Here is a 1153433-nt window from a genome sequence, read left to right on the forward strand (position 1 = left end):
AGGCCCTACCCCCACATATTTACCCACTAATCCCTCTTGTGTGGCTTTTGCTACCAAATAAACCTGTTGGACTTTAACCTGGTGTTGTTAAACTTCTTACTGGTTTATATTTCACAGGGAAGCCTGGGGAGCTGTTTGCAAGTTCCAGGCAATGAGGTCTTAGCATGTCCTGGGGAGCTGAGAAAGTAGCAGGCACAAGGTCACTGTTTCCATGCCAGGCAGTTTAGGTTCAGAGAAGATTTGGGAGACACTTAAGGCTCAGAGAAGACGGGAGGCTGGAATTTGGAGAAACCCAAAGCCAGTGCCAGCTAAAGAGCTGAAATTGTAATTAGGAGGAAAGTGAGTGCATTTGTGAATCCCGTGAAATGCCGTCTTAGGAGAAGAGATTGCACCACTGGGAGGTGAGCAGTTGTTGAGGCAGTTCGAATCAGAGTGGCTTTTGAGGTTAGGTCTTCAAAATTGAGCAATTGAAAAACTTGCGGGGTGATAGAGTTTAATAAGATATTGTGACTCAGTGGGCACTGAACCCTGGATGGGTCACTGAGATGTTCATTGGATTTGTCTTGATTGCCTCTGCTGTTTAATGTGCAATGTGCTGCGTTCAACCAAAATCTGCCTGCTAATTCCATATTTACCTCGTGTTAATTCTCAATGTAAGAGTACAAAGGGGATATTGTACATTGTTTTACCTTTCTGAATTTGTATATTAAAGTTCACTGATCAATATAGGAGTAGGAATCCTTACAGTTTCATATGCTATAAGATTAGCTTTATCAGCAACCTTCCAAGTAGGACCCAAGACATTTGCTCACCGTGCAAGCTTAATGCTGAAATAAGTTTAAGTTTATTTATTCGTCACAAGCAAGCTTACATTAACACTGCAATGAAGTTACTGTGCAAATCTCCCAGTCGCCACATTCCGGCGCCTGTTCGGGGACACTGAGGGAGAATTCAGCATGGCCAGTACACCCAACTAACCAGCGCGTCTTTTGAACCGTGGGAGGGAACCAGAGCACACAGAGGAAACTCATGCAGACACGGGGAGAATGTGCAAACTCCACACAGACAGTGACCCAAAAGCCGGGGATCGAACTTGGGTCCTTGGTGCTGTGAGGCAGCAATGCGAACCACAGTGCCACCCTAGGGTGAATCAAAGACATCTTATGAGGTAATGGCTGTCCTGATCGGATCGTTTCACGTTGTATATCATGCACACTCCTGAACGAGCCTGAGACTGTCACTGTTGGCCTGGAAAGTACCTTTCTACCTTAGATTACCCTGGAAGGGCAAGGTATCGCAAAAGGTTGAGCTAGTTGTTTCCACGCTGCTCTTGTGCAACATCAATAGCAGCGCGGGTGGTATTTGTTACTAACACAGTGCTGCCAAAATGTCATCTGCTGATTAATCAAATGAGTAGAATCGTAGAACCATAGAATCCCTACAGTGCAGAAGGAGGCCATTCAGCCTATCGAATCTGCACCAACTCTCCAAAAGAGCATCCCACCCAGGCCCTTTCCAGTATCTCCACATATTTACCCCGCTTATCCCCCTAACTTATCATCTTGGTTCACTCAGGGGCTATTTAGCATGGCCAATCCACCTAACCTGCACATTTGTGGAGTCATATGGTATATAAATTTCAGTACAAGTGTGATGCTAGGTATGTAGACCATATGCCCTAAATACTGTTGGATCATTTCAAACAACATGTCCCTTGCGCTGTTCGCAACAATGTACAGACTATACCCAACCAGCCCATGCTAACAAAACTCAAAACATAGTGTCCAACATTAGATGTGACAATTGGAGAACATTTGCTAAATAATCCACAGTATGATATGAATTACATATATTAATGCACAGGGCCCTGTTCTTTGCATACAGAAAGAACATGTACACATATTGCATCTGTTTCAGCTAAACAAAATAAGTGACAGACATTTGCTGGTGCATTCCTCAGGGCAATGCCTTGACCAATCAGAGTCCATCAGCCTGGTTTAAATTTCAAACAATGCTTGACAGTTAAGTGTCAGTCACCATCAACTGGTGCATTTTCCTTGGCAATGCCTCTGCCAATCAGAGTCCACTTGCGAACCAATCAGTACTCTCTTATATAAAATTGTTGATTTTCCCGTATATTGATTCTTGAAAATATCCTATAAGCTTTGACTAAACGTCTGTCTATTTACAGCAATGGAGAAGTTTGTTTTGTTTGTTTAAAGCCTTGAAATGTTCTGGCTTCATTTTCCTTTGAATCCCGCCAGCTAGGGAAATTTGAATTTAATAAAAGGAAACTTGGAATTAAAGGGCCCAATGATGACCATGAAACCATTGTCGATTGTCGTAAAAACCCATTTGGTTCACCAATGTCCTTTAGGGAAGGAAATCTGCCGTCCTTACCTGTTCTGGCCTACATGTGACTCCAGATCACAGCAAAGCGGTCGACTCTTAAATGCCCTCTGAAATGGCCTAGTAAGTAATCCGGTCAAGGGCAATTAGGAATGGGTAACAAATGCTGGCCTTGCCAGTGACACCCACATCCCATAAATGAATAATAAAAAAAATTTTTTTTAGTCTGTAACTGGGATTTCAAGCTTGGTCTACTTTAAACAATAAGTTACTGGTTCCTAGCTGGATTGTTGCACGTGCTGTTGTTTGAAGAGTATATGCTTGAACTGTTGTAACCTACAATACTGCAGATCAAAAGCTGGGCTGTGAGATTAGGTAAAGACATGATGGGCTGGATGGTCTCTTTCTGTGTCGTAGATTACTATGGTTGGCCCCATAGATAACTCCTCGCTCTTCAAAACAGTGCTGTGAGATGTGTTACGCCCTCCCGAGGGGGTGAGGAGGGTTGCTGATTAATGTCTCATCTCAAAGCCGGCACCTCTGACAATGCAGCACTCCCTCAACCCAAAAACAGGCTGAGCCTGTTTTTTAAAAATATTTTGTTGCGTCTCTGTTGTGAATGAACCCTCGAATATCTGATTCAGAGAGCTGCCACTGAGCCAAGGGTGACTCGTGTGCGCATGTGCATGCGAGCTGAGCATTGTGTGGGACTGCTCAAGAAATGTCAGTCTACAAAGCCAAGGATACCTTTTAGCTTTGCGAATTATAGTCATTAGATGCTAACTGACTGTTCCTGTGCTAGACATTAATGGGCATAGATAGCTTGCTGTCTATTAATGCTAATGCCATATTCAATTCTTTGCATTAAGCTGGAGTTTCAGCGCCTAAGCTACAGAGGACAGGAACGAGTCCTGAGGTGGTGATTCGTCATGATGATTGGGTGTCACATCTGTGGCACTGTACCAAAGTGACATCATCCTCAGAAAGGTGATACAGTTTCCTTTAAGGCTCCTTCAGGATATGATTTATACTTCGTGTGACACATTGGACGAGTCTTTTTTTTTGATTAACAGAGTTGAGGTAAGGAAAAAAAAGAGCATTCAGTCCTTAGCGCAGTCTTAATAACAGAATGAGTCATGCATCAAAATTGGAAAAGTCATAAACCGTTGGGTATTGATCTTTGGTAGTGAGACATTTATGATCTAACCTCACTGGAGAGACTTGCTTTAAATCATAGGAAAAGCAGAGTGATATAATAATATATGAACACCATTATGTCTTCCTTCAAAGATCTGCCAGCACTTTCTAATAGCTCAGCTGTACATGCTTAACTAACTCATCGACTTCAATATCCAGCTCCACCAATCAGGGCTGAGAGCATTTCTTCGCTGCTGCAATTATTTGAAGGCCAGAAGAAAAAATAATCCACAATTAGTATTGTAAAGTCGTGCGGCACAGAAGGGGGCCACCGTGCAGATGCCAGCTCGTTGAAGGAGTTATCCAATTAATTCCCCTCACCCTGCTCCTTCCCCGTAGCCTTGCTAAATTATCATCTTTTTTTCCCTCTTCAAGTACGCATCCAACATCCTTTCCAAAGTTACCATGAAAACTGCTTCCAGCACAATCGCAAGGCCAGCCGTTCGAGACCACTCGCTCCATGCAAATGTTTCTGCTCTGCCCTCTCATTCTTTTGTCAATTATCTCAGGCGGCACGGTGGCATTGTGGTTAGTACTGCTGCCTCACAGCACGAGGGACCCTGGGTTCAATTCCTGCCTCGGGTCTGTGTGGAGTTTGCAACTTCTCCCTGTGTGTGTGTAAGTTCCCTCCGGGTGCTCCGGTTCCCTCCCACAGACCAAAGGACGTGCTGGTTAGGTGCATTGGCCATGCTAAATTCTCCCTCAGTGTACCCATACAAGCGGCGGAGTGTGGCGCCTAGGGGATTTTCCCAGTAGCTTCATTGCAGTGTTAATGTAAGCCTACTTGTGACACTAATAAACTTATACTTAAAAGATGCCTGTGTTGATTGGCCATGCTAAATTGACCCTTAATGTCAGGGGCATCAGCAGGGTAAAGACGTGGAATTATGGAGATAGGGCCTGGGTGGGATTGTTGGGGTTGCAGGCTTGATGGGCCAAATGGTCTCCTTCTGCACTGTAGGGATTCTTTGATTCTCTGATGTTAAATCTGTGTCTCTGATTACTGGGGCCGCCTGCCAGTGGAAGCATTTTTTTTGTGTTTACTCTTAACTTCATTAAATTTCCCGGTTTCCCCAATTAGGTTGAAGGTGTCAATTTATGAGGCAATCGAATTCACAGTGGCACAGTGGTTAGCACTGCTGTCTCACAGCGCCAGGGAACTGGGTTCGATTCCCGGCTTGGGTCACTGTCTGTGCAGAGTCTGCACGTTCTCCCCGTGTCTGCATGGGTTTCCTCCGGGTGCTCTAGTTTCCTCCCACAGTCCGAAAGACGTGCTGGTTAGGTGCTTTGGCCATGCTAAATTCTCCCTCAGTGTACCCGAATAGGAGCCGGAGTGTTGCGACTAGGGGAGTTTCACAGTAACTTCATTGCAGTGTTAATGTAAGCCTACTTGTGACGAATAAATAAAGTTTAGTTTTTTAGTTTTGATGAATTTTCACTTCCACATGCACCCTCCATGAGCTGCATAAACTGAACATGTCAAATGCTTCCAAACACAGAAATCAGGTTATTTTTGCATCAAACCCCAACATCCCCACCCCAATATTAAGGATGGCACGGTGGCACGGTGGTTAGCACTGCTGCCTCACAGCACCAGGGGCCCGGGTTCAATTCCGGCCTTCGTCACTGTCTGTGTGGAGTTTGCACATTCTCCCCTTGTCTGCATGGGCTTTCTCTGGATGCTCTGGTTTCCTCCCGGAGTCCAAAGATGTGCGGGTTAGGTAGATTGTCCATGCTAAATTGCCCCTAGTATCAGAGGGATCAGCAGGGTTAATATGTGGAGTTACGGGGATAGGGCCTGGGTGGGTTTGTGGTCAGTGCAGACTCGATGGGCTGAATGGCCTCCTTCTGCACTGTCGGATTCTGTGAATACAAAGTGATATTTCTGTTCAGGAAGCAATATTCTCCAAACAGAAAATATTTTTGTAGCTTAAGTGCCTACATTCTTTCACTTAATTTTTAAAATTTGTGAATGGAAAACAAAGTTCTTCCTTTTCTGAAGCAAAAGGGCTGGTTTGTATCTGAGTATGTTTTCCTGTGTCCCAGTTACACTCTGGTGCTATTCAGTGACTATTATTCATGCATCAGCTCAAATGGTTTTGTCAGAGTCTCTCATAACATTGAAGAAGTATCTAGATATCCACTTGTACTGCCGTAACTTCCAGGGCTACGGGCCAAGTTCATGAAAATGGGATTAGGTGGCACAGTGGCACAGTGGTTAGCACTGCTGCCTCACAGCACCAGGGACCCGGGTTCAATTCCCAGCTTGGGTTACTGTCTGTGTGGAGTCTGCACGTTCTCCCCGTGTCTGCGTGGGTTTCCTCCGAGTGCTCCGGTTTCCTCCCACAGTCCGAAAGACGTGCTGGTTGGGTGCATTGGCCAAGCTAAATTCTCCCTCATTGTACCTGAACAGATGCAGGAGTGTGGCATCAAGGGATCTTCACAGTAACTTCATTGCAATGTTAATGTAAGCTTGCTTGTGACAAATAGCTAAACTTTAACTTTCGTGTAGTCAGATCTTTGTTGACGAGCCTGGACACCAATGGACTGAATGGTCTCCTTTTGTTCTGTAAACATGTTTGAATCTGAGGGTGGAACTTTCCCATCCCACACAGCACAGGATTTGTAGCGAGCAGGACACCACCAAGCAGAGATCTGTTGACCTCAGGCTGAATTTTCCGGTCTTGGGGTGAATGCAGCTGGAAAATCCTGCCCAAAATCTATGAATCTTACACCTGATCGCATTCATGATTATCAACCCTTCAATTCTGATATAAATATAATCTAGTTTATATCTAATTAATGCATATTTATGTACATAGAAAAGAAAGGCCCACATTTTTATACAATTGTCTATGATTACAGGATGCAAAGCACTTTGCAACCAATGAACTACTTTTGAGTTGTTATCACTGTTGTATTTTACACATTTCTTTAACCTGTGTTTAATGTTCCCTCCACCCACATTGTCTGTACCTTTAAGACCTGGCTGGTTGTAGGATTCGCATTCTAATCAGTATTCTGCAACTTGATTTTGTCTGTATGCCCTGTTTGAGAGCACATTTCCACTCCATCTGACGAAGGAGCAGTGCTCCAAAAGCTTATGGTATTTGCTACCAAATAAACCTGTTGGACTTTAACCTGGTGTTGTGAGACTTCTTACCGTATTTTAGGAAAGGCAGCAGTCACATTGTGCGCAGCAAGCTCTCTCCAGTAACCTGTTCTTTATCACATTGCTATTTTTTTAATGATGTGGATTGAGGGATAAATATTGGTTAGGGCACTGGAGCTAACTCCCCAGCTGCCCCTTGAGATAGTTCCATGGAATCTTTTATATCCACCTGAGAAGGCAGGTACAATTTTGGTCATCCTATCATAGAAAGGATATTATTAAACTTGAAAGAGTGCAGAAAAGATTTACTAGGATGCTACCGGGACTTGATGGTTTGAGTTATAAGGAGAGGCTGAATAGACTGGGACTTTTTTCTTTGGAGTGTAGGAGACTTAGGGGTGATCTTATAGAGGCCTATAAAATAATGAGGGGCATAGATGAGGTAGACAGTCAACATCTTTTCCCAAAGGTAGGGAGTCTAAAACTAGAGGGCATAGGTTTAAGGGGAGAGATAAAAAAGGATCCAGAAGGGCAATTTTTTCACTCAAAGGGTGGTGAGTGTCTGGAACAAGCTGCCAGAGGCAATAGTAGGGGCAGGTGCAATTTTGTCTTTTAAAAAACATTTGGACAGTTACATGGGTGTGATGGGTATAGAGGGATATGGGCCAAATGCGGGCAATTGGGATTAGCTTAGTGGTAAAAACTGGGCTGCATGGATAAGCTGGGCTGAAGGGCCCATTTCCATGCTGTAAACCCCTATGTGGGCTGGAATTCTCCGACGGGATTCTCCAGTCCTGACGGCAGAGCCCTCCTGACTGTGGGTTTCCCGCCAGCATGGTGTGACATCAGTGAGGAATTCCCATTGACAGCGGCGGGACTGGAGAATCCCACCGCAAGCAAACAGCCCCCTTCCTCACGTCAGCGGGAAACATGCAGCTGGAAGGCAGGAGAACCTCATCAGAAAAAAAAAATGCAGCTCAGGCAATGCAGCATTCTGTCAGTACTGCAAATGGAGTGTAAGCCTAGAGTTTTCATAGAATCATAGAATCCTACAGTGCAGAAAAAGGTCACTCGGCCCATCGAGTCTGCACTGACCACAATCCCACCCAGGCCCTATCCCCATAACCCCATGCATTTACCCTAACTAGTGCCCCTGACACTAAGGGGAAATTTAGCACGGCCAATCCACTTCACCCGCACATCTTTGGAGTGTGGGAAGAAACTGGAGCACCCGGAGGAAACCCACGCAGACACGGGGAGAAGACTCCGCAAAGACCCAAGCTGGGAATCGAGCCTGGATCCCTGGCGCTGTGAGGTTGTAGTGCTAACCACTGTGCCACCGTGCCTGCCCAGAGTTGAAGTCAGATGCTTAGTTGGTTCCTGTTTGGTGTTTAGAAAATTTACGAGCTTTTGTACATTCCCGGTCGCAATCGGAATTAAACTACCCGTGCTGATTAGGAAGCACTACGCATTTCACACCAGAAGAAATTAACAATCACCAGTCAGCAAAGTAGAGAAGCTTCCCTAATAACAGAAGAGCACTTTTTAAAATTCACTTTGTGTTTCACATTAAAGTGATACTCACAAGGCAGCGTGATAATAAAGACTGGTTTGATTTCTCATTTACCTGGAGATCTGTTAGGAATAATGAGCTTTGCTTTGACTTCACCGATCCATAATAATATCTTCTAATTGAAATCAGCAGTCGCACTTATTAAAAGCCAGGCGAGAGGCAGTCTAGCTTCTAATTGATAATCTTCTGAGCAGGATATTTGATTGACCTGCCTGAAACACAACCAACACATCTTGTATCATTAACATAAAATCACCTTAGTCCCAGGGGACTCTCCGCTTTGAGGGGGAGAGCTGGTTGGTGGTGATTTATGATGTGGAGATGCCGGCGTTGGACTGGGGTAAACACAGTAAGAAGTTTAATAACACCAGGTTAAAGTCCAACAGGTTTATTTGGTAGCAAAAGCCACACAAGCTTTCGGAGCTCCAAGCCCCTTCTTCAGGTGAGTGGGAATTCTGTTCACAAACAGGGCATATAAAGACACAGACTCAATTTACATGAATAATGGTTGGAATGCGAATACTTACAGCTAATCAAGTCTTTAAGAAACAAAACAACGTGAGTGGAGAGAGCATCAAGACAGGCTAAAAAGATGTGCATTGTCTCCAGACAAGACAGCCAGTGAAACTCTGCAGGTCCAGGCAACTGTGGGGGTTACAAATAGTGTGACATGAACCCAGTATCCCGGTTGAGGCCGTCCTCGTGTGTGCGGAACTTGGCTATCAGTTTCTGCTCAGCGACTCTGCGCCGTCGTGTGTCGTGAAGGCCACCTTGGAGAACGCTTACCCGAATATAAGAGGCCGAATGCCCGTGACCGCTGAAGTGCTCCCCAACAAGAAGAGAACAGTCTTGCCTGGTGATTGTTGAGCGGTGTTCATTCATCCGTTGTCGCAGCGTCTGCATAGTTTCCCCAATGTACCATGCCTCGGGACATCCTTTCCTGCAGCGTATCAGGTAGACAATGTTGGCCGAGTTGCAAGAATATGTACCGTGTCCTTGGTGGATGGTGTTCTCACGTGAGATGATGGCATCTGTGTTGATGATCCGGCACGTCCTGCAGAGGTTGCTGTGGCAGGGTTGTGTGGTGTCATGGTCACTGTTCTCCTGAAGGCTGGGTAGTTTGCTGCGGACAATGGTCTGTTTGAGGTTGTGCGGTTGTTTAAAGGCAAGAAGTGGGGGTGTGGGGATGGCCTTGGCGAGATGTTCGTCTTCATCAATGACATGTTGAAGGCTCCGGAGGAGATGCCGTAGCTTCTCCGCTCCGGGGAAGTACTGGACGACGAAGGGTACTCTGTCCACTGTGTCCCGTGTTTGTCTTCTGAGGAGGTCGGTGCGGTTTTTCGCTGTGGCGCGTTGGAACTGTTGATCAATGAGTCGAGCGCTATATCCTGTTCTTATGAGGGCATCTTTCAGCGTCTGGAGGTGTCTGTTGCGATCCTCCTCATCCGAGCAGATCCTGTGTATACGGAGGGCTTGTCCGTAGGGGATGGCTTCTTTAATGTGTTTAGGGTGGAAGCTGGAGAAGTGGAGCATCGTGAGGTTATCCGTGGGCTTGCGGTACAGTGAGGTGCTGAGGTGACCGTCCTTGATGGAGATGCGTGTGTCCAAGAATGCAACCGATTCTGGAGAGTAGTCTATGGTGAGTCTGATGGTGGGATGGAACTTGTTGATGTCATCATAGAGTTGTTTCAGTGATGGTTGGATAATTAATGAATATTAATGAATAATAGTGCTCAGCGCCAACAACTGCCAGTTTCCAGATGCAATTTTACATCTCATCCGCTTCATCCTGGACCACAATGTCTTCACCTTCAACAACCAGTTCTTCATCCAGACACACGGAACAGCCATGGGGACCAAATTCACACCTCAATATGCCAACATCTTCATGCACAGGTTCGAAGAAGACTTCTTCATCGCACGGGACCTTCAACCGATGCTATACACTAGATACATCGATGACATTTTCTTCCTTTGGACTCACGGTGAACAATCACTGAAACAACTCTATGATGACATCAACAAGTTCCATCCCACCATCAGACTCACCATAGACTACTCTCCGGAATCGGTTGCATTCTTGGACACACGCATCTCCATTAAGGACGGTCACCTCAGCACCTCACTGTACCGCAAGCCCACGGATAACCTCACGATGCTCCACTTCTCCAGCTTCCACCCTAAACACGTTAAAGAAGCCATCCCCTACGGACAAGCCCTCCGTATACACAGGATCTGCTCGGATGAGGAGGATCGCAACAGACACCTCCAGACGCTGAAAGATGCCCTCATAAGAACAGGATATCGCGCTCGACTCATTGATCAACAGTTCCAACGCGCCACAGCGAAAAACCGCACCAACCTCCTCAGAAGACAAACACGGGACACAGTGGACAGAGTACCCTTCGTCGTCCAGTACTTCCCCGGAGCGGAGAAGCTACGGCATCTCCTCCGGAGCCTTCAACATGTCATTGATGAAGACGAACATCTCGCCAAGGCCATCCCCACACCCCCACTTCTTGCCTTCAAACAACCGCACAACCTCAAACAGACCATTGTCCGCAGCAAACTACCCAGCCTTCAGGAGAACAGTGACCACGACACCACACAACCCTGCCACAGCAACCTCTGCAAGACGTGCCGGATCATCGACACAGATGCCATCATCTCACGTGAGAACACCATCCACCAAGGACACGGTACATATTCTTGCAACTCGGCCAACATTGTCTACCTGATACGCTGCAGGAAAGGATGTCCCGAGGCATGGTACATTGGGGAAACTATGCAGACGCTGCGACAACGGATGAATGAACACCACTCGACAATCACCAGGCAAGACTGTTCTCTTCTTGTTGGGGAGCACTTCAGCGGTCACGGGCATTCGGCCTCTTATATTCGGGTAAGCGTTCTCCAAGGCGGCCTTCGCGACACACGACGGCGCAGAGTCGCTGAGCAGAAACTGATAGCCAAGTTCCGCACACACGAGGACGGCCTCAACCGGGATACTGGGTTCATGTCACACTATTTGTAACCCCCACAGTTGCCTGGACCTGCAGAGTTTCACTGGCTGTCTTGTCTGGAGACAATGCACATCTTTTTAGCCTGTCTTGATGCTCTCTCCACTCACGTTGTTTTGTTTCTTAAAGACTTGATTAGCTGTAAGTATTCGCATTCCAACCATTATTCATGTAAATTGAGTCTGTGTCTTTATATGCCCTGTTTGTGAACAGAATTCCCACTCACCTGAAGAAGGGGCTTGGAGCTCCGAAAGCTTGTGTGGCTTTTGCTACCAAATAAACCTGTTGGACTTTAACCTGGTGTTGTTAAACTTCTTACTGGTGGTGATTTAACCCAAGGATCGCCACACCTCAGGCGAGGGGCAATGTTGAGAAGGTGGGACCTTCAGGAATAATCTCAGCCGGTACGGGAATTGAACCCACACTGTTGGCATCACTCTACATCACAATCCAATCATCCAGCCAACTGAACTAATCCAACCTTCCATCAAGAAATGAGGAGGAATATCTTTCAGCCAGAGGGTGGTGAGTCTGTGGAATTCATTGCCACAGAAGGCCGTGGAGGCCAGGTCATTGAGTGTATTTAAGACAGATAGATAGATTCTTGATTGGTAAGGGGATCAAAGGTTATGGGGAAGAGGCAAGGAATGGGGTTGAGAAACATAGTAAGAAGTTTAACAACACCAGGTTAAAGTCCAACAGGTTTATTTGGTAGCAAAAGCCACACAAGCTTTCGGAGCCTCTGGTCTAAGTTGAGAAACATATCAACCATGATTGAATGGCGAAGCCGACTCAATGGGCTGAATGTCTTAATCCTGCTCCTATATCTTATGGTCTAACTTCTTAAAATGCACAGAGCTACAAAACAGCTGTATAACTACAGAATCATCCATTGTTCATTGCATGCTACCATACTCTCATTCATATGAAAGGGAACATCCTTCAGCTCCCTGTGAGGCTTCTGCTAATGTATATAACATCTCGCGGAGTATGTCACCATTTGTTACACTTGTAGATTGATATCACAGACCTTTATTGAAAAGAGAGATTTTCACTGGTTACACTGTCAGTTCAGTTTCTCTTTGACCCCAGGACGTATCTAAATGCAATTAGCGTCTGGGATGTTGTTGTTTCTAGTAATAAGGAGTTGTCACATTACAGGGACACAGGGAAAGTCTGCCCCCCATCATCATTAGAACTGTGCACAGCAAGATGTTCACACTTGTCCTCTTTTATCAAGCTGTGTATTATCTAACTGGCATGGGCAATGCCCTGGGAGAGTTCTACTATTCCTTTATCAGTGTGCTGTTGGTGAGTTCCAACTAGAAGCCTACTCAAGAATACACTGAATGATTAACTGGATTCATTTTGGACTGCAGGGTATGTACAGCACAGAGAAATCTTCGAATACCTTTCCATTACAGAAAAGTGGCTGTTGGCAGGCATCCAGTTCTTCCTCCTTCTGTGTAGAAACATTGTGGACACGCAATGACACAATCCCATCAACTTTCCCATCTGGACAAGGCCATCAGTTCCCAAAGAATAAATATTGGGCACCCCTTTCCCTCCATTTTGTGCTCAGTTAAACTGTTGGATCTTTCTACATTGTACATCATTAAGCTCTTGGGGCTAAAAGCATCATGGGATATAGGGGAAGGCGGGATCAGTGTATTGATTTTGATGATCAGCCATGATCAAAATGAATGGCGGAGCATGCTGGAAGGACCGAATGGCCTACTCTTGCTTCTAGTTTCTATGTTTGAGCCTGAACTAAAGTAAGGGTGAGCTAATACTTAGGTTGCTTTCCTTAAACAGTTAGTTGCTGGACTCTGTAAAAACAGTTATGGCAGTGAATCACTGTGGGGGTGGGGGGGGGGGGGGGGGGTAGGTTCACCCCTGTTTTCAGTGGCAGGAATGGTGGAGGGGGCAGCGAATCCAGTGGGAGTCCCAAGATGGCTTTAACACTGGTGGGATTTCCCATTGAGATTGTCCAGGAACCCTGCCCCCATCCTTGCCAATGATGTCATGGGGTTCCCACCAGGCAAGGTCAGGAGCCCCATCACAAATGCATTTACGTCTACTTAGTGGGCCTCCCCACTGTATCATCCCACTGGTTGTCGCCCCATCCACCCTGTCACTTTGAGAGGGTCTACAACAGGTTTTGTAAAGCAGGGAACTGAGGAACAGAACTCGAGTGGCGGGGCGGGGGGACGGGGGGGGGAGGGGGGGGGGCGCACAGGTACGTACAGTCCCCAGGGCAGAGAGGGTGTCGTGCCCGGGCAGTGGCTCCAGCAGTGCCCCCCTGGCACTGGCTGGCTAGGTGGGGCTTCCATCGGGAATGTTTGAGGGTGAAAGTCTCTGTGGATGCAGAGGGTTCCTTGTGGGGTGGAGTCCCATGTCCGTATGCGGGCGGGGGCAGATGTTCCTGTTTTTTATTTGTATTCTTTTCACAGGCAGCTCATTTACAGCCTGTCCCACCAGCCGGATGTTGTGGGACTCGCTTCCAGGATTTATTTTGCCAGAGTGTTTAAAAATTTATCGGGAAAAGCCAGAAGCGCAGCCGGCTGGCTACACTTTGCTTTTCGTGCCTGCATTGATACGCAGAGGGACAAAAAAGAGAAAATTCTGCCCACTATTCCTGACCATTGGTCTTCAAATCCTGAAATTAATGGTGTTGTGAAAATGGCTAAATCTGATAATAGACCCAAGAAATGCAATTATAAAATCACACGGCAATCAACCAATTCACCAACAAGTCCTTTTATTAAAAATGAAATGGACCCAATAGTCCTGATAAAGTTTACTCACATTGGAGTATGCTGTAATGGTTTTGATTTGATTTGATTTATTATTGCCACATGTATTAGTATGCAATGAAAAGTATTGTTTCTTGCGCGCTATACAGACAAAGCATACCGTTCATAGAGAAGGAAACGAGAGAGTGCAGAATGTAGTGTTACAGTCATAGCTAGGGCGTAGAGAAAGATCAACTTAATGCAAGGTAAGTCCATTCAAAAGTTCGATGGCAGCAGGGAAGAAGCTGTTCTTGAGTCAGTTGGTACGAGTCCCCAGACTTTCGTATCTTTTTCCCAATGCAAGAAGGTGGAAGAGAGAACTTGTTCAGGGTGCGTGGGGTCCTTAATTATGCTGGCTGCTTTGCCAAGGCAGCGGGATGTGTAGACAGAGTCAATGGATGGGAGGCTGGTTTGCATGATGGATTGGGCTACATCCACGACCTTTTGTAGTTCCTTGTGGTCTTGGGCAGAGCAGGAGCCATACCAAGCTGTGATACAACCAGAAAGAATGCTTTCTATGGTGCATCTGTAAAGGTTGGTGAGAGTCGTGGTGGACATGCCAAATTTCCTTAGTCTCCTGAGAAAGTGGAGGCGTTGGTGGGCTTTCCTAACTATAGTGTCGGCATGGGGGGACCAGGACAGGTTGTTGGTGATCTGGCCACCTAAAGACAATCCCTCCATCATCCCACTTGCAATGTTAATATTACCATTGTGAGGTACTAGTGGACATCGACAGACCATTCCTGAGCTACAAACAACCAGACTATTCACCTTTTCCAGCAGCTATTAATGCCCCAATAATCGCTGAACAAAGAACAAAGAAAAGTACAGCACAGAAGCAGGCCCTTCAGCCCTCCAAGCCCGTGCCGATCATGATGCCCGAAGTAAACTAAAAAAAACCCTACTGCCCTTACTCGGTCTGTAACCCTCTATTCCCTCCCTGATCATGTACCCATCCAGCTGCCTCTCACATGTTGCTAATGTACCTGCTTCCAACACCTCCTCTGGGAGCGCGTTCCAGGCACCCACCACTCTGAGCAGAGAGGAAAGTTGGCTCACTGAAACAATTTTTTGTTTGAGGAAATGAAAGGGAAAGGGGGTTCAGGAGAATTGGAGTGCTTCCCATTGCGTAGGAAGAAGCCATTTGGCCCATCATGCCGATGCCGGCTCTTTGTAAGAGCTGTCCGATTCGTCCCAATTACCGACCTTTCACAGCCCCCCCCCCACCCCCCACCCCCCCACCGTCGCCACCAACAGTCCGGTAATTTTTTCTTTTGCTTCTGAGAAAGTAGCAAATTGACCCACAAAATTTCACATTTCACCGAGAGCGAGGGGCTGCCTGTGGACAAGAAATAAACAGCAGGGGAGAAAAAAGGACTGCACTCACATTGTGTGATATCAGCAATGAATGTGATATCCATTCATGGGAAATCCTTTGGTCTGTTAACCAATGTTGCAGAGTGTGCTTTCAATAACAGAGGGCGGGGTTTTCCAGCCCCGCTCGCTCCGAGTCCTGCCCGCTATGATTCACGTGGCGGATGGGATGGGAAAATTCCACCTTCGAGTGTCCGCTAATCACTGCCGGCAACCCTCTTGTGATGAATTCCAAATGGTTAAATTATTCTGTTGCATGGCTTTGATTTGGACGTAAAATAAAAGTTTTTAAAGTTTGTCAATTCGTCACAAGTAGGCTTACATTAACACTGCAATGAAGTTACTGTGAAAATCTCCTAGTTGCCACACTCCGGCGCCTGTTCAGGTACACTGAGGGAGAATTTAGCATGGCCAATGCACCTAACCAACATAACTTTGAACTGTGGGAGGAAACCGGAGCACTCGGAGGAAACCCACGCAGACACGGGGAGAACGTGCAGACTCCACACAGACAGCGACCCAAGCTGGGAATTGAACCTGGGTCCCTGGTGCTGTGAGACAGCAGTGCTAACCATTGTGCCACCGTGCACCATGCCATTGTGGAAACCTTTCTGTTCAAATGCAGGGCATAGCAGCAACCCCAACTGTCTATCTTGAACACATCAATCTCTGTGCATCCACACTGTACCTCGGCGTGGCAAACAACACAAAAACGAACACAAGTCTACACAAGGCTTGTAGGCTAGTCTGACAAATGATAATCTTACACCCCCAGTATCTTCAACTCAACACCCATTGTGGTTTAATTATCCTTCTCTGCGGGGTCCCTTCGGATGTTTTCATACTGTTATCAACACGCCAGGGACCCAGGTTCAATTCTGGCCGCGGATCACTGTCTGTGTGGAGTTTGCACATTCTCCCCGTGTCTGTGCGGGTTTCCTCTGGGTTCTCCAGTTTCCTCCCATACTCCAAAGATGTGCAGGTTCAGTGGATTGACCATGCTAAATTGCGCCTGAGAGTCAGGCTAAATTAGTAGAGTAAATATGTGGGGTTACGAGGATAGGGCCTGGGTAGGATTGTTGTCGGTGCAGACTCGATGGGCCAAATGGCCTCCTTCTGCGCTGTAAGGATTCTTTGATTTTTGAAGGAAATCACAAACTGGCGTGTCTCCTCTGGTGAGCACACAGCTCTCCCAGTGTGTGAAGCATATGCACCATACCTGCGAGACATGTCGTGAGATATTAAAAAGGAACATCCTTCACTCTGCATGTAGAACGCCACTGCAAAGATTCCGAGCTGCAAAAAGCATCTGGTTGCACAGAACATTGTACCATTTTTGCATTGAAAGATGAACTGTCGTTTTCCTTGCATGGGGCACAGACATTTTATTAAAATCACCATCTGTTCACTGTTTTTGAAAAGAGGATCTGGTGAAAGAGAGGTTCTTGTGGCAGTGACTGAAGCACCTTTCACAGTGAAAACACTTAGTGTAGTCATCATTATTACAAGATAAATAGGAGCACTTTTGAATAATAGTTTGGGAAAATCTGCAGTGTATCTTTGACTTGCATGAATAATTTTTTTTTAGAAATAGATTTTTTCACAGATATAACAAATGGATAAACTCAGTCTCTATTTAATTCTTTAATAGGAACACAAAGTTAGAAGTTATCAGCAGATTAAATTGAATTTGCCTGTGTAACGATCTCCACAGAGCCTGATCTTCGAAAAAGGAGTTTGAATTTCCAGTTATGTGTCAGTGCCGAGATCGGTGCATGTGTAATGGCCCATGTCTGCCGCTCTCCCGATCGCTAGCCAGCTCAATTGATGTCCAGACCCACACGGCATTGCTGGCCGTGTGACCCCACCCATCCATGGCCCAATCGCTGGCCCCCCGCCCCCCGGATGTGTCCGGGCCAGCCTTGACCCCGTGCCCCCCCTCCCCCCCGCCCCCTGCCCCAGCCCTGATCTCCGGGTCCCCCTGATCCCCTCTCCACCGGCAGATCCAACCACCCCCGCCCCCCCCCCCCCGCCCCCCGACCCCCCACCACAGTCCCAACCGCCCACCCACCGCAGCTTCGACCCCTTCCAGCAGGTTGCTTTCCTCCCAACTCCAATGGCCAGCCCTGATCATTGGCCTCCCTCCCTTGTCACCCAGCCCAAATGCAGAGTGGCAGCGGGACCCTACCCCCACAGATTGCTCCCCCCCTCCCAATCAGTCCCCACCCCCTATCAGGCCTTGCCATCTTGGCACTACCCGATGCCTGGTGGGCAGTGCCCAGATGCCCCTTGGACATTAGCACTTTGTCCTCTTGTGCAGTGCCAGGGGGCCCAGAATGGCACTGTCTTTGTGGCAATGCCCTGGGGCCCAACCCTCGGGGGGGGCCTCGATGGCCTCCCTTTCACTCCAGCGGGGTCAGGTCGCCAGCTCCCCGCATGTGGGGAGTTCTTGTGGGTAGAGGTGAGCGGGCCCGAAGACTTCAGTCCCAGACCCGCGAATGGCATTTAAATAGGATTCAAATTAGGGTCTGCATATACTAGGCAGCTCCACGCCGATTTCTGGCACGGAGTTGACAGCGCTGGAAATCTGGTGCTGGGAGACTCGTGTGGAGGCCTTGGCGCCCAGCTAGGAGCCCGCAAAATGGCCTCCACTAGAGTCTCCCAGCCTGCTGCACTACAAAAACAGATCTCTCCACTCACGTTGTTTTGTTTCTTAAAGACTTGATTAGTTGTAAGTATTCGCATTCCAACCATTATTCATGTAAATTGAGTTTGTGTCTTTATATGCTCTGTTTGCGAACAGAATTCCCACTCACCCCTGAAGAAGGGGCTTGGAGCTCCGAAAGCTTGTGTGGCTTTTGCTACCAAATAAACCTGTTGGACTTTAACCTGGTGTTGTTAAACTTCTTACTACAAAAACAGCGCAGCGAGCTGGGAGAAATCGCCCCCCTAATATCTTTTATGACCACTGGAGGTTCTAAGCGCTTGACATGCAATGAAGCCTTTCCTAAGTGTAGTCCCTGCTATAACACCGGAAATTCATGCAAACTCCCAAAAGCTATGATGCGATGATGGCCAAAATAGCTGCTTGATGTAATGTTAATTGAGGGGTGAATATTTTCCAGGAGAACGGGGATACTTCCTCTGATCTTTTTGGAAATAGTGCCATGGGATCCTTTATGCCTACCTGAGAAGCGACTTAATGTCTCAACTGAAAGCTGCCACTTCCGACAGTGCAGCACTCCCTCGGTCATGCACTGGAGGGTCAGCGTAGATGTTAGGCTCAGACCTTGGATGCAGCTTGAACCTTGTAACTCAAAAGCAACGCTGATACCAACTGAGCCACGGCGACAGTACAATGTTCAGAGAACATTCCCTTCCTGCTCTGCTGCCTTGAAGCCCGGCTTGTAATTCCATCTCTTTCTCTGATTTGGGTAAGGTTCCCTTCTGCAGTTTACCTTCTGTGGCCAAGAGAATGAGCTAGCATGAGATGTGTACACAAGCCCTGTGCCTGACCAGTTGAAGGGCACATCCAAAAGAAGCAATCATAGAATGAATCGTAGAATCCCTACAGTGCAGAAGGAGGCCATTCGGCCCATCGAGTCTGCATCGACCACAGTCCCACCCAGGCTCTATTCCCGTAACCCCTCATATTCACCCTGCTAATCCCCCTGACACTAGTGTTCATTTAGCATGGCCAATCCACCTAACCCGCACATCTTTTCGACTGTGGGAGGAAACCGGAGCACGCAGAGGAAACCCACGCAGACACAGGGAGAACGTGCAAACTCCACACCGGCCGGAATTGAACCCGGGTCCCTGGCACTGTGAGGCACCAGAGCTAACCACTGTGCCACCGTGCCACCCAACTGACTGAATCGCACTCTCGTTTATTTCCCTGCTCACTTCACCCTCCCTCCCGCCTCTCCCTGACCCAACTTTGTGTTTTGTGATTCTACTTAAAATCATGAAATGGCGAGATAGCGTGAGTGAAGAGAAAATCCTCTTCGAATAGTTGATGTGTTAAAAACCGGAAGACACAGATTTCAGGTGATTGCCAAAAGAACCAGGTATGACATAAGGGAAAATGTTCATATAGTTCTGATTCAGAACATATTGTGCCTGATAAGGTGGGAGAATTACCTTCAGTAGTAGCTTTCAAAACGTGATGAGTAAATAAGTCAAGGGGATAATTGTGAGGAAAAGGGGGGGAAAAATGAGTATAACGTAATGGATTACTCTTCAATACAGCCAGGATGGGCCGAACAGCTTATTTCTATGCTGTACTATTTAATGAGCTTCTTTGATGCAATGGCCTCGTGGTGTTATCGCTCGACTATTAATCCAGAAACTCAGCTGATGTTCTGAGGACCCAGATTTGAATCCCGCTATGGCAGATGGTGGAATTTGAATTCAACAAAAAAAATCTGGAATTAAGAATTTACTGATGACCATGAAACCATTGTCGATTGTCAGAAAAACCCACCTGGTTCAGGGAAGGAAATCTGCTGTCTTTACCTGGTCTGGCCTACACGTGACTCCAGAGCCATAGCAATGTGGTTGACTCTAAGCTGCCCTCAGGCAACTAGGAATGGGCAATAAATGCTGGCCTCGCCAGCGACGTCCATGTCCCATGAATGAATTAAAAGAAAAGGTCTCAAAGTGCTTCGAGGGAGCAGCATCATCAGACATAATTGTGCACCAAACCCCACAAAGAAATATTCGGGTGAGTGAATCAAAGCTTGCTGGAAGAAGAGGGTTGGAAGGAGAGACTATGAGGAGGTTTAGGAATGGCATTCCCGACGCATTGGGCCCAGAAAGCAGGAGACATAACTGAAATGGGAATTGACTTTTCTGAAAGGTGTGGGAAAGTAACATTTGTTTGTATCCATGTTTTCACTGAGTACCTTCATATGTTTTTAAAAACATACGCACAATTTATTTTAACATTTTTCCATCTTAAAAGTTACAAGGAAGAAATGATCTTGCAAGCTATTAATGTTGTTTTTCAGCTCGTTTCTCAATTGTTGCATTGAGAAGATGTTTTTGTGGATGTATTGTAGCATGAAAGAGTGATTTCACTTGTCTCCTGAGAATAAGGCCCTGCCAGCATCATATTGTTGCTCAAGTATTTGACATAAATTAAAGGATTGAAGAGCGATGAGAAGACTGGGTGGAATCTTGGTGAGGCGATGGGAGTCTTAGCTCCTGGTGAGAATCATTGAGTCATAGAGGTTTACAGCATGGAAACAGGCCCTTCAGCCCAACTTGTCTTAAACCTCCTCATAGTCTCTCCTTCCAACCCTCTTCTTCCAGCAAGCTTTGATTCACTCACCCGAATATTTCTTTGTGGGGTTTGGTGCACCTCTCCCCACCATCTATTAAAGCAGCCCCTCCTCTCTGTGGAGTGGGATCATCCGGTAGAAACGTGGCACAGTGGTTAGCACTGCCACCTCACAACACCAGGGATCTGGGTTCCATTCTCAGCTTGGGTCACTGTCTATGTGGAGTTTGCACGTTCTCCCCGTGTCTGTGTGGGTTTCCCCTGGGTTCCTCCCACAGTCCAAAGACGTGCCGGTTAGGTGCATTGGCCATGCTAAATTTTCCCTCGGTGTACCCGAACAGACGCCAGAGCGTGGCGACGAGGGGATTTTCACAGTAACTTCATTGCAGTGTTAATGTAAGCCTACTTGTGACTAATAAATAACTAATAAATAAATAATTTTCCAAGATACCTTTCCTCCCACATATGAAGTGGGATCATCCCGCACCAAGCTTGACATTTCTCCTCTATTCGGCGGCATGTGCAAGAGAAAAGACAGTAAAATGATTCGTACCAGTCTGAACTGGAGTTCAGGCCAGTATCAGACACTTCCACGTTTTACCTGTTTTGCTTAATTACTCTACTCAATGTTCTCTGGACTCAACAAGGCCCTTGTCCTGCATTTTGCGCACAGCACCAGCCTTCCATCAATAATCTGCGATAGATAATGCAGAGTATTTTACAACATTGCTAATGATCTGCAGGGATAGTTAACTCAAATTGCCGTACAGAGGATGTGAAAGGCTAGATGTTAATGGTATGTTCCTTATCCCCAAATGAATTCAATCTGCATTGTAATAAAGTCAAGATGAGTGCAGAATCTAAAAGGAAATGGGAACTCAGCTGAATTAAGGCAGTTGATCTCCTTCCAGATGAGCTCTGATTTGAATGTTTGTTTCGAATGAGCGAGTGCTGCAGACAACATTCTGAAGGCCACTGCTTTGCAGTTTTCATTGAAACACTGGGCGGAATTCAATTCTCAACCTGTCAGGGTAGAAAATCTCTGAATTCCATGGAATAAAATGGGATGTAAATTAAGCATTTTATAGGGGTCTGACAAATCTGACCACAAGTGACCCAAATAATGGAATGTCATTCCCAAAATGTGGGGGGGAAAAAATTTGAAAATCCAACGGACTAAAAAATCATCTTTGGTTAATCAGGGGTAAAACCACTTCTGACCACCCCTTCTTACACATGTAATGGTGTACATTAATATGTACATAATATATGTTAAAACATGCATATATTTATATGGAGCCATTTTGTGTGCAAAGATGGGAATTAGCCTTTGGTTAAAAACCACTGAAAATCCAGTTGAATATGAATGTGTTAGCACCATGCGATTCCCTCATTTTGGTCAACTATTAAATGGTAGAGGAATGGGAGGGGAGCTGAGAGTTTTATTTTTCATCCAGAGGGTGATCGGAGTTTGGAACTTACTCCAGGTTAAATATCTTTGATCTGAAACCCTCGAGGCCAATCGCATTTTGGATAATTCTGGAGGGCTGCACCTGAGCTTTAGCGCTGGGAAGTCTAGTTGTTTGTCTGCACTGTCTGCCTTGTGGGCCCTCATCTACAACAAGATGAGTACCAACATGTTACAGGTACCCTCCAACTGTTGCAGCCCCCCCTCAGCCCCCGGCCCACCTTGATCTCCCTCCCACCCCCGGCCCCCACTGCAGCCCCAACCTTCTGATCCCCCCCACCAGCAGCCCAAATGCCCCACACCCTTCAGAAGTCCAGGAACCCCCCTGCAGCCCCGACTCAACCCCCCAACCCTGACGCCCAGCTCTGATCGTGGCCTCCCTCCCTCTGTCACTCAGCTCGAATGCAGAGTGGAAGTGGGACCCCCCCACCCCCACCAATCACCCCCCGAGAGGCACCGGACATTTCAGTCCCAGGCCCGCTAATGATATTTAAAATAAATGGTAATGAAGATTACCATAAACTATGCAGCTCCGCGCCGATTTCTGACGTGGAGCTGACAGTGCTGGAAACTCGCAGAGGCCGTGGCGCCCACAGCGGGAAGCTAAACGGCTTCCGCCTGAGTCTCCTGGCCCGGCCCGCGGCGCTACAAAAGCAGTGCAGCGGGATGGGAGAATCATCCCCAAGGTTTTTCCTCGAACATGTCGCTGGCCTGTTGGCAGAAGCTTATAGCTTGAGAGGCATCACTCCACATTGAGCCTGTGGACCATTCTCACTGCCTGTCATCGGCATGTGCTGGACGAATTTCATATGGGGTTGATACTCAACCTGTTACAAACGCACCTTCCTTTGCCATTAAGTCTTGGGGTGGGACTTGAACCCAGGGCTTCTGGCTCAGAGGTAGGAATGCTACCCACTGCGCCACAAGATCTCGGGCTACTTGAAGTCTAAAATAAAGAAAATGACGAGGAAAGTAAGATGTATCCCTGAATAATAAATGCAGGATACCTGTAATAATTTCATAGCTACAGCGTCATCTGCGATTCTGCTGTCAGCGAGAGTCATTAACAAAGGAGCAAGGTAAAGAAGTTTTAAAGTTTAATTAGTGTCACAAGTAGGCTTACATTAACACAGCAATGAAGTTACTGTGAAAATCCCATAGTTGGCACACTTCAGCGCCTGTTCGGGTACACTGAGGGAGAATTTAGTATGGCCAATGCACCTAACCAGCTCGTCTTTCAGACTGTGGGAGGAAACCGGAGCACCCGGAGGAAACCCATGGAGGCACGGGGAGAAGGTACAGACTCTGCACAGACAGTGACCCAAGCCAGGAATTGAACCCGGGTCCTTGGCGCTGTGAGGCAGCAGTCCTAACCATTGTGCCATTGTGCCACCCAGTAGACTTTCCTGCACTAAAGGACGGGTGCGATCAGCTCAGGTTGTGTTGGATCGGCTAAGAGACTTCCCATGTGGTTCAAAAAAGGGTGGTTTTTGGATTTCTGGATAGAAAATACTCAACCTATAGCTGAAAGGGTGATAGAGGCAGGAATCCTCGTTGCATTAAAACAAACATTGGACGCACATTAAACACTATAACCAGTAAGGCTATTGACTAAGAACTGGAAAGTTGAGATTTGATTGGATGGCTGGTTGGCACAGATACAAACAGCTTGAATCATTTTTGACTGTTGTGTGAAGATTGTATGTTTCTATGACTAGTCACATGCACAAGGCTGGAATCAGAGATAAGGGAAAGGTCCGAAACTCAGGAGAAGGTAGAAGAGATTTGGACAGATAGAATAAAGTAGGCGGTCTATGCAGCTGACAACACAGATCCACATCTGGCCATTGTGATGGAATGTCAACTGTCTGTATATCCAACAGTTTGTAAGAATCATAGGATCATACAGCGCAGAAGACGCCTTTCGAGTCTGCACCGACACATAGAAACACCTGACCCATAACCCTGAATGTAAGGTCAGCTCCTCATTCATAAACCGGCCTTACGCTGCCAAACTTGGAGTATCGGAATTTTCTACTTTCCAAATCCAATTTGGAATCAGAATATCTCTCTCTCCGTGTTTTCCATCCACACCTGTCTGGGGAATGGCCCATCTTGTAAAAAATGATCTTCAAGACATCATTCCTCTGCATTATTGGCAAAAGAGAAATCGTCCAATCCTAAAGCTTGACATTTCTTTGCTCAAGCCTTTCAGCTCATTGGCAGTCCATGCACCATTACCCAGTTTCTGGTTCTCGGAAGGCTCACATCCTCCCATGTTACACACGATGTCAGCCTTGCATCAACAATGCATGTTAAATAATGTAGAGGGTACAGCTGGCTTTCTGCTGGTTCATTGACATCTGGTGATGAAACATCGGAACAGATATTCCTAAAGAATTCCTGAACAATATTTCCTTTTCCATCTCAGAATTGTTTTACCGTGAGACAGGAGGCCATTCGATCCATCTTGCCTGTGCCAATACTTGCTCCTTAACCAGGGCTGTCTACTCTTAAGTCCATTTTCTTGCTTTTCCCTCGCTACCTTCTGCGCTTCTTTTAAAATAGTAAGCAACGTCCCCTGAAAATTGGGTGGTTATCGACCTCAGATGCAGTTCCAGTAACTTTTTTAAAAAATCATTCGAGGAATGCGGACTTCGCTGGATAGCCCATCGTAAACAGCCCTGGGGAACTGTATGGTTGCTTTTCTCTTGTTGGGTAAAATACACTTTGCAGAAACATTATTGAACTTCATTTTAAAAAAGAAGTCAGGTATAAAATTGTCAGTCTTAGATACTCCAATCTAATTAAAGATTGGAAAACTGGAACTGAAAGTAATAATTGTTTGCTAATGTTAGCTAATTAATGGGTTGAAATCTCAGAGCGTCTGTGCTGTGTGCTGGTAAGGCGTTTGTGTGGAATTCTTTTGTCTGCTATTTTAACAGGTGTTAAAACAGCAGATGAGATTCAGTCAAACACAAAATCATTTGTTGTTAATATTGCACAGTGTGACTTCAACCCCAAGATGGTGTTGAAGGAATGAGCCTGTTGATGGGTATCATTCAGGGGCAGGGAAGGGAAATGCTTCACTGAGTTGAGTGGAGCTGATAGTGCCTGTGCAAAGACCCTGTATATTGAAGACTTGATTTTCAGAATGGTCGGGGTCACGCATAGAAACATAGAAACTAGAAGCAGGAGGAGGCCATTCGGCCCTTTGAGCCTGCTCTGCCATTCAATCTGATCATGGCTGATCATCGAATTCAATCTCCTGATCCCCCCCTTCCTCCCATATCCCTTGAAGTCCCCAAGCACTATATCTAATTTCCTCTTGATGTCAGACAATGTTTTGGCCTCAACTACATTCGGAGGTAGTGAATTCCAGACATTCACCAGGTGGGCGGCACGGTAGCACAGTGGTTAGCACTGCTGCTTCACAGCTCCAGGGACCTGGGTTTGATTCCCGGCTTGGGTCACTGTCTGTGTGGAGTTTGCACATTCTCCTCGTGTCTGCGTGGGTTTCCTCCAGGTGCTCCGGTTTCCTCCCACAGTCCAAAGATGTGCGGGTTAGGTTGATTGGTCATGCTAAAATTGCCCCTTAGTGTCCTGGGATGCGTAGATTAGAGGGATTAGTGGGTAAAATATGTAGGGATATGGGGGTAGGGCCTGGGTGGGATTGTGGTCGCTGCAGACTCGATGGGCCGAATGGCTTCTTTCTGTACTATATGTTTTCTATGTTGGATTGTTAACCACTAATAGGGAACATAAGCTGGGTTTAGACCATTGCGGACCAGGTTAGTTTTACCCTACTGATGATAAAAGTGTTGTTGCAATCGTAATCCTGCTCAGTACGTGAAGAAACGCAGCTTCAGACATTTGGTGAATGTGCTTGGCTGAGGGCCAGTGATTTGAAGCTACCATCTGGGGGATTATGACTGAACGCCTCTAAATCAGAATTCTGCCTAAAAGTGGATGAAATAGTAACATAGTGCGTGTTTATTTAACGTGTGTCGGTGCATGTGAACATTTGCTTAATGTGTGCCGGCGTGTTTGCGTGTGAAAGCACCAGAAAGGGAGAAGGTCTGCGATTGAATGTATTTGAAAGCATTTTTTTGGGATGAGATGTAAGCAGAACCAGCCAAACTGTAGCCTCTGTCACTTTCTGCCTTCGTCAGCCTGGTTCTGATCTTTTTCAATAGCACTGCCACAGGTGAGATGTGGGAGTTTGAACCAGAATGCTCTCTCATGTATTGCCTGAATGTAAGACTCTTGTGGCGTGATTTAGCCCAGTGGTGGTACACCTTGCAAAGCCTTCATCTCAATCCTGTGGCCCCAGTGTTTGATTCAAAGGGAGATGATTGTAGAATCTCAGAGCAGGAGTTTTAGATGAACTCCCTGAATCACAATAGTTTAGCTCAGTGGGTCGCAGTTGACAGAAAACCTGATAATGAATTGCCAAGAAATCAGATGTATCTATCTGTTAGCATTATGTAAAATGTATTAACTGATGGCATAAAATGACTGTAGCGGGGGGGGCTGGTTAGTACAGTCCAATCTTACAAGCATTATTGCACTGTTTTCCTGCACAAGCTTACAGCGTGTTCTGTCATATGGAATAGGTCATGGCCCTTCAGCCCCTGTACCTGTGCAGTCGTTCAATAAGATCGGGCCTCACCTGTAAACCAACTCCATCCACCCAGTTTAGCTCCACATCCCTGGATCACCTTGGCCAGAAACAGATTTAAAATCAGTAATATTGGATATCTGTTGCTATTTCTGGGAGGGAGTTCCGCTCTCCACTCCCCCTCTGTGCAAAGATGTTTCTGCACTTCTCTCCGGAAGGATTGACCCAGATTTGATGTCTACTCCCCTGATCTAAGACCTCCTCCATCCTCACCAACACAAGGAGTTTCTCTGCAGCTACCCCATCACTTTCTTTCAAATTCATTGAAGTCTTGAACATAGTACGGCTCAGTGCTATCGATATTGCGAGAGCTACCAGACACGCACACTCACAGTGTAAATTTAGAGAAATTGTACTCATATGCATTGTTTCAAAAGAAAAGTATCCTCCCCCGACCTCCACCCCCATTCTCCACTCCCCCACTCTCCTATCCTCCACTCACTCACTCCCCCATAACCCTCAACCTGCACTCCCCTGTTCCCTCACAACTCACATTCTGCATCCCTCATTTCCCTACAACGTCCATCCCTGACTCCACCATTCACCCACTCCCCTCCAACCCCCATCCTTCATTCCCCAACAGACTCCAACCCTGACACCCACATCGCCCAAAAGTCCCCTTCTGCATTCCCCCACAACTCACATTCTGCATCCCTCATTTCCCTGCAACCTCCATCCCTGACTCCACCATTCACCCACTCTCCCACTCCCTCACTCCCCTACAACCCCCATCCTGCATTCCCCCAAAACCTCCAACTCTGACCTCCCAAAAATTCCCATCCTGCAATCCCCATCCCCCACCCCCCATCACCCACTTCCCCACAACCTCCATCCGTCCTTCCCCCCACTTCCCCATTCCCCACTCCCCCACAACACCCATCCTGCACTCCTCCATCCCTCTCTTCCCTACAACCTCCTTCCCTCCCTCCCCCCACTCCCCCATTTCCCCACTCCCCTATAGTGACTGTCTGTGTGGAGCTTGCACATTTCTCTCTGTGTCTGCGTGAGTTTCCACTGGGTGCTCTGGTTTCATCCCACAGTCTAAAGATGTGCAGGTTAGGTGGATTGGCCATGCAAAATTGCCCCTTAGTGTTCAAAGATGCGTAGGTTAGATGGATTAGCCATGATGTTATGGGGATAGAGTGGGAGAAAGGGCCTGGATAATGTAGTCTGTCAGGGAGAGGGTGCAGACTCAATGGGCCGAATGACCTCTTTCTGCACTTAGGGATTCTATGATTCCAATGACTCCTCGGCCATCAAGTCCCAAGATGGGATGATAGAAGGTGGAAATGAGTATGTCCGGGATAAGTGAGGTCCTTGATTTTGCTGGCTGCTTTTCCGGGGCAGCGGGAAATGTAGTTGGAGTCAATGGATGGGAAGTTGGTTCGTGTGATGGATTGGGCTACGTTCACAACCCGTTGTAGTTTCTTGTGGTCTTGGACAGAGCAGGAGCCACACCAAGGTGTGATACATCCAGAAAGGATGCATTGTATGACGTCTGTACTGTTTCTGTTTAAGGGGCAGAAGGGGATGTCCCTGCCCTTTGAGCCGCCCTTTTTACCCAGCTATTGCTGCAGGGGCAGACAGGTAGGGCTCATGCTACCCAAGGCTGTTCCTTGCCCAGTATATTTGATTGTAGTGAAGAGAAAGGGTTAAGAGTGATACCGTTGCCAAAATAATGGAACAAATTTGAGCTAAGTGCTTCCGATCAAGTCTGAAAACACAACAGCACAATATTGTAAGTCACCGAATAGTTAACTAACAGTTTTCTGGTGCTATTTAATCTGTACCACCTGCAGTTCACTGTAATATGTTGCTTTAACTATGCTCCCCACCGTGTAATGTTGCTACACTGAAATAAAACGACAAAATATACAGAGCTGCAGCAAAAACAACAGCGCGAGGTATATAATCAACAGCTGTCATGTTACAAGGACGCGTCGGGCCTGAAGCCAGGAATCTTGTCACTGCTATTGTTTGACTTAAAACAGCTCAATTTGCCTCTCAAGAGAGCCCTGCTCAGAAGAATCCCACTCACTGAATTTACAACCTGTTCCATGTGCATCTGCTACCTGTTCCGTGATTGCAGCCGTCTGGAATTACTGTATTCACAAGCTGTCGACAATACAGTCCCCAGCGAATCTTCCTCTCTCTCCTGCACTCCTGCAAAGGCAGGCTTTGGCATGCTGTTCATGAAGATAAGGTTTCGCTAGAGCTTGTAGCATTTGCACCTTTGATCATGATACAGAATTTTTTTTTTTATTCATTCATGGGAATTGGGCATAACTGGCTGGCCAGCATTTATTGAGTTTGTGTCTCTGTATGTCCTGTTTGTGAGCACATCTCTCACTCCACCTGACGAAGGGGCAGCGCTCCGAAAGCTAGTGGCATTTGCTACCAAATAAACCTGTTGGACTTTAACCTGGTGTTGTTAGACTTCTTACAGCATTTATTGCCCATCCTTAGTTGCCCGAGGGCAGTTGAGAGTCAACCACATTTGAGTGGTTGATATCGGCTGAAACTCCAGTGCAACACTTGAAGGAGTGCTGTAATGCCCAACGATTCTAGAAACGTAGAAAATAGGAGTAGGCATAGGCCATTCGGCCCTTGGAACCTGCTCTGCCATAGCTGATCCTCCATCTCAATGCCCACTCTCCCCATACCCCTCGATACCTTTAAGAGTCTAGAAATCTATTTCCTTCTGCAATATATTCAGTGACTTGGCCTCCACAGGGTTCTGTGGTAGAGAATTCCACAGGTTCACCACCCTCTGAGTAAGGAAGTTTCTCCTCATCTACCCCATATCCTGAGCCTCTGACCCTTGTTCTAGAGCCCCCACCCCCATCCCCCACTCCCCGCCCCCAAAGAGATTGTCTCCCTGTTCCAAAAGCCCAGATAAAAGTTAAAGGTGCTGCGGCCTGACAGGGGTTCCTGCTGGTCAGTTTTCATCCTTCAACCAGCACAATCAGAAAGAAGATGCATTCATATAGCACCTTTCATGACATTGACAAGACTCACCGCAACAACACATCAAATCTCCTTGGACAGCACCTTTCAAACCTATGACCAGTGCCACCTAGGAGGACACGGGCAGCAGAAACCTGTGAACACCACCAGCTGGAAGTTCCCCTCCAAACCACTCACCATGCTAACTTTTAAAGTTTATTTATTCGTGTCACAAGTAGGCAATGAAGCTACTATGAAAATAGACTTATATATCTTCATCCCTTTGCAGTCGTTGGGTAAAAATCCCAGAGTTCTTTCCCAAACATCTGTGTATCTATATGCAGCGGTTAACACTTCTCCCCACCACCTTCTCAAAGGCAATTAGGGATGGGTAATAAATTCTGGACCAGCCAGAGATGCCCACATAATCTTTTCCCAAAGTGCCCTAGAGCCAATGGTGCACTTTCTGAATTATACTCATTGGGAAACGTAACAAGCAATTAATATCAAACTCCCATAGCAAAGTGATAATAACGAGATAATCATAATGTTGATTGAGGGGTAAATATTATCAAGGACTCCTGGAAACTGCCCAGTCGAATAGTATCATGGAGCCTTGGAAGTATACCAGAGAGGGTAGCTGAAGCTTTGGTTTTAAAGTGTCTCACGTGGAAAGTGGCACTGCACAAAACTGCATGCAGTTCTGATCACCACACTAACAATAGGATGTGGAAGCTTTGGAGAGAGTACAAAGAAGGTTCACCAGGATGTTACCTGGTCTCGAGGGCGTTGGCTATGAGAAGTCGTTGAATAAACTAGGATTGTTTTCACTGGAAAGACGGAGGCTGAGGGGAGACCTCATAGAGGTCTACACAATTATGAGGCATAGACAGGGTGGCTCGTCAGAGGCTTTTTCCAAGGGTGGAAGTGTCAATTACTAAGGGGACACAGGTTCAAGGTGAGAGGGGGAATGTTTAAGGGAGATGTGTGGGGGAAGTGTTTCATGCAGAGAGTGGTGGGTGCCTGGAACGCGCTGCCAGAGGAGGTGGTGGAAGCAGGCACATTAGTAACATTTAAGAGGCAGCTAGATGGGTACATGAATAGGGAGGGAATACAGAGATACGGACTGGGTCAGGGCAGAAGGTTTTTTTATAGTTTAGTTAGGACATCATGATCAGCACAGACTTGGAGGGCTGAAGGGCCTGTTCCCGTGCTGTACTTTTCTTTTATCTTGTTCTGACACTGATTGAAGCATCAGTCTAGATTGTACACCTCAGTGTCTGGAGTGAGACTTCAATCCACTTGGATGCGCAGGAGCTGCCAACTGAATCACGGCTGGCATGTTAAACTGGTCATCTGTCGCAATGCTGGACCAGCAGATGAGCTGAGCTAAATAACTATTTAAGAGGATTGTGATAGCAACCCGTATGCTGAAAATAACCCAAAAAACAAGGAAACCCTGAAGGATTTAAGCAGTCTTTTCTGCTCTCTCGTGACAAAAATTGAATAATTTAAAACGAAAAGCAAAAAACTAGTTGTGAATTCCCTCGACCGTAACGACAAGAGATTCCCACAAGCCCTATAACTGAGCTGGTTTGAATTTAACTGCAGGATGCTCTTGCAGGGAATGAATAAATTGCTATTGACTTCAGAGTTGTAACTTGTGTGCCAGTTTAACATATGTCGGACCTGAAGCTTGGTTACAATGTCACAATAACTCAGGGCAATATTCCAATCTCAATATTGCAAAAAACAGTAATTATCTTGATCCAACTTTTCAAGTCAAATTGTTTTTTATTTATTCATCGGAAATGGCATTGCTGCATTTATTACCCATCCCTGAGGAGGTTTCAGAGTCAACCACATTGCTGTGGATCTGGAATCAGACATAGGCCAGACCAGCTAAAGATGGCAGGTTTCCTTCTCTAAAGGACAATAGTGAACCAGATGGGTTTTTACGACAATCGCTTCATGTTTATCTTTTAATTCCAGATTTTTTATTCAACCCAAATTTCATCGTCCGCCGTGATGGGATTCGAACCTGGGCCCTCAGAGATTTCCTCTGCGTCCTTGGATTATCAGTCCAGTGATAATACCACTATGCCACTGCCTCCCCAGTTCCCAAAAAGCAAGTGAACTGAAAGACAATGAGGTTCTTATCACCAAGCCTGTCCTGCCGACAGAGAGAAGACCAGCCCCGCTGTGTGTCTCTGATTAAGAGGGGCAATTTGAAGGTTTAAAAATGTCAATGTTTGGATGAGGTTTTCTAAGTCAGAGTGTCTTCAAAGAGTTTTTATCACTGGAGCTCTTGCCTCATCTTTGTCCTAAACGGCCTACCCTGTATCCTCAGACTGTGATCCCTGGTTCTGGACAGCCCCACCATCAGGGACATCCTTTTTGCACCTACCCTGTCCAGTCCTGTTAGGATTTTATATGTTTCTATGAGATCCCCCCCTCATTCTTCTGAACTCCAGCGAATATAATCCTAACCGACTTAGTCTCTCCTCAGATGTCAGTTCCGCTATCCCAGGAATCAGTCCGGTTGACTGATTTCACTTATGGAGATCTTAGAAAGAGATCAGGAAATGGACAAAGGGTAGGGAGAAGAGACCAGGAAATGGTTTTAAGTTTTAAGTTTATTTATTAATTTCACAAGTAAGTTTACATTAACACTGCAATGAAGTCACCGTGAAGATCCCTAGTTGCATGCCAGTGCCTGTTTGGGTACACTGAGGAAGAATTTAGCATGGCCAGTACACCTAACCAGCACATCTTTCAGACTGTGGGAGGAAACCAGAGTGCCCGGAGGAAAGCCACACAGACACGGGAAAACATGGGGACTCCGCACAGACAGTGACCCAAGTGGGGAATTGAACCTGGTTCCCTGGCACTGTGAGGCAGCAGTGCTAACTACTGTGCCACTGTGCCCTATGCGGGGTTGGGGGGAAGAGGTCACTTTGCTTGGATATTTGCTGATGGTCCCAAGTCAAGTCTGCGCGGTCTGAAGTCGTCACTGCTCCACGACCCACTGCTCATAATTGGACAGGGTCAGCTTTGGAGTGACCAGGGACAATGAGGAGGATGGATGGAGGATGTAGTTGTTGGAATTGGATGAGGAATTACTCTGCTATACCTGAACTTGAAGGCTGAAGGAGTGGGGGTTTTGAGTTTCTGATGATATAAACTGCAGGAGCCTGAAGTGATGGCTTCAACCTGGACAATGTTTATTGATCTGCTGGATGTTAGTAATGAGCTACTTGTTGTACATGATGCACAGCAACCTTTGGAGACCGATTTGTACTGTTTACAAAGCTGTGCAGCTTGATAATGTGTATTTATTTCACAACCATCTCCGCCACCATTGAATACCCATGGAAGTAAAGAACGCCCATTTATGGAAAAGTATCAGATGCTTCATTGCGTCTCACCATTTTAGCAAGAAAGATACGAGAAAAGTTCCAATTCACACCCACACTCCTCGAGTATATGAGCACTGAGATCACCTCGCCATGTTAACGACTTAATTTTTATTTACTAATCAGGAATGCAATTAGCCACATCTGGATTTTTAATTAGCCGCATGTGGCTAGTGTCTAATGAACTCAATATAGCTGTACATATATTGACTAATTAAGGGAGAACCTTTCCCTGAATGCTCACATTACATCACTGCACTCTCAATCATTCAAAAATTTTGGGTTTTAACACGAAAGAAGGCAGTATGTAGTTTAGAACTCAGTAAATGTGATTAAATAACTTTCCTGTGTTTTCCCCTATTCCTCTTGAATGCTACCTTGGTAGCAAAAAATAGAAAATGGCTGACTAATTTTCCATTTATGAAACTGAAGTAAAAGCAACATGACTCCTTTGATCCTCTGAAGTGCTGCTGCATTAAGTACTCAATTTTAAGCACATTCTCTTCTGAATCTTTGACCCACACTTGTAGAATCTGAGAAGGCCCATATCGAAATAATAACAGAAAATGCCTGGAACACTCAGCAGGTCAAACAGCTTCTGTGCAGAGAGAAAGGTCGGCTTAACATTTCAGATCAGCGATGTGCCAGAGCTCATTGTGATGGAAGGTTGACTTCATGTTAATCCACTCCCCACAGCCAGTGGCTGACTTGCTTGAGTCTTTCCAGCATCTTCTGCTTTTGTCCCAGATTTCACACACCTGTAGCATCTTGCTTTAAGATCCACTTTGACCTTGTACGCTGAACATTTCTGCCGAGGAGCTGAATACTACTGGAACCTGACGATGAAATAAAAGTTTAGCACTTAGCACTGCCAATTTATAACGTAAAGGTGCAGGAGTCAAGTTACCAAAAAGGGCATCAAGATCATGATATTTAATAATTGCTTTAAAATCACTTAAGTAGTTTATTATGAAGCAATAATTAAAAGTGATGGGTGATGGCGTAGTGGTTAGCACTGCTACCACACAGCTCCAGGGACCCGTGTTTGATTCCAGCCTCAGGTGACTAACTGTTGAATTTGCACCTTCTCCCCATGTCTGCATGGGTTTCCTCTGATGTTCCAAAAATGTGCAGGTTAGGTGGATTGGCCACAGTAAAGTTGTCCATGTGTGTGTGTGTGTGTGTCCAAATTGCTGCCAAATGTTGTGCTTTGCATTCCTCCGGACCCACAAGCAAGGCCGCAAGAGAGGTTTTGATACTTGGGCAAATCAATGCACAAAGAAGAACAAAGAACAAAGAACAATACAGCACAGGAACAGGCCCTTCGGCCCTCCAAGCCCGCGCCGCTCCCCGGTCCAGGATTGAATCCTGAATCCAGGATCCCCGCCCAATTTTCCAGCCTATCTACATACCAATATCCTATCCACCGAGCACCCATATATATATCCCACCCAGGCATGTGCCATGGAGATGTCACTCCAGTGACCCATTGGCATGTACCCATTGTCTCTCGAGAAAGGGAGGCCAAGGAGGAAGAGAATTAAAAGTGATGTATAAGCTAAATGGAAAAAAAAAACATCCAACCCGTGATGAGTAGGCCAGCCTGGTTTTGGCAGTAGTCTCTTGGTTCTGTTTGCAGCTTCCTTCTCCTTTGTTCTCTGTCATTTTGAATTGACAGAAGGGTTGGGAAGGCTTCATCTGTCAACCATCCGCGAATATACTTTATTTCCAGGGTAGCCTATCCAATGCCAATGACTTGTTCAATCCCTTCTGGCCAATGGCCAAAGGACAGGTACCCAAGGTGTCACTTCTCTTCCAACCATTGCTTTGACTCAATGTCATATTTCAGTTTATCTCATGCTGGGGGCCATTTGTTAACTCCTGTCTGACACTTATGGTGCCTTGCATGCTCTCTTATCCATACTAGACTCCCTGGTAATAGTTCAGGAATGTCTACAATGTTTGGCAGTCCCTTTATGACCAAAAGACCATAAGACGTAGGAGAAGAAGCAGGCCATTCAGCCCATCCAGTCTAATCCGCCATTCAGTTAGATCATAACTGATCTGATGTGATAATCCTCAACTCCACATTCCTGCCTTATCCCCATAACCCTTCATTCCCTTACTGATTAAAAATCTGTCTATCTCAGCCTTGAACATCCTTAACGACCCAGCCTTTACAGCCCTCTGCGGTAAGGAATTCCACAGATTCACTACCCTCTGAGAGAAGAAATCTTTACTCTGAGATGATGCCCTCTGATCCTACACACTCCCACAAGGGGCAACAATCTCACAGCATTTACCCTGCCAAGTCCCCTGAGAATACTATGAGGAAACCTTACCAAAAAAATTCTAAGTGCCAAAAGAGTGTGAAAACAGGAAAGAATTGTGCCCATTTCTTCGGTGAGAGAAAAATACAGATCTTATACCATTTAGAGAAAAAAATGAGGCAAAGTGTGATTCACGCCAGTAGGGGGAGTAGCCGGAGTCTATTCACGATGGGAAACTGGCTGATAGCTGTGAGAAGGTGCCATTGTGCATGCACATGATCTCACTGTGCACTGTGTAAAGTGTACACAGTTAGTGCACTGGGAATCTGACACTACCCCCACCCCTCCAATCGCACCCCCACCCCCAATCGGGACCCCCCCTGATTGCAGACCTCCCAGCCAAATGCTATCCCCGTTCACCCCCCAGTCAATTGCCGTCCCAGTTCACCCCTCCCTGGTTGATCGCTGCCCCGGTGATCCGCGATTGCAGAGTGCGCAGCTCCCCAGCCATCCCTTCAGGCTCTACCCCCTCCCCTTAAGCCCCACCCCTTGGCACTGCCCGGTACCTGATATGTGGTGCCAGGGTGTCCAATGGGCACTGCCAGGATGCCAGACTGGCAGTACCAGGATATCTTTTGGACAGTTCCAGTGTGCCAGGCTGGCACTGCTCAAGGGACGCAGTCCCCCTTGCCCCCAACCACTTGGAGAACCACAATGGCCTCTGTTCCCATGTTAGGCATGGGAACTGTGTCTGCGTGGGTTCCCTTCATGAGGCCATGCTGACTCTGTTTGACTCTGTTATGTATTTCTAAATGCTCTGCCAATACATCCTTTATAACGGACTCGAACATTTTCTCAATGACAGATGTTAAACTATCTGGCCTATGATTATCATCCAGTCTGTCCAGCACTATCAGGATTTCACACATTGTGCCTGCTATTTCTCGAAGAATCTTATAATATTCTTAAGAGTCCAATTTCTTACAAATTGTATTCCCAAAGGCTTAATCTTTAACCTTCAATTGTTCCCCGTTTCCAATTGCCCCAACCCCATGCCCCTGACATTGTCATTCAACACAGCTGGAGTGATGTGTGCAGTACTAGTCCCCACATCATAGGAACAGCACAGTTGCCCTGGAGAGAATGCAGATTTACAAGAATGTGACCAGGGCTTGAAAATTGCAGCTATGAGGAAAGATTGGGTAGGTCAGGATTGTCTTCCTTGGAACAGATGAAGCTGAAGGGGTGATCTAATTGAAGTGTACAAAATTATGAGTGACGTGGATGAGATAGAGAGTACAGCCCTGTGTCCTGGAACCATTGAATTCTTACAGTGCAGAAGGAGACCATTTGGCCATTGAGTCGGCACCGAATCTCCGAAAGAGTATCTTACCCAGGCCCACCCAACAACCCCCCTGCCCGTACCTTGTAACCCCATGCATTTACCATGGCTAAACCACATAACCACATCTTTGGACATTAAGGGGCAATTTAGCATAGCTAATCCACCTAACCTGCACATCTTTGGACACTAAGGGGCAACTTAGCATGGCTAATCCACTTAATAATCTATATATCTTTGGATTGTGGGAGGAAACTGGAGCACCCGGAGGAAACCCACACAGACACGGGGAGAACGTGCAAACTCCACACAGACAGTGACCCGAGGCCAGAATCGAATCCAGGTCCCTAGCGCTGTGAGGCAACAGTGCTAACTACTGTGCTACTGTGCCGCCCTGGAGGTCAGGCTTTAATTCCTTAAGTATCCAGGAGAGTGCTGAAGGGTTGGTAGTCTTACTGGCACTAAATGCTACACATTAGCTGTTTGTGTCCATGACCATAAAGCGTAAAGGATGGGAGTGGGGCTGAGAGGAAGTTGGGGAACAAATGCAAGGGGAATCCAACAGCCAGTCAGTGTTATTTGGGTCATGGCACTGCTAGTGCTTGAAAATTTAAAACGTTTATTTATTAGCATCACAAGTGGGCTTACATTAACACTGCAGTGAAGTTACTGTGAAAATCCCCTAGTCACGACACTCTGGCACCTGTTTGGGTACACTGAGGGAGAATTTAGCATGGCCAATGCACCTAACCAGCATGTCTTTCGGACTGTGGAAGGAAACCGGAGCACCCGGAGGAAACTCACGCAGACACAGGGAGGACATGCAGACTCCACACAGACAGTGACCCAAGCCAGGAATCGAACCTGGGTCCCTGACACTGAGGCAACAGTACTAACCACTGGGCCACAGTGTTGGCTTTGTGCCTGCATTTGAATCAGCACCAGCAGGAAGTCTGGCCCTGAGCTCTGTTGGATTTACACCAGCGCTGAACTGAAATTTACAACTCAAGTGGTTTGGAATAGCAAATGGAAATCCAATATCAGGGTGAAACTGACTTGCCCTTGCCATTACAAATGGGAGCATCTAGCAGTCCCACACAACAAATAGTAATGGCATTTGAGTGCATTTTAATGTGCCAATATCTTTCTATGGCTTCGCTCGAGCTATTGTTTTCCGTAAGTTCTGTGACAAGCTGAAAGATTTCCTATTAAGACATGCTTTCTGTCAATGCATCCCCTCTTCCTGTAATTGAAGCATAGACCAGAAGTGTCTGACTTGAAGAGATGGATGAGATTGACCACAGCGTTACGATGATACGGCAAGCAAATGCTGAGCTTTTGAATTGGAGGCAGTACAGACTGTCCAATAACCAGGGGATGGGTTTTCTAATGAGGACAGTTTCACTGCTCCAATCTTCAACAGAATAATTAATTTACGACAGCTGCCACATCCTACTGTTCCCTAATTGTACCCACACAATAGTGCTGAGCACCGGGCGGCTGGAATACGGTGATCAAACCTGGTTCTCTACCTTTGATTCACATTTAAAGGCTGAACACAAGCAACCTTCCGAATCACAATACAATGTTCTTAGCTTCAGCCTTGAATACATAATTTGCATTGTGACTCAAAGGCACAGACCCTCGGCTCCCTTTTATAGTTTCAAAGCAAACAGGTTTACTTTGCCAATTCAATATGCATTTCAGCAGCAAGCTCGATATTCCTCGCTCAACAATCAGTCGTATTTTTTTGTTGTGCAGCCCAAGATCTTAGAAGACCAATACGTACTAACTGTTATCGGAATTAGGAATGTGTTTACTGTTCACCGGTCACATCAATGCTCACTTAAAGAGAGGCTGCCTTCATTATAAAAGGTTTGTTGTTCGTGTTGAGGTGTATTGGTTCTTTTCCAGCATGTATCACAGCTTGCTTTGTCTCTTGCTCTGACCAAGACCGCAGGAAACTACAAAGGGTTGTGAACGTTGCCCAGTCCATCACACAATCCAACCTCCCATCCATTGACTCTGTCTACACTTCCCGCTGCCTTGAAAAGCAGCCAGCATAATCAAGCACCCCACGCAGCCAGAACATTCTCTCTTCCACCTTCTTCCATTGGGAAAAAGATACAAAAGTCAGGTCATGTACCAACCGACACAAGAACAGCTTCTTCCCTGCTGCTGTCAGAGTTTTGAATGGACCTGCCATACATTAAGCTGATTTTTCCCTACACCTTAGCTGTAACTGTGACACTATATTCTGCATCCTCTCTTTTCCTTCTCACCTATGTACTCTATGAAGAGTATGCTTTGTCTGTATAGCGTGCAAGAAACAAAATACCAATAAATGTGCCAATAATAATTCAAACCAATAGTTGTGTCTCTGCATGAGAAGTAACCACAGTAAGAAAATTCCCAGACAAGAGGGTTTGAAAGATGTGTTTCCAAGAGTACTTAAGACTGCACAACTGGAGGGAGTATCAGGTGAATGCTTAGCGCAAGATAAGTCTGTTTAAAATTGCTTTGAGATCTGCACTGGATGATTAGATGTCAGTATAGGTGCTTAGGTTGAGCATCAAGTCCTTGGTTTAGAGAGGGGATGGAGTCAGTCAGAAATACCAGCTCCTGTACATCTTCCAGTGCTCTCCAAAGAATGTGGACTTTAGCCAAATTCACAACTGGGCTTGGTCTCTGGTATCCTCCACAATCAAAGAACCTGTCATAGTTTTCTGTCCAACATTTTACCTGAAAAATGACTTCTCAGACAAGATACTAGGATTGGGGGATTGGAATGTAAGAACACCAAGCATGCGTGTGCCTTCAGGAGAGGAAGTGTGCTGAGGGTTGGGTTGGTCCCAATCACTCAAACACTGCTACTGGACTTTCAGTACGATATTAGCTAGACTTTCCCCTCCTTAATAAACAAATAATGACCACCAAAAGAAAGCAAGCAGCAAGGAGCTGATCTCTTCAGGAAAGGAGTAGTAAACAGATTTGCTGGAAAAAGGACAAAATAAAAAACTTTGGGAGGGAAAGAGAAGTTATTCCTCAGCATATCATAACATTTGGCAGGCTTTTGTGTGTGTCAACTTGGTTCAAATTGTAGCATGTTTGCCTCAGAGTCAGAAGTTACTACCTCCAGCTTGACGCAGCCACTCACAAAGGTAGCTATCAGGATACTGGGTATGTTTTGCTCCCCCATTGTCTTGAGGTTGTCTTGAGGGCGGCACGGTGGCACAGTGGTTAGCACTGCTGTCTCACAGTGCCAGGGACCCAGATTCAATTCAGTCTCAGGTCACTGTCTGTGTGGAGTTTGCACATTCTCCCTACGTGGGTTTCCTCCCCGTGCTCCGGTTTCCTCCCACAGTCCAAAGATGTGCGGGTTAGGTTGATTGGCCATGCTAAATTGACCCTTAGTGTCAGGGGGATTAGGAAGGTAAATATGTGGGGTTACGGGGATAGGGCCTGGGTGGGATTATTGTCGGTGCAGGCTCCATGGGCCAAATGGCCTCCTTCTGCACTGTAGACTCTATGATTCTATTCTATGATTTCTACATCGTGTTGCTGTGGACATGGTCAATTTTCAATCTCCAGATAAAATGGACAATGACTCAGGGAACCGCAATGTTGCAGGAGGTCAGTATGGACTAGAGAAAACCTTGTACCTGATAACCTGCAATAGAGACGGAGCATTATTCTCACTTGCTCTGTTGTTGTTTCACCATGCCTCATGGGGAGACAGTGGCATAATGTCTTAAGATGAGAGATGTAAGGACGTAATTGCTCTGGAGAGAGTGTGCAGAGGAGGATTACACAAATGTTGCCAGGGCGAGAAAAGTGTAGCTCTGAGAAGAGATTGGATAGGTTGGGGTTATTTTCCTTGGAACAAAGAAGGCTGAGGAGTGACTTAAGAGGTTTAGAGGTTTACAGCATGGAAACAGGCCCTTCGGCCCAACTTGTCCCTGCCGCCCTTTTTTAAAAAACCCCTAAGCTAATCCCAATTGTCCGCGTTTGGCCCATATCCCTCTATACCCATTGTACCCATGTATCTATCTAAATGCTTTTTAAAAGACAAAATTGTACCCGCCTCTACTACTACCTCTGGCAGCTTGTTCCAGACACTCTCCACCCTCTGTGTGAAACAATTGCCCCTCTGGACCCTTTTGTATCTCTCCCCTCTCACTTTAAACCTACGCCCTCTAGTTTTAGACTCCCCTACCTTTGGGAAAATAAATTGACTATCTAGCTGATCTATGCCCCTCATTATTTTATAGACCTCTATAAGATCACCCCTCAGCCTCCTACGCTCCAGAGAAAAAAGTCCCAGTCTATCCAGCCTCTACTTATAACTCAAACCATCAAGTCCCGGTAAACTTGATAGAGGTGTACAAAATTATGAGGGAAAGAGAGAATGGACAGCATAAAATTGGTGGAGAATTCTAGAACCAGGGCACATAGATTTATGATACATGGCAGTAGGTGGAGAGGGGCATGAGGAAGAATTTTTTTATGAAAAGGATGGTGGATGTCTGGAATACGCTGCCCAAGTTGGTAGTGGAGGCAGAGATCCTAAACCCTTTTAAAAAGTACCTGGATCTGCACCTTAAGTGCAGACTTGCTGGGCCGAATCGCCTCTTCTGCACTGTCGGGATTCTATTCTGTGATCCTATGAAAGAATAAAAAAATGTTTGATATAGAGTGGTGCCATTCAAGCTAAAAAAAACACTTGTCTTTCTTTATCTAACAGAGATACCTGTGGTTTCTCTTGAACTATGGCTAATTATCAGTAACCACTTATCTCGGTTTCTCTCATTTCTATGCCCTTGCCCTAATCACTACTTTTATGTGGTCAGAAGATTATACACAGCTTGTGCCTGCCTTTCCAATAGGCACTGCTGGATCCTTGACTGAATGCACGCATTTGGAAAACCCTTCGCAGCCACCACATTTCCTCCCGTGTGAATATTCCATCCTTGAAATGATTAATACTCTCCCTGTGGCACCTCTGAGAGCAACTGGCAATTTAGGATTATTCTGGATATAAATTATGGACAGTAAGGCCCAAGCCACTAGCAACTGGTCTGAAATTGGGCAAACACATTTCACAGGGAGGAGAAGGTTGTCCTTTCAGCCTGGGCAGGATTCAAGTGTCGGAACAGGGATCGGGATTCACTGCGTGTAATGGGTGGAGAAAGTCGATTCACTAATAACTTTCAAATTGCAATTGCATAAATACTTAAAGTAAGTATATTTATTAGTCACAAGTCTGGTTACATTAATGCTGCAATGAAGTTACTGTGAAAATCCCCTAGTCGCCACACTCTGAGGCCTGTTCGGGTACACTGGAGGAGAATTTAGCATGGGCAGTGCACCTAACCAGGATGCCTTTCGAACTGTGGGAGGAAACCAGAGCATCCGGAGGAAACCCACGCAGACATGGGGAGGACGTGCAGACTCCACACAACCAGTGATCCAAGCTGGGAATCGAACCCGGGTCCCTGGCGCTGTGAGGCAGCAGTGCTAACCACTGTGCCAAGGAAGTATTTTCAAACCTACAGAAGGAGGAGAGGGGGGTAACTTGAATTGGAGAGCACTTTCAATGGTCAATGTCTTATCAATTACATTGACCGAGGTTCGTTAATGTCAGATACATTATTTAGGTTTGTTAATGTCAGTTGCATTGTTAAGGGAAACAAGTGATGGATATACATATAAATAGGAGATGCCGGGACACTGGGTGTGAGTGAAGAATGTTGACACTGGACAAAGTCAATAAACTCTCAGCAAGAAAAGATTTTGGGTGGAATTTTCCCGTTCCACAGGAATTGTAGCGGGCAGGGCAGGACCATACAAAGGTCCATTGACTTCAAGCGGGATTTTCCGTTCTTGGGGTGAATGCGAATCCCGCCCTTTGTGTCTTAATTTTGACTGCACCAACAAGCTTCACATCAAAAACCCAGCATAAGAACTGAGGACCAAGTGGTCTCTTTCTGTTGTAACATTTAATAAATCTGTGAAAGAACAATATTCGAATTCAATGCATAAGCAAAAGATATGCATTTTGACAGCCTTATTTATGTCAGAGCCACTGCTGATGGAGGAATAACATGTTCCGACTGAGCAAGGAGATTTATATTGCTAAATTCCTTCAATAAGAGCCTCCGTCTTGTCTGTCTGTCAGCAATCACAATGAGAATTCTAGACTGACGAAGACCCTGTACTCTGCAATATTGGCTTTACATTGGTGAGGGGTGCAACAGGTCAGGAGGTTCTGAGGTCAAGACTGCCAGGATCAGGCCCGATAATGCATTCATCAATGGCCAAGTCACAGTGATTAACAGACTTCAGTCCCTTGTACTTATCTCAGTTTTGGGTCACGCAGAACTTTGAACAGGTCGCTTTGCTATGCAAGACGAGAATGCAATTTAAAATTTCTCTGCATTATTGAAGAAAGGTTGATAAACTGCATTAGAACAAGCTCAGGGATTTCTGCGATCTTTCCTGGTGCCTGGGCCGAGAGACTGAGTATTAATAAAACGCTATTGAACGGAATCCCATTGCTCCCTCGGCCTGCTGATACAACACAAGTTATTTTCGTAACAATTCAGTCAATTTTTAAGAAGAAATTTACTCCAACTCTGCAACGTCGGGGACACTATTTTTCAGTGCAGATTTGACCAGACGTGATGAATCAATATTGAACGTTCGTTAAAATGTAATAACTAAGAACTGCTTTTGTTCGCCTTTTTCCACCCCCACCCCCCACATGAAGGCAAAATTAAAATCTGCCGCTTGCAGGGACTCCAGTGAGAATGCTCGGGTGCAATTGCATACTGGGTGTGCCCGGGGTGGCACGGGTGGCACAGTGGTTAGCACTGCTGCCTCACAGCTCCAGGGATCCGGGTTCAATTCCCAGCTTGCGTCACTGTCTGTGCGGAGTCTGCACACTCTCCCTGTGTCTGCCTAGATTCCCTCCGGGTGCTCCGGTTTCCATCCACGCTCCGAAAGATGCGCTGGTTAGGTGCATTGGCCGTGCTAAATTCTCCCTCAATGTAAACCCGAACAGGTGCCGGAGTGTGGCGACGAGGGGATTTTCACAGTAACTTCACTGCAGTGTTAATGTAAGCCTACTTGTGACAAATAAGGTAACTTTAACTTTGAACTCGTTGGCTGCCAATTTTGTGCCCACTCTTATGGACACTTCCTCAGTGTAAACCTGCATTTTCCTCATTGTAATGGCCCGATGTGCATAACATTGTTAGACTGGCGATATTGCCAAATCGAGAATCAAAAAATTCCAAAATGTTGCAAATGCATGATAAACCATTCAGCATTTGAAGACACTTTCATACTGCCCTCAGGAAAAACAGGCATCGCCAACAGGCTAACTTGGCCAGTCCAGTGGGTTTGCATTGATATCATCAGCCACCAAACCACAAGGAGCACCTACCAGAAACAACAGCAACTGACATTTATATATCCCCTTTATTGTAGTAAAATATTCAAAGGTGCCTCACAGGAATATTTGAACACTGAACTAGATAAAGAACAATGGGAGGTAGGTATTTCACTCCAAAAAACCTGTTCCACAATTCAGTACGAAGTCTCATAACACCAGGTTAATGTCCAACAGGTTTATTTGGTCACACAAGCTTTCGAAGCATTGCTCCTTCTTCAGGTGAGTGAAGAGTTGGGTTCACGAACAGGGCATATAGAGACACAGACTCAATTTACAAGATAATGGTTGGAAAGCGAGTCTTTACAGGTAATCAAGTCTTTACAGGTACAGACAATGTGAGTGGAGAGAGGGTTAAGCACAGGCTTCTCAAAGGCGCCCTCATGACACATGACAACGCAGAATCGCTGAGGAGAAACTGATAGCCAAGTTCTGCACACATGAGGACGGCCTCAATCGGGATCTTGGGTTCATGTCACATGATCTGTAACCCCCACAACTTGCCTGGGCTTGCAAAATCTCACTAACTGTCCTGGCTGGAGACAATACACACCTCTAAACTGTGCTTGGCCTTCTCTCCACTCATATTGTCTGTACCTTTAAGACTTGATTACCTGTAAAGACTCGCATTCCAACCATTATCTTGTAAATTGAGTCTGTGTCTCTATATGCCCTGTTTGTGAACACAACTCTTCACTCACCTGAAGAAGGAGCAATGCTGCGAAAGCTTGTGCTACCAAATAAACCTGTTGGATTTTAACCTGGTGTTGTGAGACTTCTTACTGTGCCCACCCCAGTCCAACGCCGGCATCTCCACATCACCACAATTCAGTGACAGTAAGATGTCTCAAAACACCAGGTTAAAGTCCAACAGGTTTATTTGGAATCATGAGCTTTCGGAGCGCTACTCCTTCATCAGGTGATTGATGAAGACTCACCTGATGAAGGGGCAAGGCTCCGAAAGCTTGTGCTACCAAATAAACCTGTTGGACTTTAACCTGGTGTTGTGAGACTTCTTACTGTGCCCACCCCAGTCCAACGCCGGCATCTCCACCTCATGACAATTCAGTGAGATTGCGGCTGAACTGTGACCAAACTCCTCACGCATCTTTGCCCCATTTCCCTAAATATCTTTGGTTTCAATCTCAGATTTAAAATGAACAATTTATCTAGGTTCAACTGCCATTTACGAAATAGAGTTCCAGATTTCTATTGCCCTTTATGTGTAGAACTCTTTCACATGTCGTTCCTGAAAGTTTGGCTCTAAATTTTAGATTATGGCCCTTAATCCTAGACTTCCCAATCAATGGTAAATGTTTCTTTCTATCTAACATATCTGCTCCCCTTAATATCTTAAACTTTGATGAAACCACCCCTTAACCTTCTAATCTCAGGAAGAAAAACTCTAGTATTTGATTTGATTTATTATTGTCACGTGTATTAGTATACAGTGCAAAGTATTGTTTCTTGCACGCTATACAGACAAAGCATCCCATTCATAGGGAAGGAAAGGAGAGAATGCAGAATGTAGTGTTATAGTTATAGCTAGGGTGTACAGAAAAATCAACTTAGTGCTAGGTAGGTCCATTCAAAAATCTGATAGCAGCAGGGAAGAAGCTGCTCTTGGGTCGGTTAGTACGTGACCTCAGATTTTTGTATCTTCTTCCCAACGGAAGAAGGTGGAAGAGAGGATGTCCGGGGTGCGTGGGATCCTTAATTATGCTGGCTGCTTTGCCGAGGCAGCGGGAAGTGTAGACAGAGTCAATGGATGGGAGGCTGGTTTGAGTGACAGACTGGGCTTCATTCACGACTCTTTGTAGCTTCTTGCGGCCCTGGGCAGATCAGGAGTCATACCGAGCTGTGATCAACCAGAAAGAATGCTTTTTATGGCGCACCTGTAAAAGTTGGTGAGAGTCGTAGCAGACATGCCAAATTTTCTTCACCTCCTGAGAAAATAGAGGCGATGGTGGGCTTTCAAAACTATAATGTTGGCATGGAGGGACCAGGACAGGTTGTTGCTGATCTGGACAAGTGGTCAGAAATTTCCACACAACATGTGCCTGCCTTTCCAATGTGCAAGTTGGCTTTCCTCATAATTTAACCCTTGGAGTCCACATATAATTCTGGTAAATCTAGGATTCACTACCTCCAAGGCTAATATATTCTCTGAAGGTGTACCCAGAACTTCTTACGATGGGTGGTATCTTACCACCTCTTATAACTTTCTGCTGTTGAGACCAAAACCCCCATGGCATTGGCTGGTCGCACAGCATTGTGATCCTATGGGAACAGGCCTGTTTTCAAGGCTCATCATCGAAATAAAACTGAGTGTGAGGTACAAACAGAGGGCACAAATAAGTCACCTGCTGGCTGCCCGTTTGGGAAATGTGGATGCTGCTAAGGCACGTAGGTGACAGTGTCAAGATGGAGATGCACTCTGAAGCCAGCTGAAAATTTTAAAATGATGAACAGCCACAGCCGTGAAGAGGGAAACTCTCCAACAGCCTGCTACTGGTTAGTTTGGGGAGAATGTGCAAACTCCATACAGGCAGTCACCCAAGCCGGAATCAAACCCGGGTCCCTGCCGCTGTGAGGCAGCAGTGTTAAATTTGATTTGCAACATAATAGGAGGCCATGTCTGAGTCAAAGCAATGCTAATTTTCACCATAGTAAGAAGTCTCACAACACCAGGTTAAAGTCCAACAGGTTTATTTGGTAGCAAATACCATAAGCTTTCGGAGCACTGCTCCTTTGTCAGATGGAGTGGAAATGTGCTCTCAAACAGTGCACAGAGACACAAAAATCAAGTTACAGAATACTGATTAGAATGCGAATCCCTACAGCCAGCCAGGTCTTAAAGGTACAGACAATGTGGGTGGAGGGAGCATTAAACACAGGTTAAAGAGATGTGTATTGTCTCCAGACAGAACAGCTAGTGAGATTCTGCAAGACCAGGGGGCAAGCTGTGGGGGTTACTGATAATGTGACATAAATCCAACATCTTGGTTTAGGCCGTCCTCATGTGTGCGGAACTTGGCTATCAGTTTCTGCTCAGCGATTTTCACCATAGACATTGAACTGATGGAACGATATTGGCTCACTGATCTGTCTAAAGGGTAATTCTGCTTGGAATTCTCTTATCCTCACCAATCACCCTCACCTTCTTCTCCCATGCGCCATCAGTGATCATGTCCCTGTGTCGACTGCATTGAAGGCAGTAACAGTGAACTGAATGACTTTTCAAAAGTGACGGAGCATATATTGAGACAACGTCAGACCCATCTCTGTGCCATGTCTTAGAATCCCTCCAGTGCATTTAGCCCATTGAGCCTGCATCAACAACAAACCCACCCAGGCCCTATCCCCACATATTTACCCTGCTAAGGGGCACTAAGGGGCAATTTAGCACGGCCAATCCACCTAACTCGCACATCTTTGGAGCGTGGGAGGAAACCAGAGCACCCAGAGGAAACCCACACAGGAGAACGTGCAGACTCCACACAGACAGCGACCCGAGGCTGGAATTGAACTCAGGACCGTGGCGCTGTGAGGCAGCAGTGCTAACCACTGTGCCACCGTGCTGCTTTGTCCTTTGACTTGTGCACACAGATATGGTCAGCCCCATTTCCTCCTTCACCATGTCAATGGGTTGATAAGCAACAGCACAATTTGCCCCAGTCTCCAAACATTGGATAATCTGCCCTGATTGGTGTGTGGTTTGATTCTTTTCCAGTCAAACTCTATGCAGTATGCACAAAAGTTGGCACAGACACAGGAACTAATGGTACATAGACATGTGCAAACTGAAGCAGATGTGATTGCATTATCACATTTTTCCCAATATGTGAAGTAAGCTAAGCACAATCAATCTTCATTATGACCAACCTCCATTCATCGAGAAATGCTGCTTTCATGAGGAATTCACATTTTGACTGTTAATGACTGAGCGTATTAACAGCATTGATAAATATGGATGAAGTTCTATGTACAGCTGATATCAGAGAATAAACTCACATCACAACAAATTTGAAAAAGCAAGTGTCTGGTTGATGTTTGAAAGTTAGGTATCTTATTGAGGATTTTCAATTACATACTATGGGCGACACGGTGGCACAGTGGTTAGCACTGCTGCTTCACAGTGTTAGGAACCCCGGTTCGATTCCGGCCTCGGGTCACTGCGTGGTGAACCATAGTTGGTTACCACTATGAGTGCTGAGCCATGGATGGTCAGCACTATGAGGTTTGTAGATATGTTACTGTAGTTACTGTTGGTGTTAGGGTTGGGCTGTTCTACCTGTTGATATTGTTCTGTGGTACACTCCAGTTGGCTCCGCCTACCAGGGGAAGTATAAAGGTCACTGCACTGCCTGGAGACCCTTTAGTCTGGGATTGTATTGTATATAGTGTGCTCCATTCTTGTCAGTAATAAAAGCCTTTATTTCCCGGGTACATTCTAGCCTCCCGAGTGATTTAATCGCGCATCACACTGTCTGTGTGGAGTTTGCACATTCTCCCTGTGTCTGTGTGGATTTTCTCCGGGTGCTCCGGTTTTCTCCCACAGACCAAACATGTGCGGGTTAGGTTGATTGGCCCATGCTAAATTGATGCTAGTGTCAAGGGATTAACAGGATAATTATGCGGGGTTACAGGAATAGGGCCTGGGTGGGATTGTGGTCAGCGCAGACTCGATGGGCTGAATGGCCTCCTTCTGCACTGTAGGAATTGTATGATTCTACCAGTTTTTCTCAATTGCTTACAGATCAAAGCCCCACACAGAACCTATTCACGGAACTGCGTTTCCGTGTTGTACTGAGGGAATGCTGCTTTGTCTGAGGCAGTGAACTCTGAATTTTAAAGTTTAAACATTGTCTATTATTAATGTCACAACTACGCATACATTAGCACTGCAATGAAGTGAAAATGTGAAAAGGGGCGGCACAGTGGCACAGTGGTTTGCACTGCTGCCTTGCATCGCCAGGGACCCGGGTTCAATTCCAGTCTCGGGTCACTGTCTGTATGGAGTCTGCACGTTCTCCGCGTCTCTGCATACATTTTCTTCGTGTGCTCTGGTTTCCTCCCACACTCCAAAGATGTGCAGGTTAGGTTGATTGACCATGCTAAACTGACTCTAGTATCAAGGCGTTAGCAGGATTAATATGTGGGGTTATGGGAATAGTGCCTGGGTGGGATTGTGGTCAGTGCAGACTTGATGGGCCAAATGGCCTCCTTCTGCACTGTAGGGATTCTATAAAATGCCCTAGTCGCCACACTCCGGTGCCTGAGGGAGAACTTAGCATGGCCAATGCACCTAACCAGCACGTATTTCGGACTGTTTCCTCCAGGTTTCCCCCAGGTACTCCGCTTTCCTCCCACAGCCTGAAAGACGTGTTGGTTAGGTGCATTGGCCCAAAAAGGCGCCGGAGTGTGGAATTTCACAGTAACTTCATTGCAGTGTTAATGTAAGCCTTACTTGTGACTACTAAATAAATGTTATTTTTAACTGTTTGGGTTACTAACCCAAAGCCTGTTTCAGTACTCCGAGGGGTATCACAGAGCACAACAGGTGGATTGTGGAAAAGGCCGATTTTCCCAGTATCCTGGCAGACATTCCTCTCTCAGCTAACAGAGATTAAGTAACCATTCACCTGCCTGTGAACAAAATGGTTTTCACATTCACCCACTTAAACCCTCACCGCACTTCAAAGTTAATCAAGCTTTTCCTTAGATGTGATGGATACAATATCAAGTCCTCCTTCTTTCTACCTCTTTGAGAGTGAGGAACAATTAATTTATTCATAAGAGGAGTAGCTCACTTTGAGTAGGATATAGTGCCATCCATGCGAATTGAGAGATCTACACACAAAGCGAACTCATACTTAAGTGAAGCTTGTTCTTGTTACTCCACTTAACTGTATTCTGTACAGTAGGCCATGTACAGTAGGCCATCAATATAGTGCTTGCAAGTCCAATATTATTTAAGTACATTACGTAAGTACCTTGCTGCGAGTGGACTCTTAATTATTCATTTGATCTTCTGGCGGAGAGTTGCATGGGAAGATCAAAGGCTCGTATCTTGTCTGAGTAGCTAGTACAAAGCTAAATTAGAAAATGTTGCGCCTGGAAATGTGTTGCCACTGTATCGTGCTTTCCATATTGATGTGGGCCCCCGCCAGATCAACTTCTACTTAAGATAAAAGATTTGATGGAAATCTAAAACAAATGCAGGAAAGTATTCAGGTCATTAAAAATATTACCAGAAGTCCTGGGCACCGCGGCACAGTGGTGAGCACTGCTACCTCATGATGCCAGGCACCCAGGTTCGATTCCGGCCTCAGGTCACTGTCACTGTGTGGAATTTGCACGCTCTCCCCATGTCTACGTGGGAGGAAACCGGTGCACCCGGAGGAAACCCACGGGGAGAACGTGCAGACTCCACACAGACAGTGACCCAAACCGGGAATCGAACCCAGGTCCCTTGCGCGCTGTGAAGCAGCAGTGCCAACCACTTGTGCCACCCTTTGTTCTTACCAGAACAAAGAAGACTACGGGGTTTTTGATATTGAAAGACTGCTTTTATTTCTTGGTGATTGAGTAAGAAGGAGATATAGCAGAATGATCATTAGATGATTGAAGTTAAAAATGACAATGGGAATAAAGAAAATGTGAGGGGAGTTTTAATTTATCGTTCCTGACAGGAAACTGATTGAATAGGTTCTCCACCTATTACATATCCTTCCCAATTCTACTGTTCACTGGCTATAATAGAAAGTGAAATTGGACAAGGTTTAAATGAGGCAGCCAATCTGATCCAGTCAATTTACAGGCTGGGCAAGTTAGCTTAAAATTACCCTCGTAATAAGAGAAATGAAAAGATAGAAATTTGAAATGGGAAAATGCAAAGTAAAAGTCAAAGAGTTGGAGCACTGTGGACAGCTCTAATGATCATTGTTATCATTAGCATAGGCATGATAGACCACTTATTGTGCTTTCAGACACAATGGGTAGGATCCCCTTCCCCTTGTGGCGTGTTTGGTGGCGGCAGAGGTGACTCACCATTGACTGGCAGTGGGATCTTCCAGTCCTGCCGATGTTCTATAGGGCTTTGCATGCACTGCACCCTCTGTTGCCAGGGAATGTGCCGCTGGGGTGGGGGGGGGGGGTGGGGGGGAATAATCATTGGTGGGACTGGAAGATCCCACCAGTGGAATGGGCTGGAAAACTTGGGCCAATATGCCTGAATGCATCTGAAAAAGGTCGGTCCCTGGAAAAGAAAGACCAACTAAAGGTTTGATTTGGACACTTCATCAGAAATAGCAAGTAAACAAGACTGGCCAAAATAAAAATAGGTGAACAGTGAGACTTGTTCCTACTGGGAAAAGTACTCTAATGCATCTCAACAATTAAATGCTGCCTGTCAATGTAATTGGTCAATTTAACCTTTTGGAATCCAATGAGTCACTGCAGTTACAATACAGCACCTAATAGCGACATTTCAAGTTGTCAGAACATTTAACAATTGCCTGTCAGAATGTTCCAACTTCCCTCTGTGATCACGAAATCTCGAATGAGTCAGACACTTTTACCGGCCGCCAAAACCTGCATAGCACACAAACATAGCAGGAAATGAGGCGGGAGGTAGAAATTCTAATTTCCTATAGGGTGTACAATGGCAATCCCTACCTTAGAGGTGGTGCTTGCAGGGTCATGACCCAAAGCTTTCCAAAACTGTGAAAAGGCTGGCAGGGTTAAGAAGATATTGTAACTTTGAAATCAATGTAAAATAAACTTTAAGGGCAGGTGTAATAAGTCCTCGGAAGCAGACCACAAGGAACTACAAAAGGTTGTGAATGTAGCCCAATCTATCACGCCAACCAGCCTCCCATCCATTGACTCTGTCTACACTTCCCGCTGCCTCGGCAAAGCAGCCAGCATAATTAAGGACCCCACGCACCCCGGACATTCTCTCTTCCGCCTTCTTCCTTTGAGGAAAAAGGTACAAAAGTCTGAGGTCACGTATCAACCGACTCAAGAGCAGCTTCTTCCCTGCTGCTGTCAGACTTTTGAATGGACTTACCTTGCATTGAGTTGATCTTTCTCTACACCCGAGTTATGACTGTAACACTACATTCTGCACTCTCTCGTTTCCTTCTCTAAGAATGGTATGTTTTGTCTGTATAGCGCGCAAGAAACAATACTTTTCACTATATGTTAATACATGTGACAATAATAAATTAAATCAAAAGAAGTCCCGTCACTAAAATCCCTTTATTTACAAGTCTGACAACAGCATACAGAGAGCTTTCAGTCAGCAGTCCACACTAGGAGTCCCAGAGGAACTGACACTCATGGTTAAACACAAAGCAAGAGACTCCCTGATTGGCCCTTCAATTTGGTCCTAAATCAGGGAGTCCATATTCCCTGATCAGGTCCACCTCAATTGCCTGATTGAAATCATTCCAGCAGGATTCTCCCCCAGACCGGAAATTCCCATCCGAGCTCAACGGGGCTTGAAATGGTCGGCCAAATTCTCTCTCTCACCCGCTACGATTCCCTTGGCAAGCGAGATGGGAAAATCTTGGTCTAAGTTTGTTTCATTGCCAACCCCATTCCCGCCTTCATCACCAGATGTCACCTCCCTTCTAATCAGGCTTTAAACCAATTTGGAACCATCCCATTTGCATACTCCTTAACCGCATCGTACCTTTTTTTTCCAAGATGGCATTGGAGCGAGGCGACTTCTTGCAAGCTGTGCCCAGAATACTTCTAATTCTATCTTTTACTCTCATTCTATGTTTCTAAAACTTCATTCTAACTCTTTTAAACTCTATGTTTCTCTACACCCTAGCTATGATTGTAACACTACATCCTGCACTCTCTCGTTTCCTTCTCTATGAACGGTAAGTTTTGTCTGTATAGCGCGCAAGAAACAATACTTTTCACTGTATGTTAATACATGTGACAATAAAAAATCAAATCAAATCAAAATTGTGTGAGGATTTATGGAAGTTCTTATGCTTGACTTTTTGACATACAAAGTAAATCTCTTTTCTTAACTTCTACTCAGATTCCTCCTGAATGTTTCTGTATCATATTTCACACAGTATTACTTTTCTATCCCTTAGATAATGTGCCATGATAAATGTGCTATAAGCTGTTTAATACAAGGTGTCAGGTTTCGCCATATCGACCAGCTTTTCACCATCAAGAAATCCACACCTAGTAATTTCGTGAAATGAATAGCTGAGCACATTTCAGCTGAGAGTTCTGCACTATTAGTGATGCGAAGAGGTTTAAACAGACAGATGACTCCAGGAGTCAGGTTGATGGTTGGAGGTTGAGAGTGAGCCATTTATTTGATCCTCTTACAGAATGGCACAATGTAAATGGACTGCTGACTGTTACGATTCTCCGCTGAATCTAACTTGCGGAAGAGGAATAACGTCTCAATTTTTCCCTTCAGACAGGACTGAGCCTCGCAAATAAGGACTGATTGTGCAAACTATTGCTTGGACAGGAATATCCACATAATTCTCTGTGCAACAGTGCAGGGAAGCCTCCTCCAGGCAGTTGGCCCTGTCTCCAAAGTAAGAGTTTTAACAACACCAGGTTAAAGTCCAACAGGTTTATTTGGTAGCAAATGCCATTAGCTTTTGGAGCGCTGCTCCTTCATCAGATGGAGTGGATATCTGCTCTCAAACAAGGCATACAGAGACACAAAATCAAGTTACAGAATACTGATTAGAATGCGAATCTCTACAGCCAACCAGGTCTTAAAGATACAGACAATGTGAGCGGAGGGAGCATTAAGCACAGGTTAAAGAGATGTGTATTGTCTCCAGACAGGACAGCAAGTGAGATTTTGCAAGTCCAGGAGGCAAGCTGTGGGGGTTACTGATAGTGTGTCATAAACCCAAGATCCCGGTTTAGGCCGTCCTCATGTGTTCGGAACTTGGCTGTCAGTTTCTGCTCAGCGACTCTGCACTGTCGTGTGTCGTGAAGGCCGCCTTGGAGAACACTTACCCGAAGATCAGAGGCTGAATGCCCGTGACCGCTGAAGTGCTCCCCCACAGGAAGAGAACGCACGCCACAGCGAAAAACCGCACTGACCTCCTCAGAAGACAAACACGGGACACGGTGGACAGAGTACCCTTCGTCGTCCAGTACTTCCCCGGAGCGGAGAAGCTACGGTATCTCCTCCGGAGTCTTCAACATGTCATTGATGAAGACGAACATCTTGCCAAGGCCATCCCCACACCCCCACTTCTTGCCTTCAAACAACCGCACAACCTCAAACAGACCATTGTCTGCAGCAAACTACCCAGCCTTCAGGAGAACAGTGACCACGACACCACACAACCCTGCCACAGCAACCTCTGCAAGACGTGCCGGATCATCGACATGGATGCCATCATCTCACGTGAGAATACCATCTACCAGGTACACGGTACCTACGCTTGCACTCGGCCAACGTCATCTACCTGATACGCTGCAGGAAAGGATGTCCCGAGGCATGGTACATTGGCGAAACCATGCAGACGCTACGACAACCTCTGATCTTCGGGTAAGCGTTCTCCAAGGCGGACTTCACGACACACGACAGCGCAGAGTCGCTGAGCAGAAACTGATAGCCAAGTTCCGCACACATGAGGACGGCCTAAACCGGGATCTTGGGTTTATGTCACATTATCAGTAACCCCCACAGCTTGCCTCCTGGACTTGCAGAATCTCACTAGCTGTCCTGTCTGGAGACAATACATATCTCTTTAACCTGTGCTTAATGCTCCCTCCAGTCACATTGTCTGTATCTTTAAGACCTGGCTGGTTGTAGAGACTCGCATTCTAACCAGTATTCTGTAACTTGATTTTGTGTCTCTGTATGCCCTGTTTGAAGAAGGGGCTTGGGGCTCCGAAAGCTTGTGTGGCTTTTGCTACCAAATAAACCTGTTGGACTTTAACCTGGTGTTGTTAAGCTTCTTACTGTGATTGCCCTGTTTGAGAGCAGATATGATGTGGAGATGCCGGCATTGGACTGGGGTAAACACAGTAGGAAGTTTAACAACACCAGGTTAAAGTCCAACAGGTTTATTTGGTAGCAAAAGCCACACAAGCTTTCGGAGCTGCAAGCCCCTTCTTCAGGTGAGTGGGAATTCTGTTCACAAACAGAGCATATAAAGACACAGACTTAATTTACATGAATAATGTATAAAGACACAGACTTATTCATTATTCATGTAAATTAAGTCTGTGTCTTTATATGCTCTGTTTGTGAACAGAATTCCCACTCACCTGAAGAAGGGGCTTGCAGCTCCGAAAGCTTGTGTGGCTTTTGCTACCAAATAAACCTGTTGGACTTTAACCTGGTGTTGTTAAACTTCTTACTGTGAGAGCAGATATCCACTCCATCTGACGAAGGAGCAGTGCTCTGAAAGCTAATGGCATTTGCTACCAAATAAACCTGTTGGACTTTAACCTGGTGTTGTTAAAACTCTTACTGTGTTTACCCCAGTCCAACGCCAGCATCTCCACATCCTGTCTCCAAAGTCAGGGATCATGTAAATAGATAATTAAGGGTAGAATCAAATAGAGCTGGCATCATGTCGGTGGCACAGCGAGATAGGAATTGGGGCAGCGGCAAGTGAATCAGGCAGGAGTGGCCACATCAGATTCCCGAAATTGGGAAAACTATACTTAATTAAGTTGTGGGGGGGTGGGGGGGGGGGGGGGGGATGCTGCGGTGGGCACGGCATGGATCTGATGCGGGAATCCCATGCCCCAGCAGTGGGTAAGAAAGTCAATGTGTCAAGTTGGGGGGTGACTAATGTGGGGAGCATGAGGGGTGGGATGGTTTGACGCAATTTGTCACGTGATAAACCTCCGGGAATATGTCCCACCCAGAGTCGGTAAGCTGATTTGGGATTCACATTGCCAGTGACATGAGCGGGAAGATTGATGCCCGTGTTCAAAAGAGGAAATAAGAACAATAATAACAAGATGGTGGCAAGTGTGAGTGTTCCTTTATACACAGTAGTGTTAGTGTTTCATTTTGTTTCAGTTTGACCCTATCGCTCGGAGACATCATTGGTTGGACCCTATCGATTGCCCAACTGGTTTTTTGCAGACATGCTCTAGGGTAGAGAGTTGAAGATGGAATTCGGTTAGCAGAGGCTGGAACTGTTGGTTTGTTTTTTTAAGCACTAACAAAGTTCATCCTTTTTTAGTCTTGCATTACAAATAGCCCTAATACAAATTTAAAAATAACAACTTTGAATCATAGAATCCCTACTGTACAGAAGGAGGCCATTCGCCTCATCGAGTCTGCACCGGCCACAATGCCACCCAGACCCTATTCCCGTAACCCCACGTATTTACCCTGCTAATCCCCCTGACACTATGTTTAATTTAGCATGGCCAATCAACCTAATCTGCACATCTTTGGAGTGCGGGAGGATAATTAGAGCACCCGGAGGAAACCCACGCAGGCACAGGGGGAATGTGCAAACTCCACACAGACGGTCACCCAAGGCCGGAATTGAACCCAGATCCCTGTCACTGTGAGGCAGCAGTGCTAACCACTGTGCCACCATGTGAAAGCCATTGACATAACTTAAGGCAAGAGATCATAGAATCCCCACAGTGCAGAAGGAGGTCACTTGGCCCATTGAGTCTGCACCGGCCACAATCCCACCCAGGCGTTATTCCCGTAACCCCACACATTTACCCTGCTAACCCCCTGACATTAGGGCAAATTTAGCATGGCCAATAAATGTAACCTGCACATCTTTGGACTGCGGGAGGAAACCGGAGCACCTGGAGGAAACCCACGCAGACATGGGGAGAATGTGCAAACTCCACACAGACAGTGACCTGAGGCCAGAATTGAACCTGGGACCCTGGTGCTGTGAGGCAGCAGTGCTAACCACTGTGCCACCATGCCTCTATGATCAGACAAAATGCGTCCCATAATTATTAAAGCCTGATTGTTTCATTGGCAGGACTATTTCGTAAACTCTATGTCAAGAAGGAAACAATTGATGCCCTAGGCGTCTTTTGTTGTGCACACAACATCAGTCGTGTTGAGCAGCCTGATCAACTTCACATGTCCAATAACCACCCATGGTCAAACACCCTTTCCTTCTCAGCTGCGATGTGTCTTTAACTAATAAACAAAAGTGTTCAGCAAACCTAACCCTAACCGACACGTTTTCGAATCCCTCGGCACGTTTTCTGTTCACTCATTATTTGATACAGTGGCCTCGCGTTTCAGTGCTGTTTTTTCCCCCCGTCACAACCTTCCTGAAATTGGGCAAACCTGAACCAGCCAATCTTGGAAAAGATTGTGGAATTTTAAGCAGAACTTACTTTCAGCGCAAGTCGAGTTTCTGCGAACGCTTTCACCAGTTTGAAAAGCAATGCACCAGGATGGCACAGTGGCACAGTGGTTAGAACTGGTGACTCACAGTGCCAGGGACCCAGGTTCAATTCTGGCCTCGGGTGACTGTCTGTGTGGAGTTTGCATGTTTTCCCCGTGTCTGCGTGAGTTTCCTCTGGGTGCTCCGGTTTCCTCCCATAGTTCAAAGATGTGCGGGTTGGGTGCATTGACCGTGCTAAATTGCCCCTTAGAGTCCCAAAATATATAGGTTATGGGGATTAGCGGGTTAAATACATGGGGTTACGGGGTAAGCCTGGGTAAGAATCGATGCAGACTTGATGGGCCGAATGGCCTCCTTCTGCAATGCAGGGATTCTATGATTCTATGAATTCAGTCCCACAAAGAACACTGACCATGCCACTAACACTACATTCTGCACTCGCTCATTTCCTTCATTACCAGGATGTTGCCTGGTATGGTGGGAAAATCGTATGAGGAAAGGCTGAGGGGCTTGAGGTTGTTTTCGTTAGAGAGAAGAAGCTTAAGAGGTGACTTAATAGAGGCATACAAGATGATCAGAGGATTAGATAGGGTGGATAGTGAGAGCCTTTTTCCTCGGATGGTGATGGCTAGCACGAGGGCACATAGCTTTAAATTGAGGGGTGAGAGATATAGGACAGATGTTAGAGGTAGGTTCTTTACTCAAGAGAGTAGTAAGGGCGTGGAATGCCCTGCCTGCAACAGTAGTGGACTCGTCAACGTTGAGAGCATTCAAATGGTTATTGGATAATCATATGGATGATATTGGAATAGTGTAGATTAGAGGGGCTTTAGATTGGTACCACTGGTCGGCGCAACATCGAGGGCTGTAATGTTCTATGTTCTATGTTCTCTATGAACGGCATGCTTTGTCTGTATAGCGCGCAAGAAACAATACTTTTTACTGTATACTGACACATGGGACGATAATACATCAAATCAAATTCTTGTCGATGGTTGACTTGTCTCGCTTATTAAAATGTTTATTCTTTTCTCATTTTTGGATGTAATGGTCAAACTACAACACGTTACCATTCTCAAAAAGCATTTTCTTGAAAGCAAAGCTTTTTTTTAACTTGCATTTTAAATCGCTGACTGATCGCACCGCTTCTTGGAAGATTTGTTTAGCAATATGCAAAACAAAAGTGTTCGACAAACCTAACCCTAACCCCCAAGGTTTAAAATTCCTCGGCAATTCCTCTACTCACTCCTTGTTTGATACAGTGGCCTCGCGTTTCAGCGCTGGTTTTTTTTTCCCCTGTCACAATCTTCCTGAAATTGGGCAAACCAGAAACAACCAATCTTGGCAAAGATTGTGGAATTTTAAGCAGAATTTACTTTTTGTTTTGATTCGATTTATTATTGTTACATGTATTAGTATGCACAGTGAAAAGTATTGTTTCTTGTGCACTTTGCAGACAAAGCATACCATTCATAGAGAAGGAAAGGAGAGAGTGCAGAATTATTGCTACAGTCATAGCTCGGGTGCAGAAAAAGATCAACTTAGTGCGAGGTAGGTCCATTCAAAAGTCTGACGGCAGCAGGGAAGAAGCTGTTCTTGAGTTGGCTTTCAGCGCAAGTCGAGTTTCTGCGAACGCTTTCGCCAGTTTGAAAAGTAACGCACCAGGGTGGCACGATGGCACAATGTTGCCTCACGGTGCCAGGAATCCCGGGTTTGATTATGGCCTTGGGTGGAAAATTCAGACAAAAACACTTCTCAATGTGGGGCACAATCTTGCTGCTATTTATGGCCGGATTGCTGATTGTGTCCAAAGGGGAAACCCTATTCTAGTGTTTTTGGTTTCTGGAGACGCTGGACAACCTTGGAGGGTGGGTAACTTTGAACTTCAGGGAAATATGTTTGTGATAAAGCAGCTCAAATAAAAAGGCTCAGTTTTGAGCTATTCCTGAGCATCGGTCCTGCCTGGGGGAAGGCGATGCACCCAACATCAATCGCCTAGTAACAAAGCCCACAGGATGGCTTCCCTTGGTTGATTATATCCATGTGCTTGGAGTGAAATCTCCTTCCTCAAGGGATGAAACTGTGATCGATAAAACCGCAACCAATACCCCAGTTCTGGCTGCGGTTTTCTCAATCAGAGACAAATCCAATTTTTGTTAGAGAACAAGTATTTGAATGTGACGCTAGAATAGGAAGTCCTCATTATTTCCTATCTTCTCGCCAAATTTAAATAGGTCATCTCTGGGAGGCAGCTCATCAAATGACCTGTACCTCAACTGTGCGCTGACATTCCTCAGTTCTGTGGTAGGCCCAAGGGCTGAACTGTTAGGCCCGAATGGGAGTGAGCTCAGAGGTTGGTGACAATGATAATCCATGCCCTGGCTGGCATTGCCAGTTCCCCGGCTCCATCCCCGCCCTCCCGTCCCCCCACCCCACCCCCATCTTCCAGAAGGCAGGGTGGGGTGGGGTCATGGGTGGGTAGCCAACTGACTTTGCTCAAGGCCTAAAGGCCTCTTGTTGGAAATTTTCCAATCAGCCGGCAGGTTCCCAGAGGCGCCGTGGAACAGTGTATCGATCTAAAGATGATTGCTCCCAGCAGTGGACTGGTAGACATTGATGTCAAGGGAGTGTTGCCCTGGCAGAAATGTGCCCCGAGTTGATGGAGATAGGGTGGGGGGAGGTGGATTGGTGGGAGGAATGGGAAACAGAGACTGGTATAATCAGTAGCTCAGCCTTTGGTTACAAATTCAATTTCTCAGACTCTTGGCAGCTCTTTCTGGATTTAAACCAATTGTCAAATACTGACTGTATATAAATGTGTCTAAATTGAATGTTTAAGTCGAATGGGTTTGAAAGAAAGGGTGAAAACATGCTCAGTGCCTCAAGGCTTCCCAAGTTAATTGCTCTTCAACTGTAGAAAATAAGGAAATGGTGACAGTCAATTTTTTTTTATTCATTTGTGAGACATTGGCGTCATTGGCTGGCCAGTATTTATTGCCTAGCTGCCTGAGGGCAGTTGAGAGTCAAGCACAGTTGCATGGGTAAGATAGGTATAGAGGGATATGGGCCAAATGCGGACAATTGGGATGAGCTTCGGGGTTTAAAAAAAAGGGCGGCGTGGACAAGTTGGGCCGAAGGGCCTGTTTCCATGCTGTAAACCTCTATGACTCTATGACACATTACTGTGGCTTTGGAGTCACATGTCGGCCAGACCAGGTAAGGACGGCAGATTTCCTTCCCTAATGGACATTAGTGAACCAAATGGGCTTTTCCGACAATCAACAATGGTTTCATGGTCATCAGTAGATTCTTAATTCTAGATTTTTTTTTTATTGAATTCAAATTCCACCATTTGCTGTGGTGGGATTCGAACCCGGGTCCCGAGAATATTAGCTGAGTTCCTGGATTAAGAGTCTAACAATAATACCACTAGGCTATCACCTCCCCTTCGCACACATCGAGATCCCCTGATCCTCCAATGCAGGCTAAAGCTTAAAAGCTTGCTGAAATTATTCTTAAGATGAAGTTATTCCTTTTCTTTAAATTCACTTACGGGATGGGGGCAGCATTGGTTGGGCCCATCCCTAACTGCCCTCCATTTCACAGGACATTTGAGAATCAGCCACATTGCCCTTTCGCCCAGCCTTGCATCATAACAAACCTTTGAACAGCAATGGAACTGGATGGCAGGACAATATGTGACCGCAGTGTTTGAGCGATAAATTGGGCATGTTGCCTGAAATAACTCTTTTTTTTAATATTGACCCCTTTTCCAACAATCTGGCCACAGTTTTGACTTCATAACCTCAAAGGCAAAATAAAGCCATTTCTTGTTCCAGCAATGTTTGTGTTAACATTCCTCATTTTCAAATGAGAATAAAATACAGTCGGGTCTAGACCATAGTGGCCTGAACTCTACCACCTCGCCCGCCATGGAATTGGCGTGGGTGAGGATCCGACAACAGAAATCTTCGTTGACCCCGGGTGGGAATTTCCGGTCTCGCCCGAGCGAGACTGTAAAATCCCGCCCACCATCTCATTTCTCTTTGGCGGATCAGGGAGATTTTATGCAAACTTTCTTTCGGAGCATGAAATGGCTTGGGATAGAATCCATGTTGGGGCAGATCCGACATGACACGTGGAAGGAGCGGGTGATCCTGAAGAATTTTTCTTGTTGGTTTATATTTACCACCTCAGCCCTGTGTCAATTCTCAGCCCATCTGCCTGCAGTGTCTTGAGGTGGGCAGCAAGGCCAAGCTTCAACATATTCCCCATCTAAACTTTTAGCCTCTTTTATCCAGAGATCCTTCCTTTTGAATATAACATTGCCCGTGCACTGTGGCTATTTTTGGTGAACGCAAAAAGCCTTTACACTAATTTATTTATGCAGGCAAGTTAGACACACTGCAAGTAACTGAGTAGAGACCTTGAAAAACTCCTTTCAGTTAAATGGACCCTTAACAACTGTCAAGAGAGAAGAGATTTGAGTCTCACCAGCTTGGGGTTGGATACAGTCCCAGGTCCCAGATGTGAAAGGATAGTTTCCACCCAGCTTCACTTTAGTTTTCCGTGTACTTTTTTTTCCTATAAATGATGACCTCCCTAGCCTTTTGCAGTTAGATTCGGAGCATCCTGCAATCTCTGATATTGTACAGCATTCCTAATTACTTTTTAAAAGCACATTAAGTCAGCTTGGATACATTGCAGTCTGCCGAGTCAAAAATTTACTTTCCCAGATAATCTCTGAAACTTGATGCTGTGCTTAGTTTTTCTCAAAACTCGTACACTTAACCCAAATTTGCCTATTAAGAGAGTTTACCAACCTAATGTTTTTTATTAAATTTAAATGAAGATAAACATATGTTGAATAAGAAGTCACACTGCAGCGCATCTCCCCTCATTGCGTCGGATCGAGCTTATGTTTGCTTTCGCACATTATCAGTTTGTTTTCCTCTTATTGGCCTTGCACACAGAAGATTAAACTGCAGGGCTCCACACGCATCCATAATTCATTGCCCGATGATGCATTTTCTTTGGGAGCTGTGGTGAACCATTGTTGGTTCCCACTAGGTAGTGCTGAGCCATGGTCTGGCCAGTACTATGAGTCTGTATATATGTTACTGTTGGGGTTAGGGTTGGGCTGTTCTACCTGTTAATATAGTTGTTATGGTACACCCCAGTCGGCTCCGCCTCCTGGGAGAGGTATAAAGGTCACTGCTCAGCCTGGTGACCCTTTAGTCTGGGATCGTGTACTGTATATGGTAGCTCTGTTATTGTTGGCAATAAAAGCCTTTATTTCCCGAGTACATCACGCCTCTCGTGTGTTATATCGCGCATCAGGAGCACAATAGGCTCCCGATATCAGATCTATGAAACTCAAAAGAAGTGAATCTGCATGTGTGTGTTTTATGGCAACAGGATACTGGCTGAGTCAGCACCTCGCTTGCAATTTGTTGGAAGGATTGTGCAGTGATGGCCTCACTATTAAGGATCATCAGAATTAGTTTTGGGGTGGGATTTTCCAGCCTTTCACGCCAGGCAGTGGGATTTTCCGGTCCCGCTGCAGCGAACAGAGATTTGGCTGAGCGCCACATTCTCCGTCCTCGCTTGCAGCGGCAGCAGGGCGTGGATGGTCAGTCAAGATCACGCACTGGATCTATTGTCATAGAATGGTTACAGTGCAGGAAGAGGCTATTCAGTCCATCGTGCCCCTGCTAGCTCTCTGTGAGAGCAACCTGCCCATTCCCACTCCCCTGCCTTCTACCCGTACCCCTGAAAAACCTTTCCCTTCAGGTAATTCCTGAACCTCTTCCGAGGGACTTGATTGAATGGGCACCTTCAGGCAGTGCATTCTGGATCCTAATCACTCATTCCATTGAAAACAAAATGCCCTCCTGTCACCGTTGCTTCTTTTGCCCCTCCCTGAGGCATTTCCTTTTGGGTGGTGAGTCTGCAATAAGCGATGAGGCAAATTGTGCACAGCAAGCTCCCACAGATATCAATGGGTCTGCCCAACCTGTTAGTCTAACATCTGGAGAGGCTAAGTCATCATTAGAATCTATGGGCCGGATTTTGTGGTGCCAGTATCGGTGATGTATCCGGCAATTGCGGCTACTGGGGGGTGGGATTTCCTGCCCCTCCCACCTGCAGGATCTTCTGGACCCGCCAAAGTCAACCCCTCGCATTAGGTTCCCCGGCGACGAGGCTGGTGGGCCACACAAAAGCCCGTAGTCTTCAGTGGGACCAGAAGATCCTGCTGGCGGCCAATGACACACCGCACGTACAGCTGGAAAACCCATCATGGGAAAGTACAATGCAGGGGACTGGAAAATCCCAGTCAATATGTCAGGGAGGCCCCATGATTTGTGAAGTGCTGACATGCTCATCCAGATGCTGAGGTGGGCCAACGGGGGTTCTCCGATTCAAACAGCAAGTCAGGAAGCAATGCAAATTTGTACTCATTGCCACAAATTCTGAGTTAATAAATACTCTTTTAAATTTTACAGCGGTATTTTCAAGCATGAGGGCTTCTTCTCAATTTGTGAAGACTCAGTGAAGAGGTACACACATTAATTTTTAGAAGTTAAAGTGGATTTGGCCCATCGAGTCTGCACTGACACTCTGAGAGCATCCCACCCTATCCCCATAGCCCCACATATTTACCCTGCTAATCCCCCTTGGCTGGCATGGTAGCACAGTGGTTAGCACTGCTGCCTCACAGTGCCAGGGACCCAGGTTTGATTCCCGGCTTGGGTGACTATCTGTGTGGAGTTTGCACGTTCTCCCCGTGTCTGTGTGGGTTTCTTCTGGGTGCTCCAGGTTCGATTCCCGGCTTGGGTCACTGTCTATGTGGAGTTTGCACGTTCTCCTCGTGTCTGTGTGGGTTACTTCTGGGTGCTCCAGTTTCCTCCCACAGTCCAAAGATGTGCAGATTATATTGATTAGCCGTGCTAAATTTCCCCTCCGTGTCAGGGGGATTAGTGGGGTAAATACATAGGGTTACGGACATTGGATCTGGGTGGGGATTGTTGCCGGTGCAGGCTTGATGGGCTGAATGGCCTCCTACTGCACTGTAGGGATTCTATGATTCTATGAATCTAACCTATGCATCTAAGGGGCAATTTAGCATGGCCAATCCACCTAACCTGCACATCGTTGGAGTGTGGGAGGAAACCGGAGCATCTGGAGGGAACCCAAACAGACATGGGGAGAGCGTGGAAACTCCACACAGACAGCGACCCAAGGCCAGAATCCCGGGTCCCTGGCGCTGTGAGGCAGCAGCGCTAACCACTGATTCCTCTATTTGTGGGATTGGTTCAATACCATAAGATCTTTTATATGTCCTTGAAAGGTAGGTCAGTCCTCAGTTTAATGTATCTCACCTGTAAAATAGCCCCTTTGACATGGCAGCTCTCCCTCGTGACTGCAACAAAGTAGCAACTTAGATCATAAAAGATAGAACGTAGCACAGAGATATTTTGAATATCACTGTTAAATTCCACCATTTTGCTCCTCTCCATCCTGCTTTCATGAAGGTGCCGGGGAAACACTTCCATAGTTGCTGGCCACACCGCCATGAATCCAGAGTTGAGGTGACCCATTCTCAGCAGCAAAACCATGGGCCGGGATTCTCCCCCAAAAAATTAAGTGCCCAATGGGTGGGAAAATGGGAAATTTTCCCACCTGTTTTTTGGGCATACTTACCTGAATGAATCTCCGAAACTCAGTGCTTCACAGAGTGCCTGGGAGAGATTCACGATGGAAAGTGAGGGGCGCAACCTCATCCTGCTGGGGAGGCCGGCAGCCTGATGCTGAGTGGGCCACTGCGCTCTGTCAGTGTGGAGATCGGCGCATGCGCACCGCCACCTCCCCCACCATCGCTGCCCTCCCAATCGCTGGCCTCTCCCATCACCACCCCCATCGCTGACCTTCCAAATGTCGGCCTCCCCATCTCGATTGCTGGCTTCTTCCTCCAACCATTGGCCTCCCCCTTCCGATCGCTAGCTCCCAACCTCCCCTCCACGACTACTGGCCTTCCTGACACTACCCCTCCCCTATTCCCTGGCCAGCTCCGATTCCCCCCAACCCCCCAATGGCCAGCTCCTCACTCCACCCCCACCAATCCCATTGCAGAGTGGCAAGGGGTCCACTATTGATCACCCCCGCAGTGGACTACCATCCCAGGCCTGCTTATTATATTGCAATGGAGATTTCAATATACTAGTCAGCCCCATGTTTATTTCCAGCCTGGGGTTCATTAGACAAGAAAAAAGGACCTGGGAGACTCGCAATCAAATGGACGCTTGTCGTGAGTCCTGCTAAAGGCTAATGTCTCCTGGTCCACTGTGCTGAACCTCAGCCATGGTGGTGAGTGTCCGATGACCATTCAGTTGTGGATCTACAGCCTGATCTGTCCTCACCATAAACAATAGAAAATATGGCCTGTTCCCAACAAGTCTTGGGATGGTGACCATGGAGAAGATCAGAGCCAATTATCTCCTCCCCTCCCTTCTCTCGCTCAATATCAGTCTCCATTCATTTATTTTTCCATCATTTAACTTTGTTACTGTTGTAATGTGTACTGCCTTAAGTTGCTCCTCAACAGTGGCGGAATTATTTGACCTCGCCCAGGGCTGGGATCCCGCAGCAGTGAACGGAGATTTGGCTGAGTGCCAAATTCTCGCTGGCAGCGATGGTGGAGCGAAGGGGATTGGAGAATCCGGGCCCTTGTGCTTCTTCCTATATTTGGGAAGCAGAAGTAATATGAAAATAATTTGCCTTTTGCTGGCTGAAAATGGGTTCACAGCTAATTTTATGCATAAGCATTAAAATGGACAACATAAGTCACATGATAATGATTGATGCAGTCCGCTTGGCCTACCTGCATCCAGAGAGACTAGAGTTTTCTCTATTGCAACATTACTGTTCTTCAAGTTCACACCTTCATCATTCTATTCTGGACTGCATCTCATATGTTGTTCAGTCTTTGACTGCAGTGTTTGATTTGATTTGATGTATTATTGTCACATGTATTGGTATAGAATGGAAAGTATTGTCTCTTGCGCACTATACAGACAAAGCATACCATTCATAGAGTACATAGGGGAGAAGGAAAGGAGAGGGTGCAGAATGTCATGTTACAGTCATAGCTAGGGTGTAGAGAAAGATCAACTTAATATCAGGTAGGTCCATTTAAAAGGCAGCAGGGAAGAAGCTGTTCTTGAGTCGGTTGGTAAGTGACCTTTTGTATCTTTTTTCCAACAGAGGAATGTGGAAGAGGGAATGCCCAGGGTGTGTGGGGTCCTTGATTATGCTGGCTGGTTTTCCGAGGCAGCGGGAAGTATAGGCTGGTTTGCGTGATGGACTGGGCTATGTTTGCAACTCTTTGTAGTTTCTTGTGGTCTTGGGCAGAGCAGGGGCCATACCAAGCTGTGATACATCCAGAAAGGATGCTTTTCATTTGTCCATATAATATCAGTAATGACAGTGCAGGAAAAAAGTAGTCAATTGGCTGTTCTGGGCTGCTCTAAAAGGTGCTATTTAAATGCAAACTATTTCTGTTTCTTGTTGAAAAATATCTTCCTGATGGTCAGTCCTGAAGTTCTCTTTTTATCCCGGTTTGAAAATGCGCCTTATTCTTGCAACATAATTTGGAAAAAAAAATAGATTTACCTTTTCCATGTGACAATGTTAAACTTAGACCTGTCTTAAAGTGCAACTCATGCAAATCTTAAGCACTTAAAATGCAAAGAAAGAAGTTGCTAAAGACAGCAATTTAGTCTCAGTACTGAAGGAATCATAGAAACTTACAGTGTAGAAGGAGACCACTCGATCCATCGAGTCTGCACCAACCACAATCCCACCCAGGCCCTATTCCTGTAACCCCACATATTTACCCTGCTAATCCCCCTGACACTAGGGTCAATTTAGTATGGCCAAAGATGTGCGGGTTAGGTTGATTGGCCATGCTAAAATTGTCCCTTAGTGTCCTGAGATGTGTCGGTAAGAGGGATTAGTGGGTAAAATGTGTAGGAATATGGGGGTAGGGCCTGGGTGCGTTTGTGGTCGGTGCAGACTCGATGGGCCAAATGGCCTCTTTCTGCACTGTAGGGTTTCTATGAGTTCTATGATAGCCAATCAACCAAACCTGCACATCTTTGGACTGCGGGAGGAAACCCGAGCCCCTGGAGGAAACCCACGCAGACACGGGGAGAACGTGCAGACTCCACACAGGTGGTAACCCCCAAGCCGGGAATCGAAACCGACTTCCTGGCGCTGTGAGTCAGCAGTGTTAACCACTGTGTCGCCCCTCAATGTTCATGAACTGCTTGCTTTTTTTAACATCCGTGTTACTCATTCTCAATCATCCATAATTGCAGCTGCAATTTTATTCAGAAAGTACAGCGTGGCTTCAAAGTGTTAATTTCTGCCCATTTTGTTTCAGCAACTAAGCAATTCTGCAAAGCGGTAGCCTCTCATAATCGTAAAAAATAAAAATAACAGAGAAAATTACAGCTTCGCATTGTGCCAGCTCAAAGAATGCTTATGCTACAATGTTTCTGTAATTGAATCTCATAATCTTTAAAGTTTAATCTGCAGCTTCGAACATTCAGCTGTGAAAATTCAACATCAGCAGATTCAAACAATGCTGAAGAACGGTAATAAAACAAACATCTGTGCTTAACGTCTACAACTGTTGTAGAATATTCAGGGCCCTCCTCCATTATCTCTGAGCTCTGTCCCGCCAAGATGTCCTTCAGTTTGTTGGCTCCTGTGTAAATTGTGCTGCGCCGCCTTGTCTTGTACAGGCCTTTTTTTTTAACTTTTGCAGTGAACAAAGAACGAAGAAAATTACAGCACAGGAACAGGCCCTTCGGCCCTCCAAGTCTGCACCGACCATGCTGCCCGACTTAACTAAAACCCCCTACCCTTCCGGGGACCATATCCCTCTATTCCCATCCTATTCATGTATTTGCCAAGACGCCCCTTAAAAGTCACTATCGTATCCGCTTCCACTACCTCCCCCGGCAGCGGGTTCCAGGCACCCACTACTCTCTGTGTAAAATATATGCCTCGTACATCTCCTTTGAACCTTGCCCCTCGCACCTAAACCTATGCCCCCTCGTAATTGACTCTTCCACCCTGGGAAAAAGCTTCTGATTATCCACTCTGTCCATGCCTCTCATAATCTTGTAGACTTCAATCAGATCTCCCCTCAACCTCCGTCGCTCCAGTGAGAACAAACCAAGTTTCTCCAACCTCTCCTCATGGCTAATGCCCTCCATACCAGGCAACATCCTGGTAAATCTTTTCTGTACCCTCTCCAAAGCCTCCACATCCTTCTGGTCGTGTGGCGACCAGAATTGAACACTATATTCCAAGTGCGGCCTAACTAAGGTTCTATAAAGCTACAACATGACTTGCCTATTTTTAAACTCAATACCCCGGCCGATGGAGGCAAGCATGCCGTATGCCTTCTTGACTACCTTCTCCACCTGCATCGCCACTTTCAGTGACCTGTGTACCTGTACACCCAGATCCCTTTGCCTATCAATACTCCTAAGGGTTCTGCCATTTACTGTATATTTCCTATCTGTATTAGACCTTCCAAAATGCATTACCTCACATTTGTCCGGATTAAACTCCATCTGCCATCTCTCCGCCCAAGTCTCCAACTGATCTATATCCTGCTGTATCCTCTGATGGTCCTCATCCCTATCCGCAAATCCACCAACCTTCGTGTCGTCCACAAACTTACTAATCAATCCAGTTACATTTTCCTCCAAATCATTTATATATATTACAAAAAGCACTGATACCTGAGGGACGCCACTTGTCACAGCCCTCCATTCAGAAACGCACCCTTCCACTGCTACCGTCTGTCTTCTTTGACCGAGCCAGTTTTGTATCCACCTTGCCAGCTCACCTCTGATCCCATGCAACTTCACCTTCTGCACCAGTCTGCCATGAGGGATCTTGTCAAAGGCCTTACTGAAGTCCATGTAGACAACATCCACTGCCTTACCCTCATCAATCATCTTTGTCACTTCCTCGAAAAACTCGTTCAAGTTAGTGAGACACGACCTCCCCTTCACAAAACCATGTTGCCTCTCACTAATACGTCCACTTATTTCCAAGTGGGAATAAAGCCTGTCTCGAAGAATCCTCTCCAATAGTTTTCCTACCACTGATGTAAGGCTCACCGGCCTGTAATTATCTGGATTATTCTTGCTACCCTTCTTAAACAAAGGAACAACATTGGCTATTCTCCAATCCTCTGGGAACTCCCCTGTAAGAAGGCTCACAACACCTAGTTAAAGTCCAACAGGTTTATTTGTGGCACAAGCCACTAGCTTTCGGAGCACTGCTCCTTCATCAGGTAAGTGGGAGTTCTGTTCACAAACAGGGCTCCCCCTGTAGCCAATGAGGATACAAAAATTTCTCTCAAGGCCCCAGTAATTTCCTCCCTTGCCTCTCTCAGTATTCTGGGGTATGTCCCATCAGGCCCTGGGGACTTGTCTACCTTAATGTTTCTCAAGAACCCCAATACCTCCTCTTTTTGATCTCAACATGACTCAAACTATCTACACACAGTGGTTAAATAATGTGTACAAGATTAGCAGGGGGCATGGACAGAGTGGATAAGGACAGCTGTTCTCCTTATCCAGTCACGAAGGGACATGGGTTCAAGTTGAGGGGCAGGAGGTTTAGAGGGGATGTGAGGAAAAATCTTTTTACCCAGAGGGTGGTGACGGTCTGGAATGTGCTGCGTGGGAGGGTGGTAGAGGCGGGTTGCCTCACATCCTTTAAAATGTGCCTGGATGAGCACTTGGCACGTCATAACATTCAGGGCTATGGGCCAAATGCTGGGAAAAGGGATTAGGTGGGAGTTCAGGTGTTTCTCGTGTGTCAGTGCAGACTCGGTGGGCCGAAGGGCCTGTTCTACACTGTATGATTCTATGATTCTACAACCTGCTTGGGACAATTTCTCTCTTTTTCCTTCCTGATCCCCAAAATACTTGTTTTGATCACCTGTTGAGGGTCAGGGAGAATTTATTTTTGATGTTTTTCCCCCTTTCCATCCTGTCGTTATAGTTACGAGATTTACTACATTATTATAATTTGGGATTGAGGCTTTAAATTTCAGGTAAATGAATGACAGTCATGTGACCTGCTCTGTACTCTGCTTTGATTTGATTGGATTTGATTTATTATTATCACATGTATTAGTATACAGTGAAAAGTATTGTTTCTTGCGCGCTATACAGACAAAGCATACCGTTCATAGAGAAGGAAAGGAGAGAGTGCAGAATGTAGTGTTACAGTCATAGCTACGGTGTAGAGAAAGATCAACTTAGTGCGAGGTGGGTCCATTCAAAAGTCTGATGGCAGCAGGGAAGAAGCTGTTCTTGAGTCGGTTGGTATGTGGCCTCAGACTGATACTAAACCTGGGTGGTGTGCTTGTTAGAGGTCAAAGGAAGTCTCAGATTGTTTTCCTGAGAAGAAGACGCATTGGTTCCATTGCTTGGAGACAATGGCAGCAGTCTCTGAGTTTACCATGAGTAGATTCTGAGTATCTCAATGTCCCACAAAGGTGTTGTTGGTATAGGGTTGTGAGCAGTTGTGCTTTAAGCTGTCCATGTACTTCCAACATGAAAGAAAGTTGGGGTCAAGGATAGCTCATTCGCATTTCTACCTAGATACAAGGTTAATGTGTTTCATGATGCCACAGGGTAGAGGGCAGAGCCAGCCATTTTTGAGATCAGGTTACAGAATGTTGTACATTCACATTGCTCCTGGTTGGAACAAGGGCATTTTAAGGGACCAATCACATGATGCCTTGGTGACATCATTGGCCATTTGCATGGGAAATGGGTAGTCTATCCTAACAGCCTGTAAACATCTTTCCGATAAAGTTCTTATTTGTTTCTACCTTTGTGATCTGCAAGCTTATCCTTTAAAACTACCACAAAGAAAACTGGTGACGAGGTGGTTGATCCACACTATAAACACCCGAAAAATATTTGCAGAAATCTGGTGGAACAAAAGAAAAATTGTCATTCCATACTGTAAATATCCAGAAAGGCTTAAGAAAATTGGGCGCTATTGGAATCTCCCAGCCCGCTGCATGGGGATGGGAGAATCACCCCCAGTGGAGGCATTGGAGAGAGTGCAGAGAAGGTTTACCAGGATGTTGTCTGGTATGGGGGCAATATGTTATGTTGGAAGTTTTGAAAGGTGTCATTCTCTCAGCAACCAACTGGAAATTCAAATCTCTTTTTAAAATTTAAACCCTCTACAGAGGTGATAAGATACAGAAACTATTTCTGGAATTCTACCACCCCTCCCTGCCCCATCCGCCACGGAATCGGGGTGGGTGAGGGACGAACAATGGAAATGTCCACTGACCTCGGGCGGGAATTTCCAGTCTCGGGTCGAGCAAGGCCGTAAAATCCCGCCCTGTATTTTTACCCAGGTTATTTTTGGCTATTCCAGGAGATGGCACGGCTGTGGATTTGGTGGGCTGGGTGGGTGTAGGAAGTGTCTGGCCATGGCATTCCTGGCATCAAGTACGGCGCAGGCTTGATAGACCATGGGGCCTTTTTGTTTGTGGCTTTCTCCTGTCTTCTGAACACACTGGATCTGAATCTTATTAAAGTGTGGTTGAGTGAGGGTTGTCCATTCTCTGTTGTCATGCTCACAGCAGCCAGCGTGGCCATTTCCTAAGAGGGGTGAGTTGGCCACTGAATAGCGCACAACTTACTGACTGATATTCCCCCTTCCGCAGTGTCCATTTAAAGCACCTTCACTATCCTCATCACTCTTCCCCACTCCCAACACCATTAACTCTCCCAACCACTCTGCCTGAGGTTAGAAAGTTAAGCACCGAAGAGAGATTGAAGTGCCACAGCTCAATTCAGCACCAGGCTTTGCATTTATCGATAAGTTTGGGAGAGCCAAGGCCACCCATAGAACTGCAGAGACGTACAACAGCGCACAAATCCGAGCATTCAATTCATCTGTCCAAAAGATGAACATTTGAATTACGATGTGAACCCAAAGTAATCCGACTATTTGACATATAAATGCATTTAAAAGCTTTTAGTGATTTTAGCTTAGAGGAATAAAAGCAAGCAAGAAAATGAAACTAAAAGTATATTTGTAAGATTTATGCCTAAGAAAATTGAATGTCACATGGAAGATTGCGTCCTGTCTTACACTGTTTTTAAACTAGCACCTTCTGCTCGCTGTGCTTGTGGGGTCATCGCTTTGTGGCCAAGTTCAATGCCATTACTTACCCTTTTGGCAACCAAAGTTGCTTCCATCAATTGAACGTAAAAAAATGTCAATTTTATATAGTATTTCTTTATCTGCTTTCTTCTATGTCTGATTAGCCATGCGCCTCTGTTCTAATCCGCCTTAGCAAAGCAAAGGGAAAAATTGTGCAATTTCTGGAATATAGATATGAAAGATACAGAACATCCCAAAACTGTCGAGTAAGTCAGTCACCACCAGAAAGAGAAAAGATGAGTTGATGCTTTGGTGAAATGCATGATCAGAAATTGTACTTTGGTCTGCTATTTCTATTCATGACTTAGAATCATAGAGGGCAGAAAAGGCCCATCGGCCCATTGAGTCTGCACTGACGCATGAGAAACACTTGATCTCCCACCTAATCCCACTTACCAGCACTTGGCCTCGTGGAATCATAGGCCTTCTGCTCCATTTTTATACTCGGGACAGTTTGTACCAGGTGAGTGATGGTGTGATTTAGAAATTGTTCCAGGAATTGGAGCAGGGGGCATTTTAACTCATTTAATTGCTGCCGGCCACCTTCACACTATTTCCAAGTGGGAATTTGGTGGGAAGCAGCTGATAGTTGTGTAGCCCCCAGAGACCACCCATCCAGAGCAGGTAAGTGGAAAGGTGAACTTCCGGAACCATCTCTGGAGGACCTCGGGACCAAGAAGGGGCGGAATGGGTTGGATGAGGCAGCAGCAAGTGAGTTCCTCGTGAGGCTGAGTGGGAGAGCCACCACTCCGCCTCTGGGCTCCAAAAAGAAAGCAAAGGAATGATGGCCAGAATTTTCCGGCCATTCTGGCCAGCGGGATCTTTTGGTCCCGGCAATGGTGAATCCCGCGAATCGAACCCGGGTCTTTGGCACTGTGAGGCAGCAGTGCTAAGCACTGTACCACCATGCTACCCCGATTGAGGAGACTGAATGCCATTTTCACTATGAGGGAGCCCCGCATTGTGCTGTGTGGCATTACCCACCATGCGATGTGGGATAGTAAAAGTTAGCGGATCGAAACTGAGCATCAAAGAGATGCAGTGGACCATGACCAACAGCAGGATTTAAGATGCAGAGCCACATCCCGTGACAGTGCGGTTCCAGACTCAAACTAAACGTACTGTTAGTGAAAGGCATTGGCCGAAATTATCCAGCCAATCTTGCCAGCAGGACCGTAAGATGGTAAACCTCCCCATCGGGTGTTCCCCAGCGGCGGGAGGGTCTGAACAGCGGGAAAACCCAGCGGGACCGAATGATCCTATCAGCGGCCAATGGCGGACTATCTCTGCTGCCGTAAAATACTCCGTGGGGAGGGGGCCAGAAAGTCCCACCGAATGGAACTCAGCGCTAAAACACGAGGACGGCCTCAACCGGGATCTTGGGTTCATGTCACACTATCTGTAACCCCCACGACTTGCCTGGGCTTGCAAAATCTCACCAACTGTCCTGGCTGGAGACAATACACATCTCTCTAACCTATGCTTAACCCTCTCTCCACTCGCATTGTCTGCACCTGTAAAGATTTGATTGCCTGTTAAGACTCGCATTCCAACCATTATCTTGCAATTGAGTTTGTGTCTATATATGCCCTGTTTGTGAACCCAACTCCCACTCACCTGATGAAGGGGCAGCGCTCCGAAAGCTCGTGCTACCAAATAAACCTGTTGGACTTTAACCTGGTGCCATGAGACTTCTTACTATTGCATGCATGTATCAGATGAAGTGCAAACCATGAATACAAAGAACTACGAGGTATGAGAGATGCTACCAGCCTGTTCAGGAGTTGGCAGCAGCAGAGTTGTGGCTGGAACCAATAAAACAAAACATGTTTAATCGCAAAGATCCTGAATGTTAATCAATGAAGATAAGTGAAATTTTGCAGATTCCAGCCAGCAGCCAATGTGATTACATTTGTTTGCAAATTCCAAGCAGCACAATAGCTGTAATGGAAAGAATTGGCAGCAGTCACAAAGTCTGACACTCCAGTACTGCCAAAAATACCGTCTTTCAGATGAAACACTGAACCGAGGCCCTCTCAGGGAGATCGAAAAAAACCCCACCCCAGAGGACAAAACTGGTAAAACTTGGAAATGACGAGTGTCAGTAAAACTGGTCTGAATTGGATTTGTATATAGAACCATAGAATCCTTACAATGCAGAAGTGGGCCATTCAGCCCATTGGGTCTGCACCGGGAATAGGGCCTGGGTTATGGTCGGTACAGACTCGATGGGCCGAATGGCCTCCTTCTGTACTGTAGGCGTTCTATGATTCTATATTGATGGTCAGCATCTTACCCAGGCCCACCCTGGGAGGAGAGAGGGTGGGGTCAGGGGCAGAGAGGAATGGAAGAGGGATGGGCTTGGCGGGCTGGGTGTGGTCGGGTCAGTCAATCAAAGTACGAAAAATCAGGGGCCTAAAGGGCGGTGTCAGTGCTGTCCAAATGGGTGTCCATCTCCGGGGTGTTGGCTGCCAGGTTTTGAGTTCACCGAGAGCATTTCAATTATTCCCAATGCGAGGGATCTCGGACAATATTGCACTGAGGGGAGGGCCAGCTGAGCCTATGGATTGAGCTGTGTCCCACAGAGTGGTGAGTACACCACTGGACACAAACATGAACATTCATTGCAGAGTGGATGAAAAAACAGCTTGTTACTTTGACAATAAAGGAAATGACCCCAACACCCCATAACCTGTGATACGCGCTGACCACAAGGTGAGCCAGTATATTTAGCTCTCTGAACCATAGAATCCCTGCTGTGCAGAAGGTGTGGCTTTTGCTACCAAATAAACCTGTTGGACTTTAACCTGGTGTTGTTAAACTTCTTACTGTGCAGAAGGAGGCCATTTGGCCCATCAAGTCTGCACCGACTCTCCAAAAGACCATCTTACCCAAACTCACACTCCTACCCTATCCCTTTAACCCCACGCATTTATCATGACTAATCCACCTAACCTACACATCCTGGGACATTAGGGGACAATTTAGTATGGCCAATCCACCTAACCTGCACATCTTTGGACACTAAGGGACAATTTAGCATGGCCAATCCACCTAACCTGCACATCTTTGGACACTAAGGGACAATTTAGCATGGCCAATCCACCTAACCTGCACATCTTTGGACACTAAGGGACAATTTAGCATGGTCAATCCACCTAACCTATTCATCTTTGGACTGTGGGAGGAAACCGGAGCACCACAGACATGGGGAGAATGTACAAACTTCACACAGAGAGTGACCCAAGGCCAGTGACCCTGACGCTGTGAGGCAGCAGTGCTAACCACTGTGCCACCGTGGTGATTGGTGTGCCACCACCGTGCCGCCCTGTGTCTGACTGCAAGAGTTTTGGGACAGTTCCAAATACAGGGCAATAATCCAATGGAAGTTGAAAATCCTCAGGTAATTCCCAGGTAGTCCTTGCTTGGGGATTTCCAAAGGATTACCCGGCACGTGTTCCTGGGAACCTCCGTGGCGCAACCCTCCGGAGAAGGGAATCTCTGGGCTGTTATGTTAATGGCAATGCAGCTTGGCAGGTAGGTTGTGGCTGTGAGACAGAGGCTCCCTGCTTAACCAGAAGGTTCTTCTATAGACCACACGGGCTGGATGCGAGCTCAACTGGTGGCAGGTTTCACCAAAGAAAAGCAGTTCCCACCACGGTAATCACAGCGGAAGTAGCAAAAAGCAAGAGATTGGAAATGGCGCCCTCTTCCTGTTCTGCCAGTGGGAGTGGAACGCCACAGTTAAAATCTTGCTCATGTTCACCTCTATGAGAATTTGCTGGATGCAGATTGGCAAAATGTCATTGGCTACAAAGTGCTTTGAATGTCCTGTGGCCTTGACAGGCGCTAGAGGAACGCAAGTCGGTGGGTGAATTTTCCAGCATTTCTCACCAGCAGGATTTTCTGGACTTGCCGAAGGTGTCCCGACACGGCGGGAACAGCGAGCCACGTGAGACGCCAGAGACATCTCCGGGACTGGAAGATCCCGCTCGTGGCCAATGGCCGGAAAATGCACCGCTGGTGAGGGTGGAAGGAAAATTCCACCCTCAATCTCTCCTTAATTGTATTCGGTATAAAGTAAAGTCATCATCGTCCCAGGTGACCAGATGCTGCTCTCCCCTTTGAGGGGGAGAGTTGACTGGCAGTGATTTAACCTGAGGATCACCACACCTCAGGCAAGGGTCAAGAAGGTTTAGAAGGTGAGGCCTTCATCAGCCAGTACAGGAATCGAACACACGCTGTTGGCATCGCTCTGCATCACTAACCAGCTGTCCAGCCAACTGAGCTAAACCGACCCCCAAAACAATGGCGGCCAACTGTACTCAGAGCTCCCTCGCTGCAACATCACATTTAACCGTTGCATAAAATAATGTTGCAAGCCTAATACTATCCAACTTCAAACAAAGCAATGCCTACCGAATTGTTGTCCAGATCAGATAAACTTGCGGAAAGATGAGGTGCGAGCTTCATTCCAACGCGCACAAATGGAGGAAAAAGCTTGTCGCAATCTCTCTCTGTCGCTGTTGTAAATGATCCTGTGTGAAATGAGCCGGGACAGTTTTAATCAAGTTCCTCCTCGCATAGGTCCACAGCACAAACAACCAATAATTCTACAGTAATTGACAGTAAATTGGCGATCATTCTCTGAGCAGCTATTAAAAAAGTGAGGGTTTTAATAGCTCACACATTAGCTTTGTAAATGGGTGTTCACTCTGGGTTGTGGTTTGGGAGGAACTATACTCTGCTGTTAACCCACACCCAATCTGGCCTGGAAACTCTTGATGTTGAATGAATTACAAAACGTAGAAAAATCTCAACCGTGAAAACAAAGTTAATGAAAAATATGCCGGGTACCAAGGTTTTTGGCCACAACATGCCAATATTTTCCTGTCAGAAGGCTCGTACGTTGTTGGAAAAAGTAAGGGTTGCCTATTAAAGACAGAGATGGGGAGATTTGTTTTCTCTGAAGGTCGTGAGTCTTTGGAATTCTCTTCCTCAAAAGGTGGTGGAAGCAAAGTCTTGGAACATTTTTAAGACAGAGCTAGATTGATTCTTGATAAGCAAGGGGGCAAAAGGTTATTGGGGTAGGCAGGAATGTGGAGTTTATTTTGATTTATTGATTTGATTTGATTTATTATTGCCACATGTATTGGGATACAGTGAAAAGTATTGTTTCTTGTGCGCTTTACAAACAAAGCAGTGTAGACAGAGTCAATAGATGGGAGGCTGGTTTGCGTGATGGATTGGGCTACATTCACGACCTTTTGTAGTTTCTTGCGGTCTTGGGCAGAGCAAGCTGTGATACAACCAGAAAGAATGCTTTCTATGGTGCATCTATGAAAATTGGTGAGAGCCATAATGGACATGCCAAATTTCCTTTGTCTCCTGAGAAAGTAGAGGCGCTGGCTACAATCAGAACAATCATGATCTTACTAAACGGCAGAGCAAGCTTGAGGGGCCGAGTGGCCTACTCCTGTTTGTAACAATATGAAGTTCGATAATTTGGTAATTGCAACAAATAACAGAGTTCAACATTAGGCTCAGAAACTTGATGTGAAACCACAATTCACCCATTTAAACCTGCAGTTCACAGGCAAGAGAAACCCAAACTCACTTGCTCATTATTGCTTACTTAACTAGTCTTCTCGGCACTGTTTTCAACCTTAGTCTCCTTCATTATAAGGCTTGAGCCTCTGCCTAGGTTTCCAAATTTTAATAAATGGAGAAGCACTGAAGTGGAACAAGAGGACAAAGCTTTGCTGTTGTCTCAATTGATAAAGGCAGTTAGGAGTTGAAGCTTGCAGACCAGAACCTTCAGATTCAATTCACTGGCAGCTTTTAAAGTGCAATTGGATAATACTTAATGGGGACAAAAGCTGAAGGGGTATAGGGAAAGGGCCAGGTGATGGGGCTAACTAGATTGTTCTTCAGAAAAATAGCCACAACCCTAATGGGACGAATGTCTCCTTTCATAAGAACATAAGAAATAGGAGCAGGAGTAGGCCATCTAGCCCCTCGAGCCTGCCCCGCCATTCAATAAGATCATGGCTGATCTGACGTGGATCAGATAAGAACATAAGAAATACGTTCTACGCTGAACTATATTTTTGATTCTATAGGGATCTCATAGAAACTTATAAAATTCTAACAGGGTTAGACAGGATAGATTCAGAAAGAATGTTCCCAATGGTGGGGGAGTCCAGAACTAAGGGGTCATAGTTTGAGGATAAGGGGTAAACCTTTTAGAACTGAGGTGAGGAGAAATTTCTTCACCCAGAGGGTGGTGAATATGTGGAATTCACTATCACAGAAAGTAGTTGAGGCCAAAACGTCTGATTTCAAGAAGAAATTAGGTATAGCTCTTGGGGCTAAAGGGATCAAGGGATATGGGGGGAAGGAGGATCAGGATATTGAATTCGATGATCAGCCATATTCATAATGAATTGCGGAACAGGCTCAAAGGGTCGAATAGCCTGCTCCTTTCTGTGTTTCTATGTTTCTCCCAAGACCGTGGCAAATTAAAACCAGAGTAAATTATAGAACTTTTACAAAACAGAAGGAGGCCATTTGGCCCATTGTATCCATTGCTTATCTCAGTCTTTCAACATTACAGAGGTGATTACAATCCAAAATATATTTAATTGGCTGTCACATGCTTTGGGATGTTCTGAAATTATGAAAGGGATTGTAGAGTTGCAATTTTTAAAAAAATCATTTGCAGATGTGGGCATCGCTGGCCAGGCCAGCAGCTGGTGTCCATCCCTGATTGCCCTGGAGAAGGTGGTGGCCTTCTTGAACTGCTGCAACCAATGTGGTGTAGGTACACCCAGCGTGCTGTTAGGGAAGGAGTTCCAGGATTTTGAACCTGTGACAATGAAGGAATGGCAAAATAGTTCCAAGTCAGTATGGTGGGTGACTCGAAGGAGAACTTCCAGAGACTGGTGTCCCCAGGTGTCTGCTGTTCTTGTCCTTCTAGATGGTGGGTTTGGAAGATGTCGTCTAAGGAGTCTTGGTGAGTTCCTGCAGTATGTCATATAGGTGATACACACTGCTACCACTGAGCGTTGGTGGTGGAGGGAGTGAATGGTATGGATGTGGTGCCAATCAAGTGGGCTGCTTTGTCCGGGATGGTGCCGAGCTTCTTGATTATTTTTGAATCTGCACCCATCCCAGCAAAGGGAGAAGATTCCATCACACTCCTGACTTCTGCCATTTAGATGGTGCACAGGCGTTGGGGAGTCAGCAGGAGAGTTACTGACTGCAGGATTCCTAGCCTTTGACCTGCGCTAGTATCCACAGTATTTATATGGCTCGTCCAGTTCAGTTTCTGATCAGTGGTAACCACCACAGGAGGTTGATAGTGGGGGACTCAGTGATAAAGACTCCATTGAGTGTCAAGGGGCAATGGTTCAATTTTCTCTTGCTGGAGTTGGTCATTGCCTGGCACTTGTGTGGCACAAATACTACTCGCCACTTCTCAGCCCAAGCCTGGTTATTGTCCAGATCTTGATGCATTTGGACATGGACTGCTTCAGTACCTGAGGAGTCGCGAATGGTGCTGAACATTGTGCAATCGGCGAACACCCCCACTTCTGACCTGATGATACATTGATGTCAAGTGCAGTCACTCTCACCTCACCTCTGGAATTCAGCTCTTTTGTCCATGTTTGAACCAAGATTCTAATGGGGTCAGGAGCTGAGTGACCCTGGCGGAACCCAGACTGAGCATTAGTGAGCAGGTTATTGTGGATTAAGTGCCATTTGATAGCAGTTTTGATGACCCCTTCCATCACTTTACCAGTAAATGAAACTGGAATGATGATGTGATAATTGGCTGGGTTGGATTTGTCCAATTTTCCACATTGTCGGGTAAATGCCCGCATTGTTGGTGTATTGCAATAATGTGACTAGGAACACAGCAAATTCTGGGAGAACAAGTCTTTAGTACTTTTGCTGGAATATTGTCAGAGCCCACAGCTTTTACAGTATTCAGTGCCTTCAGCCATTTCTTGATATCATTGTGGAGTGAATTGAATTGTCTGGAGACTGGCATCTGAGATGCTGGGGACCGCTGGAGGAGACCGAGATGAATCATCCACTCGGCACTTCTGGCTGAAGATTGCTGCAAATGCTTCAGCCTTACCTTTTGCACTGACGTGCTGGGCTCCTACGTCATTGGGTTTGGGAATATTTGTGGAACCTCCTCCTCCAGTGAGTTGTTTAATTGTCCACCACCATTCACAGTTGGATGTGGCAGGACTGCAGAGTTTAGATCTGATCCATTGGTTGTGGGACCACTTTGCTCTGTCTATCGCTTGCTGCTTATTATGTTTGGCACGTGGGTAGTCCTGTATTGTAGCTTCACCAGCTTGACACCTCATTTTTCGGTGTGCCTGATGCTACTCCTGGCATGCCCTCCTGCACTCCTCATTGAACCAGGATGATAGATTGTGGTTGAGTACAATTCTACAGCTGCTGATGGCCCACAGTGTGTCATGGATGCCCAGTTTTGAGCTGCTAGATCTGCCCGAAGTCTATCCCAGTTAGCATGGTGGTCGCGCCTCACAACACAATAGAGAGTTTTCTCATTGTGAAGATGGGACTTTACCTCCACAATGACTGTGATGGTCGTTCCTTTCTCTTTGTAATGCTTAGAGGGCTTTTACCATTAACTTCAGGATGTCTGTACGTATAAGGGAAAAAATTAAATCCCCAGCTTTCCATTCTTCCAGTGACCCTCGCTGGAAAATGTTTGTGCAAAATGTTGGGTAAATACAGGAAATTTTGATCACTGAAATTTATTTATTAGTTGTGGTGAACCACTGTTACTACATGTATATGCCTGGACATACCCATGCTGTACCTGGCCCGAGACTCCTCCCTTTCCACCTGAGACTCCTCCCTTTCCACCCAGAGTGGGGTATAAAGGTGATGGTTCCTCCTCCTCGCCTCAGTCTAGATCAGGTCAGCTACAAGGGTGTGCTCCTGTTCTCTGTGAATAGAAGCCTATTAGTTACACTCATTCTCTGGAGTCTTCGTATCGTAATTGATAGTGCATCATTAGTGTCACAAGTAGGCTTACATAACACTGTAATGAAGTTACTGTGAAAATCCCCAAGTCCCCCACACTCGGCTGCTGTTAGGGTACACTGAGGGAAAATTTAGCATGGTCAATGCGCCTAACCAGCACGTCTTTCGGACTGCGGGAGGAAACCGGAGCACCCGGAGGAAACCCATGCAGACACAGGGAGAACATGCAGACTCCGCACAGACAGTGAACCAAGCCAGGAATCGAACCCGGGTCCCTGGTGCTGTGAGGCAGCTGTGCCACCATGACGCCCACTAGGGGAAATCAAGGGTTACGGGGAAAGGGCAGAAGAGTGGATGTGAGGAATGTCAGTGTTGTTGGCCTTTAACACTCTTCCACGGTCATTACTTAAAGTTTTTTAAAGTTTATTTATTAATCACAAGTAAGGCTTACATTAACATTGCAATGAAGTTACTGTGAAATTCCCCTAGTCGCCACCCTCCGGCGCCTGTTCAGGTCAATGCACCTAACCAGCACGCCTTTCAGAATGTGGGAGGAAACCGGAGCACCCGGAGGAAACCCACGCAGACACGGGGAGAACGTGCAAACTCCACACAAACAGCGACCCAAGCCAAGAATCAAACCCGGGTCTCTGGCGCTGTGAGGCAGCAGTGCTAACCACTGTGCTGCCGTGCTAGGAATAGTAACTTGGGTAAAACAGGAGTCAGTGGGCTGGATTTTCGGGCCACATTTGCCCTGAAACCGGAAAATCCCGCCTGAGGTCAATGAACCTTTTCATGGTCTGCCCCTCGCCCGCTACGATTCCCGTGGCAGGCGGGACGGGAACATTCACCCCCAGTGTCTTTGAGAAAGAAAGAAAAAGGACACTGAAGAAATAAAAGTACATCCTCTTGAATACTGAGTTATTGCTTCATTCATTATATAGCAATGTAATTTAATTTTAACGTTAGACATTTCATCTCTCATATATCAGTACCGTAGACCAGTTCAACAATACCAGCTATCATTTGATAGCTTACAGCAAGCGTTAGAACGAAAACACCCACAATCACTTCATTCTCTATCAACCAATGATATCACAATTGGATGCAGGAAGCAAAGAAAATCTATCGTTTTCTAACAAATATGACACTTGTGTTTCAATGTGTTGCTTTGTTCCCATCTGTTACATTTCTTCTGGAATAATGTCATGATAATCATAAAAAGTATAGAGTCAAAGAATGTTACAGCACAGCAAGAGGCCCTTCAATCCATCGTGTCTGCATTGGCCATCAAGTACCGATCTATTCTAGCCCCATTTTTCAGCATTTGGTCAGTAGCCTTGTATTTTATTTGTTCAGTCATGGGTCATGGGCGTCACTGGCTGGCCAGTATTTATGGCCCATTCCTAATTGCCCTTGTTCAGAAGGCAATTGAGATTCAACCACATTGCTGTGGTTCTGGAGTCAGGTGTAAGCCAAACCAGGTAAGGATGGTAGATTTCCTTCCCTAAAAGACATCAGTGAACCAGATAGGTTTTTCCGTCAATGGTCATCAGTAGATTTTTAATTTCAGATCTTTAAAAATTGAAATCAAATTCCACCATCTGCCGAGGCGGAATTCAAACCTGGGTTCCCAGAACTTTAGCTGGGTTTCTGGATTAATACTCCAGCGATAATACCACTGGGCCATCGCCTCCCCATCATGAAGCAGGCAAGCTGGAGGAACATGCACCTCATCTCATGATCCAGCACCCCACAGTCTCGATATTCAACAACAAAAACCACAAAATGCTGGAAAATCTCAGCAGGTCTGACAGCATCTGTGGAGAGAGAATAGAGCCTACATTCCGAGTCTTTGCCAGCCAAATTGAGTTCAACTGTTTTACATCGGAAGCACTGCATGTTACATAGAAAGAGACTGGCAGCATTTCGCCGCTGTCAGGCAAATTGTAACAGGGTATCAGGGAGAGCGGGAGTGCGAGAAATGAAAGGGATGTTGGAGCGATGGAAGGTGAAGATGATGAAAGACTTGTTGGGGTTAGGACGCGGGTAATGAAAGCACTGCAGTGATGTCACAGAAGGGTCCATTTTAAATGCCATCTTTCTTTGAGCACTGCTTTGTTCTCATGACTGTTCTTCATGTGTTCATGCGATGAGGCTCTCTCTGTCATATGGGTAGGCAGGCTGTGGAATCTTTACTGAGCTTAATATATATGCGCATAGATTTTTGCTACACTTACTAACTATAGAAACTAACTGCCGCACTAACAGGAATCATCCTACTGAAATCCTGAATCCAAGTCCTTCAGAAAACATTCCAGCCACTCATTTCCTATCAGTTTTTTCTTCTGCTTCCCATTGGTTTATTTCAAATTTTCTTTTTCGTTTCGTTGTGGTCTCCCTTTTGGGGCACATGTCCTCCCAAGAAGTAGACACACTGACTTGGAGTATTGGAATGATGGGCACTCAGGGAAGTAACGCTGAACCTTTATACAGTCCTGGTTAAGCCACAGTTAAGAGTGTCGCATTCAGTTCGAGTGACCACGCTTTCGGAAGGTTCAATGAGGAGTGCAGGAGGGTCGTTGAGAGGATGACAAGGAGATTCACCAGAATGGTTCCAGGGATGAGGAACTTCAGCCACAAGTTTGTGTTGGTGTTGGACCCGTTCATTCGTTTGAATAGACGAGGGGACAGCACTGATACGAGTTTTTAAAAATGGTATTCTTTTATCGAACAGAAGTTAAAATTAACATGACAAAAGCAAAAAGAAAAGGAAAAAGCGAACTTGGAGACTGTCTTCTACTGCCGGCCCCTGTACTGAACTTGAACACACTGAACGGATCTCGAAAACAAACTGAAAAAAAGCACACTAAAATCCAAACTATATTTCAACCATTATCTCGTTATTGGAAATGTTTTCCACAGGCTGTCTTCATTTTAGAAAAACATTCCTTGCAGCTGGTGTTATGAAAAACTTGTTTGCCTGCATTGTGTATCCTTCAGGAATGCAGTCAATTTTTAGCTAACCTTTAGCCTTCTGATTCTACATGTAGTCAAGTTGGCAGTCAATTGTTAAGCTTAGCAGAGTTAGTTGCACAGGCAGAAATTTCTTAAAATTAAATCTTTGCCTAGACTGAAGCAAACAGGGCTCAGCATACATAGGATCTTTCAATTGGCAAAGCCAGGGCTGTTTTCCTTGGAGCCTCGAAGATTGAAGGGAGATTTGATGGAGGTCTACAAGATAATGACAGGTTTGGATAAGCTAGACAAAAAAAATCTGTGCCCATTCCCTGATGGTACAAGCACTGGGGGACACAGATTTAAGACTTCGGGCCTGAGATTTGGGGCATGTAAGGAAGAATATTTTTACTCAGCGAGGGGTAATGACCTGGAACACACTGCCTGTGAGGCTGGTGGAAGCAGAAGCGATCAATCGATTCAAAAGGAAATTGGCGGGCAGTTGAAGAAAAACAACTTGCAGAGCTTTGCGGATAGAGCTGTGGAATGGGACTGGCAGGATTGAACGATGGAGATACAGCAGAAATTAAATGGGCTGACTAGCCTCCTTCTGTGCCATATAATAAAGAACAAAGAACAGTACAGCACAGGAACAGGCCCTTCGGCCCTCCAAGTCTGCGCCGACCATGATGCCTGCCTAAACTAAAACCATATGCACTTACGGAGTCCGTATCCTTCCATTCCCATCCTATTCTTGTATTCGTCTAGATGCCCCTTAAATGCTTACCTGCTCCCGCCACCTTCCCGGGCTGCGTGTTCCAGACATTCAGCACCATCTGTGTAAAGAACTTGCCTCTCGCATCTCCTCTAAACTTTTCCCCACGCATCTTAAACCTATGTCCCCTAGTACTTGACTTTTCTAACCTAGGAAAGAACATCTGACTATCCACTCTGTCCATGTCACTCATAATCTTGTAAATGTCTGTCAGGTCACTCCTCAACCTCCGTCATTCCAATGAGAACAAACCAAGTTTATCCAACCTCTCCCTCCAGACCTGGCAACATCCTGGTAAACCTCTTCTGTACCCTCTCCAAAGCATCCACATCTTTCTGGTAGTGTGGCGACCAGAATTGTACATAATATTCTAAATGAGGCCAAAGCAATGGCTTGAGTTTTACCTTCCTGATCACAATGGGCAGGTTCAGAGATGGGAGTGGAAAATATTGCGCAAATCGTAAAGTCGCACTTTACGTTGGCATAAATGTGTGACACGATTGTCCCCTTCCCCATCAGTGATGGGGTGTGTTTCTGACATTCAACATTGGGGAATACCATTATAATACAATAACATATGCCAGAATCACCCACACTCCCGCATCAGAAAATCCATCCATGGCAGCGCAGTGGCAGAACGGTGTGAGTAACAACTGGTTTCCAAAGGGTGTGCACCTGATGACCAGACCACCCAGTGCAGCACTCAGGGGTGAGAAGGTCATGCCTGGGTACTGCCCTACCAACCCCTCCCCCTCCACCCTGGCAGAGTCTGGGCATCCAGGCCGCCCATCAAGGGGCGGTACGGTGGCACAGTGATTAGCACTGCTGCTTCTCAGAACCAGGGACCCGGGTTCGATTCCAGCCTCGGGTCACTGTCTGTGTGGAGTTTGCACATTCTCGCCGTGTCTGCGTGGGTTTCCTCCGGGTGCTCCGGTTTCCTCCCACAGATGTGCAGGTTAGGTGCACTGGCCGTGCTAAATTACCCCTTAGTGTCAGGGGGACTAGCTAGGGTAAATGCATGGGATTATGGGGATAGGGCCTGGATGGGATTGTGGTCGGTGCAGACTCGATGGGCCAAATGGCCTCCTTCAGCACCCTGTGGGGTAGTGCCAGGAAGGGGGGTGGGTGCATGCCAGGGGCTTCAGAAGTAAGGGAGATGGAAGTAAGGGAGGTTTAAAAGCAGGCTATTGGGTCTTAGTCAATATAATTCTTTAACTGGCTGCAAGTAGCTGTCTCAGCAAAGTCCTGAGGTGAATTTTCTCATAAGTCTTATTTTGCTCCCTCTCTTCCTATGGGTTAAGCACCAAATGCCCACTTGTCAAGTCTCCCTTAAGGACAGGAAGAAACCCAGCAGAATGAAGGTAAGGGAGGGGAGGTGAGGAAAGGGCCAATCTAAGTTTTCCCATGGCATTGGACACTGGAGCTCTGTTAAACCATGTCAGCGAACTGAGCCAACCATCCAACCCGCCTTCCACCAGAACATTCCAAAATATCCACTGTGGTAAACATGGCCCCTTAGGGGATGATTCTTTGAGGGCCACGTGATTGGGCTGGACTCTATGGAGTGGCCTCATGGGAAGCTGAGACAATCGGGAGTGAGGGCACGGTGTCCTGGGATGGGGAGAACCTTCACTTGGAGCCAGGGTGTAGAAGAGAGTCGACCTGTCAACGGCAAATTTGCCGTTGTCCCAGATGACCATAGGCTGGTCTCCCCTATGAGCTGACTGGTGCTGATTTAACCTGAGGATCACCACACCTCAGGCAAGGGGCAAAGATGGGAAGGTGGGGCCTTGATGAATAACCTCAGCTGGTTGGCTGGACAGCTGGTTCATGATGCAGAGTGATGCCAACAGTTGACTTGTGCATATGTCCTATCAGACCCTTGTCTTGTCTATAGACATATTAGTTTAGTAAACCCTTTGCTGTTGGAGCCACATTGAGTCATCACCAGTTATTACATCCATATTTCTCTGTGGAAATTACATCCATATTCCTGTGTGGAGGAACAGAGAGATCTTGGGGTCCATATCCACAGGGCGGCACGGTAGCACAGTGGTTAGCACTGCTTCTTCACAGCTCCAGGGTCCCGGGTTCGATTCCCGGCTCGCGTCACTGTCTGTGTGGAGTTTGCACATTCTCCTCGTGTCTGCGTGGGTTTCCTCCAGGTGCTCCGGTTGCCTCCCACAGTCCAAAGATGTGCGGGTTAGGTTGATTGGCCAGGTTAAAAAAATTGCCCCTTAGAGTCCTGGGATGCGTAGGTTAGAGGGATTAGCGGGTAAAATATGTGAGTGTAGGGCCTGGGTGGGATTGTGGTCGGTGCAGACTCGATGGGCCGAATGGCTTTCTTCTGCACTGTAGGGTTTCTATGATTTCTATGATTTCTATGATCTTTGAAGGTTGCCACTCAAGTGGATAGAACTGTGAAGAAGGCCTATAGTGTGTTAGCTTTTATTAACAGGGGGTTGGAGTTTAAGAGCCGTGGGGTTATGCTGCAACTGTACAGGACCTTGGTGAGACCACATTTGGAATATTGTGTGCAGTTCTGGTCACCTCACTATAAGAAGGATGTGGAAGCGCTGGAAAGAGTGCAAAGGAGATTTTCCAGGATGCTGCCTGGTTTGGAGAGTAGGTCTTATGAGGAAAGGTTGAGGGAGCTAGGGCTGTTCTCTCTGGAGCGGAGGAGGTTGAGGGGAGACTTAATAGAGGTTTATAAAATGACGAAGGGGATAGATAGAGTGAACGTTCAAAGACTATTTCCTCGGGTGGATGGCGCTATTACAAAGGGGCATAACTATAGGGTTCATGGTGAGAGATATAGGAAGGATGTCCGAGGTAGGTTCTTAACTCAGAGAGTGGTTGGGGTGTGGAATGGACTGCCTGCAGTGATAGTGGAGTCAGACACTTTAGGAACATTTAAGCGGTTATTGGATAGGCACATGGAGCACACCAGGATGATAGGGAGTGGGATAGCTTGATCTTGGTTTCAGATAAAGCTCGGCACAACATCATGGGCTGAAGGGCCTGTTCTGTGCTGTACTGTTCAATGTTCTATGTTCTATGTTCTTATCCATCATACCATGCTGAGTCTCTTTGAAGTCCTGGTAGTTATTGAGCTGGAGAAACAGAGGAATAGCTGGAGAATGGGAGATAAAGAGAAACAGAATGGATTCTAAATCCACGAGCATTCATAATGCATTTGTGATACCATTTTTTTACACAGCTTTGAGCACACTGCAATGCAAAATCCAATAAAGATTAAAAATGATGAAATGTATCATGTCAGGCTGCCGCTGACTTTTTAAGAAAAAGTCTTGTTGCTGTCAGAGCACCAGAATCTAACACAGCTGTATTGTTTGGTAATAGAGTGCAAGGAAATAATTTCTGTATTCTCCCTTTCAGTTTTCTTGGAGAATAACATATTCAGAACAGGGTGACATTGTTAAATCATTCATTTTCTCTTCCCCCGCAGTGGGAGAAAGGCTGAATTTGTGTGGACAACCTTCCAAAGACATCCACTGAGTGTCGATATCTATAATATTCTTTGTTTTGTTAAAATCATAGATTAGAATCACAGAATCACTACAGTGCAAAAGGAGGCCATTTGGCCCATCGAGCCTGCACCGACAACAATCCCATCCAGGCCCCATCCCCATCACCCCACATATTTACGCTGCTAATCTCCCTGACATTGAGGGTGCAATTGAGCATGGCCAATCAACCTAACCCGTACATCTTTGCAGTTTGGGAGGACATGCAAGCTCCACACAGGCAGTCACTTGAGACTGGAATTGAACCCGGGTCCTTAGTACTGTGAGGCAGCAGTGCTAACCACTGTGCCACTGTGTCGACTAACACAGAATATTTACTGAGCCTGCAGAGGTATATAAAACAGGAGCTTCATTGAGACATATTGAGGCTGCAAGAGAGAGAGCAAATCATGTGATGTTCCATCACTTCCTGTGATGGCTACAATCTGATTAACATATTACAAAGTTAGAATTAACCCCTTGTACTACATCACCCCCCCCCCCCCCACCCTCCCCGCCCCACTTATACTACAAGTCTCTGACTTCCATTTCTACATTGTGAAGATCAAACAAGCCACAACTTGAAGCTTTGGATGTTTTGCTGTCCTTAATTTTGCTTCCTTCTCTTTCCTACTCTTCATTCCGTCATTCCTTTTTTCTAAGGACAACCACTGTGACAGTTTCACAAATCCATAGAATGGTTCCTTTTTGATTTGATTTGATTCGATTTATAATTGTCACGTGTTAGTATACAGTGAAAAGTATTGTTTCTTGCAGACTATACAGACAAAGCATACCATTCATAGAGAAGGAATGGAGAGACGCGAGAGTTTGAGCCAGTGGGTGATCTTTCAGACTCTGCTGGGCAGGAGGGGGGTTGATAGATGGCCTCAGGTTCACCAGTCGGATTGTCCTCTCGATTGGTGGATGAATCGCAGCATCTCTGGCCAGTCTGATTGGGTGGATGACTGCTTCCACAGGGTAGGAGGCTGCTTCTCGATGGCAACCGATGGCACGTCTGTTCCGTCTCACCGTACTGTGTGCTGTTTGGATGAGGTAAGACTGTGGATGTGGTGCTGGTTCAACCAGTTGTCCACAGCGGATCCAAACTGGCTCTTCTGGTTGGGGGTCTGATAGGTTGTGTGCTCTGTGACGCTTGTCGTAGTTCCACATCTGACCGGAACGATCGTCATCCTCTTTCTCCCTCACCTTGTCCGTGTCATCAGCTTGTACATGCAGCATGAGTGTGTGTGGGAGAGTTGAGTTCTCAGTCTTCTTCCCATCATGAGTTTACCTGGTGCTGAACCATTCTGGAGTGAAGTTAATGGCTCAGAAATGCAAATTGGATGTGACTGGTCTTCAGCAAGTTTTCACTGTCCACACTTCTCTTTCAACTTCACCATTGGCTTGAGGATTTCTTGGTGATCTTGTAGTGTGGGCAAGTCCATTTGATACCATGGACTCATTGCAGTATTCATTGGCAAACTGCGGCCCATTGTCTCTGACTTTTAAAGTAAAAAGGGGGAAAATCTAGAAATGTGAGGGGCAGGTTTTTTTACACAGAGGTGGTAAATCCCTGGAATGCGCTGCCAGAGCAGGTGGTAGGAGCAGATACAATAGCAATGTTTAAGAGGCATCTTGACAGACACATGAAGAGGCAAGGAATCATAGAATCCTACAGTGCAGAAAGAGGCCATTCGGTCCATTGAGTCTGCACCGACCACAATCCCACCCAGGTCCTATCCCCATAACCCCATGCATTTACTGTAGCTAGTCCCCCTGACACTAAGGGTCAATTTAGCATGGCCAATCCACCTATCCCGCACATCTTTGGACTGTGGGAGGAAACAGGAGAATTCGGAGGAAACCCACATGGGGAGAACGTGCAAACTCCACGCAGACAGTGACCCAAGTCCGGGAATCGAACCCAGGTCCCTGGCGCTGTGAGGCAGCAGTGCTAACCACTGTGCCACCGTGCCGTCCACCGAGGATCTCTTGAATAGAGGAAATATAGGCCACATAGAAGCAAAAGATCTTTAGAAAGGTGTCATGTGGGCAGGCATGGTGGGCCAATGCGTCTGTTCCTGTGCTGTACTGTTCTTTATTCTTTGATACAAGGGCTGGGATTCCATGTGTTGCAAAAATCTCCTTCAGCGATGCAATCACTCCTTCAGAAGTGTGACCTTGCGGTTTCTATCCATCTGGAGTAGAGATCTACTCTGATGAGGAACATCTTACCTCTATGTTCGAAGAGGTCCAACCCAGGATGTTCCCATGAGATAGGGAGGAAGAGACTCAGCCCTATTTTGCCGACTGTTTTCTCATCCAATCCCTGGAAAATGTGGTCCATTTTTAAAAATTTGTGTCCGATATTGTTCTCGACTCTCGACCTGTAAAACCTGTCAAAGGCAGAAAATCAGAAAACTGAAAACCCCACATAGCAGCAACCTTTACAAGTACGGGTTAACATAAGACAATGTGACCGACTTCTACTGCTTGAGTGCATTGCAGCTTTAAATTGTTTTCCTCTACCAAGGCGGTTAGCAGCTGTAATGAAGATGTATAGTGGTGTCTGTAATACTAACACACCTGTACACTTCAATATTACATGTGAAATGTATTACTTGGATTCTTGTCCTTTTAGCTAATATCAGTCATGTTGCTGAAGTTTCTGGCTGTTGTGAATATATTGTGCTCCTTTCAGTTTTAAAATCTTTTCCCATCTCAAATGTTACTGATTTGAAAAATATGGCACAGCTTTCACTTGGTTAAAATCTAATTCCTCCAGCAGTGGGATGTCTGTCGAACAACACCGGACAATCCGCAGAACTCAAGCGAGCTAACTGCCCCCTCGATCTTCCAGTGTTTGTCAGTTGTCCATTGCCTAGATTTACATGGAAAATATGTTCTGGACTTTCTGTTAATGATTCATTGACACTGGGAGATGTATTGCTGGGACACCTAACATAGGAAAGAGGTTCAAGGAAAAGTTTGATAATCTGATCGATAGATTTTTGATAGCCCAGGATATTAAAGATTATGGGACCAAGGCATATTTTATTTATTAGTGTCACAATTAGGCTTACATTAACACTGCAATGAAGTTACTGTGAAAATCCCCATGTCGCCATGTCACACTCTGGCGCCTGTTCGGGTAACACTGAGGAAGAATTTAGCACGGCCAATGCACCTAACCAACACGTCTTTCAGACTGTGGGAAGAAACTGGTGCACCCGGAGGAAACCCATGCAGACATGGGGAGAAATTGCAGGCTCCACACAGACAACGACCCAAGCCAGGAATCGAACCCGGGTCCTTGGTGCTGTGAGGCAGCAGTGCTAACCACTGCGTCACTGTGCCGCCCTATATAGATGCACTTAACATGGAGATCAGACATTATTGAATTGAATGATGCGGTTTACCATTTAATAGAAACTTCAGTGGACCATATAGACACTGCGACTAAAAGTGCAGATCAGAGACTGGGAATCCTACGGTGGGTAACTCACCTCCTCACTCCCCAAAGACTGTCCACCAGCTATGAGCGAAAGTCAGGAGAATGTTGGAATATTCTCCATTTGCCTGGATTAATGCAATTCCAATAACACTCAAGAATCTGGACACTATCCAGGTCAAAGCAGCCCATTCACCACCAGAAGTAGTGTGTCACACTCCAGCAACTAAACTCTACGACATCACCTTCCAAACTCTCAGACTCTGCCACCTTGGAATTTCTCCTCCAAGCCAGTGGTTAGCATTGCTGCCTCACAGTGCCAGGGTCCCGGGTTCAATTCCGGCCTCGGGTCACTGTCTGTGTGGAGTTGGCACATTCTCCCTGTGTCTGTGTGGGTTTCCTCCGAGTGCTCCAGTTTCCTAACACACTCCAAAGATGTGCGGGTTAGGTTGATTAGCCATGCGAAATTGCCCTTTAGTGTCAGAGGGATTTGTAGGGTCACGGGGATCGGGCCTCGGTGGGATTGTGATCGGTGCAGACTCGATGGGCAGAATGGCCTCCTTTTCCACTGTAGGATTCTATAAGCCACATACCATCCTGACTTGGAATTATATCACCGTTCCTTCAATGTCACTGGGCCAGAATCCTGGAACTCCCTCCTGACCAGCACTGTGGATGTACCTTACACCACATGGACTGCAGTGGTTCCAGAAGGCAGCTCACCACTACCTTCTCAATGGCGATTGGAGACTGGAAATCAAGGCTAGCTTAGCTGGTGACAGTCACATTTCAAGAACAAATTTTAAAAATAGGTTAAGGGGCTGAATGGCCTCTTTCAGTACTTAGATTTCAGACATTTCTAGGTTCACTCCCTTGTATGTCCTCGGCCAAGACAAAATGTTCAAGTGCAGAGGCCTATTTGGGGTCTGGGTTACCCACTCCAGTGACCCTGCTGGTACTGCACAAGAATGTAGGGTGGGATTTTACGGCCTCTTTCATCCCAAAACCGTAAAATCCTGCCCGAGGTCAACAGGCCTTTCCATAGTCTGCCCCTCACCTGCTCCGATTCCTGTGGTGGACGGGATGGTAAAGGTCCAGCCATAGAATCAGGTGAGGAAAGAACCAAAAGACCACAGAATCACCACAGTGCAGAAGGAGGCCATTTTGCCCATCAAGTCTGCACTGACTCAAGAGCATCTTACCCAGGCCCACCCCCCCCAGCCCTATCCCCATAACTCTGGGCATTTACCATGGCTAATCCACCTAACCTACACATCTTTGGACACTAAGGAGCAATGCCTCTACTTTCTCGGGAGGTGAAGGAAATTCGTCACATCTGCCATGACTCTCAACAATTTTTACAGATGCACCATAGAAAGCATCCTTTCCGGATGTATCACAGCTTGGTATGGTTCCTGCTCTGCCCAAGACCACAAGAAGCTACAAAGGGTTGTGAACGTAGCCCAGTCTATCACGCAAACCAGCCTCCCATCTATTGACTCTGTCTATACTTCCTGCTGCCTCAGAAAAGTAGCCACCATAATCAAAGATCCTACACATATTCCTTTCCACCTTCTTCCATCAAGAAAATGATACAAAAGTTTGCGATCACGTACCAACCGACTCAAGAGCAGCTTCTTCCCTGCTGCCATCAGACTTTTGAATGGACCTACCATATAATAAGCAGATCTTTCTCTTCACCCTATCTGTAAATGCAACACTATATTCTGCACCCTATCCTTTCCTTCTCCCCTCTATGAGTGGTATATTTTGTCTGTATAGCGTGCAAGACACAACACTTTGGCGGAAACAAGAGCACCCAGAGGAAACCCACGCAGACACGGGGAGAACTTGCAAACTCCACAAAGACAATGAGCCAAGGCTGGAATTGAACCCAGGTCCCTAGCACTGTGAGGCAGCAGTGCTAACCACTGTGCCACCGTGGCGCCAGAATGGTATCTGGCTGGACAATGATGGACCTTCTCAGTTTAATATAATGTTGATCCTCATTTCCTGGATTCACTATTAAAGAATAACTCCACTCCGAGGTTTCCCCTAGCACTTTGAAAACAAAACCTCCGTGATTTGATTTAATTTGATTTATTATTGTCACATGTATTAACGTACAGTGAAAAGTATTGTTTCTTGTGCGCTATACAGACAAAGCATAACGTTCATAGAGAAGGAAATGAGAGAGTGCAGATTGTAGTGTTACAGTCATAGTTAGGGTGTAGAGAAAGATCATCTTAATGCAAGGTAAGTCCATTCAAAAGTCTGACAGTAGCAGGGAAGAAGCTGTCCTTGAGTCGGTTGGTACGTGACCACAGACTTTGTATCTTTTTCCTGATGGAAGAAGGTAGAAGAGAGAATGTCTGGGGTGCGTGGGGTCCTTAATTATGCTGGCTGCTTTGCCGAGGCAGCGAGAAGTGTAGACAGAGTCAATGGATGGGAGGCTGGTTTGCGTGATGGATTGGGCTACATTCACAACCTTTTGTAGTTTCTTGCAGTCTTGGGCAGAGCAGGAGCCATACCAAGCTGTGATACAACCAGAAAGAATGCTTTCTATGGTGCATCTGTAAAAGTTGGTGAGAGTCGTAGCTGACATGCCAAATTTTCTTAGTCTTCTGAGAAAGTAGAGGCGTTGGTGGGCTTTCTTGACTATAGTGTCGGCATGGGGGGACCAGGACAGGTTGTAGGTGATCTGGACACCTGAAAACTTGAAGCTCTCGACCCTTTCTACTTCATCCCCATTGATGTAGAATCAGATGTTTCAGGAAAGGAAGAGGATGAGAAATTGAAAGAGTAACTATAGTGTGCAATTACAATCTGTTCAGCGTTATATGGTATGTTACAATAATAAAGCAAAGTGCAGTGATGATATATCCCATAATCAGAACTGAATTCAGCTTTGTCAAATAGTTCCAAGCAAAACAGGGAATGAACATACCTAGTTCATTGGTTCAAGTGAGTACGATTCAGAAACAGAGGGAAGGCTATGAGTGTCCAATGTTCTTTCACCTGCCATTAGACTTAAGTTAGACTTCAGCATCATTGCCCAAAAAAGCACTGTTAGCCTGATCCAAACTGGCAACCCAGAATGTCAATGGTGCCAACCATGCTGCCACTGCCAGTTTCAGCTGGTGGCACCAGGTGAAACCTTTATTCCAGAAGGGTTTCACTGCCTTTGACAGTAAGAGCTTTGAAGCTTGGGAAACATGAGCATAAAATCTGGGCAGACCCTCCAGTACAGAGTGCACTGTTGGATTGGAGGCGTTGTCTCTCAGACGAAGCATCACACCAGCTCTCTCAGCTCAACTGAAAAGGCCCCAGGGTATTTCTTTTTGCAGAAGAACAATGTGTCCCGGCAAATATTTATTCCTCAGCTGACAGTGCAGCACAGTGATTAGCACTGCTACCTTTCAGCGCTAGGGACCCCGGGTTCAATTCTGACCTCGGGCCACTGTCTGTGTGGAGTTTGCACGTTCTGCCAGTGCGTGGGTTTCCTCCGGGTGCTCCGGTTTCCTGCCACAGTCCAAAGATGTGCAGATTAGGTTGATTGGCCAGACTAAATTGATCCTCGTGTCAGGGGGATTAGCAGGGTAAATATATGGGGTGACAGGATTAGGGCCTGGTTGGGATTGTGGTCAGTACAGACTCGATGGGCTGAATGTCCTCCTTCTGCACTGTGGGGATTCAATGATTCTTCGACATTACATTGGAAAAGAAAGCACAGTTTATCCGTTCACTATCATAATGCATGTGGGATCTTGCTGTGTGCAAATTGGCTGCTGTGTTACTATGTTCCAATAATGACTATACTTCAAGAGTACTTTACTGGCTATAAAGTACTTAGGGACATTCTGAGGTTGTGAAAGGCTCATATAAGACCAAAGGCGGGATTTTACGGTCCCGAAACTGTAAAATCCTGCCCGAGATCAACGGACATTTCCATGGTCCGCCCCTCATCCGCTCCGATTCCAGTGGAGGGCGGGGCGATAAAATTCCAGCGCAAGTCTTTGTTATCTCTCACGCTGACTCTGGTAGTTCTTACGTCAGAGGTAACTCTGGCTGTGTGCTGTTCTGCAGCGACGCATATGACACCCTGAAGCTTTACATGTCTTAAGGCCAAGTTGACTGCCAGGGCACAGCACTGTGTGCTGTCTGTTGAATTGTCTTGAATGCTGTGGAAGATTGTTGTCTGCCACATTCACTCACAATATGGCGACCGGTCCAAGCTGGAACAGTCACGTGTTGGGCCGTCTTTGCAATTCCATTTGTGTGGGTGAGGGGGCGTGATGGCCTTGCTTGGGGAGTGCACTCTGTTGAGAATAGGGCCTTGGTTTTGAGGTAGGTCGAACCTTGGAGGCTCCATACTGTCGGATCACTCAGCGGATCCTTCTTGCTGACATTGGTGTCAGCCTTGATGTGGTCCACCCCATTTTAAATGAATATTAATGTTCCCACATGTGCAGCATAATTAAGGACCCCACGCACCTCGGACATTCTCTCTTCCACCTTCTTCCATCAGGAAAAAGATACAAAAGTCTGAGGTCATGTACCAACCGACTCAAAAGCAGCTTCTTCCCTGCTGCCATCAGACTTTAGAATGGACCTGCCTCACATTAAGTTGATCTTTCTCTACATCCGAGCTATGACTGTAGCACTACATTCTGAACTCTCTCCTTTCCTTCTCTATGTACGGTATGCTTTGTATAGTGAGCAGGAAGCAATGCTTTTCACTGTATACTAATGTATGTGACAATAATAAATCAAATGGGCGGCACGGTAGCACAGTGGTTAGCACTGCTGCTTCACAGCTCCAGGGACCTGGGTTCGATTCCTGGCTCGGGTCACTGTCTGTGTGGAGTTTGCACATTCTTCCTGTGTCTGCGTGGGTTTCCTCCGGGTGCTCCGGTTTCCTCCCACAGTCCAAAGATGTGCGGGTTAGGTTAGTTGGCCATGCTAAATTGCCCCTTAGTGTCCCGGGATGCGTAGATTAGCGGGTAAATATGTGGGGATATGGGGATAGGGCCTGGGAGGGATTGTGTTCGGTGCAGACTCGATGGGCCGAATGGCCTCTTTCTGCACTGTAGGGTTTCTATGATTCTTCTATGAAATCAAAAAGTCAAACAAAATCAAACTCTTTGCATTTACCAATTAAATGTGGAAGGTACATCATGAACAGAGTGTGACTACTCGTCAGGAATTGCCAAAGACTATAATTAATTCAAGCTGGTTAAAGAAAAGCACAATTGATTGACTAAGATAAAAGCAAAATACTGGGATCTGAAACATGAACAGAAAATGCTGAAAAAGTTCAGCAGGTCTGACAGCATCTGTGGAGAGAGAATCGAGCCAACGTTTCGAATCCAGATGACCCTTCGCCAGAGCTTGACTGAAGTTAAAAAGTTAAAGTTAATTTATTCGTCACCAAAAGGCTTACATTAACACTGCAATCAAGTTACAATGAAAATCCCCTAGTCACCACACTCTGGCACCTGTTCAGGGACACTGAGGGAGAATTTAGCACGGCCAATGCATCTAGCCAGCACATCCTTCGGACTGTGGGAGGAAACCGAAGCACCCGGAGGAAACCCACGCAGACATGGGGAGAACGTGTAGACTCCGCACAGACAGTGATCCAAGCCAGGCATCGAACCTTGGGTCCCTGGCGTCGTGAGGCAGCAGTGCTAACCGCTGTGCCGCCAGTGTTGACCATACCTTCAAGGACAATTTTATTTTGAAATGTTTTATCATTCTGCCAGGTATTGCATAGCGCTAGTGGCAGCATGCTGCGCACAATAGCCAGAGTAAAATTATATGCATCACATCCAAAAGTAATCAAAAGCACTGCATACCCATAATGAATGCTCCATGAAGCTGAGTTTGGTTTCTGAATTAAATTTTCACGTTGAGTAGACTTGGACAGATGTTTATCTGTGCTGTCACTAGTCAGATAGGGACCATATGCTTTGCAGTGATGAAATAAGTCTCATTCTTTTCTCATGGAATAAATACTGAAAATGCTGGAAATGTTAGCAGGTCAGGCAGCGTCTGTGGAAGAAAACAGATTTTCTGGCTGCCAACACTAACTTTCAGGAACACCTCTCCAAAATTTTCCAGTCCCGCCCGTGATGATGCTTGCCGGGACTGGAAAATCCCCTCCCCCCCCCAACATTTCAGATTGACAATGACCCTTGGGCAGCACGGTGGCACAGTGGGTTAGCACTGCTGCCCTACAGTGCCAGGGACCCGGGTTCGATTCCCGGCTTGGGTCACCATCTGTGCGGAGTCTGTACGTTCTCCCCTTGTCTCCGTGGGTTTCCTCCGGGTGCTCCAGTTTCCTCCCACAGTCTGAAAGACATGCTGGTTTGGTGCATTGGCCGTGCTAAATTCTCCTTCAGTGTACCCTAACAGGCGCCGGAGTGGGGCGACTAGGGGATTTTCACAATAATTTCATTGCAGTGTTAATGTAAGCCTACTTGTGACACTAATAACTAAACTTTAAAGTTAATCTGACTGGTTCGAACCTCCTCAAACAGCCAAGGGGCCTTCCAGACTCCATTGGAGACTCCTGACAGCTGCAGTGTAAAACCCACGCAGACACAGGGAGAATGTGCAGACTCCACACAGACAGTGACCCAAGCCAGGAATCGAACCCGGCTCCCTGGCACTGTGAGGCAGCAGTGCTAACCACTGTGCCATGATGTGAGCTGCTGATTCCTGTTCCAGCATTTCCTGTGGAAAGTGGGCTGTGTAGACGCTGGGCAAGGCCAGGATTATGGTACCATAGTGGATAATCAAGGCTCGCCAAGGCTATACAGCTGTTGCACCCCTGAGAAGAGTCAACCTGGTCAACTTACATCAGTGGTAGGGAAATTATTGGAGACGATTCTTCGAGACAGGATTTATTCCCACTTGGAAATAAGTGGACGTATTAGTGAGAGGCAACATGGTTTTGTGAAGGGGAGGTCGTATCTCACTAACTTGGTCGAGTTTTTCGAGGAAGTAATGAAGACGATTGATGAGGTAGGGCAGTGGATGTTGTCTGCATGGACTTCAGTAAGGCCTTTGACAAGGTCCCTCATGGCAGACTGGCGCAGAAGGTGAAGTCGCATGGGATCAGAGGTGAGCTGGCAATGTGGATACAAAACTGGCTCGGTCAAAGATGTAAGAAGTCTCACAACACCAGGTTAAAGTCCAACAGGTTTATTTGTGGCAAACGCCACATGCTTTCGGAACTGGCTGTTCCTTCGTCAGGTGGGTGGGAGTTCTGATCACAAACAGGGCGTACAAAGACACAAACTCAATTTACATGAATAATGATTGGAATGTGAGTCTTTACAGCTAATCAAGTCTTAAAGGTACAGACAATGTGAGTGGAGAGAACATTAAGCACAGGTTAAAGAGATGTGTATTGTTTCCAGACAGGAAAGTTAGTGAGATTTTGCAAGTCCAGGCAAGTTGGGGGGTTACAGATAGTGTGACATGAACCCAAGATCCCGGTTGAGGCCGTCCTAATGTGTGCGGAACTTGGCTATCACTCTCTGCTCAGCGACTCTGCGCTGTCGTGTTTCGTGAAGGCCGCCTTGGAGAACGCTTACCTGAAGATCAGAGGCCGAATGCCCGTGACCGCTGAAGTGTTCCCCGACAGGAAGAGAACAGTCTTGCCTGGTGATTGTCGAGCGGTGTTCATTCATCGGTCAAAGAAGACAGAGGGAAGCAGTGGAAGGGTGCGTTTCTGAATGGAGGGCTGTGGCAGGTCTAATAGAGATAGGAAATATACAGTAAAGGGCAGAATCCTTAAGAGTATTGATCGGCAAAGGGATCTGGATGTACAGGTACACAGGTCACGAAAGTGGCAATGCAGGTGGAGAAGGTAGTCAAGAAGGCATACGGCATGCTTGCCTTCATCGGCCGGGGCATTGAGTTTGAACATTGGCAAGTCATGTTGCAGCTTTATAGAACCTTAGTTAGGCTGCACTTGGAATATAGTGTTCAATTCTGGTCGCCACACTACCAGAAGGATGTGGAGGTTTTGGAGAGGGTACAGCAAAGATTTACCAGGATGTTGCCTGGTATGGAGGGCATCAGCTATGAGGAGAGGTTGGAGAAACTTGGTTTGTACTCACTGGAATGACGGAGGTTGAGGGGTGACCTGATAGAAGTCTACAAGATTATGAGAGGCATGGACAAAGTGGATAGTCAGAAGCCTTTTCCCAGGGTGGAAGAGTCAATTACCTGTGTGGAGTTTGCACATTCTCCTCGTGTCTGCGTGGGTTTCCTCCGGGTGCTCCGGTTTCCTCCCACAGTCCAAAGATGTGCGGGTTAGGTTGATTGGCCATGCGAAAAGTGCCCCTTAGTGTCCTGGGATGTGTAGATTAGAGGGATTAGTGGGTAAAATATGTAGGGATATGGGGGTAGGGCCTGGGTGGGATTGTGGTCGGTGCAGACTCGATGGGCCAAGTGGCCTCTTTCTGTACTGTAGGGTTTCTATGATTTCTATGACTAGGGGTCATAGGTTTAAAGTGCGAGGGGCAAGGTTTAAAGGAGGTGTACGAGGCAGATTATTTTACACAGAGGGTTGTAGGTACCTGGAATTAGCTGCCGGGGGAGGTAGTGGGAGCAGATACAATAGTGACTTTTAAGGGGCGTCTTGACAAATACATGAATAGAATGGGAATAAAGGGATATGGCCCTTGGAAGGGTTGGGGATTTTAGTTCAGTTGGGCAGCATGGTCGGTGCAGGCTTGGAGGGCCGAAGGGCCTGTTCCTGTGCTGTAATTTTCTTTGTTCTTTGTTCTTTGGAAATGAGAGAAAAGGGAAGACGTTATCAAGAGTATGACAGTGTTTCTCAATAGGTAGGCATTGAGAAGCACGATAGCTTTTGACCTAAGGAAAATCACTAATATGTTTTGTGCTCCTTTCTCACAGTGTGTAATCCTCTAATAGTGTGTGTTTTTCACCCCGACTGGTTTTTATTAATAAAACTTGATTCTCCAAAAGGATTTATTCACTCGTTCTAACCATTCATTACATTCAGGCTGGGAAACTTTATCAGTTTTGTAGCTCATTGTTGGAATTACAGACTTTAAAATCAATAGTGCTATGTGTGAATGCCAGATTGATGAAATGCATGAGGTTTTTATATGGTAAAGTCTAATTTGCTGAAATGGCAGATTGCCTTTCAGGCAAAAAAAATGATCAGAACAACATCTCAAAGGAACTCCATGGAGGTTAAATGAAAATCGAGTAGAGAATGCAAATGGAATGTGGAAGGCAGGCGATTGCTTATGAGTGGAATTCAGGGGAAAGAAACAACTTTTATTTTGGGCGGCGGGGTGCATGTACTAAAGTCCTGGAAAAAAAACAAACTTTGCAGTAAAAACAACATGATTTTGTCCTCCAACTTCCCTACCACTGAGTCTTGTCAGCGATCGGTACAAAATGAGCAACCATGTATATGGTTCCTGGACAGGGAGAATGTAGGGACAGGAGGAGACCATTCAGCCCCTTGAGGCTGTTGCAAGAACATAAGAGGTAGAAGGAGGCATTAGTCATTTGACCCATTGAGGCTACTCCATCATTCAGTAGGAGCACGGCTTATCTTCAGGGGCCCAACCTTTGATTTCCTTCCCACCCCATCACCCCTGGTCACTTCGCGTCGCCTTGGTCCTTCTACTGATGTAATCGATGACATTTCTTTTTGTCAAATCTGCTGGTAGATGTCAGACAATGCTCATTGCTAGCATCGTCACCTTTGAGGCAGGAGGTTCTAGGTTCAAGCCTCAGAGGGGAGGGGGAGGGGGAAGGGGCGGGGGAGGGGGAAGGGGCGGGAGGGGGAGGGGGAGAGGAAGGGGAGGGGGAAGGGGAGGGGGTGTGGGAGGGGAGGGGGAGGGGGTGTGGGAGGGGAGGGGGAGGGGAGGGGGAGGGGGAGGGGGAGGGGGTGGGGGTGGGGTAGGGAGATAGGTTATTCTGGTTCAGCCTGTTGCGAGGCCAGAAATTCCCGCCTGAATTCAATGGACCATTGGCTGGTCTGTCAAATTTTCCTGCGACAATTCCCGTGGCAGGCAAGACCGGAAAATCCGGCCTGACACTTGTAGTGCGGTACTGAGGGAGCGCTGGAGGAGGTGGCATCTATCAGTGGACATATTAAACCAAGACATTGTTTTTTTTAAATTCATTTGTGGTGTGGAGATGGTTATTTTTATTCATTCGCTTGTTTTTCAGCTCCCTGATGTGCTCCAACACAACCCCACCTCTCCCCTCCCCCACTTGGCCACCGAACTCTGGCTGTTCAGTTACTCCCATTAACCCATTCTGCTATCTCACCTTATGTTGCTATTAACACCCTTCACCCGTATTGGCACCATTAACACTCCCCATTGTGTTATATCCAGAACAAATGTGACTACATCTCCTTTGCTCTGACCTAGCCCTGATCTTCTATTCCGCCCCATTTCCATCGCCCCTTTTGCAACTGTATAATTCTTCACATTTCTACCTAGCTTCAGTTCTGTCGATGGATCATTTAGATCTGAAACGTTACCTCTCCGTTTCTCGCCGTAGATGCTGCCAGGCCTGCAGATTTTATCCAGTATTTTCTGTTTTTATTTCAGATTTCCAGCATCCGCAGCATTTTGTTTTATTATCTGTACTTTTAGCTTCAGTTCCTCTCATAATAAAGGATAACATTCCATTAAAAGCACATTACTGCGGATGCTGGAATCTGAAACCAAAAGAGAAAATGCTGGAAAATCTCAGCAGGCCTGGCAGCATCTGTAAGGAGAGAAAAGAGCTGACGTTTCGAGTCCAGGTGATCCTTTGTCAAAGCCCAACTTTAACAAAGTGTCGTCTGGACTCAAAACATCAGCTCTTTTCACTCCGTACAGATGCAGCCAGGCCTGCTGAGATTTTCCAGCATTTTCTCTTTTGGTTTAACATTCCATTAACCTGTGCCTGCATACTAATTATTTGTGACTCATGAACAACAGCACCTAGATCCCTCTGCACATTGGCATTCTGTAGTCCTTCTCCAGTTAAGGAATGTTCTGCCTTTGCATTCTTCCTGCCAAAATGAACAACTTGATATTTTCTCAGGTTATACTCCATTTGTCAAATTTTGCCCACTCACTCAACCTACCTAGTGTGGTGGCACGATAGCACAGTGTTTAGCTCTGCTGCCTGACAGCGCCTGGGTTCAATTCTGGCCTCAGGTCACTGTCTGTTCTCCCCGTGTCTGCGTGGTTTGCCTCCGGGCACTCTGGTTTCCTTCCACAATCCGAAGACGTGCAGGTTAAGTTGGTTGGCCATGCTAAATTGCCCCTTTGTGTCTCAAGATATGTAGGTTAGATGGATTGGACATGGGGTTACGGGGATAGGGTGGGAGGGAGGGTCAGGGTGGGATGTTCTTTTGAAGAATCAGTGCAGACCCGATGGGCCTCATTCTGCACTTTTGTGATTCTATGATCTCGTGATTCTATTTGTCTCCATCTGCAAATTCCATTTATCTTCTTCATGGCATACTTTCCTACCTATCTTTGTGTCATCCATAAATTTAGCTGCCACGCCTTTGCTACCTTCTAAATATTTCTTTATTCTTTCATGAGTTGTGGGCATTGCAGGCTGGGCCAGCATTTGATGCCTATTCCTAATTGCCCCTTGAATTGAATGGCTTGCTAGGCCATTTCGGAGGGGCAATTAAAAGTCAATCTCATTGCTGTGGGTCTGCAATCACATGTAGTCCAGACTGGGTAAGAACGGCAGATTTCCTTCTCTAAAGAACATTGGTGAACCAGATGGGTTTTTACGACAATTGACAGTAATCTCATCATTATTAGATTTTCAATTCCAGCTGTCTTTATTGAATTCAAATTTCACCATTAGCCAACTACAAGAATTGGCTCGTGAGATACTAGATGCAATGGTGTTATTTTTTCAAAATTCGTTGGATTTTGGAACGGTTCCATCAGACTAGAAACTGATGTACATTGATGTAAATTGCTGATGCCCCAGCACAGGCCCCTGGCAGGACTTGACTTGTCCCAACCAGGCAAGGACACATTTTGCATACTCTCTGTTTTCTGCCAACCAGCCAATCTTCAATTCAGGCCACAAAGCAGCTTACGAGAGCTACTAAAAGGGATTATGAAAGGAGACTTGCAAGGGACATCAAGATCAATAAGAAGAAATGTTATAGTTACTGAAGTGAGAAGGAGGGTGGTCAGGAGCAATGTCAGCCCACTAAAAACTGAAAACAAGGACATTGATTTGATTTGATTTATTATTGTCACATGTATTAACATGCAGTGAAAAGTATTGTTTGTTGCGTGCTAAACAGACAAAGCATACCATTCATAGAGAAGGAAACGAGAGAGTGCAGAATGTAGTGTTACAGTCATAGCTAGGGTGTCGAGAAAGATCAACTTAATGCAAGGTAAGTCCATTCAAAAGTCTGACAGCAGCAGGGAAGAATCTGTTCATTGATAATGACTATGGGAAAATAGCAGATATGTTAAATAATTTCTTTGCCTCAGTATTTACAGCAGAAAAGGGGGAGAGCTTGCCGGATGTCCCAAGGAAATTAATAGTGGATCAGGGACAAGGAATTAAATATAATTCACATCAATGAAACATCAATAATGAGGAAATTAATTAAACTAAAAAGTGACAAATTCCCAGAACCTGATAGTTTCCATCTGAGGGTGTTAAAGGAAGTAGGATAGCACATTGTTGAACCCTAACTACAATCGTTCAGAGTTCCCTAGATTCAGGATTGTCCCCCTGGATTGGAAAATTGTTCACGTCACTCTGCTTTTTAAGAAGGGTAGAAGAGGATATCCAGGGAATTACAGACCAGTGAGCCGAACATCTGCCTCGCAGCGCCAGGGACCCGGGTTCGATTCCTGGCTTCGGTCACTGTCTGTGTGGAGTCTGCACATTCTCCCTATGTCTGCGTGGGTTTCCTCCGGGTGCTTCAGTTTCCTCCCACAGTCCAAAGATGTGTGGGTTAGATGGATTGGCCATGCTAAATTGCCCCTTAGTGTCAAGGGGACTAGGTAGGGTAAATGCATGGGGTTATGGGGATGGGGCCTGGGTGGGATTGTGGTTGGGGTAGACTCGATGGGCCGAATGGCTTCCTTCTGCACTGTAGGGATTCTATGATTCTAAACTTATTGGGTATTTGGTAAATGTTTTTTGTTGCTGGGGAAACCTCTCTCAAACTAGCAAGAGCCAGCTGGCTTTCACTCTTAATCAGACTCTTTTGCTTAAATAGAGAGTTGTAAGTGTGATAAAGTGCATTGCCCGAAGTATGATGGATAATTCTAAATATATCATATGGAACATGCAAGTGTATATATTAAGAAACCGTAATAGATTTAGCTGATAAAACCTTAATGTTACATGTTGCCTCAATGTTTTAAACATGAATCCTCCAGGCATTGAATAATTCCTTAGGCCCAGTGTGCAGTTTGAGACTCGTGTCTAAGATATTATTCCTGAACCATTATATCAATTGGGTCAAATATTCAATTGTATTTCTGATGTTGCAAGCAAAGTACTGTACAGTTGCTGATGAGGGTTTATGGATCTGCTTTTGGCTTGCAAGATTAAAAAAGCCACATCTATAGTTTTGTAAGGTTTGGAAAACTAAGGTCATTACCTTACACAGAATTATCTAGCATTTGGAATGTCGAAAGAGGTCGATCAACCCAACTGATCTATATCAGTGTCACATGAGGCTCCACCCACCTTTCTTCAACTAAACCTTATCACTTTGCCCTCAACAAAGATGGCCAGAAGTGTCAGCTTCAGTCTGAAAACTGACGTGTATCTCTCCAGCTGCACAGCTGAGTTTTCTCTCCAGATTCTATGGCACTCAGTGCACAGCGAATCTGGGTTTCCAGCATCGCTCTGGCGGGGCGGGGCCTGATGGAGCCAGAGATAGGGGCACCATCTTTAAAGGGCACCCCAATCTGTGCAAAAACATAAACTCCCCCACCACCCCACCCATGGACCCCCTCTAGTAACATCAGGCCAACAATCCCCCCCGTTCCTCCCTCCAATACAAGCTTCAGCACACTCCACTCCTCTCGCCCTACAAGCATCGGGGCAGGCCCCCCTCCACACATAATGAGAACCCCCTGCAATGGGATTCACAGAGGGCCTGCCAGGTTTGCACTGCCAGGCTTGCACTGCCAAGGGGTAGTGCCAAGGTACTGTCTAGGCATGTCCCTCACCACCCAGGGGCTATAGCTAACTGTGCATCGACAGTGCAGTCATCACAACTGCTTTTCATTCTTGACAACCGGTAGTGATTCACGTCGACACGACATCACGCCTGTTGGGTGGGAAGATACGTTGAAGGCGGAAGTAGCGATGTCAAGCCCATTAATGATATTAGTATGTTTTTTTTTTATTCGTTCATGGGACATGGGTGTCTTTGGCTGGCCAGCATTTATTGCCCATCTCTAGTTGCCCTTGTTCAGAGGACAGTTGAGAGTCAACCCTATTGCTGTGGTTCTGGAATCACGCAAAGGCCAGACCAGGTAAGGACGGCAGATTTCCTTCCCTAAAGGACATTAGTGAACCAGATGGGTTTTTCTGACAATCGACAATGGTTTCATGGTCATCAGTAGATTCTTAATTCCAGATATTTTTATTGAATTCAAATTCCATCCATGGCGAGATTCGAACCCGGGTCCCTAGAACACTAGCTGAGTTTCTGGATTAATAGTCTATCAATAATGCCACTAGGCCATTGCCTCCCTTGGAGGCAAATATGCAAATCAGACTCCTGCCCTTTCTGGGTGTGAACCCAATCGTGTCATCAGAGGGGGTGTGGGGAAGATCAGAAGCTGAAATCCCTCCAGTGAAAATCCCAATGTTGACCACTTTCGAGATTTAGCGGCCAATATGGGAATTGCGCCTGTGGTTAGCATGACCGCGAAATCACAGCCAGAATGTGATGATCAGAGGGGCATTTTCAGGATGGCATCCTGAAACTAACAGTGTAACACAGGGTTCAGCAAAGGGCAATAATTATTTACAATATATATTAATGACTTGGACGAGGGAAGTGAATGTACTCTTGCCAAGTTTGTGGATAATAGATGGGAAGGCAAATGTGAAGATGGCACAAGAGGCTACTGAGGGATATAGATAGATTAGCTGAATGGACAAAAACTTGGCAGATGGGCGGCATGTGGCACAGTGGTTAGCACTGCTGCCTCACAGCGCCAGGGACCCGGGTTCAATTCTGGCCTTAGGTGACTGTCTGTGTGGAGTTTGCACGTTCTTCCTGTGTCTGCGTGGGTTTCCTCCAGGTGCTCCTGTTTCCTCCCACAGTCCAAAGATGTGCAGGTTACATGGATTGGCCATATCCATGGGGTAGATACATGAGGTTAAAGGGATTGACCGTGCTAAATTGCCACTTAGTGTCTCAAAGTCTGTCGTTTAAGGGGATAGCAGGGTAAATATATGGGGTAATGGGGATAGGGCCTGAGTAAGATGCTCTGCTGGCGAGTTGGTGCAGATTTGATGGGCCGAATGGCCTTCTTCCGCGCTGTAGGGATTCGAGGATTCTCGATGGAATATAATATAGGAAAATGTGAAATTATGCACTTTGGTAAGAAGAATAAAGGAGCTGAATATTATTTAAATGGAGAAAGACTGCAGAAAGCCCTAGCACAGTGGGATTTGGGGGTCCTGATACATAAATCACAAAAAGCTAGCATGCGAGTTCAGCAGGTAATAAGGAAGACTAATGGAGTGTTGCCCTTTATTTCAAAGGGAATGGAGTTTAAAAATAGGGAAATCTTGCTAAAACTATACTAGGTATGAGTTAGGTCACACTTGGAATACTGTGAACAGTTTTGGTCCCTTTATCTAAGGGAAGATATACTGGCATTGGAGGCAGTCCAGAGAAGGTTCACCCATTTGAGACATGGATAAGGAGGAATTTCTTCCCTCAGAGGTTAGTGGATCTGTGAAATTCTTTACCGGAGAGAACTCTGAAGGGGCGTTAAGTGTGTGCAAGGCTGAGATAGATTTTTAATTGGTAAGGGGATCAAAGGTTAAGGTGGGAAAGTGGAGTTAAGGATTATCAGATCAGATCAATCATGATCTCATTGAATGGTGGAGCAGACTCGATGGGCCAAATAGCCTACTTCTGCTCCTAACTCTTATTGTCTTATGCCTTTCTATTCCTTCCTCTCTCACACCCAGCTCCCTCTTAAGTGCATGAACAATATTCGCCTTGACTTTTCCATGTGGTTGCATGTTCAACATTCTGTCCACCCTGAGTGAAAAAGTTTCTCCTGATTTAATTATTACACTTATTAGTGACTATCTTATATTTTTAAATTCACTTGTGTCGATGTCGGCACCACTGGCAAGGCCAGCAACTATTGCCCATCCCTAAGTGTCCTTGAGAAGGTGGTGGCGAGCTCCCTTCTTGAACCGCTGCAGTCCTTGTGATGTAGGTACACCCACGGTTCTAATAGGAAGTTCCAGGATTTTGACCCAAAGATAGTGATGGAATGGTAATATATTTCCAAGTCAGGATGGTCAGTGGCTTGGTGGGGAACCTTCAGATGATAGTGTTTCCATGTGTCTGCTGCTCTTGTCCTTCTAAATGGTGGAGATCATGGGTTTGGAAAGTGTTGCCTTCGGAGTCTTAGTGAGGTCCTGCAGTTCATCTTGTAGATGGTACACACTGTTGGGGGGGGGAGTGAATGTTTGTGGATGGGGTGTCCATCAAATGGGCTGTTTGTCTTGGATGCTGTCAAACTTCTTGAGTGTTGTTGGAGCTGTATGCATCCAGGCAAGTGAAGAGTATTCTATCACACTCCTGACTTGTGCCTTCTAGATGGTGGACAGGCTTTGTGGAGTCAGGTAGTGAGTTACTCTCTGCAGCATTCCCAGTCTCTGACTTGCTCTGGTAGCCACAGTATTTATTTGGCTAGTCCAGTTCAGTTTCTGGTCATTGGTAACCCCCAGGCTGTTGGTAGTGGTGGATTCAACAATGTGGTAAGACAATGGAATGTCAAGGTGTTCATGGTTATATTCTCTCTGGTCACTTCCTGGCACTTGTGTGGCGCAAATGTTACTTGACACTTATCAGTCCATGCCCGGATATAGTCCAGGTCTTCCTGCAGGCTGCGCACACACACAACAGGCAGCACCTTACAGGTTGCAAATCCCAAGCAACTGTGCACCTTCCAAAAACTGTGTTCATTTTTCTGAGGCATAGTTTGATTCTTTTCTTTTCCACAAAACACTTAATTTAGTGAGAAACTGATTATCGTACATGAACAAGTACATTTTTCAATATAGTTTTAAGTCACCCAGAGTGTGGTGAATGTGTGGAATTCACAACCACCAAATGTAGTCGAGGACAAAACATTGTCTGATTTCATCAAGAAATTAGATATAGCTCTTGGGGCTAAAGGGATCAAGGGATATCAAGGGATTGGGCGGCACGGTAGCACAGTGGTTAGCACTGCTGCTTCACAGCTCCAGGGACCTGGGTTCGATTCCCGGCTTGGGTCACTGTCTGTGTGGAGTTTGCACATTCTCCTCGTGTCTGTGTGGGTTTCCTCCGGGTGCTCCGGTTTCCTCCCACAGTCCAAAGATGTGCGGGTTAGGTTGATTGGCCATGCTAAAAATTGTCCTTCATGTCCTGAGATGCGTAGGTTAGAGGGATTAGTGGGTAAATATGTTGGGATATGGGGGTAGGGCCTGGGTGGGATTGTGGTCAGTGCAGACTCGCTGAGCCAAATGGCCTCTTTCTGCAGGGTTTGTATGATTTCTATGATATGGGAGGAAGAAGGGATCAAGACACTGAATTTGCTGATCAGCCACAATCATCGAATGGAGGAACAGTCCGGTCGGGTCAAACAGCCTACTCCTGCTTCTCGTTTCTATGTAAGTCATTTTCAATTTTTTAAAGAAATCTGGTTACTCCCATTGGGGGATCTGGGCACACTTTATTAAGATTATTTTTGGTGAAAAATTTATGTTCAGCTGGAAATATAAAACTGTGGCTGGTTAGTAATTCCTTTTGGTGAAAACAATTACGTTCCATTATGCTTTCTGACTGGGCTTTCTCGTTGCAAATTTTCCAGTTGTGATTTTGCAAATCAATCTTCTCAGCACTGTGAATGGTAATCTAACCAGCAGAGCTGCTGAATGAACAGTGGAACACAATTCTAAATTACATAGAATAAGACGATTAGCAGATTCTTGATTGATGCTGAAATGATAGGAAATATTAATGCTTTACAGAGTGTTTCCTTCATGTGTTAATCTCCAAATAATACATGTATATTACTCGTCATTTCATTTTACTGCATTAACACTGACCACTGACCTGCAATAATGAGGTCAAAGTTGCACGTAATGAAGAGTTAGAAGGCATGCAGGCTGGAATATTCCCAGTCTGTACCATTTAAGTGGGTAAACAATCATCTATTCTTCAGTGTTTGAGTACGGAACGGGCGGCACGGTGGTTAGCACTGCTCCCTAACAGTACCAGGGACCCAGGTTCAATTCTGGCCTCGGGCCACTGTCTGTGTGGAGTCTGCACGTTCTCCCCGTGTCTGCGTGGGTTTCCTCCGGGTGCTCCGGTTTCACCCCACAGTCCAAAGATATGCGGGTTAGGTTGATTGGCCATGCTAAATCGACCCTACTGTCAGGGGATTAGCAGGGTAAATGCGTGGGGTTACGGGAATAGGGCCTGGGTGGGATTGTGGTCAGTGCAGACTCAATGGGCCGAATGGCCTCCTTCTGCACTGTAGGGATTCTATGAACTGCTTCTGTAGCTCTGTTGTTAGTACAACTATTTCCGTGTGTGGGGAAAGTTAATTATTTCTGTAATAACTCCACAGAGGCGAAAGTCCTGTCACCAAGTTACTTTATTGACACCATACATCTGTACACAGCCAGCTCTCCAGTTGCTCCCTGCTGAATGCAGGCTGGGAGTCTGACATACCTGCTTTAAATAGGGAGCATGAGGCTCCCTGATTTAACCATCGATTAGGACTCATCAGGTATGACTTTTCACACCAACCAAATAAACGAACTCAAATTAACTTAGGGAGGACTCATCAGGTATCTCTTTTAGGTAAGGGAGGACTCATCAGGTAGTTCATACACTAGCAAGCAAACCTCACTAGCCTGGCTGAAGTCATCACAATTTCAATTATAGAAACAAATTTTACCTGACAAAATATTATTTCCAAGCAATTCAATGTGAGCTTTGCTGGATTTGATGTTTGCAGCATAAGATATGGGGTGGGTGCAGGAAGGTGGGATTAGAAAGGGCACCTGGGCATCCTCGGGCTGGCATGGACAAGATGGGCCAAATGGCCTCCTGCTGTGCTGTAACTTTTCTATGGTTCTAAGTAATCATTAGTAACAACTGCATCTCCGGTTGAAGCAAATTCAACGCACTCAGCAAACACAGATGCCGTTGACGGGACAACAGACCAAACAATGTTATGATTTATAACATCATCAATTGTGATGTGAGTCCCAGTTTTTGGGTGTTTTTATTTAAGCTACTGTAATGAATTTCCAATGATGGCATCTTTATTTATGAAGGGTTTTCTCTATCCCTTGATCTTGAGAAAGTACTTGTCATATGGATAATGTTGTGCTTTGAATTAATGGGATGCATGAGCTATACTTAAGCAAATCTTAAGGAGATCTTGTGGCGCAGTGGGTCACGGCCTTGCCTCTGAGCCAGAAGCTCCGGGTTCGAGTCTCACCCCAGGATTTGATGGCCGAGGAAGGTGCGTGCATAACGCGGCCAAACAGGTTGAGTGTCAACCTGCAAAATCCTTCTAATGCGCAGCAATGGCAGGTGGCAAGAATGGGAGACACTCCTGGTCAGCCACGCTTGATGCAAAGTGGTGCCCCTCAAGCTATAAGCCTTTGCTGACAGACTAAGACTCGTTCTGGGAAGAAAAACTTCCCGATGAAAACAGATGAAAGACTGCCTTGTGTGTGGTGTGGGAAGAGAAACAATAACATGAACTATACTTGATTAATTTTGTACCTCCTTTCCCCCCAGAAAATTTCAAATTTCAGTTTTACGTCAGTTGTACATTGATTTTCTTAGTGGATTCAGCACATTTGTTGTTCGAACTTTATCACCTCCAATTCCCTGTAGTGGCTGAATCTTTCTCACAAATCCACTACATTGCTTTGATTTAGCCCATAGGATCTCCTTTGTGTGATGCTTTTTGAATAGGATGACACCCTCATAAGCCTACGGACAAGGCCGCATTGATTCCCTAGGTGTGGTTGTGGTTGGCCTTCCTCATGATTCACCTGTGCTGATGGTGTTCTCAAAATGGTGCTGTGGGGGGAATTCCAAAATATTAGGACAGTGATAATAAGTTTGGATGTGATGCGCCTTGGAAGGGGATTTGCAGGTGACAGGAAGTGATGACATTCCCATGACACTGCTGCTTTTGGCCTCATTCATAGTCAAGGTGACAGGAAGGAGGCGCTGTCATAGCAACCTGAAAGAGTTACTGTAGTGCGACTCATGGATTGTACATGCAGTGCACTGATGATGGAGGTTGAGTTAGGTGAGATGGGAGACAATCATCAAACTGTTCTGTCCTGGATAGTGCTGAGTGTCTTGAGTGTTATTGTGACTAGACTTCACTTAATCCGGACAAATGCGAGGTGATGCATTTTGGAGGATCAAATTTAAGTGTCAATTATAGTGTAAATGGCAGAATCCTTCGGAATATTAACTTACAGAGGGATCTGGGCATGCAGGTCCCCTAAAAGAGGCAACACAGGTGGCCAAGGTGATTAAGAAGGCATATGGCATGCTTTCCTTCATCGGCTGGGGCATTGGAGTACAAGTGTTGACGAATCATATTGCAGTATATAAAAGCTTGTTTAGGCCGCGTTTGGAGTATTGCATGCAGTTCTGGTCACCACACTACCAGAAGGACATGGAAGCTTTGGTGGGAGTGCAAAGAAGGTTCACCAGGATGTTGCCTGGTCTCGGGGGTGTTGGCTATGAGGAGAGGTTGAATAAACTAGGATTGTTTTCACTGGAAAGACGGAGGCTGAGGGAAGACCTCAAAGAGGTCTAGAAAATTATGAGAGGCATTGACAGGGTGGATAGTCAGAGGCTTTTTCTCAGGGTGGAAGTGTCAATTACAAGGGGGTCACAGGTTCAATGTAGAGGGGGAAAGTTTAAGGGAGATGTGCGAGGGAAACTTTTCAGGCAGGAGAGTGGTGGGTGCCTGAAATGCGCTGCCAGAGGAGGTGGTGGAAGCAGGCACATTAGCAACATTTAAGAGGCATCTGGATGAGTACATGAATAGGGAGGGAATAGAGGGATATGGACTGAGCAAGGACAGAAGGTTTTTTTTTAGTTTAGTTCGGGCATCATGATCGGCGCAGGCTTGAAGGGCCGAAGGGTTTGTTCCTGCGCTGCACCTTTTTTTGTTCTTTGTCCAACACTGACTCTGCTGACTGAGTGCTGAAGGACACCACCGTTCTCTCTCTAAATCTATATTGCAACCTCTCTCCTTTAAAACAATGTCCTTAAAAGTCTATCTCTTTGTTCACGCCTTTGATCGCCACATCTAACATGTTTCCATGCCCTGCTTGGTGTGCAGTTATTGTCAGCTCTTTCAGAGAGGCATGTAGGATTTCTACTTGTGTCCTCCAGCATTCACTTCTAAAAGCTGACCGTCTGTGCAGCATTCTGTTTTATAGAGCTTCTCTCCCTATGTCTCGATCACTGTCTCCATTCCTGGGTTTCGGTAAAGTGGCAGTCTGCACGGATGCGGGCGCGGATCATGTTAATGGCCTCACACCCGACTTTACCACGTTTTCGCGCCTGAAAACGGGTGTGAGGCAATGGTAAAATAGGGCCCTATGACTCTGTGACTCTGCTTATGATTTCAAACTGTTTTCTCCTTCAACTTGTCTCAATACACTGGACTTTTTAAAAATTCACATATTATAATTCACTTGTTTTTTAAACATCAATTTCTTTCGATGGAGAAATGGTCAAACATGTGAAATGTGTTGGTGCTCAAAACCGAGATGAGGAGAAACTACTTAGAGGGTTGTGAACCTGTGGAACTCACTGCTCCAGAGTACAGTGGAGGGAGAATTAATTAACAGATTCAAGAAAGAGATAGATCCATAGCAATGCAGTTGACTCCCAAATGCCCTCTGAAATAAGACCATAAGATATAGGAGCAGAATTAGGCCATTCGGCCCATCGAGTCTGCTCCACCATTCAATCATGGCTGATATGATTCTCATCCCCATTCTCCTGCCTTCCTGCTCTAACCCTTAATTCCCTTATTGATCAAGAACCTATCTATCTCTGTCTTAAAGATACTCAATGAGTTGGCCTCCGCAGCCCTCTGTAGCAATGGGTTCTACAGATTCACCACCCTCTGGCTGAAGAAATTCCTCCTCATCTCAGTTTTAAAGGAGCATCCCTTCACTCTGAGGGTGTGCCCTCGAGTTCTAGTCTCTCCCACCAGTGGAAACATCCTCCCCACGTCTATCAAGGCCTCTCAGTATTCTGCAAGTTTCAATTAGATTCCCCCCTCATCCTTCTAAATGGAGGGCAGTTAGGGATGGGCAATAAATGCTGGCCCAGCCAGCGATGCCCACATTCCCTGAGCGAATTGAATTGAAATTGAAAATATTTGCCAGGAATCTCCAGTCCCGCCTGTGGTGGGACCTGTTGCGGGCTGGTATGGAAAATGTGGAGAGCCAGCCAAAAGTCCATTGACTTTCAGCGGCACTGGAAAATCTTGACTGTGGGCGGGGCTGGAAAATCACAGCCATTGGTTCAGCCTCAACTGGAAGGTTGTTTTCATTTCTGGGCGCCACACAGTAGGAATGATGTGAAGGCATTGGCGAGAGTGCAGTAAAGATTTCTGAGAATGGGGTTCAGGGAGTTCAGGTGCAAGGATCAATTGAAGAAGTTGGGTTGCTCCCTTTAGAGAAGAGAAGTTTGGGAGGAGATTTGAAGTGTTTAATATCATGAGGGTTTCAAGACAGAGTATATAGGGAGAAACTGTCCCCATTGGTAGAAGGGTTAAGAACTAGAGGGCACCAATTCAAAGTGATTAGAAAAAGAAACTAGAGGCGATGTGAGGAAAAACATTTTTATGTAACAATTGGTTAGGGTCTGGGATGCACTGCCTGAGAGTGTAGTGGAGGCAGATGCAATCATGTCTTTCAGAAGGGAATTGCATGATTATGGGATGGCACGCTGGCACAGCAGTTAGCACTGCTGCCTCACAGCCCCAGGGACCTGGGCTCGATTCCCGGCATGAGTCACTGTCTGTGTGGCGTTTGCACTTTCTCCCCGTGTCTGCATGGGTTTCCTCCGGGTGCTCCGGTTTCCTCCCACTGTCCAAAGATATGCAGGTTAGGTGGATTGGCCATGCTAAATTGCCCCTTAGTGTCCCGGGATGCGTGGTTTAGAGGGATTAGCGGGGGTAAATACGTGGGGTTACGGGGATAGGGCCTAGGTGAGATTGTTGTTGGCGCAGACTCGATGGGCCGAATGGCCTCCTTCTGCACTGTTACTATGATTTGAAGAGGACAGATTTGCAAGGCCACAGGGAAAAGGCAGGGGGAATGGGATGAGCTGAGTTGCTCTGGCAGAGAGCCAGTCTGGACACAATAGGCTGAATGGCTTCCTGAATGGCGCTATAACCATTCTCTGGTCCAATGAAACATAATTTAGTTGAATGGCAGAAAAAGGCTCAAGGGGCTAAAAGTGCTCAGCTTTCAATGTTTCTGGTTGGGGCGCTAACAGTTCCACATGAATATGAATGCACTGTTGTTTGTTTTCATATTTAGTTCATTATTAATGAATAGATTTGATCAATGTAAACCTCAGCATTTCAGCAGTAAACTCAACATGACCAGCCTGCGCAATAATTCACCCATATGAATTGGAGACACCGCTGGTGTTGAAACGAGATGCAGCCAGCTTTCAACTTATCAAAGAATATTATCAATTCAGCCTCTGAAAATGCCAGAAAAGGGCATCATTTTGGCTTAAATCAAGGGAAATTGCTTTTGTGATTTAGTGTAATAGTGGCTTTTACAGAAAGATACAAACATCTATTTTTATACCAGGGTTTATCTGATGGTTTTGACGAGATTGATTGTTAACTGGATGACACTTATTTTGGTCCATCATGTGTTCCCATCTTGCCAACATCTATGTTGAATAGGCTATTTTTTTCTTCTTTCTAGAGTGCTGTTTGATGTTAGCGTCAGTGCCAGGTTCCTCCCCCAGGCTGAAAGACGTGCTGGTTAGGTGCATTGGCCGTGCTAAATTCTCCCTCAGTGTATCGGAACAAGCGCTGGAGTGTGGATGACTCGGGGATTTTCACAGTAACTTCATTGCAGTGTTAATGTAAGCCTACTTGTGACCCCAATAGATAAAAATTGTACCATGAAGCAGTTGATGAGAATAATGGAACAGCAGACAAACACAATCCTGGGACCTTGATCATTCTAGGGATGTAGGCATAGGGATGTGCCCCTTGATGCATGATGTGCAGATGCCGGCGTTGGACTGGGGTAAACACAGTAAGAAGTCTCACAACACCAGGTTAAAGTCCAACAGGTTTATTTGGTATCACAAGCCACAAGCTTTCAGAGCATTGCTCCTTCATCAGGCAAGTGGGAGTTCTGTTCACAAACAGGGCATATAAAGACACAAACTCAATTTACAGAATAATGGTTGGAATGCGAGTCTTTACAGGTAATCAAGTCTTAAAGGTACAGACAATGTGAGTGGAGAGAGGGTTAAGCACAGGTTAAAGAGATGTGAATTGTCTCCAGCCAGGACAGTTAGTGAGATTTTGCAAGCCCAGGCAAGTCGTGGGGGTTACAGATAGTGTGACATGAACCCAAGATTCCGGTTAAGGCCGTCCTCATGTGTGGGGAACTTGGCTATCAGTTTCTGCTCGGCGATGCTGCGTTGTCGTGTTTCATGCAGCGTATCAGGTAGACAACATTGACCGAGTCGCAAGAGTAAGGAATGATGTCCCGAGGCATGGTATATTGGCGAGACCATGCAGAAACTACAACAATGAATGAATGGACACTGCTCCACAATCACCAGGCAGGAGTGTTCTCTTCTTGTCGGGGAACACTTCAGCAGCAAATGCATTCAGCCTCTGATCTTCAGCTAAGTGTTCTCCAAGGTGGCCTTCATAACACACGACAACGCAGAATCGCCGAGCAGAAACTGATAGCCAAGTTCCCCACACATGAGGACAGCCTCAACCGGGATCTTGGGTTCATGTCACACTATCTGTAACCCCCACAACTTGCCTGGGCTTGCAAAATCTCACTAACTGTCTTGACTTGAGACAATACACACCTCTCTAGCCTGTGCTTAAGCCTCTCTCCACTAGCATTGTCTGCACCTGTAAAGACCTGATTACCTGTTAAGATTCACATTCTAACCACTATCTTGTAAATTGAGCCTATATATACCCTGTTTGTGAACCCAACTCTTCACTCACCTGATGAAGGAGCAGCGCTCCGAAAGCTCGAGCGACCAAGTAAACCTGTTGGACTTTAACCTGGTGTTTTGAGGCTTCTTACTTCCACTTCAGCAACAGAGATGAGACCTATGCCTGAATTTTCACGACAACGGTGAGTTTCACTATCTTAGTGGAAATGGCGGAGGTCCCACCCTGAATATGTTTAAGTTTATTTATTAGTGTCACAATGTGGCACAAAATGGCATTTTCACAGTGGCTAAGTGGGAGGCCAGGCAGGGAGGGTTGGGGAATGAGCCCAGGTCAGGAAACTTGAATGCTGTGCACAGGAGCACAGTGGTTAGCACTGCTGCTTCACAGCTCCAGGGACTTGGGTTCGATTCCCGGCTTGGGTCACTGTCTGTGTGGAGTTTGCACATTCTCCTCGTGTCTGCGTGGGTTTCCACCTGGTGGGAGCAGGTCTGAATTTTGTTCATTTCTTCGGATAGCCAGGATACTGCTTTGGACAGGTACAGGAACCGCTGTGGAATAAGCTTTAATCTTATCTGACCCAGAACTTTCACAAACCCAATTCAAACTGTTTGGCTTCAATTCCATTAAAGGTGTAAGAGGGTGGGTCTGCCAGACTCATGGGGTAGTCTTTTTCTGCTCCTATTGACCTGTGCTCCCAGGTGCCAGAAAGAGGGCACATTGTAGAGGGCGCATTGTTTTTCTTTCTTCATTCATTCATAGGACATGGCTGGCTGGCAGTATTTATTGCCCATCCCTAGTTGCCTGAGGGCAGTTGAGAGTCAACAACATTGCTGTGGCTTTGGAGTCACACAATTGCCAGACCAGGCAAGGGTGACAGATTTCCTTCCCTAAAGGACCATATACATTTTTTCAACAATCGACAATGGTTTCATGGTCATCAGTAGATTCAGCTGCCGTGTTGGGATTCGAGCCCGGGTCCCCAGAACAGCAGCTGAGTTTCTGGATTAATAGTCTAGTGATAATACCACTGGGGAATCACCTCCCCTAAAATGGGTGAGCTTGTGGCGTTTGGCATGGAAATGAAGAGAAAAACAGAGCAGAGAAGAAAGTGAAGTTGTGACACATTAACACTGAGCAGAACCATAGAACCATAGAAAATTACAGCTCAGAAACAGGCCTTTTGGCCCTTCTTGTCTGTGCCGAACCATTTTTTGCCTAGTCCCACTGACCTGCACTTGGACCATATCCCTCCACACCCCTCTCATCCATGAACCCGTCCAAGTTTTTCTTAAATGTTAAAAGTTTACCACTTTATCCAGCAGCTCATTCCACACTCCCACCACTCTCTGCGTGAAGAAGCCCCCCCTAATATTCCCTTTAAACTTTTCTCCTTTCACCCTTAACCCATGCCCTCTGGTTTTTTTCTCCCCTAGCCTCAGCGGAAAAAGCCTGCTTGCATTCACTCTATCTATACCCATCAAAATCTTATACACCTCTATCAAATCTCCCCTCAATCTTCTACGCTCCAGGGAATAAAGTCCCAACCTATTCAATCTCTCTCTGTAACTCAGCTTCTCAAGTCCCGGCAACATCCTTGTGAACCTTCTCTGCACTCTTTCAACCTTATTTACATCCTTCCTGTAACGAGGTGACCAAAACTGTACACAATACTCCAAATTCGGCCTCACCAATGCCTTATATAACTTTACCATAACACTCCAACTTTTATATTCGATACTCCCATTTATAAAGGCCAATGTACCAAAGGCACTCTTTACGACCCTATCCACCTGTGACGTCACTTTTAGGGAATTCTGTACCTGTATTCCCAGATCCCTCTGTTCAACTGCACCCTTCAGAGTCCTACCATTTACCCTGTATGTTCTACTTTGGTTTGTCCTTCCAATGTGCAATATCTCACACTTGTCTGCGTTAAATTCCATTTGCCATTTTTGAGCCCATTTTTCTAGTTGGTCCAAATCCCTCTGCAAGCTTTGAAAACCTTCCTCACTGTCCACGACACCTCCAATCTTTGTATCATCAGCAAACTTGCTGATCCAATTTACCACATTATCATCCAGATCATTGATATAGATGACAAACAACAATGGACCCAACACCGATCCCTGTGGCACACCACTAGTCACAGGCCTCCACTCAGAGAAGCAATCCTCCACAACCACTCTCTGGCTTCTTCCATTGAGCCAGTGTCTAATCCAATTTACTACCTCCCCATGTATACCTAGCGACTGAACCTTCCTAACTAACCTCCCATGAGGGACCTTGTCAAAGGCCTTGCTGAAATCCAGGTAGACAACATCCACCGCCTTCCCTTCATCCACTTTCCTTGTAACCTCCTCGAAAAACTCTAATAGATTGGTCAAACATGACTTACCACGCACAAAGCCATGTTGACTCTCCCTAATAAGTCCCTGTCTATCCAAATATTTGTAGATCCTATCCCTTATCACACCTTCCAATAACTTGCCCACCACCGACGTCAAACTTACTGGCCTATAATTTCCCGGATTTCTTTTGGAACCTTTTTTAAACAACGGAACAACATGAGCCACCCTCCAATCATCCGACACCTCCCCCGTGAATACTGACATTTTAAATATGTCTGCCAGGGTCCCTGCAAGTTCAACACTATCTTCCCTCAAGGTCCGTGGGAATACCCTGTCTGGTCCTGGGGATTTATCCACTCTGATTTGCCTCAAGACAGCGAGCACCTCCTCCCCTTTAATCTTTAATCCCCTTTAAACCATTCCAACCTCTTCCAGCTGCAATACTGCAGTACAATGAATCCATGACCAGAAGATGAGACATTTTGACTAACCCAATATAGAATACAAGATCAGGGATGTACTTCTGAAGCTGTATAAGGCTCTTTAAACTTGTCTTACCTGACCCAGAATTACCTTGTGAGCAGTTGTGGGCCCCATATCTAAAAACGGATATGCTGGCCTTGGAAAGGGTCCATAGGAGGTTCACAAGAATGATCCTTGGAATGAAGAGCTTGTCATATGAGGAACGGTTGAAGACTCTGGGTCTGTACTCATTGGAGTTTAGAAAGATGAGGGGGGATCTTATTGAAACTTACAAGATACTGCGAGGCCTGGATAGAGTGGATGTGGAGGGGATGTTGCCACTAGTAGGAAAAACTAGAACCAGAGGGCACAACCTCAGGCTAAAGGGACGATCCTTTAAAACAGAGATGAGGTGGAATTTCTTCAGCCAGAGAGTAATGAATCTGTGGAACTCTTTGCTGCAGAAGGCTGTAGAGGCCACGTCATTGAGTGTTTTTAAGACAGAGATAGATAGCTTCTTGATTAATAAGGGGATCAGGGGTTACGGGGAAAAGGCAGGAGAATGAGGATGGGAAAGAAAATCAACCATGATTGAATGGCAGAACGGACTTGATGGGCCGAGTGGCCTAATTCTGCTCCTGTGTCTTATGGTGTTATGGTCTTATTGTACTCCAGTCCCTGACTGCACAGCAAAGCACTGCAGTCATGGCAGGTTGGTTAAGAAGGTTAAGAAGGATACAAGGAGAAGTGGCTCGATGGGTAGAGAACTGGCTTGGCCACAGGAGACAGAGGGTAGCAGTCGAAGGGTCTTTTTCCGGCTGGAGGTCTGTGACCAGTGGTGTTCCGCAGGGCTCTGTACTGGGACCTCTGCTATTTGTGATATATATAAATGATTTGGAAGAAGGTGTAACTGGTGTTATCAGCAAGTTTGTGGATGACACGAAGATGGATGGACTTGCGGATAGCGATGAACATTGTCGGACAATACAGCAGGATATAGATAGGCTGGAAAATTGGGTGGAGAAATAGCAGGTGGAATTTAATCCAGATAAATGCGAAGTGATACATTTTGGAAGAACTAATGTAGGGGGGAGTTATACAATAAATGGCAGAGCCATCAAGAGTATAGAAACACAGAGGGACCTAGGTGTGCAAGTCCACAAATCCTTGAAGGTGGCAACACAGGTGGAGAAGGTGGTGAAGAAGGCATATGGTATGCTTGCCTTTATAGGATGGGGTATAGAGTATAAAAGCTGGAGTCTGATGTTCCAGCTGTATAGAACGCTGGTTAGGCCACATTTGGAGTACTGCGTCCAGTTCTGGTCGCCGCACTACCAGAAGGACGTGGAGGCTTTAGAGAGAGTGCAGAGAAGGTTTACCAGGATGTTGCCCGGTATGGAGGGTCTTAGCTATGAGGAGAGATTGGGTAAACTGGGCTTGTTCTCCCTGGAAAGACGGAGAACGAGGGGAGACTTAATAGAGGTGTACAAAATTATGAAGGGTATAGTTAAGGTGAACAGTGGGAAGTTTTTTCCCAGGTCGGAGGTGACGATCACGAGGGGTCACGGGCTCAAGGTGAGAAGGGCGAGGTATAACTCAGATATCAGAGGGACGTTTTTTACACAGAGAGTGGTGGGGGCCTGGAATGCGCTGCCAAGTAGGGTGGTGGAGGCAGACACGCTGGCATCGTTTAAGACTTACCTGGATAGTCACATGAGCAGCCTGGGAATGGAGGGATACAAACGAATGGTCTATTTGGACCAATGAGCGGCACAGGCTTGGAGGGCCGAAGGGCCTGTTTCCTGTGCTGTACTGTTCTTTGTTCTTTGTTCTTTGTAGCAATTCAGGCCAGAGAAGACAATGAGCAATGAGCAGCTCATCATCTGACTACATGCCTAGAAGCTTGACAAGGAACCAGATGTCTACTAGAGCACAATAAATATACTGGATGCAATGGCTGCATCCTTTTCCCCTGAGGCTTCTGCTGAGGAGAGCAAAAGCGATTGCACAATGGCTGCATAAATGGGTTTCTCCACAATATCCTGTACACCATAAAGCACTGGATGTCACAAAGGATATGTGTTTAATGATTTTATACATTAAGGCACAAATGTAATAGTAGTGTCAGGTCCAGCGGTACAGATACTTCCAGTACAAAACATCAAATTGATCCAAAGGAGTAAAGTTTTAATTCTTTATCAAGCTGCCTTTTATTAATCACCGTTTGTAACTTTTTGGACAGTCCTATTGATGGGATATGTTAATTCCACTGCTGATACAGCGGTATTTAGCAGAATGCAAATGGATTGAATTCTGCTTCCACATTGGTCCCACATCTATCTATCCGAACATATTGCTACACCTCTCTCCCAATAAGCCATGTCCCTTAGGTCCACAGGAGAAATTATTCTTTACTTAGCACTTCTCTTTTTGCTCAATGGTGTTTATTGCAACCCAGTAATCAGTTGCAAATATATACCAGTGCTCGCACTTGGTGAATACCATTCTGGGCTGGTTCGAACCCCACTATGAAGCTGATACTGGTCTGAAATGCTGACCTGTGTTGAGAAGGGTAAGAGCAGCATTGGCATTTGCTGAACAAACAAGAATTATGTTAGCGCTTTCAACTTAAAATCATCCATCTGGTGATTGCTCGGAGAGATAGAATCCCTACAGTGCAGAAGGAGGCCATTCGGACCATCATGTCTACACTGACCGCAATCCCACCCAGATCCTATCGCCATAGCCCTACATATTTACCCTGCTAGTCCCCTGACACGGAGGGTCAATTTGGAATCATAGAATCCCTACAGTGCAGAAGGAGGCCATTCGGCCCATCGAGTCTGCGGCGACAACAATCCCACCCAAGCCCTATCTCCGTAACACCATGCAATTAACCTGCTGGAAGTTCCCCTCTCGGACCCGACACTAAGGGTCAATTTAGTATGGCCAATCAACCAAACCTGCATACCTTTGGTCTTGATGAAGAAGTAACTTGGCCCTCTTCAATCAACTTGAAGTTTTAGACTAAAAAAATATCTTTCAGGTCGTTGGCTCTTTGCCTCATTGGTTTGGGCACTGGTCTTATAAATCAGAGGTTATGAGTTCAATTCTCGCTGTAGTCTGTGGTTTAAATTGGACAGCACGATGGCACAGTGGTTAGCACCGCTGCCTCACAGTTCCAGGGACCCAAGTTCAATTTGGGCCTTGAGTCACTGTCTGTGTGGAGTTTGCACGTTCTCCCTGTGTCTGCGTGGGTTTCCTCCGAGTGCTCCAGTTTCCTCCCACAGCCCAAAGATGTGCGGGTTAAGTGGACTGGCCATGCTATATTGCCCCTTAGTGTCCAAAAATGTGTATGCTACATTTTTAAAAAATTCATTCGTGGGACATGGGCGTCGCTGGCTGGCCAGCATTTATTGCCCATCCCTAGTTGCCCTTGAGAAGGTGGTGGTGAGCTGCCTTCTTGAACTGCTGCAGTCCACGTGCTGTGAGTTGACCCACAATACCATCAGGAAGGAAATTCCAGGATTTTGACCCAGCAAATGAAAAGGAAGGATGATATATTTCCAAGTCAGGATGGTGAGTGGCTTGGAGGGGAACTTGCAGGTATATACTGTCCTTGTCCTTCTGGATGGAAATGGTCGTAGGTTTGGAAGGTGCTGTCTAAGGATCTTTGGTGAATTGCTGCTGTGTATCTTATAGATAGTACACACTGCTGCTACTGAGCGTCGGTGGTGGAGGGAGTGGATGTTTGTGGATGTGGTGCCAATCAAGTGGGCTGCTTTGTCCTGGATGGTGTCAAGCTTCTTGAGTGTTGTTGGAGCTGCACCCATCCAGGCAAGCGGGGAGTATTCCATCACACTCCTGACTTGTGCCTTGTAGATGGTGGATAGGCTTTGGGGAGTCAGGAGGTGAGTTACTCGCTGCAGTATTTCAAACCTAATGGATTAACCATGGCAAATGTGTGAGGTTACAGGGACAGGGTGGGGAGAGGGCCTGGGTAAGATACTCTGCCAGAGAGTCGGTGCAGACTCAATGGGCCAAGTAGCCTCTTCAGCACTGTAGGATTACTATATTAGGATTCGATATTGATATTACAATATATATTTTATATATATTACAATAGACTTCCACTAATTTTGACCTCCATCACTCAAAACCCGCTGATACTCACAAATTGCATCTGGTATTTCAGCCATGTGATCTGTCCGTAAGCCATTTGATCATATTAACCAAGCTCCCTTTGGGGCGGACTGGGTTTTGAACCAGGCCAGTTTAAGCCAGGGACCAGGGTTTATGCTGTGTTTTGACTCAACAGATGAGAATTTCTCTGTGATTCTGCGGCACAGCTTTCCATCCTAGCAGCTGGGAAGCAGATACTACATCGCTGTTTGGGGAATTTTGTTTTTTTTTTCCCGGGCAGTCCTCAATCCTGCAGCAGCATTGCTCCAAAAGCTTGCTCTGCCCAGCTGCCAGGTTGGCAGTCGGGAGGGTTTGTGGACGAACAGATGCTGCACCTGTTATCAAAACAGAACATTTTGGAAGCCTCTAGCAGAACCATCCATCAAAAGAGAAAAACTTGGCTCAATGTCAGTTTTGGGTGCAAACTTTCCTTGGAACGGGGAACTGGGAACTGAAATGTGGGCACTGAACAAGGCCTGACACAGTGTTAGCTCTTTGAATGGGCTATTCAATGGGCAGATCAAGAATTTAAATAAAGGATTCTGAGGGGGATTTTTCTTTTGACTAACTGATTTTCACGTTTGGAATTATTGTGCGTCTCAGTTTCCCAAGCATTTTACCAGGACACAGTTGTCCTTTGCAGTCTTATCGGATAGAATGCCTACAGTGCAGAAGGAGGCCATTCGGCCCATCAAGTCTGCACCAACAGCAATCCCACCCAGGCCCTATCCCTGTAATCCCATGTATTTAGCCTGCTGATCCCCCAGACACTGAGAGGTAATTTAACATGGCCGACTCACCTAATCTGCACATCTTTGGAGTGTGGGAGAAAACCGGAGCACCCTGAGGAAACCCATGCAGACATGGGGAGAACGTACAAACTCCACACAGACAGTGACCCAAGCCAGGAATCGAACCCAGGTCCCTGGCACTGTGAGGCAGCAGTGCTAACCACTGCGCCACTGTGATTGACATGGACTGTGTGTGGCTTTTGCTACCAAATAAACCTGTTGGACTTTAACCTGGTGTTGTTAAACTTCTTACTGTGAGGCAGCAGTGCTAACCACTGCGCCACTGTGATTGACATGGACTGTTGATACCATAGGAATTAAGTCCAACAAATGTTCTTCCACTCTTTAATAAAACATGAAGAAGTACAAAACATGATTCTAGCAATGGAATATGCAAACTCTGCACAGACAGTGACCCAAGCCAGGAATCGAACCCGGGTCCCTGGCGCTGTGAGGCAGCAGTGCTAACCACTGTGTCACCTTGCTACCCTTTGCTGAATGATTATTTCAAACAATACCCATTGGGTTGCTGATAACAATGACAGTTCAGAGTCATGATCTGCTGCTAATTGACATTATTTGGTTATTTGCTTTTTCAAAATGGATATAAGGATACTTAATGAAGAAATTAGAAAAGTTGTATGATTCTAACCTCCTTAAATTAAATTACAGATCGTGCAAATGCTAGCACTGATTTCCCACTTTACTGCCTGATTTATATTGCACAATTTAAATTGTTAGCAATTCACATGATTGGAAAATTAATTTTCTCAGCATCAGAACAACTTAAGTACTCAGGATTAAATTGCACTTTGGGCCGTGACCTTACCTTCTCGTGCTCGGTTCGCGCCCGATTTCGCGCCTCTCGCGATCTTACCGGCACGGGATAACTGGCGAGCTCAGCCTCGCACCCATTTCCGGCGTGAGGCTGAATAAATTATTTAAATTCATGTAAAAGCTCATTTAAATAGAGATAGCAAGCCCCCCGGGCTCATAGAAATCATACAGTGCAGAAGGAGGCCATTCGGCCCATCGAGTCTGCACCAACCACAATCCCACCCAGGCCCTACCCCCACATATTTACCCACTAATCCCTCTAACCTACGCATCTTAGGATTCTAAGGGGCAATTTTTTAACCTGGCCAATCAACCTAACCCGCACATCTTTGGACTGTGGGAGGAAACTGGAGCACCCGGAGGAAACCCACACAGACACGAGGAGAATGTGCAAACTCCACACAGACAGTGACCCGAGCCGGGAATCGAACCCGGGACCCTGGAGCTGTGAAGCAGCAGTGCTAACCACTGCGCTACCGTGCCGCACAGAGGCTCACTTGCCTCTGTGGCCTCGCCGGAGAAGGTTCTCTCCAGTGAAGGTCACGTATGGTCCCCCGTCAACGGGGACTTGACATGATGGCCTCGCTGGGAGAACTAGAGGCCATTGGCACCCGCCCGCCCCCACACCCCCCTCCTGGAAGTCGGGTGGGGGGTGCCCATGGTTTTCAAGTGTTTCTGGGACACAGTTGGCTGCTATCCTGGCCAACATAATAACAGTAACTGAACTCCAAGGCTATTGCAATTTAAAGAAAGCAATAATTCTACAGGGTAAGCTACGACATAAATGCAATTATTATTCTGGGTACTCGGTACATTTCTCACGGTCAAAAGCCCGGGTTGAAGAATCCAAACGAAAGCATCGCGTTTTCTCAATGATTTAAATCCCAAAGGCTGAAGCCTAATGGAGTTGATAGCTAGGAAACATGCAGCAACATTCCAAGATGCATTATCTCCTGGGCTTGAATCTGATGCCGGCAATTTTTGCTCTGGTAATGGCAGATAGCAAGTTCAAAGCCGTACATATTTTATTCATCGGTCTGCGGCTTCAGGACATAAAGACAGCACAGCAACAGACAATTGCAGTTGATTCCTGATTCATGCCTTTGATTTCCCCAGCTCCTCATTCACTACCAAACCTCCCTCTCCATCTGCTTGTTTCTAACTCCACCTCCCTTCGACACGCATTCCTTTTCTCCGGTCGGCTTTAGAAACATAGAAACAAAATAGAAGCAGGAGGAGGCTATTCGGCCCTTCGAGCCTGCTCTGCCACTCATTTCGATCATGGCTGCTTAACCAAATCCAAATCCTGATCCCGCCTCCTGCCCCATACCCCTTAATCCCTTTAGTCCCAAGAGCTACATCTAATTCCTTCTTGAAACCATGCAACATTTTGGCCTCAACTACATTCTGTGGTAGTGAATTCCACACATTCACCACTCTCTGGATGAAGACATTTCTCTTCACCTAAGTCCTAAAAGGTTTACCCCTTATCCTCAAACTATGACCCCCTAATTGTGGACTCCACCACCATTGGGAACATTCTGAATCCATCCTGTCTAATTCTGTTCGAATTTCATAAATTTCTATGAGATCCCCTCTCACTCTCCTAAACTCCAATGCATAAAATCCTAATTGAGTTAGTCTCTCCTCATGTGACAGATCTGCCATCCCAGGAATCAGCCTGGTAAACCTTCCTGTACGCTCCCTATAGCAAGGACATCCTTCCTCAGATAAGGACACCAAAACTGCACACAGTACTCCAGGTATGGCCTCACCAATGCCCTATACAATTGCAGCAAAAAAAATCCCTATTCGTATACTAAAGTCTGAGGTCACGTACCAATTGACTCAAGAACAGCTTCTTCCCTGCTGCCGTCAGGCTTTTGAATGGACCTACCATGTATTCAGCTGATCTTTCTCTGAACTCTAGCAATGATTGTAACACTATATTCTGCACTCTCTCCTTTCCTTCTCCCCTATGTACTCTATGAACGGTATGTTTTTATGGTTATTCCAGGAATAATACTCATCTCTTCCTGCTCACATCTCCTGTCTGCATTCCAGAGTTCAGGGTCAGTATTGGGCAGTAAGACTAACCCAAATCCGCTCGTGTTATTGACACACTTTGTTGACAACTGTTGGACTCACACATGCCAGATAGTTCCTGCATTGTCTTGGTAATGATGCTGAATGTGGAAAGGAACATGTTTCTACTCTGAGTGGCATGGTGGCACAGTGGTTAGCACTGCTGCCACACAGTGCCAGAGATCAGGGTTCGATTCCCGGCCTGGGTCACTGTCTGTGTGGAGTTTGCACATTCTCCCCGTGTCTGCGTGGCTTTCCTCTGAGTGCTCCGGTTTCCTCCCACAGTCCGAAAGATGCTCTTGTTAGGTGCATTGGCCATGCTAAATTTTCCCTCAGTGTACTCGAACAGCTGCTGGAGTGATCTTCGTTGCCTACTTGCAACACTAATAAATAAACTTTAATTCTATGTGAATGAGGACATGTTGCCAACCAAATTTTGCAAACAAGAAGGAAAGCTTACCTGAGGCAGACATTGGGACGTGACACTTGTGCATCGGACTGAACAACTGCACTGCGATCAAATTGTTTGGAGGAAGTTATTCTGCCCAAAGGCACGATGATTATTTGGTGAATATTCAAGACATGCTTGAATGCATAGTTGCATTTGAAATTCACAATTGTTGCCCCACACGCTGTGTGGTTTAAGATTTCCTCACAGTGAGGTTATCAGCCATCCAGCATAGTTCCCAGGTTGGACTGTCCAACAGCTGCATCAAAAGCCCTCCAGTCATTCTGATCCATAATCTCCATCTGTCTTCATAAAATCTTTGTTTTCTTTTATTTCATCAACTTGCTGAATGTCTCAGAACTCCAGGACAATTTCTAGAATTCTGGGGAATCTGGAAGTCTGCCCACTTTGTACAGAAGGAACATTTAAATAAATAAGAATTCTGTTTCTTTCTCTTTCCTGTTTCAGTAAACATCAATAAAAGCGACTATAATCTCAATGCTATTCTACCAGGTTTGCAATGACAGGAATCTAGTCGTTTTTTAAAAAATTCACCCATGGGACATGGGTGTCGCTGGCTGGCCAGCATTTATTGCCCATCCCCAGTTATCCTTGAGAAGGTGGTGGTGAGCTGCCTTCTAGAATCGCTGCAGTCCATGTTCTGTGGGTTGACCCACAATGCCTTTTAGGGAGGAAATTCCAGGATTTTGACCCAGTGACTGGGAAGGAACGGCGATATATTTCCAAGTCAGGATGGTGAGTGACTTGGGGAGGAACTTGCAGATGGTGGTGTTCCCATGTACCTGCTGCCCTTGTCCATCTAGTTGGAAGTAGTCATGGGTTTGAAAGGTGCTGTCTAAGGATCTTTGGTGAATTGCTGTAGTGCATCTTGTAGATGGTACACACTGCTGCTACTGAGCGTCGGTGGTGAGGGGAATGAATGTTTGTAGATGTGGTGCCAATCAAGCGGGCTGCTTTGTCCTGGATGGTGTCAAGCTCCTTGAGTGTTGTTGGAGCTGCACCAAATTAGGTAAGTAGGGAGTATTCTATCACACTCCTGCCTAAGCATGGTCAACCTCGCTTGTGCTAAAATGGTTCAGCAACAGGGAATCATAGAGTCATACTGTGCAGAAGAGGCACTTCGGCCCAGCGAGTCTGCACCAACAAACAAGAAGCATCTGAATTCCCACCTGATCCCATTTACCAGCACTTGGCCCATTGCCTTGAATGTTATGATGCCCAAGTGCTCGTCCAGGTACTTTTTAAAGGATGTGAGGCATCCCGCCTCCACCACTCTCCCAGGCAGTGCATTCCAGACCGTCACCACCCTCTGGGTAAAAATGTTTTTCCTCACATCCCCCTAAACCTCTGTCCCCTCACCTTGAACCTATGTCCCCTCGTGACTGACCCTTCAACTAAGGGGAACAGCTGCTTCCTATCCACTCTGTCCATGTCTCTCATAATCTTGTACCCCTCGATCAGGTCGCTCCTCAGTTTGTTCTAACAAAAACAACCCAAACCTACCCAACCTGGAATGCTGGATGGATTCGCTGAAGCAACTAATTTTGTGGATGAAGGCGACTGAGTCCCTTCGAATTTCGTACGGCACTCAGTAAAATTTCCAGTGAGAGTCTTGGAAGGGACTCAGAATTAAAGGTTTGTTGGGCTTGACTTGAAAGTTGATGGAACAGATGTAACTTAAGTGAGAAATTTCCAGTCTGGGATGCAGAAGTCACAGAAGCAGAGATCAGGACCCAGGTTCAATTCCCGGCTTGAGTCGCTGTCTGTGTGGAGTTTGCACATTCTCCCCGTGTCTGCGTGGATTTCTTCTGGGTGCTCTGTCTTCCTCCCACAGTCCAAAAGATGTCCTGGCTAGGTGCATCGGCTATGCTGAATTTTCCCTCAGTGTACCCGAACAGGTGCCGGAGTGTGGCAACTAGGGGATTTTCCCAGTAACTTACTTGCAGAGTTAATGTAAGCCTACTTGTGACACTAATAAACAAATAATATAATAAATAATTAAAGGAGCAAGTCCCTGTTCTCAGTTCTGTAATTTTGCATTGTACATCAATGTGATGTGTTGTGATATTCAGAATTATACTCTTGTCATCCAAAGCTACTCCATCTTACGACCTGTCCGTCAACTTCCAAGGGCATCCTTATAATTTGCACTCAGTCACATTTCCTAACTTTTCTGCTTCCTGTTTTGCGATGCACTTTGTAAAGTGTCATAACACATATGTGATTTGATTTGATTTGATTGATACATGTATTGGGATGCAGTGAAAAGTATTGTTTCTTGCGCGCTATACAGACAAAGCATACCGTTCATAGATTACATAGGGGAGAAGGAAAGGAGAGGGTGCAGAATATATTGTTACAGTCATAGCTAGGGTGTAGAGAAAGATCAACTTCATATAAGATACGTCCACTCAAAAGTCTGATGGCAGCAGGGAAGAAGCTGTTCTTGAGTCGGTTGGTGCATGATCTCAGACATTTGTATCTTTTTCCCAATGGAAGGAGGTGGAAGAAAGTATGTCCAGGATGTGTGGGGTCCTTGGTTATGCTGGCTGCTTTAGGGAGGCAGTGGGAAGTGTAGGCAGTGTCAATGGATGGGAGGGTGGTTTGCGTGATGGATTGGGCTTCATTCACAACCCTTTGTAGTTTCTTGCGGTCTTGGACAGAGCAGGAGCCATACCAAGCTGTGATACAACCAGAAGGGATGCTTTCTATGGTGCATCTGTAAAAATTGGTGAGAGTCCAAGCGGCGTGCCGAATTTCCTTAGCCTCCTGAGAAGATATGAAAGGCATTGCTGCGATATTGCATGCTTGCTAATCACCAGATAAGGAAAATAAGGAATGGTGTCCAAAGAGTCTGGACGGACAAAGTGGGCGCATTAACCATTAGTAGATTGTATTTGATTATCAGATAACAGAAATATGAATTGTGTGCACCAGGTAAAGGTGGGACAAGAAAAACTGAGGTGAAGTTCTCGGTGACACACTGGAAGTATCCAATCCACCCAGGCTCAATGCATTTGTATTGACTGGGGGAAGATAATTATGCCAATTTAGTAGGAAATTAGTTCGGAAAGGTGAGAGAGAGAAACCAGGAAATGACGCGTCTGTTAGTCTAACATCTGTTTCAGGGATGATATTGGAATTCATAACTAAGGACAGAATGACAGGGCCACGAGAAATTTGAGCTAATTAGAGTTAACATAGATTTGACATGGGAAGCTATGTTGAGTGAGCAATGACATTTTCTGAGGAAGTAAGTTTAAGTTTATTTATTAGTGTCACAAGTAGGCTTACATTAACACTGCAATTAAGTTACTGCGAAAATCCCCTAGTCACCACACTCTGACACCTGTTCGGGTACACTGAGGGAGAATTTAGCCTGGCCAATGCATCTAACCAGCATGCCTTCCAGACTGCGTGAGGGAACCGGAGCACCCGGAGGAAACCCACGCAGACACAGGGAGAATGTGCGAACTCCACACAGACAGTGACCCAAGCTGGGAATCGAACCCAGGTCCTTGGTGTTGAGAGGCAGCAGTGCTAACTAAAGTGATAGGCAGGGGAATGTTTTTGGATGTAGTCTATATGGACCTCAAGAAGACTTTCAATGCGGTTCCACATATGAGACTTCTGGCTACAGTTAAAGCTGATGGAACTGAAGGAAATGATTAACCTGCTTAGGAGATTGCTAGCAGAAGAGGGATAATGGGCATTTACTCGAATTGCCAGGAAGTGACCAATCGTGTCTCACAATGATCTGACGTGGACCCTCAGCTATTCACTATGGTTACCAACAACTTGGGTTACACAATAGAGAGGAGGTTTTGCTGCAACAACACAAAGCCCTGATTAAATCTCATCTGGAGTTCTGAGCATTGCATCTTAGAAAGAATATATTGGCCGTGGAAGGAGCATAGCGAAGATTCACCAGAATGTCCCTGGGATCCAAGGGTTAGATTGTGAGTGGAAATTATATAAACCAGGCTTGTATTTCTTGGAATATGGGAGGTCAAGGAGTGATGCGATTGGGATCGTTTAGGATTTTGAAAGTGTAGATGGAGAGGGACATTTTTCCAATAGTGGGGGAAATCTCGGACAAGGGGAAAACATTCCAAAATGAGCCAGGCCACTCAAGAGAGAAGTTAGGAAACATTTCACCCTAAGGTTGGTAGAGGTACATACGAACATATGAACATATGAATTAGGAACAAGAGTAGGCCACTCGGCCCATTGAACCTGCTCCGCAATTCAATATGATCATGGCTGATCTAATTTTAGCCTCAACTTCACTGTCCGACCCCAAATAACCATTCACATCCTTACTTATCGAGAATCTATCTACTTCTACCCTAAAAAATATTCAAACACTCTTGCCTTAACCAACTTCTGAGGAAGAGAATTCCAAAGTCTCGCAACCCTCTGAGAGAAAATCTTTTTCCTCATCTCTGTCTTAAATGGACGAGCCCTTGTTTTAAAACAGTGCCTCCTAGTTCTCAATTCTCCCAGAGGAGGAAGCACCCTTTCCACATCCACCCTGTCAAGTCCCCTGACAATCTGTCCAGTTTTACTCAAGTTGCCTTTTACTCTCCTAACCTCCTGTGGATACCTACCCAGCCTGTCCTCATAAAACTACCCGCCTGTTCCAGGTGTTAATCTGGTAAACCATCTGTCTGTTTAAATAGAGAGATCAATACTGCAAAACTCAGCTAATGTTCTGGGGACCTGGATTCGAATCCCACCACGGCAGATGGTGGAATTTGAATTCAATAAAAAAATATCCGGAATTAAGAATCTACTGATAACCATTGTCGATTGTCGGAAAAATCCATCTGGTTCACTAATGTCCTTTAGGGAAGGAAATCTGCCGTTCTTTCCTGGTCTGGCCGACATGTGACTCCAGAGCCACAACAATGTGGTTGACTCTCAACTGCCCTCTGAAATGGTATGGCCCGACGCTCAGTTCAAGGGCAACTAGGAATGTGCAATAAATGCTGGCCCAGCCAGTGATGTCCATGTCCCATGAATTAATTAAAAACTCCAAATATGGACCGGAATTCTCCGGCCATTCACGCCAACGGGATTCTCCGGGGTTTCCCGCCGGCGTGGGGTGAAGTCAGTGGAAATTCCCACTGTCAGTGGTGGGACCAGAGAATCCCGCCGCTAGCAAACAGCGTGCCAGCTCCCGCCAGTGGAGGACACGCGGCTGGGAGACTGGAGAATCTCACCCACGGTCTCACCAGTGTCCTGTATGACTGAAGCATAACCTCCCTTCTCTTGAATTCACTTCCCCTTGCAATGAATGATAATATTCTGCCATGACAGGGTCAGAATATTCCAGGCCTAGTCACATACACAGGCCATGGTGAGAACATGGTGGGAAGGAACATAGCTTGTCTTGTGCCCCAATAGTTCAATTTTTTCACCCTTTCTCCCTTTCTCATGCTGAGGGTTTTAACCTCGACAGGGTTACTGGTGCCTGGGAACAAAATCAAAATATCACAGATGTGGAGATTTTGGAGAGTACAGAAAAGATTTACCAGGAAGTTGCCTGGTATGGAGGGCATTAGCTATGAAGAGAGATTGGAGAAACTTGGTTTGTTCTCACTGGAAAGACAGAGGTTGAGGGGCGACCTGATAGGGCGACCTACAAGATTATAAGGGGCATGGACAGAGTGGATAGTCAGAAGCTTTTTCCCAGGGTGGAAGAGTCAATTACTCGGGGACATAGGTTTAAGGTGCGAGGGGCAATGTTTAAAGGAAGTGTACGAGGCAGATTTTTTACACAGAGGGCGGTGGGTGCCTGGAACTCGCTGCCAGGGGAGGTAGTGGAAGCAGATACGATAGTGAGTTTTAAGGGGCGTCTGGACAAATACATGAATAGGATGGGATTAGAGGGATATGGTCCTCGGAAGGGGAGGGGTTTTAGTTCAGTCGGACAGAATGGTCGGTGCAGGTTTGGAGGGCCGAAGGGCCTGTTCCTGTGCTGTAATTTTCTTTGTTCTTAGATGCCGGAAGTCTGAAATAAAAACAGAAAATGCTGGAAATGCTCAGCAGGACTGGCAGCATCTGTGAAGAGAGAAACAGAGTTAACAATTCTTGCTCTGGGTGGCACGGTGGCACAGTGGTTAGCACAGTGCCAGGGACCTGGGTTCAATTCCGGCCTCGGGTCACTTTCTGCTTAGAGTTTGTACATTTTACCCATGCCTGCCTGGTTTCCTCCGGGTTCTCCAGTTTTCTCCCACAGTCCAAAGATGTGCAGGGTAGGAGGATTGGCCATGCTAAATTGCCTCTTATGTCAGGGGGATTAGCAGGGTAAATATGTGAGGTCACAGGGACAGGGCTGGGTTGGGATTGCTGTTGCTGCAGGCTCGAGGGGCCGAATGGCCTCCTACTGCACTGTAGGGATTCATAGAATCATAGAACCCGACAGTACAGAAGGAGGCCATTCGGACCATCGAGTCTGTATCGACCACTATCCCACCCAGGCCGTATTCCCATAACCTCATGCATTTACCCTAGCCATTTACGCTGGCACTGAGGGGCAATATAGCATGGCTAATCTATCTAATGTGGAGATGCCGGCGTTGGACTGGGGTAAACACAGTAAGAAGTTTAACAACACCAGGTTAAAGTCCAATAGGTTTATTTGGTAGCAAAAGCCAGGTTTATTTGGTAGCAAAAGCCTTATGTGGCTTTTGCTACCAAATAAACCTGTTGGACTTTAACCTGGTGTTGTTAAACTTCTTACAATCTATCTAAGCCACACATCTTTGGGAGGAAACTGGAGCACTCGGAGGAAACCCACACAGACAGGGGGAGAAGCGCAAACTCCACACAGACAGTGACCCAAGCCAAGAATCGAACCCGGGTCCCAGTGAGGGGCAGCAGTGCTAACCACTGTGCCACCGTGTCACTCTATGATTCTGTGATTCTTGTTGATTAACTTTGTTCCTCGCTCCACAAAAGCACAGGCAGACGCTGTACTTTGGCCAAGCGATAATCCTTCACGAATTATCCGTGACTCTGAGGCTTGGCACAGTCTTCAAACCCGGCTGGCGTTGATGGAGCCCAGTTCAGTCCTTGCCGGCTGCACAGCCATCGCCAGGTGGTGACCAGCAGTGGCATCTAGACTTCCCCTCAGGGTGCCCATTTTAAATGCGGCACGGCCAGCGGGCTCAGGGCTGCAACGGGCAAAGTACTTACCAACCAAGTCAGCAGGAGCCATTTCTCATTTTGCATTTATGTAGCGTCTTGTCACTTCCTCGGGATAACGCAGATGGATTACTTTTTGCAGGGCAGTTACTGTCATGTGAGTGAAGGTAGCAGCCCCATAGATTGCACATAGCAAGCTCCCATGAACAGCGATTGAGATAAATGGCCAGTTGGATTGTTTTCAGCAGCAGATTAGAAGCAGTGGTGGCTAGAATTCTACAGCGCATTGTCATCAATTTCTTGGCTCAACCCCTCAGCGTGAAAATGTGAAATCTGCAGAGATTCCGAGCCAACGTCCCAGAAACAATGAGCATGTTTTTTAAAAGCTGTAACATAATGTTAAACTTGACAGCCCTTTGGCGCAGAAAATTACATATTTAAGTTTCAATTTATTTATTAGCGTCAGAAGTATGCTTACATTAACACTGCAATGAAGTCACTGTCACGCTTTAAAATCTGATTTAAAGCTAGAAGTTTGGTCTCAGTTTCTGAGTTCCCATGTGCTGCCCCCCTCTTTTTCCCCTGGCTAGGTGAAGTAGTATCGGTGTTTTGTGGCAGTCAGCTGTTTGAAAAAGGGATGGATTTTTGCTGGGAGTCTCCGAATAGTCCACCATCACTTCAGCACAAGTAATCGCAGTGGGTGATTTGATTTTTAATTCATTGATGGACTGGGGGTGGCAAGGCTACTGACAACCTCCCATCCCATGGCCGTAAGAAGCATCGTAGAATCCGTACAGTGCAGAAGGAGGCCATTCGGTCCATTGAGTCAAAGAGCAAAGAACAAAGAAAATTACAGCACAGGAACAGGCCCTTCGGCCCTCCAAGCCTGCACCAGCCATGCTGCCCGACTGAACTAAAACCCCCTACCCTTCCGGGGACCATATCCCTCTATTCCCATCCTATTCATGTACTTGTCAAGATGCCCTTAAAAGTCACTACCGTATCCACTTCCACTACCTCCCCCGGCAATGAATTCCATGCACCCCCACTACTCTCTGTGTAAAAAATCTGCCTCGTACATCTCCTTTAAACCTTGCCCCTCGCACCTTAAACCCATGCCCCTTAGTAATTGACTCTTCCACCCTGGGAAAAAGCTTCTGACTGTCCACTCTGTCCATGCCTCTCATAATCTTGTAGGCTTTTATCAGGTCGCCCCTCAACCTCCGTCGCTCCAGTGAGAACAAACTAAGTTTCTGCAACCTCTCCTCATAGCTAATGCCCTCCATACCAGGCAACATCCTGGTAAATCTTTTCTGTACCCTCTCCAAAGCCTCCACATCCTTCTGGTAGTGTGGCGACCAGAATTGAACACTATATTCCAAGTGCGGCCGAACTAAGGTTCTATAAAGCTGCAACATGACTTGCCAATTTTTAAACTCAATACCCTGGCCGATGAAGGCAAGCATGCCGTATGCCTTCTTGACTACCTTCTCCACCTGCATTGCAGTTTCAATGACCTGTGTACCTGTACACCCAGATCCCTTTGCCTATCAATACTCTTAAGGGCTCTGCCATTTACTGTATATTTCCATATCTGTATTAGACCTTCTGCACTGACTCTCTGACAGAGCATTACACCCAGGCACATCCCCTGCCCTATATCCCAAACCCACATATTTAACCCGCTATTCCCCCTAACTGACACATGTTGGGACATTCAGGAACAATTTAGTAATCCACCTAACCTGTGCAACTTTGAAATGTGGGAGAAAATATGTGCAGGTTAAGTGGGTTGGCAATGCTACATTGCCCCTTCGGTGTCATGGGGACCAACAGGGTAAATATGTGGGGATAGGGCCTGGGTGGGATTGTTGTCAGCGCAGGCTTGATGGGCTGAATGGCCTCCTTCTGCACTGTAGGGATACTATGATGCTATGAAAACTGGAGCATCTGGAGAAAACCCACGCAAACACAGATACCGGAACTTTACCGCCTCGCCTGCCCGAGGCTCATAAGATCCTGCCTGAGGCCAACGGAGAATGCCGTTCTGGTAAAATTCCAGCAAGAGAAAATGTGCAAATTCCACATAGTCACCCAAGCCGGGAATCGAACCCAGGTCCCTGGCGCTGTGAGGCAGCAGTGCTAACCACTGTGCCACTGCGCTGCCCATAAGAGTCAACTGCAGTTCTGTGGAACTGGAATCACATGTAGGCCAGACCAGGGAAGTACAGCAGATTTCCTCCCCGAGGGGGCATTAATAAACCAGATGGGTTTACCATGGTTACCATGGCTGAAACTAGCTTTTTATTCCAGATTTTTGCTCAGTTAATTAGATTTGTATTCCACCAGCTACCGTGGTGGAATTTGAACGTGCAGGCTGGAATTTTACCGGCATGCCTGCCCGAGGCTTGTAAGATCGCGCCCGAGGCCAACAGAGAATGCCATTCTGCGAGCCTCACCCACCCCAAAATCGGTAAAGTCAGGGTCGCAGACTCCGCCCAGATAGTGACCCAAGCCGGGAATCAAACCCGGGTCCCTGGCGCCATGACGCAGCAGTGCTAACCACTGCGCCGCCATGCCACCCCCGTACAGCTGAACGTCTCTGAATAACAGTAAGGACATCAGACAAAATACTAGCAAAAGCCCTGAACCCCCCGAAACTGACCCAACTGAGATAGCAAATGTTTACAGCCTGGCCACAGAATGATCAACTTCGAAGAAGTCATTACACTTCCAGATCGTGCACACACACACACACATACACACACACATACACACACACACACACATGGTGTACCACAAGGATCTGTTTTGGGGGCCACTGCTGTTTGTTATTTTTATAAATGACCTGGATGAGGGGGTAGAAGGGTGGGTTAGTAAATTTGCGGATGATACTAAAGTCGGTGGAGTTGTGGACAGTGTGGAAGGATGTTGCAGGTTACAGAGGGGCATAGATAAGCTGCAGAGCTGGGCTGAGAGGTGGCAAATGGAGTTTAATGCGGAAAAGTGTGAGATGATTCACTTTGGAAGGAGTAACAGGAATACAGAGTACTGGGCTAATGGTAAGACACTTGGTAGTATGGCTGAGCAGAGAGATCTCGGTGTCCATGTGCATAGATCCCTGAAAGTTGGCACCCAGGTTGATAGGGTTGTTAAGAAGGTGTATGGAATGTTAGCTTTTATTGGTAGAGGGATTGAGTTTCAGAGCCATGAGGTCATGTTGCAGCTGTACAAAACTCTGGTGCGGCCGCACTTGGAGTATTGCGTACAGTTCTGGTCGCCGCATTATAGGAAGGATGTGGAAGCATTGGAAAGGGTGCAGAGGAGATTTACTAGGATGTTGCCTGGTATGGTGGGAAGGTCTTATGAGGAAAGGCTGAGGGACTTGAGGCTGTTTTCGTTAGAGAGAAGAAGGTTAAGAGCTGACTTAATAGAGGCATACAAGATGATCAGAGGATTAGATAGGGTGGACAGTGAGAGCCTTTTTCCTTGGATGGTGATGGCTAACACGAGGGGACATAGCTTTAAATTGAGGGGTGAGAGATATAGGACAGATGTCAGAGGTAGGTTCTTCACTCAGAGAATAGTAAGGGCATGGAATGCCCTGCCTGCAGCAGTAGTGGACTTGTCAACTTTAAGGGCATTTAAATGGTCATTGGATAAACATATGGATGATATTGGAATAGTGTAGGTTAGATGGGCTTTAGATTGGTTTCACTGGTCGGTGCAACATCGAGGGCTGAAGGGCCTGTACTGCGCTGTAATGTTCTATGTTCTATACACACACACATACATACATATATACATACACACACGCACACATACACACACACACATACACACACACACACACACAGGCGGCTATTTCATGATTCACAGAGCACAGAACTACAGATGATTGCACTCATCGCAACGAGTGTTTGAAACTAATGGGAACCTGGCAGTCTGTGACTGAGGAAAAGAAACAGTACCAATCTAGGCTGTCAAAGCAGTCAGCACTTGCTGCTCAGGAGTTGCAGCTCAGGCTGCTTGAGATGTAACCTGACTACTCCTGAGCTGAAACACTGATACAGAAAGCCGGTAACTGACAGGTGAAAGTGTCGGCCGGTCATGGCCGTGTAATGGAAACAAGTCGATGATATATCCTGGGCCATGTGGACCCATTGTGGAGTCAAAATCCAATTAAATGCTCAGAAATGACAGCATTGGTTTGTAATTATAGATTTTGGAAAAGGACCAGGACTTCAGGGCAGCCCAAAGCGTTTAAGCTAATGAAATACTTTTGAAGTGTCATCACCATTGCAATGCAGGATGAACACGGCATTTGCATGCGTTTAACTCCTGCAGACTGCAATGGGCCGTCCATTTTTAGATGCCGGTTGAAAGACTCCAGGAAAACTTTGAATGTTGTCAAAGCATCTTTCATCGCGCGCCAGAAAGGGCAGATGGAAACTCTGATTCACCAATGATCCTCAGACAGCGGGCGGGATGTTACAGCCTCACTCAGGCGAGTCTGGAAATTCCCGCTTGAGGTCAACGGAGGTTTCTGTTGTCGGCCCCTCACCTGCGCCAATTCCGTGGTGGGCAAGGTGGCAGAGTTCCGGCCTGTGTCTTTGACCATAGAGGAAATTGACGAACTCAGCTCAACGTTTGCACAACACTGTGGCTGAGTAAATTAGGTTGGGTATCAGTTATGGCAAGTTCCCCACAGAAATCCCACCTTTTATATCAAGCTAGAACAACTCTAGCATTGACCCTTAACAGCTGGAAATCAAACTGTTTATTGACATTAATTCTGGAGGTGAAGCACTGTACAACCTGCCCAAAAGATTCCTTCAGCCGGGCGAGTATTACCTGTCTTTAACTGTGTCAACATGAGTGACTGCTTTGAAATTTGAAGTTGGTTGTAGGTTTGAGAAATGTGGCCAGGATAAGAGAAAAAGCAAGCATCCTTCCCGGATATATCACAGCTTGGTCTGGCTCCTGCTCCTAATAAGACCGCAAGAAACTACAAAGGGTCGTGAACGAAGCCCAGTCCATCACGCAAGCCAGCCTCCCACCCATTGACTCTGTCTATACTTCCCGCTATCTCAGTAAAGCAGCCCGCATAATTAAGGACCCCACGCAACCTGGACATTCTCTCTCCACCTTGTTCCGTCGGGTAAAAGATACAAAAGTCTGAGAACAAGTATCAACTGACTCAAGACCAGCTTCTTCCCTGCTGCCATCAGGCTGTTGAATGGACCTACCTCGTATTAAGTTGATCTTTCTCTACACCCTAGCTATGACTGTAAACACTATGGGTGGGATTTTACGGGCTCACTCATCCCGAAACTGTAAAATCCCAACAACAGACCTTTCCATCGCCCGCCCCTTGCCCGCTCTGATTCCCATGGCGGGCAGGATGGTAAAATTCTGGCCTCTATTCTGCACCTTATTCTTCTGTAACCTGTAACAGCTCGCAAGAAACAATACTTTTCACTGCATCCCAATACATGGGCGGCATGGTGGTACAGTGATTAGCGCTGCTACTTCACATCGCCAGGGACCCGGGTTCGATTCCCGGCTTGGGTCACTGTCTGTGTGGAGTCTGCACGTTCTCCCCGTGTCTGCGTGGGTTTCCTCCGGGTGCTCCGGCTTCCTCTCACAGTCCAAAGATGTGCGGGTTAGGTGGATTGGTCATGCTGAATTGTCCCTTAGTGTCAGGGGGACTAGCTAGGGTAAATGCATGGGGATAGGGCCTGGGTGGGATTGTGGTCGGTGCAGACCCGATGGGCCGAATGGCCTCCTTCTGCACTGTATGATTCTATGAATTGCAGTCTATGTGACAATAATACATTAAATCAAATCAAACGCATCAGGCCCAGCCTGCCTTTGGAGAAACCTAACCCCAGCCCAAAGCAAGGATTAGAATTGATGGCCATCCCATCCCCTCCAGACAAACAAAGGAACTTGACCATTAGAACTGGGAAAATAAATGATTAAAGACCTGAAGGAAAAGGAAAATGCTTTCATCTGCATTGGAGCGGTGACTTATGATGAATAATGTCACACGTTTGTACTAATGCTTTCATGTTTTATACTACTGCTGTGCTCGGAGATTTATAGATTAAATATATCATGGTGTCGGAGCATTTTTCCCCCACTGAAAAAGCATGACATTGTCTTAATGTTAAACAAATGGTAATTAAGGTCGTTATGAATCAAGCAAACAAATGCTATTTGACTAGATGACAGCATCACATATATTCATTGCAAAATTGTCTCTGGGCCATGCAATGAATACACACTTCATATTTGTCTTCATTCAATGCTCATAATAACATTTCCTCTGCGCTTTCTTCTCTGCATGTGCATGTCTATGTGTGCGGGCAAAAAAGGCACCTTGTCGCCCCAGGCTGTGTTTAGCTTAATGAAGAGGAATGCTGGAAGCAAATGGCCACATGGCCTGTCATCCTGGAAGACAAGAGATTACTTTCCAGTTAAGTGCGTTTGATTAGTTCAGCTGGGTTACCAAGCAGGGCCAATGACTGGAGGACCAACCTGCCTTTGTATGACACCAGCCATCCTGATTGGTCGCTCGCATGGCAGCCTGGAGTGGGTTTTATCACTCGGTGGCCCTCTTGGGTGCCACAGTGGTTGGCACTGCTGCCTCACAGCGCCAGGGACCCGGGTTCAATTCTGACCTTGGGTGATGGTCTGTGTGGAGTTTGTACATTCCCCCCGTGTCTGCGTGGTTTTCCACCGGGTGCTCCGGTTTCCTCCCACAGCCTATGGTTTAATGAGCAGATTATTGGCATCTCCAGCCGAGCCTAACAGCTCAATCAGAGCCGCAGCGCACATTTTGATGTTTGTTTCTCTCTCTGTGCGTTCCAATTTTAATCGGTCAAAAAAAAACTTAGGTTTGGTGTATTGGCCATGCTACGAAATTGCCCCTTAGTGTCAGGGGGATTTGTAGGGTAAATACGTGTGGGATACATGCGGGATTTGTAGGGTAAATATGTGCGGGAGAGGGCCTGGGTTGGATCGTTGTCAGTGCTGGCTTGATGGGCTGAATAGCCTCCTTCTGTAATGGTCTTATTAAAGGATCCTATGATCCTTTAATAAGACCATTAATCAGCAAATTACACCCCAACATCCTTATTGGCCCTCAGGTGTACAGTTTTCTCACACTACACACATTTAAATGGCGTGGATTTCTTTCTCAGTGCCATTAAATAGAGGTCCTAACACCCCACCACAATAATTGGAGATATCAAATTGACACCTTCATGTTTATATATTTCGATTTGATGAATTGTTGAAGCTGTGGGGGTTTTTTTTGACTGATTAAAATTGGAACGCACAGAGAGAGCATTTCAAAGAAAGATCAAAATGTGCGCTGCGGCTCTGATTGAGCTGTTAGGCTCGGCTGGAGATGCCAATAAGCTGCTCATTAAATCATCGAATGATAGAACTCAGGAGGAGGCCTTTCGGTCCATCGTGTCTGCACAGCTCTTTGGAAGAGCTATTCAATTATTTTCCACTCCCCTGCTCTTTCTCCATATTCTGACACATCTTTCCTCTTCAATATTATTCCAATTTTCCAAACGTTGTTATTGAAACTGCTTCAAAGTGCAGTGCAGATCAGAATAATTGCTGCATTGTCTTTTTTTGCTCCTATTTGCTGGAATTTTACCGCCTTTCCCGCCCGAGGCTCGTAAGAACCAGCCCGGGGCCATCAGAGAATTCCAAACTGCGAGCCTCACCCACCCCAGAATCGGGGCGATCGTGCCGGTAAAGTCCCAGCAATTGTCTCTGGTCATTTTGACCAATACCTTAAATCTCAATCCTCTTTGCGAACACTCTTGCCACTGAAAACAGCCCATTCTTATTTTCTCTATCAAAACTCTTCATGATTTTGAACATGTCTGTCAAATTTCCCCTTAACCTTCTTCAGACTAGCTTCTTCACGCAACTTTTCAGCCCTTACCCCTTCCTCTCCCTTCCAGAATCAATGGATCATCCTCCGCCATTTCCGCCAACTTCAGCGCGATGCCATCACTAAACAAACCTACACCTCACTCATCCCTCCGTCAGTATTCCTCAGAGACCCCTCCCTCCGTGATGCCTTGGTCCACTCCTCCATTACCCCAAAGCCTTCACAGCACCTTCCAATGAAATTGCAGAAGGTGCAAAATTTGCCCCTTTACCTTCTCCCTCTTCACTGTCCAAAGGCCCAGGCGCTTCTTTCAGATGAAGCAGCATTTCACTTACACCTTCTTCAGTTTGGTTTACTGTATTCTCTGTTCCCAGTGCAGTCACTCTTGAGAAGATGAAACATAGACTGGGTGATCGCTTTGTGGAACACCTTCTCCCTATCTGCAAGAATTATCCCAACCTGTTGCTTGCCATTTGAACTCAGCATCTTGCTCTCATGCCCACATGTTCAACCTCGGCCTGCTGCAATGTTCCAGTGATACCCAATGCAAACTGGAAGAACAGCACCTCATCCTCCGATTAGGCATGTTACAGCCTTCTGGACTCAACATTGAGTTCAACAACTTTCACCAGTAAACTTCTCCCTCCATCTTAAACCCTTCCATTATATTGTCCATGAACACATTTAATTGCAGTTGGCAAATCTTAGTGGAAATAGTGTAGTGAGAGTAGTGTTGTGTCTCATAGACATGATGAGTTTGGAGAGAATATATGGAGTAAGAGAGGGTATGACTATCACAAACTTTCATAGATACACCATAGAAAGCATCCTTCCTGGTTGTATCACAGCTTGGTATGGCTCCTGCTTTGCCCAAGACTGTAAGAAACTACAAAGGGTCATGAACGAAGCCCAGTCCATCACGCAAACCAGCCTCCCATCCATTGACTCTGTCCACACTTCCCGCTGCCTTGGAAAAGAACATAAGAACTAGGAGCGGGAGTAGGCCATCTGGCTCCTTGAGCCTGCTCTGCCATTCAATAAGATCATGGATGATCTTTTTGTGGACTCAGCTCCACTTACCTGCCCGCTCACCATAACCCTTAATTCCTTTACAGTTCAAAAACTTATCTATCCTTGCCTTAAAAACATTCAATGAGGTAGCCGCAACTGCTTCACTGGGCAGGGAATTCCACAGATTCTCAATCCTATGTGTGAAGAAGTTCCTCCTCAACTCAGTCCCAAATCTGCTCCCCCTTATTCTGAGGCCATGCCCCCTAGTTCTAGTCTCACCTCCCAGTGGAAACAACCTCCCTGCTTTTATCTATTCCCTTCATAAGCTTATATGCAGCCAGCATAATCCGGACATACTCTCTTCCATCTTCTTCTATCAGGAAAATGATGCAAAAGTTTGATTTGATTTGATTGATTTATTATTGTCACATTTATTAACATACAGTGAAAAGTATTGTTTCTTTCACGCTATACAAACAAAGCATACCGTTCATGGAGAAGAAAATGAGAGAGTGCAGAATGTAGCATTACAGTCATGGCTAGGATGTAGAGAAAGATCAACTTAATACAAGGTAAGTCCATTCAAAAGTCTGACAGCAGCAGGGAAGAAGCTGTTCTTGAGTCGGTTGGTATATGACCACAGACTTTTATATATTTTTCCCGACGGAAGAAGGTGGAAGAGAAAATGTCTGGGGTGCGTGAGGTCCTTAATTATGCTGGCTGCTTTTCCAAGGCAGCGGGAAGTGTAGACAGAGTCAATGGATGGGAGGGTGGTTTGCGTGATGGATTGGGCTACATTCATGACCTTTTGTAGTTCTTTGCGGTCTTGGGCAGAGCAGGAGCCATACCAAGCTGTGATACAACCAGAAAGAGAATGCTTTCTATGGTGCATCTGTAAAAGTTGGTGAGAGTCTGTTCCAAAGTCTGAGGTCACGTACCAATTGTGGTGGACCTCAGTTGTGCCTTTGTCCTATATGGGCCACCGTTGTGTGTGCTTGTCATACCTGGACACATCCCCTTCCAGTTTGGTTCCTCCCCTCGGCACCTAGTATAAAGGTGGCTGTCTCCTCCCCCTTGTTCAGTCCAGGTTGGTTATTTGTTGGGATCTGCTCCTGATTCTGTTGTGAATAAAAGCCTACACTTATATTGGCATATCGGTAGTCTTTCGCCTTATTGATAGCGCATCACCAATCAACTCAAGAACAGTTTCTTCCCTTCTGGACCTACCATATATTAAGTTGATCTTTCTCTATACCCTAGCTATGACTGTAACACTATATTTTGTACTCTCTCATTTCCTTCTCTATGAATGGTATGCTTTGTCTGTATAGCACGCAAGAAACAATACTTTTTACTGTATACTAATACATGTGACAATAATAAATCAAATCAAATCAAAAGGGTGAAGGGAGAGAAACTAAAAAAAAATGCGGGGTCAGGGCTATGACAAGGAGGTAAGTTTGGCCCGGTAGGCTACTGGAAGAGAGAGAAGGACAGCTTCTTCCCTGTTGCCATCAGACTCTTGAATGGACCTACCTCTCATTAAGTTGATCTTTCTCTACGTCCTAGCTATGACCGTAACTCTACATTCTGCACTCTCTCGTTTCCATCTCTATGAACGGTATGCTTTGTCGGCATAGAGTGCAAGAAACAATATTTTTCACTGTGTACACCAATACATGTGACACTAATAAATCAAATCAAATCAAAATCAAGGAAGGGGCAGAGGCAGATGATTGAATAGTCTTGATCTTAGTCACATGGACTTTTGTGAGTTCTTTGCATCAAGTTTTGGATGTGAGAGTGGAGGAGACAGGGGAGAGGGATTTAAGAAGAGGGTTTGCACTGGAGATCTTATTGAATGGTGGAGTGAAGCAGGCTCAAGGTGGTGGTGAGGCCTCCAACCTCTCCTGATTTTTTATGCTCTCCAATGTACTCGTTCTGAATAAGGGACAGGAAAAAATAAGTTTTTATTTAGACATTTTTGTTAAAGTTGAAAAGATATAATGAAATATTGTTGCAGAACAAAAAGATAGGCAGAGACATATGAATTCCTGTTGAGCAGTTTATTAAAAATGAATTATTAATGTTGCGTTCAAACTAATATATTTGTTCAGACCCTTTCCCCTCTATTATCCTGTCAGGTTGTGACTGGATGTGCACGAGAGGCTACGTGCGCTAAAATGTATTTATAGTTTTGTAATATTTAATCAGCCAAAAAGTCACAAACCCTTTTTACTTGCTGAGAATGGGAGGTGAAAGTTGAAGGCCCATACTTGCAGTGGATTACAAGGTGGTGAAGGGTAAAAAATAGGAGAATCAAACACACCCTGTGTGTGTGTGCGTGTGTGTTTGTGTATGTGTGGTTAATCTGGATCTTGAGTGACATTTTTTGAGACACCCAAGCATTGAAAGCTTGATGAAAAACGTACACAGATTGCTTTTTCTCAACTCCATTGGGCGGCACAGTGGCTCAGTGGTTAGCACTGCTGCCTCACAGCGCCAGGGACCCGGGTTCAATTCCAGCCTCGGGTGACTGTGTGAAGTTTGCACATTCTCCCTGTGTCTGCATGGGTTTCCTCCGGGTGCTCTGGTTTCCTCTCACAATCCAAAGACGTGCAGATTAGGTGGATTGGCCATGCTAAATTGCCCCTTAATGTCAGGGAGATTAGTGAGGTAACTACATGGGATTAGACCCTGGAAAGCGCTGGCAGAGGAGGTGGTGGAGGCAGGCACATTAGCAGCATTTAAGAGTCATCTGAATGGGTACATGAATAAGGAGGGAATGGAGGTATATGGACCGAGTAAGAACAGAAGGTTTTTCTTTAGTTAGGGCATCATGATCAGCATGGGCTTGGAAGGCCGAAGGGCCTGTTCCTGTGCTGTACTTTTCTTTGTTCTTTCTTTGTTCTTGTTGTTTGTTCATATCTGCTTCACCAACTCGGTTTAAAATTTTCAATACTTCAGTCAGATCACCCCTTAACCTTTCATACTCAAGTGAATACAAGCCAGGTTGATACAACCTGTCCTCATAATTTAAACCTTGAAGCCCCTGGACAGATGTGGTGAATCTGCTGCACATTCTTCCAAGGCCAGTATACCCTTCCTGAGGTGCGGTGCCCAAAACTGAATGCCGTACAGCAGATAGGGTCTGATCAAAGCTCAACAGAAATATAGACGCAGCCTCAGAATATGAGGCTGGACATTTGAGACTCAGACTCGGGAGAATTTCTTCAGTGGTGAATCTTTGGATTTCTCTACCTCAGAGAGCAGGGGGGGGGTTAGTCACTGAGTATGTTCAAAGCAGAAATCAGTGGACTTCTAGATATCAGTGACATCAAGGGATATGGTAATAGCGCAGGAGGATGGCGTTGAGCGAGAAGATCAGCCATGATCTACTTGAATGGTGTAGCAGGCTCAAGGGGCTGAATGGCCTACTCCAGCTCCTGTGATCCTAAATGAGGAATGGCGTCCTCTCCTGTGTTAAAGACTAATGCTCCACCATCCTTGCCTTGCCATCCTTTCCAGTGTTCCTTTTTGCTGTCTATCGATAAATGTTTAATACCCATAATAGGAGTTATTTAATCAATACTTGTATTTCTTGTTCTCACTTATTTTCAGCCTTCTCAGCTTACTGTCCTTTTATTTGTATTTTTCCAATGAATTTAAAAGAACTCTTCGAATCCTTAGGAACGCTCCTGTTAGAATAATGATCTTATTCCAGCACTGTGTACATTCACAAATGTAGTAAAACAGGATGAAGTGATTGCTCAATCTGCACGGAACTTGGTCTAACAATGACTGTGGTACGTTGCAACCTCTCCAGTCCAAGACTCCAATATCTGGAAACACCAGTTGTCTTCAGAATTTTCTCCAGGCCTCTCAACTCTCGGACTTGCGCTGCGCCATCCCTGAACCCACTTGATCGATACAGCAAGGGGCGGACACTGAGCCAAAAGTGCTCTTTAAGCTTCAAAAACACTTCTAGCGATGAGCGCCCAGCAGGCAGAATCACAGAATCACAGAATCCTGCAGTGCAGAAGAGGCCCTTCAGCCTATCGAGTTTGCACCAACGCATGAAAGGCCCTGACCTGTCCACCTAATCCCACTTGTCAGCACCTGGCCCATAGCCTTGAATGTTATGACGTGCCAAGTACTCATCCAGGTACTTTTTAAAGGATGTGAGGCAACCCGCCTCCACCACCCTCCCCAGGCAACGCATTCCAGACCGTCACCACCTTCTGAGTAAAAATGTTCTTCCTCAAATCCCCCCTAAATCTCCCACCCCTCACTTTTAATTTGCATCCCTTTGTAACTGACCCTTCAGCTAACGCCCGGAATGTTTGTACACTGACATGGCACAGATAGAGACAGGACGGCAAGTGACTGGCTGCTGTGTCCGGAGTGTTGGAAAAACTAGGAGGGCCGGGAAGAGTGGCAGCTTCAGATGTTTCTGTGTTTCTGCTCCCGTCCCACCTGTTATACAGGCTCCTTATCCTGTGCTGGTGGAATGCTTGAGGAACCCGGACTGCAAAGGAACATAGCTTTGGAGAGAGTGCAGAGGAGGTTTACCAGGATGTTGCCTGGTATGGAGGGGCTTAGTTATGAGGAGAGATTGGGTAAACTGGGGTTGTTCTCCCTGGAAAGACGGAGGATGAGGGGAGACTTAATAGAGGTGTATAAAATTATGAAAGGCATAGATAGGGTGAACGGTGGGAAACTTTTCCCCAGGTCGGTGGTGACGTTCACGAGGGGTCATAGGTTCAAGGTGAAGGGGGGGAGGTTTAACACAGATATCAGAAGGACATATTTTACACAGAGGGTGGTGGGGGCCTGGAATGTGCTGCCAGGCAAGGTGGTGGAGGCGAACACACTGGGAACGTTTAAGACTTATCTAGATAGCCATATGAACGGAGGGGGAATGGAGGGATACAAAAGAATGGTCTAGTTTGGACCAGGGAGCGGCACGGGCTTGGAGGGCCGAAGGGCCTGTTCCTGTGCTGTATTGTTCTTTGTTCTTTATAGTTTATTACATAATGTAAAGTAAAACCACTCCCATGGTGTACACACACTAGTCCATGCCTGGGACTACAGTTCAGCTGGCCCAGTCCTGGGCCTGCCTTATAAAAGGCATGGGTAATGAGCTCCCACTGGGCAGACCACTGCCCGTTACCAGTGGAATTCATACTCAACAAGCCCCACAGGGAGATCTATCAGTGATTCCCTTGAATCCCCGGGGGGGTTGTCACAGCTGGCTACCCTGCTTGGCAGGCACTGGCAGCCTGGCTAAAAGTGCAGGAGAGTGCTGTGCTCTGATATAAGTCCTTGAGTTTACTTGCTGTATGAGAGATGAGGTACCAATCAATCAAAAAGGATTTGGTAAAAACATGGTCGGTTCATTTATTCAGATTAGGCGTTTGAAAACAGTCTTACATGATTGTAAAGCTTGAACCACTTCAGAGTGTCTGCCCTGCTGTTAGTAGCAAAAGTGTAACTGAAATTGGAACACATACTTAAATAATTTCTCTTCTCGTTAGGTATATAGAGACATGCTTACACCCTTAAAGGTACACAGTAACAGAGAGGGATTAACAACAGTGTGAGGTGGTGGGAGATGATGCAGAAAGTATAGATTAAGGAAGAATTTGCAATAATGGAAAATTTCTTCAGATGTATATTATGAATGTTTTGGGATTTACAAGACTTAAGAACATTTTTGAAAGTGTATTTCTTAGTGATTGACAACACTAAATTTAATTGTAGTTTTTCTATGTTTCTATGCTTTTTCCCAGGGTGGAGATGGCTGCTACGAGAGGACACAGGTTTAGGGTGCTGGGGGGTAGGTACAGGGGAAATGTTCGGGGGAAGTTTTTCACACACACGGTGGTGGGCGAGTGGAATCGGCTGTCGTCAGTGGTGGTGGAGGCAAACTCAATAGGGTCTTTTAAGAGACTCCTGGATGAGTACATGGGACTTAATAGGATGGAGGGTTATAGGTAGGCCTAGAAGGTAGGGATATGTTCGGCACAACTTGTGGGGCCGAAGGGCCTGTTTTGTGCTGTAGTTTTTCTATGTTTCTATGTTTCTTTCTATGTTTCTAATTCTGGATCCTTTGTGCAGTAGTGCATTAGTCCATATTTTCAAATGAGTGGTTTTGAAAACATGACCTTTTGTGTTTTAACACGCCCGTAGAAAGCGGCACAGTGGCACAGTGGTTAGCACTGCTGCCTCACAGCACCAGGGACCTGGGTTTAATTCCGGTCTTGGGTGACTGTCGGTGTGGAGTTTGCACGTTCTTCCCGTGTTTGCGTGGGTTTCCTCCAGGTGCTGCAGGTTAGGTGGATTGGCCGTGCTAAATTGCCCCCTAATGTCACAGGGATTAGGAGGGTAAAAATGTAGGGTTACAGGGATAGGCCAGGGTGGGATTGTTGTCGGTGGGCTGAATGGACTCCTTGTGCACTGAAGATTCTATGATTTTGACGCTAGTTTTGGCATGTTTTATGTCTCAGGTACATATTTGTATCAATTCACACACTCGTGGTTAAACCTTCTATAATCCAGAAAATTCTGAAATTAAGAAATGCCTAGGACCCAAGCATTCTAGAATATAGAACCATAGAATACCTACAGTGCAGAAGGAGGCCATTGGGCCCATTGAATCTGGGCTGACTCTCTCACACAGTATTCAAACTAGGTCCACTCACTGCCCTATCCCCGTAACCCTGTGTATTTACCATGGCTAAACTCCCCCTAACACTATGAAGCAATGTAGCATGGCCAATCCACCAAACCTGCACATCTTTGGAGTGTGGGAGGAAACCGGAGCACCCGGCTGATCAGCCCGGCTGAGAGACTCATTGAGCAGCCCCGTGGAAACCAAGAGGGAGGCAAGAAAATTTCCATAATATGAGCAGAAAATGTCGGAGATATTTAGCAAGTCTGGCTGCAGGTCTGGATGGAGAATCAGATCTGCCACGATCTTATCAAGTAGCATAGCAGCCTCGCGGGGCCAAAATGGCCTACTCCTGGGTCTAGTTTCTTAGTTTATTTTTAATGGGACATGGCTACATTGCCCATCCCTAGTTGCCCTTGCAAAGGTGGTGGTGAGCAGCCTCCTTGAACTGCTGCAGTCCCTGAGGTGTAGGTACACCCACAGCACTGTTAGGGAGGGAGTTTCAGGTTTCAGTGTATGTGCATAGTGCAGCAAAAGCAGATGCCAGTCAAAAATTAAGTGAAAGGGAACTCAGTGGGAAATGGACACAGTGTGCAAGTGACGGAGGGTGATGCGGACTGCAGGATCACCATCGACAGAAAAAAGCATCACCACAAGCTTTTTTCAAGCCTTTGTGATTGGAGGGTGAAAGTTGAAGTCGCAGTCATTGGGCCCGATTTTACCATTTTGATTCTAAGTGCCAAACCTGGGCGTAGTACAGATCCGACCTCGAAATCCATTTTCCAGCGCGCCCATACGCTTTCAGCCAGCTCCAGTCCGATCCGCGCTGTGGGCGGGGCTTAGCGCTGCCAGAACGATCGGAGCTCTGAACTGCGCATGCGCAGTTCGAAAACAAATTGAAAAAGCGCGCCCGGGCGCTGGGCTGGAGCGTGCGGCTGTGGCGGTTTGTGCCTTCTTTACAGCTAAATGTTTCTGAAAGATTGCTTCCTGCTGTGTATCCTGTGTCCAGCGTACTCAGGAGGAACAATTCGAATAGAACATCAGTAGTTCGCTTTGGAAGGCAGGTCTATGCCAGGCTGTATCCTGTTTTGATGGGTCCACTATCAATATCTGATACAAGGAGCCTAAAAAAATTATTATGATGCCAGTCGATGTTTCCCTTCTGCCAGAAGCTGAAAGGAAAGCAAAAATGCGCAAACATGTTCCCAAAAGAGCTAGAATGAAAGAGGATCCGCGCCCGAATCGGGTGTCAGTAAAGTCGCGATTCGCTCGGACGCTGGTGCAGATCGCGATAAAGGCCTCATGCCCGATTTTACCGCGATTTCATGCCCATAAACGGGCGCAAATTGTTGGTAAAATCGGGCCCATTATCACTGGCAGTGCCTGTGATGGTTTGGCTGCAGATGAAGTAACGGCTGCAGTCCTGGGTTACTGTCTTCATGTCGAAGTAGATTTGAGCTGCACACCTGATGCAGCTCTCATAATGCTTTCAGATGGAGCGGCAATAGTGGGTGAGCACAGTGGTCCGGTGATCCAATCCCATTTTGTCTGACCACCCAACTTGATTGCCAAACACCGCCCCTCCCCTTCCCACCCCACCCCACCCGTACACTCTGCCTCCCATTGTTCACATTTTGTGGACCTTTACATACTTTGTTACCTCCAGAAGCTGTGGACGAAAGATGGGTGGCATGGTGGCTAACACTTCTTCCTCACAAGTGCCAGGGACCCGGTCTGAATTCCAGCCTTGGGTGACTGTGTGGAGTTTGTCCATTCTCCCCATATCTGCATGGGTTTCCTCCGGGTGCTCCAATTTCCTCCCACACTCCAAAGATATGCAGGTTAGGGGGATTGGCCATGCTAAATTGCCCCTTAGTGTCCCAAGATATGTATCATAGAATCCCATTGTATTAGAATCGTAGAATCCCTACAGTGCAGAAGGAGGCCATTCGGCCCATCGAGTCTGCACCGACCACAATCCCACCCAAGCCCTATCCCCATAACCCCATGCATTTACCCTAGCTAGTTCCCCTGATACTAAGGGGCAATTTAATCCACCTAACCCACACATCTTTGGACTGTGGGAGGAAACCGGAGCACCTGGAGAAAACTCATGCAGACACGGGGAGAATGTGCAAACTCCGCACAGACAGTGACCCAAGCCAGGAATCGAACCCGGGTCCCTGGCACTGTAAGGCAGCAGTGCTAACCACTGTGCCACCGTGCTGCCCGTGTGTAGGTTAGATGGATTAGCCATTTGTAACAATTTCAACCAGGTAGTTGAGGTTGGCCTGCTTGAATATGAACTTGCTGATTAAGGGTCAAATTGATGGGCCAATCAGGGAGTACCATGCTCTGTACCTAAACAGGAGTGTCAGTTCCTCTGGAACTCCAGATGCAGACTGAGAACACTCTGAATAGTGTTGTTGAATCTTGTACTAAAGGGACTTTGGGTGAAGGGACTTCCGCCTCCCAGGACTTATTACACCATAGTAAATGTGTGGGGTTACAGGGGTATGGTGGGGGAGAGGATGTTTGAGCCTCTCGGTTGTAGTTCAGTAAAGGAGACACGAGTTCAGCTTCTTCATGAACTACCTTTATTTCTTTGATCCAACTCCACATACAATTCTCCTTCAACACCCAGTGCCACCTGTAGCCCTTTATATATCAGTGACATCTACTGAATAATTGACATCAAATTAGGACTTAATTGGAAGGTCTGTTAACCCATTCCTAACAGAGGGCCTAGGTAAGACATTCTGTCAGAGAGTTGGTGCAGATTCGATGGGCAGAATGGTCTCCTTCTACACTGTAGCAGTTCTATGATAACCGAAACGCAGCAGTCGATCTTCCTCTGACCTTTAGGAATACTCATTGCTAGATGTTAATGTTGCCCAGCGAGTCTGGTCACCTATTACATGGATTTATTGATGAATGAGTCTAAATCTGGCGTTGCAGCTTGGGGAATGGCGGGGACATAACTTAACCTTCATTTCACTTCTGAATCCTCCCGTGCCATTGATTTCACCTGTCAGAACTTGCGCCTTGGAGATTGTGTGCAGATTTTGAGCAGTACGGTAGCTGGTCCCCATTCAATCTTGCCTTCCATTTCATTGCCATTGATTGAGCAGCAAGCTCCCTGCAAATCCCTACCCTACTCCAAAACCAAAATATTCCACCATTGGATCAAAATGCAGCATTGCTTCACAGAGCAATGCGATAGCAGCACTATTCAAACCCAGAATACCTAGGGCAATAAATCAAAATGACTGAGTAGAATTTTCACACTGCAACAGGGTTAGGAATAAGGTGGATACTCATCCATCATGCATAATGCTCCATGCACTAGGAACGCTTTACATACCATTTTCGGCATTATTTTCAGCATTCACTTTGTCTCATTATTTTCGAATGCACTTCAATGGCCCCGGTTTACAAGACGTGTTGGAAAGGTGTTTTCGACATTGCCCCTTTTAGGAGCATTAAAAACAGGGGTAAACCATTGAGCCCTTCAGGCCATCCACTAGTGACATGGTTCACGGCCCTGGCCTGCCACCCAGGCAGGCACCATACTTATCGTACCGGGAAGGAACGTGACAGAGCAGAACACTGGTGTGTAGAAACAATGCTCTTGCTACCTGCCTCGCTCCAGAGAAGCCGCGCGGCACTTAGCAGTGCGGCTGTTAGGGATTGCTCTGGCCCGCTGCATGCTGCATAACCTCACCATGGTGAGGGCACAGCCCCTGCCACCAGCTGTACAACAGCAGAAGGAGGGCAAGGGTTCAAAGAGGCAAGCGCGAAGAATGTTTCTGCCAGTGAATGATTTTCCCGACTGCAATACAGAAAACCCCCCAAAAAAGAGTAAAAACAGGGAAATAAGAATACGGAATTGTTATGGGGCTGTCATAAGGATTTTCTTATTTTATTTAAAACTATCGTTCCCCTCAAGTAGCCAGCCAAAGTCGCAGTGTGGTTTCAAGAGGAATTTATTAAAAGAAGACTAGCTATCGGACTCAGAATGAAGTCATTCAGACTATTCAGAGTGAAAATTTCAGAAATACATGAACAATTATCGTCCAAATTTGGTTACAAGTATTTAGCATATACCATTAAAAGTCTGGGATTTCCCTATCCACTCACATTCATTGGTTAAGGTTACATCATCTATAAGTACAGTTCTTAAAACCAATCGCAAGAACCTTACACTTGCTTAATTATAATATCCAATCCAAGCATGAGGTTTTTCTTGCATCGATTGGCTATTGTTTTCAACTATCTTCAAACATCCCAGCTGTGTCTGAATGAATCAACTCCCTTTTCCAAAGCCTGTTTTAAAATCCTTTCCCAGCATAGTATCTTTCTCCTTTTCTTATCTGTAGGTTAGATGGCTGGAACTAGCTGCTTAATATCCAACCTTTAAACATTGTGTAGGCTATTGTGATGTGTTTCTGTTAACTCTCTGACTGGACACAGTTATTAATATGGATACTATTTTCCTCCATAATTATTCGTGTGGGTATTATTCCCACTCAGGTCCAAATAGGTCTTCAATACCTTAAAATGGAACACTGGTAAAACCTGGGAAACAAGAGTGTTGATCCGAACTTTTTTTTCCCCCTACTGGGAGTTCAACCGCAATTCCTCATCCAACAACAACCCAATAGCTTACCTTCCTCCAATGACCTCAGTGAGGCCCATGAAGTTGGCCTCTTGGAGTGTGAGCTCCCTGATTGATGTAATGATTGCCTGCCCAAGAAGGGAGTCTCACATGTGTATACATTGAGGAGTGTCAGGGCTACTGACACTCTGGATTCTGACTTTATAACTGACGTGCTCTTAGGAGTGGGATTGAGTTTGTAAATAAGGGGAATCTGGTGAAGGAACTCCGGCCTCTGAGGAGTTATTTCACTTCCCTCTGTCATTGATCTTCGCAGCGTCCATTTGATCAGAATGCCAAAATAAAAGCCACCACAAAATAAGCATTCCAAACCAGATTTGTAAACCATGCCAGTTTGCATACAAATTTCACCTCAACCCCCATTTTGCGTTGCCTTAATGTCTGACTTCAAATGTGCTTCTTACTATCCCAATGGCCATAGAGTTAGAGAGCAATACAGCACAGAAACAGGCCCTTCGGCCCAATTGGTCCATGCCCTGGTGCTGACCCAGCTAGTCCCAATTGCCTGCGTTTGGCCTATATCCCTCTAATCCTTTCCCATCCATGTACTTATCCAAACGCTTTTTAAATTCTTCTTTTCTGACTCATTGTTTGCCGAGAGGCCGACTGCTGCATGGCTGGTGGGAGGCTGTGGGATTTCAGTGGTCAAGACTGCTGGAAACCCCGTGAGACAACCTGGAGCAGTGCCGGAAGGCTCGGCCGCAGACTGTGCCATCTTTGTACGGGCAGCAGCAGCAATCTGGGCTGGCTGACAGACAGCGGCAGGGGCACTGGCAGAGCGGTGGGGGCATTACCCTGGGACTCTGGATTGCTCGTCCAGTGACAATACCACTGCGTCACCGCCTCCCCCTGAGCTGGCCTTAGAAAAATCTGAGCTTCCGTTGCAGCACTGAGGCTTCTGTTATAGCTTTGAGGGAGGTACAAACAGCAGGCATCAGGCATGGCATCATGGTTGAGTGTGCAAGTGCACTAAGTGAGCCTGCCACCACATTACAGCTGAAAATAATGAGCTCCAAGCTCCACGTAAAGCCTTGTGTCAAGTTTCTGTCAGACCTCTCCGTGCTCCTTGACAGTGACAGCAGGCGTTTTGGTAGGAATTCATAAGCCAGCAAAGTGCAAGGCTTGAACTCCATCTCTGGCGAGCTGGCAACTACACTATCCCTACCCTGCTCCTGCCCCCGTCCTGGCAGCAGTTCACTCATGCCCAATATTTCACCACACGCAGATCTGGCCTCTGAGCTGCGTGCCAGTATCTGAGCTGCTGGCCGCAAACATATAAGGAAATTATAGTGTTTTATCTTCATCACTGCCTTCCTGTCCTTCCAAACATTGTCGTTTCTGGATATCAGAGAATCCCCACAGTGCAGAAAGAGGCCATTCAGCCCCTCGAGTCAGCACCGACAACAATCCTACCCAGGGCCTCGCCCCGTAACCCCACATATTTGCCCCACTAATCCCACTAACCTTCACATCCCAGTACACTAAGGGGCAATTTAGCATGTGCACCTAACCCGCATATCTTTGGACTGTGGGAGAAAATTGGAGCACCCGGAGGAAACCCACGCAGACATGGGGAGAATGTGCAGACAGTGACCCAAGCCGGGAATAGGACACAGGCCTCTTAAGTGAGAAAGGCACAAGGTCAGGTTGGGATGCAGGGAAGAGGGTGGAAGCAAGACTGCTTGAATACAACATTTGCAAATCTGTGGAATGAGGGGGAGGTGGAATATGAAGAGGAGGATTAAGAATGAGGATGCCGTCATCTTCAGCGGTTTCAGTCATGTTGCTGGTCCTGTCCTCAGCAAGGTGCCACTCCTGTGATGGCTCACAGGGAGAGTGAGGACTCTGCAGCCATCCCTATCCCCTACAGGTCACTTCCTGCTGTCTCCACATATGCAAGAGAAAGGAAAGTGTGTGAGTGAGTCTTCTACAATCTTTCTGGATGATGTGACGGTTATCATAGAATCATAGCATCCCTACAGTGCACAAGGAGGCCACTCGGCCCATCAAGTCTGCACTGACCACAATCCCATCCAGGCCCTATCCTCATAACCCCACGTATTAACCCTGCTAATCACCCTAACCAACAGATCTTTGGACATTAGGGACTATTTAGCATGGCCGATCCATCTAACCTGCACATCTTTGGATTGTGGGAGGAAACCGGACAACCCAGAGGAAACGCACACGGAGACGGGGAGAAAGTGCAAACTGCGCGCAGGCAGTCACCCAAGGCCGGAATTGAACCTGGATCCCTGGTGCTGTGAGGCAGCAGTGCTAACCACTGTGCCACCGTGGTTGGATAACTGAGAATATGTCCAAGCTATGAGCTGTGGGTCTGAGGCTTGCAGTAGCATCTGATGGTGAGGTGATGCAATAAATGTTTTGTACAAATCATGATTGATAGAGATTGTTGGTGAGTGAGTGATGGGTGATGTGCTGTATTGAACAGTGTTAGGCTAGTAGTGCAGTTTGTGGGATAGGGCCTAAGAAGATGACTTCTTAAAAATTCTTTTACTCCGCTCTTAAAGTTACAAAGCTAATGCTCAAAGTGGACCAGGCAAACCCAAATCCATTCCGTGCCTGCTCCAAAAAACAAAATTCAAATTAAATCCAATTTATGGTCCCACAAGGGAGACAAACAGGAAACAAGCTGGCAAGATCAGGCAGTGCATCCCGTCTTGGGCTTGCACTGATGCTTGATCTCAGCCAAAAGCCCGAGAAGCGATTTGGAGACGCTTCCAAAAAACAGAAAATGCTGGAAAATCTCAGCAGGTCTGACAGCATCTGTGGAGAAAGAATAGAGCCAACGTTTCGAGTCTGGATGACCCTTTGTCAGAGAAGATGTGTACACTGACTTGACTCGGAGCATGATTTTATGGCCTCGCTTGGGCAAAACTGGAAATTCCCGCCTGATGTCAACGGAGATTTCCTAGAATCCCTACAGTGCAGAAGAAGACCATTCAGCCCATCGAGCCTGTACCGACAACAATCCCACCCAGGCCCTATTCCCATAACCCCATACATTTACCCTGCTAATCCCCTGATACTGGGGTCAATTTAGCATGGCTAATCCACCTAACCCACACATCTTTTTCCTTGTTGTTCCGTGCTGATTCCACGGCAGGCGAGGTGATAGAGTCCTGGCCCTTGAGTGTGATCATTGCAGCACTGAATCCAGGCCCCCAGGCCTGGGCTCCCACTCCAGAATATGCCACTCCTTTAAGTGGTGCTGGCTGGCTTCAGCACTGTTAGCCTCACACAAGCCCAGGACCTCCTGTGGAAGCCTGCAGCCACTCAGCAGAATATTTAGTGCTGGCTGCATGCAGTAATCGTGTATGTTACCAGGGCGAAGTCCAGTCCATCATTCAAACCAGCCTCCCATCCATTGACTCTGTCTACACTTCCCGCTGCCTCGGAAAAGCAGCCAGCATAATCAAGGATGCCACGCACCCCGGACATTCTCTCTTCCGTCTTCTTCTGTCGGGAAAAAGATACAAAAGTCTGAGGTCACGTACCAACCGACTCAAGAACAGCTCCTTCCCTGCTGCTGTCAGACTTTTGAATGGACCTACCTTGCACTAAGTTGATCTTTCTCTACACCCCAGCTATGACTAACACTACATTCTGCACTCTCTTGTTTCCTTCTCTATGAACGATACGCTTTGTCTGTATAGCGTGCAAGAAACAATACTTTTCACTGTATACTGATACATGTGACAATGATAAATCAAATCAAGGAAGCAGGGAATTAGCATGCTGTCTGCTTGGGAACCCATGATGTGGAGATGCCGGTGTTGGACTGGGATAAACACAGTAAGAAGTCTCACAACACCAGGTTAAAGTCCAACAGGTTTATTTTTTTTTTAATATACTTTTCCAATTCAATCAAATCAAATCCAATTCAGAGTCTCAACAAGTTGAGACATTTCAGATCCAGGCTGACAAGACAGGGCGAGCGACCAAACCACCCTGTCTTGGGCCTGATCTACATGAGCCAAGCTGATTGGAGAAGGAGGAGGTTCCTCCTCCAAGACTTGAGCTCATTTGCATCTTAGCCAAAAGGCCGAGATGCCGCTTTTAAAAATTGCTTCATATGAAACATATGAAGCCTCAGCGCAACCCAATGACCTCGACCAAGTGCGGCCGACAATGGGGTGCCGACCATACACTTGATAGCACAAGCTTTTGGAGTGTCGCTCCTTCTTCAGGTGAAGAAGGTCTTCTCACCCGAAGAAGGAGTGACACTCCGAAAGCTTGTGCTACCAAATATACCTGTTGGACTTTAACCTGGTGTTGTGAGACTTCTTACTGTGCTTGGGAAGCAACAGGAACGGGTTTAATATTCATTGCAATCCTTACGCCCATTTTTTGCAATCAAATTTTAGCTGCAATGGGTTTTCAGAAGCAGATGGAGGTCAGTTTTTTAAAAGGTTAACAGCACCGACTCACCCTCATTGCTTGACTGAGTCTCCCTGGGAATCTGAGCTTTTGTTAAATATGTTGATTGTGTGTGGTGTCTTGTTCTTTTGAAGACACTGATACGTGTCTCTCCAGAGAGATGTGCATCACGTGTTCCTTATGTTTGCCCTGTAGTACACAATATGACACTTTTACAGATAGTCTTCTAGAGATAAATTTTTAATGGGAAGAACCTTTCTCCTTTTTGTGTCTCTAATGCCCTATATTCTTTGGCCAGATGCAAGTTACAGTGACAATGTGTCAGCTCTGTGTTTTAAACTGACTGACCAGATGTGAGCAGGCTTAAAAGAAGATGTCTTCATTACCAGAGCCCTTTAACAAATGTATTTATTGACAGAACCTACTGCTATTTTTGTGAACTTATTATAGTTTGAACCAACGCAAAGTGGTTTCAACTTTACATAAGCTCACACTGTGTTGTGGCACTTAAGTGTATCATTTGACGTGCACTTATGGGAAAAGATCTCACCTCCAGCATGTGTTAGTGAAGCCAAGTTTAAAATGTTCCCCAGGTTTTGTGCTTTTTAATAGACTACAGCTAGGTTGGCGGATTGTAGAGATCTTTGAAACTTTAATTGAGTTACGATCTTCCTCGTGACTTGGTGACAGCACTCTCGCCTCTGAGTCAGAAGGTTATCCGTTCAAAAACACACAGCGGAGAATTGAGCATGTAATTTGGACTGACGCTGTCAGGGACACTGCACTGTCTCTGAGATGTTAAACCGAGGCCTTCTTGGGGGAAGGGATATAGGAGAATGACAATTAATACCCATGTCCTTAGCTTGAGACACTGAAACCCTGTTCCATCTGATCGTTTCATAGAATCATAGAAACCCTACAGTGCAGAAGGAGGCCATTCGGCCCATCGAGTCTGCACCGACCACAATCCCACCCACATATTTTACCCACTAATCCCTCTAACCTACGCATCCCAGGACTCTAAGGGGCAATTTTTAACCTGGCCAATCAACCTAACCCGCACATCTTTGGACTGTGGGAGGAAACCGGAGCACCCGGAGGAAACCCACGCAGACACGAGGAGAATGTGCAAACTCCACACAGACAGTGACCCGAGCTGGGAATCGAACCCGGGACCCTGGAGCTGTGAAGCAGCAGTGCTAACCACTGTGCTACCGTGTTCTGAGTTTTGAGGGAATGTTAGAAGATCCAATGTCGCTATTCAAAAATCAAGAGGTATCCCAAATAGTATTCCGCAGCCAACCAGTGCAGCAGGAGAAAACAGATGAATGACCATTTCTCTGTCATGTTACAGTCTTTGGCAACATTTACCTACTTAAAAAAATATTCACAACCTCAGAATATTACAAAGAATCCTACAGCCAATGAAGTACTTTTGAAATGTAGCCACTGTTGTAATGTATGGAACTCAGCAGCTAATTTGCACACAGCAAGCTCCCACAAAGAGCAACCCTGACCAAATAATTTCTTTGGGGGATGTTGGTTAAGGGATCATAGAATCATAGAATCTACAGTGCAGAAGGAGGCCATTTGGCCCGTCGAGCCTGCACCAACAACAATCCCACCCAGCTCCTATCCCCATAACCACACATATTTATCTTCCTAGTCCCCCTGACACGAAGTGGCAATTTATCATGGTCAATCAACCTAGCCCGCACATCTTTGGAGTGTGGGAGGAAACCAGAGCACCCGGAGGAAACCCACGCAGACACTGGGAAAATGTGCAAACTCCACACAGACAGTGACCCAAGGCCGGAATCAAACCTGGGTCCCTGGCACTGTGAGGCAGCAGTGCTAACCACTGTGCCACCATGAATATTGGCCAGGAACCCCTCAACTCTCCTTTGAAATAGTGCCATGGGATCTCTTGCTTCCATCTGAATGGGCAGATTGAGCCTTGATTTTGACATCTCACCTGAACGACCGCACCTCTGACTATGCAGCACTCTCTCAGTCACTCTGTGGAAGTTGAACTCACAACCAATGTGATTCAGAGGATGGAGAGCTGCCAGCTCAACCACGGCTAACATAATGAGAGTCATGGCACTTCGAAAGTCATCGATTGAATTAAATATTTTGACATAGATAAACACAGGTAATTTATTGTTAGAAAACATGAAGTAAGGTGGTTCTGTCAACAAGCATGCAAGTATTCAAGTCTGAGGCTGGTATTTAGGACAAAGAGGCCGAAATTCTCCAGTCTTGTTCACCCCACTGTCACTGCCACTGCCAGGCAGAATGAAGAACATGGCGATCAACCAAATCGCCCTTCTTGCAGCGGGACTGGAAAAGCCCAACCACGGGCGAGGGCGGAGAAGTACGGCCAGTTAATACCCAAATTCAACTGTACTCGCACTAGTTGGGGAGCTAATAAATGAATGATATTCTGTGAATATAATTAACATTGATAGTGAGAACACATTCTAAAGCAACTGTATGGGGTGGATGTTGAAGGTGTTATGAATTGCTGGTCATGTTCGGGTTCATTCTTCTGCCTTCATGTTCTTGGCAGTGATTGATAAGTTATCCAATGAGTCGTTCGGCTTGCTGTACTGTGTTATGGGTCAGTGTTTGAAATCTAATTCCAGTCTTGTCTCTTTCAGGTGATTCTGATCCTTACAAAGTTGTACGACTACAATCTCGGGAGCGTCACAGAGAGCTCACTATGGAGGTAAGTGGATACGAAAGGGCAGACACGCGGCAAGCTGGTTAATTCAGCAGGGAGCGAGCATTCATTACTCAATCTAGTGTGAAATATTAAGGAGACAGAGACAGCTTGTGGTTATCCTGATGCATTAAGAAGAGCAACTTCTCGTGTCTCTCAATTGCAACTAGCGTCTCAGGGCTGAATTAATGAGAATCTAATAGCGCGGAGGTTGTCACTGAGAAAATATTTCTCACATCCATTGATATTAAAACTGTGAGCTACGCCGCTACAGAGCACCATAAAATATATCGATTAAAATCGTTCTCTATGATGGTTTACAGCAGGAAATATTTTGTTGAGTTGTCTTTTTGAAAATAGTTAATTAGCATCACTGACAAAGCCAGTGATTATACACATAGTTGTGTGACACAGATTTCTGTCCATTCTGTATGTCGGGTAATGTGTCACCCAACTGGTGGAGTTCTCCCTTGAAAGTCTGAAGGGAACAAAGATGCTGGCAGCTGACTAGGCCAGAATTTCACTGCCTTGCCTGCCCCAGAATTGGGGCGGGCGAGGCTTGCAGAACTCCGTTGGCCTCGGGCGGAATCTTACGAGCCTCGGGCGGGCGAGGCGGTAAAACGCTGGCAATAATTTTCTTCAACGAGTGTCTCTCAAAACACAAATTCTTCCAGAATGTTCTTAGTCCTTGAAGATGAACCATTTTCTGTGACTAAAGCGTTTGCGATGTTACAGAAGGTGTAGTAAGGCAATGGTCTTGGCATTGCTTTACCTTGCAAAGCACAACGCAAATGTTGGTAGACACTTGGAGCCCCTTGAATTTGGAGGGGGGGTGACGAGGAGGGGGGTGGGGTGCGGGTGTGGGTTGGTGCATGCAGTGGCCCAAAGGCCACTGCACAAAGGATTTTTTTTTCACATCCGCGTTGGACAGATCAGAGACTGTACATCAAATTCTGATTTAAGGCATACTTACAAAAATCTAGATTTAACATCATATTCTTTCAGTGCACCTTTTAAACCAGGCATTTGCAGACTCCCAAGGCTAACTATGGGACTGGATGTCATGTACTGAGTGAAGCAGTGATATTATTCCGTGCCTCGCACCTCATGACTATACATCACTTTTATCTTGATCGCATTACACCTAGCTTGTTAATTAAATGTTTATTGCATTGTTAAGTTTAGGGATAAGCAGCTGGAGGCTATTCATAGATTAAATGTCTTGAGCCTATATAGAGACTATTTTTGTGGCCTTGAGGGGTAGGTGTTCCATACAGATTGTCCAAGGTTGCCGCCCCTGTTTCATTACCTGAGGGTGCTGCTGCTGCTCAGATTCTATTTACCCTTCAGTCCCACCTTCCTGATCTTTGTGCAATGATAGAGGGCACGGGCAGAGTGGAGGACCTCCTCGTTAGCCTGTTCCTGCATGGGCCTGGCCAAGGTGATCATTAACAGGTCCAGGCAGCGGGTGTTTGAGGGGGTTGTATGACCTGCTTCTCATTTGCGGCTACGTTCATGACTGACTACCCTTCGAGAGGGCGCTAGCAATGTCCGCCTGTGTGCTTGACGCCTTTCATGATTGGTGGACACCACAGAGGCTAGAGTTGCAGTACCCCTTTAAGGGGTTGCTAATTAGTTAATTTAGTCATTTGCTTTAGTTCACTTAAAAGAGTATGAAAATGGACTGGGGCGGCTGGAGTGCATCATTTCCCCCCAAATAATATTTTAATACAATTTGTTAAACTTGCTTTAAAGGTTTATTTTTGATCCAATTCCCCTTTAAGGGATGGTTAAATTGTTCGTTTGATTCTCAAAAACGGGAATTTTGGGATGTTGTATTGGGAGGCAGGAGGCAGAGATTTGGAATGCTTCATCCTGTAAAAGGAACTTTCAAGAAAAGGAATTGCATCTCCTTTCAAATTTCATCGTCTGGCTTGGAATCCAGTTCTCAAAACCTCAAGCCTTCTTCCCAATGCAGTACATTGCTTATGTCCTTTCTTCATGTGTTTGGCAATGTTCTCATCAAGAATTTAGTGGAGGTTAAAGGTGGCCTTGAAGAATAATTATACTGTGAGAACAAATGCAAGTATAAGTTCATGGCAGACAAGGATAGGATTGCCACACAGTGTATACTATATAGTTCAACCTGTATAGACAGTGCTATGCTTAAACAGAATGGGATTCTGGTCCAATCATTGTTGGAACAATCATAAGACAGAACATTCAAGACCTGGAAGAGAAACAGTGGAGATTCTAGAAGCGAGTTCCCAGTGACCCTCAATTAAGATTGGAGAACTTCGAGGTTCATGAGCCTTGAAAAGAGAAAACCGAGAGCGGGGACTACAGAGCAGTATAAGGTACTCATTTTATATCAAGGCACACCTTGACAAGTCAAAGAGATATTCAGTAAACTGGTGAAAGGTCAATTTTGGTTGGATGTCTGGAAGAGTTGGTTCATGCAGAGTGTGTTATGCTTTTGTTTTTGTGTTATGGCTTTGTTTTCGCCTTGGAAAGGGTCCAGAGGAGGTTCACAAGAATGAAGAGCTTGTCATATGAGGAACGGTTGAGGACTCTGGGTCTGTACTCATTGGACTTTAGAAGGATGAAGGGGGATCTTATTGAAACTTACAGGATACTGCGAGGCCTGGATAGAGTGGATGTGGAGAGAATATTTCCACTAGTAGGAAAAACTAGAACCAGAGGGCACAACCTCAGGCTAAAGGACGATCCTTTAAAACAGAGATGAGAAAGAATTTCTTCAGCCAGAGAGTGGTGGAACTCTTTGCCGCAAAAGGCTGTGGAGGTAAGGTCATTGAGTGTCTTTAAGTCAGAGATAGATAGGTTCTTGATTAGTAAGGGGATCAGGGGTTATGGGGAAAAGGCAGGAGAATGGAGATGAGCAAAATATCAGCCATGATTGAATGGTGGAGCAGACTCGATGGGCCGAGTGGCCTAATTCTGCTCCTATGTCTTATGGTCTCAAATCAATCAACTAAGCTGAATTCAATGGCTTATTTTACTTGTGGGGGAAGGATGGGAGGGTGGGGTGATGTGTGGGGGTGCACTGGCTTACCAGGAATCGCCAGAGGACTTGCACGTTCTCCCCATGTCGGTGTGGTTTCCCTCTGGGTGCTCTGGTTTACCCCCTTGGTCCAAAGCTGTGCAGGTTAGGTGGATTGACCATGTTAACTTGTCCTTCAGTGTCCAAAAATGTGTAGGTTAGGTAGATTGGCCATGGTAAATGCACAAAGTTATGGAGATAAGGTGAGGGCATGGACGGTATGCGCTTTCAGGGAGTCAGTGCAAACTTGATGGACCAAATGTCATCTTTCTGCATTGTGGGGATTCTATGATTCTACGTTAGGGGAAATAAATGGATTTAGTAAAAGTTAGAATGAGAGCACATGCGAGACAAATGCTTATACCCCATAAACCTTACATACCCAGAGGATCTGTGATCAGCAGAACTCTCCAGCAAGACCCTTATTGTTTATTGTTAGAAGCGCAGGCATTGAGTCAGAGCAGATTAAGTGCAGCCCCTGGAAAGATAGGGAAAGACAGATAGTCCCTTGCTGGGAGGAGATAACCTTGCTTCATGTAAAAGGTTTAATAATTAACCTATATGTAGATAAGATTTGAAATTAAATAATGTTTTGTGTAGGTGAGTAATAGGCCGGAATTTTACCGCCTCCCCTACACCAGAATCAGGGCGGGCGAGGCTCGCAGAACGGCATTCTCCATTGGCCTCGGGCAGGATCTTACGAGCCTCGGGCGGGCGAGGTCATAAAATACCGGCAGTCGTGTATAAATATGGTGGAGATCTTGGCAGAGTGTTGTTTCAGGGGTCTCTCTGAGATAGTGCTTTCCCTGCATGATTGAATAAACAATTGTACCTGTACCCGGGTCTCCTGTGGTTAGTTCGTATAAGTCCTCTACAGCACTCATAAAGCACAATGTGGATTCATAGAATAGAAATCATAGAAACCCTACAGCACAGAAAGAGGCCATTCGGCCCATCGAGTCTGCACCGACCACAATCCCACCCAGGCCCTACCCCCATATCCACCCACTAATCCCTCTAACCTATACATCTTAGGACACTGAGGGCAATTTTATCATGGCCAATCAACCTAACCCGCACATCTTTGGACTGTGGGAGGAAACCGGAGCACCCGGAGGAAACCCACGCAGACACAAGGAGAATGTGCAAACTCCACACAGACAGTGACCCAAGCCGGGAATCGAACCCAGGTCCCTGGAGCTGTGAAGCAGCAGTGCTAACCACTGTGCTACCGTGCCACCTCATGGCGAGATTGTCATCATCGCATTTGTTATTCCCACAGACTAGCACTTCAAGCACTGGCATCTTTGTTACTAATGCCCAATAAAAATTGCTTTCTGATGTGGTCACACTGTTTGTCTTTGGGAATTCATTCTGTCCTTTGGAAGAGGTCGATGAGATTGACCGAGATATTGGATGAAACATTGTTCCTTGCTGTCTCCGCTAGCTCCAATGGCAGGAGCAATGCAAGGTGATTCAGCATTCGCACATAATTAAAACAGATTAGATTATGTATGAAACCAAAAGAGAAAACGCTGGAAAATCTCAGCAGGTCTGGTAGCATCTGTGAGGAGAGAAAAGAGCTGACGTTTCGAGTCCAGATGATCCATTGTCAAAGGGTCATCTGGATTCGAAGCGTCAGCCCTTTTCTCTCCTTACAGATGCTCCTGGACATGATGAGATTTTCCAGCATTTTCTCTTTTGGTTTCAGATTCCAGCATCAGCAGTAATTGTCTTTAGTTTAGATTATGTATGATTTTCTTTCTAAATTAGGTGTCAGTATCACAGTGAGAGGTAAAACACAACAGTAACTCTGTTTGACAAACCAATGAAGAAGGTTCACCAACACATTTCCATTCCTGTATCCCCAAGCTGAGTGAAGCTTATTGCATATTTTATAAGAGAATCGCATCAAGAGAGTAACATTTATTTTACCCGTAAACGTTAGAAAGTGGCTATGGCATTTGTGCGGGAGAGCAAGAAAATACAAGAAAACATGAAATTCATGGCAATTGTTTGAGTCTGTGTTCACAGAACTTCTCAAATTGTGTGACACGTTCTACACTGTCCAGTTGGGGCACAGTAGGGAGCCCGACTCACCATCTGCCAGTATTTCCTATCCATTATCCGATCTGCTGTCTCTTACTCAATTCAATTCTCTTCATGTTTTACCAAGTGCTCCCCTGATCTCCCACCTGTTTCCCAATTTGCCAACTCCTGCCTTAGTCCAGATCTGGTGAGACCCTGTGAACATAAGAACATAAGAGCTAGGAGCAGGAGGAGGCCATCTGGCCCCTCGAGCCTGCTCTGCCATTCAATAAGATCATGGCTGATCTTTTCGTGGACTCAGCTCCACTCACCATAACCCTTAATTATTTTACTGTTCAAAAATGTATCTATCTTTGTCTTAAAAACATTCAATGAGGTAGCCTCAACTGCTTCATTGGGCAGGGAATTCCACAGATTCACAAACCTTTGGGTGAAGAAGTTCCTCCTCAATTCTGCTCCCTCTTATTTTGAGGCCATGCCCCCTGGTTCTAGTTTCACCCGCCAGTGGAAACAACCTCCCTGCTTCTATATTATCTATTCCCTCCATAATTTTATATGTTTCTAGAAGTTACACCCTCATTCTTCTGAATGCCAATGAGTATAGTCCCGGTCTACACAGTCTGTCCTCATAAGCCAATCCTCTCAACTTGGAATCAACCGAATAAATCTCCTCTGCACCCCCTCCAGTGCCAGTACATCCTTTCCCAAGTAAGGAGACCAAAACTGTACCTGGTGGTCTGGCACTGTTTTCTCTAAAAGGGGAGTGGGGGGAAGTAGGAGCAGACGGCTGGAGAAATAATAGAGAGGAGAGAGAAATGGAAGGGAGCCGAGTAAAAATGAAATTGTTTGAGAAGCCACTGTGTCATCAGAATATTGAGTTAAGAGCAGGTTACAAGTTTTGATCAATGAATTTGCGTACATTTGCCCAGTGTTGAGATTATAATGAAATTCTTTCTATGTTGTTGCTGTATAGACACCACATGTCAGGGCGTATTTATGAGTTCCTCATGCTTAATCTCGACTGAAAGTAGTTGTTCACACTTCCTGAACACAATTATTGCTGTTCTCACCTTCTCATGTCTCCAACTGGGGTATGTACTTCATGACAGTAACATTGCAAGATTCACACATTCAGCTATTTTACCAGAAGCATTTCCTGGAACTGATTCAATCCTATTTACACAGTTTAGATGCCATTAACTTTTGTAAATACTCTTCAACTTTTGTCTCAGTTTAACTGATGGAAGTAAAATTCCACTGCTTGCCATTTGTGGTGACCTTGCAACAGTTTTGCGTTACCACAGAAATTGGCTTTGAGAGTGAGCCAATGGGGGAATTCTTCATAAATACTTTCACGATATTTCCAGCAAAACTCACAGCCTTTGGTTTCCCATGGAGGAGTGAGAAAGAGTTACATTGATAAAGTCCTCTTCACAGCCTCGGGAGATTCCAAAGCATTAACGGAAGATTACTTTTGTAGTGTAACCACCGCGGTGAAAGTTATAGCAACTAGTGCGCAAATAGCAAAATCCCACACAGAAAAAAATAAATGAATAACTTTTTGGTCGTGTTATTTGAAGGGGAATGTCACTAGCAGACCCTCCTTTCTCTTCGACTAATGGCACAGAATTTTACATGTCACCTAAACAGGCCAATGGGGCTTTGGTTTAAAGTCTGGCTTGAAGGTCATTAGCACTGTTAAGGCCGTACATTCTGCAAGCTTGGATTGTGTGGGGACCTTGGAGTGGAGAGTTCTGCCACTTGAGCCAAACGGATATAAATGAAAATGTAGGAGGTGTTTAGTTCACCTTTCCTTTGAGATCTGAGGTCTCCCTATCCATTGCTTAGAACATAGAAGAGTACAGCATGGGAACAGGCACAATGTTGTGCCGAACATGATGTCAAATTGAACTAATCCCTTCTGCCTACCCTTGCTCCATATTCCTCTCTACCATGTGTATTTATGTGCTTAACTAAAAGCTCCTTAAATGCCCCTATTGTATCTGCCTCCACCACCATCCGTTCCAGACACTTACCACCCTCTGTGTAAAAAACTTAACCCTCACACCTCCTTTGGACTTTCCCCCTCTCACCTTAAGTGCATGCTCCCGAGTATTATACATTTCAACTCTGGGAAGACAATTCTGACTGTCAACCCTATCTATGCTTCTTGAATGACTCCAGAGTCTCAGAGGGACTACAGCCGGGATTTACCATTCCCATTCGCAGCCGGTATGTTCGGCAGTGTAACTGGAATGTATCATGGGAAGGCTCTGGACATGTTTCCTGGGCCTAAACCCAGGATATGATCGTCCCCTCCCCCCGTTCATGGCGAGCTGTGCTTCCTGCTGTCCAGCCTCAGGGACATCGTTATAATACATTTGCATCTCATTATAGTGCCCACACGATGGAGTCATTGCCCCCCTATGTCAAGTTTAAATCCCATGGCAGAATGCTTTCTGAACAGCACGATTCACAGCTGTCATTGAAAGATGGGCGGCCTGGACTTCGAGGGGAACTCAGAGTTGAATGCACAGAACCTAGCACAGCGCTCACGAGGATCCCAATACAAGGAAGCGACTTCATGGACTCAGGGTGGTGTGGGGGATTCATAGGCAAGTCTTTGCAGCGGCTCTTTTGTGGGTGGCTTGTGATGTTGGGGCTGGAGGGGGTGGGGGTGGAGCACTGGGGCATGCAATTGCCAAAGCATTTCAGGATTGAGCATTCTTCCACAGCTGAGACAGTTCAATCTCAGCTGCATTGCCATGCTTGGAGTCTGACATCAGAAACAATTATGCCCACTCCAGCAACACTGATTGCTGTGAGTGCCAATGATTGGCCCTGCAGTGTGAACCCCTCATATGCAGACTTCCAAATCAACCTCGTGTTATGTGGCTGCAGTGCCATTGGGCGACTGGACAAGTTTGAGGATCCTCACTAAATCGTAGATCACTCACTAAAGATGGGACTCGGTACATCCAGCGCTATAGTTAAATCAGCATGGTACGTTAACCCTCATGGTCCAAGCAAACTGCCCAGCCTAGGAGTGCAGGCGAGGCTAATGCCTGCTCTTTTGTTAACAACACAGGAAGTACCTGAGTGGCTGAAGCTGCCGCCACTCTGTCATGTGGTGTGGGCGGGGGTGTGGGTGGATGTTTGATTGAGGATCAATCGAACTGAAGACTGGGCATCCGTTTGGTGGCCAAGACTCTCCAGGTCCTTCCTATAACGTTATCAGTGCTCGCTCTGTGAAGGAATATTCATCAAACGTAACATCAGCCAGGATGGCACAGGAATTGGCAGTTGCTATTAGACAGTATGGGGATCGAACCCATGACCTTGGGGTTATTACCAACAAGCTCGAACCACCTGAGCTAACGGCCCACTTTATTAAGTGGAGTGGCACCCTTCAAATATAGCATCTGGATTACTGAAGCTTTCAGCGCACGGTGGTGGGGTGGGGGCGGGTGAATCAGAGACTAAATCTGATATTAAACCCGAGCCTACTCTAGTTTTAGCACTAAGTGTCGCACAACATGGCGGAAAGATCCGCCATTGGCGCTGACGGGTTCAAAGCCATTTTTTCTGCCCAACATTGGACATTGCTGATTTCTGGGAGAATTCCATCCCACATTGTTCCACAGTGTGAATGCGGCAGGTCCTGTTGTTTCTATTTATGTGGAAAAGGTAGGATTAGACTTTGAGTTGGATGATCAGCCATGATCGTAATGAATGGTAGAGCCGGCTCGAAGGGCCAAATGGCCTCCTCCTACTCCCATCTTCTCTGTTCAGAGCATTACCAGAAGGTGAGGCAACAATAGTTTGATTCATATAATGCCTCCAATGTCATAAGTTGATGCATCAAAAAATAGCACCGTCCGATAACAATATGATACTGAGCAATGTAAGGAGATGGTGGGCTTTGGAGCATAAAGCTTGATCAGAAGTAATTTTTAAAGGGTATCTTTAATGAGGAGAGTGATGGAGCGTTTTTGGGAAGGCCTTTCAGAGCTTAGATTCACAGCAGTTGAGGGTACGGTCACCGAAAGCAGAGGGAACTTAAAATTTGGGGGGTGTGCAAGAGGCCAGACCTGGAGGCGCACAGATATCTTGGACACTGTTGGGCTGGAGATAGGGGAGGGCAGGCGTCCTTAATGACCCAGCCTCTATAGCTTTCTGTGATGAAGAATTCCCCAGATTCACCACCCTTTCAGTGAAGAAATCCCTCCTAATGTCTTAAATGGGTGACCCCTTTACTCTGAGGTTATGTCCTTTGGTTCCAGACTCCCCCACAAGGGGAAACGACCTCTCAACATCTACCTCTCAAGCCCCCTGAGAACCCTATTTGTCTCAATAAGGTTGCCTCTCATTCTTCTAAACCAATGAATACAGGCCCAATCTACTCAACCTCTCCTCTGAAAAAAATCCCTCCACATACCTGGGATCAACCTAGTGAATCTTCAGGGAGATACTGTAAAACCTCCCCCCCACCACTCTGTCCCAAGGATGTATTTGAACCTCAAGCCACAGCCCAGAGCCTCCTTGAGCATCAATTTGATTTTTGATTCTCCTTAGACTGAGTGACATTGCCAGATAGGACTATATTAGGGCCAGTGTTGTATGGCAGGCCTGTACCTTGTAGGAACTGGAATGGCGAATGGTACTTGGAATATTGTGTTCAATTCTGGTCGCCACACTACTAGACGGATGTGGAGGCTTTGGAGAGGGTACAGAAAAGGTTTACCAGGATGTTGCCTGGGATGGAGGGTGTAAGCTATGAGGAGAGGTTGGAGAAACTTGGTTTGTTCTCACTGGAACGACGGAGGTTAAGGGACAACCTGATAGCAGTCTACAAGATTTTGAGGGGCATGGACAGAGTGGATAGTCAGACGCTTTCTCCAGGGTGGAAGAGTTAATTACTAGGGGGCATAGGTTTAAGTTGTGAGGGGCAAGGTTTAAAGGAGATGTACGAGGCAAGTTTTTTTACACAGAGGGTGGTGGGTGCCTGGAACTCACTGCCCGGGGAGGTAGTGGAAGCAGATGCGATAATGACATTTAAGGGGCTTCTGGACAAATACATGAATAGGATGGGAATAGAGGGATATGGTTCCCAGGAGGGTAGGAGGTTTTAGTTCAGTCGGGCAGCATGGTCGGTTCAGGCTTGGAGGGCCGAAGGGCCTGTTCCTGGGCTGTAATTTTCTTCGTTCTCTGAGGCTACCCAAAACCTAATTCACATCAGATCTTTACAACCGGCTGATAGAAGGAGCCTTTCATCTGAACCCAAATTCCCTGTGATGAAATTTCTGTATCTAATCACACATCTCTTTATCCCCTCAACTTATTTCATGTGGACATCTGACCGAAGTGTGCGTGTTTTTTTGTATAGACTCCCTTGTCTAGCTGACCACCATCGAGTCCACTATGTCGATGTGAATTTGTTGTGGTAATTATATCAAAAAATGTAACCTCTAACTGTTGTTAAAGCCATCTCATGTGAACGTCATTGAGCTGAGTGGAAAGTGGGTGATGTTAGCACAGCCATTTTTAATTCCCTATATGGCACTATCATAGAAACATAGAAAATAGGAGCAGGAGAAGGCCATTCAGCCCTTTGACCTGCTCTGCCATTCATTATGATCATGGCTGATCACCCAAATCTATAGCCGGATCTCACCTTCCTCCCATATCCTTTGATCCCCTTTATTTTACTTCTTCTTGAAAACATACTGTTTTAGCCTCAACTGCTTTCTGTGGTGGCGAATTCCACAGGATTATCACTCTCTGGGTGAAGACATTTCTTCTCATCTCAATCCTAAATGAGATGAGGAGAAACATATACTCAGACTATGCTCCCTGGTTCTGGACACCCCCGCCATTGGGAACATCCTTCCTGCATCCACACAGTCTAGTCCTGTTAGAATTTTATAGGTTTCCATGAGATCCCCGCCTCATTCTTCTGAACTCCAGCATGGTGGCACAGTGGTTAGCACTGCTGCCTCACAGTGCCAGGGACCCGGGTTTGATTCCCAGCTTTGTGGAGTCTGCACGTTTTCCCCGTGTCTGTGTTGGTTTCCTCCGGGTGCTCCGGTTTCCTCCCACAGTTCAAAGATATGCAGGATAGGTGGATTGGCCATGATAAATTGACCCTTAGTGCCAGGGAGATTAGCAGGGTAAATATGTAGGTTTATGGGAATAGGACCTGGGTAGGATTGTGGTCGGTGCGGACTCGATGGGCCAAATGGCCTCCTTCTGCACTGGAGGGATTCTATGATTCTATGAAATATAATCCTAACTGCATTACAATTTCTAACTATAGACCAGTAATCCAGGGACCCAGGGTAATGCTCTGGGGACCTGGGATCAAATCGCACCACGGTAGATGGTGAATTTTGAATTCAATAAAAATTTGGAATTAAAAGCCTTCGAATGACTGTGAAACCATTGTTGTAAAAACCCATCTGGTTCACGAATGTCCTTTAGAGAAGGAAATCTGCCGTCCTTACCCGGTCCGGCCTATGTGTGACTCCAGAGCCACAGCAATGTCGTTAACTCTAAAATACCCTCAGGGATGGACAATAAATGGTGGCCCAGCCAGCGACTCACACATCCCATGAATGAATGAAAAGAAAACTGTTATTAAAACTGTCCAGTGTGAATGTCACTGAGCTGAGTGGAAAGTGGGTGATGTTAGCACAGCCATTTTTTATTCCCTATATGTCACTATCAAATCGTCCCAATGGGATGCCAGCAAGGAACAGAACACTGATGGATGACCATAAGGCCTGGCGTTAATACATTGGACCCCCTTCACAAGGGGCCAGATCCTTTAAAGAGCGCTTTTCACAAAGAGAATCCCAGCAGATGAACATCTCAGTTGACAATTGTGTCAATTGTGCCATGGGCGGCATGGTGGCACGGTGGCTAGCACTGCTGCCTCACAGCGCCAGGGACCTGAGTTCGATTCCCGGTTTGGGTCACTGTCTGTGCGGAGTTTGCACGTTCTCCCCACGTCAGCGTGAGTTTCCTCTGGGAGCTCCGCTTTCTTCTGACAGTCCAAAGATGTGCGGGTTAGGTGCATTGGTCATGCTAAATTACCCCTTAGTGTCCTGGGATGCGTAGGTTAGAGGGATTAGTGGGGGTAAATATGTGGGGTTACGGGGATAGCACCAAGGTGGGGATTGTTATCAGTGCAGACTTGATGGGCTGAATGGCCTCCTTCTGCACTGTAGGGTTTCTATGAATCAGTTGAAAAACTGAGCTGTCTATTCCAAAGTGGACCCATCTCATTTTGTAGAGGAATGTCCAGGGCTCGAACAGATATTGGTCCATCTGACTAGTCCTGACATGGGATATGAGCTATACATCCATCATTTCGTCGTTAAATATCCACACAGCTCCTCCTTGATTTTACCAATCTCGTCTGGGCTTCAAGTGTCTCACTGAATAATCTGCAGTTGTCTGCTTTACTGAGGACAGCTCAGTTCAGGAAAGGGTTCTAACTGATCTTGTCTACCCTCAAATGGAACGCCAGTAAACATTGAGAGATAAGAGCCTGAATTATTTGGCTGTTCACACTCTGTTGCCACTGCAAGCGTGGATGGAGAATTTGGCGCTCGGCCAAATCTCTGTTCACTGCAACAGGACCAGAAGATCCCGTAGGTTTGAACAGCCAGAAAATCCCGCCCAAGAATCCTGTCTGAACTTTTTATTACCTATTGGGAGGCCTCTCATTATTTATTTATTTATTATTGTCACAAGTAGGCTTACATTAACACTGCAATGAAGTTACTGTGAAAATCCCCTAGTCGCCACACTCTGGCGTCTGTTCAGGCACACTGAGGGAGAATTTAGCATGGCCAATGCACCGAACCAGCACGTCTTTGGACTGTGGGAGGAAACTGGAGCACCCAGAGGAAACCCACGCAGACATGGGGAGAATGTGCAAACTTTGCACGGACAGTGACCCAAGCCAGGAATTGAACCCGGGTCCCTGGCGCTGTGAAGCAGCAGTGCGAACCACCGTGCCACCCTGTCGCCCTTATTGAACCATTAACATGGTTCAGTGCACGGTTGGCTACATTTTAGGTGTCTTTAGGATGCGTTTGAACTCTAAGCGATTAGATACCCCTTTTAGTTATATTTATCCCACAGTCAACATCTTAAAAGAGAAACAGATTGTCTGGTCGGTATTGTGTTGCTGTTTGTGGGAGCTTGCTGTGCACAAATTGGTTGTTATGTTCCCTGCATTAAAACAGTAACTTCAACCCAGAAGTAATTAATTGACTATAGAATGCTTTGTGAGCTCCTGAGATCACGAAAGGTATGACGCAAATGCTAATGTTTCCGTGTTTCTCAATTAAAATGATAAGGAGACACAAGTTGCCCAGTGCTATCAGACAAAAAAAACTTGAACAAATGCTGCTTCTTTTCAGAGGGGCAGAACTCATAAAATACCGTCAACAAAAATAAAGGAAAATTGTATCAGAATGCATAATATGGGCTGCGAACAGCCACCAGATAACGGAGACTTGTGTTCCATCTATGCATCCCTGAAGTGAGAATTGAATTCACATTTCCATCCTCTGCTCCAATTCAACGTGGAATTCTGACCTGAATGTATTTTTGCAAGTTGATTTTCTTATCGTTCTGCCCATTGCTTCAATGTGTTCTCATCCGGGCATGAGCACTCTGTGACTTCCAACTGCTGCATGTGATTGAGGAGTTGAGACTGAGCAGCATTGAGAACAGACGTGGCTCCCAGGGGACGAGTCAATTGTCATAGAAAACCTACAGTGCAGAAGGAGGCCATTTGGCCCATCGAGTCTGCACCAACAACAATCCCACCCAGGGCCCTATTCCCGTAGCCCCACATATTTACCCCCACTAATCCCTCTAACCTACGCATCCCAGGACACTAAGGGGCAATTTAGCATGGCCAATGCTCCTAACCCACGCATCTTTGGAGTGTGGGAGGAAAGCGGAGCACCCGGAGGAAACCCACGCAGACACGGGGAGAGCGTGCAAACTCCACATAGACGGGAACCGAAGCCGGGAATTGAACCCGGGTCCCTGGAGATATGAGACAGCTGTTCATATGTTATATTTTAACACTCCTTGGAAATTTCTGAACTGCAAACTGAACACTGGAGGCTCAAAATTAAATTGCACAGATTTCATTCTTGGGAGAGGAACGGGGCAATGGAGGATCCATCTGAAGTCTGTACATACACTGGAACTGGACCGCACATGTTATTTTTTGATTTGATTTATTATTGTCTCATGTATTAGTATACAGTGCAAAGTATTGTTTCTTGTGCGCAATACAGACAAAGCATACCGTACATAGAGAAGGAAAGGAGAGAGTGCGGAATGTAGTGTTACAGTCACAGCTAAGGTGTAGAGAAAGATCAACTTATTGGGAAGTAGGTCCATTCAAGAGTCTGATGGCAGCAGGGAAGAAGCTGTTCTTGAGTCTGTTGTTACGTGATCTCAGACTTTTGTATCTTTTTCCCAATGGAAGAAAGTGGAAGGGAGAATGTCTGGGGTGCATGGGGTGCTTGATTATGCTGGCTGCTTTTCCGAGGCAGTTTCTTGCGGTCTTGGGCAGGCCAGGAGCCACACCAAGCCGTGACGCAACCAGAAAGAATACTTTCTATGGCGCATCTGTAGAAGTTGGTGAGAGTTGTAGCGGACATGCCAAATTTCTTTCGTCCCCTGAGATAGTAGAGGCGTTGGTGGGCTTTCTTAACTATAACATTCACATGGAGGGACCAGGACAGGTTGTTGGTGATCTGGACACTAAAAACCTGAAGCTTCCGACTTCGTTCCCATTGATGTAGGCAAGTTATTGGTTAGGATTCCATATGGAATAAAAGATACATCAGCCCAGCATGCCTATGTCTGCTCTAAGAGCTGTCCAGTCAGCCCTCCCTAATCCTTGCCCATTCCCTGCGAATTTGATCTTTTCAACTAATTCTCCAATTTGCTTTTGGAAGGTGCAACTGAATCCAGCCCCACCACCTTTCAGGCAGCACATTTCAGATCACGACAGCTTAAGACAATTTCTCCTCATTCACCTCTTTCTTTTTTGATAATTATCATAAACGGGTGTCTCTTGATGATTGACGTTCCTGCCAGGGGAGACAATTTCTCCACATATCAATTACCCTTCATAATTTTGAACACATCTGTGATTGGGAATGGCCTGAGGTTAAGCACAGAAATCCGGCCTTTACCACAGAGGCCAGTTTCTGTCCTCATTGTGTGGTAGTCACTGGTCAGAACGGCAAACAGCAAAACTCAAACCATGGCCCCCAATCTGCTACTGAGAGGAGAATCATAGAATTCCTATAGGGGAAAAGGAGGCCATTCAGTCGATTGAGTGTGTACCGGCTCTCCGAAAGAGCATCATGAAAAGAAACGTCATGTTCACAAGGCAAAAAATGTACTCCAAATGTTTTGTCGACAGGGAAGCCTAGGAGCCGGTCACAGTGAAGGAACATCAATATATTTCCAAGTCAGGATGGTGTGTGCCTTGGAGGGAACCTGCAGATGCTCGTGTCCCATGCTGCTGCTCTTGTCCTTCTAGGTGGTAGAGATCATGGTTTGCAAGTTGCCGTCAAATAAACTTTTATGTTCATTCATTTGTGGGACATGGGCGTCGCTGGTTGGCCAGCATTTATTGCCCATCCCTAGTTGCCCTTGTTCAGAGGGTAGTTGAGAGTCAACAACATTGCTGTGGCTCTGGAGTCACATATAGACTAGACTGTGTGAGGATGGCAGATTTCCTTCCCTAAAGGACGTTATTGAACGCGATGGCTTTGTCCAACAATCGACAATGGTTTCATGGTCATCAGTAGATTCTTAATTCCAGATATTTTTCATTGAATTCAAATTTCACCATCTGCTGTGGCGGAGTTTGAACCCGCGTCTCCAGAATATTAGCTGAGTTTCTGAATTAATTGTCTTGCGATAATACCACGAGGCCACTGCCTACTTTGATGAGCTGCTGCATATGATTGCCTTGAGAGGCAAGTTTTTTAATTCAATCATGGGACATTTGAGGAGCGGTACGGTGGAGCAGTGGTTAGCACTGTTGCCTCACAGCGCCAGGGACCTAGGTTCGATTCCCAGCTTGGGTCACTTTCTGTGCGGAGTTGACACGTTCTCCTCGTGTCGACATGGGTTTCCTCCGGGTGCTCCGGTTTCCTCCCACAGGCCAAAAGACGTGCTGGTTGGGTGAATTGGCCATGCTAAATTCTCCCTCAGTGTACCCCAACATGCACCGGATGTGGCAACTAGGGGATTTTCACAGTAACTGCATTGTAGTGTTAATGTAAGCCTACTTGTGATAATAATAAAAAATAAACTTTAGATAAATAATAAATTCCCATTATTGCTTTCACATCACTCCATGGCCTACCAATCCCCCCCACCCCACATCCCCCGTATCACCCACATGTATGTTCCATTTCTTGCTTTGCTTTCTGTACGATAATTTTGAAATGATATACATTTCCTGTTTCTCACATCCTGCTTTGCTATCTGTGAGAATTCTTCAATCTGACTGGCTGATCTGTTTGCCTGTTATTTGCCCCGTTGCTGGACATCAAAGATCCCCCGAAGGAGGTGCCAAATTCAAACTGCCATTGGAATAGAGGAAGTCTGCATTCTCGAATCTGTTAAGATTTTGAGGAGAGCTTCTCCCCGGGTCAATGGCGATTATTGTTGCTTCGCCACCAATGACAAAATCTGGGCCGTTACAGCGAGGGGATTTGGTTAAAGTCACCCAAAATTGAAAAAGATAGAAGTCTTTTTTTTTGGTGAATGTTTGAATGAAAAGTGTGGTCCCTTTAAATTCTAATGTCATTCCTATTCATAAGTGAATTTGATGGCTGTGCAGATAGTTGGGATAGTTCAGCAATCCTATGCTGGGCCGTGCTTCAAGGAGGAGACGGATCAGGGATGTGGAAGCAACACTGCGGTGTCTGTCCTCCGACTGAGGTGCCCCACGGTGAGCTCAGCAGCAGTGAATTCATCCCGTTATCGACTGTCTCCATAGCTATCAGTCAATGCACACAAACATTACCATGTACATTTCTTTACCACAGGCCCAACAACTCCACACAGTAGCGAATCTCTCAAAGCCTAACTTCATTAAAGTTTATAATTTATTTGGAGTCCTATAGATGAGCTCATGAATAATTTGCATTCTATATTTTAATGTTTTAATTTCTGTCCTCAGAGGCGATTGTCCCAACTCCGACCTGGTTAACTTGCAAAATGAATGCTTCCATTTTTATTCTTAATCCTGGAACGTACCCCTACTCTCCCCCCTGTCATGTGCATGGGACAGTGACCCCTCAAGTATTATCTACAATTTTGATCCCTTTCCCACATGGTGATCTCGTTGAAACATATAAGATCCTGAGGAAACTTGATAGGAATAGATACTGGAAGAATGTTTCTACTTATGGGGGGAGACAATAATTAAAACCAAAGAACAAAGAAAAGTACAGCACGGGAACAGGCCCTTCGGCCCTCCAAGCCCATGCCGATCATGATGCCCTAACTAAACTAAAAAAATTCTTCTGCCCTTACTCGGTCCGTATCCCTCTATTCCCTTCCTATTCATGTACCTATCTAGATGCCTCTTAAATGTTGCTAATCTACCTGCTTCCACCACCTCCTCTGGCAGCGCGTTCCAGGCACTCACAACTCTCTACATGAAAAACTTCCCCCACACATCTCCCTTAAACTTTCCCCCTCTCACCTTGAGCCTGTGACCCCCTTGTAATTGACACTTCCACCCTGGGAAAAAGCCTCTGACTATCCACCCTGTCTATGCCTCTCATAATTTTGGAGACCTCTATCAGGTCTTCCCTCAGCCTCTGTCTTTCCAATGAAAACCATCCTAGTTTATTCAACCTCGCCTTATAGTCAATACGCTCATGACCAGGTAACATCCTGGAGAACCTTCTTTGCACTCTCTCCAAAAATTCCACATCCTTCTGACAGTGTGGTGACCAGAACTGCACGCAATACTCCAAACGCGGCCTAACCAAGGTTTTATATAGCTGCAGCATGATTTCCCAACTCTTGTACTCAATGCCCCGGCTGATGAAGGCAAGCATGCCATATGCCTTCTTAATCACCTTGGCCACCTATGTTGCCACTTTTAGAGAACTGCGGACCTGCACGCCCAGATCCCTCTGTAAGTTAATATTCTTAAGAGTTCTGCCATTTACATATAATTTACACCTAGATTTGATCCTCCAAAATGCATCGCTTCGCATTTGTCTGGATGAAACTCCATTTGCCATTTCTGTGCCCAAGGCACCAATCTATCTATATCCTGTAATATCCTCTGACATTCCACCATTCTTCATGTTATCTGCAAACTTACTAATTGGATCCCCCACATTTTCTCCCAAATCAGTTATATATACTACAAACATCAGAGGTCCCAGCACTGATCCCTGCGGAACGCCACTAGCTACAGATCTACTGAAAAACACCCTTCCACCGCTAACCTCTGTCTTCCATAATGAAGCCAGTTCTGTATCCATCTCGCCAACCCATCACAGATCCCATGTGATTTTAGTTTTTGTACCAGTTTGCCATGTGGAACCTGCATATGATTGATGAGCTGAGATTAGGGACCCAGGTTCGATTCCCGGCTCGGGTCACTGTCTGTGTGGAGTTTGCGCATTCTCCCCATGTCTGCGTGGGTTTCCTCTGGGTGCTCCGGTTTCCTCCCACAGTCCAAAGCTGTGCGGATTAGGTTGATTGGCCATGCTGAATTGCCCCTTAGTGTCAGGGAATGTGTAGGTTAGAGGGATTAGTGGGGTAAATTTGTGGGGATAGGACCTGGGGGTGGGATTGTCGTTGGTGCAGACTCGATGGGCCGAATGGCCTCCTTCTACACTATCGGGATTCTATGAATTCTGTTCTATGAACCTTGTCAAATGCCTTACTAAAGTCCATATAAACTACATCCTCAGCCCTTCCCTCATCAATTATCTTTGTTACCACTTCAAAAAACTCAATCAAGTGGTGAGACATGAAACCATGCTACCTGTTACTAACTAGTCCATTTTCCTCCAGATGTGCATTTATCCTGTCCCTCAGTATCTTCTCCAAAAGCTTCCCCACCACTGACGTCAGGCTCACCGGCCTATAATTTCCTGGATTATCCCTGCTTCCTTTCTTAAACAAGGGAACAACATCGGCCATTCTCCTGTCCTCTGGAACCTGATCTGTGGTGAAAAAGGATGTGAAGCTATCTATTGAGGCCCCAGCTATTTCTCTCTTTGCCTCCCGCAGTAATCTGGGATAGATCCCATCTGGCCCCGGGGACTTGTCTACGTTAATGCAATTTAGGATACTCAACACTTCCTCCTTTGATATATTAATATTCAGGGTTATGGGCCAGATGCTGGCAGATGGGATTAGGTGGGAGTTCACGTGTTTCTAATGTGTCGGTGCAGACTCGATGGGCCGAAGGGCCTCTTTGGGCACTGTATGATTCTATGATTCTGACCGGCACACAGTAAAGGCCCATGGATATCAGTGGGATCTGTGACCTGATGAATTAGCTTGACTAGGATTAGTTGAGGGAGAATTATTGGCCAGGACACTGGGGAGAACTCAGCTGGTGCCATGGAATTTTTTATTTCCACTTGAGAGGCCACTCAGGCCATGGCTCAATATCTAAAAAACAGCATTGCTGATAATGCAGCACTCCCTGAGTCATTGCTGGGAATTCAACCCAGACTGCTTCCAATTGACACCTTGACCCCACGCACTCCGGATATACTCTCTTCCACCTTCTTCTGTCGGGAAAAAGTCTGAGGTCACAGACCAACCAACTCAAGAACAGCTTCTTCCCTGCTGCCATCAGACCTTTGAATGGACCAACCGTATATTAAATTGGTCTTTCTCTACACCCTAGCAATGACTGTAACACTACATTCTGCACCCTCTCCTTTCCTTCTCCCCTACGTACTCTATAAATGGTATGTTTTGACTGAAGAGCATGCAAGAAACAATATTTTACACTGCATACTAATATATGTGACAATAATAAATCAAATCAAATCATGAGGGTGTGTAGACACTCCAGTGCAGTGCTGAGGGTGCTGACACTCCAGTGCAGTACTGAGGGTGCTGACACTCCAGTGCAGTGCTGAGGGTGTGTAGACACTCCAGTGCAGTGCTGAGGGTGTGTAGACACTCAAGTGCAGTGCTGAGGGTGTGTAGACACTCCAGTGCAGTGCTGAGGGTGCTGACACTCCAGTGCAGTGCTGAGGGTGCTGACACTCCAGTGCAGTACTGAGGGTGCTGACACTCCAGTGCAGTGCTGAGGGTGTGTAGACACTCCAGTGCAGTGCTGAGGGTGCTGACACTCCAGTGCAGTGCTGAGGATATGTAGACACTCCAGTGCAGTGCTGAGGGTGTGTAGATACTCCAGTGCAGTGCTGAGGGTGCTGACACTCCAGTGCAGTGCTGAGGGTGTGTAGACACTCAAGTGCAGTGCTGAGGGTGTGTAGACACTCCAGTGCAGTGCTGAGGGTGCTGACACTCCAGTGCAGTGCTGAGGGTGCTGACACTCCAGTGCAGTGCTGAGGGTATGTAGACACTCCAGTGCAGTGCTGAGGGTATGTAGACACTCCAGTGCAGTGCTGAGGGTGCTGACACTCCAGTGCAGTGCTGAGGGTGTGTCGACACTCCAGTGCAGTGCTGAGGGTGTGCTGACACTCCAGTGCAGTGCTGAGGGTGTGTCGACACTCCAGTGCAGTGCTGAGGGTGTGTAGACACTCCAGTGCAGTGCTGAGGGTGCTGACACTCCAGTGCAGTGCTGAGGGTGTGTAGCCAGGGCAGTGCTGAGGGTGTGTAGACACTCTAGTGCAGTGCTGAGGGGTCACTGATACTCCAGTGCAGTGCTGAGGGGTCACTGATACTCCAGTGCAGTGCTGAGGGTGTGTCGACACTCCAGTGCAGTGCTGAGGGTGTGTCGACACTCCAGTGCAGAGCTGAGGGTGTGTCGACACTTCAGTGCAGTGCTGAGGGTGTGTAGACACTCCAGTGCAGTGCTGCGGGTGTGTAGAACTCCAGGGCAGTGCTGAGGGTGTGTAGACACTCCAGTGCAGTGCTGAGGGTATGTAGACACTCCAGTGCAGTGCTGAGGGTGTGTAGACACTCAAGTGCAGTGCTGAGGGCGTGTAGACACTCCAGTGCAGTGCTGAGGGTGCTGACACTTCAGTGCAGTGCTGAGGGTGTGTAGACACTCCAGTGCAGTGCTGAGGGCGTGTAGACACTCCAGTGCAGTGCTGAGGGTGTGTAGACACTCCAGTGCAGTGCTGCGGGTGTGTTGACACTCCAGTGCAGTGCTGAGGGCGTGTAGACACTCCAGTGCAGTGCTGAGGGCGTGTAGACACTCCAGTGCAGTGCTGCGGGTGCTGACATTCCAGTGCAGTGCTGAGGGTGCACTGACACTCCAGTGCAGTGCTGAGGGCGTGTAGACACTCAAGTGCAGTGCTGAGGGTGCTGACACTCCAGTGCAGTGCTGAGGATGCACTGACACTCCAGTGCAGTGCTGAGGGTGTGTTGACACTCCAGTGCAGTGCTGAGGATGCACTGACACTCAGTGCAGTGCTGAGAGTGTGTGGACACTCCAGTGCAGTGCTGAGGATGCACTGACACTCCAGTGCAGTGCTGAGGGTGTGTGGACACTCCAGTGCAGTGCTGAACATGTGCTGACAGTGCACCAACACCTCAGTGCAATGCTGAGGGTCACTGACACTCCAATGCAGCGCTGAGGGCATGCTGACACCCCAGTGCAGTGCTGAGAGTGTATTGAAACTTCAGTGCAGTGCTGAGGGTATGTAGACACTCTAGTGCAGTGCTGAGGGGTCACTGATACTCCAGTGCAGTGCTGAGGGGTCACTGACACTCCAGTGCAGTGCTGACGGGTCACTGACATTCCAGTGCAGTGCTGAGGGGTCACTGACATTCCAGTGCAGTGCTGCGGGGTCACTGACACTCCAGTACAGTGCTGACGGGTCACTGATACTCCAGTGCAGTGCTGACGGGTCACTGACATTCCAGTGCAGTGCTGACGGGTCACTGACACTCCAGTGCAGTGCTGAGGAAGAGCTACATTTGCCTCTTGGATAAGGCATGAAGCTGAAGCCCTGGCGTCCTGTTGAAATGAATTTAAAAAGATCCCATGAAACATCTGTCTGGAAGAATGGAGAGTTTTCCCAGTCTCCTGGCCAACATTCGTCCCTCAGCCATGACTACCAAACAAGATTAACTGTGAGAGAATCCCTGTGTGTCATCACAGCGGCTCCTGGTTGTTGCTGCGTCTGTGTGTGATCCAGATCTCGATAGGGAACATCCAGCTACTAATGTGCTAAATTAAGTTGCTGCATGGTGTGATACAAGAACGTTGCCTTTCTTTCCTTGACTATCAGACAGATAAAATTGATGCAGATCGATGTGAACCTGTTTAAAAATCCCTGGTTACCATGGAGAATTTAATTGCTCTGTTGCTATCGCCAGGCTTATTTATAGCCCCTGTTTAATGCAGCTGCCTGGAACGATGCTTTTTGCAATGCTAAATATTTATTCTCTGGTCTAATTGTGCTGTGCACGACCTTTTACACAGCTCCTAAACTAATCAGCTCCAGCCATTTGATTAATTAATTTTCCATCTGATGAGTGGCTGATATTAAAGAACAGGCCTGGCTGCAAAATATTAGTTTAAGAATATTAATGATGACCATGATTTATTAATCTGCTTGTCAGAGGGAGCGTGCTGTCTCTCAATGTGCGCCTCGCTGGGGGTTTCTGCTCATTTGTGTTCTCAGATTATCATAGAATAGAATCTACAGTGCAGAAGGAGGCCATTTGGCCCATCAGGTCTGCGCTGACAAGAATCCCACCCAGGTTCTGTCCTGGTAACCCCACATATTTACCCTCTCCTCGTCCCTCTGACGCTAAGGGGCAATTTGGCGTGACCAATCAACCTACTTTAGACTGTGGGAGGGAACTGGAGCACCCGGAGGAAACCCACGCAGGCATGGGGAGAACATGCAAACTCCACACACGCACTGACCCGAGGCTGGAATCGAACCCAGCTCCCTGGCGCTGGAAGGCAGCAGTGCTAATCACCGTGCCGCCCCGTGTTCTTGTTTCAATCCTGAGGGATCAAAGCGGAGAGAATCTTGCAGGTTTTTGGGGCTAATTTCTTCTTCTCGCTACCCCCAGACCTTCTTCTCTTTTAGCTAGTGTACCAACCGACTTAAGAATAGCTTCGTCCCTACTGCCATCAGACTGTTGAGTGGACCGACCAAATATTAAGTTGGTCTTTACACCTGAGCTATGACTGTAACACTACATTCTGCATCCTCTCCTTTCCTTCTCCAGTATGTTTAAAGTTTATTTATTACTGTCACGAGTAAGCTTGCATTAACACTGCAATGAAGTTACTGTGAAAATCCCCTAGTCGTCACACTCTGGTGCCTGCTCGGGTACACTAAGGGAGAATTTAGCAGGGCCAATGCACCTAACCAGGACATAGGATCATAGAATTCCTACAGTACAAATGGTGGCCATTCGGCCCATCGCATCTGTACCGACCACAATCCCTCCCAGGCCCTATTCCTGTAACCCCACACATTCTACCCTGCTAATTCCTCTCTCACGAGGGTCAATTTAGCACGGCCAATCAACCTAACCCGCACGTCTTTCAGAGTGTGGGAGGAAACCAGAGCACCCGGAGGAAACCCACGCAGACACGGGGAGAATGTGCAAACTCCCCACAGAAAGCCACTCAAGCCGGGAATCGAACCTGGTTCCCTGGCGCTGTGAGGCAGCAGTGCTTTCTGTTTATTCTTAACAGTTTGAGGGGCAGGAAATTGATTTTGTGAATGGAGGTTCAGGCAGTTTCACAGTAACTTCATTGCAGTGTTAATGTAAGCCTATTTTGTGCCACTAATAAATAAACTTAAATGTTTCAGGCAATCGATTGTCTTATTAATGGTTCTGAAATTTAAAAATAACGCAAACACACACTCACAAGCCAAGGTTTCTTGCACAGTTACTAAACAGAACACCTTGATGTCCTTTCTAGTGCTGACTTGATTAATGAGGCTTCACATCTGTAGCAGAAATTGCCTCTTCTTAACCAGTTTGTAAAGCTGGCTTCCACCAGACTGAAACATGTTTAAAATTGGGATTTTCCCTTAAGGCCGTGTCCTGGCCTCCTGAGTAACTGTCAACCTAATTTCAATACAAATTAGATTTTCCAAAATTTTTTTTTTGCCTCAGTTTCTGAACGTAGAAAGAGTATTTTCAGATGGTTTCTCAATGTTCTGTGAAGTACAGTTCCCAAACCATTACTAATCTCACCGTCATAAACTAGGAACCCCGCAACAAGAGTTGGCCATTTAGCCCCTCCATCCTGTCTCCCCCACCAGTCAATGAGGTCATGGTCTCCTCCAGAAGCCCCCTTGTGACTGGGTGTGCCCTCCCCTTGAGGCCCGATGGCCACCCCCCCGGCGATCCCCTGACACCCCAATCACCCCACTTTGTAACTAACCCCCCTGCCCCCCCCCCCCCCCCCCCGGGCCCCCCCCCCCCCCCCCCCGGGCGCTCCCCCCCCCCGGGCGGGGGCTGACTACCTTCCATCCGACAAATTCAGGCCGATGTACCTGCTTTTGCCCCACATCCTTTAATATCGTTGGTTGAAAAATATTTATCAATCTCAGATTTAAAATTCAGAACTGATCCAGCATTAACTGCCATTTCCAGAAGAGAGTTCCAAACTTTCATCTGCCTTTGTGTCGAGATGTGTTCCCTAACTTCACTCCTGGGAGGTCTCGCTTTAATTTTTAGACTATGTTTCATTGTCCTAGATGCCCTAACCAATGGGATTTGCCAGTCTCACCATTGTCAATGGATTTTAAATGGCTCCCTACATATTAACAATGGCTAACACTGCTGTCTCACAGAGCCAGGGACCCCGGGTTCGATTCCCGGCTTGGGTGGCTGTCTGTGTGGAGTCTGCATATTCTCCCCGTGTCTGCGTGGGTTTCCTCCGGGTGCTCCAGTTTCCTCCCACAGCCTGAAAGACGTGCTGGTTAGATGCATTGGCCGTGCTAAATTCTCCCTCGGTGTTCCCAAACAGGCGCTGGAGTGTGGCGACTAGGGGCTTTTCACAGTAACTACATTGCAGTGTTAATGTAAGCCTACTTGTGACACTAATAAATAAACTTTTAACTTTTAATTTTTAACTGTAACTAAGGCCCTGTTCCCACTTTGACCCTAAAATTCTACCCCAGTGTTCATCTTGCTCAACCTGTACTCCACTTCCTTCCAAAGGTGTTGTGCCTGGAATTACGCAGATGACTCCAGGTGTAGTCTAATTGGGGCTTTGTATAGCTGTAGCATGACTTCTGACCTCTCATATTTTAGTCCTCTTGGTAGGAAGGCTAACATCTGTAGTAGCGAGCCCCTTTAAGGGGCGGAGTTGCCAGAGGGTCACATGACCCGCTCGGCCAATGGAGCTAGAGCACACAAATCCTGCGGCCAGTTAGGAATCTGCAGTCATTGAGTACTGCAGCTTTTATCTCACGCTCTGTCAATACTGACTTACCTTAAACCATTTATTCATTGATTTACTTGGTTGTTCCCAGTCTTGATACATTCCATTTTTGATTTTGTTCTGTACCTCACCGTGGCATTTTAATGATCTTCATGGTGGCACAGTGGTTAGCACTGCTGCCTCACAGTGCCAGGGACCCGGGTTCGATTCCCGGCTTGGCTCACTGTCTGTGTGCAGTCTGTACGTTCTCCCCATTTCTGCATGGGTTTCCTCCGGGTGCTCCGGTTTCCTCCTACAGTCCGAAAGACGTGCTGGTTAGGTGCATTGGCCATGCTAAATTCTCCCTCAGTGTACCCAAACAGGAGCCAGAGTGTGGTGACTAGGGGCTTTTCACAGTAACTTCATTGCAGTGTTAATGTAAGTTTACTTGTGACACGAATAAATAAAATTTACTTTATATGGACCTTTAAGTTCCATTGGACTGTCACTGTTTTTAGCTTTTCACCAATTAGAAAGTATTCTGATCTCTCAGAATCTTAGAATCTTAGAATCCCTACAGCACAGAAAGAGGCCATTTGGCCCATCGAGTCTGCACCGACCACAATCCCACCCAGGCCCTACCCCCATATCCCTACATATTTACCCACTAATCCCTCTAACCTATGCATCTCAGGACACTAAGGGGCAATTTTAGCATGGCCAATCAACCTAACCCGCACATCTTTGGACTCTTCAGATCCAAAGTGGATGACCTCAAATTTACTTATATTCAAATTCACTTGTCACAGTTTTTCCCAATCACTCAATCTATTAGTATCTCTTTGTATTTCATGCTTCCTTCCATGTAAGAGTGGAAGAGGACGAGTGGAAATACTATCATGGTGGGGGATTCCAGACAGACATTTCTGCAGCCGAAGACGTAACTCCAGGATGGTATGCTGCCTTCCTGGTGCCAGGGTCAAGGATGTCACTGAGCGGCTACAGGACATCTTTGGGGAGGGTATACAGCTAAAAGTTGTGGCCCACACTGGGACCAGGGACATAGGTAGGAAAAGTGATCTGAAAAGCTCCTAAAAGCAGATTTTAGGGAGTTAGGAAAGGAATTCTAAAACAGGACCCCAAGAATAGTAATCTCAGGATTATGCTTAGTGCCACGTGCTTATGAGCGTTAGACTAGGAAGATTGAGCAGCTCAACACATGGCTGGAGGGATAAGGGTAGGAGGGAGGGCTTTAGATTTGAAGCATTGGGACCAATTCTGTGATAAGTCGGACCTACACAAGAAGGATTGGTTGCACCTGAGCAGGACTGGGGATGAGTTTCCTCACTGGGATGTTTGCTCATGCTGCTGGGGACGTTTAAGATTGGTGAACTAGACAAAGATTGATGAATGGAATTATGATGTTATTACTCTAATAGAGAGCTGGCCTAAAAGAAGGACAAGGCTGGGAGCTAAATATTTAATTTATTATTGTCACATGTATTAATATGCAGTGAAACGTATTGCTGGGTACAAGGTGTTCGGAAGAGATAGGGAATGAAGAAAAAGGGCGAGTGGCAGCATTGCTTACAGTAATGGAGAGAGAGGATGTCCCTGAAGGGTCAAGGACAGACTGGCTAGAAGTAAGGAATGAAAAAGGTGCAATAATATTGACTAGTGTAGTATATGGGCCACCAGCTAGTGGGATAGATGTAGAGAAACACATTTGCCATTATAGAGAACTGCAAAAATTCTAGAGTAATTAAAGTGGGGGATTTCAGTTATTCAAATATAGTCTGGGAGTGGAATAATGCAAAGAGAGGTGTGGGGGGTGGTGCGTGGAGATCTTGAAATGCGTTCAGGATAATTTTCTGCAGTGTTATGTTTCCAGTCCAGAGAGAGAGCAGGCACTGTTGGACCTGGTTCTGGAGTATGAGTTGATCCAATTGGATCAAATATTGGTGGGGGGGGAGGGTGGTATTGGTGGGAGAGCATTTAGCAGACAGTGACCTTTGTATCACAAGGTTTAGGTTGACCATGAAAAAGGACAAGAAACAACCTGGAGCAGGGATAATTAAATGAGGGAAAGCCAGCTTCAATAGGATGAGAATGAATCTGAGTCGAGTGAGGTGGAATCAAATATTGGCAGAATAGGTGATGGCTGAACAATAGGCCACCTTCAAAGAAAAGGTATTGCGGTCAATGTTCAGGTATATTCACCGAAAGGGGAAAAGGCAGGACAGATAAATCCAGAGAACCCTGGATGATGAGAGGGAGATGGAGGTGAAGAGGAGAAGGAAGAAGTGCGCATATGGCAAATGTCAGGTCGAAAATACAATGGAGCATTGAAAGGCCAGAAGGGAAGTGAAAAAAACTAATAAGAGAGGCACGAATGAGCATAAAAAGCGACTAGCCGCGAACATAAAAGGGAATATCAAGGCCTTCTATGAGCATGCAAACAATAAAGGGTGATAAAAGAAAGAGTAAGGCCGATCAGGGATAAAAATGGGACTTGCTCATGCAGGCAGGAGATATAGTGGAGGCACTTAATGAATACTTTGCACCTGTCTTGGTGGCATAGTGGTTAGCATTGCTGCCTCACAGTGCCAGGGTCGTGAATTCGATTCCCAGCTTGGGTCATTGTCTGTACGGAGTCTGCACGTTCTCCCCCGTGTCTGCGTGTGTTTCCTCCAGGTGCTCCGGTTTCTTCACACAGTCTGAAAGATGTGCTGGTTAAATGCAGCGGCCTTGCTGAATTCTCCCTCAGTGTACCCGAACAGGCGCCGGAGTGTGGCGACTGGGGGATTTTCACAGTAACTTCATTGCAATGTTAATGTTTACTTGTGACACTAATAAATAAACTTTAAAAACAAAGACGTTACCCAGGCTGAGGTGAGAGAGGAGGTAACTGGAAGGAGGAGGTATTAGAAAGGTTATCTTCACTTAAAATGGATAAGGTACCAGGACCGGATGAGATGCATCCAAGGGTACAGAGGGAGGTGAGAGTAGAAACTCCAGAATCATTGGCGATTATCTTCCAGGGCCACCCACCGAACATTATGAACTGACAGACTAATTTGTTGAATTAGGTCACAACCAAGTCTTTACAAGCATTTGCATGGCATTCATTGACATGAGGTTAACAGCAGCGATCAGGAGATAGCAATTGGGAATGAGAGCAATTTTATTTCATCACATTTCTAACTCAAGAGCAGACCTTTCTATAGGGTCACATGGGTGGCTGGGCACAATTGATGCAAGACATCTACTCTTAGCCAATCACTAACCATCAGATCAGAAGCAGTTACAGATAGAGAAGAGTCAGCTGTGGGACTGTTATCCTGCAGCTGCAACTCTCTTCACTATATTTAGGATGAAGTGTCATTTCAGTGAAGTGCACTTCCCCTCCACATTATTCAAAAGGCTGATTCCCCCAAAATGGCGTTCAGTTCTACATTTATTTAAAAAGTGATCAGTCGTACAACCTTCCATTTGTTTAGGAATGAGCTCAGAATTTCAACCTACATTCTCAGCTATATCGTGCAAAGATTCTTTTTTTTGCAAAAAATATACTTTATTCATAAAGCATCCAATTTCCACCCCTCTCTCACCTTCATGTGGTCTGTCGACAACACTTCACTTTCCTTCCTCAGCCTCTCCGTCTCCATTTCCGGTGATTAACCGCCAATTACAAACCATTACAAACTCGACTCCCACAGCTACCTTGACTACAGCTCCTCACACCCTTCCTTCCTGGAAGGACTCCGTCCCATTCTGCTAGTTTCTCCACCTCCGTCGCATCTGTTCTGATGATGTCAACTTTGAAAATGACACCTGACATATCTGCCTCTTTCCTTAATTAAGGTTTTCCCTTGTGGGTGACAGGGCACTTACCCAAATTTCCCGCATCTCTGTCCTCACCCCTTCCCCTCCCTCCCAGAACCTTCACTTGCTCACTTTTTAGCCCACCAGCCTCTGCATTCAAATCATAGAAATCATAGAAACTCTACAGTACAGAAAGAGGCCATTTGGCCCATCGAGTCTGCACCGACCACAATCCCACCCAGGCCCTACCCCCATATCCCTACATATTTTACCCGCTAATCCCTCTAATCTACGCATCCCAGGACACTAAGGGGCAATTTTAGCATGGCCAATCAACCTAACCCGCACATCTTTGGACTGTGGGAGGAAACCGGAGCACCCGGAGGAAACCCACGCAGACACGAGGAGAATGTGCAAACTCCACACAGACAGTGACCCAAGCCGGGATTTGAACCCAGGTCCCTGGAGCTGTGAAGCAGCAGTGCTAACCACTGTGCTACCGTGCCGTCCTTAAGGATCATCGTCCGCTATTTCCGCCAACTCCAGCATGTTGCAACTGTGAAACACATCTTTCCCCCCACCCACCCCCGTCAGCATTCTGCAAGGACATCTCCCTCTGTGACACCCTGGTCCACTACTCCATCACGCCCAACTCCCCACTTCTTTTCCACGGCACCTTCCCTTGCAATCGCAGAAGGTGCAACACCTGCCCCTTTACCTCCTCCCTCCACAACACTCAAGGCTCCAAACACCCCTTCCAGGTTAAGCAGTGCTTCAGTTGCACTCCCTTCAATTTGGTCTATTGTATTCGCTGCTCCCACTGAGGTCCTCTCTATGATTAAACGCAGACTGGGTAACCAATTTGCAGAACACCTTCGCTCAGTCCGCAAGCATGACCCTAACCTTCCTGCTGCTTGCCATTTTAACTCAGCATCTCGCTCTTGTGTCCACGTGTCTGTCCTTGGCCTGTAGCAATGCTCCAGTGAAGCCCAGCGCTAGCTGGAGGAGCAGCATCTCATCTTTCGCTTAGGCAGGTTACAGCTTTCATAACTCAACATTGAGTTCACCAACTTTAGACTGTGAGCTTCCTCCTCCATCTTAAACCCTTTTTAAAATATTCCACACATGAGAGGCAGCACGGGTGGCCAAGTGGTTAGCACTGCTGCCTCACAACGCCAGGGACCCGGGTTTGATTCTCGGCTTGGGTCACTGTCTGTGCAGAGTCTGCACGTTCTCCCCGTGTCTGCGTGGGTTTCCTCCGGGTGCTCCGGTTTCCTCTCATAGTCCGAAAGACCTGCTGGTCAGGTGCATTGACCATGCTAAATTCTCCCTCAGTGTATCCGAACAGGTGCCGGACTGTGGCGACTAGGGGATTTTCACAGTAACTTCATTGCAGTGTTAATGTAAGCCTAATTGTAACACTAATAATTAAACTTAAACAATGAAGGCAGTTGGATCCATTCGCCATTCTCTCTAAAGGTTCCCCATGAGCTTCAGTTCAGCTACCTCAATACAGACTGGAATATAATGCAAGGACCAGCCTGCGTTGTGTGGCTCAGTATCACAGTGGGACCAGCACACATACTCACTGGGACAATTTGCTGTTCTGACCATTTGTGAAGAAAGGGCGGCACGGTGGCACAGTGGTTAGCTCCAGGGACCTGGGTTCGATTCCCGGCTTGAGTCACTGACTGTGTGGAGTTTGCACATTCTCTCCGTGCCTGTGTGGGTTTCCTCCGGGTGCTCCGCTTTCTTCCCACAGTCCAAAGATGTGCGGGTTAGCTGCATTGGCCATGCTAAATTGCCCCTTAGTGTCCCGGGATGTGTAGATTAGAGGGATTAGCGGGGTAAATATGTGGGGTTATGAGGATAGGGCCTCGGTGGGATTGTTGTCGGTGGAGACTCGATGGGCCAAATGGCCTCCTTCTGCACTGTAGCGATTCTATGATTCTATTGGCGAAGATCCATTGAGGTTTTACAACGAGTCCCTGATTGACAATCTAGAGTGGCGAGAAATAGAAGCAGTAACCATTCAAGTGAATACTCTTTCAGTTTTCAAAGTGTTAAATGAGTTTATGAGGTGATCTCCCCATCACCTAAATTACTTATTTGGAGAAGAATCATTGATGTCAGTACAGGGAGCACTGGGGTATGAGTACAATACAGGTGAGTTGCTTCTTTAAAATGCTGCCATCATGTTAGTCAATGTTACACTGTAGGTTTAATATTTATTAATTGTTGGAGGGAAGGATCCTGTCACTCTCAGTAACAGAATTGTAAATTCCAGGTGCACTCTCAGACATTGTCTCTGCAGTAAAATCACAAATGGTCTCAGATGAATCATAGAACCATAGAAACCCTGCAGTGCAGAAGGAGGCCATTCAGCCCATCGAGTCTGCACTGACTCTCCAACAGAGCATCTTACCCAGACTCTATCCCTGTATTACAACCGCTAATCTCCCTAAGTTGCACATCTTTGGATACTAAGGGGCAATTAAGCACAACCAATCCCCCTAACCGACACATCTTTCGAGTGTGGGAGGAAACCGGAGCATCCGGAGGAAGCCCACGCAGACACGGAGAGAACGTGCAAACTCCGCACAGTCACCCGAGGCCGGAATCAAACTCGGGTCCCTGGCACTGTGAGGCAGCAGAGACAATGAAAGAGTAACTTTTCATGTTCCCATTATCTGCTTTTCTGAAGGTTCCTTACGAGGAGGCTGTTCAGGGTGCTCGAATGAGGCTACCTGGCTGTGAGACTGTCTTCAAGCGTTGAATCTTGTGTGAGTCTAGATAATGTGTGTTGGCTGATTTTATTACCACATGAAACAATGTGGGCAAACATCAGCATGTTCTTATCCAATGACCCACATACATGTGGGTCTGGAATCGCATTCACTTTCTACTTTAACAGGACCATGTTGGCTGATGTACGCAATCTGGAATATTCCAAAGAGAGAAGATATCCTTTGTACTCCTAGAGTACCTGTCAGCTGTCACTCAGTGGGCTCACTCAGGTTGGGCAAAAGAGTGCCACTGAGCGCTGAGGGCCATAAAATCCTGACCCTAGACTTGAGCCCAACAATCTAGGCTGATGCCCAAGTGCAGCACTGAGGGAATGCTACACTTTGTAAGTACTATCTTTTGAGTAAGGTGTTAAACTTGGGGCAGCATGGTGGCACAGAGTGGGCATCAAAGATCCTGTGGCACTGTGTCGAAGAAGTGCAGGTGGCTTATCCCCGGCGTCCTGGTCCTCCTTTCAACCAACATCACTGAAACAAATTATTGGGCCATTATCACATTTCTGTCTGTTGGATCTTACTGTACACACATTGGCTGCAGTACGCCCTACAAAAACATCCAGAGTATTTCATTAGAGATAAAGTACTCAGGGACATAAGACCATAAGACATAGGAGCAGAATTAGGCCACTCGGCCCATCGAGTCTGCTCCACCATTTAATCATGGCTGATTTTTTTCTCATCCCCATTCTCCTGCCGTTTCCCCATAACCCCTGATCCCCTTATTAATCAAGAACTTATCTATCTCTGTCTTAAAGACACTCAATGACCTGGCCTCCACAACCTTCTGCAGCAAAGAGTTCCACAGATTCATCATTCTCTGGCTGAAGAAATTCCTCTTCATCTCGGTTCTAAAGGATTGTCCCTTTAGTCTGAGGTTGTGCCCTACTAGGATGTCAAGGGCAGCATGGTGGAACAGTGGTTAGTACTGCTGCCTCACAGTGCCAGGGACCTGGATTCAATTCTGGTCTTGGGTCATTGTCTGTGTGGAGCCTGCACGTTCTCCCCGTGTCTGTGTGGGTTTTCTCCAGGTGCCCCAGTTTCCTCCCACAGTCCATAGATGTGCGGGTTAGGTTGATTGGCCAGGTTAAATTGCCGCTTGGTATCAGGGGGACTACCTAGGGTAAATATGTGAGGTTATGGGGATAGGATCTGGGTGGGATTGTTGTTGCTGCAGGCTTGCTCGGCCGAATGGCTGCTTTTTGCACTGTAGGGATTGTGTATATGATGTCAAAGTCATGATATCAATGCAACTTTTTCTTTCTTTCTGCGTATAATGGAATTATAAACTAAGTTACAAAGAACATGCTCATCATCTATAATATGTGATGGCTAGAAGAAATCATTAGCTCCAAGCTTTCTCCTGAAGGAAAGTGATCCTGCCACTGCTGACTCTATGAATAATTAGACTTTGTTGTTGAAATGAGTCAGAAATTATTTCTGTCAGAATAACCCAGTGGGCTTTATCAGTAAACTACCGAGCAGTTAATGAGGAAGATGTTAAGAGGGAATATTTGCTGACATGCCAATTCCATTGCCCTATCTTCCAATGCCAATACAGTACTTTACGTATAAAGCTTTTAAATTCTTTCATGGGATGTGAGCATCACCGGTTGAGCCAGTTCTAACCCTGATGGCCCTTGAACCGAATGGCTTGCTGGGCCACTTCAGAGGGCATTTATGAGTCAACCACATTGCTGTGGGTCTGGAGTTACATGTAGATCAGACCGGGTAAGGACAGCAGATTTCCTTCCCTCAAGAGACATGAATGAACCAGATGGGATTTTCCAACAATCGGCAATGGTTTCATGGTCATCAGTAAATTTTTAATTCCAGATATTTTTTATTGAATTCAAATTCCACCAGCTGCCGTGGTGGGATTCGAACCCGAATCCCCAGAACATTAGCTGAGTTACTGGATTAATAGTCCAGCGATAATACCACTGGGCCACCATCTCCTGATGGACAAAGAACGACCAAACGATAGAATCAATTTTGACCTTACCCACCCATATGAAACTGAGTGGTCGGCAATCTCCATTCTCGAGCCGTATCCCGCAGGCCAACAGTTGCTGCCCACCCCTTATCCACACATTCCAGGTGTGCAGACATCAACTGGCATTACTAGATGTTGAGTGTTTTAACCAGCGGAAAGGTGCCACCAGAGGCCACTCAAAGGAGAGCCCCAAAAATGTTGTTTGGCTGTGAATTCTGGTTCTAAGGAATTCACAGCCAAACAACATTCTAAATTCACTTTGCCTAATGACTGTCTATTTCAGAGGTGGGCAACCTAGGCTAGTGATTGGGCCACATGAGTGGCCCCTCCTTCATCTCAGTGGGCCACAAGATTGAAATCAGGTTTGTTCACCAACGATGACCCCATGGATAAGATTAAATACATTTAATACACGCCAAATATTTCATAACGAGTTATAGAAAATGCTTAATCATTTATATATTAATAGAACTATCATCGACTTCAAATAGTAAAAACAAAATAAGTATTTATATTTTGGATACAGAGGGAGTGCATGGCTCCCACAGTCAATGTTGTGAGCAATCAGCACTTCATTTGCCTTTGCTTCACTTCAGTCATATCAGTCGGAAAAAAACTACAAAGAAGCAAATTGGTGGAATGTGGCAACCCTGTGCTTGGGCAATAGTTAACAAAGTGTCTTGTGGGCCGCACTCAGAACCCTGTTGGACCACATGGGGCCTCCAGGCTGGAGGTTGCCCTCCACTGGCCTGTTTACATTGATTGTCATTAAGCGAGCAGCCTTAACCTCTTGGTGAAAAAAGCAAGGAGTTCACAAACTTGAACAGAGGAACCTTCTCTTGGGCACGAGGGGTGCAAGTGTGCTTGAAGCTGGCACCAGGAGGAAATTTAGATATGAGGGCCATCCAATCAGTGGTCTGGTGCATTCTGCCTCCAGACAAAGCTGTGGGAGTCAGGTCGTCAAAGGCAGCAGCTAGCCACCTGGTAGCTAATTTGAATATCGTTATCCCGATCATGGGCAGATGGTGGGGGGTCACCACTGGGATCTTCCTCGCAGTGGAGGGACTCCCAGCCTAAGGCTAAAGCCTGGGAGGTCTCTGAAGCTGTTCTTGCTGGCAGATGAGCCCACAAAGCCTCATTGAGTTTCCCTCTCCACAGAGATGGACCGGCAGGTATGGCTACCATTCCCCCCCCCCCCCAAATCTCCCCCACTCCTACAGCGGTAGTGTCCATTTATGCGGGTTGGACTGCCTTCCCAGAAGATCGCATCAGTGGATATGTTGTTGGCCGGTGTAGAGTCAGGATCTCGGAATGGTACTGCCCGGTGATTATTCCAAAGAACAAAGAACAGTACAGCAGAGGAACAGGCCCTTCGGCTCTCCAAGACTGCACCGATCATGTTGTCCTATCTAGACCAACCGCCTGTATCCCTCTATTCCCCGCCTGTTCATGTGTCTATCCAGATAAGTCTTAAATGTCACCAACATATTCTTAAAGGGCATTAAATTCCACTCAAGGATAGTTTACAAGAACAGTGCACGCGCTGAAGACACATCAAATGTGGTGGTGTGAATCCTTACCATTGCAGTAAGGCTTACATCTGACTATCCTCTACCCTCTGTTCACCTCCCCTGAATCTCAGCAGCTATTCTCTGCTGATGAAGGGGGTTAATACGGCAGAATCTCTTGAGGCTTGATGGCCTCCAGTATCAACAAAGAACAACACAGCACAGGAACAGGCCCTTCGGCCCTCCAAGCCCGCGCCGCTCCCTGGTCCAAACTAGACCATTCTTTTGTATCCCTCCATTCCCACTCCGTTCATATGGCTGTCTAGATAAGTCTTAAATGTTCCCAGTGTGTCCGCCTCCACCACCTTGCCTGGCAGCGCATTCCAGGCCCCCACTACCCTCTGTGTAAAATATGTCCGTCTGATATCTGTGTTAAACCTCCCCCCCTTCACCTTGAACCTATGACCCCTCGTGAACGTCACCACCGACCTGGGGAAAAGCTTCCCACCGTTCACCCTATCTATGTCTTTCATAATTTTATACACCTCTATTAAGTCTCCCCTCATCCTCCGTCTTTCCAGGGAGAACAACCCCAGTTTCCCCAATCTCTCCTCATTGTGCACACAAATGACTGTATTCTATGCACGAATCCAGACGCCAAGTGGAGTGAGAGGGGATGAGGTGGTGTGGGAGGGACATATCCAATCACACCAGAAAACCAACCTAGATGGAATCATGTGTCAGGGACCAAAGAGGACCCTAGCTGACTAGGAGAGAATTTTTAGTAAGGACTGGTTGCGAGATTTTTAAAAAGGAAGGGACGGAGACAGAGGGCTGAATTGATTGGCTCTGAGTGGGTGGGGCTGGAAAATGCGGCAAGCCATTCAAACGTCCATTGACTTCAGCAAGAGCGGAAAATTCCGCTGGTGGAAAATTCCATCTCGGGTGTAGAATAATTTGTAGGATTACAACATCAGAAATCAGAGCAACAGTAAACCAAATGAGCCTTCGAGCCTGCTCCACCATCAAATCATAGCTGATCTCCCACCTCCACCTTTCCATCCCATCCCCATAACTACATTCATAGCATAAGAATGTAAGAAACAGCAGCATTAGCAGGCCATTCGGCCCTCTGAAGCCTGCTCTACCATTCAATAAAGTTGTGGATAACCTTCGACCTCAACTCCAGCTTCTCTGCCTGATCCCCATTCCTCTAGAATCCAGAAATTGATTGATTTCAGTGTGTTTCACCTCTTTCACATTGCAATAGAGTCATAGAGGTTTACAGCATGGAAACAGGCCCTTCGGCCCAACTTGTCCATGCCGCCCTTTTTTTTTAAAACCCCTAAGCTAATCCCAATTGCCCGCATTTGGCCCATATCCCTCTATACCCATCGCACCTATGTAACTATCTAAATGCTTTTTAAAAGACAAAATTGTACCCGCCTCTACTACTACCTCTGGCAGATTGTTCCAGACACTCACCACCCTCTGTGTGAAAAGATTGCACCTCTGGACACTTTTGTACCTCTCCCCTCTCACCTTAAACCTATGCCCTCTAGTTTTAGACTCCCCTACCTTTGGGAAAATATATTGACTATCTAGCTGATCTGTGCCCCTCATTATTTTATAGACGTCTATAAGATCACCCCTCAGCCTTCTATGCTCCAGAGAAAAAAGTCCCAGTCTATCCAGTCTCTCCTTATAACTCAATCCATCAAGTCCCGATAGCATTCTAGTAAATCTTTTCTGCACTCTTTCTAGTTTAATAATATCCTTTCTATAATAGGGTGACCAGAATTGCACTCAGTATTCCAAGTGTGGCCTTACCAATGTCTTGTACAACTTCAACAAGACGTCCCAACTCCTGTATTCAATGTTCTGACCGATAAAACCAAGCATGCCAAATGCCTTCTTCACCACTCTGTCCATCTGTGACTCCACTTTCAAGGAGCTATGAACATGTACCCCTGTACACGTTATTACATGTACATTACATGTACACGTCCATGTTTGGTTTATTCTCGGTGTGGTTTTCGGTGGGATTTACCAGCTAGCAAGGAAGCTAACATTGTCATCTCTGCAGACCTAAGCTGCCAGGAGGGCATTGAAAACATGACGGCGTTGCTTGCCCTTGATCCTTTGAAATTCGACTCTTCTGTCACTCCTTAAACACGGCCCTCTCTACTGTCAACTGTTTAACGGTTTTGTCAAACTACCCTTTTTCTCTTTGTGTCCAGGAAGGGCAGCAGTTGACCTCTGATTCTGAAACTGGCTCCACCCTGTTCAACTCTCTTTGTTGTGCACTTGGCTCCAAGCTGTCACTGGGAAACATAACGGCTGGCATTCTCCAGTCTCACATTCCCCACTCCCGCCGCCAGCGAGAACGGAGAATTTGGCACTCAGAATCCCAGCTATAGGTACAGCTCGAGAATGTGCCATCCCTGTGTTCACCTTTGTCAGTCAAGGTCATAGAATCATACAGTGTCGAAGAGGCCCTTCGGCCCATCGAGTCTGCACCGACACGAGAGAAACACCTGATCTGCCACCTAATCCCATTTACCAGCACTTGGCCCAGAGCCCTGAATGTTATGACGTGCCAAGCACTCATCCAGATACTTTTTAAAGGATGTGGGCAACTTGTCTCCACTACCCCCCCAGGCAGCACATTCCAGACCATCACCACCCTTTGGGTAAAAAATATTTCTTCACATCCCCCCTAAATCTCCTTCCCCTCACCTTGAACCTATGTCCACTTGTGACTGGCCCTTCAACTAAGAGGAACAGCTGATCCTTATCCTCTCTGTCCATATCGCTCATAATCTTGTACATCTCAATCAAGACACCCGCTCAGTCTTCTCTGCTCCAATGATGCAATGGATATCATAGAATCCCTACAATTCAGAAGGAAACCATTCAGCCCATCAAGCCTGCACCAACAACAATCCCGCCCTATCCCCATAACCCCATGTATTTACCCCGCTAGTTCCCTGACACTAAGGGGCAATTTAGCATTGGCCAATCCACCTAACCTACACATCCTTGGACTGTGGGAGGAAACTGGAGCACCCGGAGGAAACCCATGCGGACACAGGGAGAACATGCAAACTCCACGCAGTCAGCCAAGGCCAGAATTGAACCCGTATCCCTGACACTGTGAGGCAGCAGTGCTAACCACTGTGCCACCGTGCCATCCAAACCCCTTAAATCAGCCCCTGGGTGTCCTGCCAAAGGACTGTGGGAGCTTGGCAGACCTGACAAAGTGTTCAATCAGAACAAGAGCTGCACTGAAATACGTCAGTGCGAAGACTGAAAAGGCCTGAGGTAAAAGGATAATCACGCACATACTTTCCGCGCTATGCCAGATGGACAGTTTTCAGAACTTTCTTAATTCTTTCGATTAATATCAGGAGCTCTGAAGGTCATCTCCTGGCTTTTATATGTTTCATTCAAGGCAACTTCCTTTTTTGCTTTCTCCAAAGACAACAGTTTCAATAAAAAGGACTGAAATATGAAGCATGAAATGTTTCATCTTTTTCTGTTGTACATGGAAAATTTAACTTCAAAGGGTCCTTTTCCTCACTGAAGTTCCAAGTTTGATTTTGAAATGATATAACCTATGTCTAATACAATAAGTTGATGCCAGAACACAGATATTAAAAGAAATCTGTCAGTTGCTCCAGGTTGTTAAATGTCAGCTGCTGAGATAGGTGCTCACGGGTTGCCGATTCTCAGGGTTGAACCTCTGTGCACAGCTTTCGTTTCCGGATTCCGCACCCTGGGCATCTTGTCGAAACCCCAAGCAGAGGAATGGCCGAGGTGCAAAGCCATTCTCCCCTGGCTTGTCTGGGTCTTCACCCAGATGTGGAGATGGTGAGGTACTGGAAATGTCACTGGGTATGTAATCCAGAGGGCCCTGGCTACTGCTCTTGGATCATGAGTTCAAATCCCACTACAGCATCGACTGTTGTTTCTAAAATAAAACCCCATCTGGTTCACTAATGTCCTTTAGGGGAAGGAAATCTGCCATCCTTACCTGGTCTGACCTACATGTGACTCCAGAGCCACAGCAATGTGTTGACTCTGAAATGACCTAGCAAGCCATTTGGTTCAAGGGAGATTAGGAATGGGCAACAAATCCTGACATTGTCAACAACACCTACATCCCACGGATGAATAACAATTAATACACGAAAGATGAAGATCATTTGGTCCAATCAGTCTCTGCTGGTGTTCATTCTCCATGTGGATCTTCTCCAATTCCATCGATCTCATCACTTCCTTTTAGCATATGTTCCCATTTATTTATCTCTCATGTACTTGTCAAGTTTCCTTCTGAAAGCACATAATCTGTTACTTTAATCACTCCCTTTAGTGGTGCATCTGGCATTGAAGGAAAGAAAGATCTTATCTCTTTTGGATTCATTAGTAGCGATCTTGTTTTATGGCTCCCAATTTTGGATTCTCCACAAGTTGAGGCATTCTTGCCACATCCACCCTTTTCAACACATTCATAATTTTGAAGACCTCTATCAGGTCACTGCTAAATCTGCTGCAGAAAACAAGGCCCAATGTGTTCACTCTTTCCCAACTGGTAATGTCTTAGTTCGAGCTTCTTCCTTTTTCCTTGCACTTCTTTTTTCTTGTGCTTTATGTCCTTTTTGTACTTTGCACTCAAGAACTGCCCTCGGTTCCCTAACTGTGAGTTAGGTTACTGCCCTTCACTGAGGTAGAAACCAGGTATAGAGGAGGGTGGGCTAAGACATGAGTGGGTGTTGAGTTTACGCTTCGAGCTCTGAGATTTGCTGATGAAAATTCAGCGGGACTCTTACCGGCCTTTAATTACGAGTCACTCGATATCACGGATATGAAAGAGGTTAAAAAATCATAAAAGATAGCATCCAGTTCAAATTGTTTGGAATTTTGGATCAGCCTGATCAAAAATGAGGCTGTGCCAAAGCTGGAATGATGACAATCTTGAGAAACCTGGGAGCAAGGAGATAAGGGCTTGGTTCCAATTTGGGATGAGGAGGATCTACTACTCGCAGAGGATGGTGAATTTGTGGAACTCGCTGCCCCATAGGGCAGCGGAGTCTGAATCACTAAATGATTTCAAGAAGGAGATAGATATAGTTACCATTACAAAAAAGGGTTAAAGGGATACGGGGAACAGGTGGGGAGGTGGATTTGCGACCAGAGAGAGATCAGCCATGATCTGATTGAATGGCGGAGCAGGCTCGAAGGGCTGAATTGCCTACTTCTGCTCCTAATTCCTATGTTCCTATGTGATTTGTTTGGTGGGTTGCGCTCATTGTGCTTGTTTCATTACATTAGGTTCAACAGCTCTATAGTCAGAGTTAATGGTCCCAGAGCTAGACTCTCCATTAATTCCAAGATTTTATTGAACTTCATTGTTGCGCTCCAACAATACGTGATATTGTCTATGGAAGTGTTGCTCCTAAATTGCCTTGGAGATCAAGCCAGACAGCCATTATATCTCCAGCAGGAATTCTCTGTGCCCCTCCTTCCAATTATCCCAGGTCCCCTGAACCTCTGGTCGTTTATGGTTGGTCTCACAAGGGGCAGAATCCTCACGCCCTCTTATGAGGACAAAAGGGAGGAACCAAGGATCAAGGGGGAATGCCCTGCAGTGAAGGCTCACACTTTCCCAATTAAGAAATGATGAGGTGCAACTATAAAGGCAGTTATGCCAAGATGGATGAGCTGTATTGGCCTCTGGAAGGGTGCAAGGGTGCCTTGCTTGAGTGGTTGCATTCCTGAAGAAGAGGTATATCACTCTTTTTTCCAAAGCAGAATGAATGCTCCCTTACACAGTTGGCCATGTGTCTTTGGGATGGTGGCGATAGGAGTGGTAGTTGCCTTTGCATGCCCTCAGTGGTGGATAGAATTTTCCTTCTGCATGGAAACAGCAGAGACTGGATGCACCCACAGTCCAAATGCCTAATGAAACCACACAAATAAGGGTGGGGTAAGGTTGGAGGTTATCCATGTGTTTTTTTTAATTCATTCATGGGGCATGGGCATCGCTGGCTAGCCAACATTCATTGCTCATTTCTAGTTACTCTTGAACTGAGTGGCTCTCTAGGTTAGGGAGGTCGTGCTCACGAACTTGTTCGAGTTTTTCGAGGAAGTGACGAAGATGATTGATGAGGGTAGGGCAGTAGATGCTGTCTATATGGACTTCAGTAAGGCCTTTGACAAGGTCCCTCATGGCAGACTAGTGCAGAAGGTGAAGTCGCATGGGATCAGAGGTGAGCTAGCAAGGTGGATACAAAACTGGCTTGGTCAAAGAAGACAGAGGGTAGCAGTGGAAGGGTGTGTTTCTGAATGGAGGGCTGTGACAAGTGGTGTTCCTCAGGGATCAGTGCTGGGACCTTTGCTGTTTGTAATATATATAAATGATTTGGAGGAAAATGGAACTGGATTGATTTGTAAGTTTGCGGACGACACAAAGGTTGGTGGATTTGCGGATAGCGATGAGGACCAGCAGAGGATATAGCAGGATATAGATCAGTTGGAGACTTGGGTGGAGAGATGGCAGATGGAGTTTATTTCGGACAAATGTGAGGTAATGCATTTTGGAAGGTCTAATACAGATAGGAACTATACAGTAAATGGCAGAACCCTTAAGAGTATTGATAGACAAAGGGATCTGGGTGTACAGGTACACAGGTCACTGAAAGTGGCAATGCAGGTAGAGAAGGCAGTCAAGAAGGCATAGGGCATGCTTGCCTTCATCGGCCAGGGTATCAAGTTTAAAAATTGGCAAGTCATGTTGCAACTTTATAGAACCTTAGTTAGGCCGCACTTAGAATATAGTGTTCAATTCTGGTCGCCACACTACCAGAAGGATGTGGAGGCTTTGGAGAGGGTACAGAAAAGATTTACCAGGATGTTGCCTGGTATGGAGGGCATTAGCTATGAGGAGAGGTTGGAGAAACTTGGTTTGTTCTCACTGGAGCGACAGAGGTTGAGGGGCGACCTGATAGAAGTCTACAAGATTATGAGAGGCATGGACAGAGTGGATAGTCAGAAGCTTTTTCCCAGGGTGGAAGAGTCAATTACTTGGGGGCATAGGTTTAAGGTGCGAGGGAAAAGGTTTAAAGGAGATGTACGAGGCAGATTTTTTACACAGAGAGTAGTGGGTGCCTGGAGCCCATTGCGGAGGGAGGTAGTGGAAGCGGATACAGTAGTGACTTTTAAGGGGCATCTTGACAAGTACATGAATAGAGGGATATGGTCCCTGAAAGGATAGGAGATTTTAGTTAAGTCGGGCAGCATGGTCGGTGCAGGCTTGGAGGGCTGAAGGGCCTGTTCCTGTGTCTGTAATTTTCTTTGTTCTTTTGTTCTTCGTTATTTCAGAGGGCAGTTGAGAGTCAGCCACATTGCTGTGGCTCTGGAGTCACATGTAGGCAAGACCAGGTCAGGACGACAGATTTCCTTCCCTAAAGGACATTATTGAACCAGATGGGTTTTTCCGACAATCGACAATGGGCCATCAGTAGATTCTTAATTCCAGATATTTTTTATTGAATTCAAATACCAACATCTGTCGTGGCGGGATTCGAACCCGGGTCCCCAGCTGAGTTTCTAGATTAATAGCCTAGCGATAATACCACTAAGCCTCCACCTCTTCTTGGATCATAGATGTTTCTGTCCTTATTTTGAATAATTATGCTGTAGAATTTTGCATTCAACCTTTACCAGGCTTAAGTTATCTCTCAAAGCTCTTTAGGTTTTCTTTTACCCGACAATTTAACACAGAAGGAAGCCTCCAAGGCATTGCTCATGTTATTTCAGCACTGGCTATGACTAAAATCTTCCACACGATTTGAAGAAAGGCTGTCATCGTAGTTGAATCGTAGAAGATTAAGGGGTGACCCAATTGATATGGTGAATTGAAATTCGATAGAGAATAACTATTTCCTCTTGTGAAGGGAGTCCAGAACAAGAGAACGGAACCTTAAGATGAGAGCCGGGCTATCCAGGGATAATTTCAACATGCACTTCTTCACATAAAGTGTCGTGGAAATCTGGAACTTTCTGTCATGCCAACCTGTTAAGTTAATAAAACTTTCAAGGTTGAGATTGGTAGACTTTTGTCCAGCAAATATATTAAGGGCTACAGAAGAGAGGAGAGGCAATGGCTTCATTGTATTATTGCTGGACTAATAATCCAGAAACTCAGATAATGTTCTGAGGACCTTGGGTCGAATCCCACCACGGTAGATGGTGGAATTTGAATTCAATAACAAACATTTGGAATTAAGAATCTAATAATGATCATGAAACCTTTGTCGATTGTCAGAAAAAACCTATTTGGTTCATTATAGGGAAGGAAATCTGATGTCCTTACCTGATCTGGCCTACATATGACTCTGGAGCCTTAGCAATGTGGTTGACTCTCAACTGCCTTCTGAAATGGCCTAGCAAGCCACTCGGTTGTATCAGCATTTCAAGAAGTCAGCTCACCACTACCTTCTCAAGGGCAACTGGAGATGGACAATTAATGTAGGCCCAGCCAGTGACATCCATGTCCCGCGAATGAATAAAAAAAACCGAGGCAGGTGTGTGTATTTAACCATGGCCTAATTGAATGGCAGAGTAGGCTCAGGAGGCTAAATGGCCTAATTTTATGTTTCTAACTCTGGTGAGTGCAGAACAGAGTGACTCGGAGGAAAATAAATAATATACCAACAGTCCTAGTGCCCCCACGGCATAATTGAAGATGGGGGAGGGAGCTTGTGTGGGCGTCTCACCATCTTCCTGTCCAACCCGTCTTCCATTTTATGGTGGAGGGGTCAGCCTGCCCATGCTTGGGTCTATTAAGACCCTTAAGTGGCCAACTAATGGCCATGTAAGGGCCTCATTTCATTTCTGTCACTATTTTATCCATGGTAAGGAAAGGCCCAGTCCAGGCAGAGAGCTGCACAGCCTAGTCATAGAGTCATAGAGCAATACAGCATGGAAACAGGTCCTTCGGCCCAACTGGTCCATGCCAATCAGGTGCCCTCCCAGCTTGTCCCAAATCGAGTCATAGAGCAGTAATGGACAGGAAGGGAGGATCCTCCTCTCAGGGGGCTCCCTGGTGCCCATTTGAGCCAACTTTCCACAGAAGTCATGCCTCACCTCTAACCCTGCCCTTCCTGGTCACTTAAACCCTGCCCCTGACCCCTCTCACCTCCTCCCTGGGATTTGCCAGCCAGGCCTGCAGATACCCTATCAGTCCGGACTCCATCACCTCTTCTTCTGGAGGTGGCTGTAGTCCCAGCGATGGCCAGCACTTGAGAACCTGCACTGCTGTGACTACAGAGCTGCCAGCCAATCAACCTGGTATGGTGGGATTCCCTTCCCAGATGGAGGTGGGAGTACCTGACCTTAAACAATTACTGCCACCTCCACCATAAAAGGCTGAGGGGCAACCGTTTAATTGGTGTGGGCAGGTTCATGATCAACTTTACAGTGGGGGGGTGCTGGGGGGGGTATACGGAACCCCATAAAATCCTGGTCTTTGCTGCAGAAATGGATATGCATATGATCATGAAAGAAATGATTTTGCTGGAACACATTTCCTTCTGGAACTCTCTTAAATACTTCAGTGAATCACCTCTCAGCTTGTTTAATTCAATCTTACCTAAGCCATTCATTATTTTAAAGTCCTGTACCATATCTTCCCTCAGTCTTCTGGTCTCCAGCCAAAATCAATAGAATCTCCGAACCTTTCTTCAAATTTGACCTGGAGTCTAAAAAAAAAGTTTATTAGTCACAAGTAAGGCTTATATTAACACTGCAATGAAGCTAAGGATGAAATTCCCCTAGTTGCTACACACCGGCGCTTGTTTGGATCAATGCACCTAACCAGCATGTCTTTCAGACTGTGGGAGGAAACCGGAGCACCCGGAGGAAACCCACGCAGACACGGGGAGAACGTGCAAGCTCCACACAGACAGTGACCCAAGCTGGGAATCGAACCCCGATCCCTGGCGCTGTGAGGCAGCAGTGCTAACCACTGTGCCACCGTGCCACCCCTTACCCTTCTCCTCATCCTTTCGAATCTATCTGCATGCCTTCTGTGGTAGAATAAGCAAAACATGTCAACAATGTCCATTGTTCTGACCAGTAATCCAATCCAACCTTCCGATAACAATCCCATTGGATGTTCCTCATCTTTCCTCAGACATTATGCCCACTCTACTCACTAAAGATTAAAGTTTATTTATTAGTGTCACAAGTAGGGTTACATTAATGCTGCAATGAAGTTTCTGTGAAAATCCCCTTCAATCTTCCTAAAGTACTATGTCTGAGTCGCATGAATATGTGAAAGACTTTAATGCTGTTCCCATTTTTGGGGAGGGTGTCACCTTTCTTGCACTCTTAAATGAAATATAGAAAAAAACAAATTTCTCTCCATTCCTTAGCCCTTTCTTGAACACCTTGTCAATATTACTGTGGTCACCATCTCTCTGAACTTTCTTCTCTGTTGCTTCTAATCTTCAACTATGCCATTCCGCTTACTCCCAACATCCCTGCTGTATCAGCAGTACACAAATCTTTGCTCTTTTTCGTCATTTTTCTGAACATTGCTACTCTCCTTTACCCTTCCTTGCTCCTGCAGTCTTTCGTCTTAAAACCTAAACTTATGGGGAGGGGGGGAGCAATCTTACCAAAAAAGTTCCAAGTGCCCAATAAAGATGCAAAGTCTGAGGACACGTACCAACTGACTCAAGAACAGTTTCTTCCCTGCTGCCATCAGACTTTTGAATGGACCTACCTCGCACTAAGTTGATCTTTCTCTATACCGTAGCTATGACTGTAACACTACATTCTGCACTCTCTTCTTTCCTTCTCCATAAATGGTATGCTTTGTCTGTATAACATGCAAGAAACAATACTTTTCACTATACACTAATACATGTGACAATAATAAATCAAATCAAATTTTAAAAAATCAAAATCAAGAAGTGTGAAAACAGGAGGGAATCACACCAATTTTTTTTGGTTAGAGAGAAAATCAAATCTTATGCCACTCAAAATAAAAATTGAGTCAAAGTGTGATTCTCACCAGAAGGGGGAGTGGACAGAGTCAAGTCACACCATGAAGCTGGCTCCTGAATGCCAGAGAGCGCTATTGTGCATGCGCCTGATCTACCAATGCACTATGCACAATAGTACATAGTGATTTGGGAGATTGTCACTCCCCCGGACATCACCTCCCCACCCCCCAATCGCACTCCTCTGTTCACCCCTCACCCCCCGGTCCATCACCACTCCAGCGGTCCCCCATTGCAGAGTGCGCACTTCCCCACATGCTGCTTCCCCTTCATGTCCCGTCCAGCCCCTTAGTACCCACCCCTCCCCTTAGGCCTCACCCCTTGGCACTGCTGAGTGCCTGATGGCAGTGCCAGGGTGCCAGGTTGGCACTGCCAGTGTCCCAGGCTGGCACTTCCAGGCTGGCACTGCCCAAGAGGCACTTCTGTCTCTGCCCCATCCACCCAGGGGTCCGACAGTTGCCTCCAGTCATGTCAGCAAGGATGTCACATTTGTTCCCCGTTGCTGGATCGCCATGATCCTCATCGGTGAGGACGTCCAGCGGTGAGGCCATTAAGGCAAGTGAGCTCGGAGAATTGCGTCCAGGGCTAATTAAACATATTAAAATAAGGTCATGAATATTATAATCAGCCTCATGCCTGGGCCCAGTATAATTGTGAGAGGCAAGACATAATTTTTTGTCTCTCTCGCGATCTTACCGGCTTGCCACGTCGATTGACCTGCGGAATGAGCCAGTAAGATTCCTCCTCAATGGCCTTGATCTGAAGCCCTAGCTCCCTCAGTACGAATGGTCCCTGGATGTAGTTATGCAGAGGCCCAGTCGACTTACTGTTTATACCTGGTCACGACTTAATCCATGTTGACTTGCACATTCTCCAGCCTCCCACATTGATTCTCCTCCTCTGCGTGATTGGCTGCCATAGCCTTGAGGATGTGCCGAGGACACTTTGAGACCCCTGACATCCAAAGACTCTCAGCCCGATTTCCTACTCCGGTTTGCTGGCCCTGACATCAGTGCTGCCAGCTTCTGGTAGGAGACAACGCTGGAATATTTAAACGAGGCCTGAGTTTTCGCTCTGATAGTTTCCCTCCCAACTGCACTGCTACCTGTTCAGAACACAACACAACAGTCCAAAGATGTGCGGGTTAGGAGGATTGGCCATGCTAAATTGTCCCTTAGTATCAGGGGGATTAGCTAGGGTAAATTCACGGGGTTATGGGGATAGGGCCTGAGTGGGATTGTGGTCAGTGCAGACTCGATGGGCCGAATGGCCTCCTTCTGCACTGTAGGATTCTATGATACTATAACATGTCCCCCAGTAACAAACAAGGCCATTGTGTCACTGAGGTTGAATTGAGATCAATTTTAGAACTCCGGAAGCCTGTGGTTCGTAACTCTATTTGTTGGCTTCAATGGTACTTAATTGCATTAGCGAGGTAATAATTTCGTTTGGCAATTATTTTTAAGAGAAGCACCAAACACCATCAGGACTGTTTGGTTCCCCGAGGAAAAACCAAAATGTATCTCAAACAAGAACTGGTTCTTTACAAATAATTCTGCTTCTTCAGTAACTGATAATTCATCCAGTGACCCCCATTCCCCTCATTCCAACAATAGCAACTATGTTCATAACTTGAGGCAATTATTCAGTTTGTACTGTCGTTTGCTTCCGCATCCATGCATTGCTGCTATACCGAGGAAGTGCTGCATTGTCAGAGGTGCGGCATTTTAAACATGGTTCTAGCTGCCTTCTCAGGTGGACACAAAAGACTCTGTGGAACTATTCTTCAGTTAAGTTAAGGTAAGTTAAGTTTATTTATTAGTCACAAATGAGGCTTACATTAACACTGCAATGAAGTTACTGTGAAATTCTCCTAGTCACCACACTCCAGCGCCTGTTCGGGTCAATGCACCTTTCAGACTGTGGGAGGAAACAGGAGCACCCAGAGGAACCCACACAGACATGGGGAGAATGTGCAAACTCCATACAGACAGTGACCGAGCTGGGAATCGAACCCGGGTCCCTGGCGCTGTGAGGCAGCAGTGCTAACCAGTGTGCCACCGTGCTGCCCTGAAGAAGAGCAGAGGTGTCCTCCCTGCTGTTCGAGACCAAAACTGATCTGATCATTCTCACATCTCGAAAAAAAGCAGATTATCTCGTCACCTCACACTGATCTTTGTGGGACCTTGCATTTCCCACATTATAACTTCAAGTGGTTCATCTTCTGAAAGTGCTTCATAGGCATGGGTGGCAAGATGGCACAGTGGTTAGCACCACTGCCTCACAGCTCCAGGGACCCGGATTCAATTCCAGCATCGGATCACTGTCTGTGCAGAGCCTGCATGTTTTCCCCGTGTCTGCGTGGGTTTCCTCCGGGTGCTCCGGTTTCCTCCTACAGTCCAAAGATGCGTTGGTTAGGTTTATTGGCCATGTTAAACTGCCCCTTAGTATCAGAGGAATTACCAGGGTACGTACATGGGGTTACTGGGACAGGGTCTGGGTGGAATTGTTGTTGGTGCAGACTCAGTGTGCCGAATGGCCTCTTTCTGCACTGTAGGGTTTCCATGATTCTTGGCTATAAAGAGCTTTGGAACATTCTGAGTGCTGTTTGTTGTGTATCTCGGAGCTATGCAGAGATGACACCAGTTTGTTCAGATGCAACAGGTTTTATTCACAGAACTTTCAAATGTTTGCTCCATGCAATTATAGCTCTAGCTTCCAGCAACTTTACCGATTGAATCCCTGCCCAGGCTTATCTGATCATGCACAGTGAGTATCCATTGTAAACGGACTCACATAATGAAATATAATGGAACACGACAACAGAGATCACGAAAAGCATTATGTAACTGCAAGTCCCTTCCTTAGACCTAGCAATTCACCTGCCACAATCTGCAATTTAGAGAGAAAGTCAATGGCTAAGCACATCGTGTAGTTGTCTCATCGTGAGTTTATGAGGCTTACTGTACAGGGGTCACATAGCTCAGCATCTGAATGTCTCATTTTGGGTTCACCAATGTCTGTGGTGAAACTCCATGCTTGAAATTAAGGGAGTTTGAGAATTAATTGCCCGTCGCTGAGTCACAAAAAATTCTTTTGGCTTAAAATTGAACAAAACAATCAAGATTAATCACCCAGAAATGACCTATAGTCACACAACAAAAGCCTCAGAATCTGCTAATAGCTTATTCATGAGATGTGAGAGTAAGATGATGGGTTGTCTTCAATAAAGCATCTGATTAATGCCACAGCGTTTCAATTACATCCAATTGTCAGCCTTCTGAGGTAGTTCATTTTCCCCGTGAATTGTATATTACAAATGATTTTACATATATGTATGCGGCATCAAAAGTACTTGAACATTTGTGCCTTGCTATTTGTCCAGTTCAAAACTAGCCAATTCGGAAATTTCTAGAATCAAGTTGGACATTTTTCAGTGGCAGCGCATGTCTCCCTTAGCTGTAATCCGGAGGGACTGTTGGTATTAAACTTATTCCTGAGCCTTCATCCACAATGCAAAAGCAAAAATGAACTTTTATCCTACGAGCCCCAATCCTGCCAACAGTCAGATTTTGGACAAGCCTCGAATTAGGACTTGTGCCAAATTTTGTTGTGAGCGACAATGATAGAAAAATGAACCCCTATAAAAATGAAGTTTTGCCCTTATATGTTCCATTATGTGCTCTGAATATGGGGAAGTGAAATTCCATAGTCCAAGCATTTTCCTTTACCAAAATCAAAAACAAATCTTGCCCAAGTGAGTGGCTTTTTAAAAATACTTTCATGAAAATCCCTAATTGCCCTTTTCAATGAGCAATTTAAGAGTCCACCACATTGCTGTTGGTCAGGACCAGCTAAGGATGGCAGATTTCCTTCCCTAAAGGACATCAGTGAACGAGATGGATTTTTCCAACCATTGTTTCATGGACATCATTGGACTTTCAATTCAAGATTTTTATTGAGTTTCAAATTCCACCATCTGCCATGGTGTGATTCGAATCCATGTCCCCAGAATTTTTTTTTATTAAGTTTATTTATTAGGCTCACATTAACACTGCAATGAAGTTACTGTGAAAATCCTCTAGTCGTCACTCTCTGGCGCCTGTTCGGGTACACTGAGGGAGAATTTAGCATGGCCAATGCACCTAACCAGCAGGTCTTTCGGACTGTGGGAGGAAACCGGAGCACCCGGAGGAAACCCACGCAGACACGGGGAGAACATGCAGACTCTGCACAGACAGTGACCCAAGCTGGGAATTGAACCCGGGTCCCTGGTTTTGTGAGGCAGCAGTGCTAACCACTGTGCCACCGTGCCACCCAGATTTACCCTGGGTCTCTGAATTACCAGTGCAGTGACTATACCACTATGCCACCTCCTCCCATAGCTGGATTGAGTAAACTCCCTATCGGTGTTGAGGCAGGATGGGCATTTTGGGGAGCCAGTGGAATGAAAGTACAGGAGGGGCAGTTGGAGTCAGGATGTCATGTGACAACACTTCCAAGAATATGTCTGAAGTTGCCAATTCTACTGTAAAATTACTAAACTAGTAGTTCTGAAGCTAGCTGGATTCTCACTGAAGACCTTTTACTTGCCCATGTCATCATTGCTGATCAATATGAGGTTGGGGCCGGAAGATATGGCGTAGTTTCCCATCAGCCTCTGCAGCATAAAACATTCCCTGCCCCCAGCATGGGACTTATTAGTCCAGGTGGAAGAATTCTGCCCTTGGACTCAAGAAGGCTGCTCACCTTTACCTTCTCAAGGACAATTAGGGATGGCCAATAAATGCCGACTCAAGTTTTTATTTCTCAGTCAGCGTCATCAGAATGATTTCATAGAATCCCTACAGTGCAGAAGGAGGCCATTCGACCCATCAAGCCGGCACTGACCACAATCCCACCAGGCCCTTTCCCTGCAACCCCATGTTAATCCCCCTGATATTAAGGGGCAATTTATCATGACCAATCCACCTAACCTGCGCATCTTTGGACTGTGGGACGAGACCGGGGCACCCAGAGGAAACCCATGCAGACATGGGGAGAATGTACAAAGTCCACACAGACAGTGACCCGAGGCCGGAATTGAACCCGGGTCCCTGGCGCTGTGAGGCAGCAGTGCTAACCACTGTGCCACCATGCTGTCCTGGCCATTTTCTTATTGATGTTTTTTGGGCTTTGCTGTTTGCAGATTGGCTGATGCCTCCTCTACAGTTGATTTACGACAAGGGTGTGCTGGCTTTTATTTCAGAATTTCCTGGACTGCAACCAGATAGTTGGCAACAAGGCCTAACAAAGTTATGGAAACCTGTCATGGCCGCCGCTCTCCAACTCTCATCCCTCCCAACCCTGCACTTGGAAAGGATTAACCTGCTGCGAAAATTTACGATTCACCTCTATCGAACCGCAACCATGGGTGGGTGGACAAGCGAGAGATGTTTATCTCGTTCGGGGGCCAAATCACTTTATCAAGAATCAATTCATTCCTCAGCGCGAGTTACAGCTCTCTGTAAAAGGATAGTACAATTACCTCTCACAGCCTAACCTCTGTCATTTAAATGCTGATGAAGCTGTACCCCTATAGACAATCACTCTAATTCCTGACATTTTCACTGGAGCAGAATGGAGAGCTGTTGGCATGTCTAAACCAGGGAATGAGATTCAATTCCTGCCTCGGGTATTGATATTCATAGCTCCGATATAACTAGTAATTATATTTTCCTCAACAAACCAAGCATGATCTAACCTGTGAAATCTGTTAATAAAAGTGCGGCAAAAATATATTTTGCTCCAGGCCCCATCCTGGCTTCCTTGTCTTTTGTCCCTGGAGTTACTGGCAGAGGAATTCCTTTTCTTTTCCTTCTGACTAATGAGTTCCAATTGTACGGACTGGTTCATTCAGCGACATTGAGTTTATTGTATGTGACATTATATAGGATAAGTAGTAATTACTTAAACCTACCTCATCATTTTACTTAAAAGGTGAACCTCACCAGCGGGCTTCCAAGTTGTGTAATTGTTATACTCCGTGCATTTGTGTTGCTACCTGTTCCAGATGAAAAGAATGATTGATTGTTTAAACTGCACCCAGACAGTCCTGGCAACAGATATTAATGAAATATTGAAGGATGACAGATCCCTCTGCTGATAATTGTAATTTTCATTATAATGCCATTCATTGTAACAATCATTTACCTCTATCCATAATTGCTTCGGTTCCCTAAGACCTATAGGTCAGCAACAGAAGACACTGATAATGGCCTCAGGGTGAAGTGGCCCGCCAACCATTGCACAAAGTACCTCATAGTTCAAACCCTGGCATTTTCCAGTGGGGCATTCTGCTTCCATCCTTTGACTGAGACATTAAACTGTCTGCCCTCTCAGGTCGATGTCAAAGAACAGTGGAGCTATTTCAGAAAGAGAATAGGGACGTTTTCTGGGGCAATATTTATCCTTAAGCCAACATCTGAAACCAGGTGATCTGGCCATGGTCAGACTGAGCCTGGAATTGCGTGAAGTGGTGGTCACAGAGTCGGATCACTGCTCCGCACTCAATTCCCTACTTGAAATGTTTTGTGGGTCCTATCTTGCCTGATCTTCCGTCTCAGGCCGGGCAAGGCCCAGGCAGTGTAACCTGTCCCAGGGCCCAGCATCGAACACACTCTCTTTTTTGACGGCACTAGATGCTTTAAGCCAAGTAAATTAAAGGTGCAACCAGGTATAAAGATCGAGGGGGAAGGTGACTTTTGACATTGAAGTGGGTAGGATCCTGTGGAGTAGTGGAGTTTTGGGGGGAATGGGATTTTGTGGGGGGCTCGGGTCAGGCTGTGCTCTGAATGTGGGGAGATGGCGCCTCAGCAGTGGGGAGAGGATATTAGGTCGAAGAAGATCCTTGGGTTGTCGGGGGGTGGTATGTGAAGTTGGGCCTTGGGATGGGGAGGATGGAGAGGGCCCCATCTCGGAGTGTGAGCAGGATCAGGATCAGGTCAGACTTTAGGTGGAGTGGGGGTTTGTCAGACGCTGGGTGGAGTGGGGGGGAGTGGTTGAGTCCTGACTGAGGTTGGGGGGTGCATCAACTCAGTTTGGGTCTCAGGCGGGGCAGGGGGACGGGGAACGGGTGAGGGGGTGGCGATGTTGGTGGTGCTGGCAAAAGTGGGGAGTGCAGCCCTTGGGGAGGGGGGAAGGTGCGGAGAGTCCCAATGGCAGGGGGCAATTGTCCATGGATAGTTTACACTTCTCAAGCAATTGAAGTACAAAGTTTACCTGGGAACTATCAGAGTGGGATTGGGGTTAGGGGTTCCCCAATATAGCACATATATATATATTTTACCCCAGTTATACACCGGCACCCCCAGTTATACAGGGTGGCATGGTGGCACAGTGATAGCACTGCTGCCTCACAGCGCCAGGGACCCGGATTCGATTCCCGGCTTGGGTCTCTGTCTGTGCGGAATCTGCACGTTCTCCTTGTGTCTGTGTGGGTTTCCTCTGGGTGCTCCGGTTTCCTCCCACAGTCCAAAAGACGAGTGATTAGATGCATTGGCCATGCTAAATCTTCCCTCAGTGTACCCGAACAGGCGCCGGAGTGTGGCGACTAGGGAATTTTCACAGTAACTTCACTGCAGTGTTAATGTAAGCCTATTTGTGACAATAATAAATAAACTTAAACAACCAACCCTGGAGTTCAGAAATTATGGCCAATAGTCTTTGTGGGAGCTTGTTGTGTGCGTATTGGTCGCTGTATTTTCTACACTACAACAGTAATAACAACACTTCAAAATGACTTAACTTTGGCTGTCCTTTGGGATGCCCTGAGGTCACGAAAGACGAGATATGAAATTCTTTCTGTATTTTCCTGGTTGTATTTGAGTGTGTCTCAGTTGGTCATACAGAAGATTGGTGTCTAAGGTCTTAATTTGCTTAGATATTGCTGATTTAGATTTACAATAATCGGCCCATTCACAACAGCGTGAAGTGCTTCAGGCTGATTATTGGGACTTGTTCAGGTCTGATAAATAAATAAACAGTTAAGAGATTAGCATCTGTAATTGCTAGAGTTATGGACTGCAAACACAAACACCAGAGAGAGAGAGCTTTCTAAATAAAACTCTGCTGTCAAAAGAGGTAGACATAACCAACGATCACTTTGACTAAGAATGTTGCAAAGTTGTTTCATGTGTGCTGACATTTTTTGTACAAGATGTTATCATAAATTATATTAAGGTGAGGTACAGGTAAGTTTGAAGTTTATTTATTAGTGTCACAAGTAGGCTTACATTAACACTGTAATGAAGTTACTGTGAAAACCCCCTAGTCACCACACTCTGGCACCTCTTGGGGTACACTGAGGGAAAATTTAGCATGGCCAATGCATCTAACCAGCTCGTCTTTCAGACTGTGGGAGGAAACCAGAGCTCCCGGAGGAAACCCATGCAAACTCCGCACAGAGTGGGAATCGAACCCGGGTCCCTGGCACTGCGAGGCAGCAGTGCTAACCACTGTGCCACCGTGCTGCCACTACCCAGTTACAGATATGGGACAGATGTTTCCATAAACAATGTAAAGGCTAGGTACAGGTATGGGACAGATGTTACCATAAAGGACGTAAAGGACAGGTACAGGTATGGGACAGATGTTACAATAAATGATGTAATGGACAGGTATGGGACAGATGTTGCACAGTCAGGTATTGCTCAGATGTTGCATAAAGGTACGAGTCAGATGCATTTACAATTCAAACTTCAAACCCTTGCTGAACACTCCAGTTCCCCCAAGATGAACTTTCTATCTCCCGTTCCATATGACTTACAGCTGGGCGTACCAATTTACTGTCAACCTGGGTTTCTGAACGGAGTTCTCCTGAAACTGTACTGGGATCGCCAACACCAGGATCTTTTCAGCTCATCTGGAGGCTTTAATTTCATGTTTGGTCAAATTGGAAGTAGTGTCAGAGAACACGCTGTACTTACACCTTCTCCCAACCCCTATCCTTGTCATTTTCCTGGTTGAGGCTTCTGATAAGGGAATTCTGTATCTGGTCATTAAATGTGTACAAATGCAGTAGTTCCTCATTAGTATGGAGGTTAGTATCTCCGCCTATAATGCGGGAGACCAGGGTTCAATTCCCCGTGGAGAGCTTTGAAATATTAAAAAAGGTTGCACTGGCAGTTGAGCTGTGTTGCTTTACAGTTCCCCCTGTGGCCAAGTGGTATAGTGATGTGGAGATGCAGGTGTTGGACAGGGGTATAGGTCACTGCACTCTTAAATGGAGAAAAATTGCACCATCTTAGGCTGCATAATGTGAGCCACTATCTTGAAGCATATCGCAGAAGCAAAGGCTTTGCTCTGCATGTAACATTGAGAAGGTTTACGGCAAAATCCATCATAAAATTGCACTACAATCCTCTGATTTCGTACCATTGGTTTTGGTCTGGAATATCTTGGCTAATCAAAGCCTCTGAGTTACCGCGGGTTTAGGGATCTACAATGACACAAGCATCATTTCAACACTTCAGGAGAAATCTAAGTGAGTATATATACATAGAGAAAGGAATGGTCATGCCATTCCGATAGGGATGGGCGGAGGCTTGTATGTAACGTCAATGCTGGCATTGACCAGTTGAGCTGAACATCCAGTTTCCATGCTGCAGACGTGCCGTGTGAGTTGACGCAGCGCGGTAAGTTTTGAAAGGCTCCCAGCAGAGGGGAGAGCCAAGAAATTTAATCAGAAAATCGGAAATGGAGCTCAGAGCCCTTGCTTCACAGTGGGTGATTTTAATGGATCGCCGGACATGCCGAACTCCCTGAATCGTGCACCCCTGTTGAGTGAGAGTCCCCATGCTTGAAGCGGAAGCTTTCAACATTGACCTTGGCTCCACAACTCGTGAGGGGGGTATGGCGTGAGAACAGAATTGCTTGCGACGACCCGGGTGGTCAATAATTTTCTGACCTTCAGCTGCTTGTGCTGAAACCTGATGAATGAATTCAGCTTGGCCCTGCTCTCAGAGCAGAGAACTGTTTGAATGAAATGCAAGCAAGTGGTCGAACTATTAACACTGTAGCCCCAATGCAAGTATAACTCTGCTGAGACACAGGAACAATCGAATTTACCCAAAGTGTACCAAATGCAGGGAATCTCAATGGCAGCAAGAGAACCCTTTCATAGACAAGTGAAATCCGAAGGTGATTGAAGGCTAGTTACACACTTAGTACAAAAGAAAACATTGTTTACATGTATATTACTGTTATTTGCATTTGTTTTTAAAGATACGCTTAAAACTCAAGAATTGAGCCAATGCTTCCCTGTACTCACAGTTTATCTTCATTACCAACCATGTAAGGCTCAAACACTCAACTAATGCAATAATGAGCAGTGTTCTTTAGCTGCCATTATAATTTATTTGCAAAAGACAGGATGAGCTTTTTCAATTATTTCTGAGAGTTGTGATTGAAGTGAGCTTGGACAGTCTCACAGTGTGACATTGCAAGTCCCAGCACAAAATTCAATAAACCAAGATCTACAGGAAAGGCAGGCAATGCTACTCTCCCACTCCTCTGCACTGTGCGTATGGCACGTATACACACACATTCACATATAGGTGCACACACATGCACACAAATATATGCACACATACACCCTCACACACTGATATATAGACGCACACACATGCACCCACCCACACTGTGATATAGGCACACACACACGCACACAGGCGCAGACAGACACATGCGCTCACACACACACACATACAGACATTGACACACGCACACACACAGAGACATTGGGCCCGATTTTACCAAACATTCGTGCCCGTTTTCAGGTGCGGAATCGCGGTAAAGTCGGGTGTCGGGTCTTTAACGCGATCTGCACCCGAATCCGAGCAGATCGCGGCTTTACCAACACCCGATTCGGGCGTGGGTCTGGTCCGCGCCCGGGTCGGGTGGCCCAACAATTTAAATGCAATAGCATGCATTTAAATCGACTTAATGAACCGCGCACCCAACTCTACCGCCAAATCCCACTTTACCGTCTTCTGGCCCGTTCCGGATCCGCGCTGTAAGCGACCTGCAGAATAAAAATCCGAAGCAGATTTCTATTCTGCAGGGGAACCTCCGAAGCCCATCCTCCTCGACCATCCTTCGCAGACCTCCCCGCTAACCACCCCGGCAGACCCCCACCCCCCCCCCCCCCCCCCCCCCCCCCCACCGCCCCCCCCCCCCCCCCCCCGGATCTGACCCCCCTGGGAGGCAGGCCCCCCCGACAGACCCCCCCCCCCCCCACCGGGATCAGACCCCCCTGGGAGGCAGGTCTCCCCCCCCCCGGCAGACCCCCCCCGTGCACCCGGGATCAGACCCCCCTGGGAGACAGGCCCCCCTCGGCAGAGCACACCCCCAACCTACCTCGATCGCTGGTCTCCCTCCACCATCCTTCCGACCTGCAGTCCTTCGAGAGCCTGCAGCACCTTCCTGGCCTTCCGTTGGCGTCCGCCGGAGGAGGGGAGCAGGCTCAGATGGATCTCTGGTTGTGGGGGGGAGGATGGGGGGAGAGGATGGACTTGGGAGAATCTTGCAAACTGAAAATAATGTAGCATCTTCTTTGTGCTGCCTAATTATCTATGGGAAAGGTAATTAAACTACAGTGTCCTAGTGAGCAATTAGTGACCTGTATAATACATTTGTGATCTGTAACTGGATTGTTGATGTCCCTGTAGCCATGAGCCAGGTGCTCAAATGTTCAGTCATGTGGTGAACTTGGAAGAATTGTCCCCGTGGTGGAACTTGGTTGGAAATAAGATTCAAGGAGATTACTAAATCTGGGAAACCAACCATCGTGAAAGGAAGTTTGTATTGGCAACTCTTCTCTCACATTCCACGGCACATGTGCCCCTACCTATGAATGTGATTTGCATGGGCAACGTTGGGTGCAGCTAATCTGCCTCTGGAGCAGCCTTGGATCCTTTCTTTCATCTTGTTTTCATCTGAACATTGCATAGAATTAGAGGAATTCCCTTTGGAAGATAATGTCAAAATTATAATCGCAGGAACCAGAAACCTGATGGTCAAAAATTTGGGAAAATATTTCAAAATATATATCCCCCCCATCCTTATTTTGAAATATTTTCCCAAATGTTTGACTCAGGTTTTTAGTTCCTGCGATTATAGTTTTGACATCATCTTCCAAAGGGAATTCCTCTAATTCTGTGCAATGTTCAGATGAAAACAAGATGACAAAGGATCCAAGGCTGCTCCAGAGGCAGATTAACTGCACCCAACATGGCCCACGCAAATCACATTCATAAGTCGGGGCACATCTGCCATGGAATGTGAGAGAAGAGTTGCCAATACAAACTTCTTTTCACTATGGTTGGTTTCCCAGATTTAGTAATCTCCTTGAATCTTATTTCCAACCAAGTTCCACCACGGGGACAATTCTTCCAAGTTCACCACATGACTCTGAACATTTGAGCACCTGGCTCATGGCTACAGGGACATCAACAATCCAGTTACAGATCACAAATGTATTATACAGGTCACTAATTGCTCACTAGGACACTGTAGTTTAATTACCTTTCCCATAGATAATTAGGCAGCACAAAGAAGATGCTACATTATTTTCAGTTTGCAAGATTCTCCCAAGTCCATCCTCCCCGCCATCCTCCCTCCCTCTCTGCTCTCTCTGCTGTTTTTTTCTTTCCCGACCCGGGCGCGCTGCTTTAGATTTTTTTTCGAACTGCGCATGCGCAGTTCAGAGCTCCGATCATTCCGGCAGCGCTAAGCCCCGCCCACAGCGCGGATCGGACTGGAGCCGGCAAAAAGCGTATGGGCGCACTGCAAAGAGGATTCCGGGCTCGGATCTGCATTACGCCCGGATCCGGCCCTTAGACTCCAAATGGTAAAATCGGGCCCATTGACACACACACACAGACATTGACACACACACACAGACATTGACACACACACACAGACATTGACACACACACATGCACACGCTGACACACAGATCACAGATACTGGCATACGCACCTTGATTTATAAAATGGGGGAACAAAGCAGTAATATTGGGGCCTGCTGCTGCCATGCCAAATAGAGGAGGCACCTCCTCGGAGGGTCAACAGAATGAAGGCAAAGGAAAGTGGCCATGGATCTCTGCTCGATACAGAGTAACATGTCCCATGAACTGAAAGATTCCAACTATTAGAAATAAACTTTGACTTCTCCTTGCAACAATGGACCCAATGGCTGGGCACTGATGTGCTCCTGACTTTGTAAATTCACCCAGTTGACCTTTGAAAATCCACTCCTCGCCCTCCCTGGCCTGTTAGCCAGTTCATTGGGGAGCTTAATGGGTCATTAATTGGAGCTAAGCGAGTTCCCAATTCCCTACCTTCCGCCCCACAGCCCTATGTTTGAAAATCAAAATGTATCCCAGAGTCACTGGCACCCAGAGGTGGCCTCCGGATGGTGATTTGTAAATCGTGCCTGAACCTGATCCTGACACCCTGCCAATTGCAGATCCAGCCCACAGTCTCTCCAGCAAGCTCATTCACACTCTCACACTGAATCACACACTGAATATTCTCACAAATACACATACCCATTCTGCCACATGTCTAATCCACACATAATCACTCATCCACACTCACATGCACACATTCCCAGAATCCCGACAGTGCAGAAGAGGCCATTTGGTCCATCGAGTCTGCACTGACTCTCTGACAGAGTATTTTATCCAGGCCCACTCCCCTGCCCTATCCCTGTAACCCACACATTTACCACAGCTAATCCATCTAACCTACACATCTTGGGACACTAAAAGGCAATTTATAGAATCATAGAATCCCTACAGTGCAGAAGGTCATTTGTCCCATCAAGCCTGCACTGACAACAATCCCACTCAGGCCCTATCTACACATATTTACCCAGCTAATTCCCCTGACACTAAGGGGCAATTTAGCATGGCCAATCAACCTAAGCCACACATCTTTGGAGTACCAGGAGTAAATCCACAAAGTCAGTGAGTGACCCAAGGCCAAACTTGAACCTGGGTCCCTGGCACTGTGAGGCAGCTGTGATCACCATTGTGCCTTTGTGCCGCTCTAAATTAGCACGGCCTGTCCATCTAACCTGCACATCTTTGGACTGTGGGAGACAACCAGAGCAAACCCACACAGAATCAGGGAGACCACCATACAGTCACCCAAGGTTGGAATTGAACCCGAGTCCCTGGCACTGTGAGGCAGCAATGCTAACCACTGTGCCACCGTGCCGCCCGTTCACACATTCACTCACACACATTTATAGAATCATAGAATCCCTATAGTGCAGAAGGAGACCATTCAGCCCATTGAGTCTGCACCGACCACAATCCCACCCAACTCTTATCCCCGTAACCCGACACATTTACCCTGCTCGCCCCCCTAACACTAAGTGGCAATTTGGCATGGCCAATCAACCTGACCCGCACATCTTTGGAGTGTGGGAGGAAATCGGAGCACCCAGAGAAAACCCATGCAGACATGGGAAGAACATGCAGACTCCGCACCGTCAGCGACCCAAGCTGGAAATCGAACCTGGGTCACTGGCGTTGTGAGGTGGCAGTGCTAACCACTGTGCCACCGCGCCTGCCCTTATTCCCATATACATTCTTAGGAATAAAATGCACTCACTGATATACACATACAGCACATAGGCGCGGACACGTACACGGTCAAAACTGATACTTCACTAAGGCTGTGGAATGATGCTTGTTCATCTGCTTGTAGCAAATCCCCCCTTGAATTCTCGATGATCAGCAGTGTTGCTTCTGACAGGCCATTAGGATATTGACTCCAGCAAATGGCTATGTTTCACTCATTCTGCTGTGCAGGTGGAGATGAGACGCACTGTCAGAATAACAGAAGGGGAGTAGTACCTGACGTGACAGTTCTGTTTTATGCCATCACTGGCTACATGATGGGAGAAGTCATTTCTTTTTCCAACACTCGTACAGCCTGGCTCCGTGAGCCTGCATGAAGATAAGGGGAAAATAAACCCATCATCGCCAGGCCAGATTTTAGATCAACTCAATGAGACTATAAAAATACATCATGAAAAAAAGACTCTCCGTAAATGACAGCCGCACGGCTTTGCTTCAATTTGAGGACAATATGAGAAATAAACCACGATGACTAATTATTCTTAACATTCATCTCACTGCATGATTGTCACACTTTGCGAACTTCACACCTCACTCTCATTTTATGTTCTATCATTATGGGATAATCACTGTTGTCGGCATTTAAAGCCGGGTGTGATGTTTGCTCATGATGACCATGTGACAAAGACTATGATTTTATCTCTCTTCCATTACACTTCAAAGTCAAAAGTCACCACCATCTTCGCCAGCTTCCGGTAGATGAAGAGCCTTTTACAGCTGCAGTAATTGTCGAATCTCTACAGTACAGAAGGAGGCCATTTGACCCATCCAGTCTGCACTGATTCTCCGATAGAGCATCCCATCCAGACCCTATCCCTGTAACCCCAAATCTTTACCCCACTAATTCCCCTAATCTACACATCTTTGGACACTAAGGCCCTGATTTTACTGGCATGCCCGCCCCAAAATCGGAGCGGGCGAGGCTTGCAGGACGGTATTCTCCATTGGCCTTGGGTGGGCATGCCATTGGCCTAAGTGGTGATATGAATCTTAGAATCCCTGCAGTGCAGAAAGGGGCCATTTGGTCCATCGAGCCTGCACCGACAACAATCCCACACATGCCCTATCCCCGTAACCCCATGTATTTACCCTGCTAGTCCCCTGGCACTAATTTAGCCTGGCCAATCAACCTAACCCACACATCTTTGAAGTGTGGGAGGAAACTGGAGCACCCGGAGGAAACCCACACAGACAGAGGAGAACGTGTAAACTTCACACCGACAGTCACCTGAGGCCAAATCAAACCTGGGTCCCTAGCGCTGTGAGGCAACAGTGCTAACCACTGTGCCACCCCATGTCGCGATCCACTGATCTGTCCATCTATCTATCTTGTTAAAATTGGCCAAATGTAGTAAATGAAAGGCTGAACAGGATGGGACCTAATATAGAAGCCGGAGGTGGGGGTGGCGGGGGCGGTGGGGGGGGACCTCACAGAGATCCTTAAAATTATGACAGGGTACAGAATTCTCCGACCGGACGCTCCACCACCACTGCCAGTGAGAACAGAGAATTTGGCGCTCAGCCAAATCTCCATTCACTACAGCGGGGCCGGAAAGTCCCAGTCGCGGGCAAGGTTGAAGAATTCCGCTCAGGGTTCTTCCCGGTAGACATACAGAAAATGTTTTCATTTGTAGCACACTTCAAAACCAGAGGGGCAGCAGTGGGGGTGCAGGAAGGGTCAAATAAACACGAGATAGTCGCTCATAAATCTAATAAGGAATTATGGAGAAACTACATTACCCAGCGAGTGGTTCGGACTGGCTATCACATGGAGTAATTGAGGTCATTAGCATAAGTACACTCAAGAGGAAGCTGGATGAGGGAGAAAGGAAGAAAAGGCAACGCTGAAAGGTTCTGATGAAGAGCTAGGGGATGGAGGAGGTTTCTGTGGAGAAAAAGTCCACAATTGGGCATCATGGTCTGTTTCTGTTCTGTGTAACTCTGAGCAACTTGAGGTCAACTTATAGATCCATACATAGAAACATAGAAGATCGGAGCAGGAGGAGGACTTTTGGCCCTTCGAGCCTACTCCGCCATTCATCAGAATCATGGCTGATCATCCGACTCAATAGCCTAATCCTCCTTTCTCCCCATAACCTTTGACCCCATTCACCCCAAGTGCTATATCCAGCTGCCTCTTGAATACATTCAATGTTTTGGCATCAACTACTTCCTGTGGTAATGAATTCCACAGGCTCACCACTCTTTGGGTGAAGAAATGTCTCCTTGCCTCTGTCCTAAACGGTCTATCCTGAATTCTCAGACTGTGACCTCTGGTTCTGGACTCTCCCCACCGTTGGGAACATCCTCCCTGCATCTACCCTGTCTAGTCCTGTTAGAATTTTATAAGTCTCTATGAGATCCCCCCTCATTTGTCTGAACTCCAGCGAAAACAATCCTAACCTAGTCAATCTCTCCTCGTACAACCACATTATATGGAGAAGCTGCTGAGAGCTTCCAGAAATGTTCCCACACTGAACATTCCTCTCAATAGCTTTGTTTTAGGTCACTACAACATCCCTATTCATCGCCACCATTATCCTTGGCAAACTATCAAGTGGCTGTATCTCTTCCTCATGCCACTGGTCTCCATAGCTACCCTCTCTGTTGGTACCAACACTATAATTAGAGGCAGAGTGTGTTCCAGTTCTATTAAATAGCACTAGGTTTCACAATGCAATATATCTGAAAACAGCCAAACCAGCCACAATACAACTTGAACTTGCCCGCAAACCTAGACACAACTCCAGATCAAATTTACTGCTATTATGACTCTCAACTAATTGAACCCTTTGCCTCTGAGGAGGGTCTAAGAATTAAGTCTTTTTTAAGCACTAAGAGACATGTTTTAAAAGCTTTTGGACATCATAAAACTATTTAACCTACTAATTAAAGTTCAAAGTTTATTTATTAGTCACATGTAAGGCTTACATTAACATTGCAATTAAATTACTGTGAAATTCCCCTAGTCGCCACACTATGGCACCTATTCGGGTCAATGCGCCTAACTAGCACGTCTTTCGGACTGTGGGGGGAAACCGGAGCACCCGGAGGAAACTCACGCAGACACGGGGAGAACGTACAGACTCCGCACAGACGGTGACCCAAGCCGGGAATTGAACCCAGGTCCCTTGCACTGTGAGGCAGCAGCGCTAACCATTATGCCACCGTGCTGCCCCAATTAACTGGAGTACACCAATGAATCTAACTATGCATGGCACAGTGGTTGGCACTGCTGCCTCACAGCACCCGGGATATCGGTTCAATTCCAGCCTTGGGTGGCTGCCTATGTGGAGTTTGTACGTTCTCCCTGTGTCTGCATGGGTTTCCTTTGTGTGCTCCCGCTTCCTCCCATAGTCCTAAAGACATGCTGGTTAGATGCATTGGCCATGCTAAATTCTCCCTCAATGTACCCGAACAGGTGCCAGAGTGTGGCGACTAGGGGATTTTCACAGTGACTTAGAATCATAGAATCATAGAAACCCTACAGTGCAGAAACAGGCTATTTGGCCCATTGAGTCTGCACCGACCACAATCCCACCCAGGCCCTACCCCCACATCCCTACATATTTACCCCGTTAATCACTCTAACCTACGCATCTCAGGACACTAAGGGGCAATTTTAGCATGGCCAATCAACCTAACGCGCACATCTTTGGACTGTGGGAGGAAACCGGAGCATCCGGAGGAAACCCACGCAGACACGAGGAGAATGTGCAAACTCCACACAGACAGTGACCCAAGCTGGGAATCGAACCCAGGCGCTGGTGCTGTGAAGCAGCAGTGCTAACCACTGTGCTACCGTTCCGCCCATTGTAGTGTTAATGTAAGCCTACTTGTGACACTAATAAATATACTAAACTAAACTAAGCTTAGGTGTCCCTAACCCTTAGTGCCCAAGATGTGTAAATTAGGGGGATTAGTGGGGTAAATACCTGGGGTTACGGGGATAAGACTGGGTGGGCCTGAATAAGGTACTTTGTCGGAGAGTCAGTGTAGACTTGATGCACTGTCGAACTTCCATGATTTTATGATACATGGTTCTGTCTGGCTTTTTAAAGTCATTTTCAGTGATATAAATCAGGTTAGACACAAGTGGCGGACATTCTAATCTCTTATGTTTTGTGATAATTCCATTTTCATCTGTTGTCAGTAAAGCTGCGATAATTTACCATCCTTAAATATAATAAGGAATATTTTAAATGCAATTTTTAAACTAATGAATTCTAAGTTGCTGCCCACTTTCACCCTGTCATGGTGGTTAAGTGATTTAAGGAATAAGAACATAACAAAAAACAGAGTAGAAGTAGGCCATTCAGCCCATCCAATTGCTCTGCCATTCAATAAGATCATGGCAGATCGGATTGTGGCCTTAACTCCATTTTCCTGCCTGCCCCCCACAACCCTTGACTCCCTTCTAGGTCAAAGGTCAGTCTAACTCAGCCTTGAATATGCTCAATGAGCCAGCCTCCACTACTCACGGAAGAGAATTCTCAACACCAATGACTCTATGAGGAAAATAAAAATCTCCTCATCTCCATCTTAAACATGGGACCACTTATTTTAAAACTGTGCCCCCAGTACGAGAATCCATCACAAGGCAAAACATCATCTCAGCATCTATCCTGTCAGTTTCCCTCAGAATCCTATGTGTTTCAGTAAGATCAGTGCTCATTCTTCCAAACTACTTTTTAAAATCATAGAATCCCTACAGTGCAGAAGGAGGCCATTCGGCCCATGGATCCTGCACCAACAACAATCCCACCCAGGCCCTATCCCTGTAAATCTCTGTATTTACCCTGCTAACCCCCTGACACTAAGGGGTAATTTAGCACAGCCAATTCAACCGAACCTACACACCTTTGGAGTGTGGGAGGAAACCGGAGCACCCGGAGGAAACCCACGCAGACACGGGGAGAAAGTGCAAACTCCACACAGACAGTGACCCAAGGCCAGAATCGAACCCTGGCCCCTGGCGCTGTGAGGCAGCAGTGCTAACCACTGTGCCACCGTGCCACCCCAACACTAATGAGTATAGGCCCAACCTGCTCAGCCTCCTCATAAGGTAACCCCTTCATTTCAGGAATCAGTCTCATGACCTTTCGCTGAACTGCTTCCAATGCAAGCATGTCCCTCATCAAGTAAGGAGACCAAAATGTTACACAGCACCCTGGGGGCATTCTTACCAATGCCCTATACAGTGGCAGCAAAACTTCCCTAATTTTATACTCCATCCCCCACCCTTGCAAAAGAGATCAACATTCTGTTTGCCTTCCTAATCACTCGCTGTACCTGCATGCTAACATTTTGTGATTTGTGTACAAGGACACTTAGATCCCTCTGTACTGCAGCATTTTGCAATCTATTTCAATTATATTCTGCTTTTCTATTCTTCCTGAGAAAATGGACAACCTCACATTTTCATTCTTTCCACTCCATTTGCCAAATTTTACCCATTCAATTAACCTATCTGTACCCTTCTACAGACAATGTGCTTTCCTACCTATTTTAGGACCATTGGATACAATACAGTCAATCCATTCATCCAAGTCACTAGTATAAAGGTGGGTTGGCAGGTGTGTGAGGTGTTGGTGTAGGATGGCAGGTGGGTAGGGTGGAAGGTGAGTAGAGCGGCAGGTGGATGAGATGGCAGGTTTGTAGGGTGGTAGGCTTTTGATTTAATTTACTTTATTATTGTCACCTGCATTAGTATACAGTGAAAAGTATTGTTTCTTGCACACTATACTTCATCAGAGCTCAGGGTCATCCAGACTCGAAACGTTGGCTTTATTCTCTCCCCACAGATGCTGTCAGACCTGCTGATCCAGCATTTTCTGTTTTTCTTTCAGATTCCAGCATCCGCAGTATTTTGCTTTTATGGACAATCTTAATCTGTAACCTCGACTGTCTCAACACAGAATTTACAGGGTTTCACCTTCCCAAGCGACAATCCCCAGCACTATCAGCAACTCCACCAATCTTCGTACCATCCGCAAACTTTTAATCAGACCACCCACATTTCCAAATTCTCTGGGTGCAAAAGTTTTTCCTCACATCTCCTGTAAGCCTCCTGCCCTTTCACTTAAATCTATGCCCCCTAGCTATTGACCTCTCTGAAGAATTTCCTTCCTACCCACCCTATCTATGTCCCTGGTGATTTTACACACCTCCAGCAGCCTTCTCTGCGCCAATGAAAATAACCTCAGCCTATCCAGTCTCTCTTGATAGCTGAAATGCTCCAGCCCAGGCAACATCCTGGCGAATCTCCTCTGCACCTTCTCGAGGTCAACCACTTCCTTCCTTGTTGTCAATCAGAAACTCAGTACTGCTTGGCTGTGATATCCTGGCAATGCTGGGACCTCAGCTAAAACGTCAGAAGAATTGCTTTGGGCATTCAGATGGCTAGGATAGCAACAGGGTCACTTCAGAGATTGAGGTCGACACAGAGTCATAGAGGTTTACAGCATGGAAACAGACCCTTCGGCCCAACTTGTCCGTGCCGCCTTTTTGTTTTAACCACGAAGCTAGTCCCAATTGCCCGCATTTGGCCCATATCCCTCTATACCCATCGTACCCATGTAACTGTCTAAATGCTTTTTAAAAGACAAAATTGTACCCGCCTCTACTACTACCTCTGGCAGCTTGTTCCAGACACTTACCACCCTCTGTGTGAAAAAGCTGCCCCTCTGGACCCTTTTGTATCTCTCCCCTCTCACCTTAAACCTATGCCCTCTAGTTTTAAACTCCCTGACCTTTGGGAAAAGATATTGACTATCTAGCTGATCTATGCCCCTCATTATTTTATAGACCTCTATGAGATCACCCCTAAGTCTCGTATGCTCCAAGGGAAGAAGTCCCAGTCTATCCAGCCTCTCCTTATAACTCAAACCATCAAGTTCCGGTAACATCCTAGTAAATCTTTTCTGCACTCTTTCTAGTTTAATAATATCCTTTCTATAAGGATATTATTAAACTAAACATATTATCTATACATATGGTCGTCTGGGGAGGGTGAGGAAATCTCTATTACCCTCGGACTAACTTAACCGTGCAAACGAAGTGACAGTAATGGGAGTGAGGGGAGAAGGCGCATCTTCCAGCCCTGTCACACCAATCCACCATAGAGAGGACATTGTGGGGGTTGCCAATGGAGGTGGGAAAGGCAGGACCAGAATGTGAAGCAACAGCAGGCCTCACTATCAGAGTTGGTTTTACTCTCTGTAACTATCCGACCCCGACAGTGCGTAGGATCATGGAAGAAAATTCAGCCTCATAACTTTTGAAACATCTATGATGCCTGGAAGTTTTAATGTTCTTCGCCACCATTTTTAGTACAAAGTTTCATCATAGAACATTCACTTTTGCGTAAAAATGTAATAATTCTTACAACATGCCAGGGGTGAATAATGGGGAAAAAAATAGGAAACCGCTTAAATGAAAGAGATTCTCATCTGGATAGATGTCACCTATTATCTTTTTGTCACAAATCATGCTACCAGTCATTGACGAGGCGTCTTTCTGCTGTGACCTTGTTCTGAAAGCTTGTCTTTTAACATGGTGGACTTAATGTAACCACATTCTGTCGTGGTTGAGTGACACAATCATTGTCATTGACAGTGAATGATCGCAAGGTGCTCACAAACACCCGGTGCAATTATGGTCGAGATGCTCGAGGATTGGATAGTTAAATCACAATGAAAAATGATTACTAAGTAACCGCAGATGGAAATCTACCGCTGCTATTTTTCAGCATCTCAGCCGAGAGTCTTGGTTGAGTGCTTAGACATCACTACAGGCTGACATATCCTTTTATGCCAGCGTGAAGTTCCTCTGTCTGCCAATGGTGTAACTATTCTGTTTTGATCTGTGGGGCAGGGAAAGCTATTTACACTGTACCTGTTCTCTCTCGAGATTGCTCAGCTGCCTGCATTAATTAACTGCTCAGAGAACAAAGTGTGCTTAATAACTCAATGAGTCAGCATGCCTCTCAGCGCACGTTATAAAGTGCAACTGTTGTACTGTGTTGCATTTGCCAGTCCCCGCTGGGTCAGTCGTAAGGGTCATTGTAGATGGCCTCCATGCCCCTGAATTGTCAGCCAAGGCTGCCATGCTGCCTTGCTATTCCGCAATCCTGCTGGAAAGTGACTTTCTTGAAACCTGTGGGAGGACAGGATCAAGCTCAGCCGCCATGTCTCCCATTCTCATCCACGCCGAGCGCGAATTGCCACTTAGTGCGACCAGAATATTGGGATTCCTGGACTGTAGCCCAGCAAATCTCACTGCCTTTTATCATTACTTGAGCTGCCAAACTGGTACAAACCACTCTGTCTCTCTCCTGTCTCCCTTTCTTAATATAAAAGAAAAGCTGTTCTGATGCCACTGCTATAATTTCAACACTCTCCCTAAAAGTTCAATATAAATGACAGCTTCAATAGGTATGTCCTAAAAACTGAAAGCTAACATTTTCCAAGATGTGGCTGGGTAAGAAATTTAAGTTCATTTATGAGTCACAAGTATGCTTACATTAACACTGCAATGGTCTACATTTAGTCTGCTGGAGTATATAGTACACACTCTAATCCTAATCTCCAAATGATTAAAAATAAAACCCATTCCAGGTGAGATTACAAAATTCTTTTTATTGTGATACATAAATTTATACGGAAGTGAAATAAATCTGTAACAGAACCTCAACGTTATTCAACACCCTGTTATGAAACCAGAACAGCATTGGATTACGAATGTCTTAGTGGCCATCTTTCAGTCCTTTAACTAAATCTTGGATAAAGCACATCTGCATCTCAATGGAATTTGACCTCATGGCCACAGCATGGAGTTAAACGGTGTATAGAAATAAAATGGAAATGTGGCTCATGAATGCGGAGGGGACATTTATTCACCACTACCCATTTCTTGCCTGAAAAAAAATGTTTGACCTCCAATTGATTTTGTGTGTCCATTCATATACTTTCAGGAAACAACAGTTTGTCTTTATATCACAACTTTACTATGTAATGTGTCTCAAGGCTCTTCAAAAAGTATTGTCAAACAACATTTTACATTGAGTGATGTAAGAAGATATTTGGACAGATGGCTAAAGGTTTGGGAGAGAGGTAGGTTTTAAGGAGAGTCTGAAAGGAGGAGAGAGAGGAAGCTGTTTAAGGAGAGAATTCCAGAGTGTAGGGTCTAGGTATTTGGAGGCACAGTTGCCAACGTTGGAGCAAAGACAGTCAGGGATGCATAAGCCACACAGGTTGGAGACCACGAAGGATTGTAGAGTGGGAGGACTTTGCAGAGATCGGGAAGGATGACCATCGAAGGACATGGGCGTCGCTGGCTGGACCAGCATTTATTGCCCATCCCTAATTGCCCTTGGAGGGCAGCTGAGAGTCAACCACTGTAGCTCTGGAATCACGTGTAGGCTAGACCAGGTAAGGACGGCAGGTTTCCTTCCTTAAAGGGCATTAGTGAACCAGATGGGTTTTTACAACAATCGACAACGGTTTCATGGTCACCAGCAGATTCTTAATTCCAGGTTTTTTTTATTGATTTCATGGTGAGATTCAAACCTGGGTCCCCAGAACATTAGCTGAGTTTCTGGATTAATAGTCTATTGATAAGACCACTAGGCCATCACCTCCCCTGGTATTATCGTTAGACTATTAATCCATTGTTTCTGAGAATAAGGATGAGCAATGTAGGCTTTTAAGCTTATACCCAGCATGCCCAACTAACCCAGAACAGACATGAGACTGTTTAATGATGTAACTCAATGTTCTACAGATATTTGGGACATCACTTTATTCAGCTGCTCTTCCCTCTTGGAATGGTATTTTTTTACGCTATATAGATAAGCACATAACTAACTCATCATTGTAGAATCCCCTACAGTGCAGAAGGAGGCCATTCCACCCATCGACAATCCCACTCAGACCTTATCCCCATAACCCCATGAATTTATGTTGCTCATCCCCCTGACACTAAGGAGTCATATAGCATGGCCAATCCACATGTGAAAATCCCCTAGTCGCACATCTTTTGGACTGCAGGAGGAAACCAGAACACCTAGAGAATATCCACGCAAACACGGGGAGAACATGCAAACTCCACACAGACAGTGACCCAAGCCGGGAATTGAACCCGCGTCCCTGGCACTGTGAAGCAGCAGTGCTAACCGGCGTGCCACCGTGCCTGCCCTCAGTGAGATATCCTCAACGCCTTCCTCACTTTTAAAAATGATGCTCTCTGGTTCTTGCTAGTTTGAGTTACTCCAGGATACCCTCTACTTCACCAATCCTCCCTCACAATGAAAGATCAGGACAAGACAGTTCAAGCATTGGGCCTCTAAGTATCAGGAAACAGGAATAGCAGAAGGCCATTCAGCCCTTGAAGCTTGTCCTGCCATTCAATTAGATGATATCTGATCTGGATCTTAATTCCATTTACCTGCTTTGGTTCCATAACCATGTCAATGTCAACCAAAAACCTATGCCCGCCCCCCCGGCTAAAGTTTTGACATTTACAGTGGCCCCACCAGCTTCAACAGCTTTATGAGGGAGAGATTTTAAAGTTTATTTATTAGTGTCACAACCAGGCTTACATTAACACCGCAAAGAAGTTACTGTGAAAATCCCCTAGTCGCCACACTCCGGCGCCTGTTCGGATACACGGAGGGAGAATTTAGCATGGCCAATGCACCTAACCAGCACGTCTTTCAGACTGTGGGAGGAAACCGGAGCACCCGGAGGAAACCCACGCAGACACAGGAAGAACATGCAGACTCTGCGCAGACAATGACCCAAGCCAAGAATTGAACCCAGGTCTTGGCGCTGTGAGGCAGCCATGCTAACCACTGTGCCACTGTGCCGCCCAGACTTGTTGATAATGCAGTGCTGTGTTTAGGTTGCAGGGAGTCAACTTGTGGTTGGATATTGGTTGATTGTTCCTTTCAGCAGAATAAGCTGTTTCAATCCTGCACAGTCGTGTTTCATCAAACTGTGGGACACAGTGAAAGGTAAATAAGAAAGGGGTTTCCTCCTTTATACTAATGTTAGTCTCCGACATTTGTACAACAAGCATGGAATGAGACAAGCTTTCCATCATTGGTGTTTTCCTCAGTGCATGCCTGGGTCTGCTGTAGATTACTTCATAAAGATTGGCTGCTGTGATGAATCAACAACTCAATTAATTTTGTATTATGCATTTACCAGGATGGTTGAAGGTGAACGAGATGGAGTCCCCCCACTCCCCCACATGGCCGTCCCTCACTTGTTGTTCAGTTTTGCTTTCACTGAGCATTGACCTTTGTTATGCTATTAACACATTCTGCTATCTTACCTTTCTTCCACTATCAGCATTTTCTTTAGTCCTTAACACTGTCATTAGCAGTCCCGTTGTGTTGTGTCCATGACATCTTTGTCAATCTGTCCTTAGCTCTGACCTATCCCTGACCTTCTAATGTGCCCCACTTCCTCCACCCCCTCGCCAACTATTTAATCCACATTTCCACCCCTCTTCAGTTCTGAAGAAGAGTCATAGGGATTCGGAATGTTGGCCGGAATTTTACTGAGGCTCGCCCAATTCTCCATTGGCCATGGGCGGGAAGTTATGAGCTTCGCCCGAGCGAGGTCGTAAAAGCCCGGCCATTAACTCTGTTTGCTAAGTTTATTTATCAGTGTCACAAGTAGGCTTACATTAACACTGCAATGAAGTTACTGTGAAAATCCCCCAGTCACCACACTCCGGCACCTGTTCGGGTACACTGAGGGAGAATTTCACACGGCCAATGCACCTAGCCAGCTGTGGGAGGAAATCGGAGCACCCGGAGGAAACCCACGCAGACATGGGGAGAACATGCAGACGCCGCACAGACAGTGACCCAAGCTGGGAATCGAACCTAGCGCTTTGAGGCAGCAGTGCTAACCACTGCGCCACTGTGCCACACCTCTGTCCACAGATGCTGCCAGACCAGTTGAGTTTATCCCGCATTTTCTGTTTTTGTTTCCGATTTCCAGCATCCACAGTTTTTTTTGCTTTTTCTATTTATTAAATGGATCTTTTTTTAGACTAGCAATTCCCATGTACTCTGAAGTTCCCTTCTTGTTTACACTGGTACACTGGTGTGAATTTCCAGTCCTGAATTATGAACAGGTTGTTCGTGCTTAACAAGTCCATAGAGAGCTTGACAGAGACACAACCAGATATGGCGCCAAAAGACAAAGGAAGGAGAATCACATTGAAACCCAGGCCAACATGTAAAAGATGCCTGTTCAAAACAATGGTATCAGTTTAACCACTGGGGATATCCTGCTCTGGTAAAACACACCACTCGGGGCTGCCAAAAAACTCAATCCCGTCAGCGAGGAGCGCTCCTGATTTAACAAAAAGGAGCCTTGGGAATTGGGATCAGGCTCACCAGAGGTATATCCTCCTGGCTGGAGGCTGCCTATTTTAATTAAAGAGAACAGTAAATATTAAAACAAAATTTGACGTCATCTGCAGGTGTGAATAATCTTGGGTTTCCACAAACATGTAATTGATGAATCACACTGCCCTTATTAGCAGACGTGTTAGAGACCCTCTCCCTGTCTGGTGCGCTGCGTATTATTCCTGCCATTTAATTATTGTCCCACTCAGAGTTTCGCCCATTCAATATTAATGTGACAGAGTGGCTGGTTTCCATGCCGCTGGCCCTCCAAATGGAATCATTAGTTTGTGCAGCCAGTGTACTTTTAACTGACTTAAATCACCTCTCGGTGACAGGTGGAGTTTTAGTCAGCCAGAAGCAGGACTTTATGCTACAACCTCCAATAAATCTCCCCGCATTGGATCAATATGAGAAATTTATTAATTCTGCTTGGGTGCAAAAAAAAGTCAGACTTATTAACCATTTGCACCCAGGCTTAATATTTGAATGTTTACAACTCTTCAGGTCGACATTTAAGGGTTAGAATTGCGAGTCAAGAACAGATTGCATGGGTCACTCATTTTTTCCTCTCTCGCTGTCAACTGGCCACCCCCCCTCCACTGAGCCCCTCCCCGATCCAACTGTTTTCCTCCCCTCATTGACAGCAATGTCTAACTCTCATGCTGGGTTTAGTTTTTTTTATTCATTTGTGGGACATGGGCTGGCCAGCATTTATTGCCCATCCCTAGTTGCCCTGGGAAGGTAGTTGAGAGTCAACCACATTGCTGTGGCTCTGGAGTCACATGTAGGCCAGACCAGGTAAGAATGGCAGATTTCCTTCCCTAAAGGACATTAGTGAACAGGTGGGTTTTTCCGACAATGGCGATCGGTAGATTCTTAATTCCAGATATTTTTGGTTGAATTCACATTCCACCATCTGCAGTTGTGGGATTCATACTCAGGTCTCCAGAACATGAGTTGAGTTTCTGGATTAATAATCTAGCGATAATACCACTGGGCCATCGCCTCCCCTCCCCAGAATCCTCTGGGTCCTTGGAGTATTGACCTTTGCTCATTGTGCGCACTGAGTGTTAGCTGGCTGTCTGTTTGAATATATTGAGCACCTCACACCAAGTCCTGTTGTCATTGGACACAAGAAAGAAGTTAAAATCTGCGAGACCTTTGACCTTTACAGCGCCATTTCAAATGATGCCTTTGCTCACTCATTCTTTGTCGGAACAACCACTTGCTTTTCTCTGAGCTCCTGGAGTCATTACCTCAGAGAAGGAGGTCAGTCGGCCCATTGAGTCCATGTGAGAGTGACATCAGCGTTAGAATGACATCAATCTGCTAATCTCTGCGTTATCGATTAGCAGTGCTGCCTCATAGCACCAGAGACGCAGGTTCAATTCCGGCCTCGGGTCACTGCCTGTGTGGAGTTTGCACGTTCTCCCGGTGTCTGCGTAGGTTTCCTCCGGGTGCTCTGGTTTCCTTCCACAGTCCAAAGGTGTGCGAGTTAGGTTGACTGGCCATGCTAAATTGACACTACTGTCAGGGGAATTAGCAGGGTAAATGAGTGTTTCGGGAGTAGGGTCTGGGTGAGATTGTGGTCGGTACAGACTCGATGGGCTGAATGGCCTCCTTCTGTAGTGTAGGGATTCTACATATTCTATGTTATAGGTCTGGCATGCTTCCACTAATCTATTGCGCAGTTTTTCTGTTACTGTCATGTGTTCCAGCAGAATGGAATCATAACCAATGGCCAAGGGACTTTTCAGTCCCGTTTTTCCCGGGACAAGTTTGGTGACAGGAGCAGAAAATCACACGAGAAATCCAAATCGGGCCGACATAAACTTGTGACGTGATTGTCCCGTTCCCCCATCAGTGACGTAGCAAGTTTCCTGACGTTCAACATCGACAACATCATTTGAATAAATTGACATCTAATTATCAGGCCCCAAGGAGACAGTGCTGGGGAACAGTGCAGGGGCGGTGATGGGGGGGGCAGGGGGAAGGGGGCGGCACTGTTCCTGGTGAGCTTTTGCACGCTGGGACGGCCTTTAAAAATGGCACCCCATCTTTAGGAAGTGAAGTTGCTGGTAGGGCGAGATCAATCAGAGCTCGCCCTGCTAGCGTGATATGTTGGGATCCACCCCTCGAGGTTTTCCTGATTAAGTCCCGAACGATACGATGGAGAAAGCCATCGTTACTGCGACGCCACATTTCCCGCCACATTTCCACGCCACATTTCCCGCCCGCTTTGGGCCTTTGCCACGAGCTGGGAAAATTCTTATGATGAAGCGAATGAGGTCCCAGGATTCACGCCCCATCACCCTCTCCCGCTTTTCCTTCCTCCCATTGACCAACAGGAGAGGTACACTGTGAGAAATCCGAGTTCTAGCAATGGTTAAGACAGAGTGGATTATATGTGGTTTGTGAGAGGACCAAGGGGTTGGATGAGATGAGGATCATCAACACTGGCTGCTTTTTGCCCTTCCAGCTTATGAATGTTGAGGACAATATCTTCGAGTGGATTCTTGATGTGTTTCTGGCTGAAACTCACCTCATACAAGGGGGAAGAATAATTTCACAAGCAGTCAACAAGGGATTACTGAATACAAAGAACGGGTTAGATTCTATTTAAGGTACAGTGGCACAGTGGGTTAGCACTGCTGCCTCCCAGCGCCAGGGACCCGGGTTCGATTCCCAGCCTCGGGTCACTGTCTGTGTGGAGTCTGCACGTTCTCCCCGTGTCTGCATGGGTTTCCTCCCACATTCTGAAAGACGTGCTGGTTAGGGTGCATTGACCCGAACAGGCGCCAGAGTGTGGCGACTAGGGGATTTTCACAGTAACTTCATTGCAGTGTTAATGTAAGCCGAGTTGTGACGTTAATAAAACCGAGTTGAGTTTTTAAAATTCTTGATTTCTCGAGGAATTAAGGGCTATGGGGAGAGAGCGGGTAAATGGAGTTGAAATCAACCATGATTGAATGGTGGAGTGGACTCGATGGGCCGAATGGCCTTACTTCCGCTCCTATGTCTTACTGCATTTACCTTCTCTGCACCCCTTCCAAAGCCAATACATCCTTTCTTAAATAAGGGGACCAAAACTGTACACAGTACTCTAGGTGCGGCCTCACCAGTACCCTGTACAGTTGCAGCATGACCTCCCTGCTTTTATACTCCATCCCTCTCGCGATATAGGCCAACATTCCATTTGCCTTCTTGACAACCTGCTGCACCTGCAAACTGAGTTTTTGTGATTCATGCACAAGGACCCCCAGGTCCCTCTGCACAGTAGCATGTTGTAATTTTTCACCATAGTTAGGGTATTTTGTGAAGTATTGGGAGCCACCGTATACAGCATAGGAATGATTTAAAGGTATTAAGAGGGTACAACACATCCCCTGGGAAATGGGAAGAAAGGTTTGAAAAATTGGGACCTGTTGTTGAGAACAAAGCAGATCATTGGGTGATAGGATCAAATTGTGTTTCAATTTGTGAAAGGATAGAGGAGTTGCTCAAAGATGTGCAATTCAGAATCACCAGAATAACACTGGGTTTAGAGAATAAACCTATGAATAAAGGTTGCATAAACTTGACTTGGATTCCATTTTTTAAAAAGTTTATTTATTAGTCACAAGTAGGCTTACATTAACACTGCAATTAAGTTATTGTGAAAATCCCCTAGTCACCACACCCCGACGCCTGTTCGGGTCAATGCACCTGACCAGCATGTCTTTCAGATGTATTGAGTATAAAGATTGAGAAATGAGATGTTTAAAATGTTAAAAGGGGTTTTCTATCACAGATTGAGAGACTATTTCTTTGGTGGGGAAATTAAGAACAAAGGGACACAATCTGACTGTGAGACTTAGGCCATTTAGAAGCAAAATTGGGAAGCGCTTCCTCACATGAAGGGGAGTACGGGTGGCACGGTGGCACAGTGGTTAGCACTGCTGCCTCACAGCGCCAGGGACCCGGGTTCGATTCCCGGCTTGGGTCACTGTGCGGAGTTTGCAGATTCTTCCCGTGTCTGCATGGATTTCCTCCGGGTGCTCCAGTTTCTTCCCACAGTCCAAAAGATGTGCTTGTTAGGTGCTTTGGCCATGCTGAATTCTCCCTCAGTGTACCTGAATAGGAGCTGGAATGTGGCGACTAAGGGATTTTCACAGTAACTTCCTTGCAGTGTTAATATAAGCCTACCTGTGACAGTAATAAATAGACTTTAAAAATTCAGATCTGTATTGTTCGAGTGTTCACATCCACTCCTTCCATCACTGACGCTCAGTAGCAGCAGTGTGTATATCTACAAGATGCACTGCAGCAATTCACCAAAGATCCTTAGACAGCACCTTCCACGACCACTTCCACCTAGAAGGACAAGGGCAGCAGATGCATGGGAACACCAGCACCTGCAAGTTCCCCTCCAAGCCACTCATCATCCTGACTTGGAAATATATCGCTGTCCCTTCACAGTCACTGGGTCAAAATCCTGGAATCACTCCCAACGGCATTAAGGGTCAACCCACAGCATATGGACTGCAGCGATTCAAGAAGGCAGCTCACCACTGCCTTCTCTAGGGCAGCTAGGGATGGGCAATAAATGATGGCCAGCCAGCGACGCCCATGTCCCACGAATGAATAAAAATAAACACTCTCTGGGACAACTGGAGCTTTCAAAACTCAGCTGTTTGGGTTTTTGTTGTGGGAGACTGAAGAGCTTTGGAGCAAAGGGTGAATGGAGTTGAGGTACAAATAGGACATGATCTAATGGAACGATGGAGCATGCTTGACGAACTGACTGATCTACTCTTACCCCTAATGTTCCTCTGAACTGATAGGGCAGCAGACCCGTCCCAAAATCTGAGCGGTTAGGTACAAAGGACCGTGTAAGATTACAGTAAACATGAGATGCTTAGGGCAGCAGGTGGGAAGAATGTCTTCACAAAGGGAGTTATGAGCCTGTGGAATACATTCCAGGTTTGATAGTTGACACAGAAGCTGGGTCCATCAGTCAAAATTAGATTGGACAAGGGGGGAATTAAGAAACATAGCACTGTGGATGTATCTACCTCAGGGATTGCAGCGGTTCAAGAAGGCAGCTCACCACCACTTCTTCAAGGGCAATAAGTGCTGGTCTAGCCAACGAAGCCCACATCACATAAAATGAATTTTAAAAATATGGGTACAAGATGGGTAAGTGCGATTACAACTATGTGCTCGCGTCGAAGGCTGTCTCCCTCTCTGGAGAGGTTCCTGGCTTTAACTAGACGACAATCCAATCCGGCATGAATTTAAAAGAAGAATTATGTGGAAGGTGTTATAACTGTTATATGGGCGACACGGTGGCACAGTGGTTAGCACTGCTGCCTCACAGCGCTAGGGACCCGGGTTCGATTCCCGGCTTGGGTCACTATGTGTGGAGTTTGCACATTCTCCCCATGTCTGCGTGGGTTTCCTCCGGGTGCTCCGGTTTCCTCCCACAGTACAAAAATGTGCAGGTTAGGTGGATTGGACATGCTAAATTGCCTCTTAGTGTCAGGGGCACTAGTTAGGATAAATGCATGGGGTTACAGGGATCGGGCCTGGGTGGGATTGTGATCGATGCAGACTCGATGGGCCAAAGTCCCTCCTTCTGCACTATATGATTCTATGATTCTATGAACTGCATGGGACAGGCTGCATGGAATCGGTGGCCTTTTTGTATCCAGCAGTTCCGAAAGCAAAGAAAGGAACACAGCATGTGGCAGACAACTGTGGATTCTTACCCAAACGTTTCATTATGCAGGACGTTGCGGTGTTCTCGAGAAGAATATTGTTTATGGATCGAGGCCCTGAAGGAAAGGTTAGTGATTAACACCGCTCTAACCCCTTATTAATGTTACTGGTTAGTGGCTGCCTCCATAAAGGGCCCCTGCAATCGAATGGACAATGAAATCACTTCAATGAATTATTTTGCAACAATTTATTGGATCTCGTCAGCTCTTGCAGAAAGAAAAGCTGGCAAATTGTGTTTGTCGGATTGCAAATGATGCACAAGAACATCAGTCAGAGTCTTGGCATTTACTGGCTAATTGGTAGAAAGGAATCTGGAATAGTTTATGATTATATACGATCACAGAAGTTTAACATCTTGATGTTGAGTAAGGTTTTATTGCCGTTTGTTAGCATGTAGGGCTACACTGTGTTATCGACACAATGGTTGTGCGAAGAGGCTGGGGATTGAGGCAAGTGTGAGTTTTATTAATGTAACTAAAATGGGAGAAAGGCTTATACATCACTTTTTATGTCTCTCAGAAAGCAGCTCAAAGTATTTCATATACAGTGAAGTACTTGAGATAACTGTTAGTTTGCACATAACGGGGTCCCATGCAAGAACAAATTGGCTGAAGGGCTTAAGCTGTTTCTGGTGAAGGACAAATGTTACCCAAGACACGGTGCAATCCTTCAATTAGTGCCATGGGAACCTTAATACCCAGCAACAGCATTTGGAGCAGACAAACAGGACTTTGTTTCAACATCGGGTTCAGTGGATAGAAGCTCCAACGGTTCTGCACTCACTGAAGGAAAACTGATTTTTTTTATATGACCATAAGAAATAGGAACAGGAATTCCTTCTCCACCAGGCAATAGGATCATGGCTGCACCAACATTCCTCACGTCAACTCTTCCACTCCGTAACCCTTGATTCCCTTAGTGGGTGGCACACTGGCACAGTGGTTAGCACTGCTGACTCACAGCGCCAGGGACCCAGATTTGATTCCCGGCTTGGGTCACTGTCTGTGTGGAATCTGCATGTTCTCCCCGTGTCCGTGTGGGTTTCCTCCGGGTACTCCGGTTTCCTCCCACAGCCCAAAAGACGTGCTGGTTAGGGTGCATTGACCATGCTAGGTTCTCCCTCAGTGTGCCCGAACAGGCGCCGGAGTGTGACAACTGGGGGATTTTCACAGTAACTTCATTGCAGTGTTAATGTAAACCTACTTGTGACACTAATAAATAAACTTTAAAAAAACTTTACTACAAGATCATTTATTAATCCCATCTCATTACGCAATACTAAATCCAAAGCAGCCTGCTCCCTGGTTGGGTGGACAAATTATTGTTTCAAGAAAGAATCTCTACCACACTCTATGAACTCTCCTTCGAGGCTACCCTTGCCAATTTGATTAATCTAGTCTATATGCATATTAAAATCACCCCTGATTGTTATCATACCTATCTTACAAGCCCCCCGTATTTCCTGGTTTATATTGTACCTCATTGTGCAAATATTATTAGGGGACCTTAGATTACTCCATCTTTCCTTTGCTATTTCTTACTTCTATCCAGACTGACCCTAGTCTTGATCTCCTGTGCCAATATTTCTCCCTACGGCACTGATCCATTCCTTTCCAAAAAAATGCGACATCATTTCCCTTTCCTTTCTGTCTATCCTTTTGAAACACTGAATACCTTTGGATATTCAATTTCCAGGCCTGGTCTCCTTGTAACCATGTCTCAGTAATCAGCACCAAATCGTACCCCCTTGCCTCTATTTGCACTGTTAACTCATTAATTTTATTCAGAATGCTGCATGCATTCAGATACAAAGCCTTTACATTTGTCCTATTATTAACTTTCCTACTCTTGTGTGATTTCCTAGTGCAACATGATGTTTATACACTCTATACCTTCCTTTCATTATCTAGTAACAATTAGCCTCATCATTAACCTGTACTCCTACCTTCTCCTTGCACTTTGATTTTTAACATCTCCATCCCCACTGGTTAATTTAAAGTCCTATCTACAGCCCTGCTTATTCAGTTTGCCAGGGCACTGGTTCCAGCATGATTCAAGTGGAGCCAATCTAAACGGAACAGCTCCCTCTTCCCGCAGTACTGGTGCGAATGTCCAGTGAACTCTAACCCATTTCTCTGACACTCATCTCTGAGCAGGTTATGGCACTTCAGGCGCAGATCCAGGTACCTTTTAAATGAATGGGTGGCACGGTGGCACAGTGGTTAGCACTGCTGCCTCACAGCGCCAGGGACACGGGTTTGATTCCGGCCTCGGGTCACTGTGTGGAGTTTGCACGTTCTCCCCGTGTCTGCGTAGGTTTCCTCCGAATGCTCCGGTTTCCTCCCACAGTCCAAAGATGTGCAGGTTGGATGGATTGGCCATGCTAAACTGCCACTTAGTGTCAGGGGGATTAGCTAGGGTAAATGCATGGGATTATGGGGATAGGGCCTGGGTGGGATTGTGGTCACTGCAGACTGGATGGGCCAAATGGCCTCCTTCTGCACTGTAGGATTCTACGGGCCCTATTTTACCATTTTGATTCTAAATGCTGGGCGGACTTGAAACTGGGAGTGTCTCAGATCTGACTTTTGGACCCATTCTCAGGCACCCCCATACGGAATGCCTGCAAAAATATCAGCGATTCTGAATCACGCTGCAGAAGCTGTGGGCGGAGTTTAACGCGCCCAAAACCCTGCAGCTCCGATCGGCACCTCCAACTGCGCAGGCGCAGAAAAAAAATGATAGAATGCCGCTCCCCTGCCACATCCCTCCCAGGCCGACTAATACCTCCCCCTGGCCCCCACAGACATTACCACACCCGCACAACATTCCTGATCCCCTTATCCCCCAACCCCTGCCACCCAGACCGATTGTGGGCCCCTCCCCCTTTTCCCTCCATCGACCTCAGGCAGAGTGGCAGCGGACGCCCCTTCTACCCCCACTGATCTCAGGCAGAGTGGTAGCAGACCCCCACTTACCCCCAACCCCGATCTCAAGCAGAGAGCCATCAGACGCCCGGCACTCGCCTCCTCACTAGCTGGAGCGCCCGAATCGGACTTTTGTAGAGCATGTCTGTTTTGTGCCAATTCTGGATGGGCGAACGCGGTGGTAAAGGAGGAAGTGCCGGTAAGGTTGGGCGTGCAGCCCATTAAATCAATTGAAATGCATGTAAATGCATTTTAATGACCATCATGCCTGTTTCGGCCGCGGGCCCGATCACGGCCATTTTCAGGCCTTAGTAAAGGGGGAACTGGTGCGGAGATGGGCACGGATCACGCTACTCGCCTCATGCCAGATTTTACCCAGCTTTCATCCTGAAAACGAGTGCAATGCGATGGTAAAATTGGGCCCTATGATTCTATGAATAGCGAGTTCCTGACTTCAGCAAATGATATAGGCCGACACTTCAGTGTAGCACTATTAGGGAAAGCTGCACTATTAGCGAATGCCATCTTTCACTTCAGGCAATAAACCAAGGCTCTGCCTGTTCTTTCAGGTGAACTTAAAAGATCCCATGGCATTGTTCAGAGAAGATGAGTGGAGTTCTGCTGATTTGTTAACCTGTATATGTCCCTGAGGCAATGTCACTGAAGTGGATGATTTTGTCACTTACTTTGTTAATGCTTGTGTGATCTTGATGTGAGCCATGTGGGTGCTGCATTCTCCCCACATAACAAGAGTGAATGAATGCTTCATGAGCTGTAAAGCCTTCCGGGACTTCCCAAGACCATGGAAAGTGCAATGTAACTCTAACTTAAATCATCCACCCTCAGGATCAGGATAACCATCGAACCCACAGGAAACCTGGTTAATCCTTTCCACTACCTCGCCTAGAATTCCTCAGTTAACTGTAGCACTCAACGAGCAACAGGAGCTCAGTACAAATTAGGGATTGAGGCAATGTCTTTCCCTATAATGTACGCCACAGGCAGTGGGCTAATAATTCAGGGTAATGCACTGGGGATCCGGCAGATGGCGAAATTTGAATTCAGTAAAAATCTGGAATCCATTGTTAATTGTTGTAAAAGCCCGTCTGACTAATGTCCTTTCGGAAAGGAAGTTTGCCATCCTTAACCGGTCTGATATTACCTGTGACTCCGGATCCACAGCAATACAGTTGACTCTGAAATGGCCGAACAAGTCTCTCAGGTCGATTAGGGATGGGAAACAGTTGCCGGCCCAGCCCACATCCCATGAATAATTTTTTTAAAGCGGTGTCCTTGCCTACAGAGTTTTCTGAGTTGCACATTTGTTTGTTTGCACTAACCGTGGTCGCAGTGGAGCCATTGGCATTGTCCTGCCTCTTCTCTGGTTTTCTTCAAGCCTCCCTCAGTCTATATCTGTCATGACATCTTGCAGCACTTTCATACAAAATCTTACGCGGGATCTTCTGCATCCAGCTGTTTGAATATCTTATCTAAAAGACAGCACTTTCGGCAGTGCAGCACTCCTTCAGTGGTGCGCCAGAGTGTCAGCCTAGATTTTCTGTTCAAGAGTTGGACAACACGGTGGCACAGCGGTTAGCACTGCTGCCTCACAGCACCACTGACCCGGGTTTGATTCCCGGCTTAGGTCACTGTCAGTGTGGAGTTTGCACGTTCTCCCCGTGTCCGCGTGGGTTTCCTCCGGGTGCTCCGGTTTCCTCCCACAGTCCAAAGATGTGTGGGTTAGGTGGATTGGCGTTGCTAAATTGTCCCTTAGTGTCAAGAGGCAGTAGCTAGGGTAAATATGTGGGGATAGGGCCTGGGTGGGATTGTGGTCGGTGCAGACTCGATGGGCTGAATGGCCTCCTTCTGCACTGTACCATTCTATGAGTTGTCCAATTTAGTTAGAATGGGTGGCAGCAAGCGGCCATCAAGCTTCACGGTGGAACAGATCTCTGGAATGATATAAGGATTAAATCATGAGGAGCTTGTGCTGCCTTGAATGTAGATGTTTAAGGAGTGAGTGTTGAAAATGGTTAATCGATTTTCCAGTGTAGCAGGAGAGAAATTATTTACCATGGTGGCAGAGCTCAGAACAAAAGGGCTAACATCGGAACTGGGCTCTTCATAGAATCATAGAATCCCTACAGCGCAGAAGCTTGCTATATGGCCCATTGGGCCAGCACCAACAACAATTCCACCCAGGCCCTATCCCATGTATTTACCCCACTCATCCCCCTAGCACTAAGGAGCAATTTAGCACGGCCAATCCACCTAACCCTTTGGAGTATCAGGTTATGAGCTGAGAAAGCACTTTTTTGCACAAAGGGTGGCGTAAACTTAGATCGATCTTTTCCAACAAAGTATTTACAGCAATGGAATTACTTTGGAAATGCTTTGCAAATTTCATGTTTTTCTGCAGGGTGCGGGGGGAAGGGGAGGGGGGGTATGGGCATTAAAGGGTTACAAAATCCGAGTGGGCTGATGGAATTAAGGTTCAGGTCAGGCAAGATCTAATTGAACGGTGCGGAACAACCCCAAGAGACTGAATGGCCCATTCCTGTTTTTAATAACGGCACTCAAATCCACATCCTTCTAACCTCGAGATGACAGTGCCATCCACTGACCCACAGCCGCCTCCAAGTTTAAATCGACAAACATACCATCGACATATTCCGCAGTCTGCACTCTTCCGCTTCATGCCACACGGCACGAGGTGTTTTGAGTTAAAAATGCTCAAAAGGTGAAATAAAACATCTCTGAGCATAACTTCTGACACACGTAATAAGTGAGCAGCTCTCAGTGTTGACGTCCCCAAAAGGAAAGCGGCACTGTCTCCGTACGAAGTGCGTTATTTGACAACTGGGGAAGTGTCTTGAATGTCTCTCTTCATAAATAGGGTAGCACTGACAGAAATGACTTCTGATAAAAGCTCCTCGCGTTGCATTAGGTTCCAGCTCAGGCTGGTGCCAGTGAGTGTTTGACAGAAGATTGGACAAGATAGCTTATCCCTTTTATTTTAATGCCTGTACAGGCAGGCGGGGAGTATATTGGGTAAATCATAGGCTGTTTGTAAATCCCATCTCCATTTCAATTCTGATTTACAGGCATATGAATCAGCATTGAGATGGCGGTGAGGACGATATGCTGATTCAGTCAACTTGTTCACTGAGAGTGAATGTGGTCTCGTCCGGGAGAAAGGAGAAAGCAAAGAGATGTCCCAGACATGGAAGCTTCCTCAGTTGGATTTATCTTTTAATCTACCCTGGACCTTGTTTTCATTCTCTTAGAAAAAGGATACGGGAGGATTGGAAAATGTGGAGAAAAAAATATCCACTAAGATGGGAACAGAAGTTTATACCTATGACGGTAAACCAGACAGGCTGGGGCTAATTTCTCTAGAAAAGACAAAAGTTGAGGAGTGATCTTTAAGGTCTGTTAAAGTCTTTAAGATTACAAAGAAGAATGGATGCAGAAAAGGTGTTCCAATTTGAGAAGGCGACCAGAACTAGGGGTCATAAAGATAAGATAGTCACTAATAAATCTGTCAGAGAAATGTCTTTAGACAGAGAGTGGTTAGAACATGGAAATCACTTCCTCAGCGAATTGCGGAGGTGAATAGCTTAGAAGCCAGATAAACACAAAGGAGGAAAAAATAGAGTTAAAGTTTATTTATTAGTGTCACAGGTAGGCTTACATTAACACTGCAATGAAGTTACTGTGAAAATCCCCTCATCGCCACACTCCGGCACCTGTTCGGGTACACTGAGGGAGAATTTAGCATGGTCAATGCACCTAACCCGCACATCTTTTGGAGGAAACCGGAGGAAACCCACGCAGACACAAGGAGAATGTGTAGACTCCACACAGACAGTGCCCCAAGCCAGGAATCGAACCCAGGAACCTGATGCGATGAGGCAGCAGTGCTAATCACTGTGCCACCATGGGGAAAGACTGATGGGCTTATTTGAAATGTGGTGGGGGAGGCTTTTGTTTAGCACAAACTGCAGCATGATCTGTTGGGCTGAAAGACCATCATTCTGTGCTTTAATTACTTTGGCCCCGATTTTGCTATAGTGAGATGCCAAAATTGTTGGTGTTCACTGTCATTACTCCACTAAAACTGACGGCAACTTTGGGAGTCTGAACATGTTGGGGTGGCAAGTGGTTAGCACTGCTGCCTTACAGTGCCAGCAACCTGGGTTCGATTCCTGGCTTGGGTCACTGGATCTGTGTGGAGTTTGTACATCCATTCATTTAAATTATTGCCTTTTGCATTGTGAATATGGAATAAGCCGGATGCTGTTTTTACAGGGCCTGTCTTGAGACTCCGTGTGTTACAGTATTGCTCAAGTTTTGACAAGTCCTCATTTAGAGTCTGGTCCAAGGTGTTGAAGTCGGGGACTTGAGTTGTGAGGCAGATGTCATCGGCATGTATGAATTTTCAGGAGGTAGTTTTCGGAAGATCATTCGTGTACAAGCTGAACAAGTTGGAGCCAGTACTGACCTTCGAGAGTTTGTCTTTTCCATGTACTTTTTGCCTGTCCAAGGTGAACTCCGAACCTTTGACTGCGCAACAGTGTTCCAATGCTTTTAGTAACCTGGGGGTAGACCCATGATAGCTTCAGGAGGAGTCAAATGTGCCAAACGGTGATGCTATAAAGATATTTCCCAGCATTATGTCAACAAACAGCTGTTCAAACTGCCGGCACCATATTTTTCAACTCAGAGACAAAGGCAGGCTTTTCTTTTTCAATTTAGATGGCGGAGGACACACTCACACACACACATGCACAGACACACACACACACACAGTTGACACACAGAACTGGGTTCAAATGGCCCTGCTGGGTTCAGATTTCCCCCATATGTGAGTCACAGTCTGTCCCTGGTCCCCTACTTGTGAAATAGGATAGGTCAGAATTAGTACTTTGGCTGAGGCCTGGAGTCCTCATGGTTCTGTGAAAATCTGGGCCTAAGTCTTATTTCTCAACCATTTATAACTTCAAGGCAGAAGCAGAGCAACAAGCATTTTGAGTCAGAGAGTGAGAGGGATAGATAGATAGAGAGAGACTCGTGTTTCTATATTGGTTAGATGGGCAGTTTTGGGAACTGGGATTAAGATGACTGCTTGTATGGAGGATAAAGACAAACAGGCAGTGGCTGAGTTTGAATGGTCCATTCTGTGCAATGTTTCTTCAGCTGTACACGACACTGCATCATGAGTTATTCAGGAGAAAGAAACCGAGATTACTGTTGCCAGATCGACAAGAGAACATTGCTGCTGAATTATTAAACACGGTCACATCGCTATCACCCAACAGATGTGATTGGTGGCCTGAAGTTGCAAGTTGCGGCATTGATCCGTGCTGTCTTCAGACATGTGATCCAGCTGGCTGCAAGGGGTGGAGGGGTAGTGAATGTGGACATAGTGGGCACTTGTCCGCTTAATGAACAAGATCCAGAAAGCAATGTTGTTGCCTATGATTTCAGCATGCTTTATAAATGGAGCCACAGACAATAATCAGTCTTTAACATATTGGGTGAGATTTTTCTGTCCGATGAACTGATTTTAATAACATTAGAGCACCTGGGACGTAATAGTCCGAGCCCCCTTGCCTTTCTGACCTCGGTGGTGGGGATTCTCACTCGCAAGGATCATGTATGTTCCCCACCAGCAGGGACCTGACGTCATGGCCTCGCTGGTGGGACCGGAGGCCATTGAGGCCCCGCGAGTGGTTGGAGGTAGGGGTAGGCAGTGCCCCCTTGGGCACTCCCAGCTTGGCACCGGGCAGTGCCAAGGGGGCAGGGCCTGAGAGGGAAGGACCTACGGGGTGCAGGGTCTGATAGGGGGATTGGGGTCTGACGGGGGGGGGTGGGAGCTGAGGCCAGCGATCAGATGGTCGGCAATCAGGTGTTGAGGCTGGTGATCAGAGGGCTGGGGATTGGACGTGGGGATCGGAAGTGGGGGGGTGCTTAGGGGGAGGTGGGAGGTGAGAACAGTGGAGGGGTGGGGGAGGGGCGGGGTTAACAGATCTCCCACTTACTGTGCACAATTGTGCACAGTATATGGGAGATCAGGGCAGTCTGCAGCCGACTTCCTGGCATGAATAGGCTCCGCCCACTCCCCTTACTGGCGGGAATCAGAATATGGCTTCTGTATTTCACAGAGTGCCATAAATTCATGAAACCCAGCTCACTGAAAGTGCGAGCGAGTAAACCTCCCATTTTCTCACCGTTTACCGCACCTCTGGGAAAATTGCACTCTCTATCAAGCTCGTCCTGCTCTTCACAATGTCGTGTCTCTGAGGCCCCATTGCACCTTTCTCCCTGCTGCCTGTTTTAAAGACCACCGCTTCCTCAACATCCATGCCCTGCACCAGCTACAACCATCAGGACTTCATTTGTAGAGGTTTGGTAACCAGCTAGAAATATCCCAGGGCCCGAAACAAACCTGAGTTCCTTTAATAAGACAAAGGGGGGGCTGACGCCTGTTTGAGGCCTCCTGCCCACTATTGGATTGCTCTGACTGCCAGCTCCACACATCAAAACCACGTTTACATGTGACCTAACCAGTGGTCGTTGAAGGATTGTTCCCAGTTTGAATTTGTAAGCTGTACCGTTTGTAGGAAATGGGTCGTTAATTAATAGATGCAGTTTACAGTAGTTAAATAGATGGTGACGCAGAGGGATTACAGGATTAATGAGAACATTCTGATAGCGAGGGCTCAGTAAAGGAATCTTGGCATCAGAATAGAATGATTTCTCAAGCCAGTACCTGGCAGCTGTCAAAAAAGTTTAAAGTTTATCTATTAGTCACAAGTAAGGCTTACATTAACACTGCAATGAAGTCACTGCGAAATTCCCCTAGTCGCCACAACTTTTTGATTTTTGATTTGATTTATTGTCACATGTATTAACATACAGTGAAAAGTATTGTTTCTTGCACGCCATACAGACAAAGCATACCGTTCATAGAGAAGGAAAGGAGAGAGTGCAGAATGTAGTGTGACAGTCATAGCTAGGGTGTGGAGGAAGACCAACTTAACGCAAGGTAAGTCCATTCAAAAGTCTGACAGCAGTAGGGAAGAAGCTGTTCTTGAGTCGGTTGGTATGTGACCTCAGACTTTTGTATCTTTTTCCCGACAGAAGAAGGTGGAAGAGAGAATGTCCGGGGTGCGTGGGGTCTTTAATTATGCTGGCTCATTTGCCGAGGCAGCGAGAAGTGTAGACAGAGTCAATGGATGGGAGGCTGGTTTGCATGATGGATTGGGCTACATTCATGACCTTTTGTAGTTCCTTGCGGTCTTGGGCAGAGCAGGAGCCATACCAAGCTGTGATACAACCAGAAAAAAATGCTTTCTATGGTGTATCTGTAAAAGTTGGTGAGAGTTGCAACTGACATCCAAATTTCTTTAGTCTTCTGAGAAAGTAGAGACGTTGGTGGGCTTTCTTATCTATAGTGTTGGCATAGGAGGACCAGGACAGGCTGTTGGTGATCTAAAAACTTGAAGCTCTCGACCCTTTCTACTTCATCCCCATTGATGTAGACAGGGGCATGTTCTCCTTTATGCTTCCTGAAGTCGATGACAATCTCCTTCGTTTTGTTGACATTGAGGGAGAGATTATTGTTGCCGCACGTATTCCTGTATTCTGTCTCACCATTGTTTGAGGTCCGACCCACGACTGTGGTGTCGTCAGCAAACTTGAAAATCGAATTGGAGGGGAATTTCTCCACACAGTCATAGGTGTATAAGGAGTATAGAAGGGGGCTGAGAACACAACTTTGTGGAGCACCGGTGTTGAGGATGATTGTGGAGGACGTGTTGTTGCTATCCTTACTGATTGTGGTCTGTGAATTAGGAAGTTCAGGATCCAGTCGCAGAGGGAGGTGCCGAGGCCTAGACCACAGAGTTTGGTGATGAGTTTCGTGGGAATAATGGTGTTGAAGGCTGAGTTGTAGTCAATAAATAGGAATCTGATATAGGTGTCCTTGTTATCTAGGTGTTCCAGGGTTGAGTGCAGGACCAGGGAGATGGCGTCTGCTGTGGACCTGTTGAGGCGATAGGCAGACTGTAGTGGATCCAGGTAGTCCGGGAGGCTGGAATTGATTTGTGCCATGGTTAGCCATTCGAAGCACTTCATAATGATGGATGTCAGAGCCACCGGCCAATAGTCATTAAGGCACGCTGCTTGGTTTTTCTTGATGGTCGTCTTCTTTAAGCAGATAGGGACCTCAGATTGTTGTAAAAGAGTTTGAAGATGTTTGCAAATGCTGCTGCCAGCTGATCCACACAGAATCTGAGTGCTCGTCCGGATACCCCATCCGGGCCAATCGCTTTCCATGGGTTGACCTTCGAGAAAGCTGCTCTGACATCTGCAATGGTGACCCCAGACACCCCAGATACTCCGGCGCCTGTTCGGGTAAATCCACCTAACCAGCGCATCTTTCAGACTGTGGGAGGATACCGAAGCGCCCGGAGGAAACCCACACAGACACGGGGAGAACTCCACACAGGCAGTGACCCAAGCCAGGAATCGAACCCAGGACCCTGGCACTGTGAGGCAGCAGTGCTAACCACTGTGCCACCGTGCCAAAAAATGGGTTTGCAGACAAAGAGGAAGGGAGATGAGGTCAAAGAGATGAAACTGGCTGCGGTTTAAAATGTCGGCCTGGCCCACTTAGAGCACCGTGTGCAACTTTGAAAGCCACGCGACAGAAAGAATGTAGGTGAAGCCAAAAGAAACGTACAAAACGAAAAGCTATTAAGATGAAAAGGCAGAGAATAAAACTGGAAGACTTTAAGTGGAAGGGCAAAGACTGAGGGGACTGTGATTGAGTCTTCAAACTTATAAGGCTCACGGAGATGTAGAGGTGAGCGGAATGAGGTGGTAGGAGTTTTAAGTTAAGAAGACGTGCGGATTCAGATGTAAGTGAACTTTATTTTACTGAGTGGGTGGCGGGTTCCTTGAACAGCTTACCCAGCAATATCAAAGATGAAGTATCTCTAAATATGGCAGGATAAAATTGGGCAAATACCTTGAGAGAAACACGATGACCAGAATTTTACCGGCACGCCCACCCTGATTTCGGGTGCGGGCGAGGCTCGGAGAACGGCGTTCTCCGTTGGCCTCGGGAGGGATCGCACGAACCTCAGGCGGACATGCCAGTAAAAGTCCGCTCATTATTTGCCGGAATAGCAGGAAAGTGAGCAAACTGGACCTGCTGTCTTTTTCAAGCCTTGAGCCCTGTGTCTGACATATATTCACTCTGTCAGTCAGCTTCCCAGACATTTTCCTATTGCAAGGCTCCATCTATCCATTTAGAGGGTGGCTGTGGCATTGTAGGAACGTCATTAAACTGGGAATTCAAAGGCAACAAAAGCAGAAAATTCTGGAAAATCTCAGCAGGTCTGACAGCATCTGTGGAGAGAGAATAGAGCCACGGTTTCAAGTCTGGATGACCCTTTGTCAGATCCTGTTAGACCTGCTGGGATTTTCCAGCATTTTTTGTTTTGTTTCAGATTCCAGCATCCACAGTAAAGTGCTTTTATCTTCGTAACTCAAAGGCCCAGGCTAATGTTCTGGGGACACGGGTTCAAATCCCAACATTACAGCTGGTGGAATTTTAAATTCAATGAATGAAATCTGGAATTGAAAACTTGTCTCTGTAATGGTGACCATGACAATTGCCATTGAGTGTCATAAACACCCCTCTGCTTCACTAACGCCAAAACAGAAAATGCTGGAAAATCTCAGCAGGTCTGACAGCACCTGTGGGGAGAGAATGGAGCCAACAGTTTGAGTCTGGATGACCCTGCGTCAGAGCATCATCATCATCCAGACTCGAAACGTTGGCTCTTTTCTCTCCCCACAGATGCTGTCAGACCTGCTGAGATTTTCCAGCATTTTGGTTTTTGTTTCAGATTCCAGCATCCGCAGTTATTTGTTTTTTGCTTTCAGCTGGTTCACTTGTTCCCTTCAGGGAAGGAAATCTGTCACCTGACTCTACGTCCTGACTACACGTGACTTTACGTCCTCAGCAATGTGGTTAACTGCCGCTGAAACGGCCAAACAAGCCATTCAGTTGAAGGGTAATTAGGGATGGACAGTAAATGCTGGCTTTGTCATCAATGCCCGCATCCCATGAGAATAATGTTTAAAATTGAATTTGCTTTGATGAGCCCCCTTTAAACTCATGGGGGGGAGAGGTGATTTTCCAGCCACCTTGCGCCCGACACAGATTGCATTGGGGTAGCGCAGTGTTTAACACTGACGAGAATTCCCTTTGGGATTCTCCACGCCCAGGTATAATCGAGTTCCTTAGTGAGTTGCTACAGTGCATCATCAGACGGTACACACTGCTGCCAATCTGTCCGGTTAAGACTTCAAACCATGAAACTAAAAATACTAAATCCCAAACTATTCAGTTTGAGGGTTGCAGGAGTGGGGCCGCACTCCAAGCAGGCAGAGGGCCTTCCTTGCCTGCCTGGCTTCAGGAGTATCCTCAGGCCACCCTCCAGATCACACCTTCAACATTTACTCCCTCCACCACCAACGTACAGCGGCAGCAGCAAGGGTGGCACGGTGGCACAGTGGTCAGCATTGCTGCCTCACAGCGCCAGAGACCCGGGTTCGATTCCCGGCTTGGGTGACTGTGTGGGGTTTGCACGTTCTCCCCGTGTCTGCGTGGGTTTTCTCCGGGTGCTCCGGTTTCCTCCCACAGTCCAAAGATGTGCAGGTGAGGTGCATTGGCCAAGTTAAATTCTTCCTCAGTGTACCCAAACAGGCGCCAGAGTGTGGCGGCTAGGGGATTTTCACAGTAACTTCATTGCAGTGTTAATGTAAGCCTACTTGTGACTAATAAATAAACTTTAAAAAAAACTTTAGTGTAATAACTCCACGGAGGCGAAAGTCCCGTCACCAAGTTACTTTATTTACACCATACATCTGTACACAGCCAGCTCTCCAGTTGCTCCCTGCTGAATGCAGGCAGGGAGTCTGACACACCTGCTTTAAATAGGGAGCATGACGCTCCCTAATTTAACTATTGATTAGGACTTCATCAGGTAGTTCATATTCTAGCAAGCCAACCTCATTAGCCTGGCTGAAGTCATCACATTTAGCATCTACTGCAGCAACTTGCCAAGGCCCTGGTGACAGCACCTTCCAAACCACGAGCTCTCATACCTAGGACAAGAGCTGCAAATATACGGGAATGTCATCATCTTCAAGTTGCCCTCTCCAAGACATATCCCCATCCTGACTTGGAACCAAATTGCCTTTCTTCCACTGCCGGTGCGCCAAAGTCCTGAAACTCCCTCCCTGGTGGCACTGTTGGTGTGCCAACATCACACGAACTGCACTGCTCAAGGAGGTGGTTCCCCTGCACCTTGACAAGGCCAGTTAGGGATGGGTAATAAATGCTGGCCTCTCCAGCGATGCCCACATCCTCATGAATGAACTTCCGACTAAAAAAAAGTTGTTCCCATTACACTTTTTAAATACAATCGATAATTACACTAGTAAAATAAAAATGCTCCATAAGAGTTAATGGGATTTACTTTATTTAATGTGTCCCTCCAGTCAATCTGTCTGCTGCCAGCCTATGTACTGTATGTAAATGACTGCAGATGGTTGGGCAATGAATTCTTTATGAGTGATAACGAATGCTTTCAGTGACTAACGGCAAAAAACTGACTATTCTGCAGAAGGAATAATAAAAACAGTTTGCGCTGAGCCAGTGACCGGAAGTTTTAATAAGGACTTTTTTATTTTGCACAAAATGCTCAGAGATGTTTTGAGCTGCAAGTCACCATAATTGAAGTCTTTAATTAATAATGATTCTTGCATTCGCATGCCACCTTATCACTATGACACATCTCAAGGCACTTCACACAATGAATTACTTTTGAGGTGCAGTGAGTTTGGTTTTCATTTAAATTGTTGCTCAACTGTGCAGATTAGGATTTGGAAAAAATAAATTGCGTTGTCGATTTCTTCGACTCATCTGTGCTCGCTCCAGAAGTGTTTTGTTGCATGAATTTTAAAATAAAGCCGATTCAACACGGGGATGATACCAGCGACAGGCTGGATTTTGGAAGCTGCTGCCTGAAGGACAGGGGCGGCACCGTGGTTAGCACTGCTGCCTCACAGCGCCAGGGAGCCAGGTTCGATTCCTGGCTTGGGTCACTGTCTGTGTGGGGTTTGCACATTCTCCCCGTGTCTGCGTGAGTTTCCTCCGGGTGCTCCGCTTTCCTCCCACAGTCCAAAGATGTTCAGGTTAGGTAGATTGGCCATGGTAAATTGCCCCTTAGTGTCAGGGGAACTAGTCAGGTAAATGCATGGGGTTATGGGGATAAGGTCTGGGTGGGATTGCGGTGGGTGCAGACTCGATGGGCCGAATGCCCTCCTTCTGCACTGTAGGGATTCTATGGATCCTACGAAGATAATGGCCAGAATCTTACAGCCGTTCACTCTGGCCGGGCTTTCCCATGAGATGCACAGCCTGGACGATACCACATCAGCTGGCCCCTTTAAATTACCTCACGTGTGTAGCCAAGCAAAAAAAAATCTAAACCCAATAAACACATTCAACTCAACAGGTCACGGAGTGAATGGAGATTTGGCTGGGTGCCAAATTCCCAGATCTCGCTGCAGCAGGACCGTGGCGCGATCATGCTGCAAGATCGTGCCCACTTTTTTCTGTGTTTATTCTCCAAACGTTGGCAAGGTTGGCATTTATTGCCCATTGGTAGAGCGGATGCTTCCTCTTGTGGGGCAATCTCGAACAAGAGGTCATAGTTTTAGGTTAAGGGGTGGCAGATTTAAAACAGAGATGAGGAGAAATTATTTCTCCCAAAGGGCGGTGAGTCTGTGGAATTCACTAACCCAGAGCGTGGTGCGTGCCAAGACTTTGAGTAAATTTAAGGAATTTTAATTAGTAATGGGTTGAAGGGTTATGGAGAACGGGCAGGAAAGTGAAGTTGAGGCTGAGATGAGATCAGTATTAAATGGTGGAGGAGGCTTGAGGGGCTGTATTGCCTGCTCCTACACCGAGTTCTTATGATTCTTATGATCTTATTCCTATTTGCCCTTGTCCAACTGAGTGTCTTGCCATTTAAGAGGGCAATTTCCCCTAATTCCCCTAATGACCCTGTGACCTGTTTAGTTGAGTGTGTTTATTGGATTTAGATTTTTTTTTTTGCTTGGCTGCACACGTGAGGTAATTTAAAGGGGCCAGCTGATGTGGTATCGTCCAGGCTGTGCATCTCATTGATTAAGAGGAATGTTTTTGTGGGATTTTTAAAGGATATGCTCGCAGAACACGAAGGTACAAAAAGAAAAAGCTTTATTGGAAAGGTGTTTACTCTGCAGGCTGTTAGGATAGACTGCCAGTTTGCCCTTGCAAAAGGCTGATGATGTCATCAGGACATCACATGACCAGTCCCTTAAAGTGCCCTTGTTCCAACACGAATACAAACATTTTCCTTTTCTGCAGTTATGAATAACTTGTTAATAAATATCACAAAACAATAGCCCAGTTGGCCTAATGCCTGTCACAGTGAAATTGCGAGAATCCATTATTAAGGAAGTTGTAGCAGGATAATTTGAAAATCATCACCAAGATCAGGCAGAGTCAATATGGTTTCGTGAAAGGGAGATCATGTTTAACTAACACATTCGCATTCTTTCAGTAAGTAACAAACAAGGTTAGGATTATATTCACTGGAGTTTAGAAGAGTGGGAGATGCTCTCATAGAAACTTATAAAATTCTAACCGAGTTAGACAGGATAGATTCATAAAGAATATTCCCAATGGTGGGAGAGTCCAGAACGAGGGGTCATAGTTTGAGGATAAGGGGCAAACCTTTTAGAACTGAGGTGAGGAGAAATTTCTTCACCCAGAGGGTGGTGAATGTGTGGAATTCACTACTTCAGAAAGTAGTTGAAGCCAAAACGCTGTCTGATTTCAGGAAGAAATTAGATATAGCTCTTGGGGCTAAAGGGATTAAGGGATAAGGGGGGGAAAGGGGGATTAGGATATTGAATTTGATGATCAGCCATGACCAAGATGAATGGCAGAGCACGCTTGAAGGGCCAATGGCCTACTCCTTCTTCAGATTTCTATGTTTCTATATTTCTAAGGTTAACAAAGGGGAACCTGCAGATGTGCTGGACTTGGATTTCCAAAAGGCATTTAACAAGTGCCATATCAAGCATTACATAGAATCCCTAATGCGTAGAAGGAGGCTACTTGGCCCATTGACACAAGATAAAAAACATGGGGTACTCCCTGTGGCATGTTTTGTGGCGGCGGAGGTGGCCTGTCATTGGCCGGTGGCGGGATCTTCCGGTCCTGCCGCTATCAATGGGGTTTCCCATTGTTTGCGCTCTCCACCACTGGGGAACCTGCAATGGCGCATCACTGTCAGCGGGACAGGAAAATCCCACCAGCAGAAACAGCTGGAAAATCCCATCCATGATCTGTCAGACAACGTATTAGCATGGATAAAGGATCCAGTCACTAAGAGGAAGAAGAGAGTCGGGACAAATGGATCTGTTCAGTTTGGCAAACTGCAACTAGTGGAGTGCTACAGGAAGCAGTGCAGAGATCTCAAATATTTACAACCTGCATCAATGACTTAGAGGAAAGGATTGAATGTGTGGCAGACAAATTTGCCGATGACACCAGGATAGGTAGGAAACAAAATTGTCAAGGGGAAGTAGAGAGTGTGCAAAGTATTGGGGATTTTCACAGTAACTTCATTGCAATATTAGCCTACTTGTGACACTATAAATAAACTTTAAACTTTTATAGGCAAGTTAAGTGAGTGGGAAAAAATTAGCAGATGGAATATAATGTGGGGAAATAAGAACTTATCCACCTTGGCAGGAATATTAGAAAAGCAGTGTATTATATAAATGGAGAGAGATTGCAGAACTTGGTGGTACAGAGGGATCTGGGTGTCCTGATACATGAGATGCATGAATCAATAAAGCATTAGTATGCAGGTACAACAAGAGGTTAGGAAGACAAATGGAATGTGGTTGATGATTACTATGCGGGGGATGAAATATCAAAGAAGGGAAGTTTTGCGACAACTCCCTTTAATTGAATTGCATTGGAAGTAGTTCAGAGAAGGTTCGCTCAACCCATTCCTGGGACAATGGGCTTATAGAAACATAGAAACTAGAAGCAGGAGGAGGCCCTTCGGCCCTTTGAGCCTGCTCCTCCATTCATCTTGATCATGGCTGATCATCAAATTCAATATCCTGATTCCCCTTCCCCCCGTATCCCTCGATCCCTTCAGCCCCAAGAGCTATGCCTAATTTCTTCTTGAAATCAGACCTTTTGGATTCAACTACTTTCTGTGGTAATGAATTCCACCCATCATCACTCTCTGGGTGAAGACATTTCTCCTCACCTCAGTTCTAAAAGGTTTACCCCTTATCCTCAAACTATGACCCCTATTTCTGGACTCACCCACAACTCGTCATCTTATGAAGAAAAGTTGAACAGGTTGGGTTCATACCTGTTAGAGTTTAGAGGAATGAGAAACATATAAGATCCTGAGGGGACGTGACAGAGTAGATACTGGGAGGATGTTTCCTCTTGTGGGGGAGATAGTTTAAAAACAGAGGAATTCCTTTAGAAACTCTATATTATTCATAAAACCAATTCACTCCATTTCTTATCAAAACATACATTTTTTTTTCAGTGCTTAATCCATTATAAAACAAACATTGGAACTCATAGTTCCACTTTAACGAGTCTATAACCACTTGAAGCTGTCAGTCAAACAATTACGTGGAAGGCACTCTCTGCTGATAAACATCGTGAAATCAGTCATAGAATCCCTACAGCGCAGAAGGAGGCCATTCAGCCCATCGAGTCTGCACCGACAACAATCCCACCCAGGCCCTATACCCATAACCCCACATATTTACCCCACTAATCCCTCTAACCTATGCTTCCCGGGACACTAAGGGCAATTTAGCATGGCCAATCAACCTAACCCCGCACATCTCTGGAGTGTGGGGGGAAACTGGAAGGAGGAAACCCACGCAGACACGGAGAGAATGTGCAAACTCCACACAGACAGTGACCCAAGCCAGGAATTGAACTCGGGTTCCTGGAGCTGTGAGGCAGCAGTGCTAACCACTGTGCCACCGTGCCACCCTATTCATGCAGCACTAATCCAGTAATAATAATCGCCAGGTTTATGTCAAAAGTGAAATAGCAAACAATATATTTTTTTGACACTCCAGATTTAAAGACATCAGTTTTAAATGCATTGGCAGCTTAACTAATGCATTGCCTTTTTTCAGCTCATTTTGCCACTTTTGATAATTCTAATAGGTTTGATGTTTAATGAGTTTATGCACTTTTACACACACACTCATACCGACTTTTAACAATCCCAAAAGTCACTTTATCTGCCCAGGGTCACCTGATACATCACAGGGTTCTTGGGACCATATCCAAAGTGGTTTCCTACCTCTCCAACATGGTTCCTTACCTTTCCAAAGGACTCCACAAAGTTTAGACCTGCTACTACCAGGTCTGACCTGTGCACATTGTGCTACAGACACCAGTGTCACCAAAATTCAACATTACTGGAGGCAACTGCTGATTTATATCGGCAGCTGCCTCCACAAAACACGCATGGTCAATTCCCAAGCCAGTGACATTCTCAGCCTTGTGAAAATGGTAGGTGCCGTGTTCAGTTTAAGTTTATTTATTAGTGTCACAAGTAGGCTTACATTAACACTGCAATGAAGTTACTGTAAAAATCCCCAGTCACTGCACTCCGCCCCCTGTTCAGGTACACTGAGGGAGAATTTAGCATGGCCAATGCACCTAACCAGCACATCTTTCGGACTGTGGGAGGAAACCGGAGCACCCGAAGGAAACCCATGCAGACACGGGGGAAACATGCAGACTCCACACAGACAGTCACCCAAGCTGGGAATCGAACTCAGGTCCCTGGCGCTATGAGGCAGCAGTGCAAACCACTGTGCCACTGTGCCGCCAGGGCCACGAGAACTGCATTTTGGGTTTGTCTGTCACTTTCACGATGGTAGAGAGGCTCTCTGTTGTTGCAAAAATCCAGGCTATTGTGTGTGTTTAATTACATTGATTTATAATACTGAGTATGTGCACATTTGTAGACATTCCCTTTCTACCAGTTGGTGTTTAGAGGCAATGAGTTAATGTTCAATACCCAATAATTTATCAGTTAGGCTGCGACTGAATTAGACCAGTGAAATCATCTGCAAGGTAGAGTCTGTAGGCTATTGTAAAGTTGGTGAAAACCCTTGATAATTCTATTCCCACGCAGATTATTCAACCTTAGATTTTAACATGCTGGAAATCAGTTCAATAGAAGAATGGTGCAGCTGTGTCATATGAAAAGACAGAGATGTACCTTGGGGGAAGAGTAAACAGCTCATTTGAACATGGCCGTATTGTACTCAGCTGATTCCCCGACATTGCCATGCCGTGATATTCCTTCCTGATTCCCATCAATAACAGCATGCGATAGAAGCACTGAAGCCACAGGCTTCCTTCAGTCAAAGATTGTGAATGGGAGCTGATGGGACTTGGTGGGGCAGGATGGGGAGGACAGACCCGCAAGGAAACCCAATGGAATTTAGAAAGGAATGTATCAAATTTAGCTGCCCGGTTACTCTCCCAACTCTCGATTAGGCCTTCCTGTTGAAATAGTACAGCAGACCCTGCTGATGTTAATTAATTTACTCTGCATATTTAACGAGAACCATGTTGCCATAGCTGTTGTCTTCACGATTAAGTTGTGCAATTTAAAGTTGTGGTCAGTAAGATGGGAAAGGAATGGGTATGTTTGCCAATCTCTTTTAAGTTTGATTTGATTTGATTTATTATTGCCACATGTATTAGCATACGGTGAAAAGTATTATTTCTTGCGCACTATACAGACAAAGCATACCGCTCATAGAGAAGGAAAGGAGAGAGTGCAGGATGTAGTGTTACAGTCATAGCTAGGGTGTAGAGAAAGATCAACTTAATGCAAGGTAAGTCCATTCAAATGTCTGACAGCAGCAGGGAAGAAGCTGTTCTTGAGTCGGTTGGTACGTGACCTCCAACTTTTGTATCTGACGGAAGAAGGTGGAAGAGAGAATGCCCGGGGTGCATGCGATCCTTAATTATGCTGGCTGCTTTTCCAAGACAGCGGTAAGTGTAAATAGAGTCAATGGATGGGAGGTTGGTTTGCTTGGTGGATTGGGCTACATTCACGACCTTTTGTAGTTCCTTGCAGTCTTGGGCAGAGCAGGAGCCATATCAAACTGTGATACAACGAGAAAGAATGCTTTCGATGGTGCATCTGTAAATGTGCCTCTCCTTGGGCACCACCTCCTCCACCCTCACCCCTCCAAACTGGTTTATTAGATTTATTATATACATTTCGCTGCCTGAGATGTGAATTTGCTTTGTTTTAAAACGGGTCTCAGTCTTAAAATTATTTCTATGAAGAGAAAATTGATCAACCATTCCAAAATCAGAGGTTCCAAAACAGTGTTCATTGGCCATCACTGTAGGTAACGTGTTTGACTAATATTGGCAAGGGAATCACTTAGCAGTTAATCAATTGGAAACTCAAATTCAGAGTTTATCTTTAATCTGTCTATTGCGTGTAAGCAGCCCTGGCAAGGCCAGCATTTATTGCCCACCCATTATTGTTCTTGAGAAGGTGCTGGTGAGCTGCCTAATTGAACTGCAGTCCATGTTTTAAAGTTTAAAGTTTATTTATCAGTGTCACAAGTCAGCTTACATTAACACTGCAATGAAGTTACTGTGAAAATCCCTTAGTAGCCACACTCTGGCGCCTGTTCAGGTACACTGAGGCAGAATTTAGCATGGCCAATGCACCTAACCAGCATGTCTTTCGGGCTGTGAGAGGAAACCGGAGCACCCGGAGGAAACCCACGCAGACACAGGGAGAACGTGCAAACTCCACACAGACAATGACCCAAGCCGGGAATCGAAACCGGGTCTCTGGTGCTGTGAGGCAGCAGTGCTAACCACTGTGCCACCGTGCCACGTGGTAAAGGTTATAGTGATTTTGACATGACTGAGTGGATTGCGAGGCCATTTCGAAAGTGTCAACCACATTGCTGTGCATCTGAAGTTGCATATAGGCCAGACTGTCAGATATCCTTCCTGAAGGATGTTATACTGAACCAGCTGGATTTTTATGGCAATCTGGTAGTTTCATGGTCACCATTACAGATGTGATATTTCTTTTTCAGATTTATTTAATTGTTGAATTTAAATTTCCCAAATGCAATGATGGCATTTAATTTCATGTCTTTCAATCAGTAGTTATCCAGATTACTGATCCAGTGGCATGGTGACATAGTGGTTAGCATTGCTGCATCACAGCACTAGGGACCCAGGTTCGCTTCCTGGCTTGGGTCACTGTCTGTGTGGAGTTTGCATGTTCTCCCTCTGCGTGGGTTTCCTCCGGGTGCTCCGGTTTCCTTCCACACTCCAAACATGTGCAGGTTAGGTAGATTGGCCATGCTAAATTGCCCTGAGTGTGCCAGGATGTGTGCCTAGGTTAGAGGAAAATTAGCAACTGGAAATGTGTGGGGTTATAGGGAGAGGTCCTGGCTAAGATACTCTGTCAGAGAGTCAGTGCAGACTCGATGGGCCAAATGGCATCCTTTTGCATTGTAGGGATTCTATGATAAAAGATGTTACACAACTTTACTGGGAGTTAGAGGGGATCAGAAAGGACACCATACCCTCCCTCTCCAGCCAGCTTGTGACAGTTAGCTACCAATACAATACAGAGAAGCCCAAGGCAAGACCCTGAAGACAGAACAAGTGCCGAGAATATCAATAAGTGACCTATCATCTGCATGCGGTCTTGTATAAAGAAGCAATTACCTGCAGAATTCATGTAGCCGGTGTTAAGTAAGCTGTTTGTTTTCTCTAACTGTGTTCTGCATTCTGTCCAGACCTCGAGGTAAAGGTTACATTCAACATGAACCCTCTTAGTTAAAGAAGAAATATATTCTGATGAATGCCACGTCAACCTAAGTGTTCTTGAGGGAGATAATTGTGCACTAATTAATCTCTCAGTCAGCACATATTACCGTTTATATTCTAAAAACTGCTGGTTAAGTGCAGCCAGGGAACAGACATTTCATTTGGTAATTCTCCTGAAGGGAAAGCAATACTTGTGTGGCTTTGGGGTTGTTAACCTTCCGGGATTCGTCTGGAGGATGCGGGAATTAAGAATTCATCTACAGGGTACAGCTGCTTGAAACCATCAGAGGAGCTTCAAAAAGGAAGGTGTCTTTGAATACTCTGGCTTATTAATTATCATGGCAGTGGGGTTAAATCTGTTAGACATGAATCACCCAAGCAGACAATGGATTCGCTTTCCAATAGATCTGGGAAGGCCTTGGTCAGTAAGGATGGATGTATCTATGGCAGCGTGGGGCAGCGACAAGCCCAGAAATACTTACAACTAGTGTTGGCAATCCTCCCCCGTGGCCCACAGCCCATCATTCCCATTCATGGGGCTCGTAAAGCAAAACCCATTTTGATTTGATTTGATTCCTTATTGTCACATGTATTAACATACAGTGAAAAGTATTGTATCTTGCTTGCTATACAGCCAAAGCATTCCGTTCATAGACAAGGAAAGGAGTTAGTGCAGAATGTAGTGTTACAGTCATAGCTAGGGTGGAGAGAAAGATCAAGTTAGTGCGAGGTAGGTCCATTCAAATGTCTGATGGCAGCAGGGAAGAAACTGATTTTGAGTCGGTTGGTACGTGACCTCAGACTTTTGCATCTTTTTCCCAACGGAAGAAGGCGGAAGAGAGAATGTCCGTGGGTCTTTAATTATGCTGGCTGCTTTTCCGAGGCAGTGGGAAGTGTAGACAGAGTCAATGGATGGGAGGTTGGTTTGAGTGATAAACTGGACTTCATTCATGGTCCTTTGAAGTCCCTTGCAGTCTTGGGCAGAGCAGGAGCCATACCAACCTGTGATACATCCGGAAAGAATGCTTTCTGTGGTGCATCTGTAAAAGTTGGTGAGAGTCATAGATGACATGCCAAATTTCCTTAGTCTTCTGAGAAAGTAGAGGCATTATACTCAAAATGTCTGCTTCCAAACTACTTTTAATGCATGGTTTAAGATACATCAACAAGTAATGACTGAGAGATATTCAAATGTACAAGTGTCCCCCTCGCAACATTGTAGATAATGGGTGGTGGTGATGCAGTGGTATTGCCACTGGACCAGTAATCCCGAGGTTCAGGGAATCTGTGTTCAAATCCCACCACGGCAGATGGTGGAATTTGAATTTAAAATAAAGTTAAAGTATTTATTAGTCACAAGTAAGGCTTACATTAACACTGCAATGAAGTTACTGTCAAATTTCCCTAGTCGCCACAGTCTGCCGCCTGTTCGGGTCAATGCATCTAACCAGCGCGTCTTTCAGAATGTGGGAGGAAACCGGAGCACCCGGAGGAAACCCATGCAGACACGAGTGGAACGTGCAAACTCCACACAGACAGTGACCCAAAGCTGGGAATCGAACCCGGGTCCCTGGCACTGTGAAGCAGCAGTACTAACCACTGTGCCGCCCCCCAATTCAATAAAAATTTGGAGTTAAAAGTCTAATGATGACCATGAAACCATTGTCAATTGCCATAGAAACCCATCTGGTTCACAAATGTCCTTTAGGGAAGGAAATCTGCCATACTTACCTGATTTAGCCTACATGTGACTCCAGATCCACAGTAATGTGGTTGATTCTGAAATGGTCCAGCAATCACACAATTTAAGGGAAGTTAGGGATGGGTAACTATAGGCCGATTAGCTTAACTTCTGTAGTAGGGAAAATGCATCAAGGAAGAATGCATCAAGGAAGAAATAGCGAGACATCTGGATATAAATTGTCCCATTGGTAAGATGCAGCATGTGTTCATGAAGGGAAGGTCATGTTTGACTAATTTGGTGGAATTCTATGAGAACATTACATGTGCAGTGGACAATGGGGAACCTGTGGATGTGGTGTATCTGGATTTCCAGAAGGCATTTGACAAGGTGCCGCACCAAAGACTGCTGCATAAGATAAAGGTGCACGGTGTTACGGGTAATGTATTAGCATGGATAGAGGATTGGTTAACTAACAGAAAGCAAAGAGTGGGGGTAAATGGGCGTTTTTCTGGTTGGCAATCAGTAACTAGTGGTGTGCCTCAGGGATCAGTGTTGGGACCACAATTGTTTACGATTTACATAAATGATTTGGAGTTGGGGACCAAGTGTAGTGTGTCAAAATTCGCAGATGACACAAAGATGAGTGGCAGAGCAAAGTGTGCAGAGGACGCTGAAAGTCTGCAAAGGGATATAGATAGTCTAAGTGAGTGGGTGAGGGTCTGGCAGATGGAGTACAATGTTGGAAATGTGAGGTCATCCATTTTGGTAGGAATAACAGCAAAATGGACGATTATTTAAATGGTAAAAAATTGCAGCATGCTGCTGTGCAGAGGGACCTGGGTGTCCTTGAGCAGGAAACTCAAGGAGTTGGTTTGCAGGTGCAGCAGGTAATTAAGAAGGCAAATGGAATTTTGTCCTTTATTGCTAGAGGGATGGAGTTTAAAAACAGCTGTATAAGGTGCTGGTGAGGCCACAACTGGAGTACTGTGGATAGTTTTTGTCTCCTTACTTGAGAAAGGATATACTGGCACTGGAGGGGGTGCAGAGGAGATTCACTAGATTGATTCCGGAGTTGAGAGGGTTGGCTTATGAGGAAAGACTGAGTAGACTATACTTATTGGAATTTAGAAGAATGAGGGGAGATCTTATAGAAACATGTAAGATTATGAAGGGAATAGATACGATAGAAGCAGGGAAGTTGTTTCCACTGGCGGCTGAAACTAGAACGAGGGGGCATAGCCTCAAAATAAGGGGAAACAAATTTGGGACTGAGTTGAGGAGGAACTTCTTCACACGAAGGGTTGTGAATCTGTGGAATTCCCTGCCCAATGAAGCAGTTGAGGCTACCTCATTGAATGTTTTTAAGGCAAGGATAGATAACTTTTTGAACAGTAAAGGAATTAAGCGTTATGGTGAGCGGGCGGGTAAGTGGAGATGAGTCCACGAAAAGATCAGCCATGATCTTATTGAATGGTGGAGCAGGCTCGAGGGGCCAGATGGCCTACTCCCGCTCCTAGTTCTTATGTTCTTATTAACACAGCTAGTAACCCCCACATCCCAGGAATGATTTTTAAATTCAATTTATGTCCCCTATAATGTATCCAACCAAAGGTATTTGCAATCAATCTGTAAATTGTTATCATATCATCTCTCTCTGAAGACACCTCAGTTTACACACAATTAGTTTATTTAAACTTCAGTCATTGTTGCACACGGCAGCCATTTTTGTGTATGTTCAGTAGATGGCTGGGGTTTTTTGTTATTGTAAAAGTTGACGAGGGTCTTTATAAGCCTGGATAGCAGGGGAACTTTAGATCATAGCACAGGATGACCATGTTGTATGTGGTAACTCCCTTTAACATTTCACCCAACGGGCATCGCACGGAGACTTCAGTCCACATCTGTCCTGGAGTGTGTCACAAACACAATATTTTTGCTGGAATTCTACCGTCCCGCCCTCCATGGGAATCGGAGCGGATGAGGGACGGACAATGAGAAGGTCCGTTGACCTCGAGTGGGATTTTCCGATCTCGGGTCGAGCGAGGACATAAAATCATGCCCTTTGAGTCTGAGGTCTGAATGTGATCAACTGAGTCGCAAAGGTTGGGCCAAAAGGTTTAGCAGGACATTGTAGGGTTAACAACAGCTGCGCAAGAACAATTGGCCAGGGTTGCTGACTCCACCTGAATATGTGCAAATGTCACATAAAGATGTCCAGAGGTGTGCGGATTAGGTGGGCTGGCCATGCTAAATTGCCCCTTAGTGTCAGGAGGATTAGTTAGGGTAAATGCATGGGGTTATGGACTGTGTGGGATTGTGGTCGATGCAGACTCGATGGGCCGAATGGCCTCCTTCTGCACTGTAGGGATTCTATGATACTATGATAAGAATGCACCAGACTGCAATAAACTTTACATGCATTTAGGATCTCATCCAGGCAATATCAATACTCGTATATGAAGATTTAACCTGTTAGGTAAGGCATAAAAGAGCAGCCATCATCCATGTATCTAGATTAGTCTTCACCTCGAGGAATGTTAGAGAGAAGAACGCGAAAATAAAAAGTTGATAAGCCATATGCGTGCACTTAAAATGGCTTCTAAAAAACTTCTGAACACCAAAATGTGCCAATACATTAAAACATGGGTCTTCTCGATTTTTTGATTTGATTTGATCTGATTTATTATTGTCACATGTATTGGCATACAGTGAAAAGTATTGTTTCTTGCACGCTATACAGACAAGACACACCGTTCATAGAGAAGGAAAGGAGGGAGTGCAGAATGTAGTGTTACATTGTGCTAAAATAAAAGCAAGATGTTGGAAATCTGAAATAAAGATGGAAAGTGCTGGTAAAACCCAGTTGGACTGGCAACATCTGTGGAGAGGGAGACACAGTTAACATTTCGAGCCCAAGATATTCTGAAGAAGAATCATATCGGACTTGAAACTTTAGGGTCTGACCTGCTGAGTTTTTCCAGCACCTTCTGTTTTCACTTCATATTTACAACTTGCTACAGCACTAAAAAGACTTTGGAGAGAGAAATCTAGAAGCAGTGGAAGTAACAGGCAAGACGGTGTGCAGGGTCTTGGAGATGTAAAGGTTTTCCTCTGAAGATGAATGAAGTGTGGATACAGTGAGTCATATTGTCAATGCTGTTTGCACAGCTCCAGAAGCAAAGACAGTTAACAATGTTTGTTGTGTTTTTATATCGTTTTTGGTCCTGGAGCTATTCAGAGATTAAGAATGTTCTGGAGCATTGATCTTTTTATGGTGCTTTCACGCACATCGAGTGAAATCTTACCAGAAAATGGCAGACTGTTTGTTCTGGCAAGAAAAATGTTTATCTCTGGATTTTACCACACTGCCCCCCAAAAAAAAGCTGGAAGTGCTTCACGCCGTCAAGTGGGGAGGTGGGGGGCGGGGTCTCAACACACCGTCAAAGCCCAGATGCACTGAGATTAGGGCGCTATTTTCATAGGGCACCACAATCAGACCACACAATGAACTCCTCCCCGGTCCACCATGGAGACCTCAGGGGCTTCCCAACCCCCCACCACCCCCCCCCCCCCCCATCCCCAACCCCCTCCACCTGTGATCAGGATAGGAGCCAGCAACAGAATTTTATAAGTCTCTATGAGATCCCCCCTCATTCATCTGAACTCCAGTGAAAACAATCCTAACCTAGTCAATCTGTCCTCATGCATCAGTCCCACCATCCCCGGAATCAGCCTGATGGGTAGAAGCTCGTGCAGAGCATGAGCACCAGCACAGACCTTTGGGGCCGAATGGACTGCTTCGGCGCTGTCAAATTCCACGTGGCTTAACATGTCAATCGGTTGGATCCAAATTGACTTTGGTTTCTCCGTGCACTGCAGTGGAGAGACTGACAGAGATTGGCTGGAGCTCAGCTGGAGTGAAGGCGGTTGGGAGGGCTGGAGTATAAGTTTAACAGTCTCCTTAATAAACACCTCCCAACACCAGCATTGCCGTAGCTCAGCACTTCCACTGCACCACGATTGAAATCTGGGATCTGATGTGAGTAACCGTGGGTGCGATCCCATGTTGTACCACTCGGTGGTGTCTCTGTATAATATCACTGTGGCGTCTGCTGGGCTGTGGCAGGAACTGGTTTCGATGAATCCGAGTACAGTCGCCCTCACTTCAGTCTATATTGGTGCTTCAGAGCGCCCTGCCAGATTAGAACAACCGAGGATTGACAGTAGTATTGAGAGGTGAAATTGCCCATATCTATGGACATTGCTCAGTCGGGCCTTGGATTTTCTTTCTAAAACACAGCATTGAATAAAAACAAACACTGAAGTGAAAGTGTCTGAGATACTGTCTCTGCCCTCACCAGTCAATGTCCTCCTCATTCACCTCCTCCTGTAGGCATTGACCCTTGCTGAGTTCAATGCCCTTGGGAGGCAATGGCCTCTGGTGGTTTGCCCTAACTAAGACAAGGGGCTATTCAAGTATGTGAGGTAGAGGAGGGAAGGGATGCTAAGCCAGCTCCTGTCCTTACCCAATATATTGAAAGGGGGAGGGGGATAAAGACTTGCACTTATACCGCACCTTTCACGTCCCAAAAGTATTTGCAGTTACTTTTGAAGTAGTCGATTGTGTAATGTAGGCAATGCAGTGAGCAATATGCAAGCTCCCACATGTAGCAATTGAATAAAATCACTAGCTCACGTGTTTAAGGTGTTGGTTCAAGGACAAATATTTTTGATTTGATTTGATTTATTATTGTCACATGTATTAACATACAGTGAAAAGTATTGTTTCTTACGTGCTATACAGACAAAACATACCGTTCATAGAGAAGGAAATAGGAGAGTGCAGAATGTAGTGTTACAGTCATAGCTAGTGTGTAGAGAAAGATCAACTCAATGCAAGGTAGGTCCATTCAAAAGTCTGACAGCAGCAGGGAAGAAGCTGTTTTTGAGTCGGTTGGTACGTGACCTCAGACTTCTGTATCTTTTTCCCGAAGGAAGGAGGTGGAAGAGAGAACATCCGGGGTGTGTGAGGTCTTTAATTCTGCTGGCTGCTTTGCCAAGGCAGTGGGAAGTGTAGACAGAGTCAATGGACGGGAGGCTAGTTTGCGTGATGGATTGGGCAACATTCACGACCTTTTGTAGTTCCTTGCGGTCTTGGGCAGAGCAAGGGCCATACCAAGCTGTGATACAACCAGAAAGAATGTTTTCTATGGTGCATCTGTAAAAGCTGGTGAGAGTTGTAGCTGACATGCCAAATTTCCTTAGTCTTCTGAGAAAGTAGAGACCTGGGTGGGCTTTCTTAACTATAGTGTCGGCATGGGGGGACCAGGACAGGTTGTTGGTGATCTGGACACCTAAAAACTTGAAGCTCTCAACCCTTTCTACTTTGTCCCCATTGATGTCGACAGGGACATGTTCTCCTTTATGCTTCCTGAAGTTGATGACAATCTCCTTCGTTTTGTTGACATTGAGGGAGAGATTATTGTTGCCGCACCAGTTCACCAGATTCTCTGTCTCATTCCTGGACTCTGCCTCGTCATTGTTTGAGATCCGACCCACTATGGTGGTGTTGTCAGCAAACTTGAAAATCGAGTTGGAGGGGAAATTGGCTGCACAGTCATGGGTGTGTAAGAGTATGGTAGGAGGCTGAGAACACAGCCTTGTGGAGCACCGGTGTTGAGGATGATCGTGAAGGAGGTGTTGTTGCCCTCGGATGCAGCCCTCTCTCCACCTTGGCTCAAGTCAGCTCACAGCAGATTCTGCTCGCCCTGTATGCTGGAGCATTCAGTGAGGATTCATCGTGGATGCTTAACTCCATTTTCAGAGTGGGTTTCTCATGGTTTATGAGGATAGCATGTCTGCTGATATGCTGAACGTATGTGCGAGCCTTTGGAGAATCAAGCCCACTTTCACTGAAGTGATTTAGTTGGTTTGAGAGCCATTTGTTGTTAGTTAATTGCGAGTTAGCAGGCCTGTTGTTGCTTCGTAACGCTGCATATGCACATTACTGAAGGCTAAACCTATTGGGTATAAGCAGTTGTTTCTAAGTGGAATTAAAATGAGCAATTAGTAAACATTTTATTAAAGTGTACATGATTACAGCTCAATGAAATATTGAACAATGGAACCATAGAATCCCTACTGAGCAGAAAGAGGCCATTCAGCCCATCGAGTCTGCACTGACTCTCCAAAAGAGCATCCAACCCAGGCTCTCCCCTCTGAGCTATCCCCGTAACCCCACACATTGACCATGGTGAATGCACCTAACCTATACCTTTGGACACTAAGGGGCAATTTAGCATGGCCAACCCACCAAACCTGGACATCTTTGGTCATTGAGGGGCTATTTAGCATGGCCACTCCACCTACCCTGCGCATCTTTGGACTATGGGAGGAAACCAGAGCCGCCAGAGGAAACCCATGCAGACACAGGCAGACACTGCAAACTCCATTCAGGCAGACACCAAAGGCTGGAATTGAACTCGGGTCCCTGATGCTGTGAGGCATCAGTGCTAACCACTGTGCCACCGTGCTATATTGAGGTCCACCAGAGCCCATTTTTAATCCTTCCAGTGCTAAACTACACTGCACTGCTGATGGGGAGGCAGTGGACAAAATCCAGGAGAGATGGGGAAGAAATATAATGGAACAAACATCGTTGCTGTATGGCATTTGGTTTGATCAGGTTGTTACAGATTTCAGACAGAGGCCAACTTCACTCTTGGCTGCAAGAGGTGGCCAGGGGATAGAGTGACAGTGAGAGATAGGCTAAGAAGACAGGAGTCGGATAAATTAAGTGATCATTGCAGAATGACTTGAAATTTCCTCACAAAGCCTCAAAGCTCTGGGATAGGGAAAACTATCTATCAGGTTTCCAAAACCCAAAGTGCAGCGATACATCCACAATTGCCCTACTTGATAATGCTGTGAGCCATAAATTCATTGTTGAAATGAATCAGTTGAACAGCAGAGCCAGAGATGGTCTTGTATTAATGTCACACTTACAAATTAATGCATTCATTTTTCATTGTGCATTCATCTATTTGTTCAGCCATGCTGTGTGTACTGGAAAATCAGTTCTATCATGGGTTTAATGGAGTGGTATGATGTTGCTTCATTGATGTGACCATCCACCAGTTAACAGATTCAGAAAAGAAATCATAGAAAATACCATAAGGCTGGAGACAGAATCAATTATTTAGATTTTAAGACCAGTGCTTCTTCCTATCTCTTTGTTGAATTAATTTCCAATTGGTTACATACTCGTGCATTAAGTTCCAAGGGTAGGTCTAGTGATACTGAGGGGTCATTGTTGGAGATGACATCCTATGGAGCGGATGCTAAACCAAAGAGCTGTCAGATGGATACTAAACAAAGAACAAAGAACAGTACAGCACAGGAAACAGGCCCTTCAGCCCTCCAAGCCTGTGCTGCTCCTTGGTCCAACTAGACCAATCGTTTGTATCCCTCCATTCCCAGGCTGCTCATGTGACTATCCAGGTAAGTCTTAAACGATGTCAGCGTGCCTGCCTCCACCACCCTACTTGGCAGTGCATTCCAGGCCCCCACCACCCTCTGTGTAAAAAACATCCCCCTAATATCTGAGTTATACTTCGCCCCTCTCACCTTGAGCCCGTGACCCCTCGCGAACGTCACTTCTGATCTGGGAAAAAGCTTCCCACCGTTCACCCTATCTATCCCCTTCATAATCTTGTACACCTCTATTAGATCTCCCCTCATTCTCCGTCTTTCCAGGGAGAACAACCCCAGTTTACCCAATCTCTCCTCATAGCTAATTAACTAAAGATCGCCAAGGCAGTGTGCGGTGAAGTGGAGGACATTGGTCCTCAGCAATATATATCCTCACCAATGTACTTTTCTCAGTCAAGTAACCGGTCATTTGCCTCACTGGCTAAAGTTAAAGTTAATTCATTAGACACAAGTAAGGCTTACATTAACACTGCAATGAAGTTACTGTGAAATTCCCCTTGTTACTACAGTCTGGTGCCTGTTTGGGTCAATGTACCTAACCAGCATGTCTTTCAGAATGTGGGAGGAAACCAGAGCACCTGGAGGAAACCCAAGCCGACATGGGGAGAACATGCAAACTCTGCATTGACAGTGACCCAAGCTGTTAATCAAACCTGGGTCCCTGGTGCCGTGAGGTAGCAGTGCTAACCACTCTGCTACCGTGCCGCCCCCTTGTGGCCACAACTAGAATATTGTTTCCTGTCCTGGTCAACCACACTTTAGGAAGGATGTGAGGTCCCTTGAGAACATGGAGAGGAGATTTACCAAAATGGTTCCAGGGATGAGGGACTTTGGCTACAAGGTGAGGTTGGAGCAACTGGAGCTGTTCCCCTTGTATGAAAGCGATTACGGGGAGATTCGATCGAGGTGTACAAGACAATGACGGATTTAGATAAGCTGTTCCCGTTAGCCTAATGGTACAAGCACTGGGGGGCACAGATTTTAGGGGTAGGGGCAAGAGACTCAAAGCGATGTGAGAAAGAACATTTTTATGCAGTGGGTGGTAATGACCTGGATGAAGGTGGTGGAAGCAAAAACGATGAACGATTTCAAAAGGAAATTGGATGCACTTGCAGGAAATAAACTAGCAGAACTGCATGCTACACAGGAGGGATTGGACTGATTGCTGGCCTAGCCAGTGAAGCCCTCATCCCTTGAACCAATAACAAAATGGATTGGATTGTGAAATAGAGAGCCGGTATGAACTCAATGGGCTGAATGGCCATCACCTGTGCTGGAATGACTAATCTTGGGGACCTTTTCTTTCTTTTGGTCACACTCCTGACATGTTAACAGCTTCAAGGAGACAGTGATGTTATTCTTGCATTTAATGTTTATTTATTAATCACAAGTAGGCTAACGTTAACACTGCAGTGCAGTTATTGTGAAAATCCCCTCGTTACCACACTCTGGCGCCTGTTTGGATACACAGAGGGAGAATTTAGCATGGCCCAATCCACCTAACCAGCACATCTTTCGGACTGTGGGAGGAAACCGGAGCACCCGGAGGAAAACCACGCAGACACAGAGAGAATATGCAAACTCCACACAAGCGGTGACCAAGCCAGGAATTGAACCCAAGTCCCTGGCGCTATGAGGCAGCAATGCTAACCACTGTGCCACTGTGCCACCCTTTGTGAAGTTGCAATTAGTAACTCATTTTAATGACACACGACGTGATCACAAAGCATGGTTTAGTAGCTGGATGAAGTAGAGGGAATACTAAGAGCATGATCCATTCTTTCCCAGCACGTTAATTCCACACCTTGGCTCTCCTGATAAGGAGGGGATCTCTCCCTCAATGCGGGGTAGTCAGGGTTTGATTCTCTGCTTATTAACAGGAATGGATTGAAAGCCCCAGGCCGCAGGCCTGCATTCTCCCCTCTTACTGTCCAACCCAGGAGTTATCCCTTCACTGTCGATGAGTTAAAATGCCACTCCAAACAGGAATATAATCCCAATGGGGTAACCTCCGTTTAGTTGGTTTTCATCACACCAAAGTGAAATGAGAAGAAGTTTAGATTTGGTACACAGTGTGACAGAGGGTTAGCTCGCTGTCCCCTTGCTTCAGTACCTAGGTTTGAACAGGAGCTTTTGTTTGTTAACTCCATGTTCGTGGAGAGAGTCCAGAGGTTGTCAAGTGTATGCATTTGTCCATTTGACCTTATTTATTGATGTACTATCAAATTGATGGAATGAAAGTCTCCATTCTCCATTGCCTTTGATTCAGAGGGTCTGTGTTCCCAGTTCCTTGTAAAAGTAAAGGTTATTTATTAGTCACAAGTAGGCTTACATTCGCACTGCGATAAAGGTACTGTGTAAATCACCTTTGATGCTGAGAGACAAGATATGATAAATGTAGCCCTACCTCATTTCTCCCAGTGGCAATTAATCCTTTATCTTATTCAATGATGCTTTTCCCAGAAAGCGGGAAAATGTATACTTGGTATAATAGAAGTGACCCTTCTTCAGAGGTTGGAGGTAAGTATATATTAAGGCACAATGAAGGAGCTTTACCCAGTATCTGGCTTTGCTTTACTCAAAAACAGTCTGCTCAGTTCACACACTCACTAGAAAAATATACAGAAACAATGACTTTCCTGCACTGACCTTACCCTGAGCCTGGACAGAAATTCTCCAAACATTATAAATAGCTTCCCACAGGAGCCGATTTTCACTTTTGTCAAATTTGTTCTCCGTGATGAAGACACAACATTTTAGTTTGAAACGATCCCCCTTAAGACCTTAGACCAGCAGGTTTACAAACTCACACTTCCTCTCATACACTGATCCTTCCAGCAGATTTTTAGTGCCTGCTAAATGCTGTAACCCAGGGCACAGAGTTTAGCAGATTGATAGATACTGGCACTCAACAGCTGCACCATTCACTGAGGATTTTTTTCTCAGTGTTCTCCAACACGACTTTGAGCCAGTATGAAATTCTCCTGCCTGATGCATGGACCACAATATCCAAATGAACTTGGCCTCTCCCTGTCCGGATTCAGCAGAGCGACTCTATCCAGCAAATAACTGTGTCCGCGGCCAGATTGAATTGACTTTAGCTAGATGATTGGCCTGTTGGTTAAGTAAAGGAATATCTTCTACGTCTCCCAATGCTAGCCCATTCCACCCCACCCTCCACCATCACTCTCTCACCCATTCCTCTGCTGTCACTCACTCAATCCCCACTCTCCTCTGTCACTCACTCACCCCCTCCACTCTCCTCTTGTCACTCACTCACCTGCACCCTCCTCCATTACTCTTTCACCCATTCCTCCGCCATCACTCACTCACTCCTCACCCTCCTCCATCACCGATTCAGTCCCTACCCACTTCTGTTATCTTCTGATGACTAACAATGACCATCTTCTGTCACTCTCTGACGCATACCCTGTTCCATCACTCTCTCACCCCCCACCCTCCTCCGTACCTTCCTTCATCGCTCTTCCACCATCCCCCCCCTTCCCCTCCCTCCCAACCCACCCCTATCTTTACTGGAAATGTGCAACCACAGGGTTTGGACAGAATTAACCTGCCCTCGAATACCTGGTGTGTGCTTAAGAATTTTCTCGCCATCCATATGCGGTTAACTTGAGTGAGCTGTAGCGAGGCCACCAGGGCTCAAGGGAGAGGAGGCGAAGGAATAAAATGACAAGCACACCCCTTTGAGTTCATAGTGCCAGCTCAGAGTTAAAAAGCTGTGGATTCAAGCTCCACCTTTAGGATTTGAATACAGTGCTGAGGGAGTGCTGCATTGTTCTCAACGCTAAGTTTCCAATGAGAATATTAAAGTGAAGCTAAAGACAAAACACTGCCGATGCTGGAATCTGAAACAAAAACAGAAAATGCTGGAAAATCTCAGCAGGTCTGACAGCATCTGTGGAGAGGGAATAGAGCCAACGTTTCGAGTTTGGATGACTCTTCGTCAGAGCTGAAAGTGAAGCTTCATCGGCCTGTTCACATGAATGTAAAAAGAACCAAGGGGCTGTGAAGAGGAGGCCTCCTGGTTCCCCTACCAGCCTTCACGGGATGATAATGCAAAGGCGGAGGCCCATTTGGCCCATTTTGCCTGTACTGTCTCTTGGAGAGAGCTATTCAGTTGGCCACAGTCACCAGCTCTCACCCCACAGAACTGCACAATTTTTTCTTTACAAGCATTCCCTTCAACTACATCACCAAAAAGGAGAAAGTATTTGGTCCTTTACATCATTATTGTTGTAAAATTTGCTGTGTAGAGATTATCACATTTGCCATTCCAACAATGACTATTCTTCCATAGAGGCATTAAAGTTTCTTTTTATTTATCCGTGGGACATGGACGTCGCTGGCTGGCCAGCATTTATTGCCCATCCCTAGTTACCCTAGTTGAGAGTGAAACACATTGCTGTGGCTCTGGCGTCATATGTAGTAAGAAGTTTAACAACACCAGGTTAAAGTCCAACAGGTTTATTTGGTAGCAAAAGCCACACAAGCTTTCGGAGCTGCAAGCCCCTTCTTCAGGTGAGTGGGAATTCTGTTCACAAACAGAGCATGTAAAGACACAGACTCAATTTACATGAATAATGGTTGGAATGCGAATACTTACAACTAATCAAGTCTTTAAGAAACAAAACAATGTGAGTGGAGAGAGCATCAAGACAGGCTAAAAAGATGTGTATTGTCTCCAGACAAGACAGCCAGTGAAACTCTGTGGGGGTTACAAATAGTGTGACATGAACCCAATATCCCGGTTGAGGCCGTCCTCGTGTGTGCGGAACTTGGCTATCATCTGTCATATGTAGGCCAGACTAGGTGAGGACGGCAGATTTCCTTCCCTAAAGGACGTTAGTGAACCAGGTGGGTTTTTTCTGACAATCGTTTCATGGTCATTGGTAGATTCTTAATTCCAGATTTTTTTTATTGAATTCAAATTCCACCATCTGCCATGGCAGGATTCGAACCCAGGCCCCCAGAACATTAACTTAATTTCTGGATTAATAGTCTAGCAATAGTACCATTCGACAATAAAAGTGTATGCGCTTTTATTATTTATGTATAAATATTAAGCACACATCTTACATAAAATAATATTTTAACATGAAGCACAAATGGTATTTAACTTTGAAATGACTGGTTATTTTAAAAACAATTCATTAGAAAGCGTTATCCATGAACATTAAACCTCATAAAAAAAAGATTCCATTTTCTATGGCTAATAAAATGAAAGATCAGAATTTCAGTGAATCATGTAATACTTATTGTCAATAGCAGTATCAGTTCTAAAGCACTCTTAATAAGTCACAGCACTAAGCTTGGATGTCTTGCTCTTCTCATTACAAGCTGAACGCCGTGATAAAGAGCTTATGGAGAATGTGTCCAAATGAAATGTATCTCCTCTTCAAAGCCAATTGGTGAGGCGTGACCTCAATTGGACAGGCCTGCTATTAGTAGGTCACTGGCAAAGAGGCTGCTTTCAATCACTCTCTGCTGCAGTTGTGTACAGGAAGCAAGTTGAACAGCCTTTAGGACCTCTCACTGTTCAGCCAGAAGGCCCCTGTGAGCTTTGAGCGAGTGGGTTGCCTCTCACTCTGAATGGTAGGGCGGATGACCCATTTGGAGGTGGCATCCGGGAGCTGAGAGGGAATGGGATTTGATTTGATTTGATTTATTATTGTCACATGTATTAATATACAGTTTAAAATTTCTTGCACGCTATACAGACAAAGCATACCATTCACAGAGAAGGAAACGAGAGAGTGCAGAATGTAGTGTCACAGTCATAGCTAGGGTGCAGAGAAAGATCAACTTAATGCAAGGTAGGTCCATTCAAAAGTCTGACAGCAGCAGGGAAGAAGCTGTTCTTGAGTCGGTTGGTATGTGACCTCAGACTTTTGTATCTTTTTCCCGACGGAAGAAGGTGGAAGAGAGAATGTCCGGGGTGCGTGGGGTCCTTAATTATGCTGGCTGTTTTGCATGAGGCAGCGGGAAGTGTAGACAGAGTCAATGGATTGGAGGCTGGTTTGCGTGATGGATTGGGCTACATTCACGACCTTTTGTAGTTTCTTGCGGTCTTGGGCAGAGCAGGATTCTTCGTCTTCTCATTCTGTGGGTGCTGAGGTTGTTCAGAGCTTCACCATTTGGAGGAAGATGGCACGTTTCATCAGGGATTAGAAGGAACAGGCAGACCCAGACATCTGGGTGGCACAGTGGTTAGCACTGCTGCCTCACAGCACCAGGGACCCGGGTTCAATTCTGGCCTCGGGTCACTGTCTGTGTGGAGTTTGCACATTCTCCCCATATCTGCATGGGTTTCCTCCGGGTGCTCTGGTTTCCTCCCACACTCCAAAGCTGTGTAGGTTAGGTGGATTGGCCATGCAAAATTGCCCCTTAGTGTCAGGGGGATTAGCAGGGTAAGTATGTGCGGTTACGGGAATAGGGCCTGGGTGGGATTGTGGTCGGTGCAGACTCGATGGGCTGAATGACCTCCTTCTTCACTGTAGGGATTCTATGATATCTTTCTGAAATAGAATTTGCTTTATTGTGTGACCAAAGCAGACAGAGAATTACATGGAATCAACAGCACAGGCCATTCAGCCCAGTCGGTTCATGCTAGCATATATGCACCATATAGGCTTCATCTAGCCCATATCCTTAATTCCTCCCTCATGTACTTATTTAGCTTCCCCTTAAAAACTTCTGTGCTATTCATGTCATTTCATAGAATCCCTGCAGTGCAGAACGAGGCCATTCAGCCCATCAACTCTGCACTGACTCTCCGACAGAACATCTTACCCAGGCCTCACCCCCCGCCCTATCCCACGTATTTACTCTGCTAATCTCCCTAACCTACACATCTTGGGACACTAAAGGGCAATTCAGCCGGGTCAATCCACCTAACCTGCACATCTTTGGAGTGTGGGAGGAAACTGGAGAACCCGCAGGAAACCCACGTAGACACGGGGAGAATGTGCAAACTCCACACAGACCAAGGCTGGAATTGAACCCGTGTCCCTGACGCTGTGAGGCAGCAGTGCTAACCACTGTGCCACCGTGCCGCCTATGTTACCATTGGTTACAGCGAATAAATCGACCTGCATATAAAATGACCCCATTTGTTTGGACCGAAAAATCATGTTTTACATCTGAATTGACCCCCCCCCCCTCACCTCCCAGTGATGCCTCCCATCCCTTCCCCAAAACTTTACAGCCACAACACTCGCAAGCTTTCAGCCTGCAAATGTATGTTTTACTAACTGGGACACACATAAACATTTTGAATCACAGGATGTAAGAAATCAAGCAAGCAATATTGGCTGTGTTGTGAAGATATGCGGGGGCATAAGGCATGTCCAAACAAAGCAGACGCTATATGGCAAACAGTATATATCGTAACCGCCCACACTCACAGTTCACTATTCTGCTCGCTGTGTAATTCAACCTAATTTTTGGAGCGGTTTTTTGAGGCACCCAAGCTCACCTTATAACAGACATCTCTATGTGAGTGAGTTTTTTTTATTTGTTCGTGGGCGTCACTGGCTGGGCCAGCATTTATTGCCCATCCCTGAGGGCAATTAAGAGTGGGCCTGGAGTCACATATATGCCAGACCGGGTAAGGACGGCAGATTTCCTTCCCGAAAGGACATTAGTGAACCAGTTGGGTTTTTACGACGATCAACAAAGTTTTGTGGTCATCATTAGGCTTTTACTTCCATTGAATTCAAATTTCACCATCTGCCATGGTGGGATTCGAATTTGGGTCCACAGAGCATTACCCTGGTTTCTGGATTACTAGTCGGGGACAATGCCGCTGCCTCGGCAAAGCTGCGGGCATAATCAAGGACCCCATGCACCCCGGACATTCTCCCTTCCACCTTCTTCCATCAGGAAAAAGATACAAACGGCTGAGGTCACGTACCAACCGACTCAAGAACAGCTTCTTCCCTGCTGCCATCAGACTTTTGAATGGACCTACCTTGCATTATGTTGATCTTTCTCTACACCCTAGCTATCACTGTAACACTACATTCCTCACTCTCTCCTTTCCTTCTCTATGAACGACATGTTTTGTCGGTATAGCGAGCAAGAAACAATACTTTTCCCTATATGTTAATACATGTGACAATAATAAATCAAATTAAATCAAATCAAATCATGCCACTATGCTACTGCCTCCCATTTTAACCACTCCAGGTAAAGAACTATCTTCTGAATTCTTACTGGATCTCACCGAGACTCTATTATATTTATGGCACCTAGTTTTGCTGTTCTCCACAAGTGAAAAACACCCTCTCTGCATCTACCCCAACAAATTGTTCCATAATTTTAAAGAACTCCATTAGAACCAGTAAGCGATATGGCCTTGACATCATCTCCTATTCAGTATCGTTGTTTTATTAATTCTTTCATGGGATGTGGGCATTACTGACAAGGCCATTTATTGCCCATCCTAATTGCCCCTTGAACTGAGTGGCTTGCTGGACCATTTCAGAGGGCAGTTAAGAGTAAACCACATTGGTGTGGGTCTGGAGCCACATGTGAGCCAGACCTGGTAAGGTTGGCAGATTTCCCTCCCAAGATGGCATTAGATTTTTAAAAGAACTGATTTTAGTTTTTATGGCCACAGATTGAACTCAATTCAGTTCAGTTATTTGAACCCATTAGCCTGGGCCTCTAGAATACCGGTTAAGTGATATTACCACTACACCATTGTCACCCTCTACTACAAAATAGGCTCTAATTCTGTTTCTCCCAGCTGCCTCAGCTCCCATTGACCACTTGGCGGGTTTTCCAATCTCCATGGGTTACCAAGTGAAAGGGAGGCACTTCCACGAATAGAGAGGACAATGAGCTGTCCACCTCAACCATTCATGATGACCTCCCAGTCTCCAAATCCTAAGTAAATTGCCTGACTCTCAGCCGAACTGTTATTTTGTACCTGGGATTATGCTTCAAAGTGCCAGGAGCCCAGGTTCAATTCCAGCCTTGGGTGACTGTGTGGAGTTTGCACGTTCTCCCCGTTGTCTGTGTGTGTTTCCTCAGGGTGATCTGGTTTCCTCCCACCCTCCAGAGATGTGCAGTTCAGGTTGATTGACCATGCTCAGTTGCCCCTGAGTGTCCTAGATTAGGGGGATTAGTGGGCTAAAGGTGAGGGGTTATGGGGTTAGGGCCTGGGTAAGATGCTCTGTCGATCAGTTGGTGCAGACTCGATGGGCCAAATGGCCACCTTCTGCACTGTAGGCATTTTGATTTGATTTGATTTGATTTTGATTTGATTTATTATTGTCACATGTATTGGTATACAGTGAAAAGCATTGTTTCCAGCGCACTATACATAAAAAGCATGCCGTTCACAGAGAAGGAAAGGAGAAAGTGCAGAATGTATTGTTACAGTCATAGCTAGGGTGTAGAGAAAGATCAACTTAGTGCGAGGTAGGTCCATTAAAAAGTCTGACGGCAGCAGGGAAGAAACTGTTCTTGAGTTGGTTGGTACGTGACTTCAGACTTTTGTATCTTCTTCCTGATGGAAGAAGATGGAAGAGAGAATGTCCGGTGTGCGTGAGGTCTGTAATTATGCTGGCTACTTTTCCGAGGCAGCAGGAAGTATAGACAGAGTCAATGGATGGGAGGCTGGTTTGCATGATGGGCTGGGCTTCATTCATGACACTTTATAGTTCCTTGCGGTCTTGGGCAGAGCAGGTGCCATACCAAGCTGTGATACAACCAGAAAGTATGCTTTCTATGGTGCGCCTGTCACTGACATGCCAAATTTCCTTCGTCTTCTGAGAAAGTAGAGGCATTGGTGGGCTTTCTTAACTATTGTGTCAGCATGGGGGGCCAGGACAGGTTGTTGGTGATCTGGACACCTAGAAACTTGAAGCTCTCGATCATTTCTACTTTGTCCCCAATTGATGTAGACAGGGGCATGTTCTCCACTATGCTTCCTGAAGTCGATGACCATCTCTTTCGTATTGTTGACATTGAGGGAGAGATTATTGTCATTGCACCAGCTTACCAGAACTGGTTTATATTGGATTTCAAATTTAGAATTTCAAGTTTCACCATCTGCCATGCTGAGATTCGAACCACCTCCCCAGAGCTTTATCCTAGCTTCCTAGGTTTCTAGTCCAGCGACAATACCACTCCACCACTGCCTCCCCTAAACATTGCTACATTGCTGTGAGTGGGAGCTTGCTTTAAGCCTGCTGTGTTTCCTCTATCCCAACAATGAATAGACTTTTACTTCATTGTAAAACACAAGCTGATGTTGCAGGGTGGTAAAAGGTCGTGTGTAAGTCACAAGTCTTCCTTTGCAATATTGGTGTCACTCACCACAAGATTCAAGGAATAAACAGGCACATTTTCTGCATATACTTTACTACTGATGTGTACGAGGATTATCAACACCGCATTAACCAGTTAGCATCGGTGCATAACAAATAAATCGTTAATATTCATCACTAATCTGCTTTGTCGGTAGCAAAGGCATGTTTTCAGTAAATTAACAACATAAAATCAGAACCAAACTGGAAGCTACTGATGAGTCCTCCTTCGATTTCTGTTTCCTGTGATTTAAAAAAAATTAATGATTTGCCGAAGTGAGAACTCACTTCTTGTTATTACTGGTAGAAGCGGCTGAGGGACTTCACTGGTGCATTCTGGGAGAAGTCGGACCAACAACATTTATCAATTACTAGGGGGCACAGGTTTAAGGTGCGAGGGGCAAGGTTTAAAGGAGATGTACGAGGCAGATTTTTTACACAGAGAGTAGTGGGTGACTGGAACTCGTTGCCGGGGGAGGTAGTGGAAGCGGATACGATAGTGACTTTTAAGGGGCGTCTCGACAAGTACATGAATCATAGAATCCCTACAGTGCAGAAGGAGGCCATTCGGCCCATCGAGTCTGCACCGACCACAATCCCACCCAGGCCCTATCCCCACATATTTACCCGCTAATCCCACTAACCTACGCATCCCAGGACTCTAAGGGGCAATTTTTAACCTGGCCAATCAACCTAACCCGCACATCTTTGGACTGTGGGAGGAAACCGGAGCACCCGGAGGAAACCCACGCAGACACGAGGAGAATGTGCAAACTCCACACAGACAGTGACCCGAGCCGGGAATCGAACCCGGGACCCTGGAGCTGTGAAGCAGCAGTGCTAACCACTGTGCTACCGTGCCGCCTGGACTATAGGATGGGAATAGAGGGATGGGAATAGGATGGGAATAGAGGGATGCGGTCCCCGGAAGGGTAGGGGGTTTCAGTTAAGTCGGGCAGCATGGTCGGTACAGGCTTGGAGGGCCGAAGGGCCTGTTCCTGTGCTGTAATTTTCTTTTTTCTTTGAACACAGGAGTGGGCTGGGTGGTCAACTTTCTAAATATGGAGCTAAAATTTAATCAGATACAAGTACAAATTGTGCTCAGACCAGAGATTTCAGCTCAATAGTTTAGGTCACGTGCACAGATTTTGTTTGTCGAAAGAATTCGTGGAACGGTTACGCTGTCAACATTTCACATTGCCAAGGTTAAACAGTTGTTCATTTGAAACCAACTATGATTCAAAACCAAGTTCCCAGGTCAGCATAGCTCAGTTAGTAGCGCTGCTGTATCGTCAGTCAGAAGCCCAGGGCTTCATGTTTTATTCTTGCTTTATACTTTTCAAGTGAGGTTTTAGACGGGGCAAATTTTGTATCTTAAGGTGGACTTCAATAGAACCACAAAGGAAGTTTGTCATATCTGTAGCACCAGAGGTACAATAAAGCCTCAGTAGCTTTTGAATTCATAGTAATTAAATTATAAATTCTTTGAAGGACAATGAACATATTTATTTCTAAATAGGAATCATTCCAATTTTTGGCAGATGTGAATAATTTCAAACATGCAAGTGTTTATTGAACAAGCTGCCAAAATAAGCTCTAATGCAAAGAGGAGTCTCTACGAACATACACAATGGAAGCTGGAGTAAACCATTTGGCCCCTTGATCCTGTTCCCCGCCACTCAATAAGATCACGACTGATCTCCTGCCACTACTCCATCTTCCCACACTTTTTTTTATTCATTTGTGGGACATGGGCGTCACTGGCTGGCCAGCATTTATTGCCCATCCCTAGTTGCCCTTGGAGGGCAGTTGAGAGTCAACCTCATTGCTGTGGCTCTGGAGTCACATGTGGGCCAGAACAGGTAAGGACGGCAGATTTCCTTCCCTGAAGGACATTAGTGAATCAGATGGGTTTTTACGACAATCGACAATGGCTTCATGGTCATAATTAGATTGTTAATTCCAGATTTTTTTTTACTGAATTCAAATTCCACCATCTGCCGTGGTGGGATTCGAACTTGGGTCCCCAGAACATTAGCTGAGTTTCTGGATTAATAGTCGAGACAATGCCATAAGGCCACCGCCACTCATACATTATTCCAATATCCCTTGATTCCTTTAAATGCCCAAATTCCTTTAAATGCTGTCTTGAATTTGCTCAACAACTGAGTACCCACCGCGATGGAGAATTCCAAAGATTCACAATCCTTTGAGTGAAGAATCTTCTCCCCACCTCAGTCGTATTACTCCTTAACATGTTCTAGATTTCCCCAGCCAGCAGAAACATCTTCCCAGCATCTACGCTGGCCAAGTCCATTATCTATAGTTATGCATAGTTTAAATCATTAGAAAACCCTGGTCAAAGGAGACAGATGTGCCAATTGACATGCAGTCTGTCCCACATACCTACAGCTGGCAAGACAAATGCCTCTAGTGACACCACCCACCATCAGCGACATATAAAATGAATGACCTCTCAATGACCCTTCATACTTTTTTTCTATTTTTCAGTGGATGTGGGCATCACACACAAGCAGCATTTATTGCCCATCCCTAATTGTCCTTGAACTCAGTGGTTTCGTAAGGACATTGGGTGGGATTTTCCAACCGCGCTCGCCCTGAAACCGGAAAACCCCGCCCGAGGTCAATCGACCTTTCCATGGTCTGCCCCTCACCCGCTACAATTCCCGCGGCGGGCAGAATGGGAAAGTTTGCCCCATTCAATGCTAGGGCATGCTGTGGATCTGGTGTCACATATAGACCAGGCCGAATGAATGGGAGACTTCCTTCCCTAAAGGGCATTAGTAAACTAGAATCGGCAATGGATTCTTGATTATCGTTAGGCTTTTAATTCCAGATATTTATTGAATTTCACCATCTGCTGTGGTGGGATTCATCCCCGGGTCCCCAGAGCATTATCCTGGACCTCTGGATTACTAATCAGTGACAGTACCACTGCACTGCCACCTCCCCACTGGTAGTGTACAGCAAACATGAACCTAGCAGAAATACCAGACTCTATCTGCAAGTAATATCTGGTCCCCCTCTGAGGGTTACCTATACAGGATATATCTGCCAACTTGTCCTGCAATCCTTTTCAATAGCCACCAACTCTATTTCAGTAACCTGACGCTTACCTCATGCAGAACATTGGCCGGAATTCTCCGGCCTCCCAGCCCCGTGTTTCCTGCTGGTGGGAGGAGGCAAGTTGTTTGCGAGCGGCGGGATTCTCTGGTCCCGCCGCTGTCAATAGGAATTCCCACTGATGTCACCCCACGCCGGCAGAAAACCCACGGGCGGGGGTGCACTGCCGGCGGCACTGGAGAATCCCATCAGCATGAATGCCTGAAGAATTCCAACCCTTGTCTTGCCTCCGCTACATATAAACACCATGAAATGTGCAAACGTCTGCTTCCTCCAAGAGTATTCCATATTATCCGAATGTGCAAAACTAATGTTCAGAAGAACACATTTGAAATCTTGGGCATTCCTTCAATCTTTGCTATTTTGTAAGTGGAGAAGATTTTGCTTTCTGCTCATGGAGATCAGATCGATGAACTAAATTCCTTTGGCCAAAACCAATTCAGAAGTTGCATTCTTTTCCCAAGCACCACCGACCAATCAGGGCAAAAGGGTGAATAGATATAAGAGAAATGGTAATTATTTAAAAAATTAATTTCTGGGATATGAGCGCTCGCTAGGCCAGGATCTATTGCCCATCCCTAGTTGCCCTTGAACATAGGAAAATAGGAATTAGGAGTGAGAGTAGGCAATTCAGCCCATTGAGCCCACTCTGCCATTCTATATGATCATGACTGATCTCCATCTCATTCCAACTCCACTTCCCTGCCTTTACCTCGCTTTTGATCAAATATTTGTCTATCTCTTTCTTGAATCCATTGATTGATCCACTCTTCCTCTACACTATGACCTCTTGTCCCAGACTGTTCTAGGAGGGGAAACCCGCACCACACTGGATTTTATACACTCACCGGTCGCTAGGCTCCACCCTCCAGAAGGGCAATTGCCTGGGATTCCCTGTTGTCACACTGTTTACTTTAAATGAACTCATTCATTTTTAGCCCTTCTGTTCATGTTAACCATTAACATTTCTTCTATTGAATAAAACTGATTGTTATGCAAGAATGTTTCCGGTAGTTTGACAGTGTGTGCTGTTTATAGTTCAGTTGTTTAAATTCCCAGTGCGACGGTCAAAGTGGCTGCGCTCATCCCATCGGTACCTTTGCACAGAATTACGTAGAGTTTACAGCACGGAAACAGACCATTCTGTCCAGCTGTCTATGCTGGTCTTTATGTTCCAAGGGAACTTCCTCTCACCCCTCTTCATCCAACCTGTTATGTATTTTGAGGGTGAAACCCCTTTATGGGAACGGGTCATGTGACCCTGGGTGTGAGGTGATCTACCCGGGGACCGCCTTTGGAGGGCAATTGTAAATTGGAATGGGGAGCGAATAAGACCTGCAATAAATACCCAGGTTCCCCGATGTCTGTCTGTGGAGTGAGTTCTTGGGGTGACACCCCCGTAGCAGAGGACTTAACGAAACCAACCAACATAATCTTCCATCTTTTCTCGCTCATCTACTAAACTATTTTCCCCTCAGATGTATTGATTTTATTTGCCTCGACTATTACCTGCGTTTCAAGTTCCACATTCTAACCATTCTGTCCATGGTTCCTTCTTGGATTTATTAGTGACTGATTTATATTTATGGTCCACTGTTTTGGACTTTTCACCAACGAAAGCATCTTCTACTCTGGTCTACTCTTTTGAACCCGAGCATAACTTGAAAGATTCTTATTACCTCACCTTTCTGCTTCCAAGTGAAAAGAGACCCAGCATGTACAGTCTTTCCTGATCATTATGTTGTCTTGCTGTATTATTTTCAATTTGTAAATCTTATTATCTAATTCAATAACTAGTTTTGTCCTGAATGACATGATTTGGTCACACAGCATTTCCCAACTATCAGAGAGGGCAGCAATGTATGGTGGGAAGCCATAGAGTTGTGAACCCCACACACCCCGGACATTCTCTCTTCCACCTTCTTCCATCGGGAAAAAGATACAGAAGTCTGAGGTCACGTACCAACCGACCAACTCAAAAACAGCTTCTTCCCTGCTGCCGTCAGACTTTTGAATGGGCCTACCTTGCACTGAGTTGACCTTTCTCTGCACCCGAGCTATGACTGTAACACTACCTTCTGCACTCTATCCTTTCCTTCTCTATGAACAGTATGCTTTGTCTGTATAGCGTGCAAGAAACAATATTTTTCACTGTGTACACTAATACATGTGACAATAATAAATCCAATGAAAAATCAAATCAAATCCAGAGTGAAACTCTGGGGACTTGGCTTGAATCCCACATAGAAATCATAGAAACCCTACAGTGCAGAAGGAGGCCATTCGGCCCATCGAGTCTGCACCGACCACAATCCCACCCAGGCCCTGCCCCCACATATTTACCCGCTAACCTACACATCTCAGAACTCTAAGGGGCAATTTTTAACCTGGCCAATCAACCTAACCCGCACATCTTTGGAAGGAAACCGGAGCACCCGGAGGAAACCCACGCAGACACGAGGAGAATGTGCAAACTCCACACAGACAGTGACCCGAGCCGGGAATCGAACCTGGGACCCTGGAGCTGTGAAGCAGCAGTGCTAACCACTGTGCTACCGTGCCACCTTGGCAGATGCTGAAGTTCAAAATTTGAAATCCAATAAAAATCAGGAATTAAAAGTCTAATGATGACCATTGCAGATTGTGTAAAAAAAACCCCATCTGGTTCACTAATGTCCTTACCCGCTGTGGCCTACATATGACTCCAGATCCACAGCAATGTGGTTGACTTGTGATTACATTTTGGTTCTGCAGCTTGCACAAGCTCAATCTGACACAAAATCAATATTATTTAAATTTGCCTGTTTACAAATTAGCACTGCCATTGAAATCTCTGCAAAACCTCTGCTCGCATGGTTGGCTTAGACTGCTGAGGGGGCCGGGGGGCGGGGGCAGACCCTTAAATGTGGCTGGATGCTGAAGCATTCTGTCAAACTCTGTTCTCTCTATCGTCTCAAATATAATAAAGGAGACCAAGATGATTTGCAAAGCCCTCACTGTTGGATTTAGGAAGCTGTAACTACGGGGAGAGGTTTGCAGCATAGGACACAACCTGAAGGTATAGGAGACGGAGCTGTTCAGCGAACGGTGGCGAATTAGTTGGTGGCGATGCTGTGAGAGATCTGGGAATCATGGCAGGTGGAACACTGAGCATATCCAGTCATGGAGAAACTGCAATTCATAAAGTTGACAGGATTCTGTTGCAAAATAAGTAGAGTATGAGATTGTCTATCTGGTGCCGGGAGGTGCTCCAGTCAGACTGGAAGCAAGTGTGCGAGAAGGAGTCATGTAGACATCTGTCAAGAGGCGGCACGGTGACACAGTGGTTAGCACTGCTGCCTCATAGCGCCAGGGACCTGGGTTCCATTCCCAGCTTGGATCACTGTCTGTGCGGAGTCTGCACGTTCTCCCCGTGTCTGCGTGGGTTTCCTCTGGGCGTGCTGGTTAGATGCATTGGCCATGCTAAATTCTCCTTCAGGGTACCCAAACAGGCACTGGAGTGTGGTGACTAGATTTTCACAGTCACTTCATTGCAGTGTTACTGTAAGCCTACTTGTGAATAAATAAACTTTAAGATACCAAGCCTCATAGAAAAGGTAAATCCACAACACAATTTTAATTTTATTGGTTCGTGGGATGTGGGCATCGCTGGCAATGCCACTGTTCACTGCCCGTTGCTAATTGTCCCTGAGAAGATGGCGGTGAGCCGGTTTGAACACACTGTGCTGTCAGAGAGAGAGAGAGAGTTCCAAGATTTTGACCCAGTGACAATGAAGAAATGGAGATAGAGTTCCAAGTCAGGATGATGGTGTGTGGCTTGGAGTGGAACTTGCAAGTGCACGCTCCCACTACCCTCAGTGGGAGAGGTTGAGAGTCTGGAAGGGGCTGCTAAAGAAGTCTTGAAGAGTAACTGTGGTGCATCTTGTGGATGGTACAGGTTGTATTGGGTTCGGTACTGTAAGGATTGATGTGGGACTGGGGAAACAAGACAAGCCACATTATGATGTAGACAATTACGTAGGAGTATAGAGTCCAGTCGTGAGTCTGGTCGAAGTAGGCATGAAGATAGCCTCTTATCAGGACTGTATCCTATCCATCTATATAGATTTATACATAGAAACATAGATAGAAACATAGATAAACTACAGCACAAACAGGCCCTTCTGCCCACAAGTTGTGGCGAACACATCCCTACCTTCTAGACCTACCTATAACCTTCCATCCTATTAATCTCCATGTACTCATCCAGGAGTCTCTTAAAAGACCCTATTGAGTTCGCCTCCACCACCACTGACGGCAGCCGATTCCACTCGCCCACCACCCTCTGTGTGAAAAAATTACCCCTAACATCGCCCCTGTACCTACCCCCCAGCACCTTAAACCTGTGTCCTCTCGTAGCAGATATTTCCACCCTGGGAAAAAGCCTCTGAGAGTCCACACGATCTATGCCTCTCAACATATTATACACCTCTATTAGGTCTCCTCTCATCCTCTCATACATAGTTATGTATTATTAATAAATAGTTATTGTTTAACCATGTAAGCCTCCAGACCTCTTCATGAGATAACATACAACCTCACAATAATACTCACTGCTGCCACTGTGCCCTGGTGGGGGGAGAAGTGGATAATTAAGTTGGTGGATGGGATGTCAATAAAACTGGCTGCTTTGACCTGCAGGTCAATGCAAGCATCAACTGCAGGATAAGGGCCATGGCTCCAAACCAGTCAAAGACCAGTGCAGGATTGAAGTAAATCATTCTTTATACAAAGAATGATTAACACCAGGTAGGATTGCAAAGGTGGAACCGCTCAGTACCTAGTCGACACCGGGTAGTGGGTGGGGAGAGGAGATTGCAGTTAATGGTTTCTGTGGAAACATGAGATATGTGAATGGAGTAGCATCTACCCACCCTGCCACTCTATCACCTACCACTTACCATCCCACCCACTACCCACCCTGCCACTCTATCATCTGCCACTTACCATCCCACCCACTACCCACCCTGCCACTCCATCACCTGCCACTTACCATCCCGCCCCCTACCCACCCTGCCACTCTTCAACCCTACCACCCTATCCACATACCTCACTCCCACTCATTCACAAGCCTACTGCAGAGCTATTTAAATGTCCCAAAGCTTTTTAGTGTGTCAGTGAATGAAAACTCATCACAAACGGGGGGGCACGGTTGGCTTCTCCCGACGATCCTGCTCCGGGAGAAAGGTCTCTGAGAACAGATAGCCTCCGGAGTTCTGCAGAAGCCTGGTTCGGAAGTCTGGGCCAGAAATGCTCAGTGCTACCTTCGTGCAAAATAATAGGAGTGGAATGGCAGTCCGGCCGTGATTGCTAATCCTCAAAAGATTGGGCGCAGAGTCTCGGTGAATGGTTGTTTTTTGGGCTGGAGGAAAGTATGAAGTGGGTTCTCTGAGGATTACACAATTTCAGGTTAGGCGTGCGCCCATAAAAGCAACACAGAATTCTGGCATTGTCGGTGCGGACTCGATGGGCCAAAAGGCCTCTTCTGCACTGTTTCTCCTCTGCACTATGGTTCTATGATTCTTGATTCTAGATGAATCTTAACACAGGTTTGACCTCACCTGGGGTAATTCTGTGCACCATGATTTAGGAAGGATGTGAAGAGATGCTGCGGAGAAGATTTAGGAGAATGGTTCCAGGACTGAGGAATTGCAGTTCCATGGTCAGACTGGAGAAGCTGAGTTGTTCTCTTTAGAGAAGCAAAAGTAGAGAGGAGATTTGATAGAGTTTTTCACAATCATGAGGGGCCTAGACAGAGTGGATAGAATCATAGAAACCCTACAGTGCAGAAGGAGGCCATTTGGCCCATCGAGTCTGCACCGACCACAATCCCACCCAGGCCCTACCCCCACATATTTACCCACTAATCCCTCTAACCTACGCATCTCAGGACTCTAAGGGGCAGTTTTTTTTTTTAACCTGGCCAATCAACCTAACCCGCACATCTTTGGACTGTGGGAGGAAACCGGAGCACCCGGAGGAAACCCACGCAGACACGAGGAGAATGTGCAAACTCCACACAGACAGTGACCCGAGCCGGGAATCGAACCCAGGACCCTGGAGCTATGAAGCAGTAGTGCTAACCACTGTGCTACCGTGCCGGATAGGGTGAAACTGTTCTTGTTGACGGAAGGGCCAAAAACCAGAGGACACTGATTTAAGGTGATTGGAAAAAGAACTAGGTACAGCTTAAGGTACAACTTTAATCTGGAGTGTTAGGATCTTTCTTTTTTTATTCATTCATGGGACATGGGCATCACTGGCATTTGTTGCCCATCCCTAGTCGCCCTTGAACTGAGTGGCTTTCCTAGGCCATTTCAGAGGGCAGTTGAGAGTCAACCACATTGCCGTGGCTCTGGACTCACATGTTGGCCAGACCAGGTAAGGACGGCAGATTTCCTTCCCTAAAGGACATTCGTGAACCAGGAGGGCTTTTCCCACAATCGACAATGGTTTCATGGTCATCAGTAGATTCTTAATTCCAGATTTTTGTTTTGAATTCAAATTCCACCATCTGCTGTGTGGGATTCGAACACGGGTCCCCAGAACATTAGGTGAGTTTCTGGATTAATAATAATCTAGCAATAATACCACCAGGCCATCGCCTCTCTTGGGATGCACTGTTTGAGAGTGGGATGGAGGCAGATACAGTCGTGTCTGGCGGTTGTGAAAGATGCTATATAAATGCAAATCTTTCTTCATTTGTGCCACTGGAGTATAAAAACTGGGGAGGTCACTGATTGGACCTGGAATCAGTGCTAAGCCCGTTCACCTCTGACAGGGAAATAGTGGCGGTGTGAAAATGAACCTCAATCTTCCGGGTGAGGCCAGGGAGAGAAAAATGAATGTCTTTTGTTCCTTCTTGTCCAGTGATTTCTGCTGAATGTCTGAACAAAGAACAAAGAAAATTACAGCACAGGAACAGGCCCTTCAGCCCTCCAAACCTGCACTGACCATGCTGCCCAACTGAACTAAAACCCCCTACCCTTCCGGGGACCACATCCCTCTATTCCCATCCTATTCATGTATTTGTCACTACAAGTCACTATTGTATCTGCTTCCACTACCTCCCCCAGCAGCGAGTTCCAGGTACCCACTACCCTCTGTGTAAAAAGCTTTCCTCGTACATCCCCTTTAAACCTTGCCCCTCGCACCTTAAACCTATGCCCCTTCTTCCACCCTTTGAAAAATGCATGGGCATTGGGTGAGGACAGAATTCGGTTGGGCTGTGGTGAAGTCCCTCTGTCATTACACCCCCTCGCCAGCATATAGAATCATAGAATCTTCCAGTGCAGAAGGAGACCATTCGGCCCATCAAGTCTGCACCGAACACAATCCCACCCAGGCCCTATCTCCATAACCCCATGCATTTACCCTAGCTAGTCCCCCTGACACTAAGGGGCGATTTAGCATGGCCAATCCACCTAACCCGCACATCTTTGGACTGTGGGAAGAAACCAGAGCACCCGGAGGAAACCCACACAGACATGGGGAGAACGTGCAAACTCCACACAGACAGTGACCCAAGCCGGGAATTGAACCTGGATCCCTGGCGCTGTGAGGCAGCAGTGCTAACCACAGTGCCACCGTGCCGCACCCTGACTAAGATGTGGTAAACCACTGTTAGCTTATTGCCTGTGTCTGTGTGGGACATGCCTGGACATGCCTCTGCCGGCCTGGCCTGGGACTCCTCCCCCCTGGTCCAGGTATAAAGGTGACTGCTCCCCACCCCCTGCCTCAGTCTCTGGACCAGTTCATCGGCATGGGTGTGCTCCAAGTCTTTTGCTAATAAAAGCCTATTTGTTCTTGCATACAAACTAGTCTTTGCTTGATTGATAGTGCGTCATAAGGTCAGCTGAAGAATAGGTGCTTGAAGAGGAATAAGCATCTCCGGAGCGAGGAGGGTGATGAGTTTGAAGGGGTAGAAATAAACATAACAAATACATTCTGCACGAGAAACACAATCTCTGGGACAGGATGTTTCCTCTGATCCTGCTGGTGAGATGTAATGAAGTTTCGCTTCAATGACATTGCAAATTGGTACAATCACCGACCGTTCCTATTTGCGCTTTCATATTTCTTTTGTCTGAGTGTTCAGTTTAACCAATCCATAAACTTATTTACAAAAAAAAATCCATTTATGGATTTGTTCAACTAACACAAGGGAAACGATATTTGTGCAAGATTCCTTGTAATGGCACATCACAAAGATTTCTAAATAAAATGTATCCTCTCAGGTCTCCGATAACTGGTTGTTTTAAAACCCATTTACAAAGGGCAATTGAGTCATTGATGCATATATGGATGTCTCTCTTTGTAACAATTAAGATCGGATGACAATTCTAATGAACTGTAATAGTTCGACTCATCTGATAAGTACCTGTGCGAATGCAGGAATGATTTATTAACATAACATTCGCAGCAATATACAGCAGATGTTCCAAATCTGAAATACAAACAGAAAATACTAGAAATACTTCGCAGGGCTGACAGCACCTGTGGGGAGAGACACAGAGTTAATTGCCGGAGTTTTACTGCCTCGCCTGCCCGAGGCTCGTAAGATCCCACCCGAGGCCAACAGAGAATGCTGTTCTGTGAGCCTCGCCCGCCCCGATTCCGGGGAGGGTGTGCCGGTAAAATTCCGGCCAATATTTCAACTCATAGAATCCCTGCTGTGCAGAAGGAGGCCATTCGGCCCATCGGGCCTGCACAGACAACAATCCCACTATCTCCGTAACCTCACATACTTATCCTGCTGATCCCCCTGACACCATGGGACAATTTAGCATGGCCAATCCACCTAATCCACACATCTTTGGACTGTGGGAGGAAACCAACGCACCCGGAGGAAACCCACGCAGACACGGGGAGAATGTGCAAACTCCACACAGACAGTCATCCAAAGCTGGACTTGAACCCAGGTCCCTGGCGCTGTGAAGTAGCAGTGCTAACCGCTGTGTCGCTGTATTGAAAGGCCCAGAATTTTCCATCTTTTATATCAACATAAAACTGAATCTCTGCAGCTGCTTGTGAGAACTTTTCACCCCCTTCCCTCCCACTGTTATGTGTGCACCTATCGACTTTTGGTGCCTAAAGAACCACGAGGTAGGCTTGGTAACTTGAATGCTGGGTGCTAACTATTGTAGGCGTGCTCTGTTCCACAGTCAGATCAAAGATTGCACAACCGGGTGCCACACTGGAAGGAACTAATCCCCTAGCGATCACCTGACCCACACTCTTAAAGTCTTTGTCTTAAAGGCTAAATAAGTCGGGGAGGAACCAGAAAGATTCCCCTCTGATCCCCTCAAGTAATAGAAATGTGATAACTCCCAAGACCTATGTGGGGAATTCTTGATTGACCTCCCAGTAGGATTCATAGAATACTAGTTCCCCAGGTGAATAGGTAATTACCTAAACAAGTGAAACTCCTATCCCGAGTCTTTTATAAGGTGGGCCTCTGAGCGGGTCCTGGGTTCTATCGTCCCAGATGGGACTTGTGTACATGTACCATAGGCTTGTGGTTTAACTTTTGCTTTATAAAATAAAACACCGTTCCTTCCCAGTTAGCTTCCCGAGTTATTACAGGAAATCAGTCCAGGAGACCACACCGTCCGTGAGTGTATGAACTGTGAAACCACGTACCAGCCGAGAACCAGTCCAGCTCCCTTTGGAAAGCGTGTGGCGAGTCAGCCCCCACTTCACCAGTCAGCAACACCTTCCAGAGGCTCTCTCCACTCTCTGGGAAAAGATTTTATAAGACCAGGAGACATAGGAGCAGAATTAGGCCACTCGGCCCATCGAGTCTACTCCACCATTCAATCATGGCTGATATTTTTCTCATCCCCATTCTCCTGCCTTTTCCCCCATAATCCCTGACCCCCTTATTAATCTAGAACCTATCTATCTTTGTTTTAAATACACTCAATGACCTGGCCTCCACAGCCTTCTGCGGCAAAGAGTTCCACGGATTCACCACTTTCTGGCTGAAGAAATTCCTCCTCATCTCTGTTTTAAAGGATCATCCCTTTAGTCTGAGGTTGTGCCCTCTGGTTCCAGTTGTTCCTACTACTGGAAACATCCTCTTCACGTCCATTCTATCCAGACCTTGCAGTATCCTATAAGTTTCAATAAGATCCTCCCTCATCCTTCTAAACTCACAACGAGTACAGACCCAGAGTCCTCAACCGTTCCTCATACGACAAGCTCTTCATTCCAGGGATCATTCTTGTGAACCTCCTCTGGACCCTTTCCAAGACCAGCACATCCTTCCTTAGATACGGGGCCCAAAGCTGCTCACAATATTCCAAATGGAGTATTGCTTACATCTACATGATTGGATGCATTTGTTGCCAGTCTTTAAAAAAAAGGGCACTGAAGAAAAATGATGGTTAATTTAGTTTTCTTTCTAAATAATCTGCTCTGTGCGCCTGGAAAATGATGTGGGGAGAAGATGAAATATGAGTGTGAGCTAGCCAGTAACATAAAAGAAGATAGGAAGAATTTTTTTCAATATATAAAGCGTAAGAGAGGCAAAAATAGACATTGGACCACTGGAAAATGAGGCTGGAGAAGGAATAATAGGAAACAAAGAAATGGCTGAGGAACTGAATAGTTACTTTGCATCAGTCTTCATGGTGGAAGACACCAGTGGGATGCCACGGCTCCAGGAGAATGAGGGGGCACAGGTGAGTGTAGTGGCCATCACTAGGAGAAGGTTCTGGGGAAACTGAAAGATCCCAAGGTGGATAAGTCTCCTGGAGTGGATGGAATACACTCCAGGGTTCTAAAAGAGATAGCTGAGGAAATTGTGGAGGCATTGGTGGTGATCTTTCAGCAATTGTGGAGGCAGAGAGGGTCCCAGAGGACTGGAAAGTAGCTAATGTAGTACCGCTGTTTAAGAAAGGAAGAAGGCAGCAGACAGGAAATCATCGGCTGGTTAGCCTGATTTCAGTCATTGGCAAGATTTTAGAGTCTATTATTAAAGATGAGATCGCGGAGAACTTGCAAGTGCATGATAAAATAGGACTGAGTCAGCACGGCTTCGTCAAGGGGAGGTCATGTCTGACAAATCTGTTAGTGTTCTTTGAGAAAGTAACAAGGAAGTTAGGTAAAGGAGAACCAGTGGATGTGATTTATTTAGATTTCCAAAAGGCCTTTAACAAGGTGCCGCATAGGAGACTGTTAAATAAGTTAAGAGCCCATGGTGTTAAGGGTAAGATCCTGGTATGAATAGAGGATTGGCTGACTGGCAGAAGGCAGAGAGTGGGGATGAAAGGGTCTTTTTCAGGATGGCAGCCGATGACTAATGGTTTGCCTCAGGGGTCAGTGCTGGGACCACAACTTTTCACAATATACATTAACGATTTCGAAGAAGGAACTGAAGGCTAAGTTTGCAGATGATACAAATGTAGAGGGACAGGTAGTATTGAGGAAGCAGGGGGGCTGCAGAAGGACTTGGACAGGTTAAGAGAGTGGGCAAAGAAGTGGCAGATGGAATACAATGTGGAAAGTGTGAGGTTACGCACTTTGGATGGAGGAATGGAAGCATAGACTATTTTCTAAATGGGGAAATACTTAGGAAATCAGAAGCACAAAGGGACTTGGGAATCCTTGTTCAAGATTCTCTTAAGGTTAACGTGCAGGTTCAGTCGGCAGTTAGGAAGGCAAATGCAATGCTAACATTCACGTCGAGAGGGCTAGAATACAAGAGCAAGGATGTACTTTCGAGGCTCTGGTCAGACCCCATTTGAAGTATTGTGAGCAATTTTGGGCCTCATATCTAAGAAAGAATGTGCTGGCCTTGGAAAGGGTCCAGAGGAGATTCACAAGAATGATCCCTGGAATGAAGAGCTTGTCATATGAGGAACAGTTGAGGACTCTGGGTCTGCAGTCGTTGGAGTTTAGAAGGATGAGGGGGGATCTTATTGAAACTTACAGGATACTGCGAGGCCTGGATAGAGTGGATGTGGAGAGGATGTTTCCACTAGTACTAGAACCACTAGGAAAAACTAGAACCAGAGAGCACAACCTCAGGCTAAAAGGACGATCCTTTAAAACAGAGATGAGGAGGAATTTCTTCAGCCAGAGAGTGGTGAATCTGTGGAACTCTTTGCCACAGAAGGAGGCCAGGTCACTGAGTGTCTTTAAGACAGAGATAGATAGGTTGCTGATTAATAAGGGAATCAGGGGTTATGGGGAAAAGGCAGGAGAATGGGGATGAGAAAAATATCAGCCATGATTGAATGGCGGAGCAGACTCGATGGGGCGAGTGGCCTAATTCTGCTCCTATGTCTTATGGTCTTCTAGTTTCCTTGGAAGGAACTCTTCAAATGCAGACAATAAAAATATAACGAAACTTACTCCAACTTATAAATCAAAGAAAGGGTTTAATAAAGAAACTTCATCACTTGGGGCCTTGCCCTGGGCCAATCCAAGGTCCCCCACAATTCTGCAATGTAGGATTCTATGATCATTCCCAACAGGTTCTTATTTATAGTGAGTCAGCTGGTCAGCTGACCATCGCATCATTCTGTAATTGGTTCCATGGTTTATTGGGTCAGCTGATCCTTACTGCTTGTTACCATTCGTCACATTACATCCAATACGAAGTTGTCCCCGGTTGCATTCTAACAAGGGATTGAGAGCTGGCCTAACCAGACTAAGAGGCGGACTTTCTGAAGGCTTTTGTAAACTTGTGTGTTAATTCTGGACTGCTGCCAGCCTCAAGAAGTCCTCCGAGCTTGTTCCCTTAATTATGTGATCAATAATTATTGATCAAAACAAGAAATATTTCAGAAAAAAAAGGGTAGAGAGTAATAATTCATTTTTAAAACCAGGTGCTGATGGGGCCACTTACTCCTCAGCCTCCATTAGCCCGCTTGTGAATGGATAAAAAAATCTAACCAAAGGGAGATGAGCAGTGAGCTAGCTGTGGCGTGCATTCAGATTACAATTTATGGTTTGCAAAGAATCGGACAGATCTATATTAATTTCTTGGCCTTTGGTCTCTGCTGGCGGCTATAAAAATGGATTCCAGAGTATTATCTGTTCTTGAAAGAACTATGGTCCCAGATTATGGGGCAGCACGGTGGTCCTTGGCACTGCTGCCTCACAGCGCCAAGGACCCGGGTTTCGGTTCCCAGCTTGGGTCATTGCCTGTGTGGAGTCTACACATTCTCTCCGTATCTGCGTGGGCTTCCTCCGGCTGCCCTGGTTTCCTCTCACAGTCCAAAGGTTAGGAGGATTGGCCATTAGAAATTGCCCCTTAAGTGTCAAGGGGACTAGCGAAAGTAAACGCATGGGGTTATGGGAATAGGGCCTGGGTCGGATCGTGGTTGGTGCAGACTCGATGGGCCAAATGGCCTCCTTCTGCGTTGCAAGATTCTATGACTTTATAATTCTTAGCGTCAAGGTGAAAGCCATTGTTTGAAAACATCGCTCATTCAGAAGCTGAGAACTTACATAGCTGAGTTTCATTTTAACCAGTCGAAGGAATAATTCCAAGTATTGTGCCACAAACTGTCTTCAAACAGCTAATGAGTCGTAATAGTTTGATTTCTCAATGAAGTACCTATTTGGGTGCTGTTATATGTCAGACACAAAACCAGGAATCATAAATGTAAGATTTCCCGGAGGGAATTCAAGAGAAGGCTCTTCACCCAGAGAGTGGCAAGAATGGCTGCTAAAGGTTTACCAGACTGATTGAGGGGATGGCAGGTCTGATGTATGATGAGAGATTGATTAGGTTAGGATTATTTTCGCTGGGGTTCAGACGAATGAGGGGGGGGATCTCATAGACTTAGAAAATTCTAACAGGATTAGAGGCAGGAAGGATATTCCCGATGGTGGGGGAGTCCAGAACCAGGGATCACAGTCTGAGGATTCAGGGTAGACCATTTAGGACGGAGGTGAGGAGACATTTCTTCACCCAAAGAGTGGTGAGTCTGTGGAATTCATTACCACAGGAAGTAGTTGATGCCAAAACACTGAATGTTTTCAAGAGGCGGCTAGATATAGCACTTGGGGCAAATGGGATCAAAGGTTATGGGGAGAAAGCAGGATTAGGCTATTGAGTTGGATGATCAGCCATGATCGTGATGAATGGCGGAGCAGGCTCGAAGGGCTGAATGGCCTCCTCCTGCTCCTATCTTCTATGTTTCTACGTTTCTATGAAATAGTCAGACAATTGACATTGATACCTGTAAGGGGAAGCTCGATAAGAATGTGAGAGGAAAGGGCTGGAAGGAGATGCTGAGGAGATTAAATAAAGTAAGGTGGGAGATGGGCTCATGTGGAGTACAAACACGGGTATATAGCAGTTGTTCTCAATAGCTTGTAAATTTTATCCATTCATATTGGTGCAGGAACATGTAACATAGCAGGAGTGGATGCTTTGGTAGATGGGAAGTTCTTTCTCTTGTGGCATCAAACTCATTGGTGTATATTCAGAAACAATTTTTATTCTCAGCCATTGCTCAGTTGATAGTACTTTCACCACTGCATCAGTCGGTCGTTGTTTCAAGTCCAGCTCCAGAAGTTACCCCAGTGTCCTAGCCAACATCTAGCCCTCACTATATTCTGCACCCTCTCCTTTCCTTCTCCCCTATGTACTCTATGAACGGTATGCTTTGTCTATATAGCACACAAGAAACGATACTTTCCACTGTATCCCGATACATGTGACATTAATAAATCAAATCAAAGCAAACCTATCATCTGGTCATTACCACATTGATATTTGTGGGAGCTTGCTGTGCACAAATTGGCTGCTGTATTTCCTACATTACGTGGAGATGCCGGCTTTGGACTGGGGTAAACACAGTAAAACTGTTACGTTCCTACATTACAACAGTGAGTAGACTTTCATTGGCTGTTAAGAGCTTTGGGACATCCTGAGGGTGTGAGAGGCACTATCTTTCCTTCTTTTATGGTTCTTTGCATCAAACTTTGGCAGAATGGTGAAGTTACAGATTTGTGGGACAATTGAATAACCTATTTGATCTTGTGGATTGAGGTACAAGCCTACATTATCCTGACAGATATCTGTTAATAAATGTAAACTCCTTGAGTGGGTCTAACTTTCATCTTCACTGGTTGAATGGTGAAGGGATGGAACATTATAATCAGTTGCCCATCTGTAATGACCTCAATGAGGCCCATGAGAATGACCCCTTGGAATATGAGCTCCCTGATTGAGGTAATGATTGCCTGCCCAATCAGAGTCTCACCTGTATATACATTGAAAAGTGTGAGGTCTACTGACATTCCTGATTCTGACTTTATACCTGGAGCAGTCTTAGGAGTGGAGATGTTTGTGAATGAAAGGAATCTAGTGAAGGGAACTGGCCTCTGAGGAGTTATTTCACCATCTGATATACAAATCTGCCTGATTTGCATGGATGTAAAGTGGAATGGACTCTGTAATGGATGGGTAATTGACTCCATCCGTTCAGTGCCCAATTGGTGTAGCTGAGAATGACTCTCTCCATTTAATCTGTGTAACAATTTCAAAAACCAGTCACTCAGCACAGAACAAGATTTGAACCTGGCACTATTCCCGGTTTCTTTGGCTCTGGCACTCATTGGTTGAGCTTCCTCTACAATCAGTGAAGTGTGGCCGTTTAATTAAAAGGGACTGAGAACCTGGAACAAAACCAGAGAGTGCAGAACAATGATGTGAGTTTGATAAGGTGTCTCCGGAAGAGACTGATCCTGGTTACAGCATTACCAGTAGCTAAATTATTGATGGATGCTTGCGACTGAGATCAGATGATTCTAATCTAATATTGTTCCTTGATCAGGGATTTTGTAGGGATAAAATGGGAAGGGGGGGGGTTAAAGCTCAATCAATGGATTCTGGTTTGTTTATTGGACGGTAAGCTGTTTGATTTGTTAGAATAACTTTCAAGGCAGAACAGCAGTAACAAATTGCATTTATCACGTGTAAAATGTCCCAAGATGTTACAAAGAAGTGTAACGAGCCAAAAATTAAAATGAAGCCAGAGATTGGTGGTTTTAAGGGGGATCTTAAAAGAGGAAAGATCGGATGTAAACTGAGAGGTTAAAGGAGGGAATTCCAGAACTTAGGAATGCCGGATGGATGGAGGTCCAACCCTTGATACGTCCTTCAGTTGATCATAATTATTGCAATTTGAAAGCCCAAGATTTTCCAACATTTTCTCATAATGCAGCAGTTTTTGACACTCAAGCCCTGAATTTAACTCGATGGGCGGAGCGGGGGTGTGGGGGGAGGGGTGGGGGGGTTGCGGGTTAGGGGTGTGGGGGAGAAGGTGCGTGATGAGCAAGAGAATGGCCAGGACCTTGGCAGCAGGTAGGAGCAGCTTGAGGTCAGCGACTGAGGCAAGTCGCTGAAAAGATGTTCAGGAAGGCTTCATGTTGGGAGATGGATTGGTGGGTGGCGGGGGGGGGGGGCGGTGGGGGAGGGGAGTGGAGGGTGAATGAGGTGGTGAGGATGTCAGGGATGCCGGGAGGCCCAGGCAGGATTTTGCACTCGGGACCCAGGAGGAAAGCCAAATAATTTTTTTTTTTAAAACATGTAACGTTTCGAGCATCCTCTGACCCAATAGTCAATATCTTTTCCCAAAGGTAGGGGAGTCTAAAACTAGAGGGCATAGGTTTAAGGTGAGAGGGGAGAGATATAAAAGTGTCTAGAGGGACAATTGTTTCACACAGAGGGTGGTGAGTGTCTGGAACAAGCTGCCAGGGGTAGTAGCAGAGGCGGGTACAATTTTGTCTTTTAAAAAGCGCTTAGACAGTTACATGGGTAAGATGGGTATAGAGGGATATGGGCCAAATGTGGGCAATTGGGATTAGCTTAGGGGTTTAAAAAAAATGGCAGCATGGACAAGTTGGGCCGAAGGGCCTGTTTCCATGCTGTAAACCTCTATGACCCTTTGACTCTATGACCCTGACTCACCTTCACTGCCCAGTTGGCCTTGTGGGAGAATCGCATCAGATTCAATTGAAATAACAGTGAGGTCCCAAGTATACCATTGTAACCCAGTCTGCATGTGGAACCTCACTTACTGCGAATGAATGAGAAGTGTTTTGCTCTACTGAAGATTTCTATAATAGAAGGCAATGGAAGCAAGTTTCACCCTTGAAAATTGATGTCTAGATCACCTATGTATTTATTCGGAGTCAATAGCATGAGTTCCAAATTCTGCATCAGTTCTTGTGAACGGTTAGACCTACCACGGGGAAATGCTGCCCCGACAAGCTACACCATTATTTTTATTATTACTGCTGCTTTATTTCCCCAAAAGCAATGCCAGAACTTTATTACAACCTGTCTGTACATCTGAAAGAAAGGCTAGAGCACACATTATTAAACTCTGTCTCTGCTCTGATCTGCAAATATGCGCTCGCGATGTGTGAATACTCCCCGACTTATGAACTCTGTTCAGGACCAAGCTGCCAAGAGGAAAATCAAATGAAGTAAGGGATTGGGCCTCAGGTTTGTGACTGTGAATCCCAGTCAGTCACCAAGAAACATTCATAGAATCCCTACAGTGCAGAAGGAGGCCATTTGGCCCGTCGAGACTGCACCGACTTCCTGACAGAGTATCTTACCTAGGCCCTCTTCCCCATCCTGTCCCCGTAACTCCGTACATTTCCTATGGCTAATCCATCCAACGTAAAATTCTAGGGACACAAAGGGGCAATTTTTAACAAGGCCAATCCACCTAACCTGCACATCTTTGGATTGTGGGAGGAAACCGGAGCATCTGGAGGAAAGCCACGCAGACATGGGGAGAACGTGCAAACACAGACACTCACCAAGGCCTGAATCGAACGTTTCACGATATACGTTAATGATCTGGAAGATGGAACTGAGGGCATGGTTGCTAAATTTGCAGATGATACAAAGATATGTAGAGGGACAGGTAGTGTTGAGGAAGTGGGGAGGCTGCAGAATGACTTGGACAGGCTAGGGGAGTGGGCAAAGAAGTGACAGATGGAATACAATGTGGGAAAGTGCGAGGTTATGCACTTTGGTGGGAAGAATAGAGGTGTAGACTATCTTCTAAATGTGGAAAGGGTTCAGAAATCTGAAGCACAAAGGAACTCGGGAGTCCTGGTTCAGGACTCTCTTAAGGGTAATGTGCAAGATCAGTTGGCAGTTAGGAAGGCAAATGCAATGTTAGCATTCATTTCTAGAGGGCTAGAATACAAGAGCAGGATGCACAGTTGAAGTTGTACAAGGCTCTGGTCAGACCCTATTTGGAATATTATGAGCAGTTTTGGGCCCCAAACATAAGGAAGAATGTGCTGGCCTTGGAGGGGGTCCAGAGGAGATTCACAAGAATGATCCCAGGAATGAAGGGTTTGTCATATGAGAAGTGGTTGAGGAGTCTGGGTCTGTACTCGATGGAGTTTAGAAGGAGTAGAGTGGAGAAGGCAGGAGAATGGGGATGAAAATCATATCAGCCATGATTGAATGGCGGAGCAAACTCGATGGGCCGAATGGCCTAATTCTGCTCCTATATCTTATGGTCTCTGGAACCTGGGTCCCTGGCACTGTGAGGCAGCAGTGCTAACCACTGTGCCACCGTGCCACCCCTTGGCATTAATGGAGAGAAGCGGGGTTTAACACCAGCTGTGATTCGCGATTGTTTGTTTGACACAATCGCCAGGTTTCATCCTCAATGCCATGTTGGTGTAATGTGGGGAGGGGGAAAGATCTGTTCTCAAAAAGGTTGGGTTACAGTGTTGGACCAGAGAAGAAGGGCTGGATTTTTCTGCGGGCCCTTGGCACCAAATGGGAGTCTCCAACTCAGTTGTGCCAGCAGCGAAAGCAGCGGAACAATTTTCCAGGAGGCTGCCTCCAAACCCACTGCCCCTATCAACAACCGTCAGCGGGCTCTCCATGCTGCCAGCCCTATTAGGAGGCTGGCAACCCTGGGGCCTTGGCAGCCCCAGTGGGAGAGGGGGCACTTCTGAGGCAGAGAGGGGAATGCAAAGGCATCTCACCTCAAGATGGAGTTCCCTGGTGAGCTGCTCATCAACTAACAGGGACAAAGAACTCCAGGCCATTCAGCATGGAGGAAAATCCCCTCCGATGGCTTGGTCTCAGCCGTCACTGTGGCCCTTTCATGAACATAGACTTCTGTGGAAAGTGGCCTGCTAATCAGCTGGTCCCCTCAGGGAGGCTGTCTCCATGGGAGATGGCAGCCTCCACACAGGCCGTGGAGAGGGGGAAGGGGGGGTTGCTGCTACCAGTGGTAAAATGTCATGAATGCTGCAAAATTGTCCCTAATTGGCACCTTAAGTATAGTAATTGGCACCCTGTTCCAAGGAGGTGGGTATTTTTTGGGGTAGCACGGTGGCACAGTGGTTAGCACTGCAGCCTCACAGTGCTAGGGACCCGGGTTAGATTCCTGGCTTGGGTCACTGCCTGTACGGAGTTTGCACGTTCTCCCCGTGTCTGTGTGGGTTTCCTCCAGGTGCTCTGGTTTCCTCCCACAGTCCAAAGATGTGCGGGTTGGGTGGATTGGCCATGCTAAATTACCCCTTAACTTCAGGGGGATTAGTGGGGTAAATACATGGGGTTACAAGGATAGGGCCTGAGTGGGATTGTTGTTGGCTCCATGGACCAAATGGCCTCCTTTTGCACTTTTGGGATTCTATTTGCTTCCCAGCCCACAGCCCTGGGAAAACCTCCCAGTGATTGCAATGGGCCGGAGGAACCATCCCTCCGATTTTCCCAATTCCTTCGTCTCCAAAACCACCCTCACGAGGTCAGGGAAATTCTCCCCCATGTGTCTGATCGTTCTCTTCCTGACCTGGGAGTATTTCGGACACCCTCGGGGGAGGTTTTAACCAAGCCTGTCTTAAAGTGGGTCATTAAATTGGCAGTGGTGTGGTTGCCCCTTCCTTGGCATTGTTTTGGGCATAGGAATGCTGGCTGTGTTTATCTAATAAGTACTGGAATTGTTTTTCAAAAATATTCATGTCGATCTTCCTGTTTGTTCGCCTCAAACGGATTGTTGTCAATGATTTAATGTGCCAGAGATTGACCCTCTCAGCTGATCAATATTTGCAACTGCAACTTAGTATATTGTCACTCTGTGCAGCTTGCGATACTATTTAACGTCTTGTGGTCAATATCTCGGGCCGTGTTATCTTAACCTGATCCTCCCTGCAGGAAACTGACTGGACCAGGCTGGGTGTCTATTTTAACCACATAAATCCATGGGAAATAGGAGCAGGAGTTGACCATTCGGCCCATCAGGCTTGCTCTACCATTCAATACAATCTTGCTTGATCTTTTATCTCAGCTCCACTTTCCTGCGAGATTCCTCAAATCCCTTAGATTCCAAAATCTCTCTCAGTCTTGACTATATACTCAATGACTGGACAGCCGAGGAGAACCCCAAAAATACACAACTCTCTGAGTGAAGAAATGTCTCCTCGCCTCACTGCTAAATCTCTTATCCTGAGATCATGCTCTCTGATTCCAGACTCTCCATCCGGTGGGAACCGCCTCTCGGCATCAAACTCCCTCATGCTCTCTCAGAGTACTGTCCGTTTCAATTCTTCAAACGTCGGAGAGTATAGGCCCATTCTACTTCACCTCCCCACATCGGACAACTCTGTCATTCCCAAAACCAGCTCACTTTCTGTTGGCTCAATGGTACTCCCAACCTGGTCTTAGACTATGGATTAAAGCAAATTACTGCGGATGCTGGAATCTGAAACTAAAAGAGAAAAATGCTGGAAAATCTCAGCAGGTCTGGCAGCAGCTGTAAGGGGAGGAAAGAGCCGATGTTTCAAGTCCAGATGACCCTTTGTCAAAGCTAAAAGGCAAAGAAAGTGGGAGATATTTATGCTGCAGGGTGAGGGAATGAAAGATGAGTCATAGCCACAGAAACCAGGGGAAAGGCTGCTAATGGCAGCCCATAGAGAGAATAGAAGGTGTGAATGGCCAAATGGCAGAGAAGCTGAAATCAGAGGGTAAACTGTGACAGATGAAGATGTGGGAGGAGGGGGGAGATGGGTGGGAGAGAGGTGAAATTGAGAAAAAGGGGAAAAGGGGAAGCAAAGGGGGAGAAAAGATAAGGAAAGTGGGGATAACATGGGGCAAAGAGTGGGGGGGATGAAAAGTAAAGAGAGACAATAAAGAAATAAAAGGAATAGAACAATTAAACATTAAATAGAATGAAAACAAAGGGGTCGAGGTGGGGTAGAACTAATCATCTGAAGTTGTTGAATTCGATGTTGAGGCCGGAAGGCTGTAATGTGCCGAGCTGGAAGGTGAGGTACTCCAGTTTGCGTAACCACTGTGTCACCGTGCCGCCCAAATAAATGTTCCTCAAACTCTCCAGTATTTCAATAAACACTGATTATTCCTAGTTAATGTATTCTATTACCTCACCCTCTTCAGTTTGTTCCTTGGCTGTAAAGTTTACAGGTATGTTTTGGCGAATTGAGGGAGAAAGCTGGGTTGTGGGAGTAAAGCTTCTCTGAAGAGCAGGCCCAGGCGATGATTCTCTGCTGTTTACACCAATGTTCATCGTGCCTGTACTGATCTTGCAAAAATCTAGCTGTTCTCAGTTAAATTCAATTTCCTTGTACAGACTTGTACAAATGTAACGCATCAGAAGAGGAGTGGCTGCTGGTATTCCTTGGCATTGCTTCATACCTCTTCCCCCCTGGAATTCCTGACAGTGGTGTTCTCCTATGTAGTCTGCCGCCTCGTCATTGGTAAGTGATGTGACATTGACTCTGGGGAACAGACTTACTTTTATGGAAGATACTGTGATACTCAGGCTGTAGAAAGCAGAAGCCGCCAAGTAAGTACCTGACATAAATACTCTTCTCCTTTACAATATGCAATTATTGTATAATCATACAAATCCCTCAAAACAGCCTGAATAGACATATAACTTAATGTTGCACACTCATCTCCCCCTCACCCTCTGTTCTAATACACAGACTGTCCTCTATCTCACCCTCTCCCTCAAAACACACACACACTCCTTTCCTCCGATCCTCTCCCTCAACACACAGAAACTGTCCTCTATCTTACCCTCTCCCTCAACACACACACACTTTCCAATCCTTTCCCTCAGAACACAAAGACTGTGGGAAGTGGGAAGTGGGAAGAATCTTGTTGGTCAATTGAATGTGGACCAACATTCCACATGTTGAATGATGTGGATTTTAACCGAGAATAATTGATTAATTATGAAGTAAAACGGTTTCTAAATTTAACAAAAATGTACCAATATTTTCCAGGCAAGCATTCCCTGCCCCATTCCGGAGACAAGTGAATTGTAATATTAAATTCCATTCTGTGATTATTGAGATGGAATATATACTTACTGGGCTAAATTACTTTTTAACTTGAACAATTGGTGCTGTGTAAAACTCTGCTGTGGATTTGGATGTTATTTTTCTTCCCACTCTCCTGAAGGAATAGACTTGCGATAGAAACATAGGAAATAGGAGCAGGGGAGGCCATTCGGCCCTTTGAGCCTGCTGCACCATTCACTATGGTCATGGCTGATCACCCCACTCAATAGCCTGATCCCCCCTTCCCCTCATATTCTTTGATCCCTAAGATAAAAGCAAAATACTGTGGATGCTGGAATCTGAAACAAAAACAGAACTTGCTGGAAAATCTCAGCAGGTCAGACAGCAACTATGGAGAGAGAATAGAGCCAATGTTTCGAGTCAAGGTGATGAAGGGTCATCCAGACTCGAAACATCAGCTCTATTCTCTCTCCACAGATGCTGTCAGACCTGCTGAGATTTTCCAGCATTTTCTGGTTTTGTAGTCCTTTGAACCCTTTTGCCCCAAGAACTATATCCAACTCCTTCACGCTCTGGGTGAAGAAATTTCTCCACATCTCAGTTCTAAAAGGTTTATCCCATATCCTCAGACTGGACACCTGGTTCTGGACACCCCCACCATCGCAAGCATGCTTCTTGCATCTACCCGGTCTAGTCCTGTTAGAATTTTATAGGTTTCTATGAGAGCCCCCCTTCATTCTTCTAAACTCCAGCAAATATAGTCCTAACCAACTCAATCTCTCCTCATACGTCAATCCCACTATCCCAGGAACCAGTGATGGATACGATTCCGTGACTGTGGACCTGTTACCATCCCTGCCTCTCTCCAACTGGTCGGCCTTCATGCTTGGGCTACGAGTGAAAACTCATGCAGACTATCCAACTACAGAGGGCATCACAACCAATATCCAATGCTGTTCTTGCCAAACTGGGAACAGGAACCTCAGTGGAATCTTTTCTATCCCATGCTCAGCCTTCCCTTTGGCCTCGGTGCAGTTGAATGCAATTACACCATATTTATTGAGCTCAGTATAATATTGCAGCAGGAAGTCCTCCTATCTCTATGGGATGACAGGATCACACAGCAGTTCATTTCCAATGGAGACTCATTGAATTACTAGTAGTTCTCATTGTGATCTCATTGTTGAATGGTATTATTCAGGGAGCAGAATGGAAGTTACACTTCAGCAAAATATATTTTGATTTGATTTGATTTGATTTATTATTGTCACATACAGTGAAAAATACTGTTTCTTGCGCGCTATACAGACAAAGCATACCGTACATAGAGAAGGAAAGGAGAGCGTGCAGAATGTAGTGTTACAGTCATATCTAGGGTGTAGAGAAAGATCAACTTAATATAAGGTAGGTCCATTCAAAAGTCTGATGGCAGCAGGGAAGAAGCTGTTCTTGAGTTGGTTGGTACGTGACCTCAGACTTCTGTAACTTTTTTCCGATGGAAGAAGGTAGAAGAGAGAATGTCCGGGGTCCATGGGGTCCTTGATTATGCTGGCTGCTTTTCCGAGGCAGCGGGAAATATATCTTGCTTTGGACAAGAATCAGTGGCCTCCCTTTTTAATAGTTTCAGCATTCATTAATTGCCATTTTGATCTGTGCCATTGCCAGCATTTTAATGTTGTCTGGCTTTATGCATTGGGCTTTCTGTGGCTACACTGACATCAAGGGACCCACTTGACTTTTGTAGCCTTGATCCTAAACTGTGTTGTAGATTATTCTCTGATAACTCAAAAATCAGTGCTGCACAGCCAAAATAGCAATAAATCAAGAAAATGCTCAAATTGTTCAACAGATTTGTGGATTACAGGGTCAAAGGTAGGGTTCTGAAGACTGGAAGAACAGAGAGATCTTGGGGTCCATATCCACAGATCTCTAAAGGTTGCCACTCAAGTGGATAGAGCTGTGAAGAAGGCCTATCGTGTGTTAGCTTTTATTAACAGGGGGTTGGAGCTTAAGAGCCGTGGGGTTATGCTGCAACTGTACAGGACCTTGGTGAGACCACATTTGGAATATTGCGTGCAGTTCTGGTCACCTCACTATAAGAAGGATGTGGAAGCACTGGAAAGAGTGCAGAGGACATTTTCCAGGATGCTGCCTGGTTTGGAGAGTAGGTCTTATGAGGAAAGGTTGAGGGAGCTGGGGCTGTTCTCTCTGGAGCGGAGGAGGCTGAGGGGAGACTTAACAGAGGTTTATAAAATGATGAAGGGGATAGATAGAGTGAACGTTCAAAGACTATTTCCTCGGGTGGATGGAGCTATTTCAAGGGGGCATAACTATAGGGTTCATGGTGGGAGATATAGGAAGGATATCAGAGGTAGGTTCTTTACGCAGAGAGTGGTTGGGGTGTGGGAATGGACTGCCTGCAGTGATAGTGGAGCCAGACACTTTAGGAACATTTAAGCGGTTATTGGATAGGCACATGGAGCACACCAGGATGATAGGGAGTGGGATAGCTTGATCTTGGTTTCAGATAAAGCTCGGCACAACATCGTGGGCTGAAGGGCCTGTTCTGTGCTGTACTGTTCTATGTTCTAGATCTGTCAGCATGTGTGGAGAGAGGGACAAAGAGAGAGAAGGAAGAGGTTACATCGCTTTGTTGTTCCAGTTTGGGTGAAAGGTCATTGACCTCAAACTTTACCTCTGCTCCTCTCTCCACAAATGCTGCCTGACGTGTTGGGCAGGACTTTACGGCCTCGCTCGTCCTGAAATCCTGCCCGATGCCAATGGACCTTTCCATGATTCACCCCCTCGATTGCTCTGATTCCCGTGGTGGGCGGGACGGTAAAATTCCAGCCGCTAAGTATTCCCAGAATTTTCTGTTTTTTAATTTAAGTTTCTGGAATCTGTAGTCTCATACCTTTGAGTTAGTGACAAATTAATCAGCTGGTCAGGCACGCCAAAAGCACTGGGCCCAGGTGTCTGCCTTGAACAAATTGACTTTGCTGTTGCTGTATCGACCCAGTCATCAACTAAATGCAATGCCAAATGACGTAAGTGAATGGCTGTTCCAAATTTTCTGATCATAGTAACTGTGGGGAGGCAATGACCTAGTGGTATTATCGCTAGACTTTAATCCAGAAACTCAGCTAATGTTCTGGGGACCCGGGTTCAAATCCCATCACGACAGATGGTAGAATTTGAATTCAATAATAAAAAAATCTGGAATTAAGAATCACTGATGACCCTGAAACCATTGTCGATTGTCGGAAAAATCCATTTGATTCACTAATATCCTTGAGGGAAGGAAATCTACCGTCTTTACCTGGTCTGGCCTACATGTGACTCCAGAGCCACAGCAATGTTGTTGACTCCCCTGGGCAACTAGGGATGGACAATAAATGCTGGCCAGCTCAGCGATGCCCATGACCCACAAATGAATACAAATAAAGATGTCCATGAACTGTAGGTGGATCTCATTGTTGGACTTCTGGTGATGATCCAGGTCCACCTACAGTTCATGGACATTTGTACCCACAAGCAGTGTCAACCGCATTCAGACTGTTGCCTGGATAAGACTGACCATATCTGACCAGAGAAAAGTGAATAGAATCCCTATTGTGCAGAAGAGAGGCCATTTGGCCTATCGAGTCTGCACCAACTTTCTGACAGGGTATTTTACCCTTTCCCTCACCCTATACCCGTTAACCTACACATTTACGATGGCTAATCCACCTAACCTTGGGATACTAAGGGGCAACTTACCATGGATTCTATGGGGTAAGAAGCAATCGGGAAGACAATCCCCTGGGGCGGTTCCCCTCCATAATAGGTTTTCGGTGCTGGAGGCTACAGTTGAGGAGGAATCAACTGAGCATAGAGAGCAGATCTCTGGGGGTGAGCCGAGTGAGAAAGCTCAGGTGGTTAGGGGCTGTAAAAGACTGGGCCTTGTGATTGGGGACTCCACAATTAAGGGGACAGATAGGAGGGTCGGAACTAAAGGTAGGGACTCAGGGTTGGTGTGTTGCCTACCAGGGGCTGGGGTCCGGGATGTGTCTGACAGGGTATTCAGGACTCTTAGGGGGGAGGGAGATAAACCACAAGTTATTGTACATGTGGGGACACACGACATAGGGAGGATAGGGGAAGGGGATATTAGGCAGGGATTTATGGAGTTGGGGTGGAAACTAAAGGCCAAGACTGACAGAGTGGTTATCTCTGGACTCTTGCCTGTACCACGGGATAGTTTAGAGAGGAATAGGGAGAGGGAAGGTTTGAATTCATGGCTGAGGGGATGGTGCAGGAGGGAGGGGTTCAGGTACTTAAGCAATTGGGGCTCGTACTGGGGAAGGTGTGACCTCTATGAGAAGGATGGTCTACACCTTAATCAGAAGGGGACCAATATCCTGGGGGGTAAATTTGCTAAGGCCATGCAGGGAGGTTTAAACTGATTCGGGGGGGGGGAGGGATCCTGAGTAGTGGGGCTGAAAGTGAGGGATGCATGGATGGGGACTGCAATGCACGGCATTGCAGAGGTGGGGTGGAGCAGGGTTTGAAATGTGTATACTTCAATGCCAGGAGTATTCGCAATAAAGTGGGTGAACTTGCAGCGTGGATCAGTACCTGGGACTTCGATGTTGTGGCTATTTCAGAGACATGGATAGAGCAGGGGCAGGAATGGATGCTGCAGGTCCCGGGGTTCAAATGTTTTAGTCGAAGTAGGGAAGGAGGTAGAAGAGGGGGAGGGGTAGCATTATTGGTCAGAGATTGTATCACAGTGTCAGAGAGGAGGTTTGATGAGGACTTATCTGTTGAGGTAGTATGGGCGGAGATTAGAAATAGGAGAGGAGAGGTCACCCTGTTGGGAGTCTTTTATAGACCTCCTAAAAGTTCTAGAGAGGTTGAGGAAAGGATTGCGGAGTCAATCCTGCTTAGGAGTGAAAGTAATAGGGCAATTGTTATGGGGGATTTTAACTTGACTAATATTGACTGGAATTGTTATAGCTCTAGCTCGTTAGAGGGGTCAGTTTTTGTTCAAAGCGTGCAGGAAGGTTTTTTGACTCAGTATGTAGACAGGCCAACTAGAGGTGAGGCTATATTGGATCTGGTGCTGGGAAATGAGCCAGACCAGGTGCTAGACTTGGAAGTTGGTGTGCATTTTGGTGATAGTGACCACAATTCGGTTACGTTCACCTTAGTGATGGAAAGGGATAGGCATGAACCTCGGGCCAGTGGTTTTAGCTGGGGGAAGGGTAATTATGAGGCTATTAGGAGAGAATTAGGAAACATAGGTTGGACTAGGAGATTACAGGGACTGGGAACGTCCGACATGTGGAGTTTTTTCAAGGAGCAGCTACTGCGAGTCTGTGATAGGTATGTCCCTGTCAGGCAAGGAGGAATTGGTAGGGCTAGGGAACCGTGGTGCACCAAAAAAGTTTCTTTGTTGGTTAAAAAGAAAAAGGAGGCTTATGTTCGGATGAGACGTGAGCACTCGGGTAGTGCACTAGAAAGCTTTAGATTGGCTAAGAGGGAGTTGAAGAGCGAGCTTAGAAGGGCTAAAAGGGGACATGAGAAGACTTTGGCGGATAGGGTTAAAGAGAATCCTAAGGCGTTCTATAGGTATGTCAAGAACAGAAGGTTGGTTAGGGCAAGTTTAGGGCCAGTTATAGATGGCAGAGGGAAGTTATGTGTGGAACCGGAGGAGATTGGTGAAGCATTGAACCAATATTTCTCTTCGGTGTTCACGCAAGGGGACATGAATATAGCTGAGGAGGACACTGGGTTGCAAGGGAGTAGAATAGACAGTATTACAGTTGATAAGGAGGATGTGCAGGATATTCTGGAGGGTCTGAAAATAGATAAATCCCCTGGTCCGGATGGGATTTATCCAAGGATTCTCTGGGAGGCAAGAGAAGTGATTGCAGAGCCTCTGGCTCTGATCTTCAGGTCGTCGTTGGCCTCTGGTATAGTACCAGAAGATTGGAGGTTAGCGAATGTTGTCCCATTGTTTAAGAAGGGGAACAGAGACTTCCCCGGGAATTATAGACCGGTGAGTCTCACTTCTGTTGTCGGCAAGATGTTGGAAAAAATTATAAGGGATAGGATTTATAGTTATTTGGAGAGTAATGAATTGATAGGTGATAGTCAGCATGGTTTTGTGGCAGGTAGGTCGTGCCTTACTAACCTTATTGAGTTTTTTGAGAAAGTGACCAAGGAGGTGGATGGGGGCAAGGCAGTGGACGTGGTATATATGGATTTTAGTAAGGCGTTTGATAAGGTTCACCATGGTAGGCTTCTGCAGAAAATGCAGATGTATGGGATTGGGGGTGATCTAGGAAATTGGATCAGGAATTGGCTAGCGGATAGGAAACAGAGGGTGGTGGTTGATAGTAAATATTCATCATGGAGTGCGGTTACAAGTGGTGTACCTCAGGGATCTGTTTTGGGGCCACTGCTGTTTGTAATATTTATTAATGATCTGGATGAGGGTATAGTTGGGTGGATTAGCAAATTTGCTGATGACACCAAAGTCGGTGGTGTGGTAGACAGTGAGGAAGGGTGTCGTAGTTTGCAGGAAGACTTAGACAGGTTGCAAAGTTGGGCCGAGAGGTGGCGGATGGAGTTTAATGCGGAGAAGTGTGAGGTAATTCACTTTGGTAGGAATAACAGATGTGTTGAGTATAGGGCTAACGGGAGGACTTTGAATAGTGTGGAGGAGCAGAGGGATCTAGGTGTATGTGTGCATAGATCCCTGAAAGTTGGGAATCAAGTAGATAAGGTTGTTAAGAAGGCATATGGTGTCTTGGCGTTTATTGGTAGGGGGATTGAATTTAGGAGTCGTAGCGTTATGTTGCAACTGTACACAACTCTGGTGCGGCCGCACTTGGAGTACTGTGTGCAGTTCTGGTCCCCACATTACAGGAAGGATGTGGAGGCTTTGGAGAGGGTGCAGAGGAGGTTTACCAGGATGTTGCCTGGTATGGAGGGGAGATCCTATGAGGAGAGGCTGAGGGATTTGGGATTGTTTTCGCTGGAAAGGCGGCGGCTAAGAGGGGATCTTATTGAAACATATAAGATGATTAGAGGTTTAGATAGGGTGGATAGTGATAGCCTTTTTCCTCTGATGGAGAAATCCAGCACGAGGGGGCATGGCTTTAAATTGAGGGGGGGTAGTTATAGAACCGATGTCAGGGGTAGGTTCTTTACCCAGAGGGTGGTGAGGGATTGGAATGCCCTGCCAGCATCAGTAGTAAATGCGCCTAGTTTGGGGGCGTTTAAGAGATCCGTAGATAGGTTCATGGACGAAAAGAAATTGGTTTAGGTTGGAGGGTCACAGTTTTTTTTTAACTGGTCGGTGCAACATCGTGGGCCGAAGGGCCTGTTCTGCGCTGTAATGTTCTATGTTCTATGTTCTATGTTCTAACCTACACATCTCTAGACACTAAAGGACAATTTAACATGACCAGCCCACCTAACCTGCACACTTCAGGACTGTGGGAGGAAACCAAAGCACCCGGAGGAAACACGCACAGACATAGGGAAAACATGCAAACTCCCCACAGTCACCCAAGGCTGGAATCGAACCCGTGGCCCTGAGGCAGCAGTGCTAACCAGTGTGCCGCCATGCCGCCCACAGAGTGATTTCCCATTGCCTTCTTCACATGCAGCAGTTCAAGAAGGCACCTCACCTTCTCAAGGGCAATTAGAGATGGGGAATGAATGCTGGCCTTGAAAGCAATTCACACAGCCTGTGAGAATGAAGTGGATTATAACTATTGATTACCCTAGATCAGGATCAACAATCATCCTCACCTGGGTTTGAGGCAGCAACTTCACACAGATGCTTTTTTTTGAGAAAGTGAACCACGCCTCCCCCAATGAAAGTGACTATTAAGAGATATTACTCAGATGGCCTGTTGCATTATTTGTTGACCGAGTTATAACTATCTGGATATTATAAGTGTCCGGGAGTCTCTCCTCAAAAGTTGTATCTTCCCACTTTCAGAAAATACAAGAGAGGTGGGTTCTTTTACTGCATGCAGAAATCTACGAGAGATGTACTTTACCAAATTATTTACAAGTTTATTACTGAATTATTTATTTATTTTATTTACTTTTTTACTTCATTTATTTAACGCAATTCACTTTAAAGCGGATAATTACATCGCAACATTCATGGCCAGAAAAGATAATTCTTATATAGACTCCAATAAAACTTTGGCTGGAATTTTACCATCTCACCCGCCACGGGAATGGGAGCGGGTGAGGGACAGACCATGGAAAGGTCCATTGACCCCGGGTAGGATTTTATAGTTTCGGGATGAGCGAGGCCATAAAATTCCGCCCAGTATCACATCGAATATGATTTTAAGAATACCCATCAATATTCAAAGTAATATTTAACATGAATCCTGGGTGTATTAGTTGCTGGGCAATTGGTTACAAAAGCTGTCTACACCCGGAGTACTGTGTACAGTTTTGGTCTCCTTACGTGAGAAAGGATATACTGGCACTGGAGGGGGTGCAGAGGAGATTCACTAGGTTGATTCCGGAGTTGAGAGGGTTAGCTTATGAGGAGAGACTGAGTAGACTGGGGCTATACTCATTGGAATTCAGAAGAATGAGGGGAGATCTTATAGAAACATATAAGATTATGAAGTGAATAGATAAGATCGAAGCGGGGAAGCTGTTTCCACTGGCAGGTGAAACTAGAACTAGGCCTCAAAATAAGGGGGAGCAGATTTTGGACTAAGTTGAGGAGGAACTTCTTCATCCAAAGGGTTGTGAATCTGTGGAATTCCCTCCACAGTGAAGCAGTTGAGACTACCTCAATGTATGTTTTTAAGGCAAGGATAGATACATTTTTGAACAGTCAAGAATTTAAAGGTTATGGTGAGCGGGCGGGTAAGTGGAGCTGAGTCCACAAAAAGATCAGCCATGATCTTATTGAATGGCGGAGCAGGCTCGAGGGGCCAGATGGCCTACTCCTGCTCCTAATTCTTACGTTCTTATGTTCTTTACGATATCCAACTCCTCGACAACCGAGGAAACATTGAAGGGCCTCTCCCAGTATCCTTCTATAATATCTCTGATATTCTGAAAGGGATTTGGAACAGTTAAACATTTCTGAAGCAGATTACATCATTCTTTGTCAGCAACATGTGTTGCCTCTTTGGTTAATTATTCCCCTTAGGTATGTTCTTATTATTCTCTATTAATAATTTGTTAAAATGGTTTTAGTATTAACACTGTGAGCCAGGTATGTGGTCACCACACTCAAAAATACACCCTTAAAATCTTTCCTTTTTACCTTCAATTGTTTCAATTTCTGTAGAAGGGATTTTAAACTTTTTGCAGAGGAATAGATTTTTAAATGTTTGTTCTTCTAAGTCCTAAGGATGTCTTTTGAATAGATAAGGAGAGACAATACCATCATAAAAGCTTTTAAAGTTCCTTTGAAAATGACTTTAAAGCTTTTTCTTATCTTTACCTTGTGTGAACAGAACTTGAAAGACCCTGGTGTTTCTTTATGTGAGGCACATCTCTGGCTGATAGCTTTGGTTTCGACAGGTGTTGAACAGGCCTTGCCTGTTCAACACCTGTCGAAACCAAAGCTGTCAGCCAGAGATGCTCATGTATACGCTTTAAGGCTTCTGAGTAAAAATGGCTACACTTGAACATGTGCCCACTTTCTCAGTTCTAATGTATAATATCCTAAATACATAAGAATTATACTGATTTATTTATATATTTCCTTCACAGAAGAATGAAAACAAATGTGCCCTCTTCACAGAGGATCACCTGCCTGGCACCAGCCAGCCGTGGTAGTGGCTCCTCTGCCTTTAACCACTGTAGAATCCATTAGATGTTCTTTTTATTCATTCATGGGACATGGGCATCACTGGCCAGCCAGCATTTATTGCCCATCCTTAGTTGCCCGAGGTAGTTGAGAGTCAATCACATTTCTTTGGTTCTGGAGTCACATGTCGGCCTGACCAGGCAATGACGGCAGATTTCCTTCCCTAAAGGATAAGAGTGAGCCAGATGGGTTTTCCGATAATCGATAATGGTTTCATGGTCATCAGTAGATTCTTAATTCCAGATATGTTTCATTGAATTCAAATTCCACCATCTGCCGTGGCGGGATTCGAACCCGGATCCCCAGAACATTCGCTGAGTTTCTGGATTAATAGTCTAGCAATAATACCACTAAGGCCATCACCTCCCCATACTCATGAGGCCCTTCCAGACACTACTAGTTGAGCCAGCTGATCCTGAAGCTCACAAAAGGGCAGGGTTGACATACCCAGGGGGTCATTTAGATCCCCTTGCTACCCAGACTCAGTCTAAGAATGGCTATGTAACTGACCCACCAACAGCTCATACGTCTCCCTCCTCCACATTCAGCCAGTTCATATCCCATGTATTGCCTGGCATACACCTTCCATCGCTTTCACATGCGACTGCATTGCTTGTTAGAGGTTAGTTTTGTTAGTTTTTCATTTCAACCTAACCAATTTAGTTTCTGCATCTTCAAGGCCACCCACTACCACCTCCGTAACATCATGCAACTTGATTACCTCCTCTTCCCTTACTGAAACCTTCATCCATGCCTTTGTTACCTCGAGGCCTGATGCTTCCATTGCTCTCCTGGTTGGCCATCCACCATTTATAAACTTGAACTCAGATCCTAAGTTACAGTAAGCCGTGACCACCCATCATCCCAGTGCTCACTGACCAACATTGGCACCTGGTCAGCCACCATCTCAATTCTAAAAGTTTCAGCCTTATTCTCAATTCCTTCCATGGCGTCCCCTATTTCCGTAACCTCCACCAGCCCCTCTGAAATATTTGCACCTCTGCGTATCTCTGCTATTAACCACGTTACAATTGGCAATGGTGTCTTCAGCAGCCTTGGCCCTGTGCTCTGGAATTCTCTCTCTAAACCTCGCCCACATTCTTACAATCTCTCATTCATTTAGTCATTCCAGGACAAGGCCCACTTGATTAGCACGGCATCCACAACCATCCACTCCCTCCACCACTGACGCTCAGTAGCAGCAGTGCATATTATCTACACGATGCACTGCAGCAAATCATCAAAGATCCTGAGACAGCATCTTCCACGACCGCTTCCACCTAGAAGGACAAGGGAAGGAGATACATGGGAACTCCACCACCTGCAAGTTCCCCTCCAAGCCACTCACCATTCTGACTTGGAAATATATCGCCGTTCCTTCACAGTCGCTGGGTCAAAATCCTGGAATTCCCTCCCTAATGGCATTGTGGGTCAACCCACAGCACATGGACTGCAGCGATTCAAGAAGGCAGCTCACCACCACCTTCTCAAGGGCAACTAGGGATGGGCAATAAATGCTGGCCAGCCAGCGACGCCCAGCTGAGAGAGAAAGCCAGATGCTGAGAAATCTACTGGAAGCAGTTTCTATAAAGGCTGTTGTGTGTAAAATTGGCACAAAGGCCGCAATTCTCCCAAATGAAATCCAGGTGCCTCTTCTGGGACTTGGTGCCAAATGTTATTTGCTAATGCTCCAATGAAGCACCCTGGGACAGTTTACTCAATGTAGACTAAAGGATTAACATCCAAAGCATACATGATGCTGATGTAATAATGATGTCCAATCACATGACTGAGAAGTAAGAGTGAGCTGGAAGGAGGGGTGTAATAAATCGAGGGCAACTCGATGTGGCTCAAAGTGTAAAAGGGTTTATTGCCAGCGATAAATAATTATTTACAACAAAGGGTCTGACGGAACCCACAATGCGACAAATCTCCATCCTCCCTGGCACCAACTGAGGATCCTCCCCAACCTGGGATACGTCTCGAGACACCTGATTGGCTTGGCTTCCCACGTCAACACTCCATTGGGTCTGGCCTAATCATGTGGTCCTTGGGGATATCCCCCTTCTTAAAGGGGCCATGCTACTATAAGGAGAAACCCCAAACCTTGTGCAGAGGTCCAAATGTGTAAATACATGTTGTAAATAAAAACCTGGGGAAACCGAGTGTTGTGAGACTTCTTACTGTACTCACCCCAGTCCAACGCCAGCATCTCCACCTCAGGTAAATAGTAATCATTTCGAGAAACTGCGGACTAAGGTAGCTTAGTAGCTTTACCTTGGGAGGACAGACAATCCCCAAAAGCACCCCCCACCACCACCACCCCCATCTAGACTGCGACTACACAATGAAACACTAAAGGTATCATGTAACGAGACGTTGTTGTTGGGAGCCCCACAACATCCACCAAGTTAACTAGAAAAACTATTTCTCTCAATCTATCCATTTCCTCTTCACTGCTGAAATATCACAGCCCTCGAGAACCAAGTACTTATTACAATAATTGCTACAAAATAGCAGCTTTACTGGAAATAATGGGATAGATTTCCTGATGGGTAGCTTAAAACTGTCGGTGTTAATGCTTCTTAAATAGACTGGAGTCTGGCTTTCCCCAATTGCAGTTTTTCAGTGCGATTGTTAAACAGCTGCATTAAGGTATTGCAATTGGAAAATCCAGGTTCCAGTCCCCTGAACCCCCAAACCGTGCCTTTGCACATCTACTATCAGCTAAAATCACACGAGGAAATATAATTCCCTGCAAGATAATGGACTTGAATTAATTCCACAGCAAGGGCATCACATTCAAAAGGAGAAGAAGAATGCACCCAATAAAAAATGACAGGAACATGTTTTAGAACGTGATACTGCCTCAGGGCACTAATGATTAGATAAACTCTCTGAGCTTCATTCTTGCAGTTTGTTCCTAGTCAGTCGGAATGGTTGAGAGGGAATTTGGGACAGGTGTATTAACAGTGAATAAAGGGAAAGCAGGGAGTGGGGATTTGAGTAGATGTGAAGCTAACACCGCTGGCAAGTATATGTAAGGCCAAATGGCCACCTGCAGGGCTGAGGTACGTTATGTGATCAGAATGCCAGAATTGTCTCACACTCTTCCACTCAACTTTCAATCTTTCGACAGTCAACTATTGCACCTGTGCAACTCTCCCGAGGTATGAGATGGAGCTGAGGACAAGAATGTATGCAATCAAGATCTAGCAACCATACCAGGAAGAAGTTTGATCATTCCCTCAATGAGGATGGGGTAAATGCTTCAAAACACTGTTCTAGCTCAGTCAAATAGAGAAGATTGTATCAATTCCAGACAACTGCGAGGTGATGCATTTTGGTAGATCCAATTCAGATGGGAGCTATATAATAAATGACAGAACCATCACGAGCATAGATACACAGAGAGGTCTGGGAGTACAGGTCCACAGATCCTCAAAAGTGGCAGCACAGGTGGAGAAGGTGATGAAGAAAGCATTTGGCATGCTTGCATTCATCGGACAGGGCATCGAATATAAAAGTTGCCAAATTATGTTACAGTTGTATAAAACATTGGTTCGGCCACATTTAGAATACTGTGTCCACTTCTGGTCACCACACTACCAGAAGGATGTGGAGGCTTTGGAGAGAGGTTTACCAGGATGATGCCTGGTAAGGAGGGCATTAGCTATGAGGAGAGATTGAATAAACTGGGATTGTTCTCCCTGGAAAGACGGAAGCTGAGGGGTGACCTGATAGAAGTTTATAAAATTACAAGAAGTATAGATAGGGTGAACAGTTGGAAGCTTTTTCCCAGAAATGACAATTACAAAGGAGCACAAGTTCAAGAAAAGGGGGGAAAGGTTCAGCGGAGATGTGCGGGGGACGTGTTTTACACAGAGGGTGGTGGGGGCCTGGAATGCACTGCCAAGTGAGGTGGTTGAGGTGGTTACGTTAGCGACATTTAAGACTTATCTTGATAGGCATATGAACAAATGGGGAATAGAGGGATATAAGGGATAGATAGGTAAACATGATTGGCGCAGGCTTGGAGGGCCGAAGGGCCTGTTCCTGTGCTGTTCTGTTCTTTGTTCTTTGTTCTTGTTCTTTCTGGTTAACTTGGGTAGAGGCACAGAGCTGAGAAGCAGGATAAATGCCAGGATTTTCTGGCCCTTCCCGTCAGTGGGGTCTTGAAAGGCCACCCAATTGTACAAGACCTTGGCAAGGCCACACTTGGAATATTGTGTACAGTTCTAGTCACCCTATTATAGAAAGGATATTATTAAACTAGAAAGGCCACCCAAGTACACAAAATTAAAAATAGGACCCCCCTGGGCACTGCCTGAGCATGACCCTCCCCCCCTCCTTGCCCCCCTGCTGAGCAAAGCACTTACTTGAGCTCCTTCGGCGGGTCTGCTCTCCAGTTGCACACTGTGGGAGACCTGTCGTAATTCCCAATGGTGTCAGTGCTTTGCCAATGTGAATAGATAATGTAACGATGGTGGGGGCAGTGGGGAGGACATCAGGCCTGATTATTAGATTTAAATTCACTCTGATGGTTTTCTCCATGTTCACCGATGGGAATCCCACTACATCACTGGTAGTGGGGAACAATCGCGACGGGTCTTCCCGTTGACTTTTAACACAATTCGGGTCTCTCACGAGATTTTGCGATCCAGTCACCATTCACAGGCCAATGCAAAAAGCGAGCGCAAAATCCCAGCCTCAGATTTGGTCCCATTTGTATTAGTACGCCACGGATTGACTGCCACATGGAATTTTGCTCACGTTGCCATCACTTTCAGCGCTTCCCACTCACTCTCAGTGTCTGACCCTGCTGAGAATGTCCACTGTCGCTCTCTGTACCCAGCCGCAGACTTTGTCCTCATGATGAATGGCAAGTGAGTGACTGCTGTCCGTGGCTGGAGCCTCACTGTGAACGGGGAGCCAGCTTGAGCAGAAAGGCTAATGGTCACAGTGCAAAAGCATATCATGCTCATGAGTGCGCTTCAAGCTTTCCATTCTGTACTGACCTTACTGAGTTGAGTAGCAATTGAGAACAATGAACTATCTGTTATGAAGGTGTATTGTCCGATAAGAACCACACCTGGAAGATCCTGCCAGAGCAGACTCTGCGGCACGGTGGCACAGTGGTTAGCAATGCTGCCTCCAGCGCCAGGGACCCGGGTTCAATTCCCGGCTTGGGTCACTGTCTGTGTGGAGTTTGCACGTTCTCCCCGTGTCTGCGTGGGTTTCCTTCAGGTGCTTTGGTTTCCTCCCACACCCCAAAGATGTGTGGGCTAGGTTGAATGGCCATGATCAATTGTCCTTTTGTGTCAAGGGGACTAAAGTAAAGCTTATTTATTACTGTCACAAGTAGGCTTACATTAACACTGCAATGAAGTTGCTGTGAAAATCAGCTAGTCGCCACACTCCAGCTCCTATTTGGACGAGCAGGAGAGATACAGATGTTATTGGGATATAGAGGTTTACAGCATGGAAACAGGCCCTTCGGCCCAACTTGTCCATGCTGCCCCTTTTTTAAACCCCTAAACTAGTCCTAATTGCCCGTGTTTGGCCCAAATCCCTCTATACCCATCGTACCCATGTAACTGTCTAAATGCTTTTTAAAAGACAAAATTGTACCTGCCTCTACTACTATCTCTGGCTACTTGTTCCAGACACTCACTACCCTCTGTGTGAAAAAATTGGCCCTCTGGATCTTTTTGTATCTCTCCCCTCTCACCTTAAACCTCTGCCCTCTAGTTTTAGACTCCCCTACCTTTAGGAAAAGATATTGACTATCTAGCTGATCTATGCCCCTCATTATTTTATAGACCTCTATAAGATCATCCCTAAGTTTCGTATGATCCAGAGAAATAAGTCCCAGTCTATCCCGCCTCTCCTTGTAACTCAAACTATCAAGTCCTGGTAGCATCCGAGTAAATCTTTTCTGCACACTTTCTAGTTTAATAATGTCCTTTCTATAATAGGGTGATTAGAACTGTACACAATATTCCAAGTGTGGCCTTGCCAAGGTCTTGTACAATTTAAACAAGACGTCACAACTCCTGTATTCAATGTTCTGATATGGTGGGATTGTTGTCCGGTTTCCTCCCACAGTCCACAGATGTGCAGGTTAGGTTGATTGGCCATGATAATTTGCCCTTTAGTGTCAGGGGGATTCGCAGAGGAAATAGGTGGAGTTACGGGGATAGGGTGTGGGTGGGATTGTTGTCAGTGCAGACTGGATGGGCCGAATAGCCTCCTTCTGCACTGTAGGGATTCTATGAGGTCTAGTTTCCAGGCCAATATTCAGCCCTCAAACAGTCGTCTCTCTCATTGGTGCTTGTGGGACCTTGCTGTGCATAAAATGGCTGCCTTTTCCTCTAGTGCAACACCGACCTTACCTCAAAAGTAATGAATTGTCTGTAAATTGCCGAGCATATGAAGGACATCCTATAAATGTAAAAGCTTCGGTACGTGTTCAGGGCTTTCCATAACTGAGCTTTCTAAATACAGGAGTTTGAGTTGAAAGCAATTATCACCAAGTATCCCTGTGAAAATCAATAGCTTGAATAATAGAAAACCAATGGTTGACACCATTAGATGGTTTTAAGAAATAAATAATGAAACACCTAAAACAAATGAAGACCCAACTTTTATTGTCCGTGGTTTTGATCGTGCATGGGGCATTCTAATAACTGTCAGCACACAGTTGCACTGTGACTGACGGACAGCAAATAATTACACATTTCCTTCTGAAGGAGCAGCCACCAGGGAAGTGATATTGTTTTACTGGCCAGAGGCATCAAACCAACACAGCTGTAAATGGAAATCTAGACAAGAAACAAACAGAATAAAAGACTGGAAATGCTCAAAATCTAAAAACAAGGAGAGGAAATGCTGGAAACACTCAGTGGACCTTTAAAAAAAAAATGTAGACTTCAGTTTGCAACTGGCCTGCCATCAAATTGACATCAAACAGCTTTCCTCAGTTTCCCCAATGCTTTCCACTATTAGTTGCTCTTGCCTGGAAAATAAGTCAATAAATACAATAAAACTTTTCAATTAACCTGTCTACTTTAGTTCTTCATCCCCCTTCAGACCCTATAATGCACCGACTCCCAGTAATGACTGCTTCTTCTTTGCTTACTTCTAGTGCTGAAGTTTTCAGGGCATTGGTGAGACCACATTTGGAGTATTGTGCACAGTTTTGGTCTTCTTATTTAAGAAAGGATGTAAATGCATTGGAAACGTTTAAGAGCAGGTTCACTAGACTAATACCAGGACTGGGCAGGTTGCTCTATGAGGAAAAGTTGGACAAGCTGAACTGATTTGATTTGACTTATTATTGTCACATGTATTAACATACAGTGAAAAGTATTGTTTCTTGTGCGCTATACAGACAAAGCATACCGTTCATAGATAAGGAAAAGAGAGAGTGCAGAATGTAACGTTACAGTCATAGCTAGAGCGTAAAGAAAGATCAACTTAGTGCGAGGTTGGTCCATTCAAAAATCTAATGGCAGCAGGGAGGAAGTTGTTCTTGTGTCGGTTGGTATGCGACCTCAGACTTTTGTATGTTTTTCCTGATGGAAGAAGGTGGAAGAGAGAATATCCGGGATGCATGGGGTCCTTAATTATGCTGGCTGCTTTTCCGAGGCAGCGGGAAGCATAGGCAGAGTCAATGGATGGGAGGCTGGTTTGCGTGATGGATTGGGCTTCATTTACAACCCTTTGTAATTTCTTGCGGTCTTTGACGGAGCAGGAGCCATACCAAGCTGTGATACAACCAGAAAGAATGCTTTCTATGGTGCATCTATATTTGATTTGATTTAGAAACATAGAAACATAGAAAACTACAGCACAAAACAGGCCCTTCGGCCCCACAAGTTGTGCCGAACATATCCCTACCTTTTAGGCCTACCTATAACCCTCCATCCTATTAAGTCCCATGTACTCATCCAGGAGTCTCTTAAAAGACCCTATTGAGTTTGCCTCCACCACCACTGACGGCAGCCGATTCCACTCGCCCACCACCCTCTGTGTGAAAAACTTCCCCCTGACATTTCCCCTGTACCTACCCCCCAACACTTTAAACCTGTGTCCTCTCGTAGCAGCCATTTCCACCCTGAGAAAAAGCCTCTGAGAGTCCACCCGATCTATGCCTCTCAACATCTTATATACCTCTATTAGGTCTCCTCTCATCCTACGTCTCTCCAAGGAGAAAAGACCGAGCTCCCTCAGCCGATCCTCATAAGGCATTTGATTTGATTTGATTTACTATTGTCAGATGTATTAACATGCAGTGAAAAGTATTGTTTTTTGCACGCTATACAGACAAAACATACCGTCCATAGAGAAGGAAACAAGAGAGTGCAGGATGTAGTGTTACAGTCATAGCTAGGGTGCAGAGAAAGATCAACTTAATGCGAGGTAGGTCCATTCAAAAGTCTGACAGCAGCAGGGAAGAAGCTGTTTTTGAATCCGCTGGTACGTGACCTCAGACTTTTGTATCTTTTTCCCGACGGAAGAAGGTGGAAGAGAGAATGTCCGGGGTGCGTGGGGTCCTTAATTATGCCAAGGCCGTGGGAAGTGTAGACAGAGTCAATGGATGGGAGGCTGGTTTAGGAGTTGGTGAGAGTCGTAGTAGTCATGCCAGATTTCCTTGGATCCACTGGAATTTAGAAGAGTAAGAGGCGACTTGATTGAAACAAATAAAATCCTGAGGGGACTTGACAGGGTGGATGTGGAGAGGATGGATGAGATTCTCTGGCCACACACGCCCCAGGGTCAGAAATTCCCGCCTGAACTCAATGGACACCTTATGGTCTGCCAAATTTTCTATCCCACGTCGGGCAAGATGGGAGAATTTCCGATGTTTCCTCTTGTGGGAGAGTCTGAAACTAGGGGACCACTGTTTAAACATAGGAGACCTTCCATTTAAAACATAGGTGAGGAGAATGTTTTCCCTCAGGGGGTTGTGAGTCTTTTGCAATCTCTTCCTGAAAAGCTGATGGAAGCAGAGAATATTGCTGAGGCGGAGCGAGGTAGATTCTTGATAAGCAAGGGGGTGAAAGGTTATCGAGGATAGGTGGGAATGTGGGGTTGAGATTACAATCAGATCAGCCATGATCTTATTGGATGGTGGAGCAGGCTCGAAGGGGCTGAGTGGCCCATTCCTGCTCCTAATTTGTATGTTTGTAAGTCAAGCGAGAGATCTTTTGCACTCCTTCCCTCCTGGACTTTCTCACCTCCTCTTCAGAGAGGCCAGCTCAGGCTATGGTTCAGTGACTACTGCCCTCTGGTATCTCATCTGGGTACCCATTCATTGTGCCAGTCAGTGGGCCGTGAATGTTGGCCATTTAGCTGCAAAGGGCATCGCACAACCAACACTGATGCCTTCTTTATCAGATGCTTTAACTGATAAGGCTACACAGAAAGGTTATTTATGTTGCATCCTTTTATATACTTGGGACTTCCCACTGTGTTCCCCGGCCAGCCAAGCACTTTTGAAGTTCGTTGCTATTGTAAGGTTGGAAAATACAATAGCCAATATAGGTTAAAGTTCATTAGTGTCACAAGTAGGTGTACATTAACACTGCAATGAAGTTACTGTGAAAATCTCCTAGTTGCCACACTCCGGTGCCTGTTCAGGTACACTGAGGGAGAATTTAGCATGGCCAATGCACCTAACCAGCACGTCTTTTGGACTGTGGGAGGAAACCCACGCAGACATGGGGAGAACGTGCAGACTCCGCACAGACAGTGACCCAAGCCGGAAATTGAACCTGGGTTCCTGGCGATGTGTGGCAACAGTGCTAACCACTGTGTCACCGTGAATATCAAGATTCCACCAACGGTGATGCGGTAAATTATAGATAATCTGTCTGGTCCGTTGAGGGATAAATATTAGCTTGTAGGCAATGATCCCCTGCTCTTTTATCGAGATACATCACATGACCATTTAGACCCGGTCTTAAGCTGGGCCTGATCTGAGTGGGATCAAGAATTTGAAAGTGTCTGCACCACCAGAAGAAGGCCCCTGAGCCTCTTTTCCCAGAGGTATTGTTTATCACCGCTACCCACATGGGAGTAGGTGAGGGCTGTGTAGCCTCTGGAACAGATGCTGACCACCCACCAATGTGACAAGGAGGAGGCTGGGCGTGGCCTTTGCCATTCACCACCCAAAAGAGTTGAAGCAAGATGTGGTCCATACATTCCTGTTGTGGCAAAGATCTGGCATTTCGTCTTTCCATCCAATGGTCTGCCCAGGTGAGCTCATAAAATCAGCAACCTATCAGAATCAAATCTTTGTCTTGTGGGTGTTTAAAAATTGATTTTGATCTAACAGTGCCTGCGTCGTGGGCACATCAGGAAGATATTGGGTGGAATTTAGTGTAGATTGCTGGGGTAGGCAGGATGGCTGGGAGCATTCCTGATAGGTCACGTGTCCAATTCCCAGTCGCAGTAAAATGGTGCCACATTTAGTGAGAGGCAGAGAGGAGCTGATATGGAAAACACGCCCACTCGTGGTGGGAAGGCAATCAATTCATTCATGAGCCACTTGAAACCAATTATCTTTGATCCATAGAGATCCATAGAGATCCATCCATTGGGCGGCACGGTGGCACAGTGGTTAGCACTGCTGCTTCACAGCTCCAGGGACCTGGGTTCGATTCCTGGCTTGGGTCACTGTCTGTGTGGAGTTTGCACATTCTCCTCGTGTCTGCGTGGGTTTCCTCTGGGCGCTCCGGTTTTCTCCCACAGTCCAAAGATGTGCGGGGTTAGGTTTATTGGCCATGCTAAAAATTGCCCTTAGTGTCCTGAGATGCGTAGGTTAGAGGGATTAGTGGGTAAAATATGTAGGGATATGGGGGTAGGGCCTGGGTGGGATTGTGGTCAGTGCAGACTCGATGGGCTGAATGGCCTCTTTCTGTGCTGTAGGGATTCTATGATTCTATGATGATTATGCCGTAACCCTAACCCTCCAGAAATCCAAGCAGAGGTGGCTTACAGGGTGGGCGGTGATAAACCTCATTCACAGATATTCAGTGCTAAACAAAGGGACCTGGCATCGAGAAGGGCAATGCCCACTGAGAACAACCTCCTGCCCCTGCATCTAACTGCGCCCCCCCCCCACAACCGCCCCCCCCCCCCCACCTTTACCCACCTCTCCGGCAATACGTTCCCGCTGACCTCAATCCCGCCCCACTTAACCTCTCTCCAGGAATCCAGCAACAATCCCGAGTGAAGATCCCAATGGGTTACCGGCCGAGACTCCTGCTCCCCCCGCCCACCCACGCCGTGGCACTGCCGGTATAGGAGAGCTGTTGTCCTCTGATTGGCCACAGCTCCCGGGGACTGGATTTCCACTCAGCTGGGGGTCTTAATCGGGCGGGAGGCCCAGTGGTTTCCACCTAAGTGCCTGTTTACCTTGCAACTGCATTGGGCCTCCCAGAGAAAAGTGGCCAGGTGAAAAGTGGCCGGGTGGGTTCCCACCTCCACCCCCAGCCCATTCTCCCAACTGGTGAGTGGAACCAGCATCGTCAACACTAAATTCTGCCCGCTAATAAACTGGCGTTCAATTGAGGAGTGACTTTCAACATAGACAAGCGGGAGATAATCCATGTTGGTAGGAAGAACAAAGAGGTCACATGTTCTTTGCAAAGTAAGTGTCGTAATGCATTGGAGAAGCAGAAAGGATTGGGGATACTAATGTGCAAATCGCTGAAAGTATTGACACAGGTTAATAAGGCAGTGCAAAATAAATACAAACAAAGCCCTGGGATTCATTTCTGGAGGAGTGGAATTGAAAAGCTGACAAGTAGCATTAAACTTTAGGGAGCTCAATTCGACCACCCTCGGAGCATTCTAAACAGTTCTGCCTCAGATATTACACAAATAACATCACGGTGCTGGAGAGGGTGGAAATAAGATTTATTGGGATGAGGCCAGAACTGAGAGTTTATATCAATCAGATTGAACAAGCCGGACTCTTTTCTTTAGAAAAGAGAAAACAAGGAGATCGCCTGATGGAGGAATTTGAGACGATGAAAGGGCAGCAATAAAGAAAATATTACCACTTGCTGGTGAGACCAGAACCTGAGGGAATGAATATCCCTCGTAACTCCACCAAGGAGTTTTGGAGAATCTTCTTTATCTGGTTAGAGTATGGAACTTATTTCCACAAGGGGGAGTTGAGGTGAATCGTGTTCAAGGGAAAGGAAGATAGAATCATAGAATCCCTACAGTGCAGAAGGAGGCCATTCGGCCCATCCAGCTTACACCAACAAAAGTCCTGCACAGGCCCTATCCCCGTAACCCCACAAATCCCCCCTGTCACTAAGGGGCAATTTAGCATGGCCAATCAACCAAACCCGCACATCTTTGGATTGTGGGAGGAAACTGGAGCACCCGGAGGAAACCCACACAGACACGGGGAGAATGTGCAAACTGTGCATAGACAGTGACCCAAGCCAGGAATCGAACCCGGGTCCCTGGAGCTGTGAGGCAGCAGTGCTAACCACTGTGCCACAACTTAAGTTACGCTGAGATGCAGTTCCATGGGCACATGCCCCACCTGCATGTGAACCCAAAGTGAATTATCCAACCTGGGGAGAAGTGGGATATGTGGCGGGACAGTTAAAGCTGGACCCAATCCCGTTATCATGTGATGGCCACGACTGTACATGTTTGTGAGTAGGGACAACTGAACAACAACCACGATGAAATGTCTTGATTTTTTTTTGCCAACTTTCCAGACTGGGGTGGAAGGGGAAGCTTCAGTAGATTGCACTGTTTTTAATATTGTCCTTACCTAGTGAATACCACCCAACATAGCTGAGTGTATTTATTACACACAAGTAAATAAGTCACAAGTAGGCTTACATTAACACTGCAATGAAGTTTCTACGAAATACCCCAGTCGCCACACTTCGGCACCAGTTTGGGTTACACGGGCGGCACGGTAGCACAGTGGTTAGCACTGCTGCTTCACAGCTCCAGGGACCTGGGTTCGATTCCCGGCTTGGGTCACTGTCTGTGTGGAGTTTGCACATTCTCCTCGTGTCTGCGTGGGTTTCCTCCGGGTGCTCCAGCTTCCTCCCACGGTCCAAAGGTGTGCGGGTTAGGTTGATTGGCCATGCTAAAATTGCCCCTTAGTGTCCTGAGATGCGTAGCTTAGAGGGATTAGTTGGTAAAATATGTAGGAATATGGGGGTAGGGCCTGGGTGGGATTGTGGTCGGTGCAGACTCGATGGGCCGAATGGCCTCTTTCTGTACTGTAGGGATTCTATTCTATACACTGAGGGAGAATTTAGCATGGCCAATCAACCTAACCAGCACGTCTTTCGGACTGTGAGAGAAAACCGGAGCACCCGGAGGAAACCCACGCAGTCACGGGGAGAATGTGCAAACTCCACACTGACAGTGACCCAAGCCAGGAGTTGAACTGTGAGGCAGCAGTGCTAACCACTGTGCCATCATGTTGCCCCTGACATAGAACAAGAAATGGTTTCGAGAGTCAGGTTTCAATCTGCTCTCATTTGTTGCTGAAGGCCCAGTTGCCAGCTGTTGGAGAGAAAATCCTGGTAGGTTAGAGAAATTTCAAATAATCAGGGATTTAAGGCACTAATCAAACCACTGACACTATGTGAAATGATCTCCGATCACACTAACAGTTTAACAGAGAAACTGCCTGCATAAAGGCACATAAGAATGAGACTTAAACAAGTATTTCTGATTTAAACATGTATTTTGGTATGTTAAATGTATTAACTGCATTTTATAAAAATAATTGTGTACTTTAGCCAAGAGCAGGCTGTTGCGAGGGGTGATGGGATGATGCCTTAGCAGACAGAACCACATTCTTAGGAAACAATGAAAACTCAGAATGTGTAAGTTCTTATCAGCGAAAGTTGCTAGCAGTAAGGTTCTCAGGACTACCTATGAATGGAGTTTTTCACGCTGTCCAGATAATACAGGTCCCTTCTCAGACGTGAGAATGTACATCTGTCTCATTTGGCCAGTGACATAGCAGGAGTCGGTGGGAACCTTAACTTTGACCTTTGTAGCTAAACGTCAGGGGTTACTAGGCAGCAGAGGAAGGAGCATCAGCAATAGAGGGAGGAAGCATCTGGATTCTACGGACCAATGAATTCCCATGATGTCAAAGGGAAGAATGCAATTGGCTAAAGCATGTGACAAGTGTTGTTAATGATTGATTTATATTGAAGGTGATTTGATCATAACAAATGAAAGGCGGGAGAATTTGATATGAAAAATATATAATTGATCAATCCCGTGCATTGTAACCTCAGAGTTATATCGGAGAGCTCAGAGCCTTCTCTGTAGAGAGGCACTGGACTGACCAATGTTACCTCTCCCTTCGATCGTTGGTTAATAAAGATACGTTTTTAAACCGAGACACTGGCTTTCCTGAGTCTTTGTATTGGCTGAAGTGTTGGCGATGCCTTGTCTCCAGAGAACCCCGCAACACCAGGGAAGGGCCAAAGGTCGTGGAAGTTGCACAAGAGGCCAGTAGCAGCATGAAAGTTGTCCATTACTGTTCAGTCGCGAAATGCTTCAAACCTGACTGAATTTTCAATTATTTCCTCCTCTACGCACTTGGCAGCTATTCCGCTTTGAGCAGTTTGGCAGGAAAGTATTGTGAGGTATTTGAAATCATGGCGGACGAACGCTGAACAGTTCTTATTGCTTCTGAAGGTTGGTGAGGAAGCCACAGTTTTCTTGACGGAATAGAAATAGTTTGTGGTGAAAGACAAAATATGTGCCATAGAAGCCTGCAAGACGCAGAGTAGAAAATGTGAGCATCATAAATGTTTTAATGTTGCAAGCCACTTATAACCTTATCTGTGTATACAAGAGCAAGCTTATTATAAATTTTGAATTTAATATGAAATTTTTATTACTTGATGGTACGGCTTTTGCTGACTGCCCAGAGACGGGAGGGGGGGCAATTTTCTTTCACTGCATCAATGATTTAAGAAAAAAAGTGTGACTATGTAACAAATCTAGTTTGGTTTTGTCGCAATGTGATGCACCAAGTTTGGGAGGACAGCCAATTTTCATCATGGTCTGATTGTTAGCCCTCACATTGGTTCATCAAAGGTATTAAGGTAAATGGAACACAGATATAAATGGAACAAAGAACAATGTAGTGAGGTCAACTCTCAGCCATCATCTCATTAGGGGTGGCACGGTGGCACAGTGGATAGCGCTGCTGCCTCACAGTGCGAGGGACCTAGGTTCGATTCCCAGTTTAGGTCACTGTCTGTGTGGAGTTTGCATGTTCTCCCTTGTCTGCGTGGGTTTCCTCCAGGTGCTCTGGTTTCCTCCCACAATCCAAAATGTGCGGGTTAGGTTGATTGGCCGTGCTAAATTGCTCCGTAGGGTAAATATGTGGCTTACGGGGACAGGGCCTGGGTGGGATTGTGGTCGGTGCAGGCCCGATGGGCTGAATGGCCTCCTTCTGCACTGTAGAGATTCTATGATTCTATTCTAAACAGAATGAGCTAAATTTCTCATTCCTACTCGCATATTCCTAAATTCAAATTGCTTCCTTTTCCTTCTCTCTCTTTCTGATGGGACTAAGTCTTAGAAACATGGGAGCAAGAATAGACCATTCAGCCCCTTGAGCCTGTTCTTTCTATCCCTTAGCTGATGATTGATCTGTATCTCAGCTTTCTCTATCTGCATTGGCTCCGTAACCTTTTAATATCATCATTTAGGAAAAAAATCTATCGATCTCGCATTTCAAATGATTAATTGGGCTCACATCCACCGCTTGCTGTGGGAGAAGATTCCACCCTTGCACCACCCATCGAAGAAGAGTTTTTAAACTCCTCTCCAGAATGACCAGGCTCACATTTTGAGATGATGTTCCCTTCTCCTAAACTCCCTCGGCAGTAAAATGAATCTCCCTCCAGCTATTCTACCAGTTCCTTTCCAAATCCTTAGAGCAACAAAAAGTCACCTCTTCAACCTTAGAATAGAATCTCTACAGTGCAGAAGGAGGCCATTCGGTCCATCGAGTCTGCACAAACAACAATCCCACCCAGGCCCCATCCCTATAACCCCACGCATTTACCCTGCGAATCCCCCAGACACTAAGGGGCAATTTAGCATGGCCAATCAACCTAACTTGCACATCTTTGGACTGTGGGAGGAAACTGGAGCACCCGGAGGAAACCCACACAGACATGGGGAGAATGTGCAAACTCCACACAGACAGTGACCCAAGCTGGGAATCAAACCAAAGTCATGCTTTTACCTTCCAGCTCATTGTGCAGTTAGTTTATTTTTCTCTGAGTCCACATCCAGGTTGAAGCAATCAAGAACAGTGAGCATAAATTAACAGACTCAGATAATCAAACACAAAACAATTGAACACTGCACTCAAGTGCCTGGAGAGGGACTTGAACCCATACCCTCCTAGCTTGGAAGCTAGAATATTAGGCAGTGAGCCAGGGCTGACACATGCAGCCACAATCAAACTCTATTGGGAACTCAGTGGTTGTTTTACCTGACAACAGGCTGTAATGTGGGCTGCTAACATTACCGGACAGAAGTATTTAAAGCTTTTGCAGTTTTTATTTAAACCGATCAGTTATTTTCAATTGCGGAAATTCCTTGTTAAATATCGCTGCTTCATGATAGTCAAAAAGAACAAAGAAAATTACAGCACAGGAACAGGCCCTTCGGCCCTCTAAGCCTGCTCTGACCATGCTGCCTGTCTGAACTAAAACCCCCTTCCCTTCTAGGGACCATATCCCTCTATTCCCATCCCATTCACATATTTGTCAAGATACCCCTTAAAAGTCACTATCGTATCTGCTTCCACTACTTCCCCCGGCAGCCACCACCCGCTGTGTAAAAAACTTGCCTCGTACATCTCCTTTAAACCTTGCCCCTTGCACCTTAAACCTATGTCCCCAAGTAATTGACTCTTTCACCCTGGGAAAAAGCTTCTGACTATCCACTCTGTCCATGCCCCTCATAATCTTGTAGACTTCTATCAGGTTGCCCTTCAACCTCTGTCATTCCAGTGAGAACCAAACTAAGTTTCATAGAATCCTACTGTGCAGAAGGAGGCCATTCAGTCCATCGAGCCTGCATCAACCAGAATCTCACCCAGGCCCTATCTCCATAACCTCATGCATTTACCCTAACTAGTCCCCCTGACTCTAAGGATCAATTTAGCATGGTCAACCCACCGAACCAGCACATCTTTGGACTGTGGAAGAAAGCTGGAGCACCCGAAGAAAACCCACGCAGACACGGGGAGAATGTGCAAACTCCACACAGACAGTGACCCAAGCTGGGAATCAAACCAAAGTCCCTGGCGCTGTGAGGCAGCAGTGCTAACCATTGTGCCACCATGCCGCCAGAGTTTCCCCAACTTCTCCTCACAGCTAATGCTCTCCATGCCAGGCAGCATCCTGGTAAATCTTTTCTGTACCCTCTCCAAAGCCTCCACATCCTTCTGGTCTATAAGTAAGACTTTCTTGAGTGTAACTGTATCCAGATAAGGTATTTTTCTCTGCACAATTCTTTATGTAATGCTCAGGTGGATAAATAATGGAAAAGTCTCATTCAGAACAATGTTGACTGTAACATAGCCTTCATCAGACATGCAGTCAAATGGGGAATAGGAGGAGATTCTGGGTGTTTTGTGGATCGGAACTGGCAACTATACAATAAACTTTCAGTGCAAAGCTTTTCTAGGCATTCTAAATCAAACCTGTAATATTATACTGGTTATCTCTCTCCAGAGACGGTCCATAACAATGTAAATTGTATAAGGTCCATTGGAACTCGTGGGCTTGTTAAAGCAAGTTGACTGTTATATTCTTTTCTGTGCTCAGTGGGTTTTTTTTAAAGCTTAATTCAGCTTCTCAGATAGTGCCATATTTTTACACCAACAGTCGAAAGGAAGGCCAGTGGAACTTTTAATTCCATGTAGCCTACCTCTCAAAGGCAAAGAAATGAGCCTGGTGACTGGCTGATGCTAAGATTTGAATTGTCAACACTTTGAATGCAAAACTCATTGCTCTACCAATGCTATATTTTTCTCTCCTAAGATGTCAAACTTGCATTCACACTCCATAATTTGCCCTTCTTAATGCATCCCACGCATATAGTGATTCTGTACACATAAAGATATTGCAATGAGCACATACCATCCACACTTTGGATGCCATGTTCCAAGACACCGCGTTCCAAACATATCGGAATCGAGGGAAGGAAAGGTGTTGATTTCATGCCGATTTATTCCAACTCAAAACCAAAATTTACAAGCATCTGCCTAACTGAAAATTTACACACTCCTCCCCCAATAATTTGATTAGGGATAGTCAGCACGGTTTTGTGAAGGGTAGGTCGTGCCTCACAAACCTTGTTGAGTTCTTTGAGAAGGTGACCAAAGAGGTGGATGAGGGTAAAGCGGTTGATGTGGTGTATATGGATTTCAGCAAAGCTTTTGATAAGGTTCCCCATGGTAAGCTTTTGCAGAACATACGGACACATGGGATTGAGGGTGATTTAGTGGTTTGGATCAGGAATTGGCTAGCTTTAAGAAAACAGAGGGTGGTGGTTGATGGGAAATATTCATCATGGAGTTCAGTTACTAGTGGTGTACCGCAAGGATCTGTTTTGGGGCCACTGCTGTTTGTCATTTTTATTAATGACCTGGATGAGGGCGTAGAAGGATGGATTAGTAAATTTGCGGATGACACTAAAGTCGGTGGAGTTGTAGACAGTGCGGAGGGAAGTGGCAGGTTACAGAGGGACATAGATAAGCTGCAGAGCTGGGCTGAGAGGTGGCAAATGGAGTTTAATGCGGAAAAGTGTGAGGTGATTCACTTTGGAAGGAGTAACAGGAATACAGAGTACTGGGCTAATGGTAAGATACTTGATAGTGTGGATGAACAGAGGGATCTGGGTGTCCATGTGCATAGATCCCTGAAAGTTGGCACCCAGGTTGATAGGGTGTTAAGAAGGCGTACGGTGTGTTAGCTTTTATTGGTAGAGGGATTGAGTTTAAGAGCCATGAGGTCATGCCGCAACTGTACAAAACTCTGGTGCGGCCGCACTTGGAGTATTGCGTACAGTTCTGGTCGCCGCATTATAGGAAAGATGTGGAAGTGTTGGAAAGGGTGCAGAGGAGATTCACTAGGATGTTGCCTGGTACGGTGGGAAGATCGTATGAGGAAAGGCTGAGGGACTTGAGGTTGTTTTCGTTAGAGAGAAGAAGGTTAAGAGGTGACTAATAGAGGCATACAAGATGATCAGAGGATTAGATAGGGTGGATAGTGAGAGCCTTTTTCCTCGGATGGTGATGGCTAACACGAGGGGACATAGCTTTAAATTGAGGGGTGAGAGATATAGGACAGATGTTAGAGGTAGGTTCTTTACTCAGAGAGTAGTAAGGGCATGGAATGCCCTGCCTGCAGCAGTAGTGGACTCGCCAACATTAAGAGCATTCAAATGGTTATTGGATAAACATATGGATGATATTAGAATAGTGTAGATTAGAGGGGCTTTAGATTGGTTTCACTGGTCGGCACAACATCGAGGGCCGAAGGGCCTGTACTGCACTGTAATGTTCTATGTTCTATGTTAACCATTGCAATTCACCTCTAACTGACCCAAGAGTGTACCTATTTACTGCAATTAAATATTACTTTGAAAAAACAGGTTTAACTTAATCCCGCTCCACCTTTGCAGCGCAATAATTATTGCATATACGAGACTACTGCCATTAGGGGACAACAATTACCTTAAACCCTGCCGGATTTTACATTGAAGTCAAGGGGTAAAGAAATCGGGTTGGTGTAAAATATGAGAATAATAGGGTGCTATCAATTTGGTGCAAGCTGAGTGAGGTTAAAATTCCCCCACACCAGTGCATCAACTGTGCATTGTGGTAATTGTCTGCGCTATGCTATGTTTCTATCAAAGGTTATGGGGAGAAAGCAGGATTAGGCTATTGAGTTGGACGATCAGCCATGATCGATATGAATGGCGGAGCAGGCTTGAAGGGCCAAATGGCCTCCTCCTGCTCCTATCTTCTATGTTTTTATGTCACTGGACTCATAATCCTGAGACCCAGGACAGATGGTGAAATTTAAGTTCAGTGAAAATCTGGAATTAAAAGTCTAATGATGACCATGAAATCACTGTCGTAAAAACCCATCTGGTTCACTAACGTCCTTTAGGGGAGGAAAGCTGCCATCTTTACCTGGTCTGGCCTACATGTGACACCAGAGCCACAGCAATGTGGTCGACACTCAAATGCCCTCTGGAATGGAGGGCAGTTAGGGATGGGCAATAAATGCTGACCCAGCCAGTGACATGCAAATCCCGTAAAATGAATTTAAAAAACTAGCTTCACGTGAGCAATGCCATGGGAGATCTGCAACTTCCTTTTAAGATGCACAAATGCTAATGGAACACAGGGCAGGCAAAGAGCCAACTCAGCTGGCGATCCAGCCACACTCTTTAAAGAGACACAATTATCAACGATCCTTCCGAGTTTACTCAGTAGAATTCTAGTCATGTCTAAAAGTCTGCCTCAGTTTGTCGATGCGCAGTCGAGAAAAGAAAAGAGTTGTTCATCTGTCTGGTGGCCAGCAGTTCTTTCTTATTCTGACTGTCCTCAGCTCATTACTGTCCCTGTGTCTCCAGCATGTAAGCTCATTGCATCTCCCAGCCATCCATCTTCCCACAGTGACAGTGACCCTGGGTCAGGAAGCAAGGGAACAAATTATCAGCTGCCAGGAGACTCACAAGGGTGTGTTGTAAATAAGTTATTTTATTGCTTTTGCTGATTCCCTAGATATTGAAAAATATTCTGTGGCGCACGCGGAAGGATTTATACTTCCATCTTTCCCTTCCTGCATCTTGTAAAATCAAGGCTTTTTTGCATTTTTAAAAATAGAACACAGACATTTGTTCAGCGAATGGTTTGGAATGTGCTCGGGGTTTTGCAACAGCACGCTTTTATTTATTTTTAAATCTTCATCTATGGGTTAACCGTTGCAATGTAGAAGAATCTTGGATTCAGTGTTTCCGGTCACTGAGAGGGGGAGAAGTTTGTTCACACACTTCCTAGTTTCTGGCTAGATATGAGAACTGTGGAGACCAAAATGGCATGTGGGGCTGTGGGCACCTGACCTACTCTGTAAGTGTAGTCAGTGCTGTAACAAAGTGGGATCGCTTTAGTATTCCCTGGTCTGATAAAATCTCAAGTCAATATATGAATTTAGATCAGCCTGAATTCAGCCAAGGTGGCGCGGTGGCAGAGTGGTCAGCACTGCTGCCTCACCCTGGGTTCAGTTCCGGCTTTGGGTGAATGTGTGTGGAGTTTGCACGTTCTCCCCACATCCGCATGTCTTCCTCTGGGAGCTCCGGTTTGCTCCCACAGTCCAAAGATGTGCAGGTTAGTTGCAATGGGCATGCTAAATTGTCTCTTAGTGCCCCAAGAGGTGTAGGTTAGGGGGATTAGCCCTGATAAATGGACTGCAGGGATGGCTCGGAGGGGAGGGCTTGGCTCTGTCAGAAGGTCAGTGCAGATTCGATGGGCCGAATGGCCTCTACTGCACTGTAGGGATTCTAAGACTCTATAATTTATATTGGTCTATATATTCTTATATTGGACCTTATATTCCTATATTGGTCTGTGCCCTCACTTGACTTGCCCATTTCCAACATTGTGTCTACAGGCAAGAAATGCACGTCCGGTGAGAGACTGCGACAATCTGTGGGAAGGAATGCAACTGGTTCATGAAACATGAGCAGTCACTGGAAGTGCCTCACACACTGATGGTGTTATGTATGTTGGGGCGTAGTCCCTTTAAGGGAACAGGTCAGGTGACCCTGGGTGTGGGGTGAACTGCCCAGGTACTGCCCTGAGAGGGCAGTTGTCGTCTGGAGCGTGGAGCATGTAAGACTGTAATAAATATAGTCAGAAGCTTTGTCCCAGGGTGGAAGAGTCAATTACTAGGGGGCATAGGTTTACGGTGCAAGGAGAAAGGTTTAAAAGAGATGCATGAGGCAAGTTTTTTACACAGAGGGTGGTGGGTGCCTGAAACTTGCTGCAGGGGGAGGTAGTCATGCTGTGGAGATGCCAGTCTTGGACTGGGGTGGGCACAGTAAGAAGTCTCATAACACCAGGTTAAAGTCCAACAGGTTTATTTGGAATCACGAGCTTTCAGAGCGCCGCTCCTTCATCAGGTGAGTGGGGAGGTGACGTACAAGCATGTTACATAAAATTACACCGAATTTACAGTACAGAACGGGCCACTCATTTATGATCTACACAAATCTTTTCCCCATCACAAGAACACAGGAAATCAAAGACCAAGAACAAAGAGAATGACAGCATAGGAACAGGCCCTTCGACCCTCCAAGCCTGCACCGACCATGCTGTCCAAAAGCAGAGGAGGAGTAGATCAAATGGCTCATCGAGACAGCACCGCCATTCAATACAATCATGGCTGGTCTTGGGCATCAACTCCATTTATCCGCCCACTTCTCATATCCCAGAATTCCCTGAGAGGCCAGGGGCATGAACTTGCTGGCCATTCACGCCCCGCTGCCGCTGCAAGCAAGGACGGAGAATTTGGCGCTCAGCCAAATCGCCATTCATCGCAGCTGGACTGGAAAATCCCACCGCCGTGAATGACCAGAAAATCCCGCCCAAAATATCTATCTATCTGAGCCGTAAATGTATTTAGTGACGGAGCATCCACAACTCTCTGGGGTCGGGTGGCACAATGGTTAGCACTGTTGCCTCTCAGCGCCAGGGACCTGGGTTCAATTCCCGGCTTGGGTTACTGGCTGTGTGAAGTCTGCATGTTCTCTCGCGTGGGTTTCCTCCGGGTGCTCCAGTTTCCTCCAACAGTCTGAAAGACGTGCTGGTTAGATGCATTGGCCATGCTAAATTGACCCTCAGTGTACCCGAACAGGCACCAGAGTGTGGTGACTAGAGGATTTTCACATTAACTGCAGTGTTAATCATGATGTGAAGATTCAGGCGTTGGACTGGGGTGGGCACAGTAAGAAGTCTCATAACACCAGGTTAAAGTCCAACAGGTTTATTTGGTAGCACAAAACTTTTGGAGTGCTGCTGCTTCATCACAGTGGTTAGCACAGAGCCTGTGCCAAAATGTCCCCTGTTTGTGAACCTAACTCTTCACTTACCTGATGAAGGAGCAGCGCTCCGAAAGCTCGTGATTCCAAATAAACCTGTTGGACATTAAGCTGGTGTTGTGAGACTTCTTACTGTGCAGTGTTAATGTAAGCCTACTTGTATAATAATAAATGATATAATAATAAATAGAGAATTCCAAAGAGTCACTACCGTTTTAAAAAAATTTCTCCTCATCTCAATCCTAAACGGTCGGCTCCTCATCCTGAGACTGTGCCCCTGTGTTTTAGATTCCCCAATCAATAGTACCCATCCCTCACTGTTTATCCTATCAAGTCCTTTTGTCCTACTTTATCCAGCCCTCTCAGCACACATCGCTGTTCCTTTCTCCTTCATGTACTTACGTTATGTAACTTCCCTTCAAATGGATCCATGCCAATTGCATCAGCTACTCCTTGGGGAGCACTGGCAAATCCAGAGACAAACACCTCAATTGCTAGTAATTGGTCTGTAATTGACCTGAGGAATTTTATCACATGTAATAGACCATATTAGGTACATCTCCACTTCAACAGCTGACAGGCTTCTGCAGTCACCTCGGCCACGTTCATTAGAAGTGCCTGGGATGAGAGCAGCAGGCCCTTTTGCTGCTGTCTGGCATTTACTATCATTCATTATTTATTTGCATTTACTATTTATTTAGGCGGCACGGTGGCACAGTGGTTAGTACTGCTGCCTCACAGCTCCAGGGACCTGGGTTTAATTCCGGTTTCGGGTCACTGTCTGTGTGGAGTTTGCATGTTCTCCCCGTGTTTGCGTGGGTTTCCTTCGGGTGCTCCGGTTTCCTCCCATAGTCCAAAGATGTGCGGGTTAGGTTGATTGGCCATGATAAATTGACCCCAGTGTCAGGGGGATCAGCAGGGTAAATGTGTGAGTTACAGGAATAGGGATCTGGGTGGGATTGTTGTCAGTGCAGACTTGATGGGCTGAATGGCCTCCTTCTGCACTGTAGGGATTCTATGATTCTCTGATTCTAATCTGCTGGATGTGCTCATGTGCCCCGTGAAACAGTGCAGCCTCCGCAATGCTGAACAGGAAATCATTCACATTTTGTAAATTCCCCTCTGTCTTTTGAAAAAGAATGTAGAACCTGCCTGTGATTAGAATTCAGTCCCCCCCCCCCCCCCCCCGCCCCCCCGCCCCCCACTCCCCACCCTTTACAAGTGAGTTTGAAATTAAAGAGATCAATTTTTAAATCTGCCTCTGTAATGACAGCTTCATTTAGCTCCCAATGCTCTCGGGAAACTTTAAAGAAATGTGCCTCTCAAATACTTCAGTGGAATGAAGTTTGTAATGGAACATTCTCCCCCGGGCACCGTTCAGGGGAATCGTGTGTGACAAAGCAGATCAACCATGCATACTTGAGTGGAGATCAATATCTCGGTGAATCCCTTTGGGCTGCGATCACATTTAATAGCAATGATCTACCTTTGACTCCTCTTTCTTTCTTAACTGGGAATCATACCACATTATCCGTCTCGTCTAGCCCTGCTCCCCAGCAGAATTCAGAAACAAATAACTGAATCTCAATCTTCTACCCATTTGGACATCGTCACAGGAACGGGCAGAAGAAAATTTCCTTTCAATAGACCCTATCCCAAGACTCCCAACTCTATGTCCCAACTCTACGGCCTTTCTGCTTTTACATAGAAACATAGAAGGTAGGAGCAGGAGATGGCCATTTGGCCCTTCGAGTCTGCTCCACCATTTCTCCCAACTCTATCTCACTCTCTCACCTTTCTGCTTTTACATCGAAATATAGAAGATAGGAGCAGGAGGAGGCCATTCAGCCCCTCGAGCCTGCTCCGCCATTCATCACGATCATGGCTGATCGTCCAACTCAATAGCCTAATCCTGCTTTCTCCCCATAACCTTTGATCCCATTCACCCCAAGTGCAATATCCAGCTCGCTGCCTCTTGAAAACATTCAATGTTTTGGCATCAACTACTTTCTGTGGTAATGGATTCCACAGGCTCACCACTCCTTGGGTGAAGAAATGGATCAATGTTATCAGAGTGGTACAGTTGCTCCAAACCTTCCTCTCGAGTTGCTGTCAAGCTGCAAAAGAACCATCCCGACATTCCCTCCCTCCTCCATTGACATTAAGATTCATTCCTGTGAGATGGATATCCCTGGAGCAATGAACACTGTCCAGCAAATTCAGTGGCTTAAGAATTATGTAAGGAGTTGTAAATCTGACCAATTGATGTTGCTTTACCATTTGCTTTGTACAAGTGACGCCTCATTCTTATCCTCCCCTTTATTTTTAAGAACTTGCTGCATCTGTATGGTAAATTGCCCATTAAATTCACTGCAAAGTTAGGGGTCTGGCATTTTAACAGAATTAATACCTCTTTAATGATATGACGGTCGTTAATGCAGTTCCAGTCAACCTCTGCGCCAGGTTTTGGTCAACCTTCCAAAAGGCATTCAACAGGGTGTGGCACAAAAGGTCAACAGGAGGGCGCTTGGAAATAGGGGTGATTGATCAGCATGCGTTTGTTAGCAGACTTGAAGCAAAGAGTGGACATAAACTGGGGAGAATGTTTGTATGTACAGGATGGTATTGAGATATATGGAGTGATAAATATGGAGTGGCATTGTTGCTGGACTAGTAATCTAGAGATCCACGGTAATGCTCTGGGGACCCAGGTTCAAATCCCACCATGGCAGATGGTGAAATTTGAATTCAATCAAAATCTGACATTAAAAGTCTACTGATGACCATAAAATCATTGTCGATCGTTGTAAAAACCCATCTGGTTCGCCAATGTCTTTTAGGGAAGGAAATCTGCCGTATTTACCTGGTCTGGCCTACATGTGACTAGAACCACAGCAATGTGACTCTTAAATGCCCTCAGGGATGGGCAATAAATGTTGGCCCAGCCAGCGATGCCCATATCCCATGAAACTAATAAAAAATAAGTGGAATTTGCTGTCTATGAGGGCGATGGAAGCAGAGATGATTGATGATTTCAAAGGGAAATTGGATGGGCTGTTGAGCAAAATAAACTTACAGGGATATGGGGTTACAGCGTTCATAGAAGCCCTACAGTGCAGAAGGATGCCATTCAGCCCATTGAGTCTGCACTAACCACAATCCCACAGACCCTATCCCCGTAACCCTACTTATATACCCTACTAACCCCCTGTCACTAGGGTCAATTTAGCATGGCCAATCAACCGAACCCACACATCTTTGAGGTGTGGGAGGAAACTGGAGCACCCAGAGGAAAGCCACGCAGACACGGCGAAAACATGCAGACTCCACACAGACAGTGACCCAAGCCGGGAATCGAACCCGGGTCCCTGGAGCTGTGAGGCAGCAGTGCTAACCACTGTGCCTACCTGTTGGAGTGGGACTGACTGGATTGCTGCATAGAGATCCAGCATGGACTCCGTAGGAGAAATGGCCTCCTTCTGTGCTGTAATCACTCTATGTCTGTGTTATAATGCTCAGAAATTTGTGACTCTCTAACTAGCTGCCAGTGTTTTGCTTGGCTCCTACTTTTCCTGATATATCTTTTGTCACTGTAGTTCAGGTATAGATTGCAGACTGCAATGAAATATAAACTTGGGTGGTATGCAGAAGCCCAATTTCTGTATGAATCGGTGACTCTTGGTGATTTAAGCAAAGACCAGATGATTCCTCAGAGCTGCTCCGAGATGGCACCATTGGAAGAGTGGCGGTAAACCTGCTTGTGCGTGCAAATGGCATTGCCACCACAATTCTGGCAGGACAGCATCTAGGCTGTGGGCTCAGTGTAGTGGTGAAAACCCAAAGCTACCGTTATACTCACAACCAAGACAAAAGCAAACCAGCTTCTTGTTTTGACTCCTGTACAGAGTATAGACCTTCTTTTGGAACCCAACCATTCCTTGATTTGAAATATTGTCCTCTGACAAAGGTTTCTGTTCCCAGGGAATGTTTAGAGCTAAGAGCCACCACCTTGCTTTGATGAACTCTTCTTTCCAGAAGAAATAGTTTTGGCGAGTAGCATTGCTGCGTTTAATGGGAATTTAAGTGTTGGATTCTCTGGACTCTTGGCTGAGAGTGAGAATGGAAAATTTGGTATTCCAGCCAAAGCTCCACTCGGCGGCACTGGAAAATCCCAGCCACGAATGAGGGTGGAAGATTTCAGCCTATATGAGAGGTAAAGGATAGAAGGATGTTCGGATAGAGTTGGATGAAGCGTGTGAGGAAGATTGAGGCTCGTGTGGAGCAGAAACCAGTTCGGACAAGTAGTTTGTTTCTATGTCAGGTGGCTGCAGGTATTCTGGGAGAGGTCAGCAGAGGTGCTGTCACGGAAAGCTTCAGGAAGTGAGGTCATGAAAATCTCCTGGAACTGACATCATGGAAAGCCAGTAGAATGACCTGAATGCCATTTTAAAAAAAACAAGCTGCATCACATTTCAATGCCCCTTCCTTGAAATCTTTCTGACATGTCAGTGCAAGAAATGGTGATGAAGTTTCAACCCGGTAGAATTTATAAATAACCAGGACGTCACATAAGGGCTGGGAACAATTAAATCAGTATACAGGGGGAAAATATGTTCACAGAATCCCTACAGTGGAGGAGGAGGCCATTCGGCCCACTGAGGCTGCACCGACAACAATCTCACCCAGGCCCTATCCCCTGTAACCGCACGTATTTACCCTGCTAGCCCCTCTGACACTAAGGGTCAATTTAGCATGGCCAATCAATCCAACCCGCATATCTTTGGGCTGTGGGAGGAAACCGGAGCACTCGGAGGAAACCCATGCAGACACGGGGAGAACGTGCAGACTCCACACAGACAGTCACCCAAGGCCGGAATTGAACTCAGGTCCCTGGAGCTATGAGGCAGCAGTGCTAACCACTGTGCCACCTGTATGTTCCTCTTATCTTCCCCCTGTGGGGGGTAGGGCCTGGGTGGGATTGTGGTCGGTGCAGACTCGATGAGCCGAATGGCCTCCTTCTGCACTGTAGGGTTTCTATGATTCTATGATAAGAGTGGAGCTCTGCCACAGATTTTCAAACTGACAGCATCTTCCTGGAGTGAGTCAGTATCAGAGACAGAGCACAAACTCTGTGCATTAAAGGCTGATGGGGTTAGTTTGAGCGGAATGGATGTTGGTTAACCCAACTCCCTCTCTGTGTACGTGACTGATAAGTTTGCACATTTTCCCCGTGTCTGCGTGGGTTTCCTCCGGGTGCTCCGGTTTCCTCCCTCAGTCCAAAGATGTGAGGGTTAGGTGGACTGGCCATGCTAAATTGCCCCTTAGTGTCAGGGGGATTAATAGGGTAAATGCATGGGGTTATGGTGATAGGGCCTGGGTGGGGTTGTGGTCGGTGCAGACTCGATGGGCCGAATGGCCTCCTTCTGCACTGTAAGATTCTATGATTCTACAGGGACAGTAATAAATTAGTAGGCCTCTGTTCGGAACTGAGGCTTCTGTGGATTGCCTCTGCTGTTGGGTATACTATCACAATATCTCTTGATATCACCATAGCAACCACTGTGCTACACTACAATAATTTGGCCCACAGCCTCGCTCGATTCCTGTTCCAAAGGCACATGTTCTGGAAGCATAAGGAAAGGCAAGTTTGCCTCTGTATAGCATCTTATCATGCCCTTTGGACTTGTTAATGGTGGTCAAGAACATGCACAAAAATTGCATAAACTCTTTGGAACTATTAAGTGAGCCCTCAGAGAAACTGCCAGGAGGGATTGCAAAGTTGTAAAAACATGTTAAGAAGAACTGTCAAAACTGCCAAATGTATTCAAAACATGTATCAAGCTGTCAAGGCATTTAAAACTCACGTCCTTTAAATATTTAGAAAAAAACTGTGGAGTGTGAAAAAAAACCATTGCTTGCTATTTCATCCAGCCTGTTGACATAAGCCTGAGAGCTATCATTACTGGATATGTGCTGCATAACTGATTTCACGACCTTCCTTTATCACAGTGGGGTGTCTTCCATCTCATAGTTTGATTGACAGTTCCAAGCGGTTGACAGATCCAAATGGTTTCGGCTCTTTGAAGTAAGACTATCAATTCCCAGACTATAACTTCCAAACCTTTCTTTCAAGTGCGATCACGCATGTGAATTCAATGTTTTTTTTTCTCAGGGAATATGTGTTGAATGAATGTAATGAATGGGTTTCTATGCATCAGTGTGTTGGTTTTTCTTCTTCCGGAAAATCTGCAATAGACACTTGGATCTGTATTTAATTTCATTTCAGCATGGTTCTCTAGGTCTACCCATGGTGGATACTGAGTGAGCTGTCATGGTAGTGTAAGGACAAAGGGTGGGGGGGCGTGTGTTGGCATGAGTTGGTACTAAGTTGGCCTGGGGGCTATAGAGGGAGTGGGTGGAAGGCATGATGGAGGGTATGAGGGGTCTTGGGGATTGGGTATAGGTCATGAGGTGACATGAGTTGGCATGGATAGGGAATGGGGTGTGTGTAGAGGGGTGGGGAGGTGTGAGTTGTGAGGGCTTGAGGGCTGTTTTTTACTCAATGCTTTGACAAAATTCCGATACACCGAGCCAAGACTTCTGTCCAACCTGCCTCCACATCTGGCACCTCTGGAGGACACCACACCCCTGAGTGGAAATTCCAACTTCCGGGGAACTTTCTCCTGAATTGGGTTTACAGATCTGGGAAATCTCTCAACCCGGGAGTGAATGTTCAGACTCCAGTCTTTATTAGTGGGTAGAGCGTGAAGAGCTCTGCCTTCTTGGAAGGACAAGAACAGCAACCCAGAGGTCCTGGAGTTTGCTAGTTCCATCAACCTCATTCATTACTTGAGAAAGGATCTACTGACACTGGAGGGGGTGCAGAGGAGATTACTAGGTTGATTCCGGAGTTGAGAGGGTTGGTTTATGAGGAGAGACTGAGTAGACTGGGACTATACTCATTGGAATTTAGAAGAATTAGGGGGGATCTGATAGAAACATATAAAATTATGAAGGGAATAGATAAGATAGAAGCAGAGAGGTTGTTTCCACTGGTAGATGAAACCAGAACTAGGGGGCATGGCCTCAAAATAAGTGGGAGAAGATTTAGGACTGAGGTGAGGAGGAACTTCTTCACCCAAGAGGGAGTTGTGAATCTGTGGAATTCCCTGCCCAGTGAAGCAGTTGAGGCTACCTCGTTGAATTTTTTTAAGGCAAAGATAGATAGATTTTTGAACAGTAAAGGAATTAAGGGTTATGGTGAATGGGTAGGTAAGTGGAGCTGAGTCCACGAAAAGATCAGCCATGATCCTATTGAATGGCGGAGCAGGCTCGAGGGGCCAGGTGGCCAACTCATTCTCCTAGGTCTTATGTTCTTACGTTCTTATTACTAAACCCAACAATACCTGCACTGGCTTGGCCACATTTACCAGTTGGATGATAGCCCAAAGACCTTCTGTAAATTGGCCAACGGACTATGACCTCCAGGGCACCCAAATCTCTGCTGCAAAGACAGCTGCAAGTGAGGTATGAAGAATGTGGACATTGACATTGACAACAGGGAGACAATCATCGAATGCCGTGACCTCTGGAGGTTGATTGTTTGGAGGGTGATGCGCGATATAACTCACGAGGCTAGAGATGCTCGAGGAAATAAAGGCTTTTATTGACTACTACAATAGAGCTACCATATATAATACACGATCCCAAACTGAAGGGTCCCAGACAGAGCAGTGACCTTTATACCTCTCCCAGGAGGCGGAGCCCGACTGGGATGTACCATAATAACTATAATACAGGTAGAACAGCCCAACCCTAACCCCAACAGCAACATATATACAGACTCATAGTACTGGCCAGACCCTGGCTCAGTACTACCTGGTGGGAACCAACGATGGTTCACCACAGAGGGGTATTGGAAGAGGCAAACAGAAATGAAAAGCTGAGCTTGGCCAGCAAGAGGAGCCAGAGAAAACAGAGGCCAGTGAACCATGCACCTTTCTTCAGCACACTGTCTTGCTCAAAGTGGCAGAGACTGCCATTCTAGAGTGGGGCTCTTGAGTCACACCAGATGATGTAAAGACAGAGTTGACCACCACAATGCAAACTATCACCTCACGCGATAGAAGGCTGCCAAATAGAGCTTACGGACAGTTGCTATTGTTAGGGCACCGGAGCAGAAACCTCATGGTATATTGTGAAGCCAGACTAGAACCCAACAATTTTCAACTTTTGGCATTAGTGTGAGGATAAGATGTTTCACTCCAGGCACGATTCTAATGACAAACTCGGAAGCTTTTATCAAAACAATTTTATTAGAAATGATTTAGCTTAACTTTTAGCAGTTGAACAATTCCCAAACACAACAAGACAACAATTGTTAACTGCTAACCTATCACTATGAGTTCCAATCAAGCAAAATTTCCCTTATAGGCTTAAACCCCTCTTTAAAATTGGTTAGCAAAACACAGGCATTCCTGCTGTGACTTAGTTTAACAGTCCAGGAACTTTCAGAAAACCTCTAGAGAGAGAGAGAGAGACAGACAGCACTGCTTTCTTCTGGCAGCCCAGGCAAGCAACTGCTTGTATTATAAAATGAAAATAGAACTGGTCTGTCCTGCAAGCTTAGCTCCTCCCATTAATCACATCACTTTGTCCCTGTCAATCAATCTAATCAAAGCTCTTATGACTCTGCACACCTAGTCTAAAATCCCAGGTGAACTTAAATAAACAAAAGGTCCATTAACTCTACAAAGTAATACATTCCCAGCTAAAATCAGTCATTAACCAACATTCTTAGCATCTGCTGCATGTTTACCAGACAAATCGACACTTTAAACAAAACACTGCCTCTTGAAGCAACCCCACCTTAAGCGCAAAATATAGCAAAATAGCACAGTATCATCACACTATGCAGACACAGACAGAAAGCCTGTCATTAACCAGTCACTCTTACTTAGAATCAGGAACTGCATCTTTCAAAGTGTATTTGTCAAAATTGGAACCCAACGTGTCACAATGGTGGGAGGGAAGAGGAAACCTTGTTTGTCCAATTCTCCTTGCAGAAAGAAAACAATTGCCTTCACACAGCGTTGTTTCATGACGTTCCAAAGTGTTTAAAAAAATTCTTTCATGGGATGTGAGCCTCACTGACAAGGCCAACATTTGTTGCCCAACCCGAATTGCCCACGAACTGAGTGACTTTCTGGGCCATTTCAGAGTCCACCACCTTGCTGTGGCTCTGTGGGCCAGAACAGGTAAGGATGGAAGATTCCCTTCCCTAAAGGACATTAGTGAACCAGATGGGTTTTTGGCAACAATAAGAGATTGCTTCCATAGTCACCATTATTGAGGCTGGCTTCATATTCCAGAGCGATGAATTGAATTTAAATTCCACCAGCTACTCTGGTGAGATTCGAACCTTTGTCCCCAGAGTATTAGTTTAAGCGGCCTCTGAATTACTAGCCCAGGGACATTATGACTGTGCCACTGCAATAAGTCCTCGGAGGCAGAAGTCACTTCACCAAAATCCCTTTATTTACAAGTCTGACAACAGCATACAGAGTGAGTTCAGTTAGCAGTCTACACTAGGAGTCCCAGAGGAACTGACGCGCCTGGTTAAGTACAAAGCAAGGGGCTCCCTGGTTGGCCCATCAATTTGACCCTTAATTAGGGAGGTCATATTCTAACAGGCCCACCTCAATTCCCTGATTAAAGCCATTACAACCACCATCTCGCCTTACTGGCGTCAAAGTCAATTAGATGTTTTTGAAGTATAGTCACTGTTGTAATGTAAGCAACGTGATATGACAGTAGACAATGTAAGCCTACTTGTGACTAATAAATAAACCTTACTTTACTTTAGTCATTTTGTGCCAAAGAATGTTTCACAAACATAATTACCAGGTCACCTGCTTCAGGTATTGGCGGAGGGATAAATGTGGGCCAGGATATCAGGGTGAACTCCCTTAACTCTTCTTCGAACACTGCTGTGGGATCTTTCTAAATCCACCTGATAGGGTTTTTAGGGTATTGGTTTAATATCTCAGTTGAAAGTTGGGTGGAGGTGTACTGCTGGCTTCAATGTTGCCACAAAGAGCTGATCACTGGGAAACTAAAGAGTTCACTTCAGAAAAGTGCGGGTTCGTATCCATCGCTGTTAGGGAGAAAAATACAGATATTCGGCTATAGTGTACTTCACTTTCACTCTCAAGAAAACAGAGTCTTGGTGTTTCAGATAGGATTTTTCCGGCCACTCTTGCCCCAAAACCAGAAAATTCCGCCCAGGGTCAATGGACCTTTGCATGGTCTATTACGATTCCCATGGTGAGCAGGATGGGAAAATTCCACCTAATGTCTTTAATATGAACTACAGTAAGGGCTAGTTCTGCTCCGGTTATTCTCCAACTAGTGGTTCACCAGCAGAAAGTCTCGATCCTGATTAAACAGTCACTTGTCATTAAGATCCAGTTACAAGAAATTAGCATAAACCAATCAAATGTTACATTTGCTCAGAAGTTATATCTATATCCACTCACAACTATCGATTAGGTTTACAGCATGCATACATAAAGGCAGAGTTGTCCAATTACAACTTGTGCACATCTTCCTAATGCTGGTATCATCAAGCAATGATAGCTATATGTCTGATCAATGGTATATCAACTTCCCATTTCCACTTTTCCTTGTTCTCATGAACAAACATGAGCTGCAGCTGCACATCGTTCAATTGATTGGTCCTTGGCTCTTATCTGGGTCTGCTTTAATCAAGACCTGTGGTTTTCCAGTCACTTTCCTTGTGTGACTGAGTCTGGCAGCTCATGTGATTATTAATCCTTTCGATCGTGAAAGGGGAAGCCATCTGACCTTCCCCATTCTGCCATTAGTCTTGGGTCTCCTCACAAGCAAACACAAACACGCGCTGATGCTGCGTTTGGTGCAGTGTCTAACTCTGTATTTTGTGCTTCCCAGTTACGACAGCACTAAAATGTGACACGAGCATTTTACTTTGTTTTACTGGGATTGATGCAGAAGCTAAAACTGGCAGTAAAAGCCTAAGTGTCTATAGCGCAGTTGGGCCTGTCTATAAAATAACTTGACAACTTAATAGTCTTTGGAATTAAAGGTACTATATCCTTTCCAAACAGCTCACAATGCCGGCATTTTTGAAAGCAATTAAAAGCCACTGGGATAACAAAATATCCAGCACTCTGTCCATTTTTAATCATTTGATTTAAATGTGACATTGCTGCAGAATGCCTTTCTTCCTGAATAAAATAATAGGATCTTACATCACAGAAGGAGACTATTTTTCAATTGTGCCTCCCAGTGCTATCTCTCTCACAGGGGGAAACATCCTTTCAGCATTCACCCTGTCAAGTCCCCTCAGGATCTTATACGTTTCAATAAGTTCCCCTCGCATTCTTCCAAACTATAGTGAGTGGGTGTAGGTTTTTTCCTCACACCTGTCCTCGGACCTCCCCGGACCCAACCTCGGTCTAAGTCTCCAGAATCAAGTATACCTCCACATGTAATTCAAAATGTAAATATGACTTAGTCACAAAGTATCGTAGAATGCTTTCAAGACTAAACCAATCGCAATAATATTGAGGAGTCATTCGAGCTTCAGTCTCACGATTTAGAGCCTCACCTTTGGGCCTTGACTAAATCATTGACTTATTAACATTCCGAGATCTTTTTTATTTTTGACACATATCCATTTATTTACAATGTATCACCAACAGAAAGCTAGTTCTGCTGATGTTAGATCTTAGGGTGGAATACTCCCAAAATCATTTAAAGTGTCAAATTCGATGAAACTGGAGTAATTCACACTGGTTTTTTCAGTGGGAGTTCAGGCTAGAATCTCCCACACTCTGCACTGCAGAGGCCACCAGCACGATTATCATTACATTTCAGGAGCCTATTCCCGCGGGAGAGGCTGAAATCAGCATGCTGAGCGGGCTACTGCATATGCGCTGATCTGTCAGTGCTGAGATCGGCGCATGCGCAGTGGTCCCACACTGACAGCCTCCTAATTGGTGGCCAGCTCGATCGCTGGTCAGCCCTGCGACCCCCGTAACACTGGCTCTCCACCCCTCATGGCCTGATCGCTGGCCTCCTGACTATTCCTGGGCCCAGCCCTCACCCCACCCCCCCCCCGTCCCAGCCCACCCAGGTCTCCAGCCCTCCTCCCCGATTCCCACCCCCCTGCGGTCCCAACCCCCCCCCACAAAGTGCCCACCCCCCCAGCAGGCTGATTGCCCCCCGCTGACCCCACCCCCCTCCCTCCGATCGCTGGCCTTCCTCCTTCCCCCACCGATTCCAACTGCAGAGTGGCAGCAGGACCCCCCCCAGCCCTTCTGATCATCCCCTAGGACCCGCCCCCATATACTCTGCCACCTTGGCACTGCCCAATGCCCAATGGGCAGTGCCAAGGTGGCCCCTGGACATTGGCACCTTGCCCCTTGGGCAGTGCCAGGGGGTTCAGGCTGGCACTGCCAAGGTGCCAACACCCAGGGGGCAACCCCCCCGCTGCCCGACCCTCTGGGGGGGCCTAATTGTCCCCCCTTCACTTCAGCGGGGTCAGGCCACTAGTTCTCCATGAGTGGGGAGCTACTCTAAATCCTGCTGGAGCGAATGACTCTGGTGTGCGGGGGAGGAGCTGTTAGCAGGCCCGGAGAGTTCAGTGCCAGGCCCAATAATCACATTTAAATCAGATTAAAATAAGTATTCAAATGCTTTTTGTACTTGCCCACCGATTTCCAGCGTGGATCTGACGCCGCCGGAAATCCGGCGCTGGGAGACGTTAGCGGGGCACGAATGCACACGCGAACCCCATGAATCGGCCAACACGAGAATCTCCCAGCCCGCTGCACTAAAGAATTAGCGCAGTGGGATGGGAGAATCACGGCCATAATCTTGTTACTTCTCTAACTGAGATCAAATTAAATCCAAGCAGATGAACTGAAAATATTTCTTCCTGCTCGTGGTGCCAATTTGTTCTGAAGTCACCACTAATTGACACTTAGCTTATCAATTAAAGCGACTCTTAATTCATAGTTGCTTCATTCAAATTATCTGATTATCTGCTTTCTTAAGCATTGAATTGCTGAGTTTCTGACTATTTATGTTGCATTAACTCAAATTACTGGATAATATCTATTTTTTGAAGAAGAGTTTTGGGAATAATCAGGATTGCTTAGAAAGACCACTGCCATCCAGATCATGGAGAGTCATGGGGACGTCATTGTGGTACTATAGACAGATATGGCCACCTCGCCACTTCCTCCATGGACTCCCACAACTGTCACCATCATTGCCAACAACCAATTCGCCAAAATCTGCCAAAATAAAAAACTCCTTCAGTTAAATATTGATAAAATTAAAGTTGTTCTTTTTGACTCAAGTATTTGGGTGCCTCTGGTCTCCATTTCTTCTAGCTGTATGGCCAAGGTAAGGGTTGTCTTTACACCCTGCTCATCCCTCAGGTCAGATTACTCCGCTCACATACAAACATTCATTCACACACAAGCTTGCTTTCTTCAGCCTCAAACACTCCACTCCTATCCTCTCTTTCTCTGAAATGCTAATCCATGCTTTTATCATCCTGCTGTTGGACTCTTAATTGCCACTCAATGCCCACTTCTCCCATCACCAGGCTCTTTCATTCTAGTCACTGAGCGTTTACAGATGGAAGGCATTGAATAGATGGTTACTTGAGGACATATAAAGAGAGACCGCCGACAGCCATACGGGTCAGAAAATGCCTGATATTGTCTGACCACAGAAGCTGAGGAAACTCATGCCTGCTTCATACCTGGATGGGAGACTGCCTGGGAACACCAGGCACATGGAGTGGGATTCTCCAGCCGTTCACACCAGTAGGATTCACTGGCCCCACTGCAGTGAACAGAGATTTGGCTGAGTGCCAAATTTTCCTTCCTCACTGGCAGTGGCAGCAGGGCGTGAATGGCCGGAGAATTCCGGCCAATATTTCTGTTGTGCAATAATTGTCATGTTTGCTTTTCACATGAAGAAATGTTCCCTAAATTAAAACTGAGCAGAAACCCTGTCCGTGGCCAGTGGGCACCACAGGGGCTGGAGTGCACCATCAGCCTCGGAAACATTGTTTTAATTTCATCTGTTAATTTCCCTTCAAACTTTTGTTCTGCGAAAGTGCCCCATTAAGAAACTTCTGATTAGTTAATTTTTGATTATTAGTTCATTTGTTTATTCTACTTGGCATACTGAGCGCCAAGTTGTCCATTCTCACTGGCAGCGTGGCAGGGCGTGCAACACTGTAGAATTCCCAAATTTCTGATCCAAATGAAAGCACCCTCAAGATCACCCCCTCAATACTGCACTGGACTATCACCGAGTCATGCGGTTTTAGAGAACAGAAAGAGGACCTTCAGCCCATCATGTCTGTGCCAGCCATCAAACACTTATTTATTCTAATCCTATTTTCCAGCCCTTGTATGCTATGACATTTCAAGCACGCATCTGATGCTTCTTAAATGTTGTGAGGATTCCCACCTTTCAGGCGGCGAGTTCCTGATTCCCACCACCCTCTGGGTGAAGAAGCTTTTCCTCAAATCCCCTCTAAATCTCCTGCCCCTCACCTTAACTCTATGCCCCCTGGTTATTGATCCCTCTGCGAAGGGGAAATGTTTCTTCCTATCTCCCCTGTCAATATCCCTCATAATTTTGTTGTTAATGTTGACGTCTCCTGGGCTTGAATCTCAAGCTTCTGACCCAGAGATGAGAGTGAGATTAGCGAGCCAGGGCTGACACCAATTAGCACTGAGCCACATCATTTAGCACAGTGCAAAAGCTTTTAACATGTCCTGCAATCTTGCATAACATAAAGTAAAAAGTTTATTTATTAGTCACAAGTAGGCTTACATTAACACTGCAATGAAGTTACTGTGAAAATCCCCTAGTCGCCACACTCCAGTGCATGTTCGGCGCCTGAGGAAGAATTTAGCATGACCAATGCACCTAACCTGCACATGTTTGGATTGTGGGTGGAAACTGGAGCACCCGGAGGAAACCCATGCAGACACAGGGAGAATGTGTGAACTCCACACAGATAGTGACCTAAGCCGGAAATCGAACCCGGGTCTCTGGCGCTGTGAGGCAGCAGTGCTAACCACTGTGCCACCGTGCTGCCCTTATCCTAGAGGAGGTGAAATTGGTGGATCTGAGGAATAAATGAATAAATGGGAGGCACGGTGGCACAGTGGTTAGCACTGCTGCTTCACAGCGCTAGGGACCCGGGTTCAGTTCCAGCCTGGGGTCACTGTCCGTGTGGAGTTTGCATGTTCTCCCCGTGTCTGCGTTGGTTTCCTCTGAGTGCTCCGGTTTCCTCCCACAGTCCAAAGATGTGTGGCTTCAGTTGATTGGCCATGCCAAGTTGCCCCTGAGTGACAGGAGGACTAGTAGGGTAAATATGTGGGATTGTGGGGATAGGGCCTGGGCGGGATTGTGGTTGGTGCAGACTCAATGGGCCAAATGGCCTCCTTCTGCACTGTAGGATTCTCTGATTTAATGTCGTTATTGAAGATAAATATCATGAATTTTTGTCTTCAGCTAACCTATCAGAACTCATGTTATGATGTTATTTGTAGTGTACCCTTACTTGACCTCCCTTTCAGTTTAGAAATTGGCTAATGGTAGCAATCCAGTCAGCCAGGCGTGTCACAGTTGACAACCTCAGTTCTTAAAGGCCTCTATTTAATATTATAGCCTGGCTTGGCAAACTGACAAGAAAACGGATCACTCGCCTTTCAACCCAAACCGATTGAGACAAATGGATGAATCCATGACTGACGAGGTTCCTTTCGACGTTTTGGGGCTGTGCGCAACATGTCAGCTGCCTATAAGTTCCTGACTGGAAGAGCGGATAATATAAATGGCAAAACACGCTGTTCATAGAATCACAAAATTCCTACAGTGCAGAAGGAGGCCATTCGGCCCATCAAGTCTGCACCGACCACAAACACACCCAGGCCCTATTCCCGTAACCCCACACATTTACCCTGCCAATCCCCCTGACACTAGGGTCAATTTAGCATGGCCAATCGACCTAACCCGCACATCTTTGGAGTGGGAGAGGAAACCAGAGCACCCGGAGGAAACCCATGCAGACACGGGGAGAACGTGCAAACTCAACACAGACAGTGACCCAAGCTGAGAATTGAACCTGGGTCCCTGGCGCTGTGAGGCGGCAGTGCTAACCACTGTGCCAGCGTCCCGCCCTGTGCCACTGTTCTACCAGATCCTCTGCTATCGCACTTCGACAGTCTGTATCTCTATCCTAATATTTTGTATGCGCTGACAGCAGAGATTTCCCCACCCCATCCAATTCACTGCATTTATCGCTGCTCAGCTTAATATACCTGTCCAGAATATTGGGCCTCCTAGCCCCACCCCCACCACCACTCCCCACAGAATTTGGGATCAGAAATATGCAGGCAATTTTGTGCACCACAAGTTAGCCCAGCTTAGGCACCCTCTCCCCATCCCTGAAACAGGTGAAAAGCCCATCGCATATGTCAATATTGGGCCTATTTTCAGCTTGCATTAACGTTGTTTTAGCTCTTGGTAACCATCAACATCACTGGGTGCATTCTGGGTGTCATGGTGGCACAGTGGTTAGCACTGTTGCCTCACAGTACCAGGGACCCAGGTTCAATTCCAGCCTTGGGTCACTGTCCGTGTGGAGTTTGCACATTCTCCCCATGTCTGCATGGGTTTCCTTTGGGTGCTCCAGTTTCCTCCCACAGTCCAAAGATGTACGGGTTAGGTGGATTTACCATGCTAAATTGTCCTTTAATGTCAGGGGGATTAGCAGAGTAAATATGAGGGGTCACGGGAATAGGGTCTGAGGGATTGTGGATTGTGGTTGGTGCAGACTTGATGGGCCGAATGGCCTCCTTCTGCACTGTAGGGATTCTATGATTCTCTGAAATCGATCCTTCAAAATGCCTGCAACCAAAGTACTATCTTACTTAGCTCTGGAGGTGGAATTGGGTAGGGCAGGAAAGCTTTTCTCAACTCGACAGTAAACCACCCCACCCCACACCTGTTGCATCACGCCATCTTGCTGACCCCTGACTCCATGATCCACCATGGGCCACCAGCGGGCTGTTGCAACCTCTTGCCCCCTGGTTACTGATTGCCCGAGGCCAAAAATCTCCTCGACCCACACCCAGATTTCCTTCCCGCCCCTCAACCAGAAATATCCGGGCTCCCCAGACCTCCGCCACCTTTCGGCAACCTATCCCTCAAAACAAGAACTCTAACAATGACTAGGGGCAGGATGTGCCGACATGTTTCAGGACCCTGGGGTCAAGCTCAAAATGGGAGTCAGAATCCCGCACTGTGTAGGGAACAGTCACTCAGCCAGGAGTAAGGGCCAATGGGGAGCCCTCCAGCTTGATAGCAACAGCAGGATGCCAATGAGGGAAAGATGATTCAAAATGGGGGTGCCCCCTTCAAAGAGTGGCCTGTGAGTCCTGTTGAATTAAGGCTGAGGGGTGGGGCCTCGAAGCCTGCCTGGTGGGCTGGCTTTCCCACTCTGCCACTGGGAGTCCACCTCTAGGCAGGTAGCTAAACTATCCCCCACTGCCTGGGAGGACTGCTGGTAGGTTTCCCTGCCACCCCATGCCCAGCCAACCTCAAGGAGGAAAGCCGGGAGGTGGTGGGAGGGGGTGGGAGGGCGGGGGAGGGGGGGTGGAATCAACCCTAGACGTTTATTGCCACGCCGGCCCTGGAATCGGGGCGGCTGCGGCTTGCAGAACGGTATTCTCTGTTGACTCCAGCCCAGGTGCTTTGTTGCACTCGGCTCCATCTGGACTACATTGTGGAAATCAACATTTGAAGACAACTCAACCCAATTTGAGTTTCCACCCTGGGATACAGTGGGAGGGACACAGCAAATTGGAATGCCAAGATATTGCATAACCGAGGAGATAGCTCTGGCTTTTGTGTCTGTGTTTTCTGCAATTGTTGAGGTTTTAGTTTCAGGTCTGAGTCTGTGTGGAGACAAGAAAGGAGAATGGGGTCTTCCGACAAACAAGTGAAATGAGGCGCATTGGGCAGAATCTTTGATTTGATTTGGTTTGATTTATTATTGTCACATGTATTAACATACAGTGAGAAGTATTGTTTCTTGCATTATACAGACAAAGCATACTGTTCATAGAGAAGGAAACAAGAGAGTGCAGAATGTAGTGTTATAATCATAGCTAGGGTGTAGAGAAAGATCAACTTAATGCGAGGTAGATCCATTCAAAAGTCTGATAGCAGCAGGGAAGAAGCTGTTCTTGAGTCGGTTGGTATGTGACCTCTTTTTCCCGACGGAAAAAGTTGGAAGAGAGAATGTCCGAGGTGCGTGGGCTCCTTAATTATGCTGGCTGCTTTGCCGAGGCAGGGGAAAGTGTAGACAGAGTCAATGGGTGTGAGGCTTGTTTGCGTGATGGATTGGGCTACATTCACGACCTTCTGTAGTTCCTTGCAGTCTTGGGCAGAGCAGGAGCCATACCAAGCTGTGATACAACCAGAAAGAATGATTTCTTTCTTGTGCCCTTTCCTGTGGTGATTTTGGGAGCGGGGCATGTTTAATCAGGCGGGATGGTGATAGGTGGTGAAGGTGCCTCCTTCCCACCTCCAACCTGCTTAATTCTGGCTTTCCCTCCTGCCACCAATTGAGGCCCTTCAGTTGCATTGGCGTGTACAACACGCAAGCCAGGGTGTATTTGTTTGCTGGTTCCTGGGAGAAAGGGGGAGGGTGGAGTGAGTGGGAGGGACATTAGAGCCAGCCCTACCTTTGCTGCCAGCTCCCCGACACCCTGCCACGAGACTCACAATTCACAAACCTTGACATCCACACTCACCTGTGGCCTGGATCCTGGGCTTCAGGTGGGTGTGGTTCCTATCCAGCTAATGCACTCCCTGGGAGTGCTGCCATTCAAAAGATCTGCCAGGCTCTGACTGGCAGGTGGGGCTTCTGCCCTTGGGCTCCTGATCCTCGGTAAGGCCCACCAGTAGCCCTGTCAAGTGCCTGCAATAGTGGCGGCTGCTTAGGCTCTTGACAGGCCACTGGTGGGCTCACCAGCACAAGACTCCTTCCATTCTCTTTGAGTTCTTAGTGTGTAATAGGGTTGTTAAACCTTCAGAAATTGAAGTTTAATATCAAGGACATTGCTGCAAGTGACAGGTGAGAAAAATCACCAAGTCACCACACAAAAAAAATGGTTTTATTTTAACTTTCTTTGAAAACCTTGGCTATCAGTTCTTGGGGGTGGAACAACCCATTGTTCGACTGATAGCCAAGAACCATCTCATTGGATAATGAAGAGTCTTCTTGCTTTCCCGTTGGTGGGGGATGGCGGGACACTGTGATGATGGGCCTGTCAGCTTCCCCATGATGGGAACGTGAAGGAGGGGCAGGTAGAGGCAGGATGAAACCTCCAGGAATATGTCCAATAGGAGCAGGCAACCCAATTATGGAAGAAGTGCTGCACCCGAACTCACTTGCGTTCACTTAGAACGCAGAGGACCCATGTTCCCTAGTGCCCTAGTTATGGATGTGTCCCAGTTGTAGATGATGCATCTGTGTTTTCTGGTGTGCTGATTATAAAAGGCACATTTGTGCTCGAGTTGAGAGGCCATGTTGCTGATCCCCAGTGTCCTGTTTATAGATGATGTGTCAGTGTCTCCTTGTGCCCCAGTTAGAGAGCATGAATTCCCCTGTGTCCCAGGTTTAGTATGGTATCCCTGGGTGAGTTTCCCTTCCCATTTCCTTCAGCTTTCTGGATTTTGATCGGAATTGTTCAAACTCCACTAACTTTGTGTTCACATTTCTGAAATACCAGTGAAGGGAGTACAAAGCCTCATAGATGTTGCTGAAATGCTGGCTACATGTGTGTTTTATTTAAATGTTGCCTCTGCCCCAACAGATTATCTATTGTTTTCTAAAGCAATTGCATGAACAGGAACAAGCTCTCATAAAGTGATAAAACCCTTCTGCATCAAACCCAATGGCACTATAACGCTTTTAAAATAATAGTTTAAAAGGAGTCATGTCCTTCGAGAAACATACTGTTTGTAAAGTATTTGAAAGAAAGGTTTGTTTTGATGTAGTGTATTATTATGTCCCTCAGATGTGCCTCAAAATACTTAATATAATGTATATTATTTTGAAGTGCAGGAATCTCTGCAGGCAATGCAGGCCATTTTGTACACACTAGGATTCTACAAATAAAGAAATTCAAGCATTTATATAGCGCCTTTCAATCTCTGAACATTTCAAGGACTTTACAATCAAAAAGGTACTTATTGAAGTGTACTCATAGAATTATAGAATCCCCACAGTGCAGAAGGAAGCCATTCAGCCTATCAAGTCTGCACCAACAACAATCCCACCCAGGCCCTATCCCCGTAACCCCACATTTTAACCTGTTAGTTCCCCTGACACTAAGAGGCAATTTAGCATGGCCAATCCACCTAACCAGCACATCTTTGAACTGTGGGAGGAAACCGGAGCACCCGGAGGAAACCCACGCAGACACAGGAAGAACAAGTAAACCCTACACATGGGTTACCCGAGGTCAGAATTGAACTCAGGTCACTAGCGCTGTGAGGCAGCAGTGCTAACCACTGTGCCGCCCCATACTCCCTCAGTACTTACCCTCAGACGGTGCGGTGCACTCCCTCAGTACTGATGCTCTGACAGTGCGGCACTCCCTCAGTGCTTAGAATCATAGAATCCCAACAGTGCAGAAGGAGGCCATTTGGCCCATCATGTCTGCACTGACAACAAGCCTACCCAGGCCCTATCCCCGTAATCCCACATATTTACCCCGCTAATCCCTCTAACCTATGCATCCTGGGACACTAAGGCAATTTAGCATGGCAAATCAACCTAACCTACACATATTTGGACTGGACTTACCCTCAGACAGTGCAGCACTCCCTCAGTACTGACCCTCTGACAGTGCAGCACTCCCTCAGTACTGACCGCCTGACAGTGCAGCACTCCCTCTGTACTGACCCCCTGACAGTGCAGCACTCCCTCTGTACTGACGCTCAGACAGTGCAGCGCTCCCTCAGTACTGACCCTCTGACAGTGCAGCACTCCCTTAGTACTGATCCTCCGACAATGCGACGCTCCCTCAGTACTGACCCTCTGACAGTGCAGCACTCCCTCTGTACTGACCCTCTGACAGTGCAGCACTCCCTCTGTACTGATCCTCCGACAATGCGACGCTCCCTCAGTACTGACCCTCTGACAGTGCAGCACTCCCTCAGTACTGACCATCTGACAGTGCAGCACTCCCTCAGTCCTGATCCTCCGACAATGCGACGCTCCCTCAGTACTGACCCCCTGACAGTGCAGCACTCCCTCAGTACTGATCCTCCGACAATGCGACGCTCCCTCAGTACTGACCCCCTGACAGTGCAGCACTCCCTCTGTACTGATCCTCCGACAACGCAACACTCCCTCGCTCCCAAGGAATTGAAGAAAAACCACAGGAGAAAAGCCTGAAAACAAATGAAGCAATGAGTAACATGTAAATGCTTCTGAGATCAGACATTTTTCACTGGTGATAGTTTGGATCACCGTGTTCATTCTGCTCTTTGGTGGCAATGCTTCCTGCCCAGGGGAAGAGAAGCCAAGGCCTTCATTCTGCACAGAAGTGCTTTGACTTTTATCTAGAAAATTCCTGGGTGCCGTCTGAGGTGAGACAGATGCCATCATCTGCTGCTGCAGAGTGTGAATTTGACAAAGGGTTGAAAGCCATTGGTTCAGGAAACAACAACTTTTCATCTTGAGTGAAGATCTTTCTTGTAACTCTGCCATCAATTATGGGACCGTTTAGGACAATATATTCATGCATTAGGCACCTTCCATCCAGAAAAGAGAAATGTGTCCAAAGGCGGATTTTTGTTTAAACATTGGCTCACTGGTTTCCCAATAACACCGGGCATTCAGACATAATGAGGGAGCAGATGGAGGATTGATCACTGTTTAAGAACATGAACATTAAGTCAGGGAATCAGAAGCAAGACAAACCTCGATATCTATTCAAAGGTCGATCTTGTCCAATGCAGGGCTGACACTGAGTGCCTGCTCAGCTGAGTGAGCCCGGTACTTAAGAAGAATGCTCTCATTATTTAACCCCTCGTCTGTTCTGAATTAACTGATTTCAGCCGGGTTACAGTCAGGATGGCTCACCTGGGGGCTGGATTTTTGTTTTCGGGTCGGGTGCCCAGGGTAATTTTCAAAAGGTGGCCAGCTAGAGCCAGGTGGTGTACGTTCCGTCTGATTGGAGACGGTGGGCAGTCTCTGAATCTAAAAGGCCAATCAGAAGCCAATCAGCGGTATTAGATCAGCCACTAATTGTCAGAGATGGGAATTGTCGGAGTATTTTAGAATCCCTCCAGTGCAGAAGAGGCCATTTGGCCCATCAAGTCGGCACCAACTCTCCGACAGCGTATCTAACCCAGGCCCTCTGCCCGCTCTATCCCCATAACCTCACACATTTACCATAGCTAATCCATCCAATGTATCTATCTATCTTTGGACACTAAGGGGACAAGTTAGCATGGCCAATCCACCTAACCTGCACGTCTTTGGACTGTGGGAGGAAAAGGGAGCACCCGGAGGAAACCCACGCAGAGAACGTGCAACCTCCACACAATCACCCAAGGCTGGAATTGAACCCACGTCCCTGGTGTTGTGAGGCAGCAGTGCTAATCACTATGCCACCGTGCCACCCCCTGGTGGAGCGACAGTAAGTCAGGCAATGGTTAGGTTATTCTAAAGGCAATAATTTTTTTAAATTAGAAGATTAGGTAAACAAGTCAGTCAGCTTTGTGCTGACCCGGGTTCGATTCCTGGCTTGGGTCGCTGTCTGGTGTGTGGAGTCTACACATTCTCCCCATGTCTGCGTGGGTTTTCTCTGGGTGCTCCGGTTTCCTCCCACAGTCCAAAGATGTGTGGGTTAGGTGGATTGGCTAAAGTGCTCCTTAGTGCCAGGAGGGCTAGCTAGAGTAATGGGGTTATGGGGATAGGGCCTGGGTGGGATTGTGGTCGGTGCAGACTCGATGGGCTGAATGGCCTCCTTCTGCACTGTAGGGATTCAACCACCGGGGAGTCACGACCTACTATGGTTTCCTCTGGAGCTGAGACAAAGACAGCTGAAACTACACTTCATACTTTTGATTGTGAGTTTAAAAAGTAGTTGTAATTTGTTTGAATATCCTGTTTTAATTTTCTAAGTGGGTTTGAATCTTTCATTTACTTTTCAGCAAAGTTGTACATTGTATTGATAAATAGATGGATTCGCTGATCTTTCATTTGTGCTCTATTATTCAAAACATTACTTTTATGTAATCAAAGATGTAAGCTGATCATAAAGTATTAAGTAACCATTATAAATGGTTGTAGACTCACTCTGTAAATCTCACGGATCCCCAAATCTTCTTGGATTCCATAAGAGTGAGTTCTAAATTCTGGGAGAGGTAAATTTTTAAGGAGAGACATTTTAGGTATAATGAACTTGTGTCTGTTTTATTCTGAGATATCCTTATTTAATCTAAATACACCTGGGAGAGAGGATATTTTACCTCACGACCAAGTCAATAGCTAGGATCACTGACCTAAGCTCTTAAAATGGTTTAAAATCTCTTTTTAGTTGAGGATTTAAACTGACATTAAATTCAATTGAATAAATTTACCTTACTGGGTAAAGGTAGCTCGGCAGCACAGTGGTTAGCACTGCTGTCTCACAGCGCCAGGGACCCGGGTTCGATTCCCGGCTTGGGTCACTGTCTGTGCGGAGTCTGCACATTCTCCCCGTGTTTATGCAGGTTTTCCTTTGGGTGCTCAGGTTTCCTCCCACAGCCAGGAAAAATATGATGGTTAGGGTGCATTGGCCATGCTAAATTCTCCCCCAGTGTACCCCAACAGGCACCAGAATGTGGCGACGAGGGGATTTTCACAAGAACTTCATTGCAGTGTTAATGTCAGCCTACTTTGACACTAATAAATAAATTTTAAAGAAAAGAACCTCATGCCAGATGGAGACAGTATAGAAAAAGCCATGGCTCCAGCTTGTTGTTGTACACAAAATGTGAATGGGTGAACTTTGGATGAGGTTAAGACGTGCCTTGCTTCTTTAATGCCCACCATGCAAAAATAGCCGGTAGCTCTTACTGTCTATGTTCACACAACAAGAATGGCCCTTCACCTGAAGTTGTGGTGGGGGAAAGGGTTGTCATACATTTGTCTGCATTAAATTTCGACCCACAATCAACTCCTCCAGAAAATAAGGGAAGGAAGCACCAGCTGAAACTTTGCCAAAATTGACTCTGTTCCATGAGGTGTTCATTAAGGTTGAGGAGTTTGACCTTTTCAGAGGATATTGCAGCCATTAAACTGTTACATTTAGCTGAATTCTATAATTACCCTCTGTTGGACAGTAAATTGCTGTATTATAGTGTAATGAAAAGGTTCTCAGCAGAGCAAGGGTTAATGTGGGACTTGAAAATATCACCGTCCAATGTATGATGTATTGAGTCACATGGTAATAGACTCAGAAAGGACACTCTGGAAGTAACCTGCATGGAGCTCCATATATGACAATATCTGGGATCTAAAAATAGTTAAAGATTAACAATAAATGATTTACATTTAAACATACAAGTCTCAAGCTCCTCATCACTGAGACACCACAGATGAACCACTAACACAACATGGTGCTCAGCGACAACACCATATTACAACCTAAACTGTGTCACATTCGGTTTCCAAATTATAGCAACGAATAACTCGAGCTGCCTTTGCTTTTATTGGTGGCACAGTGGTTAGCTGCCTCACAGCGCCTAGCTGCCTCACAGCGCCAGCGACCCAGGTTCGATTCCTGGCTTGGTCCCTCTCTGTGCGAAGACTGCACGTTCTAACCGTGCCTGTGTGGGTTTCCTCCGGGTATTTCGGTTTCCTCCCAGAGTCTGAAAGACATGCTGGTTAGGTTCACTAGTCATGCTCAATTCTCCCTCAGTGTACCCAAACAGGCGCCAGAGCGTGGCGACTAGGGGATTTTCACAGTAACTTCATTGCGGTATTAATGTAAGCCTACTTGTGAAACTAATAAATAAACTTTAAACTTAGATTGTGCCCTGAAACTGACACAAATTTTAATAGAAGGATCAAAAACATCGCTATAACTTACAAAACTAATGCTGAAATTCCTTGTCGGCTGAAAGAATTGAAATTCAATACTTGCCAATAGTACATATGTACAAGCAACATTCTATATCTGAAGTATTGAATGCTATACATGTGATGCGAAGGGGGAATAGACAAGGGAAAAGCCAGGATCAAAGGATTGTTATTTTCTTGCACTCCAATGAAAGTAGGTTAGGAATGAATGAATATTGGAAATGGCCAGTTGTGTCAATTGGGCTGCGAACCAAAATGAAAGCAGTTCTAACAGAGTTTCACATTTGCAAATTTCTGTATCAGTCTCATATCTTCGAAATCATTAGCGCCGACAATGATATAATTTTAACAGTCGCTATGTTAATTCATCTCTGTTCAATTGTCTGGGCTGCAAATTCTCTTCCATTTATAATGTGAGAAATGGTTGAATCTATTAGAAAGAAAGTAATTCAAACACATACCTAATGAGCAAGAAGACAATAATTCAAGTGAACATGAAGGACAGCTCATTCTGGCAAACTTCATTAGAATTTGAAAGATAGACCAGAAAGTGCTGCAAAAAACTTCCAATGTGGGTCAAACTGAAAGGAGAAGAAACAAGTTATTTTTTTTCTTATTCATTGGTGGGACATGGGGCATCATTAGCTAGCCTCCATCCTTGTTTCCAAACCTCATGAAAATCCACCCTTTCTGATGTGTTTTTGACCATCTCAACCGAGTTTTCTCCATTATTCCTTCTTGCCTTCTTATCAAGTGTTTCATTTTTCATTATTCATTCATGGGGCATGGACATCGCTGGCTGGCCAGCATTTATTTGCCTATTCCTAGTTGCCCTTGGAAGGCAGTTGAGAGTCAACCGCATTGCTGAGGCTCTGGAGTCACATGTAAGCCAGACCAGGTAAGGATGGCAGATTTCCTTCCCTCAAGGACGTTAGAAATATAGAAACTAAAGCCATTCAGCCCATCAAGCCTGCTCCGCCATTCGTTTTGATCATGGCTGATTATCAAATTCAAAATCCTGATCCCCCCCTTCCCCACATATCCCTCTAGCCCCAAGAGCTATATTTAATTACTTCCTGAAATAAGACAATGTTTTGGCCTCAACTACTTTCTGTGGCAGTGAATTCCACACATTCACCACCCTCTGGGTGAAGAAATTTCTCCTCACTTCAGTTCTAAGAGTTTGGTATAACACATTAGCGAACCAGATGGGTTTTTTCTGACAATCGACAATGGTTATCAGTAGATCCTTAATTCCAGGTATTTTTTATTGAATTTAAATTCCACCATCTGCTGTGACAGGATTCGAACCCAGGTCCCCAGACTGGGTTTCTAGATTAATAGTCTAGTGATAACGCCACTAGGCCATTGCCTCCCTTAACCATGAAAGTACTAGAGATGTTGACATATCTGTTGTGTACTCAATTTAAAATTTCCAGCTTGCCTATTTAAGAAAAAAACCCTCTTGAAACTTGAAGAGGTTACTGATATGAGGGGCAGTGAAGTTGGAATATTCTCAGATAACTTGTAGCAAAGTGATTTTACTCTCAATGTTACCAGCTTTATCACAGGAGTTCAGCCGAGCAGGCCGGTGAAGAAAGAATAGATGGACAGTCTTATACAACCTGCCAACCTCGCACTGAATTCTCATTACTCCTGCTGACGGGCCTAGCTCTGTTCTGGGAGCATCAATCCATCAAGTATTCCTTCGGATAATTGGAAGTTTGGACCTGGGCCCCACTCCAGACAGCTGAGACGAGTGGATATCGGAATGCTGGTTCTGAATGCGACATTAATGTTCAATGGGCTCTCGTTTCTTCTGATTGATGATGGTTGCTCTTTCCTGCATTGTCAGGGGAGGTGGGGCTTGTTAGTCCATCTGGGAGAAGGCACTTCAAGGATAGGACACAGAGGAAGGCAAAGGGGAATTGCCCCTTAGTGTCAGGGGGACTAGCTAGGGTGAATGCATGGGGTTATGGGGACAAGGCCTGGGTGGGATTGTGGTCAGTGCAGACGCAATGGGTCGAATGGCCTCCTTTTGCACTGTAGGATTCTAAACCACCTGAGGCACTTTTCTTAAGCAGGCAGATCAAGTACCATAGAATCACTACAGAGCAGAAGGAGGCCATTTGGCCCCTCAATCCTGCACCGGCAATAATCCCACCTAATTGCCCTATCCCCATAACCTCGTGTATTTACCCTGCTAATCCCCCTGACACTAAATGGCAATTTAGCATGGCCAATCAACGTAACCTGCACATCTTTGGACTGTGGGGGGAAACCGGAGCACCCAGAGAAAACCCACACACAGAGACGGGGAGAATGTGCAAACTCCACACAGACAGTGACCTGAGGCCGGGATTGAACGGGGGTCCCTGGTGCTGTCAGGCAGCAGTGCTAACCACTGCGCCACCATGAAACTTGAATTCTGCCTGAGGGAAGAACACAATTGGATCTCTCGTATATTTTTCTTCTCAGGTCCATCACGAGAAGGAGACAGCAGAAGGTAAAATGTTGTGACTGACATGAATTTCCATGGCTTAACAGGCAAATCCAGGCACTCGACTGTAGAGGGATAAAGGGGACAAAGAAAGTGGGGACGGAATAAATCAAAAATGAAAATGTAAAGTGAGCAACAAAAAAAAAGCACTTAGATTTCACAGTTCAAGATGAGGGACAGTGATCGTGGCAATCCAACGCACAATACCATGATAGTGAGGGACATTGATTTGAGTATCTCATCGAACTAGTAAAATATAAGAATAGGAACAAGATTCGGCCACTGAGCCCATCAAGCCATTTCCTCCATTTAAAATGATCATGGCTGATCTTCTGCCTCAACAGAACCTTCCCACCCACTCCCATTTCCCGTGCTTCCCTGAAAGTCAAGGGAATTTTCCCCTCCCGCCACGTGAATCGTAGTTGGCAGACCATGCAAAGGTCCGTTGATCTCAGGTGGGATTTTCTGTCCGTGCTCACCCCAAAACCGGAAAATCCCGCCAGAGGTCAATAGACCCAAAATATCTATTTTAGCATCGAAAATCTTCCGTGATCCACAGCCCGCTGGCGTAGAGATCGACAAAGATTCAGAACCCTTTCTGGGAAGAAATTGGTCCTCGTCTCAGTCCTGAATGATCGACCCCTCATCCTGACACTTTGACCTCGTGCTCTAAGTTCCCTAGCCAGGAGAAACAACTCATCTGTGTCCACCTTGTCAAGCCCTTTATAAGCTGCTATGTTTCAACGAGACCACCTCTCACTCTTCTGAACACCAGAGAATATGGACTAAATTTCCCACCCTCTCATCTTACTTCAAACCTCTCATCCCAGGAACCAGTCCAGTCAATCTTGACTATACCACCTCCAAGGCAAATATAACCTTGCTCGGGGACCAAGGCTGGAATTTTACCGCCACGCCCGCCCCAGAATCGGGGCGGGCGTGGCTCGCAGAACGGAGTTCTCCGTTGGCCTCGGGTGGGATCTTACGAGCCTCGGATGGGCGAGGCAGTACAATTCCGGCACGAGGGTGGGATTCCCCGGCCGTGCTCACCCCAAAGCTGGAAATTCCTGCCCAAGGTAAGCGGACCTTTGCACGGTCCGTTGAATTTTCTGTCCCGCCCCAAAACTGCACGCAAGTGCTCTGGGTAAGTCTCACCAAAACTTTTCATAATTGGAGCAACACCCCCTTTATTCTTATAATCCAGTTTCCTTGCAATAAAGCCCAATGTATCACTTTGCCTTTCTGATTGCTTGCTTTACCTCCCTGCTAACTTCCTGCATTCTCTTAACGCCAATATTTCAGCCTACCATGCCCCTTTTAAAAATAATAATTCTGCTTTTCTCTTCTTCCGAGCAAAGTGAATAACTTCACATTTCCCCACATTATACCCCATCTCGGCTGCACTGTAGTGGGGAGTTCGCAGTTAGAGGTGAAATCTCTTCTATGATGGGAGAAAAAGCCAAACAGGTGAAAGCCTGGGGTCAGGGTAGACCTACATCCTACTTGACGCAGGGTCAGGAGAACGGGAGAGTAAATATAATGATATATTTTGCTCCTTCAGCGGGTGAAGATCTTTCTTGTTCTTTTTTCTAGATTTAATTGCCCCACGATCAAAATGGAAGCTGGCAGCCACTTCCCCGCTGTTAAATTTATGGAGCACAATTTGAATGTCAAGAAGTAGCAGTAAATTGGTCAATTATGATGCATGCATAAAATGCTGGTTTCACAGTCTTTTAAATTGCTTCAGTCGGTATGAATGCTAAATGTTTAGGTGAGAGCCAGGAGCCAATGGAGAATGTGGAAGATTTCATTCATGGCTTACCACCCGCACCCTCCCCGCAATCTTAGACATGGAGCCATTGCTAAATATATCATTATTGAGACACTGAAGTAGAAAGCAATTTTTTTTTTCCCTGTTTCCCAGGGGGAACACAGGATCAGGAATCCCCAGTTTCACACAGCTATGCCCCGTGTCCCATGTTGATTTTCCTTGGCTCATTTTCAGGCATTGGGTGGCTTCCTAAAGCCAGCTTTAGGCCCCCTTGCAAATATGCTAATGAAGAGTTCAAGCCTGTTTTAGGAGGCCACAGGGAAATTGGGCCTCACTGAGCTCGGGCGTACTGCGATGATACTTTCCTCACAAGCAGCTCGCGTCTAACGGTAAGTTTAATTTTCTCTGAAAATTCATGTTAAGCATACGGACGTGCCTTCTCCATAATATTCCTACTGTTTGAAATAGCCTTCTCCCGCTGTTTGTCCTTCCATGTGTTTCCAACCGCCAGCTCCCTACCCAAACACGCATCCCAACCTCCACCTCCCACTCATGGGGGATTCAGCGATGGTAATGACATTGAATGTCAAGAATAGATCTCTTGTTGGAGATGTTCATTGCCTGGCACTTGTCTGGCGTGAATGTTCCTGCCACTTGTCAGCCCAAGCCACAATGTTGTCCATGACTTGTTGCATTTGGACATGGACTGCTTCAGTATCTGAGGAGTCGCAGTTTTTTTTATTCATTAATGGGATATGAACGTCACTGGCTGGCCAGCATTTATTGCCCATCCCTAGTTGCCCTTGAGAAGGTGGCGGTGAGCTGCCTTCTTGAATCGCTGCAGTCCATGTGCTGTGGGTTGACCCACAATGCCGTTAGGGGGGGAATTTTGATCCAGGATTTTGATCCAACGACTGCGAAGGAATGGTGATATATTTCCAAGTCAGGATGGCAAGTGGCTTGGAGGAGAACTTGCAGGTGCTGGTGTTCCCAAGTATCTGCTGCCCTTGTCCTTCTAGATGGTTGTGGGTTTGGAAGGTGCTGCCTAAGGATCTCTAGTGAATTGCTGCAGTGCATCTTGTAGTTAGTACACACTGCTGCTACTGAGTGTCGGTGGTGGAGGGATTGGACGTTTGTGGATGTGGTGCTGGACATTGTGAAATCATCAGTGAAGTTCTGACCTTAATGGAGGGAAGGTCATTGATGAAGCAGCTGAAGGTGGTTAGGTTTAGGCCACCTAGGACACATCCCTGAGGAACTCCTTCCACAATGTCCTGGTACTGAGATGATTAACCTCCAACAACCAAAACCAGCTTTGACAAAGGGTCATCTGGACTCAAAACGTCAGCTCTTTTCTTTTCTTACAGGTGCTGCCAGACCTGCTGAGATTTTCCAGCATTTTCTCTTTTGGAACCACAACCATCTTACTTTGCGCCAGGTATGACTCCAACCATGCCTGCTCCCCCTATCCCTTGATTCCTATTGACTCTAGCCTTGCTCGGGCTCCTACATGCCATACTCTGTCAAAAAAAGCAGCCTTGATGTCAAGGACAGTCACTCTCACCTCACTTCTTGGGCTAAACACCTTAGGCCTCCTGGTTGGGGCCTGCCACTGCTTCCAAGGGAAGGCCTGGATGAATTTCTGCCTCACTGTATTTCCACTGAGGTCTGAACGAGACTGAAAAATAACTTTCCTTTCTTTATATGGTTCGGGAGACCTTTGATAGAGTTGATTTAAGCAAGGAGGATTTTTCAAATGGATGTCGCATTATTCAGTGCAATTAATTAACACTTTTGTTGTAAATTTCCACAGTCTCATTTGAAATATATGTAAATGGAATATGTTATTAACATATCACCAATGAAACTGCTGCTGGAACAGAATCTACAGTGTGGCTGTTAATTCATTAAGTTTGATGTAAGCCATGTCATATTTTTAATGTAACAAAAAAATTAACCAAGTTCTAGTAATCAAATTAAAGGATGCGTAGCTATAACTGTCAGTGAGAATTTGAAATGTAGCCAACACACACGGAGCCAAGAACTTCAAAGCATTTTGCTTGCTGAAGATAGGAACACAGGAAAAATATAAGCTGGAATTATCCAGCTGGTCACACCGACGGGATTCTCCAGTCCCACCAGCAGCGCATCCCCACTCATGGTTTTCCCACCAGTGTGGGGTGGCGCCAATAGGAATTCCCATTGACAGCGGCAGGATCAGAGAATCCCGCCGCTAGCAAACAACGCACCACCTCCCGCCGGCAGGAGGCACGCGGCTGGGAGGCTGGAGAATCTCACCCATACTTGTTGAATCAAAGAGTGTTACAGCTCAGGTACAGAACGTTCTGCCTCTCTAGTTGGCCATGGAGTTTCTCTTCAACTGAGACACTCACTCTCCTCACCCCCTACACTCTTCATGTTTCTTTCTTTCTGAAATAAAATGCAGTTGTTTTGCTTTTCGGAGAATTTGTTCCCTGTCTTGGAACTGTGGAATCAAACAAATCTCACAAGGACCTCCTGCTTTATGGTAACGTATGGTAACATGGGCTGCACGGTGGCACAGCGTTAGTACTACTGCCTCACAGCGCCAGGGTCCCAGGTTCAATTCCCGGTTTGGGCCACTGTCTGTGTGGAGTTTACACGTTCTCCCTGTGTCTGCGTGGGTTTCCTCCGGGTGCTCCGTTTCCTCCCACAGTCCAAAGGTGTGCAGGTTGGGTGCATTGACCCAAACAGGCGTCGGAATGTGGCGACTAGGGGAATTTCACAGTAACTTCATTGCAGTGTTAATGTAAGCCTTACTTGTGACTAATAAATAAACTTTATAACATCCCATTTTGCTGGAACCAACACCAAATTGAAACCAACTTTCACCCCAATACTTCAACCCCACAAGTGATGACTGCACCTTCAGTTGCCCTTGTGGAATTCCCTACCGTAACCTCTCTCGTACCCCCTCCTCCTTTACAGCACCTAACCCTGATAGCACTGTGGCTACATGCAAGGATGGTTGCAGTTCAAGAAGGCAGCTCACCACCATACAGCATGCTTGCCTTCATCAGCCAGGGCATTGAGTTTAAAAATTGGCAAGTCATGTTGCAGCTTTATAGAACCTTAGTTAGGCCGCACTTGGAATATAGTGTTCAATTCTGGTCGCCACATTACCAGAAGAATATGGAGGCTTTGGAGAGGGTACAGAAAAGATTTACCAGGATGTTGTCTGGTATGGAGGGCATTATCTATGAGGAGAGGTTGGAGAAACTTGATTTGTTGTCACTGGAACGACGGAGGTTGAGGGGCGACCTGATAGCAGTCTACAAGATTATGAGAGGCATGGACAGAGCGGATAGTCAGAAGCTTTTTCCCAGGGTGGAAGAGTCAATTACTAGGGGGCACAGGTTTAAGGTGCGAGGGGCAAGGTTTAAAGGAGATGCACGAGGCAAGTTGTTTACACAGAGGGTGGTGGGTGCCTGGAACTCGCTGCCGGGGGAGGTAGGGGAAGCAGATACGATAGTGACTTTTAAGGGACGTCTTGACAAATACCTGAATAGGATGGGAATAGAGGGATATGGTTCCCAGAAGGTTAGAGGGTATTAATTCAGGCGGGCAGCATGGTCGGTGCAGGCTTGGAGGGCCAAAGGGCCTGTATCTGTGCTGTAATTTTCTTTGTTCTGTGTTCTTTGTTTTCTGTAATGACTTCAGTGAGGTCCATGAGTGGGACTTACTGGAATATGAACTCCCTGATTGGGCAGCTTTAATTGGCCTCAATTAGGGAGCTCATCTTCCAGCAGGTCCAACTCATGGACCTCGTTGAAGTCATTAAATTCCCGAAGGCATTTAGGGGTGAGCAATAACTGTTGGCCTTGCCAGCAACATCCGCATCCCATGAAAGAATTTTTAAAAAGTCTATTCTTAAAATCTTTGATCCAAGCTTTGGTTCACCACTGCCAATCTGCCTCCCAAATCTCCCAATCTGCCTCACAGTCCAAAGATGTGCAGGTTAGGTTGATTGGCCATGCCAACATTGCTCCTTAGTGTCCTGAGATGCGTAGGTTAGAGGGGTTAGCAGGTAGATATGTAGGGATATGGGGGTAGGGCCTGGGTGGGATTGTGGTCAGTGCAGACTCGATGGGCCAAATGGCCTCTTTCTGCACTGTAGGGTTTCTATGATTTTGCTGTCCCTTAACTTTTTTCTTTGCGGCCCTGGGAAGCTCCTTGGGGATGTTTTCTGACATTAAGGCTGGAATTTTACCACCTCGCCCACCATGGGAATTGGAGCGGGCGAGGGGCGGACCATGGAAAGATCAGTTGACCTCAGGCGGGATTTTATGGTTTCAGGATGAAGGAGGCCATAAAATCCTGCCCACAATGTCTGTCTGTTCTTAAACTTGAGAAACTGAGAGAAGGCGAGTCAAACAGAAAAGGAACTTGAGAATCTAAAGATAACAAATGATAAATCAGTAACTGGACTGAGAAAGTTGTCCAAAATATACAAGGGAGCGATAAAACAATAGTCTATAAATTTCCTCACTTGGATAATTAGTTCTAAGCTAATAGCTTCGCAATCAATTCATCACAATTAACCTCTGTTCCTGAACAACTAATTTTCTGCATCTGTAATTAATCTGATTTTTGATAGATTGAGATATTTAATGTGAGTTTATTAGATAACTTGTTAATAAAAGTTGATTTCTTTCCAAAAATCTCACTGATAAGTGAATAAATTCATTTTCATGACTGGTAAATTGCCCTTTGGGGGATACAAGTGGCAGCAGATTTGGAACTGGCAACGAATCTTGTTTATGATGGAGGTACAACTCTAAATTTGGCATTTAGTATTTTTACATAATGCAACAAGCACTTTCAACCTCAATTATTCCCATTCCCCACCTTCTCTCAACTTAGGGAGAGATTTTCCAGCCCCGCACCACATGTTTTGCGGTGGTGGAGATGGACCGATCTCGGCCAATGGCGGGATCTTCTAGTCCCGCCGCTGTTAATGGGGTTTCCCGTTGTTCGCGCCCTCCTGTCCGGGGAACCTGTGGTGTGGGGTCGCTATCAGCGGGACCAGAAGATCCCACACTGGCGGGAATGGCTGGAAAATCCCATCCTTAAGCTCATCAAAAGTCTGTTGCCTGCATCCGAACCAATTCCCTCAATGAACTCACTCCTCCGTATCTCCATAATCTCCTCCCTCCCTACAGTCCTCCAAAAGCTCCAAAGGCTGGATTCTCTGACCTTGCCCGCTTGGCCAGAGCTAGGGTTCTCCGGTCCCACTGCGGTGAATGGAGATTTGGCTGAGTGCAAAATTCCCCGCTCTCGTTGGCGAGGTGTGAGCAGCCGGAGAATTTCAGCCAATGTTTCTCCAACGCAGGGCTTTCGTGCATCCCCCACATCCGAATTCACCCAACATTTGGTGGCTGGGCCTTCAGCTATCTGGATCCTGAACACGGGGGTTTTCTCCATTATTCTCTCCCTCCTCTTTTAAGACCCTCCTTAAAATCTATCTGCTTGACCAAGCTTTGTATCACCTGCCGTTGGGTGTGATCTTACCATCCGTTCATGCCATGCTCCTACTGCAGCGAGGCCGGAGAATCTGGTGGCCAGCCAAATCTCCATTCACTGCGGCAGGGTGGGAAAACCCTGCGGGCGTGAACATTGGTAAGATTCTGGCCCTCGTGTCTTATTTCTTTGACAGATTATACAGATTGTTGTATTGAAGTCCCAGGAGTTCACGACCATTTGATTCAGAGGTAGAGACATAACGGGAGGTACTTTACGGCCTCGCTCGGGCGAGATCGGAAGTTCCCGCCCGAGGTCAAGGGAGATTTCTGCTGATGGACCATCACCCGCTCCGATTCCGTGGCTAGCGAGGTGGTAGAGTTCCGGCCAGTGAGTTTAATGATGTTAAGAAAGTGGGGTTGTGAGTCAGGTGGAGCAAAAGGGAAGGTCAGAGAAGATCTCCCCCACCCTCTAACCTATCCCTGCCCTTCCATTTTCCTCCACCTCCCTCGCATCCTTACCTCTCTTTAATCCCAGTAATATCGGACTCGAAGACATTGGGCAGGATTTTCCGGATGCGTTCGCCCCGAAACCGGAAAATCCCACCCGAGGTCAAGGGACCTTTCCATGGTCTGTCCCTCGAATGCTCCGATTCCCATAGCGGGCGGAACAGGAAAATTCACCCCTCTAACTCCGTTTCTCTCACCACAGATTCTGCCAGACTTGTTGCGTTTTCCTAGCACTTTCGTCTCTGAGTTGGGCTCTCAACTGATTTTTTTTTGTCTCCTTAAGATAGCCTTTTTTACTTAATATGTTTGGTGTCAGTGAAATAAAGAGTCACTGAACTGGAAACTTCTTGTGTTCAATATGCTTTTTTCCTGCGTTGTATTACAAAACATTGATAAATATGTGACTGGAGTAAATTGTCCATTTATACCCATTGTCGATGCCAAAGATATACAGGTAGCAGCAACGATTCAGAGGGAGGTGACAGGGTTGCTTCTGTATATCAGACCTTGGAGCGAGAGATATCTGAGCAAGATAAATGCGTCCTCATTGGGAAAAAAATATTAAGCATGGAACACAACCTGACTTGTTAAAATGAGAGAAGGAATCGATAAGGTGGATGAATTTGTGTTGAACCAGGATAAGAGAAATGAGGGATATGCTTCCAAGCTGAAAAGAACACAGCTACTGCCTAAATTCGACGGAAACCTATTCATAATTAAAATCTGTTTCTCTGGGGGCTTAATAGCTATCCAGTACGCTGAGTGCAGAATCATTTAGCTCATTCCTGGATGTTGCCTGGATTGGTTGGCATGCCTTATGAGGATAGGTTGAGGGAGCTCGGTCTTTTCTCCTTGGAGAGACGAAGGATGAGAGGTGACCTGATAGAGGTGTACAAGATGTTGAGAGGTATCGATCGGGTGGATTCTCGGAGGCTTTTTCCCAGGGCTGAAATGGCTGCTACGAGAGGACACAGGTTTAAGGTGCTGGGGAGTAGGTACAGAGGAGATGTCAGGGGTAAGTTTTTCACTCAGAGAGTGGTGGGTGAGTGGAATCGGCTGTCGCCAGTGGTGGTGGAGGCAAACTCGATAGGGTCTTTTAAGAGACTTCTGCATGAATACATGGGACTTAATAGGATTGAGGGTTCAGGTAAGCCTATATACAAGCCTGGGTAGTTAGGGACATGACCGACGCAACTTGTGGGCCAAAGGGCCTGTTTGTGCTGTATTTGTTCTATGTTCTATTCATAAAGAAATTGAACAGAAACTCTATTAAGCAGGGGTTAGGCCAAGGGCATGAAAAAGGTGTAACAAGGTCTTTCACACTTAGACCATAAGACCATAAGATATAGGATCAGAATTAGGCCATTCAGCCCAACGAATCTACTCCGCCATTCAGTCACGGCTAATAAGTTTCTCAACCCCACTCTCAACTCCACTTTTCCCCATAAGCTTTGATCCCTTTACCAATCAAGAACCTATCTATCTGTGTCCTAAATACACTCAATGACCTGGCCTCCACAGCCTTCTGCGGCAATGAATTCCATAGATTCTCCACCCTCTGACTGAAGAAATTCATCCTTATCTAAAGGGACGTCCCTTTATTCTGAGGCTTTGCCCTTGGATCCTAGTCTCACCCATCTTTCCCACATCCACTCTATTCATTCGCTAGAAGTGATACACATTCAGATGCAGCGACCCACTATCTGCAAACGAAAGGAACATGTTCAAGCCTTGTGCCTTTTTTGAATTACCCAGGGGCTTGCGGAGCCTATAGTTCCCCACTGCTTTCTCCATGGCAACAGCTCGATCAATCAGAGTCGACTTGCCAATGAGACAGTACCTTTTTCTTCTGCCAGTGGTTGTGATGGTTGAAATGATCTATTCTTGTGTTTATCCTGAAGAGTGCAAGATGAAAAACTTTGGCAACATGTCTCTCTTTTCAGCAATTTTGAAGGCCTACATAGTAAGGCACAGCTGATGCATCACATGACCTTTACTTGCTCCAGGCACCTTGTCAGTTCCATGCAGTCAATATCAAAAACCTGGTCCAAGCTTTCGTCACCTCAAATGTTCTCCTAGCCTCGACCCGCCACAAGATTCAACTCATCCAAAACTCCACAACCCATGTTAAGTCCCTCACTATGCTCCAAGGAGCTCCTGTGGCTAAGCCAATTAAGTTCACAATTTTTGGGGATTACTTTCAAACCTCCCTGTAATCTCACCCCATTCACCTTGTAAACCCCCTCCTGCTTTCCATCACCACATACACCATCCACAGTTCTGATAAAGAGCTTCACCTTGTCTCTGATGTCTCTAGTTTACCATGGCTGATTGCTCATTCAGCCATTGTACTGTCATCCTCTTAAACTCCTGGTATCCTCCATCGTGTTGCCTCCATCCTTGTTTCCCAAACCTCATGAAACTCCACCATTTCTAATGTGTTTTTGTCCCTCTCAACCAAGTTTTCTTCATTATTCCTTTTTGCCTTCTTATTAAGTGTTTCATTTTTTTATTCATTCGTGGGACATGGGTGTCGCTGGCTGGCCAGCAGCTATTGCCCATTGGGGTTGAGAGTCAATCGATTGCTGTCACTCTGGAGTCACATGTAGGCCAGACCATAAGACGTAGGAGCAGAATTAGGCCACTTGGCCCATCGAGTCTGCTCCGCCATTCAAATATGGCTGATATTTTTCTCATCCCCATTCTCCTGCCTTTTCCCCATAACCCCTGATCCCCTTATTAATCAAGAACCTATCTATCTCTGTCTTTAAGACACTCAATGACGTGGCCTCCACAGCCATCTACGGCAAAGAGTTCCACAGATTCACCACCCTCTGGCTGAAAGTATTCCTCCTCATCTCTGTTTTAAAGGATAGTCCCTTTAGTCTGAGGTTGTGCCCTCTGGTTCTAGTTGTTCCTACTAGTGGAAACATCCTCTCCTCATCCACTGTATCCAGGCCTCTCAGTATTCTGTAAGTTACAGTAAGATCCCCCCCTCATCCTTCTAAACTCCAACAAGTACAGTCCCAGAGTCCTCAACCGTTCCTCAGACCAGGCAAGGATGGCAGATTTCCTTCCCAAAACGACATTAGTGAGCCAGATGGGTTCTTCCGACAATCGACAAAGGTTTCATGGCCAGCAATAGATTCTTAATTCCAGATCATTTTTATTGAATTCAAATTCCACCACCTGCCGTGAAGGCATTTGAACCCAGGTCTCCAGATCATTAGCTGAGTTACGGGATTAATAGTCGAGTGATAATGCCACTAGGCCATCACCTCCTCCTCTTTAAAACAAAGAGCTTTAAGATGTGCTCCGACAAGCGAGGAGCATTTGAAGTAAAATGATGGGGTCCAAATTTGAGGAGATGATGATGGCCCCAATGTTTCTGGAAATCAGGAAGGAACAGGGAGAGTTGTCAGTGGCTGGGAAAAACTGAAGTAAAGGGAAAGAGAAGACCTTGTTTGGAGATGCTTTTCCTCAGTTTCCCCTCACATGTGGTTGAGATTGAGAGTCTTCTTGTTGGCCGGTTGTGAACCTGATGTTCAAAACTGCAGCCAGAAGCTGGAGAGGAGAGAGGAAGGGTGAGATCAGGAGTGTGCCGACTGATTCCAGGTTAACTTGGGAGAAGCATTCCTGCTCTTCCTGGCCCATAAGAAGGTTTGGAATAGGACTTAACCACTGCAGCTAACAGACTAGTCTCACTTCAGCTGCCAGTTTTCGCAATCCCTGGAAAACGGCTCAGAGACGTTCAATCTACGTAGCTTCTGTATTCTGAGCATTGTAGTCTTGTTTAAATATTTTAATTGCTTACCCACCTCTCAAGAACAGCTCAGTCGCCCAACTCCCGAACTCTCCTGGTTAAACTGGATCATAGAATCCTACAGTGCAGAAGGAGGCCATTCGGCCCATCAAGTCTGCACTAACTTCAATCCCACCCAGGCCCTATCCCACAGTCCTCCTGATACTAAGGGGCAATTTTGCATGGTCAATGCACCTAACCTGTACATCTTTGGACTGTGGGAGGAAACCGGAGCACATGGAGGAAACCCAGGCAGACATGGGGAGAACGTGTAAACTCCACACAGTCAGTCACCCAAGCTGGGAATTGAGCGCGGGTCCCTGACGCTGTGAGGCAGCAGTGCTAACCACTGTGCCACCGTGCTGCCCAATTTAGGCACATTCACGATGGACTGGAGGCTCAAACGTCCCATTCCCCTGCCTTGCTGTGAACTTCATCATTGAATCATAGAACCCCTAACAGTGCAGAAGAGGCCATTCAGCCCATCAAGCCTACACCAACTCTCTGACAGAGTATCTTACCCAGGCCCTTCCCCCCGCCCTATCCCCATAACCCTACATATTTCCCATCGTAATGCTTCTAACCTACAATCTTTTTGATTTTGATTTGATTTATTATTGTCATATCTATTTATTGGTGTACAGTGAAAAGCACTGTTTTTTGAGCGCTATACAGACAAAGCATACTGTTCATAGAGGAAGAAAGGAGAGGATGCAGAACGTAGTGTTACAGTCATAGCTAGGGTGTAGAGAAAGATCAGCTTAATATAAGGTAGGTCCGTTCAAAAGTCTGATACAGCAGACAAGAAACTGTTCTTGAGTAGGTTGGTACGTGACCTCAGATTTTTTCCAGGAAGCTAAAGGGCAATTTAGCATGGCCAATCCACCCAACCTGCACATCTTTGGAGTGGGGGAGGAAACTCCAGGGAAACTATGCAAACTCCACACAAACATTCAGCCAAGACTGGAATTGAACCTGGTTCCCTGGCACTGTGAGGCAGCAGTGCTAACCACTGTGCCACCCCAAGCCTGCATTAAAATTTCCCGGATTTCTAACTTGTACACCACTCAGTGATTACAGCAGCAAAGCAGAACTGGTGTGGCCAATGTCTGAGTGGGTGCTGGAGTTTTGCGATCAGCTTCATTTCGAACACCCCGATATTTATCAGACCGGACCCACCAGTAATTTCTGACAGAAAGAAATGTGACCTTGAAGAATTATCAGAATGTCAGATTTCAATTGCTGATCCTATCAAGGGGGTCACTAAGTTTCAATCCGGCACAAATATCAGAAATTACTGTATGAAATTTGTACCTTTTTATAGCCATCCATTTCCTTTCTTCCAAAGACTCTTACTGGTTAAATCCATTGTGTACAGATATTGCTAGCACTTATCTTTATTGATTTGTCTTGGCACGTTCCATCAATGAAGGATGATGGACAGGCAGCAAACGATCCGTTTAGGATGGAGTGTCTTCATATGGAGCACCTTTGCTGAAATCTGGAGAAGCCAATTCATAGAAATCATAGAAACCCTACAGTGCAGAAGGAGGCCATTCGGCCCATCGAGTCTGCACCGACCACAATCCCACCCAGGCCCTACCCCCACATATTTACCCACTAATCCCTCTAACCTACACATCTCAGGACTCTAAGGGGCATTTTTTTTTTTTAACCTGGCCAATCAACCTAACCCGCACATCTTTGGACTGTGGGAGGAAACCGGAGCACCCGAAGGAAACCCATGCAGACACGAGGAGAATGTGCAAACTCCACACAGACAGTGACCCGAGCAGGGAATCGAACCCAGGGCCCTGGAGCTGTGAAGCAGCAGTGCTAACCACTGTGCTAGGCGAGGTCGGGCTCAAGTACCGCAGGTTACCAGGTGTGGTTGTGGGTTGTTATTGTTGGCGTTGGCAGCTGTTGCCAAGCCGCTGTAGCCATTGGTGGTGTACGTCAGCTCAATGGAGATGCCGTAACTTCTCTCTCTTGTCAGCTGGTGACTCCCAAGCGCAATAATCAACGTTTAGGATTTCATGTCACGCTTTAGGCTGGCACGGTGGCACAGTGGTTAGCACTGCTGCCTCACAGCGCCAGGGACCCAGGTTCAATTCCAGCCTTGGGTGTTTGTCTGTGAGGAGTTTGCACGTTTCTCCCCTTGTCTGTGTGGGTTTCCTCCGGGTGCTCCGGTTTCCTCCCACACTCCAAAGACGTGTGGGTTAGATGGATTGGCCATGCTAAATTGCCCCTTAGTGGTCAGAGAGATAAGAAGGGTGAATATGTCGGGTAACGGGGATAGGGACTGGGTGGAATTGTTGTCGTGCAGGCTCGATGGGCCGAATGGCCTCCTACTGCACTGTAGGGTTCTATGATTTGAACAAATCCCTCAAGTGGAGATTTGGGTGTCCTTCAGATCTCTGGCTCTGGCCAGAGATTGTGCAAATTCCACACAGACAGTGACCTGAGCCGGGAATTGAACGCAGGTCCCTGGTGCTGTTAGGCAACAGTGCTAACCACTGTGCCACCCTGTCTGTCACCAAGGTAGCAGAATTTGCTAATCACATCCTACGGAGCATTATTTAGTGTAATCAGAAGTGGAGGTGCGCTACTTGGCCCCATTACCACGATTTTCTGGATGGTAACAGTCAGGGAGAACCATTTACAGGTGTGGGAGAGACAGTCCCATTAGTCTTTGCAGCTGAGTTTCCGTGTGGCCACTGATGCAATATGCTTTTGACTTTGCTTTCAGTCCTGTAGAGCTTGCTATCTGTGCAACTAGACTCCTTTCATATCTGCAGGAAATGCAAAGACCAGGCGCATGGAGGAAAAGATACCAAACAGGACCCAGCCCTGTTTTACTCAATTCTTCACTTTGAAGCTGTCAGAAGTGGAGCCATCAAATGGTACAGTTCAGTGCGCATTGTCATGGAAGTAGCAAATGAGACTGAAACATAGAAACATAGATGATAGGAGCAGGGGGAGGCCATTTGGCCCTTCGAGCCTGCTCCACCATTCATCACCATCATGGCTGATCGTCCAACTCAATAGCCTAATCCTGCTTTCTCCCCATAACCTTTGATCCCATTCACCCCAAGTGCTATATCCAGCCGCCTCTTGAATACATTCAATGTTTTGGCATCAACTACTTCCTGTGGTAATGAATTCCACAGGCGCACCACTCTTTGGGTGAAGAAATGTCTCCTCATCTCCGTTCTAAATGGTCTACCCTGAATCCTCAGACTCCTGGTTCTGGACACCCCCACCATCGGGAACATCCTCCCTGCATCTACCCTGTCTAGTCTGAGAGGTCAGCCAATTTTCCCCCACATCTTGTAGCGTCCTGCTCTGCAAATGGTGTTGAATGCCTTAGGTAAGAAGCATACCCTGCTCCTTATACTTCTCCTGTGGTATGGAGATCATGTCTGCAGTATTCAGCATGGAAACTACTGTTTCTGGCCACACTCACTTTGCAAGTAGATGGTGTCTTTTCAATATGAACCTAGCAAAGGCCTTCCACACAACACCCAGGAGTGGGATGCCCTTGAAGTATAAAAGCTGGAGTCTGATGATGCAGCTGTATAGAACGCTGGTTAGGCCACATTTGGAGTACTGCATCCAGTTCTGGTCGCCGCACTACCAGAAGGACGTGGAGGCATTGGAGGGAGTGCAGAGAAGGTTTACCAGGATGTTGCCTGGTATGGAGGGTCTTAGCTATGAGGAGAGATTGGGTAGACTGGGGTTGTTCTCCTTGGAAAGACGGAGAATGAGGGGAGATCTAATAGAGGCATACAAGATTATGAAGGGTATAGATAGGGTGAACAGTGGGAAGCTTTTTCCCAGGTCGGAGGTGACGATCACGAGGGGTCATGGGCTCAAGCTGAGAGGGGCGAAGTATAACTCAGACATCAGAGGGACGTTTTTTACACAGAGGGTGGTGGGGGCCTGGAATGCGCTGCCAAGTAGGGTGGTGGAGGCAGGCACGCTGACATAGTTTAAGACTTACCTGGATAACCACATGAGCAGCCTGGGAATGGAGAGATACAAACGATTGGTCTAGTTGGACCAAGGAGCGGCACAGGCTTGGAGGGCCGAAGGGCCTGTTTCCTGTGCTGTACTGTTCTTTGTTCTTTGTTCTTTGAAGGCGATGCAGTTCCCTCTCTCGCCATTGTTTTTGTACAGCGTGATGGTTTTTTGCATCACGCACTTCCTGTGGAGCGGAGCCAACTCTCCAGCAGAAAAGGGGAAAGCTGTAAAAGTCTGGCAATAGTTGGGTTTTGTGTGCTTGAGCAATTAGGCAGCGATTCCATCCTTGTTGGGTGTATTCCAATTCCTCTGTGCCAGGAGGCTGCAGGAGAGAGACAAGCATTTGTGCATTGGATGTGGGTGTAACTGGCAAGGCCGGCATTTTTTGCCTGTCTTTCATTGCCCTTGAACTGGATGGCTTGCTCAGTCATTGCAGAGGGGAGTTAAGTCTCCGGAATCACATGTAGGCCAGACCAGGTAAGGATGGCAGATTTCCTCTCCTATGGTTAACCAGGTGAGTTTCTGCAACAATTGACAATGGTCAACGGGATGGCACGGTGGCACAGTGGTTAACACTGCTGCCTCACAGCATCGGGACCCGGGTTCAATTCCCGCTTTGGGTCACCGTCTATGCGGAGTACGCACGTTCTTCCCGTGTCTGCGTAGGTTTCCCCCGGGTGCTCTGGTTTCCTCCCACAGTCCGAAAGCGGTGAGACTGGGAGATGTCCGTCTCACAAGAATACAGCAGTATTCAATCCAGCGGAACATCTGTTTACTTCTGCCAATGAGTACCTCATTAGTCAACTTCAGTGATAACAAGACAAAGCATTCTCTTGGTGCCCTCAGACCTAGCTTGTGGGTTTATCCCTCAGGGGAGGCAATGGCCTCGTGGTATTATCGTTGGACTATTAATCCAGAAACTCAGCTAATGTTCTGGAGAACTGGGTTCAAATCCTGCCGTGGAAGATAGTGGAATTTATATTCAATAATAAAAATCTGGAATTAAGAATCTACTGATGACCATGAAACCATTGTCGATTGTCAGAAAAACCCATCTGGTTCGCTAATGTCCTCTAGGGAAGGAAATCTGCGGTCTTTACTTGGTTTGGCCTACATGTGACTCCAGACCCACAGCAATGTGGTTGACTCTCAACTGCCTTCTGAAATGCCATTCAGTTCAAGGGCGACTAGGTGTGGGCAATAAATGCTGGCCAGCCAGTGATGCCCATGCCCCATGAATGAATAAAAAAAAGTTAGGATTCCCTGCAAAAAGTTATTCGCTGTTTGTTTGCAGTGTGCCTATCTGTTGCATGGCTGTCTTAACTACCCCCAAGAATTCCCTGATCCACATTGCCTATATTAAATAGTTAATTTATTTACAATATTGCTGAATATGCAAAGACATTAGTGCTATGCAGAGTTTTTAATTGGCCGTATAACTGTGGCCGTTCATAACACTGGAAGCAAGATAAAAACAGTGAGTATATTTATAACACTGGACGATGAGAGAGATTTCAACGTGTGTATTGGTTTTTGCATTTAAAGTTTCACAGGGGAGATAGTGTTATTGTCATTGGACTAGTAATCCAGGGACCCAGGAAAATGCTCCGGGGACCCCGGGTTCAAAATACAATAAAAATAAATACAATTTTAAAAAATCTGGAATCAAAAGTCTAATGATAAAGTTTATTTATTATTGTCACACAAAGGCATACATTAACACTGCAATTAAGTTACTATGAAAATCCCCGAGTCGCCACACTCCGGTGCCCGTTCGGGCACACTGAGGGAGAATTTAGCATGGCCAATGCACCTGACTAGCACCGCTTTCGGACTGTGGGAGGAAACCAGAGCACCCGGGGGAAACCTACGCAGACACGGGAAGAACGTGCGTACTCAGCATAGACGGTGACCCAAAGCGGGAATTGAACCCGGGTCCCCGATGCTGTGAGGCAGCAGTGCTAACCACTGTGCCACTGTGCCATCCCGTTGACCATTGTCAATTGTTGCAGAAACTCACCTAGTTAACCATAGGAGAGGAAATCTGCCGTCCTTACCAGGTCTGGCCTACATGTGACTCCGGAGACTTAACTGCCCTCTGCAATGACTGAGCAAGCCATCCAGTTCAAGGGCAATGAAAGATAGGCAAAAAATGCCGGCCTTGCCAGTTATACCCACATCCCATACACAAATGTTTTAAAAACAAAGCTGTAATATATATTGAACCTCAGCCCAATATGTGTCCTTTGGAAGATATTCAATATACAGACAATTCTTTATCATCCACATCCGACATTCAAAAATGTTGGTGAATGAAGAGTCCCATTTGCTGATGGAATATCGCACATTACTTGCAGCATAGAGTAATTTGAAAGCACTCCAAATCATCAACAGTACATTATAAAATGTTACGTTATCCAGATATGGATTCTGGATGGCTTTGTAATTGATTCCGGTTGGTGAAATGACAATTCATATTGGGGGGATCATCAGGAATTCCGTTTGGTAGAGAATTCCGGTTGGTAGCGTGGCCGATAACACAAAGAGGGGAATTTTCCCGTCCCGCCTGCCACGGGTATCGTAACGGACAGGGGGAGTGGGGGGAGGTGGAACATGCAAAGGTCTGTTGACCTCGGGTGGCCTTTTCCAGTTTTGGGATGAGCGGGGCTGGAAAACCCCAGCCAAAATTTACTGTATGGCTGTAATTTTCCAGCGTTCAAAGCCCGCCGCCTCTGCAAGCGAGGATGGAGAGTTTGGCACTTAGCAAAATCTCCATTCACTGCAGCGGGACCTGCTGGCATGAATGGCGCTCGCATTCATTTGTAAAGCACAGCAAAGATTCATTAGTGTCACAAGTAGGCTTACATTAACACTGCAATGAAGTTACTGTGAAAATCCCCAAGTTGCCACACTCTGGCACCTGTTCAGGTACACTGAGGGAGGATTTAGTATAGCCAATGCACCGAACCAGCACGTCTTTCAGACTGTGGGAGGAAACTGGAGCATCTGGAGGAAACCACACAGACTTGGGGCGAATGTGCAGACTCCGCACAGACAGTGACCCAAGCCGGGAATTGAACCCGGGTTCCTGGCGCTATGAGGCAGCAGTGCTAACCACTGTGCCACCATGCCGCCCCACTGATTATCCTTCTTTAAGCCATATGGTTGAGCTAATCTACTTGGCCCCTGCCCAGGCTCTGGAGAATCTTTTTGGTGTAGGATTCAGTACAGAAAGGACTTCAATCTGGAATGAGGCTTAAAAAGGATCCAATCAACTCATGGTCCCTTTAGTGCTGCAAACAAAACTTTTTTGCATGGTTTGAAATGTTACGGTCACAAGCTACAGATTAAATCCGTTCATTATATCCGACTACAATAATAAACTGCTGACTAATTGACCAAGGTAATGAAATCCCGATAAATCTCCCAGCTGGTAGTCAAAGCAATTTCCTCCAGTTTTACTTGAAAACTCGTAAATTGAACTGCAGATAGATTCTTTGAGTCCATAAGTCAGGTCATTGCAGGGTCACCCAAGGGACCATCAACCCCATCCCTGTCTTCGCTGCAACACTGATCGCAGTGGCATTCATTCAGGAAATTTGCGATGACCTTGATTTTAATGGAGATTCCCTGGTGCTGAATTGTAACCTGTCAGGGTGGGTGGGTTGCTGTGTGGGTGGTTGGATTAAACACCAGAAATCCACAGATTTGGACATTTAACTGGGGCACGTAAATTAGCGGGGGTGGGTGGGTTACCCCCGTGCGCTAAGTGGATCCAATGTTTACACATGTCACATGTTCACTAACTATAGGTCTAATTCAGAATTCTGCCTTTAACTCTGAACATGTTGGCTTTCTGGTATCGGTCAAGTTGAGAGAAGTGAGAGGACAGGAAGACTTGTCAGGACTGTGGAATTAATAGGCAAAAAAAAGGCCTGTAAATACTGAGATCGGACAGCTGCTGCCTCACCTAAGAGAAAGGTGTTTTTTTTGCTCACGGGGCTTGGTTCTAAGAACGTGCTTTTATTGCTTCGGAGGTGATTTCCAACACATTTGCTGAAGAGCTTTCTGACAGCAGGACCTTCCAGTCCCACTGACAGCACAAACAAATGGGGTGGCACAGTGGTTAGCACTGCTGCCTCGCAGCACAAAGGACCTAGGTTCAATTCCTGGCTTGGGTCACTGTCTGTGTGGAGTTTTCACGTTCTCCCCGTGTCTGCGTGGGTTTCCTCCGGGTGCTCCGGTTTCCTCCCACAGTCCAAAGATGTGCAGGTTAGGTAAATCGGCTATGATAAATTCTCCCTCAGTGTACCTGAACAGGCGCCGGAGTGTGGCAACTGGGGGATTTTCACAGTAACTTCATTGCAATGTTAATGTAAACCCACTTGTGACTAATAAATAAACTTTTTTAAAAATCCAATTCAATCAAATCAAGTCCAATTCAGAGTCTCAACAAGTGAGACATTCCCGATCCAAGCTGACAAGACAGGGCTCTCACCTCCTTGTCTTGGGCTTGATCTACATGATCCAAGCTGATTGGAGTAGGCATTACACCTCCTCCAAGGCTTGATCTCATTTGCATCTTAGCCAAAAGGACGAGATGCCGCTTTTAAACATTGCTTCAAATGAAGCTAAAATGTAACCTCATGACTTATGTCGATACTACACTTGACTTTAACTTTAGCAACCCTCACAAGTTTCACAGACAATGGTGGGCCATCTCCATGGTTGTATCATACACTGCGGGAGGGTGGGATGATGGGAAATCCCACCCACTGTGTCAGCCAATGGTTTGGAAGTGGTGGAGGGCATGAGACTTGCAGAAGAAGATCTACTTAACAGAAAACCTTGCCTATTTACGCAGCATGTGGAGATGCCGGCGTTGGACTGGGGTGAACACAGTACGAGTTTTAACAACACCAGGTTAAAGTCCAACAGGTTTATTTGGTAGCAAATACCATTAGCTTTCGGAGCGCTGCTCCTTCGTCAGATGGAGTGGAAATGTGCTCTCAAACAGGGCACAAAGACACAAAATCAAGTTACAGAATACTGATTAGAATGCGAATCCCTACAGCCAACCAGATCTTAAAGATACAGACAATGTGGGTGGAGGGAGCATTAAGCACAGGTTATAGAGATGTGTATTGTCTCCAGACATGATAGCCCGCAAGTCCAGGAGGCAAGCTGTGGGCCTAAACCGGGATGTTGGATTTATGTCACATTATCAGTAACCCCCACAGCTTGCCTCCTGGACTTGCGGGCTCTCATGTCTGGAGACAATACACATCTCTTTAACCTGTACTTAATGCTCCCTCCACCCACATTGTCTGTATCTTTAAGATCTGGTTGGTTGTAGGGATTCGCATTCTAATCAGTATTCTGTAACTTGATTTTGTGTCTTTGTGCCCTGTTTGAGAGCACATTTCCACTCCATCTGACGAAGGAGCAGTGCTCCGAAAGCTAATGGTATTTGCTACCAAATAAACCTGTTGGACTTTGACCTGGTGTTGTTAAAACTCTTACTATTTACTCAGCAATCAGCAAACAGAGTCTATTTAACCAGCTCCTCACGGCAGAGCTCATAAGCTTGACATCTCCTGATAAAAGTGGCGATTTTTCCAGTTAAATGCAGTAAGTGGAGAATGGTTACGTGACACAAGTAACTCGCAATTTTTGAGGTTGTATGTCAAGGTATATTCAAGGGCAGAGAAGAGAAAATTTCGAACAAAGAAAAGTACAGCACAGGGACAGGACTTTCGGCCCTCCAAAGCCCATGCCAATCATGATGCCCTAACTAAACTTAAAAAAACCTTCTGCCCTTACTCGGTCCATTTCCTTCTATTCCCTCCCTATTCATGTACCCACCCAGATGCCTCTTAAATGTTGTTAATGTGCCTGCTTCCACCACCTCCTCTGGCAGCGCGTTCCAGGCACCCACCACTCTCTGCCATTACGGAGACTTGGGGACAGGGACAGGACTGGATACTTCAGGTGCTGGGTTTCAGATGTTTCAGAAAGGACAGAGAGGGAGGCAAAAGAGTGGGGGGAGTGGCATTGCTGATCAGGGATAGTGTCACAGCTGTAGAGAAGGTGGAAGCCGTGGAGGGATTGTCTATGGAGTTTCTGTGGGTGGAAGTTCGGAGCGGGAAGGGGTCGATAACTTTGCTGGGTGTTTTCTACAGGCCGCCCAATAGTAACAGGGATGTTGAGGAGCAGATAGGGAAACAGATCCTGGAGAGATGTAGTAATAACAGGGTTGTTGTGATGGGAGACTTTAATTTCCCAAACATCGATTGGAATACCCCTCGGGTAAGGGGTTTGGATGGGGAGGAGTTTGTTAGGTGTGTTCAGGAGGGTTTCCTGACACAGCATGTGGATAAGCCTACAAGAGAAGAGGCTGTACTCGATCTGGTACTGGCTAATGAGCCTGGACAGATGTCGGATCTCTCAGTGGGGGAGCATCTTGGGGATAGTGATCATAACTCTATCTCCTTTACGCTAGCATTGGAAAGAGATAGGATCAGGCAAGCTAGGAAAGTGTTTATCTGGAGTAAGGGGAAATATGAAGCCATCAGGCAGGAGATTAGAGGTATAAATTGGAAGGAGGCATTCTCGAGGAAAAGTACCGAAGTAAAGTGGCAAATTTTCAAGGAATATTTGTCTGGAGTTCTGCATGACAACGTTCCGATGAGACAGGGAGGTTTTGGTAGGTTACGGGAACCGTGGTGCACGAAAGCTGCGCTGAACCTAGTCAAAAAGAAAAGGAAAGCGTACAAAAGGTTCAGAGAGCTAGGCGATGATAGGGATCTAGATGAGTATACGGCTTGTAGGAAGGGACTTAAGAAAGAAATTAGGAGAGCCAGAAGGGGTCACGAGAAGGCCTTGGCAGGTAAGATTAAGGAGAACCCTAAGGCGTTCTATAAATATGTGAAGAGTAAAAGGATGAGATGTGAAGGAATAGGACCTATAAAATGTGAAGGTGAGAAAGTCTGTACAGAACCGGAAGAAATAGCAGAGGTGCTTAATGAATACTTTACCTCGGTATTCACGGTGGAAAAAGACTTGGGTGGTTGTACTACAGGATTGAGGCGGACTGAAAAGATTGAGCATGTGGACATTAAGAAAGAGGATGTGTTGGAAATTTTGAATAGCATCAAGATAGATAAGTCGCTGGGACCGGATAGGATGTACCCCAGGTTACTGTGGGAGGCGAGGGAAGAGATTGCAGAGCCTCTGGTGATGATCTTTGCATCGTCGATGGAAACAGGAGAGGTTCCGGAGGATTGGAGGATTGCGGATGTGGTTCCTATATTCAAGAAAGGGAATAGGGATAGCCCAGGAAATTACCGACCGGTGAGTCTAACCTCAGTGGTTGGTAAGTTGATGGAGAAGATCCGGAGGGACAAGATTTATGAACATTTAGAGAAGTTTAGTATGCTCAAAAGTAGTCAGCACGGCTTTGTCAAAGGCAAATCGTGCCTGACGAGCCTGGTGGAGTTCTTTGAAAATGTGACTAAACACATTGACGAAGGAAAAGCGGTAGATGTGGTTTACATGGACTTCAGCAAGGCATTCGATAAGGTCCCCCATGCAAGACTTCTTGAGAAAGTGAGAGGGCATGGGATCCAAGAGGCTGTTGCCTTGTGGATCCAGAACTGGCTTGCCTGCAGAAGGCAGAGAGTGGTTGTAGATGGGTCTTTTTCTGAATGGAGGCTGGTCACCAGTGGAGTGCCCCAGGGATCTATTCTGGGACCCTTGCTGTTTGTCATTTTCATAAATGACCTGGATGAGGAAGTGGAGGGATGGGTTGGTATGTTTGCCGACGACACGAAGGGTTGGTGGTGTTGTGGATAGGTTGGAGGGATGTCAGAAGCTGCAGCGTGACATAGATAGGATGCAAGACTGGGCAGAGAAGTGGCAGATGGACTTCAACCCGGATAAATGTGTAGTGGTCCATTTTGGCAGGTCAAATGGGATGAAGGAGTATAATATCAAGGGTAAGACTCTTAGCAGTGTAGAGGATCAGAAGGACCTTGGGGTCTGGGTCCATAGGACCCTTAAATAGGCCTCGCAGGTCGAGGAGGTGGTTAAAAAGGTGTATGGTGTGCTGGCCTTCATCAATCGAGGGATTGAGTTTAGGAGTCGGGAGATAATAATGCAGCTTTATAAGACCCTCGTCAGACCCCACTTGGAGTACTGTACTCAGTTCTGGTCGCCTCATTACAGGAGGGATGTGGAAATGATTGAAAGGATGCAGAGAAGATTTACAAGGATGTTGCCTGGATTGGCTGGCATGCCTTATGAGGATAGGTTGAGGGAGCTCGGTCTTTTCTCCTTGGAGAGACGAAGGATGAGAGGTGACCTGATAGAGGTGTACAAGATGTTGAGGTATAGATCAGGTGGATTCATAGAAATCATAGAAACCCTACAGTGCAGAAGGAGGCCATTCGGCCCATCGAGTCTGCACCAACCACAATCCCACCCAGGCCCTACCCCCACATATTTACCCGCTAATCCCGCTAACCTATGCATCTCAGAACTCTCAGGGGCAATTTTTAACCTGGCCAATCAACCTAACCCGCACATCTTTGGACTGTGGGAGGAAACCGGAGCACCCGGAGGAAACCCACGCAGACACGAGGAGAATGTGCAAACTCCGCACAGATAGTGACCCGAGCCGGGAATCGAACCCGGGACCCTGGAGCTGTGAAGCAGCAGTGCTAACCACTGTGCTACCGTGCCGCTTTTTCCCAGGGCTTAAATGGCTGCTACGAGAGGACACAGGTTTAAGGTGCTGGGGAGTAGGTACAGAGGAGATGTCAGGGGTAGGTTTTTCACTCAGAGGGTGGTGGGTGAGTGGAATCGGCTGCCGTCCGTGGTGGTGGAGGCAAACTCGATAGGGTCTTTTAAGAGACTTCTGGATGAGTACATGGGACTTAATAGGATTGAGGGTAAGCCTATATATAAGCCTAGGTAGGTAGGGACATGACCGGCGCAACTTGTGGGCCGAATGGCCTGTTTGTGCTGTATTTTTTCTATGTTCTAAAAGCTTCCCCTGCACATCCCTCTTAAACTTTCCCCCTCTCACCTTGAACCTGTGCCCCCTTGTAATTGACACTCCCACCCTGGGAAAAAGCCTCTGACTATCCATCCTGTCAATGCCTCTCATAATTTTGTAGACCTCTATCAGGTCTTCCCTCAGCCGCCATCCTTCCAGTGAAAACAATCCTAGTTTATTCAACCACTTGAGAATTGCCCTGTGCCACACTCTGGCAATGCTTAATGAAGACACCTGGGCCAAAATTCTCCAGTCTCGCATTCCTTGCTATTGTTGCCAGCCAGAATGGAGAATTTGGCACTCAACCAAATCTGCAGCAGCACTGGAGAATCTCAGTTGCGGGCAAGGTTGGAGAATCTGGCCCTGGTATGAAAAGTATTCGCTTCTGCTCTACTTGTGTCTCTCATCTTGACTGGAACAAAGTTCGCCACAAGGAAAAGGAACCTCAGGGGGGAAAAAAATACATAAGAATTACATCTACAAAAGTTTTTCACAATGGTATTGTGTACGAATAATACCCTCAGCTATTCCCCCTCGTCTAAGCAGCAAGAAAGTCACTACATAAGAGCAAAGCTTCTTTATGTATATAGAGCTAGACTGAAAGGAACAAGTGGATGATTGGAAAAGGGCTCAGAGCAAATGGCTCTCAGCTAATTTTATAAAAACCTTAATTAAGTTGCTGTGAAGTGAGCAATAATGATTTATTATCGAGATAGTCTTTGCATTCATTGAGAAGTGATAAAAGTGACTTGAAAAATGGTAGACTATCATCCTGCAGTTGTTGATTAAAGTTAAATTCTTTATTCAGGATATGCTGTGATTTCTACCTTGTGTTGCTATGGATGGTAGCAAACTGATGCATAAAATCACCAGCTCTGATTAACATCTATCCTGCTCCAATAGATTAAGATTGCATATTTTATACAACAGTTAATGCTCCAGAGACTGAGTGCATTATTGTGAATATGAATTATCCAGTGTTGTAACTCCGCATTCTAAATTGCTTTCTTGTAAGTAAACATATCATAAGTCAGGGCTAATGGCGCCCTAAATGCTGAAGCCCGTTTCATCTTTACTTTTCACATTTTAATTTCAGGTCAACTGACTACGGGACAACGTATGAAAAACTCAACGACAAAGTGGGCCTCAAAACTGTGCTGAGTTACCTGTATGTCTGTCCGACCAACAAGAGGAAGGTAAAGCCGATCATTTCACCAGACGCGGATGCTGTGCATGGGAGGGAAAGCAATGATCAACCCCTTAAATCAATACATTCATCCAGATAAATAGACAGTGCCCTTGACACCTGCAAAGTGAAGCCTCTGTCATTAATTTGCGGAACTGCTTGCCAGGCAGAGCGACCGCTGTGGATTCTCTTTACCACCTGCCTTACTAACAGCAACTTGTGAGAGCAAGCAGACAGGCAACCCCCGCCCACCCCCCACCGTCCCTCCAACCCCCGGGCTTCTGCACAAAATTGTCAGCTGTAGATCGATTTGGAAAACAATGCCGGTTTATTCCCGCTTTGAAACGCTGCATTATTACCTGTCTCTTTACCTTTCTGAAATAGTGGGTGACAATATTAATCCCTCTTGTGGTGCCACGGGGTGTGCTGCTTTGTGAAGGAGTAGATATTTTCAATGTATTGTCTGGAAGTTTGTGAAAGAGAAGCCTGCACTTATTCATGCTCAATACATTTGACTGACGTTCCCTCTCTTTGCTGCTTTGCCGAGCAGAACAGGATCAAAGTCTTGACTAGTTAGCAGAGAATGTGAGGCTAATATGTTAATAATTCATGTCATCTCAAAGTGCATTATTCTATAACGTCAAACAGTGTCTGATTATTTAATAGACACAGGAATATGTTGGGGGCGATTCTCCCCAAAACGTTTTTAAGTGTCGAATTTGCGTAAAAACTGGAGTAAATCCCAAAGGTTTTTTCAGCGGGAGTTTCAAAATGAATCTCCCACTCTGTGCAGTGCAGAGTGCACTAGCGTGATTCACGTTAAAATACTGGGGGTGGGAGGGGGCAATTCCCGCTGGAGAGGCCGGCAGCGTAACGCTGAGCGGGCCACTGCGCACGCACTGTTCTGTCAGTGCCGAGATCGGCGCATGCGCAGTGACCCCTGTCTGCCGGCCTCCCGATTGTTGGCTAGTTTGATTACCGGCCAGCCCCGCGACCCTGCATCGCCGGCCCTTCCACCCCACCACGGCCCGATCGCTCGCCCCCTGAAACCTCCTGGGCCAATTTCGACCACCCTCCATCCCCAGCCCGACATCCCGGTCGCCCCCACCGGCAGCCCTAAACCAACCTCTCCCCACAGTCCCGACATCCCCCACCCCACCACAGCCCCAAACCCACTGCAGCCCTGACCCCCCCACAGCAGGCTGACCCCAACTCCCCCCCAACCCCAATGGCCAGCCCCAATCGCTGACCTCCCTCCCTCTACCACTCAGCCCAAGCACACAGTGGCAGCAGGACCGCCCAACCAACATCGATCGCCCACCCCACAGAGGCACCACCCCCCACATCAGGCCTCATCCCCATCAGTCCTCACCCTCTTGGCACTGCCCGATGCCTGGTGAGCATTGGCATTTTGCCCCTTGGGCAATGCCAGGGGGCCCTGGCAGGCACTGCCAAGGTGGCAATGCCCGGGGGGCACCCCCCTCTCCACCCCCCAGTGGCCGACCATCTAAAGTGCCTTGATTGCCTCCCTTTCACTCCAGCGGGGTCGGGTCACCAGCTCCCCGCAAGTGGGAGCCATAGTGAACCCCACTGAAGTGACCCACTCCTGGTTGGGTGGAGAGAGGCTAGCGAGCCTGGAGATTTCAGTACCGGTCCTGCTAATGCTATTTAAAATATATGTAAATTACATTCTGTATACATTATGCAGCTCCGCTCCGATTTCCACGGATCAGACAGTGCCGGAAATCCGGAGCTAGGAGATGCGTGGAGGCCCGGACGGCCACTGCGAATTGCGGGTATCTGCCACCACCAGAGTGGTGCAGCGGGATGAGAGAATCGCCCCCACTGTGGATGATTACATGTTAACTGTGGGAGTGTTGTATATCTGTCAGACATGATAATTATATACAATATACAGAAGTGTTGTACATCTTTGATTTGATTTGAAATCAAAGATTTGATTTGATTTATTATTGTCACGTGTATTAACATACAGTGAAAATTATTGTTTCTTGCGCGCTATACAGACAAAACATGCTGTTCATAGAGAAGGAAAGGAGAGGATTACAATCATAGCTACGGTGTCGAGAAAGGTCAGCTTAATATAAAGTAGGTCCATTCAAAAGTCTGACGGCAGGAGGGAAGAAGCTGTTCTTGAGTCGGAAAAGTCTGGAAAAGGCAATGTAATGTCGTACAAGTGTGAAGTTCTGGATCTGTATTGGCACAGTTCACCCGGATTGTCTGCTCATGTCTCCATTCTGGGGAATCATTCACTCAGTGGTTAGCCGTGTATTGTGGATTTCAGAGACAGATGTAAATCACTGAAGTTACACTCTTGTGGTCTATGAGATCAGTCAGTACCCATGAACATGCATTTGCTGTTTGATTAGTGTCAGCTGTTAGCTTAGAGTTAGCCTATAAAATGAGTCAAATCCTTCACTATTATTAGCAGAAGGATAAATCTGAGACAAACTGCGAACTGTTGATGTAATTTCAATGGCCAGGGTGTGTTTGCCAAAGCTTTGAGCCAGAGCCTTGTGGGACCATGCACTACTCTGGACTTAAGCCCATACTCCAAGGTAACACTCCTGTGTGGTCCTGAAGGATTATTTTATCATTGAGGGTTGCCATTTTATGGAGAAAACATGAGATGGTGTGTTCTCACAGGTGCTTGTGAAATATCTCACGGTGTTTTTAGTATAAGAGCAGGGAATACTCTCTCTAACTTGGCCAACATTCTTCCCTCAAGTGACACGCTATCAAAAACAGATAAACTGATCATTTATCTCCCAGTTCTTTGTAGGATCTTGCAGTGTATAAACTGACTGATTTATCAGCTTACGTGACAATCAAGAAGCAATTCATTGGCTGTGAATGGCTTTTAGATATTCCGTGACCAGGAGAAATGCAGCTTTGCTCTTCTTTCTGCAGAAGGTGCATGGATTTCAATTGTACTATTTGAAGTCCATTTTTAGATCTGTGAAGTGGGAGTTTCAGAAGGTCAGTTTGGATTAGACCATTGAACAGGTGTTATATGAATCTGTCAACATCCTTGGGGTTACCATTGACCAGAAACTCAACTGGACTCGCCACATAAACACAGTGGCTACCAGATGCTGAAAGGTATGGATAAAGTAGATGTGGAGCAGATGCTTCCTATTGTGGGGCATTCTAGGACGAGAGGTCATAGTCTTAGGATAATGGGCAGCAAATTTAAAACAGAGTTGAGGAGAAACTACTTCTCCCAAAGGGTTGTGAATCTGTGGAATTCACTCCCCCAAAGTGCGATGGATAAAAAGTGAGTAAATTTAAGGAGGAGTTAAACAGGTTTTTAATTGGTAATGGGTTGAAAGGTTATGGGGAGAAGGCAGGAAAATGGACATGGGGGGCATATCAGCCATGATCGAATGGTGGAGCAGACTCGATGGGTCGAATGGCCTAATTCTGCCCCTATATCTTATGAACTTATGGACTTATAAGAGCAAGTCAGATGTTAGGAATACTGTGGGGAGTAATTCACCTCCTGACTCCCCAAAGCCTGTCCACCATCAACAAGGCACAAGTCAAGAGTGTGATGGAATACTTGCCTGGCTAGTTGCAGCTCCAACAACACTCAAGAAGCTTGACACCATCCAGGACAAAGCAACCCACTTGATTGGCATCTACAAACATTCAATCCCTCCACGCTCAGTCGCATCCGCATTTACTATCTACAAGATGTACTGCAGAAATTCACCAAAGATCCTTTTCACCAAAGAAAAGCACTTTCCAAACCCACTTCAACCTAGAAGGGCAAGTGCAACAGATACATGGGAACACCATCCCCTCCAAACCATTCACCATCCTGACTTGAGAATATATCACCATTCCTTCACAGATGCTGGGTCAAAATCCTGGAATTCCCTCCCTCACGGCATTGTGGTCAACCCACAGCATGTGGACTGCAGCACTTCAAGAAGGTAGCTCACCACCACCTTCTCAAGGGCAATTAAGGATGGGCAATAAAGGCTGGCCAGCTGGCGATGGCCATGTCCCATGGTCACTTCGCATTTATCAGGATTGAACTCCATGGCAGATGGAGTTCAATCCTGATAAATGCGAAGTGATGCATTTTGGTAGAAATAATGTAGGGAGGAGCTATACGATAAATGGCAGAACCATAAAGGGTGTAGATACGCAGAGGGACCTGGGTGTGCAAGTCCACGGATCCTTGAAAGTGACGTCACAGGTGGAGAAGGTGGTGAAGAAGGCATATGGCATGCTTGCCTTTATAGGACGGGGCATAGAGTATAAAAGTTGGGGTCTGATGTTGCAGATGTATAGAACGTTGGTTCGGCCGCATTTGGAATACTGCGTCCAGTTCTGGTCGCCACACTACCAGAAGGACGTGGAGGCTTTGGAGAGAGTACTGAAGAGGTTTACCAGGATGTTGCCTGGTATGGAGGGGCTTAGTTATGAGGAGAGATTGGGTAAACTGGGGTTGTTCTCCCTGGAAAGACGGAGGATGAGGGGAGACTTGATAGAGATGTATAAAATTATGAAAGGCATAGATAGGGTGAACGGTGGGAAGCTTTTCCCCAGGTCGGTGGTGACGTTCACGAGGGGTCATAGGTTCAAGGTGAAGCGGGGGAGGTTTAACACAGATATCAGAAGGACATATTTTACACAGAGGGTGGTGGGGGCCTGGAATGTGCTGCCAGGCAAGGTGGTGGAGGCGGACACACTGGGAACGTTTAAGACTTATCTAGACAGCCATATGAACGGAGTGGGAATGGAGGGATACAAAAGAATGGTCTAGTTTGGACCAGGGAGCGGCGCGGGCTTGGAGGGCCGAAGGGCCTGTTCCTGTGCTGTATTGTTCTTTGTTCTTTGTTCTTGATTGAAAAAATATATAGTAGGGGCCAAAATGTTCCATCATTGAAACCAGCGTGGTTTCCTGTGGAATTTGTTTCCATAGTATTCTTTACTCCATTGTTCGAATCTTACCAAAGCAGGTGGTAAGATTTTAATTCAATAAAATCTGGAATCTGACCTAATGATGGCTGTGAACCCATTGTCGATTGTTGTAAAAGCTTTCTGGTTCACTAATGTCCTTTAATGTCATCCTTTATTGTGGGGAAGATGTAAAGCGGTTACAGGAGGATTTCGACAGATTTGGTGAGTGGGCAAGAACATGGCAGTTTAAAGGTTAAAGTTTACTGATTAGTGTCACAAGTAGGCTTACATTAACACTGTAATGAAGTTACTGTGAAAATCCCCTAGTTGCCACACTCCGGCGCCTGTTCAGGTACACTGAGGGAGAATTTAGCATGCACCCTAACCAGCACGTCTTTCAGACTGTGGGAGGAAACCGGAGCACCTGGAGAAAACCCACGCAGACACGGGGAGAATGTGTAGACTCCACACAGACAGTGACCCAATCCGGGAATCGAACTTGGCTCCTTGGCGCTGTGAGGCAGCAGTGCTAACCACCGTGCCACCGTGCCGCCCACAAGGATGGAACATAATGTGAAAAAATGTGAAGTATACCACTTTGATAAAAGGAACATTTGTGCAGAGTATTTCCTAAATGATAAGAAATTATAAAGTGTCAATGTACAAAGGGATCTACCTGGGTGTCCTTGTAAATAAGTCACTGAAGACTAACATGCAGATACAGCAAGCTATTAGGAAGCTTCATGGAATGATAGGCTGTATTGCAAGAGGATTTGAGTACAGGAGCAGTGAGGTCTTGCTTCAATTGTTTATTTTTTTATTCATTCATGAGATATGGGCGTCACTGGCTGGGCCAGCATTTATTGCCCATCGCTGAGGGCATCTAAGAGTCAACCACATTGCTGTGGGTCTGGAGTCACATGTAGACCAGACCAGGTAAGAACGGCCGATTTCCTTCCCTACATTAGTGAACCAAATGGTTTTTTCCGGCAATTGACAATGTTTTTTTCATGGTCATCATTAGACTTTTAATTCCAGATTTGTTACTGAATTCAAATTTCACTACCTGCTGTGGTGGAATTCGAACTCGGATCCCCTGAACATTACCCTGGGTCTCTGAATTACTCGTCCAGTGATAATACAACGACACCACCGCCTTTCCCTGAAGCTTGGTTTAGAAGCTTGGTTAGACTGCACCTGGAGTAGTGTGTGCAGTTGTGGTCCCCTTACCTTAGGAAGGATATTATTGTCATAAAGGGAGTGCACAAAGGCTCACCTGACTTGTCCTGGGGATGGTGGGACTGTCTTATGAAGACAGATTGGACAAATTGGATCTGTATTCTCTAGAGTTTCGAAGAAGATCTCATGGAAACCTAAAAAATACGTAGACAAGACAGATGCAGGTAAGATGGTTCCCTTGGTTGGGGTGTCTAGAACCAGGGGGTACAATTTCAAAATAAGGGAGATACCACTTAGGACAGAGATGCGGGGAGATCTCTTTACACAGAGGGTTGTGAATCTTTGGAATTCTCGACCTCAGAGGGCTGTGGAAGCTCATTCTTTGAGTAATGTTTAAAGCAGAGATTGACAAATTTCTTAATTCCAACGACACAGAGGGACATAGGAATTGTGGGTGTAAAAGTCTTTCCGTGTCTGATCAGCCATGATTGTATTGAATGGTGGAGCAGGCTCGATGGGGTGAATTACCTGCTCCTGTTCCTATGTTCCTTACCTGGTCTGCCCTATATGTAACTCCAGACCCACAGCTATGTGGTTGACTCTTAAATGCCCCCTGAAATGTCCCAGCAAGCCACTGGGCAATTAATGCTGGTCCAGATTTTGTTAGGGAGAAAAATACAGCTATTTGTCTACAGTGTACTTTACCCTCTCACTCTCGAGAAAACCAGAAGAAGATTCTTGGAGTTTCAGACAATGCCTTTATTACGAATTACCGTACGGGCTGGCTCCAGTGCTCCAACTAGTGGAGCACCAAGGTGAGCTCTTATCCAGGAATTAAACAGACATTTATAGTTAAGATCCAGTTACAAGAAATTAGCATATGCTAATCAAAGATGTACATTCGCTCAGAAGTTACATCCATATCCGTTCACAACTACTGATTAGGTTTACATCATGCATAACATAAGGGTATAGTTGCCCAATTATAACTTGTGCACATCTACCTAGTTATATTATCACCAGGTGTGTATTTCCTTCTACACAATTACAAAGTTATTTTTCTAACCAGTGGTTCATCAACTCCCCTGTCCTATTGTCCCTTGTTAGAACAGACACTAAAAAAATACAGCTGTGCATAATTCAGTGGAGATTTTGTGTTTAATTTTATGGTCCTTGACACAAGACCTGAGGTTTTCTCATAGCTTTCCCTATGTGACTGAGTCTAGCAGCTTATGTGAATTTGAAACTTGTGTGATTATTAACCCTTTCACACAGCAATGTGGTTGACTCCTAATTGCCCCCCCCCCCTCCGCCCCCTCCCACCGGGCAGTTAATGTTTTCCCAGCCAGCAATGTTCACATCCCATTAATTAATTACAAAAAAATCCGTTTCAGTATTGATGTTTTCGCCTCAATATTTTTTAGGGGAGACAGTTCAATTTCTATTCCTTTTTTTCTGTAAAAGTGTTTCCTGAGCTTACTGATGAATCATCTAGTTCTAATTTTAAAGTTATGCTCCTTTGTTCTAAAGTCCATCCTCCTCCCAACCCAGCCCCCCGACCCCAAACACCCACCAGAAGGAACAGTTTCGCTCCATCCAGTCCATCAAATCTTTTAATCGTCTTAACATCTCAATTAAGTCATGCTATAGTCTTCAACACTAAAGGGAAGACAAGGATATTTTATGCAACCTGTTCTCAATTTTAACCCTCTTAGCCCTGATATCATTCTGGTGAATCTGCAGCCCCTCTATGGCCAGTATATCATTCCTGAGGAATGCTGTTCAGAGATATGGACGGCACGGTGGCACAGTGGTTAGCACTGCTGCCTCACAGCACCAGGGCCCCAGGTTCAATTCCAGCCTTGGTCACTGTCCGTGTGGAGTTTGCATGTTCTCCCCATGTCTGTGTGGATTTCCTCCGGGTGCTCCGGTTTCCTCCCACAGTCCAAAGATGTGTGGGTTAGGTGGATTGGCCATGCTAAATTGACCCTAGTGTCAGGGGAATTAGCAGAGTAAATATGTGGGGTTATGGGAATAAGGCCTGAATGGGATGGTGGTCGGTACAGATTTGATGGGCTGAATGGCCTCCTTCTGTCCTGTAGGGCTTCTATGATTCTATAAATGCAGTACCTTAAATAGAATCATCACAGGAAGGATGTGGAAAAGACTGAAAGGGTGCAGAGGCGATTTACAAGGATGTTGCCTGGATTGAGTGGCATGCCTTATGAGGATAGGCTGAGGGAGTTCGGTCTTTTCTCCTTGGAGAGACGTAGGATGAGAGGAGACCTAATAGAGGTATATAAGATGTTGAGAGGCATAGATCGGGTGGACTCTCAGAGGCTTTTTCCCAGGGTGTAAATGGCTGCTACGAGAGGACACAGGTTTAAGGTGCTGGGGGGTAGGTACATGGGAAATGTTAGGGGGAAGTTTTTCACACAGAGGGTGGTGGGCGAGTGGAATCGGCTGCCGTCAGTGGTGGTGGAGGCAAACTCAATAGGGTCTTTTAAGAAACTCCTGGATGAGTACATGGGACTTAGTAGGATGGCGGGTTATAGGTAGGCCTAAAAGGTAGGGATATGTTCGGCACAACTTGTGGGGCCGAAGAGCCTGTTTTGTGCCGTAGTTTTTCTATGTTTCTATGTTTCTAGAATCTAACCAGATCTTCGTATACAATAATTCCTCACTGAACATCCCAGCTGCATTCTTCAAAGAGGTGACTTTAAATGAAATAGTTTTAAGCAAATCAGATTTTCCCCTAAGAATTAATGTTTAAGTTAGAGTTAGATTCCACAGTGTTTCTCCCCCAACCCCGCAGTGAATCTCTCCCTGGATCCCCAGTGAGTCTCTCCCTGGATCCCCAGTAAGTATCTCCCTGGATCCCCTGTAAGTATCTCCCTGGATCCCCAGTGAGTCTCTCCCTGGATCCCCAGTGAGTATCTTCCTGGATCCCCAGTGATTCTCTCCCTGGATCCCCATGAGTCTCTCCCTCGATTCCACACACACACACACCCACGGCAAGCACATGAAAGACCGGCAGAGTTAAATTTACATCTTTTTCGCTTCCATAATTAATATTTCTGTGCGACTGTAAAAGTAACAGAAAGAATCAGAGACCACTTCCCTCCCAAAAGAGTTGTGACTAACAACTCTCAGCGAATTGGGAAGATTTGTACGACAATGATTCTGATGGGTAAAGGCTTTGAATTATTAAACCATGTGCCTGGCCTCACTTGGAAAATAGTGCTGTGTTTCAGTCTTCCTTCCAATGTGGTTACGGAATGAGATTTCAGAGGCAAATACCTCAGGGAGAAGTTTACATGCTCTGAAAAGCCTAACTTGTCTCCTTGAGTTCTGGAAACAAGCATCAAGTTGATGTTGCCATAATCCTTCTCTTTGACTGTATACTGCACTGGCTTATGTTGCCTTGATAACATTTTAAACATGTGCATAATTTATAGCAAACATCACATGAAGGATTTTTTTTTTCAAAACTTTGCCTTGAACTTGCTGCAACTCAGCTGCATAATGCAGACTGGGGTAATGTAGAAGCAAAATGTACATACACATGGAAATGGTCTGGAATGGAAGCTATTCTTTGTACAATCATAGCATGATACAACACAGAAGGAGGCCATCTGGTCAATCATGTCCGCATCAGCCTTTTGAAATAGTTATCCAATTAGTCCCACTCATCTGCTCTCTCCCTGCAGCCCTTTCATTTTTTGCTTCTCTTCAAATATTTATCCAATCCCCTTTCAGAAGTTGCTGTGGCTCCTGCTTCCTCCAGGCTGGTGCATTCCAGGTCACGACAACTCACTACGGAATCTATTTCCCCCCCCCCCTCATGTCAGCTCTGGTTCTTTTGCTAATCATCTTAAAATCACTGCCCTTTTATCGCCCGACTGAATGACTGTCTGTCACCAGAGAACATTTTTTTCCTTACTTACCCTCGGTAATTTTGAACACTGCTATCGAACCCCCTCTTCACCCTTTTCTGCTTTAGGAACCCCAGCCACTCCACATGACCGAGCCCCCTTTGGATTCAGTGGCTGCATTCAAAAGCTAAAGTGGGCTTAACACTCGAATAGGGGTATACTTTGCAGGGCTGTGAGGAAGGAGCAGAGAGGAGTGGGACTCATTGGACAGCTCCATGGAGGGGTTGGTACTGGAAAGATGGACTGAATGGCCTCTTTCTGTGCTTTATGTTTCTTGATCCATAGAATATACAGTGCAGAAGGAGACCATTTGTCCCTTTGAGTCTGCACCGATAACAATTCCACCCAGGCCCTATCTCCGTAACCCTATGTATTTACCCTGCTAATCCCCCTGACACTAAGATGCAACTTAGCATGGCCAATCCACCTAACTTGCACCTGGAGGAAACCGTTTCCAGCAAATCACTTCTGAACTTCGCTAAGGTTTTGACGTAGTCCCTTAAGTGTCGTGCCCAGAATTGAATATAATGCCTGGGGCTTAACCAACATTTCATAAAGGATAAGTATAACATCCTTGCATTTGTAGTCCAAGCCTTTATTCATAAATCCAACAATTCGTATTTTCTTTTAACAATCTTCTGAACTTAGCCTGCTACCTTCAACCATTTGCACCCTACATGTATCCCAGCTCTCTTTTCTCCTGCACCCAGTATCAACAACCTGGGGTTACCATTGACCACAAACTGAGCTGAACCAGCCATATAAGCAGAGTGGCTACAAGAGCAGGTCGTAGACTAGGAAGTGTGCAGTGAGTAACTCACCTCCTGACTCCCCAGAACCTGTCCATAATGGACAATGCACAAGTCAGGAGTGTGGTGGAATACTTTCCTCTTGCCTTGATGAGTGGAGCTCCCAGCAACACTCAAGAAGCGTGACACCATCCAGAACAAAACAGCCTGCTTGATTGGGCTGCTTTGTCCTGGATGGTGTCACGCTTCTTAAGTTCACTCTCTTCACACAATAGCACAGTGTGTACCGTCTACAAGATGCACTGTAGCAAGTCACCAAAGTCCTTTAGGCAACACCTTCCAAACCCATGACTGCTACTAGCTAGAAGGACAAGGGCAGCAGACAAATGGGAACACCTCTGAGCCACTCACCATCCTGACTTGTAAGAAGTCTCACAACACCAGGTTAAAGTGCAACAGGTTTATTTGGAATCACAAGCTTTTGAAGCGCTGTTCCTTCATCAGGTGAGTCCAACGACGACATCTCCACATCATCCTGACTTGGAAATCTATCGCCATTCTTTCACTGTCGCTGGGTCAAAATCCTGGATTCCTTCCCTCACAGCACGGTGCATGCATATGTACACCCCATGGACTGCAGTAGATCATGAACGCAGCTCACCACCACCTTCTCAAGGCCAATTAAGGATGGGCAATAAAACGTTGGTCTTGCCAGTGATGGCCACATCCCTTGAATGAATGCAAAAGATTGAATCATTGAGCTTATAAAGTTCTTTCTACATAATATACCAATTCACGTTTCTCTGCACTAAATTTTATTTGAGGTGTGTCTGCCCATTTCACCAGTCTCTATATGTCCTTCTGATATCTGTTTGTAGCCTCCTCTTGATTACTGCATTACAAATTGTGCCCTAGGCTGCCAGCTTGTGATCAGGACCATGGTATTGAGATAAAATGCTGGCCCTTGCCACACACCTTGTCAAGCACAGTCACTCAAACAAGTTGGCCAATTTGTGGCACATTTGCCACACAGGCAAAGCTGATGGTGGGCTCCCAAGACTGGAGGGGGAATTGGAGAGCCTTCAGTGATGACACGTCAGTAGTCTCAGGGCCCTAACTGGGAATTGCTGATGCAGGTAAAAGGTTGCTGGAGTCACCCTCTGATGGACAGGTGAAAAACAAAAGGGTTTGAGTTTAAAATGGCCACAGCTGCCAGGCCTTGATGTGGAAAGGCAACACTTGGATGGTCAGTAGTTACGGCTGTGGTCATGGCAAGTTAAGGTGGGGTGGAGGGGGAGTTCCCTGACAGGAAGAAGTCTCCTACCTGGAGTTTGCCTCTAACAGGTTGCGACTCACCTGCAGTGTTGGGACTGTCCGTTGACTGGAAATTCCCCGTTCATGCAGGAGAAGGGCCTATCAATTGGCAACCTGTAGGCCTGTGGTTGTTTGACCCGGACCCAGCCTTCACACAGGCAGGTGTTAGCAATGCCCACATCCTATAAAAGAATAAAACAAAGAGTACAGTAGGCTGGGGGGGATCTCGGGCCAGTCTGCTTCGAGTTCTGCCCTCATCAGCCTTTGAAAATCCTTCCCCTCATGTATAGCACGCTGGGTGATCAACTAGGTAAACCACACTGGTGCCATCCACAATGTACCCTACACTTAGACAAAATAATGGCTTAGTCACAACACACAGTGGAGTGCAGAAATATGTGATGCCCCGCAATAAATCTGAAAGAGGCCTTCAAAGCATCCTGGCTTATTAGAAAATACAGCACAAGAGGCCATTCATCCCATTGTTCCTCTGCTAGCTCATTGAAAGAATTGTCCAGTTAATCCCACTAGCAGTCCTTTTCCGCAGCCCTGATTTTTTTTTTTGTTTTGAGGTGTGTATCCAATTCCCATTTGGAAGTTACTACTGAAAGCCAATCCCCAAGTTTTCTTTCTCATTTACATTCAAGTCCTTCATACCTCACTGTGCAGTCCTTTTTCCTTCATAGGCAGTCCCTCAGAGTCGAGGGTGATTTGTTATCACATTAAAAATTAGCTCTCGGGGTGACCGAGGAGTCCAATTCATGACCTACAGGGCGGGAGTTTACGGCCTGTGGATGATGTGGCCCACACAGCAGAGCTGATTGAGCGTGGTCAATGCTTCAGTGTTGGAGTTGTAGGCCCCAGCAAGAACACTGATGTTGGTGCACCTGTTCTGCCCATGGTTAAAGTTGAAGTTTATTTGTTAGTCACAAGTAGGCTTACATTAACTGCACAATGAAGTTACTGTGAATATCCCCCAGTCGCCACACTCCGGCACCTGTTCGGGTAACACTGAGGGAGAATTTAGCATGGCCAATTCACCTAACCCGCACATCTTTCGGACTGTGGGAGAAACTGGAGCACCCGGAGGAAACCCATGCAGACACGGGGAGAACGTGCAGACTCCGCACAGACAGTGACCCAAGCCAGGAATTGAACCCAGGACCCTGGAGCTGTGAGGCAGCAGTGCTAACCACTGTGCACCGTGCCACAATGGATTTGCAGAGTCGTGTTGAGGCAGTGCTGGTGGCACTTCTCCAGGGTTTTGAAGTGTTTAGTGGGTGGCACAGTGGTTAGCACAGCTGCTTCACAGCTTCAGCCACTGTGTGGAGTCTGCACAATCTCTGCGTGGGTTTCCTCCGGGTGCTCCGGTTTTCTCCCACTGTGTGTGTGTGTGTGTGTGTTTTGATTGATTTGATTTATTATTGTCACATGTATTAACATACAGTGAAAAGTATTGTTTCTTGCGCGCTATACAGACAAAGCATGCCGTTCACATAGAAGGAAACGAGAGAGTGCAGAATGTAGTGTTACAGTCATAGCTAGGGCGTAGAGAAAGATCAACTTAGTGCGAGGTAGGTCCATTCAACAGTCTGATAGCAGCAGGGAAGAAGCTGTTCTTGAGTCAGTTGGTGTGTGACCTCAGACTTTTGTATCTTTTTCCCGACGGAAGAAGGTGGAAGAGAGAATATCCGGGGTGTATGGGGTCCTTAATTATGCTGGCTGCTTTGCAGAGGCAGCAGGAAATTTAGACAGAGTCAATGGATGGGAGGCTGGTTTGCATGATGGATTGGACTACATTTACAACCTTTTGTAGTTTCTTGAGGTCTTGGGCAGAGCAGGAGCGATACCAAGTTGTGATACAACCAGAAAGAATGTTTTCTATGGTGCATCTGTAAAAGTTGGTGAGAGTCGTAGCTGACATGCCAAATTTTAGTGTGTGTGTGTGTAGCTATGTGGTGCAATGCCCCTCAAACTATAAGCCCCAGGCGACAGACTAGTGACATATTCCAGGAATAATTCACGACAGGACATAAACCATTGGGAGCAGACAGTTCAGAGAGGGAGACTGTACATAGTCCACATTTCTGAGCCATTGGAGTTTGCTGTCCTCAAAACTCAACTGACTGCCTCAATAGCTTTGATGTTCAGTGGAGGGTAAAAGGCTTTAATGCATTTAAAAAGAGTAATTAAATGCCAGAAATTCTATTGGGCTTAATAAAAGTAAAGCAAAACGAAGGCAGATAGGTCAATATTTTGAGGCGGGTGATATTTATCAACATGCAGATGAAGTGCTATATTGAGCGTATTCTTGGGATGTAGACTTCACCAACAAGTGTCCATCCCTTACAAGGCTGACCACAGAATTCCAATAGGAGCAGCTGAATCCAGATCCCACTTTATTTCGAGGTAATTCTTTCAGATTCTGGTTGTATTTACAGTGGAAGTCCATCAGAATGGCCAGAAAAATCTGGCTCCGTCAGTAAGGATTGGGAATGCCAGATTCTGTTCTCCTTCTGTCTTCACTGACTCCAACAGGAGTCCTTGACAGTGATCACAAGCAGCATTGCTTGACCCCACGATAATTAGTAGAACAAGTAAGCATGAGAAACCAGAGCCAGAAGTAGGTCATATCCAGTGCTTCGAGCTTACTCTGCCATTCAATAAGATTGTGGCACAGTGGTTAGCACTGCTGCCTCACAGCATCAGGGACCCGGGTTCGATTCCTGGCTTGGATCACTGTCTGTGCGGAGTCTACGTATTTTCCTCGTATTTGCATGGGTTTCCTCCAGGGTGCACCGATTTCCTCTCACAGTCCGAAAGATGTACTGGTTAGGTGCACTGGCCATGCTAAACTCTCCCTCAGTGTACTCGAACAGACGCCGGAGTGTGGCGACTTGGGGATTTTCACAATAGCTTCATTGCAGTGTTAATGTAAGCCTACTTGTGACACTAATAAATAAAACTTTCCATTTCAACCGCACTCATCCTATCGCCTAAAGAAAATAGGATCTGTGGAGAAACAGAAGAGGAATTCAGATCTGAGTGTAAAATAAATGCAAAGTTCTGGTGAAAGAATGTTTGAAAGTAGATAGTTTTATCTTTGTGACAACTGCTTCAACCTCTGTTGGGCATCAAAAGAATCTAGTGAGAAACAACAAAGGAAAAGGTCAGTAAACATTTCCCAGAGAAGCAGTGAAAGAGTTGAAAGCGTGAAATATTTTATTGATGAGACAAAGATTTATAGAGTCATAGAGTCATAGAGGTTTACAGCATGGAAACAGGCCCTTCGGCCCAACTTGTCCATGCCGCCCTTTTTTAAAAAAAAAACCCTAAACTAATCCCAATTGCCTGCATTTGGCCCATATCCCCCCATACCCATCATACCCATGTAACTATCTAAGTGCTTTTTAAAAGACAAAATTGTACCCGCCTCTGCTACTACCTCTGGCAGCTTGTTCCAGACACTCACCACCCTCTGTGTGAAAGAATTGCCCCTCTGGACACTTTTGTATCTCTCCCTTCTCACCTTAAACCTATGCCATCTAGTTTTAGACTCCCCTACCTTTGGGAATAGATATTGACTATCCAGCTGATCTGTGCCCCTCAGTATTTTATAGACCTCTATAAGATCACCCCTCAGCCTCCTACGTTCCAGAGAAAAAAGTCCCAGTCTATCCAGCTTCTCCTTATAACTCAATCCATCAAGTCCCGGTAGCATCCTAGTAAATCTTTTCTGCACTCTTTCTAGATTAATAATATCCTTTCTATAATAGGGTGACCAGAATTGCATACAGTATTCCAAGTGTGGCCTTACCAATGTCTTGTACAACTTCAACAAAACATTCCAACAATTGTATTCAATGTTCTGACCGATGAAACCAAGCATGCCGAATGCCTTCTTCACCACTCTGTCCACCTGTGACTCCACTTTCAAGGAGCTATGAACATGTACCCCTAGATCTCTTTGTTCTGTAACTCTCCCCAATGCCCTACCATTAACTGAGTAAGTCCTGCCCTGGTTCAATCTACCAAAATGCTTCACTTCACATTTGTCTAAATTAAACTCCATCTGCCATTCGTCAGCCCACTGGCCCAATTGATCAAGATCCAATTGCAATTGGAGATATCTTTCTTCACTGTCCACTATGCCACCAATCTTAGTGTCATCTGCAAACTTACTAACCATGCCTCCTATATTCTCATCCAAATCATTAATATAAATGACAAATAACAGTGGACCCAGCATTGATCCCTGAGGCACACTGCTGGTCACAGGCCTCCAGCTTGAAAAACAATTCTCTACAACCACCCTCTGGCTTCTGTCAAGAACACCAGGTTAAAGTCCAACAGATTTATTTGGTAGCAAAAGCCACACAAGCTTGTGTTTACCCCAGTCCAACACCGGCATCTCCACATTCTGTCAAGAAGCCAATTTAGATACCTCACCCTGGATCCCATGAGATTTAACCTTATGCAACAACCTACCATGTGGTACCTTGCCAAAGGCCTTCCTTTTTTTGAGTGACTAAAGGTGGCACGCAGTAAGTATTGGATAAAATTGACTAAAGATTGAGCTGTATCCCCCTCAACAATTGATCCTTAGAGTGGCACGATGCGTGGGGGTACAGAGTAAGCATTCACTGACGAAGGGTCATCCAGACTCGGAATGTTGGCTCTGTTCTCTCTCCGCAGATGCTGTCAGACCTGCTGAGATTTTCCAGCATTTTCTGTTTGTGTTGTGGTTGAAGCATTCTCTGTGTTTAGTTGTCTAACTCGTAGAATTTGTGTTAACTTCACGGGAATTGCAACAAACCGTTGTTGAGGAGATTTCTATATATGAGCTGTGTCCTCTTCCACAATCTTCAAATTTAATTCACAGTTTTTTCTTAATCAATCCTTCAAAAATATTGGGTGGGATTCTTTGGCCGCGTGCGCCCCAAGACTGGAGATTCCTGCCTGAGATCTTTTCTTTCATTGATTCGTGGGACATGGCTGTCGCTGGCTGGCCAGCAATTATTGCCCATCCCCAGTTGCCCTTGAAACTGAATGGCTTGCTGGGCCATTTCAGAGGGCAGTTGAGAGTCAACCGCATTGCTGTGGCTCTGGAATCACATGTAGGCCAGACCGGGTAAGGACAGCAGATTTCTTTCCCTAAAGGACATTATTTGTTTTGAATAGATTTGATTTATCATTGTCACATGTATTAGTATACAGTGAAAGGTATTGTTTCTTGCGTGCTATACAGACAAAGCATACTGTTCATAGAGAAGGAAAGGAGAAAGTGCAGAATGTAGCATTACAGTCATAGCTCGGGTGTAGAGAAAGATCACCTTAGTGCGAGATAGGTCCATTCAAAAGTCTGATGGCAGCAGCGAAGAAGCTGTTCTTGAGTTGGTTGGTACGTGACCTCAGACTTTTGTATCTTTTTCCCGATGGAAGAGATTGAATTAGAACATTGTTAGAGAGTTTAAAAGAGTTAGAATGAAATTTTAGAAGCATAGAACAAGAGTGAAAGATAGAATTAGATGGTATGCTGGGCACAGCTTGCAAGAAGTTGCCTCGCTCTGGTGCATTAGTGAGCCAGATGGGTTTTCTGACAATCGACAATGGTTTCATGGTCATCAATAGATTCTTAATTCCAGATCATTTTTATTGAATTCAAATTCCACCATCTGCCATGGCAGGATTCGAACTTGGGTCCCCGGAACGTCAGCTGAATTGCTGAATTAATGGTCTAGCGATAATAGCACTAGGCCATTGCTTCCCCCTCCATCTTTAAATGGTCCGCCGAATTTTCTGCCTGGCCCCTATGATTCCCGCGATGGGTGGGACCAGCAAATTTCACCCATTGACTTACAAAGGATGATCTTCTGAAAGTTTTCAATTGGTATTTCAGAGTTTGTTTGACACGAGTGACAGGATTTTGTTCCAGGGTCAAATGCCTGGAACAAGGCATTTGACCCTGGATTTTGTTCCAGGGTTCCAACCGTGCACTCTTTTGGAGGCAGTCATCTGATATTGATTTTACATGAACTGGCCAAAGCAGCTAGTGTGATAGGAGTCCCTCTGGCAGACGATAAGGTGTAGCTTGGCAGTGCAGGGGAGAGGGAGAGTTAATCTTTGATTTGATTTGATTTATTATTGTCATATGTATTAGCATACAGTGAAAAGTATTGTTTCTTGCGCGCTATACAGACAAAGCATACTGTTCATAGAGAAGGAAAGGAGAGAGTGCAGAATGTAGTGTTACAGTCATAGCTAGGGTGTAGAGAAAGATTATCTTTCTCCCGGAAGAAGGTAGAAGAGAGAATGTTCGGGGTGCGTGGGGTCCTTAATTATGCTGGCTGCTTTGCCGAGGCAGCGGGAGGTGTAGACAGAGTCAATGGATGGGAGGCTGGTTTGCGTGATGGATTGGGCTACATTCACGACCTTTGTAGTTCCTTGCAGTCTTGGGCAGAGCAGGAGCCCATACCAAGCTGTGATACAACCAGAAATAATGCTTTCTATGGTGTATCTGTAAAAGTTGGTGAGAGTGGAAGCTGACATGCCAAATTTTCTTAGTCTTCTGAGAAAGTAGAGGCATTGATGGGCTTTCTTAACTATAGTGTCAGAATGGGGGGACCAGGACAAGTTGTTGGTGATCTGAACATCTAAAAACTTGAAGCTCTCGATCCTTTCTAATTTGAAGTAAAAAATGGTCGCAGTTGCAGAGCCACCATTGCAGAGGGGAAGCCTCCTAGTCATGGCAGCCTACGGCTGCAGCTGTGTCCAGGTAGGCAGGGATGGTGGGGTGGGGGGCGGGGGGGGGGGGGGGGGGGTTGGGGCACTCAGAGCCTGCCTGAAGCAGCACCGCAGGGGGCCAACAGGCTAACTGGAAAATTCCAGTCAGCCTCAAGTAACTGGCCTTAATTGGCCTATGGATTCTGTTGGCTGTTGCTGAAATGACAGGAACTCTGCTCACCGAATATGGAAGTTCACCTTGATTCTAAACTGTTCTTCCACTGTGGCCCATATCCCTTAGCTCCTCTGATGTCAATCCTGGCATGTTCAGCCTGTGTAGGCCTTCTTTCTCAATGGCTCGATGAATTAAGGGAGGCGATGGCTGAGTAGTATTATCACTAGGCTATTAATCCAGAAACTTAGTTGATGTTCTGGGGACCTGGATTCGAATCCCGCTATGCCAGATGTTGCAATTTGAATTCAATAAAATAAATCTGGAATTAAGAATCCACTAATGACCATGAAACCATTGTCGATTATCGGAAAAACCCATCTGGTTCACTAATGTCCTTTAGGGAAGGAAATCTGCCGTCCTTACCTGGTCTGGTCTACATGTGATGCCAGAGCCACGGCAATGTGGTTGACTCTCAACTGCACTCCAAGGGCAACTAGGGATGGGCAACAAATGCTGGCCAGCCAGTGACGTCCATATCCCACGGATTAAAAAAAATTGTTGTGGCTCACTTGGGTTCTTACATACCTAAATCTATTTCGACATTCTGACTGGACTTTTCCTGTCCCACCAGCCACGAGAATCGTAACAGGCAGGAAGCGGACCATGCAAAGGTCCATTGACCTTGAGTGGGATTTTCCAGTTTTGGGGCGAGTGCAGCTGGAAAATCACACCCTCTGTGTGCAGACAGTTGGTCAGCTGGTTGCAAATTCAGACTGGGGAATTTGTGGACATTGTGACAACATACCTTTGGCACTTCTGTTTATTTTATTCAATTTATTACTCAGCAACTTCTGAAGTCACCTGTTAAAATTGCTTCCCAGAAGAAAGAAAATCAGTAAAAACGTGGAAATAAGGATGCTATTCCGAATTTCTATTTGTCCTGGGTGCTCTGGCCTCATGTTATGATTTTTATGATGTGTTTTATTTGTTTGACCTTCCCTCCCTCGCTCGCTATCAATCCAATCCACATGCTGGTGGTCACTTGCCTTTCCCCGATTGAGCTAATCCAATGCTGGTGCTCTCGACACGCTGTCACACTCTGACAGGCTATGTGCTGTAATCTCACCACAGGAGATTGCTCTGCTTGCCAATTCTTCACATGAGCACCATGTCTTTCTGTGTAGTCAGCACACTGTGACTGCAACAATCTTCAACGCTGCAAACTCATTGCGGTCTGAGCAAAACATCAGGGGCCATCTCGTTTATTCATTTATCAGTGTCACAAGTAGGCTTACATTAACGCTGCAATGCAGTTACTGTGAAAATCCCCTCGTTGCGGCACTGTGGCAAAGTGGTTCGCACTGCTGCCTCACAGCGCCAGGGACCTGGGTTCAAATCCAGCCTCGGGTCACTGCCTGTGTGGAGTTCTCCCCGTGTCTGCCTGAGTTTCCTCCGGGTGCTCCGGTTTCCTCCCACAGTCCAAAGATGTGCGGGTTAGGCTGATTGGCCATGCTAAATTGACCCTAGTGTCAGGGGGATGAGCAGGGTAAATATGTGGGGTTATGGGAATCGGGCCTGGGTGGGATTGTGGTCAGTGCAGACTGCACTGCACTGTGGGGATTCTATGATAAAAAGACATCTCACCACACTCTGGCGCCTGTTCAGGTACATTGAGGGAGAATTTAGCATAGTCAGTGCACCTAACCAGCACGTCCGGAGCACCCGGAGGAAACCCACACAGACACAGGGAGAATGCGCAAACTGCGCACAGACAGTAGCCCAAGCTGGGAATCGAACCTGGGTCGATGACACTGTGATGCAGCAGTGCTAACCACTGTGCCACCGTGTTGCCTGATATCATGTGGAGTGAATTAAATTGACCGAAGACTGACATCTGTGATGCTGGGGACCTCTGGAGGAGGCCAAGATGGATCATCCACTCGGCACTTGTGGTTCAGGATGGTTGGAAATGCTTCAGCCTTGTCTTTTGCACTGGGGATGTGCTGGACTCCCCATCACTGAGGATGGGGATATTTGTGGAGCCTCCTCCTCTTGTTAGTTGTTTAATATTCATTCACAACTGGACATGGTAGGAGTGCAGAGCTTAGATCTGATCCATTGGTTGTGGGATCTGCCTATTTGCATGCTGCTTCCACTGTTTGGCATTCAAGTGGTCCTGTTTGGTAGCTTCAACAGGTTTACACCTCATTTTTAGGTATACCTGGTGCTGCTCCTGGCATGCCCTCCTGTACATTTCATTAAACGCAATTTGATCTCTTGGCTTGATGGTGATGTTAGAGTGGGAGATATGCCAGGCCACAAGGTTACAGGTTGTGGTTGAGTACAATTCTGCTGGTGGCCCACAGCACCTCATGGATTCCCCGTTTTGAATTGTTTGATCTGTTCGCAGTCTATCCCATTTGACAGAATAGGAATGCCACACAATACGATGGAAGGCATACTCAATGTGAACGCAGGACATCGTCACCACAAGGATTCCTACCAGTACTCTCATGGACAGATGCATCTGCGGCAGGTAGATTGCCATGGACGATGTCAGGTCGGTTTTTCCCTCTTGTTGGTTCCCTCACAATTTGTAGCAGTCCCAGTCTAGCAGCTCTGTCCTTTAGGACCCGGCCAGTTGGGTCTGTGGTGGTGCTATCAAGTCACTCTTGGTGATGGACATTGAAGTCCCCCACTCAGAGTACACTCTGCACCCTTGCCACCCTCAATGCCTTTTCCAAGTATGTTCAACATGAAGGAGCAATGATTCACCAGCTGAGGTGCAGGGTCTCTGGTGGGGTTACGATAGGTGGAACTCAACAGGAAGGTTCCTTGCCCATGTTTCACCTGATGCCATCGGCATCGTACTTCATGGAGTCCAGAGTCAATGTTGAGGATTAGCAAGAGTCCCTCCCGACTGGCTACCACTACACCGCCATCTTTGCTGGGCCTGTACTGACGGTGATGCTGGTGTCTGGGACATTATCTGTAAGGTATGATTCTGTGAGTATGATTACGCCAGGCTGTTGCTTGACTAACCTGTGAGACAGCTCTCCCAATTTTGGCATAAGCCCAGAAAAAAGAACTTTGCAGCGTCAACAGGCGTTGTTGCCTAGGTCAATGCTTGGTCATTCCCACCCCCCCTCCCCTCCCCTCCCCTCCCCTCCCCTCCCCCACCCAGTTTCATTCCGTTAAGCCTTCACAACAGTTTGATAATACTGAGTGGCCATTTCAGTGGATATTTAAGAGTCAACCACATTGCTGTGGATCTGGGTTACATGTCGTCCAGACCAAGTAGGGATAGCAGATTTCTTCCCTGATGTAGATTAGGGAAACATATTTCTTCCCAGATTCTGCACTGGCACACAGCATGTGTTCCTTTCCTATCCAAAATTGGGGGGCGGGGGGGTGATAATCCCCCAAAAAGTCTAAGTGCTGAATTTGCATAAAAACTGGAGTAAATCCTGCTGGTTTTTTCAGTGGGAGTTTCTAAATGAATTTTCCACACTCAGTGCACTGCAGAGTGCACTAGCGTGAATCCCATTAGAAACCTGTGGGCGGGGCCTATTCCCGCAGGAGAGGCCAGAGATATGTGTGGCCACTGCACATGTGCCAACCTGTCAGCGCCAAGATCAGTGCATGCACAGTAGCCCCGCACTGCCGGCCTCCCGATCGCTGACCCCGCGACCCCACATCGCTGGCTGTGTGACGCCCCCCCTCCCCACAGCCCAATCGCTAGCCCCCCCCATCCCCCGTATGTGTCCGGGCCAGTCTCACTCCCCCCACCACCTCCCCCCCCCCCCCCCCCACGTCTCCTCCTCCCCTCCCTATCACTAGTCTCAATCTCCCCACCCCCAGCAGCGTCGACTGCCCCCCCCCCCCCCCCGAGCAGGCTGACACCCCTCCCACCCCCCCATCCCAATGGCCAGTCTCGATCACTGCCCTCCCTCAGTCATCACCGAGTGCAAAGTGGCAGTGGGATCCCTCACCCCCACTGATCTACCCCCCCCAAGAGGCCCCACCCCCACCCCCACCACCCATTAGGCCCTGCCCTGCATTGGGCCCCCCGCCACATTGGCACTGCCTTATTGCCGGTGAGCAGTGCCATGGTGCCTTCTGGGCATTGCCACTTTGCCACCTGGGCAGTGCCGGGTGCCTAGGCTGGCACTGCCAACTGGCAAAGCCCGGGGGCATCCCCCCTTACCCCCTACCCTCTGGGGGGCCCTGATGGCTGCCCGCAAGTGGGGAGCTGTTTTAAACCCCGCTGGAGTGAAACACTCCTGGAGGGGGGTAGAGAGGCCAAAGGGCCGGAGACTTCAGTCTCAGGCCTACTAATCAAATGTAAATCATATGGTGATGGTGATTTAAATAATATATGCAGCTCCATGCTGTTTTCTGGCGCGGAGCTAACAGCTCCGGAAATCCAACGGCGCCAGAAATCCGATGGCCAGAGACTCCCCAGCGGGGAGTCCACTAAATGGCCTCTGCTTGAGTCACGTGGCCCACTGCTCTACAAAGGCAGCGCAACAGGCTGGGAGAATCACCCCCAATACCGCTGCCATGCCATGTTGTTGAGGCCAGAACTGGTGAGACTTATTTCTAACTTATTTACAGATGGAAAAGATGTGCAGCCAAATAATCAATTCTTTACCGACGCACAACTTTAAATTATGTTTTAAATTCTACCTTTCTTTGAACTGAATTGTTGTACTGTGGATACTTCTTTGCATCGGAAAGCCTTGTCTTATCAACCGTTTGGCTGCTGGATTTCCAACAGTGGCTGCATTTCAAAAACAACCTCATTGGCATACAAGCTGCTTGGGATGTGGGAAGGCGCTACATTAATGCAAGTCTGTTTATCTATCGGCTGCCACCGGGAAATGTGTGCTTGAAACAGGGGAAGTGCAGGATGCTTAATTCCTTCAGACAGCCAATTGGCACTCCAGATCAAAGGAATATTTACCGCTGGCTCGCTATTTGTCATTAATCAATTTGAACTTATAGGCAGATCGAGTGAGATGCGCTCTCCTTTATCTACTTAATTGCAAGATCAATCAGGCTGGCCTATATTTTCTAGACTGACTGTCTTGTGTATCAGATAGCTTGTTTATCCTCGAATGGAATGATTGGCCAACACACAGAATACGAATGCGCATAGAATGGTCACAGCGCAGAAAGGGACCACTCGGCCCTTCAAGACTGTACCAGCTCTCTGCAGGGACAGGTCAGATCGTGCAAATCCCTTCCCCTATCTACGTAACCCTTCCAATTTTCCTCTTGTGGATAATTAGCCACTTCCCTTTTGAAAGCCACTTGTAAACCCCAACCCTCCGTCAGGCAGCGCATTCCAGATCTTAACCGCTCGCTGTGTAATCATTTCGAAACGTCAGCTCTTTTCTCTCCTCACAGGTGCTGCCAGACCTGCTGAGATTTTCCAGCGTTTTCTCACCTGGTTTCAGATTCCAGCATCCGCAGTAATTTGCTTTGATCCATGTTTTGCCTCGTTTTGTCCTTGCTCCTTTCGTCAATCACTTTAAATCTCTGCTTCCCATCCCTTCTGCCAGTGGGAAGATCGAATCTGCCCCCACGAATTTTCTTTATAAGATCGCTTTTCTATGGTGAACAGTGATGCGTGATATAACTCACGAGGCTAGAGATGCTCAAGGAAATAAAGGCTTTTATTGACTACTACAATAGAGCTACCATATATAATACACGATCCCAGACTGAGGGGTCCCAGACAGAGCAGTGACCTTTATACCTCTCCCAGGAGGCGGAGCCCGACTGGGATGTACCATAATAACTATAATACAGGTAGAACAGCCCAACCCTAACCCCAACAGTAACATGTAGAACAACCCAACCCTAACCCCAACAGCAACATATATACAGACTCATAGTACTGGCCAGACCCTGGCTCAGTACTACCTGGTGGGAACCAACGATGGTTCACCACAAACAGTCCCAGCAGTGTCTCCAGTCTGTCCGTGTAACCGAAGTCCCTCAACCTTGGAACCATTCTAGTACATTTTCTCTGCACTCTCGCTTAAAGCCTTCACCTTTCTCCTAAAGTGTGATACCCAGGTCGGGATTCTCCCATCCCGCCCGCCACGGGAATCATAGAAAATGCGGCAGACAATACAAAGATCTGTTGACCTCGGGCGGGAATTTCCTGCCTTGGGGGCATGCACGGCCAGAAAATCCCACCTCCCGGAATTAAACACGATACTCCCAGTGAGGCTAAACCAATGCTTGTTAGGGATGACCATAACTTCCTTGCTTTTACTCGATGCCCCTATTTAAGCCTCAGATCCCATTGCAAATGGGCATAGGTTTAAGGTGCGGGGGGCAAGGCTTAAAGGAGATGTACGAGGCATGTTTGCTTACACAGAGGGTGGTGGATGCCTGGAACCCGCTGCTGGAAGCAGATACGATAGTGACTTTTAGGGGATGTCTTGACAGCTACATGAATGGGATGGGAATAGAGGGATATGGTCCCCGGAAGGGTATGGGGTTACAATTCAGATGGGCAGCATGGTCATTGCAGGCTTGGAGGGCCGAAGGGCCTGTTCCTGTGCTGTAATTTAACCCTATGAACCAAGTGCTCAGTCTGTCCTGCTGCTTCGCTGATTTCTATGGCCTCACCAATGCCCTTTACAATTACAAATCCTCTCACTATGAAGGCCAAAATACCATTTGCCTCCTTTACAGCCTGCTGTACCTGCGCGCTTACTTTCAGCGACTGATGCACGAGGACACCAAGGTCTCGTTGAGTATCCACCTCTCTCATTTTGCACCCGTTCAAGTTCAGATGCTTCTCACGTGTGGATGCAGACTTGATGGGCCGAAGGACCTCTTCTTCTGCATGATTCTATGAACAGGAAATGCGTCACCATTTCCTGTGGGACCAGGATGCGAGCTTCAACCGTGCAGTCATCCAGATTCAATGTCAGAACTCTTGACAGAACGCAGGCATTTCTCACGCTGCAGAATCCATTACAATCTCAAGGCAGGGAAGTTTTCTTACTTTGGAACTTTGCAATCCAGCAAGTGAAACTCCCTTTGCTGTCCTGTGGCAGAGCTGAGAGTGCCTCCAAGATAAAAGAGTCCTCTTGATCTACAGCCTAAAATCCCAGTTCAAAAAGGAACTCCCTTCAACTTTCAGAGGCTTGTTTTCAAAGCCTGGTGTTATCGTGCAGCTTGCATTTTCATTGGCTGCCCACAAATGGATTCATCAGTGAATGTGATGTTATCAGCCCGTGCTTTCTTTCACATTTTTAGTCAAGCTTTTAATATGATTAAAGTGATGATTCTCATTGAGAGGGCAGAATATTTCAAAAGAAAGAGACTTACATTTATGTACAGCTATGAGCACGAGCAGTTGGGAGAGAGCGTGGTTACAGTCTAAGTGAGTAGACTCATAGAATCCCCCTACAGTGCAGAAAGAGGCCATTCGGCCCACTGAGCCTCCACTGACCGCAATCCCAACCAGACCCTATCCCCGTAACCCCATGTATTCACCCTAGCTAATCCCCCTGACACTAAGGGGCAATTTGGCATGGCCAATCAACTGAACCCACACGTCTTTGGACTGTGGGAGGAAACCCACGCCGACATGGAGAAAATGTGCAAACTCCACGCAGACAGGCTCCCGAGGCTGGAATTGAACCCGGGTCCCTGGCGCTGTGAGGCAGCAATGCTAACCACTGTGCCACCGCGTTGAGTATACTTGGGAATTTAGAGCAAAGTAGGAAGTCGATGTAGAGGGGAAGATATGCTCCTTTGCTTTATGCTCTTAACTTTTTCATCTTTGAAGAGTTCATAAGAATTCATAATTCTTTGAAGATGTAACTAGTAGAGTTGACAACAGGGAGCCAGTCGATGTGGGATATTTGAACTTTCAGAAAGTGTTTGACAAAGTCCCACATAAGAGATTATTGTACAAGATTAAAGCGCATGGGATTGGGGGAAGTGTATTGAGATGGATAAAAAACTGGTTGGCAGAGAGGAAATGAAGAGTAAGAATTAATGGGTGCTTTTCAAATTGGCAGGCAGTAACTAGTGGAGTTCCACAGGGACCGCTGCTGGGACCCGAGCTATTCACAATATATATTAATGATTTGGATGAGGGGACAAAATGTAACATCTCAAAGTTTGCAGATGATACCAAGTTGGGTGGGAGGGCGAACTGTGACGAGATTGCAGAGATCCTTCAGAATGATCTGGACAGGTTGGGTGATTGGGCTAATCAATGGCAGATGCAGTATAATTTGGATAAATGTGAGGTTATTCACTTTGGAAGCAAAAACAAGAAGGCAGATTACTACCTGAATGGCTGTAAATTGGGAGAGGGGAGTGTGCAGCGGGACCTGGGTGTCCTTGTGCACCAGTCACTGAAGGTAAGCATGCAGGTGTAGCAGGCGGTAAAGATGGCAAATGGCATGTTGGCCTTCATTGCAAGAACTTTCAAGTGCAGGAGCAGGAATGTGTTGAGGCCACACCTCAAGTATTGTGTGCAGTTTTGATCTCCTTTTCTGAGGAAGGATGTTCTTGCTCTCGAGGGAGTGCAGCGAAGGTTTACCAGGCTTATTCCAGGGATGGAGGGACTGATGTATGAGGAGGGATTGACTAGTTCAGGATTGTTTTCGCTGGAGTTCAGATGAATGAGGGGGATCTCATAGCGACTTATAAAATTCTAACAGGACTAGACAGGGTAGATGCAGGGAGGATATTCCCGATGGTGGGGGAGTCCAAAATCAGGGGTCACAGTCTGAGGATTCAGGGTAGACCATTCAGGACGGAGGTGAGGAGACATTTCTTCACCCAAAGAGTGGTGAGCCTGTGGAATTCATTACCACAGGAAGTAGTTGATGCCAAAATATTGAATACATTCAAGAGGCAACTGGATATAGTACTTGGGGAGAATGGGATCAAAGGTTATGGGGAAAAAGCAGGATTAGGCTATTGAGTTGGATGATCAGCCATGATCGTAATAAATGGCAGAGCAGGCTCGAAGGGCCAATTGTCCTCCTCCTGCTCCTATCATCTATGTTTCTATCTTCAGAAAGTGGTCTTGCCCTGCTACAGGGTAGAGGCTCATTATTTGGTGAGTATTTCAGTGAGACAGAGCAGGGCTGATCCAGACTCCAGACACTCAGGAGCTGACCTGTGAGGGAACAGTGGAGTGGAGCAGAGAACTGCAGACCCCAGACACTTGGTGGTGGTGGCGGGGGGTGGGGGAGGGGGGGGGGTGCGGAGGCAGGTAAAGAAATCCCCAGAGTGCATCTCACGCAAGAACCATTTTTCCTTGTTAGAAATGGTGAGAGCAACAGTTCCGTTGGGCAGTGCAGCCAGAGCCCAGTTCACGGCACTGCGGGTGGCTCAGGTGCAGAAGGGGGGATGAGTAGGAGTGGAAGAACAATAGTTTTTCTTTCATTCATTCGTGGGACATGGGCATCGCTGGCTGGCCAGCATTTATTGCCCTTCCCTAGTTGCCCTTGTTCAGAGGGTAGTTGAGAGTCAATCACATTGCTGTGGATCTGGAGTCACATGTAGGCCAGACCAGGAAAGGATGGCAGATTTCCTTCCCTAAAGGGCATTAGAGAACCAGATGGGTTTTTCGGACAATCGACAATGGTCATCGTAGATTCCTAATTCCAGATATATATTTTTTATATAAAATTCAAATTCCATCATCTGCTGTGATGGGATTTGAACCCAGGTCCCCAGAACAGTAGCTGAGTTTCTAGATTAATAGTCCAGCGATAACACCATTAGGCCATCGCATCCCCAATAGTGAGGGGTGCAGACAGGCATTTCAGGATGTTGTGTTGCTTCCCTAGTGCCAGGGTGAGGGTGTCACTGAGCAGTTGCAAGGCATTCTGAAGGGGGAGGGCGAACAGTCAGAGGTCATGGTTCACATTGGTACCAGTGACATAGCTGGAAGGAGGGAGGAGGTTGTGCAGGAAGAATTTAGAGAGTTAGGGAGCAGACTGAAGAGCAGGATCTCAAAAGGCTGTAATCTCTGGATTACTCCCAGTGCCATGTGCCAGCGAGTATGGGGATAGGAGGATAGAACAGATCAATGCATGGCTGAAGGAATGGTGCAGGAGGAAGGACTTTAGTTCTCTGGCTCACTGGATCCATTTCTGGGGAAGGTAGGACCTGTACAAGTCTTATGGGTTACACCTGAACTGGAATGACACCAACATTTTGTGGGGAGGTTTGCTAATGCTGTTGGAGGTGGGTGGGGGGGGGGGGGGGGGGGGGGGGTGGGGCGGGGGGGATGTTAAACTGATTTGGCAGGGGGCTGGGATACAGAGTGAAGGTACACTGAAGGGGGAGAGGGGAGGGGGAGCCAAATATCGAAGAAAAACTAAGTCAGTCTGGAATTCAGAGCAAAGATAGATATGTTAACACATAAGGGAATATGGCATGGCTGGATGGCTTTGGTGGCATTTATTTTAATGCAAGGCATTTTATGGGTAAGGCAGATGAATTGATGCATAGGAGTAGATACTATTACTTTCACAGAGACATGATTGAGGGAGGGGCAGGACTCGCAGGGTATAGAATAGAATCTACAGGCCAGATGGGGAGGCTTGAGTGTAAGAGAGGAGGTGGTGTTGCATTATTGATGAAGAAGTCAATTCCTGCAGTGAGGAGGAATGATACCGTTAAAGGCTCCTCAATTGAAGCCTTATGGATCATAGAAATCATAGAAACCCTACAGTACAGAAAGAGGCCATTTGGCCCATCGAGTCTGCACCGACCACAATCCCACCCAGGCCCGACCCCCACATCCCTACACATTTTACCCACTAATCCCTCTAACCTACACATCTCAGGACACTAAGGGGCAATTTAAGCATGGCCGATCAACCTAACCCGCACATCTTTGGAATGTGGGAGGAAACCGGAGCACCCGGAGGAAACCCACGCAGACACAAGGAGAATGTGCAAACTCCACACAGACAGTGACCTAAGCCAGGAATCGAACCCAGGTCCCTGGAGCTGTGAAGCAGCAGTGCTAACCATTGTGCTACCGTGCCGCTCACGATAGAACTTAAAAAAATGAAAAGGGCGAAAACACTTTGCTCAGTGTGTAGTGTAGAACAAAGAACTGGCTACTGGTGGGGCCGGCACACAGAAGCCTGCCATCGGGGCTAGCAACTGGGAGGCTGGAAATCGGGAGGCCGGCAATGTTGTTGGGGGAGGGCAGGCGTGGGAAGCACTTCACAACCGATCTCTCAGTATACTGAGAGATTGGCTCATGCGCACAAGCCCCCTCTGTAATCCGATACCAGCTTTTGGGGCAGGATGAGGCTCCACCACCCCCTCCCCCACCCCCCCCACAACCACCCTCACTCACCACCCCCCCACCCCGCCCCCACCCCCTGGCCCCACACTACTGTTTTAAATGCGTGATGGCCTCTGTAATGCACAGAGTGCCCTAAATTCATTCCACTAAGCACACCCAAAGAATGGGCGGGATAAACTCCTGTATTCCTACACATTGAGCACTTAGTTTTTTTCAAGAAAATCACACCCCATGTCTTATAAATTTGATTGAATTTTTCAAAGAGGCAACTAAGTGTGTAAATCAGGGTAGTTAGTGCAGTTGATGTAATCTACATGGACTTCAGTAAGGCTTTTGACAAGGTTCCAAATAGGAGACTGATCAACAGGGTAAGAGTCCGTGTGATACAGGTCAATTTGGCAAATTGGATCCAACATTAGCTCAGTAGCAGGAGGTGGAGGGTGATGGTTGAATCTTGTTTTTGTGACTGGAAGCCTGTGTTCAGTTGTGTACCACAGGGATCGGTGTTGGATTCCGTACAGTTTGGAGTGTAAATTAGTGATCTAGATGTGAAAGTAGGAGGTATGATCAGTAAGTTTGCAGATGACACGAAAATTGGTGATGTGGCAAATAGCGAGGACAGAAGTCTTAGATTACAGCATAATATAAACGGGCTGGTCAGATGAACAGACCCAGGTTGGCACCCAGGTTGATAGGGTTGTTAAGAAGGCATACGGAGTGTTAGCTTTTATTGGTAGAGGGATTGAGTTTCGGAGTCAGGAGGTCATGTTGCAGCTGTACAAAACTCTGGTGCGGCCGCACTTGGAGTATTGTGTACAGTTCTGGTCACCGCATTATAGGAAGGATGTGGAAGCATTGGAAAGGGTGCAGAGGAGATTTACCAGGATGTTGCCTGGTATGGTGGGAAGGTCTTATGAGGAAAGGCTGAGGGATTTGAGGTTGTTTTCGTTAGAGAGAAGAAGGTTAAGAGGTGACTTAATAGAGGCATACAAGATGATCAGAGGATTAGATAGGGTGGACAGTGAGAACCTTTTTCCTCGGATGCTGATAGCTGGCACGAGGGGACATAGCTTTAAATTGAGGGGTGATAGATATAGGACAGATGTCAGAGGTAGGTTCTTTACTCAGAGAGTAGTCAGGGCATGGAATGCCCTGCCTGCAGCAGTAGTGGACTCGCCAACATTAAGGGCATTTAAATGGTCATTGGATAAACATATGGATGATATTGGAATAGTGTAGATTAGAGGGGCTTTAGATTGGTTTAACTGGTCGGCGCAACATCGAGGGCCGAAAAGCTTGTACTGCGCTGTAATGTTCTATGTTCTGTGTTCTATAGATCAGTGCAAAATGGAATTTAACATTGAAAGGTGTGAGGTGATGCATTTTGGCTAGACTAATAAAGCTAGGGAATACACAATGAATGGTAGGATGCTAGGAAGTACAGAGTATCAGAGGCACCTTGGGGTGCATGTCCATAGATCCCTGAAGGCAGTAGTACAGGTAGCTAAGGTGGTTAAGAAGGTATATGGGATACTTGCCTTTATTAGCTGAGGCACAGAGTATAAAGGCAGAGAGGTCATGATGGAGCTGTATATAACTCTGGTTAGGTCACAGCTAGAGTACTGCGTGCGGTCTTGGTCACCACAATATAAGAAGGAAGTGATTGCACTGGAAAAGTTGCAGAGCAGATTCACCAGGATGGTGTGTGGACTGGAGCGTTTCAGCTATGAGGTGAGGCTGGTTAGACTGGGGTTGTTTTCATTAGAGCAGAGAAGGAAGGACCTGATCGAGGGCGGCACGGTAGCACAGTGGTTAGCACTGCTGCTTCACAGCTCCAGGGTCCCGGGTTCGATTCCCGGCTCGGGTCACTGTCTGTGTGGAGTTTGCACATTCTCCTCGTGTCTGCGTGGGTTTTCTCCGGGTGCTCCGGTTTCCTCCCACAGTCCAAAGATGTGCGGGTTAGGTTGATTGGCCAGGTTAAAAATTGCCCCTTAGAGTCCTGGGATGTGTAGGTTAGAGGGATTAGCGGGTAAATATGTGGGGGTAGGGCCTGGGTGGGATTGTGGTCGGTGCAGACTCGATGGGCCGAATGGCCTCCTTCTGCACTGTAGGGTTTCTATGATTTCTATGAGGTACACAAAATTACGAGGGATATAGATAGAGTTGACAGGAAGAAACTTTTCCCAAGCATCTTAAAGCACTTTACAACCAATGAAGTTCATCTGAAGTGCAGTCACTGTTTTATTGCAGGAAACAAACTTTGCACCACACTTTGCACTGAAGGTGTGATTCAGGAGCCGCACTGGCAAGGGGCAAGGGTCAAAGATAAAGCTGAAGCATGGCCACGATTCTTTTATCCATGACCTCTGGGTGGCATGTGCAATTACCTCTCAAGCAGCACCATCAAGCATTCAGGTATAACACCTCAGCTCTCGGTTCCAGCTTCTTGGTAACACTTGCTACCTTGCCTGTCTGACATCTGTTTTTCAGTGCTCTTAAAGCCTTTCAAAGTGACATTGTTGATTTAACGCCAATTAGTGGCCCGCATCGTGAGAATGGTGGACTGTGCACTCACGATTGCCGGCAAACTCCCACATGCATTTCACATAAGAGTCTTACAACTATTACAGAAGATTATGTGATGGGCTAAACGTGAACCCATATCTTTGAGGTTAAAGAAATGCACTGTTTAAAAATCCCATATCAAAATGTTTCAATATATGTGATTCTGTGAAATGAACAAGTACATTTCGGGATTAGTTGCCTTTTTTCGATTAATAGGAATATAGGAGTTAGGAGCAGGAACAGGCTATTCGGCCCTCTAAGCCTACTCCACCATTCAATAAGACTGATCTGATTGTGGTCTCAATTCCATTTTCCCATCTGCCCCTCATATCTTCCACTCTTCTGTCTATCAACAACCTGTCTAACTCTGTCTGAAATACATTCAATGACCCAGTCTCCACTGTTCTCTGAGGAAGAGAGAATTCCACCGGCTAACAAGCCTCTGAGAGAAGAAATTCTCATCACCATCTTCAACTAATCTCTCCCACCAGTGAAAACATCTTCCTGGGTATCTACCCTGTCAAATTCCCGCAGGACCATATATGTTTGAATAAGATCACCTCTCAATTTTCTAAACTCCAATGGGTATAAATCTAATCTGTTCAACCGTTCTTCAGAGTGTAAGCCCTTCATTCCAGAATTAGTGGAGTGAACCTTCTCTGTACAGCTTCAAATGCAATTATATATTTTCTCACATAAAGAGACAGTATTGTACTCGATATTCCAGATGTAGTCTCCCTGATGCCCTGTGCACAACGGCACCATCTTCCCTGATGCACAGAATCAGTGGTCAAAAACCTCCATCCTGGTTTGCGGCTGGGATTCTTTGGTGCCGCTGAAAATGAATGGAGTTTTGACTGGAATGCCAAATTTTGCGTTCTCAACTTGCAGCTGCAGGGGGGTTGGGGGGGGGAGGTGTCATAGATCATCGACTCCCCACAGTGCAGAAGGAGGCCATTCGGCCCATCGAGCTTGCATCAACAACAATCCCACCCAAGCCATATCCCCGTAACCCCACGTATTCACCCTGCTAATCTCCCCAGACACTAAGGGGCAATTTAGCATGGCCAATCAACCCAATCTGCATGTCTTTGGACTGTGGGAGGAAACTGGAGCATGGAGACGAAACCCATGCAGACATGGGGAGAACGTGCAAACTCCACACAGACATGGATGAGATTTGAGAATCCTGCCCAGTATTAGTATTGACGCTGAATTTTACAGAGCAGTTTTGACCCAGGTTAGCACTAATATGGCACCTCACTTGGCAGTGCATTCCAGGCCCTCACCACCCTTTGTGTAAAAAACTTCCCCCCGCACATCTCCATTGAACCTTTCCCCCCTTACCTTGAACTTTTGCCCCCTTGTAATTGTTATTTCTGTTCTGGGAAAAAAGCTTCCAACTGTTCACTCAATCTATACCCCTCATAATTTTATGAACCTCTATCAGGTTGCCCCTCAGTCTCTGTCTTTCCAGGGAGAACAATCCCAGTTTATTCAATCTCTCCTCGTAGATAATACCCTCCGTACTCAAGCTGCTTCTTATATACCTCAACAGTCACATCTTGTGCTGGGTACCTGCTTCACTTTATGGTCATCACAGGCACTCATAGACTTGTCAAAGACCAAGCACATCATGCAGAGTGATCACCTGGCAGCTGGATCAGCATCCATCAAGATATTGAATTCCAAATTACCACTCACTGTACTGTCAGCCTTCATTTGACACAGTTGATGGGCTGTGTTCATCTCTTGGCTGCTTACATGAACCTCTTCACCATTTTAAGCAATACCCAGTCTCAATTTCTGCTTTTTGTGTTAATTTTCCAGCAGTATATGGAGGTACTGAATGCTATCTTCTCATTATTAATTTTTGCAATGTGATTTGGTAAACAGTCTAATAGGTGGGATTAAGTATGAGGGAAAAATCTAGTTAATATGGAAGCAATTATCTCTTCAAAAACATCTTTACGAATCTGTAAATTGTTCTTCTTATAATGGTACTTGCATATTCAAATAAGCATGAATGGAAAGTAGTTATACATAATTGTAATAATTTTCACAACATCACAAGACCAACACTGAATGTTCAAACGACAGTTGCCATGGAGAGTGAAATTTCCTTGCAAGACATTGTGAAGAAGGACAGAATGTATGTGCCCACTTACTGCCTGTCGTCAGTTTGCTTTGTATCAATAGAGGTGTGTCTTACCCTTGGAGCGCATAATAATTCAGCAACAAAGTTTTGAGAGTTTAAACTACAGAAGGCTATTTATTCTTATACACTTACCCTGAATTAACGCAATGTCACACACTTGGTCTCATGCACATACACACACACCCAAACTGCTATATATTTAAGTGGCTGCACGATTGCTTTAAGAGTCAGTTACATGATTTGATGGCAATGTCATTGGGGTGTTTCACAGGCTCCTGTTTTAGTTTCATTTTGAACATGGTAGGGACAACAGCTGCTCCAATAAATCTATTGGAAGTTCTCTCTGTAGAGTGCAATTTGTTCTTCTTGAAGGTATCCAGATTCTTCTTCTGAACATTTTTCTCAAAGAAAGCTGGTCTAACCCAACGTGTTTTTACAATGTGACCCATTTTGCCACTATCCTGGCTCCAACATTCACTTGCTGAATGGCTCATTTTGGCACATCTGTGACATACTTGTTGCTATTTTGACTTCTTACATGCAGTTCCACAACCTGTGGATCTTCATTCTTGCACCAAATTGTGAAGATTCTTTAGCAGCCAGTTCCATGGACAATGTGATTTCTACTGCCGCTTTTAAAGTCAAAACATGTTCAGTGAGCAATCTTCTTTTGGAGACCACAGGCTAGACGATATCAAAGAGATCTAATGACTCAGAAAAGCCACAATGTTGTGCCAGCCTTTTTTAAGTTTGCCACAAACTGAGCAATGCTTTTGCCTTCCACTTGGTTCCTTTGGTGGAACCTGAACCATTCTGTGATGATTAGGGGCTTTGGAGAGTAATGCTCTTCAGTATCTTTGTCAAGTCATTGTAAGTTTTGGTTCCTGGCTTTGCTGCATGAATCAAGTCTTGGAGCAAATTGAAGGTTTTACTTCCTATTGTACTGAGAAAAGCAGCTCAGCAGTTCATTTTCAATATTAATCATTTGTACAAAGCACTAAAAATGCTCTGTGTAGGAACTCCATGATTCATTTCCTTCACTGAAGGACCCGTGGTGCCTAATCTTTTTAAAAATTTTGATTTGATTTGATTTATTATTGTCACATGTATTAGTATACAGTGAAAAGTATTGTTTCTTGCGCACTATACAGACAAAGCATACCGTTCATAGAGAAGGAAAGGAGAGAGTGCAGAATGTAGTGTTACAGTCAGAGCTCGGGTGCAGAGAAAGATCAAGTTACGTGAGGTAGGTCCATTGAAAAGTCTGATGGCAGCAGGGAAGAGGCTGTTCTTGAGTCGGTTTGTATGTGACCTCAGATTTTTGTATCTTTTTCCCAACGGAAGAAGGTGGAAGAAAGAATGTTTGGGGACGTGGGGTCCTTAATTATGCGATTCATTTGTGAGACATGGGCGTTGCTGGCTGGCCAGCATTTATTGCCCATCCCTAGTTGCCCTTGGAGGGCAGTTGAGAGTCAACCTCATTGCTGTGGCTCTGGAATCACATGTAGGCCGGACCGGGTAAGGTCAACAGGTTTCCTTCCCTAAAGGACATTAGTGTTGACCCGCCATTTCTCTTGCAGACACCAGTGACTTGAGGCTGTTCCTTTTTCTTTACTGCCTTCCCATATTTCCCTTTTTTATCCTGGAGACCGCTGACTTGACGTATTGTTTTGTTTCAAACAGCCCCAGCTATACGGCAAATCATCCCTTCTTTTCAAATATGCCAGATCGTACCCTTCCCTGATAGGAAAACCCCCTCTTTTAAAACCACACAGAGAGCTTCCACCCTTTTTCAACATTATAGTGAGTCTCCCGCTCTGCCACTACACATTGCAACACGTGCATAGTCGCTGCACTTTAAAGGAGTCATCCTGCTTTTCTCTTGGTAAGAAATGCAATATTTTCAAATTTCTTTTTTGCTTCTTACTTGGACTTCCTGCACTGGCACTTCAATCTTTAATCCTGTTGTTGACTCACAGCATTCTAACATTCAAGAATCTTTTCTCGATGTTCTCAACAAAACAAAATCCTGATTGGTCAGCAGTTTTCTTTTTGTAATGCCCTAACTATGTTAGGGGTTGTGGGTTTTAAACAAAAAGAAAAAAAGATGCGGTTTTCACATGTAGATTCAAAAGAGCAACAACAGATTTCTTGCAGGAGATGTTGCCTGTACAGAGCAGAAAATGAAACTAAAGTGGGAGCCTGTGAAATACCCCAATGAGAGCGCCACAAATTAATGTGACCAGTTTTAAAGCAATCATGCAACCACTTAAATATATAACACATGCATGCACGTATACACACACACACACATGCAAATACATATATGCACACATACACGTGCACACACATGGATAGAAATGCACAAACACACAGAAGCGCACAAACACATAAGATACACGCAATCAAATATTGGATACAAGTAAAGATCATGCACTTTTACAGATTTATGATTTCTGGTCTCCCACGTGGCAGGTCTGTGATTTCCTGAATGGATTTGATGATTTACGGTTGAAGTGTATCAGTGAAGGGTACAGGGCATGTTGCAAGTTTTCTTGCAGCCACATTGAGGACGCTGGTTCTCGGATGAACTTTGTAACTGGAACAGGTTAAGTACTTTGACTGCTTGATGACTTGCAGTTAGTTTCAGCGTCTGGATCTCAGACTGGCTGATGGCTAATGGTTCTGATGGGTCTGCTGGGTCCTGAGGTAATATGAGTACAGTCCCAGAAATCAGCTTCAATCACATACCTGCAGAGTGTTCATCCAGGTACTTTTCAAAGGGTGTGAGGCATCCCGCCTCCACCACCCTCCCAGATAGGGCATTCCAGACCATCACCACCCTCTGGGCAAAGGTTTTTCCTCAAATCCCCCTAAACCTCTCATCTCTCACTTATGTCCCCTTGTAACTGACCCTTTAACTAAGGGGAACAGTTGCTCCCTATCCACCCTGTCCATGCCACTCATAATCCTGAACACCTCAATCAGGTCACCCCTCAGTCTTCGCAGAGAAAACAACCCAAGTCTATCCATCCTCTCTTTATAACTTAAATGTTCCATCCCAGGCAGCATCCTGGTGAATTTCCTCCGCACCTACTTCCAGTGCGATCACATCCTTCCTATAAAGTGGTGACCAGGACTGCACACAGTACTCCAGCTGTGGCCTCACCAAAGTTCTATACAATTCCATCATGGCCTCTCTACTTTTGTAATCTATGCCCCGGTTGATAAAGGTGAGTGTGCCATATACCTTTTTCACCACCTTATTAATGTTTGTCTTTCTCTCAAAAGGACCTTGAATTGGATTCAATTGGATTTTGAATTTGGTTTTTGGAGCGGACGGGGGTTTGCCCAGTTCATTCTGAGTATTGGCTTTGTGACTTCGGAGATGGAGTAAAAAACATTGGAGGTGGGATAAGAAAATCCCTTCGACAGACAGGCAAAGCATGATCCCAATTGGGCAAATTAAGAGCCCATTTGCTTTCCAATTGTTGGGAGGAAGGCAGGACACAGTGAGGGTGGATATATTAGATTAGCAATGGTGGGGGTGTCGGGGGGTTGAAGTCAGGAGATTTGGTGAGGAAATCTCCAGGAATACATTCAGTAAGAGTTGGCATCCCGAATCACTAGTGGAGCCACTTGTTTGTGGACTTGTGGTCAAGACAAAATCAAGCTTAATTCTGATGCTCCTCAGCATTGCTTACACTCAGTATTCATTCTCAAACAGTTTTTCTCTCTTTCCTAGCTCTGTTTACATCTCTGTCCTTTACTCTGTCAAAGAGAACAAAGAACAAAGAGGACAAAGAAAATTACAGCACAGGAACAGGCCTTTCACCCCTCCAAGCCTGCACTGACCATGCTGCCCGACTGAACCCCTACCCTTCCTGAGACCATATCCCTCTATTCCCATCCTATTCATATACTTGTCAAGCGGCCCCTTAAAAGTCACTATTGTATCTGCTTCCACTACCTCCCCCGGCAGCGAGTTCCAGGCACCCACAAACCTCTGTGTAAACAAACTTGCCTCATACATCTCCTTGCCCCTCGCACGTTAAACCTATGCCCCCTAGCAATTGACTCTTCCACCCTGGGAAAATGTTTCTGACTATCTGTCTGTGTTTCGCTTTGTATCTTCTGCCTTTCAGCTTCAGTCCTCTCAATATTTGTTTTGCTCTTTTCCTTTGTCAGCCTGCTTTCTCTCTTTCTGTTTTGGAGATCAGTACTTTGCGTGCTTCAGTGGAGAATGGTGTATTTACCGTTGAACATCCATCTCTTACAACTGCACGCAACGGTGAGGTTTTCAAGGTGCCACAGATCAAAGGTTCACCCACTGCAACAGTGTAAATGGAAATTCAAATATTACAGACACAACTGGATTTGTATACCGAGTCCTCTGCCTTCAGCCTGTTCAAATAAACAGTTCTCCCAGTTATAAAATGCAGAAAGCAATTATTTTTCTGCTGCTCCATGTTCCACGTAACCTGTTTGACCAGCTTCATTATTCTAAATCAATTTGAGGCTTTAAAGTTGAAAACTGCAAGGTGAAACAGTGCCTCATACAAATTCATGTACTCCACACATAACCTCCCATTTTAAATAGGGTTTCTGTCCACTTCCGTTTACACAACTGGACATCTCCCTGCTTTACTTGGAAGCTCATGATCCTGAAGGGTGATTAACTTCAAAGAGAAAATGTAAAGTAGCTAAGCATAGCTACAACAGAGTTTAAATAAATAGAAGATGCGAATCCACATTAACTTATGACACAGTTGCATCTCAGTTTATTATTCCTCCCAGTTTCATTCCTTCTTACAGTCGAAGTGTATGAAGAAATTGGAGTTACATTCCTAAATTTTATGACTGGTTACTTCGGTGCATTAGGGCAGCACGGTGGCACAGTGGTTGGCACTGCTTCCTCACAGCGCCACGGACCTGGGTTCAATTCCAGTCTTGGGTGACTATCTGTGTGGAGTTTGCATGTTCTCCGTGTGGGTTTCCTCTGGGTGATCCAGTTTCCTCCCTCAGTCCAAAGATGTGGAGGTTTAGGTGGATTGGCCATGATAAAATGCCCCTTACGTGTCCAGTGGATTAGTAGGTTAAATATGTGGAGTTACAGGGATAGGGCCTGAGTTGGATTGTTGTCGGTGCAGGCTTTTTGGGGCGAATGGCCTCCTTCTGCACTCGAGCATATTCTTGTTATTCTTCCATGGGATGTGGGGATTGCTGGCAAGGTCATCATTTATTGCCCATTCCTAATTGCCCTTGAACTGATTGGCTTCCTAGGCCATTTCAGAAGGCAGTTGAGAGCCAACCACATTGCTGTGGCTCTGGAGTCACATGTAGGCCAGACCAGGTAAGGACGGCAGATTTCCTTCGCCTAAAGGACTTAGTGAACCAGGTGGGTTTTTACAACAATCAATGATAGTTGTCATGGTCACCATGACTGAGACTGGTTTTCAATTCCAAACTCATTAATAAATTTCAAATTCCAACAGCTGCCAAAGTGGGATTAGAGGACATGGGGCAGAATTCTCTGGCCATTCATGCCCTGCTGCAAGTGAGGACGGAAAATTTGGCGCTTAGCCAAAACTCCATTCACTGCAGCGGGACCAGAGAATCCCATAGAATTCTGTCCATGGTCCCAGAGTTAGCCTGAGCTTCTGGATCACTTGTCCAGTGACATTACCACGACAACACCACCTCCCCTTGTATTGATGTGTTAGCTATTTTCTCACCTGTTTTTGCTACATGTTAACTTTTTAAAATCGAGCTCACATTCTTCCAATTGATGTTATCTGAACATTCAGAAGACTGGAATCTTGCAATCCCGACCCATCAATATTCAAATCAGCACATTGATTTTACGGTGTACTGCAGTCAGAATATTTGTGTACATTCCTCTCTCAGTGCTAATTGTTTTATTAATCATCCATAATTTAATTTGATATGATTTATTATTGTCACATGTATTAGCATACAGTGAAAAGTATTGTTCCTTGCATGCTATACAGACAAAGCATACCGTTCATAGAGAAGGAGAGGAGAGAGTCCAGAATGTAGTGTTACAGTCATAGCTAGGGTGTAGAGAAAGATCAACTGAATGCGAGGTAGGTCCATTCAAAAGTCTGATGGCAGCAGGGAAGAAGCTGTTCTTGAGTTGGTTGGTACGTGACCTCAGACTTTTGCATCTTTTTCCCGACGGAAGAAGGTGGAAGAGTCCAGGGTGCATGGGGTCTTTAATTATGTTGGCTGCTTTGCCGAGGCAGCAGGAAGTGTAGACAAAGACAATGGATCGGAGGCTTGTTTGCATGATGGATTGGGCTACATTCACAACCTTTTGTAGTTTCTTGCGGTCTTGGGCAGAGCATGAGCCATACCAAGCTGTGATACAACCAGAAAGGATGCTTTCTCTGGTGCATCTGTAAAAGTTGGTGAGACTCGTAGTTGACATGCCAAATTTCCTTAGTCACCTGAGAAAGTAGAGGCGTTGGTGGGCTTTTTTAACTATTGCGTCTGCATGGAGGGACCAGGACAGGATATTAGTGATCCGCACACCTAAAAACCTGAAGCTCTCGACCATCTCTACTTTATCCCCATTGATGTAGACAGGGGCATGTCCTCCACTCTGCTTCCTGAAGTCGCTATTACATTATTAAAGCCCACATCCCATGAAACATTAACAAGAATAACCGAAGCAAAATATTTGAAAATATATATAAAGAGAGAAAGAAAGAAAACCATCCCACACAAGTGTAAAGTCCATTTCCCCCACTATTGGCGTACTGTGGTTGTGGTGTGTACTATTGATTGGATACTTAAGCTAAGGGTTCTTCAATTGTACCACCCCAACTCCTCTGCCACCCATAAGGGCAATCCTGGCTTGAACATATATATTATTGTTCATTCATTGTTGACGGGTTAAAGTCTGAGGAGTCCTTTGTTAACCGCATTATGGGAACATCTCTCCCATAAGCATGGAGTGGCTCAAGGGAAAAGCCCACCAAGGGGCTGTCTCGAATGTACTGGCGATATCTTGGTTGCAAAGCATGGGAGAGAAGAGGAAAGGCTTCGACGTTTGACCGTCCGCACTGTGGTATCTACATTCAGTTCAAAATTCCCCCAAACTCTGTAACCTGCACCATCTTCTCACCTGTTACAACAGAAGAAGCAAGCCCTGCCTACTCAGACTCCAGCTGATCAACTGTATGGGGTGGCAGGGTGCCACACTGGTTAACATTGCTGCCTCAGGGACCCAGGTTCGATTCCCGGCTTGGGCCACTGTCTGTGTGGAGTTTGCACGTTCTCCCCGTGTCTGCGTGGGTTTCCTCCGGGTGCTCCGGTTTCCTCCCACAGTCCAAAGATGTGCAGGTTAAGTGAATAGGCCGAACAGGCATCGGAATGTGATGACGAGGGGAATTTTACAGTAACGTCATTGCAATGTTAATGTAAGCCTACTTGTGACTAATAAATTAACTTTACTTTGGTAGCATGTCCAGTTGTCTCCCGAGCCATCCAGAGGGCAGGTGGGGATACTTTCCAATTCGATTCAACAGGAAAGATGCAAGCTGTCTGAGAATTTGACAACAAATCAGTTTCATAATACAAAGTCGGTGTGCTATTGATGTTGTGTCACTCAATGTCACTGGACTATTAGTAACAGTTGTACCATATCATACTTACAAATCAGCCGAAAGACACTTGAGAGCAGAATATCATCACTGCACCACTTTTTGACAAAACGTTGGCTCTCAGTATCGGAGTGCGGGAAATTGGGCCCCAAGAGTACAAACAATCTCCCTAATATAAGAATTCTGGACCTTGCATTGTTCGGGAGTGCCAAGGCTCGCGTCTGACTGCCAGAATTGCTCTTTCGAGTGTCAGTTCTGGCTGACACTAATAAATCAATCACTGTCAGTTTTGTTGGTGCCCAGCTGACACTTGAGTCTGCTAACTACATATGTAATGAAACCTTGTCAGTCCTCAAGACAGACTGCACGGTGGGACGACGCACAGGGAGACAGCGTTGTAGTCTAATGGGAAATTGATATGCTGGCCTGTAACAACAACCCCCTCCTCCTCTCCCCCCAACTCCCCGCAGGCCAGTGGCAGGCATCTGTCCCGACTTAACAGTGAGGAGCCATTAAAGCTGCAAATCTTGGAGCCATCTCTGCAAGGGATACGTGGAGTGAATCCACAATTGTGGACGGTGGACAGAGAAATCGCCCGTTAAGAGGTTAAAAGGGAATGAGAATGCACGAATATGTCCAACTGCGATACGCTGTTTTTTAAAAACAAAGTGTGGCATACTGATTCAAATATTGATAGGTCTGAATTGCAACTGCATTGAGTCAAGCAAGCTGGTGCCACTCTGTCTAAGTGTCTCCCCTGTAGACAGCAAGCAGGTGGGTGGATTCATCCTAATACATTTCAGAGGCTTTATTTTTTAATCGCATTCCCAGCAGAACTTTCATCTTCAACCTCAGCAACGGAATATGTTTTTCATCATCTTCTGAAAAGTTGCTTCATCCACCCAGCTGTTGTGTCATATTATCCTGAGAAGTTGCTTTGTCCTCGCCCTCTGCGGTGTCATATCTTAAAGTGGGCTCCATTTGTTGGAAAACTGGAAGGGGAGATGACATGCTTACAACAAAAACAAGAACAACTCACATTTATGTAGCGGCTTTAGTGTTCTAAAAGCGTCCCCTCGTGGTTTCACAAGAGCTTGGTCCGAGTTTGGAAACTGAGCCACAAAAGGAGATACTAGGTCAGGTGACCAAAAACGCAGTCGAAGAGGTATGTTTTAAGGAGTGTTGAGAAACAAGAGGGAGAGGGAGATCTTCAAGAAGAAGTAAGATTTAGGAGGGAATTCCAGATATCATGACACACCTTTTCATACAGGTATGTAGTCGACACCTGTTATACTGGTGCAAAATCCATACCTGTCATACAGGAGCACAGTCCACACCTGTTATACAGGTATGTAGTCCACACCTGCTAGACAGGCACACAGTCTATGCCTCTTATACTGGTGCACAGCCCACACCAGTTATACAGGTGCACAGTGCACACCTGTAATACAAGCACACAGTCCAAGACTGTTATACTGGAGCACAGTCCACACCTGCTATACTGGCACACAGTCTATGCCTCTTATACTGGTGCACAGTCCACAACTGTTATACAGGCACACAGTCTATGCCTGTTATACAGGCACACAGTCTATGCCTCTTATACAGGTTCACAGTCCTTACCTGTTATACAGGCACACAGTCTATGTCTGTTATACAGGCACACAGTCTATGCCTGTTATACAGGCACACAGTCTATGCCTCTTATACAGGTTCACAGTCCTTACTTGTTATACAGGTGCACAGTTCACACCTGTTATACAGGCACACAGTCTATGTCAGTTATACAGGTTCACAGTCCTTACCTGTTATACAGGTGCACAGTCACACCTGTTATACAGGCAGACAGTCCACATCTGTTATACAGGTGCACAATCCACATCTGTTATACATGTGCACTGCCCACACCTGTTATACAGGCACGCAATCTATGCCTGCTATACAGTGCACAGCATGCACCTAACCAGCATGTCTTTTGGACTGTGGGAGGAAACCAGGGCACCCACGTAGACATGGGGAGAATGTGCAGACTCTGTTATACAGGTGCACAGTCCACACCTGTTATACAGGTACATAGTCTGTTATACAGGTACATAGTCCAAACCTTTTATAAAGGTGCGTAGCCCACACCTGCCATTCAGGCACACAGTCCATGCCTGTTATATAGGTGCACAGTCTATGCCTGTTATACAGGTGCACAGTCCATGCCTCTTACACAGGTACAAAGTACATGCCTTTTATAAAGGTGTGCAGTCCATACCTGTGATACTGATGTGCAGTCCACATCCTTAAATCTATGTTGTTGCACATGTTGGGTCTGCACAAACAAATTCACCGCTGTGTTTACTGTTTAACAATCTTCTGAAATGATATGCCAATTGCCTTACCAAGATAACAGGATTCCTTGAAGTGACAAGACAGGAAGGCTGGATGACCTGAGGGAGAGCAGCAACTGAATTTAATGAGGTCTATTTGTCTTTCAGTTTGCAGTTCTGCCAAAGGGCAATGTCCCAAAACCTCTCCTCTCTATTGATGCTGACTGATCTTCTATGCGTTTGCAGAACTTTTTCTATTCGATTCAGGTTTCCAGCTTTGGCAGCGTTTTAGGGAAATTTGAACATTTTTCAGTTGTCGTGGTGACGGCAGTGCTGAAGTAACTCAGTTTCCACTGAAGCGTTTCCCGAGCTAATGGACACATTAAATGCAGGCTCCATGTATGAAGAAAAATCTCGGATCTTTAATGTCAAATTAGCCCCACCCTGAGTTTGTTGAAGTGATAATGTTGTCTGCGATCAGGCCCATCAGTTACCATTAGCCGGTATGTGTTTCTATTTTTAATAATGATGCTGTAATGCACAGATGGAGCGGCCTGTTATTGTAATATTACAGGCCACTCATAGTGAGAGGACAGAATCTTGTGTCCTCCGCTGTGTTTGAAGATCCATTTATGGCACAGTGGTTAGCTCTGCTGCCTCATGGCACCAGGGACCCGGATTCGATTCCCAGCTTGGGTCACTGTCTGTGTGGAGTCTGCACGTTCTCCCCATGTCTACGTGGTTGCCCTGGTTTCCTCCCACAGTCCAAAAGACATGCTGGTTAGGTGCATTGGCCATGCTAAATTCATCCTCAGTGTCCCCAAACAGGTACTGGAGGGGATTTTCACAATAGCTTCATTGCAAGCCTACTTGTGACACTAATAAAACAGCAAAAGCTTAATGGGGACCCCACCCTTCCACCCTGAATCAGTCTGTGATGAGAAGCCTGTGGATTGCTTTGCGGCCCTGCTGCCAGTTGAGACCCGTACATGGGCAAATAATGCCCACGTTAAGTGTCTCATCCTGCTATCTGGGGTGTTTGCTTGTGGACCTCAGTGGGGTGGTGTGCGGGGAGATGGCAGTGGTCACGTACTTGGTGCCTGCCAATCGGAGATCTCGGGTGGGTGCAGTACCGAGATCAGCCATCGCCTGCCCCATCGGCGTTGCTGAGCACAGAGGAGTTGCGAGTCTCTGATTGGCTAGCAATGCTCCAACCATTGCTGGCCTGTTAAGTGCCTGATTGGCACGCGATGCAGCGGACCTTCCCGAAAATAGGGTTCTCATTGGCTCTTAATACGATGGCTGAGACCTCCATTGTAATCTTGGTTCAGGCCCCACTGAAGGGCGAGGCTGACACTCGAATGGAATATCATGAAGTAACTCCTTGCTACTGTAATGCTTTGAGATATTTCTCAGCTATGATAAGGTGTTAAGTAGTTGCACTTGTTTCTATGATTGCACTATCATTGTGTTGTTAGTTTTATATTGAAGTGTTTTGTACAATATGTCCAGATGACAAAGTCCTTTTAAGCTCCAAATAGCATTTAGAAAAACACAATTCTCAAATACATTTTATTACCATTTACAAGGCAAGCAAGTCTCAAGATGTGGGCATAACATCATTATATCATCAGTTTAGTTCTGACACACAAATTGTCTGGATGTCTATACATGCACAATGATAACGTGGTGTATAAACTATTTTGTTACCTCTTACTATCAGTACACATTTGCTTTCTTCAACAGACTTGGGAGCCTTTTATTTCAATTGACAATTGAACGCTTGGCTAAAGGACTGGTCCAGGAGGGAGGGATTCATATTCCTGGATCACTGGGAAGTTTTCAAGAGAGGAGGGCACCTGTACAAGGATGGGTCACAACTAAATTGGAAGGGCACGAATATCCTGGCTGGGAGTTTTGCTAGTGCAGTTCGGGGGGGTTTAAACTAATATGGCAGGGGGGTGGGGATCAAAAAATTAGGTCTACAAGTGCAGAGGCTGAGGACGAGCTTGGGGCCCGGACAAGGCTGGCAAAGAAGAAGAGCACTCTGGGGGAGGATGACCTCACTGAGCCTGGAGGTTTGGAGTGCATCTACTTCAATGCAAGGAGCGTAGCAGGTAAGACAGACGAACTTAGGGCCTTAATGCTTACGAGGAATTTGGATGTGGTTGCGGTGACAGAGACTTGGTTGAAAGAGGGACAGGACTGGCAGCTGAATATTCCAGGGTACAAGTGTTTTAGGTGAGGCAGAGGAGGGGCCAAAAGAGATGGGGGAGTAGCAGCATTAGTTAGAGAGCATATTACAGCGGTGCAGAGGGAGGACAATTCAGAGGGGTCATGTAACGAGTCACTGTGGGTGGAGCTCAGAAACAGGAAGGGTGCAGTCACTATGTTGGGGGTATACTACAGGCCCCCCAACAGCCCAAGGGAAGTGGAAGAATGGATATGTCAGGAGATAATGGATAGGTGCAGGAAAATAGGGTTGTTGTAGTGGGAGACTTCAATTTCCCTGGTATAGACTGGAAATCACGTAGGGCTGGGAGTCTGAATGGGGAGGCATTTGTAAAATGCATACAGGAAGGTTCTTTGGAACAATATGTAGATAGCCCGACTAGAGAGGGGGCTATACTGGACCTGGTACTGGGGAATGAGCCCGGTCAGGTCTTCAAAGTTTCGGTAGGGGAACATGTGGCAAATAGTGACCACAATTCTCTTAGCTTTAGGATAGTGATGGAAAAGGATGAGTGGTGTCCCAAGGGTAAGGTGTTGGATTGGGGGAAGGCTAACTTTAGTGGGATTAGGCAGAATTTGGCAGCTGTTGATTGGGAGAGGCTGTTTGAGGGTAAATCCACATCTGGCATGTGGGAGTCTTTTAAGGAACAGTTGTTAGGGCTGCAGGATAGGCATGTGCCTGTAAAAAAGAAAGATAGGAAGGGTAGGATTCGAGAACCATGGATAACCGGGGAAATTGAGCGATTGGTCATAAAGAAAAGAGTGGCGTACGTTAGGTCCAGGCAGCTAAAAATGGAGGGAGCTCTGGAGGAATACAAAGAAAGTAGGAATGAACTCAAACGAGGAGTCAGAAGGGCAAAAAGGGGTCACGAAATGTTCTTGGCAGACAGGATTAAGGAGAATCCCAAGGCATTTTATTCATACGTTAGGAACAAAAGGGTTGTCAGGGAAAAAATCGGACCTCTCAGGGACAAAAGTGGGGAATTATGCTTAGAGCCCAAAGAAGTAGGGGAGATCCTAAATGAATACTTTGTGTCGGTATTCACAAAGGAGAGGGATGTGTTGACTGGGAGTGTCTCAGAGGGGAGTGTTGACCCGTTGGAGAAAATCTCTATTACAAGGGAGGAAGTGTTAGGTTTTTTAGGGAATATAAAGACTGACAAATCCCCAGGGCCTGATGGAATCTATCCCAGACTGCTCAGGGAGACGAGAGATGAAATCGCTGGGCCTCTGACACAAATCTTTGTCTCGTCACTGGACACAGGTGAGGTCCCAGAGGATTGGAGGATAGCTAATGTGGCCCCGTTATTTAAGAAGGGTAGGAAGGATAACCCGGGAAATTATAGGCCGGTGAGCTTGACGTCCGTGGTCGGGAAGTTGTTGGAGAGGATTCTTAGAGATAGGATGTATGCGCATTTAGAAAGGAATAAACTCATTAACGATAGTCAGCATGGTTTTGTGAGAGGGAGGTCATGCCTCACTAACCTGGTGGAGGTTTTTGAAGAAGTGACTCGAGTGATTGATGAGGGAAGGGCCGTGGATGTCGTCTATATGGACTTTAGTAAAGCGTTTGACAAAGTCCCTCATGGTAGGTTGGTGCAAAAGGTTGGATCTCATGGGATAAAGGGGGAGGTGGCAAGATGGGTGGAGAACTGGCTTGGTCACAGAAGACAGAGGGCGGTAGTGGAAGGTTCTTTTTCCGGCTGGATGCCTGTGACTAGTGGTGTTCCGCAGGGCTCTGTATTGGGACCTCTGCTGTTTTGTGATTTATATAAACGATCTGGAAGAAGGTGTAACTGGGTGATCAGTAAGTTTGCGGACGACACGAAAATGGCTGGACTTGCAGATAGTGAGGAACATTGTCAGCGGCTACAGAAGGATATAGATAGGCTGGAAATTTGGGCAAAGAAATGGCAGATGGAGTTCAATCCAGATAAATGCGAAGTGGTGCATTTTGGTAGAACTGACGTAGGGGGGAGCTATACGAGAAATGGCAGAACCATAAAGGGTGTAGATATGAAGAGGGACCTGGGTGTGCAAGTCCACAGATCCTTGAAGGTGACGGCACAGGTGGAGAAGGTAGTGAAGAAGGAATGTGGCATGCTTGCCTTTATAGGACGGGGCATAGAGTATAAAAGTTGAGGTCTGATGTTGCGGTTGTGTAGAGCGTTGTTTCGGCCGCATTTGGAATACTGCGCCCAGTTCTGGTCGCCACACTACCAGAAGGACGTGGAGGCTTTAGACAGAGTGCAGAGGAGGTTTACCAGGATACTGCCTGGTATGGAAGGGCTTAGTTATGAGGAGAGATTGGGTAAACTGGGGTTGTTCTGACTGGAAAGACAGAGGATGAGGGGTGACCTAATAGAGGTGTATAAAATTATGAAAGGCGTGGATAGGGTGAACTGTGGGAAGCTTTTTCCCAGGTCGGCGGTGACGTTCACGAGGGGTCATAGGTTCAAGGTGAGGGGGGGGAGGTTTAACACGGATATCAGAAGGACATATTTTATACAGAGGGTGGTGGGGGCCTGGAATGCGCTGCCGGGCAAGGTGGTGGAGGCGGACACACTGGGAACGTTTAAGACTTATCTAGATAGCCACATGAACGGAGTGGGAAAGGAGGGATACAAAAGAATGGTCTCGTTTGGGCCAGGGAGCGGCGCGGGCTTGGAGGGCCGAAGGGCCTGTTCCTGTGCTGTATTGTTCTTTGTTCTTATTTATTTATCCTTTGGGATACAGAGTACGAGCAATTTGAGACAGATGTGTGGGAATTGTGGTGTTACCTGTGAGGAATGGTGGCTTAGACCTTTGGTTCCCAAAGCTCCCTCTCACTGGGGTTTCCTTATGCCATTTCAGGGTCTGTTGTCGATGAACAATGGGGAGGCGATGGCCTAGTGGTATTATCGCTCAATTATTACTCCAGAAGTTTAGCTAATGTTCTGGGGACCCGAGTTTGAATACTGCCTTGGCAGGTGGTGGAATTTGAATTCAATAAAGAAAAAATCTGGAATTAAGAATCTACCGATGACCATGAAACCATAGTCAATTGTCAGAAAAACCTGACTGGTTCACTCATGTCCTCTTCGGGAAAGAAATCTGCTGCCCTTACCTGGTCTGGCCTATATATAACTTCAGAGCCACAGCAATGTGGTTGACTGTCAAGTACCCTCCAAGGGCAACTAGAGATGGGCAATAAATGCTGGCCAGCCAGTGACGCTCATGTCCCACGAATGAATAATAAAAAAACTGAGAGAGATTATGGTTAGTTAATGACTCCATTATAATTGTGTCCTGTGACTACCAGGATGGTGAAAGGTGAATTAGATAGATTCTGGGGGGAGGTTTCCTGTCCCGCCTGCCACAGGAATCGTAGCGGGCGGGGCGTGGACCATGCAAAGGTCTGTTGACCTCAGGTGGGATTTTCCAATTTTGGGATGAGCGTGGCCGGGAAATCCCATCCTGTGGTTTTTTGTCATCTTGCAAATTCTATATACCCTGCATCTACCTTTAGTCAAAACCAGTTTTTATGATTGAAATTTAATGGTTTAGAAAGGCCCAAGTGAACTACTGAAGCTAAGTAAAATAATATTGCAAAAATACATTGTCAAGGTTGCACTCTGCGGCCAAGGTAGTAAAGATTCTCCATAGCAACCATGTAATTGCCTCTGCCACTGAAGGGGGTGTGTTTGTTAGCCTATTTTTCTGTCAGTAATATTTCTCAAAAAAACTAATAGATTTCAACAAAACCTGGTATGCTGATAGGGTATGATCTAAGGAAGAACAGATCAGTGTTTGGCAAAGATACAAACATGATTCCTGGAATTTCTTTAAAGGGTGTGCTATATTGGGAGATAGGTGATGCACCTCAATGAGCACCCGGAAACAAGGCTTTAGAACTGAAGGCTTTAATACATTAACAATGAAACTACTAACACAAATTCACCCGTTCAGACTGAAGGGGTCCTGCCGGAGCAGGGGGTCTTATACCCTGCCACCGGAGGCGGGACCCCACTGGAGTGTGCCATGATAACACTTAGGACAGGTAAACACCCTAACCCAACAACATAGTACAACCCCCATAACAACAACACCCTAGCCCAACAGTAACACAATAACAACCCCAGTGGTGAACCAACGATGGTTCACCACATTCACCCCTCCTTTAGGAACCAAAGGTGGCGGGGTGGATGAAAACAGACAATGACAAAAAAAAATAACAGGATTCACAAGTCCAGACGGTCTGGAGGACCACACCGACGCTGCGATCTTCTCAACACCGGTTGCGAAACCGGAGCAGGTGCTTGCGGTGGCTCTCTCAAAGCAACATCTGGCTGTCCCCTCAAAGACTCCCGGGCCAGCCGGCCCTGATGAGGCGATGGTGTAGGGGATCCTGGAACGTTTGGTGGTGGTGGTAGTGGTGATGATGGTGGCGCCGATCTCCGAGTCTCAGGCAAGCTGTACATGGGAGTAAAAGTGTTATGCACTGGTCCCGGTGCTGACCGCGCCACGTCTGGGGAAGTAATGAGGAGTAGTGGATCTGTGACTGGGGGAATAGGAGCGACAGGAGTTGCTACGTCCCCTGCGGGCGCCAGGTCTCTAATGGAGACAGTGTCCTCTCGCCCGTCAGGATATGCCACATAGGCATACTGAGGGTTGGCATGGAGGAGTTGGACCGGTTCGACCAAGGGGTCGGACTTGCGAGCCCTCACATGGCGCCGCAGAAGGACGGGTCCTGGGTACGTCAACCAGGCTGGCAATGAGGTCCCCGAGGACGACTTCCGAGGGAATGAGAACATCCTCTCGTGGGGAGTAGCATTGGTTGCCGTACACAGGAGGGAGCGGATAGAATGGAGCGCAGTTGGAAGGACCTCCTGCCACCGGGAGACTGGAAGGCCCTTGGATTTCAGTGCCAGTAGGACAGCCTTCCAGACTGTAGCATTCTCCCTTTCCACCTGTCCGTTACCCCTAGGGTTGTAGCTCGTGGTTCTACTAGAGGCAATCCCGAATGAGAGCAGGAATTGCCTCAAGTCGTTGCTCATGAACGACGAGCCCCTGTCGCTATGAATATAGCAGGGGTACCCGAACAGGGTAAAAAGCTCACTGAATGCCTTGATGACGGTGGCAGTCGACGTGTCCGCACAGGGGAAAACAAACGGAAACCGGGAAAATTCGTCTATTATGTTAAGAAAATAGACATTCCGATCCGTTGAGGGAAGGGGGCCCTTAAAATCTACACTCAGCCTCTCAAAAGGGCGAGTGGCCTTGACCAAATGTGCCCGGTCTGGTCGATAAAAGTGTGGTTTGCATTCTGCGCAAATCCGACAACTTCTAGTAACTGACCTGACCTCCTCCACCGAGTAGGGTAGGTTGCGGGCTTTTATGAAGTGGTAGAGTCTGGTGACTCCAGGATGACACAGATCATTGTGGAGAGCCTTCAAGCGGTCCTCCTGCATGATGGCGCATGTTCCGCGCGAGAGGGCATCCGAGGGCTCATTGAGCTTCCCTGGACGATACATAATATCGTAATTATAGGTGGAGAGCTCAATTCTCCACCGCAAGATCTTATCGTTCTTGATCTTGCCCCTCTGCGTGTTACTGAACATAAACGCCACGGATCGTTGATCCGTGATCAGGGTGAACCGCTTACCTGCCAGGTAATGGCGCCAGTGTCTGACTGCCTCCACAATGGCCTGAGCCTCCTTTTCCACCGCTGAGTGCCGAATCTCTGGGCCTTGAAGGGTGCGGGAAAAAAACGCGACGGGCCTGCCTGCCTGGTTTAGTGTGGCGGCTAGGGCGAAGTCCGATGCATCACTCTCCACCTGGAAAGGGATGGATTCATCCACCGCGTGCATCGTGGCTTTCGAGATGTCGCTTTTCAAAACCTTGAAGGCCAATTGGGCCTCCGGCGTAAGTGGGAAGGTCGTGGACTTAATGAGCGGACGAGCTTTGTCCGCGTAGTTGGGGACCCACTGTGCATAATACGAAAAGAACCCGAGGCATCTCCTCAGTGCTTTCGTGCTAGCGGGCAAGGGAAGTTCAGTGAGTGGGCGCATACGGTCTGGATCAGGGCCAATGACCCCGTTTTCCACCACGTATCCGAGGATGGCTAACCTACGCGTACGGAATACGCACTTCTCCCTGTTATAGGTCAGATTCAGGCGAGATGCAGTGCGTAGAAAGTGTTGGAGATTCGTGTCGTGGTCCTGCTGGTCATGGCCGCAGATGGTGACGTTATCCAGGTACGGGAAGGTAGCCCGCAACCCGTTCTGGTCCACCATTCGGTCCATAGCACGCTGGAAGACCGAGACCCCATTGGTGACACCAAATGGAACCCTGAGGAATTGGTATAGACGACCATCCGCCTCAAAAGCCGTATATTGTCGGTCCTCTGGGCGGATGGGGAGTTGATGGTAGGCGGACTTAAGGTCTATGGTAGAAAACACTCGGTACTGCGCAATCTGATTGACCATATCAGAAATGCGCGGGAGAGGATACGCATCCAGCTGCGTGTATCTATTAATGGTCTGACTATAGTCGATGACCATCCGAGGTTTGTTCCCGCTTTTGACTACCACGACCTGCGCTCTCCACGGACTAGCACTGGCCTGTATGATCCCTTCCTTGAGGAGCCGCTGAACCTCAGATCTAATAAAGTTCCGGTCCTCAGCGCTGTAACGCCTACTTTTAGTAGCGATGGGCTTGCAGCCAGGTACCAGATTTTTAAAAAGGGATGGTGTCGTGATCTTCAGGGTGGATAGATTGCACGCGGGGCGCTTTGGGCAATTTGGAGGCTGCGGCTGGTTCCCTACTGCCAGTGAAGGGAGTGGCCCACCGTACTGTAGGATCACACTCCTCATGTGGGCCATAAAGTTTAGTCCGAGGAGAATTGGCGCGCAAAGGTGAGGTAGCACAAGGAGCCTGTATTGCTCGTAAACTGTGCCCTGTACCTCAAGAGTTACCATACATCGTCCTTGGATCGGTACAGACCGGGACTGTAATGCCATGGAAATTGTCTGTTTGGCAGGGAGAACCCGGAGTCCACACCTTTTAGCAGTTTCAGGGTGTATGAAACTTTCGGTGCTCCCACTGTCAAACAGACAATTCACAGTTCTGCCACTAACCTTTACCTCCATCATGGAATGTTCCAGTCTGAAATGCCTGGTCTGATCCAGAGAGATCGACGCCACCGTTGGCCCCTGGGCGTCACTGCATGCTGCCGATGTGGATGCTGAGGACCCCTGCTGGTCGCTGCTGCATGCTGCCGATGTGGATGCTGAGGACCCCTGCTGGTCGCTCCTAGTCGTCGTGGACCATGATGGCCGCCCCCATGAATCGCATGTGGCCGAGGGCTCCAAGCGCAGCGACTCCTGGTGGTCTTCCTCCTCCTCTGTCTGCCACGATGGCGCCGTCCTGAGATCGCACGTGGTCGGACCTCGTGGGTACTGCAGCGCCGAAAGAGATGGTCTCCGTTCTGGAGGGTTACAAGCTGCACTGCCGTTTTTAGGTTTGGACCTGCAGACTTTGCCGTAGTGGCCTTTTTTACCGCACTGGCTGCAGATTGCCGTTCTTGCCGGACACTGTTGCCGTGGATGCTTGGCCCCACCGCAAAAATAGCATCGCTGGCCACCTGGAGCTGCCGCCGTCGTCGAATCGATCTGGGAGCGCGGGTTCGCGGGGCGAGGAGGGAGCAGAGCTTGCTCCAACCACGTTGACTGCACGTGGTCCTCGGGGTACAGCGCCAAGCTCTTCGACGCCGCCTCCAACCTCACGGCCATCCCCATTGCCTGGGTCAAGTTGAGTTTCCCCTTTTCTAATAATTTAAGTCTGATGTACGAGGACCCTACCCCTGCTACGAACGCGTCTCGGGCGAGGTCTTGCATGTACTGCTCGGCGGAGACATCCTTACAGTCACAACCCCTGGCAAGCTGCAGGAGTTCATTGGCGTAGTCTTCTATGGTCTCGCCCGACTGCCGACGTCGTGTAGCGAGGAGATAACGAGCGTGAATCTCGTTGGGTGGCGTAATGTACCTATTCTTTAGGAGCTCGACGGCACCCTGGTAAGTGGAAGCTGCACGAATGGCTAGGTAAATCGTGTCGCTTACCCTTGCGTGGAGGACCTGGAGTCTATCACTGTCTGTAGTGATAGCTACCGAGGCTGCCAGGTAGTCCTCGAAGCACTTCCACCAATGTTCGAACGTGTTAGCTGCACCGACCGCACGTGGGTCCAGTGTCAGACGATCCGGTTTTAGGATCTGTTCCATATTCTCAGTTAATGTATTAAATTGATGCACCTCAATGAGCACCCGGAAACAAGGCTTTAGAACTGAAGGCTTTAATACATTAACAATGAAACTACTAACACAAATTCACCCGTTCAGACTGAAGGGGTCCTGCCGGAGCAGGGGGTCTTATACCCTGCCACCGGAGGCGGGACCCCACTGGAGTGTGCCATGATAACACTTAGGACAGGTAAACACCCTAACCCAACAACATAGTACAACCCCCATAACAACAACACCCTAGCCCAACAGTAACACAATAACAACCCCAGTGGTGAACCAACGATGGTTCACCACATTAGGGAGTATTTTTTTCTCTTTGTGGAATATTGTAGGTTGTTTTTCTCTAAATGCAGGTGATTCTATTGGAATATTGTTGCTTGCTGTGGCAGAATTTGTTACAGCTGTCAAAATGGGAGCAGAGTTTTCAGTGCAGGTTGTTGGATGTGAGATGGGAACTCTTGATAAAAGTATTTCTTTCTTCAGCTTTGTAGTTGCCGACATGCACCAGCCAGGAAAAAGGCTCAAGGAAGAGCTGTGTCATTGTAAGAATGATGAGGTTAATAGAGCATGATGGAGGGATATGCATGACTAACTGCCCACTTCACTTGTTATTGAATGTCTTTTTTTTTAAAGGTACAATCATCCTTCAGCTGACAAGCTTGAGTTCAAACCTTGCTGAGGCCAGTAAGTGAAACACTCTTTCTGACAGGGAAACAGCCCCATGTTAAATGAATAGGTCAGTTTCCATCCAGTTCCTACTGAGAGAATACAGCAATGAAAAACGGATGATAATTCAGTATCAAACAGACAATCTCACGATTGGCTGAGGTGAAATGAGAGAGACTTATAGACCTTATAGAGGTCTATAAAATAATGAGGGGCATAGATCAGCTAGATAGCCAACACCTTTTCCCAAAGGTAGGGGAGTCTAAAATTAGAGGGCCATAGCTTTAAGATGAGAGGGGAGAGACACAAAAGGGTCCAGAGGGGTAACTTTTTTTACACAGAGGGTAGTGAGTGTCTGGAACAAGCTGCCAGAGGTATAGTAGAGGCGGGTACAATTCTGTCTTTTAAAAAGCGTTTCGACAGTTACATGAGTAAGATAGGTATAGAGGGATATTGGCCAAACGCGGGCAATTGGGATTAGCTGAGGGGTTTTAAAAAAAAGGGCGGCATGGACAAGTTGGGCCGAAGGGCCTGTTTCCATGCTGTAAACCTCTGTGACTCGATGACTCTATGACTGTGATCTCCTTTGAACAGAGAAAGTTAAGAGCATATTTGGTAACGTTCTTCAAAATAAGGAGATCTTTTTGACAAAGTAAACAAGAAACATTGTTTTCACTGGCTGGAGGTTCATGATGATTTGATTTGATCTGATTTATTATTGTCACAGTGAAAAGTATTATTTCTTGCGCGCTATACAGACAAAGCATATCATTCATAGAGTACATAGGGGAGAAAGAAAGGAGAGGGTGCAGAACATAGTGTTGGAGTTACAGACAGAGTGAAGAAAAAGATTAGCTTAATATGTGGTGGGATCATTCAAAAGTCTGATGGCTGCAGGGAAGAAGCTGTTCTTGAGTCGGTTGGTACAGTTTCAATTTTCAGACGTTTGTATCATTTCCCCGACGGAAGAAGGTGGAAAAGAGTATGTCCGGGGTGTGTGGGGTCCTTGATAATGCTGGCTCCTTTTCCGTGGCAACAGGAAGTGTAGACGTAGTCAATGGATGGGAGGCTGGTTTGCGTGATGGATTGGGCTACATTCACGACCCTTTGTAGTTTCTTGCGGTCTTGGACAGAGCAGGAGCCATACCGAGCTGTGATACAAGCAGAAAGGATGCTTTCTATGGTGCGTCTGTAAAAATTGGTGAGAGTTGTAGCGGACATGCCAAATTTCCTTAGCCTCCTGAGAAAGTAGATGACGAGAGAATATCGATTTTAGCAAATCGGTAAATGAACCAGAGAGAAGAGGGGAATTTTCTGCTGTGCAGGAAGTCACTAGGAATGTACCATTCGAACGAGTGATAGAAACAAATTCAATAGTCATTTTCAAAAGTGAATTGAATATATATTTGAAAAGGAAAGATCTGCAGAGCTACAGTGATGGAGTAGGAGTGCGAAGCTCATTGGCTAGCTCTTTCAAAGAGTTAGTATGTCATGGTGGGCCAAAGAGCCACCTTCTGTGTCATTTTGCTCTCTCAGGTGAGAGTGCAGAAACTCTGACCCGTGACACACAGGGTGTTTTTCTGCTGCTGAATTATGGGACAATGTTGAGACAGAATGGAATTTTATCCTGTATCTATCGCTCTCTCTGCCTTACAGTGCTTGATGTTGATGCTTGATACTAAAATAGCAAACTCCTTGCCACTAACATCTCATCATAGTATTTTTTAACATCCTAATGTTTTCTGCCAAGCACATTGCTTGCATTACAACTAATTAAATGGTGTTATACATAATGTTGGAAGTTGTAATTTATTAACATAATAACATAATTCTTTTGCACCAATGCTTCTATATTCTTTTGTTAATATGTAAAAGAATTGTACACAGTGCTCCAAGTGTCATAGAATCACAGAACGGTTAGGGCACAGAAGGAGGCCATTTGGCCCATCATGTCAGCACTGGCTCTCCAAACGAGCATCATGACTTAGTGCCATTCCCCTGCCTTTTGCTGGTACCCCTGCACATTGTTTCTATTCAAATGGTCATCTAATTCTCTCTTGAATGACTCGATTGAACCTGCCTCCACACTTCCAGGCAGGGCATTCCAGACTCAGACCACTCATTATGTGAAAAAGGTTTTTCTCACATCACATTTGCTTCTTTTGCCAATCACTTTAAATCCGTGCGGTCTGATTCTTGATCCTTTTATGAGCGGGAACAGTTTCTCCCTATCTACTCCATCCAGCCTCCTCACAAATTCAAATATCTCTATCAAATCTCCCCTTAAACGTCTTCTCACCAAGGAGAACAGTCCCAACTTTTCCAACCTATTCTCATAACTTAAGTTTCTTATCCCTGGAGCTATTCTTGTAAACCTCTTCTCCACTCTCTCTAATGCATTCACATCCTTCCTATAGTGCGGTGCCCAGAACTGTACGCAGTATTCCAGCTGAGGTCTAACTAGTACATAAGTTCAGTATAACCTCATTGCTCTTATACTTTATGGCCCTATTAATAAAATCCAGAATACTAAAGGCTTTATTAACTGCTTTCTCCACCTGTCCTGACACCTTCATTAATCTATGCACATATACACAAAGGTCTTTCTGCTCCTGCACCCCTTTAAGAGCTTGATACTAAATCCTTATCACTATCATCTCATCATCGTATTTTTTAACATCCTAAGGTTTTCTGCCAAGCACATTGCTTGCGTTACAACTAATTAAATGGTGTTATATATGATGGAAGTTATAATTTACTAACTTAATAACATAATTCTTTTGCACCAATGCTTCTATATTGGTGCAATATTTTACCCCTTATTTTATATTGTCTCCTCATATTCTTCCTACCAAAATGCATCACCTCACACTTCTCCGCATTGAACTTCATCTGCCACCTATCTAACTACTCCACCAACTTGTCTATGTCCTTCTGAAGATCTACACTGTCCATTTCACAGTTTTACAATATTTCCAAGTTTTGTATCACCCACAAACTTTCAAACTATCCCCTGCACACCAAGTCGCTATACACATTTTAAGGTAACTTCTCTGCTCTTTAATTCTATCTATCTATTCTTCTCAGTTTTAATTGAAGTACCTCTCTTCAACAGAACTTCTACAATTAGTTACACAAAGGCTCTGATTTATCTATCATCACTTCAGTGACTGTTCAGTGGTGTGTGTACTGAGCCCAGACTTGATGTGCTCTCCTTGCACCAGCTGAGATCTGGCATGAGTCTCACCAAGGCTTTCTCAGAATGGCAACCGGTGACAAGTGGTGTCCCGCAGGGTTCAGTGTTGGGGCCACAGCTGTTCTCTTTATATATTAACGATCTAGATGACAGGACTGGGAGCATTCTGGCCAAGTTTGCCGATGATACAAAGATAGGTGGAGGGGCAGGTAGTATTGAGGAGGTGGGGAGGCTGCAGAAAGATTTAGACAGTTTAGGAGAGTGGTCCAAGAAGTGGCTGATGAAATTCAACGTGGGCAAGTGCGAGGTCGTACACTTTGGAAAAAAGAATAGAGGCATGGACTATTTTCTAAACGGTGACAAAATTCATAATGCTAAAGTGCAAAGGGACTTGGGAGTCCTAGTCCAGGATTCTCTAAAGGTAAACTTGCAGGTTGAGTCCGTAATTAAGAAAGCAAATGTAATGTTGTCATTTATCTCAAGAGGCTTGGAATACAAAAGCAGGGATGTACTTCTGAGGCTTTATAAAGCATTGGTTAGGCCCCATTTGGAGTACTGTGAGCAATTTTGGGCCCCACACCTCAGGAAGAACATACTGGCACTGGAGCGGGTCCAGCGGAGATTCACACGGATGATCCCAGGAATGGTAGGCCTGACATACGATGAACGCCTGAGGATCGTGGGATTATATTCATTGGAGTTTAGGAGGTTGAGAGGAGATCTGATAGAAACTTACAAGATAATGAACGGCTTAGATAGGATGGACGTAGGGAAGTTGTTTCCATTAACAGGGGAGACTAGGACGCGGGGGCACAGCCTTAGAATAAAAGGGAGTCACTTTAGAACAGAGATGAGGAGAAATTTCTTCAGCCAGAGAGTGGTGGGTCTGTGGAATTCATTGCCACAGAGGGCTATGGAGGCCGAGACGTTGAGCGTCTTCAAGACAGAAATTGATAAGTTCTTGATTTCTCGAGGAATTAAGGGCTATGGGGAGAGAGCGGGTAAATGGAGTTGAAATCAACCATGATTGAATGGTGGAGTGGACTCAATGGGCCGAATGGCCTTACTTCCGCTCCTATGTCTTATGGTCTTATGGTCTTAAAAGGCCTCGAATCATGATGCGGAATGGCAAGTGACGAGGTTACTGCAATGAGAGAGGTTGACTTGAAGAGGCTGCTTTTCTGTGGAGCTTTGCTGGTTCTCTTTGTTAATCCAGCAGAAGGAACTCTTCAATTATAGGCAATAAAATGAAACAAAACTTACTCCAACTTATAAATCAAAGAAAAATGTTTAATAAAGACACTATCATTTACTCCAACACTTGAGGCCTCACCCTGGGCCATTCCAAGTTCCCACAAACTCCAGCAGCTTCTTATTTATACCGAGTCAGCTGGTCAAGTGACCACCACATCATTTTGTCATTGGTTACATAGTTTACTGGGTCAGTTGATCCTTACAGCAAGTTACCATTGGTCACACGATAACAGGTCCGATGTTATCATTGGTGATGCGCATCAATTTGACACGAGGCACAAAGCTTCGGTAAAAGAAGGCTTTTATTAACTAACAATGGAACTATCAGAACTTTAACACACTATCCCAGACTGAAGAGGTCCCGCCCGAGCAGGGGGTCTTATACCTCTCCCAGGAGGCGGAGCCCGACTGGGATGTGCCACAACAGTTACAACCACAGGTGTATCAATCCCACCCTAGCCCAACAACAACATTAGAACAACCCAACAACAACATTAGAACAATCCCACAGTGGGAACCAACGATGGTTCACCACAATTGGTTACATTCTAATACTCCTTTCTGCTGTCAGAATGTTCTGATCTTCCACTGAAGCTGCAGTAGGTTCCTGAGGTGGCTCCAGTTCTTACACTACTCGACTATCAACCCAGAAGTTGTCGGTTCAAATCCTGACGTGACAAGCTCCGAAACTGGGTTCAACAAATCGGAAAACTTTTGCTCAATGTCCAGAGAGAAGTCCATGAGAGCTGTTGGATTGGTTCATCGAGTCCATCAGGAAGAGAACCTATCACCCACTATTGTACCCAGCTGGCAGACGGCATGCCCTTTGAGCTGACGCAGCCATTTGTAAAGACAATTGGCAAGCACCAGGAGGCCAAACGACCACGTACCAATCAAAAGAGAAGCTAAGAATGACCAATAAATGGAACTGTTTGAACTGCTCTGGGCCTAAATTATGTTTAGTGGCGTTTGCTACCAAATAAACCTTTTGGACTTTAACCTGGTGTTGTTAGACTTCTTACTGTGTTCCTAAATTACAGAGCAGCCCTTTCAAGTAGCTATGAGTATCCACCTGGCTCACCTATCATTCTGCCCAGTCTTCTCTTTGTTCCCTTTTGTTGTTGACTCTCCCACCAGAAGAAGCTGTTCTTGAGTCGGTTCATAAGTGACCTCAAACTTTTGTATCTTTTTCCCGATGGGAGAAGGTGGAAGAGAGAATGTCTGGGGTGTCTGGGGTCCTTAATTATGCTGGCTGTTTTTCCGAGGCAGCGGGAAGTGCAGACAGAGTCAATGGATGGGAGGCTGGTTTGCGTGATGGACTGGGCTTCATTCATGCCCTTTTGTAGCTTCTTGGGCAGAGCAGGAGCCATACCAAGCTGTGATACAACTAGAAATAATGCTTTCTATGGTGCATCTGTAAAAGTTGATGAAAGTTGTAGTTGACATGCCAAATTTCCTTAAAAAATCAGACTTTTGAATGGACCGACCTTATATTAAGCTGATCTTTCTCTACACCCTAGGTGTAACTGTAACACTACAATCTGCACCCTCTCCTTTCCTTCTCCCCTATGTACTGCTGTCATCAGAATTTTGAATGGACCTGCCTCACACTAAGTTGATCTTTCTCTACACCCTAGCTGTGACTGTAACACTACATTCTGCACTCTCTCCTTTCCTTCTCTGTGAACGGTATGCTTTGTCTGTAAAGCGTGCAAGCAACAATCCTTTTCACTGTTTACTAATACATGTGACAATCATAAATCAAATCAAATGAAAAAAGAACATCCACGCACAGGTTACCATCAAGTGAGATTTGTGCGATCCTTTGACACATTGCCAGATAATTCCTATATGCTGAGACCTGTGCATTGTGTACAGTGGGAGAAGTTTAGGACTCGGGAGCAGGGACCTGAATCATTTTTTTCAACTTCTCTGTCAGCCTAAGTGATTGCTTTTCAATGGAGATAGAAGTGTTACGTGTTATTAATTCAGCAGGGTCAGTCAATACACCACTGAAGGCAGACTAAAGATTATTGAGTGAATGTTACTGACAATGTCATCCATCCAGTTGTAGACAACTAATGCCTTAATAGGCGAGAAAAGAAAGACTTGCATTTATATAGCACCTTTCCTGATCTCAGGGCATCACAAAACACTTTTGGGCCAATGAAGTTCTCTTTGAAGAATAGTTACTGTTATAATGTAGGAAACACAGTGGTCAGTTCACACACAGCAAGCTGCCACAAACAGCAATCTGACCATTTTGTTTTAGCCGTTCTTGGGTTATGGGTGTCACGAGAAAGGCCAATATTTATTGCCCATTCCTAATTATCCTTGAGAAGATGGGGTGAAAGAATTTTTGTTGGTGATATTGATTGAGGGATAACATTCAATCCCTCCACCACCGACGCTCAGTAGCAGCAGTGTGTACTATCTACAAGATGCACTGCAGCAATTCACCAAAGATCGTTGGACGGCACCTTTCAAACCCACCATCAAATCCATCAAGAAGGATGAGAGCAGCAGATACATGGGAACACCTGCAAGTTCCCCTCCAAGTCACTAACCATTCTGACTTGGAAATATGTCGCCATTCCTTCACAGTCGCTGGGTCAAAATCCTGTAATTCCCTCCCTATTGGCATTGTGGGTCAACCCACAGAATATGGACTGCAAGGATTCAAGAAGGCAGGTCACCACCATCTTCTGAAGGGCAACTGGAGATGGGCAATAAATGATGGCCAGCCAGCAACGCCCATATCCCACGAATGACCCGGGTAATTATAGGCCGGTGAGCTTGACGTCCGTGGTGGGGAAGTTGTTGGAGAAGATTCTTAGAGATAGGATGTATGCGCATTTAGAAAGGAATAAACTCATTAACGATAGTCAGCATGGTTTTGTGAGAGGGAGGTAATGCCTCACTAACCTGGTGGAGTTTTTTGAAGAAGTGACCAGAATGGTTGACGAGGGAAGGGCCGTGGATGTCGTCTATATGGACTTTAGTAAAGCATTTGACAAAGTCCCTCATGGTCTGGGGTGGGCACAGTAAGAATGTAGAATGTAGTGTTACATGGTGCGTAATAGTTCCCAGACCAACGCCGGCGTCTCCACATCATAAATTATTTTTTTTCCTCTCGTGCACCAGGTTAAAGTCCAACAGGTTTATTTGGTAACAAGAGCTTTTGGAGCGCTGCCCCTTCATCAGGTGACTCACCTGTTGGACTTTAACCTGGTGTTGTGAGACATCTTACTGTGGCTAATTTAATCCAGCCAATTTGCGCGCATAGCGAGCTTGCACAGACGGCAATGAAATGATGACCAAACCATCTATCTTTTCGCAATGTTAGTCGAGTGATAAATATTGGCCAGGACACCGAACAGGGGAAATCTCCCCGGCTCTTCTTCAAACTGATGTCTCAGGATCTTTTAAATCCACTTGGGAAGGCAGGAGGGGCTCCAGTTAACCTCTCATGCACCTTTGATGTGATTTGATTTATCATTGACACGTACTGGAATACAGTGAAAAGTATTGTTTCTTGCGCCCGAGACAGACAAAGCATACCATTCATAGAGTACATAGGGGAAAAGGAAAGGAGAGGATGCAGAATATAGTGTTACAGTCATAGCTAGGGAGTAGAAAAAGATCAGCTTAATATATAATATATATTATATATTACTATAATATTCAGATATTACCATGTGGTAGGTCCACTCAAAAGTCCGCTGGCAGCATGGAGGACGCTGTTTTTGAGTCAGTTGGTTTGTGATCTCAGACTTTTGTATCTTTTTCCCGACGGAAGAAGGTGGAAGAGAGTACGTCCGGGGTGCGTGGAGTCTTTAGTTATGCTGGCTGGTTTTCCAAGATAGTGGAAAGTGCAGCTGGAGTCAATGGATGGGAGGCTGGTTTGCGTGATGGACTGAGCTACATTCACAACCCTTTGTAGTTTATTGCAGTCTTGGTCGGAGCAGGAGCCACACCAAGCTCTGATACATCTGGAAATGATGCTTTCTGTGGTGCATCTGTGAAACAATTGGCGAGGGTCGTATTGGACACGCCAAATTTCCTTAGTCTCCTGAGAAAGTAATGGCCTTGGTGGGCTTTCCTAACTATAATGCGGCGTGGAGGGACCAGGACAGCAGCGGCACGGTGGCACGGTTGGCACAGTGGTTAGGGCGGCACGGTAGCACAGTGGTTAGCACTGCTGCTTCACAGCTCCAGGATCCCAGGTTCGATTCCTGGCTCGGGTCACTGTCTGTGTGGAGTTTGCACATTCTCCTCGTGTCTGCGTGGGTTTCCTCCGGGTGCTCCGGTTTCCTCCCACAGTCCAAAGATGTGCGGGTTAGGTTGATTGGCCAGGTTAAAAATTTCCCCTTAGAATCCTAAGATGCATAGGTTAGAGGGATTCACGGGTAAATATGTGGGGGTAGGTCCTGGGTGGGATTGTGGTCGGTGCAGACTCGATGGGCCGAATGGCCTCCTTCTGCACTGTAGGGTTTCTATGATTTCTATGAGGTACACAAAATTACGAGGGATATAGATAGAGTTGACAGGAAGAAACTTTTCCCAAGCATCTTAAAGCACTTTACAACCAATGAAGTTCATCTGAAGTGCAGTCACTGTTTTATTACAGGAAACAAACTTTGCACCACACTTTGCACTGAAGGTGTGATTCAGGAGCCGCACTGGCAAGGGGCAAGGGTCAAAGATAAAGCTGAAGCATGGCCACGATTCTTTTATCCATGACCTCTGGGTGGCATGACTCGATGGGCCGAATCGCCTCCTTCTGCACTGTAGGGTTTCTATGATGATTCTATGATGACAGGACAGGGAACGTCAGGGAGTGCAGCATTCCCTCGGTACTGCGCTGAGGTGTCAGCCTAGATGATGTGTTGAAGCCATTGCAGGATCCACAATCTTCTGGCTCAGAGGCGGCAGTGAAACCAGCTGAACCATTTCTCACACCTAATCTTACGTTATCAGCCAAGTGACTGAGTTGAATGTGGAGCCAGAAAGAGTGGAACACTGAATTTCTGGACAAGGCTATTTTACTGATTCTCTTTGGTTAATTTGTGTGTACAACACTACGCCACTGCAATGCACAGATGCAAATCTGATGTTATTAAGCGAACTGTCGGTATTAATAATGGAATCAAACATTCCAGTGTAAACTTAATTGTTTCAACCCTGAGTTGCTGATGCAATTAATTTTAATCAATTGTCAAGTTGACTTTAAAGCATTTGAAGTGAGAGATTTACATAAGGAAAAGAATGCAATTGGGAATTATTTGGTCAGTTTCACAGGAATCTGTTGCATCGACATTCTCCCTCCCAGTAAAGGAAGTCTCACTGTCAAAGTCTGAAGAAGGTATAGAGGTTGCACATTGTTAGGGTCAAATATTATTTGTTCGTGTGAAATGTTTTTTTTATTCATTCGTGGGACATGGGCATCACTGGCTGTCCAGAAATTATTGCCCATCCCCAATTGCCCTTGAACTGAGTGGCCCGCTAGGCCATTTCAGAGGGCAACTGAGAGTCAACCACATTGATGTGGGCTCTGGAATCACATGTAGGCCAGATCAGGTAAGGGCGGCAGATTTCCTTCCCTAAAGGACATTAGTGAACCAGATGGGTTTTTCCGACAATCGACAATGATTTCATGGTCATCAGTAGATTCTTAGAATAGAATAGAATAGAAACCCTACAGTGTAGAAAGAGGCCATTCGGCCCATCGAGTCTACACCGACCACAATCCCACCCAGGCCCTACCCCCATATTCACCCGCTAATCCCTCTAACCTACCCATCTCAAGACAATAAGGGGCAATTTTAGCACGGCCAATCAACCTAACCCGCACATCTTTGGACTGTGGGAGGAAACCGGAGCACCCGGAGGAAACCCACGCAGACACGAGGAGAATGTGCAAACTCCACACAGACAGTGACCCAAGCCGGGAATTGAACCCAGGTCCCTGGAGCTGTGAAGCAGCAGTGCTAACCACTGTGCTACCGTGCCGCCCCAAAAACAAATCCAAATGTACTCTGAGTCCAAATAGCTACAGCTACATTACATTTGCCCAAACATAACTTTCTGGATTTTAATGAGCACATTCAACAACTGGCATAGAGACAGAAAAATGTATAGGGTTACGGGGATAGGGCGGGGCAGAGCACCTGGATAAGATACTCTGTCAGAGAGTTGGTGCAGACATGATGGGCCAAATGGCCTCTTCTGTACTGTCGTGTTGCTGTGATATATCCAATGTAAATAGCCTTAAAATTGTACCGGAGATCATGGTGTATAAGGCAAGCTGACTAACGTACAAGACAACCCCTTGGCTCAGGTCAGAAACTCCAAAGTGTTTTATGGAGCCCACCTGGATCATAAGTTTTGCTTCTTGAATTTGGCTATGAGGAGCATGAAAGACTTCACTTCAGGTATGATTCACATGGCCCACTCGGGAGCTTTTATCAACACAAAGTTTATTTAAGAATATAGTTAACATGTATAGTAAGAAAATTAGCAATAACTTTTATCAATTACAAGCAAAAAACAGAACAACCGCTCTAATGTATAACCTTTAACAAATATATCTAATGTGTTCCAATCAATACCAAGCTTCCTTCAGATTTAAAAAAAACCTTTCTTAAAGGCACACTAACATCACGATGTTTAGGTCTATACTCAGCATATAAGTTGACCCACCCTTACTCATTTTTCAGCTAATAAATGCATGTTTAGGGGTATATTTATATTCGGAGTCAACCTCAATTTTTCAGCTCAGAAACATACGTTGAGGATTAAAATTGTTTGATAAGTCAGAGCTTGGGAATCAAGATGTGATACAGGCTGTGTTGCCAAGAAGAGTTTAAGATACACCCGCACTTTTCAAAATGGCGACCGCCTGGTTCTGGACTCCCCCACCATCGGGAATATCCCCCCTGCATCTACCCTGTCAAGTCCTGTTAGAATTTTATAAGTCTCTATGAGATCCCCCCTCATTCGTCTGAACTCCAGCGAAAACAATCCTAACCTAGTCAATCTCTCCTCATACATCAGTCCCACCATCCCCGGAATCAGCTTAGTAAACCTACAGACATCACTCGTGTAGATCTTGTGGTTATTGAGACATCCGTGTTAGGTTATGGGTTTAAAATGCTCGCTAGCTAGCTTGTTCAGCGAGCTTTCGTTCCATATGTACTGTTTGCCTTGCTTTCATTGTGTTCTTTTGCCCTTGTTCCTTCCTTTGTAATGATTAACTGTTGTGATCAGAAGTCTGGATCTGCTGAGGTGAATTTGTTCAGTGCTTTGAAGGTCTACCCAGTGTGATACTGAATTGAGGCCAACATACAGAGTCACTTCATCTCAATCAGGACCTCATAGACTCTGGGCTTGGAACAAAAATAAAGCAGTCAGGGTTCCCACTTTTGATTATTCATGTGCAAATTAATGTGCATATATTTGATGTGTATGTTAACCTGTGTATGGACACTGAGAGGTTCAGTCTTTGATGTGCGCCTGACATTGAAATCTCCTATAGTGAACATCCTGTTATCATTCATGTCTGCATTCACACATGAAGGATGGACAGTAGGTATGGTAACAGAAGGGCTGTCAATCATTCTGGAAGAATGAGGCAGCCCGAGTACAAAGGGAAAATATTAAAACACTTGAATCTTTCTATTGTTGACCAAATTCATGGTGATACACTCTTGTATTATAACACAAGCTGAGAAAGGTTTCAAAGCTATAAAAAATGTATGCTTGCAACAATTTGCATAGCTTAATAAAGAAAAGATAAGATAGGTAACAACACCTCCTCCACGGTCATCCTCAACCCACCGGTGCCCCACAAGGCTGTGTTTGCAGCTCCCTGCTATACTCCTTATACACCTATGACTGTGTGGCCAAATTCCTCTCCAACTCGATTTTCAAGTTTGCCGACGACACCACCGTAGTGGGTCGGATCTCAAACAATGAAGAGACAGGGCACAGGAATGGGATAGAGAATCTGGTGAGCTGGTGCGGCAGCAATAATCTCTCCCTCAATGTCAACAAAATGAAGGAGATTGTCATCGACTTCAGGAAGCGTAAAGGAGAACATGCCCCTGTCTACATCAATGGGGATGAAGAAGAAATGATCAAGAGCTTCAAGTTTTTAGGTGTCCAGATCACCAACAATCTGTCCTGGAGAGAGCTCTGACTCTCACCAACTTTTACAGATGCACTATGGAAAGCATACTTTCTGGTTGTATCACAGCTTGGTGTGGCTCCTGCTCTGCCCAAGACCGCAAGGAACTACAAAAGGTCGTGATTGGAGCCCAATCCATCACGCAAACCAGCCTCCCATCCATTGACTCTGTCCACACTTCCTGCTGCCTCGGAAAAGCAGCCAGCATAATTAAGGAGCCCACGCACCCCGGACATTCTCTCTTCCCTCGGGAAAAAGATACAAAAGTCTGAGGTCATGTACCAACTGACTCAAGAAAATCTTCTTCCCTGCTGCTGTCAGACTTTTGAATGGACTTACTGAAGTCGGTAAAAATACCTCTGAAGTCTGAGTCAAAATACAGTAAGGCTTTATTCTCACAAGTTTGCGGGAGAACTTGACCCCTGGAAAGCGGAAGCCAAAGTTCTCTCTGAACACAGAAAAGTGGGGATGTATATACAGCATGACTTCTAATACTGGTCACGAATCAACCCCAGACCAGTCACGACTCAGAAATACAATTTACAACTGCTGGTCACGAAGCAAGCTTCCAGACCAACCACAAAAAATACATTGATAGCTTCTTGACCATAAACCAGTGTATCTGGCATCCTCAGCACATGAAGCGCAGGTCTTCTGTTTCCTGTTCTTCCCGCAGTTCCCCTTTGAAGTTCCGACGCTCTTACAGCTGCCTCAGCGGGAGTTCCTCTTCAAACGGCTGATATCGCGATCCACATCATGGAATCGCCTGTCTTCCGCAAACCACACACAAACTTGTAGGAAAGGTAAGACTTCACAAACACATTCACATTTACATTTGACTATCTATTGTTATAAAAATAAAAGTTAACTTGTATTAATGTCAGAAGCAGTATAAACAAGGGGATTAGCCATAATGAAGGGTCATGCTTGTGATACATTCTAAGTACAAAGTTCAACCTTTTAGGTACAAAATACATTAACCCTTTAGGTACAAAATACATTGAGTACAAAAAACGTTAACCCTTTCCCTTCTTCAATCCCCCCTTTTGGTCAGGGACAAGTTCAAACATGGCCCCATGACCAACTCAGAGCCAAATGTTACCAGTATGTATGGGCCTACCTCCTTCGTCAGGAAGACTGTCCTGTCTGCCTGTACACTTGCACTTGGCATAATTCGGGCTGTTCGTTCAATAATGTCAAATAAATACAACAAGCAATAACAATGACAATTAATACAATTAACCCATGCATCAGATATGATTCCCACGACCCGAACCATTGCCCTAGCCATCCCAGAGGGTTATAATTGATATTGGTTCCCTTCACCTTGTTTTGACATTGTCACTCGTTTGATATGATCGGCCAAACGAGTTATATTTTCCGAAACATCTGGGATATACGTGCAGCATTCGGATTCAATTATAGCGCACGTTCCTCCCTGGAAAGCCAACACATAATCAAGTGTCAATCGGTTCAATAAAGCAACAGTCCGGATAGCTACAACCTCGGCTGATACTTCAGAGAAGGCTGTGCTCACCTCCTCGAACCTGTCTCTAGTTTCATTCGCAATTCTCTCCAAGGTCGAGGCCATATGTATAGGTTCCTGTGCTGCTTTTGCTGTCCCATAAAGTGGGAAAGCTATCACAAAGAACCATTCCGTCTCACTAATGGTGAATATAGGGTACCACATATGCCAAATAACTTGATCCTACCCAATCCCAAGGAAGCCATGGGTAGACATTGTTTCCACAGATACAACAGGTACCATCATATGCAGCCATGCTGCTCATATAAGTAGAGGAGAGGCTGACCAGGACATCAGCAATGGGGCAATGGATTGTAATCTGTTGCACCAAAGCCCAGGCACCACTGGTGACATTAACCTGCTGGGTACAGTAGCAAAGGCCAACAAGTATGGTTCCGTTTCTTACCAAGCAGATAGATCCCCCCTTGTTGGTTTTTCACAACATGCCTGATGAGGTTTTAAATGTCACTTTCCTTGTCCCATCTTGGTTCCATTCTGATTCAAAATCCCCTCTACTATTCCTGGAGTTGACAAAGGGATAGGGAATAAAGGACTTTCCCCCCTTTCCTTCGTGCATGGGAATATGTAAGCAGACCCAGCACTTGCTCAAAATTTTGACTGCAATACATACAAGTGAGACATATACATGAAAGTGTTCATGTGATAGGGTCGGATTTTAGAGGATTGGTACAATGATCGCTTGGATCGACCAAATCTCGTGTTGATGTACACATCCTTCCGAGCCCTCCGCTGACGCCGGGTACAGGTCCATCCCGGTCCTCAGCTAAACACCAAAAATTCCAGTTATACCACGTTACATTGCATGGGAGACCCCAATCACCTCGCCCCTCCAACAGAGTTGGCAACATGGCATGGTTAAGGAATCCCGAGCAGTGGTCCCTACGGGTTACCTCCCAGGGACTTATTCCATGTGTCGGAAGGTTACAATGGACAGAGCCATCGTTACTGAGATGCTTGCGATGCCCTGTCCCCAAGTCTACACAATTCCACCTCTACTTCCCCTCCGTAACTAGCAGGGCAAAGGTCATGAGAAGCAGCAAGAAAATCATCCTATCACTTAACTAATAACCCGCGCAACCGTTATACAATGGTCCAAAGGCTATACCGCCCGCGCGCCACTGCCCGCGAACCCGTTCAGCTTGCTTGGAGGTCAACCGTCTCACATATCTGTGAATTAAGCACACTACACAATTTTAACCTCATAGGGCCCTCCCATTTAGGGGTGAACCCAGGTTTGTCAAGTAGTGCTTTTACTAGGACGCAACTTCCCGCCTTTCAGGGAGCATTTCAAGCTCTCTCTCTGTGTCTCTTTGTTCCGGATTGTCTTTTACCAATTTGCACATCCCTTTTAGTTGGGTGCTTAGTTCCAAAACATATCTCCTGAATTCATCTTTTAGTGAACCTACATCATCGCCCATTCTGTCATTAATTCATAAGGGATTAATCCGACTGTCCAGTTTGTGGTAACTCTTAATCTCATCAGTATAGTGGGCAATATCTCTGTCCACAATTTTCCCGATATCTGTATGGCTTTAGCTATTACATTATACAGTTAACTACACACCCCCCTTCCATAGAAAGCTTAGTGTGAATTAAATAACACTTTACACTGGCTTTTCGGCTGCAGTTGGACATCTATTCATTTGTATATAATCTCATCAAAAGACATCGCATTCCCCATTAAAATCACATGCCATACAGCTCCAATCTTTATATAATGTACCCCGACATTATCTCTAATTTAATTATTTGTATGGTGAGGAAAACAGGAAGCTCCTACAGAATTATATTTTATCAATACACAACATATAATATATAACTATATTATACAAAATTGGTGAAGGCTTTTCAGGATTTTATTTTATTTTCGGGTCTATATAGCAGTGCTATACTGTATAATAAAAATAATCAAGCGGCAGTTATATCATACCACTTTACACATCATAACTGTGATATCCAAATCCTTTTAATCCAAGCCATTTCCAATTTTAAACTGAGCTCCAGATCAAAACCCCCGCACTTGAGGAAAACAACAGGCGCCAAATCAAAACCAAAGTAGGTACAATACACACTAGTTAATTAATCAGTAATATTTTGGTTTGATTTCAAGTGGCTAGATTTTAAGCTTGACAGTGCTCAATATTTGGCAAACTTTGAACAATAGATAAAATTCCAACGGCAGTACATAATTTTAACCAATTTACAGAATATTAAACTATCAGACATTTGTAAGGGCAATTTGCATTGGCAACTAAGATTTAATTGATTAATCTCCTGCTGGAACTTGAAATAAGCAGAATTACAATTCATTTCACTTAACTTAAAATATTTTAAACTGACTCATAGACAGTACATTTACCACATTCTTTTGTTCTTGTTTATCTACTTTCCCATAAAATTACTTATTTTCTTCCAATTCTCAACTAACTCTCTCATAATCTTCACTTTAAGACAAAAGAGAGAGCACATGGTTCCCTCCAAGGTTTAAATCCTTTCTTAACAAAATTCAAACACAGGTTTAATCAAAATTCAAATTGGCTATTTCCAACTTCAATTTATGTACTTTGATTTTGAAATTTCAATTTACCTTCTAATTATATTTTAACTCTGTATCAAACCCTCTGTTGTAAAATCACAACAAAGCGAACAATTTTGTAAACACACATAGACACACATGGAAGCTTCCAACACTCATTCAAACTTAACATCTTAAACTGAGATGTAAGTAAAACATTTAAAAGAATACAGAACTTGGATTAAGACAGTCACTTTTATTCTTCTTTCTTCCAAACTGTAATTAAAACTCAAAACAGAAGTAAATTCAAGAAATCTTATCACTTTAATCTTTAACAGTCTTAACACCTCCCCAGCTCTCCTGAGGCTAAACGAGGTCAATTATTACCCGCAATAAACACTCCACAAGAACAAACAAAGGCTTCAACAATTCCTGCTCTCAATTTAATACAACAACAACCACCTACATTCGACTAACAACCAGATCACACAAACACACTGAAATACAAAAACTAAGATCTCTCCTATCCACCTCCAGGTATGCCATTAGCCCATTCTACCAACTCATCATAATTCGGGGTACTGAGAATTCCCATTCTAAGGATTTTTTGGTGAACAGTAAATAATTCATCCTTAAAAGCCTGGATGAACGCTCGATCTCCTCGACCTGGGTTTCCTTGTCCTGAGCACTCCTGATACACCTGGAAGAACCATCGCCCACATTCAGAAGCTCCTTCCCCTTTTAGTTGTTTCGTTGTGGTCATTCTGCTCCAGTTAGTAGGAGCATTCCCTACCACTCTCTGAATTTCTACCTTAAACTGGGTGAAGGCTGTCAGTTGGGCATCTATCTCTGATGTTAGAGTGACTACATGTGTCCACCGTCCCCCACTATAATCCTGTGCTGGAGGAGCGGCGGGTCCACCTGCTACCTGCCTCTACTTACCCGCTGGATAGGCTGCCCTCACCAGCTGGTGTATGTCTCTCAGGTGTAATTGGCGTCCTACCCAGATTGTGTCTAATTCTTCCCAGAATTTAGTGTTTGCACTTCCAGGTTGTAATTTACCCAGGGAAGCCATTAACTGCTGCCTCTCACCTGAGGTGAAGGGTTTATAATTTACTTTTGGCTGTGCATCTGTTCCCCCTCGGGTTACTAGCACTAAGTTGTGTTCTAGCGCTTCCCACTCCTCTGGAAGAGCATTTAGTCCCTGTTGTGTGGACTCATAAGGAGGTAGAGGAGCTGTTTCCCCTCTCCATAGCTTTTCTTCTAATACTTGATTTTGTTTCTCCAGTTCCCTTACTCTGGATTCTAACTCCCTATTCCTTTCTTTATCCTCAGTCCACTTCTTAGTCGAGGCGACTACTTGCTCAATTAGTCCAGCTAACTGATGGATTAACAATATTCCTATTTTCTTTGACATGTTTCCCTTTTCTTTACCCAACCACTTATGCTGTTGGCCCAGAGGGTAGGATAAGTTCCACCCCCCTTTTCTCAACTGTTTAATGAATTTGTTCCTCTTAGTCATACACTCATTTATCAGGGATTCCGGAGGTCCCCACTGTCTTTGTGCTTGTGATCCCACCATAATACAGATAAGTTTTATACTCACCACCTGGAGCCTCCTATTCTCCCTCCTTGCTCTCCCACTCCTAGGCTGCTCTTATCGGAGTCCAGTGTTACCTGTCAGGGGTGATCAAATCCCTCCGTACCACCGCTTACACTATTAAACCTACACTATTAAGCTTACTTCTACTCCGGTGATCATTTAGACAGTTTCTTTCTCACACAGACAGTTTCTTTCTCACTCACGTCTGAACATCACACCTCAGGCAACTTTTCTCCAGTCTTTGAGTATTAAAGACAAATGCCTCCTTGTCCGTATGTGTTCAGTTCAGACGTCTTTCACTCTCACACTCTCTCATCACATATGATCAGCCCACTGTAGTTTGACTAACCCTATTAGGTTCAGGACTCTATTCCAGTACCCAGGTTGTGGCCATTCAACCTGAGCCTGCAAACAGATTCCGGGGGGTCTCCCGGGTTTCGGCACCAAATGAAGTCGGTAAAAATACCTCTGAAGTCTGAGTCAAAATACAGTTAGGCTTTATTCTCACAAGCTTGCGGGAGAACTTGACCCCTTGAAAGTGGAAGCCAAAGTTCTCTCTGAACACAGAAAAATGGGGATATATACACAGCATGGCTTCTAATACTGGTCATGAATCAACCCCAGACCATTCACGACTCAGAAATACAATTTACAACTGCTGGTCACGAAGCAAGCTTCCAGACCAACCACAAAAAATACATTGATAGCTTCTTGATCATAAACCAGTGTATCTGGCATCCTCAGCACATGAAGCGCAGGTCTTCTGTTTCCTGTTCTTCCCGCAGTTCCCCTCTGAAGTTCCGACGCTCTTACAGCTGCCTCAGCGGGAGTTCCTCTTCAAACAGCTGATATCGCGATCCACACCATGGAATCGCCTGTCTTCCGCAAACCACACACAAACTTGTAGGAAAGGTAAGACATTCACATTTACATTTGACTATCTATTGTTATAAGAATAAAAGTTAACTTGTATTAATGTCAGAAGCAGTATAAACAAGGGGATTAGCCATAATGAAGGGTCATGCTTGTGATACATTCTAAGTACAAAGTTCAACCTTTTAAGTACAAAATACCCTTTAGGTACAAAATACATTGAGTACAAAAAACATTAACCCTTTCCCTTCTTCACTTACCATGCACTAAGTTGACCTTTCTCTACACCCTAGCTACAACTGTAACACTACATTTTGCACTCTCTCGTTTCCTTCTCTATGAACAATATGCTTCGTCTGTATAGCGCGCGAGAAACAATGCTTTTCACTGTATACTAATACACGTGACAATAATAAATCAAATCAAAATCAAATCAAATCAAAGATAAGGGTGCAAAAAAGAGTTACCAGGATGTTACCAGGACTGAATGGTTTGAATTGTAAGGAGAGGATGGGTAAACTGGGATTTTTTTCTCTGGAGCGTAGGAGGATGACGGGCGACCTTATAGTAATTTATAAAATCATGAGGGGCATAGAGAAGGTGAATAGCTCAAAGTCTTTTCCTTGGGCTGCCAGGGTAGGGCAGCCCAAAACTAGAGGACGTAGGTTTAAGGTAAGAGAGGAAAGACTTAAAAGGGACCTGAGGGGCAACTTTTTCACACAGAGGGTGGTGCGTATATGGAATGAGCTGCCAGAGGAGGTGGTAGAGGCGGGTACAATTACAACATTTAAAAGATATTTGGACAATTACATGGATTGGAAAGGTTTAGAAGGATATGGGCCAAGTTTAGGTTCAGTTTAGGTCACCTGGTCGGTATGGACGGGTTGGGCCGAAGGGCCTGTTTCCATGCTGTATATCTTGATGACTCTATATGAATAAAACATTGTAAAACAGTGCACTCTATAACGCCGATGCCATTTGCAGCAAATATACAGTCTGCAACAGGCAGCAACCATGGCTGCTTGGGGGCGAACTGTCCAGGAATTGAGACAACGCCACAACATCCAGTGCCTGTGGAACACATTTCCTGAAAGGTAAAGACAGAAACACTCATTGCATTTAACAAATTTCAAGAGGCATTTGAGGTGTTATAACCAACAGGACCACAGAAGGTGAAACTAGGTTGGACAATGTTTTTTTGGCCAGTACGGATATGATGGACTGAATGGCCTCCTATATTTTCACAACACCAAGTCCATCTTAAAACAATCATTAACATTGAAGTCAAATCCCACTTGTCTAAATTTCCCTTTGTACTCATATATCATATATTACCAAAATCTACATGGCCTCAGTCTTTCAGAGGGGGCCTGTCTCCCTTGTACAAAGCCCTTTAGCATGAGCCCTTTGACTCAGACTGCAATTAGAATTGGCCAGGTGTGTGATGCGCTATCAATAAGGCGAAAGACTACCGATATGCCAATATAAGTGTAGGCTTTTATTCACAACAGAATCAGGAGCAGATCCCAACAAATAATCGACCTGGACTGAACAAGGGAGAGGAGACAGCCACCTTTATACTAGGTGCCAAGGGGAGGAACCAAACTGGAAGGGGATGTGTCCAGGTATGACAAGCACACACAACGGTGGTCCATAAAGGACAAAGGCACAACTGAGGTCCACCACAATGTGTTGTATGTTTTACATCTCAGATCGATGCAGTGAAAATGCACCAGCTCATATGTGTGTGACAGGAATTTAACTACACTGCTTTAAAGTTTTTGCTCCATGCTTACAACTCCAGCTTCCAGATCTTTCAACAAGGGTGTTTACTTTCCTCTGAGTTCATACCCAGGCTTAACCAAATACAGTGAGCGGCAGTAGTAAACAGACTCACATAACCAAGTGCAGAACACTTGAACACCACAAGATTCACCGTTGTTGATGAGTCTCAGAGCGCTCTCAGAATTGGCGAACAATGTTAAGTTATGGGGAGAAGTTACATAGACAAGTCTTGTGTTCCCTTCAGTATTGGTAGCAGCGTTTGTCCCTTGATTCAAGGATGATGTTTTCTCAGGGTCGTGATTTTCCATCATGGGTTTTTGTGTGACTGAGCAGGACAATTCTTGACCCACAGATCTTTGGGCATATGGGAACGGAGGTCTTGAGAGATAGTGGGAGGCTAAATCCGTGATTTCCTCCTTTCCTTTATAGAATCCCTACAGTGCAGTAGGAGGCTATTCGGCCCATCGAGCCTGCACCAATAACAATACGACCCAGGCCCTATCCCTGCAACCCCATGTGTTTAGCCTGCTAATCCTCCTGACACCAAGGGGCAACTTAGCATGGCCAATCAACCTAACCCACACATCTTTAGACTGTGGGAGGAAACTGGCGCACAAAGAGGAAACCCATGCAGACACGGGAGAATGTGCAAACTCCACACAGTCTATCATGGGGCTTGAATTTTGTTAAAACTTCATTCAAGTGATATGGGCATCACTGGCCAGACCAACATTTATTCCCATTCCAAACTGCTCTTGAGAAGGTGGTGGTGAGCCGCCTCTTCGAACCGCTGAGGTGTAGGTACACCCACCTTGCCATTAGGGAGTTCCAGGAATTTTACAACTATGGGGGGGTGTCTCGCCCCCACTGAGGTGTGTTTCCCGGCAGTGCAGGCAGCTCAACAATGGCCGCCAGCAGGATCTTCCAGTCCCACCGATGTCTACGGCGTTTTGCATAGTTTGTCCCCAGTCTGCTGCTGGGGAGCCCACCATGGGGAAGGTTGCCATCGGTGGGACTGGAAGATCCCACCATTTGGAAGGGCTAGAAAATCCTGCTGTTGATATTCACAGCTTCTTTATTTGGAGGCTCGAATGACTCCACTTTAACCAAACTCACAGACCCTCCCACCTTCCCTCACATGTTTGATATTGTTACCGTTCAGGGAAGGCATGGTAGCGATGGCACCAGTATGATTGTAACATGGCATTGTGTATGGAGGCAGGGTGAAGGATATTTATTTTAGCTCAGGCATGTTATCATTGATTGAACCAAGTGCTAATGACATCCAAAATAATAGCAAAAATTAATTGGATAAGCCAAGAAATACAGATTGATTTAATGGAGACAACTGCAAGGTAGTGCAGATTGGAACAGGAAATATCAAATATGACCATAAGAAAAATTAATGTGTTAGAAAAGACGGGAACAATTAAATTTGATAACTGCCCATGTACTGAAAGATCCAGAGTTGGTTCTGTGCAACTGATTGGATGACTACATCTGGAATATCGTAAGAGGAGGCAGTGATGCAGTAGCATTATGACTGGAAACCCAGAGAAACAGGGTCCAAAAGAGAAAATACTGGAAAATCTCAGCAGGTTTGGTAGCATCTGTAAGGAGAGAAAAGAGCTGACGTTTTGAGTCCAGATGACGCTTTGAGATTCAAATCTCACCATGGCAGATGGTGAAACTTGAATTCAATAAAAATATGATGATAGCTATGACATTGTCGATTGTCGCAAAACCCATCTTAATGCCCTTTAGGGAAGGAAATCTACTGTCCTTACCTGCTCTGGCCTAAGTGTGACATCAGACACACAACAATGTGGTTGTCTCTGAAATGCCACTCAGTTCAAGGGCAATTAGAGATGGGCAATAAATGCTGGCCCAGCCAGCGACACCCAGGTCCATTAACGAATAAGACAAAAGGTTTTGATAACTTCAGAAAGATACTGGTGGATTGGAAGAAATTCACAAAGCAAAGATGATTTTAGAACTTGTGTTTCCAATCTGTGATGATACTGAGAACTGTACTCGTTTCCAAAGGAGGACCGAGGGGATCCAATTCAGGCCTTTGAAACGATGAGGGATGGCTGGCAGCTTCGCCGATTTGGACTGTAATTACAGAAACTGAGTGGGGAGTACCAAAATAGGAAGAGATAAGATTAAAATAGTGCTTTCTCATGCATAATGAATGTGAAAGAAAGTCCCAGCAAAAGCCAATTAGCACTTTTAAAAGAGAATTTGCTTAATTCCGTGCTTAAGGGTGACACAGTGGCACAGTGGTTAGCACTACTGCCTCACAGAGCCAGGGACCCGGGTTCAATTCCGGCCTTGGGTCACTGTCCGTCTGGAGTTTGCGCATTCTCCCCGTGTCTGTGTGGGTTTCCTCCGGGTGCTCCGGTTTCTTCCCACAGTCCAAAGATGTGTGGGTTAGGTTGATTGGCCAGGATAAATTGACCCTAGTGTCAGGGGATTAGCAGGATAAATATGTGAGGTTACGGGAATAGGGTCTGGGTGGGATTGTGGTCAGTGCAGACTCGATGGGCTGAATGGCCTCCTTCCGCACTGTAGGGATTCTATGATTCTGTGATCAAGGGTGGACAGAGCTGAGCATGAACATAGTGATTCATGCACTCCTGGGTCCATGAATCAATTGTCTGTGTGGAATTCAACTGGTCAGAGTTGGACTTGTGGTCTGTCAAGTTGAACCAGTACTCTGCAGTTTTATTTTAAAATGCTGGTTTAAAATTTCACAGTTGTCTCATTTGCTCAGAGGTTTTTCTCTACCTGAATGCAAGGGGTTGACTGGGTTAGCAAGATTCTGTGAAAGGATAGGTTTCTCATGACAGAACAACCTTGCTGGGCTGAATGGCCTTTCCCAGCCTGTGGTGTTAAAATAGTCGCGTTCAGCACAAAGTTGAGATTTAAAAAAAGAACAGTTTTGTGTTTTGAATGTGAGCAGAAGGTACGTTTACACTGAGTTGTGAGGAAAACATAGGCAGAAACTGCGTGTATACGAAAAGCACAGGTAAACTGTGAAGTCTGGGTATTTTAAGGTGGGCACAGAGGGAGGCAAACTGTACTTTAGGCCAGAGCAGGATCAAAAGACAGGAAGTTACCTCGGACAGGCAGTGTGGGGCCAGCTTTTGGGCGGCACGGTAGCACAGTGGTTAGCACTGCTGCTTCACAGCTCCAGGGACCTGGGTTCGATTCCCGGCTTGGGTCACTGTCTGTGTGGAGTTTGCACATTCTCCTCGTGTCTGCGTGGGTTTCCTCCGGGTGCTCCGGTTTCCTCCCACAGTCCAAAGATGTGCGGGTTAGGTTGATTGGCCATGCTAAAAATTGCCCTTAGTGTCCTGAGATGCGTCGGTTGGAGGGATTAATGGGTAGATATGGGGGTAGGGCCTGGGTGGGATTGTGGTCGGTGCAGACTCGATGGGCCGAATGGCCTCTTTCTGTACTGTAGGGTTTCTATGATTTCTTTCCAAGTATGCCAGTGGTCACGTCCAAAGATGCTGTTAGCAATGTCTGCAATTTTTCATTCATTTTAATGGACAAGAAAAAGTGCCCACTGATGGACACGAGTACTAATAGGCACAATTACTGATGGGCATGGTTATGATGAGCACGGCACGACCACCAGTAGGCATGGCTACTGATGGGCACAGTTACTGATGGGCACAACTGATGGGCACAGCTACTGGGTGAGGCTCCTCTGGAATTGGATGCTTGGAAAGGTTGTCCCAAATAGGCACCCTTGTGTTTTGACCCAGTTGTGAACTAAAGTAAGCATTACCTGCCTTTGCTGGGGGAAGGAGATTATTGATTTAGTTCACAGAATTAACAGCACTGTAAGAGGCCATTCGGCCCAACTGGTCAAGCTGGTGTTCATGTTCTATGTGAGCCTCCTCCCACCCCATTTCATCAAACCCCATCAGCCTGTGCTTTTCCCCCTCAAATGTATTGATTACTCTGCCTGGTAGCAAGTTCTGCATTTTAATTAATCTGTAGTCGCCTTAATCTTCACCATCTTCTCTCTGTGGCACTCTCAACCTCCTACTCTTCCTGAAAGTACAGCATCCTGCTGGGATACGTTTCAAAGGGTGCCTCATCTTGATGGCCAACATCCATAAATCAAGGTGCCTCCTGCTATCATTTTGACCATGATAACAAGAGGCGTAATACACAATCCAAATCCTATCCCTCACCCCCCGCCAAAAACATCCACTGACATTTCAAGGGTCATGCAATAGCAATCATGTGATGTAAGCTTAACATGAGATCAGGAACAAGCAATTCATCTCCTCCCTATTCAATCCTGCCTCCCTATTTGATTCTGATCTGTACTCTGGCTCAGTTCTGTATCACTCAATATCCTTATCTAAGAAACATTAGTGATCTTAGTCTTGAAAACTCCAATTTTCCCAGCTTTCGCAGCCTTTCGAGGGAGAGAATTTCAGATTTCTCCTGCTTTTTCGGTGAAAATGAGCTTCCTGATTTCCAGCCTAAATGTCATGGCTCTAATTTAAATACAGTAAGAAGTTTAACAACACCAGGTTAAAGGACTTTAACCTGGTGTTGTTAAACTTCTTACTGTGTTTACCCCAGTCCAACGCCGGCATCTCCACATCTAATTTAAATACCATGGCCCCTGGCTCATGAAGGTTTATCACCTTCTTCTCTCTTGTTTTTCATTCTTGCATGTTTTACTTCTTTTGCACACTTTTTTGACATTTTGAAATTTCCATGTATTTTTCACACTTGGAAATTTTCACCTATTTTTAGTCATTCGTGGGACATGGGCATCGCCAGCTGCCAGCATGCATTGCCCATCCCTAATTGCCCTAGGGCAGTTGAGAGTCAACCGCATTGCTGTGGCTCTGGAGTCACATGTAGGCCAGATCAGGTAAGGACGGCAGATTTCCTTCCTGAAAGGACATTAGTGAACCAGATGGGTTTTTCTGTCAAACGACAATGGTTTCGTCAGTCGATTCTTCATTCCAGATTCTTTTTTATTGAATTCAAATTCCACCATGTGCCATAGTGGGATTCGAATGGGGATCCCCAGAACATTAGCTGAGTTTCTGGATTAACAGTCTGGTGATAATACCACTGGGTCATCGCCTCCCCCTGACATTTTTGCTCATTGCTCTCTGTATTATCCTAACAAATTCATCCAATGTTTTAAACATTTTCATTAGCTGATCTAAGCATGGCACACTCATTATTGTCTCTCACAGCTTCTGTTAGTTGTTTTCCTGACTGCCTTTGAGATTAGCACTAAAGGTGAAAATGCAGGCAATCTGTCTCTTTATTTAACTAGTTACTTGGTTCAGCCACGACACGGTTTAATTTACTCATGTGTCACAAGAAGATATCATTTCACAAGTTCATGTTATGCTGTTGCAACTTTGAGCTTCATTCGATTCCCAGCTTGGGTCACTGACTGTGCGGAGTCTGCACGTTCTCCCCATGTCTGCGTGGGTTTCCTCCGGATGCTCCGGTTTCCTCCCACAGTCCAAAAGACGTGCTGGTTAGGTGCATTGGCCATGCTAAATTCTCCCTCAATGTACCTGAACAGACGCTGGAGTGTGGTGAACAGGGGATTTTCACAGTAACCTCATTGCAGTGTTAATGTACACCTACTTGTGACTAAGAAATAAACTTTAAACTGAATCCAGAATGTTGACACCACTGCTTCAGTCAGTAAATTGCATTATGAAAGCCAATGAGTTAGAGGTGGAGTGAGGTTTTGGTGGAACCCCCAGAAAATGGTCTAAATTCACTGTAAACAGATTAATTTAGCAAGGAGAGTCTATTTGAATTGTACTACAACAGTCTACAGAATCTATTTATAGATTGGTCTCAACTATGTGAAATAGAACAGATGATTAAAACTACAATAAAAACAGGGCAATTTTTCCAGAAAAATGCAGTGAATGGAGGATAGTTACAATCAAATTATGTGCCTAAAATCAATCCCAGTCACACACAGCAGTGACTGATAGGTGAATTATTTAATCATCTCCATCCTGGCAAGGAATAATAGTACCACCATGCACAGCAAAATTAATCCAGGCAATATGTGGCAATATAAAATTCAATTAATCTCCGAAATTTTGCAGGAACTTTTAACCCTTTTCATCATAATTATCATCGATCAACTATCATTTCAGTTCACATGATGTCTCCTGTGCCTCCTTGTTCATCATACGTAATGGTGATTCTTTTATGGGAATTTGTGCATCGCATATTGTATAACAGTTCTGAAACCCGCCCCTCAATCCCTCTGAAGAAATGGCCAGGCTTGGGTCCTCACGTAGCATTGGAGATGTTGGGGGAGATTTTGCACTCCCATTTTTGGGGGCAGGATTGACGGCAGGGAAATCCCACAGGAGTCCAAAAACCCATTTATGGTGGCAAGTTTTCCTGTTCAGATGAATTCGCCGCATCCCCCACCATTTGCGATCCCCATTTGAACACATTTAAATATAATTATATTTACATCAGGCCTGACGGCACGGTAGCACAGTGGTTAGCACTGCTGCTTCACAGCTCCAGGTCCCGCGTTCGATTCCTGGTTCGGGTCACTGTCTGTGTGGAGTTTGCACATTCTCCTCATGTCTGCGTGGGTTTCCTCCGGGTGCTCTGGTTTCCTCCCACAGTCCAAAGATGTGCGGGTTAGGTTGATTGGCCAGGTTAAAATTGCCCCTGAGATGCGTAGGTTAGAGGGATTAGCGGGTAAATATGTGGGGGTAGGGCCTGGGTGGGATTGTGGTCGGTGCAGACTCGATGGGCCGAATGGCCTCCTTCTGCACTGTAGGGTTTCTATGATTTCTATTCTATGATTTCTTTCCATCTGTTTGTCTCCCACGTCCCCCGTCGGATTGTCCATGCTTATGTGAATCATGTAAGAGTTTTAACAACACCAGGTTAAAGTCCCAACAGGTTTATTTGGTAGCAAATACCATTAGCTTTTGGAGCGCTGCTCCTTCGTCAGATGGAGTGGAAATGTGCTCTCAAACAGGGCACAGAGACACAAAAATCAAGTTACAGAATACTGATTAGAATGCGAATCACTACAGCCAGCCAGATCTTAAAGGTACAGACAATGTGGGTGGAGGGAGCATTAAGCACAGGTTAAAGAGATGTGTATTGTCTCCAGACAGGACAGCCTGATGTGAATCATGACAGGTCCCCCACGACATGTGCCTGGTGGAGGTGTGCAGGTGAGTACTCACATCCACGTACTCACATCCCCCAGTAACAACGAGATGGTCATGCCTGGGCAGTAACCTGGCACTGCCTGGGCCTGGACACTGCCCCTGGTACAATACCCCCTTGATGGTGTCCTGGCAGTGCCGAGGGGTGTGGTGCTCCATGGGGGGGGGGGGGGGGGGGTGGAATTCTGTGGGAGAGGATGGTACTGTGAAGGGGGTGTTCAATGCGGGGGGTTGGGGGGGCGGGGGAGAGGGTAGCTGTTCTGGGGGTGGGGGGTTCTATTTTTAATATTTTGCAATAAGGCACCCCGATCTTTTAAAAACTAAGTTGCTGGTGGGGCTGACTCAATTCGAACTACCCACGCCAGTGTGACGTTGTGGGACCCTTCACTTCACTTCCTTTTTTACTACGTCCCTCACAATCCACTGTTTTTCCCACCAGCAGCCACACACCGCAAAGAATGAGAAAACTTCACCGGTTGTTTGTCTAGCTCACACAAAGAACAAAGAACAGTACAGTACAGGAAACAGGCCCTTCGGCCCTCCAAGCCTGTGCCGCTCCTTGGTCCAACTCGACCAATCGTTTGTATCCCTCCATTCCCAGGCTGCTCATGTGACTATCCAGGTAAGTCTTAAACTATGCCAGCGTGCCTGCCTCCACCACCCTACTTGGCAGCGCATTCCAGGCCCCCACCACCCTCTGTGTAAAAAACATCCCTCTAATATCTGAGTTATACTTCGCCCCTCTCACCTTGAGCCCGTGACCCCTCGTGAACGTCACTTCTGATCTGGGAAAAAGCTTCCCACCGTTCACCCTATCTATTCCCTTCATAATCTTGTACACCTCTATTAGATCTCCCCTCATTCTCCGTCTTTCCAGGGAGAACAACCCCAGTTTACCCAATCTCTCCTCATAGCTAAGACCCTCCATACCAGGCAACATCCTGGTAAACCTTCTCTGCACTCTCTCTAACGCCTCCACGTCCTTCTGGTAGTGCGGCAACCAGAACTGGACGCAGTACTCCAAATGTGGCCTAACCAGCGTTCTATACAGCTGCATCATCAGTCTCCAGCTTTTATACTCTATACCCCGTCCTATAAAGACAAGCATACCATATGCCTTCTTCACCACCTTCTCCACCTGTGTTGCCACCTTCAAGGATTTGTGGACTTGCACACCTAGGTCCCTCTGTCTTTCTATACTCCTGATGACTCTGCCATTTATTGTATAACTCCTCCCTACATTATTTCTTCCAAAATGCATCACTTTGCATTTATCCGGATTAAACTCCATCTGCCACCTCTCCGCCCAATTTTCCAGCCTATCTATATCCTGCTGTATTGCCCGACAACGCTCTTCGCTATCTGCAAGTCCAGCCATCTTCGTGTCATCCGCAAACTTGCTGATTACACCAGTTACACCTTCTTCCAAATCATTTATATATTTATATATATCACAAATAGAACACTGAAAGCTTTTCTCAATAATCCTGTATCAAAGTCATTTAGTTTCTCTTTGTATTCTCCAAGGAAAGAACTTGTATTTATATACCAGCTTTCCTGACCTTTGGATGTCCTAAAGTACGTTTAGCATGTCAATAATGGAGGGGAGGTGGCAGCCAATTTGCATAGAGGAAGCTCCCACAAACAACGATGCAATAAGGGGAGGTGATGCCCCAGTGGTATTATCACTAGACTATTAATCCAGAAACTCAGCTAAAGTTCTGGGGACCCGGGTTCACATCCCACCATGGCAGTTGGTGGAATTTGAATTCAGTAAAATATACCTGGAATTAGGAATCTACTAATGGCCATGAAACCATTGTCGATTGTCGGAAAAACTCATCTGGTTCACTAATGTTCTTTAGGGAAGAAAAGCTGCCGTTCTTACCCGGTCTGGCCTACACATGACTCCAGAGCTACAGCAATGTGCGTGACTCTCAACTGCCCTCTGAACAAGGGCAACTAGGGTTGGGCAACAAATACTGGCCAACCAGCAATGCCCACGTCCCATGAATGAACAAAACAAATGACCAACGAGCAGAATTCTGTGAGGTTAGATAAGGGATAAATATTGGCTAGGACCAGGGATAACTCCCTTGATCCTTTTCCAAATAGTTCCATAGGCTCTTTTCCATTTACAAGCACTGCTGCCTCAAAGCGCCAGGGATCCATGTTCGATTCTGGCCTTGGGTGACTGTGTGGAGCCCTCCCATATTCTCCCTGTGTCTGCGTGGATGCCCCCATTTCCTCCCACAGTCCAAAGGTTAGGTGGATTAGCCATGGTAAGTGTGTGGGGTTAGAGGGATAGAGTGAGAGAGAGAACCTGGGTAAGATGCTCAGTCAGAGCGTCGGTGCAGACTTGATGGGCTGAATGGCCTTTTCTGCACTGTAGAGATTCCATGATACCTGAGAAGACAAGCAGAGTCTTGGCTTAACATCTCATCCAAAAGACGGCACCTGTGACAGTGGAGCATTCTCTCAGTGCTGGCACTGACAGTATCAGCCTGAATTTAATGCTTAAAACTCTGGAGTGGAACTTGATTGCATGGCCATCTGGCTCAGAGGTGGGAGTGCTACGATTCAGAATTTGGAATATCTTTGGAATTTCTTTCCTATCCAGTTTACCACACATCCAAGTCCTAACCACATGTGACGATGTGGAGTTGCCGGCGTTGGACTGGGGTGGGCACAGTAAGTAGCCTCACAACACCAGGTTGAAGTCCAACAGGTTTATTTATCAGGTGAGTGATGAAGGAGCAGCGTTCCAAAAGCTCGTGCTACCAAATAAACCTGCTGGACTTTAACTTGGCGTTGTGAGACTACTTACTGTGCTCACCACATGTGTGCAGACTGAGCCTCAGAGACCCTCCTGTTGATATCTGTTCCTGCTTTACTTATTCATGAGTCCAAGTGTCTGCAATTGGTAACCTCCTCTAATGCTTCATTTTCATTTAAACTGCTTCCATTTTCTTCGTTTTACCAAGTGTATTCCTTAAATCTTTGGATTGATTCCAGAGATGAGGCATTTGTTGTATGAAGAGAGATTGAACAGTTTAGGCCGATACTCTCTGAAATTTAGAAGAATGAGGGGAGATCAAATTAAGGTATTCAAGATGATAAAAAGTATGGATAAAGTGGAGTGGATGCTTCCTCTTGTGGGGCATTCTAGGATGAGAGGTCATAGTCTTGGGATTTGGGGGAGTAAATTTAAAACAGAGTTGAGGAGAAACTACTTTTGCCAAAGGGTTGTGAATCTGTGGAATTCGATATCCCAAAATGCGGTGGATGCTGGGACACTGAGTAAATTTAAGGAGGAGATAGACAGATATTTAATTGGTAATGGGTTGAAGAGTTATGGGGAGAAGACAGGAAAATGGGGATGAGGAGCATATCAGCCATAATCGAATGGCGGAGCAGACTCAATGGGCCGATTGGCCTAATTCTGTTCCTATGAACTTAAAGTGAAAATGCCATTAAAACTGACTGAGGAAACACAGTGATGATTCAATCTTCTTTTATTGTTTTACCTGCAATCTAACTCTGCTAATATCAATGGATTTCACTCTCACAGTAGCTGAGCTGTTAAAGAGGCCCCTCCATGATAGTTTAAACGCAATTGCAGTGGCCACTTATTCACCCATAGTAATTGATCAGTAGCTGCCTGTAGAATCCCACTGCACAGCTGATCAGTCCAGCCACCTCAATCTTCAACAGCTTTCTAAATAGTAAAAGGATTCTCTAATAATCTTCATATAAAGCTGTTGCACCAAAAGAAAATAAAAAGACAAGGCTTGCATTTATCTAGCAATGTGACATGCTTTCGGAACGACTCGGAAGAATTTTATCTTCAATAAGTTACAATGTCTGTTACATGCCTTCAACAATCTGGCCGGGATTTTCTGACCGTGCTCGCCCCAAAAACAACAATCGGAAAATCCCACCCGAGGTCAATGGACCTTTGCATGGTCTGCCCTCTCACCCGCCACGATTCCCGTGGCGGGCGGGACGGGACAGGAAAATTCTCCCCACTTCCTCCAATGCCTTTACTTGCTCAGGAGGTTCGGAAAATCCGGCATGTCTCACCAATTCTTACAGATGCACCATAGAAAGCATCCTTTCTGGATGTGTCACAGCTTAGTATAGCTCCTGCTCTGCCCAAGGCAGCAAGAAACTACAAAGGGCTGTAAACGTAGCCCAGTCCATCACGCAAACCAGCCTCCCATCCGTTGCCTCTATACTTCCCATTGCCTGGAGAAAGCGGCCAGCATAATCAAGGACTACAAGGGTTCCGGACATACTCTCTTCCACTTTCTTCCATCGGGAAAAAAATATTAAGAGTCTGAAAATATGTACCAATAAACTCAAGAATAGCTTCTTCCCTGCTGTCATCAGACTTCTGAATGGTCCTATCATGTAGTAAGTTATCTTTCTCTTCATCCTACCTGTAACTGCATCGCTATATTCTGCACCCTCTCCTTTCCTTCTCCTCTGTGTACTCTATGAACAGTATGTTTTTGTCCGTATAGTGCGCAAGAAACAATACTTTTCACTGTATCCCAATACATGTGACAATAATAAATCAAATCAAAAAATATAGGCACAGTGCAAGTGGACTGCAGTGGTTCAAGAAGGCGGCTCACCGCTACCTTCCCAGGGTCTTTAGGGATGGACAACAAATGCTAGTCTGGTCAGTGACACACATATCATGAAAAAAACTTTTTAAAATGCCATGTTGCACATTGTTATGCGGCAAATAACTAAGGCTAGAATTCTCTGGCCACTGACAACAAGGATGGAGAATTTGGCGCACAGCCGTTCTCCATTCACTGCCTCGGGACTGGAAAATCCCACTGGTGTGAACGGCTGGGGAATCTGCCTCCAGGAGTTTTTTTACTGCTGTTGTTTTGAGTGAAGCTCAATGTCCAGGACAGCTCACTGTTCTTCAGATTGTGCTATCTGTGCTTTAGCTTCCACCGGATGCCAAGGCAGGTTGGGTGAATTTCTGGAGGTCACATCGCTTTCCATTGCAAACCATTGCAGTCACCAACACCCCACTTTCCACCCACTATGCTCACTGCCTTACCACCAATTTGGGCTAAATTTCAGATCTAGATCCTGGAAAATTTGCCTCTGTTCCCACCCCTACATCCCTTCCGAATCCATCCCTTTGTTATGCAATTGGACTCACCCTGACTGTGAAACAGCTTCTTTTAATCCTCCGCCTTCAATCCTTTTGTAACTAATCAATGAAATTGTTCAAAGAGCATGAGAAAAACACAATGTCCCAGGTCTTCACATCTCCAGATAGTCAGAGACTGGACATACCCCACGAGATGCGCTACGGGACCCCCATAGCAGTCCCAATGCAATGACTCTGTGGGAAGTTTGAACTTCCACTGGGCAATTGCCCTGCTCTCTGAGACTCTCCAAAAAAGTCTTCACCTGAGTTCAAGTTGGAGACCTTGGATAGTTCCCACTTACTTATGTTGTACAAACCTGTGTGTTTAACCTCTGCAGCCAATAAAGACACAAAGTCGACTTTAAATACTTAAACACAATTTCCTTTATTCTGTAGCAACTTAAACAACAGTAAATACTTGCAATACATAAACCAAATACTCACTATCTGTTACTTAAGGTTGATTCCCACTTGTAATTAAAACCTGGCCAGGGTTTTGTTGTCACATGGAATTAGTCCTTTGCTCTCTTCTCCTTCCAGATGTTGTCTCTCCTTGTGAGCTTGGTTCCCGGGTTCTTCACACTGCCTTTCTGAACAAGCTTTTTGTGTTAGCAGAGTTAAACTCCATAAGTTCCCTGGTAACCAGCCAATGAATTGATCAGAAACCTCAATTGCATTGTTCGATTAGGCCAATCAAATAGAGCCAGAGTGATGGTATTGGTCACTCCAGACTCCATCATATCAGCCCTTAAGTGCAGATTGTTTACATTCTAATGCCCAGATAAGGAGCACTGGCTCCAAAAGTCTGTAAAGAACTCCTTCCTGCCAAGGACAAGTTGTTACACCTGACACCGAGGCCGGAACTCTACCACCTCACCCGCCACGGAATCAGAGCGGGCGAGGGTCCGACAACACAAATCTCCATTGACCTCGTGTGGAAATTTCCGGTCCCACCCGCCCCTTGTGTCCTTTGATAAAATACAGGCCACGGGACATTCCGGCATAGTGAAAAATACAACTTTAACCAAAAATCAGCTTTGCTTGATTGAAGATCTCTCAGCATATTAAAAGTTAAAACTCTGCAGGCCATTCAGCCACACTTAACTGGATCATTACCCAAGAAAAATCCTAGTCTAACTACTGGGTAACAATATAACTGACTCCCTGGACTCCCCCCTTGACCCTCGATCCTCCCTCCTCTGAACTCCCAAATCTCCTCCAATACCACCTTAAGATTTCCTCTTCTCACTAAATGTAGCTGGAATGGTCAATGTAGTGGGAAGAGTTCCGAAGCCAGTTATCTCCAGTAAAATCATAATGTCTTTGAAGGGAATGTGTTTATGCTTTGGCTGGAAGTAAGGAACAGAGTAAATCCTCTCCCCCTGTGAAGTTCTGACAAACATCTGTGCCTCAGTCCATACCATAAACCACAAATTTACCTCACCTGCTGTCTGTGACAATTTGCTGTGCACAATGTGGCTGCCATTATATCCCACTCAGAAAAACAACTCAGCTTCATTGGCTGGATGATGCTACGGGGCGTCCTGAGGATGTGAAAGGCGCTACATAAATTAATTCGTGGGATAGGGGTATCACTGGCTGGCCAGCATTTATTGCCCACCCCTAGTTGCCTGAGGTCAGTTGAGAGTCAACCACATTGCTGTGGCTCTGGAGTCACATGCAGGCCAGACCAGGTAAGGACGGCAGATTTCCTTCCCTAAAGGACATCAGTGAACTAGATGGGTTTTTCCTGACAGTTGTTTCATGGTCATCGGTAGATTCTTAAATTCCAGATTTTTAAAATCGAATTCAAGTTCCATCATCTGCCGTCGCAGGATTCGAACCCGGGTCCCCAGAGCATTAGCTGAGTTTCTGGATTGATCTGGAGGCCATTGCCTCCCCACATGCAGGATCTTGTTTTTTTGGTTTTGACGGCTTAACTCACCTTTGGAGATAGCTAGAGATTATTTCTGAAGCAAGCTCGTTGGCTAAAATTCAGAAAGCTAATGGATTGCATGAAGGAAAATCTTTCTGACAGTGGTTTGGAAAGAGGGGACTCAGGGTGGTGCAGTCAGTGTCTGCATATGTTGCAACCTCTCTATATTCTGCATTAATGTGGCAGACAGCAGTGGATAACCAAATCGCCATAGCTTCACCAGTCCTTCTGGCCAAACCTATGACCTCTACTATCTAGAATGTCAAGGGCATTAGATACATGGGAACACCATCACCTGCAAGCTCCCCTCCAAGCCACTCACCATCCCGACTTGGAACTATACCATCCTTCCTTCGCTGTCACTGGGTCAAAATCCTGAAACTCCTTTCCCAGCCGCACCGTCCTACCTCTATTATGCAGATTGCAGCTGTTCAAGAAGACGGCTCATCCCCACCTTCTCAAGTCCAATAAGAGATGGACATAGTGGCACAGTGGTTAGCACTGCTGCCTCACAGCGCCAGGGACCCGGGTTCGATTCCTGGCTTGGGTCACTGTCTGTGTGGAGTTTGCACATTCTCCCCCGTGTCTGTGTGGGTTTCCTCCGGGGACTCCAGTTTCCTCTCACAGTCCGAAAGACGTGCTGGTTAGGTGCATCGGCCGTGCCAAATTCCCCCTCAGTGTATCCGAACAGGCGCCGGAGTGTGGCGACTCGGGGATTTTCACAGTAACTTCATTGCGGTGTTAATGTAAGCCTACTTGTGACACTAATAAATAGACTTTAAACAATAAATGCAGGCCTAGCCAGCGACATCCACACCCTGTGAAGCTACAAAAAAAATGTTCTCCTTACACCATCCTTCCAAGTGATAAACTGTGTTGAAATTTCTCTCAGTCTGTACTGTCCCTCCAGGTACAGTTGTTTTTAGAGTTTAACATTTGTCATCAATGTTTAGGAAATAAATCTTGCTGCACCTTTCTTTGACAATGGGAGGGAATATCATGAATAGTAAGGAGCTTGCCCTCACTAAAACCTTAAGGTGGCTTCTCTAACTCTAGCGTTTATTTAAGATCTCAATTGATTGATGCCACACACCCAACAGGGAGATGTACTGAAAGAAGGGCAGGGTTCAGCAGATCACAATGTATCCATCTGTGCCCACTCCTTCTGGAAGCAGGGAATTTACCCTCATTTTCTCAAGAGAAAAATTACCTGATGTTCAATTTTCTGTCTTTGCGCGTTACGCACAATATAGAGACATTGCGACATATCATAGAATTGTAGAATTCCTACAGTGCAGAAGAGGCCATTTGGCCCATCGTGTCTGCACCAACCCTCTGAAAGAGCACACCACCCAGGCCCAATCCCCTGCCCTCGCCCCATAACCCTGCACATGTAGCATGGCCAAATCCACCTAACCTGCACATCTTTGGAGTGTGGGAGGAAACTGGATGAACTAAGGGCTTAAGGGCTGATATGATGGGGTCTAGAATGACCCCCATCATATCTACTTGATTGGCCTAATCGAATGGTGCACTTGAGGTTTCTGATCAATTCATTGGCTGGTTACCAATTGCTGGTTACTTACTCAGCCCATCGAGTTTGCACCCACAACAATCCCACCCAGACCCTATCCCCATAACTGCATGTATTTACCCTGCTAATCCCCCTGACACTAAGAGGCAATTCAGCACGGCCAATCAACCTAGTCTGCACATCTTTGGACTGTGGGAAGAAACCGGAACACACGGTGGAAACCCACACAGGCACAGGGAGAATGTGCAAACTCCACACAGAGACAGTCACCCGAGGCCGGAATCGAACCCGGGTCCCTGGCGCTGTGAGGCATCAGTGCTAACCACTGTGCCACCGGGCTGCTCACCATGCCACCTATATTGAGACACTGACTGCACCACCCTGAGACTCCTGCTGGCCCCAGGAAAATGTTTGAGTGTCCTTGCTTTGAGAAAAATAGTCATTTTCGGAAAGGTGGAACAAAAATTTCCCTTAATCTAATTGCAACAAAAAAAAACCCCCAAACCGGTTTAGACCCTGACCATATTCCATCTGGATTGAGCAGGCAATTTGTTGCTTTGTAATTTATTGAAAAGAAATGAAATAACTTGAAATGGTGGTGGGGTTGGGGGAGGTGGTTGTGTGTGTGGTGGTGGAGGGGGTGTGCGGTGGGGTTGGGGGTAGTGGTTAGCCAATACCTTCTAAAGACACAACACGTATATACGTCAGTCTGCTGATGATGCAGCAAGACCTTCAGGGCATTCTCATATGAAAAAAAAAGACAAATAAATGCACCGTATCTCGGGCTAACAGCGACATTCTAAGCTGTGAAGAGCACAGTTGAACTCAAGGTATTTGGAATAATGCAAATTGCCTAACTGGCTGTCACAAAAGGACTTCTGAAAATAACTCAGAGGGACCACGTTCTGGGGCTGCATAATAAATGATTTATTTTCCTCCTTTGTATTAGCTCCTAAGAGATTGCAGAGTGTGGGCTTTGCCAAGCTTGAACTTTATATTCATTTGCCCTGGAGTCTTCAGGGCCCAATCTTTGACACAGGTGATTTGGTGTGAGGTTTGTTTTGTGTGTAGGACCTGAATTATAAATCTGTCAAGCGCATTTTGTCTGGCCTTTCCTCGGAGGAGAGCAAAGCAGTTAATATCCGCACTCGGTTATACATCATGTCTCAGGCATGTGTTAAGTTACATCCTCCTTGCAGGAGGAGATACTGCAACATGTTCTGGACCTTTCTAAACGTGGGGCTGGATTCCCAAACACTAGGATTGGGACTCAGTCTGGGTGCGGTTTAAAAATCCCAGTCTCGGAGGTCATCCGAGGATCCCATGGTGGCACAATGGTTAACACTGCTGCCTCACAGCGCCAGGGACCCGGGTTCGATTCCCAGCTTGGGTCACTGTCTGTGTGGAGTTTGCATGTCCTCCCCGTGTCTGCGTGGGTTTCCTCCGGGTGCTCCGGTTTCCTCCCACAGACCAAAATCTCCCTCAGTGTACCCAAACAGGCGCCGGAGTGTGGCGACCAGGGAAGTTTCACAGTAACTTCATTGCGGTGTTAATGTAAGCCTATTTGTGAATAATAAATAAACTTCAAAGCCTTCAGAAAGGTTTGAGATTTTCAAAATGCAAGTGGGCGAGGGGGTTAGGAGTGGGGGTGGGGGTAAGGGAGGGAACAGAGAAACATCGCCTCCAATTGATCAAAGAAGCATAAAATCCCTACAGTGCAGAAGGAGGCCATTCGGCCCATCGCTTCTGCACCAACAACAATCCCACCCAGGCCCTATCCCCGTAACTCCATGTATTTACCCAGCTAGTCTCCCTGACACTAAGGGTCAATTTCTCATGGCCAATCAAACTAACCCGCACATCTTTGGAGTGTGGGAGAAAACTGGAGCACCCGGAGGAAACCCACGCAGACATGGAGAGAACGTGCCAACTCCACACAGACAGTGACCCAAGGCTGGAATCGAACCCAGGTCCCTGGTGTTGTAAAGCAGCAGTGCTAACCATTGTGCCACCGTGCCACCCATTTAGTTCCTTTAAGAGCTTGTTGAAGGGGCAAGGGGGGATTCGGGAATGCAATTTTGAAAGCTGATACCAGCAAACCTGAACAGTCTGGTGCATGGCAGTGCATTGTGGGTGGGTTCGTCGTGAAGTCAAAGAATTGCTTTTAATTTGACGTTGAAAGTTCTGGAGTTCATGGGTAATCTGAGCAGGAACGTGTTCAATACCTTTGTTTGACCTCATCGCCTTCCGTCTCCTGGCTCTCAGTGGAGCTGCCTGCCCAGGATCTGCTCAGATGAGGAGGATCGCAACAGACACCTCCAGACGCTGAAAGATGCCTTCATAAGAACAGGATATGGTGCTCGACTCATCGATCGACAGTTCCAACGTGCCACAGCGAAAAACCGCACCGACCTCCTCAGAAGACAAACACGGGACACGGCGGACAGAGTACCCTTCATTGTCCAGTACTTCCCTGGAGCGGAGAAGCTACGACATCTTCTCCGGAGCCTTCAACATGTCATTGATGAAGACGAACTTCTTGCCAAGGCCATCCCCACACCCCCACTTCTTGCCTTCAAACAACCGTGCAACCTCAAACAGACCATTGTCCGCAGCAAACTACCCAGCCTTCAGGAGAACAGTGACCACGACACCACACAACCCTGCCACAGCAACCTCTGCAAGACGTGCCGGATCATCGACACGGATGCCATCATCTCACGTGACAACACCATCCACCAGGTACACGGTACCTACTCTTGCAACTCGGCCAACGTTGTCTACCTGATATGCTGCAGGAAAGGATGTCCCGAGGCATGGTACATTGGGGAGACCATGCAGACGCTACGACAACGGATGAATGAACACCGCTCGACAATCACCAGGCAAGAGTGTTCTCTTCCTGTTGGGGAACACTTCAGCGGTCACAGGCATTCGGCCTCTGATCTTCAGGTAAGCGTTCTCCAAGGCGGCCTTCACGACACACAACGGTGCAGAGTCGCTGAGCAGAGACTGATAGCCAAGTTCCGCACACATGAGGATGGCCTCAACCGGGATCTTGGGTTCATGTCACACTATCTGTAACCCCCACAACTTGCCTGGGCTTGCAAAATCTCACTAACTGTCCTGTCTGGAGACAATACACATCTCTTTAACCTGTGTTAACGCTCTCTCCACTCACATTGTCTGTACCTTTAAGACTTGATTACCTGTAAAGACTCGCATTCCAACCATTATTTTGTAAATTGAGTTTGTGTCTTTTTATGCCCTGTTTGTGAACAAAACTCCCACTTACCTGACGAAGGGGCAGCGCTCTGAAAGCTAGTGGCATTTGTTTCCAAATAAACCTGTTGGACTTTAACCTGGTGTTGTGAGACTTCTTACTGGGTATGGCAATGGCAGGTTCCAACATGGCTGCCATCTGCCTTGGCTGCTCGAGATCAGGCAGACAGCTCTCACCTCTTGGAGATGCTCACCTCCATGCACCAAACTTGCCTCCTGTCCAATTTAGGGATTTGCAGTGACAAATGGTCTCAAAATTGAGCCAGGACCCAGAATTAATCAACATTTCCGTGATTCCAACCCAACTTTGAAAACCTGGGGAGGGGGGGACATTTTTCCATCCCGCCCGCCACGGGAATCATAACGGGCGGGGGGGGGAGGGAGGTGGGGAGTGGGGGGGCACCATGCAAAGGCCCGTTGTCCACGGGTGGAATTTTCCAGCTTTGGGGCGAGTGCTGCCGGAAAATCCTGCCCATTGTCTTTGACTGGTTTGTTGATGCCACTGAGTAATGCAGTGATGTCTGTATGTTTAGTTTATTTATTATTGTCACAAGTAGGCTTACATTCACACTGCAATGAAGTTACTGTGAAAATCCCCCAGTCGCCACTCTCCGGCACCTGTTCGGGTACACTGAGGGAGAATTTAGCACGGCCAATGCACCTAACCAGCACGTCTTTTGGAGTGTGGGAGGAAACCGGAGCATCCGGAGGAAACCCACACAGACATGGGGAGAACATACAAACTCCACACAGACAAGCCGGGAATCGCACCCGGGTCCCTGGCGCTGTGAGGCAGCAGTGCTAACCACTGTGCCACATTGAGTACTCACTGAAATTTAATATCAGTTATGCTTTCCAGGTTATTTGACGACAAATTTATCTGCACGAAATCTGAAGTTTGTAATGCTTTTGGATTTTTGTATTATTGCACATATGAGTTTCTTAACAGAGAAAAAAAATCAAATCCCTGATTGGCTAGGACGCCCAGCTGCTAAACATCAATACAACCTTCAAAAGAACGATTATCAAAGCCACTGTCAACAGATTCTACAGCAGGTGGAGACCAGTGGTGATTCTTGCAGAGCTCGCTGTGCCCCAAGGTCGGGAGATCCCGGGAGCTGGGAGAATCCAGCGTCAAAGCAGCTATGCATGTATAAATGTGACTTTAAATATGCCAATCCGCCTTGTGCCCTTTCTGGGCGCAATCCGGCTTGCACTGTTAGGAAGGGACCGGGAAGGTTGCAAACCGTTTGGCGGCAGGCGCAAAACTGTTTTTTCGGCTATTTTCCAGGATTGGCGCAACCTGCACCAGGTCAGGTGAGGCCGGAAAATCGTTCCCAGTGCGTTATAAGCTGTATGTAGCTAACGATTCTGACCAATATTGTGTATTCAGTAACACGGTTTATTGTCTGGACATTGACAATGCTGCAGGAAATTGGTGTAACCGGGGAACTCTCTGCACATCACTACAGCATCATAATGCTGAGATACTGACATCAATTGTTTGTCATTTTAAGCATGTTGCTTTCTCAAGACTACACAGCGTGGAAATCATACCAACATTTAATTGCTGAATCTCTGAAGTGGTATGAAGTGATTGCATATTGCAATATGTTCAGAGGGAAGCTCCCTGTTCCCTGGTCATTGTTTGAGGGTAAGGGTTACCACTATGGGTACTTGTACATATGTTACTCTTGTTACTGTTGGGGTTAGGGTTTGGGTGTTCCACCTGTTATCATTGTTTATGTAGTACACTCCGTTCGGCTCCGCCTTCTTACAGGAGTATAAAGGTCACTGCTACTTCCTAGTAGCCCTTAGTCTGGGATAGTATTGTTAAGTAGTGTGCTCCAATCTTGTTGTGAATAAAAGCCTTTATTCCCGGGTACGTCCTAGCCTCCCGTGTGAATCAATCGCGCATCGAGGGGTAAACCTTTAAGAACTAAGGTGAGGATAAATTTCTTCAGAGGGTGGTGAATGTGTGGAATTCACAGAATCTAGTTGAGGCCAAAACGTTGTCTGATTTCAAGAAGAAATTAGATATAGCTCTTGGATATAAAGGGATCAGGGGATATGGGGGGAAGGGGGGAGTCAGGATATTGAATTCGACGATCAGCCATGATCAAGATGAATGGCGGAGCAGGCTTGATGGGCCGAATGGCCTGCTCCTCCTTCTAGCCGATGTTTCTATGTGTTGTCTATATGAATGTTGTCGAGCCCCCTTGCTGGTTGGAAAGAGATCATGTTTTGGGTTCCCAATGCCTTCTCCCTTCCTCTCTACGGGCATTGCCAGCCTGGGCTGATTTTCATGTTTTTAACAACATTACTGATGTACAGGATGGCGTAGATAAGAATGATATTGCTTCCAAAACTGGTGAAAGAAGTGTGATACCAGCTTCGGGCATTGTGCTGCCTGGCATTGCCTCTGCCATGTGTTGTCCTCAGGCTTAATCAAGACAGACCCAATAAAGTCAATTTTTTTCCACAGAGCCGTTGTGTCCGTCACACTCTTCTTCCTTTCTCATTCAGTCCGTGAGCAAGAGTTCCTTCAATCACAACTCTGCAGTCATTTCCCACTCGCAGCAACTGTCAGAAGCTGACAGAATAGGAACAGCTGTTTCCGGCTTTCAACGCCTTTGTGAGTTTCCGTTTCTGGTTTTTCTAAGCCGGCAGGTTTTTGCCACCATTGGCGAGCACCTAGTCGACCTACTGGCAGTGCCAGCCCAGAAACCAAACCTTAACAAGTAAACTTAATATAGTTCTCTATCACTACCTGTAACTCTTGAAGAAATGTGCCTGTTTTTTATTCCCCTTTTTTATTCTTCACTGAAGATGCCACCTAAAAACATGTTAGCTATAATTGCTGGGGTTTTCGTTTTTGTTCATGGGATGAGGGCATCGCTGGCTGGGCTAGCATTTATTGTCCACCCCTAATTGCCCTTGGACTGAATGGCTTGCCAGGGCATTTAAGAGCCAACCACATTCCTGTTGATCTGGAGTCACATAGACCGGAATATTACCGCCTTGCTTGTAAAATCCCGCCCGAGGTCAACAGAGAATGCCGTTCTGTAAAATTCTGGCCATAGAATCATAGAGAGTCATAGAGATATACAGCACGGAAACAGGCCCTTTGGCCCAACCTCTCCATGCCCACCAGGTTTCCTAAACTGAACTAGTCCCATTTGCTTCATAACCCTCTAAACCTTTCCCATCCATGCACCTGGACAAATTTATTTTAAATGTTGTAGTTGTACCTGCCTCGACCACCTCCTCTGGCTTGGTAAAGATGGCAGATTTCCTTCCAGCAAAGACATTAGAATCATAGAATCTCTACAGTGCAGAAAGAGGCCATTCAGCCCATCGAGTCTGCACTGACCACAATCCCGCCCAGGCCCTACCCCATGTCCCTACATATTTTACCCACTAATTCCTCTAACCTACGCATCTCAGGACACTAAGGGGCAAATTTAGCATGGCCAATCAACCTAACCTGCACATCTTTGGGCTGTGGGAGGAAACCGGAGCACCCGGTTCACATTAGTGAACCAAAAGACAATCAATTCATTTGAAATAAAAATTCCAGATTTGTATTGAGTTTGATGTCATGATCTGCCGTGGTGGGATTCGAACCCGGGTCCCCAGATGCATTACCCAGGGTCTCTGGATTACTAGGTCCAGTAACAATACCACTGCACCATCTCCTCCCCCTCTGTATACCTCTTGGGGTTACATTGGTGCCCCATCGTCACTGCATCTTGAAAGAACTGCTTATGCTTTAGCTGATCTATGTCTGAAATAACTCCTCAGAGGCCGATGCCCCTTCACCAGATTCCTTTTATTCACAAACTCAATCCCACTCCTCAGAGCGCTTCAGGTACAAAGTCAGAATCTGGGATGTCAGTAGCCCTGACATTCCTCAATATGTACACAGTTGAGACTCCCTGGTTGGGCAGCCAATCATTACCTCAATCAAGGAGCTCATACTTTTTTCTATTCATTCGTGGAGTACGGGCGTCGCTGACTGGCCAGCATTTACTGCCCATCCCTATTTGCCCTTATTCAGAAGGCAGTTGAGAGTCAACCACATTGCTGTAGCTCTGGAGTCACATGTAGGCCAGACCGGGTAAGGATGGCAGATTTCCTTCCCTAAAGGACATTAGTGAACCAGTAAGGTTTTTCCAACAATCGGCAATGGTTTCATGGTCATCAGAAGATTCCTAATTCCAGATATTTTTCATTGAATTCAAATTCCACCATCTGCCGTGGCGGGATTTGAACCCAGGTCCCCAGAATGTTAGCTGAGTTTCGAGATTAATAGTCCAGTAATAATGCCACGAGGCCATCACCTCCCCTCACACTCAAAGAGGCCAACCTGATGGGCCTGGTTGAGGTCATTACAACCCCTAAAAAATCTTCACACATCGCTTTTTGTTTCCTAGGAACTTGGCAAAGTGGTGAGTAAAAGCTATACAGAGCGATTAGTGGTTCACTGGGATCCCTGGAGTCCTTGCAGCTTGCAACTGCCAGAATGCTGCTGACTTCATTAGCTCAAGCTGCTCTTCAAATTCCATATTTCATGGGATTTTTTCTGCCTTAATTCCTTGCTAATTTGAATGTGTGACTTTCTTGTCCCAATTTCTGAATCAGCCATGTGGAAAAAGAAAAAGTAAATTAAATATTGGAGTCTGTAAATTGGATTGTAAGCTCAGCGTTACACTGCGTTATTGATGTTAACAAGCAGTAAATACTGGCTGATTTGGGCTAATTATTCCCAATGTGAACAGCGATACTGGCTGTGCTTGGGACCAGTGTCTCGTTCATTGTGCTTCTGCTCAGCGAGGTGATGTGTTCATGCAACGCGCACAGAACCTGGGATGCTGTCCAATAGGACATTGTCGCTTCGGCTGGGTAAAGCCACCGCCATCTTTGATGTGAAGGGACCGCAGCCTTGTCACGCCATTGTCACCCCATTGTCATGCCATTGTCACACCATTGTTACGCCATTGTCACATGGCCTGCTGTGACTATCTTCTGCTAAAAGTAACCGTTAAGTCTGAGACTACCTGGGAGGTAGCTGCAAAAAAGTCACACGGAAAGGAAAAAGATACAAAGGTCGGAGGTCACATATCAACCGACTCAAGAACAGCTTCTCACCTGCTGCTGTCAGACTTTTGAATGAACCTACCTTGCATTAAGTTGATCTTTCTCTACACCCTAGCTCTGACTGTAACACTACATTCTGCACTCTCTCTCGTTTCCTTCTCTATGAACCGTATGCTTTGTCTGTATAGCGCACGAGAAACAATACTTTTCACTGTATGTTAATACAGGTGACAATAATAAATCAAATCAAATCAAAAGCCACAGGAACAATAGGATTTATTGAAGAAATGTGGTTTAGAGTTTAAAGTTTAATAAAGTGCAACATGGTGATGGTTTAAACTTTATTTATTCGTGTTGCAATTAGGCTTACATTAACACTGCAATGAAGTTACTGTGAAAATCCCCTAGTCGCCACACTCCGGCGCTTGTTCGGGTACACTGAGGGAGAATTTAGCACAGCCAACGCACCCAACCAGCACGTCTTTTGGACTGTGGGAGAAAACTGGAGCACCCGGAGGAAACCCACACAGACACGGGGAGAACGTGCAGACGCTGCACAGACAGAGACCCAAAGCCGGAATCGAACCCGGGTCCCTGGCGCTGTGAGGCAGCAGTGCTAACCACTGTGCCACCGTACTTCCTGCACTCCAGCCCTCTAGTGCCTGCAGAGGCAGTTTCCTGGGCAGGTTACCCCACGCCCCGGGTCACCTGACCTGTCCTCTTAAAGGGGCTACGCACCACAGATGTAACAGTAACACCCCACCCCTTCCAAACTCGTATGAGCCCACCGAAGACCATCCAGACTGTACCATTGGCCGGGTGAAGGACAAAGTTGCCCCAATCAAGTGGCTTTTGAGCTGGGTTTTTGGAGCAGTTTTTTCAACCCTTTCCACGGTGTGCACTGATCGTGTTGTGTGTTGAAGAGAAATGAAAGGTGTCATTATCACACCTGGTGCTGTTTCAGTCATTGCCTCTTTTGCTTACAACCTCGTGTCATTCACATTATTTACTCCAGTAAACAAACCAACTTAATTTAATAATGAGTAAATGATCTGCAGCTCCATTTTGGAATATAAATTTGTCTCACACCCCATCAGCTCAGACCCGTCCTCAGATCATTATGAAGTGGCCTTTCCCCTTGGGTGTTCTGTGATTTAATATAGAATTAACTGTTCCATTAAGCCCCGTTATGGTAAGACTCCCACGTCTGGGGCAGAGCATCACCGCGCAGAGTGAATGTCTTGGAAACATAGTGTGCCTATATTTTTTTTCACATCATGTTGGTTAGATGCAGTGATCTCTTAAGGATGTGGGGGCTTTGGAGAGGGTGTAGAAGAGGTTTACCAGGATGCTGCCTGGATTCGAGGGTATGAGCTGTAAGGAGAAGCTGGACAAACTAGGTTTGTTTTCTCTGGAGCGGCAGAGGCTGAAGGGAGACCTGATTGAAGTCCATAAAGTTATGAGAGGCATAGATAGGGTTGACAGTCAGAATCTTTTTCCCAGAGTTGAAATGTCTAAATATGTGTGTGTATGTAGGTGGAGGGGGTGGTGGGGGGAGGGGGGGGGGGGGGGGGTGCAGAGGACGGCATGCACTTAAGGTGAGTGGGGTCAAGTTTAAAGGAGATGTGAAGGGCAAGTTTTTTACACAGAGGGCCAGGGGTGGTGGTGGAGGCAGCTACGATAGGGGCATTTGAGGGCCTTTTAGATAAGCACATGAATGTGCGAGGAATAGAGGGATACGGACCAAGGGCAGGGAGCAGGGATTAGTTTAATTTGGCATCACATTCAGCACATCGTGGGCCGAAGGGCCTGTTCCTGTGCTGCACTGTTCTGTGTTCTAAAGAAGTCACATCCAGAGAGACTCTGCTCTGGAAACTGTGGCACTTTAACATTCAAATTACAGCCATTGCTTTGATGGAGTCGTTTATGAAGTTTCAAATGAACGGAATAATTTAGTGAAAATAGCAGACAAATTAACATCATGCAACTTCATTGCAACTGTGTGCACTAATATCACGCACAGTCATTCCTGAGTGATTGCACTTCCACACAAATGGACTTTGTTTGCCAATCTGTAAAACGGTTATTATGAATTTACTTCATGTGGTTAAAATTAAGCAACTATTACTTTTGCTTTGACTCAGTGAAGACTGCTACACTGGGGCCATAAATCTGTCGCTATTTCAGAACCATATTGTTATTATGGTTTAAGAAAAGCTGGAACGCGGTGTTGCCTGAGGTGTTTATGCTTCTGAATTTGCAGTTGGTCGAATGACTAATTATCTCTGGCATAAGCCATTATCATACATGCTTTAATTATGCACCGGTGCTATTACTATTGAATTATCGGAATCTCACAGCTATGCCCAGTGTAGGGTTCCGCTCCTATATTGGTTCCTGTAAGTAGAGAGCCCTTAAGTCGATATGGATTTCTTCAACTTGGCGCTGCACGATGAAGGTCAAAGGTTAGTAAGGCATGCTCCATGCCGTGGTGAAGATATAATTACAGGAGCTAATGATCAGGTAATGGCAGGCCTGAGGTTTTTAAAGCCTGAAGATTGCGAGGGCAATCCATCTGTGATGCTGCGTCAATCTAAATTACATTGTAATGCATGGAATTCACAGCACAAGAACTGAGGTTTCCACCCAACAGGTCACAAGGACACAAGAAATAGGAGCAGGGGTAGACCATTCGGCCCATCAAGTCTGCTTGGCCATTTTGTATGAACACGGGTGATCTTGGGCTTCAACCCCACTTTTCTGCCCCTTATCCCCTTTTCTAGGTTCTCTGAGAGGCCGAAAGTCTGTCTATCCCAGCTTTAAATGCATCCAACTTTGGAGCATCCACCTGTTTAAAGTTTATTTATTATTGTCGCATTAACACTGTAATGAAGTTGTTGTTAAAATCCCCTAGTCGTCACACTCCAGCGCCTGTTCGGGTACACTGAGGGAGAATTTAGCATGGCCAATGCACCTAACCAGCACGTCTTTCAGACTGTGGGAGGAAACCGGAGCACCCGGAGGAAACCCACGCAGACACGGGGGAGAACGTGCAGACTCTGCACAGACAGTGACCTAAGCCGGGAATCGGACCCAGGTCTCTGGCGCTGTGAGGCAGCAGTGCTAACCGCTGTCCCACCTGGGTTGGAGAATCCCAAAGATTCACATCCTTTGAGTGAAGTAATTACTCTCATCTCAATCCTAAATGATTGGACTCTTATCTTGGGGACTGTAACTTTGTGTTTTAGATTCCCTGAAACAATCTCTCAGCATCCACCCATCTAGGACCATCTGAATCTTGTCCAGTGTTTAAGCTTGACGCAAATCACCTTCCACCTTATTTCATCTACTAAACAAGTTGGAAGTAATTTCATTGGAGTCGTGTTTCACATGGCAACCAACAAAGATGTTGGCGGGAGCGGGGCCCAGATGAGTTCCCATGGCAACAACATCTCTTTGGGAATAAGTGAAGTCATTAAAACTAAATTCAACTGCACAGGTTACTGGGCTCAGTGAATACAGGGTCAGATCACCCTGATATATGACGTGGTGCAAATGTCTATGGCTTCCTTCAGCGGTACATTGGTGAATGGGCTAGCAACATCAAACAAGCACATTGACATGGCTTGGCAGTCACGTGAACTCCCTTCCATGATGTGCCAATTGAGAAATTTGCCAATGGTTTCTCTGCTATTGTCTACCACAAACCTACCTTCACTGGTTAATATGCTTGCTGGGATTCCTACAGTTCCATATGTCATAAGATTGGCTTTATCAGCAATCCTGTAAATAGGGCCTGAACCATTTGCTATCATGCAAGCTTTATGCTAAAATAGGGCACCTCAAATACATCCTGCAATCCTGATCAGACTGTTGCTCACTGCATATTGCCCAAACTCAATAATGGGTCTGGCACTTTCAATCCTGAAAAATAGCCAGTCTACCTCAAATTACCCTGGACAGAAATTTGAGTAACAGGTGAAGCTAGCTGGTTCATGTTGCTACTCTGCAGTAGTCACATGAGTGGGTATTCGCCACTAACAGGAAGCTGCCATCAAATCAAAAAGACGTCCTGCCAATCACACAAATGAGCAATGTGGTATATGAATTTCAGTGCCAGTGTGATGCCAGGTGTGTAGGCTGTACATCCCAATGACTGATAGATTGTATTAGACAGCGCACCCCTTTGATGTACGCAACAGGCAAAGTATTGACTGTACCCTACCATCACATGCTTGAAAAGCTCAGTGCATAGTGTCCCAACGTTAGATGTGATTCTGCGATTGGACAGCACTTGCTAAATAACCTTGATTGTGCTAAGAATTAAATGGACAACCAACTTTGATTATCAGTGAGGTCTGCAGTGTGGCTGACTTATGCATGCTCAAAGCTATATATATTCACACACGGGGTTCCTGTCCTTTGCAAACAGAAAGGACATGCCTGTGCAGTGCAACTTTTTCTGAATCACAAATTTTGGGGACAGCTATTCCTGGTTCATTCCCCATGCCAATGCCTTGATCAATCAGAGTTGACCTGCCTGGTTTGAATTTAAGTAAAAGTTTGGCAGTTAACTATGCCCCGGTGCTTTCTCCATGGCAATGCCTTGACCAATCAGAGCTGACCTGCCTAATTTGAATTTAATTAAAAGCTTGGCAGTTGACTGTTCCTTGGTACATTCTCCATAGTAATGCTTTGTTTCATCAGAGTCAACCTGCTGGTTTGAATTTAAACAAAACCTTGGCAGTTAACTGTTCCTTGGTGCATTCTCTATGGCAATGCCTTGTCTCATCAGAATCAACCTGTCTGGTTTGAATTTAAATAAAAGCTTGGCAGTTAATTGTGCCCTGGTGCATTCTCTATGGCACGTTTTATTCCTTGAGATTTCGAATATTTCAGGGAAATTTCAAATATGTCATTGCTTAATGTTTAGTCTTTTTTCTTATTTTTCCTTTCCTAACCTTTTACTACCCCAGTCTCTTAATCCAGTGGTTCTTTACCTCTTTTATTTCATTCTGTATCTGATTTGACACTGACTTCACCCATCGGTTAATTCACCCTCCATCTTAGTCCTTCTGATTGTTCATGTTCCAATGATTAAGCCTCATTACATAAGGAGAGACCCAGTTCACTCAGGTCCTGGATGCCCTGCTTCCCCTGCTGTCAGCTCACACTTTCAGCAGAAATCCAGGGAACAATTTTTTGAGCAAGTCCTGGAAACATTGAGGGTCTCACCTTAGCGAGCTAAACTTTGCCATCGTACTGCATCCAGTGCTTGCTAAAGTTGGACTATTGAAGTAGAGAATTCGACTGAGAGAGTCAGTGCACACACAGTTTTGCCAAAAGACCTCCCTCTGACTGTACTGTAAGACAAATAGATTCTATTATTTGTGCTTTTTCTTTTCTGCACTTTCAACACTTGTCAGTATTGACAGGTTCCTGCTACGGGTCGTGTGCTCCTACTTAGAGTACTCCCCCCGCTTAAAGATACCCAGAATCTGATTAACTGGCTGTTCATTCCATTTGCTGTTTATCTGATCTTAGTAAGAAGTCTCACAACACCAGGTTAAAGTCCAACAGGTTTATTTGGTAGCAAATACCATAAGCTTTCGGAGCACAGCTCCTTCGTCAGATGGAGTCCATCTGACGAAGGAGCTGTGCTCTGAAAGCTTATGGTATTTGCTACCAAATAAACCTGTTGGACTTTAACCTGGTGTTGTGAGACTTCTTACTGTGCTTACCCCAGTCCAACGCCGGCATCTCCACATCATATCTGACCTTACTCAGTGACAATTGATTACAGTTGCACCATTAATTGCTCTTCAGAAGTGACATGTGGGGCACGAACTGCCAACCCTTCACATCGGCTGGATCACCTGGGATTCCCAACGGCATGGGGTGGAATCAACAGGAAATCCCGTTGATAGCGGCAGGACCAGAATATCTCACCGCCAGCCAATGGTTCACTGCCTTCCGCTGTCGAACAAAATGTCATGGGGAGGCCAGAGAATCCCAGTATTTGACTGTCAAATGCTTCAGGAATGCTTATCTCATTGAAACATATGGGATTCTTAAGGGGCTTGACAGGGTAAATGCTGAGAGGATGTTTCCCCTGAAGATGAAGAGGAATTTCTTCTCTCAGAGGGTTGAGTGTCTTTGGAACTCTTTATCACAGACAGCTGTGGTGGCAGAGTCTTTGTGTATATTTACAGCCGAGATGGATAGATTTTTGATCAGGAAGGGAATCAGAGGTTATGGGGAAAGAGTAGGAAAGTGGACGTGAGGAATGTCGGATCAGCCACGATCATACTGAATGGCGGAGCAGGCTAGAGGGGCAGAATGGCCTACTCCTGTTCCTATTTCTTATGATGTTATGTCCTGAGTGTCCTGCAAGACACTGTGGGTGGATTTCTATGCTGGGGGGTCTTCACAGTGTCACTGAAACCAAGGTTTTTGAATGGCTCGCCTCATTTTACTCTTGCTGTGACAGGGCCGTAAAATTCCAAACTATTGAACTGAAATCTCTCCTTTTACTGCCTTTCCTGAGATTGGGGGAGGGGAAGATGTGCAGCTACCAGCTGTGCAAGGGTTCACCACATCTGTGACCAAATACAGGTAAAGGATTGACTTGCCTCGCTCAATCAGGGACTCCTCTTTATGTTTTTTCTCTGGGGAAGCTTTACTGGCGTTACTTTAGGGGCGGCACGGTGGTGCAGTGGTTAGCACTACTGCCTCACAGCGTCAGGGACCTGGGTTCGACTCCCAGCTTGGGTCACTGTCTGTGCGGAGTCTGCACGTTCTCCCCGTGTCTGCGTGGGTTTCCTCCGGGTGCTCCGGTTTCCTCCCACAGTCCAAAGATGTGCGGATTATGTAGATTGGCCATGCTAAATTACCCCTAGTGTCAGGGGGATTAGCTAGGGTAAATGCATGGGGTTATGGGGATAGGGCCTGGGTGGGATTGTAGTCGGTGCAGACCCGATGGGCCAAATGGCGTCTTTCTGCACTGTAGGATTCTTTGATTCTATGATCACAACGGAGCAAGCCCTGGCAAAAAAAAAGGCAAGATGAGAATGCCTTGGCAGCAAGGCAGCATTTGACTGCATGTGGCACCAAACAGCCTCAGTGAAAATGAAGTCAGTGGAATCCAGGGGCAGAACTCTCTACTGGGCAGAGTCATATCTATCACAAAGGTTGTGGTTGTTCGAAGCCAATCAGCTCTATCATAAGGTCCTTTCCTCTATCATAAGATCAGAAGTGGGATGTTCATTGATTATTGCACAGCATTCAATACAACTCGAGACTCCTCAAATACTGAACAGTCTGTGCCCGCATGCAGCAAGACCTGGTCAATAGTGCCTGGATGGGTGCAGCTCCAGCAACACTCAAGAAGCTTGACACCATCCAGGACAAAGCAACTCACCTGATCAACACCCCATCCATCACCTTAAACATTCATTCCTTCTACCATTGATGTGCAATGGAGGCGTTGTGCACCAGATGCACTGCAGCAGCTCAGCTTTGACTGCCCCTTCCAAACCCATGACCTTGCACTCAGAGGGGAAGTCGGTGCATAGGAAAGCCATGTTGGATTCTGGCTTCAAACTGTTAGATTTTAGCTTCAAATCCTGGTTCTTTGGAGAGTCAGTGATGAGGCACAAGCTTTTGGTTACGAACTATTATTTCAAAGGCACATAGTGTTCGGACCAGCCATCCAGTGTCGTAACAAAGAATGTTTCCTTGTGTCCCTCTTTTTATCCTCTCTCTGTTGCTGAATGGGTTTTGCAACTTAAGCAACCTCTCAATAAGTACCTTGCCATTGTTCTCTAGGCTGCGGCTTGAACTGGTTGCAATCAGCTCCACAACCTGTTCGCAGACAACATTTTGTCTTACCCAGCACAGTGAATCGACCACAGGTTGTGACAGTTCGATACATGATGCTTCGAATCCCTCAGCCACCAGCTACAATTTCCCCTCCAAGCCACTCACCAGCCTGACTCTGAAACCTATTGTCATTCCTTCACTGTCACTGGGTCAAAATCCTCAAACCCCCTCCCCCACCCTCTCCTGTGGGTGTACTTACACCACATGGACCACAGCAGCTGAAGAAGGTGGCTTGGCACTCAAGGACCTCCTCAAGGACAATAAATTCTGGCGTTACCAGTGAATCGCACGTGCCTGGAATGAATGAGAAGAAGTGGCAGCGAGGATCAGTAAGCCCTGAGTGGTCCTGTCAGTCTTTCTACCTTTCGAGGAGCAACTCAGTGCCAGCACTGTGAGGGATGTCCTACCCTTCTCCACTAGCTGCACTCATACCTACTTGCAAGATAGCTCTAGCACTGAAACCTGCTGTCTCCAGAAATGCTGTTCCACCAGAGAAGGTGCAAGACCAACTGGAGAAGATAAAGTAATATCAAGCGCTCAGCATTCGCTGTCATTCTGCACAATGGGAGGTTTAATTAGATATTTAATTTCATATATTGGCCCAAGAATCGACCTGTATGTTTTTAATTAACTTGATTGTTTTTGCAAGTTAAACTCTCCCAGTGAAGGTCGAATATCATTTCTTCCACAAAATTGTTTAAACTATTAAGCTTTAAAGGATAACAACTTCACCAAGGATTACTGGGATATAATGCATATTAATCCCTTAATTCACTTAATATTTTTCTTTATCTGTGTAATAATCCCCTTATTACAGACACTGATTTCATTTGTCTCATTGAAGTCAGCTTCCTATCATCAGGTTTTACTCATGCCGATGTTTGAATCAAATGGCAGCCCACCGGTGTGGATGAAAGTTTATTTAGAGAGCAGGCAACACAGTGGGCGACGAGTAAATCCAAGATCTGAAGCAATCACAAGGGAAAGGAGGAAGGCTGGAGTCAGTAAATTGAAATCAGCACTCCCCAACCCAACCTTCAGGTCATTCTGGATGGAAGGGGAAAGGATGCTCTTTTGGAATAAAGGCAAAATGTTGCGGATGCTGGAATCTGAAACAAAAACAGAAAATGCTGGAGAAACTATGGGAGAGGAGACCGAGCTCAGCAAAGGGTCTGCCAGGGGACCAGGAAAATTAGCACATCAGCAGCAGAACCCTCACTGTAAACTGGATGTCTCTGCATGTGCATGAAATAGACAGCGCAGACAAAGGTGGATGCTTCAGTATATCTGTCAATAGGGCACAGCTGAATGCCGTTGCTAACAGCACCGAAACTGTGATAAAGACATGATTAAGTGACCATTGCCTGAACGGACATTCCATCCATCTATCACTAAAGATTATGACATTACCAGTGGCATGCAATTAAACAGCTATTGTCTCGGGCCTACCTCTTTGTATCATATGTAAATAATTTACCGGTGTGCGTGACTGGAAACAATTATCTTTACTAGGAGTTGTAAGAAATGCCCTATAAAAAAAGCTGACTGTACACAATTGAGCAGAGCAGGCGGAAGAAGCCTTAGGAATTCTCCAGTTCTCCTCCTTATCGATAAGAAGGCAAGAAAGGATCGATCACTCACGAACGCTATGTCCGAATATCTTTCGAGCACCGACAACACTCAGCATGTCTGACAGCATCTGTGGAGCGAGAACAGAGCAAACATTACGAAATGTTGGCTCTATTCTCTCTCCACAGATGCTGTCAGACCTGCTGAGTTTCTCCAGCATTTTCTGTTTTTGTCCAAGCTCCTTTTGAATTCAGTTCTGAGTACACGGTAGCACAGAGGTTAGCACTGCTGCCTCACGGTGCCAGGGTCCCAGGTTCAATTCCGGCCTTGGGGTCACTGTCTGTGTGGAGTTTGCACATTCTCCCCGTGTCTGCATGGGTTTCCTCCGGGTTCTCCGGTTTCCTCCCACAGTCCAAAGATGTGCAGGTTAGATGGAATGGCCATGGTAAATTGACCCTAGTGACAGGGGGGATTAGCAGGGTAAATGCATAGGGTTGTGGGGATGGGGCCTGGGTGGGATTGTGGTCGGTATAGACTCGAGGGGTCGAATGGCCTCCTTCTGCACTGTAAGGATTCTTCTATGATTCTATGATACAGAACAGCCTTAAACTGAGCCTATATTGTGCAGGCCGCTACAGAGGCCACTGAGAGGACAGGGGGCAGAAAGCTCCTCTGATCGGAGGAAATGTCGAGTGCATCAGGATGGAGAGCAATGAAGGACGGGTTGTGGAGGGAGAGAGAAATCATGGAGGGCGAAGCAGAGGAGGTGGCATGCCGGGGCAGGGTGGGAGGGTGGAGTGTGGAGGACTTAGGGAGAATGATGGGAATAGGGAAAGACACTACTAGCTTCCCACTGATGCAAGAAGCAATAAGGATAATCACGTATTCTCTGCAGACCCAGCATACACATTGCTGAGGCTAGTGGCCCTGTTCTCTTCAGTGCCCCCTGCTGTCTCCTTGTGACTTTTCCTTCACCATGAAGTATTGAAGTCCCACCATCTCTAATTCAGACAGGGAGCGAGCAGAATGCACCCCACCCACCCCTCACCCTGTCACTCCCAACCCCTAGCAGAATTTTAGTGCCAGTAGGTCTGGATTTTACTCACTCTAAAAACCCCTTCATCTACACTAGACCCGACGTTAACTCCGCGTATCTGCTTATCATATTAGGCCACATTGAGTCACACATCACCTCTGGAGCAAAGAGAACAAATATTCTTTGCCTCACGGCGCCAGGGATCTGAGTTCGATTCCAGGCCCGGATCACTGTCTGTGTGGGGTTTGCACATTCTCCCCGTGTCTGCGTGGGTTTCCTCCGGGTGCTCCGGTTTCCTCCCACAGTCCAAAGATGTGCGGGTTAGGTGGATTAGCCATGGTAAATTGCCCATTAGTGTCCAAAGATGTGTAGGTTAGATGGATTAGCCATGTTAAATGCATGGGGTTACGGGGATAGAGTGGAGGGGAGGGCCTGGGTGGGATGCTCTTTCGGAGAGTCAGTGCTAGGAGGATGGACTGAATGGCCTCTTCCTGCACTGTAGGGATTCTATGAACCTCAGGCTGGGTTTTAAAGAAAGAAGAGAGAAAACAACCTTCAAGAGAAAACTAAACATCTTTCAAGGTGTCAGGAGGGATTGACAGCTCATTTATAAACTTCAAAGCTTACGAGCTATTCGTTGATCCTCAGTCCCAGATCCATAACACAGGAAATGAGAAGTATCTTGTCTGTAGCAGATAAATATTCTCAGTTCCTGTAATAATTCCTGTTCACCAGTTAGGTAAATAACAACGGCAATGTCCAAAGATGTGCAGGTTAGGTGGATTGGCCATGCTAAATTGCCCCTTAGTGACAGGGGGGGCAACTAGGGTAAATGCATGGGGTTATGGGGATAGGGCCTGGGTGGGATTGTGGTCAGTGCAAACTCGATGGGCCGAATGGGTTCCTTCTGCACTGTAGGATTCTATGATGCTCTATGATGTTCTTCTATGTTTATTTGTATATAACTATAATGCAGAGGCTTACAACCTCATGGTTGCCAGTCAGCTTCCAGGATCAAACAGATATAGAAGCCCGCCCTTGCTAGGAGGATGCCCCGACTTGGCCCTCACTTGGTTACCCGGGTTACGTGATCCTCTTGGCAGATCACCCCTTAAAGGGGAAAAACACCACAATTCCCTGGTTCTAAAATTATCTTCAATAGCTGGTTGCTGCCATGAACTGGGGTAACTGTGAAATGGGAATTCTTGCCAGTAGGCAGAGGAAAAACAAATGGTCCAAAACTGGGAGTCTCTCAGCTGAGAAAAGAGCAATAAATCAGCAGGAGCATTTCTGAAGTTCATCACATGCAAAGATTGGGACATAGGGCAGCATGGTGGCACAGCAGTTAGTACTGCTGCGTCTCAGCGCCAGGGACCCGGATTCAATCCCAGCCTTGGGTCACTGTCTATGTAGAGTTTGCACATTCTCCTTTTGTCTGCGTGGGTTTCCTCCGGGTGCTCTGGTTTCCTCCCACAGTCCCAAAGATGTGCTGGTTAGGTGCATTGGCCATGCTAAATTCTCCCTCAGTGTACCAGAACAGGTGCCAGAGTGTGGCGACTTGGGGACTTTCACAGTAACTTCATTGCAGTGTTAATATAAGCCGACTTGTGACACGAATAAATAAACTTTAAAACTAGGTCTGATAGTGATAATCATAGAATCATTACAGAGCAGAAAGAGGCCTTTCGGCCCATCCTGCACCAACAGCAATCCCACCCAGGCCCTATATATCCACGTAACTCCATCTATTCACCCTGCTAATCCCCCTGACATTAAGAGGCAATTTAGCATGGTCAATCCACCTAACCCGTACATCTTTGGACTGTGGGAGGAAACCAGAGCACCGGGATGAACCTCATGCAAACGTGGGGAGAACGTGCAAACCGCACACAGACAGTTAGCCAAAACTGGAATCGAAGCCAGGTTCCTGTAAGGCAGCAGTGCTAAACACTGGACCACCGTGCAACTCTGTGAGAGGTAGCTGCAAGAGGTTAATTGATGCAATCTTCAACAAAGCAGGGTTTCGAAGAGAATTCCCAGTGCACCTCCACCACGCAGACCTCCGAAAGTGGCTGCTGGATTTGGGTCCTGCAAAAATTAATCACTGAAATGCAAGTCATGGGAATGTGGGAGCAGACGGAGGCCACTCAGCCCCTCAAACCAGTTCCGCTATTTATTTGGATCATGGCTGATCTGCGTCTTAACTCCAGTTACCCATCTTGGCCCCATATCCTTCGATATCCCTGCCTAATGTAAGCCCACTTGTGACACTGATAAATAAACTTAAACTTAACAAAAATCTATACGTGAGGCTTAGTTTTGAAATTTTCACTTGCTACAACCATCTAGCTGTTTGGGCAGCTGAGAATGTTCTAGATTTCCAGATTCCCTTTTATGTAAAATAAACCACAGCAGCATTATGCGTAATGTTCTGAAATATTGTCATGTATTTTTGATACGCGGAGTTTCGAAATGTGCACTGCTCCCCAATGATACGTATATATATCTTTTGACTGTTCTGACAGGCTACACTTAAGTTGTTGTGTCAAGCTGTCACAATGGCTTACAACATATAATCGGTCCCATTGTCCCTCACTGGGCATTGGATCAAGGGAGACGAGCAAAGCAACATCCTGCATTCACTGGAGAGTGAAGATTTCAGGTGGAATCATAGAATCCCCTCCAGTGCAGAAGGAGGCCATTCGGCCCATCGAGACTGCATCGATCACAATCCCACCCAAGCCCTATTCTCGTAACCCTACATATTTACCCTGCTAATCCCCCTGAGACCAGGGTCAATGTAGCCTGGCCAATCAACCAAACCCGCACATCTTTGGACTGTGGGAGGAAACCGGAGCACCCGGAGGAAACCCACGCAGACACGGGGAGAATGTGCAAACTCCACACAGTCAGTGACCCGAGGCCGGAATTGAACCCGGGTCCCTGGCACTGTGAGGCAGCAGCGCTAACCAATGTGCCACCGTGCCACCCCAATGAGGCAGGGGCACTGCGGGGAGGGGAGGTAGTCGGGTCGGTGGGTGGGGGGTGGTTATGCTTTTACATACAATGGCAAATCTGTACACAATGTCCATTATATGCTTAAAAAAAATTTCCACGAACGTTGGGAATGAACAGAGGAGTTAGTTATCTGTTTTAAAGGAGCTAGCATGGGCATGAAGGGCCAAATGGCCTGTATACGTACCGAATAATTCTGTGATCAGAAATCTTCTCAACAGCACAGATACTTTAAATGGGCATGTCCTTAACTTTGACCGATCTTTTTAAAAAATTTTATTTAATTACGGCAGGTGGTTAGGCCAGCTGTAATTGTCCATGCTTAATTACCCTTGAGAAAGTGGTGGTGAGCTGCCTTCTTCAACCGCTGCAGTCTCTGAGATATAGGTGTCGTTAGGGAGGGAATTCCAGGATTTTGACCCTGTGACAGTGAAGGAACGGCGATATATTTCCAAGTCAGGGTGGTGTGTGACTTAGAAGGTAACTTCCAAATGGGGCTCTTGTTCTTATAGATGATAGCAGTCATGGGTTTGAAAGGTGCTGCCTCAGGAGCCTTGGTAATGAATCATCATTGCTGCAGCCTCTTGCGGTATTACTGGACAACATGGATGTGTCTGATTGTAATGGATAACGCTCCAAAAGTTGTTGAAAGTTCAGAAACATTTACTTGAAGCAGAATGGACTGTGATTGGGTCCTGGTACATGAAAATGTCTTTGAGTTCTGTTGTCAAGTGTTGGATACCGTTTGGCAAATCATAATATAGTCTTCGTAATCTTAAGTACGTTAACTGTATACATTCATTAACTACCATAACTATGTATATGTGTTCCCTTACATCACTGTGTGAGCGGTACTGTACTCAGTCTCATGTTAATCCTTAATATGCCTTCCACAAATTCCAGGATTATGTTACCTAAGTATTAAGTTGATCTTTCTCTACACCCTAGCTATGACTGTAACACTACATTCTGCACTCTCTCCTTTCCTTCTCTATGAACGGTATGCTTTGTCTGTATGGCGCGCAAGAAACAATACTTTTCACTGGATGTTAATATATGTGACAATAATAAATCAAATCAAAAATCAAATAATTATCTGAAACACAGTTGCGTTCTGTTTTTCAATGTACAAGTTAAATTTGAAGGCAAAATTATTGTCAGTGATGTTATCATAAAATATTTAAAGGGCACACCCCAAATCCTCTCTTGTAATGGGGTCAATAACCCATTTAAACTGACCAGCTCCCCCCTCGCCCCTGTCCCCTGTCCCCATGCCCGGCTACGACACCCCGGAGCTTGGACACTGTGGAGCCGCCTGTTTTTGTGATGGTGGTTGAAGGATGAATATTGGTCAGGAAACCAGCAATAAATCCCCAGCTCTTCAAATTGGCGCCATGGGATCTTTTACGTTCACCTGAGAGGACAGCCTCGGTTGAAAATCCCAGCCAAAAGACGGCATCTCAGGCAGTGCAGCACTCCCCCAGTACCATATTGGGATGTCAGCCCTGACTTCTGCACTCAGGTCCTGGAGCCAGACTTGAACCCACAACCAGAGAACCCCGACAGTACAGAAAGAGGCCATTCGGCCCATCGAGTCTGCACTGACTCTCCAAAAGAGCATCTCACCCCAGACAAAATCCCCAACCCTGCGACCTCCCCTCTTCCTATCCCCCCAACTCCGCACATTTACCATGGCTAATCCACCTAATCTACATCTCGGGGCATTAAAGGAGAATTTAGCACGGCCAATCCACCTAATCTGCACATCTTTGGTGTGTGGGAGGAAACCGGAGCACCCGGAGGAAACCCACGCAGACACAGGAAGAACGTGCAAACTCCACACAGACAGTGACCCAAGACTGGAATCGAACCCCGGTCCCTGGCACTGTGAAGCAGCAGTGCTAACCACTGTGCTACCGTGCCGCCCAACCTTCTGACTCAGAGACAAGTGTGCTAATGTTAGACATTAGTTTAGTTGCTAGAATATTCTTTCACTGATGAGTAAAATTGTATTATTCCCTATTAATAATGTGTGATAGAATCTTTGGTAAAATAAGATTCAGAATCCATCTAAGGTAGTGCATCATTGATCTTACTTGGGTTCTCCTATCGTTCACCCGAAGCCTTACCCCCCAACCCCCATCCTCTACCCCAGTCCTATATAGTTGATGATTTGTGAGACATTGTCATCTATCAAAGCCAAAAAATTCAGTTCCCAAGAAAGGTAACTGGAAGAAAAAGAGGTTCAGGAGAGAATTAAATGTGTTTCTTGAGAGAAATGGGATTGTGTGATGGGCTGACTGAAAAGGGGGCAGGTTTAATGGGTTTAATCTACCGTTCTAGTTTTGTAAAAGATTCCTTGGATGGATGGTGCAGCATATAGTTTTGCAGCCACAGATAGAGTGAAGAGAAAGATCAGCTTAATATATGATCGGTCCATTCAAAAGTCTGATGAGGCGTTGTTACCTATCTTTACTGATTACCCTCTATGGGTTAGGAAGTTGAGGATCCAGTTGCAGAGGGAGGAGCTGAGCCCGAGGCCACAGAATCTTTTGGAATTATGGTGTTGAAGGCTGAGCTGGAGTCAATAAATAGGAGTCTGACATAAGTGTCCTTGTTATCCAGGTGTTCCAGGCAGGGCCAGGGAGATGGTGTCTGTTTTATTTATTCATGGGGCATGTGTGTCGCTGGCTGGCCAGCATTTATTGCCCATCCCTAGTTGCCCGAGGGCAGTTGAAAGTTAACCACATTGCTGTGGCTCTGGAGTCACATATAGGCCAGACCAGGTAAGGATGGCAGATTTCCTTCTCTAAACCCAGATGGGTTTTTCCAACAATCAACAATGGTTTCACGGTCATCAGTAGATTCCTAATTCCAGACAAAGTCTCTGCTCTGACGAAGGGTCATCTAGACTCGAAACATTGGCTCTATTCCCTCCCCACAGCTGCTGTCAGACCTGCTGAGATTTTCCAGCATTTGCTGTTTTGGTTTCAGATTCCAGCATCCATAACATTTTGCTTTTATCTTAATTCTACCACCTGCCGTGGCGGAAATCGAACCTGGGTCCCCAGGACATTAACTGAGTTTCTGGATCAATAGGCTAGCGATAATACCAGTAGGCCATTGCCTTTCCTTACAATTCGATAATATGGCTGATCTGAATGGGGCCTCAACTCCATTTTCCTGCCCACCCCACTACCAACACTGCTACAATGATCCCACAATCACATGGAACCTGTCATTTTTCCTTTGGCTTAAACAAGCCTGAAATAGTGCGAATGGAAGCAGTGTCTCTTAGCCCTAATTAGGCTGTTGCTCAGTGTATCTCTGCAATAAATTGCAGTGGTTACTGATAAAGCACCCAAGGTGACCGTGGGCAATTAACTGCTCCACCTTATTAATTCCAGGGTATCTCACTGACTGTATAACGCATGATAGTCATCTGTAAGCGATGGGGCCTTACAGTTGCGCAGAGGTGCAGCCACTGTGCTGGAAATGTTCCCGGCTATCAAATTGATTTCCCGGTGAGTGAAATAATTACTTCTCGGCTCCAGCACATGCAGTTGTGGGAATTACCTGTCAGACTTTCTCTCAATGCCCTCACGCTTCCACACAACTGCTTGTGATAAATATCCCTGAGCTACAGTCGAGCTTAGGTTGTGAGAATAAGTGGGCCTGAAATTTGCCTCACCAGTTATCCCCAATCCATTCATATTCCCCTTCGAGATCGATTGATTTTAATCGCAGGGCGGCTTCTGAATGCTTGGCTGTCCCGTCCCTCCAGCCTGCTCCCGTCCGCCAGTCTTAAATCAATAGAGATTCGCAAATTTAAACGTGGGAAAGTGTGTCTCCTGACATTGAAGCTTTGAATCATAGAATCCTACAGTACAGAAGAAGGCCATTCGGCCCATCGAGTCTGTACCGACCACAATCCCACCCAGGCCCTATCCCCATAACCCCACACACGTACCCTGTTAATCCCCCTGACACTAGGATTAATTTAGCATGGCCAATCCACCTAACCCAAGCATCTTTGGACTGTGGGAGGAAACCGGAGCACCCGGAGGAAACCCACGCAGACACGGGGAGAAAGTGAAAACTCCACACAGACAGCGACCCGAGGCCAGAATTGAACCCGGCTTCCTGGTGCTGTGAGGCAGCAGTGCTAACCACAGTGCCACCATGCCGCCCACTTTGGTGAGTACAATGTTGTGTGCTGCATCTCAGACTTGAGAAGGAGATCATTTATGATGGGCACAGCAGCAGTTTACAAGAGAATAAACAGAAGGGGGTGGCACGGTGGCACAGTGGTTAGCACTGCTGCCTCACAGCGCGAGGATCCCTGGTTCGATGACTGGCTTGGGTCACTATCTGTGTGGAGTTTGCACGTTCTCCCCGTGTCTGCGTGGGTTTCCTCCGGGTGCTCCAGTTCCCTCCCACAGTCCAAAGATGTGCGGGTCAGATGGACTGGCCTTGCTAAATTGCCCCTTAGTGTAAAGGGGTCTAACAAGAGTAAATGCATGGGGTTATGGGGATAGGGCCTGGGTGGGATTGTGGTTGGTGCAAACTCGATGGGCTGAATGGCCTCCTTCAGCACTTTGGGAATTCTATGATTCTATAATTTGCAAGGTGGGATTTGTTGTTGGAGATAATCTCTTTGATTCATGGGTGAAAGTGACGGTGGGGTCCTAGGCAACATACAGCAACATGAGTTATTCGCATCTTCCTGAAAAGTGACGCAATATGTATTTACAGAGTCCAACTGGCTTGTGTGTCATAGAATCATAGAAGGATAGAACGCAGCAAGTGGCCATTCAGCCCATTGTACTTATGCCAGCTCTTTGAAAATGCTCTCCCACAATAAATCAAACTTTCCTTTTAAAAAAATCCAGTTTTACTTCACTGCTCTTGTTTTTTTGGAGGAAGAACATGTTAGATATTAAAGTATTAAAGTACATTTAAAGTAAAAGTAAGTAAAGTTTACTTATTAGTCACAAGTAAGGCTTACATTAACACTGCAATGAAGTTACTGTGAGATTCCCCTAGTCGCCACACTCCGGTGCCTGTTCGGGTCAATGCACCTAACCAGCATGTCTTTCAGAATGCGGGAGGAAACCAGAGCGCCCGGAGGAAACCCAGGAAGACACGAGGAGAATGTGCAAACTCCACACAGACAGTGACCCAAGCCAGGAATCGAACCCTGGCGCTGTGAGGCAGCAGTGCTAACCACTGTGCCACCGTGCTGCCTACTTCCCGCTGCCTCGGAAAAGCAGCCAGCATAATTCAGGACCCCACACATCCCAGACATTCTCTCTTCCACCCTCTTCCGTCGGGAAAAAGATACAAAAGTCTGAGGTCACATACCAACTGACTCAAGAACAGCTTCTTCGCTGCTGCCATCAGACTTTTGAATGGACCTACCTCGCACTAAGTTGATCTTTCTCTACACCCCAGCTATGACTGTAACACTACATTCTGCACTCTCTCGTTTCCTTCTCTATGAACGGTATGCTTTGTCTGTATAGCGTGCAAGAAACAATACTTTTCACTGTATACTAATACATGTGACAATAATAAATCAAATCAAAATCAAATATGGCGGTGAGAGATTGCAACAAAATGTAGCAATTTTAATAACAAAGGCAGATGGCTTGGTTTGAGAGGGGGAGGTTTGTACTGAGGCAATACATGTAAGGGATACTTCAAAAAGGGGGGTTTAAGTTGGAGGAGGAACTCAACGTTGAGTCCCAAGGGCTGCAATGAGCTCAGTACAGACATGCTCAGCATAATGAGAATCTATGTGGTGCAGTATCACCCTGGGGTGCTGCCAGTCCTCTAGAGCATTGGAGGAACTCCATGAGGTGCTCCATAAGTTGCTGAGAGTGCCATACAGCAATGGCTTTTTGAGACAGAGGGATGCCTTTTCCAAGAGTTCCTACACGTCAGAAAATTATGTGGAACATAGTCTGTATGGTGGTGAGAGACTGAGGATAGCAAGGTAACCAAAAAACCCCGACTCTATCTTCTCTCTTTGAATGAACCTGCCTAACCTTGTTTCTGTGATGTTTGGCTATTGCTGCTTTTTTTAAAAATTCATTCATGGGCTGTGGCATCGCTGGTTGGACCAGCATTTATTTGTCCATCCCTAATTGCCCTTGAGAAGGTGGTGGTGAGCCACCTTCTTAAACCGTTGGGGGTCCATGTGGTGTAGGTACACCCACAGTGCTGTTAGGGATGGGGTTCCAAGGTTTTGACCCAGTGGGTGGAATTTTCCCATCCCGCCCGCCAGGGAATCACAGCGGACGGGACACGGATCGTGCAAATACCTGTTAACCTCGGCGGGGGGGGGGATTTTCCGGTCTTGGGGCAAATGCAGTCGGAAAATCCCACCCAGTGACCTTGAAGGGACGGCGACATATTTCCGAGTCAGGATGGCGAGTGGCTATGGAGGGGAACCTCCATGTGGTGCTGATCCCAGGTACTTGCTGCCCTTGTCCTTCTAGATGGTAGTGGGGGTGTGTTTGGAAAGAGCTGCCCCACGAAACGTGACTCCTGTGCTGCTTTCGCTCTTGTTCCTGATCAGACCATATCTCGCGATGTTGTAAAGTGTTGTTTTCCACACAGTCTTTCCAGTCAATCACACCATCCTTTCTATTACTCAAGTGTATGTTTCCTTGGGGAAATGGTGTGGAAATGAGTTTGGGAAATTGAGTTTGCAGAGGCTTGGCAGAGTGAGCAATGAATATTTGTAAGAACCCACGTTTTTAATTGAAGGCTGCAGATAAACTGTTAGAACTGCTGATTTCTTTCCCTTTTTTTCCTGCTTACTCATGGCTGTTCTTTTCTTAACACTGAGTGAAAACAAAGCCCCAGGGAGCTTTGAGTGAAAGCAGCAAAGGGAAGAACCCATGATAAAAGATGGGCAGAATTCTGGAGCTGGAAGCAATGAACATTAAATTCCCCAATCGCATCAAGTGCACACTCGCTAAGGGACGGGATTGGCTGTATTATTGATAAGTTTACTATTACTCAACAGTTTGCAATTGCCTGCATCAGCCTCCATTGTAGATTAACCCTCAACAGCGAGTAGCACTGAGTTAAGAGGCATAAAAGCATCAATGCCAGCGTATTAGGCACAATGTTTGTGTCTGATTGTTTTTGGTTGGGTTGTGCGAACCATATGACATCACGGGTCACATGATTGAGGGACCCAGACGTTCAAGTAAATTGAAATAGCTGACCAAGTAAAAGGAATTGCAAACGGAAGTTCAACAAATTTATTCAAAGCAACAAATAAAGCCCATTTCTTCAAGTGCATTTGCATGATGATAGAATCATGGAATCCCTAGGTATAGAAGAAGCCATTCAGCCCATCAAGTCTGCACCAACTCTCTAACAGACTATCTTACACAGGCTCTCTCCCTGATATATCCCCATAACCCCACACATTTACTGTGGCTAATCCATCTAACCTACACATCTTGGGACACTAAGGGGCAATTTACTATGGCTAATCCCCCTGATTTACACATCTTGGGACACTAAGGGGCAATTCATCATGGCTAATCCATCAAACCTGCACATCTTGGGCAGTAAGGGGCAATTTATCATGGCTAATCCCCCAAACCTACACATCTTGAGACACAAAGGGGCAATTCATCATGGCTAATCCATCAAACCTGCACATTTTAGGACAGTAAGGGACAATTTACTATGGCTAATCCCCCAAACCTACACATCTTGAGACACAAAGGGGCAATTCATCATGGCTAATCCATCAAACCTGCACATCTTGGGCAGTAAGGGGCAATTTATCATGGCTAATCCCCCAAACCTACACATCTTGAGACACAAAGGGGCAATTCATCATGGCTAATCCATCAAACCTGCACATCTTGGGCAGTAAGGGGCAATTCATCATGGCTAATCCCCCAAACCTACACATCTTGGGACACTAAGGGGCAATTCATCATGGCTAATCCATCAAACCTGCACCTGCACATGGGGCGGCACGGTGGCACAGTGGTTAGCGCTGCTGCCTCACAGCTCCAGGGACCTGGGTTCGATTCCCGGCTCGGGTCACTGTCTGTGTGGAGTTTGCACATTCTCCTCGTGTCTGCGTGGGTTTCCTCCGGGTGCTCCGGTTTCCTCCCACAGTCCAAAGATGTGCGGGTTAGGTTGATTGGCCAGGTTAAAAATTGCCCCTTAGAGTTCTGAGATGCGTAGGTTAGAGGGATTAGCGGGTAAATATGTGGGGGTAGGGCCTGGGTGGGATTGTGGTCGGTGCAGATTCGATAGGCCGAATGGCCTCCTTCTGCACTGTAGGGTGTCTATGATCTTTGGATTCTGGGAGGAATCCGGAGCACCTGGAGGAAACCCACGCAGACACCGGGAGACAGTGCAGACTCCACACAGACAGTGACCCAATGCCAGAATCAAACCCAGGCCCCTCCTAACCACCGTGCCACCATGCCACCCCATGGTACAGGAGGACTATGGTAGGCATATAACTATCAATGATGCCACAGGCAACCCCTTTAGCAAGAGGAAGTGTGCATTGTTCTGGCCGATTACTGATGTTATCCCACGGCTGCTCCAGCCATATCCTTCCCTTGGGGTTATCAAACCTTTACTTTACTGATGAACTTTAGAACATAGAACATAGAACAGTACAGCATAGTACAGGCCCTTCGGCCCACGATGTTGTGCCGAACCTTTTCCGAAACCAAGATCAAGCTATCCCACTCCCTATCATTCTGGTGTGCTCCATGTGCCTGTCCAATAACCGCTTGAAAGTTCCTAAAGTGTCCGACTCCACTATCACTGCAGGCAGTCCATTCCACACCCTAACCACTCTCTGAGTAAAGAACCTACCTCGTACATCCCTCCTATATCTTCCACCATGAACCTTATAGTTATGCCCCCGAGTAACAGCTACATCCACCCGAGGAAATAGTCTCTGAACGTCCACTCTATCTATCCCCCTCATCATCTTATAAACCTCTATTAAGTCGCCTCTCAACCTCCTCCGCTCTAAAGAGAAAAGCCCTAGCTCCCTCAACATTTGCTCATAAGACCTACCCTCCAAACCAGGCAGCATCCTGGTAAATCTCCTCTGCACTCTTTCCAGCGCTTCCACGTCCTTCTTATAGTGAGGTGACCAGAACTGCACACAATATTCCAAATGTGGTCTCACCAAGGTCCTGTACAGTTGCAGCATAACCCCACAGCTCTTAAACTCAATCCCCCTCTTAATAAACGCTAACACACTATAGCCTTCTTCACAGCTCTATCCACTTGAGTGGCAACCTTCAGTGATCTGTGGATATGAACCTCAAGATCTCTCTATTCCTCCACATTCCTCAGAACCCTACCTTTGACCCTGTAATCCACATTTAAATTTGTCCTACCAAAATGAATCATCTCGCACTTATCAGGGTTAAACTCCATCTGCCATTTTTCAGCCCAGCTTTGCATCCTATCTATGTCTCTTTGCAGCCTACAACAGCTTTCCACCTCATCCACTACTCCACCAATCTTGGTGTCATCAGCAAATTTACTGATCCACCCTTCAGCCCCTTCCTCCAAGTCATTTATAAAAATCACAAATAGCAGAGGACCCAGCACTGATCCTTGAGGTACACTGTTGGTAACTGGTCTCCAGTCTGAAAATTTTCCATCCACCACCACCCTCTGTCTTCTATGAGATACAGTAAGAAGTTTAACAACACCAGGTTTTAACCTGGTGTTGTTAAACTTCTTACTGTGTTTACCCCAGTCCAACGCCGGCATCTCCACTTCTATGAGATAGCCAGTTACTTATCCAATTGGCCAAATTTCCCTCTACCCCACACCTCCTTACTTTCTTCATGAGCCGACCATGGGGGACCTTATCAAACACCTTATTAAAATCCATGTATATGACATCAACTGCTCTACCTTCATCGACACACTTAGTTACCTCCTCAAAAAATTCTATCAAATTTGTGACGCAAGACTTGCCCTTCACAAATCCGTGCTGACTATCCCGGATTAAGCTGCATCTTTCTAAATGGTCGTAAATCCTATCCCTCAGGACCTTTTCCATTAACTTGCCGACCACCGAAGTAAGACTAACCGGCCTATAATTACCAGGGTCATTCCTATTTCCTTTCTTGAACAGAGGAACAACATTCACCACTCTCCAGTCCTCTGGCACTATCCCCGTGGACAGTGAGGACCCAAAGATCAAAGCCAAAGGCTCTGCAATCTCATCCCTTGCCTCCCAAAGAATCCTAGGATATATCTCATCTGGCCCAGGGGACTTATCGACCTTCAGGTTTTTCAAAATTGCTAATACATCTTCCCTCAGAACATCCGCCTCCTCCAGCCTATCAGCCTGTATCACACTCTTATCCTCAAAAACATGGCCCCTCTCCTTGATGAACACTGAAGAAAAGTATTCATTCATCGCCTCTCCTATCTCTTCTGGCTCCATGCACAAGTTCCCACTACTGTCCTTGACCGGCCCTAACCTCACCCTGTTCATTCTTTTATTCCTCACATAAGAGTAAAAGGCCTTGGGATTTTCCTTGATCTGACCCACCAAGGACTTCTCATGCCCCCTCCTAGCTCTCCTAAGCCCTTTTTTCAGCTCATTCCTTGCTAACTTGTAACCCTCAATGGACCCAACTGAACCTTGTTTTCTTATTCTTACATACACCTCCTTCTTCCTCTTGACAAGACATTCAACCTCTTTTGTGAACCATGGTTCCCTCACTCGGCCATTTCCTCCCTGCCTGACAGGGACATACCTATCAAGGACACGCAGTATTTGTTCCTTGAACAAGCTCCACTTTTCATTTGTGCCTTTCCCTGACAGTTTCTGTTCCCATCTTATGTTCCCTAATTCTTGCCTAATCGCATCATAATTACCCCTCCCCCAATTATAAACCTTGCCCTGCCGTACGGCCCTATCCCTCTCCATTGCAATAATGAAAGACACTGAATTGTGGTCGCTATCTCCAAAGTGCAGTCCCACAACCAAATCTAACACTTGGCCCGGTTCATTTTCCAGTACCAAATCCAATGTGGCCCCACCTCTTGTCGGCCTATCCACATATTGTGTCAGGAAACCCTCCTGCACACACTGTACAAAAACTGCCCCATCCGAACTATTCGACCTATAAAGGTTCCAATCAATATTTGGAGAGTTAAAGTCACCCATGACAACTACCCTGTGACCCCCACACCTATCCATAATCTGCTTTGCAATTTCTTCCTCCACATCTCTATTACTATTTGGGGGCCTATCTCTATTACTCTTTGGGGGTTTATTTATTAGTGTAACAAGTAGGCTTACATTGACACTGCAATTAAGTTACTATGGAAATCCCCTGGTGCCTGTTCGGGTACACTGAGGGAGAATTTAGCATGGCCAATGCACCTAACCAGCATGGCTTTCGACTGTAAAAGGAAACTGGAGCACTTGGAGGAAACCCAAGCAGACACGGGGAGAATGTGCAGGCTCCACACAGTCACCCGTGGCCAGAATCAAACCCGGGTCCCTGACGCTGTGAGGCAGCAGTGCTAACCAGTGTGCCACCGTGACGTCCAACCTTGCTACACTAACAGTAACTTGCATTTATATAGTGCCTTTCAGGTCGTAAAGCTGCACCTGATGGTATGATGCATGGTGAGCAAAAGAGTGACTATCTGTTGATGCCTCCTGCTGTCTTCACATTCGGCAGTAACTAGACCAAAAGCTGGCACGGACAACAGCATGTCACACAGATGATAAATACTTTTATGGCAGCATGATCACAGAGATTTTGATGTTAATGTAATGTTTGTTGATGTGACCTGATTTGGGGGTTTAATGTTCAAATCTTCAAATGCCCAGTTGGCTGGCGAGAGGGTGATTTTCACCCAGTGTGATTTACGGGAATCACTGGTGACCTCTGCTGGTGATCAGTGACATAGCAAACAGCGACTGGGAAAAGTCAAAAGCGGCTTCTCTGCAAATGGAATGAATTAGCTGTGTATTGATTAGTGGCTGATCTGTAATTGCTGAATCTAAGCAGCAGCTGAGGTACATCAGAGAAGCTTTGAGGGACAAAATCTTTCACAATTATATGACAAATGCAATCTTTGTGAGCGGGCTTATGATTGGGCAGCTTTCAATCGATTTCTTCCTGGTCACCAAATAGTCTCAGAATAAAGGAGAAGTCGGACAACTGGAGTTAGAGTCGAAGTCATTATGGCACAGAGGAAGGCCATTTGGCTCATCAGCTCCATGCCGGCTCTCTGTGAAGCAATCCAATTAGTCTGACTTCCCTGCTCCATCCCTGTAGCTCTGCAATTTCATTTCCCTCAAGTGTTCATCCAACTTCCTTCTGAAATTATTCACCGTCTCTGCTTCCGCCACCCTGCTACGCCGCACCATCCAAGTCATTCACTGTGCATAAAAGTTCTTCCTCACCTTTCGGGGAGGCGATGGCCTAGTGGTATTCTCACTAGACTATTAATCCAGAAACTCAGCTAATGTTCTGGGGACCTGGCTTCGAATCCTGCCACGGCAAATGGTGGAATTTGAATTCAATTTTTAAAAATCTGGAATTAAGAATCGACTGATGACCGTGAAACTATTGATTGTCAGAAAAGCTCATCTGGTTCACTAATGTCCTTTAAGGAAGGAAGTCTGCCGTCCTTACCTGGTCTGGCCAACATGTGACTCCAGAGTCACAGCAATGTGGTTGATTCTCAACTGCCCTCCACTGGCAACCAGGGATGGGCAATAAATGCTGGCCAGCCAGCGACACCCATGTCCCATGAATGAATAAATAAATATACCCCCTCGCTCCCCCAACCCCCACTAAACCCCAGCCACTGCAACTCTTCCCCAAAACTTTAGATCTGCGTCCCCATTCATTCCCAACCTGTGTTGAGTCGACATAAATGTTTGTGCAGTTTGCCTTCGGCACATCCTTCCCAATCCTAATCTGGAGAGATTATCATTTCTCAGACATGCACAAGTTGTTGAATTCCAAGCCTGGGCTTCCTGCACCACGCAGAGTAGTTATTCAAAACTTATCTTGTGCTTCCCGACCCAGTGTTTTTAAAAATGCGTTCATGGGGTGTGGGCGTCGCTGGCTGGGCCAGCATTTATTGCCCATCCCTGAGGACATTTAAGAGTCAACCACATTGCTGCGGGTCTGGAGTCACTGTCGGCCAGACCAGGTAAGGATTTCCTTCCCTAAAGGACCTTTGTGAACCAGATGGTTTTTTCCGACAATCAACAATGGTTTCATGGTCATCATTGGACAGTTTTTTTAAATTCCAGATTTTTTTTATTGAACTCGAATTTCACCATCTGCTTGTGGTGGGATTCAAACCTGGATCCCCGGAGCAAAACTCTGGGTCGCTGGATCACTAGTCCAGTGATGATACTTCTACGCCACTGCCTCCGCAGATGTTGTGCGACATCTATTTCAGCATAGCATCCTTAACTATGACGTATGAGCCAAGGATGGCACGGTGGCACAGTGGTTAGCACTGCTGCCTCACAGCGCCAGGGACCCGGGTTCAATTCCAGCCATGGATGACTGTCTGTGTGGAGTTTGCATGTTCTCTCTGTGTCTGCATGAGTTTCCTCCGGGTGCTCCGGTTTCCTCCCACAGCCTAAAGATGTGCGGGTTAGATGGGTTGGCCATGTTAAATTGCCCCTTCATGTCTAACAATGTGCGGGTTAGGTGGATTGGCCGTGCTAAATTTCCCTTTAGTGTCCAAAGATGTGCGGGTTAGGTGGATTGGCCATGCTAAATTTCTCCTTATTGTCCAAAGACGTGCAGATTAGGTGTATTGGCCATGCTGAATTGCCCCTTAGTGTCCAAAGATGTGCAGGTTAGGTGGATTGGCCATGTTAAACTGCCCCTTAGTGTCCAAAGATATGCAGGTTAGGTGGATTGGCCATGCTAAATTGCCCCTTAGTGTCCAAAGATATGTGGGTTAGGTGGACTGGCCATGCTAAATTGCCCCTTAGTGTCCAAAGATATTCGGGTTAGGTGGACTGGCCGTGCTAAATTGCCCCTAGCATTTTCTACTTCTGTTTCAGACTTGCAACATTTGCAAATTTGTTATTTTTCTACCTCTTCACGGTGTGTGTATTTTTTCTCTCACCCTGTAGATTTTTTCAGCTTGTGGTCAGACTTATGTTTGTTCTGCCTTTAAACCAGAACGTTTAGTCTTCCCAATCCCTCACTGTCATTTAGCAGCTGCAATTGTTCACAGTTGAAGATTTCTGAGGCTGAGGTGATCCCAAAGGACATTGTGGTGTACCTGTCGAATGGATGATTAAATGTTCGCAACTTGGATGAATCTTCATCGAATAGTACTTGTTACCAACTCAAAATTACATCAAGCATGCAAAAGGATTTTGGCATTCGATCATCATAGCACCACTTCCTGTATACAGGCCTCCTCAGGATAAGAAATTAATTGACTCTTACAGCACAGAAGGAGGCCATTCGACCCATTGTGTCCACACTGGTCAACAAAGATCTGACTACACTGATAAGATTTTCCAATGCTTGATCCACAGCCCTGGAGTTAATGGCTATATGTGAATCTTTAAAATCAACCCTCACTCATTCCCTGATTGACTTCTGTATATTTCCCTATAATGCTAACCCACTGGTCAGGGCAGTACAGTCAAATTTCTCTTATCTGGCCACTCTGCTACTGGAATTCTCTATTAACTGTAATTCTGGGATCAGGCCACCAGTAATGGTCATAAAAACATAAGATATAGGAGCAGAATTAGGCCATTCGGCCCATTGAGTCTGCTCTACCATTGGATCATGGCTGGTATGCTCCTCATCCCCATTCTCCCGCCTTTTCCGAGTAACTTTTGATCCCCTTATTAATCAAGAACCTATCTATCTCTGTCTTAAATACACTCAACGACCTGGCCTCCACAGCTTTCTGTGGCAATGAGCTCCACAGATTCACCACTCTCTGGCTGAAGAAATTCCTCCTCATCTCGGTTCTAACGGTCTGAGGCTGTGCCCTCGGTGACCTGCCCTCCTGCTCACATCGTCTCAGTGCACATCACCTCTGGCCTCTGCTCCGCTCAGTGGATTCGCACTCACCTCATGAGGACCTCGACACTCATGTGATTTTACCAGGTTGATTCCGGGGATGGTGGGACTGATGTATGAGGAGAGATTGACTAGGTTAGGATTGTTTTCACTGGAGTTCAAATGAATGAGGAGGGGGGATCTCATAGCAACTTATAAAATTCTAACAGGACTATACAGGGTAGGTGCAGGGAGGATGTTCCTGATGGTGGGGGAGTCCAGAACCAGGGGTCATAGTCTGAGGATACAGGGTAGACCATTTAGCACGGAGATGAGAAGACATTTCTTCAGCCAAAGAGTGGTGAGCCTGTGGAATTCATTACCACAGGAAGTAGTTGATGCCAAAACATTGAATGTATTCAAGAGGTGGCTGGATATTGCACTTGGGGTGAATGGGACCAGAGGTTATGGGGAGAAAGCAGGATTAGGCTATTGAGTTGGACGATCAGCCATGATCGTAATGAATGGCGGAGCAGGCTCGAAGGGCCAAAAGGCCTCCTCCTGCTCCTATCTTCTATGTTTCTATGGAGCAGCCTGGAGCTTCCTTGATGGATGAAAATGCAGCTGTCACCTTACACGTCAGTAACCCAGCATCACCCCCCCCCCCGCCCTCCCACCCTCTCTCCTCCCCCCCCCCCCCCCCCCCCCCCCCCCCCACCCACCCCGTGTGTGCCAGAAGGCAGGGATTTTCTTGTATGACTTTCTTTCTCACATGTGAGCTTTCTCTCTTCCATCTAGCTCATCAGTCAGGAATTTTATCAAGAACTGTGATTAACATTTTCTCTGGGTGAGTGAAGACTGAATGAGCCGCCTAGCTTTAGTCACATGCTGTTCATTCCTGTTTCTAGGTTTCCCTCATTACCACAATTTAGAAGTATTTAAGTGGCAGTGAGGAGCTTTGATCCATTCAGTAGTTGTGAAATTCCAGGCTTTATCTCTTTGCACCAAATCACATTTTCTTAGTCATTTGATGTTGTGACAAGAGCACGTCATCAAATATTCTCATTCAGCTTTTCCTTCTTGCTAACTCAAGTTGAGTTCCCATGTCTGGATTCCAATCTTGACAGTCAATTGGATGTTATCTCCCACCTTAAGACTGTTGTTCTGTCTGAATCATACCCAAAAAATAAATGTTGTTCTCTCTCTCTCAGGGTGTCTCCCGAACCTTCTATTTAAATTTTAAATTTAAACGAGGATGATTTGCCTTTGCTTGCAGTAGGTAAATGGTCATATCTTGGACATTCAATTCTGTGTTTGGCCACTATCTCCTTTCAGCACAACCAGCTCTGTTCACAGTCAACCATGGAATCCCTACAGTGCAGAGAAAGGCCATTCAGTCCATCGAGTGACCCTCTGAAATAGCATCCCACCCAGGCCCTCCCCTCCACCCTAGCCCCATAACTCCACGCATTTACTGTGGATAACCCACCTAATCTACACATCCTGGGATACTAAGGGACAACTTAACATGGCCAATCCACCTAACCTGCACGTCTTTCGGACTGTGGGAGAAAACTGGAGCACCCGGAGGAAACCCACACAGATATGGGGAGAGTATCTGTGCAGACTCCGCACAGACAGTGGCCCAAGGCTGGAATTGAACCTGGGTCCCTGGCGCTGTGAGGAAGCAGTGCCATCCACTGTGCCATCATCTTGTTTTGTCTGGCTCTGTTACTTGGGATGAACCAGTATCTCTGTTTCACAGATTCCTTATGACAGTAGATGTTATAGTTACATTTTGCTGTTTTCTGCTGCTCTGGAAATATCTGTTACTTTCTGTTATTTTATTATTATTAATAATTATTTTCTCCTTCATCATCTGGTTTTACACAATCATTTAATTATACTGAGAATAATTGTGCCTTGAATAAATCTGTCTGCAAGGAATGAATACTCAAAATTACTTTTGCAGCCCTATTGTATTTTTTTAAATCAATGTTTTTCCTCATATTGGATTCATATCTTCTATCCATAATTATATTCTGAGGTGTGAAATGTTCATTGTCCTTTGATATTTCCTGTTTCTATTTATCAGCTCCTTCACTATATAAATTACACCTCTGTATCTCTTCCTCACCTATCCTTTCAGCTTACTGCTGCACATACTCTTAACTTGCACCAAATCCCGCTCAGCCATCACCCCAGCGATTGCCGACCTGCATTGGCACCTGGATGGCAAAACCTCCATTTTAAAATTCCCTCCTTGGCGTTGCTGCTGTGTGTGTCTCTGTGCCTCCATTTTTAGCTTAAGCTCAATCTGGAACTCCCTCCCTAACCCTCTCTACCTCGTCGCTTGTGTAACACGTACCTCTTTCACCAGGCTTTGGGACACTATAGAATCCCTACCATGCAGAAGGAGGCCATTAGGCCCATCGGGTCTGCACCGACTCTCCGAAAGAGCATCTCGAGAGCTTCAAGTTTTCAGGTGTCCAGATCACCAACAACCTGTCCTTGTCCCCCCATGCCGACACTATAGTTAAGGAAGCCCACCAACGCCTCTACTTTCTCAGAAGACTAAGGAAATTTGGCATGTCAGCAACGACTCTCACCTACTTTTACAGATGAACCATAGAAAGCATTCTTTCTGGTTGTATCACAGCTTGGTATGGCTCCTGCTCTGCCCAAGACCGCAAGGAACTACAAAAGGTCGTGAATGTAGCCCAATCCATCACGCAAACCAGCCTCCCATCCATTGACTCTGTCTACACTTCCCACTGCCTGGGCAAAGCAGCCAGCATAATTAGGGACTCCATGCACCCCCGACATTCTCTCTTCCACCTTCTTCTGTCAGGAAAAAGATACAAAAGTCTGAGGTCACATACCAACCGACTCAAGAACAGCTTCTTCCCTGCTGCCATCAGACTTTTGAATAGACCTACCTTGTATTAAGTTGCTCTTTCTCTACACCCTAGCTATGACTGTAACACTACATTCTGCACTCTCTCCTTTCCTTCTCTATGAACGGTATGCTTTGCCTGTGTAGCACGCAAGAAACAATACTTTTCACTGTATGTTAAAACATGTGACAATAATAAATCAAATCAAATCGAATCAAATTACCCAGGCCCTCCCCCTCTGCCCTATCCCCGTAATCCTGTGCATTCACCCTCTCCAGTGCTCCCAGCTGGAGACGTGCCCTGGCAGGAGACAGTCAGCTACTCTCATCTAAGCACCATAACAGGCCAGACATGTGGTTTTTGACCTTGCTCTTCACCTATCAATCAGTGCAAAAAAAGTGACAAATCCTAAAGTCAGGTGGAAAGAAGTAGAAATGCAGGAAAAAGGGGAAAGCAATAAGAAGAGAAAGGCAGAGAGAAGAAGATGTGGGGCGGAATGGCCTTCCCCGTTCCTTTTACTTATGTGAGAATGGATCTGAGAAGTGTTGCTCACAGTGAAGCCAATACCAGCAACGAGGAGGGATGAAAGACAAGACGATGGCTGGAATTCTCCAGCCATTCACGACAGCGGGATCCTGCCGGCACCCAGCCCCGCTCGCGGGCTTCCCGCTGGTGATGGGTGATGTCAATGGGAATTCCCATTGACAGTGGCGGAACCAGAGAATTGCGCCGCTGGCAAACAGCCCGCCAGCCCCCGCCAGCGGGAAACACCCAGCTGGGAGGCCGGAGAATCTCGACCATTATCTTGTGTGTTGACTTGGGTATGTGGCTCTGTAATAACTCCACGGAGGTGCAAGTCCTGTCACCAAGTTACTTTATTTACACCATACATCTGTACACAGCCAGCTCTCCAGTTGCCTCCCTGCTGAATGCAGGCAGGGAGTCTGACACACCTGCTTTAAATAGGGAGCATGAGGCTCCCTGATTTAACCATCAATTAGAACTTCATCAGGTAGTTCATACTCCAGCAAGCCAACCCCATTAGCCTGGTTGAAGTCATTACAGGCTCCTGGTTGAAATGTTTGCACTCGGAATGTGCTCACTGCTGGACAGGCCGAGGGAACCCCTGACACATTGAGATTGAACCATGGGGCTGAATTTCCATCCCAAAGCACTGGTGGGATTGGGGAGGAGGAACAGGGAGAATATTACAGCACCGAGCTATAGCTGACCACCCATGCTCACACCTGATTTGGTCACCAGGTCCCGAGAGCATTACCCTGGCTCTCTGGATTATTAGCCCGGTGACAGTACCACTACGCCACCGCCTCCTTGCTCACCTGCCTAATCGGCTGCGTACATTCTGAGCTTCCATCCATTCCAGCTTTGTCTGACTGGCTGGGCTCCTTCCTGCCACTCTCTGGACACAGGACCCTCCTCCTGGCCGCCACCATCTTGAACAACACCTTCAGGGAGCTATCGGAAAATCTGCCCTCCCACTGCGCATGCCAGTGCTGCGGCTCCATTGCCTTCTGCCCTCTGCCATCGCACTGGATAAGAGTTTTAACAACACAAGGTTAAAGTCCAACAGGTTTATTTGGTAGCAAATACCATAAGCTTTCGGAGCGCTGCTCCTTCGTCAGATGGAGAGGAACTCTGCTCTCAAACAGGGCACAGACACAAAATCAAGTTACAGAATACTGATTAGAATGCGAATCCCTACAACCAGCCAGGTCTTAAAGATACAGACAATGTGGGTGGAGGGAGCATTAAGCACAAGTTAAAGAGATGTGTATTGGCTCCAGACAGGACAGCCCGCAAGTCCAGGAGGCAAGCTGTGGGGTTACTGATAATGTGACATAAATCCAACATCCCGGTTGAGGCCGTCCTCATGTGTGCGGAACTTGGCTATCAGTTTCTGCTCAGCGACTCTGCGCTGTCGTGTGTCGTGAAGGCCGCCTTGGAGAACACTTACCTGAAGATTAGAGGCTGAATGCCCGTGACTGCTGAAGTGCTCCCCCACAGGAAGAGAACAGTCTTGCCTGGTGATTGTCGAGCAGTGTTCATTCATCCGTTGTCGTAGCGTCTGTATGGTTTCCCCAATGTACCATGCCTCGGGATGTCCTTTCCTGTAGCGTATCAGGTAGACAACGTTGGCCGAGTTGCAAGAGTAGGTACCGTGTACCTGGTAGATGGTGTTCTCACGTGAGATGATGGCATCCGTGTCAATGATCCGGCACGTCTTGCAGAGGTTGCTGTGGCAGGGTTGTGTGGTGTCGTGGTCACTGTTCTCCTGAAGGCTGGGTAGTTTGCTGCGGACAATGGTCTGTCTGAGGTTGCGTGGTTGTTTGAAGGCAAGAAGTGGGGGTGTGGGGATGGCCTTGGCGAGATGGTCGTCTTCATCAATGACATGTTGAAGGCTCCGGAGGAGATGCCGTAGCTTCTCCGCTCCGGGGAAGTACTGGATGATCGCACAGGATGCCAGCATACACAGTCATGGCCTTTAGGTGTCCTTTAAATTGGACCCACCCATTGGCATCCCAACTCCTTCAACATGTTCATCATGGCTGACTGACCCACCCCCACCCCGCACCTCTCTATCAGGCAGAAACATGGAGTGGATTCAGTCCCGGGGATGGGAGCAACATCATCCAGGATACCGAACCTGGAATTGAAAGTTCAGCCCACAGAATAGTTACAGCATGAAAGTAGGCCATTCGGCCCATTGCATCAGTGCCAGCTCTCTATAAGAATAGCTCAACTAGTGCCACTCCCCCACCCTTTCCACATAGTCCTGCAAATATTCCACTTCAGATATTTATCCAATCCCCTACCGAAAGCCAAGATTAAATCTGCTTTCTCTCTCAGGAAGTGCATTCCGCAACCTAATCACACACGGTGTTGAAAAGACTTTTCCTTCTGTCACCTTGTGTTGTTTTGCCAATTACCTTAAATCTGTATACTCTGGTTCTATACTCTGCTGCCACAGGGGACACTTTCTATCTACACTGTCTAGCCCCTTGTGGTTTTGAACACCTCTATCAATTCTCCCTTAACCTTCTCTTCTCTTTAAGGAGACCAGCCCTAACCTCTCTAATCTATCAACTATGATCTCTCATTCTTGGAGCCATTCTCATAAATCTTTATCTGCAATTCTTTAAAGCCTTCACTAAAGAGTCTGCTGCTCAGAATTGAACACAATACTCCAGTTGTGGCCAAATCAATATTTCATAAAGGCTCATGATGGCTTTTAGACTAAAATAAAGACAGAAAATGCTGGATAAATTCAACAGGTCTGGCAGTATCTGTGGAGAGAAACAGAGTTTCACGGTGGCACAGTGGTTAGCACTGCTGCCTCACAGCGCCAGGGACCTGGGTTCAATTCTGGCCTCGGGTGACTGTCTGTGTGGAGTTTGTATGTTCTCCCCTTGTCTGCATGAGTTTCCTCCGGGTGCTCCAGTTTCCTCCCACACTCCAAAGATGTGCAGGTTAGATAGATTGGCCATGATAAATTGCCACTTAGTGTCAAGAGGATTAGGAGGGTAAATATGTGGGTTATGAGGATAGGACCTGGGTGGGATTGTTGTCAGTGCCGGCTCGATGGGCCAAATGGTCTCCTTCTGCACTGTAGATTCTATGAGTTAATATTTGGGATCTAAACAACCCTTCTACAGAACTGAAGCAGGATGGAAATGTAAAAAATTAAAGTTTATTTATTAGTGTCACAAGTAGGCTTACATTAACACTGCAATAAAGTTACTGTGAAAGTCCCCTACTCGCCACACTCCAGCGCCTGTTCGGGTACATTGAGAGAGAATTAAGCATGGTCAATGCACCTAACCAGCACGTCTTTCATAGTTGGAAAGAGGACGGAGGAGATGGGGCAGAATAGAAGACCAGGGAAAGGTCAGGGAAAAGTAGATGTGGACATATTTGTTCTGGATATAAGACAATGGGGAGTGTTAGTGCCACCATTAGGGATGCAGAGTGTTAATAGCGGCACAAGATGAGATAGCAGAATGGATTAATGGGAGTAACTGAACAGCCCGGGTCAGGTGGCCAAGGGGGGGAAGGGTGGGGTTGTGTTTGGGGGTAGGCCGGGGGACTGAAAAACAACCGACAACAAACTACAAAGCTGGGGGGGTGGAGGGGATTAAGATAGTCGAAACTCAGCCCTGACGGCTGTAACGTGCCTAATCGGAGGATGAGATGTTGTTCTTCCGGTTTGCGTTGGGCATCACTGGAACATTGCAGTAGGCCCAGGATGGACATATGGGCATGAGGGCAAGGTGCTGAGTTCAAATGGCACGTGACCAGAGATTGTGGTCATGCGAAGATGTTCCGCTGATATGTCCAAGACAAATTTGCCAATGAATCCTTCACTCCAGTCTTCTACTCAGCCCCATCTCCTCTGCCTGTTTCCAACTACATCATCCTGTACATTTCTACCTTGCTTCAGTTCCGAAGAAGGATCATTTAGGTCCAAAACATTAACTCGGTTTCTCTCTCTACAGATGCTGCCAGACCTGCTGAGTTTATCCAGCATTTTTATTGCAGATATTGCTTTTATTTGACTGCTTTCAGATTCTGTGCTTTCTTTTATAAAGCCTAGCATCCCATATTACCACTTTCTCAACCCACACTGGCCATGCTAAATTCTCCCTCGGTGTACCCGAGCAGGTGCCGGAGTGTGGCGACTAGGGGATTTTCACAGTAACTTCATTGCAGTGTCAATGTAAGCTTACTTGTAACACTAATAAATAAACTTAACTTTCAATGATTTGTGCATCCATATCTCGCATGCACACACATGCATATATATACATGCACACACACACATATGCACACATGCACACACACATATACACATACACACACACAGCATGCACACATATACACACACATATACACACACATATACATGCACAGCATGCACACATATACACACACATATACATGCACAGCATACACACATGCACAGACGCACACACATATACATGCACACGCACATGCACATACACATACACTCATACACACACAGCATGCACACATACACACACACACATATGTACATATGCACACACACACATACACACATGTAGCATGCACACATATACACACGCGCACAGACACACACATAAACATACACAAACACACACCCATGCATTCACACACGCCCACGTGGACACACACAAAAACACACACACACACAAAATGGATCACTCCACACTTCTCTCCATTAAATTTCATCTCCAAGTGTTTTGCCCATCCCACCAGTCTGCCTATGTCCCCTTGAAGCCTTCACTATCCTCCTCACAGTTCACTATAGTCCCAAGCTTTATGTCATCTGCAGATTTTGATAACTGTGCTCTTCACCACCCTAGTCTAGGTCATCAAGGAAAAGTGCGGTGCCAGTGCTAACCCCTTAGCACCCACTGTATCCTCTTCCTCCAACTCTGCAAAGCCGTCATTCAGCCTTCCTCTCCGTTTCATCGCACTCTGTACCCTTGATGTCAGGCACGTTTGCTGACAGAGACGAACGATCTCCTTTTCATCACTGAACCTGATTGACGTTGTGTGTCAGTGTTGTTGTATTTTGACGTTTAGTTAAAGCAGCTGCTGGGTCGCCTGTTGCCTCTCCTGTTCCTAATAGCGATTCCTAATCCCCGGTGTTCTATTAAGTGACAGTGCTGGTTTGCTTGTGTGGCAAGTCTCCAGAGAGAGCTGTGGCAATGCAGTTTTAGTTAGTGGGCTGTGAGGAGTCTGAACACTGGGCTTTCATCTCCTCTCCAAGTGAAATCAAAGGCTGTGCTTCTTTATTTATCCTTCAAAGTAAGTCTCTCTCTCAGAAATGGCTACAAGTAATTCTCAAGAGGCACTCTGAGTTTGGCAATGAAGCGGTTACAGGGTGTCTTTTTTTGGGAACATTCTTCTCATTTTGTTTTAGATTAATTCTGTACTTGTTGACAGTGAGGAGTGCCAATCGCAGCAAAGCAGATTTCTTTTCCTCCTTTTTTTTCCATCATGCAAACATTAAACATTCCAACGGCAGGCAGAGAACGTGTGAGATGCTGCACCGGCCCAGGGTGAAGGATTGAGCGCTCAGGACTGAGATGAGGAGACATTTCTTCACATCCAGGGTTTGTGGGTCTTCAGAATTCTCGAGTCCAGAGAAAGGCAGATGTTCACCCGTTGAAATATTCAAGACAGAGGTGGATAGATTATTGGGCACTCAGGGAATAACCTCAGTTACTGGTGGCACAGCGGTTAGCACTGGCTGCCTCACAGCGCCAGGGATCCGGGTTCGATTCCCGGCTTGGGTCACTGTCTGTGCGGAGTCTGCACATTCTCCCTGTGTCTGCGTGGGTTCTCTCCAGTTTCCTCCCACAGTCCGAAAGATGTGCTGGTTAGGTTTATTGGCCATGCTAAATTCTCCTTCAGTGTGCCCGAACAGGCGCCGGAGTGTGGCAACTAGAGGATTTTCACAGTAACTTAATTGCAGTGTGAATGTAAACCTAATTGTGACTAATAAATAAACTTTGTAATTCATTTCTTTGTAAACCATTGAGGGAGAGATTGTTAAGATCTCATAAAAATGAAATCCTTTCGAGAAAATCAGTTCTCCCAACATTTTTCGTTGAGCAGAACTTTAGTCCCAGAAACACCTCACCATCGAAACTTTGATTGATTCCTTGCAACTCAGAACGCAGTTCAGAGAGAAAAAAAAACAATGGATATCTCGATCAGCCCATATGGGTTAATCCCATTATTACCATCTCTGCTACCCACCCTGCTCAGAGCAGTGGTGATTCATGCTTGTCTGGACAGAACAAGCTTCTGACAGCACTCCCTTTTCCAAAGTACTGGTCAGTCATTTAGCAAGTTACTGGTCAGTTATTTAGCAACAGAAAGGAGAACCCCCATCTTTGCCTCAGCATTCCCAGCCAGTATTCCCGGCAGAATGGTGATGAAAGCCAGGAATTGTGGCTGATTTCCCCATCGTGAGTCCAAACGTGCGGCACCGGAGGAAAGGCCACTAAAACCTGGGAAATGACTGGTGCTGGTCCGAACTGGTCTTGTATATACACCATAAAATGGAAAATCTGTTTCTTTCATTTCCCAAGTTTTATTCCTTTATCCTTCCAAACTGAAATCTTCCGAGGAGATTGTGAGTCGGGTATGAAAATGTTGAGCTTGGCATTGCCTTTACCAACTGAGCCAGCAAGCGGGTAGGGGGAAGGGGGGGGGGGGTGGATGCGAGGACATGGAGGGGCATTCAAGTGCATGGTTGTGAAATGGTTATGATTCAGAGCTCCCACCCCAAACATTTGTGAGTTCAAATACTACAAACTTGTGAAATTAAGACTAATAATGAATTGAGTCTTGTTGGTATTAAAAATGGAATAAGAGGACTGTTGTAAAAGCTTTTGGGTTTTAGGGTGAGAGCCAACGGTTGAACTGCAGGGTTAATATTAAGGTTTACCCACCTGATTTACTAAAGTCCTCTTGGAGAATGAAGCTGCTCTCCTGGCTTGGGCCTACACGAGATTCCTGCCCCGTATCTTAATGCGCTCAGAGTGGCAGCTCACTTTACTGGGAAAGTGAGCTGGGAAGTCATCCAAGTTTGGGTAAATTAAGGACATTTATTTGTACAGTGCAGAAAATTTGGATTCATTTAAGAGATGTCGGAAAGACACCGTGGCAAATGGCTTTGAGGGAACAGCTCAGGCCAACAGCCTGTTCCTTTCTGACTGCCACTGAGGCGGTTTCAGGGACAGGAACACCCTTTGTTTGACTGGAATGTCGGACAGAATTCTCTCGTTTTTCAGACTAAGTGCTCCGACTAGTGAGAACATGGGAGGGTTTTTCGCTGGCAGCACCTGTCAGGTGGGATTCACCTGCTTGATGGAGGTGAAGTTTTGCACCCTGTGGAATGCGCCAGCCAGCCTGGCTTTTCAGAGATTGCGGCGCTGTTTCTAAAGGGCAAACCCTGTGTTCCTCTCCCCCCAAAAAGTGAAATGGTGCCCTCCTCCGCCGCTGACCAGGGGAGCACCACCTATCCCTCAGCAAAGAGGGGCATCTTCCCCCACCACCAACCAAATAATAGGTCACCCTCAACACAGCCCAAAGGCATGAGGGTGACGTGCACCAAATTCCCCCTCAGAATCCGTCCCCTCAGGCTCCCACTCAGCCCCCATCCCCCTCAGACTCCCAATCAGCCCCCTCTCCCCTCAGACCGCCACTCAGAGCCCCCCCCTTCAGGTTCCATGCCTTGGCAGTGCCAACAGTGCACTGGCCCCTGACACCCTGGCACTGACACCCTGGCACTGACACCCTGGCACTGACACCCTGGCCCGGTGCCTTGGACTCTGAACTGTGGTTTCTTCAAATGGAATCAGTGGTCTGCAAAAGAGGAAGTGAAACTTCTGAAGAAACCACAGTTGTCAATCAGTCTTAGATGTTTATAAACATTATGGTTAGGAACAATGGCACGGTGGCACCGTGGTTAGCACTGCTGCCCCGCAGTGCAGGGACCCAGGTTTGATTCCAGCATTGGGTGACTTTCTGTGCGGAGTCTGCACACTCTGCGTGGGTTTCCTCCGGGGTGCTCCAGTTTCCAGCCTCAGTTGAAAGGTGTTCAGGGTAGGTGGATAGGTTAAGGGGGTTAGCAAGGTAAATGCATGAGAGATAGGGTGGGAATAGTGGGGGCATGGACCTGGGTAAGATGCTCTATCAGAGAATCGGTGCAGACTCGATGGGATGAATAGCCTCATTCTGCATTGTAGGTTTTTCTGAATGGGGGTGGGTCGTACTTCAGATGCATTCAAAGAACAAAGAAAAGTACAGCATAGGAACAGGCCCTTCGGCCCTCCAAGCCCATGCCAATCATGATGCCCTAACTAAACTAAAAAAGACCTTCTGCTCTTATTCAGTCCATACCCCTCTATTCCCTCCCTATTCATGTAGCTATCCAGATGCCTCTTAAATGTTGTTAATGTGCCTGCTTCCACCACCTCCTCTGGCAGCGCGTTCCAGGCACCCACCACTCACCGCGTGAAAAACATCCCCTGCACATTCCCCTTAAACTTTTCCCCTCTCACCTTGAACCTGTGCCCCCTTGTAATTGACATTTCCACCCTGGGAAAAAGCCTCTGACTATCACCCTCTCTACGCCACTGATAATTTTGTAAACCTCTATCAGGTCTCCCCTCAGCCGCCGTCTTTCTAGTGAAAACAATCCTAGTTTATTTAACCTCTCCTCCTCGTTGCCTTGAGACCAGGCAACATCCTGGTGAACCTTCTTTGCACTCTCTCCAAAGCTTCCAAGTCTTTCCGGTAGTGTGGTGACCAGAACCGTATACAATACTCCAAATGCGGCCCAATCAAGGTTTTATATAGCTGCAACATGATTTCTCAACTCTTGTACTCAATGCCCCAGCCAATTAAGGCAAGTATGCCATATGCCTTATGAATCACCTTGGCCACCTGTATTGCCACGTTTTGGGAGCTGTGGACCTGCACGCCCAGATCCCTCTGTATGTTAATGTTCCTAAGGGTTCTGCCATTTACACTATAATTCAACCATGAAAGGAAAGATAAATAACCACAACTGGCTGGAAGCTGAATAGAAAACTCAATTTTACTTTCTCTTTTGAAGAACATTCATTCCATTTAAAGAAACCATAGCTGTCAATCAAGCTTAGATTGTTTATAAAATAAATAAGCTGTCAATCAAAGCCTATTTCAAAGGACTGTACTATGAAATTGGATGAGATCAAAGGTTGTCAATGGAATAGAGAGGGTTTCAAAGATTTCAGCTTTCTAGGAAGGCTCAGAAAATTCAAATGAAAGCTGTGTGAATAGAATTGAGTGAACAGCTGTGGAGATGGAGAACCCCCCCCCCCCCACCGCCACTCCCCCCTCCAACCACTAATGAAATTGACATCTCCTCTCTGTCAGAGAACTTCATATGGGTCTGCTCACACCTGCAGCTTCTGACAGAGAGAAAGGGAAATCCCTGATGCAGAATGGAGTGCTGCTGTGATTTAAAAACCTGACAGGTGAGCAGCGTGCATGGAGATTAAAGTGACCAGGCCACTTCAAAGCTTTCGCAGATGACAGGCATGAATGAAGATGTTGAGCAGAGAGCCGCCTGAAAATCATTATATCAGGGGTGATCTTCAGGACTGCTGGGGCTAGAAGGGACAGTCCAGCCATGGAACCTCCATCCCAAGAGACAGTGGGGAGAACACCCTTTGCCCCAGCCTGAGTCCACCCAAACCCCAGGACCCTTGGGGGACCCTGCCTCTGCAGCTTGGCAGCAGCAGAGGTGCAAATGGCCACTGGACCTACCTCCTTGACTCCCCTTGGGGTCCAGCATGCCAGGTCCATGCTGATTATTAGAGAACCAAAGCCAAAACCAAAGCGGCACAGTTCCCGCTTGTGAGGCAGGTGCACGGTGGGAGGCCACTGAATGGGGCCGTCCAGTTTGTTAATTATATTACAATTAGCAAGGTTGCATATTTAGGGCAGGGATCCAATTGGGTCCAGCAGGGTGGGGCGGGTGAATCGTAGAAATCATAGAAACCCTACAGTGCAGAAGGAGGCCATTCGGCCCATCGAGTCTGCACCGACCACAATCCCACCCAGGCCCTACCCCGACATATTTACCCACTAATCCCTCTCACCTACGCATCCCAGGACTCTAAGGGGCAATTTTTTTTAACCTGGCCAATCAACCTAACCCGCACATCTTTGGACTGTGGGAGGAAACCGGAGCACCCGGAGGAAACCCACGCAGACACGAGGAGAATGCGCAAACTCCACACAGACAGTGACCCGAGCCGGGAATCGAACCCAGGACCCTGGAGCTGTGAAGCAGCAGTGCTAACCACTGTGCTACCGTGCCGCCCTAATCGCAGCAGCTTTCACACCCAGCAGGCATCCCGATTTCCCATTCAGCGGGGCATCGGGATTCCCACAGGCCATCTGTCGGGGCTGGAGAATCCTCGCCTCCCCCATCGTCCAGTACAGAATTCAGCAGCAAGTCCCGTTGCTCAACTTTTTTGATCCATTTTTGAGAAGCTTTCCAACAATCGTTGAGACTTCCTTGATCTTGCTGAAGGACTGGCGTTAAAGCAGCATCTGTCTTTGCATCACAGAAACCAGGGACACAGAGACTAATCCATGAAGTAAAAGAAAACCATTCAGCAATCAAGCCGCCAGCAGACCTGTTGCTAGGCAACGGCTTCACTTTAATCAGCGTGCCATTTGAGGGAATAGATGGCACACTGGGTTAGGCACTGAGCATTCACTCTGGGACCTGTCTTCAAAGCCAGTCTAGATGGATTAGATGAGTGCCTTTTGGTTTAGAATGTCGATAATGAGTCCCACATAATGTGCGTTTGGAAAGTTTGAATCCAGTTCATCGCGGGCGTGGGATGACAAGACAAAACTGCCTCTATGTACGGCACTAATTAGCAACCTCGCACAGGATAGTCGGTGAAGGAAATGTTGGAATATCAGACAAGGGGATATACTTGCTGAGATAGTTATTGAGATATGCTGGAAGCTGAGGATCTGGGAATTCCTAATCTACAAACTGTCCCTTTTCCCAGACCCGACATGAAGGCTGGAATTTTACTGCCTTTTACTGATTCCGGGGCGGGCGAGGCTCGCAGAACGGCATTCTTAGTTGGCCTTGGGCGGGATTTTAGGATCTCGCCCGAGGGAGGTCGGTAAAATCCTGCCCAAAGTCTCACTTTAGTGAGCACTAAATATACTCATTGCCAATAGAAGAAAAAAAAAGGTTGGTGGAAAAGGCGTATGGGACACTTGCCTTTATCAATTGGGGCACAGATTACAAAAGCAGGGAGGTCATGTTGGAGTTGTATCGAGCTTTGGTGAGGCCACAGCTGGAGCACTGTGTGCAGTTCTGTTCGCCACATTATAGGAAGGATGTGAACGCACTGGAGAGGGTGCAGAGGAGATTCACCAGGATGCTGCCTGGGATGGAACATTTAAGTTATGAAGAGACGTTGGACAGGCTTGGGTTGTTTTCGTTGGAGCAGAGAAGACTGAGGGGCGAACTAATCGAGGTGTACAAGATTATGAGGGACACGGACAGAGTGGGTAAGGAGTAGCTGTTCCCTTTAGTTGAAGGGTCAGTCACGAGGGGACATCGATTCAAGGTGAGGGGCAGGAGGTTTAGGGAGGGATGTGAGGGAAAATTGTTTCACCCAGAGGATGGAATACGCTGCCTGGAAGGGTGGTAGAGGCAGGTTGCCTCACACCCATTGAAAAGTACCTGGATGAGCATTTGGCACGCCATAACATTCAAGGCTATGGGCCAAGTGCTGGCAAGTGGGATTAGGTGGGAGTTCAGGAGTTTCTCGGGGGCTGGTGCAAACTCGATGGGCCGAAGGGCCTCTTCTGCACTGTATGATTCTATAATTCTGAGAAGAGATCACTATAACTCTGAGATTCTGATGGTGGTGGGAATGAGGGGGATGCGAGGAGGGGGAGGGAAGAGGGTTTTGGGAGTGGGGCATTGTGGGAGTGGGGGGAGATCTTGTAACCTAATCGTTCCAGTTCGGCTTTCCAAATCTTCGAAGTTCAATCAGACTGCGGCATGCAGCTCCCAGTGTGTGAATGAGGATCGAGAACAGTAAGGTGGCTAATCCCAGGGACCACAAATGTAGCATTTAGTTAAATACACCAACAGAGAACTTGGAGAATAAGATCATAAAACATAGGAGCAGAACTAAGCCATTCGGCCCATCGAGTCTGCTCCACCATTCTATCATGGCTCATATGTTTCTCAACCCGTTGAACTTTGAATGACACGCAATTTGATAATAGATGATTCAGCCGACATCTATTTTCATGACACAATCATTTTCCAAAAGAATGAATGCTGTGTTTAATAAAGAGAGATCCACGATGTCTGAAAACATCAAATTAAGCTTGTGCGTGCTGAACATCAGAGGGCATGATGCTTGATATTTCTTTACTACACTTTGTGTAACTATTGAATCCGCTTTTGCTGAGAGACAATTAATCTAATCTCTTCATTGCTGGTAGCAGCTTGATGACACTGCTGCTCTTTATGGTTGGGGTGGCACGGTGGCACAGTGGTTGGCACTGCTGCCTTACAGCGCCGAGGACCCTGGTTCAATTCCCAGCTTGGGTCACTGTCTTGTGGAGTTAGTACATTCTCCCCGTGTCTGCGTGGGTTTCCTCCGGGTGCTCCGGTTTCCTCCCACAGTCCAAATATGTGCGGGTTAGGTGGACTGGCCATGCTAGATTGCCCCTTAGTGTCAGGGGGACTCGCTAGGGTAAATGCATGAGGTCACGGAGACAAGGCCTGGGTGGGATTGTGGTCGGTGCAGACTCGATGGGACGAATGGCCTACCTCTGCACTGTAGGATTCTATGATTCTATGAATCGATTGTTAAATACCAGCGTGGTCATCAAAGAGGGTGCGGAGTGGATAGTGCCTCAGAATAAATAATCACAATGACCCTATCTTTCATAATTAAAGTGAGCGAGGGTCGTTTGTAACTCACAGAGTAGCTACTGTTGTGTGTTATGATCTCTCCTGGTACCCCTTGCTGAATAAAGATGTGCTTGTTGATCTTGCTGATCTCAGTAAAACATACACAAATTCCCCAGTTACATGCAAAACCGACATATAAAATGTTCTGAGAATGTGTGGCAGGAAAGTGCATTGGAATATGGTCAGCACATTCAGGATTCGTTTGCATGAATACTTGGGTCTTGGCAAAAATGGCAAAAATTGTATTTGTACACCACCTTTCAAAACCACGGCTTTTACAGAAGCACTTTACAACCAATGGCAATAAGACCATAAGATGTCGGAGGAGAAGTAGACCATTCGGCCCATCGATCCAGCTCCGCCATTCAATGAGATCATGACTGATCAGATGTGAACAGCACGGTGGCACAATGGTTAGCACTGCTGCTTCACAGTACCAGGGACCCGGGTCCGATTCCCGGCTTGGGTGATTGTCTGTGCGGAGACTGCATGTTCTTCCCGTGTCTGTGTGGGGTTCCTCCAGGTGCTCTGGTTTCCTCATATAGTCTAAAAAATGTGCTGGTTAGGTGGATTGGCCATGCTAAATTCTCCCTCAGTCAACCCGAACAAGCGCCGGAGTATGGCGACTAGGGGATTTTCACAGTAACTTCATTGCAGTGTTAATGTAAGTCTACTTGTGACACTAATAAATAAACTTTAAACTTTTAATCCTCGACTGTACTTTCCCACCTTACCCCCATAACCCTTAATTACCACACCAATTAAAAATCCGTCTATCTCAGCCTTGAACATACAGAACGAGTCTCCCTCCACAGCTCTCTGCAGTAAAGAACTCAGTGCAGCACTTTGATGTACGATCACTTTTGTAGCGTAAGGAGTGGGGTTGACAAGGTGTGCACAGCAAGATCCCATAGGCAACCATGTGCTGATCACCAGATAATTTGTCCTTAAGATGATGGTGTAATGACTTCAATTGGACATTGAGGTTGGCCTATTGGAATATGAACTCCCTGATTAAGGAATCAATTGCTGGGCCAATCAGGGAGTCTTTTCCTTGTATTTAACCGGGAGTGTCAGTTCCTCTGGCACTCCCGAAGGTAGACTGCTGACTGACAGCACTCTGTGTACGTCTGCTGGAATTGTAAATAAAGGGATTTTGGTGAAGGGACTTCTGCCTGTGAAGACTTATTACAGATGGTCAAGGGAATAAAGATTGGGACCGCAATGCTGTCAATGGGGGTTCAACCTGCATGTCTAAAGAGGACCCCACCAGCTTGGGATGGGTGTCCTGATTGCTGCCTGCAATTTAAGATTTGCAGTCAGGCACGTGAGTGGGAACGAGACTCCTCCCCTCCATCCCCGACCACCTGATTAAAATGGAGAGTTGGATGTTTATTGTGTTGGGAACCAAGACAAAAGTGAAGAAGGGTGGTCATGTTTTCAGAGCCTGAAGTGTTTGTTTGGACAACTCATTTTGTCAGGCCCTAACCGGGCCTTCGGTTTTTATCAAGCACCAATGAGTGAAGTATCCTCAAGGCCGGAGATTTTAGAGCTGTAGCCAAGGATTCCAAATGCTCTGCAGGAGCGCTGCACAAGGGTAAATCATCTCCAGTGGAAATCAATGAACAAATGATCCCTCAGAAGAAAGAAAGTGGAAGTGTTAAAAACTCTCAGTTGCGTGAGTCAGTGGGCGAGAGTAAAACATTGCCATTCACTCGTGCCTCTGCATAGTCTTTTGAATGTCAAGCCATGCGCGTCTCCACTGTAGATAGTGTGAAAACACTGTTTGCAATACCTTAATCAGCTTGCTAACGGCAGTTTTGTAAGGTCATTATATAGAACGAAAGTAAGAACTTGCGTTTATGTAGCACGTTCCTCGACCTCAGCACCTCCACGGCATTTTGCAACCAATGAAGGGCAGTGTTGAAGTGTAATCGCGGTTACACTGATAAGGAACGTGGAGGTCAATTTGCGCACAGCAAGATCCCACAAGCAGTATTGTTCCATTGAGCAGATAATCTGTTTCGGTTAATCCATAGTTCAATATGTCCGTATGTAGTTCAGGGTTTTTTTCCACCATTCTGACAAGCGTCATTAAGTTGGTCATCGAGCTTCCGACACTGTGACACATCAGGGAGTAGGAGAGGGGGTAATTTTATTCCGGGAGGTGGTCACACCCTTTCGGATAGGGTCGTCCAATTTGATCCATCGTCAGAGAGAGGAGTATGTGAGTGAGAGTGAGGCAGGTTTCGAGGATCGAGAAGGTAGACATGGAGGAGCCTCAGCCTTTGCAAATGGCTGACAGGTTTGAGGATGTTGCAACCGGCATGGGTGTAAGTGGACGGCAAAGGGTGCTTGAGCAAACTGACAATGGTACTCGTTAAGCAGGAGGAGATCAAAGAAATGTAATAGCGATAGGGGATGATAAAGTCGGGGATAGACACAGTCTTCTGCAGGCGAGAGCAAGAGTCCATCAGACTGTTGCCTGGCCGGTGCCAGGATTTAGGACATTTGCCTCAGGCTATAAAGCGGCAACATGACTTGCCAATTTTTAAACTCAATACCCTGGCCGATGAAGGCAAACATGCCATATGCCTTCTTGACTACCTTCTCCACCTGCATTGCCGCTTTCAGTGACCTGTGTACCTGTACACCCAGATCCCTCTGCCTATCAATGCTCTTAAGGGTTCTGCCATTTACTGTATATTTCCTATCTTTATTAGACCTTCCAAAATGCATTACCTCACATTTGTCTGGATTAAACTCCATCTGCCACCTCTCCGCCCAAGTCTCTGACCGATCTATATCCTGCTGTAACCTTCGACGGTCCTCATCGCTATCTGCATTTCCACCAACCTTTGTGTGGTCTGCAAACTTACTAATCAAACCAGTTACATTTTCCTCCAAATCATTTGTGACTTTCAAAGGGTATCTGGACAAATACATGAATAGCATGGGAGTAGAGGGATATAGTCTCCGGAAGGGTAGGGATTTTTTAGTTCAGATGGGCAGCATGGTCGGTGCAGGCTTGGGGGGGCCGAACGGCCTGTTCCTGTGCTGCAATTTCCTTTGTTCTTTGTATTTGTTCTTTGACTGGAGAGGAACTTGCAGTGGAGGTAGAGGGTCCAGTTGTTATGGTTCACGTAGGTGCTAATGATATAGGTAGAGCTAGGAAAGAGGTCCGCTTTAAAGTGTATGAGCAGCTGGGGCTATATTTAAAAGTTGGAGCCTCAATGGTTATAACCTTTGGTTTATTGAGCCACAAGCAAATTGGTGTAGGATAAATAAGATTATAAAGTGTCTGACAAAAGGTTTGCATTCATGGGACACTGACACCAGTACTGGGGGAATCTGGAGCTGGACCATTGGAATGGTCACCTAAACCATGCTGTGACCAGTGGTTCTGATAAGTGATTTAACTGGGGTGGTAAGAGGTGGTAAACTAAATGGTGGGGGCGAGAGATCATGTGAGGGAAGATATGATAAATTAAAGGGAGGGCAGGAGAGCATGGTAGCATCAGAGCAAGATATCATTGACAGAATTGATGACCAGAGAGTGGCAGGAAGGGACAGAGTATACCATCTTCAGAGTGCACTGGCAGATAAGGCTAGAGGTTGTGAAAATAATAAAGAGAGATAATTAAAGGCACTTTACCCGTATGCATCCAGCATTTGCAACAAGGTAGCTGAACTGGCAACTAGAAGGAAACAGATATGATCTAATTGCCATTGGGGAGATGTGGCTACAGGGTGACCAAGGCTGGGAACTGAATATTCAAGCATATTCAATAAGGATAGAAAATTCTGAAAAGGCGGTGAGGTAACATTGTTAATTGTTGTACACAAAAGTGGTCTGCTCACTTGTACAGCAAAGGTAAAAGAATGAAAAAGTTGCCACACAGTGGGTTACTTAACCAATTGCTGGTTAAGTAACCTACCAGGACTTGTTGGATTGAGTTATAAGGAGAGGCTGGATAGACTGTGACTTTTTTCTCTGGAGCGTAGGAGACTGAGGAGTGATCTTATAGAGGTCCATAAAATAATGAGGGGCACAGCTCAGCTCGATAGTCAATATCTTTTCCCAAAGGTAGGGGAGTCTAAAACTAGAGGGCATAGGTTTAAGGTGAGAGGGGAAAGATACAAAAGTGTTCAGAGGGGTAATTTTTTCACACAGAGGGTGGTGAGTGTCTGGAACAAGCTGCCAGCGGTAGTAGTAGAGGCGGGTACAATTTTGTCTTTTAAAAAGCATTAAGATAGTTACATGGGTACGATGGGTATAAAGGGATTATGGGCCAAATGCGGGCAATTGGGATTAGCTTAGGGATTTTTTAAAAAATGGGCGGCATGGACAAGTTGGGCCGAAGGGCCTGTTTCAATGCTGTAAATCTCTATGACTCTATGACTCTAAATGTATTAGAAAGGTGTTTCCTGCTTGCAATCCAGAATGGAAAATATCCCAAATGCCTCTGAGGCTGTCACCCAGCATAATCATGTGACATACTACACAGAGATGCATTGGTTTACAATGCATAGTATTAATAAAGGATGAGATCACTACATTCTGGAGTGAGGATCTTAGATCCAAATGTCGAATGAAGGATCAATTTGAGTGGAGCTAAGAAACAGCAAAGGGCAGCAAACGCTGTTGTTTCTCGTCCACCAGATAGTAGTGGGAATGTAAGACATGGGCCGGATTCTCCGACCTCGCCCGCAGCTAGGATTCTCCAGTCCCGCTGCAGTGAACGGAGATTTGGCTGAGCACCAAATTCTCCGTTCTGGCTGGCAGTGGCAGTGGGGCGTATCAAACCAGAGATTTCCAATCATAGTATGAATTGGAGATCCATGTAACAAGGCCAATTCAGTAGTCGTGGGGTCTTCAAAAGCAGCAGTAATGAAAAATTCCGAGATGCAGGTTCTCTAAGAAAAGGTGTTGGCCTCATCATCACTACGGCACGGTGGCACAGTGGCTAGCACTGCTGCTTCACAGCTCCAGGGACCTGCCTTCGATTCCCAGCTTGGGTTACTGTCTGTGTGGAGTTTGCATGTTCTCCCTGTGTCTGCGTGGGTTTCCTCTGGGTGCTCCGGATTCCTCCTGCAATCCAAAGATGTGCGGGTTAGGTGCATTGACCATGGTAAATTGCCCATTAGTGCCCTGGGATGTGTAGGTTAGAGGGATTAGTGGGGTAAATATGTGGGGTTACAGGGTCAGGGCCTAAGTGAGATTGTTGTCGGTACAGACTCGGTGGGCCAAATGGCCTCCTTCTGCACTGTAGACTTCTATGATAAATCTTGTTCTATGATAAATCTTCTGTTACATTATTTTCCGATGTATTAATCATTTTAGTCTTCAAACTAAAGTACATTATGCTTTTCAAGTGAAAAATATTAGTGCCAGTAGGCATTTTATTTTGAACAATGTGTTATTTTGAAACATTAGTCTTTAGCGTCGCTTGAATTTCATTAAGCAACAGTTTAATTATTTAATTCAAACATATTAAAAACATGAATTACAGAATACTTCACTTACTTCTGACTGGGGGATGGTGTATGGAGGGATCACCATTTTTCTTGATTGATGTTTATAATCTAGACCCGGGTGTACAGGAGACAATTCAAAACTTGAAGATGCTGCAAGACTGGGAAGAATTGTGAACAGTGAGGAGGATAGTGATAGACATGAAGAGGATGTAGACCGGCTGGTGGAATGGGCAGATATGTGGCAGATGAAATTTAATGTAGAGAAGTGTGAAGTGATGCATGTTGATCAGAACAATGAGGAGAGGTGACATAAAATAAAGGGTATAATTGCAATGCAGGAACAGAGGGTCCTGGGTATGTATGTGCATAAATCGTTGAAGGTGGCAAGAAAGGTTGGAAATCATAGAATCCCAACAGTGCAGAAGGAGGCCATTTGGCCCATCGAGCCTGTACCGACAACAATCTCACCCAAGCCTTATCCCCGTAACCCCACATATCTACCCTGCTAATCCCCTGATACTAAGGGCAATTTAGCATGGCCAATCAACCTAACCCGCACATCTTTGGAATGTGGAGGAAACCGGAGCACCCGGAGGAAACCCACGCAGACACAGGGAGAACATGCAAACTTCACACAATCACCTACAGCTGGAATTCAACCCTGGCACTGTAAGGCAGCAGTGCTAACCACCATGCCACAGTTAATAAATTATACTGAAATCTGGGTTTTATGAATAGGGGCACAGAGTACAAAAGCAAGTAAGTTAAGAACCTTCATAAAACACTGGTTTCACCTCAATGGGAAGGTTGTGGAAGGGGTGTAGAAAAGATTTACAAGAATGGGTCTGAGGATGAGAGATTTCAGTTATGTGGATTTGGGTGGCACGGTGGCGCAGTGGTTAGCACCGCTGCCTCACAGCGCCAGGGACCCAGGTTCAATTCTGGCCTCGGTCACTGTCTGTGAAGTTTGCACATTCTCGTCGTGTCTGCGTGGGTTTCCTCCGGGTGCCCCGGTTTCCTCCCACAGTCCAAAGATGTGCGGGTTTGGTTGATTGGTCATTATAAATTGACCCTAATGTCAGGGGGATTAGCAGGGTAAATGTGTGGGGTTACAGCAATAGGGCCTGGGTGGGATTGTGGTTGGTATAGACTTGATGGGCCGAATGGCCTCCTTCTGTACTGAAATCATGAGCTTTTGGATCGCTGCTCCTTCATCGGGTGAGTGGGCAGACGGAAGAAGGTGGAAGAAAGTATGACTGGGGTGTATGGGATCCTTGATTATGCTAACTGCTTTTCCAAGACAGCACGAAGTGTTGGGGGTAAATATTGTCCCCTGGAGGTAACTCTCCTGCATTTCCTGAGAATAATGCGATGGAATAATTTATATCCAGCTCAGAGAGCGGATGAGGCTTTGATTTAACATCTCATCCAAAATAACAGTAGCTGTGGTAGGTTTCAATAAGTGTGAAAGTGCGAAGGGTTAATACCTCAGCACATCGAGATTGCCAGTAAGCGATTAGGATGAACAGACCATCAGCAATTAAATTAAAGACCATCAGGACCTTGCTGCCCGTAACTCAGGGAATAAATCACAGGGGCAGTAAAAACATTGCCTGTAAAGATCGGGTCTGTGGCACTGATAGTTTTTTGCAGCATAAGGCTTTGGCAGGTGCAGGGTTAATATGGGGCTGAGTATAGTTACCGCTCATACAGTAATGTAAGAAGGCACATGACCCAGGCCCAGTGGTGTTGAGCAGAGCTATGCGTAGACCTCAGCATGGAGACAGCTCGTAGTGTGTATCCTTTACTGTACATGTGAAAATAGTAGTCAATAAACATAGAAACACGGAATATAGGAGCAGGAGGAGGCCATTTGGCCCTTCGAGCCTGCTCCACTGCCATTCATTACGATCATGGCTGACCATCCAACTCAATGGCCTAATCCTGCTTTCTTGCCATAACTTTTGATCCCATTCGCCCCAAGTGCTATCTCCAGCCGCCTATTGAATACATTCAATGTTTTGGCATTAACTACTTCCTTTGGTAATGAATTCCATAGGGTCACCATTCTTTGAGTGAGGAAGTGTCTCCTCATCTCCGTCCTATATGGTCTATCCCGAATCCTCGGACTTACAGTTAACCTACAGAAGACGACAGAGACTTCTTCAGCACGGTGGCACAGTGGTTAGCATTGCTGCCTCACAGCGCCGGGGACCCAGGTTCGATTCCGACCTTGGATGAGTCACTGTGGAGTTTACACATTCTCCCCGTATCTGTGTGAGTTTCCTCCGGTTTCTCACTAAGCAGATGCTGCATCACTCTTAGATCCACATATGCTTTCACGGTGGATAGCCACCACTCCCACACTGGAAAGGAGGGGCTCCAAATTCTTCAGGAGGCCTTGTGGCTAATTGGAACCAGACTCCACCCTGCTCCTAAGCAGTGATAGCAGGATATCTGACAATGAGCAAACCATTAAGTTGTGCATACCAAGCGATCTTTTTCTTTACATCACCCCATCAAAGGTCCTTGGGCGGGACTTTCTGGCCACGCTCGCCCCAAAACCGGAAAATCCCGTCCGAGGTCAACGGACCTTTCCATAGTCTGCCCCTCGTCATTGGAGCGGACTCTGATTCCCGTGGCGGGCGGAATGGGAAAATCCGTCACTTCATCTGAGTTTGCCTGTGACGTCAATGGGCTGAATGGCCTCCTTCTGCATTGTAGGGATTCTATGGTTCTCACCATTCCAGGGAGTTGACACCTGCCCAGTCCTTTTCTCCTTGTCTTGGCTGCAGGCTGCTTGTGCCCAATAAATCATCACTTGCAGATTTGCTGGCCTCTGAGTTTGGCATGGTGTCCATATCTGAACTGTCGGTTAAGAGTATCAGATCAAGGGGTGGTGTTCCTTGCTCCTCAGTTTGTTCATGCTCTGGGCCTTAACGCTGCCTGGCCAGGTGGAAGTTCCTGGTTACATGTGCAGGGTCCATTCATTCCTCTGAATAGATGGAGACAGCATTGGTACTGAGTTGAACTAAAATTAAAACATTACAGAAAGCGAACAGAAAAAGAATTACTGGAGAGAGAGAGTGAAAGAGAGAGAGAGGGATACTGGCTGCTGCCAGTCCTGTACTGATTAAAACATGTACTGAGGTGAGGTAGGATTGTGCTTGGTGCAGATGCAATGGGCCAAATGGCCTCCTTCTACACTGTATGCTTCTATGATTCCATGAGCTGGAACTCCAAACAGACTGAACAGGTCTCGAAAACAGACTGCCAACTGCACACACAGATCCAAAGCTATCTGTTAACCCTTATCTCGTATTGAAATTGTTTGGTACATGCTGTCTCTGACTACCAAAACCATCCTCGCAGCTGCGGCCCTGAAAAGCTGCTGTTTTTGCCTGCCTTGTACTTTCAAAGATGCAGTCAATTTCCCAGCTAACCCAGCATGCCTTGTTTCTTAAAATGAGGTTAAGTTAAAGTTAAGTTGGTTAATTTTTTTAAGCTCAGCATTTAAATGTAATTGCATAGGCAGAAATATCTTAAAATGAAGTCTCAGCAAACCCGACATATGCTCAACACATGGAAGTATAAATGCATGAGGGCAGAGTTGAGGTAAAGGAAGTGTGGGGGGGGGGGCGGGGGGGGGAGGGGGTGGAAAGCAGGAGGTGTGTGAGTTGTGTCATGTGCAGTGTGTAACTCATGGCAGCTTGCAGGATGAGTTGGCGGGGGGGAGCAGATGTGGGATTTGGGAAGGTGCATTGGGCAGGAACATCCAACACTGAGATTCTCAATGGTTTCAGCAGCACGGCAGGGCACAATCTCAGCGACATCCAACACTTCACAATCATTTAAGTCACTTTGAATGGACAGAGAGTGAACTTTAACCCACAATAACCCTCAACCCCCAAGTGCCTTTAACATCATGAAATATGCCCAGGCACTTTACAGGAGAGTAAACCCACTTACTAAAATAAAGTCCACTAAAATGAAGCACAGTGATAAGCCACAAAGGCAGATATACTTATCATATGAGCGTGTTGTATGAGGAACAGTTGAGGACTCTGGGTCTGTACTCGTTGGAGTTCAGAAGTAAGTTTCTTATTGAAACTTACAGGATACTGCAAGGGTGGACATGGAGAGGATGTTTCCACTAGTAGGAAAAACTAGAACCAGAGGGCACAACCTCAGGCTAAAGGGATGATCCTTTAAGACAGAGGTTAGGAGAAATTTCTTCAGCCAGAGAGCGGTGAATGTGTGGAACTCTTTGCCGCAGAAGGCTGTGGAGGCCAGGTCATTGAGTGTCTTTAAGACAGAGATAGATAAGTTCTTGATTAATAAAGGGATCAGGGGTTGTGGGGAAAAGGCAGGGGAATGGGGATGAGAAAAGTATCAGCCATGATTGAATGGTGGAGCAGACTCGATGGACTGAGTGGCCTAATTCTGCTCCTATGTCTTATGGTTTCATGGTCTTATTAGGTCAGGCGACCAAAAGCTTGGTCAAAGAGGTAGATTTTATGGTGCATTTCAAAGGAGGAAAGTGAGGTAGTGAGTTGTAGAGAGGGAGCTCCAGAGCTTAAAGCCTGGCAACTGAAGGCAAGGCCATCAAAATTGGGGCGACTAAAATCAGTGATACTCAAGAGGCCAGAAATAGAGGATTGCTGAAATCTTGGGGGCGGGATGGGATGGGGTGGCGGGGGGAGAGTGGAATTGGTGGCTGTGGGGATGGAGGAGATAACAGCGGTATGGCCCAGATTTCTCTGGTCTCACACGGCCACAACCGCTGCCTGAAGTTGGCACTCAGCCAGATCTCCATTCACTGCAGCGGGACTGGAGAATCCCATCCGCAGGCGAGTTCGGAGAATTCCGGCCAGGGAGTGGCTGGGAGGCAGGGGTGTGAGGGAGGCGGAGGAGGGGGGGGGGGGGGAGCGGGGTGGGAGGGGGGGGAGGCAGAGGTGGAGGGAGGCAATGGATTTGAATTCAAGAGGAAATTCTTTCTCTTTGCACTCACTCTACAGATCCTTTTAAATGTTTCAATCACCTCCACCAAATTGCCCCTTGAATCGTCTGTACTGAGGACCTGCTTATCTGTAACCCAGAGTCATAGACTGCAGGAGAGGAGAGAGACTGGATAGGGGTAAGACATGATGGTGGATAATAGGGTGCCTGCACTGCTCCTGCACTCCTAACAGAGACTGTATTCAAGGCAGCACAGTCAGAAACCCTGTTACAGCAACGTGACCCTAAATACAGTGCATGATGTTCTGCTGCAACCCTCCCCTTCCTCCATAAGCCCCCACCCTCCGATGCAACCTCCATCCGCAGCCCAGGAGTGCGGGATAAGTGGACTTATTCTTCCTGCGTAGCACAGTGGTTAGCACTGCTGCCTCACAGCAGTGCTAACCACTGTGCTACGCAGATGGTTCAATTCCGGTCTTGGGTGACTGTTTGTGTAGCGTTTGCATTTTCTCCCCATGTCTGCGTGGGTTTCCTCAGGATGCTCCGGTTTCCTCCCACAGCCCACAGATGTGTGGGCTAGGTGAACTGCCCATGGTAAATTGCGCTTAGTGTCAGGGGGGACTAGCAGGATAAATACATGGGGTTACAGGGATAGGGCCTGGGTGGGATTCTTGTCGGTGCAGACTCAATGGGCTGAATGGCCTGTTTCTGTACTGTCGGGATTTTATGTATTGTATGATTCCTGCTAATTGGAACGTCACTTTGGCAAGAGGGAAACTGCTTCATTGTTCTGCACTATTGTTTGATTTTTGCTGAGTAGCTTGTGGTTGAAAATGAATAGTTTTGTGATATATGTGGATGGCAATAACTGAAGATTTAACTTAGAGCCGATATAGAGGAGGGAAAAATAATAGATTCTGGAGTCAGTACTGAGAAATTTAATTTAAAAATCAGGGTAGGAAGTCAAAGTAAACACCAATTCTTCGTGAATGTTGCTGTATACACAACATGCAATATTAATTATGAATGTTAAAGGTCAATGCTCTCAGCAATAAACTTGATTACATTCGGAGCTCATTGATCTTTGGTGTGTAAATGAGCTTACGGGTGTTTTATTGAATAATAAAATCCATTTGGAATGAGTGGATTTTAGCTGGAAAACAGGAGAAAATGCGAGAATTCACCTTGGTGTCACTGGGCTAGGGAATGGAGAGGTTCAGATAGGTTTCCTGGCCTTGTTATCTCTACTGGAAGATGCTAGTAGGTGTGGCTGATGAATGATGTCAAGAATAGTCTCCTCTTAGTTTGTCGGTTTGCCAGCCCTGTTCTGGTATTTTCCTAAAGGTTTGGCTAAAGGGCCAAATCCTGCTCCTAGCTTCTATGTCTATGTCTAAGTTCCATGGCCACCTAACTGCAACTGCACCCTCACCCCCCAACTCTTTCAATTATTTTTATTTTATTAGTGTCACAAGTAGGCTGACATTAACACTGCAGTGAAGTTACTGTGAAAATCCCCTAGTCGCCACACTCCGGCACCTGTTCGTGTACACTGAGGGAGAATTTAGCACGGCCAATGCACCTAACCAGCATGTCTTTCGGACTGTGGGAGGAAACCGGAGCACTCGGAGGAAACCCACACAGACACAGGGGGAACATGCAAACTCCGCACAGACAGTCACCCAAGCCGGGAATCGAACCCGTGTCCCTGGCGCTGTGAGGCAGCAGTGCTAACCACCGGGCCACCGTGTTGTCATTGGTTGCCCAACATGGCCATATGTTCAGTGCCTCTCTTCACCAATCCGAAAATGAGTTGATTCTTCCTTATCCGATTGGATGATTCCTGACTGCCAATCATAGAGGACATTTACCCCATGTCCAATATCTTTATGACAAACAGACAGCAATGCTCAAAGAAAATTTTCACAAATCAAGATTGGGATTACATTGGATCAAAAGTAAGGTAGGTAACTGGAGTTGAGGTACAGATAATTGAATGTGAAGCAGACTGGCAGGGCCAAACGGCCTATTTCTGTACACACTTCAGACCAGAGTTACCAACTTTGCTTATCCTTGCCAGACTTTGTGCTGTGAATACTCCATTAGTAATCTGGGCCGAGAATTGCAAAAGGAGAGATCCCCCAAAACTTTCAAAATGTTGCTTTTATGGAGTGGGGAGAAACCAAAGTTCTCCTCAAAACAACTGCACTTAAGATGGGTGGCCCTCACCCTCAACTGGCCTCACCCTCAACTGCCCTCACCCTCAACTGCCCTCACCCTCAACTGCCCTCACCCTCAACTATCCTCACCCTCAACTATCCTCACCCTCAACTATCCTCACCCTCAACTGCCTCACCCTCAACTACCCTCACTCTCAACTGCCTCACCCTCAACTGCCCTCACCCTCAACTGCCCTCACCCTCAACTGCTCTCACCCTCCACTGCCCTCACCCTCAACTGCCCTCACTCTCAACTGCCCTCACCCTCAACTGCCCTCACCCTCCACTGCCCTCACCCTCAACTGCCCTCACCCTCAACTGCCTTCACTCTCAACAGCCCTCACACTCAACTGCCCTTATCCTCAACTGCCTCACCCTCAACTACCCTTATCCTCAACTGCCCTTATCTTCAACTGCCTCACCCTCAACTGCCCTCACCCTCAACTGCCCTCATCCTCAACTGTCTTCACTCTCAACAGCCCTCACACTCAACTATCCTCACCCACAACTGCCTCACCCTCAACTGCCTCACCCTCAATTACCCTCACCCTCAACTAACCTCACACTCAACTAACCTCAGCCTCAACTACTCTCAGCCTCAACTGCCCTCACCCTCAACTGCCCTCACCCTCAGCTAGTCTCATCCTCAACTATCCTCACCCTCACATACTCTCACCCTCAACTGCCTCACCCTCAACTGCCCTCACCCACAACTGCCCTCTCCCTCAACTGCCCTCACCCTCACCCTCAACTGCCCTCACCCTCAACTATCCTCGCCCTCAACTATCCTCACCCTCAACTACCCTCACTGTCAACTACCCTCACCCTCAATGGTCGTCACCCTCCACTGTCCTCACCCTCCACTGCCCTCACCCTCAACTGCCCTCACCCTCAACTACCCTCACCCTCAATGGCCGTCACCCTCAACTGGCTACACCCTCAGTTTCCCTCAGCCTCCACTGCCCTCACCCTCAACTGCACTCACCCTCAACTACGCTCACCATCAACTGCCCTCGCCTTCAGCTGCTCTCATCCTTAACTGTCCTCACCCTCGGGTGCATTTGCCCTCAATTGCCAATTCCAGATCACTTTCCTCCACCCCCAGATGTGCATGTGGCCTTATTAGGGGGAAGTCCCTCATTGCATGCCAGGCACAACAGGGCATGAATACCCCCCTTTTCTGATCACCCTTCACCTCCGCACCCACCTTTAGCCCCTGCATTCGGCAGTAACTCTCCAATCACTCCTCATCCTGCATTTTATTAATTCGTTCACGACCTGTGGGTTTTATTGTCCTGCTAACCTGGAGAAATGCAGCCCGAGGTGTGGGCACTCACCTTCCTGACTCGCTGTTGTTTCCCGCAGTGCTGTGAGGGAGGAAGCTCCAGTGTTTCGTTTCAGCAGCGATGAAGGGACAATGATAGATTTCCGAGTCTGGCTGGTGCGTGACTTGGAGGGGGAACGGACAGGATGGTGTCTCCATGCATCTGCTGCCCTTGTCTGTCTAGGGTAGAGGTCATGGGTTTGGAATGTACTCTGCAATCACCTTTACCACTCGGATGCCTGCTCTGCTCCTCTGATCACCATTTGATGTGCTGCTGTTTATTCTAAGGGTCCCCAGTGGACACCATCCCCCAACCTTAGACAGGTTGTGCGAAGCTCATTTTTCTTTCTAATGTATCTCTCGATTCCTTGTTGCCCCACTTTGCCTCGTTATTTTTAAGTCTACCCCCTTTCCAAGTCTTAGATATGCTTTAACTCTTCCGGTTTCTCATCCTTGCTTTGAGCATTTTCGATGCTAACCGCTTGTCCTTGTGCTGCTCCATTTCGTTACATTATGCATGTGGTGGTAGCCACGTTTGAGCTGGTTTGGTGGAATTGCTACTAAGCTGATTCCGTGTTTTTTGCAGTTGGAAACAAATCCTGACATCCCTACAGATGCCTGCTGTGTCCTGTCATGCCTCTCGGCCTATCTTCACTCGATGATTAATGCCCATATTTCAATTTATGCATTCTATTTATCATGGTCTGAATTGGCTGGATGTAGAATGAAAACAGTACAAAATTCCCATTGCATTTCATTGGGGAGGACAGCCTCATAACTCATGAACAACCGAGTTGTGTAGGTCACCCTCAATATTGAGATATATGTGGGAATGGGCGGCTAGCAGTGTGTGACGCTACACTAAGTGAATCGAGATAATTCTTATAGTTTTTTTTGCTTGCTCTGTTTACGAGAGGTTGCAGAATCGTAGGATTCAGTGGCTGCTTGAAGCTAGGTGGCATTCGTTTTAAAATTAGGGTTTGTTTAAATTATGAGAATTGCAGTCCCGGGTGGTTAGCACTGCTGCCTCACAGCACCGTGGACCAGGGTTCAATTCCGCCCTTGGGTCACTGTCCGTGCAGAGTCTGCACATTCTTCCCCCGTGCCTGCGTGGGTTTCCTTCGGGTGTTCCGGTTTCCTCCCACAGTCTGAAAGACATGCTAGTTAGGTACATTGGCCGTGCTGAATTCCCGCTCAGTGTACGCGAACAAGTGCCGGAGTGTGGTGACTAGGGGATTTTCAAGAGGGCGGCACGGTGGCACAGTGGTTAGCACTGCTGCCTCACAGCGCCTGGGACCCGGGTTGGATTCCTGGCCTGGGTCACTGTCTGTGCAAAGTCTGCACATTCTCCCCGTGTCTGCGTGGGTTTCCTCCCACAGTCCAAAGATGTGCGGGTTAGGTGGATTGGCCATGCTAAATTGCCCCTTAGTGTTAGGAGACTAGCTAGAGTAAATGCATGGGGTTATGGGGAGAGGGACTGGGTGGGATTGTGGTCAGTGTGGACTCGATGGGCCGAATAGCCTCCTTCTGCACTGTAGGATTCTATGATTCACAGTAACTTCATTGCAGTGTTAATGTAAGTCTACTTGTGACACTAATAAATAAACTTTAAACTGCAGGATTAGCCTGAAGAATAGCGATATCATGTGATGTCTTATATTTTTAGCTTTAAGTTTTGATAGCAGTATTGTTGTTTAGCCTCATGTCGCTTTGGGAGCCTCATTATTTCCTCCTCCCACTACATACAGATATAGCAAGCAACACTTTGCACAGAGTTTGTGAAATTGTATCAATTTGTATTTAACCTTTTAACACAGATAAATGTCCTGCAACACAGGGGTATTATCAAACAACATTTAACTCCGAACTCCATGAAGAGATATTAAGGCATTGTTTTAAAGGAAAGGGAGGTTTATGGAGGAATATCAGAGTTTAGGATGAGAGCAGCTCGATAGAGACATGGTTGTAAGCGGTAAATAAGTAATTAGCCATAATCCACAAAGGGTCTTAGGCGTCTCTCTCCATTAGAGAGAGAAAGAAAGGGAGGCAATCAGTTCTGAGGGGCACGGCTCCACACAAATGGGGTAAGGCCTGGGCGCAGGCCTCCATGAACTAACACAAGGGCAGCATGGTGGCACAATGGTTAGCACTGCTGCCTCACAGCACCAAGGACCTGGGTTCGATCCCTGGCTTGGGTCACTGTCTGTGTGGAGTCTGCACGTTCTCCCCATGTCTGCATGGGTTTCCTCCGGGTGCTCCGTTTTCATAGAATCCTACAGTGCAGAAAGAGGCCATTCGGCCCATCGAGTCTGCACCAACCACAATCCCACCCAGGGCCTATCCACATATCCCTACATATTTACCCACTAACCCTTCTAACCTATGCATCCCGGGACACTAAGGGGCAATTTTGAATGGCCAATCAACCTAACCCGCACATCTTTGGACTGTGGGAGGAAACCGGAGCACCCGGAGGAAACCCACGCAGACACAGGGAGAATGTGCAAACTCCACACAGACAGCGACCCAAACCAGGATTCAAACCCAGGTCCCTGGAGCTGTGAAGCAGCAGTGCTGACCACTGTGCTACCGTGCCGCCCACAGTCTTAAAGACGCGCTGGTTAGGTGCATTGGCCATGTTAAGCTCTCCCTCATGTACCTGAACAGGCACCGGAGTGTGGCGACTAGGGGATTTTCACAGTATCTTCATTGCAGTGTTAATGTAAGCCTACTTGTGACACTAATAAATAAACTTTAAACTTTAAACAACCAGTGTTAACCTGCACTATGGGCATCATTCAGTATCACACATCTAACCAGCCAAGCCAGTGTTGGGAGCACTCAAAATAGGAGGTTCACATGAGGCTAGAGTTGGGGGGTGGGGGCGGGGGGGAACATTTTAGTGGGCTTTAGGGCTGAAGGAGGTTACAGAGATTGGAAAGGACAAGACTGCAGGAAATTGAATACTAGGATGTGATATGACCCTTGGCTGTTCACCTTCCAGTATAAACAGTTCCCTCATCAATGAGTTCATCACAAATGTGAGATGAGAGGCTGCCGTTTCTTGTGCCTTCCCTATTTAACCAGAAAAGCCCAGTTCCAGATGTGATGCATGGGCTTTCCTGATGATAATGCTGTAATAATGTTACTGCGGGTGAGACTAATGTTCTCCTGTTGGAGCCCTGGGTTGCAGTACGTCATTGTTCAATATTCTAAACGACTGTTTGGCAAATCAGCAGACAACTGCATCCAGATGACATTCATTCGGCTGCTACTTAAGTGGAAGCATTAACCCAATTAAAATAGGCAGCCCTTCATCCCTGCATGAAGATAGCTGATACAGGGGACGCCACATAAAGCATTTGTCCACTGCTGTCACCGGCAGTCACTTCCAGGGGAGATTTGAAGCAAGACTTTAAAATGACGAACCCTGGTGATGCGCTATCAATAAAGTGAAAGACTACCGATATGCCAATATAAGTGTAGGCTTTTATTCACAACAGAATCAGGAGCAGATCCCAACAATTAACCGACCTGGACTGAACAAGGGGGAGGAGACAGCCACCTTTATACTAGGTGCTGAGGGGAGGAACCAAACTGGAAGGGGATGTGTCCAGGTATGACAAACACACACAACGGTGGTCCATATAGGACAAAGGCACAACTGAGGTCCACCACACCTGGTCTGAAGAATTAAGCCATTCAGCCCTTCCAGTCTGTTTCAGCATTCAATTAGCCGTACCTCAGCTCTAGTTAGGGAGGGAGTTCCGGAATTCTGACCCAGCGACAGTGAAGAAATGCCGATAGATTTCCATGTCAGGATGGTGAGTGATTTGGAGGGGTGCCTCCAGGAGGTGGTGTTTCCAGGTATCTGCTGCCCTTGTCCTTCAAGATGGTAGTGGTTGTGGGTATGGAAGGTGCTGTCTAAAGAGTCTGGGGGAGTTTCTGCAATGCATCTTTGTAGATGGTACCCACTGTTGCTACTGTTCATCGGTGGTGGAGGGACTGAATGTTTATGAAAGGGGTAGTTATCAAGGGTTGCTTTAATGGTGTCCAGACAAGTGGAAAGTATTCCATTACACTCCTGACTTACATGCAAACTAGAAGCAAGAGTTGGCCATTTCCCCTTTGAGCCTGTTCCACCATTCACCCTGATCATGGCTGATCATTGAATTCAATATCCTGATCCACCCCTTCCCCCATATCATTTGATCCCTTTAGCCCCAAGAGCTATACCTAATTTTTTCTTGAAATCAGACGTTTTGGCCTCAACTACATTCGGTCGTAGTGAATTCCTCTCATTCACCACCCTCTTGGTGAAGAAATTTCTCCTCACCTCAGTTCTAAAAGGTTTACCCTTTATCCTCAAAGTAGTTCTGGAGTCCCCCACCATTGGGACCATTCGTTCTCAATCTACCCTGTCTAAACCTGTTAGAATTTTATATGTTTCTGTGAGATCCACATCACTCTTCTAAACTCTGATGGTGGACAGGATTTGGGGAGGCAGGAGGTGAATTACTTGCTGCGGTATTCCTAGCCTCTGACCTGCTCTTGCTGTTATAGTACTTACATGGCTAGCCCAGTTCAGTTTCCTGTCAATGGTAACCCCAGGGATGTTAGTAGTGAGGGATTCAGTGATGGTAATGCCATTGAGTGTCAAAGGACGATGGTTAGATCCTCTCTTGTTGAAGACAGTCATTGCCTGGCACTTGTGTGGCATGAATGTCATTTGCCACTTGTCTGCCCAAGTCTGGATATTGTCCAGATCTTGCTGCATTTGGACATGGACAGCTTCAGTATCTGAGGAGTTACGAATGATACTGAACATTGTGCAGGCATCAACGAATATCCCACTTCTAACCTTATGATGGTGGGAAGGTCATTGAGGAAGTCGCTGAAGATGGTTGGATCTAGGCACAATCCTGAGGAACTCCTGCAGTGATGTCCTGGAGCTGAGATGATTGACATCCAACAACCACAACCATCTTCCTTTGTGTGACTCTAACCCTCGGAGGGTTTTCCCCCTGATTCTCATTGACTCTAGTTTGGCTCGGGCTCCTCGATACCACACTTGGTCAAATGCTGCCTTGCTGTCAAGGGCTGTCAGTCTCACCTCACCTCTGAGGTTCAGCTCTTTTGTCCATGTTTGAACCGAGGCTGTAATGAGTCAGGAGCTGAGTGATCCTGGCGGAACCCAAACTGAGCATCAGTGAGCAGGTTATTGCTAAGCAAGTGTCGCTTGATAGCAATGTTGATGAACCCTTCCACCACTTTACTGATGATCGAGAGTAGACTGTTGGGGTGGCAATTGGGTTGGATTTGTCCTGTTTCTTGTGTAGAGGTCACACCCTGAGTAATTTTCCACGTTGCTGAGTAAATGCCAGTGTTGTAGCTGTACTGGACTCGACCAGGGGCTTAACAAGTTCTGGAGCACAAGTCTTCAGTATTGATGCCAGAACATTGTCAGGGCCCATTTTGCCTTTGCAGTATCCAGTGCCTTCAACCATTTCTTCATATCACGTGGAGTGAATCAAATTGGCTGGAGACTGACATCTGTGATGCTGGGGACTTCCCAAGTAGGTCGAGATGGATCATCCACTTGACACTTCTGGCTGAAGATGGTTGAAAAGAGCATTAAAGATTATTAAGTGCCTGGATATCTAGAATAGAACATGTGGGACTAAATTGGACAGCTCTTTCAAAAACCCAGCACAGGCATGATGGGCCAAATGGCCTCCTTTTGTCCTGCAAGATTCAAATGGTTGCTTCAGGGAGATAGACATAGTTGGCATACCTCATCAGCAATTTGAGTCCGTGTCTTCAGGAGAGCTAGGGGAAGGGTAGCAAAAAGAAAAGCAACACATCCAACCAGCTTCAAGTGAAGGAAATTTCTCATAATTTTATTTTAAAATAGAGGGACTAATTGAAAAACTTTTAAGTTTCACCAGCACCCTTCAGCTTTAGGATTCCCCATCATAGAGGAATCCAAATATGTAGCTGTGAGTTGACCCTCTGTAGGGATTTTCTCATACCAGCGCTACGTGCGTTTTGTATTGTTCCTTTGGGAAGCCAACCTGTAGTTACCACGTGTCCATAGAATCCCTGCAGTGTAGAGAAAGGCCACACTGCCCATCGAATCTGCACTGATTCTCCAAAAGAGCATTCCACCCAGGCCCTCCAATTACCCCACACATTTACAGTGGCTAATCCACCTAACCTGTACATCTTTGGACACTAAGGGGCAATTTAGCATGGCCAATCCGCCTAACCAGCATACCTTTGGAGTGTGGGAGGAAACCGGAGCACCAGGCGGAAACCCATGCAGACACGGGGAGAACATGCAAACTCCACACAGACATTCACCCAAAACCGGAATTGAATCCGGGTCCCTGACACTGTGAGACAGCAGTGCCAATCCATTGCGTGACAAACCTTATAGAATAGCTGAAAATGACTGCTGCTGACATTGGAGGAATTGCTGATTTTCTTTTTGCCGGGTCACTTTTTAACTCCTTGTTTAAGATCAAGAACCTAATTGTAAATAAAAATTCCCAAATTAAGCAATTTATTTTGAATGTGAAAGTTGAACTCTGGCAATGAGCATATTAAGGAGTCTAACAACACCAGGTTAAAGTCCAACAGATTTATTTGGTAGCAAACGCCACTAGCTTTTTTCCACATAATGAGCATATTCACAGACTCCAGGTAAAATAAAATGCACTATTTCCCCCTTCCAGAAGCATGGATATTCCCTAACATCCATGCCTTTCTGTTCAGTATTTACTGTTGAGAAAAGCATGGATGTTGGGGAACTTGGGGAAATAAATAGTGATGTCTTGAGGAGTGTACTTATTACAGAGAAGGAAGTGCTGGAAGTCTTAAAGCGCATCAAGGTAGATAAATCCCCGGGACCTGATGAAGTATATCCCATTGTGGGAGGCTAGGGAGGAAATTGTGGGTCCCTGAGCAGAGATATTTGAATCATCGATAGTCATGATAGTCATAAGGTGCCTGAAGATTGGAGGGTGGCAAATATTGTGCGTTTGTTTAAAAAGGGCTGCAGGCAAAAGCCTGGGAACTACAAGCTGGTGAGCCTCACATCTGTAGTGGGTAAGTTGTTGGAGAGACAGGATCTACAGGCATTTAGAGACGCAAGGACTGACTAGGGACAGTCAGCATGGCTTTGTGAGTGGAAAATCATGTCTCACAAATTTGATTGAGTTTTTTGAACGGGTAACCAAGAAGGTAGATGAGGGCAGTGCAGTTGATGTTGTCTACATGGACTTTAGCAAGGCCTTTGACAAAGTACCGCATGGTAGGTTGTTGCATACGGTTAAATCTCATGGGACCCAGGGTGAGGTAACTAAATGGATACAAAATTGGCTTGATGACAGAAGCCAGAGGGTGGTTCTGGAGGGTTGTTTTTCAAACTGAAGGCCTGTGACCAGTGGTGTGCCTCTGGAATCAGTGCTGGGTCCACTGTTATTTGTCATTTATAATAATGATTTGGATGAGAATATCGGAGGCATGGTTTGTAAGTTTGAGATGTCACCAAGATCGGTGGCATAGTGAACAGTGAAGAAGGTTATCTCAGATTGCAACGAGATCTTGATCAATTGGGCCAGTGGGCTGACGAATGGCAGATGGAGTTTAATTTAGATAAATGCGAGGTGATGTATTTTGGTAGATTGAACCAGGGCAGGACTTACTCAGTTAATGATAGGGCTCTGGGGAGAGTTACAGAACAAAGAGATCTAGGGGTACATGTTCATAGCTCCTTGAAAGTGGAGTTACAGGTGGACAGAAGGCATTCAGCATGCTTGGTTTCATTGGTCAGAACATTGAATACAGGAGTTGGAACATCTTGTTGAAGTTGGTAAAGATATTGGTAAAGCCACATTTGGAATACTGTGTACAGTTCTGGTCATCCTATTATAGAAAAGATATTATTAAACTAGAAAAAGAGATTTACTAGGATGCTACCGGGACTTGATGATTTGAGTTATAAGGAGAGGCTGGATAGACTGGGACTTTTTTCACTGGAGCGTAGGAGGCTGAGGGGTGATCTTATAGAGGTCGATAAAATAATGAGGGGCATAGATCAGTTAGATAGTCAATATCTTTTCCCAAAGTTAGGGGAGTCTAAAACTAGAGAGCATAGGTTTAAGGTGAGAGGAGAGAGATTCAAAAGCGTCCAAAGGGGCAATTTTTTCACACAGAGGGTGGTGAGTGTCTAGAACAAGCTACCAGAGGTAATAGTAGAGGCGCGTACAATTTTGTCTTTTAAAAAGCGTTTGGACAGCTACCCAGTTATGGGTATAGAGGGATATGGGCCAAATATGGGCAATTGGGACTAGCTTCGGGGTTTAAACAAAAAGGGCGGCGTGGACAAGTTGGGCCAAAGGGCCTGTTTCCATGCTGTAAACCTCTATGACTCTATAACCACTTATTAATAGTGATTTTCTCAGATAACACTCATCAAGAGTTTCAATTCCAACTCATGCAATATTAAAAACACAGGATAAAGATTTTAGTTAAGTTTATTTATTAGTCACAAGTAAGGCTTGCATTCACACTGCAATGAAGTTACTGTGAAATTCCCTTAGTCACCAAACTCAAGCACCTGTTTAGGTCAATACACCTAACCAGCACGTCTTTCAGACTGTGGGAGGAAGCTGGAGCACTCGGAGGAAACCCACACTGGCATGAGGCGAACGTGCAAACTCCACATATATAGTGACCCAAGCCAGGAATCGAACCCGGGTCCCTGGTGTTGTGACGCAGCAGTGCTAACCATTGTGCCACCGTGCCGCCCACATTTGATTGTGTGGGTTGCAACCTTGCTGTTGCTGGGCAGATTCAGCCTCAAGAGAGCCAAGAATAAAATTTGCTGATTAGTCTGGTGTCTCAGTGCACGAGCATAACGCCAGGAACAACAGCATGGTTTCTTCTTTGATCTTCATGTCGTCCCAAAGTTTTGCATAAATTAAATGCAAATGTGGTTAGTATTTTTTTGCACTTAGGTCATTGTCACCTTGCGCCAAGGATAGGGAGCATAGGCTCCCAGGAATGACCCAGAGTGGTTCTCCTTAAGTGGATGCACCATGCACAGGCATGTGTCCAAGATTCGACATGCAGCGGGTGTAACTTCCTGATTTTTAGGCTGGATGTTCAATGGATGCCTGATTTGATTGTTCCCATTGTACACTAACTCCCACACCTCAGTGAGTCTTCGGATCTTCACCAGCCCGTGACAGCAATATTCATTACACAGTCTACACATAAAACTTCAGTTCTTATTATGCGGCATACGATTTTGAATTATCCACTGACAGTCGCTTAGTAGTACAGAACTTGAAGTTGGCTGAAAAAGATTGAACAGACCAGGACAAATGAAGGATAAATTCCAAATTTCAAACAGTCACAACAATTCTTATCATTTATACAATTTATAATTTACAATATAAACTGTAGTTATCATTTGAAATTTGGTATTCTTGTATTTGTCCTGATGAGTGCAGGAGAAAAAGCTTTGGCAGGATCTGTTTTTTCAGCAATTACAGATATACAGCACGGAATAAGGCCCTTCGGCCCAACTCGTCCATGCCGACCAGGTTTACTAAATCGAACTAGTCCCATTTGCCTGCGTTTGGCCCACATCCCTCTCAACCTTTCCCATCCATGTACCTGTACAAATGTATTTTAAATGTTATAATTTTACCTGCCTCTACCACCTCCTCTGGCAGCTCATTCCATTGATGTACCACCCTCTGTGTGGAAAAAGTTACCCCTCAGGTCCCTTTTAAATCTTTCCCCTCTCACTTTAAACCGATGTCCTCTAGTTTTAGACTCCACTACCCTGGGGAAAATACCTTGGCTATTCACCTTACCTATATCCCTCATGATTTTATAAACGTCTACAAGGTCACCCTTCATCCTCTTACGCTCCAGGGAAAAATGTCCCAGCCGATCCAGCCTCTCCTTATAATTCAAACCTTCTAGTCCCGTAAACATCCTTGTAAATCTTTTTTGCACCCTTTCCAGTTTAACGACATCCTTTCTATAGAAGGATGACCAGAATTGTACGCAGTACTCCAAATGAGGCCTTACCAATGTCTTGTACAGTTGTAACATAATGTCCCAACTCATGTACTCAATGCATTAATTTGAATTGAACAATGCTAATTTGGTAACAAAGCGGGAATTAAGTGAGTGAAAACATTGTAATTATTAGATAATTGAAGTGAAGCCACTTTAAGGTAAGTGGATTTGATTTTACGCTGGGTCACTTGCTATTTGGAAGAGGTGTTTTTAACATTGCTCTGGACCTCAGTTTATGGTTCTACTGCCTCCTCCCCTACAGCTAGTGACCATTTAATCACACACTCTGACCACCTCCTTTTGAATGCTGACTGTAAACATTTTAAATCATGTCACTTTATCACCGGTTCACAATGAAAATCATCTTTGGTTTGTATCCAGAGCTAGCGAGAGGGGGGAAAAGACACAGAATTAGATCAGTTGGAAGACTGTTGGGAGGCTGTCAGAACCAATCATCGGAACATCGGCACGTTCAGCCCCTTGAGCCAGATCTGCCATTCAATTAGATCATGGCTGATCTCTAGCTTAGCTCCAGTTCCCCGTCTGCAGTAACCTTTCGTGCCGAGGGAGAGAACCTATCAATCTCAGCTCTGACATTTCCTATTGACCTGGCTTCCACAGCTTCCAGATTTCCACTGCCCAACATTCCGAAAAATTGGAAGGTGAAGAACGTTCCGACAATTTCTCCCCTCACTCTTGGCTATTTGTACTCGAGTCCGTATTTTGTACTTCACAATGAAATGCTGATTTCTGATTATCATAGTTACAGAGGCTGTCAATTGCTGCAGTCACAGAATCCCTACAGTGCAGAAGGAAGCCACTCGGCCCATCGAGTCAGCACCGACTCTCCAACAGGGTATCCCACCCAGGCCCTATCCCGTTACCCCACTCCTATTTACTCCTCTAACCCTCCCGAAACCTACATTCCTGAGACACTAAGGGGCGATTTAGCATGCCCAATCCGCCTAACCTGCACGCCTTTGGGGTGTGGGAGGAAACCAGAGCACCACGGGGAGAACGTGCAAACTCTACACAGTCAGTTACCCAAGGCCGGAATTGAACCCGGTCCCTGGTGCTGTGAGGTAGCAGTGCTGACCGCTCTTAGTCTCTAAAGGGTTTTTCAAAACTTCTTAGTTTTCCATGCAACAATTTTTTTTTTAGCATGGCTGTTTTTATTTGTGCCCAGCATGGTTGAATATCAGCCATTCCTCAGTTTGTAGTAATGGATTCAAATCCCACTTCTGAAGCTCGTTGTGGGTGCTGCACTGTCTGAGATACCATCTTTCAGGTGAAGTGTTAAATCAAGGTCCTACTTACCCTTGACGTATTTTTGAGAGAAAAAAGAGAAGGGGAGATCTCACTGGTGTCCTGGCCAATATTTATCCATCAAGACCATCCAGTTTTGGTCCCCTTATTTGCGAAAGGATATATTGGCCTTGGAGGGAGTGCAGAGAAGGTTCACCAGGTTGATACCGGAGATGAGGGGTGTAGCTTATGAGGAGAGATTGAACAGATTGGGTCTGTACTCGTTGGAGTTTAGAAGGCTGAGGGGTGATCTTATAGAGACATATAAGATAATGAAGGGGCTGGATAGGGTAGAGGTAGATAAATTCTTTCCACTTAGAAGGGAAACCAGAACTCGAGGGCACAGCCTCAAAATAAGTGGGGGCCAGTTTAGAACAGAGTTGAGGGGGAACTTCTTCTCTCAGAGGGTAGTGAATCTCTGGAATTCTCTGCCCATTGAAGTGGTGGAGGCTACCTCGTTGAATATGTTTAAATCACGGGTAGATAGATTTCTGATCGATAAGGGAATTAAGGGATATGGGGAGCAGACGGGTAAGTGGAACTGATTCGCTTCAGATCAGCCATGATCTTGTTGAATGGCGGGGCAGGCTCGAGGGGCTAGATGGCCTACTCCTGCTCCTATTTCTTATGTTCTTATGTTCTAACTATCATCATTATGAGGTTGTTATCACACTGCTGTTTGTAAGAGCTTGCTATGCAACACGTGGCTATCATAGTCCCTACTTTACAAGATTGGTTGTTGTTTCTGCACAGTGGCACAGTGGTTAGAACTGCAGTCTCACAGTGCCAGGGACTTGGGTTCAATTCCAGTCTTGTGTGAAATTTGCACGTTCTCCCCGTGTCTGCGTGGGTTTCCTCTCACAGTCCAAAGATGAATAGGTTAGATGGATTAGCCATGGTAAATGTGTGGGGTTACGGGGGTAGGGTGGGGGAAAGGGCCTGGGGAATATACTCTGTCAGAGAGTCAAAGGAGCTCCTTCTGCACTATAACGTTCCTATGATTCACCTCGTGGTGCATAAGGCACCGTTCCCATAAGTGCAATTCTTTTTTTCCTACGGAACAGTTATAGCTGGAGGGCTATAACTTCAGGAACGCCACTGGCTAATCAGAAATCTCTCCTGCTCTTACCACTTGCCATTGACGTGTTGGAAGGAGTTTGCTGGTTGATTCTCAACCTGTTTCGCTGTGTTATGAACGCATCTTCCTTGGCTATCGGATCCTGGGACCTGAACCCGGAGCTTTTGGCTCCGATGTAGGGATGCTACCCACTGCGCACAAGACCTCCTTACAAGACTGATTACACTTCAAAAGTACTTCATTGGTTGTAAAGGGTTTTGGGGTATGCTGAGGCCACGCAAAGAGCTGTAAGATACAATTGCATGACCTTTCTTTCTTTTATCAGTTTGGAATGGAATGCATTTGATTTTAGGCATTTGGTGTCAGCATCAAGCACTCCAGGGTCTGATTATCATACTGAGTATCGAGGATATATAAATGTATATATAAAATAAGCAAACAGTTTCAAAAGTGAAGATTAGGGAAATTAAAATGGAAATGAAAGGAAGACAGATTATACAAAGCCTGCAGGGGGAATGAGCTTTGAGAGGAGCACAGAACTAAATAACTGAAATCACGAAGTTTATGTATTAGTGTCACAAGTAGGCTTACATTAACACTGCAATGAAGTTACTGTGAAAACCCCCTAGTTGCCACACTCTGGCGCCTATTCGGGTACACTGAGGGAGAATTTAGCACGGCCAATGCACCTAACCAACACGTCTTTCAGACTGTGGGAGGAAACTGGAGCACCCAGAGGAAACCCACGCAGACACAGGGAGAAAGTGCAAACTCCACACATAGAGTGACCGAAGCAGGGAATTGAACCCGGATCCCTGGCGCTATGAGGCAGCAGTGCTAAGCACTGTACCACCATGCTGTACAAAGGGGATATTATAATTATGAAAGGACTCCCGGAGATAACTATTGTGGTGGCACACTGGTTAGCACTGTTACCTCACAGCGCCAAGGACCTGGGTTTGATTCCTGGCTTGGGTCACTGTCAGTGTGGAGTTTGCATTTTCTCCCCGCGTCTGCGTGGGTTTCCTCCGGGTGCTCCAGTTTCCTCCCACACTCTGAAGATGGATTTTTATGAAGATGTAATGAGTGCAGTTGACAGAGGGGAACCGGTGGATGTGGTGTTTTTAGATTTCCAGAAGCCATTCGATAAGGTGCCTCACAAAAGGTTGCTGCAGAAGATTAAGGTACATGGAGTTGGGGGTAAAGTGTTAGCGTGGATTGAGGATTGGCTATCTAACAGGAGGCAGAGAGTTGGAATAAATGGGTGCTTTTCTGGTTGGCAGTTGGTGACTAGTGGCATGCCACAGGGATCGGTGCTGGGGCCTCAACTGTTTACCATATACATAGACGATCTGGAGGAGGGGACCGAGTGTGGGGTAACAAAGTTTGCGGATGACACAAAGATGAGTGGGAAAGCAAATTGTGTAGAGGATGCGGAAAGTCTGCAGAGAGATTTGGATAGGCTAAGTGAGTGGGTGAGGATCTGGCAGATGGAGTATAACATGGACAAGTGTGAGGTTATCCACTTTGGAAGGAATAATAGTAAAATGGACTATTATTTAAATGATGAAAAATTACAACATGCTACTATGCAGAGGGACCTTGGGATCCTTGTGCATGAATCACAAAAACTCAGTTTGCAGGTGCAGCAGGTGATCAAGAAGGCAAATGGAATGTTGGCCTTTATCGCGAAGGGGATGGAGTATAAAAGCAGGGAGGTCTTGCTGCAATTGTACAAGGTACTGGTGAGGCCGCAACTAGAGTACTGTGTGCAATTTTGGTCCCCTTATTTGCGGAAGGATATATTGGCCTTGGAGGGAGTACAGAGAAGGTTCACCAGGTTGATACCGGAGATGAGGGGGTTAGCTTATGAGGAGAGATTGAGTAGATTGGGCCTGTACTCGTTGGAGTTTAGAAGGCTGAGGGGAGATCTTATAGAGACATATAAGATAATGAAGGGGCTAGACAGGGTAGAGGTAGAGAGATTCTTTCCACTTAGAAAGGAAACAAGAATTAGAGGGCACAGCCTCAAAATAAGGGGGAGTCAGTTTAGAACAGAGTTGAGGAGGAACTTCTTCTCTCAGAGGGTAGCGAATCTCAGGAATTCTCTGCCCATTGAAGCAGTGGAGGCTACCTCGTTAAATATGTTTAAGTCACAGGTGGATAGATTTCTGATCAATAAGGGAATTAAGGGTTATGGGGAGCGGGCGGGTAAGTGGAACTAAAGCACTATCAGATCAGGCATGATCTTATTGAATGGCGGGGCAGGCTCGAGGGGCAAGATGGCCTACTCCTGCTCCTATTTCTTATGTTCTTGTGTTCTTATGTGCAGATTAGGTTGATTGGCCCTAAATTGCCCCTTAGTGTCGGGGGTTAGTAGAGTAAAGATATAGGGTTATGGGGGATAGTGCCTGGGTGGGATTGTGGTTGGTGCAGGATGGATGGGCCGAATGGCCTCCTTCTGCACTGTAGGGATTCTATGATAACAAACTGAGTCAAGTACAGGAATAAAACATTCTTTCAGTATCAGCAAAGAAAGTAGTTAGAGAAGGAGTTTAAACCTTGAACAACTTTAAAGGGCTGATGATGATAAAGGAGAGAAGACAATCTGAATACCAAATGAGCATGTCCCTCAAAGAACAAGGCACTGGAGCAAAGCATTCTGTCTACAGACCATGTTTATTCCATTTGTTGCCATGGCAGCTGTTGATCTTTCTTGATCTAATTCTCAATCTGTTCTCCGTGGGGGTCATTCCACACTTGCAGTGGGGACGTTCTGCTCATCGTGAGGAGAGGAGGATGAGGAAATAAGATTGCCCCCTCTGTTTGATGTTCCATCTCCAGCTGCCCCATCTCTGTACTCGCACGTGAGCTGTCCATCCTCGTGACCTACAACCTTCTTCTACCAATAAGAATCTTGTCATTTTGCAGTTGAATATGTGCAGCTTTGGTGTCTTTATCAGAGAAAGTATGTCCTTAATATAGAGGCAGTGCAGCGAAGGTTAATTCCTGGGATGACAGAACTCTCATATGAGGAGAGATTAAGTTGGTTAGGATTGTATTCATTGGAGTTCAGAAGAGTGAGAGGGGAAACTTATAAAATTCTGGCAGGATTGGACAGGGTGGATTCAAAAAGAATGTTACTAATTCTCATTCATTTACGGGCTGTGGGCATCACTGGATGGGCCAGCATTTATTGCCCTTCCCTATCTGCCCTCCATTTCAGGGGGCAGTTAAGAGTCAACCGCACTGTTGTGGATCTGGAGTCACATCTTGGCCAGACCAGATAAGGATGGCAGACTTTCTTTCCTAAAGAATATTCCCTAAAGAATAGTTTGAGGGTAAGGGGTAAACCTTTAGGACTGAGGTGAGGAAAAATTTCTTCATCCAGTGGGTGGTGAATGTGTGGAATTCACTACCACAGAAAGTAGTTGAGGCCAAAACATTGTGTGAGTTGAAGAAGAAATTAGATCCAGCTCTTGGGGCTAAAGCGATCAAGGTATTTGCGGGGGGGGGGGGGGGGGGGGGTGGGGGGAAGTGGGGTCAGGGTATTGAATTTGATGATCAGCTATGATCAAAATGAAGGGCGGAGCAGGCTCAAAGGGCCGAATGGCCTACTCTTGCTTCTAGTTTCTACGTTTCTATGAATGCAAGTCAAATCGCAATTTCCATCCTGTCTCTTACCGCTACCCAAAAATGACCAATAAATTGTTTTGCAAAACACAATGTTTAAATGCCCCAATGATATTCTTATTGGATTGCTTGCAGCAATATCCTGAAAGTAAGGGTAAAATCTTACGGCCGTTCATGCCGGTGGGATTCTCCGGTTCCACTGCAGTGAGCGGAGATTTGGCTGAGCGCCAGATTCTCCATCCTCGCTGCAGTGGCAGTGGGGCATGAATGGCCGGTAAGATCGCATCCCAAATCTTTAATTGAGTCCAGGGAGTTCCTGGAGAATTGACAACCTTACGACAAAATGGAGTTAGAATATTGTAATGCAAACTCTGACTTTATATTCCTTAAAGCCAATTGGTGAAGAATAAAACTGAGGCCAACATCTATATTTTTATTTACAGTGATATACTTTACAAACATACACTTCTGAATAGTTTACATCTGTCCCCGTATATGGGAGCACAAGTGAATTGCCAACCAATGTCTACTGTTTGCATACAATTAAATGCAATTGGTACACATTACCAGACTTCTCTCCTGCTCTTTAAATCAAAGTTAGAATCTACACGCATGATCAAAATTTCAACACAAATTAAATCAAAGACCTCCATGTGTAGGTGAGGGGAATGAGTGGGGTGAAGTTTAAAATTTATTTATTATTGTCACTAGGCTTACATTAACACTGCAATGAAGTTACTCTGAAAATCACCCAGTGGCCACACTCCGGCGCCTGTTTGGGTACACTGAGGGAGAATTTAGCATGGCCAATGCACCTAACCAGCACGTCTTTTGGACTGTGGGAGGAAACCGGAGCACCTGGAGGAAAGCCACACAGACACAGGGAGAATGTGTAGACTTCGTACAGACAGTGACCCAAGCTGGGAATCAAATTCAGGTCCCTGGCGCTGTGAGGTGACAGTGCTAACCACTGTGCCACCGTGCCAAATACGTTGGGTTATGTGGATAGGATCTGGGTGGGATGTTCCATCATAGAGTCAGTGCTGACTTGATGGGCCAAATGGCCTGCTTCCGCACCGTTAGGATTCTTTGATGTGCTGTATAAAGCATTACATTACAAGACACCTCTCCTCCAATATCCCTCACACTTTCCTGTCACACAGAGGGTGGGGGGAGTGTCTGGAACAAACTGCCAGGGGTAGTAGTAGAGGCGGGTACAATTTTGTCTTTCAAAAAGCATTTAGATAGTTACATGGATAAGATGGATATAGAGGGATATGGGCCAAATGCGGGCAATTGGTGTTAGCTTAGGGGTTTAAAAAAAAGGGCGGCATGGATAAGTTGGGCTGAAGGGCCTGTTTCCATGCTGTAAACCTCTATGACTCAATGAGCCCATCTAAGTGAGAATGCCAAGGCCATGTTTTGTTTTGTCTTCAGTAAGAAAATAGCCTGTGTCCATACATCCACATTATTCTGCCATTGGTCATAGCCCAAGCACAATTTACACTGTACTTTTGGACATTTCAGTTCTCAGTCTGCATTTTCTTTCAGTTTCTAACCATCCTGTGGTGCCATGTTTCTGATCCTGATGTGCTTTTACTCACAAAGATGCATATTGCAAACCTACACCATCCTAACCCCGGGCACCACAGTTTCAGGCTATTCCTATTTATACCTTTTAGTGAAACCCATACTAATGTCCACCACCTGCCTACAATTAAATACCTAATTATTATACGATTAGCACCATGTCCCCTTGAGCATAAGATATCATTATGTGTTACCATTTAATATTCCTTACTTTCTAAGCAATTATATGCAAAGTAAGGGCCATATGTGGACTCCACTAGAATTTAGAAGTGGTGAATTTTTCTCAGCTCTGAGCCACGAGGAGGGGAACACCAGCCAAGATAAAATGGTGCCACTGAAGTCTTTGACAAGGCAGGCTCATTCTCTCCAACAGAACATTACGAAAGCACCCCAAAATCTCATCATGTCCCCCGACTGGGTGGATGCCCATATAGTGCAAAGGATGCTTACTCCTATCATTTGACATGTCCGCTATGTCACTCACCAACTTTTATAGATGCACCATAGAAATCATTCTTTCTGGTTGTATCACCTTGGCATGGCTCCTGCTCTGTCCAAGACTGCAAGAAACTACAAAGGGCCGAGAATGAAGCCCAGTCCATCACGAAAACCAGTCTCCCATCCATTGACTCTGTCTACACTTCCTGCTACCTTGGAAAAGCAGCCAGCATAATCAAGCACCCCACGCAGCCTGGACATTCTCTCTTCCACCTTCTTCCATCGGGAAAAAGATACAAAAGTCTGAGGTCACGTACCAACTGACTCAAGAACAGCTTCTTCCCTGTTGCCATCAGACTTTTGAATGGACCTACCTGATATTAAGTTGATCTTTCTCTACAGCCTAACTATGACTGTAACACTACATTCTGCACCCTCTCCTTTCCTTCTCCCCTATGTATTCTATGAACGGCATGTTTTTCCTGTATGGTGTGCAAGGCAGCTTCTTCCCTGCTGCCATCAGACGTTTGAATGGACCTATTTGACATGAAGCTGATCTTTCTCTACACCCTAGCTATGACTGTAACACTACATTCTGCATCTTCTTTCCTTCTCTATGTACAGTATTCCTTGTCTGTATAGCGTGCAGGAATCAATACTTTTCACTATATCCCAATACATGCGAAAATAGTAAATCAAATCAAAATCCTATCGTGCTATCCGGATTTGGGACAGGGAATGATGAATGGAACAAAGCAGTGGGTGGAATTTTTTGCCTCATCACAATTCTGGGGTTAGAATGTCAATGCTCCAACTCTCCTTGTGGCGTCCATATTCCTTTTTATATCGCAGCTCCTGAACTTTTATCTTTGGTTAATTTTAAGATCGTAACGTGTTCTACTGCCCCCACTACGGGGAAATCCAGTTTCAGCACACTGCCTCCGATTCTGTTTGAAAGAAAGCAAATTGTACCACTCACAAGTGGATAAGTGGTGTATTTCACAATGCGTGTCTGTACCACTGTTGTGCCACATTGTTTTTTGAAAAAGCGGTTTGCACAGGACTGGGGTGGTAGGTGGGTGGGTGGGTAGTGAACACAGTTTGAAAATAATTTGTGGGTTATTGACACGGATTCAGTGAGGAGGATGGACACTACTTCACTTCAAGTCCTGAATAAAAGATGAGAATTGAAATTAATCCGACCCTAATAAGTATTTGCATTTTCAGCCCTGTCTTCATCTTTTTTTTATTCATTCATGGGACATGGGCATCGCTGGCTGGCCAGCATTTATTGCCCATCCTAGGTGCCTGATGGCAGTTGAGAGTCAACCACATTGTCTCTCTAGAGTCACATGTAGGCCAGACCAGGTAAGGACGGCAGATTTCCTTCCCTAAAGGACATCAGTGAATCAGATGGGTTTTTCCGACAATTGACAATGATTTCATGGTCATCAGTAGATTCTTAATTTCAGATCTTTTTTAATTGAATTCAAATTCCACCCTCTGCTGTGGCAGGATTCGAACCCTGGTTCCCAGAACCTCAGCTGCGTTTTTGGATTAATAGTCTAGTGATAATACCACTAGGCCATCGCCTCCCCTCCCATCATCTCATTAGTTTAGTTTTACTTTAGTTTATTTATTAGTGTCATAGGTGGGCTTACATTAACACTGCAATGAAGTTACTGTGAAAATCCCTGAGTCGACACACTCCGGCGCCTGTTCGGGTACACTGAGGGAGACTTCAGCATGACCAATGTACCTAACCAGCACGTCTTTCGGACTATGGGAGGAAACCGGAGCACCCGGAGAAACCCACGCAGACATGGGGAGAACGTGCAGACAGTGAGCTGAGCTGGGAATTGAACCCGGCTCCCTGGTGCTGTGAGGGAGCAGTGCTAACCACTGTGCCGCCGTGCCACTCATTAAGCTCATTAGTTGAAATGAACAGGATGAAAGCGACGGCCTTGGGTGACCAAGTCGTAAATAATTTCAGTAACAATTTTTTTAAAATAAAGAATTGTTTTTGGAATGTGGCTAATACCGACAAGGTTACATTTATTAACCATCCATTCTGTGGTACTATGATTCAATCCCTAATTCTGCTTTGATGTTGCTTCTTCTCCATGATTTTTCTGGTGCTATCTCTCTGACAATGGTGGCAGGTTGTGTATTCCAGATTTTTGACACAGGGCTGATAAAGGAATTGTGATGTGTGTCCAGATCAGGATAGTGTGTGTGGCTTGGAATTTGGAGGTGATGTGTTTGCCCACCATCTTGCTGCTCTTGTCCTTCCTGGCGATAGAGGTGAGGTGGCTCGGAGATGCTGTAGAATGGATGGTGTTCCCTGCTGTTTTGTAATCCCTGTGTAGAAGGTGGGGTGTAAATTCTACCCAGTAAAGCATACCTCACCTTGAGGATGTAACCAAAACAAAGGAAAGTTGAAGCTCCAAGGCCAGAAAGTCCAGGACATTTGCCATCTTTGCTAAGTTGGACCTAATTGGATGCAGTTTCTCCTAGATAAGTAAGAGTAAAGGGAAGATCAGCCAGAGACTCAACCCAAAGGGCTGAATGGCCTCCTCCCGCTCTAACTCCTCTAACTCTCATTCCTGATCAATGATCCCAGTTATGGAGAGATGATGCTGCAGTGTTAATATCACTCAATAGCTACTTGAGATTTTGCAGAGTTGAGAGATGCCTTTTATTCTGTTGTTTATTTTGCCAAGATGCATGCTGAATTGACCAAAGATGTGCAGGTTAGGTGGATTGGCCATGCTAAAATTGCCCCTTGATTTCCCAAAATGTGACAGGATTTGCAGGGTAAATGCGTGGCATTATGGGGATCGGGTGGAGGGAAGGGTCTGAGTAAGATGCTCTTTGATTTGATTTGATTTATTATTGTCACATGTATTCATATACAGTGAAAAGTCTGTGCAGACTCGATGGGCCAAATGGCCTCCTTCTGCACTGTAGGGATTCTATGGCAATGGGTTTGGGTGACACAGAAGTCAACCCGATTTAGCCCAATTGCCTGGGGGTTACCATTGACCAGAAACTGAGCTGGACTAGTCATATAAATCCTGTGGCTACAAGAGCGGATCAGAGACTAGGAGTTCTGCAGAACGGGTCCACTCAGTTTGAACTTACAAGTTAGGTGGAATTGATTGTGGAAGACTCCAAAAATCTAGGTCCCTTCCTGTTCCATTTGAGACTGACAGAGTTGGGTGGTGGGAGGGAGAATGGGGTCATGAATTACCATGCACCTTGAGAATAAAAATAAACCCGCTGAACCAACAGTGGATTCCTATGCTTGACTGGGATCATCTTGTCATGCACTATAACTCAGAGCTCTTTCCAGCAGTTCATACACTTCAGTGCACATAATTGAGTCACAGCAAAAGTATCAAAACCTTGCATTTTGCCTCCAGCTTCAATTACATGTCTAAGAGTCTCAATACAGTTCCCAGTATATTCGAGCTCAATGCATTAGCTGCCCTCCTATTAACCATCATTTGACAACAAAATAAAGCAGGGAGGAAATAAATCCTTAAAATGCTTTAAATAAATCTGTCAGTCGTGGTCCTGAATTTTTAAGTCACTGTAAAGAGTATATAATATAATTAGATGGCGGAGTCTGTTGGCAGTCTTAACATGGTATCCGCCCGAGAGTAAATCTTTGACTCCTACTTGCGAGTTTAAGACTTGGGCATTGTCATGCTAGCGCTATGAAATATAGTTCATGGCTGATACTCCATATTCTTCATTTGGCGAGGTGTCTGAAGTGTTTTTATGGAAGTTATCAATTGGAGCGGTGCACCATTCCACTCGGACGAGGGAAATGTGGGGGCCATCCAGTTCAGACCATTTTTACAAATCCAGGGGACACCTTCCGCCACTAAGGGAAACCCTGTATCCGCAAACCAAAAGAGAAAATGTGGAAAATCTCAGCAGGCCTGGCAGCATCTGTAGAGTGAAGTTCCAGTGAAGCTCAACGCAAACTGGAGGAATAGCATCTCATCTTCCGGCTCGGCACATTCTGGTCTCAACATCAAATTCAACAACTTCAGATGATTAGCTCTACCCCACCTCGACCCCTTTGTTTTCATTTTATTTCATTTTTTTATTTCTTTATTTTCTTTATTTTTCTCCCCCCCACTCTTTCCCCCTATTTTATCCTCTCTTTCCTTACCTTTTCACCCCCTTTGCTTCCCCTTTCTCCCTTTTTCTCAATTTTACCTCTGTCCCACCCATCTCTCCCCACATCTTCATCTGTCACAGTTTACCCTCTGATTTCAGCTTCTCTGCCGTTTGGCCATTCACACCTTCTATTCTCTCTATGGGCTGCCATTAGCAGCCTTTCCCCTGGTTTCTGTGGCTATGACTCATCTTTCATTCCCTCACCCTGCAGTATAAATATCTCCCACTTTCTTTGCCTTTTAGCTTTGACAAAGGGTCATTTGGACTTGAAACGTCAGCTCTTTTCTCTCCTTACAGCTGCTGCCAGACCCGCTGAGATTTTCCAGCATTTTCTCTTTTGGTTTCAGATTCCAGCATCCGCAGTAATTTGCTTTTATCTTGTATCCTCACTTGGCATTAAAACTCTTTCAAAAGCGCCTTTTTTTTTTGCAGTGAGGATGCTTTGGCAGCGAAATATCAGGGTTTTTTTTCCTGACCAAACATCAGTAAAGGGCTTTGATATGAAAGTTTTCTTTTCTACGCTCTGTTGACTTGTATGTTGGGAAAATTATTGCTGCTTAATTTGCTGCATGGTGCAGCCAATGGGGTTTTAATTAAACTGCCTGTCCAGGCTCAGTTGGTAGTCTTCCTGAGTCTGGAGCCTGTGGATTCAGCCCCAATCCTGGAGTCTTGAGCATGAAACCAAAGCCATCATCTGCCTTCTTCATATGGATCTGAAACACCCCGTGTGAAGATTTTGAAGAAGCTTTTTTTGGTCCAATGTTACACCGCAAGTTGCCTGCTCATTGTCACATTGCTGTTTGTGGAAGCTTGCTGTGCGCAAACTGGCTGCTGTAGAATCATAGAATCCTACAGTGCAGACAAGGCCATTCAGCCCATTGAGTCTGCACCGACCATAATCCCACCCACCCCCTCCCACCCCCTCAACCCCCAAGGAACCTGACTGCCCAAACCCGGATACAATTTCACACTTGAGTGGGTAGGGCCTTTGGCAGGAAACGCACCCTTTTGCCTATTAAGACTCTTAAGTGCCACTTAAGGGCCTTGTCCTGCTCAGCCTCAATTTCTAGATTGGCAGGTGTAGGTAGGGTGGTCAACTGACAAAAAAACGTTTCCATCTCAAGCGGGAAGCAGGATGGTACCTCAATAGGGGCGGCACGGTAGCACAGTGGTTAGCACTGCTGCTTCACAGCTCCAGGGTCCCGGGTTCGATTCCCGGCTCGGGTCACTGTCTGTGTGGAGTTTGCACATTCTCCTCGTGTCTGCGTGGGTTTCCTCCGGGTGCTCCGGTTTCCTCCCACAGTCCAAAGATGTGCGGGTTAGGTTGATTGGCCAGGTTAAAAATTGCCCCTTAGAGTCCTGTGATGCGTAGGTTAGTGGGATTAGCGGGTAAATATGTGGGGGTAGGGCCTGGGTGGGATTGTGGTCGGTGCAGACTCGATGGGCCGAATGGCCTCCTTCTGCACTGTAGGGTTTCTATGATGATTTCTATGAATTTGAAGGCCCTCTCAGAGTTGGGGTCCCCTCAATATCCCCCCACAAGGATGTTGGAGCTCCAGGACCCCTTACCTTCCTGACCTACCGCCCAACACCACAAACTCCCCCCCTCCCAACCCTCTTGGGCATCCCCTGACCCTCCCACTCCCGGGATGTACCTTTCCAACGGTCCCGGAACTTAGTTCCAGGCAGAGTGCTGCAATACTACTTCTGGCCACTGCTGCGCTGTGCCTGACCGGGTTAAAGAGATGTCGGCCACAAGACACCTTTCCAAGGGCAGATGGAAGTCCCGCCCACTGCCAAACAATGCTCAAGTGAGGATTAAATGGCAATGGGAACTCGAAAATCAGTGGTTGCGCATTAGGCACTGACTTTCGGGATGGTGAGTGCCGATCATAGAATCATAGAATCACTACATTGCAGAAGGAGGCCATTCGGCCCATAAAGTCTGCACTGACCACAATCCCACCCAGGCCCTATTCCCATAACCCCACATATTTACCCCGCTAATCCCCCTAACATCAGGGTCAAAGTAGCATGGCCAGTCCACCTAACCCACACATCTTTGGACTGTGGGAGGAAATTGGAGCACCCGGAGGAGACCCATGCAGACACGGGGAGAACGTGTAGATTCCACACAGACAGTGACCCGAGGCTGGAATTGAACCCGGGTCCCTGGCGCTGTGAGGCAGCAGTGCTAACCACTGTGTCACCGTGCCACCCACCATGATTACTCACCATCCTTAAAATTCTACCCATAATGTGTTGATCATTAAATTAAGATCTTTGCATTATGAGAATTCAGTTTAACAATCATGAGAGTTTAGCCAATGTACAGGTTATCCTCAACTTTCTCAGAAGGCTAAGGAAATTTGACATGCCTGCTACAACTTTCTCAAATTTTTTCAGATGCTTCATAAAAAGCATCCTTTCCAGATGTATCACAGCTTGGTATGGCCCCTGCTCTGTCTAAGACTGAACATAGCCCAGTCCATCACGCAAACCAGCCTCCCATCCATTGACTACATCTACACTTCCTGCTGTCTTGGGAAAGCAATCAGCATATTCAAGGATCCCACATATCCTGAACATCCTCTCTTCTACCTTCTTCCATCGGGAAAATGATGCAAAAGTCTGAAAACATCGACCAACTGACTCAAGCTTCTTCCCTGCTGTCATCAGATTTCTGAATGGTCCTATCATATATTAAGCTGATCTTTCTCTTCACTCTGTCTGTAACTGCAACACTATATTCTGTACCCTATCCTTTCTTTCTCCCTTATGGACTCTATGAATGGGAGGGGGCGGGGGGTGGCACGGCGGCACAGTGGTTAGCACTGCTGCCTCACAGCGCCAGGGACCCTGGTTCGTTTCCCGGCTCGGGTCACTGTCTGTGCGGAGTCTGCACGTTCTTCCCATGTCTGTGTGGGTTTCTTCCGGGTGCTCTGGTTTCCTCCCACAGTCTGAATGACGTGCTGGTTAGGTGCATTGGCCGTACTAAATTCTCTCTCAGTGTACCCAAAGAGGCACCGGACTGTGGTGAGTAGGGGAATTTCACAGTAACTTCATTGCAGTGTGAATGTAAGCCTGGTTGTGACACTAATAAATATACTTTAAACTTTATTAAATGGCAGAGCAGGCTCAAGGGGCAAAAATGCCTACTCCTGCTCCTAGTTCTTATGATTCTGACCTATGGTGAGCAGAATGACTCAGCAAGGCCTTTACGCCATGAGTTCTCACTGGGATGTAGCTTAGCCTTGTATAGCATCGGACACATAAATCTTCAAAAATGGGAGGACAATTTGATGAAGTTGTAAAGCAAAGCATATGGAACCTTACGGTTTATCAATAAGTCATTAGAGGAAAAGAAATGATGCTGTAACCAGACAAATTATTGGTTCAGCTGCAGTTGAATCTTGGGTATTCCACAAGGCAAACTGAAGGTTTAGCTTGATGCCAACTTAGTGAGACGTGCCACAGGATGAAAATTGTGAATCTTTGCTTGGCAAATCCTAGGATGTAGCCATTGTTGTCCCAGTGGTCTGTGCCAAGGAATATGGGACGTGGTGCATGTGTGATGAGAACCACATATCTGAGGTGCCACTGAGGGAGATACCAAGTGGAGGACAGACCCAACCTTACAGGCTAGGAGGACTGTAGCCTGAAGGTGATAGAATGTCTATGGTGGCACAGTGGTTAGCAGTGCTGCCTCATTGCGCCAGCGACCTGGTTTTGATTCCCGGCTTGGGTCACCATCTGTGCAGAGTCTGCACGTTGTATGCGTGAGTTTCCTCCGGGTGCTCCGGTTTCCTCCCACAGTCCAAAAGACGTGCTGGTTAGGTGCATTGACCATGCTAAATTCTCCCTCAGTGTATCCAAACAGGTGCCAGAGTGTGGCGACTAGGGGATTTTCACAGTAACTTCATTGCAGTGTGAATGTAAGCCTACTTGTGACTAATAAATAAACTTTAAAACTTTTAGAACCAGAGGACGCTGATTGAAGGTGAATGGTAAATGAATGAATGGTGAAATGAGGAAAAAGTTGTTTAATGCAGCGAGTAGTTAGGATCTGGAATGCACTACCTGGGAATGTGGTGGAAGCAGATTCAATCATGACTTTTAACAGGGAATTTTTTTATTCATTCGTGGGACATGGGCGTCGCTGGCTGGCCAGCATATATTGCCCATCCCTAGTTGCCCTTGTTCAGAGGGCAGTCGAGAGTCAACCACGTTGCTGTGGATCTGGAGTCACATATAGGCCAAACCAGGTAAGGATGGCAGATTTCCTTAGCTAAAAAAACATTAGTGAACCAGATGGGTTTTTCTGACAATGGTTTCATTGTCATCAGAAGATTCTTAACTCCAGATATTTTCTATAGAATTCAAATTCCACCATGTGCCGTGGATTCGAATCTGGGTCTCCAGCACATTATCTCAATTTCTGGATTAATAGGTTAAGGGAGATGTACGAGGCAGATTTTTTACACAGAGGGTGGTGGGTGCCTGGAATTCGTTGCCGGGGGAGGTAGTGGGAGCGGATACAGTAGTGACTTTTAAGGGGCGTCTTGACAAATACATGGATAGGATGGGAATAGAGGGGTATGGTCCCCGGAAGGTTAGGGGGTTTTAGTTCAGTTGGGCAGCATGGTTGGTGCAGGCTTGGAGGGCCGAAAGGCCTGTTCCTGTGCTGTAATTTTCTTTGTTCTTTGTTCTAATAGTCTAGCGATAATACCACTAGGCCATTGCCTCCCTTTGAAGAAAAAAAAATCCAAAATGCAATGGGAATTTAGCAATAAATATAGCCATAAATATCTTTTGGAAAACTTATAATCAGAATTATATAAGAACACATAGAAAAATGCAGAGTTCTGAACAGAGTGTTGCAGAGTGGGTGATGTAGGTAGGAACGCGATATGCGCAGCCAACCTTCTATTACACACAGAATAACACAGAGCTCGGAATATGTTGCACTCAAGAGTATGTCAAACAGCTGACAGTATGTTATACAGAACAACAGACAGCTGAGAATATGTTACAGCAGGGGGGGAATGTTACACAGAACAACATGGTTCAGAGTATGTTGCACAGAAGAACACGCAGCCAGGGAGTATGTCGTACACAAGGATACACAGCTCCTCGCATCCTCTTGCCAAATGCCAATATTCCAAATCTGGCAGCTTTACCCCTAGGTTAATATTAGCGTTTTCATCCAAAATGAAGCTGACGCTGTCGCGAGTTGTTTAGTGAAACTGGCCGGTTAAATATTGTAGCAATAGGGGCTCAGCTATATTGAAACTCAGTTTGTACCGGCGAACCAGATCTGCTCACGGATCACGGAATAAAGAGTTGAAACCTAATTTCCCCAAGTAACAAATGTTTTCATTTCAGCCAATATCGAGAAAAATTATGAGGTCTTTTGAACCGATGAATTATCCCTGGAATCCATTTGTCAACATTTAAAGGAAGTAAATGGTGTTTCTCGGGCCCCCTGTGATGGTGACGAATGGCAGCATCAAACTCTGGCACCAGCAGCATGTGTCTACTTGAGAGCTTGTTTATTGACTGTTAATGAAAAACTATTAATCCATATCATTCCCTGAATCCAGGCAGAAAGTATTGTGATGGAAAGCAGCAAACTACCCCGTGAGAAATGCACTGCTATTCCAGTCCTTCAGCAATTCCTGCAGCTTTGAAAGTCCAATGCTCTTCACGGTATACCTCACCTGGATTGATTTCTTTCATTTGGTTATAGTATGGGTGAGGCGATCTATGGGGAAAATAATGATGAGATTCGTTGATGCCACTTTTTGTTTGCTCTCTTTGTCGCACAAGTTCCCAAATTGCTCAGACAGATCAATGTAAGGATGCTTAATAGCACAATGGGGTGGACTCGTTTCCTTCAGGAACAGGAGAGGCAATTCAACTAAAGCTGCTACCTAATCTGGCAATTTTGAGTGCTGTGTTTGAAGTCTCTCTCTTCTTGTCCGTTTTTCTACCTCTCTTGGCTCTTTGCAGAAATGGCACAGTGGTTAGCACTGCTGCCTCACAGCACCAGGGACCCAGGTTCAATTACAGCTTTGGGTGACTCTCTGCGTGGGTTTCCTCCGGATGTTCCAGTTTCCTCCTACACTCCAAAGATAGAAACTAGAGGCAGGAATAGGCCATTCGGCCCTTCAAGTCTGCTCCGCCATTCATTTAGGTCATGGTTGACCATCAAATTCAATATCCTGATATCCCCTCCCCCCTTTCCCCCATATCCCTTTAGCCCCAAGAGCTATATCTAATTTCTTCTTGAAGTCACATAATGTTTTGGCCTCAACTACATTCTGTGGTAGCGAATTCCACAGATTCACCACCCTCTGGGTGAAGAAATTTCTCCTCACCTCAGCTCTAAAAGGTTTACCCCTTATCCTCAAACTATGACCCCTAGTTCTGGGCTCCCCCGCCAATGGGAACATTCTTTCGGAATCTAACCTGCTTAACCCTGTTAGAATTTTATAAATTTCTATGAGATCCCTTCTCAATGATTTAAACTCCAGATGTGCAGGTTAGATTGGCCATGCTAAATTGCCCATTAGTGTCATGGGGATTAGCAGGATAAAATACGTGGGGTTACGGCCAGGGTGGGATTGTTTTGGTGCAAGCTCGATGGGCCGAATATCCTCCCTCTGCACCGTGGGGATTCTGTGATTCTGTGAAACCTGGAGCCGGTTTAATTCTGATCTCGGTCTCTGCTACGCTTGATCCCCACCCTCAGCTGTTTCTTTCTCCCATGCACAAGAGGTCATAGTATATTTGTTCTGTCATTCTTTATATATTAAGTTTCATCAGCAAGCCCTCCGCCGCATCTTCCAGATTCAGTGGGAGGGCCATTGAATGAATGTTAGTGACCTTTTTGAGGCCTCCACCCTCCACAAGCAATCGGGCAAAAATCCCTGCAAAATTGACTTCTGTTGACTGGACACTGTGTCCAGATGGTGGAAGCTGTCTTCCCTGCTGTAATAAGTCTTCAGAGGCAAAAGTCCCTTCACCAAAATCTCTTTATTTACAATTCCAACGACAGCACACAGGGTGCTAGCAGTCAGCAGTCTACCTCCGGGGGTGTCAGAGGAACTGACACTCCCCGGTTAAGTACAGGGCAAAGACTCCCTGATTGGCCCATCAATTGGATCCTTTAATCAGGGAGCTCATACTCCAATAGGTCAACCTCAATGGCCTGATTGAAGTCATTATACCTGCCAGGTCCTGTTTTCTTAACTCTCAAATGGCCAACACTCACATAATCCCAGGATCTATGAGGCCATTCAACCCATCAACCCTGCACTGGCTCTCTGAAAGAGAATTCTACCTCATCCCACTCCCCTGCCTTATACCTGTAACTTTTTGAATAACTCAATCACACCTGCCTCCACCACCCTCTTAGGAAGTTTGTTCCAGACTCCAACCTCTCTCTGGGTGAACACATTTTCCTCACATTACTTTTACTTCTTTTGCCCATTATTTTGAATCGAGCTGGTCAGCAAAGTGCAATCTGACAGTTCGGGGTCACTGCACATGCGCAGTGGCCCGGAACTGTCAGTCTCTGGCGTGAATAGGCCCCGCCTCCTGAATCTGTGCCCTCTAATTCTTGGTGCTCTCTTGAGTGGAAACAGTGTCTCACTACTTACCTTGTCCCTACCCCTCAGGATCGTGAACACCTCCATTAAGTCTCCTCTCAGCTTTCTATTCTCTAAGGAAAACAGACCCAACCTCTCCAATCTATCCTCATAGCTCTAGTTCTTTATCCCTGGAATCATTCTTGTGAATCTCTTCTGTATTCTCTCCAATGCTTTCATATCCTACCTCAAGTATGGCCTCCAGAATTGGTGCAGTACTCCAGATGAGACCGGATTAGTGTCTTATAAGTCTGACCTCCTTAGTCTTGTACTCAATTCCTCTATTAGTGAAACTGGGGATAACACATGCTTTAATAACGGCTCTCTCAATATGCCCTGCCACCTTCAATAACTTGAGTACATGTATACTGAGGTCCCTCTTTTCCTGCACCTTCCTAAGTCATAGTTTGAGGATAAGGGGTAAACCTTTTAGAGTTGAGGTGAGGAGAAATTTCTTCACCCAGAGAGTGGTGAAGGTGTGGAATTCACTCCCACAGAATGAAGTTGAGGCCAAAACATTGTGTGACTTCAAGAAGAAATTAGATATAGCTCTTGGGGCTAAAGGGATATGGGGGAAACGGGGGCGGGGGGGGGGGTGGATTCAGGAAATCAGCACCTTCCTAAGAGTTTCTTCCTTTATTTTCTATAGTCTCTCCACATTCTTCTTGCCAAAATGAATCAGGTCACACTCCTCTCTATTAACTTCATCTGCCGCTTGTCTGCCCAATGCACCAACATGTCTATGTTCTTTTCAAGTTCAAGATGCTTCTGATCACAGTTGACAAGGTTTCCAAACCTCAAATCATCCGCTAATTTTGAAATTGTGTGCTGCGAACCACAGTCTAGGTCATTAATGTACATCAGAAAGAGCAAAGATCCCAACGCTGACCCATGGGGAACTCCCTACAAACCCTCCTCCAACCTGAAAAGCAGCCATTTATCACTACTCTCTGATTCCTGTCACTCAGCCAATTTCTTATCCAAGTGCCTACTCTCCCTTTTATTCCATGAGCTAGACCTTTGCTCACAAGTCTGTTGTGTGGCATTGTATAAAATGGCTTTTGTAGGCTTAGGGTAGGTTACCACATTAACAGCATTGCCCTTACCGACCTTCTTTGTTACAGCCTCAAGAAACTCCAGCAAGTTGGTTGAACATGATTTTTCCTTCCTGCTGGCTTTCCTTAATTATCCTGTAAATGTCTAAGTGGCGATTGATTTTGTCCTGAATTATACTCCCGGGAAGGACAAAATAAGAACGATTCAAAGACGCTCTGAAGCTCTCCTTTAAGCACAGCATTTATTGCCGGGAGGAGCTTGCTAGCAATTGTTCAAAGTGCCAACAACTTGTCCATCAAGCTGTATCACACTTTGAGTCCCAACATCTTGATGAGAAGGCAGAGTGGTAGCAGAGAAGGAAAGAAAAGGTAGAGAATCCTGCACTCTGGATCTTGTGATACATCTTGTGATACAATAAAGGGGGGTCAGTTTAGGACAGAGTTGAGGAGGAACTTCTTCTCTCAGAGGGTGGTGAATCTCTGGAATTCTCTGCCCACTGAAGTGGTGGAGGCTACCTCGTTGAATATGTTTAAATCACGGATAGATGGATTCCTGATCGGTAAGGGAATTAAGGGTTATAGGGATCAGGCGGGTAAGTGGAACTGATCCACTTCAGATCAGCCATGATCTTATTGAATGGCGGGGCAGGCTCGAGGGGCTAGATGGCCTACTCCTGCTCCTATTTCTTATGTTCTTATCTGTCTTGTGGTTCATTGTAGCCTTTGGGTTCAAAGGTCTGTGGGTGGAGACGTGGCCTGTTCAATCACTTGAAGAGTCATGGCAGAAATTCGCGACCCTGACTAAATGTCATCCTCAAAGTGAGGGACAGCCAACAATGAGCCGCATGGTGGCACAGTGGTTAACACTGCTGCCTCACAGCACCAGGGACCCGGGTTCAATTCCAGCCTGGGGTCACTGTCTGTGTAGAGTCTGCACACTCTCCCCGTGTCTGCATGGGTTTCCTCCGGGTGCTCCTGTTTCCTCCCACACGCCCAAGATGTGGGGGTTAGGTTGATTGGCTATGCTAATAAATTGCCCCTTAGTGTCAGGGGGATTAGCAGGAGAAATAAATGAGGTTAAGGGGATAGGGCCTGGGTGGGATTGTTGTCGGTGCAGGTTCAATGGGCCAAATAGCCTCCTGCTGCACTGTAAGGATTCTACGATTTCATTCACATCATTAAGAAAAACCATTCAACTGAGAATCTAAAGGGCAACCTCTGCTGAGCTCCATTGGTTCCTTTAGCTCCCTGGCAGTATCCTCCTGTCAGCCAAGATTCTATAATTCTGCCTGCTGGGACCCTCAAAATGGTAATGAGGCCTGTCGGTTAAAATTGAAGGGTCCTCCGTCACCAGTGAAATCATGGGAGCTTGACTGCACAGGCCCCGAGTTAAAATTGAAGCTTATATCTCTGCAGAGGAACATTAGCATTCTCATTTACCCAATGTTATCATTGAGGTAGGCATCAACTAGAATCAAATGCACGCACTGACTTTTTAAAGTCCTTGTTTATGTTAATTGATGCAGTTTAGTTTAAATTGCATACCAGTGGTCTAAAGGAGAATGTTGCCATCTGATGATCCAGTGGATAAAGCAATGGGATCGTTAACATAATTAAGGACCCCACGCACTCCGGACATTCTCTCTTCCACCTTCTTCCGCCGGGAAAAAGATACAAAAGTCTGAGGTCACGTATCAACCAACTCAAGAACAGCTTCTTCCCTGCTGCCGTCAGACTTTTGAATGGACCTACCTCGTATTATGTTGATCTTTCGCTACACCCTAGCTATGACTGTAACACTACATTCTGCACTCTCTCCTTTCCTTCCCTATGTACGGTTTGTCTGTATATCGTGCAGGAATCAATACTTTTCACTGTATACTAATGTATGTGACAATAATAAATCAAATCAAATCAAAAATCAGTTAGTACACATCGTATCTAAGCATCTATATTGGCTAATGCACCTAAAAGAATTTTAAAATCTTGTTGTTTCCTAGCCAGGAGCCAATAGGCACAGGAGTGATTAATGAACAGTCAGGATATGGGCAGAACGTTTGGGATGGCTTTGAGTTTATGGAGGATAGAATGTGGGAAATTAGTCAAGAGCTCTTTGGAGCAGTCAAGTTGAGAGTAACAAAGGCATGAATAAGGCTTTCACGAGCAGATGAGGTGAGACGGGCCTGTCAAGGTTTTTTAACAGAGGTGGAGCTGGAAGGACTTCATTGTCAATTGGATGCTTTTTTAAATTCATTTTATGGGATGTCAGTGTCGCTGGCTGGGCCCAGCATTTATTGCCCATCCCTATCTACCCTCCACTCCAGAGGGCATTTGAGAATCACATTGCTGTGGACCTGAAGTCATGTGTATGCCAGGCTCAGGTAAGGATGGCAGACTTCCTTCCCTGAACATTAGTGAACCAGATGGGTTTTTCCGACACTCATTTCATGATCATCATTAGATTTCTAATCCCAGAATTTTACTGAACTGAAATTTCACCATCTGACATGGTGGGATTCGAACCTCAGTCCCTGAATCTTGTCCTGGGTCTCTGGATGGCGGGTACTGTGATAATACAGTGGAGCCCCGTTGTAACGCGACGGTCGGGGTCCACAAAATGTCATCGCGAATGTTATCGGGGTCGCGCTAATTTGGGGTTGCGTTAAATCACTAAACCGGAAATAGCAAAAAAAAGGTTCCATCGCGTCATATCCGATTTTGCGCTAAATCGGGGCACGTTAAAATGGGGCTCCACTGTACCACTACACCACTGCCTTGTGTGGTCGTAGCTCATCACAGGGTCAAATATGGCACCAAGATTGCGAACAGTGGCTAGTCCTCGGACAGTTGCCAAAGGGAGGGCTGGAATCTTTGTTTTATTCCTGACCTTTCTTTCCTGAATGACTATACTTTGCAAAATGAAACATATAGAAACATAGAAGACAGGAGCAGGAGGAGGCCATTCAGCCCTTCGAGCCTGCTCCGCCATTCATGGCTGATCGTCCAACTCAATAGCCTAATCCTGCTTTCTCCCCATAACCTTTGATCCCATTCGCCCCAAGTGCTATCTCCAGCCGCCTCTTGAACACATTCTAAGTTTTGGCATCAACTACTTCCTGTGGTAATGAATTCCACAGACTCACCACTCTTTGAGTGAAGAAATAATTAAGATGACGATGTTCTCAGCAGCAGCACGAAGTTGGTAGTTTTATTTGTAAGAGCAGAACACTGCATGGATACTGTGTTGAAGATGAACATTGATATACAACAGGCTGCCGATGTGTTGTGAGGGCATTCTGGGGTCATCCAACCATTGCTGCTTTCAAAGGAAGCTATTCTACACCAACATTTCAATAATAATTCAAGCAATGCGACCTGTTTGTGGCGCTGTTGTCCGTCCCCCCCACCCCCCACATACTCCCCTGGCAGCCTTCCACTGGGGAGTTCTCGAATTACACAAACCTGAGTGTTTTCTTTTGTACTCTTGCCTGTCTGTGCGGTTCCTCTGATTTGTTCTCTCTCTTTTCTCCTGCCTTAAACAGATAATGTTAGTGAGTGATCCTGAGATCGAGAGCAGCGTATTCATCAGCTCGGATGAAGGCGCAACCTATCAAAAGTACCGTCAGAGCTTTCAGATTCAAAGCATGCTCTTTCATCCTCAGGAAGAGGACTGGATTCTGGCCTGCAGCCAAGACCAAAAGGTGAGAGATGTTGCTTCAGCCTATCAGGCTTTTGGAGTTTGAGTGACATTTTCATCCCGTGTAGTGCATTGGATGTCTATGGTTTTAATGAAAACATGCTGCCGGTCCAGAAGGTGAGGCAGGAAATCCTTACATGTTCATAGCTTCACGTTCAAAGTGTCAAAAGCCATGGACAATGCGAGATTTAATAACCTGTTTCAATTGAAAACGTAGCACTCTAGCTCCTGTTCAAAGTGCACCAATTTGTGTCAGAGAGGGGGGAAGGATATCTTTAAAATATCTCCCTCAGCATTAAAGAAAGATATAAGTTTGCTGCCCCCATCTCAAGTCTGCAGCCAGAATGGTTACACTCATGTACTGATGGGGACAGACCAGTTGCAACCACGAGCACATCTGTTAATTTGTCATAAATATTGGAATATTGGAATGTTTTTGGAGCATCCCCAAGGAATTCCATAGAATCCCTACAGTTCAGAAGGAGGCCATTCAACCCATTGGGTTTACACCGGCTCTCTGAAAGAGCATCTTACCCAGGCTTATCCCCTCTCCCCACCCTATCCCTATAACCATCCCGCATATTTGCCACAGCTATTCCACCTAACTTACACATCTTTGGACACTAAGGGCAATTTAGCATGGTCAATCCACCTAACCCACACATCTTTGGACGGTGAGAGAAAACTGGAGCACCCGGAGGAAAGCCACGCAGACCCGGGGAGAACGTGCAAACTCCATACCCAAGGTCCGAATCGAACCCCGGTTCGTGGAGCTGTGAGGCAGCAGTGCTAACCACTGTGCCACACTGCCACCCGTTCAGTCTGCCTCCATTTAGGGCGGCATGGTGACGCAGTGGTTAGCACTGTTCCCTCACAGCCCCAGGGACCCGTGTTCAGTTCTGGCCTCGCGTCAGTGTCTGTGTGGAGTTTGTACATTCTCCCCGTGTCTGCGTGGGTTTCCTCCGGGTGCTCCGGTTTCTTCCCACACTCCAAAGATATGCGGGTTAGGTTGATTGGCCATGCTAAATTGCCCCGAGTGTCAGCAGATTAGCAGGGTAAATATGTGGGGTAACGGGAATAGGGCCTGGGTGGGATTGTAGTTTGTGCAAACTGAATGGGCCAAATGGCCTCCTTCTGCACTGCAGAGATTCTATGATCTACTCTGGGACAAAGGGTCAAATCGTCAAATCCCCAAGCAGCCTTCCGGGGTCCTACAGCATAGAATCTTGAATTGGAAATTTCTCAGATTCTGCGTTTGTTTTTCCTTTGAGATTTGGTTCCCAATTTCACCAGCCCCAGATGTTGGGCGCCAGATTATCATCCTGTCTATCACATCTGGTGGCATAATTATATTTCTTCCATAAACCTGAAGTAAAATTAAAACAATTCTGCAAGGATCAATTTTCTCATAGCTTTATAATTAACTTGCCATAGTATTTGCCAGGACATAGATGTGAAGATCCATTTGGTTACTCAATGCATGTAAGCTGCCGTTTTGTTATCCAAATAGGTAACAATGAACAGGTAGGATTGAAGAGGGCAGAATATTTAATGAAAACCTTTGAGAAATGGTGGAACAGTTTCAGCTGCAGAAACCTTGCTAATTTCTATTTACTCAGTCTGGGGATGTGTGCGCCAAGCGCAAGATCAACATTTATTCCCCACCCTGAGGTACCCTTGTGAAGGTGGTGGTTCATCTGCTATGTACCATTGTGATGACCCTCTCGTGCTATTGGGTAGGGAGTTCAAAGATTTTGGGCGCAATCTTACCGGCTGTTCACGTCCCACTGCCGATGCAGCGAGGCCGGAGAATTTGGCACCCAGACAGATCTCCGTTTACCGCAGCTGGCTGGGAAATCCCCGCCGGCGTGAATGGCCGTAGGATTCCGGCATTTGAGTCAGTGACTATGAAGAGATGGCAACACATGTTCAAGTTTGGGATGGTATCAGGCTTGGAAGGGAACTTTTAAGGCGGGGATTTTCCCGTGTACCTGTCCTTTGAGGTGGTGGAGATTGTGGATGTACTGTCGAAGGCAGCCTCTTAATCACTTTTTGGTGGTAAAATGGCCCCCCCATTGGTCCACCATTCGCCTGTGTAAGCTTGGCACCCGTATTCAGTCCAAACGGCATCACCCCTGGCGTGCTGGTAAAATTCAGGCCAGTAAAGTAAGATATTTCTTCCAAATCAGCTGACAGTAAGCTAGTTCAAATTGTACTTCAACTCCTGAGTAATTTTCTCGTAGAATTATATATTGATCTTACATGACCGCTTCTATTGAACATGCTTTTATAATGTGTGTGTTTCTCTCTCGCCCTGTATTTTGTCAGTAATGAAGAAGTTCCTCCATGTATGGGTTTATCTATACTTTAAGATCATGGAATTCATAGAATCTCCACACTGCAGAAGGAGGCCATTCAGCCCATTGAGTCTGCACTGACCACAATCCCACCCAGGCCCTATCCCCATAACCCCATGCATTTACCCTAGCTAGTCTCCCTGACACTAAGGGACAATTTAGCATGGCCAATCAATCTAACCCATACATCTTTGGACTTTGGAAGGAAATCGGAGCACCCGGAGGAAACCCACACAGACACTGGGAGAACGTGCAGACTCCACACAGACAGTGACCCAAGCCGGGAATCAAACCCAGGTACCTGGTGCTGTGAGGCAGCAGTGCTAACCACTGTGCCACCATGCCGCCCTAACCACTAGTTATTTATTTTTTTAATAACAATGTTTTTAGACGATGGATAGAATTTTCCTGTCCCTCCTGCCACGGGAATTGTAGCGGGTAGGACACAGACCATGCAGGGGCCCATTGACCTCGGGCAGGTTTTTCCAGCATTGAGACGAGTGCGGCTGGAAAATTCCACCCCATGTCTTCCACAACATTTGGATCTCCTCAAGTATTTCACAGTCAAAGTGCTTTCAAAAATGCAAATACAAAAGTGCAATTACTGCTGTTGTGGGAAATTTACCACCGGAGTCAGACTTGGAGATTCAATAATACAGTTTTATTTCGGGTACAAAGCTTCGGGAGAAAGCGCTGGTACTCTGCAGTACTTAGAACATAGAACATAGAACATTACAGCGCAGTACAGGCCCTTCGGCCCTCGATGTTGCGCCGACCAGTGAAACCAATCTAAAGCCCACCTAACCTACACTATTCCAATATCATACATATGTTTATCCAATAACCATTTGAATGCTCTTAATGTTGACGAGTCCACTACTGCTGCAGGCAGGGCATTCCACACCCTTACTATTCTCTGAGTAAAGAACCTACCTCTAACATCTGTCCTATATCTATCACCCCTCAATTTAAAGCTATGTCCCCTCGTGTTAGCCGAGGAAAAAGGCTCTCACTATCCACCCTATCTAATCCTCTGATCATCTTGTATGCCTCTATTAAGTCACCTCTTAACCTTCTTCTCTCTAACGAAAACAACCTCAAATCCCTCAGCCTTTCCTCATATTATCTTCCCACCATACCAGGCAACATCCTGGTAAATCTCCTCTGCACCCTTTCCAATGCTTCCACATCCTTCCTATAATGCGGCGACCAGAACTGTACACAATACTCCAAATGCGGCCGCACCAGAGTTTTGTACAATATACTAGTTATCATGGCCTCTCTATCCGCATGTGAGAGTCCATGGTGTAGTTCCAATAGGGTGTTTTGTATGCACTCTGGTGCTTTTACCTTATCTTCTCGTCTCCAAATGTTATCAGTCCCTCTGATCGCTGCCTGTGCTTCTCACTTCTCCTTTTCCTCTTTCGAGGTTTCCTCATGTAAGTCCCGAATATCTATTTAGTCTCCTGTCTGTTCTGTTGCTGCTATTGGCAGCTCGCCAACTGTCTCCTGTCCTAAGGCTAACTGTGCTGCTCTATCTGCGGCTTGGTTCCCTTTGAAATTTAACCAGTCCGGGCTATCTCTTCCTGGTTCTTTCTGGTGCGCTTTAATTTTGATTACTGCGGCTTCTCGAGGTTTCTCGCCAGCTTTCAACAATGCCTCAATTCTTTGTTGGTCTTTAATAGGAGTTCCTCCCGTGGTTATGAACCCTCTTCTACCCCATGCTGTCATATAGTCATGTATGACTCTGAATGCGTATCGTATATAAGTTTACCGTTTGCCTGTGTGAGTGCCACTAGTTCTGCCACTTGCGCGGATAGACCTCCGTCAATCCTTCCTGACCTTACTGTCTCTAATTTGTCATTTACTACAGCCCACCCTGTCCGGGGTGATCCTTCCACATATTTCCGTGACCCATCTACAAAAAGGGTCTCCTCTACATCCATATCTATGTCCCCACAATTGTGTGGCTCTCCTGTGTCTAGAATCCCTTCTGCTGGGTTATTTCCTGTGTCCCTTATTATTATTACGGATTTGCTTGGAGGTAGGAGGACAGCTTCCCATTTAGTCCTTCTCATGTTTGAGACTGACCTTAGTTTTCCCGTGTTCAACATTTCCACCAAGGTGTGTTTGGTGTGAAGGATTATATTCCCTGTCATGATTACTGGCTCGCTAACCTTTACCGCCCAGGTGGCGCAATCCAAGGCGGCTATGCATCTTGGCAGCCCGGTGACTACCGGCCCTTCTGCGGTTGAATAATACCCTATGGGTCTTCTTTTATCGCCATGGTCCTGTGTTACCACTGCGGAATAGAACCCTCTCTCAGTACTACAATGGATATGGAAGTCCTTATTAGAATCTGGTCATCCTTGTCCAGGGGCTGATATCAGTTCTGTTTTTAGTTTGTTGTAAGCCTCTTCCTGCTCGGGTCCCCATTCTATGGGATCTGAAGCTGGTTTTCCCCCTTTGACTAGTCTTTGTATAGGTTCTGCCAATTTTGCGAATCCCGGGATAAAACTTAGGCTCCAGTTAAATACTCCTAGCACCTTTCTGACCCCTTTTACGGTGACGGGTCGCGGCATTTGTTGTACCGCCTTCTTTCGGTCCATTGGCATTTCTTTAAGCCCTTGGGATATAAGGTGTCCTAGGTACAGGACCTGTGTTTTCCTGATTTGTGCCTTTTTGGGGTTCATCTTTAACCCTGCGGTTTTTAGTTTGTTTAATACTAGATATAGTGCTTCTTGATGTCCTGACTTGGACTCCGAAGCTATTAAGATATCATCTACATATTGTAGGATCATGCTACCCTCTGGCAGTTCTACCCTGTTCAGGATGTCACTCATTACTCGATGGAAGATAGCGGGGCTGTTGTGGAATCCCTGTGGTAGGCGGGTCCAAGTGTACTGTTTGTCTCCCACTGTAAAGGCAAATTTGTCTTGGGATTCGGGATCCAAGGGTAGGGACCAGAATCCATTGGCTATATCCAATACTGTGAATAATTTGTGCTCCTGTGACAGTCCATTCAGGATTGTCGAGAGGCTTGATACAATGGGGTGCAACTTGGACGTGACTTTATTGAGTCCGGTGTAATCTATCGTGAGCCTGTAACTTCCGTCAGGTTTGTTCACCGGCCATGTTGGGGAGTTAGTGGTGCTTGTGGTTTCTCTCAGAATCCCCCTCTCCACTAACCCTTTAACTATCTCCACTACAGCTTTCTCTGCCTCTGGCTTTATTGGGTATTGTCGGTGGGGCTTATGCTCCGGTCCAGGTACCTTTATTGGGTCCGTTTTAGTTAAGCCAGTATCTAACTTTGTTTTGGCCCATACTCCGGGGACGGAAGCACAGATGGCTCCGAACCCTCCTGTCTCCAATTCCCAATTTCTGGCGGTGACTGTGGTCACCTTAATAGTTTCGAGGTGACTTGTGAGTTTCCCTATTCTAGTTTTCCGACCGTCCTGTCTTGGCCAGATTAATTCTCCCTTTCCACAGTCTATCCAAATCTCATATTCTTTCATTAAATCATTTCCCATTATTGTACCCTCGTTATTTTTACACACATAAAACCTCATTGGTATATACAAATTATTTATTTCCACTAACGTGGTCTTGCTCAGGTAGGCGGGTGTTTTGTTCCCTCCTATCCCGGTTAGGTAAATCATTTTACTTGTAGTGGGTAAGGGTAGGTCGGTGACAGATATGGATGCTCCTGTGTCCACCAGCATCTCACATTACCTGCCCCCTACTAGTGCAGACACATAAATCCTTCCCTCCTTCTTACCCTTATGAATGGGGGTTGCAGACCGTCAATCTTGCTGACCTCGGAGGTTCCGTGGTTCCTCCGGTTCTGCTGTGGTCATGGATCGGGTCGGGGGTCTCCCATGTTTATCCAAACACACTGCTTCTGTGTGTCCATGTTTATTACAGTGGCTGCAATGTTTCCCACTGCTCCCAAATCTGTTTCCTTTCCTTGGGGGCCCCCGCAATCCCTCGCAAAGTGCCCTTGTCGGCCACAATTGTGGCAAGTCAGTTTGGACTTAGTTCCGTTCCCGTTACTGTAAGCAGTTCCCATTAGTACTGCTGCCTCACAGCACCAGGGACCTGGGTTCAGTTCCAGCCTTGGATGACAGTGTGGAGTTTGCATGTTCGCCCCGTCTGGGTGTTCCAGTTTCTTGCCACAGACCACAGATTAGGTGGATTGGTCATGCTAAATTGCCCCTTTGTATCCAAAGATGTGTAGGTTAGGGGGATTAGCGGGGTAAATACGTAGGGTAACAGAGATAGGACCTGGGTAAGGTGCTCTGTCCGAGAGTCGGTGCAGACTCAATGGGCCGAATGGCCTCCTTCTGCACTGTAGGGATTCTATGATTCTTTTCTATAACTGTTGCCTAGATTTACAAGTGACTATATCCCCACTAAGCAGCCAAGGACTGATCCACATATAGTTATCTCACTCATCCATTAGTCACCACAGATCACACACAGCTCAGCAGCGCAGCAGGGAATGTATTCAAATTCCTTCTCCACAGTCTGACTAGACATTAGACACAAACCGTGAAATAGTCATCTCTTTATACAACGAAACGGATTTGTCTTTGTTACACTTCTACTCATTATAGCTCGCACGATGAAAGGGAAGTTTCTGTCTGTGAGCATGAAAAGGGCAACACACATTCGCAGGATGAATACTTCATGTCGCCCGATCCTAAAAGTATCATTTAAAAATAGCAGCGACAAATGAGAAAAGGGTTTGAATAAATACATAGCCAAAACCACGGCAGCTCAATTTTCCATTGCAGATCTGCTCCTCGGCAGCCTGACTGGGGAAAGAGTATCACCGGGCTTCTGAGTTGAGAGGGTCTTTGTTAGTTTAAGGAAATGAGAGAGGGAGGGGGGTTAGATTTTCACCCCTGCTATGGGGGTGGTTGGGGGGGTGGAGGTGGGCAGGCGAGTAGTTTAGTTCTATTGGACAGTGCGCCGGTTTGCCAGCACCATCTCAGCCGTGAGCCAAAGGGCAGGTGGACAATTGAGCCGAGTTATAGAGAGTCAAAGGTTATTTATTTACTGGTCACAAGTAAGGACTACATTAACGCTGCAATGAAGTTACTGTGAAATTCCCCTCGTCGCCACACTCCGGCACCTGTTCAGGTCAATGCACCCTAACCAGCACGTCTTTCAGAATGTGGGAGGAAACCGGAGCACTCGGAGAAAACCCACGCAGACACGGGGAGAACGTGCAGACTCCACACAGACAGTGACCCAAGCGTGGAATCGAACCCGGGTCCCTGGAGCTGTGAAACAACAGTGGTAACCACTGTGCCACCATGCCACCCTGTTAAAGGTGGAGATGTAGGTCAACTCAACTGGACAGCTGAATGGGAACCCCAGCATGTCGTACTTACACTGTCAGCGTCTTGGGACAGGAGTGTGGGAAGGGTAAATGCACAATGTCTGTGGGAGACTTCATATACATGGCTCACAAGAACCTTGGCAATGCCCTCTACCTCCCTACACATGCTGATTCCATGGGACATGTGGTACCCCTTGGAAAATGGGGAGTATTTTTTGATTTGATTTGATTTATTATTGTCTTATGTATTGGGATACAGTGAAAAGTATTGTTTCTTGCCCGCTATTACAGACAAAGCATACTCTACATAGAGAAGGAAAGGAGAGAGTACAGAATGTAGTGTTACAGTCATAGCTAGGATGTAAAGAAAGATCAACTTAATATGAGGAGGTCCATTCAAAAGTCTGATGGCAGCAGGGAAGAAGCTGTTCTTGAGTCGGTTGGTATGTATCCTCAGACTTTTGTATCTTTTTCCCGACGGAAGAAGGTGGAAGAGAGAATGTCCGGGGTGCATGGGGTCCTTGATTTGATTTGATTTATTACTGTCACATGTATTAGTATACAGTGAGAAGTATTGTTTCTTGCGCGCTATACAGACAAAGCATACCGTTCATAGAGAAGGAAAGGAGAGAGTGCAGAATGTAGTGTTACAGTCAAAGCTCGGGTGTAGAGAAAGATCAACTTAGTGCTGGTGATTATGTTGGCTGCTTTTCCAAGGCAGCAGGAAGTATAGACAGAGTCAATGGATGGGAAACTGGTTTGCGTGATGGATTAGGCTTCGTTCACGACCCTTTGTAGTTTCTTGTGGTTTTGGCCCCTCTGTGGAGGGCCATGCACAGGCTGAAGGGCTTTCAAAAATAAGCTACACCAGGCAGGATGAAAGGTGTGATATGTCTAACAATGATCGTGTACCTGTGCAACCACTTGTGAATTCAGAACTTCTGATTTTTTTCTTTCCCGAAGAGCTGCCCTGACATCTGCAGCAGCGGCGGAGGCAGCCTGCTGACCACTTTACCCTGTTGCCATGGGTAACCTTGGCTGTCCTCTGGAGAGCTGAGGTCTGGAGGGCTCGGATTACTTTGGCCGTCTTGCTGTGGGGCAGCTGCTCCCTCTGTGGTCACAGAGGACGATGCTGAAGGGGGTCACAGGCAAGAGGGGTTCCAAAGAACTGAACCCGCTCAGAAGGTCCTGAGTGGAGGTCCCAGGGGCGTCCAACTGCCACTCCTCCTCCCTTTCTGGGCCCGAAGACCCCTGCCTGATTCCCTGAGGGCAAGAGGCACCTGGAGGGTGGTTGAGCTGGTCTATTACCCGCTCGCGTAACCAATGCAGAAGCTCACTCATTGCTATGGCAACGGAGTGCAGGTCTGCACGCAAAGCTGGGTTCTCCATGGAGTTTGCCCTTTTGAGACCTCGGTGCGCGTGTACAGGTTGGCACCACTTCATCAGCCAGCAGCTGGACAGATCCCTCCCCCTCGTGTGCCACCCTGTTGAGGGTCTCTGACATCTCTGAGTGACTTTCCCCCCATCTCATGGGAGGCTGATTCCAGAGGCCTATCATTGGGCATGACCCTCACAGCCGCCTCTTCCCCAGCACTCCTCCAAGTGCCTGTGAGCCTGGCTGACCCTGCCTCCTTCCGCTGCGGACATGTGACCACCAGAGTCTGAGACCCTTCCTAACCTGGGCTGGTGGTGCGTGCAGGTGTCAGCTGTGATGTTTGTTAAGATGCATTTTCTTCATCAGCGATGTTGCTGCTCCTCTCCAGGCCGTGTGCGTTCTAGTCGGGGCTCCCTCACTTTCCCCTCTTCCCAGTGCCATCTGTAAGTAAGGGCAATAAATGCTGGCCAGCCAGCGACACCCATATCCCACGAATAAATAATTTTTTAAAAGTGAGAGAGGAGAGAGGGAGTGACATGAACTGCACCCAACATGGCCCTTGGCCCTGAGATTCCTATGACATGCGTGAATCACTATTGGATGGAGCTTGCAATCCATACTCTCCATCTCTGATGGATCTGTCCCACTTCACCCCTGCCAGCTGGGCTGCCCAGTCCTCAATCGCCATCAGGGCCTTTAAACTGTCACTGGCCCAGTCCTGTCTTCTCCCCCTCTCTCCGATTATGGCTTAACTTCTCTTGAGCAAGGAGAAATGATGAAGTTGAGAGAAGTTGGGTTTGAGGTGTCTTTCTCATGTTTCCAGTCACACAAATAACCTAATAGATTGCTTGTCAAGTGATTGGTGCACTGCAGGTTGTTCAGTAGGGCTCTGGCCAGCGCTCTCCAGAGGAATCAGCCCATGCAGGTCTAAGGACAAGGCTCAGGGAGACTGTTCATTAGCGGTGCTTGTTGGTGCCCTCAATGCCTGAGACCTTCCATTCCATCCCCCACCTCCAGGATCACATGTGAGGTCCCTGTATGCAAAGCTGAGGGAGCCACGTTGGCCACACTGCAGAGTAGATGAACTGTAGTAAGGATATGAGGTATCACCTTACCACATTGCCAATGGGGCCCATGCTCACTGTACCATCCATTGAGGTGAGTGTGAACAGTTGAGGGTTCACTAACCGTGGCAGTGCAAATGAGGTATTGCAGTTGGCCCTCTGCTGCAGGCCCCGGGCACTGACTGCTCCCAGAGTTCATATCATATCCCTGCTCAGCCTTCTCCTCCCATCCTGCGGAAAGAGGATGTCCCTCCTGGCCTCCACTTGGCCAAACAGGTCACCCAAGGAAGCATTGCTGGTGCCAGAGCTCTCTGTCCTCTCCTGGCCATTTCCTAAATCAGCGTGGTGGGCAAGTTGCTGTCTGGGCACCTTTTAAATATGGTGCCCAGAGATGATGATGGGGCATGTGCCATCCATCCCGCTCACCCCAAAAACTGTTGGGGGAACCCCCAGCTGCTTAATTAATGATGGTGAGGTTGTGCGTTACTGCACAAATTCCCAATGGTTTCCAGGGCAGAAACACCCCCGATCCCCATCCCCCACCATGGGATTTAGTCCCAGAAGGGAAAATTCTGGCCCAGGTAAGGTCTTGATTGGGACAGGTTGGAGAAGAGTCCACAGGAATAGGGTCATGGTGAGAGATTGGTGGGCAACAAAATCTGTAAAGTTGGAGATAAGGGTGTGGGATTTGTTCAGCTGGAATTCTCCAATGTTGTCCACCCTGCCACGGCTGCCAGCGAGAATGGAAAACTCGACACTCAGCCAAAACCCCATTCACTCAGCTGGACCGAAGAAAGCCAGCCACGATCTTGACTGAAGAGAAAGAGGAAACTGGGATTGGTGCTTGAAGGGAGGGAAGTGAAGAGTGATTCGGAGAGAAAGGAAGGGCACCGGATAAGATGGGGATGCACTGAGTTGAGGCTTCGAGGAAAATACATCGATCTATTTACTTAACTCTACACGCTGGGTTCAATCTGGATCCTGGCTTGCAATACAAGTACTCCAATTATCAGGACACTAATAAGGAGTCAGAGGCAAAGTCCAGTAAAGCAAGAGGTAATTGTTAAATGGCATTTATCATTTATGATGTGGAAAGAGAGAAGACGGAGAGTGATGAGGGGTTTGAGATTTAACAAAAGACTGAATTGGAGTAAGAGACCGAGTGATGAATCTTAATTACAACTCATTGAGGATTCGGGGAGATGGAGAATGAAACCCTCTGAATTCTCTTGTAAATCGACTGAGACTGTATCTGATTTCACTTCTGTGCCTCAGTTAAGTTGTGCCAATTGTGAGTGGTGGGCAGATTAAAGGAATTTGAAATAATGAAATGCACAGTTCTGGTGAGGGATGTGGGGGAGAGGGTTTACTCCTAATATATTCATTTGTGGGATATGGGGGTTACTTGGAAAGGTGAGCATTTGGTACCCTTGAGAATGTGGCGCTGATCCCCTCTCTCGGATTGCTGCAGTTTGTGTGGTGTTGATATGCCCATAGTGCTGCTAGTCGGGAGGGAGTTTTCAGGATTTTTACCCAGCATCATTGAAGGGAACAAAAACAGAAAAATGCTGCAAAATCTCAGCAGGTCTGACAGCATCTGTGGTGAGAGGAATAGACCCAACGTTTCGAGTCTGGATGACCCTTCGTCAGAACTGAGGGTTGGTGCAATAGTCCCAAGTCAGGATGGTGTGAGTTGGAGGGGAGTTTATGGTTGGTGATGTTTCCATGCACCCTGTCCTGTTCTACTAGCTGGTAGAAGTTGTAAGTTTGGAAGGCGCTGTTGAAGGAGCCGTGGCGAGTTGCTGCCATACACCTTATAGATGGTGCACCCTGCTGCCACTGTGCATCAGCAGAGGAAGTGAATGTTTGAGATGACTGATTAAGTGGGTTCCTTTCTCTCAGATGGAGTTGAAATCATAGAAATCATAGAAATCCCACAGTGCAGAAGGAGGCCATTCGGCCCATCGAGTCTGCACCGACCACAATCCCACCCAGGCCCTACCCCCACATATTTACCCGCTAATCCCTCTAACCTATGCATCTCAGGACACTAAGGGGCAATTTTTAACCTGGCCAATCAACCTAACCCGCACATCTTTGGACTGTGGGAGGAAACCGGAGCACCCGGAGGAAACCCACGCAGACACAAGGAGAATGTGCTTTGAAATTGAGCTTTGAGTGTTGCTGGAGCTATACACACCGAGGCAAATATAGAATATTCCATCATACACCTGATTTGGATTGGAAATTCTGGCTGGTGAGGGATTAGCTCATGGAGTAAGAGAAATGGGGTGTGAGGAGGCCCGAGCGGAACATGAACATAGGCACAGGCCAGTTGGGCTGAATGGTTGCTTTTTGTGCTATAATTTCCAGTAAAAGTGGGAAGGAATTGACAATCCATTATTCACATTAACATCCATGCACTGTGGGCAGCACAGTGGCACAGTGGTTAGCACTGCTGCCTCACTGAGCCAGGGACCCGGGTTCAATTCTGGTCTCGGGTGACTGTCTGTGTGGAGTTTGCACATTTCCCCCCGTGTCTGCGTGGGTTTCCTTCAGGTGCTCCGGTTTCCTCCCACAGCCCAAAGCTGTGCAGGTTAGGTAGATTGGCCATGCTAAATTGGCCCTTAGTGTTCCAAGGTGTGTTGGTTATTGGGGTAAATATGTGGGGTTACATGGATAGGGCCAGGATAAGATACTCTTATCGGAGAGTCGGTCCAGGCACGATGGGCCGAATTGCCTCCTTCTGCACTGTAGGGATTCTATGGTTCTTCGACAGCATTAACACCAACACTAAATCAAACATAAACTATCACAATTTTACTGTCAAATTCTAATTCAAATGTATATCCATTCCACCCCAGGAAAGAGAAAATTCATGATAATCTCTTCAATAGTCTGCAATTCTGATCTGAAATAAGCGTCCAAGGATTGGAAAACGTGGATCAAGCTTGTCTACGATTTCTAACCAAAGCCCATTTGCACAGTTTGTGAGGATTTCTTCCTCCGCTCAGTTAACATCTTGGGACCACTTCAGCTTATTAACAACAGCACATAATCCCAGTGGAACTTGAAGTAATCCTTTAATCCCCATCAATTCATTTTAAGAGCCTTCCAGTTATATTGTAGCATTTTGTTTACTGCCAGTCCCACAACAAGGAACTCATCCATTTTAAATATTCCAATTTGACTTGGACGTGACAAATTGCTGTGGGAGCAGGGAAAAATGAAACATTACTTCATAGAATCCCTACAGTGCAGGGAAGGAGGCCATTCAGCCCATTGAGTCTGCATCGACCATAATCCCATCCAGGCCCGATCCCCACAACCCCACATATTTACCCTGCTAATCCCCCTGACACTAGGGTTAATTTAGCATGGCCAATCAACCAAATCCTCACATCTTTGGACTGTGGGAGGGAACCAGAGCACCCGGAGGAAACCCACGCAGATAAGGGGAGAATGTGCAAACACCACACAGACAGTGACCCAGGCCTGGAATCGAACCTGGGTCCCTGGCGCTGTGAGGCAGCAGTGCTAACCACTGTGCCACCATGTCGCCCAAGATTCATTGTAAATGTGACCTAAAAACAATGCAAACAAACATGGGATATTTTAATTCACAAACTCACATAATTAGTTTTTCTTTCTTTCATATTTTTAATTTCTCCCATTGTATCACTTTGTTCCTTTGTTGTTCTACTCTTTTTCTTTCCCTCCCTGTTTCCCTGATTCCCTCACCATTTCTCACCGTCTTTAGCCCTTTCTTTTGCATTGCTTCCATCACTCCCCTTGCTTTTCCTTTGTTTTTCCTCAGGTTCTCTTTGTTTTTTTCATATTCCTCCAACTTTATTTTTTCTGTCTTCCCATTCATCTTTTGTTTTCATCTCATGGTGGGAGGCAGTGGCAGAGTGGTATCGGACACTGGACTAGTAATCCAGAGACCCAGGGCAAGATCTAGGGGCCAGGCTTCGAATCCCACCACAGTAGAAGGTGAAACTTGAATTCAATAAAATCTGGAATTAAAAGTCTACTGATGACCAAGAAACTATTGTCGATTGTCTGAAAAACCCATCTGGTTCACTAAGGTTTCAAGTTTATTCATTAGTGTCACAGGTAGGCTTACATTCACACTGCGATGAAGTTACTGTGAAGATCGCCTAATCGCCACACTCCGACGCCTGTTCGGGTACACTGAGGGAGAATTTAGCACGGCCAATGCACCTAACTAGCACGTCTTTCAGACTGTGGGAGGAAACTGGAGCAGCCGGAGGAAACCCACGTAGACATGGGAAGAAATTGCAAACTCCACAGAAAAAGTGACACAAGCTGGGAATTGAACCCGAGTCCTTGACGCTGTGAGGCTGCAGTGCTAACCATTGTGCCACCTAATGTCCTTTAGGGAAGGAAATCTGCCATCCTTACCTGGTCTACTTGTGACTCCAGATCCACAGCAATGTGGTTGACTCTCAAAATGCCCTCTGAAAATGGATGGCAGTTAGAGATGGGCAATAAATGCTGGCCCAGCCAGCGATGCCCACAACCCGTAAAACAAACAAAGAAAAAAAGTGTACTTCACTTCTCTGCTTTCTCTTATTGACATTGCACAGTACAACAATCACCACTGCTCTCAAAATGGGTGGAGAGTGTTGGTGCTAACGCACTTTGCTCCACGTGAGCAGTCTAAGTAAAAGCGAAATAAGCGTGCAAAATAAAGACACTGAGATAAATCTTGCTGGGTCCTTTTGTGCCATGTTTCATTCATTAACCTTTCTCCTCCACCCACCAGTTTGAATACCTTTGGCAGGATTTTCCGGCTGCGTTCACCCTGAAACCGGAAAATGCCACCCAAGGTCAACGGGACTTTATTCTCTGGAGCATAGAAGGCTGAGGGGTGATCTTATAGAGGTCGATAAAATAATGAGGGCACAGATCAGTTAGATAGTCAATATAGATAGTCCCAAAAGTAGGGGAGTCTAAAACTAGAGGGCATAGGTTTAAGGTCAGAGGGAGAGATACAAAAGGGTCCAGAGGGGCAATTTTTTCACACAGAGGGTGGTAAGTGTCTGGAACGAGCTGCCAGACGTAGTAGTAGAGGCGGGTACAATTTTGTCTTTTAAGAAGCGTTTGAACAGTTACATGGGTAAGATGGGTATAGAGGGATATGGACCAAATGCGGGCAATTGGGACTAGCTTAAGGGTTTAAAAAAAAGGGCGGCATGGACAAGTTGGGCCGAAGGGCCAGTTTCCATGCTGTAAACCTCCATGACTCTATAATGGATCTGTCCATGGTCCGCCCCTCGCCCGCTATGGTTCCCGTGACGGGCGGAATGGGCACATTCACCCCGTTGTGAACTGTAACTCACTGAAATTACAATGGGCGTTTGGTGAACTCAGCGGCCAACAATCTATCTTCTTAACCAATGAAACGTAAGGGTAGAGAAAGGAATATTGGACGGAAATAACAGAAAAGGAAATAGGGTGAATTGGAGTCAAACTGGATTCAACAAGTGAGGGAAAATAGATTAGATTAAGAGAAAAGGAAAGAAGAAACAGTTGAGGCAGAAAGGAATATGAGGAAAAAAATCATTGGGCCGGATTTTATGGCCTCACTTGAATGAGACTGGAAATTCTCGCCCGAGGTCAACCGACATTTCCGTTGTTCGCCCCTTGCCCGTTCTGATTCCATGGCGGATGGGGTGGTGGAATTCCAACGATTATATTAAATTTTATAAACCTTTAGGAACAATTTACTGTCTGCAGCATTAAGGAAAGAAATTAATTTTTAAAACCTCTCTGGGCAATTTGCTGCCTGCAAGAATGAGCTACCTCAGTTTCAGTTGTTCCCATCCTGGGCTGCAGAGGTTGAGTGAGATGACAGGAACATAAATAAAAGGCTCCTTATGCTGCGTGGTACGAGCCATAACTTTCTGTGATGAGTATGGTTCAGACTAACAGCACAAATTCAGCATTCTCGTGACACTCATGGGGAGACTGTGAGATCCAGTTACCGTGAGGTTAATTCTGGAATGGCACAGCACAAATTGTCCAACAACTTGTGGCGAGTCACGTTGCATGGCTTGTCTGTTTGTAGCTACAATTCGCTGCTTTTTTTCCCCCCACACTAACACCACCAAGCACAAATTCACAGTTATTTTCATTGTAAACTCTGGGCGTCTAAAGCTCCTTGTGGAAATCCAGTCTCCCCATCACTATTTCACCTAAGCCAATAGATATTTTTAAAAATTCATTGGAAGTGGGTATCATTATTGCCCATCCCTAATTGGCTTACTAGACCATTTCAGAGTCAACCATATTGCTCTGATCTGGAGTGGCTCAGCCAGGTAAGTACGGCAGATTTCCTTAACGAATCAGATGGGTTTTTACAATAATCGACAATGGTCATCGCTAGACTTTTAGTTCCATATTATTTTTAAAATTGAATTCAAATTTCACACTTTACCATGGTGGGATTTGAACCTGGATCCCAAGAGCATTATCAGTCCCATGACAACACCAACACCTCCACCATGACAATCAGTTACAGCGTCTGACTACACTACAGTACTGAGACACTCGCCTCCTACACACGAGATGAAGAGTTAGCAGTCTCAAGATGAAAGATGTTGAGTAAACACTTCAACTGACATGATATCAACTGACTTTTTAAAACTGAAAATTGAGAAGATTAAATACTTAAGATAAACGCACATATAGTTGCAAGAAACGTAGAGTCTGTTCTGCTCCTTAGTGTTGGGGGATTCACAAGGTAAATACATGGGGCTACGGGGATAGGGCCTGGGTGGGATTGCTGTCGGTGCAGGCTCGATGGGCCTCCTTCTGCACTGTAGGCATTCTATGGTTCTATAATTCTAAGGACATTCGGCCCATCAAGTCAATTCCATTCCTCTGTTCTATGCCCATGACCCTGTAAGTTTGTTTTCCCTCACCTGCCCATCCAATTTCCTTTTGAAATCTGTCATCTTCTCTGCATCCACCATCCTCACGAGCAGTGAATTCCAGGTCATCCCTGCTCACTGCATGAAAAGATTCTTCCTCAAATTCCCCCCACCTTCACTTCCCAAATCTTTGTGTCCTCTAGTTCTTGTTCTGTCAGCAAATGGGAACAGATTTGTCTATCTCATCTAAAACTGTCCTAATCTTGTACATTTCCATCAAATCTCCCCTCAACTTCATTTGCTCCAAGGTGAATAACCCCGGCTTCTCCAACCTAACTGTAATGACTTTAATGAGGCCATTGAGGTTGGCCTCTTGGAATATGAGCTCGCTGATTGAGCTCATTATTGCCTGCCCAATCAGGGAGCCTTTTCTGTATATGTAACTGGGAGTGGATATAGTAAGAAGGTTCACAACATTAGGTTAAAGTCCAACGGGTTTATTTGGAATCAGGAGCTTTCGGAGCGCTGCTCCTTCATCAGGTGAGTGGAGAGGTGGGTTCACAAACACGGCGTATATCGACAAAGACACAATTGCAAGATAATGCTAGTCTTTTCAGGTAATCAATTCCTTACAGGTACAGACAATGCGAGTGGAGAGCTTATCCCTGTGATTATCCCTCTCTCCACTCGCATTGTCTGTACCTGCAAGGAATTGATTACCTGAAAAGACTCGCATTCCAACCATTATCTTACAATTGTGTCGAGATACGCCGTGATTGCGAATCCAACTCTCCACTCACCTGAGGAAGGAGCAGTGCTCCGACAGCTCGTGATTCCAAATAAACCTTTTGGACTTTAACCTGGTGTTGTGAGACTTCCTATTGTGCGTACCCCAGTCCAACGCCGGCATCTCATACTGGGGGGGGGTCAGGTCTCCTGGCCCTCCGGATGCTGACGCTGAACCTGCAGCACTCTATGAATTATAATAGAGCTTGTAAATGAAAGGAAATCTGGTGAAGGGACAGGAGCCTCTGCTGACTTATTTTACTAACCCTCTCAATAATGGGTGGGATTCTCTGACCGTTCATGCCAATGGGATTTTCTGGTCCTGCAGCAGTGAATGGAGATTCGGTTAAGCACCACTTTCTCCATCCTTGCTTGCACCACCAGTGGGGTGTGAACGGCTGGAGAATTCCTGCCATTGTCTTTGTAATTCTCTGCAATGGTGATCGAAAATGGTTATGCAAAATCGTGCGGTATAATTAGCTGTCTACCATAAACACAAAAGAAATGCTGGGGATTGTTCTTGTTTCCTGCAGTCGTTACTCAATGTCTCCTTTTCCTCTATCCTACGTTCTGCCTTAGTCTTCTCGCTTTTTCTTTCTCTCTATGTGTTTCTCCACCTCATTGCGCACTTTCTCTTTCCTTTTCTTTGGTTTGTTATCTTTGCAGTTTTTTCTCCTTTTACTCTCACTGCTTTCCTCTCATAGAAACATAGAAAAACTACAGCACAAACAGGCCCTTCGGCCCACAAGTTGTGCCGAATATATCCCTACCTTCTCGACCTACCTATAACCCTCCATCCTATTAAGCTCCATGTACTCACCCAGGAGTCTCTTAAAAGACACTATTGAGTTCGCCTCCACCACCACTGACGGCAGCCGATTCCACTCGCCCACCACCCTCTGTGTGAAAAACTTACCCCTAACATCTCCCCTGTACCTACCCCCCAGCACCTTAAACCTGTGTCCTCTCGTAGCAGACATTTCCACCCTGGGAAAAAGCCTCTGAGAGTCCACCCGATGTATGCCTCTCAACATCTTATATACCTCTATTAGGCCTCCTCTCATCCTTCGTCTCTCCAAGGAGAAAAGACCGAGCTCACTCAGCCTATCCTCATAAGGCATGCCACTCAATCCAGGCAACATCCTTGTAAATCTCCTCTGCACCCTTTCAATCTTTTCCACATCCTTCCTATAGTGAGGCGACCAGAACTGAGCACAGTACTCCAAGTGGGATCTGACGAGGGTCTTATATAGCTGCATCATTATCCCCGGACTCCTAAACTCAATCCCTCGATTGATAAAGGCCAGCACACCATACGCCTTCTTAACCACCTCCTCCACCTGCGGGGCCGATTTCAGAGTCCTATGGACCCGGACCCCAAGATCCTTCTGATCCTCACAGTACTAAGAGTCTTTCCCTTTATATTGTACTCCTTCATCCCATTTGACCAGCCAAAATGGACCACGACGCATTTATCTGGGTTGAAGTCCATCTGCCACTTGTCCACCCAGTCTTGCATCCTATCTATGTCCCTCTGTAACTTCTGACATCCCTCCATCCCTCATGGTCTGGTCTTCTTTCTCTTCACTCGACCGGACCACCAAGCCATGACCTTGAACATCTGAAGATGGCTGGTTAGATCTGCAGAGTCCCTCTGGGGCAACTCACAGCCTTTGCCGCAGGTTTAAACTTCTCTGTAACATTTCCAAACTAAGACCAATGTGGCAGGTGGCGAGATAGGTGGATGGGGAATCAGGAAGTAGCAGGAAATGCCATTTGCTTTGGCCTGTTGTGAATTCTGCCACCCCAGAGGGCATTGAGGAGGAACTTCTTCACACAAAGAGTTGTGAATCTGTGGAATTCCCTGTCCAGTGAAGCAGTTGAGGCGACCTCATTGAATGTTTTTAAGGCAAGGATAGATATATTTTTGAACAGTAAAGGAATTAAGGATTATGGTGAGCAGCCGGGTAAGTGGAGCTGAGTCCACGAAAAGATCAGCCATGATCTTATTTAATGGCGGAGCAGGCTCGAGGGGCCAGATAGCCTACTCCTGCTCCTAGTTCTTATGTTCTTCTTCAAGACAGAGAATGAATCATTGAATCATAGAATCCCTACAGTGCAGGAGGCCATTTGGCCCATCGAGTCTGCACCTACCACAATCCCACCCCAGACCCCACCCCTTAACCCCATGCGTTTACTCTACTAGTCAACCTGCTGCTATGGGGCAATTTAGCATGGCCAATCACCCTAACCCGCACATCTTTAGAGTGTGGGAGGAAACCGGAGCACCCGGAGGAAACCCACGCAGACACGGGGAGAACGTGCAAACTGCACACAGACAGTGACCCAAGCCAGGAATCGAACCTGGGTCCCTGGTGCTGTGAGGCAGCAGTGCTAACCACTGTGCCATCGTGCCGCCCTCCACTGTGCCACAATGCTGCCCTGATAGGTTTTGGGACATTGAGCTAATCAATGGATATGGGTATCAGGCAGGAAAGTCGAGTTGAGGGTAGATGATTAACCATAATTGAATAGAATGATGGAGCAGACTTGAGGGACTGAAGAAACCCTTGAAGGACTCTTTCTTCTCTATTCTGCCTCTTGGAGGCCAGCTTTATAACATTCCCCTGTACATATGCAATGTTGAATATTCAAGGCGTACCATCTGGAACCTTGGATCATAGAATCCCTACAGTGCAGAAGACGACCAGTCGGACCATCGAGTCTGCACTGACCACAATCCCACCCAGGCCCTATTCCCATAACCTCACGTATTTACCCTGCTAATCCCCTGGCACTAAGGGGCAATTTAGCATGGCCAATCAACCTAACCTGCACATCTTCGGACTGTGGGAAGAAACCGGAGCACTCGGAGGGAAACAATGCAGAATGTGCGGACTCTGCACAGACAGTGACTCAAGCCGGGAATTGAACCCGGGTCCCTGGCGCTATGAGGCAGCGGTGCTGACTAGTGTGCCACCGGATGATGTTCATGGTCTCCTTCCAGTCAAATACTTGGGTACATTCCAAGATGATCCAGAACTCTGTAGGGGAATATTCAAATCTATCAGCTAGGTTTTGCAGTGCGAGATTATGATCATAGCAGTTACATAGGGACGTTTATTTTAATGTAATAAACTGTCTTTCTGCAGCAAAACTGTTAGAAAAATAATCCCATCTTCTCTTGAAGCCCATCTTCTCAGCCTCATTGCTAGGAAATTCACATTTTTAAAATCGCCTTTAAGTCAGCTATTAATCTTTGCACTGAGCTCATACTTAGTGAGATTCTATTCTCATTGAATGGTTATTTTTTTTCCACATTATCTCTGAGGATCAATCCAAAATTGTCAAAGCAATCTTTCACAAATTGTGTCCATTTTGTGACTGGGTTGTCTTGATGCTCTTGGTGTGGTATAACGATAGAAGGAGCAATGTGAAAAGGGGGAATGAGAAAAGGTCACGGCCGCCATTTTACTGGTTCAGCTCACCCATCAATAGGCGGAGCGAGTCGGTAAAATCGCACGAGAGCCGAGAACTCAGGTTCGCGCCCAATTTCCTGGTCCTCGCGATCTTACCAGAACCAGAGTTCCGGCACGGTCAGCCTCTCGCCCATTTCCGGCGAGAGGCTAAATAACTTATTCAAATTTATTTCAGTGGGGTTTTCCATGTGATTAGCGAGTGCGGTGCTCAATCTTCCCGGCTCACTTGTTTTTATGGCCTCGATGGGAGAGGTTCTCTCCAGCGAGGAAAACACCTGCTCCCCATGAATGGGGAACAGCCGTGGAACTGAACAGAGGCCATTGAGGCTACCAGGAGGCCGAGGGCAAGGGGGGTGCCCTTTGGCAATGCCAGTCTGGCATTTACCCTGCTAATCCCCTGGCACTAAGGGGCAATTTAGCATGGCCAATCAACCTAACCTGCACATCTTTGGACTGTGGGAAGAAACCGGAGCACTTGGAGGGAACCAATGCAGAATGTGCAGACTCTGCACAGACAGTGACTCAAGCCGGGAATTGAACCCGGAGGAAACCCACGCAGACATGGGGAGAATGTGCAAACTCCACACAGACAGTGACCCAAGGCTGGAATTGATCGGACGGCACGGTGGCACAGTGGTTGGCACTGCTGCCTCACAGCGCCAGGGACCTGGGCTCGATTCCTGGCTTGGGCCACCGTCTGTGCCGAATCTGCACATTCTCCCCATGTCTGCGTGGGTTTCCTCCGGGTGCTCCGGTTTCCTCCCACACTCCGAAAGACGTGTTGGTTAGGTGGATTGGCCATGCTAAATTCTCCCTCGGCGTACCCGAACAGGTGCTGGAGGGTGGCGACTAGGGGATTTTCACAGTAACTTCATTGCAGTGTTAATGTAAGCCTACTTGCGGTACCAATACTTAAACTTAAAACTATGCCACCATTTAGAAATATTTGGGAGGGGGGAAAATGCTAACCCTCAACCCACCTTCACTGATGACCCTAACAGCCAGCACACAGAAGAGAATTTCACCCTTCTGGATTTCAATCCAGAACCCACCAGCGAGAGGATCGTGGACAGTTGGAAAGATATGGTAGAAACATAGAAAACTACAGCACAAAACAGGCCCTTCGGCCCCACAAGTTGTGTAGAGTGCCACTGTCCACAGCACTCTGTGTTCCAAGCTGGAAAAACACAGGAATCCAGTGGCATTGGAGGGCATAAGAACTCCACTCAAAAGGCGGGCTGGATGGAGACTCAGGTGAAGCATAAACACGACCATGAATCAATTGGCTCAGTTGGCCTTCGTCTGTGCTGCTCACTCCATGTAATTCTCTGTCATAAACCGGAGCAGGTTTGAGGCAGCTTGCTTTCCTTGTACCGATTAATTGTGTTTCTTTTTCCACGCTCCAAAGACCCCCAACTTTGAAAGGAGCAGGAGACAGAGATGAACAGATTGAAGCGAGGCTGTGATATTCCTTTCCCCGAGACGCTGGCTTGAAATGTAAAAACACCTTGAAGCACTCAAAATACACCCACACTTTGGAAAAAAATAAATATTAAGTACACGTGTGGCTAGTGGAGTCTGAGAAGAGAGCTGGAAGTAACGCCAATGTTAATGAGGTAGTGGAGAATTATCTTATTCAGAAACTCTTCAATTAAATAGTTCGTACTTGTTTTTCTTTGCCTTAAACGAACTGGCGAATTAATTTATTTTAAACGGCATCCAAAAGCACATTTTACAGCGGTCATGAAAGAATATGACATGGCGGCTGTTTCCAATTTGTCATATTAACCTGTTCATTTCACAGAGAGGGGAATGAGAGCAGCCACCCTAATAACAAAAAGAAATCCTGGAGTGAAAACACCATTGAGCTGCAAGCACATTAATGTGTTACTAACACCCAAACGCGGCATCGCTAAAACACAAGCACAGTTGTTTGGGTTTTTAGATGGAACCCCCGCGTTACTGGATTTGTCAGAACGTGGAACAGAGCAGGTTCTGTTGACAGTTGGGGCTAAATTAGTGATAGACAAATCTAAATTAACAGCGCGTGAATCGGGATTAACGTTGCGTGAATCAGCTTGAAATGCATCAGCCTGGGAAACACCACAAAGCAGCGTCAGCTGCAGACAGAGCTATCAGGGACTTGTAAAAATTAGCATTTTAATTTCGCACACCATTTTAATGAGCTCTCCTGAATGAATGGTTCTGATGAATTTGGGGGCGGGCGGTTATTAGGTGCCTCGACATTCAGCTGGTATCGCCACTCTTGCCAGAAATTGATGCCGGCATGAGCTAAGATCCCAGACAACCTGTTGTAGGGTGGGCGGCAGGGTGGCGCAGTGGTTAGCACTGCTGCCTCACAGCGCCAAGGACCCGGGTTCGATTCCCGGCTTGGGTCACTGTCCAAACGGAGGCTGCACATTATCTGTGTGTATTTCCTTTGGGTGCTCCGGTTTCCTCCCACAGTCCGAAAGACCAGTTGGTTAGGTGCATTGGCCATGCTAAATTCTCGCCTCCCAAGCAGGTGCTGGAGTGTGGTGACTCGAGGATTTTCACGGTAACTTCATTGCAGTGTTAACGTAGCCTACTTGTGACACTAATAAATAAGCTTTAAAGTTCCACAGGGAAAGAAATAATCAGAATAAATAGATAGCAGAGGGTGTTAATCAGCTGCAGAGAATCATAGAATCCTATAGTGCAGAAGGAGGCCATCGAGTCTGCACCGACCACAATCCCACCCAGGCCCTATCCCTGTAACCCGACATATTTACCCTAGCTAATTCCCCTGACACTAAGGGGCAATTTAGCATGGCCAATCCACCTCACCCACACATTTTTGGACTGTGGGAGGAAACTGGAGCACCCGGAGGAAGCCCACACAGACGCGGGGAGAACGCGCAAACTCCGCACAGACAGTGGCCCAAGCCGGGAATCGAACCCGGGTCGCTGGCGCTGTGAGGCAGCAATGCTAACCACTGTGCCACCGTGCGGCCAAACAGACGCGGCCAAACAGAATCCGCTCATGGATCCCTGATTGTGGCTGATCTTCACTTGTTGACCTGCATTTTAAAAAGGATACAAGCCACTCTGATGTCTGTGGGGGGGATGTCCACATTTCCAGCCAGCGCTTATTAGTGGAAGTGGAATTTGTCTAACGTAACATGACAAGTAACTGGAGATCCCCCACACTCTATTATCCATGGTTGTCAACATCCGTTAGCCTCACTGCAGAGATCATTATCAAATGATTAAAACATAAAGTAAATATTCCAACTGTGGTGGTGCCACAGTAATCACTGGCTAAAAGCTGGCAGCTGCCTGACTTCTCTGAAATAGCCTGTGTCTGTTAGAAGAGTAATTCCTGTGCTTGCATGGTAAGTATGCAGGTTCCGCCTTCACCATCCATGGGACTGTCAGCTTTTCGCTGACAGGTGAAGTTATCTCTGTAAATTCTTCACCCTTTTAAAAAATATTCTAATCATTTTGCGGGATACCGAAATTGAGACAATTGGCCGGAATTCTCCAGCCGTCCAGGCCCCGCTGTCAGCGAGAATGGAAAATTTGATGCTCAGCCAGACCTCTGTACGCTGCAACAGGATCGGAGAATCCCATTTGCGGGCGAGGTGGGAGAATCCGGCCCAATGTCCGACTGTAACTCATTCCTCGCTGGGCGGGCGTCTCTGCTGTGTGCAGCTCTCTCCTTCCCCCAGTCCTCAAATGATCTACAGATTTGCCATCATCTTATGCTTTCTTCAGATTTGTGATCTGCACCTTGTTTCCATGGCCTTGACCCCACTTCTTCACGGGAAAAAAAGCAACTGGACGGATTGGCCAACTTCTGCAGTAATACAGAGTGGGGAATGTTGGTGATGGCGTCAGGTGATACTCGCTTGGGTCTTTACATCAGTTATATCTTGCTAGTTTGAACAATAGGGACCCTTTTCATACTTCATACCCTCGGTAAGGTGCATTGCCACCTGAATACGTCGAGTGGAATATTGACCAATGGCTACATTCGACATTTTGATCATTTAAATCAAAAACAAGAAATTTATCAGCAGTGTAGACCTCAGATTCTGATGTGGACACCAGAAATGGTGAGGGGGGGAGGGGGGGGGGGGGGGGGGGTGGCGGTTGGGGGTGTTGAAGTAGAAATTTTCCTGCTTCTTGGCTGTGATAGAAAGACTCAGCAAAATTCGTTCCGACTAAATAACTTAGTCTTTATTTACGAAAGACTGCATGCAGTATTGGCTGAAACTTGAGTTCAGAGAGCAGTTGGTACAACTTGCTAATTCCTCCTCAAGTCTGCGCTTACATAAATAATCAGTTCAGTATTTATACATAATCATTATCAGTTTGTGTGACCAGAGCTTATTCAGGAATTTGATCAGTAATAGAACCGTAAGCAATGTCATAAATCATGGCACAACCTGCTGACCTCCTAGAACTCTTTGTCTCATCATTCATATCCTTATCTTGTCCTTTGATGTAACAGAAAAAGGTCGGTGACTCCTTCATCCCTGACCTTATCTTGTCTTACTCATACAGCCCTAGGTTATGAGGAGTCAATCTTACCAGGCCTTACAGAGGTCAGGCATTTTGGAATAGCTTGACCTTCTCTGGTCTTATTCATGCCTTAAGTTATGCAGAGTCAGCCTTATCAGGTCTTACAGGGGTCTGGCATTTTGAAATAGCTTGGGCAGCCGTTCTTATATTGTACCAAATAGTTGACCAATTTTCCCATCATGCCATTACTTAGTTCGTACAACTTCATAGAGGGGGGAACCTCCTCCTCAGGACCACAGAGTAAGCATGTGACTGACATGTAACATTTTAATATGGACTGCGACCACATTAACAGTATTCATTCTGAATGCATTTCATGGAAGAAATACAATTAAGTTCCATTCCAAGAGATACAGAGATGCCATCTTGACACAGATACCTGAGCAGTGAGACAGTCAGACTGGTGAGGTTGCTGGAGACGTTCTTTGGGTAGAGTGTTGATATGTATCGACTGGCAGCTACCATAAAGAGGAAAAGTAATGAGGCGCCACGCTTGCGGGTTGTAATGAAACACGATGCAAGGTTATTAAGAAGGTGTTGCTAGTTCCAGGTCGAAGATGAAAATACCACAAAAGCCCGTGGATCTCTCTGCTCACGTCATTACAGATCACGTGATTGTCTGCAACCACTTTAAATACATAAATAAGTGTTGCCGTTTTTGGGAAGATTTTCTCTTCTCCTCCTCTCCCGAAATTTGGTTGGAGGCAGTCAGGATATGGTTCCCACACTATTTTGTCCAGAGGAACATGAGGAACTGGAGTAGTTATTTGACCTACGAGGCTTCGTCAGACATTCAATTCATTACAATGTACCTGCACCTCAACCCCCATCACCCACCATTACTCCAGATCCCTTGATCTCCTTAACTCACAAAAAGCTGTAGCCCCCTTTCCACACAGGCCGTGAGTCTCGGTGGTTCAAATAAATATGATGGACACTGCAGAAGAGTCCAATCCTATCCCCAACAAATATTCACACATATGCGCTTTCCCAAAAGACCTCATAATTAGCAGCCAGGAAAGGAAAAGTTGCCTGGTATATTCCTCCACATCCCAATGAGAATGTCTCAACTCCCTGGCTGGCTGCAATTGGCTAGACTCAAATCGGAGATCCTTAGTCGCAACAGCTCAGGTTGGAGTTCCCCTCCAAGCCACTCACCATCCTGACTTGGAAATACTCCGGTTTCTTCCCACAGTCCAAAGATGTGCGGGTTAGGTTGATTGGCCATGCTAAAATTGCCCCTTAGTGTCCTGGGATGCGGGGATTAGCGGGTAAAATATGTAGGGATATGGGGGTAGGGCCTGGGTGGGATTGTGGTCGGTGCAGACTCGATGGGCCGAATGGCCTCTTTCTGTACTGTAGGGTTTTTATGATTTTATGATATCGCCGTTCCTTCACAGGTCAAAATCCTGGAATTCCCTCCCTAACGGCATTGTGGGTCAACCCACAGAACATGGACTGCCGCGATTCAAGAAGGCAGCTCACCACCACCTTCTCAAGGGCAACTAGGGATGGGCAATAAATGCTGGCCTAGCCAGCGACGCCCATGTCCCACGAATGAATAAAAAAAAATGCAGGATCACTAATAGAATCAGAGAATCACAGAATGTATGGCACAGGGACAGGCCCTTCGGCCCAAACTCATCCATGCCGACCAAAAAGCCCATCTCAGCTAACCCCATTTGCCTGCATTTGGTCCATATCCCTCTCAAATAGAATAGAATGGAATTGGAAAAAGCCGTTTGGAGCAGTATTCTTACTTCCCCTTTCTTTTACCGGAACAGAATGATTACTTCCGCGTTTTTATTGCATGTTCCATTTTAAAGTATACAAGATCAGTTCGGAGCAGTATTATTTATCTGTTTTTTATTTACCTGTGGGTGGCACAGTGTGGCACCGCTATCACATTGCACACACTGGCATGGTGGCATAGTGTGGCACTACTCCCACACAGCGTCAGGAACACGGGTTCGATTCCTGGCTTGATAGTGAAGATAATTAAAGATATTGACATGAATGGAAGACTGGCAAGGGGCGGCCCGGTGGCACAGTGGTTAGCACTGCTGCTTCACAGCACCAGTGACCTGGGTTTGATTCCCGGCTTGGGTCACTGTCTGTGCGGAGTCTGCACCTTCTCCCCGTGTCCGTGTGGGTTTCCTCCGGGTGCTCCGGTTTCCTCTCACAATCCGAAAGACGTGCTGGTTAGGTGCGTTGGCCATGCTAAATTCTTCCTCAGTGTTACCTGAACAGGCGCCAGAGTGTGGCGACTAGGGAATTTTCACAGCAACTTAATTGCAGTGTTAATGTAAGCCTATTTGTGACGAATAAATAAACTTTTTAAAAAACTTTATAAACTTTTTTTTCCTTCTGGGTTATCAAAAAAGTAAACAGCAGAGCTCTCTCTGAAAGACCTCACTTAACCTTTGTGCATTTTAAAATTCCATATCAGTCAATGTTTTCCTAGTTAATATTTCACCCACAACTCACCCTGTGTGGCATACTTCAGGCAAGTTGCAAAGCCCTGGTGAGGATGCAGAAGGGTTTTACTGAATGATGTTAGGGAAAAGGGACTTCAGCTATGTGGAAGACTAGATAAACAGGAGTTGTTCTTCTTAGAGCAGCGAAGGTGAAGAGAGGTTCAGTAGAGGTGTTCAAAAATAATGAGCGATTTTGATATAGGAGATAGTGGGATGCTGCTCCCACTGTCAGAAGGTCATTAACCAGGGGATGCAGATTAAGATCTTTATTTTAACTTGTTCATGGAAGGTGGGCACTGCTAGTTGCACCAGCAGTTGTTACCCATCTGAATTGCTCAAGAACTAAGTGGCTTGCTTAACAATCAACCACATTACTGTGGATCTGGAGTCACATGTAGGCCAGACCAGGGAAGGACAGCAGATTTCCTTCCCTAAAGAACATTAGTGAACCAAATGGCCATCATTAGACTTTTAATTCCAGATTTTATTTTTTATTGAATTCAAATTTCAGCATCTGCTGGGGTGGCATTTGAACCTTGGTCCCCAGAGCATTACCTTGGGTCTTTGGATTATGGGTCCAGTGACAATACTACTACGCCAATGCCTCTCCAGTTGGCAGAATAGTCACTGGGAAGATGAGAAGAAATTTAATGCAGCAAATTGCTATATGATTCTAATGTTTTGAGTGCAAATGACCCTTCTGTGATTTGGACTTGAAGCTTTAACTCTGTTTCTCACTCCACAGGTGTTGCCCCGGACCTGCTGAGTTTTTCTAGCATTTTCTGTTGAACTTTCGGAGTTCCAGCACCCGCAGTATTTTGCTTTTGCTTTTAATAAGGTTGACATGATGGTTTGGAAAGCACAGATTGAAAAGCCATTGAAAGTAGATTCCCTCGTAACTCTGCAAAGTGACATAGAAGGCAGTCTCAGGGCTGTCGGGAATGAGCAGTGAGCAGAGTGCAACCAATTGGATAGCTTTCAAAGAGTTAGAATGGGCACCATGGACTGAATGGCCTCCTTTTGTGCTGCATGAAGGGGCGGCACGGTGGCACAGTGATTAGCACTGCTGCCTCACAGCTCCGGGGACCTGGGTTCAATTCCCGGCTTAGGTCACCGTTTTGTGGAGCTTGCACATTCTCCCCGTGTCTGCGTGGGTTTCCTCCAGGTGCTCCGGTTTCCTCCCACAGTCCAAAGATGTGTGGGTTAGGTGCATTGGCCATGCTAAATTTCCCCTTAGTATCCCGGGATGCGGAGGTTAGAGGGATTAGCAGATGTAAATATGTGGGGTTATGGGGATAAGGCCTAGGTGGGGTTGTTGTTGGTGCAGACACAATGGCCTGAGTGGCCTCCTTCTACACTGTAGGGTTTCCATGATGCTCTCTGCTGGATCTGGAATGGGCTTCCTGGGGTCCACCTTCACTACTCATTCCCTTCTTTAAGTAAACATTTCCACTCGGAATGCAAAATGAGGCAAACTTTTTTTTTGTAATCAAAGCTTTATGCAAATGCACGCAATTAAGAATGCCATTAATGCAACGACATGATGAAGACTGTTATAGTTCTAATTAACGCTGATCATTTAGTCTGATGATTTCACACAATCGAGTTAATTGGACACTGAAAAAAGGAAAAGCCTTGATTGCGCTCCCCATTAGAGCAGGCTAGCAACTCCCATTCACAGTTGAGATATGTGGCTGAATGTTATCAGTCATGGCAGCAATGCTCCAAGTTTGTTTCGTGGAGTGCCAGTTGTCAGTTGCCACTAGCGGCCTAGAGGCTCCATGCATTATTCGTCTTTCCGATTAGCCAAGCACGTTGGCACATCGCTCTCACAACCAGAGCAGCTTTGAAGTGCCTCACCCCATGAAATAGTTTTGTTTGCTCAATGGGGAGGCCAGCACGGTGGCACAGTGGTTAGCACTGCTGCCTCACAACTCCAGGGAGCCCGGTTCGATTCCCGGCTTGGGTCACTGTCTGTGCAGAGTCTACACGTTCTCCCGGTGTCTGCGTGGGTTGCCTCCGGTTTCCTCCCACAGTCCGAAAGAGGTGCTGGTTAGGCCGCAGGAGTGCTAAGTTCTCCCTCAGTGTACCTGAACAGGTGCCGGAGTGTGGCGACTAGTAACTTCATTGCAGTGTTAATGTAAACCTATTTGTGATATTAATAAATAAACTTTAATCTAAAGATCCAAGATCATTTGGATATAAGAAAATAGTGAATCCTGTTGGGAATTCTGAAGGAACTTCTTTATCTGGAGAGGGGTCCGCAGATGGAGTTTGTTACCACGTGAAGTGGTTCAGGTGAATAGCATAGATATATTCAACGGAAAGCTAGATAAGAATAAGTGGCATAAAAGAACGGAAGGAGGTACTGATGGAGTAAAATGAAGAAGTGGGGGGAGGAGATCAATGTGGCACAGAGTGCTGGCATGGGGCTTTTGGGCTGAATGGTCTGTGGTGTGCTGTGGACATATTATAAAATGTATCTTTTATCACAAAAGTTAAGGCAAGTCATGACGGAATGAAAGAGTTTGACCAAATGCTGAGTCGAGGTTAATGTCAGGAAGTTGTTAATCATAGAATCATAGAACAAAATCATAGAATCCCTACAGTACAGAAGGAGGCCATTTGACCCATTGAGCCCGCACCGACCACAATCCCACCCAGGCCCTTTCCCGTAACCCCACGTATTTACTCTGTTAATTCTCCTGACACTAAGAGACAATTTGGCATGGCCAATCCACCTAACCTATACATCTTTGGAATATGGGAGGAAACCAGAGCACTCGGAGGAAACCCACACAGACATGGGGAGAACGTGTAGTTTCCACATAGTCACCTGAGGCCGGAATTGAACCTGAGGCCGGAATTTTACCGGCACGCCTGCCCGAGGCTCATAAGATTGCACACGAGGCCAACGGAGAATGCCGTTCTGCAAGCCTCACGGTGCGGGTGTGCTGGTAAAATCAGGGTGTGAGCCTCTGGCACTGTGAGGCAGCAGTACTACCCACTGTGCCACTGTGCAGATCTCAACAGAAGATCAATTTTCCTCAAGAGTCTGGTCATTTTTGCAGCACAGTTATCCCCGCAGTGAAGAAGTTTTGCTTTGTGTTTCAGAGTCCAGACAATTGATTCTTTTCAGTTGTGCTTCAGTTAGGCTGTCTACTCGACCACATGAAGGTCTGTGCTGACCCGTATTATCCTGGCTTCAAAGGTGCATCCAGGAAGCCAGTTTGTGCTATCACAGTGCAAACACAGTGCGCCAAGCTGGAGAAACAGTGTAACTCGCATCCGAGCAATGATGCTGTTGGGAGCCGAAGCACCACCCAATGTGCATTGGAGGGAGAGCCAAATCTGTAGGAAGGAACATGAGGGAAAACATATATAAGAGGGAGAAGGGAATAGAAAGTACAGGAGCCGGATTGTCAAAGTTAATTAGGGTGAGAGGAAGCTTGTCTGGAGCATAAACACAATTTGATTTGATTTATTATTATCACATGTATTAACATACAGTGAAAAGTATTGTTTCTTGCGCGCTATACAGACAAAGCATCGCGTTCATACAGAGGGAAATGAGAGTGCAGAATGTAGTGTTACAGTCATAGCTAGGGTGCAGAGAAAGATCAACTTAATGCAAGGTAGGTCCATTCAAAAGTCTGATGGCAGCAGGGAAGAAGCTGTTCTTGAGTCGGTTGGTACGTGACCTCAGGCTTCTGTATCTTTTTTCCGAAGGAAGAAGGTGGAAGAGAGAATGTCCGAGGTGTGTGGACTGCTTTGCCGAGGCAGAGGGAAGTGTAGACAGAGTCAATGGATGGGAGGCTGGTTTGCCTGATGGGTTGGGCTACATTCACGACCTTTTGTAGTTTCTTGCAGTCTTGGGCAGAGCAAGAGCCATACCAAGCTGTGATACAACCAGAAAGAATGCTTTCTGTGGTGCATCTGTAAAAGTTGGTGAGAGTCGTAGCTGACATGCCAAATTTCCTTCGTCTTCTGAGAAAGCAGAGGCGTTGGTGGGCTTTCTTAACTATAGTGTCGGCATGGTGGGACCAGGCCAGATTGTTGGTGATTTGGACACCTAAAACCTTGAAGCTGTAGATCATAGAACAAAAGAAAGATTACAGCACAGAAGGAGGCCATTCGGCCCATCTTGTATGATCACTGGAAAACAGGGAAAGAGATAACACAATTAGAAGAAGCAGTAATTGTAGAGGAGGTAATAAGGGAAAAATGCAGAATAAGGGATCCAGAACAAAGTGATAGATGAAAATTGATATGAGACCAGAGAAGAATGACATATAGTAATGGAAAGGAAAGAAAACACATCAGTATCTCCTTGTCCCTTGCACTGAAATGAAGTTTTATCATTCACAAGCTGACTGCTGTTGAGCTTAGAGTGTAGTATTATAGGTTAGAAACTTTGAATGAACACCCATTGATGTACACACCTCTCACCTGATGGAAGAGGCAAATGAAGTGGCAATTTGCCCTCCGATCTTGTCAAATCGACGAGTTGTAACACAGGCAAAATTTAATATGGTTAAGAAAAGCTTGAGCTATGCACAGATTCCATGAATGGTTTCTGACGAGCTAAGGGTGATGTTGAAAGAGATCTGGCTATCACAGCTAACGAGGACTTCAAGATGCTCACCGCAGTGGAGAGCAGCAAGCAAATGTAGCAAAGCTGCACTCTATTGTGAAAATAATTGACAAAGCAGAGGAAGCCATGCTCAAACTGTAATTGTGCTGGAGTAGGATCACACCAGTACAGAGAGAAAGTTACATCAGGAAGCATCATTAAGGAATACTGGAGTATTTTGGAGTTTATCAACCATGAAAGCCTCATGAAGGTACACAAAGTTTAAAGTTTATTTATTACTGTCACAAGTAGGCTTTCCATCAACACTGCAATGAAGTTATTGTGAAAATCCCCTCGTCGCCACACTCTGGGGCCTGTTGGGTGAGAATTTAACATGGCCAATGCATCTAATCATCACGTTTTTCAGACTGTGGGAGGAAACCGGAGCACCCGGAGGAAACCCACGCAGACACAGGGAGAATGTGCAAACCCCACATAGACAGTGACCCCAGCTGGGAATTGAACCCACGTCTCTGGCGCTGTGAGGCAGCAGTGCTAACCACTGTGCCACCGTGCCACCTCCTAGGCAGTAAATTATCTGGAGAGAGTATATCTAGAAAGTGACTTCAAATTAAACTTCAAATCGGACACGGAGGCACAGTTCAAAGAAGTAATGAAGGACATTTTAGGCAGGTGTTGGGAAAGTTTTCCTGCATAAAAAATTACAAGCACAGGGAATCGGTACTGGGAAGAGTAACAGAAACAAAAACTCTGAAATTATTTTTAAAAATTGGATGCCATTTGAATGATTTAGAAACATAGAAACATAGAAACTACAGCACAAAACAGACCCTTCGGCCCCACAAGTTGTGCCGAACATATCCCCACCCTTTAGGCCTACCTATAACCCTCCATCCTATTAAGTCCCATGTACTCATTCAGGAGTTTCTTAAAAGACCCTGTTGAGTTTGCCTCCACCACCACTGACGGCAGCCGATTCCACTCGCCCACCACCCTCTGTGTGAAAAACTTCCCCCTAACATTTCCCCTGTACCTACCCCCCAGCATCTTAAACCTGTGGTTTCTCGTAGCAGCCATTTCCACCCCGGGAAAAAGCCTCTGAGAGTCCACCCGATCTATGCCTCTCAACATCTTATATACCTCTATTAGGTCTCCTCTCATCCTACATCTCTCCAAGGAGAAAAGACCGAGCTCCCTCAGCCTATCCTCATAAGGCATGCCACTCAATCCAGGCAACATCCTTGTAAATCGCCTCTGCACCCTTTCAATCTTTTCCACATCCTTCCTGTAATGAGGCCAGAACTGAGCACAGTACTCCAAGTGGGGTCTGACGAGGGTCTTCTATAGCTGCATCATTATCCCCGGACTCCTAAACTCAATCCTTCGATTGATAAAGGCCAGCACATCATACGCCTTCTTAACCACCTCCTCCATCTGCGGGGCCGATTTTAGAGTCCTATGGACTCGGACCCCAAGGTCCTTCTGATCCTCACAGTACTAAGAGTCTTTCCCTTAATATTGTACTCCTTCATCCCATTTGACCTGCCAAAATGGACCACGACGCATTTATCTGGGTTGAAGTCCATCTGCCACTTGTCCGCCCAGTCTTGCATCCTATCTATGTCCCTCTGTAACTTCTGACATCCCTCCAGACTATCCACAACCCCACCAACCTTCGTGTCATCGGCAAACTTACCAACCCATCCCTCCTCTTCCTCATCCACGTCATTTATGAAAATGACAAACAGCAAGGGTCCCAGAACAGATCCCTGGGGCACACCACTGGTGACCGACCTCCATTTAGAAAAAGACTCATCTATACCCACTCTCTGCCTCCTTTGGGCAAGCCAGTTCTGGATCCACCGGGCAGCAGCCCCTTGGATCCCATGCCCTCTCACTTTTTCTAGAAGCCTTGCATGGGGGACCTTATTGAACGCCTTGCTAAAATCCATATAAACCACATCTACCGCCTTCCCTTTGTCAATGTGTTTAGTCACATTTTCGAAGAACTCCACCAGGCAAGGAGATTATGCTGAACTTATACAAACACTAATTAGACCTCAGTTGGAATATTGAGTAAAGTTCTGGGCATCACACCATCGGAAGAATGTGAATGCATTGGAGAGAGTTCAGAAGAGATTGATAAGAATGGTTCGAGGGATGAGAAATTTCAGTTATGAGGATAGATTGGAGAGGTTGGGACCGTTCTCCTTGGAGAGAAGAAGGCTCAGAGGAGATTTGAAAGAGATGCTCAAAATCATGAGGGGATTGGATGAAGTAGATGTGGAGAAATTTTCCCCCCTTACAAAAGGATCGAGAACGAGAGGGCACAGATTTAAAGTGATTTGCAAAAGAAGCAAATGTAATGTGAGGAAAAACTTTTTTGGACAGTGAGTGGTTCAGGTCTAGAACTCACTGCCTGGAAGTGAGGTAGAAACTGGACATTCAAGAGGAAATTTCATGATTGAATAGGAAAAATATATACAGGAAAAAAGAAGGGAATGGCATAAAGTCATAGAGTCATAGAGGTTTGCAGCATGGAAACAGGCCCTTTGGCCCAAATTGTCCATGCCGCCCTTTATTTTTTAAAACCCCTAAGCTAATCCCAATTGCCCGCATTTGGCCCATATCCCCCCATACCCATCTTACCCATGTAACTATCTAAATGCTTTTTAAAAGACAAAATTGTACCCGCCTCTACTACTACCTCTGGCAGCTTGTTCCAGACACCCACCATCCTCTGTGTGAAAAAATTGTCCCTCTGGACACTTTTGTATCTCTCCCCTCTCACCTTAAACCTATGCCCTCTACTTTTAGACTCCCCTACCTTTGGGAAAAGATATTGACTATCTAGCTGATCTGTGTCCCTCATTATTTTATAGACCTCTATAAGATCACCCCTCAGCCCCCTACGCTCCAGAGAAAAAAGCCCCAGTCTATCCAGCCTCTCCTTATAACTCAAACCATCAAGTTCCGGTCGCATCCTAGTAAATCTTTTCTGCACTCTTTCTAGTTTAATAATATCCTTTCTATAATAGGGTGACCAGAATTGCACACAGTATTCCAAGTGTGGCCGTACCAATGTCTTGTACAACTTCAACAAGACATTCCAACTCCTGTATTCAATGTTCTGACCAATGAAACCAAGCATGCCGAATGCCTTCTTCACCACTCTGTCCACTTGTGACTCCACTTTCAAGGAGCTATGAACATGTACCCCCAGATCTCTTTGTTCTGTAACTCTCCCCAACGCCCTACCATTAACTGAGTAAGTCCTGCCCTGGTTCAATCTACCAAAATGCATCACCTCGCATTTGTCTAAATTAAACTCCATCTGCCATTCGTCAACCCACTGGCCCAATTGATCAAGATCCCGTTGCAATTGGAGCTAACTTTCTTCACTGTCCACTATGCCACCAATCTTGGTGTCATCTGCAAACTTACTAACCATGCCTCCTATATTCTCATCCAAATCATTCATATAAAGGACAAATAACAGTGGACCCAGCACTGATCCCTGAGGCACACCGCTGGTCACAGGCCTCCAGTTTGAACAACAACCCTCTACAACAACCCTCTGGCTTCCGTCATGAAGCCAATTTTGTATCCATTTAGATACCTCACCCTGGATCCCGTGAGATTTAACCTCATGCAACAACCTACCATGCGGTACCTTGTCAAAGGCCTTGCTAAAGTCCATGTAGACAACATCAACTTGCACTGCCCTCATCTACCTTCTTGGTTACCCGTTCAAAAAACTCAATCAAATTTGTGAGACATGATTTTACACTCACAAAGCCATGCTGACTGTCCCTAATCAGTCCTTGCGTCTCTAAATACCTGTAAATCCTGTCTCTCAAAATGCCTTCCAACAATTTACCCACCACAGATGTGAGGCTCACTGGCCTGTAGTTCCCAGGCTTTTCCCTGCGGCCCTTTTTAAACAAAGGCACAACATTTGCCACTCTCCAATCTTCAGGCACCTCACCCGTGACTATCGATGATTCAAATATCTCGATTGTCATGATGCTCATTTGGAGAGCTGGTGCAGGCATGATGGGCCAAATGGCCTCCTTCTACACCTTCTGTGATTCTGGGAGGCCTGTGGCACTTGTCATTATTTACCCATAAATGTTGCAGCAACATGTGGCCAGGGCAGCTGTGCAGTTAAATGCGAACATCCAGACGTTGCCTGATATGGTGGTGGAAATAGACTGAGTCGTTACTTTCAACAGCGGTAAATACTTTCAGAAAAACCTGGTAGGATGATGGGGAAAGAACGGGTTAGTGGGACTGATTGGTAGCTCTGCTGGAGAGCTTGCTGATGAGTTGAATGGTTATCTTCGAGTGCTTTGAAATTCTAAGATTACACTCAACCCTTCTTTTCAGGTCATCTCCTAACAGTACTGCCCTAAAGAATCAGCTGAGGCTTTATTTGGTAACTACCAAAGCTACATAGTCGTGACAAGAAAATTAAATTTGCATGGTGTCAGGTTTATTTTTTTTAAATAATTGCATGAGGCAAAAGCACTGCTGCCTCACAGCGCCAGGGACCTGGTTCGATTCCTGGCTTGGGTCACTGTGTGGAGTTTGCACATTCTCCCTGAGTCTGCGTAGGTTTCTTCCAGGTATCATAGAATCGTAGAATACCTACAGTGCAGAAGGAGGCCATTCAGCCCATCGAGTCTGCACCGACCACAATCCCAGGGACCTGGGTTCGATTCCCGGCTTGGGTCACTGTCTGTGTGGAGTTTGCACGCTCTCCCCCTGCCTGGAGGTACTCTAGTTTCCTCCCATAGTCCAAAGACGTGCTGGTTAGGTGAATTGGCCATGCTAAATTCTCCCTCAGTGTACCCGAACAGGCGCCGGAGTTTGGCGACTAGGGGATTGTCATAGTAAGTTCATTGCAGTGTTAATGTAAGCCTATTTGTGACTAATAAATAAAATAAATAAACTTTAAACTGATCACAACCTGAAATTGTGGCAAATTCTACATTGCATAAAAGACCATGCAGAACACCATCAATCAAGAGGCAACTATTTTATCTCCTGAATCTCGAATATTATTGAACAGGGGTATTAAAATATCATGATACTTAATCGTCAGAATGTCACCGAGATTTGAAGCCTTTACACTGCTTTGGCTGAAATTACTAATTGAATCTCTGAACCTTTGTTCTGAATGGAACAAAAGGGGCTGGAATTTCAGAACGGGAAACTGAGAATAATTGAGGCTAAACTGGCCCATCATCTCTAAGGAAGCCTATTTGGTGAGTTTATGTTTAGCTTGCTCAAATATAATTCTGTGCCGCGCAATGAGCTTTTTATTAAAGCCCGAGGGCAGATTTTCTAAAACAAAAAAAAGCATCTGACCTTGCACATCCTCTGGTGCAGTGGAAGTGAAGAGTGGGTCCCATTTGGATGCATGAGAGTTTGCATATCTGTAGAGACTGAGAAAGTAGACTGGCAAAATTAATAAGCGGCAGCGTAGTTCATTATCTAGGCTATTCAAATTTATGTACATTGTCGACAGCTAAATTAAATGTCCATACTTATTTATTGCTTTAATCTCGAGTACAGTTAATTAGTAATTGAACTTTCAGATCCATCTTCAAATGTGTCAGGCGTGTAGAACTGAAATGTGGTGGCTTACAACATGATGCGGCTCAAGTGGAATGGGACACTATTTATAAGCAAATATTATGCATCCAAGCTTTGAAAATTGGCTCTTCCGGAGGTGACCTTAGCCTTTTCCCCCTCATGTGACACTTTATGGGGAACTCGGTCTTGTTTGCCAGAGTATATTCCTGATAGATTTATATCAATGGACAAAAAGTATTTAGGACACGCGAACTGAAGGAGATTACGAGTCCCAACAATCTCATCAAGTTTGCGTCGGTTATTTGATTATATTCAAAGAGTAATGGATAGCCGTGTGCACTTTGCAGAGATGACATATTGTGGCTTATCGGTTGTTTTAGACTCTTCTCTCCACACCTGGCTCAATTATGGAATGTACGGAGATTTAATGAGACCTCCGGACTGGGAAAGATTGTCCACATTCCAGGAACTGAAGACTCCCCTGGAAACGACTGAACAAATGCAGAGGGTCATTAAAAAGAATGATTAACTTCTCAATTTCTTTGACACAATTTCCATTATTAATTTTAAAAATTGGTGACGGGAAATAGGCTGTATTTGACATGTCTGCGAAGTATATCCTCTGCCTGTACGCATTATGTGGTAGGTATGGCCTCCTGAGGACTCATCCTCTCTCCTGTGAAGACCAAAGGTCAGTGAGGATCCAGTTTGTGCGGGTCCTGTAGTTGCTCTTCCTGCAGCCGCTGTGGTGCTATTGCTCATTGTGGCCCTCAGCTGAATTCCAAAGTGGGGGTCAGACGTCGAAACCTCTAAAAATGTGAAAGAAGCCTCAAAAGTTGAGAAAGTAACCTTTTAACACCAGTACTGTGAACAGCATTGAGGACAAACAGCCATCTTTTTAAGGAGCCCCACAAACTAAATGAATCTACCACCAATGAGGATGATACAGGCCTCTAGAGCAACATGGGGGTCTCTGGTCACCAACATATACTTAGGACATGGTACCTGAAGAAACAGTAAGACGTCTCACAACACCAGGTTAAAGTCCAACAGGTTTATTTGGAATTACGAGCTTTCGGAGCGTTGTCTTTTCATCAGGTGAGTGGACTGGTGTTTGTGAGACTTCTCATTGTGCCCACCCCAGTCCAACACCAGCATCTCCACATCATACCTGAAGAAAGAGAGAGACAGATAGAGAGAGAATGTGAAAAAAGTTTTTCCACTCAATCAGACAGGAAACTAGCCGTAAGGTTTCAGTATTTATTGACATCTTTACCTGCCATGCATTCAGCCCCTCCAACTAGGTGGCACAGTGGCACAATGGTTAGCACTGCTGCCTCTCAGCACCAGGGACCCGGGTTCAATTCCGACCTTGGGTGACTGACTGTGTGGATCTTGTACGTTTTTCCCGTGTCTGCGTGGGTTTCCTCCGGGTGCTCCGGTTTCCTCCCACAGTCCAAAGATGTGCGGGTTAGGTAGATTAGCCATGGTAAATGTGTGGAAAAGGGGGGGGGAGGGCGCCTGGATAAGGTACTCTGTCAGAGAGTTGGTGCAGACTCAATGGGCCAAATGGCCTCTTCTGCACTGTAAGGATTCTATGATTCTAAATGGGGAAAATGGAGGCAATAGAGGCTCAGTAATTAAATTCTGCATCAATTAAGGTAATGTTTTTGACTAAGCTTCGAGGCTCTCCACCAGGCTTTACTGAGCAGAGACATCCAGTAGGTCATTAAAATGCAATCAGAGACCTCGGGACATCAAAGGACCCCTGATTTACATACATAATGAGACTTCCACTTGACTTAGGTGGGCACCTTAGCCCAGTTAAGATGGTGGTGGTGGGACTAAACTTGCACAGAGCCAAAGTCTCTGAACATTTTAACTGTACATCCTTCCCACTCCCATTGGACGGAGAGTAACAGAGCATGAGAACTTAAGGAATAGGAACAGGATTCGACTATTCAGCCCCTCTGGCTGTTCCACTATTTAATACCGTCATGACTGATTTTCCGCTTCAACTCCACGTTCTCATCGGTTCCCCTTATCCCTTCATCCCCCGAATGACTAGAAATGTATCCATCTCATCCTTAAATATATCCATTGATGGAACAATCCGCAACCCTTTGGAGTGGAGAATTCCTAAGATTCACAGCCCTTCGAATGAAGACATTTCTCCTCATCTCAGTCCTAAATGATGGGCCCCTTTTCCTGAGGCTCCCCACCATCTTTGTTGTAGATTCCCCAACCAGCATAAAAAAGCTATCAGCGTCTACTCTGTCAAACCCCTTCAGGATCCCATATGTTTCAATGAGATCACCTCTCCTTCTTCCAAGCACTAGGGAATATCCACCCTATTTATCCAGTCTCTCATCATAAGGCAACCCGCTCATCTCAGGAACAAATCTAGTGGACCCTTGCTGTACTTCCGCCAAAGCAAAAATATCTTTGATTTGATTTATTATTGTCACATGTATTGGGATACAGTGAAAAGTATTGTTTCTTGCAAGCCATGCGGACAAAGCATACCGTTCATAGAGTATGTAGATGAGCAGACAAGGAGAGGGTGCAGGTCATAGCTAGGGTATAGAGAAAGATAGATTGAAATACAGTATTGATGGAGAGTTTATAAGAATTAGAATATAGTTTAAAAGCATAGAATGAGAGTAAAAGATGGAATTAGAGGGTATGCTGGGAACAGCTCACAAGAAGAATCTTTCCACGGATTTGGCGATAGGAACATAGGAATTAGGAGCAGAAGTAAACAAATTCAACCCTTCAAGCCTGCTCCGCCATTCAATCAGATCATGGCTAAACTCTCCCTGGTCTCAAATCCACCTCCACACCTAAAGTACAGTTTATTTATTAGTCACAAGTAAGGCTGATATTAACACTGCAATGAAGTTACTGTAAAACTCCCCTAATCGCTACAGTCTGGTGCCTGTTCGGGTTGATGCACCTAATCAGCACGTCTTTCAGAATGTGGGGGGAAACCGGAGCAAACCCACGCAGACACGAGGAGAACGTACAAACTCCACACAGACAGTGACCAAGCCGGGAATCGAACCCGGGTCCCTGGCGCTGTGAAGCAGCAGAGCTGACCACTGTGCCACCGCGCCGCCCCCCCCCCCCCCCCCCCCCCCCCCCCACCTGTTCCTCATATTTCTCTTCCCCTTTTCTTAAAATTAGAAACATGCCTATCTTCCTCTGGAAACTATTTAATGATTGATCTAAACTGAGATCACGCTGTACTCCATGTGTAGTCGCGCCAAAACCCTGCATGATTGTAGCAAGACCTCCCTATTTTTATACTCCAATACCCTTGCAGTTAAAGTCAAAGGGCTAAGTCATACAACATGTCGTGTACAAACCATTGAACTAAACAGAACCGAGCTGGTTATGAAATTAGTCCTAAAGCTCGAATAACTGATAAAAAGAAGTTACTGTCTGTGGCAACAGCATAAATAGAACATTCAGTTCCCTGATAATTCATTAGGTAATAAGTGTGTGTATTGCAGTTCAAATAATCATTTACATTAATTTAAATATATGTATTAATAAATACACTGCTTATTATTACAGGCTTAATTTAAGATTTTCTTGCATTGGTGAGCAATCTAAGAATTGTACGTTGGGAATTCTCCAATACGTTGCTGCATTTTGATGTGTTTAATTTGGTCAACAAACATAGCGGTGTGCATTATTAGAGTCAGGAAAATCTCCCCGAGCAGAGATCTATGACTGAACATTATTCACTTAAGAGAGATGAATAATGTATGCAGAAACAAAATAGTTGGTTTTCCTTGGTTTTAACTGCTGCGGAAGTTAAGGAAAAAAGCTGAGAATGCAAACACAGCGTTATATTTAATTGAACAATCCCGAAGCATTTCAGAGTGAATTGGTACCCAAATGTGTTTTTCTAAATTGACGAGCCCAAGTGGTTAGTGCTGCTGCCTCACAGCACCAGGAACCCGGCTTCGATTCCAGCCTTGGGTGACTGTGTGGAGTTTTCATGTTCTCTCAATGTCATAGAATCCCTCCAGTGCAGAAGGAGGCCATTTGGCCCATCGAGTCTGCATCGATCACAATCCCACCCAGGCCCTATCCCCATAACCCCATGCATTTACCCTAGCTAGTCCCCCTGACGTTGAGGGTTAATTTAGCATGGCCGATCCACCTAACCCGCACATCTTTGGACCGTGGGAGGAAACCGGAGCACCCGGAGGAAACCCAAGCAGACACTGGGAGAATGTGCAGACTCCGCACAGACAGTAACCCGAGGCCAGGAATCGAACCCGGGTCCCTGGAGCTGTGAGGCAGCAGTGCTAACCACTGTGCCACTGTGCTGCCCAAAGATGTGTCGCTTAGGTGAATTGACTATGCTAAATTAACCCTTAGAACGGGATTTTATGGCCTCACTCGGGAGAGATCATTAAATCCCGCCCGAGGCCAACGGCAACTTTGGTTCTGGAAACCTCGCCCATCCCAATTCCGGAGCGGGTGAGGTGGTAGGATTCGACGTTAGCGTCAGGGGGATTAGCAGGGTAAATATTTGAGGTTACGGGGATAGGGCCTGGACGGGACTGTGGTCGGTGCAGTCTCGATGGACCAAATGGCCTCCTTCTGCACTGTCGGGATTCTATGGATTCTATGAGAAGTGAAGGGCCAACGCCTTCAAAACCACTATTGTCGAGAAAAGTAGAAGAAATTAAGAAATAAGTCAAAAACTATTTATTGAGCAACATCAGAACTGGGGTTGAGATTGCAGTAGCAGCAAAGTTCTTATTTTCAAATCCCTTTAGGCTTTTTCTAATCTGGAATTGAATGAAAAAAATGCCTATCTAAAGGTTTAAAATGATTGTGATATTCAGAACAAGTTCAAACCCTGGTGGTAGAGCTCCATCTTCAGTATTACCACTCGAACATTGCGTCCAAACCCTAATCAATATGTTGTCTGGATATAGACCACAAGTCGCTGCCCACAACCAAATTCCCTTGTTTCTCGTCACCTCCTACTCCACTCTGCGCCAGTATCAGGCACCTCTGGAAACAAGGCTTCTTGGCATATTTTTCAACAATACATGGATTACTGATAGGCGAATACCTCCAATCAATGGGAGATCCTGCAGCCACATTGTTCCTTCAGAAATACTATTTATTTCAGTTCGTGTAGATATTTTCTGAAGGCAAATGTTCTTTTCTCCTCCAAATTGCCCCTCCCTCTTGTTCCCGAAAGGGCTCACTTATGTTGGAGAATGATTAAGGAGGCATTGACCATGTTTTAATAGCTGCATTAATTGTACATTAATTTAGTATTAAAAAGCATTGAGGTAGTGGATATTAACGGGGGATTCACTTGTGCTCCTATAAGCTGGTTAGCTCAGTTGCCTAGATGACTGGTTTGTGATGTGGAGTCAATGCCAACAGCGCAGGTTCAATTCCCAAACTGGCTGAGGTTATTCACGAAGGCCCTGCTTTCTCAAACCTGTCCCTCACCTGAGGTGTTAAATCACCACCAGTCAGTTCTCCCTGTCAAAGGGGAGAGCAGCTTATGGTTATCTAGGACTGTGGCGACTTTACCTTTGCTCCTATAAATAGGAGCCAACTGTTGGGTTGGGTGATAGTTGGGTTTGGAGACGCATGTTTGTAATGCGTATCTCTGCAAATAAATGCTTATTAAAGCGTATAAGCAGCAGACTCCAGTTCTGTCCTTCATCTCCTGGCTATCTGGACCAATGATGTGGAGATGTTGGCATTGGACTGGAGTAAGCACAGTAAGAAGTCTCACAACACCAGGTTAAAGTCTAACAGGTTTATTTGATGGCACAAACTTTTGGAGTGTTTATCTGGAACAAAACAGCTATGTGGAGTTTTGATTTGATTTGATTTATTATTGTCACATGTGTTAACATACAGTGAAAAGTATTGTTTCTTGCGCGCTACAGAGACAAAGCATACCGTTCATAGAGAAGGAAAGGTGAGAGTGCAGAATGTAGTGTTACAGTCATAGCTAGGGTGTAGAGAAAGATCAACTTAATGCGAGGTAGGTCCATTCAAAAGCCTGATGACAGCAGGGAAGAAGCTGTTCTTGAGTCGGTTGGTATATGACCTCAGACTTTGTATCTTTTTCCCGACGGAAGAAGATGGAAGAGAGAATGTCTGGGGTGCGTGGGGTCCTTGATTATGCTGGCTGCTCTGCCAAGGCAGCGGGAAGTGTAGACAGAGTCAATGGATGGGAGGCTGATCTGCTCACCATATTATAAAAAGGATGTATGACATTGGAGAATGTGCAGAGAAGATTTACAAGATTGGCAACAGTTATGGTTTACATATCAGGAAAGGATTGACAGGGTGGGTATCTTTTCACTTGAAAAAAAAAGGTTGGAGGTTGACCTAACAGAAGTCTTTAAAATTAAGCAAGACTCCGATAGAGTGGATACAGAAAGAATGTTTCCTTTTGTGAGGAAGAGCATCATTAGAAGCTACCACTATAAGATAGTTATCAAGGAATCCTATTCAGACAAAACTTCTTTACCAAACTGTAATGAAAATGTGGATCTCGCAACCATGGACATGTTGAAGTGAATAGTATCAATGCACTGAGGGGGAACTGAACAAGCAGATCAGGGAGAATTGATTGAAGGATCACAATGGTACATTTAGCTGAAAAAAGATGGGAGGAGGTTTGCGTGCAGCATAAATGCCAGTATGGACAGTTTGGGCCAAATGGGGAGGCGATGGCCTAGTGGTATTATCACCAGACCATTAATCCAGAAACTCAGTAAATGTTCTCGGAATCAGGGTTTGAATCCAGCCACGGCAGATGGTGGAATTTGAATTCAATTTTAAAAATCTGGAATTAAGATTCTACTGATGACCATGAAGGCAATGTCGATTGGTGGAAAAACCCATCTGTTTTACTAATGCCCTTTAGGGAAGGAAAGCTGCCACCCTTACCTGGTCTGGCCTATATGTGACTCTAGAGCCACAACAATGTGGTTGACTCTCAACTTCAAATGCTGCTTGGGCAACTAGGGATGCGCAATGAATATTGGCTAGCCAGTGACACCCATGTCTCAGGAGTGAATATTTTAAAAATGACCTGTTTCTGGGGCATATATCTTATGCAGTCCTATGTAACTGAGTCAACAAATATCCATGGATTAATCATTCCACAGGTCCCCTGGTATACACACGTTTCTGCTCCGTAAGTCTTGATACTATGAAAACCATGGAGTTCCATCCACGTTAAGGGAGTTACCAGTACAGGCTTCATTTCGTAGACAGCCAATTTAGTACGAGTTCCGTTAATGAGCTATGTGGGTTCACAACTCAAACCCTCCAGACAATAAACCTTCGTTAACGTTCCTTTACAAAATAAAACCGTGCGTTGTAAGAGGGTTTCAATTACAGAGTGAATTATGCAAATTCTGCCTCAACTTTAATAACCGTTGTGATAGCTCCTGAAAGAAAACCACTGAAAAAAATAGTAGACGTAATTGATGAAAAAATTTAATTAAAGATCAGTGCATCTGTTCTGGCCTTGAACTTAATTGCGATTTTATTTTTAACATTGTTTTATGTATTCCTTCAATCAAGTGTAAATCTTTCTGATCAAGGGAGAGCACATCCCTCAGCAAAAGTGTGCACCAACTCACAGTAAATGTGGTGTATTCGCAATGCATCTGTCAGCAAGCCTTCACGCAACAAAAACCATTGAGCTCCATCTATAGTAAGAGAGTTAGCAGCACTGGTGCTATCGTGGCACAGTGGTTAGCACTGCTGCCTCACAATGCCAGAGACCCAGGTTTGATTCCCAGATTGGGTGACCGTCTGTGTGGAGTCTGCACCTTGTCCCTGTGTCTGCGTGGGTTTCCTCCGGGTGCTCCCGTTTCATCCCATTGTCTGAAAGACGTGCTGGTTAGGTGCATTGGCCATGTTAAATTTGCCCTCAGGCGCCGGAGTGTGGCGACTAGGGGACTTTCACAGTAACTTCATTGCAGTGTTAATGTAAGCCTACTTGTGACACTAATAAATAAACTTTAAACTTTAGATAGCCATTTCAACAGGATCTCTATTAATGGGTTGTGTGTGTCCACAACTCACACATTCCAGGCAATAACCCTTGGTTAGCATTCCATAATTAATCTTTTTCAACAGCATCTTCCAAACCCTTAACTGTTTCCACCTTGAAGGAAAATGATAGAAGATGTGTGGGAATACCACCATTTTCAAGTTTGCTTCCAAGACACACGCCATCCTGACGTGGAACTATATCGCGCTCCTTCACTGTCGCTGGGTCAAAATCCTGAAACGCCTAACAGCCCTTTAGGTGTACCTACACCACATGGACTGTAGTGATTCAAGGCAACTAGGGATAGTCAATAAATGCTGGTTTAGCCAGCAACGCTTGCATCCCATAAACAAATAACTAAATTGACAGAACGTCTCTGTTAAGTTTATCTCAAGCCATAATTTAGAATTTAGTGAGAGCAGCCCAACTGCGACTTAGAACTTTAAAATTGCAAGCTAGTTAAGGAGCTGAGTTGTTATCTGTCAATCAAGTGAAAGTGAATCGCTGTGGCAGGAAGCTGAGATAGTCGTTGCAGCTTGGGTGTGAGTCATCAGTTCTCTATAAAAGTAAACATGTTTTGTGATTGCACAGAGTTTGAGAACACAGAGTGTGATGGGACCTGAGTGCAATGAGGTAAGAATGCTAACTTGAGGATACTGTGCAGAGGGGGAAGGAGGTATTACTTCCTACCTGTTTTCTTCAGCCTGCAGAAGCTGCTGAGTGTTCAAGAATTTAATTAGGTGAGCAAGTAGGTGATAACTTGGTCAATTTTGAATATTTTATCCCTTGAAATGTTGGCAATAATATAGAAACATAGAAACTAGAAGCAGGAGTAGGCCATTCGGCCCTTCGAGCCTGCTCCACCATTCATTTTGATCATGGCTGATCATCAAATTCAATATCCTGATTTCCCCATTCCCCCATATCCCTTGACCCCTTTAGCTCCAAGTGTTGTATCTAATGTCTTCTTGAAATCACATAATGTTTTGGCCTCAAATACTTTCTGTGGTAGTGAATTCCACAGATTCACCACCCTCTTATGAATGACTTGGATGAAAGAACAGACTACATTGGAGCAAAATTTGCTGATGATACCAAAATAAGTTGGAAAGGAGTTGATGAGGAGAATACAAGGTATATAAAGTGTTAAGAGTGAAGAATGGACAGATGGAATATAATGTAGAAAAATGTGGGATTGTCCACTTAGAATGGTAGAATCAAAAAGAAAAATACTAATTACATGGAGAGGGACTGTTGAATGCTGCAGTATGGAGGGATCTGGGTGTTCTTGTACAAAATGTCAGCATGCAGGTACAGCAAACAATAAGAAAGGCAAATGGAAACTTGCCCCTTATTGCAAGGGGAATCGAACATGAATGTAGGCAATTCTTGTTACATTTGTAAGGGCATAGTTGAAACTGTACCTGGAGTACTGTGTACAGTTTCGAGTCTCCATTCTTAAGGAGGGATACACTTGCGTTGGAAACGGTTCAGGGAAGATTCACTGGGATAAAGTGTCGTCTTATGAGCAAAGGTTGAGCGGGTTGGGCCACTATTCATTTGAGTTTTAAAGAATGAGAGGTGATCATATGGAAACATATAATATTCTGAGGGGGGGGGACTTTACAAGGTAGAAGCTAAGAGGATGTTTCCTCTCATTGGGGAACTTAGACCTCGGGAGAGCAATTTAAAAATAAGGGGTCTCCCATTTAAGACAGAGATGGGGAGTAATTTCTTCTCTTGGAAGGTCTTGGTGAGTGGCTTGGAGGGGAACTTGCAGGTGATGGTGTTCCCATATATCTGCTGCCCTTGTCCTTCTTGATGGAAATGGTCGTGGGTTTGGAAGGTGCTGTCCAAGGATCTTTGGTGAATTGCTGCAGTGTATCTTGTAGATAGTACACACTGCTGCTACTGAGTGTCGATGGTGGAGGGAGTGTATGTTTGTGAATGTGGTGCCAATCAAGCGGGCTGCTTTGTCCTGGATGGTGTCAAGCTTCTTGAATGTTGTTGGAGCTGCACCCATCCAGGTAAGTGGGGAGTATTCCATCACACTCCTGACTTGTGCCTTGTAGATGGTATATAGGCTTTGGGGAGTCAGGAGGTGAGTTATTCGCCACAGTATTCTTAGCCTCTGACCTGCTCTTGTAGCCACTGTGTTAATGTGGTGAGTCCAGTTGAGTTTCTGGTCAATGGTAACCCCAAGGATGTTGCCAGTGGGGGATTCAGTGATGGTAACACCATTGAATGTCAAGGGGCAATGGTTAGAGTGTCTCTTATTGATGATGGTTATTGCCTGGCATTTGTGTGGCGTGAATGTTACTCGCCACTTTCACAGAGAGCAGCAGAGGCTGGGCCATTGAATACATTCACTGCTGAGTTAGACAGATCTTTGATTGCCAAGGGACTAGAGGGTTCTGGAATACAGGAAAGTGGAGTTAAGGCCACAGTTAGATCAGCCACAATTGATGGGCTGAATGAGCTACACTTTCTCCTATTACTTATGATCTTCTTTAAAAATAGAATAAAATAGCAATAATTTAAAGAGAAAAATCTTCTGCGAATCCAGGCTCATACTAATTGTCTCTTGTCTTGACTGTAAAACTGAAAATTTTAGACCAAAGGTTGGTGTTCTTGTTCTGAGGCGGTCTTGCTTTGTTGTTTTTTTTAATGGCCTCGATTTTGTGAGGTTTCTAATGATGCGCTGTCAGGATTCACCATACTTACTCTACTGACTACAGTAAGAAGTCTCACAATACCAGGTTAAAGTCCAACAAGTTTATTTGGTGGTATGAGCTTTCGGAGCGTTGCCCCTTCATCAGGTGAGTGCAGGATTTGTTTCACAAACGGGATACAAACTCAATTACAAGATAATGGTTGGAATGCGAATCTTTACAGGTAATCAAGTCTTTACAGGTGCTGACGATGCGAGTGGAGAGAGGGTTAAGCACAGGTTAAAGAGGTATGAATTGTCTCGAGCCAGGACCTCTTTACACACCTCTAACTCTGTGGGGTTATGGGGATAGGGCCCGTAATAGCTTTCCCACAGGATGTGTTGTAAATTCTTGTTTCCAGAGTGGCAATCGGGGTAGTCAGTTGGTTCGGTAAGAACAAACAAAGAACAAAGTTCAGTACAGCACAGGAACAGGCCCTTCGGCCCTCCAAGCCTGCGCCGATCACATTGTCCTATCTAAACCAACTGCTTGTATCCCTCTATTCCCCGCCTGTTCATGTGTTTGTCCAGATAAGTCTTAAATGTCACTAAGGTATCTGTCTCAACCACCTCACTTGGCAGTGTATTCCAGGCCACCATCACCCTCTGTGCAAAAAAACTTCCCCCACACATCTCCACTGAACCGTTTCCTCCTTACCTTGAACTTGTGCCCCCCTGTAATTGTCATTTCGGCCCTGGGAAAAAGCTTCCAACTGTTCACCCTATTTAAGGCCTATCTAAGAATGCTTCTCTTATCCATTCTTACCTCACTGTTAGAAACTTGATAAAAAGTTATGCTGGCCAGAATTCTCCGATCTCGGGTGCCCCGCCACCACTGCCAATGACAATGATGCTCAGTCAAATCTCCATTCATTGCAGTGGGACTGGAGAATCCCAGCCGTGGACGAGGCTGGAGAATTCCGCCCACAATGTTCAACATGGTGTAATTGGGGTTTTACCAGTGATCTGAGAAATAACTACTGGGGAACTAGATATACTGCCCGGAAAAAATAAATCTGTATTTGTTGAACATTGTTAAAACATCTCCATTATAATTAATTATTAGATCCTGTATAAACTACATTTTCAAAATTATTACTTGAAGCCTTTTTCCTTGTATTCCTGCATATATCACAATCTTTATTTTCTTCAATTTAAAATGGTGATTACATTGTGAATTTGGTGGGCCGCATGGTGGCACAGTGGTTAGCACTGCTGCCTCACTGCGCCAGGGACCCGGGTTCAATTCCTGGCTTGGGTCACCGTCTGTGCGGAGTCTGCACGTTCTCCCCGTGTCTGTGTGGGTTTCGCCTGGGTGCTCTGGTTTCCTCCCACAGTCCAAAGATGTGCTGGTTAGGTGGATTGCCCATGGTGAATGTGTGGGGTTACAAGCGGCACAGTGGTTAGCACTGCTGCCTCACAGCACCAGGGACCTGAATTCAATTCTGGCCTGGGGTCACTGTCTGTGTGGAGTTTGCACGTTCTCTCCATGCCTGCATGGGTTTCCTCCAGGTGCTCCAGTTTCCACCCACACTCCAAAGATGTGCGGGTTAGGTGGATTGGCCATGCTAAATTGCCCCTTAGTGTCAGGGGGACTACCATAAGAACATAAGAACATAAGAAATAGGAGCAGGAGTAGGCCATCTAGCCCCTCGAGCCTGCCCCGCCATTCAATAAGATCATGGCTGATCTGACGTGGATCAGTACCACTTACCCGCCTGATCCCCATAACCCTTAATTCCCTTACCGATTAGGAATCCGTCCATCCGCGCTTTAAACATATTCAGCGAGGTAGCCTCCACCACCTCAGTGGGCAGAGAATTCCAGAGATTCAGGGTAAATACATGGTGTTACAGGGATAGGGCCTAGGTGGGATTGTAGTCGGTGCTTGTGTGATGGGCCAAATAGTCTCCTCCTGCACTGTAGGGATAATCCATGATTATTAACGCGTTTCATTTCCTGGGTGACTGTGTCTGTGAGAATGCATTCATGTGTTTGGCTGTTGAGACATCTTGATGACATTATTGCACCATGAAATGACATTATGCTGGGAATCCCCAATAAAGAGTCTGCTGTAATCCACTGCAGTCAGAGAGGTAGTCCTGTCTTCAAGGTCAGCAGCGAGTGTGCCGATTTCACACCTGACCTCAAACTCACCACATCTCCCAGCAGACTCGACCTAACTTACCGTGCCATCAGCTTGGGTAATTTCATCAATATCTTCGTGGAGTTGAATAGCCACAGGTAAAACTTGAAAGATTTCTTCCTGATAGCACCCCACCCCAAATCCTGGTTCATCTAGTGAGGTGATTGAGGTGGGGGAGGTGAGGAGGAACTTTCATTAGCTGATGTTTATTAACTTAAACTGGGGAGGAAAGTACCTGCTGCTTTGGGACAAAATTGGGAATAGAGTCATAGGATCATAGAGGTTAATGTGCTCCTTTCGAGCACTTTTACCACTAAGTTAGTTAAAAACATTGGAAGAACTTTATTGTTATGGTGACATGACTAAAAACAGCCTGACATTGTGGGTTGAAGATTAATATTGCATTAATATTACTTTTTAAAAAATCATACAGTGCAGAAGGAGGCCATCTGGCCCATCGAGTCTGCACCGACCACAATCCCACCCAGGCCCTATCCCCATAACCCCATGCATTTATCCTAGCTAGCCTCCCTGACACTAAGGGGCAATTTAGCATGGCCAATCCGCCTAACCCGCACATCTTTGGACTGTGGGAGGAAACCGGAGCACCCGGAGGAAACCCACGCAGACACAGGGAGAATGTGCAAACTCCACGCAGACAGTGACCCAAGCCGGGATTACATAGAGTATGGTTTTTACTTTATCAGCAGTGAGACGACCGAAAATTAGAGGTAGAAGAGAGTCAGCCTCTCCATGACATTGAAGAGCATGAATATCTTTGTTTGGACTGTTGGCAGCTGCCTCTGGAAAAGAGCTTCGAAGTGGAAGCCAACAGCTAAGGCCAATCACATAGATTACATAGAATGTTCCAGTCACGCTCGCCCCAAGGTCGGAAAATCCCACCTGAGGTTAATGGATTTTTGTATGGTCCATGTCCTGCCTGCTACAATTCCCATGGTGGGTGGGACAGGAAAATTCCGCCCTATGATTCTACTTCAGGTGAGAGTACTTTAATGCTAGTTGCATTGCCCATGTGATATTGCTGTGGTTTTGGTAGTTCAGGACTGGAATCATCCTCATCCTTCTTATTCTTTATTCTTTCACAGGATGTTGCTGTCAAGGGCAGTATTTATTGCCCATCCCTAATTGCCCCCTGAAATTTCACTTCAGAGGGGCAGTTAAGAGTCAACCACATTGCTGTGGGTCTGGAGTCACATGTAGGCCAGACCGGGTAAGGACGGCAGATTTCCTTCCCCCTTCCCTAAATTCCATTAGTGAACCAGATGGGTTTTTCCAACAATCGTTTCATGATCATCATTAGATTATTAATTCCAGATTTTTTATTGAATTCAAATTTCACCATCTGCCGTGGTGGGATTCGAACTGCCCAATTAGCTCACACATCTGATCCCAAATCTGAACAGAGTTAACTAATACTAGCCAGGATGGCAATGGATTATGTTCCTCGGTGTCATGGCTGGAGATGGGGAATATCAACCAGGGTGATTCCTATCTGAACATTGAACCGCATTGTGTGTAGCCAGAGTTTGAAGCCAGAGTTTGAATCCAGGTTGGACTCAAATCCAATTCCCCAAGGTAAAAGAATATACATGGATGGCGCTGGGAACAAATGGGAGCTATTCTGGGAACAGATGGAATCCTACAGTGCACAAGGAGGCTATTTGGCCCATCAAGTCTGCACTGACCACAATTTCACCCAGGCCCTATCCCCATAACCCCACATATTTACCCTGCTAATCCCCCTGACGCTAAGGGGCAATTTAGCATGGCCAATCCACCTAACCTGCACATCTTTGGATTGTGGGAGGAAACCAGAGCACCCGAAGGGAACCCACGCAGACACGGGGAGAATGTGCAAACTCCACACAGACAGTGACCCAAGCCGGGAATCGAATCCGTGAGGCATCAGTGTTAACCACTGTGCCACTATGTCGCCCAATTAAAAATTTAATGATGACCATTAAACGATTGTCGTAAAAACCCATTTGGTTCACGAATGTCATTTAGGGAAGGAAATCTGCAGTCCTTACCCGATCTGACCTACCAATGATTTTGAGTGCTGACAGAAATGATGGCACGGTGACACAGTGGGTAGCACCGCTGCCTCACAGCACTAGGGACCCAGGTTCAATTCCAGCCTTGGGTGACTGTGTGGCATTTGCATGTTCTCCCTGTGTCTGCATGGGTTTCCTCCAGGTACTCCAGTTTCCTCCCACAGTCCAAAGGTTCCAGGTTAGGTTGATTGGCCAAGCAAAACTGCCCCTTAGTATCCAAAGATGTGTACGTTAGGGGCATTTGTGGGGTAGATATGTAGATTTACCGGGATAAGGCCTGGGTAAGATGCTCTGTTGGAGAGTTGGTGCAGACTTGATGGGCTGAATGGCCTCCTCCTGCATTGAAGGGATTCTATGATGGTATTCTATCATGCTGCCAATTCTACCATCAGCAAAAAGTTGGTAAACCTTGAGAAGTCACATTGAACTATTCCCCCACCTTCAACACTTCACCCCTATTAAATCAAATAAGCAGTGATGGCAACATCATCACTAATGGGGTGATTAACCAGCAATATGTAGTGCTGATATCTTAGTTCTATTGAATGTGAGGAGCTGCTGTCATTGCAGTGACAGGGTGACTGTTCCCGGGGAAAAATGCACCTCCAGCCACATAATAAGCGAAAGTGTCTTCAAAGTGTTGCCTTGTTAGTCTTAAAGCTAGAGACAGTACCTACTTGGCTCCTGCCATGTTCTGGTTTATCAGCAGGAAGCCTGAAAAGTCAACCGACATGCTTCCGAACTTCTTATATTTGCAGTTGCTTAGCAACACGGACACTAATGAGGCAAACATAGGGGGAGAAAAAGCTGATAGGTTGCATTTCACATCAGCACTGTCGATAAGTGATAACGAATGAGGAAGTGATATAATACCGATCATCGTACAACAGAGTCAATCAGTGAATGCCACGAGAGATAATTAAGAAGCATTGTCTTGCATCTTTCCTTCCATGACTCTTGCATAGCTCATTAAAAATCAAAGTATTCATCTGCTTGTTAGTTTAAAGGCTTTTGTCAGGCTAATACTGGCCAGATTCATCACATAGCTATTTGACGGGGAGAACAGAGTTTCCATGGTGGAATTTTTTTTTCAACCATTCGCACTGTAGCCCATTACTACCAGAAAGCATCACAAACATTGGCAGTGCTGGGTACTGACACAGGATTTTGTCTTACCCACTGGGATAAAACAGGGTTGAAAGAATCGGAGTTAGCCGTAATTGGTGACAGCCACACTGAGGAAGGTTTTTAAGAGAGAAAGCATCTCTGTCTAAGTCAAGGGAGTTAAAACTTCTCCAGATTTGGATGAAAAGGTATTACTTGTCTGGTTGAATGAAGACACAAGAAGCACACTTTCCCACTCTGCATCAATCAGTTTCTCTTCAACTCCATTCTTCGACTGATGAATCTTTTACATTGTATGTTGTCATCCAAAACACTGTTCTTTGCTCCCTCTGTTTTGCCACATGTTATTATTTTTGACTGTGTTTCCTTTTGTATGTGGCTGTCTGTCTCTTTTGTTTTATTTGCCAATTTCTGTCGCTTCCTCCATGTTATTCCTCAGCTCCGAGCACTCCCGGTCAGTTCCTGCTCCTTTTTGGACTCGGACCTGTATTGATCTTTTCTTTTGGAGAGTTACCAGGGCCCCTGTCCGAGCTCGAGTAATTGGTGTTGTTAGCTCATTGTATCGCAAAGGTCTTCAGTGAGTAACACATTGCGAATTAAGAATGAATCGTGTAATCATTGGAGCTTCAGCAAAGGTTATCATGAGAACTCTGAATACTGTGGGATTAGTCTCTCATCTTCGGTGCCTGGGTAGTCATGTAGTGGAGCGAATCCCCCAAGCCGACATTATAGTTAGGAAAGCCCACTAACACCTCTACTTTCTCAGAAGACTAAGGCAATTTGACATGTTAGCTACGACTCTCAGAACTTTTACTGATGCACCACAGAAAGCATTCTTTCTGGTTACATCACAGCTTGTGATCTTGGGCAAAGCTCCTGCTTTGCCCAAGATTGCAAGAAACTACAGAGGGTCGTGAAAGAAGCCCAGTTCATCACGCAAACCAGCCTCCCATCCATTTATTGTCTACACTTCCCGCTGCCTCGGAAAAGCAGCCAGCATCATTAAGGACCCCACGCACCCTGGACATACTCTCTTCCACCTTCTTCCATCGGGAAAAAGATACAAAAGTCTGAGGACACATACCGACCAACTCAAGAACAGCTTAGAACATAGAACAGTACAGCACAGAACAGGCCCTTCGGCCCACGATGTTGCGCCGAGCTTTATCTGAAACCAAGATCAAGCTATCCCACTCCCTATCATCCTGGTGTGCTCCATGTGCCTATCCAATAACCGCTTAAATGTTCCTAAAGTGTCTGACTCCACTATCACTGCAGGCAGTCCATTCCACACCCCAACCACTCTCTGTGTAAAGAACCTACCTCTGATATCCTTCCTATATCTCCCACCATGAACCCTATAGTTATGCCCCCTTGTAATAGCTCCATCCACCCGAGGAAATAGTCTTTGAACATTCTCTCTATCTACCCCCTTCATCATTTTATAAACCTCGATTAAGTCTCCCCTCAGCCTCCTCCGCTCCAGAGAGAACAGTCCTAGCTCCCTCAACCTTTCCTCATAAGACCTACCCTCCAAACCAGGCAGCATCCTGGTAAATCTCCTCTGCACTCTTTCCAGCACTTCCACATCCTCCTTATAGTGAGGTGACCAGAACTGCACACAATATTCCAAATGTGGTCTCACCAAGGTCCTGTACAGTTGCAGCATAACCCCACGGCTCTTAAACTCCAACCCCCTGTTAATAAAAGTTAACACACTATAGGCCTTCTTCACAGCTCTATCCACTTGAGTGGCAACCTTTAGAGATCTGTGGATATGGACCCCAAGATCTCTCTGTTCCTCCACAGTCTTCAGAATCCTACCTTTGACCCTGTAATCCACATTTAAATTAGTCCTACCAAAATGAATCACCTCACATTTATCAGGGTTAAACTCCATTTGCCATTTCTCAGCCCAACTTTGCATCTTATCTATGTCTCTTTGCAGCCTACAACAGCCCTCCACCTCATCCACTACTCCACCAATCTTGGTGTTATCAGCAAATTTACTGATCCACCCTTCAGCCCCCTCCTCTAAGTCATTAATAAAAATCACAAAGAGCAGAGGACCAAGCACTGATCCCTGTGGCACTCCGCTAGCAACCTGCCTACAGTCCGAAAATTTTCCATCCACCACCACCCTCTGCTTTCGATCAGATAGCCAGTTACCTATCCAATCGGCCAACTTTCCCTCTATCCCACACCTCCTTACTTTCATCATAAGCCGACCATGGGGGACCTTATCAAACGCCTTACTAAAATCCATGTATAGGACATCAACTGCCCTACCTTCATCAACACACTTAGTTACCTCCTCAAAAAATTCAATCAAATTTGTGAGGCATGACTTGCCCTTCACGAATTCGTGCTGACTATCCCGGATTAATCCGCATCTTTCTCAATGGTCGTAAATCCTATCCCAAGCAGCTTCTTCCCTGCTGCTGTCAGACTTTTGAATGAATCTATTTCGCACTAAGTTGATCTTTCTGTACACCCTAGCTATGACTGTAACACTACGTTCTGCACTCTCCTTTCCTTATCTATGAACAGTATGTTTTGTCTATATAGCGCGCAAGAAACTATACTTTTCACTGTATACTAATATATGTGATAATAATAAATCAAATCAAATCATGTCTTTTACAGACCCTTTTGTGACATTGATTTCAATCCAATGGAAATCACACGCTTTCTATGAAGTTGGTTAAGCTTCTCGTTTGCAATGAATTTTAAGGCCTGTTTAAGGCAGGTCCTTGAATAGTGAATGAGTTCATTATGGCATGGGACTTCATTCAGATGTGAGTGAGAGATAGTCCTGCAAAACTGGCCATTTCTGACACTACCCCTGCCTGAAAGATGGACGAAACAAGGTCCAATTTCTGGGACTAAATGTTTTTACAAATAGCATATAACTTAAAACACAGTATAATGAGCATTGCTCAGGGAGCAAATACAGATGATGATATGAAGTTGACCATTCACCCATCACTCTCAATGTCTGTGACACCGACCGCCTCTTCCTCATTTTCAAACCCCTCATTTGCCACACTGAAACCTTCCTTTGCAAACTTCTCCAGCCCTATATCCATGCCTGCAACCTCCATGCACCCAATTCTCATTGAGTGATTCACTTCCTACTCTTTTTTTCCCCATCACAAGTAGGAAAGACTTGGAGTCATAGAGGTTTACAGCATGGAAACAGGCCCTTCAGCCCAACTTATCCACGCCACCCCTATTTTTAATCACTAAGCTAGTCCCAATTGCCTGCATTTGGCTCATATCCGTGTATACCAATCTTACCCATGTAACTGTCTAAACGTTTTTTAAAAGACAAAATTGTACCCGCCTCTACTACTACCTCTCCAGCTTGTTCCAGACACTCATCACCCTCTGTGTGAAATAATTGCCCCTATGGGCCCTTTTGTATCTCTTCCCTCTCACCTTAACTTTCTCCCCTCTCATCCCACTTTAACACATTATCAAAGCTGACATCCCAATGCAGTCTGTAAATCAGAATGCTGTATTATTGTAGTACCATTAAACCAAAGACGCATTTACCAGCGCTGAAGATGATAAATGTAGGTTGCTAGTTGATTAGTTTCACTGCTAATAACTATATATCGACTGGAAGCCATGAGGAATGAACATAGTGATCACACCTAAAACCATTTAACTTCATTCTCCAGTTATGCCAATGGCCATGTTTGAGCATTGGATGAAATTCTAATTTTTGTCCATCATTTACCTTTGCAGTATCAATAAAAGTTGCAATCAAATGCTGCTCATTAAATGAAAGCTAACCAGCAAGCGCTTTGATCAAATTTGCATATCAGTAAATGAGCAAGAGTTTATTAAATCAACTGTCATCAGTGCTAATGAGAGAACAAAACTATTCTCTTCATCAGTGAAAGATACTTCATTTTTTGTTAGTTCTGTAGCAGTACAGACTGACATAACAGGCTCACATGCTGGGGAGAAAGTGCTGCATATTGCATTACGTTAAGGGGTCAATTAACACGAAACAACATTTGTGAACCCCTGGTGAATCTGGAAATGCTTGTCTTTAAATGAAAATGTTATAAAAATAGCCCAATAATGCTGTTGCTGTGTTACTGTTACCGGCGTGCCGAATCCAATGCCATTCAATTGAATTACACTCAATTCATATAACATCATAAGAAATAGGAACAGGAGTAGGCCATTCGGCCCATCGAGCCTGCTCCATCATTCAGAAGAATCATGGCTGATCCAACATTCCTCACGTCCATTTTCCTGCCCTTTCCCCATAACCCTTGATTCCCTTACTAATCAAATATGTATCTTAGCCTTAAATATACACAAAGACTCTGCCCCCACAGCTCTCTGTGACAAGGAGTTTCAAACACTCACAAACCTCTGAGAGAAGAAATCCCTTCTCATCTCAGTATTAAATTGGCACCTCTTTATTCTGAGACTTTGCCCTTGGGTCCTAGACTCTCACATGAGGGGAAACATCGTGTAATAAATCCCTTAAGAATCCATGGCCGGAATTCTCCGACCGTTCACGCCGACGGGGTTCTCCAGTCCCGTCAGCAGTGCTCCGCCACCTGTGGGATTCCCTCCAGCGTGGAGTGATGTCAATGAGAATTCCCATTGACAGCAGCGAGACCAGAGAATTCCACCGCGAGCAAACAACGTATCACCTCCAATGAGTGGAGTCCCAACCTGTTGAATCTTTCCTCATAAGACAATCCCACCACACCGGGGATCATCCAAGTGAACGTTCTCTGAACTGCCCCCAATGAAATATCATCTTTCCTTCAATAAGGGAACAAAGACTGCTCCATGTGTGGTCTCAACAGTACCTTATACAGTTGCGGAAAGACTTCCCTACTCGTGTAGTCCAACCCTCTTGAATTAAGGGCATTGTTTTTGCTCTCCCTTGCTCTGTATCAGTGCAGGGAATTGCCATTATTTGGACATTTTCATCTGAGTGTGCAGATTTGCTTGTAGTCACTAAATAATTAAGGCGTCATGCATAATGTCCAGTGATTATATCCAGCACCACCAGCTTTTTATTAACAGACTAATTCAAACAGTAGTGTGACACTGCGTTAATTACAAGCTGCCAAAACTGAGCTATTCAGTGAATGGATAGGATATTAGAAACAGCATTAGAATGTACACCCGGAGCATTCACATAAACAGGCCCAATTACATAGACACACACACTGACTGATTTACACACACATAAATACACTCAATTACATAGACACACTGACTGATTCACACCCACATAAATACACTCAATTACATAGACACACACACTGACTGATTTACGCACACATAAATACACTCAATTACATAGACACACACACTGACTGATTTACGCACACATAAATACACTCAATTACGTAGACACACTGACTGATCCACATCCACATAAACACACTCAATTACATAGACACACACATTGACTGATCCACATCCACATAAACACACTCAAATACACAGATACACACTGACTGTAAGATTAGGGCCAGTCAAGGACAGTAGTGGGAAGTTGTGCGTAGAGCCTGAAGAGATAGGAGAAGTGCTAAATGAATATTTTTCGTCAGTATTCACGCAGGAAAAAGACAATGTTGTCGAGGAGAATACTGAGATACAGGCTATTGGACTAGACGGGATTGAGGTTAATAAGGAGGAGGTGTTAGCAACTCTGGAAAGTGTGAAAATAGATAAGTCCCCTGGGCTGGATGGGATTTATCCCAGGATTCTCTGGGAGGCTAGGGAGGAGATTGCTGAGCCTTTGGCTTTGATCTTTATGTCATCATTGTCTACAGGAATAGTGCCAGAAGACTGGAGGATAGCAAATGTTGTCCCCTTGTTCAAGAAGGGGAGTAGAGACAATCCTGGTAATTATAGACCAGTGAGCCTTACTTCTGTTGTGGGCAAAGTTTTGGAAAGGATTATAAGAGATAGGATTTATAATCATCTAGAAAGGAATAATTTGATTAGGGATAGTCAACATGGTTTTGTGAAGGGTAGGTCGTGCATCACAAACCTTATTGAGTTCTTTGAGAAGGTGACCAAAGAGGTGGATGAGGGTAAAGCAGTTGATGTGGTGTATATGGATTTCAGTAAAGCGTTTGATAAGGTTCCCCACGGTAAGCTATTGCAGAAGATACGGAGGCATGGGATTGAGGGTGATTTAGCGGTTTGGATCAGGAATTGGCTAGCTGTAAGATGACAGAGGGTGATGGTTGATGGGAAATGTTCATCCTGGAGTTCAGTTACTAGTGGTGTACCGCAAGGATCTGTTTTGGGGCCACTGCTGTTTGTCATTTTTATAAATGACCTGGATGAGGGCGTAGAAGGATGGGTTAGTAAATTTGCAGATGACACTAAAGTCGGTGGAGTTGTGGACAGTGCGGAAGGTTGTTGCAGGTTACAGAGGGACATAGATAAGCTGCAGTGCTGGGCTGAGAGGTGGCAAATGGAGTTCAATGCGGAAAAGTGTGAGGTGATTCACTTTGGAAGGAGTAACAGGATTACAGAGTATTGGGCTAATAGAACATAGAACAGTACAGCACAGAACAGGCCCTTCGGCCCACGATGTTGTGCCGACCTTCATCTGAAACCAAGATCAAGCTATCCCACTCCCTACCATCCTGGTGTGCTCCATGTGCCTATCCAATAACCGCTTAAATGTTCCTAAAGTGTCTGACTCCACTATCACTGCAGGCAGTCCATTCCACACCCCAACCACTCTCTGCGTGAAGAACCTACCTCTGATATCCTTCCTATATCTCCCACCATGAACCCTATAGTTATGGTAAGATACTTGGTAGTGTGGATGAACAGAGAGATCTGGGTGTCCATGTGCATAGATCCCTGAAAGTTGGCACCCAGGTTGATAAGGTTGTTAAGAAGGCGTATGGAGTGTTAGCTTTTATTGGTAGAGGGATTGAGTTTCGGAGCCAGGAGATCATGTTGCTGCTGTACAAAACTCTGGTGCGGCCACACTTGGAATATTGTGTACAGTTCTGATCACCGCATTATAGGAAGGATGTGGAAGCATTGGAAAGGGTGCAGAGGAGATTTACTAGGATGTTGCCTGGTATGGTGGGAAGGTCTTATGAGGAAAGGCTGAGGGTCTTGAGGTTGTTTTCATTAGAGAGAAGAAGGTTAAGAGGTGACTTAATAGAGGCATACAAGGTGATCAGAGGATTAGATAGGGTGGATAGTGAGAGCCTTTTTCCTCAGATGGTGATAGCTAACACGAGGGGACATAGCTTTAAATTGAGGGGTGATAGATACAGGACAGATGTCAGAGGTAGGTTCTTCACTCAGAGAGTAGTAAGGGCGTGGAATGCCCTGCCTGCAGCAGTAGTGGACTCGCCAACATTAAGGGCATTTAAATGGTCATTGGATAAACATATGGATGATATTGGAATAGTGTAGGTTCGATGGGCTTTAGGTTGGTTTCACTGGTTGGCGCAACATCGAGGGCCGAAGGGCCTGTACTGCGCTGTAATGTTCTATGACTGATTTACACTCACATAAACACACTCAATTACACGCACACACACACACACACACACACACACACACACACACACACACTGATTCATAGTCACATAAACACACTCAATTAAATAGACACAATCACTGACTGATTCCCAGCCACATAAACACACTCAATTACACACACACACACACACACACACACACACACACACACACACACACACACACACACATTGATTCACACCCACATAAACACACTCAATTAAATAGACACACCCACTGACTGATTCATACTCACATAAACACACTCAATTACAAAGGCAAATACTGGCCGATTCCCACACACATAAACACACTCAATTGCATAGACCCACATACATTGATTCACACCCATATAAACACACTCAATTACATTGACACACACACTGACTGATTCACACCCACATATACGCACTCAATTACATAGACAGAAACTGACTGATTCCTAGCCACACAAACACACTCAATTACATAGACACACACTGACTGATGGCTACCCACATAAACATACGCAATTACATAGACACACACTGACTTAATCCCACCCACATAAACACACTCAATTATATTGACACACACTGACTTAATCACACCCACATAATAACACTCAATTCCATAGACACAAACACTGGCTGATTCACACCCACATAAACACACTCAATTGCATAGACATACAGACTACCTGATTCACGCTCACATATACGCACTCAATTACATAGACACAATCACTGACTGATTCCCACTCACATAAACACACTCAATTACATAGACAGAGACTGACTGATTCCCACCCACATAAACACACTCAATTCCATTGACACACACACTGACTGATTCACACCCACATAAAGACACCCAATTACATAGACACACACACTGACTGATTCACACCCACATAAAGACACCCAATTACATAGACACACACACTGACTGATTCCCAGCTATATGAATACACTGACTGACTGATTCCCACCCACATAAACACACCCAGTTACATAGACACACACACTGACTGATTCATAGAGTCATTGAGGTATACAGCCCTTCGTCCCAACTTGCCCGTGCCGTCCAAGCTCGTTCCAATTGCCCACATTTAGCCCATGTCCCTCTATACTAACAAATGTAACTGTCCAAATGCTTTTTAAAAGGCAAAATTTTGCCCACCTGTACTACTGCTTCTAGCAGCTTGTTCCAGACACTCACCACCCTTTGAGTGAAAGAATTGTCTTTCTGGAGCCTTTTGTATCTCTCCCCTCTCACCTTAAACCTCTGCCCTCTAGTCTTAGACTCCCCTACCTTTGGGAAAAGATGTTGAAGATCTACCTCATCTAAGCCCCTCATTATTTTCTGGACCTCTACATAATCACTCCTAAGCCTCCTATGCTCCAGGGAAAAAAGTCCTATTCTATCCAGCCTCTCCTTCTAACTCAAACCACCACATCCCAGTAGCAACCTGCAAAATCTTTTTTCTGCACTCTTTCTATAATAGGGTGACCAGAACTGTACACTATTCCAAGTGTGGCCTTACTAATGTCTTATTCAATAGGTCTGGCCCAAAAGTTAAAATTCTAAATTGGGGTAAGGCATTTTGTTGGTATTAAACAGGAACTTTCAAAAGTTGATTGGGGGAATCTGTTGGCAGGCAAAGGGACACCTGGTAAGTGTGAAGCTTTCAAAAGTGTGTTAACCAGGATTCAGGGTAAGCACATTCCTATTAGAGTGAAGGGAAAGGCTGGTAGAAGTAGGGGACCCTGAATGATTTGGAATATTGAGGCCCTGGTCAAGAAAAAGGAGGCATATGACATGCAGAGGCAGCTAGGATCAAGTGAATCCCTTGAAGAGTATAGAGGTTGTTGGAGTAGAGTTAAGAGAGAAATCAGGAGGACAAAAAGGGGACACGAGATTGCTTTGGCAGATAAGGCAAAGGAGAATCCAAAGAGCTTCTACAAATACTTTAAGGGCAAAAGAGTAATTAGGGAGAGAGTAGGGCCTCTTAAGGATCAACAAGGTCATCTATGTGCGGATCCACAAGAGAAGGATGAGACCCTAAATGAATATTTCTCATCAGTATTTATTATTCAGAAAGGCATGGATGTTAGGGAACTTGGGGAAATAAACAGTGATGTCTTGAGGAGTGTTATTCAACAGGACGTTCCAATTCCTGTATTCAATGTTCTGAATGAAACCAAGCCGAATGCCTTCTTCACCACTCTGTCCACCCGTGACTCCACTTTCAAGGAGCTATGAACCTGTACTCCTAGATCTTTTTGTTCTATAACTGTCCCCAACATCCTACCATAAACTGAGTAGGTTCTGCCCCGATTTGATCTACCAAAATGCATTATGTCACATTTATCTAAATTAAATTCCATCTGCCATTCATCGGCCCATTGGCCCAATTGATCAAGATCCCATTGCAATCCTAGATAATCTTCTTCACTGTTCACTATGCCACCAATTTTGGTGTCATCTGCAAACTTACTAACCATGCCCCATAAATTCTCATCCACATCATTAATATAAATAACAAATAACTGTGGACCCAGCATTGATCACTGAGGCACACCGCTGGTCACAGGCCTCCAGTTTGAAAAACAACCCACTACAACCACCCTCTGTCTTCTGTCATCAAGCCAATTTTGCATCCAATTGACTACCTCACTCTGGATCCCATGAAATTTAATCTTATGCAACAACCTACCATGTGGTATCTTGTCAAAGGCCTTGCTAAAATCCATGTAGACAACGTTGACTGCACTGCCCTCATCTACCTTCTTGGTTACCCCTTCCAAAAACTCAATCAAGTTTGTGAAACATGATTTTCCACTCACAAAGCCATGCTGACTGTCCCTAATCAGTCCTTGCCTCTCTAAATGCCTGTAGATCCTGTCTCTCAGAATACCTTCAACAACTTACCCACTACAGATGTTGGGCTCACCAGTCTGTAGATCCCAGGCTTTTCCCTGCAGCTCTTCTTAAACAAAGGCAAACATTTACTACCCTTCAATCTTCAGGCACCTCATCTGTGGCCCGCAATTTCCTCCCTAGCCTCTCACAATGTCTGGGATACATTTCATCAGGTCCCAGGGATTTATCTACCTTAATGCACTTTAAGACTTCCAGTTCCTCCTACTCTGTAATGTGTACACTCCTCAAGACATCACTGTTTATTTCCCCAAGTTCCCTAACATCCATGCCTTTCTGAATAATAAATACTGATGAGAAATATTCATTTAGGGTCTCATCCTTCTCTTGTGGATCCGCACATAGATGACCTTGTTGATCCTTAAGAGGCCCTACTCTCTCCCTAATTACTCTTTTGCCCTTAAAGTATTTGTAAACTTTAATGGAATTATAGTCACTGGTCCCAAAGTGAACCCTCACTAATACTTTTGTCGCCTGCCCTTCCTTATTTCCCAGGAGGAGGTCAAGTTTTGTCCTCTCTCTAGTTGGGCTATCCACATATTGAATCAAAAATTCCTCCTGAATACACTCAACAAATGTCTCTCCATCCAACCCTCTAATACTATGGCTGTCCCAGTCAATGTTGGGAAAGTTAAAGTCCCCTACTATTTCCACCTAATTTTTCTTGGAGATATCTATAATCTCCTTACATATTTGCTCCTCAATTTCTCGCTATTTGGGGGCCTATAGTACAACTCTATCAGTATGATCTCTCCTGTCTTATTTCTCAGTTCTACTCATATGGACTCAGTGGGCGAACCTTCAGATATATACCTCCCTCTCAGTACTGCCGTGATGTTCTCCCTAATCAAAAATGCAACTCACCCTCCTCTCATACCCCCTGTTCTATCCTTCCTATTCTCCGCCTTCCACTTTTCTCCTTTCTACCTTTTGTTTCTGTCCCCACTTTACTTCCCTTGACTTCCTGCATCGGTTCCCATCCCCCACCACATTAGTTTAAACCCTCCCCAACAGTACGAGTAAACACTCCCCTTAGGACATTGGTTCCAGTCCTGCCCAGGTGCAGACCGTCCGATTTGTACTGGTCCCACCTCCCCTAGAACCAGTTCAATGTCCCAGGAATTTGAATCCCTCCCTCTTGCACCATCTCTCAAGCCACATATTCATCTTAGCTATCCTGCTATCCCTAAATTCAGCTTGTCTGACCACATCCCTGTTCTTACTTATATTGTTGATGCCCATATGCATCACGACAGGTGGCTGTCCACCCTCCCCCTCCAGAATTTCCTGCAGCTGCTCTGAGACATCCTTGACCCTTGCACCCATACCATCCTGGAGTCCCATTTGCGTCCGCAAAAACGCCTATCTATTCCCCTTACAATTGAGTATCACTATAGCTCTGCCACTCTTTTTCCTGCCCTCCTGCGCAGCAGAGCCAATCATGGTGCTATGAATCTGGCTACTGCCACCTTCACCTTGGTGAGCCATCTCCCGCAACAGTATCCAAGACGGTATATCTGTTTTGGAGGGAGATGACCGTCGGGGACCCCTGCACTTCCTTCCCATTCTTCCTCTGTCTGATGGTCACCTATTCTCTATGTCCCTCAGTAATTTTTATCTGCGGTGTGACCAACTCACTGAACGTGCTATCCACAACTTCTTCAGCATTATGGATGCTCCAAAATGAATCCATCTGCAGCTCCAGAGCCATCAATCGGTCTAACAGGAGCTGCAGTTGGACACACATCTTGCATGTGAAGGAGTCAGGGACACCGGAGGAATCCCTGAATTCCCACATCGCACAAGAGGAGCATGACATGGGTCTGGAATATCCTGCCATGACTTAACCCTTAAGTTAACTTACAACAACAACTACAATGCCAAGACAAACAAAGAGGAAAAAATGAAAGGAAAAGCTACTTACCAGTCACCAGCCAATCACTTACTCGCTGACTGTGACGGCACGTTTGATTTCTTTCTACCTCTCACTTGCCCTTGAGTTTCCCTCACAAGTCCACCTCTTCGCTCCTCCCAAAGATGAGCACTTCTTTCCCCTCAGCACTGAATTCCCACTCAGCTCCAAATTCCCGATACCCTCACTCTGGCTGAAGCTCACTGCAGTCTCTCTTCCACTGGATTGTGCACCCTCATAAACACACTCAATGACATAGACACACAACTGACTGATTCACACCTAGCCTCTTGCTCAGCTATTCACATACACTGTAATGGGAACAGCCCATTAGAACATCAGTATAACGCATAAGGCTGAAATAGTTGCAACCATCTTTGGCTGGAGTGTTGGTGGGCAATCCATTCCGGCTTTCTCCTAAAGTCGCCAGGATCACAGATCCCAATCTTCAACTAATTCAACACAAGAAGGCACTGGGTACAGTAAACGCTATTGGCTCTGACAACATTCCCAATATCGATAGTGAAACACATGCTACTGAACCATCCATGCCCCCAGCCAAGTTGTTCCAGTCACTGTACATCACTGTAAGAAGTCTCACAACACCAGGTTACGGTTCAACAGGTTTATTTGGAATCTCGAGCTTCCGGAGCGCTGCTCCATCACTCACTTTATGAAGGAGCCACGCTCTAAAAGCTCATGATTCCAGATAAACCTGTTGGACTTTAATCTGGTGTTGTGAGACTTCTTACTGTGGCCACCCCAGTCCAATGCCGGCATCTCCACATCATAACTACATCACTGGCAGCTAGCCGACAATGTGGAAAATTGCCCTGATATTGCTGTCCACAAAAAGCAGGACAAATCCAATCTGGTCAATTCTTGTCACATTAGTCTACTTTCAATCATCAGCAAAGTGATGAAAGAGGCTGTAGACTGTACTATCAAACAGCACTGAGCAATGGCAGCTCACCAATGCTCACTAATGCTAAGCCCACAAGCCTCCAGGTCACACCTGGACAAAGGGCTGAATTCCAGAGGTGAGTTTGAAAGTAAATGTCCTTGTCCTCAAGGTAGAATTTGACCATATACGACAACAAGCAACTCCAGTGAAATTGAAATCAATAGGATTTGATGGAGAGGTGAATCTCTTCACTGATTGGAGTCATATCTATCTGGCACAAAGGAAAGTTGTGTTTTTGGGGTCAGACAGAGAGAGGACATGTCCTCTTTTCTTCAAATTCTGCCACTTTCCTTTTGGCCCACATCCAATCCTTATTGCCCCTTGTGATGCCTTGCCCTTATATTGTGGCTTGTTGTCTTCTTGTCTCCTGGACCGTTTCTTTTTTTAATATTATTACTACTCATGTTCATTTTTTTCTTGTGCGGGGTGGTGAAGGGGGGGGGGGTACACTCATGTGGGGGGGCAACAAGGGGTGGGGGGGGGAAGGAAAACAGGGTGATGGTCTGGTTCTGCCATATTTTAGGTGGTTGGGGAGAGGTGGTTGTTGAGGTGGTGTGCGTTAGGGGGAGGGAGCTGTTAGGTTGGGGGTTTTTGTGTTTCCGGGGGTAGGGGGTGGATGTCAAGATGGTGTGTGCGTTGGAGGGTTTTTTTGGGTTTCCTGGCTGGGGAGGAATCATAGAATGATTGCGGCACAGTGGAGGCCATTCAACCTGTTCCGTCCATCCAGCTTTCTTCAAGAGCAACTCACCGAGTCCCACTTCCCCGTCTTTATCCCGCAATCTCTTCTCTTTGGACAATGATCCAATTTGAATCTGCCTTCACCACACTCTCGGGTAGTGCTTTCCAGATCCTAACCACTCGCTGGGTGAAACAAGTTTTTCCTCATGTTTCCATTGCTTCTTTTGTCAATCACGTGAAATCAGTATACCCTGGTCCTCAATCCTCCCTCCAATGGGAACAGTATCTCCTTATCCACTCTTTCCCCACCCCTCGTGATTTTGAACAACTCCAACAAATATTCTCTTTATCTTCTCCTCACCAAGAAGAGCAACAACACCAATCTAGCCACACGACTGAAGTTCCTCATCCTTGGAACCATTCTTGTGAATTTTTTTTGCACTCTCTCTATTGTCTTCATGTTCTTCCCAGGATGTGATGCCCAGAACTGGAGACAGGACTCCAATTGAGGCTGAACTTATGTTTTATACAGGTCTATCATAACTTCATTTTTTAAAGAATCTGTGACCCTATTATAAAGCCCAGAATCCCATATGTTTTATTGTCTGCATTCTCAACCTTCCCTGCCACCTTCAATGATTAGTGCAAGTATACCCCCAGGTCCTTCTGCTCCTTCACCCACTTTCCAATTATTTTCTTTATTTTATTTTACCTCTCCTAATTGTCCTTTCTACCAAAATGTATCACTCTGCATTAAATGTTGCCTATCACTTGTCCACTCATTCTACCATCCTGAATGTTTCTGTCTTCTCGAAGTTTATCACTATCCTCTTCACCGTTCACAATATTTCCAGGTTTTGCGCATTCGGAAAAATCAAAGAATTCTACGCTGTGCCCAGACGGCACGGTGGCACAGTGGTTAGCACTGCTGCCTCACAACACCAAGGACCTGAGTTCGATTCCCGGCTTGGGTCACTGCCTGTGTGGAGTTTGCATGTTCTCCCCGTGTCTGCGTGGGTTTCCTTTGGTAGCTCCCGGTTCCTCCCACAGTCCAAACATGTGCGGGTTAGGCTGATTGGCCATGATAAATTACCTCTTAGTGTCAGGAGGACTAGCAGGGTGAATGTGTGGGGTTACGGGAATAGGGCCTGGGTGGGATTGTGGTCGGTTCAGACTCGATGGGCTGAATGGTCTCCTTCTGTATCGTAGGGATTTTATGATTCTATGATTCGATGACTGTCCTGCTGAGCTTAACCCTACATGTTTTCTTGAACAAGGTTCTAACATTTGATCATCTCCAGAAGATTGCTGCAGGTGTCCCTCAGAGTAGTCTCTCAGGCCCAGCCATCATCAGCTGCTTCAACACTGACATTCCCCCGTTATAAAGTCAGAAGTGGGAATGTTCACTGATCACTGCAGTGTGCAGTGCCGTTCCCAACTCTGAAAGTGAAGCAGGTTGTGCCCTCATGCAGAATGGGGAATATTAAGGCTTGGGCTGATACCAAACGAGAGCCAAGTAGTGCCCATCTCCAACAAGAGACAATCTAACCATGTTCCCTTCTTGTTCAGCAGTATTAGCATCGCTGAAACCTCACACCATCAACATCCTAGGGGTTACCATTGACCAGAAACTGAATTGGACCAGCCATATTAATATGTGGCTACAAGAGCAGGTCAGAGGCTGGGAATCCTGCAGTGAGTAACTCACCTCCTGACTCCCCAAAACCTGTCTACCATTTACAAGGCACAAGTCAGGAGTGTGAGGGAATACTCTCCACTTGCCTGAAGAATGCAGCTCCAACAACATTCAAGATGCTCAATACCATCCTGGACCAAACAGCCTGTTTGATTGGCATGGATTTCGACAATCTTAAATATTCATTCTCTCTAACACCACTAATGTGCAGTGACAGCAGTGTGTACCATCTACAAGATGCATTGCAGTAACTTGCCAAGGTTCCTTTGACAGCTCCTTCAATCTCATGATCTCTGCCGCCTGGAATGTCAAGCGCACCAGATTCATGAAGGCGCTACCAGCTGCCACTTCCTCTACAAGTCACTCACTCACCATCCCGACTTGGAATTATATTACCGTTCCTTCACTGTCGAGGGTAATGATCCAGGAACACCCTTCCTAACAGCGCTGTGGGTGTACCTGCACCATAAGGACTGCAATGATTGAAGAAGGCGGTTGACCACTTTCTCAAGGGGCAGAGGAAAATCTCCCTTCATATCTCTCATTTTGCACAACTTGTTTGACAGAATACCCAATTAACTTGCATCTTATGCCATTGTGGAACATTCTGTACCTTTATTTTGTTTTAATTGACAATCGAGTCCCTAATTTAGCTTCCATTCCTCAAACACCTCATGACTAATTTGCCTTACGGAGTAGAACAGCCATGTGGTGAAGCAAAAACTCATAAAATGTAGTTTGACGGGTCAGCTCTGTCTCATTGAGAAAGTCCTGGCAAACTGGAGCCTGAAAATGTAAGTAGGTAGATACCTTTCAAATTTTGTGACAAAGAGTCTGGTTCCATTAACTTCAGCATCTTCCATCTCGAGCTTTGATTTGATTTATTATTGTCACATGTATTAGTGTACAGTGGAAAGTATTGTTTCTTGCGTGCTATACAGACAAAACATACCGTTCATAGAGAATGAAAGGAGAGAGTACAGAATGTAATGTGAAATTCATAGCTAGGGTGTAGAGAAAGATCAATTTAATGCGAGGTAGGTCCATTCAAAAGTCTGATGGCAGCAGGGAAGAAGCTATTCTTGAGTTGGTTGGTGTGGGACCTCAGAGTTTTGTATCTTTTTCCCGACGGAAGAAGGTGGAAGAGAGAATGTCTGGGGTGCCTGAGGTCCTTAATTATAATTTGTGATTACAGCATAGAGCACAAAGGAGAACTTAACTGAAGAAGCTGTTGCAAAGAACATGCTTAACGGTAAGTTAATGGTAAATGAATTGTTGTGGGAAGTAATCTACAGTCTATTGGACCCTGAGTTAGCGTTGTGAGTCATTGCTTCTGGTTTGCTTTGCCTGTTATTTTCTTCCACCTTGTGCTGGGCCTTGCATTTTCAATAATGACCTTGGTTTCTCAATAAGAAAGCTTAATCATAGAATAGAATCAAAGAATCCCTACAGTACGAAAGGAGGCCTTTCAGCCCATTGAGCCTGCACTGACAATGATCCCGCCCAGATTCTATCCCCGTGGCCCCACCTGACATTAAGGGCAATTTAGCATGGTCAATCACCCGAACCTGCACATCTATGGAGTGTGGGAGAAAACTGGAGCACCCGGAGGAAACCCACGCAGACACAGTGAGAGCTTGCAGACTCCACACAGACAGTGACCCGAGGCCAGAATTGAACCCGGGTCCCTGACGCTGTGAGGCAGCAGTGCTAACCACTGTGCCACCGTGCTGCCCGTAACAAATAATCATTGGGAGACTTCAAAAGTCATGGGTGTAAAATGGACAAAAAAAGGAGGAAGGGATGAAAGCAGAAGAGATCTCATGGAGGTAATCGCCAAGATTTTTTTGAAACAAGCAAAGAAGTAGTCCACAGATCTCTGAAGGTTGCCACTCAAGTGGATAGAGCTGTGAAGAAGGCCTATAGTGTGTTAGCTTTTATTAACAGGGGGTTGGAGTTTAAGAGCCGTGGGGTTATGCTGCAACTGTACAGGACCTTGGTGAGACCACATTTGGAATATTGTGTGCAGTTCTGGTCACCTCACTATAAGAAGGGTGTGGAACTGCTGGAAAGAGTGCAAAGGAGATTTACCAGGATGCTGCCTGGTTTGGAGGGTAGGTCTTATGAGGAAAGGTTGAGGGAGCTAGGGGTGTTCTCTCTGGAGCGGAGGAGGCCGAGGGGAGACTTGATAGAGGTTTATAAAATGATGAAGGGGATAGATAGAGTGAACATTCAAAGACTATTTCCTCGGGTGGATGGAGCTATTACAAGGGGGCATAACTATAGGGTTCGTGGTGGGAGATATAGGAAGTATGTCCGAGGTAGGTTCTTTATTCAGAGAGTGGTTGGGGTGTGGAATGGACTGCCTGCAGTGATAGTGGAGTCAGACACTTTAGGAACATTTAAGCGGTTATTGGATAGGCAGATGGAGCACACCAGGATGATAGGGAGTGGGATAGCTTGATCTTGGTTTCAGATAAAGCTCGGCACAACATCGTGGGCCGAAGGGCCTGTTCTGTGCTGTACTGTTCTATGTTCTATGTTCTAAGTAGAGCAGATACCACAGGAGATTCAATGCTTAAAGGCCCAATGGCAATGACTGGAAGTGGGTTAGCAGCTTGGTTCCATTGATCAGATGTAATAAAGGCTTTCGCTGAAAATTTCCCATCTCGCCCACTTTGGGAATCATAGAGGGCGAGGCCATTTAAAGGTCCTCTGAGCTCGGTCAGAAATTTCTGGTCTTGGGGCGCACGGAGCCAGAAGGTCCTGCCCATTGGCTCATAATAACAGAATGGACGTGGAAAGCTTTGGAAGAGGAAAAGCTTTGAGCTCCCAGGCCAACATTTATTGCCCATCTCTAATTGCCCTTGAACCTGCTGGCGGGACACCACTGTGATCCACTGTTGATATTGCCGGGGCAACAACATGCTACACAAGATAAAAGAGTGGAGAATTTGGTTAGGGTGTTTGGGCGTAGGAATGTACAAAATGTCTATCACCAGCTTACCCTTAATCAATAATCTGACACGATGATAAGAAGCAAGAAATGATCAGATTGGATTTCTGGGGCAATCAGCAAAATTCTTTCCCTTTTTAAAATACTACTTTATTGCCCAGTGGAAATGAAAGTGTGACAAATGTTGACAAATGGCCTTGATACACAAGTTCACACAATCATAGAATCCCTACAGTGCAGACGGAGGAAATTCGGCCCATCGAGCCTCCACCAACAACAATCCCACCCAGGCCCTACCTATCTCCACAACCCCACATATTTACCCTGCAAATCCCACTGACACTTAAGGGCAATTTAGCATGGCCAATCAAACTAACCCGCACATCTTTCGAGTGTGGGAGGAAACTGGAGCACCCGGAGGAAGCCCATACAGACACGGGGAGAACGTGCAAACTCCACACAGGCAGTCACCCGATGCTGGAATTGAACCTGGATCCCTGGCGCTGTGAGGCAGCAGTGCCAACCACCGTGCCACCCCAAAGTTGCCTGTGAATAACAGAAATGCCGCAAGGACACACTGGTTAGCACTGCTATGTCACAGGGCCCGAGTTCAATTCCAGCCTGGGGTCACTGTCTGTATGGAGTTTGTACATTCTCCCCATGTCTGCGTGGGTTTCCTACGGGTGCTCCGGTTTCCTCCCACAGTCCAAAGATGTGTAGGTTGGGTGGATTGGCCAAGCTCAATTGCCTTTTCGTGTCCAAAGATGTGTAGGTTAAGGGGAATCAGCCATGGTAAATGTGTGGGGTTGCGGGGATGGGAACGGGGTGGGGCTGGGTAAGATGCTCTTTCGGAGAGTCGGTGCAAGCCCGATGGGCTGCCCGGCCTCCTCTTCAGTGTAGGGATTCTATGATTCTATATAGTGTAGGTACACCCACAGACCTGCAAGGAAGGGAGTTCCAAGATTTTGATGCAGCGACAGTGAAGGAAAGGAAGTATCTTTTAAAGTCAGGATAGTGTGAAACTTGGAGGAGAACTTGCAGATGGTGGTATTTCCATATATTTGCTACCCATCTCCTTCTAGGTGGTAGAGATCCCAGGTTTTGAAGGTGCTGTTGAAGGAGCCTTGGCTGCAGTACATTCTGTCAAAAGTACACACTGCTGCTACTATGCATCGGTGGTGGTGAGAGTGAATACTTAACATAGTGGATGTGCTGCCAATTAAGCTTACTGCTCCGTCTCGGAAGGTGTCGAGCTACCTGAGTGTTGTTGGCGCTGAACTCATCCAGGCAAGCAGAGGATATTCTGTCACACTGCTGCTGCCTTATGCCTTGCAGACAGTCTTTGGGGAGTTGCTCACTGCCGAACTCCCCATCTCTGACCTTCTCGTTGCCATAGTATTTAGAAATCTGGTGCAGTTAGATCACTGATAACCCCCAGGATGTTGGTGGTTGGGGAATCAGCAATGGCAATGCTTATTTGGGCATCGGGGGAGTTGGCACGAACCAAAACATGTTGAAAATTGGTCAGCCTAGGGGAAATAAAGAAGGCTATCTTTTCGAGAGTTGTGTGCCAGTGTTTTTATTATATATTAATGCAGGAGTATAATCATAGAAAATAATGGCTTCTTTTTGTCAATGCAGACAGTGTCAAATTTAATAACAATAATAGAATTCTCTCCCATATTTAAGTTGGTAGAGAAAAAACTGCTTCATAAAATTGTAGCTGTGAGGCTGCTGCCTATTCTCCATGGAAAGTATATTTATATAACATTAATGTTTTAAACAGATGTATTTTGCAGTCTTCTGACAGTTATACCTTTAAAGCATCTTAGTGTTTTTGCTACTACAGGCTAGAAATAAAGCCTTTGATGCATTATTAATATTACTCTTTTGAATTGATACCACAAGAAGAATGTTATGATCACTTCACTGGATATTGGACGGAAAAACGGAAAATGTAGGAAACTCTCAGGCAGCATCGATAGAGGAGGAAGTCAGATGTCTGGATTTAGTTGTGATGTGGAGATGCTGGCGTTGGACTGGGGTGGGCACAGTAAGAAGTCTCACAACATCAGGTTGAAGTCCAACAGGTTTATTTGATAGCACAAGCTGTCGGAGTGTCGCTCCTTCATCAGGTGAGTGAAGAGTGACACAACTCTTCACTCACCTGAAGAAGGAGCGACACTCCGAAAGCTTGTGCTACCAAATAAACCTGTTGGACTTTAACCTGGTGTTGTGGGGCTTCTTACTGGATGTAGTTGGCCAGATAGGTGTCTTGCCCAGTGGTCGGAGAATAGGTGGGTCCGTTGGTCCGTGAAGGGAAGGCTTGATGCTTTTGCATGCATTCAGGCACTCCAGAGGCCACCACCGGGCCTTACCCCCTGGATCCAGGGCCCCAGAGGCAGAAGCCCTGCCTATTGAGAGCAGCCAGCCAATCAGAGGCTGACAACACTCCATTGTCCATCAATGCCACCAGTGGCAGCTGCCGGTAATGCACACGCCAGAGACCAAGGATTATTGAAGGACCCCCAGGCCACAGGTGAGTGAGGGCAGGATGGGGATCATGGGGTCACGGGGGAGGAGGGGGAACAAGGTGGGGGAAGGCCGTGGGAAAGGGGCGGCAGGCAGGAACGAGGCAAGGCACCCTCCTTCTTGATGCTGGTTCCCTCGATCAACCATCGAGAGACCGCCTCTGGGAGTTTGTTGGCAAACCCAGTCGGGTCTGCTGGGAGAGGAGGCGTGGCAAAAATGTGCAGCTCCTATTAATCACTGATCTACCACTAATTTAGAGTGGACCCAGGGAAAACAGGTATCAACTGGCTCATTAATGAGTTTCATTGACATCATGCTCCCGGGTACCTAACATGAGGTCCTTCTCCCTAAATCTGGGGAGGTTTTACTTCAGCACTCAGTGGCACAGTGGTTGGCACTGCTGCCTCACAGCGGGTCTAATTCTCGACTTGGGTCACTGTTTGTGCAAAGATTGTACGTTCTCCCCGTGTCTGCGTGGGTTTCCTCCGGGTGCTGCGGTTTCCTCTCACAGTCCGAAAGACGTGCCGGTTAGGTGCATTGGCCATGCTAAACAGGCGCCGGAGTGTGGCGACTGGGGGATTTTCACAGTAACTTCATTGCAGTGTTAATGTAGGCCTACTTGTGACACCAATAAAGTTTAGTGATTAATTGGAGCCGGTCACCATACTTCCTCCAGTTTCAGATTGAATTAAATCCAGCCCAAGTTATAATTTCAGGTCAATGATCTTTCCATGGAACAAGCCTTGCTTTCCTTTTACTCCATCACACATGCCCAGGGAGAATTTAACATGGCCAATGCACTTAACCAGCACATCTTTCAGACTGTGGGAGGAAACCTGAGCACCTGGAGGAAACCCACGCAGACACGGGGAGAACTTGCAGACTCTGCAGTGACCCAAGCTGGGAATCGAACCTGGGATCCTGGCGCTGTGAGGCAGCAGCGCTTGCCACTGTGCCACTGTGCCACCTAGATGTGAACCTGCCCTGGGGGTTACCCTGGGGGATGCGTAAAGCTCAGTATAACACCCGGGGGAGAGGGCCATGGTCAGGCAATGTCCCCTGTCTCTGCCCCTTGGCACAGGTTGGCACTGTCAGGTTGGCATCATGTTCATGCTTCTTCCAAGATCCCAATTCACTGGAGGCAGCTGGTGGTTTAAATGGCCAGCAGCCTCGACGGAACCCCATTCCTGTCCCCGTGAGGGTGGGAAATGTCGGATTTGGGGGGCACTACTTTGAATTCTTCGGCCATTTCTGGGATTTTTCCAATGACGGAGACGCTCTTGTTGTAGTGGAAATCCAGACCTTGAGCACAAAAATCAAAGCTGGCACTCCAGTGCAGCCTGGAAGCTCATAGGCAGCCTGGGAAGACGGCATCCTTAGTCAAAAATATATGACTGTTCGTTCACTAAAACTGGATTAAAATCCGGGCACTCCCTAACCACACTGTGGGTGAACTGCAGCGATTCAAGCAGACTGCTTACCATCACTTTCTCAAGGACAATGAGGGATGGGCAATAAATGCCGGCCTTGCTAGCGAAACCCACACCCCATGAACAAATAAAGAGAATATCGATGCGTTGCATGAAAACAGAGCACATTAGCTTGCTTCAGTTGGTCCTTTACTCAACGTCACAACCCTGACTCTCCCTGTCCAAGGCAGATGCTGAACACTTCCAGACGGATGCTGTCGGTGATTGATGTTCCTCGCCTTCCCGACACCTTCGCTGACTGATGTCAGGTGTCCGCATTGATTCTTAAAATGCCTTCCTTTCAAAGACTTGCAGAGATCAAAGGCATTTGTCAATGTCAAGGCGCTGGACATCTCCTGATTTACTAGGCACTGGCCAACTAACTGCTCTTCCCACACTCAAGGCACCACTGTCTACTAATGAGTGACTAATCCAGCAACGGGCTGCCGGGAGAAATTATTCCCCTTCAGGCAAACGCCATCTAAAAACACTTAAGGCGGGATTTTTGATTTGATTTGATTTATTATTGTCACATGTATTAGTATGCAGTGAAAAGTATTGTTTCTTGCGCACTATACAGACAAAACATACCGTTCACAGAGACCTCTTTTTAGGTCAAACCAAGTAAACAAACTCAAATTAAATCAGGACAAAGTAAAAGGGGCAGCTCCCCTACCGTTCATAGAGAAGGAAAGAAGAGGCTGCAGAATGTAGCGTTACAGTCATAGCTAGGGTGTAGAGAAAGATCAACTTAATGCGAGGTAGGTCCATTCAAAAGTCTGACAGCAGCAGGTGAGAAGCTGTTCTTGAGTCAGTTGGTACCTAACCTCAGGCTTTTGTATCTTTTTCCCAAAGGAAGAATGGCAATTTTACGATGTCAATACCATGATGTCAATTGTACGGCCTCACTCGACCGGAGATCGAAATATCCCGTTCCAGGTCAATGGACATTCCCATTATCCGCCCCCTCACCCACACCGATCCCATGGCGGGCGGGGCGGTAGAATTCCGGCATTCGTAAAAAATGCTGATTTGCCAATTATTCTCATGGTGAGAAAGAAAATGGCTGATGAATTCCCAATTATGGTGCCAGCCCATTGCTCGAACACAGCCTTTCTCTAATAACTCTCTGGGGGCAATGTGACATGTAATGGGGTAGGAAGACTAGTAAGAGACCACAAAATCACTCGGAGAAAAAGGAGAGGGAATGGGGAAACAAGATTAAAGAAGGAACAAAAGGACTTGTATTTATATAGCGCCTTTCACGTTCTCGGGAAGCCCCAGAGCACTTTTACAGCCAATGAAGTATTTTTGAAGTGTATTCACTGCTGTAATGTAGGATAGGTGGCAGCCAATTTGTGCACAGCAAGCTCCCACGAGCTGCAGTGTGATAATGACCAGGCAATCTGCTTTAGTGAAGGTTGGTTTAGTGAGAGTGGCACAGTGGTTAGCACTGCTGCCCGGGTTCAATTCCAGCTTCGGGTGACTGCCTCTGTGGAGTTTGCACATCCTCCCCGTGGTCTGCGTGGGTTTCCTCCGGGTGCTCCGGTGTCCTCCCACACTCCAAAGATGTGCAGGTTAGGTGCATTGGCCATGCTAAATTGGCCCTAAGTGTCCCAAATGTCTAGGTTAGATGAATTAGTCATGGTAAGTGTGTGGGGTTACAGGGATAGGGCAGGGGTAAGGTACCCTGTCAGAGAATCGGTGAAGACTCGATGGGCCGAATGGCCTCTTCTGCGCTGCAGGGATTCTATGAATTTGATGGTTGAGGGATGAGTATTGGCCAGGAGAACCTGTGTTACTCTTCTTTAAAATACAACCATGGGATCTGTTGTATCCATCTGAGGTGATAGTTGGTGCTTCGATGTTATTTCTGATCTGAAAGGTGAAACCTCTATCCCTGCAGCATTTTATCAGCACGGCACTGCGAGGGTCAGCTTTTCTTTTGCTCAGGCTTCTGAAGTCAGACTTGAACCCACGATCTTCTGATTCAGAGGCACAAGTGCTGTACACAGAGCCACAACGAGCATCCAGGGAAAACCAGAGAGGGGCTCCTATCAAATCTTAATTGGTCCCTGCACCGACTCTGTGGCCCTCCTGGGGGTGGGGGAGCTGTTGCAGGAATCACAGGAGCCAAACTCTCTCCGGAGCAACAGGGTGGCCATTTTGGAATGAAATACCCAAAACAACTGGACTGGCCCACCTTTGGTGGGGTTCCATAACGACTGAGATTATTACCAAAAATAGTCAATATTTATAGAGTCATAGAGGTTTACAGCATGGAAACAGGCCCTTCGGTCCAACTTGCCCATGTCACCCTTTTTTTAAAAACCCTTAAGCTAGTCCCAATTGTCCGCATTTGGCCCATATCCCTCTATACCCATCGTACCTATGTAGCTATCTAAATGCTTTTTAAAATACAAAATTGTACCCGCCTCTATTACTACCTCTGGCAGCTTGTTCCAGACACTCACCACCCTCTGTGTGAAAAAATTGCCCCTCTGGACCCTTTTGTATCTCTCCCCTCTCACCTTAAACCTATGCCCTCTAGTTTTAAACTCCCCTACCTTTGGGAAAAGATCATCCCTCAGCCTTCTATGTTCCAGAGAAAAAAGTCCCAGTCTATCCAGCCTCTCCTTATAACTCAAACCATCAAGCCCCAGTAACATCCCAGTAAATCTCTCCTGCACTCTTTATGCAAAAAATAAATGCCACTTTTGGAACTGGTAAGCTTTTCAGCAATCTCTTCAATTTGCAAACAATTTGGAGCGAGATGCAAACATTTATAGTTTCCTTGGTTTTTTTCCAGATATTTATACCTGTTCAGATTTTATTGAATTTTGAGGTGTGAATGCTATACAGCTGGCATCGAAGGAAAGCTGAAGGGCTTCCATCAAATTTTAATTGGTCCCTATACAAACTCCCTCGCCTTCCTGAGGGTTAGGGGTGGTGGTAGGGTTTGTGAGGAGGGGGGTGGTGGAGGATTGCTGGTGGGTGTTACTGATGTTGGAGGTATTGTAAGACTGCCCTCCCCAAGTCCTGTATCTCTTACAGGGTTGCCAACTCTAGTTGAGGATGTTCCTGGAGGTTTCATGCCATGATCTCTTGCAATTCCCACATATCCCACCATTAATCCACCCTCTCAGTGCACCACCGATCACATTGATCCTATTGCAAACAGACCCCCTTCCCCCAACCCATCCAGTCCCCAGAAGCAGGTGGAGTGCATTATGGGGTACCATGCCATGGGCACTGTTGCCCACTCAACCCTTGCTGCAATTTTACCATCAGCAGGGGATGCCTACCCGCCTGACAGCCAATGGAGAACCCCAATGACCTCCTTCAGCTGTCATAGAATACCTACAGTGCAGAAGGAGGCCATTCGGCCCATTGCATCCACACCAACCACAATCCCACCCACAGCAGGATAAGGCCAGCACCCAGCGATGGCTGGGCGAAGCTGGCAGGGGTTAATCCCGTGACATTGGTGGCGAGGTACAGCTGTCAGCCTGTCAGTGCTAAGTGGCAACCTTGGGCCATTATCCTAAAGACTGTCTTTAAACCACCATGTGTACAAACTACCATGTTTCATTGGGCAGGTTGGTGGCCAGTCAAATGGGTGGGGGTTGCCTCCTTTAGGTTCGCCCCCCCTGTGCCAATTGGGGAACAAATACTCACACTCCAAAGATGTTGGTCCTTTTCTTTCTCTCCTGCCCATCCCATCCTCCCCACCCTCTTTGCCTACCTGCCACCCTAACCCCGGCGAGACCTTTGTTCCAGGCACCAACAAAGCTAACGAACTGTTGCAGTCCCGGCAGTGGCCAACTCTCCCCGTGGCACTGCTGTGCACAGAGCCAATGGCCGTTTGATTTTCCGACAGCTCTTGAACCTCCACCTCAATGGGGGTAGACGTCCCGCCTTAAGACAGTTAACTGCCCAACAGCCAATAAATGGCTGCGGGGAAACTGGCCAAGTGGGGGCAGGTTTGCCCCTGTTCGTTACCCGGAACAACTGGGAGCGCAGTGATACCAACACTAGTGTTAAATTCCACCTTTTGTTACCCAACTGGACCAGCCTTGATTGTTGGACAACAGCCTGTTCCCTCTCTTCAATACCTTACTGCGCACGGTACCACAGTGGTTAGCACTGCTGCCTTACAATGCCAGGGACCTAGGGTCAATTCTGGCCTCGGGTCACTGTCTGTGTGGGAGTTTGCACATTCTCCCCGTGTCTGCGTGGGTTTCCTCCGGGTGCTCCGGTTTCCTTCCACAGTCCAAAGATGTGCAGATTAGGTGGATGCTAAATTGCCTCTTAGTGTTAAGGGGACTAGCTAGGGTAAATACGTGGGGTTACGAGGAGAGGGCCTGGGTGGGAATGTTGTCGGTGCAGACACGATGGGCTGAATGGCCTCTTTCTGCACTGTAGGGATTCCATGATTCTAAGCACAGTTTTGTGTTAATGCTTTGATCGTTATTTTTTGCGGCAGTGTGTTAGAGATTAATCCTCAACTCCTGAGGACTGATGGATAAATATGGAGGGCTGGCAACCTTAAATTGGAAAGTGCAATAAGTGCTGGTGTTTAAGGGTTCTGAATGATACACTGCCTCAGTACAATGGGCAGCTGCAGTGTTCGGCTTCTCACGATTTGTGGTCCAGTGACCTCAATAATCATTGCTCACAGATAACAGAGGTGGCACTTAAATAGAAGCAGCATGAAGTAAACAGCACAGCTAATCAACACTTAGGCTCTATCTCGCCCAGAGCAAGCATAACCACATCAACAGCCTCCGTACACACGCCGTGGCTCCAGGCAACATTCTCATAGATTTCAGCTCACTATCTGAGGTGGTAACAAATCATGGTGTTTTCACACTCCATTCAATTTAGAGGGAAAACTGTGTGGGAGGCTGCAGGAAAGTCAAGCTAATTGTCAAAGGCGTGTTGTTAGCACAATGCATGTAATGTGCAGTGATCAACTAATCAACTCATGCCCTTGTTGAACACAGTTATAAAAGTCAATAAAATCTTCACCTCTATATATATATATATATAAATGTCACCCAGGAAAGAACTAGCTTTTAAAGGTATTTTAATCTGGCTCCAAAACTTTTGCAAATCGGAGAGATCGCTGAAAAACTTACCTGTTTCAAAAGCAATTGTATTTTTTTCAGGAACATTGACCATATTCACGATAATTGAAGTGAAATTGCACTAAATGCATGCTAAACCAGCCCAGTTCTTTTTGCTTTTTAACTCTTGAATGACCGCCCTATTGATCTGGGAGAGAACAGGTCAACGAGACTTAATTTTTTTTGAAAGAGTCATCGCAACTTGGATAATCTACCTCATTAACCCTTCCACGGCCTCCAATTATAACTCGATCTCTTAACTGTTCCTGAGAGGTGGAGAGATACATTTGTGATTTGGTTTCGCTGCGGGCAGTTTCCCTTTAAGGGGCTGTCCCTTTTATTATGTCCCTCAATTTATTTAATTTAGTTTATTTGGTTGACTGACTGAAAAGACTGGGGAACTGGAGCTGTGACTGAGGCTAAAGCTGCTGCAAGTTACTGCATGGAGGGTGATGCACCATTGATACACGCAAAGACTCGAGGTTGCGGAACAACAGGCTTTTATTAAGAAGAACAGAAGCATTCCCAAACCGATGGCTAACTCGAACTGAGGCAAAGGGGCGGAGAGCAGCCACCTTTATACCCCAAGGAGGGCGGAGCCCCGGATTAAGGCAGCAGGGGCATGCCCAGGCATATCCCATGGACAGACAGTGTCACAGTGGTTCACCACAGAGGGAGAGACATCTCACAACACCAGGTTAAAGTCCAACAGGTTTATTTGGTAGCATGAGCTTTCGGAGTCTCGCTCCTTCTACAGGACTCTCACCTGATGAAGAGGCAACGCTCTGAAAGTTCGTGCTACCAACTAAACCTGTTGGACTTTAACCTGGTGTTGTGAGACTGCTTACTGTGCCCACCCCAGTCCAATGTCGGCAACTCCACATCATGGAGGGAGAGAGGCTGGGACTGCAGAGGTCTAGGGCTTGGAAGCTCAGAGACCTCACAGCTTGTAAAAAGAGGGAGTGGCTGACAGAGCTGAGTAGTTACTTATTGAATCTGGTTTTGCTCGCTCCAATTCAATTTACCATGCAATAGGGGTTCCGAAGTGCAACGAAGACAAGTGAGTGTAGCTTTGGAACAGAGTGGATACCTGAGCGTTTGGTGCATAGGGAGTTTAAAGTGTTGATCTTACGCTTGATTGGTAGTGACAGGGAAGTACTGTGTTAGTAGATTAGATCTTTTTCTTCCAAGCAGGGTAAACACACTCTGCTTAGAGAGCTAAGTAGTTAATTAGCTAACTGGTTGAATGTGGTTTTAAAAGTTTATTTAATAATCGTAAGTAAGGCTTACATTAACACTGCAATGAAGTTACTGTGAAATTCCCCTAGTCGCCACAGTCTGGCGCCTGTTCGGGTCAATGCACCTAACCAGCACGTCTTTCAGACTGTGGGAGGAAACCAGAGCACCCGGAGGAAACCCATGCAGACTTGGGAAGAACGTGCAAACTCCACACAGACAGTGACCCAAACCGGGAATCGAACCCGGGTCCCTGGCGCTGGGAAGCAGCAGTGAGCACTCGGAGGAAACCCACGCAGACAAATCTCCAGTACTATTGCCGGAATGTTTACAGAGGCCAGTTCCAGTTCCAGATCGGTTTACCATACATTCCAGGTTCTTCATTGCAGATAAGACAAGCAAGTTGGACACCCGGTGCGGAGGAGGAGAGGGAAGGAGGAGGACCTCCTCGTGAACCTGCTCCTGGGCCTGGCAAAGCTTGCCATCTACAAGTCCAAGCAGCGGGCGACCGAGGGGGTCATCCGACCCGACTGTCTGCCCCTCTACTGCAGCTATATTTGCGGCCGGGTGCCCCTGGAGAGGGAGCATGCGATGTCCGAGGATACCGTTAACGCCTTCCGCGTCCACTGGGCACCGCAGGGAATGGGGTGCATTATTGAACCTTTTAATCACATATTGATTTGATGTTTTAAGTTTCCTTTCCACTTTGTCCTTTGTTTTGGGCGGTCCCTTCCTTTTGGGAGCCTCCCATTTTCATTTCTCCCCTCAGTAATTTGCTTTAGTTTATTTGATTGGCCAGAAAGATTGCTAAGGCAAGCAAGTGCAGTTTTGGAACTGAGATGCATACGGGGGGAGTTTGGTGAGTGGGCGTCTTTGGTGCAGAGGGAAAGGAGGCTTCTTTCTCTTTGCTTTTTCTACCTTTTTCACCCTATGGAAATTGGTTCTTGCATTAATGCAGGGAAAGGAGCTGTTTGATTATCTGGGAGGTGTTTATGATCTATTCCAGTCCTAAAGTTTAAAATAACATCCAAACTGATGGTAATAAAATATGTAAAAAAGGAAAATAAATAAGTGAATAAGATAATTAAGTATTTAATTAAAACATATTAAGAATGGCGTGGTTGATGACATGTCAAAGTTGCAGCATATCGGAGCTCTTGGATGCCTGTCCGCAGTATGGTTTTTAAAACCAATTTATGGATTAGGCTAGCATTTATTGTCCACCTCTAATTGCCCTTGAGAAGGTGGTGATGAGCTGCTTTCTTGGACCACTGCAGTCCCTGAGGTGTAAGTACACCCACAGTGTTATTAGGAAGGAAGTTCCAGGATTTGAACCCAGCATCAGTGAAGGAACGGCGATGTATTTACAAGTCAGGATGATGAGTGGCTTGGACGGGAACTTCCAGGTGGTGGTGTTCCTGGTATCTGCTGCTCTTGTCCTTCTAGATGGTGGTGATCATGTGTTTGAAGGTGCTGCCTAAGGAATCTTGGTGAGTTCCTGCAGTGCATCTTGTTGATGGTACACAATGTCAGGGACAGGAGAATGGTTTTTTTTATTCAGTCATACGACATGGGTGGCGCTGGCTGGCCAGCATTTATTGCCCATCACTTGTTGCCCGAGGGCAGTTGAGAGTCAACCAGATTGCTGTGGCTCTGGAGTCACATGTAGGCCAGACCAGGTAAGAACGGCAGATTTCCTTCCCTGGAGAATATTAGTGAACCAGATGGGGTTTTCTGGTAATCGACAATGGTTTCATGGTCATCAATAGATTCTTAATTCCAGATAACTTTTATTAAATTCAAATGCCACCATTTGCCATGGTGGGATTCAAACCTGGGTCCCCAGGACATTAACTGAGTTTCTGGATTAATAGTCTAGCAATTAATGCCATTGCTGTGCTGGCAAGAGGACTCTGAGGGCAGGAGTCTTTTCAATTGTCTCAGCTTGTCAGGATGAGAGCAAGATCTGCAGGGTGGTGAGCAAACTGACCATAGCATCATGGTACAGGAAACCATTCAAGTGGGGAGAGTTGGTAGGAGGGGATATTATGATGAGGGGATAAACACTGCTCTCTTCAGCAAAGAGTGAGAGTCCGAATAGCTGTGCAGCCTACCCAATGCCAAGGTTCAGGATATCTGCTCAGGGCTGGGGAAGAACTTGCAGTGGGAAAGGAAGTATCCAGTTGTCATAGTCCATGTAGGCACCAGCGACATAGCTGGGATTTGGAACAAGGTTCTGCAGAGAGAGTTTGAAGAGCTAGGCAATGAATTGAAAAGCAGACCCTCAAAAAATCAAATTGGATAGGGGATGTAAAATTAAAGAAAATAATATGTGGCTCAAAGACTGTTTGCAGGTGGTGATTTTCCCAGATATTTACTGCTCTTGTCCTTCTAGATGGTGGTGATTATGGGTTTGGCAGCCGCTGTCTTAGTGAGTTGGTGAGTTCCTGCAGTGCATTTTATAGATGGTACATACGACTGCCACTGTGCATCAGTGGTGGAGGGAGTGAGTGTTTATCGATGGGGTGCCAATTAAATGGGCCGTGTGATCCTCCAGGGTGGTGTTGAGCTTCTTGAGTGTTGTTGGAGCTGCACTCATCCAGGCAAGGGAGACTATTCCATCATAGTCCTGACTTGTGCCTTGATGAAGGATCTAGCTGTACTCATGCAAACAGATTGCAGATACACCAAATAATTCAAAAAGCTAATGGAATGTTGTTATTTATTGCAAGGGGAATCAAATACAAAAGTAGGGAGGTTATGGTTCAGTTACACAGGGCATTGGTGAGACCACATTTGGAGTATTGTGTACAGTATTATTTAAGGAAGGATATAAATGCATTAGAAGCAGCTCAGAGAATATTTACTAAACTAATACCAGGATTTGGTGGGTTGTCTTCTGGGAAAAGATTGGACAGGTTAGGCTTGTATCCACACTAGAGTTTAAAAGAGTAAGAAAAGGAATGCTTGAAACAAGATCCTGAGGGATCTTGACAGGGAAGATGTGGCGTGGATGTTTTCTCTTATCAGAGAATCGAGTACCAGGGTTCACTATTTAAAAATAAGGGATTGCTCCTTTAGGAAAGAGATGGGGAGAATTTATTTTGAGGATTGTGAGTCTCTGGAACTCTCATCCGCAAAAGACGGGGAAGCAGAGTCCTTGAATATTTTTAAGGCAGTGCTGGATAGATTCTTGATATACAAGAGGGTGAAAGGTTATCGGTGGTAGGCGAGAACATGAAGTTGAAGTTGCAGCCAGATCAGCCATGGCCGACTCCTGCTCCTGATTCGTATGCATATGCTTGTCTCTGGTCAGATCAGGCTTGTGGCCGCCATCTTTATGGGGGGCAGTGTGCAGCAGGGCACGTTCGCTGCCACCATCTTTATGGAGGGCAGTGTGTAGCCGGGTGTATTCGCTGCCGCCATCTTTATGGGGGACAGTGTGCAGCAGGGCACATTCGCTGCTGCCATCTTTATGGGGGATGGTGTGCAGCAGGGCACATTTGCTGTTGCCATCTTTATGGGGGACGGTGTTCAGCAGGGCACAATCACTGCCACCATCTTTATGGGGGGCAGTGTGTAACAGGGCACGTTCACTGCCACCATCTTTATGGAGGGCAGTGTGCAGCAGGGTACGTTCGCTGCCACCAGCTTTATGGAGGGCAGTGTGCAGCAGAGCACATTCGCTGCTGTCATTTTTATGGGGGGGCAGTGTGTAGCAGGGCACATTCGCTGCTGTCATCTTTATGGGGGGGGCAGTGTGTAGCAGGGCACATTCGCTGCTGCCGTCTTTATGGGGGGCAGTGTGCAGCAGGTTACGTTTGCTGCCGCCATCTTTATGGGGGGGCAGTGTGTAGCAGGGCACATTCACTGCCGCCATCTTTATGGGGGGGCAGTGTGTAGCAGGCACATTCACTGCCACCATCTTTATGGGGGGCAGTGTGCAGCAAGGCACATTCACTGCCACCATCTTTATGGGGGGCAGTGTGCAGCAGGGTGGTATTTGACCTTTTTCATTGAGCTTTCAGAGTTGCGCGCAGTTTTTACTTTCATTTGCGTTTTGCTAATATCAAGCAATATAAATCTTAGAAAGCGACTGGCCACTCAGGTGCCACACTAATCTTTGGAAAATTACACCAGGTGACTGAAAAGCTGACACAAACTGGTTAAAAACAAGCCTGCAAAAATGCCTATTGTGGAGTGCCATAGCTTTATGTTTTTAGTCGCTGGTGGAAGGACCGTGAGGAAGCTGACAACACAGTCCCATTTGTGCTGGCACTGTGTCACCTGCAAATTATGTCATTGGTTTCTGCATATGCTCCGAAAGGTATCGGCGGCCATCTTGCATCTGGAGACGAACGCAGTGTTAAGTAGCAAAGGCTCGCATCGAGCGGCGATGGTGTCTCTTGATGTTGTTTTTCCTGCTCAAGGGTAGTCACTCACCCATAGAATCCTACAGTGCAGAAGGAAGCCATTCGGCCCATCGAGTCTACAATGACCACAATCCCACCCAGGCCCTATCTCCATAACCCCATACAGTTACCCTAGCTAGTCCCCCTGACACTAAGGGGCAATTTAGCATGGGCAATCCACCTAACCCGCACATCTTTGGATTGTGGGAGGAAACCGGAGCACCCGGTGGAAACTCACACAGACACGTAATGCTGGTTGTGAGCAGAAATCCTTTACATGAGCAGGCAGTTCACTTTTGCACGTTCCCTGCATGGGGAGCAACTGGTTGTGTGTTAATCGCGCAGCAGGATTCCTGGGCAAGCTGTCAGATTTTTTTTATTTTTGGGGAATTTTTTCAGCCAAGGAATTTGTCCTCACCATCAAGGTCGAAATTTAGCTGCTGGAATGTATAATATTAAAGCCTTTGAAGATAAGATTCTAAATCTCCAATCTGTCCTGTTTACTACTACCTGTGACTGTGTAATCCATAACTGTGAGCTCTTCTGTAAAATTTATGCAAATTGTACTGATGAACCTGGTAGTTTTGATTGATGATGTGGAGGCTTTGTTGCTCAAAATGATTGCAAATGCCGGATGTAAGCTTGCTTAGTCGTATTTAAGTAAAGGGTAGAGTCCTGCAATATGAGAATTACACTTCTTTTAAGTTTCAGGATGGAGACATATTCAATGTTGTGGGGCTGTTCCACACAGCATACCAATGGCATGATCCATGGTCTGTGCTTATGCCAATCTGTCTCACCCATAAGGAGGATTGGTTGGGGGGCGGGGGGGCAGGGCACACTGTGCAAACTGCAAATATAGAAACTGGGATTATTAGGCTCTTTATGATTGAGTAGAACACGAGCGTCCATTGTAGTGGAAAATCATGTCTCACAAATTTGATTGAGTTTTTTGAATGGGTAACCAAGAAGGTAGATGAGGGCAGTGCAGTTGATGTTGTCTACATGGACTTTAGCAAGGCCTTTGACAAGGTACCACATGGTAGGTTGTTGCATGAGGTTAAATCTCACGTGATCCAGGGTGAGGTAGCCAAATGGATACAAAATTGGCTTGATGACAGAAGCCAGAAGGTGGTTGCAGAGGGTTGTTTTTCAAACTGGAGGCCTGTGACCAGCAGTGTGCCTCGGGGATTGGTGCTGGGTCCACTGTTATTTGTCATTTATATTTAATGATTTGGATGAGAATGTAGGAGGCATGGTTAGTAAGTTTGCAGATGACACCAAGATTGGTGGCATAGTGGACAGTGAAGAAAATTATCTTGGATTGCAATGGGATTTTGATCAATTGGGCCAGTGGGCTGATGAATGGCAGACGGAGTTTAATTTCGGCAAATGTGAGGTGATGCATTTTGGTAGATTGAACCAGGGCAGGACTTACTCAGTTGATGGGAAGAGTTACAGAACAAAGAGATCTAGGGGTACAGGTTCATAGCTCCTTGAAAGTGGAGTCACAGGTGGACAGAGTGGTGAAGAAGACATTCAGCATGCTTGGTTTCATTGGTCAGAAGATTGAATACAGGAGTTGGGACGTCTTGTTGAAGTTGTACAAGACATTGGTAAGGCCACACTTGGAAGACTGTGTACAGTTCTGGTCACCTTATTATAGAAAGGATATTATTAAACTGGAAAGAGTGCAGAGTTCTCTCCACCCTAGCTATGACTGTAATACCACATTCTGCACTCTCTAGTTTCCTTCTCTATGTACGGTATGCTTTATCTGTATAGCACACAAGAAACAATGCTTTTCACTGTATGTTAATACATGTGACAATAATAAATCAAATCAAATCAGAAAAGATTTACTAGGATGCTACCGGGACTTGATGGTTTAAGTTATAAGGAGAGACTGGATAGACTGGGACTTTTTTCTCTGGAGCATAGAAGGCTGAGGGGTGATCTTTTCGAGGTCTATAAAATAATGAGGGGCACAGATCAGCTGGATAGTCAATATCTTTTCCCAAAGGTAGGGAAGTCTAAAACTAGAGGGCATAGGTTTAAGGTGAGAGGGGAGAGATACAAAAGGGTCCAGAGAGGCAATTTATTCACATAGGCAGCTTGTTCCAGACACTCACCATCTTCTCTGTGGAAAAAAAAGGTGACTTTAGTCGTCCCAATATTTAATTGGAGGAATTGTCTGTTCATCCACTACGATGAATAAGCAGCTTAACAATTTCTCAGTAGTGGAAGAGTCAGGGGAGGTGGAGCTGGGTGTTGTCAGTGTGCATGTGAAAACCAAAACTGTTGGCATGGGGCAGCAATTCAATGAGAAACAGGAGAAGGCCACGGATAGATCATTGGTGGAACACCAGAGATAATGGTGCGGGTGCAGGAAGAGAAGCCATTGCGCTAATACTCTGGCTACAGGTTATCAATAGACAAACCAGAAATTCACTTTGTGGCTTTCTGTGTGGACTAGTCCCGAACACCCTCTCCTGCTCTTAGCAATCTCAGTGGAAATCATGACCTTACTTCAGCAGTAAGCCAATCTTGTCGAACCTGTGACTTAAGTTTATTTATGAGTGTCAAAAGTAGACTGACATTCACACTGTGATGAAGCTACTGTGGAAATCCCATAGTCACCACACTCCGGCGCCTGTTCGGGTACACTGACAGAGAATTTAGCATGGCCAATGCATCTAATCAGCACGTCTTTCGGACCATGGGAGGAAACCGGAGCACCCGGAGGAAACCCACGCAGACACGGGGAAAACATGCAGACTCTGCACAGACAGTGACCCATGCTGGGTATTGAACCCATGTCCCTGGCGCTGTGAGGCAGCAGGGTTAGCCATTGTGCCACCATGCCACCCCTACTTTGTGCATCAAACCATATCTCATCATCATCTGCATCCTTCAGCAATGTAAAGATGATGGAAATGGAGAAAAGCCAGCCATATTGCTCAATTAATTAAACACATTGCTTGTAACATCTCATTCATTAATGAACCACTTGTATTTTCTCACAACTAGGTTCTAAAAAGGCAAAGGTAATGTGGACAGTTTGGCCATAGGCGTGTCTCTGAAATTGGACTGACGTCTTTCGTGTTTGTCCCTTCTTGTTTTACAGTTGTACAGCTCCAATGACTTTGGAAGGAGATGGCAGCTGGTCCATGAGAGAATTACTCCAAATCGATTCTACTGGTAAGAGCTCACTGAACTCGGATGGTTAGCCTTGTTATCTCCCACCATTGATTATAGACGCAAACATCATGGCACATTACAACACCGGGGAAGTTCATTCCACCATCAAATCTTCCCTGGTGTTTTTCTCCACGAGTCTCGATGGGCCAAATGACCTCCTTCTGCACTGTAGGGATTCTGTGACGCCACTTAGTCTAAACCCACTTCACTCATCACTTTGAATATCCTTCTTTTTCAAGCTAATGTCTTCAGTGACAGAGCTTTATGGAAAATAGTACATCAAATGGTGTGGGGGGGGTGAGAAAAATAAAACAAACCTGAGGTATGTTTTACAGCCACAGCACAAATGATTTGTTGGCCATAGCTCGCTGCTGTTTGTTACATTTCTTCTTTAGGGTTAGGTTTAGGGCTAGTGTTTTGCATGCCATCTTTATTTACATGGCATCCTTTGTTGTGGGGATGGTTGATACCTGGATTCTATTTGAGGTCTAATTGTGTTGTGTGTTATTAAGCGATGCGGATGTTGGGTGATAGTTATTGGTTGGGCAAAGTAACTTCACCAAAACACAATTCACTCACCTATTTTTTTAATGCCATTTTAGTGAAAACATTTGGACAAAAGAGGCATAGCACAGGCAGGATGGGCTGAATGGTCACATATTTTATGATTCAACCTCTTCGCGTGCTATTTAAGTCCTCCCCGCGCTCCAGTAACAATATTACCAGTAGACAAATGCCTTACCTGCCCTTCTACTTTGACCACCTTCTGTTGGGAGCTACGTCTGTGACTATGAAGCTTTCTGTTCACATTAGGGATTCAACTGCATGCCGCAGACAGGGTAAAGCAGGGGCGGGGGGGGGGGGGGGGGTGGGGGGGGGGGGCTGGGTGGCGAACCATGCAAAGGTCCATTGACCCTCGGGCGGGATTTTCCTGTTTTGGGGCGAGCACTGCCGAAAACTCCTGCCGCATGTGTCTTGTTTTTTTAGCAATACCTGAATTCCGCACTGCCAAACAATCTGGTATGTGCATCCAAACCATGTGGTATAATCCACCTTACCTATGGGTATTCCCATGTGGTTCATAAACCCCACATATCTTGTATGCACATTTTCCACAACTATATAGTATAAATACCTACTCATTGGATATGTAGGCCCCAACTGCATTGTCATGACACCCAGCCTGTTTGGTGAGTGTGTTCCACTTTACCGGTACAGACCAGTGGGACCCAACCTTTTACCGGTCATGGCACACCTTTATGGTATAAAAATCTTGAGGCACACCTCCAACTGACCTGCCCTCAAGCAAAAGCCTTTTATCTCTAAAACCTCATAAAAGCACATCATTTATTCATTTAAGAAGTTTGCAGTGGAAGCATTATCACCATTCGCATGTGAAATAAATATTTTTATTCAAAATATACACAAAAAGAACATGCCCCTGTCTACATCAACGGGGACAAAGTAGAAAGGGTCGAGAGCCTCAAGTTTTTAGGTGTCCAGATCACCAACAACCTGTCCTGGTCCCCCCATGCCAACACTAGTTAAGAAAGCCCACCAACGCCTCTACTTTCTCAGAAGACTAAGGAAATTTGGCATGCCAATCACTACTCCCACCAATTTTTAGAGATGCACCATAGAAAGCATTCTTTCTGGTTGTATCACAGCTTGGTATGGCTCCTGCTCTGTCCAAGACCGCAAGGAACTATAAAAGGTTGTGAATGGAGCCCAATCTATCATGTAAACCAGCCCCCCATCCATTGACTCTGTCTACACTTCCCGCTGCCTCGGTAAAGCAGCCAGCATAATTAAGGACTCCACGCATCCTGGACATTCTCTCTTCCACCTTCTTCCGTCGGGAAAAAGATACAGAAGTCTGAGGTCACGTACCAACCGACTTAAGAACAGCTTCTTCCCTACTGCCATCAGACTTTTGAATGGACTTACCTTACATTAAGTTGATCTTTCTCTACACTCTAGCTATGACTGTAGCACCACATTCTGCACTCGCTCGTTTCCTTCTCTATGAACGGTATGCTTTGTCTGTACAGCACGCAAGAAACAATACTTTTCACTGTATGTTAATACATGTGACAACAATAAATCAAATCAAAAATTTCAAAGTGTTTCCCATTAAAGGTTTTAATTTTTTAAAGTTTTTTTTTAAAGTCTGCATGCAAACCACTCTCAAGATTCCAGCATAGGATTATATTCACTGGAGTTTAGAAGAGTGAGAGGGGATCTCATAGAAACTTATAAAATTCTAACAGGGTTAGACAGGGTAGATTCAGAAAGAATGTTCCCAATGGTGGGGGAGTCCAGAACTAGGGGTCAGAGTTTGAGGATAAGGGGTAAACCTTTTAGAACTGAGGTGAGAAGAAATTTCTTCACCCAGAGAGTGGTCAATGCATGGAATTCACCACCACAGAATGTAGTTGAGGCCACAACTTTGTCTGATTTCAAGAAAAAAATAGATATAGCTCTTGGGGCTAAAGGGATCAAGAGAAATGGGAGGAAGGGGGGATCTGGATATTGAATTTGATGATCAGCCAAATGAATGGCAGAACAGACTCGAAGGACTGAATGGCCTACTCCTGCTTCTTGTTTCTATGTTTCTATCCGTGGTAATTTGCTTTTACCCAAGCTCCATGTAATCCCTGCCCGAATGTAGAAAATGCAGCACCCCAATGTACACACCGCAAAGCTCCATGTACATTCAGATGATCATGGCAATCAGTTAATCTTCTGCCTTGTTTAGATGCTCGGGGATAAATGTTGGACACTACACAAGGGAGGGTTTGAATTACAGTCTCTTCTGAAAAATGGTACTGTTAGCTGTTGAGCTCTCCCCTCAATCAAACCTAACACAAATAATGAAAACTGACGTTAAGTACTCCCAGACCAGAGTCTAAGTACGTATAATAACAGTTAATAGTGCACGTACATCCGAGTTCTGAAATGCTATATTTCCCGTATTAAATCCAAGGATGTGCAGGTTAGCTGGATTGGCCCAGTTAAATTACCCCTTAGTGCCCCAAAGATGTGTAGTTTAGGAGGATGAGCAGGGCAAATACGTGGGGTTATGGGGTTAGGGCCTGCGTTGGATGCTCTGTCAGAGAGTTGGAGCAGACTCAATGGGCCAAATGGGCTCTTTCTGCACTGTAGGGATTCTATGATTGCAAATTACAGCTATTTGGCACAGCAGTTAGCACTGCTGCCTCACAGCACCAGGGACCCAGGTTCGATTCCAGCCTTGGGTGACTGTCTGTGTGGAGTTTGCACATTCTCCCTGTGTCTGCATGGGTTTCCTCCAGGTGCTCTGGTTTCCTCCCACACTCGAAAGATGTGCAGGTTAGGTGGTTTGGCCATGCTAAATTGCCCCTGGGTGCCCAAAGATGTGTAGGCTTTGAGGATTAGCAGGGGAAATATGTGGAGAAGTCCGCGGCTGGACAATGAGTTACAGAAAAGAGCAGGAGAGATTAAATCGAGAACGAGTAGTTCTGGAAACAACCACTGCCAAGCCCACAGCTTCTTTCATCCAAAGCACACTGGCGAGGAAGAGAATCAGGAGCGCCGTAGATCCCCTACAGTACAGAAAGAGGCCATTTGGTCTATCGAGTCTGCACTGACTCTCCGAAAGAGCATCTTCCCCAGGGCCTCTCGCCTGCCTTATCCCCGTAACCCCATACATTTACCATGGCTAATCCATGTTGTGGGACACAAAGTGGCAACTTAGCATCGCCAATCCACCTAACCCGCACATCTTTGGAGTGTGGGAGGAAACCGGAGCACTCGGAGGAAACCCACGCAGACACGGGGAGAACGTGCAAACTCCGTACAGTCATCGAAAAATCATTAAACACTTCCTGCTCTCCTCCATGCCGCCCTCCCAGGTCCCAGTTTCTGTGAGAGTGCCTCTTGGTGTGTGTCGGTGAGATTGAAAGAAAATCCAAGACTGGGAGTGAGCCAGACACACAGCCACCCCCACCTCACCCCACCCTCTCACACACAACTCCACATGTCCCGTCCCCCACAACACACATACTTCTCTCTCTCTCTCTCTCTCTCTTAAACACACACCCAATAAAACTCACTCACTTAATCTCACGTAATCCCTCCCTCTCACTCACTCTCTCACAAACAGTCACACTCACTCACAAATCAGTTGGCAGGGGCGGGTGCAGGTGCAATGAGAGTGGAGGGGACACTTTGAGTGAGGCCTGAGGCCTCATGATGCCAGAATGCAAGTCTCTGCCAAGAGGAGCCTCGAGCAGGGATGGACCCGGGAAGAGCCGGGGGAGAGCTGGGAGGGACAGGGGGAGAGCTGGGAGGGACGGGAGGGACACTAGGAAAGTGGAGATGGAGATGAGGAGAATCGGGGGGAAAAAAACCCAGAGTTAGGAACAAGCAGGAGGAACTGGGCCAGAACACCAGGTGCTGTGGCTATGTAGCCAGATCCACGGAAACCATGATGAGCGGAGGCCCAATACACTCCGGCGAGGCTATCTCAACATACTGGCAACTTGCTATATCCACTGCTCCTCCAATCACAGCCTGTTTCTCTCCCGGATAGTGAGCCTATCAGCAGCAGGAAAGAAATGGACTGTGATTGGAGGAGCAGTTCCCTTCAAGCTCACTGACGCCCCTTATCGCCATTTTCACCAATGGACCTGGGGGCTACACGGAGGGACTTTGGCCTGCAGTGCAGCCCATGGGTTGCAGAAGCCAGAGTTAAACCATGGCAACACTGTCCACGTTAGTGTCAGGACTTCTCCTGCTTCAGTGCTTCCTCACATTGGCTGCACTGGAATATCCTCATGGTACAAATCCTGTAGCGATTTAAAATCAGGCAGCCCACGCAGGATGCAGTTCCTTGGAACAGACTCACCAAAGCACACGGGGATGATTGAGCCTCTGACATTACTATTTCTTCAGTATTTCACTCACCAACTCTCCAAGGCCGAGTTTGCTATTGCTGATTCCTCTATAATCCATGAATGGGCAGAAGAACCAACACAAAATCATTGAGACTTATCCCAGACATGCTGTGCTAGTCGTAAGAACACAAATCAGTCACTTTATAGGATTGAACACCACTGTTGGTCACAGATAAATATTAGCCCAAACCTAAAGTTCAGAGGTTAATCTGAATCTAAACCAATCCAGAACTTGCCTACTCAGATCAAGTTTATTTTTCTGAAACTCTTTGAAAAGCCTCACATGATATAACCAGAGTAAGGTGAAGAGGAATGGGAAATGCAAAAAAGAGTAGCATTAATGTTGACATTTTGACAAGATGCACAACTTGCTTCTACACATTTGCACAATCAGTGAGGAAAAATCTTTGCCAATGAATTGGGTTCACTTTGTGCACCATGGTTACCTCTGACTGGAATAATACCATTACATACAGCTCTGTGTTCTAAGCTGAAATCTTCTCTCAGTTGCATTTTCAAAAGGTGTTTCTGACAGGAAAGCTATCGACCTCGGAATAAATTTGATTTGATTTATTATTGACACATGTATTAGGATACAGTGAAAAGTATTGTTTCTTGCGTGCTATAGAGACAAAACATACCATTCATAGAGAAGGAAAGAAGAATGCAGAATGTAGTGTTACAGCATAGCTAGGGTGGAGAGAAAGATCAACTTAATGTGATGTAGGTCCATTCAAAAGACTGACAGCAGCAGAGAAGAAACTGTTCTTGAGTCGGTTGGTGCGTGATCTCAGACTTTTGTATTTTTTTTCCGACGGAAATCTGGGAAATTATCGGCCAGTAAGTTTGACGTCGGTGGTGGGCAAGTTATTGGAAGGTGTGATAAGGGATAGGATCTACAAATATTTGGATAGACAGGGACTTCTTAGGGAGAGTCAACATGGCTTTGTGCGTGGTAGGTCATGTTTGACCAATCTATTAGAGTTTTTCGAGGAGGTTACCAGGAAAGTGGATGAAGGGAAGGCGGTGGATGTTGTCTACCTGGATTTCAGCAAGGCCTTTGACAAGGTCCCTCATGGGAGGTTAGTTAGGAAGGTTCAGTCGCTAGGTATACATGAGGAGGTAGTAAATTGGATAAGACACTGGCTCAATGGAAGAAGCCAGAGAGTGGTTGTGGAGGATTGCTTCTCTGAGTGGAGGCCTGTGACTAGTGGTGTGCCGCAGGGATCGGTGTTGGGTCCATTGTTGTTTGTCATCTATATCAATGATCTGGATGATAATGTGGTAAATTGGATCAGCAAGTTTGCTGATGATACAAAGATTGGAGGTGTAGTGGACAGTGAGGGAGGTTTTCAAAGCTTGCAGAGGGATTTGGACCAACTAGAAAAATGGGCTGAAAAATGGCAAATGGAATTTAACGCAGACAATTGTGAGATATTGCACTTTGGAAGGACAAACCAAAGAAGAACGTACAGGGTAAATGGTAGGACTCTGAAGAGTGCAGTTGAACAGAGGGATCTGGGAATACAGGTACAGAATTCCCTAAAAGTGACGTCACAGGTGGATAGGGTCGTAAAGAGTGCCTTTGGTACATTGGCCTTTATAAATCGGAGTATCGAGTATAAAAGTTGGAGTGTTATGGTAAGGTTATATAAGGCATTGGTGAGGCCGAATTTGGAGTATTGTGTACAGTTTTGGTCACCTAGTTACAGGAAGGATGTAAATAAGATTGAAAGAGTGCAGAGAAGGTTCACAAGGATGTTGCCGGGACTTGAGAAGCTGAGTTACAGAGATTGATTAGGTTGGGACTTTATTCCCTGGAGCGTAGAAGATTGAGGGGAGATTTGATAGAGGTGTATAAGATTTTGATGGGTATAGATAGAGTGAATGCAAGCAGGCTTTTTCCGCTGAGGCTAGGGGAGAAAAAAACCAGAGGGCATGGGTTAAGGGTGAAAGGAGAAAAGTTTAAAGGGAATATTAGGGGGGGCTTCTTCACGCAGAGAGTGGTGGGAGTGTGGAATGAGCTGCCGGATAAAGTGGTAAATGCGGGGTCACTTTTAACATTTAAGAAAAACTTGGACGGGTTCATGGATGAGAGGGGTGTGGAGGGATATGGTCCAAGTGCAGGTCAGTGGGACTAGGCATAAAATGGTTCGGCACAGACAAGAAGGGTCAAAAGGCCTGTTTCTGAGCTGTAAATTTTCTATTGTTCTTTGGTTCTATGGAAGAAGGTGGAAGAGAGAATGTCCGGGTGCGTGGGGTCCTTGATTATGCTGGCAGCTTTTCCAAGGCAGCGGGAAGTGTAGACAGAATCAATGGATGGGAGGCTGGTTTGCGTGATGGACTGGGCTTCGTTCATGACCCTTTGTAGTTTCTTGCACTCTTGGGCAGAACAGGAGCCATACCAAGCTGTGATACATCCAGAAAGAATGCTTTCTCTGGTGCATCTGTAAAAGTTGGTGAGAGTCAACTTTTGTTTTAAACAATTCTTGAAGGAGGTGCTCAGCATCAGGTTTCCCACAGAGTATGGCTGTGATTGGGCTGACCTATCAGTTCCCATCCATCTCCTCCCAGCCCCACGACAGATCCACCAAACTCCGGCAGCAAGCTTGGCTCTAATTGTATACATGAAGGGGTCATGGAGTAGGCTGAAGTTGGTCTGTAGCAGGTTGTGTCTAGTGAATTGGCAACAACCTTTACATATTGGAGGAGAATATTGGACAGGCCACTGATTAATTGTGCTTCTAAAATCATGTTTGGCACTCTGGACCAATTTCAGCCCCCAAAATGTCCCCTTGTTACTGAAACTGGTTTGTGACACAGCGGTTAGCACTGCTGCCTCACAACGCCAGGGACCCGGGTTCAATTCCAGCCTTGGGTGACTGTCTGTGTGGAGTTTGCACATTCTCTTCACGTCGTCGTGTGTTTCTTCGGGGTGCTCCGGTTTCCTCCCACAGTCCAAAGATGTGCAGGTTAGGTGGATTAGCGATGCTAAATTGCCCCTTCGTGTCCAACGATGTGCCTTTTAGGTGAATTAGGCGGGCTAAATGTGTGGAGTCAGGGGTGGAGTGTGCTTTTGGAGAGTCAGTGCACACTCGATGGACTGAATGGCCTCTTTCTACACTATAGAGATTCTGTGATTCTTCTGAGACACTTCGGTAACACTCTCTGAAGTGGAACCGGGAGACAATTATATTTCTTTGTCTGATGTTATTTCAGACTATTAAGCTTTGCCGAGCCGGAAAGAACCATTACCAGATATTATACAAATGATATTGACGCAAGTCTCTCCCAGGGAGGTGTCTGCTCTTTAAAGGTGGAGAGTTTTAGAGAAAAATAATTCCTTTCACAGTCCAAGAAATACTGAGCATTGTCATCTTGTGAAAGGAATAATTTTGAAGTCTAATGTTCCATCCTTTTCGTTGTGAGATTATTCTGTTAATGCTTGCTGTGTAGGTGTAAATATTATGTTTTTGTGTCAAGAAGTATAAATGCTAAATAATAAGGGCTTTTAGAAGTGCATAAAAACTGAAAGAACAGTTTAAGGGAGGAATAAAGGATTAAGTCTAATTCTGTCGGGTGAAAGCCTGGTGAGAATGTTACATAACTGTTTTGTATTGATTTTCGCAAATGATGGTGGGGTGTGAGTGTAGGTGTGTTAGCGGAGGAGATGGGACAATCGAGACAGCTAATCGTGGAAAAGGAACTGGTTGTAGAAAGTAGTCAAACTCAAAGAGGTGACTGACTACATCTTCTTGGGGTCCGGGTCCATAGGACTCTTAAATCGGCCTCGCAGGTGGAGGATGCGGTCAAGAAGGCGTACGGCGTACTAGCCTTCATTAATCGAGGGATTGAGTTTAGGAGTCGGGAGATAATGCTGCAGCTTTATAGGACCCTGGTTAGACCCCACTTGGAGTACTGCGCGCAGTTCTGGTCACCTCATTACAGGAAAGATGTTGAAGCCATTGAAAGGATGCAGAGGAGATTTACAAGGATGTTGCCTGGATTGGGGGGCATGCCTTATGAGGATAGGTTGAGGGAGCTTGGTCTCTTCTCCCTGGAGAGACGAAGGATGAGAGGTGACCTGATAGAGGTTTACAAGATGTTGAGAGGTCTGGATAGGGTAGACTCTCAGAGGCTATTTCCAAGGGCTGAAATGGTTGCTACGAGAGGACACAGGTTTAAGGTGCTGGGGGGTAGGTACAGAGGAGATGTCAGGGGTAAGTTTTTCACTCAGAGGGTGGTGGGTGAGTGGAATCGGCTGACGTCGGTGGTGGTGGAGGCAAACTCGTTGGGGTCTTTTAAGAGACTTCTGGATGAGTACATGGGATTTAATGGGATTGAGGGCTATAGATAGGCCTAGAGGTAGGGATATGATCAGCGCAACTTGTGGGCCGAAGGGCCTGTTTGTGCTGTGGCTTTCTATGTTCTATGTTCTATCTTCGTCATTGCAAGCAGTGAGAAGAGATAGCAGAGGCTTTGGGCCATAGCTTGTCATGCTCGCTGAGCTTAATATTCTGAAACATTCAATATGAAGAACGATCACTTTAATCTATGTACCAGGAGGTCAGTTAAAATTGGTGGAGATTACAGAGATAGGGGTAGGGGTGGGGGGTGTCAAGGGATTTGAACACAAGGATGGGCTCCGTCAATGCTCAAAGGGACACATTGGGCTGAATTTTACTGGCACGTCCACCTAAGGTTCGTATGATCATGCCCGAGGCCAATGGAGAATGCCATTCTTCAAGCTTTGCCCACCCCCGGAATCGGGGCGGGCATGCTGGTAAACTTCCGGCCGTTGAGTGCTGCGTCAAGCTCCTCTGCATTAGTTGACCTCATCTAAGCAACAGGCAGTGCAGTAGAATTAACCCTCACATTTCTGGGCTTGGGATGTGAGAACTTAGCCAGAGATTCCAGTCCTGGTGCTCACTTCCTCCTGTTGGGAAGTCCACAGATGGAAATCAGGTGAGGTTCACATTGGGCATGGCAGTGACAGCTTCCATTATTGCGTAGATATGAAGAATGGTCACTTTAATCAGTGTACCAGAGGGCCGCATGTACTAGTGCAATTGTAGGAATCAGTGCTTCCAAAAGGGGACAGGACTCATTTTTAATTGCCAGTGTTGTTTTGGCCTTTCTCAAGAATGGTTACACACAGAAGGTGGCCATTCAACCCATCATAGCCATGCTGACTCTGCAAGAGCAACTCAGCTGGTTCCACTCCTGTCTTTTCCCTGTAGCATTGCAATTGTTTTATCCTCAAATAATTACCTATTCTCAGCTAAGATTGAACCTCTCTATACCACACACTCAGACACTCCAGCTGCTAACCTCATGTGCCAATCACCTTAAATCAATGTTCCCTGGTTTTCGACCCTGCCACCAGTGGGAACAGTTTCACCCTATTTACTCTGTCCAGAATCCTTGCAGTGCAGAAGGAGGCCATTCTGCCCATCCAGTCTGCACCGACTCTCCGAAAAAGCATCTTACACAGGGCAAACCTGATGCCCTCTCCCTATAACAACCGTGCATTTCCCATGGCTAGGTAGGTTGTTGCATAAGGTTAAATCTCACGGGATCCAGGTTGAGGTATCTAAATGGATACAAAATTGACTTCTTGACAGAAGCCAGAGGGTGGTTGTAGAGGGTTGTTTTTCAAACTGGAGGCCTGTGACCAGCGGTGTGCCTCAGGGATCAGTGCTGGGTCCACTGCTATTTGTCAATTATATTAATGATTTGGATGAGAATATAGGAGGCATGGTTAGTAAGCCTGCAGATGACACCACGATTGGTGGCATAGTGGACAGTGAAGAAAGTTATCTCCAATTGCAACGGGGTCTTGATCAATTGGGCCAGTGGGCTGACGAATGGCAGATGGAATTTAATTTAGATAAATGCGATGTGATGCATTTTGGTAGGTTGAACCAGGGCAGGACTTACTCAGTTAATGGTACAGCGTTGGGGAGAGTTACAGAACAAAGAGATCTAGGGGTACATGTTCATAGCTCCTTGAAAGTGGAGTCACAGGTGGACAGAGTAGTGAAGAAGGCATTCGGCATGCTTGGTTTCATCGGTCAGAACATTGAATACAGGAGTTGGGACGTCTTGTTGAAGTTGTAAAAGACATTGGTAAGGCCACACTTGAAATACTGTGTACAGTTCTGGTCACCCTATTATAGAAAGGATATTATTAAACTAGAAAGAGTACAGAAGAGATTTACTAGGATGCTACCAGGACTTGATGGTTTGAGTTATAAGGAGAGGCTGGATAGACTGGGACTTTTTTCTCTGGAGCGCAGAAGGCTGAGGGGTGATCTTATGGAGGTCTATAAAATAATGAGGGCCACAGATCAGCTAGATGGTCAATATATTTTCCCAAAGGCAGGGGAGTCTAAAACTAGAGGGCATAGGTTTAAGGTGAGAGGGGAGAGATACAAAAGGGTTCAGAGGGGCAATATTTTCACAGAGAGGGTGGTGAGTGTCTGGAACAAGCTGCCAGAGGTAGTGGTAGAGGCGGGTACAATTTTATCTTTTAAAAAGCATTTAGACAGTTACATGGGTGAGGTGAGTATAGAGGAATATGGGCCAAATGCAGGCAATTGGGATTAGCTTAGGGGTTTAAAATAAAGGGTGGCATGGACAAGTTGGGCCGAAGGGCCTGTTTCCATGCTGTAAACCTCTATGACTCTATGGCTGATCCATCTAACCTGCACATCTTGGGACACTAAATTTAGGGTGGCCAATCCACCTAATCTGCACATTTTTTCCCCATCTTTTAACCCGTTGATCTTTTGTTAAACAAACATAACACTGCAATCACCAGATATGCCAGTGTAAAGACCCGTTAAATACTTTAAACTGCTTAACACTGGGTCCTGCAGAATTACTGCAGGTGTGCGCTTGTTGATTTATGACCTTGTACGGATTAGAACAAATCCAAATTAACATTCGACCTATTGCCAAAATTCAGCGGGCACGTCACTCGAATGCAAATGTCTGCGAAAATAAACTCGCCAGCACATTATGCACAGGCTGAGAGGAGTTTCAAACAAAGGCATTTTCAAAGCCTTCTAATCTGCGGGATAGAGATAGCAAGTTCAAGCTCCCCCACATCCCTTTATTTCTGAAGATGCTGCCATCAGTACAAGGCAGCAGCAATTTTCTTTCAAACAGAGAGGTCACGAATAATATTGCACCTTGCCTCAGCAAATGATTCCCATTGGGTTGGACTCCAAATGAAAGTAATTGGCATTTCTGGGGCTTTAACTAGAGATCTTGAATGCAGCGGAAAAGGCACTTTCTTTCTGATGCCGTTTCCACAATCATCGCTGGGTAAGGAAAAAGGATTCCGAGTTCATTTGCCTCAGACTTAAAAAGGTCCAGATCTTCTTGAGTCAACCTCTCCCAGCTGTCATCCACATCTAACTTGTGTATTTAATCTGCTTCCCTTTGAGCGAGCTATCGGAGGACCATAAAGGGAATAGCGCATTGTGCATAATTTATATCAATTTATGATAGATGAACTGTTTCCATATGCTGCATAATGAGAAGAAGTGTCAATTTTCAAATCAGTAAGGTTATTTTTAGTAGATCAGAGTTTAAGTGTGGATGTGACTGTGTGCTCCAGTTTGGATTTGTACGGTAATAAATACAGCCTGCAATCTTCAGTGCTGTCATTGTGAACTGTTCTCATGTTTAAATGTGCTCATTTCCATCCTACATTAGACTAATGTGTTTCCCTTCCACATTGAACAGCCAGCCGTATTAACTCCAAGCTAATTCTTACATTGTCCAGACAGGTGAAGGGGCAGTTCCACAGGTAGCACTCACATCTCCATGGACCTGGGTTCGATTCCCGGCTCGGGTCACTGTCTGTGTGGGGTTTGCACATTCTCCCCGTGTCTGCGTGGGTTTCCTCTGAGTGCTCCGGTTTCCTCCCACCGTCCAAAGATGTGTGGGTTAAGTGCATTGGCCATGCTAAATTGCCCCTTAGTGTCGTGGGATGCATAAATTAGAGGGATTAGCGGGGTAAATGTGTGGGGTTACGAGGATAGGTGGGATTGTTGTCGGTGGAGGCTCGATGGGCTGAATGGCCTCCTTCTGCACTGTTAGGGTTTCTATGATTCTAGCAGCAACCTGCCCTGTGCCTCACTCAATTTCCAATTCACCGCAGACTATTTGACTAGTGGGACAAAAGGCATCACAGCACAATGTGGCCCCGCTGTTATATACACACCTAGCACACTTGGCTGGACAGCTGGTTCGTGATGCAGAGCAATGCCAACAACACGGGTTCAATCCCCGTACCAGCTGAGGTTATTCATGAAAGCCTCGCCTTCTCGGCTTTGTCCCTCGCCTGAGGTGAATCTTAACATGATTTAGCCACTGATCCACAGGGGATAGAGCCCAGACCACTTCAGGAAACAACTTTTCACGTTAGCTGGAAATCTAGAAACAATCATTGAAAATGCTCGAAGCTGCCTCAGTTCAGAGAAGATGATATTTTTACATTTCTCTCACTTTTTCTCTGAAACATTCTGATTTACCCGTCCTTATCTGGGGAGGGAACAGCCCAGGTGCCCAGAAAGAGACTTGAACCCTAGACCTTCAGATTAAAAGGCTGAAGGTCTACCAACTGAGCTATCCAGGCCTGAGGTGTGGGTGATATAATCATAGAATCCCTACAGTGCAGAAGGAGGCCATTTGGCCCATCAAGCCTGCACCAACAACGTGGCCCTATCCCCACAACCCCACGTATTACCCTGCTAACCCCCCCTGACATTAAGGCGAGGAATTTACCGTCTATAATCGCTGGAGAGCCGAGAAATCAGAATCATGCTTGATTTCTCAGTTCTTGCGATTTTGCAGGAGCCGGATTTCCAGCGAGGTCAGCCTCGTGCCAGAAATGGATGAGAGGCTGAATAATTTATTCAAATGTATTTAAATGAAAATTTACATGTGATTAGTAAGCCCGGTGCTCAGTCGTCCGGGCTCACTTGCCCTTATGGCTTCGTCGGGAGAGGTTCTCTCTGGCGAGGAAAACATTTGCTCCCCATGAATGGGGAACAGTCGGGTTGGCCTCGTCGGTGGAACCAGAGGCCAATGAGGCCCCCTGGGGAGGCCAAGGACAGGGAGGTGTGCCCCTTGGGCAGTGCCAGCCTGGCACCTGGACAATGCCCAGCGGTCACCTTAGCACTGCCCGGAGGCCGGGCCTATTGGGGCGGGGCCTGAAGGGGGCGGCTCAATCAGGGAGGGATGAAGGGGCTGCTGCACATTCTCCAGATGCAATAGGATCGGGGAGGGTGGGGGTGAGGGCTAGATGTCCATGCATTGTGGGGCTCGGGACCGGCCGTGGGTCCCTGCGATTGCAGACGGGGGGTGGGGTTGGGTCAGGCTAGCTCCAACAGCAGGGGCCTGACATCTCTCTCTCCCTGTCTGTCAGACCCCTGCTGTCATAACTACGGATGTGCAGCATCAGAGGTCTGCACATGTGCAGTAGCTCTCTCTGCAGGCTGGCTGGTGAATTAAACCCAGCACACTGCCTGCAGCAACTAGAAACAGTCTACACCATTTTTATAATGACTAAGTCCATAAGATTGGGTGTGAAAACCCCACCCAAAAAATGGATCTGGAACTCTCCCATTTTCACGCTAGCTGGACACTCTGAATAAATCTCGTAAAATTCCACCCTAAGGGTCAATTTAGCATATCCAATCAACCTAACCCACTGTGGGAGGAACCTATCTGTGGGGGGAAACTGAAGCACCCAGAGGAAACCCACGCAGACATGGCGAGAACGTACAAACTCCACATTGACAGTTACCCAAGGCTCAAATTGAATCCAGGTTCCAGGCATTGTGAGGCAGCAGTGCTAACTACTGTGCCCTGTGCTGCCCCATTATCACCACCAGTTAGCCTGGCATCCTAGCACTGCCCACTAGGTGCCCTGGCACTGCCCAGCAGGCACTAGGCAGTGTCAAGGGGGTGGGGCCTGATGGGGCTGAGCCAGACCGGGGGCAATCGGTAGTGGTGGTGGAGGGGATGGAGCGCTGCCCACTTTGCACAGTGGTCGGTGGGGGAGAGGGGAGTGATCTGTGCTGACCATGAGGGAGCAATTGGGGCTGGCCATGGGGATGGGGGTGGTGATCGGGGCTGGCCATGGGGAGGGGAGAGGAATCGGGGCTGGCCATGGGGAGGAGGGGCCGATTGGGGCTGGCCATGGGGAGGGGGGGGAGCGATTGCGGCTGGCCATGAGGAAGCGGGGTTGGGGAAGCCTTTGGGAGGTTGGCAATGGAAGGGGAGTCAGTGCGCATGCGCCGATCTCTGTGCTGGGCGGTATTAGGCCCCGCCCACACCCTGACCGGCGTGAATCCCCCGGCGGACTCTGTGATGCAGAGTGCTGGAAATTCAAATAAGTTCACCCAAAAAACAGGCGGGAAAATCTCCCCTTTTCCTGCCCTTTGAGCACTCAGTTTATTTGGGGGGGAAATCGCCCCCACTCGCTCTCACCCAAGTGCACACACAAATCCCGACACCATCCTCCGTAAACACAGAGACACCCAGTAACACGAGAAGTCACTGGAATGGAAAGCCAGGCTGATTTTCATTTTTAGTGAACGCGTTATTTTGCAATTGTCTGTTTTGTGCTGTCGCTACAAACATTGTAAAAGGGAGAAAACGACCAGATGTTGTCGAATTATTCACAGTTCAAGCTGTCCGTAATTAAACTGTCGAGAAGCTAGCTGAAGAGAATTTCCTGAGGTTCTGCCAGAGCAGGATGACTGTGCGCAGCTTTGAAATGCAGATTGTCAGATGGAAAGTGTGACTGACCTGATTTCAGGCTGACACAATCAAAAATTCCATTTCTCTCGATCCACATTTAAAACTTGCCGGGTAATTCTGAAACTCTCATTTATTTATACTTTAAGCCTCCACCACTCGGGACATTTTGCTATGTTTTTAATAATTAGTTGTGCTTATAGAATCCTTGCAGTGCAGAAGGAGGCCATTCGGCCCATCGAGTCTGCACCGACCACAGTCCCACCCAGGCTCTATTCCCGTAACCCCATATATTTACCTCACTAGTCCCCCTGATACTAATGGTCAATTTAGTATGGCCAATCAAACTAACCCACACATCTTTGGAATGTGGGAGGAAACCGGAGCACCCGGAGGAAACCCACACAGACACGGGGAGAATGTGCAAACTCCACACAGATAGTGAGCCGAGGTCAGCATTGAGCCTGGGTCCCTGGCGCCTGTGAGGCAGCAGTGCTAACCACTGTGCCACCCTGTCGCCCCACCCCGTAGCATCTTTAATAAAACTCCCCAAGATGCTTCACGGGAATGTTATCAGATTGAACGCCACGTGAGCGGCGGCACGGTAGCACAGTGGTTAGCACTGCTGCTTCACAGCTCCAGGGTCCCAGGTTCGATTCCCGGCTCGGGTCACTGTCTGTGTGGAGTTTGCACATTCTCCTCGTGTCTACGTGGGTTTCCTCCGGGTGCTCCGGTTTCCTCCCACAGTCCAAAGATGTGCGGGTTAGGTTGATTGGCCAGGTTAAAAATTGCCCCTTAGAGTCCTGGGATGTGTAGGTTAGAGGGATTAGCGGGTAAAATATGTGGGGGTAGGGCCTGGGTGGGATTGTGGTCGGTGCAGACTCGATGGGCCGAATGGCCTCCTTCTGCACTGTAGGGTTTCTATGATTCTGTGAGGTGACAGTCAGACCGATGAAAAGTTTGGTCAAAGAGATGGGTTTGAGACCTCTTTAAGTAGGAGAGAGAGATGGAATTCCAGAACTTTGGCTATCTTTAAAATCCGGAATGGGAAGAGGAAAGAATTAGAAGAGGTTAGAAATCTCAGAGAGTTGTAGGTCCAAAGCAGCTCAGAGATATAGGCCAGAACTTTGCTGGCCCGCCCGCCACGGGAATCGGAGCAGGTGAGGGGCAGACCATGGAAAGATCCGTTGACCTCAGGTGGGATCTTATGGTTTCAAGATAAGTAAGATCCCGCACAGAGAGGGGCAGGCTGCAGAAAGATTCCAAAACAGTGACATTTTAAAGTTAAGGTGTTACCAGACCATGATCCAATTTGAAGGTGTCATATAAATGCAAGCTAATTTTGAGATTGGTGCCTTTTTAGCATGATATAGGCAAGCTCATGCCATAAGGGCGGCATGGTGGCACAGCGGTTAGCACTGCAGCCTCACAGCGCCAGAGACCCGGGTTCGAATCTGGCCTCGGGTGACTGTCTATGTGGAGTTTTCTCCTTGTGCCTGTGTGGGATTCCTCCGGGAGCTCCGGTTTCCTACCACAGTCCAAAGATGTTCAGGTTAGGTTGATTGGCTGTGCTAAGTTGCTCCTTAGTGTCCAAAGATCTGTAGGTTAGATTGATTGGCCATGGTAAACTGCCCCTCAGTGTCAGGGTACATGAGTAAGGTAAATACATTAGATTATGGGATTGTTGCACGTGCAGGCGCGATGGGCCGAATGACCTCCTTCTGCACTGTAGGGATTCTATGGATCATTGCCGGTGTAAGCTTGATGGGCTGAATGGCCTCCTTCTGCATTGTAAGGATTCTATGGATTGTTGCTGGCGCAGACTCAATGGGCCGAATGACCTCCCTCTGCATTTTAGGGATTCTATGGTTCTAACGCTAGATATATTTTTCTGCCTGGCCAGTGGAAAAGTAGCTTTACTCAAATGTGGCGCCCCCCAGCCATGTCGCTGTATCCACCAACATATATTGCGTAGTTCCACTCTGTAATGTCAGCTTGTTGTGAGAGTAAGTTTGAATAATCTCAACAGGCATCATAGAACCTACACTCAGTAGTAATTTAAGCAACAGTGGATTGGAGCACTTACAGTTGGTAGCGTGGCGGTAAGCTATATAGCCAACACCTCACAACGTGCATTTAATCGCTCACCCCTCCTCCCTCCCAACCCTCTTTTATATTGGAGTTCAGACACCAGAGCAAGTCTTGCCTTCAATAGCATTGTAACATGATTGAGACAATCTGTGGTTCTGGTTGCACAGAATACTCCCCAAGCCATCATTAAAAACAGATATTCTAGCACCAATGGAAGCCTGCGGTGCTTGTTACCGGAGCTAAATCTAAACCCTTCCTGAGAGCGAGTTTCCCATTTTTGTTTCCTTGCTGCTTTCCCCACAAACCTTTTGTTTCTGGTATTCAAGAGGCAGCTGGATATAACACTTGGGCTGAATGGGATCAAAGGTTATGGGGAGAAAGCAGGATTAGGCTATTGAGTTGGATGATCAGCCATGACCATAATGAATGGTGGAGCAGGCTCGAAGGGCCAAATGGCCTCCTCCTGCTCCTATCTTCTATGTTTTGTTCTTAAGTAATTCTCTTCCCTTTTTTTGCTTGCTTTAATCAATTTAGCATCAGTCGGCCTTTCTGACAGAGCCTTCCACATTCCAAAATCTCCTGCCGTGATCAAAATTATTCCGACTTCTATCTCTCTAGCAATTATCTTGAGATCACAATCTTTGACTTATCAGCTAGTGGAAACCATTTGTGTTTACGACATTCATTCATTTTATCATTTTGAACATCTCTTTCAAATCTCTCTATTCAAGTGAATGTATCCATGTTTCCATCTCCCCTTGTCACCTGGACCTCTCTTTCTGATGGGTCAGCATTGCCCTTTCTCCAGGGCTGTTTTACGCTGCTTATGATGCAGAGGCCAAAACCGCCACAGTATTCCAGACTACGGGTGGGATTTCCACATCCCCGGAGCAGAGGTGGTTCATCATTGACCGGCAGAGGGTCCAAGAATCATAGAATCCCTACAGTGCAGAAGGAGGCCATTCGGCCCATCAGGTCTGCACAACCCCACACAGGCCCAATCCCTTCAACCCCATGTAATTACCCTGCTGGTCCCCCGACACTAAGGGGCAATTTAGCATGGCCAATCAACCTAACCCGCACATCTTTGGACTGCGGGAGGAAACCAGAGCACCCGGAGGAAGCCCACGCAGACACAGGGAGAATGTGCAGACTCCAAACAGACAGCGACCCAAGCCGGGAATCGAACCCGGGTCCCTGGTGCTGTGAGGCAGCAGTGTTAACCACTGTGCCACCGTGCCATCCTGCCAATGTCTACAGCGTTTTGCGCTGCTCACCTGTCTTGCCGTGGGGGAGGAGGGGTTGCATTTGGCAGGACTGGAAGATCCCACCAGCGGGAAGGGCTGAAAAATCTCACAGTCGTCTAACCACAGTTTTATATTGAGGTACCATGCCCTCGTACTCACACAAACCACATTTTTCTTCTTAAATTTTATTAATTGTTCACCACCTTTCAAAGACCGTTTACCTCGATTCCTTTTCTCTTCCAACTTCAATGGAAAATTTACCATATAAATTTGACAAAGGGTCATCAGGACTCGAAAGGTCAGCTCTTTTCTCTCCTTACAGATGCTGCCAGACCTGCTGAGATTTTCCAGTGTTTTTTCTTTTGGTTTAGCATATAAAGGACAATTCCATTTTTAAAATTCTTGTTCCTGAAATATATAGTTGTATATTTTTCTGCCACTTATGTGTCAAGTCACAGTGGCACAGTGGTTAGCACTGCTGCCTCTCAGTGCCAGGGACCCACGTTCGATTCCTAGCTAGGGTCACTGCCTGTGCGGAGTCTGCACGTTCTCCCCGTGTCTGTGTGGGTTTCCTCCAGGTGCTCCGGTTTCCTCCCACGGTCCAAAAGGCGTGCTGGTTAGGTGCATTGGCCATTCTCCCTCAGTGTACCCGAACAGGCGCCAGAGTGTGGTGACCAGGGAATTTTCACAATAACTTCATTGCAGTGTTAATGTTTACCCACTTGTGACACTAATATAAAAAAAAATAAGTCTTCCAGTCTGTCGGAGACTGCCAGGCTGGCACCGCCCAATCCGGCCATGCCCCCCAACCACCCAGGGGCTTCAATGGTCTCCGAGTGCCTCCCAACAGATTCCCCCCTCACCCCAGCCAGTGTGGCCATGTGCTGGTGGGGACCAGAAGTGATTCTGGTTGGCGAGAGTGCGGAAGCTGCCATGAGGCTGGAAGATGCCTTGCCAGGACTGCTATTGGGATTGAAGTTCAATCCCGTGCGAGCTGGCCCCGTGCACTTTCTGGGTACGAAGCCATTCCCGCCGGTGAACAGGGCTGGCAGGATAGAGCGCAGGGGCAAACGGGCGCGAACTGGAGTTTTAGCCTCACACGCTATCTTCCCGGCTTGCCACACCGATCAACCGGTGAGTTGAGTTGGCAAGATCCGGCCCATAATTTTTCTCATGCTCCTGGGAAGAATTTTCCAGTCCTGTCAGTGGTGGTTTTCGTGGCAGGTGGGTGCAGAAAATTCCACGGATTGATGGTGAGTCTGCTTTCCCGCTGATCCATGTCAGTAACCCAATTTGCATGCATTAGTATTTCATGAATACTTATTAAATATGCACATTGTCGGAATCACCCTCCCAATCATTTTTTTTTTTCAAATCATAGAATAGAAATCATAGAAACCCTACAGTGCAGAAGGAGGCCATTCGGCCCATCGAGTCTGCACCGACCACAATCCCACCCAGGCCCTACCCCCACATATTTACCCGCTAATCCCTCTAACCTATGCATCTCAGGACTCTAAGGGGCAATTTTTAACCTGGCCAATCAACCTAACCCACACATCTTTGGACTGTGGGAGGAAACCGGAGCACCCGGAGGAAACCCACGCAGACACGAGGAGAATGTGCAAACTCCACACAGACAGTGACCCGAGCCGGGAATCGAACCCGGGACCCTGGGCTGTGAAGCAGCAGTGCTAACCACTGTGCTACCGTGTCGCCCATCATGTACCATACCAGCAGGAAATTAGAGCGGTCTGAATCATGGCTGGGTTTCAGTGCCTTCCAGCTGTCTGCCATCACTTCACTCCTGACTTCAAACTCATAACAGTCAAAGCCTACCTGCAACAGCACTGTTCCGGGTCATCAGTGATACCAAGGCTGCAGTGTAAGGCCAGACTGGTGGGGATGTCTGTTCACAGTGGGTGCCTCGGGTGTCTAGTGGAGCTATTCACACTGGCTGCCTCAGGGTGTGGGCAGAGATACTCACGGTGAGTGTTGTGCTTCTCAGGGTTGCACTGTGTGTGTGCTAAGGGTCTCCGGGTGGGATGCACTCTCCCAACAGAAAGCAGCATGGGGATCGGGTGCTGGTGGGAGTCACAGAGACATGAGGGTGGAGGGAACTGCGGAGGGTTGTTGCAGGGGGTGTGAGGGGGTGGGGGGGGCGGGAGAAAATGGTAGACAGAGGGATGATTGGGGCGAGGAAGCTGGAACTCAACATGGAAGGGTTTCATGGAATCATGGGGCCCTATTTTACCATTTTGATTCTAAGTGCTGGGCGGACTTGAAACTGGGAGTGTTTCAGATCCGACTTTTAGACCCGTTCTCAGGCGCCCCCATACGCACTCTGCCTGAAAAAATATCAGCGATTCCAAGTCGGGCTGCACAAACCTGTGGGTGGGAATAACACGCCTGAAACCCTGCAGCTCTGATCGGCGCCTCCAACTGCGGATGCGCAAAAAAAAGATAGAACGCGGCTCCTCTGCCACATCCTCCATGGGCCGGATAATGCATCCCCCTGACCCCCACAGACAGTGCCCTGCCCCCACAACATTACTGACCCTCTTATCCCCCCACCCCCTGCCACCCAGACCAATTGCGAGCCCCTCCCCCGCCCCCTTGCCCCCCACCGATCTCAGGCAGAGAGCCGTCGGACGCTCGGCACCGACCTCCTCACTAACTGGATCGCCCGAATCAGACTTCTATGGAGCATGTCTGTTTCACGCCGATTTGGATGGGCGAACGTGGTGGTAAAGGGGGAACTGTCGGTAAAGTTGGGCGTGCAGCCCATTAAGTCAATTTAAATGCATGCAAATGAATCCCGATCGCAGTCATTTCCAAGCCTTAGTAAAAGGGGAACCGGGCACAACGCAATAGTAAAATCAGGCCCATAGAATCTACAGTGCAGAAGGAGGCCATTTGGCCCATCTAGCCTGCATCGACCACAATCCCACCTACGTCCCGTCCTATCCCCATAACCCCACGTATTTACCCTCCTAATCCCCCTGACATTAAGGGGAAATTTATCCTGGCCAGTCAACCAAACCAGCACATCTTTGAACTGGAGGAGGAAACCGGATCACCCGGAGGAAACCCACGCAGACACGGGGAGAATGTGCAAACTCCGCACAGACCGTGACCCGAGGCCAGAATTGAACCTGGGTCCCTGGCGCTGTGAGACAGTAGTGCTAACCACTGTGCCACCGTGCTGCCCCCAAATGCAGAGGGTTGAATGCATCCATGTCAGGGGAAGTGGGTGGGATTTGTGTGGGACGAGAGGGAAGGGATGGTGATCACGGTTAAGACTTACACAAATGGGAAGTGTTACACAGAGCTTCAGTGAGTGGGGGAGGGAAATGGTGTTGTCGACAGTCCTGAAGGGAAAGGAGAGACTGAGTGAAAGACAGTCATAGTCCTGGGACTGAGGTCAAGCGGTCAGGTTGGGAGATTAAAGGCAATCCTCAGGCTCTGCTGCGGGACTATATACGCACAATGCAACTTCAGGGAGGCGCAAGACCTGTGTGTTGAATGGCAGGATCAGGCACAGCTTGCTGTACAGGGCATGGTCTTTATCTCACTCGGTAAACATGAGGGTGACTTTTTCAGTACAGGGCTGCAGATGGGATGGTTGTGATCAGGGGAGACACCTGCAATCGTAATAAAGTGGGGGAAATCTGTCGGGATTCTATGTATTGGAAGAACCCATTGGATTTCAAGTTAAAACATGGGTGGCACGGTGGTCCAGTGGTTAGCACTGCTGCCTCACAGTGCCAGGGACCTGGGTTCAATTCCGGCCTCGGGTCACTGTCTGTGTGGAGTTTGCATTTTCTCCCCATGCCTGTGTGGATTTCCTCCGGGTGCTCTGATTTCCTCCCACAGACCAAAGATGTGCGGGTTAGGTGGATTGGTCATGCTAAATTGACCTTCGTATCAGGGGGATTGGCAGGGTAAATATGTGGGGTTACGGGAATGAAGTTTGGGTGGAATTGTGGTTGGTGCAGACTCGATTGGCTGAATGGCCTCCTTCTGCACTGTAGAGATTCTATGATACTTGAAACTCTTGTGGGGGGGATGGTGCTCTGTAAGTGATAGTACACACAGCCTCACGGTGCGGAGGGAGTGAGGTTTTTGTGGGGCAGGGGGAAATCCACAGTGATTGGTGCAGGGGGAAATCTGCATTGCAGAACATTCTGCCCCAATTCTGAACAATCGTACTGAACCCCTTCACTACTTCCTCACTAACCTCCTCTATCTTCCTTAGTAGTTTTAAAAATACCCACCACCTGGTTTCAACTTCATATATTTTCATCGAAAGAATCCCTAAAATACAGAAGGAGGCCATTCGGCCCATCAAGTCTCTTAGCCCCCTGAAGAACCCTTTCCTGATTAATGCAGAGATCTTTTGGCTGTACTTTCACTTCCTCAATCGCAAGACTTCAGCGAAGATATCCCTCACCTTCTCTGTAAAAGTGGAATCCAAATTCATGACACAAATCAGCCATTTTATATACAAAATATTATCCTCCCCATCCTCAGTTCTCAGTAGTCCTCCCCTTCCCCAGTGATTCCTTTTTTCTCAAATGTGTTCAGAAAAAAAACTTCTGGTATTTAGGCTCATAAAATCATTTTGACCTTTCTTCATGGGACAAGATGAGTGGACCAGCGAGCCTTAAAAGATTTTCATGGAATCATAGAATCCCTACAGTGCAGAAAGAGGCCATTCGGCCCAACATGCCTGCACTGACCACAATCCCACCCAGACCCTATCCCCGTAACTCCATGTCTTTATCCTGCTAACCCACCTGACACTAAGATGCAGTTTAGCATGGCCAACCCACCTAACCTGCACATCTTTGGAGTGTGGTAGGAAACCGGAGCACCCGGAGGAAACCCACGCGGACACAGGAGAACATGCAAATGTGCAAACTCCACACAGACAGTTACCCAAGACTGGAATTGAACCTGGGTCCCTGGTGCTGTGAGGCAGCAGTGTGCCACCATTGTGCCACGGTGCTGCCCGTTTTGTAGGGTTGAATGTTTTCTTCAAATAGCCCAAAGATGTCATACTTCCTATCAGCTCTCCTTATAGCTACAGAATTACTATTTCCGTTAAATAGTTTGCTGTTCGTTTACTTTTCAGGGGTCCAGCTTTGAGAATTCATCCCCTCCAGAGATGTAAGCTAATTAAATAACAGGAAAAGAAAAAAAGATTATCAATTAATAAGCCTTTGTTAAGATTCCATGGAGCATTGACTCTTTGTGGTTTTAAAAAAATGCTTAATTAACAAGCCATTATCAGCTTACTTGAGGCGTCATAAGAAAGTTGTGCCTTAAGTGAAGTGTTAATGATTTTTATTCAAGCTCATTAGAAGAAAATGGGGAAAGAATAATAGCAAAGTCAAACAGAGATGACATTTGGCATGAAAGATAAGAGACAAAAGGAAATAGACCGCATTTATGAAGCAAATATAGAAGCACTTAAAATTTAACCTCTGTGAAGCAGTCAACTGTTAACTCATCAAGGTAAAATAAGACTACACGAAGGGCTGGAATTTTCCACTCCTGCCCATGATGGGGACCTTGAGGGCAGGAGTTGAAAATATTGCAAAAACAAAAAAAAACTGATTTTTAAAGTTTATTTATTATTGTCACAAGTAGGCTTGCATTAACGTTGCAATGAAGTTACTGTGAAAATCCCCTAGTCGCCACACTCTGGCGCCTGTTCGGGTACGCTGAGGGAGAATTTAGCCTGGCCAATGCACCCTAACCAGCACGTCTTTCGGACTGTGGGAGGAAACCCTGCATGGGACACAGGAAGACGTGCAAACTCCGTACAGACAGTAACCCAAGCCGGGAATTGAACCCAAGTCCCTGATGCTGTGAGGCAGCAGTGCTAACCACTGTGCCACCGTGCCACCCATAAATCAGTTTTATTGTGTCGGGAAAAGCTGCTTTCGATTGTCCACTTCTGACTTCAATAGTGACACACGTTTCCCATTTCTACATTGGGAACAATATTTCTCGTTACTCATTGTAATGGCTGCTCACCAGAATCATCCCCCCACGCAGGATCAATAGGCCACGTCAGCGTGCAATTATTCCATTCCATCCATTGACTCTGTCTACACTTCCCACTGCCTCTGAAAAGCAACCAGCATAACCAAGGACCCTACGCAACCCGGACATTCTCTCTTTCACCTTCTTCCATCAGGAAAATAATACAAAAGTCTGAGGTCACGTATCAACCGACTCAAGAGCAGCTTCTTCCCTGCTGCCATCAGACTTTTGAATGAACCTACCTTGCATTAAGTTGATCTTTCTCTACACCCTAGCTATGACTGTAATACTACATTCTGCACTCTTTCATTTCCTTCTCTATGAATGGTATGCTTTGTCTGTATATCACGCAAGAAACAATATTTTTCACTGTATATTAATACGTGACAATAATAAATCAAATCAAATCACATGTTTCACGCCTGTATAGGTGTGACTTTGTGGTTCGTTTGCCAACCTTGCCTTGTGCAACACTCACGGCACCTCCAAATTTGTGCCAGCCTTCTCAGGCAGCATCATATCACTTTCAGGGGGTATCGCAGGGGAGGCTCTACCGACCAGACCCGCAATAAGGTTGGGGAGAGGTGGTGGATGGGGGGTGGGGGGAGGTAGCTTGCAATGTGCTGCAGGGCAAGGACTGGGGGAGGGGGAGGTTTGGTGAAGGTTGCACTAAGACACATGAAATAGGGTGGTGTGGGGTGGAAGTGTGCTCTGGGCCAGAATGGGGAGGAGTTACAAAGGAACAGGGGGGAACTGAGACAAGAATGGGAGGATGTGAACTCAGTGTTCAATCCTGAGAGCTACAGTGGTTAACACTGCTGCCTCACAGCGCCAGGGACTGGATTCGATTCCCGGCTTGGGTGACTGTGTGGAGTTTGCACATTCCCCTCGTGTCTGCGTGGGTTTCCTCCGGGTGCTCCGGTTTCCTCCCACAGTCCAAAGATGTGCGGGTTAGGTTGATTGGCCAGGTTAGAAAATTGCCCCTTAGAGTCCTGGGATGTGTAGGTTCGAGGGATTAGCGGGTAAAATATGTGGGCGTAGGGCCTGGGTGGGATTGTGGTCGGTGCAGACTCGATGGGCCGAATGGCCTCCTTCTGCACTGTAGGGTTTCTATGATTTCTATGACTGTCTGTGTGGAGTTTGTGCATTCTCCCCACGTCTGCGTGGGTTTCCGCCTGGTGCTCTGGTTTCCTCCCTCAGTCCAAAGATGTGCAGGTTAGGTTGATACTACATTGACTCTTAGTATCAGGGGGATTTGTAGGGTCGATAATCACAGCAGGATCAAAGATTGGAGGGGAGCTGAACAGTATGCTCCTCCAGTACAATGGGAGAGATTTCCATAGTTAAACAGGGTGGATCAAAGCTGGTCTGTTAGTAAGACCTCAGCACCACCATCTTACACCTTGAAGCAATAGCGCAGTACAAAATTAAACTGAGGAAAAGCTCTGCTGGTGAGGACCCTGAAGACTGCTTGGAGGTATGGTTCACTGCACTGGAGGGGAGGGTGGGGTGCACTAAGGTGAACTTTGTATTCCCAAATGAGGAGAGAGGCACTGCTGTAACATACTCGGAACCTTTCAATGACAATGCAGGGAATCCGGAGAATGAAGCAATGAAGTGCATTCATGTGAGACTAGGTGTGAATAGTGGCACTAATCAATCTCCTTGTATTAACCCTTTGTTCCCACTGTGGAAATTTCCTCGAGCAATAACAAGGTCAGGAGCAATTGGGTGACTGATCAAGCTGCCGATACACGTTAAAAGCTAGAGCTCAGAATTTTGATGCTGGCAGGTTCATGATGAGAAGCATCAGGGTGCCACTGCTCTCTGCCTCAAATAGTCTCGAGTTCCTCACTGCACATCAGTTCTCAAGGGTATTCCAACAATTGTAGACTGAGGATCCGAGTGCCTGGATTGGAAGCAGCACATCCAAGCACCCGGGTAAAGCAATCTGATAGCAGCCGGTTATATAAAATGGGCGGTGGAGTGGGGGAGGACGTGGTTGCTCGCACCTGCCAGCTTCTCCAGTCTGAGCTATTTACCTTGCAAGGACACTGGAGGAGTAATAAGACTGCATTCGTGGGGCATGGGCATCACCGGCTGGCCAACATTTATTGCCCATCCCTAGCTGCCCTTGAACTGAGTGGCTTGCTAGACCATTTCAGTGGGCAGTTGAGAATCAACTGCATTGTTGTAACTCCGGAGATACATGTAGGCCAGACCGTGTAATAGAACATAGAACATAACAGCGCAGTACAGGCCCTTCGGCCCTCGATGTTGCGCCAACCAGTGGAACCAATCTAAAGCCCCTCTAACCTGCACTATTCCAATATCATCCATATGCTTATCCAATAACCATTTGAATGCTCTTAATGTTGATGAGTCCACTAGTGCTGCAGGCAGGGCATTCCACGCCCTTACTACTCTCTGAGTAAAGAACCTACCTCTAACATCTGTCCTATAAGGGTAAGGATGTCCTTTCCCAAAGGACATTAGTGAGCCAGATGGGTTTTTCCAGCAGGATAAATATGTGGGGTTAAGGGGATAGTGCCTGGGTGGAATCATTGTCAGTACAGACTCAATGGGATGAATGGCCTCCTTCTGCAGTGTAGGGATTCTATGATTCTTTGATTCTATTTGGATAAGGATTGATTAATATGCAAATTTGAGGAATGGGAGAGTTAAGGAAAAATCCCAACATTGCGTTATCACTCCTCAAGTTCTGCAGTGCAAATCAGACACTTCAATTGAAATGGCTGACAGCAATTCCCAGAGACAAATTTGTCATATGTTTTTGTTACCTTTTATGAGGAGTTCCCACCCCAGGCTTGGGGCAGGTTATTTTTTGCTGGTGTGGTTGCACCGCAGGGGACGCTCGGTCCTTTCCTTGATTTCTTTAAACTGTCAAACAGTCATTTATTACACTTCTCCCACTCTCGCTTAAAAGCTGCAGTCAAGTAATTCCACACGAACTGTCAAAGCCATAACCAGTAACACTGGGAATGCCTCCCGGGGTTGCCTTGCATGTGTAAGATTTATGATACGAGATAAGCAGTGAAGTGCTGATGGTTTGCAAATTTGAGCCCCTGAGGGTAAGTTTTACTTTTCATTATCAAAGCTTTTCAATAAAAGAAACTTCACAGCAAAGTGATTATTGAACGCAAGTGTATCTGAGTTACCAGGACACGAAGCAACTGACATTTTGAAAACACGGGCCATCCCTTAATTAAAGTCTGCTTTCATATTAAGTTGCCTGTAATAAAAAATTATGGACATGCATCAGGGAGACCATTTGGGCTGTCTCTAACAATAGTCTGTTGTAACGTTGAATAAATCTATTAGGAATAATTATTCAGATAAGATGGGCCTCCTACATGACTGTTCTACAGCTAAGCAGATCATGTTGCCCTGAAGCCTTAGCTAAGGATAATGAATATTTCAATGTTGAATTTGTTCCTTTACTGGTGGAATATTCAAGCTTATAGTCAAAGCTCAAGCACTTTAAAGGTGGATAATAAGGCTAAAGCCAAAGCTGTTCTTGCCCAATATTCTCACTCATACACACACACTCTCTCTCACACTCTCTCTCTCACACACACACTCTCTCTCACACTCTCTCTCACACACACACACTCTCACACACTCTCTCACACACTCTCTCTCTCACACACTCTCTCACACTCTCTCTCTCGCACACACACTCTCTCTCACACACTCTCTCACACTCTCTCTCTCACACACACACTCATACACACACTCTCACTCACACACTCTCTCACACACTCTCTCTCACACACACACTCTCTCACACACTCTCTCTCACACACACACTCTCTCTCACACACTCTCTCACACTCTCTCTCGCACACACACTCTCTCTCACACACTCTCTCACACTCTCTCTCTCACACACACACTCTCTCTCACACACTCTCTCACACTCTCTCTCTCGCACACACACTCTCTCTCACACACTCTCTCACACTCTCTCTCTCACACACACACTCTCTCTCACACACTCTCTCACACTCTCTCTCTCGCACACACACTCTCTCTCACACACACTCTCACACTCTCTCTCTCGCACACACACTCTCTCTCACACACTCTCTCACACTCTCTCTCTCGCACACACACTCTCTCTCACACTCTCTCTCACACTCTCTCTCTCACACACACTCTCTCACACTCTCTCACACACACTCTCTCACACTCTCTCTCTCACACACACATTCTCACACACACACTCTCACTCACACACTCTCTCACACACTCTCTCTCACACACACACTCTCTCTCACACACTCTCACACTCTCTCTCTCGCACACACACTCTCTCTCACACACTCTCACACTCTCTCTCACACACTCTCTCTCTCACACACACTCTCACTCTCTCTCTCTCTCTCACACTCTCTCTCACACTCTCACACATGCGCTCGCTCTCACTCTCTCTCTCTCACACACACTCTCTCTCACACACACTCTCTCTCACACACACTCTCTCACACATGCACTCTCTCTTTCTCTCACACACACACTCTCTCACACTCTCTCACACACACACTCTCTCTCACACACACTCTCTCTCACACTCACTCTCTCTCACTCTCTCTCTCTCACACTCTCTTTCACACACTCTCACACATGCGCTCGCTCTCACTCTCTCTCTCTCACACACACTCTCTCTCACACACACTCTCTCACACATGCACTCTCTCTTTCTCTCACACACACACTCTGTCACACACACACTGTCTCTCTCTCTCTCACACACACTCCCTCTCTCACACACGCACTCCCTCTCTCACACACGCACTCTTTCTCACGTGCACTCTCTTTCACACACACCCACTCTCTCACACACTCCTGCCCTGCCCACTACAATTCCCGTGGTGGCGGGGGGGGGGTGAAATGGGAAAATTCCACACTGTGTGGATCCTTCGATCCGGTCAGAAGTGGGAGTCTGGCTGATTTCCCAATTCTCAGGCTCAGCAATGCTCCGAGTTGTCGCCAAGGCCAAAACAGGCGAAATTTTAACAGAGTGTGGATTGAAGCCGGAATCCTCTTTTTTCCCCCTAGTTCAGTGCTGCTCTGGGCTGTTTGGGTGACCAGCTGAACCATTGGAAATGAATCACTGCACTTTTAGATAAAGGCAAAATACTGCGGATGCTGGAATCTGAAACAAAAACAGAAAATGCTGGAAAATCTCAACAGCTCTGACATCCCCTGTGGAGAGAGAATCGAGCCAATGATTCGAGTCTGGATGACCCCTCAAAACATTGGCTCGATTCTCTTTTCACGTACACTATCAGACCTGCTGAGATTTTCCAGCATTTCTATTTTTGTTATCAGTGCACTTTTAGACTTGTCAGTGCAGACGGGAATAGTGTCATAATGACAGTCGCAGCAAGATAGCACTGCATTCTGCTTGTAAATTAAGGTCCCATTTTTCCTTCTCTGCCTCTTTTATCTTGTACAATTGCCTTTCCTAATCTTTTTTTTTAGAAAAATTCTTATCGCTATGACAGTTTTATGCCTAAAGGCAGTAGATAATTATTAAGAATGTGCTTTTACAAAGGGATCGCTGAAGCTCTGCAAAATTTGAGGACCCTGTGATCTGCTTGGAACGCAGCGTGAAACATTTGTGTATCTTGTGTTTCATCAACTCCGTGGAGCATTGGGGACTCCATGAAGAAAGCATCTCATGTGGGAAATGTACAGCCATGCACTGCCCCATTGTAGATACAAAACCCACTCAGTCCCTAGAGGACAACTTTGCATAGTTTTTTCCTACTTCCCAAAAGTCAGGCTGAGTGCAATTGAGGAGGCAGCAGCCTCGTGATATTGTCACTGGATTGGTAACCCAGAGACCAGAATAATCCAGGGCAAGATCTGGGGACCCGGGTTCAAATCCCACCATGACAAATGGTGAAATTTGAATTCAATAAAAGATATCTGGAATTAAGGATCTACTAATGACCATGAAACCATTGTCAATTGTTGTAAGATCCATTGACTCTTGTCTACACTTCCTGCTGCCTCGGAAAAGGCAGCCAGCATAATTAAGGACCCCACGCACCCTGGACACTGTCTCTTCCACCTTCTTCCCTCGGGAAAAAGATACAAAAGTCTGAGGTCTGAGGTTTAAGCTTCAAGGGGCAAGGCTTAAACCAACTCAAGGACAGCTTCTTCCCTGCTGCCATCAGAATTTTGATTGGACCTACCTTGCATTAAGTTGATCTAATCTATACCCTAGCTATGACTGTAATGCTACATTCTGCACTCTCTTTTTCTTCTCTATGTACGGTATGCTTTGTCTGTATAGCACGCAAGAAACAATACTTATCACTATATACTAATACTTGTGACAATAATAAATCAAATCAAAAAACCCATCTGGTTCACTAATGTCCTTTAGGGAAAGAAATCTGCCATCATTACCTTATCTGGCCTACATGTGACTCCAGAGCCACAGCAATGTGGTTGATTCTTAAATGCCCTCAGGGATAGATAACAAATGCTGGCCCAGTCAGCGAGGCCCACACCCCATGAACGGTTTCAAAAAATGGTTGTCTTCACAATCTTTGCAGTGGAGAAACTATCTTTCTTCGTGTAGAAAAGAGCTACCTTGCAGTGTATCGTGCCTTGACCCTACTCATTGGAAATCCCTCCCTAAACCTCCCCATCCCTCCTCTTCCCTTCCCACCTTTAAAAGCTGTATCAAAAGATGTTCAGTAAGAAGTCTCACAACACAACACTGGTGATTGTCGAGCTCGACAATCACCAGGCAAGACTGTTCTCTTCCTGTGGGGGAGCACTTCAGCAGTCACGGGCATTCAGCCTTGGATCTTCAGGTAAGCGTTCTCCAAGGCGGCCTTCACGACACACGACAGCGCAGAGTCACTGAGCAGAAACTGATAGCCAAGTTTCGCACACATGAGGACGGTCTAAACCGGGATGTTGGATTTATGTCACATTATCAGTAACCCCCACAGCTTGACTCCTGGACTTGCACAATTTCACAAGCTGTACTGTCTGGAGACAATACACATCTCTTTAACCTGTGTTGAATGCTCCCTCCACCCACATTGTCTGTGCATTTAAGACCTGGCTGTAGAGATTTGCATTCTAATCAGTATTCTGTAATTTGATTTCTGTGTCTGTGCCCTGTTTGAGAACAGAGACCGCTCCATCTGACGAAGGAGCATTGCTCCGAAAGCTTATGGTATTTGCTACCAAATAAACCTGTTGGACTTTAACCTGGTGTTGTGAGACTTCTTACTGTGCTTACCCCAGTCCAACGCCGGCATCTCCACATCAAAAGATGTTGCCAGAGATGTGCGGATTGGGTGGACTGGCCATGCTAAACTGCCTCTTGGTGTCAGGAGGACTGGCAGGGTAAATGCTGGGAGTTACGAGATAGGGCTTGGGTGGGATTGTGATCGGTGCAGGCTTGATGGGCTCAAAGACCTCCTTCTGCACTGTAGGGATTCTATGAAAACATTTGCCAAAGCTGTCACACACTTTTCCTAATCTCTCCCTCCATAGCTCAATGTTCACTGTTTTCCTGCTTATTTTGTGAAATACTTTGGGACATTTTGTACATTTAATTTCTGCTGTTCAACCATGGCCCTGACTCGCTGCTATCTCCCTCACTGCAACTTCTATTGCACAATGTGACAGGTTGCCAATTAAGTAATAGTTGGAGCTTAGTGAGGGTACAAAAAGAGTTACCAGGATGTTGCCTGGTATGGAGGGCATTAGCTATGAGGAGAGGTTGGAGAAACTTGGTTTGTTCTCACTGGAACAATGGGGGTTGAGGGGTGACCTGAAAGAGGCTTATAAGATGATGAGGGGCATAGACAGAGTGGATAGTCAGAAGCTTTTTCCCTGGGTGGAAGAATCAATTACTAGGGGGCATAGGTTTAAGCTTCAAGGGGCAAGGCTTAAAGGAGATGTACGAGGCAAGTCTTTGACACGGAGGGTGGTGGGTGCTGCTGGGGGAGGTAGTGGAAGCAGATACCTTTTAAGGGGCATCTTGACAAATACATGAATAGGTTGGGAATAGAGGGATATGGTCTCCAGAAGGGTAGGGGTTTTAGTTCAGATGGATAGCATGGTCGGTGCAGGTTTGGAGGCCGAAGGCCTGTTCCTGTATTGTAATTTTCCTTGTTCTTTTGTTCTTAGCGTTAACATAGAACTAGGAATCGCTGTCTGGCCCTGTACAGGCTGAGCTAAACTCAACTAAATGTCTCGTCTCTTCTTGATGCTTATCTGGTCGAACTTTATTCTCGACATTGCCATCACTGGCACTGGAAACAGATCCACAAAAATGAAGGAGAATCTGAAACAAAATTACTTGGGTTGGACTTTAAGTGACACTGAATTTATCTGACTGTTAGTCAGCATCTTGGTGACAAGGAGAAATGTGGCAAGCACCCAAACGCTTGGTGTTTTACACAGGATACAGTCGTCACGAGTGAATTGACAAGAAAACATAGGAGCATCATTAAATAAATTGGACTAGGGATGACTTCACATGCACGGTCTAATGCCTGCATCTCTCTGATGTTTATGTATTCTCTCTGCGTGAAAGCAAACCTCATGCCATGTTAAAACAATCCAAGAGAGAAGTAATAAGTCGTACGGTATTGCTCGTAGGGAAGGAAAATATTTCAGTGAAGCCTGCAACTCCGGGCAAAATCAAATGTTCTGATTGAAGTAAAAAGCTTAGTACAAGTCTGGATAATAGCCCTGGTCTAAATTCAGTGACTTGTGTTCATCCTGCCTAAGCCTTGTTAAAAAATCAGTATTTTAAATCATTGCAAAATGGAACTGTTAATTTCTCTCAGACTCGATCAGACCAAGGAGTGAAGTATCCTGGTTTAATGTCCTTGCATTCTATCTCAAGTGATATTACCACTGAGTATAGAATGACAGACAGCTCAACGACTCGGTGGCACAGTGGTTAGCACTGTTGCCTCACAGCGCCAGGGTCACTGGTTCAATTCCGGCCTCGGGTCACTGTCTGTGTGGAGTTTGCACTTTCTCCCCGTACCTGCGTGGGTTTCCCCCGGCTGCTCCAGTTTCCTCCCACACTCCAAAGATGTGCAGGTTAGATTGATTGGCTATGTCAAGGGGATTAACAGAGTAAATGTGTGGGGTTACGGGAATAGAGCCTGGGTGGGATTGTGGTCTGTACAGACTCGATGGGTCGAATGGCCTCCTTCTGCACTGTAGGGATTCTATGATTCTATGATGACCACTGCACTTACCCAGAAGGGAGGGAATCTCGTCTTTGTTCCTTCATTGCATAAGGGGCAGCACGGTGGCACAGTAGTTAGCACTGCTGCCTCACAGCGCCAGGGACTCGCGTTCAATTCCGGCCTTGGGACACTGTCTGTGTAGAGATTACATGTTCTCCCCGTATCTGCATGGGTTTTCTCCGGTTGCTCCAGTTTCCTCCCACAGTCCAAAGTTGTGTGGGTTAAGTTGATTGGATATGGTAAATTTCTCCTTAGTGTCAGGGGGAATAGCAGGGTAAATACGTGGGGTTGCGGGCATAGGACCTCGGTGGGATTGTTGTCGGTGCAAGCTTGATGGGTAGAATGGCCTCCTTCTGCACTGTAGGGATTCTATGAGCAGGTTAGATGGATTAGCCATGGAAAATGTGTGAGGTTACCGGGATAGGGTGAGGGCGAGGGCCTGGGTAAGAAACTCCATCAGAGAGTTGGTGCAGTCTCGATGGGCCAAATGGCCTCCTTCTACACTGTATGGATTCGATGATTCTATGATTGTTGAAGAAATAGCTGCAATGTTAACATTCTTTGTAACTGTGACCCTGATAAACTATTCCTTTTCATCCTCCTCAACCTTTCTACAACTTTCGACGCACTGACCACACCACCCTCCCCTGCTGCCTCTCCTTCTTTGTCTAGGTGGCTGGAACTCTTTTAGTTTGGTTCCACTCTTTGCTTTCTAATCATAGCCAGGGAGTGAGCTGCAATGTCTTCTCTAGTTAGCCACTCTCACTCCATTACCTGTGGACTTCCATGAGGGCCTGTGTTTGGCCTCCTCTATTTCTCATCGACAGGCAACACCTCAGGGATTTCACCTGGAGTTTCACAAGTATACTGATGACTTTCAGCGCTATCTCACCAGCCCTGAGCCCCTCAGCTTGCTCTTATTTGTCACACTGCTTGTCTGACACCCAATATTGGATGAGCGGATATTGGCCAAAAATCTCCCATCTCTCCTGCCACGGGAATCATAGTGGGCGAGACAGAAAGTTTGAAGACCATTTGAAGCTTGGGTGGGAATTTCCGGTCTTGGGGCCCACCCATTGGCTCCAATTAAATATTGAAAAGCCTGAAGACATTGACTTTGGTCTTCATCACGGACCCCTTCACTCGCACTGTTTTGATGCTTAATAACTGTCTTAAACTAAATAAAACACCCTTTGCAACCTTGATGTTATGTTTGATCCTAAGATGAATTTCCAGTCTTATATCTGCACTATCGCCATAGCTGCGTCTATCCATCACCGTAACATTGGTCAACTTTGACCTTTCCTCCACTCTGTTGCTGAAATCCTTATCCATGCCTTTGCCCCCTCTGGGCCTGACTATTCCAGTTCTCGCTTGGCTGGTCTCTCATCTTCAAATTTACAAAGTGCTTGAGAAAAACATGGATGTTGGAGAACTTGGAAAAATAAATAGTGATGTCTTGAGGAGTGTACATATTACAGAGAAGGAGGTGCTGAAAGTCTTAAAGTGCACCAAGGCAGATGAATCCCCGGACCTGATGAAGTGTATCCCAGGTCATGGTGGGAGGTTAGGGTAGAAATTGCGGGTCCCTAGCCGAGATATTTGAATCATCGACAGCCACAGGTGAGGTGCCTGAAGATTAGAGGGTAGCAAATGTTGTGGCTTTGTTTAAGAAAGGCTACAGGGAAAAGCCTGGAAACTACAGGCCGGTGAGCCTAACCTCTAGAGTGGATAAGTTGTTAGAAGGTAGAACCTCATAGAACTTCACGGAATCCCTGCAGTACAGAAGGAGGCCATTCGGCACATTGAGTCTATACCGACCGCAATCCCACCCAAGCCCTTTTCCAGTAACCCCACGCATTTACCCTGCTAAACTCCCTAACACTAGGGTCAATTCAGCATGGCCAATCAACCTAACCCTCACATCTTTGGACTATGGGAAGAAACCGGAGCACCCGGAAGAAACCCACGCAGACACGGGGAGAAAATCTAAACTCCACACAGGCAGTGACCCGAGGTCGGAATTGAACGTGGGATCCTGGTGCTGTGAGGCAGCAGTGCTAACCACTGTGCCGCCCTATTCTGAGAGGAAGGATCTACAGGCACTTAGAGAGGCAAGAACTGATTAGGGACAGTCACATGGCTTTGTGAGTGGAAAATCGTGCCTCACAAGTTTGATTGTTGTTTTTGAAGGGGTAACCAAGAAGGTAGATGAGAGTAGTGCAGTCGATGTTATCTACATGGACTTTAGCATGGCCTTTGACAAAGTACCGCATGGTAGATTGTTGCATAAGGTTAAATCTGACTGGATCCAGGGTGAGGTAGCCAAATGGATACAAAATTGGCTTGATGACAGAATCCAGGATGGTTCTGGAGGGTTGTTTTTCAAACTGGAGGCCTGTGACCAGTGGTGTGCCTCAGGGATCGGTGCTGGGTCCACTGTTATTTGTCATTTATATTAATGATTTGGATGAGGATTTAGGAGGCATGGTTAGTAAGTTTGCAGATGACACCAAGATTGGTGACATAGTGGACAGTGAAGAAGGCTATCTAGAATTGCAACGGGATCTTGATCAATTGGACCAGTGGGCTGATGAATGACAGACGGAGTTTAATTTCGATAAATATGAGGTAATGCATTTTGGTAGATTGAACCAGGGAAGGACTTACTCAATTAATGGTAGGGCATTGGGGAGAGTTATAGAACAAAGAGATTGAGGAGTACAGGTTCATAGGTCCTTAAAAGTGGAGTCACAGATAGACAGGGTGGTGAAGAAGGCATTCAGCATGCTTGGTTCCATTGGGTCAGAACATTGGATACAGGAGTTGAGACGTCTTGTTGAAGTTGTACAAGACATTGGTAAGACCACAGTTGGAATACTGTGTACAGTTCTGTTCACTCTATTATAGAAAGGATATTATTAAACTAGAAAGAGTGCAGAAAAGATTTACCAGGATGCTACCGGGACTTGATGGTCTGAGTTATAAGGAGAGGCTGGATAGACTGGGACTTGTTTCCCTGGAGCATCGGAGACTTAGGGGTGATCTTATAGATGTCTATAAAATAATGAGGGGCATAGATCAGCTAGATAGTCAATATCTTTTCCCAAAGGTAGGGGAGTCTAAAACTAGAGGGCATAGGTTTAAGATGAGAGGGGAGAGATACAAAAGTGTCCAGAGGGGCAATTTTTTCACACAGAGGGTGGTGAGTACCTGGAACGATCTGCCAGAGGTAGTAGTAGAGGCAGGTACAATTTTGTCTTTTAACAAGCGTTTAGACCATTACATGGGTAAGACTGGTATAGAGGGATATGGGCCAAATTCAGGCAATTGGGACTAGCTGAGTGGTAAAAATTGGGCGGCATGGACAAGTTGGGCCGAAGGGCCTGTTTCCATGCTGTAAACCTCTATGACTCTCAACTGCCCTTTAGCAACTAGGGATGGGCAATAAATGCTGGCCAGCCAGCGACGCCCATGAATGAATAAAAAAAACCCTCACTAAACATCCCGACCTCCCTACTTCTGCTCTTTTAAGATGGTCCAAAAGCCCTTCTTGTTTTACCAAGTTGTTGCCAGTCTTTTCTGATTGCTCCTTCTATTTGGCTCAGTTTTAAAACTTGTGAAAAAAGTTTTTAATTGACACTGTTCTTAAGCAGTTTGATTCATTTTACATTAAGTGTGCCATTCAGGCATAATTTGTTGCTATTTCTGGGTGAATGCGGTTTTCCTTAACTCTTTTTTTTACCTTGAGGGTATATTCTTACAAGCTGTATTCCCCGATGGAGAATCTAGCATTGTCTCATTATTAATGCTGCAGAGAGAGCCAGCATGTGTAGGAGTTGTGAGGATTTCAAAAATGCATGTGGTATTGTCTTTCTCAGCAAAGGGTGTGAGAAGGGGATTCAGCAAACACGGTGCACATTCCGGAGGGAACCTATCTCTTGGGCGGCACAGTGGCACAGTGGTTAGCACTGCTGCCTCACAGCACCAGGGTCCCAGGTTCAATTCCGGCCTCGGGTCAGTGTCTGTTTGCACATTCTCCCCGTGTCTGCGTGGGTTTCCTCCAGGTGATCGGGTTTCCCCCCACAGTCCAAGGATGTGCCGGTTAGGTTGATTGGCCATGCTAAATTGACCCTCGTGTCAGGGGGATTAGCAGGGTAAAAACTTGGGGTTGCAGGGATAGGGCGTGGGTGGGACTGTGGTCAGTACAGACTTGATGAGCTGAATGGCCTCCTTCTGTACTGTAGGGATTCTATGATTCTATGATCTCCATGACCAGTACTTCAACTCTTGATGGTAGCACATGGATAGTGTTGCTGCTCTTAGTAATGTGATGAGTCCTTGAGGCGACCCTTCTTCTGACAAACGTCTTTGTAGGATCCTGAGTCGACTTACAAGATCTTGTATGAAGCTCCGCATTTGTACTCGTTTCCATTCATAATTGCTTGATCCTAATGTGACTCGCACTGGCTCTAATTACAGTTTAAACACAGATTAATGTCTTTCAATGAGCAACAACAGTGTAACTGCACTCCCCTTCAGCGTATTGCCTCACATCACTTCTGAATCGAAGAAAACTGAATAAAGATAAAAGCCCCAGTCAGATAGTCATTGCCTTAAGAAATAATGATAAATTATTCCCTTCACCAGAACCAGAAGCATTGATTTTCCTGTGTGCAAGCAATGGCTAATGATAGTCTGCATTGAGAGATATGGGGAGATGAGCACAAATGGGGTTGTCAGATAACTAGACAAAGATGTCCTAACTTTATTTATTTCACTTGTTTTCATTCCTTCTCCCCTAGGTCTGTAATGGGTTTGGACAAGGACCCAGACCTTGTGCACATCGAAGCAAGGAACACAGACGGACGTGAGTTTTTTCATTAAACTGTGAATGAATGTGCATGGTTGGTTCTGATACATAGCAAGCAAAGTGCCTCAGCTGCTAAAGGTACAACAGCGATGTTCAGTTTTGTCCCTGGGCACGATTAATCTCTCCGGGTTTTCAGTGCGATTGCGTGATCGACAGGTTACTTGCAACTTGCCCTTGACCCATACAAAGGGAGAACCTGATGTCGGATTGGTGCAAAGATTGCCTTGCATAACACTGTCTTTCGGTATTTGGTATTCTGTATTTGAGCTCCATTTGTTTTCCCACGAAGTCTGCATCTTGGCCAGTTTTGTTCTTGCAACAAGTATCCAGACAGCAGCTATACCTAGACATCAAATCCAGAATGCTTGTGGAGCACTGTAGTCGGGTAGACTTTTCACTACTCGAGGATACAATTAGCTTTCACCTTCTTGTAATGTCACTCGGGTAGTAAGAATCATAAAATCCCTACAGTGCAGATGGAGGCCATTCGGCCCATCGGGTCTGCACCAACTCTCTCACAGGGTATCTTATCCAGGCCCTCCCCCCATCCCTGTAACCCCACACATTTACATTTACCATGGCTAATCCATCAAACCTAGATATCTTGGGACTCTAAGGGGCAATTTAAAATGGTTAATCCAACTAACCTACACATCTTTGGATGAAGAATGGGCAATTTAGCATGGTCAATCCACCTAACCTACAGATCTTGGGACTGTAAGGGTCAATTTAGCATGGCCAATCCACCTAACCTGCACATCTTTGGACTGTGGGAGGAAACTGGAGCACCTGGAGGAAACCCACGTAGACACGGGGAAAATGCGCAGACTCCACATAGAGAGACATCCAAGACCGGAATCGAACCCGGGTCCCTGGCGCTGTCAGGCAGCAGTGCTAACCATTGTGCCCCTGTGCTATTAATGCTTCACAAAATTTCAAGCTGATTTTCTGATAGAAACATTCTTTGCTATTTAGTTGTATCCTTTTTTAAACTGTCAGCCTTAGACAACTGGGCAATCTGAGTCTTAGATCCCTTCTCAGATAAAGAGAGAGCTGTTTTCAGTGCAGACACTGCCAACAAAGTTAAGCTGTTGAAAGGGTTATTCCCAAACTTTCCTTGTCTCTTTATGAGGTTGTCTGAGCTGCTGCCATGTTTTTGCAGCATTTTTCACTTTCGATTTTAGAGTTCCAACCCTTGCAGTTCTCAATTTTTTTTAACATGTACGGCTTCAGTGATGTTCGAACCATAGAAATATCATCCCCCCTCTTTGAATGATAGGAGTTGTCGGTTTAAATAGATATCGTGCAATTTTGCTCTACCATCTTCAGAAAGCATTGAGAAATTATTCCAGAGCTTCTTGTCATTGAGTTCAAATACTTCGGTGAGATCTGTCAAGAGCATAGACCGCACCTGGTTAAATATGGGCTTTGTCATAACTCTTATGTGTTTTATTTTTGTCTTGTCTCCGTTCTGATTTTTATTATTTACACCTCCTCTCCTGCAGATGTTGAATTGTACTGAGATAGAGTATTTATAGCAGAGAATAAGGCCATTCAGCACAACTAATCAATGTTTATGTGCCTCATCAGCCTCCTCCATTATTTCTTCATGAAATAACAACAACATCGCCTTCTGTTCCTTACCCACACTCACCCCCACCCCACCGGGATTTATTCAGCTTCCCCTTAAATATATCTACACTGGTCACTTCAACTACTACCTGCAGTAGCGAGTTCCACACTCAATAGGTATCCGAAGCCCTCTGATACCTTAGCAGTGCTCAATTGCTGCTTGCTCAACTATGGGGACCCTTCCAGACAAACCGGATTAGCTTCCATACGTATACAGGTTGGTCCACCACCAGTCTCTGACTAAGGATTAGGAAATGAAACCTTATTCATCCTTCCCCAGAGAAAAGTTACTCAAGTTAATTTTTATTGTCCACCAGCAGTGCAGTTCACCGAATTGGCACGAATTGGGTGGCACAGTGGCAAGCACTCTGCTTCACAGCGCCAGGGACCCGGGTTCAATTCCCGGCTTGGGTCACTGTCTGTGTGGAGTTTGCACGTTCTCCCCGTGTCTGCGTGGGTTTCCTCCAGTGCTCCGGTTTCCTCCCACAGGCTGAAAGACGTGCTGGCTAGGGTGCATTGACCCGAACAGGCGCCGGAGTGTGGCGATTAGGGGAATTTCCCAGTAACTTCATTGCAGTGTTAATGTAAGCCTTACTTGTGACTAATAAATAAACTAAGCTAACATTTTCACAGGGCAGAAGGAGACCATTTGGCCCATCCTGTCTGCACCAGCTCATTAAACAAGCATCATAACTTAATGCCATTTCTCTGCCTTTTCTCCGTATCCCTACACATTGTTTCTATTCAAGTAATCGTCTAATGCCCTCTTGAATGCTTTGATTGAACCTACCTCCACCACACTTCCAGACAGTGCATTCCAGACCCCAGCCACTAGCTGTGTGGAAAGGTTTTTTCTCACATCACATTTGCTTCTTTTACCAATCACTTTAATTCTGTGCCCTCTCATTCTTGATCCTTTTACAAGCGGGAACGGCTTCTCCCCATCTTCTCTGTCCAGCCCCCTCATGGTTTTGAACATCTCTATCAAACCTCCTCTTAGCTGCCTTCTCTGCAAGGAGAACAGTCCCAACCTCTCCAATCTAGTTGAGTGCAGGTAATTCCTCAGAAACCAGGGGCGGGGTTTTACGGCCTCGCTTGGGCAAGACCGGAAATTCCCGCCCAAGGTTAACGGGCATTACTGTTGTCCGCCCCTCGCCCGCTCCGATCAAGTGGCGGGCAGGGCGGTAGAATTCCGGTGAAGGAATCGAAGATGGGGCCTTTCTGGTGTCAGCCATGGCTAAGTCGGTAACTTCCTCACCCCTGAGTCAGAAGTTTGAGAGTTTAAGTGCTACATCGGAGTTTGAGTACAGATGCTGTATTGATTCTCTGGAGTAGTACTGAGGGAGTGCTGCACTATGAGAGGTGTAGTCCTTTGGCTGAGAAGTTAAACTGAGGCCCCAGTGAAATGGGATCTTTTACATCCATTAGTTCAAAGCAAAGCATGGAAGTTTTGGCCGATGGTTATCCATCAACCAGCATCCCTATTATTACATCGCTCTTTCTGGAATCTTGCAGCATTTGCATCAACTACTGTATTTCCTACATCACAACATTGGCCACACTTCAAAAGTATTTCATTGGGAAAGGTGGGGAGTTTGACTGCAGTGGTACACCTGTTACTCTGTAACGCAGGTGTCCTAAGGCGAGCTCAGGGGGGACAGGAACCTCCCGTGGAGCAGAAGGGCAAAAGTTCACTTGATCTTGATTTTCAATACAAATAGAGGCCGTGAAAGCGGGGCTTCACCATCCTTCTGACCTTTTGGGTTTTAAGCAGGAAAGTACTTTGAGACATGCAGATGTTACTGCGAATGGAACTCTTTTCCTTCCCTGATCTTTTATATAGAATCGCTACAGTGCAGAAGGAGGCCATTCAGCCCATCGGGCCTGCACTGACAACAATCCCACCCCGGCCCTATCCCCATAATCCCACATATGGCACAGTGGCACAGTGGTTAGCACTGCTGCCTCACAGCGCCAGGGACCCGGGTTCAATTCCCGGCTTGGGTGACTGTCTGTGCGGAGTCTGCACGTTCTCCCCGTGTCTGCGTGGGTTTCCTCCGGGTGGCTCCGGTTTCCTTCCACAGTCCGAGCGACGTGCTGGTTAGGTGCATTGACCATGCTAAATTCTCCCTCAGTGTACCCAAACAGGCACCGGAGTGTGGTGACTAGGGGGTTTTCACAGTAAACTCTTTGCAGTGTTAATGTAAACCTACTTGTGACACTAATAAAAAACTTTTTATTTATCCTCTTAGTCTCCCTGATACTAAGGGAGAATTTAGAATGGCCAATCCATATTTTTGGAGTGTGAGAGGAAACCGGAGCATTCGTTTGAAACCCACGCAGACACGGGGAGAATGTGCAAACGCTACACAGACAGTCACCTGAGACCGGAATTGAAACCGGGTCCCTGGCGTTGTGAGGCAGCAGTGCTAACCACTGTTCCACTGTGCTGTTTGGTGCTCAATTATTCACATATCAGTTCTAAAATTACCTGCATCTGAATTATTTACTGTCCTAAAGCCCCATCTCCACCGTTTAATCTGCTCGGCAAGGAATGCCAATTAACATCCTTCATCTGCTTAGCTGGCCCAGAGGTGCATAATCAATGCGAGGATTCAGTAACTCCTTCTAGTTTCATAGAAAGAAACCCTACAGTGCAGAAGGAGGCCATTCGGCCCATCGAGTCTGCACCGACCACAATCCCACCCAGGCCCTACCCCCACATATTTACCCGCTAATCCCTCTAACCTACACATCCCAGGACTCTAAGGGGCAATTTTTAACCTGGCCAATCAACCTAACCCGCACATCTTTGGGCTGTGGGAGGAAACCGGAGCACCCGGAGGAAACCCACGCAGACACGAGGAGAATGTGCAAACTCCACACAGACAGTGACCCAAGCCGGGAATCGAACCCGGGACCCCGGAGCTGTGAAGCAGCAGTGCTAACCACTGTGCTACCCTGCCACCCAGCTTTACCTAATCACCCTGGTCAAATAAAGGCAGTCATTTGTGGGGCTCAAGGCAGCTTGACTTTACACTTGAGAAACAGGATGGTAGACTGACTCACCAGTCACCTCACTCAGGCTGCAACCAAATCCAAAACTAGGTTTCGTGAAGCCTCCCACAATTCGAACTAAGCCCAGTTCAGATATAGGTATTGATGTTTGTTGCTCTGTTGCGATATCCACAATTAAATTCTTCGCAAATAAAAGTAAATAATTCAATCTAGCGGTGGCACGGTGGTTAACACCGCTGCCTCACAGCGAACCCAGGTTCGATTCCCGGCTCGGGTCACTGTCTGAATGTAGTTTGCACATTCTCCCCATGTCTGCGTGGGTTTCCTCCGGGTGGCTCCGGTTTCCTCCAACAGTCCAAAGATGTGCGGGTTAGGTGGATTGGCCAGGCTAAATTGCCCCTTAGTGTCAGCGCAACTCGCTAGAGTAAATGCATGGGGTTATGGGGATAGGGCCCTGGGCGGGATTGTGTTCGATGCAGACTCGATGGGCCGAATGGCCTCCTTCTGCACTGTAGGATTCTATTCCATGAATTTAAATGAATTTAGGAGCTATTGTACTGTCGGGAATTAATGAGGAAGTTAACTGCACTCTGTCTGAAAATAACAGAGAATGTCAGTAATGAATGACCAAATGATTCATAGTTTTCATGCAATATTGATACAATACGTCGATGTCTCGTTAGTCCATTGATGTTTGCACTATAAACGCGTGTGAATTAGCCAGGTCTGACCACAGAGGGTCGATTTTACTGGTTTCATGTGTGCTTATATAGCCTCGGGTCCTGTCGTTATTGCCCAAGCTCATCTATAACTTTCCAGCGAATTTCAGTTCTTTCTCCAGTTAAATGGAATCACAAGAGGCTTTCTTCACCGCCTGTCACCTCATGCCTGCAATCCCTCTCCACATTTCCTCTGTGGTGCTTCATCAACGGTCTGCACGATATCATTGCAGCTTGTCCTGATTTGGAATCCGTGCCCTGCAGATTTGACTCAATACCCTCTTTGCTTTGATAGCTGCCTCACATCAACATGATGCATATGGGTCAATGATCACGTCTAAATCATGTGCGATCATAGAATTGTACAATCCCCACAGTACAGAAGGAGGCCATTCGGCCCATCAAGTCTGCACCGACCACAATCCCACCCAGGCCCCATCCTCATAACCCCATGCATTTACCCTAGCGAGTCCCTCTGAAACTAACGGGCAATTTAGCATGGCCAGTCCACCTAACCCACACATCTTTGGACTGTGGGAGGAAACCGGAGCACCCGGAAGGAACCCACACAGACACGTGGAGAACGTGCAAACTCCACACAGACAGTGAGTCAAGCTGGGAATCGAACCCGGGTCCCTGGTGCTGTGAGGCAGCAATGCTAACCACTGTGCCACCATGCCACCCGTCAGATCCATAAGAATTCCACTGTTGTCACCGGATGCCATATTGCGCAGAATGTACATTGCTGAAAGAGGCCATTTGGGCCAACTGGCCCAGGCTGGTGTTTTTGCTCCAAAACAGCCTCCTCCCACCCTACTTCACTGATCTCAATCTGTTTGACATTCTGTTCCTTTCCCCCTCATTTGTTGATCTAGCTTTTGTTTAAGTGCATCTATAATATTCACCTCAGCCATAGCCTGTGGTAGCAGGTCCCTCATTCTTACCACTTTTGGATAAAGAGTGTGATGAGACTGTGGCCTTCCCTGGTGGATTTATTAGTGACGTCTGTCTCCTTGATGCAAATTGACCACCATAAACAAATTATGATCTACAGTTAGTGGATGGCCGCATTGTTGTTGCCCACTCTGCACCCTATTTGCAAGCCAGTAACATTCGTTCCAACACACGTTTTTCCAACTCCTTCATGGGACATGGGCATCACTGGCTGGCCAGTATTTATTGCCTATCCCTAGTTGTCCTTGTTCAGTGGGCAGTTGCGAGTCAACCACATTGCTGTGGCTCTGGAATCATATGTAGGCCAGACCAGGTAAGAACAGCAGATTTCCTTCCCTAAAGGATATTATTGAACCAGATGGATTTTTCCAACAATCGACAATGATTTAACGGTCATCAGTAAATTCTTAATTCCAGATATTTTTTATTGAATTCAAATTTCACCATTTGCTATGGTGGGATTTGTGCCCAGGTCCCCAGATCTTGTCCTGGATTACTCTGGTGTCTGGATTACTAGTCCAGTGACAATTCCACTAGGCCACGGCCTCCTGAATTACCACTTAGCTTGACATTTTTTTATTGAATTCAAATTCCACCAGCTGCCATGGCAGGATTTGAACCTGGGTCCCCAGAACATTAACTGAGTTTCTGGATTAATAGTCTAGCAATGATAACACAAGGCCATCGCCTAGGAGGCAATGACCATCTCCAACAAGAGAGAATTTAATAAACCCGTAGGATCCCTAAAGTGCAGAAAGAGGCCATTCATCCCATTGAGTCCGCACTGACTCTCTGAAAGAACATCTTACCCAGGCACTCCCTTTCACCCTATCCCCGTAACCCCATCCATTTATCATGGCTAATCCACCTGACCTGCACATCTTTGGACACTGAGAGGCAATTTAGCATGGCCAATCCACCTAACCTACACATCTCTGGAGTATGGGAGGAAACCGAAGTACTCGGAGGAAGCCCATGCAGACATGGGGAGAACGTGCAAACTCCACACAGACAGTGACCTAAGCTGGGAATTGAACCCGGGTCCCTGGCACTGTGAGGCAGCAATGCGAACCACTGTGCCACCATGAATGTAGGTTAAGTGGAGATTATCAGTGCTTTTTGAGGTCCGTCAGTTACATGTTTCCATTGATTTGCATATACCATTTTGAGTCTTTTATACTTATTCAAATCCTGTAGCATTTGGGTGGAAAGATTGAGAGCAGGGTGATACCAGGCTGTTTGGTGCGGGTAGTTCAGTAGAAACATCAATCGTTCCTGAGGGGCTCGTTTTTCAATAAATATTTTCCACTTTTTCTTTTTTTTCTTTACAGATGCTCAATATGTCACTTGTAGAATTCAGAATTGTTCGGAAGCAGCGAGCAGCAAGCCTTTTCCAGGGCATATAGACCACAATTCCTTGGTGGTCCAAGATGACTATGTCTTCGCTCAGGTAAAATGGTTGTTTACACTTTGTTGTTCCCATGGTTACAGACCCGATGGCAGCACCAACTCTGAAGTCGCAGAAAGTAATCTCATCTCAGTCCAGGGCGGTACTCAAAAGCTGAGGCCAGTTTCCCGTGAGGGAAGACTGGAGGTCCTCCTCAAAAATAAATGATCTCTCCCACTTGTAATCCTATTCAAAACCCAGCAGAGGCCTCTAAAATTATGGAAGCGTCTGGTCGAGTCGACACAGAGGGTTCCTACATGTGAGGGAGAGCCAACAATACCTAGATAGCCAGCAAGAAATTGAGTGGGGAATTCAGAAGAAGGCTGTTAACCTACAGAGTGGGGAGAAAGCAGATAAAATTAACAGGTTTATTTATTCGTTACAAGTAGGCTTACGTTAACACAGCAATGAAGTTACTGTGAAAATCCCCTCGTCACCACACTCTGGCGCCTATTCAGGTACACTGTGGGAGAATTTAGCATGGCCAATGCACCTAACCAGCACGTCTTGCGGACTGTGGAAGGAAACCGGAGCACCTGGTGGACACCCATGCAGACACGGGGACAACGTGCAGACTCCACACAGTGACCCAAGGCCGTATTTGAACCCGGGTCCCTAGTGCTGTGAGGCAGCAGTGCTAACCACTGTGCCACCATGCCGCCCACACAGAGTGATTGAAGGAAATTGTATTTTGAATTCTATATGTTTCAATCATCCTCTCGTCCTTAAGTCTAGTGAAGCTCAGTCAAACCAATTGCTCCTCGTAAGACAGTCCCGCCAACCTCGGTATCAGTCCAGTGAACCTCCACTGCACTCCCTCTCTGACAAGTCTATCCTTTCTTAGGTAGGGAGACCTAAACTACACGCAATACTCCAGGTGTGGTCTCACCAAGGCCCCTGTATAACTGCAACAAAAATAGAAAATGCTGGAAAATCTCAGCAGGTCTGACAGCATCTGTGGAGAGAGAACAGAGCCAACATTTTGAGTCTAGCTGACCTTCGTCATGCTGTCGGACCTTCGGAGATTTTCCAGCATTTTCTGTTTATGTTTCAGATTCAGATTTCAGCATCTATCCCTGTATTACTGCAGTTAGATCGTAAATTATGTTGAATAAATGTTTTTTAAATTCATTCATGGGGCATGGGCGTCGCTGGCTGGCCATCATTTATCGCCCATTCCTAATTGCCCTTGGAGGGCAGTTGAGAGTCAACCACATTGCTGTGGCTCTGGAGTCACATGTAGGTCAGACCGGGTAAGGTTGGCAGATTTACTTCCCTAAAGGGCATCAGTGAACCAGATGAGGTTTTTCCAACAATGGTTTCATGGTCATCGGTAGATTCTTAATTCCAAATATCTTTTATTAAATTCAAATTCCACCATCTGCTGTGGCGGGATTCGAACCCGGGTCCTCAGAACGTTAGCTGAGTTTCTGGATTCTTAGTCTAGTGATAATACCACTAGGCCACCGCCTTCCCTTTGATGAGGATGAATGGGATGAGGGTCAAGTGAAGCAGAAAAGCTGGCAGGGGGCCTGGTCAGGCCAAATGGCCATCCCTGTGCATTAAGCGCCGTGTAATGCCTCTTATACCCTTCAGTCCCCTTCACATTGTCTCTTTTTAGTTTGCTGATGTTCTCCCAGCATAGCAAGAAAGTCATGCCTCTTTAAAAAGACATACAACGCTCAGGATAAATCACACATCCAATTAAGTGTTCATTCATTTGTATCTATGAGTGGCCAGCATTAGGAACTCCCTGCAGTACACTGAATTGAACTGAACTGAATCTAAGTTCCCAAGTGCCGGGAACACACAAGATGTTTGTTCAGGTCCACACTGCCAAAGCCATCCACAATATCGGTTCACGTCTTTCCTCTGACGAGGGAGCAGGACTTTTCCGCAGATTGCTTGTTATTAACAGAAAGTGGCCCACTGAGGCCTTCCCTTTTACCTTGCTGCTCCTCACTCAAAGAAATTAGCACGTCGATATGGAATTATTTTGAATTATTTTGGTTTCTCTCCACTGTGGGCTAACCTAAAGAGCCAAGACTGCGTTTTACATGCCCCTGCCAGCCATGTTTTCAGCAGGAGGGCACGTAAAATAGGCCCTTCACCCACCCCCACCACCTTCCTGCCCATCCCCAAGCTCGCCCCCATAATAAAGAGGGGGAAGGGGGGGCAAATTGGCAGCTCGCCCATCATATTTACATCCATAATCAAGGGTCAATCAGGCTTGTTGCCAAGGCGATTCAGCACATTAATATGCTGCCCATGTCATAGAATGTTTACTGTGGGCACTGGACATGCTGAGGGCACGATCTCACCGTCACGCTCCCGCTCCATCGAAGTCAGAGAATTTGACGGCCAGTTAGATCTCCCTTCACTGCAGCAGGATGGGAAAATCCCGCCACGTGAAAGGCCGTGATGTTCCGGCCTGAATTTTTTTTAATGAGGAAGGAGGAGTTCTATCTTCAGGACCAGTTCTTTGCAGATCGGGGAAGAGCCCCCCCCGCCCCCCCAAGGTAGAATGCCCCTTTCTTCCTATCTGTCTGCAGTTTAAGCACACTGCCCCCAACCACCCTAACCTGCCAAAATCGTCCCTCCTGAAGATCCCCACCCCCCCTCCCGCCCCCTGTTTCCGGGGATCCATCGGGCCGCCTTCTGCCTCCTCATTGCAGTTCCGGCAGTGCCCACTAATGAGCTCCTGGCGCTGCTGGGACTGGTGGAGCTGCAGGAACTGACTGACCGGCAGCTCCAGAGGGTGGGACTTAGAAATAACGTGCACTGCGCCGTGGTTACATGCCCCAGTGAGCTACCGAAACACTTCATCTGACACCAAATGAGGTCAGCTGTGAAGGCCAGTGGGTGCAAAGATGATGTGCCAGTTTCCTGGCACCCATTCTGCCCTGACAACATTTTTCTGGAGGTGGAGTGCTGAAAAGAAGGGCTACCCAGCACTCACCAATTGAGGGAAGTTAATTGGCCTTAACTGGCCATTTACAGAGGACTAAAAAAATTCCAGATTGTAATAAGTCCCCTGAGGCGGAAGTCCCTTCAGCAAAATCCCTTTGTTTACAAGTCTGACAATAGCATACAGAGTGCTTTCAGTTCGCAGTCTATGGTAGGAGTGCCAGAGGAACTGACACTCCTCATTAAACACAGAACAAGAGGTTCCCTGGTTGGCCCATCAATTTGGCCCTCCATCAGGGAGTTCATATTCTAACAGGCCCACCTCAATTGCCTGATTAAAGTCATTATACAGATGAAGCACCGCCCCCCTCAAAATTGTTGGCAACTGTGCTAATTGTCTGGATGTAGCCTCCTGGCAGTGTGGAGCACGGAGGCCAGCACTCCAACCAGGCTTTGAGGCCCTCCCTGCTGGTCTGGCTTCAGCTTTGGCCATAGGCTGCCCTGCGGAGGGCTTTGAGCAGGCTGCTGTCAAAACGTTTAAAGGTTTAAAAAGTTGGGGAGAGGTCACCTGGAGATGGAAATTATATGAACCAGAAGCTACAGCTCCTTTAGTGCTGAAAGGCCTCCTAATAACTCCTCAGCTTCAAGAACCTGTCAGCCATCTTTAATTAGTTGGCAATTCTGCCCTCTATTATTCAAGTACGATCACTGCCGGCTAAATGTTCTCCATACAGTGCAGGATATGATCCTTATTTGAACCTGACATCAAGCTTCCAACCCAGAAATCTGCCCTTTATTGAAATTCTGAAGTAAAGCTACATGATTAGGGGTGCAGGCTTTTAGACACCCTGTTAAATAGGCCCCATCAGCTGATGTTAAAAAAAAACCATGATATGCTCCATAGAACAGGGACATTCTCCCTGGTGTCCTAGTCAACATTCAGCCCTCAACCAACATCATCAAAACAGATCAGGAAGGAAAGTCGCCTGTCCATTGGGACCAAGAATCGGCAGCGCATGCCTCCACCTAACAGGTCAGAGGCCAACCCACACCTCAAGCCTCTTTGTAAAAGATCGCCAATTCCCACTGCACCTGAAAGATGACCTAATTCAAAATTGACTCAGAAAACTTTCGGGTGTCCTTTGACTGGGGGCAGGAGGGTAGGTTTTCCCTAAAATTAGCCCTCATTGCACCCATTTTATGCCCATGAAACGGGCACTATAAGAACCAAAATTGAGCCCATTACCTGGCCTTTTAACAGATACAGTTTACAAATCCTCGCTGTGCAGATATTGGATGTGCAGAATTCTGAGATACCCTTCAGAGAGACAAATCATTACATAAATGCAAAGTCTTTTCTTTTTGCCAGTGCATAGACAGATGTTAAATAGGAGCAGATGTTATGTAGGTTGCAGATGGATGGAACAAGCTTTTCCTGCTCAGTGATTCTTGGCCTTTCCTTATTTTGTTTCTTGGAAAGTATTTGAATTTCTGCCTTTCCTCTTGTGTCTCAACATCGGATTGACGGAGAGGATGGGCTGGAACTATCCATTGGTATTGCTGCATAACCCGGCTCTTGGAACGCTCAGGTTGAGGGGCCGTCTCCACATTTCCCTAATCTTCATTTGAGACCTCCTCACCGCGGCAAAGCGGAAGCTTGGTTCGTATCGGGTGTCATTTTAAAATCTGTAATCAGAACATTACCGGGTGGAGTGGATCCATTATAGAACCCAGCTGAATCCATTCCATCTGTGGTTGTTTTCACTGTCAGGTTACCGTTGGGTGGGATTTTGCGGCCTCACTCAGACGAGACCAGAAGTTCCCGCCCGAGGTCAATGGAGATTTCCGTTGTGGGACCCTCGCCCGCTCTGATTCCGTGGCGGGCGAGGCGGTAGAGCTCCAGCCATCATCTCTCTCAGGGGAGATGATGGCATAGAGGCAATGGCCGGAACTCTACCGGCACGCCTGCCCCGATTCGGGGGGCAGACGAGGCTCGGAGAACGGCATTCTCCATTGGCCTTGGGCGGGATCGTACAAATCTCGGGCAGACATGCCAGTAAAATTCCACCCAATGTCACTGAATTGGTCATCCAGCGGCCCAGGCTCATACTCTGAGGACACCGGTTCAAATCCCACTGGGGCAGCTGGTGGAATTTAATATTCAGTCAGAACTCCTCATTGTTAGAAACACCCACCTTGTTCACTCATTGCCTTTCAGAGAAGGAAATCTGCCATCCTTCCCTTGTCTGGCCAACATATGACTCCAATGTGTCATGAAATGATCTAGCCAGTTATTCAGTTTTGGGTAATTAAGAATGGGCAAAATACTGACCATCCAGGCAGCGGGTGACAGAAGGTGTCATCCGACCTGACTGTCTATCTCTCTATTGTGGCTATATTCACGCTGGGTGTCTCTGGAGAGGGAGCATGCGGTGTCCGTGGACACTGTCAACGCCTTCCGGGCTTGCTGGGCACCGCAGGGACTGGGGTGCATTATTGATTCCTTTAATCACATATTGCTTTGATGTCTTAAGTTTCCTTTACGCTTTGTCTTTTGTTTCAGGCGGTTCTCCTCCTTTTAAGGCCCCCCCCGCCCCCCCCCCCCCCCCCCCCACAAACTCTTTTGAGTTTGAAACTGACTGGAAGTCAGGCAGAACTTCTTTCTCTTCACGCCTTTGGGGCATCGGAGCTTTCCCAACACCCCACGTTCACTTAAAGGTCAGTTGTGATTGTGAACATACCTCCACGTCAACTGTGATCATCTAACACGGACTGCAGAGAAACTCTGGAGTCTGTCTGGTCTCAATGGCATGACTGATATTGGATACGATACTAATCCGTCAGGGGAACTTGGCCTTAAAGTTGTTCATAAAGTTCACAGAATCATAGAATCGTAGAATCCTTCCAGTGCAGAAGGAGGCCATTCGGCCCATCGAGTCTGCACCGACTACAAGCCCACCCAGGCCCTATTCCCATATCCCCACATATTTACCCTGCTAATCTTCCTAACACTAGGGTCAATTTAGCATGGCCAATCAACCTCGGCCATCTTTGGATGGTGGGAGGAAACCGGAGCACCCGGAGGAAACCCACACAGACACAAGGAGAATGTGCAAACTCCACACAGACAGTGACCCGAGACTGGAATTGAACCCGGATCCCTGGCACCGTGAGGCAGGGTGGCACAGTGGTTGAATATAATGGGGGAACTTTAATTCCAATAAAAAATGGTGAGCCAAGAAGTTTGGGCCAGGTGGGAGGTTAAAGCATTAAAAATCTGAATGCTGACTTGTAACCTGCCTCAATTCTGGTTGTGACTGAGGTCAGGTGACCATCCAGCTCTCTGACAGTAGGTTGGCAATTTCAAAACATATTGTGAGGCTAAGTGCCTCATGTTTATCCACCATTTCAATTTTATTGCTGGATGGCTAGATATCCTGAGCTTCAGGAAAGCCAGCAACTGAAGGGAGGCCAGGATTGCTGAATCCTGGGGGGGTAAGTGCCTTTTCATAAAGGTGACCAACTGTTTCAAGGGGTTGTCCCTTAATTTGACTATTCCCATGAGGAGAAATGTCTTCACCCAGAGGGCGGTGAGCCTGTGGAATTTGCTACCACTGGAAGTAGTTGAGGCCCAAACACTATGTTTTCAAGAAGGAGTTAGCACTTGGGGTGAAGGGGATCAAAGTAGATGGAGGGGTGGGGGGGGAGGTGGGATCAGGCTGTTGTGTTGGATGATCAGCCATGAATGGCGGAGGAGACTCAAAGGGCCGAATGGCCTACTCCTGCTCCTATTTTCTATGTTTCTATGTTTTGAGGGACACCTTTTGCCTGAGAGAACCTGTGGGGGACTGATCCTGGGAGTCTGTAGAGTGAGTTTGAGGGATTGGAGTGAGACTGCAAGTGTGGGTCAGTCAGCAGAAAGATGACCATTCTGTAACCCAACAAGATAAGCTGTGAGTTTTACTTGATTTTAACCCTTGTCCAAGCTATTGCAGTTTCAAGAATCACCACCCCGCAACTCCTCATGTTGAACCCCCATCCCCCACTCTTAAGCTTACCAAACACCCACCCCTCACATGGTCACCCCCTGTCCTGCCCAGGGGCAAAACGTCCCTTATTTTATTTTCATAAAAGGTGCTCATCCTGCTTTCCACCTATCTGCTGGTCCCAGAGTACATGCCTCAGCAAGTCCTCATGATCGCATAATCCCGGCCTTTGTGATCCGCACTGGTCTCCCTCCCAGAAGCATTAACCTCCATCATTATTCCCCATCCCCTCCCCCCGCCCCCAATTACACACAGCCCCACCAAGGTCTCTCCTCTCACTTCGAGGCTTTGGATTTCCCTGCCAAAGCCTGTGAAATCTCAGGCCTCTGCCCTCTGTGTCCCGATTGGGGCTGGACCCCAGTTGGTGCTGCAGTCTTCTCTACAAACGTCCCACACCCCTTCCACACACACACACACACACACACACTCTGATTTTTTGATTTGATTTGATTTATTATTGTCTCATGTATTAGTATACAGTGAAAAGTATTGTTTCTTGCGCGCTATACAGACAAAGCATACCGTTCATAGAGAAGGAAAGGAGAGAGTGTAGAATGTAGTGTTACATTCCTAGCTAGGGTGTAGAGAAAGATCAACTTAGTGTGAGGTAGATCCATTCGAAAGTCAAATGGCAGCAGGGAAGAAGCTGTTCTTGAGTCGGTTGATACATGTCTTCAGAATTTTGTATCTTTTTCCCAATAGAAGAAGATGGAAGATGTCTGGGGTGTGTGAGGTCCTTGATTGTAGAATCATAGAATCGTACAGTGCAGAAGGAGGCCATCCGGCCCATCGAGTCTGCACCGACCACAATCCCACCCAGGCCCTATCCACATAACTCCATGCATTAACCCTTGTTCGTCCATAGAACTAAAGAACCATAGAAAATTACAGCTCAGAAACAGGCCTTTTGGCCCTTCTTGTCTGTGCCGAACCATTTTATGCCGAGTCCCACTGACCTGCACTTGGACCATATCCCTCCACACCCCTCTCATCCATGAACCCGTCCAAGTTTTTCTTAAATGTTAAAAGTGACCCTGCATTTACCACTTTATCCGGCAGCTCATTCCACACTCCCACCACTCTCTGCGTGAAGAAGCCCCCCCTAATATTCCCTTTAAACTTTTCTCCTTTCACCCTTAACCCATGCCCTCTGGTTTTTTTCTCCCCTAGCCTCAGCGGAAAAAGCCTGCTTGCATTCACTCTATCTATACCCATCAAAATCTTATACACCTCTATCAAATCTCCCCTCAATCTTCTACGCTCCAGGGAATAAAGTCCCAACCTATTCAATCTCTCTCTGTAACTCAGCTTCTCAAGTCCTGGCAACATCCTTGTGAACCTTCTCTGCACTCTTTCAATCTTATTTACATCCTTCCTGTAACTAGGTGACCAAAACTGTACACAGTACTCCAAATTCGGCCTCACCAATGCCTTATATAACCTTACCATAACACTCCAACTTTTATACTCGATACTCCGATTTATAAAGGCCAATGTACCAAAGGCACTCTTTACGACCCTATCCACCTGTGACGTCACTTTTAGGGAATTCTGTACCTGTATTCCCAGATCCCTCTGTTCAACTGCACTCTTCAGAGTCCTACCATTTACCCTGTACGTTCTTCTTTGGTTTGTCCTTCCAAAGTGCAATATCTCACATGTGTCTGCGTTAAATTCCATTTGCCATTTTTCAGCCCATTTTTCTAGTTGGTCCAAATCCCTCTGCAAGCTTTGAAAACCTTCCTCACTGTCCACTACACCTCCAATCTTTGTATCATCAGCAAACTTGCTGATCCAATTTACCACATTATCATCCAGATCATTGATATAGATGACAAACAACAATGGACCCAACACCGATCCCTGCGGCACACCACGAGTCACAGGCCTCCACTCAGAGAAGCAATCCTCCACAACCACTCTCTCGCTTCTTCCATTGAGCCAGTGTCTTATCCAATTTACTACCTCCTCATGTATACCTAGCGACTGAACCTTCCTAACTAACCTCCCATGAGGGACCTTGTCAAAGGCCTTGCTGAAATCCAGGTAGTCAACATCCACCGCCTTCCCTTCATCCACTTTCCTGGTAACCTCCTCGAAAAACTCTAATAGATTGGTCAAACATGACCTACCACGCACAAAGCCATGTTGACTCTCCCTAATAAGTCCCTGTCTATCCAAATATTTGTAGATCCTATCCCTTATCACACCTTCCAATAACTTGCCCACCACCGACGTCAAACTTACTGGCCGATAATTTCCCGGATTTCTTTTGGAACCTTTTTTAAACAACGGAACAACATGAGCCACCCTCCAATCATCCGGCACCTCCCCCTGAATACTGACATTTTAAATATGTCTGCCGGGGCCCCTGCAAGTTCAACACTAGCTTCCCTCAAGGTCCATGGGAATACCCTGTCCGGTCCTGGGGATTTATCCACTCTGATTTGCCTCAAGACAGCGAGCACCTCCTCCCCTTTAATCTGTAAAGGTTCCATGGCCTCCCTACCTGTTTGCCCTATTTCCGTAGACTCCATGCCTGTTTCCTCAGTAAATACGGATGCAAAAAAACCATTTAGTATCTCCCCCATCTCTTTTGGTTCCATACACAGTCTACCACTCTGGTCTTCAAGAGGACCAATTTTATCCCTCACTATCCTTTTGCTCCTAACATACCTATAGAAGCTCTTTGGATTTTCCTTCACTCTGTCTGCCAAAGCAACCTCATGTCTTCTTTTAGCCCTCCTGATTTCCCTCTTAAGAAGCTTCTTGCACTTTTAGCACTCTAACACTAAGGGGCAATTTAGCATGGCCAATCCACCTAACCTGCACATCTTTGGACTGTGAGAGGAAACCGGAGGAAACCCACGCAGATGCAGGGAGGACGTGCAAGCTCCACACAGACAGTGACCCAAGCCGGGAATTGAACCCAGGTCCCTGGCGCAGTGAGGCAGCAGTGCTAGCCACTGTGCCATTGTGCCGCCTGAATGCTGTCTTCTTTTCCGAGGCAGCACGAAGTGTAGACAGAGTCAGTGAGGGGCTCAAAGATGAGAAACATGCCCTCAATGCCCCTGTTTCTTTGTAGCTGCCTCTGAAATTGTCCTTATCTAATGAAGGAGAATGGGACAATTAGCAAAGCTCACACAGTGAGCTCACTGACCAATCAATGCAGTACTGATCCAGGGTTTAATAATAACTCCTGATCCAGCCCACACACTTCAGTTATTCACTTCATTTTTCAGGAAAGTGAATAATAATTGCATCAAATATTTACTTTTTGAAAAGACAATAATTTCTCCTGGTGAATCTTGTATTCATCAAGAGATGAATGTCACTCACTCATGAATCATTCATGGCAGTGTTAGTTTGGTTTTGTAGTGTAACACTGAAGCTCAGTCACACGGAAATACATCTCTGATGTTATAAGTGCACTAATACAGGGCATTTTGCTTGGAAACGTCAGTGTTGGATGGAGAATAGGAACCCCTACAGTGCAGAAGCAGGCCATTCGGTCCATCAACTCTGCATCGACACAGACCCTAACGCTGTAACCCCAACTGTTTACTCCACAAATCCCCCTGACCTACACGTCTTTGGACACTCGGGGACAATTTTAGCATGGCCGATCTACCTAACCTGCATATCTTTGGACTGTGGGGGGAAACCGGAGCACCCGGAGGAAACCCACGCAGGCAGAGGGAGAATGTGCAAACTCCACACAGTCACTCGAGGCCAGAATTGAACTCGGATCCCTGGCGCTGTGAGGCAGCAGTGCTAACCACTGTGCCACCAAGCTGTATTGGGATGAGAGCGGCGCTAAACATGAAAGAAGCCATCGTCAGTCAGCTCAACACCTACCTCTTAAGTGATCAGCTCTCGGGTTAAAGGGAAACACCTGAGAGGGGAATTGTACACTTTTCTTTCTCAGATGCCCAATACAAGCATCAAATGGTCTGAGAACAGATACAACACAAGCCAAATGCAAATGAAAACTGCCTACATTCTCCCCACATACATAACATCCTTTAAAGTGGACTGCATCAGTGTGAGTTTTCTCCTTCCTAATTATAACCATCTATACCTACACAAGAGTTTTCTTTATTCTTTCACAGGATGTGGGCATCATTGGCAAGGCCAGCATTTAGTGGCCATCCCTAACTGTCCTTGAACTGAGTGTCTCGCTAGGCCATTTCAGAGGGCAGATAAAACATTGCTGTGGATCTGGAGTCGCATGTAAAATCATAATAATCCCGACAGTGCAAAATGAGGCCCATCCACACCGACTCTTACACAGGCGTACCCCATAACCCCACATATTTACCCCGCTAACCTATATATCTTGGGACACTAAGAGGCAATTTAGTATAGCCAATCCATCTAACCTCCATATCTTTAGACTGTGGGAGGAAACTGGAGCACCCGGAGGAAACCCACGCAGACACAGGGAGAACATGCAGACTCCACGCAGACAGTGATCCAAAGCCGGAATTGAACCTGGGTCCCTGACGCTGTGAGGCAGTAGTGCTAACCACTGTGCCACCATGCTGCCTGTAGGCCAGACTAGGTAAGGAGGCAGATTTCCTTCCCTGAAGGACATTTGTGAACCAGACAGGTTTTTGCAATAATTGATGAGAGCCTCATGGTCACCATTACTGAGATTAGCTGTCAATTCCAGATATTTTTTATTAACCAAATTTAAATTCCACCTGCTGTTGAGTGGATTTGAACCCATGAGAGCATGAACCTGGGCGTTTTGATTGACATTACCACAATGCCACTGTCTCTCTTGAGTAGAGTTTTTGAGACCAATATTTTAGACAAAAATTTAAGAGCCAACTTTTACACAAATAATATTTGTGAGGGATTAACATACATGCTTGGTTTGATCCCTGCACATGGATTGGCTGATCCATCTCGATCAGTTCACTGATTGGACAGTTACCCCTGCTCTGTTGCTATGAACAGTAAGAAGTCTCACAACACCAGGTTAAAGGCTTCTTACTGTGTTTACCCCAGTCTAACGCCAGCATCTCCACATCACGACACAGATGGTGCACCGTATCAAGGTACGGTCTGCAGCAGTCTGACAGGTTGCGTTGTTTAGTTCTGAGCCCTGAGAAAGTGAGGTGCGATTGGCAGATAATTCAGTTGCAATCGTACTTCCCCAGGCAGCGCTTTGTGGTTTGGGCTGTTCATGATGGTGACTTTAGCAGAGCATCAGTTCAAGCAGATCCCAGTGGACAAGCAGAGCGATACCAAGGCTATCCTGAGTAGCACCGTCTATCTGCCACCTTTCTTTGGGGGTGCCAGGAGAGCGGGAAGGGGATGAGGGCAAGGCAGCCAGTGAGTTTTGATTCTTGGAAAAATGAAGGTCAACTTTCACCGGAAGTAAAGGAAAAATGACCAACAATCATGCCAAAAATCATGTGTCAGCCTCTATATGAGACTGACTTTTACATGGGCATATACGATATGTTAGTCACTTTGGACATCGCTGAATGAGATTTCAGTTCAGTAGCAATAAGTTTACAGTTCGCCCAAACCCGCCAGGAACTAAGTTAGAGCAATCCACACTTATTTCTAATAGGCTAGTTAGAGCTAGCAGAGAAAGCAGACATCTCCATTCCATGAGTTGGAGTTGGATCTGAACATAAGTAATGTCCGAAATTTTACCATCCCGCCCGCCACAAGAATCGGAGCGGGCGAGGGGCAGACCATGGAAAGGTCCGTTGACCTCAGGCAGGCCGTAAAGTCCCATCCAATATGTTCATCCGCTCCCTGATATATGTTTTGTTGTGTTGTTAAAAACCCATCTGGTTCACTAATGTTCCTTTAGGAAAGGAAATCTGCCATCCTTACCCGGTCTGGTCTACATGTGACTCCAGACCCACAGCAATGTGGTTGGCTTTTAAATGCCCTCCGGGATGGACAATAATTGCTGGCCCAGCCAGTGACGCCCACATCCCAAGAACGAATAAAAAGAAAGACATTTCTGAAATAATCATCTTCAATATTATTTTGTTTCTGTGCGTTAACAAATTGTGAATAACATTGGCCCAGTCAAATGATTATTTTCTTTGTGGACAAATTACTTAGATCGTATAGTTTCTGAATTAAAGTATTCACACACTGAAAGAATGTAGGCAGCTATTCCATCTCGAATCACTTCCTTCAGTGCCGAAAAGAAGCAAAAACCAGAAAAGGGCAAAAAAAAGCACATAGTTAGGAGTTTTTGTTGTGAAGTCTTACAGACAGATGAAATACTTACCACTGTATTTGATAATTGAAACTTAGAATAACATCCCAGGAACGAATAAAAAGAAAGACATTTCTGAAATAATCATCTTCAATATTATTTTGTTTCTGCGCTTTGGCAACTGGTCCAGCCCCTAAGCTCCAGAAGCCCCCTCAACAAATCTCTTTGTCCCCCCCACTCTTTGGCCTCCTTCAGGATGGCAATTAAAACCTGCCTCTATGTCTAAATGTTTGGTCACCTATCCCAATAACTCCTCCTTCGATTGGTATCAGTTTTAGGCTGATAACCCTCTTGTGAAGCACCTTTTACTCCCTTAAGAGAGATATATAAATGCAGGTTGCTGTCATTTGTGTTCTCAGTATTCCAACAAATATAGACACCGTGTAAATGCAGTCAACAGTTCTATGTAACCACCATATATGGTTAAACATTATTGTTATGTTATGAAAAATTATGAATTATCTTCCACCAATAGTCATCTTTGACAGTGATTACTGCCATGTTTTTTGTTATTTATATAAATGAATTGGACGTGAATGTACAAGGCATTGTTAGTAAGTTTGTGGATGATACCAAATTAGGAGGTATCTTTGATAGTGAAGAAGGTTATCAAAAATTACACTGGGATCTTTATCACTTCGGGAATTTGGCTGAGGATTGGCAAATGGGTTTCAGTACAGATAAGCGTGAGGTGTTACATTTTAGAAAGTCAAATCAGGATAGGACTTATACAGTGAATAGTAGGGCCTGGGGAGTGTTGAGGAACAGAGGGACCAAGGAGTACAAATACATAGTTCATTGAAAGCGGCATTGCAGGTAGACAGAGTGATGAAGAAGGCATTTAGCACACTGGCCTTCATCAGTCAGGGCATTGAGAAGAGGAGTTGGGACATGATGTTACAGTTGCATAAGTCATTGGTGAGGCCACACTTGGAGTATTGTGTACAGTTTTAGTCACCCTTTTATAGGAAAGACATTGATAAACTGGAAAGAGTGCAAAGAAGATTTACGAGGATGTTGCCAGGACTAGTGGGCCTGAGTTATAGGGAGTGGTTGGCCAGGTTAGAGCTTTATTCCTTAGAACGTAAGAGACTGAGAGATGACCTTATTGAGGTGTTTATATCATGAGAGGCATAGATAAGATGAACACACATAGTCTTTTTCCCAGGGTAGGGGAGTTGAAAACTAGTGGGCATTGGTTTAAGGTGAGAGGGGAAAGATTTAAAAGGAACCTGAGGGGCAACTTCTTCACACAGAGGGTGGTGCGTATATAGAATGAGCTGCCAGAGAAAGTGGTTGAGGCAGGTTCAATAGCAACATTTAAAAAGCATTTGGATAAGTACACGGATGGGAAAGGATTAGAGGGATATGGGCCAAACGTAGGCAATTGGGACTAGCTGGGTCAGCACCAGGGCGGGCATGGACCAGGTGATCCAAAGGGCCTGTTTCCGTGCTGTATTACGCTATAACTCTTATGTACTGAAATTGGTAAATATCATGGCGTGTTTTGGATCAATTGACTTGGTTCAACTCAATCACGTTTGATACATTTGTTCCATATAAATGGAGACTTTGCTATATAGATTTCATTTTAAGGGAAGCAGCATGTGAACATTGCATGTGAATGAGTAGCAAAGCCCTTGGTTAATCCCGAGAAAAAAATCAACGATATTACGTGTGACCTTTTCAGAGACGTAGCCTGTGGGCTCATTGAAAATGAGTAAAGTCTCATTGAATACAAACCTCAATTCAATCAATCGCTGTTCAGATCTGGAGCCCAAACAAATTCTTGGCTGTACAGCAGTTCGGGAGATCCAAATTGTTTCAAGAAAAATCAATCATACCAATTTATCTTTTATCTCACCCAATTTTTACTTGGCATCGATCCTGATCTTTCTTTTTATCAAACGGAGAACTGCGCCTTTGTCCAGTTTATTATGATCAGTTATGTTCCGTGTTCTTGGTCTTTTCAACAAGGAAGCACAAAATGATGGATACGGGTGGAATGAGGCAGAGGGGAGTTTGCTCACGGAATTAGTCCTTCGTGATAATGTGACGGTCTGTCCTCCATGAATCATTCATGGCATTTAGCATCCTTCTGTCGTGCAACAATGAAGTTTAATCAAAAAGGAATACATTTCGGGTGTTATCAGTGCAGCAATGCAATACCGAATACAGTATTTTGCTTAGATCTGCCAATAATGCCAACACAGAGCTTGAATCTGAAGGAGAGAAGAAGACTCAATCATAGGTAGAGGATGGAGAATTAAGGTACAAAGGTTAAAGCAGCAGAGTATGTGGGAGAGGGTGAGGATGCAAATGCTCTAATTGCAAACCTGTTGCAGCTTTTTTTACGTGTTCTGTAAAGTTCAGAAAGTGTATTGATTGAGGAGGAGGAGAAAGAGTGTTGGATGTTATTGAGAGACAGCAGGTGTGGGGTAAGATTGGCCGTATGTCAGGAATCTGGTTTCAATATGCATATGTCCGATACTTAGTACTAATCAGGATGCCATTCTCTACGACAACTGGACATGTTTTTTTTATTCATTTGTGGGACATGGGTGTCGGTCGCTGGCCAACATTTATTGCCCATCCCTAGTTGCCCTTGAACTGATTGGCTTGCGAGGCCATTTCAGTTGAGGGCTGTTGAGAGTCAACCACATTGCTGTGGCTCTGGAGTCACAAGAAGGCCAGACTAGGTAAGGACGGCAGATTTCCTTCCCTAAAGGACATTAGTGAACCAGATGGGTTTTTTCTGACAATTGACAATTGTTTCAAAAGTAGGTTCATAATTCCAGATATTTTTATTGAATTCAAATTCTACCAGCTGCAATGGTGGGATTCGAACCCAGGACCCCAGACATTAGCTGAGTTTCTGGATTAATAGTGTGGCGATAATATCACTAGGCCATCACCTCCCCTGTTGAGACTCACCTGATCTCCAGCACATCCTCCCCTCCAGCTGTTAGTTGTGGGGAGTCACCTTCGATTCTCTGGATCGCCTTGCCATTCTCTGCTGTGTTCTCCTGTAAGAAGGGAATGTCTCAGTGAGAGTAATGGAACGTGTTTACCCAGTTGTAAAATGCCTTCAAGAGATATTAGCAAGATATCACTAAAAAGGAAGTGTGTCATGTGATCCCGTCTGGGTTTCACTTTTTATCATTAAGCTTGTACCAATTGCCTGCATTTGGCCCATATCCCTCTATACCTATCTTACCCATGTAGCTGTCTAAGTGCTTTTTAAAAGACAAAGTTGCATCCGCCTCTACTACTATCTCTGGTAGCTTGTTCCAGATGCTCACCACCCTCTGTGTGAAAACATTGCCACTCTGGACCCTTTTTTATCTCTCCCCTCTCACCTTAAATCTCTGCCCTCTAGTTTTAGACTCCCCTACCTTTGGGAAAAGATATTGACTATCTACCTCATCTATGCCCCTCATTATTTTATCATCCCTAAGTCTCCTACACTCCAGAGAAAAAAGTCCCAGTCTATCCAGCCTCCCCTTATAACTCAAACCATCAATTCCCGGCAGCATCCTAGTAAATCTTTTCTGCACTCTTTCTAGTTCAATACCCTTTCTATAATAGGGTGACCAGAACTGTGCACAGTCTTCCAGTGTGGCCTTACCAATGTCTTGTACAACTTCAACAAGACGTCCCAACTCCTGTTCTGACCAATGAAACCAAGCATGCCTAATGCCTTCTCCACCAGCCTGTCCACCCATGACTCCACTTTCAAGGAGCTATGAACCTGTACCCCTAGATCTCTTTGTTCTATAATGCTCCCTAATGCCCTACCATTAACTGAATAAGTTCTGCTCGAAGGGAAAAACACACACATAAGAAGACAGAGTAACAAGCAGAAGAGAGTCAAAAATAGAAAGGCAAAGGCATGAAAGAGAGATAAGAGAGACAGATGGTGGGATTTTCTAGCCACGCTCGCCCCAAGGCCGGAAAACCCAGCCCGAGGTCAACAGACCTTTGGGGTCCGTGTCCCGCCCACTATGATTCCCGTGGCGGGCAGGACGGGAAAATTCCACCCAGAATCTATTGTCTACAATATGCACCACCACAGGAATTTCACCATCGAAATAAATCCATCGTCATCAATCATTGGCAGAAAAGATTCAGCTGAAAAATCTGTTTGAGGAATTGTTGCTGCCATGTGTGAAAATATTAATAGAATAACATAATTTTACAGATCATTTTTTTTCAGGGCTTTTACAACACCATGTTACAGCCTCAGAACCAAGCAAGATAAGTGCCTTTTGTCTTTCAGCAAGCTAATCATACATGCCAGAAATGTTGCATCACATTAACTTTTATCTACATAGGCTAAATATTCTGGCCCCAAGAAAGGGTGAATAAATCCCTAAGGAAAGGATTCTTGGCTCATGTGCCAAGCTCATAAGAAAAGAAAAACTTACTGCTCACTTGTCAACCAAGCCCTCAAGAGCCCTACAATTCTTGAGTAGGCCTCAATTAAGGTGAGAGTCTTGTCAACCTTAATTTTAACACATTCAAGAAGTTTGAGGACCATTTAGGCTGTCGTATTGACAGCTCAGAAGGAATAAGAAGCTCAGAGAACACAAATCAAAAGAGTATTTAGCAAATAGACATGTAACAGTGTGACTGAGGGAGAAAAGAGTTCGGACTAAAGGCACGGGGGGAAGATTTCTCAAGCCCGAGTGATGACACTTCCATCTGTCCAGGGATGGGTGAGAGGTACTCAAAGAATCTTTCTGGGTGGAGGATTGGTAAAGAAATGTTGGCTGGGATTTTCCAATCCCGTTCACGTTGGGTGGGTTCTGCAACGGGAATGGAAAGTATTGCGAGAACTGGAAAGTCATGTTTTATGCGGACATGATGCAAATTGTACTCCTTCCCCTGTCAGTGACAGGGGGTGTTTCCTGATGTTCAACGCTGAGAACATCATTATAAGAAATTAGCATGTCATTATCAGGCCCCTATGTCGGATTAATTTCCCCCATCCCATCAAAATCCATCCATAGTAGGGTGACGCGTGGATCATGACTGGTCTCTGGAGACGTACACCTGGCGAGCAGATCTCCCAGGGAAAGCTCAGGTGAGTGCAGTGAGAGAGCCATATCCGGGTACTTCTCTGGCACTGCCTGGGGACCTCCCTGGGTACCATCAGCACTGCTCGGAAACCAGGGTGCGAGGGGAGTGCCCATGTAATGCCGGGGTGGTGAAGGGGAAGGGAAGGTGAGGGGGTGATGGTGAGACATCCCTCACATCTCCCCCAGCCCGGCAGACTGCTCCCCCCCCCTCCCCCGCACGGGAGGTAGACCCCCCCCCCCCCCCCAACCTGGCAGACCACCCCACGGGAGGCAGACCCCCTAGCAGACTCCCACCCCACCAGCATGCCCCGATCATTGGTCTCCCTCCAGCCCTGACCGGATCCCAATGCAGAGTGGCAGCGGGACCCCCATCGATCACCCCCAATAGGCCGCACCCCCCTGGGCTCTGCCCCATGCCCAATGGGCAGTGCCAGGGGGCCCATAACCAGGGGGCACCACCCTCCACCACCCGATCTCCTCGGGGGCCCCAATTGCCCCCCTTCACTCCAGCAGGGTCTCCAGCTAGTTCCCCAAAAGGGGGGAGGTACTCTGAACCCTGCCGGAGTGAATTTGTACTGGCGGGGTGGGGAGTACTGGCGGGGTGGGGGGTACTGGCGGTGTGGGGGATGCTAGCGGGCCGGAGAATTCAGTCCCGGGTCCGATAATCACATTCAAATAACATTAAAGATAGATTAAAATTACTCACCTGGTCTTTCCACCGGTTTCCTGCGTGGTCCCAACGGCACCGGATTTCCGATGGTGGGAGACGCGAATTGGAGCATGCGTGCATCTCCCGACCCGACCCGCCAAAAAATCAGCGGGTTGGAATGGGAGACTGGCCCCCATGCAGTTTAGTTACCCAACCAAGTGGAGTGACTGAAAATGAGCCCAAAGTCTTCAATCTCCCTCAGACAGTTGAGAGCAACCAAATAAACTGTGAGTTCTGTCAAAAGAGGGAGGAAAAGAACAAGTAGAAAGATAAACCCCTTCACATCGCAAAGATACTCATGCACTTGATTTTTAAACAGGTTCCTTTTATGATTATCTAGATGTGCTAATAAATCTTTGCTGATTGCAAGGAAGAAGCATTCCTCTCCCTGGATTGATTGGCAAGTGGCTGAGAAAGGCAGGTTAATTATGATAAACAGGAAGATCTATCTCGTTGTTTGTTCACTTGACAAGCATGCCAAATTAGCTTCTGCCTATCAATGTCAATAGGAGCTAGAAAGCGCTGGGGCAACAAGGGGCACAGGCAAGAGGAGACATCATGACTGCCAATGATGCAGCATGGTTAATTGGAGCAGCCAGGAAAGAGCTGAATAATCCACTTACTGCTGTTATTGCTTTGCACGTCTATTATACCTGACCGTGGTAGTGAAGTGAATAGTCAGGTACGAGAAAAATACAGAGAGAGAGCAGAGCATGAATTCATCGTAGAATCCCTACAGTGCAGAAGAAGGCCATTCGGCCCATTGAGTCTGCACCGACCACAATCCCACCCAAGCCCTATTCCCGTAAACCCACGTATTTACCCTGCTAATCCCCCGACACTAGAGTCAATTTTAGCATGGCCAATCAACCTAACCCACACATCTTTGGAGAGTGGGAGGCATCCGGAGCACCTGGAGGAAACCCATGCAGAGAATGTGTAAACTCCGCACAGACAGTGACCCGAGGCTGGAATTGTATCCGGGTCCCTGGCGCTGTGAGGCAGCAGTGCTAACCACTGTGCTGCCCTGAATTGAGAGCGAGGCGGAACAAATGTCTTTGCAACACAAGCCGAGTGTTAGGAGACATAGGTGATGCTTTCAAACGGTTTCTATCTGACCACTTAAGTGGCCGGCAACCTGCAGCCCGGGGGTGACATGCGGCCCATCTGGGTTCTGAGTGCTGCCCACGAGACATTTTGTTGGCCCTTCACCACTCGCAGGGTCGCCCCATTCCAACTGATTCCTGTCTGTACAGTTTTTATCCTATCGCTATGACCGAAGGGATACGCACCTAACGCAAGGGCAAATGAAGAGGGGTGCAATGAGGTAAAAGTAAAACACTGCGGATGCTGGAATCTGAAACAAAAACAGAAAATGATGGAAAATCTCAGCAGATCTGACAGCATCTGTGGAGAGAGAATAGAGCCAACATTTCGAGTCTGGATGACCCTTCGTCAGAGCTTTTATTAAAGTGAGGTGCATGCTGATTGCTCACAACATTGAGTGTGAGAGCCGTGTACCCCCGTGGAGTAAAGTGTAAATATTTCTTTTGTTTTTACCATTTGAGGTTGATGATAGTTCTATTAACCTATAAATGATTAGGCATATTCTCTAATTCATTATAAAATTTTCAGCGTGTATTAAATGCATTTAATCATATTCATGGGGTCTTGGTTAGTGAACAAGCCTGACTTCAATCTTGCAACCCAATGAGATGAAGGAGGAGCCACTCATGCGGCCCACTCACTAGCCTAGGTTGACCATCAGTAGACTGGAGCAAGGGTCACTATAAACCTGTTTTAGAATCCTTATCGTGCAGAAAGAGGCCATTTGGCCCGTTGAATCTGCCCCAACTCTCCAACAGAGTATCTTACCAAGGTCCTATTCCCATAACCCCACTCATTTATCCTGCTAATTCCCCCCAACCTACACATCTTGGGACACTAAGGGTCAACTTAACAAGGCCAATTAACCTAACCCGCACATCTTTGGAGTGTGGGAGGAAACTGGATCACCCGGAGCAAACCCACGCATATACGGGGAGAACGTGCAAACTCCATCCAAGGCAGAACTGAATCCAGCTCCCTGGTGCAGCAGTGCTAACCACTATGCCACCCTAGATCCACTTCCAATGTAATGAGCAGCGATGAATAATTAGAAGCTTATTTATTAGTCACAAGTAGGCTTACATTAACACTGCAATGAAGTTACTGTGAAAAACCCCTAATCACCACATTCCGGCGCCTGTTCGGGTTCACTGAGGGAGAATTTAGCATGGACAATGCACTTAACCAGCACGTCTTTTGGACTGTGGGAAGAAACTGGAGCACCCGGAGGAAACCTATGCAGACACGGGGGAGAATGTGCAAACTCCACACAGACAGTGACCCAAGCTGGGAATTGAACCCAGGTCCATGGCGCAGTGAGGCAGCAGTGCTAACTACTGTGCCACCGACCACCAATGATAGAATGTGATTAAAAAGCTGATCATTCATTGGACATGCTTCTAAGTTTGTAAATCTTCAGGAGCAGCCGATATGAACAAAATGTATTCGTAGCTTCCCTAAGTTTGTGAAATCAAGGTGAACATAAGAGTCACTCTGTCCTGTTCAATTTGTTCTTCTGCTGTTGTACCAGCTATGTATTTAATTGCAGTTCATGAAGGTGAGTACAGGGCATGCGCCATCAACTGGGAAGTCTCACATCAGTATTTTGGAAGAGAAATAAATTGTCAAGTGGACTTGGCGAACATACTAATGTGGTCGTTTGGTCTTATCACCCACTGAGGGTCGTGTCAAACACTTCATTGATCTTTATTATATATTTGCTCTCCATAAAATGTTTACTGCCCATTGCCAATATCGACTGCTTTGCTCCAGTCCATAAAAAATGTGCGATATTTTCTTGTGCTTAACTACACAGGTGACAACTGGTGGACGGGTGACTTATTACGTGTCATATCGAAGAGAGAGCTTTGCACAAATGAAACTCCCCAAATATTCATTGCCCAAGGTAAGAAAAAAAATGTGAAATTTCAGCATCCTTTGCAATTCAGTAAGCCTTTGCCTATACTGCATGCCACTGCATCACAAGTTTAAAGTTTATTTATTAGTGTCGCAAGTAGGCTTACATCAACACTGCAATGAAGTTACTGTGAAAATCCCCCAGTCGCCGCATTCCGGCGCCTGTTCGGGTACACTGAGGGAGAATTTAGCATGGCCAATGCGCCTAACCAGCACTTCTTTCGGACTGTGGGAGGAAACCGGACCACCCGGAGGAAACCCACGCAGACACGGGGAGAACGTGCAGACTCCGCACAGACCGTCAGTCACCCGAGACTGGAATTGAACCCGAGTCCCTGGCGCTGTGAGGCAGCAGTGCTAACCACCGTATCACCCTGCTGTCCACAACTGTTTTATGATGAGGATATTCGAAGCGCCTTTCTTTATTAGCAATGGAATTAGCATGGGGCAAAATACATTTGAGTGGTATGGCCTGGGGAATCGCAGAGAGAGTTCCTTTAACACATCCTTCTCAATTGTGATCTCACCTGTCCTTGTCTATTAGCACAGCCAAAGGAAAACTATTCTCACTTGCCAGAAGCTCCGCACATCACTCAAATGTTCTGATTGCAGTAGGTGTTTATTTTTTATTCGTTCAGGGGATGTGGGTATCGCTGGCTGGCCCAGCATTTATTGCCCATCCCTAACTGCCCTTGGACTGAGTGCGAGGCATTTAAGAGTCAACCACATCACTGTGGGTCTGGAGCCACATGTAGGCCAGATCAGGCAAGGATGGCAGAATTCCTTCCCTAAAGGACGTGAGTGAACCAAATGGGTTTTTATGACAATCGGCAATGGTCTCATGGTCGTTATACTTTTAATTCTAGAGATTTTTTATTGAATTCAAATTTCAGCATCTGCCATGGTGGGATTTGAACCTGGGTCCCCAGAGCATTGCCCTGGATCTCTGGATTACTAGTTCAGCAACAATGCCACCTCCCCAATGAATGACACATCACCAGCTATTGAGAGGAGTCCAGTGGAACAGCCCAGAATTGGGTTCCAGCCATGTGTTCAAATTCCCTGGATGAGTGCATGTTTGCATGTGTGGGTGTAGCTTCAATCAACTCGCATCAGACCTCAAGGGTACAGATGGGGCTGCCGACAGTCCAAATATGTGCAGGTTAGGTTGATTGGCCATGATAAATTGTCCCTTAATGTCAGTGGGATTATGAGAGTAAATATGTGGGGTTACGGGAATAGGGCCTAGGATTGTGGTCGGTGCAGGCTCGATGGGTCTAATGGCCTCCTTAGGTGGCACAGTGGTTAGCACTGCTGCCTCACAGTGCCAGGGACCTGGGTTCAATTCCCGGCTTGGGTCACTGTCTGCGTGGAGTTTGCACATTCTCCCAGTGTCTGCGGGGGTTTCCTCCGGGTGCTCCGGTTTCCTCCCACAGTCCAAAGATGTGCAGGTTAGGTGCATTGGCCATGTTAAATTCTCCCTCAGTGTGCCCGAACACGCGCCAGGGTGTGGCGACTAGGGGATTTTCACAGTAACTTCATTACTATGTGAATGTAAACCTACTTGTGACTAATAAATAAACTTTAACTTTTCTGCACAGTAGCGATTCTATGATTTAATCAGAGGTTTCCAGTTCCTCAGCTCTTAGTGTCAAACCTGGCTTAGCTCGATGTAAACATGCAGACCCTACCAGTGGCTCAGTGGTAACACTCTTGCCTCTGGATTCGAAAATTCTGGGTTCAAACCCAACTCCAGAGATTTGAGCATTAAATCAAATCTGATGTTTCTGTGGGTCCTGCGCGAGGTGTCATCTTTTGCATAAAAAGTTAAGCCGGAGGCCCCATCTGCCCTCCATCTCGATGTGGACCATTCCACGGCACCATCTCAATGCACAGCCTGGGAGTTATCCCCGGTGTGCTGGATATTTTAATCCCGCAAACAACATCAATAAAAGCAGATCATTATCACATGCCTCATTGGGGGACTTTGCTGTGCACAGATTAGCGATTCAGTTTCCTACATTACAACAGTGACTGCATTTGAAAAGTACTTCATTGGCTGTGGAGTACTATCCTGAGGACGTGAAAGGTGCTAAATAAACGTAGGTTTTCGTATCAAAATCCAAAGTATTGGGAACTACATGAGGGTGCATGAGTCCTGAATATCAGGGGCAATTAATTAATGGAGATTTTGCACCTTTTGGGTCTCCAGACGCAAATAAGCTGCAAGTCTTTAGCTAGTAGTTGACGGGCAGCATGGTGACACAGTGGTTAGCACTGCTGCCTCACAGCACCAGGGACCCAGGTTCAATTCCGACCTTGGGTCGCTTCTCTGCGGAGTTTGCAAATTCTCTCCGCGTCTGTGTGGGTTTCCTTCGGGTGCTCCGGTTTCCTCCCACAGTCCAAAGACGTGCAAGATAAGTACATTGGCCATGCTCAGTTATCTCTTAGTGTCAGGGGGACTAGCTAGGGTAAACTTATGGGGATAGGGCCTGGGTGGGATTGTGGTCAGTGCAGGTTCGATGGGCCAAATGGCCTCATTCTACACTAGGGATTCGATGGCGTTTTCTCAATAACATCCTATTTTCCATTGTCTGTGCTCATTCTCCAGCTTGGGAAAAGCACAACTCATTTATGTGCAGCTTCAGAGGCTGGCAGTCTTGTAGCTGCAATCAGCTCCCAAGGTGACTCTGGGTAAGGAAGCCCACGATTACCAGGGTGATCCCCCACCTTGTTCCTTGGGTTATGTGACCCTTGCGCTGCAGATTGACCCTTCAAGGGACAATCACAGCAGTACAATTATCCTGATAAAATAACGCATTCTCTGACTAACCAACAGACCGGGAGCTCCCCTCCATTCCCAATACTAAAAGAGCTAACAATGGTCTGAGAGTTGACTGGCATTTAGACAGTTACATGAGTAAGATGAGTATAAAGGGATATGGGCCAAATGCAGGCAATTGGGACTAGCTTAGTGGTAAAAATGGGGTGGCATGGACAAATTGGCCGAAGGGCCTGTTTCCAATCTGTAGAGCTCTATGACTCTACGGCAGGAATGCCTGGCACGCTTTTCATGTCCTTCTGGATTTTGGGATGTCGGAGAAGGGTTCCGTCTACCTGGAATATAAATGTGTTAAACGAAGTGCGAGTCTTTGACAGCTTAGCAACAGGGACACATAGCGAATAATGAAAGATCCCAACAGGATTATGCGAACATAGCATTAAGGCATAGCCTAGAGGGAAGGATAAAACCTGACAGAAACAGAAGACCGAGAAAAAAGAGTGAGATATTGATGTGCACAGCAAGGGAGATTGAGCATCACAGCAAGTTGCTGATCTTGTGGTTGACTGTGTGTCAATTGAACGATTGGATCCATTACATAATGGGGAGCAGAGGAGTGGGAAGAAAAACAGAAACTTCCCAGCAGGGAGGGAAGCAAAGTCGGCCTGGAATCAGACCATCCCTCTGCCTGTTTTTTTTTCCCCCTTTTATTTTTTCATCCTTCCCAAGGGCAGTTAGGGATGGGCTGGCCTCACCAGCAAAGCCCACGTTCCCTCGAGTGCCAAAGAAATACCGCAGTGACTGGGAAAAATATTTAATACTGAGAGTTGCAGCCAGGGGGCATCTTCTCACCTTGCTCACAAACATTCCCAAACAATTCGCGCACATCCTCCTTTTGGAGCACGGCGATTGTTGTCATGCAGGGGACAGAGAAAGAGATAAATAACCAGTTTGGTGATTTTGATCGAGGGATAGGTTTCGCGGCAAAAACACTTCAAGCTCTGGGGAGTTATATTGGGGATGGGGAGGATGGGTGACCCAAAAGATGCGCTGGGGAATCCTCTTCTGAATTCTCAGGTAAGGTTTGCACAGCAATTCCCCACATGCCGGCAGTGCAGACTTCATTTGGACAACTGCCCTCCAAGCCACTGGCCATCATGACTTGGAAATATATCTCTAATCCTTCACACAAAGCGGTGTCAGAATCCCAGAACTCCCTCCCCAAGTGAAAGACTTTTCGTCAGTTATCCCATCCTTTGGTTTCCCCCTCTTGTCCGGAATGTTTGAGAGCAAGGTGAGAAGATGCCCCATGACTGCAACTCTCAGTATTAAATATTTTTCCAGTCAGTGCGGTATTCCTTTTGTATTTATTCGAGGGAATGTGGGCTTTGCTGGCTAGGCCAGCTCATCACTAACTGCCCTTTGGAGGGATGAATAAATAAAAGGGGAAAAAAAACAGGCACAGGGATGACCTGATTCCAGGCCTACTTTGCTTCTGCAGGTGTACCTCAGCACTGCGAGTGTCCCTCAGCACTGCGAGTGTCCCTCAGCACTGCGAGTGTCCCTCAGCACTGCGAGTGTCCCTCAGCACTGCGAGTGTACCTCAGCACTGCGAGTGTCCCTCAGCACTGCGAGTGTACCTCAGCACTGCGAGTGTACCTCAGCACTGCGAGTGTACCTCAGCACTGCGAGTGTCCCTCAGCACTGCGAGTGTCCCTCAGCACTGCGAGTGTCCCTCAGCACTGCGAGTGTCCCTCAGCACTGCGAGTGTACCTCAGCATTGCGAGTGTACCTCAGCACTGCGAGTGTACAAGTGTACCTCAGCACTGAAATTGTACCTGAGCACTGCGAGTGTACCTGAGCACTGCGGGTGTACTTCAACACTGCGGGTGTACTTCAACACTGCGGGTGTACCTCAGCACTGCGACTGTACCTCAACACTGTGGGTGTACCTCAGCACTGCGAGTGTACCTCAGCACTGCGAGTGTACCTCAGCACTGCGAGTGTACCTCAGCACTGTGAATGTACCAGCACTGTGTGTGTACCTCAGCACTGTGAGTGTACGAGTGTACTTGAGCACTGCGGGCGTACCTCTGCACTGCAGGTGTACCTCTGCACTGCAGGTGTACCTCGGCACTGCAGCTATACCTACACTACAGGGACTGCAGTGGTTCAAGGGCAGTTTACAGATGGGTAACAAATGCAAGCTTTGCCAGTGATGCCCAAACTTTTCCCCCTGACTGAATTTTTGAGAAAGCCTCCATTACACTTCACATTGTACTGACTGCCCAGCTTCCTCTGGCATTCACGTCAGGTACTGCAATCTTGCTTGCAAAGGCACATGCCCATCCATGTGGTAAATTTGGCCCAGTAATGTCCAGTTGTTATGGGCCACAAGTTAAGTCCCGAGTACATCGATTGGATGGAACGGATTGACATTGATGCTCTCCCATTCGTGCGTTATATACGGGGATCAGGTTGGCAACAGCAATCTCAAAATAACATCAGTTCAACCTAAGAATGTTATTCTGTTGTCCTGGCAGGATATGCACATTATCAGCACAGATGACAGCCAAGTGTTTGCCGCTGTGCAAGAATGGAATCAAAACGACACGTACAATCTGTATGTCTCTGATGCGAGAGGAGCTTATTTCACTATTGCTTTGGAGAATGTCAAAAGTAGCCGAGGCCCGGAGGGGAATGTTATGATTGACCTTTATGAGGTAATGTAATGTCTGTACTCAACAGTACTCTTTAAAGATAAAGGTTTCTAATTTGCTGAAACATGACAAGGATGAAACGGAATTTTCCAGGGGCATTTCCATAACAAACGGCCAACTGATGGTCTGACTGTGCTACTCCAGCGATCAGTCTGAGAAGGGGATTAAATTAGCCTGGCGAGATCAGATCATCCCATTTGGAAGTGAACTAATATGTTTGCGGCTGAACACCAGAATGGATTTAGTGAATGATGTTGTTTGCTTGTAGCATTTAAATCCAAGTTGAGTGTTATTTGGAAAGGGAAGCTACCCTTCTATATCACACACCGCAAAACATTTTCTCCGGGAGAATTGAAACCAATTGCTTTTCGGACCATGGACAAAGAAAGCAATTTCGAAATCTTCGATGGTTACTTAAACCGTATCATCTGTACAGAGATCTCCTCAAAACCTTTAACTCCACGAAAGGTAGCTGTGCTGAAATATATTTGGGGATTTTCTTTGTGCGCAGTGGAGTGGGCCTATTAATTCTGTCACTGTAGACCCCGCAACACACTCCTTGCTGCCTTTTTCTCATTGTTATATCCAGCATAGTGCAATGATTCATTCTAAGACAGAATGCGATGAAAACGACATGTACAATCTGGGATCAAAATGATACGATTACCGTGGCGGGTGGAATTTCCGCCCCAAGTGTCTAAATGTCCTGGTCCTATTTCCGTGTTCCAATCAGACAAAGTACAGTAGCGGAGATAAAATGGAGCCAGCCTTTTAACTGTTCTCTGTGTGAACCTATACAGTGTTTCATTAACAATGTTAAGGCGAAGCTGCCTTTTCAATATATGGCAGCATAGAATTGTTACACCAGCTCTCTGAATGAACAATGCACCGAGTGCCACTCCCCCACCTTCTCCCCGCAACCCTGCACATTCTTCCTTTCCTTTAATAATCCAGTTCCCCACTTCAACTGAACTGTCTTCCACCACATTCTCAGTAAGAATTCTCACAACACCAGATTAAAGTCAAACAGGTTTTTTTGGTATCACAAGCTTTCGAAGCACTGCGCTCCAGTGGACTTTAACCTGGTGTCGTGAGACTTCTTACTGTGCCCACTCCAGTCCAACGCTGGCATCTCCACATCATGGCTACCACATTCTCAGGCAGTGCATTCCACATATGAGCCACTCACTATATGAAAAGATTGCTTCACCTGTCTCCGTAGCATCTTTTGTCAATTACCTTAAACTTGTGCCCCATTGTCCTCAATGCTTCCACCAATGGGAACATCTACTCTGTCCAGACCCCTGGTGATTTTGCTAAACCTCTCTATCAGATCTCCTCTCAGCCTTCTTGTCTCCAAGGAGATCAGTCCCAACTTCTCCAGTCTATCCACATAATGGAAGGACATGGAATGTTGGAGGGGAGAATTGATCCATCTAGCCCGCCTCAAATGAAGCCTTGGACACCAGGAGATACGCCCACACAGAACCATGTGGTTTCCTGCAGGGAAAATCCAAAGAAACCCAGGATGTCAACCCAGGCCGATTGGGGTTAAAAAATCTGGACCCACTTAGGCAATTCAAATTAGTCCAGGAGATCATGGTTGCCCCGAGTTACCTACCCCTTGTACAAAGCGATCTCCAACCAGAGACAGACTGAGCCTTCCCTTACACATTGTAGAGTGGAATTTTCTCATCCTGCCCGCCAAGGGAATCGTAGTGGGCGGGAGAGGACCATGCAAAGGTCTGTTGGCCTCCAGCGGGATTTTCCGGTCTTGGGACGAACGTGGCCAGAAAATCCTGCCCGTAGAGTAAATCGGGGTTCACGCTCACACGGCAACCAACTCCACAGCTTTAGATACCAAAGATGAATCAAATCTAATGCATTACATCTTGAAAGATTGACACATCGCCTCACAATGAGCAACATTGGGGGAGATTTGCGAGCAGACTGAATCAGTTATTTTGCTAAGGAGGCTCACGTGTTCAATCTGATGAAAAGCAAAAGTTAGGATGCATTTCATATCGTTCTACACACAGAAAGTGAGAAAGATGTGAGGTGAAGAGAGATTGAACAGTTTAGGCCTATACTCTCTGGAATTTAGAAGAATGAGGGGAGATCAAATTGAGGTATACAAGATGATAAAAGGTATGGATAAAGTAGACGTGGAGCGCTGGTGGGACATTCCAGGACGAGAGGTCACAGTCTCAGGATAAGGGGTAACAAATTTAAAACAGAGCTGAGGAGAAACTATTTCTCCCAAAGGGTTGTGAATCTGTGGAATTCGTTACCCCAAAGTGCGGTGGATGCTGGGACAGTGAGCAACTTTAAGGAGGTGTTAGACAGATTTTTAATTGGTAATGGGTTGAAGGGTTATGGGGAGATGGCAGGAAAATGGGGATGAGGTGCATATCAGCCATGATCGAATGGCGGAGTGGACTCGATGGGCTGAATGGCCTAATTCTGCTCCTATATCTTATGAGCTTATGAACCATGAGGCAGACAAAATGCCTGGAATCGGTTCAGACACAGTTGAATATAAAAGTGAAAGATTGCATGTTTCTTCCAGATTGGCAAGATAGATGTCCAAAGATGTGCGGGCTAGGTTAATTGGCCATGCTAAATTGCCCCTTAGTGTCCCGGGATGTGTAGGTTAGAGTGATTAGTGGGTAACTATGTGGGGATATGGGGAGAGGGTCTGGGTGGGATTGTGGGTCGGTGCAGACTCGATGGGCCAAATGGCCTCTTTCTGCACTGTAGGGTTTCTACGATTCTACGAGGTGGGTCCTTCTTGTTCACAGGCCTCTTGTAAAATGATTATGATTCTAACTGTTTTTGACAATTAATTTGTCGCAAACAGGTCACTGAAGAAGGTGAGTTCAATGAAGCAAGGAATTTGCAAGCTTCAGGACTTGAATCAATATCGTGTAAACCTTAACTTTTAAGCATCTTGGGAGTTTTTAAAAGCTAGTCCCCATTTCTGTTGATGGTATTTCAATTGTAACCATTTTTCCTAGGTAGCAGGCATAAAGGGAATGTTCTTGGCTAACAAAAAGGTACAAAAGCAGGTAAAGACCTTCATCACATATAACAAAGGACGGGATTGGAGACTGTTGGAGGCTCCCACCACAGATTTGAGAGGCAATGATATTCATTGCCTTCTGGTAAGCCGCCTTTCCAAACATCATATGTGAGTAGTTTCAAAGTGTGATTTTATTTAAGACTGTTTTTTTAAAATCAATATCATGAACGAATATATATATTAAGTAAGAAATTAATGATGAGATGTTGAGGATCATGATCAGTATGTTCTCACAGCCAATTAAAATGAAAATGTAGTGGGTCAAAGTTAGCTGCAGGTTCATTGACAATAACTTTTCTTGGAATAAAAATGAGAAAATCTTTCTGATTGTCCCTCGTTCAGCATTAACGGATAATCCAGTGCAATGGTACTGATTTCACCCACCCACCAACAGGAGCATTGAGCTGAGACTTCCTGTCTCAAAGCTGGAATTTAATTGGGGAGGTGATGGCCGAGTGGTGTTATCGTCAGACTTTAATCCAGAAACTCGACTAATGTTCTGGGGACCCAGGTTCGAATCCCGCCACGGCAGATGGTGGAATTTGAATTCAATAAAAAATATCTGGAATTAAGAATCTACTGAAGACCATGAAACCATTGTCGATTGTCAGAAATACCCATCTAATGTATTTTTGGAAAGGAAATCTACTGTCCTTACCTGGTCTGACCAACATGTGACTGCAGAGCCACAGCAATGTAGTTGACTCTTAACTACCCTTGGGCCATTAGGGATAGGCAATAAATGTTGGCCCAGCCAGCGACACCCATGTCCCACAAATGAATTTTTAAAAAATTTGTGTTAAATCAAGGTTTCCCAAACTTTAAGCCACGGAACTCCTACTGACCACCCGAGAGCATCGGGGAACCCCAAGCATTCTCATAATGTCGATACTTTTATTGCCACAACATCAATATGAACACAGAATTAAATGTGAACCTGTCTTTTCTAGCTATGTTTCTGTGTATATTCGTATTTAGGAAGGGGCACGCAGTCTCAAATATCAGCTACGTGACCCCCTCACATTAACCCCTGGCCAAGCCACCCTCCCCGGCCCCTTAACATTAACCCCTAGAAGCAGTGCCCACTTGGGGAATCTAAAAAGTTCTCTTATTCCAAAAATACTTAAGTCTCACTTTTTGTCATTTTAATGAGAGGGGTGATACTGGAAGCTGATTCATATATCGAACATATATCTCTTTCGCTCACACACACCTCCCCTGCTGTCACACACACACTCTACCACACCCCTCCCCACTCCACTACCCACCTCTCCCCCACTCTACAACCCACCTCACCCACACTCCACCACTCCCCTCCCATACACACACCACCACCCCCCTCCCACACTCCATCACCCACCTTACCCACTCTACCATCCACCCCTCCCCATTCCACCACCCACCTCTCCCCCACTCCACCACCCACCTCACCCATACCCCTCCCACACTCCACCATCCATCGCTCACCCACACTCCACCATCCCACCTCCCCCACTCCACCACCCACCTCCCCACTCCACCATCCATCTCCCCCACTCATTCATTCACTCCGAGGCCAGCTCCGGCCCACTGCACTGAGGCCCACTCCAGCCCCCGCTCCGAGGTCCACTAAAGGCCCCCACTCCGAGGCCCCGCCACCTTCCCAAGTTCTGGTGCATTCCTGCTCCAAATTCTGATCCAAGGCCCTCTCTTCCCAAAGGCTGGCTTCTCCCTGGGAGGTTTTCATGGACTCCCAGCATTCCACAGATCCCAGTTTGGGTACCCCCGTGTTAAATTATCTTGCCCCCTGCCCTGAGTAGCAGGGGGAATGATGCTTTTGAGATCACCAGGCATTCAGGCACATCCATTCATCCACTTGCCTGGATGGGTGCAGCTCCAACACCACTCAAGAAGCTCGACACCATCCAGGACAGAATAGCCCACTTGATTGGCACCTCATCCAGCACTAACGCAGCAGTGTGTACCGTCTATAAGATGCACTGGAGGAATTCACCATGGTTCCTTAGGCAGCACCTTCCCAACCCATGAACTGCTACCGTCTGGAATGACAAAAGGGCAGCAGATACCTGGGAACACCACCATCTGGAGGGTCCCCTCCAAGTCACTCACCATCCTTACTTGGAAATATATTGCCATTCTTTCAATGTCACTGGGTCAAAATCTGGAACTCCCTCCCTAACAGCACTGTGGGTACCTGCAGCACGTGGGCTGCAATGATTTAAGAAGGCAGACCACCACGCCCTAGAGGGCAATTAGGGATCGGCAACAAATGCTGGCCTAGCCAATGATGTCCACACCCCATGAATGAATAGAAAAGACACATTTGAGCTAAAACAGAACACACACTAAGTAAATCTGATACAATTTCTTAATAACCTCCAGGGAGTCTGAAACCAATAATTCTTTATCACATTCACTTCTGGCGTATTGATTTATCAATTAATTTCTGTTGCCTTTGGCAGAGCTTAAAGAGTATATCCCAGAGCTTGGATTTTGGTAAACGGGGCAATGTGCTAGTCCAAATATTTGCATTTCAACAGTCAATTATTCCATTAGCTGGTGGCTTTTTGCATGTTGTGATGCATAACACAGCTAATGGATGAACTGGATATCAAATAGAAATCATTTAGATCCTCTTACTACCTGGGTAACTTCTCCATACTAACAGGGCAGTCTACCCATTCCTATTCTTCATTGGATTCTAATTTGACCAGTAAGCCTCTAATGAATTAGTCCAAACGGTCCCTGCAATAGACTCTGTCTATCTTTTGCTACACTCCAACAGTCCCATTAACCAATGAAATCTATCTCTGCGAGCAACTGTTCAATCTAATCTCTCTACCCCAGTAACCCATCAGTGCACTCCATTTATCCAATCAAATCTTCAACATACTCCATCCTTCTCAGTAATTATTCTTAATGGCCTAGATCACCCTTCAATGCACACTCTACAAATCATACCTGGATCTATTCAATGCAATGCATTTCCCAGTAAGTCTTTAATAATGACGTACCTACTGCAGTAATCCCTGTTCAACAATTGCATCTTTTTATTCAGTCCTTTTTAATATGAAAAGGCAGAGCTAGAATTAAGAATATATCACCACCCCCCACCTCCCCGCCCCCGTGATGTCCCATTCACTCTCCCCGTGATGTCCCATTCACTCTCCCCGTGATGTCCCATTCACTCTCCCCGTGATGTCCCATTCACTCTCCCCGTGATGTCCCATTCACTCTCCCCGTGATGTCCCATTCACTCTCCCCGTGATGTCCCATTCACTCTCCCCGTGATGTCCCATTCACTCTCCCCGTGATGTCCCATTCACTCTCCCCGTGATGTCCCATTCACTCTCCCCGTGATGTCCCATTCACTCTCCGTGATGTCCCATTCACTCTCCCCGTGATGTCCCATTCACTCTCCCCGTGATGTCCCATTCACTCTCCCCGTGATGTCCCATTCACTCTCCCCGTGATGTCCCATTCACTCTCCCCGTGATGTCCCATTCACTCTCCCCGTGATGTCCCATTCACTCTCCCCGTGATGTCCCATTCACTCTCCCCGTGATGTCCCATTCACTCTCCCCGTGATGTCCCATTCACTCTCCGTGATGTCCCATTCACTCTCCGTGATGTCCCATTCACTCTCCCCGTGATGTCCCATTCACTCTCCCCGTGATGTCCCATTCACTCTCCCCGTGATGCCCCATTCACTCTTCCCGTGATGCCCCATTCACTCGCGCCGTGATGTCCCATTCACTCTCCCCGTGATGTCCCATTCACTCTCCCCGTGATGTCCCATTCACTCTCCCCGTGATGTCCCATTCACTCTCCCCGTGATGCCCCATTCACTCTCCCCGTGATGTCCCATTCACTCTCCCCGTGATGTCCCATTCACTCTCCCCGTGATGTCCCATTCACTCTCCGTGATGTCCCATTCACTCTCCCCGTGATGTCCCATTCACTCTCCGTGATGCCCCATTCACTCTCCCCGTGATGTCCCATTCACTCTCCGTGATGTCCCATTCACTCTCCCCGTGATGTCCCATTCACTCTCCGTGATGTCCCATTCACTCTCCGTGATGTCCCATTCACTCTCCGTGATGTCCCATTCACTCTCCCCGTGATGTCCCATTCACTCTCTCCATGATGTCCCATTCACTCTCCCCGTGATGTCCCATTCACTCTCCATGATGTCCCATTCACTCTCCGTGATGTCCCATTCACTCTCCCCGTGATGTCCCATTCACTCTCCATGATGTCCCATTCACTCTCCCCGTGATGTCCCATTCACTCTCCGTGATGTCCCATTCACTCTCTCCGTGATGTCCCATTCACTCTCCCCGTGATGTCCCATTCACTCTCCCCGTGATGTCCCATTCACTCTCCGTGATGTCCCATTCACTCTCCGTGATGTCCCATTCACTCTCCCCGTGATGTCCCATTCAGTCTCCGTGATGTCCCATTCACTCTCTCCGTGATGTCCCATTCACTCTCCGTGATGTCCCATTCACTCTCCCCGTGATGTCCCATTCACTCTCCGTGATGTCCCATTCACTCTCCGTGATGTCCCATTCACTCTCCCCGTGATGTCCCATTCACTCTCTCCATGATGTCCCATTCACTCTCCCCGTGATGTCCCATTCACTCTCCATGATGTCCCATTCACTCTCCGTGATGTCCCATTCACTCTCCCCGTGATGTCCCATTCACTCTCCCCGTGATGTCCCATTCACTCTCCCCGTGATGTCCCATTCACTCTCCGTGATGTCCCATTCACTCTCCCCGTGATGTCCCATTCACTCTCCGTGATGTCCCATTCACTCTCCGTGATGTCCCATTCACTCTCCCCGTGATGTCCCATTCACTCTCCCCGTGATGTCCCATTCACTCTCCCCGTGATGTCCCATTCACTCTCCCCGTGATGTCCCGTTCACTCTCCCCGTGATGTCCCATTCACTCTCCCCGTGATGTCCCATTCACTCTCCGTGATGTCCCATTCACTCTCTCCGTGATGCCCCATTCACTCTCCCCATGATGTCCCATTCACTCTCCCCGTGATGTCCCATTCACTCTCCCCGTGATGTCCCATTCACTCTCCCCGTGATGTCCCATTCACTCTCCCCGTGATGTCCCATTCACTCTCCGTGATGTCCCATTCACTCTCTCCGTGATGTCCCATTCACTCTCCCCGTGATGTCCCATTCACTCTCTCCGTGATGCCCCATTCACTCTCCCCGTGATGCCCCATTCACTCTCCCCGTAATGTCCCATTCACTCCCATGACAATGGGATGTCTCTGTTCCCTCAATGTCACCGCCAGCAATGTCCAACTCACCATCATCCCCCTGCACTGTCCAACTCCTGTATCCCACCTTCCTCCACGCGATGTTTGACTTAACTGACATCTGCCCCCCAGCTACCTTCCCGCCCAGTAGACAGTTTGTCAACACGTCCGCTAGTCGGGTGGAAGAGCTGTTGAAATGATTTATAGTAAGAAGTCTCACAACACCAGGTTAAAGTCCAACAGGTTTATTTGGTAGCAAATACCATAAGCCTTCGGAGCGCTGCCCCTTCGTCAGATGGGGTGAAAATCTGTTCTCCAACAGTGCACAGAGACACAGAAATCAAGTTACAGAATACTAATTAGAATGCAAATCTCTACAGCCAGCCAGGTCTTAAAGGTACAGATAATGTGGGTGGAGGGAACATTAAACACAGGTTAAAGAGATGTGTATTGTCTCCAGACAGAACAGCTAGTAAGATTCTGCAAGATCAGGGGGAAAGCTGTGGGGGTTACTGATAATGTGACATAAATCCAACATCCCGGTTTAGGCCATCCTCATGTGTGCGGAACTTGGCTATCGGTTTCTGCTCAGCGACTCTGCGCTGTCATGTGTCGTGAAGGCCGCCTTGGAGAACGCTTACCTGAAGATCCAAGGCTGAATGCCCGTGACTGCTGAAGTGCTCCCCCACAGGAAGAGAACAGTCTTGCCTGGTGATTGTCGAGCAGTGTTCGTTCGTCCGTTGTCGTAGCGTCTGCATGGTTTCCCATCTCCACGAAATGATTTATATCAGGTCTTGCTGTTAAATTGACTGGGACTAGTGGGAAATGGATTCCTATCCAATATTCCTTCCCACCCACTCTTACCTCTTAAAGTCAGAGTTATTTTCAGATCCTATGTATAAACAGAAAATCTCTTTAAATCGGAAACTTTGCTCAAGCAAATATAAATTGGGAATATGCATTCAATATAGAAATATGTGTTATTTATTTCCCAACTATTTGCTGTCAGTCCACCCATAACAAAAATAAATGCAAGAATGGAAGGTGTCTGAGAAAGCTCTCAGTCACTTACCCTTAATGGTTGCCACCTTCAATATGGCGCAGCTGAGAATGGTTAATATGTATTTCTGGGGAACTGTGTCAATCCCCCAAAATAACATTGAGGTAGTTAATTAAATAATTAAACAGCTTGTTGTTTAATGATTGAGCAGAAAATATTGACAGCAACTTTAACATCAGAGTTCATTGCTGAGCTGCATGCAATGAAAAAAAAATTCTGGTTACCATAACAACGGTGACTACTTTTCAAAAGTAAGACGATGGCTGTGAAGCACTTGAAGATGCCTGAGACATGAAAGGCCCTGTATGAAGGCAAGTTCTTTCTTTCTCCAGTAATGGCTATTTAAATGTAAAGCCTACATTTTTTATGAGCACGTTTCAGGCAATGTTGTCTTTTGTTGGCATCAAAGAGATTCAGTCTCTTCCTAATTCAGTGCTGGGAGATCCTCCATGTTGGGCTATCCTGGTGAGTTTTACTCTGCCTCCTCCTCCAAAGAGAATTTCAAAGATGGAGGCCGGAGGGCTGAAGGGAGCAGGGCATTGCCAACCGCGACGTGCAGAATGTCGGAAGACATCCTCATTTTTCTTCTCATCCACGTGGAACAATATCAGAAGCTCTGATTCTTCTCTTACATGCCTGAGCTTTGACTGCGAGGGCAGCGATGCCATCGTTTTTGCAGCGATGATCCCGTCACCTCAATTCTAAGTCCCAGCGGCTTGGCTTCCCTTTGAAAAATTCATCTGAAGTGAATGTTCAAAGCATGAACAATGTCGAGCCACCGCGAACCTCCACACTTCTTCCCCGCTGTACTGGAGCCAAATCATGAAGGAATAAAGCGCACCATTAAACACATCATCTTTACAAGTTGGTCAAATTAATTTTTAATGCCTAGTGCAAACAGAATACATTAGGGAGGATTGTGAGGCATGCGTTCTATCCCACTTGATATCAATCAAATCCAGTGGATCTCGCTATCATGGATACGGTATTCCTGCTCAGTAACACTGTGAAAATTCGGAAACCAAAAGAGAAAATGCTGGAAAATCTCAGCAGGTCTGGCAGCATCTGTTAGGAGAGAAAAGAGCTGACGTTTTGTGTCCAGATAACCCTTTGTCAGATCCTGTGAAAATTCTAGTTGGTCACATCTTACAGAGAAACATAGAAAATAGAAGTAGATATAGGCCATTCGGCTCTTCAAGCCTGCCCCGCCATTCATTTTGATCATCAAATTCAACATCCTGATCTCATCTCCTCCCCTCCCCCCACCCCCCGGCCCTGCTATATCTTTGATCCCTTTAGCCCCAAGAGTTAAATCTAATTTCTTTTAAAGAAAATTCCAGTTTCTTGTAAATGTTTGTTTCTGAGGTGACTTTAAGGTTCAGTTCGAATTAACTCTTCATTTTCCTTTGCAGCCATATTGTTCACTGAACCTACGCTTGAACGTGGCACAGAATCCCTACACTTCGGGAAATATAGGCAGCAAGGACTCAGCACCTGGGATCATCGTGGCTTCAGGTACTGAATGCACTCGAAGTATAGAGTACATTCCTCTGCAATCTTTTCAGTTTTTTTAATGTGCGGTTCAAGATGCATTTACACAGCTCCATTCCAGTCGATAGGGCCTAAAGCCAGGCAAGGGGAATTAGTGCTGGAAAACGAAACACTTTTTATACGTTAGATAAGCATCTGCGCATCTCCCAGCAGTTTAGAATGTGACAAAGACCATTTTGCCTCTTCCAAACAACATGCTTTCCTCTGTCCTCTTCCATTGTGGTGACTGTCATTTGGAAACAATTATTCGAAGGCTTGGCAGCCATCGTATCTCACTTAATCAGTCATCTATCACCTAGGCAGCAAGAACATTACACTAGCCTCTGAGTTCATCTCCACCCATTGCCAAAACTAGTGATCTCCTCAAGTGGATTAACCTTGCACATTTCCCATGGCTAATCCATCTAACCTGCACATCGTTGGATGGCGGGAAAAACCGGAGCACCCGGAGGAAACCCACGCAGACACGGGGAGAACATGCAAACTCCACACAGACAGTCACTCAAGGCCAGAATTGGACCTGGGTCCCTGGCACTGTGTGGCAGCAGTGCTAACCATTGTGAGGCAGCAGTGCCAACCATTGTGCCACTGTATCCGAACAGGTGCCTGAACGTGGCAACTAGGTGATTTTCACAGTAACTTCATTGCAGTGTGAATGTAAGGCTACTTGCAACACTAATAAATAAACTTTGAACTTTAAACATAGAAAATAGGAGCTGGAGTAGGCCATTTGGCCCTTCGAGTCTGCTCTGCCATTCATTATGATCATGGATGATTATCTAACTCAGTAACCTGTTCTTGCTTTCCCCCCTATATCCTTTGATCCTTTAATCCCAAGAGCTATATCTAACTCCTTCTTGAAAACATACATGGGGGAATTTTTCCGTCCCGCTGCCATGGGACTCGTAACGGGCAAAATCCACAGTAATGTAGTAGGAACCAATCAAATTCTACAGGACTTGACAGGGTAGATGCAGGAAGGATGTTCCCGATGGCGGGTGAGTGCAGAACCAGGGGTCGCAGTCCGAGGAAACGGGGTAAACCATTTAGGCCTGAGATGAGGAGAAACTTCTTCACCCAGAGTGGTAAGCCTGTGAAATTCTTTACCATGGAAAGCAACTGAGACCAAAACATTGTGGGTGGGATTTTACGGTCGCACAACACCAAGACCGGAAAATTCAGCCCAAGGTCAACGGACCTTCGCATGGTTCCCTCCTGCCTGTTACGAGCCCGTGGCAGTAGGACAGAAAAATTCCCTCTTGCATATTTTCAAGAAGGAGTTAGATATAGTTCTTGGGATTAAAGGATATAGGGGGGAAAGCGAGAACAGGTTACTGAGTTAGATAATCATCCATGATCATAATGAATGGCAGAGCAGACTCGAAGGGCCAAATGGCCTACTCCAACTTCTATTTTCTGTGTTTAAAGTTTATTTACTAGTGTTGCAAGTAGGCTTACATTCACACTGCAATGAAGTCCCTCTGAAAATCCCCTAGTCGCCATGCTCCGGCGCCTGTTCCGGTACACTGAGGGAGAATTTAGCACGGCACCTAACCAGCACATCTTTGGACTGTGGGAGGAAACCGGAGCACCCGGAGGAAACCCACACAGACTCAGCACAGACAGTGACCCAAGCCAAGAATCGAACCTGGGTCCCTGGCGCTGTGAGGCAGCAGTGCTAACCACTGTGCCGCCCAATGTTTCTATATCAGATAGGTTCTTGCCCCCTTAGACAGTATGAGGCTAACTTTAACTGGCTCATCTCATTGCCATCCTGTCAGTTCACTTGAATAGGTAGAAAGTGGGTGTGAAGACACTGCCCCTGTGAAAAACTGTATGGCCCTTGGATACCCATTGGCAATGATGTGGAGATGCCGGCGTTAAAGTCCAACAGGTTTATTTGACAGCACAAGCCTTCGGAGTCTCAGGGTCCTTCTTCAGGTGAGTGAGGAGTTGTGTTCACAAACAGGGCATATACAGACATGAACTCAATTTACAAGATAATGGTTGGAATGCGAGTCTTTACAGGCAATCAAGTCTTAAAGTTACAGTCAATGTGAGTGGAGAGAGGGTTAAGCACAGGTTAGAGAGATGTGTATTGTCTCCAGCCAGGACAGTTAGTGAGATTTTGCAAGCCCAGGCAAGTGGTAGGGGTTACAGACAGTGTGACATGAACCCAAGATCCTGGTTGTGGCCGCCCTCGTGTGTGGAACTTGGCTATCAGTTTCTGCCTTCACGACACACGACAATGCAGAATCGCTGAGCATCTCATCTGTAACCCCCACGACTTGCCCTCTCTCCACTCACATTGTCTGTCCCTTTAAGACTTGATTACCTGTAAAGACTCGCATTCCAACCATTATCTTGTAAATTGAGTTGGTGTCTGTATATGCCCTGTTTGTGAACACAACTCCTCACTCACCTGATGAAGGAGCGAGGCTCCGAAAGCTTGTGCTGCCAAGTAAACCTGTTGGACTTTAACCTGGTGTTGTGAGACTTCTTACTGTACCCATTGGCACTCAGGGAGTATAGTGGATGAGCTGTCGCCAAGTAGCTAAGAGGTTAAATCTGGGTCAGGGGGAGGCCTAAACGTTCCTTGTTTAGGCCTCCCCTGCTCTGAAGAGAGCCTCCAGGTAATTCTGTGCATATTTACTCGATACAATTTCCAAGCAGACAAGTTTCGAATGAGAATAAAAAAATTAAAAATACAGCACGGTAAAAATTAAAAATACGGCACGGTAGCACAGTGGTTAGCACTGCTGCTTCACAGCTCCAGGGACCTGGGTTCGATTCCCGGCTTGGGTCACTGTCTGTGTGGAGTTTGCACATTCTCCTCGTGTCTGCGTGGGTTTCCTCAGGGTGCTCCGGTTTCCTCCCACAGCCCAAAGATGTGCGGGTTAGGTTGATTGGCCAAGCTAAAATTGCCCTCAGTCTCCTGGGATGCGTAGGTTAGAGGGATTAGTGGGGGTAGGGCCTGGGTGGGATTGTGGTTGGTGCAGACCCGATGGGCCGAATGGCCTCTTTCTGTGCTGTAGGGATTCTAAGATTCTAAGGAAATTCCCCACAGGACTGGCAGCATTTGTGCAGAGAGAAACAGAGTTAACCTTTCGGCCTGTGACCTTTCATCTGGGCTAGATTGGCAATTATAATGGAGTTACCAACACGCATATCAGAATAAAAGGACACTTGGGTGACTTTGAGATGGGGAAGGAAATGACTCTGGGAGCTACATGAATGCAAGTCTTCCTCTATGGTTTCTGGTTTGTCGAGACCACTGAGTTGTAAGCTTGGGTTGTTGTTGGTAATGGTGGCTGATCCTTGGTGGCTTTGCTTGATTTTCAGGCAACATTGGCCCGGAGCTGGTAATGGATGAGGAAAGTCACACTGGCGGCATGTTCATCTCATCAGACGGAGGAAACACCTGGAGACAGGTAACAGCAATGAGAAGGCCTTGCAGTGGATCGGTCCCGACTCCTAACTGGGACTTGACCCACTCGGCCAACAAAGGCGGTTTTTAATTTATTTAATTTAATACGAATCGGAAAGGTCGCTGATCAATTTTTAGTCTGTATTGGCTTGGTTGATCTCAGCTGTGATTGGACATTGGCGAGTTCGCAAAAAACAAGATCCATTGGATAAATAATTAGTTACTCTGCTGTGCTGATGGTTGTCAGAGCCACAGTGTTGCCCAGGCCACAGTGTGTACATGCTCCTTGTCATTTTGTAGTGTGTTGATGTGTCTCTGGCTGCAATTCTCTGGCCATTCGCGTCCCACCGCTCTCGGCCAAATCCCATTCACTGCAGCAGAGCCAGAGAATCCTGCTGGCGTGAACGGCCGGAGAATTCCAGCCAATGTATCAGCGAGAGCATGCTTTGGCAAAGTGTATTGTTGAGCCAATTGCCTCGTTAGAGACAGGTCACGGTCGCTGCGTCAATCTCCTAAACAGTATAAATGGATACAGCTGGGGGGATTTTATATGGAGCCTGCATCCCTCCTGAGTTGGATGCAGAATAAACTTGCTGAAGGTAAAAGGCACACTGCTGTGTTATTTCTCCTTGTTAGAGATGGGTCATGGTCACTGGATCAATCTCCTAAAGAGTATCAATGGACACAGCTGGAACTGTTGTTGTGGGGATTTTATATGGAGTCTGTATCCCTCCTGAGTTGGATGCAGAATAAACTTGCTGAAGGTAAAATACAAGGTGCTGAGTTATTGTTCCATCATATGCTAACAGTTAATATTAACAATGAGATCTTTTTACATCCACCTGAACAGGCAGTCCTGGATTGCCTTTCCATCCAAAACCCAGCATCTTTGACGATGCAGCGCTCCCTCAGTGCTGTAGTCAGCCCAAATTATGTGCTCAACTTCTGCATTAGGACATGAGTCCCCAATCCCCTAATTCAGGAACATGAATATTATCCCTCAGCGAAACTACTGCTGGCCATGGGCTGGTAGAGGGTGTATTTTTATTCAGACAATTTCATGAAGACGGTTTGCCTTTAAGTAAAACGAGCTGTGGCCCAGGGCATGGGGGCTATGGTCAATAGCAGCTTATCATCACTAATCATTCATTGTGATTCACACAGTCTGTAGGATAGACACGGGGGTGTCATGATGGTGTCATTTGTGTTTCTAAATGAGTCTCATGCGATCAGCAGCAATATCTCATCTTGCAGCCAATTCAGCAAATTTCTACCAATATAAAAAAGATCGCTTTCATGTTCAAGAGAATATTGGGTTCAATAAACCTTTTGGAGGTTTCCAGGTAAATGATCCGATAACAATTTTCTACACACTGACAGTGAGATAAAGTCAGATGTAAAGAGAGTCGCGGCAAAAAAAAAGCAACATGCATCGTGGAAGATTTCTACAAATTAAAAAAAGCAATGTAATTTACAAATATTCAAAACGTCGATGCCCACAGCACGTTTATCCGAGCTGTGACTCAAAGGGGCTGGCCACATCGCATTTGACAGCTCCTACCTCAGTACAAAAGAAAATTCAAGAAGGCGCTTGCTTTGGTAACTGGTGGTAAAAGTGGTCTGAAACCTATCAGAAAGTCCAAAGTTCATAAGAACACAAGAATTAAGAGCAGGACTAGACCATTCGGCCCATCTAGTTTGGTCTGCTATTTTATACAATCATGGCTAGTCTTGGGCTTCAATTCCATTTTCTCACCTGTTCCCCATGTCTCTTGATTCCCTGAGACACCAAAAAATCTGCCCATCTCCGCCCTCCCTACCCAAAGATTTTATCATCATTTTTGCTTTCAAGTCTACTCAATCTTCTCAATTACAATTTGACATTGATAGTTATAATTTGGAATGAATTTAATACCAAATTTGATAGTGCGCTCAGAGCTGTTAAGTGCTCTCAAAGCTATACCAATGTATGTTCAATGCTATCCAGCCCACTCAAAGTAATCCAGCACACTCAATGCTATCCAGCGCGCTCAGTGCTATCCAGCGCACTCAATGCTATCCAGCGCACTCAGAGGTATCCAATTCACTCAAAGCAATCCAGCCCACTCAGAGTACTCCAACGCATACAATGCTATCTAGTACACTCAATGTTATCCAGCATGCTCAAAGCAATCCAGTGCTCTCAGAGCTGCCCAGCCCACTCGAAGCAATCCAGCCACTCAAAGTTATTCAATGAGTTCAGAGCTATCCAGCATGCACAAAGCTATCAAATTCGCTCAACAACTGAATTGAAAAATACAAGGAACGTAATTAGTTACGTTCTGAATTTAATCAATTTTTCATTTAGACTCAAAAATTGTTCTGCTGCACAGTTTGAGAGCACCATTCAATCCCCAGCAATTCCTTATGTATTTTAATCTCAGAATCTATAAATTCCACCCACCCACTCCCCAGCTCTCAGGGTATAAACACTATTCCTAATCTCCAAACTCTCTCCCTCCAGTCTCAGGGTCTAAACTCTTCCCTCTGTCTCTCCCAGTCTCCAAACTTTCCCCCCTCTCCTTCGAGCCTCCAAACTCTCCCCCTTTGTCCCTTCCCTACAAATACTCCCCACTTTCAAACACACCCTCCCTCTAGCATCCCCAATACACGTTGCCAGGGTTCTGCTCCCGACACCGATATCAGATCTTGGCAGGGCCGACCCAGAAAATGTCACTTCCGTCTTCCTACCGGCCCCGTCAATGGAGTTCTTCTGTTGGTGGGGGAAGAAGTGGGACAGTGGAGAGTGGAGGGGATTGGGAGAGAGGGGTAAGAGGGAAAAGAGGGAGGCAGGGGAGAGAAGGAGAGAGAAGGAAGAGAGATGGGGTGGCGTTGGAGAAGGCAGGAAGAGAACCTCTACAGTATGTGTGTGGGGGGGGGGGGGGGGGGGGGGGAGGGGGGTCCATGATTTTTCTTGATTTTTCTGAAATCCATTAAACCTCTTTGACCAAACTTTTGGTCACATGACTTAATACTCTCTTATGTTAAATCACCACACCTTAAAAGTTTGACTTTTGAAAACTTTAGGGCTGTTTGCAAAGAAAATTGTTTGTGTGTGTGCGTGTGTGTCTGTGTGCGTGTGTGTGTCTGTGTCTGTGTGCGTGAGTTTGTGTGTGTAGGGGAAGATAAATAGGGGAGGATAATTGCTTGGGGAAGAATAAAAATTGATCAACAGTGGATGTTATTGGGGGAAATTGCTCTGGGGCATTGACGGGAGACAGTTGCACAATCCAGAGGTGGTGCGGGTGGTGGGTGGACATGGTGCTAGACAGGATTGTGCTATACAGGTTATAAAGAAAAACATTTAACAATACCTCACCAAAGCAGGGTCTGCTTCTTCTCAGGGAATTCAGTTATATGATGTTTAAAGCTATAAAAATTCAGAAATATGGAAAATAAATTCTGTGAGCATTTTTGGTTCTGAATGCTTTAGTGATATTGCTAGTCACAAATGTTTGAGTGCTGCAGTTTGGGACAATTGGTTATGGTAGCTGTAATGTTAATGGTAGCCACATGATTTTGAGTGCAATTGATGTTAAATGACAGCTGAATGATTGCCCTGAGTGCAATTGATCTCAAATAAATGCACACACAAACGCTGTTGAACATAAATGATGTCAAACACAGCTAAGCAAATGGTATGACATTGACTGTACACCCCAGATAATTTAGTCTCATTGGCATCTACTACTGCCTCTGACACAGTTCAACTTTCATGTCCACGCTGAACTAGCTGATGTCAGCTGATATTCGAGGTGGAGTTTTCGAATTTGGTGTTTACTTAGTGGGTCCTTTTGGAAAGTCGGGCAGCACGGTGGCACAGTGGTTAGTACTGCTGCCTCACAGCAACTGGGACCCAGGTTCTATTTTGGCTGTGTGGAGTTTGCATGTTCTCCCCATGTCTGCATGGTTTTCCTTCAGGTGCTCCAGTTTCCTCCCACAGTCTGAAAGACGTGCTGGTTAGGTGCATTGGCCATGCTAAATTCTCCCTCAGTGTACCCAAACATGCGCCGAGGATTTTCACAGTAACTTCATTGCATTGTTAAGGTAACACTAATAAATAAACAAAATAAATAAATATCGTGTCGGACAAGCTGGGGTTGAGTACCGGTGCTCCTTGTAGCCAAGTACCACTCTGCCTAGAAGTGGGCTTGAAAACTGGCCACTTGAGCAACATTCAACACCTCCAGGAGATGGGGAGAGAGATTTGAGAATCACATGCTTACCACGCATCTCCAGGCATCTTTCTGGCAAAGCAAGGGTGAATGTCAAGGTTGCTGTGATGCTGCTTGTGGCCCAGAGATAGGTTATAGGCCCTGGGAGGGGCTGTGTAGAAGATAGAGGACAAGACCAGGTGGGAGCCAACAGGGGTACTGTCAAGGCAGGAGATACATTATTCCTCTTCTTGGCTCAACACGATGGCACAGTGGTTAGCACTGCTGCCTCACAGTGCCAGGGACCCAGGTTCAATTCCGGCCTCGGGCCACTGTCTGTGTGGGGTTTGCACATTCTCCCCGTGTCTGCGTGGGTTTCCTCTGGTGCTCCGGTTTCCTCCCACAGTCCAAAGATGTGTAGATTAGGTGGATTGGCCATGCTAAATTGCCCCTTAGTGTCAGTGGTATTAGCAGGGTAAATACATGGGGTTACAGGGAGAGGGCATGGGTGGGATTGTTGTTGGTGCAGGCTTGATGGACCAAATTGCCTCCATCTGCACTGTAGGGATTCTCTGATTGTATGATATTGAGTTTAAAATGTTGAGAACCAAGCTTGAAGTCCGAAACCTACCAATTATTTAGTGACCTCCTCTCACCAGACCACTGCAAACTAAAAACCAGTCCGAGCTGTCAAAGGCCAATGTCCATCCACCATCCCATCACTAACATTCTCCACTGTGGAGGTTGAGGGAAGGCTGGTTTTCTGCAATTGAAGACTGGAGTCCTTTCTCTTCTGCTCACAATGCGGGATAAGGTCTATCTCCATTAGCAGCCATTGCATTCTGTAGAGAATTGGGTCATCTGTGTCAATATTTATACTTCTTTATCGTGTCCATGGAACAATGGCACCTGCATTTCAGGGTAATTAGTTGCATGAAGCGCTTGAAGAAATTTCAACATGACGAAGTGGAAGTGATTTTAGATCCATCAAACCCACATAAGCAAATATTCATCCAGCTTCTGACATTCCCTTTAATGTGTAATCATTCACATCCTCTGCTATGTTGAACATTTTTTGGGGGGAAACGAGTAACCAGAAATATTTTGGGGTAAAGAAAAAAAACTATCTTGACACATTTGGAAGAAGGAAAAATGAGATTATCAGTCAGAAAATATCAAGGGCTCGAAATGCTCTGTCTGTGCTCAGATAGAGTAACAGAACTGGGAGGATAAATGGCCTGTTTTGGTGCTCCCACACTTTATCATCCTGTATAAGGGCAATGCGGCGCTTCGCTGCCATAAATTAGGGCAGTATTTTTGTTTACGAACTGCATTTGGCACGCAGCCCATCAATTTCTGTGAGGTTGGAAACAGTGTGAAATATATCACTGTGTAACGGACAGGCATTGATGAATTTCACGGTTTATTCAGCGCTCCGCACGCAGACTCTGCGTAACAATTGCAGCCCAAGGCAAAATACAGTGCAGCCCCAGCCATTACAGAAGTGCCAATAAAGACAGAGTCTACCCAGACTGGTAAGTGAGAAGGAAACTGTTCACCAGAGCTAATAGGGCTCTTTCACTCAAGCTGAGCAGTATGGGTAGTCTCTGCCCCCATTTGTGACATGCAACCAGTGGCAGTTTTGGGCTGTTTTGGGAAGAGTCCAAGACATTTAATGGATCTATTGAAGTATTGTTTAATGGACACTTCACGGGAAGGTTGTCTTTGCATTGGATGTGTGGCAAATGCAGTCTTCTCTGGATAAGAGATGATTTGGTTAGATGTAGGGTCACAGAAAGAACAAAGAACAAAGAAAAGTACAGCACAGGAACAAGCCCTTCGGCCCTCCAAGGTCATGCCAATCATGAAGCCCTAACTAAACTTAAACAAAAATATTTTGCCGTTACTCAGACCGTATCCCTCTATTCTCTCCCTATTCGTGTACCCATTCAGATGCCTTTTTTGTATTCATTTTTTTTATTCAGCGACATGGGCGGCACCGTAGCACAGTGGTTAGCACTGCTGCTTCACAGCTCCAGGGACCTGGGTTCGATTCCCGGCTCGGGTCACTGTCTGTGTGGAGTTTTCACATTCTCCTCGTGTTTGCGTGGGTTTCCTCCGGGTGCTCCGGTTTCCTCCCACAGTCCAAAGATGTGCGATTAGGTTGATTGGCCATGCTAAAAATTGTCCCTTAGTGTCCTGAGATGTGTAGGTTAGAGGGATTAGTGGGTAAAATATGTAGTGATATGGGGGTAGGGCCTGGGTGGGATTGTGGTTGGTGCAGACTTGATGGGCTGAATGGCCTCTTTCTGCACTGTAGGGTTTCGATGATTCTATGATGGGCGTCGCTGGCTGGCCAGCATTTATTGCCCATCCCTAGTTGCCCTTGAGAAGGTGGTGGTGAGCTGCCTACTTGAATCGCTGCAGTCCGTGTTCTGTGGGTTGACCCACAATGCTGTTAGGGAGGAAATTCCAGGATTTTGACCCAGCGACTGTGAAGGAATGGTGATATATTTCCAAGTCAGGATGTGAGTGGCTTGAAGGGGAACTTGCTGGTGTTCTAGATGGAAGTGATCATGGATTTTGAAGGTGCTGTCTAAGGATCTTTGGTGAATTGCTGCAGTGCATCTTGTGGATAATACACACTGCTGCTATTGAGTGTCGATGGTGACAGGATTGAATATTTGTAGATGTGGTGTCAATCAAGTGGGCTGCTTTGTCCTGGATGGTGTCGAGCTTCTTGAATGTTGTTGGAGCTGCACCCATCCAGGCAAGTGGGGAGTATTCCATCACACCCCTGACTTGTGCCTTGTAGATGGTGGATAGGCTCTGGGGAGTCAGGAGGTGAGTTACTCGCCGCAGTATTCCTAGCCTCTGACCTCCTGTAGCCACTGCATTTATGTGGCGAGTCCAGTTGAGTTTCATATATATTAGTGTCTTCCTCTATCAGCAGTGGTGTCTTATCTCCCCTCGCATTGCAGTTCATTGTAAAAGTTCCCAGCTGATCATATTGAAGGGTTAAGTTCCAAAAGGATGCTCTGACACTAATAGGATTTATCATGGTTTCCATTGGGTTTGTGAGAATGAGATTTGATTGTGCATGGGGAAAATAGTTCCAGTTCCTTTGTTCATGCTCTCAAAATATTTTCCCTTCACACTGAAACAACAATCGATTCTATGAAATGTTCCTGTCTTACGGTTTATCTAAATGACACCGATCTCTTTGTGTTTCCCCTCGACCACAGGTTTTCGAAGAGGAGCACAGCGTTCTGTTCCTGGATCAAGGCGGTGCTCTTGTGGCAATTAAACACACGCCCCAGCCGATCCGGCATCTCTGGTAATTGGTCCCTCTTCTTGCCCCTGATTGAAGAGCTAAAGCTGCAATATTAAGGCGAATATTCCTTTTGAGCTGCTGTTGTCTGTTTCTTGACTGACTTGCAGAAGGCGTGCATTGAGAGGCATGTTCCAGGTGTAATCTAAGCAGAGGAAGAATTAAATGGCCACCTTGTCAGAGCTCTTAAAAAAAAAGCCAAGTTTCCTATCACCAGAGGTACATACAAATTAAGACCAGAAGTTGGCCACTTGGCCCTGCTCCACCATTTAATAAGATCATAGCTGATCTGATTGTAACCACAACCCCACATTTATACCGACCCCCAATAACCTTTCACTCCCCCCGCCCCCCCCCTTGTTAATCAAGAATCTATCTACCCCTGCCTTAAAAATATTCAAAGGCTCTACTTCCACCGCCTTTTGAGGAAGAGAGTTGCAGAAACTCAGAACCTTCTGAAAGAAAAAATATCTCTTTACCTCTGTCTATAATGACCGGCCCCTTATTTTTAAACAGTGCCCTCTGGTTCTAGATTCCCCCACAAGAGGAAACATCCTCTCCACATCCACCCTGTCAATACCCCTCAGGATCTTAGAGGTTTAGATCAAGTTGTCTCTTACTCTTCTAAACTCAAACATAACCGCTCCAACCTTTCCTCATAAGACAACCCCCCCATGCCTGGTTTTAGTCTAGTAAGCCTTCTTTGAACTGCTTCTTATGCGCTTACATCTTGCCTCAGATAAGGAGACTAATATTGTACACAATACACAATGTGGTCTCACCACTGCCCTGTACAACTGAAGCATAATGTCTCTACTTTTGTGGTCAATTCTCCTCACAACAGATGATAACATTCTATTAGCTTTTCTAATTACTTGCCGTACTTGTATATTAGCTTTTTGTGATTCATACACTAGGGCACCCAGATCTCTCTGCATCTCAGAGCTCTGCAATCTCTCACCATTTAGATAAAAAGTTTCTATTTTATTCTTTCTACGAAAATAGACTATTGGACATTTGACCACATTATACTCCCTTTGCCAGATTTTTCCCCGCTCACTTGATTTATCCATGTCCTTTTCATCCATCTTGCATTTTTTTAACAATTTATTGTCCTACCTATCTTTGTGTCATCAGCAAGTTTAGTAACCATACCATCAAACCCTTCATCCAAGTCATTTTCATAAATTGTAAAAAGTTGCAACCTCAGCACTATTCCCTGTGGCACGCCACACATTACATCCTGCCAACCAGAAAAACAACACATTTATGCCAACTCTGTTTCCTGTTATCCAGCCAATCTTCTATCCATGTCAATATATTACCCCCTACACCACGAGCTTTTATTTTTTGCAATAACCATTGATGTGACACCTTTTCAGACGCCTTGTGGAAATCTAAGTACAGTACATCCACCGGTTCCCCTTTGCCCATAGCATATGTGACTCCTTCAAAGAACTCCAGTAAATTGGTTAATGATTCCCCTTTCATCTCTGGCAATAGTACTGAAGACCTGGTCTCCAGAACTTGCTCCCCCCCCCCCATAGCCAAGCTATTCCAGTACAGCTACAAAGTTGGCATCTACTCAGCAATGTGGAAAATTGCCCAGGTACGTCCTCCACTCAAAAAGCAGCACAAATCCAATCCAGTCAATTATTGCCCCATCATCTACTCTCTACTCTACTCTCTACTCTACTCTCCATCATCAGGAAAGAAATTGAAGGGATCATCAACAGCAACAGCGCTATCAAGCAGCACTTGCTGAGCAACAGCCTGCTCACTAATGCTCAGTTTGAGTTCTGCCAGGGTCACTCAGCTCCTGACCTCATTGCAGCCTTGATTCAAACATGGACAAAAGAGCTGAACTCCACAGATGAGGTGCCCTTGACATCAAAGCAGAATTTGACCTGGTGTGTCATCAAGCCAAACTGAAGTCAGTGAGAAATGGGGAAAAACTCTGCATTGGTTGGAGTCATACCCGGCACAAAGGATGATGGTTGTGGTTGTTGGAGGTCAGTCATCTCAGCTGCAGGGCATCACTGCAGGTGTTGCTCATGGCGGCACAGTGGTTAGCACTGCTGCCTCGTAGCGCCAGGGACCCGGGTTCAATTCCCGACTTGGGTCACTGTCGGTGTGGAGTCTGCACGTTCTCCCTGTGCCTGTGTGGGTTTCCTCTGGGTGCTCCGGTTTCCTCCCACGGTCTGAAAGACGTGCCAGTTCGGTGCATTAGCTGTGCTAAATTCTCCCTCAGTGTACCCGAACAGGTGCCAGAGTGTGGTGACTAGAAAATTTTCACAGTGACTTCATTCCAGTGTTAATGTAAGCCTCCTTGTGACACTAATAAATAAACTTTAAACTTTAGTGTCCTTGTCCAACCAAGCTATTTTATCAGTGATCTTCGTTCCATCATAAGGTCACATGTGGGGATGTCCGCTGATGACTGCACAAAGTTCATCACCATTCGTAACTCCTCAGAGACTGAAATAGTCCATGTCCAAATACAGTAAGATCTGGACACTATCCAGGCTTGGGCTGACAAGTAGCAAATAATGTTTGCGCCACACAAGTGCCGGGCAATGATCAACAAGAGAGAATCTAACCACGGCCCCTTGACATTCAATGGCATTACCATTGTTGACTCTCCCACTACCAACATCCTGGGGTTTACCAGTGACCAGAAACTGAACTGGACACTCCACATAAACACAGTGGCTACAAGAGCAGGTCAGAGGCTGGGAATACTGTAGTGAGTAACTCACCTCCTGACTCCCCAAAGCCTCCTGACTCCCACCATCTGCAAGGCACAAGTCAGGAGTGTGATGGAATACTCCCCACTTGTCTAGATGAGTGCAGATCCAACAACACTCAAGAAGCTTGACACCATCCAGGGCAAATCAGCCTGCATGATACCCCATCCACAAACGTTCACTCTCTCTACCAGCGATGCACAGTAGCAGCAGTGTATACCATCTACAAGATACACTGCAGGAATTCACCAAAGCTACTCAGACAATAACTTCCAAATCCACAATCATAACCATCTAGAAGGACAAGGGCAGCAGATACATGGTTACACAACTATGTGGACATTCCCCTTCAAGCCACTCACCATCCGGACTTGGAAATATATTGCCATTCTTTCACTGTCACTGGGTCAAAATCCTTGAGCTCCCTCACTAACATTGTGGTGTACCTACACACCTCGGGAACTGCAACGGTTCAAGAAGGCAGCTCACCACCACCTTCTCAAGGCCAATTAGGGATGGAGAATAAATACTGGCCTAGCCAGTATTGAGGGATTTGAATGAATAGATCCACTGAGGGGTTGGAATTCCATTTGTAATGGGAGGAGAGACAGATGTCCTCCCATATCCTACCTCCTTACTATTCCTCCCACACAGCAGAACTCCTGCAGCGACTTGCACACCCCATTGGCTCCTGCCAAACCCACCAGGCTCCCATTCTCAGTTCTCTCAGATTGTTTACTTTTCCCTCACTTTTCCCACAGCCCATGATCCCACTTCCCAAAATGCCGAGGAGACTCCATTGCCACACTCCCAGCCCACATGGCCCATTGCGACTGGATGTCCTTCTTCCAAATAGAAACATAGAAACTGGAAGCAGGAGAAGGCCATTTGGCCCATTGAACCTGCTCCACCATTCATCTTGATCATGGCTGATCATTGAATTCAGCATCCTGATCCTCCCTTTCTTCCTTATTCCTTGATCCCTTTAGCCCTAAGAACTATATCTAATTTCTTCTTCAAATCAGACAATGTTTTGGCCTCAACTACTTTCTGTGGTAATGAATTCCACACATTCACCACCATCTGGATGAAGAAATTTCTCCTCACCTCAGCCCTAAAAGGTTTGCCCCTTATCCTCAAACAATGACCCCTGGAATCAATGACTTGCGTACAATCAGGAATAATTTCTTGCTGTCTTCTTTTGCATTCGTTGTGTCATACATGGCATCAAAGTCCTGTCATTGTAAAATTGCATTTACAGTCAGCAACACCACAAATCATCTGTGTTTAAAAATGAAATGTTGTGGAAATTAAGTGGAATAACAATTACACATAAGAGTGTAAGATTTCTCTCTCTCTTAAATAAGATTTTAGACAGTAACATGATGATGTTGCCACAACATTATGCTTTTTTCCATTTTAGCTGCAAATTATATCTTCATCTGTTTTATTTGTTGGAGCCTTATCGTGGAACATGTTGAGAGCTTTGGCTAATAACATCCTAAGAGATGAAAGCTGCCATTGTTGAACACTTGCGCGGAAGTGTGTAATGTAGAGATAGCTTCTCTCCAAAGAGTGCTTTTGCCTTTCTCCTTGAGCTCTGGGTGAGGGTGCCCTCACACTCCGCACTCAGAGATTTGCAGAACTGCTACTAAGATGGAAACTCTCAATCCAGGGAATGGGGGTGGGGGCTGTCGTGCTGGAGGTGGTGGTCGCAGGATGGCATTGCCATTATCTATAAAAAGAAAAGAGCTTGCAATGTTCTTGGGGTGGCACGGTGGCACAGTGGTTAGCATTGCTGCCTCACAGCACCAGGGACCCGGGTTCGATTCCCGGCTTGGGTCACTGTGTGGAGTTTGCACGTTCTCCCCGTGTCTGCGTGGGTTTCCTCCGGGTGCTCCAGTTTCCTCCCACAGTCCAAAGATGTGCAGGTTAGGTGCATTAGCCTTGCTAAATTGCCCCTTAGTGTCAGGAACTAGCTAGGGTAAAGGTATGGGGTTATGGTGATAGGGCCGGGGTGGGATTGTGGTCGGTACAGACTTGATGGGCCGAATGGCCTCCTTCTGCACTGTAGCATTCTATGATGATACAGAAGGAGGCCACTCTGCCACCGTGCCGCCATGCTGAGATTTTCCAGCATTTTCTGTTTTTGTTTCCGATTCCAGCATCCGCAGTATTTTGCTTTTCGAGCTCTGACGAAGGGTCACCCAGACTCGAAACGTCTCTATTCTCTCCTCACAGATGCTGTCAAACCTGCTGAGATTTTCCAGCACGTTCTGTTTTTGTAGTCAAGTGAAATGCATTGAATAAGCCAGTAATAATCACCCTCCCCTTGCTATCTATTTAGGTGGATGTGTTAACAATAGTTCTTTGATTGATTGTATTTTAAAAGATGAAGATTGAAGTCAGGCTTCTAGGTATCACCATGGAAACTGTAGCCACCAATTAAAACAGCAGGCTGATGGGAGCCGGCTTTAGTCCTGTTAAATAGCTCTGATTTTGAATATTTGATTTGAAAGTTTTGTTATTTGATTGACCTGGCTCTTAAAACAAACACAATTTCAGGCTTTTTTTCTCTTTCTGGAAACGGGAATGAGGTCAGTCTTGTTCTTTACATGGTTGGAAAAGCTGAAATCGGTTGCCACGGTGAGTGCTGGAAGACATAATGGGCAGCTGTCAATGGGTAGCCCGGAAATATCAGATAAATTGGTTTTGAGGACTTTCATTCCAATCTGTCCAGTGATATCTTTTCCATTCGCAATAAATCTCACAGCCAGCTCTCCGCTAAATCTCAGGCAAGCCCCAATGAAGAAGGTCCCTTGGCCGATTTGATCGAGAATCACAGCTGCTAAGTAAAGCTGATCAAACCTTCTCCCGTCACCGCCCCCCCCCCCCCACCCCCCCTCCCCCCCACCCCCGCAACAAATAAGCTGACAACTCAATCGCCCTTCTAGAAGCCTTGAACTTGATACTTGAAAACAGGCAGAAGTAACACATATTCTTCCTCATATATTGGAGCAAGAGAAACAAAAGAGTTGGGGGCTGGAGGGATTTTCTGGTCCTCCCATGGTGGATTTGGCAACACTGGTAAACCCCGTTGGCCGGTAGGACTGGAAGATCCCGTATCTTTCATTTATATAAGGGGGGATTTCATGACCTCACTCGACCCGAGACCGGAAAATCCCACCTGAGGTCAACGGATGTTTGCGTTGTCTGCCCCTCGCCCGCTCCGATGCCATGGTGGGCGGGGTGGTAGAATCTGGCGATAGTATCTCTAACATAGGAACAGGTGGAGGTCATTCAGCCCCTCAAACCTGTTCTACCATTTAGTGAGATCCTAACTGCTCTTGTTACGGGGCTGTTATGATGGTTTTCTTGTTGTATTTAAAACCATCGTTCCTCTCAAGTAGACCAACAAAGTAATGGAGTGGTTTAAAGATTACCTATAGGACGCTGAATGTCCATTCAGAGCATTCAGAGTGAAAAATTCAGAAATCCATAGGCAATTAAAGTCTCAGATTCGATTACAAGTAATTAGCATATACCAATAGACGTATAGAAGTTATCTTTATCCAATCATAGTTAAGTTTACATCATGCATACATAAGGGAATAATGTCCAATTAAGTAAAAGTAAAGTAAAAAAGTTTATTTATTGGTCACAAGTATGGCTTACATTAACACTGCAATGAAGTTACTGTGAAATTTCCCTAGTTGCCACATTCCGGCGCCTGTTCAGGTCAATGCACCTAACCAGCACATCTTTGGACTGTGGGAGGAAACCAGAGCACCCGGAGGAAACCCACGCAGACACGGGGAGGACGTGCAAACTCCGCACAGACAGTGACCCAAGCCGGGAATTGAACCCGGGTCCCTAGCGCTGTGAGGCAGCAGTGTTAACCACTCTGCTACCGTGCCGCCTTTGCATGTTATATCATCAAGAAATGATAGCTATATCTCTGACCAATGGTATCTCAATCTCCCTTTCCATTGTTCCTTGTTCTCGTGGGCAGATATGAACTGCAGCTGCACACCATTCAATTAGATAGTCCTTGAGTGTTACTTTGGCTTACTTTAATGAAAGCGTGTCCTTTGTACATAGCTTTGCCTGTGTGACTGAGGTTCAGCTTGCAGCTTATGTGATTTTTCAGCTTGTGTGATTTTTAACCCTTTCAGCTCTGTATCTCACCTCCATCCACCTGCCTTGGCACCATATCCTCCAATAGCCTTGATGAGCAAAGATCTCTTGGTCTCCGATTTAAAATTGTTAGTGGCTAACATCTAGTGCTTTTTATAGGAAGGAGTTCCACACTTCTAGCACCCTTTTTATGAAGAGTCATTTCCTAACTTCTGTTCTCGCATTCCAACCATTCTTCACATTCCAATCTGTAACTATCTTGCAATTGTGTCTTTGCCTATAAATGCCGCGTTTGTGAACCTACCTCCACTCACCTGCTGAAGGAGCAGCGCTCCAAAAGCTCGTGATTCCAAATAAACCTGTTGGGCTTTAACCTGGTACTCTGTGACTTCTTACTCTGTTCTGAATGGCTTGGTCCTGATTTGGAATGGCCCACCTCTGATTTTAATGTTTGTCCTAAACCCACTGTCCTCAGCCCAAACATTCCCCTCCAAATTGCTACAAAATCTCAATCTCACGACCTCTTCCCTTTATGTTCCAGCAAGTGTAAGTCTAGTTTATATAATCTCTCTTCTCACAATCTGTCTCTTGAAGCCCTGGTAACATTTCTGCATTGCAAAACATTGCAAGGCACTGCACAGGTAAGTGTGATAAATTGAGACGGCCAGGTACAGCACGATTAGGAGGGATGACCTGAAGCTGCAATGAGGAGGTGGACATTTCAGGAGATTTTTAAAGGAGAGAGGTGGGATGTTTATGACAGAGTTCCAGAGAGAAGCTCTGAGATGGTAGAAGACTGCACATTGTAGAGGATGGAGCAGCAAGAGGAGCGGCACGGTAGCACAGTGGTTAGCACTGCTGCTTCACAGCTCCAGGGACCCGGGTTCGATTCCCGGCTTGGGTCACTGTCTGTGTGGAGTTTGCACATTCTCCCCGTGTCTGCGTGGGTTTCCTCCGGGTGCTCCGGTTTCCTCCCACAGTCCAAAGATGTGCGGGTTAGGTCAATTGGCCATGCTAAAAAATTGCTCCTTAGTGTCCTGAGATGTATAGGTTAGAGGGATTAGCGGGTAAATATTTAAGGATATGGGGGTAGGCCTGGGTGGGATTGTGGTTGGTGCAGACTCGATGGGCCGATTGGTCTCTTTCTGCCCTGTAGAGTTTCTATGATTTCTATGAAGAGGTAGAGGTGATAGGGAACAAGGGATACACAAAAGGCTCCAAGTCAGGTTGAGCCGTGGAGAATATCGCACAGATAACTGGAGTGGGGTGAGGCCACAAAGCAACTAAATGAGGAATTTACAAAGAATGCACACAATGCCAAAGAGCTAATGCACATCAGTGAGTCTGTACTGTAGCGATTCTGTGAGGCCTGACAGCATCCGTGGGGAGAGAATAGAGCCAATGTTTTGCATCTGGATGACCCTTTGTCAGAGCTTTTACCTTTTCATTTTGCTGTTCCTTTGACTCTCCAACGCTCCTTGTTATTATTTGTGTTGTATCCAGGATGAGCTTTGATGAAGGCCGATCCTGGGGTAAATACAGTTTCACCTCAGTTCCTCTCTTTGTGGATGGAGTTCTGGGGGAGCCTGGAGAGGAGACGCTGGTAATGACGTGAGTAGAGAACATTTTATTTCGCCCTTTCAACCTGAAGCAAACAAAAAAAATGTTTATTTCCAAAAAGTGTACCTTCCTCGTAAAATTTTTGCAAGTGCATTTCTTTGTTTGACATAAACATCATGTGAAGTGCAATACAAGTTATTTTAATATAGTTTAAGCCACTCTGTGGTGCCTCGCTGCACTTACAGGTTACATTTTGTTTTTACCCACTTGTGGGACTTGTTCAGAGGGCAGTTGAGAGTCAACCATGTTGCTGTGGTTCTGGAGTCACATGTTGGCCAGACCAGGTAAGGATGGCAGATTTCCTTCCCTAAAGGACACCAGTGAACCAGATGGGGTTTTCCAACAATCGACAATGGGTTTCACGGTCATCCGTAGATTCTTAATTCCAGATACTTTTTATTGAATTCAATTCCACCATGTGCCATGGTGGGATTTGAACCCAGGTCCCCAGTAATTTTGCTGAGTTGCCCCCTGAGTAATTTTGCTCTCCCCCCCTCCCCCGGCAATACCCATCTACATTTCATATCAAACATTCTGTGGTGCATATAGCCAAAGGGGGTTTTAGATGGGCCAGAATTCTCCAATCTCACACGCCCTGCTGCCGCTGCCAGCAAGCACAGAGAATTTGACCTCTAGCCAAATCTGCATTCAGGAGTAGCGGGACCGGAGAATCTCAGCCACAGGCGTGGTCGGAGAAACTAGCCTGTGGTTTCCAGCCCCTCGGTGTTCTGTGGTGGGAAGGGCCTGAGACAATGGGCTTTCCCCGCTGATCGGAACTCGGAACCCAAAAGGGAAAATGCTGGAAAATCTCAGCAGGTCCGGCAGCATCTGTAAGGAGAGAAAAGAACTGACGTTTCGAGACCAGGTGATCCTTTGTCAAAGCAAAAAGGCATGGAAAGTGGGAGATATTTATACTGCAGGGTGAGGGAATGAAAGATGAGTCATAGCCACAGAAACCAGGGGAAAGGCTACCAATGGCAGTCCATAGAGAGAATAGAAGGTGTGAATGGCCAAACACCAGAGAAGCTGAAATCAGACATGCGGGGTGGAATTTGAGTTGAAATCCACGTGGGGCAAGTCGGGGACGAAGACAGTCACTGAGGAAGGAAATGTGGCTGTGGAAGCGAGTCTTGCTAAATACCTTGTGCAACACTAAGAGAGAAAGGGAAAGCAGTGAAGGTGGACGGGGGGGAGAGACATACGGAATTCCTGTCGGAGAGAAGAGCAGTACTTCTTCAGGGTATTCCTGGAAGAGAAGTGGCAGGGAGTTAAGTTTTATTTTGAGCAGAACTCGGGAATTCACTGGTGCGAAACGCGCTCTCTGGATTTTGAAGACATGCCACCCTTCCCGCAGATGGAGAGTGCGGGCTCAAAATCACCCCCACACCCATTTTTTGGGAGTGGGGCAAATTTTGCACTGGTTTGAAGAGGGTTGGGGCCAGAACATGCTGGCAAGCCACAGAAGTCAGGGCATCCTCTCAAAATGAAATTGAAGACCTCATCCCCCCCTCACCCCATGGACATGGGACCTCCCCCCCCCACTCCCCCATTGATGGCATGTTCCTCCCCCACTCCCTGAACATAGATCACCGTCTGATCTTCCCCTCCCCCCACAACTCCGAACGTAGATTTCTGGCATTGAAGTATCATGATCCTCCCAATGGGTCTCCCTGCATGCTCTTCCCTTTCATGCCCTGCCTCTTCAGGCCTTGCCCATTGTCAGGTTGGCACTGCCAGGTTGGCATTGCCAGGTTGGCACTGCCAGGGTGCCAGGGGACAGTGCCAGGGCCTTCAAGCTTCCCAGTGCGACCATCACGACTAGTTTCAGTTTTTGGAAACCAGTTGTGATTCCAGCTGGGTTCCCACTGTGCCCGAGGGTCGGAGAATCCCGGAAGGAGGGAGAGACTGGCTTGAAATTAATTAATTAAGCACATTTGAATGTAAATCTGCCCCCCGCCGTCAAACTGCGAATTAGCATGCAGGGCTCGAGAATCACCTCCACTGCTTAGCAATAAGCATTTGAGACACTGTAGGTTCTGGAAGAAGTTTAAAGGGTAGATACTGAGCGGTTGTTTCCCAGGGTTGAGGAATCATGAATATGGGGGCACAGTCTCAGGGTAAGGGACTGATCATTCAGGACTGAGATGAGGAGACATTTTGTCACTCGAAGCGTTGTGAATCTTTGGAATTCTCTCTCCCAGAGGGCTGTGGATGCTCCATTATTGAATACACTTCAAGCTGGGATAGACAGATCTATGAGGTGGGATTTGCCGGCCATGATTGCCCCGAAACTGGAAAATTCTGCCTGAGGTCAACAGTTCTTTGCATGGTCCGTCCCCCACCCGCTACGATTCTGTGGCGGACGGGACAGGAAAGCTCCTTCCAAGGTGTCTTGGGGAATTAAAGGATATGGGGAGCGGGTGAGAAAGTGGGGTTAAAGTCAAGGATCAGTCGTGATTGTATTGAATGGCAGAGAAGGTTTGAGGGGGGCCGTATAACCTACATCTGCTAATGTTTCTTATGTTCTTAAAGGCGAGTGAATTTGAGGAGTATGATTTTCAGGAATAGAAATCTCATTTGGTACAGCAGGGGCTGCTTTGCTGAGCCTGAAATTGAGGCACATTTTAAAGTTATAAGTTAAAAGTTTATTTATTAGTCACAAGTAGGCTTACATTAACACTGCAATGAAGTTACTGTGAAAATCCCCTAGTTGCCACACTCCGGCGCCTGTTTGGGTACACTGAGGGAGAATTTAGCATGGCCAATGCACCTAACCAGCATGTCTTTTGGACTGTGGGTGGAAACTGGAGCACTTGGAGGAAACCCACGCAGACACGGGGAGAATGTGCAGACTCCACACAGACAGTGACCCAAGCCAGGAATCAAACCCGGGTCCCCCTGGCGCTGTGAAGCAGCAGTTCTAACCACTGTGCCGCCCCATTGTTTGGGCTGGACTAAAGACAATGAGGCCTAGTGCCTAATGTTAGCCTGTTGCTAACATTCTTCCTGTGTAAAACAATAATCTTTGATGAGTGATGAAATGCCATGTTAAGCCGAGTGAAGACTATTGATGAATTGAAATGAAAACTAAGGTTGCTGGACAAAACCTCGGCACGTCTGGCAGCATCTGTGGAGTGAGAATCAGAGTTAATTGCCGAAACCTTCCAGCCATTCACGCCGCTGGGATTCTCCGGTCCCGCTGCAGTGAACGGAGATTGTCCATCCTCACTGGCAGCAGCGGTGGGGCATGAATGGCCGGAAAATTCCAGCCAACATTTTGAGTCCACAGAACAGTTCTGATGCAGAGTCCTTTTGGACTTGAAAGATTAACTGTTTCTCCACAGATGCTGCCCGACCTGCTGAGACTTTCCAGCACATTCGGTTTTTATTTCTGGTCTCCATCATCTGCGGTAGTTTGTTTTTATTATGAACAGAAATTCCCTCAAGTGGTAATGAGGGGAGGCGGTGGCCTAATGGTATTATCACTAGACTATTAATCCAGAAACTCAGCTAATGTTCTGGGGACCCGGGTTCAAGGCAGATGGTGGAATTTGAATTCCATAAAAAAATATGGAATTACGCATCGACTGATAACCATGAAACCATTGTCAATTGTTGTAAAAACCTAACTGGTTCACTAATCCCCTTTGGGGAAGGAAATCTGCTGTCTTTACATGGTTTGGCCAACATGTGACTCCAGAGCCACAGCAATGTGGTAGACTCTCAACTGAGCTCCAAGGGCAACTAGGGATGCCAGTAAACGCTGTAAGGAGTCTAACAACACCAGGTTAAAGTCCAACAGGTTTATTTGGTAGCAAACGCCAGGGATCTCCCACTCACCTCACGAAGGAGCAGCGCTCCGAAAGCTAGTGGCGTTTGCTACCAAATAAACCTGTTGGACTTTAACCTGGTGTTAGACTCCTTACTGTGTTTACCCTAGTCCAACGCCGGCATCTCCACACCAATAAATGCTGCCCAGCCAGTGATGCCCAGGTCCCATGAATGAGTAAATGAGTAAATAAAATGAAGCCTCTGATCTACCTTTGCTGATGTAAAGAAGCAGAGAGGTAAAACATGATGCTGACATACTGTTATTCTATGGAGAGATACAAGTGAAACGCAAAGTTATAAGTCAGGAGGGAATAGTTAAAGCAATTGCAGAATAAAGCAAGCTACGTTGAGCTTGAAAGCTGTGATCTCGGCCTCTCATCCACTGTTCAGTTATGCAGAGAGAATCATAGAATCCCTACAGAAGGAGGCCGTTTGGCCCATCGAGTCTGCACCGTCCATAATCCCACCCATGCCCTATCCCCATAACCTCATGCATTTACCCTCGCTAGTCCCCCTGACTCTAAGGGGCAATTTACCATGGCCAATCCACCTAACCCGCACATCTTTGGACTGTGGGAGGAAACCGGAGCACCCGGAGGAAAGCCACGCAGATACGGGGAGAACATACAAACTCCACACAGACAGTGACCCAAACCGGGAATCGAACCCGGGTCCCTGGCGCTGTGAGGCAGCAGTGCTAACCACTGTGTCACCATGCTACCCAAGGCAGGGAAGGAGAGAGGTTGGAGAAGTTGGAACTGTTTCCCTCGAAGATGAGAAGGTTGAGGGGAGACCTGAGAGAGATAGACAGAAGACGTGGGGCGGGGACAGAGTAGATCAGGAGAAACTGTTCCCATTGGCAGAAGGATCGAGAACCAGAGGGCACCGATTTAAGGTGATTGGCAAAAGAAGCAATGGAGGCATGCGGAGAAACCCTTCTCACCCAGCGAGTGGTTGGGATCTGGAATGCGCCGCCTGAGAGGGTGGTGGAGGCAGGTTCAATCGAGACATTCAAGAGGGAATTGGATTGTTATCTGAAAAGGAAGAATGTTCAGCACTATGGGAAGAGGACCAGGAAGTGGCACTTGGTAAATTGCTCCGGCAAGCCAGTGCAGGTATGATGGGCTGAATGGCCTCATTCTGGGCTGTAACAATTTGGTGATGCCAAAAACAACACTTTAGAACTAACTTCATAAACATTTAACTCAACACACACTGAGCAAAATTCAGAAAAATAGTCCACTTGCAGCCAGAGGAATTCAGAAGCGGGCAGCTGTACACACACATTCATTGAATGTATTCAAGAGGCGGCTGGATATAGCACTTGGGGCGAATGGGATCAAAGGTTATGGGGAGAAAGCAGGATTCGACTATTGAGTTGGATGATCAGCCATGACCATGATGAATGGCGGAGCAGGCTCAAAGGGCCAAATGGCCTCCTCCTGCTCCTATCTTCTATGTTTCTATACAGCCAGGATCCAGAATTGGTAAAAGTTCAGGCAAGTGACTTAAATAAAAAGAGAGGCCCGTATTTATATAACACCTTTCACAACCTCCCAAAGTGCTTTTCAGCCAATCAAATGCTTTTGAAGTGTTGAATGTATGTCTGGGAGCACAAGAAGGAGCTGCAGGAAAATGGAATTTGCAGCAGGAGTGATAAAGGTGAGAGAGTGAAGGTTAAAATATTTTAGTGTGTATAACGGGCACTCAGTAAGCTAATTGGTGCCTGCCAGTTTGTTATAGCTGCCAGAGAAAGTCCCTCGCACTGAGGGAATCCCAGCATTTGATGAGTATTGGAACCTGAAGGAAAGCGAGGTGGTTGAGTGACCATTTCTTTTTATCGCCTGCGGTTTGGATAGTGACCACGGAGCAAGAAAATGTTCCACTCAATGTCAATGGTGCAGGGAGTCCAGAAAGTGAGAGCGCTTCACCTTCCAATGTTCAAGCTGGCTGTGTCTCCTACCACTGATCACTGACACACCAACACAAGCTGGGATAAACTGAACTGAATATTGCAGCAGCTTCTGTGGTTTTGAGAAATTGCTCAGGGCACTTCTTGCCTTTGTACAACGTTGTAAACTGGTTGATCGCAGGTCAACAACCTTACCTTCATCCTTTTCCATTAATATTTCCCTTGCAGTAACACAAATTGTGAGAGACATAGAAGTGACTTGCTATTACCACATTTAGAATCATAGAATCGCTGCTGTGCGGAAGAGGCCATTCGGCCCATCGAGTCTGCACTGACTCTCTGACAGAATCTCTTACCCAGGCCCCCTCTCCCGCACAATCCCCGTAACCCCACACATTTACCATGGCTAATCCATTTAATCTACACATCTTGGGACACTAAGGGGCAATTTTATCATGGCCAATCCACCTAACCTACATAAAAGCAAAATACTGCGGATGCTGGAATCTGAATCAAAAACAGAAAATGCTGGAAAATCTCAGCAGACTTGACAGCATCTGTGGAGAGAGGATGGAGCCAACATTTCGAGTCTTCATCAGAGCAGCTCTGATGAAGGATCATCCAGACTCGAAACGTTGGCTCTATTCTCTCTCCACAGATGCTGTCAGACCTGTTGAGATTTTCCAGCTTTTTCTGTTTTTGTTTCAGGTTCCAGCATCCGCAGTATTTTGCTTTTATCTCATTGCACCTCTCTTCATTTGCCCTTGCGTTATGTGCGTATCCCTTCGGTCATAGCGATAGGATAAAAACTACATGGACAGAAATCAGTTGGAATGGGGCGACCCTGCGAGTGGGGAAGGGCCAACAAAATGTCTCGTGGGCAGCACTCAGAACCCAGATGGGCCGCATGTCACCCCCGGGCTGCAGGTTGCTCACAACTGAACTGGTCAGATTAAACTCGTTGACAGCATCACCTCCGTCCTCTAAGTCTCGGCTCACCGCAAAGACATTTGTTCCGCCTCGCTCTCAATTGAGGGCAGTACGGTGACACAGTGGTCAGCACTGCTGCCTCACAGCGCCAGGGACCCGGGTTCAATTCCAGCCTCGGGTCACTGTCTGTGTGGAGTTTGCACATTCTCCCCGTGTCTGCGTGGGTTTCCTCCAGGTGCTCTGGTTTCCTCCCACAGTCCCAATATGTGCGGGTTAGATTGATTGGCCATGCTATAGTTGACCATAGTGTCAAGGGATTAACAGGGTAAATATGTGGGGTTACTGGAATAGCACCTGGATGGGATTGCAGGGTGAAGACAGTTAAACATCGACCACATTGTTGTAGTCTGGTGGCCAGACCGGCTAAGGGTGGCCAATTTCCTTCCTTTAAGAGCATTAATGAATGAGATGTGTTTTTACAATCAATGATAGTTGTTATGGTCACCATTACTGAGACCAGATGTATATTCCAGATTTATTAATTGAATTTAAATTCCACTAGTTGTCTTGCTGGGATTGAGCATTAGCCTGGGGTCCGGTTACTCATCAAGTGACTCTGTCACAATGTCACTGCCTCCCTGCATCCTACTTATCATGGGTCTTCAGTCAGAGTTTCGCTGGAATATGGGTACATTTCTGCAGAGATTCTCTCGATCTGTCTCTGTAACTTCATCAGAAGCTCAGTGGATACCCTCGAGAATGGGTATGATGAGCTGTTTATAAGATTTATTTACAGGCAACAATTGCCTACACTATTGCAGTAATATAAGTGCAAACAGGACAAAGAAAAATGTCCCACTGAAAGTCGACTACACAAAAAAACTAGACAACACAATCAGGAGCCTTTTGTGTTCCAGACTAGATTTTATTTTTCCTCTCGTTGTTTGGGAGATAAGGCAAGTGCCAGTTTATTGGACCTCTATTGAACAGTTTGAAAGGAAACTGTGACTGAAAATAGAATGATTTACTGCTTTTCAATATTTGTATGTGGTGCAGTGAGAAATGACAGTGAGACAGTGAGAGAGACAGAGAAGTCTTTCCCACATCAGGCAGCCGTATAGATAGATGAGACCATGGGTTGTATGTGTACAGTTCCAGTCTCTCCTCTGTCATAGAATCATAGAAACCCTACAGTGCAGAAGGAGGCCATTCGGCCCATCGAGTCTGCACCGACAACAATCCCACCCAGATCCTATCCCTGTCACCCCACATAGGGTACCCCGCTAATCCTTTTAATCTACGCATCCCGGGAGACTAAGGGGCAATTTAGCATGGCCAATGCACCTATCCTGCACATCTTTGGACTGTGGGAGGAAACTGGAGCACCCGGAGGAACCCCACACAGACACGGGGAGAACGTGCAAACTCCACATAGACAGCGCCCCAAGCTGGGAATCGAACACAGGTCCCTGGAGCTGTGAGGCAGCAGCGCTAACCACTGGGCCACCGTGCCACCCCTATGAAGGAATTGGAGTTAATGTAATTGGACCAATTTAAGATGTAGCTGATATTGAACCAGTTAGGTTAAATTGAACAATAATTATTTATTGATGTTTCGACATAATTTCAGTAACGAATGCATTACATTTCAGTTTATTTATTTCAGCTGACAATCTACCCATTAATCTACAGGTACTCTCGCAATCATTAGCCCCCAAGTACTACTTACCATTTATGGTCTTTTCAAGTTCAAATTCTAATTCAGCTATAACAGAGAAGGATATACACTCTGAACGATACATAGAGTCATAGAGGTTTACAGCATGGAAACAGGCCCTTCGGCCCAACTGCCCTTTTTTTTTTAAAAACCCCTAAGCTAATCCCAATTGCCCACATTTGGCCCATATCCCTCTGTACCCATCGTACCCATGTAACTATCTAAATGCTTTTTAAAAGATAAAATCATACCCACCTCTACTACTACCTCTGGCAGCTTGTTCCAGACACTCACCACCCTCTGTGTGAAAAAATTGCCCCTCTGGACACTTTTGTATCTCTCCCCTCTCACCTTAAACCTATGCCCTCTAGTTTTAGACTCCCCTACCTTTGGGAAAAGATATTGACTATCTAGCTGATCTGTGCCCCTCATTATTTTATAGACCTCTGTACGGTCACCCCTCAGCCTCCTACGCTCCAGAGAAAAACATCCCAGTCTATTCAACCTTTCCTTATAACTCAATCCATCAAGTCCCGGTAGCATACATTTAAGGTTTATTTATTAGTGTCACAAGTAGGCTTACATTGACACTGCAATTAAGTTACTGTGAAAATCCCCTAGTCGCCACACTCCGGCATCTGTTCGGGTACACTGAGGGAGAATTTAGCACGGTCAATGCACTTAACCAGCATGTCTTTGGGAGGAAACCGGAGCACCCGGAGGAAACCCACGCAGACACGGGGAGAATGTGCAGACTCTGCACAGAAAGTGACCCAAGGCAGAAATCGAACCGGGGTCCTTGGCGCTGTGAGGCAGCATTGCTAACCAGTGCGCCACTGGCACGAATCCATTTACTTTAAATTGAACACAATCTGATATTAAATGATGCTGATCGGAAAAAATCATAGAAATTGGCGGCATGGTGGCACAGTGGTTAGCACTGCTGCCTCACAGCACCAGGGACCGGGGTTCAATACCCGCCTCAGGTGACTGTCTGTGTGGAGTTTGCACAATCTCCCCGTGTCTGCGTGGGTTTCCTCCGGGTGCTCAGGATTCCTGCCACAGTCCAAAGATGTGCGGGTTAGGCTGATTAGCCACGTTAAATTGACCCTTAGTGTCAGGGGGGTTTTCGGTGTAAATATTTGGGGTTACGGGAATAGGACTTGGGTGGGATTGTGGTCGGTGCAGATCCGACGGGCTGAATGGCCTCCTTCCGCACTGTTGTGATTCTAAACCCTACAGTGCAGAAGGAGTCCATTCATCCCATCGAGTCTGCACCGACAACAACTGCACCGACAACAAAAATGATTCTTCCATATTTTAAATGTAAGTTCTTTTTAATTAGTGAAGTACCGTTCACTTTTAATCTTCCCAAAATGTAAGAACAGTCCAGGATGAGAAAACGTCATTTGGACCTTTGAGCTGAAACCTCTCGCAGTTTATACTGAGAGCTATTCTAATTGTGTATTCCAACATTCTGCTTACTGTTTAATTGCTTCTCTGTGCCTTGGTATCCAAACTGTTGTTAACTCGCCAGCCCTCTTTAGAACCTCCTTGTACTAATCCCGTTGCCTTGGTCGCATGGTACCTATTCCAGAAGTAATTGAACCAAAACAGCTTAAAATGTAGAGGGCCATTTGCGCCACTTGTTAGCTGTTTGCTAGCGCAAATTCAAAGTAATTTTACAGTCCCATTCTCGGTGCCTGATGGATCATTTTGAATTGATGACCTCCTCTCTGCTAACTGCTCCTAGTCACTGCTCATTTCCAGTGGCCACTTCCCTGCCCGATTACTCATCAAATGTAAACCGAGTTGCAAGTCCATTACTGCCCTCCACTGTCCCGATGGGAGGCTAAGGAGAGACCTGATGGAAGTCGACAAGATGATGAGAGGCATAGACAGGGTGGATAGTCAGAGGCTTTGTCCCAGGGTGGCAGTGTCAATTACAAGGGGGGGTGCGGGGGGACACAGGTGAGAGGGGGAAAGTTTTGGGGAGATGAGCGGGGAAAATTTTTCACGCAGAGAGTGGTGGGTGCCTGTAACGCGCTGCCAGAGGAGGTGGTGGAAGCAGGCACATTAACAACATTTAAGAGGCATTTGGATGGGTACATGAATCGGCAAGGAATAGAGGGATACAGACCGAGTAAGGGCAGAAGGTTTTTTTTGTTTAGTTTAGTTAGGGCATCATGATCGGCCCAGGCTTGGAGGGCCGAAGGGCCTGTTCCTGTGCTGTACTTCTCTTTTTTCTTTGTTCTTTGACTGCCCTCTTTATAGTCAGGCATTTTTGTCCTTGGATCGGTTATTCCTGAAGAGATCTTGCTGGAGCTGAAGGGTTTATTCAAAAACATTTATTTACATGCTAGCTATTTATAAAGCTTAAATAGGACTAACATAGAGCAAGCGCTACCCCCCCTAAGATGATACTCAGTATCCTCACTCAATGAGTAGCATCAGTGCGACCTAGCTCCTTTTGCACATGCTCAGTGTGCTTTTTATTAGAGTCAACCCTTAACTCTTGGAGACACTCAGCTGTAAGATTTGTCAGATAGTTCATTGTGATGTTACAGTTCTTTAAATTTTACTTCCTTTGAGAGGTTTCTGGCCACCGTCTGTTACTCGCCTCATGCCACTAAACTTCAGAGTTTGAATAAAAGGACTTGCCTTTTATAGCCACAGGACATCCTGAGCATAATGTGGGAAACATGACAGACAAAATTCAGCCAGCAAGCTCCCACAGAATCAGTGTGACCGTGACCTGGCTCTGTATTATTGACTGAGGGAAAAATATTGTCAAGGGTTGCTGGGTACTCATGCTCAGGCTCACTCATGCTCGCTCCCATGCTCACCTTTGAGATATTGCCATAGGATCTTTATGAACACTTGAGAGGGTGGTTAGGGCCTCACCTTAACATCACATCCAAAGAGTAGCGCCTCCGACAGTGCAGCACTCCCTCGGTGTCAACCTTGATTTCTTTTATGCTCAAGTCCTTAAAAGGGATTGGAGCTCCCAATTGGTGCTATTTTTCATTACCTAACACATTCTATTAATGATCCTAATTCTATTCAAGGAAAAGCCGGGAGCTTCCCCTGGTGTCCTACTCCTCAACAAATACAAAGCAATTGATTTTTTTATTCACCTCGTTACTTTTGTGGGATCCTACGGAGCATAAAATTGATGGACACTTGGTATAGAGAGGAGCCACTACACTTGGAACGGTGCTTGCACGTGAAGCAGTGTGGGAGGTTACAAGCTGATTAGATGCAATACAAATATTGTTGGCATGGATTCTTACTGCACGCTCTTGTGTGTTGTGTTTTTGACAGTGTGTTTGGCCATGTCAGCCATCGCTCTGAGTGGCAGCTTGTTAAAGTGGACTACAGGTCTATATTCAGCAGGAGATGTAATGAGAATGACTTCCATGCATGGGAGTTCCACAATAAGGTGAGCAATCTTACTGGCGATTCCCTTCCCCCCCACCCCCACCCCAACCCTCACACTCTTCCTTCCCCTCTCCACCTCCCCCACCAGGTCTCCAGATAACATTGGTGCTATTTTTCATTTACTAACACGTTCTAATTATATTATGTCTCGAATGTCAGTGTCTCTAAGCTCTGAGTATGAAATCAAACATCGCCTTAGGACTTGGCCTCACACCAGTTCCTATCACCATAATCTCCTTCAGCCCCACAACCCTCAGAGGTATTGGTGCTCATCGAATGCCGGCCTCTTGACCATCTATAATTTTAATTGTTCCACTATTACAGGCCCTGTGCTCTGGAATTTCTTCCCTACATCCCTCTGCCTCCTTACATCACTTTCCTCCTTTAAGACTATCATTGAATCTGCGTGGGTTTCCTCCAGGTGCTCCAGTTTCCTCCCACCGTCCAAAGATGTGCGGTTTAGGTTGATTGGCAATGCTGAATTGCCCCTTAGTGTCAGGGGGATTAGGACGGTAAATATGTGTGGTTATGGGGATAGGACTTGGGTGGGATTGTTGTCGGTGTCGGCTCGATGGGCCAAATGGCCTCCTTCTGCATTGTAGATTCTCTGATTCTATAGAATCCTTACAGTGCAGCAGGAGGGCATTCAGCCCATCGAGTCTGCACCGCCAACAGACCCACCCAGGCCCTATGCCCATAACCGCATGAATTTACCTTGGTAATCCCCCTTGACACTGAGGGGCAATTTAGCATGGCCAATCCTCCTAACCCACACATCTTTGGATTGTGGGAGGAAACCGGAGCACCCGGAGGAAACCCACGCAGACACCGGGAGAACATGCAAACTCCACACAGTCACCTGAGACCAGAATTGAACCTGGGTCCCTGGCACTATGAGGCAATATTGTTAACCACTGTGCCACGCCTTCAAACCTACCACTTTGACCAACCTTTAAATCATTGTACCTAACATCACCTCATATGGCTTGGCATCATATTTTATTTAATTAAGCTCCTGCGAAGAGCTTTGGAATATTAATCATTTGGAAGAGGGAGATAAATGCAATATCTCTGAATTTGCTGATGACACAAAGCTGGGTGGGACCATGAGCTGTGAGGAGGATACAGAGCCTTGGTGAGGCTACACTTGGAATATTCTGTGCAGTTTTGTTCTCCTAATCTGAGGAAGGATGTTCTTGCTATAGATGGAGTACAGGGAAGCTTTACAGACTGACTCCTGGGATGTCGGGACTGATGTATGAGGAGACATTGAGTCAGTTAGAATTATATTTGCCGGAGTTCAGAAGAATGAGGGGAGGGATCTCATAGAAACCTATAACATTATCACAGGACTAGACAGGGTAGATGCAGGGGGGATGTTCCTGATGGTGGGAGAGTCCAGAATCAGGGGTCATAGTCTAAAGATAAATGGTAAACCTTTAAGGATAGAGGCAAGGAGAAATTTCTTCACCCGGAGAGTGGTCAGGCTGTTGAATTCACGACCACAGTTGAGGCCAAAACATTGTATGATTTCAAAGAGTTAGATATAGCACTTGGGACGAAGGGGATATGGGGAGGAAGGTGGGATCAGGCTATTGAATTGGATGATCAGCCATGATCATACTGAATGGCGGAGCAGGCTCGAAGGGCCGAATGGCCTCCTCCTGCTCCTATCTTCTATGTTTCTATGAATGTTTTCTTACAAGCGCTAGATGAATGTAAGTTGTTGTTCTTGTAGAGCTGGTAGCAGCATGTAAATCATACACAATAAAGAGATGGTATTATATCCTTTGTATTGCTTAAGATCTTTGATAAAAACAGAGACACCATTCTGTCTGGAGCCCTTAGAAACAGTCAATTTCCTCATCATACACTGCTCACCAACTTCCCTCCCCCACCACAATCTCGCTTTATCCAGTCGTCCTACTTAGTTTAATGGGTCTCAACTGAACAAGCGCATTAAGCCACATATGACACCTTCTGCCTAGAGCCTAAACTAATTAATTTCCAATTGACAGCGCACATCCTGGCCTAATTGGCATCCTTCTTCGATCGTGACATATGGCAGTACCCAGTACACAGGGTAATGCTGGCACCAATGTAATGGCGATGCTCACAGGCTTACAACCTGACACCCAGGGCAGATCTCAGCCAGGACACAGTTGAATAAAATAACAGCGTTTTTTAAATATATTGAGATGAGACAAAGAAGACGGCAAGTCAGCGCAGCCTGTCCAATCAGCGTTGACAGCACTCAGAAGCAGGCCTGCTGCAGCAGGCTTCAACCTCCACAGATCTGAACCTGAATCCAATAAATATTTCTGTTTCATGCACGATAACAGCTTAACTCAGTGACAGGCCCACTGCTTGTTAAAAGAGCTACACATCACCAAGCCCAGAATCCAAACATATCTCCTTCCCTGAAAGCACATCTCCAGTGCCAAAGGATTTCATTCTGCTGCTACCCCATTAAGACTGAGAACAGTCTTGGTGCTCTGAAGCAGAAGAGCGACCTTGCCACTCCTGTAAACTATACAGGATAGGCAGCCCCTCAGGTTAGTACTTAATACAATTGTGTAGGGCATTTGGTAAGGCCACTCCTGGCTTACAGTGTGGAGTTTTGACCTCCTAATCTAAAAGAACATAGAACATTACAGCGCAGTACAGGCCCTTCGGCCCTCGATGTTGCGCCGACCAGTGAAACCAATCTAAAGCCCATCTAACCAATACTATTCCAATATCATCCATATGTTTATCCAATGACCATTTAAATGCCCTTAATGTTGGCGTGTCCACTACTGCTGCAGGCAGGGCATTCCATGCCCTGACTACTCTCTGAGTGAAGAACCTACCTCTGACATCTGTCCTATATCTATCACCCCTCAATTTAAAGCTATGTCCCCTTGTGCTAGCTATCACCATCCAAGGAAAAAGGCTCTCACTATCCACCCTGTCTAACCTTCTGATCATCTTGTATGCCCCTATTAAGTCACCTCTTAACCTTCTTATCGCTAACGAAAACAACCTCAAGTCCCTCAGCCTTTCCTCATAAGAACTTCCCACCATACCAGGCAACATCCTAGTAAATCTCTGCACCCTTTCTAATGCTTCCACATCCTTCCTATAATGTGGTGACCAGAACTGTACGCAATACTCCAAGTGCGACCGCACCAGAGTTTTGTAATCTAAAAGAAGGATAGGCTTTTCCTTGAGGGAATGCAACCAAGGTTCACTCGACTGGTTCCTGGGATGAGGGGATTGTCTTATGAAGAAAGTTTGAGTAGACTTGGCCTCGGTTCCTTGGAGTTCAGAAGAAAGCTGATCTCATTGAAACATATCGGGCGGGATTTTACGGCCTTGCTCATCCCAAAACCGTAAAATCCCACCCAAGGTCAACAGACCTTCCCATTGTCCGCTCCTCGCCCGCTCTGATTCCCGTGGCAGGCGGAGCGGTAAAATTCCAGCCATAAAATTCTTTTTTTTAAAAAGTTTATTTATTAGTGTTACAAGTAGGCTTACATTAACACTGCAATGAAGTTACTGTGAAAATTCCCAAGTTGCCACACTCTAACGCCTGTTCAGGTACACTGAGGGATGATTTAGCACGGCCAGTGCACTGAACCAGCGTCTTTCTGAGTGTGGGAGGAAACCGGAGCACCCAGAGGAAACCCACACACATTCACAGGAAGAAAAGGTTTTTTAAAAAGTAGAAGTTTATTTATTAGTTGCAAGTAAGGCTTACATTAACACTAAATTTCCCTGTGAAGAACATGCAGACTCCACACAAACAGTGACCCAAGCCGGGAATCGAACTCGGGTTCCTGGCACCATGAGGCAGCAGTGCTAACTACTGTGCCACTGTGCACCTTGACAGCAGGGGAATTGCTGAGGAAATGTTTTCCCAGCCTGGGAAACCGAGAACACGGAGTTACAGGACCAAATTTTCACTACCAGGGAGGGTAGCTTGTTTCAGGAAATTTCCCAACTGGGCAGATCGGCCTTGCTTTAAAGCTCTCCTCGAGACCCACTTTCCAATCAAGGTAGGCAGAGGCAGGATAAGACCCGAGCGTGGAAACAGATCCCAGGGAGTTTCAGCATGGGTGAGTGCCTTAGGAAGTCTGTCTGTCCCTGTTGTTTAGAAGTTATTAGGCTGTCTAGCCCTCACTACTCACACACACTCACCTCCCCACCCATTCTTTCAAGGGGCTTCATTCCTCAATGCCATTTCTAATCAATGATGTGATCCCATATTAAAGACAGCTAATCCTTTAATAGCCTATTTAAAATGTCAATGAGACTATGAACTCAGAACCACCGGCTACAAAATTATAGCTTCAGAAACCCAGCAAAGCAATGATACTTACATAATAATAACTTTTATGTCAGTAAAGAACGTTATTGAAACTGCACACCAAAATGTTCACTTTTCTTTAACTTGTACCAGGTGGCCTGTTAAACAAAGCAGTCCAGCACAATTTTTTTAAAATTTTCACTGAAAGCTTCATGTTTAAATATAGGAGATTTAAAACAATTTATATCATAATGCTTAAACTAAAATTATCTGACCCTCAAGAGCATTTATATCCATTGCATTAATTTGTGTCACTCACACTGCAGGTTAAGGCCCTTGTAACAGGCAAAATGGTGTCCGTTTGAACTCTGCGCTATTTTTGAATGGTTCTGCTGAGTTTGCTTTACCCACCTGGGTGAATCACACCACCCCCTTTCCCTTTGCTGGCAAAAATTGGACCTGTTGGAAATGGGGGCAGGATTTACATATATGGGTTCCAGCTGCTATTTTTAAAGAGTACCAGAGTCTTCCTAACACTGCAATAACCTAGCCCATAGGCCCAATTAGGGGTTGGTCATTTTGGGACTGAGGAGAGGAGAAACCTCTTCACTCAAAGGATTGCGAATCTTAGGAATTCTTTCCTCCAAAGGGTTGTAGCTCCATTGGGTCCGTCAAGATGTTAGATATTTGGGTCCTAAGGGAATTTTGGGATATGGGGCTGGTGCGGGAAGGCGGAGTTGAGGTAGGTGCTCAGCCATAATTTTATTGAATACTGCTGCAGGCTGAAGGGGCCAAAATACCTACAACATCTTCTATTTCTTTGGCTCTTATGTACTCAAAAAAACCATAGGACCCCGACAGTGCAGAAGGAGGACATTCAGCCCATCGAGTCTGCACCGACTGCCTGAAAGAACTTCTTACAATGGCCCACACCCTCTGGCCTATCCCCGTAACCCTGTGCATTTGCCACAGCTAATCCCCCTAACCTATATATCTTTGGACATTAAGGAACAGCACGGCCAATCCACCTAACCTGCACATCTTTGGACTGTGGGAGGAAACCGGAGCACCCGGAGGAAACCCACACAGACACGGGGAGAAAATCCACACAGACAGTGATCCCGGAATTGTACCCGGGTCCCTGGCGCTGTGAGGCAGCAGTGCTAACCACTGTGCCGCCCTAAGGAAGCCATGCTTCATCAATAAATTGTTTCACTGCTCTGAACATTCTTAATGTGGGACACAATTCCTCTGACATTCGTTATTTGGTTCCTGCCTCTGTGCTTGCGGTGAGCTCTGAGGACCTAATTGGAAACAACTGCATTCCAGTTAAATCTACCTGAGAAATATTTTTAAAATGGAGGGCATGTGCAACAGTCCAGCGGAGAGTTGATTGTTGGCATGGCGGACTTGGAGGAGTTCCTCACTGCTGTTGTCTATGCACACCTCAGTGCGATTAATCGCTCAAGAACTTGGGGAGGGCAGATATGAGAACAACTCCGGTGAAAACATTCCCCTACCTCCATAACCTTTCCTCCTCAGGGAGGATTAAGGGTTTGTAACAGGCAGTTTACAAGTCTCAGTGCTGACGCCAGCAACAGAAGGTCTCCAGTTGGTTAATTAAGCTGTGCTGACCTTGGCACCTGTTTAGTTTGGGTTCTGACAGACAGCCACCTAGCTGCTTGATGCTGGCGTTTATACGAATAAAGCTGGTCCACTTATGCCAGTGGTTGCACTGTAAATGCAGGCCTTCGAATTTGCTTTGGAAGCAGGTTTATCCGACCGGCACAGAACCTCGTCTGAAAGCCAGCCAGACCGGTGGGCTTTAGCTGCCAGGGTTCGCTTTCATCCGTCCTCCCTCCTAATGAGCTATTTGCCACCTCCTTTCCTGGTGTTCCTTCATCGCTAATTGGCCATTAGAAGGATGAACAGATGCCTCAGGAAAGTTATTCGTTCTGCTTTCCTGGAAATCTTTTTTGAAAAGATGTTTATTTAATTAACTTCCAAAAAAAAAGGGCTTACTTTCACACTCTCGTTCAAACATTCAGCAATCGCAGGAGAAAGCAGATTCGAACTCCCTTCAGCAAGGTAGCTTTGCAGAGCGAGGTTACAGGATGAAGAGACTGTGCACTGAGCCGCAACTCCGGTGGCACAGTGGTTAGCACTGCTGCCTCACTGTGCCAGGGACCTGGGTTCGATTCCCGGCTTGGGTCACTGTCTGTGTGGAGTTTGCATGTTCTCCCCGTGTCTGCGTGGGTTTCCTCCGGGTGCTCCGGTTTCTTCCCACAGTCCAAAGATTTGCAGATAAGGCGTATTGGCCGTGCTAAATTCTCCTTCAGTGTACCCGAACAGGCGCTGGAATGTGGACACTGAGGAATTTTCACAGTAACTTCATTTCAGTGTGAATGTAAGCCGACTTGTGACTCATCAATAAATAAACTTTAACTGTGACCAGTGTCTAAGTGCTTGGACCTCGACCAGCAGCAACATGCTGGATGGAATTTTCCAGCCCTTCCTGCCGGCAGGACTGGAAGATCCCACCATAGTCGACCCAGGCATCAACAGGCACTGTAAATTGTCATCGACTTCGGCAAGACTGGGAAATCCCACTGGGTGTGGAAAGGGCTGGAGAATTCTGCCCATTGGGTTCCATGCCCAATAGAGCAGTTTGTCTGACTAAATCTCCTCCGACCACCCGTGCACAACATTATCCAATCCCCTGTGTAAACAGGTGAACGGTTACCAGAATCACCAGGTTTCCTCGGGAGTGGGACAATGGAAGCAAACTCTCTGGAGTCATTCAGTTGGTAGGACAGCATAAATTCTGTGGATGAACTAGGTGGGCCCAATGGCCTCCCTCAACTATATTTATGGTGGCACAGCAGTTAGCGCTGCTGCCTCACAGCTCCAGGGACCCGGGTTCTATTCCCAGCTTGGGTCACTGTCTGTGTGGAGTCTGAACGTTCTCCCCATGTCTGTGTGGGTTTCCTCCGGGTGCTCCGGTTTCCTTCCACAGTCCGAAAGACGTGCTGGTTAGGTGCATTGGCCATGCTAAATTCTCCCTCAGTGAACCCGAATAGGCATCGGGAGTATGGCGACTAGGAGATTTTCATAGAATCATAGAATAGAATCATATAATCCCTACAGTGCAGAAGGAGGCTATTCAGCCCATCAGGTTTGCACCAACCATAATCCCATCCATGCCCCATCCTCATAACACCACGCACTTACTCTAGCCCGTCCCCCTGACACTAAGGGGCAATTTAGCATGGCCAATCCACCTAACCTGCACATCTTTGGACTGTGGGAGGAAACCGGAGCACCCGGAGGAAACCCACGCAGGCACAAGGAGAATGTGCAAACTCCACACAGACAGTGACCCAAGCCAGGAATCAAACACGGGTCCCTGGTGCTGTGAGGCAGCAGTGCTAACCACTGTGCCACCATGCCATTTCACAGTAACTTCATTGCAGTGTTAATGTAAGCCTACTTGTGACACGAATAAATAAACTTAAATTTATCCTTGTAAATGATTGTTTCACAATCAAGTGTGCATAGTGACTGTCTTCCTGACAACCGGAAGAATTGTTTTTATTTCAACAGCTATTCTTGTGGTACTTACAACAGCAAAGAGCCTCCCTGATCTTTACCATTAAGCATTTACATCCAATCTAAAGCTGAAACATTTCTGCTGAAACCAAGCTGAGTATATGTGTGACACTCCTGTTTGCAGTTTTAATTAAAGCATTAAGTAAAAGTAGTAAAGACCTCAGAACGGTTTGAACCTGTTAAAAGTCAAGCTCCTCACCATCATGACTTGGAGCTATATCACCATTTCTACGTTGTCATTAGGTCCAAAACCTGGAACGCCCTCCCAATCAGCACTGTGGATGTGTCTATACCACGCACGGTTCAAAAAGGCAGCTCACCACCATCTTCTCTAGGGCATTTAGGGATGCAGGGATACAGAGAAAAGACGAGAAATAAGAGATACAGAGAAAAGACAGGGATACAGAGAAAAGAGGCAAGTCATGATGCTCGTTTGGAGTGCTGGTGCATACATGATGGGCCAAATGACCTCCTGTTCACGGAATCACAGGATAACAGAATACAACAGAACAGGCCCTTCAGCCCATTGAGTCTGCACCAACCCATGAAAGGCCCACCTAATCCCACTTGCCAACACTTGGCCCATAGCCTTGAATGTTATGGTGTGCCAAGTACTCAGCCAGGTACTTTTTAAAGGATGTGAGGCATCCCGCCTCCACCACCCTCCCAGGCAGCGCATTCCAGACCATCACCACCCTCTGGGTAAAAAAGCTTTTCCTCAAACCTCCCCGCTAAACCTCCCACCTCTCTCTTTTAACTTTTGTTCCCTCGTAACTGACTCTTGTGCCGCAATGATTCTGTGATCAGTAAATGCTGGACTGCCAGCCATACCGTGAACAAATAAAAAAATAATTGGGGAAAATGTGAAATAAGTCAGCAGAAACTGGTGCCCCTTCACCAGAGTCTTTTTCACTTTAAAGCTCAATTGTAGTTCACAGAGTGCGACAGGTTCAGTGTCAGCAGCCAGAGTGCCAGGGGACCTGACACTCCCAGTTATATATACAGACAAGATTCCTTGATTGGGCAGGCAATAATGAGCTCAATCAGGGAGTTCATATTCCAAGAGGCCAACCTCAATGGCCTCATTGAAATCAAGGGGCGGCACGGTGGCACAGTGGTTAGCACTGCTACCTGACAGCTCCAGGGACCTGGGTTCGATTCCCGGCTTGGGTCACTGTCTGTGTGGAGTTTGCATGTCCTCCCCTGCATGGGTTTCCTCCGGGTGTTCTGGTTTTCTCCCACAGTCTAAAGATGTAAGGGTTAGGTACACTGGCCATGCTAAATTGACCCTCACTGTCCTGGGATGCGTAGGTTAGAGGGATTAGCAGGGTAAATATGTGGGGTTATGGGAATAGGGTCCTGGGTGGGATTGTTGTCGGTGTAGACACGATGGGCCGAATGGCCTCCTTCTGCACTGTAGGGATTCTATGATTACAAATGTAGCGAGGGAAAAGATTTACTTACGCGGGAATTTGTTGACAGTAAGAGTGTTTGAATCAAAGGCCACCTCCAACATCTCAGTGCCTGAGTCAGCTAGTCTCTTTTCAATGTAAAGGCAGCAGCAAGTTTATTTTAAGTAAGCCTGTAGTGCTGAAATACTGTCACATTTCTGAATGATTATCGCCAACAGAACAATTTAACACTGAGTTACAGAGTAAAACGACATGTGTATTTCACATATTCTCGATGCTCATGTTTTTTCTCTCTAATCCTCATTTCTCTGGCACCTCCTCCTCCCCCTTCCACCTGTCCATGACTATGTGGTCAGCAGGCAAAACAAAGAACAGTGCCACTTAGGAAAAGGCCTTTCGACCCACCAGGCCTGCATCGACACCAGGTCTAAACTAAAGACCTTTTGCCTCTATGCAGTCCATATTCCTCTATTCTCTGCCTATTCATGTATCTGTCAAGATGCCTCTTAAACATTGCTATTGTATCTCTTTCTACCACCTCCTCTGGCAGCGTGTTCCAGCACTTACTACCTTCTGTGTACAAAGTTGCCTCTCATATCTCATTTAAACTTTCCCCTTTTTACTTGAAACCTATGGCCCCTAGTTTTTGCCTTTCTCCCTGATCTCTTCAATCTCTCTCACATTAACAATGGCTTATCAGCTCAAGATTTGCAGATTTATTTAATTAACAGAACTTAACTTCTGCTGCGGTATTGGGATTTGAACTTGATGTTGTGCAACCTCGACACCAGGTATAACAAAAACAGGAAGCCCCTCCAGGCCTTGCTCCACACATGCTCCATGTCACCTCATGACCTCCAGCCAGCCTCATTTCTCCGCATGGCCTCCATGCCGAGCTATCACACTACCATGCCCATTCAGTCACTCTACATTATATAGAACGAATGAACACTATAGTGACAAGAGGATGTGTAAAAAAAAAAAGTTAATAAAGACAGTCGTTCATTGATAACTTTCTTCAAAAAAATCTACTTTTTAACTATAGGTCCAGGGAAATGCTAATTCTTCGCCCAGAGAGTGGAATTCACCACCACAGAAAGCAATTGAGGCCAAAACATTGTTGCCGGAATTTACCGCTTTGCCTGCCCGAGGCTCGTAAGATCCCGCCCGAGGCCAATGGACTTTGCCGTTCTGTGAGCCTCGCCCGCCCCGATTCTGGGGCGGGCGAGGCTCACAGAACGTGAGAAGTAGTTAGATACAGCACTTGGGGATTAAGGGTTCAAAGGATATGTGGGCGTTGGGAGTGGGATCAAGCTTTTGAGTTGGATGATCAGCCATCATCATAATCATTAGCAGAGCAGGCTCAAAGGGCTGAATGGCCTTCTCCTGCTTCTATGCTCTATGTTTCCAATCATCCAGGTGTAATGATTGCTAATTCAGATTATATGGGCTTTATTTTTGTGGAATTGGGAAGACCCTGTGGACCGTTGAAAATGGGAGACGGGACCCAATTTCAGGATTCCAGACCCCATTCCCAGAGTTTCTGATTTTTACCAGTGCCCTTTGAGGGTGCAGGCTGGATTGGGTCAGAAACCCTCACCCTGCACTCCAAACCTGGCCAGTTCCATGATGGGGATGGGTATGCCCTCACCCTCCACGTGTTTCATGGAGTTGGGCCACCTCAAAGGTGTCATAAGTTAACCTTTTGAAAGGTAAGTTCAAAAGATCCTCTGCATGCCTCCCTCCACCCATCCCCTCTTGGCAAGGTATGCAACCCCCATGCCCCATGCTGAGGAATGGTCTACCCAGCCCAATGCTCCTTTATGTCCCCATGCCAAGGTATTCCCTCCATCCACCTCCCTATGGCCCCTCATGCCTTCTATGCTAGATTATGGCACCTATGTGTCAATGCACCCACTATACACTGTATAGAACGAAGGAACTCTATAGTGACATAGGCTGTGTTGAAAAAAATACTTTAAAAATTCATTAATTGAGAACTTCCCACTTTCTTTAAAAGAACCCTTTTTACTAGAGGCCAATGAAACTGTCAATCATCCAGATCCTTTAAAATTTCAACATCAGAAACTGCAAGCACTTGAGATGTCTTCATTTTTGTAAAATCAAATTGTGGAATTAATTACGCATTGTGCATTCTTGGTTGAGAGTCTGACATCAGTTAAAGTACTGATGTGACACAGTCGTTAGCACCAGGGACCCGGGTTTGGAAAGTGTGTAGGGTGTGGTTAAAAGGTTTGAGGAGTGAGGATAGGAGGGCCTTTCTCTTACTGTAACTGGGATGAAGTCCCATAGCACCAAATTGGGCCTGCTAAACAGCTCGCCTTAGCAACCAACAACCCCTGTGGCTGCCTCCGAACATTTCCCTGAGGAAGCTGACCCAACCTCAGCCCACACTCACGTTCCTCCCCCCCTGTCCCCGCCGAGGCTTTGTCCTGAGACTGGTGGCCCTGCTGAGCTGGGAATTTACCCGATTCCTGCTACCCACCTCGCGCATGATAATCCAGCCCTATCAATTACTGATCCAGTAACACATTCTGTGTCATCCACTCCGGTGCTGATGTGAATGTGAAATAACTTTGTTATGATATGGCAAATGCAAGTGTCAGACCTCCCACATCCCAAAGGGAAACTTGAGCAAGCTGCCACAACAGTTTACAATTTGCACGTTATGAGTTGGTCTCTGAAGTCAGGAGGAATAAATTTCAGACCACTTGTGAAGATTTTAAACATTAAATGTATTAAAGGAAAGAATAATATGACACTTAAATACACCAGAACACTTTCAGACAGTATCACAGAATCCCTACAGTGCAGAAAAAGGCCATTCGGCCCATTGAGCCTGCACTGACAACAATCCCACAGAAGCCCTATCCCCGTAACCTCACATATTTACCCTCCTAATCCCCCTGACGAAGGGGCAATTTAGCATGGCCTATCAACCTAACCTGCGCATCTTTGGAGTGTGAGAGGAAACCGGAGCACCCAAAGGAAACCCACGCTGACACGGGATAATTCCACACAGAGAATTACCCGAGGCCAGAATTGAACCTGGGTCTCTGGGGCTGTGAGGCAGCAGTGCCAACCACTTCTGCAAGCATTTCCCAAAAGATTTTGGTTTTCTGTGAACTCAGAGTCAAATCATTTTTTGATGGTAAGAGTCCTCACAGATTTTTAGTTTATAAAATATTCTAGTAGTATTACCATAAAATGCATTGCTGCTATCAGGGAAATCTTACACAGACATTTCGTCCTCTTTCCTTCGATACTGAGAAGGCACAGCTTGTCTCAAATGCCTTGCAAACAAAAACACATTTCTCTGAGAGTGGCAGCAGTTGGTCTTCACTGGTCTGACTCTGGCATACACTGTCTTGATGTGGAGATGCCGGCGTTGGACTGGGGTAAACACAGTAAGAAGTCTAACAACACCAGGTTAAAGTCCAACAGGTTGGACAGTGTTCAAACACTGTCTTGCCAGGATCTCATCGCCAAACCCAACCGCCTTCAATTTCTCTTCAGATATGTTTTCCCTTTGATCCACCTCTCCATTATTTTTACAATCCTTCAGAAGTTCCCAGAATTTACCAATCTTTCTTATTTTGGTATGACTATTTTTTTAAAAAGTAAACTTACTACTTTGTCTCACCTAGTTGCAATCTTCCAATTGGAAATGTTCCTTTTGAAATTCAGCAGTTAACTTTAAATCACTTCCCTTATCTGCCTAATGTAAATTCCTATTCATACTGTCCATCTACCCCACCCTCCAGCAATCCATCTTAGCTCTGCTCATTTCCACTTCTAACATTTGCCTTCACATTTACCCGTTCTTGATATTTTGACCCTTACAGCGTAACTGTCTTCTGTTTAATTAAACCAGCCACACCTACACTGAAACACACAAGAATGTTTCGTATTATATAACAGTGATATTAAAAAATATTGAGAAATCTCATTTTTCCTCACAACTTGCTTATTCCAACCTTCTCTGTTTCATAGAATCCCTACAGTGCAGAAGGAGGCCATTAGGCCCATTGAGTCTGCACCAACAACAATCCCACCCAGGACCTATCCCCGTAACCCCACATATTTACCCCGCTAATCCCTCTAACCTACGCATCCTGGGACATTAAGGGGCAATTTAGCATGGGCAATGCACCTAACCCGCACATCTTTGGGAGGAAACCGGAGCACCCGGAGGAAATCCACGCAGACACTGGGAGAAAGTGCAAACTACACACAGACAGTGAGACAAGGCCGGAATTGAACCCAGGTCCCTGGTGTGGAAGGCAGCAGTGCTAACCACTGTGCCACCGTGCCACAAATCTTTCTGTATCCCCTATAATGGATAGAATGGTTAGCAATGCTGCTCACAGCAGCAGGGACGCAAGTTCAATTCATGGATGACTGTCTGTTTGGAGTTTGCACGTTCTCCCCGTGTCTACATGGCTTTCCTCTGGGTGCTCTGGTTTCCGCCCACGGTCCAAAGCAGGTTAGCTGCATTGGCCATGCATCATTAGCATTGGCCAAACTCCACACAGACAGTGGCCCACGCCGGAATCAAACCCGGGTCCCTGGCACTGTGAGGCAGCAGTGCTAACCACTGTGCCACCGTGCTGCCCCTCTGACCATTCAAAAAAAAATCTATATCATGACTACCCTGGTTTTAATTTCTCCAGCAAAAATATATTGCCGGAGCCAGCTTTCTTGAGGAATACCTGATACTATCTGTTAACTTAAAGAGTCACTTTGCTGAAACTGGAGGTAATAAGGATGGGATTGCAGATCAATGGGCCCTAAAGGAGTGTGGAAGAGGCTTGACAATGATTTGAGCTGAATCCTCAATATTACAATCAAGTAGGTTTGGTCCTAATATGCATCCACATGGTTTGAATTCCGATTGACTTTTCAAACATATCTTTGCATTCATTTTAAATGCTAATCCTATCATGTGGTGTTTTTTTCTTTAAGCTTTAAGGACATATTTAAGGCTTTTTGCAGTGTGCCATCATTGGAGCTAGATCTTAACTCCACAGTTAGATGTCAAAATCAAAGTGAGTGATCCCGCTTCTAAAACAAGAAGCTATTTTGACTCCTGGTTTCTGACTGTTATGAAGGGAAGGTTGATCCCCTCTCTGAGAACTAACACTTAACCACTTAAAGAGGAGTACCTCGCCTCATAATCTGCTAAAAGTGTGTGAGAAGTAGTGCGATCTGCTCTTCAGCAATTTTTGTTGGTTAAATCAAAATGACTACCTGAGACTCTCTCGGTAAAATCAGCAAGTAACACTTTATTTATCTAACTAACAATAAGCAGGTTAACTAAACTATTAACAAACCAAATAAAACACTATTCTAATGGAATGTTGTTTAGATAAATCCAATTCCCACTTATTAGCAAAAAAACCCCAGAATCTTTAGTCTTCCATTCTAAATTACAATCAGGTTTGCTGTCTTCCGAAATCTTCTGTCTTCTTTCTTCTGTCTGGAACCATTATCTTCTTTTTGGTACCTTTCCTATTCAGGTGAGGCTTTGAGCTAAAAGCTATTAGCTGTGGCAGAAAGCAGTTGCTGGCTCTCTGGAGCTGAGAGCTCTCTCTTATACCCCTGACGACATACCAACAGCCCCACAATAGGATTGGTTCTCAGGTTATCAAAACATCAAATTTAAATCTAACAGGCTGCTGTTATCCAAGTATTATCCACATTTAAATTGATTGACTAAAATTCAAAGACAGCCTGTTGTCTTGGCAACACTACTGTTTGACCTTTGACACAATGTTTCAGTCTGTGTACTACATATGCACCGGCATCTCTTTTTTGTTAAACACTATGTTCGGAAAAAGCCCTACCTTTTTAACAGATAATTCTACAATTACCAACTTCGCAACACTTACCAATGTGATTACTTTAAAGGGAGAACCTTGCATTATGGGAGAAATGCGAATATACCAGAGACGCAGCCCGGCAACACAGTGCATTCTGGGAAAGAAGTACAGTGGAGCAGTAACATCAGTGCCTTGTACCTGCACAGACTCCGACTTCGAGTGGTAAGTAGCCTTGCTAACTTCTCACTGACAACGTACCTGGAATCAAGGCCTCCTCGCACTGTTACCAGATCTTTGCACCTTGTCATGATATACTCTTGGTTGGCTTCCAGCACTGTGCTGCTGCATGCTTGCTCTGATGCAGTAGCCCAAGCAATGGTTTGATGGGGGAAAACTGCGCTGGTGACAGGAACTCGCGTCCACTGTCAGAACACGTTGAACAATCATGACTGCCTTTCCCACAGTTTGGTCTTCTATGATGTACATTTAGTCTCATGTCTAGGCTTTGATGGTTTCACCTATTTGGGTTACGGTACTAAACTTCTCAGCACTTGGGTATTGGCAAGACCTTGTATGCAACAGTGTGATTATGGGAGGACTGCTTCTGTGTTGCTCTCTCTATATTGTCATTAGCTGGCCACATCTCCTGACCAAAGGTTAGTAGGCCAAATCAAAATGATTGGGAGATCCCTGTTGTAGGGATTTGGAACAATACACACACAATTTGTGGCATAGGTTTACACTCGTCTGATTTAGCAGTTCAGAGAACATTCACTCGAGTGATTCCTAGGATGAAGGGATTACCTTTTGAAGAAACTTTTTAAAGTTTATTTATTAGTGTCACAAGTAGGCTTACATTAACACCGCAATGAAGTTACTGTGAAAATCCCCTAGTCACCACACTCCTGTTCAGGTAGAATTTAGCATGGCGAATGGCACGTCTTTTAGACTGTGGGAAGAAACCGGAGCACCTGGAGGAAACCCACACAGACGGGGAGAATGTGCAAACTCCACACAGACAGTGACCCAAGCCGGGAATCGAACCTGGGTCCCTGGCGCTGTGAAGCAGCAGTGCTAACCACTGCCAAAACATCGAAAGTGGACTTAAGGCCACAATCAGACCAGCCATAATTTCATCAAATGCTCGAATGGGCCTGAGGGCCCGAATGGTCTCCTACTGCTTGTAATTCCGGCGTTCCCTTGTTCCGATCGTTAATTTGCCAACTTTGATCTCATTTTAGCTTTAATCAAAATTAGTTGAAAATTTATTTTGTTTCTGTTCTTGAGATCGATACTTCGAAACAAAGGTCAGGCTGTTGTTTTAATCTCGGAGCGAAAAGGCTGAAAGGAATGGTGAGAAATAATAAACTGAGGTTTGTTTCCAAAGCTTCAGGATTGCAACGTATTTGTTAGTTGTAAAGATAGCGGAGATATCCACTCCCATGGAGACCGGCAGTCAGTTGTAATCGATTAGAGATCCAGCCGGGTCTGACCTTGCCCTCGTGCCGGCATTTTGCCATTGGTGGAGTGCAGGCCATGCCATGCATGGGGGCTGCTGTCTCCATGGAGACATCCCCTCCTCAGTAGGCTGGGGGAACCATCAGAACCTTCATCGGACTGCAAAGACAGCGATGGCCAATTAGGAGACCGTTTCCAGGAAGACTGCGCTATCCGTACGTGTGTACTCAGAACGCATTACCCGACATTAGAGTCCCGAAGCCGGTGGGAGATCCCACCCCACAGTCACACCGCAGACCACTGGCTGAAAGTTTATCACTGGCTGAAAGTTTATAAGCTCCAGAAGCTATGTCTCTCCCGAACGACAATTACAGAATCGGTGATGCGCTCTGAGGAAGACTGCTTTTCTTGATTTTCCATGGATTTCGTCACCAGGAGACATTATCATAGAATCAGAATCCCTACGGTGCAGAGACAGGATATTCCACCCATCGAGTCTGCACTGACTCTCCAACAGAGCATCTTACCTAGACCCTATCCCCACAAGCTCATGTATGTACCCTGTTAATCCCACTAATCTACACCATGGGCAGCACAGTGGTTAGCACAGCTGCCTCACAGCGCCAGGGACCCGGGTTCAATTCCTGGCTTGGGCCACTGTGTGGAGTTTGCACATTCTCCCTGTGTCTGCGTGGGTTTCCTCCGGGTGCTCCGGTTTCCTCCCACAGTCCAAAGACCTGCTAGTTAGGTGCATTGACCTGAATAGGCGCCGGAGTGTGGTGACTAGGGGAATTTCACAGTAACTTCATTGTAAGCCTTACATGTGACTAATAAATAAATAAAACTTTAAACTTTAATCTAGGGACATTAAGGGGCAATATAGCATGGCCAATGCAGCTAACCTGCTTTGGACAGCGGGAGGAAACTGGAGCTTCCTGAGGAAACCTGTGTAGATACGTGGAGAATGTGCAAACAGACAGCCACCCAAGGCCAGAATCGAACTTGTGTCCCTGCCGCTGTGAGACAGCAGTGCTAACCACTCTATCCATTATCGAGGGTACAGAAAGATTTACAAGAATGGTTCCAGTCATGAGGCACTTCAGTCATGTAGATGGATTGGAGAAGCTGCGGTTGTTCTGAGGGAAGAGTCTGGATGGAGTAGATAGGGAAATCTGCTACCACTGGCAGAAGAGTTAACCTAAAGGTCATTTTTTTCAGGGCTATGAGGAAAGGACAAGAGAGTGGAATGCACTCACCCCTTGTAGAGAGGACAGGTCCGCTGTTGTAGAGAACTCACATGGCCTCCTTCTATGCTGTCACCATTCAATGATTTTATTGTTGTAGTTTTTTTAATGTGAATGATCTTAATACAATCCTTTAAATCAGCTAGCTTTCTCTTCATATTTTAGTCAGCAAAACTAATACTCTCTCCCCATCACTGTAATACAAAGAGCAAAGAACAAAGAAAATTATATCACAAGAACATGCCCTTCGGCCCTCTAAGCCTGCACCGACCATGCTGCCCAACTGAACTAAAACCCTCCGACCCTTCCGGGGACCCTCCATTCCCATCCTATTCATGTATTTGTTAAGACGCCCCTTGAAAGTCACTATCATATCCGCTTCTACTACCTCCCCCGGCAGTGAATTCCTGGCACCCACCACCCTCTGTGTAAAAAGGTTGCCTTGTACATCTCTTTTAAACCTTGCCCCTCGCACCTTAAACCTATGCCCCCTAGTAATTGACTCTTCCACCCTGGGAAAAAGCTTCTGACTATCCACTCTGTCCATGCCCCTCATAATCTTGTAGACTTCCATCAGGTCGCCCCTCAACCTCCGTCATTCCAGTGAGAACAAACCAAGTTCCTCCAACCTCTCCTCATAGCTAATGCCCTCCATACCAGGAAACATCCTGGTAAATCATTTCTGTACCCTCTCCAAAGCCTCCACATCCTTCTGGTAGTGTGGCGACCAGAATTGAACACTATATTCCAAATACGGCCGAACTAAGGTTCTATAAAGCTGCAACATGACTTGCCAATTTTTAAACTTAGTGCCCCGGCTGATGAATTCAAGCATGCTGTATGCCTTCTTGACTACCTTCTCCACCTGCGTTGCCACTTTCAGTGACCTGTGTACCTGTACACCCAGATCCCTCTGGCTATCAATGCTCTTAAGGGTTTTGCCATTTACTGTATATTTCCTATCTGTATTAGACCTTCCAAAATGCATTACCTCACATTTGTCCAGATTAAACTCCATCTGCCATCTCTCCGCCCAAGTCTCCAACCGATCTATGTCCTGCTGTATCCTCTGAAGGTCCTCATCGCTATCCGCAAATCTTTGTGTCATCCGCAAACTTACTAATCAATCCAGTTACATTTTCCTCCAAATCATTTGTATGTATTACCAACAGCAAGATCCCAGCACTGATCCCTGAGGAACGCCAGTTGTCACAGCCCTCCATTCAGAAACGCACCCTTCCACTGCTACCCTCTGTCTTCTATGATCGAACCAGTTCTGCATCCACCTTGCCAGTTCACCTCTGATCCCAAGCGACTTCACCTTCTGCACCAGTCTGCCATGAGGGACCTTGTCAAAGGCCTTACTGAAGTCCATGTAGACAACATCCACTGCCCTACCCTCATCAATCATCTTCGTCACTTTCTCAAAAAACTCAACCAAGTTAATGAGGCACGACCTCCCCTTCACAAAACCATGTTGCCTCTTACTAAGATGTCCAGTTATTTCTAAGTGGAAGTAAATCCCGTCTCAAAGAATCCTCTCCAATAATTTCCCTACCACTGACGTCAGGCTCACCGGCCTGTAATTACCTGGATTATCCTTGCTACCCTTCTTAAACAAAGGAGCAACATTGGCTATTCTCCAATCCTCTGGGACCTCCCCTGTAAGAAGTTTAACAACACCAGGTTAAAGTCCAACAGGTTTATTTGGTAGCAAAAGCCACACAAGCTTTCGGAGCTCCAAGCCCCTTCTTCAGGTGAGTGGGAATTCTGTTCACAAACAGGGCATATAAAGACACAGACTCAATTTACATGAATAATGGTTGGAATGCGAATACTTACAGCTAATCAAGTCTTTAAGATACAAACAACGTGAGTGGAGAGAGCATCAAGACAGGCTAAAAAGATGTGTATTGTCTCCAGACAAGACAGCCAGTGAAACTCTGCAGGTCCAAGCAAGCTGTGGGGGTTACAAATAGTGTGACATGAACCCAATATCCCAGTTGAGGCCGTCCTCGTGTGTGCGGAACTTGGCTATCAGTTTCTGCTCAGCGACTCTGCGCCGTCGCGTGTCGTGAAGGCCGCCTTGGAGAACGCTTACCCGAATATCAGAGGCCGAATGCCCGTGACCGCTGAAGTGCTCCCCAACAGGAAGAGAACAGTCTTGCCTGGTGATTGTCGAGCGGTGTTCATTCATCCATTGTCGCAGCGTCTGCATAGTTTCCTCAATGTACCCAATGTTCCCCAATGGTAGATTGGGGAAACCATGCAGACACTGCGACAACGGATGAATGAACACCGCTCGACAATCACCAGGCAAGACTGTTCGCTTCCTGTTGGGGAGCACTTCAGCGGTCACGGGCATTCGGCCTCTGATATTTGGGTAAGCGTTCTCCAAGGCGGCTTTCATGACACACGACGGCGCAGAGTCGCTGAGCAGAAACTGATAGCCAAGTTCCGCACACACGAGGATGGCCTCAACCAGGATATTGGGTTCATGTCACACTATTTGTAACCCCCACAGCTTGCCTGGACCTGCAGGGTTTCACTGGCTGTCTTGTCTGGAGACAATACACATCTTTTTAGCCTGTCTTGATGCTCTCTCCACTCACCTTGTTTGTATCTTAAAGACTTGATTAGCTTTAAGTATTCGCATTCCAACCATTATTCATGTAAATTGAGTTTGTGTCTTTATATGCCCAGTTTGTGAACAGAATTCCCACTCACCTGAAGAAGGGGCTTGGAGCTCAGAAAGCTTGTGTGGCTTTTGCTACCAAATAAACCTGTTGGACTTTAACCTGGTGTTGTTAAACTTCTTACTGTGTTTACCCCAGTCCAACGCCGGCATCTCCACATCATGACCTCCCCTGTAGCCAGTGAGGATACAAAGATTTCTCTCAAGGCCCCAGCAATTTCCTCCCTTGCCTCTCTGTGTTCTGGGGTATATCCCCTCAGGCCCTGGGGACTTGTCTACCTTAATGTTTCTCAAGAACCCCAATACCTCCTCCTTTTTGATCCCAACATGATTCAAACTATCTACACACCCTTTCCCAGACTCATCAACCACCAAGTCCTTCTCGTTGGTGAATAATGACGCAAAGTACTCATTTAATACCTCGCCCCCCCATTTCCTCTGGCTGCACGCACAGATTCCCTCCCCTGCCCTTGAGTGGGCCAACTCTCTCCCTGGCCACCTTCTTGCTCTTTATATATGTATAAAAACCCTTGGGATTTTCCTTAATCCTGCTAGCCAAAGACTTTTCATGACCCTTTTAGCCCTCCTTACTCCTTGCTTAAGTTTCTTTCTACTTTCCTTTCTACTTTCTAATCTCCTCTAAAGCTCTAACCCTCACCGATGCTGCATTCCTTCATTTTTGAGCTCTCGAGAATATGAATCTCTTCATCCCACTATTAACAGTGGTGCCTTTGAGTCCAGAAGCTCTGGAATTCTGTCACCTAAATTTCCCTAATTCTCGTACTCTCTCTCCTTGAAACATAAACCTCTCTGACCAAGCTAACAGCCAACTGGCCTCATAACTTCTTCGGCTGAGAGTCAATCTCTTTATCTGGTTCCGCTCCTGTGAAACCCCCTGTAATGCATTATTACATTAAAGGTGCTGTATCAATGCGAGTCATTGTACATTGATGTATTATGAATCACATTTTGGAGTGTCGATGAGTTTAGCAGGATCCTTTCTCCTTGTGTATCAGGTTGTTTATTCATCTAAATGAGAGAATTAGGGCGGCACAGTGGCACAGTGATTAGCACTGCTGCCTCACAGCGCCAGGGACCCGAGTTCGATTCCCGGCTTGGGTCACTGTCTGTGTGGAGTTTGCACATTCTTCCCGTGTCTGCGTGGTTTTCCTCCAGGTGCTCCGGTTTCCTCCCACATTCCAAAGATGCTCGGGTTAGGTGGATTGGCCATGCTAAATTGTCCCTTAGTGTCAAGGGGACGAGCTATAGTAAATGCATGGGGTTATGGGGATAGGGCCCTGGGTGGGATTGTGGTCGGTACAGACTCGATGGGCCAAAAGGTCTCCTTCTGCACTGTAGGATTCTATGATTCTATGAGAATTGAACGTGTCAGAGAGTGAGGTTAGTGTACAAATTTACCTCAGCAGGAGCACATAGCTTGTGATGGCCAAACAGCAGATGGTTTTAAACCGCGCCCAATTCTCTGTGCTGTTGGCTGCAGATTCACTGTCACCTGGGATGGATTTTTACCCCATTGCATGTGAAAGATGTGAAAATGTGCCACAGAGAGTACTCCATTACTTGTGAAGCACTTTGGAACATGCACTTTGGTTTCCTCCCACAGTCCAAAGATGTGCGGGTTAGGTTGATTGGCCATGCTAAAATTGCCCCTTAGTGTCCTGGGATGCGTAGATTAGAGGGATTGGCGGGTAAAATGTGTAGGGATATGGGGGTAGGGCCTGGGTGGGATTGTGGTCGGTGCAGACTCGATGGGCCGAATGGCCTCTTTCTGTACTGTAGGATTTCTGTGATTCTTTCTTTCTATGATTTTATTTTATTTATTCATGGGACATGGGCATCGCTGGCTGGGGCAGCCTTTATTGCCCATCTCTAATTGCCCTTGGAGGGCAGTTGAGAGTCAACCACATTGCTGTGGCTCTGGAGTCACATGTAGGCCAGACCAGGTAAGGACGGCAGATTTCCTTCCCTGAAGGACATTAGTGAACCAGATGGGTTTTTCCGACAATCGACAATGGTTTTATGGCCATCAGCAGATTCTTAATTCCAGATATCTTTAAGTGAATTCAAATTCCAGCCATGGAGGGAGATGAACCCGGGTCCCCAGAATATTAACTGAGTTTCTGGATTGATAGTCTAGTGATAATACCACTCGGCCATTGCCTCCCATCAAGAGAATGTGACTGATGCTATACAAATGTAAATTCATTCTTCTGGCCAGCCCAGCACCTTGGCTGAGATCAGTTAACTCTGGACAGACTGGGAACTGAAGCTGACTTTCCGGTTCCTGCGTGGCTCGATTTCTAACCCGTAGAACCACCGAGACAGCGAATCAACTTCACTCTTCCACACATTCTCTCTCCCTCACGCATCTATTCTCTTTCTGTCGGACATGCAATCCCTCCCTGACATTGGGGAAGAGAAGTAACTGTAGAGTGAGCTGCCAATTTACTGTGATTTTGATTTGCGTTACTGGCATTGACCAATCTGTCACACATTGATGGTTTTTTATTGATGGTGGGAAGGCAACCCTAGCAAATGACCAGACGGCCCAGGTGCAGAGGCCCTAACCAGCCAATGGTCAGTCTTGGATATTAATGATAGTTATTGCATCATGGGTGAATTAAAAAGTAAAGTTGCGCTCGGCAAATAATATTGACGCTGAACAGTCGATCCATGTCGTCACCAGCCCGTCGGAGATTTCCCTGGCTGTTTAAAAGTTTAAAGTTTTTTTTATTAATGTCACAAGTTTACATCAGCAATGTAATGTAGGCTTACGTTAACACTGCAATGAAGTTACGGTGAAAATCCCCTAGTCGCCACACTCCAGCACCTGTTCGGTACACTGAGGGAGAATTTAGCATGGCTAATGAACCTAACCAGCACGCCTTTCGGACTGTGGGAGGAAACCGGAGCCACCCGAAGGAAACCCACGCAGACATGGGGAGAACGTGCTAACTCCGCATAGGTAGTGACCCCAGCCGGGAATCGAACCTGGTTTCCTGGAGCTGTGAGGCAGCAGTGCTAGCCACTGTGGGAATGAGTCGGAGAGTCGTCCTATCTAACCACATCAGCCTAAACTTCTATTCCTTTCTCTCTCCGCTGGTTACCTAGCCTCCCCCAAAATGCAACCATGGGACATATCTCAACTCCTCCATGTGGCAGCCGGTGCACCAAACCGACATCCGCCCAAATGCCCCATTCCTGAAAAATCTGCAGGATAATGATCAGGAGCGGCCATTTTTGTCGATCTTCCCCCCTCTCCCCAGCAAGGGGGGGTTCCAAGACCAATTGCACTGAGTCAGCCAGTGCCCTGGCGGAGCTGAGCAGAGTAAATGTAGACTGAGAATTGGCCCTGGGCTTTGTGTAGCTCAGTAACTCCGGGGAGAAACTTTTACCAACAAAATCATTCGGGGAGAAGGAGGCTTGTGACATGTTTTCAGTATTCTCAATCTTTGTCGTCTGGAAGGTAACACTTTGAGTTAATGAAAGAGAGCGGGAGCAGTAACTGGCTTTGATACTCATCAGCCAAGCAGAATTGAGATTGAACCTTACCTGCCCTCCATGTCAGTGTAAAAATCCAGAAACCTAAATGTCAATTTACCCTCTCCATTTCCCAAAGCAAAATCAGATATCTATTCCGAAGATGGGTTTGCAACAGCAATATAAAAGTGTCCATTCTCTCCACGTACCTGCCTTCCTGACTGCTACAGATCATTTTCTGTTATTTTTAGTTGCTTCTCCTTCAGCCTATTTTTTATTTTGGCGGTGGGGGCGAGGGTGAGAAGGAGGAAGAAGTGGGAATTTCAATTTCTGTGCCTGCAGATTCTGCGAAAATGTTCTTGACCCTGTGTCTTTCGAAAGGGATGTTAAACCGTGGCAACACTTGCCTGCTCGGCTGGATGTAAAAAATCCCATGACGCGATTTTAAAGAATGTAACATAAGAACATAAGAAATAGGAGCAGGAGTAGGCCATCTAGCCCCTCGAGCCTGCCCCGCCATTCAATAAGATCATGGCTGATCTGAAGTGGATCAGTTCCACTTGCCCGCCTGATCCCCATAACCCCTAATTCCCTTACCGATCAGGAATCCATCTATCCGTGATTTAAACATATTCAACGAGGTAGCCTCCACCACTTCAGTGGGCAGAGAATTCCAGAGATTCACCACCCTCTGAGAGAAGAAGTTCCTCCTCAACTCTGTCCTAAACTGACCCCCCTTTATTTTGAGGCTGTGCCCTCTAGTTCTAGTTTCCTTTCTAAGTGGAAAGAATCTCTCCATCTCTACCCTATCCAGCCCCTTCATTATCTTATAGGTCTCTATAAGATCCCCCCTCAGCCTTCTAAATTCCAACGAATACAAACCCAATCTGCTCAGCCTCTCCTCATAATCAACACCCATCATCTCTGGTATCAACCTGGTGAACCTTCTCTGCACTCCCTCCAAGGCCAATATATCCTTCCGCAAATAAGGGGACCAATACTGCACACAGTATTCCAGCTGCGGCCTCACCAATGCTCTGTACAGATGCAGCAAGACATCTCTGCTTTTATATTCTATCCCCCTTGCGATATAGGCCAACATCCTATTTGCCTTCTTGATCACCTGTTGCACCTGCAGACTGGGTTTTTGCGTCTCATGCACAAGGACCCCCAGGTCCCTCTGCACAGCAGCATGTTGTAATTTCTTTCCATTTAGATAATAATCCAATTTGCTATTATTTCTTCCAAAGTGAATAACCTCGCATTTGTTAACGTTATACTCCATCTGCCAGATCCTCGCCCACTCACTCAGCCTGTCCAAATCTCTCTGCAGACCTTCTACGCCCTCCACACGATTCACTTTTCCACTTATCTTTGTGTCGTCTGCAAACTTTGTTACCCTACACTCAGTCCCCTCCTCCAGATCGTCTATATAAATGGTAAATAGTTGAGGCCCCAGTACCGATCCCTGCGGCACGCCAATAGTTACCATCCGCCAACCAGAAAAGCACCCATTTATTCCGACTCTCTGCTTCCTGTCAGGTAGCCAATCCCCAATCCACGCTAACACCCTACCCCCAACTCCATGTGACCCAATCTTCTTCAGCAAACTTTTGTGAGGCACCTTATCAAACGCCTTTTGGAAATCCAAAAACACCACATCCACCGGTTCCCCTCCGTCAATCGCACTAGTCACATCTTCATAAAAATCCAACAAGTTCATCAAGCACGACTTTCCCCTCATGAATCCATGCTGCGTCTGCTTAATCGAACCATTCTTATCCAGATGGCCTGCTATTTCTTCTTTAATGATGGATTCCAGCATTTTCCCAACTACAATAACGGTATATGAGAATAAAACGGGCAATATTGTAAATAGAAATGAACCTGGACTGTAGTGTCCGAGACTCACTAATGACATGCTAAACATCCCATTAATATTTAAATTGGCTTACGGGCGCACAACAGGTCCGGTAAGGTCGGGTGAGGCAAGAAGCCACAGTGGTTAGCATTGCTGCCTCACAGCGCCAGGGACCCGGTTTCAATTCCGGCCTTGGGTCACTGTCTGTGTGGAGTTTGCACGTTCTCCCCGTGTCTGTGTGGGTTTCCTCCGGGTGCTCCGGTTTCCTCCCACACTCCAAAGATGTGTGGGTTAGGTTGATTGGCCATGCTAAATTGACCCTAGTGTCAGGGATTAGCAGGATAAATATGTGGGGTTTTGGGAATAGGGCCTGGGTGGGATTGTGGTCGGTGCAGACTCGATGGGCTGAATGGCCTCCTTCTGCACTGTAGGGATTCCATGAGTCTAATGGCGGGGGTGGGGGCTGGGGGGAGGGGAGTGGAGTGGGGGAAGGGGGGGTGCGGGGGGGAAATTTCCCCAATGCCCTGGTCAATTTTTATCCCTCACTCAACGGGCACAGTCTTACGATCTCGTCCCACGTGTCGTTCATTGAGGAGAGTTGATAAGATTGGGTGTGAGGTGAACAGTCAAGTTCGTTCCCGGTTTCTCACCTCACCCGACCTTATCGGACCTGTTTTGCGGGAAAATTAGCTTTGCGCCCTTAAGCCAATTTAAATATTAATGGGATGTTTAGCATGTCATCAGTGAATCTCGGACACTATAGTCCAGGCTCACTTCTATTTACCCTCTCGCTGGTCGAGCTTCACGCCGGTGAGGATCACAAATGGTCTCCACCAGCAGGGACCAGGCCTGACAGCCTCATCAGGGGGGATTGGAGGCCCCAGGTAGTTGGGGGCAGGGCCAGCATTGCCCATTGAGGACCCCGCCACAGCCCAACGGGCACCCTGGCACTGCACACTGGGTACCATTACTATGCCTGGGGCAGTGCCAAGTGGGTGGGGTTTGATTGAGGGGTGGAGCAATGACAGGAGGGGGTGGGGCAATGACAGGAGGGGGTGGGGCAATGGCAGGAAGGGGGAGGCAAGGGGTGGGCTCTGCAGGGGGGAGGGAGCTCTGCAGATGGGGAGCGAGGGAGCGATTGGCAGTGGGGGGGGAGACCAGCACAGAGTGTTCGGCCAGGGTCGGAGACAGGGGCAGGGTGGAGGAAATTAAGGGGCATATTATGGGGCAGAGGGACCGGCACAGTGTGCCACCTGTGCCACCCCTTTCAGCATCTTTCATGACCCAAGTACATTGCAAGTATTTTATCGCCAATGACATACATTTCAAGTGCAGACGCTGTCACCTTTGTAATGTAGGAAGCAGGGCAATCAACTTGCAGAAAGCAAGCTCCTTCAAACAGCAATTAGATCATGACCAGATCATCCGGGTTTGTGATGTTGGTTGAGGGATATAGAGCCAGTGGTGCACACAAGCCAGTGTGTATCAGAGCCAGCCCCCAACCCAGATAAATGGGAGGGGTTAGAAAAAGGAAGGTTATCAGACCATAAAGCCTCCTGACGGATCCAAAAATGATGATTGATCTGAAGGATGACCAAGCAAAGCATTGGTGACCCCCATGTAACATAAGAAAAGCCAAAAGATAGAGGTGAGAAGGGAGTGAGGTTGAGGGATAAATTATAGCCAGGAACTACCCTGCTCTCCATCGAATAGTGCCAGTTTTGGATCTTTTATTCCCAGCGGAGAGGGCAGATGGGATTTCGGTTTAACATTTTATTGAGAAGTTTGCATCTTCGACAGTGCAGCATTCCCTCAGATTGTCAGCCTAGATTTTGATTCTGACTTTCTGGTAGTGGGGCATGAACATTCTGGCTCAGAAGCAAAAAGTGTTACCAACTGAGTTACCAAACTGAATAAGACAGGTAATCTTTATGAAGTAAAGCAAAGTGGGCTTTGCTAAGAGATGACAGGCAGAAAATCAACTCCAGACACTTATTAACTCTGATATCAACAAAGTCAAATCAAGGTAGGACTTTCACGGTGAATGGTAGGACCTCAGGGAGTATCGTGGAACAGAGGGACCTTGGAGTTCAGGTGCATGGTTCTCTAAAGGTGGAGTCACAGGTAGATAGGGCAGTGAAGAAGGCTTTTGTCATGCTGGCCTTCATCAGTCAGGGCATTGAGTATAGAAGTTGGGAAGTTATGTTGCAGTTGTACAGGATGTTGGTGCGGCCACATCTGGAGTATTGTGTCCAGTTTTGGTCGCCTTGCTATAGGAAAGATGTTATTAAACTAGAGAGGGTGCAGAAGAGACTTACAAGGATGTTGCCAGGACTGAGTTATAGGGAGAGATTGGGCAGGCCAAGACTTTTTTCTTTGGAGCGTAGGAGACTGAGGGGTGATCTTGTATAAGATCATGAGAAGCATGGATAGGGTGAATGAACTCAGTCTTTTTCCCAGAGTTGGGGAATTGAGAACTTGAAGGCATAGGTTTAAGTTAAGAGGGGAAAGAATTAATGGGAACCTCAGGAGCAACTTTTTTACACAGAGGGTGGTACGTGTGTGGAATGAGCTGCTGGAGGAAGTGGTTGAGGCAGGGACATTGACAACATTTAAAAGGCATTTGGACAGATACATGGACAGGAAAGAGGGATATGGGCCAAATGTAGGTAAAACGGGGTTAGCTTAGGTGGGCTTTTTAAGTCAGCATTTTTCAGTTTTGGCCAAAGGGCCTGTTTACGTGCCATAGATTCTATGATTCTAAGTACATCAAGCCTCCAGTGCCTGCAATCTCATTGGACCCAGGAAAGAGTGGCTAGTGAACATCCTGCCTGTACCTGTGCTCTTCAAAGAGCGAATGGGCAGCTTTTTCATTTCCTTACACCAGCCCTTTATTACAAAAAGCTAAATGCAGCAAGTGGCTTATTGTTAGCAGTGCTCTACATTGACAAGGAACCTTGACACAAATGGCCAATGTTCCAGCTCTTATTTGTCACTGCCTCAGAATTATTAGCAGAGCTCACTCTCGCCTGATTCACAAATTAAAAATTTGGAAGCCTCAGCGGAGATTGGCTGAGGACATTATGTTAAGAGAGATTTATAATTCAGAGCCTCTCACTCACAAAACCAAGTGCCCGAAATCTCAGGTCGTAGTACTCAGCGAGCATTGCCACGAGGCACAAGCGTCTCAATCTCACAAGAAAAATAGATTGACCTATTTGGGCATGATAATGGCCCAGTGCTTTGCATGGCGTCGCATCTCATGAAATCTCAATTTAATCCCAGGCAGCATGATTTGTCGCCTAAGTACCACAATTCATCACCCAAAAGATACCTGATGCCACAGTGCAGACTGGCCAAGAATAAGCTGTACTCCAGAGCTAATAGCATTTGAAATGAGTGTAATGTCTCAGCTCAGTAACTAGTGGCTTGTTCAGAAGGCTCTTGCTTCCAAGTCCACTCTATGTTCCTGCCTGCCACAGGGCTGCCAACATGAACAGCATTGGTGCCCATAAGAGATTTACTAATGGGATTAAACAAATGCATGGCAGTGATTTTTTTTTTCATTCATTCATGGGACATGGGCATCGCTAGCCGGACAGCATTTATTGCCTTCTTGATTATGGCTTATTACGCATCTAATTTTCAAAAATAATTTCATACAATTTCATGCAGAAGGAGACCATTCGGTCCATCGACTCTGCACCGACTCTCTGACAGAGTATCTTACCCAGGCCCTATCCCCTGCCCTATCCCCATAGCCCCACACATTTACATGGCTAGAACCATAGAAACCCTACAGCGCAGAAGGAGGCCATTTGGCCCATTGAGTCTGCACTGACAACAATCCCACCCAGGCCCGGTCCCCATAATCCCACATATTTACCCCACTAATTCCTCTGATCTATGCATTCCGGGACACTAAGGAGCAATTTAGCATGGCCAATGCACCTAACCTGCACATCTTTGGACTATGGGAGGAAACTGGAACACCCGGAGGAAACTCACGCAGACACGGGGAGAACATGCAAACTCCACACAGCCAGTGACCCAAGGCCAGAATTGAACCTGGATCCCTGGCACTGTGAGGCAGCAGTGCTAACCACTGTGCCACCATGCCACCCTTATTTCCTGCAAGTTTTACTTCCCCATTGGAGCTGTGTTCATGGTAAAGAGTTTTTTAAACACTAGCTGACAGCTAAAAGAAGAAGATACAATGACGTTTTGAAAATCTTTTCTGAAAACAATATAGTTTGCTGCGCTAAATTTATAGGCCGGAATTTTCTGGCCGTTCAAACCCGCCACCCCTGCCAGTGAGGACGGAGACATTGGCGCTCAGTCAAATCTTCGTTCACTGCAGCAGGACCAGAGAATCCCGCTGGCATGAACAGCCGGAAAATTCCAACCATAATTTATTTGACACTTAAATGCTACCACCTTTTAATATATACCAAAATAAAACAAAATATGATAGAATTTAATATAATTAACATATTACAATCAAAATACTTAATAAAACAATAAAAGAGAAATGATTGCTCAGACTTTTTAAGATATGGAGTTGCCGGCGTTAGACTGGGGTAGGCACAGTAAGTAGTCTCGCAACACCAGGTTCAAGTCCGACAGGTTTATTTGGTAGCACAAGCTTTTGAAGCGCTGCTGCTTCATCAGGCACTCACCTGATGAAGAGGCAGCACTCCGAAACCTCGTGCTACCAAATAAACCTGTCAGATTTTTTAAGTGAGAGGGCAGACGGGACGTCAGTTTAACACTTTATCGAAAAGACTTTGACAGTGCAGCGTTCCCTCAGTACTTCAGCGGATTGTCAGCCTAGATTTTGATTCTAACTTTCTGGAGTGGGACTTGAGCAATCTGATTCAGGTTCAACAAGTGTTGCCAACTGAGCAATGGCTGGGATATATATGAGGAATAAAACAGGTAATCTTTATGAAGTAAAGCAAAGTGGATTTTGAAAGAGACAAGCTATGAATCAGAGGTATACGTATTCATGTTCAGGAGGGGAGTTTCAGTATGCTTTTCTTTATTCATTTGTGGGACATGGGCATCACCGGCTGGCCAGCATTTATTCTCCATCCCTAGTTGCCCTTGAACTGAGTGGCTTGCTAGACCATTTCAGAGGGCAGTTGAGAGTCAATCAGATTGCTGTGGCTCCAGAGTTACATGTCGGCCAGACCGGGTAAGGACAGCAGATTTCCTTCCCTAAAGGACATTCGTGAACCAGATGGGTTTTTCCGACAATCGGCAATGGTTTCATGGGCATCAGTAGATACTTAAGTCCAGATATTTTTAATTGAGTTCAAAATCCACCATCTGCTATGGTGGGACTCGAACCCGGATCTGGAGAAGATTACGTGTGTTGCCTTTTAAAGACGCTTGTCAAAGGAGTATTAAACCTCCAGAAAATCATGACAGTTAGCGGGGAGGCAGTGGCCGAATGGTATTATTGCTTGAGTATTAATCCAGGAACTCAGCTAACGTTCTGAAGACCCGGGTTCGAATCCCACCACGGCAGATGGTAGAATTTGAATTCAATAAAAAATATCTGGAATTAAGAATCTACTCACAAAACCATTGTTGATTGTCAGAAAAAAAAATCTGATTCACTGAAGCCCTTTTAGGGAAGGGAATCTACTGCCCTTACCTGGTCTGGCCTACATGTGAATCCAGAACCACGGCAATGCAGTTGACTCTCTGAACAAGGCCAACTAGGGATGGGCAATAAATGCTGGCCAGCCAGTGATGCCCATGCCCCATGAATGAATAATAAAAAAACATTAATCAGATTTTCCAAATCTAGAAGCAATGGGCTGGAGTTTGCTGCCCCGTGCACTCGAAGACCAGAAATTTCCACCCAAGGTCAACAGACCTTTAAGTGGTCCGCCATATTTTCTATCCTGCTCGTGATGATTCCTGTGGCGGTAAGACTTCCAGCCAATGTCATTTCCAGTTAGTTTCTAGATCCCCAAAGACCCTGCTGTTGAATCTAGTTTTCTGGGAGTTAATGCCTCCCATTGTACATTATTCCTCTTTCATCATGACATGGCAGTAGTATATTGTATCAGGCCTGTGGAATCCAAAATCCACAATCAAGTGAGCAAAGGGTCTGGCACGAGACCCAGCAACATTCTGGTATCCATCCCAAGCCCAGACTGACGTTTTAACAGAATGAACATGTACCAATGGAAAACACCCCTTCATCTGATCTGGCAGATTGCAAACTAAGCTCACAAACATGATAAAATATCCAAGAGCAATGACAGATAAAATAGTATTTTTTGATGTGCGTGCATATTTGCTGAGAAAACATTTCATAGCTGTACCCGCAACTGATTTCCCAACCCCTGCCCCCAAGACAAGGTAATTTTTAAAATTTCATTTGATGGGCGTCACTGGCTGGCCAGCATTTATTGCCCATCCCTAGTTGTCTGAAGGCAGTTGAGCGTCAACCACATTGCTGTGGCTCTGGGGTCACATGTAGGCCAGACCATGTAAGGACGGCAGATTTCCTTCCCTAAAGGACATTGGTGAACCAGATGGGTTTTTCCGACAATCGACAATGATTTCATGGTCATCAGTAGATTCTTAATTCCTAGATATTTTTTATTGAATTCAAATTCCACCATCTGCCGTGGTGGGATTCGAACTGGGGTCCCCAGAACATTAGCTGAGTTTCTGGATTAATAGTCCATTGATAATACCAGTAGACCATCAGCTCCCCGTATAGCAAATATAATTAAGTATATTGAATTTTTATGGAAAGGAAAAAGAGTTGGGAAAAGTGAGACACAGAATCACCATTGAAAGGCTGTGAACACCATTGGATATGAAGAGGTGGAAGAGAGAGAGTGTGTAAAACCAGGAGAAGATAAATAATAGATAAGCAGAAAGGCAGAGAAGGTGACAGAAAGGATTACAGAGTGGGAGCGAGGCAGACACAGAGCTCTATATATATGTATCTAAATCAACCCATTGATCTTCAGAGAATAATTCACGATCAGCCAGGAGCACTTCCCTGTTCATTCAATGGATGGGTTCATGAATTAATAAAATTACAACTGCACCTTACTGTCAGATGCCAGACATTTTCCTTCCTTGAAACCAATCATCCTCAGTACAATTTAATCAGTGTTTTTGAGACTTTGCTCTTGATGTGTGTCCTCCACTCTATAAGGACGTGTAATTAACTGACAATCTGTGTCTGTTTACACGTCCAAATCATCTGGAACATTTTATGGCGATCTAGTTCACCTTCCTATTGCTCAGCCCAGAGCTCCGTTTTGTTGGAGAAGCACTTAGAACAATGAGGTAAATCTCCACAGGGCTTCTCAGAGAACCATACAGTGCAGGAGGAGGCCATTCATTCCATTGTGCCTGTACCAGCTCTCCAAAAGAGCTACACCATTGGTCCTGCACCACTATTTGATCTCCACAGCCCAGCACTTTTTCCACCTATGTATATATATATTTGAAAAATAAAAATGGAACCAACTTCTACTCCCAACCTGAAGACAGTGCATTCCAGTTCCGAACAACTCGCTGTGGAATAAAGACTTTCTTCACCTCCTCTCTAGTTATTTCCCAGTTAACTTAAATTTGTCCTCTGAGTTTGGACCCTCTAGTTGGTGGAATTAGCTTGCCTTCCATAACTTCAGAAAAAGACCTGTGGAAGTTTTGCCCGAATTTTCACAGCTCTTCTGTTGAAGTTATCATAGAATAGAACCATAGAATCCCTACAGTGCAGAAGAAGCCCATTCAGCCCATCGAGCCTGCACGGACCACTACCCCACCCAGGCCCTATTCCCGTAACCTCACATATTTACCCCGCTAATCCCTCTGACACTAGGGTTAATTTAGCATGGCCAATCAACCTAACACGCACATCTTTGGACTGTGGGAGGAAACCAGAGCACCTGGAGTAAAACCACGCAGACATAGGGAGAATGTGCAAACTCCACACAAGCAGTGACCCAAGGCCAGAATTGAACCCGGTTCCCTGGCCCTGTGAGGCAGCAGTGCTAACCACTGTGTCACCGTGCTGCCCAAGTTACTGTGGACAAGCTGGAAAACTCTATGAAGATTCACCCTCCGCAGGTTGTAGCCACAAACCTTAAGAGCACCCACTCCAACTGCACCACCCCTCCAAGTGCAGTCACCCTTGAGGCCTCTTAGACCAACACTGACATTAGCGCTACTGCTAACCAACCTTGTCAAATTCTATCATCAGCCTCAGGAATATAACTGTAGCAGCAGTCTATAATTGTGTCTTTTACAAAGCATTTAGACAGTTACATGGGCAGGATGGGTACAGAGGGATATGGACTAAACGCGGGCAATTGAGACTAGCTCAGTGGTTAAAAGGGCGGCACGGTAGCACGGTGGTTAGCACTGCTGCTTCACAGCTCCAGGGACCTGGGTTCGATTCCCAGCTTGGGTCACTGTCTGTGTGGAGTTTGCACATTCTCCTCGTGTCTGCGTGGGTTTCCTCCGGGTGCTCCGGTTTCCTCCCACAGTCCAAAGATGTGTGGGTTAGGTTGATTGGCCATGCTAAAAAATGCCCCTTAGTGTCCTGAGATGCGTAGGTTAGAGGGATTAACAGGGAAATATGTAGGGATATAGGGGTACGGCCTGGGTGGGATTGTGATCGGTGCAGACTCGATGGGCCAAATGGCCTCTTTCTGCACTGTAGTGTTTCTATGTTAAAAGAAGGGCGGCATGGACAAGTTGGGCCAAAGGGCCTGTTTTCGTGCTGTAAACCTCTATGACTTTATGACTCAGCAAGATGGTATCATTGACTGAAAGAAAATGACAGAGCATTTAGAATACAGCTTCCATAAGGAGAACAGCTGGAAGTGTAGAAAAGAAGAAATATATTGCATGTTTGCACAGTAGCCTTGAGAATGTCTGAAGTTGTGAAAAAGTCTTCACAGCACATCCACTGCACACTTTCCCAGCCATAATTGAGGGCGGTACAGTGGCACAGTGGTTAGCACTGCTGCCTCACAGCGCCAGGGACCTGGGTTCGATTCCCGGCTTGAGTCACTGTCTGTGTGGAGTTTGCAATTCTCCCCATGTCTGTGTGTGTTTCCTCTGGGTGCTCCGGTTTCCTCACATAGTCTAAAGATGTGAGGGTTAAGTTGATTGGCCGTGCTCAATTAGAACATAGAACATAGAACATAGAACATTACAGCGCAGAACAGGCCCTTCGGCCCACGATGTTGCACCGACCAGTTAAAAAAAAAAACTGTGACCCTCCAACCTAAACCAATTTCTTTTCGTCCATGAACCTATCTACGGATCTCTTAAACGCCCCCAAACTAGGCGCATTTACTACTGATGCTGGCAGGGCATTCCAATCCCTCACCACCCTCTGGGTAAAGAACCTACCCCTGACATCGGTTCTATAACTACCCCCCCTCAATTTAAAGCCATGCCCCCTCGTGCTGGATTTCTCCATCAGAGGAAAAAGGCTATCACTATCCACCCTATCTAAACCTCTAATCATCTTATATGTTTCAATAAGATCCCCTCTTAGCCGCCGCCTTTCCAGCGAAAACAATCCCAAATCCCTCAGCCTCTCCTCATAGGATCTCCCCTCCATACCAGGCAACATCCTGGTAAACCTCCTCTGCACCCTCTCCAAAGCCTCCACATCCTTCCTGTAATGTGGGGACCAGAACTGCACACAGTACTCCAAGTGCGGCCGCACCAGAGTTGTGTACAGTTGCAACATAACGCTACGACTCCTAAATTCAATCCCCCTACCAATAAACGCCAAGACACCATATGCCTTCTTAACAACCTTATCTACTTGATTCCCAACTTTCAGGGATCTATGCACACATATACCTAGATCCCTCTGCTCCTCCACACTATTCAAAGTCCTCCCGTTAGCCCTATACTCAACACATCTGTTATTCCTACCAAAGTGAATTACCTCACACTTCTCCGCATTAAACTCCATCCGCCACCTCTCGGCCCAACTTTGCAACCTGTCTAAGTCTTCCTGCAAACTACGACACCCTTCCTCACTGTCTACCACACCACCGACTTTGGTGTCATCAGCAAATTTGCTAATCCACCCAACTATACCCTCATCCAGATCATTAATAAATATTACAAACAGCAGTGGCCCCAAAACAGATCCCTGAGGTACACCACTTGTAACCGCACTCCATGATGAATATTTACTATCAACCACCACCCTCTGTTTCCTATCCGCTAGCCAATTCCTGATCCAATTTCCTAGATCACCCCCAATCCCATACATCTGCATTTTCTGCAGAAGCCTACCATGGTGAACCTTATCAAACGCCTTACTAAAATCCATATATACCACGTCCACTGCCCTGCCCCCATCCACCTCCTTGGTCACTTTCTCAAAAAACTCAATAAGGTTAGTAAGGCACGACCTACCTGCCACAAAACCATGCTGACTATCACCTATCAATTCATTACTCTCCAAATAACTATAAATCCTATCCCTTATAATTTTTTCCAACATCTTGCCGACAACAGAAGTGAGACTCACCGGTCTATAATTCCCGGGGAAGTCTCTGTTCCCCTTCTTAAACAATGGGACAACATTCGCTAACCTCCAATCTTCTGGTACTATACCAGAGGCCAACGACGACCTGAAGATCAGAGCCAGAGGCTCTGCAATCACTTCTCTTGCCTCCCAGAGAATCCTTGGATAAATCCCATCCGGACCAGGGGATTTATCTATTTTCAGACCCTCCAGAATATCCTGCACATCCTCCTTATCAACTGTAATACTGTCTATTCTACTCCCTTGCCTCTTAGTGCCAGGGGGATTAGCAGGGTAAATATGTGGAGCTACAGGAATGGGGCTTGGGTGGGATTGTGGTTGGTGCAGACTCGATGGGCCGAATGGCCTCCTTCTGCACTGTAGGATTCTATGATTCTACAATTAAATAGGAGCATAGCAGGGCAAATAAACATTGCATCCTGCCTCCAGAAGCTGACCCTGAGGATGGTTCCACACTGGTGCTGTCCTCCATGTAAGTAGCACCTGTAACACAGGTACCACCAAATCTACAACACATAATTTCTCTGTGTAAAATCATAGAATCATAGAAACCCTACAGTGCAGAAGGAGGCCATTCGGCCCATCGAGTCTGCACCGACCACAATCCCACCCCACATATTTTACCCGCTAATCCCTCTAACCTACGCATCCCAGGACTCTAAGGGGCAATTTTTAACCTGGCCAATCAACCTAACCCGCACATCTTTGGACTGTGGGAGGAAACCGGAGCACCCGGAGGAAACCCACGCAGACACGAGGAGAATGTGCAAACTCCACACAGACAGTGACCCGAGCCGGGAATCGAACCCGGGACCCTGGAGCTGTGAAGCAGCAGTACTAACCACTGTGCTACCGTGCCGTGGGAGATGCAGTGGGAGATGCTGTCAAAGCAACTCTGAGTGAGCTGTGGTGGATGGAATACTACCGCCCATGATCCATGGAAATTGGTCTTTGTCACCAACGCATGACGGGTTTGGTAAATCAAGAGTCTGATTGTTTTACTCGCTGGCTTCAATGGGGCAAAGTGTGCGGCAAGCTTCTGATTTCCTATTGACTCATTTTGTACTACCACCCAATGCTGATTTCAATTCTCCCCACCACCGATTCTGGCCAGGAATTCCTCCACATCCCCTACCGTGAAAATGCATTGAGCCAGCCAAAGATCCATTCACTTCAGCAACATTGGTTAAACCTGCCGGCAGGCCTGACCAGAAGGTCCTGCCACCTGTCTCTGGAGAATGCAGACATGAAAAAAGGGCAATTTCACCACATATAAAATACCTAAAGTTACATTTAAACTATATTCCAGTCTTAATAGATTACTTGGAGAGTGCCTCCATTGATGCTGGTGGTACAGTGGCGCCGTGGTTAGCACTTCCCTCACAGCGCCAGGGACCCGGGTTCGCTTCTGGCCTTGGGCTGCACATTCTCCCTGTGTCTGGGTGGGTTTCCTCCGAGTGCTCCGGTTTCCTCCCACGCTCCAAAGATGTGCAGATTAGGTGGATTGGCCATGCTAAACTGCCCCTTAGTGTCCAAAGATGTCTAGGTTAAGTGGATTATCAGGATAAATATGTAGGTTTACGCATATAGGTCAAGGGATGGGCCTGGGTAAGATGCTCTGTCGGAGAGTCGGTGCAGACTCAATGGGCTGAATGGCCTCTTTCTGCACTGTAGGGATTCTACGATTCTATGTCACCGAAGAGAATTGAGCAAGGTGTAATAGCACCTCTCAATTTTCCATTGCCCAGTGGCTGCCTATACATCATCTAGTGGAACGAGCTGGTTAGCTCCTACAGAAAACCAGCCTGGTTTCAATGAGCTCCTCATGTTTGTAATATTGGACAGATTGAGAAGTCAGTGTATGCCTAAAGGCCACAAAATTCACATGAGGCTAACAGCTCAGATACCTCTGATCCCAGTGTGATACCAGCATTGGTTCTTCCAGTGTAGACACCTGCATTGATCCCAGTGTAGTTACCAGCATTGGTTCCAGTATAGACACCAGCATTGGTCCCAGTGTAGACACCAGCATTGGTCCCAGTGTAGACACCAGCATTGGTTCCAGTGTAGACACCAGCATTGGTCCCAGTATAGACACCAGCATTGGTTCCAGTGTAGACACCAACATTGGTTCCAGTGTAGACACCAACATTGGTTCCAGTGTAGTTACCAGCATTGGTTCCAGTATAGACACCAGCATTGGTCCCAGTGTAGACACCAGCATTGATCCCAGTGTAGTTACCAGCATTGGTTCCAGTATAGACACCAGCATTGGTTCCAGTGTAGACACCAGCATTGGATCCAGTGTAGACACCAGCATTGGTCCCAGAGTAGACACCAGCATTTGTCCCAGTATAGACACCAGCATTGGTCCCAGTGTAGTTACCAGCATTGGTTCCAGTATAGACACCAGCATTGGTCCCAGTGTAGACACCAGCATTGATCCCAGTGTAGTTACCAGCATTGGTTCCAGTATAGACACCAGCATTGGTCCCAGTGTAGACACCAGCATTGGTCCCAGTGTAGACACCAGCATTGATCCCAGTGTAGACACCAGCATTGGATCCAGTGTAGACACCAGCATTGGATCCAGTGTAGACACCAGCATTGGATCCAGTATAAACACCAGCATTGGTCCCAGTGGAGACACCAGCATTGGTCCCAGTGGAGACACCAGCATTGGTCCCAGTGGAGACACCAGCATTGGTCCCAGTGTAGACACCAACATTGGTCCCAGTGTAGACACCAGCATTGGTTCCAGTGTAGACACCAGCATTGGATCCAGTATAGACACCAGCATTGGTCCCAGTGTAGACACCAGCATTGGATCCAGTGTAGACACCAGCATTGGATCCAGTATAAACACCAGCATTGGTCCCAGTGGAGACACCAGCATTGGTCCCAGTGGAGACACTAGCATTGGTCCCAGTGTAGACACCGGCATTGGTTCCAGTGTAGACACCAGCATTGGATCCAGTGTAGACACCAGCATTGGATCCAGTGTAGACACCAGCATTGGATCCAGTATAAACACCAGCATTGGTCCCAGTGTAGACACCAGCATTGGATCCAGTATAGACACCAGCATTGGTCCCAGTGGAGACACCAGCATTGGTCCCAGTGTAGACACCAGCATTGGATCCAGTGTAGACACCAGCATTGGTTCCAGTGTAGACACCAACATTGGTCCCAGTGTAGACACCAGCATTGGTTCCAGTGTAGACACCAGCATTGGATCCAGTATAGACACCAGCATTGGTCCCAGTGTAGACACCAGCATTGGATCCAGTATAAACACCAGCATTGGTCCCAGTGGAGACACCAGCATTGGTCCCAGTGGAGACACCAGCATTGGTCCCAGTGTAGACACCAACATTGGTCCCAGTGTAGACACCAGCATTGGTTCCAGTGTAGACACCAGCATTGGATCCAGTATAGACACCAGCATTGGTCCCAGTGTAGACACCAGCATTGGATCCAGTGTAGACACCAGCATTGGATCCAGTATAAACACCAGCATTGGTCCCAGTGGAGACACCAGCATTGGTCCCAGTGGAGACACTAGCATTGGTCCCAGTGTAGACACCAGCATTGGTTCCAGTGGAGACACCAGCATTGGTCCCAGTGTAGACACCAGCATTGGATCCAGTGTAGACACCAGCATTGGATCCAGTGTAGACACCAGCATTGGTCCCAGTGTAGACACCAGCATTGGATCCAGTGTAGACACCAGCATTGGTCCCAGTGGAGACACCAGCATTGGTCCCAGTGGAGACACCAGCATTGGTCCCAGTGGAGACACCAGCATTGGATCCAGTGTAGACACCAGCATTGGTTCCAGTGTAGACACCAACATTGGTCCCAGTGTAGACACCAGCATTGGTTCCAGTGTAGACACCAGCATTGGATCCAGTATAGACACCAGCATTGGTCCCAGTGTAGACACCAGCATTGGTCCCAGTGTAGACACCAGCATTGGTCCCAGTGTAGACACCAGCATTGGATCCAGTATAAACACCAGCATTGGTCCCAGTGTAGACACCAGCATTGGATCCAGTGTAGACACCAGCATTGGTTCCAGTGTAGACACCAGCATTGGATCCAGTGTAGACACCAGCATTGGTTCCAGTGTAGTTACCAGCATTGGTTCCAGTGTAGACACCAACATTGGTCCCAGTGTAGACACCAGCATTGATCCCAGTGTAAACACCAGCATTGGTTCCAGTGTAGACACCAGCATTTGTCCCAGTGTAGACACCAGCATTGATCCCAGTGTAGACACCAGCATTGGTTCCAGTGTAGACACCAGCATTTGTCCCAGTGTAGACACCAGCATTTGTCCCAGTGTAGACACCAGCATTGATCCCAGTGTAAACACCAGCATTGGTTCCAGTGTAGACACCAGCATTGATCCCAGTGTAGACACCAGCATTGTTTCCAGTGTAGACACCAACATTGGTCCCAGTGTAGACACCAACATTGGTCTGCCATTTTGCCTTTGGCACTGAGCCCAGCAAGGTTGGCCAATTCCAGGGAGAGGTCACCCTATTTGTATAGCTCAGGCAGGTTCCTCCCACCACTACCTTTTGCGGGCCTAGTCTGCCAAAGGAGACTAGAAAATCTGTGGAATGGTCCCAAATCTGGTATGGTTTCGGGGCCATCTGGGAAATGAAGCTGGACTCCAATGATCTTTTTTGATCCTTTGAAACTCACCCCTCGTACATTAGGCAGCAGAATATATTGGACAGCTTTAACCTTTGCATTTGCACCGAGCAGCAGACTTCGAGTGGAGTCCATCTGATGTTCGTAAACTAATTAAATTGCTCTTTCGCAATTAATAACATCACGTTGTAACCCAATCCCGGGAATCTGCTTCATATTTAACAATGTGCTCTGAGTGGCACACTCCACTATTTCAGCTGTCATTTTATCTTCCAGAGCCAGGATGGACTTAAAATAAACACCTATGCACTGCCCCTGAGAGTTTATTATATTTTTTTATTCATTTGTGGGACATGTGTGTCGCTGGCTGGCCAGCATTTATTGCCCATCCCTAGTTGCCCTTGGAGGGCAGTTGAGAGTCAACTGCATTGCTGTGGCTCTGGGGTCACATGTAGGCCAGACCATGTAAGGCCGGCAGATTTCCTTCCCTAACGGACATTAGTGAAAGGGATGGGTTTTTCTGACAACCGACAAAGTTTCATGGTCATCAGTATATTCTTAATTCCAGATTTATTTTTGCTGAATTAAAATTCAACCCTCTGCCGTGGCGGGATTCAAACCCGGGTCCCCAGGACATCAGCTGAGATGCTGGATTAACAGACTAGCAACAATACCACTAGGCCATGGCCTCCTCTTACTTGATGATATTATCTGGGATCTACTAAAAAAAAGCAAGGGAATGGATTCACGATAATCTTATCACAAATTGTACCAGAAGGAAATGTTGAGCTTTGCTCTCGAAGTGTATGATGAGTGCTGAAACCCTCGATTCTAATTGTAGCCTTTTAATTCACTCCCGACCATCCATTATAGCATTTTTCATTTTTCATTGGGATGAGCCTGGACCCCTTCACCAAGCAATGATATTGTCCAGCGTTCCCATAGAATCACATATTTATAATGTCAAAACTCCCAACATGTAGGCACTCACTCATTGGCCCTCTTAAAAGCATGAGTCAAAAATTCACATCTCTTTGTAAAACGTAGACAGATCGCTCCATGTATTATGCACAAGATGAATCTCATGAGACTATCTGAATAATCGAAGCCTTAAATAATTCATCAATAATTACAAAATGTAGGTTTAAGCAAATGTTGCTTTAAAAGACAATGGTCTTACCATTTAACTAAACAGTATTCCATGGACCATTTATCTATATTTGCTAAGTAAAATAACAATTTAGGAAACATATCTATTTAATGCGGAGATGCTGCTCCTATTTATCCATTGCCCAGATGGCAAAGCTACTCGATTATGCATCCCTCGAGCATGCTTCATGTATAAAATCTAACGCTGCCCCATTGTCTTGATGACAACAGATATTTTACACAATGAAAAGACACTGTAGTGTTAAGTAGCGATTTTATTCCCACTTGTTCTTTCAGCATCTGCCTCTGCTTGTACAAGAAAAAAAGTTGATGTAGTCACTTCAGTCAGTGTTACTGAGGGTAGTTACATGTGTAACATAAACAAACACCCATCTCCCGCCATACTATTTCTTACTCAATTTTATGTAAGTTTTTAAGTTTATTTATTAGTGTCACAAGTTGGCTTACATTCACACTGCAATGGAGTTACTGTGAAAATCCCCTAGTTGCCACACTGCGGCGCCTGTTCGGGTACACTGAGGGAGAATTTAGCATGGCCAATGCACCGAACCAGCACGTCTTTCGGATGAGTGTGGGGGGATAAGGGAATGGAGCAGGGGGTGGGCTTGGATGAGATGTCGGAGAATCGGTGCAGACTCGATGCCCTGAATGGCCTCCTTCTGCATTCTGGTGATTCTATGATCTGAAATATTGGTCAGAATTCTCCGGTCTCGTACGATCTCCTCCCGTTGTCAGCGAGGACGGAAAATTTGGCGCTTAGCCAAATCTCCATTCACTGCAGCGGGACTGGGCAAGGGCGGAGAATTCCAAGCGCTAAATCTTTTTCTCTGTCCACACGTGTTGCCTGACCCCCACTGAGAATTTCCAGAATTTTCTGTGTTACATCCACCTGGCTTATTGTGTTCACTCCTCCATCACAGACTCACAATCTACTTATCATTGAAACCTTGGGCTGGAGCAGAGGAGATAGAGCCACCATTAGAGGCTGAAATCTGGGGCAGATCCAGGCATGTTGACATTACTGGGTTACTGTAGCAAAGTGGTTATGTTATTGGACTAGTAATCCAGAGTTCTGGACGAATGGTGGCGTGAGTTCAAATCCGACCATGGCAGCTGTGGAATTTGAATTCAGTTAATATATAAAACTGGAATTGGAAAGCTCACATCAATAATGGTGACCAAGACATTGCCAGATTGCTGTAAAATCCCATCAGCCTCGCTAATGCCCTCATTCCATCCTCAGCATTGTGGGTGGTTGGTTCTTAACGGCCCAGTGACATGGCTTCACAAGCCACTCAGTTCTATTCAAGAAGATGGTTCACCACCACTTTCTCAAGGTCAGTGAATGAATTAATAATAAATCCCGTCAGTGGCACCCACATTCCATGAATGAATTTTTTAAAATCCTCCTCAATTAACACCTCGGACCTGATTTTACCATTTTGAGTCTTAAGTACCGAATCTGGGCATCAAATAGATCCGGGCCCGGAATCTTCTTTCCAGCGCGCCCATACGCTTTTTGCCGGCTCCGGTCCGATCCGCGCAGTGGGCGGGGCTTAGCGTTGCCGGAACGATCGGAGCTCTGAACTGCGCATGCGCACTTCGAAAAAAAATCTGAAGCAGCGCGCCCGAGCGGGGAGAAAAAAGAAGAGAGAGCGGCTCTCTGACACAGATCATCCTGGGGGGGCGGGGGGGGGGGGGAGGAGGAGGAGAGGGGGTGTGACATATCATCCCCTGGGAGGGGTGGTGGGAGGGGAGGGGGTGCGACCGATCATCCTCTGCGGGGGGGTGGGGGGGGGGAGCTGCCACTCTGAAGCCGATCCCTCCTCCCCACCGGAGCAACGAGTCCCTCCTCTCCGGAGTGGCCGCATACTTCAAACACCACAACCGTCATTAATCACCTCAGCATTCCACGGAACCCCCTGTCCCCTCCCTCCCCACCAATCGACTGCAGAGTGGCAGCGCCCCCCCCCCCCCCCCGCCCCCCCCCCCCCTCCAGAGGATGATACGTCACACCCCCTCTCCTCCCACCCCCCCCCCCCCCAGAGGATGATACGTCACACCCCCTCTCCTCCCACCCCCCCCCCCCCCCCCCGGGGATGATTGGTCGCACCCCCTCTCCTCCCATCCCCCGCCCCGCCCCCCCAGGGGATGATCGGTCACACCCGCTCCCCTCCCATCCCCCGCAGGAGGACAATACGCCACAACCCCCTCTCCTCCCCCCCCCACCCCCCCCACTCTCCTCCCCCGCCCCCCACCCCCCCCACTCTCCTCCCCCCCCACCCCCCCCACCACCCCCCCCCACCCCCTCCACTCTCCTCCCCCACCCCCCACACTCTCCTCTCCCCCCCCCCCCCGCCCTCCCCCCCGCCCCCAAGAGGATGACCTGGGTCAGAGAGCCGTTGCAGTCTCTGACCTCGCTCTTCGGAGGCTGCAGCGGCGACTTCAGACTTTTATTCGGCAGGTCGATTAGAGCGTGGATCGGAACTGAAGACGGTAAAGTGGGATTTGGCGGTAGAGTTGGGCGCGCGGTTCATTAAGTCGATTTAAATGCATGCAAATGCATTTAAATCGTCGAGCCGCCCGATTCGGGTGCGGGCCGGACCCGCGCCCAAATCAGGTGTCAGTAAAGCCACGATCTGCTCGGAATCGGGTGAGGATCGCGGTATAGGCCCAACGCCCAACTTTACCGCGATTTCGCGCCCGTTGTTTTGGTAAAATTGGGCCTCGAGTCTTAAATTGGAGAGGGGTCCTCTGCCTCTCCCATTCCTCTGTATCAAAGGCACCATACTGACGCAGTCTCTGTCGGGACTCATAGAATCCCTACAGTACGAAAGGAGGCCATTCAGCCCATCGAGTCTGCATCGACTCTCTGATAGAGTATTATACCCAGACTCTCGCCCCTGTCCTATCCCTGTAGCCCCGCTGATCCCCCTAACCTACACATCTTAGGACACAAAGGGACAATTTAGCAGGGCCAATCCACCCAACCTGCACATCTTTGGAGTGTGGAAAGAAACCGGAGCACCCGGAGGAAATCCACGCAGACACGGGGAGAATATGCAAACTCCACATAGACAGTGACCCGAGGCCGGAATTGAACCCAGGTCCCTGGCACTGTGAGGCAGCAGTGCTAACCACTGTGCCACCATGTAAAGATGCCTATTACAGCCTTACACAATAACCCAGTAATGCCAGCAGACCTGAATCTGTCCTGGATTTCAGCCTAAACTGGTCACTAAACCTGCTCTGCTCCAGCCCAAGCTTTGGGATGTAACCCTAAATGATCCAGTCGACTGTGAATCTGTGGATGGTGGGGCGAGTACAAAAAATCCAACAGCTTTAACATGGGGAATTACTGGAAATACTCATTGGAGTCAGGCATCTGTGGAGTAACATTTCAGATGGGTGACCTTCTGTCAGAACTGGACTTTTCACCTTCTGAGGGCCTGATTTTACCATTTTGAGTCTAAGTGCCGAATCTGGGCGTCAAATAGATCCGAGCCTGGAATCCTCTTTCCAGCGCGCCCATACGCTTTTTGCCGGCTCCGGTCCGATTTGCGCTGTGGGCGGGGCTTAGCGCTGCCAGACCGATCGGAGCTCTGAACTGCACCTGCGCAGTTCGAAAAAAAATGGGCCTGCCTCCCAGGGGGGTCCGATCTCGGGGTGGGGGGGGGTCTGACGGTAAAGTTGGATTTGGCGGTTGAGTTGGGTGCGCGGTTCATTAAGTTGATTTAAATGCATGCTAATGCATTTAAATCGTCAGGCCGCCCGATTCAGGCGTGGGCCGGACCTGCGCCCGAATTGGGTGTCGGTAAAGTCGTGGTCGGCTCGGAATCGGGTGCAGATCGCAGTATCGGCCCGACGCCCAACTTTACCGCGATTTCGCGCCCGCTGTTTTGGTAAAATCGGGCCCTATGTTTCATAAGGCTTAATGAAGTACTCCCCAGCTTAGGGCTGGTATGAGTTCAGTTGAGATCCTTGGGAAGGCCACAGAAGCTGCCTTGATATAGCAGGTGGGTGGCGGAAGAGATTAATTGTCTCAGTTATAATGTTTTGTACTTCCTTAGGAGCTGAAGAATGAACAGAAACGGTCTTTTTTCTTGCTCAACTGAGTCTCAGTGTTACTCAGAATATTGCTTTTCCAGTCTGACTCAATGAACAGGTGCATTTGTATCTAAAGTTGGTGTTTCGTTGCTGCTTTCACCAGAACAGGTATAAGATGCCAACCTGTATTCCTGTTACAGCCACGTTTATTGCGAACTATCCTAAACATGAGAGTCATTCATCATACTAATCACCTGCCCTCAAAGACAGCAGTTTATTAAATCATCCGAATCATTTAGTGCGGCAGACTTTAATATTACCTTTCAGCTCCCGCATCACTCAATCAGGGTTCCCAGGATTCGAGGTGTAAATCAGACAGACCTGATCACCAACGACAGTAAAGATCCATTATGCCAGAACTCTTCTTGTTTTGCACATCAGTGTAGGAGGGAATGTTTTCCTCAGAACCATTTACTATCAGGAGATTAATTTATTTTATTAGTGTCACAAGTAGGCTTACATTAACACTGCAATGAAGTTACTGTGAAAATCCCCTAGTCGCCGCATTCCGGCACCTTTTCGGGTACACTGAGGGAGAATTTAGCATGGCCGATGCACCTAACCAGCACGTCTTTCGGACTGTGGGAGGAAACCAGAGCACCTGGAGGAAACCCATGCAGACACAAGGAGAATGTGCAGACTCTGCACAGACATTGGCCCAAGCTGGGAGTCGAACCCAGGTCCCTGACGCTGTGAGGCAGCAATGCTAACCACTGTGCCACCAATCCGACATGGAGAACCCACTTACTTGCTTTGGATTCCTATCTCCCATTGTACTAATCTAAATTATTTGTGTTGAGCTTTAGAGCTAACACAACCTCAGCCCACCTTTTCATTGCAACACTCTCCAAGCTTTCTTTGCCGTCACAGCACCATCCTGTTCCTCCAATCCCAGATCTCTCTTCATTCCTCTTCTCCAAGTTTCATCCGTACAGTTCCTTCAGCGGTTCCACTGGGTTCCACTTTGGGGAATTCCCATCTGCAGGCCAGCATCTTCTGCTCCAGGTGAGCTCGGAGGCGGGAGGGACATTCACTTCGTTGGGATGGTGGTATATTGGAACTCTGCCGCCCTCCACCCTCCGTCAGAATTCAGCTCTGGGCGAGAAGGTCCAAGGTCGTCCTTTCCGCCCTGCCACCAACTGAGACACTTAAACTGACCAATTAATGACCACTTAAGGGCTTCATCCGACCACCATTGGTACTTCACCTCGCCGAAGGAGAAACATCCTTTCAAGTGTTCTTATTCAAGCCTCATCACTCTTCTTGATGGTCCAGCTTTCGCAGTTGGACGTTGTCACCAGCCACACAAGGGCTTTCAGAGGATGAATTTTTGTTGTAATCTTTCTACATCTTGTGGCCGGTCCATCCTGGTTTCAGTGAGATCATAAAGTCATGATCCTTGTTGAGTCCATCCCAAATTTCTTTGATAGACACTTTGTGTTGAGTGAACCCGAATAGCGGAAGGTTCGAGCTGAACTCTGTTAATCTGAGCTTTGCAGATCTTTCCACCCAGCCCTATCACCTTTGTCTTGTCGACATTGATCAGGGGACTGTATTTCCAGTTAACTTGATCAAGACGACTCCTGGAGCTCCACCACTGGGTTCGCAGGCAGAATTAAGTTCTCAGCATATCAAAGACTTCCCCCGGTATTGGCTCTCTAACAGTTTGGCCATCTTCCATCACAGAAGATAAAGAACTCTCGATCAAATTGTATTTTAATGTTAGACTTTGCAATTCCTCTGTACTTTACCATTGATTCCCCCTTCTTTGCTGTGACACTGCTCCATCTGGCAATGCACAGGTGGTGGGTTGTGATCACAGATCGTACTGATATACCCTCCAACATAGTCTGCTGAAAGAGATGGTCAGTCTTTATTGTAACCTCAGTAACCGCTGGGCCATGTTTTGCCACTTAGGCTGAGCTACAGTCTTCTTTCCCTTGAAGCATAAAAAATGTTTTCAAAGCTCTTACACTAATCTCTGGGGATTTCGAGAAGTGAGGCACTGGTAGCAGGACTGGCATTCGACAGGTTCAAAGAAATAAGTGCAATATTTACTAAACCGTTCACTTAAAGTGTTGATGTGACAGCTGCCACCATATTTTCAGCTTGCATGCTGTGTGTTGCCAAGTATTTTTTTTTCTGATCTTGCAGGTTACTCCTGAGTTTGTTTCTGGAGGCAACTGTTGGGAGTTCAGCCAAATCAGGTGTTTGTTCTTGGAGAATTGCCGGATGTAATGAAAGAAAAGCTGGCTTCTTGTGCCAGGACACATCAGGGCGGAGTGACTCATAATGACTGCCTCAACATTGTCTCATCTGTGTGAAATGGCACTGGGGGGGTGCACTGAAAACAATGCTAAATACACACTCAATCATTGTATTCACGTTAAAGATTTAAGATTGTTATTGTTCTCTTTAACTTGTCATTCATAATGTCATTTCTGGCACAGCAGAACGTGAATTCCCTTGAGTCATACCTCACTGAATGATGTTAGTAGCAATGAAATTCTGTCACTCGAATGCAATCTCGTTACGAGACAGTGCGAGAACCAGAAGGGAAGGGAAGAAGATCCTATTTTTTAAGCACAGTGTTTAAAGTTTATTTATTAGTCTTAACAAGTAGGCTTACATTAACACTGCAATGAAGTTACTGTGAAAATCCCTTAGTTGCCACATTCTGGCACCTGTTCGGGTACACTGAGGGAGAATTTAACATGGCCTAACTAGCACATCTTTCTTACTGAGAGAGGAAATCGGAGCACCTGGAGGAAACCTACACAGATACGGGGAGAATGTGCAAACTCTACATAGACAGTCAACCAGGCCAGGAATCAAACCCAGGTCTCCGGCAGTGTGAGGCAGCAGTGCTAACCACTGTGCCACCCGTACTGCTCCAGTGGGCTGTGAACTGGAATGCGAGATCCTGAAAACATGGCAGAAGCAGAGAGATTGAATAGGTTGGGACTTTATTCCCTGGAGCGTAGAAGATTGAGGGGAGATTTGATAGAGGTGTATAAGATTTTGATGGGTATAGATAGAGTGAATGCAAGCAGGCTTTTTCCGCTGAGGCTAGGGGAGAAAAAAACCAGAGGGCATGGATTAAGGGTGAAAGGAGAAATGTTTAAAGGGAATATTAGGGGGGGCTTCTTCACGCAGAGAGTGGTGGGAGTGTGGAATGAGCTGCCGGATAAAGTGGTAAATGCAGGGTCACTTTTAACATTTAAGAAAAACTTGGACGGGTTCATGGATGAGAGGGGTGTGGAGGGATATGGTCCAAGTGCAGGTCAGTAGGACTAGGCAAAAAATGGTTTGGCACAGACAAGAAGGGCCAAAAGGCCTGTTTCTGAGCTGTAATTTTCTATGGTTCTAGTGGTCACTTTCAAAAAAGACGTGGACAGATACTTGAAAAGGATAAATGTAAAGAGCTCTGGGGAAAGAGCAGAGGAGTGGGACTCATGGGATAAATCTTTCAAGGGGCCAGCATTGTCACAATGAGCTAAATGGCCTCCTTCTGTGCTGTGTGATTCTATGATAAAGTACTTTGCTCGTATCAGGTATGCCAGGATATGAGCGGGTTTTGTGATTTTGTGGGCCTCTGTGGGGCGGCGCGGTGGCACAGTGGTTAGCACTGCTGCCTCACAGCGTCAGGGACCTGGGTTCGATTCCCGGTTTGGGTCACTCTCTGTGTGGAGTTTGCACGTTCTCCCCGTGTCTGCGTGGGTTTCCTCCGGGTGCTCTGGTTTGCTCTCACAGCCCAAAGACATGCTGGTTAGGTGCATTGGTGATGCTAAATTCTGCCTCAGTGTATCTGAACAGGCGCCAGCGTGTGGCAACTAGGGGACTTTCACAGTAACTTCATTGCAGTGTGAATGTAAGCCTACTTGTGACTAATGAATATAACTTTTAAGCTTCCAAGGAGCGGTGGACACCATCGGATTGCCCCTCATTCTTACTTTTACGCGAAGGTGGAGCCACGCATTTCTAGCCCAGATTTTGCCAAGCAAAACCTCTTCAGAAATGCCAAGTGCATCTTTTCTGGGGGTTCTTCATAGCTCTTTGCTGATTGTCAGGGGAAAGCCAATCCATGCTCTCTTTTGCAGCACAAGCACAAGTATTTTGGTGCTCCCTCATTCACTAACACACTGAAAAGCTTTGAGACACTAAAATAGCTTTTCATCGAGTTAGTGAATGAATGTAAGTGAAGTAAGTGGGTAGAGCGCCAGCTTGGGAGGTTAGCAGAGTGGGTAGGGTGGAAGGGTGACAGGGGAGGAAGGGTGATATAGGTGGCAGGGCGGGTAGAGTTGAGGGCAAGTCAGGGAAAGCTGGAGGGTCGGGGGAATCGGAGGGTCACGGGAGAGTCGGAGGGTTGGGGGGAGGTCTGGAGGGCAGTTGGAAGTTGGATAGGGTGTTGAGAAGTTGGGAGGGGCGGTGTCAAAGGGTTGGGGTATCAGTGGGTGGGGTGTCAGTTATATAGTCACCCAGGAGTTAAACATGGTTGTGTTCAGTCTAACATTGCCCTGGGTACCTATCCAGCTTGGTAAGTCGGAACCCTCCAAAGTCTCCAATTCTAACTCAGAGGAGGAACAGGGAAGAGAAATCATAGAAACCCTACAGTGCGGAAGGAGGCCATTCGGCCCATCGAGTCTGCACCGACCACAATCCCACCCAGGCCCTACCCCCACATATTTTACTTGCTAATCCCTCTAACCTACGCATCTCAGGACTCTAAGGGGCAATTTTTTTTTTTAACCTGGCCAATCAACCTAACCCGCACATCTTTGGACTGAGGTATTATACCCTCTGTGTTTGCGTGGCTTAGGGACACCAATTCCGTAATCAGCACACATACGGAATCCTGGACAGCCAACACATTCCCTAAATTCTGATCTCTGAATTTGCATGAAGGATACTTGAGGAGAGGTGAGCACTCCCAGTGGGAACACCTGCTTGTGGACTCAGCTTCCGAATGTTCCTGTATGATATTTGAGAACAAGAACAACGGGCGGCACGGTAGCACAGTGGTCAGCACCGCTGCTTCACAGCGCTAGGGACCCGGGTTCGATTCCCAGCTTGGGTCACTGTCTGTGTGGAGTTTGCACATTCTCCCCGTGTCTGCGTGGGTTTCCTTCCGGGTGCTCCGGTTTCCTCCCACAGTCCAAAGATGTGCGGGTTAGGTTGATTGGCCATGCTAAATTGCCCCTTATTATTAGGGGGATGTCAGGGGGATCGGTGGGGTGGATGTGTGGGGTTGAGAGCCTGGGGGGGATTGTTGTCGGTGCAGGCTCTGTAGGCCGAGTAGCCTCCTTCTGCACTGTAGGGATTCTATTCTAAGGTTCAGTCACCAGACGACACAGATTTAAGATCACTGGCAAAGGAGCCAGAGGGAAAGAGGGAGAATTTTATTTGTGCAGCGAGTTGTGGCATGTGCTGCATGATCGAGTGGTAGAAACAGATTCAAAAGTAACCTTCAAAGGGGCAGCGGATAAATAGGAGAACATTGGAAGGATGACGGGGAAAGGGCAGGGCATAGGGATTAATTGGGTAGCTCTTTCACAGATCCAGCATAGGCACAATGGGCCGAATGGCCTCCTCTGACGCAGCATGACTCTAAGATACAATGCTTCTCGAAGAAATCCGGCAGTATAAACTCCCTACCAGCTCAGATGTGATTGTCTGAACCAGTTAACAAGATGATTTTAAGTGGAGATCTATTGGTTTAAATGGGTCTGCTTTTATACGGTGCGGGATTTGTCTTGTGCTCTCACTTTGCTCAAATCACTTCACCTGAGATTTGGTCAATGAGAATATTTGTCCTTTTTCTTAAGCTCTGAGCAACAAGCTGGCTCCTGGAACAGGTTTATTGCTTTTCTGCTTATCTTCTTTCCCTTCAATTTTAATTCAGGTTAGGCACTTTCTATTCTGACCTGGTTAACACCATCTACAGTATTTCATTCTCTTTGAAACACTCTGAGATATTTCTAGCGAGATGGGATAAGGTGTGTTACAAATTCAGTTTTGCGGTAGATAACCTCTTGAGCTCACTGCCACAAGAATCGCAACGTTTTGCATTTTACCTCCGATGCTCTCGCAACCAACTGGTCTCCCACCTCCATTCATCTTAATTCATCCAAATCTCTGGCCCAGGACGCTAACTTGCATCAAGTCCCATTCGCTTACCTACATTGGCTCCCATCTAAACTGCCTCCATTTTAACATTGTCATATTTGTTCTCAAATCCTCTCCCCTCCCTATCTCTGTCATCTCCTCTGGCCCCGCAACACATCCCCCACCGCCCAACATATGTGCGCTCCTCCAATTCTAACCTCTTCCTCAGTTATTATTGCTTCATCATTGGTACTCAAGCTTCCAGCTGATTAGGCCTGATAAGCCCTGGAATTGCCTCCCTAGGCCGCTCCACCTCTCTCTTCCATCCTATCAAATATCCTAAATCTACCTCTCTCACCAAGCTTTTGGTCATGAGTCCTTAAGAGGCTCAATGTCAAATGTTGATGCCCTTCTGAAACACCGCATGACATTATAATACATTAAAGGTACTATATTAATGCGATTTGTCTGTATTGCGTGAATACTTTTCACTGTATCCCAATATATGTGAAAATAATAAATCAAATCGAAAATCTGTCTAACTCAGCCTTGGATAAATCCAGTGACCCAGCCCTCACTGCTTTGTGTGGAAGAGAATCCCACTGACTAGCAAAGCTGAGAGCGAATAAAAACAATCTCCCCATTTCCATTTCATAAGGGCAGTATATTGGCCAGCTCCAACTCAAGTCTACGGTTGGATGAAACTTTCTTTGGGGATGTCAAAGGAATGCTTTTTCTCTTCAAAAGCCATTTTCCTGATTGTACTCCAGAGGTCTCTTTAAGGATCTTTAATTGTGCCATGCACTACCTGGACAGGTGAGTTTGTGAACAACAGGTTCGAATCCTGCCACGGCAGCTGGTGGAATTTGAATTCAATAAAAAATATCTGGAATTAAGAATCTACTGATGACCATGAACCCATTGTCGATTGTTGGAAAACCCCATCTGGTTCACTAATGTCCTTTAGGGAGGGAAATCTGCCGTCCTTACCTGGTCTGGCCGACATGTGACTCCAGAGCCACAGCAACGTGGTTGACTCTCAACTGCCCTCGTGCAACTAGGGATGGGGCAATAAATATTGTAAGAAGTCTCACAACACTAGGTTAAAGTCCAACAGGTTTATTTGGTAGCACAAGCCACAAGCTTTCGGAGCGCTGCTCCTTCATCAGGTGAGTGGGAGTTCTGTTCACAAACAGGGCATATAAAGACACAAACTCAATTTACAAAATAATGGTTGAAATGCAAGTCTTTACAGGTAATCAAGTCTTAAAGGTGCAGACAATGAGAGTGGAGAGAGGGTTAAGCACAGATTAAAGAGATGTGTATTGTCTCCAGACAGGACAGTTAGTGAGATTTTGCAAGCCCAGGCAAGTCGTGGGGGTTACAGATAGTGTGACATGAACCCAAGATCCCAGTTGAGGCCGTCCTCATGTGTGTGGAACTTGGCTATCAGTTTCTGCTAAGCGACTCTGCGTTGTCATGTGTCATGAAGGCCGCCTTGGAGAACGTTTACCCGAATATCAGAGGCTGAATGCCCGTGACTGCTGAAGTGTTCCCCAACAGGAAGGGAACACTCCTGCTGTCGAGCGGTGTTCATTCATCCATTATCGTAGCGTCTGCATGGTCTCCCCAATATACCATGCCTCGGGACATCCTTTCCTGCAGTGTATCAGGTAGACAACGTTGGCCGAGTTGCAAGAGTATGTACCGTGTACCTGGTGGATGGTGTTCTCATGTGAAATGATGGCATCCGTGTCGATGATCCGGCACGTCTTGCAGAGGTTGCTGTGGCAGGGTTGTGTGGTGTCATGGTCACTGTTCTCCTGACGGCTGGGTAGTTTGCTGCGGACAATGGTCTGTTTGAGGTTGTGTGGTTGTTTGAAGGCAAGAAGTGGGGGTGTGGGGATGGCCATGGCGAGATGTTCATCTTCATTGATAACATGTTGAAGGCTCCGGAGAAGATGTCGTATCTTCTCCGCTCTGGGAAAGTACTGGACGATGAAGGGTACTCTGTCCACCGTGTCCCGTGTTTGTCTTCTGAGGAGGTCGGTGCGGTTTTTCGCTGTGGCGCTTCAGAACTGTCGATCGATGAGTCGAGCGCCATATCCTGTTCTTATGAGGGCATCTTTCCGCGTCTGGAGGTGTTTGTTGCGATCCTCCTCATCTGAGCAGATCCTGTGTATACGGAGGGCTTGTCCGTAGGGGATGGCTTCTTTAACGTGTTTAGGGTGGAAGCTGGAGAAGTGGAGCATCGTGAGGTTATCCATGGGCTTGCGGTACAGTGAAATGCTGAGGTGACCCTCCTTGATGGAGATGCGTGTGTCCAAGAATGCAACTGATTCCGGAGAGTAGTCCATGGTGAGACTGATGGTGGGATGGAACTTGTTGATGTCATCATATAGTTGTTTCAATGATTGTTCACCGTGAGTCCAAAGGAAGAAAATATCAGCAGAAGTAGGCAATTCAGTCATTTGAGCCTGTTCCGCCACTCAATCAGATCATGACTGATCTTTCCTTGGTCTCAAATCCACTTCTCCACATCAATAAACGCTGGCCAGCCAGCGAGGCCCATGTCCCACAAATGAATATTAAAAAATGGCCAAATTTACATATCACTGGGCATGTATTTTTAAATGGAGAAGGAGATAGATATAATTCTGTTAAAAAAAGAGGTTAAAGGGATATGGGCACTAGCCCGCACTAGCCCACAAGGCCATCATTTGTTGGCATCCCTAATTACCCTTGAGAAGGTGGTGATGAGACACTTTCTTGAAGTGGATTTGAAACCAGGGAAAGATCAGCCATGATCTGATTGAATGGCGGAACAGGCTCAAATGGCTGAATTGCCTACTTCTGCTCCTAATTCCTGTGTTCCTATTCTGTAATGAAGCTTTTGCCTGGATCAGACAGCCTCCTGGGCCACCTTAATGCAGCCTCTGTGGACAGGATCAGAGGGGAAAGAGGTCAGGGTGTGTGCACATCCTTATGATTTTAAAGGATCGTCTGGACTCGAAACGTCAGCTCTTTTCTCTCCTTACAGATGCTGCCAGACCTGCTGAGACTTTCCAGTGTTTTCTCTTTGGCTTGTGATTTTAGGGCTGTTTCCGTTCCATTTCTCACCAGGTGGGCTGAGTTAAAATTGGTCCTCTTGCCCTTTGCTCACAGCAAAGTGTACTTATCGTTTTGCATTATTATATCAAAAGAATTGCCCTGACTGAATTTACTAAGTTTGATCATAACTGTTGCTCTGCACTCACACTGGCATGAAAGGAACCCGTTGAACAATTTGTAGTTAACCTCATGTTAACAATTGCTTTTTAATTCCAAATTCAAAAAGATTGAAGAAGTGTGTGTGTGCGTGTGGTTCCTTTTAGTTCATTCTTTCATGGAATGTGGGCATTGCTGGTAAGGCCAGCATTTGTTGGCATCCCTAATTACCCTTGAGAAGGTGGTGATGAGACGCTTTCTTGAACCAGTGCAATCCTGAAGGTGCAGGTACACCCACAGAACAGTTAGGAAAGGGAGTTTCAGTATTTTTGCCCCTCAACAGTGAGGGAACAGTGATTTAAGTTCCAAGTCAGGGTGGGGTGTGTTTGGAGGGGAACTCACAACTTCCCTTGTTCCTCTCGATGGTAGCGGTCATAGGTTTGGAAGGTGCATTGATGAGATGTTGTAGTGCACACTTCTGCCACTGTGCGTGATGGTGGTGGGATCTCTGCAAGCCCCGTCAAGCCTTTCATTGGAGCTCAACGAAAACTCAAGAGGTTAAAGCCAGCGTGTTGCTTAGCAGTCAGCTCCTATCAATTTCACTCCCCTTGAGAGTCTTCTAGGCAGCCCGGAGAGCCTCACCAATCGGAGCTCAAATCTTCACAGTAAAGTTGCTTTGTTAATGGAACCGGAGTGAGTAGCCAGGGATCAGCAGACCAATTATTTCTGCGAGCAGCGTGCATTCTCATTAACCCAACAGCTCACTACACAGATTAAAAGCTCCTGCAAATGCTGGAAATCTAAAATATAATGGCATATCTGAACGAATATGCACATCCCTTGATGTCTGGAAAGCAAACCAAGGCATGCCAACATCTTGGATGCCGACCCTTCATCCCTAAAGTTTACTCAATTGCACGGAAGTGGATTATGATTCTATGGGTGGGATTTTCCGGCCGCGCTCGCCCCAGAACCAGAAAATCCCACCTGAGGTCAACGGACCTTTGCATGGTCCGCTTCCTACCCACTACAATTCCCGTGGCAGGCGGGACAGGAAAATAACCCCCTGCATGTATGTTGGTGGTTTGGGGTGTTTACTGTCCTTTAAGGGTGTGGGTCCTGTGACCCCGGAGGTGGGGCTAGCTCGTCCAAGGGTGAAGCCTGGTTTAGCAGCTCTGACAAAGGGTCATCTAGACTCGAAACGTTGGCTCTACTCTTTCTACTCTCTAACTGCAACACTATATTCTGCACCATCTCCTTTCCTTCTCCCCTGTGTACTCTATGAACAGTATGTTTTGTCAGTATAGCTAACAAGAAACAATACTTTTCGCTGTATCCCAACATGCGACAATAATAAATCAATTCAATTCAAACTCCTAAAATCAGATTGAAAATCTTTTCAGGCTCTTTAAGGGTATTAAACCAGTAGGTTGGCCTTGGTAAGATGCTCTTTTAGAGAGTCAGTGCAGACTTGGTGGGTGGAATGGCCTCGTTAAGCACCAGTAGGTTTAATACTGGTGCTGTTAGACTTGCTGAGATTTTCCAGCATTTTTCTGTTTTTGTTTGAGATTCCAGCATCCGCAGTATTTTGTGTTTATCTTAGCAGTCCAAGTCCTGACTGGGGCACGGTGTACACCTGTAATAAAGAGTCCCCCAGTTAAGAAGCCTACTTCATGGTTCTTCTGCACCTTATCTCGATAATGTGGAGTTGCCGGCGTTGTACTGGGATGGTCACAGTAAGAAGTCTCACAATACCAAGTTAAAGTCCAACAGGCTTATTTGCTACCAAATAAACCTGTTAGATTTAACCTGGTGTTGTGAGACTTCTTACTTATCTCGATAAGTACATCCATTATAAACTCTAGCCTCAAATCTAGACTACCCTTGAATGGGAGCATTCCCTCAACAATCATCCCTACTTGAGGTCCAGGCAGCAATTTCACACAGACGTTTATTTTGGGTCTGAGGAAGTGAACCAAGGAACCCGAAGGAATGCAACCATTAAAATCTATTACCATGTCCCAGAAAGCCTGTTACATTCTTTGTTGGCCAAGTTATAACTACCTGGGTATTACAAGGGTCCAGGGGCTCTCTTTGAAAAATAGATCTTCGCACTTTCAAAAAACACAGGAGAGCTGGGTTCCTATACTGTATGCAGAAAACTACAAGAGATGTTATACTTTACCAAATTATTTACAAGCTCATTACAGAATTATTTAACACAGTACACTTTGAAGTGGATAATTACATCGTAACATTAATTACTATAAGAGATAAAACACAGTCTTAGTTCTAATACAGAATCCAATAAAACTTTAAAAATACAATGTCAGCGATGATCATCTTAAGAATACCCATCAATATTCAATGTAATTTTTAACCTGAATTCCCAAGTAAAATTGTTGTTGGGCTTTTGGACACAAAAGTTTTCTGCTTTACAACATCTAAACCAACCGGAGAAACATTGAACGGGTTTTCCTTTACAATATTTCTAATGTATGAAAGGAAACTGGAGTAGCTATACCCTTCTAAATCAGATTGCATCAATCTTTAGCAGCAATGAGTGTTATCTCTTTGATTAATTCTTTCCCTGAGATGTGTCCTTATTATTCTCTATGATTTAACTAAATGGCATGGTGCTGGGTGGCACAGTGATTTTGGGCGGCGTGGTGGCACAGTGATTAGCACTGCGGCCTCGCAGCGCCAGGAACCCGGGTTAGATTCCAGCCTTGGGTCACTGTGTAGAGTTTGCACATTCTCCCCGTGTCTGTGTGGGTTTCCTCTGGTTTCTTCTTACAGTCCAAAGATGTGCAGATTAGGTTGATTCTTAGAATCCCTACAGTGCAGAAGGAGGCTATTCGGCCCATCGAGACTGCACCGACCACAATCCCACACAGGCCCTATTTCCGGAACCTCACACATTGACCCTGCTAATCCTCCTGAGACTAAGGGGCAATTTAGCATGGCCAATCAACCTAACCCACACATCTTCGGACTGTGGGAGGAAACCGGAACACCCGGAGGAAACCCGCGCAGACAGGGGAGAACATGCAAACTCCACACAGACAGTGACCCGACGCCGGAATCGAACCCGAGTCCCTGGTGCTGTGAGACAGCAGTGCTGATTATTGTGCCACCGTACCGCCCGATTAGCCATGCTAAATTGCCTCTTAGTCTCCAAAGAATTGTAGGTTGGGGGGATTAGCAGGATAAATCTGCAGGGTTACGGGGATAGGGTATGGGTTGGCCTGGGTAAAATGCCCTTTTAGAGAGTCAGTGCAGACTTGATGGGCCGAATGATCTCCTTAAGCACTGTCGGGATTCAATGATTCACATTGTGAGCCAGATATGTGGTCGTAACACTCAAAAATATTCCCTTAATATCTTTCCTGTTTACCTTCAATTGTTTCCATTTCTATAGAAAGGATTTTAAACTTTTTATAGAGGAATAGATTGTTAAAGTCTGTTCTTGTAAGTCCTGAGAATGCCTTTTGAATAGATAAGGAGAGACAATACCATCATAAAAGCTTTTAAAGTTCCTTTGAAAATGACTTTAAAGCCTTTTCTTATCTTTACCTAGTGTGAAGAGAACTTGAAAGACCCTGGTGTTTCTTTATGTGAGGCACAGGCAAGGTCTGTTCAACATCTGTTGAAACCAAAGCTGCCAGCCAGAGATGCCCATATATACACTTTAAGGCTTCTGGGTAAAAATGGCTACACTTGAATCTGTGCCCACTTTAAGAACATAGAACAGTACATAGAACAGTACAGCACAGAACAAGCCCTTCGGCCCACGATGTTGTGCCGAGCTTTATCTGAAACCAAGATCAAGCTATCCCACTCCCTATCATCCTGGTGTGCTCCATGTGCCTATCCAATAACCGCTTAAATGTTTCTAAAGTGTCTGACTCCACTATCACTGCAGGCAGTCCATTCCACACCCCAACCACTCTCTGCGTAAAGAACCTACCTCTGATATCCGTCCTGTATCTCCCACCACGAACCCTATAGTTATGCCCCCTTGTAATAGCTCCATCCACCCGAGGAAATAGTCTTTGAACGTTCACTCTATCTATCCCCTTCATCATTTTATACACCTCTATTAAGTCTCCCCTCAGCCTCCTCCGCTCCAGAGAGAACAGCCCTAGCTCCCTCAACCTTTCCTCATATGACCTACCCTCCAAACCAGGCAGCATCCTGGTAAATCTCCTCTGCACTCTTTCCAGCGCTTCCACATCCTTCTTATAGTGAGGTGACCAGAACTGCACACAATATTCCAAATGTGGTCTCACCAAGGTCCTGTACAGTTGCAGCATAACCCCACGGCTCTTAAACTCCAACCCCCTGTTAATAAAAGCTAACACACTATAGGCCTTCTTCACAGCTCTATCCACTTGACTGGCAACCTTTAGAGATCTGTGGATATGGACCCCAAGATCTCTCTGTTCCTCCACAGTCTTCAGAACCCTACCTTTGACCCTGTAATCCACATTTAAATTTGTCCTACCAAAATGAATCACCTCACATTTATCAGGGTTAAACTCCATTTGCCATTTTTCAGCCCAGCTTTGCATCCTATCTATGTCTCTTTGCAGCCTACAACAGCCCTCCACCTCATCCACTACTCCACCAATCTTGGTGTCATCAGCAAATTTACTGATCCACCCTTCAGCCCCCTCCTCTAAGTCATTAATAAAAATCACAAAGAGCAGAGGACCAAATCACAAAGAGCAGAGGACCAATTTTTCTAGAGTATAATATCCTAAACACAATGAATAGGTTTTCCAGGCCGATTCTGGGGATGGCAGGATTGATGTACAAGGAGAGATTGACTAGGTTAGGATTGTTTTAACTGGAGTTCAGACGAATGAGGGGGGGATCTCATAGAAACCTATAAAATTCTAACAGGACTAGGCAGGGTAGATGCAGGGAGGATGTTCTCAATGGTGGGGTTGTCCAGAAGCAGAGTTCACAGTCTGAGGATACAGGGTAGACCATTTAGGACAGAGATGAGAAGACATTTCTTCACCTAAAGAGTGGTGAGCCTGTGGAATTCATTACCACAGGGAGTAGTTGATGCCAAACCACTGAAGGTATTCAAGAGATGGCTGGATATAGCACTTGGGGCGAATGGGATCAAATATGGGGAGAAAGCAGGATTGGCTATTGAGTTGGACGATCAGCCATGATAGTGATAGGCTTGAAGGGCTGAATGGCCTCCTCCTGCTCCTATCTTTTATGTTTCTATTAATTCTACCTATTTATTCATATATTATACACAGCACCACACTGTCTCCAAAATCTAACAGAGCCAGAATACACAGCAGTGTTTTGATCAGTGTATCACCTGCAAACATGAACCTTGTAGGTGATTTTTATAGGGCGGCACAGTGATACAGTGGTTAGTAATGCTGCCTCACAGCACGAGGGACCTGGGTTCGATTCCCGGCTTGGGTCACTGTCAGTGTGGAGTTTGCACATTCTCCCCGTGTCTGCGTGGGTTTCCTCTGGGTTCTCTGGTTTCTTCCCACACTCCAAAGATGTGCGGGTTAGGTGGGTTGACCATGCTAAATTGCCCCTTAGTGTTAGGGGAACTAGCGAGGGTAAATGCTTGGTGTTACGAGGATAGGCGCAGGGTGGGATTGTGGTCCATGCAGATTCACTGGGCTGAATGGCCTCCTTCTGCACTGTAGGGATTTTATGATCTCTATGAGGTGATGCTAGCTTCATCACATCCCACTCTGTTACAATGGCGAAGTAAAGTTAAAAGTAAAGGGAGAAAGAAAGTCAGTCCTTGACCTAGAACATGTTTGCAGATTGTTACAGCCCCAATTTTAACCTCCCCTCCCACTCCCAACCTCCCGCCCCACCAATCCCGACTCCCAAGAGGACAAAGAACATTGGGGTATAATATTGTGGCGCCTTTGTTACCCTCCGTGTTGGCGCTGGACTCTTGCTAGCCATACTTTCTGTTTCAGAAGGGGTGTCAATTCTTTATCACAGGCCCAGAAAGTCCCATAATGTTCAAAGTCCCATAATGTTTATCCCTATGATATCCTATTGATGTCGTAGGGATCCAAATGCAGTTTTAACTCTGCTCCACTTGATTCCTGGATGGTGCCAAACCGTCCAAGAGAAAGCTGCTGCCAGATAAATGCATGAGATTACAGGGATAGTGTGGAAGGCGGGGGGTTGTGGGCCTGGTTAAGATGCTCTGTCAGAGAGTTGGTGCAGACTAGATGGGCCAAATGGCGTCCTTCTGCACTGTAGGAATTCTAAAGGTTTCGTTGTGGGCCCGGGAAGAACAGCACGATGCAGGTACCCACAGGAATACCTTGAGTCTGCTCTTGTAGGACAGCACGGTGACACAGTGGTTAGTACTGCTGTCTCACCGCACCAGGGACTGGGTTTGATTCCTGGCTTGGATGGCTGTACTGAGTCTGCACGTTCTCCCCATGTCTGCATGGGTTTCCTCTGGGTGCTCCGGTTTCCTCCCACAGTCCAAAAGACAAAGAACAGTACAGCATAGAAACAGGCCCTTCGACCCACCAAGTCTGTGCTGACACAGTTGCCTCCCTACTTTAATATTTTCTTGCCTCTACTTGGTCCCTATTCCCTGTCTATTCATGTATCTATCCAGATACCTCTTGAACTTTGTTACAGAATCTGCTTCCACCACCTCCCCCGGCAGCACGTTCTAAGCATTCACCACCCTCTGTATAAAAGACTTGGCCCTTACATCTCTTTTAAACTTTCCCCCTCTCACTTTCAACCTATGCCCCCAAGTAATTGACACTTCAACCCTGGGAAATAAACTCTGACTATCCACTCCATTGAAGCCTGTCATAATCTTGTAAACCTACGTGCTGGTTAGATGCATTGGCCATGCTAAATTCTCCATCAGTGTACCCAAACAGGCGCCGGAGTGTGGCAACTAGGAGATTTTCACAGTAACTTCATTGTCGTAAGCCTACTTGTGACATTAATAAATAAATAAAAATAAACTGTCCCTAGATTTCCAATGCCCCATTCCTGCAGGCAGCATCGCCTCAGGACCCGACCAACTCCCACTCACTGCTCACCTGAAGAGCTGTCGCTCCTTTTGGTATCTAATGGCACTCTCCTGTTGTGCAAATTCCCGCTTCGACCCAATGGCCATCTCAGCATTGTTGACCAAAGACTGTTATTAAAAGTGGAAATGAGTTCCACCAGGTTTGTATCTGTTGATGAAGGTCCTCATGGATAGACTTCCTGTTCGCGTTTTGGGTCTGATTTTTCATTATCCATGCATACTCAGGCTGGAGGTGTCATAAGACATAGGAGCAGAAGTAGGCCATTCGGCCCATCCAGTCTAATCCACCATTCAGTTAGGTCATAACTGATGTGTTTGATGTTTTTGATGTGATAACTCGTATGACTGTAACACTACATTCTGCACTCTCTTCTTTCCTTCTCTATGAACGGTATGCTTTGTCTGTATAGCACGCAGGAAACAATACTCGTGGGGAGGTGATGGCCTAGTGGTGTTATCGCTAGACTATTAATCCAGAAACTCAGCTAATGTTCTGGGGACCTGGGTTTGAATCCCGCCACGGCAGATGGTAGAATTTGAATTCAGTAAAAAATATCTGGAATTAAGAATCTACTGGTGACCATGAAACCATTGTCGATTGTCAGAAAAACCCATCTGGTTCACTAATGTCCTTTAGGGAGGGAAATCTGCCATCCTAACCTGGTCTGGCCTACATGTGACTCCAGAGCCACAACAATGTGGTTGACTCTCAACTGCCCTCGGGCAACTAGGGATGTTTTAAATAGGTGACCCCTTACTCTGAGATTATGGCCTCTGATCCTGGACTCTCTCACAAGGGGAAAAAAACTCTTTCATCAATCGGACTGACCAAGAAAACAAGGAGAAAATCATGGAAGATTTTGATAGCGAAAATGGAGAGAAACAGTTTCCAATGGCAGGAGGGTCAGTTAGGAGGGGACATGGATTGGAGATCATTGGCAAAATGATGACGGAACGAGATGAGGAGAACATCTTTTACACAGCAAGTTGTTATGATCTGGAATGTGCTGCCTGAATGGCAGTGGAAGCAGATTCTATTGTGACTTCCGAAAGGAAACGAGAGGGACAGTTGAAAAGGAAAAATGGGCAGGGTTATGGGGAAAGGGCAGGGGAGTAAGACTAATTGGATAGCTTCTACATAGAACCGGCACCAGAATGATGTGCTGCGTGACCTCCTTCATATGCTATACGGTAGAAAGACTAAATAAGGAACCAGGAATTGAAATATGCTGCGTATTTTCTCAATAGGATATCCAGTTTGAGTTTAGATTTCCAGTGTGTGTGCAACTTTGCCTTTTTTAATCTCCAAACTCCGAATGATTTGATTTTCTCTCCCAGATAATTAACTTTGACTATTGTACTTACTAAAGGTCATTCAACGCTGCACATTTATTGCCGCCGTTAAATATAATAATCCCCTAAATTCAAGGGTGTTCTTTAAAAAGCTTTTGATTCCTTAACTTTGAACGCTTATCGTATTGGCTGTGGGGCATTCTGAGATTCATTGAAGATCTTTAAACCTGCTGGTTTTGTAAATATCTGAAATATCATTCCGCAGGCAGTAATGTTACGCAATACATATTGTCAACTTCTGGTCAATTGCCCCAAAAATTCTCTTCACCACATGGTCGAAAATGCACAGCAGTTGAGATAGAGGGAGGTGGAGATGCAATGGTATTGTTGTTGGACTACTAATCCAGAGACCCAGGTTCGAATCCCACCACCGCAGATGGTGGAATTTAAACTCAATAAAACATCTGGAAATAAAAGTCTAATGACGACCATGAAACCAATGTCTTAAAAACTGAACTGGTTCACTCATGACCATGAGAGGGAAACGCGCTGTCCTTACTCAGTCTGGCCTACAGACTCCAGACCCACAGCTATGCCCTCTGACTGAGTCTAACAAGCCACACAATTGTATACAACCAAAGAAAACACAAAGGAATGCAACCGACCAGACCACCCAGCATCGACTTCAGCACCGGCAACAGCAAAGGCAAACCCAGCCCTGCCGATCCTGCAAAGTCCTCTTTAACATCTGGGGGCTTGTGCCAAAATTGGGACAGCTGTCTCACAGACACGTCAAGCAACAGCCTGAAGGTAGATGACAGTCATACTCACGGAATCAGACCTCACAGACCTTGGGCGGCACGGTGGCACAGTGGTTAGCACTGCTGTCTCACAGCTCCAGGGACCAGGGTTCAATTCCCAGATTGAGTCACTGTCTGTGTGGAGTTTACGCATTCTTCCCGTGTCTGCATGGGTTTCCTCCGGGTGCTCCGGTTTTCTCCCACACTCCAAAGATGTGCAGGTTAGATGCATTGGCCATGCTAAATTGCCCCTTAGTGTCCTGGGATGCATAGGTTAGAGGGATTAGCGGAGTAAATATGTGGGGTCATGGGGATAGGGGTTGGGTGGGATTGGTGGCAGTGCAGTCCCGATGAGCTGAATGGCCTCCTTCTGCACTGTAGGATTCTATGGATTCGAAGATAATGTTCCAGATACCGCCATCACCAGCCCTGGGTATGTCCCATTCCACTGACACTCACATGACATTATATGTGAGTATCGGAGTAGGAATGACCACAGTCTACCATTAGCACCAAGCCAGGGGATCAACCCTAGTTCAATGATAAGTGCAGGGGAACATGCCAGGAAAAACACTAGGCATACCTAAAAAAAATGAGTACAGTAAGTGACTCATTTGAAGGGGCAACGCTGGAAAGACGGAGGATGAGGGGAGACTTAATAGAGGTGTATAAAATTATGAAAGGCATAGATAGGGTGAACGGTGGGAAGCTTTTCCCCAGGTCGGTGGTGACGTTCACGAGGGGTCATAGGTTCAAGGTGAAGGGGGGGAGGTTTAACACAGATATCAGAAGGACATATTTTACACAGAGGGTGGTGAGGGCCTGGAATGCGCTGCCAGGCAAGGTGGTGGAGGCGGACTCACTGGGAACGTTTAAGACTTATCTAGATAGCCACATGAATGGAGTGGGAATGGAGGGATACAAAAGAATGGTCTAGTTTGGACCAGGGAGCAGCACGGGCTTGGAGGGCCGGAGGGCCTGTTCCTGTGCTGTATTGTTCTTTGTTCTTTGCTCCGAAAGCTCGTGCTACCAAATAAACCTTTAACCTGGTGCTGTGAGACTACTTACTGTGCCCACCCCAGTCCAACGCCGGCAACTCCACATCATTAAAAAAATGAGGTGAAGCTACAATGTAGGAATATTTGCCATACCAAACAGCATACACAACAAGTAATGAACAGAGCTAAGCAATTCCACAATCAATGGATCAGATCTAAGCTCTGCGATCCTGCCACATCGTTGATTTAGTTTGATTTGATTTGATTTATTATTGTCACATGTATTAGTGGATAGTGAAAAGTATTGTTTCTTGCACGCTATACAGACAAAGCATACCGTCCATAGAGAAGGAAAGGAGAGAGTGCAGAATGTAGTGTTACAGTCATAGCTAGGGTGTAGAGAAAGATCAACTTAGTGCGAGGTAGGTCCATTCAAAAGTCTGGTGGCAGCAGGGAAGAAGCTGTTCTTGAATCGGTTGGTATGGGTACATGCGGTGAACAATAGTGAACAATTAAACAACTCACTGGAGGGGGAGTCTTCACAAACATCCCCATCCTCAGTGACTGAGGAGCACACCACATCTGCGGTGCATTCACAAACATCTTCAGCCAGAAGTGCTGAGTGAAAGATGAACTGCCCAACTGTTCCAGTAAAGCTACATTGGCATCTACCCGGCAATGTGAAAAATTGTCTAGTTATGTCCTTTACACAAGAAACGGGACAAATCCCCCCCAGTCATTTCCCCTCCGCCCCATCACTCTCCTCTCAATCATCAGTAAAGTGATGGAAGGGGTCATCAACAGTGCTATTAAATGGTACTTACTCAGCAATAACCTGCTCACTGACGGGTTCCACCAGAGTCACTCAGCTCCTGACTTCATTACTGCCTTGGTTCAGACATGGACAAAAGAGTTGAATTCCAGAGGTGCGGTCAGAGTGGCAGCCCTTGACATCAAGGCAGCATTTGACTGAGTGTGGCATCAAGGGGCCCTAGCAAAACTGGAATCAATGGTATTGGGGGGAAACTCTCCACTGGTTGGAGTCAGACCCGGCACAAAGGAAGGTGAGTGTAGTGGTTGGAGGTCATTACTGCAGGAATTCCTCAGGGTAGTGTCCTAAGGCCAGAAGCATCTCCAGCTGCTTCATCAATTACGTTCCTTCCATCATAAGGTAAGAAGTGGGGACATTTACAGTTGACTGCACAACGTTCAGTATCATTTGCGACCCTCAGATACTGAAAATCCATGTTCAAATTCAGCAAGCCCTGGATAATATCCAAGCTTGGGCTGACAAGTGGCAAATAACATTCAGTCCACACACGTGCCAGGCAATGACCAGCTCCAACAAGAGAGTCTCTAACCATCAACCTTTGACATTCAATGGTGTTACCATCATTGAATTCTCCACTATCAACATCCTTGACCAGGTTATCATTGACCAGAAACTGAACTGGACTAGTCATATAAATTCTGTGGCTATTTTTTCAATAATAAGGAGTGCAAACACACGACAGAAGTTCCTTAGTTCCATGGCCACAACCATTATTTGAAAGAGCTTATCACTTTTATTGAAACAGCGGGGTAAGTCAATATGCTCATTACTAACACCTCATGGGGTGATTTCAACAACAGCAAGTTGCATTGACGTAATGCCTTTAACATTAAAAAAAGCCACAAGAGGCTTCACAGGAGTGTTATCAAACCAAATTTGAAATCGGGCCACACGGGGAGCATTTAGGTCAGGTCACCAAAACCTTGGTCAAAGAGGTAAATTTTTAGGAGTGTATTAAAGAAGAGGAGGAGAGATGGATATGTGGGGAGGGGATTCCAAAGGCAGCTTTACAGCATTTGTTTCATCTGGATTGGAATTTAAAGGAACCTATTTGGGCGATCGAACCCTTCTCCTTTTGTTGAAAGACTATTCACTTCTCGTATATGTGGGCGGCACGGTGGCACAGTGGTTACACTGCTGCCTCACAGCGCTAGGAACCTGAGTTCAATTCCTGGCTTAGGTCACTGTCTGTGTGGAGTCGGCACATTCTCCCCGTGTCTGTGTGGGTTTCCTCCGGGTGCTCCAGTTTCCTCCCACAGTCCGAACGACGTGCTGATTGGGTACATTGGCCATGTTAAAATTCTCCTTCAGTGTACCTGAACAGGCGCCGGAGTGTGGCAACTAGGGGATTTTCACAGTAACTTCATTGCAGTGTTAATGTAAGCCTACTTGTGACACTAATAAATAAACTAAAAAAAGCATTGCGTATGTAACTAAACCCATGAGTTGGAAGGTGTTCCCCTGCAAAACAGTTCAGCAAAACCTCAGAATACCTGTCATAGAATCCCTACAGTGCAGAAGGAGGCCATTCGGCCCATCGAGTCTGCACCAACCACAATCCCACCCAGGCCCTATACCCGTAACCCCTTTTATTTATCCTGCTAATCCCCCGAATACTAATGGTCAATTTAGCATGGCCAATTCACCTAACTCACACACCTTTGGACTGTGGGAGGAAACCGGAGTACTCAGAGGAAACCCATGCAGACACGGGGAGAATGTGCAAACTCCACATAGACAGCGACCCGAGGCCAGAATTGAAACCGGGTTCCTGGTGCTATGAGGCAGCAGTGCTAACCACTGTGCCACCGTGCCACCTCAAAACATGCCTTTGACCAAGGCGTGTCCTGCCTTACATCCCTACAATGTATAGCCTTGCCCAGTTACATCTTGCCTTGGCCGGGAGCTTTTATGGTCCCAGCAGTTTAGGGAATAGTCTTGTTCTGCACGGCATTCAATCATTTTCCTGTAGGCCTGGAAGCGTGTTAAACCTGCCCGAACATATTTCATATGTGACCCTTTCACAGCTGTCACAGACGTTAATGTCAGACTCGAGAGGAAAAGCACACAAAGTTCCCGCTCGTGTCAAACACCAAGTCATTATCAGAAGTTCTATTTGTTCCACAGCAGAACAACATGTCAGCAAGGAAGTCTCTAATAAATCACCACGTTAGTCTGTAATCTCGAATCATAACTGTTGATAAGATCAATTGTAATGTGGTCTTTATAGATATACCCCACTAAAAGGGGTGGCACGGCGGCACAGTGGTTAGCACTACTGCCTCACAGTGCCGGGGACCTGGGTTCGATTCCCGGTGTGGGTCATTGTCTGTGTGGAGTTTGCATATAGTTCCCGTGTCTGAGTGGGTTTCTCCGGGTGCTCCAGTTTGCTCCCACAGTCCAAAGATGTGCGGGTTAGGTGGATTGGTCATGCTAAATTGCCCCTTGGTGTCAGGAGGACTAGCATGGACTTATGGGGATAGGGCCTGCGTGGGATTGGAGTTGGTGCAGACTCGATGGGCCGAATGGCCTTCTTCTGCACTGTAGGATTCTATGATCTATGAAAAATCATGTAACTAGGTTAATAAATGCTGTAAAATATTTTTCATGTAAAAAATTTAGACATAGAGAAAATGTCACAGTTCCTGGGGAGTCCAAAGACATGGACGACGAATCAAAGAATCATTGAAATTTACAGCACAGAAGGAAGCCATTCAACTCATGATAGAATCCCTAAAGTGCAGAAGGAGGCCATTCGGCCCACCGAGCCTGCACTGACTCTCTGATAGAGCATCATATCCAGGCTCTATCCCCATAACCCCACGTATTTACCCCGCTAATCCCCCTAACCGACACATCTTGGGATGCTAAGGGGAAATTTAAAGAACAAAGAACAATACAGCACAGGAACAGGCCCTTCGGCCCTCCAAGCCTGCGCCGCTCATGTGCCCAATTAGACCATTCGTTTGTATCCCTCTATTCCCAGTCTGTTCATGTGGTTATCTAGATAAGTCTTAAACGATCCCAGCGTGTCCGCCTCAATCACCTTGCTTGGCAGTGCATTCCAGGCCCCCACCATCCTCTGTGTTAAATACGTCTCCATGACATCTGTGTTGAACCTTGCACCCCTCACCTTGAACCCATGACCCCTTGTGTTCGTCACCTCCGACCTGGGAAAAAGCTCCCTACTGTTCACCCTATCTATGCCCTTCATAATTTTATACACCTCTATTAGGTCTCCCCTCATCCTCCGTCTTTCCAGGGAGAACAACCCCAGTTTACCCAATCTCTCCTCATAGCTAAGACCCTCCATACCAGGCAACATCCTGGTAAACCTTCTCTGTACTCTCTCCAAAGCCTCCACGTCTTTCTGGTAGTGTGGCAACCAGAACTGGACGCAGTATTCCAAATGTGGCCTAACCATCGTTCTATACAACTGTAACATCATATGCCAACTTTTATATTCTATGCCCCATCCAATAAAGGCAAGCATGCCATATGCCTTCTTCACCACCCTCTCCACCTGTGCTACCACCTTTAAGGATCTGTGGACTTGTACACCCAGGTCCCTCTGTGTGTCTATACTCCTGATGGTTCTGCCATTTATTGTATAGCTCCCCCTTACATTAGATCTACCGAAATGCATCACTTCGCATTTATCTGGATTAAATTCCATCTGCCATTTCTCCGCCCAATGTTCCAGCCTATCTATATCCTGCTGTATTCTCTGACAATGGTCATCACTATTCGCAACTCCAGCAATCTTCGTGTCGTCCGCAAACTTACTGATCACACCAGTTACATCTTCCTCCAAATCATTTATATATATCACAAACAGCAGAGGTCCCAGTACAGAGCCCTGCGGAACACCACTAGTCACAGACCTCCAACCGGAAAAAGACCCCTCCACTGTTACCCTCTGTCTTCTATGGCTAAGCCAGTTCTCCACCCATCTAGCTAGCTCACCTTTTATCCCATGAGATTTCACCTTTTGCACCAGCCTGCCATGAGGGACCTTGTCAAACGCTTTCCTAAAATCCATATAGACGACATCCACGGCCCTTCCCTCGTCAATCGTTTTTGTCACCTCCTCAAAAGATTCAACCAAATTTGTGAGGCATGACCTCCCTCGTACAAAACCATGCTGTCTATCGCTAATGAGATTATTCAGTTCTAAATGCGCATATGTCCTATCTCTAAGAATCTTCTCCAACAACTTCCCTACCACGGACATCAAGCTCACTGGCCTATAATTACCCGGGTTATCCTTGCTACCCTTCTTAACTAACGGGACCACATTTGCTATCCTCCAATCCTCTGGAATCTCACCTGTGATGTGGAGATGCCTCACCTGTGTCCAGTGAAGAGACAAAGATTTCCGTTAGAGGCCCAGCAATTGCATCTCTCGCCTCCCTGAGGAGTCTAGGATAGATGCCATCTGGCCCTGGGGATTTGTCTGTCTTAATGTTTCCAAAAAAACCTAACACTTCCTCCCTTGGAATTGACATTTTTACTAATGGGTCAACACATCTCTCTGAGACACGACCAGTCAACATGTCCCTCTCCTTTGTGAATACTGATGCAAAGTATTTGTTTAGGATCCCACCTACTTCCTTTGGTTCTAAGCATAATTCCCCTCCTTTGTCCCTGAGAGGTCCGATTCTTTCCCTAACAACCCTCTTGTTCCTAACGTATGTATAAAATGCCTTAGGATTCACATTAATCCTGTCTGCCAAGGACATTTCGTGACCCCTTTTTGCCCTTCTAAGTCCCTGTTTGAGTTCTTTTCTACGTTCTCTGTATTCCTCCAGTGCTCCATCTGTTTTTCGCTGCCTGGACCTCATGTATGCCTCTTTTTTCCTTTTGATTAGACCCACAATTTCACTGGTTATCCACGGCTCTCGAATCCTACCTTTCCTAGCCTTCCTCTTTACAGGCACATGCCCGTCCTACAGTCCTATCAACTGCTCCTTAAAAGACTCCCACATGCCAGATGTGGATTTACCCTCGAACAGCCTCTCCCAATCAACAGCCACCAAATTCTGCCTAATCCGGCTGTAGTTAGCCTTCCCCCAATTCAGTACCTTACCCATAGGACAACACTCATCTTTTTCCATACTATCCTAAAGTTACAGAATTGTGGTCACTATTTGCCACATGTTCCCCCACTGCAACTTTGATGACCTGACCGGGCTCATTCACCAGTACTCGGTCCAGTATAGCCCCCTCTCTAGTTGGACTGTCAACATATTGTTCCAAAGAACCTTCCTGTACGCATTATTGCATTATTTTAATAATAATTGGATTATTATCTAAATGGAAAGAAATTACAACATGCTGCTGTGCAGAGGGACCTGGGGGTCCTTGTGCATGAGACGCAAAAACCCAGTCTGCAGGTGAAACAGGTGATCAAGAAGACAAATGGGATGTTGGCCTATCTCGCAAGGGGGATAGAATATAAAAGCAGAGATGTCTTGCTGCATCTGTACAGAGCATTGGTGGAATACTGTGTGCAGTATTGGTCCCCTTATTTGCGGAAGAATATATTGGCCTTGGAGGGAGTGCAGAGAAGGTTCACCAGGTTGATACCAGAGATGAGGGGTGTTGATTATGAGGAGAGACTGAGCAGATTGGGTTTGTATTCGTTGGAATTTAGAAGGCTGAGGGGGGATCTTATAGAGACCTATAAGATAATGAAGGGGCTGGATAGGGTAGAGATGGAGAGATTCTTTCCACTTAGAAAGGAAACTAGAACTGGAGGGCAAAGCCTCAAAATAAAGGGGGGTCAGTTTAGGACAGAGTTGAGGAGGAACTTCTTCTCTCAGAGGGTGGTGAATGTCTGGAATTCTCTGCCCACTGAAGTGGTGGAGGCTACCTCGTTGAATATGTTTAAATCACGGATAGATGGATTCCTGATCGGTAAGGGAATTAGGGGTTATAGGGATCAGGCGGGTAAGTGGAAGTGATCCACTTCAGATCAGCCATGATCTTATTGAATGGCGGGGCAGGCTCGAGGGGCTAGATGGCCTACTCCTGCTCCTATTTCTTATGTTCTTATTTTGTAAATTCTTCCCCGTCCAGGCCCCCAGCCCTAAGTGATTTCCAGTCTATGCGAGGGAAATTAAAATCTCCCACTACAACAACCCTATTTTTTCTGCACCTGTTCAGAATCTCCTTACATATCCGTTCCTCAATTTCCCGTGGGCTGTTGGGAGGCCTGTAGTATACCCCCAGCATAGTGACTGCGCCCTTCCTGTTTCTGAGCTGCACCCACAGTGACTCGTTACCTGACCCTTCCATATCGTCCACCCTCTGTACCGCTGTAATATACTCCCTAACCAAACATTGCTACTCCCCCACCTCTCCTTGCCCCTCCTCTGTCTCGCCTAAAACACTTTAGCATGGTCAATCAACCTCATTTGCATATCTTTGGACTGTGGGAGGAAACTGGAACACTCAGAGGAAACCCACGCAGACACGGCGAGAATGTGCAAACTCCACACAAACGGTCATCCAAGGCCAGAATCGAACCTGGGTCCCTGGCGCTGTGAGGCAGCAATGCTAACCACTGTGCCACCATGCCACCATCATATCCATGTCAGCTGTAAAACAGCTGTCCAACCTAGTCTCACTTGTACCACTTTCCAGTTACTGGTAGCCCTGTATGTTGCGGCATTTCAAGTATATTTGTAAGCATTATTTAAATGCGGATCTCTGCCTCTAGCACTTTCCTACGCAGTGAGCTCAAGACCCCAACTCTGGATAAAATAATTAATCATTCCACTAATTACTTTAAGCCTCAGTGTCCCTTGGTTATTGACCTCTCTGCTCAGAGAAATAGGTATTTCCTCTTCACTCTACCTTGGCCCTTCATAATTTTATGCAGCCTCCTCTGTTACCCCAGCTTATCCAATCTTTCTTCGTAACCAGTCCTGGCCACATCTTTTCAAGTGGGAGTACATCCTTCCTGCAACATTGTGACCAGAACTGTGCAACGTACTCGAGCTGTGACCTATCTGGAGTGTGATACATTTCTAGCAGAACCTCCCTGCTCATATATCTGTGCAAGCAACACCAGGTTAAAGTCCAACAGGTTTATTTGGTAGCAAATGCCATTAGCTTTCAGAGCCCTGCTCCTTCATCAGATGGAGTGGAGATCTGCTCACAAACAAGGCACACAGAGACACAAAATCATTAATGACAGTTTTTGGAAAATCTTCATTATTCTCTACCGTGAAGACAGAGGCAAAATATTGGTTTAGTGCCTCCGTCATCTTTGTGTTCCCCATTAATACCTGACCAGTATTGTTCTCTAAAGGGCCAACATTTACTTTAGCAATTCTCTTCCTCTTTATATACTTGTAGAAGCTTTTGATTTGATTTGATTTATGATTGTCGTATGTATTAGTATATCGTGAAAAGTATTGCTTCTTGTGCGCTATACAGACAAAGCATACCATTCATAGAGAAGGAAATGAGAGATTGCAGAATGTGGTGTTACAGTCGTAGCTAGGGCGTAGAGAAAGATCAACTTGTTGTCAGTGCAGGTTCAATGGGTCATATGGCCTCTTTCTGCACTGTAGGGATTCTATGGGTGGCACAGTGGTTAGCACTGCTGCCTCACAGCGCCAGCGATCTGGGTACAATTCCTGGCTTGGGTCACTGTCTGTGTAGAGTTTGCACATTCTCCCCGTGTCTGCGTGAGTTTCCTCCGGGTGCTCCGGTTTCCTCCCACAGTCCAAAGATGTGTGGGTTAGGTTGATTGGCCATGCTAAATTGCCCCTTAGTGTCCCGGGATGCATAGGTTAGAGGAATTTGCAGAATAAATATGTGGGGTTACGGGGATAGAGCCTGGGTGGGATTGTAGTCGGTACAGGCTCGATGGGCCGAATGGCCTTCTGCACTGTAGGGATTCTATGATTCTATGATCTAACTGTGATAAGGATAGATTTCTTCACCCAGAGGGTGGCGAATGTGTGGAATTCATTACCACAGAAAGTAGTTGAGGCCAAAACGTTGTCTGATTTCGAGAAGAAATTAGATATAGCTCTTGGGGTTAAAGAGATCAAGGGATATGGGAGGAAGGTGGTTACAGAATATTGAATTTGATGATTAGCCATGATCAAAATGAATGGCTCGAAGGGCCAAATGGCCTCCTCCTGCTTCTAGTTTCTATGTGTCCAGACCCAAGCATTGTCTTTTAAAAAGCATTTAGACAGTTACATGGGTAAGATGGGTATAGAGGGATATGGGCCAAATATGGGCAATTGGGATTAGCTTAGTGGTAAAAACTGGGTGGCAGGGACAAGTTGGGCTGAACGACCTGTTTCCATGCTGTAAACCTCTATGACTCTATACGCACAGATTCATAGATATTTACAGCACAGAAGGAGGCCATTTGACCCATCATGTCCACACTGGTCAACACAGACTTGAGATTAAGGCAGCGCAATTGAATATCCAAGTACTTCTCAAATGGTACAAGAGTTTCTGACTGAACCACCCTTTCAGGCAGTGAGTTCCAGATTCCCACCACCCTCTGGGTGAAAAGGTTTTTCTTCAATTCCACTCTTAGCCTTCTACCTCTTAAATCTATGCTGCCCCTCTAATCATGGAAGAAAGTGCCGTCCTATCCACCCTATCTATGCCCCTCATAATCTTATGCACCTCTATCAGGTCCCCTCTCAACCTTCACTGCTCCAAGCAAAACAGCCCCAACCTATCCAATCTTTTCTCGCAGCTCAAATTTTCCAGCCCAGGCAGCACCCTCCGCTGCACCCCCTCCAGTGCAATCACATCCTTCCTAGAATGTGGTGACCAGAACTGCACGCAGCATTCCAGTTGTGACCTAACCAACGTTTAATACGGCAGAGTACGACAGTGCACTTTAGTGCTTCAGTTTGCCACTTCCTTTTTCCATACAAACTGCCCTGTGTCTGTTTGAGTGCTATAACCAATTAGTGCCAGTTTAGTGCTGTTAGCATCTGAACTAAAGCTGCCTACGCTCCTTTCACAGTGGGGCCCTTAGAGCTCGTGAAGATCTTCTGCCTATTAGTCTGGTTTCGATCTGCACTCAAATCCTGCCAGCAAAAAGACTAATATTAAGCCACTACACCACACAGTTCCCTGAGTTCAGTTGTTTTGATGGAGCAAGAATGAGGCAGATGCTTGCAGGATGAGGTGGGTTTTGTAAAATTTATTGGAATATCCTTTAAACGAAGTGTTGATGCAGTCCATTATCTGGTAAGACTCTGGACAGCTTTGAACACAATCACCAAACAAAGTTGTTAGCAGGAGATCACATAATTTAATTTAAAAGCTCTGGGATTTAATTCTTTCGTTGACAAGCTTATGTTTTGCCTAAGAGGCAGCGCAAACTTTTCATTAGAATATCTATTTTTGATATTTAAACCATTCCTTTACTGGGGTTGAATCATATTTCCTTCTTTACATAACTTTTTAAGTGTTTTCAACCTGTAAGTTTCAAAGCTTTCCTTGCTAGCTTCCTTGTTCACTTGTCTGATTTGATCTTATAGAATCCCTACAGAAGAAGGAGGCCATTTGGCCCATTGAGCATCCCCCTCTCCCCATCCTCATCGCTGTAACTCCATGCATTTATCATGGCCAATCTCCCTAACCTGCACATCCTTGGACACTAAGGGGCAATTTAGCATGGCCAATCCACCTAACCAGCACGTTTTTTGGACTGTGGGAGGAAACCGGAGCACCCGGAGGAAACCCACGCAGACATGGGGAGAAAGTGCAGACTCCACACACAGTCACCCAAGGCCAGAATCGAATCTGGGTCCCTGGCGCTGTGAGGCAGAGGTGCTAACCACTGTACCACTGTGCCAACCCCTGCTATGTACTGTGCGCTTTCAAGAGTTATCCTTCCTTTAGAAAATTCCACTCGCACAATAAAAGTTTCTTGGTCTGTGTGGAGAGATCTCTAATTTTTGGTTTCTGCATCTGAAATTCAGTTCAACTATACATTAATAAGACATCCAGTGACCTTACAGGGGAGCAGTGGTCAGGAAAGTCAAACAACAAATAACTGAGCTGTTGCAATTATTCAAAGGTTCCAAGTTCCTCTCACTCTTGCCCTCTTTTACATATTCTTCCTTTCCCACGGGTGAACTCTTCCATTTTCCAGTCAACGGCGAACTCTGTAGGCTCTAAGCCAGCCATCTTCCATAGTAATGAGCTCTGTGACTCCAGGATATCTACTCAGTCTATTAAACAATGCCCTTGGCTGGTCATTGAGTGTGATGATGATTAATCGATATGTTCAGGTAAAGAGTTCTTCTTGCTCTGAGGAAACTGAGCAGATGGTGTTACACATTTCTGATGTAAGCAATTGGTGTAACCTCAACACAGTTCCACAAAATTGACTCTTTGAGCTGGCACTTTGAATAGAATTCTTTATTTTGTGAAGAATTGACATGTATGCCTTGCCACTGCTTGACACCATCAGTGTGTGTGGGAGTAAAATTTAAACAAGTACAAAAACAGATTTTTTTAAAGCTGCATTCTTGCTTTTCAAAAAAAAAACATTTTGATCATCTTTTTAAAATTCATTCGTGGGACATGCTGGCTATGTCAGCATTTATTGTCCATCCCTAGTTGCCCTTGAGAAGGTGTTGGTGAGCTGCCTTCTTGAATCGCTGCAGTCCACATGCTGTGAGTTGACCCACAATGCCGTTAGGGAGGGAATTCCAGGATTTTGTCCCAGTGATTGCGAAGGAACGGCGATATATTCCAAGTCAGGATGGTGAGTGGCTTGGAGGGGAACTTGCAGGTGGTGATATTCCCATGTGTCTTCTACCTTTGTCCTTCGAGATGGAAGTGGTCGTAAGTTTGGAAGGTGCCGTCTAAAGATCAGTGGTGAATTGCTGCAGTGCATCTTGTAGATGGTACACACTGCTGCGACTGAGCGTCGGTGGTGGAGGGAGTGGATGTTTGTGAATGTGGTGCCAATCAAGCGGGCTGCTTTGTCCTGGATGTTGTCAAGCTTCTTGAGTGTTGTTGGAGCTGCACCGATCCAGGCAAGTGGGGAGTATTCCATCACACTCCTGACTTGTATCTTGTAGATGGTGGACAGGCTTTGGGGAGTCGGGAGGTGAGTTACTCCCCGCAGTATTCCTAGCCACTGACCTCTCTTGTAGCCACTGTGTTTATGTGGCGAGTCCAGTTGAGTTTTTGGTCAATGATAACCCCAAGGATGTTGACAGGATGTTGTCCTCCTCAAGCTGAGGGACACTGATGAACTCAAATGGGAGACCATTACTTGTATCCAGTGTCAATGTTAAGCCTTCACAGCTCATGGCCTGCTAGTGTAGTCTTCCTGTGTCCCTTTGTCTCTCATCTCGCCCCCAACTCTGGTTCTCTATCTGGACAATGTTAGGGACTGTGCTCTGCCAGGGTGGCATGCAAGCCGTGCCAATGCCCTATCCCATGGAAGTCAGGGTTGTTTTATGCTTCCTACGTAGCCACGGTGTATTTTGGGCACATCACAATTTTCAAATTCTCATTCTTGTTTTCAAACCTGGGCTCAACCCTCCCAATCTCCTGTAATCTCCACTTGGGTCCTCCGATTCTGACCTTTTGCTCACCCCCAACTTCCTGCGCTCCAGCATTGAAGGCTGTGGTTTCAGCCCCCCACACCTGAAGCTCTGAAACCCCCTCTCTAAACCACTCCACACCTCGACCTCTCCCTCCTCTTTTAACTTGCTCCTTCAAACTAGCCCCTTGACGATCTGCCTGATTAGTTTTGTTTATTCATTGGATGTGGGCGTCACTGGCTGGACCAGCAGTTATTGCCCATCCCTGAGGACATTAACAGTCAAGCACATTGCCGTGGATCTGGAGTCACATGTAGGCCAGACCAGGTAAGGACAACAGATTTCCTTCCCTAAAGGACATGAGTGAACCAGATGGATTTTTACAACAATCGACAAATGATTTCATGGTCATCAGTAAACCTTTAATTCCGGTTTTTTATTGAATTCAAATTTCACCATCTGCTGAGGTGGAATTCGAACCCGAGTCCCCAGAGCAAGATTTCAATTGTGAGTTGGAGAAACTCCAACTCACAAGGGACAGTTTGGTCTCGATATTGATCAAACTTTGAAGTGGTGTAGAGATCCAGAATGTGATTTGGGTGACTAAATCATGAGCTGAGGGAGTGCGGTGGATGTTACGCAGCAGGAGGTTTTGTAATCCATATTTGACCTGATGCCACCCTGGGTCTCTGGATCACTAGTCCAGTGATAATGCCATTACGCCACCGCCTCTCCACATGTGTCATGGTGTTAAACTTTAGTCGACAGCGCTGAAGTGCCTTGGGACACTGACTACCTTTAAGGTGCCATATAAATATAAGTTGTTGTATGGAACTTACCAGTGGCCCTGGAGGCCTTGTTGTCTTTGTTTCAGTGGATAACATTGCTGGATTTCAGAAAAAAATGCATTTGCTTCGTTCAAATTTTCATCTCTGCAATGCCCTATGTTAGCGACTGTGGGTTTTACACAAAAAGAGAAAGATGTGCTTTGCACACACAGATTCAAAGTAACAACAGCAGATTTAATGCAGGAGCTGTTGACTGTGCAGGGCAGAAAATGAAACCACGGCAGGAGCCTGTGAAACACCCCAATGACATCGCCATCAAATCATGTGACTGGCTCTTAAAGCAATCATGCAACCACTTAAATATATAACACTCTCCTTATTTCTCTCTCCCTCTCTATCTCACAACGGAACAGCGACTATGGATATGAGCGTCATTCTGACGGAAGGTGCTTACCGGCTTTCTGGTACAATCGGTCTTTTATGGAAAGGAAATGTAACATGGGGCAGAGCTATCTCAACAGCACAGGGTGAGTACACTGCTGTGATACTTCAATGTTTGTGCTTGCCTGCTTGGCTAAATAGATAGACCAGTTCACGCTACTGTTAATGGAGATCAAGCTCAGGTCCATTATGGTCCCCCAGTAGAAACAGCAGGCTGGAGAAAAAAATGTTCCATTCGTTCACGGCGCAGTGAGATTAGTTCAACCTATGTGGCTTGACATTTGATTAGGTCAGCGTATTGATTTGAATTTCTGCTCCTGGGGCAGTGTTTAAACAGTATTTGAATTCAGAATCTCAGGGGTGACCTTTCACATATCCGCGTTGCTTCGTCCTTGGACAAACCTCCTTGAGTTACCATGCACTTCATCTCAAGTTAGACTAGGACAGAGGAAAACATATCCCACTCGTATTCTGCCTGCCATTATTCAGTGTAGATCAATACCTATGCCTCAGGGATTGCAGCGGTTCAAGAAGGCAGCTCACCACTACTTCCCAAGGGCAATGAGGGATGGGTGATAAATGCTGGGCCTACCCAGTGATGCCCACCTCGCAAGAATTAATTTTTAAAAAGTTAGAGATGGAAAAGACCAAGCAGCATCACTTAAAAATTGGCAAAAGCGGAATGGATGAGTGAAACGTCTTCACTGTTACTGCCAATGACTTTTCCTCTTCTGGTGAAGAATCCATGTTCTTCTGGTAGTGTGGCAGCAAAGGGAAATGATTTCCTTTTTAACAGTAGAGAACAGCAGCAATGGCTTGATGCCCCGGGAGAATTTAGCATGGCCAAAGCACCTAACCAGCATGTCTTTCGGACTGTGGGAGGAAACCGGAGCACCCGGAGGAAACCCATGCAGACACAGGGAGAACGTGCAGACTCCACACAGACAGTGACCCAAGCCGGGAATCGAACCCAGGTTCCTGGCGCTGTGAGGCAGCAGTGCTAACCACTGTGCCACCCCGACTCAATATTCTTCATAGTTGCAGTTGTGGTTTTAAACCACACGGCCCCGCAGCACCGCATCCAAGTGACGATCCTTCATGCCTGGCCCCTGGGGCTTTGTTATTCCACTCAGCTCCAGGCTGGAACAATGAGATTCGTCGCTGGGGCAGATGTCTTCCGCATTTGTCGCATGTCGCACAGTCAGAAAACAGTAGCTGTGCAATTCAAAAACAGCGGGGACTCTGTAAAACAAAATCAAATCCCTCACAAAGCTGAAAGCTCTTGGAGAAATCTGTTCATTGGTTCTGTGGCAAGGATTGAAGGGGATGGGCAATGAAATTAGCCACACTGTGGAAGACAGCCGTATGTACAACATGCCGTTCCCAGCAGTTGACAACGCGACAAAGACAGATTACTTACACACCGAGAAGGTTCACATATATTTACAGGAAATTAACAAACACGTGTTATAATGAAAGGAGTTAGATTGATTTTAGCCCCTGGTTATATATAAAGATATATCTTTATTTCTGTTTAAAATGCCTGGTGTTAAAAAATGTGAATAATCCTTTGTACAGAAAACATTGAGATTACCCCTCTTCAATTACCACTACTGTCATCCTGTTACTCTGCTCTTATCCTCGAGGCTGAATGCAAGGGCATTAAGCCATTGATGCTGTTCTCTACTGTTAGAAAGGAAAATTATTTCCCTTTGATGCCACACTACCAGAAGCATGTGGATGCTTTAGAGAGGGTGCAAAGAAGGTTTACCAGGATGTTGCCTGGTCTGGAGGGTTTTAGGTATGAGGAGAGGGTGGCAAATGTTGTGCCTTTGTTTAAAAAGGGCTGCAGGAAAAAGCGTGGAAACTACAGGCCAGAGAGCCTCACATCTGTAGTGGGTAAGTTGTTAGCAGGAATTCTGAGAGACAGGATCGACAGGCATTTAGAGAGGCAAGGACTGATTAGGGACAATCGGCATGGCTTTGTGAGTGGAAAATCATGTCTCACAAATTTGATTGAGTTTTTTGAAGGGGTAACTAAGAAGGTAGAGGAGAGAAGTGTGGTTGCTGTTGTCTACATGGACTTTAGCAAGGCCTTTGACTACATCCAAAGATGTGCGGGTTAGGTTGATTGGCCATGCTAAAATTGCCCCTTAGTGTCCTGAGATGCGTAGGTTAGAGGGATTAGCGGGTAAAATATGTAGAGATATGGGGGTAGGGCCTGGGTGGGATTGTGGTCAGTGCAGACTCGATGGGCCGAATGGCCTCTTTTTGTACTGTAGGGATTCTATGATTCTGTGATTCTATGATTCTATACTGCATGGTAGGTTGTTGCATAAGGTTAAATCTCACGGGATCCAGGGTGAGGTAGCCAAACGGACCAAAATTGGCTTGATGACAGAAGGCAGAGGGTGGTTGAAGAGGGTTGTTTTTCAAACTGGAGGCCTATGACCAGCGGTGTGCCTCAGGGATCAGTGCTGGGTCCACTATAATTTGTCATTTATATGAATGATTTGGATGAGAATTTAGGAGGCGTGGTTAGTAAGTTTGCAGATGACACCAAGATTGGTGGCATAATGGACAGTGAAGAAGGTTATCTAGGATTACAGCGGGATCTTGATCAATTGGACCAGTGGGCTGACAAATGGCAGATGGAGTTTAATTTAGATAAATGCAAGGTGATGCATTTTGGTCGATCGAACCAGGGCAGGACTTACTCAATTAAGGTACGGCGTTGGGGAGAGTTATAGAACAAAGAGATCTCGGGGTACAGGTTCATATCTCCTTGAAAGTGGAGTCACAGGTGGACAGAGTGGTGAAGAAGGCATTCAGCATGCTTGGTTTCATTGGTCAGAACATTGAATACAGGAGTTGGGACGTCTTGTTGAAGTTGTACCAGACATTGGTAAGGCCACACTTGGAATACTGTGTACAGTTCTGGTCACTTTATTATAGAAAGGATATTATTAAACTAGAAAGAGTGCAGAAAAGATTTACGAGGATGCTACCAGGTCTTGATGGTTTGAGTTATAAGGAAAGGTTGTATAGACTGGGACTTTTTTCCCTGGAGCACAGGAGGCTTAGGGGTGACCTTATAGAGTTCTATAAAATAATGAGGGGCATAGGTCAGCTAGATAGTCAATATCTTTTCCCAAAGGTATGGGAATCTGAAACTAGAGGGCATAGATTTAAGGTGAGAGGGGAAAGATACAAAGGGGTTGAAAGGGGCAATTTTTTCACGCAGCGGGTGGTGAGTGTATGGAACAATCTGCCTGCCAGAGGTGGGTACAATTTTGTCTTTTAAAAAGCGTTTGGACAGTTACATGGGTAAGGTGGCTATGGAGGGATATGGGCCAAATGGAGGCAATTGGGACTAGCTTAGTCGTTAAAAAAAGGGAAACATGGACAAGTTGGGCCGAAGGGCCTGTTTCCATGCTGTAAACCTCTATGACTCTATGACTCTGAGAGGTTGGAGGCGGTGGAAACAAGCACGTTAGCAACATTCAAAGGTATCTTGATAGACACATTTATGGGAAGCGAACAGAGGGATAGAAACTGCATCTCGTGCAGGCTTGGTGGGCCAAAGGGCCTGGTCCTTCATTGTTCTTTGTTCTTCCAATCTGTCACCTATCTCTGAGATGAGCCTCTTGATTAAATGACTGGTTTAAAACCACAATTGCAACTATGAAGAACACTGAGTCAGGGCGGCACGGTGGCACAGTGGTTAGCACTGCTGCCTCACAGCGCCCGGGACCCAGGTTCAACTCCTGGCTTCAGTCACTGTGTGGAGTCTGCACCTTCTCCCTGTGTCTGTATGGGTTTCCTCCGGGTGCTCCGGTTTCCTCCCACAGTCCGAAAGACGTGCTGGTTAGGTGAATTGGCCGTGCTAAATTCTCCCTCAGTGTACCCGAACAGGCGCTGCAGTGTGGCAACTCGGGGGATTTTCACAGTAACTTCATTGCAGTGTTAATATAAGCCTACTTGTGACACTAATAAATAAACTAAACTAAAGTCAAGACAAATGCTTCCCCCCAGGGTTTGCCAATTGTGATTCATTGTATTCCAGGAGATTTGATCACATGACTTGCCCCCACGCTCTGGTCATTGGTTTCCCAACATGTCCATCCTTGTGACGCCTTGCCTCCCTAAACAAGATCAGAGGCGGGGGGGGGGGGGGGGGGGGGGGGGGGAGGGGAGGGGGGGGGGGGGCGGTGGCATGGTGGTTTGCACTGCTGCCTCACAGCACCAGGGATCTGGGTTCGATTCTGACTTTGAGTCAGAATAACAGAAAATATTAGATAAATATTAGATGGGTGGCAGAGTGTCTGCGTGGGTTTCCTTCGGGTGCTCCGGTGCTGTGCCTCAGTGTGCCTCACAGCACCAGGGACCCGGGTTCGATTCCCAGCTCGGGTCACTGTCTGTGTGGAGTTTGCATGTTCTCCACATGTCTGTGTGGGTTCCTTCCGGGTGCTCCGGTTTCCTCCCACAGTCCAAAGATGTGCAGGTTAGGTAGATTGGCCATGCTAAATTGCCCCTTAGTGTCAATGGGATTAGCAGGGTGGATACGTGGGGTTACGGAAATACGGCCTGGGTGGTATTGTGCAGACTCGATGGGCCAAATGGCCTCCTTCTGCACTGTAGTGATTCTATGATTCTATGAACTCAAAACCAAAAAGACTCATTACCTGATTGGATGATGCCTGACTGTCAGCCAAGCAACCTTTCTCCTCCATTTTCAGTATTTTTATATCTGGTAAAGAGAAATGTTCAAAGAAAATGTCCGCATGATTTTTCTCCGAGATTGCACAGGCCTGTGTCCCAGAGATTGACCTTCAATTCCTGGAGACTCCAGACCGTTTCTGGAGAGTTGGTAACCCTATTTACTGCATATATTTGAGCTCAGTCCAAATTGCTACCTGAGGTTCGAACTTCAACCACTGAGCATTGGAGCCAATCCCAAATCTCCAGTGTGGATTCAGCATCAAATCTAGCCTGGAATCAGCCTCAGGTTCCCAGTACATGAGGCCAATCCAGACTGGTTCCCTGGGTTATATCTCCGAGCAGTTAACTGCAGATTTCCATGTCATCTCATGGTCCTTAATGTCTGGTGAATCTTCAATTTCTGATATGAAAGGCGTTCGCCTATGGAATTACATAAGAATGTGCAGCACCGAACAGACCATTCAGCCCATCTGATCCAGGCTAGTGTTTATGCTCTGCACAACCTCCCCAACCACCTAACTCATCTAACCCTATCAGAGTAAATTTCTGATATAAAGTAACAACAGAAAATATTAGATAAATATTAGATGGGTGGCACAGTGTCTGCGTGGGTTTCCTTCGGGTGCTCCGATGCTGTGCCTCAGTGTGCCTCACAGCACCAAGGACCTGGGTTCAATTCCAGCCTTGGGTCACTGTCCTGTACTCCCCGTGTTTGCGTGCGTTCTTCCTAAGTCTGCGTGCGTTTCCTCCGGGCGCTCCAGTTTCCTCCCACACTTCAGAGGTGTGTGGATTAGGTGGATTGGCCATGATAAATTGCCCCTTACTGTTGGGTGGACTAGCAGGGTAGATGCACGGGGTTGCAGGGATAGGACCTTGGTGGGATTGTTGTCGGTGCAGACTCGATGGGTCGAATGGCCTCCTTCTGCACCGCGGGGATTCTCTGTTCGATGTTCCATATTAACACAGCGGGTCTGGCGGCATCCGTGAGGAGAGAAACGGAGTTAACCGCTGAAATTTGACTGGCGCTCACACCAAAGGGATCTTAGGGTCCCACCAATGGTGCACCCCCACTGCAATTTCCTGGCAGCGAGGGGTGCGTTCAACAAGGAACCCCATTGACAATGGCGGGACCATAAGGTTCCGCCACCAGTGAGAGATGCGCCAACTCCTGTCGCTGTGAAACACACCGCAGAGGGGGAGGAAAATCCCACCCAACATTTTGAGTCCATGGGCGGGATTTTCCAACTCTGGGTATCTGAAGAAAATTCCGCCAGATTTCCTGTCCCACCCATTATGATTCCTGTGGCAGGCAGGACTAGTAAATTTACATCCACGTGACTCTTCTACGGATGTATTTCTCTCTCCACACAATCCTTTCAACTCTGACAAAGGGTCATCCAGACCCGAAACGTTGGCTCTATTCTCTCTTCACAGATGCTGCCAGACCTGCTGAGGTTTTCCAGCATTTTCTGTTCATACTTCAGATTTTCACCAGACTCAGGGCCCGATTTTACCAAAGCATGGGTGCGAAATCGCAGTAAAGTTGGGCGTCGGGACTATACTGCGATCTGCGCCCGATTCCGAGCAGATCGCGGCTTTACCGACACCCGATTCGGGCGTGGGTCCGGCCCGTGCCCGAATCGGGCGGCCCGACGATTTAAATGCATTAGCATGCATTTAAATCAACTTAATGAACCGCGCGCCCAACCCTACCGACAAATCCCACTTTACCGTCTTCTGGCCCGTTCCGGATCTGCGCTTTTAGCAACCGGCAGAATAAAAATCCGAAGCGGATTTCTATTCTGCAGAGGAACCTCCGAAGCCCTCTCTGCCCTTGTGAAGTCACCATCCTCCTCGACCATCCTTCGTGGACCCCCCGCTAACCACTCCGGCAGACCCCCTCCCCCCCGGATCAGATCCCCCTGGGAGGCAGGCCCCCCCGGTAGGCCCCCCGCCCCGGGATCAGACCCCCCTGGGAGGCAAGCCCCCCTGGCAGACCAGCCCTCCCCTGGGATCGGACCCCCCTGGGAGGCAGGCCCCCCCAGCAGACCCCCCCCCCCCACCCCGGGATCAGACACCCCTGGGAGGTAGGCCCCTCCCGGCAGAGCACACCCCCATCCTACCTCGATCGCTGGTCTCCCTCCACCATCCTTCCGTTAGCAAGATAAGCTGTATGTTCCTCAGCTAGATCCACTTTGGTCAACACAAAGATGGTCCTTCTGCCTTGTGAGTCCATCTGGCTCACCAAGTCAGTTACAATACTGCGTTCAGCATCTACTGAACCATCTTGGATACAAAGGATAATGAATGGTACTGGTCGATCTTCCTGGTGTTATCAGCACTGTAACATCAGGAATGGCTGCCGACACTAAGGATATAATTTTTAGCATAAGCAAGGCTTACATGCAGAGCCCTAATGCCATTATCCTTTGTATCCAAGATGGTTCAGTAGATGCTGAACGCAATATTGTAACTGACTTGGTGAGCCAGATGGACCCATCACACCCCCTCTCCTCCTCCCACCCCCTCCCCCCCCCACCCCCACCCCCACCCCCAGAGGGTGATCTGGGTCCCGCCCTCTCTCCTCCCCACCCACCCCCCCCCCCGCAGATGATCTGGGTCAGAGAGCCGCTCTCTCTGCTTTTTTCTCCCCGCCCGGGCGCGCTGTTTCGGATTTTTTTTCGAACTGCGCATGCGCAGTTCAGAGCTCCGATCATTCCGGCAGCGCTAAGCCCCGCCCACATCGCGAATCGGATCGGAGCCGGCAAAAAGCATATGGGCGCGCTGCAAAGAGGATTCCAGGCGCGGATCTATTTGACACCCAGATTCGGCACTTAGGCTCAAAATGGTATAAATCAGGCCCTCAGTCTTTTTGCGTCTATTAGAATAAATTTATAATCCTTTCTCCCACACTTAATTATCCAGCTTTCCCTTGGAAGGCCAGAGTGGAGTCCAACTCTTCACACCATCCACTGGACGGATGAGCTATGTTTCGTTAGATGATTATTCAGGTGGTCAGTCACAATGAAATAGTTACACTTGTGTCATTGTGAATATAGCGTTCAATTCTGGTCGCCATATTACCATAAGGATGTGGAGGCTTTGGAGAGGGTACAGAAAAGATTTACCAGGATGTTGCCTGGTATGGAGGACATTAGCTATGAGGAGAGGTTGGAGAAACTTGGTTTGTTCTCACTGGAGCGACAGAGGTTGAGGGGAGACCTGATAGAAGCCTACAAGATTATGAGAGGCATGGACAGAGTGGATAGTCAGAAGCTTTTTCCCAGGGTGGAAGAGTCAATTACTAAGGGGCATAGGTTTAAGGTGCGAGGGGCAAGGTTTAAAGGAGATGTACGAGGTAGATTTTTTACACAGAGAGTAGTGGGTGCCTGGAACTCGTTGCTGGGGGAGGTAGTGGAAGCGGATACGGTAGTGACTTTTAAGGGGCGTCTTGACAAGTACATGAATAGGATGGGAATAGAGGGAGATGGTCCCTGGAAGGGTAGGGGGTTGTAGTTCAGTCGGGCAGCATGGTCGGTGCAGGCTTGGAGGGCCAAAGGGCCTGTTCCTGTGCTGTAATTTTCTTTGTTCTTTGTTCACACACTGAAGCAGTGGCAAAGTTAAAACCCAATGTTAATTTGATGTTTTTTTTTTGACTTACACAGATACAGAAAGGTTGGCTCCAATAATTGCACCAATGGTGTTGGAGAACTGTATACTGCCAAGCAGCGTCAATGCTCCAGCAGGGCTCCCCGGGGCCTACACCTAATCACCAGCAACGGCAGACTGGCTACCGAGTCAAGACAGAACATTACCTTCATTGTGCATTTAGAGGAGGTAAGCTTTCTGATGAGAACGTCTCCAGTTCTTTCCTCTAGTGGCAGAAATCCAAACTGAGGGGCACAACATTGGCGGGATTTTCCAGCCGGGCTCGCCGCAAGACCGGAAAATCCCACCTGAGTTCAATGCATGGTGCTGTCCCACCCGCTACCATTCCAGTGGCGGGTGAGATGGGAAAATTCCACCCATTGAATTTAGAGCTCCGACATTCAGGAATGATGTGAGGAAGCACTTGGTCCAAAACCAAAGGGTTACGGAAATCTGAAACCCTCTCCCTCAAAAGGCCGTTGAAACTGGGTTTCCATTGAAAAACCAACAGATACATAGATTTTTGTTAAAAAGGATGTTATGGGTTATGAGACGAAGATGGGTGAATGGAGTTATAGAGTCACAGAGGTTTACAGCATGAAAACAGGCCATTCAGCCCAACTTGTCCATGCCGCCCAGTTTTTACCAAGATCCAAATCAGCCATTATCTCATTGAATGACAGAACAAGCTCGCTGGCCTTCTCATTTTTCTTGCTCTCTCAAATGCATTTGTTATTTGCAAGAAAGAAGAGTAAGGAAAAACAACTTGTATGGAATAGTTTGTCATTATCAGTCATTAGCAACAGCCCACAATATTAATCTACACCGTTCCGACTGAGTCACTGGAGATGCTTGAATCTGCAGCTTACAGGAAGGATTGCAGTAGCCGGTATTTCATGTAGAACTTGTTAACACGGTTCAATCACTTTCTCTAATTTTTCACCATGACCTTTCTCATCCGTCTTTTCTTCATACAAGTGAAAACTTTATTCATCGCAGGAGTTTTAAAATGAAAAATGGAACGCTTCGCTTTGCTTTTTTAGCCACTTCAATATCTGGCCTTTGGCATCTTTCAGCTTCCAATCCTTTGCCTCCAAGGAATCGATCGCTACACGTTACTCAAACGTGCCTGTATTTTCAATTTAGCTGATGCAACAGTGGCTCAAGTGTGAGTGGGGCACTTTCGTTTCTTTTGACACACTCTCTGCCCTCCAAACTCTACTGCTGAGCAACGTCCCCTCCAGGACCCAGACCCCGTCCTAACCTTAGAAACACATCGACATTCCTTCATTGCACTTCATCGATATCATGGAAATTGGTGGGAGCCACAGGAGAACTCCAACAGCACCGTCCCACCTGGACAGGCCTCATTACTCACACCCACATCCAGAGTTAGAGACAATGGACTAACAGAAGCAGAAAAAGGCAGAGGCTCCTTCACAATAATTAACTGGAAAGGAATGAGTAATGCAATAATTTAGATCCCTGACTGCCCTTTCATTACAGCAATTGGAGCAGGAAATGTGACTGAAGCTTTGATAGGGAGAGGCAGCAGGTATGTTGCCATCAACCGACTAAGCGGCTGAATCTCCAAGCGGAACATTTAACTTGTGCATAGCCAATTCAGTGATACTTTGTTTGAGCCAATGAATAGCTGAATTGGAGCCAGAATGATAAGGTGTGCCCAGATATCCAGACAAACTGCAGTTTAATTCCGCAAATGTAGGATCATCCCCGTACAGACACATTTATATAACACATCAGCATCACGGCCACCATAGCTACTCCCTGGGGAATTACTGCTCCCTGCAGGAGATATTTGAGTATAAAACCAAAAAAGAACTAGAATTAGCTATACGTTTTCTGCACTTACTCCTTTAAGCTCAGTGGTGGTGAAATGCCAGCCTATAATTGTGCAGGGAGCAGAACCTATTCTGCCATTCAATTCACCTGAACACATCCTGTCCATTGGAGATTGCAAAATTTAGCTTTGCCAACCCAAAGGCTCATCCTGATGTATCCCACTCTCCACCCCCCCCCCCACCGTTATTCCCTCCTTTCCTTGAAGGCTGTAACCCATTTAGGGTATTGTTTGGCAGCACAGTGGTTAACACTGCTGCCTCACAGCGCCAAGCACCCGGGTTCAATTCCAGCCTCGGGTGACTGTGTGGAGTTTGCACATTCTCCCCGTGTCTGCATGGGTTTTCTCCGGGTGCTCTGGTTTCCTCCCACAGTCCAAATATGTGGGGGTTAGGTGGACTGGCCATGCTAAATTGCCCCTTAGTGTCAGGGAGATTAGCAGGGTAAATATGTGGGGATAAGACCTGGGTGGGATTGTTGTCGGTATAGGCTCCATGGGCCGAATGGCCTCCTGCAGCACTGTAGGGATTCTATGATTCTTTGATTACTTTTGTTAAGTGGTCACCCCCCCATGTGAAGCAAGTGAGATTTGACGGTCACTTTTGGAAGAGATTCAATGCTGATATTTCCAAGAGATCGAGTCTGGAAGCTACTTAACCAGGGAGAAGATAAAAGGATACGGGGAAAGGACAGAGAAAATGGAATAACATCATCTTGCATCAATAGAAGAGTGAGCACTTGAAACCAGGTGGGGATGAATGGGAAATATGCATTTATACAGTTCCTCTCACCACCACGGATGTCCCAAAGCCAATGAAATACTTTTGCAGTATAGTCATGTCGTAATGTTGGAAATGCAGTAGCCAATTTTCACACAGCAAAACTCCTCAGACAGCAATATGATCTTGCAGATAATGACCAAAATTTTCCAGCCCTTCCAGCCAGTGAAACTTTCTATCCTGCCACTGAGGACCCCCCACCCATGGTGTGTTTCCCGGTGGCAGAGGGTGAGGACATGCAAAACCCAAAGACATTGGCAGGACCAGAAGATCCTGTCAGCGGCCAATGGCGAACCACTTTCACCACCAGAAAATACGCCACGGGGCGGAGCTGGAAAATCTCACCCGGTATGTTTTTGAGATATCGATTGTAGGAGAACAATTGGACAGGACACCAGAAATAACTCCCATAGTTTCATGGGATCTTTAATGTCCACCTGGGAGGGTAGATGAGGCCTCAGTTTAATGTCTCATCCAGTTGTGCCATTCTGGAGGGTCACCCTTGATTTTGCGCTCGAGTCCTGGAGAGGGACTTGAACCCTTCGGACTCAGAGGTGAGAATGTCACCAGCTGAGCCACAGATGGCATGTCGCAGCATTTGATACATCAGACAGTGGTCTTCTGTGATTCTTTCTTTTTTTCTGTGTTAAGAAGCTATGCCCATTTAACTGACTGGAAGTTTTGCAACTTGAAATGAGACAGGACAAATGAGGCCACCTTCCAAGGTGAAGGTGAAAAACAAACAATTCAGGGGAGTGCAAAAGAGTGGCGTTTCCTACAATTCAGAGACCCATCCAAACTCATCACTGTCTAAGGAAGAGACATTAAAATGGAAAATACTGGATATTAAAACAATGGCTGCTATATACCCACCCAGAACCCTTGGAAATACACAATGGGTGAAATATAACAGACCAGGCTGCCGTCACTACAGAAATAGCAAGAAAGATTATAGTTCAGGAAACAGACTGAAAACTAGTCTCTCTCCTTCTCTCTCTCTCTCAATCCCTTTTTCTCTCTCTCTCTCTCTAGTGTAGGTCCCTTACAGTCGGAAACAGGAGAATTAATAACAGGGAACAAAGAAATAGCTGAGGTGCTAAATTCGTACTTTGCTTTAGTCTTCACAAAGGAAGACATGAATAATGTACCAGAAGTTCTGAAAGAAACAAATTTTAGTGAGGAGCTGAAGGAAATCAGTATTAGTAGCAAAATTATTTTGAGGAAATTGATGGGATTGAAGGTGGATAAATCTCCTGGGCCTGATAATCTGCATCCCAGAATATTTAAGGAAATGGCCCTGGAAATAGCAGATCCATTAGTGGTCATTTTCCCTCTCTGTCTCCCTCCCGAACTAAGATCTTATAATAATTGCCACATCTTCTACATCTGACCATATCCACTAAACCAACTAATCCAAATTGGCCACAACATTTAAAATCTATGCCCCAAAGGATGCTTGAATCATAGAATCCTACAGTGCAGAAGGAGGTTATTCAGCCCACCGAGTCTGCACCGACCACAATCCCAACCAGGCCCTATCCCCATGACCCCATGCATTTAGCCTAGCTTGTCCCCCTGGCACTAAGGTCAATTTAGCATGGCCAATGCACCTAACGCGCACATCTTTGGACTGTGGGAGGAAACCGCAGCTCCCAGAGGAAATCCATGCAGACACGGGGAGAACGTGCAGACTCCACATAGACAGTGACCCAAGCTGGGAATCGGGTGCCTGGCGCTGTGAGGCAGCAATGCTAAACACTGTGCCACTGTGGCATGTCCCACTTCACCATATATTCTTTTGATTGATTTTATTGGACGCTAACCTCCAGTATTCTTATTATTTCTTTCCCTCAGTTTTAGTGGATAATACATTTGCTCTTTCTTTTCCACAAGGAAACTTTGTTTGATTGGCTCCGTATTGTTCACTGCATAAATATTTTAAAACCTTCTGATTTAGAAAAGGCATATTCTTGTGAAAAAGAAACTCAAACCTTGGATGGGATTCTGCTATTTTGAGACTAAGTGTGGTGGTGGGTGACTACGGGCCTCTCCCGCTGGCCGGAATGGCAGAATCCCACGTCAGATTCTGCGTTCAGAAGCTTATTCATTATGTACTAGCAGGTTCCCCTCCAAATTTCCTGGCGGCTGCCGGCTGGGTAATGCACCCGCTGCCAGCTAGCGGGTTCGAAGGTTGGGGTGCCATACGTAAACGCCTGTCCATCACACAGGTGGACAGAGTGGTGAAGAAGGCATTCGGCATGCTTGGTTTCATCAGTCAGAACATTGAATACAGGAGTTGGAACGTCTTGTTGAAGTTGTACAAGACATTGGTAAGGCCACACTTGGAATACTGTGTACAGTTCTGGTCACCCTATTATAGAAAGGATATTATTAAACTGGAAAGAGTGCAGAAAAGATTTACTAGGATGCTACCGGGACTTGATGGCTTGTGTTATAAGGGAGAGGCTGGATAGACTGGGACTTATTTCTCTGGAACGTAGGAGGCTGAGGGGTGATCTTATAGAGGTCTATAAAATAATGAGGGGCATAGATCAGCTAGATAGTCAATACCTTTTCCCAAAGGTAGGGGAATCTAAAACTAGAGGACGTAGGTTTAAGGTGAGAGGGGAGAGATACAAAAGTGTCCAGAGGGGCAATTTTTTCACACAGAGGGTAGTGAGTGTCTGGAACAAGCTGCCAGAGGCAGTAGTAGAGGCGGGTACAATTTTGTCTTTTAAAAAGCATTTAGATAGTTACGTGAGTAAGATGGGTATAGAGGGATATGGGCCAAATGGGGGCAATTGGGATTAGCTTAGGGGTTTTAAAAAGAAAAGAGCGGCATGGACAAGTTGGGCCGAAGGGCCTGTTTCCATGCTGTAAACCTCTATGTCTCTGTGACTATGACACTCATATCACTCTCTCCAGTCCACCTGTCTTCATGGGTCCATGCAGGATGTCGGAGGCTAAATTCTAGTTCTTCCCTTTGCCTTCCATTCTTCAACTTCCTCAATGCCCCCCACCCCCACTACCCCCCCCCCCACCTGCCATCGTGCCTTCTGACCCCCCACACCCCATCCCCATACAGCTCTCCTCCCACATTGCCCCCATTGTCATTGTCAGTGGCTCTCCCACAACACCACCTCACATCCCCACCTCGGATCATTGGGGTGAAGCGTCCATGAGTCCCATAGCACAATGCTGTCAATAACGGCCAACTGGGCATGGAGCTGGAGGGCACAAACCAGTCTGACCCAGCAGAGTGACAGTCAGCGCAACAGGAGCGGCACAGCGCCATGACAGATGGACTATATTGCACTCACCCTGAGGTCTCGAGCAGACTGAGGTCCTCCTTGTGCATGTCACTCTTTAGCAGTTGGGTTTGAGGCCAATGTGATTTCACCCAGATGTGACGCAAGGCTGGAAGGCCTGGTGAGGTTTCAGTGATCAGCTGTTTTAATGAACATTCATGAGATGCAAATGGCGCTCACACCATTAGGCAGTAGGAGAACTGACCCACCGTTAACCTGCCACTGGGAGAATTGCAAGCTGTTTTAATGCTGGAGGCTTTCCACCTTTTCAGCTCCCATTGGATTCTCCACTTCTGCCCCTCACCAAACCCGCCACAGGCAGAATGTGAAAATTCCACCCCTTTGTTGTCACCAACCGAGAAGGTTGAACAGAGGGGAGTCACTCCATACCTAGTGTGGCAATGTGGTTAGCACTGCTGCCTCACAGCGCCAGGGGCCCAGATTTGATTCCCAGCTTGGGTCACTGTCTGTGTGGAGTTTGCACATTCTCCCCATGGGTTGCCTCGGTGCTCCAGTTTCCTCCCACAGTCCAAAAGACGTGCTAGTTAGTTGCGTTGGCCATGCTAAATTCTCCCTCAGTGTACCCAAACAGGCGGCAGAGTATGGCGACTAGGGGATTTTCACAGTAACTTCATTGTAGTGTTAATGTAAGCCTACTTGTGACACTAATAAATAAACTTCCCACCTGGTCCTTGTATCTGTCCTGTAGGTTGCATGGGGCACCATGGTTAGCACTGCTGCCTCACAGCGCCAGGGACCCGGGTTCAATTCTGGCCTTGGGTGTCAGTGTGGAGTTTGCACGTTCTCCCCGTGTCTGCGTGGGTTTCTTGCGGGTGCTCCGGTTTCCTCCCACACTCCAAAGATGTGCGAGTTAGTTTTATTGGCCATGCTGAATTGTCCCTTGGTGTCAGGGGGATTAGCAGGGTAAATGCTTGGAGTTATGGGGATAGGGCCTAGTTGGGATTGTGATCGGTGCAGGCCTGATGGGCCGAATGGCCTCTTTCTGCACTGTACAGATTCTATGATTCTAAGAGGGGGACGGGGAGTGTAGGATCACTGGATCACTGCCAAACTTGATGGGTTTCTCATCTGACACTCACGTGGGCATTTTACAGTTGAGGCAACTGAATAGTGACAGAAGCATGAGCATTAAGCTTCAATTCTCCATTTTCCAAGCCTGGGGGCACTCACTCCCCAAGATGAGATCAGCTCCCAGAATGCAGGCTCAGTCTGGGATGCTTCTGCATGGTACGATGCAGTGCTTTCATTCATCGAGCCATCCAGGAGGCCATCTGTTTCATCCTGTCGAACTATACCGCAGGATTGTTTCATTCCGTGACAATAGCAGCTGTTGTGGTCAGTGCCGACAGCCGCTGTGTAATTAAAATGGAATGATACATGCACAGCGGTGTTGCGCATTGTGACTTACTCACGAGAGGCTTGTCATTGAGGAATAAGTTCAATGCAATGTATGGTGGGATACGTAAGTGAGCATCGAGCAGTTTTACAGTATGGTCTGAACTCGGAGGTCTGTTATATCCTCAAAGCACATCACAAACAACATTATGATCTAAAATTGTGGAGTTCCTGGGGGCCATTTCATTCCATTTTGTAAATTGACTTTTCTCTCACAGCATGTAGCAATAGAGAATAGGAATCGACTGCCAGGCCACCTGACATGAGTTGAAGTGTTATTGTGATTTTACTGGCAGCGATATTTGTTTTACATCATTTCACAGTTAAGGGCCCTAGCATCAGCTGTGACTCAATGGGTTGCATTCTTGCCTTGCAATCAGAAGGTTGTGGGTTCAAATCCCATACACGCAGCCTTTATAGTGTAACATCTATGCTAACACTTTAGTGCAGTACTGAGGGGGCTGATGTCTTTTGGACGGGATGTTTACACCGAGGCCCGGGTCCACTCTTTCAGGTTGGCGTGGCACTATTTGAAAGCAGGACTCGGAGGTTCGCCCTGGAATCCTGCCTGATATTTATTTCTTAACCAACGTCAATGAAAAGAAGGATTATGTGGTCATTAGCACATTACTGTTCAGGGTGGCACCCTATGTGCAAAATCAACTGCAGCATTCCTTCCATTATAACGAGTGCACTTCAAAAGGATGTAATTGATGGTAAAAGTACTTTTGGACACCTTGAACACATGGAAAGTGCTAAATAAGTGCAGACCATCTGTGACGATTGTCCCTTTAAGGGCAACACAGCAGAGTAAGGGTCACCTGGTCTGGGTGACCAATCGGGATTCAAAGTGGGGTGTCACCCCAGGGGCAGGGGTTCTCCTCGGCAGAAGTATTTGAGAATTAGCTGCAAACATGCAGCTCTTGAAGATCATGAAATAAGTCCCTTAAAATAAAGTTTCTGAAAGTGCATAATTATTTTCGGCGCGGCACGGTGGCACAGTGGGGCAGCAGGGTGGCACAGTGATTCGCACTGCTGCTTCACAGCTCCAGGAACCCAGATTTGATTCCTGGCTTGGGTCACTGTCTGCGTGGAGTTTGCACATTCTCCCCGTGTTTGCGTGAGTTTCCTCCGGGTGCTCCGGTTTCCTCCCACAGTCCAAAAGATGTGCAGGTTAGGTGGATTAACCAAGCTAAATTGCCCCTTAGTGTCCTGGGATGTGTAGGTTAGAGGGATTAATGGGTAAATGTATGGGGTTACAGGATCGGGCCTGGGTGGGATTGTTGTTGGTGCAGATTCGATGGGCCGGCTAGCCTCCTTCTGCACTGTAGGGATTCTATGATTTTATGATCACGTCTTCCTTTTTGCTTTGGTGGAACAATTTACTTTTGAGTTGGCAACACCCCTTCCCCCTTCCTCCCCCTCCCAATTTCTACTTCAGTAAGACTTTATCCCAAAAGCTCCAATTTCAATCCTCTTATCCTCTAAGTCATTGCATCTATTCCTCCCTACCCACTTTCTCATATCTCCAATGAGTTGAGCTCAATGTCTCCAACTCTAACTGTAGTTGGGTGCAACAGTCAATAGTGGCTGTGGTATTGTCCTAGTAATGTAGAAAAAAATCTTATCAAATTCAACAATAGCAACTTGCAACATTGAATTCAATAAATCTGCCCCTCTGGCGCCAGGGTAATGAAAGCTGAAGCATGGTTGTAAAAACCCAAAGTGTTCACTAATATCCCTCAGGGCAAGCAACCTGCCATCCATATGTGAATACATGTCAGTGTTTCCGATCAAGTGCCTCATTCTTAATGCTTAGAGGACAACCAGTGAATGGGTAATAAATGTTATCTGGCCCCCAGCATCCAAGAAGAAATAATGATCTAAAATAAAGTACTCACTGCCCCCAGTCCCAATCTAAAGCCTTAAAAAGCCAATCTCATTTATTATTATTGTCACAAGTGGGCTGACATAAACACTGCAATGAAGTTACTGTGAAAATAGTCGCCACACTTCAGCACCTGTTCAGGTAACACTGAGGGAGAATTTTGCATGGTCAATGCACCTAACCAGCAGGTCATTGAGACTGTGGGAGGAAACCAGAGCACCCGGAGGAAACCCACGCAGACACGGGGAGAACGTGCAGACTCCACACACACAGTGATCTAAGCCAGGAATTGAACCCGGGTCCCTGGCGCTGTGAGGCAGCAGTGCTAACCACTGTGCCACCTTGCTGCCCTTGGTACAGCCTGTTTCTAGTTTAATTTTGCCTTCTGTCCTACCCTTGCCAACCATGGTGGCATTTCATGCACCTTATGGTCCTCATCTACATTTATCTTTCCAACTTAACTCAAATCTATCATAAATCAATGTTGTTTGGGGGAGGGTGCTGTACCATTGACACGGGTCGGTGGGAATGTTAAGGGGTGCAGCATTTTCTATGGACGTGTATGCTCTGTTGACTTCAAAATAAAGATGGGAATCATTACAGAAATAGTTAAGTTGTGTGACACCTTTGCAAAAAAGCATTTGTCTCTCTGTGACACCTCTGGTGACCTCAGGATATCCCAAAGCATTTTACGTCAAATAAAGTCTTTTTTTTGGAATGCAGTCACTGCTGTTTGGGTCCACCAGACTGGAAATGTCATTACTCCCTGTGGGAAATTGCACCAAGCTACATGCAATGTCCATAAAGCAGCAGCCTACCTTGTCCAAACAAATCGACTTACAATCAGGAGGCTCTCCAAACAGCTGGATCCCCTGTTGATAGTTAATCCATATTTTAAATGGAGCCTGAAACAATAAAAGGAAACAAAGCCTCACTCTCTGAACCGTTGTGCTGTGGGATTGTTGCAGTTGTTTTTAAAACCGTCTTCATAAATCCATCTCCCTCGTCTCCTCCACCTTCACCTCCAACAAGCAGTGCAAAGAAGGGCTGCACGGTGGCACAGTGGTTAGCACTGCTGCCTCACAGTGCCAGGGACCTGGGTTCGATTCCTGCCCTTGGGTGAGTGTCTGTCGGGTTTGCATGTTCTCCCCGCGTCTGCGTGGGTTTCCTCCGGGCGCTCCGGTTTCCTCCTATAGTCCGAAAGACCTGCTGGCTCAGTGGATTGGCCATGCTAAATTGTCCCTTAGTGTCGCAAGATGTGTAGGTTAAAGGGATTAGCAGGGTAAATATCTGGCATTTTGGGGATAGGGTGGGGGTGGGATGAGTCGGAGAGTCGGTGCAGACCCCTTGGGCCGAATGGCCTCCTTCTGCACTGTAGGGATTCTGTGATTTTGCACCCATGTGTCCATGCATGCTCGTGGAAAACACAGGCACAAAAATCGCCCCCGTTGCCTTTGGTCCTCTCCACAATCTCCGTTCTTAATTCCATGACCACTGACTTCATCTCTCTCCTTGGCAACCGTCTGTGCCTGAATCAGACTGTTTGCAATCTCTGTGTCATGCTTGACACTGAGCTAGCTTCTCACCACATGTTCATGCCATCACCATGACTGAATCACCTGAATCTGCCCCCACATTGATTCATCTTCTTATCTATGCCTCTGTTATGCCTAGAATTGTTGGTGCCAATGCAATTCTGGCCAGCCTCCCATATTCTCCACTCAATAAAACTGAGGCCATCCAAAACTCTACGGCAAATGTCCCCACTAAAACCAAGTCCCATTCGCCCATTGCCCCTGTGCTCGCTGACCTGTATTGGACTCCAGCTAAGCAGATGATTTTCAAAATTCGCATCATTGTTTGCAAATCCCTCCTGAACCTCATGCCTCCCTCTACAGTGCAGAAGGGCGGCACGGTAGCACAGTGGTTAGCACTGCTGCTTCACAGCTCCAGGGTCCCGGGTTCGCTTCCCAGCTCGGGTCACTGTCCGTGTGGAGTTTGCACATTCTCCTCGTGTTTGCGTGGGTTTCCTCCGGGTGCTCCGGTTTCCTCCCACAGTCCAAAGATGTGCGGGTTAGGTTGATTGGCCAGGTTAAAATTGCCCCTGAGATGCGTGGATTAGCGGGTAAATATGTGGGGGTAGGGCCTGGGTGGGATTGTGGTCGGTGCAGACTCGATGGGCCGAATGGCCTCCTTCTGCACTGTAGGGTTTCTATGATTCTATGATTTCCGTACCCCTGTAATCTCCTCCAGCCCCAAAACCCTCCAAAATCTCCATGTTTCTCCAATTCTGGCAGATCACACATCCCCGATTTGAATCACTCCACCAATGGCAGTGTGTACCTTTTACTGCCAAGCCCTAAGCTTTGGAATACCTCACCCACCCCCCCCCCCCCCCCCAAACCTTTAACTGTTTTATCCTTATTTAAGGTTTTTTTTATTCATTCATGGGATATGGGCATTGCTGGCTGGCCAGCATTTATTGCCCTTCCCTAGTTCCCCTTTTTCAGAGGGCAGTTGAGAGTCACCCACATTGCTGTGGCTCTGGAGTCACATGTAGGCCAGACCAGGTAAGGACGGCAGATTTCCTTCCCTAAAGGGCATTAGTGAACCAGATGGGTTTTTCTGACAATCCAACAATGGTTTCAGGGTCATTAGTAGATCCTTAATTCCAGATTTTCTTTATTGAATTCAAATTCCACCATTTGCAAATGTGACTCAAATCGGGGATGTGCGATTGGCCAGAATTGGAGAAACAGGGAGATCTTGGAGGTTTCTGAGGCTGGAGGAGATTGGAACCATAGAACCCCTGTTGTACAGAAAGAGGCCATTCAGCCCATCGAGTCTGCACCAACAACAATCCCACCCAGGCCCTATCCCCATAATCCCTACATATTTACCTGCTAATCTCTCTAACCCTCATATTTACCCGCTAATCCCTCTAATCTATGCATCCCGGGACACTAAGGGGTAATTTAGCTTGGCCAATCAACCTAACCTGCACATCTTTGGACTGTGGGAGGAAACCGGAGCACCCGGAGGAAACCCACACAGACACAGGGAGAATGTGCAAACTCCGCACAGACAGTGACCCGAGCCGGGAATCGAACCCAGGTCCCTGGAGCTGTGAAGCAGCAGTGCTAACCACTGTGCTACCGTGCCGCCCGATTACAGAGGTACGGTGGGAAGGATGAGGCCCAGGACAGATTTGCAAACAAGGATGTGAATTTTTAAAAATCACCGGCTTAGCTGGATTCAAACCCGGGTCTCCAGCACATTAGCTGAGTTTCCGGATTAACATTGGATAAAAGCAAATTACTCCGGATACTGGAATCTGAACCCAAAAGAGAAAATGCTGGAAAATCTCAGCGGGTCTGGCAGCATCTGTAAGGAGAGAAAAGAGCTGACGTTTCGAGCACAGAGCTTTGACAAAGGATCATCTGGACTCGAAACGTCAGCTCTTTTCTCTCCTTACAGATGCTGCCAAACCTGCTGAGATTTTCCAGCATTTTCTCTTTTGGTTTTTGGATTAACAGTCTGCTGATAATACCACTTGGCCAGCGCCTCCCTGCTAAGGTCATCCTTAGAACCTTACCCTTGACCAATTTGACCTGACATTCTCCTTGTTAGCGTGGTGTCAAATTCTGTAAAACACTGCTTTGAAGTGCCTTGAAGTGTTTTATAGCGATGAACGCTCTAAATGAATCTAAATCGCTGTCTTCTATAAAATATGAAATGAATGGAGAGGAAGATTAAACTCATCCCAGCAGGTGAATCTGCAGACTGCATCTACGCCTCGGGGACTCATTTTGGTCCATCCAAACTTAATTTAATCGCCGTACTCAAACCCTGCACCTGAGATAAGCAAACAATTTATCTCCTTGTATGCAGCCGGCTTTTGAAAGGGTTGCGATAGACATTAACGTCATTGAGATGTGTTGGATCCATTCCCAAATTTGGAAGAGGAGTGGGTGGTAGAAATATTCATAACAAACTGATGCGCGTTATCATACACGAGGCGAGATGCTCGGGAAATAAAGGCTTTTATTTACTGTAATGAAGCAGCCAATAATTATATACACGATCCCAGACTGAAGGGGTCCCGGCCAGAGCAGGGACCTTTATACCTCTCCCAGGAGGCGGAGCCCGACTGGGATGTACCACAACACTACAGTACAAAGGTGTAACAACCCCACCCTAACCCCAACAGCAACAAGTAGCACAACCCAACAGTAACATATGTACATCCTTGTAGTACTGGCCAGCCCCTGGCTCAGTACTATCCAGTGGGAACCAACGATGGTTCACCACACAAACCAATGACAATGCCACAAGGGAAATCGCTAAAGCACAATAAAGCATTCAAATCACCTTTCGGTATGCAGAATTAAATAAAAAAATCCTGGGTCAGAAAGGATCTCCCCAGCTATATTTTAAATGTTTTTGCCTCTACTGCTCCCCTGATAGATTATTGAAATTTCTTCAGCAAATACATTTGTCCAATATCTGTTTTAAACCTACTTTACACCAATTTCCATTTATGTCCCCTGGTTCTGCTTTGCTGGCTTCATTGAAAGTAATTACCTGAGTATACTGCACTAATTAGGTGAATCAGTCTAAAAGCTTTGTGTTAGGTGGCAGCGAGACTATTCTTCAACACATTGTGTTCTCTTTAGTCATGTGAGAGACTCAAGATCCCTCTGGGATTTGGATATTTATGGCATTTCCTGAGCTGGGGCCTTAAAGAAACCCCACAAGAAAGGTTATTCCTGGACATCAGATACGCAAATATTTCTGACTCTTTTCTTCGCGGTGGAACCATAGAATCCCTACAGTGCAGAAGGAGACCATTTGGCCCATCGAGCCTGCACGGACAGCAATCCCAACCCAGGCCTTATCCCCATAACCCCACATATTTACCCTGCTCGTCCCCATGACACTAAGGGTCAATTGAGCATGGCTAATCCACCTATCCCGCACATCTTTGGACTATGGGAGGAAACCGGAGCACCCGGAGGAAACCCACGCAGACACGGGGAGAAACTCCACACAGACAGTGACCTGAGGCCAGAATTCAACCTGGATCCCTGGTGCTGTGAGGCAGCAGTGCCACCGTGCCGCCCCGAATAGATTGCTCCAATAAACTTAGTAAAGAATTCAGGATGTTCCTCTTTATCTGAGAGCCGTTAGAATGTGGAACTCATTAAAACAGGCGATGGCATGGATATTTTTACGGGAAAACTAGATAAGCACATGAGGGATAAAGAATAGAAGGTTGTGTTGATACGAATAAATGAGGAGAGGTGAGTCGGGGTTAGTGCAGGACATAAAGACCAGCATGAATGGGTCATAGAATCGTTACAGTGCAGAAGGAGCATTTAAGAAAGGATATATTAGCTTTGGAGGGGGTACAGAGAAGGTTCACCAGGTTGATTCCGGAGATGAGGGAGTTAGCTTATGAGGAGAGATTGAATAGACTGGGCCTGTACTCATTGGAGTTTAGAAGGTTGAGGGGAGATCTTATAGAGACATATAAGACAATGAAGGGGCTAGACAGGGTAGAAGCAGCGAGGTTATTTCCACTTACAATGGAAACAAGAACTAGAAGGCATAGCCTCAAAATACGGGGGAGTCAATTTAGAACAGAGTTGAGGAGGAACTTCTTCTCCCAGAGGGTAGTGAATCTTTGGAATTCTCTGCCCAATGAAGCAGTAGAGGCTACCTCGTTAAATGTGTTTAAGTCACAGATAAATAGATTTTTAACCATTAAGGGAATTAAGGGTTATGGGGAGCGGGCGGGTAAGTGGAACTGAACCCACTATCAGATCAGCCATGATCTTATTGAATGGCGGAGCAGGCTTGAGGGGCTAGATGGCCTACTCCTGCTCCTATTTCTTATGTTCTTATGAGCAAGTCTGCACTGACCACAATCCCACCCAGGCCCTATTCCCGTATCCCCTCATATATATCCTGCTAATCCCCCTGACATTAGGGTTAATTTAGTGTGGCCAATTAACGTAACCCGCACATGTTTGGACTGTGGGAGGAACTGGAGCACCAGGAGGAAACCCACGCGGACACGGGGACAACTCCACACAGGCAGTGACCGGAGGCCGGAATTGAACCCGGGTTGCTAACCACTGTGCCACCGTGTTGCCCCAAGTGGCCTGTTTCTGAGCTGTGAATTCAATGTGATGATCTGAAAACCATTACATAGAATCCTACAGTGCAGAAAAAGGCCATTCAGCCCATCGAGTCTGCACCGACCGCAATCCCACCCAGACCCTATCCTACATATTTACCCACTAATCCCTCTAACCTATGCATCCTGGGACACTAAGGGGCAATTTAGAATGGCCAATCAACCTAACCCGCACATCTTTGGACTGTGGGAAAAAACCGGAGCAAACCCACACAGACACAGGGAGAATGTGCTAACTCCACACAGACAGTGACCTGAGCTGGGAATCGAACCCAGCTCCCTGGAGCTGTGAAGCAGCAGTGCTAACCACTGTGCTACCGTGCCGCCCATATTTTGCTGAAATCAGAACATAAGGTGCTGGGGAAACTCAGCAGGTCTGGCAGCATCTGTGTGGAAGGAAACAGGGTTAACGTTTCGGGTCAAACTCATTTTTTTGCTGCCCTTTTTCGTGATGTTATGCAACAGCTTTCCCCAATTGTTTGCCTGTCTTCTGAATGTACCCCCTAATCCCTTTTGCATTTTTGGAATTTTCAAATCCCGCTTTCCAAATAATTCTATCTTTTCCCCAAAAACGCGGGCGGGTAAGTGGAACTGAACCCACTATCAGATCAGCCATGATCTTATTGAATGGCGGAGCAGGCTTGAGGGGCTAGATGGCCTCCTCCTGCTCAGATATTACCAGTTTTACAAATTCTTTCTTTGTGCAGCTGAAGATATGTCAATGGTTGGGTCAGCTTAATCAAGTTTTATTTTTGAATTCCAAAGAAAGTTTCCTGTCATATCCTCCCAGGTGTGGGGCAGATCCTGTTGATGTGAAGTATATGGGAAAAGGAATGCTTGAAAAGCAAAGGTTTGCAGGGATAGAGAGGGCAAGTATGACTATTCAAATAGCTCTTTCAAAGAGCTAACACAGGCATGATGGCCAGAATGGCCTGCCTCTGTACTGTGAACTGCATCAAAAGTTCCACAAGTCAGTCAGCAAAAATAATTTCCTTCACAACATTTTGCTTTTCTTTGCAAAGTGCACAAAGAACAATGATGAATGGTCAGGTGTCATCATGTGTTGTGATCAAGAATTATTTATCATGTTTACAGCACTTGGCAATTGCACTGCCCTTTGGCAGAACTACTCTGTCACATAACCACTTGTTCATTCCATCCTTCTTTATTCAATGTTATCTGCATGTAGTTTGATAAATTCCTGCAGAAATATATCAAACCCCGGCTTAGTTTTCCCTCTCAGAGTATGTGTTGGTCTTGTCTAGGGTGGGGATGACCTTATAGAAGTTGAGCGCCTTTACATTTCTTGCGATCCAACTTAAAGGTTGCCATTAAAGAGGAACCAAGGGCCCCATTTGAAAGGGACACCACTAATTTACTGTAACGACGGACCCCTCAAAACTTTATCAGAAACTTAGCTATTCAGATTAGAGTGAAATACCCAAGAGTGACAATGGGCTCCGATCCCCAATGTCCACAGCTCACAAAAAGACCAAAATGTAAGGACGGACACCATGCTCCCTCACTAAGGATATCTTGATGTGGACATGATCGCAAAAATAGGGGCAGGCAGTTGAGTCAATTGACCACTGCCTGGATCTGTTGATGGTCACTTTGGCTTGGCCCAGCTAGGAGCAGTCCCACATGGCGGCCCTCCGATCTCCCCTCCAGACTAGATGGGTGACCTTTGTTCCATGTGATTTGTTGGGATCTCTTTCTGATTGTCTGAGCTGATTATTGGCCATGGAGATTATACAGCCTCAGGAGGATCCAACCATTACTGTATAGCAGCGTAGTATCCCTACAGTGCAGAAGGAGGCCATTCGAGCCTGCACTGACAACAATCCCACGCAGACTTTATCCCCATAACCCCAGGTATTTACCTTGCTAATCCCCTTAACCTACACATCTTGGGACACTAAGGGGAAATTTAGCATGGCCAATCAACCTAACCGGCACATCATTGGAATGTGGGAGGAAACCGGAGGAAACCCATGCAGACACGGGGAGAGTGTGCAAACTCCACATAGGCAGCCACCCAAGGCCGGAATTGAACCCGGGTCCCTGGCGCTGTGAGGCAGCAATGCTAACCACGGTGCCACCATGCCGCCCATGATACAGAATCTGACACAGAAGTATACAAGATTGTCTCTGGGATAGCTAAATAGGCAAATATTCCACTGATCAGCACTGGCATGCTGCATCTTTAATAGAAATCATGAAAGCCATGAAAATAATCCTTTCAAGTGTAGATAAGATAACTGAAGTAAATTAAGAATAGCGGAAAATTCAAGTTTTAAAACTTGACTAATTCCTGAACTTCAAATTGCACATTTACGAGGAGGCAGGCTGTTTGGTTGCACCTGTTGGAATTTTATTTTAAAGGGTAGCTGACACTGTGAAGGGTGACCTCCTAATTACAATTAAATTGCTTTGATTCAAATCAGTTTTAGATTTGCACTACTCCAATGGCGATGAGGCGATGTGTGGCCAGTCGCATCATTTCATTATTTACTGACTAAAATGACAAAGTGCAAGGACAAACTAAAGAGCTGCGAAAGCATAGCTGTGGCTGGCGAATAAAGTTTCAGGTTTTTGGATCTTTGTGAGTCAGGGGCAAACTGCCATCATCACTCAGAGCTGACTGTGTGTAATAACTCCACGGAGGCGAAAAGTCCCGTCACTAAGTTACTTTATTTACACCATACATCTGTACACAGCCAGCTCTCCAGTTGCTCCCTGCTGAATGCAGGCTGGGAGTCTGACACACCTGCTTTAAATAGGGAGCATGAGGCTCCCTGATTTAACCATCGATTAGGGCTCATCAGGCAGTTCATACTCTAGCAAGCCAACCTCATTACCCTGGCTGAAGTCATCACACTGTGTGTGTTCCTCCTCATGTTTCCCCCCCATCCCCCCACCTTTCCCTCCTGCTCCACAGCTACTTCCTCCTTGTCACCTTCTCCTCGTTCCTCTTCAACCACCACCTTTTTGTCCCTGTTCTCCTCCCTCTTCTCACCCACTTCTTTGCTTCTCCAATTCCAGTGTCCCTCAAAGCCTCTTCTTCCCCTTTCCCCACTGCATTCTATTCTATCCCGCTCCTGCCTCTGTCACTCACTGAGCCAAGCACGAATTCCTTCACTGCTGGCTGCCTCTGGTAGTCAAGGCACGGGTGTAGGTCATTAGCAACTTACCTAATTCATAAATCATGGTTTCCAATACATCATTTCTATGCAAGAGCCATCGCTTTCTCAGCAGATACGAGTATTATCTGTCCCATTCTCTGGTGCTGAATTATACAAGTGTCACTATTTGACATAACATGATTAACTGGTAGTGCTTGATGCATACATGGATAGCATCAAGCTATTATTTATATAATTATATTTAAGAATTGAACAGTTTGAGTGAAATGTTTGGAGAGGAAGTAAAACTGTGGGTTTATTTTGTTTGGTTTCTCTTTCTCCAACTTTCCCTGGATTTATGCTGAGTAGATTCCACAGGTACCATCTAGACACCCAACTGTTCTTCATGTGCAAGCCTTCGCATTGAGGTCCAGTAGCTTGTTCAATCAGGGGGCTGAATGGTTTGACAGCCAAGGGAGAATCACTCCTAACCCACATCCACACACTTATGCCAATGGAATAGGGTCACATTGGATTAGTGGGCCTGTGTTATCGGGGGCGGTTGGCCAAGCTAGGACTTTATTCCTTGGAACATAGGAGAATGGGAGGTGACCTTATTGAGGTGTATAAAATCATGAGGAGCAGAGATAGGATGAACGCACATGGGGCGGGATTTTACGGCCTCACTTGTACCGAAACCCTAAAATCCCGCACGAGGTCAATGGACCTTTCCATAGTCTGCCCTTCGCCTGCTCCGATTCCCGTGGCGGACACGACAGTATAATTCCAGCCATAGTCTTCTTTCCCAGGGAAGGGGAATTGAAAACTAGCGGGCGTAGGTTTAAGGTAAGAGGGGAAAGATTTAAAAGGGATCTGAGGGGCAACTTCTTCACGCAGAGGGTGGTGCGTGAATGGAATGAGCTGCCAGAGAAAGTGGTTGAGGCAGGTACAATAGCAACATTTAAAAAATATTTGGATAAGTACATGGATGGGAAAGGATTAAACAGATATAAGCCAAACGTGGGCAATTGGGACTAGCTGTGGGGGAACCATGGTTGGCATGGACCAGTTGGGCTGAAGGGCCTGTTTTCATGCTGTGTTGCTCTATTACTGTATGACATGCAGTAACCTTTGATAACTTTCATCTCCCTTTCCCAAGGATACTCAGGTTACATGTCACTCTCCAACTGGCACCCTATCTGAGATGCACAAACTTAGGATTGCCATTCATTCTGGTGGCTTCATGGAATCATAGAATCCCTACAGTGCAAAAGAAGGCCATTCGGCATCAAGACTGCACTGACTCTCTGACAGAGTATCTTACCCAGTCCCTCTCCCCTGCCCTTTCCCCGCAACCCACATACACTTACCATGGCTAATCCATCTAACCTACACATCTTGGGACACTAAGGGACAATTTAGCATGGCCAATCCACCTAACCTGGACAACTTTGGAGTGTGGAAGGAAACCGGAGCGCCCGGAGGAAACCCACGCAGACAAGGGGAGAACAGGCAAACTCCACACGGGCAGTCACCCAAGGCCGGAATTGAACGCGGGTCCCTGGCGCTGTGAGGCAGCAGTGCTAACCACTGTGCCAAAAGGCCGCACCAGTCTCGGCTTCTAAGTCACATTGGTCAGAGCTTCACCCGACAATGTATTCACTGAATAGAGCTTTGAGTAACTTGCCAATTTTTGGCTTCAATTATAAATTTCCCAAGTAACACATTGGATATGAAAAGCTTTGGGAGGGAAATGATAACGGTTTAGGTAAGTACATGTCTTTCTTTATCTCCACCTTGCCTTGTTGACCATCCACAAAACCAGCCTCCGTTGCTGTGCTTTTGACCATCCCATAATTTCAATCTGTCTTCACACATTAAGTCCCTCATCATTCTGCCCAACCTCTTTGAAGAGCCCTTCTTAATGTGAACATCATTCTTCAAGTGCATTTTGATTAGCTAAGAGTTTAATTTTACTTTCAAGGTCTAAAATGATTTGTACGCTAAGAAAGCTGAGATTATCATGTTATAATTGTTATTAAATTGATTCAACCTAAAAGTTTTTAATTGCATTAATAACCTGTCTAAATGAAGCTGAATAGATAGAATCCTACAGTGCAGAAGGAGGCCATTCGGCCCACCGGGTCTGCACCGACCACAGCCCCACCTAGGCCCTATTCCCATAATCCCATGCATTTACCTAGTTAGTCCCCCTGACGCTAAGAGGCAATTTAGCATGGCCAATCCACCTAATCTGTACATTTCTGGACTGTGGGAGGAAACTGGAGCACCCGAAAGAAACCCAAGCAGACGTGGGGAGAATGTGCAAACTTCACACAGACAGTGACCCAAGGAATCGAACCCGGGTCCCTCACTGCTGTGAGGCAGCAGTGCTAACCACTGTGCCACCACGCCGTAGTTAAGGGAAAGTTAGATAAGCGCATGAGTTAGAAGGGATTGGGTAAAAGGTTGCGAAAGTGTAAGATGGGTGGAGATACATAGAGAGTGTAAAGACCAGCATTGACTTGTTGGGCTGAATGGCCTGTTGCTATGCTGAAAATCCTCTATAATTTTAATTCACACGCTGATTGCTGGTGGTGGGATTTGCAAGTTTGTGCTTGTTAAATTACAAGAAGTCATTGCTTTGAGAGTACGTTGTAGGGAGAGTCAATTTGTATTGAACAGCTCATTGAACCTGCCTATTACATTGACACAGGGAGACGTTCCGAGGACCAGTTTACAGATGGAATTTGGAGATGGGACTGCAGTAACCTACTCTAACCTCAGCTCAGTTGAAGGAGGGATCAAACACATCTACAAGCACGGTGGAATCTATCGCGTCGTCGCTCAAGCATGGAACAGTCTGGGATCCACCCAAGCCATCCTCTTCCTGCATGTAACGTGTAGGTCAAGATAAAAACATGCCACAGAAAGTGCAAATGCTAGAAATACACAGGAATGTCAGCATAGTGCTTGAAGACCGGTTTAGATTAACTGGGTCAAGTGGCCAGTTTCTGTGCTTTAGATTCCATAGTAAGAAGTCTCACGACACCAGGTTAAAGTTCAACAGGTTTATTTGGAATCACGAGCTTTTGGAGCACTGCTCCTTCATCATGTGGGTCCCACCCCTTAGATTCCATAGCACCAGGTATACCTAACAACGAGGTATCAACCTGGTGAAGCTATGACACAGGACTACTTAACGTTTAATAGAATAACATTAATAACATTGATATTTAAATTGCATCTGACTGAATGTAATTTGTCAGTCTGTGTTGTGTATTATAAGGCAAGATAGCCTGTGACTTTGATTAAATGTTCTGTGATTTTGTCTCTGACAATCTGTAATTTTAAGTAGACTTTAATAGGGGTTTTTGAACATGTTCTGAAATAAAATTGTGATTGCATTTAAATCCAGTGGAATAAGCCACCAGCTTACTGAGCTCACTGTCTGCCTATTGGTGATCATGGCTTAGTGAGTTTTTCACATTCATAGAATCCCTGCAGTGCAGGAGGAGGCCATTCGGCCCATCGAGCCTGCACCAACATCGATCCCTTCCAGGCCCTATCCCCATACTGTTCCAGGCATAGCTAGGGTGTAGAGAAAGATCAACTTAATGCGAGGTAGGTCCATTCAAAAATCTGATTGGCAGCAGGGAAGAAGCTGTTCTTGAGTTGGTTGGTAAGTGTCCTCAGACTTTTGTATCTTTTTCCCAATGGAAGAATGTGGAAAAGAGAATGTTCGGGGTGCGTAAGGTCTTTAATTATACTGGCTGCTTTTCCGAGGCAGCAGGAAATGTACAGAGAGTCAATGGATGGGAGGCTGGTTTGCTTAATGGACTGGGCTTCGTTCATGACCCATTGTAGTTTCCTGCGGTCTTGGACAGAGCAGGAGTCATACCAAGCTGTGACGCAACCAGAAAGGGTGCTTTCTATGGTGCATTAGTTGCCTATGCCCGAAGCTCTGGTGATCTCCCCTGCATCTTTACCTCTCCCTTCTCCTTTAGGAATGCTCCTTAAAACATACTTCCCCTGTTTTGATATCTCCTCTCCACAAAGTGCTCAGGGGTGGTTTACTGCGTCAAAGGTAACATACAAGTCTTTGTTGTTGAGTGGTACAAGTCTCCAAATAGGTCAATGTGGGCCCCCTGAGGGAAATCAGGGAAGCATCCTTGGCCAAGGAAGAAAAGGGACCGATCCCGTACCCCTTCACCCACGACCTATCCAGAAGACACGGGGACTGGGTCAGTGCCAGAGAAGTACCCGGGGCGGCAATGGTGGTCGCCTGTCCCCATGCTGAGTTGGTTCTCTGTCGCTGAGGACCTGGCGGGCATGTGGGCGCAATGTTGGCAATAACCAACCAGGGTTACAGTTCCTCAGTCTCGCTCGACAGAGACTGCAGGAATGGGCAGTTTGGGAAATGGAGCTGTCACACCGCTCCCCTGGAGGGCAGTCAGAGAAATCATAGAAACTTTACAGTGCAGAAGGAGGCCATTTGGCCCATCGAGCCTTGCACCAACAACAATCCCGCCTAAGTCTTACCCCTGTAACCCCACATATTTAGCCCGCTAATCCCTCTAACCTGTGCATTGTGGGCACCAAGGGTCAATTTAGCATGGCCAATGCACCTAACCTGCACACCTATGGAGTGTGAGAGGAAACTGAAGCACCTAGAGAAAGCCCACGCGGACATGGGGAGAACATGCAAACTCCACACAGGCAGTCACTCAAGTCAGGAATCGAACCCGGTCCCTGGCATTGTGAGGCAGCAGTGCTAACCACTGTGCCACCGTGCCGCTCCTCGGAAATAGAGCTGGAGGTGTTGCAGCAGTTAGTGCTCCATCTAACTCTCGCAGTGTTTGATATCTGTCCAAAACAAAGAAATGCACGGCAATGCACAACAAAACTGCAAACCCCTGAAAGTGACCAGGCAGCTTAATATTCCAGACAGTCAATTTTGATTCTTGTTTTTTTTTATGGAGGCTAGCAGACTTGCTGTGCATCCCTAGAATTTGCAATAATTTTAAGTCAACTTCTCTCAGCTTCATGAGCGCAAAAGACACCGCACCAAAAGAAAGAGCAATATTCTGATCACTTTTAGTTTTGTCACATAGGTGTAAATTGAGTGAGGTGGATACACAGCGAGACCTTGGAGTCCTCATGCATCAGTTAGCGAAAGTAAGCGCGCAGGTGCAGCAGGCAGTAAAGAAGGCAAATGGTACATTGGCCTTCATAGCGAGAGGATTTGCATATAGGGATAAGGATGTTTTACTGTAATTGCACAGAACATTGGTGAGGCCACATCTGGAGTATTGTGTGTAGTTTTATTGTCCTTATCTGAACAAGGATGTCCTTGCTATAGAGGGAGTACTGTGAAAGTTTACCAGGCTGATTCCTGGGATGGCAGGTCTGTCATATGACGAGGGACTAAGTCAGTTAGGATTGTATTCACTAACATTTAGAAGAGTGAGAGGGGAGCTCATAGAAACGTATAAAATTCTAACAGGGTTAGACAGGGTAGATTCAGAAAGAATGTTCCCAATGGTAGGGGAATCCATAACTAGGGTCAGAGTTTGAGGATAAGAGGTAAATCTTTTAGGATTGAGGTGAGGGGAAATTCCTTCACCCAGAGGGTGGTGAATGTGTGGAATTCACCACTACAGAATGTAGTTGAGGTCAAAACGTTGTCTGATTTCGAGAAGAACTTAGATATAGCTCTTGGGGCTAAGGGAATCAAGGGAATTGGGGGGGCGGGGGGAAGGGGGGATCAGGATATTGAGTTTGAAGATCAGCCATGATCAAAATGAATGGCGGAGCAGGCTCGAAGGGCCGAATGGCCTACTCTTGTTCCTATTTTCTATGTTTCTATGTTACATTACCTTCCGATTGCTGTTGTAAAACTTGGTGCAGAATCAATGAGAGGATCTTAAGATATTTTGTCTCCTTCCCTTCCCCCCCAGGTCACATTGAACATGTGCATTTAACGTTACCTTACGTGGCGATCACCAATCAGGTGGTGAATATGACTGCAGTAGTATGGCCCAGTCCCGCTGGTACACTCACCTACTTCTGGTGGCTCGAAAACAAGACCGAGGTTAGTGAACATTACTGGGAGCTTTAACACCCAGCACATGGCTACCTGGCAATTAGATAGCAGTCAGATGCCACCACAGCCTGTTATCTCAGGACTTCTCTACCTCATGGAACTATGGTCGCTCAAACATTGAGTACATTCAAGAATAAGATCAGTAGATTTTTGGACACTAAGGAATGGAAGAATATGACGATAGAATACACAAGTGCAGCTTAGGTAGAAGATCAGCCATGATACCAATGAATGGAGATGCAGACTTGAGATGTTGAATGACCTATGCCTGTTCTAAACTCCTGTCTCTTAGTTATATGGTCATATACTGGTTATTTTACTGGTCTAGTAACCCTGAGGCCTAGACTATCGATCCAGGGACATTGGCCAGAATCTTACTGCCCCGTCCACCACAGGAATCGGAGCAGGCGAGGGGCAGAGCATAGGAAGGTCCATGGACCTCGGGTGGGATTTTACGTTTTCGGGATGAGCGAGGCCATAAAATACCGTCCATTAGTTCAAACCCTGCCATGGTAGCTGGGGAATTTGAATTCCGCAAATTAAACAAACCCAGAGTCAAAAGCTAGTGTTAATAACGCTGACCATGGAAAAGCTCAGATAGTTCACGCATGTCTTTCAGGGAAGGGAACCTACCTTACTTATCTTGGCCTGGTCTGGTATGTGACTGCAGATCCACAACAACGTGGTTGACTTTGAAATGGTCTCGCAGGTTACTCAACTGTACCAAAACGGCAATGGTTGTGACAGTACAAGGGCTTGGCTCACCACCAATTTCTCAAGGGCAATTAGGGACGGGCAATGATTGCTGGAGCAAAGTTCACATCTCGTGAAAGAATAAAATAACAACCTTTCTTGCGGCAGAGACAATTGCGCCATTTGAAAAGGATCTAGATGAGGAGATTATAGAGAAGGCAAGAGAGAAAAGGACAGAAGAAATGGAATTAGGATAGACAATCCTGACTGTCCAAGCTGAGGAGCTGCAAAAATGGTAGAGATTTGTTCTTCTCCTCTGCTCTGCTTCACGCCAACATTAGACCTCATCTGAACATCACGGGGAAAAGGTGTTCTGTCCACTGTGTGTCTGAGCATCCAGTCCCACATTCGATGGAGCGAGTTGCCTAAATGTCTTTATTCAAGAGATGTGTCAGGACTCTCTCCATTACCCCTGTCAGTTATTCTGTGTCTAAATGTACACCTGTGTCTGTCATTCAGGCTGATAAGAGCTTTGAGAGCTTTGCTGTATAAATGAGATTTGGCAACCAAAGGAAGAGCTGACTGTTTAAAATAGGTCAAACTGCGACTTTCCATTTTATGTCCTTCAGGTGTACCGCTTGCAAGAGTTGCATTGAAGAGGCAAGCCACTGTGATATTGTGTTAATAACAGTAAATGGCCTACTATCACCTTGTAGGTTTTAGTGCATTATAACATCCTCCTTGCTGTATGCTTCGTGGCATAGATCAGCTCATGGTGTTTTCTTCAATTCCTGTTCCATTATGCTGATCTTTCTCATTTCTTGTTGTTTATTGCAGCCCATCATTACCCTGGAGGAGAACGTCTCCTTTACATTCTCCACAGAGGGGATATGTAGTGTCACGGTGCAGGTGTCTGCCGGGAATTCTATCCTGCAAGACATAAAGAGTATAGCTGTATTTGGTGAGAGCAAAAAGCACACTGTTTTATGGATGCCATTACGGATGCAATAGGCGCATAGCAAAGAAATACTTCTTTCGATAGTTCAACACTTCTCCACGCTCATTTTATCCCCTGTGGTCTCTTCACTATTATAGAAATTCCCTTCGTCGTTGGACAAAAATATAAATTAACAATTGCTTCACATCATCCCCCTCTTACTTCCTTCTGGAACAAGAATTACCAAAGGAAGATTTATCTCTCAATGCTGCCAAAATTTCAGGCAGGCCAGGGGGGAAAATACAGGGCAAAGGACCCCTTTTTTTTTTGCCAAATCATTTTAACGTTGGTCGGGTTTTCTGCTGTAACTTTTGTCGGACGCCGGAATCATCTGCCCAAATATGGGCTCAGTAAGAAGTCTCACAACACCAGGTTAAAGTCCAACAGGTTTATTTGGTAGCAAATAAATTTGCTACCAAATAAACCTGTTGGACTTTAACCTGGTGTTGTGAGACTTCTTACTGTGCTCACCCCAGTCCAACGCCGGCATCTCCACAAATATGGGCTAGCAGATGGGGCGGCACGGTGGCACAGTGGTTAGCACTGCTGCCTCACAGTGCCAAGGATCCGGGTTCGATTCCAGGCTTGGGTCACTGTCTGTGTGGAGTTCACACATTCTCCCCGTGTCTGCGTGGGTTTCCTCTGGGTGCTCCGGTTTCCTCCCACAGTCCGAAAGGTGCGCTTGTTCGGTGCTTTGGCCATGCTAAATTCTCCCTCAGTCATAGGGTCATGGAGGTTTACAGCATGGAAACGGGCCCTTCAGCACAACTTGTCCATGCCGGCCAGTTTTTACCACTAAGATATTCCCAATTGCCCACATTTGACGCATATCCCTCTATACCCATCTGACCCATGTAACTGTCTAAATGCTTTTTAAAAGACAAAATTGTACCCGCCTCTACTACTGCCTCTGGCAGCTTGTTCCAGACACCCTCCACCCTCTGAGTGAAACAATTGTCCCTCCGGATCCTTTTGTATCTCTCCCCTCTCACCTTAAACGTATGCCCTCTAGTTTTAGATTCCCCTACCTTTGGGAAAAGGTGTTGACTATCTACCTTATGTATGCCCCTCATTATTTTATAGACTTCTATAAGATCACCCCAAGTCTCGTACGCTCCAGGGAAAAAAGTCCCAGTCATTACTCTCAATGTACCCGAACAGGTGCCGGAGTGTGGCAACAAGGGGATTTTCACAGTAACTTCATTGCAGTGTTAATGTAAGCCTATTTGTGACACAAGTAAATAAACTTTAAAAAAAAACAGATTGCATGGAGTTAGGTAGTGGTTGTTTGACATTGCGGATTATAATTTCTGTCATTGTGCCCTCCGTAATGCTGAACCTCGCTCACATCTGTATCAAACAGCTGTCTAGCCGTCGCTGCGGAATAGGAATGATAGAAGTAACTTTGAACAGTCGCAGCTGACACTTTGATGGAAAGGGAGGATTCACTGTTATTTCCGTTCTTGCTGAGTTTACAGTTTGCTCGTGGAAACAGCAGTCAGGACACAATTGGGAATGCTGCCCAGCCCTCTCAAGCTCGTGCAGATGTTCGAGTCCTCCAGCAGCGTGCTATTCTCCCTTCACCTTGGGATAAGCTCCCAAACAGAGGCAGCAACATCATTCGGAACTCACCCTGAGGCTGACACGTCCGAACATTGCTAAGGATGGCTGCCAGGTCACTTGGATCTGTGGCAGTCCCCCCCCCCCTACTGCCATACTTACACCAGCAATCTGGGGGGTTGGTGGTGTAGTGGCATTGTCATTGGAATGGTAATCCAGTAGAGTGAGAATAATCCTCCGGGGACCCGGATTTGAATCCCACCACAGCAGATAGTGAAATTTGAATTCAATAACCACCTGGAATTAAAATTCTAATGATGACCATGAATTCGTTGTCATAAAAAACCCACATTGTTCATTAATGTGCTTTAGGGAAGGAAATCTGCCATCCTTACCAGGTTTGGCCTACATGTGACTCCAGACCCACAGCAATGTGGTTGACACTAGCAAGTGCAAGGGCAATTAGCGATGGGCAGTAAATGCCAACTCAGCTAGCAATGCCCACATCACATGAACAAATTTTTAAAACATCTTTGCCGTACAGGACAATGTATGGTAGAATCATGGTTAGGTTATTTGACCCATGATCCATGGAGACATGGGGTGGGATTTTTCAGCCCTTCCCACTGGTGGTATCTTCCAATCCCGCTGAAGCCAACCTCCATTGTGGGTTCCTCAGCGGCGGGATGGGCAGTCATGCAATTTGTTGTAGACTCGGACCAGAAGATCCCACTGGAGGGCGATAGCGAGACATTCCTGCTGTGGGAAAATCCGCCAGGGGGAGGGTGAGTTGGTGAGGGGTATGGGTGGGGGGGGGGAGCTTGAAATTTCTGGCCATGAGTTCAAATCCCACCACAGCAGCTAGAGAATTTAACATTTGGATAATGAAATAAATCTGGAATTAAAAACCCATGTGAAAGGTGTAGTAGTTGTGACTAAAAAACATACCAGATTACTGTGAAAACCAATCTAGTTCACTCATGCTCCTTAGAGAAGGAAATCCTCTAGTCATCACTTGGTCTGTCCTGTATGTGACTTCAGGTGCACAGCAATATAGTTGATTCTTAAACTTCCCTCTGTAATGGCTGACAGGACTAGTACCAAACTGCCATGTTTGCAGCAGTCCAAGACATTGGATCCCCATACCCTCGAATTTTTTTTGGAGTGTACGCACTCCCCTCCCCCCCCCCCCCGCCTCCATGGGACAGCACTGAAGTGGCACAGTGGCACAGTGGTTAGCACTGCTGCCTCACAGTGCCAGGGACCCAGGTTCAATTCTGGCCTCGGGTCACTGTCTGTGTGGAGCATGCATGTTCTCCCCGTGTCTGCGTGGGTTTCCTCTGGGTGCTCCTGCTTCTTCCCACACTCCAAAGATGTGTGAGTTATGTTGATTGGCCATGCTAAATTGCCCCTAGTGTCAGGAGATTAGCGGGGTAAATGTGTGGGATTACAGGAATAGGACCTGGGTGGGATTGTGGTCAGTGCAGACTTGATGGGCCAAATGGCCTCCTTCTGCACTGTAGGGACTCTATGACTTGTCTGTTTCCTGCACAGAAACCTTTGACTTGCCACAGTGGCTGCGTGACTGCGCAGCTTAGAGGGAACATACTGCTCACTGCCAGCCTTTGAAGGGCAACTAGGAGTGACCAATAAATGTTGGCCTTGCCACCAATTCCCACAAACCTCAGAAGCATAAAAGAAATCTCATCCAGCATATCGGATTTTTCTTACTTTGAAAATGAAATCCTGCAGCTAAAGGAGCAAAGGCAGGCAGAAGGGATTAGTTCACTTTGGCGTCATATTCGGCACAACATCGTGGGCCGAAGGGCCTGTCCCTGTGCTGTCCTGTTCTACATTCTAAAGGATAGTTCCAGAATTGATCACAAGTGTAGCCAATCACCATTGCCATTTGTACCGTCAACAAACTAGGCCAGGAGACAAACCAGGCCCCAAGCTCTGGAATTCCCTCCCTGACCCTGGTCACCTCTCTCTCCTCCTTTAAGAACCTGTTTAAAATCTACCTCTCTGACCCCCCTGTGCTAATGACTCCTTCGGTTTGTGTTAATTTTCATCTGATATTGCTCTCCTGAAGCAACTTGGCATGTTTTACTACTTTCAAAGGTGCTATAGAAATGCACGTGTGTTGTTGTTGAAAGATGAATTGACTGTGAGAGCCTTCAGACTGAAAGATTTCTTTTTAAAAAACTAGAAAAAAATTGGAACTTTTTTTTGTCGAGCGAAGAAAGTGACTCTGAAGCAACTTCTGAAAATGAAAATTGTTTCCTTGTGCTGTCCAAAACCCATCCTGAGCAAAACGTGATCCTGAAAGACATAACTCTTTTCACAAAGTCCTCTTGTCTTCACCCTGCAGATTCTTACCGCTCATTGCTACTGTCCTTTACACCAAACCTGGAAGATTACAACCCGGACATTCCGGAGTGGAGGCACGATCTCAGTAAGCTTGTCAAAAGAACTCTCGGACAAGTAAGTTGGAGAAGAAGGAAGTGCTACAGGTTCAAGAGGACAATTTTCCTTTGAACATTTCCCGCCATAACCTCACCACATGTGAAACCCCATTCATGCCTCTTCCCCACACCCCCCTCGCCCGCCAATTTAGTGAGCTACAGGTTTAACTCCGAGGAGATCACTCCTTGCAGCGGAAATGTCAGATGGATTGACATGGTGCCAAGGAAGGAGATGAAAGGAGGTTCCTGGTGGGTTTGTCACTCAGTGGTCAATGAGGATATCAGTTGCACAGGGGGCGGCATGGTGGCACAGTGGTTAGCACTGCTGCCTCATAGTGCCAGGGTCCTGGGTTCAATTCCGGCCTCGGGTGACTGTTTGTGTGGAGTTTGCACATTCTCCCCGTGTCTGCATGGGTTTCCTCTGGGTGCTCCAGTTTCCTCCCATGGTTTAAAGATGTGCAGGTTAGGTTGACTGGTGATGATAAATTGACCCTAGTGTCAGGGGGATTAGCAGGGTAAATATGTGGGGTTACGGGAATAGGCCTGGGTGGGATTATGGCCGGTGCAGACTCGATGGGCCGAATGGCTTCCTTCTGCACTGTAGGGATTCTATGATTCTTCTATTCTATGAATTGGAAGCAGACTGGGCAACCTGAACCCATCGTACCTGAACATTGGCCTATAACGCAATGTTGAAATAATTCACCGATACAAAACACAAAACGGCAGTCTCATTAAGTTCTGGGAGGGCCAGTTAGAATATGGAACTAGGTTGAGACGAATTGGATTGAAAGGAAAGCAAGGGAAATGAATGGAATAGATGAATAGCTGATGGGTGAAATGAAGACAGATGGAAGGAGACTTGTGTGGAGCATAAACACTGGCATGGATCAGCTTGAGCCACATGGCCAATTTTGGTGCTGTAAGTTCTATGTGATACTTTAGCCCATCCCATACCACAGCTGTTTAATGGATCCACAAACAACACCTGTGAGCAAAATGCCGAGCATTGACATCCGGGCCGGAAGTCTCCGGTCTCACACACGCCCCGCTACCGCTGTCAGCGAGAACGGAGAATTTGGTGCTCAGCCAGATCTCCATTCAAAGCAGCGGGACTGGAGAATCCCAGCCATGGGTGAGGTCAGGCAATCCGGCTCCATATCATAAGTCTCTACCCCAATATGAGTTTTCTCTTCCAAACACATTTCCCAAGTTACAGGATAAACTATGGATCTGCTACCCAGATCCAATGGGAATGGCAGGAAGTCTGACCTGATTTCTGTGGCACACCCGTGATGCGGAGCTTGCTTCATGATTTGAGACAGAACCCTTTGAAATTAGCTTCAAGCTTTTTCAGTTTCCTTTAATGAATTTGCTACAAAGTAAACTGGTCAAATTAAAATCCAGCGATTGAGACGCCCAAGTGCAAGCAACGATTGCCAGTACTACCAGTGCTAATCTAAGTGTCCATTTAAAAAGATTCCTTGTAGGAATATTCTCTGACATGTTCCACAAACGGAACAAGGAGCCATTCATAGATTTCAGCGAGTTTTTGCAAGAAGACATTGATGTGTGTTGGCTGATTCTGAGAGGTTGTGCTACTGCAGTGGAGTCTCGTTAAAGGGAGCAGGTCAGACTTAGGACAATCATCTAACTGAGAGCTTCTGCTAATTAATTACATTTGGCAAGGCTGATCATAGACACAGACCTTCACAATATTATCTCTATCCTGTGTAATAAAAGATCTGAATGCAAGCTGAGGCTTGCTAATACCTGGGACAATAAGACATCTAAAGACACTTCTATTTCTTAAGCTCATAAGGTATAGGAGCAGAATTAGGCCATTCAGCCCATCGACTCCACTCCACCATTCAATCATGGCTGATAGGCTCCTCATTCCCATTTTCCTGCCTTCTCTCCAAAACACTTCAACCCATTCCAATTAAAAATCTGTCGAACTCCTCCTTAAATTTACTCACTGTCCCAGCATCCACCGCACTTTGGGGTAGCGAATTCCACAGATTCACAACCCTTTGGGAGAAGTAGTTTCTTCTCAACTCTGTTTTGAATTTGCTGCCCCTTATCCTAAGACTATGACCTCTCATCCTAGAATGCCCCACCAGAGGTAGCATCCGCTCCACGTCTACTTTATCCATACCTTTTATCATCTTACATACCTCAATTTGATCTCCCCTCATTCTTCTAACTTCCAGAGAGTATAGGCCTAATAATTAATATTAATAATTACCTTGGCTCAAAAATTGCCAAGTTCTTCACGGAATCAGGAGATTGTGAGTTCTAATTCTTAAATGTCAGACCTGGACTTATTATTTGTCGGGGAGAGAGGAACAGAGTTAAACGTTTTGATGTTTCAAGTCCAATATGACTCTTCTTAGTTCCAGAAAGAGTCATATCAGACTCAAAATGTTGACGTTGTTTCTCTCTCTACAGCTATTGCCAGACCTGCTGAGTTTTTCCAGCACTTCCTATTTTTATGTGGAGGACAAATTGATGCTTATAGACAGCCAGCCAACTTGCGGCACGGTGGCACAGTGGTTAGCACTGCTGCTCCACAGTGCTAGGGACCTGGGTTCAATTCTGGCCTCGGGTCACTGTCTGTGTGAAGTTTGCACATTCTCTCCATGTCTACGTGGGTTTCCTCTGGGTGCTCCGGTTTCCTCTGACACTCCAAAGATGCGCGGGTTAGGTTGATTGGCCATGCTAAATTGACCCTAGTGTCAGGGGGATCAGCAGGGGAAATATGTGGGGTTACGGGAAGAGGGTCTGGCTGTGGTCGGTACAGACGCGATGGGCCAAATGGCCTCCTTCTTTCTGCACCTATGATGCTATGATCAGCTGCAAAATCATTGCAACTTGATTTTAGAGGCAGTGAGATCTTTTGTCATGCTAGTAAGTATTAACGTTCATTCACTAAGTCATTCAAAAAATAATCCTTTTAAAGCAAAGTAATTCTGTATGTATCAAAGCCTGATCTTCCTTCCCCTCCCGGTCTGACAAAACCAAACAAACTGTTTCTGTTCCCTTTTGTGTTTTCCTCCAACCACAAGCACATCATGCTCAAAAGAGAAACTACAACAAAACAGCTCACTCCACTTGCCAGCAAAATACATAATGGCTTAATTAAATATATTGGGCTGCATTTAATATTGGACCCAGCATCAGAAAAGGGGGCCTTGCTGAAAGCCACTCACTATCCTTACCTCTGATCACCCTGACACCACCACCACCTCCCCCTGCCAACCTCACCTTCACTTACCTTTGGCATGGGGTCTTGCCATGATCCTGGGCCTTTGGTGGGTGCATTGCCTTCAGCTCCCACCTCCCCACCCCCCCCCCCCCCCCCCCCCCCCACCACCCCACCCCCGGCTGTACCTGCAGTGAAGCCCTGTCCACCTCTGATTTCCACTCCATCTGACGAAGGAGCTGTGCTCCGAAAGCTTATAGTATTTGCTACCAAATAAACCTGTTGGACTTTAACCTGGTGTTGTGAGACTTCTTACTGTGCTTACCCCAGTCCAACGCCAGCATCTCCATATCATGACCACCTCTGATTGGCCAGCAGTTCTTGGTGATCCTCATTCGCAAGGCCTGGTGATGGCCAGTTAAGTGCCAGAAGGGCACTTGATCCCATTGAGGAACTGCCACAGAACTGACAGTGATTCCCCGCTGGTTGTCCGGGAGGTGGGCGAGATTCCCATCAACCCTACAAAATCCCAGCCATCGTGACTGCATGTTTTCGCAAAATATCAATGTGATTGCCTGCTTTTTGGACATATCTTTTATTTAAATGACTGCCAGAGACTATATTCTCTGGAATTTGGAAGAATGAGGGGAGATCAAATTGAGATATACTAGATGATAAAAGGTATGGATAAAGTAGACGTGGAGCGGATGCTTCCTCTTGTGGGGCATTCTAGGACGAGAGGTCATAGTCTTAGGATAAGGGGTAACAAATTTAAAACAGAGTTGAGGAGAAACTACTTCTCCCAAAGGGTTGTGAATCTGTGGAATTTGCTACCCCAAAGTGCGGTGGATGCTGGGACAGTGAGCAACTTTAAGGAGGTGTTAGACAGATTTTTAATTGGTAATGGGTTGAAGGGTTATGGGGAGAAGACAGGAAAATGGGGATGAGGAGCATATCAGCCATGATCGAATGGCAAAGCAGACTCAATGGGCCGAATGGCCTAATTCTGCTCCTATATCTTACGAACTTAAAAGCGTAAGATGGCTTGTGTTTGCGAGAGGTCTACCTGGAGATAATGACTTGTAGCTGTGTGTTCTATAGGTTACAGCCATACCCGAGCAACAAATGCTGCTCGCCATCCTCCCGGGTTTACCAACTGCAGCAGAACTCTACATCCTCCCACACCAAGGTTCCGCAGAAGAGAAATTAAACAGCCTGGATTTAGATCAGGTGAGTCACAATTTGCTCAGGTGCGTTTTTGCTTTTTCACAGATCAAGTAGCGAATTGGAGCAAAGAATGAGACAGTTCGCAGGTTTCCCAGTCTATAAATGGGCCTGAAGGTCATTTGGCACCTACACATCAATGGGAGCTTTCGAGTCAAGTGCCAATTGGACTCCAAAATACACTGAGGCAATCCTCCTTAACAATGCAGCCTCACACCATTCCCCGTGTCTGGAAACTCAAGAACAAGAGAACAATTAACAATAAGTTAAATGTAAGCAATTTAGAACGGAGAACAAGCAGGAGAAAGACTCTCGCAGAGAATTTTGATGCATTATTTGAGATAATGATTGAAAAGAGACTGTTTCAATGTTTAAGAACAGGTTAGTAAGGTGGTTGAGAGAGTAAAGGATCATGAGGTCAGGTTGGGCGCCTGAGATTATGAATCTTGGTGGCACAGATATAGGTGGCATTGTGTAAAAACGTGTTGACAAATTGTAAATGGTCAAAGCAGAGGCAAATCTATGAGATCATCTGTAAAAAGGATAGAACAGGGTACGTTCTAAATTGTAAAAGCTAGAAAAAGGGACTTAGGATCCAGGTACATAGATCATTAAAATGTCATGAACATATACAAAAAAAAGTCAAAACGCCAAGTAGAATGCTGGCCTTTCTCTATAGTCATGATGTGGAGATGCCGGCGTTGGATTGGGGTAAACACAGTAAGACGTTTAACAACACCAGGTTAAAGTCCAACAGGTTTATTTGGTGGCAAAAGCTTTTGCTACCAAATAAACCTGTTGGACTTTAACCTGGTGTTGTTAAACTTCTTACTCTTTTTCTATAGGACTAGAATGCAAAGGGAACAAAGTCATGCTATAGTTATACAAAGCCCTGGTTGGAGCACAACTGGGGCTGTATTTTACATACCCTCACTGGGTGTGCTTTCGGCAGACGGGTGGACACATAAAATAGGACAACTCCTCACCTCACCACTTTCCCACACACCCCTGATAATATGGGGGTGGGAAGGTGCCTAAATTGGCAGCCCGCCCACCATATTTAAATAGATAACCAAGGATTAATTTGGCTTCTTATCAAACTGATAATGTGCTACCCATGCCACTACTCACGGCAGTCGGGCGGGAGTGGACAACCGATTTTTATAAAAAGTTTCTCAAAGGGTAGGAAGGAAAGTCGGGATGGGGAGGAGGGCAGGGTGCCACTGTCTGATCGCAGTGATGGGCAAAAATCCTATTCGGACCTCATTAAGCCCCCCCCTTGACCATAAAACACTCCACACCAGCTTTGGGAGTGGGTGAGCCAGGCCCCACAAACGGCAAGCAATGCTAAATCAGTTGGCAATTTTAAATCATAAATGGACAGATTTTTGTTAACCAGGGCAATATTGGACAAAGCCAGGCTTATGGAATTAGGACACCTGTCAGCCCATCATCTCATTGTATGGTGGGATCTGGTCAAGGTGCTGGGCGACCTACACCTGGTTGTATCTTGCTATGTTGTCCAATGGGTGAATCCCAACATGGATTACTTGAGCCAAAGTAGTTTTTCATGTTGTAATCTCTATGTGATCAATATGGTATGGCTCCTGCTCGGCCCAAGACCACAAGGAACGACAAAGGTGGTGAATGTAGCCCAATCCATCTCGCAAACCATCCTCCCATCCATTGACTCTGTCCACACTTCCTGCTGTCTCAGCAAAGCAGCCAACATAGCTAAGGACCCCACGCACCCTGGACATTCTCTCTAATTTCCTATTATAAAGTGCTCAAAATCCCAGTGTCCCTTTCAGATGAGACATGTTACCAAGGCCCCATCTGCCCTTTGAGAATTCATGACATTATGTCCCTGATCCCAGTTTGCTGATCGATACTTATTGAATCCCAACAGTGCAAAAGGAGGCCATTTGACCCATTGAGCCTGCACCGATTCTCTGACAGAGTATCTTACCCTGGCCCTTTCCCCCCCGTCCTATCTCCCAACCAATATCATTAAAACAAATTATCTGGTCATTATCACATTGCTCTTTGTGGGAGCTTGCTGTGCGGAAATTGTCTGCCTCATTAAAACAGTGACTGTGTTTCAAATGTATTTTATTGGCTGAACAGGTGACCTCCCAATTAAAATGAAAATAAAATGAAAAATCTGTACAATCTCTCATACTTCAACATCCTCCCCAGAGCATGTGCACAGTATTCCAGGCATCTGGCCTCCCGGACATCCACATCTGTGAGGGGTGTGTCGAGCTGCGGTTCCTGAGGGACCGTGTTAGGGAGCTGGAACTGCAGCTCGAGGATCTTAGGCTGATGAGGGAGAATGAGGAGGTGATAGACAAGAGCTATCATCAGGTGGTCACACCAGGGCCAGGGGAGGAGGCCAAGTGGGTGACGGCCAGGAAGGGTAAGGCTAGGGTGGTTGAGAGCACCCCAGTGGATTTGCCCCTGCACAACAAGTACTCCTGCTTGAGTACTGCTGGGGGGGACAGCCCGCCTGGGAGAAGCAGCAGTGGCCGTGTCTCCGCAGTGGAGTCCAGCCCTGTAACTCAGAGGGCTAAGGAAAAGAGGAGGAAGGCGGTATTAATCGGGGACTCGATGGTGAAGGGGACAGACAGGCGTTTCTGCGGAGGTAGGCGGGATTCTCGCATGGTGGTCTGCCTCCCTGGGGCCGGGATCCAGGATGTCGCGAGTCGCGTCCCGGAAATCCTGAGGTGGGAGGGAGAGGAGCCTGAGGTAGCGGTACATATTGGTACCGCTGATGTGGGTAGGAAGGGAGAAGGGGTCATGAAAAGGGAGTACAGGGAATTAGGGAGACAGCTGAGAAAGAAGAAAGCAAAGGTAGTAATCTCAGGATTACTGCCTGTGCCACGGGAAGGTGAGGGCAGGAATGGAGTGAGGTGGAGGATGAATGTGTGGCTGAGGGACTGGTGCAGGGGGCAGGGATTCAGGTTCCTGGACCATTGGGACCTCTTTACGGGCAGGGGTGATCTGTATACAAAAAACGGGTGGAACTTGAATCACACGGGGACCAATATCCTGGCCGGTAGGTTGGCTAAGGCTACTGGGGAGAATTTAAACTAGATAGGTTGGGGGGAGGGGAGCTTGAAGAGTTGACTAGGATCAAGGAGCTAATTGATGGGGGGGGAGGATGCAGGGGTAAGGGGAATTACAAAATTAATGGTAGAGGAGAGGGTGCAAGTGAATGAAGGCGGTAATTTAGATAAGGGAGTAGAGGGAGAGGGTGTTCGCGACTCATCAAAGCGGGTCCAGATAAAAGCTGGAATAAGGACACTTTGCCTGAATGCACGAAGCATTCGGAACAAGGTAAATGAGTTGATGGTGCAAATCAGCACAAGTGGGTACGATCTGGTGGCCATTACAGAAACGTGGCTGAAAGGTGACCAGGACTGGGAGATGAATATCCAGGGGTATCAGGCGTTTAGGAAGAATAGACAGGAAGGAAAAGGTGGTGGGGTCGCGCTATTAATAAGAGATAATATCAGGGTAGTACTGAGGGATGACATAGGCTCTGAGGAACAAAACGTGGAATCATTATGGGTAGAGATGAGGAATAGTAGAGGGAGAAAGACACTAGTAGGTGTGGTATATAGGCCCCCAAATAATAATGTTGAGGTAGGGAGGGCTATAAACAAGCAGATAAGGGATGCGTGTAAAAACGGAACGGCAATAATCATGGGGGACTTCAACATGCACATTGACTGGCAGACTCAAGTCGGTAAGGGTGGAATGGAGGAAGAGTTCTTAGAATGCTGTCGGGATAGTTTCCTTGAACAGCATGTTACGGAACCGACGAGGGAACGAGCTATTTTGGATCTGGTATTGTGTAACGAGGTAGGTAGAATTAAGGATCTTATTGTGAAGGACCCTCTTGGGTCTAGTGACCACAATATGGTCGAATTCCTGATTCAGATGGAAGAGGAGAAAGTTTGGTCCCAAACCAGTGTCCTCTGTTTGAACAGAGGGAAATATGATAGGATGAGGGATGAATTGGCTAAGGTAGACTGGGAGAGCAGGCTGGCAGGTAGGATAGCTGAGGAACAGTGGAGGATTTTTAAGGAGATCCTTTTCAGTTCTCAGCAAAAATATATTCCAGCAAAAAACAAGGATTGTAAGAAAAGGGAGAACCAGCCGTGGATAACGAAGGAAATAAAGGAGAGTATTAAAATAAAAACAGCTGCGTACAGAGTGGCCAAAAATAGTGGAGAAACAAGTGATTGGGAAAAATTTAAGAAACAACAAAGAGAGACTAAGAAAGCGATAAAGAAAGGAAGGATAGACTATGAAGCTAGGCTAGCAATTAATATAAAAAATGATAGTAAAAGTTTTTATAAATATATAAAAAGGAATAGAGTGGCTAGAGTGAATGTTGGACCCTTGGAGGACGAGAGGGGGGAGTTAATAGTGGGAAATGAGGATATGGCTGAGTCTTTAAATAAGTTTTTTGTGTCGGTCTTCACGGTGGAGGACACAAATAGTTTGCCAAATATTAACGATAGAGGGTTGGCAGCAGGAGAAATACTTAATACAATTAATGTTACCAGAGAGGCAGTGCTGGGTAGACTAATGGGACTGAAGGTGGACAAGTCCCCGGGTCCGGATGGAATGCATCCCAGGGTATTGAAAGAAATGTCAGAGGTAATAGTGGATGCGTTAGTGATTATTTATCAAAACTCGTTGCATTCTGGGGTAGTGCCGGTTGATTGGAAAACGGCTAATGTTACGCCGCTGTTTAAAAAAAGAAGGAGACAAAAGGCGGGTAACTATAGGCCGGTCAGCTTAACGTCTGTAGTAGGGAAAATGCTGGAATCCATTATTAAAGAGGAGATAGCAGGGCATCTGGATAGAAATGGTTCGATCAATCAGACGCAGCATGGATTCATGAGGGGAAAGTCGTGCTTGACGAACATGTTGGATTTTTATGAAGATGTGACTAGGGCGGTTGATGGAGGAGAACCGGTGGATGCGGTGTTTTTGGATTTCCAAAAGGCGTTTGATAAGGTGCCCCATAAAAGGCTGCTGAAGAAGATTAGGGCACACGGAGTTGGGGGTAGTGTGTTAAAGTGGATTGGGGACTGGCTATCCGACAGGAAGCAAAGAGTCGGAATAAATGGGTGTTTTTCCGGTTGGAGGAAGGTAACTAGTGGCGTGCCGCAGGGATTGGTACTCGGGCCGCAACTATTTACCATTTATATAGATGATCTGGAGGAGGGGACGGAGTGTAGGGTAACGAAGTTTGCAGACGACACAAAGATAAGTGGAAAAGTGAATCGTGTGGAGGACGGAGAAGATCTGCAGAGAGATTTGGACAGGCTGAGTGAGTGGGCGAGGATATGGCAAATGGAGTATAACGTTGAGAAATGCGAGGTTATACACTTTGGAGGAAATAATAACAAATGGGATTACTATCTCAATGGAAACAAATTAAAACATGCTACCGTGCAAAGGGACCGGGGGGTCCTTGTGCATGAGACGCAAAAGCCCAGTCTGCAGGTACAACAGGTGATCAAGAAGGCAAATGGGATGTTGGCCTATATTGCGAGGGGGATAGAATATAAAAGCAGGGATGTCTTGATGCACCTGTACAGGGCATTGGTGAGGCCGCAGCTGGAATACTGTGTGCAGTATTGGTCCCCTTATATGAGGAAGGATATATTGGCATTGGAGGGAGTGCAGAGAAGGTTCACCAGGTTGATACCGGAGATGAGGGGTTTGGATTATGAGGAGAGGCTGAGGAGATTGGGTTTGTACTCGTTGGAGTTTAGAAGGATGAGGGGGGATCTTATGGAGACTTATAAGATAATGCGGGGGCTGGATAGGGTGGAGGCGGAGAGATTCTTTCCACTTAGTAAGGAAGATAAAACTAGAGGACACAGCCTCAAAATAAAGGGGGGTCGGTTTAAGACAGAGTTGAGGAGGAACTTCTTCTCCCAGAGGGTGGTGAATCTCTGGAATTCTCTGCCCACTGAGGTGGTGGAGGCTACCTCGCTGAATATGTTTAAAGCGCGGATGGATGGATTCCTGATCGGTAAGGGAATTAAGGGTTATGGGGATCAGGCGGGTAAGTGGTACTGATCCACGTCAGATCAGCCATGATCTTATTGAATGGTGGGGCAGGCTCGAGGGGCTAGATGGCCTACTCCTGCTCCTATTTCTTATGTTCTTATGTTCTTAATAAGGCTTTGAATATGTTCACCATTGCATCTGAACTTTTAATATCTCTCTTAGGGGGAGGGGATTTTTGACATATGGGCCAGAATTTTATGGCTATTCCCCCCCCCTCCCCTCCCCCACATCAACACAGAGGCAGGATGGCAGACGGAGGGCTGGCCATTAGATAGGCACCCTAGAAGTGGCACAGTGCCCATCACTGACCCATCCCCACTGAGATATTGCCTGTGGTGGGGGAGGCCAAAGTCAAGTGCCCAGGTGCAGGGTGAAACTTGGAAGACTGGGGGATGGACACAGAAGTTTGCCTCCTATTTGGGTCCCCATGCCCATTGGAGTACCCCCCACTAATGTTGTGATCTGTATTCCCCCCTGACCTTTTACACTGAGGGATTCAACCCATGGTTCCCAAAGCTCTTCACCACTCTTTCATTTGTCTCCCATCCGGGGTTTATTGCCAACGAATTAAGAGTGATTGATCACTACCATTGCCTGGCAACTACCAGGATGAAAAGAAGGCAAGTTAGAAAGGCCCTTCTTTCACATTTACTATTCCCTATGTTTTAATTGTTCTGTTTGCCTGCACTGACATTATTCATCTTTATGAGTATAAAATTCTTTTGATAATGGTAATTCTATAAAAAATCTTAAATGCTATTTTTATCTGCCCTGGAATTGCAAACTTATTATTCAATTAATATCCATATCTACATTTCAATATGTAAATTAGATTAATTAGAATTTTTCTTTCCCCTGAAAACTTAAGTCTACAAAATTCCACCCATGATATTTATTGAGAATAAATCATTGTCTTTTGGAGAGAATGTATTATTGCTAAATATTAATTTGATCTAATACGCAAATAAATCAAAGGATGATTTGAAAAAAAATACACTCGCCTCTAATAAGCCCCCGAACTCAGAGATAAAAATATAATGCAATCAAAACGGTTCAAAATTAGAATTTGACATAGTTTACACATTTACTTGAAAACATTGTAATATATAAATCAGAACTTGCAGTTCCTACCTGATTAATTTAATAAACTAATTAGGAAATAGCATTCATATATTTTTTGATCAAATTTACATATGACAATTAGATGAATGGCAAAATACACTTTCCACACATAACGAGGTACCTTCAAGCTTTTTAAAATGTTGGCTTACATCGGTGGCACAGTGGTTAGCACTGCCGTCTCACAGCATCAGGGACCCAGGTTCGATTCCCGGCTTTTGGGTGACAGTGCGGAGTCTGCACATTCTCCCTGTGTCTGCGTGGGTTTCCTCCGGGTGCTCCGATTTCTTCCCACAGTCCGAAAGACGTGCTGGTTACGTGCATTGGCCATGCTAAACTCTCTCTCAGTTTACCCAAACAAGCGTCAGAGTGTGGCGATTAGGGGATTTTCACAGGAACCTCATTGCAATGTTAATGTAAGCCTACTTGTGACAATGATAAATAAAATTTTAAACTAAAAAAATTAACATAAGGCATTTGAGAATATGTGTTACAATTACATTTTTAAATTAAGAGCTACTAGTTAATAATATTAAAGAATAACACATTTAACAGTAACACACCTTTTATGTACTATTGTCCTATGAATCCTATTCAAATTTTTATAACACAGGCAAAGATCCATATTAATAATTCTGTTTGTTCGGCTTATGATTTCTCAACAGAGGTCTTCACTGAAAAACGGATGAGTTTGTTAATCAGCAATGAACAGAGTTGATGTTGATTTGCTAAAGTATTGATGAATATACCTTTCGGTGCATGAAAATAAGAACATAAGCATGTTTGAGACCTGGGAAAGAATCATAGGCAAGCCCATCCCTTTTTGATGGGTTATTTCCCACCTATCCATATCAAAGGGCAGCATGGTGGCACAGTGATTGGCACTGCTACCTCACAGTGCCAGGGAACCGTGTTTTGTTCTAGCCCTGAGTAACTGTGCGGAGTTTGTACATTCTCCCCATGTCTGCGTGGGTTTTCTTCGGGTGTTCCAGTTTCCTCCCACAATCCAAAGATGTGCAGGTTAAGTGGATTGGCCATGCTAAATTTCTCTTTAGAGTCCAAAGATGTGCAGGTTAAAGGGATTAGTGAGGTAAATACTTGGGGTTACAGGGATAGGGTCTGGGTAAGATGCTCCGTCGGAGAGTCGGTGCAGACTCGATGGGCCGAATGGCCTCCTTCTGCACTGTAGAAAATCTATGATCCTAATGATGACCATATTCTCACCATAACTCTTTATAAACTCAACCAATCCCCTTGGGTTCATTTACATTGCCCACTTCAATGGCCTTACCTGGTAATCTAATCCAAAATTATGCACACAATGATGTAACTTCAAGTTAAAAGGTTTATTTATTAGTCACAAGTAAGGCTTACATTAACGCAGCAATGAAGTTACTGCGAAATTCCCCTAGTCGCCACACTCCGGCGCCTGTTCAGGTCAGTGCACCTAACCAGCACGCCTTTCAGACTGTGGGAGGAAACCGGAGCACCTGGAGGAAACCCACACAGACACGGGGAGAACGTGCAAACTCCACAAAGACAGTCACCCAAGCTGGGAATTGAACTTGCTTCAAACTGCTGCGAATCAGAAGTATATAACAGTCAGCAGATTAAGGGTTTGGTTTCGTTTGACCAAATCTATTACTTATAGAAAAAAAGCTCTGAAATAATGAGACACTGAACTGTACAAAATACTTGAGGACAACGCTAACCACCTGGCTGCTTGTATTGCATCATGTTACTTGTTAAATTGACCCAAGTCAGATTGGTATACAATTGTGGGATAATCCACATAGACCAAGAGTCAGTAATAATGGGATTCAACGATTGATCTGATGTAGTTGGCTTTGTGTGTAGAATAGCGTGTGAAAGGTACTTCTGTTTGCAAAGGTCTGCAAAGAATAAGTCAAGCAATTCATTGATCAAAGAACTTACACCGTATGTAGAGATGAACATATCCAATATATCAAAGTCTGGAATTTTTATTATCAAAAAGAAAATATTTGTAGGTCCATGGGGAAAAAGCAGTGGGGTGCTTCTGTTTGCTAGGGTCCCAAACAAGACCCCCAGGTTACATCAGGAAGCCAGACTAGACCCCAACAAATTTTCATTTTTGGCATAAATGATTCTACTGACAAAGTAGGGATCTTTTATAGTGAAACAAACGTTATTTAATAACACAGTTTAAATACAACTCTAACAAATGAAGCAGCTTATCCACTAACATTTGAACAATACTTAAGGATAAAAAGAAGCAACTTTACAATCTTATAACTGTCCCAGTTCCAATTAGCTCTAAAGTAATAAATTCCTAACTGAAATGAGTAATTAGCTTGCTTTTACAAAGCTTGAGCTAAATGTTTACCAGACATACCGACTGCCTGTAGAATAAAGTTGAAATTTTAAACATTCTACAGAAACATTAAAAAAAACCAACATAAGAACTAAGAGCAGGAGTAGGCCATCTGGCCCCTCGAGCCTGCTCCACCATTCAATAAGATCATGGCTGATCTTTTCTTGACCCACTCACCATAATTCCTTCACTGTTCAACAGACATATATGTCTCCAGTAATTGTTTACCTTAAAAATGAACCAGCAATAGCGGCACGGTAGCACAGTGCTGCCTCACAGCACCAGGGATCCAGGTTCAATTCCGGCCTCAGGTCATTGTCTGTGTCAACTTTGCACATTCTCCCCGTGGCTGCGTGGGTTTCCTCCGAATGCTCTGGTTTCCTCCCACAATCCAAAGATGTGCAGCTTAGATTGATTGACCATGCTCAATTTCCCCTTCGTGTCAAAAGTTAGAAGGGTAAATAAGTGGGTTATGGGGATTGGGACTGCGTGGGATAGTTATCAATGCAGGCCCAACAGGCTGAATGGCCTCTTTCTGCACTGTAGGGATTCTATGAATATGAAAAGATGGCTTCATTTTTCTAAAGCCTCTAGTTTTTTTTTATTACTCTATAAGATATATATCTTATTACATCTATGAATCCAAATTTAAACAGTATTATAGTCCAGTTTTTCTTTTCCAACGTGAATGCCCCCTCCCTTTTACATCAAAGTCCTGATAATGCATCTGCAATTGTACTCTCCCTTCTTGCCACATTTATAATCAAATTAAACGGCTGTAACAATAACCTCCATCTAAACAGTCTTGCATATTTATCTTTAAGCTTCTCCAGAAACCTCAATGGATTATGGTCAGTGTAAACTGCAAAAATGGGGAGTACTGTGTTCAGAGGCACTGGGCAAGGAGGTGCCGGGGGGGTGGAAATCAGCCACTTCACCATTTTTACCAGAATAGAGAGCCTTTACACTGCGGCAAAAATCTGAACCAGAGTCTTTGTTACACCTGTGCCAATAGCCATGAAGAGATGATAGAGTGATGACCCATATTGGAGGGCTCCCAATAGCAGACTGCAGAGTAGGTTAAGACAGGAGAAAATAAAACAAAGATGTAACATATAAACCCACACTCTTTAAAATGTTATTGATGATAATTGTACAATGTACAGTGATGTAGCAAGGGGCTGGGGATCAGGACAGACTGGGTGGACTTCACTCAGTTCAATACCTCACACAGTTGTCCAAATACAAAAAATGAATGTCTTATTTTAACAGTCTTCAGAGACTCAGCAAAGCAGAAAAGAAAGGAAATAAACACCTAGCTCTTCCTTGAGCCTAACTTTACATAATTTAAACCTGGATAGCTAATCCGTTTCCCAGAGAAAACTCAACATGGTATATAACAGCGATAGTCCTTCAGGAGGGCAAGGCAGGGGCAAGGTCAAAAAATGGACAAAGAAGGTCAGATTGCCAGAGCAGGTTCACATACAGGCCAAAGTTCGTACAGGCCAAGGTCAAACACAATATGCAGCCAACAAATTCTTCATTCTCTGAGGGGGGGGGGGGGGGGGGGGGGCGGGGTGAGGAAGGTGGGGGGCCGGGGGGGGAGGGAGGGGCTTTCCTTGCATTCACAAGTTGGCTTCCACACGAGTGGAACTCAGTTCTTTGTTTATATAACCTAGCAAAGCTACACAGCCGAAGCCCATTGCACTCGTTCCTGATAGGAGTTTTACATCAGTCCGCCTTATGACTTCTGAATTGACTTCCTGTGGCCTCCTTGGCAGGGGGAGTCTCTGTCAAGAAACTGCAGAATATTGTGAGAAAAGTACTCCCCTTCCAGCACACAGCCCCTGGCAACACCACAGCACTTACACACATATCGGAGCAGGATAAGATATGAAGAGAAATGATCTTACAACTCAGCTTAGATGGGGAAGGGCTTTTGACTTTTATTTTAACAGTACTTTTGGTAACTGTGCATTTGCTGATGACATGAATGTGGAAAGATCTCACATTAATGCTTCTCCCTCAGATTTTAGACATGGTGATCCATGCACTTAATCAGAATCGGGTTCAATTTGAGCTAAAGCCTGGAATCCAGATCATTGCTTCGACTGCTCACCTTACATTAGGTAAGTGTATCATGTACACAGGATACCACCAAACATCACATTTTATTGTTCAGTGACAGTGATGCTATGCTCTTTGCAGGCTTTAAAAATCAGTCTCTGAAATCAAGGCTTTCAAAACGTCTGGTAAAATTTAATTGAGCATATTCTGAGACCTGTAACTTGGGTCAAGTTACTGAAAGCAGTATTTAGGCAAGAATTCCATGGTTCAGGATATTCCTGAGATTTATCTAGGCTGTGGCCTTAGGTTGATACCTGTTCTATTTTGTTTTATTTTGACCCTAACACAACAATCCTGCTTTCACTTAAGTAGTTTGATCACTAATAATGAGAGATTTCCTTGTCTCTATGGACTTTATTTTTCTTATTTATTGTCACAAGTAGGCTTACATTAACACTGCAATGAAGTTACTGTGAAAATCCCCTAGTCGCCACACTCCAGTGCCTGTTTAGGTACACTGAGGGAGAATTTAGCATGGCCAATGCACCTAACCAGCACGCCTTTCAGACTGTGGGAGGAAACTGGAGCACCCGGAGGAAACCCATGCAGACACGGGGAGAACGTGCAGACTCCGCACAGACAGTGACCCAAGCCGAGAATCGAACCCGGGTCACTGGCGCTGTGAGGCAGCAGTGCTAACCACTGTGCCACCCTTAGATAGGCCAGCTGAGTTTTGCACCCTTACAGCTCAAATTGTAATCCTGAAACAAACAACTCAAAAATCAGGAGTAGTTGAGAAACTACTTCTCCCAAAGGGTTGTGAATCTGTGGAATTCGCTACCCCAAAGTGCGGTGGATGCTGGGACAGTGAGTAACTTTAAGGAGGAGTTACACATATTTTTAGTTGGCAATGGGTTGAAGGGTTACGGGGAGAAGGCAGGAAAATAGGGATGAGGAGCATATCAGCCACGATCGAATGGCGGAGCGGACTCGATGGGCCGAATGGCCTATATCTTATGAACAAGCTTTTTTTAACATAAAATTGTGCCTAAGCAACAGGAAGAAGAGGAGTAGCTTTCCTTGCATAATAACCTTAAACTACAGGAGGCTGAAACTGGCCTTTGCCATCCGTACAAAACTGGCTTGGAGTCAATCAGCAACCAATTTTTCACCGTGTCTGATCTTCTTCCCACTCAAGTTCACAGAAGAACAATTCAAACACTCCATGGACAAAAACTTTCCTTTTTCTTTCTGAGTGCTGGACCAGTTGGGAAAACCAGTGTGCAGCTGGCCAGCTGCACAGTTGGCTTTTCTCTCCATGATTTCCAGCACTGAGTAAAATAATCAGCATGAATCACGCCGTCATGCTGGCAGGGCGGGGCCGGATAGAGTCAGCAATGTCGGCTCTCCAGAGATTTTTAAAGGGTGACCCGACCTTAAACAAAAATAGAAATAAACCGAAGATCCGCCCCCATGGACCTGGATCCTCATTGTATCACTGGCAGGGAGTGGGGAGAATCTGAAAACGAGATCTCACCGGCACAGTTCTCATTATCCATCTCTCGTGGGATTTTGCACTTGCGCTCAGGATGAATGTGGGTGCAAAATCCCCCTTTTTGTCTGACTTTTTTCTTGACATTAATTTCTTGTCAATATTTTCCAAGTCAATGGAAAATAAAAACTGTTGTGGTGAAAAATCAGGTGTCAATTTGCTACCATTCCACTTTGCACTAATGGCAAAGACCAATTTTATTCCCACACTCCTCCAGGAGTTTTAGCTGTAATCTTACTGGACAAACATTAGCCCTAAATTTCAACACTAAATACCTGAAGCAATTGTAACTCAGATGAACTTGTCTAGCTTAATCCCTCTCTCTGTATGGCCTTTCTCCCAGCCCCTGCTTTTCTTGTTATGCTTTTTCCCATCCATTGACTCCGTCTACACTTCCCGCTGCCTCGGAAAAGCAGCCAGCATAATCAAGGACCCCACGCACCCCGGACACATACTCTTCCACCTTCTTCCGTTGGAGAAAAAGATACAAAAGTATCTTTTCAGCTTCTTCCCTGCTGCTGTCAGACTTTTGAATGGACTTACCTTATATTAAGTTGATCTTTCTCTACGCCCTAGCTATGACTGGAACACTACATTCTGCACTCTCTCCTTTCCTTCCTTATGTATGGTATGCTCTGCCTGTATAGCGCACAAGAAACAATACTTTTCACTGTAAACCTATACATGTGACAAAACTAAATCAAATAAAATCAAAGTAATTAAGATTTAATGCACCACTAAAATTCAATACTCTTGAATGGACAAACCCTCATTTTAATCACACGTTGATTGGGTATTTTATCAGGTAAGTATCCCAGCTTCATACCTTTTTTGTGATTTCAGTTCTCAGTCTGTCAGTGATTACACAGCTTCTAGAGGAGCAGGGTCAACTCAGGCCGCAGCTTCCTAATATCTGCATTCAACTGCCCGCGTGCTATCACTGGGAGTGGTGGCAGTCCAACATCAGTGATCGCTGATAGCTTCGCCATTATTTTTGCTGCAAAATGCTGACCAGTGTCACATCCTTGCCTCTTCTTCCTGGCTCCTGGAAGGAAGAAGCAACTTTAAAACAAATTGGGTGTGATCGGTTTAAAAATAAATCACATTGAAGGAACCCATTTTGAGAACCAGGGGAATGAAAATTGGATCAGTCATAATCATGTCAACTTTTAGCCTGCCCACATCAGCCAGGGTTGCTGATCATTGAATGTAGTTCATAAGATATAGGAACAGAATTAGGACATTTGGCCCATTGAGTCTGTTCTGCCATACGATCATGGCTGATATGCTCCTCATCCTCATTTTCCTGCCTTCTCTCCATAACCCTTCAACCCATGACCAATTAAAAATCTGTCAAACTCATCTCTGGTTAATGCATGGAAATGTATGAACATACAAAATCGGAGCAGGAGTGGGCCTTTTGCCCCTCCAGCTTGCTCTGTCATTCAATAAGATCATGGCTGATCTGTTTGTGTTGAGTTCCACATTCCCACCTTTTTGATTCCCTTTGTAGAATCATAAAATCCCTACAGTGCAGAAGGAGACCGTTCGGCCATCGAGTCTGGACCGACCACAATCCCATCCAGGCCCTATCCCCATAACTCCATGCATTTACCGTAGCTAGTCCCCCTGACACTAATTTAGTGTGGCCAACCCACCTAACTCGCACATCTTTGGACTGTGAGAGAAAATCGGAGCACCCGGAGGAAACCCACGCAGACACGGGGAGAAGGTGCAAACTCCACACAGACATTGATCCAACCTGGGAATCGAACCCAGGTCCTTGGCACTGTGAGGCAGCAGTGCTAGCCACTGTGCAACCATGCCGCCCATATCCAACAAGCATCTATCTACCCCCCCACCTTAACAATATTCAGTGATCCCACTTCCACCATCTTCCAAGGCAGAGAGTTCCAAAGTCGCACATCCCTCTCAGAGAGCAAAAACCTTCTCCTCATCTCGATCCTATAAGGGTGGCCCCCTAATTTCAAAACATTGCCCCCTTCCCTGCCTTTCCTATTTAATGGGGAAGTAAGACTCCTGGACCAGTTACGACATTGCCCTTTGATTTAAAACACAACCCAGCACAAGATAGGAGCTGCAGAAACCCAGCATTTAATTAACCAGCAGAAGAACATTTGTTCTGTAAATAATGCTCATTTTCAGATCCCTTTCAGTATCTTTTTGAGGCAGCTGGGAGAGTGATAGAGAGAATTTCTGCAAGAAGACAAATTAGCGCCTAAAGTGTTTGTCATACATATGTTTATGATTTAATTATAATTAAGAAACAGTGAAATATTTGACATTGTAGTTTTAGCTGCTCTGAAGTGTCCACAATGAGGAAATAATACATTACAGCAATGATTAAATACCGAGAAATGATCTTCACCATCATTCTTTCCGTCTGCTAGATTTGCCACAGTCGATCATAATGAAAACTAATTCTTCATTTCAGGACTGCTGGGGTTTCATAGAATCAGAGAAACCCTAGAACGCAGAAGGAGGCCATTCGGCCCATCGAGTCTGCACCAACCACAAACCCACCCAGGCCCTATTCCCTTAACCCCCCCCCAAGTATTTTACCCTGCTTGTCCCCCTGATACTAAGGGGCAATTTAGCGTGGCCAATCCACCTAACCTGCACATCTTTCGGACTGTGGGAGGAAACCGGAGCACCCGGAGGAAACCCATGCAGACACAGGAAGAACATGCAGACTCCACACAGACAGTGACCCAAGCCAGGAATGAAATCTGGGCCCCTGGCGCTATGAGGCTGCAGCCCTAATCAATGTGCCACTGTGCCACCCCAATGGGGAGAATATGCAAACTCCGCACAGACAGTGACCCAAGCCCGGAATCGAGTCCAGGTCCCTGGCGCTGTGAAGCAGCAGTGCTAGCCACTGTGCCACCGCGCTTTCTAGATGACTAATTTAAAATAGATCAAAAAGCCTACTTCATCTGTGCTGTGATCCTGTAAACCTATTCATTCATCCTGATGTTTGGTGGTGATTAATGACATGCATTCATAATGCTATTTTAGGTCAGATGTTTTCATTGGTGTTTTATGGGACTGTGATTATGTTTAGACTGCTAAATTGCCAAGAGAAGACGTGAGTTGTCTTGTTTTCAGGGGCAAGTCTTCGGGTTGATTTGGTGTTTGAATTTGCGTTCGCGCCAGCCATGAGTCCAATCGTGTGAATTAGAATCTGAAATCGCAGCCTACCCCAAGCCCACCCCATCCCCACCTGCAACATCATCCTACAGCCACTGCCTCAAATGTTCATACATTTGCAGAAAGAACTCTCCTAAACCCCCAGGAAACTGACGCCTTGGCCAGGATTCTCCGATTCCCCACCACCGCTGCCAGCGAGAATGGAAAATTTGGCGCTCAGCCAAGTCTCCATTCACACCAGCAGGATCGGAGAATCCCAGCCGCGGGTGAGGTCGGAGAATCCCTTTAGTTCTGTCTCACTAGATTACTTCAAAAATCAACAGTTTGGATGGAACAGAAACAGAAAATGCTGGAAAATCTCAGCAGGTCTGACAGCATCTGGGGAGAGAATAGAGCCAACGTTTTGAGTCTGGATGATCCTTTGTCAGAGAGACAGGCTCATCTTTCTCTATTCCTGTTGTCCTCATACTTTAAAGTAAAGCTAATATATTAGTCACAAGTAGGCTTACATTAACACTGCAGTGAAGTTATTGTGAAAATCCCCTAGTCGCCACACTCCGGCACTTGTTCGGGTACACTGAGGGGGAATTTAGCATGGCCAATGCAACTAACCAGCACATCTTTCAGACTGTGGGAGGAAACCGGAGCACCCGGAGGAATCCCACGCAGACACAGGGAGAATGATGTGGAGATACCAGCGTTGGACTGGGGTGGGCACAGTAAGAAGTCTCACAACACCAGGTTAAAGTCCAACAGGTTTATTTGGCTGCAAATGCCACTAGCTTTCAGAGTGCTGCCCCTTCATCTGGTGAGTGGGAGTTCTGTTCACAAACAGGACATATAAAGACACAAACTCAATTTACAAAATAATGGTTGGAACGTGAGTCTTTACAGGTAATCAAGTCTTAAAAGGTACAGACAATGTGAGTGGAGAGAGGGTTAAGCACAGGTTAGAGATATGTGTATTGTCTCCAGCCAGGACAGCGAGTGAGAATTTGCAAGCCCCGGCAAGTTGTGGGGGTTACAGATAGTCTGACATGAACCCAAGATCCCGGTTGAGGCGGTCCACATGTGTGTGGAACTTGGCTATCAGTCTCTGCTCAGCGACTCAGCGTTGTCGTATGTCATGAAGGCCGCCTTGGAGAACACTTACCCGAAGATCAGAGGCCGAATGCCCATGACCGCTGAAGTGTTCCCCAACAGGAAGAGAACACTCTTGCCTGGTGATTGTTGAGCGGGGTTCATTCATCCGTTGTCGTAGCGTCTGCATGGTCTCCCCAATGTACCATGCCTCGGGACATCCTTTCCTGCAACAAAAACTAGGGGTTCTTTAGTACAATGGGTTTCAGGATGCCCTCGACGTAGCCGGAGAGGTTCTCGCACAGGGTCCCATTGCCCAATACGATGGGACGGCCGGGTGTGTTTGCCTTGTATATCTTTGGAAGGCAGTAGAGATCTCCAACGCAAGGAGTACGTGGGATGAGAGCATGGAGGGTGCTCTGAAGGTCCGGATCAAAGGTCTTGATCAGTCTGTTGAGTTGACAGGTGTGTTCTTTGGTCGGATCTGTGGGTAACTGTCTGTAGTGTTGGGGAGACCATGCAGATGCTATGACAATGGATGAATGAACACCGCTCGACAATCACCAGGCAAGAGTGTTCTCTTCTTGTTGGGGAACACTTCAGCGGTCACGGGCATTCGGCCTCTGATCCTCGGGTAAGCGTTCTCCAAGGTGGCCTTCACGACACACGACAACGTAGAGTTGCTGAGCAGAGACTGATAGCCAGGTTCCGCACGCATAAGGATGGCCTCAACCGGGATCTTGGGTTCATGTCACACTATCTGTAACCCCCACAACTTGCCTGGGCTTGCAAATTCTCACTAGCTGTCCTGTCTGGAGACAGTACACATCCCTTTAACCTGTGCTTAACCCTCTCTCCACTCACATTGTCTGCACCTTTAAGACTTGATTACCTGTAAAGACTCGCATTCCAACCATTATTTTGTAAATTGAGTTTGTGTCTTTATATGCCCTGTTTGTGAACAGAACTCCCACTCATCTGATGAAGGGGCAGCGCTCCGAAAGCTTGCGGCTTGTGCTACCAAATAAACCTGTTGGACTTTAACCTGGTGTTGTGAGACTTCTTACAGGGAGAGTGTACAGACTCCACACAGACAGTGATCCAAGCCGGGAATCAAACCCAGGTCCCTGGCGCTGTGAGGCAGCAGTGCTAACCATTGTGCCACCGTGCCGCCCACACATATAGCAAGAGAAATGGGCAGCAGGAGCGGAGAAAGATGAACGTGTCCATCCATACTCTGACGAAGGGTCATCCAGACTCGAAACGTTGGCTCTATTCTCTCTCCACAGACGCTGTCAGACCAGCTGAGATTTTCCAGCATTTTCTCATACATACATACACACAGCAAGAGAAATGGGCAATGGGAGCGATGAGCAGTTGCAGGCAGAGAGAGGAATCAAATGGCAACAAATGGGCGGCACGGTAGCACAGTGGTTAGCACTGCTGCTTCACAGCTCCAGGGACCTGGGTTCAATTCCCGGCTCGGGCCACTGTCTGTGTGGAGTTTGCACATTCTCCTCGTGTCTGCGTGGGTTTCCTCCGGGTGCTCCGGTTTCCTTCCACAGTCCAAAGATGTGCAGGATAGGTTGATTGGCCATGTTAAAATTGCCCCTTAGTGTCCTGGGATGCGTAGATTAGAGGGATGAGCGGGTAAAATATGTAGGGATATGGTGGTAGGGCCTGGGTGGGATTATGGTCGGTGCAGACTCGATGGGCCGAATGGCCTCTTTCTGTACTGTAGGGTTTCTATGATTTCTATGATGAAATATAAGATTACAATTTAGTGTAAACCAATACCTGAACTAATCTTATGACCCACAGTGGCAGTGTTTGTTTTTTAAAGGTAAACATGTAGCTAAAATCACCTCGGTGGGCAAGATTTTATGGCTCGTTTGTCCCGAAACTGTAAAGTCCCATCTGAGGTCAATGGACCTTTCCGTTGTCCACCCCTTGCTTGCTCCAATTCCCATAGTGGACAGAGTAGTAAAATTCAGGCCAGTGTGTCTGAAAGCTATTTTAACTGGAACTATGTTTTAGATATGTTTTCAACTTCCTTTGGATTTGGGTATTAGTTGGTAAAGTAATTCTGACTGTTTACCTTCTATTCCAAAAGTTAGAAAGCAAAGCATGTTGTCATTTAATGATGTGACACGACTGGCACAAAGCAGAATTATTGGTGCTCTGGGGAAGCACAGAGCAGGAAAAGCTGGAAGCAACTTTCTGTCAGAGATTCTTTTGAGGAGTCTAATGTCTTTGGAATGGCGGGAAGGTTCATTCAATCGCAGAAACATGTAGCCTCGTTTGTCTGATGAATATGTGACATTTTAGATTTATTTTGAGCCGACTCCTAACCTCTTTCCCCCACTGCACCGCGTTCATCAGCAAGAAGTGTGAGGAGCTCAGAACCGAGACGTCCAAATGAATGTCTTTAATGAAACTCCTTTTCCGACAGCAAACATATCTTCCCAGCCATGTTCCTTCTCTGACAGGCCAAACCGCTGAAATATATTTATTTAGAGAACCTCGTGTATCAAAATCAGTTATAACGAGAATCACACCCAAATCTCCCAGTAAAAACACAAACATGTATCGATTTAATAAAATTGTAATAAGTCCTCGGAGGCAGAAGTCCCCTCACTGGAGCAAGCTGAGAGGGGTGATTGAAAAGCAGCAGTGCTGGTAAGAGATTAATTGGATTAATTGAATTGTTTATTTATTTAATTAGTCAGCTAGTGTGTGTATTTTTTTGGCCTTTACTTTAACAGCAGTTTTTCTAGTTTAAAGTGAAAACTAGAAGTGGGCAGCAAAGGAGTCTGGGAAGGGTTTTTATTTTAACTTTAAAAGTCAGTTACCTGGGTGGTTCCCCCTCATTGATCCACTGGAGCAAGCTGAGAGGGGTGATTGAAAAGCAGCAGTGCTGGTAAGAGATTAATTGGATTAATTGAATTGTTTATTTATTTAATTAGTCAGCTAGTGTGTGTATTTTTTTGGCCTTTACTTTCACAGCAGTTTTTCTAGTTTAAAGTGAAAACTAGAAGTGGGCAGCAAAGGAGTCTGGGAAGGGTTTTTATTTTAACTTTAAAAGTCAGTTACCTGGGTGGTTCCCCCTCATTGATCCACTGGAGCAAGCTGAGAGGGGTGATTGAAAAGCAGCAGTGCTGGTAAGAGATTAATTGGATTAATTGAATTGTTTATTTATTTAATTAGTCAGCTAGTGTGTGTATTTTTTTGGCCTTTACTTTCACAGCAGTTTTTCTAGTTTAAAGTGAAAACTAGAAGTGGGCAGCAAAGGAGTCTGGGAAGGGTTTTTATTTTAACTTTAAAAGTCAGTTACCTGGGTGGTTCCCCCTCATTGATCCACTGGAGCAAGCTGAGAGGGGTGATTGAAAAGCAGCAGTGCTGGTAAGAGATTAATTGGATTAATTGAATTGTTTATTTATTTAATTAGTCAGCTAGTGTGTGTATTTTTTTGGCCTTTACTTTAACAGCAGTTTTTCTAGTTTAAAGTGAAAACTAGAAGTGGGCAGCAAAGGAGTCTGGGAAGGGTTTTTATTTTAACTTTAAAAGTCAGTTACCTGGGTGGTTCCCCCTCATTGATCCACTGGAGCAAGCTGAGAGGGGTGATTGAAAAGCAGCAGTGCTGGTAAGAGATTAATTGGATTAATTGAATTGTTTATTTATTTAATTAGTCAGCTAGTGTGTGTATTTTTTTGGCCTTTACTTTAACAGCAGTTTTTCTAGTTTAAAGTGAAAACTAGAAGTGGGCAGCAAAGGAGTCTGGGAAGGGTTTTTATTTTAACTTTAAAAGTCAGTTACCTGGGTGGTTCCCCCTCATTGATCCACTGGAGCAAGCTGAGAGGGGTGATTGAAAAGCAGCAGTGCTGGTAAGAGATTAATTGGATTAATTGAATTGTTTATTTATTTAATTAGTCAGCTAGTGTGTGTATTTTTTTGGCCTTTACTTTAACAGCAGTTTTTCTAGTTTAAAGTGAAAACTAGAAGTGGGCAGCAAAGGAGTCTGGGAAGGGTTTTTATTTTAACTTTAAAAGTCAGTTACCTGGGTGGTTCCCCCTCATTGATCCACTGGAGCAAGCTGAGAGGGGTGATTGAAAAGCAGCAGTGCTGGTAAGAGATTAATTGGATTAATTGAATTGTTTATTTATTTAATTAGTCAGCTAGTGTGTGTATTTTTTTGGCCTTTACTTTCACAGCAGTTTTTCTAGTTTAAAGTGAAAACTAGAAGTGGGCAGCAAAGGAGTCTGGGAAGGGTTTTTATTTTAACTTTAAAAGTCAGTTACCTGGGTGGTTCCCCCTCAGTAGTAGTTTTTTTTTTTCTCTCGGGCCCCTAGCCCTATAAATTGGTGCAGAGGAGATACCCGATCCTCTACACTGGTAGAGGATCCCACCCTTCCATCCTCCTCTAACCTAATTATAAGTGTGGGGAAGTTTTTTTTTTTTTTTGTTTTCTTTTTTTCTTGCTGGTAATGGCTTCAGGGATGGCAGTTCAGGCAGTATGCTGCATCTCCTGTGGGATGTATGTGGTGAGGAAATCCAGTAGTGTTTCAGGAGATTTTAGTTGTAAGAAGTGCATTAGATTGCAGCTTCTGGAGGAGCGTGTAAAGGAGCTGGAGGGGGAGGTAGAGGAACTCCGCATAATTCGGGAGGCGGAGGTGGAAGTTGATAGGAGTTATAGAGAAATAGTAACTCCTAGAAATGAGGCTTGGGTCAATGCCAGGAGGAGGGGTAAGAAGCAATCGGGAAGACAATCCCCTGGGGCGGTTCCCCTCCATAATAGGTTTTCGGTGCTGGAGGCTACAGTTGAGGAGGAATCAACTGAGCATAGAGAGCAGATCTCTGGGGGTGAGCCGAGTGAGAAAGCTCAGGTGGTTAGGGGCTGTAAAAGACTGGGCCTTGTGATTGGGGACTCCACAATTAAGGGGACAGATAGGAGGGTCGGAACTAAAGGTAGGGACTCAGGGTTGGTGTGTTGCCTACCAGGGGCTGGGGTCCGGGATGTGTCTGACAGGGTATTCAGGACTCTTAGGGGGGAGGGAGATAAACCACAAGTTATTGTACATGTGGGGACACACGACATAGGGAGGATAGGGGAAGGGGATATTAGGCAGGGATTTATGGAGTTGGGGTGGAAACTAAAGGCCAAGACTGACAGAGTGGTTATCTCTGGACTCTTGCCTGTACCACGGGATAGTTTAGAGAGGAATAGGGAGAGGGAAGGTTTGAATTCATGGCTGAGGGGATGGTGCAGGAGGGAGGGGTTCAGGTACTTAAGCAATTGGGGCTCGTACTGGGGAAGGTGTGACCTCTATGAGAAGGATGGTCTACACCTTAATCAGAAGGGGACCAATATCCTGGGGGGTAAATTTGCTAAGGCCATGCAGGGAGGTTTAAACTGATTCGGGGGGGGGGGAGGGATCCTGAGTAGTGGGGCTGAAAGTGAGGGATGCATGGATGGGGACTGCAATGCACGGCATTGCAGAGGTGGGGTGGAGCAGGGTTTGAAATGTGTATACTTCAATGCCAGGAGTATTCGCAATAAAGTGGGTGAACTTGCAGCGTGGATCAGTACCTGGGACTTCGATGTTGTGGCTATTTCAGAGACATGGATAGAGCAGGGGCAGGAATGGATGCTGCAGGTCCCGGGGTTCAAATGTTTTAGTCGAAGGAGGGAAGGAGGTAGAAGAGGGGGAGGGGTAGCATTATTGGTCAGAGATTGTATCACAGTGTCAGAGAGGAGGTTTGATGAGGACTTATCTGTTGAGGTAGTATGGGCGGAGATTAGAAATAGGAGAGGAGAGGTCACCCTGTTGGGAGTCTTTTATAGACCCCCTAAAAGTTCTAGAGAGGTTGAGGAAAGGATTGCGGAGTCAATCCTGCTTAGGAGTGAAAGTAATAGGGCAATTGTTATGGGGGATTTTAACTTGACTAATATTGACTGGAATTGTTATAGCTCTAGCTCGTTAGAGGGGTCAGTTTTTGTTCAAAGCGTGCAGGAAGGTTTTTTGACTCAGTATGTAGACAGGCCAACTAGAGGTGAGGCTATATTGGATCTGGTGCTGGGAAATGAGCCAGACCAGGTGCTAGACTTGGAAGTTGGTGTGCATTTTGGTGATAGTGACCACAATTCGGTTACGTTCACCTTAGTGATGGAAAGGGATAGGCATGAACCTCGGGCCAGTGGTTTTAGCTGGGGGAAGGGTAATTATGAGGCTATTAGGAGAGAATTAGGAAACATAGGTTGGACTAGGAGATTACAGGGACTGGGAACGTCCGACATGTGGAGTTTTTTCAAGGAGCAGCTACTGCGAGTCTGTGATAGGTATGTCCCTGTCAGGCAAGGAGGAATTGGTAGGGCTAGGGAACCGTGGTGCACCAAAAAAGTTTCTTTGTTGGTTAAAAAGAAAAAGGAGGCTTATGTTCGGATGAGACGTGAGCACTCGGGTAGTGCACTAGAAAGCTTTAGATTGGCTAAGAGGGAGTTGAAGAGCGAGCTTAGAAGGGCTAAAAGGGGACATGAGAAGACTTTGGCGGATAGGGTTAAAGAGAATCCTAAGGCGTTCTATAGGTATGTCAAGAACAGAAGGTTGGTTAGGGCAAGTTTAGGGCCAGTTATAGATGGCAGAGGGAAGTTATGTGTGGAACCGGAGGAGATTGGTGAAGCATTGAACCAATATTTCTCTTCGGTGTTCACGCAAGGGGACATGAATATAGCTGAGGAGGACACTGGGTTGCAAGGGAGTAGAATAGACAGTATTACAGTTGATAAGGAGGATGTGCAGGATATTCTGGAGGGTCTGAAAATAGATAAATCCCCTGGTCCGGATGGGATTTATCCAAGGATTCTCTGGGAGGCAAGAGAAGTGATTGCAGAGCCTCTGGCTCTGATCTTCAAGTCGTCGTTGGCCTCTGGTATAGTACCAGAAGATTGGAGGTTAGCGAATGTTGTCCCATTGTTTAAGAAGGGGAACAGAGACTTCCCCGGGAATTATAGACCGGTGAGTCTCACTTCTGTTGTCGGCAAGATGTTGGAAAAAATTATAAGGGATAGGATTTATAGTTATTTGGAGAGTAATGAATTGATAGGTGATAGTCAGCATGGTTTTGTGGCAGGTAGGTCGTGCCTTACTAACCTTATTGAGTTTTTTGAGAAAGTGACCAAGGAGGTGGATGGGGGCAAGGCAGTGGACGTGGTATATATGGATTTTAGTAAGGCGTTTGATAAGGTTCACCATGGTAGGCTTCTGCAGAAAATGCAGATGTATGGGATTGGGGGTGATCTAGGAAATTGGATCAGGAATTGGCTAGCGGATAGGAAACAGAGGGTGGTGGTTGATAGTAAATATTCATCATGGAGTGCGGTTACAAGTGGTGTACCTCAGGGATCTGTTTTGGGGCCACTGCTGTTTGTAATATTTATTAATGATCTGGATGAGGGTATAGTTGGGTGGATTAGCAAATTTGCTGATGACACCAAAGTCGGTGGTGTGGTAGACAGTGAGGAAGGGTGTCGTAGTTTGCAGGAAGACTTAGACAGGTTGCAAAGTTGGGCCGAGAGGTGGCGGATGGAGTTTAATGCGGAGAAGTGTGAGGTAATTCACTTTGGTAGGAATAACAGATGTGTTGAGTATAGGGCTAACGGGAGGACTTTGAATAGTGTGGAGGAGCAGAGGGATCTAGGTGTATGTGTGCATAGATCCCTGAAAGTTGGGAATCAAGTAGATAAGGTTGTTAAGAAGGCATATGGTGTCTTGGCGTTTATTGGTAGGGGGATTGAATTTAGGAGTCGTAGCGTTATGTTGCAACTGTACACAACTCTGGTGCGGCCGCACTTGGAGTACTGTGTGCAGTTCTGGTCCCCACATTACAGGAAGGATGTGGAGGCTTTGGAGAGGGTGCAGAGGAGGTTTACCAGGATGTTGCCTGGTATGGAGGGGAGATCCTATGAGGAGAGGCTGAGGGATTTGGGATTGTTTTCGCTGGAAAGGCGGCGGCTAAGAGGGGATCTTATTGAAACATATAAGATGATTAGAGGTTTAGATAGGGTGGATAGTGATAGCCTTTTTCCTCTGATGGAGAAATCCAGCACGAGGGGGCATGGCTTTAAATTGAGGGGGGGTAGTTATAGAACCGATGTCAGGGGTAGGTTCTTTACCCAGAGGGTGGTGAGGGATTGGAATGCCCTGCCAGCATCAGTAGTAAATGCGCCTAGTTTGGGGGCGTTTAAGAGATCCGTAGATAGGTTCATGGACGAAAAGAAATTGGTTTAGGTTGGAGGGTCACAGTTTTTTTTTTAACTGGTCGGTGCAACATCGTGGGCCGAAGGGCCTGTTCTGCGCTGTAATGTTCTATGTTCTATGTTCACCAAAATCCCTTTATTTACAAGTCTGACAACAGCATACAGAGTGCTTTCAGTTTGCAGTCTACACTAGGAGTGCCAGAGGAACTGACACGCCTGGTTAAACACAAAGCAAGAGGCTCCCTGATTTGCCTATCAATTTGGCCCTTAATCAGGGACATCTTTTTGCGTCCAACCAAATAAATGAAATCAACTTAAGTGAGGGACAACTCAAAAGGGGCAGCTTCCTAAAAGGAGGGGAACTGCCCGACAAAGTGGAAAGGAAACTTAAAATATCAAATTAAAATGTGATTATGGGGTCAATAATACACCCCAGCCCCTGTGGTGCCCAGTGGGCACAGAAGGCATCAGTGGTGCCCTCGGACACCGCATGTTCCCTCTCCAGGAACACCCGGCCGCGAATATAACCGTGGTAGAGGGGCAGACAGCCAGGTTGGACAATCCCCTCGATCGCCCACTGTTTGGACCTGTAGGTGGCAAGCTTTGCTAGGCCCAGAAGCAGGTTCACGAGGAGGTCCTCCTCCTTCCCCGTACCCCTCCGCACTGAGTGCCTGTAGATCAGGAGCATGGGGGTGAAGTGCAAACAAAACATCAATAAGGCTTTTTTAGAAAACTGAAAAGGTTGTGCAGCCTATAACATGCAACATAGACATGGTCCAGGGACTCCACAAGGTGCAAAAAGGGCATGCTCGGGAGTACAGTAGTACCGCGTGCAGCATCCTCCACACCAGGTCCCCGAGATATTGCGGGGAGATCCCTCCGGAGAGGGACCTCCACTGGGGACCTCCGCTGCCTGGCAGCAACAAGGCCCGCCAAGGTGTAATAATCAGGGAGTTCATATTCCAACAGGCCCACCTCAATTGCCTGATTAAAGTCATTACAAAAATTGCTTTTAATTGTTGTGCCAAGATGACTGATGTACCTAATAAGACTGCTTTGAAGCACTAACAAATACTTATGGGTGTGTAGAACATTTAACATTCCAAAAAATCTTCAAGTACTTCACCTGTGAGATGTGAACCCAAACAGGTGTAGGCGGGTCATTTCATGAGGTAGATGTAAATAGACTTATGGGGCGGGATTTTCCAGCCGCGCTGACCCCAAAAATCCCACCCGAGGTCAGCAGACCTTTCCATGGTTCTCCCCCTCGCCCGCTACGATTCCTGTGACAGGCAGAACTGGAAACGTCACCACCTGAACTCAGACAGAGATGCAATATGTCAGTTAGGAATCCAGTGTGTGTAAAACAAGTGGCTGTCGGCTCCAGCACAGTTGTCGAGTGGAACAAGAAGAAATGCAAAGCAGACCACAGTTAGAACAATAAAAAGGAAGCGGGCCGATGGTAAGTTGGAGAAGATTGAAGAGGAAGGAGAGAAGATATTTATAGTTGAGGGCAAGTTTAAGTTTATTTATCAGTGTCACAAGTAGGCTTACATTAACATTGCAATGAAGTCACCATGAAAATACCTTAGTCACCACACTCCGGCGCCTGTTCGGGTACACTGAGGGAGAATTTAGCATGGCCAATGCATCTAACCAGCATGGCTTTCGGTCTGTGGGAGGAAACCGGAGCACCCGGAGAAAACCAATGCAGACACAGGGAGAACGTGCAGACTCCGCACAGACAACGACACAGGCCGGGAATCGAACTTGGGTCCTTGGCGCTGTGAGGCAGCAGTGCTAACTACTGTACCACTGTGCCATCCTAGGGGCCTTATGCCCAACATACCACCGTGAGCCCGACACTGAAATAGAAGAAACAGTCACGAGATTGAATTCAAAATTGGAAATGGGACGTTTTGAATTAATTTGTCATTTATATGAATTTAACTCAATTTATACACTCTAAATTTCATTGTGGATTTGCTTCCCCCCCAACTCCTTGAAGATATCCACAGGCGGACAAGCAACCCCCCATTCAAGCCCATGTCTGGTCCCTGGCAGTTTATTAAGGGGTGGCCCGGTGGTATATGTATTCATTCCCTTTAGTATGGCGGAACCAGTCTATCAAATCAGAGTTGTCGATTTTAAAGTGCTCAAAGTCAAAAAGGGCTCATTTTTTGCCAACTTTGCTCCCTTGGCATGGAGCCTTAGCCAATGAGGTAGACACAGTGGAAAACTGCATGCTCTGTATGCCTGAATTCCAGTACATGTTTTGTAGGCAAGGCTTCTCAACAAAGGAGCAAAGTTAGCAAGTTGCAACTCAAGTGTCTCAGCAGCAGATGTTCCTATCAATGATCACGAGTCATATTATTGTAAAGCATCTAATGCCCCTCATATCCGAAATGCCCGAGGTGGATAATGTTCCAATACTGCGGATCTGGTCTGAAAATGATGAAACTCATACCCTCTGAAGTTAACATTGAACTAAAGACATCCGCACTCACACTGGGGAGAGACCATTCAGCTTCACTGTGTGTGGGAAGGGATTCACTCAGCATTACACCAGCAAGTTCACACTGGGGAGAGGCCGTTCACTGGCTCTGTGTGTGGGAAAGGATCTATTAATTTATCTAATCTAGTGTTACACCAGCAAGTTCACACCGGGGAGAAACCATTCAGCTGCACTTCCTGTGGAAAGAGTTTCGGCATTCAGGCAACCTCAGTGTACCCCAGCGGGTTCACACTGGGGAGAGGCCATTCACCTGCTCCCAGTGTGGGAAAAGGTCCCTTATCTGAAGCACCCTATGTAGAAAGCATCAATGTATAAAAATGAAGCATCTTACCTCGCTTCAGGCTCCACCCTTCATTTCCAATTCCTTCCGATGAAAATACGGAGAGTTTATTGTTACTTTGTGGGTAAAACAGATGTTTATGATGACTGACATATTGAGGAATAAGGGGAGTTGGTGACTTTCTGATGTTATTTGATTGGATAGAATACCACCCTAAATGAATTCTTACAGGTTTCTCGCCTAAAACAATATCCTCCCTTCACAAAGTAGATCACGTCCCGAATCGTGAGCACTTTTTCCAGGAGAAATTCCGGGACGGAAATGGATTTCCAGCTTGATTGAAAAGTATGGTTCGTCATGGCTCAAAGCCGTGTGATTGGGCTGAAGTTCTTTTTGAAGACAGGAATTCTCCAGCTGTTCACGCCAGTGGGATTCCCCTGTCCCGCTGCCATAAACGGAGACTTGGCTAAGTGCCACATTCTCCATCCTCGCTGCAACGGCCGGAAAATTCAGGCCAAGATCTGGTGTGGCCATGCCTGGGACTCAACGATAGGGCATCTCACTAAGCAAGAAAAGATCACTAAATTATAAATTGGTGTCATAGTTGGTTATTTGCAGCATACTCATGTTTTGCCCTGTTTTTTTCCATATCTATTGCATCCATTTTCTGTGATGGTCTCGGTTAGGTATGCCTCCCCTAAAGTTTTAAAGTTTATTTATTAGTCACAAGTAAGGCTTAATGGTGCAATGAAGTTACTGTGAAATTCCCCTAGTTGCCATACTCCGCTGCCTGTTCGGGTCAATGTACCTAACCAGCATGTGTAGGAGGAAACTGTGGGAGAAAACCGGAGCACCCGGAGGAAACTCACGCAGACACGGGGAGAATGTGCAAACTCCACACAGACAGTGACCCAAACCGGGAATCGAACCCGGGTCCCTGGCTCTGTGAGGTAGCAGCGCTGACCATTGTGCCACCGTGCCTACGGCAAGCCCATGGCACTCTTAGAAGCTCTCATTGTTTCCGTGTCAACCAGGTTTCCAATTCCTAACCGGGTTTGAGACATTTGAACCCAGAGTCCAAAATGACTGTTACCGTGACCAATTGAAAAGAAAATCCACGGAGTTATCACCAGTGTGGCGATGAGTGTCTCAAGAGTTAATCCAAAATACTTCTTCCTGTTTGATACTCTCCGGTAAGACATGTATCTCTTTTCTTGCAGCCCCTTTGGTGGATTCTAGCCCTGGGCACAGTGGCTCTGCCTTGTTGATGCTGTTATCCTTGGCCTTTGTTGGCTTAGCTGTTTTTGTAATATACAAGTTTAAAAGGTAGGTATTGACGGAGTGTGTGGCACTCCAGTAAATGCGGCTGTGTTTAAATAAATTACGATGCGAATGCTACTTTTCCAGCGTGGCTTTGAAAAAGTACAGATTTCACAAAATAATGATGAAACTGGAAGTTTTATTGTCTCATTGAATGATAAGTGTACTAACCTCTACAGTTTTCCCCATTGACTAAAATATTTAATTAATATTTCGAAGAGGGCTAATTGATGGTTCTTCTGCAGAATATTTCTAATGCAATGCAGGAGTTACCAAAGATACGTACTTGAATTAACATTTTTCGTATTTTATTTTCCTGCTTTTGGGATGTAATGGGGTGAAATTCCTCTTGGAACAAAAAGGAGGAAAACACCCATTTTTCTTTGCCACTGACAACCCGACAATATTCATGAGAACGCTTTGAAATCGGAGATTTGTTTGGTGAGGCTTTGAGGCTGATGTTTTCTCGATGTGTCCTGCAAATGAGGAATTTCACACTTGTTAAGTTCCTTCGCTTCAAAAGAACAAAACCGCAGGTTAATTTTCACCTTTCCCAACTGTGTGTTCAGCATCGCCTGGAGGGAACATGTCATTCCTTACAGGACCTGCCTGATTTTTCCTGCACTGAAATTAACAGAAGGAGAGTCGGGTGGACATTTCTCTGTACAACTCCATCCACCAGATGTTTTTTTCTTTGACACAGGCGATGCTTGACACCCAGATGATAACGATGGACATCGGCCTTTTGTGTGACGTGAAATCGGGTTGCCCGCTGTTTAAAATGATTATAACAAGGGGGCCTCTACCTCAGCTGAGAATCCCACAATATTGTCTCTTGCTTTTCTGTCACAGCTGACTGGACTGACTTACTAACCTTACCTTGGATCTAACTACCCTCCCCTCCTTCATGTGGATGAATGGCTTCTGCGACTGTCCAAGCTTTCCCGCAGCACATGTAATGATGACCATTCCAGTCCCATCTACCCCAACCTTCCTCATTAAACACCTAACCAAGAGGGTAATGTTCTTTCAAGGGTTGGAAGTTACCAACTTTAGGGCTTAATATAATTATTCTGATTGTTAAGACCCAGGCCAGAAACTCCAAGGTGTTTTGTGAAGTTAGCCAGACCCTCAGTTTTACATTTGATCTTAGTATCAGTGAGCCTAAGGTGTTTCACTCCAGGTATGATTCAAGTGACCCACCAGGGAGCTTTTATCAGCAAATTTTGTTTAAGAACACAGTTAGGACATAACAAAAATAATTAGCATAACTTTTACCAATTGCAAACTTAAACATGGCACAGTATAATTCTTAACAACTAGCTATCTCTGTTGTTCCAATTTTAAAGCAACCCCATAGGCATACACCCCTCTTCAGACTCAGTTAGCACTAAAACAAGTATGCTCACATGATTCTAGATTTCCAGCTTTTAACACCTATGGACAGAAATACAAACAGCAGTTTTTGGAGAAGGATATATCCCCAAGACAGCAAAGCAGAGAGGTAATCTTAGTCACGAGCAACTTCCAGTCTCTCTCTCTGTAGCTTCCAGCAACACTCAGACAGCAGAATCTCCAACTCCAGAGAGGGGGAAACAGAGATACTGCTCTCTGTCTCAAGTCCAAACAGCATCTTTTTTTTATTCATTCATTCATGGGACATGGGCATCGCTGGCTGGCCAGCATTTATTGCCCATCCCTAGTTGCCCTTTGGAAGAGGACAGTTGAGAGTCAATTATATTGCTGTGGGTCTGAAGTCACGTGTAGGCCAGACCAGCTAAGTACGGCAGATTTCCTTCCTAAAAGGACATTAGTGAACGAGATGGGTTTTTCCGACAATCGACAATGGTTTTATGGTCATCAGTAGATTCTTAATTTCAGATCTTTTAGCTGAGTTTCTGGATTAATAGTCGAGCGATAATTCCACTCGGCCATCGCCTCTTCCCCTCTGAAGCAGCAACTAAGCTGAGCTGTTTCCAGTCACATGACCTGGCCTGTCAATCATCCCAACCAAGCCCCACTCTCCAATCCCAAGGGAACATTAAAACAACAGAACACTACATTAGTTCAGATTAAAACAAACGTGATGTCAATTATACTGCTTCAGTAACAATAGAGGACACTGGCTGCAGACAACACAGCTCCCACAAAATGCCAGGGACTGCTCAAAACATCCTGCAGAGTAACATACTTAAAATACATTTCTGAAAGGCACATCACATGATGAAATTTCTGATGCCACATTAAAAGATCTAACGAATGTTTCCTATAATTTCCACTGTAATTATCTTTATCATAAATTAATCCCAGGAGCTGATCGAATAAGTTGACCTGTATCTAATGTGAGGGAGCATGTTATTATCAATTGTATAATTAATCACTTATTGCAGTACTGGAGCCCTCAGTGACTAGTATATTCTAGATTCCCTAATGCAGGAAAAGAAGATGGCAGCAAATTCTCACTACTAATAATCATTAACAAAGCAGCACGAATGATGAATAAATGTGCGATTCCTATTGCTTTTAGACTGAGTGTTTTGAACCACAGAACAGTCAACTAGAGGGCAGGGGAAAGATTTTACTTGGTGTTTCTTGGATTGACAACAGTGAATATTGGAAGCATGGGCAGGCCAGTCCTGTGCCAGTAACTCAATTCAATTTTCCTCCTGTTCATTTAAATCTTTTTCCGGCTGGAGGCCTGTGACTAGTGGTGTTCCGCAGGGCTCTGTATTGGGACCTCTGCTGTTTGTGATTTATATAAACAATCTGGAAGAAGGTGTAACTGGGGTGATCAGTAAGTTTGCGGACGACACGAAAATGGCTGGACTTGCAGATAGTGAGGAACATTGTCAGAGGCTACAGAAGGGTATAGATAGGCTGGAAATTTGGGCAAAGAAATGGCAGATGGAGTTCAGATAAATGCGAAGTGATGCATTTTGGTAGAACTAACGTAAGGAGGATCTATACGATAAATGGCAGAACAATAAAGGGTGTAGATACGCAGAGGGACCTGGGTGTGCAAGTCCACAGATCCTTGAAGGTGACGTCACAGGTGGAGAAGGTAGTGAATAAGGCATATGGCATGCTTGCCTTTATAGGACGGGGCATAGAGTATAAAAGTTGGGGTCTGATGTTGCAGTTGTATAGAACGTTGGTTCGGCCGCATTTGGAATACTGCGCCCAGTTCTGGTTGCCACAATACCAGAAGGACGTGGAAGCTTTAGAGAGAGTGCAGAGGAGGTTTACCAGGATGTTGCCTAGTATGGAAGGGCTTAGTTATGAGGAGAGATTGGGTAAACTGGGGTTGTTCTCACTGGAAAGACGGAGGATGAGGGGTGACCTATTGGAGGTGTATAAAATTATGAAAGGCATAGATAGTGTGAACGGTGGGAAGCTTTTTCCCAGGTCGGTGGTGACGTTCACGAGGGGTCATAGGTTCAAGGTGAGGGGTGGGGAGGTTTAACACGGATATCAGAAGGACGTATTTTACACAGAGGGTGGTGGGGGCCTGGAATGCGCTGCTGGGCAAGGTGGTGAAGGCGGGCACACTGGGAACATTTAAGACTTATCTAGATAGCCACATGAACGGAGTGGGAATGGAGGGATACAAAAGAATGGTCTAGTTTGGACCAGGGAGCGGTGCGGGCTTGGAGGGCCAAAGGGACTGTTCCTGTGCTGTATTGTTCTTTGTTCTAAATAGAAGTCAAACTTGGCCTGCAAGATTTCTGACCTAATTAACCTTCCAATATTGAATGTACGTTGATCCAATATACCTGAGCAGGCAAGGCAGCAGGACAGCTAGATAAGGTGGTCAAGAAATCATATGGGATACTTGCCTCTGTTGGCTGAGGTGTAGAATATAAAAGCAGGGAGGTTATGATGGAGCTGTATAAAATGCTGGTTAGGCCACAGCTAGAGTACTGTGTGCAGTTCCGGTCACCACCTTGTAGGAAGGATGAGATTGCACTCGAGAGGGTGTAAAGGAGACTCATCAGGATGGTGCGTGGGCTAGAGTGTTTCAGCTATAAAGAGAGGCTGGCTAGGCTGGGTCTGTTTTCCTTAGGGCTGAGGGGCGACCTCATTGAGATGTACAAAATTATGAGGGATATACATAGGGGGGATAGGAAGAAACACTTCCGCTTTGCAGCGAGGTGAGAAACCAGGAGTCAGATTTATGGTAAGGAGCAGGAGAAAGAGGGATAGAGATGGGAACCCTCAACATTTAAGAAGCATTTTAGATGAGCACTTGAAACACCATAGCATACAAGGCTACGGACCAAATGCTGAAAATGGGATTGGAATAGAAGACTGTTTGATGGCCAGCACAGTCAAGATGGACTGAAGGGCCTATTTCTGTGCTGTAAAACTTTATGACTCTAAGATTCTTAAGAAATCTTCCTGACTCATTTGTTGCAGTTTTTGAAAACTTATCTTTGGACAACACAAGAGGGATCTTTTTAATTTTTGACAAGAGTGCACAAGTGATGATGATGGGTTGACTGCCCATTACACATTGTTGTTAACTCTGGTTGGATGCATTCCCGGGAGTTTTATCACATGAGCTCCCTTATCCAGCCATCTTACCCCTTGGCTCCCATATTGCCCACCCAACATGTCCTTCCTCCCAATGCACTGCCTTCCCACAACTATTAGGAAACAAACAATCTTTTTGCCATCCTAAAGCATGATTCTTGACTGTCAAGTCTAACAAACCTGTTCTCTAATATCTAATTTACTTTATCTTAAACACTGAAGATGCTGAGAGGTTGTTTCCCCTTGTGGGAGAGTCTACAATCAGAGAGCATAATCATTAGAGTGAAGGGTCGTCCGTTTAAAACAGAGAGGTGGCGGAATTTCTTCTCTCAGAGGGTAGTGAATCTGTGGAATTCTTTACCGCAGAGGGCTGTAGGCATTGGGTTGTTAGGTATGTTCAGGGCTGAGATAGACTGATGTTTCATCAGTTAGGGAATCAAGAGTTATGGGAATAAGGCGGGAAAGTGGGATTGAGGATTATCACATCAGATCAGTCAGTGATCTCATTGAATGCAGAGCAAATTCGATGGGCCGAATGGCCTACTTCAGCCCCTACATCTTATGGAAGGGAAGTTGTTATCTGGGTCAGGTGGTATCTCTGCCTCTAATGCAAAGCCCAGCACCACAGCTCACCAGGAACAGTGACTATTTTGTACATTCTTTGAAGAGAATGTGGAACTCAGCGCAAACAAATCAGCCATGATCTTATTGGCTGGTGGAGCAGGTTCAATGGGCTGAACAGCCAATTTCTGCTCCTATTTTGTATGTACCCCATATCAGATCAATCAGCGATCTCATTAAATGGCAGAGTAAACTCGATGGGCCGAATGGTCTACTTCTGCCCCGACATCTTATGGAAGGGATTATCCAAATGCATTCGTTACTAAAATTGCACAACATGGTTTCAACAAACTGCATTTTTAATCGTGTACACGAGTGCCGACACAAAGGCCCAAGTGAAGCATGGTTGAAAGTAGTGAGGAGCTACAGTAAAAATTCCAGTCACTGACAATGGAACGTGTTGGGTATAGCTGTCAATGTGAATCCATTCATCAGGTACAGGTTAGACTTGATGTGGAGAAAATGATTCCACTTGTGGGTAAATCCAAACTCAGGGCCATAAATAGAGCAGTTACTGCAGGGAAATTAGGAGAACTTCCTTTCCCAGGGAGCGGCTAGAATGTGGAACTCACTATAACAGGAAGTAGTTGAGATAGATAGCTGGAGATGTTTTCAAAAGGAAACTAGGCAAGAACATGAGAGCAAAGGGAATAAAAAGATAAGTTGGACACCTGCGATGAACTTGATGGCAAGGAAGGATGCTCATTGCAGTGTAGATATCAACAGGCATAGACTGGTTGGGCCGAATGGCTGTACACTCCAAGTAAAATTTGATGTAACTTTAAGGGATTGGCTGGGTACAGATGTAAATGTCTAATATCCACACACCAGCTTCCAAAAATCCTGTGGGTAAAATGCAATTACCACGGATGTTCAGAAAGTATCATCATAACATTAAATGGCATTTTAGCTAATCTACAAATTCGACATCCCTTTTCTATAACATACTCAAACACGGCAACTTTCAATGGAGCATGTCATTGTCAGCTTCCTCATCAATATGAATATTTTTACACAATCGCATTTACATATGAACAGTAACAAAATATTAGCCCTGATTGTTCATCAGACACGTACAAAGATTCAGGGAGGCGTAAGGTATCTTACACCTGCAGGTTCAAAACTATGACTGGATTGATTTTTATTTTACTTTCCTTATGAGAAAAAGAGACCAAATATGTAATGAATTTGTAATTTAGCCCATTACTGAACTATATGCTTATGTCAAATTTTGGTGCTGTTTTTTAGTTCCATCTTTTCGATCCAGAAGAATTGAAAAGAAACTTTTGTCTTCTTTAGCTCTACCCCGCCTCCCCACCCCAGGAAGAAAATCACCTAGAGATGCTGCAGTTTTGTCCAATGAACAATCGTCCTTGTATATAAAGTCCCATCCTTTGCCTCTTTTCCAGATCTCCATTGTCTCCTATATCAGTTATGGTATCTAAAGCAGACCCTTGTCTCATTTGTCTGTTAATGCTTCATCCTGAGCCATTTTCTTGGAAGCTTTTGCTCTGTCGCTGCCTTCCATCCTCGGAGGAGTGGGGGGTGGGGACAGGGACAGGGAAAGGGACGGGGTGAGGCAGGTCCCAATTTTACCTCAGCCAGAATGGCAACCCACAGTGGTTAGCACTGCTGCCTCAGTGTCAGGGATCCAGATTCAATTGCCGGCTTGGGTCACTGTCTGTGCAGAGTCTGCAGTTCTTCCCATGTCTGCGTGGGTTTCCTCCCACAGTCCAAAGATGTGAATTGGCCATGCTAAATTCTGCCTCTGTGTGCTCAAAGAAGATGGTAAGAAGTCTCACAACACCAGGTTAAAGTCCAACAGGTTTATTTGGTAGCAAATACCATAAGCTTTCGGAGCGCTGCTCCTTCATCAGATGGAGTGGAAATGTGCTCTCAAACAGGAGCAGCGCTCCGAAAGCTAATGGTATTTGCTACCAGATAAACCTGTTGGACTTTAACCTGGTGTTGTTAAAACTGTTACTGTGTTCAAAGAAGTGCCAGAATGTGGCGACTAGGGGATTTTCACAATAACTTCATTGCAGTGTTAATGTAAGCCTACTTGTGATACTAATAAATAAACTTATTATCCCCCCCAGTGGTGGTGTTATTCTGAACCACACAAGCCATCTAATCAGCCCAACTTATTCAGATCAGTTTTTCCCAGTTCTGTGTTAGGTTCAAAGAACAAAGAAAATTAAAGCACAGGAACAAGCCCTTCGGCCCTCCAAGTCTGCACCAATCATGCTGCCCATCTGAACTAAAACCCCTTACCCTTCCAGGAACCATATCCCTCTATTCCCATCCTATTCATGTATTTGTCCAGATGCCCCTTGAAAGTTACTTAAGGACTTCAGAGGTGGAAACCGAGAGTGCTCGCTTGGACTGGCCAGTATGGTTATATGCGAATGATGAGGCACATAGCAAAACACCATATTCACAAAGCTCATGGCAAAACAGGAACCGTTTAGATGTTGGCACTTACCCAACACCTTGGTCACTCTGCAATTTAGATGTAAATAATGGCAAGTGCCATTAACCTCACGGTTACTTTTGCATCAAATTGTAACCCATTAGAACATGCTTCCCTCAGTTTTATCTGAACCAACCTCTTTTTGATGCTGTCTTCTAAATGGAAATCTACTAATTCTTCCAACTGACACTTATCTTTCTTGTGTCCCAATTTCTGAGGGATACGTCCTGCCCAAGATTTAACACAAGGTGCTGGATGTTAAGCCTCTCAGTTGCAGTCCAGTAATAATAGACAATGCAAGTCCAACTTCTTCACAAGCTCACTTTATTCTCTTTTACAACTCCACATACATACACCCAACACGCAGTGCCACCTGTCACCCCTTTATATATCCTGGTGAGTCACTATTAAACAATTAACATACAAATTAGGTCTAAAGTGGAAGGTTGCAGTTAATCCATTCCTAACACTGGATATTCATGGAATCGGTGAGACTCCATGGAGCTTAGTAAATGGTGATGCGGAACCCCAGGCTGATTCCTGGGATGGCAGGTCCGTCATATGAGGAGAGACTAAGTCGGTTAGGATTATATTCATTGGAGTTTAGAAGAGTGAGAGGGGAGCTCACAGAAACTTATAAAATTCTAACAGGGTTAGACAGGGTAGGTTCAGAAAGAATGTTCCCAATGGTGGGGCGTCCAGAAATAGGGATCACAGTTTGAGGATAAGGGGTAAACCTTTTAGAACTGAGCTGAGGAGAAATTTCTTCACCCGGAGGGTGGTGAATCTGTGGAATTCACTACCGCAGAAAGTAGTTGAGGCCAAAACATTGAAGAAATTAGATCTAGCTCTTGGGGCTAAAGGGATCAAGGGATATAAGGGGAAGGGGGTATCGGGATATTGAATTTGATGATCAGCCATGATCAAGGTGAATGGTGGAGCAGGCTCAAAGGGCCGAATGGCCTACTCCTGCTTCTAGTTTCGATGTTAACCCTGTTTCCAACAAATCCAATGTTTGCCAACGGGAAAGGGATGGGGGACTTGAGTCAGTCAGGCAGGAAACCCAAATTGACCACGGTATCTGAAACTAGTGCTGAGTTTAAACAGATGTCCTTTTGGCAAGGACTTACCCCATAGCATAGTCATCACAAATACATGGAGTACATATAAAGTTGGAGCAGAAATTGTCCATTCAGCCCATTGGACCTGCTTCACCAGTCAATAGGATCATGGCTGATCTGTTTGTGCTGAGTTCCACATTCTCTTCTACCCCCGAAAACCTTTAATTCTGTTGCCTAACAAGAAATAATTTATCTACCTCTGCCTTAAAAATATTCAATGACCCAGCCCCCACCACCTTCTGAGCCGCAAATATCTTCTGAGAGAAAATAATTCTTATTTCTGCCATAAAAGGGTGACCCACTATCTTTAGTTCTGGACTCACCCACAAGAGAAAATTTCCTTGCCACATCCACCTTCTCAAGATCATTCAGGGTCTTCTCTACTTCAATCTAGACACCCCCTCGCTCTTCTAAACTCCAGTGGAAACAAGCCCAGCCTGTCCAACCTTTCCTCATAAGACAACTTGTTCATTCCAGGTATCATCTAGTAAACCTCCACTGAACCCCTCCAACACACTTACATCATTCCTTAAATAAGGAGACCAAAGCTGCACAAAATATTTGAGATGTGATCTCATCAAGGCCCTGTATGACTGAAGCATAATATCCTTACTTTTATGTTCAGTTCCTCTTGTAATTAAGGATAGAATTCCATTTGCCTTCTTGATTATGTGCTGTACCTGTATATTAACTTTTTGTCTCATACACTAGAACACCCAGGTCCCTCTGAACCTCAGAATTCTACAGTTGTTCTTTTTTTAAGGAATGCCTTGTTTTTTATTATTCTTTCCACCTAAATGAACACAATTCACATTTTCCTATGTAAGCATTCTCTAAAGGTGGATAAGCTCTGTTTAGGTGTCAAGGTCTGAAATTTTATAAATACCCCACTCTTTAAACATGAAAAGACAGGCTTAAATTGTCAATGAGAGTTAAGAAAAGAAATACTATGTGCTAGACTACTTTGATTGACAGGCTATCTGGTATAGGCTAGAAAAATAAACATCTGCTTCTGTAGTTTCCATAGAGGTCTTTGTTGACATTCCCAAGGTAATTATTATTTCATTGTGACTGTTTGGTTGAGTTTCAAAAGCTACAATTATCTCAGCAGGGGTTGAGTTCACAGAATGATTGACAGTTTAAATAGACTATTAAAGGATTAGCTGCCTTTATGGGAAATCTGAGTAGAAGTTTGTTTTCATAAGAGAATAACAAATTCAGATTTGAAAGATTAGAATAGATTTCATGAGTGGGAGATTTCTGTTCCCACTATCAAGTGTATATGAATGAAAGCTGTATTGGATTATTAGAAGTTTTTTTTTCATCCCCACATGGTTCCTGAGATCCCTGAAGGATACTGGCTGAGTGGCTAATGAGAAGGTGTGGGATATAGGAGCCATGGGGTATGACGGGACATGGGAGTATGTGGGGGCATGTGATGGTATGGTGAGACCATGGAGGTATGGGATGCGAGTGGGGGAGGGGCCATGGATGGGTAGGTTGGGGAGGTGGAAGGATGTAAGTACTGAGGGATAGAGTTTATAACAGCTGCTAAAACAACTGGGATATAGACCCAGAGAACCAAGGTGGGCCTTCTAACCAGCCTGCTTCAGCACATGCCCGCCTTCATGGCCACCTGCAACCTGCCTCCAGAGTCAGTGGGCCCAACTCTGCCCCATCCCCATCTTCCTGGAGTGAAAATTAGATCTAATGATGGCCTTCAAACCAATGTGAGTCAGGAAATTTGCTGCCTCAGTAATGAAATCTAGCCTGTGATCTCAATGCAATAAATACATTCAGAGAATTAATGTATTAGTTAGGAGTGGCACAGTGGCTAGCACTACTCCCTCATTGTGCCAGTGGCCCGGGTTCAATTCCGGCCTTAGCTAACTGTGTGGAGTTTGTCCATTCTCCCTGTGTCTGCAAGGGTTTCTTCTGGTGCTCCAGTTTCCTCCCACACTCCAAAGATGTGCAGGTTAGGTGGATTGTCCATGCTAAATTGCCCCTTAGTGTCCTAAAATGTGCAGGTTAGATGGATTAGCCATGGGAAATCTTTGGATTACGAGGTTAGGGCAGGGAAGAGGGTCTGTGTCAGGTATTCTATCAGAGAGTCAGTGCACAGAGGGGCCAAATGGCCTCTTCTACCCTGTAGCAATTCTATGATGAATGCTCTGGTAAGCAGAATTTCAAAACTAAATTCTTCTCAGTGGAGACCATTAGCTTTATATCTGTCACATAAGCCTCTCTTCACTCTTGAGCCAATTCCCTCTACAAGCGTTCTAATCCCACCACTTCTCCACACCATGGCCAGACAGGGAAAGAATCGACTAATGGTTTAAAACATTTCTAGAAGCATATGAGTAAAAAGTATGCATCAAACAAGCATCTTTTCAGGCTAACCTGCACAATTGGAATAACCCCAGGGTTCTCCAGAATGCTTACTTACACCCTTCCAGAATCTGACATTGGCTTGTCTGGTCTGGTAAGCAGTCCAGTGTTGTCTGCCTCCAGCCTAACTAATTGATGAAGTATCCAACTGTAACTCAGGCTAAACTGAAATGGCTTTCAAACATTACTTGTGTGGAATAGAAACATTGCCAGTTGGGTCAAGTGGGCTGCATTTGTGCTGTAACTATTTCACGATGCAATGAATCAGAGTTTATCACAGAAGTGCACAGCCTGTTCCACTGGTTCATTTCTCTCTGGGTAAAGAATCATCTCCTCACATTACGTGAAACGATTCTTCCCAATGGTCTCAGAATTACAGGGAAAGCGACTTCCGTTTTATCTTTTTATTGATTATAAATTAATGTGAGGAGCTTTTGAATTCAGGCCAATTAGGGAAATAAGGTATGAAGATTCATCTCTGAACCCCCTTAGGTGATGGAAATTAGCCCAAGAGGAGACTCTAGACTTGATGGATATGGTGAAGGTCCTGCTCCTTGTATGGGGTGAGTTCCATTCCAGCTAGAAACATGGCCAGCTCTCACCTGAAGGAAATCAACATTCACCACACGAAATCACCAAATCAGCATTCATCACACGAGCTGCCAATATATTCCAACGGCCCACTAACCTGTGGGAAAAAAACATCTCCTGACATCTAACCTATCTATGGCCTCACAGAAGGTTTACCAGGAAAAGGTTGAGGGCTCAATCTATTTATATCTTGAGACAGTATGTGGAAGACTCCTCTTGTAGCTTCTTGCAAGATAGCTAACTGTAGCAAGGTGAATGCTTTTTGCAAAGGGCTGTTGTCTCAGTTTGACAGCATAGTTATTTGGTGTCCTCCAATCTGACCTGAAGATCTTGGTCATTTGATGCTGATTGCCTCTTTTTGTCCAACTCACTTTGTATGTGGCAGTTGACCAAATGAGGAACGATGTTTGGATAATGTCTCAGTCGGGGCTTTCCTCAACCTTTGAATGATTTATAAAACATTACAGCTAGGGTGGCCATTTCCAAATTTCCAAAAAGGAGGACAAAGATGGCAGCCACGCATGCGCACTGCTGCACATGGCCCCACGAAAGATGGCCACTGCACGTGCGCACCGCTGCATATCGCATCCAATTAAGATGGCGGCCGTTCATGCGGAGCTGAACATTGGAGCTGTGGCCTGACTCGGTGCAAACATGACATCGGGAAACTCTTTTTCGGGGTTTGGGCTTGTACAACATGCTTATAAAGCCTTCCTCATCACCCTCCAGATTCATCGCTCCCTGATCTCCGCCATTTTTCTCTTACCATTTATCAATACGAGAGATAAACCCTGATCTGCCTCCCCATGACTCGCACTGCGCATGTTTAAATCGACGCGCAGCTCCGCCTTCCCTCATTCGATCCGATTGGCAGTCCCACTCCTCTTCCTATTGGCCCGGTGCTGCCGTCAACCAGTACCCGGGCATTGTGACCCAAAAAAGGAGGAGAAATTAACGTCCGGCTCGAGGTGGCGCCGGATGGAGGACAGAGCGCTCAAAAGCCAGACTGTCCGGCCTAAAGCCGGACTTCTGGCCTCCCTAATTACAGCACAGAAGAAAACCATTTGGCCCATTTTTCCTGTGCCAACTCTTTGATAGAGATATCCAATTAATCTCACTCCCCTTCTCTTCCTCATTGTCCTGCACACTTCTTTTCCCTTCAAGCATTTACCCAATTACCTTTCAAATGTTACTCTTGAATTTGCCTCCGCCACTCCTTCAGGCAGTGCCTTCCAGATCACAGCAATTCAAGAATGATTCTTTATGTTGCCTCTGGTTCTTCTGTCAGTCACCTTATACTGGTGTCCTCTGATTACCAACCCCTCTGCCACTGGAAACAGTTTCTCCTTATTTACTCCATCAGAACCATTCATGATTTGGAATGCCTCTATCAAATCCCCTTTTAACCTTCTCTGCTCCAAGGAGAGTAATCCAACTTTTCCATTCTCTCCAAATAACTGCTACCATTCCAGTCAATCTTCTCTATACCCTCTCCAAGGTCTTGACATCCTTGCTAAAGTGTGCTGACCACAATAAATCATTTCCCTTGCATCTGAAGCTCACTGCTAACTAACCCAGTTTTCTCTTTCTAACATCACTTACCCTTGGAGTTGTTTATTGTTGGACTGTGTTTGACTCAGTATCGCCCCATTACTTGGAAATCAGCTCATCTGGCAAAAGTAAGGCCTCATATGCATCAAAGTCCCTTGACCCAACTATGGCAAGGAATTCTAAAAGGACACCGTCCCTAGTTTATTTATTAGTGTCACAAGTAGGCTTACTGCAGTGAAGTTACTGTGAAAATGCCCTAGTCGCCATACTCCGGCCCTGTTTGGGTACACTGAGGGAGGATTTAGCATGGCCAATTAATCAGCACATCTTTCGGACTGTGGGAGGAAACCAGAGGAAAACCATGCAGACACAGGGAGAACGTACAGACTCTGCACAGACAGTGACCCAAGGCCAGGAATTGAACCCGGGTCCCAGGCGTTGTGAGAGGCAGCAGTGCTAACCACTGTGCCACTGTGTCAGTGATTATCTTTGGCTCTGTGACAACAGGAGTCCCTTAAATGGATGTTAAACGTCATTGTATTGATGAAGATGACAGTACTCAAGGTAAGTAATCTAGCATTACTCTACGGGCACTAATCTATGCTTAAAGCCGCCTTGACAAGACGCTCATCTGCACCCCCAAAATAATCCTTGTTGGAAGAGCACTTTCTAGGGGTGTTCTGCCACTACCTCACTAACAAGCTAACACTCCTATAAAAACAGGCTAACACCTCCCTATCTAGACTCTAAAACAAAAATTTCTTCCAGTACATTTTTTTTTAATTGGCTGTCTGTCATTTTACACAGGAAGATACCAGGGATTAACGTTTATGCCCAGATGCCCAATGAAAAGGAGCAAGAGATGATAAGTCCAGTCAGCCAAATTGAGGGCATTTCCACCATCACCCCAAGTGAATTAACCAGGCCAGAGGAATTCACTGACGATGACCATGACACACAGAATTTAGGTAAATCAAGTAAGATAACGATAAATTCCACACAATACACACACACACACACACACACACACACAAGCTAAAGAAAAAACATTGCTTATTTGTTCAGGAATTCGTTTATTTTATATTCAAATTTTCCATCATTTTCCCACCCACCGCTCCCGCATTAAGTTTCCGCTGTGAATCAGTGATGGTGGCTTCAGGACTTAGCTTCAGGCCTCAAGATGATGACTCAACATCATTTGAGGATAGATGCATTTATAGATCAGAGCTTCTTTAACCTGTACAATGTTATTAGGCACAGTAAGAAGTCTCACAACACCTGGTTAAAGTCCAACAGGTTTATTTGGAATCACGAGCTTTCGGAGCGCTGCTCCTTTCTCAAGTGAACTCACCTGATGAAGGAACAGCGCTTCGAAAGCTCGTGATTCCAAATAAACCTATTGGATTTTAACCTGGTGTCGTGAAACTTCTTACTGTGCCCACCCCAGTCCAACTCTGGCATCTCCACATCAATGTTATTAGGAAAAAGGGGGTGCACAGGAGCAAGTAGGACCCCCTGGAAATTGATAACAGCCGAAGAAAATAAGGAAACATCGACACGTTCATCAGTGCCGACATCAGTATTTACCTTAGAGGATGACTTTAGCATAAAGGCAAAATACTGCGGATGCTGGAAAATCTCGTCAGGTCTAACAGCATCTGTGAAGAGAGAATAGAGCCAACGTTTAGAGTCAGAAGGAGCTGCGTCACATCTGAACTTTAGCATGATGGACATCCCAAAGAAACCAGTATTGAGTTAAATTCAGCAAAATTCATGTAAACTAAACAACAACAACAATGGAAATAATGGCACCAAATAATGACAAAATCCCTGGATCGAATTTTTAAGGGAAGTAAGTGAGAACTTTGCAGTTGACCCGACTATAATCTTCCAAAGGGGAAACTGTTCCTTTAGAATGGTAGTTTCATTCCACTATTTAAGAAAGGTAAGACTCAAATGGGGGAAACCAGGGAATTATAGATTAGTTAGCCTAACATCTGTAATTGGGAAATTACTGAAGTCTATAATGAAGGATGTAATGACTGAGCATTTTCAGCTGTTCAGAGACAGTGATTTGTAAAGAGTAGCTCATGCTTGATGAACCTGACTCGAGTATTTTGAAGAGGTGACTGAAGTCTGCTTCTTAGGCAGCCCCCCCAGGATTGAGGATGACTGAAGTGGTGGACTGGGGAATGTCCATGGATGCTCGCTATTTACCTGGTCTTCCAAAGTCCCTCATAAGATACTGTTAGCTTGATTTGAAGCTCATAGAATTGAAGATGAATTATTGGCATGGTTAGGGGATTGACTGAGCAAAAGACAGAGTAATGCATATTTACTCGAATTAACAGGAGGTAACAGGGCCCACAGCACCACGGACCCGGGTTCGATTCCCGGCTTGGGTCACTGGAGTCTGTACATTCTCCCCGTGTCTGCGTGGGTTTCCTCCGGGTGATCCAGTTTCCTCCCACGGTACGAAAGACGTGCCGGTCAGGTGCATTGGCCATGCTAAATTCTCCCTCAGTGTGCCCGAACAGGCGCTGGAGTGTGGCAACTAGGGAATTTTCACAGTAACTTCATTGCAGTGTTAATGTATGCCTACTTGTGACACTAATAAATAAAATTAAATTTAAAAATGACTGGTGGTACCCTGCAAGGATCAGTGACAGGGTTTCAATTATTCACCGGTTTTATCAATGGCTTAGACGATAGAATAAAAAGCCTCATATCCAGATTAGCACAAAGATAGCTGGCTTTGAAATCAGTGTAAACATTAGCATCAAATTACAAAGAGATAGTAACAGATGAAAAGAATGGCCTAAACTGTGGCAGATAGATTTCAATGTAAGATCATCCACTTTGGACCTAAGTAGGAAAGGACAGGTCACTTTCTCAATGATGACAAGCTAGAATCAGCAGAGATCAAAAAAGATTTGGAGTTTTATGTAAATGGATTATAAAAATGTCACAAACACCAGGCACAGGAAGGCTTCTGGAATGCTAACCTTTCTATCTTGAGGATTCAAATATCAGGCGATGTAAGTTATGCTACAGCCATATAAAGCTCTGGTTAGATTACACCTGGGGAGGGATTTCCAGAGTTCCCACCCAGCCATCTAATAGGTTGTTGGAGAACACACCCCGCCAATCACGGCAGTCACACAGCCATTGACTGCTTTAAGGGGTGTTAATTAGTTGGAGGTTAGACTTTGACCCTTCACTCAGGCTGCAGAGAGCTGGCAGCCAATCCGATTCAGCTGTTCACTCTGTAACCCCAGCAGCGCCATTGGCTGCAGTGGACAAGCAGTCCCCAGCTTCTAAGTCCTGGAGTCGAGAACCAAATAGGTATGGAGGCAGAAGGGGTTCTCACACGACAAAGGGACGGGGAGATGGGGAGAGGATCCTGATGGAAAGGCCAGGGGTGGCAGAGGGAGCACCTGCAGGGGCTAACCTTGGGAGTGGGTCCATGATGTGGAAAAGTGGCCCTTCAGGATGGCCCTCAGTCCTCTTCCCCACCCGTGACATGAGCAAGCTGGCATGCTGGACTTACCCCTAGCTGACCTCCTTCTGTCAACTTCAAAATTGAAGGCATCAGTTGGGGGCGAAGGTGGGCGGGCTGCCCTAGTAATTAAGCAGATAGGACGGGGTGGCAGACAGGGTGGGGTGGCAGGCAGGACGGGGTGGCAGGCAGGACGGGGTGGCAGGCAGGATGGGGTGGCAAGCTGGTGGGTGGGGAAGACCACTTGGGCAATCTCAATGCTTGCAAAGTCAACAGGCAACCAGACGATTCTGCTCCTGGAATACTGTGAGCAATGCTGGGCATCACATCTTAGGAAAGATAGATTGGACCTTGGAGGGAATGCAATATGTATTGAACTGAATGATGACTAGACAACAAGGGTTAAATTACAATGGGAAATTGCATAAATGGATGCATCTCCTGGAATTTATAAGGTTAAAGGGAGCTTTGATCAAAGTCTCAAAGCTATTGCGGGAAGGATAGCTAGAGAAAATATTTCTGTGGATTTGGGATTCTAGGATTAGAGACCATAGTCCAAAAGTTAGAAATAGACCTTTTTTAAAAGTAAAGTTTATTTATTAGTCACATGTAAGCTTACATTAACACTGCAGTGAGGTTACTGTGAAAATTCCCTCGTCGCCACACTCCGGCACCTGTTCGGGTACACTGAGGGAGAATTTAGCACGGCCAATGCACCTAACCAGCCCATCTTTCGGACTGCGGGAGGAAACCGGAGCACCCGGATGAAACCCATGCAGACACGGGGAGAATGTGCAAACTCCACAGAGACAGTGACCCAAGCCGGGAATCGAACCTGGGTCCCTGGTGCTGTGAGGCAGCAGTGTTAACCACCCATGCTTTCAGGTCTGTTTAGGTCAGATCCTATCAGGATTGTTATGAAACAATCCTACTATTGAGGGGCCGTAGAAGTTTGGAACTCTCTTCCGCAGACAACAATTAATTCCAAAGCAAGTGCATTTTAAAACTCGGATTGATCATTTTTCTTTCCTAACCAAAGTTATTAAGTAAGAAGTCTCACAACACCCGATTAAAGTCCAACAGGTTTATTTGGAATCACGGGCTTCCAGAGCGCTGTTCCTTCTTCCGATGAGTGGAGGTGGGTTCACAAACACGGCATATATAGACAAAGACACAATTGCAAGATAAGTACAGATTGGAAAGTTCCACACGCATGAGGACAGCCTCAACCGGGATCTTGGGTTCATGTCACACTACTTGTAACCCCCACCATACTGCCTGGGTTTGCAAAATCCTAACTGTCCTGGATTGAGAAAATTCACACCTTTTAAAAATCTGTGATTCTCCGTCTCTCCATGCACACTGTTCGTACCTGTAAAGATTTGATTACCTGTAAAGGCTCGCATTCCAACCGTTCTTCACATTCTAATCTGTAATTATCTTTCAATTGTGTCTTGGCCTATATTTGTGGTGTTTGGGAACCGACCTCCACTCACCTGATGAAGGAGCAGCGCTCCGAAAGCTCATGATTCCAAATAAACCTGTTGGACTTCGGTGTTGTGAGACTTGTTACCGTGCCCACCCCGGTCCAACGCCGGCATCTCCACATCAAAGTTAATAAGGGATATGGGGCAAAGGCGGGGATAAAGATGTAGGTTGTAGATCAGCTGTGAGATCATTGAATGACAGGACAAACTCAAGGGGTGAACTGGCCAATTCCTAGATGTTCCTGGAGTAACAGTGGTGGTGGTAGGCATGACTTTCTCTTTGAAATTTCACCCCCAATTTCCTGGCTCCTCACCTGAAGCAATTGATTCATTCTGGGGCCTGATGTCTGGGCTCTGATGCTCTGGCCACTCTTCAGGCAGCAACCTAGCCAAATAAAAGTCAGCCGGGGGAAGCATCACATCCAATCCATAACTCGATGCCCGCAGCGGCTATGCATTTTCCAAACGACACTATGTACCGGAGCAAGAATCCCAGTCAGTACCAAGAGGTCAGGTAACTCGACACAGCTAGTGGAGGGCACCCACACATTGGACAGAATTACATTCAGTCTGATGAATAAACGTCACACCTACCAACCATTCTGATATCTTAAGTGGTTTGAGTAATGTAGGCCGTCCAGTTGTGAAATCATGGTTTGTTAATGTTATCTATCTATAATGAATGGAAACACTGCTCTCTCAGCAACCTCCCAAAGCTATTTTATTGTTAGCATGGATTCCTCATTTATATTTAAGAATTTTCTGGTTGCAATGCGGTCTGGACAGCAATCTGTGGCCACTCTGAATTTTCCGGATCCTTCCTCAATGATTGATGTTTATCCTGAGTTAACTGATGTGTTGCCCAACACACAAGAAGGAAAGACAGTGTATTTTTTTGGAGGGCGGGGGGGGGGAGGCAATGATTCCACTGATACACATTCTGCGGCCCCCAACACCCTGACTGAATCCAAAATGGTGGACGGAAGCCTCAGGACTTGACTGTGACTGCTGACATGTGGCACTGCTAAAGTTGATAGTCCCCCCCAGAGGCAATATGGAGATGACTCCTCACCTTGAATTTCAATGTTTTGTGTTTTTAAACCAAAACGTGGCTGGAAGAGAAATAAAAAAGGTCCAGTTTTATTAGAGTGTGGCACAAGCCTGACAAAGTCGGGCTCCTGTTAATGCCTCGAGTGATGCCCCTGTGGCAAATTGTCGTGTTACTGCTGGCTTCAAGGCGGAGCGAAAGCTGCAGGCAAATGAAATGTAAATGTGTCTTGCAGTGCTCTGAGCAGCCTTATTCACCATGTTGGAGGGACCGCAAGGGAGGAATGGCCATTGCGTGCACCTGGTGAGTTCTGGGGCCATTCTCCCACCCCCAATATCTTTTTACTTTATTTTATTGCAGCTACATTTTTATTTCAACGTGCATCATCTTGCCATCAGATTCTTGGGGGGCGGAATTTTGTTTTAAAAATGACACATGTTTTCTGTCACTATGTCCTGCAAAAAAATTCTATTGTTTTATGGTTTCACCCTCATTGTCTTTCTGTGTGTGTTGGCGTGTCTGTTGACGTTTGTGTGTGTCTTGGCATCTGCATTGGCATGTGTGTTGCCATGTGTGTGCGTGTTGATGTGTGCGTGCTTTGGCATCTGTGATGGCATGTGTGCTGCCATGTGTGTGCATGTTGATGCGTGCATGTGCGCGTGCTTTAACATCTGCAATGGCATGTGTGTTGCCATGTATGTGTGCGTTGGCATGTGTGTGTGTGTGTGTTTGTGAAAATCTGTCGCCTGTAGCAACAAATATTTCGAGGGGAACAATTATCTGAGGCTTCCAAGAAAAATGGGACATCCTGAGGTTGTGAGAGGCATTGTATATAAATGCTCGTTCTGTCTTCCTTAAAGTAAATACTAAAACCAACTTCTCATTACGACTGTGATTATCAAGTTGTTGAAGTTGATTCTAAAGGTATTTGCCGGACAGGATTAAAAATCCTGACTTACAGGGGATTCAGGTAAGTGGGGCATTTTGGGTAAGTGGGGCATTTTGGGTAAGTGGGGCGTTTTGGGTAAGTGGGGCATTTTGGGTAAGTGGGGCATTTTGGGTAAGTGGGGTGTTTTGGGTAAGTGGGGCATTTTGGGTAAGTGGGGCGTTTTGGGTTTGCCCCAATCTTAGCCATTATGGTATCAGGTCTGAGAGTTCCTAGGGGTCAGGGGCACCGAACTAAAATGGCCCAAGAATAATGGAATCACTTTTCAGATGTCTGAATGTCAAAGCTCGCTCGCATTGCCTCACTACATCACATTGGTCCCAGAGGTCATACATATCTATCATCAGAATACCAAACTAAGCCATTGGCCCATTGTGCCTGCCAGACTGAGTCCCTCTTCAGGAGGTATCCACTACAATTCCAGTTTTCTTGGTCTTTCCCTGATTTTTTATTTAAAGATTTGCTCCTTAAATATTGTGATGAACTTGGTTTCAATAGCCACTTATAGAAAAAATCCTTTATCTTCACTTTCTTTTGTATGTACAAATTGCCTCTTACTTCCCATTTTATACCTATACAACAGTAATTTGCTCTTGTACAGCACCTTTACGTAAGGAAAACATTGCATGATGTTTCACAGCAGGGCAGCACACTGACACAGTGGTTAGCTATGTTGCCTCACAGCGTCAGGGATCTGGATTCGATTCCCAGCTTGGGTGACTGTCTGTGTGGAGTCTGCACATTCTCCCAATGTCTGCATGGGTTTCCTCCGGGTACTCCGGTTTCCTACCACAGTCTGAAAGACATGCTGATTAGGTGCATTGGCCTTGCTAAATTCTCCCTCAGTGTACCCGATCAGGCACCGGAGTGTGGCGGCTAGGGGATTTTCACAGTAGCTTCATTGCAGTGTTAATGCAAGCCTACTTGTGACACCAGTAAATAAACTTTAAACTTTAAAACAGCAGTACAAAAGATGGGTGGATTTTCACATGCCGTGTTTGTGAAACCTACCTCTCCACTTACCTGATGAAGGAGCAGCGCTCCGAGAGCTCGTGGAGCTCGGGGAGAACGTGCAGACTCCCCACAGACAGTGACGCAAGCAGGAATCGAACCCGGGTCCCTGGCCCTGTGAGGCAGCAGTTGCTAACCACAGTATCACTGTGCTGCTACTATTTAAAATACAATCAATAACAACAGGGATCATATACAAGCCTGTCAACAAATATAGAAACCTGAGTGTGAAAAATAATTCAATAAAAGCTAGAGTTGGCTTATCTTTAAACACTAAAGCTAGTCAAATCACTATTTGGCCTATCTATTGAATGATAGAGGAGGCTATGTGAGTGCCGCGTGTATAATATTACTAATGGTGATTATCCCCTGTATCTATTGCAGTTGTGTGTTCTTCACATTTGACTTTCATGAGCTGATTTGAAATTCATTTCAAGTCTGTACCTCACGGAAGCAGATTTATAAGAGACAACAAATTGCTCAGAAATTCTCATCATCATATTTGTTAAATCAGAAACCACTCACCTGTATTTATCGCATTATGCGAGGTAGTGCATCTCCAACGTAAAGAAGACAGGAAATTCCAACCCCAGTTTCTAAAACCTTGTCAGTAGGAGTCATTTTGATTAGAACAATCACAGCACAGTGGTTAGCACTGCTGCCTCACAGCTCCAGGGACCCGGATTCGATTCCCGGCTTGGGTCACTGTCTGAGCGGAGCCTGCACACTCTCCCTGTGTCTGTGTGGGTTTCCTTCGGGTGCTCCAGTTTCCTGCCTCAAGTCTGGTTAAGTGCATTGGCCTTGCTAAATTCTCCCTCAGTGTACCTGAACAGGCACCGGAGTGTGGCGACTAGGGGATTTTCAGAGTAACTTTATTGCGGTGTTAATGTAAGCCTACTTGTGACACTAATAAATAAACTTAAACAATCAATTCACCTATCACGCGCTGGTCACCTTCAGCGTGCTTGAAGGGACACTGCATGGTGTACAATGTTGAATCAAGACAGTGGCCAATGGGGTTATGAGAAGCATCTACCTTCTAAAATTTCCACATGTTGCAATACAAAAAAACTTTATGCCATTCAACACATTCCAACAACAACTTGTGTTTGTATAGCTCCTTACACTTAATAAAATGTCACAAAGCACTTGGTCTACAACTTGGTCGAAGAGATGTAGGTTTGAGGACAAGCCTTAAAGGAGGATAACGAGGTGGAGAGATGGAGAGGTTCAGGGAGTGAGTGTGAGAACTTTGGTTGCTGAAGGCACGGCCACCTACAGTGGAGTAACATGGGGAACGCTCAAGAAGCCAGAATTAGGGGAGCACAGATACCTCAAGAGGGTTGTAAGAAGATTAGCTGGATAGGGAGAGATGAGACCATGGAGGGATTTGAAGACATGAAGGATGAGAATTTTGAAATCGGCTTAGCTAGGATCGGATCAGCAAGCACAGGGATGGTATATGAATGGAACTTGGTGCAAGATGTGGTGCAGGAAGTTGAGTTTTGGACGACATCAAGTTTTCAGAGCATGGAAGATCAGTCGGGAATACGCTGGAATACCCAAGTCTAGAGACAAGAAGTAAGACATAGATGAGGCTGCAACTGGGACAGATACGGAATTGGGAGATATTACGGAGGTGGAATTAACCAGTCAGAGTGATAATGTGGATGTGTGATCTCAGGGTCAAATATGACACCAGCATTGCAAACAGTCTGGGTCAGCCTCAGACAGTTCCCAGGAGAGGAGGGAATTACAATAGGGGAAAACACTTCAGGAGTACTTCAAATGGTTGCAAGGCATTTTGCAATATTCTGAGGTTGTGAGAAGCACTATATAAATCCAAATCTTTTCCATTCTCTGTGTCACTGGAGCGGTGAACTATGCATATATCAGAATTAGAGTCCTGAAGGTTAGATGGTAATGGAAACATAGAGCTCCAAAATGCAGGTTCTTACCAATGCAAAGCATGAAATCGTGAAGGTTACATCCAATTTTCCTGGCTTGATAGCTTTATTTTGTCAGTACAAGGACAACAGGAACAAAGGATCCAAATAAACAGGCAGCTCGGTTGGGTCAATGTGTAAACTGTTGACGTCTCTGCACCATCCAAGTGATCAAAGCAACAGAATCTTAATGAAACCTAACCGAACAAAAGCTCTTATTTAAATATTCCACCTGATGCACTATCAATAAGGCGAAAGACTATCGATATGCCAATATAAGTGTAGGCTTTTATTCACAACAGAATCAGGAGCAGATCCCAACAATTAACCGACCTGGACTGAACAAGGGGGAGGAGACAGCCACCTTTATACTAGGTGCTGAGGGGAGGAACCAAACTGGAAGGGGATGTGTCCAGGTATGACAAACACACACAACGGTGGTCCATATAGGACAAAGGCACAACTGAGGTCCACCACATTCACCCCTTCCTTTTAAAAAAACAACACGGGGGTGAAGCGGAAACAATATCACAAGTCCAGACGAACCGGTGGCTTGATCCGTCGTCGCGATCGTCGTAGTGCAGGTCGCAGAGTCGTCCGAGCAGGGAGCGATGTCGGCCCAGGCTCCGTACAGTGAGCGTCGAGAGAAGGCGCTGGGTGGTGTGAAGCGGACCGATCCGTCGTCCCGTCCAGTCGTCGGGTACTGCGTGGCGACGGCTCCGGCGACTCAAGCGAGCTGTACATAGGGGCGAGAGGAATGGGCTGTGGCCCTGGTGGCGTGTGGGGAACAGTGGGAACCGGAGCTGGGGGGTGGGGGGCTGCAACAGGCTCTGGGCACACTACATTGGGGACAGGGACTGAGGGAGGAAGAGGCGTAGCAGTCTCCGAATGGACGACACCAGGGACCGTGGGGCGGAAGGACGTGGTGACCTCCGGGGCACCCGCGGGTGCCAAGTCACGGACAGAAACCGTGTCCTCCCGCCCATCAGGGTACGCTACATAAGCATATTGGGGATTAGCATGGAGCAGTTGGACCTTCTCGACCAAGGGATCTGCCTTATGGGTCCGGACATGCTTCCGAAGCAGGACGGGTCCCGGGGACATCAGCCAATCCGGGAGCGAAGTACCCGAGGAGGACTTCCTGGGAAATGAAAACATCCGCTCGTGAGGGGTCGTATTGGTCGCTGTGCACAAGAGTGACCTAATGGAATGTAATGCGTCCGGAAGGACGTCTTGCCAACGGCTGACTGGAAGGCCCCTAGACCGTAACGCTAATAGAACGGCCTTCCAGACGGTTGCGTTCTCCCGCTCTACTTGACCATTGCCCCTGGGGTTATAGCTAGTGGTACGGCTGGAGGCAACGCCTTTGGCGAGCAGGTACTGCCTCAGCTCATCACTCATGAAAGAGGACCCACGGTCGCTATGAATATAGGCTGGGAAGCCGAACAGGGTGAAGAGCTTGTTCAGGGTCCGAATCACTGTAGCCGTGGTCATGTCCGAGCAGGGGAAGGCAAAAGGGAAACGTGAGTATTCGTCAATGATATTCAGGAAATAAACATTGCGGTTAGAGGAGGGGAGGGGGCCTTTAAAATCAACGCTAAGGCGCTCGAACGCGCGAGTGGCCTTTACAAGGTGCGCCCTACCTGGCCGGTAGAACTGCGGTTTGCACTCAGCGCAGACCCTGCATTGCCTGGTAATCGTCCGGACTTCCTCAAGGGAGAAGGGCAGGTTACGGGACTTGACAAAATGGAAAAATCTGGTGACACCCGGGTGACAGAGGTCGTTATGGAGGGACTGTAGCTGGTCTAGTTGGGCACTGGCACATGATCCACGGGACAGGGCGTCTGGGGGCTCATTGAGCTTCCCAGGCCGGTACATGATGTCATATCTGTAGGTGGAGAGCTCAATCCTCCACCGCAAGATCTTGTCATTCTTAATCTTGCCCTTTTGCCTGGTGTTAAACAGGAAGGCAACTGACCGCTGGTCCGTAATTAAGGTGAATCGTTGGCCCGCGAGATAATGGCGCCAGTGCCGGACGGCTTCCACGATGGCCTGGGCCTCCTTCTCGACCGAGGAGTGTCGAATCTCAGGGCCTTGTAAGGTCCGGGAAAAGAAGGCCACCGGACGGCCCCTCTGGTTAAGGGTGGCAGCTAGGGCAAAGTCAGACGCATCACTTTCCACTTGGAATGGGATGGATTCGTCCACAGCGTGCATCGCGGCCTTCGCGATGTCCGCTTTGATGTCATCGAAGGCCCGACAGGCCTCCTCCGCCAGGGGAAAAGAGGTCGATTTTAGGAGCGGACGGGCTTTATCTGCGTAACGGGGAACCCACTGGGCATAATAGGAGAAGAAGCCCAGGCATCTCCTCAGTGCTTTGAGGGTAGTAGGGAGGGGAAGCTGCATAAGGGGACGCATACGGGCTGGGTCGGGGCCAAGGACACCATTTTCTATCACGTACCCAAGGATGGCGAGGCGGCGTGTCCGGAAAACACACTTCGCCTCATTGTATGTGAGGTTCAGGAGAGTGGCCGTACGAAGGAATTTTTGTAGGTTGGCATCATGGTCCTGCAGGTCATGGCCGCAGATGGTGACGTTATCCAGATACGGGAAAGTGGCCCGTAGTCCGTGCTGGTCCACCATTTGATCCATGGCCCGTTGGAAGACTGAGACCCCATTGGTGACACCAAAGGGGACTCGGAGGAACTGGTAGAGGCGGCCATCCGCCTCAAAGGCAGTGTATGGGCGATCCTCCGAGCGGATAGGGAGCTGGTGGTAAGCCGATTTCAAATCGATCGTTGAAAAAACCCTATAGTGCGCGATGTGGTTGACTATGTCCGCGATACGGGGAAGAGGATATGCATCTAGTTGGGTATACCTGTTTATGGTCTGGCTGTAGTCAATCACCATGCGGTGTTTCTCCCCCGATTTAACTACGACCACTTGCGCCCTCCAGGGGCTGGTGCTGGCCTGGATAATCCCTTCCTGGAGCAAACGTTGTACCTCGGACCGAATGAAGGCCCGGTCATCCGCACTATAGCGCCTACTCTTGGTGGCTATAGGCCTACAATCCGGGGTGAGGTTATCAAATAACGGGGGGGGGGTGATCTTGAGGGTCGAGAGACTGCAGGTGGTGCGCGAGGGGCGCTGCCGTGACGGCGCCTTGCAGACGGAGAGCGGGGGATAAGGGCCATCGTACTGCAGGATGACGCTTCTATGATGGCTGAGGAAATCTAACCCCAACAGTACAGCTGCGCAGAGTCGCGGCAGCACGAGGAGCCGAAAACGCTCGTAGACTGTGCCCTGTACCGTCAGCGTCACCAAGCAGCACCCGAGGACCTCCACTGAGTGAGAATTCGAGGCCATGGAGATGGTCTGGCTCCAGGGTCGCACGGGAAGGGCATATTGACGCACTGTGCGAGGGTGTATAAAACTTTCCGTGCTCCCACAGTCAAACAGGCAGTTTTCTGCATAACCATTTACCTTGATCTCCATTATGGACTTGGAGAGTTGATGAGGCTGCGACTGGTCCAGGCAAATCGATGCCACTGTTGAATTAAAGAAGAATCCATCTTCGTCGCCGTCTGATGACGTCACGGATGAAGCTTCCTGCTCAGCTTGCCTTGATGCCAGTCTCAAAGATGGCGACTCCCGCACTTCCGGTGACCGCATCAAAGATGGCGATTCCCGCACTTCCGGTGACCGCATCCAAGATGGCGATTCGCGCGCAGCCGCCGCCTGCATCAAAGATGGCCGCGCCCTCGGAGCACACATGGCTCCACGAGTCTTCAGAAGCGGCTTTGCTCTGCAGACTTTGACAAAGTGGCCTAGCTTACCGCATCCGGAGCAAATCGCGTCCTTTGCCGGGCAGTGACGCCGAGGGTGCTTAGGGAGGCCACAAAAGTAACATTTGGGCCCTGCTGGAGCAGCCGTCGCAGTGGAGCCGTCGGTGGAACGGGATCCAAGGTAAGACCCGAGATTGTGAGAGGCCGCTTCTAACGTTTCAGCCATCGTGGCCGTTTTCCGGAGGTCTAGGTCATCTTGTTCCAGCAGACGCTGCTGGATGTATGTAGACTCAATGCCCGCAACGTAGGCGTCGCGGATCAGATCCTCCGTGTTCTGAGCTGCTGAAACAGCCTTACAGTCGCATGCTCGGGCGAGGACTCGCAGGGCGCGCAGAAATTGGGCGCACGATTCTCCTGGCTGCTGTTTGCGGGTAGTTAGGAGGTGTCTGGCGTAAACCACGTTAGGGCTCTTTCGGAACTGCCCTTTTAGGAGTTCGATAGCGTCCGCGTAAGTAGCAGCGTCCCGGAAGATTCCATAGACAGTTTCGCTTACCCGGGCGCGGAGCACGTGGAGTTTAGCAGCGTCGGTGTCGATGGCCGTAGCGGTGTCGACGAATGCTTCGAAGCAGTCCAACCAATGATCAAATTTATCAGAGGCTCCAACCTCTTGAGGGTCTAAAGCTAACTTGTCGGGTTTTAGAAACTGCTCCATACTAGTAACTGTTGTGAATAAAATTGATGCACTATCAATAAGGCGAAAGACTACCGATATGCCAATATAAGTGTAGGCTTTTATTCACAACAGAATCAGGAGCAGATCCCAACAATTAACCGACCTGGACTGAACAAGGGGGAGGAGACAGCCACCTTTATACTAGGTGCTGAGGGGAGGAACCAAACTGGAAGGGGATGTGTCCAGGTATGACAAACACACACAACGGTGGTCCATATAGGACAAAGGCACAACTGAGGTCCACCACACCACCTACCAAGATCATGAACTTTGCTGATTGAATCAAACCAGTGATAATGGTTGGATCGATGTGGTGAGCAGGTCACAGGCCTCATTATCCGGAGGGTCACCAAGGAAATCTGAAAACAAAAATCACAAAAGTGGCTCTTGGTGGAAAACCTGGAACTTCAGCGGCCAACCAAAAGGGCCAGATACCCTAACAATGATCAGGGAAACGCAGCATCAGGCTCATTCCTATCACTAGAAAGAGATTGTGCAAGACAAAAATACTCACCCTTTGCTGGCAAAGATCTCACTGATCCTCTTGTCTGAAAAGATACCAACATGAAATCTATTAGAAGCAATATTACAGCGTGAATTTCTGGAGCAGGGAGGAAATTATACTCTGCTGACAAATTTAATGCTCCTGCAACCACAAGTACTGCGGAATTAGCATTTTTCCAAATGCACTTAAAACATATCATGACATTTCTATACAATGATCAGAGAGTTCACACAATAGTATTGAGTTAATATGTTTATCTACAAAAAGAACTAACCTTGTTGATCCCTGTTTGTTGTGTTGACTGGTTGGGCTCTGCCTCCGTCTCTTGATACCTCCTCTGATGGTATCAGTAAAGATAATGTTCAAGGAGTCAGCAGGAGACAAGTGCAATCCCACATGGGCCTGAGGGATGAGATAATGCTGTTTAATACGGTCTCTGCCTAAGGGAGAAGAGGATTTCTGTAATCTGGTTGTGGCGTAAATGGTTTTTGTTGTTGTTTCCATTGATGCGTGCTTCATTCTTGACGCCTCCTCCCATCTGAAGAGATTAGGAGTTCCAGATCAATCTGTATCAGATTTTTGCAACACAGTCGAATGGTCATCCGTGTCTTTGACATCCTGAACATCACAATCCTCAACATATATTACAGACAAATATTTCTGATCTCAGACAAAGCAATACTCAACGCCGAATGGATTCCAGATGTTATTCAGCTAAAGCCAGACACAAAGAACAAAGAACAGTACAGCCCAGAAATAGGCCCTTCAGCCCACCAAGTCTGTGCCGACACAGATGCCTCTCTAATCTAATATTTTCTTGCCTCTACATGGTCGGCATGGTAGCACAGTGGTTAGCACTGCTGCTGCACAGCTCCAGGGACCTGGGTTCGATTCCCGGCTCGGGTCACTGTCTATGGAGTTTGCACATTCTCCCCGTGTCTGCGTGGGCTTCCTCCAGGTGCTCCGGTTTCCTCCCACAGTCCAAAGATGTGCGGGTTAGGTTGATTGGCCATGCTAAAATTGCCCCTTAGTGTCCTGAGATGCAGAGGTTAGAGGGATTAGCGGGTAAAATATGTAGGGATATGGGGGTAGGGCCTGGGTGAGATTGTGGTCAGGGCAGACTCGATGGGCCGAATGGCCTCTTTCTGCACTGTAGGGTTTCTATGATTCTATGGTCCATATCCCTCTATTCCCTGCCTATTCATGTATCTAGCCCGATGCCAGCAGCACGTTCCAGGCATTCACCACCCTCTGTGTGAAAAACTTGCCCCTTACATCTCTTTTAAACTTTCCTCCTCTCACCTTCAACCTATGCCCCCGAGTAATTGACCCTTCGACCCTGGGAAAAAGACTCTGACTATCCATTCTATCCGAGCCTGTCATAATCTTGTAAACCTCTATCAGGTCCCCCCTCATCCTCCCAACGCTCCAATGAAAACAATCCAAGTTTGTTCAATCTTTCTTCATAGTCCATATCCTCCAAACCAAGCAACATTCTGGTAAATCTCTTCTGCACCCTTTCCAAAGCATCAACATCCTTCCGGCAGTGTGGTGACCAGAATTGTACACTATACTCCAAATGCGGCCTAACCAAAGTCTTGGACAGCTGCAACATGATTTTCCAATTCCTATACTCAATGCTCTGACCAATGAAGGGCAACATGCCATACGCCTTCTTGACCACCTTGTCCACCTGAGTTGCCACCTTCAGGGAACTGCGGATCTGCATGTCTAGATCCCTCTGTATGCTAATATTTCTAAGGGCTCTACCATTTACTGTACACTTTCCTTCTGCAGTAGACCTTCCAAATCACGTCACCTCACATTTGTCCGGGTTAAATCCCATCTGCCATTTTTCAGCCCAGGTCTCCAGCCGATTTATATCCTGCTGTATCCTCTGAAAAGTCTTCTCACTATTCCCTACTCCCCCAATTTTTGTATCATCTGCTAATTTACTAATCAGACCACCTACATTTTGCTCCAAATCTTTTATATATATTACAAACAACAGAGGCCCCAGCACTGATCCTTGTGGAACACTGCTTGTCACAGACCTCCAGTTAGAAAATTACCCTTCTTCTGCTACTCTCTGCTTTCTATACCCAAGCCAGTTTTGTATCCATCTTACCAGCTCACCTCGGATCCCATATGACTTCACCTTCTTAATCAGTCTGTCATGAGGACAGGACAAAATGTACTTCATCATCGATGCCACAGGGATGTAAAGATGCAAGAAGATTATGGCATATACCAAGGGGTACACCTGGCTACAGCACTGCAACTACGCTATCTGCAATAAAACCCTTACAGTACAGAAAGAGGCCATTCGGCCCATCGAGTCTGCACCAACAACAATCCCACCCAGGCCCTACCCCCATATCCCTGCATATTAACCTGCTCATCCCTCTAACCCTCATATTTACCCGCTAATCCACGCATCCCGGGACACTAAGGGGCAATTTAGCTTGGCCAATCAACCTAACCCGCACATCTTTGGACCGTGGGAGGAAACCGGAGCACCCGGAGGAAACCCACGCAGACACGGGGAGAATGTGCAAACTCCGCACAGACAGTGACCCAAGCCGGGAATCGAACCCAGGTCCCTGGAGCTGTGAGGCAGCAGTGCTAACCACTGTGCTACCGTGCCGCTTCATCGTGAATTGAAATTTTAAGAAGGGGAAATCCAGTTCACCATTTAACTCCATTAAGAAACCTTGTGATTGTTTCGTAACTGCCTCCACCATCCTTTATTTCTGAAGAGGGTGAAGACCCGACATCGCAGCTCAGACATTTTCGCTATCTCTTTTCACCTCGATATTTATTAGCTGCGAGGAGTTGGGACACGTCTTTCCCACCTTCATCCCTCTCTAAGTTCTAAGGAGGACGTGAGTCGTTTGCAAAAAGTCACCATTTTTGGAAGTGCCAATTGCTGATGTTTTATTAGATTTAATGCAACCTGTCATTGAGAAACATGGAATCAAAAAATTACTCCAAGAGGAGGCCATTCAGCCCATCGAATCTGCATCCACTCTCCCACAGAGCAACCCACCTAGGCTCTGCCCTCGCCCTACCCCCATAACCCCACACATTTAGCCCGCTAATCCCCCTAACCAACACATCGAGAGCGGAACCAAATTCTGGTTGAATCCAGAATCTCTGGGCTCGGGACATTTTTTGAGGCTGGAAGACAACTAAAGCGCCCAAGGTTGGCAAGTTGAAATGTTGGTAATGCTGAGTGAGGTTGGTCTACAAGAAGAATAGGAGGTCGATGGCCGGATCCTCTGTGACAATTGCTGCCCATCGCTGTTATGGTTGAAGGATTTTTCTACGTGTCTTCACATCATGTGCTGCCCCAACTCTGCAAGTGTTGCAGTCAACCTTCATTCACACGCCTGCCAAACCCTTCGAGCATTGAGCAGCAGTTATAACACTTCCAGCCATCCAGTTAATAGCCATATAGTTTCAAGCATAACAAGCCAGTGTGGGCAAGAGACATTAAGGACAAAACTCTCCATTTAACCACAGTCTTGCACGAGTATCCACTTACCTGTAGGCACAGTAGGAAGTCTCACAACACCAGGTTAAAGTTCAACAGGTTTATTTGGTAGCACAAGCTTTCGGAGCGTTGCTCCTTCAATAGGTAAGTGGGAGTTGGGTTCACAAACAGGGCATATATAGACACAAACTCAATTACAAGATAATGGATGGAATGTGAGTCTTAACAGGTAATCAAGTCTTTACAGGTACAGACAATGCGAGTGTAGAGAGGTTTAATCACAGGTTAAAGAGGTTAAAGAACTCCCACTCACCTGATGAAGCAGCAGTGCTCCGAAAGCTCATGCTACCAAATAAACCTGTTGGACTTTAACCTGGTGTGGTGAGACTTCTAACTGTCCCCACCCCAGTCCAACGCCGGCATCTTCACATCATACTTACCTGTAGGAAAACAAATTTCACATTCCATTCGCCTCGCTGCAGTTCAGGTCCAAAGTCAAGGCTGAGTTGATGCCAGCATTGAGCAGAGTTCGAGATGATTCCCATCCCCTACTGGAGTTGTCATGGATTCCACTCTAACATCAACAGTTTTGAAATTAGGGATTGGCCAGCCACCAGGAACAGAAGTCAGCTCCTTGTATTGTTTTCCTCAAGATCTGGGAATTAGAAAGTTATCTCAAACAACAGGCACACGCTGTTTCTGGATCTTATCTACAGTCTCCCAGTAACAGTACTTGGCTTTAATTGGAACTAAAATGGTAGGATTGAACGATTAGAGGGCAGCCACTCAAGCGAGTGTTTGACATGAAGTCACTGACTGTGGGTCATCAGCACAATGGAAAGTGAAAATGGAGCTATGATCAAACACTAATGAGCAGTACAACGTAATATAGATACATGGTTCCTCACTCAGTAAGTCTCTAATCTTCAACACTCTGTCACACATATACGGAAATGAATGGCATCAGGAGCGCAAGATCAGGGCACGACAATCTGAATTGTTCTACCGGATTCATGGTCATTTGTAGAGAGCAGTCAGGTATTTATGTGCAGCCTTCCTAGGCAGCACGGTGGCTCAGTGCTTAGCACTGCTGCCTCACAGCGGCAGGGACCTGGGTTCGGTTCCGGCCTTGAGTGACTGTCTGTGTGGCGTTTGCACATTTTCCTAGTGTCTGCGTGGGTTTCCTCCAACTGGAACCTCCCACAGTCCAAAGATGGTTTGGTGAATTGGCCATGCTAAATTGCCCCTTAGTGTCCAAAGATGTGCAGGTTAGATGGATTAACCATGGTAAATGTGTGGGATTACAGGGATAGGGTGAGAGAGAGGGCCTGGGTAAAATACTCTGTCAGATTGTCGATGGGTCGAATGGCCTCCTTCTGCACTGTAGGGATTCTGTGATCTTCCCTGTCCCCATCTAATCTGGAGATGATCAGATTGGAGAGATGTGGCACAGTGGTGATGACGCTAGACTGGTAACCCAGATGCCCAGGTTCTGGTGACACCAGATTCAATTCCCACCAGGGAATTGGTGGAATTTAAATTCCATGAATAATTCTGCACTGATAGCTGATCTCAGGGATGGTGACTATGACAATTATTATTGATTGTTTTTTTAAAAACCGTCAGATTCATTCATACCCTTTTAGGAAGGAAATCTGCCATCCTTACCTGGTCTGGCCTACATGTGACTGTGGACTCAGACCAATATGGTTGACTCTTAACAATCCTTTTCAATGGCGTAGCAAGCCACTCAGCTCAAGGCAATTAGGAGTGGGCAATAAGTGGTGTTCTTGTCATCTCTTGAAAGAATTTTAAAAATGAGCTTTTGGGGTCCATTTTCTTACTAATTTTTCAAGTAAAAGTACTGTCCAAGAGAGTCCATACAGTGTTCCAGTCTCGTCCTCTGTATCCCTCTGTATAGTGGGATTCAACAACAACTTGCGCTTAAATAGAACTTCATTGGAGATTAGAAGACTGAGAAGGGATCTCACAGAAACTTATAAAATTCTAACCGGATTTGACAGGGTAGGTTCAGAAAGAATGTTCCCAATGGTGGGGGAGTCCAGAACGAGGGGTCATAGCTTGAGGATAAGGGGTGAACCTTTTAGAACTGAGGTGAGGAGAGATTTCTTCACCCAGAGGCTGATGATGTGTGGAATTCACTACCACAGAAAGTCATTGAGACCAAAACGTTGTGTGATTTCAAGAAGAAATTAGACATGCTCTTGGGGCTAAAGGGATTAAGGGATATGGGGGGAGGGGGGGCACGGGGGTGTGTGCAGGGGAAGGGGGAATCAGGATATTGAATTTGATGATCTGCTATGATCAAAATGAATGGCGGAGCAGGCTCTAAAGGCCGAATTGCCCAAGCCTGCTTCTAGTTTCTATGTTAATACAGCAAACCATCCCATGGTGCTTCACAGCAATGTTAAAAGGTTTAAATGTGAACAGGCATCAGAGGTGGAATGAAAGCTTCTTCCCTCACGTTAATCTACATCACCAAGCAGAAGGGATGACATGGTGGCACAATGGTTAGCACTGCTGCCTCACAGTGCCAGGGACACGGGTTCAATTCCAGTTTTGGGTGACTGTGTGGAGTTTTCACATTCTCCCTATGTCTTCGTGGGTTTCCTCCGGGTGCTCCGGTTTCCTCCTACAGTCCAAGGATGTGCAGGTTAGGTGAATTGCCCATGCTAAATTGCCCCTTCGGGGTAAATACGTGGCATTACAGATATAGGGGCTAGGTGGGATTACTGTCAGTGCAGGCTCGATAGGCTGAATGGCCTCCTTCTGCACTGTAGGATTCAATGATTCTAGAGAGAAGATGCTTTCAGTGCAGGAGAGGATCCTCGAACTGTTTAGAAGTCATGCACGACCCAGTGCCGATATATTTCTTCAATATTTTATGTGGACGGCAAACTTACTGAGGCATCAGACGGCAAGAGCATTGATTGATTGACGCATCCTTTCCCTCGGTTACTATTTTTCCCTATCACCTGTCACGCTGTGTTCTCGCCACCTGATGCTTCAGTAAGCTTTGCCAACCCTTCCGAAATATTAAACAAATGTGAGACAGCAAGGCATTTTCTAATCGCTCCAGGGCTCATCCTCGGCACTTAAATTTATCTTTCCTCAACGCTCCAATTGTTTCACTTTTGACTTTTCTCCCAATTCCAGCTTCTGCTCAAATTAATATTTATCAAGATGCCACCAGTGAAGTGTCCCCTTGCACCCTGCCTGTGTCTCAGCCATATTGGAAATCTATGAAACACAAATCCAGGTAGATTTCTTGGGGGAGGGGAGGTGGGGGTTATCAGTCCTTGTGCCATCTGCAGCCCTCCCCACTGACAGACATTGAGAAACAAATTAACTCTACTGTGGTTCTGCAAAAGTAATTGCCGCATTTGCTCGATGCAGACTCAACAAAACGCCATTTTATTATCCATTTAAGTCAAATATCGAGGGTAACTTTGGGCTAACAAACTCCAGAAATGTCAGTTTCCCAATGGTAACTTACCCTACTTCCCGAAAATGGTTCCTTTGCCACCACCTTTTAATTGAATGATTCATAGTGCCTTAAAATACAATGATTTCTGCCTCAGTGCATGTTGTTAACCAGATTAAAGCCTGGCATTACTTCTCCTGACTTCATAGAATAGAATCATAGAATCCTTACAGTGCAGAAAGAGGCCATTCAGCCCATCGTGCCTGCACCGACAACAATCCCACCCAGGCCCTATCCCCGTAACCCCACATCTTTACCCCTACTTATCCCCCTGACATCCCCTTAACACTAAGGGGCAATTTAGCATGGCCAATCAACCTAACCCGCACATCTTTGGACTGTCGGAGGAAACCGGAGCACCCGGAGGAAACCCACGCGGACACGAGGAGAACGTGCAAACTCCGCACAGACAGTGACCCAAGGCTGGAATTGAACCTGGGTCCCTGGCGCTGTGAGGCAGCAGTGCTAACCACTGTGCCACCGTGCCGCCCCAATTCTCAACATAATGGCACAACATTGTCTGGCATAAAACTACAGAACTGAAACTCACGGTAGAACTCCTACTCTCAGACACATTGCATCAGTGTGATTGGTTAAATGCCTTTTCTGTGGCAAAGCTATTTCAACATTGACCAACATTGACAAATGAAGTGCCAGGTTTTTGCAATTGAACCGTCAATAATCTCAGCAGTTACTTTTACAATATATTTTTATACTTCCTCTGGGCACAATTATGATTGATTCACTGAAAAAGGAGAAAAAAATATCAGTAACTACTGCTCGTGCAGATTAAGTGCCTCAGTCTTTCGACCTCATACAGGAGACATTTATTATCTGGAGGCACATGCAATTTATCACTTAATATGGACCAATCTATCCAAATAGTGAAGGAAGATTCTTGCAATTATATACACTCCAAAGATGTGCAGGTTAGTTTGATTGGCCATGCTAAATTACCCCTTAGCGTCAGGGGGATTAGCAGGGTAAATACATGGTGTTACGGGGGATAGGGCTTGGGTGGGATTTTTTAAAAATTCATTTGTGAGGCATGGGCGTCGCTGGTTGGCCAGCATTTATTGCCCATCCCTAGTTGCCCTTGGAAGGCATTTTGGAATCAACCACATTGCTGTGACTCTGGAGTTACATGTAGGCCTGATCAGATAAAGACGGCAGATTTCCTTCCCTGAAGGACATTAATGAACCAGATGGGGTTTTCTGACAATCGACAATGGTTTCATGGTCATCAGTAGATTCATAATTCCAGATTGGTTTTTTACTGAATTCAAATTCCACCCCGTGGTGGGATTCGAACCCGGGTCCCCAGAACCTTAGCTAAGTTTCTGGATTAATAGTCTAGCAATAATACCACTAGGTCATCGCCTCTCCATGAAGGATTGTTGTCAATGCAGGCTCGATGGGCTGAGTGGCCTTCTTCTGCACTGCGGGGATTCTATGATTCTATTGTATGATTCTATGTTATCGCACCTCAGGATGTCCCAAAGCAGTTCACAAACAATTAAGAGCTTTGTGAAGTGCGTTTGCTGTTGTAATGTAGGACAATATGGCAGCCAGTACGACCCCATAACCGGCAGCAAGGTAAATGACCAATTAAACTTGGTGTGTGATGCTGTTTAAAGAGCTGATGTTGACCAGAGCACCTGGGGAACTTCCCTATGCTTTTCGAAAATAGAGCGATGGGATATTGAGAGGGTGGAAGAGCCTCAATTTAATGGCTAATTATGCCTCACTTTCTCTGCACTGCACTGGAATAACTATTGCTTTAAAATTAACCAAATTGAAAGCAATTAGGTATTGTCCACTTCTGACCATATGAAACCTAAAGCCATTGGCTTAACACCTTCAGAACTTCAACGGACATTCCCATTGTCCGCCCCTTGCCCGTTCCGATTCTGAGTTGGGTGGGGTGGCTGAATTCCAGCTAAAGTCTCCATTCATTCACCAGAATATTCCAGCCCCGCCCGCCATGGGAATCGGAGCGGGTGAGGGGCGGACAATGGGAAGGTCCATTGACCTCAATCGGGATTTTATGGTTTCGGGATTAGCGAGGCCGTAAAGTCCCACCCATTGTCACTAATTAAATTCCGACATCCAATGAATGAATCAGTTTTCAATGTACAGCATGCAACAGGGCAAGACTTTGGCACGCTGACTTTCCAATCCCACCCATCCCGGGACAGAAAATTCCCATCCGAGGTCAATGGATCTTTTGCCTCTCCATCGAATTCTCTGTCCCGCCCACGACAGTTCCCGTGGTGTGCAGGACCAGAAGACTTAGGCCAGTTGCATTAATGGGCTTATTCAATTGGGTTAAAAGGATAGCTGGGATGACCACGTTGTAGTCATGGGTGTGACTCCGACTTTGGGATTGAAATAAACTGAGCCAAAGAAATCTTTACCATACAACTGTTGGATGTGACAACTGACTTGAATGTGTGTGATAGAAATTCCATTTACAGAGGATCTTCAATGTCAGTAAAATTGATATTAATGGAAAGAGAGGTAAGAAGGTGGTCATCAATGTTTTGGCCAAAGTCTGCTTTGAAGGAGCATTTGGGGCAAAGGAGAGGGGGGCAAAGAGAGGGGGATACACTCAAAGCTTGACTCAGAGCAATAGAGACTTCCAGGGCGAGTTAGGATTGAATGAGATGCAGAGGGAGAAGGGGTGAGACCCTGAAAAGAATTAAATGCAACAAAAGGATGAGAAATTTAAATCAGAAGTTTTGAGGAGCATCAGTGAATGTCAAGGAGGACAGAGCTGATGGGAGGAGGGTCTTAGGGCAGGGCTAATGGGAGAAGGGCCTGAGGGCAGGGCTAACGGGAGAAGGGCCTTAGGGAAGGGCTGATGGGAGGAAGATCTTAGGGAAGGGCTGATGGGAGAAGGGCCTGAGGGCAGGGCTGATGGGAGGAGGGTCTTAGGGCAGGGCTGATGGGAGAAGGGCCTTAGGGCAGGGCTGATGGGAGGAGGGTCTTAGGGCAGGGCTGATGGGAGGAGGGTCTTAGGGCAGGGCTGATGGGAAAAGGACCTTAGGATTTCCACCCACCCACTCCCTCCGTGACGTTTTTCGCTGTGGCAGAGGCGACCTGCCCATTGGCCGGTAACTGGATCTTCCAGTTCTTCTGCTGTCAATGGGGTTTCCCATTGTTCGCACCCTCCATCACTGGAGAACCTGTGGCAGGGGTGGTGATGGTGGTGGTGGTGGTGGTGGTGGTGGTGGTGGTGGTGGTGGTGGTGGTGGTGGTGGTGGTGGTGGTGGTGGTGGTGGGGGTGGTGGTGGGGGTGGGTGTGGGGGTGTTAGTGGGACCAGAAAATCCCGCCCTTAGTGTAGGATAGGATGCAGGTGGAGAAATACTGGGCGCAAGCGTTCGAAAAGCTTTTATTCTCTTGCATAGCATCGCTCACCTTGTGCCTAGGAAAGCTCAGGTGCAAGCTGAAACCATGAACGTTATTAACTTGTATGTTTATCTCCATTTTAAAATTTACTTTGATATTGCAGGAAACAATCCAACAGTAACTGAAAACGAGAGCACAAAGGAGATTCCGAGCTACGTTTAACACTGGGACTGCTGAATCCACATTGGAGTTTGACTTTTCTATCCTACAACACACAAGGTTTTAGCTTTAAAACTGTGCATGTGGATGGTGATGACACAGATTGCTTATTGTAACTATTTGGATAAAAAAAAACTTTTTTATTCCTTTAACAAAAAAAATGAAAAAAAAAACAATTTTCTTGTAAATTAAATGAAAGAATGTGGTGGCTAGGTCCTAAAAATACATACAGTACATTCAATCTAAGAGGTAATACTGTTACACAAAAGAGCACACTTACTTGAAAGAGGTATAGTATCGGACAGGATACTTTCCTGCTTTTCCCTGGGCATTCATAGACATTGCAGTTCCTTCAGCTGGTCCACTGTCATACTGGCAGGGGAGAGTCAACGATCAGGCAGTTTGATCTCCCAGGCTAAGGTAGTCAATGATCAGGGTAGCTGATGAGATTCAACCGAGGCGTCCCCTGATCCAAAGCCAACTTGTCTGAGATGAAGCATTAGCTCGAGCCCAAGATGGGGTGCAGTGCCTCATTTTGTCAGCTTGGATCTTGTTTGTCCCTCTCATGGGGGCCATGAGTTGGATTCAGTTGGAATTTTTTTTTTGGATGGAATAAAAATTTGAAAATAAACATGGTCCACCGTCAGATACTGAATAATTTTAGCAGAGTAATAAATAGCGGGAAACTGTTTCCATTGGCAGGGAGTTTGGTTAGCACCAATTGAAGGTTATTGGCTAAAGAACCACTCTGTTTTTAGTCAGTGATTTATGATGGCCTGGAATGTATTGCCTGAAAGGGCAGTGGAGGCAAATCCAGGGGTAACTTTCAAAAGGGGACTATATATATACTTGAAAAAGAAAATCGTACAGGGCACTTGCAGAGACATGAGGGGCAGAATAGCCTCCCACTATGCTGTATAATTCTTTGATTTCTCCAGTCATCAATGGTTTCAACACCTTCCAAACCCACGACCACTTCCATCTAGCAGGGCAAGGGCAGCAGATACATGGGAACACCACCACCTGCAAGTTCACCTCCAAGCTACTTGCCATCCTGACTTGGAAATATATCGCCGTTCCTTCGCAGTCGCTGGGTCAAAATCCTGGAATCCCCTCCCGAACAGCATTGTGGGTCAACCCACAGCATGTGGACTGCAGTTTCAAAAAGGCCATTGCCACCACTTTCTCAAGGGCAACTAGAGATGGGCAATAAACACTGGCCAGCCAGCGATGCCCATGTCCCACGAATGAATAACCACAGCCCCCCTCCCCTCCAGCTGCCATAATTAAACTTTTGTAAAGCATCCTGGACATAATACACAGCACCACGTATCGAAAAAGACAGGACGAAAGACTAGGTTAATTAAGGAGTAGTGATTAAGAGAGGGGGGATATTCTTGGCTTTAAACACCTATGGAATTGACATCTACAGTCACATTCGCAATACCTGGTCCTCAACGCATACCTGTTCCCATTCACGCATACCGCCTGAGTCAATTGTCAACACAAGTTGCCAAATTTCAGATGCCGACATAACCAATCACAACCAAGTACTGGCTACTCCCATCAAACAGCACAAGTTTGGCCAACTCTCAGACACTTTTCCTTGGTGGCGCAGTGGTTAGCGCTGCTGCCTCACAGCGCTAGGGACCTGGGTTCGATTCCCAGCCTGGCTCACTATCTGTGGGGAGTTTGCACGTTCTCCCCGTGTCTGCGTGGGTTTCCTCTGGGTGCTCCGGTTTCCTCCCCTGAAAAACGTGCTGGTTAGGTGCATTGACCCGAACAGGCGCCGGAGTGTGGCGACGAGGGGAATTTCACAGTAACTTCATTGCTGTGTTAATGTGAGCCTTACTTGCGACTAATAAATAAACTTACTTAAACTTACTCTAATCACCGACACAATTCCAACTCATCCCCAAATCACTGGCCCTCCTGATTACAGTCCTACCTTTCTGTGAGCAGCTCCTGCACTGTGATGGCCGTATGGACGCATTTGAATGACAACAGACCTCGATAAAGTATTACCTTTTAACCAAAGTGTACTGTAATATGCTGCATGCTTACAAGAAACTGCACCTAATGTACACCACTGGTGTGCTCGGTTTTCTTGTTTCAGTTGCATATTGTATTGTTAAAAAGTATCAGTTACATTATAGATCAGTTCACAGAATTAGACTCGAGTTTTCAGAAGAACAAGGAACGTTCAAACATCTGGGGTCTCTGTGCTTCACTAAGCTGTGCTCCTTTCAGTTCTGAGTCAGTCATCGCAAAAGCTTGATCTTCAAGACACAACGGCAATACTTTAAGTGCAGAAAAAAATAGATAGTTTGGAACAAGAAACATCATCTGAATATTAATATGAAGGAAGGATCCTAAAGTGGTGCTTTAACCCACAATGAAAACTAAATGATAACTTCTGGTTTGGTATGACAACCAAGATTGGATCAGTAAATGACAGGGTCAAAGGCAGAGGAAATCACACACATTTTCACAACAACTTTGAACTTCAAATGGGTATTTATTTGGTATAGGTACTCATTTACAAATGAGAATCACTAAGAACAGATCTGGCTCTTAAAATCAAGGCTGAGGACTTTGGAGTTAGAGTATTTAATGCCTTTCTCTGATATTCCTCTCCAGCAGAGATAAGGATTAACTCAGATCACGTTAAGCATTCCAACCTTATCCCACAGGGGCCATTCTAAAACAAAGCAGTTTGAATTTATGAAAGACAACTAATTGGCGAAATAGTTATAAGAACTGGATTAACAATGGAAGAAGATGTGGCACCATGATTGGTAGTTTCTGATGTAGGCTAGTGAGGAGATGAGGGATGCAATCCTTCAGCCTTACCTCTTACAACCATGTTTCTCCCCCCAAGAGTCCATGACTGTGCAACGTTCTGGAGGCAATTCAAGATGGGTCGATATTTGAGAATGACAGAGTGTTTTCATTGACAAAGTGAAATCGCGTCTTCAATTCACAACTAACTTTAGGCAGTCCATTTTAAAAATAAGACATGCTCAAAATATGAAACAGGTCAGTCAACACATGCACAGAGAAGGGTAAACAGTGGAGAGAAACGTTTTTAAGTCTGCATCCTCCATTGAACAGTGTGAATGCAGAATTGGGCCCAACTCTTCAACCCATTACCCATTCAGAAAATCAAGGACTTTACTTTAGGGAAGCCATATTTCCACTCGAGTGATGTTTCCCAATTCATAAAAATAATTCAAGGAAGCCTCTATCTTAGATTAAAATACCGACACTTGCAACTTGTGCAGGACAATATTGTTACTCAGTTTCTAGATCTCTGTGCAACTGAGAGTGACTGAATATTTTAAATTGCCTTTTCAAGCACAAACAGTGTAGATGAGATCACACTTCATATTACCACCATCTTTGCACAATATCATTTTAGTTCCCGACAATGTACTCCCCTCCCCCCAAAAAACTAGATTACGTCTACGTTCCTGATTTAAACATAAATGGGTCTTTTTTTGATTGGCAGTCAGTGACTAGTGGGATTCCGCAGGGATCTGTGCAAGAACCCCAACTGTTCACATTATATATTAATGATATAGAAGAGGGAATTGAATATATTATCTCGAAATTTGCAGATGATACAAAGTTGGGTGGGGGGAGGGGTAAGCTGTGAGGAGGATGTAGAGATGCTTCAGAGTGATTTAGACAGGCTGAGTGTGTGGGCATCTGCATGGCAGATACAGTATAATGTGGATAAATGTGAGGTTATCCACTTTAGTAGCAATAATAGGAAAACAGATTATTACTTGAATGGGAGCAATTTGAAAGAGGTGGATACTCAACGAGACCTTCGCATCCTCATGCATCAGTCACTGAAAGTAAGCGCACAGGTACAGCAGGCAGTAAAGAAGGCAAATAGTATGTTGGCCTTTATAGCGAGAGGATGTGAGTGTAGGGATAGGGATGTTTTGCTGCAATTGTGTAGGGCATTGGTGAGGCTGGAGTATTGTGTGCAGTTTTGATGTCCTTATCTGAGGAAGGATATTCTTCCTATAGAGAGAGTATAGAGAGAAAAGGTTTACCAGGCTGATTCCTGGGATAGCAGGTCTGTCATATGAGGAGAGACTAAATCGGTTAGGATTATATTCACAGGAGTTTAGAAGACTGAGAGAGGATCTCATAGAAACTTATAAAATTCTAACAGAGTTAGACAAGATAGATTAAGAAAGAATGTTCCCAGTGGTGGGGGTCATAGTTTGAGAATAAGAATGAGGATAAGATTCATCTTTTAGGATTGAGGTGAGGAGAAATTTCTTCATCCAGAGGGTGGTGAATATGTGGACTACCACAGAATGTATTTGAGGCCAAAACGTTGTCTGATTTCAAGAAGAAATTAGATATAGCTCTTGGGGCTAAAGGGATCAAGGGACATGGGGAGAAGGCGGGATCAGGATACTGAATTCGACGATCAGCCATGATCAAAATGAATGGCGGAGCAGGCTCGAAAGGCCTACTCCTGCTTCCAGTTTTGATGTTTCTAAACCTGTGCTTAACTGACCTAAAGAAACTCTTCTGTTTTGTCTTAACACGTGAGGGGAATCCATTACTTGGGTGCATTGTGCACCCATCCCTCCTGTGCTAAATGATAAGCCTCATTATATTAAAACAGGAATTTAAACTGGTAGGTCTATAGCTGTGGCCAAACACAGTGTAGAATCTAGTGAATTGAGACATGAGTGAAATGGTGCGTACAGTTTATGGAGAGAAAAGGCTGAAGAAAATCTGCATGTTATGTCTAATTAAATCAGCTGATCTATAGTCATTTCGAATCTGTTAAAAAGTTATATTATATGTACTTTTATACAAGAATTTGAATCTGTTATTAAAAAAATGAAAATGCACACGGATATGGTAATAAATCATACCTTTTGTATTACTGTAACTTATATCTTTGAACTGTGCAAAGCATTTGAGGACAACTGTAAAACATCAGGAAATTTTTTGCCATTGTCTTGACTGTTTTGCTAATATTGAAGGTAAGCTGATCCCTTATTGCCGTACTGCTGCAGTCTCCCAGAACACAAAAGAACACTCTCCTTGGTTTTAACTTTGCACGTGACATGACGAGGGTGTGTGAATCAGCAAGGGTCTACAGTTACCAATAAGAAGTTTATGTTTCCCCTCAATCAATTTGAAGTGATAATGCTTTGATTTGATTTGATTTGATTTATTATTGTCATATGCACTGGGATAAAGTGAAAAGTATTGTTTCTTGCGCGCTGTACAGGCAAACATACCATTCATAAAGTACATAGGGGAAAGGAATAGGGTGCAGAATATAGTGTTGCAGTTACAGATAGGGTGAAGGAGAAAGATCTGCTTAATATATGATAGGACCATTCAAACATCTGATGACAGCAGGGAAGAAGATATTCTTGAATCTGTTGGTACGTGCTTTCAGATTTTTTTATCTTTTTCCAGACAGAAGAAGATGGAAGAGAGTAAATCTGGGGTGTGTGGGATCCTTGATTATGCTGGCTGGTTTTCCGAGGCGATGGGAAGTGTAGACAGAGTCAATGGATGGGAGGCTGGTTTGCGTGATGGACTGGGCTACGTTCACAACACTTTGTAGTTTCTTCCGGCCTTGGACAGAGCAGGAGCCATACCAAGCTGTGATACATCTGGAAAGGATGCTTTCTATGGTGCATCTGTAAAAGTTGGTGAGAGTCGTTGTGGACATGCCAAATTTCCTTAGTTTCCTGAGAAAGTCGAGCCGTTGGTGAGCTTTTTAATTATAGCGTCTGCATGGGGGGACCAGGACAGATTGTTAATGATCTGAACACCTAGAAACTTGAAGCTTTCGACCATCTCCACTTCATCCCTATTGATGTAGACAGGAGCATGTCCTCCACTACTCTTCCTGTTGTCGCACTTGTGGAATTGGCCAGAAACCCTGGCTGTTCAAAGCATGGCGGGAGGACTCTGCAGATGGCATCGGGCCTACAGCACCTGCTCAGGTGAAAGTGAAGTGCCTCACCAATGTCCACTGCCTTTGAATAGATCTGCGCATTGGGATATTCCCGATGCACAAGTTTAGCAGATAAATGCAGTCTTATATCTGTGGCAGCGTTGACCTCCTGCAGAGCTTCCATGTGTCCTGGCCAAAACTTTGCAACTTCTTCTCCCTGAACAGGCAGTTAGTCATTTCAGCTTGCTTTCCCACCAGCCACTGCATCAGTGGCACAAAAGAGAAAAGTGGTCCACATCAGAGAGATATTGCATGCAGTGACCTGTAGTACCTGAATGTATGACCATGCCCAAAAGTATCAAATAGAAAACCCTTTAGCAGAAGATTGTGTCAAACATCAACGCCATGTGAACCAGATCAGAATTTCGAAAGAGAGGTTAATTTCTTCCCCTTGGTTCAGTGGCCATTGGCAATTCCAATCTGAGCTAACACATCAATTCCAAACACAACGAGCTGTAATTGGTAGAAATATGATCCATAGACATGATTCAGAGTTAGTGAAATTCAGAGGTCAAAGGGGGCAAGGGATCAGTGCAGCCAATCAAATTGAAAAGAAACAGTGACGTTGGCCAGAACTCGTACCATCTCGGCCGCCACGGAATCGGAGTGGGCGAGGATCTGACAACGGAAATCTCCATTGACCTCAGGCAGGAATTTCCAGTCTTGCCCGAGCGGGGCCATAAAATCCCGCCCGTTGTCACTAATTTACACAGCTAATTGATCTCTCAATCATCAACGCCAAGGTGAATGAGAATGCATTATTGCACATTTCACAGAAGGATTCACTCTGCACGGTGAGAATTGAAACATAATGAATAAAAAGAAACCATTTAGCCCCCTCACCTTTTCCATCATTCTATTCAATCTGTGCTGATGCGCCTCGCAACTTGATTTTCCCACCTTTGCTCTACATTTCATGACGCCCACGCAAAAATGTATCTCTCTCAGTTTTGAAATCTCCTGACATCCACAGCCCTGAAAGCAATCTTAACAAATCAGATTCCAGCTCATTCTAGTTTAGAGTATGCATTCCCAATATTAATCAAAATCCAGTTACTTTGGAAAGTTATTTGGAGTTGATCATTCTAATATGGCTTTGTGATAACACGAGGCAACTCAATGTGGCAAGCAAATAACTAAAGGGTTTCCTGATAAGAAGAACGACGGGGGAGATTCTCCGGCTGCCCAATTGTGTTTCTCGGTGTTAGAAAGCAGTGCGCTACTCACTGGCGGTGGGATTGTCTGGTCCCGCCACTGTCAATGGGATTTCCCATTGATATCACCCCATACCACCAGGAAACTCACGGGAGGGTGTGCACTGCCAGTGAGGCCGGAGAATCCCCCTGGCGTGAACAGCTGGAGAATCCCCCCCTATATATACAAAGGGTCAAATGATCCCCCATCACCAGGGGCATGCTTACTAACAACGAACACATCTACTCCTAACAATGCCCTAGCTCCAACTGAAGCCCTCCAGCCCCAGGACTGCTTATCCTCCCTCCCAATTGGCCCAGCTTTGCATGCTCGCACTCCATTGGCTCCGGCCCAAACATGTCACCCGCGAAGGGTTGCCCCTTTAAGAGGCCTTGCTACCATAAGTGTCAATAGGTATGGTTTGAAAGTACACATGCTATTTCAACAATTTGACATATTCAGCACTTACACACAAACACATCGGTGGGGAATCTGTGCGTTAAAGGATCTGTAAAATTCACAGCAATGCTAGTAAAATGTAAAATATTCCGAGGCTCAAGTTGGCGTAATAAAATTATTGCGTACTGATTGGCAGGTGCAGTGTAATATTAGAAATTTCAATCTGGTTCATGTGACGCTGATGTTGGAACTAATTTCCCATGTGGATAGACCAAGGTGACAATTCAGGAAATATCAGAAGCCGTAAATGCTGCAGGAGTCCTTTAATCCTCAGGTAATTGGACGACTGGGACCGTGACACCATGAACATTACATCTCAGAGCAATAGTTGCCCCATGCAATAAGTTTCCAGTGTCAGCCATATCATCGCTGGGAATAGACCACACAAGAAAGCAAGTTCTCCGAAATGGTGCAAAGAAAGTGAAGAAAGAAGCACCTTAGGTCACACTTGCCCACGGGTTGTGTTGTTACTGCGGTCTTTCAAAAGATGAACAGTACAGAAGGATGAGGGGGAGGGGGGGGGGGGGGGGGGGTTAAACATAATAAAAATGAAGGGAGGTAGAATTACCTGAGAGCAGACTTTCTTGATTCGATTTGATTTATTATTGTCACATGTATTAGTGTGCAGTGAAAAGTATTGTTTCTTGCGAGCTGTACAGACAAAACATACCGTACATAGAGAAGGAAAGGAGAGGATGCAAAATGTAGTGTTACAGTCATAGCTAGAGTGTAGAGAAAGATCAACTTGGTGTCTCTACTTTCATCGCTTCAGAGAACCCTGGAAGGCAAACGGTTTGATGTAATTTTGGGGATGTGACCCAAATAAGAATATATCCTTCATCCGTTCGTCCATTCTCTGCGTGCAATTCCCTGAAATAAGCCTACCTAGCCATGCTTTGGCGGACCTGCCATCTGCCAAAGGTTCCAAAGTTTAAAGGTTCACTTCAGTAACGAGTGTGTGCAGTCCCTTGAGAAAATTATCAGCAGCCAGGATGGAGCGGGCAATGAAACAGTAACTGAAACAGCAACTTAAGCGCAACAGTTTATAAATTAAACACCAATCAATGCATTGAATTCTTAATTCCACACTCGTTAAAAATGACAGAGCAAGATTGTATAGTCCGCAGCAAAACGCCATTAGGCACAACAGACCACCCCATTTCCATCCAGTTGTCTTTGTCAACCTATTCGTTTCCCTGCCAATATCTGTCCGGCGCCAATGTTACCCCCTTTTCTCCCTGAATTTCTCCCTGAATTCCCCATTTGCTCCTCATTGCCAAATGGAGGTCAAAACCAAGGATCAATCTTGCTTAGTTACCGAGTGTTTTTCTCCGTTAAGATGTTGTTTCTGGTTGAACACTGCAGCTGTACGGCCAAGTATCAGTGACTCTTTTGTTATATAGCGAATAAGATCATTGAATCCTGTTTTATAATGGTAGAGAAAATTAATCTGTCACCAGATTTTTTTAAATGGACGCTGCATAGGTGTACTTTTTAATTGATTTGTGTTAAACACCACCCTGTGCCAATAATCAGAGTGTGGTATTGTGCCTACTGCTGTGATACAGTGTTTTGCATTTGTCAAAGCTTTCCCTGGTTGTTTTGCAGCTTTAACCATCACCTGTATTTATTAAACAGGCCAAGACCCTACAAAGATGTCTGTCGCTGTGCACGAACCGCATTTCAATTAAAAGTAGAATTTTTTTTTAGTTAAACCTGACGTGCTGCAGTGGAATACTTGCCGTCGTTACATTGCACTTTTATTTGATGTATGCACCGTGCCAAGGATATAACACTGTGACAAACACTGCGCTTGCTGCCTGTCTGAGGAATGATGTGGAGATGCCGGCGTTGGACTGGGGTAAACACAGTAAGAAGTTTAACAACACCAGGTTAAAGTCCAACAGGTTTATTTGGTAGCAAAAGCCACACAAGCTTTCGGAGCTGCAAGCCCCTTCTTCAGGTGAGTGGGAATTCTGTTCACAAACAGAGCATATAAAGACACAAACTCAATTTACATGAATAATGGTTGGAATGCGAATACTTACAACTAATCAAGTCTTTAAGAAACAAAGCAATGTGAGTACCCCCACAGAGTTTCACTGGCTGTCTTGTCTGGAGACAATACACATCTTTTTAGCCTGTCTTGATGCTCTCTCCACTCACATTGTTTTGTTTCTTAAAGACTTGATTAGTTGTAAGTATTCGCATTCCAACCATTATTCATGTAAATTGAGTTTGTGTCTTTATATGCTCTGTTTTGTGAACAGAATTCCCACTCACCTGAAGAAGGGGCTTGCAGCTCCGAAAGCTTGTGTGGCTTTTGCTACCAAATAAACCTGTTGGACTTTAACCTGGTGTTGTTAAACTTCTTACTGTCTGAGGAACGCAGGGCTCCTAATTTCCAGGCTTGCTTGAAACATTAATGAGGGGACCGCCTGGCAGGACGCGTCCCAGCGCTCCTCCAGGTCCGGGAGTTCAAAGAGAAACTCGACAGATGGGAAGTTGGTATCCCTTCCCTCCGACCAGCTGCTAAGGTTGCAAGTGGAACCAGTTGGGCCAGTCTTGGCAGCAGTACGGTGGGGGGAGGGGCTTTGAAATTTTAACAGGACATGGTGCCAATTTGACAGTCAACATACAAAACAAAATCCATTCAGGTTTGAGAGCGTGCAGAGACTCGCGTACTGTGCAGTCACAATCGAGGCAGGGAAAGATGTGCAGCATAAGGTCAGCAAAAACATTAGAGGATGTTTACTAAAGATTACGATGACTGTTGTTCTTTTCTGAAACATATCCTCAGAGATGGTTTGTCCATAATTTATACCCAGCTATTTGTGGTACTTGCAGGCTATTTCTACAGTGCAAATTATTGAAAAAAAATTAAATGTATTTCTTTTAATGAAAAGAAGCAAACTCCCAACGCCTTAAAATATCCTGCCAAAGTATAAGCAGGTCTACAGTTTTTTTTTTCATGTTTATTCTTGGAATGTGAGCACTGCTGACAAAGTTGGCATTTATTGCCCACCCCTAATGGTCTTCACAAAGGTGGAGATGGGTCTTCTTGAGCCACCGTAGTCCATGTGGTGAAGGTGCTCCCGCAGTGCTGTGAGGTAGAAGGTTCTGGAATTTTGATCCAGTGGCAATGATGTAAAAGGCAATTCCACAATGAGCAACATTAATCTGTTGAATGCCAGTCCTCAGCACGATATGACCTCTTATTGACTGGTTGTACTGATACATAATGGAAACAGCAGCAAAAGCAGAAGGAGGAGCGTGTTTGGTGTCGTGTCAGGAACCGGCTCAAAATGGCCTCCAAAGTGACCTGAAGACATCAACTCACAGCAAATAAGGTATTCACGTAAAACTGGCCAATCTGGTGCCCCCAACGTTGCTTGCTGCTCAGTGCTATAAGACCTTCTTACCTGGTGCAAACATTCTTGCCTTACTCATGATATCAATGGCACACAACTACTTGGATACTGTCCCATTAAATGTAGTGCGTCTTTATTTACACCAATAAACAACAGTACATACTCACAACACAGCAAGCTGGAGTTCACTTCAGTGCTCAATCTGCTGGCGAGGTCTCCATGTACGTCTTTAGTGTGGCTGACAAACTATTCTATCCACTGCAGCAATGATGTTTTTGTGTCTATTTTTGGCTCTGGCCCTTGCCATTTAAGGTAATACTTGTTTTCCATCCATTTAATTGATTTTTAATTATATCAGGATCTTTTCCAGCTGTCTGAAATCCTGGGCCTCTCACAAAGTGGCACAATGCCACAGTGGTTAGCATTGCTGCCTTACAGCGCCAGGGACCCGTGTTCAGTTCCGGCCTCGGGTCACTGTCTGTGTGGAATTTGCACATTCTCCCCGTGTCTGCGTAGGTTTCCTCCGGGTGCTCCAGTTTCCTCCCACAGTCTAAAGATGTGCAGGTTAGGTAGATTGGCCACACTAAATTGCCCCTTAGTGTCCAAAAATGTGTAGGTAAAGGTGGATTAGCCATGGTAAATGTGCAGGGTTATGGGAATAGGGTGGGATGCTCTTTCGGAGAGTCGGCCCAGACTCAATGGTCTGAATGTGTTTCTAAGGTCGCGCCTGAAGGGATATAACCTGAATTTTCATTGTTATCTCTTACACTGTTGTCAATCCATGGGTACAGACAGAGACCTTTATTACGAGCATAAAAGGGGCCGATACAAGTGGTGAGGCATGGTTAAGGATAATTTATTTACCTTTTCATCAGCCATGTCTAAAGATCCTTAAAAAGACCTCAAATTAAAGTTAAAGTTTATTATTAGTCACAAGTAAGGCTTACATTAACACTGCAATGAAGTTACTGTGTAATTCGCCGCCACACTCCGGCGCCTGTTCAGATCAATGCATCTAACCAGCATGCCTTTCAGAATGTGAGAGGAAACAGGAAACAGGAGGAAACCCACGCAGACACGGGGAGAACGTGCAAACTCCACACAGACAGTGACCCAAGCCGGGAATCGAACAGGAGTCCCTGGCGCTGTGAAGCAGCAGTGCTGACCACTGTGCTACCATGCCACCCGTTAGGCTGGTATAAAGCCAGTAAATGAAGCAGAGAATACACGCTATGTGCTATGCCCAATTGAAGTTAAATTTGGCAGTGAGGTCCAAAAGCAGATGTTCAGCGCAACGTACATTTGTTATAAAGGGACCATTGCAACTGTTTGAATGTTAGAGGCTACCAGGGGGAGATTAGGCCAAAGTGATGGTGCCTGGATATTTGCTCCCAAAGCCCTAACTTTATACCCCAAAAGAGCGGCATAATGGAAGCCAATTTCTTCCCCAAGGACACTTTAACCTCTGGAGCCTGAGTTCAAAGGCAGCAGAGATCAATAGGATAAAAAAATCTTCATTGGCTGAAAGAATCCTATGGGTTTTGACAGCCTCAATTCAGTTCATCTTAGACGTGGGCCTGCAGCCTAAAATTTAGGATTAATCACCAATCTCTTTCAGAAAGATGACAGGATGGCTGGCATAGAAAACATAGAAAATAGGCCCTTTGAGCTTTCTCCAACATTCATTCTGATCATGGTTGATGATTCAACTCAGTAGCCTGATCCCGCCTTTTCCCCACACCCTTTGATCCTCTTTGTCTCCTGTGCTATATCTAACTCCGACAATGTTTTGACCTCAACTATTTTCTATGGTAGAGAATTCCACAGGCTCACCACTCTCTGAATGAAGAAATTTCTCCTCATCTCTGTCCTAAACACTTTACCCTGTATCCTCAAACTATGACTCCCTAGTTCTGGACACCCCCACCATCAGGAACATCCTCCCTGCATCTACCCTGTCCAGTCCTGTTAGCATTTTATAGGTTTCTGTGAGATCCTCCCCCTCATACTTCTAAACTCCAGTGAATATAATCCTAACCGACTCAATCTCTTCTCATATGTCAGTCCTGCCATCCCAGGAATCAGTCTGGTAAGCCTTCGCTACACTCCCTCCATAGCAAGAGGAGTTGAGGTCAAAGATAGAAGCGTAGAAGATAGGAGCAGGAGGAGGCCATTTGGCCCTTTGAACCTGCTCCGCCATTCATAACGATCGTGGCTGATCACCCAACTCAAGATCATTCTTATTGGAATGGCAGAGCAGGTTCGAGGGGTTGTGTGGTCGACTTCCACCCCTATTTCTTCCGTTCTGACTTTGATACCTCCCATGCTTTTAATGATCTGGGAATGAAAGGTGCTGATGCCAGTTGTCCACATGGTGGCTCATTTCCCAGCAATGAATTCCGTGCCTAAACAATGAATATGTTAATGCAAATCTAGCCATCGCTCCCTGCCAATTAGGCTGACTAAAGTAAAGTTTATTTATTAGTGTCACAAGTAGGCTTACATTAACACTGCAATGATGTTACTATGAAAATCCCCTAGTCGCCACACTCCGGCACCTGTTCGGGTACACCGAGGGAGAACTTAGCATGGCCAATTCACCTAAACAGCACATCTTCAGACTGTGGGAGGAAACCGGAGCACCCGGAGGAAACCCACACGGACACGGGGAGAACGTGCAAACTCCACACAGACAGTGACCCAAGCCAGGAATTGAACCCGGTCCGTGGTGCTGTGAGGCAGCAGTGCTAACCACTGTGCTACCCCAAGGATGGAATCGAACATGGATCCCTGGTGCTGTGAGGTGGCAGTGCTAACCAGTGTGCCACCGTGCTGCTCTGACTAAATAGCTGACTGTCAATGTGCTGGGCCCCAGTGCCTTCATGCCTGTCCTATGCAGCTTTAATAAAGCTTGAGGTTCAGTGTCTGCCCATCAGCAGGAGAACGAAAATGGAATTCTGTGGGTTCACAGGATTACTGCTCATCACATTATCAGTGCCTATACTGTGGACTCCTGCTGTAAGTGAAGAAGTCTCCAGAAATTGTGAAGGATTACATTCAATTAATGTCACTAAATAACGGCAACTATTCAGCACAGTAGGTGGGCCCTGGTTGACCAAATAAGAGCTGGGATTTCAATTTACAACGATGGAGCAATGTTTCATGGCTGTTAGTTAATCACAAAAAGTAAGGTCTACATTTCTATCACATCTTTCGCAACATCTCCAAGTGCTTCATACCCAACAAAGTACCATTGAGGTGTATCATAGAATCCCTGCAGTGCAGACTGAGTCCATTCGGCTCATCAAGACTGCACCAACAACAATCCCACCCAAACCTTATCCCTGTAACCCCATGTATTTACCTTGCTAATTCCCTGACAGTAAGAGGTAATTTAGCACGGCTAATCTACCTATCCCGCACATCTTTGGATACTGGGAGGAGACCAGAACAGGCAGAATGTGCAAACTCCACACAGACAGCGACCCAAGCAGGGAATCGAACCCAGATCCCTGGCGCTGTGAGGTGGCAGTGCTAACCACTGTGCCACTGTGCCGTCCAGTGTAGGCACAGCAAGCTTCCACAAACAGCAATGAGATCATTAGCAGATGACCTGAGGTCGGTCGAGATGTAAATGTTGGCCAGATCATGGCTGCAGCTTCCAGGGGTAGAGAGGGCATGGGAGCCATGGAGTGGTCTGACTACAAAGATAGGAATCCTAAAATCAAGTTGTTGGCTGACTGAGAGCAAGTTGGCACGCAGGTGTGAGGGGCAGAGTCGCAGAGTCATAGAGGTTTGCAGCATGGAAAAAGGCCCTTCGACCCAACTTGTCCATGCCGCCCAGTTTTTACTATTAAGCTAGTCCCAATTGCCCACATTTGGCCCATATCCCTCTATACCAATCTTACCCATGCAACTATCCAAATGCTTTTTAAAGGGCAAAATTGTACCTGACTCTGCTACTATCTCTGGCAGCTCGTTCCAGAGACACACCACCCTCTGAGTGAAAAAATTGCCCCTCTGGACCCTTTTGTATCTCTCCCCTCTCACCTTGAACCTATATCCTCTAGTTTTAGAATCCCCTACCTTTGGGAAAAGATGTTGACTACCTACTTTAACTATGCCCCTCATTATTTTATAGACCTCCAAAAGATCACCCCTCAGCCTCCTACGTTCCAGAGAAAAAAGTGCCAGTCTATCCAACCTCTCCTTATAACTCAAACCATCAAATCCTGTTGAGATCCCAGCAATTTTTTTCTGCACTCTTTCTAGTTTAATAATATCCTTTCTATAATAGGGCGACCAGAACTGCACACAGTATTCCAAGTGTGACCAACATAGGCGGCCAGAAAATTCTGCCCTCAACACATCCTTGGCTGCAGATATGAGTATTTCAGCGGAAGCCTTTCCAGCCACTTGTGTAGAGGGCATGGTACCAACGAAAGGGGACTGCCAGCTCTTATTTCATCTGTGAATGGATCTCACCAGGTTTGAGCAGTGACAACTGTTGTCCTCAGCACAAAGACAGAGGGACTTTTCCCCAGTGCAATGGGGTGAAACCAAGTCAGAACGTGCTGCTCTCCTGACTTTCCAAAAGTAATTTTTACAACATAGTTCCCTATTTGACAGGTGATGAAAACTCTGCTTGTGTCTCTCAAAGGATTTTCCTGGCCCAGCACAGGAGAAATAAAAGGTCATAGAGTCAAAAAGGTTTACAGCATGGAAGCAGGCCCTTCAGCCCAACTTGTCCATGCAGCCCTTTTTTTAACCACTAAGCTAGACCCAATTGCCTGCGTTTAGCCCCGTATCCGTAGCGACATGGTGGCACAGTGGCTAGCACTGCTACCTCACAGCGCCAAGGACCAAGGTTCGATTCCCGGCTTGGGCCACTGTCTGTGTGGAGTTTGCACATTCTCCCCGTGTCTGCGTGGGTTTCCTCTGGGTGCTCCCACAATTCAAAGATGTGTGGTTTAGGTGGATTGGCCATGCTAAATTGCCTCTTAGTGTCAAGGGGACTAGCTAGGGTAAATGCATTGGGTTATGGGGATAGAGCCTGGGTGGGATTGTGGTCAGTGCAGACTTGATGGCCTGAATGGCCTCCTTCTCCACTGTAGGATTCTATGATCTATGATCCCTCTATACCTTTGGACCTATGTAACTGTCCAAATGCTTTTTGAAATACAAAATTGTACCCGTCTCTTCTACTACCTCTGGCAGCTCATTCCAGACACTCACCACCTTCTGAGTGAAAACATTGCCCCTCTGGACCCTTTTGTATCTCTCACCTTTCACCTTAAACCTATGCCCTCCAGCTTTAGCTCCCCTACCTTTGGGAGGTGATTCTTGTCTCAGGACCTTTGGGATTGAAGGTGGAGGGAAAGGAAGATGCCACTGAAGGCAAAACAAGGCAGATCACTCAGTCGGATTCACAGAAGTGGAAAGGCAGAGAGAGAGAAATGGCAAATGACCAGAAGTTGTGTGAAGTTACTGAGCAGAAAGATAGTTGGCTGTGGATGTGTCAGACGGATCAGGGCACCAGGTGCAACAGGCAGCATGAGTGGGAAAGCCAGCAAAATGACAAGCATCACTGCGTTCCTCAAATTAGAATGCAGTTGGATGTGAAGACTGAGATTTCCTGTGGGGTTTTCCTCAGACCGAGCGATGATAAGATTCCCCCCCCGTCCAACATCCAGCAATCGTCTGTGGATCTTTCCTCCTGGGCAGAAATAAGCTGATCAAATTTGAATGTCTGCCAAGCAGGTTTTAGTGGCATGTCGAGTATTGTCCAGTTTGCAGAGGCCAGTTGACACTTGTTATAAACAATATGCTTGTTTTATTAGGCATATCATCTCCCTCGCTCTGTTCACGCCTCACTGTGCCATGTACAGTCCCTGCAAAACAGGTCGGAAAGACAGCTGCTTTCTGTACAAGGTCCCTCTTAGCCTGTCTTTTCTTTTTCAAATCCTAATCAACCTGATGTGCGTTTCCAGCACTCTTAGCCAACCAGTCTGATCGTGGTGCTGCACCAGGAGTCGGACAGCAGCACTGGGAGTGATCATCCTCCTCTTTTCCCACCTTCCTTCCATCACAGTCACCACGCTTACAGTCAGATTGACCTTGCTCAGCCCTGTATGACAACACATGGGCTGTGGAGGCCATAGAATCCCTACAGTGATGAAGGAGGCCATTCGGCCCATCGGATGTACACTGACTCTCTGACAGAGCATCTTACCCAGGCCGCACTATTCCCGTAACCCAACCACGTTGCTGTGGCTCTGGAGTCACATGTAGGTAAGGACGGCAGATTTCCTTCTCTAAAGGCCATTGGTGAACCAGATGGGTTTTTCCGATAATCGACAATGGTTTCCTGGTCATCAGTAGAAATTTAATTCCAGATTTTTAAAAATTGAATTCAAATTCTACCATCTGCCGTGGCAGTATTCAAACCCAGGTCCCCAGAACATTAGCTGAGTTTCTGGATTAATAGTCTGGCGATAATGGCACTAGGCCATCACCTAGAACATAGAACATTACAGCGCAGTACAGGCCCTTCGGCCCTCGATGTTGCGCCGACCAGTGAAACCAATCTAAAGCCCATCTAATCTACACTATTCCAATGTCATCCATATGTTTATCCAATAACCATTTGAATGCTCTTAATGTTGACGAGTCCACTACTGCTGCAGGCAGGGCATTCCACGCCCTTACTACTCTCTGAGTAAAGAACCTACCTCTAACATCTGTCCTATATCTATCACCCCTCAATTTAAAGCTATGTCCCCTAATGTTAGCCATCACCATCCGAGGAAAAAGACTCTCACTATCCACCCTATCTAATCCTCTGATCATCTTGTATGCCTCTATTAAGTCACCTCTTAACCTTCTTCTCTCTAACGAAAACAACCTCAAGCCCCTCAGCCTTTCCTCATACGATTTTCCCACCATACCAGGCAACATCCTGGTAAATCTCCTCTGCACCCTTTCCAACACTTCCACATCTTTCCTATAATACGGTGACCAGAACTGTACGCAATACTCCAAATGCGGCCGTACCAGAGTTTTGTACAGTTGCAACATGACCTCCTGGCTCCGAAACTCAATCCCTCTACCAATAAAAGCTAACACACCGTACGCCTTCTTAACAACCCTATCAACCTGGGTGCCAACTTTCAGGGATCTATGCACATGGACACCCAGATCTCTGACACCCAAACCTCCCCTCTGTATTATCAACTCTTAATAGTCCAAGGCATTTCGTTTCCATCGGATATTTGTGTATCTGCTCACATTGGGAGTGAGTTGAGAGGTGGAAATGTACAAATGAGCTGCAAAAGTTTTGTGAAGAGGCTGCAGAAATATTCAGAGGAGTGTGTCCCAGGTAGGTATAAAACCTCTATTAGCATTTGTTCAGGGAGTCATTGTGCACTGGTTTATATCTTTAATTAGAAATGCTGCATTTTAAACATGTAATCAATTACTGTGAGCACTGAATCAGCCCTAAACCTTTGCTCCAAAACAGCCCTCCTGATGCACCACTATTACACCAATTATCTTCCCAACCGTTCCCTTCCACGGGATGTGAGCACCATTTTAATTCCAGGCGATGCAAATGGCTGCAGTCGCAATACTAATACTCCTCCCTCGCAAGCAGTTTGAACGGATGAACACTTCTTCTTCCCGGCAGAGCAACAGAAGGTGTTTGAAATGCTTCGAATGGGCTTGGGTAGAAGCATTTGATGTTGAATTTATTATCGGGCTCAAAGTGCTGCTTGTTTTTTTCTCTCTCTCTCTCCAGCTTATTTCACTCATGGGCAAAGCAATTGAGATAAATGCAGGGGGTTATTGTGTGTTAAAAGTGTTCAGGGTAAACAAGACAAAAACAAAATGAAACAAAAATCCCCATCAACCACTTTCAATGTGTTCAGTATGCTGAACGTCCACAGCTCTCGGTTACACTGAGTCATTGTGAACTATAAGATCAGTGCTTAAACAATATTAGTGCACACAAAACAGCACCAAAATTTCCATCAGTGCACTTTGACCTTTTGATGGGTGAATTACATAGTTACCTTTCATAATACCATCAATTTTCTTTTAAATAACTTCCAATTTACTACAATTACCACTATAACCTATCCGTTCCATGCCTTTAGCTCGTATCACTGTTGTTTTAAACATTAAATTGTAACCACAAATTGTGTTAAGTTTTACAACCTCCGCACACTAATAAGGTTTGCTTTCGAAACGAACAAGGAACCGGTTTAATGTACACAGCGGTTAGACACTCTGAGACTGGATCATTTCTGGAGATGGGAGTGGAATGTCATAGAGTCACAGAAACTTACTGCACAGAAGGAGGCAAATCAGTTCCTTGGGCAGGTTTTACGGCCTCGTTCGTCCCGAAACCATAAAATCCCGCACGAGGTCAATGGACCTTTCCATGGTTCGCCCCTCGCCCGCTCCGATTCCCGTGACGGGCAGGACGGTAATATTCCAGCCCTTGTGGCTGTACTGGTTCTGTCTCATCATGTTTATTCCCGCGTCCTCTTTTTTCCATAACTCTATAAGTTCCTCGTCCTCAAAAGCCTCGGGCAGTGCAGCGGCACGGTGGTTAGCACTGCTGCCTCACAGTGCCAGGGACCCAGGTTCAATTCCAGCCTTGGGTGACTGTCTAGGCAGGATTTTATGGGCTCTTTTGTCTCAAAACTGTAAAATCCCACCCATGGTCAATGGACCTTTCCATTGTCCATTCCTTGCCTGCTCCGATTCCCGTAACGGTAAAATTCTGACCTCTGGAGTTTGCACATTCTTCCCGTCTCTGCATGGGTTTCCTTCTGGGTTTTTTAAAAATTCATTTGTGGGACATGGGCGTTGCTGGCTGACCAGCATTTATTGCCCATCCCTAGTTGCCCTTGGAGGGCAGTTGAGAGTCAACCACATTGCTGTGGTGCTGGAGTCACATGTAGGCCGGACCGGGTAAGGACAGCAGATTTCCTTCACTAAAGGACATCGGTGAACCAGATGGGTTTTCCCGACAATTGACAACGGTTTCATGGTCATCAGTAGATTCTTAATTCCAGATTTTTAAAAATTGAATTCAAATTCCACCATCTGCCGTGGTGGGATTCGAACCCGGGTCCCAAGGACATTTGATGAGTTTCTGGATTAATAGTCGAGCGATAACACCACTAGGTTATCACCTCCAACACTCAAAAATGTGCAGGTTATGTTGCTTGGCCGTGTTGAATTGACCCTTAATGTCAGGGGGATTAGTGACGTGAATACCTGGGGTTATGGGGATAGCTCCTGGGTGGGATTATTGTCAGTGTGGGCTCGCTGGGCCGAATGGTCTCCTTCTGCCTGATCTTACAGCTGTCACAATTTAACGAGGAGGCTTATGGGAGTGGGGATTCTGGGGGGGGGGGGGGCTGGGTTTATGGAGGCGGGGCTAGGGAGCCTGAAGGGGCAGGGCATGAAAGGGGCGGCCTGATTGGGGTGAGGGGTGGGGCCACTGCACACTCTGCAGATGCAATCGGATCGGGTTTTGTGGGGAGCGCAATTCGTCTGGGCGGTGGTGGGGGCAGCAGGGGCGAGATGCCCATGCGTTGTGGGGCTTGCGATCAGCCGTGGGCCCCCGCGATTGCGGAGTGGGGGGTTGTGGTTGGGTCAGGCTAGCTCCAGCAGCAGAGGCCTGACACCTCTCTCTCTCTCTGTCTGTCAGACCCCTGCTGTTGCAATTGCGCATGTGCAGCATCAGAGGTCTGCACATGCGCAGTAGCTCCCTCTACAGACTGACTGGTGAATTAAGCCCAGTCCACTGCCTGCAGCAACGAGGAACAATCCATACCACTTTTTCAATGACTATCTATGTAAGATTGGGCCTGAATACTCGCATAAAGAACAGATCAGGAACTGTCCCATTTTCACGCTAACTAGACACTTGGAATCATTCTCTTAAAATTCTGTCCAGTGTGTCTTTTTCAGAAAGTCATTCTTTGCCTCTAGGGTGCCATCTTTCTTATGAATCCTATATCATTACCAAGAGAGTCCATTTTGTCTATGACAATACTGCCAGGGTTGGATTAGCTCACTTGGCTGGTTAGCGATGTGGAGCGATGCTAACAGCGTGGGTTCAATTCTCATAGCAGCTGACATCATTGGGCGGCACAGTGGCACAGTGGTTAGCACTGCTGCCTCACAGCGCCAGGGACCCCAGTACAATTCCGGCCTTGGGTCACTGTCTGTGTGGAGTTTGCACGTTCTCCCCGTGCCGGCGTGAGTTTCCTCCGGGTGCTCCTGTTTCCTCCCACACTCCAACGATGTGCAGATTACGCGGATTGGCCATGCTAAATTTCCCCTTAGTGTCAGGGTAAATATTTGGGGTTACAGGGGAATTTTATGATTCCATGAAGGCTCCGCCTTCTCAACCTTACCCCTGTCAGATTAAATCACCACCAGTCAGCTCCCGCCTTCAAAGTGCAGAGCAGCCTATAATCATCTGGGACTATGGCAACTTGACTTTACTTTTACTATGTAACGTGTGGCAGACCAACATCACAGTGCCACAAAACATTGATAAAGAAGGTACCAAATTCATCCAACACGTCAATAACCCCAATGAGATCATTGCTGTGGATTGCCAGTTCTGCGGTGTCATCATTTCTGATGTGGAGATGCTGGCGTTGGACTGGGGTGGGCACAGTAAGATGTCTCACAACACCAGGTTAAAGTCCAACAGGTTTATTTGGGGTCACAAGCTTTCGGAGCGCTGCTCCTTCATCAGGTGAGTGGAGGGGTAGGTTTCATAAACACAGTATATATAGACAAACACACAATTGCAAGATAATGGTTTCTGTCCATTTCTGTCCATTTCTGTGCACAGAACACTAGCAATGAAGTTACCACCATTGAAGAAGAGGGACTTTATATAGCACATTTCATGACCTCAGGGCACACCACAGTACTCTCCAGCCAATGAGGTAGTTTGGAATTGCAGTCACAGTTGCAATAAGATACTGTCACTATCTATGAAGGTGCTGCAGTACACCGAACAGCGTTAACTACACACTGACAACTTTCTGACTTTGCTTTCTAATTATGTTTCTCTTCTCTCCAGTGAGTTTTCCAACCTGCACCAAAATGCCCCCCCCCCACCACCCCTCCCACCTCCAAAAAGCTATAACGGAGCCACTCGAAGATCAAGCGCAAGAAATAGGATATGGGTCTATGCAGCATGCAAAAGGCAGCTACCTCCCAGATCTATTTTAAAGTGTTCAGGAGTTCTTTAAGTTCAATCTCTATCCTCATCATTCTGATAAAATTGGCATCACAAACTTCACTTCCAAAATTTGATGCATTGAATTCACTATTCCCCTGGGGGTCTGCTGGGCACCGTGACAAAGATTCCTCCTGCCCTGGTAACCTTATAGCATTCTGATGCAGACACACAATCGTGGCCCTTCTGACAATTGGGAGATTATTAACTGGTGATAGCAGAGCTGGTTAAAGAGCTGTATGAGGCTTCTCTAATGTTTAAACAGTTACTATAATGAATCAATCGATGCATTTATTCTGAATTATTAAAAATTCTTAGCACAGAATCTAAACAACTTTGCGACTCACACGGTGTGTAAATATATCCTTTGGAATCTGTTGTCGTTCCTGATTAGAAAATTCCTAATTTTCCCCGTATTACTGCAGTGATACAGAAAATCCCTGCAGTCTGTTTCAAATGGAGACAGTGGCTGGAATTTTACCAGCACACAGCCCCCCCGATTCCGGGGTGGGCAACGCTCAGAGAAGAAGAGCATTCTCCATTGGGTTTGGGCAGGATCGTACGAACCTCAGGAGGATGTGCCGGTAAAATTACACCCAGCGTCACAAAGGGAAGAGAAGTTTTACAGCAATGGATTACAGTAATGCTCAGTCACTTCCACTTGCTATGCAGACGCTGCAGTTAACGCAAGTTAAATTTAACACAATACAGTGAAAGCATCATATCTGTTCAGTGGATAAACATAAAAGAATATGTGATGGCAAGATGACATTTAAATAATTTTTTAAGAGACTTAAAGCTACGATATTTAATGTGCCCCGTGTTTTCTAGGCTTGTATTTTACATTTTGACGTTGGGTGTGCACTTGAGCTGAACGAACTTACATGAAATTATACCAGGCATGCATCTCGCGTTATCGCACACCTGCGCAATATGGAGGTCGGCGTGCACGCGTGCAAGTCGAATGTGCGCCCACTGACAATTAAAGGGCCAATTCTGTGATTCCATGAGTCAAATTAAGGAGTGTGATTGACTGGTGGTGTTCTATCCCAGAAGGCCAGTTGATGAAGGATATAACTGGAACCAATCTTTATACACTATTATCAGCTTTTATTTGCAGAGATATAGGCCGGAGCTTTCCGACCATTCATGGTGCTGGGATCTCCTAGTCCCACCGATGGCGTGCCCCTGCCACGGGCTTCACCATGGTGGGGGGTGCATTCAACGGGAAACCCTGTTGACAATGGCAGGGCCAGAAGATCCCGCCCCCAGCCGATGATGGGCTGCCTCCCGCCACTGTGAGACACAAGGTGAGTTGTGTGGTAAATCCCACCTGTACATTACAAACACACTCCTCCTAGCCCAATGACCAGTTACAATCTGTTCCGATTAACAGGAGCAGAAGAGTGAATCCCCAGTTAATGGCCACCACCTGAATACAATTAGAAACACAATTAATATACAATTAACAGATGAGACAAACAAATCATTGTTGAATAATAATTGTATTTTGTGTAACATGATGGAACATACCAATTCTCACCTACCAGTTGTAAAAAGAGACAAATAATATGAAATTCATAGTTCTAGCTGTGGAGTATAAGCTTAGAAATGTAACCGGTTTCAAATAACCCAGCTAAATCTTGCGAGGTTTTCTGGTAAGCGTTGCTGTTATGTATATGTTAAATTACTGTCAGTGATATTTATTGCTGTATAATAATGATAGAATCCCTACAGTGCAGAAGGAGGCCATTTCACCCATCGAGTCAGCACCGACCACAATCTCACCCAGGCCCTATCCCCATAACCCCACATATTTACCCTGCTAATCCCCCTAACATTAGGGTCAACATAGCAGGGCCAATCAACCTAACCCACGCATCTTTGGACTGTGGGAGGAAACCAGAGCACCCGGAGGAAACCCACACAGACACAGGGAGAATGTGCAAACTCCACACAGACAGTGATCCAAGCCAGGAATCGAACCTGCATCCTTGGCGCTGTGAGGCAGCAGTGCTAACCACTGTGCCACCATGCCGCCCTTATTGAATATGCTCAATACTCTGTGAACTGTATCAATTTGAGGAGTAACTTCTGAGCAAGAGCATCCAACCTCGAAACAACTATCGTAGGACAATACGCCCACAGTCAAGACATCATGGCTGGAATTTTCCGGCTGTTCACACCGGCGGGATTCTCCGGTCCCGCTGCAGTGAACGGAGGTTTGGCTGAGCGCCAAATTCTCTGTCCTCGCTGCAGTGGCTGTGGGGCGTGAATGGCTGGAGAATTCCGGCCCATACTTCAATAATGAGGGAGGAACATTTCAAACTACATAACATTGCACCTATTAAACTACAATTGAGTTTAACAGAAAGGCTTAATTATGGCTTACCCAGTAATTTTCTCTGCCATAATCATGATCGTGGCCATTTAAATCCACTCTTGTGACAGAGTCTCAGAGTTCTATTCAGGATACCCTACTTCTCACTCCCAGCCGCACATATTTAGTATCAGTTGGTCTTTTAGATCTTCCTGCACCCAACTTACTCGATTTAGAGGCAAAAATACTTTGGTTACTGGAAAGTTGAAATAAAAAACAGAACATGCTGGAAATGCTCAGCAGGTCTGGCAGCGTCTGTGGAAAGAGAAACAGAGTTAACATTTCAGGTTCACGATCCTTCATTCTTCATCGGAACTGGGAAAGCCTGGAAAAGTAACCGGATTAAAGAAAGTTTAGAGGTGGGGGTAGGGGAACCGGAATAAAAGCAAAGGGCCTGTAATCAAAGGAAGATAAGATGGGTTGATTTGATTTGATTTATTATTGTCACATGTATTGGGATACAGTGAAAAGTATTGTTTCTTGTGCGCTATACAGACAAAACATACCGTTCATGGAGTACATAGGGGAGACGAAAAAGAGGTGCGGAATATAGTGTTACAGTCATAGCTAGGGTGTAGAGAAAGATCATCTTCATATAAGGTAGGTCCATTCAAAAGTCGGATGGCAGCAGAGAAGAAGTAGTTCTTGAGTCGGTTAGTACGAGACCTCGGACATTTGTGTCTTTTTCCCGACGGAAGAAGGTGGAAGAAAGTATGTCTGGGGCGCGTGGGGTCCTTTATTATGCTGGCAGCTTTTTCGCGACAGTGGGAAGTGTAGATGGAGTAAATGGATGGGAGGCTGGTTTGTGTGATGGACATTCACAACCCTTTGTAGTTTCTTGATCTCAGACTTTTGTACCTTTTTCCCCAGCAAAATGACTAAAGGGATAATGGCAGAAAGCAGCAGAAGATGGTACGGTACCCTTTCCTAGGGTAGAAAAGTCAAGTACTAGGGGACATAGGTTTAAGGTGCATTGGGAAAAGTTTCGAGGAGAAGTGCGAGGCAAGTGTTTTACACAGAGGGTGTTGAATGTCTGGAACACGCTGCCCAGGGAGATGATGGAAGCAGGTACAATAGCGGCATTTAAGGGGCATTTAGATGAATACATGAACAGGATGGGAATGGAAAGATACGGACTCTGTAAGTGCATACGGTTTTACTTCAGGCAGGCATCATGATCGGCGCAGGCTTGGAGGGCCGAAGGCCCTGTTCCTGTGCTGTACTTTTCTTTGTTCTTTGTTCTTCCGTCGGGAAAAAGACACAAATGTCTCGCACCAACCGACTCAAGAACTACTTCTTCCCTGCTGCCATCCGACTTTTGAATGGACCTACCTTATATTAAGAAGGTGGACTGAGAAGAGAAATATGCAGGAGTAACAGAATCTTTACCAAGAGCGCCTGTCAGAAAAAGCAGGTGGAGTAATTATGATTTGAAATTGGTGAATTCAGCATTGAGCTCAGAAGAGTTGTAACACACCTCATCAAAAGATAAGGTGCTGTTCCTTGAGCTTAGTGTTGAACTTCATTGGAAGAGTGTAAGAGGCCTAAGGCAGAGAGGTCAGGGCGGGAGCGGGATGGTGAATTATAATGACAGGCCATCAGTAGCGCAAGGTCATGCTTGCAGACCACATCAGCCACCCAATCTGTCCAATCTTTGTCCTTCCCAAGTGACTACTTTGTGAGCAGCAAATATACTTTGCTTGTGTAAAACAGGAGAGAAAACACACAAAGCACAAAGGTTCCAGTTCAGTGAGCCTTTACTCCTCTGGCACAAAGTGTAGACACACACGAGAAAGCTGTTTATAAAGCAACAAACTCCCTCCAGCAGACAGTCATTATTTGACACTCCAAAACAGAAAAAAAACATTGAGAGCTCAACCGTAACTTCCTGTCTGCATCAGCAGTGTTGCAGACTTGTTTGTGAAACAATAGAAGCAGCAGGAATGCCCAAAGGAGTGCAGGCCGGTGATCCGGAACCTTCCTCTTTTACTTTCAATTGGCACTCTTTGCAGCTCTGGTTTTAGGCTCCACCTTGTACTTGGAGGGCAGACAAAACAAAGTTAAAAGATGCCCCGCTCACTCCCGTTGCTAGGTTCAGTCAAACTCATGAGCCACCTTGCCAGCTAGTCCATGAGTAATATCTCCAGCATCTCAGTGTTCCTTGGACTTAGGGATGGGGGGGGGGTGGGGGAATTGCTGTTCTAGTTAGAAGCTGTTCTTGAGTTGGTTGAACAAAGAACAAAGAACAAAGAACAGTACAGCACAGGAAACAGGCCCTTCGGCCCTCCAAGCCTGTGCCGCTCCTTGGTCCAACTAGGCCAATCGTTTGTATCCCTCCATTCCCAGGCTGCTCATGTGACTATCCAGGTAAGTCTTAAACGATATTAGCGTGCCTGCCTCCACCACCCTACTTGGCAGCGCATTCCAGGCCCCCACCACCCTCTGTGTAAAAAACGTCCCTCTGATGTCTGAGTTATACTTCGCCCCTCTCAGCTTGAGCCCGTGACCCCTCGTGATCGTCACCTCCGACCTGGGAAAAAGCTTCCCACTGTTCACCCTATCTATACCCTTCATAATCTTGTATACCTCTATTAGATCTCCCCTCATTCTCCGTCTTTCCAAGGAGAACAACCCCAGTCTACCCAATCTCTCCTCATAGCTAAGACCCTCCATACCAGACAACATCCTGGTAAACCTTCTCTGCACTCTCTCCAATGCCTCCACGTCCTTCTGGTAGTGCGGCGACCAGAACTGGACGCAGTACTCCAAATGTGGCCTAACCAGCGTTCTATACAGCTGCATCATCAGACTCCAGCTTTTATACTCTATACCCCGTCCTATAAAGGTTGGTACGTGACCTCAAACTTTTGCATCTTTCCCTTAAAGAAATAAAAATAAAACCTTGAACGATTGTCAATCTGTTTGACTTTGGTGTTGGATTACAGGTATTTGCTATGATGAAAAAGATTGACTCGCTAAGAAAAGATTCCACTCTCTTATACCAGATGCGCTATTCTTGGGTGAGAACGCGAGTGTCAACAATGTTGAAACTTACTGGAATATTAAAAATAACCTCGTGACCCCCGTTGTCATGATGACTTGCAACTTCTCCAGCCCCAGGAAATTCAGGGCCAATGAATTTGAAAGTATTTCTTGCCAATTGGTCGTCTTCAATCTAATTAACAGCAAAGAGCAAAGAAAATTACAGCACAGGAACAGGCCCTTCGGCCCTCCAAGCCTGCACCGACCATGCTGCCCGACTGAACTAAAACCCCCTACCCTTCCGGGGACCATATCCCTCTATTCCCATCCTATTCAAGTATTTGTCAAGACGCTCCTTAAAAGTCACTATCGTATCTGCTTCCACTACCTTCCCCAGCAGCGAATTCCAGGCACCCACCACCCTCTGTGTAAAAAACTTGCCTCGTACATCTCCTTTAAACCTTGCCCCTCGCACCTTAAACCTATGCCCCCTAGTAACTGACTCTTCCACTCTGGGAAAAAGCTTCTGACTATCCATTCTGTCCATGCCCCTCATAATCTTGTAGACTTCTATCAGGTCGCCCCTCAACCTCCGTCGTTCCAGTGATAAGAGTGCAGAGATTAGTCTCTTTATGCATTTCAGCAGCTCATTTAATAGCATTGGTACTTCTGAAGATTTACACGGAACACTTTGATACCAAAATCAAATAAATCTACAGAGAGGTACAATTTCTCACAGTGGTAGGTTTGAGCATTTAAATGCTAAATTTATCATCTCATCCATAATGGAAACAAAAGTGCTGGAAGCACCCAGCAGGTCAGCCAGCATCCGTGGAAATAGAAAATGAGTCACCATTTTAGGCTATTGCAGCTAATCCCCAACAGACACTGTTCACTTCTTCATAGAACAAGGAGGGAAGAAACTCTCGAGATGGAGAGCTGCCAGTCATTGCCACAAAGGTGCCATCAACCAGCACACTACAGAATAAATGCCAAATGCGACCAAATCCGATTCCATGGATTTCTGAATAACCCACCCAGATATTTGTCACATTGTGAGCCAACTAAAGCACGGTGGCACAGTGGTTAGCACTGCTGCCTCAGAGCGTCAGGGACCCGGGTTCAATTCCTGGCTTGGGTCACTCTCTGTGTGGAGTTTGGACATTCTCCCTGTGTCTGCGTGAGTTTCCTCCGGGTGCTCCAGTTCCCCCCCATAGTCCAAAGATATGCAGGTTAGGTGCATTGGCCGTGCTAAATTCTCCCTCAGTGAACCCGAACAGACGCCGGAGTGTGGCGACTAGGGGATTTTCACAGTAACTTCGTTACAGTGTGAATGTAAGCCTACTTGTGACACTAATAAAAAAAACTAATCTCACTGAAACTTTCTCCTTTCTCACAATGGTTTCCAATCTTCACCTTTGAAGGTCCCACCTTGAATTATCTCCAAAAGTTGCTCCAACTCAGACAGCTTCAATGATGGCCCACCCCAGAGGGTTTCATTCTCACCTTCAGAGATTATATTCCCCTGGATTCCCAAATCCACTCAAGCATCGATTTATAAGCACAATTTCAGATCTTTGGCCATGCAAAGCAGAACACCACTGCTCCAAAAGGGATTGCTTTGTCTCGACAGCCTGCAGCATGGAGTCACCAAACTTTGGCTGCCTTCTTGGATCTTCAGGCCTTCTTCTTTGCCCTCTTTGCTTACCAGGGATTCTCCTGAGCCCACTTGCTTAAAGACTGCACCCCACAGCTCTGCCTTTATCATAGAATCATAGAATCCTAGAGTGCAGAAGGAGGCTATTCGGCCCATCGAGTCCACACCGACCACAATCCCACCTCGGCCCTATTCCCACAACTCCATGCATTTACCCTAGCTAGTCTTCCTGACATTAAGGGGCAATTTAGCATAGCCAATCCACCTAACCCACACATCTTTTGGACTGTGGGAGGAAACGGGGAGCACCCAGAGGAAACCCATGCAGACACGGAGAGAATGTGCACACTTCACACAGACAGTGACCCAAGCCGGGAATCGAACCTGGGTCCCTGGCGCTGTGAGGCAGCAGTGCGAACCACTGTGCAACTGTGTCGCCCCATTATTTATGGTGAGAAAAATTCTCAGAAATATATATGTATGTAAGTGTCTATAATAATGAGTACGAGAGATGGACCGAAGTATTTTATTTAACAATGTACTTAAAACATTAATTGGCATGATTTTTTTCAAAGCACACTTTATTAGAATCAAACAAGAGGATTGAAAGGTTCTTATCAGACTAATTTCACTCAGCAAGTTTTTGTTTGTAAATTTGTTTCTGATCGATATTAAACTTGACTTTCCAATTTTCATTCTGAATCACATATTCCTTACTTTTGTTGATATTTAGCTTGTCACGAAGTGTGCAAGTCCCCTGTGTAAGGGGTGCTAAAAACAGGAACGCAGCTGAATTACTGCTTCATTAATGTCTCTATTTCATTTCTCTTTTCCAAATCATAGTCGAGGGAGACCCGCGCAAGATTTTATGACAATTGATTGACAAGGCCACACACATACTCCTCATGAATCATTTAGCTGCTGCGTGTATGACTTAATTAATCAATTAACTTGGACTTTTCGGTGTTCCTGCAATGCTCAACCCACTTAACAGCTCAGAAACACAGTCACAAGGAAGATTGCAAGTTGCATGTAAGAATTAAATGTATCTGAGTCCCTTGCCAACACATGCGCCTACTTTTTAAAAATGTATCTTTGACACCCACACTGTTTTTCACCCTTTGGGGAAGAGTGGGGGAAGGATTCCTGAGCTGAGTGTCAGCTGGTTGAATGCTCCATCTGTCGCCAAAACGCCCTGGCGTTGGACTCGAATCTCGAGCTTCTGGTTTAGCAATAGGGATTGCTATTACTGCACCGCAAGACCTCCTATGCTCTGATTAAATAGACATAAAAGATCCAATGGCACTACTTGGAAGAAGGTGGCCTGGTCAACATTGATTAGTTGGGCCAGTGGGCTGATGAATGGGAAGGTGATGGCCAAGTGGTATTATCGCTAAACTGTTAATCCAGAAACTCAGCTAATGGTCTGGGGACATGGGTTCGAATCCCGTCACGGCAGGTGAACAAAGGAAATTACAGCATAGGAAGAGGCCCTTCGGCCCTCCGAGCCTGCACCAACCATGCTGCCTGACTGAACTAAAACCTCCTACGCTTCCGGGGATGATATCCCTCTTTTTCCATCCTATTCATGTATTTGTCAAGACGCCCCTTAAAACTCAGTATCGCATCTGCTTCTAGATTTTGATTTTGATTTGAGTTATTATTGTCACATGTATTAACATACAGTGAAAAGTATTGTTTCTTGCACGCTAGACAGACAAAACATACCGTTCATAGAGAAGGAAACGAGAGAGTGCGGAATGTAGTGTTACAGCCATAGCTAGGGTGTGGAGAAAGATCAACTTAACGCAAGGTATGTCCATTCAAAAGTCTGACAGCAGCAGGGAAGAAGCTGTTCTTGAGTCGGTTGGTACCTGACCTCAGCCTTTTGTATATTTTTCCTGAAGGAAGAAGGTGGAAGAGAGAATGTCCGGGGTGTGTGGGGTCCTTAATTATGCCGGCTGCTTTGCCGAGGCAGCAGGAAGTGTAGACAGAGTCAATGGATGGGAGGCTGGTTTACGTGATGGAGTGGGCTATAATCACGACCTTTTGTAGTTCCTTGCAGTCTTGGGAAGAGCAGGAGCCATACCAAGCTGTGATACAACCAGAAAGAATGCTTTCTATGGGCAATTTGAATTCAATAAAAAAGAAAAAACTTTGGGATTAAAGATCTACTGATGACCATGAAACCATTGCCGATTGTCGGAAAAACGCACCTGATTCACTAATGTCCTTTAGGAAAGGAAATCTGCCATCCTTATCTGGTCTCCAGAGCCACAGCAATGTGGTTGACTCTCAACTGCCCCTGGGCAAATAAGGATGGGCAATAAATGCTGGCCAGCCAGCGACGCCCATGTCCCACGAATGAATAAAAGAACATTTATCACTCAACCAACACTATTAATACACTTCTCTGGTCATTGCCACATTGCCAGCTGTGGGAGCTTGCTGTGTGCAAATTGGCTGCCGCATTTGCTATGTTGAGAGGCTAAGTCAGCTAGAATTATATTCATTGGAGTTTCGAAGAGTGAGAGGGGATCTCATGGAAACTTATAAAATTCTAACAGGGTTAGACAGGGTAGATTCAAAAAAAATGTTTCCGATGGTGGGTAAGCCCAGAATTAGGGGTCATAGTTTGAGGATAAGGGGTAAACCTTTTAGAACTGTGGTGAGGGAAGTTTTTTCACCCAGGGAGTGGTGAATCTGCGGAATTCAGTACAACAGAAAATTTAAGTTTAAGTTTATTTATTAGTGGGCTTACATAGAAACATAGAAACCCTACAGTGCAGAAAGAGGCCATTTGGCCCATTGAGTCTGCACCGACCACAATCCCACCCAGGCCCACCCCATATCCCTACATATTTACCCGCTAATCCCCCTAACCTACGCATCTCAGGATACTAAGGGGCAATTTTTTAGCATGGCCAATCAACCTAACTCGCAGATCTTTGGACTTATTCCATCCTATTCATGTATTTGTCAAGATGCCCCTTAAAACTCAGTATCGCATCTGCTTCCAGATTTTGATTTGATTTGATTTATTATTGTCACATGTATTAACATACAGTGAAAAGTATTATTTCTTGCACGCTATACAGACAAAACATACCGTTCATAGAGAAGGAAACGAGAGAGTGCAGAATGCAGTGTTGTAGCCATAGCTAGGGTGTGGAGAAAGATCAACTTAATGTAATGTAAGGTAAGGTGGAAGAGAGAATGTCCGCGGTGCGTGGGGTCCTTAATTATGCTGGCTGCTTTACTGAGGAAGCGGGAAGTGTAGACAGAGTCTTACATTAACACTGCAATGAAGTTTCTGTGAAAATCTTCTAGCCACCACACACTCCGGAAACCGGAGCAACCAGAGGAAACCCACGTAGACATGGGAAGAATGTGCAGACTCCCCACAGACAGTGACCCAAGCGGGGAATAACACCTGGGTCCTTGGCGCTGTGAGGCAGCAGTGCTAACCACTGTGCCAAAGTAGTTGAGGCCAAAACGTCTAATTTCAAGAAGAAATTAGATATAGCTCTTGGGGCTAAAGGGATCAAGGGATAAGGGGCGAAGGGGGCATCAGGATATTGAATTTGATGACCAGCCATGATCAAAATGAATGGCGGAGCAGGCTCAAAGGGCCGAATGGCCTACTCCTGCTTCTAGTTTCCATGTTTCCATTACAATGGTGACTACACTTCAAAAGCACTTCATTGACTGTAAAGCAGTTTGGAATATTCTGAGGTTATGAAAGGTGCTAATAAAAACAAACAATTTCTTCCTCATCTTTCAAAGCACTGTTAGCATGCAGACTGGGCACTGCAGTAAATAAACGTCAAGGATGCTCTTGATGCAGCGATGCGTCGGAAAAGCTGGGGTTGGGACCACAGGAGGGGTAGGGGAGATTCTTGGCTGCCACACTTTTTCCCATTATTCTACCATCAATGATGAATCTTGGAAATGTACCTTTACTGGCAGAGAGGTGCCCCCACATTGAGTAAAACCAGGGAACACAACAGAAACGACAGGTAGCGAACTGTCTGATTCTGCAGGCAGCTGGGTGGAGAGCCAGTCCTTCAAATGTTAAGTTTATTTATTAGCATCACAAGTAGGCTTACATTAACACTGCAATGAAGTTACTGTGAAAATCCCCTAGTCGCCACACTCCGGTGCCTGTTCGGGTACGCTGAGGGAGAATTTAGCATGGCCAATAAACAGCACGTCCTTCGGACTATGGGAGAAAACTGGGGCACCCAGAGGAAACCCATGTAGACACAGGGAGGACGTGCAGACTCCGCACAGACAGTCACCCAAGCCAGGAATCGGACCCAGGTCTCTGGCGCTGTGAGGCAGCAGTGCTAACAACTGTGCTGCCCTAAAGTGGCCTGATAACTAAACTGGGCCAGGTCTCATGTTATTACAGGAAAGATGTTGAAGCCATTGAAAGGGTGCAGAGGAGATTTACAAGGATGTTGCCTGGATTGGGGGGCATGCCTTATGAGGATAGGTTGAGGGAGCTTGGTCTCTTCTCTCTGGAGAGACGAAGGATGAGAGGTGACCTGATAGAGGTTTACAAGATGTTGAGAGGTCTGGATAGGGTAGACTCTCAGAGGCTATTTCCAAGGGCTGAAATGGTTGCTACGAGAGGACACAGGTTTAAGGTGCTGGGGGGTAGGTACAGAGGAGATGTCAGGGGTAAGTTTTTCTCTCAGAGGGTGGTGGGTGAGTGGAATCGGCTGACGTCGGTGGTGGTGGAGGCAAACTCGTTGGGGTCTTTTAAGAGACTTCTGGATGAGTACATGGGATTTAATGGGATTGAGGGCTATAGATAGGCCTAGAGGTAGGGATATGATCAGCGCAACTTGTGGGCCGAAGGGCCTGTTTGTGCTGTGGCTTTCTATGTTCTATGTTCTATGTGGTCTATTTAGTGAGAAAACGTTGCAAAGCAATGCAGAGAATAATTATGTAATAAAAATGATATAATGTGGTTATTATTAAAGTTGGTTGGCTCAAGCATTTTTAATAAATGCTCCAGGAGTCAACAAAGAACAATACAGCACAGGAACAGGCCCCTCGGCCCTCCAAGCCCGCGCCGCTCCCCGGTCCAGGATTGAATCCTGAATCCAGGATCCCCGCCCAATTTTCCAGCCTATCTACATACCAATATCCTATCCACTGAGCTGTCCCTCACAGCTACGATGCTTTGTTCATTACAACCTATTAACTCACCCCCACCCCCCCATTCCAGACCATGTGATCTCCAGGGAGAGGCGAAAACCCAAATTGAAAAACCCCAGGGCCAATATGGGGAAAAAAAAACTGGGAAATTCCTCTCCGACCCCCTGAGGCGATCGAAACGAGTCCAGGAGATCACAATGGCCCTGATCGGAAAATGCTTCCCAACCCGTCATTTCCACTTCCACGAACACCATATGAATTCCCTGCCCCCGAGACAGGTTCCCAACTATCCGCAGTCTCGCTCTGTACTGGCACCAGCAAGATGATCATAGAATGAAGCCTTGAAACGAGAAACAAGGAACAATTAGCCCGCGCCGCTCCCTGGTCCAAACTAGACCACTCTTTTGTATCCCTCCATTCCCACTCCGTTCATATAGCTGTCTAGATAAGTCTTAAACGTTCCCAGTGTGTCCGCCTCCTTATTTGGATATTAATTCTATCAGGATAGTCATCAATGGATAAGAAAAAAGGAAGAGGGTTTAAGGCATGACCACAATAAGAATACAAGTATGGGTTCTATATACGTCCGGAGTCCAGAATCAGAACTCAACTGGAATGTTCCTTCCAAGAGGAGGTTGACTAATTGAAGAATGCTCCATCTTTCCGGAACAAGATTTCCACAACAGGGGAAATAAAGTGTGTCGGTCTGGAGGTGCAAGATCCACGGTTTCAGGAGTTGGCAGGTTTGATGAGGGTCAGAGTTCTTTCTGCTGCCACCAGCTTGATGGTAGATAGCGCAGCCTGTTGCCTCGAATTCTGTTCATGTTGGGGTCAAAACAGTAACTGCCGGAATTTAGTTCCACCAAGGTGATATTAGCATGCAGCCTGAGAGAGGTCATGTGACATATCTCCTTCATGTTAGACAGAGGATGTATATTCCCAAGGTTAGAATCTAAGTTTTTAATTGCAGTCAAGATTCATTTGTTCCAGGAGACAACGGCTTAGGGTTGGTAAACAAACCTCTCTTGTCAAAACCAGTGTGCTGCAATTGCTCTGAAAAGGGTCATCTAGATTGGAAACATTAGCTCTATTCTCTCTCTACAGATGCTGTCAGACCTGCTGAGATTTTCCAGCATTTTCTGTTTGTGTTACAATTGCTAATGCTTTGGCCATTAGACCAGTGTGGGAGAATAAGACTAGCAACGTTTTTCCTTTGTTTGAACATGGCTGGAGCAGACTTCTCATCCTCATGGCTGTTGTTACTTTGATTTTGATTTGATTTGATTTATTATTGTCACATGTATTGGGATACAGTGAAAAGTATGGTTTCTTGCACGCTATACAGACAAAGCACACCATTCACAGAATACATAGGGGAGAAGGAAAGGAGAGAGTGCAAAATGTAGTGTTACAGTCATAGTTAGGGTAGAGAGAAAGATCAATGTAATATAAGATATGCCCATTCAAAAGTCTGACTGCAGCAGGGAAGAAGCTGTTTTTAAGTCGGTTGGTACGTGACCTCAGACTTTTGCATCTTTTTCCCGACGGAAGAAGGTGGAAGAGAGAATGTCCGGGGTGCGTGGGGTCCTCGATTATGCGGGCTGCTTTGCCGAGGCAGCGGGAAGTGCAGACAGAGTCAATGGATGGGAGGCTGGTTTGCATGATGGACTGGGCTTCGTTCACAACCCTTTGTACTTTCTTGAACTTGCTGCAAGATAACCAGTTGGAACCATTTTGTCTACACAGCCACTGCCCATTCTGAAGAGCACAAAAAATGACTTTATAAAGTCCAACTGATGAATATGTATATATTTATCTTTCATATCTCAACCATGACAGTATCAAGTCCTACATTCTCACCACTATCTCCAGAAATATCTCCTGAATTTCCCATTAAATGTATGAGTGTCTATCATTTTTATCGCATCTAGTATTAGTCACCTCCACAAGCAATGGAAACACTCTCTGTCCAGTCCATTAAAGATTTTCATCAACTTAAGGACTTTTATCAAGTCACCCCTCTGCCTTTTCTTTGCCAGGGACATGAACCGAGGCCCCTTTTCACCTTTTCTGATTGGAGGATAGCCAATGTGGTCCCGTTATTTAAGATGGGTAGGAAGGATAACCCGGGTAATTATAGGCCGGTGAGCTTGACGTCCGTGGTGGGGAAGTTGTTGGAGAAGATTCTTAGAGATAGGATGTATGCGCATTTAGAAAGGAATAAACTCATTAACGATAGTCAGCATGGTTTTGTGAGAGGGAGGTCATGCCTCACTAACCTGGTGGTGTTTTTTGAAGAAGTGACCAAAATGGTTGACGAAGGAAGGGCCGTGGATGTTGTCTATATGGACTTTAGTAAAGCGTTTGACAAAGTCCCTCATGGTAGGCTAGTGAAAAAGGTTGGATCCCATGGGATAAAGGGGGAGGTGGCTAGATGGGTGGAGAACTGGCTTGGTCATAGAAGACAGAGGGTGGTAGTGGAAGGGTCTTTTTCCGGCTGGAGGCCTGTGACTAGTGGTGTACCGCAGGGCTCTGTATTGGGACCTCTGCTGTTTGTGATTTATATAAATGATCTGGAAGAAGGAGTAACTGGGGTGATCAGTAAGTTTGCGGACGACACAAAACTGGCAGGACTTGCAGATAGTGAGGAACATTGTCAGAGGCTACAGAAGGATATAGGTAGGCTGGAAATTTGGGCAAGGAAATGGCAGATGGAGTTCAATCCTGATAAATGCGAAGTGATGCATTTTGGTGGGAATAATGTAGGGAGGAGCTACACGATAAATGGAAGAACCATAAAGGGTGTAGAGACGCAGAGGGACCTGGGTGTGCAAGTCCACAGATCTTTGAAGGTGACGTCACAGGTGGAGAAGGTGGTGAAGAAGGCATATGGCATGCTTGCCTTTATAGGACGGGGCATAGAGTATAAGAGTTGGGGTCTGATGTTGCAGATGTATAGAACGTTGGTTCGGCCGCATTTGGAATACTGCGTCCAGTTCTGGTCGCCACACTACCAGAAGGACATGGAGGCTTTGGAGAGAGTACAGAGGAGGTTTACCAGGATGTTGCCTGGTATGGAGGGGCTTGGTTATGAGGAGAGATTGGGGAAACTGGGGTTGTTCTCCTTGGAAAGACGGAGGATGAGGGGAGACTTAATAGAGGCGTATAAAATTATGAAAGGCATAGATAGGGTGAACGGTGGGAAGCTTTTCCCCGGGTCGGTGGTGACGTTCACGAGGGGTCATAGGTTCAAGGTGAAGGGGGGGAGGTTTAACACAGATATCAGAAGGACATATTTTACACAGAGGGTCGTGGGGGCCTGGAATGTGTTGCCGGGCAAGGTGGTGGAGGCGGACACACTGGGAACGTTTAAGACTTATCTAGACAGCTATATGAACGGAGTGGGAATGGAGGGATACAAAAGAGTGGTCTAGTTTGGACCAGGGAGCGGCGCGGGCTAATTGTTCCTTGTTTCTCGTTTCAAGGCTTCATTCTATGATCATCTTGCTGGTGCCAGTACAGAGCGAGACTGCGGATAGTTGGGAACCTGTCTCGGGGGCAGGGAATTCAGATGGTGTTCGTGGAAGTGGAAATGACTAGGGTTGGGAAGCATTTTCCGATCAGGGCCAGTGTGATCTCCTGGACTCGTTTCGATCGCCTCAGGGGGTCGGAGAGGAATTTCCCAGATTTTTTTTCCCCATATTGGCCCTGGGGTTTTCACTCTGGGTTTTCGCCTCTCCCTGGAGATCACATGGTCTGGAATGGGGCGGTGGGGGTGAGTTAATAGGTTGTGATGAACAAAGCATCGTAGTTGTGAGGGACAGCTCGGTGGATAGGATATTGGTATGTAGATAGGCTGGAAAATTGGGCGGGGATCCTGGATTCAGGATTCAATCCTGGACCGGGGAGCGGCGCGGGCTTGGAGGGCCGAGGGGCCTGTTCCTGTGCTGTATTGTTCTTTGTTCTTTGTTCTTTGTATAACCTCACAGTTCTGGTATTATCTTTGGACTGAACAAGATAGTTTATTCTCAGTATTCAATGGGTGAGCGTTGGAAATGGACAAACCAGTTAAAGTGTTCTCTCCTAGTTATGTACATTTCTGTTTTCCGGAGAGGAGTTAAAAACAAAGCAAAACAGCAAATGACAAATGCAGAGGATTTTGTTAAGTCTACACGGTCGGCTTCTCTTTGCCAACTGGGATTATTGGCATGTTTTGTGCAGAGAATTCAAAAGAGTGGAGAGTCTTATCAAACATGGAATCTACAGCAAGGTTCTCAACCTTTTTCCTTTCTGAGCCCTCCCCCTACCGTGCTTTAACATATCCTCACCCCGCCCCCCCCCGTAACACAACCTTAATATTCCTGTGACACAAAAATCAGTTATATAATTAAACATATACATACATACACGTATATTTGTTTTGCCTGCTTAATGTGAAACTTATTGCTGGTGCTTGCTTTCCAGTTCCTCCGTGCCCTTGCCGCCTGACTCCCTTCATAACCTCCTCCAGCCCTGTGGCCGTCTGGGATCTTTACATTCCTCCCCAAAGCTGACCTCTTACACATCCTGGATTTCCTTTGCTCAGCTATTTCCTTCAGCTGGCTAGAGGCAACGCTCTGGAATTCCTTCCCTCAAACTCTCCGGGTGGGATCTTAAGCCCACACTCTCCATCTGCGAGATCGCCAGTCAGTCTCAAGATCCGACAAAGCCCAAAAATCGTGCATTTCGCCGGCGACATCGCGAGATTCGATTTTCGCCACCCCCTCGCCGACAATCAGGTTCATGTCCATGACGGTCGACAAGCTGATTTCTGTGCATTTAAGTACATTTAAATATAACAAAGAACAAAGAACAAAGAACAGTACAGCACAGGAAACAGGCCCTTCGGCCCTCCAAGCCTGTGCCGCTCCTTGGTCCAACTAGACCAATCGTTTGTATCCCTCCATTCCCAGGCTGCTCATGTGACTATCCAGGTAAGTCTTAAACGATGTCAGCGTGCCTGCCTCCACCACCCTACTTGGCAGCGCATTCCAGGCCCCCACCACCCTCTGTGTAAAAAACGTCCCTCTGATGTCTGAGTTATACTTCGCCCCTCTCAGCTTGAGCCCGTGACCCCTCGTGATCGTCACCTCCGACCTGGGAAAAAGCTTCCCACTGTTCACCCTATCTATACCCTTCATAATCTTGTATACATAATTAAAGCCCCTCCCCATCAGCTCAACAGATTTCTTCCTCCCTCACAAGAGTTTTGTACCTTGTCAACCTGATTTCATTTCGACGAGGTTTATAACAACTTCACCCAGACGTGAATCTGTCGTGAAGATCAACCCCCCCCCCCCCCCCCACCCACCCCGGGGGCACAAAGGTCAAAGGTGACTATAGCCCCCAGGGAAGAGGGACATGGCCAGAAAGTGCCCTGGCAATGCCTCCAGCACTGCTCCCTGGCACAGGTTGGCATTGCCAGGTTGGTAACTGGCAGTGCCAACCTGTGCCAAGGACAGTGCCAAGGGTGAGCCCCAGTGGGAGCCTCACATGCAGGGACTCATCTATTTGTGGTGGGGTTTGGGAGCAGACACTGAGATGGGTGAGGAAGCCAGCGATGATTGGCGGGGGTGGGAGCGGGAGCGATGCCGAGGATGATGGTGGGTGAGTGATGCTGGCAATGATTGGGGTGGGGGTGAGGGAAGGGGGGGTGATGCCAAGGTTGGGAGGGGGTTGGGAGGACATAGGGATGCCAGTGATGAAGGGAAGGAGGGAAGGGGGCGATGCTGGGGAAGATCTGGAGTGGGAGGATGGCCACTGATACCTCCATGGTGGAGGAAGAGGAGATAATATTTTGTTTTTGTCATCATGGCACCTTGACTCTGAGGCCCCTCCTCTCCAGAGTAAACACATTCACCTTTTTGGCATTTAAAGTGACACGCCAGTTCTCTCACCAGAACTGACACTCTATCTACTTGTTATAGAACAAAGAGATTTAGGAATACAGGTTCATAGCTCCTTGAAAGTGGAGTCACAGGCGGATAGAATGGTAAAAAAGGCATTCGGCATGCTTGGTTTCATTGGTCAGAACACTGAATACAGGAGTTGGGATATCTTGTTGAAGTTGCATAAGACATTGATAAGGCCACATTTGGAATACTATGTACAGTTCTGGTCGCCCTATTATAGAAAGGATATTATGAAATTAGAAAGAGTGCAGAAAAGATTTACTAGGATGCTACCGGGACTTGATGGTTTGAGTTATAAGGAGAGGCTGGATAGACTGGGACTTTTTTCTCTGGAGTGCAGGAGGCTTAGGGGTGATCTTATAGAGGACTATAAAATAATGTGGGGCATAGATCAGCTAGATAGTCAACATCTCTTCCCAAAGGTAGGGGAGTCTAAAAGTAGAGGGCATAGATTTAAAGTTAGAGGGATGACTTACAAAAGGGACCAGAGGGGCAATTGTTTTCACAGTAAGGAGTCTAACAACACCAGGTTAAAGTCCAACGGGTTTATTTGGTAGCAAACGCCACTAGCTTTCGGAGCGCTGCTCCTTCGTCGGGTGAGTGGGATCTCCCACTCACCTGACGAAGGAGCAGCGCTCCGAAAGCTAGTGGCATTTGCCACCAAATAAACCTGTTGGACTTTAATCTGGTGTTGTTAGACTCCTTACTGTGTTTACCCCAGTCCAACGCCAGCATCTCCACATCAATTGTTTCACATACAGGGTGGTGAGTGTCTGGAACAAGCTGCCAGAGGTAGTAGTAGAGGTGGGTACAATTTTGTCTTTTAAAAAGCATTTAGATAGTTACATGGGTAAGATGGGTATAGAGGGACATGGACCAAACGTGGGCAATTGTGACTAGCTAAGTGGTTAAAAAAAAAGGGCGGCATGGACAAGTTAGGCCAAAGGGCCTATTTCCATGCTGTAAACCTCTCTGACTATGACTTTACAACTCTATCGAATTCTCATAAGATTCCATCCTTTGTCTCACTAATCCTCTCTCCCCTCCTTTGAAATGCTCTTTTAAATTTACATCCTAGATTAATTTTTTGGTTACTTGTACTAATATCAGCCTATGTGGCTCAGTGTCAAAGTTTGCTTTAAAATGTTAAGTGACTTTGAAAGGTTTACCACGTTGAGGTTGTGGAGACTGCAGCCTGCATTGGGTAAAGTTGATTCAACGACAATAGCAGACCAACAAAACAGTTGATGTAAATTTGTTGTGCATTAGTTTGTCGAACATGATTTTGCTTTCATAAAACCTTGCTGACTCTGTCTGTATACAATAATTTTCAAAGTGCATTGTTAAGAGTTCCTTAATAATAGATTTCAACATTTTCTTGATGACTGATGTCAGGCTAACCAGACTATATTTCTCTGTTTTGTCTCTCTGTCCTATCTGGAATAGGGTTGGTACATTTGCTAACTTCTAATCTTTTGGGACTGTTTCAGAATCTAGAGACTTTTGGAAAATCGTCTATTATCTCTGCAATCACTATCTCTGCATCTACCTGTTTTAGAATGCTGGGACCATCAGGACCTGGGGATTTGTTGGTTTTTAGTCCTTTAAGAATACATAATATATTTTATTTGCTATTATTAATTATTTTATGTTCCACCCTCTCTTGATTGCCCTTTATTTCTGGTATTTAACTGGTCTCTCCCCATGTGAAGACACATATAAATCATTTGTTCAATGTCCCCATCACTTCTTCTTTCCACATGATGTTTCTGCCTCTAAGGATTAATATTTACTTCAGCTACTCTCCTCCTTACTATATCCTTACAAAGGCTCTTGTAACCTGTTTCGTTATTCCAGGCAGTTTGCTCTCATAATCTTTCTTTCTCTTTTCTAATCAACTTTGTGGTGGCTATTTGCTGATTTCTAAACCTCCCCAATCCTCAGACATACAACTGTTCTTCACATAATAAGCCTCTTCTTTTAACCTAATATAATTATCCTTAACTTCCCCGGAAAGCCACGGATGGATCTTTCTCTATGAGTCTTTGTTTTTCAAAGGAGTATATTTTTGTTGAACATTTTGAATCATTTCTTTAAACATTTTCCACCTGTTAATCTATTTACCTTTCAACTGTAACCAGCTCCCTCCTCATATCCATGTAATTGACTTTATTAATCTTTATGCTTTGGATTCAGGTTTGTCACTCTGAAACTTAATATGGAAGTCAATTGTATTATCATCACTATTTCCCTTTTGCGCTGAGATTACTTATTCACCCTGCCTGCCTCATCACACAATACTTGGTCTAAAATAGTTTTGTCTCTCATTGGTTCTGCTTTGCACTGTTTGAGAAAGCTGTCACAAACCAATCTTCCAGATTACCTTTGCAAATTTGGATTTCCTGGGTGGGGCTTTCTGGCCTCGCTCATCCCGAAAGCAGAAGGTCCCGCCCAAGGTCAACAGACCGTTGCATGGTCCGCTCCCCCCCCCCCCCCCCCCCCCCCCACCCTGCCCATCCACTACGATTCCCGTGTTGGGCGGGATGGGAAAAATCCCCCTCCTCCAGTCGATATGAAGATTAAAGGATCCCACAATTGACTTTGTTACAAGCTCAAAGTATTTCTTCATTGATCACACATAAATTGGAAACACAATCCCATGTTAGATAATTCCAACAATTTGTGTCTAAGATTAGAACTATAGAATTCCTACAGTGCAGAAGTGGCCATTTGGCCCAACGAGTCTGTGCCGACTCTCTGAAAGAGCATCTTGCCCAGGTCTAACGTCACCCTAACCCCATAACCCTGGGATTGTAATCCCCGCCCCCCAAAATTGTGCCTCTATCAGGGTTACAGACACCTCGGGGATGATTCTCCCAAAAGTGCTGAATTGGCGGGAAAACTAGTCTAGATCACAACTGTTTTTTCAGTGCAACTTCAGACCCGAATCTCCGCACTCTGTGCAATACAGAGGTCACAATCAGGAATATCATTAAAATCTCAGGGGGCGGGGCATATTCACGCCAAAGAGCCTGAAATTGGTGGGATGAGCGGAAACCCGCGCATGCGCATATCTCTGGGAGATCGCTGAAAAGACCTCCCAGCATCCAGATCACTGCCATCCAACCCCCACACACATCGCCGGCCTCATCGCTGGCCCCCACAACCCCCCCACAGACATTGCTGGCCTCCACAACCCCCCCCCCCCCCCCGGGCATTTCTGGTCTCATCGCTGGCCCCCACAACCCCCCCACAGACATCGCTGGCCCCCCTCCCCCATACAAACATTACTGGCCCCCTCCCACATACAGACATCGCTGTCCCCTTCCCCCATACAGACATCGCTGGCCTCCCTGCTCCCCCCACACATGGCTGCCCACTCACCCCATGCCCCCATGGATCCGGATAATGCGGATACCCAATCCCTCCATCCATTGAACATACTGACCTCACTGCTGCCCTGCAGAGAACTAGTGTTGTGCCAACATGCACAGCTTGTGATCATTCCCTCTCTTGAATGGGAGCCCAGAGTATTGCAACCCCCCTGGGCACAGCAGCCTATTGAATGGCAGCCAATCAGCACCCTGAGGAATGCATGACACTCAATTGAAAGCAGCCTTCAAAATTTCTCACAAGTATTTGTCGCCAACGGGCCCCTGACTGGCCGCACTCACTGCACCCGCACTCCCCTGACTGGCCACTCACTGCACCCGCACTCCCCTGACTGGCCGCACTCACTGCACCCACACTCCCCTGACTGGCCGCACTCACAGCACCCGTACTCCCCTGACTGACCACACTCACTGCACCCGCACTCCCCTGACTGGCCACACACACTGCACCCGTACTCCCTGACTGGCCGCACTCACTGCGCCCGCACTCCCCTGACTGGCCGCACTCACTGCACCTGCACTCCCTGACTGGCCGCACTCACTGCACCCGCACTCCCCTGACTTTTACAGCTGTGCCTAATGTGTCTCTGATTCCCCCTCCCTCTCCCCAACCCCCAACACAGGGCTGAGTGTTCCCAATTCCCAAACATAGAGGTGCTGTCTGTTGAGCCTTGGAGACTCAGCCACATGTTTCAGAGTGCCTGCCCTACCCTCCCCAACATCCACCAGACCCTTGGTACAAGTACCCCCCCTATTGGCCAAAACACATGTGTCCCCAACCCTTACAGCCATGAGGGCCAGGATGGCAGCGTGCATTCGGAGTACAGGTAGGAGTCAGACTTGAGGGGCACCAGGGGCAGGATCCCAGTGAGCACAACAGCGAGTCGCCATCATCCTCCAGCCTTCAGCCATGACTCGCACCCATTGTCAGCCCAGGCACGTTACAGGTTCGGATGTTTCTGGGTGATAGGGTGGTGGGATGAGAGAGGCTGGGGAAGGGTGATGTGGTGGTTTGAGGGCCCAGGTCGGTTTGGAGGGGGAATAGCGGCTGCACTTGCTCCTGGGGTGTGGTGGATGTGTGGTGGTTGCAGCCCCCTCACTGCACAGCACCAGCTAGGTGAAGCGGGCTGCGATTAAGTCCCTCACTACCCTTCCCTACTGGACACCTGCCATCACTCCTTCCTCAGGCTCCTCATATGGCGGGACGTCCACCTCGCCCCCTCGCCCTTCCTCCTCCTCCTCCTCCTGCTCCAACTGGTCTCCCCGCTGCTGGGTGATGTTGTGGAGAGCGCAGCAGACGATGATATGCATGAAACATGCACGGGGTCATACTGGAGGGCCCCCCAGAGCGGTCCAAGCAGTGGAACCGCATCTTAAGCAGGCCGATGCACCACTCTACGATGGACTGGGTGGCTGCATGGGCCTCGTTGTAGCGGGTCTCTGCCTCGGTCTCGGGCCTCCGCACAGGCGTCACCAGCCATGATCTTAGCGGGTAACCCTTGTCACCCAGTTGCCATCCCGGGAACCTGGGCTGGTCTTCAAAGACCCCAGGGACGTCCGACTGCCAGAGCACAAAGCTATTATGAACACTCCCTGGATGGCGTACATTGACCTGCATGATCCTCATTAGATGGTCGCAGACAATTTGGACGTTCAGGGAGTGGAACCCCTTCCTGTTCACAAATTGCTGCGGTCCTGCATGGGGGGCCCACAAGGCGATGTGTGTCCCGTCCACTGCTCCCTGGACATTGGGAATCCCAGCAATGGCAGCGAAGCCAGCAGCCTGGGCCTCCTGCCCTGCCCGGGCACACAGGGCATCTGTGACCTGCCGCACACATCTGTGCACGGAGGCCTGGGAGATCCCAGCTAGGTTGCCACTGGGTGCCTGAAATGAGCCAGAGGCATAAAGATTGAGGGCAGCCATGACCTTCACATCCACAGGGTGGCCGCCCCTCCCCTGAGGTGCCAGGTGTGCGAGCACCTCACAAAGGTGTCGCACCGTGGTCTTGGAGAGCCGCAGCCAGTGATGGCACATCTCCTCCAAGGGGGCCTCGAATGAATTGCGGGGCCTGTACCACCTTGGCCTCGGCACCCTCCGCCTTCTGTGCACCCTCTCGGGAACCTGTTCACCCACCTCCTGGGGCTGAGCGGCAGCCCCCTGCCCTCCTTCCTGAGGGTCTGGTGGTGGCTGTTCCTGCAGTGGTCTCTCCACGCCCGCCACCTCCTGAGCCTCCACCTCCTCCTCCACCCCTGCTGCCACCAACATGGCCAACTCCAGATCGAGCAAACCGAGATCCATCTGCACAGTGGGGTTTGGAAAGAGCATAGAATGAGGGATTATTATCATTGGCTGCATAGACCCAGCACCACCCCAATCCCTCACTTGAGCCAGAACCCCCACTTGTGGGTACTGGCAACATCATACAATCCATGATGCCATGCGTGGCCTGATTAGGGTTGTGTGAGATTCCCATCATGACAAATGCTGGCACAGATTATGCAGGTCGGTGTGCAGCCGTGGGCAATGTGCACCCTTGAGCCATTGCTGTGTGTGCAACTGCAGCATCCGTTACAGGCATGTGTTGCTGGACCATGTCACAGGGCAGGGACAGACTGCAAAGCCGCACCAGATGTGTGCCCAGTGGCAGCAGATTCCATGCAGTCCATGTCTGAACCTCGGCACCCCGGCCTGGAGCAGCAGCTGCTTCATCTGGTTAGGCCTCAGTCAGCATATGGTGCACTCCTGCCCCACCCTGGAACACCAGCACTCAGTTGAGTCCCTGACCACACCCCACGGCAAGACAATGCCACTGCACAGTGCCCTGGAGGGGGAGGCTGACTAGGACTCCTTGAGGAGGCCTCCCACACTGAGCTACAGCACTGCCCTGGAGGGGCAGGTTGAGCAGGAATCCCTCACGGAACCTCACCCAGAGAGCTCTGAGAAAATAGAAGCCCCTCCCACCCCAGATATTACTGGTCCACGGGCCAGCACCTGAAAACAGCAGGGAGAACCCACCAGGCATCTCCAGGGCCTGCCTGCAGCATCCCCCATGCTCCGCTAGCAGCACTTACCTCCTCACGCCAGCTCAAGGCTGCCACACCAGGTTGATACTTTTATATACCTGCTCTGATTCACGCCAGAGTGACATCATGGCAAAGAGGTGGGAGACACAAACGTGGGCGGGGATTGCCGTGTCGATCCCGATAATGGCATGCTAAGGTATGGAAAGTAATGCAAATCAGCGGCACGCCGGTTTTCTGAGTGGTCCCCGCAGCGCCATTTTTTTCGGGTTGGGAGATGCGCGCAGGTCGTAAACGCTCGCGGGGAACCTGCGAAATGGGCCGACACGAGAATCTCCCAACCCGACCCGCCAGAAAATTTCCTGGTCGCGATGGGAGAATCGCCCCCTTAATTTCCAAGCAAGATTGTGCAGTAAGAAACATCTCAACAATTTGACTGTTCCTCATCAGATTTGATGGAACACAGATGAGGTGCAGAAGAAAATCATTATTTTTAAAAAGGCTCAATTAGCACAATTCACGCTCCGAACAGCACAAAGTTTATTTGTCAGCAAGAGGTTTGGTGCATCTTCCTGTGGGCGACACAGTGGCACAGTGGTTAGCACTGCTGCCTCACAGCGCCAGGGACCGGGGTTCGATTCCTGGCTTGGGTCACTGTCTGTGTGGAGTTTGCACGTTCTCCCTGTGTCTGCTTGCGTTTCCACCGGGTGCTCCGATTTCCTCCCACAGTCTGAAAGAAGTGCTTTTTAGGAGCATTGACCCAAACAGGTGCCAAAGTGTGGTGACTAGGGGAATTTCACAGTAACTTCATTGCAGTGTTAATGTAAGCCTTACTTGTGGCTAATAAATAAACTTTTTTAAAAAACTTTAACCTGGTGAAAAGGTAGCGTCGAAAGATTTTTACACGCAATATTTAAAAGTGTCCCAAAACTAATGCACTTAATAAAAAAATTATTGGAGTAAATAAGGCACTATTTTCATTCCTGCCAGGTCATATCCTTTAAGTATGGGAGATGCATTCCATTATGAGGGCATTATGATAAAATGGCTTCTTTTCAGCCTCATTAAGCATGAAGAGAAAAACAGTTTGTGTATCATTTATCCCAGCCGACAGCTCCCTTCATTTTCAACTTCATCTATTCCATTAGTTAAGAGAAGGAGTCACCCATGGAGACAGTAAACCTTTTCTCATGGGCTTCAGTGGGCACAGAAATGTGGCACTGAAGTTTCTCACTCCAGGGTATTACAACAAACTTCTGTCTCTTATCGCAAAATATCTCAGGACACTTTACCAAGTGAAGGATGGGGAATGGGGGGTGAGTAGGTTTGTTTCTGAGCATCCTTTCCGGATGCATCACAGCTTGGTGTGGCTCCTGCTCTGACCAAGACCGCAAGAAACAACAAAAGGTTGTGAATGTAGCCCAATCCATCACGCAAACCAGTCTCCCATCCATTGGCTCCGTCTACACTCTCCGCTGCCTCGGGAAAGCAGCCAGCATAATCAAAGACCTCACACACCCCGGTCATACTCTCTTCTACCTTCTTCCGTCGGGAAAAAGCCACAAAGATCTGCGATCACGTACCAACTGACTTAAGAACAGCTTCTTCCCTGCTGCCATCAGACTTTTGAATGGACCTACCTTATATTACATTGATCTTTCTCCACACCTTAGCTGTGACTGTAACACTACATTCTGCACCCCTCTCCTTCCCTTCTCCGCTATGTACTCTATAAACGCTATGTTTTGTCTGTATCATGCGCAAGAAACAATACTTTTCACTGTATACTAATACGTGTAACAATAATAAATCAAATCAAATGATCTCCTTACTTGCTCTGTTAATCATCTTTAATAAATAGATTTTTTTTTCAACTTTTAAACATTGTGCATAACATTTTATTCACTTTAACCTTAAAGGTATTCCTTTCAAAAAAGCGTATGGAACACTTTCCTGCCAATTAAACTTGCTTTATTAAATATGTAAGTTTATTCCTTGAATGTAGTCTGTGATTTTGAACACTTCATAACTACAGTGAGCTCAGTTTTAGTGAGGATCAGACAGATTGTCTTGATGGAAGCTGCTGAGAGATAAATTATACTTAACCCTAATAGAAACTGAGAGCTATAAGGGGACCATTCAGTCCCTTGAGTGTTTTTTTAAACTCATTCAAAGGATGTTGGCTTCACTGACTATCTCAGCATTTATTGCCCATCTCTAATTGCTCTTGAGAAGGTGATGGTGAGCTGCCTTTTTGAACCACTACAGTCCAAGTGGTACAGCTACATCCACAGTTAGGGAGTGAATTCCAGGATTTTGACCCAGTGATAGTGAAGGAACAGTGTTATATTTCCAAGGCATGATGGTGTGTGACTTGAATGGAACTTCCAGGTGCTGGTGTTCCCACCTTGACAGGTTAGAGTTGGGGAATCTAGAACAGTCTCAGGATAAAGGGCCAATCATTTGGAACTGAGGCATGGAAAAAAAAATTCACTCAAAAAGGGTGTGAATCTTTGGGGGGGATTCTCCACTCAGAAGGGCTGTAGATGCTCCACCACTGAATGTATGTAAGGCTGAGATAAACCGATTTTTGGTCCTTGGGGAATCAAGGGATATTGGGAGCAGTAGGGAAAGTGGAGTTGAAGCTGAAGATCAGTCATGACCATATTGAATGGCAGAGCAGGCTCGATGGGCTGAATGGTCTACTCCTGCTCCTATTCCTTATGTTCTTACCTTGGACTGGCATATTCAAATCAGATGCTAAATGGTTGTCCACTCCATTGTCATGACAACTGTTGCCTTGGTGCTTTTAGTGTGATGGAAGAATATCTCCCTGAAGTGCATTTTGGGGAGATGGTAGCATTGTTATCATGGCTGAAATTTTCCACCTGGCTAGAAGGATCTTCTGGTCTCACTGATGGCAACCCCCCACAATGCATTCCTCAGCAGCAGGGGGCATGGGGCACACATAGACATCATTAGCACTAGAAGATCCCACTGCCAGCCAATGGCTTGCTGTCTCTGAAAAATATGTTTTAGGTTGTGCAGGAGAGGGGAGGCTGTTTCCCATCCATTGCCCTACAGTCCAAAAGACGTGTTGGTTAGGTGCATTGACCATGCTAAATTCTCCCGCAGTGTACCCTAACAGGTGCCGGAGTGTGGCGACTCGGGGGTTTTCACAGTAACTTCATTGGAGTGTTAATGTAACTTACTTGTGACACTAATACATTTTTTAAAAATGAAGGAGGAAAAAAAATCTGCTGCCACCTTCTGTGGGAGATGCCGACTGAGTTCCCAAAAACAAAAGGAAGAATTAACAATTTTTCAAAGGTTAGGGTAATGATAAAACTGGGTCAGGCTCACTGATGGGACTCACAGAGACTTAATTATTTCAGATAAGTCGATAACCATCCAACCGTTTCATATTAATGGGACAATATGACAAGAGAAAATCGTGATTAATGAGGCTCCGATGATGGCAACTTAGCTAACTGAATGAATGTGAAGTTACTGCACATTTAGAACCATCATCCATTTGAAGATGGAGATATTAATGTCATGTTTGCATGGAAATCAGTAATTATCATCTCTTTATTGCAATTATCATTGTGATCATAGCCCTTATGCTGGCAATATAAGTCAAATTCTGTTTTCATTAGGTAGGATTAGTAGATTTGCTGGCAGGTGCAAGGTGGTTTACTAGTGTTCTTGCTGTCCATTTCTGAGTGGGAAATGTAAATGAATGGCTACGCCTGGGAAGCTGATGGCCTAGTGGTATTATTGCTAGACTATTAATCCAGAAACTCAACTAATGTTCTGGGAACCCGGGTTCGAATCCCACCACAGCATGTGGTAGAATTTAAATTCAGTGAAATATCTGGAATTAAGAATCTAATGATGACCGTGAAACCATTGTCAGTTGTCCAAAAAACTCATCTGGTTCGCTAATATCCTTGAGGGAAAGAAATCTACTATCTTTACCTGGTCTGGCCTACATGTGACTTCAGAGTCAAACCAATGAGGCTGACTGTCCGCTGTACTCTGAACAAGGGCAACTAGGGATGGACAATAAATGCTGGCCAGCCAGTGACGCCCATGCCCAACGAATGTCCCTCCCCCACCCAGGATGCACAGCCTTGTACCTGATTGGCTTGGCTTCCTACTCTGCCTCTCCATTCAGTCTGGCCCTCAGGGATCGGCCCCTTAAAGGGGCAATGTTACCATGTGAAGTTAATGGGAGGATACCATTTTCCAGAAGATTGTGGAATATCAGCAGCTGAGAAATGTTGAGTGCCAGGGATGCCTTATATGGATGGCATCCAGTGTTGCTATGGCAGCAGGAGTGGTGTTAATGGAACTATCTTGTCTCCTGCGGTCAGACAGAAGATCAGTGAGGCGTGGGCCACAGTCATTTCCCTCTACCCGCAACCCAGACAGGAGACTGACAGAGACAGTAATACTGGTGGGTAATGACCACCAACATGCAACTGAGACCAGCCCTGGAAGACGCACTGAAGTCAGTGTTTATTGAGAAGTAAGGTTCCAGCTCCATTGGGAAATCCAGCTCCCTAATTCCTATTATTTCTACATTAGTCATCATTTTTCTGGTGAGTTATAAATTACTAGGCAGTTGAATACTCTTTTAAGGAGATAAATATCAAGCTAAACGAACACAGCTTCAGTGGAAGATTACCCAACGGCACATAATAATAGCATCATTCAAATTTCACATTGTGCATTGTTTGTGAATAATGTATCTTCGGATTAGTCTGGGTACCTCGTTATGCTTCATTCCCTCACTGCTGCTTCGATGCATAACCATTCTGAATGTAAATAAACCTCAACAGAAGCAAAGGTCTATCTCACCAGGTACAGGCAGCCCATGGCACAAACATGTTCCATAAGCTAAAAGAGAAAACGTTGGAAAACCTCAGCAGGCTCTGCAAACATTAATAAGGAGATTTGCATGATAGTCCATTAAATATACATTATCGAATCCCGCGAATCTTACACCTGATGCATCAGCTGTAATTTGGTGACAAATTAAATAGTCTATCAGTTTTCAATGAGGGACCAGTGGCCCCTCAGCAATGAAGTCATTCAAACATGTTCTGCATTACCTCTGATAATTACTAACTAATGAATTGACATTGAGTCGCCTTGTTATATTATTGCCTCTTCAGATATATTGCATCTCTCTCACGCCTATGATAGACTGTCCCTCATAACTGATAACAGCATTATCAAGCAATACATCATGCAGTCCCGAGTGGGGTTTCATCTCATGTACATCCTATTAAGACAGTGTTAGGTCCCAGGTGAAGGGTCAGTAAATTAGATCTGTGCAGTCTGAGTTATGTAACTATTTACTATATAATTATTCCCTTCATTGACTGATACATGTGGCTTTCTGAAACATACTTGTCTCATAGTTTAGCCCACTGTGACCCCAGACTGAGAGGATCAAATTAGAAGGATGGGTTACATAATGTTGGCTTAGAGTATGAGTGGCTGATTGAGATATTGAAAATCTTAGGACTGAAATCAGAAAGCATTTCATCACAAAAGAGGTCGCAGAATTCCCCCTTCCCTCCCCAAAAAAAACGCTGTGTGGATGTGGGATCAATTGGAACTTTCAAGCCTGAGGTGGATAGATTTTGGTTAGATATAGTTGCCAAGGGATATGGAACAAAGGTGGGTAAGTCCAAAGATGTGTGGGTTAGGTTGATTGGACATGCTGAATTGCCCCTTGTGTCAGGGAGATCAGCAGGGTAAATATGAGTGGGGTCGCAGGGATAGGGCCTGGGTGGGATTGTTGTCGGTACAGGCTCGATGGGCTGAATGGCCTCTTTCTGCGCTGTAGGGTTTCTATGATTCTATCTATGATTCTATGAGAAAGAGCTGAGGTCCAGAGCAGCTGGCGGGGGTAAAAGGCTCATTCCTTTTACTTGACCCTGCCAAGTAGGAGGTTCACAAGAATAAAAGGTTTGTCATATAAGAAGTGGTTGAGGAGTCTGGGTCTATACTCAATGGAGTTCAGAAGGATGAGGGGGGGATCTAATTGAAACTTACAGAATACTGAGAGGCCTAGATAGAGTGGACGTGGAGAGGATGTTTCCAAAAGTGGGAGAGACTAGAACTCGAGGGCACAACCTCAGAGTGAAGGGACACTCCTTCAAAATTGTGATGAGGAGGAAATTCTTCAGCCAGAAGGTGGTGAATCTGTGGAACTCATTGCCACAGAGTGCTGTGGAGGCCAGATCATTGAGTGTCTTTAAGACAAAAATAGAAAGGTTCTTGATCAATAAGGGGATCAAGGGTTACGGGGAGAAGGCAGAAGAATGGCAATGAGAATCATATCAGCCATGATTAAATGGCGGAGCGGATTCAATGGGCCGAATGGCCTAATTCTGCTCCTCTATTTTATGGTCTTCTGACTAAATTGAATAGGGCAGCAGGCTCGAAGGGCTGAATGGCCTACTCCTGGTCAAAATGTTCTCATGATTTATTTTCCTTTTTAATACCTTAGTTTTCTCCCCTTCTCTCTGGAAATCCCAAGCCCTTTCTGGGGTGCGGCTCAAAGGGAACGAGTTGATCCCATACCCAGATCCGTGCCATATCCATGTGCTGAATGTGTTAACAATCTGTTTTATCCGTGGATGTTGTCAGAGCTGAGTCTATTCTGTCATATGCTGACATCCAGGCAAGTGCCTTTGTCAGCAGCACTCCCTGTGTAAAGGTCAGGTATGTGAATGGCAGCTGATGTTCTCAAACTCCCAAGGATGTTGAAGCCACCTGCTGCCACAGTTGAGTTGGGACCTGCTGGTGTATGTAGCTAGCTGCCGCAGTAGATGGTCCATTTACACACTGAATCATGTTGGCGCTCATTCCTTTCACTTGACCCTGCCAATATATTATCAATCTTGACAATCAGGGACATTTAATCGTCGGCCGTTAAGGCAGGTACCACCGTTTGAAACAACAGTTGTTTTCAGCAATTCCTCCTCAATGGCTAATCTGTACCAAGTGTGCAGCAGTCACTGCTTCATTGGAAGGCTTTGTCATTTTACTTTCTCGTGAAGGCGACAAATGCCAGGAACAGAACTTTCATTTCATGCAGCAAGCAAATCCAAACATTAAGCAGAGCAATGCTCCCTTAGCTTTGCCACATTAACATGGCTCAGACCCAGTCAATTGCCCATTGGGCAATTTTTCCCATTCTCGTAACAGTTATTAATGTGATTCGCAAATTAGGGATGGTGTCTTTTGGCAGACAATTCTGATGCCTGCACCATCTCTTGAGTGATTTGCACTGCACTGTGACAAGGTATGCCCCATTGTTACAGATGGGGTTGGGTGTGAAGCGAAACCTTTGTACCCTTTCTCTTTTTGTCCACAATTAGTGTGTTTTTTTTGGAAAGGGAGGAGTGTGTGTTCTTAATCTCTGAACGTGTAAGCAAATTTTAAATAATTAGCACGGATTTAAATAAAGAAGATTATTTAAAGTTTATTTATTGGTCATAAGTAGGCTTACATTAACACTACAGTGAAGTTACTGTGAAAATCCCCTAGTCGCCACACTCCGGCGCCTGTTCAGGTACACTGAGGGAGAATTTAGCATGGCCAATGCACCTAACCAGCATTTAAACCTGGAGACTGCTACATCTTGAGAGTCTCCCTGTCTGGTTCATATTCAAAGTCCAATAGTGCAGAAGCTTGACCTCCTAGTGAGGAAACTACAAGTGACTCACTTTGTGATCTGCTGAACTTCCACCTCTTTGAGAGAATCTTGCAATAATCCTGATAATTAACTCCAGCTATTGCAACTAAAGAGACTGCCTTTCAGGAGTAGAAATGCCTTCTTTAACTGGCTCGCAACAACTGCCTTTTGCACGATGAGCCAAAAACATGAACTATGAACAATTGTTTGGCTTACAACTTGCAAAGTGCATTATTCTCTTGAATTGTATCTTCCCCGAGTGTGCGTATATGAGTGAGTGACATAGCATTTAGACTTTCAGGGTAAATGCATGAATAAATGGGGTGGCGCGGTGGTTAGCACTGCTGCCTCGCAGCGCCAGGGATCCGGGTTTGATTCCCGGCTTGGGTCACTGTCTGTGCGGAGTCTGCACGTTCTCCTCGTGGGTTTCCTCTGGGTGCTCCGGTTTTCTCCCACAGTCCAAAGATGCGCGGGTTAGATTGATTGGCCATGGTAAATTGCCCCTTAGTGTCAGGGGGATTAGCTGGGTAAATACGTGAGTTTAAGGGGATAGGGCCTGGATGGGATTGTGGTCAGTGCAGACTTGATGGACCAAATGGCCTCCTTCTGCACTGTTGGGATTCTATGAACTTTTTTTTCTGCTGATGATGTCCTGCAGCTGGTGATCTGTGTAGACTGACCAATTTCTCTGATTCTTGGGATACGAGAATTTGTGATCTGAAGTCAGTTTTGCTCACATGGCCAACTGCTATTGTCAATCCAGAATGGTTTGGAAGTCTGAAGCCATTGCTGCACAATTGGAGAGAGATGGTAGCCATTCACACTTACTTGTGACTACTGGTTTTGTCAGTAAGTATCAAGCTCAGAGTGTCCAAGAGTCCACGGATGTTGGCTGGATATGTCCCATCCCACCCGTCACAAGAATTGCAGCGGGCAGGGGGGGCGGACCATTCAAAGGTCCATTGACCTCGGGCAGGATTCTCCGGTTTTGAGGCGAGCGCGGCCGGAGAATCCCGTCCGTTGAATTGCGGCAAACGACTCACAATAGCTGGTGTAAACCCCACAGATGGGTTTTGTCTTGGATGCCCATTCAAGAAGGAGGCCCACCAATGCTTATTCAATCAGGAACTTTTCAGAGGCTGGCTTGGGACAGAAATGGCAAATGTCACCTGACCTACGGCGGCCAGTCCTGTTCACGTCCATTTTGAAATGCAAGACAGTTCCAAACAAAATGATGGTCTGAATGTATATTTAACGTCATGAGTGGGTCAGGCTATCACTGGGCATGACACTTATGCATGCAGAGATACGTCCCGCAGCCATTCAGAGCAGTCAACCAATACAGAGCTGGACAAAATTGAATTGTTAGTGCCTTAAGGAATTTTGTCAAGAGGCAAGAGTGTGGAATTACATTGAACGCAGCACAGAGATAGGTACACAGAGCCAAGGATTGATTTAACGTGTTTGACTATGCACAGTTGTAGCAGCCAGAAATAAACTAAACTAACAAAACATCCTTTAAATAACCTCGCACGATGTTTGACCTGGCAGGGTCCATGTTATAAATGAGATTTCGAAGTGTTATCGCTGTGGTAATGCCGGAGCCAATCTGTGCATTGCAAGGTTCCAAACACAGCAATGTAATCATGACCAAATAATCTGTTTTTCGAGTGATTGAGGGATAAAAATATTGGCAAGGCTCCTCCATCCACCCCCCCCCCCTCCCCTCCCCCCACCCCCAACACGCTCCCACCACCCCCAGTCTTCACTGAAATAACACCAAGGCATCTTTTAGATTGACTAGCAAGGGGCAAACGGGACCTCAGTTTAAGGTCTCTTCTGAAAGATGGCACTTCTGTCAGTACAGCTGACACGCATGAAAGTGTGGAAGATGCACGCTGGTGGGAAATCAGTGAAAGCGATGCTCTGCTCCCAAAATATAACGTGTGACAACTCTGCAAATGTAACACTTTCTATTTATGTGGCTGATTCTTGGAATCTTTGGCAACCCGACTGCTTTAGTGATAGTGACAGGACACACTGTCCTGATCAAATATATCTTCTACAAATGAAAAAGCGCATATCGGAACCAAAAAATGTCAACCAAATCATAGTTCTTTTGAATGTTTAACTCTCAAATAGATTTACTGTGAAAGCATTAACTTTAAATTAGCTAACATCTGTGTTCCGAGAGCCACAGAAGAATTAGTGCAAGTACGTTCACTAATTGCTTGTATACTTTGCTGATCTGAAACCTACCCAGTAGTCATTCATCATGTATTCTACCGAGCAATAGTCATTACATTCGGATGATATATTACGGCACGACGGCACAGTGGTTAGCACTGCTGCCTCGCAGCGCCAGGGATCCGGGTTTGATTCCTGGCTTGGGTCACTGTGCATAGTTTGCACATTCTCCCGGCGTCTGGGTCGGTTTCCTTCAGGTGCTCCGGTTTCCTCTCACAGTCCAAAGATGTGCAGGTTGGGCGGATTGGCCATGCTAAATTGCCCCTTAGTGTCAGGGGGACTAGCTAGGGTAAATGCATGACGTTATGGGGATAGGGCCTGGGTGGGATTGTGGTCAGTGCAAACTCTATGGGCCAAATGGCCTCCTTCTGTTGTAGGATCCTATGGTTCTCAGGTGGAGCTGAAAAAGAGGACAGTGATTTGTGCCTACAACTGAATGTATGTTCACCTGAGCCAATGAGATGCAAAATATAATGCAGAGAGCTGTTAGAAAATGCCTTTAAACGAGGGCAGCATGGCATCACAAGTGGAAAGGGCGCCACGTAATCCAGCTTCAGTTGTGATTCTATTCTGTGGTTTCCATAACTGCAAGATGTCCCAAAGTGCTTATCATCTAATGAAATACTTCTGAAAGCACAGCAGCAAATTTGCACAGAGCAAGCCCCCACAAACAGCAAATGGCAAAGACCAATTTGTTCCTGTCATGTTGAATGAGAGATACACATTGGCCAGTGATGCGCTATCAATAAGGCGAAAGACTACCGGTGTGCCAATACAAGTGTAGGCTTTTATTCACAACAGAATCAGGAGCAGATCCCAACAAATAACCAACCTGGACTGAACAAGGGGGAGGAGACAGCCACCTTTATACTAGGTGCCGAGGGGAGGAACCAAACTGGAAGGGGGTGTGTCCAGGTATGACAAGCAGACACAACGGTGGTCCATATAGGACAAAGGCACAACTGAGGTCCACCACATTCACCCCTTCCTTTTAAAAAAAACAACTCGGGGGTGAAGCGGAAACAATATTACAAGTCCAGACGAACCGGTGGCTTGATCCGCCATCGCGATCGTCGTAGTGCAGGTCGCAGAGTCGTCCGAGCAGGGAGCGATGTCGGCCCAGGTTCCGTACAGAGAGCGTCAAGAGAAGGCGCCAGATGGTGTGAAGCGGACCGATCCGTCGTCCCGTCCAGTAGTCGGGTACTGTGTGGCTCCGGCTCCGGCGACTCAAGCGAGCTGTACACAGGGGCGAGAGGAGCGAGCAGTGGCCCTGGTGGCGTATGGGGAACAGTGGGAACCGGAGCTAGGGGGTGGGGGGCCGCAACAGGCTCTGGGCGCACTACATTGGAGACAGGGACTGAGGGAGGAAGAGGCGTGGCAGTCTCCGAGTGGACAACACCAGGGACCGTGGGGCGGAAGGACGTGGTGACCTCAGGGGCACCCGCGGGTGCCAAGTCACGGACAGAAACCGTGTCCTCCCGCCCATCAGGGTACGCTACATAAGCGTATTGAGGATTAGCGTGGAGCAATTGGACCTCCTCGACCAAGGGATCTGCCTTATGGGTCCGGACATGCTTCCGAAGCAGAACGGGCCCCGGGGACATCAGCCAATCCGGGAGCGAAGTACCCGAGGAGGACTACCTGGGAAATGAAAACATCCGCTTGTGAGGGGTCGTATTGGTCGCTGTGCACAAGAGTGACCTAATGGAATGTAATGCGTCCAGGAGAACGTCTTGCCAACGGCTGACTGGAAGGCCCCTAGACCGTAGCGCTAATAGAACGGCCTTCCAGACGGTTGCGTTCTCCCGCTCTACTTGACCATTTCCCCTGGGGTTATAGCCATTGGTGCGGCTGGAGGCAACGCCTTTGGCGAGTAGGTACTGCCTCAGCTCGTCACTCATGAAAGAGGACCCACGATCGCTATGGACATAGGCTGGGAAGCCGAACAGGGTGAAGAGCGAGGTAAGGGTCCGAATCACTGTAGCCGTGGTCATGTCCGAGCAGGGGAAGGCAAAAGGGAAACGTGAGTATTCAATGATATTCAGGAAATAAACATTGCGGTTAGAGGAGGGGATGGGGCCTTTAAAGTCAATGCTAAGGCGCTCAAACGCGCGAGTGGCCTTTACAAGGTGCGCCCTACCTGGCCGGTAGAACTGCGGTTTGCACTCAGCGCAGACCCTGCATTGCCTGGTAATCGTCCGAACTTCCTCGAGGGAGTAGGGCAGGTTACGGGACTTGACAAAGTGGAAATATCTGGTGACACCCGGATGACAGAGGTCGTAATGGAGGGACTGTGTGGAGTTTGCACATTCTCCTCGTGTCTGCGTGGGTTTCCTCCGGGTGCTCCGGTTTCCTCCCACAGTCCAAAGATGTGCGGGTTAGGTTGATTGGCCAGGTTAAAAATTGCCCCTTAGAGTCCTGGGATGCATAGGTTAGAGGGATTAGCGGGTAAAATATGTGGGGGTAGGGCCTGGGTGGGATTGTGGTCGGTGCAGACTCGATGGGCCGAATGGCCTCCTTCTGCACTGTAGGGTTTCTATGATTTCTATGACTGTAGCTGGTCTAGTTGGGCGCTGGCACATGATCCATGGGACAGGGCATCTGGGGGCTCATTGAGCTTCCTTGGCCGGTACATGATGTCATATCTGTAGGTGGAGAGCTCAATCCTCCACCGCAAGATCTTGTCATTCTTAATCTTGCCCTTTTGCCTGGTGTTAAACAGGAACGCAACTGACCGCTGGTCCATAATTAAGGTGAATCGTTGGCCCGCGAGATAATGGCGCCAGTGCTGGACGGCTTCCACGATGGCCTGGGCCTCCTTCTCGACCGAGGAGTGTCGAATCTCAGGGCCTTGTAAGGTCCGGGAAAAGAAGGCCACCGGACGGCCCCTCTGGTTTAGGGTGGCGGCTCGGGCAAAGTCAGACGCATCACTTTCCACTTGGAATGGGATGGATTCGCGGCCTTCGCGATGTCCGCTTTGATGTCGTCGAAGGCCCGACGGGCCTCCTCCGCCAGGGGAAAAGAGGTCGATTTTAGGAGCGGACGGGCTTTATCCACGTAACGGGGAACCCACTGGGCATAGTAGGAGAAGAAGCCCAGGCATCTCCTCAGTGCTTTGAGGGTAGTAGGAAGGGGAAGCTGCATAAGGGGACGCGTACGGGCTGGGCCGGGGCCAAAGACACCATTTTCCACCACGTACCCAAGGATGGTGAGGCGGCGTGTCCGGAAAACACACTTCGCCTCATTATATGTGAGGTTCAGGAGAGTGGCCGTACGAAGGAATTTTTGTAGGTTGGCACCATGATCCTGCAGGTCATGGCCGCAGATGGTGACGTTATCCAGATACGGGAAAGTGACCCATAGCCCGTGCTGGTCTACCATTTGATCTATGGCCCGCTGGAAGACTGAGACCCCATTGGTGACACCAAAGGGGACTCGGAGGAACTGGTAGAGGCGGCCATCCGCCTCAAAGGCAGTATATGGGCGATCCTCCGAGCGGATAGGGAGCTGGTGGTAAGCCGATTTCAAATCGATCATCGAGAAAACCCTATAGTGCGCGATGCGGTTGACTATGTCCGCGATACGGGGAAGAGGATACGCATCTAGTTGGGTATACCTGTTTATGGTCTGGCTGTAGTCAATCACCATGCGGTGTTTCTCCCCCGATTTAACTACGACCACTTGCGCCCTCCAGGGGCTGGTGCTGGCCTGGATAATCCCTTCCCGGAGCAAACATTGTACCTCGGACCGAATGAAGGCCCGGTCATCCGCACTATAGTGCCTACTCTTGGTGGCTATAGGCCTACAATCCGGGGTGATGTTATCAAATAAGGGGGGGGTGATCTTGAGGGTCGAGAGACTGCAGGTGGTGCGCGAGGGGCGCTGCAGTGGCGGCGCCTTGCAGACGGAGAGCGGGGGATAAGGGCCATCATACTGCAGGGTGACGCTCCTATGATGGCTGAGGAAATCTAACCCCAGCAGTACAGCTGCGCAGAGTCGCGGCAGCACGAGGAGCCGAAAACGCTCGTAGACTGTGCCCTGTACCGTCAGCGTCACCAAGCAGCACCCGAGGACCTCCACTGAGTGGGAATTCGAGGCCATGGAGATGGTCTGGCTCCAGGGTCGCACGGGAAGGGCATATTGATGCACTGTGCGAGGGTGTATAAAACTTTCTGTGCTCCCACAGTCAAACAGGTAGTTTTCTGCATGACCATTTACCTTGATCTCCATTATTGACTTGGAGAGTTGATGAGGCTGCGACTGGTCCAGGCAAATCGATGCCACCGTCGAATCCAAGAAGAATCCGTCTTCGTCGCCGTCTGATGACATCACGGATAAAGCTTCCTGCTCAGCATATCTTGATGCCAGTCTCAAAGATGGCAGTTCCCGCGCTTCCGGTGACCGCATCAAAGATGGCGATTCCCGCACTTCTGGTGACCGTATTAAAGATGGCGATTCGTGCGCAGCCGCCGCCTGCCTTAAAGATGGCTGCGCCCGCGGAACACACGTGGCGCCACGAGGCTTCAGAAGCGGCTTTGCCCGGCAGACTTTAGCGAAGTGGCCTAGCTTACCGCATCTGGAGCAAATCGCGTCCTTCGTCGGGCAGCGACGCCGAGGGTGCTTGGGTAGGCCGCAAAAGTAACATTTGGGCCCCGCCGGAACAGCCGTCGCGGTGGAGCCGTCGATAGAACGGGATGCAGGGTAAGACCCGAGATTGTGAGAGGCCGCTTCTAACGTTTCAGCCATCGTGGCTGTTCTTCGGAGATCTAGGTCATCTTGTTCCAGCAGGCGCTGCCGGGTGTATGTAGACTCAATACACGCAACGTAGGCATCACGGATCAGGTCCTCCGTGTTCTGAGCTGCTGTAACAGCCTTACAGTCACAAGCTCGAGCTAGGACCCGCAGGGCGCACAGAAATTGGGCGCACGATTCTCCTGGCTGCTGCTTGCGGGTAGTTAGGAAATGTCTGGCGTAAACCATGTTAGGGCTCTTTCAGAACTGCCCTTTTAGGAGTTCGATAGCGTCCGCGTATGTAGCAGCGTCCCGGAAGATTCCATAGACAGCTTCGCTTACCCGGGCGTGGAGCACGTGGAGTTTCGCGTCGTCAGTGTCGATGGCCGTAGCGGTGTCGACGAATGCTTCGAAGCAGTCCAGCCAATGATCGAATTTATCAGAGGCCCCAACCTCTTGAGGGTCTAATGCTAACTTGTCGGGTTTTAGAAACTGCTCCATGCTGGTCAACTGTTGTGAATAAAATTGATGCGCTATCAAGAAGGCGAAAGACTACCGGTGTGTCAATACAAGTGTAGGCTTTTATTCACAACAGAATCAGGAGCAGATCCCAACAAATAACCAACCTGGACTGAACAATGGGGAGGAGACAGCCACCTTTATACTAGGTGCCGAGGGGAGGAACCAAACTGGAAGGGGGTGTGTCCAGGTATGACAAACACACACAACGGTGGTCCATATAGGACAAAGGCACAACTGAGGTCCACCACAGCCAGGACACCTGCTCTTCTTCAAGATAGTGCAACAGTTCTTTTAAGTCCACCACAGATGACAGATGGGGCCTTGTTCTCATCCAAAAGTGGGCACCTCCTGATCCATCCATTGAGTCTCTCATCCATTGACTCTGTCTCCACTTCCCGCTGCCTCGGGAAAGCAGCCAGCATAATCAAGGACCCCACGCATCCCAGACATTCTCTCTTCCACCTTCTTCTGTCGGGAAAAAGATACAAAAATCTGAGGTCACGTACCAACCGACTCAAGAACAGCTTCTTCCCTGCTGCCATCAGACTTTTGAATGGACTTACCTTGCATTAAGTTGATCTTTCTCTACACCCTAGCTATGACTGTAACACTACATTCTGCACTCTCTCCTTTCCTTCTCTATGAACGGTATGTTTTGTCTGGATAGCACACAAGAAATAATAATTTTCACTGTATGTTAATACACGTAACTCAGTTAATGGTAGGGCATTGAGGAGAGTTACAGAGCAAAGAGATCGAGGGGTACATGTTCATAGCTCCTTGAAAATGGAGTCACAGGTGAACAGAGTGGTGAAGAAGGCATTCAGAATACTTGGTTTCATTGGTCAGAACATTGAATACAGGAGTTGGGACGTCTTATTGAAGTTGTACAAGACATTGGTAAGGCCACACTTGGAATACTGTGTACAGTTCTGCTCACCCTATTATAGAAAGGATATTATTAAACTAGAGAGAGTGCAGAAAAAATTGACTGGGATGCTACCGGGACTTGATGGTTTGAGTTATAAGGAGAGGCTGGATAGACTGGGACTTCTTTCTCTGGAGCGTAAGAGGCTGAGGGGTGAACTTATAGAGGTCTAAAAAATAATGAGGGGCATGGGCCAGCGAGATAGTCAATATCTTTTCCCAAAGGTAGGGGAGTCTAAAACTAGAATCATAGAAACCCTACAGTGCAGAAGGAGGCCATTCGGCCCATCGAGTCTGCACCGACCACAATCCCACCCAGGCCCTACCCCCACATATTTACCCACTAATCCCTCTAACCTACGCATCTCAGGACTCTAAGGGGCAATTTTTAACCTGGCCAATCAACCTAACCCGCACATCTTTGGACTTTGGGAGGAAACCGGAGCACCCGGAGGAAACCCACGCAGACACGAGGAGAATGTGCAAACTCCACACAGACAGTGACCCGAGCCGGGAATCAAACCCGGGACCCTAGAGCTGTAAAGCAGCAGTGCTAACCACTGTGCTACCGTGCCACCCTAGAGGGCATAGGTTTAAGGGTAGAGGGGAGAGGTACAAAATGGTCCAGAGGAGCAATCTTTTTCACACGGAGGGTGGTGAGTGTCTGGAACAAGCTGTCAGAGGGAGTAGTAGAGGCGGGTACAATTTTGTCTTTTAAAAAGCGTTTAGACAGTTACATGGGTAAGATGGGAATAGAGGATTATGGGCCAAATGCGGGCAATTGGGACTAGCTTAGGGGTTTAAAAAAAAAGGGCGGCATGGACAAATTGGGCCAAAGGGCCTGTTTCCATGCTGTAAACTCTATGACTCTATAATAAATCAAATCAAATCAAATTGAGTAGGATTTGAACCCACCTCCTTCAGAAACAGAGACAATTGTGCTACCAACAGAAGCATGGTTGACGCTGGAAGGAAAGGGTAACCAGGGTCCAGGACACTGACCCCCAACCTGAGTCACGGTCCTCAGGATTGGAAGGGTGATGATTGAACTGAAGGAAACACAGCCAAATTGTATAAAATTCTTCCGACATTCCTGGTAACGCATCTGTTTCAGGGTTTTGGAGCTGGTGAAATGATTTGCTAAGTGGAGTTGCAGACGCCATGGCCTACAGCTCGGCTAAAGTCAGCTCTTGAATTAAGCCCTGGGGTAGGAAGGAGGTCAAGTGAAATGCTTTAGCGTGCAACTTTTATTTATATTTTGGTTGGGGGAACATGGCTGTTAGGAACCATTCCATCTCCATAATATAAAATGAGCTTGCAAATTGAAAAATAAATAAATAATAAGTGCTTCTGATGTTTAGTGAAATGTAAAATAAGCTCCACAGCTTAAGTGTACAGAAGGTTAATACCCGTCTCCTGACAAAGAACAGGGGCTCAGCAATAAATTTGCCTATCTGTAATAAAAAAAATCAACTCTGCAGATTTCTATGTCCCCTTCAATAAATGCTCAGGGAACTGATGGAGTATTCCCGTGTTAACGCAGGGAAAGATCAGCATTTTTTACAATTGAGCCACATTTTGTGATCTTCAACATTTTTTCACTTTTTATACCCAGACAAAGTTAGAAGTTGTGTCACAATTATACAGCAGAGGACCATTTGGCTCACCTGCAGCCGGTAAAAGGAGGGACCCCAACTGTTCACATGATATATTAATGATTTGGAAGAGGGAGCTGAATGTATTATCTCCACATTTGCAGATAATACAAAGTTGGGTGGGAGGATGAGCTGGGAAGAGGATGCAGAGAATCCGCAGTGTGATTTGGACAGGCTGAGTGAGTGGGCATCTGCATGACAGATGCAGTATAATGGGGCTAAATGTGAGGTTATCCACTTTGGTAGCAAAAATAGGAAGGCAGATTATTACTTGAATGGGTGTAAATTGAGTGACGTGGATACTCACCCATGAGATCTTGGAGTCCTCGTGCATCAGTCACTGAAAGTAAGCACGCAGGTACAGCAGGCAGTAAAGAAGGTAAATGGTATGTTGGCCATCATAGCGAGAGAATTTGAGTATAGGGATAGGGATGTTTACTCCATTTTTCCATTCTTAACACAAACCCCAATATTAATCAAGCCAATGTTTCAAGTCTAGATGACCCTTCGTCAGAGCTCAGATGAAGGGTCATCTGGACTCGAAACGTTGGCTCTATTCTCTCCCCACAGATGCTGTCAGACCAGCTGAGATTTTCTGTTTTTGTTTCAGATTCCAGCATCTGCAGTATTTTGCTTTTACCCCAGTATTAATCCCTAGGCTGACTTAGCAGCACTGGTGCATTGCTAAGCTTTGCCATGGCGGGGCTCCTGTCTGAGGGCAGAGAGCAGGGAGGGGAGGAAAAGTGGGCCAGGATTCCCACTCCTCATCTCCTTCCAGTAACTCCTGCTGGAAAGTCTATACTTGGTGTGAGGGCATGGACAAGACTGGGTTCAATTGACAGCTGTAAGACCATAAGAGCATAAGACATAGAAGCAGAATTAGGCCACTCGGCCCATCGAGTCTGCTCCGCCATTCAATCATGGCTGATTTTTTTTCGCATCCCCATTCTCCTGCCTTTTCCCCATAACCCTTGATCCCCTTATTAATTAGGAACCTATCTCTCTCTTAAAGACACTCAATGACCCGGCCTCCACAGCCTTCTGCGGCAAAGAGTTCCACAGATTCATCACTCTCTGGCTGAAGAAATTCCTCCCCGTGTCTGTTTTAAAGGATCGTCCCTTTAGCCTGAGGTTGTACCCTCTAGTTCTAGTTTTTCCTATTAGTGGAAACATCCTCTCCACGTCCACTCTATCCAGGCCTCACAGTATCCTGTAAGTTTCAATAAGATCCCCCCTCATCCTTCTAAACTCCAACGAGTACAGACCCAGAGTCCTCAACCGTCCCTCATGCGACAAGCTCTTCATTCCAGGGATCATTCTTGTGAACCTCCTCTGGACCCTTTCCAAGGCCAGCACATCCTTAAGTTAAATGCCAACCCACATGTGAAGAATGATCATTTATGGCCAATGACTGCTGGCATCCACATAACTATACCCAGACGAAGTGGCACCTTCAGGGCTGAAGCTGGGGAAGCATTGCGTGCTACCTCACAATGTTATACATGGAATGGGATTGAGGGTACACGGCTTGCTTTTTGAGATTAGAATTCTGTTGGCATAGAGGGGACAATTCTCGGATTGTCTAGTCCTCATTGTGCCAAGGTAGTGAGCGGCATCATAGGTATTTTGCTAGCATGCTGAAATCCCAGTCTTGGGCAATCATGTCTGAGGGTGGCAGTGATGGACTGGGGGTGGATGGTGGTGGCCGTGTGAAGTAAGACCAAGATGTTTTCTGTACGTGGGAGGCTTCAGAGCCACAGCAACACAAAGTCAGATCACCCTCAGAGGCATTACTGCACAAATTCTCATAGATGGGTTAGTCCACAAATGCCAGGCAACAGGACATTGACTCACCAACTCAGCCAGGGACAAGAATATTATGCAGTGGGTGGGATGAGCAAAGTAGGCCAATAACTTTAGAGCAGAAGAACATAGAAGTTGCTTTATACAATACATCATTATTAATTCCACCGTGCCTTCTGAGCTCAATCCCAATTATTGAAATGTTTATTTACAGCCAGAATTTTTAATTCCATATTTGCAAATTGCACCTGCTCCCAAGCCTAGATGCTGATATGGTTTGATTGTTACACAAAAGGCTGCTTCACTCATGCTTTAAATACGACTTGTACCTGTTATGATCTGCTGCAGGAAATCGGGTCCAAAGTAAAAGCAAGTGCACAATAATCTGATCACCACCATTATGTTGTGATATCTCTTCATTCAGAGAATCCATAGAATCCTACAGTGCAGATGGGGGCCATATGGTCCATCGAGTCTGCACCGACCACAATCCCACCCATGCCCTACCCCATAACCCCATGCATTTACCCTAGCTAGTCCCCCTGATACTGACAGGCAATTTAGCATGGCCAATCCACCTAACCTGCACATCTTTGGAGTGTGGGAGGAAACCGGAGTACCTGGAGGAAACTCACACAGACACGGGCTGCCTGTCACCCTCCAGTCTGCATCCTCTGCAAAAATGCACTTTGTTGTGTCACAATGGAAAGTGTGTAAGGCAACAAAAGTAGGTATTTGCAATGAGCGGTACAGTGGCATAGTGGTTAGCACTGCTGCCTCACAGTGTCAGGGACCTGGGTTCAATTCCTGGCTTGGGTCACTGTCTGTGCAGTGTCCGTACATTCTCTTCGTGTCTGCATGGGTTTCCTTTGCGTGCTCCAGTTTCCTCCCACAGTCCAAAGATGTGTGGGTTAGGTGGATTGGCCATGCTAAATTGTCTCATAGCTCGGAATTTTATTGGCACGCCCGCCCTGAACTTCGAGCGGATGTGCCGGTAAAATTCCACCCATAGTGTCAGGTGGATTAGCAGGGTAAATACATGGGGATAGGGCCTGGGTGGGATTGTTGATTGTGCAGGCTCGATGGGCCAAATGGCCTCATTCTGCACTGTAGGGATTCTATGATTCTATGATTCTCAGAGATCTTTGCAAAGGAGAGCAGTGAGCTTGGTGTCTCTCCTACCCAGTACTCCTGCCTCAGGCAAGGACGTGTCAGTGTATCACTCATTTATCTGCTTTCTATCGGATGTTGCATTGCTCAGAGGATGCACTTACCTATATCACAACAGTGACTGTTTCTCAAAAGTATTTGATTGGCTGTGAGCATGATAAGGAAGCTGGATAAATTTCACATGTAAAAGCTAATACTCTTTATTTTCCCAGGATCAAAGCTCAACATTTCCGAATCAAAATATATTATTGATTCAATTTCACTCTCTGTGTACATAACTGATGAAAATGCTACATTATCATCGCTACATTGTCATCTAACAAGGGAGCAATAATTAATCTGGATGAATTGTATATTGTTTATAATGATATAAAATAACTAAATGTTAGAATTAATACGAATTCTTTCATGTAGTTGGTTTTTATCTTATTCCGTTGCAACAGTCCTTTTTTTGGTTTCATGGAGACCCAGATCAAGCACACACGCCAGCCCCTCTGGAACATTCCCCATGTAAAAATCAACCCCGTGGCTTGGCCTAAAAGATTTGACACAGTATGCATCTTTATAAAAGCAAAATACTGCGGTTGCTGGAATCTGAAACATAAACAGAAAATGCTGGAAAATCTCAGCAGGTCTGACAGCATCTGTGGAGGGAGAATAGAGCCAACATTTCGAGTCTGGATGATCCTCTGTCATAGTAATCAAAGAATCCCACAGTGCAGAAGGAGGCCATTTGACCCATCGAGTCTGCACCGACCACAATCCCACCCAGGCCCTATCCCCATAGTCCCATACAGTTACCCTAGCTAGTCCCCCTGAGAGTAAGGGGCAATTTTAGCATGGCCAATCCACCTAGCCTGCACATCTTTGGACTGTGGGAGGAAACCGGAGCACCCAGAGGAAACCCAAGCAGACATGGGGAGAATGTGCAAACTCCACACAGACAGTGACCCAAGCCGGGAATCAAACTCGGGTCCCTGGTGCTATGAGGCAGCAATGCTAACCACTGTGCCACCGTGCCATCAGAGCTTCTTCGTCTGAACTCTGGCGAAGGGTTATCCAGACTCAAAATGTTGGCTCTATTCTCTCTCCACAGATGCTGTCACTCCCATGGTATGCATCTAATTCCTTGTCCCTTTCAGCCCTCATGTTCTAGTACATAGGAATGCTTAATAATGGGAGGATGGGGGGGAATTCCCATAGCGAGTGCTCACTAATGACAATGTAATGTATTAAAATGAGCTTTCTGTGGTCCCACGGTGCGTTTCACGCCATTCCACCGACAAGAGGCTGGAAGGTCGGAACTTGGAACATTGGTTACAATCTTAGCCCGCTAATGTGATGCCAGGTTTCTTTGGGGAGACGGTGGACCACCTCTGCAAGACCCTGCAAGAGCTGGCATCACATGGAATGGGAGGACACCCACTGCCAGTGACCCTTAAACTCAAAGCCACTCTGAATTCCTATGTGAGTGGCTCATTCCAGGATAGCATGGGCGACCTGTGTGGCAGCTCCCAGTTGGCCAAACACAAATGCGTGTGGGAGGTCACCGATTGCCTTTATGCGAGGGCTCATCTGTATATCAATTTGGACAGGGGCCAGTTGAGCCAAGATGCCAGGGTCATGGGCTTTGTCACATTTGCAGGCTTGTCCCAGATGTAAGGTTTGATTGCTCGCACCCACGTGGCCCTGTGTGTTCCAAGGCACCACACGGTGCCATTCATGAACCACAAAGGATTCCATTCCCTCAATGTGCAGCCCTGCTGTGATCACACAGTGGGCTTCACACAGGTGTGTCCACCTTTCCCAGGGAGCGCCCATGACAGCTGCATCTTGGGGTGCTCTCAGAGCCCAGCTGTGTTGAGGGAGAGCAGCATCTGGAGGGATGGCACCTTGGGGATAAGGGAGACCCACTCAGGAGGTGGCTAATGATGTGAGCGCAGAGGCCATAAAGACTTGTTCTAACGAGGTTCAGCAATATGCACGCTGGTCAAGCAGGTGATTAGCCTGCTGAAGATGCAATTCAGGTTCCTGGGCCGGTCAGGGTGCCCTACAATACAGCCCCCAGAGGGTCACCCACAAGATTGTTGTCTGCTGTGCTCTTCACAACTTGACACTGCAGAGGGGAGACCAGCTGGACCTGGAGGAGATGGAGGAGTGCCACATCGCCTCGGATAAGGAGGATGTCAAGGAGGGCAGATCACACAGTGGAGGAAGTAGTCAGGGCCTGGCTGTGCCAAGGCACTAGGGATGGCCTCATAGCATCTTGCTTCGAGGACGAGCAGGACTAGGGTCGACTAGCTCTCCCACCATGGGGACTAACATCTAACCAGCGGTGTGGTGCCAGCAGTATGCTCCCATGCTGTTGCCAGGTGTCATGGGCAGGGTGCTGAAGCTATTGGCCGGACTCTGTGGGAGAATGATGATGACTTGCATTAAGGACAGAGTGATGCTCCTCTCACCCTGAGCACTATGTCTGACTCCTTCCTAACACAGAGCTGAATGCGTTTTTTGTGCCGGAAACAGCACGCTACCATTCTTTGGAAGAATTTGCCAAGTAAATTCAAATTCAGGGATGATCCTGGGATGTGGAACTCGCTACTTCACAGAGTAGTTGAGGTGAATAGCCTACATTCAATGGAAAGAAAGTTAGATAGGCTTTTGAGGGAGAAAGAAATAGGTGGATAGAAGAGTGCGGAGGAGATTCACCAGGATGTTGCCTGGGCTGGAGAGTTTTAGTAATGAAGAAAGATTGGATAGACTGGGATTGTTTTCCTTGGAGCAGGACTGAGGGGGGACATGATTGAGATGTATATAATAGAGGGGCATAGATAGACAGGAAGAAATGTTTCCCCTTGACGGAGGGATGAATGACTGGGGGGCATAGATTTAAGGTAAGTGCCAGAAGTTTAGAGGGGGTGTGAGAATGAACATTCACATCCAGAGGGGGGTGGGAATCTGGAACTCACTGCCTGAAAGGGTGGTGGAGGCAGAGACCCTCATAACATTTAAGAAGTATTTAGATGTGCATTTGCACTGCCAAGGTATACAAGGCTATGGACCAAGTGCTGGAAAATATTCGGGTACACTGGGGGAGAATTTAGCACGGGCAATGCACCTAACCAGCACGTCTTTCAGACTGTGGGAGGAAACCAGAGCACCCGGAGGAAACCCACGCAGACAGGGGGAGAACGTTCAAACTCCACACAGTGAGTGACCCAAGCCGGGAATTGAACCCGGGTCCCTGGCGCTGTGAAGCAGCAGTGCTAACAGCAGTGCTAACTGTGCCACCGTACCATTCTGAGGTACTGACAAATTAAAATGGGAGCCAAAGCAATGAGTTTTGACTGACAGTGTACTACAGGGATCTTCATGTCCCATGTTACACATTGCTCTGTGCCTATGATAAGCTGTCAGTCTGTTTAGCAAGCTCCTTGATTATCTATAGCAAGTGCTTTCATTATTTTACTGAAACCAAGAATTTTTCATTGAGTCGCTGTTGCTGCTCATCTTTATTTGCCCTGGAGGAGGTGCTGGCGAGCCGCCGACTTGAACTGCTGAGTTCTGCGCGGTACATTCACAGCCTACTCCCATTGGAGTTAGGAAAAATGAGAGTGTAATAACTCCACGGAGGCGAAAGTCCCATCACCAAGTTACTTTATTTACACCATACATCTGTACACAGCCAGCTCTCCAGTTGCCCCCCTGCTGAATGCAGGCAGGGAGTCTGACACACCTGCTTTAAATAGGGAGCATGAGGCTCCCTGATTTAACCATCAATTAGGATTCATCAGGTATCTCTTTCAATACCAAAAGGACTTCGTCAGGTAGTTTATACTCTAGCAAGCCAACCTCATTAGCCTGGCTGAAGTCATCACAGCGAGCCCATCTTATTGAAACATATAAGCTCCTGAGGGGACTTGAGAGATTGGGTGTTTCCTCTCGTGAGGGAGACTAAAACTCAGAGACACAGTTTAAGATCAAGAGGTGTCCCTGGGGTGTTAGGCTGAGGCATTCTCTTCCCCAGAAAGCAGTGCAGACTGCGTCATTGAACTTACTCAAGCCGGAGTTAGACAGATTTCTGATAGATACGGGAGCTGGGGGGTGTTGAGGGGTTGGGGTGGAGGGGGATGCAGAAGAAGTTGTTGGGGCAGGGAAGTGCCGTGGCAGACAGGAAAGTGGAGTTAAGACCACAACCAAATCACCCATAATCCCACGACCTTATCAAATGGCTGAACAGATTCAAAGGGCTGAATGACCTCCTCCTGTTCCGACGTCCTATGTGAGGGAGTTCCGGGATTTGACCCACTGGCGCTACAGAGGCAGTGGCCTAGTGGTATTATCACTGGACTAGTAATCCAGAGATCCAGGGTAATGCTCAGGGGACCCGGGTTCGAATCCCACCATGGCAGATGGTAAAATTTGAATTCAGTAAAAAAATCTGGAATTAGGAATCTACTGATGACCATGAAACCACTGTCAATTGTTGGAAAAACCCATCTGGTTCACTAATGTCCTTTAGGGAAGGAAATCTGCCGTCCTTACCTGGTCTGGCCGACATGTGACTCCGCAACAATGTGGTTCACTCTTAAATGCCCTCAAGGATGGGCAGTAAATGTTGGCCCAGCCAGCGATGCCCACACCCCATGAATGAATAAATAAAACAAAAAGAAACAGTGATATATTTCCAAGTCAGGATGGTGTGGAGGGGAACTTGGAGACTGTGGAGGGGAACCTGGAGACTGTGGAGGGGAACCTGGAGACTGTAGCCTTTTTAAAAGTGCTTGTTGCCTGCGTCCTTTAGCAAGTGGAGGCTGAGAGGCTGAAAGATGCTATCGAAGAAACCTTAGCAAATTACTCTAGTGGATCCTATAGGTGTGCTGGTGGTGGAGGAAGTGAATGCTGGATGTGATGCCAGGGTAGTGGACTGCTTTTTTCCTGCTTGGTTGCTCTGGAGCATTGATTTGATTTGATTTGATTTATTATTGTCACATGTATTAGGATGCAGTGAAAAGTATTGTTTCTTGCGAGCTATATGGACAAAGTATATCGTACATAGAGAAGGAAAGGAGAAAATGCAGAATGTAGTGATACAGTCATAGCTAGGGTATTGAGAAAGATCAACTTACTACGAGGTAGGTCCATTCAAGAGTCTGATGGCAGCAGGGAAGAAGCTGTTCTTGAGTCAGTCGGTACGTGACCTCAGACTTTTGTGTGGAATGGCACCTATCCAAGCAAGTGGCGAGACCTCCATCGTTCTGATAAGTTCATAAGATATAGGAGCAGAATTAGGCCATTCGGCCCATCGAGTCCGCTCTGCCTTTCGATCATGGCTGATATGCTCCTCATCCCTATTTTCCTGCCTTCTCCCCATAACCCTTCAACCCATTACCAATTAAAAATCTGTCTAACTCCTCCTTAAAGTTACTCACTGTCCCAGCATCCACCGCACTTTGGGGTAGCGAATTCCACAGATTCACAACCCTTTGGGAGAAGTAGTTTCTCCTCAACTCTGTTTTAAATTTGCTACCCCTTATCCTAAGACTATGACCTCTTGTCCCAGAATGCCCCACAAGAGGAAGCATCCGCTCCACGTCTACTTTATCCATAACTTTTATCATCTCATATATCTCAATTTGATCTGCCCTCATTCTTCTAAATTCCAGAGAGTTTAGGCTTAAACTGTTCAATCTCTCTTCATACGACAAACCCCTCATCTCTGGAATCAATCCAGTGAACCTCCTCTCAACTGCCTCCAATGTCACTACATCTTTCCTCGAATAAGGGGACCAAAACTGTGCACAATACTCCAGGTGCAGCCTCATCAATGCCTTGTATAGTTACAACAATACTTCCTCACCTTTACATTCTATTCCTTTAGCTATAAATGCCAACGTTCTACCATGTACTTGAGTGTGGAGACTGAGAGAACATATTTCACACTGAGATGAACGTAGAGGTAGGTTTTCAACAACTAGAAAAGAATATAGTTATAACTTGCAATGAACTGTGATGAAGACTCATTGCACAACATATCTGCCAAGCCAATTAATTTGTGTCCTGGCATTAAAACCCTGTTTCAGGCAGTCAACCTCAGAAGCAGGAGTGTGACTGATGGCTGGTTATTTTACCATCGGCTTTCCAGCTTAAGGTCACCCCTCACATCAAGAGGAAGGTAGCTAAAGCGGCTGTGAATGAATGCGGCGCAGTAAATTACGCAGAGTGCTTGGTTTTAAAAGTAATATCAACCGTTTTATTGGAATGTTAAATACTTGCAAATGCGGATGCGCAGGGAGATGTGAAGTGTAGTTGGGCAGTTTTATCATCCCTGAGATTGAAGTGTGAACAGATGGCATGAAACCCCCCATCTTGCTAATAGCTGTCAGGAGGCTTTAATTGAAATTAATTTGCGTCTGGTCTCAATCTGGTGCATCCACAGAAATGAGTCCACAATTATTCGATTTCACAATTGGCAGGCTCACCAGCAATTTGGCTACCTCGCCCGGTGAGGCCTGAAAGAGAAGGTGGGAGAGTTTGTGCTGATTCCAGCAGGGGCTTGCTGCGAGCTTGCTGGGGGTCGGAGGTTAGGGACAACTCGGCCAATGAGACAGGGTTGCCGGGTACTGAATTTAACCCGAGCGTTTCACCCCGCACCCTGACCAACCCCGTCGACGAGCAAGGGATTCATTCCGGGTTTATAAGGTTGAGCTGGAAGTGAGAAACCTGGCACCCAGACTCAGCTCCATTGGCAGTGAAGAGGATGCCACCCGGATGCCACAGACAAGCTGAGCTGGCGGTGAATTGTGCCCACCACAGCTCAATTGGCGAGGTGAGGGTGCCCTATCAGCCCTCCGGGCACCCACAGTGATACGGTTATTAGCTAAATTTCACTCAGAAAACTAATCCAAGGCAGAGTATGTAACACATCCTTTTTCCATCCTTAGGAGGCTTCAGCTGTTTTTTTTGTAATAAAACTGCAGAATTACATGTACAAAGCACACTAGTGGCACCTACTGGCAAGATGTCAGTAATATGAAATAAGTTTCTTGCTCAGTCCAAACTTGGACTGGGATTTACATTTATCCGTACACTTATGGTAACGACCCAGTCATTACGTGAGCACACTGCACAGAGGGAATATGCCCCATTGTCAGAGTTAGATGGACAAATCTAAAATAGCTTGTTTTCAATTCAATCCAGTGGTGATAATTTGCCGCACAAAATGATTTGCATTATTAACCACGGTGATTTTCTTCAGCTGAAGCTTCACCAACAACCCCGAAGCATGGGAATGACAGTGCAATATTAACAAGCAAAATGGCCCTGTTTTAAAGAGGTTGTTTCTGGTCAATTGGGCGAAGTAATTTCGAACCGATGCAGGAGGCAATCGAACATGAATATCATTTGCAGGTTTTATAAGTCCCGTAAAGCTCTTCCATGCCTCACGATAAGCTCTATGGGAACCAATCTCTCTCCTTAAAAATAAATATTTCTCGCAGCGGTTGTGGTGGAATATTCTTGGGATTTTTTTGACAAAATAAATGAAAGGTTATAAGTCCTTGGTCTATGACGCACGCACTGCTGATCTCTGCCTTTTACCCCGGAGCCCTGATCCTTTGATAAACACAAACCTCCTGACTAGAAATTGAGCCTGACGTCTGAATTTGTGATTCCCACAGCAGTGATAGTCTTCTGGGATGAGATAAAAAGTCTGCAGAAGGAAAGATACTCGAAAGTGTTATTTTCTTTCTGGAGGGATTTATTGCCTTTAAGTATCCTTCGCGCGCTGTGGGATCAAGTCTCAGACTCTGGGAAGCCCCCAATTCTCTTCACTTTCTTTCTATCGATTTTCAAAATCCAAAGTGGGCAATAGCCGGTGTGGAAGTTCACCTTATTTACAAGCCAACTGTTAACACAAGCGCACCTTGAATTTAACCCTAATTATCATTTTAAATTGCCACAATTTGGGCGGCACGGTGGCACACTGGTTAGCACTGCTGCCTCACAGTACCAGAGGCCTGGGTTCAATTCCCGGCTTGGGGCACGGTCTGTGCAGAGTCTGCACGTTCTCCCCGTATCTGCGTGGGTTTCCACTGGGTGCTCCGGTTTCATCCCACAGTCCAAACGACGTGCTGGTTAAGTACATTGGCCGTGCTAAATTCTCCCTCAGTGTGCCCAAACAGGCGCCGGAGTGTGGCGACTAGGGGATTTTCATAGTAACTTCATTGCAGTGTTGATGTAAGCCTACTTGTGAATAATGAATAAATAAAATAAAAAGGTGAGGGGAATTAGCAGGGTAAATATGTGGGGTTTTGGGGATAGGGCCTGGGTAAGATGCTGACTCAATGGGCTGAATGGCCTCCTTCTGCACTGTAGGGATTCTGTGATTATGTGATTCAAACTGATTGACACAAGGATGTAGGAAAGAAAGGAACAAAGGCTGCAAAATAAACCCAGAGCATGATGGATACCAGGACTTTGAGTAGATTTAAGGAAGAGGTGGACAGATTTTTAATTCGTCAGGTGTTGAAGGGCTATGGAGAACGGGAAGCGAAGTGGAGTTGAGGCCGAGGTGAGATTAGCTATGATCGTATTAAATGGCGGAGCAAGCTCGAGGGGCTGAATGGCCTACTCTTGCTCCTAGTTCCAATGATTCTTATGATTATGAAGGATCAGAAATGGAGAGCATCCAGGGGTGAAGATATAATTGCCACACACAAACAAACAAGCAAAGGAAAGAATGTCTTGTATTTATAAAGCATGTTTTATATCCTTGGTCAAGCCAAGGGCGGCACAGTGGCACAGTGGTTAGCACTGCTGCCTCACAGCGCCAGGGACCTGGGTTCGATTCCCGGCTTGGGTCACTGTGTAGCGTTTGCACGTTCTCCCCGTGTCCGCGTGGGTTTCCTCCTGTTTCCCCCCACACTCCAAAAATGTGCTGGTTAGATGCAGTGACCCGAACAGGCGCCAGAGTGTGGCGACTAGGGGATTTTCACAGTAACTTCATTGCAGTGTTAATGTAAGCCTTACTTAGTGACTAATAAATGAACTTTAACTTTAATGAACTGCTTGTGAAGTGTTGTCACTGTTGCTTTGTCAGCAAATACAGTAACCAATTTGCACATAAGTTCCTAAAAGCAGCTGTGAAATTCATTTATTTTTGGGCGGTGTTGTGTGGAGGGATTATATTGGTTAGAACCACGTGGAATATTGTCATGCCATTGTTCATGAACATTAAAATGGCAGACAAGGCTTTGGTAAGACAGAACCTCAAACAATGCTGCATTCTCTCAATACTGTACTGAAACGTCAGTCTAGTTTACAGTCCTGAGGTTGTGGCTTGAATCTCGACTGGCTCTCCAGAAGCTCAGAGTGCGACAAGTGAATCACTGCAAGGGGCAGAAGCGAGCACATTTTGCAAAGGACGAGGATCACCAAGAAGCCAACCCCGGTGAAATGTGCTTCGCCAATTTCCGCAAGAGGTAAAAGTGATACATTCCGGGGCGATTCTTCCGGCTTGCTGCACTGCTCGAGCAGCCATGAGATGGAGATGCCGGCGTTGGACTGGGGTAAACACAGTAAGAAGTCTCACAACACCAGGTTAAAGTCCAACAGGTTTATTTGGTAGCAAAAGCCACAAGCTTTCGGAGCGCTGCCTCTTCGTCAGGTGAGTGGGAGTTGTGTTCACAAACAGGGCATATAAAGACACAAACTCAATTTACAAAATAATGGTTGGAATGCAAGTCTTTACAAGTAATCAAGTCTTAAATCAAGTCTTTGAGACTTGATTACCTGTAAAGACTCACATTCCAGCCATTACTTTGTAAGTTGAATTTGTGTCTTTATATGCCCTGTTTGTGAACTGAAATCCCACTCACCTGACGAAGGAGCAGCGCTCCGAAAGCTAGTGGCTTTTGCTACCAAATAAACCTGGTGTTGTGAGACTTCTTACTCTGCTAGAGCAGCACAGTGGGCCTGGAGACATAAGTGGGGGTCTTGTAGCGGTACGACTGGCGTACAATCGTGAGTCTCACAGGCAATGTCTTTTAACATAATCAGCCACAGGCCAGAGATCACCGCGAGGCTGATTATTGAAATCGACATTTCAATATGATTAGCAAACCTGGGGGAGGGGGGTGGTATCGCGATCGGGGCTGCACTTGGGGCGGGGGTTGGGGAGGGTCGGGGCTGGCAATTGGGGCTGGCCTGGGGAGGGGGGTTGGTGGCAGGCTGGGTGTCGAGAAGGCCAGCGATTGGCAGGCTGGTGATCGGGAGACCAGCGGTTAGTGGGGGTGGTCAGGGAGGCCGGCGATCGGGAGGCCAACAATGGGTGGTGGGGGCCAATGCACAAGCGCCCGTCTCCCCGCTGACAGTGGCCCGCACAGCTGGCTGATCCTGGCCTCTCCAGCGGGGTGAGGCCCTGCCCTGTGCAGCACAGAGTGCTGGAGATTCAATAAACAGAGTATGCACTTAGTTTTCTTGGGGAGAATCGCCCCCGACGTACGCATCATGTACAGTGGCCAGGAACACCATCCTTCCATAACAACAGCATGCACAAAATGATTACACAAAACCATAAAGTTAAAACAAACAAAAACCTTTGAACAAAACCTCTTTATTAAAATAATGTCCCACTTTCAGGGTCTCTCAAAAATCAGGGGTACGATTTTCCTCCGGCTTATCAACTAGCAATCTGACATGTCAGATTCTAAGGAGCACTAAAGCTCATCCAAGTCCCACAAGAATGTTTAAGCCTCATCGGGCTCAGGATCCCAAGATTGTCCAATTCCAGCCTCCTCGCCTCCACCCCCAGATCGCAAGGACTTCCTGAAACCGCTCTCTGCCGCCGAGGACCGCTCTGCCCACCCCTGACAGCAGCGTCACTTCACCCAGCTCTGAAACTGACTGGAGGCCACGTGGATGGGGCATGAGGCCATATCTCCCCGCGGCCTCACTCTGCTGGCAGGGCACCCACCTCAGCCCGTGCCTGCCTGATTCCCACTCCCTGGGGTTTCTTTGCATCAACCAAATAAACTAAATCAACAAAATGTGGGATAACTTTAAAAGGCAGCTCCTTCAAGGGATACGGCATCAAAGTAAACAGAATCTCAAAGGAAACTTAAAACGTCAAAACAAGATGTGATTAAAGGGGTCAATAGTGCATCCCAGACCCTGCAATTCCCACCGGGCACGGAAGGTCTCGATGGAGTACTCTCTTTCTAAGGACACCCAACAGTAAGCAAGAAACTACAAACGGTCGTAAATGAAGCCCAGTCCAGCAGGCAAACCAGCCTCCCATCCATTGTCACTTTCTACACTTCCCGCTGCCTCGGAAAAGCAAACCAGCTTAATTAAGGACCCACGCATTCTCTCTTCCACCTTCTTCCGTCGGGAACAAGATACAAAAGTTTAAGGCCACGTACCAACCATTTCAAGAACAGCTTCTTCCCTGCTGCCATCAGACTTTTCAATGGACCTACCTCACATTAAGTTGATCTTTCTCTACACCCTAGCTATGACTGTAACACCACATTCTGCACTCTCTCCTTTCCTTCTCTATGAACGGTATGTTCTGTCTGTATAGCGAGCAAGAAACAATACTTTTCACTGTATCCCAATACATGTGACAATAATAAATCAAATCAAATCAAATCAGTGAACATAGCCACAGAAGACGGCTGACAGTCAGGACAGGTGACCCCCTCGCCCACCTCACTGCTGGACGCATTAATTGCCAGCTTTGTCAGGCCCAGGAGCAGATCCACTCAGAGGTCCTCCAGCCCCCTGCTCCCCACCGCACCAGATGTTCGAAGATCAGGAGCTTGGAGTGATGTGCATTAAAAAAAAAGATTTTTCAGAAAACTGAAAAAGGGGAGGTCCAACTCCCTGGTGTGTGTGTGTACAGTGAAAGGGAATTGGTGAGAGAAAGGATGAGAAAGCTTTCAGCTTGAAGGAGTTTGTTTGTTTAAAAAAATAACGCAATCAAGGTTCACTCTGTAATCATTAACATGACCAGGGGAGCATGAAACTCCAAAATGTGATATTTTGATTTGATTTAATTTAGTTTGATTTGATTTATTATTGTCACAAGTATTAGAATACAGTGAAAAGTATTGTTTCTTGCGCGCTATACAGACAAAGCATACCGTTCATAGAGAAGGAAAGGAGAGGGTGCAGAATGTAGTGTTACAGTCATAGCTAAGATGTAGAGAAAGTTCAACTTAAGGCAAGGTAGGTCCATTCAAAAGTCTGATGGCAGCAGGGAAGAAGCTGTTCTTGAGTCGGCTGGTGCGTGACCACAGACTTATGTACCTTCTTCCTGATGGAAGGAGGTGGAAGGGAGAATGTCCGGGGTGTGCGTGTCCTTAATTATGCTGACTGCTTTTCCAAGGCAGCGGGGAGTGTAGACAGAGTCAATGGATTTCGCTAGTGGATTGACAACTGAGAAAGAAACACCAATTTTCTATTTATCACAGGAGTAAAATTAAAATAAGACGACCAAATGAATGTCCAGTCAACACAATCCACCATAATGCCAGCAAACTATCAGAGATAACTTTGCCTGTTCAGCCTGTATCCACTTGCCACCAAGCTGAGGAACTACCCTTTGCATTTATGCCTTGCATTCTAAGTAGAATAGAAACTTATAGAAGAACACCATTTGGCCCCATTATGTGTGTGCTGACTTATTGGTCACTAAATGTTGGAAAATGGGAGTGTTATGATGGTCATCAATAGATCTCCCCGTCGGCCTCGTTGAATATGAGCTGCTCTATTAGGTGAGAGGAGACTCACCCAATAGGGAAGGAACAGCAGGGATTTTAAAACTAGCTGGCTTCACTCACTAGACTTGGAACCGCCCTGCACTCTATCGCCATTGGACGGCATTCAGATATCATTGTAAATAAAGAGTAATTGGTGACAGAAGACTGGCCTCAGTAGGGTTATTACAGGGAGGAAAGAGGGATATTGAAAACAAAAGTATCGTGATTGTCCCTTTAAGGGCAACACAGCGGAGTAAGGGTCACCAGGCCTGTGTGACCAATCGGGACTCAGAGTAGGGAATCACCCCAGGGGAGGGGTTCTCCTGGGCGGAGGTATTTGAGAATTAGCTGCAAACATGCTGCTGCTCTACGTGACTTGTAAACAAGTCCCTTGCTGTTCACTAATTAAAGTCTCTGAAAGTACCATGATTACAAAAAGCATGTAAAAGTCAAAGTTCTTTTCAGCTGAATTCTCAACCCTGAAGGAAAAAGCAAATCAAAATGTTCAAATCCGAGTAAAAATCAGTAATACTGGAGTTCCATTTTAACATGACCAGTTTGGACAGGTTTTACTGGTGCCCTGCATTTCCGGGTTTTCCTGGTTTTGGCCTTTTCGGGAGGGTTGCTGATGGTGGGGCATGCTACCTCAGCAGATTTTTCTGCATCACAATTTCCCACTCCTACTTATTCCCATCGTTTCCCATCCTGCTTATTCCCACAGAGGGGATAAAGTATTTAAATGGATGTGCTTCCAGACTCACAGCCTGAATGAGCACAGCCACCATCCCCAAGAGCCATCAATGCTTTGCTTCTGTCCATGTATCCAGCCTCCTGGAGCGTGGCTCCACAACCCCATTACTATCTCTCCAGGAAGGTCCACACTCATTACCAGTAGCTGGTCTTATGCCAATTGGACTTGCGATGATCAATAATAAATGAGGTGATTCAAACTCTGCAGTCATTTTCTTCTTGATTCCCGCTGAGTTTTACATTAACGCAAGCCTTTTGCTTCTTAAAAGGGAACGTTGCAAGCTGGGTGGAACGGGGATGGAGGAGGTATGGGGTTGGCCTTCTGCTCATTTCAGATGTCACCCCAGTGACATTCAGGAGCATGAAACAGGCAGCCTTTGACTGCTTTCCCCAAGGAAAACTTTGCTTGGAAATGTTAGCCCATTCTGAAAATACAATCACCAAAACTTGGGACACTGAGGGTGGGGTGTATAAATTATGAAAAAGAGCCATTTCTGCTACCAACTACCCACTCTTTCCCCTTTCTTTGAGACTTGAGAATGTGATCCCTCTCTCCACTCTCAGTCATTACGTCACGTATGGAAGTGAAGCTGGTATCAATTCCACCTGATACCAGGCTGCACAGCGGCACAGTAGTTAGCACTGCTGCCTCACAATGCCAGGGACCTGGTTCAATTCCAGCCTTGGGTCTCTGTCTGTGTGGAGTTTGCATGTTCTCCACGTGTCTGCATGGGTTTCCTCTGGATGCTCCGGTTTCCTCCCACAGTCCAAAGATGTGTGGGTTAGGTTGATTGGCCAGGGTAATTGCACAGGGTTACGGGGATATGGCGGCTGATGTGTGGCCTGGGATAAGATGCTATTTCGGAGAGTTGGTGCAGACACGATGGGCCAAATGGCCTTCTTCTGTACTCTAGGGATTCTATGAATAAGCAGGGTACCTGTCATGAAGTAGGAAGCAAGCTACTATAACCCAGCATCTTAGAAAAGAAGTCTGAACATGGCTTTGGTATCTTTTCTTGAAATATATATCAATGACAAAATTGAGAAGATGGCACTGACACTTTGCATTATAAAATTAGGTGTTTCACGTGAATATTCCTTTGACAATTCAATGTTCCTTCCCTGTTACTGGGTCAAGATTTCCCTTCCCAACAGCACTGTTGGTTGCAATGGTTCGCGAAGGCAGCTCACCACCACCTTCTCTATTACAGCTCCCATGACTTTGAAATAACCACACTTATAAACTCAAATGCTGGAGTTGCACTAAGAGTATTTCTCAGAGCGTACCATGTGCTGCAGGCTTGTACGTTGCACAGCAGTGGGTGACATGGCATCCTGGATACTCACGTATATGTATACATGATAATATAGCCCCTAATTCATATTGGAAGGATGTAACACTGCAGCAGAATACATCAACAGGAGGTCTGATCACTTCCAGCATGCACCATGATTAACAGAGTTGAAAGAGAAACTACTTCTCCCAAAGGGTTGTGAATCTGTGGAATTCGCTACCCCAAAGTGCGGTGGATGCTGGGACAGTGAGTAAATTTAAGGAGGGGTTAGACAGATTTTTAATTTGGTGTTGCAAGGTTATGGGGAGAAGGCAGGAAAATGGGGATGAGGAGCATATCAGCCATGATCGAATGGCGGAGCGGACTCGATGGGCCGAATGGCCTAATTCTGCTCCTATATCTTATGAAGTTATGAACTTACGATGAAAAACTTCCAGTGAAGCTGCCCAAAACGTTATAGTCACGTCAGAAGAAAATGGAAAGAAAGATATTTCAGCAAGGACATAGTGAGAGAATGTGAAATGCAGAAGGTTATTTTGTATGGTTGAATGGAATAATAGATTAACATGGGTGGCACGGTGGCACAGTGGTTAGCACTGTTGCCCCACAGCACCAGGGACCTGGGTTCAATTCCAGCCTTGGGTGACTATTTGTGTGGGGTTTGCACGTTCCCCACGTGTCTGTGTGGGTTTCCTCCGGGTGCTCTGGTTTCCTTCCACAGTCCAAAGACATGCAGGTTAGGTTGATTGGCCATGGTAAATTGTCAGGGGATTAGCAGGGTAAATGTGTGGGGTTACAGGAATAGGGTCTGGGTGGGATTGTGGTCGGTGCAGACTTGATGAGCTGAATGGCTTCCTTCTGCACTGTAGGGATTCTATGTCTCTATGATCTGTAAAATGTGCAAGTGTGTAAACCAGGCATTGTTAATTGGAATTAAATTTGCACCCAGTTACCTTACACACGGCTGTGAGGAATTTTATTTTGTCCTATTTACTCTTGCACTGTAGCTGTGAGCAAGGCTGAAGCGATCGAAGTTGCATTAAGTGGTTTCATTCTGCTCACTGAGGTGACCTTACACACTCTGTGTTGTTTGGAAGTGGTTTTGGCTTTTCCATTGACTCAAAGGCAGCTGCATCTTGGATGTCACATCATCAAACAACTACACTTCAGTGAAACTGCTTCAAACAACTTCGATTGCTTCAGTTTCACCTACAGCATCTCAGTATAAGACAATAAGACCATAAGATATAGGAGCAGGCTTAGGCCATTCGGCCCATCGAGTCTGCTCTACCATTCAATCATGGCTGATAAGTTTCTCAACCCCGTTCTCCCGCCTTTTCCCCGTAACCTTTGATCCCCTTACTATTCAAGAACCTATCTATCTCTGTCTTAAATACACTTAGCGACCTGGTCTCCAGAGCCTTCTGTGGCAATGAATTCCACAGGCTCACCACCCTCTGGCTGAAGAAATTCCTCCTTACCTCGGTTCTAAAGGGTTGTCCTTTCACTCTGAGGCTGTGCCCTCAGATCATAGTCCCTCCTACGAATGGAAACATCTTCCCCACGTCCACTCTATCCAGGGTGGCATGGTGGTACAATGGTTACCACTTGTTTCACAGTGCCAGGGAGTCGTGTTCAATTCCAGCCTCAGGTCACTGTCTGTGTGGAGTTTGCACATTCTCCCCGCGTCTGCGTGGGTGGCCTCCGGGTGCTCCGGGTTTCCTCCCACTGTCCAAAGATGTGCGGGTTAGGTTGATTGGCCATGCTAAATTAACCCAAGTGTCACGGGATTAGTAGGGATGTGGGGTTACAGGAATAGGGCTTGGGTGGGATTGTGGTTAGTGCAGACTTGATGGGCCAAATAGCCTCCTTCTGCACTGTAGGGATTCTATGATCCAAGCTTTTCAGTATTGTGTAAGTTTCAATGAGATCCCACCTCATCCTTATAAACTCCATTGAGTACAGACCCAGAATCCTCAAATACTCTTCATTCCTGGGATCATTCTTGTGAACCTCCTCTAGACCCTCTCTAAGGCCAGCACATCCTTCCTTAGATATGGGGCCCAAATTTCCTCACAATACTCCACATATGTTCTGACCACATTATCATGTATGAAGACTTGTAAGAAGCTTCTAAATTTCATTTCATTTTTTAAGAATTTTAACAGGAAATTAACATTCAAATTTAAATGGCATTTTAACACCAGAATACAGAAGTACACTTTTCCTGATTCAGTAACAAGTCAGAGCTGCCATTATAACTCATATCAACTTTACGAGATATCAGTGTCAAAATTAATATCTTCTTCCTTTGTCTAAGTGGGTGGCACGATGGCACAGTGGTTAGCACTGCTGCCTCACAACTCCAGGGACCTGGGTTCGATTCCCGGCTTGGGTCACTCTCTGTGTGGAATCTGCACATTCTCCCTGTATCTGCGTGAGTTTCCTCCAGGTGCTCCGGTTTCGTCCCACAGTCTTAAGATGTGCGGGTTAGGTGCATTGACCTTGCTAAATTGCCCCTGAGTGTCCCGGGATGTGTAGGTTAGAGGGATTAGCGGGGTAAATATGTGGGCTTACAGGGAAAAGGGCCGAGGTGGGATCATCGTTGGTGCAGACTTGATGGGCTGAATGGCCTCCTTCTGCACTGTAGCGATTCTATGATTCTAAAACAGCAAGAATAAAGATGAATCAAATATCAATATCGAGCTCAGATGTCTGGGGCAATGTGGATATCTTGTCAGCTGCTCGCAAGTTTTCTCTGAGTGCGGAATTTGGTGATGTGATCCAGGGTTTCATCAGGCGCTCCATAGTCACATGATGAGGGGAATTTATCCATCTATCCCCGGAGAAGATGACAGCATCCACCATGAGCAGTCTTGAACACAAGAAATAGGGGCAGCAGTGATCCTGCTCCACCTTTAACTAAGATCATAGCTGGCCTGATTTTGGCCAGAGCTCCAAGTCCTGGTCTACCCCCATAACCCTCGACCCTCTGGTCTACCAAACATCTGTCCAACTCAGCCTTGTATATGCTTAAAAACCCAACCTCCACGGTGGAAGAGGATTCCAAACGTCAATGACCCTCTGAGTGAAGACATTTCTCCTCATCTCCGTCTTAAATGGGAGACCCCCTTACTTTTAAACTGTTCCTTCACTCTACATTCCCAGTGAGCGGAAACATCCTCTCAGCATCTGTCCTGTCGAACTCCCTTGGAATCGCATGTTTCACGAAGATCACCCCTTATTTTTTCAAACTTCAATGAGGATGGGCCCAACCTACTCAACCTTTCCTCATAAGACAGCTGGTTGATGATCATCCATTGTTTACAAAGAGGGATTAACCCGTAAGATTGTGTTATGGAGTCCTCGATAGGGAATCCATGGGGTGGATCACAGTTCTTCCATTGCTTATCGGGACTGAGAGCAGAGCACTGAAGTACATCGATGACGGTTCTAGCCTTGAGAGGGGGTTGCTGGTATAGGTGGTCAAGTTGGTTTTTACTGATGCAGCGCCTGTATTCTCTGGAGACCGCATACTTGTAGTACTCATACCCACAGTGTAACTCAGATCAGCCTGATGGTGTAGTAGTGTCAAACCTGTGGACTGGGATTTTCAGCTCCCCACTTCCTCCCGCTGGTTTCCTCTGGGTGCTACGGTTTCCTCCCACAGTCCAAAGATGTGTGGGTTAGGTTGATTGGCCATGTTAAGTTGATCCTTAGGTGGTGCAGCAGGGATAGGGGCTGGGTGGAATTGTGTTCAGTACAGACTAGATGGGCCGAATGGCCTCCTTCCGCACTGTAGGGTTTCTACGTTTCTATGATTCCTCCTGCGTCCCCTCACAGTATGTTTTCCCGCAGCAGAGGCGACTTACCGTTGGCTACCGGCAGGGTCTTCCCGTCCCAATGAAGTCTACGGCATTTTGTGTGTGTCTCGCCCGTCCGGGCTACAGAGGAACCCACCATGAGGACTGGAAGATCCCGCTGGTGGAAAGGGCTGGAAAATCTAGCCCCGCGGTCTTTTTCTGATAGTGGGATGGCATCTTTATTCTTCAACAAACGTTTTCTACTATATGCAACCATCAATGAAACTGAAGACATTGCTGGTTTGTAACCCGCACGTGTAGCTGAGGTTTCCAGTACAACAGTATCCAGCAATGTCCCACTGCAGCCAGTTTAATCAAGCAGAGACCGGGGGGTGAGCCGATGCAATGTGCCGAGCTGTCAATGCTTAAAGATGGAGATCCCGCCTCTGCTGCTTTATAGCAGGGGTGTTGGTGTTACCATGCCTTGCTGTTAGACACAGGTTGAAATGCAAAAAAAGTACCAACTACGAATAGAAACAAATGCAAACCGATTTTCTTTAAAGAGTCAAAATAATTCCATACTATATTTGTGCAAAGGGTCGGGTCCCTGGAACAGAATCATAGGAATCCTACAGTACAGAAAGAGGCCATTCGGCCCATCGAGTCTGCACCGACCACAAACCCACCCAGGCCCTACCCCCATATCCCTACATATTTACCCACTAATCCCTCTAACCTACGCATCTCAGGACACTAAGGGGCAATTTTTAGCATGACCAATCAACCTAACCCGCACATCTTTGGACTGTGGGAGGAAACCGGAGCACCCGGAGAAAACCCATGCAGACACGAGGAGAATGCGCAAACTCCACACAGACAGTGACCCAAGCCGGGAATCGAACCCAGGTCCCCGGAGCTGTGAAGCAGCAGTGCTAACCACTGTGCTACCGTGCCGCCCCTAAGAAGCATTCCTTTATAAAAAATAAAGAGACACACAATATTGTCCAACTCAATCAGTTGAGATGCAGTGACATAAATATGGACCAAATGCTGTGATCCATCCATCTTTAATTGAAGTTAGACACACCTCGCCCACTACAGGATCAGAGCGGGCGCAGCTCCGACAACGGAAATCTCCGTTCACCTCGGGCAGGAATTTCCAGTCTCGCCCGAGTGAGGCCATAAAATCCCACCCTTTGGATGACAAAACCAGAATGAAAAGAAAGGGGAGTATTTAAAATTTAAACAGGAAACTTCCACTTAGTAACTGCCTCTCCTAATTATTATCCAGAATCTCATCACTGGGGTAACTGCGCACTAATGAGGTGTTAACAGTCAATTGAAATTGCTGGAAGACCCGACTGTCTGAAGTAAGCAGAATGTTTTTAAGCGGAGAAGTGGAAGTTAAGTCACTATTGAACAGCCTGAATTAGGCATGGTGCTTAATATGTTACAAGTACGGCTGCTGTTATAGGCGGCGTACATGGTAATGGTAGTGTACATAGTGCATCGAGAGATCAGACGCATGCGCAATAGCGCCCTCTAACAGTCAGCAGCTAACTTCCCGGTGAATACACTCCATCCATTCCTCCTACCGGTGAGAATCACACTTTGACGCATTTTTTTCTTAGTGTGATAAGATGTGGATTTTTCTCTCAGCAAAAAAAAACAGGTCTGAAACTCTCCCGTTTTCACACTCGTTCAGCACTTAGAATTTTTTTGGAAGGTCACTCCCAATGAGTTACACTGTGCCAACCAATGAACTGGAGATGGGACAGGCCTTTGGCAGGAGTTACAGCAAACCGAACATTTTACAGCAAAACAAAGTCAACTTACAGAATCCATATTTTTTCCTATGAAATCAGGAGGCCGGTGATGGGGGGGGAGGCTGTGCGTATGCACCGATCTCCCCACTGACAGATCGGCGCATGCGCAGTGGCCTGCTCAGCACTATGCTGCCAGCCTCTCCAGCGGGATGAGGAGAATTTACTGGCGTGAATCCCCCTGAGACATTCTGTGGAGCTTAGAGTGTCGGAGATTCGTAAAACAAAGTATGCCCAAAAAAACTGGTGGGAAAATCTCCTGTTTTCCTGCCCACTGGCCACTTAGATTTTTGGGGGGAAAATCACCCCCCATTGTCTTCTCTGTGACATTCCGGTCTCTGGAGAATCCTGACTAACAGCCAGACCAATGCTCCTAACCTCCAATGAGCAAATAGCCATCTGAATGTCCTTTAAGTCTGATGTCTGGACCTTCGACCCTCATGAGGCAACTTCACTCTCATTCCATGCCCGCCGCCAATCCCAAACTCCGGAATGGCAGATCCCAGCAATGGTCTTTAAATCTCTCCAAGTCTCCCCAACTCGACAGCCTCTTTCAGTCCTGATGTGGAGATGTCGGCGTTGGACAGGGGTAAGCACAGTAAGAAGTCTCACAACGCCAGCTTAAAGTCCAACAGGTTTATTTGGAATCACGAGCTTTTGGAGCGCTGCTCCTTCATCAGGTGAGTGGAGAGTTGGGTTCACAAACAGGGCATATATAGACAAAGAGTCAATTGCAAGATAATGGTTGGAATGCGAGTCTTTACAGATAATCAACTCTTTACAGGTACAGACAGTGCGAGTGGAGAGGGGGATAAGTATAGGTTAAAGAGGTGAGAGTTGTCTCAAGCCAGGACAGTTAGTCGGATTTTGTAAGTCCAGGCCAAATGGTAGGGGGGACACGTAGTGTGACATGAACCCAAGATCCCGGTTGAGGCCTTTCAGCCCTACAACATTGTGCCCCTTCCCTGCTGCTGTCTGACTTTGGCCTCTTCTGCATTCTCTTACCACCACTCCCTCACCCCTGTGCACTCCCACCCCCCGCCTCCCTCCCCCCCCCCGCCGCCCCCCCCCCCCCACCCCCCCACCTCACCCCACCCCACAACTCTTATCCCACCATTGGCAAGTATACTTTCATCCCACTCTCTGGAATTCCCTGCCCCAAACTCTCGGCCAAATCCACTCCCCTCCTTTGAAATAAATCTCTGACGTAAGCGTTTCAACATCTCTCCCAATCTCTTCTCGAATCCGACCACTTTCCATTTCCCCCTCCTGCTGTGAAGTGTCTCCTTTGGTTTGTCAGTATAATCGGTGCTATGATTATACAATGGGTTTACACTGTAAATCAGCACCTGAAGTTATTTTGCACCAACCTCCCCTCCCCCCTCCCCCCACCCCCCTCCAATGGAATGAGTTGATTAATATTTGTTGTGCTTTTCGAAGTACAGGCTGGGCCATGGCTCTGCATTATTTATGAGGAGTCTGATTTGTGAAGGTATTATTTATCAAATTGGAGAAAACAATGTTTAAAAATTGATTGCAGTATATTTCATGAGCTGACAGGGTAAATTACTGGTTTCTAGTAAATTTGGGCTTACATACTGTCATTAGCAGTCAGTATGAACAAACCCTGCGCTTTAAAAAAACGTTCAAAGTCAAAACCGCAGGGATTATTGGTTTAATAATTACATCGGGCGTACAGCTCAGGAACAGGCCCTTCAGCCTTAACTGGCCTATGTTGGGGTTCCTGCTCTTCATTTAACTCCATGTGTTTATCTGTCCAATAACAGGAGGTAGGAGCAGCCATCTTTCCCTGTACAATCCCTATTTATTATAGAATCTACAGTGTGGAAGGAGGCCATTCAGCCCATTGAGCCAGCACTGACAACAATCCCACACAGGCCCTATCCTCGTAACCCCAGATATTTGCCCTCCTAATCCCCCTGACACTAAGGGGAAATTTTAGCATGGCCAATCAACCTAACCTGCACATCTACACACTGTAGGAGGAAACTGGAGCACCCGGAGGAAACCCACGTAGACACGGGGAGAAGGTGCAAACTCCAAACAGACAGTGACCCGAGACCGGAATCGAACCCGGGTCACTCGAGCTGTGAGGCAGTAGTGCTGACCACTGTGCCACTGTGCCGCCTAAAGATGGTATGCCTTTTCCAAGGAGCAAAAGTGTAAATTAGTGGGAATTATTAAATCTGTGGGGTCGATTTTGGGGTGGCACAGTGGTTTGCACTGCTGCCTCACAGCGCCAGGGACCCGGGCTCGATTCCAGCCTCGAGTGACTCTGTGTGGAGTGTGCACATTCTCCCCATGTCGGCGTGGGTTTCCTCCAGGTGCTCTGGTTTCTTTCCACACTCCAAAGATGTGCGGGTTCGGTAGACTGGCCATGTTCAATTGCCCCTTAGTGTCAGGGGATTAGCAGGGTGGAGTAACAAGGATAGGACCCAGGTGGGATTGTTGTCAGTGCAGGCTTGATGGGCCGAAGGGCCTCCTTCTGTACTGTTGGGATTCTATGATTCTATGATTTTAACTCCCAATCACAGGGGTTACTGTGTTCCCATATGGAAAGGCTAACTGCTGATTGGCTGCCCATTCCTGCGGTAAGGTGGGTCCACCGTGATTTGGGGCCACAGCCTCTCGTAAATCCAGAAGGCCCTCTGCCGGGCCGATTTCCCGGCACACCTCACGTTGTGGCCTCAAAATAGGGCCCGGTCAGATCCCAGCATAATCAATGGCAGTAGGATTGTTAGGGTGGTACAGGAGTCGATATTGTTAATAGTGGACTCCTGGGCTCGCGATGATCTAGATTAGTCCTGCTTCAGAAAAGCTCCAAAAAGTATTCAATAGGTTTTCTCCAGTTCCAGTTCAACCAGCCATGGACCTGCGTGGAATCTGCCCTGCACAATGTTGTCCTAAACAACCAATCTGTGTAGGACCTCAATTTCCACATTGAAAGGGGTCTGTTGCCTGAATGGGGCAAACACTTGGAGCGCCTGACATTAGACTGCGTGTAAAACAAAGCTGGCCACATCACTGGTGGTTGGGCCACTGATCCCCTTTGGGGCTAGTAAAAGGCAGGTGATAGTTGTCAAACTCAACCCCCGTTGGACCAGGCAAGAAGTGAACAAGTAACAATATCCAAAGGTCAGGCAGCCCATAGCTCTTTGTGAGCTGGAACGGAGGTAGGGGGGGGGGGAGAAAGGGAAGATCTCTCAGGCATTAACTTCAACATGGGAGGACTGATTAAAGCGCACGGTGGGACCCTGGAGAAACACTCCCACTCCTGCTGGACCCATACAAAAAGGAAAAAATAATCATCTTTCAGACATCGTCACACCCCAATCGCCTTGTGACTTTGTTAGGCCCAGTGCCAGGTTTCTGATCACTATCCAATAGCCACTACTGGATTGTCCCTGTGACTGGGTCCCAGATGATATCAGGATTAACTCTCAGCCAGTGGAGAATAAAGAACCATTCACTTAAGGGATGTGGGCATCGCTGGCTAGACCAGCATTCATTGCCCATCCCTAGTCGCCTGTGAGAAGGTGGTGGTGAGCCACATTCTTGAATTGGTGAGGTTCTGAAGCATAGGTACACCCACAGTGCTGTTAGGAAGAGAGTTCCAGGATTTTGACCCAGCGACAATGAAGGAACGGCAATATAATTCCAAGTCAGGATGGAGAGTGACTTGGAGGGGAACCTCCAGGTGGTGATTTTGTCTAACCTGCCACATGGATGAGGTACGCGATGGCGAGATGCACCAGTGAGAGCTTACCCTGTGATGAGTCAGTCTTTTCACAAAACAAGGAATTGGCAGTACGGAAGATAATGCCAGGCTCGCAGTGTGGATATTCCTGCTAGTGTCTCATTTTTGTGCGTTGGATATTGGGTAGGTGGGAAGTTAAATTCCCCCTGTTTACTTATCAGCTGGGATGCTGCAGATCAGATATTCACCCACTTTTCTGACTAAGCAGGCTCAGAGATGGGTGCCTAAAGCCAGAAGGGTCCTTCTCTAAATATGTTAATCAGGGGTCAATGATGTCACTCAAGTCCTGACAGCACATTAGACCATTCAGCCCATCAGGCCTGCACTGACAAGAATCCCACCCAGGCCCTATCCCCGTAAGCTGCAACCTGTATTTACCCTATAAATCCTCCTGACACTAAGTGGCAATTTAGCATGGCCAATCAACCTAACATGCACAACTTTGGATTGTGGGAGGAAACCGGAGCACCCGGAGGAAACCCAGGTAAATACACGGAGAACGTGCAAACCCCACACTGACTGTCACCCAAGGCTGGAATTGAACCCGGGTCCCTGGCGTTGTGAAGCAGCGGTGCTAATCACTGTATCACCATGCCGCCCACAAGAGTAAATAAGAAGAAATTGTTTCCACTGACAAGAGTGTTGTAAGCGTGGGGCACAAATCAAAGATAATTGGCAAAGAACTAGAGGGGTGGCACAGTGGTTAGCACTGCTGCTTCCCAGTGCCAGGGACCTGGGTTCAATTTCTGGCTTGGGTCATTGTGTGTGTGGAGTTTGCACGCTCTTTGTGTGTCTGTGTGCTCCGGTTTCCTCCCACATTCCAATGATGTGCGGGTTAGGTGGATTGGCCGTGCTAAATTGCCCCTTAGTGTCAGGGGGACTAGCTAGGGTAAATGCATGGGGTTATGGGGATAGGGCCTGGGTGGGATTGTGCTCGGTACAGACTCGATGGACCAAATGACCTCTTTCTGCACTGTAGGATTCTGTGATTCTATGATTCAGAGGTGGAATGAGGGGAATTTAGTTTTTAGCGTAGTAAGTTGTTCAGATCTAGACAATGTTGCCTATAAGGGTGGAAGCAGAGGCGAAAGTAACTTTCAAGAGAGAATGGGATGGATATTGGAAAAGGAATGTTTCTGGTTAAAGGGGAAACAGCAGAAGAGCGGGACTAATTGGATAGCTCTTTCAAAGAATCAGCACAGGGACAATGGGCCGAATGGTCTGTGGTCAATGATCCGACAAAGCTTCTCTCTTTAAAATGTAAAGCAGAAGAACAAAGAGAGAGCTGCTTAGTGCACAGTTCGCCTACTGCCAGGTGGAGGAACTTTTACATAACAGTCTCCAAGATTATGAGAGGCATGGACAGAGTGGATAGTCAGAAGCTTTTTCCCGGGGTGGAAGAGTCAATTACTCGGCGGCACAGGTTTAAAGTGCGAGGGGCAAGGTTTAAAGGAGATGTACGAGGTAGATTGTTTAAACAGAGGGTGGTGGGTGCCTGGAACTCGCTGCCGGGGGAGGTAGTGGAAGCAGATACGGTAGTGACTTTTAAGGGGCGTCTTGACAAATACATGAATAGGATGGGAATAGAGGGATATGGTCCCTGGAAGGATAGGGGGTTTTAGTTAAGTCGGGCAGCATGGTCGGTGCAGGCTTGGAGGGCTGAAGGGCCTGTTCCTGTGCTGTAATTTTCTTTGTTCTTTGTTCTAGTTATTGCCCCTTTAAGTAATCCATTCTATCAAGTCCTGATTTCAATAAATATAGGGCACAAATTTTTCATTAAGATGTTACTAGACACCAGACTTAAAATCAAATGCAGCCTGGGCTGACACACTTGCCATCACTCTCCGGTGTAAGCGAGGGGAAGGGAAGCAATGCCTGAGGCTGATTCTGCCTGATTCCGAATGCAGCATGAACTCACCGCACCGAACGTAGCCAAAGACAGATTCAGCCCTCAAAACTGACGGAGCGCTACTGAACTTCCCTGTCGCCGTGTGTAATTAAAATCACCAGCAGCAACTTTCAAAGCTCGTCGATCATTCCATTAAAATAACTGCACCATTAAATATGATTAGTAAATATTGCCCTTTTTAGCATCCACCCACTGTGCTGGCATTATGTAATTGGATGCCAGGGCTTGGATCTGTTTTTTTCCCTCTGTGTTGAATCTCCAGCTTAGTTTTTAAGTTTATTTATCAGTGTCACAAGTAGTTTACATTAACACTGCAATGAAGCTACTGTGAAAATCCTCTAGTCGCCACACTCCGGCGCCTGTTCAGGTACACTGAGGAAGAATTTAGCACGGCCAATGCACCTAACTAGCACGTCTTTCATAGAACAAACATAGAATCCTACAGTGCAGAAGATGGGCCATTCGGCCCATCGAGTCTGAACCGACCACAACCCCACCCAGGCCCGATCCCCATAACCCCTTGCATTTACCCTACCTAGTCCCCTTGACACTAAGGGGCAATTTAACATGGCCAGTCCACCTACCGCACATCTTTGGACTGTGGGAGGAAACTGGAGCACCCGGAGGAAACCCACACAGACAGAGGGAGAATGTGCAAACTCCACACAGACAGTGACCTGAGCCGGCAATTGAACCCGGATCCCTGGTGCTGTGAGACAACAGTGCTAACCACTGTGCCACCGTGATGCCCTTTAGTCTCAGAATATGAGTCACCTCCCCAATCTGCAATGATTTCAGTGGGAGATAACTAATCTCGCAAATTCTAACTGAGGCAGTTCCTTTACAGCTGCCTTTTCACAGACCCCCATGATCATCAGAGCCGCACTCCCCGCCCCCCCTCAACCCCCCCCCCCCCCCCCCCCCAACTGCCACCATCCCTCAACCCCCAGATCATCCCACCTTGGCATTTCCCTCCCCTGCTGCCCTGTCCACCCTGTGCGCCCCCCCCCCCACCTCCCTTTAGCTCCCCACCCCACCCTGCCATGCCCCTCCACCATGCCAAGGCCTACAGCCATGACCTCTCTGTGTGCCTTAATCATTCCTTGATTCTGTTCGCGTGAATGAATTCGAAAGACTCGCTCAACACTCTTCCGATCGCCAAACAGTTTATTGATCTCCTACGGCAGTGAGAGATGTCATATTGCAGAACCACATGCATCTCTACTGGGACAAAACAATCACCCATTCGTCTACACTTACTCAGCCCAAAGCGGCTGGACATGGTCCAATCCAAATGGTTATTGGGGCGGCACGGTGGCACAGTGGTTAGCACTGCTGCCTCACAGCACCAAGGACCCGGGTTCAGTTCCGGCCTCGAGTCACTGTTTGTGTGGAGTTTGCACATTCTCCCCATGTCTGCGTGGGTTTCCTCCAGGTGCTCCAGTTTCCTCCCACAGTCCAAAGATGTGCTGGTTAGGTTGATTGGCCCTGGTAAATTGCCCCTTGGTGTCCGAAGACGTGTAGATTAGGGGGACCAGCTAGGATAAATACTGATACAGGGATAGGGGCTGGGTGGAATTGTTGTCAGTGCAGGCTCGATGGGCCGAATGGCCTTCTTCTGCATTGTAGGGATTCTATGATTCTATTGATTACATACATTATACACCGAACCAATAGAATTGAATTGACATAACCATGATGACATAAGCATGATCAGCCCATTTCTTGACCTGACATCTCAGTGACGAGTTGCAGGCCCATCATTACTGGCCTTGGCTGAGAACGATGGGTCACTCTGCTCAGCATGTTCTTATCTCTTTACCTGTTTATGTGTCCTGTTTGAACATAAACAGTTCTCTGTGAGTTACGTGAGAGGCAATGTTGAACTTTTGCCTTTTACTTTGGTCAGTTAGACCCCATGATGCTTCATGCAACAGTTAGCAACCCTCCATTTTAGTTACCTTGATGTAACTATATCCAATATATATATCTAAGGTTGTATACGTTCATCTATTTGCAGGTTGCTCCTTGCAAAAATGGTGGAAGGGGCTGAAATATGGAAGCCCTTACCTCAAAACGTGGCCCCATTTTCATGCTGGCAGGAATGGGGCCTGGGGTAGGAAGCATGTAGATTTCAGGTTACTATCAGATCAGCCATGATCTTATTAAATAGCGGAGCAGGCTCAAGGGGCCAAATGACTGTCTCCTGCTTCTTGTTCGTATGTTTGTATATAACTCTTTGCTAGTTAATTCACACTCTCCATTGACATAGGCCTGAGGCCTATCATCACTGGATTTGTGCTGCATGATAGATTTCACAACGTCCCATCTTCACAGTGTGATTGACAGTTCCAAATGGTTACAGACGCTTTGAATTTAATGCTTGTTTTTATGAGGAATTAAGCAGTTGAATTTGGTTTTATAATGTGTTAGGTAGTTGAAATGGGCAGCGCGGTGGCACGGTGGTTAGCACTGCTGCCTCAGCGCGCCAGGGACACAGATTCAATTCCAGCCTCGGGTGACTTTCCGTATGGAGTTGGCACGTTCTCCCCGTGTCTGCGTGGGTTTTGTCCCAGTGCTCCAGTTTCCTCCCACAGTCCAAATGTGTGCAGGCTAGGTGACTTGGCTGTGGTAAATTGTCCCTTAGTGCTGGGAGGATGAGCAGAATAAATCCGTGCGGTTACGGGTATGAGATGGATGGGATTGTTGTCGGTGCAGGATTGATGGGCCAAATGGCCTTCTCCTGCACTGTGGGGAACGGGTTTTTATGAGTGAGTGTGTTTTTAAAACAAAAATTGCAATAGATAGAACTTTATTTTGTTAATCTCAGCATGGCTCCTGAGGTCTACCCATGGCAAATACTCGGTGAGTTAGTATGATAGGCATAAGGACAAAGGATGGGGGTGGAGGAGGGTATGGGTTTGCATGGGTTCACACTATAAGTTGGCATTGGGACTATAAAGAGCTGGGAGTGGAGGGAGATAGGTTGACATGTAGGTTATGAGAAGCCATGGAGTGGCTATGAGCGGCATAGAGTTTAAAGGGCAATGGGGGTAGGTGGGTAGATAGAATGAACAAGGTTGGGCAGGCTGGCCTAGGCCTTGCCCATCTCAGTGGATAATTGAGGGAGGCAGAAACCTGGTGGGAAAGCCCACCCAAGGAATTTCATCGTATAGGGCAGGAGTTAATGCAGACTCGATGGGCTAAATGGCCTCCTTCTGCACTGCAGGGATTCTGTGATTCTATGACTTTATATGGGATTTGGTTAAGACACAAGATGGATGCATTGAAATCACGATGCATCACTTGACTGTGTTTTGTGTACGTAAGTGATCAGTTTTTGACCTCCCCAGCTTTGACAGCTAACTACACAGTGTTTACAAGATTCATACAGGACTGTGGTTGAGATTCTAAAAACAGCAATGTGTTATATATGATTCATTACTCTTCCCCACGTTTCACTCCTTTCCGAATGCTGATTCAACCTTTTAATGCGAAAGTAATGCAACCCTTCACGTCTGCATAATTTCTTGTGCAAGATTAAGGGCAGGTGTGGGATGGAAATAATGCAGCCTTGTTTGATTTACGCACATTGTGTGTGGCATTATTGCACTCGGTCCATGCAGGCCCCATTATCTGATGTGTGGATCTTATTCAAGTAAACTGCAAGGGTTAATTTGCGGTTGATTTATTTATGGGAAGAATGATTGCAGTTAGAATTACATGTTGGCCTCAACTTTCACTTCCAGGTCAAGAGCCCAGGGTCATGACATTTCTCAACTTCACTAAACTGATTCCTGGTGAAGTGCTCCGATAGTTGAGATTTTCATTCCAGGTAGCAGGGTTCTCTGGCAGTTGGGCCGGGTGACCCTGGAATGAGTGCAAAGGCTGCTGGGTGTAGAGGTCAGCTAGGCCAAAGGCCTACCTTGGTTCATCGGTACTTTGTCAAAGATATTTAAAAAGCATTACAACTGAAAACAGTTCTCCAGTCCTCACCCTACACAATCCCTCACTCCTCTGCGAATTATTGACCACTTAGCTGCCATTTCTTCAATTTTCAGGCTGGCATGTCTGCAGATCCTCAGCCAACGAGATTGGCTGGCAGCTCTCTGAGGTGGGACTTCCTCCCAACTGAGGGGCAAATGTTCTGCCTCCAGTTAATGAACACTTGTCGAAGTGATGATTGGCTGCAGGGCAGGCAGTATCAGCAGGGATGTGTCCTCTGCCCATTCCTCGGATGGCAGGAAGGGAAACCCAATCCTCCGAAAAATCCTGGCCCAATTTGCATGGAGAGGGTCCCTGGGTGGCAATAGCCACCCCCTGTAGCTGTGGTGCTGACCTTGCATATTGCACATAGCCCAATCAGGGGAGCTCCCTGCCTGACCCTCAGATCTTTGATGTTAGGATGTATCCACCAATGAACCAAGAGAAGCCAAGCTGCAGACCATTCAAATTCAAAGGAACAAAATCAGTGTTTACCAAATACTAAACCGAAATCAAACTAATTTGACTGTATTTTATGGGCTGGATTACCATGCTCGCATGGACGCAAATTTGGACAGGTTGAGGCCCTTCTCTCTAGAAGCACGCCTGCCTCACAGTCTCAGGGACCCAGGCTCGATTCCGGTCTTGGGTCACTGTCTAGGTGGAGTTTGCGCATTCTCCTCGTGTCTGTGTGAGTTTCCTCTGAGTGCTTCAGTTTCATCCCACAGTCCGAAAGACTTGCAGGTTAAGTGGATTGGCCATGTTAATTTGCCCCTCAGCGTCCCAAGATGTGCAGGTAGTTGAACTAGCCATGGTGAATGCATGAGTTTACGAGGATATTGGGAGGATGAGTGGACCATGATAGAGTGCTCTTTTGGTGAGTCAGTGCAGGCTCGATGGGTCAAATGGCCTCCCTCGTCACTGTAGGAATTCTACGGATTTTAAAAGAGAAGGTTGAAGGATAACCTAAAAAGCGTCTTTAAAATTACAAAGTGATTTTAAAGGGTAAGTGTAGAAAAGATGCTTTCATTTGGTGGGGGGGTAGGGGGGAGACCAAAACTAGGCACCACAAAAACAAGATAGTCACAAATAAATCCTAGAAGGATTTCTGAAGAAACATACACATACTTACAGAGAAATTACCATGCAGAAGCAGAACATTCAACTGAATTGATTGGTGCCAGTGTGCGTGCTTGTGGTGAACCATCGTTGGTTCCCACTAGATAGTACTGAGCCAGGGTCTGGCCAGTACTACAAGTATGTATATATGTTGCTGTTGGGGTTAGGGATGGGCTGTTACACCTTGTATTATAATTATTATGGTACATCCCAGTTGGGCTCCGCCTCCTGGGAGAGGTATAAAGGTCACTGCTCTGTCTGGGACCCCTCAGTCTGGGATCGTGTATATAATTAGTAGCTTCGTTGTAACAGCAAATAAAAGCCTTTATTTCCTGAGCATCTCAAGCCTCGTGTGTGATAACACGCATCAATTTTATTTGCTGTTAAGTAAACTCTCGTCGGGAAAAAAAACGATACAGAGAGTATGGAGCAGATGTTGAAACCTGAACGTCTTACACTGGATCCACGTGCGGCGGGCGCCTCTAACACCTTCGACCACTGGTTGAAATGTTTTGAGGACTACCTGGCAGCCTCCGCAGCGGTCACCACAGACGATGACAGACTCCGGGTCCTCCATGCGAGGGTAAGCGACACCGTATACCTCGCGATCCGTGCGGCCACCGACTACACAAAGGCCCTCGAGCTTCTTAAGAAGCGTTACATTAAACCGCCAAACGAAATGCATGCTCGATACCTCTTAGCCACTCGACGACTGCAGCCCGGCGAAACGACGGAAGAATACGCGAACGAGCTCCTACAGCTAGCCAGGGGCTGTAACTGCAAAGCAGTGTCGGCAGACCAGAATATGAACGACCTCGCTCGAGATGCGTTTGTGGCGGGAATCGGATCATCTTATATCCGACTCAGACTACTGGAGCAAGGTAATCTTGACCTCACTAAGTCGATAGAACCAGCGGATACGTTGGAGACGGCCTCCAAAAGCCTAGTATTGTATCCTGAAGACCACGTGGAGACAACGTGGCAGGAGCAGTCGCCAATCCCTCCTCGTCCCTCGGGTTCAAAAAGCTGCGTAATGGCGTGCCCACACTCGGGCCTGACGACGGCAGCAGCTCCGGGCGGCCCGCGGTGTTACTTCTGCGGGGGAGCGAAGCATACTCGGCAATGGTGTCCCGCTAAAGCTGTGTTGTGCTCCGCCTGCGGTAAGAAGGGGCACTATTCGAAAGTATGCCGATCTAAACTTGCTTCTAGGAACAGCAGTGCGGCCTGCGATTCCTCGGAGCCCGGTTCTTCGTCGTCGGCATCGTCGAGGGTTTCGTCCACGTGCGAGGCCAGGACGACGCCATTACAGTCGACGGAGTCGGAGATGCGTGACCACCAGGGGTCGCTGATTTTGGCGCCATCACCCACGTGCGACCTATGGGAGCGGCCATGTTGGTCGGCACCGACCGCGAACGACCAGCAGGGGTCATCCTCGTCAATCTCAGCTGCCTGCAGTGGCGCTCACGAACCAACGGTGGCGTCGATCATCCTGGACCAGGCCAAGCCTCATAGACTCGACAAGTCTATGATGGACATTCAGGTAAACAACCACTTGATTTATTGTCTGTTTGACAGTGGGAGCACTGAGAGTTTTATCCACCCAGACGCTGTGAAGCGGTGTGGACTCCAGATTCAACCTGTCAAACAGACAATTTCTATGGCATCAAGGTCCCGGTCTGTCACCGTGCTAGGGAGTTGCGTGGTAACTTTAACGGTGCAAGGCACGGTTTACGAGCGCTTCAAGCTCCTGGTGTTGCAGCACCTTTGCGCGCCAATACTCCTCGGACTAAACTTCATGGTCCACTTGAAGAGTGTAACCCTACAGTACGGTGGGCCACTCCCTCCGCTTTCAGTGGGAGAACAGCAGCTTCCAAATTGCCCATCGAGAGCCTGTAGCCTCTCGACGCTGAAGATTACCACACCCTCCCTGTTCCAGAATCTTGTGCCAGCCTGCAAGCCCATTGCGACTAAGAGTAGGCGTTACAGCGCTGAGGATCGGATCTTCATTCGATCTGAAGTTCAGCGGCTCCTCAAGGAAAGGATCATACAACCTAGCGCTAGTCCATGGAGAGCGCAGGTCGTGGTGGTCAAGAGTGGGAACAAACCCCGGATGGTCATTGACTATAGTCAGACCATTAATAGATACACGCAGCTGGATGCGTATCCCCTCCCGCGCATATCTGACATGGTCAATCAGATTGCGCAGCACCGGGTGTTCTCCACCATAGACCTCAAGTCTGCCTACCACCAACTCCCCATTCGCCCAGAGGACCGACAATACACGGCTTTTGAGGCGGATGGTCGCTTGTACCACTTTCTCAGGGTTCCTTTTGGTGTCACCAATGGGGTCTCGGTCTTCCAGCGTGCTATGGACCGAATGGTGGACCAGAACGGGCTGCGGGCTACCTTCCCATACCTGGATAACGTCACCATCTGCGGCCATGACCAGCAGGACCACGACACAAATCTCCTGAATTTCCTACGCACTGCATCTCGCCTGAATCTGACCTACAACAGGGAGAAGTGTGTATTTCGTACGCGCCGTTTAGCCATCCTCGGATACGTGGTGGAAAATGGGGTCATTGGCCCTGATCCAGACCGTATGCGTCCCCTCTTTGAACTTCCCCTGCCCACTAGTGCAAAAGCACTGAGAAGATGCTTAGGCTTCGTCTCTTATTATGCACAGTGGGTTCCCAACTACGCGGACAAAGCCCATCCGCTCATCAAGTCCACTTCTTTTCCTCTAACACCAGAGGCTCGATTGGCCTTTGATAAACTAAAAGCCGACATCGCGAAAGCCACGATGCACGCTGTTGATGAGTCCATCCCCTTTCAGGTGGAGAGCGATGCATCTGATTTCGCCCTGGCCGCCACACTTAACCAGGCGGGCAGGCCCGTCGCCTTTTTTTCCCGCATCCTCCAAGGCCCCGAAATTCGGCATTCAGCGGTGGAAAAGGAGGCCCAGGCCATTGTGGAGGCCGTCAGGCACTGGCGCCATTACTTGGCGGGAAAATGGTTCACCCTGATCACGGACCAGCGGTCCGTGGCGTTCATGTTCAATAACACGCTGAGGGGCAAGATCAAGAACGACAAGATCTTGCGGTGGAGAATTGAACTCTCCACCTATAATTACGACATCATGTATCGTCCAGGGAAACTCAATGAGCCCTCGGATGCCCTGTCGCGTGGAACATGCGCCAGTATACAGGAGGACCGTTTGCAGGCTCTCCATAATGACTTATGCCATCCTGGGGTCACTTGGCTCTACCACTTTGTAAAAGCCCGCAATCTGCCCTACTCGGTGGAGGATGTCAGGTCCATAACAAGAAGCTGTCGGGTATGCGTGGAATGCAAACCGCACTTTTACCGACCTGACCGGGCACAATTAGTCAAGGCCGCTCGTCCCTTCGAAAGACTGAGTGTCGACTTTAAGGGCCCCTTTCCCTCAACAGATCGGAATGTGTACTTCCTCAACATCATTGATGAGTACTCGAGATTCCCTTTTGTTGTTCCCTGCTCTGATACATCCACTGCCACGGTTATCAAGGCATTCCATGATCTTTTCACCCTGTTCGGGTACCCAGCTACATTCACAGCGACAGGGGCTCGTCGTTCATGAGCAATGACTTGAGGCAATTCCTGCTCTCATACGGGATTGCCTCTAGTAGGACCACGAGCTACAACCCTACACACGTCTGACAGGTTCAAGGTTCGCTCCTGCCACCTGCATACTGTGGAAATTAAGGGAATCACCCTGTCTAATTGGCTATATCTTAGTAAGAAGTCTCACAACACCAGGTTAAAGTCCAACGGGTTTATTTTGGAGTCACTGCTATCACCAGGAGTTTAACCTGATGTTGTGAGACTTCTTACTGTGCCCACCCCAGTCCACCGCCAGCATCTCCACATCATGGCTATACCTTATCAGGCCAAATAAGGAGTGAAATGCTCCTATTCATTTTAATTAGCAGTTGAATCCTTCTATTCGTTCCATTATCTAATGCTGTAAGGTCTTCCAAAGCCTCTCACTGATTGAGTTCTATACTTCATTGTTCCATTTGATCTATTTCATTGATCTATCTAAGATCTATGATCTATGACTTGAATGTGGCCTGTCTGGTTCTGCTTTTTCCCATTATGCTGTGGGGCAGTTGCTTTTGACCAAAGCTCACAAACACCTTTTAAACTACATTTCAAAGTTACAATACCTGTTAAAAGTTCATTACTATTGGTTATATTGTGTGTAAAGCAATGCCTTCGTATAATATATGTAGGAGGCACATCGCAATACCTTTAGTATTTATATATATGGCACATTATAGTCCCTATTTTAGAATAGTCCACTTTGTTTTAAAAGTCCCTTAATAAGCAGGGGTTTCAGTCTCCCCTGCTACACAGGGAAAAAGGAAGAATTCTGGCAAAATGAAATTTTGCATAGTTAGGTAGGGAGATTTCTTGCATTGTATAAAGTTAGTTCAAAAATAAAATCAAACTACAAATCCAAAAGAAAAAAAAGGGAAAACTGAAGAAAGTTTAGAACTCAATAGCTGGTAACCAACATAGCGGACATATGTGGTGCCATGGATGCATTTGATGAAGATTGTGAGAATTGATTTGATTTGATTTGATTTATTATTGTCACATGTATTAGCATACAGTGAAAAGTATTGTTTCTTGCACCTTTTATAGACAAAGCATACCATTCATAGAGAAGGAAATGAGAGGGTGCAGAATGTAGTGTTACGGTCATAGCGAGGATGTAGAGAAAAATCAACTTAATGCAAGGTAGGTCCATTCAAAAGTCTGATCGCAGCAGGGAAGAAGCTGTTCTTGAGTCGGTTGGTACCTGACCTCAGACTTCTGTATCTTTTTCCCGACAGAAGAAGGTGGAAGAGAGAATGTCCAGGATCCGTGGGATCCTTAATTATGCCAGCTGCTTTGCCGAGGCAGCGGGAAGTGTAGACAGAGTCAGTGGATGGGAGGCTGGTTTGCGTGATGGATTGGGCTTCATTCACGATCTTTTGTAGTTTTTTGCGGTCTTGGGCAGAGCAGGAGCCATACCAAGCTGTGATACAACCAGAAAGAATGCTTTCTTGGAACTTGGAACTCATATGAAGGAAGATTCCAATACGATCTCCAAGCAAATCAAATACCGGGTGACCTAAAGGTTGCAACATTTCTCAGTTTGAAAGGATGTAAAACTTTTACGTTATTACAAAGTCTAGTCCACCCAACATGCCAGCAGTTAAAACCTGCGATAAACTGACAAAGGTCCAATAAGAGCATTTCTCTCTGAAACAACTCATCATTGCAGCAAGATTTACATTTCACCGCTGAAGTTAGGGGGAAGGCGAAAGAATTTCACAGTTTATGGTGACTTTACCAAGGCTAGCTAAACACTGCGAATTTGGTCATTTTACACTTTTGACAGACCACCGACCTGTATAAAGGGCCGTATAAAAGTATCCCTTCTATAAATGCTAGCAGTTATGCAGATGATCTTTGATATTGTTGGATCACACCTACGATATTGAATATTAACAGTTGGAGCAAAATGCAAATACGGATGCTTTGTCAAGATTACCATTACAAATCAAGCAAGAATCTGAAGAAAATTTCATCAACATACCATATTTCTCACAAGTGGATAGTGTACCTGTGACTTCATCTCAAGAACAGAGACACTCAAGAAACGATCCAGTGATGGGGAAGGTTATGGAAATGGTCCTAAAAGGGACAATGACAGAAATGTATCATAAAAATCCAGACCTCAAGCCCCACATCACAAGAAGACATCAGTTGGCAGCCCAGAGTGGAGTTTTATTATGGGGAATCTGAGTGATTATTCCTCCATGCCTGTGTGGAAGATTCCTTGAACAGCTACATGAAGAACATCCAAATGTGGTGAGAATGAAGGAACTGGCACATAACTATTTTTTGTGGCCAGGATTAGATGTCCAAATTGAAGAGAAAGTGAGAAAATGTCAGCCCTGTGCAAAACTAAGAAACACTCTATTGCTACAAGCCTTCCAACCTTGGGAATGGCCGTAACAGCCATGGCATTGAGTACACGTACACGATGCTGGTCCAATAGAGGGACACATGTTAATGCGGTGATGTAGAAGAGACACAGGTGAGAAACATAATGCACCTTCATTAATTGCTTTCTTATGGAAAAGCAATCTTAATTTAGCGCGGTGTTCGGGAGCACAGCATGGTTGCACGGTGGTTAGCACTGCTGCCTCACAGTGCCAGGGACCCAGGTTCGATTCCCGGCTTGGGTAATTTTCTGTGTGGAGTCTGCACATTCTCCCCGTGTCTGTGTGGGTTTCCTCCGGGTGCTCCGGTTTCCTCCCACTGTCTGAAAGACATGCTGGTTAGTTGCATTGGCCATGCTAAATTCTCCCTCAGTGTACCCGAACAGACACCGGAGTGTGGCGACTAGGGGATTTTCACAGTAACTTCATTGCAGTGTTAATGTAAGCCTACTTGTGAACTAAATAAATAAACTTTAAAAACTCCAGTGATTTCTCTCCCTATTGTTCACTCCATGAAGGAGAAGTAATGTGTTAATGTCAAAAAACACACGTCAGAAACATAAAGCACCTTCATTAGATGCTTTCTTATGGGAAAGCAACCTTAAATTAGGGCGTTTTCGTTTAGCACTGTGTTGTTTGGGAACACATTAGGAGTGCTAAATGGGGCATACAGCTGTACCACTCTTTTGCTGCTCCATTCGCATTCACTCAAGGCGCAGTGAACCAAGAAGGAAGGCTCACTCGTCCTGTTTTGCCAACAAACCGCTGACCCCAACTAAAATGGGGCATCGTCTTAGCAACAGCCTCTTCGTGACATCAAGTGCCTGTCTGAGGTAGCAGAGACTGCACTCTCCAAGTATTGCAGCTTTTCTGCTGATGCCAGTGTGTAGAAATTCTGAAACACCTCCGCCCAAAGTTGACTTTGACTTTTTTTCAATTTGTTTGCAATCCAACATCATTAAATTTACACGATGGCCTCTAATGCATCATTTCTTCCTCATGAGTGAATGCAGTCTCCCCACTCCCCACCCCAACTGAGATACAGGAATTATTGCTCAATGCAAAAATGGACAATAGTTTAAAGCCTGCCTTATGGATAACACTACTGTACGCATTTGAATAAATATATTATTGTTGTATGTTAAAACAGTGAATAAGATTGCAAGTTACTCCTGCCAGGTGTGGGGGAGGTGGGGTAGGGGATCTCCATAGAACCGTAGAATCTCTACAGCGCAGAAGGAGGCCGTTCGGCCATCGAGCCTGCACCGACAACAATCCCACCCAGGCCCTATTCCTGTAACCCCACATGTTTACCCTGCTAATCTCCCTGACACTAAGGGGCAATTTAGCACGGCCAATCCACCTAACCCAGACATCTTTGGCCTTGTTCTATCTCCATTATTTTGTCAGCGGTATCATGAATAAAATATGTACCTGTGTACATCTCTTCGGCTCACTGAGCTAGCCATTGCTGTTGCCTATCGTAAAATAAATGGCGCCTCTTTTGAGGGTGTTGAATCTTCACCCCTCCCGACAGTGTGTCAGCGTTGGTTCAGTTGGAAAACTCTTTATCTCCAAGTTGGAAGACTGTGGGTTGAAATCCCACTATAGCACAGTGTAGTACTGAGGGCGTGCTGCACTGACGAAGGTGCCTTCTTTCGGATGGAATATTGAACCAAGGCCCTAATGCAGCAGTGGGCAACTTACGGCCTGGGGGTCAAATGTGGTCCATCTGAGTTCTGAGTGAGGCCCATGAGACATTTTGTTAACCGTTGCCCATGCTCAGTGTGGCCACATTCCATGTAGTTTTATTCCTACCAATATGACTGAAGTGATACATACATAAAGCAAGGGAAAGTGGTGACTGAGGTGCATGCTGGTTACTCACGACATTGACTGTGAGAGCCGTGCGCTCCCTCTGTGTCCAAAGTGTAGATTGCATTACATAGTGCAGAAGGAGGCCATTCAGCCCATTGAGTCTACACCGACAACAATCCGCCCCAGGCTCTTCACCCCATTACCACATGTACTTTCCCTACTCATGCCCCTGACACTAAGGGGCAATTTAGCATGGCCAATCCACCTAACCTGCACATCTTTGGACTGTGGGAAGAAACCGGAACACCCGGAGGAAACCCACGCAGACACGGGGAGAACGTGCAGACTCCACACAGACAGTGACCCAAGCCGGGGATTGAACCCAGGTTCCTGGCGCTGTGAGGCAGCAGTGCTAACCACTGTGCCACCATGCCATTCATGTCTATTTTGTTTTTACCATTTGAAGTTGATGATATTTCTATTAATATAAATATTATGAAATATTCAGTCTGTATTAATGTATTTAGTCTTATTCATGGGGTCATGGTGAGTGAACAAGCCTGATTTCAATCTTGCGGCCCACTAAGATGAAGGAGGGCCACTCATGTGACCCACTCACTAGCCTAGGTTGTCCATCACTGCCCTGATGTCTCCCCTTTCAGGTAGATGTGAAAGATCCTGTGATACTCGCTTGAAGAAGAGCAGGGAAGATTTCCTTAATTTGCTCACATTCTCTGTTGTTTCTCAAACCACCTCGCTGTGTACAAATTGGCTACCGCATTGCAAGAGTGACTATATTCCAAAATCTACTTCACTGGCTGTAAAGCACTTAGAGATATCCTCAGCTCATGAAAGGCGCTATATAAATGCCTGCTCTCTTTGTTTCTTCTTTCATTGGGTTTGCAACTTACTCTGAGTCAAGGCAATACAAAGGAGCGGCAGTCAATTTACCAGGATTCTTGAATGTTTTCCTTTCGTCTGGACCCCATTTTGAGAAGTTAGAGTTTATTTATTAGTCACAAGTAAGGCTTACATTAACACTGCAATGAAGTTACTGTGAAATTCCCCTAGTAGCCACAGACTGGCACCTGTTTGGGTCAATGCACCTAACCAGCACGTCTTTCAGAATGTGGGAGGAAACCAGAGCACCCAAAGGAAGCCCATGCAAACATGGGGAGAATGTGCAGACTCCGCACAGACAGTGACCCAAGCCAGGAATCAAACCCAGGTCCCTGGTGCTGTGAAGCTGCAGTGCTAACCACTGTGCTACCGTGCCGCCCAGTCCCAAGTCGAATTGATTGACGGAAGTCCTGCTAAAATTAGTCTGCTAGCAATTAGACACTACAAGCCTAATCCACAACCAGATCAGTTCAGGATAGGGCACTGCAAGTGTCTCTCATTTAAATGTGAGAGAGTAAGAACTGATGTGCACCATCTGAATTCCATGACTGGATTAATGTATTAAGTTCACTGACTTGAACCTGCCATTATTCAGGCACCTATTATCATGAAGATAATTCAAGATACTGGACCTTTGTTTCATTATCTTTCGGAATTTGGGGAGCATTAGCACAGACGTTCCCGAAGGACACTTGACAACCAGTTACATTGTACATGGCTGGGAAAAAGCGTAGGTTTCACATGCTAACAAAAACCCCTCTACCATTCCAGCTTTCTCATCTTCTTTAATACAAATGTTTCAAATTCAGGTTCAAAAAAGGATCCATTGTATTTTCTGAATCATTATTGAATTAATATTTCCAGTTGCTGTGATAGGAACTCTAGAGTTTCTGGGTTTGTGCCAATATATTTGTCATTTGCAGCAAGGAAGTCTTCCATTTCTAAGGAACTGTTCACATCCAATAAACTACGTTCAACAATGTGACAGTTTTGTCGTCGGCACTTAGTCTACAATGCTCCACAAATAGCTCTGAGGCTAATGGCCTCTTCATTATTTTGGTGATGTTTGCAGTAGATGACCGAAAATTTCCTCCAACTATTGTACTCTGCCCCAACTTTAGACATGATGTGGAGATGCCGGCGTTGGACTGGGGTAAAGCACAGTAAGAAGTCTCACAACACCAGGTTAAAGTCCAACAGGTTTATTTGGTAGCAAATACCATAAGCTTTCGGAGCAATGCTCCTTCATCAGATGGAGTGGTCTCTGTTCTCAAACAGGGCACAGACACAGAAATCAAATTACAGAATACTGATTAGAATGCAAATCTCTACAGCCAGCCAGGTCTTAAATGTACAGACAATGTGGGTGGAGGGAGCATTCAACACAGGTTAAAGAGATGTGTATTGTCTCCAGACAGTACAGCTTGTGAAATTGTGCAAGTCCAGGAGGCAAGCTGTGGGGGTTACTGATAATGTGACATAAATCCAACATCCCGGTTTAGGCCGTCCTCATGTGTGCGGAACTTGGCTATCAGTTTCTGCTCAGTGACTCTGCGCTGTCGTGTGTCGTGAAGGCCGCCTTGGAGAACGCTTACCTGAAGATCCAAGGCTGAATGCCCGTGACTGCTGAAGTGCTCCCCCACAGGAAGAGAACAGTCTTGCCTGGTGATTGTCGAGCGGTGTTCATTCATCCGTTGTCGTAGCGTCTGCATGGTTTCCCCAATGTACCATGCCTCGGGACATCCTCTCTTGCAGCGTATCAGGTAGACAACGTTGGCCGAGTTGCAAGAGTAGGTACCATGTACCTGGTAGATGGTGTTCTCACGTGAGATGATGGCATCCGTGTCGATGATCCGGCACGTCTTACAGAGGTTGCTGTGGCAGGGTTGTGTGGTGTCGTGGTCACTGTTCTCCTGAAGGCTGGGTAGTTTGCTGCGGACAATGGTCTGTTTGAGGTTGCGTGGTTGTTTGAAGGCAAGAAGTGGGGGTGTGGGGATGGCCTTGGCGCCAAGGCCATCCCCACACCCCCACTTCTTGCCTTCAAACAACCACGCAACCTCAAACAGACCATTGTCCGCAGCAAACTACCCAGCCTTCAGGAGAACAGTGACCACGACACCACACAACCCTGCCACAGCAACCTCTGCAAGACGTGCCGGATCATCAACACGGATGCCATCATCTCACGTGAGAACACCATCTACCAGGTACACGGTACCTACTCTTGCAACTCGGCCAACGTTGTCTACCTGATACGCTGCAAGAAAGGATGTCCCGAGGCATGGTACATTGGGGAAACCATGCAGACGCTACGACAACGGATGAATGAACACCGCTCGACAATCACCAGGCAAGACTGTTCTCTTCCTGTGGGGGAGCACTTCAGCAGTCAAGGGCATTCAGCCTTGGATCTTCAGGTAAGCGTTCTCCAAGGCGGCCTTCAAGACACACGACAGCGCAGAGTCACTGAGCAGAAACTGATAGCCAAGTTCCGCACACATGAGGACGGTCTAAACCGGGATGTTGGATTTATGTCACATTATCAGTAACCCCCACAGCTTGCCTCCTGGACTTGCACAATTTCACAAGCTGTACTGTCTGGAGACAATACACATCTCTTTAACCTGTGTTGAATGCTCCCTCCACCCACATTGTCTGTACATTTAAGACCTGGCTGGCTGTAGAGATTTGCATTCTAATCAGTATTCTGTAATTTGATTTCTGTGTCTGTGCCCTGTTTGAGAACAGAGACCACTCCATCTGATGAAGGAGCATTGCTCCGAAAGCTTATGGTATTTGCTACCAAATAAACCTGTTGGACTTTAACCTGGTGTTGTGAGACTTCTTACCCAACTTTAGACTCCAGTCACTAGCCATCGATCCTGTTCATCGCCCTGGCAGTGTCTGATGTCGAACCAGGCTGCTCATAATCTTTAGTGTTTCAGCTTCCATTGCAAAGATGGCCTTCCCAAAGCTTGTGTGGCTTTTGCTACCAAATAAACTTGTTGGACTTTAACCTGGTGTTGTAAAACTTCTTACTGTGTTTACCCCAGTCCAACGCCGGCATCTCCACATCATGACTTCCCAAAGGGGGCATGCATGGGCAGGGGAGTGGGGCGGGGAGATTGGGCAGCTTGGCATAGGAGGCATGGGGACCCATAGTGAGTGACTAGATGGAGGGGCGCAACTTGGCATGGGGGTGTGTGAGACTATAGGGGTTAGTGGAGGGGAGTAACTTGGTATGGGAGCAGCATGGTGGCACAGTGGTTAGCACCACTGCTTCACAGCACCGGGGACCCGGGTTCAATTCCGGCCTTGAGTCGCTGTCTGTATGGAGTCTGCACGTTCTCCCCGTGTCTGCGTGGGCTTCCTCCGGTTTCCTCCCAACATTCAAAAATGTGCAGGTTAGGAGGTTAGGTCAATTTGCCATGCTAAATTGATGCTTAGTGGCCAAAGGTGTGTAGGTTGGATGGATTAAGCATGGTAAGTGTGCAGGGTTATGGGGATTTGATGGGGGGGAGGGGGCTTGGCCCGGAGTGGGCCTGGTTAAGAGCCTCTTTTGGAGAGTCGGTGCAGACTTGAAAGGCCGAATGGCCTCCTTCTGCACTGTGGCAATTCTATGGTTCTATGGTTCAATAAGGAGCATGATAGGCCATGGAGTCGGCATGACGGGGAGGGGGGGGGTGGGAGGGAGATGCTAGAGATGGCACGGATGGAGCATGGGGGCCCCAGACGGGGTTGGTGAAGAGGGGTGGGGGCTGGATGACCTTTGTGTTTTACATTAAACTCAGACAAAGTCCCACAGCTCCAACTGGAGGCAGGCCTTTTAAACAGTCTTCCTCAGCAACTGACAGCCCCTGTGGTTGCCTCCAATCTCTTCCCTGGGTCAACTGCCCCGACTCCAGCCTGGATCCCTACTCCGGGAATGAAGATCCCAGTTTTATAGGTGCTTGCTTCTGAAGCAGGCTGGCTGAGCCTGGAACTTTTCTCACATCTGCCAGAAGGATGAAAATTTTGGCGAATGTGTGTGAAAGGTACAGGTTTCTGTGGGTGTGACTGTGTGCTTCTCCATTTGTGTGCGGATGGGTGTTTGTGTGTGTGTCTGTGTGTATCTGCGTTTGTGCAGGTATGATTGTGTGGGGTGGTTGTGATTGTATGTCACATGTATGTTTGTTTTTTATCTTTCAGGCAGGCAGTGAGTGTATGTAGGTTATATGAGATTGGACCTGGCTTGTTAGTCTCCATAGGTTAATGGTCGAATAAGCCAACTTCCAGTTTAACACGTCCAGTAAGCATCAGAGTGAGAGAGAATTACTTCTAAGATTGATGAAACTTCATCTTAAATCACCCAATTCAGAAATGAAAGAATGTAAAATGGAGGCGACCAACACAGACCAATTTTAAACCTTGTTATTTTATACAATGCAATAAACATTGACCCCTATTGGAAAATGAGAGAACTATTAACCATCAAAAGAAATCTTTAAAATGGGCCACTTGTTCAGTTTCCCTAAAATAATAAGCTCTGTGTTTTTGTGCCAAATTGATTGACTCTGTTGGCACTTTAGGTCAATGCCCAATACTGCCCTTTGCCAAAGCTGAGGGATAAGACTAGCCTGGGACAGTTACTGCCATTGCCTTCTTTCAGGTCTATGTGCTTACAGTCACTTTATGATTCACTTCTGACAGCAATTCAGGTGACACGATGGCACAGTGGTTAGCACTGCTGCCTCACAGTGCCAGGGACCTGGGTTCGATTCCCAGCTTGGGTCACTGTCTGTGTGGAGTCTGCACATTCTCCCCGTATCTGCATGGGTTTCCTCCCACTGTCTGAAAGACATGCTGATTAGGTGCATTGGCCATGCTAAATTCGTCCTCAGTGTACCCAAATGGGCACCGGAGTGTGGCGACTAGGGGATTTTCACAGTATCTTCATTGCAGTGTTGATGTAAGCCTACTTGTGACACTCATCAATAAACTTTAAACTTTTTAATTTTGCGATCAATATAATTTGTGACTGCTGACAACAACATTGATTCTAACCACATATCATAACCTTGAAAGGCAATCCTTATGAGACATGAAATAAAAGGTTTGTCCTGGACAGGATTTGCTTGAAAATAGAATGAGTCAATATTATTATAAATTGTGAAAATTTTTAAAGAACTTTGTATACATTGAATCCCCACCACTGAGGGTAATAGCAATGTTATTAATGCCAGATTACAGATCGAAATAGAGTGAGTTGTACAGAGGATGTCAAACAAGACTAATGAGGTACAAGAGGAATAATTTTAGCTCCGAGTGGGAGTCACATAGAGGCAGAGATTTTAACTCCTGGGCCTTATTAGTGTAAATTCCGTCCAAAGTTGACAGGATATAGTTACTGTAGTGTAACAAGTTAATGTAAATAGACTGTCTTCATCATCAGTGATGTACGATCACATGACGACTGAGTATGCTGAGAGATAGTTCTATGTGAAGCTTTGTGCCAAGCCTTATTCTGTGCATAGTTAGAAGAATATTTATTAAAAGTTATTTTAACAACAGCCTTGTCTCCTCCAGCAATCTCTATCGCCACGGTGGCACAGAGGTTAGCACTGCTGCCTTATAGCGCCAGGGTCGCATGTTCAATTCCAGCCTCAGGTGACTGTGTGGAGTTTAATAGCTAGAGTCAATGCATGAGGTTATGGGGATAGGGCCTGGGTGGGGTTGCGGTCGATGCAGACTCGATAGGCTGAATGGCATCCTTCAGCATTGTAGGATTCCTTGATTCAATAGCCTGATCCCTTTGAAGTAGTCTTGCTATTTTTTCGGTTGCTGGGCTGTTTATTCAGTGCTTTTTCCATTGTCTTCACCACTGTCACCTTCTGCTATCACCATTGTGGGTCTTAGCTTGGATTGTCTTTGGTTAGGGTTGATAGAACCATAGTGTTCCTATAGTGCAAAAGGAGGTCATTTTGCCCATCAAGTCTGCCCTAACCCTGTAACCCCGTGCATGGCCAATCCATCAGATCTACACACCTTTGGACACTCAGAGGCAATTTAACATGGCCAATCCACCTAACCTGCACATCTTTGGACTGTGGGAGGAACAGTAAGAAGTCTCACAACACCACCAAAGTTGGACTTTAACCTGGTTTTGTGAGACATCTTAATGTGCTTACCCCAATCCAACGCCGGCATCTCCACATCTGTGGGAGGAAACCAGAGCCCCTGGAGGAAACCCACACAGTCAAGGGAGAATGTGCAAACTCTACACAGGCAGTCACCCAAGGTCAGAATTGAACCCAGGGCCCTGGCATTGTGAGGCAGCAATGCTAACCACTGGGTTTGATGATCGATCATGATCAAAATGAATGGTGGAGCAGGCTCAGAGAGCTGAATGGCCTATCCCTGCTTCTATTCTCTACGTTTCAAAGAAAGGATGGCATGGGAACAAATATCAAGAGGAGTAAAAAAAGAAAGGTTGGAGTGAAGAAGAGCCATGGAGAAAATCTTACATTTACCAGAGAACCCTGAACATGTGGAAGACATGCATCAAACCAAGAATGGCAGAATTGGCATCATAGGCTGCCATCTCAAGCAGCACCCCCCTCCCCCCGATCCCATGGCCCATTATGCCAAGTTATACCCCTCCGCTCAACCCTCATAATCTCTCACAGCTCCATGTCAACCCATATGGTCCGTCATCCCCACTGTGCTAAGCTATGCCCCTCCATACACTCACTATGGCTCCTCATGCCTCCTATGCTAGGCCAAGGCCGTCATTCCTTGTGCCATTCCACTCCCCTCCCCACGCAAAGCCCCTTTGGGAGGCCATCTTCATGACAGAAGCTCAGCTCATGGTTAAATTCGGATGCTAAAGATTACGAACAACCTGGTTCAACCTGTAGAATCACTGGCAGAGAAGCCAATCAAAGAAGAGGTCAGTACCTTTCTCTATGCCATTGGCAGTAGCACTGATGACACAATGACCAGGCAAGACATAAATAAAGCAATGGCGGCACACAAAGATGCTATGAAAGCTTTTGATACATATTTCAACATTAGAAAAACCCAATAATTGAAAGGATAAAGGTCAAATGACAACTCCAAAGAGGGAGAGAGCATAGATTCCTTCAGTACTAATTTATTACAACCAACTGAAGATTGCAAATAAGCAACCCCAAAAGACAAATTACTTTGGGATGGCATCGTTGTTCAAGTCATAGGGGAAACTTTAACAGATTTTCCACCATTGAGGGAAGATTTAACATTAGCAAAGGCAGTGCAGTTAACAGAAAGAAAAGCATACCAGTATCCACAAGAAGAAGACCTTCAATGCAATGGGCCAGTTATCCAGCAGATCAGGAAGACCTCCAGGATATTGAGCTAGTATTCACTGCGCATGATGCAGAACTTGAATCCTGCACATCCTCCGAAACAGGGGACAGGATTTCTGATCACGCCTGACCTGAGATCGGAAATTCCTGCCTGAGGTCCACAAATATTTAAATTTCCATCCACCCAGGATAATTCCCGCAGTGGGCAGGATCAGAGAAGTTACCACAAGGGCAGGGAGTTTGGTATCTCTGTGAACCAGGGATGAAGGCAGTGACTTCAGGGGAGATGGAGGATAATTAAATCATGTATTCAGTAGAATCACAGACTTGGGCAGAGATGTAGTGTAAATAGACTGTCTATTTCACTACAATGATGTCAGATCAAACAACAACTGAGTATTTAGCAGGGCACGGTGGCGCAGTGGTTAGCACTGCTGCCTCACAGCGCCAGGTGCCTGGGTTCAATTCCAGCCTCGGGTCACTGTCTGCGTGGAGTTTGCATGTTCTCCCCGTTTTTGCGTGGGTTTCCCCTGGGTGCTCCACACAGTCCAAAGATGTGTGGGTTAGGTTGATTGGCCATGCTAAAATTGACCCCACTGTCAGGGGGATTAGCGAGGTCAATATGTGGGTTACGGGGATAGGGCCTGAGTGGGATTGTGGTTGGTACAGACTCGATGGGACAAATGGCCTCCTTCTGCAGAGATTCTATGATTCTATTCTGGGAGATAGCTCTATGTGAAGCCTTCTGCTAAGCCTTATCCTGTGCACAGATAAAAGAATATTCAATAAAACATTGAATATTCAATGTTTACCAACAGCCTTGCCTCCAGCAGTCCCTACTGATTATAAAGCAAAGACAACCTTAGCTAAGGGCAGCACAGTGGTTAGAACTCCTGCCTCACAGCGCCAGCGACCTGGGTTCAATTCCGGCTTTGAGTGACTATCTGTGTGGAGTTTGCATGTTCTCTCGTGTCTGCGTGGGTTTCCTCCGGTGCTCCGGTTTCCTCCCACAGTCCAAAGATGTGCAAGTTCGGTAGATTGGCCGTGCTAAATTGCCCCCTCAGTGTCCCAAGATTTGTAGGTTAGGGGGATTAGTAGGGTAAGTGCTAAGGGTTAAGGGGATAGGGTGGGAGGGTGCGCCTGTGTAGGATGTCCTGTTGGAGAGTTGGTGCAGACACGATGGACTGAATGGCCTCCTTCTGCACCGTAGGGATTCTATGATTAAAAAGACCCGCATCGATGATAACAGAGTCAACTAGGCCGACTGTGATTTTGGGCAGGAAGAGGCCACAGTTAGGGTTCCACATGAACGATCCCTTCCATTCGGGTGTGTAACTGGGAGGGAGGCCTGGAGCAGGGGAAGCACAAATGCAACTTACTATAGAGGAATCTGGAGCACCTGGAGGAAACCCATGCAGACACGGGGAGAACGTGCTAACTCCATACAGACAGTAACTCAAAGCCGGAATAGAACCTGGGTCACTGACACTGTGAGGCAGCAGTGCTAACCTCTGTGCTGACCTTAGCTGAGGTTGTCTTTGCTTTATAATCAGTAGGGAGTGCTGGAGGCAAAGCTGTTGTTAAACATTGACTTTTATTGAATACTGTGACATTTTCAGTTTTGGTAATTCTCCTGTGAAGCACCCTTAAGATGTCTCACTATATTAATGACAACATATAACTGTAAATTATATTGTCATCATCGATTTAATATATTTAGCAAGGAAAAACAAGGAAACAGAGTAGATGTACAATGGAGGGATACTGTGAGGTGTGGAGAAACAGTGTCCCATACATAATTGAAAGCAAATTACTGCAGATGCTGGAATCTGAAACCACAAGAGATCCAAAGCTTTGACAAAGGGTCAACTGGACTCGAAACGTCAGCTCTTTTCTCTCCTTACAGATGCTGCTGGACCTGCTAAGATTTTCCAGCATTTTCTCTTTTGGTCCCACACATAAGTCCCTGACAGGGCAAGTGCCGGTAAGACAAGGCCAGAAACAGTGAGTTTTGTAAATAGCTGGGACAGATTCAACAGTAAAGAAGTAGTTAGGCCACAGTTTAGAGTTCTGTTTTTAGTTTTATAGGAAGGGCAGTAAATCTGTGGAAAGTGTTAATGAATCAGGTCAGTGCCAGGGATAGGTAATTATAGTTATGACAAGATGATTGAGGTCATGGGACTGTTGTCAAAAGAAGGTTTACAAACAGTTTCAAAGTGATATAGAGGTTTACAGAGTTAATATAAATGTGCTTCTCGGGACTCCAGCTTGAGGTAGGTTGGAGGGGCCTTCCTGTCAGCAAGCATCACATTGTGGCTTATCAGGTGGGACTTCAAATTCCACAATCTCTGGAGCCAAATTAGAACAATTTGCACTGAGATAACTAATGTAATCGAGTGGAAAATCAGGCCCCAGATGTTTATTTTAATAAGTGTCCAAATGTTTTCACTCTGCTGCAAATTAGGAAATATTTTTTGGTTCTGTGCAGCTCCCAAATTGACTGAATGGACTAATTTTGTTCACAGTGTTAGACAGCTCAAGACGCTCAGAATCTCCCGGCATCTGCAGCACTAAAGATCGACTCTCCACTCCAAGGTACATAGAGGAACCATTGTATCAGTCATGCAATCATTAGTGACGCATGATGACTAGGGTCGTGCGTGAGCCAATTAAAATTGTGTGTGTGCTGATTGAAATCCTGTGACACATCAAATCGTCCTGATGTTACGTCAACTATATCTCTTCAATGTAATTTCTACAAGGCTTCCTGAAGCTGGCAGTCTCTATTCTAAGTCTGTATTTCTCTGTAAGTGCAAATGAAATTCAATACTCAAAGGTTCCTTAGGTCATGTTTCTTGCTATAGGTATCCAAAACTGTTGTTTTATTGACAATTTCTTCCTTTTCTCCCCTTTTACTCCATTCTCCGTTGAATGAGCATTTTGAACAAGTTTAAAGTTTATTTATTAGTGTCACATGTAGGCTTGCATTAATACTGCAATGGAGTTACTGTGAAAATCCCCTAGTCGCCACACTCCAGCGCCTGTTCGGGTACATAGAACATAGAACAGTACAGCACAGAACAGGCCCTTCGGCCCACGATGTTGTGCCGAGCTTTATCTGAAACCAAGATCAAGCTATCCCACTCCCTATCATCCTGGTGTGCTCCATGTGCCTATCCAATAACCGCTTAAATGTTCCTAAAGTGTCTGACTCCACTATCACTGCAGGCAGTCCATTCCACACCCCAACCACTCTCTGCGTAAAGAACCTACCTCTGATATCCTTCCTATATCTCCCACCATGAACCCTATAGTTATGCCCCCTTGTAATAGCTCCATCCACCCGACGAAATAGTCTTTGAACGTTCACTCTATCTATCCCCTTCATCATTTTATAAACCTCTATTAAGTCTCCCCTCAGCCTCCTCCGCGCCAGAGAGAACAGCCCTGGCTCCCTCAACCTTTCCTCATAAGACCTACCCTCCAAACCAGGCAGCATCCTGGTAAATCTCCTCTGCACTCTTTCCAGCGCTTCCACATCCTTCTTATAGCGAGGTGACCAGAACTGCACACAATATTCCAAATGTGGTCTCACCAAGGTCCTGTACAGTTGCAGCATAACCCCACGGCTCTTAAACTCCAACCCCCTGTTGATAAAAGCTAACACACTATAGGCCTTCTTCACAGCTCTATCCACTTGAGTGGCAACCTTTAGAGATCTGTGGATATGGACCCCAAGATCTCTCTGTTCCTCCACAGTCTTCAGAACCCTACCTTTGACCCTGTAATCCACATTTAAATTAGTCCTACCAAAATGAATCACCTCATATTGATCAGGGTTAAACTCCATTTGCCATTTTTCAGCCCAGCTTTGCATCCTATCTACGTCTCTTTGCAGCCTACAACAGCCCTCCACCTCATCCACTACTCCACCAATCTTGGTGTCATCAGCAAATTTACTGATCCACCCTTCAGCCCCCTCCTCTAAGTCATTAATAAAAATCACAAGGTACACTGAGGGGAAATTTAGCAGGACTAATGTACCCAACCAGCACGTCTTTTAGACTGTGGGAGGAAACCGGAGCACTCGGAGGAAGCCCACGCAGACACAGGGAGAAGGTGCAGACTCTGCACAGATAGTGACCCAAGCCGAGAATTGAACCCGGGACCCTGGCGCTGTGAGGCAGCAGTATTAACCACTGTGCCACCAACAAGTAAACTATCTGAGCATGAAATACAGCACAGAGGAGTCATTTGTAACATTGGGTCCATGCTGCTCAGAATAGCTATCTCTATGTCTAACTGGGGGTGTTTGGTCTCTGTTTTTGGAGACAACTAGTTATTTCCACCAGCTTGACTTCACACTGTTGGGTGGGAATGTCTAATATTCTCAGAAGATTCAGGTTTGCTGGGCATGAACCTGTTTACACCGCCGGTGGGGATTGGGGAAGATCTCAAACTGGGGTTTCCCTAGCGCAAATTCCATTATGGTCCTCTTGCGAGAGTTTCTTGCCATAATGGGATTTATGCCTGTGCTGAAAGAGGCTGTGCTGAATCGCTTCCACTAGTATCTGTAGTTCGGTCATATTCACGTTGTTTAGCCCCTCATAATTTCATACACCTCAATTAAATGTTCAGTTAGCCTGTACTGTCACAAAGAAAACAACTCCAGCCTATCCAATTTTTCCTCACAGCTAAAATTCTCCATCCTTTGTAAATTTTCTCTAAGAAATAGGAGCAGAATTAGGCCATTCGGCCCATCGAGTCCGCTCTGCCTTTCGATCGTGGCTGATACGCTCCTCATCCCTATAACCCTTCAACCCATTACCAATTAAAAATCTGTCTAACTCCTCCTTAAATTTACTCACTGTCCCAGTGCAATCATGTATTGCAGTCATGTCCTTGCTGTGACGCAGTGAGAGAATGGTACACAGCACAGAAACTGAAGTGTGATTAGTGTTTTACACGGTTCCTGTTCTGTTCTTACATTCTGGGCCTCAGCTAATAAAGAAAATTAGAAATAGAAATAGAAATAGAAATAGAAACGCTACAGTGCAGAAGGAGGCCATTCGGTCCATCGAGTCTGCACCGACCACAATCCCACCCAGGCCCTACCCCCATATCCCTACATATTTTACCCACTAATCCCTCTAACCTACGCAACTCAGGACTCTAAGGGGCAATTTAGCATGGCCAATCAACCTAATCCGCACATCTTTGGACTGTGGGAGGAAACCGGAGCACCTGGAGGAAACCCACGCAGACACGAGGAGAAAGTGCAAACTCCACACAGACAGTGACCCAAGCCGGGAATCAAACCCAGGTCCCTGGAGCTGTGAAGCAGCAGTGCTAACCACTGTGCTACCGTGCCTTCTTAACCACCTTATCTATCTGTCTGGCAACCTTCAGGGTCTGCGAACATGCACTCCAATTTACCTCTGTTCTTCTACGCTTCTCAATATCCATTGTTTAGTCCTTGCCTCGTTCGCTCTTAATGCATTAGGCAAGTCTTTGTTTCTCCATTTGGATGAAGTGGCCAAGTATCCCACAATGGCAGCTCTTGGGAATCTCAACCAAACGCATGTTCCTCCTTTTTGAACACTGCTGCCTCACAGCGCCAGGGACCCGGGTTTAATTCTCGGCTTGGGTCAAGGGCGTCACTGGCTGGGCCAGCATTTATTGCCCATCCCTAGTTACCCGAGGGCAGTTGAGATTCAACCACATTGCTGTGGCTCTGGAGTCACATGTAGGCCAGGCCAGGTAAGGACGGCAGATTTCTTTCCCTAAAGGACATTAGCGAATCAGATGGGTTTTTCCGACAATCGACAATGGTTTCATGATCATCAGTAGATTCTTAATTCCTGATTTTTTTACTGAATTCAAATTCCACCACCTGCATGGCGGGATTCGAACCTGGGTCCCCAGAGCATTAGCTGAGTTTCTGGATCAACCGTTTTGTGATAACACTACTAGGCCATCACCTCCTGATACTGTTAGTGCCTGTGAGTTTTGTCAATGTGCAAGGACACAGTCACTCTCACCCAAAATCCCAATTTTCCAGCAAGATTTTGACACAACAGAACCAGAAGCAGGAGCCTTTACAAATTTGTTTTTCTTTTAACCCTTCCTGCTACAAAGAGGTTGAGATCAACTGCAGCAGACCTATTGCTGCCCTGACAGAGATCAGCCAATTTAGTTATAGTTCACCATGGACAGGTGATATAGGATCAGAGACTCCTCCGGTGTAGGGGGAAGCCATTTGGACTGTCCTGGCTCAAGCAGCTCTTTGAGAGAGATTAGTCCCCCATCTCTGCTCCTTCCCCATAGCGTTTTAGTATTCGCCCCTGAAGAGAAGGCAAAAACAGCCTGTTTTGTGCTTGTGATCCCTATATCTCGCATCTGACCTGGACTGTTGAAATAAAAGGGAAATGAAGAGAGGGGGGAGAAAGCAAATATAAAATGCATCTACACAAAATGTTTCTAAAGTAATCCTACTATTCATTCTGCATAAAGGGTATAATTTAAAACCCCTCTGTCTCAAAGGCTAATATGAAAAGAGGAATGGTTATGAAGCACACACACAAAACAAAAACAGAAAATGCTGGAAAATCCCAGCAGGTCTGACAGCATCTATGGAGAGAGGATAGAGCCAACGTTTCGAGTCTAATCAGAGTCCACCTCTAATGAAGGGTCATCCAGACTCGAAATGTTGACTCTAATCTCTCTCCACAGATGCTGCCAGACCTGCTGAGTTTCTCCAGCATTTTCTGTTTTTGCTTCAGATCCCAGCATCCGCAGTATTTCGCTTTTATCCAAGCACAAACATGAGTTGGAATCAGGGATGAAATTATGGAACACTGGCCAGAATTCCCACAAGCCCTGTTTCCCACTGCCAGCGAGAACGGAGTATTTGGGTGCTCCACCAAATCTCCACTCACTGCAACGGGACTGGAGAATCCCAGCCACAAGCGAGGGTAGAGAATTCCAGCCAATGTTTTTAACCAATTCATTGAGAAAATCCTTTGTGCTGTGATCATAATCTGAAAGTCACTCAGAGAAGTGTTGACTTATTAGGGCTACTTACTGCTGGCAGGAAGGAGACTGGCAATAAATGATAACAAAGATATCAAGACCATGTTTCACTCCCTTCCTGCAAATAGTTAATGAGGGATTATGGTGATTCTTCTAATAAACTAAATGTTTACTCAGACCCAATACTTTTTGACCCATAGTGCGTCACTCTCAGGGGTGATATACCCATGAAAGATTTTTACTTGTTTGCAATGGCTATGTACCTCCATAAGAAATGCCCCTCCAAATTGTTGGTAAATTAACACTCAAGTTAGCGTAAAGTTATTGACATTCCATTGCCAGGAGTTGTTGTTGCTCTTATATTTCCAATAACCTAGCACAGTATTATAGAAATATACAAACATCCTCTATGTAATGACTTCAACAAGCCCCATGATATTGGTCTTTTCGAGTATGAGCTCCCTGATTGAGATAATGATTGCCTGCCCAATCAGGGAGTCTCGCCTGTATATATGTTGGGGAGTGTCAGGTCTACTAACACTCCAGATTCTGACTTTGTACCTGAAACACTCTCAGGAGTGGAGATAAGTTTGTAAATAAAGGGAATCTGGTGAAGGGACACCGCGCTCGCGTCGTAGGAGATGAATGCCTGTTCAATATGCCCTACCCACATCAGATACTGAGTTGGAGGAACTGGATCTGCCGCTGAAATGTCTCAAGACGCCCATGAGGGGCGTGAACCGCTGAGGTTCCTTGGACGTAAGGGTGGAGGGGTGTAATGACCTCAGTGGGGCCCTTGAGGTGGGCGTCTTGGAGTATGAGCTCCCTGATTGAGGTAATGGTTGCCTGCCCAATCAGGGAGTCTCACCTGTGTATACATTGAAGAGTGTCAGGTCTACTGACACTCCAGATTCTGACTTTGTACCTGAAGCACTCTTAGGCATGGAATTGAGCTTATAACTAAAGGGAATCTGATGAAGGAACACCAGCCCCTGAGGGGTTATTTCACTCTATAAACCTTTTAGGGAATGAAATAGTGAAAAGATATTCTTCCAGTCTGGCCTAGTCTAGTCCAAGACCAGTCTCTTCTCCCTGCCTCTCTCATTCCCCTTCCCACCAAACCCGCCATATTCTTTAGAATTTGTCTCTCCCTCCTCCCCTTTGCATCCCTCGCCATCACGCCAACACTTATATCCCTTTCCCTCCTTCCCCAGTCCCATCTCTGCTTTCTTCTCCCACAGACGTTGCCTCACTAATATTAGCGAGAATTCAATTTTCTCTTTATCTGAATGGAATCGCTGTAAACCATGACTTGTACCACATCGACTGTGACCAGAACCAATCCCGCAGCATATTCCACTGAAGCCGATTAAGGGTTAAGCAGATAATAAACTCAAGGTCCGCCACCGCAGAAGCTTGTTGGACATTACATTGCAGCCATTAGATACAGTATATAATTTTCAATATCATTTTGGAACACAAAGTTCACTCAATTTAACTTTTTCAATAAGGAGGAAGCAGAGTCCTTTCAAAATGTGTGAAATGTGTAATCTATCTGGCCGGCTACTGTGTTCACTCAATTCAAATGCTGTCACATTGGTTCAGGACAATGATCACTGGTTACAGATTTGAAATGAAATGAGAATGCTGGTCAAGGTAAAAATAATCAGTGCTTCTTACGTTTCAGTTGACAGAAGCACAAGGATTAGCTTAACCTTTCTCGCTATAATAACTTCCCGTAGTATTTTGGGCACCTGTGTCTTCAAGAGGTGTTGATGGCCAATGAGTTGTCAAGGGTACAGGAACGGAGGCAGTCAGTCAAAAAGCGGTCCAAGTTGTGCCTCGCTGCGGCAACCACTCCCGAGGCGGCCATCTACGCATTAATGTTTTAGAATAAAAGTTGACAGAGTTAAAACTTCCCAAATTTCGCAGGGAGGCCTGGAACCCAGTACCAGGTATGTTGGAGACGCATTCTTTAGAAGCAGTGAATGTTTAGATCATGGGGTAGGAGCCCTCTGCCAAGCTCAGCTTCTTCAGTGGCCACCTCAAACTGCACCTTCTCTCACCAGCCTTTAGCCCACCCTATCTCTGTATGCCTCCACTGAGGTGGTCGGATAACACAGCTAAAGTGCAGCCATCTCACAAATAATTAGGAAACCTAGTGGGGGCCAGCTCCTTAGGAAGTGATGCCCACAGATGCCTGCTCCCTTCCCCACTTCAAGGAAATGGCAGGGGGAATAGAAAGGGAAAGTTTAAAGTTTATATATTAGTGTCACAAGTAGGCTTACATTAACACTGCAGTAAAGTTACTGTGAAAATCCCCGAGTCACCACAATCCGGCGCCTGTTCGGGTACACTGAGGGAGAATTTTAACATGGCCACTGCTAACCAGCACGTCTTTTGGACTGTGGGAGGAAACCGGAGCATCCGGAGGAAACCCACACAGACACGGGGAGAACGTGCAAGCTCCACACAGACAGTGATGGTAGCATAGTAGTTAGCACTGCCACCTCAATGCGCCAGGGACCCCAGTTCAATTACGGCCTTGGGTGACTGTCTGTGTGGAGTTTGCACATTCTCCCCGTGTCTGCGTGGGTTTCTGCCGGGTGCTCCAGTTTCCTCCCCCAATCCACGTGCAGGTTAGATTGATTGGCCATGCTAAATTGCCTTTTAGTGTCAGAAGGATTAGCAGGGGACAGAGCCGGGGTGGGATTGTTTTTGGTGCAGGCTCAATGGGCTGAATGGCCTCCTTCTGCACTGTAGGGATTCTATGACGCAAGCCAGGAATCAAACCCAGGTCCCTGATGCTGTGAAGCAGCAGTGTTAACCACTATGCCGCCTATGGAATGCCAAGGTGGCATTCCCAGCCGCGCTCACCCTCACTGCCCAGGCTCCATTCCGGCCTCACTGGGGCTGGGAAATTCCGGGCCCTTTTTCTGCAATATAGACAGACCCATTTTAGGCAATTTTAACATTATCTCACATCAGTGACGGTAAAAAAAAATCAATGCCTTTCTTGGAAACATGTCACACTGCACCCTCTGTACTGGAGATGTCATCTGATTCAATTCACACTAACAATAGGGAAATTCGGTCAGTCAGAATGACTGAGAACAGTTAAACCACTCCATTACCCAGCTGGGGGGCAGGGGAGTAGATTTCTGCACATTTAGAGCACATGCTAATGGGCTGGAACACAAAAATCTAATGTCTTTTCTTTTTTTTTTAAATCTCTGGATGAAATGCGTTTCAATGTAATGCCTTTCTCTGATGACTTTGACCCTTGAAAAAGAAATAGATACAAAGCATCTTTATCATGCGTGAATTCGAATTCTCTTTTAAAAGCTGTACTGTTATCCTTTATAATAAAGGCAAAATACTACAGATTCTGGAATCTGAAACAAAAACAGAAAATGCTGGAAAAACACAGCAGGTCTGACAGCATCTGTGGAGAGAGAATGTTGTCTTTTGTTGTCCATACGAGGCTCACTGGATTTGATTCGGAGCCTGGTCCGGGGCAGGGATCGGAGATGAGCAGGCGACTGCTGATTCCCCTGCTTCATTCTACCATCCTGGACCACTTCCACAGAGGCAGGAACTAGGGGGATAGGGATGCCCACATACAGCAGACAGCCGATTCAGGTAATTGAGTCCCCCTTAATGTTCTGAGATGTGTCCTTCTTCCTTGGACCCGAGGCATGGGACTTGTTTCTAAGATAGATTGTAGACATACTCTGGTATCTGCTCAACACTTCTTTATTAGTTCCACATCAAAACAGGTTACAGAGTAGGCATGTTGTGCCTAGGCATGATACCAACCTCTCTCTCAACAGAAAGTCTGAGTAACTGATGTTAGTAGTACACCATCATCTACATTATACAGTCACATATCCCATCTGTTCACCCTTTATAGAACATAGAACATAGAACATAGAACATTACAGCGCAGAACAGGCCCTTCGGCCCACGATGTTGCACCGACCAGTTAAAAAAAAAAACTGTGACCCTCCAACCTAAACCAATTTCTTTTCGTCCATGAACCTATCTACGGATCTCTTAAACGCCCCCAAACTAGGCGCATTTACAACTGATGCTGGCAGGGCATTCCAATCCCTCACCACCCTCTGGGTAAAGAACCTACCCCTGACATCGGTTCTATAACTACCCCCCCTCAATTTAAAGCCATGCCCCCTCGTGCTGGATTTCTCCATCAGAGGAAAAAGGCTATCACTATCCACCCTATCTAAACCTCTAATCATCTTATATGTTTCAATAAGATCCCCTCTTAGCCGCCGCCTTTCCAGCGAAAACAATCCCAGCAGCAGTGTGTACCTTGTAGATGGTACACACTGCTGCTACTGTTTATAGGGTGGCACAGTGGTTAGCATTGTTGTCTCACAGTGCCAGGGACCCGGGTTCGATTACTGGCTTGGGTCTCCGGCTGTGTGGAGTCTGCACGTTCTCCCCGTGTCTGCATGGGTTTCCTCCGGGTGCTCTGGTTGCTCCCATAGTCCGAAAGACGTGCTGGTTTGGTGCATTTGCCATGCTAAATTTTCCCTCAGTGTCCCCGAACAGGTGCCGAAGTGTGGCGACTAGGGGATTTTCACAGTAACTTGATTGCAGTGTTAATGTAAGCCTACTTGTGACTATTAAATAAACTTTATCCTACACTTAAGACAAGCTGAACGAGACTGACTGGGATTTTCCACTCGGCCTCTAGGTTCACGCAGGCGGCCTACGCCAGTTTTACTGACTTTCTAAAACTCATCCATGGGATGTGGGCATTGCCAGCTGGGCCATTTATTGCCCATCCCTAATTGCCCTCGAGTAGGTGATGGTGAGCTGCCTTGAACTGCTGCAGTCCACACACTGCAGGAACATCCACGTTGCTGTTAGAAAGGAAGTCCCAGGATTTTGACCCAGTGACAGTGAAGGAACAGCGATATATTTCCAAATCAGGATGGTGTGTGACTTGTTGGGGAACTTGTAGATGGTGGCGTTCCTATATACCTTCTGACCTTGTCCTTCTCGATGGTCGAGGCCATGGTTTTGGAAGATGCTGTCGATAGGGCCTTGGTGAATTGCTATTGTGCACCTTGTAGATGGTACACACTGCTGCTACTGTTTGCCAGTGGTGGAGGGAGTGAATATTTATGGATGTAGTGCCAATTAAGCGGGCTTCTTTGTCCTAGGTGATGTTGAGTTTCGTGAGTATTGTTGCTGCTACACTCATCCTGACAAGTGGACAGTATTCCATTACACTCCCGATTTGTGCCTTGTGGGCAGACTTTGTGAAGTCAGGAGGTGAGTTATTCACCGCAGGATTCCCAGCCTCTGACCTGCTCTTGTAGCCAGTTATTATATGGCTGGTCCTGTTCTGTTTCTGGTCAATGAGAAGCCCCAGGATGATGCTAGTGGGTGATTCAACAATGATAATACCATTGAATGTCAACGAGTGATGGTTAGATTCGCTCTTGTTTTGGAGACAGGATTGCCTGACAATTGTGTGGCACAAACGTTACTTGTCACTTACGAGCCCTCGCCTGGATATTGTCCCAATTTTGTTGCATATTGATACTGACTGTTTCAGTAGCTGAGGAGTCGGCAATGGTACTGAACATTGGACAGGCATCAGCAAACATCCCCACTTGTGACTTTAGGATGGAAGATGGTTGGGTCGCGCTTACTACCCTGAGGAAGTCCTGCAGTGATGCCCTGGGACTGAGATGATTGATCTCCAACAACCACAATCACCTTCCTTGGTGTTAGGCATGACTCCGACCTGGAGATGACCTCCTGGGCATGGACAGGGAAGGGGGTAAAACAGGGGCAATGCTCCTGGCTTAGAAATCATAGAAACCCTACAGTGCAGAAGGAGGCCATTCAGCCCATCGAGTCTGCACTGACCACAATCCCACCCAGGCCCTACCCCCACATATTTACCCGCTATTCCCTCTAACCTACGCATTTTAGGATTCTAAGGGGCAATTTCTAACCTGGCCAATCAACCTAACCCGCACATCTTTGGACTGTGGGAGGAAACCGGAGCACCCGGAGGAAACCCACGCAGACACGAGGAGAACGTGCAAACTCCACACAGACAGTGACCCGAGCTGGGAATCGAACCCGGGACCCTGGAGCTGTGAAGCAGCAGTGCTAACCACTGCATTACCATGCCGCCCCTTTGGAAGCCCTCTCTGCCTTCGAGTGTGCAGCACCAGCCACAAGTCTCCCTGTAAAGGGGCTCCCCCAATCACCTGACCCCAATATTGAATGGTGGTCTGGCTGCAAAAGCCCATATTTTTAATTTATATTTTAAAAATTGGCTAGAGGGCACATCCATTTTGAAATATCCTCCGTCTTATTTACTTTATATTGTAGCCCGCTGCTCCTTTCAAGTGGGAAGGTCTATGGTGGGTAATGCTTGGATGTGGAAGCATCCCTTGAGGCAACCAACCTGGAGATCCAGTTAAAAGACCAGAGGGTGCGCCAGGGACAATCAAAAAGGAAGACTTACCGTGAAGTGTCCCAAAGTTCTTCACAGGCAATGAAATATTGTTGAAAGATGGTATTGCAGGAAATGTAACAACACACACACCGAACAATCCTACAAACAGCAATGTTATAATGGCCAGATAATCATAGAATCATAGAATCCTACAGTGCAGAAAGAGGCCATTCAGCCCATCGAGTCTGCACCAACCACAATCCCACCCAGGCCCTATCCCCATATCTTTACCCACTAACCCCTCTAACCTATGCATCCCGGGACACTAAGGGGCAATTTAGAATGGCCAATCAACCTAGCCCGCACATCTTTGGACTGTGGGAGGAAATCGGAGCACCCGGAGGAAATCCACGCAGACACGGGGAGAACGTGCAAACTCCACACAGACAGCGACCCGAGCCAGGATTCGAACACAGGTCCCTGGAGCTGTGAAGCAGCAGTGCTAACCACTGTGCTACCGTGCCGCCCATAATCTGGTGTAATTACTCTTTGTTGAGGGATAAATAGTGGCTGGGCGACGGAGAACACTTCTTTGACCTTCCTCCAAATAGTGCTGTCGGATCCTTTGCATCCATCTGAGAGAACCAATGGAATGATGGTTAACATTTGAACTGAAAGATACCACCTCTGACAATGTGACACTCCCTACGTACTGCACTGGAAATGAACCTAGATAGTGTACTCAAGCACGGTGGCACAGTGGTTAGCACTGATGCCTCACAGTGCCAGGAACCCAGGTTCAATTCCCAGCTTGGCTCACTGTCTGTGTGGAGTTTGCACATTCTCCCCGTGTCTGCGTGGGTTTCCCCCAGGTGCTCCGGTTTCCTCCCACACTCCAAAGATGTATGGGTTAGGTGGATTGGCCACGCTCAATTGCCCCTTAGTGTCAAGGGGACTTGCTAAGGTAATGCATGGGGTTATGGTGATAGGGCTTGGGTGGGATTGTGGTCGGTGCAAATTTGATGGGCTGAATGGTCTCCTTCCGCACTGTAGGGATTCTATGATTCCATAAGCATCTTCTGTTAAGCCATAATCTTATAGAAAATAGGAGCAGGAGGAGGCCAATTGGCCCTTCGAGCCTCTTCTGCCATTCATTATGATTATGGCTGATCATCCAACTCAATAGCCTGATCCTGTCTTCCCCTTCTGGGTCCATAGGTGGTTGTTCTAGTGGCTGAGCATTAGCAGTGGAAAGTGTAACTCATTGCAATATGTTCCATCCTCCATATCCTGTCAGTTTAACCACTCACTCCCCATTCTGCTTCTCGTATCATCTCAGTTTGAGCCCCTTATTACCAACGTCCTCTATTTTGCCCAAAGATTGATTTTGATGGAGTTTCCAATGCCTGTAAAATAGAAAGATTTTGTAAAGGACCTCGGGATTGAATACTCCTCCAAGTATTCTCTGTATAATTTAATGTACAGAGCAATGATTATTCATGCACATTATTTTCAGTTCAGAGAATCCTGAATAGGTTTGTATGTGTTTTTTCAAACCATGAAATAATTTGAAAAGGGCAGCCGGCAAGGCTGCTGGTGGCACAGTGCGCAAGCAAGAAGTGTATAGTGCCAGAAAATTGGAAACGATTCTCATTCAGAACTTGAACTTTGCCTTAAAGCGTGAATAATGAAGCTCTAAATGAGAAAATTACAAAAATCATATTCATTGTAATTCCAAAGTTGAGATGATAAATAATGAGAGCCCGGGTTGCATGTTCCAAAGTGAGACCTTTGGAAGGTCTCACTTTCTAGAAACACGAGGTTGTAAGTCCAGGACTATAACCACCACACAGCTATATTCCACAATTATATCGTAGGTGAGGTGATGGCCTAGTGGTATTATCACTCGACTATTAATCCAGAAACTCAGCTAATGTTCTGGGGACCTGGGTTCGAATCCCGCCACAGCAGATGGTGCAACTTGAATTCAATAAGGAAAATCAGGAATGAAGGATCTATTGATGACCATGAAACCATTGTCGATTGTCGGAAAAACCCATCTGGTTCACTAATGTCCTTCAGGGAAGGAAATCAGCTGTCCTTACCTGATCTGGCCTTCATGTGATTCCAGAGCCACAGCAATGTGGTTGACTCTCAACTGCCCTCAGGCAACTAGGGATGGGCAATAAATGCTGGCCAGTAATCGATGCCCATGTCCCATGAATGATTTTTTAAAAAATTCTCCTGAGTCACTTCTAATCCCTATCCTTGCTGGACGCATATGGATTTTGTAATTCTGAAACTAAATTCCATGCATATTCCAATGGAGAATGGCATGGTGGCACTCTAGTTAGCATTGCTGCATCACAGCGCCAGGGACCCAGGTTCAATTCCGGCCTTAGGTCATTCTCTGTGTGGAGTTTGCACATTCTCCCCGTGTCTGCGTGGGTTTCCTCCGGGAGCTCCGGTTTCCTCCCACAGTCCAAAGATGTGCAGGTTGGGTTGATTGGCCATGCTAAATTGCTCCTTAGTGCCAGAGAGATTCGTAGGATAAATCCTTGGGGTTACGGGGTTCAAGCATCGGTGGGATTGTTGTCGGTGCAGGTTCAATGGGCCGAATGGCCTCCCTCTATACTGTAACGATTCTATGATTCTATAGGAATCATGAATGTTGAATGGACTGTAAATTCATGCAAAATCAAATGGGAAACTCAAATCCAAGTGATTCAATTTGAGTTTTTGCAAATTCCAAGTATCGTGAATTTTTAACCACTTGAGATTCTCACACGCCAACCTTTTAAATCAAAATAGCAACACTGACACCCAACAGGAGCAAAGAAATATGTCTGATTATACATGATATATACAATTCATTGTCTGTGAGAAAATCTCTAATCAAGGATAAAGTGTGCATTTATCCTTTGTGATGGTTAATGGTATCAAATCTCTCTACTATTTATGTCATCCAGTGAACCTCTGGTGATTGGGGTGGTCTTTAAGTGCCCAAACAATAGTGGCCAAGTTGAGACAGGAGCTTGTGTTTGCTTGTATGGTGTGAGGAAATCTGCAAGGGTTTCCAGATTTGGATCGGGGGCGGGGAGCAGTTCTCCCAAAATAATTCTAAGTGTTGAATTTGCGTGAAAACTGGAGTAACTCCCGTTGATTTTTGTAGCGCATTTTTCTGAATGATTCTCCCACACTCTGAGCACTGCAGAGTGCCCTAGTGAGATTCACTCTGAAAATCTGGGGGCATGGCCTATTCCCACCCGAGAGGCCGCAGCATAGTGCTGAGAGGGCGCATGGGCCGATCTTCAGCGCCGAGATTGACGCATGTGCAGTAGCCCCACATTGCTGGCCTCCCGATCGCTCGCCAGCCTAATCTCTGCCAGCTCCGCGACCCCACATCGCTGCCCCTCTGACCTCCCCACCTCCCGATCACTGGCCTCCCAGACCTCTCCAGGCAAGCCCCGATGTTCCTCCACCCCAGCCAACCCCTATTTCTCCAACCCCGCCCCCCGCCTGCATCAGTACTGACCCCCCCACTACGACAGCCCCTGACCCGCCCCCCACTAGCAGTCCCGACCCTCCTACCTGGCAGTCACAACCCCCCTCGCAGTCACAATCCTCCCACCCCACCCCACCCCACCCAGATGGCCAGCCCCAATCACCCACCTCCCTCCATCTGTCACTGATCCCAGTGCAGAGTGGCAGTGGGTCCCCCCACACCCACCGATCGGGCCTGCCTATAGGCTGCACCCCCCAATAGGCCCCACCCCTCTCAGGCCCTGCCCCCTTGGCACTGCTCGATGCCCAGTGGGCAGTGCCAAGGTGCCCCTGGGCATTGCCTGTTTGCCCCTTGGGCAGTGCCTTACCCCCGATCTCCTGGGGGGCTCCTCTGTTATCTCCAGCGAATCAGGCCGCCTGCTCCCCATTGGTGGCAAGCAGTTGTAAACCCTACTGGAGTGAACCACTCCTGGCGGGGAGGTGAGACGCAAGCGGACCTGGAGAATTCAGTCCCGGGCTCGCAAATGGGATGGAGATTGGAATTTAAATATTTAAATCAGTGGAGTTGACTCCAAAAATCTTGGAGCCAGAGATGTGAGGAGGCCATGGCGCCCCGAGGGGAACCCGTGAAATGGTCTCCGCTGATGTCTCCCGGCAGGCTGGGAGAATTGTCCCCTTGGTCTTTAAAAGGCTCCTTGAACATTACCAGAGCTAATTAAAAGAAAATCCGATAAGTTGCTCATGTCTGGAATGGGACATCTTCTTCCTGTCAAACACTATTGGTGACTGCAATAAAAACACAAAGAACAAAGGTTATGAGATAAATGTAATAGTTACTGGGTTATTCTGAGTGAATTCTTATCCCGACACATGCAATGTTATATCAACCTCTAAAATCATGCTACCATGGTAAATATGAATATATTGCAGAAGCTTCATAGAATACTTACAGTGCAGAAGGAGGCCATTCAGCCCATCGAGTCTGCACCAACTCTCCAAGAGAGCATCCCACCCAGGCCCTATCCCAGTATTTACCCCCCAATCCCCTTCTAACCTACACACCTTGGAACACTTATGGGCAATTTAGCATGGCCAATCAACCTATCCTGCACACATCTTTGGACTGCAGGAGGGAACCAGAGCATCTGGAGGAAACCCACACAGACACGGGGAGAATGTGCAAACTCCACACAGACAGTGATCCGAGGCCGGAATTGAACCCGGGTCCCTGGCACTGTGAGGCAGCATTGCTAACCACTGTGCCACCGTGCCGCCCTATAATACTCTTCCACAGTACAGTTCCTGATGTGACAGACATTTCTTTGTGGGAGTCTCTCTCCCTCTCTCTGTTTCTCAGTGACCCAAGTCTTAATCTTGAGTCTTAAAATGACACTGTGTTTACCCCAGTCCAACGCCGGCATCTCCACATCATGATTAAAATGACAGGGCAGGGAAAAATGTATTTGTGACTATGCCATTGGGAAGCTTGAGAGTTCACTGAGTCTTGGCTACCGATTATTATCAATAAATAATATAGAATTATTGCTCTTAGGAGCTAAGTGGCAAGTAATGGATGAAGTTTTAGTCCTTCAGTAAAGAGACATTCATTATCATATTTGCGAAATATCCACCTTGAACACTATCATCCGTGGGATGTATCACCCTTGTTGAATAGTCTTCTCATGCTCACTCCTTATGCCTGCGAAAAATCATCCTGATATTTCAATACAGATTAACTTCAATTCATGTCAACTGTAATGTATTTGGCTTCTGACGTCTTTAATAACAGCATTTCTGTAACATATCAAAAGAGAAAATGCTGGAAAATCTCAGCAGGTCTGGCAGCATCTGTAAGGAGAGAAAAGAGCTGACGTTTCGAGTCCAGGTGACCTTTTGGCAAAGTGCTTTGACAAAGGGTCATCTGGACTCGAAACATCAGCTCTTTTCTCTCCTTACAGATGCTGCCAGACCCGCTAAGATTTTCCAGTGTTTTCTCTTTTGGTTTCAGATTCCAGCATCCACAGTAATTTGCTTTAATTTCTGCAACATATATTTTTTATTTATTATTGTCACAAGTAGGCTTACATTAATGGTGCAATGAAGTTACTGTGAAAATTCCCCGAGTCGCCACACTCCGGTGCCTGTTTGGGTACAGTGAGGGAGAATTTAGCATGGCCAATCCATTTAACCAGCACGTCTTTCGGACTGTGGGAGGAAACTGGAGCACCCAGAGGAAACCCACGCAGACACAGGGAGAACATGCAGACTCCGCACAGACAGTGACCCAAGCCAGAAATAGAACCCGGGTCCCTGGCCTTGTGAGGCAGCAGTGCTAACCATTGTGCAACACCTCTCATTTTGGCGATGTTTGATTAACTCTCGATTTCCAACATTCATCTGGGGATAAGGAGATTTCTAATACATTTCTGATAGTGTGCTGGTATGTATGTGGCACAGCACAGAGTTATGTTGTAGGATGTTTAGAGTGTTTCATATTTGCATCTGCCATATTTGCGGTGAATCCTGCAGATGCATGTACACTGTACTAAACGCAGTCTGAACCAACATGCCATCATTGACTAGACATTTTTGTAGAACTGGATCCCATTCAGTAGAACGTTACAGAATCTGGCAGCAAGTTGTGCCATGCGGTATAGTGGCACAGTGGTTAGCACTGCTGCCCCACAGCATCAGGGACCCGGGATCAATTTTGGCCTTGGGTGGAGTTTGCACGTTCTCCCTGTGTCCACGTGAATTTCCTCCAGATGCTCTGGTTTCCTGCCGTAGTCTAAAGATGTGCAGGTTGGGTGAATTGGCAATAGTAAATTGTCCCTTAGTGCCAGGGGGATTAGCAGGGTAAATACGTGGGTTTGCGGGGTTAGGGCCTGGGTAAGAATTGGTGCCGATTCGATGGGCCGAATGGCTTCATTCTCCACTGTAGGGATGCTATGATTCTATGAGAATGCGTTATGGGCTGTTGAATGGACAGTAAATTAATGCAAAATCAAATGGTGCCCACTATTATATTGATAGAAAAATCATGCCTGTTTTAATATCCTCACTAATAAGTTATTGGATGCAGTTGGATGATAAAGGCCTTTTGGGCCAATTTGATTTCATCCTTCCAGAATATCAAACCCTAAGCAGAGATCCCATGACAACACCAAGCTGTTTCTTGTGAATCTGATGTCTCAGTTTTAATCGCCCTCCCTGGTTTCCCATTCCATCTGCTGCAATATTTTTCTGACAGCATGTTTCTCGTGTTCATTCATTCATTCATTCACGTGTGCTCTGCTATGGAGACTCCTTGGCTCATTACCTGTCCAGGCTTCGTCCTGAGCCATTCCCTGCGCAGCTTTTGTTTCGGGTCAGTGATGTTTTGCCATTGCTTTGCAATCTCAGGGACAGGAGGCAGGTCCCAATTCGACCTCAGACCGAACAGGAATCAAACCCACGCTGTTGGTATTATCTTAGAACCACATGCGCGCCATCTAGCCAACTGAGCTAATCGGCCCCTGCTTTTCATACAGCATTCAAAAATAGTTTCCTAAATATCATCTCAGCTATTTACAGAAAAGTAACTTCCTTGCCTTTTTTTTACAGATAGCAGGTGTTGCCTGCAAAATATTCTATACAGACGCTGACCAGTTTATTACTCAAAAGACTTCATAGAATCGACACAATGCAGAGGAGCCCATAGAGCCCATTGAGTCTGTACCAACAACAATCCTACCCAGGCCCTATCTCCATAACCCCACATATTTACCCTGCTAATCCCCCTGACATTAAGGGGCAATTTGGCATGGCCAATCCACCTAACCCACACATCTTTGGACTGTGGAAGGAAACCGGGGCACCCGGAGGAAACCCACGCTGACACTTGAAGAATGTGCAGACTCCACACAGATAATGATCCAAGGCCGGAATTGAACCCGGGTCCCTGGCGCTGTGAGGCGGCAGTGCTAACCACTGTGCCACCGTGCAGCCCAGGTACTCTTACTTTATGAGTCAAACAAAAGACTGTGGTTCAAACTTAGTTTTATTGAAACGCTTGCAAGTTAAAGAAAAAACTCTTACACAATAAATTAAGCTGACTTTTCCCCAAACTAGGCTGACTGCCTGAAAAACTCAGATACCATCGTCTCTGGTGAACTTGACCGGGCTGTTGGATTCAATTCGCTGAGCACGTGTCAACGAATGAACTCAGGGTCTTCTTAGTACAAAGGTGGATCTCACATGTCCTCTTCCGACATCAAGGGTCGCAGGTCGCAGCAGGCCAGTTGAATCTTGGCCGGGAGTCGTCTCCAGATGTTCGTTTTCAGCCCCCCTCTCCTTCTGGAATGTCCCCTGGCTTTCAGCCAATGAAGTTAGGCCAGGCCATCCTATATGTCCATTTCTTAGGTGTCCTGGGGTGCACATGTCTCCTTTCAAGATATAGCTAATACAAGATGCCAGGGAGTCTGGCTGAAACTGGGAAATACACAAACAAAGCGGAATTCTCCCAAAAAATGTTGAAGTGTCACAACGGCCAGAATAATAGAGTGATCCGCAATGGCCCCTTTGGCGCATTCCACACTGCAAACCACTGACACTTAATGCACTGAAAGAGCCTTCACTTGAAACACGCTGTTATGGAGTCTCCTGGAGTATGACTAACAAAGTGGCCATAGCTGTGTGCCGTTAATAAGGTAGAGCTGCATTTAAATGCTCCCCCTGCACCTCAGCCGGTCACACCAGGAAAATGGCACCGTGGAGGCCAGTTCCATACTTCATGGAGGGAGAGTTCGGATGGCTGCTCGATGCCAGGGAGGAGGAGAGGCGGGCCATCCTGTATCCCCGGGAGGTAAGGCGACCCAGGAGCAGGGACTCCAATGCAGCCCAGGAGCCGATGGCTGTGTCAGTGCCCGCAGCCTGACACAGAGAACCGGCACCCAATGCTGGATGAAAATGGACAACCTCATTCGGGCTGCCAAGGTGAGTGTCCATTTGTCTCACGCTGGCAGCAGCCCCATTCGTCACACCTGGAATGTTCACCTTGACCCACTTCCGGACACTCTGCGGCCATCCAGCACCCGACATCCCAGCATCCTCTTCAAATCACTCTGGCACTCCTGGTCACAACCCCATTTAATTATGCGCCATCTTCTTCTGTGGAGATATAAGGGGATGATTGAGAGCTTGATGGCTAACAGGCCCAGGGATACGGGATGGATGGCATAGCTTGGTATCTTGCCTCGTACCTTGTCCCGGTCACAACCCCTGCCTGGCAAGGCAATGTGCCAAGTTATGCCATCCATCCTGCGCCCTCGGGCCCCCCAGCCATCAAGCTCTTAATTACCCCCTTATGTCTTCACAGGAGAAGATGGCACATAACCAAATGGAATCGGAGAAAACGGGTGGTTAAACACCTCAACTACTGCGCCTGACCCCCTTTGAGGATTGTGCGGTGGATAATACAGGGGAGGCTCCTGAGAGAGCTGCGAGTGACTGTGACGTCGACGTTTACCACAGAAGTAAGGATCCACAAAACCTTCGTAAAATTGCAGCATGCTGCTGTGCAGAGGGACCTGGGTGTCCTTGTGCATGAATCGCAAGAAGTTGTTTTGTAGGTGCAGCAGGTAATTAAGAAGGCAAATGAAATTTTTTCCTTCATTGCGAGAGGGATGGAGTTTAAAAACAGTGAGGTTATGTTGCAGCTGTATAAGGTGCTGTTGAGGCAACACCTGGAGTACTCTGCACAGTTATGGTCTCCTTACTTGAGAAAGGATATACTGACACTGGAGGGGGTGCAGAGGAGATTCACTAGGTTGATTCCGGAGTTGAGAGGGTTGGCTTATGAGAAGAGACTGAGTAGGCTGGGGCTATACTCATTGGAATTCAGAAGAATGAGGGGAGATCTTATAGAAACATATAAAATTATGAAAGGAATAGATAAGATAGAAGCAGGGAGGTTGTTTCCACTGGCAGGTGAAACTAGAACTAAGGGGCATAGCTTCAAAATAAGGGGAAGCAGATTTAGGACTGAGTTGAGGAGGAACTTCAGCACCAAAGGGTTGTGAATCTGTGGAATTGCGAGGCTGTTCGGAGTAGTGCCACAACCTTTAGGTGCAGGAGATGGTGTCGGCATTGCATGGCACCCAGGCCAACACTGCTCGGGTGGCAGCTGCGATGGAAAGCCTGGGGCAGGAAGTGGTTGCCATTTGGGTGGCACGGTGGAAACCATTTCCATTGCTTCAATTTCTCATTGTTAATCAAAGTTGGACAAAAAGAGTGACATGGAAGAAGCCAATTGCCACACAGCCTGCCCTCCATTTTTCTAAACACAACTGCCTCTTGGCTATCGGACAGAATGGAGAGGAGTTAGTCTACAAACTGAGCGTAATAAACACAGTTAGGTTTCTCCTTGCATGGTTAACCTACTCTTTTGAGATTTGTTTGTGCAGTCTGTGAATGGGTAGAAGTAATTGAGCATTCACCCTGGGGGCCCATGTTAGATCAGCCAGTTTGACCAGATGGGACGATGGCCTCCTCTCGACTGGCTTCAAGGGCCGGATGGAAAACAAACATCGGCTATCTTCAATTGAACTTCTAGTGTGTAAAATCCATTATTCTCTGGGACGAACTAGCTCGCTCAAATGTTATAAAGGCCGTTGTTTCAGGAATTTAAGGAGATTGCACTAGTGGAATTGGAAAATTGTCATCTAAAAGTCAGGGTAGAATCTCAGGGTGCTGTGTTTCTAAATGGGCATATTTACTGACTAAAGACCATCAGAACTGGTGTTCTATAAATGAGAATTAGGCTCATTTTTATCGTTGTACCATCATTATGTATTCACGCTGAACTCTAGGGGTGGGATATTCCAGCTGCGCTCGCCCCCAGGTTAGAAAATCCTGCCCAAGGTCAAAGGACCTTTGTGTGGTCCTGCCCCACCCCACTATGATTCCCGTGGTGGGTGGGATGGGTAAATGCCGCCCCCGGTGTTATTAGCATCTTATATAAACAATGCAACTCACAGGGAGGGGGAGGAATTCATTAACCTGTTCAGTTCCACAGCACACAGAACACTGGTGAGGGCCAAAATCATTTCCTTCAAATTTTTTTGTTTGTTTATATATCCAATTCAATCCAATCAAAGTCCAATTCAAAATCTCAGCAAGTGAGACATTCCCGATCCAAGCTGACAAGACAGGCATCCCACTTCCTGACTTGGGCTTGATCTACATGATCCAAGCTGATTGGAGCAGGCATTGCACCTCCTCTAAGGCTTGATCTCATTTGCATCTTAGCCAAAAGGCTGAGTTGCCGCTTTAAAAAATTGCTTCAAATGAAGCCTCAGTGTAACCTCATGACCTCAACCAAGTGCAGGATGTCAATACTACACTTGATCTTAGCCATCATTTCCTTCAAATGGTTCAACTTCACTCGATCTACAAACTAAGCGTAATAAACATGTGTTGTCTCACTCCAGTAGGCTGCACTCTGCTAACTTTGATGTGGAGATGCTGGCGTTGGACTGGGGTAAACACAGTAAGAAGTTTAACAACAGCTTCTCGGCCTTTTGGCTAAGATCAAGTGTATGGACGGCAGCCCATGGTCGGCCGGACTTGGTTGAGGTCATTAGGTTACGCTGAGGCTTCATATGTTTCATATGAAGCAATTTTTAAAAGAGGCATCTCGGCCTTTTGGCTAAGATGCAAATGAGCTCAAGTCTTGGAGAAGGAACCTCCCCCTTCTCCAATCAGCTTGGCTCATGTAGATCAGGCCCAGGACAGGGTGGTTTGGTCGCTCGCCCTGTCTTGTCAGCCTGGATCTGAAATGTCTCAACTTGTTGAGACTCTGAATTGGATTTGATTTGATTGAATTGGAAAAGTATATTAAAAAAAAGAAGTTTAACAACACCAGGTTAAAGTCCAACAGGTTTATTTGGTAGCAAAAGCCACACAAGCTTTCGGAGCTGCAAGCCCCTTCTTCAGAATTCCCACTCACCTGAAGAAGGGCCTTGCAGCTCCGAAAGCTTGTGTGGCTTTTGCTACCAAATAAACCTGTTGGACCTTAACCTGGTTTTGTTAAACTTCTTACTCTGCTAACTTAACCAGACTAACCCCTCTACATTCTGTCCAATAGCCTCTCATCACCAGAACTCACAAACAAGCACCAAGACCTGGCTTGGCTGGTGGTGAGAAGGGCACTCCCCGTAAGATCCTTTATGCATGCTTGAGGTCTCAACATCACTGCACGCTGCCCTCGAAGCGGCTGCGGGGCTGATGAGATGGTCGCACACCTCCTTGTGGAATATGCCTTTGCAAAGAAGGTCTGGAGTGAGATGCAGTGGTATTTGTCAGGGTTCATCCCAAGCAGCTCGGTGACGCAGGACTCTGTGCTCTACGGGCTGTTTCTGGGGACGCACACCGAGACAAATATCAACTGCTGCTGGAGGGTCATCAACTCGGTGAAGGACGCACTTTGGTCCGCCCGAAACTTGCTGATCTTCCAGTTAAAAGATTTGTCCTCGACCGAGTGTTGCAGACTGGCACATTCCAAGGTCCAGGACTATGTGCTGAGGGATGCACTCAAGCTTGGGGCAGCCGCCGCAAAGGCACAATGGGGAAAGGCCACCGTGTAAAGCCTTTCAACCGAGGCAGACCGAGGGCCCGGTAACTGCAGAATACCCTCGGCCTGGGTAACTGTGTGCTAAACTGAAAAATAACAGCACACAGTAAAATCTGATGTATGTATATATTTTAAGTTTTGAAATGTAATGTCGTGTAAATAAGCATCGTATAGTATTGTAAAAATGACTGGTTTTTTTGGCACTGTTTGTAATTATTGGATATGTTGTTTTGCAGTGGTTTATTTGAGAGGTTTTTTTTTGTGAATAAAGTATATTTTTGAAATTTAAAAAAACTCTTCTGACCACAGGCCTTTGTCAATTAAATTTCCTCATCCTTTTGGTATCTTCCTCAGCCTCTCTCTTCCAGCCAGACAGTGTATCGCTCTTCTACACCTCCTCCCACAAACTGGCAAGGGATTGAACGGGTTTCTAACACAATGGTGCAGACACTTTTTCCAATTTCCAGACCAACAAATCCCTTGCTGTTCACTGTCTGGGGAGCAGCAAATTCAGTTCCACACATTCGCTACTTTTCACCTAGGTTTCTCTCATTTATAAACTCCTGAGAAGTTTTTTTTCAGATTGTGGCATTAAAAGCAATTATTTCTCCTAATCCCTTTCTGCGGAAAAGTGGCCAAGAATATACAGAAGTGTGACAGGAGGTAATTTTCCCATTGACTGCTGGACGGTATTAAATAGTATTTAATAGCACAAAAACAGGCCGTGTGACACAACCAGGCCATGCCAGCATTTATGATTCACCTGAGCCTCCTCATCGAATTCTATCAAAACAACTCTCCATTTTACTCTTCATAAATACTAACCTAACTTCAACTTATATGTGTCTGCACCTCAACCATTCCATGTGGGCAGGATTTGCTGACCGCACTCGCCCCAAGGCCGGAAATTCCCACCCGACCTACGCATGGTCCGTGTCCCGCCCGCGATGATTCCTGTGGCAGACGGGATGGAAAAATTCCACCCGTGGTGGCAAGCTTCATATTTTTGTTCCTCTCTGGATAAAGTATTTTCTCCTGAACGCCCGAATTGATTTCTTGGTGACTGTCTTATATTGGTGATCTCTAGGTTTCCTCTTCCCCACACGTAGAAACACTGGACCCAATTCCCTCATCGCGACGCTCTAACGTCGGGTTGGGAGATGCATGTGTCGGCCATTTTATTTATTTAGTTATTAGTCACAAGTAAGGCTTATATTCACACTGCAATGAAGTTACTGTGAAATTTCCCTAATCGCCACAGTCCAGCGCCTGTTCGGGTCAATGCACCTAACCAGCACGTCTTTCAGACTGTGGGAGGAAACCAGAGCACCCGGAGGAAACCCACGCAGACACGGGGAGAATGGTGCAAACTCTACACAGACAGTGACCCAAGCCGGGAATCGAACCCAGGTCCCTGGCGCTGTGAGGCAGCAGTGCTAACCACTGTGCCACTGTGCTGTGGGATTTGCACATGCGTTCCCGATGCATGCGTGTCTCCCACCGCCGGAGAGCAGGCGCGGTCGAGACTATCCTGGAAACCGGCGTGAATGCCAGGTAAGTGATTTTAATCTATTTTTAATGTAATTTAAATGTGATTATCGGGCCTGGGACTGGGTTCTCTGGGTGCTAATAAAGTCCCGCCTCCCGGGTTTTTAATAATATTCACAATTGTGACCTCTGCATTGCACAGAGTGTGGGAGATTCAGGTCTGAACTCCCACTGAAAAAACAATTGTCATTTACACCAGTTTTCCTGCCAATTCAGCGCTTGGAATTTTTTTTGGGAGAATTGGGCCCACTCTGTCTACTCTATTAAGTCCTTTTAGTTTTAAGGGCCCCGAATAGGTCAGGGATCATCCTTCCCTCATCAAGAAAAAAGACACCCACCCTCTTTCTATTTGTATTTCTGATATGTGCAGATGTGCAGCCAGTTAAGTGGATTGGCCATGCTAAATTGCCCCTTAGTGTCAGGGGATCTAGCTAGGGTAAATGCAGGGCTTATGGGGATAGGGCCTCGGTGGGATTGTAGTCGGTGAAGACTCAATGGGCTGAATGGCCTCCTTCTGCACTGTATGATTCAATTAACAGAATTTCACACGTGAAACATGAAATCAACCAAATAACCTTTGTGGAACACAAAAAAATCTTTCCAGGATTCATAAAATCATTGAATCCCAACAGTGCAGAGGGAGGCCATGTGGCCCATTGAGTCTGCACCAACTCTCTGACAGAGCATCCTACCCAGGCCCACCCACCTCCCCTCCACCACCCTGTCCCTTCAACCCCACACATTCACCCCACTCATCCCCCGAAAATTAACATCTTGTGACACCAAGGGGCAGTTTAACATGGCCAATCCATGCACATCATTGGACTGTGGGGGGGAAAACAGAGCACCCAGAGGAAATCCACAGAGACACGGGAAGAACGTGCAAACTCCACACAGTCACCCAAGGCTGGAATCGAACACGTGTGTCGCTGGCACTGTGAGGCAGCAGTGCTAACCACTGCGCCGCCATGCTGCCCAATTTTCCTTCAGAAAATTAAGTTTGATTCATGATGTTTACCGTTTCTAGATTAGATATGGAAACTATGAGAGCTGAGGGAGAAAAACGCATTGATTTGTGTGTTTGGATGATGTGTCACTCTGTCTCTTCCAAAACATGGAACTGCCCATATCCTCAGCCTACCTCACCTCCTTTTGGAGTGTGCGTTTGCCTGGGAAAAGATGCAGTGGTTTTTGTTGAGGTTCATTCTGAGCTGTTCCGTCACACAGGGCCCTATGCTCTACAAACTGCCCCCAGGAATACACACCTGAGTAGCTCTATACTATGCAAATAAATAATCTGCAATTATATAGCACCTGTCACATCCTCAGGGTATCCAAATAAGCTCTTTCCAGACAATGAATTGCAGTCATTGTTGTGATGTAGGAAATGCAGCAACCAATTTGCCCACAGTAGAACCTTCAAGCAGCAATTTGATAATGAACATATAGGCTGGAACTCTACCACCTCGCCCGCCACGGAATCGGAGCGGGCGAGGGTCCGACAACGGAAATCTCCGTTGACCTCAGGCAGGAATTTCCAGTCTCGCATGAGCGAGGTCCTAAAATCCCACCCATAATCAATTCTAATGATGCTGGTTGAAGGATGTACATTGGCTAGAATACTGGGGGAAACTCCCTGTTCTTCTTGAAAGCAACACCATAAGATTATTTACGTCCACCAAAGAAGACAGATCAGGCCTTAGTTTAACATTTCATTTTGAAAAACACCTCAGACTGTGCTGCAACTAATTTTTCTTTCATCAGTCGTTGGAGTGGGGCTTGAACCCACAACCTTGTGACTCAAGAGTGCCACCAACTGAGCCACCACTGACGCCCCCTCCGTCTTTGACTGTCTCTGCCACATAAAGATCAGTCATCAACTCTCCCTGTTGGCTCCTTGATAAGGTAGTGAGCTCCAGCGAGTTCTTTGATGTTGGTGTGGCGGCAGGGGCAGCGGTGGTGGGGGGAGGGTGGGGGGGCGGGTGGGGGTGGTGATGGTGGTGGTATACGATGTTCACAACCTAGTTTAGGCACCTCCCTGAGACCCATAAGCACACAGAAGAGGGACTAGAATACAAAAGCAGGGATGTACTGCTGAGGCTTTACAAGGATCTGGTCAGACCACAATGGGAGTATTAGGAGCAATTTTGGGCCCCGTATCTAAGGAAGGATGTGCTGGCTCTGGAGAGGGTCCAGAGGAGGTTCACAAAAATGATCCTGGGAATGAAAAGCTTGTCGTATGAGGCGCGTTTGAGGACACTGGATTTGTATTCGATGGAATTTAGAAGGATGAGGGGGGAATCTCATTGAAACTTACAGAATGTTGAAAGACCTGGATAGAGTGGACGTGGGGAATATGTTTCCATTAGTAGGAGAGACTAGGATCTGAGGGCACAGCCTCAGAATAAAGGGACAACCCTTTAGAACTGAGATGAGGAGGAATTTCTTCAGCCAGAGGGCGATGAATCTGTGGAACCCTTTGCCACAGAAGGCTGTGGAGGCCAGGTCATTGAGTGTCTTTAAAACAGAGATAGATAGGTTCTTGATTGGTAAGGGGATCAAAGGTTACGGGGAAAAGGTGGGAGAATGGGGTTGAAAAATCTATCAGCCATGATTGAATAGCGAAGCAGACTTGATGGGCCAAATGGCCTAATTCTGTTCCTATATCCCATGATCTTATTAAAAATGTAAAAGCTAACCGCGCTGTGAATTTGCTTTTTATAGGGGATTTAGAAGGAATGTTACTGAGATCTCCAAAATATGATATTAATGTAGAGCAATGCAAACTAATTAACATATACTGTGAACAGAGAATTATAATGTACAAAACTGACAAATTTAGATGAGATGAAAGGTTAGAATTCCACCCACTCTAACTTCATAAACTAGTGACTCATAGTATATGCAAATAATGCTGATTATCTTCTGTAAACATTGAAATGTCACCTTTTGAAATCTGGGTGAATATTGGATATTGTGGACAGACAGGTGTTCTGGTGTGCTGTGCAATAATCTTAGTATAACATGAAAAAGCTTCCCAAAATTCATAGAACCTCGACAATGCAGAAGGAGAACATTCAGATCATTGAGTCCACACTGACTCTCTGACAGAGCATCTCACCCAGGCCCACCCCCCACCCTATCCCCGTAACCCCACACATTCACCCCGTTAATCCCCCAAGCCAACACATCTTGAGATATTAAGGGGCAATTTATCATGGCCAATCCACCTAACCTGCACATCTTTGGAGTGTGGGAAGAAACCGGAGCATCCGGAGGAAACCCACGCAGACACGGGGAGAACGTGCAAACTCCACACAGACAATCACCCAAAGCCGGAATTGAACCCGGGTCCCTGGCACTGTGAGGCAGCAGTGCTAACCATTGCGCCACTGTGCTGCCCAATTTTCCTTCAGAAAATTAAGTTTGTTTCATGAGTTTACTATTTATAGAATAGATATGGAAACTATGAGAGGTGAGGGAGAAAAACTCATTGATTTGAATGGTGTGTCACTCTGTCTATTCCAAAACATGGAACTGCCCTTTACCCTCGGCCTACCTCACTTCCTTTTGGAGTGTGCATTTGCCTGGAAAAAGATACAGTGGTTTTTGTTGAGGTTCGTTCTGAGCTATTCCGTGATACAGGGCTCTATGCTCTACAAGCTGCTCCCAGGAATACACACCTGAGGTAAACATCAAGTGCGGCTGGACAACCTTCACCTCCATGAGAAACGCTCTTTGGTCCATCCAAAACCTCTTGACTGATCCAATGCAAAGAGTTTCCCATGGCCGGGTGTGGCACATTCCACATCCAGGGCTATGTGCCAGGGCCTGATGTAAAGGTGCAATGGGGATAGGTCACAGCCTAAGGCCCTTCAGTCATAGTGCACTGAGGGAGCTGTGAAAAAACCTTTTGGCTATATGTTGACATGCAATGAACATTGTAAATATTAATTGTGATTCATAGAATCATAGAATCCGACAGTGCAGAAGGAGGCCATTCGCCCCATCGAGTCTGCGCCCAGGCCCTATCCCCATAACCCCATGCATTTACCCCAGCTAATCCCCCTAACACTAAGGGGCAATTTAGCTTAGTCAATCCACCAAACCCGCACATCTTTGGACTGTGGGAGGAAACCAGAGCACCCGGAGGAAACCCACGCAGACACGGGGAGAACGTGCAAACTCCACACAGACAGTGACCCAAGCTGGGAATCGAACCCGGGTCCCTGGTGCTGTGATGCAGCAGTGCTAATCATTGTGCCACTGTGCCACCCGTTATTATAAATAGTGAGTAACATATTGATTTGTTTTGCACTTTATGTAATGTCAACATTGAACAATCATGTGACGTACTTCTATAAATTTTATGAAGAAAGTCTATTTTTGGGATAAAATATGTTCCATCTGCCCTGCAGTTGCTTAACTCCCTTTCAAGCCAAAATTACCAATACTGAGTTATATATTGGGGAAATGGTGTAGTGGTCCTTTCAATGGAATAGTAAACCAATAGGCCCAGGCTAGGCCTCCCTGGTGGGGGGTTGTGGGTTCAAATCTCACCATGGCAGCTGGTAGAATGAAAAAGCTGGACCCAGTAATGTCATAAAAGGGTGATTGCTAATGTTCTTTAGGGAAGGAAATCTGCCGTTCTGACCTGGTCTGGCCTACATGTGACTCCAAACCTGCAATGATGTGATAGACTCTCTGAAATGGCCTGGCAGGGCAATTAGGGGGTGGCTCACAAATGCTGCCATTGTCAGTGATGCCCGCATCCCATGAAGGAATAAAGAAAAATAAATGAATGATGTCATCTGGAATGGTATGTAAGCAAGTGAATTGAGTAATTTGAGGAATTGTGAAGTTCCCATCGTGACAGATGGACAAAATGAACAATGGACAAGACCTTGGGACCTTTGATAAGCCAAGAGAATAGCCATAACAACCAAGATCTACTTCATTAGTAATTGAATATAAAATTAGAGAAGCATTTCGAGGCTGTAACTGGTTAATAATTTTCACCCGACATAAATAAAGTAATTAGAACCATTTGCTATAAATGACTTTAGAACATATATGCACTTCTGATTAGTATATGCAAATTAATTGTCTGATAAGCAAAGGTATAATTACTCTTGCAAAGTATCACTAAAGAAGTCTGTAGTATGACACCTCATGGAAGCAGACTTCCCTGCTATAGCTTGAATAAAGGCCAATTTAAAACTGAAAATCTTTGGTCTCTCGGGGGAGCAAAGAAGGGGAGAGCTGGATAACTAGTGAAGCTCCCTAACAGACATTTTGGGCGGGATTTTACAGTCTCGCTCAGGCGAGATAGGAAATTCCTGCCCGAGGCCAACGGAGATTTCCGTTGTTGGATCCTCGCCTGCTCCAATTCCATGGCAGGCGAGGTGGTGGAGTTCCGGCTGATGGGTGGGATTTTACGGCCTTGCTCGCCCCGAAACCGGAAAATCCCACCCAAGGTCAACGGAGCTTTCCATGGTCTGCCCCTCACCCGCTGCGATTCTCAAGGAGGACAGGATGGTAAAATGTGGAAAGAACAATTTGATGTTTAATTGTCCTTTACTCATTTTGTGCTCAGGTTCCCATATCCAAAGACATCCCTCTTCATTGCACAATCAGGAAGGACAAATAATCCTGAGCAAAACCGTCTGTGGCAATGGAAAATATGACCTAAGTTGCATTAATAAACTAGCTTTGCCTTGGTGCAAAGTGCATCAAGAATCCTGTACAAATATGCAATGACAGAAAAGAGTGATTTTATGCGTTTCACCAGAGACAGATCCCTGCAATGGTAAAATGTGAAACCAGACCTGCTGTCTCCTTGTCAACAGTCCTGGTCACCCACACAGACACTCTGTGGCCAATTATTTTTAACCCGAGAAGGTTTTCCTGCTGTTTGCCCAGACTTCACACTGCAGCGTTTGAAGTTTTGAACACAATCAATCTCTCAACACTACACATTCAGTTGTTTGCAATCGTAAAGTCAATGCCTTTCTCCATTTCACTGGTGTCAAAGGGATGTACACAATCTTGCTGAGTGATTCATATCAGAAAGTGGCTAGGCTCTGGCAATCCTATTTCCCCAGATATTTTATTCATCACCTGTCCTAACTCTTATTCCTCACAATGAAGCTGAGGGAATGAGTCATAACACTTTGACAGACTATAAGTGGAAAGAAATTAAGAGTGTGTACTTTCTTTAAAGCCAGCACACACTCGTTCTCTTTCTGATGTGGCAATAAAACAAGGCCCTGCCTGCCCTCTCGCATGAGTGCAGAAAGATCCCATGACACTGTGTCGAAGAAGAACAGGGAAATTATCCCCAGTGGGCTGGCCAATATTTATCTGTAAATCAAAATCACACAGTGGAGGGAATGGCATAGTGGTATTGTCGCTGGGCTAGTAGATAGATAGAAAGATAGAAACCCTACAGTGCAGAAGGAGGCCATTCGGCCCATCGAGTCTGCACCAACCACAATCCCACCCAGGCCCTACCCCCACATATTTACCCGCTAATCCCTCTAACCTACACGTCCCAGGACTCTAAGGGGCAATTTTTAACCTGGCCAATCAACCTAACCCGCACATCTTTGGACTGTGGGAGGAAACCGGAGCACCCGGAGGAAACCCACGCAGACACGAGGAGAATATGCAAACTCCACACAGACAGTGACCCAAGCCGGGAATCGAACCCAGGTCCCTGGAGCTGTGAAGCAGCAGTGCTAACCACTGTGCTATCGTGCCGCCCCTTATGTTAATCCCTAATCCACTATAAATTGTTATCAAATTCAGAGAAGGGATATTAGTGAACCAGGTGGGTTTTGACAACAATCACTTAAATCCAGATTTTTATTGAATTCAAGGCAGGATTCGAACCCAGGTCACCAAAGCATTATCCTGGTCTCTGGTTGCTAGTCCAGTGAAAATACCACTACGCCACCACCTCCCCACAGACTCAGGGCAATGCTCTGGGGCCCAGGGTTCAAATCCCCCCATGGCTGATGGTGGAATTAGAAATATATTTTAAAAATCTGGAATTCAAATTCTAATGATGACCATGGAACCATTTTCGTAAAAACCCATCTGCTTCACTAATGCCCTTTAGGGAAGGAAATCTGCCGTCATTGCCTGGTCTGGCCTACATGTGACTCCAAACCCACAGCAATGTGGTTGATGCTTAAATGCCCTCAGGGGTTGGCAATAAATGCTGGCCCAGCCAGCGACGCCCACACCCCATGAAACAAATATTTAAAAAAACAGATTATTTGGTCATCATCACATTGCCTTTTGTGGGGGCTGCTGTGCACAGATTGGCTGGCATGTTTCCTACATTACAACCAGGATGATACTTGATGAGCACTTCAACTTCATTGCTGGATGGGAGTTATGGGATGCCCCGAGGTCATGGAGAGTGTGATATAAATGCAAGTCTTACTTTCTTTCTTTCTCAGAGTAATCACATGAAGTGATAGTGAAAACTATCATTTAGGCGGCAGTTGTACTGCAGTATCTGCCTGAAACCAAGCACAGTGAGCATTACCCAAATTACATTACCCGGCTGAAAAATAACACTGTGCCCATGAGCGGAGAGGTGTATGTATATGTGTGTGGCACGCTCACATAACACTGTGCCCATGAGGGGAGAGGTGTATTTATATGTGTGTGGCACGCTTACATAACACTGTGCCCATGAGGGGAGAGGTGTATGTATATGTGTGTGGCACGCTTACATAACACTGTGCCCATGAGGGGAGAGGTGTATGTATGTATGCAGCACAGTCAGTCAGATCCTTCGGCACCCAAAACAACTTCATTCATTGGTTAAAATCCAATTTGGTGTTGCAATTGCAGGTTCTGGAATGGCACCAGAACTGACCCAGTCTGCGTCAAACAGCGGTAAAGTAGCAGCGAATGAGAATTGGATGGAGGGCTGATTGTATGAGTTGGGCACAGTGACCATTTTCTAGCATTAAGGGAGCTGGGCTTGGATTTTGTTTTTAAATCATTCTTAGAATATGGGCATCGATGGCAAGGTTGGCATTTATTGCCCACCCCTCACTTTCCTTGAGAAGATGATGATGGGTCCTCTTCTTGAACCACCACAGACTGTGGAGTGAAGGTGCACACTTGTTAGGTAGGGAGGTCCAAGTTTCGGTTCCCTCGACATTGAATTCGGAGTTTGCAATTCCCCATTGGTCCATCTTGAATTTAGTTAAAACATCTGATTGCTCCCATTTCTCACCTGCAGCATCACACTTCAGGTGTAATCACTTCTTAAGCTCCAACCTTATAATATTCATCACAAAGTGCCATGTGGAAGCCAGTTAGTGGAAAACATATGAATCATAAGCACTTAGAGCAGCAAGAAATTAAGCAAGACTGGAAAGAACTAGCTACCCATGTTAGGAAATAGAGGTAGTTCAAATAATTTTTATTTGTATTGAGTGTGTTAGTAATAAGATATAAATTTAAGCTTACCTTGTGTTTCTGTACTTGTGTGCTAAGGATTAAAACTTCCATTTGGTTTCATATTAGACAGTCTATAATTTACTTTCACTTTAAACTTTGTCGTTATAGTTAAGGGTTTATGGTGTAAAAGTAATTATAGGGGTAAAAGAAACTAATCTGTTGCTTAGCAATTAAAGGCCCGTACTGAAAAACAGAAGGAGTTAGAGTTCAGTTTGAACCAGGTAACCCAGAATCAAGAACAGAAGCTGTCAGTACAAGCAGGACAATGTAGCAAGGGGCACAAAGCAAGTCCCAGAAGCTAAAGAACAGAGAGTTCCAGAAACCAGGGAATGAAAAGAAAGCTGAAGTTAAAGGGACAAAGAACCAGAATCTGAACAAGGTCATGTTCAGTGAGGTTAAAGAAAGGGTCAGAGAAAGGCTCCCATTTAAAGGCAGAGCTGCAATGTGAAAACCTGGTGAAGTTAGCTCGCAAAAAGCCAGACATCTAAAGGGATCCTAAGGATGGTGACACAGCCTGTGAAGCATTCTGTTCTGTTGGCATGGCTGAGTACCTGAGAGATTGCTTGGAATCTTGAATGCACATGGTGTTACAGGGCAAAGAAATACTGAAAGGAGAGGCTGAAATCCTGGATGCAGATCCTTGGTGAAGGCATCGGAAGAGAGCATTGTTTGGGAAAAGATTCTGAGTGTGTTCTTCGAAACCCGAGTTTGAACGCCCTCATGTGGAAGCTAGAGTTCCAGTGAGATCAGTTGGCCTACAATGTGGAAGGGGGTTTTGATGAGAAATTCACAGACATTATATTGGGTGGTATTTGTCACATGATTTCAAAGTGTGATGTTTCTGGGGCTAAGTGTGGGGTTAAAGGGATATGCGAGGAAGGGGGGATCAGGATATTGAATTCGATGATCAGCCATAATCGAAATGAATGGGCGGAGCAGGTTCGAAGGGCCGAATGGCCTACTCCTGCTTCTAGTTTAAATGCTTCTATGTCTGACCACATTTCACCCATTGGGTTACATGGATTGTGTAGATACTGTGTACTTACTGAGTATACGGTCGATTCTGTAACTTGTGTTATCTTTACAAATCTGCATATATCTGTAAAGTTATAGCTGGGGTGAGGCAATGGTCAATCCTTTCATCTTTAATAAATATTTTATTCTTTTGTTAAAAATTAATTGGCGTTCCTGCGACTCTGTTCATCCACATCTCTAAACAAAAATGTGACAATCTACTGAGCTGGGATCATACCAGCAACAAAAACGAGAATTGGAAACCAATTCCTCTCATTCAAAAATGTTGTAATGTTGGTTTGACCTGTTATATCAGAATCCACCCACACTGAAAATATACAGATAGAATATTTAAACGGAAACTCGTGAAATAATACGTCTAAATGGAACACCAAGTTTATTCTCATTCATTTACTATCATGCGGTTGTAACTCTCTGAAAAAACATTTTATTTAAGATGCTATAGCTCATTTTTCACCATCAATTCACCAAAATCCTTAAACACCACCTTCCAAACCCACAACCATTTCCATCTAGAAGGACAAGGGCAGCAGATACATGGAAACACCACCACCTGCAAGTTCCACTCCAAGCCATTCACCATCCTGACCTGGAAATATATCGCCGTTCCTTCGTAGTCGCTGGGTCAAAATCCTAGAATTCCCTCCCTAACGGTATTGTGGGTCAACCCACAGAACATTGCCTTCAGTGATTCAAGAAGGCGGCTCACCACCACCTTCTCAAGGGCAACTAGGGATGGGCAATAAATGCTGGCCAGCCAGCGACGCCCATGTCCCACGAATAAGAAAAAAATTTTACAATTGAGGCTGGAAAAAGACACAAAGCTAAATGTGCATGCAGGTGTGTATATGTGTGTGCGTGTGTTTGTGCATATGTGTGTGTGTTTGTGTATGTGTGCTTATGTGTGTGTGCATATGCGTGTCTGTTTATGTATGTGTGCATATATGTGCGTGCACATGTGTGTGTGTGTGTTCATGTGTACATATGTGTGTGTTCGTGTGTGCATGTGTGTGTGTGCGTGTCATAAGGAAACTTGTATTTTCAAGGATGACCTTACCATAAGCCCTCCCCATGGAGCTTTGCCCAGCAAATCTGAACAAGCTACGGTCAGCTCAGAACAAGATTGCCGAAGTTTGCAGGCAGTATCAACAAATCTACACATCTTTGCACACATGTCTTGGGAAATATGTGCAAGGCTGGAAAAATTCTCTGGTATCACTCTGATACCAGGTGAAAGGTTTAAGTAGGTTTCCCTGTTTTTGACGAACCTATCAGCAAACTCCCCCAATGGCACCGCAACGCTTCTGAATATTGACATGTTCCTTTCTTACTCCATGGGTTCTGAAATATGTTTTCACACTTGCCAGGGGCAGCACAGAATGTTGCTGCAGACCATAATGAGTTGAATACACAAAGGGAAACCCTGGGCTGGCATAATATTTCACTTCTCAATTAGTACACAGCTGCTTTCTTCACTGCCATCTGCAGAATCTGCATGTCCATCCTTTCAAATATAATATTAATGGAGCGGTGCCTCATTTAGTACAATCAAAGGACGATCAGGGAGAGGCATGCAAGGTCGTTAACTGGTGAAATGACTCTCTTACGCTTCTCATTTTATTAACTCCTGGAAGCCATTTCCACTTTTCTGCTGATATTAACGAATTTGTTGCACCAAGTTTTTGGGCATGCAAGGCTAACCCAGGGAAATCATTCCACTGTCATATTGGATACATGAACATGTGAGATTCTTCGGACCACTATTTTATCCAAAACGCTAACACTTTTATTTCACTAAAGCGAGCATGTTTACTATGTAGACCTCTTTGTATGTAGATCTTTGCAAGTCGTCCAGTCAATCAACCTGGGATTGTGGTGCGTGATACAATCAGAGGAATGCAAAAAGATATTTGTCTTAAATTCCCTTGTAATTTTAATTATTTTATTGGATCAGTGCCCCTACAGTAATTTATAGAGAAGTAAGCATTGAGGGTGTGACCCTGTAATTTTGCACATTTTTTTGTATTCATTCATGGGACGTGGGCGTCGCTGGCTGGCCAGCATTTATTGCCTGTCCCTAGTTTCCTGGGAGCAGTTGAGAGTCAACCACATTTGCTGTGGCTCTGGAGTCACATGTAAGCCAGACCAGGTAAGGGCGGCAGATTTCCTTCCCTAAAGGACATTAGTGAACCAGATGGGTTTTTCTGACAATTGACAATGGTTTCACGGTCATCAATAGATTCTTAATTTCATATACTTTTTTTAAAATTCAAATTCCACCATCTGCTGTGGCGGGATTCGAACGCAGGTCCCCAGAACATTAGCTGAGTTTCTGGATTAATAGTCTAGCAATAACATCACTAGGCCAGGATTACTTTTACGGGATTATTTTTGCGGTTAGTAACTGTTTGAAATGTCTCTCAATGCTCTTCAAGAGATGTACAGCCACTTTTGGAGTTTCTTATGATAGGCAGCTCCTTTGATAGGGCTCCAGTTTCAACTGATTGGTGAGGCCCACTTGTCTACCCTTCTACAAATGCACCACTATATCTATGGACTGCTGTTTTTCTACCTACCTTTTCTATCAGGCAGATATCCCTTCATGTAGAGGTAAGGGAAAATCATTCATAATTGCTGCTAAAGCACATCTTCCAGTTTTAATCTAAGCACCATTGGCAGCCATCCCTTCCATTGTCCCCAAGTTCTGGAAGTTCCTCCCTAAAGTACTCTGCCTCTCTCTGCCTCTTTAAGATGTTCCTAAAACCTAACTCTCTGACCCAGTTTTTGGTCACCTGTCCTAATATTTCCTTATTCACCTGTCTGACCTGTCAGTCCTGGATAAACAGCAACTTGCTCAAATCATTGTCTCCTTGGCAGAGATCCCATTCCCCAGCCACCAAGTTCATCCCTCCTCCTCCAGACTGTCTAAACCAGAATGCATGCAACCTTGATCACAGATTCAGTGTCGAAATGCTCTTCTGACTATCCGTCTGTGCGGACTTTGTACATTCTCCCTGTCTCTCCCCGTATCCCCGGTTTCCTCCCACACTCCAAAGATGCGCAGGTTAGGTGGATTAGCCATGAGCGCCGAATTGTCCATTCTCGCTGGCAGAGGGACAGACACGGATGAGATCGGAGAATTCCCACACCCCCCCCCACTCACCCCTCCCAAGTCTTTTCTGATGGTAATGAAGATGTCCCAAGCCCATCTACTTTAACCAATATTAGAACATGCATAATTGGAGAGTGCCAATGCATATATCCATCGGGACTTAGATTAATAACCCATGACTAGAATCACAATGAATGATTTATCATACAGATCTGTCCCAAAAGAAAGGCCTTTCGCCTTGTCCAGTAATTTAATGCAAAATTGAGACACACAAGCAGGAAACTGTGCTATAGGATATGTAAAAGAGCAATAGAATATTGCATCACACCAACTGGTGGCACGGTGGCACAGTGGTTAGCACTGCTGCTTCACAGCGTCGTGGATCCAGGTTCGATTCCAGGCTTGGGTCACTGTCTGTGCTGAGTCTGCATGTTCTCCCCGCATCTGCATGGGTTTCCTCCGGGTGCTCCAGTTTCCTCCCACAGTCCGAAAGACATGCTGGTTAGGTGCATTGGCCATGCTAAATTCTCCCTCAGTGTACCTGAACAGGCGACGAGGGGATTTTCACATTAACTGCATTGCAGTGTAATGCGCGATTATAACACACAAGAGGCGTGATGTTTAAGAAAAACTTGGACGGGTTCATGGATGAGAGGGGTGTGGAGGGATATGGTCCAAGTGCAGGTCAGTGGGACTAGGCATAAAATGGTTCGGCACAGACAAGAAGGGCCAAAAGGCCTGTTTCTGAGCTGTAATTTTCCATGGTTCTATGGTTCTATGTACTCGGGAAATAAAGGCTTTTATTGCCAACAATAACAGAGCTACCATATACAGTACACGATCCCAGACTAAAGGGTCACCAGGCAGAGCAGTGACCTTTATACCTCTCCCAGGAGGCGGAGCCGACTGGGGTGTACCATAACAACTATATTAACAGGTAGAACAGCCCAACCCTAACCCCAACAGTAACATATATACAGACTCATAGTACTGGCCAGACCATGGCTCAGCACTACCTGGTGGGAACCAACAATGGTTCACCACACAGTGTTAATGTAAGCCTACTTGTGACACAAATAAATAAGCTTCAAACTCTCTTAGCTTACCCGTGGTCACTCAGCATGCCATTCATCCAAACCTGGCAGCAATTAAGGTTGGCAGCAAGCCAACTTTGCCAGCTTTGGTGCCCAGTTCAAAACACCTTGCGGCTTCTCTGATCAGCTCCACCCAACAGTGGAACCTTCTGGAATAAAACAAAGGGCAGTGGTGAGGTAACGCAAGGTTGATGTTTTTACTACAATGCTTACTTCACGTCAAACTAAAATCCTGACTCAAAACAAAGCTTCATCAGTTTTCCAAGATGGAAAAATATTTCGTTCCTTGACAATGTGGCTTTTTTCTATCGAAGTAATCAGGTTCTAGTTCAAGTTGTGTCTGGAGCTCAATTTATATTTGACTCAGAAGCGACAGCAGAGGTTCGGTGGCACATCTAGTTGGTTTTTGATGAATTAGCTGTGTGAATGCCATATGAAAGAAAAGTATTTAATGTCAAACTGTCGAACTGAGTGACACCGCGGATTTTTTCTTTTGATTTGACAAATGTCATGAGTGTTTCTCTCCTCGGTGGTTTTAAATTGAAGCTGTTTCAGGGCAACAGCAAAGCTCAGAAATTAAACAGTGAGAGTTTCTCAGCCTTGCAGATCGGGGTGGTCCCAGTTCTGGGTGACCACTGCCCATTAAGCAGCCCCACAAGGAAGTCAATGCACTCCAGTCGTCCAAGGAGAAAAAATGAAGGGCAACAGAGGACTTAAATTTGGGACATAGCGTCATCGAATCCCTACAGTGCGGAAGAAAGCATTCAGCCCATCAAGTCTGCACTGACTCTGTGACAGGGCATCTTATCCAGGTCCACCCCTTGCCCTATCCCTGCAACTCCACACTTTACCATGGCTAATCCATCTAACTCTGGGACACTAAGGGGCAATTTTGCATGGCTAATCCATCTAACATCTTTGGACACTAATTCCAACACATGCAATGTTATATCACCCTCAAAAATTTAAAAACATGTTATTATAGTAAATATAAATATATTGCAGAAGCTTATCAGTATAATTCTCTTCATAGGATCACAGAATGCTTACAGTGCAGAAGGAGGCCATTCGGTCCATTCAACCTGCACTGACTCTCCGACAGAGCATCTTATCTAGACCCTATTCCCATAATCTGCACATTTAAGCTTTTTAAGTTTAATTTATTAGTGTCACAAGTAGACTTACATTAACACTACAATGAAGTGCAACCATTTACCCAGCTAATCCCCCAAACCTACACATCTTTGGATATTAAGGGGCAATTTAGCATGGTCAATCCACCTAAGCTGCATATCTTCAGACTGTGGGAGGAAACCAGAGCACCCAGAGGAACCCCACACAGACACAGGGAGAACATGCAAATTCCACACAGACAGTCACCTGAGGTCAGAATTGAACCCGGGTCCCTGGCGCTGTGAGGCAGCAGTGCCAACCACTGTGCCACCGTGCCATCCTGATCTTCCTCAAAATGGGATAATTGCTTGAAAGTGGTTGACTTTGCATTTTATATGTGGGGGAAGAAAAAGTTCTTTCCCTGAAAGAATGTGTAGCCCATTTAAAAAAAGAACAATGGCCAACTTGATGAAGCATTTTCCCCAGGCAACAAAAATGCACACTCAGGAGGAATTCTTATAATAGAGCGAAGCTCACAAGATTTTATATTCTCAAAGCAATACTCGCCAATGGGATCGTAATGACTCCCCTGAAATTTTCTTCTTCCCTGGAGAGTAGCGGTGACACAATGATAAACCTTCTGATGCTCACTTCTGAAAACAGAGAATATAAACCACAGTCCCTGCTATTCCTTCACTGCCAGGTTGATAAATCTCAGCAAAAGACAAGTGTGGCTTCACTGTCAACCTGCTTTAATGTCTACTGGTGATTAGGAGCATGTGAAACTATCTTCAGTGTTGCTGCTGATGTTGAAGTGATGTAAATACACCTTGCTTATCTGTGCGTTTGTTTATTGGAGTGAGAGAACGGGGGAATATACAATCCTTTCCACCTCATGCAAGTGACAAAATTAAGCATTCATTGACGGATGGACACAGAATAATGACAAAGTTCCACAGTATCCCGTGGCCAGTCTGGTTATTTAAGCTTGTATCTGTGAATGGAGCCAACTTAATGGAAGGAGAGAGAAAACCTTGTGCTGGCTACGTCTCCATCTTATGATCAAAGTGAATAATTTTACATTCCCTACAGTATTTTCTCCATCTGCCATGTCGTTGCCCATTCACTTAACCTCCAAATACCTCTTTGCAACTTTTCTGTGCCCTCCCCATCATTTACCTTTCTTCATAGTTCTATACCATCAAAACACATTACTCACTGTCTCCATCTAAATCGGGGAGGGTGATAGCCTAGTGGTATTATCGCTAGACTATGAATTCAAAATGGGGTAAGCGAAACCGTAAAGTGATCCAATCTTTTGAACTGCGGCCAGATTCAAGAAAGAACTGTTTTGTTTACTTGCTAATGTTCTGGGGAACCGGGTTCAAATCCCGCCACGGCAGATGGTGGAATTTGAATTCAATATAAAAAAATCTGGAATTAAGAATCACTGATGACCATGAAACCATTGTTGATTGTCGGAAAAACCCATCTGGTTCACCAATATCCTTTAGGTAAGGAAATCTGCCGTCCTTACCTGGTCTGGCCTACACGTGACTCCAGAGCCACAGCAATGTGGTTGACTCTCAACTGCCCTCTGAACAAGGGCAACTAGGGCTGGACAATAAACCAGCCAGCCAGCAAACGCCCATGTCCCACGAATGAATTTTTAAAAAGTCATTAATATAGATTGTAAATAGTGAAACGCCAGCACTGATCCTTGTGGCCCTTCAATATTCACTGCTCTCCAACCTGAGAATGCTCCATTCACACTTATTCTTTACTTTCTAACTGTTAACCAATCCTCTGTCCTTGCCTCCAAATCCAGGAGCTCTTGTTTGCAACTCTCCTGTCATTCATGCCCCACTGCCACTGACAATGAAGATGGAGAATTTGGCATTCAACCAAATCTCCATTCACAGCAGCGGGACAGGTGAATCCCGGTGACAAGCGAGGTCGGAGAATCCAGCTCCTTGTTTCGCCTATTAAACTTTTTATGGCGCTTCATTGAATATGTTTTGGAAATGCAGCTACCAGTTCCCCTTTATCTACCCTACCAGTTACATCCACAAAAACGTTCTAATAAATTTATCGAACAGGATTTCCCTTTAGTAGAATTTTATTTTATTCTAATCACGCCGTGCTTTTCTAAGCCCATTGTTAAGACTTCCTTAATAATAGATTCCAGCATTGTCCCAATGACTGATGTGAGACTACCTTGTCTTTGGTTCATTGTTTTCTCTCTCCCTCCTTCCTTGAAGAGCAGTTTAACATTTTCCGACTCCAAATCTGATGGGATCATTCTCGAACCGAAGGAATTTGGGAAAATCAAAACGAGTGCATCCGTTATCTCTTTTAGAACTGGAGAGTGTAGGTCATCAGGTCCTGAGGATTTGTCCGATTTTAGTCCCTGATGTTTCTCCAATACTTTTACCTCTGCTGCAAGGTATTGTTTTCGCCCTTCAACTTTGAAAGCATGAGCCCAGCAAAACACCTTCACTATTCTAAACTCAGGGCGCGATCTTATCGGCCATTCACATCACGCTCCCGCTGCAGCGAGGTTGGAGAATTTGGTGTCCAACCAAATCTCCGTTCACTGCAGCGGAATGGGAAAATCCCGCGGCGTGAATGGCCATAACATTCTGGCTCAGAGTTCGGCCCTGAAACAATCATCACCAGGAATGAATCAGAAGAGGACGACCGCCCATCACTCCAAGCTCAATTCACTTCTCCTGGGATTGGCTCAGCTTTATATAGAGGCAGAGCCCCCTGCAGTATCAAAATTTTGCAGGGGGAACTTGCCACTGTCATGGATGACTATCATGCAGTGTTATAGGAAGACTCTTGCTACAGTAACTCATAGTGTTGGATCTATATCTGTCACAGGGAAAATGTTAGAACCTCCCGTTAAAGACATTATAACGTTATAACCTAGATAATTTCAAGGTAATCAGGCAAGAGACAACATAGTTTTGTGAAAGGGAAATCATGCTTAACTAAGATGTGGAGATGCCGGCATTGGACTGGGGTAAGCAAAGTAAGTAGTCTCACAACACCAGGTTAAAGTCCAACAGGTTTATTTGGTAGCACGAGATTTCGGAACGCCACTTCTTTATCAGGTGAGTGCAAGATTTGTTTCACAAACAGGGCATATATAGATACAAACTCAACTCCAAGATAATGGTTGGAATGTGAGTCTTAACAGGTAATCAAGCCTTTACCGGTGCAGACAATGTGAGTGGAAAATGCACCTGTAAAGACTTGATTACTTGTTAAGACTCGCATTCCAACCATTATCTTGTAATTGAGTTTGTGCCTATATGTGTCCTGTTTGTGAAACAAATCCTGCACTCACCTGATGAAGAAGCGGCGCTCTGAAAGCTCGTGCTACCAGATAAACCTGTTGGACTTTAACCTGGTGTTGTGACATTACTTATTATGCTTAACCAATTTATTAGAGTTCTTTGAAGGAGTAACTAGTGTATGGATAAAGGGGAACTGGTGGATGTACTGTACCTGGATTTTCAGTAGGCATTTGATAAGGTGCCTCATCAAAGGTTATTGCAGAAAATAAAAGCTGATAGTGTGGTGGGTAAGATATTGGCATGGATTGAGGATTGGCTGGCTAACAGGAAAGATAGAGTTAACACAAATGGCTATT

The 1153433-nt window shown here is 46.2% G+C and overlaps 1 protein-coding gene and 1 non-coding gene across 2 annotated transcripts; one reads left to right on the forward strand and one right to left on the reverse strand.

The window, feature by feature from the left end:
• Window positions 1-100310: 100310 nt before the first annotated feature.
• LOC144500847 (VPS10 domain-containing receptor SorCS1-like) lies at window positions 100311-969170 on the forward strand. Its single transcript, XM_078224322.1, has 27 exons — window positions 100311-100409; window positions 163873-163940; window positions 398159-398258; window positions 593219-593377; window positions 684630-684703; window positions 723886-723950; window positions 731608-731726; window positions 753646-753735; window positions 759072-759251; window positions 762266-762412; window positions 770087-770189; window positions 773568-773656; window positions 781091-781182; window positions 789564-789671; window positions 801395-801512; window positions 816755-816888; window positions 881001-881114; window positions 889416-889587; window positions 910693-910879; window positions 913937-914070; window positions 915613-915736; window positions 919704-919816; window positions 924104-924232; window positions 935827-935926; window positions 953937-954042; window positions 968122-968291; window positions 969163-969170. Exons 1-27 carry the CDS (start codon window positions 100311-100313, stop codon window positions 969168-969170), a joined length of 3102 nt encoding a protein of 1033 aa, XP_078080448.1.
• trnak-uuu (transfer RNA lysine (anticodon UUU)) lies at window positions 698218-698290 on the reverse strand. Its single transcript has one exon. It is a non-coding gene; the product is annotated as a tRNA-Lys (tRNA).
• Window positions 969171-1153433: the final 184263 nt, after the last annotated feature.

The sequence above is a fragment of the Mustelus asterias genome, chromosome 11, assembly GCF_964213995.1.
Source record: "Mustelus asterias chromosome 11, sMusAst1.hap1.1, whole genome shotgun sequence".
Lineage (NCBI taxonomy): Eukaryota > Metazoa > Chordata > Chondrichthyes > Carcharhiniformes > Triakidae > Mustelus > Mustelus asterias.

Excerpts from the sequence above, each read along its gene's own strand:
- LOC144500847 (XM_078224322.1), top strand. The coding sequence starts at position 100,311 with ATGCCCGTGACCGCTGAAGTGTTCCCCGACAGGAAGAGAACAGTCTTG. Across the intron at positions 100,410-163,872 it reads GGTCAAAGAAGACAGAGGGA|GTGATTCTGATCCTTACAAA; the intron begins AGCAGTGGAAGG and ends TGTCTCTTTCAG. Across the intron at positions 919,817-924,103 it reads TCAAAAGAACTCTCGGACAA|GTTACAGCCATACCCGAGCA; the intron begins GTAAGTTGGAGA and ends TGTGTTCTATAG.